The sequence below is a fragment of the Caloenas nicobarica genome, chromosome 2, assembly GCF_036013445.1.
Source record: "Caloenas nicobarica isolate bCalNic1 chromosome 2, bCalNic1.hap1, whole genome shotgun sequence".
NCBI classification, from domain to species: Eukaryota; Metazoa; Chordata; class Aves; order Columbiformes; family Columbidae; genus Caloenas; species Caloenas nicobarica.
This window is the reverse complement of record NC_088246.1, coordinates 70,864,888-71,756,725: the sequence shown is the minus strand read 5'-3', so window position 1 is coordinate 71,756,725 and position 891,838 is coordinate 70,864,888. Positions and strand designations below refer to the sequence as shown.

Here is an 891,838-nt window from a genome sequence, read left to right as displayed (position 1 = left end):
TGTGAAAGCCATCTCTACCACAGTAAAGTAGTTGTGATTCTGTTGGGGTGGGGAAGAAAAAAAAATTTAAAAAAAAATTTAAAAAAGAAAAAAAAGAAACAAATCCAGATGTGATTTGTCGCCCTTCAACCTGGATTACATGCAAGATGCAAAGATAGTAAGATTTCTGCTAAGACTAGGTTAACACTGCAGTTAACACCAGTCATCCTCATTCAAATTAGGAGGAGATTAATAGTAGTAATAAAGAAATTACATCAGGTTTAGAGAATGGAAAAAATCATCACAGAATGAAAAAATTACTATTCCAATCATCCATCTCCAGGGCTGATAATGGAGATAATATTCTAGAGTCAAGGAATAAAAACATTTTGGTTATAATCTGCTGAAACGTGATGGGCTATTCATACCTTCAAATGTGCAAGTAATGTGACATCTGTTCTACAGCCTCTGGAAAGATGAGGTGGAAAACATGGGGGTTGGGGAGGTGGCAGGAATTGGAAAAGCAATTCCAAAATGTCTAGACAAAAGTTTTGATTGGTTTTTTTTTAAAAAAAAAAGCGATGGTGAGGAGACATTGCCCTCCCACCCATGCCCTCACCAGCAACAGGCTACAGGGACCTGGCGATGTATTTGTGACTGACAGGGCAGGTCAGCTTTTGTGTCTAGACAAGTCCTAGGGCGCACTTATCAGAAGAGAAGGAAGGGAGGGAAAGAATATAATAGACTTTTTACTATTTTATGTTAACTGAATCTATTTAGTGAGCCCATAACACACATATATTTCAGCCTAATGCTTCTATGTAACCACAGGACTTTGTCATTACTGCAACTAGTCACCAAACTCGCCCTTCGTTATTTCTACAGTGCCCTCTGTACCGCGGAAACACTATAAACCAATGCGGGGGAGCACGTCGAACATGCCTAGTGAAAGACTGCACTCACAAAAATAGATGGGCGAGATGGAAACCCACAGTTACACGTGAATAGGGGCTCCCTAATGTGCCTGCGAATAAAAACCACTTTGTATAAATAGCCATGGGAGATGACTAGGCTAATAAGAAAATCAGGAAAGAAGAAGGGGGACAAATTATTTTTCCCAGGTGTTCAGTCTGCTCGAGCTTGGAACAACTTCTGTGAACAAAGAGGAGGTGACGGGCACATTACCTGCTTTCCCGTGTGTCCCAGTTACTCCTGCACCAGTTGCATTTTCCAGTTGATATCCAAGTGTATGTATATAGTTTGTCTTTGTATAGGAGTGAGTGTGGTGGCTGTCAATCATGTGCTCTTCCAGTATTGTAATTTAACAGATTATGGCTGTATGAAAATTATGTAAATAACTAGAAAAAAAAAATTAAACTGGATCTCTATGTCCTAGCTTTTGTACATACTGAAACTGCATGCTATTTAAATTATTGTTTGTCTCTGATGTATGCAGTTTCTTAAAAAAAAAAAATCATTTAAAAAAAAAAAAAAAAGCAAGCATTCCTGTGCCTGTGTATTTTATCACCCTGTGTCCCAGTGACTGGCAGCATGACAAACTGAGGCAGCCCAGGACACCAGCCCTCCTGCTGCCAGCCAGGCCCAGCGCTGCAGCCTGGCAGCTGCGGTGACACGGTGCATGCCCGCGGTGTGCCCACACCTCAGCGGGGCAGAGCGGGAGAGTGAGACTTACCGCAGCAGATCCACAGGATGTCACATCGGCTGAGCCGCCCGTGCCGTCCCTGCAAGCTGGTTCAGCAAAGGTGGGCGAAGGAAGATGACTGGCACCTCAGCTGCTAAAGCTGGACCCAACACCATCTGAATAAAAAACAGAACAGTCTGCAATAGACACCCACCCCCCTCACCCCACCCCTCCCAAAAAAAACCCCACTTCTCCCCACAGTGTTGTCAGTACAGGGCCATGTGCAGCGCTTGCCAACTCAACTCTCCCTTCCCTGCCCACAAGTCTTTGTCCAATATGCAACACCCTGTGGTTACAGAAAATGCTGCTGTGTAGTACCAACAAATGCTCCTGCTGCTCAGCAGAGGAGCTGTACCTGCACATCCAGCTACTTTCATGCCACCTTTCCATCTTTTTTTTTTTTTTTGTAATTTTCCCTAAGTAGCTCGAGTGGTTGCACAGCATTGCAGGTTGTGACATACTGCAGCATCTGTGTACAGAAAAAGGGAGGAAAAAACTTCTTCACAAGAATATGCATGTACCTTCAAACACTCTCAGTAGCCTTCTGCAGAAAGGACGCAAGGTAGCAGCTCTGCTTAGGCTGTTCAGTTTTCATCCTGGTGCAAAAATTCTGACCCAAATAAACAAGTGGCACCCAGCATCCTCACTGTGGATGGCAGATGGAAGCAGCTCCCTTCCCCTGATGGACACTGAGACTTCCAATTACACAGAAATGAAAGGTCCATAGACTTTAACTGATCAGATTCTGCTCCTTTCCATTGCTGATTCAGAGATACAACACGTTCAGAACTCTGGTATTGGGCATTTTTTGTTTCTTTCCATTTGGGTTAAGTATTCACTGACCTCCTTACAATCTTTTTTTGTGTGCATTTGTATGTGTTTCCATTCCAGCAGCCAACAAGTTTGTAGCTATCCAGTGAGATCTGGATAAATAAATGAAGTTTAAAAAAAAAAAAATCCTATTCTTTTATTATAGATCCCCTTCCCCCACAACTAGCTACAGCTTCTGGAGCAGTATTATATAGTGGGGGTTTTTATGTTTTAACTGAGACATTTCATAAAACTGGTCTAAGGAATGAGACTCGTGTCTTCAGTGAAGTCCATGTAATTACTAGCAATCTAACTGCAATCTAATGCCACCTTTATGCAGGAAACAAACAGGAGACAGAAGGACTGAAAAAAAAAAAAAAAATCAATTCTCTATTAAACAGGCAGCCTCTGGTGAGCAAGAGTGTTTGTGCCACCTTTACCAGCGGCTTCAAACCACCTCAGAACAACTTAGGAGATCAGGCCCAGAGGAACAACCGACAGCCAGGTGCACTCAGCAGTTGCAACATTCCCTGTTAATGGGATATAAGCTACAACAATTTCTGTTCTAACATCTATTTGATAAGTGTCGAAGTTTTACATACATGGATACGTTAACCCTGAGAGGTACGAGATAGAGTATCGGTTTAACAACCAGTTTAGAATGTAAAAGTCAGATCTATACACATGTGCACACATGCCCCAGAACTGATCTCCAGTCCAAAATAATGGCCACAAGGCATCTAATTTCTTTTTTTTTTGGGGGGGGGGCGGGGGGAGAGGGTGGAAGAGAGACACATGCTGACCCCACTAAGCAAATCCCACAAAGGCACTGGAAGCCCCACATTGCTGGACACGACCACGGCAGAGCGCCCACTGAGCAGCCTGGGTGAGATTCCTCTGCCATCATCTTCCTCACCAGTTCCTCCCTTCACCCCTTGGATCAAGGCTTCCGGGCAACAGTTGAGCTGGTCTGTGTGGGACAAAGCGGCCACCCTACTCCTGAGCAGTGTGAGCTGACAGCTGCTGGTGTGTGTACAGATATCACCGCAGCTGTCAGGACAAGGTGCAGGTGGTGCACCACCACCCTACGGCCACGCCGGCAAGCGCTGCCTACGAATTGTACAAAATTGCTTGCAAAATTCTTCTACAAGTGGCAGAATGAACGAAAGCTTGGCTTTTCAGTAAATTTGTGCTGTGTGGTCAGGAACGCTGCTCCTCAGAAAGGCATCATCTTCAACTGTAGTTGTCCCGTGGGGTGATGGAAGTTGATCTCCTATCCACAGAAATCTGCTCTGTATCACTGCTACTTTCTTTATCAGCCTCTGATTTACTGTATTTCAGCCACTTCTGTCTCCATACTCTCCCGCTTTTCTTTATGTACTCTAAGGCCCCTTAACTAGAGTTCAAATCACCCATCATCTTTCAAGGATCTGCCATTACTTTTCTTATCTGGAGTTTCCATCACATTTGGACGTCAGCTGGAAAAGAGCTGGTGCATGCACAGACATGTGGCATTGCTCTAAATCCCTCTGGAGAGAGAGAAAGTACTGCTTGAGGGGAGAACTGGACCAAATTAAGCTTATTTTTCTTGTTTGCAAAGCCCATGAAGATATTTGGCAGGGGGAGACATGAGGGGGAGCTTTCATCCTCCAAAATGAATGTTTCAGTGTTGTCTCTATTGTCTCCAGGGGAAAAAAAAAAAAATAAAGAAAAAAGAAGGAAAGAAGAGGGGGATGGGGCAGAAAAAACAAACAAAAAAAAACCCCAAAAAAACCAAACACACACATACACACAAAACCCCCACAAAACAACAAAACAAACAAAAAACACACCACACACACCACATCAAACACAAACTTAGCCACTATTTCTATATGAATAAACAACCATGCAGCAAGCAGTTACATACTCAGCCAGTCAAGGACAAATAACGTAAATAAAGACAAAATATCTCATTTTCAAGCTTCTCAGGAAAGACAAGCATCAGATGACTTGTTACCACGCTCCTGCTGCAACGACATGGAGCTAACAGAAAACAAATAGCAAAATTAACTCTTTCCCCACATTACTTAGCCAGGGATTTCAGCGGGAGGCTCAACTATGTGCAACTTCAAAACAATCTGTGTAAGGAACTAGTAGTCCATAGTAGGTAGATGACCAAACTTGGACTGCTCACTAAAAGCACCCAGCTGGACACTACAAACATTGCGTTGTTTTAGTTCGAGAGACCAAAGAGCAACTGTTCCCCACCTGTGCTGAACTCCAGGATGGTCACAATCGCTGAAGGCACAGAACAAGGCTTCTCAAACGGTGGACTCTGCTCTAGGTTGGGACTTGAAAAGTATTGTGCCTCAACCTCACTCTGACCATCACATGCTGGGGACAGTGGAAGCTCACATTTTGCTGTTCTGCTCTCTTGGGAAGACAGTCCTGAGCTGAAGCATTAAGTTCAACTGAGCAGACATCACCAAATATTAACTCAGCGCAAGTTAGCCTGATTCATACTTTTGGTCTTTTGGCAATTCAGTAAGTTTTCTGCATAAACTGTATCCCTCATAAATCCATACTGAAAGCTTGGAAATAGATCCATTAAGATATGCATAAATGTCTCTTACCAGATCGCTGAAGGAAGCATGGCGTTAAACCACCATCCACCCTCTAGAGAACTCCTCTCCTTCAGCAGAGCCCAGAATAAATAATGCACTCCATTAAGGAAACACTCTCACTCTTTCTTTGTACATGAAACTGAAAAAGCTGCTCACAAACTTCAGCTGACATCAAAGTGGAGCAGCATTTGAGGATCCATCCCATATATACCGAAATGTTCAAGTACAGTTGCTGTTGCTTATGTGGAAACACTACGATTTTTCACTGAGGGTGACTGAGCACTAGCAGAGGTTGCCCAGAGAGATGGTAGAGTATCCTCCTTGTAGACATCCAAGAGCCACCCGGACATGTCCTGGACAAGTGGCTCTCGGTGGCCCTGCTTCAGCAGGAGGGTTGGCTGGACCAGATGGCCTCCAGAGGTCCCTGCTGACCTCGACCGTTCTGTGATTCTGTGAAAGCAGATCTCTGCCTCTCATCTGTGCAGCTCCAGGGCCTGCCTGTTGATGGAGAAAGGCTTTAATTTAAAAACTAAACAGTCAAACAGCAATTGGAGGAACACTCACTGGCAAGTCTGGAAGCAATAAAACTAACCGGCACTTCTAATCCTCATTCAGTGCATCTCTCTTCACAGAATATGAGTTATTGATTCCCTTTCAGGGCTGAAACTGCTCAACATCTTCAGTACCATCAGCGCTCATTTTTTTAATGACCAAGTAATCCACAGTGTAAAGGCCTGAATAATGCATACATAACTTCAGGGGTTTTGTGAATAAATTGTATGGCCTGAGAGAAAAATGTTTACATAGGTAATCTCTCTGACTGCACCAGTGGCCATTACTGGAAAAACTTGTGCACTGCATGTTACAGAACGCAGCTGTTATTCACAGAACATATGTGCTCTTTCCTACCCACATCCCCCAGCTCTCACATCTACACTAGGAAAACAGCTCCTATCTGAAGTGAACTAAATGGATTACACTACAACACAGACACAGAAATGGCATTCAAAGAAGACACAAGTTTTTTTCTGAACTGCATAAGCTCAGGCATTTCATGAACACCAAGAGCGGCACCTCAGAATCCAGCACAAATAATCTACCCAGGTTTTTAGGTGCAACCTGAATCAAGCTCCATGCTTCCCCAGCTAATGTGTTGGAAAGTAAAGCTTACCTAGTTTAAAAGAAAAGTTAAGTTTCTAAAGCCTTTCAAGTCTGCGCTATGCTGCGTGCAAGCTAAACACATTCTTTCAAAAGCAATGAGCATACTTGGCATCTGGCATAGTAAGCATCAATTTGAGTCAAGCAAGTTCTACGCAACACATTTTTATATATGATTCCCTGGGCTATGCAAGATGTAGAAATAGAATTTTACACTTTTACAAGGAAAAGACTAGTTCTCCAGCAAATCTCTGTCTATGGCTAGTCACTCTATTTTTACTTACATCATAAATTATATTTCTGTATTAAATTTATCTTGAAATCTAACCAAGAATCAAATTACAACAACTTTGAGACACAACAAATAAATGTAGTAAAGATGCAAAACCTCTCTCTATAGTCCCTGAGCCAAACATTCATAGGCATTATTTATTACTGGCCTGTAATTCTGAATTATATTGACTCATCCCACTGATTTTCTCCATACCTGTCCAAAGTTACATTTTAGGATAGGACAGATGCACCTTTCTGGAGGATCTTCCATGAAGCACACAGAAGGGGGTAGAGCCACAGAGGGCTGGCTGACAGATAAAAATAATTTTAAGACACTTCAGAAAAGCAAATCACCCCTGGTCATTGTGATGTCCTCCACCTCAAACTTGTGAGGCCTCTTCCAGAACGCTTACCTGAAAATGTACAGTATTAATAGAGTACATTTAAATTCCTAGCAAAGGCGTGCTTGTTCACCGAAGAGTTCCAGCAGACTAACATTTAGTAAGCTCATCTTAAAAACACTTCTGAGTAGTAACTAGTTAGTACAGGCTGGCATACAAAACCATTTTTAAATTACAAGAAAACCTATTTACCTTCCTTCAAGAGTTAGTTTCACATACCCAAAACCAGAGAGCACACTGAGCAATCAGAATACTGGCTGGCTGGCCAACAAACACTCTGGACATGATCACATCACCACAAGGTATCTTCATTCCATCTGTATTTATTGAAAAATATTTACATATTGATCACTATGCTATTAGCTGCTTTAATAGTATCTTTACATAGAAAAGGAAATGAAGGCCATCACACTAGGATGGGGAAGATTGGTAAAATGTCTTTTCAAGTGTCTGGTTTTTCCCAAGCCATCATAAGCGAAGAATGTTCTCAGACTGAGTGTGCTGGAGTCCCACAGTGTGTGCGCCACAGATCAACGGCTTTGCTGACAATAGCGTCAGTGTTATCTTGAGGAATCTACAAAAGATCAGGTCAAGATGCCTTGTCAGAGTACTTTATTTGGACTGTTTTGTTTAAAATAAAGATTTTACATTTCCAGTTCAGATTTTATCTCTTTACATAAAAGACAACTGATCTAGAATCGCATCTCCCTGCCCTACCATCCCACCATGCCTCCATCCTACACGTGCCATATTACCTCCAGTTTTTAGACAAAAAGCTTTTATTTACAAAATGGTAAGAGGCCCACACAGGCATCTCACACTTCACAGATCCTTAACCTGACATCAGGCAGAACTTACACTGGCCATCCACAATGACAAAAGTATGTAATCTAACTAACCTACGTTACGTTGGCATCCTACAACCCTGATGTGATGCTCATTACTATTCACAGAAGGAAAGTTCAGGGTCAGGTTCATGATCCCATCCTTACATCAACAAAATCATACCTTGAGTTTATAGATTCACACTCAGGCAAGGAGCAAAAAAGGTACCAGAAACCAACCCTGTACGGAGCTTCCAGAAAAACTAACCTAACCTCATCTGCACTTTCACACAAAAACACTTTAGTATCACAAGGAATACTGTCAAATCTGTACAAACATAGCTAACACATTCCCCCAAAGCCAAAAATAATCTCCTTCTACAAAAGCCTTACCTCCTGATAGAAAAAGAATTATTATTCTCATCCCTGTGCATTCTCTCTTCACCTTAGTACTACTAGACTATTCTCAGTAAGTAATGTAATAGTATCTTATGGTATGTTTGCAACAGGCAAATGACTTTATAGGCTGTAACACATGTTTATACACCACAAAAAGTAATGCAAAGCACAATAGAGTACTTACATTTTCCAAAAACTGTGTGATCTTTTCTGCAGTATTCAGTGCTATTATCTTCATTTTAAAGGTTAATAATATCTCCACAGCAACAAAAACAAGAATCTTGCAGGACCCACTAATAACTTTGTCCCAAACTCTAAAAAAACCAAACAAACCACGACTAACTAAGTATTATTGTAGTGCTTATCTGCTTATTTATCTGCTAGAATGGCCTTTGTACAATCCCCCTTTTCCCGATTACATATATGAATAACAGCAACGTATTGAATTATTCAGGTCAGGGTAAATAAGACATTTTATCTACTCCTAAATATATATAGAGCAGAGTGATGGCAAGCAATAACATATCAATATGGTGTGCTCTGGCTTAGAAATGGAACTGTTTACAAGCTCAAAGACAGAAATCAAATCTTGTTTCAATAGCCTGAACTGTGACAACTATTCTACAGTATATGGTAAAGGTAAGAATTTTTGCTAGTGCAAAAAAGGAACCAAACTTTATTAGCACGCTTAACAGAGACACTCTTCAAACAATTAAGTAGATGAAAATTCCAAAGGATGTAATACTGAACTACTACCTCTCAAGAAGCTAAATAGTCCAGATCATTGTTGTATGAGATATGAATACAATTTATGCACAGGATACAATCCATGATGTTTAAATGAGATGCAAGGAACAACTATTAAGCCTTTCAATCCATCCCACTCTCAGAATTACCTAAGCACCCCTACCACTTGTATGAAAGTGTATCTGGACCTTGCAGTTTTAATAAAACCTGAAGGACAGTTCTCCACAAGCAGCAAGTACTTCAGCAACAGAACTTCAATGAATATTAGAAGAGATCCACACCTACTAAAACAGCCTGCAACAATGGGAAATCATCCTTCAGCCAGCAGCTCTATCTCAGGCCCAACTCAACAGACTCGGGATGAAAGATTATCCAAAACCAGTGTGAAACCATCTGTCAGATGGCAGCTTTTATGGGTTTGCATTATTTTTAGCTCTTGAACTTTAAGATCTGTTAGAAAGACTTTCTGAGGATTGCTGCTCTTGTTCCTTCTGGGCACTTATTAAAAGTGTTTCTCCTCCAAACAAAAACATGGGGGACAAAGATCACCTACTATCCTCCATCATCTCTGAATACAATAACACCAACTGGAAAACATCTTCCGCAGCCCATCTACAAACTTGGGTCTATGGGTGCGCTTCTTCCAAAGACAATTCAATCTATATATGACCTTCTCAGAAGGACTTGTCCTTCAGCCTGGAGTGCCAGGAGAACACAATACAGACATAACACGAACTCTGACAGCTGAACTGAAGAGTGGGTTTCATGCCTTTCAACAAGAAGGAGCTAAGAAGTGGTAGTCTAACAAAGAGCCATGAAGATGACTAAGGGACTGGAGCATCTCTCCTACAAGGAATAGCTGAGTGAGCTGGGACTGTTCAGCCTGGAGAAGAGAAGGTTCAGGGGTGATCTGGCAATGCTTATAAATACCTGAAGGGAGGGTGCAAAGGAGACAGAGCCTGGCTGTTTACAGTGGTGCCCAGAGGCAGGACCAGAAGAAATGGGCACAAACTGGAACACAGGAGGTTCCCTCTGAACATCAGGAAACACATTTTCACAGTGAGGGTGACCTAGCACTGGCACAGGTTGCCCAGAGAGGTGGTGGAGTCTCCATCCTTGGAGAAATGCAAAAGCTACCTGGACATGGTCCTGGGCGACCAGCTCTAAGTGGTCCTGCTCAAGCGGGGAGGTTGGTGGGACCAGGTGTTCTCTAGAGGTCCCTGCTAACCTTAACCTTTCTGTGATTCTTTGTGAAAAACTTCTGTAACTTCCAACATGCCCTTACACAGTGCTTATTTTTCACACTGTGTCTCAAATAAATTCTTCGTCAGTTTCTTACCCACCTATTCACATAACTCTTTTGACACTATTTTCAGAGCCTCTCCATTCATCAAAAAAATCAGACTAGAATTTAACTTATAATGGAGAAATGAGGAAAAGAATATGTGGAATATGTGATATCCTCAGGACTACTCTTAAATAGATGGAATCCAACAAAAAACCCACATGGACAGACTGGAAAAAAGGCACTGCCAATTTCTTTGCCCTTTGCAATTTCATTTTAATTCCTTGTCTTGCTATGATTAAAAATGAATATAATTCCCATACGGACAGGAACAATAAACAATCCAAGATGAAAATTTTCATGCTGCTTTTGTGGCACAAGCATCCCTGGACAAGTGATCACGGTAAATATCACATTGATGTTGAAGTCAGGACTAGAAGATTTAAACAAGGCTATGAGAAAACTGAGACTATATTCCTGTTCCACACTGTCCAGGTCATGCCTGTTTACTTCTAATACATTCTCCTTCACAAACTCATCTGTTTAGAAACAAGAACTGCTCCCAATGTGTTCCATGGGCAGAACTGTAATTATGAATAACAGAGAGTAGCCCACCTCAGAAACAGGAAGACTTTTAAAGTTCATATTAACGCTCATGTTAATTCGAATACAAACTTACTAATCAAACATAAAACACCCAGCCATCTTTCATCGGTTTGCCTCCAAGTCTCCCGACTTCTGTCTCCATAATTACATTACACTGGGTTACATTTCATGCTCAGAAAACACTCCAATGTTTTCCTGCATTATTTAGTCTGATTCCAGAACAAATGTTTTTTTAACAATAGCAAAACAGATGCAGTATCTAAATCAGCAGTGTCTAACAAATTTTGGAAGAGGGTGCATAGCAAAGTGGATGAGATGTCAGCACTAACCAGCTGTGTCTGCTGCAGTATTATCCCCCTTATCACTTCCAGCTATTGTTACTCTCAATGCAACTCCACCAGGCACAGAATCACACAGAATCACACAGAATCACAGAATGTCAGGGATTGGAAGGGACCTCGAAAGATCACCTAGTCCAATCCCCCTGCCAGAGCAGGAACACCTAGGTGAGGTTACACAGGAAGGCGTCCAGGCGGGTTTTGAATGTCTCCAGAGAAGGAGAATCCACAACCCCCCTGGGCAGCCTGTTCCAGTGTTCCGTCACCCTCACTGAGAAGAAGTTTCTTCTCAAATTTAAGTGGAACCTCTTGTGTTCCAGCTTGAAGCCATTACCCCTTGTCTTACTGTTGGTTGTCACCGAGAAGAGCCTGGCTCCATCCTCGTGACACCCACCCTTTATATATTTATAAACATTGATGAGGTCACCCCTCAGTCTCCTCTTCTCCAAGCTAAAGAGACCCAGCTCCCTCAGCCTTTCCTCATAAGGGAGATGCTCCACTCCCTTCATCATCTTTGTTGCCCTACGCTGGACTCTCTCCAGCAGTTCCCTGTCCTTCTTGAACTGAGGGGCCCAGAACTGGACACAATATTCCAGATGAGGTCTCACCAGGGCAGAGTAGAGGGGAAGGAGAACCTCTCTGGACCTACTAACCACCCCCCTTCTAATACACCCCAGGATGCCATTGGCCTTCTTGGCCACAAGGGCACAGTGCTGGCTCATGGTCATCCTGCTGTCCACCAGGAACCCCAGGTCCCTTTCCCCTACACTGCTCTCTAATAGGTCATTCCCCAACCTGTACTGGAACCTGGGGTTGTTCCTGCCCAGATGCAAGACTCTACATTTCCCCTTGTTATATTTCATTAAATTTTTCCTCGCCCAACTCTCTAGCCTGTCCAGATCTCGCTGGATGGCAGCACAGCCCTCTGCCGTGTCAGCCACTCCTCCCAGCTTGGTGTCATCAGCAAACTTGCTGATAGTACACTCAATTCCCTCATCCAAGTCATTGATGAATATATTGAACAGTATTGGTCCCAGAACTGACCCTTGAGGCACTCCACTAGATACAGGCCTCCAACCAGACTCTGCCCATTGATCACAACTCTGTGGCTTCTCTCCTTCAGCCAGTTTGCAGTCCACCTCACTACCCGATCATCCAGTCCACACTTCCTCAGTTTTGCCGTGAGGATGCTGTGGGAGACGGTGTCAAATGCTTTGCTGAAGTCAAGGTAGACCACATCCACTGCTCTGCCATCGTCAATCCACCTTGTTACACACAGCAACAGGGGAATGACTGTGTGACACTGTGATAAACTGACCCCTGGTCAGCACCTTGTCTATGCCAGGAGAGCGAGGAAGAGCAACACAAACTGTGTCAGAAAAGTGTCTACTTAGAATGGCAAAAACCCACAGCAGTTTCAAGGAAACACTTCCTTTGATGATTCTATTTTAATATAGACATCTTTGTACATTGTATCTCTATTGATAAGACGGTGTTCTACTTTGACTTTTTAAATAACAGCAAACATTTAAGAGTATACTGTCCAAGACTGCAACTTTTTTTACCCGTTTTTTGATACTCCTAGAGATGGGAAAATAACAAATGTCAGGCAACTGTGCCCTACAGCCCTACTCAGGAATGCTGAAAGTACACACTAAATTCATTATAGTTTTTGTGACTATCATCCTCTGTGAAATATAACAGTTAACCACAGGAGCACTCCTGTAGGTGTTTCTTGAACAGCGAAACAGTAGCAACAACCACAAGGAAAAATAAAAAGAAACAGGAAGCTGGGCAGGTAGAGAGCGTGAGGAGGACTCTGCAAATGAAGCCATTCACTTTTCACTGAGCTTTTCCTGTAGACATGATACAACTTACTCTGTGTGTGCATGTGTGCAGGCATGGCATTCTCAAGGCAGTTCCTGAGGTTCCTCTACCACCACAGTGCAGTAGCATACAAAAAGCATCACAGCACTGCTGCTCCCTCTTCCTCTGAAATACTGTCATTAATCTCACGGTTTTTCCCCCTAGGCTGCAGGGTAAGCACACCCAACCTTATTCCCTGGGTGTGGTTCTCCACTCATCCAGGCCAGAGATGTTTAAAGAGAACCAATGCTGGCTCCTCTGCCTGATGTGCTTCTGGGTGTCCTTCCAATGGTAACTGCGCACAGAGGGACACAATGAGGCTTGCACAACTCTCTTATCCTGATGTTATGTCATGATCTTGTGCCTGTCTGTCTCCAGAGCTGGGAAGCAGCTCAATTATTTAGACAAAGGCAAACAGACTTTAAGTTTCTCTGCAGTATAATAGTAGCCCACATGCACATTCTTATGCTTTCCCACTCCACAGTAAATTTAAGGTCTTTTTCATCTTCCTGTTGTGTCTACTAACAAATGACTTATTATCACTAGATGTAATTTATGTAGGACAGAGACGACAGATGTAAAACTACAGAAGCCATATATTAATACATGAGGTAGTGTCACTGTGAAAGGCAACCATAAGATTTCAGAACTACCAACTACTTCGCCACAAACAAGCTATCAGGGGCTAATAACCTAACACCACCCCATCAGCTATTACAGCCCTGCTAATCCCAGTTCTTCAGTGCAGAATGCAAACAATGTTAGCCAGGGGCATGATATGTGATTGGCAGCATCAGGCCATAAAAAATGCCTGGCTTATTCACAATCATATCTGCAAAGCTGCACTACTTCTCTTGTAGCTGGATCATCTCGGGTGACAGAGCTGGAATAAACTGGCAGCCAAAGAGCCATTTGGCCTGTAGAGCTGAAGCCACAAAAGGGACACAGAGCTTTAGCAGCAGGGCTGTCTGGCTGCAGGCCCACGCAGCACCATTTGAAAGCTCCCCATGCATGGGGCTTACTGAACAGATAACCAGATATGCTGTTGGAGAATTTGAGCAAATAGGGCAATGGTGAGTATAAAAACAAAGGTGTGATCCAGTTCTTCCCCTGTTTTGGAGAAAAGTAAGCCTTTCTGCCTCCCTCAAGCCTATGCTACAGGCTGGTTTGTGTTCCAGGAAGTACTCTGTGTATATTCATAGAATCAGAGAACTATTTTGGTTGGGAGAGACCCTCAAGATCATCGAGTCCAACCATAACCTAACTCTAGCACTAAACCACGTCCCTAAAAGCCTCATCTATACGTCTTTTAAACACCTCCAGGGATGGTGACTCCACCACTTCCCTGGGCAGCCTGTTCCAATGCCTGACAGCCCTTTCTATGAAGAAATTTTTCCTAATATCCAATCTGAACCTTCCCTGGTGCAACTTGAGGCCATTTCCTCTCATCCTATCCAGGTGGGATACAGAGTCCTGAGGACACAGCACCTTCGAAATGGCCAGTCTGCTCCTCTCCTTTACCAATGTGGCACCTTAAAAAGTTTGTTAAGAAGTTTGTCACATAGCACGTCAAGTGCATTAGGGCAAGCAAAGACACTGCATAAGCTCAAAGGAAAAGCTTCTACATGAAACCTGCCTACAATTCAAATGGGCTTGGAAAATGTATAAACTGATGCATATATCTTACCTATGGTATAACTAGGAGAAGTGTGCTATAAAACAGTATTTATACTGAATGACAATGCATGTCAGGACTAAAGCTGGTATGTAACCTCGTGTCACCATTATTGAATAAAATTTCTGCAGAGCATATACAAATCTTGTACACCATAGAGAAAAAAAGAAAACCACAAAATTTAGATTAAGTTGCCTGGCAGAGAAGACTACAATTTATAGAAAGCAAGTAACTTCTCTAAGAAATACCGTGCTAAATCATAAGTTAAATTAAATCATAAAAGACTGAGCTCAGATCATCTCTCACTTGCCAAAAAAAAGTAAGTAAAACTCACAGGAGAATTGGAGAAGACCTGTTTTCAATTCTCACGAGTTCCAACACTGCCATCTGGATACATTTCAGATAAGCATTCAGGCTTCTAGATTCTAATCCAAACTGAATCTCCAAGCATTAATTAAGTTCATCTGTCACATGCTACCCATGAAGTATGCTATTTCCTTAGCAAATGAGGCCATTATGATTACAACTGAATAATTCAGAAACCTAAACTGGCAAGAAAAAGTGCACTTTTATCATGTTCCCACAAGAACTGTTGGGAAAAGTGATTGCTGTGCCATCAGAGGTACAAACAAGTGAAATTTTTTTTTTACTCCAGAGTTATACAAAAAGCCAGTATTTTTACCTTCTCCATGGAGAAAAAAAATAAATAAAAAAATTCAGGCCATCAAAATATTGTATTTCAGTAAGGTAAAACAGTATATGATAATGCTAAACAGTATAGTAACTAGACAAAATATTTTATAAAAATGAACTGATCCAAAACAGTAAAAGTTTTAAACTAAAATTCTGACAAGCTTAAATATTAAATCAAAACTCTTCACCTAGATTTTTTCTTTTACTCTATCAAGATGACACAGTTCCATAAATGTTCAATTTTTCAACAGAAATTTTAAAAACCCTGCCTGAATCTTCCAAGAGTAAAACTGGTCTGACACAAATTCCTCTTTCAGCTCTAGTTCTCAGCTCTAAGACCTCGTAGCAAAAATAAGTCACGTAACCTCTAAATAAAAATACCTCCTAGAAGACAGGCAAAGAGGTTCCTAATGAGTAGTTTGCCAAGGCTATTTCAGACCACAGAAGCCTACAGGAAAAAAAAAGGCCAGAAGTGACTGGCAAGTCCCAGGTAGAGCAGTCACTTCTACTGACACCAGTTTTAAGACATCAAGATTTATGGAAAAAAAGCACAATGAAAGAAGGTCAATCATTATCTGCTGAAAGTAACTTAAAAATGCAAATGTGACACAGAGATGCAGGCAGACCATACGTGTTCAATTGCTATTAAGGACGTAACAAACATTTTATACATGCCTACATAATTTCTGTAGCTATAAAATTATTAAAAGCTTTTAACCACCACATCATGCACAACCACTACCCAGAAATTGCTACTTTGGAGCTTTATAAGCTCTTGATGAGAAGAACTTGCGATGTAACAACTACCAAGCTGCATGAAGCGTAACACCTAAAGGTCTACTACCAAATCCTTTGGTTTTGGTTGAAATTTTTTCTTCTCTCAGGCATATTCCCTGTCAACAGTAAAATATACAGAACCTCAGACACCATGGAAAAACAAGACTAGAGAGCATGGTTTCTAATCTTATAGCTTGTTCCCCAAAACCCTCTTGTTTTCTTAAGGGCAAATAGAACATTTTTGAAAGCGGCCATTTCCCACTTTCCTTCATGAAATATGAAGTCCCAGATAAACATGCAAGGCTGCATCATTATTCAGACTATGACCAACCTTATCATCATAAAGCATTTTCTAAAGAGCATTTTACGAAGCTCTCTGTTTCCACACTAGGTTGTTATACTAGCCACTGAAGTCCTGGAGATGGTAGAGTAAAACTTTCCTTGAAACTTGTTCTCAAAGTTATCAGACAGCTGAAAACAAAAACATTGTTTTCTTTGTGCCATGTCCTGCTCAGCTATGAGCAACTCATTAAAGCAAAAAGGATATACTTCTCTACATCTAGTTTGAACTTTCCGCTTTCCAAGAGTTCTCAGGCAGCAAAACTAGAGAAATCACACAAGCTTCATTTCAAAAACCCTTCAGTGAAGCACCATATACAAGAATTTTCCCCTTTTAAAAGCTGGACAAGCTATTTCTAGCTGTAGAATTCTGATATAATGCACTATTTCATTAACTTCGTAACACTCAAACTGCCCTACTACTTTTAAAAATAAACATTCTGTCATGGTTTAACCCCAGCCAAAAACTAAGCACCACACAGCCACTCACTCAATCCCCACACCTCGTGGGATAGGGAAATAATTGGAAGGGTAAAACTGAGAAAGAAACTCATGGGTTGAGATAAAAACAGTTTAATAATTAAAAGAAATAAGGAGAAGACGAAAGAAATAACAAAGAACGAGGAAAATCCAAGAAAGGAAAGTGATGCAAATAAAAACAATTGCTCACCACCAACCAATTGTTGCCAAGTGAGTCCCTGAGCAGGGCCCCCCTGCCAACCTCCACCTCTGTTTAATTGCTGAGCATGACATCATATGGTCTGGAATTTCCCTTTGGTCAGTTGGGGTCGGCTGTCCCAGCTGTGTCCCCTCCCAACCTCTTGTGCACCCCCAGCCTCCTCACTGGTGAGGTGGTGTGAGGAGCAGAAAAGGCCTTGGCTCTGTGTAAGCCCTGCTCAGTGGTAAATAAAACATCCCTGTGTTATCAACACTGTTTCCAGCACAAATCCAAGCCACAGCCCTATACTTGCTACTATGAAGAAAATGAACTCTATCCCAGCCAAAACCAGGACACATTCCCAGAATGTTTTTCATCTAATGACAATACACTCCCTAAGCAAGGATTTTGGTTAAAAAGCCTGAAAACTGACTAACATGCACCTATCACTAAGCCAGGACTTAGAGTTTTAAATCCTAAGAGGCATTAAGCGTCTAACAGAATCAGATGCTATATTTAACTCCATTCTTTTTTAATTGCAATGTGAGAAATGATCACACAGAGATTACCTTACGTCAGTAACAAGTAGAATCGAATCCAATCTTATCGTTTCCAAGTCAACAACGAAGTTAACTCCAGCATCTTACAGATAAAGGAAAGTTCTTTGCCTGCTAGTGATGACATAAGGCTAAAATTAAATAAGAGAACTTACCTCTGTAAACTGGACTCGGGTAAACAGCCTGCAAAGCACTTTTTAAACCAAAGATCATAAGGGAGTTTGCTCATTGCAGCGCATGCTTTCAGATGCATCAGGAGTCTGTTATCTTCAATGTTCAAATACTGCTCCAGCATTTTTGGCTGAGAAAGGAATTGGAAAATTTTAGATCACTCACATCATAGTACCCTCCATAGTTAATGCACACTGGAAGACAAGAAATGTCTCAAAAATTTGATCGGCATAAAATGTTAAAATAATGAAGTGGCATTGGTTTAACTAAAAACATCATGTTCCAAAATACAAGTGTTGCTGATTTTTGCAATTACCTACTTAAGTACTTAACTAAACAAACAATCTCAGGTTCCTTAAACTGCTGACCACCAGCAGAACTTCTGAAATACGCAGTATTCCCTAATGCAAGGAGGTGTTTAAGAGCTTAAGGCAATGCCGAGATTAAATGTGCACTAATTACTGTTACCTCCAGGAGTAAAATTGAGTTTCATTCACCTCAAACCTAATCGGCCTTACCATACGTCAAAGAAAAAAAAAAAAAAATCAAATCTACACACAATGCAACAAAACCCAGAAAATCAATTCTGAGAGCAAATCTTTGTTCAACATATTAAAAGCTGGACATTGATTTCTTGTTTAAAAATCAAAAATATTTAGAAGCATAAATGTGTGCACAATTATCCACATAAAAATGTTGGTAATTCTCCTTTTATTTGAATTCTAATGTAACACCATACACATTTTCGTAAATTCAGGAGTACCTTTATGCTTTTTGTCATAATTAGGCAAACAGCTATTGACTCCAGCTGTCAAAGAGAGAAAATACTTCCTTTGTCCATATTCTAACATCCAGAGCCTTGGTACAATGTTCATATTGAAACAAAAACTTCTGAGGTAGACACTTGGCACTCTCTGTGTAGTGAGAGCACATACTTTCTTTAGAAATGCTCCTCTGTCCTTTGAAAGGAATTACATAAATCGGCATAGTTGAATGTATCACCTCCAGCAACAGCAGGTGGGCTTAAAAGCACTTCTTAGTTCCAAAAGAATAACAAACAAAGGACATGCACAATTTTCTGCAACAAATTTTCATTCAGTGATTGCTAGTACATGGGTCTTCTGATACTTTTATTTTTAGCTAAAAGTATCTTATCTGTTAAGACTCTGAAGAATTACAAAAGCTTTTGTAATTTTTTTAAGTATGCATTTTCTTCACTATCAAGTTTTAATTTTATAAACTAGTAAGACAGAAATTAAAAATTAATATTCTATGAGACCATTTAAATTATCAGTGCCAAAAGAACTCTATTCCACTTTTTTCTGTAACTTAATTTGCAACATACTGTTTTTCTGAAGATGTAGTACCCTGCTCCATTTATAAAGCAAAACAACTGTGCTTTGTCTGTCATTCAATGAGCAGTGTATGGATGCCAGAGATGCAGCCTAAAAAGTGGGAGACATACATCAAGATGTTCTTAATTTTGTGACATTTCTAATTGTTTAAAATAAAGAAAATACTTAAGTGACCAACTTGTGAGAAATATAATTCAAATAGATACATTGCAAGCTTTAGCTAACCTAAAAAGAAAATAAGATGTAATTTAAAACTCCCACGTAGCAAACAAAAACCATTTCTAAAGTTATGTTAGAAAGTGTCCTACAGGACAGCACAATCACAACACAAAAAGCAGTCCTCCCTTTTTTCTCAAAATAGTTGGTGGAACAGAATCCAAGGGTGTCACCTCCGATGCTCCAGATATCTCCATGTATTAAGTGCTTTCCATGACTGGCTCTCCTCAGAACAACAACGAAGAAGGGTTTTTTCCTTACCAGTTGTTGTAATGAATCTTTGTGCTTGCTGTTCAGCTGATTCACAAAGCAACTGACAAGCCAATAGCATTCTATAGGGTCCTCCACCATTTCTTCCATTGCTTTCGCAATAGCAAGAAACACTTCATCTTCAGGTTCCTGGAAAACAAAGCCAGAAAAAGGGAAGCACACAGAAGTATTCGACTACCTGATTTAACTTAAATCTTATATTCTTTTTCCCTGCTATGTGGGAAAACAAACTGGAATCAGTGTACAAAAAGAGCTGTTCTGACATCAGAAATAAAACATTGGGCACCAGCTGCATTATGGTGACAGATACCTATTAAAGTAGAACAAATAAGACTTGTCTTGCTTTTAGAACCAGAACATATATATGATTCAAAGTTGTCAAATGTTCTCAAATGAGATATTACATCCTAATAAGGCAGTGATAATCCTACTTCTATGCCCCACATTTTTATACTGCATAGCAGCAGAAATTGTCATCCTGTTCCTTGATAAAGGCCAAACAGGCCCCTCACACACCTTCATCAAGGATGTTACAATTACTGAAAAAAAACAACGCGGCCATGAGCTGTATGCCTACCTTCAACATACAGAAAATCATCTGGTTTGAGATAAACATCTTCCAAGAGACAAATAAATATTTTTTCCAGGTGGTGAGTATCTTATTCCCCACCAGAAGCATGTGATGGGCATGCCATCATCTTTTCTCCTGAGAATATACTTTCCTAACAGAAGTATCAGCATGCCTGAACCACAGTTAAAGGTATGACTGCACATAGGGTAGATGGAGGCAAACTCTAAACCAGCTTGACCTCATGCCAACAGCTAGCTCAGGAAGCATCTAAACTGGATGTACAAGGAAAGCCTCTACATTTGCCCTGTTTCTTATAGTCTTCCTTGCACAGGCAGTACTGGCTACATTAGGAGGCAGGGGAACAAGCCAGGTATGTATCCACAGTCTGGTCTACTGTAACCATCAGCAGCAGTACACTACAGTATCACAGGCTTTTGCACAGATTCCAACTCATGCAAAATGTGTGGACAGTCTAAATACTACTGGCATATGCCTCTACTACGTGGACTGCAGCAATACACGCAGATCCCTGCTCAAACTCTGCTTTCAGATGCATAAAACATACTTAGCAGACTTCTCTCATTTGTGACTCAAACATTTCAAAATGTTTAGACCAATCCAACATCGACTTTACATTCCCTCTGCCTCCACAATAAAACATCTGCATTACTACCAAGCAGTAACCTCTTATAAGTTTCAAGGGACAGTTACTGCACTGAAAACAGGCTGGTGTAAAGACAACAAATGCTTTCTGCAGCAAAACAAATGTAAGTTACAGGATTAATATACTGTCCATCTGCTAAATATCATCTCTACGAAACCCCATCACAGTACTGAGAGCAGCTAGTGCTCTGGGATGCACTGACAAAACACTTGCTCAGAAAGCAATACTGCTCTAAAAGGGATGAATTTTCAGCCCACTGCATCACCTGCCAAGATCAAGGAAATTTCTCTATAGGAAATGTGCAGGGTAGGATGGTCACATTCCTAGGCAAAGGTAAGGGCACAAAAACACTGCCCCCCACCTCCGACAAAAGAATGCTGTACGTAATCATCCAGTTCAAAGTAGTACTGGATTTTCCTTATTGACTTTGTTTGACCTTTATTTATAACTTTAAGTTCGAATGTCAAATTTTGTTATTACAGATGAAAAATAACAAAATAAGTTGGGCTAGAGTGAACAAGGATAAATTAACATTAAATACAGGATAAAATCCACTTCAGAAAGTCCCATGGCTACTTTCATCACCTCCTCTTTCATAGAGGCTTATATGTAAGATCCACACATTGTTTTCATCATCACACTATAAACTTATCATCAAAACATAGACTTGTTTACCCGTACATGAGCACACTGTAAACTACAGAGTGGACGCACTACCTGACAAAAGCCTGGATCAGTTCAGACTAACAGAAAAAGGAGGTCAGTACATTAAAGTCTAGATTTAAAAGCAAATACTGAAAATAAATGACGTAATTTGCAATAAATCGCTGCTTGTACTGGCTCTAAATTATCCCTGTTCCAAGACATTTAAGAATCTACGAGCTCCGATTACATCATTTTCATTTCAGTGCTATAAAGAAAACTGAAGCGTACTAGAGTACAAAAGGTTTGAAGCCTAGCAGGCAAAATACACAAAAGAGATTTTGTGGCATAAAATATTACATAAGTACTTAGGGGAAGAGAAAGAGAAAAGCACTTTGACTAAAATACCTTATTTTATACTAGTACTTCCCTGTTTTCCATTCATCTCACTTTGTCTACCTACATGCATTTGTGGGGCTACTTGCAGTTCAGTTCCTCACAGGCTTATAGTTTGAAGTTAAACAAAATATTGCATTTAAAAGACTTAAAATGACAACTGACCAATGGAAAAGCCAAGTTTCGAGGCAATTTTCCTGATTCCAGTTGATGTATGCGGAGGAAAACATCTACCTGTGGGGTAGAATCATTAATAAAACGAATTACACGAAGAGCATGATGTACATCCCAGTACTGCTCCTTCCGGTACTTCATCACCAAAGCATGAGATTCATGGTGAGGAGGAATAATTCCTAAAAATAAAGAAAAAAATAAGCAACTTTAAAGAGAAAAAACAAAGCACTCAAATTCCCTTTCCAACAGATCTGCCTAAATTCAATTTCTACAACTTCAGTCTACAGAAGTGTAGGAACTGGCACTCCATTTTGTTTATAAACATGCTCAAATAATACAGAAAATTCTACAAAATTGGAAGTCAAAGGACCAACAAAGCACTTTAGCATTATATTTGTAAAAACAAATGTAATATGTTAGCTGAGCATGGGCAAAATCTACCCTTAAGCCTATTGTTTCTCAAGCTCTTCTATAATATTTCCAGCAAATGAAAGCTTACTCTTTTGTATACCACATCAGTGTGCTAATAAGAAATGTCATTGTTGGGATAGATGAAGAATAATTTAACTGGTTTATCCTCCCTTTCCAACAAACCTTCCTTATTTTTAAATTGTGAATCTTACTTGTTACTTTTTTATACCTACCTATAGTTTATAAAACAGTACTAGTTGCATATTTGTGCCCAGCTTCCATTTATTTTGAAAACAAAGTGGATGCAGAATGATTTTTATACACGTTAGCTGTTCATGTTCTGAAATTCTATACTTTGAGATGACCAGAGAGTATACACATGCAATTAATTAAAGCAAAGATACCCTACATTCCAATATTACTTAATGAACTCTTAGATACCTGCTGGAAAATTCTTGCTCACTGTATCATAGATTAATCCTCTCTAAAACAACATTCAGAAACAAAATCAATCACACAGGCTGAATCAGTTACAGATTGAAACCTAAGAATACCACCCAAACACTTTGCAAGGCAATGTTTTTTACTTTATCAGCACAAGTATTTTTTCTAGTTTCCTAGGATAAAAAATTAAAAAGAAAAAAAAAGTACCTAAGTAGAGAGGCAGAGAAAATTAAACTGTTTACAATCGCCAGAAGAGATGCCCAACATTTCACTCGATCCTTCCCCTCACTCTAGACGCAATCTTGCCATGCACTGATGTTAACAACAAAACTGTCACAGGATTCAACAGAAATAAGATCTTATATATACCAAAGCAAAAAAAAGCCACTTCCATATCACCAGCAGAACAGATTTTTTCCTGTTGTAGAAACCAATGAGAAGAAAGTATTCTTCAAAAATCAGTTCAGAAACAGGCTACCTGCTGCTTTTCTCTCTCATTTAAAGAAAAAATATTCCTGCCAAGTGTTAAACCATGAAATGGCTCAGTTTTAGTAACAAGCGCAGACAGAAAATTATCTTTTATTTTCCAACTGCAAACCTGTCTGCATTTCAAAAGCTGTGACATCTTTCACGTTATGCAAAAACAGAGTCAGCATCGTGTCTTTGTATGTACATACTGCCAACTGCTTTCCTCAAATACAGAAAACTACCTTAGGCAGACAGAAAAGAAGCTTAAACAACACAGAGATGTCTAGAAACCATCATACTTGAATAGGAAGTTAATAGAGACATCACTGACATACCGTGTAACCTGGAACAGCATCGAGCCTTTGGTATGTGTCTGAGACAACTTTGCTGACAGGACGGAATCCCTTTTGTTAAACTATTAACGTTATTTAGAAAATATGTAACACCTCTCACCAGAAATGGACTGGGCTGTTGGTCCAGTCATTTAGGGAGAGATATTTTGCATTGCCCTTCTGAATACCAGCTTTTCTAACACTGAGATGCAGCATAAGAAAACTCCTTGTACCTCTGTTTACCCAAGGAGTATACAGAATGACAGTATGCATATTTGAAATAAATCACTCTAGGTTTAAAACACAAAATCCATTAAAAACATCCATGCACCTCAGAAGGTGTTTTCTGTTATCATACAATTCACAAATCATCATATCTAAAACAATCAAAGACAGACCACTGGCTCTGCAGTGAGCTACAAGTTTGCCAAGAGACTGTATTTTGCTATTGTAATTTTAGCTGAAAGGTCTTGTAATGAGTCACTTGCCTAAACCTCCTACACTACATTTCCTACTACTAATATTTTAAAGGATGCTGACTACTTCACTAGGGCCCAGGGTACAAGAATCTTTTTCATGCTAAAATTAGTACTCGAACAGCAGAGGCTTTTATCAAGTAGGATTACTCTGTTTGTTCAATGATCAATGCCAAGAACTTCAAGTTTTAGAACTAGATCTTGCACCTTCTGCACACTGTTCATTTACTACCTCTCCCAAAAAAAGGCTTACAAATCCAAATAATCAGGAATATGAAGCCACAATCTTTGAATTGTAGAAAATTGGAGGGGAAAAAAAAGAAGGAAAAAAACCCCCACAGATTGTTTAAAACTCAGCGAAAACTTTCCAATACATTATTTCAAACTCCGGACACTGCAGTGTAGACCAAGAAGGGAAACAGAAGACAGCTACTTGAACAGTGTTCAAGATCATGGCACAGCCTAGCATAAATAAACATCTTAAACCAGATAGACTGTTTCGTAAAATACTCATTCTGAGGTCAGAGTCATAAATCTTCCTGACTCTGAATCACATGCCAAAATCTGCATATAAGAGATATATATGGGATCTGTATCACAGATTCTGACACTCAATCTGGCAGCGTTTCTTGACAGGCTGCAACTCTAAGGGCAGCTCCAGATACCTTGTAAGGGTCAGAACTCCTGGACCTTCCGCAGCCCCTCCTGTCTCTAACTGACACGACCTCACATCCAGTACACCCAACACACTTGACCAGTTACTGCAAAGTCAGCAGGACATTTGAATTAGTCATCTGATTAACGCACTTCAAGGAAAATTGAATCTATTTATGAGGGGGTTTTTATGGTTTCTGGGAATACCATAACTTGTCTCTGGTCCCACAGCTTCTTCAATGGCAAATACAATGTAAAGCCAGAAGCAAAACCAGAAGAAAGCAAGATTTTATAGAACACAAAGCTTCTCTTTAGAATAGACAGCCATTCCACACCTTGCCTAGCTTTTTGAGCTTAAGCACAGCTTTACTTCAAATTAATTGCCTGTTATTTTAGGAACAAAACTAAGTATCTTTTCGGGTATCAGTGACTTACTAGAATCCACCTTTCAAATCCATTTTATAAATCTACTTGCATAGCGTTACAAAGTTAAATACAGAAATACACTCTTCTAGGTACACTTCGGCAAAAATTCTCAAAAACTGTGCATGGAATATTGTTTTATAATTGTCATTGTGCATCCTAGGTGGATACAAAAATAGGCTAAATATGTATCAGTAGGCAAGGTAGTACAGAATAATCCATGTCATTAACTCTCTAAACAACAACACCACCACCACACCCACACAACAAACACCAGAAGATATACACCTTCCTACATACTAATTTCTATAGAGGATCATAGATGTTATATTTCATACCTAAAAGCACTTTCCACACCAGTATACGATACATGGATGGCAGAGGAAACCTTTGACTAAATGTGCAAAGCTTCTCAATATCTGTAGAGAAATAGACAAAAAAAATTATGGTAAATTTAAATATAATTATAAATAGGTTTGAGTCTCTGATCTACCTGACAAATCCTTAGCCACAGATCAAAATCCCCACTTTTACCACATATTATCAACCAACACTTCCAATACTTCAACTGAGAATAGAATGTGCCCTGTAAACAGCAACAACTTTGAAAAATATATACATTGGCTTGATTTAAAAGAAAACTACATTAGGTTTCACCAGGAAGAAACTGTATCATTTCTATACATATTTGTAAATCGTGCTGCTATGTTAAAACAATTAAAGGCTTTGTTAAAGGGACAAGATTCCTCTTTCTGTTCTGTTAGACATGTGGCACTCCTCAGGGACCAAGAGCATTACCAAAATCTTCATTGTTTTGAGGTTAGATGGGATTAACAGCATGAGATTATATATTTTCAGATTAAAACTGCTTTCATTAAAAAACTTTTAGTTTCTTGGGCACAAAGAATCATAGAAGAAAAAAAAAAGCAGCAAGCAGACAAATCTTTTAATAGTTTTCAGTTTTTCAGATCTTTGAAACTCAAGGGACTGCTAGTAATAACTCAGATATCAGTAGTAAAAGATGCATACCTTAAATGAATACTAAGCACAGCAGCTAAACATTTTCTATTATTCCCTTTCCAGCCCCAAATGACCAAAGTAATAGAAGAAACAGTTAAATCAACTTGCCCAATCGGTCATCTTTTAACAGAATTTCCAGTGACTTCTTTTCTTCAACTCCACGAAAACCCACTTTTTCATAATACACTGAGCGAAAATTTCTCTGAGTGTCGTCAGCCATGATTGATTCCTTCTGGAGAAACAGTAATTCTCCTTAAGTCTTACAAGAATACATTCCTACTGTGTTAAGGTCAAGTACTTTTGCACACCGATAAAAGTTGATTGCCTATGTCTCTATAGTATTAATAAACCCTACAGAATATTAAAATCTTCTACAATTTTTTTATCATATGCTAACACAGACAATCATAAAATAACTGAGTCTAAACAAGGTCTAAAGTTGTCCAATTTCCAAATGAAACACAGGGATTAAAAAAAAAAAAAAAAGTTAATCCTGAAGTAAATTATACTACTTTTCAAAAAGTTTCCCAAAAATGCTGGAGACACACTTAGTCTTTTATGTGATATCCTGTATTTCAAAACCAATACAAAAAATACAGTTAAGAGTCTGACAAAATTTTGGGTACAGAAACCCTAATCAAGTACAACTGTTACCCAGATAAGTAAAATCACTAGGTTTCATACTCACCAGTCAAGGTAACCAGAAGCAAGGACAAGCCAACGTTGGTCTCAGTAGCACAAGGGTTACAGGAAAGAATATGGCTAGGTATGTAGGCTTGTTCTTAAGTTGTAGATTTGAACTAAAAGTTCACATTTTTATCAGGTGCTATAACAGCCACAGTCTTTAGCTTGTTATTCCAGTACTAAAAAAAAATAAATAAAATACCTCATCCCTATACTGGAAACAATGGTAAATTGCAGTGAGTACTCTATTATTCAGAACAAATGTAACATGTAACTGACATTTCAATTCAGTTCAGCCTTCTAAATATCAATTCTGTCTACTCTGCATGTCTGCAAATATGAGAAAGTTCTGGTTTGTAACTCAACAGACTAAATATAATCTTAATTTTCATGCCCAGTGACAGCAGCAAAATTTGGAGAAAAATAATTTGAGTGAGAAACAACAGGTGAATGATGCATTGAAAAGCTTTTCTAGTTAAATTCTTCTTTTCCTTGCTTAACCAAAGGAGCAGAGCATTTGCAGCTATAAACAAAGGCCATTTTGCAAAAAATGCACATATTTAAATTTGTATATCCACTAGGCCTATTTGTCTTTCAAATTAAGTCAATTTATAGTGCTTTGTAGGAGCAGGGCCAAGACCAGACAGAAAAATATAAACGAGCAAAGGACTGAATTAATGCTTTCTGAGATAGGTCAAAAACTATCTCAAAAACACAGAAAAAATATTTGTATTACTTGCAAGACATTTCAGGTGTGCAATATCCTTATGAAAATGACTGTGATGTTCACGTATTGTGCATTTTAGGGTTTACTACTCAAGTTGCAGCCATGTCTAAAAGCAGATTTATGATGCTATAGACACTCAACTACATTTTAAATATTTGAAATTTTATAAATCTGAATACATGCTGCATAGAAAACATTTAGCCCATACCACTCATGGAAAACTGACACTGGAGTCACAGAACAGAAACAATAAATACCATTTGAAAAACAACAGTATGATCTGTAAGAAATGAATGCTATATTAATAATTTTAAACTATTGCTATACCAGCAGTATATTTTCTCAGTGGAAAAAAGAAGGAACACTGGTTCCTCTCTCTCCCCATATTTAGGATATGTATTTTCACATTAGGCAACCAATGCTCCAATATTCACACATATTGTCAATACACTGGAAAAAGGAAGGGGAAAAATAAATCCCCAGCCAGCTCACTTCAAGCGTTCTGTATGGAAAAGTATGATTAACTCATTTTGCCTTGAAAAATTAATGCATTTTTGGTCTTAACGGCACTTTTCATCATATTATTAAACCTCATGCCAGGTGATTTTAATACCAGCAATGAAACGTACGATGCTTAGTAGAAAGGCAGACACGATGACAACACGCTTCTGCCCGTGTACAGCAGACCCCTCCCGCGCACAAACTAAGCTCAGCTCTGGGCCCGGCCTCCGCAGGCCGCGCAGCACCGCCCTGGCCTAACCGCCCCCGCCCCGGCCTGTACAGCGGCCAGACCCGGATACACCCGAACACGGCATCGCTCCCCCGCAGGGAATCACACCCCGGGAGCGAAGGCGACCGCGGGGCCCCGGGGATGGGCAGGGGCTGGGGAAGGGGATGCGAGCGGAGCCGGTGACAGACACCACCCCACCACCGCCCCCCAGCACCTACAGCAGGCCGACCCCGGCCATGGCGAGGACGGGGGCGGAGCGCGGCGGGGGCGCATGCGCAGGCCGCGTCCCGCCCCGGCGGCCGTGGAGGCGGAGTGTTGCGGGGGGCGGCCCCTCGGCCCTCCGTGCGGGCGGGCGCTCCTTCTTCCTCTCCGCGTTTCGTCAGGCAGCTTCGGGAGCGGGTAAAGTCACTTGGTTTGTTCAGCCTGGAGAAGAGACTGAGGGGAGACCTCATGGGGCTGCAGCTGCCTCACAAGGGGAGGAGGAGGGGCAGGCGCTGAGCTCTTCTCTTTAGTGACCAGTGACAGAACCCGAGGGAATGGCAGGAAGATGTGCCAGGGGAGGTTTAGGTTGGACATGAGGAAAAGGTTCTTCCCCCAGAGGGTGGTGGACACTGGAACAGGCTCCCCAGGGAGGTGTCACGGCCCCAAGCCTGACGGTGTTCAGGAAGAGACTGGACAACGGCCTCAGACACACGGTGTGAACTGTGGGGCTGTCCTGTGCGGGTGTTCAAGGGAACTAACAAGTAAAGGGTTAACCACATAGCAAGGGCCTGGAGCTTTGTGTATTATGTTAAGAAAAACGAAGCCTCATTGAATGCGAAGATAAGTTTTACAGCACCCAGCTGTATCCTTTGGGAGACGAGATTTTCAGCAAAGGGAAGGCACCAATCTGGTTTCAACCAACTTGGCAGTTTGGGTTCCAGCCAATTCAGCATACTAAGCCAAAGGTAAAAAGTTCGCAGTGACGAAGCTGAAGGAGCCTTCATCCAAAGACCCCTCCTCAGTGACGAAGCTGAAGGAGCCTTCATCCAAAGACCCCTCCTCAAGACCGCCAGGTGGCACTGCGCAGGCGCAACAGGGAGGGGTGAAGGAGGAGACTATGGAAATGATTTCCTGGGACTCATTTTAATAAGAACTGCTTTCTCGGGGAAAGGTTATGAATATGTATAGGTGTTCCTGGGGTTACTATGAATATGTAACACCTTACCGTATTTAAACACACCTCCCATTGTTAGAAGGCGCACATGTGTGGTGGATTGATCCCCTTTGCACCCGATGTCGAATAAAACATACCTACTTTATAACCTTGCAAGCTGTAAAGTTTTACGGCTTTATAGGTTGTGAAGTTGTTTCTGCATGTCACAGGAACAGGAGTTGGACTCAATGATCCTTGTGGGTCCCTTCCAACTCGGGACATTGGATGGATTCTATACGGAGGGCTGCCAGAGGAAAGTGACAACATCTCTCATACCCCTGTCTCAGGGTGACACCAGAGGTCTGGGTGTTATGGCAGAACCAGTTGTGCACAGTATGGAATTATATGGAGCAGTGATCCAAAAAGTACAGTTCTGTGCAAGACCCGCTGATAATGCTTGTCAATAAGGGAATAACTCCTTTAACGCTGAGGCCATGAAAAATAGCAAAGAATGATATTGCGTGTACTGTATTATTTACTACAATTGGTATGCTTGGCATTTTGGCCCTCCCACTGTGACACCTAGGGACATTTTACTTAGAATAATCTCTAGGAAGCTAAATGCATTTTCCGAAACCAAGATTTATTCTGACACGTGAGCAAAATACTTGATGCCAAAACTCCCAACCCTCAAAACAGATAATCTGAGGACCTAGATCTCACTGTTGGAAGCCAACACTCAAAAATCAACCTGTGCTGCCAAAATCACGGGACATTAAATGTGTCATTTTATTTGTTGGGTTTTGGGGGTTTTTTTAAGATGGTGGTGGGGTTTTTTCCAGATCTTTGAGATCTTGCCAGCCTGTAACTGCAGGGTTGCAAGGACTAGGCAGCTGCTTTTAATAGCTGAGTTTTCAGCTCATGGCCCCTTTCCAGGGGCAGAAGCTTGAACAAGACCATCAAACACCTGAGTTAGTAACAGCAAGATTTCAAAGCACCCTCCAAGACAGCTTCATAGGTTAAGTGGCCTATTTTCAAATGCACAGAACATCCCATTATTTTAATCTTGCCCAACGCTTTTGAAGTGCTAAGGGGAAAGGACACTGCTGCAGAATGGTCACGCTTTTGCTGAACCAAATTGACACAGGAATGTTTTTGTTGAGTCAGTGCAAGACCTAGCAAATACGCTTCTTGAAGTAATTCTTTACAGCAGCAGGTGGCAGGCTGGTGCCATTTCTTGTCATTCTTGGCTGCTTCACCTCAAATACATCTTTTCTCGATAGATGGCACTTGTCTCTGGATGAGATCTTTCTGGTGCTGCTGGGAGCTAACCAGGATCATAAGGTTCAGAAAACAGCAAGTGAAATTCAATCAAATCTCTTATCACTTTTAGTTATTTATTTTTGGCCTTGTCAAGATGTATTATGTAGCTATAGTGGTGCTTTAGAAAAGGCTGAAGCTAGTACTATTTATTTTAGCAATAATTCATTGTACAGCAGGTACAAAAATATTTTAAGCAGTTGAGCTATCAGACACTGTGCTATGGATTTGCATTACATTAATGTTAGCAATTACAGCGTTGCTAAAAGTTCCTAATCAAAATTAGGGTCTGAAAGATTTAGCTTTGTAAAAAAATAGCATAAAAACAATACCTGCCCCAAAATGCAATAAAATTAATGCACTCTCTCTAGTAAAGTTTCTGAACCCCACATATAGAAAGCTTCTTAATCATATTACTTATACACACAGATTTTCTTAATGATGTCTGTGAACAGTTTGTAACATATAGATAATAGGTTATCGTGGGATCCCAAACAAAGTCAGTTGTCAATACAACTACCAGCATTATATTTAGGTCATCAGGAAATGAATTAAGAATATAATTCAAGACTTTTCAAAACATAAGCATAGGCTTAGCATGAACAGCTAATGACTACAGTGATTATTATGTGGTGACACACAGTGAAAAAAAGATGGCTAACCTATTTTTCTAGAAAGACAGTCCTACACAGAGTTGGACTTTTTTACTTTAGCAGCCTTATTTCTTTATAACTGCTCTTTTACACCCACCTGCACCAAAAATGGCTAAATGACTCTACATGCTGTAAATCAATGTTGCAAAGCACACAGGTAATTCATTACTTAAATATTTCATTTCAGAAATTTTACATTTTCATAAATCAAATGATGACTTTATTTTCCTTTGCCTGGGGATATAAAGTATCTTTATTCCTATTGATGGAATTTCTTTGTTGCCATTGTAAATGAAAGGAGAATTTCATCATAAATAGCTGCAGGTATCAATCAGCCAAGTGGACGACTGTGTTTATAATAAAACTGATTGATTAATACATCATTAATCAATAATACCTTCCTAGGCATCTGCCCAAACCATGATAACCTAAACACAGAATTTTTAAGCTGCAATAAAATCAGAAAAGGTAGCACACGTTAAAGATAAAAGGGAAACAGGTTTGGAATTGGCTTGGGATTATCTGAAATAGCAGAGCCAAACTAATTATTACCCTTCTAGCATACTGCATCTCTCATTTTTTCAGTGACTTTGAGTATTACTGTGTTTGCATTTCGTAGTGATATGTTTATATTGCACAAGTAAATTGCTCACTGACATACAAAGACACATGAGAAGAAAGCCAAACAGGCATTACTAATGTTTGTTATTGCAAAATACAAACTGCATTGTGTCCATGGCTCTTCAAGAAAAGCAATGCTTTTGCTATTAAAGCTGTAATAATTTTGTGGAAGCAACGCCCTGCTGAATATTACGGCTCTTGGAAAGTGTTTTGTGTTTTGGTCTCTCCTGTATGACTGATCTGTCAGTGGAATCACAGATGATTGTTGGAAGGACACCTTGTTATATGAATTTATCAAAAGAAGATGAAAATGCCAAGCAATCGAATGTCGATTTTATGCAGCATGGTGGTCCATATTTGCATGTAACGTACAGAAAACGTGCAGTTTTCAGGTAGGTTTCATTTATTCTGAACCAGCTGAACATGCACTTCCTTTTTTTAAAAAAAACCACTTGTCTCATAGTATCCTCACAATGTATCAAAACCAGTGTACACTTTCAGCCTGCTAATGCACCATCCCTTGTTCCTATCACAATAGGAAATGACTGATGTTCAGACAAGGAGTTACAAGTTGGGTCATATCAGTTTTTCCTAAGATATCATCTCCTGTTTCTTCAGAAGCATGAATAGTTCCAGATGGTCAGTAGGGCTGTGTTAATGGAAAGGACAATTTAGTTATACATTCACATAACCTTTTCATTATGAACATCGGCAGATCTAAAAAAGCTTGGCCTCATTTCCTGGCCAAAACAGCATCACTCTGCTGTTTACATTCTACGTGAGAAAAGAATGCAAATGTTGGAGCTATAAATGTTCACAACTTAATCCCTTAGTGAAGTCAGATGGAAAAAAATCACACTCTAGGGTAATAAAAATATCATAAAACTGTTTGGCAGCAAAAGGGAATTCAGCCTTTCATTTTAGTGTGGCAGCACAACAGGCAGGTCTGTCTCCAAGCAGACCAAACACTAATCCTGAATACCGATCCCCAGGTGACAGCAAGGAAAAGGCTTATGAGGCTGAAAACAGCATAAGAAGCAGCTGAACTTGGAAAGCTGAGTTCAAATGTGTCCTCCTCCTCGGTTTTCTCACCCTGATAGAGAACGAGAATGCTTCAGAGGTGACGTGCTTTTCTGTGCAGAAAGATAAGGAAACTGGAAAACAATTATGAATAACAAAATGCAGTTGCTTGCTCCAAACGGAAAGGAAATAGGATTTGTTTTAAGATTACGTTAGTGATTTTTTTAGGATAACGTCTTCTGGCTCCTAGTCATAACTTCAATTTGTTACTTAACCTCAGATATCAACTGTGCCTGTCCTAAATATTCGTCTGCCAACCTGATCAGTAGCTGTGTTAAGGACACAATTGATGTTTTTGACTGAAAAAGGGTTGTGAGTTTTTAAATAGTACCAGATACATGCTTTGTACTGCTAGGGAGCATGGCACATTTGGGGCACTACAAATAATCCCTAATAATATTTTCTCAGTTTTGCTACTCTTTACTTGAGATGTGACAATGAGGTGACAATGAGAGAAAGACTGGTCAGGTTAGGGACAGCGGGAAGATTAAATTATTAATATACACCTTGAGAATCTTAATCAAGATATGGATGAGGTATAGTTATTATCGTCCCTATATATGGTTAGAGACAGAGAAAAAAATGTGGCAATATGCAGGTACCTGCCACAAAATGAGAAAGCGCATAGGAATGAAGAGCAGGTTTCAGTCTTTGTACGATTTCTCCTTGTATCGGAGCCCAGAAGCTAATTCAAGGTCACAAGCTGGATTTGGTTGTTAGATTCTGTATTTCTCACTAAGTATCTGGAGGAGTTGCAAAGGATTTTACTGCCCCTGAGTTCTGTGATCCAGGGTGGAGATGGGGACAGTTCCTTCCAGTCCCTGGGTATATTTGAATGGGACAGTCTCTAAAGCGGGCTTAACCGAGCCACAGTTTCAAGGGGTCATTTCAACAGCCAGGGTTACAGAAGCCGATCAGGTGTTGCTTACCGTTGTCACCCTCCTCAGCCAGGACCTGTGCAGAGAATGGCACCCGGCTACCTGCTCGCACATTTGGCCTTGGAAACAAGGTCACCGCTCTGACCTGCTGCCGAGGCTCAAAGGCAAGAGCCTGACCCAGCTGCTTCACTGGGACCACCCATGTAAGGGTGGAAGGATCAGATCCAACCGAAGCAACACAGCACTTGTACCTCCGAAGAATAGTTTGTCACTTAACCACCTTATTTCAGGAAGGCAGCCTACCAAGGGGGAGAGGAGCCTGGTGCACAAGCAGGCTTTGATCTTGGTGCAGCTCAGAGGGCTTTGCTAGAACATTCATTTAAATGAATGAGCAGCAACTAATTAATGACTCTGTGTCGGTCATGGTTTGGAGGCTTGTTTTAATATATGAGGACAAGCTGTTAAGCTGGAATGGCAAACTGGTGTTTATTTTGTGATAGGACAAATTAGTCTCCACCTCTCTTCTGACTGTGATTTTCTGTCAGCCTTGTAGGTCTGCGCTCCCATAGTTGTTAAAGGTACTGCCAATGTCCTGCTTTCTGGTCATTGTTGCACAGAATAATGGAAAGCCATAAAAATCCCAGAACAATTTCCCCGTACATTTCCAAATTACACTAGGATTATTATCGTCTGCCTCTCTAGATAATGATTTGTAGCCATTACCATTGATAACTTGCCCGTGTGACCTGAAATGAGTGTTCTCTGAAGGGTTTTGGACCAGAAATCCTTGATAACTGAGCAGTGTGATCTGTAGGGTGCCAGCAAATACACTCCTCTAACATCCTTTCTTGAAATGCAAAACAGACATGCAGTTTTGTGCTGACTCTGGCTTTTTCAGGCTGATTGATTTTTCTGGTCAGCACATAGATCTGGTGCTAATTCTATCAGCTTGGTTTTAAAATCAATGCATGGAGGAGTGCAGCGTCTCTCACCTTGGAATTACGCAACATGTATTCACTTAGATAAAGCTGTTGATATTGGCTTTGGTGTTGCTAGCACTTTTCTAAACCAATGAATTTGAACGTAGACTATGCAGACAACACTAGCTTATTTGGCATTCACAAACTGCAGCAGCATATTAAGCATTAATTATATATGACTACATTAATTATAATGAATGAGAATTATATTAGGTTTAAGAACTATTTAAAAGGAACTAGAAATTAAAGCAGCAGGATTTAGTATCTGGCTGTCTGAGACTTGTTCTGCATGGCCTTGGGCAGCATGGTTTGCCATTCTGTCTCTTGTTTTCCAAATGACAAGGCGAAGGTAATGGTATGTACCTCCTTGGTAAAGCTGATGAGATCCTGTTTTAAACACAAATATAACTATATATATATATTAAAGTAACAGCATGTAATTTCATATCTTTCAGCACTACAGTTTTAAAAGCCTTTTTTTAATTCTAAATAGTTCAGACGACCCAGTCTATAAAAGGAGAAAAATCCTATCAAAAATGGCCTTTAAAAAAACAAAAACCAAAAAAACAAGAAACAGAAGCTGCAAGTAAATTAAAATTATTTGAAAATATTACTACTTGTAAGAGTATTTCCAAGTAAGCTGAAATTCTGTAAAGGCCTGGCCTTGTAATTTGTCTGGAATGAGATATTTCTATCATCTTAGACATTTGGAGAGTACTCTGACAGTGGCATTTGGAGTGATGGGTTCAGCCACTGGGAGAGGGCTAACCTAATAATCCAAGTGGGAAATTGAGAAAAAAGAGAAATTCATTAGAGAGTGATCTCAGCAACTTCACCTCTGCCTCCACCTTACCAGGTGTGAAATGGAAATAACCACAACAGCTCGATTTGTGGGGATTTGTTAATCTTCACAAGGCACTTCATACGTGTGAGGCGGTACAGGCGAAGTTTGCCAAATGTGGGTGGATAGCTGTGAGCTTTGTTAGTTCAGCAAGTGACTCAGTCCTTTCTTTTCCGTAGAGGCCCTGTTCCTGCTCTCAGCCTAAACAACGGGAATTACTCCCTGCTAGCGAGGTCTGTGGCCAAAAGGGCAGGGCGTCCCCCGGGAAGTAGTTTCTGCTGTCCTGGAATTGCAAGCAAAAGGCGTAGAAAAATGAATGGGAAAATAGTAAATTTTAACCAAAAGTGTCATGCTGAGACAGGTTGGCACAGTTTATACCTGAATTTCCTCTCACTGAGACAGAGCTAAACTCATTTTTTAGCACGCTAGTTTTGTAATACCGACATCCTTCCATTCTACCAACCAGTTCTCAACTCTCAGCTATGTCCATAGCAGCAGATGAAGCGCCCAGGACCACCCTCCAGCAGTGAGGCCAGCTGGCACAGAATGGCCATGGCCCTATTTTTTAATTTCATAATCTCCAAAACAGGGCGGTGACAAGTAGCTTACTGAGTGGGAACAATGGGAACAGTGGGAACAGTCTCTGCTGCATGCTAACTTCCTAACTGTGCCACGGAAAGGCTATAGAAGAATATAAGTTGATCTAAGCCAAAACCCGTGCTTGGGACATTTCTAACAATTTAACAGGATGGAGAGTCAATTGTCAGAGCACAGGAATGTTCTTGTTTCTTGTGAATCTGCTTCTTATCCCAGTTCTGACTTTTGCTGTCTTTCTGATCGCCTTCCTTCTTGAGTTGGAGAGCTTGTCACAGTGTAAGGCTTCTTTTCATCACAGATACTTTCAAAGCTATAACGACTAGCACCACTGAAAAGAAATGTTAAAAAATAAAACCAGCATTTTAAGGACAGCAGTGGGGAAAAAAAGCCACCAAAGAAAAGGTATTATGCTACAAGTCAAGCTCCATTTCCAACTATTTCTGCATTCTCAAAGTCTGAAATGCAGGGCTGAGCTTTTTCAGGTTTGGCTGAAATGCTGTGTAAAGCTTACTTTCACAAACAACAAAGCTGGTTGCATTCGGAGGCTGTCGTCATTGCCTGGATGCAATATGATCATTTCTGTGAAAGTCTTTCGTCTGCAAGGTGTGATTAAATGCGAAAGGCAGAGTGATTACAACAGATTGGGGCAGACTCTGAAAGTCTTCTCTAAAAAATCTGTATATACATCACTTTCGCGTCTGGAAGAAGGGGCCTCCAGTTTCTTAGGAAACACTTGCTTACATGTATATCCTTCTGTATGGAAATACAGAACTTAAAATTGTTTTCATCTATCCGTTCCCTTTTATTTTGGGCTTGTTTATTATTCTGCAGTTACTCTACCAACTCTTTGATCTGATGAAAAAAGAACATTTCTGGCAGTCAGCAGACCTGGTTTCTATTTACATTCTGCTATTAAAGTGATCTGGCATAAATTGCTGTCAGCGATGATTCATATCAGGGAACAGATCTGCCTGAAAACTAACCTGGTAAAAAAAACCCCATGTTGTTAGTTTCCAGCTGAATCCACGATCACGTTAACCAAACCAGGTGGCTGCACACATGCTCCCCAGTGCCAGTACTCGGAGAAGGCAGGAACAAGCAGTTGGGGACAAGAGTAAGGACTGGTGCCCCACGCCTGTCAGCAGCCCTGCCTCAGCCCTTGGCAACTGCTCGTGGAGCTGCAATTGCTCATTTTGAAGCAAAGATGCAGTGCCACACCAAGGTCTGTGGCGCTAAATTCACTAGTTGGTGCACTCCCAGGTGGAAAATACTTTGCAAAAGGCAACGTATGCAGGAGACAAGTATTAGCTGGTACTAGACTAATGCTGTGGGACAGGTCCGGTGGCTCGAGGGCTGCCTGCTGGGGACGCCTGATGGAAGTTTCCTCCTTCCATGTTGAGGGTGATGGCTGCAGCAGTGACCAGCACAGGCATGTGGGCCTGAGCAGGCTGAGCAAGAAGGACCTGGGTGCTCCTGGGCTGCAGCAGCCATTCTCCCAGCCTCCAGCCCTGGGTAAGGCTGCTCTAGGAAGCTTTCTCACCCCCATTTGAGCTGCTCTGGGTTATCACATGGGGCAAAAAGCCCCGTGTTTTCTGTGCAATCACAGACGTCCACTCTGAAATGGGTTTTTTTCCCTGGCAACGCAGAGACACTAAGAGCTCCACGGCTTTCCACTGCCCAACAGGAATGGGTAACAAAGGCATTAAGTGCGACTTCTCTTTGGCACAGCAGCACTTTTTAATAAACCCTGCCCCAGCAAACTCTTGATTCCCAAAGAGAACAATGCAATGCATTTAACATTCTTCTGATTAATTTTTATGGCTACAAGCCACCCATTGTTTTTACTACATAGCTGCTAATCAAGTGGCTCCAGAAAACGGCAGAACAAGCCGGGTGAGCTGTGGAAGCCTTGGTTCTTCAAAACTATGGAAAATGGCAAGAGGTTTGCCCCCTCGTCCCCATTTTTGCAGTTTGTTTTGAAAGCAGAACCCTTACTTGGGCTCATAAATCTACACTGAAGTGTCTCACTATGCTGACCCACGTTTGAAAATGTTTACCTTAGCATTTATGTAGGCTCATTAGTGTGGAATGTTTTTACCCACTCTTGCATTTGCACTTACCTATACAGTTATATATTGTGTGCTGTAACTGTGTACTAATAATCCCACTGTCTCTCTGACACTCTTTCAGAGGAATTGCTCCCCTAGGTGCCATTTTCCAAAGATTTCTGTGTTTTACCTTTGAAATGGAAGCAGGTCTTGTTTTACTATGAAGTAAAAGGATATACCATAAAATTTGGCCCTATTTTGTTTCAGTGGCTAATTGATTAGTTGGAGACAGTGATCTGGAAACCTGGGCAAGGTTATACTACATTTGCCCATGAGGGCAAGGCAAGCATTAAAACATAATTCCTGAAGACATGGGCACTGATTCTTCTTTGCCTTGTGCTTTTCTCCTCTTCAGCTTAAGAAAATAACGTGTATTAAAACTGATGAAAATGTGTTTTATGTGTATATAAGCAACAGTACCTTTTAAAAATGTGACAGCTTCAATGGTAGCAGTAGAAGTAGCTAACGTGCTTCATTTCTGGGACGAAGCGAATGTTGTACCTACTCCTTACATTTTTATATATATAAAAAATATACAGTTAACAAGTTCATGTGATCTGAGGGGAGTGTGCATTGTAAGTGATGATGGTTTCTCATCCTTTCACAGATATGTGTCTCAGATTTGCTGTACTTTCATAGTGCCTGGGAAACCAGTGAGCACTGACACGAGTAGAATCCAACATTTTCCTGTGTGCTCTGCTGTAGAATAGAAAAAACTACATAGGAAATGCTCTATCCTTTTTACAAATCAATCACAGAGGCAATAAATCTTTCCTAAGAGCCTAGAACTTCCCACTGCTTTGCATTATCTTCTGCTTCGTACTCAAGTGAGGTTTTTCGCCAGCATCAGCAGGGCTGGAGTAACGAGCTCCTCTCTAGGGTGGTGAGATACCCAGACCCAAGGGAAAAAAGGAGCACTTGGGTAAGTAGAGAGACATGACAGCTGCTGGCAGGTGGGAGTGAGGATCGGGAAGGCAAAAGGATGTCCCTGGGGAAGCTGAGGACAGGGAAAGCAAAGGCATCCCAGGACAGCAGTAGGGAGGCAGGGAGGACGGCCCTGAAACGATCTCCAGGCTGCGCTCAGCATGGATGCCCAATGCTCCGGTTTTGCTGTGCCACTGGACATAGAATCATAGAATGTCTTGAGTTGTAAGGGACCCACAAGGATCATCGAGTCCAGCTCCTGTCCCTGCACAGGACAACCCCACAGTTCACACCGTGTGTCTGAGGGCGTTGTCCAGTCTCTTCTCGAACACTGTCAGGCTTGGGGCCGTGACACCTCCCTGGGGAGCCTGTTCCAGTGCTCCACCACCCGCTGGGGGAAGAACCTTTTCCTCATGTCCAGCCTAAACCTCCCCGAACATATCGGCATCCACTGGCAATAAAACCAGATGTCTCCTCAGGACACACGACTCCAGCAGGAGTTAGCTCAGGCCTTGTCATAACAGGAAACCTTCAAATAGCTCAGTGTTAAACCTTCTTCTTTCTCTCCCTCCATCACAATCCCCACCCCCAAGCAAAAGCCCTTGTGTTTTACTCCGATGTGTTGAACTTAACAAGCCAGCCAGAAACCAGACGAAGGCAATAGTTATTACCCTCCCTGTCCCCCAATACAACTGCGGGGAAGAATGACAGACAGCTGAGATCACATCCTTTTATATTTTTATTTCCCAGTTAAGATCCTTTTATTCCATCAATGCAAATATGCAGAACAGCAGGAAACCATGTTTTAAGCAGCACATACCAGTTGGCTGAGAATAAACTAACTACATTCCCCAAGCAATGTAAAAGTAACAATGCACATCATCTTCCAGAAGAAGAAACAAACAGATATTGCAGCCGAGAGGCACAGCAGGCAGCTTCCGTACAAAGTAGTTTGGCTATTTAAAATGCTAGAACCAGCCCTTGCCTGTTTCTCCAACCCCACCCCCCACCCCCAAAAGTCCTACTATAATTTAACCACTTTTTTTTTTTTGCTATCTACATAATATATAAAATATAAACTCTGTTTACTTATAACACTTACTTTTCTTGATAAATAGCTCTTTAAAATATCTACTGTACATATGTCCATGCGTTGACATTATATATATATATAGCATTTATATATATGTACGTATGTCTGAAAAACAATAAATATATACTTAATAATGACACAGCAACAAACTGAACATATTCTCATTTTTAAAATCAAATAAAAGAAAACCAGTACAGAGAGAAACAGTGAGTGTCGCTTGCGAAGCACAGCATAGCAGGGAGGCTTTGATTCCTGCCCTGGCCGGGCATTCGGTGTGCCACCTACTTGAGCAGTTGTGGTGTTAGCATATTCTTTAATGAATCTGTTGTCCGAAGTTACTTCGAGTTGTAGGTTAGCCGCCCTGTATGCCATGTGTAACACAGACTGGGGAACAAGGAAGACCCGCCTCATGGCTTGCAGTGGAATGAGAAACAGAAAGGGGAGGGAAGCGAGTCTGACAGCTGGTATAAAAAGAAAAGTAATGGACTGCACATGGCTGGAAGGTCACAAATAACCATGGTAAACAAGGTAACAGAGTTAAGTGCTTTTAAAGACGATGGCTGGCACTGCTGCAGAAAGTATCTTGATTATCTGTAGCCAACTCCATGTAATGAACCAGTTTTCCCACTGCCACAAGAAGACACAAATGAAACCCACATGGTCAAATTCAGATGCTAGAAACGGGGTCACTGCATGACACTGTGAGGCTGCAGGTTCAGAGCCAAACCTGCCCAAGGGCAGCTGAATTCACTGAACGTCCTTAATGGATGTTCACTGAACCTCACGGATGGGATTTTTTAAAGTATGAACTTTAAACAAACAAACAAACCACAAAACACACTCATCCCCAAACAGTTAATTTCACACATGCCAAAACATAATACAAGATGGATTTTTAGAAAACTTTTCATTTCAAAACAGCATTCTTTAAAAATGTAACTTAATCCTGAAAGAAAAAATGCAAATGACCTTCTACAAACATGTTTTGTGTTCAGTTTTGGACTGACCATAGCCATTCTGTTTATTCATTTAACTGAAAATGCTGAATAAAAGCTATTTCAGTTTGACCTAAGCTGATACCCTTCATTCCCCAACCCCAAGGCTTTGATTTGGCAGTTTCAAAAAAGTCATTACTTGCTTGGGCTCTGGCTCCAGTAAGTCATGAGGTTATGACATCAGTTCATGAATGCAGCATTATGTATAGTCCCGTTTACTTAAAATTTCTTCTTTTCATAAGCAAATGCAAGTGGACAGTTATTGTTAAGGGGAAATGATTTTTAATTGGACAGACTTCATCCAGTAGCTCAAAAGAGAGGAAAATTTAAAGCAGATAAGACTGCCAATTATTATTCAGCCATACTTCATCTCTAAAATTTACAAACTTTGCTCCTGACAAGTAACAACTTCAACAACAAGAAACTGCTGTCCTGAATATCCTGCCATTTCACAACTAGTCCTGGATACCCAGAGAGCACTGCAGAGCTCAAACAATCCAGTGTGGAGTTTCATATATACTTAAAGGTACATCACTGGGCCACTGGAACATCACACCAGTGTTGAGTATCTGCACAAAGCAAAAAGTCTGCTGGGTACTTTTAAACCCTTGTAAAAACAGAACTTAACAGTTACTAGACTTCATAAATTGTGATATTTTATATCGAAGGCCATAGATAAAAGTCAAATATAAAAATTCCCAGCAACAAGAAATTCTTCCATCAGTGATTTCTGAATCTCTGCAAAGACACCATCAAGATCCTATGCTTATCTTTACCCATTAAATATTTTTTCTTTTCGTTTTCTTTTTTTTTTTTTGGTAGAGAAATGAGTAATTTTAAATTGAGTCTTTTCCACGTTTGTATGGACACAGAAATAAATAACAGAGAAACTGAATTGTCTTTGCACTGTGACCACACGCAGCAGCAAAGCCTCCTTTTTTGAATGGCTGAACTTCCAGGACAGCTGTTCCCTTGTACAGTCACTCATTCAAAAGCTATACAAAAGAAGGAAACACTAAGTACAAAGTAGAGAGTGCCTCTGATTGCCCTCATCTGGCTGAGCAGGAATTTCTCATGCTTTCAGCCAAAGCAAAGGATGAACTCCGCAGAAGCCCATCCGGAGCCTAAACTCATCTGTGGATGCCCCGACTCTCTGCCGTGTTGGCTGCATGGGTAAGGACGTATCATCTCTACTTGGTATTTTCTAACTACACAGCTAAAGTACTCCTAATTGAACACATGCATGATATTAGATAGAGAAAACCCCAAGCTCTTGCAGAGTTGTTATGCCTCCATGTAGGACCTCAGTGAGTTCAGCACTGAGGACATGCACGGATCTGGCAGGAATATAGGACGGATGCTGCTTCCCCCAGGGCCAGGTCCCTTCTTGGGCTCTCAAACACAGAGGTGGGGCAAGGCTGCTGCTGTCACCCTCAGGAGGTGCAGCCCTCACCTTCTGCGTGACCAGCATATTCTCCCTGTTGGTGCAGGCATATAGGTCATATAGGTACCAGACTGCGTAAACACCTCCCTGTGGCTCCCTGCTGCAGCCACCACTCTCCCTTCGAGCACATGGACGGACTAACTTGTGCGCTGCTGTCAAACAGCATAGCGTTGCCCTACCCCTGGTGTGGATCCCAATGCAATTCCCATGGAAAATAAGACATTATCTCTCAGCTGACAGTCCCAGCATTGGAACAGACTCCCGTAGAGCAGCAGAGTGTTTCTGATGGGCTCTCCCCTTTGGCTCTTTTGTTTTTGGCAACAGACCACAATGTTCAGTATTCTGCACACACAGGTTGATGGCAAAGGAAAGCCTCTCCAACAGCAACGCTGGGGAAGAGGAATGAACATTTCTTACCTAGGGTATGAAGAAGCTCATTTGGGGGCTACTGAAAATTCCAGCAGTAGCCACAGTTTGGCTATTAGGCCTGCACCAATTCTAGCAGCATTAATCTCAAATCTTGTGGCACAGCATTAAAGAACAGCATTAAAAGTGCAATTCCAAATATACATTTCCTGGTGTGGTACCGCTTTTGAGCTCAATCAGGTCCATCTTTGCTATCTGATGCCCAAATTCTCAAACCCCGTGTGAATTCCAGAGCCTGCTTAGGGCAATGTAATGTACTTTCCACTGTACCAAAAGAGCAGAGGGCTTGATGCTGCCAAGAAAGATCCTGGACTGTAAAGTAATAATATCTCAGAATAGTAATACACATTCTATAAATAAACCAATTCCTTCCTCCACTAAGCCAGGTGGAAGTTTAGTATCTTTACACTTGACACTACAGCACCTTTACCTCCTAGAGGATGGAAAAACTGTCACACAATGCTGAACGTATGCAGTTAATGCTGCCATCCCAGTTAGGTAACAAGTTCCCCTAAGCCTAGCAGAAGACCTCTTGCTGTCAGAAGAGGAGGTCCCACCCTGGCCCTGCTCATTCCGCCTGCCTCTCAGGGGCTAGCACAACGAGGTAGACAGGATTTGCAAGCCAGCACTAATCCCAGCATCAGATGGCTGTGAAACCGAAGCATTAGATTTTCTTTCTGCTAAGCAGCGCTATCTGCATCAGTAAGTCTGCACAGAGGAGGGATGATGTCTGTGACCTAAACCTTTGGATCCGGGACAGAACGGCTGAGCTCAGTAGTACTATCCCTACGCACTGTGTCTTGCCTTAGGACTGCTCTCTGCAGGGGTGGGGAACAGGACTCCAGCATATCTTTTTTTCAGCTAGCATCACAAACCCCAGGAAGACACAGGGAAACAAAAAAAAAGTAAATAAAGATTCAAAAAACTCTCAGCGTTTCTGAACCACAATGAGGTGCACAGACATTCCAGCACAATGGCCAAACCACTAAGAAGCAAGACTCACAAACATTTTGGTCCATGTTTAGTTCCACTTTTGGGTGATGTTTAACTAGACACGGTTAATTATCCACTGGGCTTGCACTCATGACTTGAACTAGACACTATTTTCAATAAATGCTTTTTGCTTTACTATATGAAAACACTCTTGATCCTTTTGGGGCTAATTTCATTTTTCAGGAGAGAGATGATTTCTTGATCGAATTCTCTCTTCTGGTATTTCTCTGTGTATTTTTCAGGGCAGGAACTGGATAGCATGGTACACCATGACAATTATAATGGCAAATTCCTGTTGGCACAGATACTACCACAGGAATTCGCAGAGGTTTTTAGGAAAAACATCCAAACTTGTCAAGGGCTGCTTCCAAGAAGAAATGCTGAAAGCTTTCCCAAGGTCTTAGCAGAAGCGGTCAGCCCCAGACACAGTTGCTAGAACTAGCAGAACAACATGGATAGAAACAATTCTCCATTTGGGTGTGGTCTTGCAGTATTACATTATTCCTTCATTGGTCACACTATTACACTTTGGGGAATATTTTGTGAAGGGTCAGGCATGTGCTCTTCAAAAGTTAAGTACATATTAATAATTTTGTGGTGGGAGTCAAGTTTCCTAACTTTAGCCACCTAAGAATTTAGAAGCCAAGATCCTCTGCACAGGAGAAAGACAGGAATTTCCAATGGGTACCTTCTTCTATATCCATCTTGGGATGAACTGAGTCACCCTTCGGAGAGCTCTCTCTGTATTGATTACCGTGCCCTTGCACAGCTGCTCAGGACAAGACACTCAGCTTTCAGCTGACTAAAGTCAGTTGAGCTGAACCACACTACTGATGCCCTCCTGTTCCAAACCATGAAGCTTTAAAACTGGGAACATGACAGAGAGGAGCATACAGCAGTCAGACAGAGTAATTTGTAGGAGAAGCCTCTACAGAAGCCCTTAGTGCTCCTAAAATTAGCAAAACTGTGTTTTTAAAAAAATCTAAATTATTCTGACAGTTCTCTTCCTATCCTAAAATGGCAACACTATCTGATGGCCTTGAGAAAGAGGGTCATAATTTCTTTTTTAATTTACTGCTCATCCAAATGTTCTCTTCTTTCCCCTAGTCAAAATTAACAAAAAAACCTGAAAAGGTTTTTCTCAAGTTTAATATAATTTAGTGCTTTATGCTTGTGTTCTACTTTTTTTCCTATCTGAGGACCTAGCACTGTAAACACATGAGCACTGGAGCAGCTTTATGCAGAAAATCAGTATCCCCGTTTACTGGGATAATTAATGTGCCTTTCACTATATTCTTTCAAGAATATATTCATGAAATAATATATTATTTCAAGACTGCAATCTAAAATATTAAAAAGAAGAACAGCACAAACACATCAAAAGAGTTCGCCCATCCCTGCACTGATGACAGGGAATGATGACTACAGTACCAGTAGCCGGTCACTTTAAGGAGATGAAAAGGTGGGGGTCTTACGTAATTTTTTTTCCCCTGGAAATGGATGGGAAATTTTCTCATCTCTTTTGTTTTTCACTCACACTCACCACTCGGTGAGTGTCCGCCTAAAACCAAAATACACAATGAATTCACTCAAAAGTCAGTCCCAGACACAGGAAATTGTGTGTAAACCTTCATAAGACTAGCCTGAGTTCAGCTGTATAATAAAATCCACTATCACTACTGTGTCATGCCGCTTGCCATTCATGAAGGTTTTGCACAACCCATTTTAATCAGCAAATCTGTGCAGTTAATACTGACGCTTACCAGGATCTCACAGAAGACCCTCCCTTCCCCAATACTGAGGCATATGCACTGTGGTTGAGGACTACTTTGTTTTAAAAGCCACATATTTTCCTACTTAATTGTGCTTTAAAACAAACAAACAAACAAACAAACAAACAACAACTAGCTAAACCAACACAGAGAAGCTCCTAACAAGCTATATGAAAAGTGAGCTGCCAAGATTTTCCATATCACGCGACACTTTCACACCAAGTCCTATTATTCTGTGTGTTGGTTAGAAGTGTAGTACTACAGCATGGTGGTGTCAGCTGTCATGGTAGGAACCATTCATGTCAGACACTACAGAAAATTTAATGACATGACAGTACCTTCACAGCCCTCTGGTAGGTAGGGAAAATCTTAAAGGATCTTCCCAACCTTTCACAGTAAACACAATTGGATAATCTAAAGCACCTGCAAGCAGGAGGTGAGTCCATGATATATCTTTCCGACCAGCCAGCTAATACTGTTATTAAAACAGTTAAGTTGTGTCAGCTCTTATGTCTCCTATCTGTTTTGGGCATTTCTAAGGACCTTATCATTTAGCCACCAACAGATTAATTGATCCAAACGCCATATTTCTTTCTCCTGTATCCTCAGCTGTTTCTAAGATGTCCAAGCCCTTCACAGGGGCTGAATTATCATTTCCCTCAAGAGCTGTCTGGTTCCTATTCTTTCCCGGGAGCTGACAGGAGCTAGCAGTAGAGAGACATCCTGCTCTTCCGCATGGCTTCGCTGATTAAGTACGCCGGGCTCAGTTCTGGCTCCTCAGTCATGATTGAAATGTTCTGCCACTCCCCCAACTGGTTGGACTTTTTAATGGTGTCCACCACACACAGGGCATACAGACAGTCATCAAAAGTGGCAGCCATCGTGAGGGGCCTCCCGTCCCAGGTCCTCCTGTCGTCCTGGTCCTCAAATGCCTGTCGGACAGCTTGAACCATCTTAATGGTGCCTCGGAGGTAGGGGGATGGGATGTCACTGAAGGCCTTCTCTGGGAGTAAGGAGTTGCTGACCGGCGTGGAGTCCTTTAGCAGGAGCTCTCGCTGAGGAGAGCTGTTGCTCTGTCCGTAGAGATCAGTGCCTATTACAATCAGCCGTCCTGACGAACCCACCACGATAATGTCTTGTTTGAACTCCCCCGGGACGTTGAAGTTGAGCGTCACCGTGCAGCACACGCCGCCTTCCAGGACCATCTGAAAAGTACAGAAGTCGTCGCTGGTGATCTGCCGTATCCCCTTGATGTGGTCCGTCTGCTTCACGAAGGTCTTGAGCAACCCGTGCACTTTCACGGCCTTCTGGCTGGTGAGGAAGGTGAGGAGGTCGATGATGTAGGTGCCAACCGAGTGCAAGCCCCCACCTCCCATCAGGTCGTCACAGCTCCAGTTGTACTTCTTGCCCAGCAGGCTTCCGCTGTGAACCTGCACCTCACACACCAGCAGCTCCCCGACGTAGCCCTCCTGGATCAGCTGCTTCATCTTCACGAAAGCAGGCAGGAAGCGCAAAACATTCCCCATGATACTCATGAGCTTTGGGTAATAATGAGCCGCGGTCATCATCCTAAAGGCATCCAGGGGAGTCGCCGTTCGGTCGCAGATGACATTTTTTCCAATGCCTGAAAAACAGTTCAAAAAAAAAATCATCAACAAAAATATATCGATTGAGTAAGCTCAAAGCCTTGAGGCCCTTCTTAAAGATTAAGCCAAGGAGAAAGATCCTTGAAAGAAGAAAACATTTCAATATGGCGTTAAAGGCAGAAAGATTCCCCTCTGGCATATTTCCAAAATGCATGTAACAGTTCCTCAAGCACCTTTTTATTTTCAAAATGCACTCATGCCTAAAAATAGCAAGAAGGTGAGCGCCTGGAGAGGTAAGAAAGCAAGCTAAGGTAAGGTGGCCTCCTACCCCACATTTGCCACCTTCTGGGAGCAGGTACAAAACCCCACTTCGGCTATCTCACAGACGTCTCTTCTGTGATTACCTGCCTGCGCGTGGGCTTCTGAGAGCTGAATCTGAGCTTCAGATCCAACCCCCTGAAGCATATGAGTAACACCACCTCACGCCCACAGTAACTTGATGTATGTACACTGAAATGTCTGGGCTTGTCTTCCCAATCGTCTTGTTCCTTCGTCCTTCCCGTTCAGACTGTTTAAGAGGCTCTGACTGGAGATAGGGAGAAGTACTGGGCTCGTTGCTTGATCCGAAACCTAGGAATTGCTTCTCACTCATAAAATGCCATGCTATTCTAACAGTGGCATTAATTTTTTTGAAGCAGCTCTGTTGAAATGTCAATGGCGCATCCACAGTGCCAAGGGAGAGCCACGATTGCTCTAAAACAGGTCAAACGTAGCTGTGACAATCTGTTCCCTCACAGAATTGCCCATATGTGCCACACTGTTTACTGAAGCTTGCACGATGGTCCTGTTTCATCTGGCCATCAAGGTGTGCAACTGAATGCAGTGCATGCTGAGATGCCTGATAATGGTTTTATTATTGATTTCTCCTCGTCAAATGCTTTCATTCTGTACCCATCCACACATACAGTGACAGTCTGTAGCTTCCTTTATAGTTGCATACAAAGATTTTTTTTATGCTTAATGAACATTAGGTGAGCCACACAACACCTTATAACACTAAATATGATCTTTGCCTTGAGAGCCTGGGGCTATAGCTGAGCCTGGCACTTAAAAGAGCGGGATCTGGTTCCTGTTTGATGGAGTCCAGATGAATAAATCTGGTTACTTGCTAAATCTCTTTGTGTTTTGATCCCTTTTCCCTTCAGATAGGTGAGAAATCCCATTTTCTTTAAAATGCCAGTGAGAGGATAAAATTTTACTTGTTTTGGAACCGTTTGGATAAAGTTGTATAAATACAGACAGATGGCAGGGATCTGTCTGAGCCCACTTACATGAATATTGAACAGCCTGACTGGAAGAAGAAGGGGGTCACAGTCCAAACATTTAATAACCAGCTTATCCACAGTGCCTATTCACAGCCTTTGTCTGCTGCTATTTGAGTAGCTGAAAGCAGAGGGAGGGCTGTCACCACTGAAGGGACAGTCACATCTAAGTAACAGCCAAGAAGGGAAAGATCTACCTTCAGCCTGCTCCTATTTACCTTCTACTTAATTGGATAAGTAGAGACGTACTCATTTTCCTCTTATATTGGGCAGGAATCCTCTATTCCATGGCCATGGTCTTCCTTTCTCACTTTTCTCTCATCTTTACAGACTGCTACTGGTAACTGAGTTGACATTTTCAATCTTATAGCACTTCTTTTCCTGCTCCTGACTAATTTTTTTCTGCATCTGTTTGATACTAGAGAAAGCATTCATCCACCTGCCCTATATTCCTCTAACTGGTAGCTCCAGCTAGGCCATTTGCTACAGATCACTAATGTAATACTCCTTGAGTTACACAGACTCTTTGGAGAGAGATTTTAGTCTGGCAAATTAGTTATCAAAATAAGGGAAATCTCTGTCAGACAAAACTTGCCTACAGTCAAATCTTCCTGAAATAGTCATTTTCCCCCCAAAGAACCCATACGTACTATGTCATCAACTAACCTGTTCACTACTGATCCACAAGCATCACTTTCTGCTCCAGCTCAGCTTCCATCATTCTGCCTCACAGTCACCTGTCACATATTATCTGGGGCCTGTGCAGACACGAATCTCTCCAGATACGCAGCCCTACACATGAGCCTGTGAGGAAAAGGGTCTGCTTTCGTGAGGAATTGAAGCCTGGGGACAATCTTTTCCTGTGTGTTCAGTGCCGTGCACAGTGGGGGTCAGTCCTTCACCGTATGGGGCAGGGAACACTTGGGACTGCCACAATCTGAGTACAAAATGATGATTATAAATATGAAAGAGAAGCCTGTGGGGTTTTACGTGCCCTATATTCAAGAAAAATTGCCATTAAGATCAGTGTAAGTCGGGCACACGTGCGGAGAAAAGGGAAGAGCCCTAAGTATTTGTATGGAGATGAGAAGAAAGTGGAGTCTTATATTTCCTTCTTTTACCATTTCAGCCTTTTTGGAAAGGTTGAAACCTTTTAATTACAGCAAATCCGAAATGCAAATGTTTTGAGAGCCTTCCTGTCTCTGTGCATATGCTGATAATACATGCTGTGCTTTTATCCCTGTCAGGGATTTAACCAGATTTTTGCTCGGTGTCCAGAAAGCTTTTATACTCTATTAAAGCTCGTGCAGGTTCTTTCAGCATGACGCTGCTCAGCACTTGAGTCTGTGCACACTACAGATCTTTGTCTTCCCTATAGCTGCAAATCTGCAAGCAGCCACATTAGCTTTCTCGAAGCAGGGAGAAAGCATGAAAGGTTTGCTTAATTTAATTTAGAAAAATCCTCTGGTGCGTTCATGCAACAAGAATAAGAAACAGGCAGATCAAAATGGCATCGCTTTCTGCTCTCCTCCCTCTGCTCTCTTCTCAAAAGGAGAAGGAAAAAAGGCACCTTCCCTTTGAGCCGTTCTCTAAAGCAGCGACAGGCAGAGCAGAGGGCAGCACGCAAGGAAAAACCTCCCTTCCCAACACTGATGGTCTTGTGCAAAGGTGGGTTCTGGCTGCAGGTGCTGCAGGGGGTTCTCTGGGAACTGACCCCCTTCTCCTGGTCTGGGGTAAGGGTCTAATCCTGTCAACATCTGGACAAGACTCTCTAAGAAAGGATCGACTGTTAACTGCTTATCGTTCTGTCAGTGTGTTTTGCCGTTTCACACATCTTTGAAAATCACATCACAGCAAACAGCAAGAATTTATTAACTACATAAAAGCAGGGAAGCACCATCGACTTGTTTCAGCAAGAAAGTGCAAGATATTTGTCCGTGGTGATAAGTAACACAGTCAAATACATCTCATTGTATGAAAAGATATACACCCCTTCCATGTGCATCAAGAAATCTAGTCTACGATCCCACAGTTCTCAATCAGGCAAGTTCGGAGTATTAGTTTCTTCAGTTCTTAGGTAAAAAAACAAAAAAACAAACAAAAAAACCCAAAACAATTTAACTATACCTTTTAAACACCTCCAGGGATGGTGACTCTACCACTTCCCTGGGCAGCCTGTTCCAATGCCTGACAACCCTTTCCGTGAAGAATTTTTTCCTAATATCCAGTCTGAACCTCCCCTGGCACAACTTGAGGCCGTTTCCTCTTGTACTATCGCTTACTACTTGGAAGGAGAGACCAACACCCTCCATGCTACAAGCTCCTTTCAGGCAGTTGCAGACAGCGATCAGGTCTCCCCTCAGCCTCCTTTTCTCCAGGCTAAACAGCCCCAGTTCCCTCAGCTCCTCCTCATCAGACTTGTGCTCCAGACCCTTCACCAGCTTCCTTGCCCTTCTCTGAACTCTCTCTGGTATGTTATGGTTGGACTCGATGATCCTGAGGGTGTCTTCCAACTGAAACGATTCTATGATCATTCTTTTTGAGGGCTCTGCACAGCCTTCACCCCAGGCTCTCTGCTTGGCTGTGCTTCAAAATGAGAGACAGAGCAATGCCAGCCAGATGGTGAGTGACATGATGTGACACAGAATAGGGGAGGGCTCGCTTCTGGCCAGCCCAAGTCCAAAGATGAAGCTGGGCAACGTGTCTCCCAGCAAAGCTCCCATGAGAGCAGGTTGACTCTCTGAAGTCCACCCAAAGCTGCCGTGCAGGGCTTCAGCCTCAGACCCGTTCCATGGCCCAATGGTCCAGGCACCGACGGCCAGAAACGCAAAGAACCTGCATTAACCGGCACCAGGCTGTGGTGCCAATGAGCCACCTGTCTCACAGGCGTGGGGGACACAAGGTGGCAACCAGATTAGACCAAACAGGTCTGCTTCCCTGAACCCCTCTGCCTTCTCCCTCCAGCAGGAAAACAGAAATAATGGTGGAGCTGGACGATATCCATCCATAAGACAGACCCCATCCCTACGCCAATGATGTAGGTATAACTAGCTCTAGCAGTCCTTAAAAATGTGAAAGGACATGAGTTTGAGCAAAATGACACAAGAGAATTTGACTTCTGCGTTTGATTGCTAAAGACTGAAAGATGGCAACGTCTGACAACTGCTTGGTTCCTGTTTAAAAGGAACCAAAGTTTCCAGAGCAGGTCCACATCACAAAACCACTACTATACACTAGTGTCTTCTTGCTTCTCAGCGTCTCACAAGGAAAGTTGGGGGCTGAATGGTCCATCTTGACTATTCTTAATCTCCCAGGGTGTATATATCCCCCAAGGCAAACCTCAACAACTTAGATACCAATCTGCATTTATTTTAAGAAGGTTATTTAAGAACACTGATCTCTGAAGAAGTACATGGCTAATCGACTCTCTAGAAGCAGCTGTGGAAATAGAAAATAATCGTCTGTACTATCATTAGTGCTACTATTTGTTCGAGTGAAGATTTCTCTAGCACATTTTACTGAAGAGTCAAATTGTAACCATGACCTAATGGCTTGTCACCCCCCTCACAGTCATTATTTTTGTGAGGAAGTCATGTGATTTATTTCCAAACCTCAGCCCTCATTTTTGGAAAAAGGAAGCCCTTCTGATGTTGAGCTAATTTTGAACGTCAAACAGCCCGGAAGTGAGTAGAGAGTAGTACACTTCAGGTTAGTAGCATCTCATTTTTTTTTCCATGCAAATGCAGAGGAAGAGTAAGGAACTAGAGTAAGAATTTAACTTCCCATCTTGAAATGCTTGGTGTTCGCAGCTATCCATTTTACAGAAGGTTCTAGCTCCTTGGCTACCAGCAGCCCGGGTTACTTTGTCCCTGTCACATCCCTCTCCCACACAGCATAAAACGAGCAGAACTCCCAGGCCCACAGCACAGGGAGGGTACAGCAGCTGTAACCGGCACAGGGCTCATCAGTTTTGAAACCTGCAATGTCAGCTTTTTACCCCTCTGCTCTGATTGTTTCAAATAAGGACAGAAACATTTTCACTGGAAAAAAAAAAATAAAGGGTGTCCATCATTGAACTGGAACAGGACTAGTCCTCTATTTGTCTCAGGACATGAGAACCCAATACAATATTTTCTCCTCCTCCTATTCATGGGAAAATCAAAAAGGGCTCTATTTGGAGTCTGGGCATATAATCAAAACCTCTACTGGCATCAGACAGATTCATTAGTTAGCATTTGCTACCTATTGCTCTTGGTCAGCAAGGGGTGAAAGAAAGGGAAAAACACGGTTTTGGTGGGCTAAGCTAAATTAGTCAGCAGAAAAATACATTTCTAAAGCTAAAGAGGAACTGTCAGCATCCGAGGAACAGTCAGAGAATTTCAGCAAACACAGGAGTGGTGGAAGAGCATCCTTACCAGGTTATTTCAAATGGATTATTTTAAACATTTAAAGATTTATATCAGATTATAGTATCTTCTTCAAATCCATTTTATTGTTTAAAAACTAGCTAATAAAAATTACATTCCAATGGTGACAATCCACATTATCATACTAACAGTTACAATAAATAAATATGGGCGAATTTTTCTTCTCAGATTTTGACCATTGCAACTGTTGTTGCCTTTGGATCCTATGCAGAATCAGGGGGCAAATCATCTTTGCACTCAGTTCTGTTCACAGCTTATAAGACATGTTGCAGTATGTGCTGTATTATTAGTACACATATTATTAGCTATAATCAGATCACAGTTTCTATCCTAATGCAGTTTGACATGGTTTGCAAATACAAAATAGTATCATCTAACACATGAAAGAGGACTATCTTGTTCACATTTTTCCAGCACTGTAACTCTGAAAAATTAAGCTGAGATATTTAGCTACTTTTATAAATAAGATACAAAGCTACTTCTATAAATGTGCGCAAGTCAACAAACAAAAAGTAGCAATTTTAGTTAAAAGGCTATACTTTGCTGCACATCAGTCACTTTGGCCATACCGACAAAAGATCTTTCCTTAGGAATATATATAAAAAAAAAAAGTTCAAAACAAATGGCTTAAATCAAAAGTCACTACCTCTCATTTAAATAGTTGATTTACAGCAATTTGCTTTTCTGCGCATATGTACACACATTGTCAACTCTGTGGGTTTGCACAGAAACCATCTCAAAAACTACGTAAATCACCGGGAGCCAGCATGTGGTTCCCTACAGCTAAATTGATGTTTGATAGAAGCTGAGTATTTTGGGTTGGACTAGATGATCCCCAGAGGTCTCTTCCAACTCCAACTATCCTGTGATTCTGAGTATCAGCAGAACTGTGTATTTTGCACATTCCCATACTAGGCAGTGATCTGTCTGCGATACTAATCTTGTTAGCAGACGGTACTACTGCAACCCCACCGGATATTCAGAAAATGTCTTTCCATGTCTGTAATTTTGGGGTATACCTATACACAAAAAACATACAGAATAATTTTTTCCCTCAGTAATGACTTCAGAAATCCTTACAGCTATTTGAACCATTTCCTTCTATCACTTTCTTTCAAATTTGCAAAAGATACAGCATTTGGAAGTTGTAATTTAGCCAGGACCTCAAAAAAACTGCTCCGTTATCTATAGCGACTCATGACAACACTTGAAGACTCTAAACAAAAATAAGGTTGGTAATAAAAACCTCTCCCTTCCAAATTCATCACTCCCTAAGAAACCCAGAAGAAAACGTAAGTGACCTGAGCTGTAACAGCGCTGAACTGTTAACTTCAGGGGAGACCACACAGCTAAAAGCAGATGACAACATTTTTGCTGTTTCAGAACTGTCTTTGTTGAAAGCCTCACAGTCACGGTGCCTTTGTGTGAAGCTGGAGCAAACCAGCTCAGTGCTATTCCATTTTCTAGCACATATGGGGACTGACTTTTTAGCAGGGCCTGTTAAAACAGGACAAGAGGTAATGGTTTAAAACTAAAGGAGGGGAGATTCAGGCTGGACATGAAGAAGAAATGTTTTACTATGAGGGTGGTGAAACACTGGCACAGGTTGCCCAGAGAGGTGGTAGATGCCCCATCCCTGGAGACATTCAAGGCCAGGGTGGACGGGGCTCTGAGCAACCTGATCTAGTTGAAGATGTCCCTGCTCATGGAAGGGGGGTTGGACTAGATGACCTTTGAAGGTCCCTCGCAACCCAAACTATTCTGTGATTCTATTATTCATAAGTAGTATGACAGACAGTATTGAGAATGCCTCTTGGAAATTGTACGCAAATACAGAATACGAAGGCAGAAGCAGCTCATACAGCTACTGTTCATTTATTTTAAGTTACGATATCTGGGGTGGCTCTTCAGTCTCTCAGAGATCCAGCAATTGGATAGTCAGTTCAGCCTGCTATATGCATGATAAGCCATAAATCTTTGGCCCCATAAATCATGATTTTCTGATCTGCTCTTCAATCAGTGTAATATTACTCGGTGAGCAGTGCCCCCTCTTAGTAACAACTCCGCAAATGGCTCCTTCCCTGCTCAGCTGCAGATGATGACTATAAGGATATTTTGGCCCCTGGCGTCTAGCAGCAGGCAATGCCCCAGCCCCCAGGCACCATTTCCAAAGTGTCATCTCAACAGAAAGTGCTTCTTGCCTTTAACCATCTTGCCACGACACCGCTGTAAGGCCTAGAAGGACATGGCGCTCATCAACATGAAGCTCACCTGGGTGCAGGAGCAGGGACTGGCAACCTGGGCATTGGGAGGACCCAGGTGAAGCCCATAGTCCACTTCACTCCTGGGGCTCCAAGGAGGACCCAAGGCAGGCATGGGGGCTTTCTGGAGTCACTCCAGATGAGCAAGCGGCGGCGGGGGAAAGCGAGAAGGTGGCTGAGGGAACGAAGAAGGGAAGAGAAGAGGAAGAAGGAAGGAAGAATGCTACAAGGCAGAAAGGAGAGCGCTGGAAGGGGCTGGTGCAAACAGCCCAGCGGAGCTCCTGACACTCCAGGAGATGTACAGCAAGCAACATCCCCAGGCCCCAGAGGCCCATCCTAAAGGGGTTTCCTTCGGTCCAATATTCGTGTGAGCCCTCCTGACATCTTTTCTGCAGGAAAAAATAACAATGGAGGAGAATCAAATAGACTTCAGGGAAAACCAGCAGCGCTCTGTACCCAGAGACCAGATAGCAGGAAGGGAGGATGAAGAAAAAGCATCTACATCCCAACGATGATATGCATGTGAGTTAAGCTATTGCCCAGTATGTACATCAGGCTAGAAAAATGTAATACTGGGACAGGCTATTCTACAGGGCTGATTGTCTTTTCTGATGTGTCAAACGTGGAGATGCATGTACCACATACTGCATAGTGATGAAAAGCTTTTGAAACCCTCAGAAAATGGTCTAAATATGAAGATCTACATTTCTAGCAGGAGGACTGGAAAAGCTGATAGAAGGCTGTTCTGCTCTAGGGAATGAGGAGCAATTTCTGGGCTATCTCATAAAAACAACCATTCGGGTGATTCAAAAACCTTTCCACAAAGGACACGGATTTATTAGTAGTATACAGAGGTCTCTCTGCTATTATTAGATGCTGCTGCTGTCAATATTGCAATACAGTAATAATTACAGTAACAATAAGAACAATGGTTGTATTTATTGCATTCAGTGCACGATGTGCAGTTCGTTGAGTGGCATGAAAAACACATTTATTTCAATCAATACATGTGCCAGGGAAAACTGAGGGCAAGACAATGTTTCTTTGAGGAAACCTTATTTAGGAAAACTTTTGACAAGGAAATAAATCTGGATGATGAATGCCTAACAAAATTGGCATTAGTTACAGTTCTAACATCGGCCAAGGCAATCTTTGTTAATCACAGATATGCATAGCTGTTGCAAAAAAATCAAGTTACTATAACATAATGAGTCATAGCTCATGAACTGATTCATATTAACAGGGCATATGTGTATCCCTAGTCGGCTGTAAGTGTGAAGGAAAATAATAGTGATTGAAGGAACATATTTTACTTTGCAGCTGAACCAGACGGCAAATGCACACAGGGAGTAATACACCACCCTGCCGACAAGTAACAGCTCATTTGGCCACGGCATATCAATGGCTTATACAGATTTTACAAACCCTGCATCTCTTCCTCCGCATCAAAATGTTACAAAGTAAAGGAACACATGCACTATTACATTCTATACTCAACCGGGATGCGATGCAGTTCACAAATATTAAATGAAAAATTCTATACAGTAAGCACACACGTACCCAAAGTATACACACCACCACTGTGAAGGGGTCAGTTCGCAAACCTACTTTTTGCCCTGGTGCATCACACCATGATTCCAGTTTTTAGGCTGGTTTAGCCTCACCTCTTTTCTACACAAATGCTTTGAAAACAAAACTGTAAACTTTCAAATACACACACACAAAAAAGCTGTTTGTGACTGCTTCTGCCTTGGCTGTCCAGGGAGGTTGTGGAGTTTCCTTCTCTGAAGACATTCAAGACCCACCTGGACACACTCCTGTGCAATCTGCTCTGGGTGAACCTGCTTTAGCAGGTGGGTTGGACTAGATGATCTCCAGAGGTCCCTTCCAACCCCAACTATTCTGTGATTCTGCCTTAGCTGCCCTGTAACCATGGGCTAAACCAAAGTTCACTCAAGTGACTACCTGCACGATGAAAAGAAATGCCTTGCGAAGACACAACAGTTGCCACTGCTAGTGACTGACACATGAACAGCACCTCTGTCCACAATTCAGGTGTCACCCAGAAACAACCACAAAACACACACAGCTCACACAAACAGCAGGAGAACTGCAAGCAGGCTCAATGAGTGAGAAGGTTAATAAGAGCCGTGAGCTTAGAGAAGTGATTTCAGCTGGGTAAGTGGTCTGTAAAACCAATCAAGGAGAGGGAAAAACAGGGAAGTGGTTTGTGTTGAAATAAATAAAACAAAAAAAAGAGATGCTGGGTTCTTTGTAAACAGCTGCTGAGGTGTGGTGCCTAGGCTGAGAAAATACCCCTGCTGACTCCAAGAGATTGTAACAGTGCCTGCAGGTAAGTAAGTACCGTCTAAGCAGAATCAGGATGGCTCACCAGAAGACTGTAATGATATCAGTTTTCATTATGTATTTATATTGGCACTAACTTTTATTTGCATGGAGGTAGTCATTAGGGTTATGGACTGGGGCCATGTCTGTGCATGTGTTACTGTTCCTGTAGGTACAAATGCTGCTGTAGTGGCATTCAAGGCACTTTGAAATAGATGCTGTCATTTCATGCTTGACGTTGGACCCAGGGTTGCTTCATAAAGTTTTAGGTAGTCCTATGAGGAGCAGGGAGTTGGACTTGATGATCCTTACGGGTTCCTGCCAACTTGAGATATTCTATGATTCTATGATATATGACCTCTTCTGCGAAGGCCATATGTATTTGTATGATTTTGACAATGTGCTGATTTGAAGGTGACTTTTCTAAGTCTGTATGAATTTTTCATTGCTTATAGTGTTAGTTTGGCTAGTTGTAGCCTTCGATTTGGGAGGAGAAAGCACCTGCATCACTGAATCTATAGGCAATGTACTCAAGAGCAAGGAAAGCAACCACATCATGCATTACTATATATGCCAGCACACTTTGTGCGGCAAAGCAAAATTCTCTAGCCCTTCCCTACCATGGCCTAGAGTTTGATGCTTGGTTTATAGCCTACCTGGCATATCATTCTGATCTCTTCTCTGTAGGCACTTATGCAAATAACAACAGTGGAGACTGAAATAAATAAAGCACTTTCAGTATTTTTTTAAACTATTTAATAACCTTTAACTCCTGGGAAATTGAGAGGACATACAAGTACACCCTGACAAACCAGCTACTTGCACACCACAAGGAAATGCTTCAGGGGTCCCAGCTTGAGATTAGCTGTTCAGGCATCTGAAACATGCTCAGACTTACATTCTCTGAGCCCTACTTGGATGTTTTCCATGCTCTACATGTGCTTGGGAAAAAGTCCATGAGACAAGCCATGGCTTTCCTAAATTTCTGTTCAATTTTTATATCTTCAAATCCCCATCGAAATTGTAGGGTCACAACCCTGCTGAGCACTTCCTTGTGCAAGGAAAAAAAAAAAAGACTCCCAACTACATACTCAGATAAACTGAGAAAAGAATTCTACTTAGACCTTATGCAAGCAAACACTCATTAATTTCAATGGGATTTTAATTGTTTTAGGACTAAATAAAAAACTCAGTGAAAATCTGTGTATTTGGTCCTTTATTTGTTCCAATTACTCTCAATCCCTCTATTCAACTCGTAGAGCAAAATGCACACCATTGGTCCAGTATATTATAATACCTTTATTTTCCACAGTAATGAAATCACAGGGCAATCACAGCTTATGGTCAATCTCTGTTCTCCTGAGGCATTATTATCTGTATTTAAATATGTTTCTTTTTGTGTTAGCTGACAACAACTAAATGCCCAGCTGTTGTAAAGGCTTTGGGAGGATTAGGAAATCAGGCAGTTCAATTTTCTTTCAGCTTCCCTCTCCATCACAGAATTGTTTATGCTTACTGAGTCAGATAGATTTATGGCTAATAATTAGAGTTAGTTTTCTTTATGTTTCTCTTGCCTACCCTTTCTACTCCCATTAAAACTAGCAAGTTATAATTGGGTGCTAAATAAAATACTGACAAAAGATAAACATCAGAATAATGTCTGTGAGTAATGCAGCCATTATTTTAGCAGATTCGCACAGGATTCATGAAGCTTTGTGAACATTGAAAAATTACATCTCACCAGCGGAGTGACAGGGAAAGCGACAGGAAATCCTAGTCTTTAAAAAAAACCCAACCCTACAAGTTGCAGTGTCAGATCCCTATCTGTATCTCACATGGCATCACCGTGCAGAGCAGCAAACCCTGTACTCTCCCTGCGCTTTATATTTCAGGATTATTTTTCTTCAGTAAACATCCAGCAATAATATCTGTTTGTGTGAGACGCACTGCAGTCTCTAGTATGATCCCTTCTATGAAGATTATATGAAGCATCAGTTTTGCTACCTACTTAACCCAGACTCTGCTTCAAACATTTTTTCTAACCTTATTTCTTTGCAATATTTTCAGCTGGAGTATTTCTACTTCTTTTCCTGCCCACTGAAGTTTGAAGGATCTCTGTGCTGAAGAAAATGTGTGTCAACCCTGAGGTGCTGGATGAATGGAGCATGCATTTGACCTAATTTTCTGATTTGAGTGGTTAAAATGAATTCTAAAATAATTACTCACCTTCCCAAATACTGTACTGACTACGGACACCAAAGCACCCAACTATGGACTGGGATGCACTAACACAGGGGTGTCAAACTCATTTTCACCAGGGGCCACATCAGCCTCGGGGTTGCCTTCAAAGGGCCAGATGTAATTTTAGGACTGTTAAATGTAGGAATAGTTACATTTACGCAGTCCTAGAATTACATTCAGCCCTTTGAAGACAATCACAGGGCTGATGTGGCCCCCGGTGAAAATGAGTTTGACACCCCTGCTCTAACAGAACCAGATGAATTTGAAAACTGCATCTCACACACATGCTTTTGACTTCAGTATATAAATACATACAGACATGCACAGGTACAGAGAAAAGAATGTGAGACAGTCCCTTCCATGTACCTAAATACAAGCACGTGGTAGGTGGATGTGAGCAGGGACATTTCTTTCATTCGATAATGAATGCATATTTGCATCTGTAGATACAGCTTCACACCATAAATCAGGTCTTCTCTTTCAAATATAAAACTTCAGAAATTGGAAATGTCAGTTTATAGTTGTTGGGCAAACCCTACTAGAGCCCATGAGACTGTGCCTAGCAATGGAACTGGATGTCCTGGAGTGATGTGAAGTTATGAAGGGACAGATGAATGCCAGGTTGCACAAAGTGTCTTGGGGAGAACGTTCTCTCAGTGGTTTTACAGTCATTATGTCAGCAGGTCCCCTCTCTGCTTGCTGACTGGTATCTGCAGCTGGACCGGACAGGCTGCCACGACAGCTGCACTCTCAGTAAAGGCCACAGCAGAGAAGAGAGACCATGACTTCTCATTTCTGCCTCACAGCCCAAGTCCTCTGCTCAGACCAGTGGTGATTTTTATGTCTTGCCAAGAACAGCAAGGATCAGGACCGCAGAATACACAGGTGAAGAAAACAAGTTAGCTTGGCTCGAGTAAGAAAATCAAGCCAGTCTAATTAAAATGCTAATCATAATGGAACTCCTTTGTTGGGACACTATCAAGCCAAAACACATGCTCATAGGAGTCTCCTACCTCTCCGCATCACCCAGCCATTACTGGGTTTGGTTCCTTCAGTCCAGGCCCACCCCCATTTTAATGAGAATTTTGATAATGGAGTTTTCAGGGGAGTTGGCATCACGCCTTCGCAAACGTCGGGTCAAATTTACCTCAGCTCTAATACCATTAATGAAACTAGTCACACTGGCCATCTGTTTGGCTCTTCAAGCAACAAGCTCAATGGAACACCCCCAAATAGACAAGAAGCAAGCTGTGGTTTAAACTAACTGCATTTTCATTAACTTTTCAGCCAACACTACTTCCTAATTCTCAGGTTCTCTGAGAAACATCTAAACAAATTTAAATCCACCTCAAAAAAGGTAGCAGCCTTCAAATTGGTATACCTTCCCAGTTAATATTTTATTCCCATCAGAGAGATCTAAGTGCTGCTAAAGAAGAGCCATAAACCCATCCTGAAAAAGCAGCAGCGAGGACGGATCAAAGTGAATCAGCAATTCTAACTATGTGAGACGCTGACATGGTGCTTCCCTGGCTCCAACCCGAGGTCCATGAGGAAAGATGAATGCTTGATTAACGACTCCCCAAACTGCAGAGCTCACACAAGAGCCAAGGACTCCACAGCAGCCCAGCCAGCTGACTCAGATAGCAATAACTCATCAGGTGCAATCTGCCTGGACACCAGGTTGCCCGGTCTGCAGTCAATCCGCAGACTAATCCTTCCAAAAGGGTTTCTTGGAAAATGCCACTCGTGCTCACGCTGGCTAAGTGTCCGCTGGACAAGACACTGCTATGCTACAGTAGCAGCTGAAGCCGTATTTCACTTAGGCTTTTCCACAGCTTGCTCTAACAGAGCCTAAGAAGTCTTCCCCACCACTGAAAAGCTGCTGGAAAACACATTAACACTGGAACATTACCCATTATGGCTGGATCTAGTCAATTATGGTAGCCTAACCTGACATGTTCTTAATCAAGCTCTATACCTGGTTTTTGATGCATTTGTATTGTAATCCCGGGACACTCTTGTGGTAGGTAGATGCTCCACAAGCACACAATGAAAACTAAGCCTCTATTTGCAACAGGCTTTGTTTTACTATGTACATGCTGGAAACCTGGACCAGAAAGATGGGTCAATGTAAATAGCTCCTCTCGCTGTGCCAACTTCAGACAGATCTTCTGCTATGGGAAAAGTGCAGCCCAGGTTGCAGTACCTTACACTGCCCTGAGCTCACTGCAAGGCTTCAGTTCGGACCTCATCCCTCTGAAGCTCCAGGAGAACTTGAAGTAATATTTCAGGGGCAAAAAACTTAAAAGGGGAGAGCTCTTCTGCACTTGATCTGTACTGCGGTGGGTCAAAGAAATGTAATTTTTATCCACCTATGCTCTTGCAGGTACATGTTAAATGAAGAACAAAATAGCCTTAAAGTAGGTCAGTAATTCTTAGAAAGCACTTGCACTTACATTTGCTTTCAGAAGCTGCGTAACACACTGATCTCCAAGGAAAAGGAAGACAGAAAGGATGAGGCATTTTCAAGTGAATAAGAATGGCTTTATTTCTGAATGACAATATGCAACTAGAAGCTTAAAGCCCTTCAACTACTGCATTTTTCAGTCACAGATTTGGCTCAGATTCCTATGCAAAACAGCTATAGAGATTTTTTTTTTTTTTCAACCTAATAACACTGTTTTCCCCAAATACATGTTCCTTTCTACCTGTAGCCCCAATAGAAGAACGAGCAAGAACTCAAGAGGAGAAATCTCACAGTGGGCACAGACAGTTTTCACAGTAAGTCCTATTGAGATGCTAACTCTGATTGATCTTCTCACAGAGCACCTCTCCACTCAAACACAGCAACTCAGGAGGCCTAGGGCTGAGATGCTAGAAAAAAGCTTAGGCTAATTAATTGCTTTTCTTTCTCTGACTGCAGTGTTTTTCTGCCCTGTTGGATACTCAGAGGCCAGGGCTGGTTCCTCTGATTAACAGTACCTCATCATGAAATCAAAAGAAAAGCTGCAGGCTAAAGAAAACAGGATTTTTGTTAGCAAGGATTTGCTCTGGGCAAATAATTATGATTGCCAATGTTAAAAGGAGATTGTAAATTAACTGCAGCAGCCATAAAAAAAAATTTGGAAAAAAGCTTTCAATAATTACAGTGACTATGTCAAATGGAAATAACTCCAATTTGCATAGCTCTGCAGTCACATTGTGCAATATCTCAAGTGGCTTCATAACAACAAGCTTGTATCTTTAAAATAATTTAATATAGCCCAGGGTTTTAATAACTCAAAAGACACTTCAGTAAGTACAAACGGAAAGCTAGCCTGGGATTCTTCATTTTTGTAGGCCATGTCTATGCCCAATTCATTATTATTTTATAATGATGCATTAAAAAACATATCACCCCTACACCAAGCACACATATGGTTTTACTGATAATAAAGTACTTTATAGTGGTTTGGTTCATTTCTGTAGGTCATCTTTATTCCAGCATAAGCAGCCACACTAGAAGCCACATCACTGCAACCATGTATGTAAAACATCACGTCCCACATCTTACACCAGGACTAATCCACATGCAGGTCAGACAGACAGTTCCTTGGGACATCTGTATTATCTGGGATGTGCTTCAGTCTGGATGAAGTTTACTGTCAGAAACCCAAATGTGACTGCGTAAGAGTGGATTTACAGGAGAACTTTGCACTCCAGCCAAGGAGCACAAGCTCGTGAGCCATCAGAGAGGACCCCTCTTGGCCAGTGACACAAGGGTGCCACTTGAGTCTGGTGTGTCGAGGGGCTGATTTAAAACTCATATTTGCTGCTGCTTAGGAATGGGGTCAATTTAATAAAGCCACTCTCTTACTTTCCCCTTCCATTTATGACTCCAGCCTATTTAAACTTTAACTGGGAATCCCCTTATCTCAGACAGAAGGCTCCCTACGATGTGTCAGAGCCGAACTTTTTGACCCTTCAGTGTCATCACCTACTTCCAACTTAGCTGCAAGTTTGTACCTGCATCTGCCATAGAAGAAATTGGGAGTCAGATTATCCCTCTGCAGGAATTAGACCAACAAGTAGTGGCAGTATTACTGAAAGCAGCCAGTGGGTTGGTTACAGATGACTGTTCACCCACAGATCTCAGACAGTGCCGAGCAGGTACTATCCTCCCATTACAAAGACAGATGAAAGAGTAGTCAAGAAGTTAGGTGATTTCTCCTGGTACAGATATTGTGAAAGTGGCAAAAGCAGCAATCGTATCTAATGTCTTCTTCTCCTAGTAAACTTTCTGCGCCTGCAGGAATGACGCCATCCTTTCAGCTTTTCCATCCAATTCTGCCATCATTTCCACTTTTCTTTAAAAAACCCTCCTATTTGCACTTAGCAGATTGTCAGAATATCTCAGCTTTCTGTGTTAAGAGCGATGGCCATTTAGCTGGAAGTAAAAGACAAGGCCTCAGCGGTAGGAGTGCTGGTCTCACTGCCTAATGGCAGAGGCTTCCCAGAGACTTTGCGTATGGCAAAACTCCACCCAGTCAGAGGGAAATATAATACCAGCTTTAGGCTAGATCCATCCCTGGCTATTGTCCTGTACACCAGCATGTAGAGAGAAGTGGATGGAGTCCCAAAATGAAAACTGCCTAAAAACACGGCAGAAACACCACCTGGCTGTGTTTATACCCAGCAGCGGCCCTGTGTGGAGAAATGCCAGTCGGTTGTGCAAGCCCTCCAGGGGGCTAGGCACTGGCTGCAAGAGATAATTTGCAATGTACCTTTTATTCTTCTGTTTCCAGCTCAGTATTAATATTTACCCCACCTAGCTACACACAAACAGTGGGCCGAACATGGTAGAGGCCAATTTCTCTGTGGGCCAGCAGCAGCTCACCCCTGTGCCTCAGTGCACCAAGAGGGAGATGTCAAAACAACCATTAGCTGTTTCTCATGAGGTTAAGCCTGGCCCAAATGCAGCATTGAAGGGCGCTCGGCTGCTCGGGGAAACCGCTGCAATAATGTGTTACTCTCCGAGCCCAAATCTGGTTCAGTAACAGCCAGCTGCACATTATGCCTGCCAAAAGGCTCACCCTGCCTCCAGGTGCTACCCGCACAGCATCACCATCAAAACTGCTCTTGACAAGGCCAGGGACACCCTTCAGGGCCCTCCCAGCAGGGTGGCCAGCACAAAAGCAGAGCCCAGCAGCTGGCTTCAGGCACCTGCTGAATGCTCACGCTGCTGTGCCCTGCACTACATCGGTGTCCTGACCATGAGCATTTTGGTTTCCCAGGCTTATCAGCCTACAAGCAAACTTTTTAAAACCAGTCACATGCACTTAAGAGATGTTCCTATTGCAGCAGTAAGTACATTGTACCGAACATTGCATTGCCCCACAAACCTATGCCTTTCTACTTGGGACATTACAATAGCTGGCTTTGCCCCTGAGGCAGAAGTCAAGGGAAGCATCCAAACAAGTCAAAGTTAATTTTCCAGGATGAGGACCACCTGAGCTATTTTACTGAACACATCCTGACCCACCAAGGGTACCTCAACCCAAAACACTATGTATGTATGTATGCATGCATGTATTCCTTCCCTCCCCTTCTTTGTTTAAGTATCTGCACATAGGTCTCCATCTTCTTAAAGATGATCAGAGAACATATGGGCAAGGTCAGATACAGCAGACAGACAATCCTTTGCCACAGGAAAATACAGCCAGCGTATCTTTGCACAGCACTATTTACGTATTGAGTGCCGCTTGCGTCGTGTGCGCTGTGACCTTGACATGACTTGGTGGATCTGAATGGAGAACTATCCCGCAGCCAGGTCTGGGGGGTGCCACAGCAGAGGCTGTAGCAAGCTGCTCACACCTCCAGAAGCTCAAAGTACCAGGAGACAAGAGGCTGCTTGATTTTAAGGGATTTCTTACATGTGCTGCAAAAATACTGCATGCATTTTGTATGCTGCCTGGATATTTAGATTCCTTACGTGAGTTTTGTTCACTGCAAATGTGTTTAGTTTCAAAGATGCTTTTTCTAAACTGTGCAGCTAGTATTTGTCCTTGAAACCTGACAGGATATAGAATGTGGCAACATGCTGGAACAGAGTCGCTGCTGTGAGCTCTGTTTTGCACTATAGCAGCACATTTAAGAGAGTTTTCCATTTCTATAGGATGTCATCACAGCAATGCAAATTTATTTAGCTTGGACAAATCTTTACTATTACATTATAGGTGTGGCTTCCCTTTAATAAAATTATTTTTTAACACTGCAATACTTGAGGTAGAACAAAGCACACGCCTGTGCTGATGCCAGAGTTTTTACAATACAGCAGGTTTCAGTTGGCTCTCTGACACCAAAAGTAAGCTGGGCTTCCCAGAAATTTGGATGGTTCCCCTCTGAGTCACATCCAGTTGGGCTATCCTTTGGAAAAAAAATGTGTTGTTTGTTCTCAACAAAACTGGCCTTCCTAAATCCAGAAAGAATACTTTGTTCTCCAACTTCATGGTTCAGGGCTTCTGTTGTTGTCATTATTGGTTTGGCTCATCTAAAAATTGTCCCTTCCACAGTGAGAATCGATAAAACACGGAAACCTGGTCACAATATTCTGCTGAAGGGAAGTGATGCCAATTCCAGATCACCTCTTGCTCTTCTGCTTCTATTTCAGAAAAAGACCATAATGCATCCCTTCATTTACAGAAAGCAAACATTCCCGGTGTGCATGTTTGCTGCATTACTGAAGAGTTTTCATTGCCAGGCAAATAACCCTCCAAAACACGATAAGCAATGAACACATCCAGATGATGATATCGGGCTGCAACATATCTTCATTCATCTACCTCTGGTCCCTACTTGAGTCAGTTGCCCAGGAAAATGTGAAGGTAGGCAATGAAATACGTATTTCAGAGAAGGAAAGAAGGCAAGAAAGAAGTTGGTGCTCTGATTTCTGGCATTATTGTACAAAGCCAGGAAAAAGGTGACAATATTACATAGAATGTAGAAAATGCAGAAAGGATAACTGGAGGAAAGGAAAAGTTTAATATAATACAATCTGTAATTTAGGCAGGATTTTTTTCTTCCAAAAATCCTCTGACAATTTCACTAATCACTGAAAAAAGCTAAAAGGAAGCAAGCAAGAGCCATCATTCAGAGCGAGTATCCACCATAGGCTTGGCTTTCCAGCACATCCTTTCCCAGTGACAGGGACACAGCAGTGCACCTCCAGCTCTCATATGGACACAATAATTAGAGTGAAAGCAGCTTTTCCTAGGAGGAAACAAATGAGCCTCATGCACAGTCTGATTAATGACTACTCCTATGCACATATGTGAAGAGTCACGTTGTTGCTACTTTAGCATAAACAAGTGAGTAAAAATCATATAACTTTAAAATTTTGCTAAGCTACTCTTCCAAGCACTGGGATTATGGAGGGGACCCACCCCACTTAGACAACTAAAGGTGGCTGCAGAAACCAAGAGCACAGAGCTCTGCTGTTCAGTTCTCCCCATCTAATTGTATGAAAATGCAGTCGCTTTCAAGTTTCTTTTCAACTTGCTAGATGTAACCAGTTTATTCCCTACAGCCCAAAGAATACCTAAGAAAAAAGTCACTGCCTTCTCCATACTGAATATACCACACAGCACTGGTGGGTCCTGCTTCAAAATATCCCAAATGCACTTAAAAAAAAAATCTTTTTTTAATTGACTAGGGTTATAGGAGAGATCTCTGCAAGGACTGTGTCCTGCTTGCCCCGGTGAGCTTTACAAGGAGATGCCCTTGTGCGCAGATGGTGGCACTGCAATTTGCGCTTCCCAGAAGTACAACACAAAGTCTTTTGCCCAGGTACCTAACAGGTGGGAATTGAGCGCACTCCACTACACTCCTAGGAGAATGTCAAAGCTTCACAGAGCAGAGCATCCCTTTGGATTATCCAAGAGGCCAGCTATAGGTATTTCTGTTGCATACTGTAAGGAGTTTTAATATCACACCTCTCCCCCTCCACCAAGAAAACATTTTCACTCAAGTGTGGAGATGTGTGGTGGGACATCCAGCTGGTGACAGCAGTTAGAGGCTCAACTCCACATTACTCTGAGCCAGAATAGCAAAGGCATCGGATGCTCCTCCACCACTGGTCCCTGAAGCACCTCCACATGGACACACAGCTTCTCCCTCAGTTGCCAGAACTGGCTGGAAAAGACCCTGACAGATACCAGCACAAGGAGCATGGGATACAGCCGTGTCACAAAAGGGTGGTCACGTCAGCGACTGAGGAACAAGCAGCCCGGCATGGCTTTGCTGCAGGAATGTTTCCACGCAGGCCAATGCTGCAGCTTGAGTTCGAGTGCCAGACATCTGTGTTAGCTGCAGAACACCAACACAACCCCACAGCCAGTCTGCAAACGTAGGAACCCTCAATGCTGGTTATGAAAGGAAAGAGGAATACCACGTCCATTTAAAACTGAAATGACTTTGACTGTCTCTGTGAATGACCAGAGACAACTTCCCACGGATTGAGGTCAGTTAAGGCTTCTCAGCCATTAATCTGCAGTCTCTTTAGGGGACTGGATCTGCACTGAAAGCATTTTTTGTTTCCCCCAAAGGAATTATGCAATTAAGTCCTGTCTTCAGCACCAGGCTCTGTCTCCCTATAAAACGTTTCAATAGGACAGGGCAGTTTTAGCAAAGCAAGGCCGGGCGGTCCCTATCTTGTCTGCAGCTATTCATTTATCACAAACCACTGCAACTTATTTGACATTTCCACTGAAGCTCACCTACATATAACACTCAAAATGTCCTTGAGGAAGAAAGGAGTCCCAGCATCGCAGGGAGCAGGAGGAGTGGTTCTCCCCTCCTTGGCCAAGACGCTGCTCCAGTTGCCTCACTAGGGCTTAATTTAATTTTCCACATAAAATCACCCACAGCTTCTTCTCTTCGCTTCCCTCTACAAGAACTGCCTGTCCCCATTTGCCCCTCTCCAATGTCACTTCACAGTGGGATCAAAACATAGTGACAAGGATAAACCTGATGCACACAAACATGAACTTTGGCTGTGCATGGCTTCTATGCAACCAGTTAAGATGGGCTAAAGCCCTCATTCACCACTTCAATGCGTACAAACATAGGTGGGTGCAGAAAGAGGACAAAGCTTTTCCCCCACATTCATAAGCAGAGCACAGAAAGCCTGCAGTGGTCTGCCACCTCAATTCTTCTGGAAGGCCCAGATGAGAAGTACATGGGCAGGGACCCCTGAGGAACAACCTAGATGTGCTCTGCCCACCATGAGAAGGTGCTTCATCAAACACCAGCTTGTCTTGGAAGCAAGATCCTATCATGGCATACAATTAAATATCACTGATATAATGTTGGGCTTCTTGGCACGTTTTAGCCATATGAAAACGAGATCTCTTATTTTAAGTCATTATACTGGGCCATTTTTCACATTGGAGCATCAGGATCAGTCAAGTTGGCCAGCCCCACCACAGAAGCTGTATTCCACCTCTACAGTTGCAACTGGAGACAGGATGTAGCATCTTGAACCTGTGCCTGCACACATCTACAACTGCAATGCTTCATCCTAGAAATTATTTCAACTCGAAGTGAACTTTACGGTTTCGTTTTGTTTGTTTTGGCTGTGTTGGGTTTTTGTTTGTTTTGGTTGGCATTTCTTTTGTTGTTTGGTTGGGGGGGGTTGTTTGAGTTGGAGTTTTTTTGTTGCAAGTTTTGGGTTTGATTTACCAATCCTATTGAAAACATGTGGGATAAAATATTTCTGTCTTTACTATTCAGTTTTATGCCAGATTTTATAGTAAAGTTTTATTCATTCAAATCCTTAAGGTTTAGCAAGTGAAGATATAAATCAGATAGCAAAGAAACTAACAGAATAGCACAGGAGAGAAGATAAAGCTTGCAAACAACCTGCAAACTAGCTTGACCATGAGAAAACTTCAGAGGTTCAATTCTCTGTATTTTTTTTCTTAAGACAGAGTATGGTGGGACTGGCAACAGAATCATTTTAGGCTAATTTCGTAAGGAAACAAAGCTCATGGGATCACACTTTGTGCACATCTGTTTGTAGGCCAGTATGTTTGACCATCTGACTCCTGATGACTTTTTTTTTTTTTACAGGTTCAATAATTGCACATAGGAAAAATAAAAAGTGAAAATCAGGTTTCATTAGTTCTGCTTTTCACAGAACTGTCTGAATCCAGCTCAAGGATATATCAAAACTGCCCATGACTTAAAAGCTAAGACTGTTCAGTCATGCATGCCTTTACCTTTGCAGGTAAAATGTATTAAAAACATAGTGTGCCATGATGATAAAGTGGGCATGTCAGTACAAAAAAACGAGGGGGTATGAGGGGAGATGGGAACTGATGTTAAGCTCTTATCTACAAAATGCAGTTGTTCTGGGGGTGAAGGGATTTAGATTCAGACTGCAGAGGTGCCGGTCCATACACAAGGTGTCGAGCAGGGACAACCTATGTAAGCGGGAAACAAAACTATACTAGCACACTGCCTTTCCCTGACCCACCCTGAGAAACGCAAGGACAGCTTAAGAATATCCCAGCCAGCAAAGAAAAGCTTGTTAGAGGAAGTCAGTGAGCAGCATCTGGCTGTGGGAAGCTGGACCATCATCTGGATACAATACTCAAAACACTGTTTACAGACATGGTGGAAAGTCAAGCCTGGTAGGATGGAAAGAAACAATTGGTGACCTCTATATGCTGGCAAGGGAACCCACAGAATCAGCCAATGCAAGACACTGACCCTTGAGCTAAAGAGGAAAAGATGTCACTAAATATTTAAAGAAGGGCTTCAAAAAAAGAGTCCCAGTTATATAAAACAAAAATCAATGACATTTAATAGCAAATTTTTTCAGCTTGACCTAAATCCTCTTTCAGAAACTCCTGTCTCCTTATACATCACTGCTTTAGGAATACAATAAACGATAAAACAAAAAAACGACAATCAGGAGCCAAACTCTAGAGCTGATTTATGCAGTCACAGGGTCACAGCGGGCCACACAGGATTTCAATCTGTGGCCAAACGCCAAGATGTAAGATCCTGTGAGTGTTCAATGAGGGAAACGGGAGCAAATCTCAGGGCTCAGAGTCCACATTCACCAGTCCCCTGTCCCAGATAAAGACCCAGCACTATTATAGCAAAATAGAGTGAAACAGATAAGCATAACTGTGGTACAAGTACGCTGTTCAAGATCAGCCCAGGTCATAATCTACAACTTTAATGAATAAAGGAGTTTAAATGTGTCCCATAATTACAAATGGTAGCATGTGTCTGTGAATGAGATACAAAGGGGAATGAGTTAAAAAACGAGGCTTTCCTCAGCACACACCAGATTGCCAACTTTCCTTGTGTGCCATGGGGTTTTGTTTTGCAAGTTGTGTAGAGGAAGATGAAGTGCAAAACATGCAATGATAAGACACCTGGGGAAGGTCTCATAAGGACTACAGCCAGCTTCAAAGCAACCCCAGCTGTGCCAGTGCCATAACATCTGTCAGCCTGTTCAAAGGGAGCTCTTGCGGTGCAAGCATAGCGCGCACCTACAAGAGAATACACTTTCCCTTCTCATCACATGGGATGCAGTAGAGATGTGCCACCAGAAACGCACTTCAGAGTAAATGAGAAGTGTCACATCTCCTGTTCACGGTGAGGGAGGCAGTACCGCTACAGGGATCAAGGACAGCACAACGTGCAAACTGCCTGGTGGGAAGTGACATATTTGTATCACAACTGAAAGCCAACCTAGCAGGTTTCTATGGAAAAGCACTTGAGGTCTTCATTTCCCAGTTTCCTTGATAAGCACAGACACAAAGGAGTGGGAAAATGTTTCCAGCAGTCCCTATTACCCACAAGTCACACCCTGCTGGGGTTAGAGCTGTGCAAATAAACAAGTCTGAGTCCTTGGGTGGCTTTTACAGCCAACCAGGAAATTTGTAACAAAATATTTTTTGTGAGGAAAGTAGAGGAGGATGGGGCAAGCAAAAATACATTCATAATTCCACACTGCATCTCACACTAAAAGAAACAGATTCTTTTTCTCCAGACCAGTGAAACTGTTTTCAAATAGAGCCTCAGAGGTGCAAGTGAATACAGCATCTGGCTCTGGTAGGTCAGTGTCTGCTAAACCAACATGAATCTTATCTGGAAAGAAAAAAAACCAGCAAGTTGTGACTAAGCTGGTCTTATCTGGCACACGAGGCATCGCCCACTGCAACTTCCATTAAGCCTTTCCAGGTTGTCAAGTGGCATGAAACACATAGCCAAAATCCATCAGGTGATGCTGTAATGCCTTCATACTCCTTTCAGTGGTGGGTACTGAGCTAAACCGCCTGGTGGTATGTCTTCATCACTACCTCACTGGGCTGAATGAGACTAAATGCGAAGCTCGAGACCTCCACGACTCCCACCACTGTGCAGGATGCACCAGGCACGCAGGGTCCTGCACAGCTACTTGCTCTCTGCTCATGTAGCCAGCTCTGACAGGGAGATACCCATCTCCCTGTCAGTTGGGCCCAATGAACTTGAACACACTTCCCAAAGACAGAAAGACACCTGTGTCTTTTTCACAAAATCCCAGAAGACATGGGTGAGAGATCCTCTCACAAGAAAGGTTATTACAATCCGAAAAGGGCGGGATGCATGCCTGTACTCAGGCTGGTGAGGCCACACCTCAAATCCTGTGTTCAGTTTTGGGCCCTTCACTACAAGACAGACAGACATTGAGGTGCTGAAGAGAGTGCAGAGAAGGGCAACAAAGTTGGTGAGGGGCCTGGAGCACAAGTCTGATGAGGAGCGGCTGAGGGAACTGGGGCTGTTCGGCCTGGAGAAAAGGAGGCTGAGGGGAGACCTGATCACTGTCTGCAACTACCTGAAAGGAGGGTGTAGCATGGAGGGGGTTGGTCTCTTCTCCCAAGTAGCAAGTGATAGGACAAAAGGAAATGGCCTCAAGTTATGCCAGGGGAGGTTCAGATTGGATATTAGGAAAAATTTCTCTACGGAAAGAGCTGTCAGGCATTGGAACAGGCTGCCCAGGGAAGTGGTGGAGTCACCATCCCTGGAGGTGTTTAAAAGATGTATAGATGAGGTTCTTAGGGACATGGTTTAGAGGTGGACTTGACAGTGGTAGGTTAATGGACTTGATGGTCTTAAAGATCTTTTCCAACCAAAACAATTCTATGATTCTATGCAGCATTTATGCCTAACAGTCTATTCTATTTACAGACAGCAAGTGCTTCAACCATAAAAGAAGTTGCTACCTTCCTTCTACCTGGAAGATGACCCAAAGACCAAAAAAGCAGCTAGAAGTCCTGGGCAAAGCAACCCAATGTGCACAGAGCTCCTCAGAGCCTTCCATGCAACTGCAGGGTGGAACAGAGAAAAAAAAAAATCTGAGAAATCAAAGTAAATGGTAGCTACAGTCCATCTGTACCTAAACCACTCAAAGAAGAGACCATCCTGTTTTAATTTATCCTCTTAGTCCTCAAAGATAGCACTCAAATCAGAGAAGGGGAAGAACTACAGAACGGGGCAGGGGGAAGGCAAATTCATTTACTCCCAAAACTTGGGTGGAGGCACAGGGTTTGTGATCAGATGGTACACATACAGAAATCTGTGAAAGACTAACTGTAGGGAAGCAGAAAATGGAGTCAAGATTGCCACAAAATCTGCTTATGCTCTTGACTTTATAAATCAAAAAGCTAGCTGTTTGGGAAGAGAATAATGGTTCTCTTTATTTCCCACTCAAAAGCCGCCACTGTCACTTCATGTGGGTCACCGCTGCCTACACGGGAGCAGGTTTCCCTTCTGCATAACTTAGTTACTTATAAAAATCTCTGGACATTTCCATCAATACCAACCACAACATCCTGCGGAACGGTAGATAATAATTAACGATTTGTACAGCTCATGAAAAGAGGCGTAGAGAGACTACAAGCCCTGGGTTCAACTTCTCCTCCTTTCTGCCATCACAAAGTTAAGCATCTAGTCTAAACTTAAAATCCAGAATTCCTCTGGACTCAACAGATAGAAATACACACCACCAGGAAGCTATTTACCTTATCTAATTTAGGCACACATTTTAGGATGGTGCCCATCTTTCCACCATATACAAAGAGCCTTGGTAACCAGTCAAGACTAGATACATAACTTTTAGACCAGATGCCTAAACACAGCTTGTCTAAAGTTAATCAAGACAGGCCTCCACTACAAAGGATACAGAAAAATCAATAGCAGGACAGAAAAGTTCATTTGCATCTCCCAAATCTCAAGCTAATGGGCAAAACTATTAGAAAGATGCCATATTATTTCATAACACCTATTTGGCACATTTACGTCTGGTACCAGAGGACACCTGTAAGAGAAGCATGGTTGAAAGTCACCCACACTGGCGCTGTCTTCATAAAAGCAAGTTTTTCACTCAGGCTAAACAGCCTACAAGATGCCTACATCCCAAAGTACACAGCATTAGTGCCAATCCCTCACACCCTGTGGGAGTCACTGGGTGGCTCAGTATTTTTGAGGTGCCACAAACAGGACAACTCAGATTTGCAGTGGTTCTGTAGGATGCTCACTTTCACAGCTGAAAGGCAGATGTCTCACAAGTCTAATAATAAACAGAGATTATCAGTTCAAGCTCAAGCCTAAAAAGGGAATTTAGAAATGCTAATCCATGTGAAACATTAAATTCTTGTATCTTTGCCAATGTTTTAATCTGAGTTAGCCAAGCCAAGCTAAAAAAAACACATCTCGGCAGGCACAGAAAGATGCTCCCTGTAAGTGGAGGCCATGAAAAAGGCATCTGGTCTGAGCTAGCGCATGACTTGCCTCTCTGGCTGGGGACAGTTCAATAAGAAATCTGAAGGGTGGACCAGGCAGAGAGAACAATGAGGATTTCATTAATTGGGGAGATGATGTGCTGGCAGAGCAAGCTGAGGGAAAGGACAGGACTGCAGTCAGGCTCTGCTGTTCTCCTCTGTGACATCCCCATGTCTGACTTATTATCAATGGGCAGCTGCTGCAGAAATGGAAGCAATACTGAAATGACAACTCTATTAAAGGGGCAGATGGTCCTATGAGCAAATGTTTCACCAAGGACTGGGCAGATATCAAACTCATTTCTCAATGACTCAAAAGTGACAGCTGATGTCCCATGAGATGAAATTTAAGAGTGTTACTGTACTGTGTAGCCAGGGGCCAGGAATATTCTTGAATATGACCTGACTTAAAAATACAATGAAGCTGGTCCAAACACAAGTCTATCAGTATGGTTAGAATCCTTGGTAGCAGCTTTTATGACAGTCATAGTTGAAATGTGCCATTTTGGGAAGGCAGCCAAACTGCTTATATGTGGAGTGCAGCTGCACAGTAAAGCCATTGCAGCTTCTTGGATGGATTATCATTCATAATGAAGAGGGAAAAGGCAGAAAAATGAATGAAAGAGGTGCCAAAATAGACTATATTTATCCTAGAAAATGTGTTGCTCTTCATAAAACACTGGAAATCAGATTCATAAGACAAAGTTTAATGGACAAAATGTTGACTGTAAATTACTTATCCTGTTACCTTGATAGAAAATGTTGAAATTCAAACTAAATATTGATGTATACTGTCACTTCTCTGTACACACAAAGGACTGAAGATGTCAACAAGTACTGTGATGCCTTTCACACATAATGCTTCTTTCAGTTTTCTCATTGCCAATCAGTGAATCAAACCTGATACACTCAACTTCCAATAAAAAACATGGATATCCTTGGAGCACAGGTCAGTAGAGCAAAACCTCACTGCTGATCTCTGGCAAGAACAGTGGTCTCTAAGGCTTTAAAAAAAAAAAACATCTACCAAAACCAAGACACAACTATCCAGCTTCAAAGCATGCAAACAGAGGATGTAGGAGTTAAAATTCACACAAAGCTGATCACGCAGCATGAACTTGGGATATTCCTTCACTGTTCCAGTGGGCAATGCCAAAAAGTGATAGTCCTTACTACACAAAGTCACCCCTTCAGGGTTAACTTTTCATCTGCAGGGAAGAATGGTACAACAAAGCTTGGCAAAAAATTCTCGCTAAAAAATGGATCACCAGATTTAAAAATCCTTACCCCTGTGGTCAAAGTTCAGGGACCCTTCAGATCCATTCCTAATCTTCAACTGCATAAAACGATATCTCACTCTAGCTGTAAATTTTGTACACAAAGAGGAAATTCAGTCTTTCCACACAATTACACCCAACCTTCACTCTACCTTTTTAAGGCACTGATATTTATATTGGCAAAATACAAGGCTTTAAAAAAACCAGACACACACCAAAACCACACACACAAAACAAAAAACCCACCATCCTTACCTCTATCTGCATACATGTATACACACACGTAAGCATCACGAGTTTCAAAGGCAATGATGCTGCTTGCTTCCGTGAACAGTCCTTGCAAATTCATGTGACTGGTCTTGGCAACAGTACAGCTGCAAGTGCTGGCAGGGTTGGGACCGTGTGTTAAACCATTTTATTCACAAAGCGTGAGGTAGTGTTATGTTATTTCGACCCGCCCTCTCTCTGTTTTTCTGTAATGTGCCATTACTATTTACAGTACAAAATATCAAGCACATTACGAACTGCTGTTGTTATTTTAGTGTTTTACAAACATATTTCCATCTCTGTGCCCAGTGAATATTTGAACTGGCAACTGTGATGGTCCTCCGGTGCAGTAAATTCTTCAGGGCTTTGGTTCCATCTTGAAGTTCAATCTCCACAAGCCTACAGGCCTCCCAAGTACTGAGGCAGTTTCTGGTTTCTGCACTTAAAGAAAGATGAGGTGGAAACAGACGCACAGACAGGCAACTGCAATGATTAAGGGGACAAAGGAGATGCTTTACCAAGGCGGACTGAAAAGGCTGGGGGTCTCCAGCTTAAAAAGCAAGAGTCTGACAGAGGTATGATCAAGATTTACAAAACTATGAAGATAGTGAATAAGGTACTCATAGAACTGTCTTTTCACGCAGTTCAGTATTATTAGATGTGGGAGGTATTCACCAAAACTAGAAGGAAGTAATTTAAAATTAATAAAAGATGGTACATTTTTGCTGAGACAGTAGTGAATTTCTAGAATTTGTTGCCACAGTGATGACCTGTAACATCTGCCACAAGCAGAAACTATCAGCAGGTTGGAAAGCAGATTAAACAAATCCAAGGACAATAGGTCAATAAACAAACAGTACAAGGAACAGGCAAGGATGCTCCTCCTAAGATCCCCAGTACAAGAGAGGTAGATGCAGGAGAGTGCAGAGGAGCAGGCTGCAGACAGGGGCCACCCTCCCTGATCAGCACACCCTCTGGGCAATGTTGGAGAAGAATCCAGGACCAGATACAAATGTTGTCATGTCTCAGTTGGGCATTTATCTTTTTATGCCTGATTGCTGACTGCTCACATGCAGCTGTGTGTGCTCTGTAAGTCTCCAGTAATGGGCATCCAAAAAAAGGCTGCAGCCAATATTCATGAAACCTACTGGAGAAGGCTATGAACTTTTTCTCCGTTTGTGTCCCAGAGGAGTGAATTCCCTAGCAGATGAGCACTCTTTTATACGAGCATGTATTTGTAGTTATTTCACTTTCACAGCACTAAGAATCCTGGTGAACTCCCTTTATGAATCCCCCTGACAGGCTGATGCCCTTCCCTCTTCAAACCTGTTTTTATCTTAAGAATCTCAGCTCACCCACTTCTCCACCAAGGCTTGCTTTTATTATTCTGCACAGAGACCAGCTTATAATGCAGTAGCCTGAAAGTTCAGCGCTACCGTTGAGCAGTCCTCATGACAGCCCGACTTCACAGGAACACATGTTCTTTGTGGCACAGCAACCAGCATCAGGATGACGTTGGAAACATTAATTACGAACATGCCTGCCAGGCATAGAGCTCACATGCTCTGAACAATAAGAACAGAAGGACATTGAGAAGAGACATCAACAGATGCCATAGGACATGGAAGAATAGTTGCCTTGCTGACTGATCATCACTGATGTTTTTCTGTTGTAATAATTATCTGGCTTGCAAAGCTTTTGTACATGCACTAACATTTTCCAGCCTGTAAAGGAACTGCTTTATGTCTAGTGGCCATCTAGTGATGACTGACATCAGTGACAGGAATAATTTAATTTGGCTCTTCTCACTCTTGTTTTAGCTATCTTTCACCTGCATCTAATCTTCTGCTACACTGTTAGGGGCACAGAAACAGGCCAGCAGGAATCTAACTGCCTGCAAAAGACCAAGTCAAGTGAACTTCAACTCAAACATTAGGAAAAAAAGTAAATCACCCTTGATTCTTCCTGTTTTCTGTCTAGTTTTAAGATCTATTTAGTATATAGAGTTCCACATGTCATTTGATCATATGAACACTCATGTGAAGCTGATTTGTTCACGCTGACAAACTTTACTGTCAAATCGAGTGAGATCCCAAGCCTCAGCAAAGGATGAGACTGACTTCTGAGTCATCGGTGAGAAGAATGTGAGCTACTAAACTTGAAAACTCTGATTCTTCTTAATTTTGAGCATCTTAAATCTCCACAGATTACTGGCTTGTACTTGTTTTCATGCCTTGCAATAAGAATGAATACAGAAACACCTCATGGGCTTTGAGAATAGAGAAAGTTACTTAAAATGGAATTGACAGCCTTGCGCTGTTGCATGGGAACATTCCCCAAACCAGGACAGAGTCCTGCTCTGAAGTTATGAAAGTTTGTAGCTTCCTACATAACTAGAACACTCCTCAGCCAGCTCATATCCACCAGCAAAGCCAGTAATTTTTTTTTTTTTTTTTTTTTATGTAAAGCAACTGATGTCTCAATAAGTTTGGCACTGCAGTACCCAAACCAAGGGCAAGTCCCTTTCATTCACTCTCTCTGTGGTCACGCCACTGCACCTTCCCTAGTGCCACACTGGCAAAGATGTCAAGAATGAGGCCACTCCCTTGAAGAGCAAGTTAAAATACATAACACCTTCTGTAATTGGCCCCTTAGGCTCCCTAAGCTCCTTGGACACCAGGGAAATACCGGTGACTTCCCTGGGATTGCACCTGATTTACACTAAAGAGTCAAGGCCTACTGTAGCTTTGTATTGTAATAGTTGGCTAATTTTCTTACTGACAAGAGAATAAAGTGAAAAGAGGAGACTTGGCATACATTTACATTTAAAAGCTTTCAAACTTTGCTCTGGGCAGAGAAACATCAGCGTTTCCAAACTATACCCACAGGAGGTCTCTTTGCAGCAAGCATAGTTGTTCTAAAGTCAGTTTTACCCTACTATCCTACTTTCTGCTGCCTCTGCCATTACTACTGTTGTAGCCCCTCTCCACTACGACCACACCTGAGCTCTTCCGTACAGGCACCGTCATCTTGGTGTGCCTAAACAGCACATAAAATCATAACCGGACTTCAGATAGGCTTTGAACTTGCCAGCTGAAGAAGCCATAGCAGGCTTTATCACAAGGCTTACAAGCCCACTCAGGTGCCCGGGCACATCGCCACTCCCTGCTACCTGGGGCTGAGTGAAGCCCACGCTACTATGTGGGAATCGAAAGGGAAGGGAGAAACTTGGATTGAGATTAACGCAGTTTAATAAAATAACGAAATACTAATACACTACTAGTGTGTATATATATATATAAAAATAGAAATCTAAAATAAAAGATACTCAGTGCAATTCCTCACAAACTCTGTCCACACTGAGCAGCCAGTCCCAGGAAACAGCAGATCCCAAAGAGAAAAAAAAAAAGGAAAAAAAGGCAGAAGGGCCCAGAGGCCTCTGCAAAATGGCAAAAGGCCCAACTAAACACCCCCAACGGAACTTCCCTGGCTTCGACAAAAAAAAAAGTGAAGCAGTGAAAAAAAGAGACCAAAGGATTGCAATCTCCTTAAATATGAAGCATGACGCTAATGGGATGGAATACTCCTATTGATCAGCCTGGATGTCAGTCAAGCTCTGCCCCATCCATGCCCCCCTTCCTCGATGCCTCACCCCTGTGGGCAGAGCACTCAGAACGTCCTTGGCTCTCAGACCAGAGCCATTAAAAACATTAACTCTGTGCTGGGGTGTTATCTCTTGTTCTCAAACTAAATCCAAATAACGACCATGCTAGCTATGAAAAAGAAAGGTTTCTCTAACTGCATGAAGAAAATTAACTAAATTTCAGTCAAACCAGCACACCACACCAGAGGGCTGTCCTCCCTGGGCAGCACTGCTGCAAAAGGCCAGGCTTTTAGAAATTCCAGCACATGCCAAGTTACTGCTTCTGCCTGAAGAAGCAGTGACCCACTGCTGTCATCATCATCAATAGCTGAAACCTTCTGTGCTATACATGAAAGAGAAAGAAAAAAAAAAAAAAACACAATTTTTTTTGTTCCTCCCATTTGCCATTTCTGCGTCTGAGGCCATTCCATTCATTATCAGCCTGGCTCTCAAAAGCTTGTGCAGGGTTTTCATGTAGCAACACCAGCAAGAAAGGCATCTTAAAAACAACACACGAATGTGACAAATAAGAGTGTTAGCCATCTGCGGAAGGAGCTGCTTTCTTGCACCGTGTTTACAGGATACACTGAGTTCACAGTGGGCTCTCATATGCTAACAGACTGCAACTATAATAGTTGGTAACCCAAAAACACCAGCCAAGGGCGAGCCTTTTAACTCGTATTTACCAACTTGACTCACTTCCAAAGAGATCATGCCCCTTCGGTAACAGGGTAAGACCCTTCTCAGCACTGTCAGAGTGTGAAGAGAGCCAGCACCCTCTCACACCATGTAAAAGTTGTCACCTGCCACTCTTCCCATCTCACAGCTCAAGTCGCTCATTTCTGTTCCCAGAATATATCTTCCAGACAAAATCAAAAGTGATTTACATCTCAGCAGGGAGCCTGCGTCCTTCCAGGCACTACTGGCTCCATTCCTTGTGTTTAAACAAAAGATATTCCCCAAAAGCTGCATGGAGAAAGGGGCTCGTTAAGCTGGTTTTTTTCTGTGGTTTGCTGACAGAAGTCTCTTGCTGGAAGCATGCAGGGCTCATGCTGAGGCTGCTCTCATTGGAAATACAGACACAACGTAGCTCCTGATGATTTAGCACATATTGTCTGCATGTATATGAGGTGATAAGTAATTTAGTTCTACATTGCTTCACAGACTCTTCCAAATGCACTTCCCCAAAAATGTCCTAATGATAAAACTATACCACAAGAACGGCCGGAAAGCTTCCTGCTCTTTCTTCCAGCATCAAAATATGTGTTTCTGTGCTAAAATTTAACTGATTTTGTTTAACTTACAATTTCCTCCTGGCTTTGCTTTGTGCCCAATAAGGTCATAAGCTCTCAGAGCAAGGAATATATATATATATTTATATATATATATATACACACACACACACACTTCAAATACAGTTGTTTTCGCCTTGAAAGGAGTCTATGGATGCTGTACAAAAACAAATAAACTTCTTTAGATCACTGACCTGAACTTGGTCCATGGCAAATCTCCCTGCTCCTTACAGCCAGGGGAGGCAAGAGAATGACTGCTACTCAAGGCTAAAACATTTTACAAGAGACAGCATAATCCAGGACTGACCACATCATATGCTTCTACATCCTGCCAGTCCCTGCATCCTACAAAAGCTTCCAAAGAACAAACACACACCAAAAGAAACAGGGCTAACCATGAGAGCACTAAATACTCGTGTTCCCTGAGCTCACGCCAGATGCTGTCTGCTTTTACAAGTGCTGTCTTGGAAACAGAGAAGGTACGTACCGGGGGGAATGCCACACACTAAAACACAAAAGCTGTAAGCACGGCCTGATTCAGCTCAACAAGATAGAAGAAATGAACAGCGACCTCCCCAAAACCCTTCTGGACATGGATCAGACATCAGCATAATAGGGCAGCACACCAGCAAGGAAACAAACATTTCTTCCCTGTGAGACAGAGCTGAACACATGAATGCTGAATTTACACTAACATTAATGTTAATTTCCCCATTTAGTTACTAGAGCAGAGTGTTTCTTGGCAATTCCCAAGCAGCTTTCGTTGTTTGTTTTCCAGTCCCTATGCATCTGAACTGCTAAGCTGATGCCTCACATACAGTAGATCTTTTCAGGCAGAGCAAAGACTGTCTACTGCTGGGGACAGGGTAACCTGAAGGCTGAGGAGGACATTTTCGCTTCCACACCTAGATAACACCCAAACACTGGCAAGGCTTCTGCAAGCGAGAAGCAGGAACCACAGGCAAAGACACTGCTGTGTTTGCTTTTCCCCCCAATTTGTTTCCTGCTGGATCTCAGAGAGAACAAATCACTATGCCCGATAACAACTCTACAGTCTTTTTGTTCAAGGGGAAGAATAAATTAGTTACACTGTGCCAAATTCTGGTTTGGAAAATTACCATTTACCTACCCATGAACTTCCCCATAATGACAGCAAGCATACAACTCCCTTCCTTGGCTCAGGAAGCATGGGCAGCATTTCTTTGTGCTGCTCGACAAGCAGCACCTTTCAGTACTGAAAAGCCAGCATTTCAGAAATTGGTGAAAGAGTCCCACTATCAATGAAAAAAAAAAAAAGAAAAATCAGAAATACCCTCATAAATCAAAATATGCTCTAAAAAAAAAAAGTATTTGCCAGATCCAAATGAATTATTAGAAGGATTCATACTGAATGCAATTCACCATAGCGTGAATTGTAACAGCAGAATGCATTTGGCTCTTGCTGAAAAAACTTAAGCATCACCTGCCAGTTGTTTTTCCCACAAATATTTGTCCTTACATCTGCAAGCTAAGGTGCAAAACTTCAGAAGCAGCCTTTCACTTCTGTATATCCAGAATATCCAACCATATCATTAGAAAAGTACAAATATCTGGTACAGAGAAAAAAAACCCAACTTAGAGCAGTGGTTTTCTCCAGTTCTTCTGATTAGAAGACATGCTTTTGGTGGTATATCCCATTCCACCTGGCTTGCTATCCCAAACACCGCTGATCAGCTGGAGTCGCAGCACCAATCCTCCCAGGCACAACTTGTTTGGGGCCTCTGCCTTCATTTGGGATCCCCTGCCTGAAGGGACTGCAAGGCGTGCTGGAAGGAAAAGTTGCTCCCTTTGAAGCTTACAAGTCAATTGAGATATTTTCCCCTGCTCCCCCAAGTTTTCTTCTTGAAACTTCAGACTTCTTTGAGGCTTTAAGAGGAGATTTATTCTCCCAAAATACCAGCCAGAAACCTTGTAGTTACGTACTACTCAGAAATCTGTGGAAACCAGGTATAAAGAGAGGTCTTGGTATTCCTGTTTGGAAATCATATGACAAGGAAATATGGTTTCTGCTCACATAGCATGCCATTTTTTTTTCCAAAGGCTCAAACACCGGTATTTCTGTGAAAAGACAGCAGAGCAGAAAAGCATTCTGTGTATCAACGGACAAACAAGCATGCTGATTCGTTTAGTCTGATGATGTTGTGCCAGAATTCGAAGTCCTTTTTTACCTTTGTCTCCTTTTACAAGTAAAAAATTGTCTTCACAGCCTTCGAGTAGAAGTCCAATGTGGAACAAGGCATTCCTCCCCAGGTTTTGGCAGTAGCATTGTCAGCATTGCACAGCTCTGATCTCTCCAGATTATCAGCTCCCCTGGCCATCTGGCAAATTACAGGTCTAAACAGTGATTTTCTTTCTGTATTTCTACATCCAAAGATTGGAAGGGAACCATCCCTTCAGTTTGAAGCAATATCTATGTACAGTGGTTGTTTGCCTTTTGAGATTGAACTGCACTATAAGAACAGCTGGCAAGACTCTACCATGATCAGTAACGATAGAAGAATTAAGGTACAGGAATGAGTAGTTATAATTATGAAAGGGTTAGGTGTTATGAACTCCTCTAATGTGTTAGGAGAATTGCTCATTGACATGACCCTTCATTAGTTCTTCCGATCTAATGAATGCTACTGACTTTTGTACGGAGCCCGAACACTTGATTGTATCTTATTTTATTCTATCTATAATACCATTTACTCCTACCCGATGCCTTCTTTTAAATTAATAGGAAAGTGTAACATTAGAAGTCAACACTTTCAGGAGTAACCACTGATTTTGGACTATTCTGAATTTGAAAGCCTATCATAGAAGCCTCCAGCACAGTTGCTTTGGGAGTTTTGAATGATAAAATGAGTTCACATGTTTCAGCAACCATCAAAATCAGGCCCAGAGGATCTCTCTTCCTTATTATTCCCCTCAAAAGGGAATGCTACTGCCCATGGAGCTTCGCTTGCAAAAGTGGAAGTTACCAGAAAAGCCACAAAGCTGTCTGGGGACTCTGCAGCTTCCTCCAGGCAGAAGATAGCCAGACGTCCCATTGATGGGCAGCTTTTTCTAAATCTAGGGATCAGACAGAATCACCTATGTAAGGCCAGTCCATGTGTAACAGAACTACCAACCTCCAAACTTATACTAACTTCAAGTACTTACCTCTTTTTTTTTTTTTACTAATTATAATGAAGCAGTCCTGTATTACTGACAGTGATGTATTAACATGATACAGCATATCCTCTTTGATTCTCCAAGGTCTTAAATGACTCAACCACTTTAGTTTATATGCACAGACACACTTTCTATGACTATATTTAGTTTTAGAGAGGGTCTGGAAAAGTTATATCACCGCTGGAATGAGGAAGTATTTATCCCCTGACTGGAAACACATGAGGATGATGTAAAGGTACTATTTGGAGAGCTCTATTTATATGGTTGTTTCCTGAATCTTAACATGACTCAGAGAATCTCGGGATGTAACGTGGTGCTACCACTGTCGTCTGCAGGAATTGCTGCCAGAGTTTCACAAAAGCTTAACTACACCAACTTACTACGGCACTGTGAAGCAAGGCTGAGCATGGATAGTGAAATTTAAAGACTTAACTAGTTATCAATGGATTTAAAACTATTATTAATGGTAGACCAGCAACATAGCTCAATGGGAAACTGCCAACAACTGCAGTATAATAAATATGCAAATGTAGTTAGTGCAGAGTGAAATCTGATTTCACTAATTACTGCTTGTTGCAATTATTCTGCTCTTATGGATCAATAACTGCTTTCCCAAAGCAAATTGCTCCTGCTTCTTGACCAGTCAGGAATTTCCGTGATAATCAGTTGTTTAGAAGTACTTTCTGTAAGGTTTACAAAGGCAGAGGAGATCCAGCTGCTGAACAAGCTCCCAGAAGCAAATCTTCTGTACTCAGCCTGAATGTTCCCTGAAAGGACCACAAACCTTTTCGTTCAGACAAGAACACACCTCCAGTAAAGGGAACGGCATTCAACCACTTCCCTTTCTTTTTACCTCTAAAAGAAAATCAGCTATAACACAACTCTCTGTACTCAGAAAATAGCCAGAAGTCCTATGACTACGACCCATCTGTTTGATGTAGCAGGCTAAGGAAGAACATGGCAAAGGTTATTAAAGAGAGGAACGAAAATAAGAATCAAAATGTCACACCTACAAGTGTCAGTGCTCACACTGAACTACACCAAGCCCATTAGAAACAGTGGTAAGGTGATCTGGCATTAGCATTCCTAATTTGCTATTAATACATCTAATGGATCTTGATCACTCTTGCAAAACCAAGGCAAAATCCAGCAGCAAATACAGGATCTTTTAAGATGAAAAGATTCCTTGTGCAGATCATCCTCCAATAACTTTGATGTGCTATGTGGATCTCTAAATGTGATCCTCTGTTTCTGCTCCAGCCTTGTTTTTAGAAGTCACCCATATCTATCTTTAACAACTGGATTATACTATGTACCATAAGACTCTGGGTATCAGCACAGGGACGAAGCAGAGCACAGACTATCTCGTCAAAATGGCAACAGCTTCATGCCTGCTTTGCACACAAGAGACAAGCAGAATAGTGAATCAAGCCATGTTCATAGTTTATATTTGACTAACAGATTATTCACTTCTTGGAAAGCTTAATATTTAATGAAATCACAGGGTAAGGAAACAGTGCTACATCACTCACTTCTTAAAGGCAGAAACTCCCATTGATTACAGAAGCAGGTGAGATGTCTGAGCACAAGATAGCAGAAAGCACAGTGAATATTTCCTTGACAGTGGGTGGGGTTTTTTCGTGGTGTTTGGTTTGGGATTGTTTGTGGCTTTGTTTTGAGTGTGTTGTTGTTGTTTTCTTCCCTTCAGTCATTCCAGCAGGAGGTATATTTGCTTCCAACAAGGAAAGAAAGAGCTGGGGTAAAAACACCACAGACCACCCTGAAAATTGTTTAAACTTCAGGACAAATGGGAAATAGAGACCATCTACCAAGGAAATCCTCATATTGCCACACCAGTGAGGAGCTCTCAGTGAACACATACAGCTAAATGAGCCATATGGCCCTGGATTCTCCATGGACACCATGAACATCAAGTGTTCATTGCCACAGCCCAGAATGGTCTTACGTTTCTGCTGTCACACAACAGTTCCCACACCAGCCCCCCAATTCTTCCCTCATAGTCCCCAGCCTGCAAGAAAAACCCAGCACAGGTCTTGCTGCTGCACCCTGTTCAGCGTCCCTATGAAGATCCAGTATCACTGACACCACCAGCACCATACTACTGAGCTTGAAAAGAGAAATAGAGCCAAGCTTGTACTTTCACTGGGTGCAGGGTTATTGAAAGCCATTTTTCAAAACAACTGCTTATTTACTTCTTCAGTATGAAGTATGGCTTTACACTAAAATTGCATTTCCTCAGCCTAAGTCTGCTATCAGTAAAAATGTTCAAGGTTTTACATTGTGAAAAGGTATATATGTTTCAGCTTTCAGAAAATAGCTTTCCTTGCTCCTATTCCCCTTTCTTGTCAAGTTTTGGCAATCAAAAACTTCAGCTAGCTGCAAGACATCTACAACATAATCAGAACCAAAAGTGCCCCATTAGCCACAGTTTTGTTGCTGAATCCTCCCTCCAATATATTTAGTTTAGGAGGCCATAAAAAAACTTTACAACATCAAACTTATTTTTGTTATTGTTGAATCTTTCACAGAATTAAAAAAAAAAAACACCACACACATTGCACTCTTCCATAAATGAGCAGCAGTGCTGGCACTGAGCAAATAATCATATAAGGTTCTTGCCTTATTACTGTCACACATGATGTTAATTGAATTGTTTGCCAAGATTATAATATAACCATTGATTGCTTATATTCCCTATTACACAAACATTGTAACAGTATTAATAGCATCCAGCATCACTAATGCGACCTTACAATATTACAATAGTATTAATACAATTGTTCAGGTTGTCTCTCAGGATATGTAAAAGCCATAATTTTGTATGACCCTGTCCAAACCTGGTCTCTCCTCCTTTATTCATGCCCTCTTTAACACTCTCTCCCATGTTCTGTGGTCCTGTTACACACAATACCCTGATCAATTTTAATTCCCCCTCTGCATCTTATCTCTAGCTAACTTTATCAGCCGTTTCAATTGTATGCAAACTAATGACACACATATGTACAACTATTTCCAGGCTTCTTACTTTCAGCACTCGGTAAATTTTTGGCCTGTCTTTTGGACAGCACATCCACGTCGTGCAGCCATCAGGTCAAGCACAACATGGTAAAAGGGAATGTTTCACCGCCCATCAGATTTTGCGTCCTCTTGCTTTTCATACTGGGGACACCACAGCTCAGCCCTGTACCACTAGCAGTCATCTTGGATATGCACTTCTTTTAGGTCTACAAACCTGGATTATGCTGAAGGTCTTGCTGAGACAGAGTTTATGCTCATATCTTCTCCTGATTTCCTCAACTCTGCAGGAAGACACTATTCTTCCAGACCAGAAATATGCTTCTTTGGAGTTTCATTTGAAAAGGGTTAAGCTAAATAGAAAAATGGGTCTGTTGTTCCAAGAACTACCTGCACGTGGAGTAGTTAGTAACAGAAAATGCAATCTAAACTCACAACTTATTTGAGCTTGTGTTAACCCAGAGGGGCGGACAGGACATCCTGCGCATTTTTTTTTTTCCCCACAACATCTGTACAGTTCTTCCTTTCTCAGGCATCTGGCACCAGACATCTCAGTGACTCCAACATCGCTTTCTCCAGTCCTGATAAAGAGAAGCTTGTTCTCTCCCACACAGGTGGCTTCAGCAAAGTTCACAGCCCAAGCCTGTCACTATCACCTCACTCACTCCACACATTCTTGCATCAAACTTATCTCTGGTTTCAAGGCTTTCCATCACTTACATTCACCCTATCTATCATTCCTCACTATTGAGGCATCAATTCCTGCTTCTGATCACACCACGAAGCCATCTGCTGTCACCCAACTATCAGATTTTCCAACAAGCATTTTCGTGCTTTCCTTCATCCCGCCTTTTCTACTGCTGCTGCTCGTCTCTTCCAGTTCTCTCTGTGTCAACTCCTCAGTGCCACCTACATCAGAACCGACGTCTGGCTCTTGAAAATATTATGCCCTTGTCTTCCCTGCACTCCCCCATGTACCATCTATACCCATATGTTATATATTAAATTCTATCAAGATGAAAAACTCAGACATAATCAGCTTTCTGCTCTGTGCTGATGCAGTCAGTACCTTAGCACAGTGGAGTCCTGCTCATGTGCCAGATACAGGCTATGGTATGGTAATGTGTAACATGATAATTTGTTGTATGTATGTACCACATAATGCATGGTAACAGTGCAGATTTAACATATGGCCACATACATCTTCACTTATTGTGGATACAAGTAGCTTGTGTACCAAAAGAGCCAAGAGGTAGAAGCAAGTGAACAAAATACACCACTGATTTTGCTATCTGAATGTAAAACTGAAATTAAAGTTAGATAAATATTTTAGAACACAAGCGTCCTAATTTAGTTTATTAGTAGCCACCCACAGAAATAGGAAACAATTTTAGTCTGGACTCTGGAGTCATTCTTAAAAACCTTCCCGAGCACTCACAGATTCCCCAGTCCATCTGTTGTGAAAACAGTTATATCTGTATTATGCTTTATTCCACTCTTCTTACAGAGAGAAACTACACTGGCATAAACCATCTTTATAACTAACCAGCTGCACCAGTATTGTTTCTGTTAGCATAACTACTCCAGGTTTCGTAACAGCTTAAGAAGTAAAAGTCAAGCCTGAGTTCAGCCCATTGAGTCATAAACTCATATACAATATCACCATACAGAATCACCACTCTGATGAGAATAATCAAGAAAACCTGCATGGGGGTTCCCACCTCTAATCTACCTTAAGTTTTGTTTCCATTTTAAAGATGAGCAGTCGTAACACATTCTGGAGTCATACTTCATGTTTCCCTCACACCTCTGGAGACAGCACCGTACCTCCGTTCTCCGAGGTCACATCTACACCACAAAGCAGATGACGACTGCTGCGTGTGCTGACACACTTGAGTGAGTTTTACTCTAGCAGCAATAGCAATGAAATTACAGCGGCAGAGACCGTCACAGACCAAAGGATGCCTGGTGACTTTACACAGGATGTGCTGGTGCCTATGCTACTCCAGCTTGCTGATGGCAACCTGGCTAGGTTAGGGCAGGCAGGGCAACAACTAGACATTTTTGTATTTGGAGATGTCAGAGAAGAAAACTGTGAGTCTCAACCGACTTTTGTTCCTGTCGTGCTCCCACCTTCTGTGCTGGAAAGCCTGGGCCTTCCGCTGCTGCGGTCCAGAATGCTTGAGATGCAAGAGCCATTTCTCCTGCCTGAAGTACAGAGAAAATCATCTTGGTGTCTGCACGTGTTGAAAGGATGAAGCCACATTCAAATATGGTCAAACCTGTGGTATGAGAAGGTCCTAAAACAAGGTGATGGTACACATGTCAAAAGCCTAACCGATCATCAATGAGAACTTTTTGCTTGTCCAGGCATGTAAACCAAGCACAGATTAACCAGCTCTGACTATGCAAGATATTTTTAATCCAGGCTTTTAGGTGACTTAACAGTATTGGCAAAAGCCTGAATAGCAAAAAGGGTCAGAAAGCAATTTTGCTGCACTGTTTGCTCAGAACTACATAAGCTCTCAGTTACACTTTTCCGGCATGCACCAGTGAAGTGGTAAGAGCTTTTGCATGGTTCACTGCCCAGAATGCAAAATAAAACTAAAGAACAGAAAGTCTTATGAAGTTCCAGTATATCTCTCTCACTCATTAAGGCTCCTGTAACGCTCAACAACTTTAAAATTTTAAAAATCAAAAAAAAAAATCTCGCAAGAAAATGTGCTTGAAAGCCTGGAGTTTTTTTGCCAATTTCATCAGTTAATCAAATAGATATTGTGTGTTCTACAGGCCTTGGATCACCTTCAACCACTATAACTGCACACTGCCAGTAAAACAAAGCATTTGCAGTAAAACAGTTTAAAATGTACTCCAAAAGCGCATGCAATTCTTAAAGGACGATGCTCTCCCTTTCTGTATACACATGCATATTTGTATTTTCTAGAGAGATCAAAGTTAATGCTTTTATAAAATCCTTTTTTTGTCAAACAAATTAGCCATATCGTAGTTTAGAATCACTCCTTTGCTTCAGCATGAGGCCATTAGCAACCTATGTGTGAAATGAAACTGCCAATACACATACTTTTATTAATCATATAATTCTTACGTTTAACCACGAAAGACTAAGCATTTATTTGCTGAAGTTCATTAGCACGTGGGAGAGCATGTGTGTGGCAGAATTCCATACACTGTAGGAAGATAAGCTGGATTGAATGTTCCACTTGAACTAAGCAATAGCAAAAGAGTAATAAATGCTGAAGTGATCTAAAATTGAACTGACAAAAAAAGTCTGGGCTCTACCAAAGTCTCTCACAGGTCTCTTAGGGCAAAGACAGCAGCAGAAGTGGGGAAGCTTCACTCATCCAGGCTACAAGTGCTGAATAATGACCTTGTCCCTCTACCAAAAGCTTACACAGCTGAAAGAGTTAAGCTTGCAATGCTGGCTGAATAACAGATGCCCTATAAATTAGAACATATTATCAGATGCCAATAGAACAACCCTCTTCAGAGACATTAAGTATTATGAGCCCAACTTTCACCTACCCCAAGGCCCCTTCACTACATTCTCCTAAGTCTAAATCAGCCTTAAGTGCTAATATACTTACTACATGATCATTTTAAAGCATTTTTACAGTAGGAAGAGGCACAATAGTGTAAATGAGATTCATATCCTATTTTACCTCAGTTTCAGGCACATAAACATCCGTAAAACTGTTGAGCATTTTATGGAAAAACCGCTAACAAACCAAGAGTCCAAGACCAAAATACCTGATTGCGAGTTCAGAGCTCAGTATTGGCACTAACAGAGACTTCAGCTTCAAACAGCAATCAGAAATATCACATTATAACACTGCTAGGATCTGTGTACTCCATTAGAGGCCCAACAGAAGGCAATGATAGCATGTTTGTGTGTCTGACAAAAAAAAGCATCTGGAGATCATGAGGAAAATGCATGCACAGGCAAGAGGCAGATACATGGGCATCAAAAGGCAAGTTTAGGGTTTCATAAAATGCAGTAGGCCTAAACTTACGAGCCTAAATTGCCACATTCTTTTATTGAACGCACATAAAACCTGTATTACTCTGATACCATCAGGTTTTGTGGTACTCTCACATAAACCTTTTGACAAATCACTTGCCTACAGAGTCACCTACCCAGGCTCAAAACGGGTATTTTTTTTTTCCCCCCCAGTTCCGATATTTCTATGGGATTTTTCTGCTTGTCATTGCATAGTTTGTTTTTAGTATTTCTTCATTAGGTTCACATGCAGCTGTTTGTGATTATTTCACAGCAACCATTCTAAACAGCAGCAGTGTCCTGTCACCCAAAGTATCTGCCATGCACATCTGCACCTCTGATAAGCGCTCCCTGCCAGGGCCTCTTCTGAGATGCCAAACACTTCCCCCATATGAGCTGGTGGTGCCATTTACTCCCAGTCCTGAAGTCAGGAATGAATCTCAGATTACAGTCTGAGAAATACATCCACATAAACACCAAAGCAGCAGTCACCCTTTCAGCCCAGGCTGCAGATACTATACACATCTTCCCAAGCTCCAGGGACACACAGGTTGGAAAGGCTACCAAGAGAATTGAGACAGGAAGGGGAATAGTTCTGCTGTACCACCACCACCACCTCCAGCTTATAATTCAACACAGCTCAGACAGCAAGCCCAGCAGTATTCCCTATTTTTTAAGAATACCTCAATTAGCACACTAACACTCTATTATCCTTGCCAACACAACTCCCAGTACATTTTCACTACACTGTAACCTAAGTGGACCGGTCTAATTATCTAAATGTGGATGCCCTGCCATTGGAAGTGTTGGATGGGCCTTTGAGCAACCTGATCTAGTGAAAGACACCCCTGCCCATGGCAGGAGGACTGGACTAGCTGATCTTCAAAGGTCCTTTCCAACCCAAACCATTCTGTGATTTTATGAAACGGGAGGAGCCATCTTCAATGTATTGATGAATACATGGTAAAATCCTACTGCAGACAGAGCAAAGCTATACATTTAGCATATGCAAGGTGATCACAGGAAAACCTAGCAAGCTGTCATGTAAGCTTGAAAACTTGTAATCATCATAAGGTTTCAAATATTTTTTAAATTACGTGCTCATTACTTTAAATGCTAGTATTGTTTTCTAGCTTGACATTTCCATGCTTGGAGCCACATCAGTCCTCAAGAAAAAAAATTATCAGCGATTTATCTCAGAACGAAAGGTCACTTTTTATCACCTCACGATGATAATGTCTGCACTTCCATCCCCAATGCAGCTAGTTTGCTCCAAGGCGCACTTCTGAAAATTAGGTCATTTTTTGTGTTTCATCAAGTCCATTGTTTCCAAAAGTAAATAGCCATTATCCTTAATGATTGAGTAATCACTCCCCTTCCTTACATCAAGGGCTTTGAAGGCGATAGGGGAAAGGCTGCTTGGTTCAGATAGCCTCAGTGGGAAAGAGTAGACAGCTTTTGTGCTGTTTTATTTGTAGGAAGACTTGCTCTTGTTTTCATTATAGATACGTTTTATTTTGTTTCCCAATGAGAGGAATTATAGGAATTCAAGACAGAATAAAGAACTACCATGAAACCCTACAGCTGTCACACAACTTTCACTGGCTGTCAAAATGTGATGAATGGCAGCCTGGAGACAGCAGAAGAAACCAGGGCTCAGGAAAAGGAGTAGAGTTTAAGATGTGCCCTGGGAAGGCTTCCAGATGTTAAAAATCTCTTGCTCTAGCTCCTTCTCATAGACAACCATTAAATTTCCCCAAGAGGGCTCCCAGCTCCAGACAAAAAGCTGTGCTCAGCAATGCAGCCTCACCTTTCACTGCCTCTGGTTTGGCACATCTGCATGGAGGAAAATAATTCACATCAGGCATGTGGTAAAGAGAACTTAATAACTGAATTTAAGTCACTTGTAAAACCAGCTCTTGAGAGAATATATACTGTATCTGACTTGAAAATGCAGAACATTTTTCCTCCCCTCAGTGCTTTTAAGTCACTTAAAGAGTGTGTTAAATTCGACAGGCCAGGAAAGCTCAGCCCTGGGTTCTCCGCTCCCGCTGGAGTTAGGGTCAATGGAGTAGAGCAGTGCTGACTCCTGCTGAAAATCTCATCCAAGGACTCAATCCAAAGCAGGCTAAATTCACTGGACAACTCCTTTAGACTTGTACAGACTTTGGCTCCAGCCCAGGCTACATCAGCATCCCACAGAACAGCGTGTTTTAGTAATTTACTGCCCAGCAGCATCTCTGAATGAGCCAGAGGAAAATGTCTTGTTATTTAATATTATTTTCATACTCCCTATGGTACATTTGGGACTTGATTTTTTTCTTCCTCCAAGCAGCAGTGACTGAACCAAGCTGCTGCTTTCTATGGACTACTTAAAAGACCAATGCTCTCACTTAAAGAAGTGCTTGCAAGTACCAAACATATCAGATCATGCACTCTCACAGACTTTACAACAAGTGCAGCTCAATATGTCCAGAAAATACAGGCAACTCAGCTAATGAAAAGTAGACACTCATCATGCAAGTCACCCAGAGCCTTATGACATGGCACATTTCTGTGCCTTGTGCACTGTCACATATTAACAAGTGACTCCTATTCAGAAGCCTGCATGCAAGCTAAAGTCTGAAGGAAAATATCACATATATTAAACTACAAATAAATGTCTGGAAGAACTATCAGATGGCTAACAACTGCAATCCACCAACATCAAGAAGTGATATGTAATGTGGGAAGGATAACTCAAGCTTGGTGCTGGTGTGCATGACTACATGTAATCCTGCTCTACTGAAAAAGTAGAGAGTTTCTCCATCATAACAAGCATGAAGATTTAAAATTGTACGAAGGAGACAATGAAGTTCAAAAAATGGCTTTGATTGTAAGATTTTCTTTTTCCTGAGTTCACAACTAGTTGTTATTCAGCAATGTTCAGAGTTCGGCACTATTTGTCACATAATTCAGGGTCCGGTTTCAGAAGCTGTCAGGTTTGACTAACCCAAGGGAGACAGAGCCTCGCCAAGAGGTGACAGAGAGGCATTAAGCTGACATATTTACAAAGACTGAATTATACATGAGTTTCTGTATGAAGCAGATGGCTTTAATGCGCCACACGTACTTCATGTATTACATTTGGTCTCATAATACAACAATTGCATTTTACTGTTCTGTGAATTTAAGGCTGGAGGAAGCATGAGACTGACATCCCTAGAGACTCATATCCTGCTCCTGAATAGCAGCTACAATTTTTTCCCCAGCATTCACATCAGTGCACCAGTCCTGAAGGGATACCTGAAAGCACGGGGGGTTTTAATTTCCATGCTCATGCAGCCCTCAGCCACTCTTCTGAGAGGAAGGCAGTTGTCAGCTAAGGTCACTGACACAGGATGGGTAACCTAATTTTGTTAAGTTATGAGATTCATCTCCTACAGCATCTTACAGAGACCAGAGACTCTTCCACAAAGCTCAGCAGACCATCCAAGGAAGGCTCTTCCGAGGGAACCTCTCCCCACAAGGGGTAGCTCCTCAAGCATAATTTTCCTTTTTTTTTTTTTAATTTGTTGACACAACCTGTGGAGTACACCTATACATCCCCAGGGTCTCATGCTGCCATACTCATGTTTAACATAACCCCAACCACTCTAGCTGTTACCACCCTCAAAATGTTCACTAACAAGATCTCTGCATTCAAAAGGTTGTGTCCAACCCTGGGATTCCTGCATAGCATAAATCCACGTGTTTCTTAGTACAGGCCCTCTCAGTGTGCCCAATATTTAAGTAAGCTTCCCAAAAGGCCACTATCCCCCCATGAGACTGTTCTACCTTGATGCTGTAAAATTTCACTTCAGCTCAGGATATAGAACATTCCTGTAAAGCATATGCTTTTTTTTTTAACTGGCTGCATCCGAATATCACCTTCTCCACCAGCTCTCAGATACCACTAGAATATCACCCACTTGAATGGCAAGAGCTGCTGGCAGGCTTGCAACAAATAGACTGAGCTGCTCACTAAAGAGCTAAAAAAAAACCAAAACAAAACAACCACAGCTTCTGTCTACCTATCTGACACGGTTGTGATCAGCAGACATGCCAGATCCAGCATCATCGTGCAGCCTGCCTTCATGCAGTGCAGCATGAAAGCACATCACACTCTGCAGACAGCTTGTGGCAGTACAGAGTGAAAACACAAGCCCTTTGCAATGCGGTTGTTCAAAAGGTCTGAGAAAACATGCTACAATTTTCTTGTCCTTCTTCTCCCTGATCCATCCAGCTCTACAATACTGACCACTGATACATTCAACAATGTCTTTGCAGGCTTTGAACATTTTAGATCCTCTGATGGGTTGTCTTTGACCACGTACCAGAAGGGGGACTGTGACCACAGCACCATGAAAGCAGCTTTTCTGTTTTTACTAAACTATTTGGATATGACTTAAATTAGAAACCGATTTGGGAGATTATCCAACTCCAAGCTCTTCTATCCCAATGGTCTAACCCTCTGGCGCATTTTAATGACATCTGAATGCAGTTCAAAAGATGATGCGAGTAATTAGTAAACTGAGATAATACCAGCAATCACACTGAAAGATAGGTATGACACACTAATGCAGAAATCTCTAACAGCAGAATGGGAAAAAAAGGATTGAAGGGAACTCAGGTGTTAAGTGTTAAAAGTTGGAGTTACACGGAAATAATGTGATTGAATTAAGAAATGACAATATAGCCTGACAACAAATAGACTTCTTCCAGCAGAGAGCGCAACCTGAACTACAGAATTCTGAGGAAGGTGGTGCAATCCCCACCAGGGAAAATATTTAATATTAGATATATCACAAAAATACACTCTAGGGAACATCCTGCTCTGTGCAAGAGATTGCCTAGATGACCTAAACAACTTTATCTTTCTCAAATGGCTGTGAACATATGATGCAGTAAGAGAATTGTCTGTCAGAGACAAACTCACACCTGAATAATTGCTTTTATGATGAATTCACAGCAGCTTATTCCAAATATGTAATATGACCAGTTCTTCCAGTATGCCATGATTATGCCAGCTCTCTCTCTGAACACCCTTATTTCTTCGTAATGAACTGTGACTACTACAAGAAAGGGCAGTCTTGGGACTAAGAACATTATTGCACATCTGTGCCAGCTGAAATATCCACTGCTACACACACAACACTAAATAAAACTTGGTAGAACGCATTCAAATGACAGCATTAATCTGCTGTCTGTCTGATCATAGCATTTTTAGTAGGTTTTGCTCATGGTACGTTAACATTACAGCTGTTGTAGCCTCAGTGGTAAAGTAAGCAGTGGAGGATGGGAAAGGAAGAAAATGTCATTTTAGCATTGCTGCTGGGTTAAAAATCAGAAAGGAGGATAGCTACCAAGGAAAGAGTCAGCAGTGGAGTTTGCAGGAACAAAAAACACAGCATGAAGGAAGTGGCAATGGCCACTGACTAGTATCTTTTTTGTGGCCACCCCAACGGCTCCAAGTCCATATTTCTGTGTCTACTTCACTCTGTTATGACAAGTGGCTTGTGACAAGAAGAAGAAACCATGCATAACACCAAGTTCTTCCACAAACACTTCCTACATGAACATCATAGGTATCGGTATGAACAGGGCCAGCCCTCTGCTCTCAGGCCAGGCTGTGGTCAGCTGAGCTGAAACATCTCACCAGATCCAGCATCATAAGCCTGTTATTGGATTTGCTAAATTCTTGCTGGGTGAGGTATGCTTTCTATGAGGTTACAATTCAGAAATACAGTGAAGGAGGCCATGATCGACAGCTTCTAATGAAAATTACTGTTGTTTTTGTTTTCGGCAAGTGAGATACAGGAGGTACAAGCATGGGATGTGTTTGAGCCCACGTGGTTAGTGCATAGGTACACATGTTCATAGGCAGTCTTTCCCTTTGCATTGCTTTTGTGTGCCTCAAACTTTTGATCCTTATTGAGTACTGTCTGGCAAATGTAGCCTTAACAAGTGAAATTCATATGGGTTTCCTGTAAGAGCCCCTAAGTCACAGTGAAAAATCAGCCTAATTATATCAGCAGCCTTCTGCAAAGAGTAGAATCCTTCCCAGAGGGCCAGTCAACCAGGTGAAGCAAGCAGGCACATTTTTGCACATCCCAGTCTGCCAGAGGAGGGCAAACACTTAGCTAGCTCCTGAATAATGCACCATCTGTTTACGCAACTCCAGGGACCCACTTCAAATCAGCTTGTGGTCTCTGAAATTATTTTCAGTACACTTGGCCAGTCTCTTTGGTAGGCAAATCAAAAAAGCTGCTTTCCAAATTCTCTCTGCTTACTTGAGGCTTTTACTCCTCTCTGCTGTACATAATCCAGAAGAAAGGAGACACGATTTTCTGGTCACTCCAGTTTCATGCTGGTATTACTTGACTGACTTCAGTAGATTTACTCCTCATGTATACTGCTGTGACACAGTAAGGTTCAAAGATTGCTTAACACCATACAGGGATGTACCAACAATTCAGAAATGAGTCAGGAGGAGATCAAGCTGCATGTAGTATCATCAATGCCTTCTAAGCAGATGGTTAAGCATGAAGTATCACAATAAGGGCTAAACTAGCCCTTTTTTCCATATTGTAGAGGTGGAATCTGAAATAATGAATGAGCAGGGCAAGAGAGAGAAGGTAAACTCATAGGGGGTGAAATTACAAAGTATTCCTCCACCCTGAAAAAAACAGAAAATCTTTTTTAAAAACTGGCTCTCAGCCCAGAGGTTTGACCCCAGGGGATATGATGTCAGTAAAGCCAATGCAATAGCAGAAGCAAACCTTGAAATGCAACATCAACTCCTCCTTGTAAATCTCGTCTAACCAAAAATATTTCACATGAGAAAAACTTGCATAAAAAGAAGCCAGGAGAAGAAAAACATAGCTCAACTGTACAAAGTCATGCAAACTCTAGAAATAGCCATGTTAGGAAAAGGCTAAGCCCTTCATTGAGCCAAGTCAAGCAAGTCACAGCTCTCTTAGCTCTCCATTTCAAGCCCAGTGCTCAGAAATGTGCCAGTGTGGGCTGTGCATCAGGTGATAGATGGGTAACAATTAGCAGTAACTTAGAAGCAAAGCATTCTCAAAAACTTTTAATCCAAGGACCACCCAGCTTTTCCAGGAGTCAAGAGGGAAGAAGAGCTGTCTTGTGTCTTGGTCCTGCGTTTCTGTCATTTGCTACCATATAAACACTAAATTAAGCTTGAAATACTAATTTATTGCATTTTTTCCATTTGCAGATTGATTGCCCACACTTAGAGGAAGGTATGTATCTGCAGACTCTTATTTCACAGACTTCATGTTGAATAACACTGCTGTACTGTACCTTTAACCCTTCTTAAGACAAAGCATCACTCACATCCTCACAATTTCGTTTCTGTTGCTGGTTTTTGATTGAAGACGTACCCTTTAATTCACAAGGCAGAAATACTGCCCCAGGAAAAGAGAAACAGTATTTCTGTCATGCATTCCCACTCTGGAGACTGATAATAAACAAGAGCTTCAAGAAGGATCCATCAGGACCTAAACATCCTTCTTCCTCTCCCTCCAGACACGAGCCCTGCTCATGCAGCCAAGGAATAATCTTAAACCTTGTCTGACCCAGAAGAAAGAACACTTGAACAGATAAAAGCACCACTTCGTTTGCTCTCCCTTTCCACCTGGGCCTGGCAGAGCCATAGATCACTGTGAAGACACCCACAAGCAATGTGTTGGCTACAAGCCACTGGCTGGGGACTCCTGGGGCTGCCAGGAGTATACTTGAGTACTGCACACACCAGGGAAGTTCAGCGTGGGTCTCAGCAGTGAAGGAGACTGCAGGAATGCTGGTAACAGCATCTTTTTTACCACTGCGGCATTTAACTCCATTCAAACATGACAGCAAATAAATTTGAGCCCACCTAACCATAACGCTTGCTGCCAAAACAGCATGGTAGCGCAGGTCAGGCTAATACATAGGTATCTTTACAGGTCCTCACTAAGAGGAGATGGGTGGCATCAGCAAAACAAGGCTGATGGCAGGGTTGTGACCCAGAGCTGAGTGTGGCAACCAAGAGCAAGCCTTGACAGAGCTCTGACCAGTGCTGTTCCAATCCCAGAGCACAGGAAGAAAGCTCTCTCTGCGAAGCCTTCCTCTCAAAAACAAAATTTTTAAACAGACTGTTATCCATTTTCTACACAAAGGATTAATTCAGGCCAGGTGACACTGGCTTGCTGCCTACAGTGTGTTTCAGCAACCAACTTGGTAAGAAGACAGCTCACATACCTGAAAATTTGTGAGGCTGTGCCACAGGCAGGTACATCAGAGGTCACAAACAGACCCTACTGTGCTTGGCAAAAACTTCTGAAGTTATTCAACAAGCTCTTATCGAATGTTTCATGGCTTATTGATGCTGAAACAGCTATTCATCACCCCTGTTTAATAAACCGAAAACCTGTAACTGTGCTTAAATCCCCTTTGCCTTCCTCCTGTTCTTCTAGAGGAAGGCTAACCATCCTTTACCACCACAGTGATGTTCTCAGTAAGCTGTTGCATTTGGTGCCCAAAGCATTTTCTGCCTGACCAGAACAGTGCTCGGTAACTCAGCATGAAGTCAGCAGTGCCAGACAGGTTGCTTTATTTCTCAGGAGTCTTGATCTATGAAGTCAAAGTCCACAGGGAGAGAACCTTTAAAGAGTCTTTCTCTGGGAAGATCAAGCTAGCTTGAAGAAAAGATGGTAAGAGAACATACTTCTTTCTTCAACCTTTCCCATCTCCAAGGTGTATGGCTATCATTTTCTCTTCCAAGAAGGGTTCATTAATTCACTGTATCTCAGTGCTGGAGATGTTAGAGCTCCCACTGAAGTCAATGATATCTTCCTCCCCCCAACATCCCTCCTGCTTCACCCTTGCCCAGTGCAAAGCAAACCACTTCAGGTCCTGCCTCAGCCCCTCTCCTCCCGCCCACATCTTGCTGCCAGGGACCCCCACACACCACAGCAGCTCCCACAGCATGTCCAGGCGTACCTGCTGCCCTGTCCCTTCCAGGGAAGCCACCCAGAGCCCAGTAGCGGGACAGAGATGGGGCACGCATCCCACAGCTGGTGAGAGGGAAAGTGGGCAGGGAGATCAAGAGTTGCAGCCACAACCACTCAGCCATACTCTTTCCCCTTCCATTTTTCTTTGCTAGCCCTGTGACAGCAGCACGGCCTGCTGCCTTAAACACTCGCTCCCTCCTGCTCTGGCTCTCTCCCATCCCCTCCCCTGCCACCCTTTATTTGGCTGGTTTCCTCAGCCCAAATTTGTCAGCATGACGGGTGCTTTTCCACTTTCTGCATTCATCTATTTTCCCTATTTCTAAGGAGGGAGGTGTTGCATGCTCAGGCAGCCCCTCCTCTCTTATCATTTCACTGAAACACATCCTCCTCTTCCAGGCAAATGTTATCTGGCATTTCCGAGTGTGTGTTTTTGAAGACAAGAAATGCCAAAGAATGCTATGGCCTTTTCGACATCAGGCATTGCACAAAGCTGGGCATGGCTTGCCGTGCTGCGGTCACATTCAAGGAACCTGCAGCAAGCACCTGGCTCCTGCAAAAGGGGACAGAGGGAGACTTGGGTGGTTTCTACCCCTAATCCAGGACTTCAACCATTCAACAGCCCACACTACTCCCCCTCCCCATAAGTTTCGTTTTTTGGCACTGCTTCCAAATGAAGGTACCAAGCCTAATACAAGCTACTGAATGTAAGAAAAATCAGCCACACAGAGAACAAACCAATATTCTCTGATTTGCCCAAAGCTTTTTTGATTTTAGGTATCAATAGCAGTGGCAACATGGCACGGCTATGGTCCACTGCACATTTCCATCATCAGCTCCACTCTATACCACTCCCAGTATTTACAGCTTAACTATAAAAACTGTTCCAAGATGAAACTTGGCAAAAAGGCATCAGCCATAAAGCGAACACTACACTACCAAAAAAAAAAAATTGTTTAAAAACCTTGGTCTGGCCACCTTTTTCAATCTCGCAGAAGTGCCAAGACAATGCAACTGAATGGGTTTGGCTCTCCATTTCTTCTAATGCTCTGTCCAGTAGAAATCAGTTTCTTTGGGAGTTCTAGACAAAACAATTATTGCTGGACAGAGAGCAGCTTCCAATAGATGACTTTCTGCCAGTAGCAAATCAGAAGGTTTTGACATCTTTATATTTTAGGCACATGGAAATTGATTTAGCACCATGCATAGGAGCTGTGACACACTCCTAATACTGATCCAACTCTCGTGGGCCACATTTGAAAGCTTTTGAATGACCAAAAATTTCAGAGACAATGTGTTCTTTAGGGCTGTGGATCTTTTAGCACTTGACCTTGAAAACAAGACTTGACAATACATCCGCCTCCCATCCAAGTGACATCTCACTTTCTGGAAGAGCCCTGCAACCTAACACTGCCTCCGGTCATTCACTGCTATTGATGTGCTTCGAATCAACAGACTTGGACACCTGCGGCTATTGACAGCGCTGAGAGTTTTCCCATCACTGTAAAACTTCTCAGAGCTGTGAAAAAAGCACAGGAGAAAAGGATTTTCACAGCTGTGTTAAGGGCTATAGGATCTGTGAAACTGGGAACCAGAAGCACATGGACTCCTGCCCCCAGCTGCCCAAAGTGTTCTTCACCTGCCCCACCTCTGGTTAATTTAATCCCAAGGAGGAATGAAGATGACGAACTGCATCCATATTTTTGTGGGAAAGAGTTTGAGTTGCATGAGTGCACAGGGAGCTACCAGCATGAACACAAAAGATTTAATTCCAGGAAATGTAGAGGTAAATCTTAGATTACTCCACACAGGTCTTGTTTCCGGCTGGCATGCCTGAAAAGCAATGGGCCAGTTGAATGTCGCTTAATCGTAACAAAATGAATATTTGATTATAAATATCTTGTTTTGACTTAGGCCCCAAATTTCCACTGTCTTGCACCCTGTGAAGCAATTGACAGTTGCTTGAATGTTCAGAAGAAGAAACAAGCCCCAAGACTGACAACTTAAGGCATTTTGAATGAATTATTGTCTAGTTCCTTTAAATAAAGCACATAAGGCATACTGTTCCCCACATTATCGATGATATTTTAATGTCCTAACTACTGTCCACTTCAATTCCTCTCTCAGTCTTGTAATTACAGGTTTAGAGACTGGGACAGCACAGCTCCATTAAATCAGAACAGAGGCTTACGGTACACAGTTCTCCAATCACTGCTATGGAGTCCATCTTAGTCTGAAGCTAATTTTCTGACTTCTCTTTCTCTGTGGCCATTTCTTTTTTTCTAAGAAACTACACCCACTGTTCGCTGCAAGCAAATTGAAGTAAGCATCATTATTCACACCTTTAATTTCCCTAATATTAGTTTCAGGCCCTAACAGGCTTTACAGTGCCAGGCAAGCCCAGGAATAAAAGAACAGGTAGATAGAAAAAGACAGAAAGGAGAGACTGAAAAGGTAATTACTAGAGATATGTATTCTGTAAACAATACTCAACTGCAAATTCATATCTTTTCATTTGCTGGCAGGACCTGAAGAATACAATACTCTCAGTTTTTTGTGCATTAACAGTTGCAGCAACTTCACAAGCCTACTGCCGCAGCACGAGCCCACCCGAAGTTTGTTCTAGAGATTTTTTGATACACAGACAAAGAATATATACATATATTTACACTCACTATGAACCTCCTAGGTTCCTACACTGAGTTCCCAGCTGTAAGCACTACACAATCCACACAGAATTTAGGTGAGCGTACTTAGATCAGACAGATGGTTATGAAAACCTACAAATATCCATCTTCCTTGCCCTGGTCCAGAGCTGTGGTACAAACACCTAACAGTTCCAAGCAGGAAACGATCAGCATGGATGTTATCTGTTAGGAGAACTCTGAAAACACAGTCCTCTCAGAGTGCCAAAACCATGTCCTCAGTGCCTTGGTAAAATATATTCAGTAGGAAAAAACAAACAAGCAAACAAACACCACCAACACACAGCCAACAACACACAAAGAAAGAGTTTCATATACTTCTACACTACCAACCTTATGGTGCAGGTATCTCCTGTACTGTTAACACTTCGATGCATCCTTTTCAGTGAAAAGAGATATGAGAGTCATTCCTCCCCAAAGTAAGCAAAAGCCGCAAAATCCATTCCTCATTCATGATGCTGAAGAGGTTACAAGGCCAGTTAATATCACAATTGTTGCATTACTTTTAAGACTCTTCAAGGGAACCTTTAATGATTTGCCAAAATCCAGTTCAGCAGTTAGAACATGACCCCACAAATTTATTTTGAGCACCAAGAGAATGAAATGTTTTCAAATACTCCACCTATTTATTGACTTGGTGAAACGACCTAAATACATAGAATCATAGAACCACGTCAGTTGGAAGAGACCCTCAGGATCACAGAGCCCAACCACAACCTAACTCTAGCACTAAACCATGTCCCTAAGAACCTCGTCTAAACGCCTTTTAAACACCTCCAGGGATGGTGACTCCACCACTTCCCTGGGCAGCCTGTTCCAATGCCCGGCAACCCTTTCCGTGAAGAAATTTTTCCTAATATCCAATCTAAACCTCCCCTTGCACAACTTGAGGCCACTTCCATATGTAGCCAGATGTAGCCAGAAAAGGAAAGACATCGCACGTGGCCCCATACAGTGCAGTTCCATCTAGCGCAAATTTCTCATAAGCATAATTACACTGAGACAGTACATAACAGCTCTAGCAGCTACCAGAACCCTACTTCCTGTCATTCAGTGCTTTCAGATTATTCTGCCCAATGCAGGAGGTCCTAGCCAAGCAGTCTCCAGGACTAAAAAAAAGTTCAGACCTGATATTAAGTATCTTTTTACACTTTAGCACCTCCTAACAGCAGCTGCAAATCTGAACTTGCTCCCATCCTCTTAAGCCAATGTTCAACATTCTATTTGCAACCAACATTGCTTATGTGTACACTACTGTGTGCCTTCCAAAAAAGTGGTTTTGCCAGTCAGCACGGAAAGACACTGCCCGTTTGCTGAAGAAAAGAGTTTCCCAGTATGCAGAAGGCCATAACATACACTAAAGACAAACTCCATACTTCATTAAATATAAATGCATAAGTCTCTTAGCTGCTGAGCGGTCACTGCTCATAGCAAGCTGGCTTAATAAGATTTTCACAGCATCTGTTAAATAAAGCTCCAACACTGGAAAGATGATTACTTGCATTAATAACCCAAAGAATATCCAGTGACAGATAGAATCCTCAAACTCGACACAGACACGGATCACTCGATCCCAGCCATGCATCTTCCCTGGAGAACGGAGTCCCCTCCAACAGCTCTTGCAACTCCTTCACAAACTGCCCCACACACGTTAAAAAGGGAGAGCCACAAAAGGAGCATAGAGCTTGTTTTCAACTGGGAATCAGGTTTCTCTGCACTGCCCCCAACTCCTCTTGTCCCACTCTGCTTTTAGACCACCAGCACAACCATCCAGGGAAAAGCCACAGCCAGAGTGACCGAGACGGGTCCTCTTCCAGCAGCTCAGACGCGTTTGTCACAATCACCATCCACCCAACAGCGTTCAGCCCCAGCAGGTCTCGTGCGGAAAGACAAGAGCAGACACAGGACCCAACTTCTGTCCCTGTCACCAGTTTCCCACACAAGTTTCAGCAAGTCTCTTAATCCCGCTGTGCTCCCCCATCCCCAGTCTGTAGCTTTGGAAGTCCTGAAAGATGAAACCAGCTTCAGGAAGGCAGGTAGGCACAAGATAATTAAAATGCAAAACCTACATTACAGCAGAGGAAAGCTCAGGACAGAAATCCTCGAGCTTATTCTCATCATGCCACTCTTGCTTACAGCGGATAAGAGTCTCAAACACACACCAAGGGTATAATGCAACGATTTTGTCCCCACAAAAGGGGTCAGGTCTCTCTGCACACAGATAGCAGCAGATGTGGTCTCAGCAGCCACCAAAACATCTGCGTACATCAGACCTTGAAGGATCACCTTCACCTCTGTGAACAAATCTGTAATTTCAAACAATGACAACCACAGTGTCAACACAATTAAATTTATATGAAGAGCTGCGAGACAGCACTATAATCAAAGGCAAAAATAAATCTGCTAGCTAGCACTGAATCTCACAAGCAAACAGATCAGCATTTATAAGATAGAAGTGAGATGCCTTGCAAACACAGGCTTTCCTCTTTTTAGGCATACAATGCATCGAAGTATTTTTTTCCTAATGGTTAGATGGTGGAGTTCAGTAAAAATTATAGTCAGAATTACATTTCAGTTCCATGATTCTCTCAAGCTACACCAATTGTCATAGACCATGTCCAAACATACTTTGACTAGTTTAGCAAAGACGCAAATCCCTGCAAATTGGGTATCTCATGACAGAGATTTTTAAGCATGCAACATGAATAATGAGTCCCGCCTCTTAACCAAGGATACAAAATTCAAGACACCTTTTCATGCATTTGGATAATGCTGTATCCACAAACTAGTCTCAGGGGGTGCTGCTTAGCGCTCTGCCTGAGAAGCGAGTCTTTATCAGAGCATCTCACACTGTTTAACCACCAAGCATCTTTCACAACACTAAATTGTCAAGTTCCTTCAAAGCAAGCAGCAAGTCACACAAGAGTTCTGCAAGCTCTGTCATGCTTCTTTAGTGATAGACTTTCACAGGCTGTGGCTAACGTTTCTAAGCACTTCTGCTCCAAATATTTTACATCTAATTTTTTATTCCTGCAGACATGCTGCCGTAACATGTTATAGAAGCACAACCGTATTGAGCTGTGGAATTACATAGAAGTAGCTATATCTTCAGGGGGTTTTTTGTTAAACTGGCACAAAAGTAGTTCGCAAGCAAATTCCTGCTTACATGAATTATTGCACCTGACTAATATTCCCTGTAAGGAATCAGGGATTTTGTCTTCAAGAGGACTACTGAAGTAAGCAAAGGTTTGCAGAACCGTGTCCCAAGACTCGCACCAATCATTTCCTAAGTTGGCAGAGATGCCTTTGCCGAGAGGACACAGATCTGGTAAGGCCAAGCTCCCCTCCCTGTGGCATGGGGAGTTTTTCTTTCAGGCCACAATGTGTTCCCAGTAATGTCACTGTAAATTTCAGCTATTTCCTTTGATCCAGTAGAGCTTTACTTGCATTTACAGTAGAGCAAGGAGGATCAGAATCCAAGCTTTTGCAGGCATTTTTCAGGCACGTTTCTGGAATTTATTTTAACATGCACGTGCTTGGCTACAACCCTTCCAGATGTTCTCAGAGCTATTCTCTCTCCCCTTTCCTATCCCCACACAAAACAGTAACAGTTGCATTGTCTTTTATGAGCTGAGGAAATGAGGGAATGGGAGGGACTTCCAGGAATTTTTAATTTATGTATTTTTCACCTTTTTAAAAAAAATTTGTATATCTATGCACACATATAGAATTACATATCATGCATATGTACAGACACCAAGAGAAAGAATTCTGAGTGCTGAGTCTAGCACTTGGTTTCACATTTTCAAGCAACATCACTTCAGACCAGAAAGGACAGCTACTATTTTAAAGTTCTCTCTCCTTGCTTGACTCCCTTTAGATTTTTAAAAGCTTCTCATTAGTCATGTGAAGCCCAGTACCCTAGAGACAGTATTTAATTCAACCATGACCTCCCTTCTGGGCATTTCCTTGCAAAATTGGCCAGATGGAAGAGCTAAAGACTGCCAAACATTCACTGCAAGGAAATGCCAAAACAAGGGTCTTTTGCTGATAAAAGCCATGGAAACATCAGAATGCAAAACAAAGTTGCTACCTTTTTTTCACCCCCATCTGCTTCACTAAAGCTGCAACTGCTGCTGTGATGGAATTGAAGGCACTAGTTTTCACCCTGAGGTTAAAACTCTGGCACAGTAGCAAATGACAAAAGTAATTTTACTCCATGTGTTAAATCATTATGTTTATTCTTACATTACCACCAATCAAGTTCCTCTCACCATGTTCTCATTTTCTGCGCTCTGCACCATGCTCATACTTAGGAGTTAGGCATGATAGATAATAACTCTCATCATTAGCCCTGGCTGTGTTAAAACAAAGGATGCTATTATCTCTCTCCAAAGGAGAAGAGGTAGGGAGGGTAGGTAAACTCTCATCCCCCACAACTCCCTAAAATTCTTGTTACCCTGTGGGTCTGATCACAGTCCTGTCTGTTAATAAGATCTGGTGTTTATGCTACCCTGGGTGCCAGTTCCACCGCATGGAAGTGCAGCTACCAGAGGTACCCACGGCACTCAAGGATAATTACACTTCCACTTGCCAGGTACATGAGTCTTGTCTGACACTGGTGTTCAGTGCCCGCTGTGTGGTGCAGCCAGGCCCGGCCTCCTCTGCTCTTCACCACATTTTTAGCATAGCCAGCTCCTGAACAAGCACAGAAAGCCTCTTTAGACCTTTTGGGGACTTTTGCTCAAAGGTCTCCAAACTCAGTGACCCAAACACCAAACTGGATTCCTTCCACTGTCCACAACAATAAACCACCTAAATTAATACATCAGCCACCTTTATGCAGGGTATAGATGTACCAACACATCTACACCTGGACTATACCAGTAACACTGACACATTTATATCAGCTGAACACTCTAAATGTATATGCAACCAACCATTTATGCCTGCACAGGAGCAGGAATAACCTGTACCAAATAGAGATGCCATTATGCTGGCAGAACGGCACTCAGGCCAGGAGTCACACCAGCTGGACTTTTAATGGCCGTGCAGCAATTATTACATTAAAGAAATCATACCCCTTGCAGTCATAATTATACTGGTACAAAAAAAAAAATCTATGTGCAGACCAGGCCTTAAATCAATTTATGGAACCTACACAAGGGATTGTTCCTGTTTAATTACACAGCCATTTAAATCGATTTGTTTAAATCAAGACTTAAGACCTGAAATCATTTTTTGTGAGGAGTGTGGTTTTGTTACCTGCATGCACACTGACCTTGTAAATTAAGTCCCTGACTTTAACAGCTCACTCTTATGAGCTAAGAGGTTTTTATATGAATAATAAACAAAAAGCAGTAGGGTAAACACTTCTGCTTTGGTGGTTTGAGGAAACCAGAACAATTCGTAGCAGCTCCGGATAACACTGTGGCAAACTGATATTAACAGTGAAGGGTGTTGTTACATTGCAGAGGCCTGTGAGAAACACCAGTAGAAGTTTAACTCCATTTTCATCCTTGGTGCTTTGCCACCACTGTTGCTAAATAGGCAAAATCTACTGTGCATACAAAGAAAAGGACAGTAAATTGTAATACGCTTCAACACAGTTTACCTAGTTTCAAACAAAATTGGTCAGAACAATGTTTTTAGCATCTTGCAGAGTTTTTACCCTGCCTCCATCAGTGGTTGTGCTCCGTGTCTGGAGTCTTACAGTAAATCTGTCATGTAGTGTCAATCTTTGGCATGAAAGGGCTTTAAGGAAAAAAAAGAGAGATAAAAGACAACAGTAGGAAGCTTGAAAATTTAGTCCAACATATTCTCCTTTCTCCACATTTATCTACACATTCTTCCTTAATCCCCCTGTTATTTAATATTCTTCCAAAACCTGGAACAACACAAGCAGGATACCAAGTCCTTCATCTGCACAGCTCCCACTCGAAGTCCACTGCCCTTGGCCTATACCACCAAGCAACCAGCAGCACAAGTCGCAACACCCAGCAACAAGAAGGAAAGTCACAGAGGGAAGGTCTGTCAAAGAGGGATCAGACAGCTCAGTACCACAGCAAGTGTCACAGCGGCCATATCATATCAGAACAGGACAAAGGTATGCGAGAAAGAAGAAGAAGAAAACACGTTTTCCTCTGCTTTCCATGTTATATGGCCCTACCAGTTAGGGATGCAATAATTTACTCCAGAAGTTAAATAATTACAATACTTAGCCTGGGTGCAGTTGTCACAGTATGAACACACACATTCTTACACCTTTAGCAGCAATGCCTGCTTTGTTCATGGGAGACGATCTTACTATTTCCAGCCCTTCCCTAGTTAACATTAGTCACATCTTTGCCAGCCACACCTAAGAGAGCTACTTAGCTCTTTCAGCCATTTTCAATACCAAATCAAGACATGATGGCATTGCTAATGCCAGTGCATCCCTCTTAACATTGACAAGGGTGCCCTGGGAGGATCTGTGCTGGAAATAGCACTAGTGTGTGCTAGTCTTGGAACAGCTGAGGTTTTCCGGTACCATTGATGGTAGGAAAAATAGCTGCATATGCCACCATTCCTGACACCAATTACAGACCAGAATGGTGCAAGAACAACAGCGTTCAAAGCACAGTGAAATAGAAAAAGGCCATAAGGACTTGCCTACATAAAGATTTAAAAAAACCCAAAACAAACTAACACCACCACACACACACACACAAAAAAAGCACCTCTGACTCATGTATTTAAAAGTCAGACTTCTCATCAAAATATCACCACCCTGACTATGGGCTCTGCCTAACAAAGTGTGACAGATCCAACATCAGCAGCAGCAGAGGCCAGCACTGCTCTTGCTTCTTTCTGGACTCCTGCGCTCAAGGTCCACGCCTGCAGCATTCGAGTGGATGGAAGGAGCACGTCCATGCTCCAGCATCACATTTTGCCATTTAAATCACAGGGAGAAGCAGAACAGCTGAGGACTTGGGCACACTCTTGTTCCAGACAACTCACCTACAGGGCACAGTCACCTCTGACAAAGGATGGTAACTTATTAGACCTGAGAGATGCTGCTTTCGACACCTCTATGGTCTCTGGTTGAGTGGGAACAAGACTAGACCTGCAGCAACCCTCAACAGTTACAGCCCATCCTGCTTCAGCTGCCCACACTGGTCCAGAGACAGCAACACAGCAACTCATCTTTGCAGCCTTGTGGGATACCCAGGGCCAGGCACTCCATTTTAAAACGGTATGGAAGAAACTCCAGCAACACAACCAGGTACGGGACCGTAACGGTGGTCTTCACGCCTAACAGAGTTTAATACAACCACGTCAATCACAACTGGCTGTTCCTTAGGCTAGGCCAATTTGGGTGCACCATCCCAGCAAGAGCTCAGCGTCCCAGTATCCCAAGCCTGGTCCATACTGGGCTCCCAACCTACCCTCACACTGCAATGACAGATCTGGTGGTTACTTCCAGGCAGAAGAGGACAAGTGGGAAAAAATGAAAACACACCTTTGATTTGAAGGCCAGAAAGCAAACAAGGAGGTTTTTTGGTTTTTTGTGTTTTATTTTTATTTGTTTTTTAAACAGTACCTGAACAGTGTTCTTTACCTTAACTGTCTCAGAGGCCAAATCTCACAGTATCTCCATAGGAGTTTTACAGGAATAACAGTGGAATTAAAGGTCTACAGTACTGAGAGAAGAAGGTCAATGGAAGAGCTAGGTGCCATTTGCTGTAGTGTACTGTCATCACTCGAGTGGAAAGACAACTTGGAGCCAATTGCAAGCAGGCTCTTCAGACTGACTTTCTAACATGCAAAAGAGGCACCATAGCTTTTGCTAGCTCAGCTGATTAAAGATAGACAGCACTTCATCTGACTTTTTCTTTTGCAATAAGATGACCATAATTCACATTTAATATGCTGCAAAATCATCTGCCTTCCAAGTACAAGAGCATGTTCTGCTGAAAGTCACCACTGTTAAGTCAAATTTAAACTCAACATTGCAGGACAGATACTACACTGCTATTAATAATAAATAATCATGATACTGTTTTCCTTTAATGGAGCATCTCATCCCAAAGGATCCTAACCACTTCACAAAGTCTGGACCAAGTTCTATCCACTGTTACAACCTCTGCCTGATTTGAATGGGTGTGGAAGAATGTAGAAATTAATTAGGGATTGCATCAGATGTGTGAATTGCTTCACTATAGCTGATGTTCCTCCCACTTCAGACATCAGTCCAGAGACACATTTGTCAGTGAGGATCTGGGCAGTACTATTTACATTTCTCTCTAAATAAAGATGCTCCCTAATGACCACAACCAAATATAGAAGAAGTATCAGTCAGCAAATAAATTTAAGTGCTCTTTAAGAGGAACGACCTCTAGAGGGCTGGGAAAGTCATATTCTGTATAGTCCCCAGGCGGAATGGACTCCTATCATGCACTACTACAGTATAAACATTTTTAAAAGTAGTACTATGTAGATGCGGTTGTGAACACATGCAGTGAATATTCAGCACACAGCGCTGTGTTCTCATTCTTAACGAGATTAAGGAGTAAGCAAAACCACTGTAAATACAACTAAGGGTAACATCTCCAGAGACATGCCTTAAAAGATCTGGCACTTGACCCTCCCCAGAAACAAAACACGTAGCTCCCCAGAAACACTTATGTGAACCTCAGGAGTAAGTTCTCTTTAGCCAAGTTGACTTGAGTCAAGCATCAACAGGACCAGAAACTCAGAAGCAGCTGTGACTTCCCCTTCAACTTAGAGATGAAATGTCCTCAGGTCCTTCCAAGCACCACCTGCAGTAAATCACTTCACCTGATGTGGCAGCTGTTTAGTCACACAGAGCAACCCTTTAAGTCAGGATCTGAAGAGTGTCATATTGTATGGAACAAGGGGGAGGGATTATATTGTGAAAAGTCATGCACTGACAATTTTGAATTAGGTGGAGGCTCACGTTGTCTGTACCAGCAACTCTTCTGATGCTGAGCACAAATAGGAACCCTGGTGACATATTTTGTGCCTGTATGCAAACACATTTCTGTGTTTAGACTGTATACAATTGTATTGCTGATGTAGATGGGCAGGGGTAAAGCAGACCACTTCTAGCAAATGTGCCAAACTTCTCAGCTCAGCGAGAAGGGAAAACACCCTTATTCAACACTAAGACTGTTTTCTATGCTTACCCAAATATTCAGTCATTGATCTTTCTTGACTACCAAGCAGCAAGTCTGTCAGGACACTAGTTTTATATTATGCAAGGACCCAGCAGCCACAACTACAGGGAGCAAGTACAAACAGCAATAAATAAAAGAACACATAAGCAAGTAGGATAGACTGGAGGCAGGAAAGAGAAAGGGTTGATCAGCCCCATTTTGTAGAACCAAACAGGGAATTTGATTCCTTTGTGACACAGGCCATCAGCATATTTCACATAAAATGCCACAGGTTTTATTCATGCCTTCAGTCATCACCCAAACCAGCCTAGTTCCCAATTCTCTCTTGGAATTGTCTGTTCCAGAGACTCACCCAACGTTGTTCTAGCTTCTAAGAAAACTGCCATACAGAGCCAGGCCCAGCTCAGGGTCCCGTTTCTAACAGAGATGAGCAGCAGAGGCTTAGAGGAAAACTTAACAGGGCAAGTTTAAAGTCCTATTTCTCTCATTTTCTCCCCCCCTCCCCTCAGCTTCTAGGAAGCCACAGTTTGGGGACTTCCTCAGCTGGGAGGTGCATTCACACATTTGTGTTTTAATAGCGGCTGGCAAGCCACCACGCCAAAAATATGTTTAAAACAGTAACAGATCTACATGTCAGAGGTACCAGTGAAAACAAAGCAACTCAATTTCTCCTGCTGCATGGTCTGAGTTAAACACAGCTGCAGGGACACCTGTGTCACCCCACCTTCATCTCCAGAGTCCACATCAGAAATAGGGCAGAGTGGATTTGAACACACTGCAAATTCACAGTGTAAACACAGTTCTAGACAGACAACAGAAACACCGCCAACTGCTTCCCTTGCCTTTTTTTAATAATGAAGCCTCCTCAAATGAAAACACAGCTTTGGGCAACAAGCCAATTTAAAATAAAACACAGGTACAAACAAAAAGCTGTTCACTGTCTCCTCCCAGGCCAGATATGCCTCTCCTCATATGGAGGCCAGACCTGGGTGTATTAACAAATAACCCACGTCTTTCTCAACCTTTTCTGCTGCAATGCAGGGCATCGTGTTTAGTCCTCCATCTATGAGTAAAGCCTCTGGTATCCCTGTCTACATCCTATCACTAGCTGCCACATAATGTTTCTTGTGCGAAATCTCAAGAGGAAGAAAAAAAACACAAAACCAAAAAACCCACCAAACAAAAACACACACATCCCCCAAAATAATAAATTTAAAAAACAGAAAAGACCCACATCCTTTCCTTATCATCATAAGGAATGTATTTCCAGCTTCTGCTTTCCTCAATCTATGCAACATTGCCCCTGCTTACCAGAGGCTTTTGAAAGCCCCACTTGATTAATGCAATTGTACTCCTCCCCTCAAAACAGAAAATTCAGTGATTAAGGCAAAATAATCACTCCCGGGCACAGCAGTTCCAAGCTACAAAGCACAAGGGGGACCAGGAGATGGGAGCTCCCAGCAGGGAAGTGTTCTTCTCAACAGTTCAGAACCACTGCTCTAGCCCCTTGTTTGCACCTGTATGAACATGAAAGAACTTTCATTGTTATAAATCCAATATCTGAATTTTAAAAAAAAAAAAAAAAAGTAAAAATTTAACTCTGAGGGAAGCATTATTTATAGTTCAAGAGATATTTCTGTAAATAACAATCCTTTAAGTAATATACTAAAAAAAAAAAATCACATGTTGCACATTATCACCTTGTAACATGTTTAATCCCTACTTAATGACCATTCCACGTGTTTTCACACACATTTTACTACCCCTGCAAGACACACACAACAACAACGGAGGAACAGGAAGAAACCAAATTAACTAGAAATGAAAGGGAACTGAGAACGGCACAGTACTGATGAATAGGGAGAAAACAGGGTTTTTTTTTTCCTCCAGCCTGTTGCTAGCAGATTGCATCAGCAAGTTATCAGTATCACCAGCTACATCAATTGTCAGCATCATTCATAAATTCAGCACAAGTTCAGGAACAGATTTTCTTTTTTTCTACTTTAGCTGCAAATATTCAGAGAGGGTCAAAACATAATACCACCTTACACCCCCTGGAAAAAAAAAATACACCAATTGTGTTTCTTTGTTATTTCAGAAATGTTGGGTTTGTACCAGATGCCTCATGTCTGCCTGAAACCTCGTGGGACTCTACCTCCAAGAGCAAAGGCAAGCCAGGGCACTTGCATGAGCAACACCTGCAGGAAAGAGTGTCACAGGAAAACTGACATAATTGTCACCAAATTAATGTGCGTCAAATGTGAAACCTTGTTACCTTGACTCTGCCTTTTATTTTTGTTTTGTGGGGTATGTATTTCTACATTACAAATCCATTCACACAGCATTCCAGCAAGCAAGTCAGGCTTCTGGTGCAAGTGTTGTATCTTAAGGAAAAAGTCAAAAGTATATTATAAAGACAAGCAAATACTCTTGACTCAAAAACAAGCATTTCCAAGTACAGAAAGTAACACTGAGCAAGGCTTCCAGACAAATGCCTACACTGTAATTAAGGGTTTTTTTAGGTACTGCCTTAATTCCCTTAATTGCTTAATTTTAAAGGTTGAAAACAGTAGCTGCCTGTGATATCAGCAGCGTTTGAATGGTAACTCATTCTAATGAGAATGCCAGTAGCAATGTAACACTACGACACGCCACACACATTTATGAGGCTGAAAGCGATAGCAATCAGCCTACATAGCTGCAGCCCCAGAGCCAAACCAGCCACCCTGACTTGCTCACCTCAACGCGCTCTGCTACGAAGATGACTCACAGCATTTTCCCCTCGCTTTTACCTTTTTCCCACCCACATTTGTAGGGATAAATTAAGACTTCCTTACTCCGCAGGGTGCTCTCACTAAAATCCATCAGAAAACAAGTGTTTAAGGATCAGAGATCACGAAGCTGAAAGCCCAGGCTTAGGCTCACCTAAGAGAAAGCGAGATGCGGCACATTTTTGCACGCCTGAAACCAGAGAAGCTTACAACAGTGCGTGCCTGCTTTCTCAGTCCCTCCTTCCCTTTGTACGTGATCTTAATTAAACCTCGGGTGTAAAAAACGCTTCCTCTGCTGTCACCGTTTCCTGCCTCCCTCTCCGGTTTGCCGCTGGGGACCCGGGGCTGAGCCGGCTCCCCCCGACCCCCCGAGCAGCGCGGGTGCCCCCACCGCGGGAGCGATGCTCAGCTCCCTGCTCCCCTGCCAGGCGCGTATGGAAACCGCCGGCCAAACGCAGGCAGGGTGATGGTTTTCTCCTTTTTATCGCGACACGGATGACACCTGCTCCCTCCCCCGCTGCGTGGGCAGGGTGTGAGGCCCGGCTCTGCCCAGGCTTGCCCGAGCATCCCGGAGGGGCGGGTGCCTGCTGGCAGGGACCACACCGGCGGAGACCAGGGATGCGGGATGTCACACCCCGGGCTGCCGCAGCGCCGTTCCCCGTCGCACCTCGGCCTGCTACAGCGGGGAGCGCCGGGCACCCGCGGCTCGGCCAAGCCCCTCTCCAAACGAACGGAGAAGCAAGGTGTGGCGGGGAAGCAAAGCAGAGGAAAAACTCCGCGCTGAGATGGGGTTTCATCTCGTTCAGCCCGAGCCCAGCGCGAAGCCCCAGCGCCGAGCGGGGTCGCCCCCGCCAGCCCACCCCCCCCGGGCTGCCCCCACTCACCCAGGGTCTTGACGGCAACCTGGCGGGTGAGCGGCGGCGGCAAGTTGACGCAGACCAAGTCGACGTCCTGGTGCAGCAGCACCTCGTCGATGCGGCTGGTGTAGAAGGGGACGCTCATCTCCTTGGCCAGCTCCTCCGCCTCCTCGGGCGTGCGGCCCCACAGCGCCTTCACGGCGAAGCCCTCCGCCTTCAGCAGCGGCACGATCACCCGCGCCGTCAGGCCGGTGCCGAACACCCCCACCCCGGGCAGCATGGCGGCGGCGAGGGGCGAGGCGGGCGGCACGGCACGGCGAGGCGAGGCGCTCCCTCCTTCCCTCAACGCCGGCCGGGGCGGGGGAAGGCGAGCGCCGGGCGGGCAGGAGAGGGAGGCAGCTCCCGCTGGCCGCCGCCGCCGCCGGGACCGGGACCAGCCGCCCCCCGCCTCAGCAGCGCCGCGGCCGCCGGCTGCCCCGCCATGCCCGCACCATCACACACGCCTCCGCGGAGGCGCCGGCGCTGCCCTCCCTTAGCGGACAGAGCGGGGTGAGCGGCGGGCAGGGATAACCGCCCTCCCCCGGCGGACGCGGCCAACAAGTGCGGGGGGCGGCGGCGCGGAGCTCAACGCCGCCGCTCTGCCATGTCCGCCGCGGGCGCCCGCTCGCCGCGGGGAGGGCGGGGCCCGGCTGTCACCGCCCGGGTGTTCCTGCACCGCCCGCCCCGCCCCCGCCGCACCATTGGCCGCCGCCCGCCCTGGCCCCGCCCCGGCGGGAGGCGCGGCGCTGCGGGGCGCCCCCTGCGAGGGGCAGGGCGCCGGCCCGCCCGGGGCACCCATGGCTTTGGGGGGGGGCCGGCGGGAGGGCGGCCCCGGGAGCCCCGCTTCGCCCCGCAGGCGATGTCCGAGGGCCCGCGGTGGTTTCCTGTCCGCCTGACGGCGGGGTGTCGAGGTATTTCCCAGCCCCGTGCCGCCGGGCGCGGGAGGCCCCCCCACCTCTTCCCCATGGGAGGACCGCGGAGGGGCCGTGGTGATGGGCACGGTGCGGATCACGCCCGGCGAAGGCACAAGAGAGCTGGGAGAGCCACAGCGGCAAACTGGCGTGAGCTGGTCGTGTCCATTGGGCTTCACTCCGTCTTCTCTTTAATGTTTATAAATATGTAAAGGGTGGGTGTCACGAGGATGGAGCCAGGCTCTTCTCGGTGACAACCAACAGTAAGACAAGGGGTAATGGGTGCAAACTGGAACACAGGAGGTTCCACTTAAATATGAGAAGAAACTTCTTCTCAGTGAGGGTGCCAGAGCACTGGAACAGGCTGCCCAGGGAGGCTGTGGAGTCTCCTTCTCTGGAGACATTCAAAACCCGCCTGGACGCCTTCCTGTGTAACCTCACCTAGGTGCTCCTGCTCCGGCGGGGGGATTGGACTAGATGATCTTTTGAGGTCCCTTCCAATCCCTGACATTCTGTGATTCTGTGATTCTCCTGTGACAGTTGTCCAGAAATGTGGTGTCCTAAAGCACGAGGGGGGTGGTCCTGAACCCCCATGCGTGGTGTCAGACACCAGCTCCCCCACCCACACCTCCCACCACGCCCGCCTGGCCGGGATGCCCGGCCAAGGCCCCCACCACCCATTCTGCACCGGGCAGTTGCTCACTTGCTCCCCTTACAAACACCATGCCTCTGCAGCTTTACTGGGACGCTGGTTTGTGTTGGAAGGACCAACCAGTCAAAGCCAGCACTACGGAAGAGCAAAGCCTCCAGTGCTGCTGCGGTGCCCCACGCCAGCTCCTGCTCTTCCCACCTTCTCCCCTGGCCAAGGTGAACGATGGGCCTCCGTCCAGAGCTGTGCTCCTACCAACCCAGGGGCTGCCATGCGAGCCCAGGAGCGGCCAAGGGAACCCTTTGGCCCCGTGTGGGTCTGTACAGAGCTCGTTCTCATGGGGGTGAACCTCCACCCTGGCTCTACACACAGATCAAGTGGTCTGGAAGCAGGGTGGCACCAGTGCGTGCCATGCAATTACACTGCTGTCTATCTCCCTCTTAAAAAATAAATCATGAAACTTCAATTAAAGGGTAAGGATAAAGATGTTGCTTTGCTACATGTTGTCTTTTTCACCACTTCCTAAGGGAAAGGAAGAAAAGAGTAAGGAAGGAAAGGGAGGAAGGAATGAGAAGAGAGGAAAGGTGAAAGGAAAGGGAAAAGGAAAGAAAATACAAAAGAAATTGAAAAGCTTTCCTATATTACTCTCATGGAAATGTGCCAGGAACAATGTTGCAAACGTAATCCACTAGTATTCAAAAAATCAGCCTTGGGAGCCAGCACTCCTTTCCCATACTTTATAAAGAGGTATTTGTTTTTTATTGTTTGGTTTGGTTTGGTTTGGTTTTTCCCTGCCATCATCTCACAGCAAACACTTCTTTATTACAAAAAGCACAGACGCTGAAAGGATTGCTGCAAGTTAAACATGTTTTGCTTTCCGTGCGCTATTAGCGCTGAAGCGAAGGAGATGGATACTCTTTGGCTTCTGACAATTGAAACACAATCCAGATCCATTTGTCAAATAACCACAGCGGTATTATCTTGCTTTAAAATACAAAGATTGCACTGGGGCTCTACGTCCAACATTTAAACCTGTTTATACAGGGTGTTCCCAAGATGAGCAATTTGGAGTATCTTATTTGTTTTGTCTTATTTGCTTGTCTGCACATAACAATAAACCCCAATAAATTAGCCAGGTTACAGGCATGGGGTGAATATGAGAAGGTTGAAAAGAAATAGAGGTTGTATGCCTATTTAGTCATTACATGGCTTTTATTATTTTAGTAGACACAAGCCACTTTATGGAGATATATGTAAGGTCATTGTTTTGAGAAATTTTCAGTAAGGCATAGAAAATGGGAAGTGCTAAGGAATGAAATTATTACACTGTGCTAAGTCCATTGTTTTCCTAGAGAGAAATTTTTCCTTGCTTTACTTTTTAAAACATTTTCTTTTCTACAGTTATCGTAACACAGCTTTGCAGACTTCAGCTGAGCAAGTGGCGCCTAGGTCTCAGCACTCCAGTAATCAAGTCAACCACTGAACATATGACAACATCAAATCTGAGCTACTGCATCTGCAGTGACACTGCATTCCACCTCCTTTGTTGCAGGGACTTCTGGACACATACTCCATACTGTTTGTACTTGAGAAGGGTGCAATTCTTTCTCAATTAATTGTGTGAAATAAGGCCACCATGCTACACTTGCCTGTCCTCATCAGCACCCAGAAGGACTGAAGGAAGGCAATGAAGGACAACTGGCATTTCAGTAATGCCGACCATGTCCTCACTGTGATGTAGGCGACTGCAAACATGAGCCAAACTAGAATCTGTGCTCAAATCCACATCACTAGCGCTGCCAGTTAGTCCTGACTTGAAATGCTATCCTATCTGAGCAAGATTTGTTGTACAAAGCAAAAACGGTTAAGGTGTCAGCAAAGTGCTTTGCTTTGAAGACGTGTCTAACCAGGACCAAGGTTCCCTGGGCTGTGTGCATTGAACTACGAAGCCTCCAGTGTTCTGTATATTAGATCTTTCCACTTCTAAGCCTGCCGGCCTTGTCAGGATAGCCAGCATTTTGTTCTTAAAGTTGGCAAAGCTTCTTCAAAGAAGACACACACGCACAGATTTCTCTCAGAGGGACAATGATTTTGTTCTTCCTTGGGTTTTTTCTTAGCCTGAAATAAGTTATTAGCATAAAGTTGCACATAGAAAGAAACATTAAAGTCTCCCATGTCCCTCTTCTATTTCTAAATTCTGTAAATGAAAGCAACCAGGAGGAAACTAACAAAAGTGTTGCAGTCACAATTTTTCTCCTCTTACATATTTAGTTGAGTTTTGCAGGTCGGGGTTGTTTTACTGTACCTATAGGTACATCACCAACTTTATGTGAGAAATCCCAGGTTAATAGCTCTTCTACAGAATTCTGATACCTTTTTTTTGCAAAGATTTCAAACTGTATTCTCACTTGAATTCCATATATTGTATGAAATTCTTTCTATAGAACTGTATTGGTTTATTCTTAATTACATTTTGAGATTATAAAAGTCAGAAATCCTTGATTTTTTTACTTTTTATTATTTTCATTTAACTTTTATTTAGCTTTGTATTTAGTTTTATTATTATTAAAGTAGATAGTAATTTAAGAGTACTAGACATAAAAGGATAGATAAAAGGTATAAAAGGATATCTAAAAGGTATAAAAGGACGAACCAAGCATATATGACATGCAAATACTTGTTATCTGTTGACATAAGTAAAGCACAGAAAGTTGGTGGTCTTCCAAATACATATAACAGCAGATAAAAGTCCTCCATTTACTTTTTGAATATGTGAAAGTGTCTTCCCATGTATTGCAGAGGTTTCTGTCTAGAGCCTCCTGAACTCAACAGAAAGATGACTATCCATCTGATAGAGTACCAGGATCCCACACTGTTTCTTTCTTACTTCTCTGTGCTTAAAGGAAAATCTGGTCTTTTTCAGACTTTTTTAACATTTATCCTGTCAGACTTCACAGCTGGATTTCTCAAACCTCTCATACATCAGTCTGAACAACAATGGAAAGAGCTAAATGATACATAGCTTCAGTGAAATCCTGAAGCAGAGCTTACTGCCTCTCCAAACACTTCCCAAGTTCCAGCATTTTAAGATTAATTAGCTAATTTCCTTTTACCTAAATCAGTGTCTTCAAACATGAAGCAGCTGTGAATTTTCATTAACCACTTGGATCTTTCTGGGTATGAGGTTTGTGATCACCACTGCTGGGCTACTTCTATGGCTTTGAGACTTGAAACTATTTGCATGGAAATAATAGCACTTCAGAGACAAGGAAAAAGTGGTGATTCAGACTTGTCTGGTTCTCCCACTCAGCCAAACTGACTCATTCACAGCTTCAGTATGCAGCACAAGGAAGGATGTGTGAGCTCAGTTGCTCAAGTCCTTTTCTACATCTAATGCCACACGATTTGCAGTTTCTCAAGCCAACATTTGTCCTTGCAAAGAACCATATGCTTCATTTTAGTGTCTCTTGGAATGCGTTTCCACCAAGACAACTCATGGAAGTTCTTGCTCTGGGTTCTAAAGGCAGGAACTGCTTTAATATTTGTAGTATTAAATGGAACAAAGTGCAACAGACAGAACTAGAGAGAGGTAGCCCGGGTGTACTAGCAAAGAGTTCATAATGTTTTCAGCCATTCTTTGTTCTGGTCAGTGGAAGTAGTACCTGTACCTGGACTCTCTGAGCCTGTTTGGTACTTCTTCTGATTTTACACTTTCCCTGTTTCCAGAGCCCTTCTTTACACAATGTGTATGCCAAGTGTGGATGAGGTGTGGGGAAGCCAGTGAAGCTTCAAAAAACTACATCACTAACAAGGTGCTTCTGAAGGCATTGGTGCTTTGTTAACTAAGGCATGGAGAAGGACCTAAATAAGTGCAATTTCCACTCTTTGACAATATGGACATCCTACAAAGGAAGACAAGTGTATGTATTTATATTCCTACATCACAGGTGGAGAAATGGGGCTCAGAGAAAACGAGTGCAATGGTCTCTATTGGGTCTGCATTTTTGGGGTGCTTGAGAGCAACTAGGCACCTGAAATGGGGCACTCAGCTGGTAGACACTTACAGTTTTGGGCTAGCTGGCTTTCCTAAGCTCCTATCAGTTGCAGCTGAATAAGGTGAGAAAGCAGGTAGAGAACCTGTTAGCAAAGATGGACATGGTATCCCTTTGTGAAAGGGAGGAATGGGCACATAGCTGCATGGGTACAACTGTGCCCTGTGAAAGTGTAGTACGTGCTTAAAGCCCGCACCAGTCATTCCCTCCCAACAGAAACATGGGTGTAAGCACCAGACAGCACGCACGCAGGCACTGAGTCATCAAATGTGTTGCATGCTACGTACCTGCAGCTGAAGTCCCTGACGTGCCTTCAGCAAATCAGACATACCTGAGACATACCTATAGCACAACACCGGGTACTGGATCTGTACGAGAGGCAGGATTTCTGCCCAAAATAAATTTAGCTTTCAGTACCTGTTCCTTGGCTGTTTGCTGCTCTGCCTGGGCTCCTGCCAGGCATCCAGAGACCCTGGACTGGGCAAAAGTAGCTAAAGCTTACTAAGCCACCTTAGCAAATCTGTTGTTGCTGAAATATGTAAGGAGACCCACGGAGAAGGGGATTCTCATATTGGTACTTTGCTGGGGAAAAAAATAACAAGATGAATGAGTCGTATAGAAATTCTTAATTCTGAAAAATGGTTTTGAGCCTAAGTAGTAGTTTGTGTCATATCCCACTTGTTAAGTGCTGTGCAAGTAGCTGTAATAAGCCGCCAAAGTGATTATTACTTTAGCAATAGAACATTGCACATTGCTTGCAGGACAGCTGAGATGTTACTTTAGGATGAAAATAACAGAGAATCATCACTTTATTAGTCATGCAGGAGTTCGTGAAAGCAAGCACGTGTGATTTCCAGACTTCTAAGCCTGCCCATGCACAGTGGGTTTTGAAAGGGTTCAGTTTTGTAAAAACCCCCTTTTCTGCGGGAATATAGTGCAAGACTTCTCCATGCTGGAATCGGTCACCCCCCTCCTCAGGTGTCCTCTCTCTGAAAGCAGCTAGGACTTCAACGCAACTTGCAAGAATCCTTAATGAAAACAGTTACAGAATAGGTTTTAAAGGAAAATATATCTGTTGCATGAATAATTTTTAAATGTCACGTATGTTAAATACTGTGGATTTGGACAGCCTTCCAGGATACTGAGAATCAGTCACATTTCGCAACAGAAAACTTGCTGCTGTTTGACAAAGACTCAGTGATTCAGGCAGGGTAGGCAGACATTTCTGTCTACCTGTTGCAACAAGCCCGTGTCCTGCGTGCAGCAAGAAGGTACCGAATCCCAGGGATATCTGCTTCCTGGGAATAGATGAACCCAGCTAGCTGCTTCTGGAGAGTGCTTCTTTCTAATGCAGGCTTATGTCCTGCTGCTGGTCTTTACACATAGTTTTTTATGATAGTACAGAGACTTGCACTTTTCCTATAACCTGCCTGAAACCAGATTTGTTAGCTCCCTGGACACACTGAAATGCCACTCTCCTCTTTCCCCTGCTAGGCTATGGAAGGGAAAGGTACAGAGGCAGTGGTATTTACTGCATTATCTACTGAGTCCCTGACAGCCTGAAGTATGATCCTATGTATCTAGACAGCCTTCTTCATTTGTTTCTACTTCAATTTTGAATTTATGGCACATGTATTTGGAGCTCTGGATTGGTACTGTGATTATTTCTAATCTGAACAAATAAATACAAGTCAGCAAGTCTTCCTTTTTATGCATTGAGGAAAAAATAAAAAGGGAGAAAAAACAATAGTTAGGTCTAGGCCAGTAGCACAAGCGAGGTTAGTGCAGTTTGGTTTTAGACATTCGCGTACCCCTTTACAGCTATTGCTCCCTTAGAATCATGCTCTTTGAGACTATAACACTGTTAAATCTCAGGCTTCAGGTTTGCCAGCTGCACTGATGCGATCACGTTGAAGTCTGGCCTGCATTACCTGCTCTGTGACCTTGCTTCATTAAATCAATAATGGTCAACCATGTGTCCTTTATTTGCACAAAGGGTAAATTCAGCCCAGTCCAGCTTCTAGGCTACTGGCTCTTCGCAAATTCTCCTTTATCTGCAATAGTAAAACCATTATTTTTGGGTCTTTCTGGAGGCTCTTTCTTCAATCCAGGTGAGTATTGAACCCGTATAATGTCCGTAGTGAAGAAAGTGAATGTTGTCATCCTCAGGAAGGCAGTAAGGTCTCTTGACTGGAGCAGGGAGGCCAGTCTGTCCCTGGGGCCCCTCAGGTCCTCAGCCACATGGGGCAAGCAAGCCGTCAAGTGCTTCAGGGGATTGGAAAATTGCAGCACTGGTTTCCTTATAACAAAGAAACAATCAGATTTTTTTTTTTTTTTTTTTTAATTCTCTGCCTCCTAATAGCCAAAGGTGTTTCCTTCAAGACTTCCTTCTTGAAATCAGGCTCAATTGCTTCCCCTCTCTCTTGCCTCGTGCCCGCTGTCATTCAGAACAGGTCCTCCTCTGGTGTGCCCAAAGGAACACCGTAAAAGTCAATGATTTCTGGTATCCACACCTGAAACATCGCCACTGAAGTGAACAGGAGAGAGTAACTCTCTCATGGAATATGCAAACTGAGGCAGGCAACCAGGCACTGGTTTTAATGAGGTTACATTTTTGAGATGTTCTTTGAAATCACAACAGCTAGAGACTGACTCCCAACTCAAGATAAACAGATAATTTCCACACCAGAAATTCCTGTTAATATTTAAGCAAGGCTTAATCTTCCTCTTGAAATGAAAATACACACTTTCAAAGGAACTTTGTTTAAACAGATAATGTTTCTTCAAAAGCATTTTAACAGCTCAAAAAACTGTATATATCATCATCAGGAATAACACGGATACTCAGCATTTTAGGAACTGGTGCAGCAACTGCAGTTTATTAAATAAACCCTCATGAAAGGGCTTGATGATTTCTCATCAGAGCGAGGGCTGCAGCAGGGAGCTTTCAGTTATAACGCTGTAATGCACAGGATAGTTAGTGGTCCAGCTGCGTATGTGCCTTTCCAATGTTTAAGGACACATCACCTTTCAACGTAGGACAAACTGATCGAAAGTGGATGACTGAGGATCGCTTAGTAATAGGAGAATTTTTTTTAATGTTAATGAGGCTATGCTATAGCACTCAACACTTCTAATATTAGAAAAGCATAGCAACAAAGAAAGTAGGGCAGCTTTATTAAGGACATTAGGGAATCACAAATCTAATGCAGTACACATTGGGCTGTGTCCCACATGCACTCTATGTGGGACACTCTAAAATGTATGACTGTGCTCCTATTGTTCTGACTAGAGACAAGACAAAGGAGGGTGCTGAATACAGCAATGTGATCACTGGCAGCATTCAGTTGAATATCTCTGTCAGACGCATAATTTTTATTATTTACCATGGAAAGCTAGGCTGGCTTTAATCACATTTGCAAACCGTTTTACAAATCCAGGTTAGAGCATTTACCCTCAGACTTTAGACTTAACCAGATTTGTTTCCACAGAGAAATAGTTTTCAATGTAGTAAACATTGTGATTGGACAAGGCTCAAAAGCAAGTCAAAAATAAGCATGAAGCACTTGCCATGAAATCATGCACATCTTGAAAGGAGAGATACTTGCATTTTCTTTCATTCATTTCACACTTGAAAAAATGCAGGCATTTCAGATCCCTGTCAACGGAAGGAGAAGATCTGTGATTTGAGTGTTGGAATGTGAAGTTCTCATCTTTGTGTTGTTTTTATCATTTCAGATATCTGAGCAAAGAATCACTGTACCGTTCATCTGGCATAGAAAATGGCCCCGAATTAAATTGTGACTCATTTTCATGACAACTAAGGAGAAGGAATTATTAACTCTTTTCCCATAGCAAATGCCCTAAGCCTAGATTCAAAGCAGTCTCATGTGGATGCAAATCCTGCTCTTCTCTGCGTTAAACTCTGCAAATAAGCGCAGTCACAAGGCTTTACAATCCTGCAGTTATGCCTTTCATTCAAGGCGGACAAACCTGCCTTGGGTTAGCTCTGTCACATAAGAGCAGTAGAGCTAAGCAGTAGCTAACAAGTTTTAGCAGCCCCCACTGTCATCTCCTGTTTCTCCTTCTCCCTCAGGCAATGCATCATGCAGTGGTATTTGATCTGAATATTGAGGGCTGCCAGCATGCTGCACTCAGCATGTTTATTTTGAAAAAACAAAAACAAACCCCCAAACCAAACCAGCAATGGCACAAAACACAACCAAAAAGCAATTCTAACCAGTCTCGGAGTAATTTAGAGGCACCAGCTGGGATCAGGGAGTTTGGTATCTGCACGCACAGCAGCATCCCAGCAGAAGGACTGGGCTGTCTTTGGAAATGCCGCAGAGCCCGAGTTCTTCCTGTTCCTGGAAGAAGATGTAATTGCAGTGAGCGGTGCCATGGGATTCTGAAACTCTCCTGCAGGCATCCAGGGGAGTTATGCTGCATTTGGGCTGGGCTGGTTTAGTACAAAACATGGGCAGGATGTGGAATGCTGAACTGACTCTGAGAGCTGGACAGAAAGAAGGGAAGGAGCAGATGCGTCCCAGGTAAACAAGCACCATAGTAAATAACATCTTTTTCCCTGGGCTGAACCGATGCATCAAGGCTGCTTCACTTTTCATCTCATGAGTCCCCAGGATGCCAAACTCCAGCTCTCTGGTTTTTCTCCTTTCAGATGCAGCAGGTTGCATGTCCTAGAAACCTCACAGGTCCCAACTTGCCGCTCCACAGAAATCTCGGGCTCTTCCAAGCACTTCTGGTCAGACCTACCTGAGGGTTTCAGAGGTAGCTCTCCATCACGAGCGATCTGTGGGGAACATAAATGGGACAGAGGAGAGGGGAAATGCCAGGCTGAAAAAGCAAGTGCCGTGCTTCTCAGAAAGGCAACACAGAGAAACATGAGGCGAAAAGCACATTTGCTGGAAGCCCTTTGCAAGGAAGGGCTGGGAGGTGAACCAAAACGGCAGCCAGCAGCGACAGGGTTAGCAGCGTGTCTCCTTCCTCCTCTCTTTCTCGACCACAGAGGCACAAAAGCTTGCTACCTCCTTTTGCAGAAAATGAGCTGGGTCGAGCGATCATATGTGTGGGATTTAAACAACCTGTTTGAATTGACACTTAAAGGAGAAAGCAAGTGACCTTGGTTAAAGTTATCAGGTTTTATTCCTGTATTTAATAATTTTCCAAAGAACAATTGATGGCTAGTGGCTGGTAACCACTGAGATTTCTTCCACAGTACCCAAAGCCTTCTGCTAAATTTCATACTTTTGCATTTTGCTAACTTAGAATATGACATGTACAAGTTCAAATACTTAAACAACTAAAATCTTTGTTCAAATGCTTAATGTTTACCTTTTATTATATTAGAAAATGGCAGCTTATATTTTGTATTTACTAGGTAATTCAGATTTTTCTTAGGAGATGTTGAATTGCCTTTGGATAGAAATTAGGCTATAATAACACACAAAACCACAGCATTGGTTTTCATTATCAAATAAAGTTACATTAAATGATTTGGATGTGAAAGAAGAAGGTGAAGGTGTCAAAACACATTTTGCATCTAAAGTTAACCGAATTATTAAATGAAGAAAACTGATGTTAATGAAATAGCTGTTAACCGGTGCTTAAACAGCCTAGAACAACTAGATCTCAGCCCCTATGTCTCAGCTTATTCACAGACTGGGGGGCAGAAAAAACACATTTCCAGCTTTTTTGACCTGTAATTAATTTCCCATTTCTAATGAACAAGTCATTGACCAAGCTAAAATGAAGAAACTGAAATAAAAGAAATACACTTTCTTCACTTGCTAGAAAGGTTCCAAGTGAAAAAAAAGCTTGTTCTTCACTTCAATAAGCACTTGTTCCAGGAGTTTACTTACTGCCTTGGCTCCCCATTTCAGTGCTCTGCCTTTCTTTAAAACCTTGCTAGCGAATGTATTAGTAAACCACCAATCTTTTAATTTGAAGAGCAACTGGACCTCAGGCTCCTGTCCTCTTCACAAGAAATTGCTGTCTCTCTTGAGCCGCAGGGACATAGTTGGCTCAGGATGTAAATATTCCATAGGGAGTGGGAGGGCTCCACTGGGAGGGAGAAGCCGAGAGCTGCTGGGAGCCCGAACGCCTGAACAATCTCTCAAAAGGTGAGAGATGAGATTTCACATTCTCTCAGGGAAGAAGAGGGGGTTGAATTTGATTCTTCTACAACTGCAGTTGCCTTAACTTTGTGCACAAGAGGGAAAATACCAACCACCTCCAGACTTGCTGGGGAGGTGGTGAGATTAACTTAGACTTTACGAAGCCTCCAGATGCAGAACGGGTTGGGAAGCACCAGTCTGGGCACCCTGCTGGCATTTAGGCACAAGACATGCAGGACAGCCTTATCAGAGATCGGCATGTTTGGCTGCATGAACAGCAGCAAAAAGCTGTGCATTAAGAGGGATGTTTCTCAAATCCAGAGCAAATTCTTTAGGGAAACAAATCAAAAGGCTAATTTGTGCTGTCACCACAGTAGCTTTTTTTTGCCATCAAATACAATTATGGGATGTTCAGTATTTTCCCCATTCTGTCTGTTCATGTTGTCATGTGTGATAATTTCATTTTGTTTTTAAATTGTGGTGCTTCCACAGATCACCTTCTGATATCTTACAGACTGTTAGTAGCTTCCAGACTGGAGGTTAAAAAGCTTTGACACTGGGGACTCAACCATTCGAAAGTTTAGTGCATGGAAAGGTTGGGAGCACAGAAGGTTAAAACTTGATTTTGTGAGCGCCTAAAATATTAAACTCGAGCAGCCATCTCACTCTGCTAAATCTAGCACAGAGTATTTTCCCATGTCACAATCAGCACATCCCAGAACAGAAACCAGATCTTCTGAGTTCCAGCCCAAAACCTCTCCACTGGGCTACGGTTATTGCATCTGCATTTATTTTGCCTTCCTACATCTGGTAGAAAAGCACAGTTTTAACGTCTTGAAAATCCCAGTGAAACCTTCATTAACACCAAGAAGCTTCCAAGGCATCCTCAACACTGCTGACTGATTCCAAGTTTACTCCTCTTGAATTAGACTTGTTGCACAGCCGGCTTATGTTGATCATTTGCAGGAAAGAGGTTTCTCTGGGGTTTTTTGTAACACATTGATTAGAACCACCCTGTTTCCCTGAGGGGAAGTAGATGATTCATACCATGGGACCTTTTTTTCCACATAGTTCAGACACATTGGCTACTTCCCTCTGCTGGAGAGAACCAAGATTCCTTCTGGACAGACGGTCCAACCTACTGAGAGATCCCTCTGAGGTCAAGGAGACTTCCAGAGGTGCCGGTCAGGCCACGTTCCCTGTTTGATGCTGTGGAGTGCTTCTAAATTAGACCTCAGCACTGGATAAAGGAAGATACACAACTGAGGATCTGGACTGTGCAAACCAAGATGCTGAGGTCAAGATTTCCAGAAACCAAGATTTCTGGTCTGTCCTGCTGCCCCTGGAAAACATTTTCAGCCTTTGTGCCATGGTTGCTTTCTTGATTAAATGCAGAAGTTGCCTGCATGCTCATAAACCTCCAGGGGAGGAGGAGAACCACTGAGTTTTAAAAGCATAAGATGGCCTAATTTCCTCTCATGGTTCTCAGAACTCTCTCCTAATTTCCCATCAAAAAACTGCCACATTAATCAAATTGCAGCTTGCATGGCAAAATGCAATCTTGCCAGTTTCTGTGTCTGTAACTGTTTAAGTGCTACTTCAGCTGAATTCTGAGAGCCTGGTTCAAATGAGTAAATCTTTTTACATTCAGTTCATCTTCAAGTTTGGGAGAGCTTTGCCATGCCCAGAAGTACAGAAAAATCTTCTTTGTAGGAGAAGAGATATATACCACGTACAGACACTACCTTTTAATCACCCAAGCCCACTGGATTGCCTGAAACAAAATAGAAATTACCCAGGCAGGAACATCTGAGCAATATGTGGAGGAAATTTCTGTGCTTTCACAGAAGATACAAGGGAAGGGGAGAGACAAGAGAGATGAGAGAAGCAGATTTTGTTGCCTTAGAAAAGGACAATTAAGATGTTCAAAAGAAATGTTAAGTAGGACAGGAAAAGTAGGGAACTTGAAAGCAAAACAAAACCAAAAAACCACTCTGTTTACAAGAGATCCCCAAAAGAGACAGCATAAAACAAGCACTGAAGTGTAGAGTTACTTGGACGACTGGTCTGGCATTTGCTCACTTAATGTTTGCAAAGAGCAAAACTCAGAGCAGTTTTTGTCAGAAACACAGTGTTTGGGGTATCTTGCCTCTCTCCAGGAATTTGCTGTTGATTCAGAGTTTCACAAGGAGCTCTTCCAGTAACCCAAATAGTCATGGAAAAATGCTAGAAGAGTTCTTTCCCCCTTACCCCCTGACTCTTTTTAATTGATCACTGGAAACTTTTCACACTATCCATCACACAAGTCCTGTCAAACCTCCCTTCCAAACACAGCTGGGCTCCCTGCACTTCCCCTAGGAAAGAGACAAGTTCAATGTTTGTTCCCATGGAGCATTTTGGTAACCTCCACTCCCTGAAGTATTCCTGTTCATTTGATCTGCAACCAGCTCGCCTCAACACGAGCGTGTGGGGAAGAGCACAGGAGCTGGAGATACCCTCGCACCTGGTAGCCGCTCTCCTCCCTTCCCACCAAAATCAAAACCCAGCTCTCGGCAACAGCAGAGGCTCCCGAGAGGCAAAGAGGTGACCGAGGTTCATGGTCCTTCATGAACAGGTTGTGCAGTGGCGACGGCCGGCTGGCAGCAGTGCACAAGGGCTGTGCAAGGCCTGCGTCACAGAATCACACAGAATGGAATGGAAGTGACCTCTGGAGATCATCTAGTCCGACCCACCTGCTAAAGCAGGTTCACCCAGAGCGGATGGCACTGGAACGTGTCCAGGTGGCTTTTGAACATCTCCAGAGAAGGGAACTCCACCACCTCTCTGGGCAGCCTGTTCCAGTGCTCTGTCAAGCTTTTGACACTTGCCCTTGAGATATTTATAAGCATAAATAAGATCTCCCCTCAGCCTTCTCTTCTCCATCATCTCCCTGTGGGTAACCATGAGCCCTTGCAGCCGTGACCCTGACCCATTGTGGCAGCCTTTTAGCCCTCCTGACTGAGGAAAACTCATGAAGACCAGAGGTCTTCCAACCCCCTAGCAGAGGTATTAGCCATGCAGCAAAACCCTGTCAGCCCTTCCCTTGGCCATGAAGAAAAAAATAGTGTGTCTTCCAGGTGGGCAGCTCATACACACATAACCAACCCTCTCCTGGAGAGAAGTGAGCCCAGAGGGTACCAACAACCAAATAAGTGCAGGAGAAGAAGAAGAGTCATGGCTGGGGCACAGATAAGGTGCCTGGATGTCTCCTGCTGCCTTTGAGTGGACACTGTGCCAAATCAGCTTTTGAGGGAAGTTTTTACTTTTATCCAGGATCGTCTTGCCAGGTTACCTGGCAGACCAGTTGGTGTTTCTGCATGAGAGCTATGTCTGGAAATTTGGGGCTTTTCTTTCTGATTTTTTGGGGAGCAGAAGCTGACCGCTGGATGCTTCATAGGCGCAGCCTTTCCCGTGGGTGGGCACAGCATCACTGCGTGGCCATACCATAGGTCCAACTCTTGCTGGCAGCACTGTGAGTACTCAGCACACAAACCTCATCTGTACAACACATGTACAACACACTCATGGCTTTCCAGAAACCTGGGGGCTGCTGAGGAGACACTACATCACACACATGGGCATCTTTGTACCCAAAATCACCCAGGGAGAAACATGACAGCCCTTAGCGTGGGTCTTCTTCCATCTGCAGAAAGTCTTGGCTGGCCCTGTTGCATGGCCTTTCTGCATGTCCCTGTATCCATAATTCATCTGGTGTGCAGGCTGTGCTCCAACAGACTGCTTGTGATGCTTCTTTTCAGCCAAGTTAGTGGGAGCTGTGTGGATCTTTACTTATCTCTGACTGCTTCTACACCTATTCATTACGTACATATTAGTGCCTTCTCATTCTGCAGAAATAATTTTTAATGTGCCCATAGGGCTGATGGTGTAAGATGCCACATCGAAAAAAACAAGGCATTTCATGTTCACAGAATGCCGACTGCTTTTCATCAGCAGGTCCCAAAGCACTTTATAAAGGTCTGGCATCTTTATCTCCAGTTCACACATAGGGACACTGAGGTGCAAGTAGATGGGCAATCTACAGTCAATCTCAGCTCAGCAGTGGGTCCAGGGACAGAAACAATGTCTACTTGATTCAAGTCCAATATTGTATAAACAGGGGCCCCTGGGTTTGGTTATTGGGCTTGTAAGCCTCTGTTTACCCCTTACTTTCATATACCTTGTGTGTATTATACCTTTTCCCAGTTGCGGAAGCCTCATGTTATGCACCTCACCCTTCCCTCCATGGCAAGACAGATGGGAGCCAGCTAACAGCAATCCGCTTCTTCTTTCTAGCACACATGTGATTTCTGATCGAAAGCCAGCAGCTTGGTTGGCAGGAAAAGACTGAAAAATATCATTGCAATTAATGTGGAGAAACTTGAAGCTACAACACTATCAGCAGCTCCACAGAATGAGACATAAAAGCACAAAAAGACTAAGCGATGCTTTGCAAGCCATATGGGTATTTTTTTCAGGGACTGCTGGACAATCTTTAATAGACCAGTTGGATGGGCAAATTCCCATGATTTTAGGGCAAGCTATGGGATGACAGAAAGTCTGCTAGGTTGGCATCTTTGGTGGAAAAAGGAAAAGGAAAGGCATTTCAGAAGGTGGATATCAGAACCACAGAGAGTTTAATACTGCTGGGTTAATGCAGACAAAAACCTCTTTAATAGCAGTCTGTCTGGGTTGGGGTTGCAGAACCTCAGTCAGATTCAGAAGCAGAAGAGTTAGATCAATACAGAACAGAGTACCAATTAACATCTCTGGTTTTCAAGAGCATCCTTCATTTGTCCTCTAAAATTTCCTTTGTCTCTGTCACAGTTCAATAGACAGCACTGAAATTTCCCTTATAAATTATGATGTAGATTTGCATCTAGCAGAAGCAACACCATACACATAAGAAATCTGTGTTAATCATACATAGAAAAACAACTTCCAAGTTTAAATATATATGGTTCCTTGCCTTACATCAGAGATTTATTTGAGAAACAGACATGATTTGTTAAGTAAATACTTTTTTCATTCTTCTCAGAGATATGTTTTCTTAAAATACAGTGTATATCCCTATATATATAATACCATCATGTTAGGGAAAATACAAACAAACTGCATTGAAGACAGAAAATGCTTAGATCAGTGTCTTCTACTGAGAGCCAGGCAGCTGTGGCCCCAATATCTCTCTTCATTCCCCTTCCCCCTAAGCACACTGGAAAACATTTAAAAAGCAAAGTTTCAGCCTGAACATATAACTTCACGACCATAGGTGGTTGTGTTTAGCTGGTTATGTTACCTTGTTCCTTTTTTGGGGCAGGTCTCCACTGCAGGGCTGAACCAGCCAGCCAAGGGTAAATTTTATCCCTTGCTCCTTTACCACCCTCCCTCCCTTTTTTATTAAATCTTTTGCATTTTTGCTCCCTATGGGGAACACTGGAGAAACACTCCAAACCAACAAGAAGTGACGGCAGCGACCGGTGCACAAGCAGGGCAGGAAGCCCAGCTGCACCACGAACAGGTGCCACATGCTTGTGGTTGCTGAGGTCCACTTGCCATTTCATCACAGGGAGAGTCTTGCTCAGCAGCCAAACCCACCAGCCTGGACGGTGTGACACAGCCAGCCCCAGACTTGAGCAAAACATCAGCCCCTTCCTACCTCTGCAACGCACCCCCCTCTCCCCCCCACCTCACCGGGCTGCTGAGGGGATGCATTTTGCATAGTCGTGTTTATCTCCTGTCTTAGAATCACAGAATCATGGAATGGTTGGGTTGGAAGGGACCTTTAAAGGTCATCAAGTCCAACCCTCCTGCCATGGGCGGGGACATCTTTCACTAGGTCAAGTTGCTCAAAGCCCCAGTGCAACCTGATCTTGAACACTCCCAATGATGGGACATCCACATCTTCTACAGGCAACCCATACCAGTGTCTCACCACCCTCACTGTAAAAAACTTCTTCATGTCCAACCTAAATCTACCCTCTTTCAGTTTAAAACCATAGCCCCTTGTCAGCACAGTCCCTGGTGAAGTCTTTCTCCATCTTTCTTATAAGCCCCTTTTAATACGTTGAAAAGCCACAATAAGGTCTCCCTGAAGACTTTCTTTTCTAGGCTGAACAACCCCAACTCTCTCAGCCCTTCCTCATAGGAGAGGTGTTCCAGCCCTCTGACCATTTTAATGTTCCTCCTCTGTACCCCCTCCAACAGGTCCACGTCTTTCCTGTGATGAGGACACCAGAGCTGGACACAGGGCTCCAGGTAGGATCTCACCAGAGTGGAGCAGAGGAGCAGAATCACCTCCCTTGACCTGCTGGTCATGCTTCTTTTGATGCAGCCCAGAGCATGGTTGACTTTCTGGGCTGCAAGTGCACATTGCCAGGTCATGTCAAATTTTTCATCCAATAATATACCCAAGTCCTTCTCCACAGTTCTGCTCTCAATCCATCTTCAGTAACAGAGCACTTTGGAGGAGGAAAGCGTGGCTACCTTGAATTAAACAGGTATTCACAATGACAGCAAAAAGAGCAAAGAATAATGGCTGAGAGCATTTAGCAACCTGTTCACTGCCAGAAGCACATAAAAAAATTCACGTTGCTTCACGACTGGATGTTCTAGGATCTTTACACATCCTACCAGAGCCTGCTCTAGATAGCTACCTTTCCCCACAGCTCCCTTAACAAGCACACCAGTTCAGGTCACTTTGGCAGGGTCAGTCTCAGGCACTTTTTCCCAAGGGAAGTGGGGAACATCCCAGCCACAGATGGGTCATGCAACATCAGGCTTCAGGAAGGTGGCAACACTAATTGTTCTGTATTAATTTAATTATTTCAGTTAATTGCTCTGGTGAGAGCAGCCTGCTGTCAGCTGTACCTCCTCCCTGTGAGGGGCTGAATCACTGGATTTGTTCTGAATAGGACCCATGAAAATCAATTGTCCTGAGCAGAGGTGGCTGAGGTGACCAGGGTGATGCCCAGGACAGTGGTGCACCCCAGGCAGCAGCACAGCGCAGCCAGCCAGTGGTACCCAGCCACCCAGCCCCCACGTATCACTGCCCTGGGAAGGTTTTAAGGCTGACACTTTGTCTAGGGAAGCAATTGCCCCTACCTGAGGGTTTGGAGCCACAGCACGCAGGAACCAATCCGTGGCCCATGAGACTTGCATTTGGGGAGAGAGCTCTGCCTCTACAACCCCTCCTCCCCGTCACTCAGTGCCTTGCACCATTCCAAGGGGCTTCGTTTCGGTGAGAGGGGGCACTTTGCCTGGCTATTTACTTGGCAGGGCTCCAGCTGTGCACAACCTTACATGCACCTGTAGTCCTGCTTTACACATCTGGCCAGTCAAAGTCACCAGACTACAGAAATAAGAGTCTACATAAGAAAAGCATAAATGTTCGAAGAGCACAAGACTGATTTTTCTGCAAGCTATCACTTTGCTGCTTCTTCAGGAAAGAGGCTTGTCTACATAAATAAAGGTAACAATTAAAGTGGGTGTGAGGGGGCACCAATGGGGAGGTGTGAGTAACAATCTCCATTTCCAAATTCAGCCCATTCTGTCCCACAGCCAGATTCCACTTCGCCTACATTGGGTTGATGTTTGGGGTCAGCCATGGTAACAATGTATATATAGCAATTCAGCTGGAAATCAAAAATATGATCAGACTTGGTGAAAGCAAGCTTATTGGTATTTCTTTTTTGTTAAGTGCATGACCTGAATAAAGCGACCTTTACTTTTTTCCCCACATCACATTTCGTATAAGTTGATAGCACATTACAGGGACTCCATCATGCTGCACCCATCCTATCATCTTACAACTCTGAAGAAATAAATTGTATTTGATTTTGTCACCTGAATTTCATTTATTGCCAGAGACAGGTTGTTGGTGCTTCTGCATTTTGTTGTAGATTTGTATGAGAAAGGCTTTTGAGATGAGGAACAACGAGGGGTCAAGATTTCCACCCGGAGCCACATTTCTAAATGTCTAAAAATTCACTCCACCCAAAAAGTAGATTGTTTTTATTTATTGATACAATTTGTAATTCTTGTATTTCAGAAATGTAAAGGAAAACACTCATCATAGATATCTATTCTGCTCACATGCATTCTGAGGACACAGATCAGTGTGTAGGGAAACAGATGAAGGATTTGGTCAAGTGGAGCAACAAAGGGAATATTTTCTCTGTGCCCACCTCTCTGGGTGAGCAAGGGACATGGGCTTTTTTTTTGGAGCCTGCCTGCCACACAACCGAGACACAGCTATTTGAGCCCAAGTCCAAAGGTGAGGGGCCGCAGCACCCTGCAGGTTCCCTCCAGCAGGGTCAATGGGGTTTGGTTAGGGGGTCCCAGATTCAGCAGCCTGAGAGAGGAGAGGCCACCACAGCTCCACTCCCCCAGGTCCAACCCGTAGCGCGGCTGAGAATATGTTCCCAGTAGGCACACATACAAACATAGGTGTGTATACATCACATACATACATAGTTACACACGGCCAGCCTCACAGACCAGTGTAGCAACACTCAGCATTCATGCAAACACATGCAGCACCAACAGCCTTGTTCTTTTCCCTTCGCAGCCTGATCAGGGTGAACACCTATTAGTGAGGGGGAAAAAAAGTATATATATGTATTAATACGATGTGGATTTCTCCAGTAGCTGCCCATAGACACTCAGCCTGACCAGCAGCTGGCACTGGATGCTCTCACCTCCAGTTGCCTCCTGTGCAGATACACACAGAGGTCTCCCAGCAGACCCCAGTTGGCCAGGACCCCTTGTGTCACCAGCACCTCCAGCTTCCCAATGCACAGGGCACAAGCACGTCCAGCCCAGACTTACGGCCCAGTTCCCTGGCCACTTACCCTTCCAACCAGCTAGTCCAGCTCAATATTTCATTCTCATCACACATCAAGATATGCACCCAGACTGGCTCCAGTTGCTGGCACCATGGATGCTCGGGTACCTATGACCCCTGGACTCACGCCAGCAGCTGGTACTCGCATCCCTACACACAGGCACACACTGACAGGGAGCCCCTCACCCAGGAAAATATGAGTTTAACAAGGAGACATGACAGACTGCGCTGGTCAGGAGCATTCTTGCCAGCCCAAGCTTACCTGTGACCTGTCCCTTTTATCCCGTTATCCTTCTATTTTCCAATAATTGATCCTCTCCAGACTACCTCAATCCCTTCCTGTTCTCACTTTTGGTTCCTCCTCAGAACCTCTCAGAAAAGTCTTGTGTGATCCCCAAATGCTTATCCCCTGCATCCCATGATGAGTCCCCTACCCCCGGGCAGGGACCCCTCAGTCTGAGAGACATCCTGAAGACAGCCCGGGGATCAGCCACGGCAGGGAGTTTTTTGGGTTCCCCCACCTGTGTGTGTGGTGATGAGCCTTTTATCACTTAACCTAACAGGGCAGAGAAACCAAAGGGTCAAAAATATGAGGGGAGAGGGAAAGGGATAAGATACTCTGGAGGTGACACCAATAAAACGGGGAAGAGCCTTTTGGGCTACAGTGAAGTTTTCATTGTCTAATGCAGCCTGTAGCAATAAAGTCTGCAGGGCGACAGACCTCTGGGCGAGGATCCATACAGCACCAAGTACTTCCATCTCTGCTAGAAGCTGTAGGCCCAACTACGGTTTGATAATAGTAACACTACAGCAACAGAAGATTATAACCTAGCACTATAAAATCACTCTTCTTGACATAAATGTGTTGATAATCCTCAAAACCTATGTACAGTCTTTTTTATAACTCTTCCATCAGCAGGAAGACTAACAAAACCTGGTTCCTTGCATTCCACGTGCCCTCTTGTGCAATACCTTCCCATGCCCTCATGTTCCCAGCCAGTTCCCACCAAAATGTTCTGCTCTTTCTCTGTCTCCACCCTCTCACCAGGGGACTACACGTGATGTGACTGGTCAGGGGCCATGTGAATGGTGCTTGGAGAGGTTGGCAGATGGCAAACAAACTCTGATTAATTTTCCTTCTAGTCCTCTATTCAGCTAGTGGTTTTCAAAAATCTCAAAGAAATGAAGCTGCTGAAACTTTTACCCCTCTGAGTAATTCAGCTGAAGGTGGCAGAAAGTTCAAAACTTTTGGCAGAAAGGGGAATGGACATGGCATGTCTATATGAACCTCTGTTCTTTGAGAAAACCAGATAATAAAAAATACTGACTTTCCAAAAGAGCCTATGAGAATATTCCTCCAAGAAAAAGACATGTTAAAAAATTTGTTCCAATCCCTCTATAGGAAATAGGCTGTACAAAGGGAAAGGAAAGGTCCTTTAGCATAGTGAAGACCACAGCTGGTACCTAACAGGTATGAGGGTCTGGAAAAGGTGTAACCAAGGTGTGATGGCACTTGTGTCATTCTCATCTGCCACCCCAAGGCCAGCAAACTGCGAGGACCCAACATGCGTTAAAGCTCTGCAATGTCTTTAACTATGTGGGGGCGAACAGCCACGCTGCCCCTCACCTGGCTGGGCATCACACAGAAGGCTCTCCCGTGGGTGCAAATAACTGAGTGCACATGGGAACTTCAGCCTAAAATTACCGACGATTTATCCCGTCAGCCTTGCTCATAAGCCAAAGCCATGCAGAGCCTCATTTCCCATGCAAAGGGGATTCTGGGGGATTCGGAAACTTTCCTGATAGAGAGGAAAAGGAACTTTGTCTCTAAGATCTCAAGATCCCAGCCTGCTCCAGTCTGCAACGCTTCACTCAGGGTGGCTGGGTGGAGAGTGCCTCAGACAGCCTTGCCTGCAGGGAGAAGATCCTGTAAGCGCATCTCCTTTAAAAAACAATTTTGAGTGGATCAGTGAGTATTAGTTTACCCAGGCATGGTGATTAAACAAAGCCTGAATCAGTATTGCCTCCAGAGGCACCTAAAGAAAAGCTTGTTGCTTCAGTTTTCTCCTCTTCCATAAATTTCAGAGCAACCTCAGGAGAAATTAACACAAAAAACGCCTTCTCCTTACATTCTCCTCTGTAGGGGAATACTTTGATTTCTGAGAGGTATTTTTTGCAAGATTTGCCAATAGATTTACCGCTGATCACAGTCAGATCTCTCTGTTGAAAAATGAAAAACTGAAGAAGGAAGAACAGAAACTCAGGTGGGTCAGCTGGCACAGCACACCTCAGGTTAGCGATGCTTAGCTCTGCGACATGTCAGGATAATCTTCGCTGAAACCCTTGTCCAGGGCAACATCTTCACAGCACTTCAGATGTTTCACTCTTCCTTTTGTTAGTTAACAACCTGTCTTTTAATTTTTCCCTTGCTCCTACGGATGCCACGCAATCCTATTTCTGCTTAGATTCAGCAGAAACGGGCATACCCCATCTCCACATTTTCTGGATGAAGGGGAAGCACAGCACCCGGCACTAAGCACGGCATGGCAATACAAGAGTCACTTTATCTCTGGGCAATGCCGCAGCTGAATTTAAATTGTCAGATGCATAAGAAACACGTTTGATAAAGAATGAGAGACTAATTAAGACAGCACAACTCTGAGCAAGCACAAATCTTGCATGGTGTTGCCATCTTGGATTTCAAACCAAGATGTCAATTAAACATTTGAATGAGGTCAACTGCAGTGACCCAGCTAAACGAGATGCAATTAACAGAAGGCTGACCTCTCTTACCCTTCTTCCCCCAATCTCCTCTTCTGTGTATACTTACTGCTCCTGGGTCAAAAAAGAAAAATGGAGATTAGCACTAATTGGGTATTACTTAACAGGGTGGTTTAAATAGTTAGCTCCTCTTTTTCCCACTGCATTTTTAACATATGCACCACACCCTGTTTATGGTTGACAGGGAAGGATTTGAATGCTTTTAACATCCTCTTTTAGCAGGTCTTTTGCTCTGTCCTTGCAGAGAAGCTGTCTAAAGCAAGCCATAGGTGACACCATCCGATATAATGTAAGGAATACTCTTGAGGAAAGTCCTGATCCTAAAGGGCATCCTGTGGGACATATTCTGTAAACCAAATACGTCTAACAAAATATACAACTATTTTCTGCCTCCATGCAACACACCATTCCCTAGAGAAGCTGGTATTCTGACAGTTGACAGCTAAGAGGAACAGGAATAATTGCAGGCTGCTGCCACCTCTGTCTCAGAAAGTCTGTAGCCTTTTACCATTGACTATCATGAATATTTGCTTGCTTGACAGTATGGGAATGTGATATAGATAAATAAATGCTGTATCGACTGATAAATACCCAAAACATACGTAAGTAAACAAAATACTTTAAAAACCTGTAAATAAAACACCTGTGCGTTTGTGGTACTGTCTGTTGCTGTGCACACGCATGGATGTGGGATGAATGCACACCTGGCTGTGGGAAGGATGCAGTTGAAGCTGAGTTTGAGTTGGTCAGAGGGTCTTTGTGCTGCCTGAGGAACTGCCTGCTAAACTATCTGTGCTTCACCTAAATAAATGAGTTTATATAAAAATAAATTATTCTAGATGATATTTATAGGATTAAGTTGAATAGAGAGTCATTAATGTTTGGCAGGGACAAGCCAGTAGTTGCATACAGAATAGAAAATCTGGTGACAGTCCCTCAGCTGATGTAAATGCTGCATGGATGCCAGGTGAGGTAGCGTCTGGGAACTGAAGGTGTTGCTGAGTATAGAATAAATGCAACCCAGAGTGGAGCATCTATCACCCTGCTGAACACCAGGGATATGTAACTACCCAGAGAACAAGAAAGATCATTTTTCACAACAGTTTTATGGATTGGGATGCTTGCAAGAAGATTTTAGGGTTGTCACTCTGTGACCATTGTCACGGTTCTTGAGTCCTTACCCCTATCACAAAAGAAATTCTCCTGCCTCTCAGTTTAGCCTTCATTTTTGTTATGAAAACAGGACTTGGGTAAGTGGACCAATCTCACTCCTACCTCAGAATATTTCGGGTCTTGTCATGATCCCATAGACCACTGCGAATGTCAGCGGAAAGAAATTTCAGTCCAGAATTTAGAAGCGTTTACTTTGCTCCTGCTGCTTGTCATCTATTTTCTCTCCTCCTGGTTTGTATTTTTCCACCCTGCTGGCTGTGGTGCTGCATACTAATCGAGCAATACTTGGCCCATCCCCAGAGGAAGTTGAGTGCAGGTTTATTGGGGAACAGGGAAGTGAGAAGGAATGTCAGTGTATCAAATAACTCTCCTAATGATGGGATGCCTCCAGGTAACAGCAGGGATTTGATTCCAGCCATTTCCTACTATTATACCACTGCTTGAAGAGCACAACCTCCAAGCAAATGTATCCAACATCCTCTCCCTGACTATATATATACTGCAACAGTTTACAAAACTATAATGTTTACGTGGTTCTTGAAAGTGCTTAGAGAAGGAGGCCTGTCCTGCTAAGTCTCCTCCGCTCATGATTCAGGCTGACTGAACCTGCAGATTTTGTTTCTTGCTGTTAACATGCACATGAGAAAGTCTGGGCTGATCTTCCAGTACAGATAGGAAGCAATTTCCTTCAGGGGGTGTATGAAGAGTGCCAGGAGGTTTTTATTTTCATTCTTCATGCGATTATAATCAGCTTCTTAGCAGCACTAGTTTGGGATTGCGTAGCATGCTTGGTGAGAGACGCCTTTTGCCTCACAATCATTTCTCATTCCTCAGGTCAGTGCAAAGGTAATAAAGAAGCAGGCGCTCGTATTTGGCTGAGTGAGCAAAGGAACGTATTTGGTGTTCCAGGTCGGACAACTACAAGTGTGTAACCCCAAATTAGAAGCAGGTCAGTCCTGTTCATTGTTCTTTATCCTTGCCTCCATCTCTCGGGGTGGGGTGTCTCTCCCCCAGCCGGCCGGCTGCCGGGCGGAGCGGCAGCTGCATCCCAGCAGCACTGCCGCCCTCTCCCGGCTCTGCGCGCCGGGGAGCCCCGGCCAACCCGGCCCGGCCCCAGCGCACGCAGCCACGAACTATCAAACAAGAAAAGAAAAAAAAAGGAAAAGAAAAAGGAAAAGGAAAAGGAACAAACAAGCAAAGGAACAAACAAGCAAAGGAACAAGAACAAACAATAAAAAGAAAAAGAACAAACAATAAAAAGAAAAAGAACAAATAAAGAAAAAGAACAAACAATAAAAAAAAGAACAAATAAAGAAAAAGAACAAATAATAAACAGAAAAAGAACAAATAAAGAAAAAGAACAAATAATAAACAGAAAAGGAACAAATAATAAACAGAAAAAGAACAAATAATAAAAAGAAAAAGAAGAGAAACAATCAAAAGAAAAAGAAGGAGAAAGAAGGAGAAAGAGAAGGAGAAAGAGAAGGAGAAAGAGAAGGAGAAAGAGAAGGAGAAAGAGAAGGAGAAAGAGAAGGAGAAAGAGAAGGAGAAAGACAAGGAGAAAGACAAGGAGAAAGAGGAAGAGAGGGGGGGAAAGAGAGAGGAAAACAAACCAACCCTCAAAACGAAAAAGGACAATATGAAAAAAAAAAAAAAAAGAAAAGGGAGAGGGGGAAGGAAAAAAACAGAAGAAAGAAGGGAAGAAGGAAAAGAGGAAAAAAGGGAAAAGAGGAAAAAGAAAAGGAAAGAGGGAAAAGGGGAAAGAGGAAAGGGGGAAAGGGGGAAAGAAAAAAGAGGGGAAAAAGAAAAAAGAGGGGAAAAAAATAGGAAAGAGGAAAAAAATAAAAAAGAAAAAAAGGACAACAAGAAGGAAAAATGAAAAAAGACGACAAAGAAAAGAAAAATTTTTTTAAAAAGGAAAAGAAAGAGAGAGAGAGAGTGTTCTTCACCGAGGGGGTGGTCAAACACTGGAACAAGCTCCCAGGGATGTGGTCATGGCCCTAAGCCTGTCAGTGTTCAATAAGCATTTGTATAATACAATGCTCTTAGATATATGGTTTCACTTTTAGGTTGCCCTGTCTGGAGTCAGGCATCGGACTCAGTGATCGTCATGGGTCCCTTCCAACTCAGGATATTGATTCCAAGTATTACTACTAAAACTCAATTCAACTTGGTTGTAGTACTTGCAGGACAGGATCGCAAAATACTATGCAAATGCTAACATCTAATGAAATGAAAGGAGGGAATTAGGTGCTTGTCCTACCATAATTTTTCTCATTAGGTATTTTTTAAAAGACTATTAAATTAAAACAAGGACAGACTGTATTGACTACCAGCAATAAAACAGTGTCAGACCTACCAATTCTTGCTTCTGGGCTGAGGAACATGTTATGCCATGCACTATACAAGACGTCAATGTAGAAGGCAGACAAGGAAGAGATACAGAAAACATTATTTCAGTTTCACAGGTTCAGAAGGGAGGCACAAGAAGACTAAAAAAACATCTGAAGTCCCTTGTATTGGACTGAGCTGGGGACATGGCACAAAACCACACAAATTTTGACCTGCTGCAGCACAGTATTTCAAGGACACAGGAGAGGAGATGTGTCCAGATGTCCCTGTGCCATTATTGATGCAACATTTTGCCACTTTTACTTGTAGGGATTCTGGAGGAACAAAGACTTGCCTCCTTCTGCCATAACTGCCTGGAGGTGCTCCTGACCCTTTCTTCCCCTCTCCTTTTTCCAGGTGATTAAACTGTGCAGCCAGAAAGCATGACTATAACGCCAAGAAGCCAGCAATTTAACACCACAGAAGGATAATTGTGTAAGACTTCAGGCCATATTAGTTTCAGCACAGACTGACCCTCACCCAGGGATGAGAAAGCGCCAACAGCTCCCAGCACAATGACTGACAGAACTGGGACATGGCAAATTGCACTTCTGAAGCCTGCAGCAGAAAAAGAGCTGGGGGATACGCTTTGCATTAAAACCAGTCACATACTATATTCTTAGAACGAGGGATAAAGTAGGACAGCACATGACTAAGTTACCTTCTAAACCATTTCACTTGAAACGTTTTCCATCCTCCTCTTATTCTCCTTTTCTCGTCTGTAAAAGACAGTTGTCTGTACAACTAGTGTAGCGTTACTTATATTCTTATGCTATACTACAGATTTGTTCTCAATTAAAGAGACTTTGCTACCTGCCAGTGTCACATTGAAAGAACAGCTTTGGGTGTGACATCTGTCATGAGTGAGTGAAAAGACTGCTTTTCCTCCCCTCAACTCAGCGCTGCAATTGAACCTCAGCCCATTATTGCTGTATTAGAGGTCTCGGTGTTGCACCTGTAAAGACGTAACACACAACCAGGCACTCAACTGTTTTGAGCCCCCCAGATCTTCGCTCACACCTCCACTAACTGGGTGGTTTGTAGCATTCCCAGCCTGTACATGCCTGGTGCTGCCCCAGTGCGAGCAACTGGGAGGCCGCAAGGTCCTGAACGGGAAAGAACCCAGGGTTAGCCTGAAGTAAACATATAGCATAGGGGAAATTTAGGTTGTCCCACAGGTTTTCCACCTGGGTAGAAGGCAACCTGAGTTCCATTTCCCAGCTTCAGGACCGTTGCTTTGGTTTTGCCCGTTACTATTCAGCTTTAAAAGGTGACCAAAATAAACCAGTTGTTCCAGTTCCCACAGGTCCCAGGAACTTTGCACACTCTTCTCTGCTGCAGTGTGGCTTCCCCAGGCAATATCCCCCCAGCTGTGAGATAACCCACGGCCTGAGGCACAGAGCCATCTCCTGGGGAGGGAGCTTGAACCTGTTCAGAGTGGGATTACGGTAACCAGCCCCTCTTACAAAGACAGGTACGCTTATACATCCCCCTTAGAAAGTCTACTTAGAAGCTCCTACTTTCAAGAGATCATTTATCTCCCTAAGTAAGTAGGAAATTCCTTCCTCTAGTCTTGAGTGAGCCCCTCAAAGAGAGGGCTGAAATACTTGGCATTTCCTATCGCCACCCATCAGGCACTGTAGATGTGACAGCAACACACAGAATACAGGGCCCGGGTCTTTACTCTGAGAAATGGGGATTTGATAACCCAAACTCTCTTCTTCTGTCATTACTATATCATATTTGAGTTCTGGAGGCATGATTAAACTCCAGGTTGTTGAATTTCAATCTGCATATTGTAAAACTAGTTTTCTGTTTCTGTGCCTCATTAAAAAAAACAGTACTAATTTCAGCTCATGCTGACAGTTGATATTATAAGTAATATTAAACTAACATTTTTTATTTTCAAAGTGTGCTTTGAACAGCCTTAGTTGAAGAGTTACTTTAACAGTTCATTTCCTAAAAATAACTAAATCACTCTTTCCAAACATTTCATCCATACACAAGCTGACTCACAGCATGAAGTTTCACTGAAGCCATGGCATGGCCACAGTGAATTCAATGCAAAAGTAATAATCTCAACTTACATAGAGACCACCCTCAGTGGAAAAACAAAACAAATCACCAAAACCTACATAATAAAAATAGGAAAGAAAAGTTGCAGGATTATCTAAAAAGCAGCCTAAAAGCACAGCCAGTCTGCAGAAAGGACATTAATGTCTTTAATTCTTGAATGGCTCTAGAAAATTCTATAGCAGGGATGAAATATTCTATTAAATTACATAGGGTGATTTGAAATATGTAAGGATAATTACAAAACTTCCATTGGATTTTGCTTACAGCATGGCCAAAAGAGGCTATGATTTAACTGAGACTAGAATTTCAGAAATGCTTTTACATGTTTTCAGTGTTGCTCCCTGCAGATCTATCCTGTACAGATCAGGTTATTTACAGATTAAGTTCCTGGAAACAATAGAGGTTACAATAAGAATTATGTTCAAAAACCTGGAATTAATTTTATAACTTTTGCTAAGAGAATCAGTAACACACAGCACAATTGGCCCAACATCTATAGATCTGCTTATAATTATTACTTTCTATCACAACAACTTTCAATCTACTACGATATGAGTTTCCATTGGTTTATGACAATGGAAATGCCACTCTGGCTCAATCTTGTTAAATGCCATCTTCAGAACAGGAAATACAAGCTTAGAAGTGACCAATGAAATGGAGCAATTACGTAGTTTAGTATTTGCTTTATGCAGTTTCAAAAAATTGTTACGAATTTCTTCAAGCACTACAAAATGGGAAGTAGTGTGCATAAGATATAAATTAATTTAAACCTGCTTTGCTGTAATTACGTTATGCAATTGATAAAGTTTTGATACAATCAATGGTAGAGAGGTCCCAGAGTAAAGTCTTACGTGGTCATACATAAAATGTCACTTTAAAATACAAGTTACACACTGCAAGAATCCTAGTATACCAATAATCATATATAACTAAGTTAAGAAAGGATTTTCTTTCACAAATTTCTTGCCTTTTCCTTCCCTCACAGTGCTAAGCCCAGGTTAGCTGTGCCTGCACTAACAGAGCTGGGAGAGTCTATCACAGGAGAAGCGATCAAGATTGGCGTGTCAACGAAGACACCAGATGTCACTCATGCCTCTTCCACACTTCAGTCCTCAGGTACCACAGCAGAACCAGAAACTCTCCTGACTCCAAGGCTTTCTAGTAAAGACAGATTTGAAGAGGCACGGCCACTTCCCTAAGTGATAAAAATAAAATGCTGATACATTCTATTGTCAAGTAAGCCTGTAAGATCAGAATTACATAGCGTTGATTTTAAGCTTTGTTATTCTAGTCATACAGTCCTTTGGTCAGACCACACTCAACTCTTCATTTAGCCCAGCACAGATCTTGCTTAATTAACCCACAGACTAATTTCCCTTCCAACAACTGTTTTAATGCAGTGTTAATGAAGGCCCCTAATTTAATCTTCTGCCCTCCATTTAAACAGTGATTTTTAAATATCATTGAAAGACAGCACTTTAATACTAACAGTTCATTGTAAAGACTTCCATGGAGAATAAAACAAGAAGGTAAAAAAAAAAAAAAATCCCCTACTCCCTTACACACAGGAAGGATACAAAAACATGCCAAATAAAGGTTTGTAGCAGATTTTATTTGTAGAAAAGCAACATTTTAGCATCACTTCACAATATAAAGGTAAGATCTGTTTGGTGTTACACAGACATGGTGTATCAACTCAGAATGCAACAGGTAAAGCATACTGTAATACTCAGTATAAAAGGTATGAGATACACTTGTATTTAGCCAATTACTCCTGGTGCCTCTTTGTGGGTACTTTCTTAATTACAGGTCCTCTCTGCTTCATGCACATCTGCAGCATATTTTGGCATAAAAAAACCTGGAAGTGTTAAAATACACTGAAATGCGTCTGGAAAAATCAAATCCAGGACCAATTTCTCACTACACAATAATAGCTCTACCAGATCATTGAAACAAATCTGTCCCATCATGCTACTCCCTCTTACATAAAAAAAGGAAAAAAATTGTCATGATATAGAAAATTGTTCCATCTTGTTTCTGCATTCACACAGCTTCATCATCAGTTTTCCTTATCCAGATATTATGCTGTAAAATGAACAGTTACTTATTGTGGGGCTTTTCCATCATCTTCAGTGCTAATCTTCCAACCATTAGCAAACTGTATAAGAGGGAAAAACATAGAATTAAACAATAATAATTATTTTTCAATTCATTTTCAAATGCTTCCCATGTAACTGGTGCAGGGAAACAAAAAAGACATACAAAATATGATTCATTCCCTCTCAGTTGAATTAAGCAAATAAGGAAACACACATAAGAGGGTAAAAAAAAAAGAGTATATCATGTTGTACCTGACACCAGCAATTAGCCCTGCAGGCATGAACTTCCCAGAGTTGTAAAATCTTGTTCCCATGACAGCAGTCAGTGTTCCAGATGTAACTTAAATGAGAGATGATACAGTCCAGTCAGCAGAGATGCATGTGTGTGAGAGAAATGCTACAATTCAAAACTAACAGAACAGAAAGAAATAGTAGTATCAAGTAAAAAGTGAAACAGGGTTATTTCACATGATGGAAAAAAAGAGGCAATAAATACTGTAAATTTTGGAATGCCTCAGTTTGTGAAGCATAAATATTCTAAACCAAGTTCTAGCAGACAGTGCAGTCCATATGCTTCCGCACACACTCCTTAAACTTCTTTGTCAAAATATGCTTCTTTGGAAACAATCTGTGTTATACTGCTCTGGAACTCACTCCTTCCCTGTGAACAGGCAAATCAATAAATCTGTGCACATAACTCCCCTGCTCCTCATAAAAGGGAGAGAGCATTTTCGTGTCTAACTTGTTCTGAGAATTAACTAATTCATGCTTGTAAAAGACTTCCAAAGGGAAGTGTGCTATGTAAGTGCTAAGCCTTACTAATCCATTTCATAGAATCATTTTGGTTGGAAGAGACCCTCAAGATCACTGAGTTCAACTGTAACCTAAATCTAGCATTAAACCACGTCCCTAAAATTTCAGCCCTGCACGACCTTCCACTATGATCAGAGAGTTAAAGCTACCAGCCCTGACCACTTGACACAGAGACAAGACCCAGGTAGCTTCACTGAGCCAGTAAAATAGAAAGGGCAATCAATCCCTGAAACACTGTATGTTGAAGAAAGATGGAATACCAAGAAAGCTATATGGAAAACATGCTGATTAAATCCTCAGCCGTAGCATGCATCTGCTACCCAGTGGTAACAGCTACACATTAACATGTTGTACCAACCACTCTCATCTTCTATCACTGTTTCTATGTCACGGCTGTTCCTGCAGGACCCAACTCACCTTCAATCCTAGCCATGGCATCCTTCCTCCCTAACACCACCCTAAATACTGTCCTTGATGTCTAACAGTCTCTTATAAGTAGATATGTAAAGGACTAGGACCACAGTCTAACACACAGGAAAGAACTACTACAGTGTTCATATATCTCAAGCTCTAACCAGTAGCCAGTCTTCAAAATATGCACATATGTAATTTTGTCTAAACTAGAACACACCTTCTCCAAAAACTTTAAAGCATGGAAGGGCAGAGGAAAAGACTCCATATGCTACTGAATAATAGAAATGCACCTGTCTTTTGCATTGGGAAAATACTTTGTCTCCTATTAAGCTTCCTGCATTTGCAGTTTATTCCAGTTATTTAGGCTTGAACATGCCCAGCTTTTGACCCATCCATTAGATGTGGAAGCGGACTGCACTGTAGACAATGCTGAAGTGGAGAGAAACGCTAGGCCTTCCCCTTTCACTTCTGACTTCCACATATCAACGAGCTATGTCACTGCTTCAGGGAACAAATGCTATAGTCAATGGCAGCTCTTTAAGCACTGACTAAGCAGTGACTCTCTGCAAATAACTTCTCAAAGTCAGGGAGAAGGGAAGCTTCAGTTCTGAGAAGAAGAAAGAAGATACTGCATTACTGAAGCTTGCTTCTCTGTTGAATCTCCCCAGGCATACACCACCTTTGTAATTCCACATTTTTGCCATATATAAAAAAAATAAGTCAATCACAGTCTCTTGCCACTTTCAGCAATAATAAAATAACCTGCTAGGGTATGGGCAGTCTGCAGGGGAATCACTCTTTCTGAACTGCTCCAGTCTCCTGCAAGATGCTGAAAGTAGGATCCAGGCGAAAACAGGACACACAGAGGTGAGACACCTATTTACTAGCACTTCTCTTGCACTATGATCACTCAAACACATCAGTACAAGACTGATGCGTGACGGCAGCCACCAATTCAGCAAGCCTGTGGACTGAAACATAGCTAGTGCTAGAGAACTGTCACGCACTGATGTCTTCTACAGATCAGGAACAGAAAAGAGAGGGTACTGCTCACACAGACACTGGGCAAAGGATTGCACAAAACACATGCTCACAACTATCCGAGATATAGCAGCCTGACAAGCGTCAGGCATCAGCTGAGCTGCAGGAATTATCTACATGTATTTTCTCAGCCCACTTCAATTGCAAAGTACCTCTGCTTATTAGTGAATGAGAAAAGTTCAAATCCTGTTATTCTGCAACTGGCATGAGCTTTAGGCATGCACAGGTAAAAGGGGTAGGTGATAATCATCCTAACTTTATTGCAACTCTGAGCTCTATATGGTAAATGGCAGAAAGACAAAAATTGCATTTTGGAGATTCACAGCATACAAGCTTTTAAACACAAAATACTTATTAAATTGTTTTGCTGAAGGATGTAAAATAATGGTATTTGGTTTGATTATTTTTTTAACCACATAAATTTCACCTCATCCTAGTACACATTTTCCTTCACAACCCGTAGGCTTTTAGATGTTCAGAAGACAAACTCCAATGATTAAAAACACAGTATTTTCCTCTTCTGTTGTAGAAGAGGAACGAAAATATAAGTTTGAACTATCACCCAAAGCACTTTATACTTCTTGCAAAAGGGATGCAGGAATGTAGTGAGAAATCACTGAGCAAGACACACCAAGACAAGCAGTTTTTAATATGCATTCTCAATACATTCTTTAAAACAATAATTAAGTAATGCTAACAGTTCACACTCCAGCGAGAGTTATGGAGTTTGGCCACTAATGGAGATTTTTCACCAAACACAAGTTTAAAGACTGGATTGAAACTAGACGTATAACACACTCAATTTAACTCTTCTGCAAAGACTTTTAGGCACTTATTTTGAGTATCCAGTTATTTTAGGGTAAATACAATTCTTTTTCATTAAAGTTTTTAAGCTACTTACTCAGAGAAATCCAAACATTATTTGGATTCTGTGAGAGCTGATAGGCACCCAATCCAGCCAAACTCCCAAAGAAAAGGCCAGCAGCTAACGATGGGACACTACCTGAGCAAGTGAAAGAAAATGCATTTATTAGAAGCTCAGAAATAAACTTGCTCACCATTATCTGTTTTGTAAAACACTAACAATAACAAAAAAAGATGGGCATCCATTTTTATTAAGCAGATTAAAGAGGTTTTTTCTTTTAAAATATTAAGACCATGCTGGTCTGCACCAAGAAACATGTTAAAATACTCTTGCATAAGATACAAATAGCATTAGCATTTAATTCTTTAGCAGCAAAGCCATTAATATATTTATGAGGAAAAGAACAGGGAGAAAAGCAAAAGAATTGCTGTTTTCTTTGTGCAAACTGAACCATGCTGTTTCAACACGGTAATATCAGAGAGGCAGTAGATGGATTAAATAACAAGGGTTTAAGATCAGAGAAAAAAGACACATGAACTGAACTGTGTAGGAGGGCATTCAGATAAATTATAAGTTGCCAAAGAAGAGAGCGGAGTTGAACAAGAGAGGTCATATCTCATAAGTATTTTTGAGATCTGATCCAAAGGTAACTGAATGCTTTGGCAGATGATTCCCTGGACTCATCTAGACGTTGGATCAAGTCCTCCATATAAATGATAATCCCAAGCTACCAGAAGATAAAGGATACCACATCCAAATTCGTGACTTATAGATGACACCAAGTAATAAAGTAACGTGACTACTGTGAGTGATGAATGCCCTCAATAAGGCTAATGGAGAATTAAGGACTTAATGCTACTGAGGGTGGTTCTTTATACATTCGATTTTTAGCTCACCTTTAAAAGGACTCAAGATTGCAAAGCTAAGCTAACAAAGATCCACTCTCAATGTTACAGGAGGGTTGCATATTGCTAACAGAAAGTAATAACTTTTCCAGTCATCAGAAAGGCAGCTGTAACATTGCTTTGGATCCTGCTTTCAGTATAAAAAGCAAGAACCAAAGGTGATAGAAATATTGTTATTGCACATGTGCAAGGAAAAGACGCACACTCTTGTAAGCAGCCATTCTGCATGGAATACTGTTTAGCAGCCAACATGTGGTAGGTAGAATTCTTTCCACAAGCTTGGGAGGCCACAAATCGTCACCATATCCTTGAATTTAACTTGAGGCATTGTTTAGGCAGCTATGGCACGTACACTTACGAGGAACCACCACACCACTTCTGGCTCAGGAAGTTCATGAGTCTCAAAACTCTGGGTCCCACACAACAAAATTTAATAAATCATTATTTGCTTCCCAAGGCATCTACTGTTAACCACTGCCTGTATGGGCAAATAGACCTGGTTGTATAAGAACAGATCAGCACTTTAGCTTTACGAACCAAAGTTTTGTTTTCTTTTAGTTTCTCCAAAATATTAGTAGGGATATGACAGGTTTGGCTTTTTTTTTTTTTTTAATTTCCCTACAAATCACCATACAAGTTCCTGTTCCTCCTTCAAAAACTGTGTGACCTCAATTCTCCTGACTCAGCATGACCATGTCCTCCCCTCTGGGACCAGAGGATAAGAAAGGTACCAACCATTTCATAGTGACCACAGAAAAATGTAGATGGGATTAGTAATTTATTGTCCCGCCACTCACAACATAAAGGATAAATCAAAGTAGTAGAAAGCGGACTGGAGTAGGCATTAATATCCATGTACTCAAACACACTGGTAAGATTCTTACAGACTTCAGCAATGCACCTTCATATTGCAAACACTAGGATGGCTTAGGGACTTTCAAAGTAGAAAGAGACAATATTGCAGTAGGGATGAATCCACAGCTCTGTCTGGAGGAAGGCAAACTCAGAAAAAGGTCAGGAAATGAAAGCAGTGGGCCAGAGGGGAAGTTTATGAGTAGAGAGCCCAGAAAATGAGCAAGCTTAAGGACTGATTTGCACTGTTCAGCTCTACTTGCAGAAAGGAACCTTCTGAAAACTCTCTGCAGCTTGCAGTACATTGTTATTAAAATAAGAATAAAACTCTAAGGAAAAAAATGATGATTTGTGCCATTTGAAGATACAGAACATTTATAGAATGTTTACATTTCAAATAGCAGAGGAAAAACCTTTCTGCGGCAAACTTAAAGAGCACAAAGCAGAGGCAAGATACCAGCATGGACCAGAAAGCAGATTATGGGTTTATCAGCCTAAAGCACCAGCTAAACCCAAAAGGCACCACACCCCAACAGTACCAAGTTAGCAGCTCATGGCACAAACTGATAAACTTTACATCTGCATCTCTGCTTCGAGATAAGCGGCTTTCGTGAAAAGCCGCCCAGTGCACACCAAGTTATTGAGGGGTAAAGGGGGAGTGAAGGAGACACAAATACCTTCCCGCACCGTACCTGCTTTTGCATAGCCAATGAGCCCTCCTGAGGCCACCAGGGCAGCGTAGCCAAAGCCGAGCCAGTCCACGGCCATGCTGAAAACTGAAAGACAAATTGTGGTGAGGGCTGGTATATTTTAATTTTCTAGGAAAAAAACAAACAAATAAAGGGGGCATTTCGCCGCGGGGGGCTTTTCCAAGAGCAAGGCCTGCCTAAAGCCTAAGCCCTAAACCCCGTCCAAGCGATGAAAATTACTATGTTGTGAACGCAGCTCTGGGGGCGGCGAGGCGGAGCTCGGGCTTGGCCCCGCCGGGGAGGGTCCGCGGGCTCCGGCGCTCACCTGCCCAGCCGCCCCGCTCCAGAGCAGCCCGGGGCGGAGCAGCCTGCGGAAAGGGAGGCGAAGGAGGCACGTACCGCCCAAAGCTTCCCTCTTCCGGCTGCTCTGAAGGAAAGACCCAAAAAAAAAAAAAAAAAAAAAAAAGGCAGCAAGCGTGGGTCCGTGAAAATGCGAAGGTTTTGCGTGGTTGTTCGGTGGGTGTCGAAGCTCCCTTGTAGCTGCCTTCGTGTGCACCCCGTCCGTACTAGTCCTGAGAGTTTGGGGCTGTGTTTTGGCGTGGCGTGAGCTACAACTCAGCTGACAGGCTGCTTCTAGCTTCAATCAGTAATTTCGGTATTAGCCCTTTCACGGAAGATGTGGAGGGTTTCTGTAGTCTTCAAATTACAAACACGGCTAGTGCAACAGAAAACGAAGACTGCTGAAAAAATTACGCGACAGTGGGAAATGGTAAACATCCTGTAAAGAAAATACTTTGCATTTTTTTAATCTGGAAAAAATGTAGAGAGATATTTATAACTGTCTACAAAGATGAACTCTGTCTTTTTCAAGTGCTGGAACTGGCTTTCTTCACGTACATAGTGCTGCATGATTTATTCCAGTTGGCTTACCTCCCACGGACATTTAACCATATAGAAAGAAACAGCACTCCTCCAGCCGGATCCCTGAGCTGAGGGGCTTCAGTTCCTCTTTGTAACAGAAGGCACAAAACATCACAGGCCTGTGCTTTCTGCAACATGCAGACTTCTCTAGCTGCATTGTGAATTTTCCCATCTTTATGAATGGTCAGCAAGCGGAGAGCAGTTTAATTCCCTTGTTGGCCTAAGTGGTTTAAATAGAGATCTATCTTCCTGAAAAGCGCCACGACCAACACAGATCTCAGCTCTACTGCATGGGGTTCCCTTTCATGTTGAAGCTGTGCAATGGCTATGAAGTTCAAGTTTCACTGGGCTGTGTTTTGTAATCCAGCATTGGGTGTCCCAAGAGGAAAACAGGAGAATGGGAAGAAATCCACCGCTGCCAAAGCTGCTGAACTCACCTGTGGCCCAGCCGAGACGCTCACTAGGCTGCTGTTTCTTGCAGCCCTGGCTCCATCTACTCTACCAGTGTCATGCATGCTGCCTCTCTCTGACACAGGAAAAGCTTTCTCACCGCTGACATTTCCACTCTCTCTGCGCTGCTGCCTCCCCTCTATCGTTCTAAGCAGCTCCCTGAAAACTAGAATGGAAAATGTACTGAAAAGGTAGATGTGCACAAGAAAACAACAAAAAAAAATTACCAAGTGCTGGTTAGTAGCTAAGCATTTACTCAAGGTACAGGAAATACACATTCTCCTCTCAGGGCTCTTTCTGTATTTCACCTTAAAAGCTGTTAGGACTTTTCTCTGTCTCCAGTTCACAAATTGTTGAGTCTCATAAGATGCATAATTCTTTGTTACTACACAGGGAGTTTGGACTTTTACAGCTGTTGAATATTTACTTGTAAGTCTAAACCTTAGAACCAAAATTCTGTGGATTTTTTGCTTTTTAATGCTTAAAAGTATGTGCAGAATGGATTTTTCCTGGTCCTTATGAGAACTTGCTTCTGTAATTGTGATGTCCATGGCCATGAGCTCATGTATTTAAAAATTCAAACAATTAAACTTTTTAGTAGTGGCAGCCATTTTGTCAAGCACAGACATAAGCACCGTAAAATAGACATAACGCTTCACACGTGAAAACACTTTACAAAGTATAAGCTTAAATAAGAGAATTATGTAAGTCCTATATTTACTACAAGTGCCTTGTTATCAATTAAAAATCTGATTCAGTACCTTTCCTGTGAAGCCTACGAACCATTTTAAGTCCTATATTATTTGTCCATGTTTGTGTGCACGCATATTTGGGGTATTAAGTGAAAAGCTGTGTAAATTCAAACTGAAGTAGAGTTGAAACCCCTTTAATGTTGAATTACACTAAGCTCATATAAACCAACTGTACTGAATACTCAGACAAGGGGTTGTGATCGTTTATCTAACCAAGGGAAGCAGTTACAGAAGGTAAGTACGGACACCCGACTCCAGAATACTGCCACTGCCACATGAACAATCTCGGAACAGCACCAATGATGCTCACTTTGTTTCAGTGTCAGAGCTTACACAGAGATAAGCTGCAGTTATATCCTATTTTACATCGCTACAACAGCCTGCATTTCATTCATGTCTCCAGACTTGGCTCAGTCTTTTTTCTGATTTTCTCTACCTTTACTTTTGCTACACAATAGTACAGCTAGTTGACCATGTTCTCTCCAGCTCAACTTTGTTTTTCCTACTGTGTCTTTGTAATAAGACTTAGGATAAAATCCTGTTCCCACTGACTGAGAAGGTCAGGAATTAAGTTTTTGTTTAAGAGCAAAACAGATTGTGACATTTTATCAGCATTACAAACTTTCAAATGTTAGATAATTGTTTTTTATAATATAGCTCAGGTCAAGGACTTCAAAAAATAATATGGGAAGGGAGGAGAGAAGGTAAAACCTTACTGATGTAGACTCTTCCACCTAAAAATTTGTATCATATTGTGAATAAAAGTTTTCAATCATCTGAACCATGGGTGCAAAGACTTTTAAAAAAGTTAAATGCATGAAGTATGGCCATGGTAAAAAACCAACCAACCAACCACTTTGCTTATAAACTCTATGTATAACTCCATGTCAAGAACTGTAAAGTACGATTTTTTGTGAATGTATGAACGGAATGTGATCATCATATTTTAAATAATTTTAACATGTTCTTTCATACAGTAGGAAAAGTAATACATGACAAAGGCAGATCATATTTTGAGTCAAATGAACAGTAACTTTTCAACACTGAAATGAAAAAGTGTATGTATTTTTAGTATATGCATTTAAGTGAGACAAAAATGTGAAAGACAGATGCAGCTATTTTTATTATTTTAGCTGGCTTTTTCAGAGCCAGTTAAAAAGAAAAATATAAATATTGCATATTATGAATTTATTTTTGCCTCGTTCACTTAAGAAAAGTTGCCATCTCTTTTGCTACTTCTGAGAATGATCAGTCAATTTATTAGGGTAAAAAACATTCATTACTTTTAAGCAACAGATCAGTTTGGAGGTATATGTCCTGTCAGAGGTTTACATCCTTATAAAAACTATAGCAACACCAGCATTGACTTTTTATTCAGGAGAGAAAGTAAGTAGCTGCCTTCATGCTGAGCTATTCCGTTTCTTTTTCTTCTTTTGCAGTGGAGCTTCTGATTTGCTCTTCTCTGGAGTAATTTTTCTTTTTGCTGTTTTATTACTTTTTTGAGTCCGACAAACTTTGTTTTTCCTGACTATTGATGATTTTTCATCTTCATTTGCTGAAAAAAGCGGGAAATTAATCACATTGATATTTATATCCAGTCTTTTTAGTCTAAAATGGCACAGAAACTTATTTGTATCTCATTTTAAAAAAGGAGTTATAAATGATTTTTTTTATTTACAGTGCAATGTGCCATTTATGCTAGTTTTGCCTGTGATATGAAAATATCTGAAGACCAAGTATGTAAGTAGATTATGACACACGAAAACAAAAAAAAATCCCAAACCCAAAACAAAACAACACACTGAGCCAGACTTCCTAAGGTTGCCCAACTGCATTGGCCTCAGACCTCATTTTGCTTATAGGAAAAAAAGACATGCAGTTCTATCAAACTGTTTATTCATTTCTTATCTGTCTCAAAAGCTTCACAGTGTCTTCCTCAGTGCATTATTCCAGTAAAGAGAAACAAAACTTTGATGTAATAGAAGTTAGAACAGGCTTATGTCCTCCAACATAAGTGCAGGCTTGAGACACGACCAGATTGGTAAGGATATCTGTATCACCTGCCGGTGTCATATCCCAAATTCTTCAAGATACCAAAACTTTTTCCAATGCATACAGTAAAAAGCTCCCACTTGGTAAATTCTGTTTCACAGTCACATTAACAACTGAAAATACACACAGCTCTATTACCTTGAGAGGATGTTTCAGCTTTCTCAGATTTTTCTTTTGTTTCTGAAGCTTGGTCAAGCCATACTGCAAGACACGTCAGCCTAGCTTTGGTGTTGACTTCACACAGTAAAGATGGCACATCTTTTATCTGAAAATAATATAAAAAAATAGAAAAATATTAAGTATTAATTAAGATAGAAAAAGATTAATTAAACATTACCTATGTTTAAATTTGTTGCAGTATTTGAAGTGAGAAAGTATCTTACTCCCCACCTTCCACTTCATTTCTGGTGCCTAACAATGTTTAGAACTAGAGGCTGTTAATGGTCACATGTTACAGTCCTGTTCCAGATACCATTCCTCGGTGGTTTTACAAAACACTCCCATAGCTTTAAGAACATATCTTGATAAGCAAGATCAGTAGCTTTCAGGCACATGGGCATGGGGGTAGGTTTAACACCAGAAGTACCTAGATGAGTCACAGATGCACACAAAAAAAATTGTTAATGGTTTCAGAACTTTCTCCAGAGTAAAAGGTATTTTTTGGTTCAGTGAAAATAATTTTAATTAAGTTATTGCATCAGATTCCTTTTTTCCCTCACAAAGACAAATCTGCTGATTAAAAGTAATCTCTTCAGAGTATGTTTCAGTTTGCTTAACTGCAATGGTATCAGGCAGCTCTGAGAATACTTGAGCAAATGTCCTATTACAGATACTGGGGGATAGTGTCACAAGGACATGTGCAGCATAACAGCATCAAGCATCAGAAATTACTTGTATTAGGATATTCTGACTCACAGAGCTGGACAGAGCAGCCCACACAGTTATACGAAGTTTTACAAAATTTTGTCTGCACAGGAAGAAAATCACACATTTGGCCAAAATAAAGACGATGTTACAGAGAAAGTTAGAGTTCCCTCATCACTGTGTCAATTATGTACAAGGGGAACAGAAATTTGACGTGAATGGAAAAGAGAGATTTTCACTACTGCACTTAAAAGTATAAAAATAATCAGGGAGGATGAAATTAAAAATGGGCAAATTCAGACAAGATATCTAATATGAATAAATGTTGAGAGATATATATCTGAACTATTCAGGATACTCATAGTGGAATATAGTAGATCTTTTATTACTAATCATTAAATTAAAAAAATCTTACTATGATTTCAAAAGACAAACCCCAGAGGAAACAAGAACATGGAAAACTTTAAAGATATGATTCCTTGTTAGAACTGTGCTACTCAGAACTGTTTGAAAATACAGGAAATAAAGGTATCCAGTACATTAATGTGTTTGAATTTTTCAAAAGGACAACTTTTTCCTCCTACATGAAGAACCACCACCCCCCTGAAAACATACAGTTTGTGTTCTTAAAAGAGTAGCAACAGCCATCAACATTACAAAAATTCACGGCAGTCCTTAGAACATATATAACTGATTAGACAGTCATAAGTCTGGCCAGGTAGGTCTACAGGGAAGCAGGACTTCACATAAAGAGGAGATGAGACCTCCATAATATTGTCTGATTTTATAGTTTGTTTAAAAGAAAATTACAATCATAGAAAAATATACAAGTGCATAAAAATATGTACATAGACATACTCATCTCTACTGAATATAACACGGAGGGAGATCAAGACATCCAGATTTCAAGTTAAATTTCCTCAGTGATTTAAAATTAATCTTTATAAGAGAACTATCTACAATTTTGGTTGTCCAATATTTTTCCATAAATGTAACAAGCAGTTTAATAGACCAACCTTATTAAGATCCAGATTCCACATTTTAATGTAACCATCACTGGATGCAGTAACAATAACATGTTGTCCTTCTCTTTCAAAACTATAGATATCTTTTATTCTGTGAAGAAAATGCAATACTTTGTTACATTATAGCATGGCAGTTCAGAACGATAAGCTGACAGAAATTGAAGATGAATAGGCAACAGTCTAAAAATCAGTTTGAACAGAACACCCACAAATGACAGGCAGGAACTTGGAACAGTAATCTGTTTTGAGTGCTGTCACTTACAGTCGGAACACTTGCCATTGCTGGGCTTGTTAGGATTCAGCTCTGAACGCTTTAATACTTTCAATACTTTAACCACATCGATGACATTTTAGCTAATGCTTTTGTGTTTTGATGAACTAAAATCAGTATTTGGACAAATATTTGGTATTTGACGAGAACAGAGAATATGTGATTACCCTCCTGTTGTCTGGACTGAGTACAACTGGTTTGTTTTATTTAAGCATTCTAAAGACTCAGAATCTGTAAAGATTGGCTAAACATTCTTTAGATGGTCTTGCACAAAAACATTGGTACCAAATTTCAGAAACACATAGGCCATACACACAGAAGTGTGCACCTGTGTGTGTTTATTTTTACACACATGCACATATATAAATAAAAACATATACATGCATTCTATATAAACCCAAGTAATTTAGCAGAACCTTTTCTGTTTTGCTTTCCTTAGCTGCCATCTTTCCACTTCAAAGCTTTGATATACCAGGGGTGACCATCCTATGGTTCTAGAGACATTACTAGCCTCTGAGCAATTCCACCTCAGCCAGAGGTGGGCGCCCTATTTCAGGCCTTGCAACAGGGATGAGCCTGCTGGGTAGTTCAGAATCCAAACTGCAAAGAGGGCAACCGTTACACGGACTGATCAAGATAAGACAAGAAAACATCACCAGATGTCTTACTACCAAATTTTCCCGTCCAGTACAGTCCAGTTTTGTAGTGGACCACTTGGAATCCTGTACAGCCATTTTCATCTATCTCCTGCCTGAGAAGCACTACAGATCCCACTACAGTTCTGATATAACAAAGTTTTGGGAAGGAAAGAGAGAAATAAGACCTTCTACCTGAAAAAAAAAGGTTAACATAAATCCATGCCAGTATATCGAGATCTTATATTTAAGACATCTATTTAGATATGATGTTTCGATCTTACACTGAGACTTAAATATTTTTTATTGTACTTAGATCGTAAATTTAGAATGATAATATTTCTAATTCTATACCCTGTTGTTTTTGTAACGTGGATGGACAGCACAGTACTTGTCCTCACACTAAAAGCAAACAAGTCTGTCCCAAATTTGGAACTTAGCACATAAGTAAATTTACTTTCTGTACTAAAACAAAACCAGTAGTAAAATATGCTGAACATTACAAGTCATTGAACTTTACTGAGTACTCAGCATTGCCATAAATATTTAAATAGTAAACAAATACAAAATACCTGTTTTCATGAGCTTTAAATTCACAGAGGCATTTTTGAGAGTCACAGCTGTAGAACCTTATCATTTCATCATCTCCAGCTATGGCAAGGACAGAATCCTTGGAATGCAAAAAAAGAAATTCAAGTCTGATTAATTTCTTGTGTTCTGAACTAGATAATTTCCCAGCACCTTTCTTTTTTGTACTTACTGTAACAAAAATAAGTGAAGAAATTCTCTTCTCCGTTGTGATAGTGCCAGTGATTGAAGCTGTGTCAAGTTTGTAGATATCCACTTTATTTGTTATCACGGTCACATACCTCTCTCCATCAGGGGACCATTTAATTATGTGGGCATCTGTAAACATTGATACATTTGTAAACACATGTACACAGGTCTTTTGCACTCTATATTGCATAAGAATCTAAAAATAAGAATCTTTAGAAGCTACTAGACACTGTTTTCTACCTAAACCTGAGAAAAATGCAGGAAAAAAATCAAATAACCTAGAATAAGCAAGTAAAACTATGCTCTTAAATGTTTATTTCTGATTATCAGAAGCATATAAACAAAACAAAACACATTTAATTAAATGTCCTGACATCATATTTCAAGGAAAAAAATACTTTAGTGTAACTATGTTTTCCTTTTGGTAAATGATTATTACTAAGGACATAAGCTTACATATGCTTGCCTATATGTGTAAAAAAGGCATTGTGAAAGTTGCTTGCAATTAACTGACTTGTTGATTCAGTCTACTTTACACAAAAAATAAAACTTTCTAATTCCACTTTTTTCAGAGAATTTATACTGATAAACTCACTTTGCTTCAGGTTTTTGATAAACGCTGATCGTCCTTCTACGAGATTCCAAGTTCTGAAAGACAACAACAAATAACGTGCATTCTCTTTAAAAACAGCACAGTGAAACTGAAGTCCAATCTGCTGACCTGAGGCATCCAAAGGAAGCTTTTAAGCATCTCTATGCATTTTACTGCCTTCTTAATGTAAGAGAAAATGATGACTTCATATATCACTTGCACACAATAAGGAATTTGGAATATTTATTTTGTAAACCACCAATTGCAATGCAGAGCCCGATACCAATTTGTGCTTTGAAAATAGCATTTTATATATTTAAAACACATATATACAGCAACATGTGCACACTCACAGACAAAAATTACTTTTCTCACACTAAACAAAACCTGACAGCTTTCAGAAGTTTAAACAAATTGTGTTCCAAAATGCAAATGTATTTACACATCTACAAGTGACTACAAAAAGTCAGAGTGCAGCAAGAGGCTAGGAACAGCTAAGGGAGACCTTATCACTGTCTACAACTACCTGAAAGGCGGTTGTAGCATGGAGGGTGTTGGTCTCTTCTTCCAAATAGCAAGTGATAGGACAAGAGGAAATGGCCTCAAGTTGCACCAGAGAAGGTTCAGATTGGATATTAGGAAAAAATTCTTCACAGAAAGTGGTGTCAGGCATTGGAACAGGCTGCCCAGGGAAGTGGTGGAGTCACCATCCCTGGAGGTGTTTAAAAGGCATTTAGATGAGGTTCTTAGGGACATGGTTTAGTGCCAGAGTCAGGTTATGGTTGGACTCGATGATCTTGAGGGTCTCTTCCAACCAGAATGATTCTCATTCTAAGACTTTAAAATATTGCTGGTACCTAGAACTTAAAAAGACAAACCAAAAGATCTTTGAAACATTTGATGTCCAACTACGTTTTAGCAGTGTTGCACTGTCCAGTCCCTGCATGGAATTGTTGCTTATAACAATTTACTAAGAGTTACTGAATTGTGATTCTCAGCATTCCTTTATCAGTTTCGACTCACCTTAATGTTTTATCTGTTCCTACTGACAAAGCTAATTTCCCAGAAGGATGAATCGACAGAGATGTCACATGCCCCCTGATAAAAACAAACCAACATATTAGCCACATACATCATTTACAAGGAAAATAAACATGAAAACGTGTATGAATATGCAGAGTTAAGAAACTCACTTATGTGCTTTAATGGATTTCAGGCATTCCCATCTCTTTGTGTTCCAGATACAAATTAGTCCATCTTCAGCCCCACTCAGTAGATGTGCAGTACCATAGAACTCCAAACAAGTTATTGTGCCTAGAAATCCAAACCAGAGCTTTTAACAATATTGTACATACTGAATGGTTATCACACAGAGAACTTATGAATTAACTGAGAAGCTTCTAGTGTCAAAACATGCCAGCTACTACCCTACTCTTGGGCGAATCTACCCTATGACACAAAATTGGCAGGAGCTGTCGACACTCTCGAGGGCAAAGAGGCCCTGCAGAGGGATCTGGACAAACTGGAGAACTGGGCAATCACCAACCACATGAAGTTTAACAAGGACAAGTGCCAGATTTTGCACCTGGGACATGGCAACCCTGGCTGTACATGCAGACTGGGATGAGATGCTGGAAAGCAGCTCTGTGGAGAAGGATCTGGGGGTTCTGGTCGATGGCAAGTTGAACATGAGCCAACAGTGTGCTGTGGCAGCCAAGAGGGCCAACCGTGTCCTGGGGTGCATCAAGCACAGCATTGCCAGCCGGGCAAGGGAGGCGATTGTCCCTCTCTGCTCTGTACTGGTGCGGCCTCACCTGGAGCACTGTGTGCAGTTCTGGGCGCCACAGGATAAAAAGAATATAAAGCTACTGGAGAGTGTCCAGAGGAGAGCCATTAAGTTGGTGAAGGGTTTGGAGAGGAAATCGTATGAGGAGCAGCTGAAGTCACTTGGTTTGTTCAGCCTGTAGGAGACTGAGGGGAGACCTCATGGGGCTACAGCTTCCTCACAAGGGGAGGAGGAGGGGCAGGCACCAAACTCTTCTCTTTAGTGACCAATGACAGAAGCTGAGGGAATGTCAGGAAGATGTGCCAGGGGAGATTTAGGCTGGACATTAGGAAAAGGTTCTTCCCCCAGAGGGTGGTGGAGCACTGGAACAGGCTCCCCAGGGAGGTGTCACGGCCCCAAGCCTGACAGTGTTCAAGAAGAGACTGGACAACGCCCTCAGACACATGGTGTGAACTGTGGGGTTGTCCTGTGCAGGGACAGGAGTTGGGCTCGATGACCCTTGTGGGTCCCTTCCAACTCAGGACATTCTATGGTTCTATGAAATCTGAATAATTTCCTAAGTATTTCTTCACAACCCCCCCAAATTTTCTTGTTATATTCAACCACTGATGCTCTCTATCAGCCCTGCTGCGGCCATACACGTCTGAGCTCCAACTTGTTAGTTCTCTCAAACAGCAGTACTCAACCACTGTGGTGCAGGTGACACAGAGCTTCTATGAGTGATACAGAATGCTCCTATGTCAATTATCTTTTGCGTGGTTCACGTACATCTGTGACAGGACAAGGACACTGGGAAATATGGCTGTTGGGAGCAGACACCGTGAAGATAAACTGTCCTGGTAGAACAAAAATGGCTCACAAGCCATTTGTCAGCCTTAACTTCTTAAACAGTTAAAACTCAAAATAATTGGAAGAAGCAGTTATATTTGTGTGCTAATACCGAAAATGATTTTTGGATTTTTATGCTCAAAATCTTACCTTGCTTCTATCGTCAGACCATCATGGCTGCAACACCATCATTATTAAAGACTTAATTTAAAAAAAATCAATTTCCTTCTTCTGGCAAGGGCCAGTTTTTCAGCTATGTTCCTATCATTAATGCTTTTTATTAAGAAAAGCTCCCTTACCATTGTGCTGCAGCAGTGCCCCATGTTCTATCTTCTTTTTCATGTCATAGATTTGGATTGTCTCATCTCTGCTCCCAGTGACCACATATCTGTTATTCACTGCCACTGCTGACAATGAGGCAGAGTGGGCATGATGTGTAAAATCAGGGACAACCGTCCAGGACTGTAAATGAAATACAAAATAAACAGGTCTTTCTGAAGCTTCCCGTAATGAGCTTCTATTTCACCATCCTGTATTTTTTTTTAAAGCAAACCCCGAAAATGTATATGAGTAAAATGCAAAAGAATTATAGTTAGCTATAAGTGTAATGGGATCTTATTGGGTTAATGTGGTGTTAGGAGATAAGTACGAACGACTTAAGTGTGCAAACTGCTTCCTGTAATCGGTGTTGGGCTTAGTTGAAGCTGTGTGAGGAAAAGTATCTGCAGAGAGATAAATCTCGTGGACAACGGAGGCAGACTCCCCCTTCTCCCACCATTGCAGGCTGGAGACACGCCTTCCACCTGGCAGCGGCCCCCCCCCGAAACTATGTGGCATCACTCCTCTGCGCAGCCGCCTCTCCTCAGCTCTGCGCTGACAGGCTGAGAGGAGCGAGCCCGCAGCACAGCCCCCCGCAGCTCCAAGGATCCCCATCTCCGGGGGGCCCTTCGCGTTTCCCGGGCCAGGCAGCGGGGTGTCCGCGGGCCGCTCCCACACCCCACGCCACCAGCGAGGGGCCGAGCCTTGCGGCTGCGGGAGCCCGCCCCGCCCCCCGCGGCGCTTTAAAAGCCCACTCGGGGCGCCCGGCCCCTCCACTCCGGAGCGAGGAGCCGGTGAGTAGCGCGGTGCGCTCCGGCGCGGCCTTTCTCTCCCTCGGGGCGGGGGTTGGCGGGCGGCCGTTGGGGCGCGTGCCCCGTCTCTCCTGCCCTCACCTCGCTGGGCCGCGCGGCGAACCCGAAGAGGACCTGCTCGTAGCAGCCCGCCACCAGCTCCATGCGCCGCTCTCGGGGCCCTGCCGCCCTCCGCTGCGGGTCCGTCTTCCGCGCTGCCTGCGCCCGCGGCGGAGCACGCCGCGCCGGGCTGGGTTCGCGGCTGGCGGCCGGCAGCGCTCGCCGCGGAGAGAGGCTGCGGCCTCCGCTAGCCGCTGGGGAGGAGGAAGTGCCGGGGGGAGCGGCGAGGGCGCGGGCTTGGCGGGTCAGGCTCTGCGCGGGGCAGCCCGCGCGGGAGGTCCTCGCGGGGCGGAAGGAGCGGCTCGCGCTGCTGCTGATGGCGACGCGAAGGATGAGCGGCGTTAGTGCTGGGATCGGGGCGGGGGCGAGGGGGGAGCGCCGTGATCGAGGCCGGGGTGGGGGGGCCGGCGTCGGGGGAGGGGGCGCGAACCCATCTAGTACGCAACGGGAGGGGATGGAGCGGGGGGCGGCCTCCTCCCTTCCCCCGGGGCCTCAGAGCTGCCGCCTCACGGGCGGCTGGGCCGCGGGCCTGCAGGGCGGGGAGGCCCGGCGGCCGTTAGGCCGGAGCGCCCGGCGAACCAGCCCCTCCCCCACCCCGGGCGCTGCCGGGGGAGCGCTGCGGCCGCTTTCAGGGCCTCACGGGCTTTTAAAAATTATTATTATTATTATTTCTTCTCTTTCCCTCCTTATCTCGTAGCACAATAAACGGGAAGCGCGGTCCAGGCGCCAGTGTGGCCGCTGCGGAGGCCGCGGCCGGGCGGGGCGCACTGCCTTGCCGGGCGCCGTGGCCTCTTCCCGTCGTGCCGTGTGGCTTATAAAAAATGCGTCACTACACGGTGGCGAGGCTCGGGCCTGGGCTTGTTGGGCGGCTCGGCTGGGGGTCACCGCGCCGGCCTGAGGCGATCTGTGAGATTTTTTTTTCCCCCCCCCACCCCCCCAGCGCCTCATGTGAGCGAAATTAATGCAGGAGAGGGGCGGCTTGGCCTCCATGCTTGGGTGAGCGGTGTTCGCGCAGGTGGTTTTATTCGTGAAGAGCTTCATCCGTCTTTGCCAACACAAACATTAAAAGGTGGAATAAATGGGCTAGTAAAATGCGTATGTAATCCAGTTAAGGAGTTGCTTGAATTCTGGAGGTTGAAGCTGCCCCACTGCTTAAATAATAAACTAGCTGTGACTGTAGCTAGAGTTAAGGCAGATATAGGAAGTATGATGTTAATACATGCTGTTTTAACTGCTTTTAAAATTGTTGTTTTATAGTGAAAACATCAAGAGGCAACAGTCAAGATCAGACGGGGAAAGAGTACGAAAACGTAATTTTGCGTAAGAGTCTGTGATAACTGCGATTGAGAAACAATTGCATCACTTGCCTTCTGCTAGTCTTTTGGAATAAAACCGCTTTGTAGTGCACACCATCCTCTGTTAAATCTGCAAGAAGACAGGTAAGTTTAAAAAAAAAAAAACAACAAAAAACACAACAAAAACCAAAACAACAAAAACCACGTTATGCAGCTGTAAGTTCAAGAATTAGTATTTCAGAGCATGGAGGAGCTTATGGTTGATTCTAATAAAAGTAATGCTTGAATTAGAGGTACATCACTGGATGTTTTTATTAATAATGACTAACGGGATGAACTTGCTGCTTATAATTTTTTATAATGAGCACAGTTAGGTTTAGTAAGAGGGCATATGCTAACTTTGCTAGTATATACCTGTATTTAAGGGTTTGTTTGTACTGGATTATTTTTATGGCTTTGGATGGGTGTAGAGGTGAAGTGCATGGTTTTCCTGAATAACACCATGCATGGGTGCTGTCATTGTGGTATATGGCCATCCTGTGTCAGGTTAGCCAAATACATTTTCAGAAGCTGTGCTCTGAACTGTCACCATGTGTGGACAAGCCTTTAAGGCATTACAAACACTCTGTATTCATTGTATTATGTGAGTAGGGATTTGACCAGCCAGTATGTTAAATATATATATATACATTTTTGCATGGAAACAAAGGTTAAGCAATCAAGTATCTGCATAGAAGGAGCAACACGGGATGTGGAAAAAAAATCAGTGTATGTAGAAGTAGATGTAAAATACTTTGCAAATGAAGTTGTTTTGCGCTGAGTTACATTTGTTTGATGACGGGGGGGAACTTAAAGGATATTAGAGTCAAGAAAAAGGTACATACCTCTTCAGGGAAGTCTTTCACTGGTTTACTGATAGCAATAAAAGGTTGTTAATTGTTGCTAACTCACTGATAGTGAATGAAACATGTATATGGAAGAAGCAAAAGAGAAGACATACCTAAGAAAACGTGCAGAGAATGATCACATTTAGCTGTACCGTGCCGTCTTCCACCTTGTATGTCTCTTGTTTAGCACATAGGAAGCAACACCTGTTTCATCTGTATCGTTTGTGGTACAAGTAAATCAACTTTTAATTTGGCTAAAAGGGGAAAAAAAAACTTAAGGGGTTGTACAAAACACTGAAACCTCTGTTGCTTTGTTTTTAACTGTTTTAGAACATGGATCTTCTGAATTACTATGTTAAATGTAGGCCTTTCAGAAATAAGGATAAGGTATAGGTGACTTAAAAGCTCTCTGTAATTTTCTTGTGCTTTGAACAGTGGAAAAACTTTGAATTATTACAATTTAAGAAAGTGAAGATGACTTCTAATCATCCCATTGACCATATATCCTTATTTCTGCTGCTTTAGCAATGACAAATCAGAACTTAAATTTCTAAGTTCTGAATTACTAACATTAAAGATGTAAAGTGGAATAAACATATTTGAAAGTAATTCTTCTCAAGTTTAAGATTCTGTATCTTTTTGTTCCTCTCTGACATCTCTTTCAGCGGAAGGACTGCAATAAACTGAACCTGTGCAACCATATTCTTCGAGAAAGGGTGAAGACAGTTTGAACCATGGCAAGCCCGGTAAGATCATTTGGTCAGAAATTCAGGCTTGCAGTGCCTAAATGGCTTCCAGAACCATACTCAGAATTCCTAGTAAATGTAAAGCTGAAATAGCTAGCTTGCTCTGAGTTGGGTGTTCTTGTAGTCCTATGATTTCTTCTGATAACGCGGTAATTGGTGGCTGCCCTCTGGACACTTAATCACATCAACTGAAGCAGGTTCGGGGCATAACATTAAGCTTTGCAGTTTGGATTATTTGAGCATGAGTTCTTCTGAAGGACCTTGCACATAACACTCTCTATATAAGATATATGTAGAGGTGTTCTAGAGGAAGAACGTTAAAGCCCGCGTAAGTAAAAAATGCTGCGAAACACCATTCTTATTTTTGGAGATCCTTGTTCTTCAGAATCTTAAGTGAGGGAGGCAACCTGTGTTAACACAGCTGTTGTTTCCCTCCTCTTTTGTATAGTTGCCCCACTTCCTTTTTAAACTGTGGGGCTTGTTTTTTTGGCTTTGGTGGTGTGTGTGGTGGGTTTTTTTTTTTTTTCCTCCAAGAGGCACTTCTTTTGCCTCTTGCTTCCTGGCCTTGCATCTGGGTTTGAGTTTTCTCTCAGCCAAGCTAGTGCCTGTTCCTGGTCTGCTTTCTCCTCGTGTTCCATCAACTGGCCTCCTGTTGTTGTTCCTGGCCTAGGGGAGTGATTCACAGCTGGGTAGAGGAGAGGCATCTCGCATAGGAGAAGGATTCCTACCTAGGTGAGGGGAGATAGGGACAGCTGAGATCCCTTCTAGGCAAGAGTGGTGACTTCGCTGCCTCTTCATCATTCGGACGATGCTGCTGCAGGGTTTTTTGAGTCCTGGAGCTCAAGCGGAACACAGTCCAGTCCTGAAGCTAAATAACGTTTAGGATTGGCGAACATCAAAGGGCTGTCTCCTTTTTCCCTGGTTCCAAGAGGAAGCTGTCAATCCTTTAGCCAGCTTGACAAGTCAGGGGAATATGGCTGTTCATACAATCCTTTGGCTCTGTTATTTTTGCCAGGCGTTTTCCCCAGAGGCTGCTTTCCCTCATGGGAGGCGGAGGGAGAAATGGGACCCCAGGCTTCTTTCAAGGGCAAGGTGAATATGGGGAAATCACCTGTGGTGATGGGGAGTGGGAGGGAGGAATGTAAATGAGGCTAAATATTATAAAGGTGATTTTTTTTTCTCCCAACAGGACTTGATGGCGAAAAAAAGAGAATGTCTTCAGGCTTACAGCTGGTGGAGAACACCGCAGAAGAAACGGAAGAAAAAGAACAAAGTAAAACCAGCAAGAATAGAGTTTGTCCCTAGTAGTACTAATTTGTCAATCAGGTAAAGAAAAAGCTCTGACCCCTTTATCTGTTTGAATTGATAGTGACCAGTGAATGCCATCACTTACTTTTAAAATCCTGAAATAGCACACCAAATGTGCTGTACACTTAAGTATTGCTTATGGAAATCTATTGCCAATAGAATAGTGAAGGTTTCTTTATAGTTTGTCTCTCCCATAATCACTGAAGCGGTGGCATAATAGTCTTAGTTCTTTTGAATCATGGCTGTAACTTGAGTTAATAGTTTTTTCTTGGTATTTTTATGTCTCCTTCAACCTGCCTTCCCCTCCCTCACCCTGTTCAGGCAATAAATATTTCTTTTTAAAACCAACTTCTAAAAATTTTTTATGATTTTTTTTTTTTAAATAAAATGGGTCTTTGAAATGCCCTTAACGCAAAAGCAGTAGAATGGACCCAGAGAAACTGAGAACTGGAGTGATGGCATTGCACTTCTCGACATTACTCAGCAGAGTTTTTCAGTTAATACTATTTTCACATTCTGTCTCCTTATTTGTCCAGTGATAACTACCTACTTATATGTTAGGTATTTTAATGCTTCAGTCAGCTACTTTAGTCTCAACCTTGACAGTTGTTCTCTTATCTTCTTAAAGACCGGATTATTCAATATTTGTTGGAGAGCTTACTCCTGAAGTGGATGACTTCCAGCTCTTTGACTATTTCCTAAAGAGGTACCCCTCATGTCTTGATTGCAAGATAGCAACAGACCTGCTGGGATATTCTAGGTAATGTCTGTGAAAATGTGTAATGCTGTCAGTATATTTGCTTTTATAAGTAATATATAAGAACTTGTGTTGAAACTGTTTTCTGCATCTTCTTTAAAGGCAGGATGAGACAGATCAGTGTCTAGCTTTTTTTTTTAACAGCACAGGTCCTTGTGTTTTAAAACTTCCTAGTTTAAGCAGTTAAAGTGATAAGCTTCAATTTCGACATGCTTATCTGCATTAAATGAATTAGATGGTGGGAGAAAGGAGAGCCATGCACTGAAATCTGTGCAGCTGTGTTTACATACAGCAGTGAGTCCACTTAGTCATGTGCAGTACTGCAGGCAAAATAATTCCCTTTTTATGTGTGGGAGAAAAGTGTAAGGCCCGGTAAATTGTAGGGGGTTGGGAGACTGAATCTATTAATATTAGTAAATAAAGCCTAGCAGAAGTTAGACTGGCCAGGCAGTGAGTCAAGCAAGAGTGAGTGAGTTTGCTTTTGAGATGATGCTGAATGTAATAGACAGATTCAAGAAACTTAAGAGAAAACATATAAAAAGAATGTTAGTGCTGTACAGTGGTAGGAGTGGGTTAATGCTAACTGATAAATTAACTGCTGTAAGTGCAGAAATATGGAATCTGATAACACAGATAGTAATTAAAACGTAATTAAAATGTATTTGGTCACTCTCAGCAAATTGCATCTTAATGCCGTCAAAGAACAAACGTTTTGCTTCTGGCTCACGTTTTTCATTTGAAAGCATCTTCTGTGCATGTGAACGTGTCAGAGAGGTTGCTTAGGTAATGGAAGCTATAGTAGCTACTGTGTTCTCTTTTTGTAGAAGACTGGAATTGAATTAATTAGCTTCGTAACTGTTATGCATACTAGAATTTGTTTTTTCCCTTCTGAAAATTGTAGAGGTTATGCCTATGTCAGATTTGGTGAGCAAGGTGATCAGATGAGGGCACTGCAAGACTGCCAGAATGCACCAGGTCTGGGGGGAAAACGAATCCGGCTGAGCATAGGAATTTCTAAAAGGTAACAATTGAGTTATGCATTGATACAGTAATACTAAATAATCAGATTCTTGTAGCTCTGCCTTTGTAAAGTATGTGGCCCCCGATGCAACGGCTGTACCCATGATGCAGTCTACAAAACCAAAAATACAGAAGCATTATCTTTTGACTCCCTGGATTAATCAACCTCTCAGGATTGCTGGGGGAATTCACCTCTAAGTCTAGCCAGATTGTGTAACTTGACTTTAGCTGCTGTTGTAGCCAGCCTTAATTCTTATAGTAATGAAGCTGAATGCATTAATAAATATATTTTCCAGGTTTGGGCCTAAAGAAGGTAGAAGGGCACAACAAGTGGTTTTGTAGGCTAGGGTGCTGTTCTAGACTTTTCTCTCTAGTTTAGGCAAGCTAGCAGGTAGCTAGTTTTACAGTAGGCTGGCAGAGGAAGAAACAGTCTTAAATGAAAAAATACAGAATATAGAGGGAAGAAGCCAAAGGAAATGTTACTCAAACAGTTTGTTTAGAATACTATTCTTTGCTTTTTCAAGTGATTGGGGTAGCAATGGAATTGAAGTTGATTAGTTTTGAGGGTTTTTCACTCTGCCAGCTCAGTTATCTCAGTTATTTAGGGCAATTCAAGCCTTTGAACAGTTAGAGAATTGATACCAAATTTGATAAACTTTGATCAAAGATACAGACAAAATTGAACTTTTAATGTAAAACAGGTTCAGTATATTCATGAGGTTAGCTTATGTGTTCTGTTAAATAGTAAAAATAACAGTGTTTTTTTCCTCTTTGCCCTGGATAATTCTGCAAATGTTGCCTCTTTGCTTTAGAATGGAAATGCTCTTACCCAAGAGAGCACTGTCCAGAATTGCTCTGACTACATTATTTTGAAAGCAAGAGGAGGTCACAAAGAAACAGGTTTCTTCACTTCTGCTATCCAGAAGAGTGTCAGCAGTGTTTTCAGATTTTTCTTTCCTACGGAGATGTATGTAGAAAAGAAGCTGGAAGCAGAAGACTTTGAGACATCATGTCATTTGTTTACTACACTAGCAAGACAAGAGAGTATTTATTAGAATGTATGTGTAGCTTTGCAGTAATGAAACAAATGTAGGTATTAAAGTACACATCAGTAATCTTATCTCGTTTCTGAATGGCTGGGTACTGTATTCTCTTAGCATCAAAATATCCAGCCATCAGAGTAGTTTGTCATTAAGTCATTTATATAGGCAACTCTATTTCTGAGCTCCTTCACTCTGTGTTCTTGACAAAAAGCCTAGATATGACTTGAATGAAGTGGAGATGCAGAGAAATTGGACTCTGTGAACGCAGGAGGTATACCTGTTCGTAGTGAAGAAATCTCTAAGCATAGAGGATTTTTTGGAATGTGCAGCTGGTTATCTGAATGCATTTCTTGTAGTGTACCTGTGCTTTTGGACCTTGGTTGTAGTACAGACAGCACTTGGGCACTGATTCTTGTCAATAGTGTGACGTTTTCCCTGAGAGAACCTGCTCAGGAGAGAGTAGTGAAAACTAATCAGCAGGCCCATTGATTTTAAGAACCAATGAATTTTGTCATTTCCTGCTGCATTGGCTTCATGCTGGATAATGGCAGTGCTGACTTCACCTGACAGCTGTACTTTGGCAACTGTTTATGGACTAAGAATTTAGCAGGTGGAGGTAGACATGGCAAACTGGCAGGCAGTGTCAGATGTTTCTGAGAGTGGTGAGGTACTGAAAGAGGTTGCCCAGATAAGCTGTGGATGCCCCCCTCCTGGAAGTGTTCAAGGCCAGGTTGGACAGGGCTTTGAGCAACCTGGTCTAGTGTAAGGTGTCCCTGCCCATGGCAGGGGGGTTGCAACTAGGTGATCTTTAAGGTCCCTTCCAACCCAGACCCTTCTATGATTCTTCTGAAATGGATAATCTGACTTCATATCCTTGTCTCTAGAAATAATAAGATTTAGTATTAACCAAACAAAAGATAGAAGGGCTAATTAAGACGGAATGCATCTTTAAAGCAGCTGTGCTTGATGTATGTCTCTGGTCTTACTGAAGTTTTTCAGCAGCTTGCTTATATAGATACTAAAAATACTTGAATACAGATAAGCATCATGGCTTGAGTTAATCCATGAAAATAATCACTCTTGGTATTGGCAAAGGTGAGAGCATTTGCTTCTGTATAAACATGAGATCTTACAGTGTGACTTACTGTTGCTTAGGCAACTATTCAGAAAAGGTTCCTTTTAAACTTTGTGTAAACTGGAAAATTGTATAACTTCAGAACTGGGTTTGCAGTTTATTGCTCTCAAACTCTAACAGTATATAACTTCTCATGTTTCAGACTGAAAGCAGAATTCCAGCGGTACCCGTCGTACAACTATAATGATTATTACCAAGATTATCAGAACTACTATTCCTCACAGTGGAATTATGATCCTTATGCTGATTACAACTACAGCTCCTATACTCCCTATGACAGCATGCAAGCTGTTGGAGAGTGTTCTTTAGGAGATGCTGTTATGACTCCAGCTGTTTTTGAGGTAACAATACTATACACTTGTTTTGAAGGAGGAAAAAAAAAAAAATCACAAGTTGTACAAGTTGTGTCAGTCAGAGCAAGAAGTACTCCTGAAACTGAACTAACGTTTTCTGCTTAGTGTGGAGGTTGGAATAGCAAGCTTCATTCAGAGGTATCTTTAAGTGCTTAAGTAACGTGTCTGTAAAATTAGATCTGTACACCATTATTTGTTCATGTATGCCAAATAAGTTGACAGCATAATGGTGTAGGCTTCCTCTCTTCCTTTTGTTCTGAGATAATTTGCTTAAAGCAAATTAAAGAATTATTGTAAGGTGGTCTTATCTTAGATCAGCCAATTTATCAGTTACAACTTCCAGAAGTTGCTTCCAACCTGAACTATACTATGGTTTTATTTTAAAACAAACAAAAACACCAAAAAAACCAAACAAACAAAGCCACAATTCTACTCAAACAACACACCCCCCCTGCCTATTCTTGTAGTTGTGGGAGGAGGGAATGGTTTGGGAGTACAGAATTATTTTGGGTTTGTGATGCTTTCCAAAATGGATTATGATTAAACTTAAGAGATTTTCTTTTCTCCTTTTTTTTTTTTTAAGGAGACTTCAGCTATGACTGAAATCAACGATGACCTAATAACTGAAGGTAATGATTCTATCCCTGCAACTTGAATTTAGCTAGACTTGTGCCCTTTGACAATGCAAGCCAATGGCTATTGGATGAAGAATGTCTTATTCAGCTGATGTAGTGGGGTCCTCCATGGGTTATAGCTGAGATGATGTAGGATTTTAAAGCTGATAGTGTACAACATGTCAGGTAGAATGGGACACTGTCAGCAACACTTCACAGTAGGTTTCTTACAACTTTGCCTTCATTCCCCTTCTGAAGTGGTCTAATAGAGAATGTCATATTTTTGTGTTAATTCTGCTAAGCGTAGACTATGTTAAACTTCTTAATAGCCAAAAGCTTTGTTTTTCAAACCTGAGCTAAAAGCTTATGTTGCAGGTCCTAAAAGGATGCAATTTGCCCTTAAAGATAGGTACAAAACTTAATTGTTTGGCCTAGAAGGTTTGCAGACAGTTCTGTGTATAGAGACATCTTGTGTTAGTGTTGAGAAACTTTATCCTGCCTAACACATTCTGTATAAATGAATTAAATGTTTTTTGGGGAGTTTAATTGTTAGTTATCATTAAATCTATTCTTTATCTTGAAATGCCAGTAGCATTCTAGTTCACAAATTCCAAAAGAAGCTGGACTTGTCAGGTTTGTTAAAATTCTAGCTGGATAAGCATCTTACTACATTTACTGTTAAATCTATTTAATGTAGCTAAAACACATTTAGACATTTACTTGAGGTTTTTGTGTGCATGTCTCTGAAGATCTGACACTTGTACTTACCAGGCTTTTATTTTCAGATCCACAGCTTTACTTGGATATTGATGAAATGAACAGACAATTTATTGAGACAAGTGAAGAACTCTATGATTCCCTCATGAATTGTCACTGGCAACCTCTGGATACGGTCACTTCTGACATCCCCCCTGCTATTTAAGTGTCTTATATAGCATGACCGTTATGACCAAGGTGCTAAAATTACATTTCTTCTACATTACTCTAGATCATAAGTTTTAAAGCACAATGATAGGCTGGGTTTTTTTTGCTATGCTTTTGACAGTTTCTGTAATTTTTTTTTGTCCATCAATTGGAGCATCTTGAAATCATGTAAATATTCTAGAAATGTAAAGAGTTCAATGGGGTCTAAAGATAGACTTGACTGTGTAAATAAAATTTTGTTTCTGCAAACCTGCCAGCAAGGGATTTTACTTATGTATGTTAAGCACATTCTCTTCTGGCTTGTGGAATTTAGCTGGAGGCAGTAGGCATATTTCACCTGGTTTTGGTATGGGCATTGGGACACTGGTGAAAACTGACTCATGTATTTCCAGGTTGCCTAGGCAAACTTTTACAAGCTCTTACACACATGATCTAAGCAAGTGTGTTATTTGGGAGACACTTTAGGGTTTGCAATGAGAACACTTGGGCTCATTTTTTATCCTGCAGTCTGCTGCTGCTAACTGTACTACTGTTGATCTGCTAGGTCAGTTAGAATTCCTTTATCAATACGCTATTTTAAACATACAGAAGGACAAACATTCAGCTGCTATAGCTGCAAACATTCCAAAGACTAAGGATGATCCCTACTAAAAATTTTATTCCTGCACTTCTTATTGTTAGTCTTCTGAATGGACACTTTACAGCAAAGAAACTGGTATAACACATGTTCTTAAACCTAAAAATTCTTGGGGCAAAATAAGTTTGATTTAAAGGAAGAAAAAATAACCCATTGGGAATAAAAAACTATCCTAATAACAGCTCCTCAATTAAGTTGCACCCTCTGCTAGACATCTCTGTAATTTGTTCAGTCTTCATGCTCAGGTGTTTTATAGTGATAAAAGTTGTAATTTTAGTAGGATGACAGTTTTTGGTATTCAAGGACATTAGGGGAGGGAGCAATGAGGAAAGTTCTGCTTCAAGCAAGCAACTTCTGAGTGGCTTCCTCTAAACTGTTCTCATCTGGAAGTATAAAGTATTTTCTACTCAGACTACTTAGGCCCATGCATATGCAAAAGTATTTACTGCTTAATGTACATAATGGTAAAATAAGTTAGGCTGGAAACAGAATACTCCTCTTCCAAGAACAAAGGTAGCAGAAATTGTCATAGCTAATAGCTGTGGAAGCTACTAAAGCTAGTCAACACTGGTACTGCCATGTGTGTTTTGGGGGCAATCTAAACCATAATTGCTATGATGGCAGATAGGAATAAAGTTATCTGACATATGACAATGTAATTTAAGTGGTAGTCATGACCTATATGCTGTTCTTGAATTTAAAATAAATACTGAATTGCTGAGTGATGATTTGGCACTGGCAGGTCATTTCTAGCTGCTGACCAGAATATCCCTCTTTGCACAGTTTAATTTCAGCTAGGAATACTTTAAGTCTTGCCCATGAAATGTAGATGCTCTAAAACAGAAAAGGCTTTTGGAGTACTATAGGAAGTTTATTCTTCCTGGATTTTGTGCAGATGTATGTGTAGAAAGAGACAGAATGCAACAAACCTCATCTAGGCAGGGGGAGTACCATTGCAGTTTCAACAGCTGTTGCCCTGCTTTGGGGAGGGCTAGTTGCAAGGTAGCTGGGAGCTTAAATTTCTTGGGTGAATGTTTCCCGTGTGTGAACTGGTGAGTCTTTGGAGGGTAACAGTAGGGATGTTATTAACAGGAACATGACAAAGTGGAAACAGAATGAATGAAGCAAAAAGAATATGAGTGGGAAAGGGGATGCTTGTGTGCATGTATAGAGCTGTTTCAGCAGACTGCAGTAGAGAGGAAACTCCAGATAGTAGATGCAGGCCCTTTTGATTTGGATGGGAGTATTAAAGCTTCAGAAGCATACAAGATTTGATGCCACTTCAGTTGTGCAAAGCTGTGGTGCTCGAGCTTGGCAGTACAAACAAGTCTGCTGAGAAAAGGGTTTTGTATCTAGCAAGCACCCCCACCATGAGCAGCCAGGCAGCTTCCATGTCTGTGCATGGGTTATATCTTGCTTTGACGTGGTTTGAATAGCATCACCTAACACTGTACTTAAGTTGCAGCAAGTAATTTGTGGAAACCTTTTATTGTGTTGTCAGTTAAAAATGTGATGCTAAGGATGTGTCGAGTCAGCAGAAATACTATGGGGTATCTGCTGAGTAGTTGTTGGTGTGAGTTGTGTTTGGTTTTGTGTGTTGTTTTTTTTTTTTTTCGTATTTGGGAGGTTGATCGTTGTGTCAGATACATAATGGATGGCCCATGTAGCCATGTGATTTCACTTAGTCCAACACGCTATCACCACAGTACATAAACCTCAAAGTCACAGTCTGTAGCCACCTCATTTATGCAGATTTTTACCTCTTAACAAGGTCTCTATACTGTGTTAGAAACTGTTTTCAGGCATGCATGCATCTTCCGTTTTGGACTATAAAGTACACATATAGTGAAAATACCATTTCTGTAATGCAGTGAAAGAGGTTGTTTGGGCCATTAGTTTTCCAAACTTGAGAGATATTGGGGGTGTATTTTCTTCCAGTCAACATGCAAGAAAAATGAGGTGAGGAAGAGAGTCTGTTGGTTGCAGCCCATGTGACGCTGTTCTAAAATAGCTCTCTGACCTCTTTTTCTGTCTCCTGAGCCTTACTAGTCTGTTCCTCTTTCCAGTTAGGAGCACATACATGAGATCAGGATGGTGTTTGCAGAGCATGTTCTTAACTCTAAAGGCATACTGAATGCTAAATTTCTTTCTGTATTGGTGTGTTACCCATGAGCCCCAAATACAGGAGAAGGCAAGTGCATCAGAACTGTTAGAATGCATTGCTGAGGCTTTTTACTGAGTAAACTTAGAGCTGTTCATCTACCAGCCTGCATTCGGTAGCTTGTACAGAGACCTGAAAATATGATACAGGTGCCTGCCATCAGTTCTATGAAGATGTGATTGCAGTGGGAGCATTTAAGAAAAAAAAAGTCTTAGAAGCAACTTTTTCAACACCACGATATTTCACTTCTGGTTGTGTTTTGTCTCTGATTTACCCAGCTGAAATGTAGTTGTGTTTTTTAAGCTTGATGGTTTATTTGCAAAAATATCTAGTACTGGTTTTATAAACTCTTAATTGCACCTGGCTGCGATGGATAGTGCCTTTACTCAAAACCTGCTAATTTCTTCAAAAGGATAGTGGTTTTGTTTTCTAAAAGGGTACAAAAAGATTAAATGGTACTTAAGACAACGAATGTTTCTTTTTGCAGGGATGCTCTTGGACCAACAGCTTTTTTCTAGTGCTACCTCAAAGTAACTTGCAGATATAAGTCAACAGGGAAGACTGATCAAATGGTGATGATCCCTATCATTTCACTGGATATATATATTTGCCTTTTGTTTTGTCTCATTTTTAATAACACTTATTTACTTCAGTGACTCATGTCAATAGACATTGTTTGACTAAATCAACAAGTATTTGAGTCATGAGTGTCATTAAAGGCATGTCACCATATGGAAATTATTCTAAATAAGTAAAATGGAAGTAAAATAAGTAAATAAAGCAGCACTTAAATTTACAGAGCAAACATAGAGTAGCTGACTTTGACACATACGTAGAGGAGAACATCATGTCTACAGGTTACCTCAATATATGTAGCGTGCATCACAAAGTGAATCTTGTTTAAAATCTGCCCAGCTCCTATGTGTCCAGTGCAAGGAGTGATTTTAGTCAGTTCCTCACATAGGTAGCATTTTAGAAGTCAGCATTACTACTGATGAATGTCTGTTACCAAAGGGCACAGTTTATATCCCTTTGTAAATCTTGCTCTTCCCATAGTAGAAATACATCATGACAGTGTTCCTTCCCCACCCTAAGTTAGATTTTAGTGTGATAATGGTTTCCTAGACAAAAAGAGTTACAAATCCAGGCTAAAATACTATTTTTCTTGTATTTTTATGATTATATTGATGTAGGGTTTTTTTTACAAGCATATTGTAGAAGTAGAGCCTCACCCTAAAATTGGTCCACAGATGTAACAAACCAGCAGTTTACATGAGATGAGGTGGTTCTTGCAGGTCACCTCTACACCCGTGTGTTCCATGTCCTGGGCAGGATTATCTATCACTGCAAGCCATCCCACTGCACATAAAATTATATTTGCAGTGGTATGATAGGAGGGGAAGAGACTGAGGAGTTCTGAACATGGAATTCGTGGGTGGAAGTATCTGCAAAGTAATTCCACTCTCCTGGGATTTTGAAAATTGTTGTCTCCTGTAGACAACCATGACAGCAGTACTAAGAAATGGAGAAGGAACAAGTCATGTAGGAGAGCTGTGAAGATACCAGTAAGGTTAGAAAAAGCCAGTATGAAAGAAGCAGCAAAGACTTTGCAGGGCAAAACTCCCCAGTAATGTTCCTTCCAAAAGCACGTCCTTCTCTGCTGTTGCTGCTCATTTGTGTTTCTTCACCAACTGGTTTGAGTTCTCCTAAGCCCCAGAGCTTAATACACTTTTTCTTCGTATTTCTGCTGTGACACTCTTTGATGGAAGGAGTGTGAACTATACAACAGCTCTGCATTTCACTGTTAAGTACCTGTGTCTCATTACCTGACAGTATTTTTTCTAGTACATTGTTTTTTCTAGGGTGAACACTTTTATTGTCTTCTAAATAGGGAAGGTGTTTGTAATTTTCTGCTCCATTCTCAGGGCAGATCAATGCTCTAAGTAAGATCTAGAGCAGGGATGTCAAACTCATTTTCACCGGGGGCCACATCAGCCTCGCAGTTGCCTTCAAAGGGACGAATGTAATTTTAGGACTGTGTAACTCCTACATTTATACTGATCTAGAGCCATAGATTCTTCTCAACTTTACTTTTAGTAGAATTTTTAAAAAATCAAAATAAATATTTTACATGTTTAGATTTTTTAAGAGAAATGCATTCTTCCTCTACTAAGGAGAAAGAAGCAGCTATGTTGCAACTTTTTCCCACCTGCTTCTATCTGCCAAAATGAGCGACAATAAACCTGCAGGTTGTCATTTCTATTGCTTACGCAAACCCAATAATTTTCCAGTGGCATCCCGAGGTCATGCCGCCTACCTCCCCCTGCTTCCCTGGCGCCTTCCGGACGCTGCCCCTCGCCGGCTCCCCGGCAGGGAGCGGGGAAAGCCCCGTCCCTTGGGGAAGCTATGGTTACGGTGAGTTGTGTCCCCTGGGAGGTCACACCGCCAGGTCAGGCGGAGCGCCGCGGAAAGAGGGGAGAAGACGGAGGAGCCGCCGGCGCCAGTTTCGGGGCTCACCCCGGCGCGGCCTACCCCCGTGACGAACCTTCGCTCCCAGCCTTGGCTTGCGGCCCGGGGGTGGAATTTTTCCCGCTTCCCCTCGCGGGTCCCGGCAGCTCCGCGAGGCCTTTTCCCGCGCAGCCGGCCCTGCCCGCGGGAGTTCGAGGACGCGGTCGCGCCGCGGCTCGCGCCCGGCCCCGCCCGTTTCCTTCGGGCGGGCGGTGCCCAAGCGCGCGAGGGCTGCCGGGCGGTCCCGCTCGTGTGACGCAGCCCGCGCGGCGCAGTGACGCAGCCCCGCCCGGGCGGGCGCTGTGTGGTTGGTCGGCCGGAGAGGGGGAGGGGTGCAGCGGCTCGGCCGCGAGCGAGCGGGCAGCGCGGGGCCGCCCGGCGCCGGGGGAACGCGCGCGAGAGAGCGAGCCGGAGGGCGCGCGCGGGAGCGCAGAGGAACGTTCGAGGCGGCGCGCGCCGTGGCGCGCGCGCGCTCCCGCCCGTGAGAGAGAACGGGCCGGGCGAACGCGCGCGGGGTTTGGCGCGGCGGGGAGGGGCAGGCCGCGGAGTCCCCGCGCCAGGCCGCGCCGCGCGTGGCGGGCGGGAGCGGCGCAGGAGGCCGGGCCGGGGCAGGGCAGGCCGGGCCGGGCGCGTCCCTGTGGAGACGGTGACAGCGCAGCGAGGCGAGCGCGGCTGGGCCGCGGCGGAGGAGCGCGGCCGCACGAGGCGGCCGGCGGGGGCCGGGCGCGGCGCGCGCGCGGCGGGGCCGGAGCAGCGGTGGGGAGAGGGGGGGACGGCGCAGGGGCCGGATCCCATCATGGCCTCGGGTGGCGGCGGCGGGGTCGGCGGCGGCAAGATCCGGACCCGCCGGTACCACCTGGGCGCTGCGAAGCCGCCCTATGCCAGGAGCAAGCAGGTGAGGCGCGGCGGGAGGCTGCGGGTCACCCGGGGCGGGAGGGAGGCCCCTTCCCCCGTGCCCCCCTCATTCCCTTGGCGCCCCATCAGCGGCGGGAGGCGGCCCCGCCCCTTCGCTCCCCCTCCCCACGTGCGAGGCTGCGGGCCGGGGTTTCCCGGCGGAGCGGCCCCGGGGGGGCGGCGGCTGGGGAAGGGTTTCCCGCCGGGGCCGCGGGGATTGTGGGAGTTGGGGCGGTCGCCCCGGCCCGCGGGGGCGGGGGGGGGGATCCTCACCTCCCTTTTGTCTCCCGCTGGGCCGGGGGGGATGCTCGCGCTCCTTGGGAGGAGGAGGCGGCTGGAAGGGGTAGGTGCTCCTTCCCCCGCCATGCGGCCGGGGTGGGCTGGCTCCCCCTGTGCGGAGCGATCGTTTTGTCTCCGGGCCGTCCGATTCCTTAAGGACTCCGGGGCGAGCACCAGAAAGAACCGTCTGTGCTTGCTGTTTGCATGCACCCGTCTCAGAGCGAGCTCCCCTGTTTAAATTGATGCAGGGTTACCATCCTTTCTAGTATTTGCCTCTCTTGACAAGTTTCAAATTGCGAACGAGTTTGTGAGGGTGCTATTCAGTTCGGCATCTTCGATTTCTGTTTGTTTTTGTTTTTTTTTTTTTTTTCCCCTGGTAGGATGCTGCATGCAGAACCGTGAGGTCTGCATCTGGTAGTTTCTTCAGTCACTTGCCCGTGCCTAAATGTGCTGATGCAGTGCAAGTGAAATGTAATTCATAAGGCATTTGGTCTTCTTGGTATTGTAGGGCAGAGTAGATGGATAACAAAAAAACCCCCAGTTTGTAAGTTGCAACACAAAAATCTCACGCCATTCGGAGTGGCTAGAGGGGGGAGAAACAGACATCCTTCCCAATTGCTGTTTAACTAAGAAATTTCAAGACGCTCAGAGACAGTGCTCTGGAAATGCCTTCCCACGTGTATTTTTGAACCTGAAGTTGCCTGTTCGACCAAAACCTTTACATTATTTAATCAGTAACATAAGTTAAGGGATTGAATATTATATGCCAAATTGAGGATGTGTTATGCACGAGTTGTTGCTCAATTAGTTTTTATTGTTCGGGAAGTAATATACGTAGTCTTTTATATAGTCTACTGATCAGCAGTGTTGTCCTTGTAAAGCTAGGATGGTGACCTGTAGTACAAAGGATCGCTGCACTTACAGGGCAATTACTGAAAGCTCCTCTCTCAATGATAATGTTGAAATTGCCATATCTTGCATGTGTTGACTACTACATAGATACGTGATAAAGCTTACAGAGGAATTTAAAGTAAGTGTAGATGGTTTTCTGACTCTTCTATTGTCTGCTATCTCTGTGTGTTTTCCAGTAGGTTTATTTAAACAATGTGCCAAAGCAAACACGTGCTTGGGGATATCTGTGGGATTCTGCCCAGAGAATGGATGCTGCAAATGCATAGTTCAAATTAACATATTGGGGAAATTAATATAGTGGGGAAAAAATTGTAATGATTAAATAGGCAAACTGATAGATGTCAGATGTGCATTTGTTATAATGGGTAGCTTTTTAACCCTATGCAGCTCGCTAACTTGCATTACATAAAAAGATGAGCGAGCGAGCTTAAACTGGAATTAATTGACAAGTGTTCCTGTTTTCAATATGATATCCACTCTGCAGAAGTATTCTGTGGTTTAGTGTTAATTGCTGCTCAGTAATGAGTTTGGGAAGACATGAAAGTGCCCAATGCAATCTTGACGTGAGGTTATACCTCCTGATTCTCCTTCCCCTCTCCCCTAACTATTATCAATAAGGAGGTTCATAGAAATACTTTAACAGAACTGTTCTTGGTGCTTGCAGTCGAAACTGTGGTCCTGGAAACCCTCCGTCCCATATCATTGAGCTCCGAAGGTGCCTAAGTACTGTATGCAGTGTAACTGATAGCTTTAAAGTTCCTAGGATATCTGATTTTTTTTTTTTTTACTTAAATGAGAGATGATTAGCATGATGCCTGGCTCATGATTTTCTGCTTTCTGGATGTTGTTATTTTGCCATAGTCTCCTGGTGAGTTCAGTCAGGTGAGAATTCTCCGGTCACGCCCACCGTGTGCTGCAGAGTCAGTCTTCTATAAAGTACAGCGACAGCTTTAGAAGACAGTTGGAAGAGGATGTGCTGCTGCTGCTTTTTAATGACTATTAGCTAAAGCATTTGTTCAGAATGTGGTAGACCCTGCTTCAGATTCCCTTTTTGCCTGGAGGGATCAACCTACATCTTCCACTTTCCGGGTGAATATCCCAGTTGCTAAGCCGTGTGTTGTCTTCAGTTCTCCTGGCTGAAGCTGTGTTACTATCCAGAAAAAGAATGCATGATTCACTGAGCCAGAAGGAGGATATATAAGAAGATGTTGCCTTCTAAGACTGGAGACGTGCAGGCTCTGATCCTTGATTTCAGAAGTTAATTTCTTTTATGTTAGATGTTCCTTGGAGCAAACACGCAAAGCCTAATACTTCCTGGCCTTTTCTCCGAAGGTGCCTCATCATTAAACTTTAGAGCCATGCTTCATTATGTTTGTGTGTGTGGTTTGTTTGTTTTTTGTTGTGGCTTTTTTTGTTTGTTTTTTTTTTTTTTTTTAAACCAGACTCAAATAGGAGCAGTGAACAGATGCTGCCTGAAAGAAAGGGTTCTGACTTGCAGCTTGTGTATTCTCCTGGAGGTTGCAGATAATGGGCACAGATTCCCCTACTAGTGAAGGAACTAAACTGCGAGATTTTCCCTTCTGAGCTACCATCCAGCCTTACAAAAAGTACACTGTCAGCAGCTATATTATTAAACAAACAAAAAGCAGCGGCACTGCTGAGTAAAGATGGTGTAGACTTGCCCACTGCGAAGGTTTGTGGGGTGGGAATCACATCTCGGAAAGAGGAGAGCCTTTTTGTGTCTCTGTGTTGGGCGTTCTGGGAGTAGAACTGAGTCGTCCCTCCCCATTGACTGTGCCTTCCTGGTGGCTAAATGCTGACAGGTCCACACTGAATGCATTGACTTTAGATTACACTGTGCTTAGCGTGCTACCTGTTTACTCAGCCGTCTCATGCTGAAATACCCAGCCTCCTTCTGTACCGTGTAAGAAGCTTAGGCACTTGGGTTAAAATTATGGCTTCTTTGAGAGCTAAGCACATGTGAGGGAGCTGTTGCGTCCAACATCTGGGTTTCATCTTCTGGATGTGGCCTCAGTGCTTCTAAATGTTCGTTTGTCTGAGCCATTTAGGTAGACTGATGATTGGAATTACTAGTGTGGATGTGTTAATGGGATGAGTGTTTACATTGTTGACTTATTACACAGCTTCTAGTATAGTATCTGTATGTTCCTATTAATTTTACGTTTAGTTTTGCACTTTTGTGTGTGTGCACTGGTTTAGCCTGGAACAGTGCCATTCTTATCCAGGTAACATACACATTTCAAAGATTCGAGATGTGACTTATAGGAGAAGAGACTCAAATAACTTTTTTGGTTATTTTTTTATTTGATAGTTAATCAAATGAAAGTGTAGAGAACTTTGGCTCTCCTGGGCTTTCATGGAAGCAGATTGAAGCATGCGAAAGAACAATTATCTGAAAAGGCTTTATAACCTTCCCATAAACCCGTATGTTTATGTTAAGCTTCAGCTTAGAGCTGTTTGATACTAGAGATAATATTTGTAGATTGAAAATTTTGCTGGGGAGTGATACGTTTTTGTTTTTTCTTATGTGTGTACGTGCCAGTGCATATTTATAATGTAGATCACAGAATCACAGAATGTTAGGGATTAGAAGGGACCTCGAAAGATCATCTAGTCCAATCCCCCTGCCGGAGCAGGAACATGTAGATGTGCCACACTGATATACAAGAGAACAGTCCAAGGATGTTTTCCTTGATGAAACCAGCATAAGCTTCAGCGTGCCTTTAGTTGGTCCTGTACTGGTGTAGTTAGGATATTACTTGAAAGAGGGGACCAGAAGGCCACTGAAAGGCACATTCACTGGTCCTGGTCATGAAAACCTCTCTGGATGAGTGAGTTTCACAAAGTCACTTGAGACATAATGTAACCTTCTTCCCAAACGGAATAGGTACAGGATTGGGAACTTAAACTACATGCAGTAATGTCTAAATGATTCCATTATCACCTGCTACTGTCTTGAAGGTAGACCAATTGTAAATTATTGTTTGATGTATGCATGAGATTTTCTTGGTGGATGGTGACAGCAGGCAGAAGGAATCTTATAAACTACCTGGTTTATTTTGGGAGGAAATTTTGAAACTCATGCTAAAGAGTTCCTAGGCTATCATATTGAGTGATGTATACTAGGTAATGTTTCATGAACCTGAAGCAGGAAAATATTAATTTTAAAAATCTTTATTAAGAATGTTTATAGGGACTTCCACAAGTAGAATTGTGTTGGTTTAAGTCCTATCGATAGGATTGCACCTTGAAGCATGCTTAGGTGGTTGTATTTATATTGGTATGCTTCTCTCTGCTTGTTTTGGTTCAGTAGTAGGTTAGCACGTTGAGCTAAAACGAATAGATTTGAAGAAATGTTTAATGTGTATTTAAAGATTTGTTTTAAAAGAATGGTCTAGTAGTTAACATCACAGCTTTTGTCTCTGTCCCAACAATATCAAATTGTATTAGCAAACCAGATGTTTAAATGTGGTACTTGGCTTTCTACTGCTACCGTAAACAAAAATGTATCCTAGTTGGGAAGAACTTTTTAAACTGAGATATTGACAGTTTTCTCTCATTTAGGCTAACAGTGCTGTCAGTGGTACAAGAAATTGTAGACGATGATTGCTATAGCATTTTATTAATATTTGGGGTTTTGTCTTTCGAAGTGTTGTCATGACAGCCTTGGAGACTGTGAAGTATTGGAGAAAAACAATATTAGTGAGCAGTATCTTAGGAGAAGAAAAAAGCAGATGAAATAATTGACTGTGTTAGCTGGGACACTGCAAATTGCATTTGGTTGCTGGCAGCACATCACTTCCTCTGAGTTATTTATTCCTCCAGTCAGTAATTAGAACCGGTTCTTGCTCCCCTGCTGTGGAGGAACTGCGCTGCTGCTGATTCTAAGGACTGCAAGGGGACTGAGTTCAGAACTTCTGCTTGCATAAAAAAGTTTGAGCAGAGCTATTTCGGATTAGTGTAGGTACAGGCTGCCATATCATCGTGTAAGAAATTCGTAATGCAGTGGCATGGCTGGCTTAGTGGACATGGGGCAAGCAGTGGATGTTGTTTACCTGGACTTTAGCAAAGCCCTCAGCATGGTCTCCCATGTTGTCTCTGTAGTCCAGCTGGTGAAATACGGATTTGTCAGGTGGACTGTAAAGCAGCTGGAAAATTAGCGGGACCATTGGCCTCAAAGGGTGGTGATCAGCAGTACAAGGTTCCAGTGACAGCTGACTGCTAATAGAGGCTCTCAGGGGTTGATATTGGGGCTGACACTGTTACACGTCTTTATTAACAACCTGGGATGAAGGAATGTCATGCATCCTCAACAGGTTCCCAGATGATACCAAACCTGGGGGAACGTCAGCCCTATTGTATGATGAAGGACAGGGCTGCCATTGAGGGATCTCAACAGAAGTGGGCTGCCAGGAACCTCATGAGGTTTGATAAAGGCAAATGCCAAGTACTTCATCTGGGACAAAACAACCCCACCTACCTGCTGGACAGCAAGTTGAACCTTGAATCAGCAGCATGCCCTTGAGGTGAACAGGGCCAACTGCATTCTTGGCGATATTAGTAAGAATGTGGGAAGGATGTTGAGGGAGGTGGTTTTTCAGCACTTCTGGGACTGCATCTGGAGTGTTGTGTCCAATTTTGGCCTCTCCGGTACAAAAAAAAAAAAGATGTCGAGGGCCACCAAAGTGATTAGGGGGCTGAGGCACATCGATGAGAGCTGGGTGTGTTCGGCTTAAGAAGAGCAAATGCCTGACGAGAGTGTAGAGAAGGTGGAGCGAGGCTCTTCTAGGAAGTTCATAGCAACAGGAAAAGAGACAATGGACTCAAGTTGCAAAATGAGAAGTTCTGATTTCATATTAGGAAAATCTTCTAACTATAAGGATAGCCAACGTGTTGGAAGAACTGCCTAGAGAGGTCTTGGTCCCTGGAGATGCTCAAAACCCAGATGGACACAGCTGCGGGCAACCTGCTGTTCTTGGCCCTTCTCTGAGCAGGAGGTTGGAGGAGGTGACCTCTGGGGTGCCCTACAGCATCTGTGTGTGCGCAGTTCTGTCATTGCTGCTGTTGGACCACAGAGCACACACAGGCATGTGGCTTCAGCATAATTGTCAGTGTTACTCTGGGTTGGTAATCCTTTTGTTGATCCGTCCTCTAATTCTGTCTTCAGAGCTATGATGCTCTTTGAGGGGAGCAATAATGCCTCCATCTCACTGTTGCATTTTATCTAGAGAAAATTGCAAGGTTGCCCTCAAGAACAGAATAGCTAAGAGGCTTTTCTCTAGGATTGCTGTTTTCCAGATTTTTTTTGTCTTCTGGATTTTAGTGGTAAGTCATGTGATACACTTTTCAAATTTTCTGCCGTTAAATTTCAAAAACTCCGTGGGTTTTTTGCTTTTTAATATTAAGTGTAATCAACCCAGTATTGTGTAGCTATTGTACATCTATGATATGTTGAATAGTGATACTTAAACAGTCATGGGAAAAGAGGGAGGAGATCTTCCTCAGTATATGTTTCTTGGTATGTACTACTAAGACAATATAATGAAAACTACTCTGTGCTTTTTGTAACATACAGTATAAGTCCTCAATGCTGAAGAATTACTAAGTGCCCAGAATATTTTTCTAATGAAGAATTCTAGCCGTTAGGCAGGTTTTTTATTACTTGTTAGGGTATTAAATTATTTATCTATGCAATTTCATGAACAATTGCCCTAAATTTGGACATATTTCTTATTTTCACTTGTACAGATCTCTTGTACCAGATATCTTCCCTTCTTGCCACTATATTCCATATTTTATTTTATTTTTGTTTATAGTGCTGCATAAAAGTCTTGACTTGCTTTCTCCTCATGCCTAGACACTACAGGTCTTGTCTGCCTGTTACAGCTGCCTAGTTGAAGGTACAATTTAAATGCACCATTTAAGCCAGAGAGATGTTAATTTCGCTAACAGTTGAGCCACTTGAAGGTAGTGTTATTTGCGGCTACTTATCACCACATCTGGTGAGAGATTGTTATACCCCTAACCTTGTTGGTGGAAGGGACAGCGTAAGTACTCTAAACTTTTGAAGCCAAGTCAGTTGGACCATCTTAAAATGGAGTGAAGGCAAGTATGAACTAGCTTGTTTAACTTTGCCTGAAGCATAAGTACTTTTGCAATTTGCTGATGCAGTATTTGTCATTGTGGTATCCTAGATTACTGTACAAAACCAATTAAAAGATCTTCTCTTAACTATGAGATTTGCTTTTCTTTGTTTTTGTTGGAGAGTTCACAAACGCATTCCCCTTCTTTTGACAAGAAAAGACTTTAAATATTTTTTTCTCCCCTTTGTCTAAGAAATGTGATAGCACTAAAGCTTCTGTGTTGGGGCAGCAGTACTAATAGTTCTGAGGGATGAGTTCCCTTTGAGTTTCTATAGCTCATCTCATAATTGCATGTTGCATTTAATTACAGTGCCTTTGCATGTGTTTGGCTTGATTGTGACCACCATGTTTTTTAAGAAAGCATATGTTCATCCTTCCATTCACCTTTGCTGGGGAAAATTGTATATGCCAACACCTGCACACCAACATGCACTGAAATCTTACACCTACGGTTTTAGCACATGCCAGCTTTATGAATACCTGTGCCAGTAGAAGATTTTATTTCTCCATATTTATTATTGTTTCCATTGCTCTGGTGTTGGAAAGAGTTGTATGAGAGTGTCCTGGAAAGCTGGCTGACTTTGGTTTTAGTTATGATTGTATTTTGAATCATCTGCTTTTTTGGAAGCAGGTGTGTCTCACGACTCCTTCCCCTGTTAGAGCTCAAGGTCTGGTGACCTCCAAGACTAAAGTAAACCAAGCTGAAGAGTTAAACTGTTCAACTGGCATTTTCTTTGGGACTGGATTACAGATCTAGTAAGACACTGAAAGATTTACAGTAACAAAATATTAAATTGATGAGGAAAAACTATAGTAGTATGTGCAAGCCTGTAATATAGGTACATTTGTAGTTTAAGTCACCCCAAGCTAAGCATATGTAAACAAGGTTTAAAATGGTTTAAATGTAGCTGTATTAAGGAATTACTGTGCTGCAACTAGACACGTGTTAAAATGAGCTGTAATAGTGCAACTCTTCTAGTGTCAGTCCTCAGTATTTATTATTAAATTTAAAGAGTTGTAGAATATATACAGACTTGTAGATGCTATTGCTTATAAGCGCTAAAAAAAATCTGTATGTGCAATGGCGATTTTTCATGTTACTGGTAAGAGAACAGTGTTTGGAGGTACTGGTTACGTGTTTGTGAGATGCTCTTGCTTCTGTCAGATGAGTTGTGATGAAAAAAGACATTGCTGCCCCTTATGACCAAAGATTACTGCCCTGCAGCGGAGGTGAGCCTACCTTGGCTTTACAGTTTCAGAATCCTACCTTCAAATGTTCAAAGAATATAACCATAGCTACTGCTTTGGCTAAAGCAGCGATGCCCAAGGGTCAGTGTTTTAGTTTTTCCTAGGCACTAGTTCTTAAATTTTTAAATCTAGTCAAGAAGTATATGCAGCAGGGTTAAATGTGTCCTATTTAAAGTAATGGTGGGTTCTGCCAATTTAGATTTTGTGAGGCTTAACTTTTATATGCTAGGCAATGCCTGTGTACAATACTTAAGAGTTAGGAAGGGTTTGAGTTCTGCTAAAATATCAGGTGATCACAGAAGGTAACTAATGATGGTTCTTTGGTTTTCTTCATTTTAACTTACATGGTCAATGTTTTGAATAAGATGGCATACTGAATGTGCAACAGGATTGACGTATTACATTTTGCAAAACCATTAGCACATTGTATTGCCAGGTCAGTTTGTAGATCGGCATGGATAGGAAAGGTATTTCAGAGGGAGCATGAGAGTACTTCGCTATCTTTTAACGCCACATTTAACTTAAAAATTTAATGATGGTCTTCTTGTTTGAAGACTGATTTACTTTCAAGTCCCACTCTAAAATGGCAGGAGTGAAATTTTGTAGCAGTAAGTACTTCATTTTGTGAGATATGCTTAAGTTATCTAAAAAGCCTTGTCTGCACTCAACAGGGGGATGGACATCAGCAAGCTGTGTATTGCCCTTGAATGTTATTTTGACATTATTTCAGGAGTTGCTGAAGAATTTGGCCTGCCCTTGCTTGTGTTTTACATACATAACGTGTACTCACTATTACGTGCTGAACATTAGCCTGTGATACCATGTTTGTGAGTGGTTTTAGGCAAAGTGGCTCTGAAAATGTTTAATTAGTTGCTGGAAGTCTAGTATATTACAGGAGATAGAAAAACTGTACTATGGGGTTTGATGCCTTGAAAGCCTTTGTATGCATAAACTTATTTACCGTAAATGCGGGAAAGAGGAAGAGTTTGGCGTTTCTATTATCAGTTATGTTTGGTGAGGTTGAAATACTGTAATGAATTGGGTCTTACTATATAGAGAACACCTATAAATACAATAGACAATTTTGTGCCTAAACTGTATATTTAAATCCTAAATATAAAACGTGTGTTATCATACTCTGGTAAATCTGGTAAGTTGTACTAATGGTCTTGTAAAGACCATCTGTTGCTATGGGAAATGTATTTCTTGATCATTCTAATTTTGAAAACTTTAAACTTCTTGTCTGTGAGGTTATGTCAGAGTTTTTCATCCTGATGCCATGTAGGTTTAGCTATCATTGTACTTGTTAAGTAAAAATGATCAGTTTAGACTAAAGGTTTCCCTTACTGGAAAAGAAGAAGAGTCTGGGCAGCATTTCAGTTAATGTAGTTCTACATACTGTTTATGAAACTTAGCTGCAGGCATACTGCATAAGTCTTTCAATAAAAATAAATATTTACGGTACTTAGAGTCCCTTCTTAGATTAAGAATGGACTCCTTTAAAACTGCCTGCAAAGTTGTAAGTGAAAGTCTCCCTAATCTTACACTGCTTGGTTTTGATACTGATAGATTTCTGTCTCCAAGTGTAAGGCTGAATGTATGCTCTGCAATTTACAGCACCAATCAGTGATCACTGCTGAGGATTAACTAGCGCCTAATTTAGCACTTCGTACAAGGAAGGAAGAAACATACCTTGTACTTCATGCTCTCTTTTCTAACGTCACTGTGAACAAAGCTGGAGAGAAAACCATTCAGCATCACAAGGATTTAACCTAGTGGGGTAGACACTGACTTATCTATCAGAGCATACCCTGGCTTTTTGCACTCAGATGGAAGTGATAATGATGGGGTAAAGGTGTGCAACCAGTGCCAAAATGTAAAACAGCACCTGAATTTCCCTGGGGTGTTTATTCTAAAGCTAACTGGACTCAGGAAAATAACGGTCACTTCAAGCAATAAGAAGGAAATACAGTGGTGCCTGGAATCATAATATCTTCTTCACGACTTTTAGAAATGAATCTGCCCTAGTCCACTTGGCTTAAAATTGTTGTTTTTCAAATGTTACATGATTAATTGCATTCCTGTAACATATTGTTCATATTAAGTCATAAGTTTTATTGTCTTTTTTCTAAATGAAATATCAAACTCTGCTGTCCTAAGTCCAAACTGAAACCACTTGCTGAATAGCAAAAGCAGAGTTAGTTTAAGCCAGTCTGAGTCTGTGCCACTGCAAGAGGCAATCACGTCATGTTACCATTTCTATTCCTGCGTGAGCACCCCTGCAGCCACGGGGTGAGCTGGACCTGCCCCTGAGAGGTGGTCCTCACTGCCACAGTCTTATCGACAGATTTTTGGCTGGATCTGTTTGAGAGAGCCCTGATACAGTTTGTCACTTGGCTGCGTGTATGTGCCAGCACAGCAGCAGGGAAGGGTGAGTGGAAGAAGAGAAAGGGATGGTCTTTTTGGCGGCAGTCCGGACACAGAACGGAGGAAGTTTTGTTTCTTCTTCCTGTTGTCTTGGCTGCCTGATCTTGCTCTCTCTCTGGGCCAGTTCTGGTGCACTGAGCCAGTTGAACTCATTAGTCCAGCAGAGAAACATGTACTTTTTGCCAGATTAATGGCTTCTGCTAGTTTGGAGAGTATCCCGCGATACACCAGAGCTGGCACGAGGTAACTGTGGAGGATGGAGAGAGCACGAAAATTCCTTTTTGATGGCTGGAAGAGGTTAAATTGATCTGCTCTGTCTCAGTGAACTTCACCATTAGGTGCGTGTTTTCTTTTTGAGGACTTACTATTTGTATGTTTTAATAACTTGAAGCTTGAAATGGGGAGCAAAAAATCTGAGAGGCCTGGAGGAAAAAATCTTGATACTCTCAAAGGTGTGCATATAGTGAAGTGGAAATTAGGTCTTTTATCTGGTTGCATATTTTGCATCTCTTGACAAATTCATAGTAGTGTATGACCTTTATAATTTTTTTAGTATGTCCTGTGTTGTATAGTGGGATTTACTTAAACCTTTCAGACTGATAATCTCATTTACAAAAATAGATGTTTTCCAGTAATACATCATTGCTGAGTACTCTTGCCAGCACTTTCCTCCTCCATTGCTATGTGAAAGACATGAGCGGGAAAAGCATCCTATTCCATAAATATTTTTGGCCAAGAAATCATCTGCTTTTAAGTTTGGATGTCAAACTGTGACCGTAACTTAGTGACTTTTTCTTTCTTTATATAGATCATTTGAAGAGATTATATTTTAAAGTAGTAAATTAGGACACTTGTTTGTTTACTTATTAGTATTTCTATCTGCAGATCTTTTGCTTAGAGTTGTATCTTGAAGCAATATGCCTTGAGTAACTGTGACTGTCGTTACTGTTGCTGTGGCGTTTGTATACATGGGATATATTGAGCGGAGCTGCAGACAGGTTGATGCACAGGATTTGAAAAGCCGTTATAAATATCTGTTCCTAAGCTAACGGCTCTTTTCGGCTTTTTTTTGTTGTTGTTTTGTTCTGCTTTCCTGCTGATATTTTATGATGAGAATAGAGTATGAATGCATTTAGGATGAGCTGACAGCCGTGGGTACTGACAGCAGCTCTCAGACTGCTGAAGTCAGTCAGTTAAGGACCAAAACGCATTCACTGACTAAAACGCTCCTATGCGCAGTCAGGATTGCCCTTTGGCATCTTCTGCCCTTCCACGATACTAAGTCTGGTGCCTGTCTGACCTGTAAGAAATGAGTTATGAGCGTTAAAGCCGTGTGCCAGCACCACTGCCTCCGCTCCCAACTCGGCCCTGGAAACTGGAAGAGTTTTTGTGCAGTAGCATGTTCGGTGTAGCTGTAGTGAATGAAGGTGTTCAGGAAGGGACTGGTACAAAATTGTGACACGAGAGGCTTGGGATCTGAGCGGTCTGCTCAGATTTTGCTAGAGGAATAAGCATGTTAGAATTGTCCTGTGTTGCGTCTTCTGTATTTCACCTCTAAAGATGTGTTTGCATCGGTGAGGTGTGTGGTATCCCTGTCAGCCTTCTAGAAGGATCAATGATGCTTGTGTGGGGAGATGGTAGTGCCAGGGAACCCAGGATGGACAAAATGCAGAGGTGGTGGTGCAGGAGCAGTAGAGGGAGGGTGCTCTGCTGCTGGCAGGGCTGGCTTGTCTTGCATATGTAGGCAGAGACAAAGGGTGTTCAAACCCATGTGCTGAAACTGAAGAGTTAGAAAACTAAAAGTTAGAGTAAAATTAAAATGCCAGATTTAAAGGTGATATAAGGCATAGAAATGTCCTAGCAGGAATATGCAGTGTGCATGTTTAAAAGTGTAGCTGCTCAGTTGTACCTTAACTGCCTGGCTTGGACAGGAATCCAGTCATGGTCCTTTATTGATCAGTTTTCAGCTGTGATGGGCTGGTAGGAGATACCATAAGGATTTTTTAAAAAATTGTTGTGTGTGTGTGTGTGAATGTGTGTACCTGAGATGCGTGTGTTATTTCTAGGGGGAGGTATGGGGTATGGGTGTTTTTAGCAAGGTCTGTATGTGATGGTGGCTTGTTTATAATGCCTGCCTAGTTCTTTCACAGTGCCTTTAATCAACATTTTCATTTTGCAGTCAGAAAATGGAGGTGCACTTCCATATATTTTGCTTTTCCTTGCTTTGTCACTAAGCCAGCAGTATTCTGGAGCGTAAAACTATGCTTCTTGTCTTCCACTGTACCTCAGCCAGATGGAGCAGGCTATTAGTACTTGCTACAGTATGGCTGCACTGAGCGAGTTCCAGCTCCTGGATTGATTTGTGAATTTACTCTGTGATACCCAGCTTAGTCGTAAAGTTCTGATGATGTGGAGAATGCCAGCAAGGCTGCCATATGCCAGAAAGGGTCAAACCATTCTGGTTTTAGATATAGATGGTAAAAGTCATCTTGGTTAATTATTGGTGTAGCTAGATTGTCCAGTTACTTACTTGGATAACTAATGATTGCGTGTTCTCTTTTCTGGATGCCTACAACATCTTCCATCCTGAGTCTCAGGTAGCTTTCAGTCCTGGGATTTCTTCAGCCAGAGAATCATACAGGCCTGTTCTATGGCAAATAATATCTATTCTCTGATGGAGAGACACTCTAGCAATACTGAATTCAGTTTAGCTTTTTGGAAAGAGCATTGCCTTGGATGCAGTTTGTGTCCCAAACATTTGCTCATTTTGGCAAATTTTAACTCTTGTGAGTTCCTGATAAACTTTTATTCATAGCAGCGAAATACTTGCCCCCAAAAAAGGGGGAGAGTGTGTCACAGGGAAAGGTGGAAAGAGTGGCTGGGGATAGGGTAAGGTGAGATGCTTCATTGCTGATACTGTGCACCGAACTGTTTGCAAACTCTGGTATTACATGCAGTTAGTAGTTTTTGTTGGAAAGCCAAGGCTTAGTATTTATGTAGAATAGCAGCAAGATCCTGACCATGGTGTACTTGTATGCATCTTAGTGTAGTAATTGTGATGGATGTGTTTATTATGCTGTATTCTGTCAGGTTTAAACTCTCCCTACATATTTATTCTGTCTTTGCGCAAGTAGAAGATGAAATTAGAGATCATTATGAAAAATGTCAAATTGTAAATTAATACCACTTTCTGTGAAAAGGCTTTTTGTTTCCTACCTTCCCTTCCTCCTCTTTCCCCGCCCCCTCTTAACTCCAAATTCAAAGTTGTCCAATTTGTTCATAAATTGTGTAAGTTTGTGTTTGCATTAGCATGTATAAAAGACTTCAATAAATGATTTGGGCTCCTATTTTAATTCGTGTGCTAAATTTTTAAAGAAAGTTGAATACAGCAGAGTTCCTCTTGTTTCAGAATAGATTACTAGACTGTATCTGTTACATGCTCAAAGAATATTTTCAATTTTCTACACCTGAATAATAATTTTGACTAGAAAATTTTGTTTCCTAAGCTCAGAAAAATATTTTAAGTACCTTGGCAGAGCCTTTGATACGTGTGTTGGCAACGGACAACGGAGTTCAACAAAAATCTGTTTAACTCTTGCTGCTTTTCAGTTTTCGAAGTGTTGAAATTGCTGAGTTAGCTGTCACGTTTGTTTGCAGCTTGCAGAGTTTAGCAGCTGGTTCTGTGGCTGCAGGCAGTGTAAGGAGGAGGGAGCTCCGTGCTGCGAGCGTTCTGCTGCGCGAATTGAGATTTGACAGGAAAGTGTGTTGAAATTTTGAGGGCATGATGGGGAACCAAGTGACTGCGTAAAACAAAAGGGTAAATAAATATTTCGTAAATGTAGAATGTAAGCATTGCAAATAATTGGTAAATGTCAACATGGAAATGGCTTTTATGTGTTCAGTAACTGCAAAATATTAATGTTTGGAGATCCAAAACTTTAACGTACCATGAAATGAAATTTGATCAAATTTGATCTGTTTCACAGTCCTGTAGTGAAGCATCTGTTATTCAACTACAGCTGTGTTTCTTCCAGGATTCCTTTCAGGATACCCTAACTGTTCAGAGCATAACGTTTTTTTTAAGTACATGTTGTTACTGCAGTTTAGCATTAGAAACCTTAGAAATATCTAAGTTCACTGATCTTCTCGGCTATTGCGGTCATCTCACTATCACTGTAGATAGCTGCTGAGCTTCTGGTTTTGGTGGTTTTTCAAGTGAGGATGTGAAGAGGAGGAGTCCTCAAAAAAGTATGTACATCAGGAGTTATTTAGAAATACAATTTCCTGATGGCCTTGTGACTTGACAGGCCTATGGTGAACTTTGGCTGAAATTCCAGAATTTTGAACATTGCTGAGGTCACTGGGAAGTGCAGAAACTAATGAGTTAGTAGTAAATCAATCTTAGGTGAATTTTTGCCCTGCATGTCCCAGAGTTCTAGAGATCCTATGTCAAGTATCAACTCGCTCTACCTTATTCTTGTTCTGAATATTTGCTATTTAATGTCTGTTTTCAAGGTCTGTGCAAGCTTTCATCCCAGCAAATGCTGTTGACTGTGTTTCTGTAATTAACCAAGTATTTTTTCTTTCAAGCAGGGAATCATTAGCAGAGTGACAGAATCAGTGAAAAGCATTGTACCAGGATGGTTACAGAAGTATTTCAATAAAAGTGAGGATGAATGTGTAGATACAAATGAATCTACAAACCAGGAAGAGAATCCAGTAAACTATCACCATGATTATGCAAATGAAGATACCATAATGATTGATGGGCGGATCACGCCTGAATCAGCAAGAATTAATTTAGAAGGTATGTGAAAAATCATTTAGTATTCTGGCCATCTGTATTTATTCACAGATTTCTGGTTTTGAATCTAAATTTCTAAAGGAAGCTGGAAGGACAATTTTGACAATTTTTTTTTTTTAAAAAAGAGAACAAGAACAACTCTCCCCACCTCCCTTACCCCCCCCACCCCCCCCAAAAACCCCAAAGTAAACAAAAAAAAGCCCAGCAACTGTTTGTGAAACTGTCTTAGCTTTAAACTCTAAACATAATTATGAAACATACTGGAGGTTGTCTTACAGGTCTTAGAAGTCATCAGTTAACTTCGGATAGTTAACTAGCCAGGTGCAAAACATTGATAATATTTATTTGCAACTGTTCTGGGTCACATTTTCCTTTTAAAAGGTCTGGAATGCAAATCTATCTTATTGCCTGAGGTAATAAAACATTAATTTGTTTTGTTGTCCTTAAAACAAAAGGCCCCATGCTAGAATGCCAGGGGAAAATTCCTTTTCATGTCCTGATTTTTTTTTTTCCTTTAGGCTTCTTCAGTCAATTTAGTAAAGTTCCTTGTTAGCTTAATAGAGAACTGGGGAGCTTGGTTTATGACATTATTCTTTTTTAAAATATTCAGTAACATTAAGGTGTGTGCATGGCTAGCATGGGGTCTTTGAAAATCTATTTGGACCCTTGGCAAGGAAGTTTGCAACCCCTTACTTTGCCATACGAAAGATTAATCTATGTTTTAAATCCGGTGCCTCTGACTAACTGTTTCTGTAGTTTTCCTCTGTAAATTTGCGTATACTCTCATTTGAGTTCTTCTTAAAGTAGCAGGTTTGTAGAACTTAATTTTTAATAAGGATAGAAGCTTTATGTAAGCACATATACATAACCATCTGTGTAGAAAGTCAGTTGCTTCTGTTGTTGGAAGAAAGAAAAATAATGAGGAAATATTTTTGTCACCCATGTAAGGAGTTCTATTGCTTTCTGTGTATCTGTGGCTTGAGAGTAAGTCTGGATAAAGGAATAGAGAAGGTCTTCATGAATGAGGAACACATGTTGGCTTTCCTGAAGAACTGTGTGAAAGGACCTTTCAGTAAGAACAGCTGCACGGCAAACTTTCTGACTCCAAGAAATCAGGAGCAGATGGACACACTAGAGCCTTTAGTAGCTTGCGTTGCAGTCTGTGGATGTTGAAGGCCAATCTTTCTCGGTATAGTTAAGAATAAGATTTTGTAATGATTATTACTATTACAATTGTAGAAAGCCTGTTTCATCAGCTCTGAGATACCAATGTGCTAGAGCCTGTATTCCTTTTCTTGGCCAGCCTTCAGGCTGATAACTCTTTATCTCAAACAAAACAGGCTTTAAAATCTATCAGTGCTTTGGAGACCTAATTACTGAGGCTGTGGTGTTATGAAGATTGAACTAGCTCGTTTAAGCTTCAGTGCAAATATCAAGAGGATAGTGACTCAAAATCATGTTCATTCCCAGAATTCCTGAGAGAGACTGTGGACCTAGGTGGATATCAGGAAAGATATCCATTAATAGCTCTTCTGTTTATTTAGCAAGTTGTAGCTGTGAGACCACCTCGTGCAGGACACTGGCAGTGTTTACAGACCATTTGGTTCGTGAGGAAAAAATACCCATCTTGTCGCTGAGGCCAAGATGCTTACTTGTCCGTTGTGGAAAAATCTCAAAAGTTAGTGGATAGGAGATTATGTTTTATCTCGGCGCTGGTGAGGCTGCACCTCGAATCCTGTGTTCAGTTTTGGGCTCCTCACTACAAGAAAGACATTGAGGTGCTGGAGAGGGTTCAGAGAAGGGCAATGAAGCTGGTGAGGGGTCTGGAGCACAAGTCTGATGAGGAGCAGCTGAGGGAACTCGGGCTGTTTAGCCTGGAGAAAAGGGGGCTGAGGGGAGACCTGATCGCTGTCTGCAACTACCTGAAAGGAGGGTGTAGCATGGAGGGGGTTGGTCTCTTCTCCCAAGTAGCAAGTGATAAGATGAGAGGAAATGGCCTCAAGTTTCAACTGGATATTAGGAAAATTTTTTTTGCCGAAAGGGTTATCAAGCACTGGAAAAGGCTGCTCAGGGAAGTGGCTGGGTCATCTCAAAGACGTATAGACGTGGTGCTTAGGGACATGGTTTTATGGTGGACTTGGCAGTGTTAGGTTAATGGTTGGACTCAATGATCTTAAGGGTCTTTTCCAACCTAAACGATTCTATGATTCTATTTTTTCCCTGTAGTATGATCTGATGTGGTAGAACTGTGGAGGTTGGTGCCAAAACAAACAAAACTCCCCCAAAACCCCTGCAAATACACGGTTTCATGTTATGTATTCAGATTAACACCTTTGTAACAAGATTGTATAAACTACAGCATTGTCTGTAACTTGCCATGTCATCCCAAAGTTTTTAAAGCTTATTGCAAGCTTTATCTGTCAGAGGAAGGAATTCATACATGTTCGATATAGTGAAAGACTTGAGCATGGGGTCAGAATTTGGTGTTGTAAAACCTCATAATTAACTACTTCTCAATGTGACATTAATACTTAGTATTGCAAGCAGTGTTGCTGTTGTAATCAGACATTTGGATTGAAACCCTATCTGGGTGAGGAACAAGTTAAATTCGGCTTCTCTATTTTTGTGCTTAGAACTTGACAATAGTATGACTGTTGATCGAAAACAGGTTTTGGCTTCTGTGAACTTGCCTACAGGAAAGCTAATTGTCTCCCTGTTCTTGTTTAGAACCATCCACAAGTAGATCTGCATTGAACTTCTCAGATGTGTTAACAAGGCCCTCTCTTCATCGGAGCCATTTGAACTGTACCATGTTGGATTCCACAGTACCACACTGTCAGCCCTCTACATCTTCTTCATTTGGCATTAGCAGTCCTGGACTGTCTCTTGTAAAAGAAATAAAAGATTCTACCTCTCAGCATGATGATGATAACATCTCAACGACGAGTGGCTTCTCCTCTAGAGCATCTGATAAAGGTGATAACTTTCATGTTCTCTAAATGGTTTTTTTTGGTAACATGAGGTACTTTGCATTTTTTAATATTGCGCATCACCTTAGTAAATAAAGTAGGTGAATGTCAGCTTTGGATGTTAGAATTAAATTTTTAGTATTTTAGAAGTATAGAATCCTGTCACCTTTTTAATATAACCATATTGCAAAGAGATGGTGCTGATAAAAACACACATTTAGCTAGGTGATCTTTTAAATCTTGAACTGGGATAGAAGAAACAGAAGATGACTCGCTGTAGTTTGACAGCTAGGTTGATTGCCTGGAAGAAGGAGCGACTCAGGATGTCTAACTGACAGCTGGCTAAATATGAATAAATAAAGGTGACACATTGAAACACAAGATGTCCTCCTGTGTTTCCACCAGGAGTCAATAAAGAAGCTATTCTGCCTGAGCAAGTTTGGGGCTTCTCTTCTGGTTCTTCTTGGTAGAAGGTATCAGTTGTCAGTACTGCCATGTATTTTGCTGAATTCTGTAAGGAATGCACACCATTTTAAAGTAAAAAAAAAAAAAATAGGTGGTCTCAGTGAGGAAGGGCAACCAGCAGGTCTGCAGCTTTTGGTAGTCCTCCATATAAACAGGAATTGAGGCATGCTTAGCAAGTTCTCTGGAGAACACATTTTTACAATTCAGAGTAGATGTTGCCAGGCTTTAGCAATATAACCTGAGTTTCTGGTGTGTCTCCATAAAACATACATGGAAAATATGTTGTTAAGTCTGTTAGTTCAGCCTTCGGGGAACTTTTCAGGTTCAAAATCTCTACAATTCTGACCTGTGCTGGCCTCTGACCCTTTACCAACATAGAAAAGCTTCGTATCGTTATAGAGGCACCAGTGGTTTATGCGTTCCTTTTTATTTTACCATGGAAGAAGAGAAAATAAAATGGCTCTGCATTGGAAGCATACTATAATATTAACTTTTTGTGTAGGCTTTTGAAAAATTACTTAAAGGTAATGTATTTGCAGTTCTGTGAGCAGTTTTCATGCTCAGAGTTGATACTTGGTTTTCGTAGCATATGTGAAATTGATCTGTTTGAAGAACTCTGAAGGTAAAGAATGCTAGAGAAATGAGCGTTAGGGGACTTTTTTATTCTGTAAGGTTTATTTTTCTGTATTAAAGGACTCTGGAGTTAGTGTGATCTTTAATATTGAAGTTCTCTGTGTGCATAAGGCATTTACATACAGTATGTCTCATTTTGGCAGATATCACAGTTTCAAAAAATACTTCAGCACCACTGCTCTGGTCCACAGAGGCTGAAAGATCTCATTCCTTCTCACAGCATCACGCAGCCAGCTCTAAAAAACCTGCATTCAATTTATCTGCTTTTGGATCTCCTTCTCCTGTAAGTACTGCACAGTCTTAATTTTAATCAGTTTGAATGTGTAGCCATTTTCCTAACCACTTATCATAATACCTTTCTGTAGTCACTTGGAAACACATCTCTCTTTAAGACAAGCCAGCTGGGGGATTCTCCGTTTTACCCTGGAAAGACCACTTATGGTGGTGCAGCTGCAGCAGCAAGGGAGACAAAGGCCCGAATTGCTCCTTATCAGGTATGAGAATAGTAGTGTGGTGTGAGGGAAAATGTAATTGAAAGACAGAATGGGTAGCACTGCCAAAAGAGCTGGAAGCAGGGAGCTGAAAATGTGGCCGAAGTTCCTATTTTGCCCTTTCAGCCTACAAATGTAGAAAAGAACAATTTGTGTTTAAATTATTTTTTAACAGTTTACGTAGAAATAATTGTCATAATGCACAAGAATGACAATAGCTTCTTAGATTCTGGCTAGTTGTTTGTAGTCAGGATTTCCTCCGTTGTCAAGTCTTTAAAAAAAATTCGATTTTCTGCCATCATCTACCTCTGACTGTATTATGTGAAAATAACGTAATTAAAACCAATTATGGTATAATTTTGAAAACTTGTGGTTTTAGTAGCAAAAGCTACCTGCCTGATACTTGTCTGTAGATCGTCCGCAAGCATGCCTACACTCATGATATGAATATAGTGTATAAGATGGTCCACTCTTTACTGTAATAGTGTCTAAGAGGCAACTGTGCTGATCCTTGGCTCTTCTGTTACCTAGAGGGAGGCACACAGTCCTAAATGCAGTCTCAAGATAAACAGTGAAATGCTTTCTATTTTAATATCATTCAGATAGCTCTTGAAAAGTTACTTGCTCCTAAGAGTTCTTCGTGTTCTGAAGTGAACCAGCAAATTAAAAATGCTGACAACTCTCAGTAGCTAGAGTTGAATCTAAAAAGGAAGTCAATAAAATCCGGCTTGATTGAAATGTGTTCAAATAGAAATGACCTTTATTTAAAAAAAAAAAAAAAAATCAAAAGTCAAAAGGAGCTTTATTTAAGGAACTGGAAATAAAAGTTTGCTGAACCTATTCTGGCAGTCTGTTTCTACCATGGAACAAGGGGACCCATAAGTTCCTGACGTAGGGGAAACCTTGAAAACTTGTGGTTTGTTCTGACTTGGAGTTAAATCAAACTTCAGAACACTCAGAACTTCCTGTAAGCTAGGAGCCCTCTTTGGTCAGCTGTTTAGATATTTTACAAAATAAATGTGGATTATGCTGAAATGAGGAATCAGAATACTAGGCTTTTAAAGGAGAGACTAGCTTGCTTGTTGCTGCGCGCTGTGGATTACAGCGAGTCTCGCTTGTGTTTTTTACATGCTGTATGATCTGCTTCCTGTCTTCACATGGCAGTGTGGTATGCATGATGTGGTTACATGAGGAGTTGAACATAATTTTTTTAAAAAGTCACACTGAAAGAAGTTTTTTAAGATTATATTCAAAGTCATGTGGTGCAGATACAACAGTTTCCTTTTTCAGTGTAATGTTTAGATCTGTTACGGTTCAAATCAGATCTTTATCTTTTTAAAGAGAGTTAAAAGATCTGCAGTCAACTGTAATCTTGAGGGAAGGGAGGAAACAAGAGAAGCAAAACTAGAAATTCCCGATGATGATTGTGTACGTGGTTTTAAGATGGTACGCTTACACCATAATGAAACTCTGAGATCTGTTTTGTCACTGAAAGTATTTTCTGTAGCACAAGCCTTTGCTTCAGTTCTGTTTACCTAATTACTGCTTCAGAGGCCCTACAGGCCTAACATCTTCCCTTTTAGGACCTTTTACATTTAAATCGTTCTTTTGTTTCTTATCCTGTGTGCAATATGTGTGGGGCCTCACTTAAATGAGGTCAGTAGAGTGTATTTTCTTCTTCAGGGCTTGAACGCCCAGGGAGTGCATTTTTCTCTGCCATCACAAGGGTATTAGCTGAACCATCAGTATAACCATAGGGCATAAAATACATGCATGTGTAAATCAAAATGAAGCATCGTAACATTTGCAATGCTAATTTTTCAGCCACCAGTAAGAAGACAAATGAAAGCTAAACAAGCAAATGTGCAATCCTATGGTGTGACAAGTTCCACAGCGCGGCGCATCTTGCAGTCATTGGAGAAGATGTCAAGCCCTTTGGCGGTAAATGGCACTCCTTTTAATCTGTTTTATTTCATGTGTTTGAAAAGCACAGTAAAGGTGCTGGCATAGGATGAAGATCTTCCTGATGTGGTGTCCAGTTTAATTTATTGCACTGTTTTTTCAACAGGATGCTAAAAGGATTCCATCTTCTGTTTCTAGTCCACTGTCTTCTGTAAGTTGATCACAGAACCCCCATGTTTTTGTTGGATGGAGCCCTCTCTTAGGAAAAAAAATGTCCTCTAATATTTAGCCCTTGTTTTTTTTTTTTTCTCCCTTAGCCTGTGGACAGGAGTATACTGGATATTACTAGCTTCCAATCCAAACGAAACCAGGTAAGAACCAGTAACATCTTAAGCTGAGATAACTTCCTATGCTTTATAGCTGTTAGAAGACGTCACAAACCTCAGTGACGGCATACACAGGATTTCTAGTTAATATTAGCATTATGTGAATTCTGGTTGTCTTGGCTGTGTGAAAATTGCTAAAACTGTCTTTCTACCCACACTAGATGAAGGACTGTAAAGATTACTCAGGTTAAGAATTATGTTATCTTTATGCGGTGGTGTCTTCATAAGTCAATCAAGAACAACTTCTCTAGAACACGCAAAGTAATTTTATCTTGTCATGCAGCTTGGGGTTAAGTTGCATGATAATCTTTCTGTTTAGGAAAGCTTTCTCTTGCAGAAATGATCAGAAATATAGAAATATTGATTGAGCTATCATACAGATCTTGTGCAGATTTCCATGTTTATTTTGAGGAGAAAAATGATACTCATGTTTTTTATTACTGCTCAAAGGAGAAGGAACCTTGTTAACTGTTGTCACTTCTGTAACCTTATGTTCCTAAATCCCTATTTGGAGGTAACACTGAACTGGTGATAATGCTATGTTAAATCATTATTTCCTTTGTTTTTATTAAAAAAAATTGCAACTAGTAATGTTTTTTAATCACTTTTATTTTGGGTTTCATTGAGTTTATTAAATTGTAAAACCCATAAAAGGCCACTTTAAGCCCAGGCAACCAAAGGAACAAAAGTGTGTTTTTTCTTCCATGCAAACTTTTCATCTGCTGTTTTAATGCAGAAGTGGACAGAATGTCTCAAGAAGTTTGTATGCTAATGCATTGATTAGAAGTAGAATTAATTTTATAGTCACTTCAGAGTTTACAAGCATCTTGAATTTCCTGTACCATCTTTTAGCGTATGCTAAATTACAAGAATGTTGCAAAGGAGAGCATATCTTTTTTTTTTTTTACCATAAATATTATGCAGATAATTGAGGACAAAGCTGGTATGGATTCTCAGTTAAATTGTGGAACTACACCTGTGATGAGGCATTAAGAAAGTTCTACCAGATTTGCAGCAGAGAGCCTGATGTCAGTCAGAAGCGAATGTTGCATGCAGCTGTCACTGGGTAAAAGTAGAGAAATTGTCCATTCATAATACTAGAATTCATAAAGTTTGGCAGGGGAAGGATAGCCCTTGCTGAGAAGGGGAGGAGAGGGCTGTGTGTGCCAAGCAGAGGATTGTGTGTTTTCCTTCTAAAGCAAACATGGTTGACAGAAGACTTCAGCGCTCAGGCAAAACTTCTGCAGGTATTTTTGGTGATATTTTTGTTATTTTGAGGATCTGCCCCAGAAATAATAGCTCTTAGTGTATTAAACATCTAAATGGGTGACTTTTATTTTTTTATTTGTACATTCCCATCTAATTAATTTTATATCCTTCTACTATAAGATCACCTGCCTAGCGGGTGAAGGGAAGGTGGTACATGTAGTTTTTCTGGATTTTAGTGAGGCTTTTGATGCTATCCCTCACAGCATCCTTAGGGAAAAGTTGTCCAGCTGTGGGATGAGCAGGTAGATGGTGCGCTGGCTGAAGGGCAGAGCTCAAAGGGTTGCAGTGAATGGGGCTGCATCTTGCTGGTGACCGGTCATCAGCGGTGTTCCTCAGGGCTCAATTCTAGGGCCAGATCTGTTCAGTATTTTTATCAAAGATCTGGGGGCAGGAGTTGAATGCACCTTTAGTAGGTTTGCTGATGATACCAAACTGGCAGGTGCTGTTGACTCTTTTGAGGGACAGGAGGCCTTGCAGAGGGATCTAAAGAGATTGGAGCATTGGACTATCATCAATGGCATGAAATTGAACCAGAACAAATGCCACATTCTGCACCTGGGATGGAGTAACGCTGGGCACCAGTATAAATTGGGAGAGGAGTGGCTGGAAAACAGCCCTGCAGAAGGGGACCTGGAGGTGCTGGGTGACAGCAGGGGCAGTGTGAGGCAGCAGTTGTGCCCTGGCAGCCAGGAGGGCAAACCCCATCCTGGGGTGCATCAAACACGGCGTCGCCAGCCGGGCAAAGAGGTGATTGTCCCGCTGGATTCCACACTGGTGCGGCCTCGCCTTGAGCACTGTGTGCAGTTCTGGGCCCCACCGTTTCAGAAGGATGTGAAGGTAGTTGAATGTGTCCAGAGGACGGCAGCAAAGCTGGGGAAGGGGCTGGAAGGCATGTCCTCTGGGGAGTGGCTGAGGACACTGGGCTTGTCCAGCTTGGAGAGGAGGCTGAGGCACGACCTCTTGCTCTCTCCAGCTTCCTGAGGAGGAGAAGTGGAGAGGGGTGCTGGGCTCTTCTCCTTGGGATCCAGTGCCAGGATGTGTGGGAATCGCTCAAAGCTGCATCAGTCGGGGGAAGTTCCAACTTGACATGAGGAGGCATTTCTTTACCGAGGGGGTGATTAAACCCTGGAACAGGCTTCCTTTATAGGTGGCTGATGCCCCAAGCCTGTCAGTGTTTAAGAGGCATCTGGGCGACGCCTTTAATACCATGCTTTAACCTTTGGTCAGCCCTCAAGTGGTCAGGCAGTTGGACTAGTTGTAGGTCCCTTCCAACTCAACTATTCCAATTCCAATTCTATTTACATTTAAAAACAGCAATGGACGGTCCTTTACTCGTTCACTTACTGTGAACTTGAATAAAACACGTTTTACTCAGGGTTTCAAAGTGAGTATAATAATTATTAGAAATATGTACTTTTATTCACTTCATAGGTAGTACAGCATGAATTTTATTACCAAGAGGTGGAAGATACTGGGAAGTTAAAGCTGCATTGTAAACACAGTTTTCCATTTATACTAGTTTAAATAATAATGTGCATCCTCATTCTAATTCTTCTGATCCTTAAGACTGCAGATTTTGGGGTCTTTCTTATTTCACGATTCAGTTAAGTCAGTTTTGCAGAATATGCGGTGCTTTCTGTTAAAAATTAACTCTTGTCTGTGAAAATGCTTTGACAAGGAAAGTCAAACCAGTATTTTAAGTGCATCTGATGCAAATCTAAAACGTTGGAACATATTTTAATGAATGAGACTATTTTTAAATTGTTTTACAACTTATTTACTTTTTTATTTTTGGAAAGTGTAACTTTCAAGGAGGAATATGTAGGAAAAATGAAAACCAGAAGCTTATATAACCAGCTGCTTAACACTTTGAATGTTAAATTAATAGATTAAGCCAATGAAAAAATATCACAATGCGGGCAGAGAAAAGATGGGAGCATATTATAGTAACATGAGTTATTTTGTTTATAGTAACACAAATTATTTTGTCTATGAAGTTAACTGCCAAATTTTGAAATAGGATTCAGTCAGACTTTGGCTACTTCTGTAGCTTTTTGGATTTCATAACTGGTTTTCTGGTGTTTTCCCTCTGCAAGCTAAATACTTTCAACACTTCCAAATAATTTTCACTGGGTGCTGAAACTGATGGGAAGTTTATATATAGTTCTGTAACTTTTTCATCAGTAAATGCTGCGGTGATTTGGGTTGGTGTGCAAGGATAAATTGATTGCTGCTTCCTTTTCAAAGATGGAATCACAGCATCCACCTGTCCAGAAACTTGTGACCCCGAAGGCCATCTCTCTGTCAGTGAGTCGGACCCAGTATTTTAAACCTTCTCTGTCTCCAGCTGCTGATTCCGGCAAAATTCACCAGAGGGTGGATACAAAGCACAAAGTAAGTAAATTTTCTGGTCCTTATCTGCTTTTTACAAGCTTGGAATGTCTCTAACCATTTATTCTACTAAGTTGCTCTTTCTTGGCAAAGAGTACTGATGGTATGTTTGAGGTAAGCATTAAGACAGTGGGAGTCATTGTGACGGAGATACTTTGAGGTTTTATGGATTTAATTGTATTTTTGGAACAGTAAGTGGCTGGTGGTTATTTTCAGAACATGATGATGTGCTATTGGGTCAGACTGTTCTCAGTGAAAGAATGTTAAAATACAGAAACAACATTTTCCTTTTTGTGTGCTCTTGTACACAAAGCTGTCTGTCGATGGTGGAACATGCTGATGTTGTATATAAACTCTTTCAGGTGAGCTACAGGCTCCAAGTGAGATTTCTGACAATAAGCTTAATTACCTGTTCTGATCACTTTGGTGTAGATGAAGTCCCTGATAAACTTTCCTTAAAACAAGATTGACATCTCTTTCAGAAAAAAAGCACCTGTGTTTCTAGTATCAATCTGGATGTAAAAATGGCCAGGTGTTAATTCTATGGGCTTTTTACCCCAGAGATCAGAGTGTATAGTCATAGTGCTTAGGGAACAAGCTTAAGTAGACAAGTTATACTTAGTGGTATTAAAAAACAAAACAAAACAACAAACTACAAGTAGTGTCTTTGCTTTGTGTATATATATAAATACATTCAGATAAATCTTGAAATAAATCAAATTTAACTTGCAGGGCATGAGAGAGAAGAGTTTTCCTGCAGAACAGCGAGTAAAACCATCTGAAAGGTATGACGAATCTATTAACTTGAAACACTTGAAAGAAGAAAGCTCTCTCCTTTGTCACTACAGTCTGCATGCCTGTCTTCTTCTGGAAGAGCAGTAGTAGTTCTCAGTAAAGGGAGTTGAAAACACAGTGAAAAAATTGTGCTATGAGAGAGTTTAACCATTTGTGCATCTTGATGTTCATTAGGGGACAGCTATTAGTTTCAGCTTTTTATTTAATTCCTTGGAGTCTGAAAGCTTTGTCCTAAAGGAATTCTTTCTGAAAGATTCTTTATAAGGTGAAGTGGCTTACTTACACTTCAGTAGTATATTTAGTTTTTAATTTTTTCTTAAAAAAGCAAAAACTTGGAGGAAGATTGTTTTTTAATGTTCATTTTGTGGATAAGTCCCTTACCTGCTCTGTGAGTTTGCATGAGAAACAGGCACGCTTTAGAATCATCTGAGGCCAAATGCCAACTTCTCTCTAAAACACAAAATTCCGGGAGAGTTAATAATTGTACTTCTTGAGGAGTTTGTCATGCGTTACAGTGCTTGCTTGGTTTAGGGAGGATGACTTCACCTCCAGATAATATTGATGGCTGTCCCTTCTGGGCAGTCTTCCAGTCTTTTGGGTATTGCATGAATTAAGACACTTTGTATTCAAAGGATACCTTTTTTGGAGGATTTGTCCTTTTCCAAGAACAGCAGGGAATCATATTTTGTTGTCTCTGTTCATCTTCCAAGCATTTCTTATGTTGCCTTGGGCATTCTTTGGCTTGCAAAAAAAACCCCCAAAAAACAACCTTTTGTTTTGGCATCTAATAGTTTGACTTCACAGCAACACCTTTTCAGGAATGTAAAAGATTGGCTCTAAGGTTTTGGCATAGGTGCAAACAGATGTTGGGTTTTAATTGTGGGTTTTCAAACTGCTCTATATTTTCTTTGATAGAACTCCTTTCTTCATGAAGAAGAGAGATCCAGAAAACTGATACTGCTTTTTATTTGATTCACAAGTTTTACTGCTATGTTCTACTTTTGTCTGTAGAGTAGATGGTCCTTTTTAAAAAATTCTTTTACAAAGCCAGTCTCTGGTGCCATGTTCTGGAGCAGGAACGTAACACTGAGAAGGGGCAGCTGGGCAGAGTCCCTTCATGTAGTTAACGTGTAGTACTTTGGTACATCTCTGTTTGGCCTACCAAGGTCTATTTAGTTTTTAAACCTGGGTCAGAATTGTATATTGGACTTTCTTCCTAGAAAACAGAAAACTCTCTTTGCCCCTTAGAAGCTGACAGGTGTTAAGAGAAAGGAGGGATATGGGCTATTATAGGCAGTCTGTAATTGTCTGAATAAAGCTCTATTTTGACATGGGATTTTTTTCAGAATTCAGATTGATTGTCAGTTTGGATTGGAGAAAAGTTTGAGCATATGGCCTTAAGGATCTGGCTTCCTCTCAGTGGTTACAGTGCTGAGCAGACTGTTCACATGTATGTGACAAGTTTAGACCAATTCTCTTCCTCAGTCTTCTGGAAACTTGACCTGGTGTCTTCCAGTATGGTCAAATGTACTTTTGTAATGACTGACTGCTTGGCTGCAGGATAGGCTTTGATATGGTAATTTTTTCCAGGGATGCTTCATTTTGATGTCATCCTGCTTTTTATTGTTGTTATTCCCTAGTTCACTTATGGTTTAGGGTGTGGTGTCAGTTTTTTGGGCTGGTTGGCTTGTTTTGAGGGGGTTTTGTTGGTTTTTCTTTTTCTTTTCCCCTTCCCACTTGGATTAGGGAGTCTTTCTGGTTTGGATCTCAGCTTCTGTAATGAACAGAGAAATGCCTTTGTATGCCTTACAAAAGGGATCTGTCTTCATGTCTGAAAAGAGTTGTGGGGTGTTGGAACACCCAAACACCTCTGCTGCTTCTGCTGGTGGTTCCAGGAAAGCCAGAGCTGCTTCAGAAGCTTTTGCTGTATTATCTTGCTGCACGAGTTTAAGCCTCTCTGTTCCATAAGAGCTGGTGGCAGCATTTCGTGTGCAGCACACACACGTGTGCTCCTTCTTCTCTTCATATGTATTTTTAGTTGTTCTTTTATGTCCCTGCAAAGATACTTGCTCATCACAGAATCACAGAACTGGCAGTCAAAATTTCCACTGTCTAGGCTATTAAAAGAAAACATTAGAAAATAACGGTCTATATCAGTTCTTCTATTTCAGGGCTTCTGGCTTAGTCATCGTTCCTTTATGGATGTTGTGACTGTTCCTTATGTATGTCCTGCTCATTGCTGCTCTTATTAATGCAGCTTTTGTTGTTTACATCATCAGATACTTGCCAGCATTTAGCAGCTTGTGAAAACAGTTTATTCTGATGAGAATACGTTAGTTGTAGGACTAATAGTGGTTATAATAGCTTGAAACAATTAGTTGATTTTTTTTTTCTTTTTTTCTTCCTCTTCCTCAACCTATGCGTTGTTACTCTATGCCAGCAATTTGACATACCCCAAGTTCAGTCCTCCTGCATCCAACGGTCTGTCTTCAGGAGCAGGTGTGGGTGGTGGTGGCAAGATGAGAAGGGAACGAGGAGTACACTATGTATCAAAACCCGGACAAGAAGAACAGGTAAGGGACTCTGAGGTTAATTGCTCCCACTGAGATTACTGAAGTAACTGGCTGAGTATGCCCGATGTGTTGCCTCATAGTAATTTATAATAATGCCACTTCCGTTTTGTGGGTTTTTTGCTTTGGGTTTCAGGGCAGGCTCCAATGTATTTATCTGTTTAAGTGCCTCAACTTCAGTTTTATATTTTTTAAGTCTTTAGTCGTATTATCTCGGAGATGTCTCATACTATAAAGTTTCTCATTAGCAGTTGAGTAAGGAATTTTGGTGGAGCTTTGTGTAGTTTTTATAAAGGACTGATGTTTGAAACAACTGCCAAGTAAGTAAACCAAGTTTATTTAATTTGTTATTTCATATTTAAGTCAAGTAGAAGGATGCAGAAGACAGTGTTCTGCATGTCTGCTAATGATCATTCACAATTTTTGGTACTTAATAAACTCATTGTGAGGGGTTTTTTTCTTGTTTTAATGGTAAAAGTCAATTTTATAAAACTATGGTCATGACTATCCTGAAGATTATTTTCCTGATTGGATGTTATGTAAGCTGCCTATTACTGGATCTTAAATGACGATATTTTAAATCAGTCGTCTGGCTGATGCAAAATGAAGAAATAGTAAATACTGGTGAATGTTTGTATTAGTACAAATGGTCTAAATATTGAGGTCTAATAGACTCTTCAAAACTGTGAAGTACATGTAAGCTGTAGGGTACATTAAATTTCTGTAGTAACAACTTAGATCTCTGCTTAGTCACTTCCAGGTAGATCTGAGTACTACTGTGCAAATTGTGATTAGATTGGCTATTCCCATTTAAACTGTAACTAATGTAATCTTGATAAGACCAGATGTTTTTAGAATACACTGGTTTCTAAGTTAGAAATTTGCATCCTGATACATGATATAGACTAGATTTACCAGAGTATGATCTTCTATGCCACTAGTCAGTCTTTCTTTGTTGGCTTTTTGTGCTGTGGTTCGGTTTGGGGTTTTTGGTGCTCTCAGGAACCCACGTACTCATTTAGATGTTATCTTTTTCTAAGTTCACTGCAGTAGTGACTTGAGAAACTTTGGCAACTGTACTGCCTTATTTTGCAAGAGGAACACTTTCTCATTTGTCTTGAGATTGTACTCTTAATTGAAGGGATGAGAGGATAATAATAAAGGATGATGTTTCTCAACATCTCTAATAACTGAAGTACAGAAAATAAAAAGAAATCTAATCTGTGCCACTCTCTGTTCTGCACAGGTAACAATTTAGAGCTAACTTTCAGTGTTCTTACTGGGCAGGTGGTGAATGTAGTTTCACATGGAAACAGGTCTGCCATAAAATGACCTGGCAGACTGAGGTGAGGAGGTTAGGATTCCTTTTGAAAACTTGCTTCGTCTTAGGCTGTAGATCCCTCTGTTGTATTTAAGTTTGTTAGGAAATTAAGGGTGAGTCAGGGTAGGAAAGCAGTATGTCTTGTAAAAGAGAAAAATTAAAATTGACAATAATTAATTTACATCCAGGAAGTGGAGGAACCAGTGCTACCGAAAGTACCCCTACCCATCAGTACTGCATCACTGCCTTCGTTCAACTTTAGTTTTCTTGCCAGTAGTTCTGTCTCATCGTCACCAAGCACTGTTTCAACAGCAGTGACGAACAAGGTAAAGCTTTGTGGTATATGGTAAATACTTTTTTAGGACATGTAAACATTTGGTTTGTTGCATGTTAACTCTTTCCACAGTGCTCATGAAACTAAGCAACATTAGTTTATATTCTGTTGAATAAATTGGGGTTGTATTCAGTTTGGAGGTGTAGGGAGGCATAAAGTTTTTGATTTGGCTTCTCTCCATCTTATACTGTGCAAACTTCTGGTTAGCATAATTGTATAACTGCTTCAAATGCTATGGAAATTTTGTTGGTATTTTCTGCCTATTTAAATTGTTAAATTAGAGGTACCATTAATGGTCATATCAGCTTAGTGTAGAAAACGAGCCTAGGTTGCAATAATTGGAATAGTATTGCAATAAAATAAATATTCATCTGTTCCAGACTACTTGAAATATTTTTGTATGTTTTGATGCAGATATCTGCTTTAACAGGTTGAGGTATTTGCTGGAGCTCTGACTACAATTGAGCTGAGTTAGTTTAAGGTTCTTAAGCTGCCTGGTCTGCTTTTCCATATATTTATTATATTTAGAAATAAGTAGCATCTCAGTTTTTTCTCTCGGTTTATGAGATTTGGTTTTGATGATATTGTGGTATATCCTCACTTGCAAGCTTAATTTTCTTTTATTATAACTCTTCTCTGTGGATTAGAAATAAATATCAAACATCAGATTTCCCAGCTTCACTGGAGAACATCTGTTAGGTAGTGAATTCAGGTAGCTGCTGTTGTTTCACCAGGGTGTTTTGCTTTCAGATATAAACCTTAATTCTTTTGAAAATACAGGTACAACCAGCAAGTAATGTTGGCAGTCCTGTGTTCAGATTTTCATCTCCAATTGTGAAATCTACTGAGGCAGAAGTGCTACCTCCATTGTCTGTAAGTAAATTAAATAAAGCTCAATATTATCTCAAGCCTTTAGTATAATATTGCAGAACAATGAAGCAGAATTGGCCCTGATAACAGGGAAAATAAATATATAGATTTATGGCATATAATTTGTCATCCAGCATGGATACTAAAAGTTTGAAGACTGGATTTCAGATTTTAATTTGTGTGTGAAATTTGATTAAAGTTTCTTTAGCTTCAGAATCTGAAAAATCTCTCTTTTTCATAGCAGATTGGGTTTACATTTAGTGTTCCTGTTGTAAAATCAGCAGAGCTTTCTGGATCCAGTGATACACCAGTGACATCCCTACTCACTCTAGGTAACAGAAATTTTAGCATTTCAGATCCGAAGTGCTGATTTTCTTCTTTTGTATATTAAATAGTAATTCTGTCCATTCTGAGCATATTAGCAATTCCAGGCAAGGTGTGGTTTCAGTGACAGGTCTCCTTTTGACCAGATTGTAATTATAAACTGTTGTAAACAGGGTAGAATCTTGAAGATTCGTGTATAGGAAGTTGGAAATTTTTGCTTCTAGCAAATGTGAATATATTTTAAGTGGATCTCTTTGTGAAAGATGTTTTTGCTTTTGTTTTTTAAAGATACCACCACTGTAAACAGCACCAGCAATAAGAAGGGAGAAAAAGAAGAATACAATGGCCCCTCCAAACCTGCAAAGGTCTTAAAGGAAGGAAGTGTGTTAGACATTCTAAAAAGCCCTGGTGAGATACTGAACTCCTTTTAAAAAGATTCTGCAAAACATATGCTAGCGTATAACTGTGTCGATTTTTTAAAAAAGACAGCACCACCACAACAGCAAAACTGCTTTTTCACAATTAATGCAATATTAGCTATAAATATACTACAAACATAGGAGAGCATTATGTTAAATGTTGCATCTGTTAGGGTGGATCTCCCCTTCTATTCTAAGTGGCATTTATTGCTGCAAGAAAAACTGCAACTTCAAACCAGATGCATTGATTCTACTATGTGTGTTAAGATGTAACTGTAAATGAAGTATAAAGAGGATTAGTCAAATAATCAGTGTTTCATTTTAAATAAATACACGCTTTACAAACATTCCTCTTCTACCGTCATAATCCCTGGAAATTAAGAATAGTAAAGACAGTTTCATTCCTCAAGATGTTTCAAAAGCTGCAAGTCTTTTGGCGTTAAACAGGTACTGTGGATTCAAACCTAAATTTTCAGCAGAAGTGGGCTGTTTCTGATTTTTATTTTTAAGCAATTGCAATTGTTTTCAGCTGTTTAATAAAGTGTCTATGTGTAGATTTTTTTTTTCTTGTAAGGAAAAGGATTTATTGAATTTGATCTTTTCCCATAAGCCTGCAGTTGCATCAGGACTTTTTTTAATGAAGTGACAAATTTATGGACTTCTTAAGGAGACAGCACCTTTTTATATTTGAAAGAGCTAAGTGAGAGAAAATACACTGTGCATTTTGTTTAAGGAAAGACCTATGAGTGAAGTGACATTAATTTTCTTTATCAGTTTATGAGAAGCAGGTTCTAGATCCACACTGTTCACATACTCCACTTCTGATACAAAAAAACCCACAAAAAACCCCAAACAAAACAACAGAACAAAAAAAATATAGACTCTTCATTTTACCTTTGCAAGTAATTTGAGCTGCGATTTAAGATGCATTGCCATACCATTCTCTCTAGTGTTTCCATATTCATGGTTCTTGTTTTCTGTTAAACTTGGCACCTTTAAATAAGGAGTTGGCCTGTGTCCAGTGCATTTTGAACAAATATTATGGATAACAATTGTTCTGTTGTCTTTATTACTTAATTAATATTCATATCTGTTGGGAAATACCATGTGGATTGCTGTGCCAAGTAAGTATGAGTCATCTACTATGGCAGAAATAGCTTTAGGAATTTGATTTGATGGGGCATCATGTCTTAAAAGGAAATAGGATTATTTCTAGTCCGTGACAGTCAGCTTTCAGTACTGTTTGTTCACACTTGTATTTACCAGTGAAGATTTGTATCTAAAACTTCCTTGGAAATGAAGAGTAAATCAAGCTTTAAATAAATGTTCTGTTGTGTCCCAGTGCAGCATATGAAATTTCATCCCGTTAGATAAGATTTCCAGGGACTTCCTCTTGCACTTAGTTGGAATGTGTAGTTGTAACCTTTGGCACTTGGTTTAAATTTATGCCATCTAATATTATAAGTAACTTACATGTGGTGAGGGTACTGCTTTATCAGTGAGATCTCTTCCTGTTTCTTTTTTTTTCTAGGCTTTACATCTGTGAAAACACACTCCCCTGCGCCTGCACAGCCCGTTACAAGCACAGAAGTCTATACAAGACCTGCAATAAGTAGTTTTTCTGCGGGTAAAGACACGTCTAAACAAGCGTCCTCGTTTTGGCAGTCTGACACACATGACCCGTGTCTGCAAAATGAGGCCACAGATGACAAATGTGTAACATGTCAAGCTGCTAAAGTGTCAACAGTCGAGAGTACAAAGCAGGCAATAAGCTCAAGTCCATGTGTCACCTCTAAGGCAGCGGTCCCTGCAGCAGGAACGTTGGGCTTTGAAGACAAATTCAAACCAGCACCCAACACATGGGACTGTGATACCTGTCTGGTCCAGAACAAACCTGAAGCTACAAAATGCATAGCGTGTGAGACGCCAAAGCCTGGAACAGGAGTAATGCCTGCTCTGACATTGCCAGTGGTCGCAGAAAACTCGGTGACAGTGACGTCCTCCTCCAGCAGCACTGACACAACAGTCACTCTGGGGTTTGGAGACAAATTTAAGAAGCCAAAAGGCTCTTGGGACTGTTCGGTGTGCCTTGTATCAAATAAGGCAGAAGACAGCAAGTGTGTAGCTTGTCAGTCTGAGAAAGCAGGTATGTTCTCCTCCTTTCTGTTGTTTCAATCTCAGCCTCTGTGCATTCTTTACAGAATAAAAATACATTGCATATAAAAAATCTTTTCAGCAGCGTGGCTGTATGCCAGACAGGATGGATTAGTGCCTGTCTGCAGGAATGGTTACAGGCAATTCTGAGGTCTCAGCCCAAATTCCAGCCTGTCACATGAATTAAACTGGTAGTGAAATGTATTAGTGCAGAGTGGCATTGAAGCACATATACCCTGCTTTGCAGCTGGTGAGGAAAGATGACTAAACTGGATGCCTTAATTAACTTAAAACCAATTTACTCATTTTCATTGGGGAAAAATGTGAAGTCCATAGAAAGAGTTAAAAATTACTATGTTTTTTCTGTTTCAAAACATAAGTAGAAACAGTATTTGGAGAACATGGCCAAAAATGTTTCCACTCAGCGTTGTGTGCTGTTGAGCAAAGGTGTGAAGCCAGATTTCAAGACAGTGTCGTCTTTAACTAGTCGTCTTAAGCTAGAACAAACCTGTATGTTCAGCTATGACTCTGAAGGCCAGGGGTAGCCTTCCAGAACATGGGTGACCTTGTTCTGGAAGGTCAAGGTCTTTCCAGACGTTGGAGAGGAGGGTGCCTTCTTCAGTGCAGGGCTGGGTTGTTTCCCATTCTGAGTGTGGTGAGTGTTATTGTTTTTAAAGCACAAATAATTATTTTAGTGTTAACTTTCATTATACTATTATGTCAAAAACCACCTTTGCAAATGTATCACAGGGAAAAAAATATCTAAGATGGGCTAGATTGTGCTTTTGGAATCACGCTCTACAGGAAGAGTGGAATTTCTTCAGATAAGATGATGCATTTCAGAGGGAGGTTATTCTCATGGACTTTCAGCCTTAGAGTGATCAGCTAGCACATTTATCTGAGACTCCAGCCATTGCAAGGGGGAATTTTGGAAATGTGAGGGGTTTGCTATGACCATCATAGTGCAGAGAATTGCACAGTTACATTAGATCTGTGAAGAGGAAGAGTAAGGCAAGTAAAATGAGAGGATAAAAATTCTCTAGATGTGCTGTGGAAGAGAAGACATGTTCCTGTCTTTGTTTTGAATTTGAGACATTATCTTCTGCCTCTCTTTCAAAAGCCACCCTCAGTGGTTTAAAACTGTAGGTGAACATGTGACAATTGTGTGATGCCTTTGTGCCTTCTGGATCTCCACTTCAGTCCGCACGCTTAGGGATCTGGAGTTTTCTGTTGGAGTGCAGCATCGAGTGACATCTCTTCCTTTACAGGGGAGAAAAATCAGAAGGCGGTCGTCTTTTGGGCCTCTTTGTAGAAGTTTCTGCTGCTGTTTAAGACAGTGTAGCTTGTGTACTGAATACAGAGTTGTGGGTTTGGAAACTTTGAGTTCCCCTCTGCAGTGGTTTTTTTGTTTGTTGTGTTTGTTTGTTTGTTTGTTTTTTGTCACGGCATAGTTTTGAACATGTCTGTCTTTGGGATTTGATGATGAATCATTCTGATAAATTCCAGCCTTGCATCACTTGACAGTGATCATTGACTTGTGTGGTGCTAACTTTGGCTGAGTTACTCATGCCACCAGAAATTATTTTTGTAGTTTTAGTTGAGTACACCACCTTTCATTTACATCTGAAATAGGCTGTGTTGCTGTATTGTATGGACTGCAGTTGCTGTTTAAATGTCATTTGTTCAATTTGCCCTTAAAATCATAAAGATGAATATTGTTTATATTCTCAGATTGAGTATGACTGAAATTAACATGTAGTTTGATGTTACTTTGCTGTTACACTTGTCTGCTTTGTAATTTAGTGAGAATTTAAGAGTTTCTTAGAAAGTTCATGTTCACTTTATCATTTCAGCAGGATGATTAACTACTTTGCTTATTTCTCAGGGAGTTCAGTGCCTGTGACCAGTAGCAGTGTTTCTGCGTTTTCTGCTCCTTCTGGAGGATTCTTGGATTTAGACAAATTCAAGAAGCCCGAAGGAAGCTGGGATTGTGAGGTCTGCTTGGTCGAAAACAAAGCAGAAGCCACAAAATGTATAGCCTGTGAAAGTGCAAAGCCAGGCACCAAAGCAGAGCTCAAAGGTAATACTTAATGGGAAAAGCAAGCGTGTACATTCTGCAGTTTTCCCTTCCCTTCCCTTCCCTTCCCTTCCCTTCCCTTCCCTTCCCTTCCCTTCCCTTCCCTTCCCTTCCCTTCCCTTCCCTTCCCTTCCCTTCCCTTCCCTTCCCTTCCCTTCCCTTCCCTTCCCTTCCCTTCCCTTCCCTTCCCTTCCCTTCCCTTCCCTTCCCTTCCCTTCCCTTCCCTTCCCTTCCCTTCCCTTCCCTTCCCTTCCCTTCCCTTCCCTTCCCTTCCCTTCCCTTCCCTTCCCTTCCCTTCCCTTCCCTTCCCTTCCCTTCCCTTCCCTTCCCTTCCCTTCCCTTCCCTTCCCTTCCCTTCCCCATTATTTTTCCTTTGAGGTATGCCAAAATTGTTCAGTTTTCCTCTAGGAAAAGTAACGTGCCTATGTTTCCATACCCTGTGCCCAGAAAAAGATTATGCTTTTTAGAGAAGAGCTAGCATTGATGTCATAGTTGTTCTTTACAAGCTTTATGTGTTGTTCATTTGGAGTTTAGACTTTCATATAAGTTAGCAGCATACTTTTCAAAGCCAGGTGGTGGGCAGAAGAATACTATTGCAAAAAGGTGTATATAGAGAGGAAGTGTAGAGTTTTCTTATTTGGTTGGTTGGTTGGTTTGTTTTAAACAGTTTCGACTGTGAGAAGCTCAGGACTAGAATCCCGGCTGTGTAGCTAAAGCCTACATGTATTACATCATATATTGCAAACTTAACATTGTTACTTATTTCTGCAGGTTTTGGTACTGCTGCTGTGTCCACTAATGCTGCCATGCCATCATTTGCATTTGGTGTCCAGTCACCCTCCTCTGAATCTTCTCATACATTAGGTAGCACAGGAAATTTTAAATTTGGAGATCACGGGAGCTTCAAGTTCGGCATTGCATCTGAATCTGCATCCTCCAACACTGTGACTGGGGGATTTAAGTTTCCTACTAGTTCAGCGGACTTCAAGTTTGGAGTTTCTTCCTCAGACTCTAAATCGGAAGACAGTAAAAAAGAAGGTAAAAGTAACAGTTTTACCTTTGGACTTCCATCTACAAGTCAGGCTCCTTCAACATTTCAGTTTGGGACAGCAAGCCTGGGACAGCCGGAAAAGAAAGAGGAACCAGCTTTGGGAGGCTTTGGTTTTGGCACGACTTCTACTTCTTCCATAGCTATCAATGAGAATAAAACCGGAGTCGGTGGCTTCACTTTCGGAACTGTGGCAGAAAAGGAGGTAGCATCGCCTGCTCTTGCATTTAAGAAGTCAGATGAAAAAAAGGATGAAACCCTTTCAACAAAGGGAGGCTTCTCTTTTGGCATTGTGGAGGCTGCACCTGCCTCACAGTTTGTTTTGGGAAGGACAGAAGAGAAGCAGGACTCTGTCACTTCTGCTGCTCCATTAGCATTTAGAAAGAAAGCTGACAATGAAGAGCAAAAGGCACAACCGATCTTTTCAGCTGGGATGGCTGAGCATACCAAAGAGGAGAGCACAGCAAAGCCTATTTTCAATTTTAGCTTCGCTAAACCATCGGAGAAGGAAAGTGAGCAGGCAAAGCCGACTTTTGCATTTGGGGCACAAACCAGTAATTCAGGTAAACAAAACATCTCTTGTCTTCACTTGTCAGCTCGTGTCCATCAAATAATACCTCTGAAGCCACATTGGACAACTTCTGTGGGATTTGATCTGTTCCTGTATTAGAGCTTTAGAAAAGGTTTAATTGCTGCCTGCAGCCTGTCTTTAGTTCTGATTGTTGGTGTGTAGACAATATGTACCAAGTCGTTTTTACCTCAGGGGAGATTTAGGTTGGATATAATTAATAGGAAAAGGTTCTTCCCCCAGCGGGTGGTGGAGCACTGGAACAGGCTCCCCAGGGAGGTGTCACGGCCCCAAGCCTGACAGTGTTCAAGAAGAGACTGGACAAGGCCTCAGACACACGGTGTGAACTGTGGGGTTGTCCTGTGCAGGGACGGGAGTTGGACTTGATGATCCTTGTGGGTCCGTTCCAACTCAGGACATTCTATGATTTCAGTGAGTTTTAACACTAGGTTTAGACAAGAAAACTGCCACACCTTAAGGAACCTGTATCGCTTCTTGTATGAGTGCAGAAGTTGTATTGTCTCGGTGGTAGCAGCACAGCTGTAGTATGGTGCAGTATAGAGGCCTCACACTGGCGCTGCTTTCCACAGTGAAAGTGGATGAGAGAGGGACTGTCTTATGCCCATGTACCTGCAGCTGTGCTGCAGGGTGGCCTGCTGTTTCTCCACTGCTACAAAGGGATAAAAATCACTTCACAGATATTACACAGTTCTGTATTGCTTTAATTTGTTGAAACTCTGGAGTTCTTCAGTGGTGATCACTGTGCGGAAAAATTGTAGTTGTTAAATTCCATTTGTATGACATAGCAACTGTGTTTTAGAGAACAGAATTAGTTCCTAACTTCTGAAGTGATATGGAAAAGGACAGCAGTAAGTAACCTTGAATAAAAGCAATACATAGGGTTATACTGGGTTTAATCAGTATTCTTAGGTTGAACTGCTACAGAACAGGCAGGTTTTTGGAGGACTGTGGGCTTTGGGGAGGGGAGATAGGTGGGTGGGTGGATGGATAGGGGGTGTTGAGGTTGGATTTGTTTTGGTTTTTACCTGCCAGATAAAGTTCTGGAGTTTGGTTGAGTAACAGAAATTTGATGAAGCACCCTGTGCAAAAAGGAAATCTTAACTAGTGTTCTGAAGAATGGTATAGTCATTTAAAAATTGCATATATGAAAAGGGGTCATAACTGCTGGAAAAAAAAGATAGTAGGAAATTGGAAACAAAATCACAAATCAATAATGAGAATTAGACCAGCAGCTTAGGGAAAGTGGAAGAATGACTTTAACAGACAGCTCTGTTCTAAGCTTGTAAAACTGCACTCATTACTTTATAAAAATGGTCTTAATGGAGGGTTGTTCTCTGCTCCTAAAAGCAGGTCTTGCAGGTGCTTAAGTACAATGATCTCAAGCTTGGGAGAGTTAGGAGGCTGGTAAACTTTGCTTGACTTAAAGCTGTATGCACAGGGCTGTATTTTTGAACAAGCTACAAATGCACCTCTATGGCTGTGTTTTTCAACACTGCCCTTGAGCAAAGCCATAAAACTTACAGGTGATCGATGTTGTTCTTCTAAGAACATCTGAAACATTTTTGTTCAAAGATCAGAAGTACCGGTTAAGACTGGTTCAGGTAATGACAGCCAGTGCTTAGTGTTTATAAGCGCTGAAGCCTAGATAGACTGCAACGGTGTCCTCGTTCTTCACAATTCTTCCATTCCTTTAATTATAGATGGCAGCAATCAGCACATTAAATCTGGATCTTACATAAGTGACAGTAGCTGGCATAGTAGCAGAGGTGTCATTCAGGACTGCTCTTTGTACAGTGATTAAAACAGGAGTCTACTTGCTGTGCTTCGTTTGGCATTTCTGTTGTGGTTTATGTACTGCTCTTCCTTCCAGATCAAGGAGCAGCAAAGCCATCCTTCAGCTTCTTGAGCTCAAGTTCCTCCAGCACTGTCGTACCCACCACTTCAGCCAACAGCAGCAGCGTGTTTGGCAGCGCCATCTCTTCCTCAAATCCTCAGCCTGTTCCCGCTCCCTTCGTGTTCGGACAACCCAGCAACACTGTGAGCAGCTCTGTTTTTGGCAATTCTGCAGACTCTGCAGCATCCCAGTCATTTGGCTTCTCTCAAGAAAACAAACCAGCAACCACATCTTCCAGCACCGGCACAGGGTCATTTCTCTTTGGTTCGGGAGCCAGCAGTACCAATACATCGAATTCAGGCTTTAACTTTGGAGCTACAACCACATCAAGTTCAACAGGTACATTTTAAATAGATGCTCTTCTCGGTTTTGCCATTACATAGTGGATCATACCGTTTCGTGGATATTTTACTTTGGAGAATGTGTAGGCCAAATGTATGGAAGTAGAGAAAAATATCGAGTATTTATACTCAACAATATAAATTTGGGCTCAGTTTTTCATAGTCTGGGAAATACAGTTTAGCAATGAACGGGCAGCAGTGTTGTTTTATGCAAAGCACAACTCTTTACTGGATTTCAGTTCAAATAGGAACTTTTCCTCATAAGAGCAATAGTTCCTCTCTTCTCACTGTCAGTCCAGTGCTTACAGTTAGTAGTCAATGAATTGCAACTTTCCTGCCTTTTCTCTCCCATACCTAAAACTCTCAAGTGTTGTAAATAATGTCAAGATTTGCAAAATCCTTCCTTCACAAGTATATCGGAAGACAGTACCTTACACACAATTGCTGCTGCTTTAGGATTGGTTTCTAATAAGCATTATGGCCAGTGTTTGTTAATTTTCTAGCAGTCTGAAGAAGGCAGAGATAAAAATCTAAAGTTTCCTCACATTTTATGTTCGCTACTCCACTGCATGAATTTAGCAGTATGACACAAGACTAAATCTGCTAAATCATGTGTTTCCCTGCTAGCCTAACAGTATGTTGGAAATAAAATTGAACCTGTGAGGAAGAGACTTCATCTAGTTTGATGTGATCGCTTAGCCTTGTCATTCACAGAAATTAAATTTGCACACTTTTTTTTGTGTATCAGAGACAAAAACAGTGCTGAATTACAACAACCAGCAGATCTATTTAACCTTACAAATCAGTAATTTTCAGTGTCATTTCGTTAGTAGGCGATGCCTTATTTCAAACATCTCAAAGGATTTCTTTCTAATGCAGAAGTCTGGATTAACTTTTACCAGTTATCTGTTCTGTTCTTGGAAAGAAAAGCAGTCAGCCATTCCAAGTTATGGTGCAATAGAGGGTATTTTCTGTTGCATGAAGACTGCTTAAATTGCATTAATAGCACTGTTTAAAATGTCCCATTTTGCGTAGTAGATCTGCTGTGTATGTCCGGAGTCACTGTTCAGTCACGTATTTTCGTTTCACTATTTCTGCTGGCTGTGCAGAACCAAAGCAGCTAAACAAACGAGCTGGTTGTCTGTTGATGTTACACAGAGAAATAACTCTGCTGAACAAAGTTTTTCAGTACAGAGAGATCACTGCAAGCGTGATTAGGCCTCCAGAAGTTGATAATGGTAAACACTTGGGCAGGGAGGGGTGCAGTTGCTGACAAGGAAGATTCGTGTTCTCCTAGTGAATCAGGAGCTGCATTTTGCATGTTTGAAAAATACAATTTGAATCAGTATTCTCTGTGCATGATAGAAACGGCTTTTAGTAAATACAAATTAAAATGTGTTATTTGTGGAAATCTGTTTCTAGAACATGAATGTTAACATAGTAATATGACTCTAGACAACCAATGTATCTGATATTTAATTTTGTCTGACACTCATAAACTTGGCATTTCTCATGGTACTTACAAGAAAAGGTGCAATTCCTGTTGTGGCTGATGTAGTATTCACTTTATAGAATCACACAATTAGTTTGAAATTAAGATGAGAGTATTCAGCTACCAGACTTAGGAAACATGAGGTTTTAGAACCTTTGTTTCTGGATTCATCCTCGTTGCGGCGGGGGGGAAAATCCTGTGTATCCTGATATTTCTCTTCTGTTTCCCAAGGGTCATCCTCTTCGTTTCTGTTTGGCTCTGGGCCTCCAGCACCGGCTGCCGGCCCGGCATTTGGCACCAGTCAGGCACCGGCATTTGGCCAGAGTCAAGGGTCCAGCCAGCCGAGCGCTCCGAGTTTTGGATCGCTGTCGACGCCATTGTTTTCAGCCGGCGCTCAGCCTGCTCCTCCTGCCTTCGGCTCGGTGACAAGCAGCACTCAGCCCTCGCTGTTTGGACAGCAAGCGACCCAACAGCCGGGTTTTGGCTCCGGTGCCCCCAGTGCTGGTGAGTGCTGACCAACCTCTTCCCTTTTGGTCTCACAGATTATATTTTTGTTTGAGTTCTTCATGAAGTGCACCTTAAGTTATATGGAGAAGACCTTCTGCCTTGCGTACATATTTAAGAATTACCCTCCATAAAAATAATGGCTACAGGGTTAAGTTATTTGTGTCTCACTCCTGACTGTGGAGGATGTGGCAAAGGTCTGCCAGCCTCACAGTAAGCCTCCTCCACAAGAGGCTTGGCACACACCGAGGTTGCAACCCTACCACTAAATCCTGGGGTTTGTTTTCTTGAGAGATCTAGAGATGAAAAGGAAGTGTTGAAACCCATGGAGTATTCACTGGTAAGACTGTATGAACCAGAATGGGAGAAGCACTGAAAAATGCTTATTTTTGGATTTGTTAGAGTAGTTCTTAGTTATCTGACTTCATTAACAGGCTTTAGCAATTTATTTGGATTGGGGTCTTTGTTGTGTAAGAATGTGGTCAGAATTATTTTTAAGCACTTATGGGTTAAGGCTTTAAGTAAAGTTCTTTTTACTAATGAGTACTGGGGGAAGGGAGCAGGGAAGGATCCTTACTATTTAAGTGTAAGAAAGACTTGTTCCACACTAGTAATTATTAAAAAAGAAACATGCTGCCAGAACCATACATATTTGATACCGTCACATCAAATCCTTAAAGAGAGAGGTGTGCTCTTTTCATCTTAGAAGTTTAACCTCCAGAAGTTTAGCCTCCATTAAAAGTAACTGATATTTTCGTACCAATCAGTAGATTAGTTGGCACACCACGTTACTCAGTCTTGCACTAATCAGGCAGCAGTTTAAAGATAAAAATCTCCCTGGGTTGTCTGTGCTGTGTTAGCACATTAAATGAAATCAAGTCCCCAGGTCGACTGAGTGAACACAGGAAAGTTTACTTAAATACAAATCTACATGATTCAATACTATAATTTAAGACTTTACTAATAAAATTCCGTATGCACAGGTGTAAACTTAATGGTGGTACAGAAGTTAGCAAACAATTCATTATCAGCATGCCAGCAGTGTTACACTAAGAATCCCTTTATGATTCTCTACTGAAGTGAATTTTTCTGTGTACTGTTCCTGTTGTAATCTGGCACTTGTGGTGCCAACTTTGTTGTCTTGGGTGACCTGTAAAAAAATTCATTAAAGACAATGGGAAGAACATGAGGATTTTGTTGGAAAGGATGACATCAAATTTCAGCTTTCTTAATCCCTTTTGCTTCCACTCCATCTTCCCAGGTTCTGTATTCCAGTTTGGAAGTAACTTTCCAAATAGCCCCAGAGTATTTACTTTTGGTGCAAATCTTCCTGCACCCGTAGCACCGGCACAGCCTTCTGGCTCTTCAGGATTTTTGTTCAGCCAGCCTCCAGGATTTACAGTGGGGTAAGAGACTGTATCAGAATTTCACTTGAGCTTCGGGTAGTATCAGTGGACGGTGTTCAGCCTCTGCTGCTGTTAAATCATGAAGTGTTCAGATGAACCTTGGAGTTTGACGCTAAATTTGGCGTCCTTCCGTGTATTAACCTGACTGGCTAACTAAGCAGCGGTATCTGGAAAGGAGCCTAGTTGTCAGAAATACCACACATCAACGGATGTGAAATGGTCTTGTTCTCGAAAGGTAAAATCCGTATCTAGCCATTATGCTGCTGCTTCCCTTCTGAATAAGAGAGATTTAATTGCTTTTGGTTTCTGGAACTCTCTTCCTCCTGTTCATCATATGCCATTTGTTGCCAGCTGGTAACTAGTGAGACAAGACTATGAAACGGTTGTTCTGGAGTATCTACTCAGTGCTGCTACTGAATTTTCAGCTACACTGTCCTAAACTCTGAACTACTAATTTCTTTTGATAGGACTAATGGGAAAAATGTTTTCTCTGCCTCTGGATCTTCGGTTTCTGGTCGGAAGATAAAGACTGCAGTTAGACGTAGAAAATAACCGCCTGATTGGTAAAGCAACTTTCGAAGCAGCTGCTACCCTGCATTGTTCAGTTGTTGGGATCGTACCTCATGCTGGGTTAGCTCAAGTCAGATCTGCCTAAAGGAATATAAAACTCTGCCGCCCTTTCCTTCCCTGCCCTCTCCCCAGTTAGATTTTTTTTTTTTTTTGGTAACGAATAAAGTTGGCAACAGGGCCGTTCTCAAGCAAAACTATTTTAGAACTCCAGCAAGTTCCTCCTCTCACTGACTCGGCATGGTCTGGCTGTAGCCGTGAGTAGAGCCTGCGCAGTGAATGGCTTGTACAATACCTCTTCATCGGCACCACTATGTGCGCTCATCTGCGTTTACTGACGCCTCGAAATTGTAATTATATCAGCGAGGGATGCTGTATAGAGTAGAGAATGTTGATACTGAATGATTTCTATGCTGAGTTTGTGCTGGTGTATGTGTGAAGTGAGTGAGTTTGGGTGTATCGTGCACTAAAATTTTCTGATAGAGGAAGACTGATTTAAGGATGATCCATGCTAAGGACTTGTTAGATCTGTAGTTCTTCATTTAATAATTATACGCTATTTCTATATTTTCATTCTTACAGCCCTTTATCACCTGTCTCGCCTTTGTTATTTTATTATGAAACATGTGTAAATACAATTTTGTTTCTCTGTACTTTTGGCATAACAAATCTGTGAAATTGAAATCTTAATTTTGTGTGTTACGGCCATTTTTGTTTAGTATTGTCTCAGATTTTATGTAAATCCCATTATTCAAAGTTGCCTAAATCCATTTAGAAAATCTTTAAAATTGGGAATTCTTAAAGTAAGTTTATTGGCTTTTCTGATCCATTTTTGTTTGGACCAAAAACCAGTATTGTACAAAGTATTAAGTATATATTTTTATATTTACTGAAATGGACTGTGGTGACTTTGGATAATAAGGAAAAGTTTAATATTAAAGCCATGTTTATTACAGTATAATTAACATGTTAAACCATGGGATAAATGCCATCAATAAAAACTATGAAATACTGTCTGGCGTTTTGAATTCTCCATGAAGGGTGCGACCATACAAGATGATCCACTGAACCTGAGCAATGTCACGTGCTTTCTCCAACCTCTGCTTTTTGGTAGTGACACTGATGCTGATTTTACAGGATCTTAAATTAGTTAGAGGTTCCTTGTTAGGAAGGGGAGTTTTACTGTAGACTTTTAAGCTTGGAGCCATCTCAGTGTGTCGGTTGTTTGGCTGCAATGGCTGCAGCTAATTTTTATAGAGCTATTTAAAAAAGTAAAACACACCACCCTACAAATGAATTGAGTGATTTGGGGATTTTTCCACTTCTGTTCCAGTTAGAGGAGCTTCTTAGAGAACAGACACCATTCTAGTAAAATGAGAGGAAATGCTTTTGTTTGTCTGGAGACCACAGCTTAACTTTTGCTAAGCCACAGCATTCAGTTTATGGTTGAGATTTGTGCTTGCTAGAGCTAGAACTAAAAAGACATGCACAACTGCGTAAGCTTTAATTGTCTTCAGAGGTGTTGCCAGGGTATTTTCCTCACACTGCTGCCCTTCGCCCCAGTGCTGCTTGGCCCTTGTACACCTACACATGCCGGTATTATGAAATCCTTTTTTCACCACAAACTAGACTTGACAGGAGGACAAAGGCCAACTTCTGTTTTTGTGGAAGTTTTAACTTGTAGAGCTCCAATCACTATTTCTATAAATAGAACATACTCAGCAACTAGACTTTAAAACTACATGTGGAAGCTGCTGTTCAGGCACATCCTGCCACTCTAGCTGTGGAAGGATTATACACAATAGTGATTTCCAGATGTCTAAATCTGAAAAGTGCCACAAATTTCACTTTTTTTCCCTTTAGCTCTATCACCTGCCAAGTAACTCATCCTACAAACAAAAAAGCTGCATCTTCAATGCAACTTGCATAAAACTAAAACCTAGCATTTACAGCAGCATAATGTATACATATTTCCATGGACAGGTTCTCTGTTCCTGAATTATAATTTTTTTTTAACCTGCTATAGAAGGGGGTGGTATTTTTCTACAGGGTAAGAGATACTTTCCCTTATCTCAAGTGGGAGCAAAGTTTCAGCCAAGGCTGTTGTTTTTCCCTTCCTCCCCCTATCTTGTATCCTAGTTTCTAGTTCACTCCTACAGTAACTAGGAAAAAAAATTTTTGAATTCATACTGAAATTGTAAATAGGGAAGACTCACCCTAGAAGTGACTTCAGTGAGTTCTGGCAGCTTTAGCTTGGCAGGCTGATTGCCCTGCCTGAACTTTTACTTCAACGCTTAAGTCAACAGTGCAATTCTTTGAAAGAACACTTCAGCAAAGTTCTGGTTCAGCTAAACAGCTTCACTCCAAGTGGTCTAAGAAACCTCAAAAGGCTGCTTTGTTCAGGCCTGCTTATCGTCATTTATTGCTTAGACATTTTTATTTCGGTGATGCATGTCAGTAACATGGTACATTTAAGATGCCAAAGAGTAAATTATTAGTGTAAAACAACAGTAACCCTCAAAATGATGAGGTATTTTGATAGATACACTTTCTGATTATCCAGAGACTTTTAAGAAATCAGCCAAACCCTTGTCCAAAACTGAAGGTAGGGTAAGAATTTCAGCCACTGACTGACAAGTTACACCTAAGGGAAGAACAGAGAAAAACTGGGCCCTAGAAGAATTCTAAACTCTTACTCAAATTTTAATACAACATTCCCATCGCCGCTTATATTCCTTTCTCAAGATACTAACAACATGAGAATAAACATTAATATCAAAGCTATATAGTCATGCAAAATATTAGGCTTCTTTATTCAGTATTTAAGTTATTCTGAATATACAATTAGCCAGAATTATAAAATGAAAATAACCAGTATTTGTACTTTTGTAGATTTACACCCAGAACACAGTTTGTGTTTTCCGCATGCTCCTGAAACACATTCAGTTTTGCTTCATATTATATGCAAGAAACAAACAAGTGCTTTCACTCCAAAGAGATGCAAGAGTTACCTTTCATTAGCATGATCTGTACTGTTCACAGCTCCAAAATTATTTACACACACTAATTCACTAACATTGCAGTGTAACATACCCTTCCCAGAGAAAAAGCAGCTATTTTTTCACCTCTTTTTTATTAGCTTTGATACGTGAAATAAGTGATAATGCTTGAGACAATCATGCAAAAACCTTCACATTAATGTTCTGATAAAATACTTAAAGAGGTGAGGGAATATGATCTGTGAAGCAATAATAAGGGACATGATAAACACTGCTCAGCTCTTTTAACACACAGGGCAATTAACATGATTTGCCTTACTGTCTAATACTGCAGTTCTCTTCCCCTCAGAGTCTATCATATGACTTGGGCAACTGCTTGGAAAACAACTTGATTTTCTAGTTACCTGCCAACATCCAAAACTGTAGGAGTGACATTTCTTTTTAGGTGGAGTATTTCTAGGTATCTGCTTTCCACAGACTGATGAACGGAACAGCTCCTTTCTGCAGTTAATACAGTCACTTTCCTTCTCATCAGTTGGAGGTTAATACTTCAGATTTAATACGTATTGTTTCTCCCAGACTTCTTTGGCATGTATGAAAACTCCAATACTTTGAAGGTAGCTGCTGGCATCATCCTGGAGCAGAACATTACCTTCTGAATCAGTTCCCATTTCATTTGGGTAAAAGATTCTGATAGACACCTGAATTTCAGTTTCGGGGTAGTTCTTTGTTCACTGGGGGTGGGAGGGGATGTTAAAAACCAGTCTAGAAATCTCATCTTTTGTTATCATCTGACTCCATTTCTTCTTACCACAATAGTTCCTGCTACAATATCATAGGCTGTTCTGTTATGCTGGAAAAACAGCAGTGTAATGAATGCAGGAAAAAATGAAGCAATAGAAAAATTCTTGATCAAAGCTCGTATTGTGGACCTGAAATGAGAATAAAACATTCAGTGCCTTATTTTCGCCTTTCTGCTTGTATTAGTAGGCAGTTGTACTTTCAAGTTTAGCACCTCAGTTTTGCACAGCACAAAAATCGATCTCCAGAGTTCAGAGGAGATTATTTTATGGCCTAACCTGAAAAATATTGACATGATTGAATAACTGCTGTTTTATTCTTAGATCACAGAATCTAACAATAGCTCTTGCAATCCAATTATTGCAAAGGCCAATAACAAAGAAATAGTGTATTTCCTTCCAAATTGCATGCTTGCCACACTACTAACCTGCAAGCAATGTGACTGATCTAAGAGCACTTACGTTGTCATACTGACATTAGAGGATGGAATGACTAACACACGGCTGGGCGCAATTAGTACAGATGTATCACATGTCACAACTCGAAGACCAAGCAAAAACTTCCCTGGGGTTGCTCCACCTGCTCCCCAAATACAGATTATCTGTAAAAGAAAAGTTATTTCAGTTTCACACACCACCATGTTGTCAACTGGTCTAGCAAACTTGGTTTTCCTCAAAACTTCAACATAATCCAAAATACTATATAAATAGGATTTACTTTATAGGCCAATGGCGATAGGTTTTTTTTAAACATTTATTCAACAACGGACAACTATTAATTACAGATGTTAATGAGTAGTTACCTCATAGAAGCAGACTAGTAACCTGTAGATGAGAGCTACTATCATCATTTTCTGCAAATCTTCCATGGACGTATCTTCATCTATTTCTTCTATGATGTAATGCATGGCAAATTTAGAGATGTCTCTGTACAAAATAAGATTGAACTTTAAAACCATCTTTTTCCCAATACCCCTTTAATACTAGAATTCACTCCTTCAGTTCTGCTATTAGTAGAAGAACAAAAGGTTCTTGGCTACTCTGACACTAAATAAGCCATTAAAATTCAGAACACTGGATTTCCTTCTGAGTTGCTGCCTAGTTTGTGTTGTCTTTTTCATCAAGAAGCGAAACATTCTTTATTACCCCTTTCGCACAATGGTGTTCCTGGGCAGTGAGCTGCAGAAGCATTCTGAAAATTCTCACACTTCTTGAAAGATCAACAAGAGATTCTGCATGTGATCACCTAACTGTATAAATGGAAGGCATCCAAGTCTCTTCCTTACAGGAACTCTCAAGAAAAAAAAAAAAGAGTGGCACTCCTCTCCATAAACGCAAGGGAGAAGTTGCAAGTCTCGCAACTCAGCCTCCCTTTGCATGACCAGGGCTCCTCATTCTCAGTACTCTTAACTGCCCACCACACTCTTCTAGAGGCAGACGTCCTGGCATGCAGGAAGAAGTTTTTAACTTAAAGCAATTGAAATCTTCAGCTATTTGGCTTAATAAAGTTAGCAAAGCATCAATTTGGGGTCAAATGTGTATTTCCACAAGATAAACTCTACAGATTTAACATTCTCATCTGATACACCTGGAATGGGCATACCTGCAACATGAATCTAGGCAAGGACCTTTCACTCACCTCCTAAGCAGTAACTACTACTCACAGAAATGTGCAGTCTGACTTCAAAACAGTCCATCCATATTTGTACTACTTGCCCTCCTCTTTAATCAGACTTAAAGACCAAAAAAATATTAGGAATTAAGAAAAAAAAAGTGTAGCACAATCTGTATTTCCCTTCAACACAACCTTGGCCTGAAGTCTCTATCTCAAGCCTGTGAGGACATTTGTTTTTCATGACAACTGCTGAGCCCAGCCTCAAGGACACCACACCTCACGAGCATAAAAAACCCCAGAATGTTTCTCTGAAGTAACTTGTAAGCAACTTATTGGCTCTTAGAAAAGTAGTAATATTGAATATACTGTTGATTGAAAAAAAATTCCCTTTCTTTCCATCACCTTCACTGCTTTAGAGATGCAGTATACACATAGTTCTTCCCCACTGTTCCAGTACTTCATTTTGTATTATTCTCAGCCTACTAAAACCAAGATGGGAATACAAGCTGTCAGGTGAGAGTTGGAGGCTTTGGTGACTAAACAGAACTGAGAGTTTGGCATTTCAATTGAATACTTATCTGAACAAAAAACACTGATCATTTACATTGACATATTTATTGTTTTGGATTTGACTCTCTTCCACACACCTTCCAAGCAGCAGCTTAAGGTATCTGAAAGATGTTATCTGTACAGTATCAGTTTACAGTCGGTCAACATTTGGAAGGTTCTATCGCAGAAAACTTGGATTCTGAAATGTGTTTGTACAGTAACAGAATTACTGACTGCACCAAGCTCTCATCTGCTAATCAGAACAACATATTTGATTATACCAACCCAAAGCAGAAAAGCTACATGAGCTACAGAGTAAGATACCTGCAGTTAAAGAAGCAGATAAAAAAACCAGTCTTTAAGGTAAAGTATTACATCTGAGTATAAAATGTGAAATGAAGAATCTTTCAATCTAGTGTACAGCTGATACATGATGCTTAATTGTACTTTTTAAGAAACCCAACTTATGCCCAGTAAAGACTGCAGCATGGTAGCATTCCTAGCAATCTGGCTGTATTTTAAAAGTACATACATATCTGACATGTGGGATCTGAAGTAATTTTTTGTTGTTAGTGTTGTTTTGGTCACAAATCAAAAACGCAGCACCACACAAGATGCTATGAAGAAAATCAACTCCATCCCAGCCAGACCTAGTACATTTTTGAAGGCTGTTTAAAAACCAATCAACGCTTTTTCTTTGAATTTTTTAGAGGACTTTTAAAAAATGTTGCTATTGCCTCCCAAAAATAAAGACCGCAAGTCTAATCTGTCCTTAGTAGGGAGTTCGTGAGCCTACGAAGACACCTGTACAAATTTGCTGTTTCCATCGGCTGACCCAAAATCAGAAAGCGTTTAAAAGGAGGTTAACCCAGGGGCGCTTTTTCCTCCACTTTTGACAGTTACTAAGTGCCATCATATGCATAAGCATACCACATATACACATCATGACGCCTCAAAGAGCATGAAGAACTTAAAGCTGTACATAATAAAGCTTTAAATTGTTCAACTTACTTTATTCCACTGAGGTGCATAATACTTAAAACAATGGTTGCCTTTATAAAGAAGAGAATAAAAAAATCCACCATCTCTGCTATGAACCTGTGTGCCAGAGAAGGGATAATGAACTCCCGACCTGTAACAGAAAGAGTTAACATTACTCAGATTTTATTGCGCTTACACAAAGTTAACACTATCATCTAAAGAACATTTCACATTAACCTTACTGCAAGAACATTATCAACATTTTGATCTCAGCTCACATCTTCTTCGAGAAAACTTCTAAAAGTGTACGAATAGAAAATGATCTGAATTATTTACACTGAGTTATAAGAACCTTCTTCAATTAAATGAAACTCTCAGAACTCCGAGTCCCCTCGCAATTAGGATCACAGGCAAAATCCCACCCCGCTAAAGAACCAAAGTACACTGAAAATGCATCAATGTTTATGTTCTTTCATTTAGAACAGCTTTCACAGAGACAGATTTCAGTAAATCTCAGAGTTCAGATAACGGAAAATTAGATCTTGCATCTAGCACAACTTCCTATTGCCCAGCAGAAAGGCTTCTGTATGCACCAAGTACTAGCTCTCTGAAAGTAAAACACTGCCTATTTTGCCTTAAATCAGACCCAGAAACAGGAATGGATAAAAATACTAGTCATATCTGGCATAAATATTCCTACAGACATCTTCTTATAATAAAACGCAGCATGCTGCCCTACCACAAACCAGAAAATCTAACATATTTCTCCTATTTAATTGGCCGAGTGCAAATTGGGGCAAAATAAGCAGTCACAGTTACAAGCTAACGCTAACTCAGATGATTAAAGCAATGAAAATATTAAAGAGTATCTTAGGCTTCCAACGAATAGTGTTGCAAAATAATTTTAATCTGAACCCATCTACCTCTCTGTATTTCCCAAACACAACTACTAATATCAAACTACCAAGGACTCACATTGAAATTTCATTAAGAAATACCCAAGTGCTACTAAATGTAACTTGTGGAAAGTAGTGACCGCGTTTGTTAGTGTTCCTCAGAACACCAACCCCTGTGCACAGGGAAAGGGGAAAAGGAAAAAGAAAAGAAAATAGTTCCTCTCTCTAATCTCAAAAAACATCATCAAATTTCACTTAGAATAAGCCTCCACAGTTCAGCTGCTGAGACCGATAATGCCAGCCCTGGCCTCACAAGTTATGCAAGTGAAGCTGAAAGCCCACAGCACTTGGGTGCTTTTTAAATGGGTTAAGTATAATCGAGCAATGATTAGGTAAGAGCAAGTTCTTATTTAACATACTTCGGTTCATAGATCTTTCTTTCATTCCTGTTTCACTGATAACTCTGAATCGATACTATTGAGTAGCATGACTGTTATGTAAATAATACCAAGCTGGATTTAATTCTCCTTGTCAAAGTATTTCCAAGTTGTCAACTAAATTCTAATTAAAGACTCTTCAACTAAGGCAGAAGGGAGCACAGCCAGTTTCCCCAGTCCTGGCTTGAGCATACAGTGGCAGATGAAACCATTCATTTGCTCTGTTAAAAGGAACACATTCGCTGAAGTTAGTGGCCCAGTTTCATTTGAATATATTAGACTCAACAAGTGAATAAGGAAGAAGCTAAATGGTGCTAAGAAAATAAGTATTAAAACTATGTTAAACTCTGTTATATTAGGAACCCTTGGTAAGCCTTAAACTCTGGCAGATTTCCATTGCAGTGATTTGAGATGTTCCTTCTATCAGAAATCCATTATTTTGCCAGGAGCTACTATGTGTACAGCAGGGACAGCCAAATGCAACACACACCCATCTCAGCTCAAAGTCTGGGCATTAAACTAGCAATAAACATGGGTTCGCACCAGGCAGAGCAGGTGAGGCTTGAGAACACCTTCTGTTCCACTGTTCCCAGCAGAAGAGCAGTAATCTCCTCCAGTAAGGCAAGAAGGGGCAAAAGGATGTTCTTAAATCATGATGACCTTCCACAAAAAGCCTGCTACTGCCCAGAGTGATGTTAATTCTGGTGCTTTGACACCCACCTGCAGGCAGATTGAACTGGAAGAGGCAGTTACCAGTTCCACTTTTTGACATCCCAGTTTAAAATCTGTCACATTAACACAAGCTGTCACTTATTTCAGCTTACGTAAACACACGGGGCTGTGAACTGCAGTGACGTAGGGACAGACACACAACCTGCCCTGCCAAGCCTGCTGTGTGGGCAAAAATCGGCAGGAGAAAAGAAGGAGCCATAATTGCTTCAGCTGCTCCAGATACATCCATGTGCAATCTGCAGCCAAAGCACCGGCACAACAGTCTTTGTAATTGTATCGTATCACTATATCACATCAAGTTCCCTTCAGGCCTGGTGTTGCAGCAGTATTTAACATTCAGAAGAAACATGTTCAACAGCATGAAATGTTATTCCTGCCCTGAATTACTTTTAACACAGGGCATTAGTTCCTGGAGAACTAGGTTAAAAAAAAAAAAATCATCTAAGAATTTCAGTCTAGCCTTTGTCTATGTCCTCTTTTTCAGTGACTGGCAATATCTGTTTAAAAACAATCTGTAACCTAGAATCAGGGCACAATTAAAGAAAATACTGCTTTGTGTTACAACCTTATTTAAACAACATCTGCTCAAAACCACAAGAAAGAAGCGAGTTCAGAAGCTAGATTCCCTTCAAAAGGAAGAAAAGCAACTAAAAACATCTTCTCCTCGCACCCAGCCACTGAGCTTATAAATAACGTCACAGATCAGTAACACTGTACTTTGCCCTCCAGAAAGAAAGGAGATCTGGCTTTTCTCTGAAGTCCATCAGAATGTTTTGCTCTATGGTTTTCTACCATTACCCAAGGTGCTACCAAATATTCAGGGAATCTCAACCAGGTGCCCCTCAACCTGTCAAGAAATGATGTGATCAGAGCAAGTCCGTCTTACCTCCAAACAAATATAAACAGAAGCACTGCTATGTACAGTATTCAGTATTTATAGCCCTAACGGACTTTTGTTTATTTCACGTCCTGCCACCAGCTTGTTGAATGCACACACGTTTTTACTTCTTTACTTCTATTTCATTAAATAACTTTACTTGAGCACAAAAGTCCACTAAAACTGATAAAATGAGCTTATATTTCACCACTGAAACAGGTTACTTATAAAGCTAGATGTGTTACAAGCCTGTCACCACAAGAGTAAGCCCCGCAGGAAAAAAATACAGTCCTTCATATCCACGAAAACACGCCACAAACGCTAAACCTGTAAGATGTACGTACAGGTCAATCCTCCCAAACCTGCTTACGGATTAGAGTTCTGGATTTACAGGCTGGCGTTCGGGCTGTCAGCTTTCACAAGGTACAGCTACACGCCCGGCTCTGCAGCCCACCGAGGCGCGGCGACCCCCAACGTCGCGACCCCCGTCCCCCCAAACGTCCTTCTCCCGATACCGTTGCCCAGAACAGAGCCGGAGGGGCCCGTGGAGGCCGAAGGCGGCACCGTCGGGGGCGACGCCTCCGCTCCCCGCCCACCCCGCGCGGCCGCCAGCCGCCTCCCCACGGGTGACAAGGGCCAGGCCGGCCGCCTCCTTTCCTCCCCACGCGAAGCGACCGGAGGCCGGCCCCCGCCCGCCCCCACTCACCTGCCGGCCGCCCCGTCTCCCTGGGGGCGCCGCTGCCGCTGGTCCCGGCGGCGCTGCCGGAGGCCGGCCTGGGCACGGGGGCCAACCTGCCCGCCGCTGCCGGCCAGGCCGGGGCGGGGGCGGCTGCGGCGGCGTGGGGCCCCGGCCCGGCGGTGGCTGTGTGGGCCGGCGCCGGAGCGAAGAGGTAGAAGGGGTTGTAGTAGGCGGCAGCGGCGGCCGCCCCCGGCGGCGGGGAGACCGGTGGCGGCGGCGCGGGGACGCGAGGGGGGCCGGCGGCGCAGGGCGGCGCGGCGGAGGCGGCGGCGAGGAGGGCGGGCAGGCAGCCCTGCCAGCTGAGGTACCCGCAGTACGAGTCCCACAGCCACTGGTGCACACGCCGCGCGTACTCCGCCGCGCTCAGCGGCTTCGCCCCGCCGCCCTCGCCCCCAACGGCCGCCGGAGGGGAGCACGGCGCTGACGATGCAGCGGCAGCGGCGGCCTCCCCTCCGGCGACACTGTCACTTCTCTCGCTGTCGCCCTCCGCCATCGCCGCCGCCGCCGCCTCAGCGCCGGCCCGGCCCGCGCCGGCCTCCGCCGTCTCCTCCATCCCCTCTGACACTGACCGTCCGCGCTCAGCGCGCAGGCGCTGGGGAGGCGCCTGGCCTCTCCCACTTACCGCGGAGAAGCGGGGGGGGGAAGCAGACGAAGTCAACAAACACGAGGCGGAGCCCTTGGGACACCTAGCCTGACGAGGAGCGTACCATCCTCCAGCAACCCCCTTTCTACCGTTGCGCCAGGAAAGAACGAGGCTACTTCCCTTCACTCCCCCCCATAAGATGGTATCGCCTGGCGCGGAGGCAGGGCCGAGGTCTGCCCGGGGCGGTTCCAAGCTCTCCCGAGGTAAAAACCCCCGGGGTGAAAAAGCGCAATCGCTCCGAGCACTGAAGAGCCCGCGCTCTGGAGAGGTCTCTCAGCAGCCGCGTAAGCGTAGAAGGCACGTACTTTTTCCTTAGCGTAAAACACCAAGGATTCCCGCTCCCGGTTCCCCCCGCGGCGGCGTGGCGCCGCCCGGAGGCCGCGCGAGGAGCTGCCGTCCCCTCAGCGGCGGCGCTCGGGTCGGGCCTGTGTCGCCAGCCGCCCGGGGGAGACAGTCGCCCTTCTCCTCAGCCAAACACCCAGCCCTGGCTGCTTAGGCGGATAGCGGTTGTGGGGGCTGCTCCAGGGCGGTTAGGCCAGCGGGTTATGTGGGCAGGGAGCCCTTCATCTTCGGTGCGAGCCGTTCCCACACCGCTCCTCTCCGAACGTCCCCTTAGCAGGGCATGGCGGAGGCAGAGCGTGAACTTTCTGTCCCTTCGGCTGGCTGCTGAGTTTGGCCCAGGCCGCAGATTTATTGCTCTTCCTAGGCTGCGGTAGGTGAGCTCCTAACCACGGGTCGGGCAGGTGCAGCTGGGCGCAGCTGGCTGTCCCACTCGCTGCCACCTGTCGTCGCAGCTGCTCCTGACCTCCAGCAACTCTCTGAACGCTTCGGTAATAGGAAGTGGGTTGAAACTGGAGAGGGGAAAAAGCTGTTAAACTGCCACTTGTGTACCTCTGCATTTCGATTTTGCGGTATAAACGTTGCTTTCTTTTCCATCTCCCTCTTTTTTCTTTCCTCCTGTTGCATTCGTGTTCTTCCTGTGCAAAAAGGCTGGATCTCTACAGCAAGTTTAAATGCAGTTCTCCAAATTGCTTTTTAGTATTTAAGGTTCCTGTGTACTATTAAGCTTCTCAAACAGACCACAAGTTCCATATAACACAGAAGTTAATCTAGCTCCATACTGAATTAACTAGTAATATACACTATAAACATGGAATATTTCCCATTTTAACACAGCAAATAGCATAGCTGAAAAAAAAAGTTTCTCCTTCTGTTAGACTAAAACAAATACATTATTTTCCCACGTAACCCTAAATCATTTAAAAACTTATGTAATTTCTGCAGTGTGAGTCTCTTACATAGATAAACTGAAGTGAATTGACAAAAGTGCTTAGCAAATAACCCGTTCTATCTTAATTAAATGCAGTTACGTTAGGTGCTGGCACTCATGGGGATATGGTCCTAATTACACTAGGATCTGTTTTGTAACATAGACTTGGCTGAAATCAATATGGGTAAATCATTTGGGAAACAGCAAGTTTTAGCATGATGAGGAAGGTCAATGAAGAATGAAAGGAAGATAGACAAAAACATTATCTTAAACCAGCTATTAACTCCTAATAGAAAAACTAGCTTGGGAAACTGATAGTAATATACCAGAGCTTCTTCCTTTATAATATTCACTTCTTCTTTCATCAGTTACAGTCTATTTTATTTTTTTAATTTGGGTTTTTACCACAAACCCTTGAGGACCATACAGTGTCAGACTTTTTTTGTGTGTGTGTGGCCACAGGTTTTGCAAGCCACATCAGATCCTAAGGTACAATTACAAGATCTCACGGGCTTCATATAATGCTGACAGTCACATGTAAATTTTAGGGTCACCAGCAGCATTACACAGGCATACCAAGTTAGAACCCAATATGTTATTAGGCTGGATACTCAAGGTGAAATGGAATGGCTGACAGTGGAGAGAAGGAGCGTAACAGGTAACAGTGACAATGTAATATTTCCTCATTCCCAAATGTTTCAGTTATTAGTTTTTCATTATTCTGCCTTAAAAAGTGACTCAAAAAAGATTACAAATTCTGCAAGCATTCAGATTATTCTATTCTGGGATGCATATGACAGAGATGTTATAACAACAGGGCTTGCTAGTGGTGGGGAACTCACAGCTGAGGCTTTTGATGACAAAGGGTTTTGTTTCACTGGTGTATCAGATTGCCACACATGTAATCTTCTGCAGCACTGATTTCTCCTTCCTTTAGTTTGCTTTCTCTTGTTAGCAGAGTCAGGAAGGCAGATAATCTTGGGTAGTTCATTGTACCAGTTGATGAAAATAAGTGGTTGAATGCCTTGGCAGCTAAAAATCCTCTTTAGAAATGAGATTTAGGCAGGAGGAGTTGTTTAGAACTGGACCAAAAGAAGGAGGTAAGAACCTAAAAACTGATATTGCAGTAGTTAAGGTTTAAGGTGAATCTGGAATCCCATATTAAGCTGTTTAAGTATAGGTAATGCTGCAAAGCCATGTCTGTCTCTCTTGAGTGGGGAATATTTAATAATCAATGGGAAGTAATAGAGCACTGGTCTGGTGTAAATCTAGCTGTTGTTCAGAGCTACAGAGGTGTATCTTTGCCCATTTTTTATCCACATTCTAGCATCTTGTTTTCAAGGGAGGGTTTTAAAACTTTTAAAAACCCAATAAATTGCTGAAGCATTCATCTGGATGTAAGAAAATGAAGTTCAATTCCTTCCTGTGCTTGGAGGAGGCAGATCACATCTTCTGCATCATGCCAAAGTGTTCTAATAATAGGAGCTCTTTTAAAGACTTGGATGAGAGTTGTTGAACATTGATCAACAGCGACCTCTTGTCATTCAAAACACCCAGCAGCCTACATGTATTCGTGCTATTTAGACATTTGTACCAAGTGTGTATGTTCATGTACAGAGTGAAATTAAATGCAAGTGTTGGTTAAAGAGATTCTTCATTATTCAAACATACACACTGAGTCAACAAAGAGTGAGAACATTACTGCTTGTTGGGGCAAGGAGCCAGGTACAGAATATAAAACTTGAGCCAAAAAAACCAAATTATGCATTTATGTAAGTATAATGTAAAACATTATATGTTTCAGTGTAGAAAAATGGCACAACTGTCTCTCAAATCAATGTAGCCTTTCGCTCTGAAACTGATTTGTCTCATCCATCTGAGGATTTTGAAGGAGAGATTAAAAGCTATTGTAGTTCACTGAGAGATGAGTGAATAATAGATGCTAATAGATGCAACTTCAAGAGTAATACAGACAGAAAACAATCTCAATGGTCACAATTGATAAAAAGGCCAGAGCAAATCAACTGGAGGAAAAAAGGAACTTTTCCACTTTTATCTTAGAGTACATATATTTTTAGTATGGTTGCCTGTTTACTAGTACTGTCTGGTTTGGGAGCTGTGTGTAAATACCTTTATTTGCCTTTGACTTTGATCTGGTTTGAATGAAGAGTCACCAGAAAACAGCTTTACTCAGCAGCGTGGCACTCAGAAGCCCTACCAGTTACCTAATTCCTATCACATTTCTTAATGTTCCCAGAGAGGAAATATGAGTGTGCCTTCATTGAAGGAGCACTGGAACTAGGGATTTGGAGAAGAGTCTTTGGTGGTCAGTGGTGATCAGGTAGGGTCCTTGGAATGCTGCAAGACTTAGGGAAGCAGGGTTAAGCCTAGGAGATCACCACTGGGTTTTGGCTGGAGGAGTAGGGAACGTTCTCTGTTCTACAAAAATTTGGCACCTGAAAAGATTTTTCAGGATTATTTCAACTATAAACTGGGGGCACATTCTTGTTTTCTGGTAGCCAGAACATTTATTGGGGAGTGTCATTTGTGATTTTTATCTAATGACAGTTTCATATGTCAGGGGCCTGTTTAAAGGAACCTTCTGAAGGGAGTAGCTACTTCTGGGCAATATTTTCACAGCAATGGGCCCAAATCACCTCCAGCAGGGGAACCTGTCCTGTATGTTCGTGATAACTGCTCTGCTTGCTAGCATATCGTGTAATTGAGTGAACATTACCTCCATTTAGCTGAAGGGTTTCAAATGGACAAATGCTTGATCGCTGGGAAAGCAACGTGAGGCAGAGGTTTATGAACATGCATGTTGTACAGTAACATGGAAGGAACTCATGCTGATTCAGCTACACTGAGGACTCAGAAAGAAGTAAGAACAAGAATGGTTTGTCTGGATAAGAACTATGGCACTGGGAAGTCTTAGCAAGTGCCTAATTCCCTAGGACATTGAAAAGATGCCTGGTTTTCAAATGCAGACTTGAAATTACTTACTCCTTTATCTTCAATAGCTCTGTTAAATATTATTTTTAAGTTAAATCAGGTATTTTTTTTAAGTATGCTTTTAATGGATATATGCTTAGCGGTGTTCAGAAAACCAAAAGATCAAATTAATCACTGGTAACAAGTAGTTGTATTTTCTTCTTCCTCATTCATCCCAATCAAACCTTCTCCTTTTACTAAAATGATAATTTCAAAATCAGAGTAATCTTTAAATGTTTTTACGGTGACTTCTAGACAGTAGAGTTTCCCAGTTCCTTGGCAAACAGTATATACATCCTTCGTGAACACTGTGGTCCCACATTTTTTCATTAACAGAGCTGGCAGAGGCCTGGGCCTCAGCTGGTTCCTGCCATCTGGTGGATACATGGACTCACTACCTCAATACTTCTAATTTCCACTAACTCTTAGTAGTAACCAGTATTTTAAATAACTAAGCAAGTATCACTGAATCACAGAAGGGCTGAGGTTGGCAGGGTTCTCTGGAGGTCATCTGGTCCAACCCACCTGCTCAAGCAGGGCCACCTACAGCTGGTTGCCCAGGACCATGTCCAGACGGCTTTTGAATGTCTCCAAGGAGGGAAAGTCCGCAACCTGTGCCGGTGCAACCTCTTGTGTTCCAGTTTGTGCCCGTTGCCTCTGATCCTGTCACTGGGCAGCACTGAGAAGAGCCTGTCCGTTTTGCACCCTCCATTCAGATACTTAGAGACATTAACAGATCTCCCTTGAACCTTCCCAGGCTGAACAGTCCCGGTTCTCTCAGCTGTTCCTCATAGGGGAGGTGCTCCAGTCCTTTAGTCATCTTCATGTCCCTTCTCTGGTCTCTCTCCAGTATGTCCATGTCTCTCTTGTACTGGGCAGCCCAGAACTAGACCCAGCACTCCAGGTGTTGCCTCACCAGTGCTGAGCAGAAGGGATGGATCATCTCCCTTGACCTGCTGGCAGTGCTTCTCCTTATGCAGCCCAGGATACTATCAGCCGCCTTTCCTGGCACACGTTCAACTTGGCGTCCACCACGACTTCCAGGTCCTTTTCTGCCAAGCTGCTCTCCAGTTGGGCAGCCTCCAACATAAACTGGTGTGTGGGGTGGTTGTTAACCAGATGCAGGACTTTGCAATTCCCTTTGTTGAACTTCGTGACGTACATGTACAGAGTACTTCATGAGTACTTTTACAGAGGTTCTATTTGAGAAAGTATGAGATCTGTTGAAACTTTTAATAGGAAAAAAGCCTTTTATATTTGGACACAGTAGAAACTCCTCTTTTACATGTATTTTACTGGCTGATGGACAGCATCTATACTGGTGAATATTTGACCCATGCAGGTTTATAAAAATTGAACTGGCTAATTGCGCCGTACACATTTGTTCTATATCAATATATGCACCAAATGCACTGTTTTCTGTTTTGACAGTTGCACTGATTTAGAGCATTACCACAATATTAGTGCAGTGTAGAGCTGAAATCAAGGGGCATATCTAGTGTGACAGCATTCTGTAAAAAGAAATGATCAATAGGACTTTAGGGATGCTCAGCGTTTAGCAGTTCGTTCCTTGCTGGAGTCAGACATTAAACACAGATCAAACTTGCTGCTGAAGACTTGGTGGGACACAACTGATCATGGGTGGGATGGCTCATGAGATTGTCATTCTGAAGCTTGTTGACTAATTCTATCTCAAGATATACTTGATTTTTCAGAAAATGAGTTTTTAACCTTTAATTGTACAGAAATTCATGTAGGGTAGAATCAGAACCTTGCATTTATTTGGCTTATTTAGGACTCCCTTATATTTTTGAAGTTAAGAACAGGTTGCAGGGAACAGTCCAGCCTACCTGAAATGTATGACAAGTATTTTTATGAGGACCAGAACTGACAAAAGCTGGTTATAGATTTTTTTTTGGTATGTGGGTGACTGAGAGTACTGGATAAAAGCTGTTTGCGTATTTTTAAAGTTTCTTACCTGTTCTGTTTTTCTTGTGTCCAAGAATAGACAGGCTCATTAGCCTTTTCTTCAGATTAAGCAATTATACCTTGGGTCTGTCCATGCAAGGCCTTCTTCCTTGTCTTTAAACCTCTGCCCTCTGACAAAATTCTCAGGTGTGTTCAGACTGTCAGGAACACACTGTTACTGCATAAGACTTCTTGTTAACAAGCCAGTCAAAAAAATGTACTTGGGTCTAACATGCTGCAGGAACATGAGTGTTAGGGAATAGGTGTAGCAACAACAGAATTAGCTTGCAAACATCTAAATGAAGAATGAGGCCGGCCTTCAGACAGTTTGTTTTTGAGGGGGGAGTTAAATCCCTAGCAGGAACTAAAATAATTTGTCTGTGTAGGGATTCAGAGCTGTCCTGCTGCTTTCTGTTTAACATCAAGCATTCGATACTTGTTTTGTATCGTACCTGCAAAGGATTAAGTGGTTGCAGTTGCTGCTGCACAATGACTTGACCCCTTTTTGATGCTGGATGAAAAAACAAGCGTCTGTGTTTCAATTCAGAATGCTCCAGAATGAGATTATTTTATGGAGCAAATTATGATTATGATGTAAGGATTAAACAATCCTTCAACAATGCTTTTATCATGACTGGTATGTGATGCCCATTTTTCAGATATGAAGCACACCCAAGTGAAATATGGAGTGGACCGCTTGTGGAGTTTGTTAACACAGGAGGGACACATCCAAAGCCTTATAGGGAAACAATGGGAAGAGCTAAAAATAGAAGGCAAACCTTATAAACTTTTAGCAGGTCATGATCATCCCCTTAGGAATAATCTCTGGAAGACACAGGTGTACCTAGAAGTGAGAATCATGAAAAGCTCAATTCTCTGTCTGGCAACCGAAGTTATATGTGAAACTTCACGTTTATCTGCTAGCGTGCAGAATATCTGCTATTCACTGTCAGGTGGATTATGGTGGCAAAAGTGATAATGTTTAATGAAATGGGAGGAGGAGCAGCTACTTTTTCTCAAGCTCTTGAAACAGCATTTAAGAAGGAGCAAGCATATACAACAAACACTGCAATGGAGCAAGCCCCAAACAACTTTGTATTTAAACAAGTACATTTTCCTTTTTATTTCATAGGAAGTTCACTGTTGAAAAAATGGTATGTATTAAAGGAAACACATTATACACAAAGATTAAAGATCAGATAGCAAAACCTTATGAATGAGCGCTACTGGTTGTATTGTATAGGGTTTACAATCAAAGAGAGACTTAAAAACCCTCAAGAATGAATGTACTTCAAGGTAAATTAGGCACAAAGTTTAGCTTGAATAACAACTAGCTCTGCGAGCATCTCACTGTGATTTCGCTGTTACAAAGTATTACAAGTGATCAAAACCAAACTGACTTAAAATTTTTAAAATTTTATTCGTACTATGTGCTGAAATAGTACAAATGTATACAACACTATACTTTTGTTAAAAAAGCATGTACAATAAGGACTATAAAGTAGAATCAAAGGGCTAAACAGGAAATTACCCCTTTATCTGGGCTCAGAATTAGTATGACATAAATCTATGGCTTTGCTTTGTGGACATATTTGAAATTGAGTAAGTCCTACAAATGTGGGGAAGAAAGAGGGAGATATTTTTAATGAATATGAGGTACAATAGCAATATTTTAGAGGAACATTCTTAATAAGGAAACTAGCTGGTATCTGACATACGTGCCTTTCTCCTTTTCTGAATAGGATGCAAGATACAATGTGAAATTTTAAAGAATGAGAGATGGTCTCACAACAAAAAGAAAAAGGAAAAAATAAATCCAAGGAGCAAAAAACCTTCAAGTGATTAGCTGCAAGGTTTTTAGGTAAGGCTTTAGCTTGGAAAGAATTACGAATTTGCAGTGAATGAGAGGGCAACAGCAAGTCTGTGGACCATAATAAAATCTTACCTCACAGAAAACCTAGGGATCTTCTAAACATACATATTAGAAAAGTGTTTGATTAAAATACCAGATTTTAAAAAATCTTCCATTAGCGAAATTTATTGCTGGAAGTTGTCCTTTTTTGCTTGTTTAAAACCAAACCCATTATGATTGCCACAGAACTGCAAGGAAACATATACTTTCTAGGGGTACATTTTTACTGCATTGTACAGGAATTGCTTAATAGGTAAAAATAAAGTCTTGATGCTGGTTTTGATTAGCAGAAACGTAAAAAGGAATGCACTGAAGCAAGATGATAACAAAGTGTATCATGCAGTATTTTGGCTTAATGTATATAGTATTTCAAACCAATGATGTGACTGGAGGGTGGGGGTTTTAATCCATTACATTCACATGACATCATTTAGAATTAAAATTGTACGTGAAAGCAAACAGTGTGGAAGTGTGAAAAATACTGGGATGCCTAACAAAAGCGTGCCAGATGTGTTATTGTTTCTAGCATGCAGAGCTAATGCTTGAAGGCCTGTCACAGCAGTATGAACTACCGCTGCTTCTAGTTCTGTACATTACTGCTTTGTTTGTGCTGGCTGCAGTCTGGTCACGGTCAGCCAGTGCTGTATGGCGTTGGGAAGTTAACCCACAATTTCTGCAGGTTCAGTGACCAACTTAGATCCATCCCATGCTGTCTTGAACTGTTCAGGAACCGGAAATTCTTTCTGGTAAGAAACAAAAGCAGCAATGACGGTTAAATAAACAGGGGATAACTCATGAAAACTGGTTGAATACTATTAGTGCTACATGACTGAGAAAGCATTGATAGCTCAGACATGCCAGGATTAGAGAGAAGCCTTCTTCATTACCCTAGGAAGCTATTTTACAATGCCACACAGGAAAAAGCCTTATTACTACACAGTTTCAAATAGCCTTGGTATGTTACTACTTTGCAGTAATCCCTCTCACACCATTATTTGGAACAACTGAGAAAATAAGCCTCGTGTCAGAAAAGACTTTAGATTCCATCAGTGTCTGGGTTGGAAGACAGTAGAAAGGATTTAGATGTGGAGATTTAGCAAGGAGACTAATTTTAAGGATGAAAGCAATATTATAATATGGAAGAAAAAATAAAAAAACCCCTATCATTTTCAGTGTGATACACTTAAAAAGACTCTGCATCCCTTGTGAGGTACACAAAATGAAGCAGGACATCAAAGAAAGTCTCCTTCTGTTCTGTGTATTTGGTGAAAGGATGGGAGATATTGTGTCTTTCTCTGCTCCCAATAAAAAAAGCTGTGAAGAGAAGGGTTTCTTTGTTCAGACCGCAAAATGGTGTTTTGATAGGCAGTAATTTCAGATGATACAGTGCTTTGGGGCAAGACTGATTAAAAGGACCTTTTTAAAAAATAAATAAATAAATCTGACCCACTGAAAATCATTCCCTTTTTAGTTATCTGAAGCTGGGCATCCATCAGTCACTTTTGGAAATGTGGAGTGTGAGAATTCTCTTGTTACATATTTTCTTTTATAAAGCCTAAATCCCTCTACCATACAAAATTCCAGCCCAAAAGATCTACAAGAAATTTAAGTTCTATCTGTGGCCACGCAGTGCCATTTCAACACTGCTCTGTTGAGGAAACTAGGAAACTATTAGGAGAATGTTTTGCCTGCATAGTCCCTTGCTAGTGTGTGAAGTAATAGAGCATGACTACCAGAAATGCTGGTGGGTACAGTATGAAAATCTTACTAGAACAGAAAAGGAGCCAGGAAAGTGCATGTGCTTAAGGACATGACTTTTAAGAACATATGTGGAAAATACTACAGATGCTACCCATGTACCAAAGGTTTAGAAAAAAACAAGTATACTGTATTATTACATCTGTAGTAGTATTACATTTATCTTCGTTTTAGCATCATCATCATCAGGCTTGAGTGCTCTTGCGTGAAGTGAGTTTCTTTGGGAGATTATTTAGGTATCAAAAAAGAAAATCAAATGGACAGGAGATTAAGCCATTATCTATCAAAATGGAAAGAAATAATGTCATGTCTGATCTTCGAAGTTACTTTATGCCCCCCAAAATAACGAGTTCTTCCTGCACTGATAGCTGAGATCTTGGTACATAGAAATTCAATTGTTTTGGATCATTTTTTGGTGACATAATATATGTAGTATGTTAGTTTCTCTCCTAGCAGTTTAAGTGCTATTAGCTACCAAGACTAGTGGGGAAGGGGGAGGAATGCTTTAAAAATATCTCACTCACATAATCACCATCTTGGGGTATGAGGATGTTCATCTCAGATGATTTGGCGCTCACAATCTCACAATCTAATGATTCCTCACTGAGGTAGATGTGGCAGCCTTCTGTTTTGTTAATAGAAATGGTTGGCACTTTCCCCATCACCTGCAAAATAAAATCTACTTAATATTAAATGTTAAAATGCACGCAAAGATACTGCTGATAAAATCCTTCTTGCCTGCCAGGTCTAATTTTGGCCTCCAACATCTGATCTGTATGTCAGCTGCCTGCATGATGCTTATATTTGAGATAAAGCTAACCACTTGTTGGACCATGTGAAAATTTGTGGTGGTGGTAAAAAAAAAACTACACACAACAGCAAACTTATAATATACAGCAAGCTTTTATACAGTTTGATAAAAGTGCATCCCTGATTCTAATTTCAGTGGCACTTTTGTACTGATATTTAGATGGTGTTCACCTTGTTCATCAGTGAGAACTGGTTAAGAAATCAAACATGTCAACTCCAACCCAGTAGGGGCAAGTGAAAGATCCCAGCATACAGTAGTACTCAACAAGTGATTTGTACTACGTTCTGAAGACTTCAAAGCTCTTCCAGGTTTTACGGCATACAATAGGAAAGGGTTTTTATCCCCTTCAGGCAAGCTGCAGTTCCAAAAGAGTACTGAGATCAATTTAACTAAATCTCTAAAGGTATTTCTTATGTAACTTTAAAAGCAAGCACAAGAGTTGAGGGGAGAAGGGTAATCTTCTCGTTTATAATTCCACAGATTAAAATATTTCTTCATGGCTACCTGGCTGACTTGCTAGTTCTCAGTAAAAATTCCTCCTTCTCCTGCCCTCTCTAGCAGGGACAGCAATATACTCTGGACAATGCATCAAAAGGGCAGAGGTTATTCTAAGCCATAAAACAGTAACAGCATGTGATACATATCTACATGTTAATGAAAGAGTGTCTCCCATTATTCAAGTTAAGAATGTAATTTCAGCTTCAGTTCCTTAAATGTGACAGCAAAGAACAAGTGTATCTGTCCTCTTGCATCCCACCCTGATCCTGTAGTCTGATCTATATAGTAAGCAATGGATCTTAAACTGATCTTTCTTTTCTTTAGTGAGTTCTCATGCCATAGAGAATAAAAGGAGGGTTTGTTTAATAAATTTTTCAAACATCTGGCAAGAAAAAAAATAACCACCGTCGGGAAGGAAAGCCAAGCTATATCGCACTGAAGTAAGTATTTATAGCAAAATCTCTAGGATGAATTTACTGAAGTTTGTTGCATTAACATACAATGTATTTGCAAATTATAAGATCAAGTCTTCAAAATAAAAATTGAGGTGCTCAGCACTTGGCATACTCGTAGCCTGTGGAAGCTGCCTGATTCAAGCAGCATATAGTCAGACTCTACCATTTTAAAGTGGAGCTCCACTCTGCTCCGTGGGATAGAAGCCTTACACGATATTCATAGAACCTGCTTAATCAAAAGAATTTTGATTCTTAGAAAATATATTCCCCCTTATTTGAGTATTAACAAGCTGTGGTTTCACTACTCGTTATATCTGAATTCTTCAGCTTTCATGAATAGTTGTAGAGATAATGATAAAAATCATCTAGTTATTTAAAAAAACCCACTCAAATAAATGCCTAGGATCTTTTTCTTTAACCAAGTGCCTCTGCCATAAGAAGACAGGTAGTGATCATGCTCGCTATTCAGAAGATGATGCACAGCTGGTAGCAATGTCAGTCGCTTGCATGAGGTTCAAAATATTAAAAAAATCTTGCTATTGTTCCCTGTGGTGGTTGTGACCAACGTTTCTGAAGCATGCAGCAGGATTGTCTACATTTAATGTCATACAGCAGGCACAACCTTTTAAGCAAAAGACCTCACTTTGCTTGAATACTGGCAGCTTGATATAATTTGATTAACATTTAATTTCTTTTTCACTTAAAATATTACATCCTAAAGTCCTTTCTGGAGACTAAGCAGTGGATGCTGGATACAACCCTGTACTACAGCATGTGTAGTTCTACCTCTTTGGAATGGGATGAGTGAAGTGCTGTAAATGTCAGGCAGAATGTCTGTATTTTGAATGGGGCAAGTGTCCCCAGTAGGGAGGGCAATATATGGACTTAAAATACGTGTATTTTCTTTTAAAGAGAACCACAAGGAAGGTGATGTCTGATGAAGGTTTGCTTACTAGTTATCCAAGACAAAACCAGTAGAGGCTCAAAACCCGTTTGTTGGCAAGTGACTACATTACTTATTCATGTAATGTGTCATGTCACTGGCAGGAGAGATTCGAGAGATCCCATTGCCTCCTTTGACTTTGTCATTTAGTTGTCCTTTGACAGACTCTTGGAACATTTCCATTGAGAGAATAAGAAAAAAAGAAAGAACCATCTTCTGAGCTTAGAAATCAATTAGCTAACTGCTGGAATTTGTTCCATAAGCACCACTGAACTTTCAAGTGCCAGCAGCTGTGTACCATGAAAGCAAGAACATTAGGGCCAGAAGTAATAGTTATTACAGCATATAGGTCTCTCAGCTTCACTGGAACCAGAAGGACTGGGCTAAGTGAGGTTTGTTCAGTGATACTCAATAGTTTTCATAGGCATTTTCTAAATACATCAGCAGAATTTAGTGCTTGTAAAGATACATATGGATGCATCAATCTCTTATTTTTGTTGTGCTCTTGTGAGTTTTTACAATCTCTTGTAGCTACACGTCAGCCTTTTTCCCTACTTGTTCTCCATTCTGTTTCTATCTTTGTTTTTCAAATAGATGTTTACCTGAATCTGAATATCCCTGGAATTGATCACTTCCACGATTCCCACAACGTTGTCAAACACAAGGCCAAACTTTTTACAGTTGTCTAAAATAAAAGCAATCATAAATAAGCAAGGCAAGATAAAAGCAAATATATGCACACCTGCTACATTATGAAAATTCCCGGTCTTGCACTGCATAGCTGAGTGGCTTTACTCACGTGCTCAATCCATTAAAGTGAATAGAACGATTCAGATGCATTATTAATTACATAAGTCAGTTTTTTCACGACTGGGATTAAAAGCTCAGCTGAGCTATCCACTCACCAATAGTAATTGAATTGATTTTTCCTTTTATCTGAAGTGTAGATTTGTTACATTTAAAAATGTAGGCCACTTGCTTGAGTTCAGTGTTGTTAATGACCAGGTCATTCTTATCCTCTTGATATTCCTGTTTCAAAAGAAAGTTTATTTAATTGGTTGTGTTTAACTAGTTAACAGTCAGACAGAGTTTAGTACAACTTATCCTCGAGTCATTGCATCTTCAGTTACAACAGAGCAATATCCTTCCTGTGGCTTAAAAATTTAATCTGCTTGGTGATCAGATATTTCACCTAATTCACCCTTAGATAACACATATATATTTTAGAGCTGCAGAACTAAAGAGCTTAGCATAGACCATGACAAAACCCATTGATTTTGTAGCAAGGACATTGTGCTCACAACAATTTAAAAATGCACTCACAAAACTGTTGCTTGGCTCCCAACCAATTTAAGCTGGCACCTTGAAGAACAGAGCAAGTTTTTGTTCCCCCTAATGTCATACAATGGTCTATACAGTGTGTTATGATCTGGTGCAGGCATTACCATCTACAATAAGGAGTAACAGGTGAAGAAATTTCCGTTCATTATGAAACATGAAGGGACATTTACACTCCACGGGTGTCAAGGAAAGACTAGGGATCCACAAGGAAAGCTCCAGGTACTGTAACCCTAAGGCAACATAACACAGGCAAATGGTGACTGCACCTTCTGCAAACTCAACTCCACAGTAACGACTGTGTATATAACCTTCTGCATGACTAAACCACATATTGATTCTTCCCTCTTTTAACCAACGTAGTCATGTGGATTTTCACTCATAGATTCTGTGGTATGTGCCTACATAAATTAACTCCCAAACTTGAAACAAATCTATCTTTTCCATCTGTAGATTGAGCAAAAGGAAAACACTGCTCTACTTTTAAAGCATGGGAGACATGCTTGCATGGTGATGAAAAATAAATGTATAATTCCACTGGTTAACAAAGCCGGAGCAAGTGCTCTGTGATAACACTGTTCTTTCTCACATGAATGGCCCGCAAGAAGGAATTTTAATTGGAGTTCTTCACTGGACTTGTTTCTGGGGGATTGTCTGATTTTGCAAGGAATCTACATGCTCATTCTGACATTCTCCAGAAGAATCAGTATGATTCTCAGAGACAAATGAATTAACTTTAGATGCTACAGAACAGTAAAAACTAAACTGCAGCAAGGCAGAGCAATGCGAGAACCAGCCCATTTTACTTGCAACTGTGATTTGTTGCACCCTGGTCATGGACAGCCTTTTTGCAAGATGTTCAGTGCTCAACCTGGTTTGCAGTATGCCGGGTGCAGTTCCAAGGTGTGACTGGAACTCACCACTCTCCACTTCTTTCCCTCTAGCTCCAAGACAGGGGTATGGCTCTGCTGCGGGGAATTCTTGGGAGAGGTGGCGCTCGGAGTATGGCTTTTTGTCGGAGAACGAACAGGGGGACACTGGGCACGTAGGCTGGGGTTCTTGTGAGTCTTCTGGTCATCAGAGACATGTCGAAGCCCTAAAAAACAAAAAAAAGGCGTTTATGAGAGAAGCTGTTTTCCAGTCTTAAAGGTGTTCATATTTAAGCAGGAAAGGTTCATTTGTAATTGTGTGAAATTATTCTGTGAATTTACATTTTTTATTTCCTCAAGGTGTGCCTGGGTAACAACCTAAAGTGTAACTGCCTACACATTTTCAGCAGCTCATAAAAAACCTTTGCTGTGGATGGGCTATCTTAGTAACTTTAATAGGAAATGCTGCAATGTCTTCTGTCACTCTCCCTCTGTAGTGAGCTCTGAGAGCTTGTTATATTTTTCCATCCATAAAAGTGATATTGTTTTTCTAATTTATGACAATATTTGACCTTCCCTGCAGCACTAAAGGCAGATATATCCATCACACGTATTTAAACTCAGAACCATCCATAATCACAACTGTCCAGTATTAATACAAAAAGCCTTATTATTGCATTCCACACTGAGCTGTAACCCATACGTTTTCACCTAACATAACACATTTTGACACAGGCTGGTACACTGAAAGTGTATCAGAAAGGGGGACAAATTTTTATTGCAATTGCAACTTAAGAGGTTCACCAGCCACTTGGGATTGAAGATGTCCAGCTTGGTTGCCTTAAAGTTAAAAGGATACCTCTAAATAAAGTGTGAATTTCGAGTGCGCTCGACATATTTGGGTGCTGTTGCTTCTAAAGGTGGTTTTGTTATGCAGTCCCATCCATCAGACTCAGTGCAAGCCTCAAAAAGATCTGAGCTGCTTAAACGTAACTTAAAATGCAGTGGAAGTTGAGTTAATACACATAGCACATATAGTTTGACTTGTGGGCCAAAATTTGATATCTTTTCTCCTGACCTTTGGTAATTGCCTCTCCCTGGTTAAGCTGTGCAAACAGGGCTGAGCGAGCCGCAGTTCCTTCATCCTTTGCGGTTTCTGTATCAAAGATGGGGGGAGGTCCAGGTGGTGGCGGCAGCGGTGGGGAGACGCATGACCCGCTCGTTAGAACAGATCGCATAGACATGGGTGATGCAACAGGACCCTGTTTGGGGTAGATGGAAATTATTTTACATACGGTATTTCAAGGAACATCGTATTATGATAACTGTTATTTATTATCATCCTTGAATGCTGGGACCTTGAGTGGCTTCGGGCGGCCACAGGCTCAGAAGAATTTCTGGCACCATAATCAAACGTAATACTATGAATCTTTCCCTGCATCAAAGCAGGCAAGGCTGGAAAGACTGGCAGTCCACAGCACAGCCTTATTGCAGAACTACTTCACTTTAAATATTTCTCTCAAATGCTTGTCAAGACTGATGTTAAAAATCTTTAATAGTAGTGATTCCATAATTTATTCCAGCGTTTACTTAAATGAAATAGGAAATGTCTCCTTTTTTCAGATACCCAATTCAGTTTGCCATAGATCACTGTGCATTTAGAAACATACAGAAAATGTTTTGATTTAACAAAAATAGCTGGGAAAGTCACAAACTATCAGTTATACATATGCAATACGCTAAATTGTATGCGAGATGTAAAATGCTATTCTTCAGACCGTTCAAGTAATCTGCAAAGATTCAAATACAGCAGAATGTAAAACTATGGTGATTCAAGTTTGTTATTTATGAAATTCAGTATTTGAATTTTTAGTTCAATTTCTTGAATTCTTTCCTTTTTTTTCAATTGCAGGAGATCCCGCATACAAGTTACGAGTGAGGTGGGCCTTGCTAAAGTAAGTAATCCAACCTTTCTTTCAGTTTGCATAAGCAAAAGTACATGTTTCGTTCTGAAATATAACGCTTACATAGAATATTATCAAACAGGCAGAAAAAACTACTAATGATCTAATTAAAATTTTATGCATCCTAATAATAGATACTAGATAGAATCGGAGAACCTGAGAGTGACTTTTTCTGTCTTGCCACTGCGTGTCACTCTGATCCCACCTCTCTGCAGCAGAGCTGAGACTGTTGTGAAAAATTAGATTGGTTCTGATGACTTTAGCTAGCCATACAGACATTGTGCATTGCACCAGTACGTAGTTATTAGCTGAGCAGATACAGTGGGAAAATGACAGGGACTTAACAGAATCACAGCTCCTCTAATTGACTCCTTTTGTTAAGAGATACAGGTTGTTAAAAGTGCATCCTTGGTAATCGATACTGGAAATAGATATGGCTTAGCTGGACTCAGAGGATATTTTAAGCCATTTATGATGCCACTCCTTTCTGCTCCTTACCACTAAATTGAAACAGCAAAGTATCCATCTGGTTCAGGTGTCTCACATGAGTGAACACTGTAGCTATTTTTTAAAAAGTAAACTTGTTCTGGCCTGTAATCCCAAACTGATAATGGGAAAAGGGCTTAGGTGCACATGCTCTTTTTTTCACTCTTCAGACATACTTTTTTTTTAAAAAAAAAAGAAAGCTGGCACGTTTGAGTAAGCAACTGCATTCAAACCTCTTAATGATGATGACCCTAATTAAGGTAGCATGAAAAGGGAATAATATTAGTTAACCTCTTAATGTACACCCTCCATTGGCACATGCATCTTCAGCATCTAAGTACTGTTGCATTTGAAGGAGCTGTTAATGGAATATGTTTAGTGATGAGTACATAGCAAGATTCTTTGTCACATTAGTGACATTAAAACTACATTGCACAAAAATGACTGTTGAATCCTTGGTACTTGGGTGAGTAATGAAACTGATGTAGCGGTACAGTTTGATTGTTTCTGAAAAGATCCGAGGTCTCTTCAGGGAATGATCTCTCTTCTATGCTATTAAATCTTTTTGATCAAATGTAAACAAATGAGAAGAATCCCTTTTTGCAACTGGTTAACATTTATTGTCGAGATACACCAGCACTGGTGTGGACTGCTTTTAGAGACATTTCGTTGTTGCATGGATTCATTTAACTCAGAGCGTTTCTGCTTACATACTTAGTAGTTATAGGTTATTGTGTTAGGCTGAGGATGACTTCTTCACTGCGCCCTGAATTTACACTGCCTGTCTTCCAGCCTCTGCTAATGCCAGTAATGTTACCTGCAGCAGAGTTAGCACAACTGTGAATTATTATAATTAAAAAAATGAATGTAAGTGGATTTAGTGGCACAATCAGTTGTTGCTGCTTGAGGTGCAATAGAGATCTTCCCTATCTGTTGCCTGCAACCATAGCAACTGAATCCACTATGTCCTGGTTATCCAGAATTATGAACTTTGCATTTTCAGGGCTTTTCAGAATACTCAGACACCCAGAAATGGCACTCACCATTCACAGTCCAGTGTGGACATGCAGATATGAATTATGTACGCTTTATGGGAAGAGATGAATAGTAGTAGTGGTAGTGGTTAATAACTTGTAGTCTGAGATAAAAATCTGATTTCCCAAATTCCAGGTTGGCAGCTGATTTCCCAAACATACCTTATTGCTTCCACCTGCATAAATAGAGTGCTGTGATTTTCCAGAAACTTGTGTGTGTAAGACTCACATGTTCATTTGGAATTGACACCAATTAAATTCTGCAAGGGCTGCAAAGACGCATTAGAGAAAAAAAGATGTAGAAGTTATCTGGGTGTTCTGCATACAACACAGAGTGGTGGGTCACTCTGCCAGTCTCTTTGCTTAAAGTGTCAAGCTGAAGGCCATCACAGATCATGCAGGAGACTCTAGGCTGAAATGATGCTACCAAGTACTGCATCAGAGGCAGTTTCCCAAATGGCAACAAAAGTATGGGAATGTCTATGTAACAGAGGTTGAAGCAAAACTCAGAGGGATTTATCTGTGGAAGTGGATGATGTCTCTCCCAGAACTCCGAAAGAACTATCTTGTGAAAGTACACACAAAAAAGGATTTTAAATACATCAATTGAGTTTGGACGTGGTTTTGTATGACTGGAGAATGTCTTATTTACTTTTCATGAAAGAGCAGAGGTAGGAAAGAATCTGGGAAACTAGGAGCATCTTTCCCTTTTAGGACAGTACTGATGAAAAGACAAGTCCAGTCAGAAATCTCAATCCCTGACCCGAGGAGTGAAGACATTCTCTAGTCCTTTGAGTGGGTTCCAAGAGTAGGAAAAAAAATTTATCCTTTGCACTCACATTGCCAATCTGCCTCCTCTTTTCTTTACAAGCCCGGTCCCCCCATCAAAGTCAGTTGCTATCTCCACTGAGCTCAAAAGATTCTGAGTTAGATCTAATTAAGAACATAGGAGCTGTCACAAGGTCTTGGAAGACAATTGGACTTCAGTCACCCACTTTTCCTCTTAATTTTATGCAGTCACAGAAATAAGAGAGGGACTGAAACTTTGTTGTCAACTTTTCTCCTGCATGACAAATTCTTGTCTAGTTTATGATCCAAGCTACAGCTACACAAGCTAACATATATTGTATAATGATATTTTCAATTATGTCTGAACATCTATGGCCATCCTGGAAAGTGCAAACAATTTAAATCATAAATGAGGCCAGGCAAAATTGAAGGACAAATCAAAGGGGAAAAGGTCAGTAAAGTACAGGGAGGGACTAACTGCTCCATTGTAGATCTACCATCTTATAACATGGACACATCCAGTAGGACAATCCCCCATGGAAACGGAACAGCATGGAAAAGAGAGACAAGGAGGCGTACAGAGACTTGCTGTAAAGAGGGGTTCAGTCTTACTCTGGCTTTTGTCTTCTTTTCTTTGCCGTTTTGATTTACCTGACTGAAATAAAACAAACATTCAAGTGCAGCGAAATTCTTTGTGTGAAGAGTGGCTCAGGGTAACAAGGGGACAGAAAGCACAAAAGCAAAGGGGAAACGCAGAAAACGTTGCACTTCCTGCATTCCCTGCATGCCAGGAAGATGAGACCTGTGTTGCACTGAAACATCCAGACAGAAAGGGCAGTTTTAAAATCAGCCTAGTGAAGTGATTCCAGGAACTTTCTCTTTTGATTATTTTTGACCTTTATTAATACATTGACCTCCAAGTTCCCAACCTAAGTCACTGGTAATTGCCTTGCTTTCCTTAGTCCCTTCCAAGACCACTTAGGCCCTCAGGTTCTAGAATATTTCTGAACCAGACTATTAAAATGTTCTGGTATCTGGCAATGCTTGTGTGTAGTCCTATCCAATTTCAACTAAAGTGCCCTTCACAAAGTCCCTTCATTTCTGTTCTGTATAGGGTGGTGTTTGTGAGAGCTACTGGGAATAAAATAGCATGTTATATGCCTGCAAAAGTTCATCTATCCTAAAGCAGCAGGTGCTTACCAGCTTTGCTATTTGCAAACAACTCTTAAGATTAACTTCAAGCAGATGTTAACAACAGTGTATCTTTACACAAGGAGTATTAAGAGCCATTTGGACTAGCAAAGGCGGTTATTTGCAAGCCGCCTTTCTTCCTCTTTTATTTCAGCTGTTTGCCTTGGTAACAGCTGCAGTTCTGAGTGCCATGGTGTCTATAGACATCATGTCAAGTTACACTGAGAGCCGATTCCTCCTATTAACGTGTTGCTGTGGTCATTTTCTTATTGTTTGCAAATACACCTCTTGTAAGAATTATTAGGGCAACAGATAGCTTCAACCTTTCCTTGTGAAAATCTAACACAAAATTAAGCCATTAACTTTTAACCTGCTAGCTTTGTATCCTAGTGAACTTGATGTGCTTTAAACCTTGTTTCTGGAGCCTTCTGAAATGGGGGAAAATGTAATTCTCTGAGGTCCTATCAAGAACAGGAGATGTGGGCACTGAGGCCATGTAGTGACAGCTCTGTAGAGGATGGAACATGCCAGAAATTTCCTCCCAGAGAAAAAAGTTGTCTTCAACCTCCAACTAAACCATGCTCTGAATGGGTTGACAGGAATGGGTCAGGGCTTGCTCCTTGCTGGAAAAGCGCAGAGCCATCTGCAGAGCGGCCCAAGGGCCTCTCACTGACTGTGGCTCAGCAGCTTCCTTTAGTGACAGTATTTGGGGCTGGGTCTGATAAATGTGTATTATCACTGGGCAAGGGTTTGCAGGACTGCAGTACAGCCTGAAAGTATGTTGTATTTCTACTTTATCTTGTAGAACTGGCAGAAGGGTGAGGTACTTTTCTTTTTCTCTTTGTTGACTACCTAGCTGGCTCACTGGAAAAATGAAATGACTGTTTATGTTGAGGGAGCTGGTTGGTTAAAATTCGTCTCTGTTGAATCTCATTTAATTCCCTTGAAATTACAGTAGATACGAGTGAAGCACTTTGCTTCTGAGAAGCTGGGACTTGTTACAGCACTTTTCTCCTAAAGGCTTCCCCTGGATCACAGGGCACCAGCCAGTCTCGTTAGAGAAATAAAATGCCATTCATGCATAACACAAGTGCTCTGGATGCCATACTGTCAGTACTTTTTGGTGCCCATATGCAGCTTGACATGTCTTTAGGTTAAACCCAGCTACTGAGAGACGGTACGAATTTCTTTTTATGTCTTAGCACAGATGTTACTAGTTCCTGAGCCATTCTTGCCGAACAATTCCCTAGGTTAGCCTTTTATGTCACCATTGCTATATTTGTAGTATTATAGCAGCAAGGAGTCCTCATCAGAGGCTCATAGCTTTGGGGATACAAGGGGCTTATGTGCCAGGCCCTGTAGGAACACCCAGGGTGTTCCTCTGTGTTGATCCAGCTTCAGGCCGACACAGCACAGCATGGAAACTGTAGGGAACAAAGTTCTTATGGTGGGAACCTGCTGTGGAGCATTTGAATGGACACAAATTTCCAGAAGCTGCAATGGTCGTTTTTACTCAAGACAAACGTATTATAAACATCTGTAGAATGCGTATAAATAAATTATATATGCATGTGTATAATACATAGTACCTATTTTATTAGTCATTCATATTAAGAGGTATCTATTTGCAGCTGAGACAACAGGTGGCTTAGGCAGAGGCATAAAATCCGTTCCTTAATTGACTGAAAAGCCTTCTTTTCATGGCAGCAGATAAACAGGAAACATAACGGGGACTACGTTCTTCTCAAAAAACCAGATATCTCTGTTTTCTCCTCCTCCCCCTTTATAGTAATCCTGGTTTCACATCTAAAATGATTTCAGCATTCTGTATTGTTCTTTCCATACATACGCACAGCCAAAGACAAGAATCATGAAGTTCAAAATATCATGTATCAGCCTCTGGGAACAGGTGGACTGTGACTCAGGGGCACAGAGCTCTTGTTAAGGTGTTTTTTTGTGTAGAAGTAGCTTAGCACAACAGTTCTATTACCTACTGTATTTAAGCCACCTGTCTGCAAGGGGTTCTGCTGCCCTGAGATCCACAATTCGCTAGATGGAACAGCTGACTGACAGGGCATGTAATCTTTGTGAGTGAAAACACAAAACAGCAAAAACCAGGCCAGCCTCTTTTCTTGCTACCAGGTCTCAGCAGAATTATTTATCTGTTGAGTGTTCAAACTTTGAAGCCTCTTTTAATACATTCCTGCCATTTATCACCTGTTCAGCATTTAAAATGGTGCTTACATCTTCACAGTTACCCAGCCAGAAATGTTTTACACAGCCAAGGTCTTCTAAATAATATGAGAACTGTATGCTAACATAATTGTCAAGAAGTAATATGCTCCCACAGGCACATGAAACCATCTTTTACTCATATAAACATTCAGTTAAAAGGAAGATCAATCCCTTTTGCAGGGTAGTAAAGTTTTAATAGATGTGCCCTTTCCTTTTCTCTCCATTTTACATACCTTCAATTTTCCTTTCCCTTTTCCACTGGAACTAGGTTGCATTATGTTACAGGTCAGGTTGCGTTTGACAGCTGTTGTGAAACAAGCCTCTCCCAGGTTCTCCCTTAAACTGTCTGAATGGTGTTTGGTGACTGATGTTAAAAGGACACGGCTGATACACAGTAAAGACAAATATTGTCAGCCCTTGTTGGAATAAGGGAGTAAAACTGCTTTCTTTCAAAGGGACGTGGACGTAATTGAGGCTGTCTCCACCAAAGAGGCAGCTATTGTAGAGTTGCCAGGATGGCCAGGTTCTAAATCGACAGTGTACCAAAAACTGAACATTGCCTGTTCTCTGAGAAACAGTTGAGATTAAAGGATGCTTTTTTTTTTCTTTCTTTTTTTTTTTTTTTTAGAATAAGGAAATAGAGAAAAGGAAGGGAAGAGAAAGGAATAGAAGGAGACAGAAAAGGAGAGGAAAGGCTATGGCTGAGACAAATTCAGCACTCCGAAAATATCCGTGTCTTATCCAAGCATTTAAATCAGTATATCTATGCTGCCCTTCCTTCTATCTGAATGAGGCCTATGGGATGGCAGTTGTGGCTGGAATTTGGCACTACAGTCTTGACCTTTAGCGCCAGTGAAGTGGCTCAGCCGATGGCTGCTTGATAAGTGGGTCAAACCAGACACAGCACAGAGGAGATACTGGAAGGATAACAGGAAGCTTTTGCCTGCAGAAGTTGGTCTTTTGCAGCTTGTTCACCTCAATAGGTTGAGACACAATACATTACAGGAAAATGTTTTGATAGTATAGGAGAGAAGCAGGGCCATTTTATTAGAAAATGTCTGGAGGTTATTATTTTAGACGAGAATGAAATCACACAATCACAGAATCACAGAGTCACAGAATGTTAGGGATTGGAAGGGACCTCAAAAGATCATCTAGTCCAATCCCCCTGCTGGAGCAGGAACACCTAGATGAGGTTACACAGGAATGTGTCCGGGCGGGTTTTGAATGTCTCCAGAGAAGGAGACTCCACAACCTCCCTGGGCAGCCTGTTCCAGTATTCTGTCACGCTCACTGTGAAGAAGTTTCTTCTCATATTTAAGTGGAACCTCCTGTGTTCCAGTTTGTACCCATTGCTCCTTGTCTTATCATTGGTTGTCACCGAGAAGAGCCTGGCTCCATCCTCGTGACACTCACCCTTTACATATTTATAAACATGAATGAGGTCACCCCTCAGTCTCCTCTCCTCCAAGCTAAAGAGACCCAGCTCTCTCAGCCAATGGCCAAAGTCTGTACTGAGACTAGTATAATTGCACTCAATCAGGCTAATGTAGGAATTACAATGGTTCTTGGTGTGGAGCCTGTGGAGAATTCCAGCTTTTAAACTCTAATGAGTTGTAAGTGTTTTTTAAAATGGTATTTCAGGAAAAGAAAGACTTGAAGATACTGTATTGGGTTCAATAGGAACAGGATATAAATAAATCTGAACTGCTTGTAAAGATGCAGACTACCTTTTAAGAATTTGTTTTGATTTGTAAAAGGGAGAGGAACGTTGATCACTTGAATGAAATTCTGTATTAGAAGCTAAACACTGTAATGAAATTCACTGCTAGTTTGTAAATATTTCCTGTTTGCAAATAATCCTGCTGGCAAAATTTGTCCTAAATGACTGTTGTATACAAAGAACAAAAACTTAGCTGCAGATCCACCTGCAACTGAGAGAAACACTCAAGACAATTATCCTTTAGTAAGATTTGTTTCTTAACGCTTATTTGATGTACAGGAAACTACAGCAATCTCTCATTATTACTGGTTGTTTTCTTGCTGCAGAGTTAACCTGTAGAAATAGGAGCACAAGTTTCACTTCCCCCAGCTTACTCATGCAATCCTTGTAGCAAACAAACTTTTATTAGGCGTTCTTGTGAACTTATATTACAGCTGTTCATTTCTTTGCACCACCAAAAAAAAAACTTCGAAGAAAGAGCCATACTTCAATACTTGCTGCTTATCAGTAAGAACTGAAGAAAAGACATAGGTTACTGTTACAGCTGTAGATTTCACCTTGAAGTCAGGAAGCATGCAAAAATAACAGATGCTGCATGGGTAAAATGCTACACTGGGCATTTAAAACATTTTGTTATAATAATGGCTTTTGCATAATACTCACTGACACCTGAGAATGTCATATCTGGTAGCAGATTAAAACTTGCAAATCTCCCTTAGGTTGGTAATTGCTGTTGTTCCTGTTGGCTAAATGGAGATGTAGTGAGTGTAGAGAACTGCTACTCACCACACGATATGTGTGTGGCAGAAGAAGGCTCACACTTTACGTACAAAATAATGAACTACAGAATTACACTTTAAAGGAAATACTGTAGATCCATCTGACTTCCACTGACAAGCATATTTTCTCTGACATAGCCACAATCGATTTAATGAAAATGAATACTTCAGATCATGGTGGAAATACAGAGTGGAACATTTTACCCTCTGGGACAATACTGCTCACAAACGTACCTACTTTAAATAGGTAGTTTTCTTCTGTGAGCACAGTACCCACAAATATCCTAACCCTGTCCACCATGTCTTGAAACGCCTGTGATTTACATAGGGTCCAGTTTGTACCACTGCTCCGCATGGGTAGCAGAACATGCTCAGATATGCAAAGGTCTCAAAGTCCTTAACTCCACTGATTTCTTGGCTTTCTCCTCATACAGTCCCATGCATTTCAATAGGATACCCTCAAGGAGTGAAATATTGTCACACATCTTGGCAGAACCAGAGCCAAAGTGAATAAAGAGAGAACTGTGTCAGATCCAAAAGACAGTAAGCATCTGTTTTTATCACAAATTTATTGTAAAGCTGATAGAGGTAACTGTTATTGTCAGAGCCAACTGCTTAGCCATTATTTCAACCTTTTGCACCTGTTTCAGTGTCTGTCTTGTAATTTATTAAGACATTTCTTTCTCTTTCCTGTAAAGTGCCTGCCTGTGTGCTCACTGCCAGAGCCAGGAAGACTTTATGCACCAATGATCTGTTCCAAGCTTGGCTGCAGCTGCCCTGTGCAGCTTGATGGAAGGGTATGGGGGGTGCTGGAAATGGCACAACTTTGTGATACTGCCGGGGAGCACAGCCAGAAATGTGCACACCATGATATACAGCGCCTATAGGTAAAGGGGCCAACTGCCCACTAAAAAATCCTGTCCCCTCCTTTTTGGAAACCCAAGCATAGTCTGATCTAAGCTGATGCTCTTGGGGTTTTATTGCAGCTCCAGCTATGAGAACACAGCTCTGAGAGGAGCAGTAGTTAATGTTCTCCCTGACTCTTCAGTCTCTTCAGAAATATCCAAATAGCTTACTTAATAGCTTTTTATATAAAGCTTCAAGCACTGCTTTGTTGACTTCTGCAGATTTGAAGGGTAAATTATCAGTATAATTTACTTCTAAATCTGTATTTATACAGGCCAAAAACTTTCTTTCATTCTCTCTCCCTCTATAATAAAATAGCAATTCTGCATCAACATCTCCCTTTCATAAATGTGCCACTTTCTTGATGTCTTCCCAAACTACTGCTTTTTCCTTTTTTCCTTTTATGCATGTAAGTAGAAGCTGCTGTATGCAATGATTAACAACTGTGTCTGGAATATATCTACAGCTTTTACATATATCGTATGTCTGTCTAGGCCCTGATTTTGCAGACCTTTATGCTTAACTTCACACAGCATGAATCTGTGGCATTCTCACTTTAAAATGTATAATAGAAATGAAATTATCACTTGAGTAACTCATTGCTTTCTTGAATGTTTGTTACCAAGCTTCATAGAAATATTTAAACAACATGTAAACAACAAGCTATTTGAACAACCTGCTAACTTACTGGATTCCAATTTCCTTACACTCACATGAAGTAAAACTTTAAAAAATTATACATCCTTAAAAATGTGTTTGTAATTTATTTTTTCTGACATACATTACATGAACGATAATTTAAATAAGCCATACTTCCCAGACAACTTTGAGATCTGAGTGATATCCAAAGTGAGGGAAATCAATCCTTCAGATGCAGTAATGGGCTCATCACTCATGACGGAATGAGCACTGTTGGCTGGAAACTATACTTAATATGAATAAACAAGTCACACCTAGATTTGTATTGAGCAATTTCTTGCACAACTGAAGAGAGGGAAATAGGAAGACGTGATGGCTGAGATGTTAGTTTTAAGAGCAGTCAAATATAATCTGCAACAGCTACACTTCTGAATCAAGATCACCGGTACTCAACAGCACTGACAGTTCCCCCTGTCTGATCAAATGGCTATAAAAAATCTTTATCTTATAACGCTATTTCCGTACTTGTAAAGTTCCATTAAAGCTGAAGGTGATTCCTTCTCTGTATTAACAAAACTAAATTTGTCCCAAATTCTCAGGCTAATTCTGCTTACAAGGTACTACAATTTCTTTTTCTTACCTAATAATAATTTAAAAATCATTAGCTCTTCTCACATTTATTTATTAGAATAGAGTAGGATGTAGCAAGTGTGAAATTTTGTACTAAATTAAGAGAATCGTGTTTAATATTTCGAATTTTTACTACAAAACCTACAAAGCACCAGATAATTCTAGTCTTCTAATTTATTATGTTTAAAAATTTTTGCATTGCTTCAAGCTAAGAAGTACACACAGATCATGGTCTCTCCTATGTTTGAAATTGCACTTGAATACCTGAGTACTGCAAGGCCTTGTACAATGTCTAATGAAGGGTGTGAAGAGAAAGTTGCATAGTCTGTTGCTGAGTACAAGTAACATAAAATCATGGTTATCACTTCCATATAGGGGGAGAGGAAGTAACTTCTCCAGGTACCACAGAATCACAGAATGGTTTCGGTTGGAAGCAAACTTTAAAGATCACCTAGTTCTACCCCCCTGCCGTGGGCAGGGACACCTTCCACTAGACCAGGTTGCTCAAAGCCCCATCCAACCTGGCCTTGAACACTTCCAGTGATGGGGCATCCACAGCTTCTCTAGGCAACCTGTTCCTGTGTCTCACCACCCTAATCATAAACATTTCTTCCTTATATTCGCTACCGTCTTTCAGTTTAAAACTGTTACCCCTTGCCCTGTCAGTACAGGCCCTGGTAAAGTCTGTCTTTGGTTTGGTTTGGTTTGGTCTGGGAATTAAATTATCCAGTAGCCTATATCAGTCCTCTGAATAGTCATTCAGTTTTGAAAAAAAATATTAATATTTGCCTATACAGAAGAAATTATAAACTTGGTGCGAAAGATTGCATGTGCAAGCATGTGAGTGTACTGGTAGGTTTAGGAGATGAAAACAGCTGGCTGATTATATTTTTAATATACTCCAGCAATTCTCCTAACCTGATAATAAACATAAGCACATTATTAGAATAATAGAGAACATTGCATCAATGTAGACAGTGGATATAAACTGTTCTATCCAACAGAAGATTAATACTTTGTGTTTATACCTCTCTTTAGAGAACCATATTCATAGCCATCATCTTTCTATGCATCTCTGATGTAACACACAGAAGATGTTTATGTAAATACATATGGAGAGAGCATACATAGTTAGGCATACAGTTATATTTACTTTCTATATATATATGTGTTTCAGAAATTATTTCTGTATGTATAACAGTTTTATAAAGATAGGTATCTATGAAGTAATAAGCTGATATGTATCCCTTGAGTTTCCTTTTCCTGTTATTAAATATCCCTCTTTGTTCAGATTCTTTCCACCACTCTTCTCCTTTCCATGTCATGTTCCCCCTATTTTCCTTTAGTCTGACTTGTCCTTCAGATTTTGGGGGTTTGTTTTTGTTCCTACCTCCTACTGTAGCAGACCTGCAGAATTTTGTCTGCCCCCCCCCACCATTTTCAGCTGGGGATTATGGCTGTAACCATCCCATGTAATTCTTCCCTCTTCCTCCAAACCTTTACCACAATGGCCTGACGCATCTTTTCCACCTGTCTTTCAAACTTTTTTTGGCTTGGTTGGGAAGTCCATGGACCTTGACTTCTGTTCCTGGCCTAGATATTTATTTCTATCTGAGCTAATGGCCTGCATTAAAAGACAGATTGGTTACTGGCATTTTACGGTTCTTCACGAAGAAGGAAAGAGTACTTACAGTTTTACTCCAGGTCAGACCTGTGGTGTGATGCTCTTTGATATAAGCTTGAAGCTCAGACCAGATGTTCAGATATGACTTCACCCAATCAACATGGCGTGTGTCACTGTAAAAACAGACACATTATTTATATGTCTGAATGTACTTAAAACCAGAAAGCATTGCTACTCTTGCTTAAAGCAGGTAAACCCCAATGTCTGCCTTAAAGCCACAGACAAATCAAGTTAGCAGGCAGGCAGCCAGCCCAGTGCCAAAAATCCTGAGGTGTACTACACTGGAAAGCTTTTAGATCCTTTCAGAGGACAAACAAGGGCAGAGTGCTTCCTGCTGCAAGGGTCAGTCGTCACCCTGTTCAGGCTCAAAGCCAACTGAAGAAGCACTGAAGGCATATGGAGTTGTGCAGCCATTACCCAGGCTCAGTTTCAGGGTGCTGAATTTTAGGAAATTAAATATCTGTGGGTTCTGTAAGATTTTCTAGCTTCCAAGTTCAAATGTAGCCAGGGTAATACTGGATCATGTTATAGTCATCAGACTAAAATATTTATACATCAAGAATTTTCAAAGTACAAGTCACAAGTTGACTCTGGAATCATTGTTTGGAAGGCTTAGTCTTTCAATGGGACAGTAAGTGAAAACAAGAAATATGCAGAGAGGGAGCAACTGCTTGTCAGATGGAGTCCTTAGTTATGAAGAACTATTACTGAACAGTGATGGCTATGGACTGGATGCTTACCAGGATTTGAGTGTCTACCTCCTGCTTTTTTCCTTTGGAGTCTGATGCTTAATACTGCTGAGGATCTGGGTCAACAGGTTTAATCCACAGCCTACTGAAGTCAAGAGAGAGCCTTCCACTACTTTGGAAGACATCGTGATCTGACTCAGTGAGAAACATGAAAACCATTCCTTATCAGAGGAAGAATGAAATACCTAAATAAGTGCAATGTGAGACATTTTCTTCTCCAGAATAAATAATAAAGCTATATTGTAAAAATCTTCAGTTAGCCCAGTAGATATTACCTTCAGTAAGTAAACTGAGGCTTCAGGAATAATACGTAATATATATAACATGAAATATTATAGATAGTATATAATATATATTTATACATACACAATAAACAGAAATATATACAAACGGTTTATATATATATAAAGTTTTCCTTACTAAAGAGGAAAAACTCAATAACAAATACCGTTCTTTGCTAAAATCTGGCCTCCAAAAGTACCAAATCAACAGGACTTATACATGACTTTTAAAAGAGGGCATAGGAAGGACCTGTATTTTTTCTCTGTCAGCTCACAGATCTCATTCATGGACCTTTTTTTGTGAATTCCTCGTGCTCTTTAAGAACAATGCAATGGTACAGAAAAAAAATCAAACTGGGAGCTACAGAATTACATGCTCAGTTATATACAGCTACCACCCAAATGCAAATTTCCAAGCAAAGAGTGAGAACAGCAACAGTATGAGTGCACAAGTGAGACGAGGACATGGAGCAGCTAGCTAGCCACATGCTGATACGTAAATATGCATTTGCATATAAGCTTATGATGCTAGAATGCCAAAAAATGAAATGTAATCCTAAAATTTGCAGAGAGTTAAAAACCAGTGCCGCTAGAGCTGCTGCCACTCTCACTGCAACATGCTGCAGGTCAAAGATGAGGAGGGGAAAATATACTACTGCAAGCAGATTTTACCAAATGCTTTTTATTTTACCAAATGCTTTTTAGTTTACAAAATGCTTTCTGTGATGGCATTGTGAACCCTGTTGGTGTGGGTAATGTTCTGTTCTCTGGCTAGTAGATACTGGGGCTTGGCAACATACCTGTGCTTGTAGTCCTTTAATACCCTGTTAGTATAAAAGGTGGCAGCATCATTCATCTCCTTGACATAAGGGCCTGGTTTAGGAGACTAGGATCATCAACCCATGGTAGCAGGAAACAATGGAAGGAGAAAGGAAGTAAAACATTAGTCAGACACCTTCCCTGACATATTAGGGATAAGAAGAAACACCTTCTTGGGTGTAGTAGACAGAAGAACTATGCAGATGAAGACTGCAGAGTTCTGCAAGATTTTGTACTATTCTGGGCCACGCCATCCAGAACACATGTACAGCCCTCCCAGCTACCCTGTGTCACTCACCACTGCTATCCACCCAAGGGCAGGGATGCTCTCGCTGACAGCTGAGAGGTGGTTGAACATTTTACTTCCTCTGTTCCTCTCTCTGAAGTTCTGGATTTCCTGAATTTTCTCCGATATTGGCTTGAGAAGCATAGCCACCTCATTCTGAAAAAAAAAGAAAAAAAAAAGATGCTGCTGTTACAGTGGGTGGTCCAAAAACTACCTGTGGTGTAACATTGCCCTCCCTGCCCATTGAGGTAACAGTTGGAAAGAAAGGTCAGCATATTCTCTACATTAAAGTAACAATTTAATTACCCTCCTCTGGTTGCAGCAGCAAAATTCACAGACATGGATTAATAATGTGTTGCAGCAAAAATTGTTCTTAGCACTGGCAGCATTTTTACATGCTGCTCAGGTTAAGACCCATAGAGACCCCATAGCTCAGAGTCTGCAGAATGTATTTTTCATCTGACATCCCTGGAACGTTTTGAGAGTCTTTATGAAGGCTTGAGTTTTTCAAGTTATTAACCAAGTTGTTCTTTCTATAAGAAACGCAAACTGCTTGCTAGGTTAGTGGCCTCTTATCATCTGGCAACAAGACTGAGAAAGTAAGGCAATATCAATTTTAGCTTTCCCTGTAAGTTTTAATGTTTTATTTTCCTTTGGCTGCAAGTAATGTGGGAGGATTTCATGGGAAACATACTGCCTGCAAGCCGTGGTTTGGGGAAATTCTCCTGTGTCAATCAGAAACAAATGGTATCCAGGGGAATGACTGTTGAGCGGAAGGAACAGTGTCTGAATGAAAAGCAGAATGAATGTAGAAGCTATCCAAGCCCTTTCCTGTGCAAAGTGAATGCTAATCACACTGGCCCAGTGTCTCAGAAAAACTAACTTGGAGCACTAACTTACCAGGAAAGATTCTTCCACTCAGAAACAGCACACTGAGGGACAGGGCGTCAACAGTTACAAGCAAAACAACTGCTGAGGACTAATGCTGTCATGACACACAGAAGACGATGTCTGTGCATGTCCTGCTTGATCTCTGTCATCTGTAAGATATTTCTTTTCACCCTTCCACAAGACCTCATCTTTAGAGAATTTTATGTCACCTTAAAATAAGCATGTCTGCTATGGATGATCATAGGTCAAAGGACACTCCAAAAACATGACAAAAAAGTGGATCTGCATTTTTAAAAGAATTTTGATCCATCTGTGGAGCCTTAATGTTTTAGTGGTAATTTTGAGAGAGCCCTATGCATTTGAAAGGCATGGGGATATTTGGTCTTTTTCTACAACAAAGTGGGTTGGGAGAAAAGAAATATTTACAGTATTACTGGGAGATGAAAAGATTTTTTGTTGACGGTGTAATGACCAGCGTAAGTCATTACGTCTGAAAAAGCCCTGAAACCTCCATGATTTGTAGTTCTTAGAAACTGATTTTGTTGCCATAACATGATAAAGTCTGCAGGAATTATTCTTTCTAATTTTTGCTTGTTTACAACATGCTGCAGCTGGTAGGTTCTTTCTTATTTTGCAGGGAAATCTTTCAAGTATGACAGTAGTTAACAAAACTGAAATTTAAGAAAGTGCTTGTTCTGCTTTGATATTATGCCAGTTTTCCTCCCATAAAGTCTAAGGGATATTTACAGTCCTTAGCTTACTGCGAATCTTCATGGCCCAGTTCCAGCCAAAGAGAATATCAGGGCTAAAAATACAGCTCTGCAGATGCCTGGTATATCTAGACAGCACTGGGAGGCAGCACATTTCTGTGGATGGGGCACAGAAGTGGGAGTCCCTAAATGGGGGTTCTCTTTGCAGCTCTCCCACCAAATTACCGTCAGGTTTCAGGAAAGCTCCATTACCTTTCTGTGCCTCAACTTCCTATATATGAAATGATGCTATATAGCTGGTTTATTTTGTAGAACACTTTGATATTTACATATAAGAAGTCAAAATGAGGGCCAAACATTTTCCTGAACGGTACCGTAAGACCCACACCTCCTCCTACTCCTGCCAGAAAAACTCCCAACCACTTTTGCGAGGGTTTTCTGTCAGTGGTACAGACAGAATTTCTGCCCCTCAGAACACAGAACTTAAACTGTCCAGTTCATAAAAACATAGTGGACTTATGTAATTTCACAGAAAAAAGTGCCTTGTGGGAGTTTTAAAGGTGAAATATATATTGCTAAGGAAAGCAGCTCAAAGTAATCACTCACCTGGCACTGCAGGGATGCCAGAAAGAGCCACAAAGGGCTTGAGGTTTTGCTCAGCCCTGTCGCTCGTGAGATGCACAGGGGAGCAGACCAGGCTGCCTTCCCTTTGCTGGGACCCCGTCCTAACCTCAGGGCTGCTGGCTCTGTGTGTGTGCAAGCGCCTTGTGAGCCAAGTTTCTGTGCAAGGGCTGGACACAAAGGAACACCGGCCTGCAAGGAATCACTTAATTGAGTCCTGTCTCCATGCAGTCAGTTCTAAATTTTTATTTAGTGATTAAGCTGCAGATGAATTATAGTGTGTATGGCATACGGGTATAGAAAGGCTCATTAATCCTGCCAGTAATCAGTCTTGTTTGGCTCCACAATGCAGAACCAGTTGTGCTGAGTGTTCTAGAAGAATGATCTCTTTATTGCAATGAATATTAAAACAGCTGGTTGTTAATAAAATTATTGTCTATACTGTATCTCTAAGAAAAAATGAATTCAAGGAGATGAATCAGAGCTGTTGGAAAAATCTTCAGCATGCCTTTGGCATGTGCTAGATAAAATTTCTTGTCATTTAAGACACAGCACAGTTGTTTAACAGAAATTTAAGAGTCTTTGTATAAACACCATTCCTATTATAATATCAGTTTTGCTGAAATGTTTAAAAATGCAACAGTGGCACAACTTAGAAATATCAAAACTAATTCCCAGTACGCCTTTGTCCTTTTTTAATAATTACTAAAACCAGATGGTCTTTTAAAATATGAATAGCTAAGCAACCAACCACCTTCCATCCATGTCTTATAATTCATATGAGAAAATCAGGGGCAGTAAGACCACTGCAGTGATTAGCTAAACCACTCCAAAACAGTTACAGCATGCAACAAGAACTGCCTTAGGCTTCGGCTTCAGAGACTTCACAGTCTCAGCCCAGTCTCAGAAAATGGCCTGGCACACCAGTGTTCCAACAGACTGCACCAAACAGACTTCCTCTCCTTCACATTATTGTAATACTCACACAAGAAGTTACCCAGATGACAGATTTAACAGGACTGGGGCACACGGGTTTAATGCAGAAGAATGGCCAAAATTTTGTGTTTTGTGGTTTTTGCTATTTGCCTGTGAGATCTCATTAAACGGAGGGGCTTGCTTAAGCTTTGGCTGCTTGAGCCAGTGATTACTTGAAAATCTCAGCTTTAATTTGAGAAAATGGGTATTTTCTCAGGACCGTTGTTCTCCAGAAACCTGCCAGCATGAATCACAAAGGCACAAAACCCAGCAGGTAAATAAAAATACAGTTTTGAAAGATCTTATGTATTTCCAAGCTAATCTTACATGGTTTTGAGGGGTGAGACTGTTTACTGAAGAATTTTTATGTTAATGGGAGGCAACACAATTCAGACCTCACTATTATAGTGTTTACATCAACCTGACCTATTATGAAAAAACATGGCGAGGGAACAAATACCCTTTTAAGTTCGGCTAACTGAGGGGGTGGCAACCTTTGGCGCAGGAGCAGCAAGAGAAAGCTGAGAGCATTTGGGATCAGCAGCCCCTTCATTTTACTCAGCTGCAACCAGAAGAGTATGACTGCAACCTTTCTTCCATGGTCTACAGTTCTTTTATTTTCGTCTGTCAGTTCAAAATCTCCACCATACTTACACTGTATTTTTCACAGGCAAGTTTGGAACATGGAGGTGATTTGAATCAGCTGTCTTTGTGTATGTTGGCAAGTAGTGCAGCCTAATAGAAATGGTTCTGTAGCGCTCAACAGTTGGTGCTGACACCCTGACATTCACATTATACGTGGTTGGGGGCGTTACGTTGGACTAGCTGTAAATCGTGGTTTAGGTGCTGTCTGGGAGTGTATCTTCCATTTAACTTCATCACAAAGATACCAATTTTTGTACACCCTAAGACTGCTTCACAATGTGAATCACAGCATAGTAAATGGGACTGATTTGAAGGAAAAATATAGTCCAACTGTGAACTAAAACATTAATGTATACACAGCCATTATCTCTGCAAACAGCCTAGTACAGTCTCATCCCACATTTCATCCTTTCAAGGGATGAAAGATGTCATGGATAGCATCTGCCACCCTCAGTTCTAACAATTCAAAAGGTGAGCATCTGCTCTCAGCTGAGACTTGATTCCCTCTATTATGAATGAAGAACGGGATGTCCCTGGGGAATTATTTCCTCCTATTAATACATGTTAGAAGACTACCTATTAGAAGACATTAATAGATGTGAAGACTGCACTCTAGAGGTGCTGCCATTTACTATAAGGAGAGCCTAGAAGGACACCTTACACAACATGCCTACCCTGAGGAGCAGAATCCCCTCTTGTATTGATACGAATAAGATACTGGTAGCCTCAGTGATCACCAGTGAGATGCATTTCTGCTATGAGTGCCTACAATTCTAGAACTAAAAGTTTTAGATTAACTGTAATTTCCCATATTTTGTATTTTGTAAAAGGCAATCTGTAAAGAAGATGTTAAAATTTAAGTTAGGGTTTGGGTTTTTTTTTTTGTATATATGTCGTTTAAGAAAGGCCTGTCTTTTTTGTTGTAGCCGTGTATCAACAATCCGAATGGAATCAGTGTTCAGATTAGGCTGAGGAGTAACCTCTTTCTTCAAGTATATAGAGTTTTTTATTTTTCCAGAGGTGAATCTAAGCTAGTTGCTAACTTTGAGCGTCCCAATGCTGCATCCAGATTCCTCAAATGCTTACTTTTTTATTTTATTTTTCATTCCATAGTGAAATATTACCAGCTTTTGTTGGCAGCTGTCAAACTGTTCTTTTAGCAGTGCCTATCTCCATTGCTCCTTACAGAAAGTGTTTCGCGTTTGCTACCACAGTTTTGCTCTTAAAATTGCAGTATAACCCACTACATCTTAAGCCAATGCTTTCTTTGCAAGCATTTTCTGATTGGAAGTAAAGACCATCTGAGATCTTTCTCTATGATCATTACATTCATGTCTCTCTAGTATCCTGATATTTTCAGGGTTCAAAAGTCTCCTCCTAACTAATTACAGAGAGACATTAATTTATCCTGGTCTTGTTTTCTTAGATTGTGAATCTTCAACATAGCGGTGTAAGAAGTCTTTGATTTGTTTGTCAATAGTGCAGGTTTTGCCACTTCAACTCATTGCCATGCAACAGCAGGACTATGACACAGAGAGACAAATCTGCAGAAATGTCTGGTCAGCTTCATCAGCACAGACGCTTAGACACATTCGTGTGCTTCCAAAGTGACTTAATTGGTATTTGGCTTTTATTCCTCTTAGATAACACATAAATTCTCAATCTAACAGCCAATATTAGCCGTAGCAATTTTGTGCTTTGTGGGGAAAAAAAAAAAAGGGAAGACCAAACCACAAGCCCACATGACAAATTAGAAGTTTGGTCATTTGTGGGTTTGTTTTGAAACGTAAACTCTGAGGGAGGGCAAATGAAGAGGAATGTGAAAGACAAATAGCATAAGTTTCAGAATTCAAAAATCATTGGTTGTGGTCTGATTTAGACCAAAGTAAAATTAGAAAAAGTTAAATAACCCGTGAACCAAAAAGCCCTGCTTTTCAGTCAGCTGTATCTCCAGTGCTTTCCCTTTTAGAAGATCATGCGCAGTCCAGAAATCCGGGGAAAACAATTGGGTAGCACAGAAAAAAGAGCATACTGGTTGGGATTTGGGTTTAGCACAGTTTGAATATCAACATTGCTACAGGGATTGAAAACTAGCCTAGTAATTTTAGGACAGTATTTTAGGACACAATAGAATTCCAGTGAGAGTCTGTAGGATCCCCAAAATTGCTTAGCAGGTATGTCAGATGAGGAGCTAGACAAGATGGAGAGTATTATCTTCTGCAATATCTTCCTTACAGGGTGATGCTGTTCTTAGCCCAAGTACAGACATACTGGAGTAAACAAGTGCAAGGAGCCTTTGCTTAACTGGAGCCTGGTTCTTGCACAGAACGTGAACTGCTGGAGAGTCTGTGGCGTTGATGGGAGCCAGTCCAGAGCTGTGCGATAATGTGCATCTCTGCCTCTGTTTCTCTTTAGAACAGGCTGGGAGATGTTGCACTGATTGTGGCCCTTCTGTACTCCCTGGATCCTCAGGTGTCTCTGGGCCTTCTTCTGGCTGAGTGCTCTGCCCCTGGGGCAGGGCTGAATCTCAAATGCATCCATCTTTTCATGGCAGGGGCTATCGACCTGGGAGTTTTGGCAAACACACATGAAGAAAGAGAAATGGTATAGGGATGCCTGCAGAAATCAACTATGAGAAAGATGCTGAGCTGCTGGAGCGTGTCCAAAGAAGGGCAATGAAGCTGGTGAAGGGCCTGGAGCACAAGTCTGATGAGGAGCGGCTGAGGGAACTGGGGCTGTTCAGCCTGGAGAAAAGGAGGCTGAGGGGAGACCTGATCGCTGTCTGCAACTGCCTGAAAGGAGGCTGTAGCGTGGAGGGTGTTGGTCTCTTCTCCCAAGTAGCGAGTGATAGGATGAGACGAAATGGCCTTAAGTTGCATCAGGGGAGGTTCAGATTGGATATTAGGAAAAATTTCTTCACATGAAGGGTTGTCAGGCATTGGAACAGGCTGCCCAGGGAAGTGGTGGAGTCACTGTCCCTGGAGGTGTTTAAAAGACGTGAAGATGTGGTGCTTAGGGACGTGGTTTAGTGGTGGACTTGGCAGTGTTATGGCTAGACTCGATGATCTTAAAATTCTTTTACAACATAAATGATTCTATGATAGAAAATAAAATGAGCTTGGGGCTGGTTAAATGCAGTCGAGCACATTTGAGACAAAATTATGAGATAACAGGTGTCAAGGGGGCTATCTGGACCTGAAACTGAGTTAGAGTTTGCAACAATATCCAAAAATGAGCCTGTGAATGCTGTAAGGCAGCAGGCTGGTGACAAACCTGCCAGTTGGTCCATCACTGCGGCTGTGACGACATGTCGCATGCATTTGTAGGCTTGCTGATAACAGAAATATGTCAACAGCTTGGCAAGATTTCAGAGCACAGGACGGGGGAAGGGGTTCCCTTTAGAGCTCAGGACTCTCAGGCTCTGTCCATGTCACTCTTGGCACCTTCTCTAAGTTAGGGACCTCAGGACCTTAAAAGGACTGAAACAAATTCTTCCTTGAGCTATTTCTAGATACAGAGGTGCAGGTTTGCAGCAAGCAACTGAGTAGAATGGCAGCAAAACTTGGCTCAAACTCTTTTGCATGAGTAAGTAATAAACTAACGAGATGAGGAGTATCCTGCTCTTCATATTTTTGGAAAACAGTAAGGGTGATCCCAGTAAGTATGAGGAAAAGTAGTGGGAAATGAAATGACATAAGAAAATCAAGGCAATTAGAAAACAAATCCTGCTAGGATGCAGGATAAGAAGTCCTAGGAGTCCTGTTACTGAAGTACGTTAAAAATAGAAGAGAGAAAAAAAATGAGCAATCCTACACTGTCAGAGAGTAGGGAACTGTAAACCTTCATATTTGATTTCTATATAAAAATTCTGAGAATGGGTTCTTTATTCAAAGAAATTGCCACAACTGTTCTACTCCTACAATAGATTTTTTGCTTGACTATAAAAAATTAAAAACCTCAGGACTTGTTCCCATGGCTCTAAGTCTAACTTCAAATACAGTTTCTTGGGTTTCAGGTGTTTTTTCCCCTTTTCTAGTTAAAAAAGGGAAAGCTCTCCTTCATCTCTCACTTCCTTCCACCTCTCTCCTCCCACCTGTGTACAGAATCTGGATATTAAAGCTAAGTATTTAATTGGAATGCTTGTCTGCACAATGTTAGTAATTAAATCCATAAGCTCTGGCAGTCATATTAACTCAGCATTTTTTTAAATGAGAAATTACATAATCAGTTATAGCCTGAACTGCATCTGTCATTTAAATCTGTTTGTAGTACTTCTTACCAAGAGTATGCTCGTCCTGGATATGTTTATATAGATTCATAGAAAAACTTATCTCGTTACCTAGTTTCCATTATGGGAACAACGGATCATTCATGCCCTCAGAGCAACTCTTAAAATTGTTTGAACTCTTAAAGCAAAATGAAACCACTCATAAAAAGAAGACAGTATAAGTCACCATTCACAGTGAATTCAGAGCAGTGCCTTTGAGCAGTGATCTTGTACATTAGTATTCATGGCCATAAAGTTAAAAAAAAAAGTTAAAAAGATAAACTTGCTCAGGAACACTGATAACTTTTAAAATTACTATACAATAAAATAATAATGTTTCAATCAGAATTGTATTTGAATTAAGATTATGTGGAATAGAAAATTCAGATCCAAACTGTTTCAGAGTGTTTTGTGAAGGTTTATGTTAAAATCTATCTTCTGGATTGCCCAAGCAACATGTAAATGTATGGTCTCAAAATACCTTTTTAAACAACTTCTCACAGAATATAGCAATATTCTAATTTATTTTCCCTTCTTCTTCTTCTCTGTACTATTTAATATACAGTAAATAATTTATAAGAGAATTTTTTTTCTTTAATATTTGAAGTTTGGCGTCAGAAAATAGTTTCTAATAAATGGATGAACTGTAGAATCCCATCTTGCTGAATGAGCCTGTATTCAGCAGCCATAAGCTGGGACATACACAAACAGGAATATCAACCGGTGGCTTCATCATGTGATCCCTTCCACTGCACTTACAAATATAGAACATGACCATAAAAAGTAACAGAACATGCACTCTGCAAAGTAATTTATTGCAGTTGATGCTAGACTGGTATGCCAGCTGGAATTACCTTCTTGACTCCTACTATTTTCACATACACAGATAATAAAGGCAGTGCACTGGAACAGATTCCAAATGAAAAAATATCAACATTTATTAACAAGAAGCAAAACTCTGCAAAAGCAACTTCAGCAAGCTTAACTGTTTGAAAATGTTTGCTAGTGACTCATAGCAGGAGTTCAAGAGCTAAATGAATACTAGAGCTTCAACATTTTCACAGAGGGGAAAAAATATTGCCTTTTGTACAATATATGTTTCTCTCTGCTGAGCACAAAAAAATCTAAGGATTATTATACATATAGGAGCTTTCTTTTTGTTTGAATTCCTTCTTCATTAGTTTGTAAGCTGCAAGAGCTGAGCTAATTTATTTTTCCAGGGCATTTCCCCCTCCCTCTTTTTTTTTTTTTTTAAAGGCACCATGTATGACATCCCAACATGACAGGAACTCAGTAAATCCCCTCAGTCTCCACACTGCTGTCTCTGAATGTCTACAAAGCTACTATGCCATAATCGCAACTCACTGGCTCATTCACAGCTTTACATTATAAAGCAAACAGTCTAGACAGCTGAATGACAGAATTACTCTCTTTTCTCTTGCATTTGTAGATATGCTGTCATCTTCATTTGCTTTTCTCTGCTCTGTGCATTCTGATACACTAATGATTAGCTTTCCTGTTTGGATTCCAGGCTGTCTCCGTGGCTCTAGGCTATAAATACAAGCACAGCCCAGATGATATCACATGAATAAGGTCCTGGGGGTGTGGGGGGGAGGACCCCTGCTGCTTTCCTTCTTCCGTGTTAGCCAGTGATAACCAGATTTTTCAAAACGGTTAACTATATGGCTTTACAACAGGATTATTTTCCCTATTGAGATGGAGATATAAAAAGCCTGGTGCCTGGAACCATCACACTTTGCAGTGGAAAATACTGTTCAAGTTGCACAGAATAGGCAGCCTTCAATTATTTTCAGGCCTGTCTATAATATAGCTGAATTATGTGTGCAAAAAGTATGCGCAAAAAAGAGAGAAAGGAACTTCAGTCTGTAATATTCCTGGTGTGTTAACTTTCGAATGATGTGTACACACATACAGCATTTCCTTGGTGCTAAAAGACAGTTAAATGATAAAAGTATACTTTCTTGCCTTCAACAAGTTACAGAAATCTATGCAAGCCTGATAACATGCAACTAAGACATATGGATACACATGGTCAGCTCTGGTAATGTTTATAGCAAGGGTTTTATTATTTGTTGCTTTTCTTCATGCTTCTGTAACTGTCATTCTGGATTGCTGGAGAATCTCTTTTTACATCTGTTCTTCTTGTTTGTTGCCATTTTTAAAATGAAAGTTTCTAAACTTTACAGTTGAAAAAAATCTCAAAGCCTTGACTTCAGGTCTGAAAGTTGTAAGGCTAGAGAAGTGGGGAGAAGCCATTGCCATTCCCACTTGAAAGGCAGAGGAAATCAAACCGGTGGCACATCAGCACAGGAGGCCAAACAGTGAGCCAGAGCTTCTGCTCTCACCAGACCCGGGATAATACCAGCGCTTTTGCACATTGCATTTCGTTGTGGGCCATCGGAAACTGTTCAGTGGGGAATATTTTACCTATGAGCCTGAAGAGTTTTGTGGGCCACTGGGTGCAATTGTATTCACAGCCAATATAAATGACTGCTTGAGGCCTGCACCAGTGGGAATTTTGCTTGTTCTCTGTGAGTCATGACCCACTTTTACTCTCTGAGATCAGGGACAGCTGGAAAAACAACTGATCCCTTCTTGCTTGCAACTCTATAAAAGCCTCGCCTGGAATATCTGTGCTTTTTTTTTTCCTTGACTACCCTTGCCATTAAAACATACTGATTAGAAAAACTTCTAATTTGTGTCTCTAAGAACTATAGTGACAGCAAAATTTCAATAATTTATGTCCATGGCAGAGAGCTCTGATTTGAAAATATGTAATTTAGTGAACTATGGAGCAGGGAGCTGGTGGAAAAAGACAGAACTGAAGTCCTTGGGGCACTTTGCAAGTGAAGACTTTAGTTTCTGCATACTCTAAGAAGGAAGGTTCGAGGGTGGCCCCACAGAAGCGCTACGTGGTTGTTCCCAGGAAGGATATGGTGCTATTCGCCAAAACTTTGTGCCCTCCAGAAACTACAAATCAGATTTCATAACAACTCCACAGCCTCCCTGTGCTTTCTAGTTGTGAAGGAAGGATTTAAATAGTTGCCACTAAAATAAGTATATAAATCAAGTGGTGTTGTTTTTTTAAAATTTATTTTCTTGACAAAATGCTTTGCCTTCCTTCCAGAATTGGCCTAACCTGGACCTCATCTTGGAGAATACTGAGTATACGGGCCAGTATTGATTCTTCTGTCACTAGCTTATCCCCTGATTTCAGAGTCTGTCATACAGCATCCCTGGAGGGCCAGCAAAAAGCCAGTCTATTCCATGGCATTTCCACCTTCTAGAGAAACACTGGTCCCACTTACAGCTGTAAAGTGGAAACCTCCTTTGATTTCTTCACTGATTTTCTATGTACTGGTACAGAAAAGGTTCTTAACTCTGAACTGTGGCTTTATGATTATTGTAGCACCATTCTAATAAAACTGAAAGCAAGTCTCTAAGTGCACTGTAAAAATAAAGTAACAAATAATAGCAAATGCAGGGATTGATGACACATGGGAACACAGCCTTTGTAATACACTTTCTCTCGAAACTCTAGGTCACTTTTCTTACCTCTTGAGGCTCTTGACATTGAGATGCTAACACCAGAAAAGATCTCTGCGCTTGGAAAGCAGCACGCACCATCTCTGCCTGTAACAAAAGGAGGAATATAAATTAAACCTTAGCCTGTAGCCTCCAATACCTCTTCTTGGCAGCTCAAAGTCAAGTGTGACAGCTCAAATTTTGCTTGTAGCTTCTCATCTAAATCACAGCAAGGCTGACTGGAAGAAATGTATTACAGTACTGGCTTAGCTATAAATTTTTTGAAATCTAAGGTTAAGTTCCCTGTCTTCTTCAGATAGGAAGTAAAACAAGTTGATATGCAATCTTTTGGTTATCATTTATAAGATTAGTCACAGGAGGATCTAATTTTAACACTTCAGAGGACGTTTAGGCATTTTAATGGCGATGTTTATGCTTGAATGCATGATAACAACTTATTACACCAAACTGCAAACATTCTGTTGAACTATGACTTAGATTGTAGTGATGTTGAGTAGTAGTTGAGTAGTTGAGTTTGACATATTTGCTGAGGGACTCTGCTGCAATTCATTCCTTGCCTGTCCTCTGGGAGCAGACCCTAAGATCAATGGCTATGAGAGATGGTGGCTGAAGACTTTTGGGCAATTTTCCCCCACAGAACTCTAGAATTTGGGTTAAAGCTGCATCTGACAGCATGTTGACACGATAACATTCTGGACGGGAGGTAAATCTCTACACCCCTGGGTCGACTCTACTGTTCAAGTTTCTAGTCTTTTTGGTTTTGAACACTCCACATTTTCTGTACATTATGGGTGATGTACATTGCTTATTGCTATTTCAGTATCACCCATACCTCATTCAAGTGCATGAGTAGGGACTAGGAGAAAGCAATATTGGTATAGAAAAGAACTATTCATAACTAGTGTATATTGCTAAGTAAAAACCAAACCAAATTCTGTTAAGTTAATCTAATATGAATAGGTACACTTATAATCACTTTGTGAAAGGGTGGGGAATCTCATGCTGTTTTTCCTTGGGGTTTCTTCAATCTAAAAAGAAAACAAGGAAATTTTATATACAGGCCTATGTGCATGCAACTTAAAATACATAAAAGTCAGGAAATTTGAAGTTGTAGCAAAGTAAAACAGCCAAATTATGTTTATTCATCTTAAAATGTGATGGCATGAATAAAACATAATCTGTTAGGATGAAAATCACTGCAAGGAAGATGGTAAAAGAGATCCAACTTGGACAGTATTTGGGGACAAGGGGATATTATGGTCTGAAAGGCTGAGATTTGAAAGAGGGTAACCATCTCTATAAATAGATAAAGAAATAAATAATAAGGGAATTTGTGTGAGCATAGGAGAGTTAAATTTTCCAGGCATAGACATAAATACCATCAATAATAACAAGGTTTAGATATTCTTAGACATTTCAGAAGACTGACTTTTTGATACAGAAATTCATAAAACAACAAAATGTGGGCTACTTTAAGCTTAATTTTTGTGTGCAAGGAGGATCTTGCAGAACAGCTGACCAAAAACTAATGTTATAGGAGGAAGTGATAATGAATGGATTTGGTTCTTCTTAAATTGCAAGATGGACAAAAATAAATTTATACCAAAGAATTAGAACAGCAAACTTTTAGAAAATAGATCAGTGAATGAAGATGACTGGCCTGAGGAACCTAATGATTGGAATGCAGGAAAAGACACATTTACATTAAGAATGGAAATAATCTATGCATGCTGGGCAGGAGGGAGAAATTGTAGGAAAGGGCTAGTCTCTGAATGAGTAAATAACTAAAGCAAGATACTAAGAATAGGTACAAAACCCCCAAAGAGTGAAAAGAGGCCTTGATTATCAAGGAAAACTTTTTTCAGGCATTATATAACATAGAAGCAAAGGAATGATGGAGAAAGGCCTTGTTGAACTGCACCTTGCACAGAAAAGTAAAAGAAAGCTTTGTTGTTTTTAGGTGCTGGAACAATAAAGAAATAAAGCAATGAAGTGAGGACGTGGCAGTGACCTGCAGGGTAAGCAGGGCATGTCTACATTATTCTTGATGTATAGCTTACCTGTGGTTGAATAAATGCTTATCTCCAGTTTCAAGGAGGTTGATGTACATGAAGAGACTGAAAGGATATCTAAGGATAATGATGATAAATCAATGGGAATAACATAATTTGAAAGGGAAGTCAAATATACGTAGCTTAGTGTGACAAAATCATTTGGTCCATATTATCTTCCTTCTAGAGTACTGAAGACACTGGCAGATGGAAGCACAAGTAGAAAATACCTTGAATGTATATCACTTGGAGATAGTACCAGATGACAGAAGTATGCAATGACAGACTGGGCAAATACGCCCAAGAAGAGGGGGAAAAAGTATATCAAGTGATTTCATGGCTGTTAGTTTGACTTTGGCACCATGCACATTAAGAATGGATTTGAAAAGAGTGATTAAAAACATATATGAAAATTTTAAAAATGGGATCAATTACAATAGGATCATCTGCAGTTAAAATCATTACTTTGGGGGATTGTTTAGAGTTTTCAGTTTCTTAGACAAGGATAATTTGTCAGATCCAGTATGTTTAGGTATTATATAAAAAGCTTATCATGAGTCCTGATAGGAAACTCCTACTTTAAGCGGAAATGATGCAAATTAGTATAAAAACTCCTAAATTGGATGAGAAGCTGGATAAACGGAGACAACAATAGGGTATATTACAGGTGGTGTTATTTGAGAGGAGGAAAGTTGCTAGTTGTGTTTCTCAGGGATTAGTTTTAGGAACCAGCAATATATTTATTAGTGTCCTAAGAGTAAGAATTAGCTGTGCACTTGTAAAATTTGTGGGCCACACAAAGTTAGGAGGTTTTAGTATTGTCAAGAAGGACTCATCACTTGAGTAAGACAACTTTGTTGGCACAGGTAATACGAAAAGGATAAAATTTAGCAGTCCTTTGCTCCACCCCTTTAAAACGATGCATCATTTTGGGTGTAAACAAGGAACTGATTAATTGGAAATGCAGAAGACTGGAAAATGCAAGTATGAAAACCAGGAAGGTGGCTTTGTGAAAAGAGCTTATGCAGTTCTGTAATGGATATGGCAAAATACTTTTAGTAGAGCTAAGGAAGTGTCAGTACCATTGGAGAGGACTTCCTCTGGAATTCTGTGTAAAACCCTAGTCATCTGTGTTAAATAAAGATTAGTTTAATTCAGAACTGATGCAGAGAAAACCTATTGGAATGTTTAGAGCACTATGTATCTGCCATACAACAATAAATCTTAAAAAGTTTTGCTTGTTTTGCTTAGCAATACAGTAGCTGAGGAATATGATGATTCTCATACAGAACATAAATAACAGAGAAAGAAGATGACAGGGCTGTCAGCTGGGTCACGAGTAATCATAGTCTCAAATTTAAAAGATTTCCAGCTATCCAGAAAGTGAAGTTCAGAAGCGATTTTCCAAATTCCTACAAAGAATCAGCATTATTTTAAGACAGAACTTTAAATGCTGATCAAACAGCTCATAAAACATGAGCTAAGTGTTCTTAGATACAGAAAATTAAGACTGTTTTGTAAGTTCTTGAACACATACTGAGCTGGTAGCATCAATGAGGTTTGAAAAATGTGTCTGTTTGGTACTTTGTTTACAAAGCATTAAATCCACGCTTTTGGGTTCCCACTGGTACTCATGGAGGCTGAAGAGGATTTTTTTTCTCCCCTCAAAGTAACAACTGGTGTGTTATCTGATTCTTCACCTCTTTCTGATGAAGCACTGGGATTTGATCAGAGCTGGAGCAGATTGTTGGACGATGTACACTGATGTTCCTAAAAGACTGACATTCTTTGAGTATGCCTCATACATGTGTCTTGCTCATCTGACTGTGTTAAAACTATTGTTGGGTGTGGAACCAGATGTACTTCTCTGCCGGACAAGTGTTACTCTTTAATGCTTATTTCTCCTCCCCCTCTACTGCAGAGTGTGGCCAAGGCCATTTTCTCAAAACAGCTGGGAGCTGTTTTTGAGGGCACCCAAGCCATTGGTAACTCATTGAGTTACCTCTGGTGCATGAAAACTGTGGCTTTTTGCATTTTCTTATTATTCCAAATTTATTATAGGTTGTTGGGAACATTCAGTGGTCAGTGAACTCGACACTAATTCTAAGGCCTGTGCTGTATGCCTAGAATGTATCCAGCCCCAAAAGCTTTTAGTTGTGTAGGGATCAGAGCACTCACATCCCTCACCTTTGAATTTCAGTCTTAAAGGATCACGCTGACACAGTTCTTGCATTTTTCAAGCAGAATTTTGTAGGACTTCTACCACAGTTACTTCCTTCTTTCTCCAACAGAATTAAAAATGGCTTTCTGAATTTTACTATTACCAAGCATGCGGTATTTCTTTCCACGTGTCCCAACAAAGTAACAGAAGAGCTGCTCTTCATTAAGAATGTATTAGTTCAGTCTATCGCCCTTCCAGTTCTTTCTCATAGTCTTTGAAATGTGACACTTCATGACTGTCTCCTTCTATTTAGCAGGCAGGCTGTGTAACTAAGCAGCCAGCACTACTTTTTATAGGAAGATGACTCTTTTCTTTAGACTCTCATATCCAGTGAAGACTAATAAGTAAAAATGGACCAGGGGGAATTTTTTTCAACAGCTTGTGAGGCTCAGCCCAAAGATTGCCACAGGACAAATCAGCTGAAACTCTTTCAGTTATAATGAATAATAGTAATGAAGCCTGAGTGTCAAAGATGCCTGAGAATCATGAGCACATCTATCAAAGTAGACTACACCACAAACTTGCACACATCTGTCTGCAGAAAGAAATGGGCGTATTTTGGAGCAACAGATAATTGACATCTAAAAACTCTGGGTAATCCTTCTGGCACTCCTGGGATCATGCATGGACACAGCAATCATCAGACAGCTTCCTCAGCTGAGGTGAATATTTTGAAGGAAGCAAGTTCCTCAAAGCATTTCCTACTTGGCTTTTGGCAGTTTGTTCTGGGAGCTGGAGGAGACGGCTGTGACCATGGGCCTGAACGCCAGGACCGTGTGGCGTTCCAATCACCGCCTCTGTTTCCGCATCAGTGAAGTGCGGAATAAATGTCTTATTCCTTTACCTCAGGTGTGTTTGACAGCTGAGTGAGGTGACCGATATGGTTGGAAGAGCTGAAGTCTGACACGTATGGAACATTTGCCAAATCTCATGCCTGTTGAAACCTGTGGCTGACTACAGCGAGTGACCCATCTGTCGCTATCGCAGTCACAGCACAGACAGGCCTCTTTACAATGAAGCCTGCAGAACTTAATGGAGGAATCATCCGTGTTTAGAAATCACCTTTTTAACAGCAACTGGTTTAACCTTCTGTGTCACGATACAATGCCAACTTTTGATCCTTCCCAGAAGACACTGCTTGAAATATTTGCCAGAGGCTCTGTGAGAGATGTGTAATGGTGACAAGGCTTCTGACCTGTTTGAAGTAGCATGAGCATGGATTCCACCCGAACTTGCACTCTTTCAGACTGAGTAGACATAGATGCACCGAACCTGGAGCTTAAACCAGTTTGCTTTGGCAAAGTTCAGTTGTTCAGAGCAGATGTGATTTTAGGATCTGTCTCTCTCTCATTTTGAATGTTTTAATTCAAGCTAAGTTGCCCATCATTCTGGTATCCAAGCACTAATAAATATAAATATTATTTATGTGACAACAGTTTGGCAAACTACAAGAAGAAACAGGCACATGCATTCAAATCTCGAGTTGCAAGTAAATTCAGTCTTTGAAAAAAAACCCAAACCTAAATAGAAGAGAAAGAAACAAACAAAGGATTTCCTAATGAAATTTAGTCAAGAAAATTACCCTATTGACCTGATAATATTAAATTTGTCAAATACTATTATATTTAATAATGTATTTCCTCAGAGTCATAGCCCTGAAAAGCAAAATATAAAGATCAGAATCCACTGGACTTCTGTTGCTGGAGGATAATACCCATCTGCATATATATACATGCTAATATTAACTGTGATAATTTGCAAATCAAAATACAGATCTATATACATTTTTGGATTTCTAAAATATACTTAATGACTTTATTCTGAAACGAAATAGTAAAGAGGACATGAGGGAAATAATTGGAATTTAGCGATCCAAAGTTCTGATCGTAGTTTCTGCAGGAAAAATTCTGGGTCCTTTGGGTCTAGCAAAAGACACACTGACTGACAGCAAATTATAACTACAGCTGGAGCTTCACCATTATAAGCAGAAACCTCAGTCTTTCTCTAAAAGGGACAGTACTGCCCGAGGAAAAGAAATAGTTTGCCTTTTACATTCTGCTTTCAAGAGCCTCTTCAAAGTGAAGTGGTGAAGTGGCTGGTGGCTTGAAGGGAGAAGCAAGAAATGGAAAAAGAATGGAGTTTAGATTAAGTATGGGGCTGCCATAGAAACTATCCAGGCCGGCCGAAGAGACAGTATTTATTTTGTACAGCTAAATGGCTGATAGAGATTTTTTTAAAACTGGGCCAAATGCTGAAGAGCCAGTGGCAGTTCTCCAAACTTTTTATACCGGAAAAGGAAAGAGAGAGAGAAAGAGAGGGAGAAAGAAAGAAGGAGAGAAAGAGAGAGAGAAAGAGAGAGAGAGAGAAGGAAGGAAGGAAAGAAGGAAGGGAGGGAGGGAGGAAGGAAGGAAAGAAGGAAGGAAGGAAGGCTGTCACCTTTCTCCTACTGGTCCATGCAGAAAACAGGGTTGAAATTCTAGTCAAAATTGAAGTAAATGGGAGATTTGCCATTGATTTTGATGGAGCCAGACACCATCCCAGATATTTTCTTTTCTATTTTCAGACAGATGCATTTGACTACCACCAATCAGCTGTCCTCTGTTACTGTGGTTTTCTGTGTGTGTTTTTCAGCCTCCATGGCTATGTCTATATTAGGGAATTTTTGCTAAAATTTCTCAGCATTGCTACTGCCTATCCAGTACTAATGTAAAATTATATCAGTGCTGTTCTCTCTAGCTGTTTATATCTGCCAGTGTATTAAACACTGCGTCATGTAACTGTGCACAGCGCTAGCCAATATTACTGATATGTTGCCTCAGAGTAGCATTTGTATCTAGGTTCATTAACTTTACCTTTTAGTAAGCTTGAGCATGACTAAACCACTCAGAACTCATACCTCTGGTGGAGCTCAAACCATATTGATCTCAAAGATCTTTCAATGCTCATGACATAAGAGATTGATAGAATTGTTTGGGGTAAGTTGTTGCTGCCATTTTATTTCTCCATCTGAAACACAAACTGTACAGATGTGCTGTAGTAAAAGCCACAACAGTCGTTTTTACATTAATTACAAAATTATTGCCTTGGATAAAGAATATACAGGTTCTGCCTCTTTTGCAGCAATAAAATTTGCCCCGGTATTCCAGAATTTCCTCTAAGTTCTCCCAGGTTTGAATGACATGAATTGTTGAGATTGTTCTCAAGGGATTTTTAGCTTTAAAACCTAATGAATACTATTTAAATGTCCGCTTTGATAAATAATTAATTATTAATCTTGGTAGAATAAGCAGTCCGTTATTTTGTTCATCTGTCACTGTTTCAAACAGATATAAATATTTGGCTGCAGGGCCATTGCATCTACTGATTACTGCCAAGTGAAGTAGTAGGAGATCATATTCTCCCAAAACATCTCTAATAACCTCCACCCACCTGAGAAGAAGAGCAAGTCCAGACCAAAGCTCTTGACTAGCTGATGCTTTCCTGAAGCTCTGGCTGATTTTGTGTCTTCCAGATTCACAAATTCTTCATTAATCTCTTTTACAACAGCCAAAAATCTGCAGCTCTCTTAACCTCTGTTCATTTTAACTTCTACGTGGAAGTTCAAAAAAGTGATGTAGTATGATGCTAGTTAGGGATTCCAGAAGATTCAGCATAGAACAATACTGAGAATTGTGTGCAAAAATAAATAGTCCACACATTACAGAAGATGTGGTCTATTGAAAATGTTCAAGAATTCAAGTTTGCCATTTACAGTGCAGACTGCTGTCTTCTGCAAAGAGTCAGTCACCTGCTGGAGATTTCAAAGCCATCTCATTGCACAGCAGACAGTCATGGATGTACATTTAAAGGCCTCCACATCAGTAGAAGTAAAAGATGCTATTGGCACATTGCAACACCTGATCTTCCAGTCCCTGGTGCTTATCTATAGACTGGACATCCCCAAAATTGACTGTCAGCCGTGCAGAATTTGTGATCTCATGTTCTGCCTTCATGGTATGTAATTAGTGATAATTATAGAAATAAACAGCTGATAAAAACAGCCAAGCATTTTAAGAACAAATGGCTTCTCTACAGCGCAGAGTATATATCACTGAAATCTATATTGGCTACCATTGTTGGTTGGAGCTTCTAATAATCAAAGACTGTCAGTATATGAGTTTTAGAGTATAAGGAACAGCAAATAGTCGTCAGTTGGTTTTGACCTGCCTCCAGTTTGTCCCCAGGAGTCCTGAGGTGAAAGGCTAACACTGTAAAAGAATGACATCTCAGAAAAGTATGCAGTTTTCCACAGGAATTAATTTAACCAATGACAGTATGGAAATATCCTTTGTGTAACATGTCAAAGCTTATGCCATTGACAAATTGTAATTTTTTTTTAATCAGTATTAGGGAGAGGAGATAGAAAGCACCCCAACCTGCACAAGCATTTACGAAGTTACCCACAATCTTGCTGAGAAAGGTCTTATAGCTCTTCATCCTGACTAGCCTGCAAAAGCAAGTAGGTTCTCAAAGAGAGATAAGAAAGGATAACCAGCCCATTTCAACGATTTCATTAAAAAACAGAAACTATGGTACATTAAAGTTTCACAGGCTTCCAAAGCTGCTAGTTTCTACTGTTGGAGCTACATTCTTTGTCTCTGAAGGCGTTACTTCCTTAAATAAATAGGAACCACATACAATGTACTGAATAGAAGAAGTCCAACTTCGGCTACTATCAAGATCAAACATTTTTTAAATTCAGGTTGATTTTTTTTTCTTCCCATGGACATCTGAGTTCAGAATTCTTTGGAGGGCCTGGCTGCCCGTGTCAAGGAATTATTTGTGGAGAGACCTCATTCCCGGAGGAAGGCAAACCTACACGTCCTACATGGAACAGACCCTGTACACCAGCATATCAGACAACCAGAGAGATCTCAGGGGCCTGCAGGTCTCATTGTCATCTGTACAACCACACTTTTGCCTGTGCTGGCCGCAGGCACTCCAGTTCCCTCTCTGCTGGGCCACTTTGCCCCTGAGATCTGCTGCTAAGCAGTCCCACTCTCTACCCCAGCTATTCCCTCAGAAGCCCTTCTCAGTGAAGGTCCAAATCCACGCTGAGGAAATTTCAGAAAAGGTGTTGGGATTTCCCAGGCTTTAGGATGTCTTTCGTGTGTCTCTGATTAAACAAATACAAGTTCCAGGAATTTCAGATGCTTACCTCTGTAAATAAGAAAGGTTACAGCACTTGAGGTATCACTTCATGAATATTCTTCTAGGAATGTTCACTGGGCACCCTTCTGAGGAGCTGATTTCTTGAATTTCTGTGTCTGACAAATGCCAGATTCCGTAATATAAAGTCTAGAGAACCATCCATTTGTAAGAAATTGCACTGTCTTTAGAGAGAGAGCTTGGATAAATACGTTCTTAATACTAAAATGGCTGTGTGTGTGTTCTGCCTCTCGCATACTTCAGGACAACTGGTGACGTTGCCCACCTCATGCTGCAAGCAGTCCCAGTGAGCTCCCTGACAGCATCTCAGAGGCTGAAAGTGCCAGGATCTGCCTCCTTGTAACTTCCATTTTTATCACCTTGGAAGAATCCCAGACCCCAGCCAAAATGTGCTAACATGGAAGCAAGTTCAAAGCTTAAAGGCGACACATCTATAATGATATTTAAAGTTTCTTCCTACCCAAGCCAGGCTTTCCTTTTCAGAAGTGCTAAATATCAAAAGCACACATTTACTTGGACAGGGAGCCTCAGCCTCTCTCAAAGGCAAGGTGGTTATCTACATGCACAGTGATGTGCTTCAAAAGCACATTAGACCTAAGGTGGTTTTTTTTAAAACAGAATATGTATTAAAACAACACAAAAGAAATACTTCAGCCTCAAAGATCTACTTCAAGACCTCAAACCAATCTTTTTATTATAGCTCTGGGACTTAGAATAAAACATACAATTCAACTTATGAAACAAACCAGCAAAAATTAAATTGCTTTGCAGTTCAGATTAATTAGGGAAATATGTAATTCTGTTTATGGATGTTAGTAGACTAACAGAAGTTAGCAGTGACAGTGACATGGTTTAATCTATCCTAATGGACTCTTCAATATTCATTAATCTGGCCATATTGATCATGCAATTCATACTGGATAAAAAGAGGCAATACACATTTGTGGCCACATTCTACCCTCATCACTCCTGACAGCATTCCTAGCTTATTTAAAACAACATTCAAACCGCACATTGGTTTCCCTTGTGGCTTAATTCTCATTATTCACTGAACTCCTTTTTACTAGAAACTGACTGAAGAGCCAGATTCTGAGCTCATTGTTTGGATTTTTGCTGACTATAATGAACAGCCTTCTCAGTTTCCAAGCCCAGCATTTCTATACACTCAAAACAGTTGCAACCACCAACTAGCAAAATAAAAGCAGGTCAGGGATGGGGAGGCAGGATGAGTGAAAAGAGTGTGCACGTGCTTTTCAGAAAGAATGAGACTGAAAATTAATAAAAGACTTGCTCATAGCCTGTAGCAACAAATGACATCCATCAAGCATGGGAGATGTGTGTCCAAAAACAGGAAAAAAAGAAAAAAAAAATCATGGATGTGTGTTTCTCAGCTTGAAATAAATGGGCTTAAATAATGTTACCACTGCAACTTGAAAAATCATAATTATTCACACGAGGGGTAAGAACCATGAGCGATGATGCCAGTAAAGAGAGTTTTCAGTCACAAGAGGTTCATGCTGATGAGAGAAGTGGGGACACTGTCTCTCTTCTCCTCTGTCTTGGTTTTCCTGATGGATCAAGATAGTTTAATTTGGCAGTGGTTCACTGGAAATTACTGCTGTAAGAACCACAGACCTCACTGTTCCAAGGCTGAGTGCCTGAAATGACCCACCACCCATGGCCTCCCAAACCAGGACTGCTTTGAATCAGAGGGCAAAGTAAAAAAGTCAGATTACCTTCTCAAGACTTCCCCATGGATACTGGATCTGTGCCAGCTCCATGTCTCCAAATCTCCCTCCTAAGTTTCTCCCTGCTTTACGCTGGCAAGTGTCCTACACCACGACTTTGAAACAGGTTCATCGAGACACTCTCACACTGTCTTGGTGGCTGTGAGTGCAGCTGGTCCGCACACTAAAGCTACTCGTCATTTAGCTAGCTAATTTAGCCATGTAATTTTATCACCTGATGATTTTTGGTTAAGCTGATGCAGTGGTTTTCAACCTGTGGGACACTCTGGGTCTATACAGTACTTCTCCTGGAAAGCCACCAAGAAAAACAGGTTTCCTGTCAGTAGACTCAAATTTGCTCTTAAAGGGCTTCAGTGAAAAAAATTTACAGGATAGCAAAATTAGCATGAGCATATAAGGAGTTCTGATTTGGACTTCAAATGGCTGAAAATATAATGTAGGCCTTGATTAATTGTGCCAATCATTAATTAAGTGAATTGGTAAAACACGGACCTTAAATCTAGTCTGAACACTGGATATTATTCTGGATATTATTCTGAATTCATTGTTATTCACAATTGTTAATTTTTTTCATATGAGCAAGTTATCTTTTAACATTTTCTTGGGCAAACACGATGGAGTTTTGTTTGGATTCCCATTGCAATAAGGTTTCCCACTCAAATCATTCAGATACATTTTTCCTGGCATCCTTTGGAGATCAGAAAATCTCATTTTAATATGTAACCACATTCAGATACAATCTCTGCTTTTAGGGGACAACAGTTTTAGACCCTTATCCAAAAAATGGTCCCTGATCAACTGCATTACTCTGAAATCAACAGGGCTACTTCTGGGTTTAGTCAGGAACTACTCCATATGCAAAGAAGCCCCATGAAAACAGGTTATGAAGAACGGCTGACAGCCTTGACTGTTTGTGTTTCTGATTTCTTATGCTTCTGACTGAGGGAATGCCATATGGAATGTTCTCATTATATATTCCTACCACCACCACCCTAAATTTACAGGTGCACGTTTCTTGTGCCAGCAATACGCAACTAAATAAATACACAGTATTGGCCACCATGGCCTGTATTTTTCAATAGAGTCTGTTTGACTTTTGTCTCTTCCTTGCCTTTTTAAATAAGAAGAAAAGCAAGTGGTATTTACTGCAATGTCGGTGTCAAGAAACTAACAGCCTGGGCCAGCTCCCATCAAAATGAATGGGAAAAGCTCCCACTCTTTCAGGGGGCATTGGTCTAGACTCACAATGAGCAGGTTCTTCATGCTCGGGAGCCATCTCTATTCCCGACCAGGTGTTTTAATGGTCAGGTGCAACCACGTCTGCACACCAATAAATGACCCAATAAATCCTGCTTGTTTCGAAAGCCAGACCCAATGCCTAGGCCACGAGTGAAGTCGTCCTTTGCAACAGAGCAATCCAAAGTTGTAAAGCTCCTAAAAATGATACTTTTTTCTGGGTTAGGCACTCAGCTACACTGTGTATATTGCATTTCCATCTTTCTTGTCATATTAAAGTGAACGTTCTTTATGTTATGAAATATCTTGTAGTGCACATACAGAGTGAGAAATATAGCTGAGTTAGCATTACAAAATCAACTTTAATATTGATAGATTTAAGGCTGCTTTTTTTGGATCATGATTACTTGCTTTTTTTTTTTTAACTTTTGGTGGATAGCAGTACTGTTTTCTACACTTAGTCGCTTTCTTTCAGCTGAGTGCATCTTGTATGGTATAAAAATGTTTGTCTTTTTATTCTTTTGTATGTATTCTGTTTTTCCCAGTCCTGTGGTAGCTACTTGGTTTGGTGTTTATTTCATGTAGCAGAAAATACCTATCATAGAAATGCAAAGGCAGCCTGACAGCAAGCTTCTCTTTGGGCACGTTGACATCATCCTCCTTTCTGAGCTCTAATTCAACTTTCAACACAATGCCTAAAACCGCACAGCCTCTGAGCACAAAAGATGAACACGAGAATACACTTGTGCATTCTGTTGCCCTGTAAGCAAATTGCCTTGTTCATGAGGAATCAGTCAAATAATGGGTTTGATAGTCTGTGTTTAGATTAGGTAAGATAAAGTGCAAAAGTGGGTTTTGGTGTATTGCAGACAGCAGCACATCCTGTTCAAAGTTCAGGGCCATGGAAGTCATTGACTAATTCTTCAACATCGCTCACAAGAAAATACAAGATACAGCTATTTCATGTGTAATAACTACTCTTTGGAAAAATTGAGGAAGCTAGGATTTTTTAACTTCACTGACAGGCCAAACCAGAGCTGTGCTTTGCCAAGGGTGTATATACCTCATAAAAGGTAACTCCTGCTTTCAGTTGTCTGCCTATATTTACATGGACTATGCTTGGAGGAGGAGAATGACATTGCTTTCATGTAATAGATAATGAAAAGAAACTCTGTGGGTATATACATATGAACAATGTCTGTGGGGTGAATGTTCCTTCCCCTGCTCTAGATGGTAACAAATCGGTGCCAGCACACAGAGAACCCCTGCAGACTGCATAATGTGAATTGCTGCTCCGTGCCAGCTTGTTCAAGTAGTCATACATGTAATGAATTGTATCTAAACTCTCTCTCAGTAAGTAGAAAGCTAACCGAAAGCCTTTTTAATTCTGAGTGCTCCAAACCCACAATGTAGTTGGTTGTCTGCCTGAGCTCTGCATTTCAGCATCTGGAAGTGGATGGAAGAGAGGTGGGAAAAGGCATCCATATTTCTATAGTTTTCCTTTCCAAGCTAAATAGCTTGGATGAAAGAAGAGGGAACATAACTGAATCACTCAGACAATCTGTTCTTTCAAGAAAATACTAAAATATGGAAATTTTATATTATCTGTCCTCTTGTAGAACTAGTACATTCTCTTCTTATCATGATGTCTCATCTGGTACATTATTCAAACTCAAGCCGAAGTATTCCACCACTTGAGATATCGCATAAACAAAAACAATGTGAAGAAGCTCATAATAAACACATCACAAAAACCTGCTTCTTGGCCTTCTAAAACCTTTCTTGCTTTGCTTTGACAGGCCGAAGAGCACATCAAACCTGCCTGACCAGCTTCCTCACAGAGGCACAACCTGAAGGCAGACCGTGTCTTCCACAAGCAGCTCTTTCTCATCCTCGGCACACCTCCCGCAGTGGTGGGTGCACCTGGGCAAAGTGATGGAACTCACATCACATCTCAGTGATCCATCAGTCAGCCAGTGCTATCCTATGGGCTGGGCGTAAGAGAACTGCCCATGCTAGAGACCCACAGTCTGTTTTATATGCTTTTGAATTTCCCTCATTCTGACAGAAGAATGGTTCAGTGTTGGCACACATGGCAAGCCAGCTTCAGAGCTGTTATAAACTGTAATAGCTGGTGACAGCCTCCAAGACACTGGTATTTCAGGCCAAACATATGGTTGGCAGCAGTCCTGGCCACACTTACTCTTTCACTGACTTCACGTGTTCTATAGTTATGACATGGACAGCGAAAAGTGGTTTCATAAAATCTGTGCCTGTAGGGGACTTTGTATTTCATAGAAATATCCATATAATCACCAGATTTTTATTCTGCAGTGACAGGACAGGAAAAGGATTTCATCTCAGCTGTTTGGGATAATTTGTTTCGAATAGACTAAGTAAAAACCCTAGCCATTCTCTCTGTCTGTCTTTTAAAAAGTGGTTAGCTTCTTTGATGCAGTTGACTTCAGAGATTCACCACTGCATGTACTGTAATTTGAATGAGAAATTTGCTGCTCTCAAGATTGAGTCTAAGCAGAACTCTTCTTTGATAAACTAATCTTTGTAAAATCCACTGTGCTGCTGTGTTTAACAGAGCCAGGAGCCAGCGATTGTTTTTTTTTTTTCTTTCTTTCTTTTGTTCCCTTTCAATAGACTATTTAGAGTACAGCACGCTGAAAAACTAGGAATGAGGCTCCCCAACAGATATTAGTTATGGCTGTATTCTTCCTTTCGCCAGAAACACAAGCCACACAATCCTTAGAGCAATCAGCACAAAACACATCATGTTAAATCCCTCATTTCTTTAGCATAATATGAAGTTTCTCTTTCTCTCATATTACCATTCTGGTCAGTCAGGTATGTGAGGTTTTTCTAGGCAACAGGTGTTTTTTGAAATAAAATACAACCTTCCCCTCAGTTATTATGTGAAAGACACAGCAGCTGCAAGTATAATGCTGAGGACACATGGTCTATAAGACACCCAGAAGAAAAATACTCCTTGTTCCACTTGTTAAGGTAAAGCACAGATGTTGCTTCAGTGATAAGCATGAGCATAAGGCAACCACAGTCTGCTTCATGTTGTAAATTCAGAATCTGAGATTTCAGAATATTTAATAGGCTGCAATGAGGATCACTAATTTCTTTATGTAAGGGAAGTTGTTTATGTCTAATCTCACAGTCCTAACAAATACTCCTTAGCACAGTTTGCATTACACTATAATCAACAATATGCTAGGGACTATCCATAGACTTGGCAGATACATTATTAATAATCTTTTATATGGATTCGCTTATGAGTCTCAAATAATGATAAATGTATAAATTAATACACTTACTGATTTAAACATTTACAGATAGTGTATATTAAAAACGTTTTAGTCATTTAGAATGTTAAATGCCATTTTCTTCTCTGCTTAGTGTTGGTACTAAGGCTAATTCTGTATCTCTCAGATCTAGACTGTTGCAAAATCAACTGCAAAATAATGGTGTCTAATGAACGTAATGACCCAAGCTAGAACAGATCCTTTCTAGGGAGCAATTCTCTGCTTAGTTAGGTGGATAATTCCCCCTCACCCCTCACTTTATTGATTTTTCCCTAATTTCTTTTAAGAACAAAATACACATATAGTAGCTTACAGTATAAATGTTCAGATGAAAAGGCTTTTTCAAATAAAAAGGAAGTGCAGCATTTTCTCAGAAACACAAAGATCATCTAGAACTGCCCCATCTCCTTACTCCTTCCAGTTTTCTAGGCCTATCTAGGTCAGAAACCCTACTCTACCAACAAGAGCATATAACACCACAGAGAAAACACAGTTCACAGAATAATCCGAGAGTTCTTGCCCTGTTAGTAGACCGGTTACTCTGGCTGTCTTGCAAAATATTTATGCTGGCCTTGCAGCATAAATCCCAGTAGCCTGTAGGACTGCATGTTTTTCTGGCTACAGTGTTTGTTATGTGGAGCAGGTGCTGCAGTGAATTCGGAAACACATGGAGAAAGGCCTGATGGAATGGATCTCCTAGGAAAAGCCAAAGGCTTCACGCTCCTGCACATCCAGCTCAAACTGATCCTGGCTCTTTCGTGTGTAGTTTTTTGTTTTGTTTTGTTTGTTTCAAAATCTGTATTGGTAAGCTGTTGATGAGTCCATATTTTGTCATTTTATCACCACCAGTTTTAGAGAAGACAGGCTTAGAAAATAGAATTAAACAAACGAGCTCTGATCACAAGATACTAAGGTTACAAAAGAATTTCATAATGAAAATGATAGCGTAGTATTTACTTGTTATGACACATGGTAAAAAAGGGTCATTTAAATGTCTGACTTACTCATTTTTTAGTTTGCTATGGTGTTCCAAACGAAAGAGATGTGAGTAATAAAAACAAACAAAAGAACAAATTCTCTACATTAACTGTGATGATGATATATGTGTTTAGAAGACAACTACAAGAAGTTATCACTGCTATTTATTACTGTTTGCTACTCATTTGTTGCTCCTTGTTCTTCATTGCGTTCCTGTTATGCAAAGGGCTCAGCAGCCAACAGGACAATTCAAATTGCTTGTGACCGAGAATCTTTATATATTTTGCATACTACGGTCTTCAACCTTTAGTGCTGTAGAAGAGGAACAGTCTCTTCTCTTGAATTCATACAACCTTCTGCCTTTCCTGAGCCAACTGTCCTCAGTGTATTATGCCAGCTTACTGCCACTCCAAGAACTAATAATTCAGAGTACTACTACTAAGATTCTCCTCTACTCAGCAGTCAAGGCTGATCATACAGATTCCAAGACTTGTGCGCTTATAACATGAGGAGGAGATCTGTGTAAATACTCACATGCGTCTTCACGTCACCTTCAAGAATCTTGCTGTACCTGAGAAACTCAGCAACACTTCCATTCAGCAGCCTGTCAAAGGCTTCAACATATGGTGCTATGCCTATAGAAGAAGAGCATTCCATTATAATGGGTTCATAAAGTACATAATGCATAGGATATTCTTTTGTAGCAGATGGAGAAGAAATACCATAGAAACAGGGGAAATTGCTGTAACTCAGTTTCTCCCGTACTCATTGATTTGTGAAATCAGTGAAAAAGGATGTATAATGATTTTTTTTTCCTAGAAGTTTTTCTAGAAAGAAAAAAAAAACCCAAAACTGATCTGCTAGAACTTGGCTAGGAACATGAAGAGAATTTATAAAGTAGTGGGAACTCTCATTTGTCTTAGAATAACAGTTGCTAAAATAAACATTTCTTGGCCCTTCAAAGGCCTAGTGGCCTGATAAGCATTATTGTCTTAATAAAATTCTACCGTTGTTCATAAAACAAATATCCCCTAAAAAGAATCTGCACTGTACTGAACAACTATTTTTATACAACCTACCCATTCCTGAAGATCTTAGTATTGTTTGGTGGCTTTTAATAACAAGCAATTCAGTTTCCAGTAAGATACAGTCTTAGAATCTGTTGACAGTGGATTTATGCAGTGAGATGTAGCTTTGTAATCTCCTTATTTTGTTGTCTGACCTTGCAAAACTGCCGCTGGATAACGAAAGCTCAAATGAGCCTTCTAGATGACACATCCCATTGACTATATATGCTACACATTCTAACAGAGGAATAAAAATGCTATTTTCTATATGGTATACAGAGCAGTTTCCTGATAAAGTGGACAATCAGAAAGTGCAGATTAGACTCAGGTTCTCATGCACCTGGCTTCTAAATGGCTCTATATGGCACCTTTTAAAACAGCAAAAGTAATCTTTCCTTGGATGCTTTCCAGCCCTCCCTTTACTCCCTGACATATCCTCATGGCTCATCTATGCCTCAGAACCTTTGCCAGGTCCAAACATGAGCAACACACATGTGAATTTATGGCATCTGTAGGATCTGAGAGACCAAGGTTAAAATTCTTCCCAGCCTCTCTCCCTCATTAACGAAGCCTGAAGATTTCTCTGAAGTGGTACCAGGCTTTCCCTAGAGTTTGCTTTAACCTTTTAGTACTATATGACAATTGTGTCCAAATTCATAATCTTGAAAGCACTTTTTATTCCACAAGAGTCATCTGGCTCCTTGACAGAAAAAAAGAAAGGGCCCGGCAGTGGGAGTTTGCAATGGCCTGTGTGAAAAAAAAAAATGTAGTTGGCCAGCTAGGCAGGATTTCGAGGCCTCTTTTGTGCTCTTGATGTCACTCACCTTTAATTCTGAGGAATTTCTGGGCCTTCTTCCATATTGAGTGTTTGTGTGTAAACCCCTCAAATGACCTAGTGTACAAAAGGTTTTAGTTGTTTTGCTTTGCAAAGCCCATTTATGTTCTTTGTCAAAATCTGTGTATGTCTCCAAGAGAATCATTGTAACCTTTTACTTTAGATCAGAGTTTTAAATAGCAGTTCACCAAATGGCAATTGTCTTATGCAAAACTAGAAGGCAACTATGCTATTTTTCACTATTCAATACATCTAACACCCAGGAACATTGACTAGATTTTGCTATGGGCTCTGAAGAGCAACTGAATGATTTGTTTGTAATCCTGCTGTTGTAATGCCATTTAGGAAAACGGTAAAGGTACAGTTCTCCCATCCTCCTAAATATTTTGTTGTTTCTGAAAAAGTATTAATTGAAAAGTCAAGGTTATTTTTTTGTAATAACTCTAATTATGGAATGGTCTTTCAGGGGAGAGGGTCATGGTAGAAGAAAGCAATATATCTCCATTTCCACTAGAGACTTAAAAAAGGTGACAGTCTGGCTGAGTGTCAGTTTTAAAGGAGAAAAGAAAAAAAAAAGAGACCTATTCTGTAAGACCGTCAACTCTGCAGTTGCTGTGCAGGTTAAGTGAACCTCTGCATGAGCACAAAACCACAGGCACAGAACGATGCTTGTGGCACTACAGGTGTATCAGTCACCCAAACTGAAGATCTGGTACAGATTTTCCTAACCGCATCAGGCAAAAGAAAATTCCTGAGTCCCCGTGTGAGACAGCTCCGCTGGGAGATGTGGCGCAGGCTGGCAAAGTGCCCCACGGCTCAGCTCAGCTTCTTGCTGCAGCCTCCCTGCGGGTGCATTTTATCATCTCACTCCGACCAGGTCTGTTAGCTGGTTTCTTCTAGGGATCTGTTGGGGTTTTAAGGCTCTGCTTCCCCGGGGGGTGAATCTTTTCACCTGCCTGAGCTCTGAGGTCAGGCCATGGGTACAGCAGTTGTCATGGAAGTACCTCACATGGTGGGTTCATCTCCCCTTCTGAAAGCCGCCCTGGTTCTGCAATACTGAGATCTGGATTAATACAGAGATTCACCTAAATTGATTCATTATAGGATTGAAGCCTGTATTTTTTAAAAATGTAGATTCCGCAGTAGTAATTTATTTGTCAATTTGTACATGATCATGTTTCTCCATGACTTTCCTACAGTTTGCTGGCTGTCTAAGTTTTCTCCGGACTGTAGGCATGTTATTCCTGAAGCTCCCTGTGACTGGCAAACTCATCTGCCACGGCAGCCTGCTGGAAGACGCTCCCTTCCTGCCATAAAAACACGCTGCTCTCAGTCAGCTGCTGCACAGCAGCTGCCAGCGTGGGGGCCCACGGCATCCATGGCTGTGGGGAAGGTCCCTCAGATGCGTTGTGGAGAAGGGCCGGCATACAGGGCCAATAAAGCAGCTGACATACGCTGACTTGCTCCTGTGGCAGTGAGGAGGCTGCCCGCAGCTTTCTGCTGGTTCTGAAGCTTCTGTGCAGCGACTGAGTCCGTGCTGGGATGTGCAGGAAAAGGGCCAAGGAATACAGAAAGCAAAGGACATGAAGCTAACAAAGGGATATTTGTCAGGGTTCTGGGTGAAAAAACAAGCTCTGGAGAAAGGAAAGGGCACCTCTATTCAATCAACATTAGAACTGCCACATATATAAGGTTATGTACCCTGTACATTTCAAGAACAACAAGAAAATTAAGGAGCGAAAAAATAAGATTTGGTCATATTATGTGAATAAGTGAAGACAGGCTTCTTTTTGTGTATTCTCCAATGTGGTGCTTTGGAGATCCGCTTGAGAAGGGAGAGCTCAAGAGATAACAACGTAAGGCCGTGGATGTGTGGCAGCCCTTAGTAAGCAAATGCTTATGAACAAACTCGTATTTGATTAAGGATATTAAACAACTGAATGAAGTAGGCCCACACCATGAAATTCGGAGACCTGGCAAATAAACTCGATGTTTAAATTTCTGACTTCTTCAGGAGTAAATTTATGATGTAAATTTTGGGTATGTCTCACTATTTCTGCTAATTGGGCTCGAGCAGACATTTTCATCTGGTGAGTTATCTGCAACAATATAAATGCTAAAATGGAAAGAGCGATACGGCTTGAACAGTATGAACAGTATATTTAAGAGACTAGTCAAATCTTGATTTTTCTAGGCTATATTGATTTATAATTATGCTTACAACTAAGCTTGTCACACGACATTTCTAAATTCATTTTTTAAAATCCTACTTTCTCTAGATACAGAATTCATAAGGGGTGGGATTGCACTCCCTCTTAGAAGATGAACATGTGTGCTACTTGAATTTTTTTAATAACGGAGATGGTACTTAAAAAAACCCCAGACTTACTTCCATTGACTCCATTGATGGCATCACACTCCATTCCACCAGATCTGTGTGAATCTGAAAATAATGATTCAAGTCGAGTCACTGCTTTCTCCAGTCTCTCCATCAAACCATGATTCTCTGCCATTCTGAAAAAAATCATTAAGGACAGAAACGGTGTTAGACCCCTCTGAGTAAAGCCCATACTTCACTTCATGTTCATCTCGTGTTCATGTTCATCTTCTGTTCATCTCGTGCCTTTATCTTTTATCAGCTTTTATGGTAAAACTCTTATATTTAGGTATTGTCTTTCTGGCATATAAGCAGTTGCAGTGCAGCAGCTGACATACGGTAACTTGCTGCTTTGTCAAACAGGGAATATGATCAGCACTCAGCCCTGTTTTTTCCTTGTAAACAGCAGATTCAAATCACTGCTAGCATGGCTTTGGAAAGACTATATGCAGACAATTTATCAGAAGTATATGCGTATGCTCCCAATCAGATATTGAGAAGACTGAAATACTTGTAAATGTAATTGGTAAAAATTTATGCCTATAATAATTTGCATCAGCCATTTACAGAAGCAGAAGTACAGACCCAATTAATACTTGACTGAAAGCCAGACTTTAAATGTATACCTCCTGATTTTTGAAAAGGTACATTCTGAAATTTGCCTTAGCCTTTTATACTTTGTAGTAAGACTGAGCTACTTTATTGAAGACTACACAAGAAGCCAAGAAGGTCTTCTGTTTATTCTTCTGATATGATTTCCCATTACTTTTTTTTTTCTTACAAAAGTACCTGATGTGAATCAGGGTTTCCCAAGCTTTTAGATCAAGCAATAATTAACCTTTGGAAGGAAAAAAATAAATCTAGGGGCCTGTTTGTGCAGTACTGCTACAGTGCTTTTGATTTAAAATGAAATAGCAATTAGGTTAAATTTTTGACAACTCAAACATTACCTTCTTTCCCCATAATGTGATTATCTGCTTCCCTACACGTAAGGAAGTGTAGGCATTGACATTTTTGAATACTGGCCAATGTTTCAGGGAACACGGCGCTACACACACCTCAGACTGAGAAACAGTTATATAAGCAAAGACAAAGCTATGTTTAAATCCCCTATCAATATAACAAGTTTAATGTACACTTTCCTCACTTAAAGGTTGTGAGTGTTTTATTCTGCTAAGCGACATACAGTAAGGGGGGTGTGTGTGGGGGGAGTGATCTATGGCTCTTGATTGACATGATCCTCCAGCTCCAGAAAGGTTAGGCATACTTGGAATATATGTGTATTAGTTCCTAATGAACAGCCTGCTAAAAGGGCTAGTATTTCACAGATACCGAAGTGCAACAGGAGATTCCAATAAACTCCGCAATGCTGTGCAACGTGGGCAACCAAAACAAAGAACCCTGCTTCAGCGTCCCCTATCTGAGGGAGAATGTCTCAATGTTATCATTAAAAAGTAAAGTAACATGGAAAGAAGGTTTGATTTACAAATTATTATGAATATTTCTTATGAATAAAAATAATAAGTGTTTTTCTTCTTAAAATTTAAGCGCGAGAGCAGATTAGCTACTAGGACAGTGGAAACACACGCAGAGCTCTTGTGCCGAGTCATCCTGCCTGTCAAACAAGGGGGGACCTTCAGACTTTACCCTATAAATATAATGAGGTTTGTGTTTGACCTAAAAGTGAAGCAGAAGACTTTACAGTGAGAAACACTGGGGAGAACCATTCTCATGAGAAAGTTTTGCCTGGAGTTTATGGGCTTTTCCTATTTACATTAAATAAAAAAGCAAACCCCCAACAGAGGATGACATTGGACAGTTTGCATATAAACACTGTCAAAATTCAGGGGGGCTCTCTGCCTATGCTGCAAATGCACACTATTCTGCTTGAAAAATCAATTAATTAAAAAAAAGCTAAACTTTTTGTAAGGTTACAAGCATCTCTGCAGCAATGAGATGAAGGTATCAGGAGAGCTTCTGGAATCTGCAAATTTTTGTAAGAATATTAAACATTTTCTTAAAACAAAGCACTGTTAATCCTCAAAAATATCATGGACACATTCTTTTTGCATTTTACCCTGCTACATAAAAGCCTAGAACGGTGTCTGTTTTAAAAGTTGTGTTTTAAACCAGTCTAAAGTTAGGCTGGTCTAATATGGCATACTAACAGTCAACTCATTTAATCAGTATTTTAAAGTATATTTCCAGTATAGTTACTGTTTGTCTTTATTTGAAGATACAGTCTGGTAGGTTTGGGTTTTTTTTCCTTTGACTTAAAATCTTCCTTGATGACACATACAGATTTCTTTTGAAGGCTTGTTATTTGTTGACCTCTTCAGTCTGATTTTGGCTGTGGAAGGACCCAATTGTTTGACTACAAACCAGATGCACGCACTTTGAGGTCTAAGAAGCCTCACAAATGAACAGAGGTGATCAGACTCGTAATGTTCTACCCAACAAATTGCCCTCTGTAAGATACTAAGCATATGCATTACAGTGTTATCAAGGGAACAACCCAACTCAATAACTCTACAAACATTTTAATGCAACACTTTCCAACTGCAACACAGTCTTTTGCTCGCTATATTCTTCATGGCTTTATTCTGCTCCTATTAGGTAGAGAACTACAATGTTGTTCTTCAAAAATCAGCTATCACCAGTGAGGCAATCACAGAATAATATATCGTTATAGCCTTGTTAGATAGATGCAGGAACTGTTTTAACCATCAAATTAGGGATGCCAGGTTTTCATTGTTTTTATAAGGAATATTACACTTATGAACTCCTCATTCATTATCTTTACACTGAACCTACCTTTTTATCTGTGTACTTATATATTCACGACTACATAGTATTTGTATCTATATTTAGATATATGCGTGCACATAAGTATATACACAGGGATCCATCATGTATGAGTAAAGTGCAAGTATACTTTGCCATTACACTACAAGAGCAAATCAGTTGTATATGTAATAACCTTACATTTACACTACACTTCGCCATCAGTTGACTGGCTATCTATCTTCGAACAAGGCTGGAATTAATGTTACTGTTCTGAAGTGAAGACTCCACCAAGCAATAACATGGCAACTCTCTTCATCCGTTCTCAGTCTACACATTGACATCTTTGCCTATATTTAGGGATTCACGTATTTAGCTCATACTATGACAACCTTCAGGATTTTTCTTGGCCTATATTCAGCTGTTCATCTGATTACTTATCATTCCACACTGCACCCTGCATGGTCAAACTAACATCGCAAAGCTGCAGCTCAAAAGGAGTCAGAACACAAATGGAACAGTTTGAATCTCTGAAGATACTGTCTGTGCAATATAGCATCAGAGCTTATATTATAAATAAACAATAAGACTCTACTTACAGTGCCAAATAAAATATTTGCATGTTAATGAAAAGTAAAGAGGATGTAAATACATCTATGGGGTGCTTCCACTCCCATAAAGCAAATTTTTATATCAAGACAGATTCTCTATCTCACCGCTACTAAGATTTTAAGTAAAGCCTTGATCTTCAGGCAGATTATTGGGGTTAATCATGTATCTTTTCCTGGAGTTCATGCTGACCACCTGTAAGGAGTTAAAACCAACAGTGCTTCGACTTCCATGTAATCCTATATCCAGTTGCTCTCTTGGTGGAGAAGTACACTGTCCTTCATGGAAAATAAGGTCAACCAAGAGCCAGGAAAGGTGTTAACCCACATCTACTGACACTCATTTAAATGTTGACACTGTTAACTGTCTCTTGTGCACAAAAAATAAGACGGAGGATCTACAGATCTGCCCTGTTTACTGTTAGCGATATTTTTGAGGGGAGTGCTAAAGGCATGTGGTAATACTACCATCTGTCGTTTCTTCCCCAAAAGAAGTGAAGCCAAAACCAGGTAGAACAAGGCACGCTGAACAGCAAAAAGCAGATCTCTTTTTATAGGCAGGCCTTGGGAGAATATCACTGCTTTTGTCCCCATTTTTACAGCTGTCTCAAAGCAGCATTTATCTATTACCAAGGGAAAAAAACTTGTCTGTAGATGAAAAATCCCTGACATACTCATCCCAAATAGCAGTCAAACTGGAAGCCAAAACACACAACTACTATTCCTGTTATCGTATATGACTTACAACAGAGGACCATATTGCTCTATCTCAAGAAGAAACAAGCTATAATGAGCCCACTGGGAAAAGCAGTGTACAGGGTGTTTCAAAAAGATGGACCCAATTTGATATCTATTTGCTTTGAAATTGGGTCCATCTTTTTTAAACACCCTGTAGTACCATAAGGGGAAAAATAAACATACAATGATGTATCAGGCATGTAAAAATGGAAGTTTGAACACAGAAATGGTGCCACCCTGTGAAGTATTAAATTATTATGACAAACACCAGCAAGAGATAGTATAAAGTTCCACAGCTGGTTTTACTTCCTAGCACTCTTAATTTAGAAGAAAAAGAAGTGCCCTGTTTTGTTGTTGTTGTTGGGGTTTTTTGTTTGTTGGTTTTGGTTTGGTTTGGGTTTTTTTCCCCCTAAGTACCAGTCCTTCTAAATCCACTTTGCATGTGAAAAATTAAGCCAGGTCTCACTTGTGCTCATCATCTGAGATGTTACAGGTCAGATTTTGCTTTTCCTCTCTATGGCAAAAAAGGGCAGGTGCCTGAAACAGAGTACAGGCATGTGGCATTTTAACTGTACTTGACATTTCTGCACTGCTTGGAAAATGTCAGTCTTACTGACTGTATAGCAGCCTGCACATGTGCTTTCTCTCATAATCTTTTAATAAATTGCTACTGAGATCTGAAATAAAATATACTAAGACCTAGATTGCCAGCTGGCACTATCAGAGAGCCGGTCTTTAACATTTTATAGATCCAAAGTACTGTGTTCTCGAAGAGTTTTTCTGTACAATATATATCAAGCGAGGGGAAGTGCATACACGCTCCTGATCATCCCCTCAAATTACAAAAGCATCTTCTGGCACTTCATTTCTGAAAAAAAAGTCGACTTGAGCCTGAAATGGCTCACTTCTCTACATACCATTCAAACATATGGACCAACTCCAGGCTGTGTTGAGCGGGTGGTCATTTTGCCACGTTTGGCATCAGACCCAAATTCCTGCTGCACCCCATTCTGGTCCAGACAGTGAAAACCCACTGGCCTGCGGGCTCAGGGTTTCTCATTCCCAGGCAGAGCTCCGAAGCAGCCTGGTGCTGCCTGAGTGGTAACAAGGAGCCCCTGAAGCTGTTTAGGTTACTACCATAAAAGATTTTGGGTGGAGATTGCAAAGCAAGGGAGTATTGGTTAGAAGAACGTGTGTGTTGGTAGACAGACAGAAACATGACCTTGTATGGTTGGTGTTTTGTTTCCCATTAGCTGTATTGGAGGAATGTAAACAGAGGCTTGTCAAACTGATGTCAAATTGGATTAAACCAGAAGACCTCTCAGTAAAGCCCTGTGTGAGGAGAATGGTTCAGGGTTCAAATCAGAGCCTTTGGTGAACCTTTTTTTTCTTGTTTTATCCCTAGATCTACTACAAGCTCCTTTGGAAGCAACGCTTAAATATAGAGAATTATTATTATTTTTTTAATCATAGGAAAAGATAGAATCTTGTATATCTAACAGTATTAGAATTTTGACAACTTTTTGTTTGCTTGTTTTGTTTTGTTACAATGGACAAGTGTTACACCTGGAATAGCAAGACAAAAATGTCTGCGTGACTTCTGCTTTTTGTAGATGGGTGTGCCATTCTGACTGATAAGTTAGTTTGAAGTCTTGGCTGGCTCTAGTGTACTCATAAGAAAATATTTCTGTCTATAGCTCAATGCATGTGTTAAAACCACTGCTATGCTATGAATGAATCCTCTATTGCTGTGCACAAGAGTGTGCTACCTAAATTCTCTCATCTCTGGACTTCTCTCTTTGGCATACCCTCTATGTTTTTAAACTGTTATTTTTTATAAGCAAAAAATATTTTTGTGTAGAAGAGGAAAAAGCAGGTTCATGTTGAACCTCTCCCATTTAACCTATTTTTGTTTTCCTTTGTCTGGCTTTATGCTGTTGGTACCAGAAAGCAGACTTTTCTGTTTGCATTCTGGCTCTTCCTCTGCTTCTCTGCCTCTCTCAGTGATCAGGCTGCTGTCTACAAAAACATGCAGGAAAGGAATGGAGGCATTTTTGTATCCCACTATTGAAAAAATATTACAAAACTGCTTTGTAAAACAATCTCTGTTTTGACAAGTACCCCTAAGACTGTTGACGCATTTTAGATTTCTTATCACATCCCAATTTAGTCCCATAATTATGGGTGAGCAACTGCACACATCAAGCTGTGTGTCTACAAGTCAGTGTAATAATAGCATGGACTGTGGTTAGGCCTCAGATAATTTAGTATGAATTCTTTAAAATATGTCATGTGTTAATGTATGTGCTTCGTATCTCCTGGAATATCAGTTCACTTTCTAATTATATGTAAATTCTGTGAAGAGCTCCTATCCTTTGCTGAATAATTTTGACTGTCTTATCAATTTTGTGATCACAAAGAACAAGTTCATTATTTAATGATATACTGAAGCAGTCAAGACTTGACAGTCTGTGTAAGCATGATTAACTTAAAATAACCAAGGCAACCCAGTTTCTAAGTACATTCTCCTATTCTTTTTATGCTCCCTTTTATGTCACCACTGCTCATGGTCTTTTGTCTTGGTTTTATTTTATTCTCTCCCTCCAATGAAGTGTAAGAGTTTTAGTGTCTCTCCAATCAACAGAAACGCAATGTTCTTAGCCACCTCATTTACTATGTATTAGTGTGGTGCTCTTCATGTAATCAAGCATCCTAAAGGCCTTACCAGCCATTTAATTACCTGTCACAAGTCCAATTACTGTATGTAAGCAGGCTGCCTCAGTGAACCAAGAAAACACTGCATGCGAGGCATTGATTTTATTTAAGTGCTTCATTTCAGTTCATAATAACTGAACAGTAAGATTCTTTAAGGTACGGTTCCAGACAAATTGAATTTGCACTGTCCGCAAGGGGAAACTCCACAAAGAACACACCCTTATGGCGTGTTTCAGTACTTCTGGGATGTGAAAGGAAAAAAGCAAAGAGGGAAACTTAAAACTAAGCAGATAGTGTTGCAAGCTGTAAAAAAACCACAAACTATGAAATGACTTCTGCAGAAAAGATGAGACTAGAGTTATTCAGTACCAAGGTTAGTAACGGTTTTGTTTGCCGAGAGGGTGGCCTTTCATAGAATCATAGAATGCCCTGAGTTGGAAGGGACCCACAAGGATCATCCAGTCCAACTCCCGTCCCTGCACAGGACAACCCCACAGTTCACACCGTGTGTCTGAGGCCATTGTCCAGTCTCTTCTTGAACACTGTCAGGCTTGGGGCCGTGACACCTCCCTGGGGAGCCTGTTCCAGTGCTCCACCACCCTCTGGGGGAAGAACCTTTTCCTCATGTCCAACCTAAACCTCCCCTGGCACATCTTCCTGCCATTCCCTCGGGTTCTGTCACTGGTCACTAAAGAGAAGAGCTCAGCGCCTGCCCCTCCTCCTCCCCTTGTGAGGCAGCTGCAGCCCCATGAGGTCTCCCCTCAGTCTCCTCTTTTCCAGGCTGAACAAACCCAGCGACTTTAGATGCTCCTCGTACGGCTTCCTCTCCAAACCCTTCACCAACTTTGTGGCCCTCTTCACAACACTTTCACACCCTACTTCTCCTGCGTATCCATATTACTCCAAAGCCTGAACAACTGGGCTTGACTTCAGCCAAGTCAGCGAGTGTTCTTGCTCTTACCAGAACATCCTGGGGCAATTATGATCTCAGCGCTCATTGCCGGCTGGTTTCAGGCTCATCGTGGCTGTCCTGCTCAGCCTGCAGCCTGTGGCCCTTCTTCCAGCATAGCAGCAGCCAGGAGGGGCTGAAGCAAACCTTTTGCCCTTTGAGCACTCCCTTTGCTCTGCAGCTCGTTTATGATCTATAATGATCACAAAAACTCAAGGCTTTCGCCATCTCCCATTCTGAAATTCAGCCCGCTGTTTCTGCAACATTGCAGCACTGCAATGGGTTGTGCCTTTCCTTCTGATTCCGGATGAAATGGGCCACCTGCTACTAAAAAAGACCTTTCTATTTCCTGCTATAACCTGGTTACTACTTAGAGGCCCTGAGTTTTAATGACAATCCATGCAACCTTGCTCACTTACAAGATCTGAGACATTTGGCTATTTATCCCTCCTCTGTTTCAGTGTGAGCTATCGTGAAGCTCAGAAAGATCAAACTGGACCCATCTTAAATGCTTGTAAAGTTAGGCTTTTCTGTGACGGTTGTTTTAGAGAACCCAGAGCTGTTAGGTGAATTATTCTGCTGTTTCTTTTCTCTAAACAATGACGAATTACACATGGAAATGTAAATCATTCTTTGCATTCCTTCCAAAAAGCAATTAATTAAATATTTAAACTAATACAAAACATAACTTTAATGCATAGGATCTCAGCATATCTTCTTAGAAAAATACGACACAATTCAATTATGTACTCGAGCATATACCCGTTTGGGGTTTTTTTAAATGTATGCTACAAAAGCATTAAGCCTTTGATTCTCAGCATACTACTACCGGTATTTTGGATTTTACAAGCTGTTTCTTTAGCCTGCTGTTCTCTGAAAAATTGTGGGTCAGACAGAGCAATTTCTATTAGCAAATACCCAGGAAAGTAGTCTCACTGGGACCTTTTTTGGTAACAAAAAGTCCCCGAAATTTGACATAGTCAGGATACCTTCCAGACACAGGTGAAATCAAGACAATAGTAGCCAGTATGTGTATGGACTAAGGCCATGTCTATGCCATAAAGTCTTGCTAACATGGTGACAAAGATCACAGAGGTGACCCCAAAACCCATACCCCTGCTGAACTAGCTGAATCAGCAGAATCTCTGCCATGGCTGCAGCTGTACTTATGTGTGCTTTTGTCATCTCAGTGTACACTGCTCAGTAAAGATGTTGATATTCTGGTACAGCTCTAGAGGCGACACTCTCGAAGAATAGCCAAGTCTTTAGAGTTCACCGTATTTCTTATTTGAAGAGCCAATAAACCATATCTGCCAAAATTACTCGTTTTTCAAAAATATGTGAGCAACTGGAGCCGATTCTGTACCTCAGGGAAATGACAAGTTCCCAATTGCTCCTCCTATTATGAAAGAAGCACATAAAAGTTTAGAGAAAGGAATTAAAATTATTTAAATATACTAGGGGTGCTTAATCGAACAAAATCTTTTAACTAGCTAATAATAAAACAGCTGTTTGAATAACTGCAATAATTTATACCTGATTTATTGTACATGTTTCTTTGGTTTTGCCCCAGTAAGCATGATAAGTAAAGAATGTTCTCTTTCAAGTAGTCGGATGTTCTAATAGGCAGCAACTGCAACTATTGGGATTGCTGCTGTTGCACATGATATTAAAACTTGTGCATTTCTTTAACATATTTGGCAGTTCACCATTTTTCTCTCTAGAGTCCAAACCTCTTGCAGCGTTATTGTCACTGACAGCCCACAGATTGAAACACGGGAAGATTATCTGACTTGCTCCAGGTAATGTCACAAGTCAATGTCCAGGCTGGGAGGTGAATACAATCCAGCTGGTTTCCAGCCCTCCTTGCTGTGCTCTGCTTCTTTTCCAATACCTGCTAATTCAGATTCCTATGAGTTTTAGTCCTGTTTTTTTTTTTTCCCCCCTAACTTAAGAGTCCCCAATGTATTTTACATGGTGAATAAAAATGATACACTGCAATTAGAAAATCTAATGGGGGTTGTTTTAATACAAGTAATCTTAGTCCCCTTGCTCCTTATTGTGTATCAAGAAGAACTTTTTCTCCACCAAAGTGAGTACCACACCTGACAAAGAATAATGAAAACATGTCATAGGTTGGTTCTACTGTCATAGGAAACAATGCATATCCTCTTCATTTTTTTTTAATTGAGAAAACATATTTTATTCATTCCATTTGGAATTGTGCTTGTCCACCTTCTACATCTGAGCAGCATTCATTTGAAGGGGAAGACACAAATGAATCATAAGAATATTCTGAAGACTAGCATTTTTGTTATGCCCAAGACCAAAAAGGGCCATATTGTTGTTATGAGCCTGCCTTTGCTACAGAAGGTGAGTTGCCTTTGTTCTTGTGCTAACTTGCTCAAAATAGAATCAGCGTTATGAAAGCCTTGTGCTGAAAATGTACAGAATCAGAAAAAAGTTTATTATCATTTGCATAATAAGCAATTAAAAGGAAATGTTAAGATAAAATTGGCATAAAATTAGGATATCCGGCTCACAGTAATGTCTTAAAAGGCCAGCTCTGAGAGTACTGAGTTGCAACTCTTCCATCTACCACTTTTCTATTCTAAATATTTTTTAAAGTTATGTTTCTGAAGTAGGACTAGTTTCCTGATTACAGTTTCACAGAACAATGAAACATGGTAGTCCATGAGCGATTGCCACTTTTGCCTGGCTCAGAAATAAATTAATAAAAATGTGCAGTATTGATCCCACCCAGCCCCCCCGCTACACAGACTCCTTCCAACTATTTCCTAATAGACTGACCTCTGTGTAGGTTTTTTTTTTCTGAAAACATTGTCCATCATTGGAAAACAACCACATTTAGGTAATGCATATAAATAAAGCTTTCTTCCCCAGATGGTCTTTTTAAGACTGCCTCTACATGTTATGAAACCTGAATTTTACTTGATATAAATCCTCAGTGTTGATCCTGTAATGCTGAGGTACAAACCCAGAGCCATCCTCAAAGCAAAGGACGGATTTTTACATTTTTAGGTGGGGTCATGACAAGTTCTCCTCGGCTTTGTGCCGGCTGCGTCTCGGCGGGGGGGTTACTCCTTTCAGATGTCAAGTTATTGCAAAACGCAGCATCTCAAGCTTCATAGTTCTTCATCTCTTGCCTTCCTCCTGCCCCCTCTGAATACCACCTTCTATTTGCAGAATCCCTTGTACATTTTTATACAAAGGTATATATTCTGTCTTCAGATCTCTAATCATAAGATGCTGTTTTAAGTCTTTGCTCTGGGCTAAACCTGCCGGCTGTGCAGCCACCTCCACCCCATCCCCACCCCTGGCTCCAGGCGCGGGGGGGGCCGGGGGCTCCAGCCCAGCTCCCCACCTGCCTCCCTCGACATTAGATCATCTTACGCTGATTAGGAGAGGTCAAGATCGGCATCGCTTGACAGGTCTGCATAAACGAGCGGAGGGCATTTTTAATAACCTGCCGCGAAGCCGGGCTGCTCGGCACAGCCGAAAGCAGTCCGTCAGTCAGTCAGTCAGTCCGTCAGTCAGGCAGTCAGTCCGTCAGTCAGGCAGTCAGTCCGTCAGTCAGGCAGTCCGTCAGGGCGGCCGCCGGCGCTGACCAGAGGCTTGGCGGAGCAGGTCCGGCTCCAGCCCCAAAGCACATCCCTCAGCTGCTGCGGTATTTTGCTCGCTGGTTTTTTTTGGTTTTGCTTTTTTTTTTTTTTTTCCCCGCTACCATTACGTGTCCCCCGCGGCTCTTTGCATTTCTCCCCCGGGGGTGGGGGAGGCTCTCCGGGCGCAGGTGGCAGGAGGGAGGTGGGGGGGCAGAGCGGGGGTCCGGGCGGGCGGCAGGGCCGCGCCCGCGGGGCCCTGACCCAGATGGCGCCCAGCGCGCTTCCCGCTCCACGCACTGACGCCGCCGCCCCGCAGGCCCCGGCCCCATCCCGAAGACACCCCCCTATCGCTATCCCCCCGCTTCCCCAAGATATCCGCTGTGGCCGCCGGGCCCCTCCGCGCCACCGCCGCGCCTGCCTGGGGCCGGGGGGAGGTCGGGCTGCTCCCCGCATCCCGCCCCTCCCGCCGCTGCCTGCTCTTGAGTTACCTGTTTTGATGACCCGTGTGGCTTTTTTTTTTTTTTTTTTTTCTCCCCTCCTCTCTGCAATGAAAAATCCGTGGCCGGCCACTCGCTCCCCCCTCCCTCGCCGCTGCTTTCCTTCCTCCTCCTCCTTCTCCTCCTCCTCCTCAGCGGGAGCCGGTGTCAGTCAGTCACATCAGCTGCCCGGGCAGGCAGGGAGAGAAATGCCCGGCGGCTTCCGGGAGTGCCAAATAAAGACAAGTCCAGAAAGAGAGAGAGACGGTGGCAGAGATGGAGAAAGAAAAGCAAAAAGTGGGTGGAGTGTGAAAATGGAGAGAGAGGGAGAGGTGGCTCTCGGCGGCGGCTGGGAGCCGGAGGGGAAATGGCAGCGGTGGAGCATCGCGGAGGAGCCGGGGAAAGCGCAGGCACCAGGCCAGGGGCAGCCAGGCCAGGGGCAGCCAGGCCAGGGGCAGCCAGGCCAGGGGCAGCCAGGCCAGGGGCAGCCAGGGCCACAGGCCAGCCGGCCCCGCTCGCCCATCAGGCACAGCTGGGGTGAGGGGGACGCGAGCACCCCAGCCCACGCTGGGAAAGGAGAGCGGGGTTGGTGTGGAAACCGACAGACCCCTCGCACGGCAGGGGAGGCTGAGGGCAGTCACGTACGCCAAGATAGTTTATTGTCTATGCAGAGCTGGACTAAACTGTACCAGCCCAACCACTGGGCCCACAGTGGGGCTACTGCCTTCATTCAGTGCGCCCGGCAAATCGGGACTTCTCCCAGCAGGCAAAACCCTCGTGCCTAGGCCTTGTTTGTCAGGCTCTGTGGGCTTCACACTAGTCCTTACCCCAGGTGTTTTGCAATTAGTGCAGTGCTCTTCACCACAAGGGCCATCTGATCATCCACCTGAAATCTGCTTCGCCTCCGAGTGTCAAATGAGCTGGCTTTCTGCACAGGAGTCTTGGGAGAAGACCACAAATTCACAGCCTTTAAAGGAACAGTTTGCTCTTGAATGGAAAAATAATTCATTAGCTAGTGATAATAAAAATGACCACATGTATTTTTCAAGTCAACCATGCGGTGGTGTGAAAATCGGTAGCACTCTTCCCTGTCAAATATATAGCTTATTTTTGAAGACTTTGTGTTTCATTTCTGATGGTTTAACAACAACACTAAAAAATATGGAACATAAAGATTTGTTTTAATTGTGCAGCAGTTAAATGAGGGCTGAAGAAAGTCATATTTTAACAAGGATGCCATAGTTAACAGAAGCTCACAGACCTCACTTGCCTAAAGAGAGCATTAAGCAAAAGCAAACTAACTGCAAGGATCTGTCTGGGATCCAAACTCACTAGCGCAGACAATGTAATTGGCATTGGAAATCGCAAAAAAAAAAAAAATCTGTACAAAGTGAAAAGAACTACTTCTCCTTGGCATGTATAAACAGCCAGATGAAATCAGCAGAACAGCACAGGTTTTAAACCAGAGGGTCTTGCCAAGCTTTGCAAAAGGGAAAAGGGTAGTATGGAATTGAAGACCTGATTGCAAAAACGCACAGAGCACAGAAACTACTTAAGAGAAGCAAGAAACAAGCCCAGAAGTTATCTTTCTGGAAAGAAAACCCAAAAGGATTAAGAAACTGTGAAACCACTACATTTAGCTTAAAGCTCAATCAAGGTCCATATTCCATATAACTCGGAGAGAAAAAATAATCCCTACACCTGTGCAGTGTCAGCATGATAAGTGGAAAGTTTAGGATGATTAATGCAATTTAATTTTGTAGAATGTCAGTTTGATTTGAGGAAAATGTAATGTAGTTAGGAAAAGTTTTACAAGCTCTTACTGTAAGGGCACTGTCAAGCACTCCACATCGTCCATTCGCATCACAAGCACACAGAAAAAAAGGAAAAATCATTGGGCGTTTCATCTCCATGGAAAGTCTTATGAGAGTACCAAACTGGCGGATGCCCCACACATCTAAAACAAGCTCACTCTAACACATCTTTGCTCCCAACTTCTAGTGCTTTCGTCACAAAACAAGTTCTTTTTTCTCTTCCCCAGGAGAATGTTGGCAAACTTAAAAGGCTAAGACTAAGGTAAAGGGAACAACATGAAGTAATATGTTTGGTAAGAAGGGAAAAAAGGGAGATTCAGTAACTGTAAAGTGAGCTCACAATACAGAGAAAACCCAGTGGGATGCAAAGATGTGAGATGTAGCACCTGAAAACATTAGAGAGCCTTGCAGTTTCTGTATAAATAAAGGTGACCTTAACAGGCAGTTCTATAAAGAACCTTATAGTTATTAACTCAGGTTGAGCAACAGCGCCCTAAAGAGAAAAACTGAATGAGAGGTGTGCAAAGTTTGGACTTTGCAAAATACTGTATGTGCAAAAATATTTACTAGATGACATGCTATTGTTTCATCCCATCAAGGAAAAAGAAGCCTTGGACAGCAATAAAAAATATGTTTCCAAACTGCTTGGCATTGACATCAAGTGAAACACTGAGCAAGAAATGGCTGCAAGATCAGATTTCTGGGCTGAGTTCTTTGCCCTCAGTCTAACAATGCATTCATATATTGGCTTAGTTTTATATGCAGAAAGTACATTGATGCCAGTAATTGCAACATTAAAAGTTAAAAGTTTTTATTTGTCTACTTTTTTTAGTGGGCACAGGGTCACCAACTTCAGGATCAAAACATTCAAAAACCCCTTACAATTCTAATTTATGCTATAGTCCTTCTGAAATTATGAGTCCTTCTGAAATTGTGCAAGAAGTGTAGTAATAGCCCTCTTGTGGGTAGTTACCCAATTAAAATATAGTAGCTCATGGAGCGTAGCGTATGGCATTTAATAAAACTGTATAATTTTTTTTCATTCTACTTTTTGACTTTGCTGCTGCAGACAATCTATGCCAAGGCTGGCATGTTTTATTCCCTTTTATAGAAGGATGTATTGCTAAAGTTGTGCAGGGATCCCAAAGTACACATCAGAGGCTTCAGAGATAGGCTATCAAAATCTCTATAGATTGGCAGCATCGTAACCTACTTAGAAGAAGTACTCTGGTGCATCTTTTACTTGCATGTTTTCTCACAGAAGAAAACTGTTGAAAATGTTAATGATTACCTTCTCAGTATTTGTTGAAAATGGACTTTCAGTGTATATGGTTGTAAAATTTCCCTGTTGATACAAGTTGCATCTATCTGATTTCATAGATGAGTTTGGAGCAAACCACAAATATTGTCCCTCATTTCTTTGATTTCATGAAGTCTATCTTTGATGGGGCAATGCAGAAGATATTATTGATAATAGGAAATAAAATTTCACAAGCACTTACTGATGTGAAAATAAATTAGAATGTAATGTGAAAATCTTGGTAGTGTGACTTGCTAGATGTGCTTAAATCATATTGGAGTGCATTCAGGACATGTCAAGATGCCTTTTGCTTCCCAAATCTGCTGTTTAGTCTACAGAAAAACAGCTTATAGCTAATTAACTCAATGGATCTTTGAAGAGCACTTTGTGGGTATCTTGTACAGATCAACTATCAAGACACGCAGGAAAAAATGAACGATTCTGCCAAAGAAGTGGACTGTTTCTCCTCTTTCAAACTAGTGTGAAACAAGGCTGAATCAGTCATCGTTCAATCTGATCACCTGTAAAATAAGATTATGGAAGATTCAAATTACATTTAGTTTCATAGATGTCGCTCTACTGCTTTTTTATCTCTTCTTTTTATTCTCTTTTATGCAGTAAGCTCTGGGGGTGTGGACTCTCATTTCATAATTGTACATTAATTAGTTGTATGCTTCTCTTTAGGCATGGCAACATAAAATGTTAAATAATAAGCACGTGCTTATCATTAAGTATGTCAGTAATGGCATCCCTGCGTAGGAGAGCACTTAGGCATTCCAGTTGTATTTAAGCAGCTTGTCACATAGGGATGGAATTACTCACTTGTTTATAATTCAGTATATGTTTAAGGGCTTTGCCGAATCCAAGGGGAATATGCCCTGATCTCACAAATACTAATCTTTGTGACTACTTTTACTAATGGTAGTTTTGCCGTTTAATTCAGTTCCGTAGAGCTGTTCTTTTGGGAAGGTTACTCAGTGAATGTTGTAGGCTTGGGCCCCAGTTCTGCTAAGTATTCACATTGCCCGATCTGTTTATTATCATGAGATACAGGCTTCTGTTGTATTTTTTGTAAAAATCCTGGTTTATACAGTACTGGGTTTTGATACAGATTTTGAGTTAAGTTTCATGTTTTTCATTTAATTACAGGCAGAAATTTGCAAGGAACTTTTAGTGAGGGTGATTATCTGAGAATCAGAGGAAGGCAAAATTTTCAAGCATTTGAGTATAATGTTACCATGTCACCTTGAGCTACTCTTTTGCGATTTGTTAAGCCTATGGAAGCAGTGCTGGGGAAAAGCCAAGCATACCCAAATACTGCTGAAAGTCAAAAACTACAAAAAATGTTTTGTGGTTTTCTTCACACCACAGCTTCTTTGCCTCATTCAAACTGACCCAGCATCCTTATGAGCTCCAGTCACTTTCAGAATGCACAAATGGGTCAGTCAAGAGAGTCTGGTTTTTTTAATGTGTTTTCTTGTGGCTGCAGTTTTCCTTTACCAGGTGACATTCTTTTCATTGTTGTCTGCTGCTTTGTTTGTTTCATCACTGTGTCTGTGATGGCATCAATGTCATGACCAGAGCCTGTCAAGATTTGCTGCATCTACATCATCAGTAAAATGCATCAGTCCCCTCTATGTACTATTCTGCTAATGGTTAAAATCCCTTATCTGGTGTTCAGTAAGAGCCATTTTTGCTTATTGCTGAGGAGGTTCTGCCATGGCTTACTTTTGTCCCTGTAAATTCAGATTGCAAATATTTTTTTCTGCCCCTAGAGGCAGAAAGCACAGAGCCAGTTCTAAACTTTTTCCTGGGATGGTTTACTAATGATTCCCTGAGATCAATGTTCTTGTTGCATAGGAAAGCCCAGACAGCTGGTGCAGCAGAAGTACTGAAAAATCCAGACATGCAGAAAATACATGTTTTTTTTCTAAAAAGCTGGGGATATCTGAGATTCTTTTTGTTGCTATTTCTGAGCTGTTGGGGAATGATCAAGTAATGAATTCAAGGTTTACTATACAATCCACTGGGCTAGAAACTTAATTTTTGTTTTAAATAATTACACAATCATGCGATTCTAGGAAATGGTGCTTTAAGGAAAACACCAAATTATGTAAAACTTGTGGTAAAATCACATAAATTGATAACTTTGTGAACTAATTTTTTTTATGGGGAGAACATTTAGTAGGATATAATCAAATAGCAATCTGGGCAGATAACCAATGTGTATTCTGACAGTTACATATTTAGTGTTTTTCCAAGCACTTAACTAGACTGTGTCCTTATTCAGACAGTGGTTCCTAAGTAGCATAACCCCAACTGCAGTCCTTGCAGGCCAAGTAAGTCAAAGGGACAGAATTTCTCTGTTCTTCCACAACAGTTAATTAGCTACTGGGTGACATTCGCTACCCCTTTCTGCCAATGCCGTACCTTGCTGGTTTTGTCCTCCATCTCCAAGCTCCTTTGCACTGGACGGGTGAGGGGAAAGTGAGATAAGTGCTCAGTGCCTGTTAGACCAGTTCACTCAGGCGGAAAATAAAGACCTTTAACTTGCCATATACACCATACTTGGGCTCGTCTTGTGAGGACCCATTTAGCTGTTAATAGAATAGAATAGAATAGAATAGAATAGAATAGAATAGAATAGAATAGAATAGAATAGAATAGAATAGAATAGAATAGAATAGAATAGAATAGAATAGAATAGAATAGAATAGAGGCAGAAAGACCATGAGTTTTGGATGTGAGTCTTTGAAATCTTTTACCTAGTTCTTGAAAGATACTGAGGTGATTTATGCTTTTCCAATACAGAACTAGAATGCCAGAGGCGACAGCAGTGTGAATTTTCTTCTGCTCCTTCAACCTCTCCTTCAGCCGAGGACTTGAAGAGTGAGGATCTCTCAGTTTTATATCCTCCTGCGAAATAAGACTGCTGGTAAGGATCCCTAGGTACAGCACATTACTTAAATTAATATGCAGTTTTGTCAGCCTAAATTATTATTTTACAAATAATGACTATCTAGATTAGGTACAAGGAGCTGATCAGGCACACGAGCACAAAGCCTAGTACAGCCATTCACTCCACCTTTCATATTCTCCATGGCAAATGGAGTTGCATCTTTCTGCAATATTCTGAGAGCTTTTTAAGACCAGCCCCCTTTTCTGAAATCTGTCCTTCTCAGTACATGTTTTTCCCATACAGCTGTTGCAGAACCATTTTGTCTGTTGAGTAAAGAAAGGTTTGTTCTTTTATAAGAACCTTGTAAGTGTAAAGCCAAAAAATGTTTCAGGATAAATCAAGCCAAGTACTGGAGTAGCCAGATTATCTTCCTTTTATTTTTTTCTTTTTCCAAAAAGGGAAGGAGGAGCAAAGAGAAGGAACAAAACATATTTAAATTTAATGCCTAAAATGGATTAGAAGGAACTATAAATATTTCACACTGATGGGGTGTGGTTCCCCTCAAGTCAGTGAGTGTTTTGTCACCGATGAACAGGGTCAGCACTTCACCCAATATTTGTGGATTAATGTTTCACTTGAATAAAGGTAGGCAAATTATTTAAGTATCAGAAATAATATTTTTGTTTCAAAACTGTTTGTTTATTTCATTCTTATTTTCTTGCATTCCTGTACTTACACAGGCTCTGTACGTACTGCACTGTATTTCTAAAACTAATCATTTTCTTTGGGAAAGAATATTATTTGCTCTCCTGAATAATTCATCTTAGAATTCTCTTTTAATCCTCCATCAAATGTGCCATTCTTGTATCTTCATAAAGGAAAAGAAAGGAAAACAACATTCTAAGGCCCATTTATGAATTAGACCATGAACATTAAAAATACATAAAGCCTTGGTATAAATAAGAACTTCAGTTTAAATTCTCATTCAGTTATGTTGGTACCTCTGAAACAACACTCTTGATTGTATACAGATTTCTGTTAAGGTAACTGACTTATCACAAAATATGAAAAAAGGAGCATAAGAGAGAAATATGAAGATTTTATATTTAGTCTTGAGCTAATATAGCTGACAATATATGTAGGATTTGAAGGAAAACAGAAGTGCTTAGAGTACATACAAATTCAACAGTAAATACAACGCAGTTTATAGTATTTGTGAAACAACTAATAGTTGATAAAAGAGCTTTTTCTGTAAATTGCTGTATATCCTACCAGGTTAAAATGTAAATATTTTAGATGGAAAGGAAAGAACCCAGAACCACCTTCGTAGATAGTCTGTGGCCCACAAGAACTTCTTAAGGACTTTGATTACGTTACTGTTATACCTTTGATGTACATGTCAGATTAGCGAGAAACCTTTCATCATCGCCTCAAGTTGTGCCAGGGGAGGTTTAGATCGGATATTAGGAAAAATTTATTCATGGAAATGGTTGTCAGGCATTGGAACAGACTGCCCAGGGAAGCGGTGGAGTCACCATCCCTGGTGGTGTTTAAAAGATGTGTAGATGTGGCGCTTAGGGACATGGTTTAGCGGTGGACTTGTCAGTGCTAGGTTAACAGATAGACTCAATGATCTTAAAGGTATTTTCCCACCCAAATGATTGTATGATTCTGTGATCTGCCTCTACAGCCCAGCTGCTGAGCTGGGATATCTCCAAGTCTTTGCTGTAAGCAGCTCCAGCCCATTTTCCCAGTGTAAGATAGACTCAGGCATTGCAGCTCCTATAAAGTGACATTTCAAAGCTGTGTCTCTTCAAAACATTAAATGGTAATAACCAAAATCGTTGCGTATCACCATGAAGCATGTATTTACAAAGTCAAACCAGTATTAAAGGCGCACATCTATGCCACAGCATATAAAAGGTTGTTGCTTGTAGCTGAGGTGACCAATCCTGAAATGTCACCCTCTTCCAGCCGCTGGCTTCATCCAGCCCATAACAGTCAGCCAAAGTGGTGGTGTTTACCTGTGGCTGGTTGCCTCAGCACAGTTGAGTGGTTTGTCTCTGGCTTCTCTGATCTCCTGTGTGCATACCTTAGCCATAAGCAACGTTAGGGGCTACATCAGGGAGCAAGGAATGAATTGTTGAGAGTTCTTTTGTATAGCACTTAATAAAAGGAAAATAAAATGTGTTAGAGAAACAATGGAGTGAAGTCTTTTGGGGAAACAAAAGAGGGTCCCCACATTAACATTCTTGGAACCATCGGCGGATCTCCATCATCAGTTGTGGTGAGCAACATATATAATCCCCTCTTCCTGAGTCATCCATCAGTATTTATAATGGTTTAGCAGTGCCAATGTGATAATGTTTAAGAGGTTGAGATACTTCTGAAGCGTATCTTCCCCAGGAATCCTCATGGTATTCAGAACAGATCTTCCCTAAACCCCTTATTAATGTTACTGAACATATGTGGTAGAGAAGCTGATGTGCTCCACATACGGAGTTGTTCGAGGTTGACTTGTTGATTGGTGTCCTGATCTTTGTGTGATACAGGTCCCCAGCCAAAAGGTTGCGTGTTTTGTATGGTCATTTACTGTTCAATTAATAAAAGCAAAACAGAAGGGGCTATGATTTGTTTGCTTTTACTAGTTTTTTAATTTTTTTTTCTACCTTTTTCCACTCTCCTGTTGTCATTTTGGATGTTAGTTCTAGGACATTATTCACAACCTTTGTAATGTCTTCATTTTCTGAAATGCAAATAGTCGTATTCAGGATGCCAACAAATAACAAGCATTAGAACAATTAGTTTCATGTAGAAGTAAAAATACGCATATATATTTGTGTTTCCTAATACTGACCTGAAAGAGGATAATGAGCAAAGGCTCAGATCCTTGGAAGTGTTTAGGCCTCTTTCAAAAATACATTGCAGTACAGACACTAAATAGAAGATGGGCACTGCCAGTATGCATCTGTATGTGTCCTGGGGCCGTTTTTAGCAATTGGAAGTTCACACAGGAGCCTTTCTGAGCAAACACCTGCTGATTTTAGTCCAGTTTTGTTTGAGGGAGAGCCCCAGGTTTGATCCAGGATGATTGAAGTCAGCACGAGTTTAGCCATTGATCTGGAAGAGCAGGTGGCAGTCCTTAGGGGTCCGCTCCTGTTCCAGCTGAACTCAGCCGGGTCGTTACCTTTATTTAATAGGCGAGCGCTGTAATTCAGCAAATAATTAGCAAAAATATCAGTAAAAAATGTCCTTAAACCTTTGTGCAGCTGAACCAGCTCACCTTTGAGGAAAGCTCGTCTCCTTCAGATGTTGGGGCTATTGACAGGAGCAGGGGCAGCAGCTGCTGTGTGGGTGGAGGGGTGCACGTCTTGCCCGGCAACCTCATTCACTGGCTGTGGGTTCCACCTCCCACGCTCCACCTGCACAGGGCACCATTACTCAGTTTCTGTTTAGCAGCGGTAGGTTCAGCCCAGTGCTCACGCTTGGCTGAAAAGCAATTGCAGTCTCTCTTTTTGAAAGAGAGTATGCTAGAGATGTTTTTCCAGCCCTCCTTATGCAATATTCATGAGCTTCAGAATAGCTGGAAAGGTGTGACTGCATGCAGGATGAGAAGTACAAATGAACCAGTGTTATATTAGGACTGGTTTGTCATGTATATGGATGTGTGTATGTATATACACGCAAGTGATCTATTTTGGATAAGGAATTGCGGTACCGATAGTCATAGTAGTTTCTCTGTTGTCATTACATACATTGAATTGGAGGGTGTGCTGCTGAAATACCCAATCCAGAACACAGAAATATCCCTTTTTCTCTCTGTTTTTCTTTGCTAATACTTTTTTAGTTTGTAAATTTTTTAAAGAAAATCACATTAGCTTTTCTTTAATTTTCTTTTATTCGCACGCTATGTAGAATATGTAAAATGTAATGTATAATAACTATATAATGTGTAATATATATTATATATGGTATATAGCATAAGGTCTATAATATATAACATAGAATATATAGAAATATCTATCAGAGAATCACAGAATTTTTCATGGTGGAAGGGACCTCTTGAGATTATCTACTCCACCTGCCCCTAAGTTTTTTTTGTTCCAAAATTATTTTTCATTTTAGCAAGGGAGTCCTTTCATGCAGTTTCTTCTGCCTTATTTAAACTATTTATATGATGTACCCTAAAAAAAAAAACCAAAACAAAGATAAATATGTGCATTATATAAAGTATATAAAATAAATGCACTTTTTAGAAAATTTTAAATAATTGCATTCAAATGAATTATCACAAAGTTCAGCAACGTAAGCAGCTATCGCTCCTTTGGAATTAATAATAATATGGTGATTTGTAGCTCTGTGTCTGAGTTATTCTATGTTTCTTTAAAATAATCATTCTAATTATGGGGGTTTTACCTCTTTAGAAACTGGTTTGATCGTTCCATGTTGGAGCCACACCCCGAAAAACTGAAACGCTTTGCACACCTAATTTAAGATTTAACGTAGTATCAGTGTTAAACCTGTTTCAGTCTGTCATTCTCTTGCTTAAAAAAATCTCCAGGGTTTCTATTTGCCTATTTAGCGAATCAATTTTTTATAATCTGCCATGATTTAGAACTTGACTCCTGCAGTCCGAGGTGTATAGTGCGCTTTTCTTCCACTAAAAATAATTGGGGAAAAAAAATCACTGCCCTTTTTTTTTCCAAGCACATTGAGTGTAACAAAAAGAGCCAGCTTGATAGCACTGTAAGCTAAACTCTCATAATTGTGCTCAGAGCACACAACAGACAATCAGGCCTCCTTGTGTAAACCCTGAAACCTTCAGCCTTTCACCTACGTGCAGCTGGTTTTATGTGCTCTTGCTGAGGTTTTCAGCAATGGTCATGGCTGCAGATCACCGAGAACTGGATTGGTACCACCCCTGATTGCTCCTGCGCTTCTGAAAAGGTTTTGTGGGAAGAAAAAAAAAAAGGCTTCCTAATGCATGTTGCTTTAGGCTATCATGATGCTACAGTCTAAAAAGATCCCCAGCTTTAGAGCTGCAGAATCCCTGGGAAGTTCGGGAACCTGACTCCGCAGTGACCTTTTCTGAAAAAAAGGTCAGCATGCCACAAACAGACTTGCCAAGTCAAGTGCTTTTCCCTGTAGACTAAAGCTTTGTGATCTTATCCGCAGATCTCTTAGGAAACTTGGCCAAGCTACTGCTTTTTGTTGTTTCAGGCACAGTTTGTGTGTTGAATGGAGTTTCATACTAAGTGAGAGTGATTTCACTACAATGGAAGTAAACTTAGCATTGAAAGAGCTTAAAGTTCATTCTGTGGCTCCCTCTACATTATCTCAAATTTTTTATGATTTTAATGCGGATTTCGTAGATGCATTCGTAGGATTTGGTTCTGTACAAATCTCACTCTCCCATTTTCATGCTTGTTCTTCTTTTGTTGGCTCAAAGTTGAGGCAAGATGGGACTTATTTGTTACAGTAGGGAATGATCTTTCAATGGTTTCAATTAGCTTGGGATCAAAAAATATCCGCATTACTGACACCTCATTATTGCTACCTCATTATTTCCTATGCCATAGAGCTTTTAAGCACAGGGGTTTATTGCTTTTATTTCAGGGGAGCATTTTTGGGGTACAAATTGTGGACAGGCCATTACCACTTAATTTAAATACATTCATAGAAATGTTTTGACAGTTGTAGGTTCCTGTTTAGGGCAAGAACTGTGTCTTTGGGTAGTATTAATCAGCTAATGTATCTTTGGAGATAAGTATGTGAATTTTTCTGTTAATATTTTAGAAATAGACTCTTACCTGTAACAGATATTTTTACCCATTAAACATTTTGGGTCAGATTCTCAGTTCTTCTAGGTTTCCAGACCTACACTGAAAGCTGCAGGGATCTACTGATTTATAGCCACTGCACATCTGACCCAGAATTCATGCAGTTATTTCACTGAGATGTAATCTGAAACTAGGAATGTGTATGCTGCTAATGACTTCAAACTTTATTTATGTGACTAATGTAGCAAAAATACATGCCAATCAACAGTGGCTTCTATATTGAATATTGTCAGTAATTGTGCAGTCATGCTCACACGTACCCCCTAATAAACCTGGAATTCAGGTGCTGTCCACAGATATGGCGTTGGAAAGTGGGAGCTCTGAGGTTGCACTGACAGGGATCGATGAATGATGGACTGATCTGAATAAAAGATGTTACTCTTTTAATTTTTTATTAACCTCAGAAGCCTCAATCAAGGTACTTACAGCAGAGTAAGGTATGAATATGTCAAATTCCTATGTGAGTCACAGACTAAATGCTGCGGATCAAAAGCTCAGTGGCTGAACTTTGCACTGGTCTTCATAGCAATAACTTGCACTTGAGAGTCCCAGTGATACCTGTGGCTGCTGTGGGTTCCATGTTCAGATACCTTTGCAGCATCGCAGCTTAGCACAAACACATTCACCTAGAATTTGTTATGTGCTCTAAGGAATAACTTGTCATCAAACTTGTGTATCAGTAACTATATATGTAGTGAGTAAAGGTGGATTGTTCTCATCCATGGCAAAAAAAAGCAGGGGAATATACATCAGTTTGCTGTTTAGATGGCTCAATTGGCTCAAATCAAGTTTTGTGATACAACTGGCTCTTCAGTTGTTTTACGATACTTTCCCCATCAGGTTCCATCTGTTTGAGAAGGGTGACAGAGCTGAATTTGTGGAACTCTCGTCATTTGGTATGATCAGAAGGGCATAGTGAGATATTTTGGGTCTGGCAGCACCGCTGGCTGTTTTGGCTCGTGTTGTGCAGGATGAAATGGGATTCACCGTTACCAGCTCCATGCGTGTGTTGTAGCTGCAAACACTGGGTTGTCTCTATGGGTTGTATCTCCCAACAGGACACTTGTAGTGCTGTCCAAAAAAGAGGAGGGAGATTCGTGGTGATGTGTAACGTAATATTTAAATGTATACAATTGCTGTGTTTCGGTAATTGAGGGAATGTTGGATTTTACAGCATGATCCCTGGTCAGCTGTGAAATTCCGGTGTAGCTTTATGAGGAACTGAAACTTTCCAGCAATCATTTCACTTATACGCAACAACTTTTTCTGCCTTTTCACAACTTCCAAAATACTCTGTCTTTCAAGATTATGGATTTGCTGTGACTACTCATTCAGAAAAAGCCTGCTACCTTCTTTTGTCTGAAGAGAAGTTGTTTAGCAAATAGGCAGTCTGTATTGATCCAGTGTCTTGGCAAGGTAAAAGTGGCCATTAAAACTGCAACAATTCCAGCTCAAGTATTTTGAAAGAACTTGTATAATCTGCTCCTCTCTTTTTAATGTGGGAAAAAGAAAAAAAGAGTCTATTTTTCCAGCAGTTTGGTTTTTCTTTTCCTTTTCAAAGAACAGCCACAACAGCATGTCACAGGACAAAGTCAGTGAAAGCTACAGAAGGATAAAAACTGGTGCACTGATACCAAGTTTATTTGAAATTCCCCTCCTGCACACAGTCATCTGAGGCGTTTGCAGCTTTGCGGTACCACACCTGCGTTAGTTACCTGGCCTGCGCATCTTTTACATTCCACACGTTGTCTGGCTCTCAGTCCACATGCAGATGCATGCATGGATATTCACACCCCAGTGAGCAAAGGTGATAAACCAGAACCAATAGAAATTTTGAGGAAAAGGCTATGTAGAAAAGACTTAAGCAGCTGCGTTCATCTACATGTGTGTAAGTGAAAACAGGCTACTTTGTCTCAGCACTAAAAGAATGTGTTGATGAAAATAAGATAACCAATATGCAAAAAAATGCATGTTGAATGCATAAAATGAATGTGTTACATATATGTTTGGTATTCCATAGCACTCATGAGATAAAATTCGATATGCAATTATGTGAACTTGTTTACTATATTTGGTTAATTGTTTCTGTTCTTTCGTACCTTAGTGTTTGATGACAGGGATTCAAGACTGACATCTGTTCTTGACTTACAGTCTGTGGCTTTTAGAGAGTTACAAATGTTCATTTGCAAAAGCTATGTGGAAATATGTATCACATGTAATATAAACATTATACAGCATCCATGCTGTGTCAGCTCCATTAACTAGGTGCTGACATTAGATTTATTGAAAAGTGAGACTTGAAAATTAACCAAAACAAAAATATTGTCCTTCTCTCCAGGCACTTAAAGGTCCTTGTGCACCTCCATTCACTCTCATAAAAGAACATTTGAATGGCCTATGTACTTATGGAATTTTGTTTTAATGATTTTTTCCATAGAAAACTTTGTTTCAAACAATGAAAAATGTGGTGGAAGATGTTCCTTCCATTTTTCTTTTCTTCTTAGGCAAATTTTTCTTCTTTAATAAACTATTTACTGGAGATGTCACTTTTTACAATAGACATTTCGATAATTTCAAATGCAATTTTTCACAAAATCATCTTGATTTTTCTGAAATGGAAACTAGTTGAAATACGTTGTGAACATTTTCCTCCAATGGTTTCAAATGGTCTATCCAAACACAGGCTGTGCTCACTATTATTCCTTACTGCCAATATTTGATATCATAGTGAAAGCTGTATCTTTAAGGCTGCTAGTGATTGTTCTGTGAGTTAGCAGCAGAGTATCATTGCTGTTGATACGACACAGTCATAATTTATTGTGTTGCAATATTGCTTTTATGATTGCCTCTGAACTATCTTTAGGATTTAGTTCAGTTCAAATGCGAGAGGCAAAGCTAGGCAATCCCTGTCTTATATTTCTATTTGAAAAACAGAAAATCGGCAGAAAATATTTTACATAGATAAAAATAAAACTGGGTGAAGCTTCTATGGAAGCAAGGTTTAACTTAGGTGAGCCAGTCCCCCTTGCATCCTTTTACGTGTAGCAGAAAGAGGCTCCCTCTGACAGTAATTCAGAGGATCTGTTTGTCTCTTGATCACGGAGCAAGACCAGGGAGATTAACTCTCCTAGAGTAAAGTTAGGCCTGTGGAAATGACCAGCAGTTTTCTCTATTAGAAACAAGTTCTGCTTTGCACTGGGCTACAGTATTCACCACTGGTAAAATGTAAGATACAGAATGATAGTGTTTAGCATCATCAGAGAATACTTGTCTAATTCATTGTAGGAAGGAAAGGACATACATCTTATTGTCTTCCCCTCCGCCCAAGAGAGAAAGTACTTGAGCCCATTCTTGCCATTTAACTTGATGTAACCCTAGATACAGAAAGTGATTCTGTATTTTGTATACAGAATATATAATCCCATTCTCATTTCTCACTGTCAAAGATATCTGGTGATCTCATGTGGAAAGTTCAGAGTGCTGTGTCACGGTCGGCATATTTGGTTTCTTTGGAACTAGGCAACCCCAGCTTAGTGTATTCCAAATAACAACATTTCTTATTAATAGGGTTCTTTTTAGAGTATTGGTAGTGCTTGGAAGGTATGGAGAACTGCATGTGCTAGATGATGGCCTAGTTAATTTTGGAATTTGATCCTCCTTTATTTCATGGGCTGAGTTGCAAATTCTTTCTCTTTTTATCAGAGAAGATTTTTGCAAGCACCAGAAACTAAACTGGAAAGGAACATGGGATTTTTTTCTCAGGTCTGATAACAATCTCATGTGTTGCAAAGATCCCACAGCTGTCCTGACTTTAGAAGTGTTTGAAAACATCTGTTAATGCACTTTATTAAAACCATCTAGTCTGAAGGCAAGACCACAAGGCCTGATCCAAAGTTCTTTGAAGGTATCTGGAGAGCTTTCAATTATTTCTCTGGGCTGTGGAGAAGACCACTAGACCCTTTGAGGGAGAAAGTTTTCAGTCAGTATGAAAACATCTGTGATTCTGTTTAAAACCTCTTTTCCAGGCTCTGCTTTGTCCTGCTGATTCTGTGCTTGCTTCTGTCCTGACCACTGCAGTGATCAAACTTGTTCTTAAACTGCAGGCTCCTCTTGGTGTTTTTCAAAGCCTCAGGATACAGTTCCTTTCTCCTTCTCACAACTTGAGAATGAGCAGGCAAATCCAGAAGTCCTTTTTCCTCTCCCAGCACCTGGAGTTTCAAAGAAGAAAAGGGAAGAGGATGAGCAGAGGAGCCTTCCTCCACAGTGGTAAAGGAGGGTTCCTTTCTCAGGCCCTTCCAAACATGTGCCCTGTTCTGCAGCCTGGCGCGACATTTATAAATGGATTTTCTGAGTTCATTACCTATTTCAAAGCAAGTGCTGGATGCCAACGCATCTTTTCATGGCTCGTCTGTAGACAGTAGGCACCTGTTGCAGAGAGATTCTTCACCCAGGCCTCTCCAGTGGGTAAATCTAAGCTTCCATCTGGATAAGAAAAGGTCTTGATTAAAAAGGAACAGCCCTGGGTGAATCAGATAGAAAATTAGATATGCAGATAAGATCTTTGGGGTTTGTTTTGTTTTAATTATTATTCTTTTCTGAACTTCAAGCACATTTATTCAAGTGACATTGTTAAAAGGGAGCTTGTAGAAAACCCAGTCAGGATTCCATAACATTTAAGTGCTTCACGTGGCCAGATTTCATTTTACTTTTGCTGAAATATGGAAAAAAAGGAAAGAAAATAGCTTTGAAATTTATTTTTGAGTCCATTTAATTAGATGGCAATTAGATTTTCCTGTAACTATACAGGTTTGGGGCAAAATTTTATGAAGGCAAGGTACCATGAAAGCATTACCCGCATCTTAAAGTGCAGAAGAATGCATGAGTGTGTGTGTCTAAACTGTCACACATTTAAGAGGAATTTGTGTATGAAGTTTTTTTCTTGACCATGGAAGTCAAAGGATTCACATATACCAAAGTATGTTTCTTAAACATACATAGAGCCTTTTCGATGTCAGTTCCAGAGGCAGCAGTCTGCAAGAGTGGTGAAAGAATCAGGGATACTGTTGGGCTAGTGATTCTAGATTGTGAGCTGAAATTAGCTGAAATTTCTTCTAAATTTCAGAGGTTTTGCACACAATGTGGGAGATCAACAGTACTTAAGAGAACAGAGAACAAGATGCGTGAAATCTGTGAAACAGCAGGAGGTGAGATTTGATCATCTGATCATGGATCATTGTATTTTTACCACCTTGGTGATTTAGCACCATGTTCTCCTCCTTCTCTCAGCTTCCCAGCATTCACCAATAGCCAAAAGAAATTTTCAGTTGGGTGCATGAAAATCTTGAAAGGACTCGGATGAGATTCCTGTTAGGGCACAAAAAGGCTTTGGAAATCTGCTGTCATCCCATCAGCCCACAGAAACACTCCAAAATACCATATTCAGTGGGAGAGAATGGAAAGTATCTAGAGCACCAAATGTGACAGCTGGAAATTTTTTAAAAAAATACACAAGATGGGTAGGCCAGTAATGTAATGAGGGGTAAGAGAGGCAGCTGGGAGATATAAAAGGGCAGGCCTCAGAGCAGCTGAAAGATGCCAGCAGTCTGCTAGCAAGAGTGTCTGAGAGCTGTGTGTGATGAGAAAACATACCAAAATGATAAGAAAAACAGCTGGAGAAAATCAAAATTTCAAAGCCTGTCGAACAGGGATGAATATGCAAATTCTGCTAACACTATTGAAAGAGTGAATGAATTAGGTGGGTTTTTTTCCTTCTGTATGCTTTCATAAGTTACTCTTGTTTTCACAAATGACCTCTTTCTACAGAATCTGCAAGAGTCCTTTGCTGCCACCGCGTCCTCCTCTTGATCTTTTGGGCTTTGGTTGTTTCGTCCACAGAAGATAGCTGTCTCTGAACAATACTGTTCACTTGTTAATAGTCTCTTAAGCCAATATTTTAATTGTTTATTTTTCTGTTTCCTGACCTTATCAAGATTTTCCCTGCTTATCATTCCAAATGTGAAAACCCCTCAGTGGAATGCCATTCTCTGTGAAGAAAATGCGCTGGTAGCAGTTGGTTTTAGTAGTTCCACATCTCATTCTGGGTCAGATCTATAAGACTTAGAAGGCTTTGTATTCCAGAGGCCTAGCTGGAGGAGCTGGCAGGCTTAAAGGACCTGATGAACAGTCTCTAGAATTTGGCAGGGCCTAAAACAAGCTTATAATAAGAACGTGGCAACTTTGGAAAGTAAACTATAAAAACACAGTGGGGCAGATTTTCAAGGCTTTATGCATTACAATTGCACCTGCATTTTTGCATGTATTTTATTATACACAGAGCTTATAATTTACTTGCATCTGATCACAAATTTGACTCTAGTCTGGGTGTGTGCGTCAATGATGTGAAGACATGTGCCAATATCTGTATACAGTAGCATGTTCTTTACCCTTGAAATTGTGGCTCTGCTGTTTTTCAGCTGTGAAAGCATGAGACAGTATGTGTGTACTTTTTTTTTTCATAGATCATAAGGAACAAAGAGCTTATGTGAAGAGTACACAATAAGATCTTAATAGATTCTGTCCCATCAGAAACTGAAATACAGCAACATGAAGAGAGCAAACATGCTGTCTAGCTCCTCTGAAGCTGTTTGCTAATGACCTCCAATGAACTAGAAAATGTTAGAGAGCATAGTCTCAGCTTGAAGCCTGAGAGGAGAAGAAACAGCAGGCACAGAAAAGGATGCAAAGAAAGTGAAAGAGAGAATGGAGATAGTCAATCATTATTTTTCAACAACAAAACCCTAAACAGGCAGCAAATTTTTGATTGCTACCTGATCTATACTGTTACGTCCAGGCCAACAAGAAAAACAGAAGCAGTTTTGGAGGGCAGGAAAGTAGACTTACAGAATAATAAAATAATAGAGCGAATGTAATGGACGAGAAGGTATAAAAATGCAGATTAAAATATATTAGACTGAGCATTTTCTGAAAGACATCTGAATGATTACCAGTTATTAATGGTAAAATATAACTCATTATGTAGCATATACTAAATATTTTAAATAAAGAAAATAATAGGGCCAGGACAAAAGATTTACAATCTAGTCTGATAAAATGCCAAATGAAACAGAGAGCTAGAACATTTGCCAGACAAAGTCATACATGTTTGGCATAGGGAAAAATACTTGGAATCAGTGAGAAGAAATGTTCATGGTGCAAATTAATTATTTCTAAAGAAAGCGTGTACATTAACTTTTCAGACACCTGAAAGCCTTTGACTGTGTATTTTAAAAGAAGATCTTTTGTTTTGGAAGCCCTTGACATTATATTTCTCTAACAGGGACAATTAACCAGAAGCATAAACTTACAAGAAATTTTACATATAAGATCTAGTCTTGCACTACTTATGCTTAAATAAATTTCTCTCTTGGAATAAGAAATTTCAGCTTCCTCGTTTTCTCCATGATAGCAGCAGACTAGGCAATTTATTATTCTACGTTCTACTGCAAATATAGATGGCCTCTGTTTTATGAAAAAATGAGTTTGTGAGAAATGAGTGCAGGTGCACTTATCTGAAAAGAAGTGAGATAGTGGATTTGAGAAAAAATGGGGGAGGCTCTGTCCAACTGTTTTTTCAATGCATTGCCTTTGATAGTTGAAAGAGCCCTGCCTGCTACATGTCCTGCTTCCCAGCCTGTAGGTTAAGAAGATCTTTGCCACTGGCTTTGCACCACCTTGTGACTTAGGAGAGTTTCCCCCCTCCAAGAAGGCTCTCCAGGTTCATGTCATAGCCCTCAAGAAAACAGGAGGATTTCAGTTGCAGAAGGAAGTACGGTTTGGCCAGTTGTGTTTTTAATTAAAATGAGGCAGTGGTGGAGAGACTGAATTTGCAGGAGCGTGAACCTGTAAATCAAGTCAAGCTGCTATGAAGTCTACAAACTAGAGATGCGCCCAGGTGGCTTCATTTAAATGGAGTGCAATAATTCAGTTTCATAGTTGGCATGGTTCCCCCACATGCTGCTCTTTGAGTGATATTACTCCATGTTGTTTCTCAAAAAATCCAAAGGTGGGGTGCTTTCTACTACTTCTCAAGAATGAGAACACCATGAGAGATTTCACCACTGATAATTTTTTCCAGACTCTGGGGAAAAAGCAGAGCATCACTTTGGTATTTCTTTTTCCTCTCCTCAATACCAAGCCATTATCAGAAGAGCCAAAGTTCATCACAGACATGAACATGTACCTACCCTTATCTTCTTTCTAGCACATCACATTGAACAGCAGAATTATCTTTCCACTAAACACACACAGGTGTTGGAGTGCATTCCCATGCCACAAATTTCGGAGCAAGACAATGCTCGGTAGAGCAAAGTGCCGTTTGGAAGGTTTGCAGGCAGCTTGCTCTGCTCAACAGCAAGGCCTTCATAAGTTGTTCAATGGGGTAGCCAATTGTTTTGCAAACACAGGTAACCCTCTAAATACCAGGATCTGTGAATAATGCAGTAAAATAGATCTTTTCTTGAGATCATTGCTGATTTAGGAATTAAAAGCCAGTTAATATCATTAAATGTTTTACCTGTTATGACTGACAGAACCTGAGACTTTGCAGGTAACCCTGCCTAGATCTAATAACACCCCACTGCGAAGCAATTTGTTTTCCTGTTGGCATATTTATGACTTTGTCTTCAGGAGTCATCAAATGGGCAATAACTCCCCTTGCTGTCAGCCAGTTAAGACCTGGAAGATCTGCTCTTAGTTTTTAAACTCCAAACAATCCTACCACCCTAAGCACATTAAATACCACAGTAAATGTCAAGAATCCATGAAAATCTTTTGATGTTTGCAAGTAATAGCACTTCCACCACCACTGAGCAGACTGCACTTCTGACCCCTTTGGAGCAAACTTCTCTGAATTCCAGCAGTTCTGTCAGGTTATGTTCATGCCTATCGTCTTTTTTCAGTCTGGGCCCTAGCTCCAGTCCCTGGGTATCAAGCTCATCTTGGTTGTGCCCAAAGCTTTGCTGTTCTGTTCTCCCTGCAGCAAGGGCTGTGGTACTCAGCAACCAAGATGTCCTGCTGAAACGGAATATCATTAATACAATGCAGCCACATTTCAAATGAACCATATCTTAAATGCAATGGAATCGCAGAATGTTAGGGATTGGAAGGGACCTCAAAAGATCATGTAGTCCAATCTCCCAGCCAGAGCAGGAACACCCAGATGAGGTTACACAGGAAGGCGTCCAGGCGGGTTTTGAATGTCTCCAGAGAAGGAGACTCCACAACCTCCCTGGGCAGCCTGTTCCAGTGTTCCGTCACCCTCACTGAGAAGAAGTTTCTTCTCATATTTAAGTGGAACCTCCTGTGTTCCAGTTTGTACCCATTGCTCCTTGTCTTACCATTGGTTGTCACCGAGAAGAGCCTGGCTCCATCCTCGTGACACTCACCCTTTACATATTTATAACCATTAATGAGGTCACCCCTTAGTCTCCTCCAAGCTAAAGAGACCCAGCTCCCTCAGCCTTTCCTCATAAGGGAGATGCTCCACTCCATTAATCATCTTCCTTGCTCTGTGCTGGACTCTCTCCAGCAGTTCCCTGTCTTTCCTGAACGGAGGGGCCCAGAACTGGACACAATATTCCAGATGAGGTCTCGCCAGGGCAGAGTAGAGGGGGAGGAGAACCTCTCTCAACCTACTAACCACCCCCCTTCTAATACACCCCAGGTCTCGCTGTATGGCAGCACAGCCCTCTGGCGTGTCAGCCACTCCTCCCAGTTTGGTGTCATCAGCAAACTTGCTGATAGTACACTCAATTCCCTCATCCAAGTCGTTGATGAATATATTGAATAGCACTGGTCCCAGTACTGACCCTTGAGGGACTCCACTAGATGCAGGCCTCCAACTAGGCTGTCCCAGAAGGCAGATTAGAGACAGTGCCCGGTTCTCCCTAACACTGCCATTCCCTGAGTTTAGGAAAGCCGGATTCCTTGAGGCTCCTCCACACACTGTATCTTTGCCAAATTGCGTTCTTCCAGAACTGCTGGCAAGCACCACCGCCATTGTCGGGATCGGGCCGAGGCACTCTGAACGGTTTGCATTATACTGAAGACAATATACAAGATCTTTGAAGACAGCTGCATTCTTTGAAGTTCCAGACCAAGACTTTCTTCCCCAGGAAGACACTATGTTGCTGCTTGATTTGCGCTTTGCCCAGTCTTTATGGAGCTAAACCAATGCATTCCTACAAGAAAGCCTTTGAACAGCGGTGTGCCCTTCTGAGTTACTCACTCAGCTGAGCTGCTGCAGCCACGGGGCAGCTCCCTCCTGACAGAAGCCCTCTGAAGGCTGATGGGCACGCTTCTGTTTTCACACTCAGACGCTGCTCTCGGAGCTTTACGTTAGATTCCAATTTCTTTTGGCAAGATCCCAGGTGTTGTTAGAGCAGACAGGAAAATTGCTGTTCTTGATAAGGTCAGAGGAAGACCAGTTTCAAGATACAGTAGTGTATGTGGAACTGGTGACATTTACAGCAGAATAAAGCCTAGAGATTTTTGTAATCTCTCTTACATGACAAACAGTATAAATTATGGTGGCACTCAGGTTAGCGAAAGGATGCACTTTACAGAAAACAGGAAAAAGAGTGTCCTTGATAAATATGTTTGCTAGTAGAAAAAGCCAATATTGATGAAAATCAGGTAAGAACAATGCATAAACTTGCATACTGTAATCCCGCTCTACTCTGTGCTCGTGTGGCCTCACCTGGAGCACTGTGTGCAGTTCTGGGCAACACAGGATAAAAAGGATATAAAGTTACTGGAGAGTGTCCAGAGGAGGGCCACAAAGTTGGTGAAGGGTCTGGATGAGAAGCTGTATGAGGAGCATCTAAAGTCGCTGGGTTTGTTCATCCTGGAGAAGAGGAGACTGAGGGGAGACCTCATGGGGCTGCAGCTGCCTCACAAGGGGAGCAGGAGGGGCAGGCGCTGAGCTCCTCTCTTTAGTGACCAGTGACAGAGCCCGAGGGAATGGCAGGAAGATGTGCCAGGGGAGGTTTAGGTTGGACATGAGGAAAAGGTTCTTCCCCCAGAGGGTGGTGGAGCACTGGAACAGGCTCCCCAGGGAGGTGTCACGGCCCCAAGCCTGACAGTGTTCAGGAAGAGACTGGACAAGGCCTCAGACACACGGTGTGAACTGTGGGGTTGTCCTGTGCAGGGACAGGAGCTGGATTCCATGATCCTTATGGAAGAGATCATACTAGACAAAGACAGCAACCCACTTTTAAGGTCCTTCGTCCCTAGTGTGGTGAATAAATTACATTATAATTGAAACTGACCATGGTCTGGATATACCTTGAAAAAAAGCTTGCGCTTCAACTTGGTTACGCTTGGATTGTTCATCTTGGCCATGTTTACTTGTCTGCATAAAACATTCCAAAATTGTCCAGCTATCCTCAGTGAAAACAAGATTTGCTTCTTGCCTTTCATTATTTCTTTCTTCATTCAGAAATATTACTAGCAAACAAATTAGGAGATGAATTCCAGCGGTTAGAACGAATAGCCAGGGAATCCCAATTTTTGGCAACAGTATGGTATCCACAGCCTTGAGCAAGTAATCAGTCCGCCCTTTGAAGCAGCTGGAAAATATGCTGATATGTTTCTGTTGAAAACCATTCAATTGTAGTGATTTGTGTCAGGAAATAGTCAGAACATTCTACTCTGGTACTTTCTGAGTGCAGAGGTATTTTGTTTTTAAGCCATTTATGATTTTTTTTAAATGATCAAAACACAAAATGTTAAAAAATATACCTTCCTTTTTCTGGGAGGGAATTTTGTTTAATACGGTGTTTTAAATTTTAGCTGCTAATTTTTGTCATTGCTACAAATCCAGACAAAACAAACAAACAAAACCACCAAACCAACAAAAAACCAAACCAAACCAAACCAAAAGCCCACAACCAGCCAAATAAATAAACAGTAAAGGTTTTTCAGAGGGTGGCAAAATCCCTTATCTGCAGTGCTGGAAAAAAATGTGTTCTGTTCTTCAAGTGTGTGGTAACGATTGATTCAAGTACAAGAGGGTACTGAGCTAAAGAGTATATACATCTCAAGAGACCTCTCACCAATTAATTTGGATAGCATCTTTTGACTTTCAGATGCTTGGTGATGGAACAGACTACTGTGGGTTCCTCCCTATTCCCAGACTGTTTAGGTCAAAAATAATGTTAGTATAAGCTAGCCCAGATTCATGGCTTATCTCACTAACGTTGGCACATGGAATTGGGAAACATTCCAGAGCTAATTTTCTTCATGTTGAGAAAAGCTGGTAATTGTTTTTCTGTGCATATCTGCATGTTTGAACATAGTCATAGTTGTAGTGTTCTACTTGTTCTTTGACGCTATGTCAAGCTTATTTTTTCTCCTAATTTTAGACTGGGTTTTGAAGGAAAAAAATCATTGGTCATAGTAAGCATTTTGTAAATTCAGACATAACCATGCTATTTTCAAAGTCCTTAAAAATCTTTAGTTGCTGCTACTGTCAGGTGTTTTCTTGGTTTTGTTAAATGTAGTATATAACAACATAATGAATCTGTTCCTTTGGATCCTTATGGCCAATAATATGGTGGCATGAAGGTAATAAACTAGCTTAAGAGAGCATTTCCCTGTTGTTTTCAGGGATATACAAAGAACAGCTGGATGTAAACTTCCAGCATGCATCTGGTAAGACAGTCTTGATAGCCTATAGCTAGCCAGGCTGTAACACGGTAATATTAAATGTAGTGTAAGGCTGAGAGGTTTTCCTTCTCTTGCATTATCCCATTCTTCTTACTGTATCCCATTCACAGCACCGTGTATTTTGGTGATAATTACAAGGCCAAATTCTATCACAATCCTCAGTTTTTACTTGCTCCTAAGTTTTTCATGAAAAATTTTCCAAGGGCCTGAGATTTTTACAGTTTGACTTTGCCCAGAGCCTGTTTTATTGTTAGTTTGAGGAAGTATAACCTCTAGTTTGAAGTTCAAGCACACAGGAAAACACAAACCAAGTGCTGACATATTTTGCAATCTGAATATACTGTTTACATGTTTATTTATACCAAAAACCTGGAAAATAAATAGAAGTTGAACTGAAGACAATTCAAATCATGTGTGTAGGCTCTTTGGAACTGAAATGTAGGTTCAGACTAGAATGCGTTTTCTCATGAATTTTTGAGCATAACGAGGGAATTGCTCAGTTTGAAATGTCTCAGCATCTGATGAAGAAGACTAAGAGGTGCTTTGAATGATTGCATCGTTATTTTAATCCTAATATAGTCCTTTCATGTGTTTGAAGATCTAATAAAAATTAGATGCAGTGAACTGTAGTCATGCCAAGTTATGCTCATTACTTAATAGGAAAATACAAATATTAGGAAAAACTGCAGCTCTAGCAGCCAGGTCATCAGTGTAACCTTTCAAGATATTACACCTTTTTAAATCTACACATTCCTTAGCAATGGTTCTTGGTTTCAGCTTCTCCGTCCTCCCCTCACTCTGCAAGGAACTGAGCACTGATCACTTTTCAGTGTAAAATACCTTTTGAAGGTTTTGGAAACACACCTGGAAATTGTATTGTGTGCAATTTCTTGCTGCTTATGTATATGCCGTCTCTCAAGTAAAATGCTAACATTTCTGCTGAGTATTCACATATTTCACAATTAAGTGCTGCTATTTCTCAGTTATTTTATTTTGGTCCTGGTAATGTGCAGTCTTGGTGTTTCAAGTGTATGAGGTGTCATTGAGGTGTATTTTAATTACAAAGGTCTGTTCAGCTACTTATTTAGCAAAAACAAGAGTTAGTGTTCATGTTGTATGCCCAAAGGTAGGTTTGCTAGTGGAACTTGCACATTTATGTTTTTGCTGAGGTTATTTCATCTGTCAAGTCACAGAGCCAGCATGTGATTGACCTTTATAAACTGAATCATAAACTTTTACTCTGTTCTTCTTGTGGTTTCCCACAACACAGTCCCCCTCCAGGGCAGCAAGCATTCCCCTTCATGTCCCACCCTGGGGTGTCCATCACCCACAGATGGAAGCAGGGGAAGGCCCAAGGGCATTGTCAGGGGTATATATAAGTAGGGCAAAGATGCTTTCTTCATCCTATATCAAATAATAGGTTACTGTGCCACAGAGTTTCTTGAGCCATAAGCGTCCTCTGTCTTCTACTCAGAGCGACTTTTGGTTTTATTTCCTGCTTGATACCATGTCTTGTAGGCAGACCCTCTTGGGGGAAGACCAGGGTGGGGAAATGGGAGAACAGAGTAGAAAATGGCACTTATTGTTTTCTACTCACCTTCCTGCAGGGTGTTGACGTGCTTCTGAGCAGAATGAACACTCCATGGCGCTCTGCAAGGTCGCAGATCTTAAGGTCAGATTGCAAAAGGCAGTTTGGCAACACTTCTCAGCAGCCAGGCTGCAAGCACTTGTTAAGAACAGAACATGGCAGCATCAGCCCAGGAACACAGAATCATAGGATAGTTTGGGTTGGAAGGGACCTTCAAAGGTCATCTAGTCCAACCCCCTGCAATGAGGAGGGACATCTTCAACTAGATCAGGATGTGAGTGAGTGTACCGGTTCTGGACAACTGAGGCTCATAATCCTCCATGGTGAAATGAAGTCTGACCCCAAGACCAGGAAGAGTCTTTTCTATCACTCGAGTTTCACTTCTTCCGTCTTTTGCAGATGTAAAAGACCACTTTTGTGGATGAAAGAACAGCTCAAATTCTGCAGCCAAGCCTGTGCTTCTGCCAAAGTCACTGTGACAGCTGCAGTAATGACTTTCAATATGAAGCTTATATGAACATTCCCCCCATTCCTCAAAGAACTGGCCAAGACTGTCACGCGTTCCACACCAGCTTCTTTCAGGCATCAGGTAGCAACTGGTTTTGGTCATTAGTGGCTTGGACTGATATTGAGATGTTGAGTATTTCTAAAGACTGCAAATCCATCATCAGCTAGAGCTGAACAGCTACTTCAATGCTTCCCAGTTCAAGTACTGTATGCAAAAAGGTGCCCTGGCCTTTAGGTTTTTAATAACAACACTTTGTACTTACAGGAAGGGCTCAAGGACAAAAGAAGCCCCCAGATGTGGAAGGCAATTGATTCAGGGAGCTCTTGAGGAGTATCAGTCCCCGTAAGTCCATGGGACCAGATGGGCTGCAGCCAAGGGTACTAAGAGAGCTGGCTGTTGTCACTGTGAGGCTGCTCACTATCATCTTTGAAAGGTAATGGACATTGGGGAGGTCTTCCATGACTGGAGAAAGGCAGATGATGCACTCATCTTTAGAAAAGGCAAGAAGGGCAATCTAGGGAAATACAGAACAATCGTGGAGTGAACAATCTTGGAAGTAATTTCTAGGCACAAGAAAGAGAAGGTGGTGATTTGGAACAGCCAGCATGGATTTTCAAGGGTAGATCATGCCAGACCAACCTAATTGCCTCCTGTGATTAGATAACTTCATCTGTTGGTGACAGGAAAGCAGAGAATGTTGTCTACCTTGAGTTTAGCAAGTCTCCATGTCGTCTCCCACAGAATCCTTGTATGCAATTTCAGATGGTCCAGTCTAGATAGGCAAAAAAGTGACTGGATCATTAGTCAAAAGGGTTCCTGCTCTGTTCAGAGGCAGGATACAGTGGAGTTCCTTGGGAGTCTGTCCTGTCTGATACCTTTATCAGTGACCTGGAGGAAAAGACAGGATGCAGGACTATCAGGTCTGTGGACTGATGATTCTAAATGAGTGGTGTAGTTGATGTGCTTGAGATCAGGCCTGCCACTCTGAGGGATTTACACTTGCTGGAGGACTAGGCCAACAGGAACCTCATGAAATGCAGTGAGGACAAATATAAAGTGCTTCATCTGAGATGGACTAACGCCCTTCATACCCCAGGACATGAGTGGCTTGGTAGCAGCTCTGCTGAAAAGGACATGGGAGGCTTGGGGCTGAAGAGGAGTCAGTGGTGAACTCTGGCAGCAGTGAAAGTACATCAGACTCTATGAACAGGAGCACAGATGGCAGATCAAGGGAACCGATTATTCCCTTTTACTCAGCACTCATTATACCACAGCTGGCATAGTAGGTCCAGTTTGGAGTCTCCCAATACATGAAAGCTGTTGATAAACTTGGACGTCTCCACTGGAGGGCCAGCAGGGTGGCTGGAGGTTCAATCACAATACTTGTGAGGAGAGGCTGAGGCACTGGGGTTTGTTCAGCCTACAGAGATCAGCAACTTTCCAGTTCCTAAGAGGAGGTTAGTGAGAAGACGGGGCTGGGCTCTCTGCCAAACAATGAGAGACGAAGGTTATAAATGAACAGAGGGGGAGAAAAAAAAAGACACTATGGTTATAGTTAGGTAGTGGAGTCGATTACTCAGAGGGATTGTGCAGCCTCTACATGGAGGATTTTAAGACCTGACTGGACAAAGCCACAAGCAACCTGGGACCCCTCAAAATCCCTTCCACTCTGAATTATTTTATGGTAAATCTCAGGATGGATCTTCTCCATCTTCTCTGTAGAATTTCCTCCGTGTAATACAGTTCATATCAGTCTATGTATTTAAAGTCAGTGCGTATGCGGCTATTCACCCCACAGACCAGGAAAATCACAAAAAAAGTTGCGCCCCTAGTTTTATCTAAACAAGATCTAAGACAATTTGAGCAAGAACATCAGTAGACGGGATGAGACAACATTTTTTATTGTTTTAATACAAGTGAATAGATTAAGAGATCTGAAATGTTCTAAGGCAATATACATACTGAATAAATAATATGCACAGGAGAGTCATGTCTACATTATAACACTGGCTAGTATTTCGAATACTTAAAATAAATCCAGTGACATTAGATAAAGTCCATAAAAATGCTATCCTGTCTTCCCTTGTATGAAATTGTTCAAGTATAAAAAAATCCAATACAGTGTAAAATATTAAATTCCATTTCGGTCAAGAATAAAAATTGCAAGTATTGTAGTTTCACAGGACAATGTAAAGCAGCATTTTCTAGCAAAGGGAAAAATAGTCAGTCTGCATACGGAAGAGTGAGAAAACAGCACTAATGTATTTGAGAGCTCTGTAGGAAAAAACTAGTAGAGGGGAAAAAGAATGAACTAGCAATATTTTATGTAAAAACCTAAAAAAGTGTTAATTTAAGAGTACCCTCATACAGTGCACATACTGAATTTAAATAAATCCAAGTCAACATCCTTAGTTAATTAGGTTAATATTTAATATGCTACATCTAAGCCTACTAAATAATTTATGCCATGAGATGAATACATAATTTTACAGTGTCACATCTATAAAGTCGCTTTCTTTAGAGCGCAGCATAGTAAAACTTTCAAAATAAATATTTCTTTTTAAATAGCATAACAATTAAGGCACAGTATAAATCACATACCATTAACCCTTCGAGAACTGCAATCTTGGTAACAAAAGTCGCCTCATGTACTGTATGCTTGCTAATAAATATTTTAAATACAATCCTGAAATAGATATTAAAATTGTACAAATGCTTTCAGAAAAGAAAATTCCCTTAAAACAGTTCTTAAAGGTTTTAATTCATTAAGCTTCTTCCTGCCTTTATTCACAAGTTACGAATAGATGCAATAAATAGAAAGAGAAGGCTGTTGTAGTAAAGGGCTGATCCTATTTTAGAATCAGAATAGCTGACACCAGCAGTTAAAGTTTCCCAAAAGTGAAACAGGATGGGGCGAGGGATTAGGATGTGACAAGCTCATCACATGAGCACGAGTGATGTGTTCTGTCCAGAACTGTCTGTGTTATTGTCTCTACAGCTGTTGCACCCCTTACTTCCACATCACTGGCTCCATAGTTCCACTCATCCAGAGGACAGAGAAGAAAATAACTTTGGTGCCTGTCCGCCATCTTACTAGCCGACCATCTTCCTTGGGTTGTTCGATGCCCGTCAGCGAGACAGTGAGAAGGTACTATCTCACGAAGACAACTTCTGAGAGCTAGAAAGGACAATCAGTGCTTTAAGCTTGTTTCCTCTTAACATGGATCAAGATTACATATTGCTCACTCAGTTTTTTCCCTGGTTCAAACTTTTCAAAATACCATTTTCTTACTTATAAAAGGCAGTTTTGCTTCCCTGATACTGTAAAAAGGACATCTTTGCTTTTTTTGGTTCTTGTTTGCTTGCTTGAAAATATGAAGTCCCATTGCTGCTGCTGCCACTCTTTCGTGACAGTACAGTATCTTTTAACCCATTTTCTTCTGGCTTGATACTTGAAACTAGACATGCTGCACTACCCCTCCCCTCTACCGACACGATTTGGATGCATACTGTATGAAGACAGTGGAATTAAAAAAAAAAAAAAAAATCTTTAGTTTCGCAATAGCATCGCTTTCCTTAAAGCTCCTTAGTGAATGTCAATTGTCTCTGATTAACTACTTATAACTGGAAGGCTGAAAAGAGGAAGAGAAAGAAAGGGCTTCTTCCCTCGGGAGTCCGTCCATCTGCTATTGCATTCGGTCCGTCTGCAGCTGCTGGGGCTGGTACTGGCCGAAGGCGGCGGCGGCGGCAGCGGCGGCCGTCCCCGGGGCGGCTGCGGCAATGGGCTGCTGCACCGCGTAGCCGTAGCCCCCCGCCGCCACGTAGCCGGCAGCGGCGGCCGGTGAGGCGGCGTACGGGTACTGCTCGTAGGCAGCGGCGGCGGCGGCGGCGGCCGAGTATTGGGCGTAGGCAGCTCCGGTGTAATCGATGTAGGGAGTGGTGGAAGCAGCGGCTGCTGCGGGCTGAACGTGGGGAATGACCACTCCGGGCTGGACAAAAGCCTGTGGATAGACATAGTGAGCGGGTATCCTGTTGAAAGATGGGAGAGGGAGTTAGAGTCGGGACGCGAGTCGGGCGCCTAAGCGTCATATCCATACTCCAAACTAAAACAAATTTAGTTGTTGTTATGTGCATAGGGTTGCCACAATAACTAGGCTGAACGGACCGATTAGTCAGCTCGCTGGCCCAAAGAGAAGCATCGCTCCAAAGCACAGCATTATAGCCGAGTTAAATTGGAGTGCTTAATGTTGCTTGAGGATATTATGTTTAATGCTATTAAAATCGCCAGAAGGACCAGGATTACTGATGTCAGTTTTAAGAAAACTCTAAAGGAGTCAACTTGATTATTCCATCTGGAAAACCACGGTATCTGTTTTTCAAAACACCTGTAAGTCATTTTTATTACTCGGCTTCTCGCTTAACTACTCGACTCTTAGTAAAATTATTTCCTGCAATACTTTTATTATTAGTAACTGAGCAGTTTGACAGCATCACTGTAATGAGTTTGACAATAACCAATAAGGTAACAAAATGGTTGAACCCTGACTTCATGTAAAGTCTTCTCAGGCCAGGGAGGGAAAGAGTGTATTGTGGCAATCCTACTTAAGTTGCTATGCAGACTCAGCACACATTAATTTCTCTGCAACCTCAGTCACCCTTATTAAAAATAAGGAAAAAAAAAAAAAACAACAACACAGGCGACAAAGGAGTTTAAATAAAGTTCACAAGTGTGGTAAACACAGCAAGAATCACACTTTCCAAACGAACGATAGTGCAGCTCACTCTGTCACAAGAGGCCATTGAGGGGAAGCTACATAGATGCTATTAAAATCCATAACAGTGACTCCTAAGTACATGTGCATCACACTTTTGTAAAGTTTGTAAGGACACAAGGGTCAAACCTGTTTGATTATGAGGCCACTGATGTCTTGTTTTGTGCCAGCTTGTTTATCTCTATGCAAGACATACAGCATAGAGTTTTTTGGGAGATGGGCATAGGATTAAGTCTAAATAGATCTGGTGCTGAACAAAAGCAAAAAAGCAAATTTACAGCTTAAGAAACAACCAGTACACGCTTTTCCATCTTCTACAAGTCACCAAACTTGCCTCCTTGGCTTGTTTACGTAGTCCTTCAGTTTTTAAAATTGGTCATATCATTGTCTTAGCACACAAGTGTACACACAAGTTCATCTCATTGTTGTATTTTATCATATAATATTATTTTTAAAATAATATACTCAATAGAATTATTGTTTCATAACCCTGTCTTGCATCTGGATTTCCCAGATAAGTCCTTCATATACGCAACTCCTTTCCAGTCAGTCAATCTTTATAAATCCAGGAAAAACTGCTCATGCAGATTTTCTACTATTTCATACTGAACTTTACTTTTACAGACAGCTCTAAAGACTGCGCCAACCTTTTAGCGCACTGTAAGCACAGATGCAAATTGCAACGGTAAAAACTGTCTCTTCTCTCCAAATTCAAGATTTAATGGAAAGGGGGTTTTTTTTGTTTGTTTCGTTTTTAAAATAACTTCAAGATTTACTTAAGTGGTCAACAAGAAAACATTTCAATCAGAAGTGACACTGTCAACTAGATTAATAGCAAAACATAGTTTACAATAAGTGATAGTCAGGCTTTGGAACAGCCTAGGTTTCTTTTTAAGAAAAAAAGAGCTCAGTTGATTGAATAGGAATGTTAACAGAGAGAAATGTTCAGTTGTCATGTTTAAGACATGAACACCACAATCATAAAAACCCAACATGTCAATGAAATTCATTTCCTACTGTGTAAAGGAAGAAATGAGAAAAAAAAAGTGAGAAATAGGGATTGGGAAGGGAAAGAAAACATAAAACAAAACGGTAAGTTGGGTTTTTAAACACTCACCTAATTTACGAAGTGATAGCTAAAAGTGCATTTGAAGCATACTTAACCTGGCTCTGTGCATTTAAATACACATCATTACCTGAGCTCTCCATACAAAATGGGTGAGCATAAACAATCAAGTACAATCCCAATAAATGTAACACCACATTTTTTAAGTATAAGGGAAGAGGTATAAAACCAAGAGAGCTTCTTCTGCATCACTAGGAGTCCATTTAATACCACATCAAAGGAATCTTTACATATAGCATTTGTGAAGGAGGGTCGTTCTAACAAGAGACAGCAAGCAAGCTTATCTAGATGCTTTTGTTGACTTGAACTGATGTTACTAAGATTTTCTGAAGACATTAGGACATTTGGCCATATCCTTGAATAAGACAGAAAGATACATGTGCTCCCACTTACACTCTTGTGACTTGTTTTATTTAAGCCAAGAAACCAACAGGTGGTGAAGTTATGAAACATTATCTGTTTGCCACATCTTACCGTACAATAAACATAAAGCCTCTGCAGGCTCCTCACCACCATGCCATTTCTCACATAATGATTGACAGCATAAGCTGCAGTGGGGCTATTTTTGATCATCTGTCATGCTACAACTGTTTTGAGTCGAGTAAAATGGCTTTATATGGCCAAAGTGAATTTCTACCTACTGCTGAGGCCAGCACATGCAGGTCTCAGCCATTCAGAACCCAACTGCTTTTAATGCTCTTGCAGGTCAAAAGCTGAAAAAGCAATTCCCAGTGATGCCGCATGTCCTTAGTATCCTTAATTTTAAATAAAAGCTGCTGCTTTACTTTTGAGAGTAAAAGTGTGAGAATTATAGATAGTTTAAGCTTTCTTTCCTGGCAGTAGTTTTTGGTTTGGAACATGTATTTATTGTTTTACGCTTCTGCAATAACGAAAAAGGGAAGCCACATTTAACTTTAGCAGTAACTGTAGCTTTGGGATATTCAAAATTGAATGACAGACACTCCTGCCATGTGCCATAAGACCTTCATTGTTGTAACAGAAGACTTGTGTTTAACTAAGACCCCCAAAATAATCCTATAAGCAGTAATAAAGTGAAAACTCATTGTTTCAAAGGAAATAATTTTGTGGGCTAATGCAGAGAGCTGTGGCATATAGATATTCAGCAGTAGTAGCACATCATTGACTCTCAACGTTAAATTCTTGTGAAAGTAGATATCTAACTTTGAACTAAATGTCTTGCTTTGGCCCTTGCATGGCATCATCTGGTTTTGTAAGCATAATTAAAGAGTACGTTTTCACCAATGCACAGCTTTCCTTATAGCAGCAATAGGTTACGTGAACATCAAGACATATGAAACCCTTAAAATGCTTCCTTTTAAATTTGTGCCTGATATCATTAAGAGGACACAAAGCATTCTGCAGGTTAATTTCTGACTCTTCCTGCTTCATGCCCTCTTTCCAGATTATCTATAGTATAGCATTATACAGGTCTTTTGATCATAAACTCAAGAGAGGGCTTTTCCTTCTCTCTTAGGAAAGACAGAATTGCCTAACTTTTGGAAGATAATACCACGCAGGTAGTATCAGCTAACCATTTGATAATGAACTTAATGGCTTTGGATTTAACTCGGGTCTTACTAAAAACAGGGGGTCTGCTCTCATTTTGATCGAGGTACAAGTTCAGAAAACAAAGGAAAGAAAAAAAAATCTCTCCAACAGAAGAGTCATATCCTACACCAGTGCCTCTGTAGAACCCCGTATTTTCCCACCAATATTAAAGTAAAAATGGCATAAGCAAAACGAGAAAAGCTATCTTAGGAGGCAAAGTCATCTTCCCCCTCCATAAATTCCTATTGAATTCAGAGACAGTATTTTAATAAGCAATTCTGAAAACAGGGCTGTATACATAACCAGTCCTGTGATCAAACAGCTTTCTACAAAACACACCCACGGTAAGATAGATGCTGAATGTAAAGAGCAAGGAGAAATGTTATTTGGTGGATGAATTGATCTCTGCGGCACTGAATAAAGAAAAATTCCCAGCATTTTAAATGCTTCGTGCTTTGAAGCTAGTCTAGTTTCTGGCTCACTCCACCACAATAATGTTGTACGTAATTGAGAATATTGTACTTCTGCGTCTTCTCTGTAAAAGTAATGTAACATGATCAAATTACTTTCAGTTCCTTGTTTGATAGGTGAGGAACCATATCAAAACACTGCTGACCGTACCAGAATACAGCAGCACCTCACTAATTTGCACTCTGGTAGGAAACAAACAAACAAACAAACAAAACAAAACCAAAAAACAACGCAAAACATTTGGAGGTTTTGTGTATGGATTAGTAGAGTATTGATAGTGAATCACCACTACAACCCATTTTACATAGCATATTAGTAAAGTGTGCTTTTTAAAAGTGCAACTGCACAGGAGAAAGAAAGGCTTTAAGGTGACCATATATTTCAGAGCTATCCACGTTAACATCCTCTAAGAGTGAACTCTTAAATAAAAATAGATTCAAGTAAGCACTGAAACAACCTCCCTTATTGTAAAGGAATATAGTGAATGAAGATGTTCATTCATCCTAGTGTATGCTGTTCTTAATCTTAACTACATTCTTTAGAAAAGGTACAGGTCACCGGGAATTTTGAGTATTAGTAATCTCCTTTGTTTGCACCTAGCAAAAGAAAGGCAAAGGATTAGAAATGACCAATTTCTTGTACACATGACCCTGCGACCCACATTCCTTTTCTTCAGATTTCTGTACATTGCAATAGAAATAAACCTTATTCAGCCTGCTGCAAGAATTTCCCTGACCTAAACACGATTTACATCATCTATGGTTGGCTCCAGGTAAGAAAAGCAAGAAGGAGCCCTACATCTGCAGAGTCCTTTTAGCAACCGATTGCCACAGGTTCTCCTTTTCTGTAGCGCTCAGCAAATGCTCGGTCTCTCCAGGGCTGATCCCCAGGCAGTTCACTGGTTCCTCTCTGCAACAAGTGCTACAGCAGCTCTGGAGACAATGCGCTCCTCCTCCTGCCTACCCTAGCATAGGCATCGTAAACTGATCACTGCAGATACACTGTCCTCTCCTTACACTTCAAAGAAATTGAAAAAAAATACAGTAGAGGATAATCATAGGAAAGCGGGGAAAAAAAAAAGACGACAAAAAGTTTTCTGCAACCTCCCCACGGGTCTCAGAAGAATCAACATTCTCTTTTTTAGAAGTACGTAAAGTTTCTAGGAAAACTTTCTCCCACACTTTTGAGGACAGGACCGGTTTCCTACTGCTTTGACAATCGAACTACTGAGAAGCTATCATTGCTTAATAACAGCTAGGTACAATATTCTAAAGCTATTCTAGTCAAATAAACAGAATACATTTGTGACGCATTTTCCCTACTTTATTGTTAGCTTACTAATTAATTAGCAAAATGCATTATTTTGCAATGAGTTTCTCAGTCAGGGTGCATTAGTGAAGTGACACTGTATGGAAAGTTTAAAGCAGACTTCACCTCCTAATTATATGCCTATAAGAAGCAAGAGTTAGATCTACTTAGGAATAGTATACTCAAGTAAAGGAGAAACACGCTACATATTAAAGACAGCTTGAAGAAAAAAAATATCTCAAATTAGAAAGCCCAAATGGACGCACATTGTTAATAAGGAGCTCCACACCCCTCCCAAGAACAAACCCCCTCCAAAAAATTATGAACATGCAAGCAATACATTGATTTACTTAAAAATCAAGAAGTCACACAATTTAGCACTCACTACAAAATATGGTTAAAAAAGTCACAGGCTACAGCTTTAAAGCAAGGAAAAAAAAAAGGCCCTTTGCTCCCCATGGCAAAGTCACTCCTCAACAACAAGAAACAAAATCAAGAAGACCACCCCACAAAACTTTCACTACAGCTTTTTCAATTAAATAAAAAGCACACAGTTTAGCTATCAACACCACTTCATTACTGTAATAAATAAATAAAAAAAAGCACACGGAGGTCTATTGACTATATGAAAAAAACATACATGCATCGTTAATCACCATTTTAGCTTGTTTGTGTTTGAGTCTACTGGTTACAGTTTAATTCCAAACAGAACTATTCCACCTCTTATCATCATATCCTTCTGATCAGTTATCTTAACTGTAAACGATCCCTGTCAGATTAGAAAGAGATAAATAACATTGAGTCAAGCTGAAAAAAGAGAAATGGGGCACAGCAATCTTGCATCAAGTCATACCTCCTTGTTTTATCATAGAGTCATACGGGACTGGGCTGCTTAGGTGGAAGGGACACGTCCCACACAACTTGACTCAGCTGCGGCATTTAGAACATGACCAACAAGGTGAGCGGATTTACAGGTACACATTTATAAGTCTGAGAACTTCATGAGTTTATAAGGCTGCTACTGCAAGAGGCCTTCAAGGATCATACTTTTTCTTTCCTTTTTTTTTAAAAAAATTAAATTTTTCCTCCCCTGTTTGAGGTCCCATTGAACAGACTTACCCAAAAGGCCTCTGTATGAGAGCTGGATGAAGCTGCTGGACACCAAAGGCAAAACCTACCAACAAAAACACATCACATTCTCTGTATGGGTGTTCTTTTGGCCACTTATTTACGCTATGTATACACACGCACACAAATGCAGAGTAACAGCCTTCACCAACAGCCTCCAGTGACGATGTCTGAAAGGCTGTAGAACCACAAATTGGAAAGCAAAATATATCAATCCATATATACACACACCCCCATACATGCACACAGAACTGAAGTAAAGACTGAAGTAAAGCACACACTTTTCTAGAGATGTTTAGAAGAACGACTTTTTCTAAACAGTTAGCACAAAGTTTTCATTCACATTTTATGTTGTGCTCCATTCTGTTTCTCTATCTGTAGCCTCTGAAGGATTATATGGCACTTTCTATTCAGTGTATCTGTCTACTTTCTACAGACTTAAATTTGAGCCATCTCTACTCACAAGGACTTAGTGTGGGAGTCAAATCCTAACTCACTCCTGTTCTTCAAGCACCCAAGTACAAGTTCTTTCCTTGGTGGGCTCTTAGTTACTTGCACAAATGTTCCTCAGGCCAAGGACACGGGAATTCAGAGCAGCCTCCTTCAGAGCACAAATGTGCACACACTGTCCTCCTTCTCTCTTGCTGCAAAGCAGCAGTTTGGGAAGTGGCTGGGACATCAGATTGGCTCAGATGTGGTCTTAGGAAGAGCCGTTTCATTTTAAAGTCTGCATAATCGCTCCCATCTGTTTGAGGAGTTTGCATTAAGATATTGTTTGTATTAATAGGACCGCACACATTGGAAGCGATTCATTCCTAGGCCAGTCTTTCCCTGCAACGATACTGTAAATGGTCAGCGCCACCACATTCCCAGCAGTGGGAATAACCAATGAAGTGTCTGAACTGTGAAAGTTTTCCTGGGGAACTTCAGGTATTTTATTCCTGACTGCTTTTGTTTTTTAAATAAGGCACATGTACAAAATAGCCAGAAAGTTACTACATGCTGCATTTAAAAAAACCAAACCCAAAGCACATCCAAACAGTGGGCGTACTTTGGGGGAGTGCAGGACAGCAGTACCTTTTCTAAAGTTTTTACTCTCTTCAGAAGCCTGAGGTACAGAGAGAAGAGCTGTTCAGGGCCCCTTCCTCACCTGGCTGCATTATCCGCGGCTTGGCACCCAGGTACGCCAGGTTCACGTTGGCTTTCCTGCCATCGATGATGGGGTTGGGGTCTTTACAAGCCCTTTCAGCAGCAGCTCTGTCAGCCATGGTGACCTTAACGGGCAATGCGGCGCATTAGATCCCTTTCCGCGGCCGAGGAGAAGCCTCTCGCCCACGGCAGCGACCCCGCTGTCCCCCTGGCGGGAGGGGGGACAGCCTGGGCGGCGAGGGGGCCCCGCTCCGAACCTCGCCCGCCCGCCGAGCGGAGCGCAGCCGGGGCGCCGGGAGCCGCGGCCGGCGCAGGGCGGAGGGCGCGGGCCGAGCTCCGCCGCCGGCAGATAAACCCCCGGCGCGGCCGTATCAGGGAGCAACAGGCGCGCTGGCGAGAAATTGGGCAATTCCCCCCTCAATCTCCTTTTTCAGCAATCCCCCCCTCCCGCCTCTCTCCAAACTCACCAGCAGGGAGAGGGGGGAAAAAAAAAAAAAAAAAAAGGAGAAAAGGCAAAAGTCCAACTTCCGACACCCCGTCCCCCGAGCCTGGGGTTGGCCGGCTCCTTACGGCGACCCCCGCAGAAGTTTTCCCCGGACGCCCCCGGAGCCGTCCACCTGCCCCCTCCCCGGCCGCCCTCCCCGGCCCCCCGCACTTACAAAGCCGTATCCCCGGGACTTGCCCGTCTGCCGGTCGGTGATGACCACCGCCTCCTCGATGTCCCCGAACACCTCGAAGTACTTGCGCAGGCTGGAGTCGGTGGTGTGGTAGGGCAAGCCCCCGACGAAGATCTTGGTGTAAGTGGTGTCCTTCTGCGTCGTGTGCATCTTCCGCCCGGCCCTGAGCGCCGCACCGCGCTCTGCACCCACGCGTGGCCGCCGGGGCGTGCGGGTCCTGGGCGGCGAGACCCGCTTCCAGAGTCAGCCCCGCTCTTTTTTTCTATTTGATTTTTTTTTTTCCTCCTCTCTTTCCCTCCCGTCTCCCCCCGCCACCCAGTTACAATGCAATTCCCCTGTGCCTTTGCAAACCCAGCTTCCTCCTCTTTCAAGAGCGGAGCCCCGCAGCCTCCCGAGGTTTTGAGGTAGGTACCGGCAAAAAGAAGAGGGGAGGCCGGGCGGCAGCCAGCCTGGCGGCCGTAGCGCTGGATACGAGCAGAAGCAGCAGCTGGAAGAGGAGCACAGGGCCTGAGCTAACAACTGAGTGGCCTCCCCCTCCTAAAAGCCACCGGGTCGGGCACTCTCGGTTCCTCCCCCTCCTCCTACTCGCAGGGGCGGGGACGGCGGCGGGGCGGACCCCGCGCTCGCCGCGGCCCGGCGGGGGCTGTCAAACAGCTGCTGGCAACAGCTGGATGCCCCTCCGTGCGGCGGGAGCCGGCCCTTGGAGCCGCCAGACGAAGGGGCTGCCTCAGAAGTGCCCCGCGGGGAGGCCCGGTGCCCTCCCGGGCGGGTTTGCCCCGGGCTTGTGCAATTGGGAAGCGCCGGGAGGCTGGGTCCGGTGGGGTCACCGCTGCCGCGCCAGCCGGAGAGCCCGCGGGAAGAGCCGGCTCACTGAGAGCTGGCGGTCCTCGAACGTTCCGATCCCTCCCTGAAGGCTTGTGGGGAAAACCCTGCCACCCACACTTACCTCTCTCCCCAAGCTGCGGTACCGCAGCACTTCCATTATTATTGTTGTGGTGGTGATGGTGGTTGTGGTTCTTGTTATTGGCTTGCACACAGAATGAGAAAAAAAAATGGTAAAGCTGCTTCCCTTGTTCTTCTCTTCTCTTGCTGCCTCTGCCCTGTGCTGGGACCTGGAAGGGTGCAGAGGAACAAAAAGAAAAGAATGTCTGTGTGGTATGGACAGGCAGAGGACTGTGGGAGTTGGAGGGGAGACCCACAAGGAGACAGAAAGGATGGGAGGAAGGTTAAAGATTGGGAAAAACAGATGTGTACGTGTGTATACACTTTGTTCGATATTCCCTAGAGGATTAAGATGGTCCCACAATTCTCCATCTAGTTCTCAGACCTTAGCTCTGTCCCTAAATCAAACACTAACTGTAACCTTAGCACAAGAACTGTTCCTGCCATGATCCAAAGCATCTACAGCCCAGTTTTCATCTTACTCTGGCAGGCTAGCACATCCTCTTTTCTAAAACTAGAAGTGACCCTGGCCATTAACAGATCAAAATATATCCTGTAAGCTATGCTATTATTAATACAACCATTCTACTACTGTATTAGCTTTCTCAATTTAAGATGGCAATCCCAATAAAATTCAGGAATAAATACAGTTCACCAATCCATTCTTTCCTCTAACCCAACCAAATCACTAATGCTAACACTATCGCAAGAGGACAACCCCTACTATTGAGGGCTAACCCCACATAACTCAGTTTTACCCTTTCATTCCTGCCAGCATCAGACCTCTTCCTACTTTGGTGGTCCTGACAGAATCTAGGGTGCAATTTTCCAGCCTTAGGATTCCTCAGGTATCCTAACTTAAATCCCAGAGAGGTGATACCTTGCCATTTTGCAATTAACTCTGGTCCATTCAGCCCATTGTCGACACAAGCCTTTATTTTTGCATGGCATATGCTATGAAAAACAAACACGGGCTTCCAGTTCTCGGGTGTGTGATCTTTACTATCTTAGGACCAAATTCGTGCTGATTTGGTGCTACCAGCACCAGTCTGTATCTTACTTCAGCAACGCTCAGAAATAAAAATATTTTCCAACTGTTTCTCAGTCTTACTCATCACTTTAGGTTTATTCAAAGAGAGGTGACCTCTGTCATCTGGAAATGAATTAAAGACCATTTGAACACTTTAGTGTTCAGGAATATATTGTGTATATACTTCTTTCCTAAACTGTATGTTAGCTCCAAATACCACGAACACCCCAGAAGGGTAGTTCTTTCAGATGATACCCATTTGGCATACGTTCTGGCCTTATTAGGGCTTGTGTCTTTGTGCTAGGGTTAGGGTTCAGTCCAGTGAAGCTTGAAGAGTAAGGTTCATCTATGGTACCTGTAGGTACCATGGGAAACTGATGAAGCTGGATGAATTTTGAGATGAGGATGAGCCTAGAGTTAGCTGTTGGCTGGATGGTGTTTACCTGGCTATGCTGGATGTCTGACTAAGTTTGCAGGCAGACTAATGGGTTTGACGATTCAAAGGCACGGACTGTACAGCATCTGTTGTGCTGTAGGAAGGTTGGTGGGCAACTTCAGCAGTGTCATTGTCCCAATTGCTTCAGATAATGTGTATTTTGTGTTTTGGGAAGCGTCACCGGGATGACTTACTGCAAGGGAACTGGTTGTGGCTTTGGAATGCAAGTATGGAAGAAAGACATTTATTCCTATAGCCTGCAAACTTTGCAGTAGTGATGCCACTGGTGAAAGCGTGACAGTTCCAGCAAGCAAGAACATGTGGAAGGAGGGGTGTATAGGTAGGGCATTCCTGGGAAAGATGTGAAACTGGGATTCCTAAACTCATAAAGTGTTTTGGAAATTGAACCTGGGTCACTCATGTCCTGTACCTCAATGTACCTCCTGTACCACCTCACGTACCATAAACTGTAGACCACTAAAAGACCTGAGAGAAGTATCAGTCTCGTAGGTGGCTATTTTGGCATTTTCAGGATCTCAGTTTTGAATCAAAATATAACGAGGCATCTACGTCCTGCTTCACTCTTGTATCTCTCTGAGTCTCTCCCAGGTATGTCAATATTGTTGCTGAAGGGTCTTGTAGCTGACAATTACCTTCTGTGTAATTTTAATGGTTTAAAAAATATGTATCTGAAGCTATAAGCGAAAAAGTGGTCTTATGTTTCTTAGTAGCATGACTTAACTGGAGGAAGCCCCAGAAGCTATTGGTTACAATTAATTGTTTTTACTCAGATATTTTGTGGTTTTGCTGTCAAGGTAAGATAGAGTAGACCACTTGCCAGCTTCCCAAATGGTACTACTCACTGGTATCAGCGTAACTGTATCATCATGCTTTTTATTTATTTATGAGCACCATATGCCTGTCATGTCAGAAACCCGTGGATGTCATGTGTTCATTCATTACGTTTCTGAAAACAACAAAGACCCCTGATTATGTTGCACAGCATTCATTCTTGCTAGTGCTTTATTTCAGTAAATAATAGTGATCTTCAAAACATTCAGTATGCTATCAATTAAACACAGTCGGAATTTCTCTATATGTTTATGTACATACGCACACATATTTTATTTGCTGACACTATTATTAGAATGCTTAGGGCCTGAAACTCCATGTTTTTTAGGTAGGGCTGAAAATAAAAGTAATTTTTCTGTTAACTTAGTAAGACCATCAGTTTGGTCAGTTGGACTGACGTCTTCGCTGAAGTTCCACAATGCCACAGTTCCATGAAAGCATTCAGCTAATAATCTTGGGCACGGCTTTGTCTGCTAATCTGTGCACTTCCACCAGCCACATCCCACTACAGAGAGGAGCAGAATGTCGAACCTCTCCTCTGCTCATGTGTGTTACATTGGCAATAGTTTGTTTGGGGAAGCAAAAAGTACAGTAGTAGGTCATACACTCATGTTCTTAAGCAGTATGTGAGAAATTTAGAAACCTCATCATCTTCTCACTCTTCTTGCTGAGGTACAATCTTTATCTGTGATTAGTTCTTCAATTGTCAATTTCTGGTAAAAATTTCCTAACTGAGGAAGCTTCCACCACCTCTCTTCCGATAGTATCCCCATTATAACAGATTTCATCATGGGATTTTTTTTCCCCTGAAACCTATTAATCTTGCTGTTTTCCAAAGTCCTTTTTGCTATAGTAGCTGAGCGCTAATCTGCCTAATCTTCTACTGTTGCAGCCTCCTTATTCCCAATTAAACCACCAAATGTAGACCGCTAAGGGTAGTTTCCATCTGACAGGAATATTCTTCCCTTTAAAGGACAGTGGAGGAGGTGACACAGAATTTCAGTGATTCAGCAAACAAAATTCAAAGCTTCTGTAACAGTGGATGCAAGACATATTGCCTGTATAGGACAGTAATAGGCATGTCAGGTGAAGCAGGGGTAGATGATAACTGTACCCAGAAGGCTGAATGCATTCATAAAAGTTACAATGGGCACAATGTGTTGGGAGGGGAAGACATGGAAAGGAGTAGTAGGAAAGAAAAAAAGGGGAAAGGGTTTGTGAATACCTAATCATGAGTGCTATACCAAATAGTGCTTCCCAGTGCTAGAACAGGTCAGAAGGTAGAATGAAACTAGTGCCTGGCATGAACTGAAGTTGCTCTATGATGCTGTAATGGAGGGAGCGCTGACACCAGAGGCTGAACCTGCAAAATCACAGCGCTCCCACACCCACCATGGGACACTCTGAGAGTCAGGAGAACAACGACTCTTAATGTTGACAACAAGCAAGGCAGTTGTGCAGAGGAAGGAATGGATGTGGATTCACAGACTAGCCAAAGCTTAGAAACTGGAGTGTGAAATACCAGACTCACACTTACCTGTCCTGGTCACAGGTAACTAAGAGACAGACATCTAACAAATCTGCAAAATCCCACTGATGTTGATTTGTGTGGTGTAATAGCTGGATGACTCTGCACTAAGCACAGCCCTCTCTGCCTAACTTCTGTGCATCTTTAAAATCTTGTACACCTACCCTCATCGTGATACCTGATGGGAAAACCAGTGCTCAGAGCTGCCTCCTGAGCCATATACACATAGCCTGGACTTATACAACCACATAATTCATTGCTTGCTTGTAGTTTGTCTGCAAAATAAGAAGTCCTGGTACAAAGAATATTGTTGAGAAAAAAGTCTGCACCCAGTCAAAACTGGTGGAGCTCACTCTGCTAAAAGCAAAGAAACTAAACCAAGTGACATCAGGTTATATCTGGCCTTCAGTCAAGATAACCGGGAAAAAAAAAAAGAGACAAAAATACAGGGATACTGGTGAAAGAGCCACTAAGCCCTAATCAGTTATTATTACAAGGGATTAAACTAACAGTTGACAAGCTGTATGCTAGACATTAGCCTCATAGAACACTGCACATCTATTAGTTGAAGTAGGTGAGTCAAAAAGAAAAAAAAAAAGTGGATAGGTGGATAGAAATGCAGAGAATAATTCATTCAAACACACTTCAGCCCCTCCAGTTCTTAAGCCATGTTAGAGGAATGCTGCTGGGGAAAGTCCTTTGTGAGCGACTAATTACCTGTCACATGAATATCCTCATTCTGCAGCTCTAGATTCAGGAGTTGCCTTCTCTGTGGCCTTGTGCGCTCTAAGCCCTCCAGAGGAGTGACTTGCACATTCCTGTCAGAGAGCTGAAAGGCTCTAATTTATGGCCAGGAGATACCACGTCCTCATTTGCCAAGTTCAGCACCCTCTTTTTTTTTTCCTTTTTTTTAAGGACTTAGTTCTTCTTGTGTTGCTCGTACTGGGGAAACTGAGTTTGCAAGCAATTTGGCTTTCATCTAACCACAAGGGCAATTAAAACAAAGTCCAAAATGTACCCCTGCCTACTTTTAATTAGGAAAAAATGGGAGGTTTCAGCATTTCTCAGTTCTCAGCCAGGGACGTGTCTGCTAATCCCAGCATGAGCACAGAAAGAAAGGGAGAGTTGCTCCACAGAACTGTCCTCTCCTTTCCTTTGAAGGTGTCTGGTGCACGGAGGCACATAAAGGAAGCGAGGATGGACTAAATTTGCGCCCTGTCTTCTTCACCCAGAGCCTTTTGCTGGGGCTGTGGAGGAGTCCCTCATGTTGTGACTGGGACACCCAGAGCCTGGGACTTCCCTTGCAAGTGTTGGAAGAGCATTCAGGAGGGAAGATGGACTTTAGCCAGAGGTCATCCTGTTTACATGCTGTCCTCTCTCAGGATAAACAGTGTATTGCCAGTCTCACCCATAATGTGCTGGTGAGTTGTGTCATAGGAGTATGTAGCTTGTTTACTAGTTCAACCATGTTTCTGATCCAAAGATATCATGTTGCTGTCAAGTATTTTTAGTTTGAGCTTCTTAATATCCAGTTTACTTTGCAGTCTTGGTTTCTTCGAATGAAAATAGCTCCAAGACAACGATGGCTTTTAGGCGGTTCCACTTTTTGGATTAGATGTGATTTGTTAAAAAAAAGTAGCAGTATGTGATGGTAGTTTGGTGCCTTCGTTCCAGAAGGATCTTGGAGAGATTTACCAGCCTGTGCCGTGTCTCACCACCTGCTGCTGTGGTACAGCCAGCTCTCCGCTGTGACACAGCATTCCTCTTCTTCAAGGACTGTCAGAGCAGATTATCTTTTTTGGTTCAGAGATTTTTTTTTTTTTTTTTCCTGGCTGGGATTTTTTTGTCTTTTTTTAATGGGTAGAATGAGCTAGGTTGGAATTTGGCCCAAACACTGAGGCAGAATAAACCTCCAGCTGAAAAAGGCAGCGGAGGCTTTCTTCGCGCCCCTCCAAAAGGTCAAGATCTCTGCAGTACGTTCTCTTGGTAAGGTGACACCTGCAGGTACACAGCACTTCTCCGTCTTCCTTTGATATCCCAACAGAAGTGACCCAGGAGGGAGGAGCTCTGCCTGCACTGAATCACCATTGCTTTCTATATTTGACCTACAAATCTGAAAGCCAAATTCCGTCAAATATTCTGTTTGACCTGTAAGATCCTAGCCCTGAGGGCTACAGCTTCAAAACTATGCAGCAGGTTGGTTGGGGTTTTTTTAGTTTGTTTTGCAGTACGTGTGGAAGTTTGAGCATGTCACCGCTTGAGCACTGGGAGTTTTGTCAATGTAGCATCTACATACTCATTGCTGCAACCCAGTAAGGTAGTGTGAGGTTTTTAAGCATTCTTATATCCTTTATTGTCCTCAGCTGGAAAAGACATGACTTTTGCCTTTAAAAAGAAGGGAAAAAAAACCCTTGTAACTTTGTAATGAGAATAAAAATAGTACTGTGTGCCTGGTTTGTGATGTTTGTCTCTTAAGTTTCACAGTTCATCTAAGGTGTGAGGTTATGAAGTAGGAGGCAGAAAATATGTCATGCTCTAATGCCTCCATTTTCACCTCTGGAAGGGACCTTTGCTAAGGAACTACAACTCTAAGTGTGTTAACAGTGCTACAGAAATAATATCACATTGCCCTTTGGCTAGCCCTGTGCAAGAATCAAATAGGATTTAATTCCACCAAAGAATTTTCACTGTTTGAAGAATGGACCCTGTCAACATGAAACAATAGAAGTTTTATATTAATTGCATTTAAGGCTCAAGCATAGTCCTTGGATTTTCAAAGACACAAAATGTAGACTGTCTCTTCAGTCCTAAGGTAAGTGTCCTGTCTACCCAATTAGCATTTGTCAAGGTCTGTTAATTTTCACTGAGGTTTACCAACTCATCACTTTTTAAAATCAGATTCTGAGCAATAATTTTTCTGAGATTTGATCATTTTGTTAAGATCTGCTAACAGGTTTAGCAAGGCCGGATAAGCAAGAGTCAGTCCACTTGCTGACCTGATCTTGCTCATTGCCTTCCCACTGGGAACTGCAAATACGTTGCAGTGCAATGTCTCCCTAGGGAATTTGGAAAAAAGTGAGAAATATTGGACCTGCTGCAGGAGTGTGTCTGGGACCTCAGTGAAGTCTGTGCAAAACTGACTTCTTGTCTGATCTGTACATGTCCTGCCATTTGCGTAGGCCTGGACTAAGCAGAATTGCCTCACTTCAAAACACAATAGTAATTTAGAGGTCTAGAATGCAATATCATTAAATCAAAATTATGAGAAGAAATTTGATTCCTGCACATTGATAAACTGGCTTGCTGGCTATTGTCGTACACAGACTGTCATGCATTCCATATTGAAATCAGGTGTATTAAATGAAATAGCAAGACAACAAAAACTTCGTATTAAAGCATTTTTTTTTTAACCTCCCTGGGAAAAACCTTGGTCATTTCAGCCTACCAGCTATTTCCTTGGTATTTATTTTTCTCTGATCATCTTTGAAACTCAATAAGGAAATAAAATACCAACATAAATAAATGAAGAAGAAGGTTTCCCAACACCAATAAGCTAGACAAAAGAAACAGAACACTACAGAGTGTTTACTTATTCATGATATCTTCATGAATGCCATACTTTAGAGGGAATGGGAGATTTTTGTTCATGTTTGACTCTTAAGCATGTCCATCGGGTTTTATTAAAATGGGGGAGAGGGATGGTTAGCTTGAAAAAACTAGAGAAGCTGAATGTAACCAGATTAGAAGTTCATGTGAAATACTAGCGAGCAAGAGGAATTGTTTAGGGTTGATGTGGGATGGAAAAATATTTTCATAATCTTATTTAAGGGGAGAAAATCTTTGTGAAAGGATGCCTGGTTGTGTGGTAGAAGTACAGAGTTTGTTCTGGAGGGTTTGTTCTATTCTCTTCCCCATTCTATAAAAGCATCTTGTGTCTGTTTTAGTGGGTTTGTCTGTGCTGTCGTCCTGTCTAATACACACCTTCTTAAACATGTGAGAAGTCCCCTTGAAAATAATGAAATTCCTTATAATGAGTTCAGTACATGCTTAAGTGTTTTCAAGATTTCAGAGTATCTCTGCGGTTCAGATCACTCCCGTCTGCCTCTCTCTGTGACTGTTTTGTGTTAGCGTGTAGCACAGGGAGTTCTGTCTCGGGGCTTCTCTGTACTGACATGCACCTGGAAGTGTCGGGAAAACAGTCCTAAAAGTGAAATCCGGGCATTACGCAACAGTTTTTTTCGGCTGGCTGACTGAGAATTGACAGCAAAGTGCAAGAAGATACAAGCAGGGAAAAACAAGCCCCTGCATTGGCCAGGGTATAAATTAACAAGTCAGGTCAGTCCTCATCACATGAAATTTCTCAGAGCTTCATCTCTGCAATATGCTGCATAACCTCTCTTACCACAGAAGTTTAGGGTCTCAGGTCGTGTTTAGCTGTCTTAAAGTCTATGTACAGCAAAACCACACTGCATCTCATAGGATCAGATTCACTAGAGCCTGTTTACTGTTTGTATGGTCTGTCTAATGTAATTTCAAGCTATCTGATAGCAGTTCTCAACATGCTGGCAGTTTGCATGCTGCTAGGCAAATGAGGCTTAGAAGAATGAACATATATATATTATATATATGTGGTCAGTGACACAATACGGAGCAATGCATGTGTTTTCCATTAAGTGGTTTCTTCGCAGATCTTCTTCTACCCCTAAGATTCCTTTGCATTTATTTACGTTTTCATTATTTTTTTTTTTAACCAGCATGTGCATTAGAAAACCAATGTCAGAAAACCCTACAGTTGCAGTTGTCACTCCATCAACTAACAGTCACACTGGGGGTGGGGGTACCCTCTCAACCCAACCATAAAGGACTTCAAGTTTTTATGAACTACTTACTCTTGGGGGGAAGTGAGCTAATTCCTTAATGTCAGCCAAGTCTGGTAGCATTTAATTCTACTAGAAATACTTGCTTTTTAAAAACTGTGTTAATAAATATGATAATATAATGACAGAGTCCGGCTGGAAGCTCCCAGAGCAGCCGGGGCTGATGTGCTGGTGCTGCTGCTGTTGGTGCCGATGTGGGTGAGAGGTCATTAGTTTCCTTTGCTCTCTCTGCTGTCCCCAGGAGGTGACTTGTGTCAGGAGGGGCTTGAAAGCTAAAGATTAGAAGGACAGTAGTAATTTCAGCTCCAGCGTTTTGTTACTGATTTTCTGAATATTTCAACTACAGCTCTTTTGTTAGCCTGATTTTCTTGCATCGATGCAAAAACCCCCACAAACCTAAAATTTGCAAATCAGAGTCTAACCACGCGTCTCCTTTGCTTTGGCATCTCTGTACAGCTCCGCTGCAGTTTTGGTTGTGTCGAGGGAGTGGCTTGAGCTTTAGAAACCTAATGCCTCTCCTGCATAAACAGATTTCTCTTCCGTTCTCCCAAATATCACATGATAACTGTAATAAATAAATAGATCTGCATTGGAGGGCGATCTCAGTCTAAACCCACAGATCCGAATAGACACAGGTAACTGTGAAGAGACACTTAGAGATCAATATTAGCTATCTAATTTTTCATATAAGACTGGCAAGGTCGGGCACACTGGGAGTTGTGATGGCTGATTTCATACAGAGCCCTGATCGATATCAGTGTCTAAAAAAGGTGTCGGTTTGCACTGAAGCTTCACCTGTGACTGGGGCAATCATGACCATGTACTTTTTCATCTCTTGCCCCAGTGCTGGCGTGGATTCTTGCACAGCTAACAAGGCAGTGAACTAACTTTTCTGACAGTCAGGGCATGGAAAGGATTCTTTTCCTCTGCCAGAGAACTGTTTCCATGAAACTTGAACAAACTTAACTGTCTCTGAGAACTGACCTCCTTTGCTGCCTTTTGTTGATGCTGCCAATGGATTTGCTGGTCATTAAGGAAAGGGAAAGAAATACCTGGACAGACAGACACTGTGACCACATACCTTTGAGGCCACTGTTTAAAAAAAATAAAACGGGTTAGTAAAAACAGAGGGGAAACATGGAGCTGTTCTGGAAGTGCCCTCTCATTTGGCAATGGGGAAGACTGGTGTTTGAAACCATTTAAAAAACATTGGCTTACCTCCTTAAGAAAAACAAAAAAAGCAAGTTCAGAGCTCAGGCAACCCTTTAGTATCTTTGAGCTCCACCAAAGTGCAAACAAGCTCACAAAACCCTCTGAAATACCTACAACCCACCAAAGACTCAGTCCACAAAGCACAGCATTTGCAAAACTCCAAGGAAGTTCTGGCCACATTCAGCAAGTTCAGAGACTGTACATGGACATGACTTGGACATTTCCACTGTGCACCACACATAGCGCCTCATTTTTGTGATTGACGTGGCCAGGAGCATATTTTGCAGATGGGGTCTGGCAAGGTGTCAGCACCTTTTCTTTTCTATTTTTGGCTAGTGTGGGTGCAGGGGTCAACCAAGACTGTCTGTTGAAAACAACAGGTTGTTTTGTGCCGTCCTTTTTCTAGCCTTGCTTTTGGTTGATCTCTGTGGTGAAGGGGTCACTTTAATATCCGAATTCAGTGTCGGAGCCCATGGAATTTCTCGGTGTAGCAGAGGCTCTCACTGTACTGCGGTGGCAGGAGGGTGGCAGGAAGGGAAAACAATAGATCCCAGTTTCAAGTTCTTAATACATTTAAAACTAGTGTAAAATACTACTGAAAAGAGACCTTTGTCTAAAATACTTGGACATTATATTTATCATCTTACTCTGTAGGAACATGTTCAATACAAATGAAGAAAAGCCCGACAACTTTCACCATTGTTAGGAACATGGGGAGGCCATTGCTGATGACAAGCAAAACTAGATCAAGGAAATATTTGTTGCCATGGTGACCATATTTAGTTGATTCCTTTTTCTGCTGTATAGATCTGATTTAATTAATTCAGATATTTATAAATAGCTTCCTGTGGGACCAAAGCTAATGGTTGCAAAGTTGCAAAGACTTTGAATGTGCAGCTCTGTATGGACAGATGGAGACCCCACTTCAGCAAAGCAGTTAATGTGAACACGGAGTTTTAAGCATTACATCTCAGAGAATCACAGAATCACAGAATGTTAGGGATTGGAAGGGACCCTGAAAGATCATCTAGTCCAATCGCCCTGCCAGAGCAGGAACACCCAGATGAGGTTACACAGGAAGGTGTCCAGGCGGGTTTTGAATATCTCCAGAGAAGGAGACTCCACAACCCCCCTGGGCAGCCTGTTCCAGTGCTCTGGCACTCTCACTGTGAAGAAGTTTCTTCTCATATTTAAGTGGAACCTCCTATGTTCCAGTTTGTACCCATTGCTCCTTGTCTTACCATTGGTTGTCACCGAGAAGAGCCTGGCTCCATCCTCGTGACACTCACCCTTTATATATTTATAAACATGAATGAGGTCACCCCTCAGTCTCCTCTTCTCCAAGCTAAAGAGCCCCAGCTCCCTCAGCCTTTCCTCATAAGGGAGATGCTCCACTCCCTTCATCATCTTGGTGGCTCTGCCCTGGACTCTCTCCAGCAGTTTCCTGTCCTTCTTGAACTGAGGGGCCCAGAACTGGACACAATATTCCAGATGAGGTCTCACCAGGGCAGAGTAGAGGGGAAGGAGAACCTCTCTCGACCTACTAACCACCCCGCTTCTAACACACCCCAGGATGCCATTGGCCTTCTTGGCCACAAGGGCCCAGTGCTGGCTCATGGTCATCCTGCTGTCCACCAGGACCCCCAGGTCCCTTTCCCCTACACTGCTCTCTAATAGGTCATTCCCCAACTTATACTGGAACCTGAGGTTGTTCCTTTCCAGGTGCAAGACTCTACACTTGCCCATCTCCTTCAACCAAACTGTATATGTGCTTAAACTCATACATGTGCTGAAACGATCTGCTGCAGTTGACAGCAGATAGCGAGCATTTCTATTTTAATCTGTGTGGGGTTTTTTTGATCTACCTTTCATAAACTCCGGTGCAAATACGTCCTTAAGTAGTTACACCATTAGTCATATTAGAAGTGGCCAGCTGCATTAAGGCAGGTGCTGTGAGCGTTACAGAAAATATGGACATATACACCTTTCATGGTTTCATGTTCCTTTCGCTAATCCCCAGCCTCTGTGAGTTGTCTGCTGCAGCCCTTTTCTCCTTATTTTCATTTATACTAGCGCTAGGGAAATGGTGCATTTTACGATTGCCTAAAAGGGAATTTTCTGGAAGTGTGCAAATTGGGCATGCAGTATGTGTAACCTCCAGTAGTTCAGGTCCCTTGAACAGGAAATCCTCTTGAAAGCTTCATCATAGGTGCCAAAAGTCTTGCAGCTACTCTGCATCATTTGCTTAGAACATGAGCACCACATCCACTGACCCTGTGTTGTCCCAGGTGTTAATTCTCTCTTGTGAATGCAATCACACAGTCAGTTTGGGAGAGAGAGAGGCAAGAGGAAAAGGTTAAAAGATTTACCATTCCTGCTGCTTTTCGGAGGTTTTATCCCCTCAGGTGAAGCATGGCTGTCATAGTCTAGCCTCAGCCCCCACTCCAGCTGGCAACTAAAACCATGGGCCACTTGCTCACTCCTCACCTGCCCCCAGTGGGATGGAGAGGAGAATCAGAAAATAAAGGCAAAACTTGTGGGTTGGGGTAAGAACAGTTTAACGGAACAGTGAAGAAAAACGAACGAACAGTGACAACAACAATAATGGAAGAACCTACAAAGCAATGGACACACAACGCAACCATCACGTGGTGGTCTCACTGCAGCAGCCCGTCCCCCTCCAAAGCAGCGAGCGGTCTCCTGGCCGCAGCTCGTGCCGAAACCACCCCCACTCCAAACCGCAGCTCGTGCCCGAAATACAAAAGCACCAAAACGTGTGGTCCAGAGAGAACCAAGAGTGTCCCAGATTGCCCTGCTCCCCTCAGCTAGAGCAAGAGAGAGAGTGTACTAGAGAGCCTGTGCCCCTGGCCTGCCCCCTTTGTAACTGAGCATGACCTAAGTTGGTATGGAATACCCCCTTTGGCTGGTTCTGGGTCAGCTGTCCTGGCAATCTAGAAATTAGCCCTATCTCAGCCGACCCAGCACATTCCACCCCTTATTCTATACCATTTATGTCATGCTCAGGTCTTACACTTACCAACACGTTTCAACTAATTATTACCACCTTTTTTATATATATATATATATATATATATATACACACACATATACACACAGATATTTTCTCCCTTAGTTCATGGCGTAATCTCATTCATTTGAAAAGTTCATTGAGTCCATGATTTTGGACTCTTATCTATCAGGATGGTCTCCTGGGGCAAGAAAGATGAAGTGTCACGCTGAGTTGTTGTATTGTTGCATGCTGCATCTGGAACTCATAGTTCATGCGCACGGTTTGCAGGTCAAAGGCGTCGACCTCAAGGAGATGGCTGGATGTCAGTTGTTGGAGCCAGCTTTCATTCCATCATTGCTGCACTTTGTTTTTTTGAAGTTAATTTTTGATTAACCTGAAAGGTACTTACTGAATACTGTTAGTTTGGTGTATAGTGTTATGCAGCAATTACCATCACACAATTCACTTCATGGGAGTGTTGTAACCCAGAATCAAATACCACTGAGACACACATCAGACCCCTCCATCCTTCAGCATTACCCACCAAGTGCACCCAGGTCCCTGAGCAAAAGCAATCCCACGGATGGTTTTGCCTTTGCCCAAGGTAGGAGTAACCCAGACTGTTCTCCCAAACACATTCTTCATGTCCACCACATGGACTTTATTCCCTTCTGTAGTATGTGGAAGCTTCAGCTGGGCAGGGCCAGCTCGATTGGTAGATCCCCTGGTGTTAACTAACCAGGTGGCCTTTGCTAAATTTGAATCCCAATTTCTAAAAGTTCCACCACCCATTGCTGTTAGTGTAGTCTTTAACAGTCCATTGTACTGTTCAATTTTCCCAGAGGATGGTGCACGGTAGGGGATGTGATACACCCACTCGATCCCGTGCTCTTTGGCCCAAGTGTCTATGAGGTTGTTCCAGAAATGAGTCCCGTTATTTGACTCAGTTCTTTCCAGGGTGCCATGTCGCCATAGGACTTGCTTTTCAAGGTTCAGGGCAGTGTTCCAGGCAGTGGCCTGGGGTATGGTATATGTTTCCAGCCTTCCAGTGGTTGCTTCTGCCATGGTGAGCACATAGCGCTTGCCATCGTGGGTTTGTGGGAGTGTAATATAGTCAATCTGCCAGGCCTCTCCTTATTTATACTTTAGCCATTGCCTCCCTGTACCACAGAGGCTTTAACCACTTGGCCTGCTTGATCTTGGCACATGTTTCACAACCATGAATAACCTGTGCAATAGCATCCATGGTCAAGTCCACCCCTCGATCACGAGCCCATCTATGTGTTGCATCCCTTCCTTGATGACCTGAGGCATCATGGGCCCACTGAGCTATAAAGAACTCACCATGTTGCCAGTCCAAATCTACCTGAGCCACTTTAATCTTGGCAGCTCGATCTGCCTGCTGGTTGTTTTGATGTTCTTCAGTGGACCGACTTTAAGGTACATGTGCATTTACATGGCGTGCTTTTACAGGCAGGTTCCCTAGCTGGGCAGCAATATCTCACCATAGTTCAGCAGCCCAGATGGGTTTGCCTCTGTGCTGCCAGTTGCTTCCTCTTCCCTGCCCCGAATCACGGCTCATGCCCGAAATACAAAATCACCAAACAGTGTGGTCCAGAGAGAACCAAGAGCATCCCAGATTGCCCTGCTCCAGGCCATGAGAGCAAGAGAGAGAGAGCACCTGCCCCCCTGGCCTGCCCCCTTTGTAACTGAGCATGACCTAAGATGGTATTGAATAACCCCTTTGGCTGGTTCTGGGTCCACTGTCCTGGCAGTGTAGAAATTAACCCTATCTCGGCTGACCCAGCACAACAACATATGCAAACAGTTGTCTCCACATTTGGCATATCAGGGGGCATTAGCGTGTTGTCCAGCTTCAGGATAGCAAGGGACAGCTGAAACTGGGGGAACAGAAAGGGAAAGGTCCAGAAGCAACTTAAAAACTACAAGGACACAAATTGCCATCTGCAAAGACAAATAATCAGAAAACTGGTTAATACCTCCAGCATCATCTTTATCCATACTCCTTTCACATATTTTCAGACTACAGTTTGTGTCAGACATTTGGCACCTTTCTTGGCTTTCTGCACTCAGTGTTTTCTAAAAACTGGCTTTTGCATTGCTAATGCAGTTTTGTCTAAGAGTCAGAATCCAGGTGACATCTCTACAGGGAAAAAAAAAAAAGTTCTCTAATGTACCTCATGTTCCCTGAATTGCTGTTCTCACTTTCTCCACCCAGAAATTACATAATCTTAGCCATTTTCTTAGACTTATGGAGACCCAGACTTCAGGTCCCTCAGACTATGTACGAAGAGGGGATGAGTTAACTGAACTTCAGAATTCATTCTTTCACCTGCACCTGGAATCCACAGGAAACAGTCAAGACACCCTGAGATTGCATCTGCAGATGTCCCATGGCAAAATCTATGCCATGGCACCCCTTATTTCTTTTCACCATGGCAAGACGTGGTCAGGGAGGTTTGTGGTGCAGAATGTCCCTCTTGAAGCTGTGCTGCTGGACAGGAGCAAAGTCTTTTCCTGAAGCATTTGTTTTGGAATATCCATCAGCTCTGGAGGCCTTATATCTACTTTCCCTACTTTTCCATGCATGTTTGTGGGCAGCTTGACCTCCATTTTACTCTGCTGAAGCATCTGGGGTGGGTTGCAATGGTCCTTTTCCATGGAGGGGCTTTTCAGAGAGGAACAGCAATCCACCCAGAGCTGGAGTGAAGGCTCTTCAAGGAGGAGTGCCAAAGCTGTCTGTGTCCTGGTCCTTCTTCTGTCTCAGGGGAAGAGGGGAAACAGTCTCTCCCACAGCACGAGCCTTTCTGGGATAATCACTTGATAATGGTGAGCTTTTCTGTTCTGCAGTCCTCACTGTAGTTTCCTGTCAGTGCACTGAACTTAGTGGGAGATTGTTCAAATAAATAAGAAGTGTCTCAGTTTTTAACCTGATAAGAGCAGCGATGATGCTTTTTTTTCTCAGTGCGGTATTTATCAAGGATTTGGAACTTTTACAGCCCAAAACAATGCAACTGGTGTGGAAAGGAAAAGTCCTCTTCTACGCATCTCATCACACCTCTGGGTGAGGAGGGCCGTTGCACGTCAGGAGCTGAAACGGGCAAAATCAAATAAAGGAGGCAGGGCCAGGCATTCCTCTGCCTTGGCAAGGCCAGAAAAGGACATGCTGGAGAACCCCCTCAGAGGAGGACCCAGACCATCGCAGAAGGATTAAGCTGTGATATACTGCACGGGGTAACCAGAGCTGAGCCTGGCAAGAGGCAGCCCCGCAGAGCGCGGCTCCAGCACGCTGTGTGCAAAAGGCTGTTGTCCATCAGCTCCAGCGTGACCCCGCGCACGCTGTTGTGACAGCTGTTGGAAACTGTTATGTCAGTGTACCCTTTCGGTCTCTTCAGGAATAGAAGATGCTGTGCTCTTTTGGATTTTTTAATGCCCTGCTTAGTCTGGATCACAAGTCAGTGAGGCATTGATCATTTTAACCGTGCACTGCACAGACCTATTTGCTTATATTGCTGGGACGTGCTCTTTGTTTCTGGCAAACACTTCCAGAGGAAGCCTGTGCAGAAAGAGGCTGGAATAACTTTTCTTCCCTTACACCTTTATCTTCTCTCCTCCTTCTGCAGAACATTGCTACCTTAACACTGTATTTTTAAAACCAAACTTCTCTGTCTGAAGTTTCCTTTTGGCACTGTGTTATTTTTTCCCAGTAATTTTGTAAGGGACAGTGTCGATTTGGGGTTTACCTTCATAACAAATGCACTACAATTTGTTTCTGCTCACAAACTTGCACAAATGCACTGTAACAACGACTTTGCAATTGCATTCCCTGCTTTTCTACCCCTGCTGCTGTTTGATTTTCAGAGAGAAAGGGAGAAGCTAAATATTTATACAAGGCAAATTGCATTTACATGATAAATAAACAGAAAAAGCAGAGAAATAATCCCCCCCTCTGCTCTTTAATTTCCAGTAACACTGCATGTAGGCTGTTTCAAAGAGAAGTGTTCCTTCTACCTTCATCCCAGCTTCGGCAAACATCCCTTTAGCCACTTGTACTACTTTTTAAACTCTTTTGCATAAAAGAAAAACTCCCATTGTGTCTCAGAAATTCAATATGATAGGGAAAACAGATAGCTTGTTTGTTTTGTTTGTTTGTTTGTTTTAAAAGAAATGTCTCCCGCCCAACTTTAGTACGGCAAGGAAATTTGATTATCACTTGTTGACAGGCATGTAGGTCATGTCAGGTGTTTCTGATGTGTCTATTTTAAGTTAAGCTAGAATTTGTATTTTGATTATGACAGAGTAAAAATACTTGGACAATAGATAGTCTTTGCCTGTGAAGGAAACTTGGAGTATGCAAGTTGTGGTCAGACAGATTTCTGTTAGGGAGATGAGGCTTTGGTTGGGTCACTGCCCAGATGTCCTAATTAACAAAAAAAAAAAAGAAAAAGAAATACCCTCCCATACCATCCTCCCTTTTGTTACTTTGAAAGAGAAAAACATGATCACAGCAACACAAGAGAACTAACATGAACTTACTTGTGAAAGACAACTGGAGATTTTCCTCTTGCCCATTTTAGTCAAGTGATAAAGCATCCACCTCCTTCTGCTTCACTGTCTGTTTTATTCCAGGAGCCTGCATTTCTCCAGCATCGCAAGATGTTTTAAGTGTTAAACACCCCGCGGGTCTTGGCTCCTTTGGCTCGCAGCAGTAACTAACTCCATCAGAGTTGAGAGCCGAGATACAGAACGAAGCCGGTGTGTGGCCAGGAGCAGGGCTCTGAGCTGGCTTGCCGGCACGCTGAAATGACTTGGCCTCCTTCATGCCTTCGAGAGTTGGCAGCAGCAGCATCTCTGCCCAGCCCTCCGTAAGCCAGCTGAAGCAAGCTGAAGTACTCTACATCCATAGGTGTGAAACCACGGTTTGTGTCTCTGTGGGGGGTGTGTAACCTCAGGAGCAAAGTAGAGAGCCCAGTTACAGGCCATTTATCTGTGCCAATATTTGGGGTCAAGGGCTCCCCAGAAGTGGAGTCCCAATTTGTAATGGGGTCGTAACCAGAAAACATCAGAAGATGGTTAACAAGGACACTAGGTTTGAGAGTAGTCCTCAGCAGGACAAACTTTAAGTGTTGTTTTCCAAGCAGTTGTCATGTCAAGTCTGGAAGCAAGGGCTGCGTTGGTCAGTATTCAGCTCGCTCCTTTTGGAAGCAGACTGGTTCTTGGAAGAAAAAAATTGTCAGAGGATGTGAATGTTTCTGAAGATGGGGAAGCTGAAATTTTTCTGGATTCAGTGTCTGTTTGGTCTTTATCCAGCTCTGAGCTCAAAGGCAACGCTTGTGATAATACGTTTTCTTCACCATAGAGACAAATGCACGTCCTGAGGGAAAAACAGTTGCTTTGACATTTCAGGCTGGGAAACCTGTCCTTGACACATGCACAGGCCCTGATACATGGTGTCTTGGCTGTGCATCCTCACGGCTGTCTGGGAGGCTGGCACAGTCCCTGCTCAAAGGCAGTGGCATGCCACCACTGCGGTGGTGGGGTCCCCAGTGGAGATGTGTGCACTGGGAAGGCAGCAGAGCACGGCAAATACCATCTCTGTCATAGGAAATGATGTTCTCTGCATTAGCCATGGCACTGTGCACTTGCTCACACGTGGTAATGTATTTATGTTAGCAAAAGCCCCAACGGGACAGGGAAAAAAAAGAAAACGAGCTTGTGTTATGTTGTGGCTGCCAACAGTCACAAACGGCACCGTGGCAAGAAGCTGAGTGTAAGAATCCGCTGTGTTTTCAGACTTCTTCTGGGAGCTGCAGTCTTGATTTGCAGAGCTGCCAAAGACCTGCAGTGCTCCTCCTTTCAGCTGGATGGAGGAGTAGTCGTTCTGGAAATCTGTCCAAGGGATTTAAAATCAAGCCCCTGGCTAGTAACAGTACTGTACGACAAAATATTGGTGCCCACAGGACTAGATAGCGCAGGAAAAGTGACTGGGCAGAGAGGTAACTACGCTGGAATATAGATCATTAATAGGAGTGATAAGGTGAAGCACAAATAAGGGAACATTCCTATTCCGCAGTATTACTCCTGTGGTTCTGCATCCATAGTCACCATTTCATAACACTGGCTGACCAAGACTACATAAAACCTCAACCTAGCAAATGTAGTCTTGGCTCAGTGAAGGTGATGAGGCTCTTACAGTTATGGAGAATTCAATACAGCCAGCTTTACTGCCTGTTTGTGCTTCTTCACCATAATAATTCTCCATCAAAATAAGTGCTTACTGAGTAACTGAGAGGTTATAGGCCCATAAAACCAGAGGACACTAAGAGATGATATGTGCATGTGGCAGTAAGATGAGCAATCACACCCAAACACAAACTACGCCATTAGTATTACTTATTTTTAAAGTGCCATTATCCCTGCATTGTTCTCTTTCATTAGCAATTAGTCATTCAGGCCCTTGAGAACTTTAATACAATAATCCCTACGAGCTCATCAAGCAAGCCTCACACAGTCGCAACATTGCACACAAGATTTAGAAGATGGAACTGGCTGGATGGGAATGTGGGAGTAATGGTCCATAAGCAAACGTGACAGCCAGGAAAGCAGCCTCCTGAACTCAGAAAGCCTGGCTGTGGTGGGAGATGTTGTTATTTCAAAACTGCTTTCATCTTTTGGGGTAGAAGGGAGTAATTTTGTCATAGGAGAAGGAGCAACTGCATAATGTCCATGGGATTTATATACTAGTCAATGAAAGTCAGTCCCTGGGTTTGCAATCATGTAGCTGTATGCATTTTCCATTTGAATGCTGTATTTGGAGGGCCTGTGCTCCTCCATTCCCTCCCCCTTCTTTCCCTTCTCCTTTTCAGCAAAAAGAGACCTCACCAACAAAGAGAAAATAGATTGAAAGCTCTTGCATCCAGACTCTTTCAAGCAAAGCTTGAGAGAGACTTTGGCACATAATGTCTCTAACATTATGTTCACTGCCCTTAGAAAGGGCAGAATACATTCTGCTGGCAGTTAGCAAGTGCAGTGATTTCAACACGGATGAGAGAAGAGAGGACAAAGAAAGAATATGCTTAGAGCATCCCTTTCACTATGAACCTATGGGCCAGCTGGAGTGTTTACAAAGCTCTAAGGCCAGCCAGCAGGGAGTTGCAATAATCTAATTTTAATTATGTGACAAAAGCATGAAGAATCATTTCAAGGGCTAACAGAGGAAAATGGTTGCAGCCTGCCAATATTCCTTAGATGGTAAAAGAAGACAAGTTAACCCACAGAATTTAGTTGTTTCTCAAAAGACTAAATGGGATCTATCACAGCTCCCAGCCTGTTGTTGTTAGAGAACAAATCGAATGCCAGAAAAAGGCTCTAGATGTTAAAGAAAGTTCCCAAGAGGCATCTAGGCGCAACAGCAATATCTATGCTCTTCTTCTTAAATAAAATATATACTCTACCGGTGAGAAAACAAAGTCCCATAATCATATTAAACTGGCTAATATGAAATACAGAGAATACCAGTTTCTGGGTATAAATTGACAGACCTTTAGTCTGAGTTCCACAGCATCACAGTCTTCTGGCAGGATCACAAGAACGAAACAGCTGTTTTGCTGTCCCAGAGCAAAGCCCAGTTAATAAAAGAGAAGGAGAGAGGAGAGGGACAGAAGGGAGGGGAAGGGAAGGGAAGGGAAGGGAAGGGAAGGGAAGGGAAGGGAAGGGAAGGGAAGGGAAGGGAAGGGAAGGGAAGAGAAGGGAAGGGAAGGGAAGGGAAAAGGGGCAAAGCTCAAATCCTGCTTTGCACACATCCCAGCCCTTTGGCAGAAAAGGAACATTGTCTCTTGGCAATAACAGAACAGAGCTCACAGCAATGAGCCGAATCATTTTGACTCCATGGAGTAGGTGGACATAGTGAAAACATGAGGAAATGACTTACATTTCATGCTACCAGAAGTTGAATCCATGGGGTCTTATTTTAAGATTTTCTACCTCTTTCTGGATGCACTGAGTCCAAACTTTTAATATGAAATTATCCTTAATTTTATTGTTCAGTAATACTTTATACTATTGTGGCACTCATTAAGCTGCTGTTGCATGGGGATTTCATGCTTTGGTTTTATTACTGCTTGAGACATCCTAGCAGTGACCAAAATTTCAGTCTTTTGCAAAGGCATTATTGGAAATACTGCTTTTTCAAGCAATTCACATTCAATATTTTAATGGTCATTGGGGCTCCATGGGAACTTTCACATAATGGCATCACTTGTTTCAGAGCTTGGTGATGTGCTTGAGCTATTCTCCTTGACACAGCATCACTCTGATGACAGCACTACATAAGATGCCAAAAATTGCAGGTAGTCTGGTTTTCCTTTTACTCCTCATTACTCCATTAAGTGAAAATACCACACTGCTAAAGAAGTGCATGGCTTTCGAGTTCAAGAAATGTTAATCTTCCTCTCCATAGATTAAAAATCCTTAGTTAAAGTACCTTATCAGAACTCGGAACAGTTGTAATTTGAAATAGAAGCACACTACAATAATATGTGTGTGTTTCGCAAACATACACTATGGTGTGTGTAGTCACTGTTTAAGCATAGTCCTGTTTACATCTGGGTCTGCAATTCTGCAGAGAGAGTGTATCATGGAAGTAGGATTTGTCTCCTGGATAGCAAATGGAAAAGCATGTGAAAGTGGTGTCATATTTATTGTGCATGTCCTCAAAATTAGTGAAGTTCTCTCCATAGAAACAGTTGGGTCTCTCTGTAGAGTGACTTTTTAATGAAAGCCTCTACACGGGTGCAAATGATTATTAATAAGGTATTATACAAATCATTATTAATAAAGTAACAAACTTTAAACTTTTATCTGCTAACATCTTATACTCCTCCCTTTTTTCAAATGGTCTCAATGATCATTACCAAATTGCACCTCAGAGTAATTATTCTCAAAAATACTGCCAGCAGATATTGCCATCTGCAAGTTACTTTTCCCAGTGATGGTCTTGTTCCCGATCAACATTGTCACTCCAATTTGCATAACCTCAGGTCTTTTTCTGTGAATTTAGCCACTCTTCCATGGGATTTCCTTCCAACACCAAGCACTTTTGGGTCAGGTTAGTAGTGGCTTTTTGCATTTCTCTGGAGAAGGATTTAAGGTGTGATGTTAGCATTCCTTTGCTTATTTTCAGCCTTTCTCTGGCCCAGGTTTTAACGCAGGCATCTTGCATACACTTTGAAAATATGTCTGCTGTCACATGTTAACACGTACTGCCGTCAAACCTTGAATCAGAGCCAGCTTGAGGCACAGGTACAGCGGGCAACCTCCTGCGTTCAGTGGTCTGTCCTCCTCAGTGACTGACTGCCTATAGTACCTGTGCTGGAAGAGGCGAGAATGAGCTGTTTCACCATTATATGCTGCTTGTGCATCAATTCTTGTTACCAGTGACTGAAGGTGTCAGGGCAAGAAGGGGAACAAGGTGAATGAAGCAATAATTACTGTTGTGAGGGCTGGGAATGGTTCTTCTTTGCAGCCAAAGCCACTAATGCATCTCTGGAGAGATGCTAATGGGGCTATTGAGAGACGTAGCATGATGCTACATTGCATCTTAAAATGTAAAATAAATTGGTTTTGCAGCTAGACAACAACCATTAGCCTGCTGATGCTTGAATGCAGCTAACTAACAGTTTACATGGGTGAATGAAACTTTTTTTTTCTTTTTTTTGAGTCCTTCTAACCATGCTGTAAGCTGTTCCTGTCTCTTTGGAGCACTTGGTAGGTGTAAACTCGACCTGATGAATTCTGGGCAAATCATTGGATGAATTTAGGAAGCACGTTAGAAAAGAGGAAAGCGGGGAAAAAATAAGAATTTGGCGGTACCATCAGCTTTCTGATGATACGTTTGTATAAAGGTTTATGCTTACCTGCGGGCGTGAATAATTCTTCAAATAGCTCTCAAGCAAACATTTTATACTCTACTGTTATTTTCTTGGTAATCTGGTGAGGGACATTTGCGGTTCCTGGAGAACTGTAGCCATTTGCCATGAAATTGGCAAACTAGGGTAGATTTTGATAGTCCAGAGGCAAAAAAAAAAAAAAAAAGAAGAGGTGAGGCCCTGGAACAAGTGTAATTTTTGAAATAATCCAGTTTAACTTTTCATTTCAAAAGTGACTTTCTTTCATTTTTACCATGAGGTTTAAAATGTAGGGTCTTGAAGGTAGATTGAATAACTCTATATCCAGCCCACAAGATCTTTTTTAAAATTTATTAAATGCAGAGCCTGAAGTGAAAAGGCCATTATACAATCAGCTCCCAGGGGTGTGAGTTTCAGAAGCCAGAACCGGCAACTGAGATGGGAGAGCAGGGTAGAGTGGAGGGAGCGATAATGATAAGCTCAGCACTAGCTGTTGGTTGACATTACAAAGATTGTTTTTGTCAAGGGAAGAGGTGGAAATATCCTCTCTCCTTTTCTATTTTTTGTTCTTTAAAGAAAGCTGAAGTTCACAGTGGCATTCCCAAATGCTTAAACGTCAGCACATCCCTCTCTCTCCAAGTTACCTTAAGAGTCGTAAGGCTGTTTTCTAACAATATGCTTTTTCCCCTCCAACAAGATAATTTTTTCTCCAACTGGGGAATGGCCTGGAACCCAAAACAGATGCCTTAAGAAATCTTTTCCCCCTCCACACGCATTTTGAGTTTTCTAGTGTCAGGGACACTTTACATTGGAGGTAGATCTTCAAACACCAAGGAAGCCGAGTCTCTGTGGACTGCCAGCTATGACAAAGCTGTGGTATTTCTGTAAAGCAGACAAGGTGCAATGCACTATCTGCAGTTAAATAAAAAAGTCTTCTTTTGGTTTATGTTGACTGAAGCACTCAGCAGTCTAATGACTGGTGAGATACTGTGGAATTCTAGATTGTTAAGTGAAAATCTTCAAAAAGTACATATTGGTTAAACTGTTAGACAAAGAAGTATGTACAAACATCCAAGAATATATCTAAGAATGTTAGACATCAGCATTAATTGTGCTGAGTCCAAAATGTCATGTAATGTAGCCTAGCGTTTCAGTCCTACACAAGGCAGACCCTTATAAAGTACTGACCTGGAATCAGCTTGACAGCTCAGATTCCAAGTGGCCTATCTGGTAGCTTCATGGATTGGATACAAGCAGGGAAAGACTCCAGAAGTTTGCCCGCTGCTCCATCTAGTGCTTGTGTTCAGCATCCTATAGGATTGTGAAGTATTTTTTTCTTCTGAACGCCGATATCCTAGGAACAGCTTAATTGCGGGAGAGCACTTGTAGTCCACTGGCTTCCTAGCTCATGAGGGCTATTCATCAGAAAAGTCTTCTCTTTTACCGGCCTCTCTTTTTCTTTTTTTTTTCTTTTGCCTGTCAACCTGCTGGAGTGAGCAAGTGTTTGCAAAGAATGGCTGAACTGCTTTTGCAAAGCAGGTGATATTCCAGGAACTCTTCTGGGAAAAGGAATACGTAAAGCATGACACTTATCAAGCACTAGAGCCATTGTGATAAAAATGGAGTATTTGTGTCAAGCAGACTAAGCCAGGTTTAACAGGCCTGTTTATTAACTAAAATAGCTCATGTCTACCAGGTAAGTATAAAATAATGGGACAATTGTTTGGCAGTGTACTAGAAGCGTATATTATTAACACATGATGTAGAGGATAGAGGATGGAATATTACACTGGTGAGGAAAACATAGTTTCAGACATAGTTTCAGAAAGACTATGCCCACTCTAGTAATTTAAACATTGTCAAGGACGGTTTCTGAATATAAACTAAATTGTTGTAAATTCAGTTGTCAGAACAGTCTCTGGCAGTTGTTACACTGGCTAGCCAGCAATTTCCCTGGCAGCCCCTGGGCACAATTCAGAAGATACTTGGGATCAAGGACCATTTAATAGGATGGATGTTGGCGTTCCATCCCACTTGACTCCAGGCATGTTTAATTTCCCAGTGTGGATGAAGTCACAGTGTAACTGAGAATTTTGATCCTTTGTAGTCCTAGCCTGAGAGCTTTGGCTCTGTAACTCCAACTGCAATAGCTCATGTTTCCAGCTCTAAGCATCCAGGGAGTGTAAAGGGAAAGGTAACAGCTCTCACAGGTAGGTGAGAGTACAAGAAGGAAATTTCAGAAGGAAATTTTTCTGTGTCTAGCAGGACTTTATACCGTTTGCAATTCTGCAGCTGGATCTTTCTTATTTATTTGATTTTTAAGTATGACTGTAGTCTAAGCAGCTCTCAGAGATGCCACTGCCAATAATCATCAACTTCCATATCACTAGCTGGCTTTAGTATCTTCCAGAATATAAATAGGCTCAAAATAATGGAGGCAGTCATATCAGCATACTATAGTAGCCAGGCACTACATCCTGCCACAGCACACTAAATACTCTCATGTGGAGGAGAAAAAATTTTCCCGGTGCTGTCTTTGTAAATATTTTTCTGAATTTGTTTATGTTTACCTTATTCATTTTTTTTTTTCCTTCCACTCTTCTCTCCTTCAAAACAAAACACTTCTTAGGCTAAAACTGGCAGAGAGGAAGAATGGATCTAGCACCTGCCAGAGATGTTCAAATATTAAAAATAAGAGATGGCCTGTTGAACACAAAACCCAGGAGGAGCAAGAGAAAACAGAATATCAGTGGAGCTGGGAAAGTGCTGGTAGAGGGCAAGTCTATTCTGCTGTTTATGTATCAGTCAGGTCTTTATTTCAGAACAAATCACACCACAGAATAAAACCCCAGGCAGAAGGGTTAATGGGGTAGCTGTGAGTGAGGGCACACAGGGGTCACACACTCGGGTAGGATATTCTAACTCTGCTCTGTCCTTACCCTCCCCGAGATAGCGTCTATCAGCTGGAAACACATCTCCAGAGCTGGCTGCTTCATGGTCAGGAGAGGCTGTGACCAGAGCTTATGTATATCTCGATATCTTGGCAGGAGAGCTCCATTAATATCCCTGACAACATCTCTTTATCCCGTGCCTTCCTAATCTGCAAGATGACAGGAAAAGAGAGGGAATTCACTGCACTAAATTGAGTCCCTGCTGTGCATGATTGGTGCTGGGTTTACCTTGTAAAAATTACCTCTTTTTTTAATCAAATGCTTAATTATTTTTTTTTCCCCAAAAGGAGAAGAAGGGAAATACTTTTGTTATTCCCACTATGGGAGGGGTTGCACAGCAGAAACTTTTCTATCCTAAAGCATCCCAGTATCCAGCACTCCCTCCTTATTAAATCCTGCCCTCTCTCTATGCCTTCTGCCGCCAGACTTTCCCTTGCGCATTAGGAGTCTTCAGCCAACTGGGATTTCTTCAGTAGTTGTTTATACAATCACTGAAGTCTCTTTTCAGTACTTGCCGATCCTGTGCTGGGAAGAAAAATTACGGTTTCTCTTGATGTGCTGCCTGAAATAAGAACTTATTGGTTCCTCAAAGGAAACCAACACTTCTGACAGCAACTGAAAAGCAGCTGAGTTGTTTTGAAATGTAAAATTAATGTAGAAAAACAAAGGGAGGTTGAAGGCCCCTGATTCATTTTTTTTCATTTAAGATCCCTCTGTACCCTTAGTACTACACTCAGTAATTAAATGTAATGTTCTATATATGTAGGAGATCAGATTACATTATTTACTGACCCTTCCTGGCACTAAGCTTCCTGAACTCAAGCCAAAACATCACATTGTGTAGTACAATTGTACCCCCACCATTTAGTAATTTGTATTTGTCTGAGGTACTTTGATAGAGGCAGACAGCTAAAGCAAAGCACAAAAACGGCTCTAAGGCCTGAACTTAGTTTCCCCATTCCAGATAATATTGCAAGTGTGCACACAGCAAGTTGAGAAACAATGCAGCTTCACAAGAGATTGCTCTGGAGAGCTGCTGCAGGACACTGTCTCAGCATTACAGGCTGTTTATAAAACAGAGACTTAGGCAAGATATAACCATTTGGAAGTTGAGTTCAAACAGCTCAAAATTGGAGAAATCTCAGTTGCTACCAGCTACTTCTGTTCTTCGATTATTAGGGGCTTGTTTGAGAATGCTCCTCTTGGTCTAGGTGTGTGTTTTGCTTCTCCCTGGAGAGATGCAGGGGATAGTGATCAGCTGTGTCGTGCTTTTTGTCAGGAAGCTGTTTGTCGCACATTTTCACACACCACCTTGAGATGGGAGAATTTTGGTAGTCCAGCAGGAAGAGCTGATATTTTAAATGGAACGTTCTTCTTCGGCATAGAGAACTGTAGTGCAGCAAGGACAGGACAAAGACTAGTGATTCCTTCGTATGCTGGAGAAAAGGCCAGCTGGGCCGGAGAGAACAAAGTCAGACAGGTGAACAAAATGAGGAAGGCAAGGGAAATATACAAAATCAGGTGTGAGGGAAAAGAAACACACACTCATGAAGGAAATGACTCTGACCACATCATGCAGAGAGCTGCAGCAGCACCTTAGTTGCCCGGGAATCAGCCGGATGGGCCAAGGTGGGTGTCAGCCTCAGGCAAAGGGTCCTGACCCTGCGCACTCACACCTGCACAGGATCCGTGCTACTGCTTTTCCATCAGACAAACCAGAGAGAGCGAAACCCGGCCCTCATCCACTGGTTATTTTGAATATTTCTTTCCCTTCCTCTGAACTCTTCATCTCACCGTCACATGGAGCATTGTCCTTCAACAGAGGTGTTTTGCACAGGAAAAAGCTGGTGGGGTGATGGCTGGTATTGCTTCAAGTGGAAGAGTTGTCTTTGTAGGAAGAGGAAAAGCAAACTGATAGGATACGCATAATTTTACTTCCCTTTAACTTGTCTGTCTGTATTCCTGGAACTCTCTTTTTTTTTTTTTTTTTTTTTTCCCTCCCTTGTTCCTCCTGGCGACAGCGTGAATGAATAGTTATTCGCATCTTTCTTTTAGCTAAGTATCTTAGGAAACTGAGACTGACAGGGACGGTAGAATAAATATTGTGTGTGCGATATGTTCTCCCTGTTCAAAAACTCGGGGGGCGGGGGGGCGCGGAAAAAGGATTAATAAATACCTAACCTCTCCACTGCCACCGCCTGCGGGCGGACCCCGGGAGCCTGGAGCGGCGGGTCCCGCTGCCACCACGGCCGGCCAGCCGCGCTGGGCACCGAGCCCCCGGGCCTCCTTCCCCCCTGGGCTGGGCGGTGCGCTGGGCCGCAGGCCCGCCCGGCAGCGGCAGCGAGCGGGGCGGGAAGGCCGGGAGGGCGGCGGGAGGGGAGCGGTGCCGCCCGCGGGCGTTCGGCGGGGCAGGGTGACACCTGCTGGGGCGGAGGGGGAAGGGGCGAGCCCAAAGAAAATCCCTGTGACAGGGAGAGGCGGGAGCAGCAGTTGTGCTGCACAGAGCCCTACGCTCGGAGGCGTTGGACTGCGTGTTACCGCATCGTACTCTCAGAACTTCTGCCGCTCTGCTCTGCACTGGTGCGGCCTCACCTGGAGCACTGTGTGCAGTTCTGGGAGACACAGGATAAAAAGGATATAAAGCTGCTGGGGAGTGTCCAGAGGAGGGCCACGAAGTTGGTGAAGGGTTTGGAGGGGAAGTCGTATGAGGAGCATCTAAAGTCGCTGGGTTTGTTCAGCATGGAGAAGAGGAGACTGAGGGGAGACCTCATGGGGCTGCAGCTGCCTCACAAGGGGAGCAGGAGGGGCAGGCGCTGAGCTCTTCTCTTTAGTGACCAGTGACAGAACCCGAGGGAACGGCAGGAAGATGTGCCAGGGGAGGTTTAGGTTGGACATGAGGAAAAGGTTCTTCCCCCAGAGGGTGGTGGAGCACTGGAACAGGCTCCCCAGGGAGGTGTCACGGCCCCAAGCCTGACAGTGTTCAGGAAGAGACTGGACAAGGCCTCAGACACACGGTGTGAACTGTGGGGTTGTCCTGTGCAGGGACAGGAGCTGGACTCGATGATCCTTGTGGGTCCCTTCCAACTCAGGGCATTCTATGATTCTAATTTCTTCATCATGAGAGCAGAAGGCTCCAAAATGCCTTCTGCCACATATTGCCTGAGACAAGTGCTCACTGCCTGTCACAAAGACACCTGAGGGATTCAGAGCAGAGACGGAGAAGTCCCTGACTGCCAAGGGTAGGAATCATTTAGCTTGCACATAACATGAGCACTGGTGATCCTGATGCTCATCATGCTCAGATGTCCGTAGCTCTGGCTCTGTTTACCCAGTTCCTCAATCAGTTTGAGTTCAGTTTCAGAAAGTGGCTGCCCTCCAGCAAAGCTCAAGGGAGCAAATTCAGGCAAAGCACTCCAGTCGAAATAGGTCCATGATGGTTTGAAGTGTCCAAGCAGAGCAAGCCCTGGCTGGTCTGGCCTACTGAGATGCTCCTGCCTCCCCTCTTATCTCTGCCCTAGCATGGGAGAAAAGACATCTTTGCTCAAGTCACCCTTGCTTAGGCTTATGTGTCCCTCCCTCCATTCATGGCTGGCAGAGGGAGATCAGTGCTGACAGGGAGACTGGTGCTCCCTTGCACAGTTGCTATGGCGCTGCAGGCTCCTACTGCCTACCTGTTGCCTTTTCCAGATCCATCAGGAACAGGGATTAGTGCAAATGTGGCTGCGGCACAAGTCAGTGGTACTTGGTCGTGGGCTCCACTGAAATGTGCACCAAGGTCTTTGGTAAGAGCCCCACCAGTCAGACAGGAGAACATTAAATACTTGAAGGCATTTTAAAAGCAGACACCCAGCACCTATTTGCTGCCTGGCTTTTTTTGTGCAAGCAGTTAGCCACGGCTAGGAGCCCAGCAGTTGTCAGCTACATCTCAGTGTAATTTTAGACACAGGAATATTCACAACGTCCTGTTCCTTTGAACACAGTCGAAACAGCAGGCTGTTCCTTTGCTCAGAAATGTACCTTTGTTCTCCCTGCTTAGCTATTCTCTTATGCATCAAGAGACAAGTCCAACACTCACTGAAGGCAATGGAATGACATGGGTGGTTTTCAATGGGAGTTAGATCAGCGTTCAGATAAATACACAATTCAGTTAGGCAGGCTTTAACTGCTTCTCTTAATAGTAATACAAACATCAGTTTACTCAACAGAGAGATTTGGTCTCTAAATTATTTCCCAGTTCAGAAAAGATTTAAACTATGTGCCCAACCAAGAGTTTGTATCTTCTATTGCAGGAAAAGGCTCAGAAACTTACTGTGCCAAAAAATATGAAATTGTGGGTTTCAGCAAATCCTCCTAACAGAGGCAATAATTAAAGTTCTTGTGAACATTGCATAAGGAGAAATCCATGCATTTTTTCTGAGATTGCCTTCCAGTGCTTGTACACAGTGTTCAGCCTCTTCCGACAAGCGTCCTGGAAAGACTCAGAATGTTACTCCTGCTGGTCTAACAGGGTCAGCCAGACAACACAACAACCCCTTTGCAAAGCATATACCAGGCTACTTATCTTTCATACCCACCCTGCCCCGTGAGGCACACATAGAAAAGTTACCTGCTCTGGGCTTCAGCCCTCAGATGTACTCAGGAGGAAGAACTGAGTGTTTTACTTCTGGAGCAGGTCTGTGCCCTCCCCATGTAAAGCTGGCAAGCTAGGCAGCAGCACCTCTCAGCCCACCAGTTGAACTACACCGTGCCACAGCTTCATCTTGAATCTTTGACTCTAGGAAGTTTTTCTAAGTATGACTGCTATTAGTAATGACACCTGCAAGGGCCCTCTTGTTTCTTGTTCCCTTTTTTCAGGGTATGTTTGCTGCATCGTTGATTTGAGAGACTGGCAATCATGTCTGAGCCAGGCAGGAGCCTGTGAGTGGTCCTGTTACAAAAAAAAAGCACCTTTCCTGATGCTGTGCTTCTCCCTATATATCACAAGGGCTTTGTGCTGTAGGGGGCTGAGATCCTCACACAGGAAACAGTGAAAGAAATGGCATTGGCTGGGGACAGACCATCGCTTGTCCTTCTGGAACTATGGGAAGGCCCTGGGAGACTATTAGCCCTTGAGTAACCTCATTGCAAAGGGAGGCAAATTGCTCTAACTTGGTGGAAGAGTCTGTATGGGTATATACATGCATACACACACCAGTTTTTATTCTGAGCCTGGCCAGGCAGCCTTAGCTTGAAATGCCTAAGAGACAAAATTCAGTGAACAGCCTGGGTTAACTGTGTGGTAAGAATATACCCTCAGATCTCTTGCTTCTCTTATTTGTCGGGTTGTTAGATAATTTTGAGCCAGCTGAGTAAAGTTTCTCTGTTTCCTAAGTTGTTTTTTTTTCTCCTCCTTTTCCTGTTTTTCTACTGTTCTTTCCAGGCAACACAGGGTGATTTTCAGGTTTTCTTCTCTCTTGCTAATAGAGATTCTTTTCACAAAAACTGCCAATTTGGCCAGGCCTGGAGCTGGGCTGAAAGAACAGGCTCTTTCTGACAGGCTGCCTCACTCACCCAGCTCCTCAGGTGGGATCCCAGCTGCTCAGGAAACGAGATGAGCTCTTGCTCCTCCCCTTAGTGATGTAGTACAAGTCTGGCAAGAGAAGAGGAAGCAGGAAAGCTTTTTTCTTCCTGAGAGTAATAGGGAGAACTACCATGAGACTGTAAAAATAGGAGCTAGCTTTTTGTCTGTTTTGCAGTGCTTGGCCTGTGATTTAAGAGAAGAGTGGTCCGGTGTTGCAGCTGAATTTCCTTGACTTGGAAGGTGGAAAGGAAAGATGTGCCATCTGTAGCTGGAGGTAAGAAAGTAAAAAGCCAGAGTAGGAGTGGAGGTGACTGTTGTGGGGTTGATAGGGGAAGGAGGTGGGTAAAGCCTGTGGCCCGAATGGAAGTGGGGGTGGATGTGTTTAGAGATGGACCAGAAGGGGCTGGTAGGGCTGATAGCAGGGAAAGCATGAATGGCACAATTGCTTTACTTATTGCTTTTGGAAGAACTGACTGTAGTAAATGTTGTATGTGCATTGGAGGTAGGGCATGGGGGATTCCAAAATCAAAAGACTGACCAAAGACACTATGCTGTAACAGAAACAGTTATCTCCTTCATGTGGACAATCCTCCTGTGCTTTGTATATCTCAGCCCGTTAGTTGTTTTCTCCCTTGTAATTTCAATGCTTAGACTGTCCCTCCCTCATATGCTAAATGCTTGCCAAAAAGATGTTCTTGGGGCCTGTTGTCACATTACTATCTGAAGCTTTCACTTCTTTGCCAGTTGCTCTGCACAGTAAGTTAAGTGTCTTTTTTTCTTAGTCTTAGGGTCCTACCATATTCTACTGCCCCAAATCCCTGCTGGTCACAGCTTTTTCCCTCCACACTCCTGCTTTCGTGATCCCGTGTGTATCCAAAGGCTTTCTAACTTCCTGTTCCCTACTTCCTAGGGAAAAGGAATCTTTTATTGGAAGCCATCCAAGAAGTGAGCTAAACTTAATAATATAATAATAAAAACGTAAATTTGATAGAATCATGATAATATTCATGGGCTTGAACTTAGTGACTGGCTGGTTACTATTTGGCTCTTTCTGGCCCTTCTCATTTGTTACTCTCAATTAGTGTGTGACAACTGAGATTAGATACCATTTTCCCAGGTGAGATAGGTAGCAGCAAGACTCTGCTGTGTCCCATGACAAATAATTTATTTATGCCTCAAAGGAAGTCAGGTGCAGGGAACAGAGGAGTTCATTTTTGCAAGACAGCTTAAATCCAGATGGTTTCATGGAGGCAGTTGCAAGTCATTGGACTCAATGATGGAGTCCTCAGTATAATCATCTGTGGCTTCTACTATGGCTATTTTCTTCAGCAGTGCCCCTGGCTCCTCATCTAAAGGCGGGAGCTGAGGAGTGTCTGTATCTCCTTGACTTCCAAAACTTGGGCAGTCGTTTTCAGTCAGTTTATCTGTAGTTTGTTGGGCAGTTGCTGGAAAAAAATTGTTGTGTTGTAGCATTTTGTTCAGTTCGTTTTCCCTAACCTAGAACAAAATGACAAAACCAGCAATGCTTGATAATGAGGGATGAAAGTAGATATGTGTCAAACACACCTTTCTACACAAATGTGGTCAGAATGTTACTCCAGTTAGCAGTGGATTTAGTCAACTTATTCTGGTGTTTGTGGAAGATGCATCTTTTGCTATAGAGGAGGGAAAAAACCCCCCTGTTCTAGAAGTTTCCTCTCCTGTGCATGTTCGTAGAATGTTCCAGGCTTTCAGCAAAAATAAACCTGGACTTCCAACATCTGTGAGGTGAGTATAGGACCCACTGCACTGCCATTAATCAGGTTTTGGTAGAAGGTTGTACATTAACTGTCTGCATTAACTTGACTCATTAAAAAGTAGAGGGATTTAGATGATAAAGCAGACACTGGAAAAATACACAGCAGAATTAGGTTACCTGTTTTTTGTCTTCAGCAGAAATCTTGTCCTTCACTGTAAAATCACCCACTTCATTGTCTCCAAACTGGATTTCTTCCAGCCTAGCTTGTGGTTTCTTCGGTGTCTTTTCCAGGGCATCTCCCTATAGAGACATTAAAAGCTTTCAGCAGAATATATTTTGATGTTGAGGTGACACTGCTGCTTGTCTTCTGCTTTTTTTCATGTGCGGAGGTGATGGACTCTGATACCAATGGAAGCCTAGAAATAATGATGTGCTGATAACCTCAGTGCTTGCTTGTGAGTGTTGTCTGCAGTGAGAATTCCCCTTTTCTGCTGAGTGATGTATCTGTGAGGCTTGCAATGTTGCTGTGCACCCGGCAGATGTGGGGATTTGATCATGAAGCCCTGAGTATTTAGTCAAGTTACTTTATTACTGCTAAAGAGATCTAAGAACAGTTTTGTTAGAGCTTGGTAATCATGATACTGCCAGCCTCTGCTGCATACAAATGAGCAGCCCCATCTTAGAGCTCCACTGCTGAGGGTAGCACTTTCTTCTGGAAAGATGTGGTAATTATTTGATCAGCCAGAGGCTGAATTCTACAGTTTTTTGTATGATAAGCAGTTTTAGCAGTGTTAAACCCAAACCGAGCACCTATGGTTGAAATAATCACTATCCTGTTACAAGTTTCCTGGGTGATCGGCTCCCCAGACTTTTATTGCCATAAATAACTCTAGAAGTCAGGCCTTACTGCCAGAAGTGTTAAGTGCTGCAAATAGTATGGAGGGTGACTCATTTAGTGAGATGAAGGTGAAGCATGAATCAGTAGGAAGAAAACTGATTTACAAAGGAGACATTTTGAATGTAGATGACACACACAAAAATCTGAACAAAGCAATGTTCAATCATCACCAAAATGAAACAAAAGACTTCTTCAACAGAAATAAAGAAGAAACTCTTCTAATGACAAAGGCCATTCTAGCAAAAGCCCAAGGTGGGAAGGTATTGCATATTGAGCATGTCATTCCTTACCCAAGATGAACTGTGGACTGCATAGGAAGAGATGAATGGAAAATTCTTCCCAATATGTCCAAACTAAACAGAGTATTCAGCGAGCAGGTTGCTTTCCAGATTGTTCTGTGTCTATATGAGCTGAGAAAAGAACTTATCTTTAAGCTAAACAGTTTTTGAAGATCAAGAATCCTCATAGCTTTCAGTGTGGGTTCATTGAAGCCAACAGCAATGAAAGTACTAAAGTAATAACCTGCATTCCTGTGCAATCTGTTCTGGGTGAACCTGCCAGGAACCAAGCAGGTGGGTTGGACTAAATGATCTCCAGAGGTCCCTTCCAACCCCAACCATTCTTTGATAAGTGGATCAAATTCCCATAGACCGCTGTGTTTGAAACTACGGGTTTTGGTCCTTTTGCTTACCCTGTAGCTCATGCACACAGGAGTGCCTTTAAAGGTAGACTTGGAAAAAAAGGTATGTGATAGATATACCCTATTGCTGCTTGTGCACTAACTAACTACTGTGTCCAGTGCTGCCTGTAATTCAACTCCTGCCACTTCTTGGGAGTGGGAGTGTTAAGAGTTTAATGTCACTCTTCAGGGGTGAGGATTAAATATTTGACATCAGCTGTGATTCTTGGGGCATTAGGAAATGGTTCTTCACTGAGAGGGTGGTCAGTCACTGGAACAGGCTCCCCAGGGGAAGTGGTCACAGCACCAAGCTTGTCCAAGAAGTGTCTGGATGACCCTCTTAGTCATATGGTTTAGTTCTAGGTAGTCCTGCAAGAGCAGTAAGTTGGACTTGACTGTTATGGGTCCCTTCTACCTTGAGATATTCTTTGCAATCTTTCTGAAGCACTGGAAGGAAAATAGCAGTTGCTCTTTTTCTTTTCTCTCCCTAAATGCTGAAACATAATCATGTGAAGAAGCCTAGATACCTGTGGTGTAGGTGGAAGCTCTGGCTCTGCCAGCATTTTTATTAAGAGCCACTATTAAAATCGTGGAAGCTGTTTTATCCTGTGGCAGGTATGGCCCTTCTTTGGCTTTGTTAACACTAGACCCATAAAATGTTGCTCTCGAAAGTACTGCTCCTTTGGAACAGTAACATTTAGAAACAGGTATAACAAGGCACCTTAAGCTGTACTGCTTGGTGTTGCTTTTTTTCAGGAAAAAGTGAGGGGCGGGGAAACAACTTGAGCTCTGAAGCCAAAATAAACTTCAAGTTATCATTCGGAAAGAAAAGAAAATGAACACTAGCTTTTTAGTCAAATACCAGTTCTATAATTCTTTTAAAAATCCGTTTTGTAATGGTTTCTTAGTCTGAGGTGAAATGTGAATTGTAGATTTCTCAAAGTGTGAATATTTAGGATTTCTGAGGTCTTAGGTGTAATTATAAGCCATGGCAGCAGTATTTCTTCTAGATTCATGGACTGGAGAAACTAGTTTATAGCATGTAACTTCCAGTGAGTTTTTCAAAGAGCACGTTCTTAGTACTGTCGCTGTAGTCTTTGTTCCCATTTGAAACAAGCCCAGAAGCTGTAAACAACTGAAAACTGCTGCCAGCTTCTGTTGTATTAACATCCCCATAATACAGTTCTCTGCTGCTTAATAATTTGCTTCTAGAGTCTTAGGGGAGATATGCCTGGATGCTTTGCATGTGCAGAAACTGAATGTCAGGGTACTCAGAGCAGAGTCGGAGCTATAGCAGGAGGTCCTGTCTCATATAATGACACTTACCTTGTGTTCATACATTCTTTCAGTGGTACTTTGACTCTTGATTATTCCCTGCATCCTCAGCTCCTTGAGAATGTCTGATGATTTTTGCCTCTCTGTTTCCTGTGAGGGTTGTGATCTACTGATGCCCTCGCTGGTGAGCAGCATGTCTTCAAAAGATGAAAACACTAAAACTTAGTACTTGTAGAGCACTTGGCACTCAAACAAAACTTCATTATGTATTTCCAATGCCAGAGTTTTTTTATTTAAGAGGTTACATACTGAGAACATCCAGTGGAGAAGGCCTGCTCGAGACTCTCTTCACTGCTCAAGCTTTGCAGTAAGCTTTTTAATGGCTTGAAAGATGGTGCAGGCACCTCAGTTTCTCACTACACCTAGAAGGGCACATTCAGGAAAGCATGGAAGCATGTGCTGGAGGCCTGTGAAGCCAGTTTCTGAGCATATTCCCAAAGAGGGTCCATAGGGAGCTCTTTACAGTTCAAGTTGTCAAGGGTTCCGTGATCTGGTCAGAGAAAGCTGGGCTGAGACAGAATAGTACAAGCCTACTAATGGGCCATCTTGTAAAGAACCCAAACTTTCATATTCTTTTGTGGTCTATGATTTTTTTGTTGTTGTTGTAATAGCGTTGCTAAATTTGAGTCTGATCATAAGCATTCCAACACTTAATTAAATATTTATAAACAGCAGTTAAGAGTAAAAACCAAATTATTTTGATAACCCTTCTGAGTGGCTATGTAGTCTCCACGTATTAAACATGAATAAACAACGAACAACTTTATTGCCAAGACCCATCAGGTTTTTCAACCATCAGTTGACAGTTCTACCATCTGCCCAACCTCTACTGGCAGCAGTTAGAGCTTTTATATGAAAAATGCTTGGACCAAATCAAAATTGTAGTTATTTGACATCTGCCAGTCTTTACAAGCAGAGTGGGTATGACAATGTTGTCTTATTTTTTCAGTTGTAAAACAAAAATACAGAACAGCTACCATTTTGTAGAAGCTGACTCCATACCTCTCCTAAAATAACTGAACCAGTCACCCAAAAAGCTCTGGGGTTCAGCTGTCAGTCAGCACACAGAAGTGTCAGAAGCCAGTATACAGCAAAACATAACTTGGCAAAAAAAAAAAAGGCATGACGAGTGGGCAACATTGACAAGTGATGTGAATGTGTTGGTTTTACTAATCCATTCAGGAGAAAAATGTAGTTTAAATATCTTGTTATGGTATGGGGTTTTTTTTGTCTTGAAACAAGATTGAAGCATGATTTCAAAAATTTTCTGCTTAGAAATCTTCTGTGAAGTTCTCTTTTAGGAAGTGAGAGGAAAAGGAACTGCTATGAAATATTTTATTTAGTTTCAAGCAAATAATTTTGTTCAATCTTGAAATCCTTTCATCAGTTCCTTCTGTGGCATTGGGAGTTAAGTCCTCTTTAATGAATAGCAAACACCAGTGATTATTCCTTTTGTGTTCAATTTGAAATATTTTATTACAACCCGTGTTTATTATAAAGAGTAAACAACCACTGTAGATTTTTCCATTTAGTGTGTTTGTGAAGTGTAAGCTGTTCATGACACTTGAAAAATACAAGAGGTAAACTACAAAATTACAGGGTTTAAATGCACCAAAGATGGTGCTGCTTTTCCATTAGCAACTCTTACTAAAATGATATCCTTAGATTACAGGAAAGTTTGGGGTTAAGTGTTCACCTGTACTTAAAAAAACCAAAAAATTCTTAGCAGTTCTTTGCTTATCATCATGATGACTTCTGGAATTTTTATAGCTTTTTTTTCTATATGATAACTGGCCTTGCAACTTTTGGTTGGAAACTTAAGGAATAGCATGGTGTTTACTCACTGTCTCAACTTGATGCTAGTCAGGGGCATTGTATTGACTGTTCTGTTGTAAAAACTCATAGTAACAGCAGACTGACAGCCCTCACACGGGCAATGTGTCTTCTCAGCCTGCTGTAATCCCAGTTAGAGGGCTAGCACTGGGGACATGGCTGACTTTCTTCTCTTGGTCTCTTCCAGGTGTCTGCCAAGAAAAGTGTCTCCCCTGCTGCGAGTTCTGGTAGTGAGGGTTGAGTCATGCTGCAGAACATGATCGTCAGCTAGGAAATACTTTCTGGTACCGTTGCATGGTTTTAAGTCGGTGCTAAGAGCTCAGTCCTGATGTTGCAGCATGAATGTTTCTGGGTATAGAAGTTGGCTGTGGCAATAGACTCTCAAGATTATTTCCTCCTAGGTCTCCGTTTGTGAAGCAGCTATGAACTTCAGTTACTGCTTACCTGTGCTTTGCACATTGCTGCTTTCCTGAGAGGATGTTAATTTTTCTGGGAGTTCTTCAAGGAAGTCTTCCTCACTGGTCTCATCTTCAAGTTTGGCTCTATCCTTTGAAGTGCCTGTTGGCTCAGCTGCCCCATCCTGGGAGGGGACAGCCTCTGTTCCAGCAAGGCTGCAATTTTCAGTCTGCAAGAAAATGAAGAAACAAATGACAAAAGCTCCTTGGGCTTATAAACATTTAAGCTGGTGTGTAGAATAGTTCCATAGAACTGGCATGTTCCACGTGGAGTAAAAGACAGAGGTGTTCCTGATACTTATCCATGTTCTGTCAAGGTGGATATTGATGGTGAGGAAAGGTGTCTTGGAGCATTTTGGAAAGAAAACAATTACCTTAAGCCTAAGTGTGTTCATAATCCAGTTGACTATATTGGATTATTGTTTCAGTACTTTAGAGGCTTTCTGTATGTGGATCATTGGTTAGAAATTTAAAACCAAGTTTTAAATTAGCACTTGGTAAAGTGTTAACCTGTGTACCTTCTAAACCATTCTTGGGAGGTTCAAAGCTGTTCAGGATTAGAGCCTAGATGTATTCTTGTCTTGTCTCTGTATGTTTGGGCTTGAATCAATGCAACTCTGCAAACTTCATCAACGTGGCTGTGTACACGTATTCTATAATATTTGTATATATACAAGCCCCCTGCCTTGTAATAACTTTTTGAGACAAACCCCACCTTGCTGCAGTGTTGTAATTCATCACTGGTATGGGTGATAGGTGCCTCTAATTGTGTCTTTAATGAGGCAAGTGAGACAGACTGTGAAAAGCCACTTTTCAGGGGTGCTGTAAAATCAGGTCACGCGCGTGGCCAAATGGTGAGTCTGCTTCCCCTGTAGCATAAGGGTTGTATTAAGCTGAGTGATAGCCCGTCTCTTAAAGAGCTCCCTGACAGATTCAGAGCTACTGTTAACATCAGCAAAACCGCGTCTCTGTATGCATGTGTCCTTGTACGCTCGCGTGCCGAGACATCTCCTAGCACACTTCGTACAGAGTCTATTTGGAAGAAGTCACTACCTGGCTTTTGGTTTTCTCCTCGTTCTCTAGCTGCTCGGGAGGCAGCTGTGTGGCAGTGACCCTCCTAGAAACATAGCAGCCCATGGTGCAACTGTGACCATCTACTTCTCCTTGCTGTGCATCCAGGGAGTAGAAGTGCTCTAGTCTGTTCCTTGGGAACCTGGTTGCTTGTTGTCACCATGGAGTCCAGCCGTTGCCAGGGCCTGTTGCCACAATAAATAACACCACAGAAGGCATTCTTCTTGTGTCCTGGCATATATACATCTTTGTCCAGGCGCCATCATCTGAAGTTGAGAGGGGAATATGTTTCTTCTGTGCAGCTGGGATCTTGGTCAGAGAGCAGCAAATCTCTCCAGGTCATTCAGGGGCTTAGTGAACCTCCTGTGGGAACTCGAGCAAAGGCACTTGAGTATCTCCAGACTACTTTTTTTTCCCTTTTTTTTAAAATTTTTTTTCCTGGATGAATGAGATACTGTCATGTAAAATACACACACATTTCTGTGTCTGGTTGGGTTTATTAAGTATTCTTCAGCACCATTAGCAATTGGAAAAGATAAGTCCAGAATGTGGAATTCCCAGCAGAAAGGCAGGCTTTTAAATAGGAGGAAATGTAGTCAGGAGACAAGGACAGGCTGTTACTAGGGAAAATGTTTTAAGTGTCCTTTTCAGTTGTTGTACAATGTCTTGATTACTGTTTGAGTCTATTCATATCCTTAGAAGTAGATGTCCATTGGAGAGTTTTAAAAAAAGAAAAAAAAAAAAAAAGGGCAGGCATGGTTTATACTGCCATGAGGTTGTTATAAAAGAGAGCAGAGAAATGTTAAAGCAGCGCTGTCAGTTGAAAATCATGTCTTGCGTCACTTCTGCTGAGACCATCAGCTATTATAGTTAGAAGAAATTGTTTTTTTCACAAATATTCACATGAAACAGACCGCCTACAACTACCTGAAAGGAGGGTGTAGCATGGAGGGTGTTGGTCTATTCTCCCAAGTAGCAAGTGATAGGACAAGAGGAAATGGCCTCAAGTTGCACCAGGGGAGGTTTAGATTGGATATTAGGAAAAAATTATTCACAGAAAGGGTTGTCAGGCTTTGGAACAGGCTGCCCAGGGAAGTGGTGGAGTCACCATCCCTGGAGGTGTTTAAAAGGCATTTGGATGAGGTTCTTAGGGACATGGTTTAGTGCTAGAGTTAGGTTAGGTTATGGTTGGACTCAATGATCCTGAAGGTCTCTTCCAACTGAAATGATTCTAAACCAAAAGCTTCAAAAAAACCCCAAATAATTATTAATACCTATGTGGAATTGTTGTTATTTTTTTTTTAACTTCCTGAGACCCTGGTAACAAATGAATGTCAACTTGTGACCTCACCCTGATTCGTAGTGGAAAACTTTCTGTAAAACTTGCCCAATTTCTTTTCCGTATAAGTGAAACAGAGATGTTTACATGAGTAATGTGTCTTTCAAGGCTAGTGAAATTCCAGAATCAAATGAACCCCAATGCTGAGACAGAGTGACTCCAGCTGAAGAGATCCTGATAAATGGATTGCTGCAGGCAGCCCTATGTGTTCTCTTGTCTCTAGTCCAAACCCCTCAGTTGGGTTGGTTGGAAAGCTGAATAAAGTCATTTGCATGGCAGTGACCCCGAAGTGATCCTTCCCTGCCTCAGTGTGCCTCGTCTGCCTGTGCAAAGCTCCGCGTTGATGTTACTGTATGGCTTCCACGTTGTGGCCAGCATCTCTGCCCAGCTCCCAGTGCGCGTGTGTGACTGCACCTACCTGCGCGGGCATCAGGAGCTGCAAGGAACTCTCAAATGTGCAACTCCTGTCTCTTGAGAAACAAGTGTCTTCCAAGAAACGTTGTTATTTTTTCATCCCTAATCAACAGGGATTTGATTCTCACATCCACTTTCAATTCAGGCAGCATGCAAGTCAAATAACCTTTTGGTGCGTGGGCTTTTTGTTGTTGCTGTTGTGGTGTGTGGTGTGTTTTTTTTTTTTTTTCCTTTCCTTAGCAGATGTTTGCAGGTTGTATGTGATAATGCTGAAATATGATGGCTGCTTGATGTATGGCAGAACATGATGGACAGCCCGAGCTTCTTGTTTGCATTTCTGATTAAACGCTTGCTGTGATGGTGCAGTTCTAAAACTTGTTTGTAAGTAAATAATTGGTAAAGTTTTAGTCCTTGCCAAAAGGTGACTTTTTTTATTTGTTCCATCAAACACAAATAAGGTGATAAAATGGAAGCTGAATGTCAGTTATCAAAGTAAGAAAATTGATTAAAATCATAGGCTGTAGCATAATAAAAAAACCGAGGTAAGCTTTATGATTTATGTCTTACAAATTGATTATTGGTACATAAAGACAAGAGTTTGAAGAAATAGAGTATACAGGATATAACAAGTGGCATGAAATTGGCCCTCATTCATATTTATGAATGAAAAGAACCTCATATCTCAACAGAATTTGCACACTTAGAGCTTGATCTTTTAATATCTTATGCACAATAAAAATGAGATAGTGAACAGTATGTTTTTGAACAATTGGAGCTACAGGCTTTCAAGAGCAGACTGCTTTCACACTGCTGACTGACGATAGAAAATCTTCCTCTCCTTTTAGCGGCTTTTCATCAAACTGTAAAATTTAGAATGAGCAAGTTTCAGTACAGTCAAGACATCAGGCTATGTGGTGTTCATTGAAAAACAGAGGATAATTCTTCATAAATAAAAATATAGGATATTTCCCTTTATGAAACCCCATGGAACAAAGCCTATGTGAAGAACAACATTGAAACTGCAAAGGGGAGCTGCAAGAAGGCTAGCAACGGTGGGAAGGGGAAAAAAGTGCAGATGTCTTTGCCTTGTCTTGCAAGAATGAAAACAAAAGCCAGTCACATGGATGTGCATGCTGGGGAAAAATCACTACGAAATTAGAAATGACTGTTTCAATAATTACGGGTGTTACGTGGAGGAAATTGAAATATATGTATATTTTTGAAATGAGGAAAGCTGTTTTCAAAATTCCCAAGTCTGAAGCTGTTTGGTGGCTTGTGGGATGATTAGAAAAACTGAATGAGAGGCAGGATATCTTGGTGCATACGACCTTATCAGCTGTTTCTGATTTGTGCTAAGTTAGTGAGCTACTGCAGAGGGGTGAGAAAAGGATGATCTGTGGAATGGCATTCCTGATGCACAGCAACACTCAGTAAGTGAAAGATTCCCATATAATATCACCAGCCTGACACATATGCGGATAAAAAGCACTCTCCTAAGGCTTGGAGCCTGGCTGAAGTTATTAACAAAACAAAGCTTGGCTGATTTGAAGGAGAGAGGTGAATTTCTGACACTTTTTTTTTTTTTTATATCTGACAACATTCCTACTGACTTCAAACAATAGAAAGCGACAAGGTGGATATTTTTTGAGGGACTCTGAGCAGCCACATTTCTCTTTGAAAACAAGACTGAATAGCTGGGCAGTTACAGAGGAAATGCCCTGACCACTAGTGAGTACGAGTAACTGTTTGGGAGAGAGTTTGAGGGCAAAAGGACTCTGAAAGTTGGCAATCGGTACCGTGCCTGATGATGGAGAAGGGTGCTTGTTTTCTCTGTGCTCTGATGGCTCTTTCCCCGGGTGCTGCCACAGTCATGGGGAAGAAGCATTCTGAAACATGGGTGATGGAGTGGAGGGGAAAATCCAGCCCAGGAGATGGGGCTGAGGCTGGTGGGCATGGAAGACAAGAAGTGAGCCAAGTTTTGGAGTGGGCGGAGGGGAGGGACAGGGAGGGATGTGAAGAGGTGGGTCTGGCTGCATAAGGTGACTAGAAACGGAGACACTGGACATGGACTGAAACTGAGAGATCTTGCACCTGAAGTAAAAACCTCTGCAGACTGTGTGAGAACTGCTGTACTTCAAAGCTAAATCAAAATAGACTTTCACAGACATGCACTGTATGATGCTCCTTTCCCTGGGGTTTTCTTCTATTCCCACTTTGAAATCTTGCCTGGGTGGCAGTGGGTAAATACGTCAGGGTTTTCATCTTGGGCTCTTCCATGTCAGGCTCTAGGTACAGCAAGTTACAGAGCTGGCCTTTAATGTGGAGCCTGAGTTTTGACATATAGTTTAATATTGGTAAGACTGGAAAGGGGAAGATGGCTAGAAGGGAAGCCACTGACTGGGTGGTTGTAGTCGATAGAGAACTGACTGGTTGTGCTGCTCTAAACCAGCTCTGTGGCTGGCTTTTTGTGTGTGTGTTGTATTTCAGTGCTGCACGGGATACAAATGCTGTCCATAATCTCTCCATGGTGACTGCACAGCATTTGTTTCTATTTAAGGAGTGAAAGAGGTTTGGGTTTTCTGCCAGAATTCCCACTCAGGTAATTACACTTCTGCCTGCAGAATTTCCCTATAGTTTCAATTGTAGTAGTCATTCTTCACTCCCACTCCTAAAAAAGTGTGAATGCAGACCTGCTGCCGTGTTTTGGGAACACAACAGTGGCTGCTCTGACAAGGCAAGTGAAGTGACCCTGCCATGCATCATTTATGTTAGATTTTCCTCTAGTAGAGTGCTGCATCCAGTCACACCACTCTGCAGCTCTCATCTTTCTGTTCCTGGCTTTGGCATAGCAAGTTGGTCTTGCTGCTAGATGATAGTGAGACAGCCAGCTGGAAGCCAATGAAAAGATGACTAAGAGCCAAGAGAAAACCATATGGAGAGAGAGGGATTTCTCTTTGCAGAGTTATAAGTAAAAGTGTTTATGTCTTTGGATCCCACTAGCTGTTTTTTCCCATTCTTTGCATCAGTTTTATGGGTGGGAAGTAGTTGCAGTTGATTAGCAAATTCTATCAAATCTCTTTAGCTAGAACCAATGTTGTGAACAGTAGATGTTTCAGGCAGTTCTGTCAGCACTAAAAACTAACAGGTCAACACTGTAAGGGTGACAACAAATATTTAACAGTTATTAGACTAATATTAACTACAATATAACATAGGATATCAACATTATATAAATAGTATTGTTTTCCAAAATGAGATATATTAAATGGTCTTTCATCTCAAATGTAGGTGATGTGGTGAGAACTGTTTTTTCTGAACTTATGACAGCCAAGCTAATAAAGTCCACTTCAGTCTAGAAAACACTTCTGTAGATGCTTCACTCTCTTTGAAGTCAAAGGAAACACAGGCCTTGTTCACTTAGAGCCTTATACAGAGATTTAAAGTAGGGAATGTTAATAATAATAACATTAATAAGACTTATCAAACATGATGTAGATAGTAAACAGAACCAAGACAATTGAAACAAATTATTGATTCATGGAATTTAGTCTTTCTCTTCACAGAATGTTCACATGCAGATTGTGTTGCTATTGAATACAGTTCTTATTCAGATTTACTAAATGAATGTTATGGTGAGTGTGTGGGCTTAAAAAAAAAAAAATCTGTTAACTAATTCTGTATAGTTCACATCCTCAAGACTCAAGCTGTTTCACATATGTTATTGTTTCAGTCTCCCTGACTGAATGCTATTCACATGAATAGCACTGAATCCATGCTTGAATTGACATTAGGAGTAGGGGTGCTTACAGTCTCTGGGGCTGCAAGTTTCTCATAAACATGAGGTGGTTTAAGGAAAGTCTGACAAGTAGGAAATGAGAGTTTTTGACAAAACTTGGTGTCTTCCTTCTTCTCCAGTAAGAGTATGTTAATTTGACTGGTTACTACTCACAGAATCACAGAATGTTAGGGATTGGAAGGGACCTCGAAAGATCATCTAGTCCAATCCCCTTGCTGGAGCAGGAACACCTAGATGAGGTTACACAGGAAGGCGTCCAGGCGGGTTTTGAATGTCTCCAGAGAAGGAGACTCCACAACCCCCCTGGGCAGGCTGTGCCAGTGTTTTGTCACCCTCACCGAAAACTCGGGTACTGTGCTACTTTAAGAGCAGGTTATGCCAGTATGTTTTTTCTCTTACTGCAATGTTCAGAGCAGCTTTTCACAGTGCTCTCTTAAACAAAGCTTCAGGCCATGGCCTTTTATGGTTTTAGTTGCAATATGGTGAAATACTGTGTGTATAGGTGGGGGTCACTGGTATCTGACTGTAAGACTGCCCTGATGGTTTTGAAGGACAAATCATCATGGTGTTCAGAACCTCTGTGTTGTGTCCCACCTCTGCATCCAGTTCTGTGGAGAAAACAGCTTGCCTGAGAGACACAAGAGCCTTTTCTTTATCCAACTGGAAAAACTTCATAAAGTTGAAGATGGTGCTTGTCTGAAGTATGTCTTTCCTGCACTCCGCTTTACTCTTTTTTTCCCTCTCCCAAGCAATAGCAAAAAATTTTCTGCTCCTCTCTTAAATTGATCTCTATGAAAGCTACTCTTGTCTCCATCTTGGATGCTTTTGTTCTCAGCCCAAATACACCAGCTTTTTCTGTCTTTGCTGAAACTTTCTATGAGTGTTATAAGTGTATCTGTTCGTCTCAAGGGGATCTGTGTTGTCACCCCTATTCAAATTGGTGGATGTTTTGGTCTTCTGAGAAAGGTTGTATTTCTGCCTCTGAAGAGTCCTTGCAGACTGCATGGCATGGAAGAGCCCTGTGGTCTGGATAGTAACTCACAGTGGCATTTGTTCTCTAAAAATATTCAATGCAGATGAAGACAGCTTCTGTATCAGGTGTATCAGAAACAGTTCAGAAGTCTCATATACATTTGTTGGGCATAGCTTGCCTTTTTCCCAGGCCTTTTCAGACCTAGACCATTTTACTTGGAATACTTGATGCTGGGTTTGGCATCAAATTTGAAGCCAATGGCACTAATGACTAAGTGCTCAAAGATACAGCGGAGAAATTGCCAGAGGTTCTCCTTCTAAGCTTTTGGACTAAGCCAAAATACACTTTCCTAAGAGAATACAGGAACCTGGAAGTGCAAACCGTTGCAGAGGTGCAAACCAAAGTCCTATAAAAATAGGGGAAGCCATATCTGTGGTTGGAAGGGTATACATAAATGAGGATCTCTTGGCAGCATTTCTCCAGCCCTGGGAACAAGCTATGTGAGATGCTGTGCTAATGGAGAAGGAAGCGTGGATGTACAGACAGCCCCACCTTGAGCTTCTGCTCACCACTGGGATAAGACTGCAGTTAGGGGCAAGTTATCCTATAGGGGATGAAACAGGCCTGTGATTCCATGTGCTTCTGGTTGCTGGAGCAGGTTGGGAATTTTCTAGGTGTCAGCCTTGCTCTGTTGAAGTGGGGCTAGAGCTCCTTTTGCAGGATGGGAGGGCTCTGCTGCTGGAAGAGAGCTGTCTCAAGAGAGCACCACCTGGCTCCAAAGTGACACAGGAGGGTGGGCAGCCCTCCAGCTTGGGTCAGCTGGTGTCCTCGCTGGTCCCCGACTGCAGTTTGGGCTTTGGAAAGGCTCAGGAGAAATGTTGTTGTCTGAAATCTAGATGTCTGGCACAAATACGGAGCGACACTGCCTGACTTGGCTGCAATTTTCCCATGCTAGAGATAAGGGAGGTTTGTGGAGTTAATTAGAGTGAAGCTTTGAACTTTTCTCAAACTGGCGTTTCCCCTTTCAGCTTATCTGCATATAGAGCTGCTGCACATTGGACTTAGGATGCTCCTGGAATGAGAAACAGAGCATACAATATAGCTGCTTTCCAGGGACTGCCTTGTCAGAGTCTGTGATTCAGCTCTTTGCCTTATGGATTAAAATTGGAGTATTCATGTACTTTTAAGTTTCTTTTAAAACAGTTTGCTGAGATGAAGTCTGTGCTGTTAATTAGAGCTCTGCTGCTGTTCACAGAATGCTGGCTGTGCTGAGCAAAGCTCTTCAAACACGATTTTTCTGAATTTGAACTGTCAAAGCACTGGCCTCTCACGGTCCCTGAGCAGGCGGTAGAGGTGAGGTGAGGAGCTACTTGTTCCTGGTGGCATTTCTGCGCTGCTGGGAGACTGGATATGCAATGAAGTGGAGGCAGCCCTGCTCCTCTCTGAGGAGCATGGGGCAGAGAATGGCTTATTGCATTGCCAAACGCAGTCCATCGTTACTGTGAGCAACACATCATAAATGTAATTTTTGCACAGTGACAAATACCATTTTAGCAGATTTTTTTTTAACGCAAAATTGTCAGAGCTTCTAAGGAAGCTGTGCTGCAGCTTTGCACCTCTGCTCAGTGGCAATGTCTTTCAGAATCTCAGCCTCTCTTATTTGTAAGTGGTTCATAGTTGTATGTTTATATTTTAACCTTTTGTGATCACTTCTTCCACCCCTTGATTCAAGTGGGTTGCATCCTGTTGTCAGGAAGCCTCTGCCTCCTTCTGAGTGAGGGACCTTCGTGCTTTGCCGAACCTTGTCCAGAGCTGGTTCTGTTTCCTCTGTCTTGTTTTCTGTGTGGTGTGTGTGGTTGTTTTTTGTGGTCTGGTGTGTTTTTTTTTTTTTTTTTTTTTCCCCTTCCTCCTCCTTCTTGTGGGACAGGGGCTGTAACTTTCTTCGTGTAAACCTGCACAGAATTGAGGTTATCCTGATAAGAGCTGGACATCTTTTTTGTTTAAAGTAGTGTATGGGAACAAACTTCATATATATGTAGTCTAAGTATCTGCTAAATATTTCCACTTATTTAGCTGTTGTTCATACTCAGTTCGTGAAGTCCTCTGCTATACTTTCATTCAGAGTATTTTCAGTCCTAATGCAAAAGCTGCTCAGAAATAGATTGATTCAATTTTTCTGTCTAAACAGGGAATGGTCCAGACTTGTACATGAGACCTGAGATCAAAAACTTTTTGTTTGCTTCTATTTAAACAAAATACGTTTAAAAAAAATCCAAAGAGCTTCCAAAATTTCTCCTGAAACATTTTTCACTTTCATATATTTCAAAGAAGATTAGCAGAAACATGGAGCTGCTTTGGCAGTTGTGGAGATAAAATTAAAAAAAACCAGTTACAATACAACTACTCCAGTTCAGCTTAGCGGGGAGGCTGCAGAGTGTTTACTAGAAGCATGCTGGCTGTGCGGCTGGGATAACTCTTAGGTTGGGGAAATATTACAAATCTGTTCACTTAACATATGGACAAGCGGTGATATGCCAGAGTGCTGTGTATCTTATGTATACTCTGAGTAAAAAAAATGCCTGGTTCTCAGGAAGCCTCCATCTCCGGAGTGGAAGGCAGCAACTATTTTTAGTAGTGTGCTGTAACATTACACAGGAGAGCACAGGATGATGCTGTTTCCCCAGCTCACTTCATGGATGGCTCTTCTAATTTACTAATGAAGGACTGATGGCAAACCAGTACAACCAGATAAGCATGGATGCAGCTTCACACACTTTTGAAAGAAGTCAGCCAGGCTGTGCTGGAGAACAGACTAAAGCACAACAATAAAAATTATTGCATTGGAGAAGAGTTCTTTAAGCTGTGTCCTGGAACTCTAAGTGCTTCAAATACCAGCTTTAGAAATAAACATTACAGTGAAGAGCCTGGGCTGTGTCTGTCAGGTGCTCAGAACCGTGGGCAATGAGATGTAAGAAGCTGGTTGGTCTTGTGTCAGGGTGGAAAATTTCCCCTGTGTAAAAGGATGGCAGGAGACTTGTGTTGTGCTTAACTCCTGTTTGAACCCCATTCCTGAAGATTTGACTGATTCTTAGACTAGGTACTGCCCTCTATGTATGCATGAGATAAATTCTGCATTCCTAAGGGAAAGCAACAATCCCATGCTTTTCTGACCTGTGTGATCAATCAGAAGTGAAATCCTAACATGAAATCTTTAAAAAAAAAAAAAAAAAAAAAGTTTGTAGTGGGCTTGTGGAGCCTTTGGTGAGAATTGCCAGGTCGCTGGAGTTTCTAAGTCAACATTTTGTGTGGGCAATGATAATGGACCATCATGTTCACTCTTTTGTTGACAGCTGCTCTGCTGATTTCCCTCTGCAAATTACTTTGGGTTTTGCAAGTGTAACTGGTGAAGAGCCGTGTGAGTGCGACAGCGCAGTCTGTTAGTGCAGTAAATGGGAAAAGCGAAATGCAAACACACAGTCAAAATGTCGCCGCTTGTATTCTGGTTGCTCACTTTTAAAACTGCTGTGGCTGATGTTTGGAGGAGTTTGGTTTTTTTGCTTTTTTCTACTGTGCATTTATATATTTTTCCCACTCCAGACTAGCTTAATTGTAACATAAAAGAAGTTATGTGCCAGAGAGCCTGCTGTTGTTGAGGGTGATAACACGTGGAATTTGGTGAGTTGGTTACTAAAGGGCTTTATTTCAGCAGTTATCCAAGAACAGGTATGTAAAATGTAAAATCATAGAACTGCTAAATTTGGCAAGTGCATCCAGGATCTATGTTTTCCTGATTAGCAGAAGTTCTAGTTATTGTAAAAGCGAAGCATAATTGCAGGTTACTGTTTAGATGGTTTTCTTCAAGAAAACTGAAATGTACACACCAAAACGTGTTTAAAATGAGGGATTTCAATGCAGTTTGAAGACTTGTGAAGATCTAGCCTTTATGACTTTTATAAAGCCTTGCAGGAATGTTTTAGAAGGTTGTCCTGGTGCATTGATAATGATGCATGGTGCTGATATTGGGAGGGGAAACGATGTTTTGGTTTGCATTTGTGAACAGGGGCCTTCAGTTGTAATCACAATATGAAAAATACATTGATAAAGACATTCAGTCGTGTTATGAGCTCTGGAACTTGCATTGCTGTAGAGGAAGACTGCAAATGGATTTCAGTCCATTTGGGACTGTGATTCTGTTTGTATACCTGTCACCATAGATCTTTAATGCTTTATATAGTTTAACATATGACCAACATAATGGTACTAGTAACGTTTCTCTTTAGACTAAATTAACCAAATGTTCAGCTTTTAAATATCCATGATAATTTCTCCTGTTGTTTACAAGGAACTCCCATTGTGGCCATTAAAGAAGAACATATGGCTTATTGATACAATGTCTGCTTTTCAAAGTATTTCATGCTGTGCCTATTCTGGAGCTGATGGGTATCTGACATCCACTCTGGAGTGCTGAGAAGGAAAAATATCTTTGGATGTCAGAAACAGTTCCCAGCCGAGAGTCTTGCAGCCAGGAGGAGTATAAAAAGTGCCCTCTGGCCTTCAACCATCAATTATCTCCCCTGCCCCTGTGCTCTTCTTCTAAGACATAACATATTGACTTGAAATTCCTTTCAAAAGAAGCTAAATATAAGCTTTTAATGCAGTTTGTCACTTTATGCAAACCTTTACAACACAATTTGCCATTAGTTAGAGGATGTCTATGATGTGTGGTGAGAGAGTGAGCACTCTGTCCTTCATAAAGCTTATGACAGCCTTTAAAATAATAGTGCGAGAATAAATTTCAAAGTGTGGCCTTAGCAGTTTTTTCTAAGAGATCTGACAGGTCTTGCTGTGATCTTTTACAGCATTGTATTCTTGCATACAGCCAACATCTTGCCAGAAGCTGTCTATGAAGGCTACATACAAAAACATCTTGCTGTTCCTGTTATGGAGCAGTAACCTCTGGCTGAAAGCAAGCTGGAGAAGGAAGGATGAGAATTTGGATTTACCATGGCTAAATTCAGCAGTGCCTGTTCGAGAGTCTTAAGCTTCTTGTTGGGTCATTCTGAATGTGGATGAACTTTTTTGTTTCTGTAATAGTTGCTGTTTCCAAATTCTCAGCATAATTCTGCTTTTGCTTACCTAGAGCAGAGTCTTGCTTCTGAAGTCTGGGAAGCTGCTGCAGTCTGACTAGTCTGAGACTGGAATCCATACTGACATACGTAATGGAAAATATCCCAGAGCTTTAATCATTGAGCTGTGAAGATCTTTCCTTGTTACTTACCTGAAGTAAAAACAAACAAAACCCCGCACAAACAAACAAAAACCAAGCAGAAACAACAACAAAGCAAACAAACAAAACCCCGCACAAACAAACAAAACCCAAGCAGAAACAACAACAAAGCAAACAAACAAAACCAAAACAAAGCAAACCACAACAACCCAAACCACAACAACCCCCCAAAAAAACCCAACCAACCAAAAAAAAAAAAACCACAACCAAGAAGTTGGGAAGGTTATGCTGTATTTTATTTACATGGGTATTCTGATATGTTGTGGTTTAACCCAGCAGGCAGCTGAACACCACACAGCTGTTCACTCACTCCCCCCACAGTGGCATGGGGAAGAGAACTGGAAAAAAGGTAAAATGCATGGGTTGAGATAAAGACAGCTTAATAGGATAGAAAAGGGAAAATAATAACAATTTAAAAAGGATATCCCAAACAAGTGATGCACAATGCAATTGCTCACCACCAGCTGACTGCCCAGCCAGTCCCTGAGCAGCAGCTGCCCAGCTAACTTCCCTCTGGTTTATATACTAAGCCTGATGTCATATGGTATGGAATATCCCTTTGGTCAGCTGGGTTCAGCTGTCCTGGCTGTGTCTATTCCCAACTTTTTGTGGAGTGCCAGCCCTCCTCACTTGCAGGGCAGTGTGAGGAGCAGAAAAGCCATGACCTTAGGGTAGGTGCTGCTCAGCAACAACAAAAACATCAGGGTGTTATCAACATTATTCTAAATCCAAACCATGGCACTATACCGGTTACTAGGAAGAAAATTAACTCTGACATCATATCCTGCTTTCAGCTAGGACAAAGCTGCTGTTTCATACAATGAAGAACCTCTGTAGAGCTGGCTCGAACACTTAAAACTAGACTCACCTACTGGGGTGTGAGCATTCTGGCATAGGTGATGCAAACTAGATGAAACAGCAGTTTCAAGTCTAGCTTAACAACCCAACTGAAATCATGTCAGCAGGCGTCAACCACCTGTTTGTCATGGGGCACAAAACATGACATGCTTTTGGCAGAAAGGCTGCATTTTGTGTCAGAGGGGCCCTATCATGTAAGGTGCTTGGCAGCTTAGTGTGGTGTGGGTGTAACCTTGCTTAGCCTTTTGGATGAAATGTTAAATTAAATCAGCCCTAAGACAGGGTTCAGATGTTTCACTAAAGGTAAGATTTTTTAATTATTTTTTTCAGATTGGGAAATCAAACCAGGTTGGCCTTGTGAATCTCTGTCCTGCCTTGCAAACAGGTCAGCATATGAAACTCAGAATGGCACAAAGGTACGGGGCTGCTGGTGGGCACCTGGCAGCAGTCTGCACCAAGCAGAGTATTTTCCAGAAGCACTGGCTCTTGCATGACTCAGTCAAACTTTCTTCATTGCGGAGTACCTGCAGTACAGCCTTCCTGGGGCTCGTTCTTTAAAACTGGCAGACTCAGCTGAGCTTAGCACAATGCAAACTTCTGCCTGCATTCCTGTTCCCTGACCCAAGTCTGCTCTGCAGTTACCACGTCTAGAGCTAGGAGAAGAGTTCGGCATGTTCTGTTTTCAATACATTAATCCTTGGAATATCCCTGTAGGTAGGGAACTGCTGAATCTCTAGCACAGAGTTGGGCAACTACTCATGTAGGAAACTTATGACAGAGATAAGAATTAAATCCACTTTGCTCAAGGCCAAAGACAAGCCCTTAGGTGTGGAGGTAGCTTTCCTCTCTTTGCCAGTCCTTGATCTTCTTGCCAAAACTCCCAGTGACAGCTGTGAGGGAAAAAACGCTCACTTTTGGGACGTCCTACTCACAGCCCTGCTGAACATCCAATTCAAAGTGCGTTTTCATGCTTGGCGTGTTTTATTCCTGCCTCTTCAGAGATCGTGTTAATATTATCACATCTCATCAAACATTAATCTGTACATCATTTGCCAATTGAAGCATGAGTGGGTTGTGCAGATTTATTCAGCAGGCAACAATTGCTGCCTAGACTCTGTGGTCTGGTTGTTAACAGCTGGCTGTTTGGGTTGTGTCTTTGTTAAGTGCAGAGCCTATTTATAGGTGGCAGAACACATGTATGTCCTTGTCTGTACTACTGCAGAGCCTGGTTAATCTCTTCTGGTACAGAAGCCTAGCCTACCAGCTAGCATACTGTGTATTAAAGTTAGCGTGGGAGAGTCTCTGAGGTTCTTTTTTTTTTTTTCTTCTTTTTCTTCCCTCTTTCTATCACTATCTTGAAGCTTTGGAGCACTGATAGCACAGAGGCAGGCTGCTTGTCTAAAAACTGAGGGCAAATGTTTCCCTCATAGCTGGTCTCCTCCAGGATACAGAAGAAGTGATCTGTGGTGGTGGTGTCTGACACAACATGTCATTAAGAAGCATTCTTGTGGCAAAGGATCAGATTTTAAACAAGGTATTTAATGTGTGTGCATCACACCCCATTCTTTACCCAGAGGAGGGCAGAGTTAGATTTTTGTTTGCTTCTTGAAAAATAGATGGCAGGCAAAGTATCTGTGATGATAGGAGGCTGGGAGCTGTCTCGTTGCTGCTCAAGGGCTGAGGGAGAAGAGGAGGGTGGCTAACATCCAGCAAAGGAAAACCTACCTGTATCTGCACACTTGACACTGTCAGTGAGATGAGGAGCATGGCCCAGTGCCTCCCAACACCCGAGGAGCTTGTCTGTGGCACCTTCCTATTTAGAGGCACTTGCTTGAGTCACTCTTAACACTGTTCATGGTTAAAATGAAGTGATTCTAGCATAGCACACAATGAAGTGCTTAATTACAAAATTGAAAACAGAGTTAAAAAGAAAGATAAGTACAGCACAATTTCAGATTATGTTAAATAGCAGTAGTTTTTTTTCTTAGTTGCTTTAGTGTCCCTGTTATTTTAGTGATCATAAGGAGTTATGGAGGAGAGTATGAAACCAGATTTCTCCCCCTCCCCAACTTGCTTGTTCCAGGGTTTACACATCTCTCGGCTGCTTTTCTCTCCTTTTGTTGAAGAAGGAATTCCCCTGATCTCACACATCTTCCTTCACTGCTCTCTTCCCAACTCACGCTGTTACTTTTTTCACGTGTAGGAAGTGATATCTCCCATTGCTCCTGGCCTTGAGAGCTTCTCTGCTTTTCTAGTCACACCGTAGTCTTTATTCAGCACTTTCTACTTGGCTGGTCACAATATTTTCAGGGACCAGGGCAGCATTTTTGGAATCCCAGGCCAAAGGAAGCATTTGGTGACCATAAACCTTACTGAATGCCACATCTCTGGCCTCTGTTCATATTTTTTCTAGACCACAAAGATTGTCCTTTGTATGGCTAGCAACTGGGACAAGCATGGCTTCCCTCCCACCTGTGCACAAGACTTTTCTACCCATAGAAATGAAGTGTGGGTGTACAGGAGGGTTGGAATGTGTCTGGATCTTAGCCTATCATGACTATCAAACACGCACAGACCCAACAGCTGAGCATTGCTCCAGGCTACACTACAGATGTAGCCAGGGGGTCATAGCTGAAGAAACTGTAATACAGGCTGGGCACTTGGCATTTAGAGAGCTTTTATCATGTCTTTGGCCAGTTTTACAGGCTCTTTCTATTACCTGATCAGCACTTACTAAACAGGGAGCACTGTGTTTAGTTGCATTGCCCCATATTGGCAAATTCTCAGGGACCAGGTTCTGAATGGAAGAACTGGGGAGACCAAAGTTGTTCTTCAGTGCAGCCTTGAAGTCTCTACTGGTGCTTGTGGGCATCCAAGTGACAGAGTTTCTGATTCGTGGTCCTGAAATAGCAGGTTATCTCCTGTGCATTCATCTAAATGCATGAGAGAGATTCCTGTAGTGGGAGAGAGCTGCTTTTGCTTGTGAAGAAGGTACAAATTAGCTGAGTAATTAGTAAATGTGCAAGTGTACTTTTCTTGCCCCGACTCAAAATGATTTAATCCTTAAATGCTTAAGATGACCAACCAAACAAAAAAAAAAGTTGGCGATAGTTCACTGTGCTTAAAAAATGTGACTCATTACTTCATGTGGTGTTGGGGGTATCTCTCAGGGCCTCTTTCCAGTCTCCCAGCTGAGCTGTGTGTATGGGACACGTGGGTGTGAAGTCTCTGCTCCAGTATGTTGTCCAGGAACTGCCTTCCCTTTGGGAAGAGTAGCTGTCTCTTCCCACAAGAAGACTGGCTCTGTCTGCAGCAGCAACATGTTCAGTTCCTGAGCAGAATTTGCATTTCGGTATTATTCTGCTGAATGGGTAGGAGCTGGGATGTAACAGGCACGAACTTTTAAAGGAGCTTTTCAAGGAAAAAGCATTTTCAAACTCTTAGCCAAATCTTACATAAATCAGTGTTTGGCAGCAAGGCTGCTGCCTTCAGCCAAGCCATGTTGCTGAGTAACGTGCCCTAATAGAAAGAAGAACGATGTTCTGTCTGGCTGCCCTCTTTGTGAGAAGTTCTGCCAGCTGCTCAGACAGAAAGCACATGGGTGCTTTGGGAATACCTAGAGAGGGGACAGGGCTCTGATAAGAGGGCAAAGGGGAGCAGTGGACTGCAGAGACTGGTCTCCAGAGAAATCCAGTTACCCAGTCTTCAAAAGACGGACTACTACCCTGTTTCCCTGAAAATAAGACAGGGTCTTATGCAATTTTTGCTCCAAAAGATGGTTACTTTTTTACATGTATAGCTGCCTTGACACTATTTAAATTGACTTTTTAATGAATTGTAACTAGAGCTTATTTTTGGCATAGGGCTTATATTTCGTGCATCCTCAAAAATCCTGAAAAATCACGCTAGGGCTTATTTTCGGAGTAGGTCTTATTTTTGGGGAAACAGGGTATGGACAGGACCTGAAGGTGGAAACAAATTGTTACAGTGGTAGAATCACTTTTTTAACTTTTGAAGTGTTGTTACCTCCAAGACATGCCTTGCACAAGTATCTTGTAACTTAAGGAAAAGAGCGACAGTTCACATTGTTTGACATTCATGAGCATGTCTATATTTTAATTCCATCACATAAATTATCCTATGTGTCTGGGGAAAAAAAAGGACAGCTGCTGTGCTATATTGTGCAGAACACAGAACAACCTGGTTTGTCTGTCCCTTCTCACCCAGTCCCTTGTCACATTGAGTCCCTGTAATAAGGTTTGGAAATAGCTTCAATATGTGCACGTGGAGCAGGAGAATGAAGAAGTTTTGCAGGGCACTGGGGTGAGCACAAGTGCAGACTGGACTCCAGCTACAATAACAAGTGCGCACTTCAGTCTGCATAACTGCTTCTTACAGCATGATCCTCAAGTGAATGTGAACAGCCTCAGAGATGCGTGTAAACTTTGTTTCAGTCACCTAACTGTTTATACTTTTCCTAAAGCAGTATGTACTTCAGTAATTATTGTATTCATCTATATGCACTTCAGATTCAGACATACAGGCATTAATATTGCTACACTAATTCAAACGTAACTTAGTAGCATCCATGACATCACAAGGATTCATTTATAAAATTACAGTATAATACAACACCTCCTGAGCATCGCCTGTGAAGATGACGTTAATACGCCTGGGGTATATTCTGCACTGACTGGCAGCCTGCTGCCAGCAAAGGATGCAAACCAGTGTAGGCTGTGGTGCTTTCTGCAGGGCACTGTGCCAGCATGATACAGATGATGGGGAAAAGCTGAGCAGATACTTAACATCTCTGTGTAAATCCTTCCTGTTCTGTCACAAGAGAATCTCGTATAAATAAATAAAAGCGATGTAGTTAAATCATGCCAGTCACAAAAAATAGTCCATAGACTGACTCTGGCTGCCTGCCCGGTTGTGCTAGGTTTTCCAGGCTATGAAGCATATACTTGTGTCTGGGAAAGTATTTGACTTGTGGTCCATGGACTTCTGAAGGCCTAGTATGATTTCTGAAGGATCCGCTGAATGTAAATAAGAGGTACAAGGCTCTTATCATGGGACTTAAATCTACTCTGCAGGAGTCAGCACCTCTGTTAGAAAATGCCGAGGTCTGTAAATTGTAAAAAGTTGACAGATATGTGGCGGGGGTTTTTTCATTTATTGAAAACTTGAAGAAATGCTGTAGGGTCTTTTGGCACTGAGTGCCAAGGCAGCTTTGTTTCTCTGTGTCAAACCGACATTGGTGGGATTTGACTTCGGGTAGTAAAAGGAGATCTGTTGGCGATTCATGTGTTATCATTTGTTTTCTGCTCAAAGTGCTGACGAAGTTTCTCCTGCCTGGGTGTTGATCAAGTTGCCATCATTCAGTTTCGTACACTGTGCCATTGTGTTTTTAAACTTACTGCATCTGAGCAGGCTGCAGGTCTAATTTGTCCCTGGATGGATAGTTCTTTAGGCTTTTTAGGTTCCCAGTAGTACCGATGTAGTGAAGATCTCTCCTAGTTGCTTACGTGCAACTTCCCTCAGAGCTACAAAGAGGTGACCACTCTATTTACAGTTCTTCATAGGCAAATGCTAATGAAAGCAAGTAAAGCCACAGGCTCTGAGGTTTTCAGAACTCATCTCTTGGAAGGAGAAGAAATACACAGATCACAGCTATGTGACACAACATCTGGATGTTTTTTCTTATCTTGTTTTTCTTACCAATTTTGAGTGCTCTTTAGAGACTGCAAGTGAACTCCCAAATGGAGGATGTATCTTCTTGTCCAGATTGGTTTGTCTGTAAACAACCTTTGGTTGGTTCTCCACTTAGGGAGGACCCCTTTATTATGGTAGGCATGCAGGCAGCACTTGGCAGAAAGCATGCAAAGTAAATGAGAGTTGGGGAATGACAGGGTACAGGTATTCTTAAATAGGTTAATTCATACCATGATTTTTAAATTGTACGTAGGCAGATTCTCAAACATCTTCTTTGAGAAGACCTTGAAAACAGGAGATGAGGTGAGTTTGTTGCAAAGTGTTTGTAAGAAGTGAACTTTGAAAAATGGGGGGGTGCAGATGCAGTGCTGAAAGCATGAAATGCAGGCTGAAATCTCCTACGTCGCAGCTGTAAGAAGGCTCCCTGTTTCTCATGTGTTCTTCCTTAGTGGGGGGAAACAGGGACCACCCCTATACTCCTTTAGAACAGGTTACATAGGAGTTGTATAGGCAGCTTAGCTTGATATGGTCATGACCATGAAAAAGGACTGTTTTAATTAAAAAAGGAAACAACAACAACCACCACCAAACTGGAAATATGAGCTGTTTCAAATAATCTGTCCTTTTCCTATGCTAAAGAAATACTGTCAGATAATTGTCCTAAACTAAATAAATACTGACAAATATTCCAGATATATTTTCTTGAATCTGAGACTTATGGGAGCAAGCACTATGAGGAGGGACTAGTCGTGATTAGAGGAAGGTGCTGCCAGAGCAGGAAGCCAAAACCATCTGATGTTTGCAGTTCCCTCTGCCATTTGGAGTGGACTTGTGGTGGGTTTTGTGTGTGGTTTTTTTCTCTTCTCGTGGTAACAAATAACTTTTTCCTCAGCTGAGTGACCTCCTACAGGTTGGAATTTGGAAATCAGTAGAGCTCTTTGTATTGTTTTACTCCGCTGTCCTTGAATCTGTGTTAGGAAGCTGGTATCACTGAACCATCTCTGGAGTAATCAGAGGGCAAACATGTACTTGTTTAAACAGCTAAATTAAATTGTGGGGAAGCTATACTCTCTCACAGAATGGGATGATGATCATGTTCAAATTTTATTGGTAGACTCATGCCTCCAGCCCCAGAGGAGTCATTAACAGAAAATAACAAGCTGCAGGATCGCAGATGAGCTGCAGGATCACAGGCCGGCATGCAATGTGACCTGGGGGGAAGAGAAACACCTTCAACAACAAAATGACCCAACCTCCTCCCCTCCCACATGCTCAGTCAGGCATTTCAACATGGCAGGTTTCAACGTAGAAGCCAAGCAGCGATAGTTCTTGCTGACGAGGAAGCACAGGCAGATGTGGGAATGTTTCCAGAGCAGAAGCAAGCACTTGATGGCTTTCAAGCATGGGTAAATTTTAAAAGAAAATGAAAAATGAGCCTGAGCTGCATGTCAGTTATCAGAAGATATAAATTAAAAGTAGTGTTGAAACTTCAGATTGAAATGTTCGTTTTTACTACCTGGTTTAAACATCACGTTACATGTGAGTTTTCCTCGTGTTTTGATATTGTCAAAATCACTTTATAGCAACAGGTCCCAGCAGATTATAACATCTTGTAATATTTAATCTGTTAAAGTAAAGCTTTCTGGTAGCGGGATATGGTTTGGAAACCATTCTCCCAGGAGTCTGGGAGTGGGGAGGAGGAACTAGGCTGTTGGTTCCTGGTGGGAAAGGACAGGCAGGTAACTTGGCAGCTGCAGGAGGCTGACAGGGGAGGGGAATTGTCCTGGTGTGTCTCAGCCTTAGGTTCGCTGCGAGTCTTTGACTTGGAGTTGCAGCAGAAATGCACGATGGTCAAGTCCTGCTGGTGCTACATCTGCAACTTCAAAAAAAGAAGTGAACCCGCCCCCTTCCTGGCTGTGTGAGGTGCAGCCATCCCAGGCTTGCTCCTCCACAGCATCTTCCCCTGGTCACCCCTTCCCTGCTCCTCCGCCCTCGCAGCCTCTTTGGCTTCTCTTCCCTCCTCTCCAGCCCCAGCTGGGTCTCAGCCCTCCTTGCTGTTCTCGGGGTTTGTTTTTTGGGGAAAGAGCCGGCTGGAAGGAGGTTTCCCCCTCCCTTCCGTCGTGCTGTTGGGCAGGGGGTTAACCAAACAGGTTGCTATTCGACCCCCTCCTCCCCATGGATTGCACCGCGGCACGCCTGCTTTCTGCCTGCTCCTGCCTGCCTGTTTGCGGAGTTCGCTTTTGTGCTCAGTCAGTTCAGTCTTTTCACCTCTCTACCCCCACTTTTTATCACCCACTGGGGCGCAGCTGAGGGGCTGGCCCGGGCCCCCCGGTGGGCAGGACCCTTCTCTGCCGCCTTTAGGGGCTCAGCGGCCGCCGGTGCCGGGTCGCGGCCGCCAGGGGGGGTTGTTGCCGCTGCCGCAGGGGCGTTTTTGGGGCACCGGGGCTTTACTTTAGGCTTCCACCCCCTGAAATGACGTAGCGCGGGTGTCTTATGTCCTGCGATTAATTGCACCTAAAGGTAACATATTTTTTAAATTTCGTAATTTTAATTTTTTTATTTTTATTTTATTTTTTCTTTTTTAACGCACTCGACTTGGTAGCCTGGTGCAGCACCGTGCGTGACCCGCTGCTCACCTTGGCACTGCCCATCTCCCCGCGCCCCCGTCCAGGGTCTCAGTGGCCCCGAGGTCACCTCACACCCAGGGTGTCAGTGCCCGTGGAAAAGCCGACTGGTGGCTGGCACAGGTAGGCTCCTACTTAGGTACTCCGCTGTGTCTCTTGGACTATGGAGTAGGGCGGAGGAAAAAAAAAAACCGCCTGCCTCCAGTAACACAGCTTTTCGTGCTAAATGGGTTTGTTTCACGCTGATGCTTGGGTGCTGAGGGTGTTACCTGCTAATGCAGCTGCCGTGCTCAAGAGGCTGGCTCTCTGAACAGAAGCGAGGACCTGGATGATAATTGCCAATTTGACATCTATCCAAGTTATGAAGCACCGCTGAAACGCAAGACCGGAGTGCCCTTCAGGAAGTCATCTTGTACGTCAGCCGGCTTTTAGGCAGGATCTGTACTTAAACTCTCCTGACAGATGAATTTCTAGCTTAAAACCCTCCAATGAGAAGGATACCATGACCCCCTGAGTAGTTGAGTCTACTGTTTAATTATACCTACAGTTAGAAAGGTTTTTCCTCCTAATATTTAACTAAATCTCTTTACTGAAAATTATGTTCAAGGTAGTATGTGAACAAAGGGTCATGTAAAGCCTTTCCTTGTTTGAAAAACCCAACCTTTTATATCTTGGAAACCTATTATCATCTCTTATCACTTCTGTCTTTCTCTGACTAAACAAACAATTGTTTTAACCTTTCTTCTTCATTAATGTTTTCCAAACCCTTTTGGTCTTACTACCCCTTTCTGTATTCCCTCTAATTTATCTACATGTTTCATAGTTTGCTGCATCCAAGTGGATGCAAGTACCACATAGTTGCCAGCATGACATGTAGTGATTATAATCTACTCCGAATGCCTGCAGCACACATGAAATCATTGCAAGCATTTCTACATTTATTATAGCGTAGTTTTTTTCAGGCTGGCATCCTTACAGCAATGTTTTATATTGGAGGAAAAAATAGCTGCGCTTTTATCCCTAGATAAAAACCTCTTCTTCAATCACCTTATTTCAAGTAACTGCCTAATAAAATTGAAGTGAATCTACATCCCTCGTGTTCCATAAAGTGTTGCTTAGGGCTTGAACAAAACTGTCGCTGTTCAATTAGTCTCTAGCACATTAAAAAGGTAATCCTGAATATTTTTTTTCCTCTGCATTAATATGTTTCAACGAGATTTCTCATAGCAAAGGTTACAACAGCACGTACCTTTTACATGCTGCTTTCTTTGGAATTTACTTATCTTGTAAGCAATTTGTGCACGCAGGTCTCAGTGGGTACAGTCCAGGTTATTCTAGTCCCCACTGTCCAGGCTAAGTGTTCAAAGTGCAGCTTACAGGTCCTTCAGTCGATAGGATTGATCATGTGTCTCTTGTGAAACAGAAGCATCCATACGCTGTGAGGAAGCAAGTTCCGTCGCTCAGGGTGCGTGGATGTCAGGTTGGCAGGTCTGCCTTGCAGTGATGGGGACATTCATTGGTTTTTAGGGTGTTCTCGCGAGTCACTCCTGATCTGCTGGGAGAGAACAACCAGTCTGTGTAAATCCGTTACCAGTGCTGAGAAGGGGAGGCTGACAGCTATGAGTGATAATCTGTCACTTCTCAGTTCCTCCTGCTCCTGGCTGCCCCGCCTTGCTCGCTCTCTGTGGGATGGTGGACTTTGTTTGCTAGCTGCTCCTTTCAGCTCAGGCAGAGCCCCTTGATTCCTGGGCAGCTCTTAAGGCTGTGCCATATGAAAGGACATGGGCAATACGCTGTTGCTGAAGCCAGAGGAAATGGGAAGGCAGTAAGCAGCCTAACCTACAACTCCCAGGCAGAGTTAAATGTTTCATGGGGCAATTCAGAACATGTTTTCTGGTCTGTCTCCTCAATGTGTAATTTGTATTTTTTTTTTTTTTTCCAGTTCTGTGGCTGAGAGAGTATTGTAACAGGCACAGTACAAAGTGACACGCACAATCGACCCTGTATTGTCTCCATATCCACTTAAGAGATCACACAGGAACATGCACGTACTCCGTAATTGTGCTTCAGCTGTGGATACTCTGCTGAAGTGGAGTGCTGAGGTGGGCTTGACAGTGCTAGGTTAATGGTTGGACTTGATGATCTTAAAGGTCTTTTCCAACCAGAACTATCCTATGATTCTATGATCTTATGCTCCTTCGGCCACCTCTGCAGTCACTGTTCTGTTCTGCAGAGCAGGACTGCAGAACAGCAGCCACAGGCCTGAGTGAGGCCTTGCCCAGGAGGGCACAGACAGCATCTCTGATCGCTCTGTAATCAGAAGACCAAAAATCCTCTTTGGACTGCTAGCTATTTATATGCAAAATTAAGGTACTCTTTCTCCAAAGTAGGTTTGATATATCTATATACATCTTTCTGGGAATTCCGTTTAGCCTGTCCTCTTGCCACGTGCTAAGCCCTGTGTTGATGTTTGTAGCGTCTCAGACATTTGGATTACGATTTCTTTTTCCTGTTGGCATATTGCCGTGTAACCTACTAGGAACAACACGTCATCTTTAATTTTATGTGCAGCTTAAAAATCTTCTGTGTCTGTATAGACATTTAGAGTAGCAACACAACTGCATGTTACTTTCTCACTCCTAACAACATTTTCCTTGTGCTTTATTCTGGGTTTTAGTGTTGTGGTTTTGTTTGTTTGTTTGTTTTAAACAACTGCAGGTGCTGCAATGGGGAAATGGCTTGTTGTTACCCTTGGATTTTATTCTGCAACTGGACCTTTTTGTGCTTAAACTTAAGGAATAACACTCAAACTTGCCCTTTAAAGGTACTGCTTCACAGCAACAGTGCTGTGCAGGGGAAGAGTGGGGAGGAAAGGACACAGCATGATTGCCATCAACGTTCGTGTATTTCATGTTTATCTTTTCTTTCTTTTCATACCCATCTGTTCAGTTTCTCGTCCTCTAGAATTTTGCCATCACCTTTCTATCTGAGAAGGGGCCTGGGGGCTCAAAGGGATGCAGGGTGGAGGAAACAGAGACGATGTTTCTTTGCTGTGTATTTTCTTTTTCATTATTATTTTTTTAACATTACCACACTCCTGCAGACTCTGCTTTTTCAAGTTTCTGCCATGGCCTTGCTGTTCATCAGTCACTCTCTTCATCTGGCCCTCCTGACTTTTTTTTTTTTCCCATTTGCCAGAATTTTTGTGGAGAAAAGTTATCAGTTTGTTATCAGATTCTAAGTGTCTTGATGAAAGCTTTAAATACAATAGACAACTATTTGCCCTAAATAATGGTTTTGCTATGTCTGGTGGTTGTTTTTTGTTTGTTTATATTATCCCTATACAAGACCACAGACACCAGAGAGGGTAACAGCAGAGCTTTCCTACTTAGTTCTGAGCATTTGTGAAGAAAAAAAAATGTAGTGTTTTTCAGAGGCTCTAATTTTCCAGTTCTCTAAAGCATACATTCTAAAACTCAGTTCATTCAAATTAATGGAAATCTGCAATCCACATTGGACATGAAACTTGGCACAGCTATTCAGTCAGGCAGTTCTGGAAAATGTGGGGTTGAAATTAATATAGTGTGAATAGAACAACAAAATCTCTTTGAATTATTTCAGAGAAAATCCTCAACTTTAATTCACAGCTTCTTGGTGTGCATAATTGACAGTGTATAACACTTTCAAAGTAATTGAATGAAATATATGACATGTTTTATTCCCCATCGTGCAAAGGTGCACCTTTCCCCTCTGATCTCTCCGAAAGATTGTGGGAACCACATCACAAAATAAAGGCAGTGCCTTACACAGTCTCATAGCTCAAGATGACAGCGAAATACAGAAATAAATTTCTGCTTATTTCGCCAAAGTAAGCATTTGAAGTACAGAGCTGCTTACTAAATAAGAGGCTGTAAGATGTTTGTTGAAGAGAAATTGTTTAGCTGTGTGTATGTCTATGTTCATTACCAATTTTGGGATAAAGCTGCTGGGGTTGCTGTGATGCTGAATTGATTGTGTGCTATAGTGGTATGTTCTCAGCTTATGATTTTTGCATACAAATATGGACAGTGCATGAAATGTGTCTATTGTTATTTATTTTTAAAAGGTAATGTCTAATTAGCAGACTTAATTACTTTGCTTCTATTGAAAGCAATAGTAAGGCTTCCAATGTATTGGCTTTTTTTTTTTTTTTTTTTTCAGTACTCATTACAATGTTTCCTGGCATTCATCAACACTTCTAAATTACTAGGAAGAATGTGATTAATCATTCACTTCCTTATGCTTCCTACCAGACATACACATATCATTGCATACAAGTTGAAATAAGCCACTTGAAATTTTCAAAACATGCTACAGCTAGTGGAAAATTGGGGTAAGCACCAGTTTAAACAATCTATCAACAGATTGCAGTACAAAAGGTAACTCAGCATCTGACTGTAACTGAGGATCTGATGACTAACAGTTGATGAGTTGTCTTTGAGGTAAGATTTCTCTGTCACTAAGTCAATAAAAATCCAGGGAAAGAGTCCATGGAATTCATTTTGAATCCAGCCCAAGTGCATCGCAAAACAACTTGAGAAACCAGAGTTCGGATGTCAGAAGCCCCAAATTCTGAGCCAAACCTCGAGAGCTGACAGTCCCATGTTTGCATTGGGATTTATTTGGGTTTGCTGGATTAAATCAGAATTCGTATACATGAACGTTCCGTTCTGGCCAAAAAGGAACAGTAAACCAAATAGACAAGTTCAAATGACAAAGATCAGAGTTTTCATCTGTATTCTGCAAATATGGAACATTTGGAAAGCCTTGCGTAAACTGAGTTTTTGCCAAGTTTTCCGAAACAGTTATCATCTAATTTCTCTGCATTATGTTTGGTTGGTGAAAATGCATATTGTTCTGGTTTTGGAAGGGAGAGCTTACCCATGAACTGTAACCTGTAGTGACACAAAATATCTTCTCAAATGTTTTGTCAGCAAAAGTTTAAATCGGCTCCTGTCCTTATCCGCCCGTGCTGCTTCGCAAGCTCCCATCGCCACTGGAATGAAAGCACACCCGGCAATCACACAACAGCAGCCAAATGCATTTAATGTGCTGCCCCATGAGGAAGGAGGGGAGGGAACAATCTGGCCAAGAACTTGAGTGCAAGTACCTAGCCTGATTTCTTCTGAAAGAATGAAACAATCCTTTTATGTCCTCTTAGGAAAGTAACAGCTTTCTGTTTGCCCCCCCTGCAGCCTCCTTTTTTGCAAAAACTGCTCGTAGTGCAGCATCGTGCTTCAGTCTCCAAGATTCACACCTGTAGATGTAGGAAATATGAGTATTTTTGAGTTATTGATTCAATGAACAATAATAAAAGCCCACTAGCATAAAAAAAAAGCACCTTAAAGCAATGTCACTTAAACATAATAGTTGTTATTAATAGTTTTCTCACTAGTTTTAATGTGGTAATCAACTAGCATGTTTCACCCTAGATTCTGGGCTGTAAGAAATCTGTACTAACATGAACAAAAAATTTGCCTTGCCAAAGGCTTCCAACTGAATGTAAGCCACAAAGGGTTTGTTTTAAATTGGATATTAACTTTTCCCTCCTTGTCCTCTTCCTCTGAAGGGGGGAAAACAAGTTCTTGAAGCCTGGTTGCTGGTTTGAAACATGTGAAGTCTCTCCGATGTCTCTGCATTAAACACTATTTTTGAGCAAATACTGCATAAATGAAGGGATATGGTTGCTGAATACTTACTGAAGACCTGTTTTCTCAGTTAAATGTATCAGTTGACCTTAACACATATGGACCAACTATACCAACAGCTTTTTTTTTTTTTTTCCCCCCCTTCTTTGTCTGACTAGTCCCTTCTTAGGCCTTGGAGGGGTAAAACCTGCTGTTGTAATGGAAGTCGAAGCAACCAGATGAAGGGAGAGTGTCTGTCCTTGCCTTGCAACTGGCTGACGTGGGAGTATTTGAGCCTGCTCAGGAGCTTAGACTCAGCTTGTTGAAGGCATCTGGCCAAAGACAGTCTCACACCTGCACTGTGAAGGCCAGCCATGGAGGCTCGCCGGGGGAATTACAGGACATGTAGGTTCCTTGTTTAGCCCTGTTACAGCCCAAGTACATTATTTTTTCTTAATCTGCACCCTTTAGATTTAAATCTTGTTCCTTTGTATACCTGCTAATAAAGGAAGTTAAGTGTTATAAGTACCGCAAGAGTCCTAGAAGTAGATCCAAGTGAAGCTCCATATGGGGGAATTCCAAGGAATTGGGTCCCATGGGCTTTTAAAATGGGAAGGAAAAAAAAAAAGCAATTACATTCCTTTTTTTTTTTTTTTTCTCCTTTTCTATGTTGGCCAAGATTCCTGTCCATGGAGGAATGGCTATTGCAGGAGGGCTGCCCGTCAGACAGAGTGAGCTTGTAATCTGTTTGTAGCAGCAAATTTCATGTTTGGCACACTGTGGTACCTTGGTCTGGGTTAATTATAGAGTTGGGGGGAGGGGGGGGGGCGGAACCTAGAGTGAAAGCCTCTCTCAGAAAACCTAATTCAAAGGAAAGCAGAGTGCAATTCAGTACCTTCCCTTGTGTCTGACGCTTGAGCTGCCGAAAGCACCGCACCCTCATTCACACAGATGGGACAGTCTGTGGAAGGTCCTGTCCTGAGAATCGTGTCAAGCAGCCTGTTGTCGGGCGCAGTTCTGTGTTAGGTTCACTTTGGCGTTATAGATGCTATCGAGATGTTCCAGCTTTACTTATTTTCAGATTGCTCTATTGATGCAGTCCCCTGCATGCACTCTGTTTGTGACCTATTTTTGATGAGTTTCACATCTGCTTTAGCAGCTCTTTGACAACCAGAAAACAGAGCTGTTTACTGAGTTCACAGCTGCTGCTGCTATCAGTGCCACTAGCCAGAAATAGCTGTTTTCTTGGTTAGCTCATTCTGTTGAATGAACCTCTCCACAGGGTTTGTTACAAGTTTGTTTCAACTGGAATGCTATCAAAAGTTCCCACATCTGTGAAGTTCTCATACTTCAGCCTTCCTAGAAACCCAGAAATGTATGCACCTTCACTAATTCCAGTAACTTATATTTCCCATGGCTTAACTACATTAGCTTTTCACAGGTAGTGAAAACATGACAGCCTGTTACAAATGGGACTTCTCCTGCTGTCATTAGTTAATACTAATGCTACTGACAGCTTTGCACTTGAACAGAGTCTTTAAGGAAATAAATCTCCTAGTCTAGTTTAAGGGCACCATTACCTAACGTTTCATATTGTAGTGTTTTATTATGGTAACTGAATTTCCATATTTTTCATGTTATTTTTTGTGTACAGATGAAGTTTGAGTGGCTGGGATTGTAAATTAATTGTGCAGTGATATGTGTTTCCTTGCATCATGTTCAGGGCTCTCAGGGACTGGTTTGCTCATGGTGTATCAGTTCTCAGCTGTGTCCTTTAAGGCTGAATTCCTTACCCGTGCTGTCATCTGAGTGCTTGTGGGCAGTTTGGTACTCCTGCACTTTATTGCTCTATGGAACATTCGTTCCTACCGATCAAAGAGATTATTGAACCCTTGCGGTTTAGGTGGAAGAAGTTGCAGCTGTGTGAAGTCTGGTTTCTTTTTGGGGTTTTTTGTTTGTTTGTTTTGCACTTAGGCATTCATGATTAGCACAATATCACAGGTAGTATGTGTGCGCTTCTGGAAGCAAACAGAGGACCCAGGGTCTGTGAAGCGATTAGCCCAGGGACGTGCTGCTTCTGTTCCATATGTACAGGCCTAAGCCTGGTGACTGCCCTTCCTGATTTTTGTAATGCTGTTCAGAGGTGTTAGTGATCATCTACCAAGTGCTCATGTTTTTAATATCTGTATTTCCTAAGCTACATCTTGGATCTCTAAAAACTTCCAAGCTTTTCTTTATCTGTGTGGGGTAAATGTTACAGGTTAACTGTGATCCGAATTACAGATGTGGAAATGTGCTGGTTTGACTGAAAATGGGTTAATTTTTTTCATGCAGTTAGAAACCTTTCTTTTTCATAGCTAGCACAGTCATTATTTGGACCCAGTTTGAGAACAAGAGATAACACCCCAGCACAGAGTTAATGTTTTTAATTGCTCTGGTCTGAGAGCCAAGGACGTTCTGAGTGCTCTGCCCACAGGGGTGAGGCAGCGAGGAAGGGGGGCATGGATGGGGCAGAGCTTGACTGACATCCAGACTGATCAATAGGAGTATTCCATCCCATTAGTGTCATGCTTCATATGTAAGGAGAGTTGGGAGCTGGGACCTTGTGGTTAGCTCTTCCGTTCTTGTCTTCCACCCTCTCTCTCTCTCTCTCTGGGGCACAGCCGGGGGAGTTTGGATTGGGAGTTTTAGTTTGGCCTTTTGCCGCTTTGCAGAGGCCCCTGAGCCTTTCTCCCTTTTTCCTCTTTTTTCTCTCTTTGAGACCAGGGTGCTGCTTTCCTGGGACTGGCTGCTTGGTGCAGACAGAGTTCATGAGGAATTGCCTTGAGTATTTTTATTTCTATTTTTTTAATATATATATATCTCTCTATATATATCTCTCTCTCTATATATCTATATATCTATCTACTAGTAGTGTATTAGTATTTTGTTATTTTATTAAACTGTGTTTCTTTCAATCCAAGTTTCTCCCTTCCCTTTTGATTCTCTCCCCTATTGGGAGGGGAGGGGGTGAGTGAGCAGCTATTGTGGTTGTATTGCTAGTCCGGGTTAAACCATGACAGGAAACAAAGGCACAAAGGGTATAAAAGATTTGCCAGAGTCATTTCAGTGCATCAGAGACAAAATTAGGCAAAAAGATTTCTTACTCCCACCTGTGTCCTACTCTTCTAGCAATTTTCATGCTTCATTCAATTTGGGAACTTTTGCTGTCATGCTATCCCACAGGTAGCTTTAATTTCTTAATGGCTCAAAGATTGATTTTTACCCCCCACATCCCCTGGTTCATTTCCAGTTGTTAATGAAGCGTATCTTGAATTTTCTTTGGTCCATTGTGACACTTACGATGGTGACTAAAGTACTTTCTGATCCCAACCTGCTTATTCTTAGAGAATGATTGATAAAAAATGTGCTGACCAGCCTTTGCTCTCATTTTGTCAGCTACAGCCAACAGGAGATACCAGAACGTTTGTTTGGGCACTTCTTAGATGGACTAAACCCTTTAATTGCTAATATGCTTTTCTGTTCGTGTTGTTTCACTCCAGACACCAGTGTTGTGTGGTATCTTAAAAACATTCATTGTAGATAACTAAACTTGTAACGCTGTGTTTGTTTGTACTGTGATGGCAAGGGGAGACACTAACAATGTGAGTCGCCATCATAGGAAGTGCTGTTCCGATAATGCTCCAATCTTACCAGAATGTTCATTAACCAATTTTTGGTACCTAAAAGCTATTCTCTGCCTATATTAAAGGAAACCTAGATTCACAGCAACCCTCTCTGGAGCTGTATTTATTCCACCTGTCTCAAGATGCTTATTCTGGAAAGTCAAGTCTTGTTCTTCCGAGATGTCTGCTTCTTTTGATTTGTTGTAAAGGGGAGCCTGGACGAGTAGCTGACACTAAGCTTTTATATTTGAGATGGTTAAATCTGTCCAACACAAATCCCACCGGACTTTAAGGCAAAACATAATGGTGGTAGAACAAATTGATTGTGAGTGGGCAGCATGGAATGAAAAATGGGCAATGAAGTACCTTATGTTATTGTTACACAAGTCTCAGCATTGTCTTGCCTTACTGAGAGGTAGGAAGAACTAGAAAATAATCCAGTCAAGGTGGCTGTTTGTGGAAGTCACAGACCCGTAGATCCCTTCCCAACACATTACTGCTCTTACATCTGTGAGTCTTCTCTAATCTTTCTGCACCAAAACTCATCTTTGTTCCTCTAGCTTTCTTCCTCTTCTGAACTCTTTCAGGCTGTGGAGATGGCAGGAATTCGTTAGGGGAGCTCTCTGCCTCCTACCCAGACAAATCTGATAAACTCTTAGTGCTCTTCCATGTAGAAAGGACAATTTCTTTCATGGTTTCATGGGGCTTTGCTGCTATATCACTTGGCAGCTGCAGTAGGGCTGTGTATCAACTGGTAGGCTGACAGTTCTGCATTTTACCTGTATACGCTCATTGGGCCCCTAAGTGGTTGCAGGAGGGGTCTGTGGAGCAGTGCAGGAAGAACAAATCCTACAAACCAGCAAACATCTTCCTCCGTGGAGGAATTCACCCAGTCACAGAACAGCTGAGGTGAGAAGAGACCGCTGGAAGGAGTCCACACCCACCACTCAAAGCAGAGACACCTCTGCCCAGGACCTTGTCCAGCCACGTTCTGCTTATCTGCCAGGACAGAAGCTCCACACCCTCTGTGGGCAACCTGTGCTTGTGTCTGATCACCCTTACAATAAAAGTTTTTTTCTTAAATGGACACTTAAATAGAGTTCCCTGCATTTTAATTTGTGCCCACTGCAATTGGAGAGGAAGAGGCCGCTGTATAGGTGGATTTTAGCAAAGGCGGGAGAAAGGAAACCAAGTATAAGACTGCAACAAAACAGGGGAATCGGTAGCAAAAATGCCAGATTTCCATGGCACAGTACAAATCAGCAGATTGTACAGACTGGAAGAGGGGAATCCTTCCAGCCCCAACTGAGATAGATGAGGTAGTTCACACCTTTCAGAATTGCGATTTAAGGCAGCCTGAAAAATGATGGCGAGCAAGCTATGTCAGCATATGCTTGGTGCTTGTTCTCAACTTTATCTATACGTGTTAAGTGCAAGAAAATTCTCTTATTTTTCTGAGGCGTGCTGAGTTTTTCCAGCACAATTCTGTGGTGATGGGTGAATTCCATGGGAAAACTTTACAGCCACAGAATATAAAAAGTCTGGAGCATGGATAAACCAGCTAGGATAAAATAGAAACCAGCAAAACCCTCTGCCAAAATCTGGAGTGAAATGAATAGAGGTTCAAAAAAAGTTCATTCAGTACGCCTGGCTCCTCGTTTCCATCATTTAAGAATAATTACATTTTTGTCACTAACATTGTTTTCAAATGTCAATAGAAACCAGACAAGTAGGTTTGTAAGCTTGGCCCTGTCATATTGAATGTATTAGGTTTTCCAATAACAGTCTCTTTTAAGTAAGGGTGAGGAAGCACTAAAAGCTCAGTAACTCTCGAGTGTGAGGAAGCTATTGAAATAGCTTGTTAGGCTTTATGACAACCAGGCTGAAATATAATAGGCCTGGAGCTCTGTGAAGGAGCTGGCAAGCTGTGGTCGAAAAGAGGACAGTACCAGAGAGTTTGAAGGCCAGATGATTTGTGCAAAGGGCGTGTTGGAAGGTTCAAGGCAAAATAAACAAATGGGGCTACCCACAGGGACAGTGTTAAGCTGAGACTTAAATGCTTCCTTAGCTTGGTTACTAAACACAAGTTAGTCTGTCTAACCAAAGAAGGCATTTGCAGTTAGTGTTTCTTCCTTTCCACACTCGGGCCAAGGAGCCGTTTTCTGTTCCTTAATTCACCACATTTGTTCTGACCCAAACTTTCCTTAGTCTTTGGCCTAGTGAGACTGTGGGCCTCGGGCTAATCCAGAACAGCATGCGGTTCTCGCAGCCCTAGGTGGGGATCGATAACCTTGTCCAACTCTGCTGGCTCTGTTCTTATCCCTCTGCTTTGGTAAATATGTCTCCTTCTTTGCAGCTATCACTCATTGTCTGTTAGAAATCAGAATTTTTTTCGGCTCTGATGTCTTCTACTGGACTAGCTTGAGTACCTGAGAAACGTAAGCTAGCTTCTGGCGACACAGATCCTACTAAAAAACCAGACATTTTTCCATTTTTTTAGATCAACCACTGTGGCTCAAGCAACAAGATAAATAAAGGAATAAAAGGTTGTTCCTAGCATTTATAGCTCTGAAAATTTGAGGATGTGAGCTCAGTGTCAGCAGGTGCAGTGGTAATTTATATGACTTTTGCAGGCCACCTTGGACTATATCTCATAGGTGTGTACCTAGTTTCGTTCGTATCAGCAGCAGATCGAGAGCTCCCCAGGAATTTTCCTTTAAAAAAGCCCTTAGTCTTCAATGGAGATGCATTGTAAAGAAAATGTAACTCCACAGAGACACCTTGGACTTGCATTAACCACTGCATTCAGTTATTGGATTTAATTGTATATAATTCATGGACCTGTCAAAATGCAACAGAGCTTATGTTATCTACCACTTAAAAACTAGGTTTTAGAGGCCCCAAGCATAGGTATTGTCGTTAGAATATGTCAGCTCAAGAGAGACTAACTTGAAAAGTAGATCAAGAAGCTGTTACAGCTAAGCAGTTGTTATGGCTGTTGATGGCTAGCTAGAGAATATTACATTACTCTAACTCAATTTTCCCCAAAGGACAGGAATTCTTTACACTTATTTCTTTTTTTACAGGTATGACAGATCTGGGATATGTAAAACTGAAGAGAATAGGAAAACAGGCACACTTTAAAAAAAAAAAAAAAGCAAACCAGTGTTTTGAAATCCTAGCTTTCTAATACCTTCTCTGGATTACACATATGTTCTCTTTCTTTTACATAATATAGCTGGCTGCAGAAGAAACATCTTTCCTGTTAAGGTTGTGAATTACCAGTGTCTGTTGCTGGACTTTCCAGATCATCCCCTATTGGTTTAAGATTATTTTCCCTAATCCCCTGCTGCACCTTGAACACATCACCAGGTATTTGCCAAAAAAAGTTTGTCCCAACTCCCTCTGCAAGCACAATGTCTGAGTCACTGCAGACATTCTTCAAGTAATCCCGTGGTCCCTGAATAGTTCAGAATAGTCCTACTCATTCCAGTCCTACCAACATATTCCTAGCTGAGTCAGGAAAGACACAGAGCCCTTGTGGAACCCCGCTATCATGCGGAAATATCACTGTCTATGAACAATACCAAATGGCAGTCAACAGATCTTCATGCAGGAAGCTTATGAGAAGATGGGAAAGAAGCTTTGTCTCCAGCCTGTATGGAAGCTGGTTTGATCTACCTGCTTTATTACACCAGGTAAAGCCTAGTTTGAAGAACAGAAAGAATTCCATCATTAAAAACCAGAACCAGAAACTAAATGGTAATATGGTTCTGTCTGGAATACAGGCAACTTGACAGATACCTGCTCTCTAAACCTACGTTCCTTCAAAGTCAGATGCTTTGGGGTGTAAGGGACCATCCTGCACAGCAGTGCATGGCCACACCACAAAGCAGGGACAAATTTATTTACTCCATGTTTATACATACCACATTTCTTTGGATGCCATCCTCTTACTGATGCATTAGTTAGAACCTTGTTATGCTGCTTCATTATATGCTAATGGACCAGGTGAAAGTCCCAGCTTTAGAAACCAGCATCGCTGAGCTTGAAAATCATCATCTTCTTCCATCTCATGGCTGAAGAATTCATAGTCTGCTACCGACCTACTCACTGACTTTCCTGTAACTGCAGTTCTGTTACGGTAAGTTGAATAATTCTATGAAAATCAAGAACTATCTTTATCTTTTATTTTTCATATGATACATTTCCTAGGGCTTTTTTGAGAATTGTATTGGGGAGATAACAAAATAATCTCAGAAGAGCATCTTGTTTGCTGATTGCATTGAAATCATCATATGCCCATCACAAAGTGTATGTTCCTTGTCTTAATGATGTTCTTCTGGAACAGAGGTTGGAGCCAGGAAAACTCCTGCATAGCTAACCTTGGCAGTATCCAATGTGTCTAGCAGATGCCAAGTGGAATGTTCTGTAATAAGTCATCCCTAGCTAAATCTTTGCTAATATAGCAAGTGAAATACATGAATGTGTTGGTTTTGGTAAATGTATACTGTCAGAACCTAATTTTGGTTTTTCAGCCTCTAAAAATGCAGGTGGTGTATATTAGTGCTGAAGAGAATGGTTTGAGGAGGAAGGAATTTAAACTGAAAGTATCCTAAATTCAGGTTACTTGGTGTAGTTACTTGGAACACCACTATCCATGGGAAAGTTTTCTTTCTTTTTTTATTATTTTTTTTATTTTTTTTTTTTCTTTAACCACTAAACTGCAGACATATTTCTTCCTCTTTTTATTGCCACTTGTTTGTGGGGAGCATAAGGTTTTGAAAAATTAAGAAAGCAACTTGTAGTTCTGTAGAACTTTAGCTCTCTTTGGGGTATAATTTGCAGCCTTAAAGACATAGATAAAAAGAGGACACTTCTAGGAGATAATGTGGCTTAGATTAATCAATGTTGCTGAGCATATTCGAATCAATTACTCAGAGGAAATCCAAATTTTTTTAACTGTTTATAGTACCTAAATACACTATAAACAAAGCACTGTTCTCCAACACTTGGAAAAGTATTTATTGTAGCAGGATTAAATGAGTTCACTTATTATTTTTAAAGGAAACAAAACTATCATTCTGGCCCTTTTCTAATATTTTTCAAGTTTAAATTTGTTCCTTATACAAATGAATGGACATAGTTGATACTAAAGATTAAGGTAACTTTCTACATTTCCTGGGCAGAGATTTCTTTATTTTTCACATTGATAAATTTTGAGGTAAAATGATTTACCTGTGTCCAGTTTCTCTTCTTAGGGATATTTGACAATAAAAAAAATGCATCAGAAAGGACTTAAGAAAGGCTGGGGGCAGGGGAGATGGGAGGGAAAATTAAGTGAACTTTAAGGTCACTGTCATAAAGATACCAACCTAACCTGATTATTGCCTGCCCTCTGGAGAGGGGAAAATCTTACACAACTGCATTAAAATTGAGAAAAATGAGAAGCTGAAAAGAAGAGGAAATTGCGTTACTCTCTGAGGTAGATTATGTTGTACAGTTAACAAATGATGGGCACTTACATTCGGGTTTGGTGTTTTTTTTTTTTTTTTTTTTAAAGTGTTGAAGTCATGTAACTGAACAAGAGAAGGCAACTATAAAAATCTTGTACTGTATCCAGGAAAGTGAGGTGGAATATCACTTAATATACAATTGGTTTCTCTTTCATAGGAAACCAAAGGCTCTGCACAAAGAGGAATGCATTATTTACAGGTTTGGAAAGATCCGTTCCGTATTCTAACAAATTACTCACTAATCTTTTTGTGTTGGTGGCATTGTAAAATCTAAATGGTACCGCACCGACCGCTTTCACTGACTCTGCAGCTTCACTTAATTGAGCACCCAAGGCTATTTTTAGGCTGATGTGCAGTCCAGCAAAGAGAAATTCTTAGGGAACTGAAGAGCAAGTCTTTCTCATGGGCTAGGAGGTTGGTGAAGGGTCTGGAGAGGAAGCCATACGTGGACCGGCTAAAGTGACTGGGTTTGTTCAGCCTGGAGGAGACTGAGGGGAGACCTCATGGGGCTGCAGCTGCCTCACAAGGGGAGGAGGAGGGAGAGGCACCAAACTCTTCTCTTTAGTGACCAATGACAGAACCCGAGGGAATGGCAGGAAGATGTGCCAGGGGAGGTTTAGGTGGGACATGAGGAAAAGGTTCTTCCCCCAGAGGGTGGTGGACACTGGAACAGGCTCCCCAGGGAGGTGTCATGGCCCCAAGCCTGACAGTGTTCAAGAAGAGACTGGACAACACCCTCAGACACACGGTGTGAACTGTGGGGTTGTCCTGTGCAGGGACAGGAGTTGGACTTGATGACCCTTGTGGGTCCCTTCCAACTCAGGACATTCTATGATTCTCTCTACCGTGCTCTATGTCCCATGTAATTCAGCTGAGCTATGGGGCTGTGTCACCAGGGGAGAGGAGCACTGGGAATGCTGCAGAGTCTGAGTCTGTCTCACTGGCTGGTGGCCCATCAGCTCAGCCTGTCTCTTCCCTGCTGTTGGGCAGGACCTGGGTGTTTTCTCTAGGAGGGTGGGTGTTGGTGGTGCTGAGCCAGGGTTGGGACATGGATGAGTCAAGGGAGTGGACCTTCACCTGGTCTTTGTAATGGTGGCCAAGTACAGAGGGACCTTGCTCTTTGATTTTGCTATGTGAAGTGATTTGGGGTTTGGTTGTGTGTGCTTTTTTGTTTTGTTTGCTGTTTGTTTTCTCCTTCCTTGAGTAGAGCCTTTATGTAGAGCCTCTATCCTCTTTATTCAGAAAGCACGAGACTTTTTTTTTATTGATTCACACTGAAGTGCTCACACCAAAAACATTTCCAGAGTTACACAGCATGGAAGTACAAAATTAAAGTCCTTCAGTGTAGAAGTATACATGAAATGAAGGATGTTTCTGCAACTTTTGATACCCAGGGTGCCCTTCAACTACTGCTACTTCAAATACATTCTGGGAAACTTTTTCAGTAAATGAGCACTGTTAGATCCCCAGTCTCTGCTGGGAAGAATGTCCAGCAACATTTTAAAAGTTACTATATCATGCTTGAAAATTGATTTCCAACAGCACTTAAATGACTTGTCTGTTGCAAAGTAAAATGCTACATTTCAAGTAAAAAAAAAAAAAGTAAAATACTAGATTTAAATGAACAATTGCTCATGCACCAGATACACTACTTATATTGTCTTTCACCTCTTGTTTGACTTGAAATGCGGAACTGTACAAGATGCTAATTTTGTCACATTTATTTGTGAAGCGGCACATACTTTTCTGGTGTTTACCATAGATTTTACGCATAGTATTTAGTGTGCCTGTTTACCTCAATTATTAGATGGACAAAGCAAGAGGTATACTGGAATCAGTAGCATGGTTGATAACTGCTTTGATTGCGTGCATTAATGGAATAATCAATGTGTTGGATTTCTTGAAAGTGTTTTTGGTGCAGAACGCTTGAAAATGGTTAAATAGAAATGTTACTGTATGAGACACTCATCTTTTAGCTAAGCCTGATAGGAAGATAAATGGGTTATTTCTTGCTGCATTGCTTTGAAATGCTAGAACTTTAAATACAGGCATTGGTTTACTTTGACTTTTGTTAGACTGAGAGCTTTAGAAATGTGCAGAGTGGAGAACACAGACTTTTTTTTTTTCTTTTAACAACTGAGGATTTAGAGTGGCTGCCGATGCAGGAGGAAATACCATTAAATAGATACAAGAAAAGCCAATATTCCACCTTATTCGTGCAGACAACTAGCATTTGAAACCTGCACGAACTGCTTCCACTTAAAAGCTGTCAGTCACATAGGTTATAAAAAGCCCAGAGCACTTAGGGACTGTCAATCACTTCCTGGAAGAGCGAGCCGACATCTTAACATTTACTTTGCGGGTATTTACCAAATGCAGAAAACCAAAGGGTGAAAATGCAAATGAAAACACACATTCTCACTGATCACATAATACAAGGGAAACATTTGGATCAGTTACTGGAGCTGCTCACCTAGGAGCCTCCAATCCGGGGAAGATTTTTTCTCCCCTGCTCTATGAATAGCTCTGTTGCAGGCTGGCTCTGCTGTGTTGCAGGGAAGAGGGTCCTGCAGACAGTGTCTGCGGAGAGCTGTCACACAGCCGTCAGGTGGGGAAACAGGTTGACCCTGGCCTGTTACGGCTCGGGGAGCCGCAAGAAACGTGCAGAGGACTTCGGAAGGGCACAGAGAGGGCATCCACCCTGCTTTTTTAATTTTTTTTTTTCCCCTACTGTAATAGTGATGTGAGTGTTGTAATTATTAGACTGATGACATGTTCTTGTGTTAAGGGGATTGGCAAGGAGAGGAATAGGAGGAACCAGTTAATTCAAATGCATCTTCTGCTCTATTTCTGTGTGTTTCTAGATCTAGTTATCCCTGGGTTTCTCTGAAAACCAGTGCTTTAGATATTGGTCATGGTGGCTCAGTGGGACTGCAGCTGTGGGTAGCGCTCTGCCAGAATTTGGCAGCTGGGACCTCTGGTCCGGACCACCATTACTGTCGCAGGTCAGGAGGTCCATCTGCAGCCAGGAAGCAAGGTGCAGAGGTGGTGTGCTCACGCACCACAGGCCCATACGTGTTGATGTGCTGCTCTACTGCCGAGCCCTGTCTCACAGGGTGCCGTTTTGAGGTGTATTGCTGTGAAGGTAAAAGCGATGTTGTCCTTGAGGCTGCCTCCAGCAGTTCACTGGACCTGAGTACCAAGTGTCATGTTCCCACAACCACGTGCACCTGAAGGGATCCATGACTGGCACATAAGTCAGCACAACCAAACACAGTGACTAAGGAAATGTTGCAGAACTCCGCTTCAAATAAAGTAACTCAAAGGACTGACTCTTTTTCCAGAGTCTTCTAGAAGGTCCAGTGAGCAGCTTCCAACATTCACTCCTCTTGGAGTGGTGCAGCCAACATGGGCAGCATATCATTTACCGGTGAGCCCAGAGGTTTTGTTCACTCTGCACATCCAAATGTTAGCAGCCTCATAATCCTCATGCAGCCTTCGGCTCTGCAGGTTGTCTTGTGTGCAGGGTTCCTCCTGCCATTTGGAGTGGAATTTGGCCCTGGATTAAACCCCCCTAAATGAGGTTTCTAGAGACCTAGTATAACTGTAGATACTTAGGTATAAATTCATAGAATCCAGTCATATTCCCATTCAATTCCCATTGTAGTCAATGGAAGTTGAATCAACACAGTTGATAGAACCAAGTGAGTTAGTTTACCTTGTAGCAGACACCTCTCAGATATCAGCAGAATCGTTCTGTAACCTTCACAGACTGTATTAAGTAGGTTTCCCTTGGCTGTAATAGGAATTCAGACACTTACCACATATAAAGTGTCTTAGTCTTGAACCAAATCCCACCCTTGCAGGAAGACGCTTAAGTGACTGACCATTTGGGGGACTTCCCCACTGGGATTAAATCCTGGTCTTGAAACTCATGTTCTGACGTACATGCAGCTACCATGTTTTCTTTCATAGTAGAGCTGTCTGACATGGTGTATGCATGTTAACCCTTCTGGCATCCGTAGCTTGGATATAGGTAATCCTACAGCTGTGGCAGCCCACAGCTCACTGGATAAGCAGACCAAATAGTTACCAATTATTTCTGATCTCTTGCTCTCTCCAATTTATATGTTAACCAGTGGTATGAAGAATATTAATTTAGGTTATGGGGTATGGATAAACTAGTTACATGTCAGTCAAGAAGGTGCATGTACCTGTGCTTGAGGAAACTATGTTATATGTCACAAGCAGATTATAGTAGGTTTCAGATAGTAGACTAAGATCAAAGAATAGATATGTTTAGGGGCTTGGCTGGAGGTACAAGCTTACCCATTTTCCCCTTGGAATGTAGTAGATGACTCCACTGTTAATGACCTTTACTTAACAAGGAAAAATCGTTTTTCCATTGGTTCTTAGCATGCCATGTCTATCTCTTTATAAATGGGCCAGGCCTGTATTCTCTAGTATTTTGGTTTTGTATTAGAAAGTTCTTTCTCCCCTTAGGGAGGCTCTTAGTCCTTCTTTCAAGGGTAAATAAAGAAGCTCTTCACCATAACAATAAGCCTAGAAAGAGGAACAGAAAACAAAATGTCCCTGTATACATCTTGAATAGCTGGAAGTTGTTTACATCAATGCTCTGCTAATCATCCTCAGATTTTAATGCCAAAACCCGTAAGGCTGTGTTTAGTATAGATGAGAGGCTGGGCCTAAGAGAAAGTTCAATAGCTTAATGTAAGAAAATGTAGACTGAATGTATATTGAGTAATTTCCTAATAGAGATAACTGCTGGTATGCAGAATAGACTTCTATGGTCCACAGAGGATGTTAAATAAAATGGATATTTATTTTTATTTCTCAGAATACTAGGGAAGTTCCATCTGAAGAATATAGTGCACAAGAGAGTTGCTGTTGTATCCTCTTCCCTTCTCTGCTGCACCCTGTGGTCCATGTCTTGTGGCCCTTGGCCATATGACAATTGAGACACGTGGCTCATAGGGTCAGGAAAACAGCTCATGGACTCATGTATGGACTGATCATCCTTTTGTTCCCCTCCTCTACTGATGCAGAAAGTTAGAAAGCTCTTGAAGTCGTAATCTGAAGCTCTGTCAAACAAAGAGGTGATGATTGCAGCTGAGAGAGTCTAGAACTTGCCTCCATGGGCAAGACAGGACATTCCCTGGAGTGCGGATCTCTTGTGTGCAGACAGGGCTGGAGACCTGTCCAGGCACTGCTCAAGCTACTGCTACTGGTTGAATGCCAGTGTGTAGTGTGGGGGATCCCCTTGTGAAGTTTCTTCCAAGAACTAAACACAAATTCCTCTAATTCATTCTTGCCAGAGAATGTGGGGTTAACTAGTTACATGCCTTAACTTCTAAAAATCTAGTCTGAGGCAGTTTGAAGAGATCTAAGATTAAAATAAAGTCCTCATCACCTCAGATTTGGTGTTTTTAAGGTGAACTTCAGGTGTTGAGTCATCAGTTCCTTTGGAAAATTGGATTATTCTAAATTGTTGGAACAGCTCTCCTATTATCTTCTAATGATCATAACCAGAATACAAGAGGAATTCCGTGAAAGCTATCTAGGTGAAGGAGAAGACCCGACCTAACATATTGACTTAATTCTGGGTAAATCATCAACTAACAATGGCAGCATGTACTTAAGACAGCTTATCTCTCTGAGCAACAACCAAACTTTTAGACATGATGTTAAAGATATTGAAATGACTTCTGAAATGGTCACTTAATTTTGTGTTTCCTGGGAATTAATGGATTTTTCTAGCATACCTTTTAGAATTTCTTTTTACATAAGGCATCTGTGATTTTGTTGGTTATAAGCAACGCTCATGATGTTTTAGGGAAAGTTATTACAATTCTTATATGTGCAGATATTAAAAAGGGCATTTTTTTCCCTAACACATTGGAAAAAAGCTGGTTTTTTTTCTTAAAATGATGAATAGAATGTGAGAATTTCGTAAAACAAAACATTGAGCATATTTTAAAACCCCTTGGAGCAAGACACAAGGCAAATGTAGGTATTCCTTTTGCAAATTTCAAATTGCTTCCTAGACTACTGCAATAAGACAGAGTTCAGTATTGCTAGTGTCAAGCCCTGAAATGTCATGAATTTGGATTTTAAAAAAGCTGCGGTAATTTCTGGTTTACTTTTGTCTCTTGTGTCCTGCCTGTCTCCCTGTCCTGTCCCACTCCCTCCCCCCCTTCTTTTTTTTAATCTCTGGACTTCACAGTTTCAAGTTTTCTCTGATACAGCAAGACATACATATATAGTAATAATTAAATATATGCTTAGTGAAAGCCAAGATTGCTTTAAAACTAATTTACTTCAGAAAAATGGCCTTCAAGAGAAACATCAAATACTATGAGATTCATAATAAAGTCTTAGGAGTTGGCAGCATAAAAGGAGAGGGTATTTGCAAAGACAACTTAGACAGCAGTGAATAAAGAGGGAGGCCCACCAGAATAGTTAAGTTAGGCTTCTCTTCTGGATCACCTTATTCTCCTTTGGAGTCACTTTTCCACTGACTGTAGGAAGAAACGTGGTCTTACGAGGCTGAAGTTGGCTTCTGTGAATAGCTCTTCAAGTGAACATGGAGTGGGGCTTTTAATGTAAGGAGCTGCACTTCTTATCCTGTTTGGCTGTGCCGATCTCAAAATACATGAGGGCTGTAATTCTGCCTTAAATCAATGTGCTGGTCCAACCTACCAGACCTAACACGTGTGCATAATATCTGTATTGAGTAGCTGCTGCTGGATACTTGCCTGAATTTGGGAAAGGGGCGCTAAAGAGGTTAGTGACAGGCTGTTTGATACGCTGTGACGCTAATAGCTCAAAAGAGCGCTCAGCAGGTAGAGAACCGCTGTGCAGAGTAAGTCACCAACATGCTCAGAGCGCCGTACTCATAGTGGGCTGAGAAGCCAAGCCAGACGGTCAGCGTGCTCTCCTGTAGGCATCCAGACAAGCCTGTTCTGAGATGACATTTGCTTCACTACAGATATGTCACGGATCATTTTTCACAGCCCTGTTGAAGTGGCTTATTTATTAGCGTCTGTTCTTGGTGTTATATCCTGGACATGGGAGAACTGTACTGCAGTGCCAGGAATTCCTTGTTACTGTGCAATCCGACTCCAGGAGGAGGCTTAGGATAAGGCTCAACGCTTTCCTCGAGGCTGCTGCTGCTAAAGCAGAACGCTCTGGATTGAACCCACGAGGCAAATCCCAGGAGTTACAGCAGAAGTTAGTGGTTTGATATTTAAGGGACCTCTAAGTGAAGAGGTACTGGGTTCGTCACCATTTTACTTGCCCTAGTTTGAGAAATCAAATGCAAAATTGTAGACAGAGCAACTTAACCTTGGATGTAGGCAGCCCTGTCATTAGCCCACTCGAGATGTGTTGAAGTCACATTATAAAGAGCAGCGATTCTGAGCCACGCTCCACAGATCACTAGCAGCCTGCAAAGCCACGCAGCCTTGAAAGGTTGATGTAACAAAGCAGTCTGGTTCAGAAGGCTGACAGTGATCCATGAATGAATGTTATGGAATTGCTGCCATTACTGCCCTAGACTGTGACAAGTTTTCAGTGTTACATGTCACAGGGAAAGGAGCTAATGAGTTTTAAAAGTGGCAACAGGACCTAGATGTTATGTTTTCTGGATTTAGGGTATCATAGAGTTTTCTTCCTTTGCTCTGTATTCAAATAACATTCGCAACCCTTGAATATTGTAAAACTACATGTCTGGGAAAGTCGCTTACCTTTCTCTGGGTCTGCTTGTCTGATACAATTAGTGTTGCTATGCTAGAATAATATTTCCCCAAATCTCTATCAGTATGATCAATTAAGTTAGTGACTTAAATCTGATGTCCAAGATGGCTCTCTGTTGTTATTAGGAAGGAATCAGATTGATATTCATTGGAACCAGGCTAGTGCAAATGTCAGTTCCCATGGGTAAAAGTGCACTGCTGTGTATGCTGCAGAAAATGAAGCTGGATCCACTGGAGAGTGCTTACATTCAGTCCATAGGTTTAAAAATGATCCAGCATAAGAAAACCTTTGTTTCTAATTATTATTATTGTCTATATGAAGGTAGGACTGGGAGACTCTGAACAATAGCACGGCCTCGTTGTGCCAGATCTTGCACAAACACATGCTGACCACGGCAAGATTGTGATTGAAATCACGTGATCAGGTGGCTTTCAGGGCAACTGGAGAAGCAGTCTGATGGGTGATGGCTTTTTTAAAACATAAAATCACATCTTGTTCTTCCATTGGCAGTAGCAGAGATTTTCCTGTCAGAGCAGTCAGCAATGGGGTAAGAGCAAGCGTTCAGCTAGCTAGAACAAATGATCTGGGGCTTGAAGAAATGAAGTGGCATAAAGTGTTAAAAAATGGGCTGAAGACAACTATCTGAAGAAGTGTTGTCACTTACTGAGAAATTTGCTTTGCCAGCTAGTCTAAGTCCAAATATTAAAGTTGTTAAGGCTTTTTTTTTTTTTTAAAGCAACTGTAGCATGAGTGGAAAATTTATGGAAGATGTTAAGACTTTGTTCTTTTCTAAAAAATGGAGCCTTGTTACTGAGCCAGGACATGAAAAGTGGCTAGAAAGAAAACTAAAACGAATTAATCTCTGCTAATCCAATAGAATACAAAAGTAGGCATAAAACAATGACAGAAAAAAATGAACCCAGATTTATAATTCTTTTACTATGATGCAGCAGTAGTCAGTAACAAAGGAAGCTCATTTTGCTTTGTTTATTTTGGGATGTTTGTTGGATTAGCAATGTCCTGTGAAAATAGTGTACCTCAGGCAATGGAGTACAGGTTTTTCCAGAATGTGTTTAAATAATCTTATTTCTTGTGTGCTATGAAAAAGGGAAAATTAAAATATGCCACACAGTACTCTGAATTCTAACCTGCTATTTCAGATGTTTTAATTTGCCAAACACAGTGAGGAGTTGTTCAAAGATTTAATATGTGCTTTCCCCATCATTTATCATAAACGTGCGCTGGTACCTGCGAAGTAGAGACCTGCAGTAGTTGGGTGGTGTGTAGATGTCAGTCCAGTTGGGTATGGTGGGTTGTCCTCCACCGTCACTGAAGTTAGCTGGTGAATCAGAATAATTCTGGGCTTATAGGTATATAACTAGGAGCAAAAGTTGGCCTGTAAGTGGTTGTTAATAGAACAGGAACATATTTGTCTCTTTTTGTTAGACATGCTTCCTAATGAAAGAAGTCATTACGCATTAGGACAGACTGTATTAATTATTAATCTCTCCTTCCACATGATGCGACCAATCTTTTATGAACTCATGGTCTGTTTCAACCAAATTTGACAGTTGCCTGGGATGTATTAGAGTATCTGCGAAGTTCTCAGAAGCAGGTGGCTGGGGAGAAGCGAGAAGGCAGCAAGAGGGTTTCCAGGCTTGCAGGATCCAGAACTTGGTGCTGATAAGACATCAGAGCGTCCGTGGCAGAAGGAAACCCAGAGATGCAAGTGCTCACAGGATCTGCTGCTCCTTGAGCTATTTCTCTGTAAGGAAAACAAAAAACACTTATTGGTCCAGGAGAATTCTGCTTCTGTTCTAAATAATTTTGCATTTTAAAAATATGTACAGTTAGTTTGAACAGAATCCAGCAGAGCAGGAGCTCCAAGAGTGTGTTCTTCTCTTCCTGCTTGTCATTTTACAATTGCTAGAGCCTGCCATGCTGTAGGAAACAAGGTAAAATCTGAGTTGGTGGAAAACCTTCAGCTCCTCCGCTGGCCTCAGAAATGTTAAAGGTATTTGCTGAGGTACTAGCAGCAGGAATGGTTCTGCTGCCATCAGAAGCAGTAAGAGGCACAGAAAAAGCAATCTGTGTTTCCATGTTCTCTGTGCCTCACGGCTTTAAAAGCATCTCAACACAGGTTATAAAGATGCTGAAGTAACAGTGCTATTTGCTGTGACCCTGCAATGGTTCTCGATTGATCAAACAAAACCCAAATGTAGACGTTTTGCTATTTGTGTGCATGGCAGTTGTCTTGGCAAACCAGAGAACCCTGTTTAAATCTGTTACTTGTGAATGCAATGGTTTAAACTATTTTCATTTGTGCAGTAAATTGCAGTACCTTTCTCTTGTATTCAAGGAACAATATACTGCTTGTGGCTAATTTTAACATCACTGTTCTTGTGCACAGAAAGCCAGAAGGTTTTACTTTCTTGGCAGAAAGCAGCGGTAAGTTCAAATCCTATTAAACTTGAGTCAGTAGGGTGATTTCTCTCGCAATGGGAGAAGGATTCAGAGGAAACAATTGTACCAAACCCACACCTAAGGCAAAGAAAAAGATCTACTAAAAGATCCTGAGAAGCTGAGACCGCAGTCTCATTTTCAAAAGTGCCTTAACCTCCTGGGTGTCCAGCAAACCTTGGACAACTACAAGTGAGGTCTTGTCATGTGGAGCTCATTATAGCTTTGGGATGGGATGGAGTCTAGAGCTGCCATTCAGCCCTTCAACTCTATACATAGGGATACCTAACCCATGGTCCATGTGCCAGATCTGCTGTCAGTACCCTCCTGCAGTCTTCCTTGAGGGTCCCACAGGTCTATCAGTATCACCTGATGGGGAACTCTCTTGGTCCTGGTGATCCAGCTCCAGCAAGTGGCTTGTTCTGTGACACCAGCCTTACCACCCAGTTTCCCACCCATCCTGCCGTCTTTCCAAGAGGGTCCCCACCATGTAGCTCGCTGACAAAAAAGCTGCAGCATCAACTGCGAGGACATTTTAAGTGAACACCTGGCTTCACTAAGGCAGATTTTTGGATAAGGAACTTTGACAGTGCCAAGATCAGCCACCACAGGTGAAGCTCTTGTGTCTTTAATCTCTTTCTGACTTTAGGTCTAAGCAAGGTTGTTCTCACAGTCCTGCCCCAAAGCTTGTGTTTACTTCACAGAGCATGGAAGCATGCCACAAATTAATATTGATGGAAAAGGGGAGAAAAAAGTACAAGTTCTCATGTCATATCTGTTTACTCTGGCGCTATGCTAATTGAGTCTCACTTTTCCCGGTTTCTGTTCTGTAATGATATTCCTTGTCCTCTTACTCTGTTTTTTCTAGTTGGTCCACCTTTGCTAAACATCCATATTAATTCAATCAACAAGTAAACCATTAAATGAAGAATCCTGCAGTTTAAATATGAAACTCTGATTCATACGGGAAGTGGGTTTTTCTTTGTTTTAATGAAAACAGTCTCAGCAGCTCACAGACACAAAAAAACCCCCACACATGGAAAATGTGCGTAAGCTGTTTGTGCTTCAGTTTTGAGGAAAATGTTTATGTTGTGCCATGGTTAATACAAATTAAATTATTGTTAAATTCCAAAATTTTGTTGTTGTTGTTGTTTGAAAATGGCATAGGCCTATGCCTGCCTTTATTTGTAGGAACAAGCAGAAAACATAAAATGATCTTACTGAAGTGATTTGTTGTTTTGGTTTACAACCATGAAAGGGAATGGCATTTTTGGATCTGTATGTGCCTGGCTGTGGGCAGCTCACATTTCTATAGTTAGGATATAAGATTATTCTTAGAAAAAGTTATTGAGTTATCTTCTATCACACTTTAAATACTCATCAGAAGTTTGCTCCCAGCACTAACTAGTCTGGCTTTGCTGTCATGCATGTGTGAAAGGAAGTGGCTGAGATATGCATGCAATCAACTTTACTCTTCCAAAACCTGATCATCAGAAGCCTACTTCAGCATATTTCTGCTCCTTTCCCTAAGGTTTCTAAAATTTACCTTGAATTTCGGAATGAACACAATCTGAATGCTACATAATTTAGTTTAAGTACAGTCTACTTATATTGCTTCCAAAGCTACAAGTCTTGCTTAAAAGAATAGCAGTTTCCAGATTTAAAACCTTGACAGAGGTTAGAACCTTAATGTACCATTTTTCCCCCTTCTGCTTTGTCAATCCCAAATTCAATTACGCTTTCTGGGAGGCTGAGTAAAGTTACACTTTAAATTCAAAAGTTCAAGTACAATTTATTTGGGCTGACTGGTGTCTGATCAGGAGAGACGGGTACCATTTCTGTCTGCTGTTTTCATCATCATCTTTGTAGCTGCTAGGTCCACCTGTGGCTTTGGAAACAAAATTTTAACAGGAGTATCAATATAAAAAAATTGAGGAAATAGCATTACTGAGAGCAGAGTAATCTAGTCTCCTTATTTCTTCCTATCTCTGCTGTCCGTCTGCAGCGGGCTAGAAGAAATTATTGGTGATAAGGAAAATTACACCAAGAGACGTTAAAGTGCCTTTTTCATTTGTAGGGAATAGAGAGGTTAAGCTGAGGGTCCAGGTCACTTTTAGATAAACTAAAGAGTGAAAACAGGAAGAACCTGCTGCTCTGTATAAAACCATACCATACTTAACCAGAGGTAAAAGCAAACAGTGCTGCTAGCCTTGCTTCTTGCCAGAGACCCTTAAACATCTACGAGTCAGGGCCAGCAGGTCTGCTTTGTAGCATGACCTGCAGGGTCTTTGGGACTAGCACAGAATATTCATTCTAAAACCATGAAAGAATCTCTGTAGACGCTTCTTCGTCTTGCATTTTGTAGCAGTTTGCCAATCAAAAGCTCAAAAATCATAAGCCTTTCCTCTCTCTGCTAAAATTCTCAGATTTTTTGTGTGTCTCTGTGTTATAAACTTTACTTGTTTTTTGTTCGTTACTTCTGGCTCTCTATTTTTCTCCGCAGGCAGAAATGATCCAAATTTCCTTTTCAGTAAGGTCACTGAAATTTTCCCATGAGTGTGGTAACTTATGATCTTAAGAAAATTTAGACTGGTTCAAAATTCTGGTTTCACAAGAAACAGACTCCTTCAACTTTGGGTTTTATTGTCGTCAGAAAAAAAGTCAGTTAGTCTTTGGGAAATATGTCCTATAGTGACTGAGATTTTTTTTTTTTTTAACTCATTATGAAAAATGCCGTAGCTTTCTGAGCATGCAGGATTTTGTGGTATAATAACTTGAGCTTCTCCTCACTGCAATGAAGATGAAAATCAGCAACCAAGGGATGAGCATACAGACCAAGCAACACCATGGAAAACATGGAAGGCTTACAACTGCAGTTCTACATTAGCTGCTGTACATGTAGAATTGGCAGGCTGCAGATCACAAGGGGTAGTGAATCTAGTCCTTGCTTCTAAAGACGATTTCTGATTCTCAAAAAAGATGTGCTTTTGTCTGAGAAAACTTGGCATCTGCATGATGTACTGGAATGTATTGCCTTACTTGCAAAGCTGGAACTGTGTGTTGTGTTCAAGACTTTTATAATTTTTTTTCCATTCTAGTTTTCTGGAAGTTTCAAATTTGCCTTTACATGTTTACTTAGAGATGCACTGAAAATAGACTTGTATACCTTTTAACCAACATATTATCTCCTTTAGCATGTTAAGAAAACTCCATTGTTCTTGTTGGGTGTGATTTTCTTCTCCTCCCCCCACCCCCTTTTTCCAGACTTGAGTAGTCTTTTCTTACATGAGAAGAAGGTTGTTTTGATTTCTTTTGTTTTCTTTTCTTTCTTCCCCTCTGTCTATACCCTCCCATGGAATTCGACTAGCAGAATCAAGATTTTTGTCTCTATAATCACACATTGTCAACAATGACAAGAGGTGTAATTAGCTTCATAACCAGATTATATCATGAATCACAATCTCTCAAATGTTTAATTCCATTGGCTGTGAGTCCAGACAGCTCCCCATAATTGCCAAGTACAGAAATGTTTGCAGGTCTGTTACCAATTTCCATAAACTTAAGTAAGGCTGATTTGTAAAAAAGTGTTAGTCTCCTGTTTAGGTTTTAAATAGCCATCTTTCTATAGCAACGATTCAGTCACTCTAAAATCATTACATGTGCAAGTATCAGTCTCAGATCTCAATAGGGAAGGATTTTTCACTTGTAAACTTTTGGGGGGTAAACTCTTACTCTGTGCTAAGTTAAAAGTGCTGCAACTTAGAAAGCAAGGAAGCATGAGAGAACACAGCTTGCTGGATTTGTCTGAACAAGGCTGAGTGGCTTGGATAAAGCCTAATGAATTAAACAGGCGTTTGAAAAATCACTGGTATTTTTAAATAGTAACTTTGGACTTGGTCATTTGCTCCAGACTGTAAGTGGTGTGCGGTAGGCCACTGTTGGAGGCTTTAGCTGTTAAGAATAAGGGTCAAATCTTGGTGCCATGGAAATGAACAACGAAAGTCCCATAGATCTCAGAAAGGGGCCGTGATTTAACCCAGCATCCAGCTTTTTCCCCTTGCCAAAGCAGACACTAAAAAAAAATGCAAAACAATTGCAGGAGAGAGCAAAGGAGAGGAGAGAATTTTCCTGCAAACCAGGCATTAATCAAACAAGCCATTTTTTAAAGACAGACATAATAATGTGGGCTTACTCACAGTTAAGGGAAATTTTTATGTCCCAGGGTTTTTCCAGTTTCTCCAGATACTAAGTCAAAAACAAGGCAGGAGGAGGAAGGAGAAGGCCACAGAAAGAAATATCTTGGCTACTCCCAGACTGTGCAGGGAATCAAGCCTCTCAAGTTCTTGAGCTAGCTTTTGATTATTATATGTCCAAAGGGGAACAGCAGAAAAAAGCACAGAATTGTAGTGAAAGTGTAAGTGGACCTAGATCAGCAGGAAGCTTGCTGTGATTCTGACAAGCTTTAATTTGCCAAAACCTTTCTTGTACTGTGGTAGTTTCCCTGTATCCCCACAGTGCAGATGTCTTTAGGAGTAGGAGGGATGCTTCTCCCACTCCAGGTTCCTAGAAATGGATGAAAGCTGAAAGATTTCTACATGTGGCATTCCTTTTTTTTTTTTCTCTTCTTTTTTCTTCCCACCAGCAGACCTGTTTCTCAATTGGAAATTTTCACGTCTTTCTCTTTGCAAAGGTCTTTTACAGTTCCTTGCCACTGGGGGCAATCTAATACAGATATTGAGGTGGCCAGTGCTGCTTGTGCTTTGCAACCACAGCCCTGTGGAGTTCGTTACAGTTCAACCACCTAACTTTAAAAGAAATCATGCAGTAAGGCCATATAAAAAACACATGTACTGTGTTTCACTAGAAAATGAGGAGATATTTGTCTCTGCATAAGAAGGAAATACGATAGCAACTTTAAGATTTAAATTGATCCAAGTATATGATGCTAAAGATCCTAAATGGTTTCAAATTGCGGAAGATTATCTTGTAATTTGTATATATTGCTTCTGTAGGCTGCTGAGGAAGCTAATTGCGATACATCCTGTGGTTAAGTTATCATCTTTCTCAATGACTGAAGATCATAATTTTGTCTTTAGGTGAGTTTAATGCTACCTGTCTGTTATGTTCATTTGTATGCTGAAGCAGTGCTGACAAGCCTCCTGTTGTTCCCTGTACAATTTGTGTCAGCCAACCAGGTTAGCAGAAGATTCACCTCTATGAAATTACTGTATAGGAAACAAGCTCAACCCCCAGAGAGCAGCTTTTCTTTTTCTTACTTTTTTTTTTTTTTTTTTAAGTGTAGCCAGTGAGCAGCAGCTGAGGCTGCGTTCACCTAGATCCTGACTGACCCCACTGCACGTTTACAAACAACAAAGTGTGCGATATCAAAGCAGGTGCTTATTAACTGCACAGCTGTAGTGGAGATGAGATATCCCCGTGGTGCTGGGGAAAGCTGGTTGTTCCCTGGAACAGCAGTCGCCTTGGAACAGCAGTCGCCTTGCTGCACAGTGACTCCATGATAAGAGCAGCCTACGCGGGGCGCTTGCTGAGAAATCGGGGTTGCTGCTCACCTCCGTCTGCCCTCGCCTCAGCCACGGGTGTGCTGGCACCCAGAGGAGCAGCCACACACACCGGCTTCGTTCCAGTGTTGTATTTGATTCTTTAGCTGGCACACTAAATACTGATCAGAGAAACTGCCAGGGAAACTTTTGTTTCCTTAAGCAGAAGGGTAAATGAAACAGTGGAAAGATTTCTTAATTGCGTTGTTTTTTTTTAAAAAATTTTTTGTGCATACAGTCAGTGTGAAAAAGGAGGTTCCTGTGAAAGACCATGCTAATTCTGCACGTGCAGCATCCAGTTGGATGGTTGGGGACTGGTGGCAGAGGGCAATAGGTTCTTCTCCTACCTTGTCCTCTTTTTCTTTTGAAATGCTCTTGTAGCTCTTTTCTAGCAGAAATCTGGTTCTCTTGAATATGAGACTGTTTTCTTAGCTTGCTAAAATAAAAAAGAAAAAGTGTGTTGGGAATGACAAAAGGAAGATGCACGTAACTACAAAGAAAGGGCAGGAGGTGGTGAATTCCAAGTATGTTAAAAAGGCATGCAGGTTTGCAAAAAAAGTCCCAAACAAACAACAACCAAAACAAAACAAACCCCCCCACACACCAAAAACCCAAACCAAACAAAAAACAACAAGAAACACCCACCCAAACTACAACTAAACCCCAGCACAAACAAAAGAATAATCTAGATGTGTATGGTTGTTTTTTTAAGTACTCACACTTCAGTGTTGTATTTCTGACTAGCCCAAATGAGACAATGCAATTCTGGGAAGAGAGCTCTGTAATGGGGAGTGATGTCTGAGGAAAAAATGCCAGGATAAAAAGAAGAAAATATCTTAGCAAGTCTTGTGTGCAGAATCAGTTTACAGGGGAAGTGAAACCAACCCCCCGCATCTGAGTACAGCCTCCAAAAATGTTGAGGAGTATTTAGTTTGGGTTTAGGCCTAACTTCAGACCCAATGAAACTCCAGGTTGTCTCTCAAAGTTTGCCATTATTCATGGTAATTAAAGGGTAGATGTCAAGGCTTGTTGTCTGTATTCAGCAAGAGGAGATGAAGTGAAGGAAACTCTTCTGATGCTCTCCTTAAAGTCAGTAATGACATCTGGTGTCAGCACACTCAAGTGTGACTCAAATCCTGTGTTCAGTTTTGGGCCCCTCACTACAAGAAAGACATTGAGGTGCTGGAGAGAGTTCACAGAAGAGCAAGGAAGCTGGTGAGAGGTCTAGAGAACAAGTCTGATGAGGAGCAGCTGATCACTCTCTACAACTACCTGAAAGGAGGTTGTAGCATGGAGGGGCTTGGTCTCTTCTCCCAAGTAGCGAGTGATAGGACAAGAGGAAATGGCCTCAAGTTGCACCAGGGAAGGTTCAGATTGGATATTAGGAAAAATTTCTTCACGGAAAGGGTTGTAAAGCACTGGAACAGGCTGCCGAGGCAAGTGGTGGAGTCACCATCCCTGGAGGTGTTTAAAAGATGCATAGATGAGGTTCTTAGGGACGTGGTTTAGTGCCAGAGTTAGGTTGTGGTTGGACTTGATGATCTTGAGGGTCTCTTCCAACCAAAATGATTCTATGATTCTAAGTAAATGTTGCATTTAGAGACTAGGGCAGGAACATTGCTGGACATCAGGTTGTGGCAGTGAGGCTGGATAAGAGGCAGTTTCCAGTGGAGGTGACCAGATGTTTGGGCTGCCAGATGATGAGATGTGGGATAGAGATAGATGTGGGATAAAAAGAGGGGAGGTGACCAAGAGGTGTTAATTCTTGGCACAGATACCGGCTGGTCATGACACCACTGTTGGACAATTTGTTGAAGGGAGTTATGAACCATTTTGGTAGAAAAAGTGTCAGGTAAATAAATTGCCTACAGGTTTCTGAGCCTCTGGACAGGTTTGCGTTTTTTTGTGAATGGTGATGGTGACTTGGCTGCGGGGCACTATGGTGGGTCCATGGATTCCCTGACGGAGGGCATGGGAACAGAGATTAGCCTTGAAGATATTAAGGCCTACCCATGAGAAAGATAAAGGAGTAAAGTAAAGGAGTATCCGGAGATATTAAGGTGTACCCGTGAGAGAGAAGGGAGTAGAAGAGTAACACTGATGATAGCAAAATTAGCCAATGAGATGTCACTCTTGTAACTTGTAACCAATAGTGAAGAGACACATGAATTGGTAAAACTGCAGAAAAATGCACGTCTGGCAATAAATGACATCTACTACTTTCATCCTGGAAGAACTTGGTCTATGTCGTTTGTCCGTCTCAACTGCGACATTTGGCTGTACAACATTTCTCACTTTTGGAATGTCGAAATGCAAGACTGTGTCATGTTCTGCTAATATGCTCAATGTTAAGTAACCTCTAAAAATAACTAACCTTTACAAATAAGTGTGCTAACATCTAGGTGAATGGCAACTTCCCACACTGATCAGATCTCCAGGCAAGGGGGAGGGGAGCATGGGAGAGACTGTCAGTCCTCACAGATGGGATTTGGTTAATGTATATGGGTGACCCTGATAGAGGTCCATTAGTTTGGCTGAAACTTTGGAAGCTACCTCTGAAATCCAACTGACAAGGTTAATCCTGTAAAATGTGAGGTATTATCTGTAAAAATAGAAGTGAGCTATTTCTCAGCTGTGTCCTGGCAGCGTTCAAATCCTAAGATGGATGAAACAGCTGGAGACAGATTTCTAACAAGTTGAAGAGGCTGCATGAGATTGTGTGTGCTGGCTCTGCTTGGCATAGTAAGCTGTGCAACATCTTCCTACACACTGGCTGCCCCAAGGAGTGGCTGGAAGCTCCTGTGTTGGTCAAAGCAACAGCTCCAAGTGCTTCCCCAACATGGGAGATCAGGCAATAAAATGGCAGGTGTCTCTCTGAAGACATTTATGACTGGTATGTGCAAAGGCTTGAGTGAAGCCTTGCTCTGCAGAGTAGCAGAGTTGGCAGGAACTTAGAATCATAGAATAGTTTGGGTTGGAAGGGACCTTCAAAGGTCAACTAGTCCAACCCCCTGCCATGAGCAGGGACATCTTCAACTAGATCAGGTTGCTCAGAGCCCCGTCCAGCCTGGCCTGGAATGTCTCCAGGGATGGGGCATCTACCACCTCTCTGGGCAACCTGTGCCGGTGTTTTACCGCCCTCATTGTAAAAAATTTCTTCCTCACGTCTAACCCAAATCTCTCCTCCTTTAGTTTACAACCATTACCACTTGTCCTATTGTAACAGGTCTTTGTAGCCTTTCAGCTTTAGAGTGAAAATGCTTTAGGCGTGGCCTTTTTGCTCGCTCACTGTAGCGAGGAGCAGGTTATTAGCTGCCTTTTTGGCTGTGCTCTGCCATTGGGGTTGCGACATGCCGGGGCGGTGGTTGGAGGGGAAGGAAGTGCAGCGACGTGCCTCTGACTTTGCACCACATGTTTCAGAGCGCGGTCGTTCACTCTCACATTTTACAAAATCAATTTCCATTCTGTCATGGTATTTCACACATTCGCATTCTGAATAAGTTAGAGAATATTCTACAACTTGCAAAAATAACTTTCGTTTTAATTTTTCCTGTTACATGCAGAAACCTATCCATACTTTATCTGTTACAGATGGAAAAAACTACATATGGAGAAGTCAGATCTATTAATTAGTTTATAGGCACAAAGTCCCCTGAAGAGTGCCACAGATCCATGTGTTATTCTTAAGAGCTGTCTGAAGTACTTGCACTGAATAATTTATTTCAATTTAGTCCTGTTTCTGCTGTTAATTATCCAAGATCAGACTTTGCTTTCTGGGATTTTTTTTTTTTAAACCATTCTCCCAGTTCACCTGAATTCACTGAAATGCTCTCTGAATATGTCTCAACCTACTGAGGTATTCAAACCATCAACACTCATTGACTGTGCTCTGTTGTCTTTAAGACGTGATAGGATGGTTACTAACTTCTGTTGTTTTTAATCCTTCAGTTATTTAAATCCTAGGAGAATGAAGAAAGGGGGAGGAAAGTGGGAGAATCAGAAAATCAGCCACATGGGAACCCCAAACAGTATTACTTTTTATTTCATCTTTGAGTACTGTTGAGTACTGAGCTAAGAATCTGGCTCCGTTGTGCTAGGAAAAGAGGGTCAAACAGCATCTTCCCAGTGTTGTGTAGCTCTTTCGTGTTGGAGAGGGTTAGGGTTGGCCGGGCAGCAGCATGTGGTGGGACCAGGGAGTGCCGATTTCCACGCTCACCCCTGGTGACTATTCCCTGGGCCGAGAAACTTCAGACTCCACTGTGGGATACTCTCAGCAGGTGAGATAAGAAGGACCAGTGCAATAGTTTGGGAAAGAGTTGGGCGAACAGGGGTGAGGTAGGAGAGCGGCAGTAATCTGAGAGTTGTATTTTTGGTTGTGGATTATTTTACCTGTGAGGTTTTAGTTGGCCTGTTTATAAAATAAAAACAGCAAAATCTTTGGTCTGTTTAAAATCTTTGTACAGCAATGCAGCAGGGTAATGTAATTTGCACCGTCATTGATTTACTGTAGATTTTGCCTGCTAAATTAGAACTATTCACTGTCTCCATGCAAAAAATGCTTCTTCAGCATTTTTGATGCATCTGCTATTGTGTGGTTTAGCTGTGGTAGTACTTGCAGAAAAGCTATCCAGAAAAACTAAATTAAACTCTACTGAAATATGTGGCTTTTTACCACTATATGTTTTATTCTAATATCGCACTGTGAAATACCACCACCTGTGTATTAGGCAACATACACACTGATGGGCGCTCACCATCCCAGAGCATAGGGCTAGATCTAGTGAGGATCTGCAGGCACCTGAGGACGGGAGGGACTTGCTGTTATTCTCAAGGGCCAAGTGAAGTGACTGATGGGATTGTCAAGAGCACTGGTTACAGCTTCAGCTATCAGAATACCTTTTAAAGTCTGTTCCTAATCCGAGATAGACAAGAACAGCAAAGAGGACTGGAGAAAAATGTCCATAACTATGTCCTTCCCAGAGGGCCTCAAAGGAGAAAGTGACTTTCTTGGAATTAGATACAGAATCTGAAGCAGCACTGGACTTTGAACCCACATCTCCCAGTATGTTGCCTTAAACACAGAACATAAAAATGCTTTTGGACAACGAAGGGGAAAAAGGGTCAAAAATTCCAAGTAATTCACAGCTGTGTGTGAGAAAATATTTGGAGATGCATCCTCTTACTCATTCGTCTCTGTCAGTTAGTACGATGTGTTGCATTTGGGACTCTGTAATATCTGAAAGAAGTGTTTAGCTATATGTGATTTATTTCTTTATTTAGGTAACTCCCTCTGTTACTATTTATGTAGTTGTTCATTTTCATATCCCAGTAAGTCAGTGAAATGAAGCATGTTCATGCACAACTCAGAGGTAAGCAAATAAACACTGCGTTGGGCCCCACTTCTGTTGATTAGGTCATGCTTTAATTATAAGGAGTTCTCTGTATGTCTTCATATCTCTTGCTGGACGTTATGGCAGGCAGGTGGCTCTTAATACTGCCACAATTTGTCACTGGGCCTTCTGGGTTACCGCCAGTCCTTGTACACAAAGGCTGTGTTGATAGAATCGTGATAAGGGGTCTGGAGGAGATAAGGGCTGTGTTTTGCCCCAATGGCTTGACCTTGCTCATGTTGAGCCAACAGCAAGAGTCCTATCGTTTTCAAAGCCATTGGGACACATTTTAATACATTTTCATTCTCGAGAGCTGCACACGGGCAGATGGAAGGGCCTGCTTGTGGTAGCACTGAGTGCAGTTTGTTGATACACAGGTGCCTGTTCTTGCGAGAATCAGCCCTTCTTTTGGCGCGGCAGCTTTATGTATCCGTGTTTTGTGTGTGAATGCAATGTTTGTCAGGCACTTGTTTGGCAATCCCGGAGACAGAAGTTCTCTGTGTGCTGGGTGTCTGTCTTGGTGGTGCTAATTTACAAGCTACGTTGCCTGTGTATCAGAAGGCAGGTCTGGGACACTGGTAAGTGTTCACCAAGCCTGTTAATCCTGGCAGGCTGAAGCCACACAGTTGAGTTTGGTATTCTCATCACCTAAATTCCTAAATGTACTTCTAAGGCACATTCCCTTCTAACACAAGCTGCCCAAACATCTGTGGCGAGACTTAGGAAAACGTGGAGAAAAAGACCCGAAAATGAATATTTCAGCAGAAACGTGGGAAGGAATGCAATATAACTCACGCAAAACCTTCTGTAGTGTATGCCATAAATTAACACAATATAAATTTATACATATTTACACCACATAGACTAAAATATATAAATCCTCAATACTCAGCCTTCTGTAGTAGGTGTAAGCAAGCAGTCCATATGTTTAGCTGATTTCTGGGGAGCTCTAGGGAACAAAATGTATCTTTGTGGAACTTTTGATATATTAAGGAGATTACAAACTAGGGTAATCAGTGCAGTTCTCAAAATGAGTTGTCTTTTCTGCAGGCTGAAAACAAGCAGCAATCTCCTGGTTTGCTGTCTGAGGCTCTAATTCAGACAGGTGCTAAAATAGGCATGTAACATTTAAGCACATGAATAGTGCTATTGATGTTGAAGGCCTAAAGATCAATCCATTGCTCGTTGGATTTTCCTGGCTTCAGGCTGCATGAGTTGATTTTCCTCTTGAATTTGTGTACTTTCATTGCAAATACAAGCTTGTAACATCTCATTAGGTACCAGGTGTTTCGTTTTCCACTATTTCACACTGACTGTTCTAGACCAGTAACCTGTTAGCCCCCTTATGGTACAGCTGTGCAGTAGAAAATTTGATCTCCAGCATTTGTTCTGACTCTGCTTTTTTTTAAATAAGGAGAGAAGGGTTTTTTGGTATATTTAAGGTATGGGACCCGGAGTCCAAATGTCAGGATTCTTTTCCCAACCATACCATAGTTTCCAGGGACTAAGGCGAAGTGCATGATTTGTGAGCAAAATTTTGTGATTTCTGTGTCTGAAATGTTGGGAAAACTTCCATTTCACAGAGGTGCTAAGAGAAGGAAAATGAAGGAGAATGAAGCAAATGAAGGAAAATGGTGAGAAGAAAGTGGAGGAATGTTTGTAAGTTTTATGACAAACTGTCCCGCCACAGGTTCTTTGGCGTGGGGACAGCAGGCTTATTTGCAGCCTCTGATTTTGGCCACCTCATATAGGCACCTACAATAGCCTAGATGGTCTTTGGGGAGGGAAAGAAGCCGTACCGAAGTGCTGTAAAGTCTTCTGATGCTGATATATGAGCACACCCTCCACTTCACCCCAAGGTCCTACTTTCCTAGCTGTTAAAAAATGCCTCCAGAAGTATCTCATCAGGTTCAACATCTCCAAGCCACACCACTGAGGTGATGGTCTGGAAAGACATGCTGAGTGTGCATGGTATCAGCACAGAGAGGTGCAGCCAAGGCTTAGTGGGGACTAAGGTCTTCATGTATTTGTGATGACTCTGTCCTGCTCTGTGGCTCTACTCCTGGGGGAAACTCCTAGCAGAAATATGAGCAGATATCAGCAAAGGTAGAAGAGCCGGGCTTCATGCCAGCCACTGTATGGTGCTAGTTCCATTTTTTAAAAATAACAAAAGCTGTGTGTATTAAGAAAAAAAGACAGAACCTGATCTGCTGGGCCATCCCGAAAGGCACACCAGCATTTCCTGCAGCTGCATGGCTCCTTTGGCAGGGTGGCAAACAGCAAGCTTCTCATCACCTGTGACTCTGAAGTCAGGGATGGTGGTACAAGAGACAAATGTCCCCATCAGTCAGTTCAGTGAGAGAGGCAGAAAAGGACCAAATGGAGGGGATCCTCTTTATAGGTCAGAGCATCCTGCTCTGCCTTTCCTTCCAGGCCATGGAGAAGCCATGGAATGAATGACCAACAAAGACTGCCTTCCCAGTGTAGCACAGGAGTGCTGCCTTCCTGGGTGTCCTGAGGTGTCTCTGATCCTGGTGGACAGTGGAGTAGCTGGACAGAAGCAAAGGCAAATGGACTTTGATGTGGATGATATTGTGAGGAGTACCTGGCAGTTACCAGGAGTTAAGCATTGATTAAATTCTGGGCTTTTAGGCAGAGGAGTAGTTGTGGAAGCTCCCCATTTCCACCGTTGCAGAACGTGAACCATGGCCAGTATGCTGGAGAGATTCATCAGCCTTTTTGTTTGCAAAGCACTAGGAGCCAGCGTTACTTCACGTTACAAGAAATCCAGTTGTCTGGGTTGCTGATGGCAAATCATAGCATGTGTGATTGTGGCACTGAGCACTACCCCATCACCTCCCAAAATGCCATGTTTGGGTTTTTTTCCTTTTATTTCCTTCTATTTCCTTCTTGTATGTGTATAAGAACAAACTTAGCCCTGTCCCTTGGCACTTGTATTTTGTTGGACCAATTATTGTGGCTGCACTGTCCACACAAGCCGAGATGATAAAACGTACTCTCCCAACTTAGAGGACTTGTACTGTGCTGGGATGTGGCTGGTGATGCACCAGAAGTGAAAAACTCCTTTTGTACAGACCTCTCCTCTTTTCCTTGCCCTATACGATTTGCTTAGTAAAGCACAAGACATTCCAACAGAGCTGGAAGAAATACGGCTTCCAGTTGTTCCCTTCTTTTCTGAGTGTTGAGAAAAGATATAAATCATTTGCCTTTTCCTGAAATATATGGGCACAGGGCCTTTAACTGATTTTTATATATGTGTGTTTTGTTTTGTTAGTTTTCCTCATTATTTCTTTGGACATAAGTGCTTTGCTTTAGCTGGGAAGGAATCAACTGGAGGGGTCAGAAGACAGCTCAGTCTGATCTTTTGTTTACTTTCGTTCATCATATCTGCAAATTTATATTGGGCCAGCCTTGTGCTTAGTTTGGTGTCATCAGCCTTTCACCTCCAGTGCAACTGCTAGCAAAGATGGTCACAGACTTGGAAATTTTTGCAAGGCAGAGATTTTCATCCCTGCCATTTGGACTAACAAGCTTGCTTTAATGTCAGCACTTGAATGAGGTGTGTCTGGTAACCCACTTTGGTAAGAGATTGACCAATAGAGACCAATAAGGAAGCTTCTTTACAAGTCATCTTGTGAAACCAGTGGTAGGAGTGGATCGGTTTGACAAATTGTGTCTAACTGGATGCAATCTCCTTGAAGAAAAGCAAGCAGCGCCCAATGAAAATACAAAAGAGAAGGCTAATGTGACGTATCTTTTAAATACGTTAAGGCAAAATAGTTATTTCTTATTAAAAAACACACAAACAAACAGGTTGTCTTTGATGTGACTCCAGAGATGCTAATGGAGTCCCAGAGGAATGAATTTCAATCCTGCAGTCTCAGAGCTGGGCTTCCAGCTGGCTGCATGCAGAGGTACTTAGTTGAAGCGTTCTCCTTACTGGAACAACCTCCCCTTGGAGTGATTCCCATCTGGCCCATAGGGAGAAGCCGACATGCAAGTGTGTTCCCATAAATGATCCAGCGTTGTGTCAAAGGATAAGACCCAGCAGAACTCAGAAACTCTCCCCCACATGCACTTTCCTTCTGCTCCCCATCCCTTGCCAAAGCCCAGTCACAAGTGCTTCAGCGTGACTTCTCTTTTACCTGTGTTTTGTTACGATTTACTGTTCTGTCCCAAGGGAAATTGTTAAGCAGCATGAGTTCATGTGGAAAAAATATTTTTTACATTTTTTTCCTCTAGTTGAGTTCCTCCCCTTTGTTTTGCTCTGTACAATTATTACCGTATCATTTAATTACATTGCCCTTTTTTATCCATCAGTGCAGACCGAGCATGATGACAATGACAGGCAGCACGTAACCTTCTGAAGTTGCTAATTGTAGCACTGCAGGTGAGCTGAATAACAGACTATTGTAAATTTTGGTCTGAAGTTCTTTGCTGTTTAAATTGGACAACAGCAGGAGAGAGAACAAAAGCTATTTCCTACCTGATGTTCTTGGAAACCTGTTCCCAGTTCTTCGTGGAGGACTGCTGCTGCACTTGAATATATTCAAATAGGGACACATAAATGACATTGATACTCTGCAGTGGAAACAGCCGAGCCTTTTGTATTCTCTTTACCATTGCACAAGAATTATGATAATCTTCTTCTTTCTCTAAATGGAAACCCTCCAGCGAAGTTTTGTGTATTCTAAATAGCATCTCTGTATGATCAGAGACTTGGCTTCATGTGCATGTAATGCATAATAGATAAAGATACAAGAATATAAATGCAGATTAGAGGTTATTCAGTCAAGGCAAGCACGTTTATTGGGGGTGCACATTATAAAATGCCAAAAATTACAGCATTACTGCTACCGTTCTGGCAAATCTCCATGTTTTGCCAAAACGTTTTTATAATTCTGAGCAGCAAACGGGATCTGTCTCATAAGTCTCTAAACCATTTAGTCTCCTTGTATGTATACTCAGCAGATAATAATATTCACTTTTCTTTAGCTTTGTTCAATTGAATTTCATATAACTATTTTGAAGTGATCTCAGTGCTGAAAATAGTTTGCCAACAGAGATGGATACAGACTTCCAGAAAAATACTTATATCCTCAAAACAATGCTTGAACATTAATTGATCAAACCCATTAGCTGCACCGGCATACAAATGAGTAGTATTAATCTGTTTTCTGTTGTCACTTTGACAGAGAAAAGGCCCCCAGTTTAGTCTCAGTACAAAGAAATACGTCTCAGCTTCGACTTTAGCAGGGCCAGTGACTTCTTAGTTGGGTAAATAAACTCCTTTTCTGTTGTTCAAGAGATGATCAGAGAATTGTCTTTGCATTGAGGTTGTCTACATAAAAAAAGCTAGCATGCATGATTCTCAGATGAAAGCTGATAATACGTTAACCATGTGGACTAATTATTTGTGCTCTGGCAATTCCCTTTTTAGTGGCAAGAAGATGACCCCAAACTGATGCTTTTATAATGGCACCTCTGTGATCTTACTGCGACTTCTGTATTTTTTGAAAAGAGTGCTTTCTTTTGTTTCTGCAAACTGTATGACAGGGAGACCAGTGATGTACTTTCTGTATGGCCATGAACATACTGTAATGAGTATGGAGGAATAAAGGTAATTTCCTCTGTTTAGGTGAAAATTATGGTACAGTTATTCAAGAGGGGGGAGAGGCGTGCTTGTTACTATTCTTAAACGCTTCCCTGCTGACCCAGTTGATGTTTTTGGAAGGAACCAGTGGTTATAGCAAGGAACCAGTGGTTGTAGCAAGGCACCACTTCCTATTTCTGGATGAGAGGCTCTGTCTGTAATAGAAAAATAAGTTATTTTATGACCAGTTGCAAGGCAACACATATCCATTCCTGCAGCAACAGCAGACAAACCTGTTTTTTTTGACCCTGAGTACATAATAGAGATTCAGGCAAGTAGTGAACTTGAAAGTATTGTCTGGGGATACCTCACACTGAGCTTCTGTCAGGAAATCCTAAGCCTGGAAAAGTGCAAGTCCCAGCATTAAGTCTAACCAAGGACCTGCCTGTAGGGGCACAGTGGGCTGGCTGTGGAGTTGCTCTGAGTTGTCACGGTTTAGAAAACTTCTGCAGTTTAGAATTTAAAAAAAAAATCTGCCTTTTTCAGTTGAAATTTTGTTTTGTTTTGTTGAGGAGCTTGCTGCAGGAGAAGTCCTAGGCACATCCACCTCAAAGCTTTGTCCAAATCAGGATTTAATCAGAGTCATCAAATTTCAGGCTTTCCTTTGTTTTGTAAGAGGCTTTGAATTTCTAGTTTTTACCAGCGCAATCAAGCTATTAGGCATTGTTGGGTGCAGAGGTACATTCCTTATCTTTTCAAAATTTGCATGAACAGCCTTTGGTGGAGCAAGAAGAGAAACTTAAGGACACATCCCCTGGCACCTGAGCCGCTGGCTAAATTGTCATTCTCAATCTGTCCTCTAGCCAAGGAGCTGTTAAATGTTCACAAGTAGCTAAAACATGAGGCTTCAAGAGAGTTCTAGATTCTGCTGTTTAGAGCAGAGGCAGAGAACTGAACTGGTGAGAGACTAAGCAAAACAAGCAACCTGATGATTGGGGCCCTTCTCTGCAAGGGGAAGCACCTCTGTTCCTCTGGTAGTGAACGCTGCTTTGTGCAAAGTAAAAGAGGAGAGTTTGAGGGTGTCCCAGCAAAGTGAGGACATTTGGTAGGATAGTGGCAAGGGGATGCTCCCAAACATGGGATCTGTTGTCCTTAGCGAGAGAAAAGAATTATCCTAATTGCTTGGGTAGTTTATAAATGGGGTAATTATAAGTAACAGTTTTGCGAAGAGTTTACTGAAATAGGACACCCGTTGCTGGATGAAAGTAGCTGGTGAGCTCAGCATACGTTTGCAAATACTTTGGAGTAATGCAAGCTGCATTCATTGGTGAATTTGCTGCTTGCTGAATTCTCTGCCTATTTCAGGTCCTACCTCACTTTATGGTAGCTCTGTGCATGGTAATATTTTGCGCTTCTCTATCAAAGCAGCTTGAGAATGAAGGCAAGAACCCAGAAACTACTTTAGAGCCCTTCACACATGCAGATCTTATTGCCAATGCATCTGGGAGGCAAATTTCTGCCTTCAACCACAGCTCTTTCTGGTCTTTATAGGATGGTAGAATTCATACCCTGGAGAAGAATTTACCAGTGAATAACCACCTCTGTCATGTCCCCTGAGATTACAACAGGTGTAGGCACCACATATTATGTCTTCGTAGAAAAGCAGGAGCAGACAGAGGAACGCTAGTTGAATTTGCCACCTAAAGAGGCAGGACAAGAGTAGGGTAGGTTCCAGTTAAGAGGCCCTTAGCACCAGCGCAGTCTTGCATGATGAAGTCAATTACAGAAGCAGAGTCTATTCATGCGGGTGTAATCACTGTGTGCTTACATCGGTTTTGAAGGTGGAACTTTAGCTTCTGAGTCGTGTCAGAAATTTTCAAAAGAACCTACCTCTCTGAGCTACTGCCAGTTTTCCTATTGTGTGCATGTACAAAAATTTCATTTTGAATCTCAATAAGCTCTTGGCTTTAATAATGTCTCACAACTGCAAGTTTCATAGCTTATTTATCATGCACGGAATAAAAAAATTCCTTTTGTTGTTGGTAAATTCACTGCCTTTCAGCTTCCTTGAGTATCAGCTTGCTTCGTATTGTCTGAGGAGATAAAGGGGAACACCCCACTTAACCTCTCAACATCATTCCCTACTCTCTTTTCAAGTAATTTTTGTATGCTTGTAATACTGTATAACTTTAATAAATGCTACCTTCTAAGAGGAAATAATACAATCTCTCAGTATCTGTATAACGAACTATCACATTCCACTGCCTAATAGCGTTGTGTTTTTTTCCATTGAGGGATGCCTTCTTCGATCGCTCTGACAAACTGCTGTTTTCTTGTAGCAAAATTGTTCAACATAGTGTTTTTACTGTTTTGTCAATAAGCAAAAGAAATAAAAACCTTATGGGATTTGAACAAGAACATTCACACTCCGTATGTGAGCAGCGTTTGAATTGGAGTGTGGTGGGGAAGCAGAGTACAGTATGCAACCTGTTTACCAAAGCACATGCCAGCAAGTGAGATTTCATTGCCATTCGCTAGGATCTCACTTTGGGCCTGTTTTTCCTCTCCTTTCCACTGCTCCCTAACAATATCTGATACAAGCAGCTTTTTTGTTTTAATTGCTGCTTCCAGACTGAACTCTTTATTTTTTTCTAAGTGGTTTTCCTAACCATGGACTCACAAGATGAAATTATGTGGTATCTGTTCTAGCAAAATGTTTCTAGTGAGACCTGCCATACCTTTGGGGCATTATCAGGCAACTGGAAGCTCAGTAGAAGCAGCGTATCTGCCTATGAGCAGAGTACTTGGGATCTCTCTGAATTTAGGCCATGTCTACAACTAAATTTCAGCTTTTTAATGATGAATTAATGAATGGTATAAAAGCGTGAATTGAATGGAGCTATTAATTTTTTCTAATCATGTGAGGAAAAGATTGAATGCAGGAAACTTGAAGTTGGATGCAAACGACGCAGTCTTACATAATACATATTAAGCCTGTGGAAGGCATTGCCACAAGCTATCTACAGATGCTTCTGAAGATAAAAAGATCATCTAGAACTGCTTTAGATGAGATTCAAACTATTTCAGAGGACTATAAGTTCAAAATTGAATAAACCTTTCACTGATTAACTGCTGTTTCTATGCACCAATTATTTATTAACTGACCACTTTAGGTAATGTTACATACTTGTTTCTGGCCACTCTTTGGAAGCACACCGAATTAAATAAATTTTATGCCAGTTCTCTGTTATGGTGCTGCAATTTCTGTGTTTGCTATAAGTTGTGAGTTTAGACAGGTTCAAATTATGTTAATTAGTCTATTTGGATGTCAGTGTTCCCTCTCTGTTGAGACTGACACAATTCCACCCACCTATTAATGAATATGTTAATTAACTCCTATTAGGCACCTAAATATGGCTCTGGAGCCAGGGAAATAGTGACAGCTGATGGCCCTTTGGGGCATAAATGGTTTCCCACTGTGGTCAGTATTCTCCACTGCTGAAAGCGCTTCTTACTTTTTTGGACCTCCACTCACTTAACTCTCCCTCCAGCAGCTGTTTACAGTACTGAAGTGCAACTGAGAGTTCAAGCAAGATAGCCTTAAAAGCTGCCTTAATGACATCTATAGAAAAATCATCTAACTCAGCTTTCATCTTCAGACAGAAGGTCAGAGTTCACAGATTTTGTTGTTAGGCAGCTTCCATTTCAACCCCCTCCCCGCTCCTGCCCCATCTTAGCCAGTGGGTTAAAAGGCTGCTTAAAATATCCAGTTTCTTTCTTGATGCATCAGAAGTCCCAGATACTCTGGGGGTCAAGAAAAGTACAAAAGCAATGTTTTAGCGCTCTCATTTCCAGATGGACCTGTTTTCTAACGCTGTTTATTTCGACTTCACGAGCAGAACAAGCCCTGTTTGGAAGCAGGACTTATGCTTGGCTTTGAGAGGGACAGGCAGGCGGTGGTGTTAATGTGGTTCCATCACGAGACTTCTGGATGGGCTCTGGACTACCACACCATGGGAGTGCTCACAGCCAGTAGAAGGTGGGTTATGCTTTGGGTTGCCACCTCTCCAGGCGTGTGGTCCTCGATCTTCAGGGCACAGCGGTGTTCCCTCCAACTGGAAGAAACCTGCAAAAGGTTGTGAGGTACAGGAAAAGGAGGCTGAAGCACACATCATAGAATCATAGAATAGTTTGGGTTGGAAGGGACCTTCAAAGGTCATCTAGTCCAACCCCCTGCCATGAGCAGGGACATCTTCAACTAGATCAGGTTGCTCAGAGCCCCGTCCAGCCTGGCCTGGAATGTCTCCAGGGATGGGGCACCTATCACCTTTCTGGGCAACCTGTGCCAGTGTTTTACCACCCTCATTGTAAAATATTTCTTCCTCACGTCTAGCCTAAATCTCCCCTCTTTTAGTTTACAACCATTACCCCCTATCCTATTGTAACATGCCCTTCAAAAAAGTCTGTCCCCGTCTTTCTTATAGGCCCCTTTTAAGTACAGTAAGGCCACAATAAGGTGTCCCTGAAGCTTTCTCTTCTCCAGGCTGAACAACCCCACCTCTCTCAGCCTGTCCTCATAGCAGAGGTGTTCCAGCCCTCTGATCATCTTGGTGGCCTCCTCTGGACCTTCTCAAACAGGTCCATGTCTTTCCTGTGCTAAGGGCTCCAGAGCCCTCAGAGAAAACATCATTTTCCCCTTTCACCTAAGTCATAAAAGTCAATATAGCCAGGGCAGGGTGGGCATCATTCTGACCAGGAGCTCTATGTGGCAATCTGAAATCATTGCATCTTATTCTTTGGTGATCTCATGGAAATGTTTTACAATACATTCACATGACTTGGACTCATCATTCCTGTTTTCAGAGAAGTCTTAGGCACACTGGAGCTGAAGACCTGCTGACAAAGAGATGTAGGCTAAATTTTTATTCCTGTTATTGTAACAGATCTGATTTTTCAAGAATGGTGCACACATAATAAATAGCTCCGGTAACCAGCTCCAGGGGATCCCATGTAAAGTCGTGCACACACCATGTGCAGCAAACCAGCTGCAGCTCACCCACCTCTGGGTCCCAGAATCCTTCTCTCTGCTTTGTGCTTCCTTCATGCAGTCAGTTTGTAGTATCTATTAAGGCTCTAAATTCATCTGCCCTTTGTGTAACTGTGAAAAAGTCTATGGAGCTTTCTGAGGACTTGTTGCTGTATGATTTTCTGACACAACTGTGATACAAATACTATTTTCAAGGTATGTAGGAGGTATAAAATAGTTTTCCTGGATGTTCCTATACAGAAACGTTATAGGACTGGCAGCATTCAAAGTTGTTTACTCATTACAAGCTACTTGACTGTGTCAGTACTAGCCTGAAGCAACCACTCTGTCAGGGGAGAAGAGGTGTTAATTCCCTTTCTGTGCCATAGCAGCCCAGGCTTTGAACAAAGACACTGTATATACTGAACTGTGGAAACTGAAAGGCTTGTAATTAGATGTTATGCTATTGATAGTGATTTTAGGGTGGGGTTTTTTTGGTTATCTGGTTCAGATAAGACAAACTTGTAAATGTGGAAGTTAATTGGCTACTGAGAAAAGGACCCAGATATGTGAGTTTTTAAAGTGTTTCAGGGGACCTGATGGACACAGGAGTTTGGGTTATTTTGTACAGAGCTGACCTCATGTCTGAACTGATGGCAAAAGGTGAAGGAGCTGCAGATCGATAATTACTCAGATGTGAAATAAGAAAGATGATTTATTCAGGACACTTGGAAGCCAAGGAGTGCCAGTGAAAGGAGCCAGGCTTTCTTGGCTGATATAGGCACATTAATCGAGGAAGATATGTTCACTTTAGGGCATGACCAGTCAAACTTCAAGCACCACATGTTTTCTCATTTGGAGGAGGGAAGGGATAGCATTAAATATTTTCACAGAGAACAATGGAAACCTTTGTACCTGTGTCAGATGGCTGCAGTATTGTTTAGAGCAGGGAAACGTAAAGACCTCATTATATCTTTGTACTCTTGATGTTAATCTCTGGGGCATTCCCTGTGGGAGATACCTTTAGTGCCAAGGATCAAGCAGTGATTTCAAGATTTTGGCTGAATAGACCTATGTGGACAAAGACACTGAAAAAGGATGTAGGATGAGATGGTTGCTGTAGGAGGAAGAAGGAGTCCTGTGTGAATTGCAGCAGAGGTAGGGCTTTAATTATCCAGCAAATATGTGGGCTGAGTATTTCCAGCAGCAGTTATTTCTCCTTTGGTGCTTCCAGCAAAAATTGTAATATTTTGTGGTTAAAACAGCAAAGCAGAATGGAAGAAAACTGTATGTTGCTCTTTGGAGAAACCAATGGGATGGCATTGTTTACTTACGTACTGAGCAGTTCTTATTCAGGTGCAGTTTTTGCCTTAAGATGCCAGCACTCAAAGCAAAATTCATCAGCCAGGCTGCAGCATTAAGTCAAGAAAGATGCACCAGTCTGAATACCAGAACAAGGACATTAACGTTTGACCTTTCCCTCAGGTGAGGAAGAAAGTGAGTGAATATAGATCAGGTGGCCAGCAGCAGCCAAGCATTGTCAAAGCCAGATTTCACACAGCAAGGATCTGCCTGATAAGCCTGTAGCACATTATGTGTATGTAGCAGAGAATATCACAAAAGGCAAATGTTAATTCACTTGTTTGTTTTGGGGGTTTGTTTGTTTGTTTTTAATTATGACTAAGAAGTTCCAGACCAGCTGATGGTTTTATTCACAGAGTTTTACAATACTTGTGACCACGTTTAAAGGTTTTTTTTAAAGAACGCACATAAAATCCTAGAGACATGTCCAGTCATTGCATTGTTCATGTGGGGTGTGTTGTAAAGCCAGAAAAGGTTGAAATTGTTAAGATGTTCCAAACTAGGTAATAAGTCTAGATATAAAAATATTCTGGAAAAAAGTTCTGTATTCACTGAGAATCTGAGAACTTTCATTTCCATCTATAAGGATGTGTGCATTATTCTCCATATCCATTTCTGTATGTCCTATTCAATCAGCTGTGTAGGCAGTTATATCTTGGAGAATTTCTTTGCAACATGTTTCTTTTTGCAGCCAATCTTATATTCTTAATGAAGTCTTCTAAAGAGGAAAGAAGAATTTATGATGAGGTCAAAAAGCTACTCAGACTGAAAGTATGTAACAGCCCTTTCTGTATAAGAATAAATATATAATATACTCTGTGTGGTTCATCCTGTAAAACAGGACTGTTGTAAAAACTGTGTTTGCATCAGATAATCCAATAATCCACCTATTCTGAAAAGAGCTACTGTGAGATTTTTAACAGAGATATCGGTGTGACTCTTTAAGAGAAAATTCAGGCAAAAGATTGTCAGGTGCTACGGGTGCTCACACAAAACCTGTATTTTCAATATTATATATTCAATACATTCATCAATGACTTGGATGAGGGAATAGAGTGTACCATCAGCAAGTTTGCTGATGACACCAAGCTGGGAGGAGTGGCTGACACGCCAGAGGGCTGTGCTGCCATACAGCGAGACCTGGACAGGCTGGAGAGTTGGGCGGGGAAAAATGTAATGAAATATAACAAGGGCAAGTGTAGGGTCTTGCATTTGGGTAGGAACCAGGTTTCAGTATAAGTTGGGGAAGGACCTGTTAGAGAGCCATGTAGGGGAAAGGGACCTGGGGGTCCTGGTGGACAGCAGGATGACCATGAGCCAGCACTGTGCCCTTGTGGCCAAGAAGGCCAATGGCATCCTGGGGTGTATTAGAAGGGGGGTGGTTAGTAGGTCAAGAGAGGTTCTCCTTCCCCTCTACTCTGCCCTGGTGAGACCTCATCTGGAGTATTGTGTCCAGTTCTGGGCCCCTCAGTTCAAGAAGGACAGGGAACTGCTGGAGACAGTCCAGCACAGAGCAAGGAAGATGATTAAGAGAGTGGAGCATCTCCCTTATGAGGAAAGGCTGAGGGAGCTGGGGCTCTTGAGTTTGGAAGAGACTGAGGGGTGACCTCATCAATATTTATAAAGGGTGAGTGTCACGAGGATGGAGCCAGGCTCTTCTCGGTGACAGCTAGTGGTAAGACCAGGGGCAATGGGTTCAAACTGGAGCACAGGAGGTTCCACTTAAATATGAGAAGAAACTTCTTCTCAGTGAGGGTGACAGAACACTGGAACAGGCTGCCCAGGGAGGTTGTGGAGTCTCCTTCTCTGGAGACATTCAAAACCAGCCTGGACGCCTTCCTGTGTAACCTCATCTGGGTGTTCCTGCTCCGGCAGGGGGATTGGACTAGATGATCTTTTGAGGTCCCTTCCAATCCCTAACATGCTGTGATTCTGTGGTTTTGTTTCTCTCTCTTTTAGATTTGACCAAAAGTTTGGATGCATTTTTTGTATGTTTCTTGTCTTGAGTCTTGGAGCTTCTGTTCAGCAAAAAAACAGATATATACACATGTAGAGGTAGGTCAGAATCATTCTTGTGGCTTCTTTGTGTGTCTGGGAATCAGGGTGGTGAGACTCTCCAAAGTCCTTAAAGAAGTATGTATTAGTAGGGAAAGCAACGTTTGCAAAAGGAATGAGTTATTCTCCATTTTTCTTTGTCTCCAGAAGCCACTTCCTTTCCTGAAAGCATCAAAACAGCCAAAAGGCACTAGTGACCAAACAACATAATTACAAGTAGAAATAATTACACAAATTAGCCTTCTGAGACCAATTGCAGACCTGGGGAATACATTTGAAGTTAAGGTCTATATTCCCAAAGTTCGGATGTGTTTGAATTTCTGGTTTTGGCGTAGGCCTATCCTACTTCCAGCTAACTGTTTTGCTAGTGTTTTCTTTGGATATTTTTCCTGAGTGGGCTTTTCACTGTGTCTCATTCAGGATAAAGCAACTAGTTTGGAGTGTGTGAAAGCAGGCTCCTGGAAGAGTCATACCAAGTCAAACTATAATACATAAATCCTGGACATGCTAAAGGCCTATTCTCTTTGAAAACCCATATAGCCATTCTTTGGATGGAGCAATGCCTACAATTTACAATTTTTTTTTCTTTTTTTTTGGTGGTCCAGTTATCCAATATATTGTGTGTTTTGCAGAGAAGTGCTGGTTGGAAAAGAACTGGGAGAAAGGCAGTTCAGTGGTTAAACAAGAAATGAGTCAGGAAGCTGGGAAAATTGAATATTTTTTTTTAAATCCCATTGAAGCTATTTTGCCTTTTTGTTGTTGTTGTTTCAGTTTGAAGGAGAAATCTACGGTGGCATACAGAATGACCCCGTAAATGAACATTTTAATGCTGGGCAAAATGGAGAATTAAGTCATTCCATTAGCTTCTGATGCCTTGGCCTGATTTTGTGGTGTTCTAAATGGTGAATGCCATACTAAAACTTTTTTCAGGCCTTTTCGTTGTTATTAGGGATAAGATATGCCTCTCAGTTGTTTCATCAAGAAAATATTAGTGATGTTTTAAATTTTCATTTACAACCTAAGTAGCTGCTAGGCTCTAATCCTGCTATAAGCATTTCTTAAAGTCACTAATGAGGTGTTAAAATGCAAAATCAAATTACATGTAGGTAATGGGTTTTTTGGGAGGAAAAATATGTTTACATTTATAATATACTGGTGTTGTTTGTAGCCAAGCAAAGGCTGTAGAAAACATTGGTGATTTTATCCTACTCTACCTCCAAACCCACCAATGACATAGCCATTAGGCTATGAAATTTCCCCTTTATTTGGAAAATACATAATCTCCTCTGTGCATGGGATGACCAGGAGTGTCATGACTTCTGCATTTGTTGGTATTTTCATCATTTTGGGAAGGCCCCTTATAGCTACTTGAATGACTTCTATCAGTGCGTATCCACTGGAGGAAGAGAACACACCAACTGGAAGCAATTCTTGAAGTCTTGGTTGTGTTCTACTTAATGCTTATACCATCTGGGATTGTGTGACTGGGGGAGAAAAGCAGTGCTTTAAAAAGGGGATGGCAGAGAAGGCAATTTCTAGGCCTTATGATTCTGTTGAAAAAAACTTTGAAATATAATGATGCTAAGGCTTCAAAATGCAGGGGCCAAAAAGTCAAGAACTCAAAAAAACAGCCCCAAACCTCTCCTGATTTAAACCAGTCTCGTTATTTGAGGCAGAGTGTAACTCATGCTTGTTGAGTGTTTCACATTAGTGGTTCTGAAGTTTTCTAGGTTGTAGTTTTTGGTTGTATTTATGCAATGAATTATTTTATAGCTTGTCGGGGTTTTTGTAGGTGGGAGGGTTGTGTTGTTTACATGCTGTGGATTGATTGCGAACAGTTTCCCGGAGAATATTCAATATCCTAAATTTCAGCTGGGTTGATTAGCTGTGAATGCTTGCATATGCTGTGTGGCATTGTTCCAGTTCCTGGATTCAATGAGCATAACAACTTTGGCAGTTGGGATTTTGAAAAGTGCTGGTGATGTCTGGAAGGCACCGGCTTCCTTCGACCTCCATTGGCAAAGACAGAGAGAGGGATGGGTCTGGTTCAGGGACGGGGTATAAGGAAACCCGTGACACTTCTCTCTTCTTTCTCAGGGAGCTGTACAGGTTCTCCCAAATACAGGTTATTTCATGGCCTGGGGAATACCTTGAGCAGCTGCCACTTGCTGCATTTTCCAGGGCTTGCTCAGCTGTCAGAGGTGAAGCTCTGGGAGTGAATTTAATCAGGAGCAACAGTGGGACATGGTGGAACTAGGAAGAAATGCTATAATGAATGCAGTGCATTTCTGCAGATAAAGATTACACTTCAAACCCTTTAAGCACGTGTTATTCGTTGAACATAGAGGGCTGCATTTGTTTAGTTTTTTCTTTGGCATGATTGGCAGCGTATCTGTTGAGAAGAGACAGAATAACAGCCAGGGAGAGGCTTGGTGGGTCAGAAGAGTAGGCAAGCAAAGCTGTCCAACATATGGAAAATTGCAGCATTGCCACACACAGCCTGGGACAGGCGCTGCTCTCTTAACTTCCCAGAAATCCAAAAATCAGTGCCATTCCTTAAGTCAGACTGAACTGAGATTTGGCCTAAATGGGTGGGACCTAACCGTTGTAATCGGGCTATTTGTGGATATATTTTCTTTTTGAGGGGTTACAAGCACATGTGTTGAGACAAGGTCTAGATGTAAATGTGCTCTAAGAGGGGGCAACCAAGAGGTGCTTATTAGAATCAGCGATCTTCTCCTTATTTCAGTGCAGAGCTAGTTGCATTTTCTTTTGTTCTTTCAACAGGTTAGTAATTACTGTTGCAGTAATTAGGCTTGATGGAGAGTATATAAGACGACAAATGGTTATTCTGTGCAGTAGTGGGGGATATTTGGTGCCAAGCTTATTATTTTCAGTCAAAGCTAATTATCTCTATTATAATACATGACTCTCTTTCTTGAATTATGAGTGGGAAACTGCTGAATAGATTTTTTTTTTTACAAGTGCCCTGAACCGTGGAGAGAAATGAAAATTAAAAACAATGAAAAGCTTGTTAGACAATGAGAAGACTCATCTGTAAAGCTATTTCTGACAGATTTTTTCTCTCTCTCATCCACAGTTATATAAATATCAAATGCTTATCACGAAATAAATTGTTGCATTACACATGATACGTGTATGAAAGTTTAGTTCAGACATCATAGAAGCCACTTGAGTATTTAGCGGGCCACGAGCAGTGGGCTGCTCAGGTGCGATGGTGCTGCAGCCTGGCTGACCTCTGAAATGCTGCGGTGATCGAGGGATTTGCAGATGTTCCCATGAAAAATACTGGCTGCCCAGAACAGGCATCTGTTCTGCTTGTATTTAGGGCCTGCCCTGGAAATCTGGACAGGGAAGCAATGTCAGAAGGGATTATTCCCTCTGGCTGGCCGCCCTCGAGCGATAAGGTCAGCGGGGAGAGTGTGACTGTGATTAGTCGCGTTTGTCTAGTCTGCAGATGCCACCCCGTCATTTATTAATAATGCTGTTGTCCCCTTCTCCACTTACATCATGGTTTCAATTTGTAGCAGTGACAGGGCTGATCACCTTTCAAGTCTCCACTGGCTGATGACATACCCCAGGTTTGCTTGGCCCCACGCATCGGAATTGCGCTGTAACTTGACTCGCTGACTGGTGAAACACGTAGTAGAGCCGCAGCTTGACCAGGCTCTCGACACCCCTTGCCCCAGCCATCCCCACTTCACTCCTGAATATTTCCTTGCCACGGGAGTCGGGGACCGAGGCTGGGTGGGAGGAGGTGGTGCACAATCATCCATGGTCCGACACCACTGCTGGGGGGATAGCCAGACCCGAGAGCTGGGGAGCCCTCCCGGGCTCCATCCACCCAAATCAGGGGCTGAAATACCCTCATCAGGCCGTGTAGGGCAATCGATGGGGCAATGGAAAAGGCAGCTGTTTGCCGTTGAATGTAAATACTCTGTGTTAAGAAGGCATCGGGGGAGGAAAAAAACTTCTGCCGTTTCCTGCTTTCCAACTATACTTTTCCTAATTTTTAAAAATTGTTATTTGTAGTTGAATTTAGTTCCCTGCAGAAGAGAATCAGTAAAGCTTTCTGGCCTATTTACAAGGCAGCTTTCCTTAGAAATTCTGTAGCGTGCTTTTCCATGTGCTATGCAACAGATGTTTGAAGCTGATTGGTGTCATGTGTTGCGTTTTGCAGTACTTTAATATGTGCTTTTGAGAGACAAGCAGTACAAAGAGGAACCGAGTTACTAAGATGGATAAAATTTTCGCAGCAATAGTATTTGCCTGTCTTTGGTTACTGCCAGTAAAACCACATCAAACTATCACTGCGCTGCTCATCTGCAGTCTGTGCTAAAAGCTGCTCGACTCGTGCCATAAATTCCATCCTTTACCTTCACAGTAATTTTTCTAGCAGTCCTCTGCACCATACAAAAGCTCTGTTTATTGACCTTACAGATTTTATACCTCTCATAAACTCCAAATAGGCTTTCTCAGTAGTGCCATTCTTATAGAGAGGTGGTGTAAGTGGGCTGCTGTTTTGATGATGTATTTATGTAAATTTATGGTGTAGTACAAATCCAAATCTCAAATTAAGCCTGATCTTGTGAACTCTGTACAGGGAATGTACCCTGGAGATTTCTATGTCTGATGTTAAGTTCATCATTGTATTGTCCTAAATCTTAGTTCAGGTTAGTGATGGCATTTCAAGAGCTGCCTCTTAGGGGTGACTAAGCAGAGCTATACCAAAGATACCTTACTAATTCCAATTCCTGGTGTCATTGAAAGTCCAATTCGATGAAAAAGAAAGATGCGTTCCACCAAATTGCTTATAGATCCTATTAGGCAGGAGCTATATATTAAATAAGAATGGCAGAGAATTAAAAAAAATACTAATAAAACCAGACACTATTGAAAGGTGTTCCAGATTTTTTCATGACGTCATTATCCATTAAGGTTGTCATGGGGTGAGGAAGAGTTCACACGTATTAGCATTTGATAACGGTTATTTGCATGAAAGAAGGTTGTAAGATAGGGCCCTGGACTGGCTGTAGGCTAATAGAAGCTGTGTAAGGGCTATGAAGAAGGCAATAATATGTAAAGTTAAGTCAACACAGTCAGCTATACTTTAAATTGCATCTAAATAGGGATATTAAAATACTGATCTGAGATGCAGAGGCGTAAGCCTCTTGACTTTCACAAGGCAAATATATCTATAGCACAAACATAGTAAAATAGAGACAGTTTCACATAATCAAATCAAACATGTAGCACTCCTTCATTCCTTGGTCTGAGAATCCAAAACTTAGTAGCTAACAAATAAATATTGTAAAACATAGTATTAGCTGATTAGATCTGGCAAGAAGCAAAACTCCAGACTAGGAACTTGCACTGCCAGAGAGCAGGAAAATCCATTAAACATACACAACACTAACTCATAAATATAATCTTGTATAGATGTGTCTGTAAACTATAACTCAAAAAGCCAAACTAACCCATTTACAGCCGCAGACATCTCAACAGAATAGCTTTAGATGCTGTTAGCCTGTTTTTGTTTTATGTCTCTTTTTCATGGCTGCAACTTAACTGTTTTAAAGTGTATCTCTGTGGGAATTGGTGGGTTTTATTATATACATTTCTGTACTATAAGAATGAGAATGATCAATTTTGTTTATGCTGGTCGTTGTTTGTTTGGCTTCCTGACAAGGTTGCTATCAACAGAAGGGATGAAGCATGAGGTAATGAGTACAACTTAAATGAGAACACTTGTCATACCTGCTTTTTGCTTGGACTGATCAGCAAGTATCAGGGTGTAGTTGAGTGCTGTGTGTGTTTTCTCTCGTGTTTACAAACTGGCAAGCTTAATGGCAGGTAATCTTCGACATTTCTTAACAGTCTCCTTCACTCCTGAAATCAAAGCTGCTAGTATTGTGCTAAACTACTTACGATCTACTGAGAGTTTGAGAAAAATGCTCTGTGAACTAAGCACAGAGACCTTTTCTTACAAAGAGATTTATATTTTTTTAACTTGTTTGTAATCTGGAATAAATTAAAGTTCAGCCTTCTACATATTCCCCTTGGTGAAGCCATGCTAACTACTCCTGATGATTTTCTTGTTCTTAATGTGCCTGGAAATAGTTCCCTGGGTCCTCCTCCTTGACCCTCTTGATGACAGGAGTAGTATTTGCTTTCCCCCAGTCTTCAGGAACTTCTCCCAATCACCGTGATTTATGGAAGATAATTATTGAAAGTGGTCTTACAATGACATCTGCCAGCTCCCTCAGCACTCATGTGCATCCTGTCGTGGCCCATGGACCAGTTTATATGTCCAGTTTGCTTAAATGTTCCCTGACCTGACCTCTTCCACTAAGGTTACATCTTTGTTTTTCCAGCCTTTCCCTCTGGTCTGTGGGACTTGGGATTCCTGAAGGCTGGCCTTGCTCTGAGGCAAAAGAGGCATTCAGTACATCAGCCTTTTCCACATCCTGTGTCACCAGGTCCTCAATCTTGTTGAACAATAGTCCTGCATTTTTCTTAGCCTTCCGTTTGTCACCTATGTACTTATAGAAGCCTGTCTTGTTGTCTTTGACGTCCCTCATCAGATTCAGTTACATTTGGGCTTCGGCTTCCCCAGCTTTGTCCCTGGATGCTCGTAATATGTCTCCATATTCCTCCCAGGTTACCCATCCTTGCCTCCACCCTCTGTATGTTTCCTTTTTATGTTTGAGTTTGGCTAGGAGCTATTTGTTCATCCACACAGGCCTCCTGGCATTTTTGGAAATCATTGGGGTAGACAATTCCTGAGCTTGGAGGAGACAATCCTTGAATATTATCCAGCTTTCTTGGGCCTCTCTTCCCTCCAGGGCCTTATCACGTGGGACTTTCCCAGCAGATCTTTGAAAATGCCAAAGTCTGCTCCCCTGAAGTCCAGTGTCATGAGCTTGCTTTTCACCCTTGTCCGTGCCCTCAGGATCCTGAACTCTACTATCTCATGGTGTCTTCACCCAAGGCTGACTTTGATCTTCACATACCCAAGGAACCGCTCCTTGCTGGTGAGTATGTCGTCTGGCAGAACATATCTCCTCATTGGGTCTTCTGTCACTTGGAGGAGGAAGTTGTCATTCATGCTCTCCAGGAACCTCCTGGATTGCTTGTTGTCCTGCTGTGTTGTCCCTCCAGCAGATATTGGGGTGACTGAAGGTCCCCCATGAGGACCAGGGCCTGCAAATGCGATGATACTGTATAAAGTTGCTTACACTGCTCAGGCAACCTGATGAGGGAAAGGAAGGAGCTATATTGATGACAACGAATATTTATGTTATTCCAGAACTGTGGAAACATGCTCTGTCTTGCATATTGCCCTCCCAGCTGAAAAGGTTACTTACTACTAATATCCCACTCCTACCTGGAGACTTCCTACCCACACTAGAGATTACTGTCCCCTCTGACTTGTGGCTCAGCATCATGGGAGCCACTCATAAAGCAGCTGAAGTCAGGATATTCAAGTCAGGATAAACTGAGTGAACAAAGACTAAATATTTAAGCATCTAAAGTCATCTTCACCCATTTTGCCTGAAGTGTATTCACTCACTAGCAGGTTATCTTGCTGTAACCTCTGGCAAGGGTGAGAGGCAGCTGGAAAGATCATCTTCTTCAACTGGCACAGCTAGATCTGAAAAAGGACTCCCATCTTTGGCGGTTTTCCACTCTAGACATACTCTGCATATGAGTAATTTGGTTTTTAAAAGAAAGCCACAGAATGCTTACCCAATGAATTCTGCTGCCACAGCATTCCTGCTAAGAGGAAGAATGAGCCACAGTCTTGTCTTGTTCTGGGAGGTGAGAAATCTGATGGTATTTGCAATTATTGGTCTAACCTGGAGAGGAGCGGCCAGTCAAGGATCGTACAAAGCATGAGAAAAATGCTGCCCGGAGATGAGGGCTGCAACATCCACTGGGCATTAACTTGTACCCCTGAACCTGTCTGAGTGTTGAGCAGTGGAATCATGAGGAAGAGATATCATTTGAAGAAGGTGGAAAATAAATCAGAGAGAAGAAATACTCAATAAACTGGAGTCTGTCAAATGCAAATGTCAGAGGACAAACGCTTTCTGAAAAGGGCTTAAGCCGTTGCTGTTTTCTTTGACTGACAAGAGATTTTAATAAGGTGCCATCATGGCTTAAAAACTTTATTCCTGGACCCACATGGACACCATAAGCGCTAGTTTCTTCTTCTTTGTTTTGACTAGCTGCAATTTGCTCTCAGTTGCCTAAAGTTCTTATGAAGTCGATGTGAGTTTTGATTCAGCAAAGACTTGGACTCCTTTGGTGGGACCACATCACAAGCAAGGTTGGTAGAACTAGACTCAGCTGCAGGAGAACTCCTCCTCATGTCAAGGCAACACCTGGCACTGCTGCACCAGTGGCTGGATGGGCACGGGCTACCACAGGAGTCTCTGCGAGATCTAGTGTAAAGTGCCGAACTCCTCTGGCAGAATTTCATGACAAATTGCCAGAGATGAGCAGAAAACCGCCCAGGTATGCTTAAGCTCTCTGCTCTAGGCAACTGAGCACAGAGATGACACTTCCAAAATTTACTGTTGGAGTGGAAAAAAAAATCCTTCAGCCTCCAGTGTCTGTGACAAACTGGGCACTTCTGGCATCCCAGTAGCCGTACTCGCCCCCTTTGCTCTTCTGCTCCATTTTTTCTGGATCGTGAATGCCATGGGTCTCAGAAGTTCATTTGCAGGTTTACTGTTGCGTTCCCACCACTGTCACCGTCCCATCTCACAAGACTGAGTGTTTTTCCAAGATTTCCTGAACTTCTGTACTCTAAGTCAGATAATGGTATGCTTGTACCGTAGTCGAGCAACTGAGTCTTCATTCCACAGAGTAAGTCAGACATGCAGAACGGTAACAGCAGGTGAAGAGCTGCCTTAGCACACCCAAATTAGATATTGCAGAGTTGGAAGTTGTTTTTTAATAGGTTCATGTGATAGTACTAATGACGGATGTTATTGCAGTTATTAAAAACATACATTCTATAATAATGGAAAAAAAGCATAAAGGGGTCTCGTGTGAACCCAAGAGCCAATGCTTATTTAAAAGCAAGAAATAAAGGAGAAGCAATAAGCATTAAGAAGTCCTAATAACTCAAGCAACTGAGTTGTGCATTTCTGGATGTTTTGGAGATTTTCCACAGTTATTTCCTATGGAAAGAATTTATGAATCAAAGCATAAGAGTTGTCCAAGGAAGACTGGTCCCACATGGATACTGTTGCTGTTTTAACTCATCCAAATCTTCAAAACTATTCACTATGAACAGATTGTATTCATAAGTACAGGAAGCATTTGCATTTAGTATAGCTAAATTAGCTGAAGCAGAAATTAACACACACTGTGTAATGTTTAACCAGAAAATAGAATAGTTCTATGGTCAGAATGAGACATTTAGAGGGAAAAGATACCGCAAGACAAATTTTGCTCTTGGTTGGGGTTACCATAGGAGTGCAGCAGCATAGTTCAGAGCAAAACATGGCTGGATTAATTTGCTTTTTCCTTGAATTAGCCTTCTTGTCAGTTATTACTTCTTATTGATGAAGAAGGAAGAGCTGAAACCTATATTTTTTAGCATAATGGAAAGTGGCCAAGACTGTTTACCCTGTAGGGACCTATCTAGTATACATTTGAGGGAGGAGGTAGATGCCATTCATCTATTTGACTTTAAATAATGCTGCCTGGGTATCAGTATATTTCCGTTCTCTCCTTCCTCTTCAAAACGCCCAAAGCAATACCATCCTCAGAACCTGTGAGGTTACAACCACTCTCAACTCTTCTTAGATGTAAATAAGTTTAGAAGGGTTTGTGTATACCTTCACATTCTCAGACACATTTAGCAATTCATATCACTGAAACTCCAGATTAAAAAAAAGACCTGGAGTTCTCTTTTAATTGTCTTCCCTGAGATAAAAATTTTGCAATCAGCTTATCTGTACTAGAAAGGTTGTACTTGTTTAAATTTATTAGATAACACACCTACACTTGGAAGAAGATTAAGGTTGGGCGGAAATGCTACCCAAGTCTCATAATGCTTATGCAAATACTTTTTGTCCAGAAATATCCTGAGTACTAGGATCCTTATTGCTTCCCAGCTTAATCCTGGACAGATTCAGTGAAGCACATCATATTTATGACCAAAACTAGTTGAAAAATTTGTTTCAAAGGATACTGTTTAGAGTTGTCAAGTGATGCAGAGGATCAACCTGAAGGGCTCAAGAGAAAGAGCGCTGGGATGGGCTGAAGTTGCCTTGCCCTTGCTGAAGTGGGGACATTCAACTCTGCTGAACTTCGGTTCCTCATACGCCACGGAGCTGATCCTGAATGGCCTTTTTGCTGATCTTCTCAGTGAAGCGACTTTTTAATCTGTTGTCTGAAGGGCTGCATTCTTTTATATCAATGGGATCTCCATGAACTTCTGGTGGGGCAGGAATGGTTACCAAAGCCTGAAGAACTTTTACATTGACATCAGTGGCAATACTTGGCAGAGGCTGAGTATTATGTCCCTAGTTTGGAGCTTTCCTGGGGTAGAAGTAAACGCATTTCTCTGATACTGCCCAGCTCTGGTGAGTGTGTCACTCAAATTTTTAATACAGTGTGTGTCCAAAACTGGGCATTTTCTCTCAGGACTGAATATGCCACAGACTTTCACTTTAGATCTAAACTGGGACATCTATAACACTCTAGAGCGAGGGTGTCACTCATTTTCACCAGAGGCCACATCAGCCTTGTGGTCCTAAAATTACCATCGGCCCTTTGAAGGCAACAGCGAGGCTGATGTGGCCCCCAGTGAAAAATGAGTTTGATACCCTTGCTCTACGGTGTTCTAGATGTCCCAGTTTAGATCTAAAGTGAAAGTCTACAGCTATATGGATCCAAACACATGCTCACTTCACATCAAGGGGAGTCAAGGGGTGTACCTCTCCCCTAGTTCTTCCCTTCCTATGGCCCCTCTCGCGCCTTGATCTTTCACACCCATCACGTGAGGTAGAAGAGAGTGGCGGTGCCCAGTTTACCCTGATCTGGAAAAACAAGGTGGCCGGGACTGAAAGGACCAGTGCAGCATGTGCTCTCGCGGCCCCCCACCTCCCATTCAGTGTGTGTTTTCAAAACAAGGTTCTTGCATGCTGGCACAGTGTTACGAAGAAATGTTTATTGCTGTTGCAGTATGGTCTTGGAGACATAGGATATCCTTCAGTTCCTCAGTTCAGTTCCTCACTCTAGCATCTCTCCAAGAGGAAAAAGTAAAAACCTGATATGGCAGTATTTAATTATTCTTATTGCACAAGGTACAAGCAAAACATCTACTGTTAATCACGGATGTTTTAAAACCATAAACTCGTCCATATTTGCTAACAGTTGGGGAAGAAAGTTGATCTTTCCTGAAAATACTGAAACAGATGGGAGCAGCGTGAATGCCAGAATATCCCTATGAATTCTCCTAACATGAAACAGTTTTGGACAGTTCAGGACATCTGGAGTGAATATGGGAGAGGGAAATGAAAAATTTCTTGAATGTGTTTAAAGGCTGAAATAGAATCACAGTGGCATAGACATGCAGAAACCCTGAATGAAATACACACATGGATATGGCAGAATGCTTAAAGGGAAGTCAGCCTGCTAGGAGCAGAACTATTTTTAGTCTTCTAATGAAGAAAGCAGCTGTGTTTTAGAAAGCCAGTCACTCACTGCCTGGAAAATCAGCTGGAACTCTTTCTGGGTCCTGGTGTTCTTGGTTGCGAGAGGAAAATCTTATGTGTAAGCTCTTTCAGCCCTGGAGAACCTTAAATGGCAGTCATCTTGGGTTTTGAAGCACAGTTGGGAGCTTCTTGGGAACAAATTCACAGACTTCTGTTGGAGCCCATGGTCACTCTGCGGTGTTCAACCACTCTTGGAATGAGAGTTTCTTTATGAGACAGAGAGGATCTGGTGAAGTCCTCCGAGATGTGCATTGAACATCACATTGAATTCTGCCTTTTTTTTGTTCTCTGGTATGCTGCTTGTTATTCAGTGTTTATTTCTGGTCTTAATTTCCCTGGAGCTGTGCTAGGGTGCAACATTCTGTCCAGTTCATTACAAAACCTGTGCTTTCTTAGCTGTATAGTGCTTGTGTTAGGTATGGGAAGGGAGGAGACCCCCTTCATTTTGCTGCTCTGGGGAAACTTGAATTGTGAAAGTTTGCTGCTCTTTAGGTGCTATCTTTGTACAGAATAAGCCCTTTTCTAAGGTGGGGTTTTTTGGTATAAAATAGAGATGTCTTCTTCTGTCATATTGCTGAGTTAAACAAATGATCAAAGTGAATTATGTGTATCCTGGCTCTGACAAGAATGGACAATAGTTATCACAAGGTCAAAAACATCGAATGTGCTTACTTAAAGTAAAGGAGACAGCTTGATTTTTCCACTGGCTTGAGAAACCATTTCTGAACTAGTTACAGTAGATGCATCATAAAAGGCTGAATCAAGAGAAAAAGGGTTTAACTTGAAGCCTGTGTTGGGGTAGCCTGACCAAAGCCTGAGATGGGCTGGCATTTTCCAATGAGAGGATGAGATTAGTGAGGAGTAAAGCTTGGTTTTGAAAACCTGCTTCTGCAGGTGATAATCTATCCATTTGCATCAATGCCCAAAGTGGAAGGCAGGGTATTCAAGAAGAAATGCTGTAGGGAGAGAGCTGGGACCTGGGCTCTGCAGGTGTCCCTGCCGCTGGGCAGCTTTGGCAGGCTCCTTCAGTCACTTCCAGCTCCCAGCCTTGCATTTGGTCTGTTTAGAAATATGTTATTTTCTTGCCTGTCACATGCTTTAATACGTTAAGTGTCTTATACCACAGGGAACTGTCTTGTATGTAGGTACTTAAATGCTCAAAAGTTGGAAGGAAGGGGTTGTAAACTCCAAGAATATCCTGATCTCTCCTTTTTTAGTAAGACTATGGCCCGGGGAAGAAGTTGATGCTCTCAGCCTCTTCCTGTTTGCTTGTCACCCGCAACGTGCCTGCAAAAGCCTATCCCTCTTCGGATCTCCTGGCACAGTTGTATGGTCGGTCCCTAAATCTGCTTCTGATTGAGCAATACAGTTTTAAAAAATAACCTCTATTACAGGTATCGAAAAGAGGGAAGATCATTCAGACCGCATTGCACAAGGGGCCGTTACATGAGTATTTGCTCTGGCATAAGTCAGGAGCTTTGGGGCCAGTGACCAGCAGCCAGAGAAGGCTGGGGGAGCCGGAGCCTCTTTGCCCACCCAGGGGTCAGCCAGAGCAGCAGGTCTGACCGCAGCCTTTGCTTTCCGCCGCAAACACCTGAAGTTTTTAGCTGGTTTCAGTAGAGCCTGTTTTGCATAAACCACTTCTATTTTCCCATTACTCATATGTCCCTTTGTTAAGAACATAATGTAAATAATTCTGTGCTGGATTTGGCATTCATTTAAACAGGTGTAGCACTAAAGCAGTCGTAATTGGTTTCAGTGTTCCCAGCCTTCTCTCTGGCTGCACTTTCCAAAGGAGTTTACTTGGTTTTGCTTTTGAAGGCTTGTTATTACCATAATTCAGCCATCAGTCTGCTGCTTTTCATGTTAATTCAGTTTTATAACTTGGTGGGAGGCAAGATGAAATGTTTCAGGCTGCATCCTAAGGTTACTCTTTGAGCGGCCGGTGTTTTAAATGGATGTGATGGGCACTCACAAGGAGAGGTTTGTGATATTTATAGTCTTCAGGAATCTGTGTAAAAGTGAAAAAATGCTTATCCTGATTCTGTATAAATACCACATCCAAAGCACACCTGTCTTCTGCCATGTGGGCCAGCTAATTGGTTTTTGATCTATTTTTACTGTTCTTAGCTGAAAGGCATTTTTTTCGTTAAGTTTCACAGAAAGCTCTAGAGCTGTTTTAGGGGTTTGTAGCTGTGAAAAATAGCCATGGTTCTGTTTTTTAAAAACCATTCTCAAGGAATAATTACAATGATTGAAAATGCTTCTTGAAAAAACAGAAGTGTGTACATTTTTCATAGCTACACGACTCTAAAATGGTTTTGTGGGTTTCTTCGCATATTCAGGAAACTTTTAAAAATAAAAAGGAGCAAATCTATCTCTGAGCTTGGCAACAGCTGAAGTTTATATTTCACAAGTATCTGAAAATGGGTTCCTCCCCATTTTGCAGTCACAGACGCCAAAGTTTTAAACTGAAAGTGCAAAGTTTATATTGCAAGCTTTGTAAAGGAGCAAAGCAGCATTTTTCTGCCCTATGCCAGTCCTGCATTTATGCATGGCTGGGATGAAGCCTTGTTGGACAGTTATTATTATTATTGTTTATGAATTCCTTGCCTTGCGGTCATGCAGAACAGCAAGTCAGCATTGTTGAATCGGGAACTGTAGACATGAAAACAGCAAAAAGGTTGCCCCTGCTGCTAAACTTTTGGCAGCATTTTGTATTCCATTCTTGTCTGTATTAAAACACAGAATGTAGTGAATGGGCCAAACTCTCAAATCCTTATTTGGTTATTCTGAAAAGAGAGAGAAAAAGCTGTGATTCATTAGGAGGGGGATGAATAGGAGGCAGCAGAGAAGGTCTATGCAAGGTAGCTCAGGAGTTTCTGTTCCCTTCTCTCATAACTCAGCAGTGCAGGGGTCGTCTGAGCACAGCGAACAGTGGCTCTGTCAAAGGTGATGCATTAAATAGTTCTCTTGCTGGGGCAAACGAAGGAACAATGTAAGGAAATGCCAGCTGCTTACGTGATATGTCTAAGCGTGTGTACGCAGGGTTAATGGGAAAGGGAGGCCATTGAAATGTCCTGGTAAATGCATGCCCCTGCAAAGCTGACTTGGGTGGAAATCATTGCATGAGATGCTCCTGAAACCAACTATTTCAAAAGATTAATTGGAAGATTTTTTTAATGGGAATACAAAATACCTGGGGTTAACTATTATCTCAAACAAAAGGGGTACAGGAGAGGGAACCAAACCTGTTGTTTCAGCATCAGAGCAGTCTCTAAGTGGCAGGTTTCTAATCCCACTTCAGTGTTTTGCCTGGAGCAGCAGGAGTTACAGATGTTTGCTTGCATCATCACAGTATAGTCTCTGATGATGGCAGTTTGTGGTGTTGTAATCCCACAGAAATTATACTTTGGCTTCAATACCTTGGCCTGCCTGGGCATGACTGATCATTATCTGCTCTTCAAGATTAGCTGAAAGCGCCTAGCTAAATGCTCTGAATTTTGTGGTAGAAGAGGATAAATTTGGGGGTTGTGTCTCTGCAAATGTTGCATTTAAAAAGGCCGTTGTGTTTATTCCCCGGTGCTCCCTGGCATAAATGAAAGGAGAGGAGAGCGGTGCGCAGCTGGGCCTGCCTGCTCGGGATACATTCGGTTACTTAACTCATGGCACAGGCCACCGCAACCCTGGTAGGCAGCATTTCAGCCAAGGCCAGCGAGTGTTGTAAATACCATCGGGAGGAGAGATTTTTGTTCCCTTCTCCCCACACGTTACATTGGATGCTGAATGAGTTGCAGACGCCTGTTTGTGAGGGGGGTTGTTCAGCCGATTCGCCTCGCACTCCGCGGACCTCCCCGATCTCACGTCCTGGAGACCCTTAAAGATAATTTTAGCAAAAGGCTGTTCCGAGTGCCACTTGGCTCGTCTGTTGATGAAGTCACAAAGTCTCTTCTCACTCTTTTTCAAGGATCAGAGGGGACAAAAGTTTAAATATTAGCTCAGCTATTTAAACCCTGGGGCAATGCCAGTCTGCTTGGCACATAGTGTTGAATCTAGTGATAAGATATTCAGTTGACTGATGACTCTCGCAGCGTTGTAAGAAATATACTGATAAGTTCTCTGTGAGGGACAGGAGGTACAACTCGTCTCTTATGTTTTATGACAATCGCTAATCAAAAAATCTGCCAAAGCCTGAGCTTAGAGATCTATGCAGTTGCCCTCCGGTAAACCTTGATTTCCTGGAGACTTCTAGAGTATTCCTAGACAAGCAGTATTGCAGACGAATAACAGAATTTAAAAAGAGTTCTCCAGTAAAGGCTTCATGCCTGAAAATATTTTCTGGTATCTAATTACATGTTTGTCCACTAGATGGCTTTTCTCCACCCTACCTGCTATTCGACAGAGCAATCTGAACAACATAACCTATCTAAAATGATATTACCTACATCTTAATTCAAATATTGGTAGCACTTCAGTCAAAAAGATCTGATTACATACAGCATACAGGGCTTATATATCCTGTGATGTAAATTTTCCCACATGGAGCAAATCTTCTACACGTTGGCACAGAGAAAAATTCAAGTTAGGATGTTTTAGCAAATTGTTTGCCAGCAAACAATGTTTGCTTATGATATGAAATTACTAAAGACCACAGAGCACATTCTGTGGTTATTAAGTCTTCAGTACTGACACTAAAAAATAATGTAAAATCTTCCAGACCTTGTTTTGGTTTGCCTGGGGCTTTTTCAGAATCGGAAGCAGAGGAGTTCTTCCCCTTACCCACCCAGCCTGTAGTATAATATTAATTAATGGTGTTTGGAAGCAAATTTAGGTTCTGCAATTATTATAATTAAGTGGGACAGATGGGACAGAACACTGCATTACGTGGTTTAAGCCAAATCAAATGGAGTGCCAAACTGCCCCCACCCACCCACGCAACCCCCCCTGCAACGTTATTTATATTGAGGAAAGTCTCAGGTTTAGTGATTTTGTGAGCCCCACTGAGATGCTAGTAGGGCTCTGCCTCTCTTGTTGAATTAACCAGGTGAAAAAGATAGTGGTCAAGAGAAGAGTATTCTGAATTAGCAAAATGTGTGGTATCCAAGTTATGACTAAAAAAAGATAATAATACATCCCAACAAACATTTTCTTATTATTTTATAATATTTGCTCTCATAAAAAACCAGAATATGGTAGAATTGAAAATACTCACCAGGCCGATGTTCACCATTTCACTGGAGAAAATATAAGGGAATTGGTACAATTTTACATCAATAAATGTTCTCAAGAAACGTACTTCTACCAACGAGGCTGATGTGAGTACACACACTAGAGGAAGAAGAGAAAATCTTTATCACAAGCTGCTGGTGGTGTCTTCCCGAGAGGTTCAGTCCCTTGCTCCTACCAGCACTTGGGATTTGGGGGATTTCTACAAGGAAGTTACTGCAGGAGCCTGCCCGGAGGTGTAGTTCCTCGTTCATTTTATAGTTAGTAAGTGTTTGTTCAGTGTGAAACTCCCGTTTCCAGGTGTTGAAACAAGGCAGGTCTGTCTTTTCCTGTCAACTCCCTGGTAGCCACGGGGTGTGTGGGGGGGAAAAGTGTGTTGTCATTTCAGCATCTCTCACCCTCCCCCTTGCTTCTCTGGAAGAGGAAGAAAGCACAAGCTATTTCTGTTACTCATCCGTTTCTTCAGCCTCCTTCCTTCAGGATCTTTAGCTCTCGTGAATCATTCCGGTGCCCATTCCTGCCCCCACTTCTAGCTTTTGCAAGCTTCAGCATGAAATTAGGGGAGTTGTTGGGTTTCCCTGCACGGCATGGGGCCTCGCTGGAGAATAGGTTGAGATCTTGGTGATCTCCATCAGTGGGTGCTGGCTGGCATTGCTGGGGTGGAGGAGCCACACAAGCACCAGAGCTCTTTCTCTGCAGATTCTGAAAACTAATGTTGCATCAGTTTGCACTCAGTTTGTTTGAGCTTGGAAAGGTGGGGTTTTTTTGCTGCCATAAGGCTTAATATTTTTGTTTTCTTTGTCTTAACAAAAGCTTAGATTTTGTGGGAATCCGTGACTGATACCAGTGTCCACACTCACCAGGGAAATCTTGCAACTGCAAAGCATCTGAGTGGATTGTTGAACCCCGTTTGACTAAGAAGGATTAGTATGTCATTTTGTTTGATGCCAACACACACAAAAAAACCACCTCATGTGCTTTAAACTGAAAGGTTACATTTACCTGGGTGGTGCCAAGCCAAGGTGATGAGAATCACGGTGTAAAAAGCCCAGGTACACTCATGGCCCTGGGGCATGGAGTACTTCAGGCTGAGTCAGCTATTGTGCTACCTGTCATGAATGAATGGGACAGAGGAGCAGGCTCTTTTGGCTCACCTGAGTTGATGTGAATTGACATTCTGAGTGTAGGAGGTGTGAAACACTGAACTAAGGCTGCTAATCCAGAGGTGGTCAGTTAAGCAGTTTGGTCAGAAATGTCAGGGGTAATACACAAGCACAGAACTTTGAGCCTCTTGGCTACCTTCTGCTTCCAGTTACATCAGTATAAATCCGCTGACTTCCCTAGAGTTCCCACATCAGGCTAAATCCGCTGACTTCCCTAGAGTTCCCACATCAGGCTTATTCCAGTGCTCCCAAGAGCAGAGTTGAGGGGACAGAAGGGAGGAGAAAAGAGAAGAATGGAACAAAAAAGCAGTCTGCAATTTTACTACGCACACAGTATATTCCTTTTCATGTATTTCAACCATTTGGCCTAGTAGAGGATGTTCTTTCTGGCCACCAAGGGTGGTAAAGCCACAATGAACAACCAGTAGCACCAAAGACTTCTGCAACAGCATCAGTGCAACAGAGATGCTACTATGGAAAACCTCTAGTATGGAAGTGTGTGCATGCTACTGAACATGCAGTAGTAACAATCCCATTTTTTTATCTCCCCCCTTCTCCTGTCTAGCTATCTGCTGATGGTAGGCAGAAGAGACCATGTGAAATCCTCCAAGCCTAACTAGAGTATTCCAAAAACCATAGCATCGGAAACAAAATTGAATTTTTTAACAGGAGAAAAGCCTTAGTTTAGTCTGGGAGGTGATGTGTGGGGTTCCTGTTCGTCACGCAGCAGGTATCTGGAATGCTGTGAAGCCAAGAGCTTTCGCTGAGCGCAAAGGTAGTTGGGAAGAGCCAGGTCATGCTACTCTTCACTGCAGCAGCAGATCCAAAAGGCGATAAGTAATAGCTTAGCATTCAGTTGTTACCTGTGCTGATCTCAGGGAACTCAGGATAAGGAATCAAAGGTTGACTTAAGTCACCTTTAATCTGTCTCCAGTCTCGGCATTGGCCAGAGATCTCCTTTAGCCAGCACCAGTTTATTAGAGTACTGCATTGCTTCTTCCAAAAAATTCCAAACTCACTCACAGCAAGCGCTCAGCTGGAGGTAGGCAGGTCATGTACAAACCAACTATGTCGGTTCACAGTTCTGTGCCACTGTGCACCCCTATAAAGGCTGTGCTGATGTGCTTTACACTTCTTCGCTGGGCCTTTGATCTCGGCCAGCACTGTGCATTCCCCTCTTCAGGTCAAGGAAAAATGATTTTTAGAATCATAGAATAGTTTGGGTTGGAAGGGACCTTCAAAGGTCATCTAGTCCGACCCCCTGCAATGAGCAGGGACATCTCCAACTAGATCAGGTTGCCCAGAGCCCCGTCCAGCCTGGCCTGGAATGTCTCCAGGGATGGGGCATCTACCACCTCTCTGGGCAACCTGGGCCAGTGTTTCACCACCTTCATTGTAAAACATTTCTTCCTCATATCTAGCCTGAATCTCCCCTCTTTTAGTTTAAAACCATTACCCCCTGTCCTATCGTAACAGGCCCTGCTAAAAAGTCTGTCCCCATCTTTCTTATAGGCCCCTTTTAAGTACAGTAAGGCCACAATAAGGTCTCCCCGGAGCCTTCTCTTCTCCAGGCTGAACAACCCCAACTCTCTCAGCCTGTCCTCATAGCAGAGGTGTTCCAGCCCTCTGGTCGTTTTTGCCACCAAGGAAATCTGTCAGAGAGAGGTTACTAACCCAAACACCTCTGCTCTGGGAAGGAAATGTAGATTCAATTCCTTCTGTGCATCTGAAATGCTGCTACCAAACCCGCGCTATGAAAGGTCAGGGAAAGCATAGTAAGGTAACAAAAAATATTCAGTAACACCAGAGCAAGAAGATGTGCATGTCCCAGAAAATAAATTTGACTCTGGACTAAACATAAAAGGATTTTCTTAAAATCTCTGTCTTTTTAATTGAAATGTAGGTTTACAATGCTGAAAATAGCCGTCCAGGTTTGATCTTAGGCTGGCCCGGATGAGGAGCCCAGGCACAGGAGCTTGGCGAGGCCTCCTGAGTAACCCCAGAGACCCCCCAACCTCAACACCAGGGTGTCAGACACACAAGACTTGTTGTGGCTGCCCTGCAGTATCAGGTCAGCTTCATCAACACAATATCACCTCGCTGTTGCCTCTCTCCTTTTAATCCTGCAGGGAGATTACAGTGATTCTTCTCTGGGTTTGATGGGATCTGGTTTTGCTTACACCCTAATGATCAACCATGAAAAAAATGAGTGACATATACCTGTTACGAATTAGCATGTGCTGTTAGATAAGCCTTTGAATGTGTGTTTAATTTTCAGGTGGATGCATAATTACTCTGTGACCTGTTTAGCATTTCAGACTCATTCCTTTCAAAGACTAGAGAAAAAAAATGTTACATCCTAGCTGAAATGAAAAACACAAGAGTTGTGGGTTTTTTCTGTGTCGTTTTAAAAAGGTTTATGAAAACATTTGTTTTCAAAGTAGTTTGCTCTCAGTCCTAAAATGACAGCTGACTGAGAAAAAGCAAAAGTTAGCCTGAAAAGTAATAAAACTCACATGACCTCAAACTGTACAATACTAAGCCCATTTGTAACCACAGCTAGATTTCTTTGTCATTCTGGAAAAAATAGTGAAGTATCTGGGGGTTTTCTTTGTTACAATTTTTCTTAAAGGGATTTTCTTTTGAGACGCAGCAGCAGAAGGGATTTTTGTTGGTTACTTTTGTTTCAAAGCTTAGTGATAAGGGACAAGCAATATGATTTTGGCAGGAAGGTATCACATTGCATGTTAGAGAATAAATCGTGCCCTTGATGATGATAACCCTTTCTGGATTTATGGATTTTTCTGTATATTTACATAGAAAGTCATTACAGCACCCTTTTAGCTGATAAAAGTCACACCTTGTTGCATGTTTCTGCATGTCTTAAAACTCCCTGGACAAGGCTATTGATCAGGCAGGTCGCTCCCAAGGAAGCAGAAAGTAATTCTGTGCACTCTTTCTTGGACAAGAGATAAGCCTTGTTGCTAGTCTACAACATGCTGTCTCCCCTCTCTCTTTGCATTGAGCGTGGTAACTTCAGCCATCACTTGCTACTCTCTGTATAAGATTTCTAGCCTAACAGATCACAGGGAAAGAAAAAGAAAGAAAGAGAGGAGAAAGGAAAGGAGAAAGGAAAGGAGAAAGGAAAGGAGAAAGGAAAGGAGAAAGGAAAGGAGAAAGGAAAGGAGAAAGGAAAGGAGAAAGGAAAGGAGAAAGGAAAGGAGAAAGGAAAGGAGAAGAGAAGAGAAAAGAAGAGGAGAAGAAGAAGGAACAACTTTTCAAATGGAGGAAATTCAATCCTTTTCCTTGCCAGGTTCCAAAAAAGCAATGCTTGGCCAGCTCTGCTGTTTCTGTCTTGATTTCAGAGTTAAAAATGATGCGCACCTATTATATTAGAGCGAATTTCTTCAGAGAGTGTATTTTCATTCAGATTCATGTAACTATTGACCAGAAACAAGGTTAAATTGAGCCTGTTTAAAAATTAACCCTTTTTTAAAAAAAATTGCATAACGCAGTAGCACTCTTCAGGCAATCCTTCAGCTTTCTAGCATCAAGTCATCTCTGAGGATGTGCAGGCTGTGTTTAAAGGCAACGCACTCCTAACAGCTCCTCTGCTTGCGAAGTTTCACGCTGTTGCTTTAAACTCCGATCGTCTTTGTATTGTTATAGTGTGGAAACAAGCATGCTCGCACATTTCTGCATTTATTTTCCTGGACACCATCTTTCAAAAATATACCTTTAAATGTGCCCATTTCTGATTCCATGCCCCTAAAAGAGGTCAAGCACGGAATACAGGAAAATGCAGGAAACTTTAAGGGCTTTAGGAATCCTCTCTGTCAAAACCACAACTATCTTCAACCTTGAGTTTTGTCTGTCAGAGTAGAGGCAGGTGAAGTAAGTTTGTTTGAAAGCAATAATCTGAAGCTCATAGTAAATTTAAATCCCGTAATTCAGAACTGGCTGTGATTCCCACTGTCAGAAACACCAAGCTAAGTAAAGGTTAGATTTCTCCTGCTGTATTTTCATTCAGATTAATATTTAAGCCATGCTGGTGGTTGTGTCCAGGAGAACAGTCGGTCCTTTCTACAGCTATAAAAGGTGAGAGGCTGGGTCTGTCGGGGCTGGGTCAGTCAGCTGTTGGAGCAAGGCGAGCACCTTGCTGCTGCTGGCCCCAGACGAAGCGTTTCCATCGCTCCCCACTCGCACCAGCTCGCTCACTGGTGGCAGCTTTCACCCTCCTTGCAGCTGCCGCTGCTGCTGACAGTCTCTCTCTCCTCGGCTGAGATTACGACGTATGACCTACTTTGAAAATGGTGTGAACCGAGGTTCACAAATTGCCTTGGAAGGATGCCACGAGGCTGGTGTGCAAACACACGCGGTCTGGGAGGCTTCTGGTGGAGCAGAACTGGCCGTCTCCATGTCCTTCCAGATGCAGCGCGTGTTCCTTCGCCAGCCCCGGCTTCACAATCCATCTTTGTGCTCTGGAGTGCAGCATATTGATTTCCCAGGCAGGCCCGCTAGCTTAGAGAGCCTCTGGCCAATAAGTCCTCCATGCCTTTTTGCTCTCAAAACAGCTGAAGTAGTAATAAAGATAAATAAAGGGCTTCAGGCTGAGCTGTCAGCTGAAGCCTAGCACTAGTAGTAGTAGTTGTAGTAAAAGCAGCAGTAGTGGTATCAGAATACAAGTCACAAAGGAGAGCAAAGCGGTGATATTCTATTTACACGGTTCATCTGTTTACTATAATGTGCTTGTTTATAGTGTAATGTAAACTTGCAATTACCAAAGCTGCTTTCCATGCCAGATGAACCTGTATGTCATTCCAAAATACTGATAGAGGAGAAAATTCAACAGAAAGGAACAAGACTGGAGAATTGCAGCCTGAAAGCTGTACAGGTTTGGATTTGATTTTTCTCTTTTTTTTCTTCTTTCTCTTCCTTATATAAGCTCTGTGCTGCAGAGGAAAGTTTCCACAGACTCAGATCATATGCAGTGTCAAATCTACTTGAAAGATAAGGCTTTTTTTTTCTTTCCCCTCCCCAAGGCTAATATATTACATACCTACTCAGCACAGGGCTGCCTGTTATCTGATAAGATAATTAGCGTCAGACACTAAGAGAAGCATACATACTTTTAAAAAGGAGCATTACTGAAGGTTCAGAGAGAGTTAAAGAGTGTGCTTGTCAGAGCTTTTCCATGCAGAAGGCTTGCGCTAGGATTTGACTTCAGGTCAAGAAGTCCTTTATTAAATTAGCAATGCAAATGTGTTTTACTTTATACATGTGGAATTCAAGTTTGTCAGATAGCCTCCCTCTAGAGCACTTTGGGGCTTTTTTACAGATTTAGCATGGGCCAAGAGTTTCAACTTGGGCTCTGAGTGTTTCTTTTTTTGTTTGTTTTATCCTCTGTAAAGACATCTGTTCTACATGGCTCTCCACCTTGGCCGCAGTTCAGTTTCCACTGACTTCCATGAACTCCATTATGAAACCCAAGTACAAGCCTCCCTTTGCACCAGGACCAGCCCGTCACTTGTGAACACAGACCTGCAGCTTATGGATGCCCTCAGCCACCTCTCCCAAAGCACGTGGCTATGGGGAGCAGCCACCACCTTGAGGAAAGTACATGTCATCCTCCAGCTTGTCCCTCCCCTGCTGATTGACAGTCACGAGCCCTTGAAGCCATACTGTAGTAGTTTAAAAATAGGGAAAGCTGAGACAAAGACCTTTATCAGCTCTGAAAGCAGGACAACACTGGTGCTTACCCTGCCTGATGTGGTCTTCGCCAGTTGTAAGCGGTTGAAGTGATCCAGGGTGGTCAAATGAAGGAGGGGGCAGGGCCTGAAACAAGAACTTGATACGCAAGATTTGCCAGTCCCGTTTGTGAAGCAGTTGGCCCATAGACAGGAGGTCCAGTCTGAGCATGCCTGCTGGGTCCTCTGCAGCAAACCCTTCAGGTCTGACAGTTGTCATAATAAATACCGCAACTGGGCTGACATTTTGGCCTGGCAGGGTCTTTCATAAGTCTCAGCTGGGAGTGATTGTTTTAATGAAAAATGTTAATAGATGAATAGTTTGCCCATGAGTTGTTACTTGTAGCATAGAAGGCACTGAGTTGTTTTTAGTGGTGGTTGTTTTCTTTTAATAGCTTATGTGGAGCTTTCTGGGGGATGGGGCAGTGCTCCTCACCTAAAAGGTGTGGGCAGGACTCTGAAAAGCATGTGATGTCCTTGTCACTTGCATCATTCTGTGTGACCATGAGAGGTGATGGCAACTGGGGTTAAAGGTGGGGGTTCAGTTCTGGTCCCTGTTACAGGGCTGCTGGCAAAGGAGAAGAGTTCTCAGCTGACCCCAGAGGGGACTGGGTTATACATATGCAGACCCAGGTTATTGCAGATGGGAGCAGCAACTGCACAGGAGATACTTTTCATCAAGATGTTTTTCCAATTAATTGCAAAGGAAGAAATGGTCACTGATGCAGGGAGGAGGCAAATCCTTCCCACCCCGATAAGTCCTGTTAGTCTGACTGAAAGATCTGACGCATCAGTTTGTGATGCTCTCCTCTCTAGGCAACCAGCCAGTGTCTTGAATCGCAAAAAGAGAACATGGCTGGAGCAGTACAGAGTAGGCCAGCCTATGTTGCTTATGATTTTAGAAAACATTTTGGAGTAACAGAACAGATTGAGGAGACAAGAGATGCAACTGCTGCCAGGCATGCTCAGCCTTCATCTCCTGCTCTTCTGCCTGACCCCAGTCCCTCCCTGAAATGAGGGAAGACTTGAGCAGAAGAACTGAAAAGACAGCCCGTGAGCAGCAGCAGAACTGTTGCCCAACACAGACATGGACACAAAGAGCTGCAACATACCTTGCCACTGCTAGATGCCTACTTCTCTGACGTTACAGAAGGAGCCTCTTGTTGCTTTATAAGACTCAGCTGACACTACTCACCTTGTCACATCTCTTGCATGAGGTATCTTGTTTCACAGCCTCTGCCGAAACATCCCAGGCATTCAAGCTAAGTCAGAAGAAGAAATGTAACGCTGTCTTTCCAGGTTTGAGCAAATGGGTATGGAAACAGGGTATTTTGGGCCTAAGTAAGTGGAGGTTATGATTTCCCCCTTTGATTTGAATCTTCCATCACAGCTAACATGTGGTCTGGTAATATTCATCCATGGATCTATCTCTCAAAGAGAGATCCTACAAGCTAACACCCAAACCTTAACTGTCTTCTGCTAATCAGGCTGACAAAAATTAATCTCTAACATCAGCTGTGAGGCAGCCAGTAATTTGATCCCTGTCACTGAGGTTTCAGGGTAGCACAGGGTACTGATAACTGTCCTTGTAACTTTGGCCAGTGAAAAATCGTAGTGCATAAATATTTGTTGGATCACTCTTGATATTTGATACTGTTGATCATCAAGTGCTGCTGACCTGTGTGGAGAAGCTGTGTGTATCAGTGGAAGCTCCATGAAATCATTCTGTTCCTTCTCCTAAGGTGGAGCCAGAAGAGTCACAAGCAGCAGTTGTTTTCCTGTGTCCTCATCTCCAGAAGCTGACAAAGCTTCTTCCATACACAGGTGAAACCACTGAAGAGCTGGGGAACTCACAGGGTGAGCTGAAGTGCCTGCTTTTCCGTAGGTGTTATCTAGGTTTTCATATTCCTTATTGCAAGCTTAATTACTGCCTTCCCCTAATTATCTTAGTGACCACCTGCAGTTGGCATTGCACTGCAGAACAAACGGACAGAAGTGAACCAGATGAGTCTCAAGATCGCAGTTGTATTAAATAGCTGCATCACTGTTACTTACAATCACATGTAAAACAAATTGACTGTGCTAGCTTAAGACCATCATATTTGCAAATACCAAATCAGCTCCTAAATAGATTCAAGCTTAAACCAAAACAGACGTAGTTTAACACTGAAATATGAGAATGTCCACTCTGTCTTCTACATCAGTTTAACTAAAATGGATTTTAAATTACACCTTTAGAGAAACTAATTTAAATTTTCCTAGCAGTTTAGACCTAGATGATGACTGTAGAAGCAAAGGAGTACTTTGAAATTCTTCTTTCTGTAGCTATTGCAGGTGCTGAGGGCCTTTGACATTTGTTGCACCTCTGTGAGCTTTGGGGCTTAGTACTTGCCCACAGAATATGTACAAAAATAGAAAGCTCCGTCTCCATTTCACAAGGACCAGCCTGTTGTCTTCACTCTGTTGGGTGCAGTGCAGCCGTGATGGTCCACATAAAATGATAACTGCATTTGAAATCACATGCTCAGAAAACTGGAACAAATGGGAGCAGTCTGTCAGTTTACCAGGCACGCAGCCCTGTTGTTCATAAATGTCTCCCCATTTTTTTTCTCTCTGCTATGCATGGAAGTTCTGCTTCAGTGCATGGAGTCTTGGGTAGGTTTTCAAATTTGATCCTGGAAGGCTTTCAAGGAAGTGGCCTTCACCGTTTCTGAGATGGGGCCTTCCTTTACGATCATGATAGCACGCAAGTGCATTTCACAGAAGCAATAACACTGTCAAGCAATACAAGGAAGCTTCTGGACACAGGACTTTCCCAGAAGCTGTATCTACACTGAGGAAATTACTTCTGCAATGAATAAGATGTCTGTAGACATCGTCACTTTCAGAAAATGTCAAACTCCCTCTCTAAGTTATAGAAACACACAAGTGCATGTGTAATCCCTACAGGATTCATCAAGCTCTTTCTCCTATGGGGTCCTAAGGAAGGAAAAGTGGGAGAGATTATTGTTGCTATTTTTACATGCTTGGGAGCTGCTAAGCGATTAAAATGATGGGAGTCATAAATTACTTCACCAATGCATTTGGAGATGAGACAGTGAACTGACTCCTTGGAGAAATACAGGATAGGTATTCTGAGTGGCAGATGCTGCCAAGGAGAGGGCTCAGTCACTGTGAAAGGGAGACTGTATGGATGAAACTGGATTTCTGTTCTCCTCCCCAGCTTTAATTTGTTTCTGGTGCAAGCAAAGCAGGCACCGCATTTGCAATCTGCAAGTTTGGTGAACGCATTCGCACCTGCTACCTGAAGGATGGTTCAGCAAAAGAAATTCAAAAGTTTATTCAGTGGATTCTTTTTTTTCTTTTGCTGTTCCCAAAAAAGAAGCTCATTCATATGCACTCGACAGTGAGAGGTAAATTTTCAGTGCAGTGCAAGGTGACTTAACCACGTGATTCCCAGGAACAGCAGTGGGAATGCTGCAGCAAAACCATCATGCCAAGGTGTGTGAAAATGTCTGTAGGAGCTTCCACTGCCCCGTGGCAACGGGAATCCTGGTCAATGAATTTTGTGCTGAGTGCTGAAACAAATAAAACCCATGCCACAGTTCTCCTGTCTGCAGCACTGTGATTCTCTCTCTTTGAGATTCTGTGCAGACTTCTTCCTGGTGCATTGCATTAATATTAAATTAACAACACACTACTCACATGGAACTTACATTCTAAAAAAAGCTCACATTATGCTGTAAGCCTTTTATTACAAAATAATAGCAGTCGTGAGGTTAAAGTTTGTTCATACAGTTTTCTATAGAACATCTGTACATTTTTTATGGAGGATAAAAGCTATGTTCCATGTGTAGCTTAGTCATATGAATATAGATAATGAGTAGTTTATTGAATTTCCTTTTTGATTTTACCATTCGCTTATATTCATATAAAGCCTTTCCATGCAAAACATACCAGATTTTTGTAAGTGGTACTTCTTTCTTTTCAGAAACACTAATTTCTCTGTCAGTGTTCTGCAGAGGATGTGACCTGATATGAAAATGACCTGTTCCTCTAGGATTTAGCTTGTAGCTAGAGGCATAAGTCGGAGATTCTCTGAAGTGGATTGTAATCCACACTGGAAAGAATAAAGAGAAATCACTAGGTCCATACGGAGCGGGACCTTGAAAAGCTTTATGAGGACCACATTCACTGGAATAGTTACCCAGCATCCAAGCCATGGAAGCCCACACAGGCTTCGAAACCAAAATATTTCAGGGCTTTTGTGGCCTTCCATGATGCGGAAGCTGGACAGAATTTTTATTGAATCTGGCCCTAAATAAGCAAAAGAATTTTGTAATCAGTGCATGGTTCAACAGGAAGCCAGAAAAAATCCTTAATATTGGAGTGATATGGTGGGAAAGCTTAGCTCTAGATACAGTCCTGGCTGCTGAGCTCAAAAAAAATTTGCCTGCAAGCAAAACTAGCTGGGAGTGCAGCAAACTCGTAATTAACCTGAATAGGGAAAAGGTATGTATTGTTTTCTACTGTGTATATATAAGCCATACCTTACTTTTCAAATGCCGACCCTTCACCCAACAAGAATGTTTTCAATACCTTAAATAGAGTCAGTCCTTGAATGCTGATCCTCCTTCTCTTCTTCCCATCTTGTAGAAGCACTTTCAATTATTGCTAGAGAAGCTCTGGATACAGCACCAGAGCTCCTTAATGCCATTCCAGGTGTCAAACAGTGGGTACTATTAGAAAGCAGTAGATAGCAATTCTCAACCCTGATGGTATTTCAGCATTAAGCTTATATCCCGGAATAATTGCTTGCTGTATTGCCCAAAGTCTTGGAGATTACAGCTTTGGTAGTATTGATATGAAACAGGCAAATAAGTGACCATTATATGATGGTTGAGATTCAAAAGGGTCTACATCTTGTTATATTATGAACCTGAAGTCATGCCAGTGCCCTCCAGGGAACCATGTGCCATGGCAGTCATCAGAGTTACTGGGAGAGGCAGGTATTCTAACTGCAATTGTGTTTTCTCACCTTGAACTTTTATTTTCATATTTTAGATGCAGAGATTTTGTGTTAAAAATGTTCAAAGGGGCATTAACCAATATCTGAGAGTGTTGTGAGGTTCCAGATAAGTGGACAGGGCACACTTGGGGTCCAGATGGGTGGATCTGAGCTTATTCCTTTAGCTTCACAGTATACCTGTAAGTGATGATGATTTCACCCAAACCAGCATGTCAGCATTTCAATAAACAGGGTGTGCATTGTGTAGCAAAATCAAAGCTATGTGGTAATAACTACCCTGCAGTTAAATGGATGCTTTTTTCCACAGCTGAATCCTTAGAGAGATGATGTAGTTTTTAGTCATTCATTGCCATGTGACTTATTAAAACAATTAACAGGCAAAAAAAGTGGTTATTTTGGGTGCTTTGGGGAAGGCTACACAGAATGAAGTTCAACCACAGTTAGTTTCTAGCTCCGTTGGTAGCAAACTGTGTGAAGTGGCTGGGGCTGTGGTTCTCTTCTTAGCTCCCCATCTAACTCACTGTTTAACCTTGGAAAAGTCCCCTGGACGCTTTGGGTTTGCTAATTCATTATGAACTTGAAACTTTTATCAGCTTCTCTAAAAGATTTGTGGGCTCTCTGGGCAAACCTGGGTCCAGCTCTGGGGTTGAGCCTGATGGGTTTATAATTTGAGCCCTGTGTACACGAGGTTTGAGGTTTTGACATGTAACCAGATGAAACATAATGGTTTCAGCTGAGTTTTGCTTTGAATTTTTGGGTTCAGTGGCACTCCTCACTTCAAGAGAAGGCCTGGAGGTGGTGAAGCTAACTTAAGAAACTGTCCACTGAGGGCTTCTAGGGGAAAACCAGATGGTTTCACTCAATCTGATTTAAAATTAAAGCCTTAGGTGTATGGTTTACCGTGGGTTTTATATTCAGTGCAATTGCCTGTACCCAGTTCCAGGACCAGAATATGAGAGGCAGGTGTGTAACATTAAAAACCTGTAAGATGCCTTGGAAGGAATATCTGCACACAAATCTGCAAACACTGTGAGTGACAATGCAGATTTTTCCTTTTTGAATTTCCTTGCCTTTCCTTCTTTCCAACCATCCAAACAGCACTGCGCAAATGGAACTTGTACTGATTTTAACCGTGAGCTACCCCAAGATTTGCAGCGCTGCCCTTTTAGATTTCCTGCCAGATGGCAATGAGATACTTCATTGGTCTGGTCATTGCCTTGGTTGAAATTCACCTCATCTCGTCCAGGTTACTGAGCTTGGGTCCTACTTTGCTAGACCTACGTGTCTCTGTCTGGCCTTGTAGCTGTGCTTGGGACCCGCAGATCTTTTTGAGGTCTGAAAAGCCAGTGGAGCCTGAAATCAGCTCTAGTTTGTCAGCGATTTAAATTCATTTCCATGCTTTAGTCCTGTGAACGCTCCAGCTTACAGCCCATGCCCTGACAGACAGTTAACATCGATAGCTAAGTAACGCAGGCTTAGGGGAAGAGGTTTCCGCAAACAATTGTTATTTTCTTAGGCAACAGATTTCAAGGGCATGAAGGCTGGGCGAGCGCTGGGCCACAGTTTGCTCAGGCTGTATATGCACCACAAAGCACGGAAGCAATTGCCAGTGCTGGATTTAGCTGGCCACCATGGGCCATGTCCCAGCCCGGAGGAGACCCCCCTGCCACACCCATGCTGGAGGGACCCTCAGGGGCCGGGCTGGCCCAGACCAGAGCCGTCGCCCCCATTTGCACAGGGGTTGTGCGGAGAAAGGAGTGCGGGGCCTTCAGGGCCGGCCCGCTCATGGGGATGAGGCCAGCTGCTCCAGGGGGGACGGCGGAGGGCAGAGCCTGGCACCGCGCTGTGTAACTTTAATTTAAAGAACTAACTGTGATTTTTATATGGAGAGTTCGCATGCCAAGAATACAGCTCTTTTTATTTAGTGAAATATCCTTTGGAAAACTATAAAATCATGACAGGTTTTCATATTTATTTTGCATTCAGTTCAGGATTTTACATGATCAGCTTTAGGGACTTGTAGGAGCCAAGAGAATATAAAGGTTGTCAGAAAATTGGAGGCTTTATGCCAGGCTGTTCTGATTTAACTGGCAGACCATTTAAAGTTACTGAGATTTGGGGAGAAGCAGAGCTTTTCAGAAATGTCAGTCTTCTGAGGAGAGCACTGCAGTTTCTGACTGGCACGCACTCTCCAAAGTACTGACCTCAGCACCGACAGGAGAACGGCAGCAGCATCTTTAAGCTATATTTTGTTATTATTGTTCAGATGTTTCCCCCTTTCTGAATAGATAAGTTTCCCCCAGAGATGTAGTAGCATCTGGGTTTTCTTGCAGCTGAGTTTAAAGCTGCCTGGTTCCCAGAAATGAAGTGACAGCTTTTAGTCTTTCACAGGAAGGTGTGAATGTATTCAGGTTCATTTATAACACAGAGAGGAAAAAATTGGGGGCGGGGGGGGGAGCAGGGCATGGGGAAAGGGCAAAAGAGAAAAAAATCTTTGAGGGCTTCATCTGCCCAGGCCGGGAAGTAGTAGAATGCATCCAGGCACTTCAGTCCACGTGAGCCGAGTAGTAATGAGGTACGCATGCACACACATGCACACACACGCGTGCACACAAGGTGGGATCCCTTCCAACCAGTCGAATTATTCCTTCAGTCGAAGGTATTTTTCCTAGTTCTAATAATAAACGCTGAAATCTAGGGTTAGTACAACATACAAAGATAGGCTTTAATATACACAATGCGGGTTACATCCAACTATATCCAGTATACAATGACAACATTGTTTCTCTTCTGTTTTTTTTTTTTTTCTTTTTTCTTTCTTTTTTCTCTTTCCACAAAAGTATAAAAGAGCATCATGCTACAGACAGCACATTTTAGTCTGAAGTGGAACTGGCAGAGGATTTCAATGGAAAGTTGACTTATTTCAAGGGATTATGGGAGTCCAGGGATAAAGTTGGCACCCGGCCACAGGGAGAGCCCTTGACCTAGAAGCAGGAACAGTTTTCAAAGCTGTACATGTACATAACTGAGCAGAACACTTTAATTTAGTGCAGAGCATAACCTGAATTCCTTCTCTGAGGGAAGATGAAAGAAAGACATTTTACTTCTTAGTAGGACGTTGGAAGCTGTATCCAAAGCTCTTTGCCTATTTTACATCTTATTCTGCAGCATTGCAGGAAGCAATTGTTTGTGACAAAAGGCCACTTTTTTCTCTGCTTAACTGGGAAAGCAAATTGAGCTGCCACTCATAAACCGACTGGATACAGAATTAATTTGCCTTTTCTGATAGACAAAACAAGTTAACAGGCCACTGCAGGTTACTCTCTGAATCAACATATGAAACATAATTTCATTGTCTTTTCTCCTCTCTTCCTCCAGGCCTTGAGCAGTAATTATAAAGACTTCAAATCTCCCTAGTGACATCAGCTGGTTAAAAAAATTTGGATCACAGGAATAATGTAACCCAGAGCCTGCTTTCAGCAGCATTGTTCACACTCCAGAGAAGGTAATTCTATACAAAATACTCTTCTGTAACTATGCTCTATTAATTTTAGTGGTAGTTTTCAGTAAGCTTCACATCAGGATTCACACCATCTGACCTATTCCATAGTCAGAAGGTACAAAGCATAACAGCAACAGAACGAGTCTTTACAACGATATTTTGGAGCATTTCCTGAAGACCGTGTATTATATCAAACACGCCTTAATAATTACATTTACTAAAAGTTCCTTAGCAGTAATAGGCTTCTAGCTCAGCTGGCCTTGAAATCAATCATAAACTTCAGCCACCTAATTAAGTGCTTCATTCTACAGCTCTCAGTCCGGCCAAATGTCCGCAGGCATCTGTAGGTATCTGACCTGAATCAAGGACTCTGGGTTTGAGCCCTGTGTTTCCAGACAGTGCGTCTGACTGATACTGCAAAACCGCAAAATGCCAGATGGTTTTAACATATTACATAGCTCCCTGTATGGGCATCCACTGACAGTGTGTGCCTTCCTGTAAAATTTCACATGCTGAAACAACTTCTTGCAGTGTGGAGACAACACTGTGCCTGAAAACAAAGATTTAACGACATTGGCATTGCTCAGCCTCTTGTCAGCTTCTGGTCTGGGAAAAATTTTCAGCTGTTCTAAAATTAGAAGATAACGTAATGCTGGCTAGAATAGGGCATAGTCTGGGTAGGCTTCTTCATTATCAGCTTCCTTGTTGAACTTTAATCCTTACTTTATGACCCTTCCACTGTTTTGGGTTTAACTTGCATCATGGGCACAAACTGCCCATTGTGGCAGATTTGCGTGGTGGTTTTGCTGTGTGCATTGAAACGAGACTAATGGGTTCATTTCACTTGTCAGCCTGGTTCTTAGTGGGGACTAAGGGGCCCTTTCCACCATCCGACCTGTGGCTGAGTTGGATCCCAGGTAGGCGGCTTGTGCCCTGGGGGGCCGAGGAAAGTGGTCCTTTTACTGTGTTCCCTGAAGCAATCTTGACTGAGACCACCAGGACTCCTGACTGGTCTGCTGGTTTTCTCATAACTTGCATACAAATACCTTGGATCACCAGGGAAATGGGAAAAAGCCAGGGAGCCGGCTCTATGCAATGGCGGGAGCCTCCTTAGGGTACACACACCCCCTTTTTGGCAGTCTCTGCAGGGCAAGCCCAGACCCCCTGCATTTCCTGATCTAAGTCTTTCAGTGCTGTGAAGTTCTTTGAGCACCTAAACTATGCCTCCGGGCATGCCCTGAACCTGCACTGGCAAAACTGATGGGGTTGGTTCTTGCTTCACTGCTTAATCTGGGAAAGAGAAAGAAAGTAAATTCAGCTCTCAGAGGAGAGCCATTGGATTAGTCTTGCTTCCTTAATGCATGAAGGCCTAGATAAGTCCTGGTGTACTTTTGTTTAGCTCTGGCATTTGGGATCTAGCGCCAAGTACTGCAGGAGATGCAGGCAGTGCAAATGCATGGGCTAAAACTTGGCTGCATTTGTCATGCAGAGGAGTTTGAGTCCCACCAGGAGCACCATGAAATGCAAGGGTATTAAATCTTCCTGGAGTCTCCATAAGAATCAGGTCTTGCAAGCCTGATCCTGAAGTGAGTGACACAGAAATGTCTCCCAGTGCATGCTGAAGGAAACAATGAACTGCAAACTCATTTTATCCTTCATACAGCTGCATGGGCAGTGGCATGTATTTTGTAAGGCCAGCTTTGTCCTCACCATCCCCGCCATGATTTTCAGGAATCCCTGAGAGCCCAAAAGGCTGCCACTGTAGGGCAAGAACGACCATAACACAGTGTACAGCCCTTCGCTCCTGGTCCCCTCAAGTCTTCCGTGTCCTTTCTGAAAAAGTGTTAGACTTGAGATGTCACATATAGTCCAGGTGTTGCTGCAGACCTTGTAATCTAGGCTGTTTGCCCACAGCACATCCTTTGGGAGAATTTTGCATTGGGATTTCATGAAGAGATAGGGAGGACAAGAGGAATGCATTTTGTTTAAAAGTTAAAAAAAATCATCTTTGTGTGTTAAAAGCGTTTTGCAGCCAGGTTACCAGGGACGTTCTGTGCAGAGAGCTACGTCTGAACTCATTTTCAGCTGATGTTATAACCCCCCTCCTTGGCATTAGCACTAGTAAGTTTGTAATCAAATTCGTGACAGCTGCATCAGCGGGCCAACAAGGTCACTTTTAATTCATGGCCCTGTCTGTGGGTTGGTGGGGAAAACATAATTGTGTAATCCCTTGGGAAAGGGCTGTCTTGATGTGGCCAGGCATCTTACTAGTAGTAAGTATTTGTATTGCATCTTTGCTACTGATAGAAATTAATAAAAAGGAAGAATAGATACACTTTATGTTGCTTTTACATAGCAAAGAAATATGTAACTGATTTTACTATGTGTTGCTTATAATCACTCTTGTTCGTATCTACTAATTATGGCAAAGAACCAGAGAACTCTAATGACAGTAGTGTTAACTCAGTAAAATTTTAGTTACTTTAGCTTTAGTGAATAATTTGTCTTCCTCAACTTGATTTACTAATATCTTAGTTGACAAGACTGCCCATTCTGTGTACTCATTTTGTAGTCAGAGAGGGATTGTTCATAATTTACAGTTTAAGTCTGAGTGCTATTATTTTGCACTGTCAAAGAGCATCTGTTACAGTAGATAGCTCTGCGTATGTTAGCACCACAAAAATAAAGCACACCAGCCAGTTTATGAGCACCCTGCAATGTTCAATTGAGTAAAGGTGAATTTCTTTTGAAAGGGAAGAAAATTGCATAAGTGAACTCCATGGGGTCATCTACAGCGGGATGAGCTTGTGTTACCTGTGTAGGACACATTCACACCAGCTGTGCGATCCAGATTCAATACTCTGCTTCTCTGGATGGAGTAAAACCCAGGCTAAAATTTGTTTGTAGGCATTCGATTGTTACGTGATTACCACTACAGGCATCCCAGAGTTTTAACCACAAACTTTGCAGAAGATAGCCCATGTACTTTCTGCTCCTATATGGCAACTTATAAGTAGACTGTAATTACAAGATCTGAATTAGGTGTAACCAAGTGTTGGCAAACTGTAGCATAGCTTTCATGGTTGGCTTTGGTGGTACAGACAGGACCAAGACATTTCAAAGCACATTGGAATTAATTTTGTTTATCTTGTGACAAAACCCTAAATCCCTTCAATGAACCCTAGCAAAAGACCTGTCATATTTAGTGTTGGTTATGAAGCTTTACTTCTTTTATGTTTGATTATAAGTCTTTATTTCTGTTTGTTTGTTTGCCTGCAGAGCACAGTAAAAGCAATAGTTTATGAGGTTCCTTTTCACTGCACCTTGGTGGAGAAGGCAAGCAAGGGCACCAAGCAGCTCTCGTCTCATTTGTCCAGGTGGTGCTGTACAAGTTTTTACCCCTACTGGCAAGATCATCGCCCTTGTTCAGTCCTACTGCAGCTCTGAACTCATAGATCATACTATCACTACAAGTATTATGCTTCTCTCTGTGGAAGTATTAGTCGTGTCCTCATAGATCAAATGAAATCATATACTGACTATAGGTGCATAACTGTTCAGCATGGGCATCCTGTGCCACTAAAATCATAGCCTAGCCAGCCTTAACGGAGCTTTTTTTTTTTTTTTTTGACTAAAGCTGATCATCTGCAGCCCAGTATACTAGTAGATCACGTGGATCTCAGCTGTGGTTGTGGATCCTCATAATCTTAAGAAATCGGGCCTACCTGCTAGAGACCGCAAAGCTAGTCGGTGACAAGCATACTTTTTCCAGCTACTCATCAACTCGCAAAAGTATGAGGTGTAAAAGAACATGAAAAAATGTCTTCAAATGTAATAAAGTTTAAATAATGAAGAATTGCACGTAGCTAGTTACATCAAGCGTTTATTGTTCCATTCTACCTCGCATTTCCTTTGATCTATTTTTAATTCATTGCAAACTTTCTTAAAATCCAAATTCCACAATCTTCTCCCACCCCCAAAACTGTCTTTCTGCCTTGGACTCGCATTTTGAGATGTCTATTTCTTTTGTGTTACTAAAATGCCAAGATTTTAATGGAATGCTTTATTAGATTTCCAAATGCTTCTGGCCAATAACAAGCAAAGTTCAGCTCACTAGTTTTAATCTCAGAAACATCAAATCTGTTTTCCCCGCATGTGAGAAGAGCCATGCAGCTCTTAAGAAGATTAAAGCTATAAATTCTAACATTACAGGGGCCAATGCTTTCACAGTCCAGATCAAGCTGGGTTATTTTATGCAAGTTTTTCCTCGTGAATGTCCAAGACTATTGATAGCCTTCAGTTTTGCCTGGGCATTTTTCCCCACCCTATACTCTGGTATGCTACTTGTAGAAGGTGAATACATTGCTTTTTCTTCTGTTCTGCCTCTCTATTTTAATGTTAAGAGGCAAATTATATCATTTTCATTATCAGTGCAGCTCACAAAACCATCTGTTACTCAAAGAATCAGGATCAGCAGTCAGCCACCCTCAAAATAAGCAGCTGTAAATCTCGAGTGCCTATACTTTCTAAATGGAGAGAGGCTTTTACATTAATCTCGTGGACTTGCTGAGTAGCTGGTACAGTGCCCAAACACGAGTAAGTAAACTCAATTAGTAAAAATAGACATGATGTGGCAGTTCAATATATGGCATTTAAGCATGTGCGCTACAAACCAGAAGTGCTCGGTTGAAGTCCCAGAGAATCTGTTTTGTACATATGATTCAGTTATTTTCCTGGTTGCCAAACACCTTGTAAAAAACAATAGTAGTACTTTGTTTTCACAAAGATGTAGTAGTGCTGTCATTTATACAGGTGGAAATCTGGAGAAACTCAGCTGACTTGTTAGGACTCTGGATGTTCAGCAACTCTGAAAAATTACATTTTTCAGCTGACACTTGAAAGGTAGTATGTGAACCAGCTTTAATGTTCATGTGTTTTACCTATGCAGAATTACACAGAGTGTACTATTATAGGCAGATAAGAAACATTTACAAGAAAGATACTTTTTGGAGCTTTGTTCTGCATGACAGGGCAAGCCTGGGTACATTAGCTTGCAGCCTAAGACTTAAGGGAAAGTCTCCTTCTCTACTCCCTTTAGCCATGTAGCAGACTACACCTCTTTTTTTTTTTTTTTTTTCCTAATGGCAAGCTGATCAAAGTCAAATTATTCAAGCGCAAGTTCTCTAAGATCCCCGTGCTCCACTGCGTAACAGAAGGGCTTAGGTCTGGGTGTGGTGTTCTTGACCTTTTAGTCTTTTGTCTTTTCAGCCTGTTTTACTTCCTCTGTCTGCCCGGTTTGAGCCAGGAGAGCGATCTAAAGAGACCCTGTTTGTTTTCTGTGCACATTATGATAGGCTGCCATTGTGTAACGACATACAGTATGCAGGATAAAACACCCTGCTTATTATAGTGTAGTTAAAAGGCCTGTCACTATTTCCATTTCAAATTCCTATTTTCAGGAGTTTACTACTGAGCCGTAACAAATTGCAGGCAGGAAACTTGGCAGTCACATTCCCAGCCTAAGAGCAAATTCTTTTACCAACTTTAAATAAATTAATTAATTAATATTAATGGCATGTGCTCCCAGCATGCAAAATAAAGGAGGTTTTGTTATTGTTTTGTTTTGGTTTGGTTTATCCTTGAAACAAAAGACGAAGATTAAGGAGAGTATTTACATACCAAGCGTCCCTATACAAGAGTTATACAACAGACCAGGAGAAGTGATGGAGTGAGTATATGGTGGGCATTCCTAATTCTCCTGAAAGGAATATCAACACAGAAGGGCTATTAATCAACACATAGAATAAGAAGCTGGGAAGAGCAGTAGAGAAGTGTATATGACAAATACAGTGCTGACAAATTACAGCTTGATAAACCACAATGGGTGAGAGTGAAATTCTTTGGGGTTACCTTAAAAGGAACAAACATCAAACCAAAACAAAATAGTAACACCACAGAGTTGAAGAGTTTGAAGTGGAATAGCTTAACAGGTGAAACATTTTCATAGTAAATGTATTTTCAGTACATTTTAACTATCCAGATTTTAATTACACAGCCAGATAGTCAGAGTTTGAAGTCCTAAAATAGGTAAAAAACCCTTTTTTTTTGTCTGTTGTCTAGAGAGCAGAGATTTCAAGCTGGTAAATGCTCACAGCTTATCTTTCTGCTCACTGAAGATTTGACCACTAGAAGGAATCCAGGAACTGGTGACCGTAAACTACCTGAATTCAACATTCTATTACGGGAAAGCGTTAGTACAAGAGTAGCAGATTCAGGGGAAGCAACGTACTGAAACTTAAGAAATCAAATGAACATTTTGGCTGGTAAGAATCATTAAAAATGCCAACATGTAAGAAGATAGGTGAATCCTCAGAAAACACAGCAAGTAAGCAATAGCAAGTTACAGTTCTTCAGAAGAAGAATAAAAGGGTGGGGTTTGGAATTTCTTCTTTCATTTTCTTTTTGTGAAATTATTATTTTTGTAGGTTAAAATAAAACATTATTTCACCTTTGGAGAAATCTACCTTTTTGCCCCACTGACAGTTTGCTATTTCTGAAAAATCAGCTGGTCTCAAAAATGCAGTCTTTTCTCAGGAGGAAACTTTTCTGAGAGATATGTCGAGTAATGGAGTATTTGCATCATTGACTGCAGACAACATAACCTGTGTGCTTGTGGTGTAAACTGCCTGGGAGGAAATTTGGCCTCATATAACTGACTTGAGCATTGAGTTCAAACAGGAAAGGGGCGTTGATCCTCATTTAGAGATCTGAGGAATTGTTAGGATATAAGCAACGGTTTTAGGAAATCACCAAAGGGATAACTTTCATGAGAAGGCTTTCATTTCAAGCTATATCACGCAGATTTTGTGATCTCATTGGAAAGACCTTAAACTTGCACAAGGTTGAGATAAATGTGTCTTGGTTCAGATATATGTTTTTGGAGGCCAGATTGTGGCTCCTGTACAAGTTGAGGCTTTTAGAGGCTCTTGCAGATCCTGCAAGCTCCTCTTCTGCAGTTTCAGGATGGTCACTGCAAAGGACTTGAAGAAACAGTTCAACTTGGCAGTGACTGGCACAGAGCCAAAAGCCTCTGGGAGCATTCCTGGGAACATCTGATGCTCTGAAGAAGCTCTAGCGAGAGACAACACTGGGGCTGGGATGCTTGCCCAGATTATAAACTATGCAGGAATTTCTGTACAGCTCATAAACTCTGCGCAGGACACAGCGAAGTATATACATCTTGTAAGAATACCTACAAGCTCTCAGAATGATCTTTGGCGCAGCAAGCACTGGTATACAGTACTCATGAGTTCTGTCCCCTCTGCCCCCTCCTCCCACTCTGGGCACATGGTTTGACTATGAGCATTATTTGAGGAATTACCGTTTCCCACCCTCCGTGTTCCCCCCCGCTATACATTTTTAACCAGCAGAGGGAAACAGAGGGGCTTCAAGAATTTGAGGACTCGTGTATGATAACCGATGAAGACTGCAAAGAATGTATCGTACTATATAAACTTTAAAAAAGGGCTAAAGCTGTAATGCTGCAAGCGAGACAAGGTCTCACAGATATGATTTCAGTTTGCTAGGTTATAGGGGTACATTAAAATAACAGTATGATTTGAGCTGTGTGGAGGTGAGGGAGGTGGTAGTCCCTCTATACGCAACTATCATGTTTACTTCTAGGTATAGTATTTCTTCTGGGGAGAGACTGGCAAAAGGAGCAGTATTCAGAGAATAGCAGCAAAAGTGATTGTGGGGAGGCAAGGGTGATCTTGGCTGGGTTTCTCTCTGGGCTAACCCGCTTTGCGCTCACCAGCAGGCACGGGGTGTTCATCCCTGCAGTTATTGCAGAGTAGCTGGCTTCCTGTAAATCCACACCCTTGACTGCCTCACCGTAACTTGTTCACGAAGACATACCCTCAAGCACACACCTAACTTTAAATGTATGATTCAGAATCATTAAGACAACAGGACGACTTGTACACCTTAAATCAGACACCAAGCTTACATACCTAGCTGAAGATAGGCCAAATAAAGGTGAGAAATGACTTAATATTTATGTCCTAAGAAATGAGTTGTGTCACAGAAAGGGGAGAGATGGATTAAATGGCAGGAAAACCACTTTTGTAACATGTCATATTTTTCAGACCTGTTATGCATGTAAGTGTGTGAGATAATCTCCTGAGGTTGGTGGGAGATGTCCCATCACTTCAGATTTTTAACACCAGAGTAGGTCGGTTGACAGAGATAGTTTATGAAATGGGAAGTGTTTTAGTCAGTCGGCGTTGCCAAACAAGTATGAAAAAAATGTAGATAAAATCATCGGTTTATTTTTGTTTATATTAATACTGTTTTCTCTTGTCCTTGATATGTGGAATTGTTGCTTTTCTGAGTCCTTGGCAAAGCCTTGGGAAGGAGAGTATTCTGTATTGCTTTAATAGGAATAATACTTGTACTTCACTGTGTTGCCACTGTTCTGCAAGATGAAAGGATAACTTTTACAATCTCTATTCTACAGGCAGAAGAAGGGAGGGAGTGAGGATGACACAGGACTAAAAACAAGACAAAGAGACTCAAAACCAGGTTAGAATTGTGGCAGAAGCAGTGAAGTCTTCAATAGAGTGGTTTGTGTAACAACCTTTCCAGCTTGGAAGAAGGATAATTTAGAAGGAATATGATAGATGTCTGCAAAGTTCTGGGTAGGATGGAGACCATGAATAGGGACTGGCCACTCTGTCTCAGTGCAGGAGCTGGGAGCATGGAATGAAGCAGACAGGATGAGATGATTCTTCTTGCATCAGGGACTTGACCTGTGCAGTGTGATTTAGGAGACTGTGGATGCTTAAATTTCACACATGCTGACAGGGAGACTGGTCAAGTGTCCAGAGGTAAATCCACTGAGGGTTATTAAATAGGCAGAAACCACATCCTGCTCAGGAAGTCCTTTGAGCCGAAAATAGTGGGAGGCTGGAGAGTACATGGAGGAAGTAATATAATGCCCATGTCTCCTTAAGCATCTGCTTATGACCACTGTTGTCCTTTGGCCACTGTCTGGCCATTCTTATGTCCTGTTGTGCAAAGAAAATGGGAATATAAACTGTGAAAAATGTATAGTGGGGAACCATTTCAGAACTAGCACCTCTTGGGTAGGAACAGCTTGCCATGAGGTGGTCCTGCCCCCAGGTGTCCACTCCACTGTCTTGGCTATACTTGACCCCATGGCAGAACAATCTATGCAAGAGTGAGTCTAGCCCTGTGATAGAACCTACACTTCACAAGGGTTCGAATTTTATGATTTTTGGAGAGGCCCTGTGGCAAAAGGCACACATTTGGGAGAAGGATGAAGATGTACTTTCAGCGGGCAGGTGTTTCTGGTGTACCTGGATGCCTCCCCAAGTTATTTCTGAGAAAACTGCTTTCACACTGTTGTCTTTTTCTTGTAATTGCTATGTGCCAGGGCTTCTAGAGCTTTGAACAGGTATCTTTCATTACCTTAAGTATAAATAAGAGAATAACGTCATATAAGGATGATAGGAGAGAGCAGATCCAAAGTAGGACGACAGGTATAAATGGGAACTGCCCTGTGGAAAAAGTTGGCAGGGTGAAAGAGAGAGACATGCTATGACATTTTAGCCAATAGGGGAACAATTATTGCCTTGAGTAGAAAGACCTCTGCTGAAGTGTAAAGAAAGAACATGAGGATGTGGAAAAATCTCTAAGGGAAAGATGCTTCCTCTGTGCAGTAAGAAGTCAAAGCGATGCCAGTCTAGTTATGAAATGGTCTGCACAAGGTGAAATAATTCTGGTTTAAAGTAATATCCTACCTCAGGCTTCCTGTTGCTTTTTCCAAGGACATTTTTCTAAAATACAGAGTTTCAGGGTTCTTTAGACACATCCCTGTGACCTTGCAGAAGAAACAGGAAAAATACCACTTCAGCTTGTAGTTGGATGAAAGGTAAATGTTTACCATGCTCACCTAGGTTCTTGGTCAAAGCCTTGCAGGCTGAGGACTTCTCACTCTCCAGGTAATTCACTGTCACACCTGCAGTCCATCTCTGCCTGAGGATTTTCCAATTGACCATGACAATGGATCAAATCCAAGGGGATATAGCAATTCCTTTGTACCGAAATTATCCAAATTAAAATTTTGTTTGATGTTTATGCACCATTCAAAGTTGCCATTCCTGTGCTGCATGTGACTGCAGTTTTGTGGCATATGATAACTTTTGAAAACAAAAATGATAGCTCTTTTCTGTGTAAAAGATGTCTATATTTTGGGAGTATCACTGTATATCTGGTTATTACTGTATTAGTTATTAGTTTTCTTTTTGCTGGTGAAAAGGTAGATACAAAATAACTCTGGTCTTGGACATAAAGCAACTTGTACTTATCCCCGTCTTGAAGCCAAGGCAGGAGCCCAGATCTACCAGTATTGGCTGAATTGGGCAAACCGGTTCTGAATTCACATGAGACATTTGGGGCCAAGGCCCATGCGTGTCATATTTTGTGAAGAGGTAGAGGCAGTGAGGGTAGAAAATATCTGTTATTCATATATTGCACCTTTTCTCAATAAAAGATAAAGATTTTCAGTGCATGGACAAAACGTGCAGACTTGGCAGCAGGATTGAGCGAGCACATTGGCTCCGAAGGTCTGGCAGGTCGATGATCCATGAGGTAGGAAGGGTTTGTTCAATAGACCAGAACAGCTCAGTTGGGGCCATTAAAGGACTTAGGAGTCAAAAATCCATGTTTTCAGTTCCTAGGTCTCTTCAAACAGGTAAGCATCCCACTCTAGGCCATTCCCCTCCTCCCATAAATGCTCATTTTACTTATCAAAATATGTGTAACATTGATCAGAAAGACTGTAACAGGCTTTAGAAACCACACCGCCTTATATGCAGGTAAGACGCTTTAAGAAAGGTCAAGAGTTATTTCCCAACCCTAAATGTTTACAAGATAGATGCTAATCTAATCTGTCTAGACCATAACGCCCTTAACAGACAGAAAAAAACATGGCGAGTGAACTCCCAGATAAGTTTATGTACCAGGTATGACTTAAAGGGACAACACGTGTCTCTTATAAGGGCTTGTGGCCTCCAACTGCTTCCTGTTAGCAGCCGAGAGCCCTCTCCCAGAAAGCGACTGGTGAACTCTCCTCAGGTCTGCACCATCATTTTGGTTGAATGTTAATCCTTGCTAACAGCACTACCTTGACATCCCTGGAAATGAGGCGTTCTCCACCAAGCTTCCCTGCTGGCATACTTTGACCCCAGTATAAGCGATCACTTCTAGGAATAAGACGTCAATTTTAGCTTCCATTCGTGCTTGGCCCCTCTGCTCACACCAGCCGTTGGGGTAACTGCGGGGTCAGGGGTGATACGTGAAGACCAGGAGATGGATGGAGACCGCTGACAGCTTAAGACTATAGGCCGTGAAGCACCTAACAGGTCACAGCAGTTGTTACTTGAGAGGCACCTAGGCTACTTAAGCACCTCTAGAGAAGGGCCTAGCACTTTTATTTTCTGCTGGTCACTGCTGGAACAGCTTATGGGGCTACCCGTGGCTGTGGTCCACCCTGGTGTGGTCACTGGTAGGTTAGCTGGTCTTCCTTCCAGATCAATGACCTGCAACTGACTGACAGCTTATTCAAAAGAGTAAATCAGTCTTGATTTTAAGGCTTCAGAGGATTCATCAGTTTTCTTAATCCCTTAATGAATTGCTTTCCCTGTTTAAAAAAGCAACAACAACAACAAAAGCATCTTATTTCAGATCTGCATCTTTCTAAGGACCTGTCGTTATTTTAAAACTATTGAAGCTATTGTTATTCAAAGAGGAACTTGATTGCTTCTTTTGAAAAATCAAAACAATTAAAAGGTAAACATTTTTTTAACCTAAGTATCACATTACCTGTATAATAAGGCATGACAAATGCTGATTTTTTCAGTGATCCTACGACTGATACCTAACCACAGTGTGAAAAATTAAATAAATTAATGGCAGCCTTTCCTTTGAATTCAGTTGCAAAGGACCTCAGCATTTTAGACCATAAGATTTTTCTTGTTGAGTCACAGTGTAGTACTACATAGATGCTTAGTCTTCATGAATGCTTTGCTCTCATTTCACTAAATGTTAATTTGCATGAGATACTTGTGGCTTTAAAGAGACAGCATTGGCTCTCTATGTCTACCCATCTAATTTCCTTCCATCTGAAAACTATCACTGAGTTCTGGAGAACAGCATCAACATCCCTGTTCTGACAGGAGACAGACTCATTTCTAAGTGAATGCACAAAAAATAAAGATGTTAGTCATATTTTATTATGCTCACACAAGTGGCACTTCAAGTTAAGGAATAGATTCCAAATACATTATTGTTCAGATTGTGTACATTTTTAACTTCCCTGAGGAAAGCGTACCTTAATTAGCCAGCTGTAATCCAAATTATAGTTTCTCATTTGTTAAAGCTGTTAAAATGCCTTAAATCAGCTGCATACATCTGAAATAATAATGAAAATAACAGCATTAGCAAAAATTATCTGAATGTGAGAGGGCTATAAATAGATAGGAGGTGGATTGGACAGTCGGCAGATTCTGAGTTGGAATAAAACCATCTTACTTAAGCCAAAAACATGGCATCCAATATTTTCTGTTATAAAAATATTTGAGATTAATTTAGTTTTTATGAAAGCTGTCTGAAACTGAAATGAATAGCAGAGGTTCTCTGTTTATTTACAAGTCAGTGTTAATACATGAAGCGTAAAGCAAGGCACCTTACAAGTAATGACAACAAACCTTTGACTGCATTTAAAAATCCTTTTTGCCAGGGGATAAGAATGACTGTATGTTCGTGCTCTCTCTCGGAGTAACCTCCACCTTGGTAACGCTTGCTATTTGAGCAAATCGTATGACAGATCTGTGAAGTGGATTACTACTGTCCACTAGAGGCTGTAATGAGACCAACAATGTCATTTTATGACAAATTGAAGACTTAGACTGTAATGATCAATAATTGTGAATTTACTTTTCACACTGAATACATCGTTAATCACTGGATTTCCCTGAATGTTAATGTTTAAAAAAAACCCCAAACAAACAAACAAAACCCCAAACCAACAACCACTTAGGCCTCTTATTTTCTCACTTTTTGTAGATACTATTAATTGTAAAAAATACGCAGTGTAGATGATACCGTACAACTAGTGGATTGAAAGTTTCTTCTAGACAGCATGCGTCTTGCATGTCAAATTGATTAATATTTTTTTGTCAAGACCATATTCAGCTGGGAGCCATATCAGTTTCAGCACATCACCAGCACTAAATAAAAATACTGAAGTCAATGTGGGTTCTTGTGTCCCGCTTGCCACCAGGGTGTTGGAGCCCCTGTCCATACTGCACTCAGGCACCTGCCTGGCATCTGTCACGTATCTCTGCTCTCCTTCATTCCCCAGGGGCAGGAAGGTCTGCAGTGGAAGAGTTTTTGTTTTGGAAGTTTGCTGCTACTTTTATGTTTGCATCCCTTGCTGTATGCCCTCCCCAGAGGGGGCAAGGTGATGGGGTTTAGGGTGGCTCTTAACTGCTGTGAGATTGCGCTGCAGGTATCTGGGGTAGCCCTCAAGCAAGGTCTGACCACTTCAGTGCTGAGTTGCCTCTCTCTGTTCCTGTTGTCTGAATTGTCCTGGTGGCAGGTAAAATCACGTCTACTTTGCACAGCAAATTACCTTCTCTTCTGGCTTAGTTCTGCGTTTCTGGGTCAATAGGCTGCACTGCTTTAATAGGTACAAAGGGACCTTTGCCCTGGCCATTCAGCAAAGCTCACGTTCAGGTGCTGTTTCCCACCCCCTCTGCATTCACCAGCACCTCCATATTTTGTGGTATTCTTTGTGGAGGGAATACATTGAGCCTCGGTGTAGGCCGTGAGCAGGGGAGCTGCAGAGGCACACGGGCATCTTGTGACATGGTAGTATATCCTGTGTGTCAGGCAATGTCTATGGAGGAATAGTCCCCTCATCTCTCATCTGTTAATGCAATCAACATATAGCAAGTTAAAACGGAGGTGAGGAATGACTTATGAACCTGACATGGCTGGTGGCAGTTGTGGCACTTCCCAAAGCCAGGGGTTAAGGCTGCCCGATGCCTCAGGAAAACAGTATTGCTTCGACTTACAACGGACTTAGACTTTAGGAATCTCTTTTCAACTCTGAAACAGAAACACAGATGAAGACTTAAAAGCATAGAGCCTGGAGCATGGCAAAAAAATGCGGGTCCTGTGGCAAGCACCACAGCCACAGAGTGGAGGAATACACAACCTCTTACATGAGCCTGCTGCAGAAGGGAAAGTTGCCCAAAGCTTGCTTCGGCATGAATGTGGCTTCTCTTTCTCTGTGCGTGCCACACCTCTTGGCAAGGTGAACGTTTGAGAAGGAAAGATTCCTTTCTCCTGAGGTAACATTCTGTACAACCGCAACGAAAAAGGTGGCAGATGGGAGAACGCCGCACACTCAGAATTGAACCCTGATGATGGGGTTGCAGCTTCTCCAGGGCTTTCACTTGATTTTCAGTCATCTCCAGTCTCTGTCTCTCTCCTTTGGTTCTTTTTATTGAATCACTGAACCTTGCATTAGCTGGGTGAAGGTAATTTTGCTGTCTGCTTTGCTGCTCTAGATTCACTGTCTTGTAGTGCTGAGAGGCATGTTTGTCCAGGCATCTTGGCCTGTTGCTGCTTCTGTCCCCAGACCACTCCTAAAATGGGAAATGACATTGGATTTCATAGTGAATCTGAACTTAAGATGGTGCTGTGGAAAAAGATCCTTATGTTTCTGAAAGCTAGTCTACATTACGGTATCAACTCTAAATCAAGAGCGCTGCAGTTCACAATGTTATTATTACATCCTTTAGCAATTACGGTGAACTAGTACAGTCATTTATAGAAGGGACTACTGCTGATCTGCATAACGACAGGCAGAGTCCTAGGGTACTTTGCATCTAGACTCTAATGCTAGATTTAATGCTAAGATTTAATGCTGATACTTAAGGGACACATAGGAGATACACCTGTACTAGAAACCCAGTACCTTGGAGCTTATTGTTGTGGTGAATTGGTACAAGCTGCAATAAACAGCCTGGTCTGGATGGCCATGCAGGGAATGCACATCTGCTCCATGGAGCTGGTACATAATGGCCTTTGGTATTTATGCAACATTTTTTGCAACGTCCTTGGGGTGGGGAGAGGCTTTCCCTGTGCTGCACCTCCCTTCCTGATGCCAAAGCAGAGAGTGAATGGCGCCCTATGGACCACTGTCAGGTTGCACGCAAGCCTAGCAGCCCGCTGTCCTTTGGCTGTATTCCTCCCATTCATTTCTTCCGTAATTTGTTTTATTTCCCTAAATTGTACCTAGCTTGGTAATTTGGTGTTTTGTCTTTTCTTCTAAGAGTTGGAAGAACAGAGTGAGCCAGTCCAGAAGAAGGGTATTGTCTCCTTTTTCCAGTTTGCATCTGTGCTTGTTATTTGCCCATCACTGCAGTTTATGGCACTGCAGAGACCCGTGTTGAGAAAGGTAAAGAGAGTAACGAGCTGACGCTGGAGCGCTGGGGAGGTGGAAGTTGCTTTAGTTGAGGGGGAGTTTGGGAGAGGCTGACAGTGGACTGGGTACAGCTGGGAGAGATGCGAGGGGATCTTTGATGAGATGCATACTGAGGAATCCAGAGGGAGTTAGTACCCAAACATGCGTGGTTCAGCCCTGCCTGTCTTGTAGTTCAGTGACGGTATGAGTCAGAGCCTCTTTGGTCTGAATGAAGTGGAAGGTACTTTCTACAAAGCAACTCAAGCATATGCCAAGGATCCGGATAAATAAAACTAATTCAGAAAAAGGGAGTGGGATGCAGGCTCTTGCTCTAAATCACTTCACAGTTCTCCACAGCGAAATGCAATATGGCATCTTAAATAAAATCACCCACTTCTGACTCTCGCAGAGGCTGCTGGAGAGCATTCCCTGGCTTCCAGCACAGTTTTATTTCCTCCCTTAGAGAGGCAGACCAGCCTTGACTGAGCAACTGATTTTCATGCATCCCTTAAACCAGCATTCCCTGCCATTTCTGAAGGACAGCACGCTTCGCTAGCTGTCTCTTTCTCCCCGTTTAAATAGCACAGGTTTGGGGTTTTTCTCCTTCTCCAGCTCATTTCTGCCTGCCTGCAAAGTGCTTTTGAGATCCCGGCGACGCAGCCTGCCACAGGAGCGGGGACTTCTGTGGAACAGCGGTGTTCGCAAGGATTAATCCCGCCGTACAGAGCCAGCCTGGCCTTTGAAGTGTTACAGGGAGAAGGTAAGCGGAGAGCCGAGTCCTCGTTTCCCCCCCCCCGCAACCGCCCGCGGCCCCGGGCCCGTCGCCGCCCCCGGGCAGCGTGCGGCGGCCCCGCAAAGGGTTAAGGCCGCCTTGGCCCGGCGGTGCTGTGCGTATGCAATAATCTGTGTGGCTCTCTTGGCCGCCTGCCAGAGTGTTGCCTTGCCTCCTCCTCCTCCTCCTCCCTTCTCTCCCCCCCAACCCCCCTCCTTTTTTGCATGAAGTAGGATCCTTGAGCTGTTGCAGAGGCAGCCAACTGCTCCATATTTGGCTTCTATTACCCATTTACATGCTGGAGAGAGGAGAGGGAGCGAGCGCTGTACCGCAGACATCATTTCTACTAGAGTGGTGGAGACATCCCGGACCTGTGTCACTGCAGGGGGAAGGAAAAAAACCAAACAAACAAAAAAGCAGACCCAAGCCCCGTGATCAGCTAGGAAGACATTTGTATGTGAGTCTCCCTCTGACCCCCCCCTCCCCCGCCAACCGCACCTCCACTGACACTTTACAGTAAGTGGCTTTTTCTTCCTCCTCTGCTTTCTGCCTCCCCCCCCCCCCCCCGGCTTCTTCCCTTGTTTAGACTGCAAACCGCCGGCAATTTCCAGCTGGAAAAACACGGGGTCGGGGGGAGGGAGGGGAGCGCACTGCCCACCCCGCCGCGGGGCTACAGTCCGCCTCGCTGCGGTCGCCACGGCCCGGCCCGGCCCGGCCCGCAGGCGCTGCCGCGCCGGGCTCGGCCCCGGGGGAAGGAGGGAGGGGGGAGCGGCCGCGAAATGGCCGAGAGCGCCGGCTGAGGGAGCGGAGCGGGAGGTGCGGACGCAGTGCGAGCCGCGCCGCGGGAGCCGGGGTCCGGGGACAGGCACTGGGGCCGGGGCGGCCCCGCAGCGGGAGCCGCTTGTACAGCGCTGCCCCCCCCACCTCTTCCCGGCTCCTTCCTCCCCACCTCCACCTCCCCCCCACCCCACCCCGGCCCGGGCGGGGTGTCGGTGGCCGCGGGGCCGGTGGACATTTTGCGAGCCGCGGCTGCCCCCGGTGCGGTGGTCTCGGGGTGTGAGACTGCGCCTGTGTGTGTGTGTGTGTGTTGTACGCCGTGCGTGTGGCGACAATATGTGTATGTGTGTGTGTGTGTCTGTGCGTGCGTGTGGCTGCGCGGCGCGGGGGGGCCGTGCGGAGCGTGTGCGCCGGGCGGGCCCGGCGGGGCGCAGCGCGGGGCCGGGTGCCGGCAGGGCCGGTCGCCGCCGCACGGCGTATGTAGTACGGGGCTGGGCGGCTGCCGGCGGGTGAATGAAGCGAGGAGGAGGAGGAGGAGGAGGCGGCGGTGGCGGAGGAGGAGGCGGCGCTGGGATGTGCCCGGCAGCGGCCCCGCTCCGCTTCACTCAGGGCCCAGGCCGGCTGCAGACGCCACCCGGTACTGCCGGCCGGGGAGCGGGGGCGGGAGGGGCAGCGCCGGCCGAGGGACGGGGCGGGAGGGCCGGCGTGTGGGGGGGCGCTCCGGCGGGGCCGCTGCCCGCGGCGTCCGGCCGGCGGCGTCCCGGGGCGGCCGCGGGGAGCGGGGCCGGGGTTCCCCGCCGCCGCCCCGGGGCTGCGCTCGCCTCCGGCGGCGGCCGCTGCCCTCCTGCCGTTCGCCCTCCCCTGCCCCCCCTCCGCCCCGGGGTTGGCTTCGGTCGGGCTGGGTGGTTTGGGTTGGGGGGGGAGTATTTTTATTTATTTATTTGTTTGTTTGTTTATTTATCGTTTTTATTTTGCCTAAGGCATCGTAATTTACCGGCAGAAAAACAAATAAATAACCCCTTGTATGTTTGTGGGTGCTGAATCCGTCAATGCGATTCCTAAGGATATTAAAGTCTAAATTAAAGCATGCTGGAAAGCGTTAGCTCCTACTGTAATAGTAATAGTGATAATAATAAAATGACAGAATTGGGAGTGATTTGCATGTTATTGAAGAGGAGGAATTACTGAAGAGTAATAATAGAAAAGAAAACAAGTCGGAAGCCCGTTATATAATGCACTGTGTAGATAACAGGAGCGACAGGCTATTTTTATTTTGTTTACCGTATGCTGTGTAATAGGGACTCCTCAGAGCAGCATCTCTCCCCTGAGAGCCCGAACTCCAGATAGGATTGGGGGAAACATTTTAAGCATTCCTGTTATGCCCAGACGAAGAAATCCGGGTTTGTAAAACCGTCATCCTTACAAATGTTTTCTGTGTACAGATCAGCAAGGGTGCAGGTAGATGACCTTTGCCAGAGACCTTTTCCCTTTCATATGGTAAAAAAAAAATTCATATTCTATAATGCAGGTTACACTTTAACCTTTAACGCTCATGGTTATGTATTTTATGCAGTAATGGTTACTTTACGTGTCAGTTGTGGTTAGGCATAGTGAGTTACTCTGCTTCCGCACCGAGAAGTCAAGGACTTTTAATTTCAGTTTCAAACGAAGCCTTCCCCTGAAGGAAAATCCTGGCTTCGTGTTAATCTATTTCTGTTTGGGTGATGGACACAGTTCAGTTTTATGCTACGGAGCAAGGGTTATGAATGAGGGAGAGGGAAATTGAGAATGGCTGGGGAAAATATTACGCTGTAGTTATTTTTGTGATGCTGCGAGATAATAGTAAGTTGTAATTGCACGTTATTGCACCTAATTTGTTCGTAAAACTGGCCGGGTATTTTACGGGCAGCAGGTTTTTTTAAAGGGTGGCTGTAATCTCCTCACTTTTTACATAAGGCAGAGGTCGATAGATTTTCCTCCGTGCTCGCCTGCCTGCCTGTCTGTCTGTCTCTCCCATCGTGTAGCGACATGTCAGTGGTGTAGGCTTTCAGCGCCGCTTACTCCAGCCTTGATCAGTCATGTAATTAGATCAGGCTGCCATGGTAACAGACGATATTCACCGTCCAGTCAGGTGTGTGTGCGGCTGGCAGTGACCCACCGGGCTCCCGCCAGCCCTGCCCGCACCGCGCTGTGCAGCCTCGCTGGGGTACGGCTGCCGCTGCCACGGGCTCACCGAAAATTGGAGGGTGCCGGCGGTGGCTTCCTCATGGCTGAGCAGCTCGTGGAGGGTGTTCTGTGCCTACTCTAGTGTCAGGCAGATGGGACGGTACATGGCACGCTTAGCAGGTTAGCCAAATCGTCAGTTCCACTTGCGTGTCTTACTAGCAAATTAGCGAAAGTGTGGTACTTTGTAAAAATGCTTTTGGCTTATAAAAGTTTCTCTGGAGTTTTCTTTTTTTTTTTTTTTTTTTTTCTGCCTGGCTCATTTAACTGCTTGGTGGCTGTAACAGTGTTTGTGAGTTTGTAACAGTTCCCATTCCAGCATTCATCATTTAGGCCACAGGCTTGTTATTCTCCACCCATGTATTGTACTTTACACCATCCGCCCAGGAAAGTTAAAATCAGTGATACCTGATATCACTATCGTCGCTTAGGTTTGTTAAGTTTCTCTGTAGTTCTTAGCAAGGTCTAGGCTCTTTTTTGTTTTAAGTGAAAGCTGACTTCATTTTCTGTTGATAAAAAAATAAGTATATACACCATTAAAAACATTTTCTCATCAGTAAGTAAATAGTTTTTTTTTTTCATTTGTGCTCATCAAAATATTATAGCCATAGCTTAGAGACTTTCTACCACAAAGTTAGTAATACCTTGAAAAAAAAATGCAATCTGATTAGCTTCAAACGGCATGCTGCTCTTAAAAATATATTTAACTGAGGAACGTATATTTGTCTTCATTCACGGTGTTTGGACACCTCTTTTTTGAGCCAGTTTTTCACAAACGTAGGTATAATTTTTTAAAGGCACCAAATTTGGCACTCTGTTCTAATGTCATAAATCTGGAGTGACTCCAGGGGACAGGATTGTGAGCCACTTACATGGGTGTATATCTAGAATAACTCCATTTGTTGGACTTAATCCAGGCATGTAGTAGAGTAACAGAGCTCAGAAAGTGATCTGCTGCGTATCACCATTATTTTCTCTATATCTTTTTACGGCAAAAAGCACTGTGGGCTTAAATAGGATTTTTTCCTGATTAGGGAGCTGCGTTAAGTGTCTGCAGAAGTGGTTAACACCCTATTCCAGTCACTAATCTTGCATGCACTTACACTAATATTGAACTTGGCCCAGAGGATTTAGTGTCTCAGTGATGAGAAATCATCAGCACCCACAGCTCCCGAGTGTTCGTAGTACCAGGGTGGAACATAATGCAATCCAGAAATATCTCAGTAAAATAGATATATTTAATCGCTCTGATGGTAAGAGCACCGGAGCTGGAGGAGGTAATGAGAAACGCCTGTCGGTGGTTCGGCTCTCGCGGTGCCAGGCAGCTGGTGGTCTCGGGTTTGGTGTGACGAGTTTGCAGGTCTCAGCCTGCCTGCCCAGCAGAGGTGTTTCTCCTCGCAGGGGCGAGGGCCCAGGGAGTTCGTGGGCAGTTCCCTACACCCGAAGTGCAGCTTTTCAGTGCCTCGACTAACTCGGCCCTTCTTCTTCGGAGAGGAGATCCTCTGCTCGGCACAGCCGCCTCTGTTTTGGGCCTCCGTACTGAGGAGGTGGCTTGAAATAGAAGAGCCTGTTAGGAGGATGGGCTGGAGAGCGTGGAATAATCGTACGCAGGACGACTCCTGTAGAGTGAGCCCTTGTGTGCCGCATGCTGCTTATGCATATTTTATTTTAAGACAAATTACCTGTGTGACTAAGAGCATTAGAAAGTAATTATTTTCAAAAAGGCCATATACATATAGCTAAAAGACTTTTTGAAAATAAACAGTGCATCTTTTCTCCCTTGCCCGTCTGGCCTGATTGAATTTATTTATAAAAGTTGAAAAACTACTCTTGTTTCAAAAAGCATTTACAAGAGACCTGGAATTTCACTTAAGAAAAAATTTTATGTAATAGATCCAGTGGCCTAGTTTCCTGTTAATTAAGAAAATAGACACTTAAATGCAGCCACCCGAAAAGCAACTAAGGATTTAAACCTTAGAATTTAAAAAGAATCGTTTTAGTAATGTAGCCAGTGAAACAAAATCAAGGCCTAATTTTTCCCCTCGCGGAAGTTTAGCAGCGCATCTTGGCAGGCGGCAGTCAGGGTTATCGCTGTCGCCGTTCATACAGTGTGCTGCTTTTGTTGTGGTGCACTAATTGGAGGGGAAATGCGATGAAGCAGCGTGGCAGGCTCTGACGAAAGGCCTGTCAGACCCGCACGGATGGTCTGAAGTGAGGCAGCTCACGCCGGTGCCGCTCGGGAGCTGTGGGGCTGTGTGACAAACTCGGGGTTGTGCACGATTTGGCGGCTTTGGAGGATGGCGTGGGTACCACGTGTGCCATTCACAGGGCACAGGTAACAGCTTTAGTCGTAGGGCACTTCTGAGACGGCTGTAACCAACTCTGCTTTAAGAAATAAAGAATATAATTAGCGTGAGAAGCAGCAGGGTGGCAGGCTCGGCACAGGTAAATATTTCATTGCAAAGAAATGATGCGCTGTGTTCCAGTGACTTCAGTAGCCTGAGCTTTGCAGACTGAAAATCGTGGCCTCATCTTTTAATTTTACTTTTATGCAAGACTCAAAGCGCGATAAATAAATAAATAGGTATTTGGACAAAGGCACTGTATGTTGGAGTCTTGTTCAATGTTTCATGTTCTGTGTTTAAAGAAATTGAAGGTTTTTACTTGGTTCTGGCTGAGCTGTTACATGACTAATGTTTTAAAATGTCAGGAACTTTGCTGACTCCTGACTTTTGCAAAAAGATAAAAACCCCGTCGATGGCCATATTTCCTTTTTGATCTCAGTGTATGTGTTGAGAACATAATGCCTCTTTTTTTTTTTCCCCCCCCCTCAAAGCTGTAGTCTGAGGTGGTTGTGCAACACAGGCAAATCTGTGTGTGTGTATTGGTCACAGTCTGCAAAGTTACTTTAGTATGTGTCCCAGTGAGGGTTTTGCTGAATGAGGATTGATTAAAGAAGCTATCTAGAGTTAAGTGTGTGTGTAAATCCTTCCATAAATAGGAACGAGTAAGTATGCTTATGAACTAAAACAACAAAAATGCTTCTTGGCGAGGGAGAAATGGTCCCACTAAATCCTTTTATTGTCCCAAGAGTGATAATGATATTTGGTGAGATTCCAAGTGAAAAACCAAAATGTATGTTGTTTAATATGTGATGTCAGCAGAAATTCAGTGCTGGCTCTTTGTAATTTTACTGAGCAAAATTATAGAAACAGAAAAAATAACCCATAACATTGGTAGAGTTTTCCTTTGTTTTTATTTTTGGGGGATTTGCAGTAATATGCATTGACTCTAGGATGCCGCTATTAATGACGGAATAGTGCACAAGATAATGTCACGTTTCCAAAGCTGATTATTTTTCACCTAATAGTAGTAGCTGCAGCAATATGTTTTCTGGATGATGCCCCTCCTTAAATAAAATATGTTCTGTTGACAGTGAAGGCAGTCATCTCAACTCGCTTATGATTCTTCACCTCATTAAGATCGCATTTAGAAAAAGAGCACTCAGTTTGAATAAATGGGCTCTGCTCTCTATGTGCTCTGTCTGCAGGATTAAATCTATAGCTTATTTGTGCTTGAGTAATAGCAAAAGCAGTCTCAGTCTTCATTGGGCTGTCTTAGCATGTTGTAAATTGTTTGATGCTTAACTGTGTTTTTGTTTCTTTTTATTTTGGTTTCCATCTCCTCAACTCCTGGATCAACAGCAACATCGCAGGCCAAGCCAGATGGGCAAGCAATACAAGCTGTGAATTTATTCCTGACCCCTGCCGGACAGTGACCATCTTCCTTTTTTTCTTCACCACGCAGATATGCACTGCCAATAAGGTGAGAAAATGATGCTTTTTGATTTCCTCCAAGAAGCGCACACTTTCTACTCTGGGCTTTAATCAGGGTGGACACCTTACCGGTGTCTGTACGATTACCTACCCGTGATTTGTACTTCCCTTGCCTGACAGTAGAGGTCCTTGAGAAACTCTCCTCAGAAAAATTCCATTAACTCTGGTGACTCAGTTCGGTGACTTACAGGACAGTGGGTTCCAGATGAGTGGTTTTAATGCTCACCTCAGGTCAGAGCGTATTCGGTTACTAAAAGATGATAGTATGAATGAGAAAGTTTACAGGCTTTGATTTTTGTTGTGAAATGCCACGCGTAAAATTATATAAATCCTTCCTGCGCTTTTATGTTCGTTTTCAGTGGTTCTTGTTGCTTGCAGCCTTCTTGACTATTCTAGTGTCTTGAGTTCCTCCTATGCACTAAACCTTGTCTGGCATAAGGATACTTCCCAGGATAACTAGTCATACTGACGTGCCTGGATGTCTTTTTACTCTGGTTTGAGGAATGTTTTCAATTCTATTTTTTTTTCCCCCCTAAATGCTGTAGCCAGACAGGATGCAATAGTGCACATATATCAATCTGCTCTCTTTCTCCTCTCTCTCTCCTTCCCGTATGATTGTGGAGAATACCTTGAAAGAAGCAAGTCTAAAGGCTCAGTGATCATACTGCCAATAAAAAGAACATAAATTTTTATTTTGTTTCTTTAATCTGATTGTCATTAAGCCAGCCTGGATTTTTGGACGTGTTATATGATTTTTGAGTGCTTGGGGTTGGCAATACTGCTAATGCTTAAAAAAAAAAGATAAAGGGTCATAAGAAAATTGCCTGTGTCTTTAAATAAAAGAAAATGAAATGTAGTGCTTACTTGCAGAAAATCAAAGGATTTTTTTTTCTACTTACAGCCAGAAAACTTAATTACTATAGCATTCTGTTTATGAGGGGCTGATCAGAAGGTCTCCATTGCAGAATAACTTTTTAATGTATACAGCATGTCATAGAAAAGTATGCGGCACATAAATTATGTTTTATTGTGGCTGTGGGGAAGGGTGCTGTGCTTTAAAGGGAAGTTGCCTAAGCAAGTAGTTACATGCAAAGTCATGCCTGTTTATGGTGTACAAATGAGCTTGGATGGTGTGTGTGGATTGTAACTACTATATCTCTTTGGAGCAAGGAGGATTTCTTGAGAGTGAAAAACCAGACAAAGTGCCTGTGCTCTGACACGTTTCGTCTTTCCATTTTGGAAGAAAACTGACTTGGAAGCAGCTATTGACTTGGGAGATTGAATCGAAAAATGCTTTTTGTTATGACATTATCATTTCCACAAAGCGTTTAATTTTTTTCAGAATTAGCTCTTGGCTTGTATGAAGTTGTATTTATTTGCAGAAGTGATTACTACAGGAAAGGCTTATATCTATTAATTAGAAGAAGTAATCGTTTATAGTGTATTGGTCAAATCCTATGAATAATCAAATCGTGTTATCCAGAATGTACCGTGAAGTCACCTTGAATATTTTAGCATCTGGCATTTCCTGTGATTGCCTGAGGAAGGGTGTAGTAGATGTTAAGCAAATATTTTGGATAAAAATATGACCTATTTAAGTCAGGTGTAGAGGCATGACAGGTGCATAGTACTATACCACCTTTTTCTGTACCAGTGCAGCTTGAAGTACAGCGTTGTATTTTAGGACCTTAGATAAGATTTGTTTTGGCTTCTTTTTTTCTTGTTGGACATTTTTGTTGCTGAGTTTGGTGTACCTCTGTTGGCCTCATTAGTTAGTTCTAATTTTCTATAGGGAATGATCAAGGCACACTGTACAGCCAAATAAGTGAAATAAAAGTTATTGGGGTAGAGACTGCCTGCTTCTCTCCATCACTGGGTGTACCAGGTGGGAGTTCACAGTAGTAACACGTGAAAGAAACATGACCAGGTGCCGTGCAGCCACGGGGAGGTCCCACAGCTGGAGATGGAGCATCCCATGCTCAGACCCATTGTCCTTCCCGCTTTTGCATTTGTTTCAGGGTGAAGGTGGCGACAGCCCCTGTCCGTTTCAGGCAGACCTGGGTTATTACCACAGAGTCTATCTGAGGGACTGAATGCAAGACGCATTCGAACACATGCAAAATCAGATCTTGGAAACCTTACTTAGGGCCTGATGGCCCTACGTGTACGTTCGTGGCTTTACTCGCGTGAGGAATCGCGTGGCTTCGGGGAGTAACATCGCTGTTCTGTGCGAACTCCAGGTGTGGTGGTGTGGTCACCCTTCCAGTTCAGCCAGCCTTCTTGCAGAGCCTTCTAAGCATTTTGCCTGAAAAAGGACACCAGGATTAGTAAAAATAAATTTAATTAAATAGATAGATATATGGCCTTTTTTTATATCATGACTTTAGTTGATTTTAGCCTGCTCTACGTTCAGAGCATGTACTGCCTCCTTCCGTGTAGGCAAAGGACTCAATGCTTTCTTTTAAACAGTTGCGTTGAGAGGATTTTGCATGAGACACTGAATATTTTAACAACTAAAGAGTTCTTGTTAATCCTTTCCACTGTCGAGTCACTTGATATCTATTAATCATACTATAGCATTGAGTTGAATTTACAGCTGCAGCCCGTTTGTAAGAACTTTTTTTTTGCTGAATTTTCCATAGGTAAGTTTGTACACCACCTAATGTGGCTTGTTTTTTATGTAAGACATAATTTCTCTTTCCTGCAGACTTCTGGCATCTGCTCTCTGTAAATGGACAACAATCTGTCCTTTTAAAATACTTTGTAGTGAACATAAAGAGTGCTAATCCATCTCTATATTAGTGTGTCCAGTGGTGGCTTTTTGACTGCCATATTGATGTCCTTTTATCCGAGCTGGTTTTATTTCTTCCCTCTCATACTGTTCACTAAGGCCTACTACAATGGCTGTAGGGCTAAAAGAAGGTACGTTATGGAGATTTTGAACATATTAGTAGCACAAGTGACACGGAGATGTGAACTAGGTATAACTGGATAGTAATTAGAATTTTTTTTAATTGTTTTTTTTGTATGTAAGTGAATAACTGTAAGGTAAATTACATGAAGTGATGTGAGTGCAGACTGATGTGTTAGAAATGAGGCTTTGCCATCCCCTCAGCCCTACTACATCACCTCAGCCCTGATCTTTCACGTTTTTGCTCTGTTTTTCCTTCAGCAGATGCTGGAAATCTGGTGTCTGACTGATTGGCAGTTTTGTAACAGGGTTTAAAGCGTAAATGGAGTTGGGTGTAGTGTTCTTTCTACATAAAAACACGAGGCATGCGTTCCTAACGATATAAGCCAAGATCTGAGGTTTGATTCACCTTCCAGCTTCTATTTTAAAAATATATATCTGTAAGTGGAATAAGACACTTGCTGTCCCACGTGCTGTAACTTTTTGGCGTTACTTTAAAGCATGGGCTTTCGGATATTGGAGTAGTATATCAGAGAGATGGAGAACTTCTAGGTGCTGAGGGCGGTGAGATGACTCGATGCGAAGTTTGGCTGTGTATGAGCCTCAGCATCCGTGTACACCCTCTTCCTGCCCTCCCCTCAACTGTGTGTGTTGGGCAGGGTCCTGCCAGTGGGTTTCGCCATGCCTTGGTACCAGGGATATGGTTTTGGGTCACAGCCCTTGAGACCAGGGGTATGGTTTTGGGTCACAGTTAGCCCTCAGTACCAGGGGTATGGTTTTGGCTGAAAGTTAGCCCGAGTGGCAGCGTCCGGGTTCGAGTGTGTTAGCTGAAGAGTTTCTCCTGGTGAGATGCTGTGATGGAGGCAACCCCCAAGTCTGAAAATTCCTTCTTTATTTTCTGGTCAGTTACTTAGCAGCGATCAACCCATTTTGGGACTAGCGGCAAACCTGACTTAAGGATTTATTGAGTCACTCTTTGCTCTATAAAAGGTGCAAATGTTGAAATGTTTCTCACTCATATTGGAGCGTGGTTGTGACTGTTACCACATTTTTGTTTGTCAGGTACCCACGCATGAAGGCCCTTGTAGTTTTGTAAATGTAGCATTTCTGTGAGGCCAGCTACTTAGAGAAAGTTAGGCTTTAACAGAGAAGAATAATTTCAAAAAGCTGGCTTAATCCTCTTTTACCGTGCTGGGAATTTTTGTGCTAGTGAACATTTTCTCATTGGTGCCGTTCCTTTTCAGTGCTAAGTGTAGTAACTGAGTAGAGAGCGATTTTTCAAACTAGTATGATAGTAAAAGCGTTTCTCCTCTTCCTTAGCCCCTGAGCTCATCCCCTTCCTGTTACTGTGTCATGTTAAGAGCTTTCCCCAGATACTACTGACAGCAAGTAGATCCAGAATGGTTTGAAAATTGACTATACAAGAGGAAAAAAATCCTAGTAGATTATTGCACTACAAGAAGTTATAAGTTTATTCTCCATGTACCACTAGCAGTTAAAAACCCATAGCACTAATCATATGTAATACATTTTTATTTACAGATTAGTAGGCTCTACTCTGACATATGACTAACAGGGAAGCCCCTCCCTTTAACAGTTGTATGTCATCTGCTTCAGAGAACTAATTACTTGGCAATTCCCATTTGATAATTCCCTCTTTATTTTCTGATGAGTTACTTAACAGTGATGAGCTTGTTGAGCAGAATACCGTGCTTAATCTGTGCTTCAGAAACTACAGTGCAGGCCTGGGGATATCACTGTTTTCTAAATGCTGTTTAGCCTTGCCATAGGAACACTGAAACCGCACTAAGACATGTTAACAGCTCACAGTTAACGGCAAGCTTAGCGTGAGTGATGCAGCATTTGACAAAAAATAAAAGAGGGGTTTAGATTAGTGTTGCACTGCAAACAGGATGTTAAATACTTCATTTCTCCAAAAAACCCCAACCCAAACCCTAGCATAATTTAGACATCAAGAAGCAGAAGCTTGTGTCAGGGATATCTCCTGTATGTCAGTTCTCCTCTCCACTGAAATAATAATTTAAAGGAAATTTTATTCTCTAAAAAAATCCTACTGTTTCTTGTAATACCTGTTTGACAGTTCAGCTGATACTGATGATTGTTGTGTTGTTTTAATATGAGATATTATACTTAAGCAGATTATCACTCTGTTTTCTCTACTCTTACCTGTTTGTTTTTTTAATTCTTCCCCAATCCCTTTTCACATTCTTTTACTCTAGTGGCCACAGCAACCCTCGTTTCTAGCCAGGGAATGCATTACAAGTCTCACTGCTAATTACAACATCCCAGTGTTCCCAGAGGGTACCTGCGTTCAGTGACGCTCAGCTGCAGCGCCAGGCGAGGGGATTTATGGGGTGAAGTGACCTGGGGCTGCTCATGGCAGTCCTGGGGAGAGGTCAAAGTCAGTCTCTCCTGCAGATCAGGAATCAGATGGGTCCCGTTCAGACCCAGCGTCTCTGAAATTCAACCGTGTGAAACCATGCTGTTTGAATTTGATTAAAATTTTGTTATTGGCTTCAGCAGAGGCAGGTTTGTGGATCAACTGCAGTCCCTTTGACTAGCTGGTGGCATTATCCCATAGATACTGCTACCTGAAGAATTGCATTTTAGCCAAGCTGGTGCTGTAAGCTGGGAATTGGGCTTTCTTTTACTTGAATAAGAAGTGGTAGTATTTTGTGTATTAGCTCACATGACATTGCATCATCAGGCTTGCTGATTTATTAGATATTTACAGTGATGTCTTTTGGCCAGTACTGAAGCTGTGTCACAGGCTTGTTTTATCAATGAGAAAGATGCATTTGTACATAGTTACATGTGTTTTTTTGTAAAATTAATCAGAGTAACAGTAATTTTATGAAACACAGAATTCAGAACAGATTAATCTGCTCTAATTGTGTTCATGAAGTGCACCAGCTATAAAATCTTTTGAAAAGAATATTAATCAAGTTGATCAAAGGTGGCTTAAAGTACAGAATTCAAATATGAACACAGTTGCTTTCTATCTGTCTGTATTTTTGCTGTAGCTTGGGTGATTGCTTTTAATTTTTTTTTAATACAAAAATAAGTTGTGTTTTGCTTTTTGGATTTTTTTTCTTTCTACAGAATTTGTCATGTTTTAAAAGCAAAGATACAAGAGGGTAAAAGATGATCTTTTGGGTTTTTTTATAAAATACAGTTAAGTAAGGAGGATAATAACCAACTAAAAACCAACAGAAGGTCATTGAACTATTTAAAAATTTAAAAAAATTTTTTTTTTTGATCCTGTTTTTTTTTTTTTTTAATGACTCAGGATATCTCAGGTAGTACTGTTATACACGTTGCTGAAAACAAATCTTCCATAAGAATCAGAAAAGAAATATGACCATGAGCAGAATGCCCCACCTGCCATCTGAAAGGTTCACTTACACACCTGGGAGTTGTCCCTTGACAGATCCTTCTACAAACCATTGCAGCTGTTGTGGAGAGACCTGCATCCCAAGCCACGGTGTCAGATTCATTTTACAGAGGCAGCCAAATTGCTGCTGGATGGTGAATCGGTCTGGTGTTCACTCACCTGCCCAGAGGTGGTCTGTCCGCCTGTGGATTGCCCAAACCACCTTCTGTACACCTTCCTCTTCGGGCTTAGCAGCATTTTCCCAAAGATTGGCTCAGGCAGCATTGCCTATGACTTCAGAAGAGATTGTGCCCAAGGACTACAGATTTGGCTCAGGGGTTTTTTTTACCTCAACAAAGGGAGGCAATGTTCCTAGTCATTGAGATTGAACTTTTAAGTAAAATGTTTGGTCCCAGAGACGCTGATACAGATATTTTTATCAATATTTGTGCAAGTAAAAGACTACCATATGAATATTGTGAGCATGGTCATTCAGTTAATACAAGATTTTAACTTCATACTAATGGTTTAAGATTTGAACATCTAGTTTGAAACCAACTCATTAACATATGGTAGAGATTTCTCTGCTGATAACTGCTGTCGTCTCCCTGACACCCAAATGAAACCGTACCTTCTCCCCAACTTTATTACAAATGAGAGAACTAATACATCCTAGATTTTGTATTTCTTTCCTCTGGATTCTCTTTCCTTTTTTCCCCACCAGCTACCCTGAGCAATGTTAGCCTGACTCTGCTGTGAGCAGCACTTGATGATGGAATAGTCAAAGATGAACTGGTGCATCTGGGCAAATGCTTTTTCCTTTGCATTTCCTGGTTTGCAGAACTGTGAAGCTGTTTCACCTCCTTGCTTGGGTCTTGTCTATCTCCTCTTCGAATCAGGGATGATTTTCAGGTTTCCTGCTACCAGTCTTGCTAAATTTTCTTGGATCTCTGCTGTGATCTGGCCTGATATTTTTGTTATTAATGATACAGTCTTGGAAATCACTTGTGATTTCCTTTGTGAACTTGACAGCTGATTAATTAAATTGTGGGGAGGTAAGTGACACAGCAGTGCAGTCTCCGTAACATGTTTTGAGGTCTGCGTTCTATTTTACGGGGAAAGAGGATGATGATAGATCTTATGGACCAATAATCTATAGTTTAAAATTGCATTATATGTTTTTTTGGATAGTGCACAAATGTGTTATATATTGACTTAAAATATATGTGATACTACAGTACTGGAAGGATTGGAGAAGGAGTAAAAATCTGTATTTTGTTCCATATTTGTACAAGGCGACAGAGTAACTTGGTCCTGGTGCCTGGTCTTCATCTGTGAGAAGGATACAAACCAGTATGAGTACGTCCTACCACTTGTTGGCCAGTTTATTTTGATTGCAGCTCAGCAGCAGCTTCAGGGGGAATACAGTGTGTAGGGACTGAGTGAATTAAAGTAATTCCTGAGTGGAAGTATGACATTTGTTACATGACACTACAATCCAGATGTTATTATCTGTTAGAGTACAGCCAGAAAGGGCCCTGAGGAAAATTGAGGTGGGTAGAAGAAGGTTTATAGTAAGCATCTGAAATACATTAAACAGCAGCAGTCAAGTACACCCCTGTTACCTAAGGAGTCAAGCTTGTTGAATGTCACGTTGGCTGTATGGAATGGAAGAAATGCAAACTAAGACACGCTTCTGCTACGTGTGCAGCTCTGCTCCGAAGCGCGTTCATCTGTCAGCTGGCTGGCTGCGGCGTTTGGTGCTGTTTGTACAGCTGAGCCAGAGTGTCTCTGTGAAACCACTATTGCTGTGCAGCCTCTGCTGCAGCAACCAGGTTTTTTTCATAGAATAGTTTGGGTTGCAAGGGACCTTCAAAGGTCGTCTACTCCAACCCCCCTTCCATGAGCAGGGACATCTTCAACTAGATCAGGTTGCTCAGAGCCCTGTCCAGCCTGGCCTGGAATGTCTCCAGGGATGGGGCATCTACCACCTCTCTGGGCAACCTGTGCTGATGTTTTACTACCCTCATTGTAAAACGTCTCTTGCTCATGTCTGGCCTGAATCTCCCTTCCTTTAGTTTAAAACTGTTACCCCCTGTCCTATCGTAACAGGCCCTGCTAAAAAGCCTGTCCCCATTTTTCTTATAGGCCCCTTTTAAGTACAGTAAGGCCACAATAAGGTGTCCCTGAAGCTTTCTCTTCTCCAGGCTGAACAACCCCAACTCTCTCAGCCTGTCCTCATAGCAGAGGTGTTCCAGCCCTCTGATCATCTTGGTGACCTCCTCTGGACCTTCTCAAACAGGTCCATGTCTTTCCTGTGCACAGGGCTCCAGATCTGGACACAGGGCTCCAGGTAGGGTCTCACCAGAGCAGAAGGGCGGAATCATCTCCCTCGACCTGCTGACCGCGCTCCTTTTGATGCAGCCCAAGATATGATTGGCCTTCTGGGCTGCAAGCTCACATTGCCGGCTCACATCCAGACTTTCATCCACCTGTACCCCCAAGTCCTTCTCCGCAGGGCTGCTCTCAAGCCCTTCATCCTCCAGCCTGTATTGATACTGGGGGTTGTTGCCCTGACTCAGGTGCAGGACCTTGCACTTGGCCTTGTTGAACTTTGTGAGGTTCACATGGGCCCACTTTTTGAGCTTGTCCAGGTCCCTCTGGATGGCATCCTGTCCCTCAGGGTGTGTGACTGCACCACTCATCTTGGTGTCATCCGCACACTTGCTGAGGGTGCAACTCAGTCCCAGTGTATATGTAATTGACGAAGATATTAAACAGTACTGGTCCCAGTATGGACCCCTGAGGGACACCACTTGTCACCAGTGTCCATCCACTACTCTCTGGGTACAGCCATCCAGTCATTTCCTCATCCACCAAACAGCTGACCCATCAAATCCATACCTCTCCAATTTAGAGAGAAGGATGTTGTGGGAGGACCATGTCAAAGGCTTTACAGAAGTCCAGATAGATGACATCTGTAGCCTTTCCTTTGTGCACTGATGTAGTTACTCCATCATAGAAGGCCACTAGGTTGTTCAGGTTATGCTCCTTACCTTGTTTAACGTGAACTTTGCATGTTGTGTGTCACACCAAGGGGCTCAGCCCAAGGCAGTGGTGGAATAAGCGGTCTGGTTCCCACCTCTTTTACTTACTTGGATGGTCTAAATGGAGCCACACAGGTGTAAATGTGGTGTGACAGAGCGTGGGATCTGGCATGAGGTCTCCAGAGGGTGTCAGGGTCCTCTGGGCTCAAAGATGTCGGCAGGTCAGCATTGCTGATCAGACACTGCTTGTTTGGTGCTGCTGCAGTTGAGCTTTAGCTTGGCTTCTCCTCCAAGCAAAGAGGGAATGAAAACTACTCCTCAGTCAAGGGTTATCAGTCTTCTTCCTTTCTCTGCCTCATGTGAATGTGTTGGTGAAATGGACTAATCTTTCTCTATATAGACCAATCCGTATCTTACCCGTTCATCCTTTTGTCCCATTTTAACCTTTTCCAGACTTTATTCTTTTGTTGCTGGCCAATTAATTTTTCTTCTTGCCTGTTCTCTACTGAGTTTCTCCCATGCTCAGCTGTTCTCGCTGCTGCATATCTGACCTACTTGTACGGCTCCCTCACCAGGTTCGTTACCTGCGTGATACTTTGTATGTTGGCTCTTTCTTTGGCTTGATTTTTGTGGGTGTTGCTCTGCGTCTAAGATCCATTTCTGCTCAGAGGGTTTCAATACCTCAGTAATTTTCTGCAGAACTGCAAATTTGAATGTTGTTTCATCTACCTCTCTTCCTTCCTCGTTAGTCATAGCTGAGTTCTGAGCTTTGCAACCCTGAGATGATCTGCCTGGACAAGCCTTTCACTCTATACAGCCTTCCCCTTCTCCTCATGGGAAAAACCCTTTATTTCTTCTCTGCAGCTTCACTGTGGGTGCCCATTTCCCTGGCTGAACATTGGATTTTCAGTCCCATGTGCCCCTGCCAGTTTTTCCTAGTTTCCAGATGCAGTGTCTCTTCAGCAGGCATCTTGCTTTTCAGGCTTGTCAGTTGGTCTCTAATAAATCAGTTGCCTATATTTGTTTGTATAATACTACATACTGTCAATATTTAAAAAAAAAAATCAGTTCTTTTCTCTGTTACCTGAGCATGAGCTGAGAGCCACCCCCCTGGGTCATTTGTTCATAATATGAGAGTCACTGTTACTTTATTATCATATCATGTGAACTGCTTATCAAAGGATTCTTTTACTGTGTTAATAGCAGCACTTCAAATTGTTCATATTAGTAAGCTTTAAAAATGTAATGTAATTTTCACATGTCATAGTGGTGGGACAAAAATAACAGCTTGGGCAGTTTTCCTTCGGTTTCCAGTCATTTTCATACTGTGATTCTGTCCCAGTGGCAAAGTTCTGTACAAGCAGGTTGCAAAACTTTCAAGATAAAATGTAAACTAAACCAAAAAGGAATGTTTGAAAAGCACTTCATTCAGAAAAGGAAAAGAAATTGAACACGGTATGCATTTTGAGTGAGGCTCTTCAGTGAGGGGGAAAAATTCCTGGACCGCTGTGGAGAAGTACAGAAATGAAGCACAGTACCACTGAATGAGTGAAGTTCACAGAAGGCATAAAGTGAAAAAACTTGAGAGTTGTGGTGTTGTCTTTTGGTTTTTTGGTGTTTGTTTTTGTATCACTGTGTTTTTGCCAAGAACTGATTATTGGAATGATAATGTGGTTATAGGAGATGTAAAAAAACCCTCCAACTTAACAAGTATTTTTGTTGATAATTTTGGAGACTATATGCTTTCTCAAAAAACTAGGCTTTTGATTGAAAGGAAATTGTCAAAAATAATGCTTTTACCTGAAAATTGATACCTCTTCTTGTTATAGGTAACACCGAAAAAGGTACAAACTAAAGCATGTTAGAGGAAAATACGTATTTTCCAAATGGATTTACTCCATGTTAACAATAGCTTGCAGAGAGTTAGTTTCACTTTTCCCGTATGTAGACAATTTCCCAAGGTGAGAGATGCATCTGAAAAAAAACCCAACCACATGCTTGTAAGATTATAAAAATTGGTGCAGGGAGCTCAGAGGTACGAGTTGCTACTTTTAAAATTCTTCATTAAAAACAAGACTAGACTCCATATTGATGGAGTCCTTTTAAAGGCAGTGCCCTTTTAATCAGCAAACAGGTCCTCTGTGCATCAAATAATTAAAAATAGAGCAAAGTTTCTGAACAAGGCGTCTGGCAGAAGCGTCTGTACTTCCATCTGTGCATGATTAGCAGAATGTTTCATGATATTTAAATAGCACAAGCTTTGCTCTCTTTTTTATTATTTGTTGTGCTGAAGACCTGTTTGCTTGTTAAGTGGCCTTTTTTGAATAGTTACTGGCAAGGAATCAGGAAAGTGTATGAAGACATCTTGTACACACTACAAATGCCAAATTGTCCCTTTTTTTTTTTTACAAAGAGACGCTGCCCTTTTTTTTTGATAGGAGCTTTACCACATCCTTCACTTTTTTTTTTTTTTTTTTTAAATTTCTTATGGGCCAGTTCATTTCAGAGGGAGTTTAGCACGTACTGTGGTCACTGCCCATGGACTATGGTTTCACTGATGGGGCTGTTATTTTTGCAACCCTAGAGCTCAGAGGCGTGTTGCCACGCAAGTACGTGCCGGGCTGTATTTGGAGGGGACGTGTGGCCACTTGGATGGGCAGGTTCTGCTGGCCGTGCACGGGAGCCGTGCGCCTCATCTGCTGCGCACACCGAAGCCTTACCCTCTTGGCAGGGACGTAATCAGCCAGGCAACTGCTTTCCAGCTGGTTTTGAGGCTTTAAACTGGGAGACTCCTCCTTGCTGGCAGTCGTTCAGCATGGGATTGCGTGCTTTTCGTCTCTGGCTAGCAGCATGGTGCTTTGCGGTTGTAGCCACTGCTTTCCCTTCGTACTAGTAAAGTTTTTGTGTGTGTGCTTTACAGAGAGCTGAGCAAGTAGGTGTGCAACAAAAAGGAGCTGCTGCCTGGATGCCGAGTGCGTTGCCGTGGCTGGCTGAGGGCACTTTTGTAACGGGCCAAGTGCCCAGTTGTTGGGAGCTGGCAGGGAGCTGAGATGCTCTGATGGGCTCAGAGGTCCTTTGTGGAGAGCTGGTATTCAGTCTCTGGACAATTTGTGTTCTTGGATGGACATGGAAAATAAGAGCTTTTGTGGCGTGTGTAAGTGGGGTTTTACTCTGTAGCTGGGCTTTTTGTTGTGTGTTTTTTTTTTTTTCCTTCTCTTGTTTGAGAAAGGCTGTGATGTGTGAATACTGACCTGGGTCATCTCTTAACTTCAGTTCAGGACTTCAAAAGAAATTGTGGTTACTACTGAGAGCAAAGGTCTCTCACCCGTCAGCATAAGTGTATGAACTCTACATGTTCATACCTCAGACAAAACATTGAGAAGCTTTGTCCATGGAGAAAGACCCTGCTACCGGCTTCCACGTAGGGCTCACCTCACCTAGCTGGTGCTGTGTTACTGGTGTCCATCATGCTGTTTCTGGCCCAGCTTCTGCAGAGCAGACAGCTCTGGGGTCTCAGAGCAAGTTCTCCTCAGCAGGATTATCTCTTACCTGGGTGAGTAGTTGGAAATTCAGGGAGGGGCAGCGGTAGGACCATTTTGCAAATGCCTGTCCGTTGCGTGGTTCAGCTTACAGACACCCAGGGAGGCCTGAAGGTGAACGAGTAGATGCAGCAGAGACCTGGAGGGGTGAGAGAAGGAACAATCATATTTTACTGTATAAGCTCAGGACAACATATATGCTCATTCCTTCAGCTAGGCCTCTCAACTAGGGCACGAAGCAGTTCCACTCACATTTTACCCACATCACTTCTAAAACCTGTTAATATTGGTCCCCTTAACAACTGATTTCTGCAGAAAGAAATAAAATTACTTCTAGAGCTGATTCTTTATCAATCCAGTTTGGTGTGCCTAATAACTAGTATCCCTCAAGGAACAGGAAGGAGAAGGAAGATTCAGGCTCATTTTAGATAGATGTATAAAGCTGTGTTGGTAGGTTGCTTAAACTGAGCCAAGTTTTGTGTTTTGCTCCTAGTACTTGTTCTCAGAATATACCATAATGGATATTTTGGAACAGCTTCAGCTTGTGTTGTGAATGTGAATTAATTAACATTAGTATGAATTGCATATTGTCCAATGGAATTTGTTTTTCCGTGTCTTCTGTCATGCTCAAGGTACTTCAAGCACTTTAAAATAATGAGTTCTGCTGTAATAGTGCTGTGGCTCTGTAGACGAACATAGCTGTCCTTCTGGGTGCAACAGGAGATCAAATTCAAGGATGGTTCTGCTGATTAGGTTGGGAAGAACATTGTTTGTGATGTTAGTATTACCCCTGCTATTTTTTAAAAAAGCATCTGTGACAGTCTTCTTATTTTGGCAGACTTGATTTTGCTGTTTATGACTTCATTTATAACTCTCAATGCAGTGTAAACAGAGTGATGAGGAATTGCAGGGCATGTTATTCATGAGCTTTTGTTTAAACCTCATTGTTGCAATTCTAGCCCTGATTATTTCACATCATGACATACTACATGGAAAAGCTGGTAGCCTTTGATTTCTTGAAACAAGACCAAAGCTTCCATTTATGACCTTGCAAAAACACGTTGTAGCAAAGCAGGTAAACTGGATTTCAGCCTAAGATGGTAGGATACTGTTGATTTGTGTGAAAAATGAGGGTTCTCTTAGTTGTCCGCAGGCTTCCTGAAGGAGTGCATTGTATCACTCACAAACAATTCCTTACAGCTGGCTGGAGAGAAGTATGAATAACATCCAACATGCAGGCATCCCCAAGCACAAGGATTCTAATGGAAAGTTTGATGACCAGTCAGTATAGAGATATTAGCAAGTATTTATGCAACTCAGAGTTGTTGACTACTGTAGACATGTTGTTTTAGGCCCTGCTCCCACTGGCGTTCCTCCTGTCGACTTTTGGAGGGTTCAGGTCAGACCCCTTTGGCTCAAATTTGGAATGAAGTTAATTAAGACTGAACGAAGCATGCATGTTCTGAAATCAGCCTCCAGTTTCAGAGGGGAGAACAGAAATAACTGACCTGTACAATGATATTGAAGTACTTTATGTCATGATCAGGCCGTATACTGAAAATAAAGCTTTCCTTGAGGTATTTGGGATATTTCATTTTGATCTGTAGCTTGTAGTGTTGTCTGTTAGTGTAAGGCTTGATATGTTTTTGTGCATTCCTCATAAAGCTGTCCTTTGGCAAGGAGAAAAACATATCCTTCTAATTAGCATGCACCTTTCTGAACATGGGAATAGGCATTCATTATTTTCAGTTTGTACTATTTTATGAAAGCTTCCCCAAAACTTCGGCAGCTTGGTAGGACAGGGTGGCAGTTCAGTGCGTTCTCAGCTGTGCAGCTCTAATACAGCTTGCTTTTAAAGATATCTGCATGTTATAATAAAAATACCCCTTATAGCTAAAGATATGTAACCACAGTCAATTACAAAAGAAAGAGACTCAACTAAGTACTGAAACGGGGAAAAAAAAGGCAAAGATGAAAGATTGTTTTAAAGCAGTAGAAATGATGAAAGAATTACTATTCCAGAAATATTTAGGAAAAAAAAAAAGCTCAGTGGTGGTGGTTCACTAAAGTTGCTATCAGATAGGGAATATGTGTGGAACAAAAGTCTGAAATACTAAATATTATAGATTCAATTTATTTTCAGGGCTCAGTTGTGCTCCAGAAAAAGAATAAATGTGTAGCTTTGCTAAGAACAACACAAGCTAATTTGGGGAAATGTATGAGTACTGCTAGAAAAGCTGAACAATACATCTCTATGTAAAATTGCATGTGACTGGTGTAAGTGCTGTTCTGTCACAGCTAGGGTTGCTGAAATTTTAAGCAGGTAGCAAAAATTTACTGTTTAATATTTCATAGATAATAATTGTTCCGAATGCTTTAAATAGCACAGGAAATGTAGTGTCACAAACTTGACATTTGAATATTAATATTGATACTGAAACAGTCTTACCACAAAGAATGCCAGGGCTGCAGGAGGAAATACAGCATTTTGATCAGATAAAGAAAGAAAAAGTTTTAAAGCCTTTCAGATAAGTTGAAAAAATGCCATATGAAAGCTGGCGCAAGATTACTTTTCAGGATTGGACATTTTATATCCAGTTTTGGGAATATCCCTATACAGGAAAAGTTGGAAGCAGAAAGATGTATTTCTGTCATTTCTGTTTTCCCTCCTCTTCCCCTATTTGCCATTTGATAAGGACTGTCTCAAAAAAGTTGATAGCACAGGGCTACAAAGTGTTTTGGATTCACTTGTACAAATACATGAATGTGAGTTCAAGAGAAGATGCACAGGGATGTATAGTCTTCTCTGTCAATTCTCAGACTTGCTTGAGATGTATTGTAAGTTATTTTCTGTAACATCAAGGTGTGGCTGCAGGTTCTTACAAAAGTGTGTGGTGAGATCAGAAGAATACAGCACTTCACGTACAAGCATACAGTAACTTGCAGCCTACCTACGTGATGGAGCCCAAGGCCCGTTGCCTCTGCCTTCACAGTGTAACAAACCTCCCCCAAAGAGGATGCAAAATAACGATGGAGACTGGTAAAAATCACTAATGATACTTTGCAAACAGAAGAGGCCAGCCAAAGCCAAGCCCATGTGATGAATAGGGATATATTAATAATATTTCTGTTCTGTCACTCTGTGCAGTGCAGTGCTGTTGTGGATGGTGCCCCACTGTCAATGAATTTCTTGATAGCTTTTGGCAATTATGTCGTTATGTAGATGATTTGGTAAATCACTTAGCTGATGATAGCACTGGTAGGTACAGTGCTTTCCAAAATTCCTTATCACAGAGCATGTAGAGCACATTTTTGGCATTGTACTGCTGGCATAGGTTGTGCCAGTTTGATTCTAGCTATTTAGCTTTGTGCAAGCTAGTTAAGGAGTTTTTTGGGAGGACAAGAAGGAAAAGTTTGTCAGCCTCCTTTCTGAAAGTGTTTTGGTAGTTGTGACTTCTTTTTCTCTTCTAAAGTGTATTGTGCACTTTCAGACTCTCTTTATTTTCAGATGTGATTAATGGTAACTTTTATCTTTAGAATACAAATTAATTTTTAGCTTACTTTTGCACTGTATAATACTCCTCTCTGCATAAACTGCTTACGAGACAATTTAAAAAGATAGGTATGTATTTAAAAAACAAACAAAACCAAAATACAGTTTGCCTTCTGGAATATTTATATATTCATAGTTGTAGGTGCTGCAAGATATTTATGCCAAAGTTGCACCGTTCTGCTTTGTCAAGTGTAAGCAGCTCCCCTTAGCCGTGTGTTAGCCTCTGTAAGTAGGAGGAGAAATTGGGCAGGTCACTAGAACCATTGCAATGCCTTTGTGGCTCTGTGTGGTGACTACACAGAAACAACCCCTCTGAGGTACCTTTTGCAGGGGGATGTTGGGGAATCCCAGATCCCTGGCAGTCATCAGCGTTCTCGTCCAAAGGGTGAAACAGCAGCACTTTTATTAAGAAACGCAGAACCCCTGCTGCCACTGTGCATATAGAAACCGAGCAGAACTTCTGACCCCCAGGTGATGCCAGTGGTGTTTTAGTCCGCCAGAGCTGTTGAATCGTTAGGGACCATCTCATTTTCACCGAGGAGAGCTGGACAAGATGGTAACACATGGAGATTTTACTCTCCAGGGCTGTGCTGTTTGTGAGGTGATTCACAGCATGTAGAGAGTGAATGGCAAATGTTGTCCTGGAAGCGTCCCAGTTTGTTATTATTTTGAAGTTGTTTTGCCCAGGCACAAATGCTGATGATTGTGTGAGGAGCCTCTAGAGCTACAAAGAGTGGAAGGTGACTTTCCCGCACCTTAGGTTAGGTTGTAACTAGTAAACGACATTTCGTGGCCAGGTCTTCACCCCACTATCCAGATCTCTCTTCTAAATAAAAACCAAGAAAATAAAATACTCAGGAGACTTTGGCCTGTTACAAGATGGGTTGCTCTTGCAGATGATTATGTAGATCTATTTTACTGCCCATTCGTAACACCAAGATTTAGAAAAGCATCTTGATATTGAACTACCCAGAAACACAGCACAAACTGGGAGTAATCATACTGAAACAAATTATTTTTTTACATCCTGTACATGCTTGATTTCTTCAAGTGTTTCCCAAAGTATCAGCTACATCTGTTGTCAGTGGTAGGATAATAGATTAAATTTTTTTTTTTTTTTTTTTTTAATGCTCTTGTATAGCTGCTCTTAGGGACACAGCAGTAAATTGTTAAGATAACATTAATCTTCTGATTTAGTGCCTGAACCTGCTCCCTTGATGTTAGCGCAAATTAATGGAATTGGGATCAGACCTTTTAAAGAACAAGAATAATAAAAAACCCCTAAACCCCAACCGTAGTATCTTAGAGCTGACCAAGTTAAAAATATAAATGAAAAAATTTGACATACATCTAATCCTCAGCTAATTTCCATGGTGAATGGCATAATCTTCCATGGAGCTGTGAGTGGCCAACGTGTTATTGTAGATGGGGGCCCTATTAATCCATAGATTATTGACAGAGCATATGGTAACTGCTCCAAACCATGCCATATACAACATACTTTTGTCTTTGTATTATTGTTTAAAACTGCACTCTAATATGTCACTGGGGACATACGTAGTCTTGGAAAAACTGTTTATACTGTGGTATTTGCTAGCAATACGGTATATGACCAGGATGTGCACTAGATGTTCAAATTATGTATGCTGCAGAATTTGCAGAATTTGTGAATTTGCATTTTAAAATACTTGTCATTTCTGGAAATACCCCGAGGTGTAACTGTCCACAACTTCCCTCTACTCAGTAATTATTAAATATTTGCTTTCAAAGCTGAATCATTCGCCAGCTGGGGAGTGGGTTTCCCAGCTAGCAAGTTTAAAAGCTTGCAGTCAGGACTGTGACCCAGAAAGTTTCCTTACCATTATTGCTGTCCTGTTCTTTGATACATGTGAAGTACCAAAGCCTGTTAGCTGAATGCCCGCCTCCCTGAGTGCAGTTTAGTACCCAGCCCTTTAGAAAAAGTGATAGCTAGCGGAGGGTGCTTGCAAAATCACAGCCTAGTTTAGTTTAATCTGGCAATATTTCACCTGTCGTCAGTTGCCCAAGGAGAAAAAAGTTGTTTATGCCTCTTGTCAGTGTATTGCAGGTGTGAACCCTTGGGAGCAGGAGTTCAAACCTGTAAGTGTAGGTGGATGTCTGTCCTTCCCGGGGTGACATTTCAGAGACTTAAGGGGTGGGTTATGGGAATACGTGGGGGTCTTGTGCCTGAGACTCTGAAAGCTGGGTCCTCCCCGGGCTCTGTGCTATTGGGGGATGGGGAACTGCCTGGGGGCGGATGACCAGATTTTCATTTTTCGCGTCTGCCCCTGCCCACCCTTTGCTGTCACGTTTTAGTGAGGTTGACTAATTTTTTATATGGTGCTTGTGGGATTTTTGTGTGATAAAGAGCAACACTAACTAGAAGTGCATCCGCTATACCTGTAGGTATCCCACCAGCTTTAGAGATTAATCCATCCCCCACCTTAAGCAAGTCCTCCACATTTTGGGCATTTGAGTTTCCCAGGGGACTGCAGGGTGTTCACGCTGCATCGGAGCAGCGGCTGCTCCTCACAGGGCTTTTTCCACTGCTCCTTGCTGCTTCAGGGTCAGATTTAACCCAATTGCATGCTTGTGGGTGCCCAGTGCCAGTGGCGCAGCTGGGGCATGGGGCAGAAAAAGGGAAGAGGCACATGGGGGCTGCCTGCGGGCCTGCACACCTTCTGTAAAGTTTCAGGATGCCCAGAAAATACTGAGGCCAACTAACTGCCAAGCCTGGAGTTTGTTTAAATACACTCCAAATGTTGCATAATGTCTGCAACTCAAATTTTTCCGTCCTTGAGGAATGTTGCCCCTTTGGGGTAACTGGATAGAGTGTGGTATGGTGGATACAACAGTGCACAACTGTGGGAAAGCATTATTGCGGTCTTCACTGGGGCTTCCATCCTGCAGAGCGTTGTTGGTTACATTGGTTAAATGGTTTGTAATGTAACGGTGGTTTTTAGTTTGTGGTGGCTACAGTGACCAGTGACTGTGGTCTGTGAACCAGCTGAGAGCCTCAAGAACGTTTGTTGAGAGAAGCAAGCTGAAGCTTGCTCGGCCTTTCCACAGGTGAAGTGAGATCATGAAGTTATCTTTTTGGTGTGCTGATTGTTTTGTAGATTATTAATTATAGTATTTTCATTTTCATGTAATTTCTCATGCTTCTTTCCTGTACATTTTCAGTTGATTGATATCTCTTTCTCTTTGAATATGCATGTGGTTTTTTAATGTGCCAAAATGCTTTATTGATCTAATAAAGTAATTAAACCAAGTGACTCTGAAAACATGGTAGGGTAGGTTAGTGAATTTATTTAAAAATTAATGTTTAATGTACAACATCTTCTGTAAAGTTACCGAACATTCTGTTAGCAGTATTGTAGTTATGGCTGTTTTCAGAGAACTTGAGACTTTACAGGAAAAATAGTATTTCGGAGTAAAATATTTTCTGCTTGTTTTCATTATGAAAGGGAATAAACTGTTACTGTCATTGTTTGTGGGAATCCATCCATTTGTCACACCTTGTAGTAAATGATAATACTGCCCTGGCAATTTTTGAGATACTGAAGTGTGGAAGTGAAAAAACCCCTCATTTCGTTATTTAGATAAATGCAAATAATTTTTTTTTTTCCTTTTTTTGAGCTTTCTCTGACAGCTTTTTAAAAATTCCACTATACCCCCAGTAGATGGGCCCGAAACAGAAGAAAGCAGTCCTGAAAGTTCAGCCTGGTTCCTATCTGAGCGTGTGCCTCTCTTGCCTCGTCGTGAATTCACAGCAACCCACAGGCATGAGAATGTGGAACAAGCTGCAGAGTCACCCCAACTTTGCTTACTCTTGAGAAGTCAGGCTGGCAGGAGAGTGGAAAATGCTCTCCAGTGAGAGGTTTGATGCTTAGTAGAGTCCGAGACGGAGCCTGAGGGGGTAAATTCAGGCTCAGATGGGGACGGCCTTGCTCCTATCCCATGCCTGCCTGCCCTTCCTTGCTGTGCTCCCCTGGTGCTTTAGTGGGCCTTGCCCACACATGGTGGCAGGGAGGTGCTCTCCAGGGGTTCGCCCAGGCAGTGTTCTTCCCACCGGGACTCATGGAGCCTTGCCGGAGTTCAAGTGAACTGCCTCATTAGTATTATTTTAGCTTCCAGTCAGCTGTAATAGTACTGGGAGGCTGCTTCTGCTTTGCGCAACTTACTAGAAAATGTATTTTTACTTTCGTGCATGTACACCTTATATAGAAGAACATGTGGTGAGGCTTTTTGTCAGGAGACAGCGTGAACTGTATTTTCTGGTGTCACGACCAGCAAGTATGAAATCTGCATCAAAATGCTTTTCCCAAGCATCCTTTAGGCTGACTAGGGAAAGGTACCACTGGGTGCACAGGGTGCTCATTCCCAAGCTCGGGGCAAATGCTGATTCTGGTCCTCACTGGCATCAAGGAAGTTTTTCCATTGAGTTTATTAGCAAACTGGGGAAGTGATCTCAGAAATCCTGCAGCCTTAAGGTTGTGAAGTAGGAACGGATGGGAGGAACCCTAAGTGATATGAGGGAAGCAGAAGGCTTGGAGAAGGAAGGTCCAATAAAATAAAATAATAAAACACGCCCATAAAACTGCAGGACCTTAAGTTTGAAAGGGTAGCTCCATGCTTACAGTCTTGGCACAACTTTTCATTTTTAATCGGCCTCCTGGCTTCAGGCTTCCTCCTGCCAGAGCTGTGGTCTGTGTGCCTGCCCTCTGCAGCTGGAGGGTCCCTGGTCTGGCCGTGGCAGTTCTGGTGGAAGGGGCCATAGCCGAGGGAGATCAGAGAGTCTTCCCTGTAGCAGTCATGGCTCTTGGGTGAATGTGCTTGGCTGGTTTTCCAGATCATAGACTTCAGGCAGTATGGCATTAGAAATATTACAGGCTATTTAATATATTGTTGGAGCATTTGGCTGCACTAACTGCTGCTTTTAGTAGAGTTTGGATTTTAGATTTTTGGGACTGAGAGGGTTTGGAAGTAAACTTTGTTTGTTTGGTTTTGAAAAAGGAAGCTATTTCATGCTTTGAAGGAAAAAAAAAATACGAAGACAGAACTGCAAGTCTCTTCCTTAAATCAAAGTTTTCTGCCTGAAATGGGAACAACTCGGCAGAACAGTTGAAGTAAACATGGCCATAAGTGCTTATCTGAGACACTAGCATCCTCTCTTCTTACTGTGTTACTTTTTTGTGGTATCCTGGTGTCTCTCAGTCACTGATGTGTTTGTTCTCACAGCACCTCCTTCACAGGCACACGCTTTCACCTCCATTTTGATAGTTGCCACCGAGATTTGAGACTTCATCTGAAGAGCCCACTCCAGGAGTGTAGGTTTTCTATACCTCTGTAGCTGAATTGCTGTCTGAAAGGTCCTTCTTCCTCCAGCCCTCACTTTCTCTCTACCTCTGTTGTGGCTTTTTTGTTTATTATGGGGGAAAAAAACAGAGGCAACTGTTCCTGAGTCATCTCAAGTTAGTGTTCAGCACGGAACAGGATAAAATCTAGGCCTTGAGACAGCAACTGACTGATAGTGTCCAATTGTAGCCTCTGTGGGAGGTCAGCAAGTGTAGTATAAACACTGGGAGAATTGCTGAAAATCACGTATATGTGTGAGAGGGCAAGGAGTTAGGTGCTGTCATCTAAAGCGAGTGCCTGAGCGTGGGGTCATGTTGGGATTTTTTTCTATTAGGTAGAAAATTGTGCCGTATTGTGAGAATGGCTTATTGATACCCAACAGTCCAGTTCGGGTGGCTTTGTCCGAGTGTTTTAAAATACCGTAGACTCTCACTAGGTCTATTATCTGGGGAGCACGGCCACACGTAAATAGCTTTTGTGCTTCCACTGTACAGTTGCTTGAAACTTCATTATTAAAAATAGTTTTTATTTAAGTTAGTATTTTGCTCTTATGACTACCTTCTAAAAGACCAATTTGTTTTAATTTGTACATGAACAGCAACAAAAATCTTTTAGTTACAGAATGTGGGATAATAACTTATTTGATAGGTCTAGTAAAGTAAAAAATTCTGTGATATTTGGTAGATTACTTCTGTATGTTCAGCAGCATATTCTTTAAAGTAGTGGAAGAATAAGAAATGAGAAGTGAGAGCAGCTTTTTTAATGGGAATTAATGTGTCTATACATTTGCGAGGCTCTAGTATATGTTTTCCTTCTTTTTGGCTATGTTATGAGGAATAAAATCAATTAAAGAAAGAAAAAGACCTTGCCTCTCTCTGACAGTTCTGTCATGCTTGACACAATAGTGCATCAGGACATGAGAAATGATCTCAGCCATATTTTTAGTCATATTCTGAAAAATTATACTTCTTGGTAAAATAGTCTCCAAAATTATAAAGCTAGTACACATGCAGATGTAAGTATATTGCACTTCCAGTGTCAATCTAGTATATAAAGAGCTTCACAACTGTTTAAATCTGTTCTTCTTTCATAATTGGCTGCAACTTGTTTACTAATGCTTGAAAGCATGTACACATCAAATAAAACTCTGGTATTTGGGCCATAGTGTACCAGCATTATGCAAAAGGAAGATTAACCACACTCTATATTAAGCTACAATCCACTTTACTCTTGATTCCTAGTTCTACTAAATCAACCAAACCATCAAAGAAAAAAATTAGTGGAAGGGTTCATCAGACAGTATATTTATTTCCATGTTTATTTGCATTATTGTTAAGAAAAAGGCAATCAGAAAAGCAAATCTCCTTGCGCCTCAGGGCATTATAAATTAGTGATAAGGCATGAAGTGAGCTTTTGGGTGTGAAAAACTAGCAACAGATGCAAACACTTCATAGCCGCATTGTATGGTATGTACGGTGTTGCTGCAACAGCTGAGACATGGTACGTTCGCTTTGACTGCTGGTGCCATTAATAGGTAGTCTTTAGCCAGCATTATAGTGTCAAATCTGACATGGAATGAATTTGCAACAGTGACTCGAAAGACTTTCCTAACACGAAGCATCTTTATTGCAGATCATTTTAGCTCTTTCCTGTTTTTACTCTGCTGTCTTTCAGCGAAAAGGTCAAAAAAAGCAGTAGCTCAGTGACTGAATTTTTCAGAAGTGCTTTACAGCAGGGAAAGCGGGGAAACCTCTTGAAGTGGTGTCTTATTCAGTAAGTTAAGCCTTTTGTTCTTGCAGTTAATTGCTTTTTCCTTTTTTTTTTTTTTTTTTTTGTTGAATCTTGTGTATCAGTTTAATTAAAGTGACTTTTAAGGTATCTCCAGGTAGGTGTGGAACTCCTCATCCCCACCTCAGCTTTCCCCCTCACCCAGAGGTAACCTTTGCCACTTGAAACCTGTCAGCCCACTGTGCTAGATGTGGTAGCATTGAGTCAGCTGTGTAATTTCATATGTTGACTGTCCATCTGCACTGAATGTGCGTGGTTACTATATCGAGGTTCGTAGAATTACAATATAGAGTGTGTGCCCTCTTTCACTTTCCCTGCACGTGTGTGCATGTACCCACACACTTGAGTGATGCTCTCCTTTTGTCGTTGCACTCTGAAAGCCACCAGCTGCATTAATGAGAGATTTTCAAGTCCCAAAACAGGGCTTTCCCTAAAGCAGTAAGATACATATATTTGATATTGCTATCACTGTCACTATAAGGAATTAAAAAAAGAGAGAACTGTGTCCTTTACCATAACAGAAATGGAGGCACACAGGAAGATTTTCTTGATGTAGCCAGGGCTTCAGTTACTGCTGGTGCCTTACCGTTGATCCAAATTGAAGATCAGAGCTTTAAAAAGTTAAGTGCTGAATATTTAAATTTAACTTACAGCATTAAATTAGGATGGCTTATAAGTTTAACTAGCCTAAAGGGTGCTGAGTATTTCCAGCTGAGGCCAAAAGGACTTTCAGCTGGTCAGCAATTCTTGTGATTGGGCCTGATACTACTTACTGTCATTTTCTTGCACACCTGATATTGCTGCATTTTTTGCAGGTATGAGTTCCTTTGCACACATCTTTTCATGCCTCATTTGCTAGCTCTTGTGTTCTGCAAAATTGGCAGAGTGACAGCAGGCAACTCCCTCATCCTTTTGTGTTAGGATTAATCCTCAGGGTTCTTTCTGATGTGTCTCCAGAAATGTGTATTCAGCTTAGGCTGAATGCTGATTTGATTTGTAATACTAAAATGTGGACAGTGCAGATTGCTTTCTGAGTGCTTTCTGTCTCTTAAAAAGAAATCGTTGTAGAGGTGTACATGAACAGCTCCAGAGTTTTAGGCTCTCTGTTAAATAAAAAATGCTTTTAAAATACAGCTGTACTTTGGCACATGCCTAAGTACTTTGCTGAATCTCTATGTTTAGTGTACTTGGAGCTTTACAAATAACAATTAGATGACCTGTCTTTTTACAGGTTGCAGTATTTTAGTGCTCTGAATTGTGTTTTGCTGCTTTGACATGATAGAAAGATTTTTATTTTGATTTCAGATTATATGGCTTGTTTTTACTTCAGTCTTTTTTTACTTGACATATGATTTCAATTAAAATTTTGTTGCAGTGATTGATAGTTTCTTTGATACCTGTTTATAGGCATTTATTAATTACTTTTTCAGTGTAATGATATTTGTCAGAAGAGAATGATATTATTTCTTCCGTCAATTAAAACGAAGCTGTAAATGACTGTAATTTTGGGGTACATTTCTGGTATGAGCAAACAGTATTCCCTTGGTGAGTCTTCCACTATGGAAAACTGGATTATGCATAATATATTTTAGAAAAGACCTACATTCCTCTGAAGAGGGATAGCATGGTACAACTCCTGGAAGCTATAAGAAGAATCTAAATGTATGTATATTTGTATTCAAAGTATGCCTCAGCATTTGCAGCGTTGTTCCTCCTGGTTCATGTAGTGGTCTGGAAATGGTTGGTTGTGGGTTCCATTCCTTTATTCTTTTTTTTTTTTTCTTTTTTTTTCTTTAACCCCAGTTCTGTAGGACATGAGGTTATTGGTTCAATTTTGTGCACATCAGTGCGGTTACCTGCCCAGCTCTTCCCAGAGCTGCCTTGTTTCTGCCACTGGTGTGGCCGCGTTAGGTCCTGAAGGGGATGGCACCCGCAGCCACAGAAGATCAAAATGGAAGTCACACAGATGTGTGACTTTGGGTTTTACCGACAAGTACAAAAGGATTTAGCAAAACTACAACTCAAGAGTAAGCTGTGGGAGGAGGGAGGAGATGCTATATTCTTCCTTGCTAAAATCATAGTGTTAACATTCTTGGCAGCATCCCTGAGCTCTGCAGTAACTTCTGGTTTACATTTTAAAAATGCAACAAATAGCATATACTGTTTAATTCCGGGTTGCATTATGCAACAGCAGGCGATTGCCTCAGTGAAGCACATCTGCATTGCGAGAATAAACTCTCCTGGGAAGCAAGCGCATCTTCTGCAGAAGTCATTGTGAGGCGTGGGCAGGGCATTGCTATTTTGGCAAGCAGAGGGAGCCAGCCTTGGAAAGCTGCCTCACCTTTCACTTTCCATGGAACTTGCCCTTTCTCCCTGTTTCAGGCACCAGCCACTGCCACTTGCTTCTCCTAGTGCTGGTGTGGGGCTGAGGATGCTTTCAGTGGTTGATTAAACCGTTAAGTCAGGGTTCTGGGAGCCACGGTCTTTGCTGTCTGTCTGACTTGCTTGTGATCCCTGTGCAGGATATGCTATTAGGGAGAAGGAAGGAATGCAATTCAAAAAACATCCAGAAGACCTAAGAAAATGTTTCAGTTTTTTTAATAAACAACAACCACCACCACCAAAAACCCAAACAAACAAAAAAAGCCCAAACCACACATCTGTGATGTTATCATCTTTACCTGATAAATTGGCAGCCATTGATGGCAGGTACAAAATTCCTGTCATTTTCATACTGTGTTTCAGTTTATTTCTTCTAAGCTTCTGTCTTGCTAGAAGCAAAGTCAGGTTCCTGTTCAGCTGAAGTTCTACCTGTCATCCTAAAGCTTGGTTGTCAACTCTCATATTCCTCTTGTCAGCATGCATTACATTTTTATGGCAGGGTTTAGCAAAGACTTTCCAGCAGTGCCTATGACAATGTAATTGGACTTCTCTGATAGAAATTACTCCCTCTTTAATGGGGGGCTCTGTATGCTTTCTAACACGGCTTTCTTTGAAGCAGGCTAAGTGTCTGGTTGGCTGGTACATAATGTGGGTATGCAGGTTTTCACCAGGCACTATTTGAAGTAGTTATTCGTGGTTTGCTGTTAAACTGCAAGACTGGAGTGAGTGAGATTCCCCAAGGGTCTTTCTTGGCTTTGGTAATACTCATTGTTTTCATTATTGAAATGATTGATGGAGCAGAGAGAGCAGTTATTAAATTTACATAGAGTAAGAAGCATGGAGGGTGGCTGCAGACTCCTTGGAAGGTAGGATTGAAGTTCAGAGTGGCCCTGGCTAACTGGAGGAATGGTTTGGGGAAAAAAAAAACCCCAGGATACAAACTTAGAAGCACTGTGCAGGGATAGAAATACCCAGTTGCATGATACAGGATGGGGAATGGCTGACTCAATAGTGGTCCTACAGAAGAAGGTCTGTGAGCTGGAGTTGGGCTGTGCTGGAGGCAGTTTGGCCTGGTTTAGTTGAATAGGATATTAAAAAAATCACAGCTGGTTCCCAGACCACCAGCAGAAAGTAGCCTGCAGCATGTCCTGCTCTCCTGTCCCCTGGGAGCTGGGCTGTTGGCGCTCTGCTGAGCGGGCAGCTTTCCCTTCCCTCCCCTGCCTGCCTCGGCTCCCACCTTGGAGCTGGAGACTTGGCAGCTCCATCGGGGAAGAGCTCCAGCTCAGCTTCTCCCAGGCTTGATCTGGGTGCGCAGGGTGAAGGGAATCGTAGACCTGAGACCGCAGGCATCATGCAGTCATACAGGGAACAAAATCTCCCCATCGCTGCCCCTCAGATGAGCACTGTTTTTAGAGCATTTAAAGAAAAGACACGGAATAACCCATCCACTCCACTCAGTGTTGGAAATGGCTCAACATCTAGTTTGGGGCAGAAGGTAGTCAAGAGCCAGCTGGATGGTGTCCAGGGAGGAGGCAGTGAAAATGATCAAAGATTTGGAAAACATGACCTGGGAAAGAAGATGAAAGAATTGGGATTGTTTAGTCTACAGGGGAGAAGGCCAGTAACAGACATGATAGCAATGTTCAACTATGTGGAAGGTTCCTACAGGGAGGAAGGCAATAAACTGTGCTGCACAATTGCTTGGGTTAGGCTGAGAAGAAATGGGCTTCATTTGAAGGTGGCAAGACTTAGGTAAACATTTATAAAGCTTTCAAGTTATAAGGGTGTTTTGTTGCTACAGTCATTTGCCTTTGAGAAAGCTGTGTAAGCATCGTCACTAGAGGTTTTTATAAAACAGGCAAACCTCCTCCAGGAATATTTTAGGCATTGCTTTGGGGAAGGAGGTGGAAGGCATGCTTCTGAAGGCCGTTTCCCAGGAAATAACTAAGATTTTTTTTAATTTTTTTTTTTGTGATGTTGTGAACTTAGGTAATCTCTAATAACCCGACAAATAACTTGGAAGATAGTGGTAATTCCTTGTTGCAACATATCAGTGGTAAACAGACAGCTGATTTATGCACAAAACCCGATGATGATATTATCCTTCTGCTCTCTGTTCTAGTTCAAAAAAAAAAAATCTGTGAGTAAGCTAATTTTACTGGAACGTTTCAAAAGCCTTTTCCTGTAAATATATTACTCTATACAGAAACAGAGGAAGCAATGTTAGTTGGCTCTGCTTATTGAAATACTGTGCGAACACAATCAGTACCCGCTAATACACAGCGTGGCCGTAGTAAAGCCAGCAGTACTTCATGAGGCATGGGAGTTTTACGCTAGAGTCTGATGTTGTATTTTCAACCTAGATGTTCATGCACTTGTGTACTACTTTTATGTGGAGTCAGGGGGCAGGCTGAGAAGACCAAGGCTTTAATTACCTCATTGCTAGCCATATACATGAGTTATTCTTCTCCATTGTCTTGTTAAGTGCATGAGGCAGCAGTTCAAGAACAAGCCTCAAACTTGTCCTTTCCGTCTTAAGCCAAAAAGCACTTTGGCAGCACCTGTAGCCACCATCATTGCATCTCCCCATGGGTTTGCCGTTCAGCGTATGGGGGTGGCGCGGGGAAAAAGGAGAGGTTCTTCCCCATAGAGTAACCTCCTGCCTTGAGACATGGCTTGTAGAGTCCACACAGATACTTTCTTCCTCCTTTCATTCTTGCTGGAGAATTGCGTCCGTGACTTCACCAGTTTCTGCAGGTCCCCTGAAGCCTTCTAACTCAGTTTCTGCTAGAGCACAAAAAAGTATTTTTCTTTTTGAAACACAGCTTCCTCTGTCCTCGTTGCTGTGCAGGGCAGGGAGGAGGAGGTCTGTGCTGCTGTAGCCCATGGGAACAACCTGGGTGGTAAGGAGGTGCTACAGGACATCGTAGGAGAGGCTCCTGAGTAGGTAGGGCCAGGCAGTTTGGGTCTGGTGAGAACAGCCCGGCTCTTGTCTCCTGCTCAGCGCAGCTCCCCCCTTGACAGCCCCGAGGGGCATTTTGTCGCTGTCACCCTGGGACTAGGAGCACTGCTGGAGTATGGTGCAGAGTCACCGTGTGCCCAGCACGGATTTAGCAAGGCTTACCGTAATCCTGGCAGGATCCACGCTAACCCTGAGCAGTCAGACATCACCACGCGTTAGTGTCCCCGGCCCTGCAGCTCTGGCCCCACAGAGCTGTGCTTACACCAAGAGACCCACTGCTGAGCTGGTCCTAGTGCTTCTGCATCTGGAAAAACTGCCCTGAGCACTTGAGAGTTGCTGACCATTACCTCTTTGCAAAAGCTTCCTCCTAGTCTGCTACTGTGCAGGTCTGTGTCCTGATCAGGCGTGATAAAAAAAAAAAATGCGGACATGCATTCACCTGTGCACATTTTTTGTCCTCCTGCCTTTTTTAAAATCTGAAGTACTAGCGTGCATTTGTCTCTGTCCCAGTGTACCTGCTGTGCATCAGCAAACTAACATTCTTTTTCTTGATCCTGAGTGTCCCATCTTGTGAGAAATGAATCAGCACTGCTCCTCCTGTGGAGGGTTCTTCAGGGGGATTGAAATAGCTGATTTCGATTGTGACTAAAATCAACAAGCAGGAAGACTTTATTAAAATAATCAGCTTCTAAATCTCATTTTGCATTTACTGGTTTTAGTTATTGTCTTTAAAGAAGGGAATGCTTTCGGTACTTGAAATAATTTATATATAATTTTTTAAACTTAGACTACATTATATTTCTACAGATGTTCCACCAGTTATCTGGTCCAACATAGATTTCTGTGGGCATCTAATTTTAGTTTTTTTAAAAAATCAGTTGTCAGTTTTCTGTCCACTGTTTACTATATAATATTTTTGCGCATGACTTGTATCAGGCTATGTTCGCATGAAACAAAATGTCCAGAAAAAATACAAAAAGGAGATTTTGAAACATTTCTGTTATGTAACTAAATGCTTCCTTAACAGAGGAGCTGGGAAATAGGAGGGGCAAAAAGAAAACAAACAAACAAAAACCCCACCCCCCAAAAAAAAGAACCCCTCCCCAAACAAAACCACCACCACCAAAAAAACCCAAACAAACAACAAAAAAACCCCAAACCACAACAAAACCAAATCTCGTTTGGCATTAAAATAAAGACATTTTTTTTAAAAAAAAGTTATTTGTAGTTTTTAAGTAATTTTTTTTGTTGTTACATTAGAGGACTTTTGGAAACCATATATCCTGGACTCTTGCACATCACTTATCTTACGAAATTATTTGTTCTCCTGTTTTCTTACTTTTACAACTTCCAGTTCCTTTCTCCTGTTTGAACCGAGTATTTAACTCAGCCTCCTGAGTGCACTGAAATGAAGAACATGCCCTCTCTGGCCTGGCAGAAGGGGCTGCTACTGCAAGCTGGTATAGGATGTTGGTCAGGCCTGGTTTAAGAAGTGCAGTCAGTAACTGCTATCAGTTCCAAGGTTTGATTTTCTTTGAGACTTCTGCAGCAAAAACACATTGTTCTTGAAATGTTATTTTAAAAAAATAATTCAAATGATTTCAGTAGATACAGTGTTTGAATGTCCTGTGGATTGTCACAACCTAGTTTAAAATCTGTCTTAATTTATGTACAGAAATACATGAGAGAAAAGTCATTTACTAGTCTGTATGTGGAAGACAGTGACCCAGCTCCACTGTGCCCAGAGGGGAAGAAGAGAGTTGTATAGCAGACTGAGAAGAGGAACAGCGTTTGGGGCTTTGCTGTTGTGTTCCCAGTCACCTTCTGGGATCCTGCAGAAGCAACTCCTGTTGTTCAAATTCATCTAGTTGTAAATGAGGAAGTGAGACTGAGCACTGTTTAGAGATTTTAGGAATAAAGTTAGTGATTTTGCCCTCTGATGTGCTACACCTACATCATCTCTCCCAGGAAATGGCAAGTGAAATGCTGCTTTACCATTTCGTGCCACCGTCCCTTCATGACTGCAGCGGTGGCTGTGGGTGCCATGAGGGGCAGCGAGCTGGAGGCACATGTGGATCGGGTATGATAACACTGATCACTTGGGGTGTCTGGTGGTTTTCTTCTCTGGAAGCTTTGCAGACATGAGCTGGATGTAAAGATACTAGACAAATGCCTTTTTATTTCTCTAGTGTGTGTATGAAAGGCTAGTTCTTGGAAACCTGGGAAGGAATTAAGGATGTGGTGCTGAGATAAATCTTCAGAGATATGTATGGGTGGAGGGTGAGGCGATTCCACGTTCCATCTCCCTTAGCCGTGACTTCTTTTGATGCGCACATTTGCTGGCATTGCTCCTGGTCACAGGAGAAGTTATTTCTCCTGGCACGTACCGTGCTGGTTAACTCTTAGCAACATGAACTCTGTGCTCTGTCACTTAGACCTTTGCCGTCTGCTCTCCTAGCTCGACACTCGTCTTCAGCCACCTTTGATGCAGGGTGTCACCCTCGCCTAGCTGTGTCTTGTGTCAGAAGGATGAGTGCATCTGATGGCTCCCTTTACAAGCAGATGCGCAGAAGTGTGTGTATTGCCAGGAGGCTGTGACCGAGAGGTGTAGGAACCTTTTTGCAGAACTATCAGTAATAGTTTGTCATTGATTTGTCACCATTCAGCAGCCTCAGTGTTGAGCGCCCGAGAGACCCATGGTGGGAGTTATGTAGATGCAGCAGTTTCTCCAGGCTGAGTACAAGGGAGTCCTTGCTGAGCCTGTGTCTGAGTTTTGATCATAATTTATTGCTAATTGTCTTTAGGTTAGCAGGTACTCTGTGTCCACACGCAAATTGTGCAGTGCATTTCAGGAATTGCCTGCAGAATGTATAGAAGGACTTGCGTCAGGGGTTCAAAGAAAATAAAAGAGCAGGTGCTGGTGAAAACCAGCAGTGAAATGCATATAAGGGTGTTTCTGCATGGCCCAGACCCTTCAAGCGGTAATGGAAGGATTAGATTGTGGGGAAAAAAAAAAAAAGCTGTGCATCAGCTTCCGTGGGTCCTGTGCTTTTTTTTCTTTTTTTTTTTTCCTAAACAGTGGAAGCTGTAATCAGGAGTATGTTTGTTTGTAGAGCTACAAGGGGGAGGCCAACACAGTGATTTGTGGTTGCAGACTGATTCGCTGTTGCTGCAGCCAGTGAATGGTGGGCAGGGTGGGGTGGATTTCAGGAGCACCAGAGACACTGACTGCAGGCAGCTGAGAGGGACCTTCTCTGAACGAGTAAAGAAAGCAGTTCCTCTGCAGGCAGGCCAGAAAATGGAAGTAGCAGCTAGCACAGCCTCTAGACAAGATTAAAACTGACAGGAAATGAAAACTTCACTGTTTTTCTTACAGGCTGACCACCCTCCCCCTTCGCTAATGCTCGGCATGTCCGTAGGAGAGCAGTTCCTCTACCTACTTCTTGGAAGGCACATGCTTGGGGTAGAAAAGTGCGTGACCAAAGTGCGGAGCCAAGCTCCGCTGTCGGTGCGGCTGCATGAGCGTTGGCGCTCGGGCCAGCTTATTTTAGACATGCAGTTACTGTCATTATCTCCGTAAAGCCTGCATTTGAAAGCAAGGACGTGTGTAAAGAAGGAAAGTACGGCTCTTTCCTGTCTCTGTCTTTCTGCCTCTTAATATGCTACAACAGAGCTGTTGCTGTGCAGGGCGTGTTAGGCTCAGCCACTACTCTTCCTTGGCGTACCTGCCAACTTTTGAAACCTATAAATAAGGATGTTTGGAGCAGGATGAATAGATACACCTTCTAACTCCATTGAAATACTTGGACACAACATGCTTATTTTGGCAGGGCAGGTTGGGAATACTGAAATATACATATATATTTTGCCAGAATATAGGGCAATATCTCTCCTGAATAGAACAGCTGGTATGTGTATGTGACTGAAGCAGATTTGCTTAGATTTATGCTAGTCATGCTATGAGCTGCACTAAAAGAAAATGAAACAAGTCATCTTTCATCCCCTTCAAATGCAGACCTTTGCCAAGCTTTGTTTCTTAGAAATTAGCTGAACCTGATGAAGCAGGATCTTGTGTCTAAGAATAGAGCATTTTACTTTCCATCTTGCCCCTCGCAGGCAGAGTATAATTTTATCTCAGCCAAGAATTGAGATCAAAGGTGATTTGAGCTTTGCCTTATGTCTCTGTCCTCTTGAGCTGGTGACAGAGGGCCCTCGTCTTTCCTGACCAGGTTCAAAAGTGCAGTGAGTAGGGATCCTGGCAGTGAAAACCCACCATTGCAGGTCGTTTATATGGCCTGGGCAGCAGCTGTATTTTGCAGGTAACGTGGCCTTGGGTATGATTGTGTGGTTTCTGCTACCCAAGAACATGGTGCTTGGTCTCTTGGGGCTAAATGTTCTGCTCCTGAAGCAGAACGGGGTTTGCGATTCTGAACAGAAAGATGGCACTTCAAACCTGAGTTTTGCAAAACCATCCGAGCTGCAGGTATACCGGTTCCCAAATAGCCCCCAGCTGCCCTTTTGGCTTCTCGAGACGGGTACAAGCTGTGGGGCTGCGGCTGCCTCCCGGCTGTGCAGGTGTGTGCTGGGGAGGCAGAAGGGGGCTGGGGGGACTGCAGCCTCCTGCCCTTGGCGTCCACCAGGAAGGCAGACTCTGCCTAGCAGGAACAGGAGAAGCTGGCTGTCGGCCGGGTTGAATGCCAGGATCCCAGTGACAGCTTCCTTCCCCCCCTCTCTTCCTCCCCACCCGGCTGCCTGAGCGGTTTGGAGGGTGGTGTCCCAGAGCGCTTGTCAGGGTGTGTGCATGTTGGGGTGCAGGGGGGGTGCTGTTGCTTTGCTTTTTCTGTGCTTTTTTGCACGTGAATCTGTCTGCACCTGTTTGCCTGCTGCTTTTCTAACTTCCGTGCACGGCATTCTTTGATTCGAAGAATCGCAAGCGTGTGAGCCAGTGTGCGCAGCAGCTTGGCATGACCATTTCATTAGAGCAAAGGAGGCCTGTGTCCTGCAGGGTTGTTTTAGTAAAGACATGCCCCATCTGCTGCTTCTTATCACCCTTTTTATCTGCGCTGCTGACTCATGCAGTGTGGTCTGCTCAGCTCTCCCATTACAGTCACATCACACTTTGAATTACCTTTACTATGACTCACGCTTGTTTTTTCACTTGGCAAGTGTCAAGCCAAAACCAACCCAGTCTTGTCCCTCTCATGTGTTCTGTCCTATCTTACCCTTTACCCCCAAGTCTTGTCCCTCTAATAATCTTGTCCTGCTCAAGTAAACCACCTGTAACTAAGTTTTAAGCTGTGTAATTTTGTCTTTCGTAGCATCTCTGCACTGTGCACCTGAGGCCTGTGGTTGTCAGGCCTGTCCTAAACTATGTTAATTCCTCTTACTTGCCTTCACAGATGTATTTGGTGGAAATTTTTTTTTCTCTCTATTTAAAGGTGTGTTTATTAATGTTTTGCTGTGAAATTTTGCACTGGGACATGTGCATCTTTCATATCTTCGTATTTAATATATGCACACAGATCCAAAGGCTCTTTTGACTTCAAATTTGCATGTGCGTTGGCCTGATGAGACCACAGCTTCAGGCAACTTGTGCTGAGGTTTCCCTTGGTTGCTCTTGGCCTGTACTTCCAGAATCAGCTCGTAGACCAAGGTGTGCATCCTGCGTGGACAGTCGGTAACTCAGTACACTGAGCTTAAAATCCCTGCTTGAAGTACTAGTGTGTTGTTTCCGGGTTGAAGAGAACAATTGTGTTGTGCTTCTGAGGGCTCGGTATTTCCTTGCTTCCGGTGAGGGGAATTTTGCCAGTGATTTCTTTGTGGAGAGATTTGTGTCCCCTCAGCCCTTTGCAGTGCTGAGATCCTTAAATCCTTTCCAAAGGAGAGCCTGTCTGTACTCCACTTAGGACACGAGATTAAAGTGATGCTGATTTCTGTATCTTACTGTCCTGAACCACTAAGACTGGCAGTCTAGTTGAAATCTGTTTGCCTTGAATAACCCTTGGAGAACTGGACTTGTATGTTGCTACTGTGATAACTACTTTGATATAATAGAAATTGGCCTGGAAATGAAGAAGTTCTAAGAAAATGTTTTAGAACAGGAGAAGGAGGTAATGCCAGATTTTTTAATTCAAAAAAATAGTTTTCCTCATAGTCTTCTAACAAAACATTAGGCAGGTTTAGATTGCTTTGTCAATTTTCTAGGAACAAAATCAGTCTTTTTTATTGGGGTGCATACAAATGACGAGAATGCACATCTATATCTTTACGACTTGTGTGTAGAAAACCCTTTCTAATGTTAAACATGTAATGTTTTTTTGGGCCAGCCTGCGTAAAACTTTTCCAAAGGATAAGTGCGTTGCAGATTTATCTATGCCCTCAGATGTAGCCTTTGAAGCAGCATCAGCTGATGGAGCAGACTCTCCTGTCAGGTCTCAGCTCTCTGAGATGCAGAAAAGTCCTTCTTGTACTTGATCTGCAGGCGGACCTGTTGGTGAGACTTGGCAACTCCTTCCCATGGAAGGCTCCAGACTGTGTTTCAGCATTTCCATGGTGGTGTGTGTGCCTGACTAATGACTTGGATGGATTGGGCCCTTTGCTGCTGGCAGCTTGGCCTGAAGATATCAGGGGATATGCAGTGAGTGCAGGGGCTTTACCCTTTCCAAGCCTGTGGGACTGGCCAGCCATTGGCTTCAGTCTTTGGGCAGGTGTGTCATGTCCTCTCTCGTTCCCAACTCTCCTCTCTATTAAGCCTGAAAACTCCATGGTTATGCGAACTGCTGTTGCTGGGTGTCCCTGGTGGTGTGCTGCCAGGCTTTCTTGGTGCTGGTGTAAATAGATGGGGCTAATCATGATCGTAAGCAAAATATTCCATTGCTTCTGAGAAGCATCTTGTTTTTTTGTAAGCCTAAAGTAATAACTCCAGACCACAAATGTACAGCCCTCTTGCCCAACGTGTGGCATCTGAGTAGGAAATGGAGGTTACTCATTCGAGTGCTTGACCCTTGCAGGTTTTGCCTTTGCAAGAAGATGACCACAGATGGTGTGTGTGTATATGTATACATGGTGCTGTCCCTGACTTGCTGCAGGTGTTGCCGAGGTTTGTCACAGGCACGCAACGTGGTGCAGAGGACACGGGTGCTTATTGGCGGAGGTCCGTGTGCCTCGCAGTCATGCACCGTGCCTGCACCCTTGGGCAGACAGTGGCGTGTGGAGACTTCTCCATTTTCTGGTTTTCGCTGGGAGGAAGCGTGGGCGTGCGGGTGGCCGGCGCCGTGCCCTCCTGCCGGCGACTGCTGGGCGGCTCTCGCCCCGGCCAGAGCCAGGTAGTTTACCTCCTGCCTCGGGACGCTGGGCAAGGTCGGTACAGGCTTAGGTTTGTTCCACGGCTCATTTTACTCATATGCAAAATAGATGTGTAATGGTACCTGGCTCTGTTGTGGAATTGAGGCTTAATTAATTAATTAATTGATGTTCGCTAAATGCCTAGAGATCCAAGAATCACCACATATGCCCCAGAGCAGCAGCAACACTTTGAGGTTGGGGAACCATCTCCTCTCCCATTATGAGGTTTCTCAAGAGGAGAGGCTCCGGCCCCTCCCTCCCCAGCTCCTCTCCCATTTTTTTGGATTAAGCGGTGCCGTTCTGCGCGTTAATGGTATGGCTTGCTCCCGCTGACTTCTGCCTAAACAAATAAATAAATAAATAAACTGATGTGCTTAATGCAGTCAGCATGTAGGGCACATGCCAAAAGAATTTCACAAAGCAGCAGAGCTCGGTTGCCAAATGTCATGTCTTTTATATAAAACATTCTTCAGGAAGCAAAGTTGCACAGGGGGAAAAAAAAAAGAAAGAAAAAATAAAAAGAAGAAAATGTTATAAAAACTCTCACTGCAGTAAGAAACATTTTCTTCCCCCACAGGGAGAATGTCTGGGCCATGTCATGGTGGGATCAAGGGAGTCTATTTTTGTTCCATCTTAAAGGCCCCTTTCCCATTTCTTCTCTGCACTCCCCCTCCCAAAGAGTAACTCTTTACCCTGCTGGCTTGGAGAACTCAGTTTAGATTAGCATTCAAAAGCAGGGTTGTGGGATGGTCATCTTAGATGTGAAAATGTTTGCCAGTAGATTTTGGGTGGAGAGAAGGCTGTTTAAACACTGTTGGTGCCAGAATGTTTTTTAGTTTAATATGATTAATGATTGAGGAAAGCCAACTGAGGTGGGTTTTTTCGTTGTTTGTTGTTTTTTTTTTTTCAGTGAGCATGGGGGAGGCAACAAAACTTCAATGTCAAAAAATAAGACTATGTTGTAAATGCACGTGTGTTTCTATTGAGAGAACTTATATGTTTTATTGTGTGTTGTGTCACCTTTGGGAGCATGAGCTGCAGTGGTTCAACCCTGGCTCTTCTCAGATGCGGGGAGCTTGCCGTGGGGTTTGCTGTGTTCAGAGAGGCTCTGTATCAAACCCCACTTGAACTGCACCCCACGACTTGCTGTGGGCTTGAGGAGCTGAGGCAGAGGTGCCCCAGGGCCAGGCGGCCCCTACTGTGTTTCCCCGGGGTCGAAGGATGCGGGAGGGTGGATGTGAGCAGTCGGCCGGTTCGATCCGGTGTTTTGGGGGTCAGCGTTGTGGCCCATGGACTGTTGGCTGGGCACAGGTGTCCTGAGTAGCTGGGCTGAGCAGCGTTTTGCCCAGTTTCAGGGCCCTGCAGAGGCTGCTCAGCTCCCCCAGCTGCTTTTTGCTGAAGCCACAGGAGGGTCAGTTTTGGAAATCACTCTCTGTATACTCATGGCTTGCTTCTGTTTACCCACGTACTCTCAGTTCCTATTTCAGGGAGATTCTTAAAGCTCCAGAGGCCAGAATTTTTTCCTTTAAATTAAAGCTTTGTTTTGTCAGCATGTTGTCTGGAAGTACCTGCCCTCCCTATGGTGCTCTTGGTGCTGTGCACTAACCACTTGACTTTCCAAGCCTGGTGCCTGTTTACAGTGTAAATGTGGTTCATTGAATTGGTATCAATAGTAGAGAATTGGAGCTATACTGAAGTTGACAAAACAGCATTGAAATCGATTTTCTGAACTTCACCCCTCTACAGTGTTTTAGCTCATAGGAGTATTTAATAGTATAATGTGAGATTACTTGAGGCAGTAATGCAGCCTCACAAAGCACTGCATGTTTGCTATGGCTGCAAACTTGGCAGAGTACAAATTTAAACTGTGTATAATACTGTTTCTATCTGTATCCGTCACAATTCATTTGAACTTCCATCAGGATTGCTACATGGCACTGCAGAATAATTAACACAGTATGCATTAGCAGCATGTTCATTTGTGCTATATTTTGTCAGGAAGAAATCACCACGAGTAAGTAATCTCAAGAGCAGCAAGGGCTTCTGCTTTTGGACTCTTAATGCCTGTATTGGAACAACCCAGGAACTCATTGGCAATGAGTCTTTTTAAGTTAGTAGAGTTAAATAATTTTAAAATGTTCTGAAAAAATACATCTTTCCTCCTTCTTCATTTTACCAGGTGGGAAATTTGAATTATCTGTGTTAAAAAGCCCAGATCTCTTGGTATGGTATCACTGGGGAAATCCTTGCCAGACAGTTTGTTGTGACAAGGGCTGATGTTTCTTCTGAGTTGTGCTGCGTCAGAAATAGGGACTCTTTAGTCATAGTTTTTCTTCCTACTTGTAATTACACAGTTCTAAAGTCCTGCTCCTCTCATTGGGTTGAAAGCCATGAAGTTTTCACTGCTGCTGGTGTGAGTCCTCATCTACGTCTTGTGTATTCAGCTAATGAGCAGGGAAAGAAAACCCGTTAACCAGGCTAGTGCTTGGTCTTTGGTGTACATGATGTCTTTAAATTTAGAGTGCAAGTGTTGTAATGTAATTCCCAGATCGGAAGAAGAGCATTCTGAACAACAATTCCTAGTATGTATTTGTATGACCAGTGCAATGAGATTGTGAATCAATATGGTGGGTATTATATAAGCATCATTTTAGATTCATTTCTGAATCAATAAGTCACCTAGTCCTCGAAATATATGAATGTGAATATGATATTTGCACAAAGAAAGAAAATGGGATAGGGAACCCTTCTAATTTATATTTAAGAAGGGGCCAGTACTATTCAATATATTCATCAACGACTTGGATGAGGGAACTGAGTGTACTATCAGCAAGTTTGCTGATGACACCAAGCTGGGAGGAGTGGCTGACACGCTAGAAGGCTGTGCTGCCATCCAGCGAGATCTGGACAGGCTGGAGAGTTGGGCAGGGAAAAATTTAATGAAATATAACAAGGGAAAATGTAGAGTCTTGCATCTGGGCAGGAACAACCCCAGGTTCCAGTATAGGTTGGGGAATGACCTATTAGAGAGCAGTGTAGGGGAAAGGGACGTGGGGGTCCTGGTGGACAGCAGGATGACCATGAGCCAGCACTGTGCCCTTGTGGCCAAGAAGGCCAATGGCATCCTGGGGTGTATTAGAAGGGGGGTGGTTAGTAGGTCGAGAGAGGTTCTCCTCCCCCTCTACTCTGCCCTGGCGAGACCACATCTGGAGTATTGTGTCCAGTTCTGGGCCCCTCAGTTCAAGAAGGACAGGGAACTGCTGGAGAGAGTCCAGCGCAGAGCCACCAAGATGATGAAGGGAGTGGAGCATCTCCCTTATGAGGAAAGGCTGAGGGAGCTGGGTCTCTTTAGCTTGGAGAAGAGGAGACTGAGGGGTGACCTCATTAATGTTTATAAATATGTAAAGGGTGAGTGTCACGAGGATGGAGCCAGGCTCTTCTCGGTGACAACCAACAGTAATACAAGGGGTAATGGGTTCAAACTGGAGCACAAGAGGTTCCACTTAAATTTGAGAAGAAACTTCTTCTCAGTGAGGGTGACAGAACCCTGGAACAGGCTGCCCAGAGGGGTTGTGGAGTCTCCTTCTCTGGAGACATTCAAATCCCGCCTGGACACCTTCCTGTGTAACCTCATCTGGGTGTTCCTGCTCTGGCAGGGGGATTGGACTAGGTGATCTTTTGAGGTCCCTTCCAATCCCTAACATTCTGTGATTCTGTGAAGTGATGGTGTGGTGATGAGCATGGGAAGAGCCTGAATTGGTCAGAGTTGCACTAGTGTGAGTTCGTCATGTGCCCTTTCCCTTTCATGTTCCCTCTTGCTTAATTCTAGAGGTTTTTTCCTTATTTCTTTTTCATTGCAGATGTATTTCTCTTCTCAGTATTTTGCTTACATTGTCAATATAGCAGTGTTTGTTCAGCTCAGACCTGGAGAGGTATTCGATTTTGCAGCTGACATATATTTACAGAGTCACCTTTCAGTCTCTGTGTTAGATTGTCATCCCTTATGAAAAACATCTCATGAGCAGCATAACGTACTAGCTAAGAGATTTGGGAGAAAACCATCTCTTTCTCTGAGTCCCTAGTATTAATAAAAGGCAGATGGAGGCATCCATTGGGTCTTAGGTTATCACCTTTTCTGGAGCTTATATCAGTTATTTGAGACGTAAGAAACCTCCAAGACTGCATCTGGTTGAAGTTGTCTAGTAGTCTACTACTGTTGCTGAAGTGTGTAGCTTAGTTTGTGTGGATGGTTTTGAATGGATGGCTGTGAGCAACCTGATCTCCTGAAAGATGTCCCTGCCTGTGGCAGGGGAGGGGTTGGAATAGATGGTCTTTAAACGTCCCTTCCAGCCCAAACCGTTCTGTGATTCTGTGGATCTCTAAGAAGTTTTTACTGTTCCTTTTTTCCAGTGCAAGGATCTCCTCTGCATATCCTCAGTAGTTACTCCTTTACTATTAGAAGCAGAGGGTACTGTGTCTTTGAATGTTTTGTCACTCATTGCTTTAGTTCTTGAGTCACGACTTACGTAAGTCTCTTGAGTACGTTTCAGGTTGCTCTTCAGAGGTGATGATATGCTTCTTGGGGAGATACTATGGAGTCAAGGAGCTTTAAGCATTGATCGTCTTGCTTGCTTTGACCTTTCCTCATGGTTTTTTGTACATCTTTGTATGAATAGTCATGCAAGACAAGAAGGAAGAAAATGGGTTCTTGGAAAAGTGCGTCCTTAAATGCGGATGTAGACTCAGAAATAGTTATATTCAGATTTTAAATTTTGATCCTTATCAAAGTGATTGAAAGAGAATGGAAAAATCGCTAGGTATCTCCAGGTGAGTGGTCTCTTGAATATGAGACTATTCCTGTTAAGGTACTCATATATGAATGTTAAGAAATGTAAGTCCAGGTGTTCAGGTTTGAACACTTTATATCTAACTTTCTAAAAAGGGGAAGTGGAAAGAGGAAGAGTTGGGAGGTAAGGAACAAATAATACGGTGGTTTGTGGGGTAGCCTTAAATATTCAAAACCAGTTACTCTAGGCTTAAACATATTCAGCTTTTTAAAATATCAACTTCCTGCAACATTTTGACTTTTCATCATGGTGTTCAGGCTACCCCTTCTTTACTCTTCTTTACAGCTCTGTAAGGTAGACACCTAAGTGGGGAGAGGAAGAGAGAGTCAGCCTGACTTAGTCTCACATTGTCAAGAATGTGGTGGGAGGGTGGATGAGGGGGTAAAAATTTGTGAATAATACCATGAAAAAAGTTCCAAAACTGGAACCACTCCAGGCCACAGGAGATCCTGTAAAGTTTCATGCCTTATTTGTGTAAGATGGTCAGAAGGTTATTTTTTTTCTTGTCTCTGAAAGAAATCTGACTCCAGACCTACTTGAAGTCTTGCATGATTTGCTAAAAATCCTGGGAATTGGTAACAAAAGTCCAGGGCGAATACGGCGGTTAACTGTAGGTAGATTATTGTTTTGGCTCTCTGTCTTCATACTTCTGAACTTAATTCCATTAAAATGTGTCTTGTTAAACTTGTAAAATGTCTTTAGAATCTTCATAAGGTTTCTTGAAATTGTCTGTAGGACAATATTAGGACCATGTTATTAATGAAAATGGTTTAGATTGTTTACAGTATGTAAACTGCGTGTATATATATTCATCAGAAGGACAGAACACTACTCATTCAGAGTACTTTGCTTTGTTCAGTAGATTTCTTGTCGAGTAGGAATGTGGATTTGGGACATGCTGTGACTTCCTGGTGATATTCTCTATTGCTTGTCATTGTGTACCTGTAGGAGTCTTTGACTTGTGAGTGAAATACCATGTATTGTTGTAGGAGGAGTTATGTTCAGCGTTTTAAGGACTCTGTAATGTACAAGCCCAATCTCTAACATGTAGTTCCTTTCTGTTTACCATGATGGGAGCATTGCTCTCTGGTACTAGAACAACTTTCAGTTTTTTGATAGTAGTAGTGTTCTTTGCTTGCCTTGCTACAAATCTGCTGAGTGGGTTTTTCAGGGATGAGATTTACTGCTTACTTCAGCAAATTCTGCAAACAATGTCTGACTTAATAATTTTGTTTTCTGCTTGTAATTATACATTAGTCTTTTTGGTAATGTCTTCAGATCTTCTCAGTTCATTATCAGCTCTCAGAACATAATTTAAGGAATAATGCGTATCCTGACTGGTCATAATGAGGCTGAAATTCCATCTTGGGTTTCTGGTGTCATCACAGAACTGGGATGGAATTACAGCTTTAATTTATGTACTATGGGGGATACATTATTTATTACTGTGCATTAGAAAATGATTAATCTCTGCTTGTGTTGCAAGGCTATCCTACTGTTCCAAGTCCTCAGGAAGTGCTGAGACATTGTAGAACTTCTTGTGCGGATTACAGCTTCATGAAGCTGCCAAAAGGACCATTGCATTATTCAAAAACTGCTAGAGGTGATGAAAATTTACGAAGCCACGATGACGTTTTTCCGAACTAGTAGAATTCCTACAAGGCTTCAGTTGCTAAACCTGAGCATTTCCTTACCTTTCATCTCTTTCAAGTGTTTCATTTCACCTAAAGCCATGATCAGGTAAACGGGTTGAAGAGCACTGTATTTTGAGGACCCTGATCCAGCAAAGCACTTTAACCAGAGTCAGGCTCCACTGAAGATAATGGAAATTAATCATGTGCTTAATTGGTCTGCTGAATCAGTTCTTTAATTTCTACCTCTTTGGTTGTTCATAAAACATATCTCTTTCTTTATCCTCCACGTCCCAGAATTGTGTGTGCGTATGTGTGCATGGATACATCCATGAATACAGCAAAGCTACACTGGAGCAATACGAGCTAATGGGAAGCTGCTATAAAATGAACTGACTCGTCCAGTTTTCATTCCAGTGGCGCTTTTTTTTTAAGTGGGTTTTGCTCTGATATTATTCAATTTTTATAAGCATTTTCAATACTAGGAAAGTCAGCAATCAAGTTCTGGTATGTAATTACTAGTACTGCGTATAACTAGTTGTAATGTCCACAGTTACGGCTGCGATGAATTTGAGTCACAGCATTCCTTCACAGCCAGTTTTCAATTGGATTTAGCCTTTCTACAGGAATGGAGAATTTGTCTGGTTTTGTTTTACAGCCTGTGGACATGTGTTTGAACAGAAACCTAGTACCAGCCCACTACACCATGCAGCTGTTACCAACTAATGTAACTAATCCATGCCTCTTCATAAAAATAATTTGGTATTTGGGGATGGGGGTTTGCAATTTTGCATTTGCAATGCCATGCCTTGGTTTGGGAAAAAAGGCAAAAAACCCTCCAAACCCTAAATATTCAAAGGACTTCTAAATAATAAGCCTTAGCAAAGTGTCTTAGAAGTACTCAGCACTATTAGGTCTGAAGAAAAGAACTAGATACTTGTAGAAGATCAAACAGATACAAATATCTTAAGAAAATAAGTCACTGATGTAAATTAAGTGAATTCTTTATACTAGTACAAAAGTATTAAAAAAATTAAATACTCCCACTTCTAAGGTGGGATTTTTATCTAAGGGTCTGATGACATGTATAAACCACTCAAGTTTCAGTCCTGTGGGTTATATTGTCACCAGAAGCTCTGACTAATAATAAAGTCTTACAAAAGACAGTCGGATACTGTATGACTCTTAAGTGACTTCTTTTTATTGTTTTATTATTGTCATATGTTTAAGAAAACAGAGAAGAGAAAACATCACAGTGCCTACTGACTAAATGGACCTAGTGGAGAAGTGTTAATCTTGGTTTTAATTTGAGTGACCATATTATAAATCACAGACATGGAATCTAAAACCCCATGACAAAGCTGATAATACTTGAGGTGTAAGAATCCTGAAGCTGGTCTAGAGAAAGACATACAAAACATGCCGGCAGCTCTCCCCCACGCAAAATTAAAATGATTGTCATTTTTGCAGGGAACACACCGTAGGAATCAGAGTTAGAGACATCCACCCCTCTTCAGTTTGAGAGCTGAAGAGATGGCTGCAGTTTCTGTGCAGAATTTCAGCCCACTAGAGCTGTATAAATAGATCGCTGGCACCGTGCAGATCTGTGCGGGACCAATCGCCGTTCTCTTCTGCATCACGAGGAGATGCAGAAGAGCAGTACTCTGCAGCTACCTCTCTCATGCTGCTCATATGGACCAGTTAGACTGGGACTTCTGGGCGCAGAAAGGCTTGTTCAGATGATGCTCTCTGCTCTGGAGGAGTCTGGCATGAGGGTTGTGCACATTTAGGCTAATGTTTTAAAGCCTTGTTTGGATCTGACATGTCATTTGTGCTAGCTTTCTGAATGAGTTGCAGCCTTGGGCGAATCCAGTGTCATGAGAGTCAAGATAGTGTATCACATCAGCAGAGAGGAAACCAGCTGTTTAGCATTGGGGGAACTGTTTAATTGTGTTACGGTAGATACATGAGACTGAAATACTGAGCTGTGTGAATTTTGTACACACACTGTAGTTTTGTACTTTTCTGCTTGCCAGTTTTGTGTAGGGAGGGGCTTCACTCAAAGTGTGATAGGAGAGAGAGAAATGAGGATGAATGTACAAGTTTAAGGGTAGATTTCTCAAGGTCCGTAAGTTGCCTGTCTCCCCTGGTGGTTGTAGGGCAAATTATGTTGAACCCTTGCCGTCCAAAAGAGTTGAATCCTGCTCCTGGCAGCCAAGGGTGACACCCTGGGTGTACATTTCTGCACGCATGTGAAGGACCAAGTCCTCAGTGCTCCTCTGTGTGAGGGTCGTAAGCTCAAAAGCAAACTGGAGGAGAGGGAAGAGAAAGAACGACAGTAGGTTTTAACATAGGTTTGGGATCCAGTGCCTTTTTGGCATAGATGCTCAGCTCTGGGAAATGAGTCTGAAGGTAGCACTGTTATACCCCTGGGAAAATGTGCCAGCCACTCCTTCCTCTGCAAGCGCTTCCCGCTCACCTTGCCTGCAGAGGGAAACTGGAGAGACATGGCTCTGCTCACTGGTGCAGGGTTAAAACCAGGTCCAAGCTTTGTTCTTCAGACCGTGAGCTGCTTTACCGTCCAAGTTTTCTTTTAAGGTCAGTAAAGATTGAGTAGTCTCATTGTGCTGTGCCGACACTTGGGGCTGGGTTGTGCCTGCCTCGGTCTACTGCGTGAGCTTGTGGAGTTGCGTAATTGCAAGTTTACTGTCATACAACGAATGACTGATGGCATAATTTGTATTTTCAAAATACATAAGCATCTCAACCTAATCAGGTGGTGCCGTAAATATTTCCAGGAGATAAAACCAAAGTATTAGGGCAGGGAACAGAGTTATAAATTTCCTTTAATGAGCTGCATATTGTTTGATCATGTTTTTTCATATACATGAGCTTCTGCATGCCAAATTCTAGTAATAATTGGCAGCTACTTCACAGTCCTGGAGAAATAATACTATAAATACTAGAAACAGTAAAATGAGTGGATGTGTCAGTTTGCCTTTCAGACTACTGTGACTAACAGGTGATTAGTACAAATATTATTAATGGAAAGCCCATTTATCCTTTCTTCTTGCTCCTGGAAATACAAAGAGAGGGCGAACTAGGGGAACAGAGGGGGCACGTTTGGGTCCTCCAGGCAGTTCTGGCTGTGTTTAATTTGCAAATCTGAGCACTCCTGCTCACTTCCTGAAGCCCCTGCAGTTAAACACGTAAATGATTTGGGGCCTGAAGGAGCCTCCTTGGCTCATTCTTTAGAGTTTGCAGTAAAAGCTCACAAAGCAGGAAAAACCCCAAATTACAAGTCTTTTCCTGCTTCCAGTGGGTGGCTCATGATGTCAATGGGATATGAAGTGGAGGGAATCCATGTCCATTTGTTCATGTATGCCAGTAATCTTAAACGGTCCAAAAAGATGCATCAAATTAAAATATCTCATGTTTTTGTGTGCAGATCAGCTGTCATTATTTTTCAAAGACACAAAATTTAAATAGCAAATATTAATTTAAGGAAGTTTTTAAGGTATGTGGAAAGCACTCAGATCTGCTGAAAAAAATACTCAAATGAGAGTGAAAGATTTTTCTGTTTTAATTAAAGATTTTTCTGTAGTAAAAACATGTCAGTGCTTGGTGAAAATTACACTCATTGGAACTTGGGAGAACATGGGGAGCAGTTCAGTCTTTCACCATGAAGAACAGTTTGTTTTTAATGATAATGAGAAGATCTCAGTGATAATTGCAAAGGCCTAGGAAAGTAGTACAGTCATGGGTGGATGAAATCTTTTTGTAGAGTTTGGATGTCTTTCTGAAAATGCTATGCTGCAAATCTTTGGGCTCGGTGCTGCTCACTTGTATGCAATGGAAGGGTGATTCCCACTGCCGAGGGGATTCTAGGCTGAAATTTTATGGCTTGTCATATAGATTAGCATAAGACTAAAGGAGCATAGTGGCCCTTGCTGACTTTCAAAATGTCTTTATTTTTGCTTAAAACCTTAAGGTCATTCATCCGCTTTATATTATATTAAAATATAGACCTGTATGTTGAGGCACATGCATTTTAGCATAAAATACAAGTCCAGGAACTAGTACAAGGGGGTTGTGTTTGTAGCTTTTTAGACATGGCTCTACTTCTTTTAAAGCAATTACGTAATGATCACTGGCTTTTTTTAATAATATATCAGTTACCGAAAGTGGGATGTTGTCTGTTTTGCCCATTTGCAAGAAAGTTGTGGAGCTGGTTTCCTCGCAAACCTCAGCCATCCTGCAGAGCCTTGCTGAAGGGTTACTTGGCTTTTCTGCAGGACAATGGTGATAAGAAAGTTATGTGGTGTTGCATTCACTAGCTGTAGACACCAAAGGGAAACTCGAGGTGTAAGATTGAGGTATGTTGGAAAAGACAGTATAATATTAAAATTGAAACTGGTTGGTGCTGGAAAACGAAACTGAGTGCTAGCTTTGTCATGACAAATATTTGCGGGTTGAAAGCAGTTTCATCCTACGTCCGAGTAAGTGCTGGAGAGATTAGACTGTGCTGCAGCCTGTTAGTTCACTTGTGTGTACGTAGAGAGGCACAATAACCTAAATAAACTAGAGGGTTTCTTATTTTATTTTTTTTCTCTTTAGGGACTCTGTTCACCAAAATTAGTAAGATATACGTAGCCATATGCAACATTGTGAATGTTCCATAAACCTAACTTTGTTCAAACTTAACTTTGCTCCTGATGTTGTCATTAGCTATCTTATATTGTGAATCACAGTAAGGAAAAATAACCTTGTTTCAATCCTCCAGGGGAAAAACCCTTTCTCTATCTCACTTCTGCCCAAAAACCCCAGACACCTACTTGTCCTGTGTCATCTGAAGCAGATTTGAGTCTGTTATCTGTACTTAAATCTGCAGATACACTTTTCCTGTCTTGCTTAGGAACAAAATGTTGTCCCAGTTTCTGTAGTTGCAATTTAGTAATATCACAAACAAGTTAGTAGTAAACTGAATATGTTAAATAAATGGAACAGAGGAAAGATTACAGTTTAATTCCTCAGAAAATTATACCTAATATTATTCATAAGCAGAATGCAATTCACACTAAGTAAAGCTATATTTCAAACCAGTGTAAGTAAAATAAACCTCCCTGGATAAGACTATGCTTGGATTTGATACGAATGAATCTTGCAGGACTGGCACTGCAGTTCTGAGTTTTAACATCAGATCCATTTGTTTACTTTTCTTGCCAGTTCCACATCATTTTTCATGGGCCAAGATGGATATTTTGGTTTGTGTTCTTTCTGGAACGTGCTATCTCTCTTGGTCTCCCCGCAGTAACAATGGAATCCACTGGCCAGCTCCAGCTAAATTGAACAGACGGATTGAGATCATGAAGTCCTTGAACTCGTAGCAGGTTTATCAAACAGGCAGTTGGATATAGGACAAAGACAGAAATTAGTGGCCTTTCTAAAGGAAGGGCTCACCCGTGTTATCACAGATGTGACAGCTCACTGGGGTGCGTGCAGTTGCGAGTGCTCCCAGCGCAGGGCTGGCTGTGGTCGCTTACTGTGCTGCTTGCTGTGCATGGGGTCACCTACCTGTGAGAGGCAAAGCCACCAGAAACCAGCCTTCGTGGACTCCCCTGCTTATGGGACTACTTGGTCTTTTAAAGAGGGAGAAAATCCGAACTCCTTTTACTTCTCCCGCACTTTCCTAATAAATGTAGTATTTTTATGTTTCCAGCTTCCATCTGCTCTAAACCAGCAGAACGTTCACTCTTGTTTCCTGTGTTGTGCGGGAGGCAAATGCAGCCTGACAGAGTGATGTGACCGGGGCTGCATGGGAGGCATAACGTGGTGCTGGCCTGTGCAGCTGAGCTGGGAGGTTAGAGCCCAGCCTGCGGGACCACTTGCCTTTTCTGTCCTGTGTGTTGTAGAATCACTAGTGAATGCGATTCAAAGGCACAGATCAGGTATTACAGGTCCTAGACCTTCTCAGATGGCTTTCAAAAATGCAAGACAAGGAGTTAGGCACAAAGCCGCGCTGTCTTAAAAATTTACCACATTAGAAACCATGTCTCTGGCTGGCTTAATGCATAGAAACAATTGTCTTTGAAGGAAACGAACACAGATCCACGATGCTTTGAAGACAGAGGACAAACAACGTGGTAGCAGTTGTGACAGGGGCCAGCTTCCCCTACAGACTTTGCCCTTTTCATTCATGAAAATGGGCAGTGGTGGTGAAGTGAGACTGGATTTTACACATACTTCCTTCGCATTTGCGCGTCCTGCTCGCAGCGAGCTTGCAGTCCTCTCCTGCATGGAGCACCAGTGGAAGGCGCATGAAGGAAGAGAGAAGTTTTCAGGAAGTATTTGAGTACTAGGAAAGCGTTTCACTTGGCCTTGGCCAGGTCCTCAGTGCAGTGGTCAATGTCATTCTTGCTCACAAATTTGCTGCCAGGTCCAGAACTGTTAAATGAAAGTTGAACAGATGTAGCAACAAGGTTTGGTTGGTTTCCTTCACCCAGAGCACAGGGAGGTTTCCATCACAGGGTATTTCGTAGCAACTTCCAGTGAAACTCTTCAAGTGTTACACTCTTATTACTGCTGAAGACAAACAGCTTATGAGGAAAAGATCCTTTTCCCTTTCCTGATAATGTTTTCAACAAATGTGGTGAATTGTATAGGCAGGTGGCTTCTAGCCAGGGGCATACAGACCTCCGTGTGGCCTGCAAACCTCCATAGGCTCAGCAGGTACTTCTTAATAGGTGGCAAATGGTAGCTGAGAAAGTTAGACATCATGTCGTACGATTCTTAGCTTTTCATGCACTGAAAAAAGGTGTGATGACTGTCGTTACATGAAAGAGTTATGAGAAATTTCGAGATTTTGGGGGGCCTTTTAAATGATATTTGGAAAGAGAACATCAGATCCACTGTGAGAAAAAATACCAGAGGATAATTGACATAAGCTCAGACGACAACATAGTCACCTTGAAGAAGTACTACTGCCTAAAATTTTCTGCTGGCTGTTTGTATGACTAATGCCTAAAGTTTGTTATTTCTCATGGGGTTTAGTGGGGGAAAGGTAGTACTTTTTATGTCTTTTTATCCAGTTTGTTTTACCTTTTCCCTTCTATAGCCATTCCTTACTATTTTGGCGCAAGACGAAGAGCAAGTATTTTAGAGAGTAGAAGAACTCATTGTAAAACTACAGAAATTAGGTTAGTTATTGTAGCTGAAACTACTTTGATCTATTCTCTGTGTTCACCTCAAGATGCCCTTGCTGCTGTCACTATTACACTGTTGCAATATTACAATAGAATATAATAATATCATTATTTGGTGGCATAAAGATGAATGACAGCAGATTTTTTTTTTTTATGATTATGCCCACATTAGCAAGTAGTGCGTGCCAACTGTGTAGAGTATTTGTATAGTGAAAAACTTGGTGCTGGGATCCTGCGGTTCACACCAGGCACATTTCAGGGTTCTTTTCCTTCTGAGCAGTCTGGTGCCACTGAGTGCTCACTCTGGAGAACATAATGCTTCTAGTTTAGTTCCTCCCAAGAGGGATTCAGTTCGCTTGCTCCAGGACCATCCCACAATGCAACCAAAAGCCCAGGCAAGGTGGATTATGTGGAGATGTGCTTCAAAAGCTACATCCCTGATGTGAGCAAAAGTGCTAAGGTAGCCTGTGGCCTATAGGGACCTTGTAGGATGAAGGGATGGAAAGAAAGGCAAATTTTAGCGATCTCAGCTTGTAGTTGTATCTGTTAGTAAAACACATTTCACAATTTTTCTTTCTTAATGTTCTTTCTTCCCTTTTCTTTGTAGTTATTACTGAAAGGAGAAGGTTGGTGTGAGTAAGCCTCGGAGAAGGAAGGCTGTTTTGAGAAGTTAGAAAGAAATCTTCTACCGAAAGAAGGATCGTATCTTTTTTAAGGAGCTTATACAACGCCAAGTGTACGTTAGATGCTTAACCAATAATGACCCGTGTCTAGCAGTTTGTGCTTGACTTGCTGACTGGAGACAGTGCTTATGCCATTGAATTAAAGAGGGCGGGCAGATACTGCACTGAATTGAGGCAATCGGTTATTGTGAGACACTGGCTAGGCATCCTTTATTTCAAGGTGTGTAGGCTCTTTTTGGTGTATGTCCTGAGGCAGAGAAGGAACATATGGTATGGTGAGGTGCAGTGTCATATTATTGCTAGCATGACTTGGAAAAATATATGATGTTACCTTAGAGAGTAGGTGTGAGAGCCAGTGTGGCAGATGTGACAGTCCTGCTTTCTGGATCTGACAGCTGACAGCCCAGAGAGCCTACTACCAAACCTCATATTTACCGAAATGCTCATGTTATGATTTGTGCTGAAGAAATAAGAGTAGAGACGAGAGAATCAGTGGTACAACTTAAAAAAAAAACCCAAACAAACAAACAAACAAAAAAATGCTGGACAAATAGACTTACACAAAAGCTTCATCTTTCTCAGTGTCCTGTCTCCTTGATTGGAAGAGTAAATTTGGCTACAAAAGTCAAATAGCTTTTGTAGCCAACCAACTCACTGGATTCAGGCAGAGGACAACATTTCTTCTGCTGCCTGGGAGATTTTGGTTGCTGGCCAAGCTGCTGGCATAGTCCTACTGATCTCAAAAAGTAAAACCAAACTCCAGTGGTGCTGAGCTGGTTGTGGCTTAGTCAGATTTTTGTTCTAAAAAAAGCTTATGGTCAGGCCTCCAAATTTTCCTGCAACAAAGGTCACCACAGGTTTCTGCTGAAGTGTCCTGTACTCTGGTGCTGGAGATACATACAAGTATAAGGAATATTGATTGTTCATTCTTTATAGCAGCAAACAGCTACATCTCAAAATCCAACCTCGTATAGCTATAAGGTAGTTGAGCTGAGTAAGTAAAGCAGAAGGTAACAGGAAAAAAATAGCAGACTCATCTCTCCCAAAAGACATTAAATTTCTTATTTTTTTCTAGAGCCCTTCATTTGAAGAACCCAGAATGTATCTGCACATTGCAAATCATGCCATACTTCATTTTCTTAACATCTTTCTAAACTATACAAGCTCTTTAGCAGAGAGACACTCGCGGCTGCTGCTTTTCATGGGCAGAACACTGAAGTTTTACAGAAGGAAGTTACTGTCCAGACCGGCTTGGCCAGCGAGAGCCTGGGTGGAGCATATTCAGCTCTTCATTTCTTGGCACTCTTGGTTCTCCTCGGAAGCCGAGGAGGGTTGTGCCTCGGTGAGGGCAGGTGGTTGTATGGCGGGGTCACCTGCCATGGGAGGGGGCTGCTGGCTTGCGCTGCGGTCAGTCTCTCTCAGACCTGTGTGCTGTGCTCACATGCTGGGATATGGAGGCACTTAAGAGGGTGCCAGGTGAGTCTGAGGTCAGCGCCTGGTGAGGCCGGGGTGATTACGACTTGGAAAGACCTAACACCCCTCTGGGCAAGCGGGAGAGTGTGGATCAGCGTCACCTTTTAATGATAAACAGGCTGACATGAGGCGTGGGGGTAGGGAATGAGTGCTGGCAGTCCTTGCTCCAAAAATTTTTCGATGAAGTCACTCTTGGCTATTAAGAAAAGAGGGGAGTTTATGGTGTTCATGCTTATGGGCAGAAGGCAAGAAAAAGAGTAAAAACCAAGTGGGAACACGTGCCTGAGCCTGCCAGATCCTCAGCAGGGGCAAGGGAGGGCAGCAGGCCCATTTCTGCATGACTGGGGAAATGAGCCCGTCCCCATTACGGGGGGCTGTGCAGAGAACCCAGTGCCGCTGTTTCTATGTCCTTCCTAGCTAGTCCCAAAATGAGGTTGCATTTTAGCACTCTGCTTTGCTCTGATCTGGTCTTGGCTCTGTCTTGTCACACGTGGTAGTACCACGGTGGTTTTGTCCAGGCCCACCCCAGAACTGCTTGCCCTGGGGATGGTGAGGGAGACTGGCAGCCCCACCAGCTGCCCAGGCTTGGAGGTGGGCAAACCTGCCCCAGATCCAACAATATAAGCGGAGTCTTTCAATGTAGTTTGCCCTGGGGTTTTATTTTTTTTCTTCACTTGATTCTGTGTTTCCACTGGGCTTTTTTGTGGGCTTTGACTGAAGTCACAATAACATAGTGAACATAAAAGTTGACTAGAATGGAAAATCAGCTCAGTCTGTTCAGCTCCATCAGCACTTTGAGAGAGGCACCACTGTGAAATGAAGGAAGACTGGGGAGAAAGAGGGGTTCCACTGGTGACGTTTTATCAGGCTGCTATTGTCGTGATATTTGAGGTTTTCTTTTCTTAAAAAGCAAAATATTTCTGCCTTCTGAGTGCATACCAGCACAACACCTGTTGCATTCCTATGGCTCTGAAGCCAGCAGGCAGAGAAAAAGACCTCGTGGGTTTTGTCCAGTCTTGTAGCTTTTGAGGGAAGTACCACATTTTGAGGAGACGCGCTGATGGAGCATCATTTAATTCTTAGGGGTTAGCAATACAACATGCTGCAGGTGTGATGTGCTGCTGTTTTCAGGGGACCTTAGCTGAATTCAGCTGCTTTGCAGCTGGCAGCGTTAATGTTACGTGTATGGGAGGAGGAAAGGAGATTTGTATTTCATTTAGCTCTGCTGGAGGCTAGAGAAGCCAAGCACTGCCTCATTTATGGCACTGGGAAAAATGAAAGAGCTAACAAAATGCTCCTGTAATTTGTTTGAAGTTGCATTCATTTCTCCAGAAGAGGGAGAGTGGAGTAGTTGGATGCTGGGAGGAATGTGTCTAATTCAGGACCGTCCTTCCTCCCTGACTTGAGTCCAGACACTACAGAGAAAAATCAAGACATTTAGAAATGGGCTGTCAAATCTACTCATATGTGGTTTTGCAAAGTCCAGCATATTTGACTGTTGAATGAGGCTTTGTATGTGTGACTGAATAGTTCTGTATTGAGTTCACAGTTGTTTTTGAAACCATTCAGGTTACTGAGCAAATATCAGAAATGCACAGAGGTGCAAGCCACGAGTAGATAGGAAGAGCAGGAAGAGCACACATGCATATGGCAGACCTGCCGCTGCTTTCTGATCGTGAAATTTGGCTCACAGTATCAAGATGTAGCCAAAAAAAAAAAAGGCAGAACCAGTTTGGTTTGAAGTATGTTTGTTACACTGGATCTTTAGTGTTCTATCATCTGCTGTATAAATTTGTACCCTTTTTTTAGAAAACCAAACATTTCCTTCATCACAGTTAAATATCTTTTCATTTGGCAAACCTTGATTTGCTGCTCCTGTTTCTATAAGGATCAGATGGGTAATGGAAGCTGTACAGCAAATTAATGTATGCTACTTGAGATAGTAAAATGCAGGGCTACAATAGGCCTTTTTTCAGCAGCTCTAAGGCTGTTGTGTCACTACAGTGAATCCATTCAGTCTCCCCCACGCTTGCTGGGAGCACCCAGGAGAAGGGAGTCGTACTAGTGAAATGACTATCCAGCAAAACAATCTGAGGGACGTGCTGATGACTCACCCCTTGTTTTGTTTCACAGGGTCTTTTTCTGCGGATGTGAAGTTTCAGCCTCACATGAGTTAAGAGATCTGTAACTTTGTCCACGTTACCAGATTATCCATTAAATCAGCGTGGGTGTCGTATTCCTCACGTCAGCCCTCTGAGATGGGGGAATACTGTTATCTTTGCTGTAGAGGAAGGGGACACTGAGACACAGGAAAATTTGGGTTAAGCGACAATGTGCATTAGTAGCCAAACTCCTATACTTTAGTTGCACTGTAGAAGCTCGAGTGTCATTCAGAGCTATTTCAGCCCTTCAGGAAGTGTCGCGTAGCATTTGCCCATAGGTCCTGCAAAAAGCCTAGAGAATAGCTGGGAATCTGTCCCTCAGACAACATTGTTTGTCTCTTTAAACAGAGCATTAAAAATCTAAGTATGTAAGTGAGAACAGGAGGAATTTATGCTGATTTTGATTTTAAAATAGAATCCCTGGGCACCTTGTATTTGAGTCAGGGAAAAAAATGAGAGGCAGAACCTAGTTGATTCAGCAGGGTGACACCCCATAAAATAATCCCTTTAACACTTTTGCTTAAATTAAGAATGGTTCCTAGGTGGCATGAGTCATGGACGGAGTGTCCTCATTTCACTTTGAACTTCCAGCCTTCTGTGGATTTGTGTCACCGCTTTAGAGGGCTGTGCCCTCTTCCTGCAAGTCTGCAGGCTTGCCTGTTGCGACCTTTACTTACGTGGAGTGAGAGCAGGCTCCTTGAAGCGGGCAGCAACACCACGTAAGTGAGAACAAGCACGGTGGAGTGGGGGAGCAGGGTAATTTAAATGGAGTATTTTGGATTTGTTTCTACTGTAAGCAGCTTTGGGGAGTGGTGATGTAGGTGCAGCCTCTGTGCATGTGTCAAGGGAAGCCCATTTTCCCCTTTATTTTTGTGTTGGTCTTTGCTCTGAGTTTTGCGTTGTGTTTTCTCCGGCGGGGTGTGTAGGAATAAACCGCGATGTGGAAAGCTGTACCTTCTGAATTTCAGACCGCTTTTGGAAAAGTTGTATTTTCTGAAGTACCTGCAGCCACAGAAGGCTGTGGATAATGTCTGTGTTTCTTGAAAGCAATGGAAAATATTATTCAGAGCCGTCTGTCTGTCCTAAGCGAGGAAGAAAACCAAAGCAGTCTGGCTTACATGCATGCAAGGTCAAATCTTGCTCTTTGCCGTGTTGTCAAAGTTCGTTGGCTTCAGTGGTGATAGTCACAGGTGTAGCCCCGGGAACGATTTGCCTTTCAGGCTTTTTACAGTGCAGGAATGAATATAGTTGTTAGTCCTCAAAATTGTTTGTAGAGAAATAACTGGGATGCCTGTAATCCGGAGGGGCCGCACAAATGCCAGACCGCGCTCTCAGAGGGAAAGTGAACTCTGTGCTGGCTGGCAGCATTTGCTTCTGGTAGCCAGGGGATTTTCCTGCTGCCAGAGCCTGGTTTGGAGGCTTCTGTGCCCCGGCCAGCTCCTGGCCTGCCTTGCTGCAGGTACAGGAGAGGGAGGAGGGTGAAACGGGGAGTGGCGAAAAAGTGTTGTGGTGGCAGCACTCGCTGAAAATTTGAAACCCTTCAGACCTTTTTTGGTGATGGTGGAGAATGTCAAAATTGATTGTGTTAGAGGCCTGCCAGTTTCTCTTACTCATTTGCCTGGTCGCTCCTCCTCCCTTCCTTCCTCTCTCCTCAGCTGGGCTGCGTTTTGTGGTGCTAACACTGCGTTGCTGCTCCAGCGCAGCTACTACTTCCCCAATGCCGCTACTACAGAAATACTACAGTAACTCAGTGAAGATTTAGGGAGTTGGCCGTATACATATTATTAGTGGTAGTAACAGTGGTAGTAATAATAATCAAACCGATGATTGCTCCCCCATGTAACAGTTTGATACTTTACATAATGATTTTTCTTCTGATTTGTATCTCAGGGCTTTCTTTGCTTTTTACCTTCATAAATTTGTGGAATCTGGTGTATACTGGATTGCGCTTTTAAATGAATACTTTGTAGTGTGCTGTCATGCAGATTTTAAAAATAACATGTTTTTGAGTGGTCTAAAATAGTTGGGATTTGGTGTTTGTTTTTGTTGTGGGTTTTTTGTGTGGTTTTTTTTTAAAGTACAACCCACAGAAGAGTGTTCATGCTGCTTCTGCTGGGAAGAGTTATCACACTTGCTTTAAATAATGAAATATACATTGCAGAAAGGTCAGGGATTTCCCCTGAGCCACCCACCAATCACTTGAACTGACATTTTCGTTCTGAGTGTTTTCTTGTTTTGTTTTTGTTTAAGATCCTGGAGCACAGGGAAAGAGTTTTAATGCAAAACATCAGAAAAAGGCTGCAACATCTCCTGTGAGAGAAGGGGAAAAAGATTTACAATTGCATCTTGAAACACTCATATGATTTGAGGTAAGCGATTGGAGGGTCTTGTCATAAGTTACAGTCAGTTTGTAATTAAATTAATCATTATTTACCTCAGACTGTCGTGATATTTCTGTCAAAGGCAATAAAAGCAGATGGGAGAGGGAAGGAGAGAACTTTAATAGCAAACCCAGAAACAGCAGTAAAAATATGTAATGCACTTACCTTTTGAAAATGGGCCCCATGAGGTCCAATCCTGCAAACAGGCAATCATTCTAACATTTATAAGGGTTAAACCCTGTTTAAATTAATGAGGCTGTTCTCCCTGAAAGTTAGGTATGTGCCTGAATATCTCCACATTTGGAATCTATACCGTATGGGAACTCTGCAGAAGAAAGCTATTGAAGAATGTACAACGCACAACCACAAAAATGCATATACAATTCTGTTACTGTTGGTGATAATGTCATGAGTAATCTGATTTTACAGCATTCTTAACTGATATTTTTGTATTAAATACATAGTTCTCATTTTTATGTTTAAACACCTAATTGAAATACCAAACTGCTTAACAGAGCCTGTAAATTCTACAGCAGCTTTAGTAATACGTCTGCCTTAATTGCTTCATCAGTGTGTCTTGAACAAGTAGAATTTAATGTATAAAGAAAGTAATGACCCCTTTCATAACACGAGTTGCAAATTACGCTTGGATATTTGAATAGCAGCCGAACTAAGAATTCCCTGACTGAGGCCAAATTGTGTTGTCCTGACTTTGTTTGTTTTAAATAAAGGCAATAGTGAGTTGCAGGGTAAAGCTCACCTTTTCTCTCTAGTCTTCATTTTTTTTGTTGTCATTGCTCATTAGGAAAGAATGACCCCTGAGTCTTTTTTGTCTGGTAAAGAGAAAACGTTACAGTTGTAAAACTTAGAACCACTGAAGATGCTGCATAAATGAAACCTAAAACCCACCAGTCTCTTTCTTAAATAAAAAAATCAACCTATTTACTCTGTTCTATCCTGTAAGTGTGCTGAAGGAGACAAACTTACTGTAAGAAACTTGCAGAATCAAAAAGACCCACGTAACATGGAAGAAGCAGGGGATACAGTCCCACAAACCTCCAGAATATCAAAACCCTGGGGCTGGTGGCATTTGCAGACATTTGTTGCTTACCCAGGTTTCAGAAGAGAGGAGAGCATAGCTTGCCCCTGGTGACTGCTCTGTATTTGCTTTGTAGGAACAGAGCTATTAAGTTTCTTTTGAAATCAACAGGCTCGCTGCAGGGAGCTAAATATTTCCTTTCTGGTCAGTGGACAAGAGCCATCGCTTGGGAAATTGTAATAGTCCCGTAGGCATTTGTACTGATTTATCCTAAAAGTTCCAAACTTTTACAAATCGGAGTAGCCACCTCCTCTGTCTGTGCAGGTCTTGCTCTAGGGACTGTGAGCCCAAACAGGAATACAAGACTCTTTCGGTAGGAATCTGAGGCGATTTCTGTAGTTGTGAAATGAGGTATTAATGCAAACCTGTTTGAAACTGCTGCTGTACAGCCTTTAGGCGCTCAGGTCCTTGCCCTCCCCTCTCTGCACCCACCCCTGTGGTTCAGGTGGGGAAATACTTTCCTCGCTGGAGTGAGCCCTCATCCAGGTGTAGGGTGACAGTCCTGGCCAAACTGGTGGGCAAGGGAGAGCTGCCCCGCAGCGACCCACGTGTGATTGCACTCAGCCCACCGCTGCTTTCTCTCCATCCCACTCTCCTGGTGGCACGCGTTCCTTCTCAGCTCCGCAGAGCATAAATCAAAATACTTTTATTCCTGTCTTTTTTCATTGACGTCAGACAAGGATAACGTGTGTGATTTTCCTTTCACAGCTGCCTTCTTGTTGCTCTCTGAAGAGGTGTGCGTTGAAGTTCAGGGGAAGGTATCTTTGTAGCATCTCTGTGGCCTTTATAATCATTAGATCAGCTCTCTGTTGCAGTCACAAAATTGTTGAATCTTATTTAGTTTTCTTTGTATTGGAAGGTCCAGGAGCTCATTGGCTGAGTATTAAAGAAAGGGACAGTCCTTGGTGGCAGGAGATGCTTTTTAAGATCTTTTAAATTGTACCACTACTCATGCCCTTTCTTGATTTTTTTTTTTTTCTTTTTTCTTTTTTCTTTTTTTCTCCCGCATGTGAAGAAATAACGCCCCTTTTTATGTGCCTGGAAAAGGTCTTGTGGTGTGTGCCAGGGAGTTACGTGGGTGCTGAGCTGAGCGGGCGGAGGGACCGACTTTCTCCTGCCTTGTATTTTTCACAGGGAGTGAATACGGGGGACTGAGCCTGCCTGGGTTAAACACATGCCTGTTATATTTTGCCTTTCTCTGCTCTTTTTTCAGCTGTCAGCATGCCATGTTCAGACGGCAGTGATCAGTCACAAATTGTCCGTCGTCCATGCTCTTCAGCTCTCCTAAAGCATTAGTTTAGTGGAGTTCTTCAACAAAGATGGCACTGGTTCGAATGGGGTTTTTTTGTTGGGTGTGTTTTTTTTTTTTTTCTTTCTTCCCTCTGGCTAATGGAAAAAGAGGTTGTTTGTTTGTTTGTGTTTTCTCCTCAAGTCAGCTGCATTAGTTCCCAAAGCAACTTGTGTTAAGTGGAAATGAGGCTTTGATAATATGTTTGCTTGCTGGAGACTCGCTTAGATTTTTTTTCTTCCCCCCCCCCCCCCCCCAGTATATGGATCTTTTCAGTGGGGCGCCTCTATTGTGAATCAGAAAGAAAGTGCACGGGCTGCCAGGCACATAATGGAATTGTTCATTTGTTTCTGTAAGTATGTGTGAGCCTTTGTAAAGAGGAGGTGGTGGGGGCAGAGACTGGAGACCTGCGCTGCAGGGAGCCGGGAGCATGCGGTGGCACAGCCTGGGGCACCGTTGCAGTGGGATGTGGCTGTGCCCGCTCTGCTCAGCGCTAGTAGGCATTACCTGGGGCTTCTGCTGCTTAGCACATCATGTGAAAATGGGTGAAGCTTAGGTGGCCATTGATTATGCTGGCTGTAAACGCATGAGGCAAAATATTGGAAAGATGTAATATTTCCAATACTTCGCTTAAACCATGTGCATTGGCTTTCAAAAGAGTGATGTAAATATGAACCATGCCAATACTGTGCTTCCTCACTGTGAGGCTATTTATTATAAAGGATATATGGTGTAAGTCATTTTACTATGGAGTAGATAAGAGCTTGAACTAAAGCCTTGGATCCAAGCCCACCAGCAGCTTTGCAAAAGGCAGGATCCAGATCTGAAGTTAGTGGTTCACACAGTTTCTAGTAGAGAGTGGTTTTGACTTACTCCATAGAATGGGAATAGCCAGAAGTTTTAAATTGAGGCTTTTAAACAAGTTCTTGCTGTTTTCTCACCCACTGTTCACCTCTGCCGTAGAAGATTACTGTGAAACCACACCAGCCATTTCTGCCAAGTCACTGTGGCCAGGACACGCCAACTCAAGGAGTGGAGAGGGGCTTCTGAAGTGATTACTGTTATACTGCCATATGCCTTTTTTCCAGAGGAGTTTTTCTTTTGAGGAGTTAGACCTCCCATCCCTTCTGGATTAAGTTCTTTGGAGGTAGGACCTTGAAGTTTCACAGACACCAAGAAACACTTGATCAACCTGGCATGGAGCAAACCAGGCCACAGTGGCTGGAACTCACCACCTCCTCAAAAACCCTCTCTCGTGATACCATAGCTGCATTACAGATGTGAAAAATTACAGCATTGTAGACAAGAAATTAATAAAGCCTAACTGTTCTTTGCTAGGTAGGGGACTCTGTTCTTATTCTCACCCTTCTACTTTGCCCTTGGACACAACATTTTTAGGACTTTTCAGTCTCTAGCTGTGAGGCATCTGGTTACATGTTACTTTGCACATCTGTTAGATACCTCAAATCCAGCACCCAGAGACTTTATGTGGATTTGCAGCATTCCTTGTAGGACTTAGAATCCATAAGCAAATGAATGGCTTATGAGGATACAAAAATGCAGTATTTCAATCTACTGCATGTATTACTGCAGTTTATTGCATATATATTGCATAAAAATACTACAGTTCCCTTTATGCTTGGTAGAGAAAAGCTGGTATGGGAAAGATGCAAAGTGCTGGTGAACTGGGAAGTATTTAGTATGGCAGTAAATATGCAGCCTGTTCTAGTGTTCTGTCACCCTCACTGAGAAGAAGTTTCTTCTCATATTTAAGTGGAACCTCCTGTGCTCCAGTTTGAACCCATTGCCCCTTGTCTTATCATTGGTTGTCACCGAGAAGAGCCTGGCTCCATCCTCGTGGCACTCACCTTTTACATATTTATAAACACGAATGAGGTCACCCCTCAGTCTCCTCTTCTCCAAGCTAAAGAGACCCAGCTCCCTCAGCCTTTCCTCATAAGAGAGATGCTCCCCTACCTTCATCATCTTGGTGGCTCTGCGCTGGACTCTTTCCAGCAGTTCCCTGTCCTTCTTGAACTGAGGGGCCCAGAACTGGACACAATACTCCAGATGTGGTCTCGCCAGGGCAGAGTAGAGGGGGAGGAGAACCTCTCTGGACCTACTAACCACCCCCCTTCTAATACACCCCAGGATGCCATTAGCCTTCTTGGCCACAAGGGCACTGTGCTGGCTCATGGTCATCCTGCTGTCCACCAGGACCCCCAGGTCCCTTTCCCCTACACTGCTCTCTAATTGGTCATTCCCCAACTTATACTGGAACCTGGGGTTGTTCCTGCCCAGATGCAAGACTCTACATTTTCCCTTGTTATATTTCATTAATTTTTTCCCCGCTCAACTCTCTAGCCTGTCCAGATCTCGCTGGATGGCAGCACAGCCCTCTGGCATGTCAGCCACTCCTCCCAGCTTGGTGTCATCAGCAAACTTGCTGATGGTACACTCAATTCCCTCATCCAAGTCATTGATGAATATATTGAATAATACTGGTCCCAGAACTGACCCTTGAGGGACTCCACTAGATACAGGCCTCCAACCAGACTCTGCCCCATTGACCACGACTCTCTGGCTTCTCTCCTTCAGCCAGTTCACAGTCCATCTCACTACCCAATCATCCAGTCCACACTTCCTCAGTTTAGCTGTGAATATGCTGTGGGAAACTGTGTCAAATGCTTTACTAAAATCAAGATAGACCATATCCACTGCTTTACCATCATCACCTTTCATTTGAACAGTTTCCTTCTCCACTAACCTCACTGTTCAAAGTTCTGCATATCTTTTCCTCTGGCTGCTAGTTCTGCAAGCGCATAACATTTGGAGAAAATATGTGGCTCCTTAGCTGGTCTTTTTTAGTGATCCAATGTAGAAGCCAAATGTGGTAAATGTTATTTCTACAAATGATGAGCTAGGACTGCTGATTTGTGTGCTGTGCATGACAGTGAGCAGGAGAACTTAATTGTAACTTCCCATGGTTTTCTGTTTGCCCTGATGGGACTGTCCTGTGTGCTGGTGGTCCTTGGATAGAGAGGCTGAGAAGAGCATTGCCAATAAAACCATGTGCACATCGTCTCCCCTTTTGCTGATATGTAGCGGAGCAACTCTAGGGAGGTGAATAATAGCAATTGTAGAAGCAGCATATGCTAATTGATGCTTGGTAGCCTCTTGCTAGCCCAGTTAAAACATGTTGGCAGAGTGTTAGAGGTGGCTGGGTAGTACAGGGGTTAGTGCAGAGGTGCTGGAATGGGGAAGATTTTACTGAATCCATGACACTGTGAAAATGCAAATTTGTCCAAAAGTTCACTATGGGCAAAAGCCCAAAGGCAAAGCGGTCAGCGTGCTTCCCCTCTGCAGGAGGGCTCAGCAGCTGGAGCCCATATGGGAGCCCGTCGCTGCTGAGCCACGGTTCTTCGTGCCCTGGCTTTGGGGGAAGCCGTGGCTGCCAGGAGAAGCTGTCCCGGGGGCTCCCGGACCCCGTGGCCCACCCGCCCTTGGCAGCAAGGGAGCCCTTCGGCAGCCGGCCGCCCTCTCCTCCCCGGGTTCTCTCTTGCGTGGTTGCTGTGGGCCGGGTGCTGCAGCTGCTTTGTTTGAAATGATAATATTTTACGCTGTTACTGTGGAATACTGCAGTATTTTTTGTAATTGCGGGCTGTATGCCAGTAATGTTCAATAACATTTTGCTCTTACTGTGCTGTTGCTACTGTAGGCATTTGTTCCAATTTGGGCTGCATTTGCAGTACGTGGTGGTTTTTTTTTTTTCCTAGACTCTGCTCATTATCTATTGTGGATATTTTTGGATTATTCATTTCTACCCACGTCTATCCGTACAAATCTATCTCAGAAAGCACTTCAGAGAGTGGCAGTCTCTGTTGAACAAGCAATTGTTGTGGCTTTCACAGAATTACGTTCTTGTGAAAGTATGAAGCAAGAATGAGATGAAAATGAAGATGAAAATTGCTTTGTAAGTTTAAAAATGGCAGTGGTTTTAAAAATGTTTGAGGCAGATAGAAGGCTAAGCCTTTCTTTGATTGGTGGTAAGTGTGTTTAGTGCTGAAGTCCTGGTCTGCACCAAGCCATAGGTGGCTGAAACCTCTGAGGTGGCAGAATCTGAGAGGCACTTAAAATTTTCAGAGCCTTTAATGATTCTCCACGGTTTTCCTTTATTCATTTTTTGAAATTTAATTTCCAGAGGAAAGTAATTGTAACTTGGAAGATGGTCAGCAGCATTCATGCCAACAATTGTTTATTAATGTTGTCAGGGTCTGGAGATGAAATTTTTGTGAAAGGGAAATTAGAGTCCTAGACATCAGAATTTACAGCTAGTCAGCCTGTACACAATTTGTTTCTGGAAGGTAGAGGTCGGGTTCAGAAGGAGGCAAAGAAGGTACAACATAAAGGAGACAATGAATTTGTTTTCTGGTAAATTTGGAATAAGATACAGTGTATATACAAAAGGGATTGCATTTCTCTCGCGTGTGATTTTAGTGTCCTTTTACTGTGCTGACTCACCAAACTACTTCAGTTTCAGTCTGCATTTGGTTTAAATTACCTCAGAGGCCTGCATTTGTATGCTGCTCTGTAATGTACTTCCCGTCTGCAGTCCAGTTGTCTTTTTTTGTTTTGTTTTGGTTTTTGTTTGACATCTCAACTGACTTGTCTTTTTTCATTTTCCAGGTCTCTGTTTTACTAACATTTGAAACCAATCACTCTATGCCTGCTTAGGCTCTGCGATAGGTAAAAGCCATGTTGTAGCAACAGATTGAACAAGGAGTGAATCACTGCTTTCTGCCTTTCCATTAGATTACCTAAACCACTACGCATAAATATTGCTTTATGTACGATACAGCAGCATGATTCTCTCACTGCATTGACAGAACAGTGCTGGAAGTGAATATAATTCTTCTTCTATTACATCTTTAATGAGCTACAATTAAAAATAATGTGTTGGCATGCCAGAATAGATGTCTTAGTCTCAAAACTTTATTGAAGCCATTTCAGCTGTTCAGCTTAGTTGACATTGTGTTGTTCTGAAAAACTTGAGAATTAAACAACAGAAAAATCTGCTTTGCTAGGTGGAAATTAACTGGACAGTAAAATCTGTCAACTAAAAGGGTTCAGGTTTGTACTGAGTGCAAAAGCCTGCTTTTTGTCTGTCTTTGAGGGTGAATTTTTTACTCTATAGTAAAAAAAAAAAAAAAATCACAAAGCAGCAGCTTTCTGCAGAGCTCCAGATAGGTCCCAGGTCTCTTGACACCTGTGGCAGCAAGTCTGAGTCACAGATGGCACAAAGCTATGAAGCCTAATACTCTCAGTATTCAAAAGCACACCTACGTAGGAGTTTAATTTCAAGTACCACTTCGAGCTCTGGAGGTTTTTTTCCCCCCAAACTAACAACATTTAAGAGTCATTCTTAGAATTTTGCGGAGAAAAATTTTCTCAGCGTTTGTGGCTTTGTGAAGGATTGACATCACCAAGAGATCAGAAAATAGCACTGTCAATTTTAGCTTGACAGCATTCCATTCTCTGCTCCAGAAACCTGATGAATAACAATGGATGAGTCAAAGATTTCTTGGTATTTTTTTTTCCCCCTTCCCCCCGCCTTGTGCAATTCCATTGCCATTTTTAGCATGAAGGGCAGTCCTCCAAAGAATGTCTGTGTGCTTGAACTGTGATTTCTTGAAAATTCAGAACAAAATCAAGTTGTGTCAGATGACAAAAATTGTTGTGTGTTTCTGTGCATTTTGGTAATGTTCCGTGAGCTTTATTGAAGAATCCACAGTAAAAGGCAGGAGGCTCTTGACAGAGAGGTGTTGCATCTTTGCTTGAGCAGCACGGAGATCTCCCTATCATGCTGCTTCATTACATTGTGATGAGTATTTGCTTAATTGTTTTCTCTGTTTTATCAACTGTACTCAGGGAAGTTGCCTGACAAAACAAATTGTCAGTGGATTTGGGAGACTTGGACCAGCTTGAAGCACTTGTTGAACCACAGCATCCTTCTGTCTTTGCCTCAGTTTTCTGTGTGGAAAAACAAAAATTATGTTTCTTACGTATTTTGGCAGGATGTTGAGAGTGGAAATACTAAGGACAGAGAATTGTGCGGGTGCTACTGTTACCTAAGTGATGTGATGTGTTTAAGATAAGCAGTGTTCTCAGCTGTTCTTGGCAAAATCACTAGGGTTATGATGAGTGTGATTTTTAACTCTGAGTATTTTTTTTTAGTTGCAGAAGTGGCCTGTATCAGGCATATTCCGACATGTCAGAATGAGTGTGTGAAGTATGATGCTGTATGAAGCTGCTGAAAAGAAATGTGAGAGGAGAATGTTAAAGTGATCGTAAAGGGAGGATCAGTACATTTTTCTTCTGCAATAGATAGCTTGTGTTTTACTTAAAATTGGCCAAAAAAAAAAGGAGAAAAGGAAAAAGTGTGAGTGCCCCCTTAAGAGCTTCTGTGTCAAATTTGAAGAATGATTAGAATTCAGTCATTAAAGTGTGAAATGGAGGGATTCTAGTTCTGCTTTAAATTATGCGTCTCAAATTAACCTTAGCTACAGAATCTGTGCTGACGCCCCCGTAATGACACATTATTGGTACTAATGGCTTCTTTGTGACTTGAGATACAAACAGACATCCTAGACAGAAACATTTCGGCTTGGGACTAAATAAGACACACGATGTGTGTTCCCACCTTGGGTTTCTAGTGGCAAAGCCCTGCTCTCCTGGTGGCTGGTGCTCATCAGCTCTTGTTTCCAGCTTCCATGTGCTGCTCCTCGTCCTCGCAGGCAAGGACAGCTGAGTGAAAACCTGCTTTGCGAGCTTGGAAGAGGAGGAGAGCAATAAATTTGGAGTGAGCGTGGAGCTTGGCCAGACACAGAGCGTTGTAGGGAACCAGGACAAAGATTGGGATGTGGGCAGTGGAGGGGAGGAGGAGCTTCCAGCCGATGATAATCTCAGGAGGAAAAGGACCCAAAATTGTGAGGGAAATGCAGAAGAGATGCCAGGACTTAAGGAAGAAATTGCTAAATAAGGGAAGGGTGAGATTAATAAATAATGTAAGCAGTAGTGGTTTGTTAACCCTTCATGTGCCCTGCTGCCATGAAAAGGAGCCATATTTTTGGAGCTCTGCGCGCTTAAAAGTCTCCCTTCTGAAGCTCACTGTCATAGTTTGAGAAACTCCACTTCTACCCAGAATTTTACAAGGGGTTTTGCAGCTTTCTCTGTGCTACTGGTGTCTCTCCTGGGACAAGAATGGTAGTTACTACTTGCCCGTAGCTACTGGGTGGGCAGCCTGAATGTGGCTGTGAATGAGTGAGAATGGCACAGCCCAGGGAGCTGCCTACAGAAGGTGCATGGAATTTCACGTGTTGATGAAAAAGGAGGAGTGGCTTGGCAAAGCAGGTCCAGAACTTAGACCCTGGCTTCTCTTCCCAAATATATTCACTAGCTTATTGTTTTATCCTCATTTTCTCCGTGGGATGTCAAGATGTGGGGTATTGGCTGCCTTCCCTGTCAAGCTGCAGCTCTGGGAATTTGCGTGTTGGCTCTGGCAGGAGCGATGGAGAGGTGCTCCTGCCCCGTGGTTGTGTCGTGTGGTCTGTTACAGGCTGTGCGATATTGTGTGACTTCCTGTATGGGGCTGCTCTCTGCGGCGAGTGCTGGTGAGTAAGTAATCTTGCGGTATTCTGGATCCAAAGCAGAACAGCATGTGAACATGTAGAATCAAATACAAAAAAGTATTCAGATACCGCCTTTGTATTCCTCAAAGGAACCATGTTCCTGCACTGGGACCCAAGACTTTTTTTTTTTTTTTTTTAAAGGAAATATGCTGTACATCACATTTACTAATGCATTAGAGATATTTATATGAATAATTAAAACACCATTTAGGATTGCCACAGTAATAGAACAAAATGTGTTTTGTCATCTTTCTTTTCTGTTCCTTTTTGTTGATTGATGAATTTATTGATTTCTTCCATTAATTTAGAGTAGGTATCTTGAACATTATTGCAAATTAACAAGGCTCTGCTCTACATTAATAAGCTGTCGAGAGTGCTAATGGAATTAAAAGAAGTCAGAATTCAATAATAAAAGTCTGAAAAATTGAGGCCTAGAACACATATCTAGTATTTTGCATCAAATAGGTTTGTAAAATATTAGAGCCTTTGTTTGTCCTAATTGTTAATTCAAAACCATATAAATTTTATATTCATTATGAATAGCTTAATAGCACATCAGAAAAAATGGAAAATAAAGGCAGCAAGCTACCTCAGATTTTCTATTGTATTTGTAGTTAACCTTAAGCTGGTTGGAGTCAGTGGGAAGATGTTGTGTGAACTGGAGGGTAGAATGTCACTGTTAAAGAGACAGCAGTCCTTCTGAAACCATGCGTGAAAAAAACCAATAAACTTCTGAAACTGATGTCTGAAAAACACAGCTGTGATCCAAGAGACCTGAAGTTGGACTTGTATTGAATTTCACACGCATGTGCACATAAAATCTTTTCGTATTTGCTAGCTGAAATTTCTTCTGATTTATGTCTTTGTTTTTTCATTCTTATTTACATTTAATTGATTAACCTGTTTTCTCATATTTTTTGCTTCCTTCAGAAATACCTGGTTTAGGAATATGCTAGAATGTATGTTAAATATGAACAGCTAACAATTGTTAGGTGAGTGTTATGATCCTTTTTCAGGGCCGTGTTTCTCTGTTTTCCAGCTACAATGGACAATTTGTCGTAACACTTGAATTAGTATCATATGTTTTGTTTGGTACTATTGTTTTAGCCATGCTTGGAATGTGTGTTTTCATGTGTATTTTTGGGCCCAGTTTTGGATGCAATAATATGATGACTGGCACTGAATGATACTTAATCCGTTGGGTGCTGTTACCTTCTGAGTGTCTGTGACATGTCATGTCTGATGGCAGGCATCGACCTTCTCCTCCTTGTGTGTCTTGCTGTGCACTCTATTTGTCATTGTATTAATACGCATTATTAACATCATGGGAATTGTAATCGATGACAAAAAGTACATAAAATACAGTGGGTGTTTGGGATTAATTTATTTTTTGCCTTTAGTTGTTTGATTTGGATGTGGTGTTGAGTTGGGTGTGTTTCATGTTTGTTTTTCGACTGAGTGTTTTTTCTTTCCCATTGATGAGCAATGGGAGGGGAGCAGTGCTGTCAGTCAAGGCCTCTGCTCATCCCCCATGAGCCTTGTGCTAATAGCAGTACATACACGCTTCTCACCTAGCATTTTTCCAAGGCTTTACAAGCAGGAGCTCATCCCTTGTAGCGTCTAGAATTTCTCCTGCAAATGTGCCATCCCAATACAGTGTTTTGTTTGGGGCAGGGGTTGGCCCCGTGCATTGCTCGTGCTGTTGGCCGCCTCTGTTGGGTGGCAAGAGTTGTGCCATCAGAGGCATCTGCTTCTGCCTACCAGCTACTGGCGATGTCCACGCATCCCTGGGGAGAAAGAGTTGTTCTGGCTGTAGACATGGCCACTCATTAGTCTAGGTTTTAGTCCTCGTTCTAGTAAATGGTTACTGTTCTGGGTTTAATTTGAGGTGCCTTGCTATGTTGCCATAACAGAGTGAGCTATTGAAACTGTCTACTGCACAGGGGGGTGTGGAATAGCTGTCTCAATATGGAAAGTGCTGTATGAAATTGCTCTGCTTGCTGTTGTTACATGTAACACCTACAATGACTATAAATGAAGGGTATTAGAGGGGAAAGGGGAAAGAATAATATTATTTCAGTTAGTTTACTTCGTGCATATTTGACAGCCCTCTGTGTATAGTCAGTTACCTGATTTCCTGGCATAGTCAGATTTCTCTTTGTGTGGCTCTTTCAGCAATAGGGGAAAGAAAATACATTAAGGATCAGAACATGTGGCTGTAAAGCCAGGAAAAATTGTCAGCAACCTGAAGAAGAGATCTAAGTACGTGGAACTGCTTTTGACTCATCTTCCAAAAGCAACTCAATTCTGGAATAACAGTGCCCTTTTGGGCTGCATTTCAAGACCGTATGATTGTACTCAGACAGGCATTTTGAGGATCAATAGCAAGCCCAACACATACTTTCTTTTGGTGACAGGTTCACTGATTACCACCAGAGCAATAATAGTGCACTGGTCAGCATAAACACCAGAAATGGTAATCATGGATTTTAATCTCCATCGTAGTGTGTGTTTAGGGTTATGCTGTTTGTTGCGGTGGGTTTGTACCCATAGTCCATGGGGAAGGAGAGTTGTTTTCCCCGTTCACCTTCCTCTCTTGCTTTTGTGCTTCCACCTGGAGCTGGGGCTGAGCTGTTTGGTGTCTGTCCAGGGACAGAGCAGGGCAGGGAGAGCATGCCTAGCCAAAAAGATGAGAGGACGGGTCATTTTGAGATACCAGTGTTTTACAAGGTGCGTTTTTTTGCTGTGTATCCTGCTTAGGAACTAGTAAAGAGCAAGATTTCCCCTGTGTGTGTATCAGGAGCCCTTCTGCATTGGGGCTGCAGTGGACCCGAGCGTGGGTTTTCTTTTCCCCAAGGGAAGACCCCATGCTTTTGCTGTGTTTTGACAGCCTGACATTGCAGCAAGTCAGTAACTTGTGTGTGCGTGGTTTGGTGTTTTGGGTTTTTTTTTCATCTGCCTTTCTGGGTTAACTGAAGCTCTGTGACTTTTTAACCCGCTGTCCATAGACCATTGTTTTACAAGCTCATTAAGGTAGCTGGGATGGCGATGGCAGCAGTCCTGCTCCCCTCACCCCTTGGGTGCTCATTAGATGGCTTCCTTGTGCTGACATAAGCATTGTGTAGTCGTGCTCTGAGCCAGGCCTGGGAAAGAATCCAAGTCAAAAATAATCCTGCTCCCCCCCCCAAAAAAAAGGTATGTTTTCAGCAGGATCTGTTCCCAGATCTAGCTCACCATCATTCTCACACCAGCCTGGAAAGCATGACGGTTCATACTGGTATGGGGCGAGGTTGTCAGGGGTGCTGCTGGCAGCAGGGGTGCTGCCTGCTTGTGTGGCATCCACCCAAGGAAATGGGGCTCCCATGACCCTGTCTTTTCCTTGAGTCCATCAGTCCGGCTACATTTACAGTAACTTCTGAAGCTGTGAGGCAGTTTTGGCCAATTTTCCCTGAAAAGCAGCATTTGAAGGTGTGAAAGCCCCCCGAGCTCAGCGATACGTGGTGGCTGGCAGACAAACCCAAATCACTTCTCCGCAGTGCTAGAAAGCTGTCATCAGCGGCTCAGCTGCTGACCTCACCAGGCCTCCTCTTGAGATGCAGTCCCGCTGCCCCAGTTTGGGTTGAATGCTGCCCATTTTGCTGGGTGTCAGCTGTTGAAGAGCAGAGAAGAGCACAAAGTGCCCTCTGGGAGGGACTGTTCGTTCCAAGGGACAGGAACAGTTAATTTTCTGGGTCCTTACTGCCCAGGGGGCTGCGTTTCCAGTTGTGAGGTGGGTTTTTTTGTTTGTTTTCTGTTGTTGTTGTTGTTTGTTTTGTAATTCCCCCTAGGAATTGAAATTTGTGGAAGCTGGGAAAGTTGGGAGGTGAGACTCCCTTCAGTTTTTGTTTGGATGCCCAATTATTTAACCCTGAAGCCAAGCAGGTCTTTCTAGCCCCATCTCTATGTAGCCTCTCTTGAACACCTGGTGACATCTCTGTGCCCTGCTGGATCCAGGTTCCCTCCCACAGGGCTGTGCTCCTCTTTGGACAGCATGGCCAGGTTTCGTCTGCCCAGGCAGCCCTGCTCTGCACCATGACCAAGCAGCTAATATGTAGACACACATTGTGGTTTCCTGCTGTTTTGCTTTGTAACCAGTCCACTGGTAAATATAGTTTGTGTGTGGTTATAAATTCATTCTCTCATTATGGGCAGTCGTTGTGCAATAATTATGTAGAAATTACGACTGAGGATTGTTGTGGATGGGTTTTTTTGTTTTGTTTGTTTATTTATTTGTTTATGTGCTTGACATGCCCTGCGAGTGGGAGGAAGCAGGGTTTTGGTATCTACCCTAACTAATAGAGGGCCACAAGCAAGAGCTGGGATTCAGATTGGGCACAGGCACTGTCTCGCAAGCTGCTGATTTTTATGTGTCTCCCATTGCGTGGCTACACGAACACCACAGGGCAACGCGGGACCTATGCTATTCAGACACCTTTCTATGCTTGCTTTACGCTGCGGGCAGACATGCTGTCCCTCCCTGCAGGTTTGGTACTGTACATGTGTTTCTTCTGAAATGCACGCCTCCTGTCTCTATGGAGGTGTCAGCAGTACAATTCCTGAAGCATTTGTATCTCTGGCTGCTTCCAGTCCTGCTCTCTGGGCAGAGTTCTCTGGGTCCTGCTGCCCGGCACAGGCGGTGGGCTTGCGGTCTCTATGCCCAGCAAAAGTGCTTGGGTGCTGCTCCCCGGAGGTCTTCCCTTCAGATGGGGTCCCTCCTGCAATCCCTCCTTCTGTTTGAGTGTGGCATTAAAATAAGGGCGGGGTTTGGTTGATTACCTCCCCCCTCCTCCCCCATTCCTTTATTTAAAATTCCAGTGAAGCAGATCCAGAACAACACTGCTTGTCCCTGCTGCGTTCTCATTTTCCTCCTATCCCTCTTTTAATTTTACATTATCCCCTGAGCTGTGTTTGCAGGCCATATGTGTCCTTTGAACTCTGAAGAAGCTGTGCCAAAAGGAAGCCTTCCTCTCCTCGCCTCCTCCCATCGTGGAGCTGCTCTTAGATAATTGCAATTAGTATACAATGCAGAGCAAACCCAGAAGTGAAGTTCGCGGGTGTCTACAAATTTCCCAACAGCTACAGAAATGCTTGTCACTCGGTCTTTGCTTTTGCTCTTTAAACCTGCAGCGGTTCCGCGAGTCTGAAACGGCGACTCCTGCCCTGGGAGGCTGTTCGTAGCCTGAATTTGCCTACCGCACCCCTGGCAAGGCGCAGGGATGGCTGGAGCTGCTGGCAGGATGCCACAGCTCGGCCTGGGCCTCTGTGCAGAGGAAGGTGGAACTGCCCCTCATTGTGTTGCTGCGCTCAGCACAGGCAAGACGGGGGAATTAGTGGCTTCAGGAGCACGATGCAGTAGGACAAAAAGAGCCCTTCAGCAGCGTTCCCGGGGAGAGGCGGGCAGGTTGCCTGCTGCAAGCTGACCGGAGTGGGAAAAGTAAAACTGCACGTTAAACAAAAATTTTGAGAATGACTTCTCGTCATTCACAAGCTGGGGGAGGAGCTGCTGGGCCAGCGCATTCCCACCGCGTCAGCCGCCTGCCCAGCCGGAGGGATCGCCGTCCCGTTGGGCTTGAGTTTTCAAGGGGGGATGTCCTCCATGGAGAAAGGGACAGGTGCCTTTTAGGTCCCTCCCCCTTCAGCCTCCAAGAAGCATCTTGTGTGTTAAGACCAAGTTTCTGACCTCATTTCTCAAAGGAGTTTTAAATGGGGAGAAATACGAGTATTAATTAGCGCCTCATTAAGTACTCATAGTCAAGTATAATAATTTTCTTGAAAGGATAATATATTAGACGAATAAAAATACTCTCAATTTAAAAATGAATACAAAGTCTTTTTAAACCACAAAGATTATTGTACACTTCTGAAAAAATAATGTGATTAAAGCAAAATATTTTTTAATAAATTTAAAATACCCTGTTAGGATGTTTAACTTGTCGATCTCTAATTAATTATTCTCAAATCTAGTGCTTCAGGACTTCAACCTTACCTGCAGGGTAAATAATTTTTCCCCCACTTCATTTTTTCAACTATTAGGTTCGAGTTGTGGATGTGGTGGTTTTTTTCTTTTTTCTTTTTTTTCTGATGTCTTTCTCAGAGACTGGCCACAGTGAAAGGTGAGACCCTGGACAGGGCAGAGTGGTGATCAGAAATGATATGGAGATTTCTTTGATGGGTTTGATTAATGTGATTGTACCCATGTGCTGATTTCTAGATTTGGAGCTGAGAATAAATGTTTTCAGGGATATTTCCTCCTGTCCCTTTTGTCTGTGATATGGGACAGGTCCTGTCTGCTAGGACCATATAGGCTTCCTTCAGTTAATTCCTGTGACTTCACCCAAGTTAAAGTAATTTTTCCCATGTGTAGTTTGCCCCATAGATTAGTTTTGGATTAGGCATTTCCTTGTCTCTCTACTGAGCTACTTCACATTCAACTACTTAAGGAGAGTTGCTCTGTATGTTGTGGAAGACAATAAAGTAAATGGTTGGAGCCGGAGACATAACCTGGATCCATGCATTTGCTGTCGTCACTGGTGAAGTTCATGTACTTATTTAGGGAGGACGTAACCAACAGTAAAAAGCTCAGTGTAAAGCAGAGCAGGTACCGGGTTAACAGCAGCCCATTTAAATAACTTTGAACTTTGTAGCATTAGGAATGAAGGCACTTCCTCACCAGTTTCATCACAAACATTCCAAGTGTTGTAAAACCTCTCTTGCTTGGAGTGTTCCCTTGGTGTAGGGATCTCTACAGGGCAGGTATCTGGTACTTGAGTCTCCCCATAACACTTGTTCCTTGTAACAGGTCTGCAGTACGGATCCAGAGAATGCTAGCAGTCTGTTCTCAAGGTTTACTGTTTCACTATTTTTTGTGGTTTAGGTATCTGAGATCCATATGACTTTTTGAAAATATTATTAAAAGTTGTCCAACAGGCTAAAATATCTGGGAGTTTGGGTACCATACCGTGCTCAGGTGCCTTCTGAACTCTTGGGCTATTTGGTGATCCTGACTGACAGTTTTCTTTGATCGCAAGACACATCTTTAAGTGTTCTCCATGTCTAAGCAGACAGCCTTTGCGTCTGATTGTCCACCCTTGTAGTTTCCTTTCAGCTTTGCTATTGCAGCTTTGCCAGGCTTAGGCAATTGGGGTGGTAGCTGCTGCCTTCTGGTGAGAGCAGCCTTGATTTCTTCTGTATCTAAAGGTGCTTTTCTCAGCAGAGCCATTGCAGGCACAGTGGCCTGAACAGCCGTCTCGTTCAGGCAGTGCATGTGCAATAAAGAGATTTTCATTGTCTTCAAGACACTTGCAGAAGCTGAAATGGCTGTAGTTACCTAGTGAAGGTTTTGAGGCATCTGTTGTTTTGCTTGAGAAAATGGTGGTGGCCAGGGCTTTTTGGTGGTGTGTGAAAATAGGTACAGTAGGTAGCTTCAGAGTTCAAGGAGCCTGTCGCCTGGGTGGAGCGGTGGTCCTGTTCGTTTTTGTGAGGTCTGTTGTTACACGAAGTGCCTCCCAAGACGAATGGTCTGTGCTGCTGTAATGTTCCAACGTATGACTATTAGTCTTTTCTGATCTTAAATGAGACCAAAATCTATCCGTTGACTTACCTTGAAAATCCTCTTGGGGTAGATGATCTCATTTTCAAAACCGCCTTCTAAGGTTACAACTCCAAGCACTCAACTGGCCGTGGCTGTGCCTGCACCACGGCTGCTGTAGTGACACCCCCACGTGTAGCCGTGCGGATGTGCCTCTGCAAAATCCATTTGGCACAGCTCCCAGCGTGCCAGTTGCCTTCCTTTGGAGTTTGTGTCTGTTTTCCCCTCTTCTCACAGAGGACACAAGCAGGCTATTTTTATTATTATTATTTTTTTTAATTGTGACATTGCAGCTGTAAATCTGTACAAATTGCAAGGGCATGACAAAGAGTAGATCTGACTGATGGCATTGTTAACTTTTTCTTAGCATTTCCCTGGAATTCTAGCTGACATTGTCCCCTAATAAAAATACATTATTTGCAAGGAGCCCTGTTTAAGCTAGCAAATTATTGTGGTAATATGTGAGACTAACCATACCAGAGACTAAAGAGCAGTGCAGCACTTATGATGATAAAATAATTTCAGGTCATGTCTTTCTTTCTTTGTGTAGTTTTTCTTTTTTTACCGGTGCTAAAATGGCCCTTGCAGCACAAGTGAGAAAACCAGACTGAACCTCCTGTTTTTTTTGTTGGACTCCCAGCTGGAAACCCCTCCCTCGATTTTCCATTGATAAAAGTGTCACAAAGGGAATCTAGAACAGAGGAATAGGCAGAAATAGAACAAAACAAAGTCTTGGACTTGAATCACAAAAAGAGTTAACTAATGTAGATGCAGTACTGGATGAGCTGCTGCTCCTTTCATGGCCAGGTTCATTTAGCTGTGGTCTTAGCATTCGTGGCTACCCTCAAAGCCATGTAACAAATCAGCTATTTATTGGCTTTTTACTGCGGAGGCTCTTTAAAAGGCTATTGCAGAGCATTTTCTTCTCTCCCTTTCTACACACTGCTTTATCTGACCTTCAAGAATTCAGAGTCACAACAGGGGCCAAAAAACGTCACATACAAGAATGCTTTTATTGTTAATTTATAAAATACGTCTTTCACTAATAAAATAAAGGTGTGACATTTATAGAGCTCTGATGAGGAACACAGCAGTAGAAGAGGCCTAGGTCTCCTATGGTTCAAATTGAGGACAGCTGATTTTGATGAGAGAAGAAGCAGGTGTGCTCAATGTGCAGGTTAACGCTTGTGTTCAGCTGTTCCCATGATGCTCAGGAAACTTCCAGGAATATTTTGCAAGTATTAAGTAACTTTGTAAAGGACTTGTTTCAGTTAAGTTGCTGAGGGTACTTATTACTCCTTCAGTGTGCAGAGGGATAAGATTACTTGGGTTTAGTTCCACTAGGTGGTAAGTTTATACTTTTTCTATGAGTTTCTTAGCATTGTGTCACTAAAACAACAGCCTCTCTATTGCTGCTGTGTTTGACCTGCGTGTCAGGGTGGAAGAGCTGACTGACATTTTCCGCAGTGTCTGTGTGGTCACCTCCACATCATGTGGTGGGGGTGAGGAAGGGGCTTGGAAACACCTGTGGATGACAACTGGTGTATCTCTTGTCATGCTGGGGTGCTTCAGGGAACGTGATGGTCCGTGATCCAGACAGCTCAATCCTGAGCGAGGCAAAGATCTGCTTTCTGTATCTGCAGTGGGAACAGCGGGTGCTCAGCACCCCGAATCTGTGCACAGCACCTTGCTTGGTGCAGAGCTTTTAGATTTCTTGAGCTTTACTGTGAAGCACTGTGGTTGTCCTCTTCATGTACCTTCCCACGCAAAAGAGTAAGTGCTGCTCTTCTCTTTCCCCCTGTTGTCCTCCTCTCTTTTTTTCTCCTCTTTTCCTTTTTCCTGTTTTTCTTAAACTTGCCAAAATGCTACAGAGCTGCACACCAAAGTCTGTTTCCTTGTTCTGACGGTTTTTTGTCGTTGGGTAACAAGAACACACACAACTATGGAAGTATGGCATGATAATATAGCAGGAATCTGCTATTTAAAGAGCAAGTAAGTGTGATATGGTTGGCCTATCCATATGTTATTGCAAGGGTATAAAGGAAAATATGCAAAATAGTAAATGGTTAAGAAGGAAGACTGAAAGTAGCATTTGGATTTAAAGGACATTTCTGTTCTCTTCATCTGACCCTATAAATCAGAGCTGTTGTATTTCGTGCTGTGCGTTCTCATTAAATTTTTGTTGAACCATCATACCTTTAAGCAAAAAGGGAAATGCAAGAGGCAAAAATACTTTTAGATGAAAAACGGTGAGTAAGAATAAATCATGGTGTGCTAATAATGCAATTAAGAAGTTGCTTTACTGTGAAACGGACAGAAGCCTCAGAGGAGTAACTGATTGCATTAAATGATACGATTTGTGTAGCATTTTGACTCTGCAGGAGTTTTTTCGTCTTGGTGGCATAAGGAGAGAAGAGTCGGTAAATCTGGGTTTCTTGTTGCTGCCGCCTTGCCCAGCATCCTATTTCCATGCAGAGGGATGAACTCTTCCTGCCTGTGCCTTATTTGTCATAATGAGAATACATGAGAGACAAAATGTGCCCTTGCCTGAGATATGTACTCTGTCTATGAGTAAATACAACAGCACAGGCCATTTGTCTTGATTGCTATTTTGTATAATGTAACCGCATGCAAATACCATATACAGCAGAGGAAAATGCTAAAAGCCAATTCTTACTAGATACTAAATGGGTTACTAGTTGGTGAATTATTAAAAATAAAGCTACTCTGCATTGTCCTTAAGAGACTCAGATTTGGAAAAGGCATGTTCTCTGTGATAGTGGGCAGAGCATCCACTGAATCAGTGTTTTGGTTTAAGAAAGGGCTGCCAGACATGGAAAGGAGGGGAAGCGGGATCACTTCTTAATGCTCTCAATGCCAAAGAAGGAGAATAAGGTAACAGAGGAAAGGAGTAACATTCTGAAGATGTTGGTTTGTGGGGTTTTTTTCTGTTACCTTAAAAATTAGACATTTATCAGAAATTACGGCAATTTAATTGAGTGTTATGCGTTGGACAATTGTAACACTAATAGGATGAAAGCAGTATAAGCAGTAGCTACAATTATAGCTGCAGTTACTAGGAGAAATCCATGTTCTGTTATTTGAATACAGCATTCACTGTCTGCCTGAAAGGCAGCAGTATCTCAAAGAGTCAGGAGAAGGAACTTTTTTTAATTGCCCATTTGCTTTTTTTGAGAAAGCTTGTGTGCATGATTCATTTAAGAGGTCAAATCCAGTCTTTCCCTTGCACCTAAAGCAGTTTAAAGAATTAAAAAAAGAGGGTAAGTATGCATTAAAAAAAAAAAAAAAAAAAATATATATATATATATAAAAGTAAAAGTATTGGTATGGCAGCAAAATGAAACTGTTGAGTTTGCATTCCTTGTAGCCCACTAAAACTTATGGGTCATGTGCAAATTCTTCAAAGGGTAATTTCCCTTAAATTTGTCGTCAGGTTTCTTATCATTGTGAGCCATTATTTGCTTCCTTTCAGTGATGTGTCAACAAACAGATTTCTTTGTAGATGTGATTGAATTTTAGTCCTTAAAGAGATTACAACACACAAACCTTTATGCCTTTAAAGAACTGGCATTTAAGATGTTTATAAGGAATGCGTTTTATGTTTGGGTAGAGATCATTTGGTGCTGGTGTTAGTCAAATTAGGTCTGAAGTCATGGAAATCTTGACTTTTCACTGACTTCATGAATCCTGGCAATTTAGCATGTATGGTGGGCACCTCACTCATTGCGGTTTCCAAATGTAAACAGATGATGTGCTCAGGAACACCAGGACATAAAAAGGTGTTATTAATCCTGGTTTTGTCTCCTGCATCTCATAAAGGGAGGGGGCAGGTGTATGGCTGGTGTAAATTGTCGTATTCCCATCAAGTAAAGTTATGCCAACAGAAGTAGAACAGCAATCTGTCCTCCTGGCCACTATTTTTGAAGAAAATGCTGGAAACTGCTTGTGTAGTTGTCTCTGTATATTACTTTTTTCTGTTCTCTTACACTGTCTCTGTGGCAAAAGCTGTCCTCTAGTCATGTTGGTTTTTTTTCCCAGGTGCCCAAACATGCTTTTCCACCAGGTCTCAACCCCTTCCCCTTCTCTAAACTTAACTCCTGTTATTTCTATTTTTTTCCCATTTTCCAATTTTGAATACAAAAGTAACTTCCTCCCATCCCTACATTTCCAGCTATAGCAGCAGGACAGGGTGTCTTTACTCCTTTCTTGCCCTTCTGTACCCAGCCCTCAGGATTCACACATTCCGAGGAACTCCTCAAACTCAAGCACAAGTTATGTCTTCGTCCACACGACGCAGAAAACCCAGCAAAATGGTACGGCTCTCTGATTTGAAAAGTGTTAGTTACGTTTCTGTAGTGCAGAGTGGGGGAAGAAGTTGGTGTAGGTTGCGCGAGGGTTTGCTGTGTGATTGGATAGATGCGTCGCAAATCTGCTGTACAGACTCACAGCCTGTTTCTCTCTGGACTTCCCAGTGGGTAACATTGCACCAAATTGGATGAGCCATTCCCATTCAAAATGTCTAATTTGTATTGCTTAATTTCCAATGAGGATGTAATGTGATAGTAAAATTGTTCTGTAAAGGGTCATACACTGTTTTACTGTCACTTTGTGAGGCTCAGGCAGAAGGAAATGATCAAAACCACTCGATGCTCATTATTTATTAATTGAGTTCTGGCAGAGCCTTTCTACATTCTGGCTTTTTGTTTGTTTCTTTGTTTACAAACAAAAAAAGAAAAGCACAGTTCACAAAAAAAAAAAAAAGGAAATTTGTTAACAAATATTTCAGTCAAGGAAGAAATGGCATTTGGGGGCGTTTGAGTGGAGGTGCCTTGGAGTACAGGGAGGGCAACTTGGCATTGCAGTGTCACCCTCTCTGAATATTGCTCCTGAAAGAGAAGAATACTTTAGAGCACAGCAGACCATGAATCTTCAATACAGGCATGCTGGGTTACTAGAAAATATTTACCCTGGTAAGTTCTGTGTTGGGGAAATTGTAAGTGATTGTGCTTTACCGCTTGTATGGATTTACTTGCTTTAAAACAAACAAACAAACAAAACCAACAAAAACCAAAACAAAAGTAACAAGCTGCAAGTGTTTCTTCGCTTTTCTGTATCTCTTCCTTGTTTCTGTACATACTCAGGTAAAGAATAGTATATTGAAGTAATTGTGTCTTTCTTTACTAAGACTGGTTTCTTGACTTCAAAGTCCTAAAGCTGCCGAGAGCTCAGTCTTCTGTTCTGCAGCAAACCCCATGAGGACAGATGCTTTCATAGATGCTATGGCCTGTATGGTGCTGGGTTGAAGCCTGGGGTGTGAGGCTTACACTGATGAAAGGTCTGCAGACTTTAGCTGCTGATTTCTGTCGTCCATTCCCCCCCCAGCCCCGCCCAGGGGTTTCAAAGTTAACCAAATATAGGTGATTTTTTAACAGGAATAGCTAAAGCCATATATCTGATCAGCATAACCATTTTGCTAATTTTTCTGGCTCACTGCAGAGCCTGAAATCATTTTTACATCTCAATAAATTAGTAACAACAGCAGCAGCAGAAGTAAAATTGATGCAGTCAGAGCTACATATGCATTTTCCTACTCTCTTTCTCCAAAATGGCTGATTTTTTTTGGCTGAAATTTTCCCACAAAAGCTCAGTCTGAGGCAGATGTTAGCATGGAAGATGTTAATTAAAATATTTGCCAGAGTTGTAAAAAGCTAAACCCAAGGCTTTTGACAGAGGGAGTTGAATACTCTTAAGTGCCATGGTTGCTCTGAGAATTACCTTCTTTGGGCTGCTGGTCTAAAGGTGGTGTCTTCAGGTGGAACCAGCTGCAGCACTATATACCCTGTCCTCGAGATATGCATTTCTCTGCCTTTCACTTCGCTGCTGTTCTGTGGAGTGGTAGAAAAAATGGTTTCAGGAGATGGTTCTTTTCAGGTCACTTAGATCTGCATTGTTTCAGCTCTCTTTTCCTTGTCTGCTTCTTTGACTTCACAAATGTTTATTTCCTCTCTTCGGACTAGAGGTGGAACTTGAAAAGGCAAAATACACAGTGGGGCCCATTGGGCTTTGTCATGCCCTGGCCCTGTCTTCATCAGTTGAGCTCCAGGGGTTCTTCAGCATCGTCCTTCCTCAAAAAAATAACAAGAAGGCACTGGCAACTGCTGAAGTCCCTGCAGCTTTGCTCTGCTTTTAACCCATCAGTGCTTTTTGGACAATTGTGGAAGTAGCGATACCCAACAGGGGTTCGTTTGCAGTTCCTCTTGCCTGGCTAAGAGGCTGCGGTGGCTCTCCTTGGACCAAAAGTAGTGGGCCTCCCTCTGCTTTCCAGGTTATGAGTCAAGGTCCTGTCTCTGGTTGTCTCCAGGCCATCCCTTACTTCTGGGCAAGACTGGCATGCTTGGCTGCCACTGCTGGGTTTCCATGGAGAGGGAGCTGCAGCACAGGGATGGCGGAGGAAGGGCAATATGTCCCAGCCAGGCCTCTTGGTTGGGACAGCCAGGACCTGGAAGGTGCCACGGGATGCACCCAGGCCTGCACACACCGCCTGGTTGATTTTGGCAGTGTAACCAGTCAGGACACAGAAAACGTTTGCTCATCAGGGTCTCCTGAAGAGAAAAAGCAGGGCTTCATTTTCAGGCTTTGACTTACAGCTTGTCTAGGAAGTCGGTCAGGGCGGGACTATCGAAAGCACTTGCAGATTTGCAAGATCCCAGCTTTCCCTGGCTGGGAGTAGTATTTGCATACCTCTCCGGTTGTTCAGGCTAAATTAATATTTGTAGAGCACACTGTGTTCCCCATCTTGGAAGGACTACATGAAAGCTGCTGTTTCTTGGCATGTTGTACATGTACTTTACCAGGACAGACAAGACTCATTGCCTTTTTTAAAAAAACCTTGTCAGTCCCTCAATATATGTGAATGCATTTTTTAAATATATAAGTGTTGTGTTTATAGTAAAGCAGAAACTCTCTTCTATTGAAAGAGTCCCGTTTCAAAGGGGTTTTTTTGTGTTAGTTTGCCATTTGTTATTCTGGTTGCTGCTGCTTTGCATAGTGGTAGGGAGTATATGTAGTTTTTTCAGGGTCTTTCTCTTCTTATAGAAACCTTCCAGTGCACGCAATAAATCCTCTAGCAATGCTTTTTCTTAAGCTGAGAACAGAAATAGAGTAGATAATTGTCTGGTAAAGCTAATTGGTATTCCTTAAATCTTGATCTCATTCCTTGCTCAACACATCAGCTGCACAGAAGATATTTCTGCTGTCTTCTGAACTCTGTTTCACACAGTCCAGTGATATGTAAAGAAATAATAATTTTATAAATCTTTGCAAAACCAAATTAGAACGTTAAATGAAATCTGGGAGGTGGAGGGGGAGCTAAATCTGAAAAAATATAATTAATTCAAACTATTAAACATTCTTCTGCTTATAGTTTGTCAAAATTCTCCTTAAATGTGTGAAAGCGGGTGATTTCTCCAAAGGTCCTGCTTGCAGAGCATCTGCTGGAGATGACAGCATCAGGAAGAACAGAAGCGGCTGCGGCATCCGTGCCGTCGCATGGTTAGCATCACAGCCCGCAGGAGCAGAGCAGCTCGCTCTTCTGCAGGAAAACTCGGGCTTGGAGCTCTTAGCAGCCGGGATTCTGCTTGTCGTGTCATGCTGCCGTAAATCCTGAGCAGTACCATTGAAACGTAGGGAATTACTCCAGATTTATGCCAGTTTCGATGAAAAGAGGCTTTCTGCTGAATGGATCTGGGCAGCCGCCTGCCAGGTGGAAGGGAAAGAAGTGACTCAGCATTCAGCAGTTGTTGCTGATTGCTGGCTTGTGCCAAGCATGGAGTCACAGATTTTTTTTTTTTTTTTTTTTTTTTTCCCCCCCTCCTCTCTCCTTGTTCTTCTTCCTGCCCCCCTCCTTTTTTTTTTTTTTTCCCCTGGGTGAGTGGCTGCTTTGTGCACCCATGCAGAAAAGAGGACTTAATTTCTCATGGAAGAAGGGATTGGGGCGGGGGCAGAGCAGACCAGCCTGAGCCCTTGTTGTGAGCAAGGAGCTTAGAGCAGAGCAGACTGTTCCTCCTAGCAGCAGTTGGCCCTTCGTTTCAGAGCACATAATACTGACTGCTTCTTACCCCTGGGAGGGGAACGTTTGTGGGAGGGAGTTAGCTGCGTAGCTGGCCTCTTATTTCTGTCTGCACGGCAATAACCCGGCTAATGCCAGTGACGGCAGCTCCTCCCGCGGGCACACACAAGGGAGCAAAGCGCGGCGGAGCAGAGTGAGGTGCAGCTGGGCGCTGCCTGAGCAGCCTTTTGCTTTTTTCCCCCCCATCCACTGCTGCCCTGCTCTGCCTCCCCAGCAAGCTCACCTTCTCTGAGCCAGCAGCAGTGGCTCTTATCTGCACCTGAAAAAAAGGCAAAGGAAGGAAGGGGGGGAAAAAACCCCATAGCTAGATTCTAGGGCCATGTGCTGGTTGAGTAAATATTGAGGTTTATTTTGGACTACCCAGCAAGGCGACTCCAAGTTTAGAAATGGTGTTAAATTATTGCAGTGAAAAACAGGATTTAAAAACTCTAAATGACGAAGACAATAGCTTACTGTAGATCTTGGAAAAACATGGGCTGATGAACTGAAGCTCCCTGAATGTTTCAGCCCATCTGTCCTGTTAGTTTCTGTGTCTTAATCATGGATTTCATGAAGTGTCTAATTTTCTTTTTTTAGCTTTCTGTCTTCCTCTCGTACAAAAGTTATAGCAGGGAAATCATCTGAGCTGGATTTACTTTTGCATCCAAGAGAAGAGCAGTCTATAAAAAGGAGTGGTGTGTGTGCTGGGAAACCAAGTTTGTCTGCTTTGGGTTTGGGGGACAAGGTTTTCCCACCCTCACTTCTGCTGCTGTGGTGGTTATTGGGACAGCTGGAGAGTGCAAGTATAGGCACATACCCGGTAGCTGACAGTGGTTCTAATTGTCTGGCTCTGATCCGTGGTTGTCTAAACAGCATGGACTGAAATGCAGGCTCCGCTGAAGTTACCAGCAAAATTCCCTTGCTGTCCCGCCCACTGCTGCCACTGTTCCTGGCAGCTGTCAAGATGTACTGGCAAGTCCCTGCTCCCTCTTGCACCTCGGGAAGGCTGCAGCGGCTCTTCCCAACCGGAGAATTACTTTCTATTTGTATCTCGGGAGGGGAGGGAAAAAGCACAAACCAACCAACAGAAACATCCCCCCAAAAGTCAGAGCGTTTTGATGACCCCCCAGGAGAGTTGTGCATCTCCAGGTTTTTCCAGTGTGAATCCATCACGCAGAGCCCAGTTGGTTTTAGCAACACTGGAAATTTTTGTCACCCCCCCGCCCCAGCACAAGTAAGGCCATGTATATTTGCAGTGTGTACTATGGAGAAGACACTGATTGACATTAATTAGGAGTGGGTGGTGTGAAAGCATAAAAATAAAATTCCTTTCTGCCGGGTTTACTATTAGAAGTGAAGTACACGGCATGATACTGAGTGCACATGAGCGTGCACGTGTGCGTGCGTGTGAGTCCGTGTGGAGGGGAGGGTGTCTATTCAGCATTTAGAACAATAGAGTGAAGGTTTAAATGTCTATAAATAAAGTCTGGGATTGCAACCTTTCTCGTGGGAGCTGCTCAGTGAAATTGTGCTTCAGAATTGTTTCTTTCTGGTTCCGAGTTCAAAACGCCCTGCTAAAAACCATATAATGCCGCAGATCGCAGCTCGGGTCAGTTCAGCTGCCTCAGCCGGCTTTGTCCTGTTCGGGGGACCATTTTGAGAAGTGATCAGGAGGAACAATGTTTTTGGTAAATTTTAGCAGGAGCAGCATTTTGAAGTTAAATGGATCACCATTTAGCAAGCTAGTATTTCTCCGGTTGATGATATTTATTAATTCCTTCTCTTTGTGTATACTGAGAATAAGAAGCAATAAATGAATTCCACTGCGTTAATGGTTCGTGAAATGTATTGTCAGATGTGGCTGGCCTTCTCTTGTGAAATAAATGGACAGTCATCTGTGCCACTTTAAAAACATATTCTTTGGATCTTAACTGCATTATGGTATCTGAGCTCCAGGACTATTGTCTATGAAGCTTTTCCAGTACCTGTGTTTTATGTGGGTGATACTGCCAGAGGGTTATCTATGGAACTTTTAATAGCTGTCTGCTCTGCCTGACTGTTATATTTATCCTTCATACAAGAGAATTCAAAACATGGACACCTTCTCAGCCTAATTCGCTGGTTGCTCGACTGAGGGACACTGACTGGTGACCTCTTCCCCAGTGGCCGAGGCTTTTCCATGCCAAGCTGCAAGTTTGTGTTTGATCTTCATTGATCATAGCTGAAGGACAAATTTCCCCTGTCTGTAACACCTCTGACATTATGTGTGTTACTCTAATTTCTGCTTCTTTAAGTGAGCTCTGAATCCTGACCTCCTATATTGGACCTCTTTTTATTATAGCCCAGTGATTTGATGGAATTGAGCTGTTAGTCTCTTCATTTCCTAGCCGAATATTTCTGTTGACAAGCTTAACATTTGCTAGGGGAGAGGGCAGGAATGACACCTCAGCTCTCCTCTCCAGGCCTGCAAGGTGCTGGTAGTACAAGCTGCAGCCACCATGAGCTGCAGCTGCTTGTGCTGTGCCTGTGATCGAGATACAGAGCTGTTTCCTAGGCCTTCTGGTTAACTATCATTTTCTAGTACATTACTTAAAGTAGATTTAGTGTTGGATATTCAGGTAAGGGATTCTTCTCCTAGAAGGAGAGCACCAAAGCTGACACACTGGCTTGCACTGGTCTCACTAACATCAATGGTGTTGCTTTAGCATCATCATATATCAGAACTGGCTCAAAAAGAGTCCAGAAAACAAAACCCCCCTGTCTTGCTGATGCTGATCCTTCCCTTACAGGCTGATATTTTGGGTGATGCGTCACACGTTGCTGAGAAAGAGCACGTGGCTTCAGCTACAAGAGGTTGCTGACCATGGGAACGTGGAGCTAAGGGTGGTCCTGGCAGCTGTTTTCCAGCCAGCTTTGGTGTCAAGTGTACAGAGCGCGTGTGATAAAGCACTTCACGTTACCACGTCACGGAGACACGAATTCAGAGGTTTCTGCAAATGTGTACCAAAGGGCTCTCTTAGTTAGCCCAGCTGCACGTGGCTCGTGTAGGGGTGTGTAGGGTTGTAGGCAAGATGTTCGCTCCACTGTCCCTGGGTGAGCCATCGGCACGGCTGGTCCCTGGCAGCTTGAGTGATGTGGATGGGGAAAGTGTTTGAATTAACTGCAGAAGTGTAAAAAAGTAACTCACGGTACGTGAACACTGAGGTTTCCCCTGCATGGGGCAAGATGCTGTTGTTTAGTTAAGGAAACCACAAGGAGGTTGATTTCTGGGTTTTGGTTTTGTTTTATTTGTTAGTATAGCAGTTTGCTTCTGTTTGAAAGGGTTGAGTGGCAATAAGTTCATCATTGAAGCTACCATGGTGTGCACAGAAGTTGTTTGTAATCACATATGTGTAGATAAAAATATAGTGAGTTTTAAGTGGTGGGGTTTTTTTCTTTTGCTGGCTATAATTGTGATGTTACTACCAGTTAATCATAATTGAATTTCATGACTGTGTTTTCTTGCCGCAAACTTCAATTCAGTGAATTGAGCAAAGATATGTGAACTGTGAAAAGAAAGAAAAAAAAAAAATTGGAGGGGGTGTGGCAGGGCAGAAAGACCATGTTTGAATTAATCCTCCGACTATTTCCACATCTAAGGTCCAGTTGAGTAGTGTTCTTGGGAGAATTATTCAGAACTTAAAGGGTTGAATAGAGATTCAGTGTCTTCTAGAATAAAATACCTAGTGACTGAAGAACCTTGTGGGCTTTGGGACTGTATATCTGTAAAGATAGATACGTTCCTTCTTGGGGACTGTAACCAGTGAAGTCAAGCCCACTAGTATAGCACAGGGTTTTCCCACCAGTAATATAAAATGTGCAAACCCCAGGTCTCGATCTTCATACATATAAAGGCCTTTTCACGCTCTTGAGGCAAGTAAAAGGATCTTGAACCAGGTATAAATCGTCTAATTAGTTTAGACTTCTTGCCCTTTTCACACTGATTAATATATTAGGCTGTCTAAACATAAAATGCACAAGTAAAATGTGTGTGGGAAAACACTGTGTAGGTACGTATCCTTCAATGAATGGGTAGCTGTTTGTAAGCTTGAATTAATTAGTTAGGCTGACATGTGTAATCCGTTCAGTTTTGTGGGGGCTGGACAGTTTGTGGATAAGCAGGAGGGAAATCCTTCAAGGGATGTGTCACTGTAGGACATTCTCACACTGAAATTTCTAGGGGGAGAAAAGGAAATTACTATTAGAAAATCTGCTTGTGATCCTTCACGCCATGAACGTCTCTTAAAAACAGAGCCTGTGTTTCATATGGTACTTCAGTTGTCATCATGTTTTTCAGTTCCTTGTTATAAAACAGAGCATTAGATTATTTTTAACACAATGTATAGAGACAGGGCTTGAAATAGTTTGTAATCAGCTAGACCGAGTCATGGCTGCATTGGTTGGTGCTTTCTTTTTAGTGTATATAGAAGGACATAGTGGTTGCACAGTCAAAATGCTTTTCATGTCACCGCCAGTCACATTTATTTGCAGCCTAAGAAAACAGAACATCGGAATTCACCTCAAAACTCTTTTAACAAAAATTTTTAGTAATCATTGATTGTATTTCAGAAACATAGTGGTACTGAAAATGTTACCATAACTATAGCCATAAAGTTAGAACGACTATTATTTTTGGAGTGTATCTAAACCAGTGATTTTTTTTCAAGTGGAAATGCTGGCAGAATTTCGTTGTGTATGTTAAATTCAAAGTTACTCACGTCTTTCTTCCATCCCCTTGAGTTGTTGTTATCTGTTTGGTGAAGAGCAGAATACAGCAATGCAGGATTCACTTTCCAGGGACCATCTAGGCCAGGGGTGTCAAACTCATTTTCACTGGGGACTGCATCAGCCTTGCGGTTACCTTCAAAGGGCCGCATGTAATTTTAGGACTGTATAAATGTACCCACTGCTTGGGTGACCAGATCAAGCCCGGAGGTGGGCTGGTGCCCTGGCCCGAAGGATGGGATGGCAGGAGCTGGGTCTGCATCTCCCATGTCCCACCCAAGGGCTTTCAGCAGTTAAAAGACCTGGGATGGGTTCAATACTGAGCACAGATGATCGTAGACATGCTTCTTTGATGCTCTTGACTTACACAGGTGAAACTCATTCCATCATGAGCAGACACTGTGGAACTGCTGACACAACTCGTCCAGGAAGCTTTCTTTGCTGGAGAGTGTTAAAGCGGTGATAATGTTTCCCCTTTGCTGGGATGTGGGTTTTTTGCTGTGTGCATCTGTGATGCTGTGGTAGGTGTGTTGTTTTTTTCAATCTGGGATTCAGAGCCGTGCTTTTCATTTTTCACTTGCACTTAAATAGTAAACCAATGTTTTGTAACACCAGTGTTTTCAAATCCTCTGATCACTGAAGTTGCCAAATGATTATTTATTGGGATTAGGGGATTTCCATTGTGTAATCTCTGTGCCAAATCAGAAGGAACAGTGCTTCAGGAATTTTTTTTATTAGAAAAAAATTGTAATAACTTGACATTCCGTGGCGCACATGAATTGTTGAAAGTCAAAAGACCATTTGCTTCGAGGCTGCTCATAATGATCTCATTTGTTATTATGTGATCTACACAGGCTACTCTCAAGACGTGTAGGATTTCTTCCTAATGTTTCTGCATCAGTGTAATAGATCTGAATACTCCATAGATATTTGACCATCTGGTTCTCTTAATTCCGCTGAATTTACCAGAAGAAAAAGCGTATTATGCCTTTCTAAATATAGTTAATTTTCTGTGACTGAAAATTGAATCACTTATTCTGTGGAAGACTCTGATATTCTGTAGTTTTCCTTTGTTGTGACTTGAATATTCTTAGGAAAAGTAAACCCTTGGTTTCTGGGTACAGGTACTGTGGTGTTTGGGGTTTTTTTCTTCTTTTAATTTCTCTTCTTTTGTTGTCAATTTGTGATTCAGATGTTCTCCAACTCTGCAAACCAAGTAAAGGTATTAGTGACCTCTTTTATTCTCCAGATTATAGTAAAAATAAAGATCTTAAAATGCCTTAGAAGGAAAGGAAGGCAGTGTAAAAAGAAAGCTAGCCTGCTGGGAGGAATAATTTAAAACAGAAATTTGAGGCACTTCCTTAATAAATCTCAAATGCAATAAAACTCTTTGTGATTGTGGTTTGATCTTGACATTGAATTTCTAGTTTGGAGCCTTCCAGTGGCACGATGTCTTGTACGAGGGTTCGGCGTGTGTTCTGTGGTTGGTATGAGTGGTTTCAGTTGCTGAAGCGGAGTTGCAGAGGTCGTGCTTGAAGCAGTTCACGCTTCGCCGTGAGGCTGTACAGCGATTTCACCGAGTGAATGTGGATGCAACCAGCTCCTCAGTGCCACTAGGAAAAGAGAGGGGTATTAGTAGCAGCAAGAAGAGGGACCAGCACTTGACGCGATGACAGTTTCTGTTTGCCAGCCAAGTAAATGTGTCAGGAGGTCACGGAAGAGTATCTATGGCAACCGAGGGATGGAGGATGGCTCTGCTGGGCCACTGTTGTTTGCTGGGCAGAACCCCAGGCAGTGGACTGTTATATGACCTGATTAGGACTAAGCTACTAACTGAAATTGATAGTATTTATCAGCCACAGTCTTTAAAAATCAGTGGAAAGCAGAAAAACTAAAAAAAAAAAAAATATGTTGAAAGCAGAAAAAAAAAAAAAAGGACCAAGGAGGTTTGCTTGATATCTTTCCAATTTAAAAAAATTCAGTACACCTTGAAGTGTGGTAAGCCTGATCTCTGGAAAGAGGAAAGATATTTCTGTGTTCTACTAGGAATGTTTTTGCTCTGCGTTGTCTTAATTTTTCTTTAAATTTATATTTTTAAAGAAGTCAGGCTGGTCAGGGATCTTAGATGCCAACTCCAGACTCGCCATTGGGCCAGCCATAAATTTTGTATAGTGACATTTCTTATGTGGCTATTAAAAAGAAAAGAAAAAACAAACAAAACCAAAAACCCCCACAAACCACCAAGTCTTTCAAACCTTTGATGGAAAAGCCAGCAACTTAAAGACTTAAACATCGTTGAAAGCCAGTCTGTGGGATGGGTTAGCTGAATTCCCAGTGTAATAATATTAAAGCAACTGTCTTAGGTAATAAATGGTGATATGTTGTATGACTCACTTGAGGTGTCATTACTTTTGTTTGGCCTGAAAGCTGATGCTGTTTGCTGGGCCGTAGTGAGGAAGGTGTCCATCCATGCCCTATGTGCCATCGAAGTGGCATCACGGAAGAGTGGGGACAAGTTTCCTTGGTGACCGCTCTGGATGCACACTGGGGAGAGGAGATGAATTGCCAACTGTTTCCTTGGCCTGTAACCCAGAGTATTAAAATCTGCTATGAAAGTACTGTATGTTCCTTTCTGTTCACCATATTGCATTTCGTACTGCAACGTGGAAGCCCAAAAAGTAGTACTGCAGTGTGGGACTTAGGGTTCGAAGGGTAATGGCATTACACTATGCTATTGAGGGGATTAATCATCTCCTGGACATGTTGTAATTTGCTTTATATTAATGAACACACACATAAATAATGTGGTAAGAATCTGCAAAGAAATAACATAGTAAAAATCTGCAGTTTGCTTGGGCATCCTTTTTTCCGGAGGCCTGCTGCACTCTTTATAACATGAAGTTTTGCATCTGATGCCCTTCTTGCTGCTGAGATCGCCTTCTCTAACATGACCCTGTTGAGTGTCATGAGGATGGAGCCAGGCTCTTCTCGGTGACAACCAATGATAGGACAAGGGGCAGTGGATACAAACTGGAACACAGGAGGTTCCACTTAAATTTGAGAAGCAACTTCTTCACAGTGAGGGTGCCAGAACACTGGAACAGGCTGCCCAGGGCGGGTTGTGGAGTCTCCTTCTCTGGAGATATTCAAAACGTGCCTGGACGCCTTCCTGTGTAACCTCATCTGGGTGTTCCTGCTCCGGCAGGGGGATTGGACTAGATGATCTTTTGAGGTCCCTTCCAGTCCCTAATATTCTGTGATTCTGTGACCCCATGCTCTGATCCTTAGTTTACTCAGAGCCTGGTGAGTGTCGCATATTCCTCTCGACCCCTCATTTTGATTTTGCACGTTCCTACGTTTTGTCAGGTGCCAACTGGTGCCATGGCACCGCAGGATGGAGGCGGAGGAGCCCTGGGTCAGCGGGAGCTCAGCGGGACGCTGGCTGCTGCAGGGGCAGCACCTTCACCCCAGGGGAGCCGGGAGGGGGATGTCACGTTGCTCTCGAAATGCTTCCTCTGCATACGCATGGAGCAGCACAAATAGACTCATAGGGCTTCTGTATCTCTGCCAAGCAGAAGGTTGCTAGAGCGCAGTGTCATTCTGTGGGAATGAAGAGAAATAAAACGCAAAAATGTTTGCAGGATCACAAAACTCTCAATTCTTTCAAGCTCCTACAGAAGTAAATGATTGAACAAGTCTGCAGCAGGTTCAGTCGGGATGTGCAGCTCAAGCTGTAAATTTCTGTTCTAACATAAAATCTGATTATTGTTTAATGAAATAGAAAGTCAAGGCTTTAAATTGCAAACAATTTGGATGTTTTTCTTCCACAAGATTGTGTGGCATTTTCTGTTTTGTTTTCTGTCTTCTAGTGTCAGTATCTAAAAGTTTACTGTGGTAAGTCTGAGTGACAGAGAACATGGTTTCTTCCTGTCATGAGGAGAAAAACCAGGTGGTGTTTCTCTGGGTTCAGAAAGCCTGGAGGGAGGAAAGAAGTAAGTCAAACTTGCTGCTGCAAAACGTTGCTGGAAAATTACCTCATAAAGCCTTTTCCCAGTGCCCATGAACCTGAAAAGCTTTTTGGTGCTGCTGAATTTACTGTGCTAAGGGTGGATGTGCTGGGACTGTGCATTCTAGCAGAGCTGGAACAGAGTACCTGTCCATGATTGTAAAATGACCTTGTTCATATGGTCAAGTCCAACTTGCTTTATAAATCTGTCATGACATTGTTGGATTATGTTACTGTCTGTACTGGGGGCAGAAGCTGAAGCAGAACCTTACTCGAAAAAATCTCCTGTCTAGGGTGGTTGATGATGAGTTTGAAATAATTTATGACTGATGGTCATAGTGCCGTTTGCATCCATATTTTCAGTGTCTGTGAAACATGTTAAAATGGTGATTCTTAAAAAACCCTAACAAATTCTGATTCTCATAGTACACAGAAACTGCCCTAGAATTTTCCTTGCTATCTGTTTTTGGATCCTGTTTTGTTGGCAGCGTGGTACAAGCTATAGCTGGCACCCACATCATACAGTGCGAGGCTTTGTGTAAAAATACATGAGAGTGAATGTGGGCAGGGCTGTAGCCTCTGCAGTTGCTCTATTTGTAGCACAGCTCCTTCATCTTTTGTATGTGGTATTTGGACAGATTTTAACAAACCTGGCTTAGGGTCTGAAGTGGCAACCAGCATCGTATCAAAGCACTTAGTATATTTTGAAAGGAACTTGCTTATACAGCACAAGTTATGTATAGCTAGCTATTTGGTTTGACTGACATAAGTAAAAGGTATTTGGAAAGTATTTAAAAAATCTACAGATTTTTACTCTGTGTCAAAACACAGCATTTAGAAATCTCACCATGAAAGCATATACCCATAAAAGCAGCTCCCTGCTCTGTTTTAGGGGGTACCTGTATGATCAGTTGCTTTCACTCTGTGTAGGTGTTGGAGTACAAGACAGTCCATGGGTATGGTCTGTTCCCATGGATTGGGTGCAGAGGGTCTACCCTTAGTAATGGGGTGAAGTTCTTCAGGGAAGACAGGTGAAGGGTTTCAGTAGATGTGAGATGCGATGGGTGAAACCCATGCAGTCACCAGTTCCATCTCCTGCTAAATCAGATGAAAATGTTGAAGAAATAACCTGGGTTTTCTCATACCTAAGCACTTGACTTGAAATATTAGGGAAAATGAAAGTGGATTTTCTCCCTCCTAAATGCAGAAAAGCCGCTGGAAATAAACAGGCAAAGTACAAATTCGAAAATATGTATAGCTAATTTATCACAAACAAGTTATGCTTATTTCCTCACTCCTTTGCTTCAGAGACATTGCAAACTAGTTTGTTTTCTGAGACCATAACACACGTAGACACTAAACAAAGAACAGTGGAAAGTAGAGGACTAATAGCAGTGATGGCAGAAGCACCACTTAGTTTCTTATTAAATAAAAACTGGTTTGCTTCCAAATTCCGAAGTTGCTATAGTTATTTAATCTGGTTTGCCCAACCTCTCTGTTTAAGACATTTGTTCTGTTCAAAGATGCAAAGGATTTTTTTTTTCCCAGAACACATTGGTTTAGATAATAACCCCTTTTCTCCATCATTTTTGTTCAACACATGACATAAAACAGTTTCAGATGGAGGCTTGGCCCTCATTAATTGGAGTTTCAGGAAGCAGAAAAAGGGAGTGCTAAGAGAGTGCCTTCAAATAAATCACGATTAATTGCATGTAGAAATGCTCTGACTTCATTTGAATATGCTTAACAAGCCTTTACAGACTGCCACCACTTTCTGCTGTTGGAGAGTAAAACTGAGAGTGCGTGTAGCATCAATACGTATTTGAATTTACACCTGGTCCTCCTTTCGCTGCTAGAAAGCACAAGCGGTAGTTGTGCTGCAGTCTGCTGCTGGCAGCAAGAAGGGGCTCTCGAGGAGATCAGACTGAACTCTGAAACTGGATATCTTGTGTGTACAACGCGGGTACAGCTCTTCTTCCCCAGCAACGCTGAGCATCCAAGTATGTTTTTTGAAAGAGGATTCTGCCTTATTCACCTTCATTTCCCTGCGGAGTGCTTTTTGCTCTGCGTTCTCTTTAAAAACAAGCCTTTTTCCAGTCCCCTACCCGTTACACCAAAGGCTGTCACAGTGTTATTTGGCCATGTTTGAGTTTTCCATTGCCCTCAGAGCAGCCTGCACAATACACCTTTCTGTGCCCTTGGACACACCAGTAGTATTTCTGTCTGTGCCCAATCACACTTGGGACTTTGGGGACCTGGACATTTTGCAAGGTAAATTCTTTCTTGCTCGTGGCTGCCAGTGTGCAGTTCTGCCTTCTCTAGGGTCCTTCCCTTTGAAAGTCACTCTTACCATATTGGCAAGTGGAAGGTGCTCATTTTGAGGGAGAGAGGGAACAAAGGGTGAAAAGAGTAATTTCCACCCTCCAAGCTGCTGTCACTGAAGGAATGCAACACGCTTGCTGTAGCAGCCATTGGTTAAGTTATTGCACCACTTCACAGTTTGTCATCTTCATCAACGTGTTCAGCATTTTTGGTGAAGGTTAACTTGGGAGAGGAGACTGCAATTTGTTGAGATGTGCTAGCGTGAAACCCTCATGAAAACGTGGCAGCAGAGGAGCCCAGCCCCTCAACCTCAGTAGAAGAAAATGTCCCCAGAGGACAGTTCTCTGGCTTTGGCTTTTACCAAGGTCTGTAGTTAAGTTGGAAAGGACCAGCTGCCTTATGCAGCTTTGTCATGCTTCACAACTAAGGAAACAGAAAAGCTCTCACCTTAGCAGCTTGATGTTGCAAAGATCCAAGAAGCCCCGAATTCTCTGTAGTTGTGGTGTTGCTGCCAACTTGCAGCCTGATTTGGGCGCTTTACGTTTAATCGCTCTGTGCCTTTTTTTCCTCTTTTTCTTATGCTGTGAGGTTTAAATCCACTCCCATTATATGTGGGAAGGCTTCTTGCGGGAGTCAGCTGGGTGGCATTTTTCATGCTCCGTTCTGAGCAATGAAGCTTAAAGATCTGCTAGTTTTATGCTGAAGAAGGTGCCTTCTTCCTGAAATCAGTAACAGCCAGGTGCTGTCAACCTAGTGCTTATCTGGACAAGAAGGCATGTCAAGCCATCTGTCCTGAAAACCAATTCCAGTTAACTTCTATAAATTTGATCTGTGCCTTTGATGGTATTTTTCATGTCCTGTCTTCTGAAGGAAGTAAAGGCAAAGGCAATGCTTTAATCTGTTATCGGTTCCATAGATTCCTGTTACTACTTTTTTTTTTTTTGAGTTTTTGGTGTTGGTAAAAAAATCAGGGCCTGTTATAATCTGTTATTAACAGGTTATCATCTGGGAGAAGGACCAGCAGGATGATAACCAGCATCTGGAAAAGAAATGGAAAAGCCAAGTAACATGGGAAGAAGCTACAGGTTGATAGTTGGGTTAGGAAAATACAGGAGATGGGAGCTAGAACATCAGTAAAGTGTGTATGGGATAGCTGAAAATAGGAAGGAGTGAGAGTGGAAAGCAGAAGGTGCTGGCAGCGGGCTGAGGAACAAGAGGCTCCTTAGTTGTGTATAATACTTTAGCAGTGCAAAAGACTGGAGTTTATTCTTTTTGATGGGCTAATAAGAGCTCAGGCTTTTATATCTTACCTCTCTGGGAGCAGAGTGGCTGTGGAGTGGAGAGATCTGCCACAGCAGACATAAGCCAGTTGTTGGAAAGGTCTTGTCTTCTGTCCCTCTTACGCAGTCACGGGAGTTGTAAAGCAATGGGAACGTTCAGAGATGTACAAACTCCTGCCCTAACCCTTGTCCCACCCCATGCTTTTGAGTTTTTTTAACCATAGCCAGCTAATACTCCAGTGGCAAAATGCAAATACTGTCATCCTTGCTGCTGGGAAAAGTGATGGTATTTTGAAGTGTGTTTTAAAGCAATCCAATGGTAAGGCACTTCAGGGTAAAGGTTTAATTCTTAGTTTGGTGGTTTAGATTTCCAGTTTATTCCTCCTCCTCTTCCTCAGTTGTGCTTGTCCAGGTTGTCTTTTTCAGATAACACAGAAGAAATATTGTCCAATTCTTTTGCTCTTTCCTTATTTTTTCTTAAATTAACAAACGGTCTTACTAGAAACATATTTTGAGAGGAAAAGGTTATTTTTCTTGGAATTCTCGTGATATCTGAGACTAAGTTATCTCACTAGCAATTAAATAGGTTTATTTTTCATAGCCATATTGTAGGGTTTTTTGTGCCATACATACATGTCCTTCCAACCTTTCTCATCTAGCAACTTTTAATGAAATCCAGCTTAATTTAATTTTAGTTGCAAGTTTTTGCATTGTTATTCTTAGTTCTTTCCAAAAGAAAGGCAAATTACAGAAACAACCCTTGTGAGATACAAACTCCTGGATGATGATATCAATTTGCTTTTCACAGTTAGGCACAATAAATTGCTTTTCATTGCAGTTGGAATTTGCTGCACTGACATGTTTCCTCCTCCACAGAACACAGTTGGTTTCTGAGACAGGGATAAAGAGCTTGCAGTCATGAAACTGAAGCAGCATCTAACTTTTTATTTAACTTCATATTTATCTGCTTGTTAAGCTACATGGTAAGCTGTATGGACAGCTTATTTTCCGATTGTATTTTAACTTCCTGTTACCTGTGAGGAATTTGCACTTAACTTTGTGATGAGCTTCCCCAGGGAACATAACATTACGGTCCAAAGGAAAAAAAGAGCCCAGAATCCTACAGGCCGTGCTTTTTCAAAATTCCTCATGTGAAAAAATAGAAGAGCTTTTCTGCGTAGGGAATGAGGAAGGAAATCTCTCAAGTGGACTACATTTTTGACAAAGCAGATTTTATTTTTTATGGCCTGATTCAGTATTAGATTACTGCAGTCTCATTCCATCTTAATTTCATCAGTCAGTGGAGTTATTTCAGCATAAACCTGGCACAGGGGATGGCAGAGTTAGCCTCTCTGCGTGTAATTATTCTCTAGTCTGCAATGGTAAAAAGTACCTTCTGGAGGCCAGCAGCCCTGCCCTATTAAATCTGCTGCAAATGTGATCTGAGGCATTGAACGCTTTGAACTCCAAGTACTTAAAACTTTGAAAGCAATTTTTTGTTATTGCAAATACACCAAGAATTTATTACAAGAAAAAGGTACTGATGCCCTTACCCTGTAATTAGCGCCACGGAGGCAAATCTTGCATTCCTGTTTACTCCGAAGGCAGTGAGTTTGCCTGCCTCTTGGTGAGAGGTATACAGGAGTGGGCCCTACCAGAAAAACACAGTTATTATTAACTAGCCTGCCCTAACCTGCAATAAAAAACCTCTTGTCTGAGATGAGTTCATTGCGGTCTCTTCTCTGATGCCATGCTTTTACTGACTTCTCGCGTTAAAGACGACCAGTCCACGTCTGTGTGTGTAAAGATGGAGCGATGCGCAGTAAGTGTCCGCTATTTGTGTCTGACAGTAGAGTTCTGCTTAAGATGAGAAGGTTGCTTGTCATTCAGGTTATGGAGTTACAGCCTGCATAATCAAGTGCTTTAAAATCCAGCATTTTAAATGGCCAAATCATTTCTTGCCCTTGGAGGCATTTCAGGACATGCAGCTGCAGTGTACATATTTGTAAGATTCAACATCTAATTTATGCTTTAGAAACCTCGCGTGATTTCCCATGCTGGTGCTGAAGTCTTGTCTGCGTTTCACAACTGTATCTGTTAAGGTCAGAGCTATCAAATCTGGTTAGTCCTGGCCTGATTTCCAGAGCAGGCGAGTCACCTGCAACCTTCCGCTTCGCTTTAATGGGCCTCTGGGTGCACACAGCACTGCCGTGCTTGAGGCCAGCTGTGTGAGTGCTGAAGTATGGATTGATACCTAATTTAGTGCGTCCAGGGCTGAAAATGTTGGCTTAGTGTTATCTCTCCCTGGAACTCTCATTCTGTGTATTCTCTGTATTTGAGACAGCAGCTGTCATTCAGTAAATTCCAGTACAGAAGCCAAGTAGGTCAGTGCCTTTAGGTACTACTGTACATGATATATGCCCCCATGGCTGAGTTATCACCCTCTGTTGAATCTTAATGTAGGTGTTTTTGCTGAAACATTTTGCTGGGGCTCTGCTTGGGTTATGCTAGCCCTGAGAGGGCTGCTTGGGCCCTGGATGAGCAAAGGTGGTAGAGCAAGCTCCATCTCTTTAACAGGTTCCCATAAGGGGGAGCGAGGGAGTTGCTCCTTCCTGAAGATTTGGACCAGAAGAGGCACAATGGCAAAAGCAGCCAGAAGACAGGCTCTGGGCCCAGACTGCATATAGATCTACTCTGCTTTAACCTGATTTGTTGTTTGGTCTAGCTTTCTGCTCTTCCCTGAGCTGCTTTTGGTCAACTTCACTTTTAACTGGCTCATCTTTATCCTCTTTTGGTCAGACCGTCACTCGCTGTCCTTCCCTTCAGCTGATCTCTTCCTCGCTGAGTGCAGAGCCTCACGTTTCACTCCCCAACCAGCTGCAGGGGAGCAGAAGACCCAAGGGTTGTCCATTCGTGCAACTTCCACTGAGACACGGTAGCTTGCTGCCTGCTTGCTCCAGGTCCGTTTCAAGGCAGAGGAAACTAAAATAGCTTAAAATACTTCTTGCTGTTGAAGGTGAACATGTGACTGCCTCAAACTACACCGCTACCAAAAGCTTACAGAAATAACATGTGGTCTGCTGCCATCTGCTTACGCCTCTTTCCTCCACCCTTTGGTGTTCTTGTCACTTCAGGCTGCTCTGAGCTCTTCAAACCAAAGACCATCTTCTCTGTCTTTGCAAAGGGCGTGCTGCTGGGGCACCTTCTCCACCCCGTCTTTGCTTTGCTCTCCTTTTGCACCGTGATACAAATAATAGTAATAGAGTCGATAGTTTTATAATGTAGTCTTAATGAGGATGTGGCTTGAAGCAAAGAGGAGTTTCATTTTGTGGTATCCGCCCAGTTGTAACTCATCCCTAACATGAATTTGTTGATAACACTCAGATCTCAGGTATTGATCGATGATGTAATTGTCATCCTGTAGTAGGACAGATGATGTAATTCTTACCCAGTGACTAAAGACAGTGACCTTGAGACAGGTCAGATGGTTGAGCAGCGCAGATGGGTCACTTATTATGAAGTGCCCTTGTTTTAAAACTAAACTGTCATCTGTTAATTATTGGGGAGGAATAACTATAACAAAATGCCAGCATGTCGCAAAAGATAGAGCATTTATTGACTTTTACCAGCAGTTACATACTCTTGTTTTGACAGGTGACTTTTGATGGTTTTGCCGCTCTGTTGCTTTGGCCATCATTTCAGTTTACATTGGGATAGCATAAAAGCTGACTTTTGTGAGCCCAAGGAAAACGTTTGTTTCTGATAACAAGTCACACATTTAAAAAAAAGGAAGGTAGAGATGAATGTGATCCGAGAAATTCTGGTAGATGGGAGGAAAATATATGGCACAGTTTTGCCAGTGAGATGGCTTGAATATACTTTTGAATAACAGGTATCATCACATTTCATTTGAACACTTAGTAAAAGAAAAAAGTGATAAGCATTGACCAGCTTTTGTTTTTACATAAACAGTAGGCAGAACTCAAGAAATGTCACGGAGAAAAAAGAAATAAACCTACTTGCTATGATTGTTAGTAAAACAGTTGGGAAAAAGACATATTTTTATCTCAGCGGAAAGAGGCTCTGAGAGACCCCAGTGCAAGCATAAGAAGCATTCAGTTATGAGAAGTATGGATCCTGAAAAAAACCCAAGAGGTTTGGAAAGACAAATGGTTGAAGATCTGTTTTTGGTTCTAGTGTTGGTATTTTCTTAACTACTGATTTCATTTCTGGCCTAGCATTTGCTGTTTCAGGTCAGAGTTCTTTGGAATTTTTTGTTCGTCTCTTTTGTAAATTGGTGCATTTGCAATGTAAGTATTAAACTGAGGAACTTGGAAGAGTCTTCTCTTCAGGCAGATCCTTACCGAAGGTAGTGGAAGAAGTTAATAATTTGCATGGATTTGTTACCTAATAAAGAAGACTACAAAAGAGCGACTAAGAGTCTGACTAATTAATTACTGAAATTAATTGATCTTAGGAAATCATAGAGACATAGATCAGTCGGATTCTGTATTTTCCAGTTTTCTTTGACGCAGAAGTTTCACCAGTAGCTTGTTTGAAAGTAATGAATATTATGAGCAAGTATTTATTTTTCTGAGTTCAATGAGCATGTGCTTTGCATTGTTGAAATACATTTCCCTGTTTTGTGGACTTTTCAGGTCTTATTTTCCTACGGTATTTGCTTATGGGTAATGTTACTTAATGTCTAGGGACTCCTAATGTGTAAGATATAGTCTGTTAAAAGCAGGTAAGATGTTAAAGTCTGTTCAGTTATGTGCAAGGGCCTTATGCTTGGAAATCCTTCATGCCATGCCTTAGTGAGAATTTCAGGTTTCTGGGGAAGAAATAAGAACTTTGATGGATGTAGTCCTTCTGCAGTATTTCTTTTCTAAGTGTGCAATAAATCTAGATGTGGATAATTGAAATTGTGAGAAAATCATGAAAACAAGGAAATTAATCCTGTAATGCCAAAGGAAACGTAAAATCTCACACACACACTCTCTGCTTCAGCGATTAAGCATGTGTCTTCATTTTTAAGAGAACTTCTGTAGCAGGGCGCAGCCACTTCAAAAATTAAGTTTTTTTGGCAGGCGGAGACTCTGGTGGTGTGGGGAATCATTCTTCGCTGAGCTGTGAGCCCGACGCCTGAGTGCTCTGCTCTCCTTTGTTTCCTTCACACAGCTTCGTATGAGGTAGGCAACTGCTCTTACCCCTCTTTTGCGGATGAGATGCAGAAAGGCCAAAGGGCAGGCTCATAAGACCTCAGTGATGTTGAGGTTTGACTTCTTTAGTTTCCCAAATCCTGGGCAACTTTTCTATCTAGTAGGTTGCTCTTGCTTGAATCCTTCCCTAGTATTTTTTTGTTCGGTGCCAGTGTCATTCCATTGCTCTCTCTGCTCCAGTTTTTCCAGCCTGGTCACAGCTCAGCTACCTCAGCTAACTTGCATCCATGACTAGGAGGGTTTATGCATTCAGAGACAGTGGCAAGTCACTGAATGTTTTCTGCCTCTACAGTACTGCTTTAGAGAGGGAAATTTGCCCCAGGGCTGCGTATCAACTCTTAAAGTCCAATCTGCTAACTTGCAGTGCAGCCTCTGGATTTCACTTCTGCACTTGGTTGAGTTGCTTTGTTGTTTCAAACCAAAACGGAATGACAATACTTGTCCATGAAGCTTCCACTTAGGCAGATTCCTTTTTATTTTCCCCTTCTTCCTCTGTCAGCTACTGCCTCACCTTCCAGCTTTAGTTAGCAGTTGTCAGGAGACTCAAGACCTTCAGATGACCCTTTACATTAACCATTTCTCTCTCTTCGCTTGCTTTTTTGGATGCTTTTACCCAAATGCTCACTCTTACTCCCAGAAACCTCCCTTTTCTTCAGAGCCCTTTGCTCTCCTGCCCTGCGCATGTCTCAGACATGCTGGGTAGGCTGTCCCTTGAGAATTTGCGTTCCAAATTTACTAATGTTTTAGGGTATCTGTTGTGGCAGGTCTGTAGCCATCTGAACCTTAAATAATTGTGTTTCATAAGATGCAGGGAAGTGTAAGTTCCTATAGCTCCTCAACCTAGGAAAACTCACGTGGGCTTGTACCAAAGCACCGTCTGGTGAATTATGGTGGTGGAAATCTTCCTCCCACCCCTTGATAGTCTATGTTTCTTTTCATACTGTGCTTAGGAAGGTGGGTCTCTCAAATTGAAACATGTATCCTCTGCTTCCTAACCTTCTTCACAAAGCTGTAAAGAGGCCTGGACACAGTCCAGGAAGTTCTGGATTATTTTCTTGCCCTGAATTTCTTCACTAGTCAGTGAATTTTTTTCCACATCTGTTCGCTGCTCTGCTAGCCAAAGTGGAACATTGCAGGGACTTGCTGCGTAGTCTAGAGACTGATGAATTGTCAGGATGAGAGAGCTGTATATCTGATTTTCCTGGAAGACTCAAAGGAAAATCAGGATGATTTTAAGGACATGGAGGGTGAGTTGTTATTACTTAACCTGCCGTAACTATTGTCTTAAGTGCCTGACACTGAGGATGTAGAAATTATAAGGCAGGGTATCCAAAACTTTGTGTGAGTCAGAACTAACGCCAGTATGCCCCATGAAATAAAAGTCAGGCCATACACATCTATGTCTTGCCTTGTGATCTGAACAGTTACTCTTTTAAAGAAAATAAGCTTATCTCTGTACTTGGTTTGTTCTTCCTTGCAGCAGTTCGGCTTGGAAGCAAAAGGATTTGGGTTGAACCCGTTACTCAGCCTAGCACTGGTGCCAAGTTGCATCTACGTTCCCTTGTACTTCACTACTCTTTTCTAATCAATATAAGTTCACTAAGTGGAGTAATGCAGCTCTCCAGCCAGAGACCTCACTTTGAAACCGTATGGTAGAACACTCTTGGTTTGGCTTAGTTTCATTTGATCTCCAGTTGGAGGAAGGTTTCCTTTTTCGTTGCTGCTTCTTTGGTCTTGTCTTACTCTTTGGAGTTAGCAGGATAGCCTGGTAACATGCACTGCAGGCATTTTAGTTCTTCTCCTATATATTTACCTGTCCAGTGGAGGAAAAAGTTCAGGTTGGTGCACATAATAGACCCATATAATGGGTGAATGCAGAAGACATTATTGTTTGCAGAACTTGCTTGTTTGATTCAGATAGGTGAGAGCCAGGAAGTCCAACTTAATACAGTAGTCAGCAACTTAAAGCTGTGTCTAGATGGGATATAAATACACAGGCTGATGATTTCTCATCGTGGTTCCACAGATATGGCAGTAATGCTTCATAGTTGCCCAGTGTAGATGTCACTTATTACGGGCAGTAGAAGTCGGGTATTTCTATATTTACCACTAGAAATAGGTGGAGTTCGTGATGTTTGAAAACACGTGGACAGGATAGAAATGTGTGTCATATAGTACGATGGGGCTTAGATCCCTGACTTTTGTCTTAAGAGGCTTTTGGAAAGTCTAAGCAGTGCTTTAAGTCCCTTTGAAGACCTGCTCCCAGCTCCCTGGTTTCCCCTGGAGGGCCTGAGAGATCAGCCCGTGTGTAGCTCCACTCCACCACTGTGTCTGGAGGCTGCCTGCCTGCTGCTTTTCGTGGTTCTTCCTTCTGCTTCTTAAATCACTCCAGCTAAACATGCATTGCATCCTGTTGCAGGGAAGAGCATATGTAGTAAGCACCAAGGCCTGTGAGTGAAGTTTGTCCTGATAGGAAGGTCCCATCCAGCAAAGGGAAAGATTCCATGTAAGTGGGACTTGTTTTAGGTTTTTCTTCCTTCTTCTGCTTGTACTTATTTCTTGCAATCTAAGAGATCTAGCATCAGTCTTGAAAGGATGCTCTGCAAAGCACTAATTTGGAATGGTCCATGGGAAAATCTACCTGTGTACCTCTCTTTCAATAAAATTGTAAAGTTAGGCCTTTTGCCTCTATTTCAGTATGTGAGGAGAAAGCGACTTTACAACTCCTCTCCGTTACGCCATAGAAGGAGATGGTAGTCACCTTTGGGGGAAGAATGCTTCATGTCCCATTGCTCTCTTCTTCTGAGGTTTGGCAGCAGTGGTGGTCCCCTCTGCACGGGGTTCAGGAGTGCAACTGGCACCCTAGAAAATGAAAAACACGAGTCATTTGCATAGCACATCAGAACCCAGCACACCCGCCTGCCGGAGCAAAGACCACAAACTTTCACATTTGAGTCATCTGCTGAAAAGCTACATATTTTTATGAAGAAAGAGCTAAATGTTTGTTTTAAAGTAATTTTATTTGCTTACTTGAAGCTGAATCATCTGACTCTTAGATGTTGAAGGTTATGTATCAACAGGATTTTCTTGTTATCTTTCTGAGTCTGCTGAACTACAACAATCAGAATTTGACCTTTCTTCCAGTCATAAGAACAATTGTTTGATTCTAGTGTGAATATCAATGTTTGTGTCTATAGAAACCAATCAACACTTCCTCCTAATTTTTGTAATAGGCTGTGACTGCGACACTTGGATTTCCTGTCTCTTGCATATGTGAATCAAAAAATCTCTGCACACAAAGATGTCTTGTCTTCTGCATTCGCCATCTATTGCCTCGTTAATAGGCATCATCTTTATTGCAGTCTGTATTTCTCCTGTTGAGGTATGTCCAGATATCACTGAAGCCTATAATCTTCTTTCATTTTTATTCCACATTGTGGATTCGTTTAAGAGACTTTCTCAGTAATAACTGTAGGAAATAGCGAGTAATGTAAGAAAAGCTGGTTGAACTGCCTACAATCAGCATTGCACAACATTTAGTATTTTTCCAGGATAACCTTTTAAAGTGACATTTTTCCAAACTCAGTGGCAGTTTCACGTTGTTGGTTTTTTTCTTCCTTTTTACATTTCGGCATGAATGATTCAGGTTGTCTTGAAAACAAGATACAAACCTCCACATTTTTGTATCTTTCTAAAAAATAAGCCGTCTGTTTCACTGAGTAGCTGTGTAGCACCTTCACGTTTAGGGGTGGATATTTGAAATCTGGCTGTAGAATTGCCCTGGTATTAAGGATCTCCCTTCTCATTTGCAGGAAATATTGTCCATAATCAGTTTGTGAACTCTGAAATGTCTCATTTTGTACCTACACTGCAGGAGCTTGTTAGGTAGTGCTGCACTGAGCATACTGTATTTTAAAGCTGAAGGATTTCCTTCGGTATTCCTACATCTGTCTCCCGAGAAGTGCTGTGGTCCTAGGCACAGGAAGCAAAAGGAAGGAGATAGTCCTCCCATGTTTTCAGCAAAGCCGTCAGGTGCCTGGACAGGGTGGAGCAGAAGGAAAGGATGGAGAGAGAACACAAGTGATGGGAGAACATGGGGCTGTCTGAACAAGGAGATGAGGGTGGTTATGGATGCAAGCACCAAGTGTGGGGACAACACTTTGGAACTGGTGTGACTGTCAGGGGTAGATTGTGTAATGGGACTGAGATTAAGATGAGGACTCAGGAGGAGACTGGAGTAGAGTCTGAGGAGGGAAGCAGCAGGAAGAAAGCCACAGAAGAGAAGGTCAGGGGGAAATCTCCGTTCTGTACATCGAGATGGAGTTTGTGATTCCTGATGCTGCTTGTCCTGTCTGGTGAGAAGATAACAAGACTATTCCAGCTCCAGTTATTTGTTATAGTCCAAGTGCTTGATACAGCCCTGGAGCCAAACTGAGACAGCGGACTGAATTATGCAGGTGCTGTACCTCTGCTTCAATGCAAAAACCCTGGTGTGAAACCACACACTTTAGCTTAAAATGCTGCCAAGTCTGTTTGAACTGTCTTAAGTTTGCACTGAAGCTCTGTGGTGGTGGAACAATCTTCAACAAGAGGATGCAACAAGTATCTTGCTGGCGGTAGTACCTCATGTGGACGCATCTATTTTCACCTGTTCGTACACATTAGTCTTGCTGTCCCTGTGCTGTTGGTACATATCTGTGAGTGCAAATTTTGTGTCTTAACCCTGCAATTTTGGCTCACGTGAAGTCCAGTCCTTTGTTCCCACTTGCAGTTATCTCAGTGCCTCCGATGGAAGAGGTTGGTTTTTTTGCATTTGAAAGTTTGAGTCCCAGGAATGATTTTGACCTCTAGCTATGTGCAGATGTCCTCTTTTGGGTCTGCCTGTGTCAGCACAAGCTTTCACCTGCTTGCTGCACCTCCCCTTGGAAATGACCCTCTTCGGCCTGCTCTGGGGTGGAGTGAGCACTCCCCAGCTGGTTGGAGGCAAAACTGGGTTAGCATAAAACAGCGTAAAGAGTAGTTTGTAGCGACTCCAGTTTATTTTCACCATAATGGATTACAAAATGCTTTTACACCAGACTGCTAGCACTTCTGAAGGGAGACAGTCATCACAGGAGAGGCAGCTGGTGCCGAGCATGTGTGTGGGAGGGAAAACTTATCAAGTGGACTAGCTGGGTTTGGAAGAGACCTTTGTCCACAACCTCGGTTTCTCTGGGTCTCAGTTTTGCCTGTGCGATGGGGAAAAAATCCATCTCACAGGGGTGTTGCAAACATGTGCTAATTTTAGTATATCAGGCAGTCAGGTAATAATGGTGACAGTCAGAAAATAAGCTATAAGGAAATAGCTTTTTCTGTCTTGAAAGCATGGGGTTTAGGACCATTTTTAATAGTGAGAATGAAGCAAACTACTGAGTGTTGCTTATTCAGTAACACCAGCTCTACTATATCATGAATGGCACCATTTCCTGTAGAAAAAAACCCCCATGTGATCATAAAATTAAGAAAATTGAAATGTTGCACAATTGGCTGTTTCTGCTATTTCATTGTCTCTTACTTCTTCACTTTTTTGACATGTTTGTATGTGTAATGAACTGTTTGTGACCAAGTTCACAGTTGCTCAGAACTTTCTGTCCAAAGATGTTAAGCAGTTTAAAGAGGACTTAAAGGCCATTAAAGCATCTTACACTTCTGCTAGTATGCTTCTTTAAGCACGTGTCTGTCTCCAAAGTGCTTACCTCTTGTTGTTAAAAATGACTGCAACTTTAATTTAAGGAGATAAGAGGAGAAATGTTTTTTTTCTAACTTACCGTCTTCTAAATCTGCTAGAAAATAATGTCAGGTCATTTTTTGCATGTCTCTTTGATAAATCAATTTACTTCCCTGTATTTGTAAGTCCTTGCATAGCAACAGGTGAGTGAGAGATACACAAAAATACGGCTATGAAACCACAGATGTTGTCAGTGAGGAAATAGAGCTGGGTTAACACTCATAACTAGGTTTAAATAATTTTGAAAATGACACTATTTGAAATTATCTGTGTCTCTTACTTGCACTGTGTTCAAGGAGTTGGGTGTCTTGCTATGTAACAGAGAAAACAGACACACCAGTAAGTAAAAAATAAAATTACCAGAATACCTGTTGGTGACTTTCCGCGGTGTTTAGTGTGCATCACTCCAGATGAATTCATTTAGAATTATGAGTATTCAGCAACTCTGAAGAGCAATCATGCAGAGCTAAGGCACAGAAATAACTTGGCATGTGAGAAAACATTGGTTTTAGCAAGTGTTTTTGCCACAGAGCAAACTGTGTGTGAGCTCCCTGCATAGGAGCGACCCCTTGGTAGCTGCCCTTATGTGAGCTCTTACACCAGGGTGCTTTGTGGTAAACAAGAGGTGGCTCAGCAGCCCCCCCGGCCTGGAAGGAGTTACCCCCCTCTCTGCCTTTGCTAAGGGCTGAGATGCTGTGTCGGGGCAGCTCTTGCAGAGCCCGTCGGTGCCCTGCCAGCGTATGCCCTGCTGAGCACCCACTGCCGTGTTTGTCAGCCCCTCTCACTGCTCTTGCTCTGGCTTCATTAGGTCATTTCTCTCCGTATTATGGCTAGAATAAGCACAGTGATGGGAAACGGCTTTGGCTTTGTTTTTTATCTCAAGGAGGTAAAGGTGTTGTGCCTTGTCCAGGGCAGTCTGATGTTTGAACAGTGTTGGGGCGTTTGTTGCTGGGTCGGGGTGTTCAGTAGTTTGGCTATGCTACTGTTCCATTTGTTTTATTCAGCCAGGGGCGTATCACAGATGTATTTTTTGATCAGACGGCATTCCTGTACTATAATAATTCAGAAGCAGTATTCACCCACTAGTTGTGTGAAATGCCTGTTGCTCACTTCTGTATTTGTGCCTCTTGCCCTTGCTTTCCCTTAGGTACAGCTTACCCTGTGCAAGTTGTAAACTCCATGGAGCAGGCACCGTCTCCTAATGCGTGTTTGTATAGTGCATAGCACAGCAGGACCCAGGTTTTGTTGCCGTTTCTGGACACGCTGTAATGTAAGAAGGGTACTCCGTCTTGCTGAGTAATTAGAATAGTTCACACCAGCTGAACTTGCAGAGTTTCCTGGATGTGGGCTGGTGAGGAAAGGGATTTTTCTTTCCAGGCTGAGAGGGGGCTTTGCAAATGTTCTGCAAGTCACAGCGGCAGCTGGTTGTTCGGGTGCTGGACAAAGACATAATTTGGAAATAGCTCCAAAGTTGGCCCTTCACGTACTAGTGCTCCCAGATGAGTTAAGTGGGGGGAGTTCACACCTCTTGCGGTGCCGTTGTTTCAGTCTGCCAGGCTGCAGACTCAGTGAGGACGCAGCATGCAGGTTTTCATAGTGAGAGCTTTTGTCGCTCCCAGAAGTGCTAGAAACTTAATTGCTTTCAAAGGCAAGCTCGGAATCTGGAGGACCCAGTGCAACCTGCTGAGAGAACATAAATCATGAGATACTATCAGGTTTCTGTGCTTGGGCTTGCATGGAGTGAGTTTGCTTTGTGAGCGAATGCCTTTGGAATACACTGGTATGTGGGGTTTTTTTGTCGATTCTTAGACATAGCAGTAATTGTTGTTGGCTTTGTTAATAGGCATCTATATTCTGTTCTGTAGTTACTGTTCATGTTTTCCAAAAAGTGTGCAGACAAAAAGAAATATTTGTTCTGCATTGAAATCGTGAAAGCATTTCTGCATTTAAATAGATTGACGGCTTTGGTCCAGGTGGTTCCCAGCCATTGTCCCTTCGAACAGGCACTGAGAGAGCCTGAGAGAGCCGGCCGGTTGTCATTTGACCATTGTTGTTTATCTTCACTTAGAGACAGTATTTAAAGTGCCAGTATTTACTTGTTCCTTTTTGACGCTAGTTTGCCAGCCGCCTTTGTCCCTAGCCAAGTGAACCGTGGTCGCAACTGAGGAAAAACTGCCCTTTGTAGATAAGGAATAGCATTTCCAAATGTTGTTATATAGCATGGTTCCCTAATTTTGTTTTCCAAAGTAGCTCTTCTGAAAATCTGTGGAGGTCGTCTTTAAGTTGGTCTGGGGAGTTAGTGGCATTTTTATCCACAATCCAGTTTTAAATGTAGTTTTCCCCATCTCCTTAAATGCTTAGTCTATGGGCTGTCCATTGATAGGAATAATCTTTTGATATATTTTGCATAGAAACTAAGGCAGGAAAATATTTTAAGGTGAGCCAGCCAAATAATCTAGGGTCTTTTGATCAGTTTCCATGAGTGTTAAACCAGTCATCTGCCCTATTAGGTGTTGTTTGAAAGGAAGTTCAGTGTTTAAAGAAGATAGACATACCAGTTGACAGTTAATATGTCTTCTCAAGTCACCAGCAGAAGCCTCATTGAACTTTGTTGGCAGAGATGCCTTCTGCAAAGGGTTCCTAAAACACCTCCCCAGCCATTGGATTAGTTTCTGAAATGCTCTGGCACTGCAACGGGTCCGGTGCCAGGGCTGGACACTTGGTCCAGCTCCAGTTGGAGCTGAGGAAGGGCTGAGTTTTGAGACCTCTAGGATGCCTTTGTGTCCAGAAGGAACTGAGCACTGGAATCAGGTGTCATCCAAACTGTGGTGTATTCCTAGAAATTGATTAATATGCTGTTTTAATTTGGGGAGCTTATATAGCTGAAGTTATTGAGATATTAGCGCTTTGAAGCAAGAGATCTGCAACTCTTGAGATTGCCTGGCACATAGATGAGCAAAGACCTAAATTGCTTTGAGGTGCTGACAGTTGTCACAGCTTTGTGCAGACATACCTTTGCCAGTACTCACAAAACTCAAATACCAGTTTCACATCACTGTGCTCTCCTTGGCTGGTGTACAGCTTAAAACCGTACTATACCTCCAGAACTTTAGCACAGAAAATGGAAACAAGGGATCAACAGCAACAGTAGCTTCTTACCAAATGGTTGGTTTTAAATGCTTTGAGTATTTTAAAAAAGAAATTTGATCCTTTATTTGAAAATTGGACATTTAATGCATTACATCACTCTTATCCCAGGCCACTCTGCTGAAGTTGCACTGATTACAAGAACAGACTGTAGTGCATGATGAGGACAGTAGCAAGTGAAGGAAAAACATTTATTTTCTTTCTGCAACAGTGAGTTCCTCCAAACATAAGAGATGACTGAAAAGTCTGTTTTCAAAACAGCTCTGACCCTAAATGCAAATAAAACTTCTGTGATTTCAGCTTTTGCTAGAAGTCATGTGCATCTGTGTGACAAAGCTCTGGCGTATTAATACCAAGTGCTTCCTAAAGAAACTCATTTGGAATCTAGGGTAGGTCACAAGTGAAAAGGAGTTGAGGCTCTCTCTAATCCACATCATGGTCCACCATGTGTTTCAGTAGAACTGTCAGTAACAGCCTACCTGCTATAAAAGTTTCACATTAAGATAGAGTGTATTGACAGATTTCAATGTATTTAGTCTCCTCAGGCTACAGATCCACATCGCGGTTGTTGGTTTGGCCACTTCTGTGAGCCCCTGCCTACAGCTATGGAGTTAGAAATGAACAGGCAAACTCTGGCTGATACCCTTGGCATTGCAATGTGGGTATATTAATTTTACTAGTTTGTCAGGCAAAAAAGTGTCACAATTAGGCACTCCAGTGGCGAAACTATCAGTGTTCCCAGCTGCTGTTAGCACTGCATTTAGTTTTGTTACTTTTGCCATCTGCTATTTAAGTATTGCACACTAGAGGAGTGGGAGATGGCACTGGCTTTGGGGGGCTTTCAGAACAGCTGAGTGGATTCTTTGATTTGCTATGATCAAATATCCTGATTGCCACAGCCTAACTAGAGTTCCCTTTTTGACTTGGGGACTGAAGTTTCTTATGAATTCTTCTAATGGAATGGCATGCAACCTTCTTGAATGAAAAATTACAGCGGCTCTGCTCCCCGAGCGCTGCAGTGGTGGCATGGCAGCAACACTGACCGAAGTCTGTGCTGTGGGTGCATCTCTGCTGCCTTTATCTGTTCTGCTGGATGTTACCCCTACATCTGCTGGAAGGGCAGCAAGGCAAGCCGCACAGCAAGCACTCAGCACAACCAAGGCCTTTGTCAGCTGGGATATTCTTTTCCTCTGACTCCTCTGTTATGTTTCTGTTGTAAGGTGCGAGATGCTCTGATGATCTAGGTGACTTTTTTTTTTTTTTTTTTTTTTTAGCCTGTGACCTGTGTTTTTACCATCGTAGTCTCTGAACTGGTTTGTCAGTTCTGAGTTGCTGTGTGGCTCACCTGAGATAGATGGTTGTCTCCCTTTTTCATCAAGCACTAAGCTCATGGTCATTGGTCGGTAAAAAACATCAATGAAAAGGTAAACTTGCCTTGCTGCTGTTAAAATTCTCAGTCTTCAGAAAAGCCAGTAGATGGGGTGTGTGCAATTCCTGTGCAAAATCACTGCACTTCTCAAGCCAAACAATCAGCTTTCATTTCTACATGTTAGTTGCAGGGAGGCTTTTTTTTTTTTTTTTTTTTTTTTTTTTTGCTGTTAGAGGTGGCCCTCCATGTGAGAAGTTAAACAGTCCTGGGTGGAGACACCCAGAAGTCTTTATTGATCCTTATGCATGAAACACTCTGACTACAATCTAACGTGCACCTTGCAACACAGGTCTTTGAAGTCTAGTTATAAATTTTGTATCATAAGCTTTTCATTTATTTTTTTTTTTTTTAATTAAACTAGTTATGAACTAGGAAAGTATTGGATAACCAAAAATAGGCTGGGTTACTCCAGACTTCTGCTTAACTTGAGGTAGCAGTACTAGGTATAAATGCCATAGGTCCAACTACAAAACACACTTCCTCTTTTTGTATCTCCAAGTCCAGCATATAAGAGTAAGTGTCTGTTTGTATGCATAATTCTGTTGATTATAGATGTGAAAATTGAATTTGCTAGAAGTGTAAATTAAAATATTTTGCTGCTGTTAATAATGTTCATAATGCTAATGGAAATAGTAATGATAATACAGACTGTAGAAAGGGTTGCTTGTCGCATCCCAGGGTAGGTTTCATGCCTATAGGTCAGCTATGGTAGCCTTGAAATAGGAGGGAATCTAAAAAAAGAAGATGAGTGGGTTTAGGACAAGTGAGTCCCTGAGTTGTCTTCCTGTGTGGTGGAGCAGAGCATGAGCCAATATGGCAATAAGCTGGCCCAAGGTCATTTATGCCATTCAAAATGAAACTATCTAGAGATGGAGTCCTGCTTAGACCTAATTTGTGAGGGAGAAACCTTCAGATGATTTGGTCATAATTAACCAAGGGAACTCTACTAAAACACAATTCATGTCTGACATGTATGCACGTAAGGAGGGAGTATCTTGCCAAAAAATAAGTTAAAATTAGAATATGGTATCAGACTTCAGTTATCTTCTGAGAAGAAGAGTGAATGCTGATGGCCAAGATTTACAGCTGAAGATTCCTGAGAGATTTTGGGAAGAAATGATGTGCATACACTCTCTTCCAAGCTACTAATGAAGTTGCGGGAATGTAAAAATCTTCAAATAGCAGAGTAGCCTCAGCTAATTCAAAAGAAAAGTTTAATAGTGGAGTGTGAGCGAGTCCTGAGGGCACCGGTTTTGCTTGTGCCTGTGATGAAAGGGGCAAATAACATGAACCTGTTACCTACAGCTGCCTTTCAGGCGAGAACCACAATAGACGTGCTTTAATCTGGTGTGGTGAAGTGTGCTGAAATTACTCTGAGCATTTAACAGTTGCACAAATGATTCACTTTCCTAGCAGTCTGATTTTTGTATTATAGCATAATCTGTTTCCCCTCTGTCTTAAATGTGCAATTCTGCTGAGCACGCAGTTCACATGGGTTGCCTCCGGCAGACGGCAGGTCAGCTTTTGAATGTAGGAGAATTCATGAAATTTAAGTATTTTGTGTACGCTTAACGGCAGTTGTGCAAGTACAAAGGCTTTGCTTTATCAGCAGATGTGGTCTAGGTTTACATTTATGTCCACATGCAATTTTTAAGTTTATCACAGTCGAGGGAAAAAAATCAGGAGCTCAGTGCAGTCTTTTACAATGTGCTTTGGTAGCTGGCCAGCCCACTTGCCCTTGTGTGAAGCACATGCTGGGGTGGTTCTTTCTTCCATTAGCTCTTTGATGCTGGGAAGCGGGGATGATTCGCATAACATGGAAATGGAGGGGGGGAGCGGAATTAAAATAAATGCAAGATTAGCAAAATCTGTGTACTTACCTTGGGCCAAGGCAGGAAGGAATTTGTGTGCTGTGGGAACGATTAGATGGTAATGTTTGCTGGACTGCTGTGACGGGCGAGGGATATTTGAGAAGGCGATCCAGCTCTGCTGGAGTCTGCCGAGGGAGCAGCGGGGCAGCCTTGCCACTTGCAAACTGGAATTGGGTTGGGTGCTTTCTGGTTAGTCAAAAGGGTTGCTGGCTGTTGTTTGTGATAGCTCAGCTGTTTCCCATGTGACATGGCCGTGTTTCCTCACTTCTTGCCCAAGCTGGTACTGGAGCTTGGAGTAGAAGGCGCTTTGCCAACGTCGATCCTGTCCGGTTAAGGCCTTTTTTTTGTTGTTGTTGGGCTGGGAAGAGTTGGGGAGGAATTGTATCCATGCGTGGAGAAATGGTGATGAGAGGAGCACAGAGGGAAGGCCACATCTCCCTGCTTCCCAAGCGCAGAAATAACCAATGCCAACGTGGGAGCTTGTTTGCAGCACCTCTGCTTGACCCAGCCAAGCGTCCATCGTGCGGTGAGTGTCGCGGGGGAGTGGGGTGGGACTTCCTTGCAAGATGATTAATGAGATCTCCAAATGCTTTGAGGGGGGAGTCATTCACGAGCAACGGTAGGAGCTTTTTTTCTCAGGGTTGACTACTCTGCTGTCCTCCTTTAAACCAGAGAGATGAGAATCTGGGAGAAGGATATGAAAAATAGATTAGCTTAAATTGAAACCTGGCATCTGGAACACCTCGAACTTTGGCAGACCTCGAGATAATACTTCAAAGTTGTTCAGCCCCACAAGGTACAGTATAATTTTCTGTTTGATGAAAGTATTACTCAGGAACTGGCATCAGTCTTGGGGCTTCCTTGTGCTGGGCACTGTCACACTAGCTAGAAGATAGGTACTGGCTGAGCTGACTCTGAACCTGCACACCCTGAGCTGCTTACATGCCTCTTCTCATCTCCCCACATATTTAGCAGTAAACGTTTACCCCGAATTGGCTTTACCACATTGAGCAACAAAGTGTAAATACACCTGAGCTGTACTGAACCTGTCTTTACTCTCCTGAAAAGATCTTTTGTATTTTAAAATCATTACAGCCAAAGCAATGTGACTAGTATTTGTTTCATGACAGCAGGAAAGGAGCATGGCCTCCTAATTACCCTAAAATTCAAATATTTGCAGGGGCCCTTGAAAAGCACAGGGCTCCCTCAGCCCCCTGCAGTTTGGCAGGTATCTATCTCCTCACTTGATCGGGTCTGGGCACTAAATAGAAATTTAGCACGTTGGCTTATCTGTGAATTTACCTTTCTGGTCTTGATGGGGTGATTCCTACAACTTAGAGCTCAGGGGCAGAGAACATCTTTCCAAGGGCAGTGAGTGACTGTAGTTCTCACTGTAGTACGTGGACCCATATTCTCTTTTGGCAGCCTACTAAGAGAGAGAGAGCAAGTCAGCCTGGTTCCGTTTTTTTAGCCACGTGCATCTGGAGCTCATTCTGAAATACGATTAATACATGCCTGCACGTAGGTAGGACTTTTAGGTTGTAAGATTACTAATTGGTTTCAGTGTTGTTTGCTGCATGAATGTTGGGATGTTTGGGGTTTTTTTAAATCTTAAGGTAAAAAGATCATCATTTTTAGCTTATAACAAAGAAAAAACACATTTTCTCTTAAATGTCTTGATATGAAGTAATTGAAACTAAATTTCTGCACAAATAATTTCCAAGAGTGTGGCTGTCAAGTGCAGTGATAAAATCTGCACTTTTGCAGGGACCCAGTGAGACTTTGCAAATTTAGATTTATTCTCAATGTTAAATGTGGTTGCAGATGTCATTTTTTAAACAGCACTTTTAGAAGTAGTTATCTTAAAAGTATAGCAATTCAAACCACAGAGGGAATGATTTTGAAGTGTAAAGTCTTGAAACACAACGCAGAGGTTGACAGTTTCGCTACAATTAGAAGCAAGGCAGGCACAACTCCCACTTCTGAAAACTTTCCTATCGCACTGCTTCCTCTCTTGGCCTAGAAAACCTCAAAAGAAAAAACCTTTGAGTGGCTTTGCTTATTGACTTAACATAGTTATATTCAATAGCATTAGGAGACAGAGCAGAAAGGGCTGCCAAATCTGTCTGTAAAGAATAATCTTTACAGAAAGCTTCACAGAGGTATTTTTCCACATGCTTTCAGTCTCCTGAGAATGCTGCTTTTTTGAGGAAAGCAAGTTTTAGGGTCTTGTGTTTCTTGTTTTGGTTTTTTTTTTTTTTTTTCATTTTGTTGGGTTTTTTTTAACAAGGCGTATTTTGTTAGGAAACCACTCCCTTCTGCTTCTGCATTTAGACTCGCTGCTAATTGCCTTTTGGTCCATGACATTTTCCATGAATTGCCACATTCTCCCACACTGTTACAACTTCACGCTGATTATGTTATGTGGCACTTCTGCCTGCTGCCTTTTGGAGGAGTGGCTGAGAGGAGGATATGGTGTACCTGGGAAATTGCAATTCATTGCTTTCTGAGAGAAGTTTGCTGGAGCCAGGTTTTGTAGCTGCTAAGACATGGCAGAGGCTGTTCCTCCCAGGCCAGGGGAGGTGGGATGAGGAGGGCATCCTGTTACCATGTGGGTTTAAGCACTGCTTTGCTGTGTGCCGCTGATGAGGAATTTGCAGAAGTCACGACAAGGTGGCGTGTGGCATGCTAGGCTGACATTTTTCATCATAGTGGAAAGCCAACCCCAAACCCTGGTGCCAGAGAGGGTGCGAGAGGGAGCAGTCTTCGTGGACACCTCTGGCTCACTGAGCCCCTTGGGATGCCCACTGAGCCCAAGCCACAAGCCCAACTTTCTCCTAGGGCCTGGGGACAGCTCAGGTTTGTCCTTAGCCCAGCTCTGTCCTCTGCAGCAAAACCTCCTGGAGCAGCTGAGTATAAGATCATCGCCGATGGCAGCTCGAGTGCTGCCAACACAAGAACTGGACATAGCAGAGTTGTTCAGCACAGCTAATCCACTTAAAGTGTGGAGTTCATCTGCTGATCTGCAGGGGTGGCAGTGCTCTTGGGTGGGATAGCTAAAGAGGCTTTGGCTTGAGCTAGTGGTTCAGGACAATCAAACCCTGCAGCTAGGGCCAGGGATCTGGTTACACTAAGTTGGCCCTGACCCAACCAAACGTGGTTATAAGTGAGAGGTTAGGTGAGATAAACCCCTCTGCTTAAGCCTTGTCTTGGCTCAGGAGCTGATCAACACATTCAGGTGCTTTTCCAGTCTAACTGCTTTGATCAAAGGTAGAGCTTGCTTCGTCTGTGAACTGGGATGAGCTTTGCCACTAAAAGCCCTTTTTTAAACTGGGGTAATTACATCTGCAGTGCTGGCAGGTAAGGTTTCTGCTTTAATCGTGTTGCTGCACATAAGGGTACAGATCTTTTACAGGTAGAAAAACCGTGATATTTGATGTAGTAAGCGCAGTTGGGTCCCACCTACACTGTGGCTATTGGCAGCGGCGCAGGATGAACAGCTGGTGTTGTAACACGATCTCTGACTACTTTACTCTGTTGTCCAGCCTGTGACATGAGGGTTTTCACCTCAAAGAGGTGGTTAAAAAAATCAGGTCCATCTGACACACCAGCAGCAGCAGGGGCTGCAGGCAAGCCCAGCGTGGCCTTTTCTGCCGCGCAATGGTTGGCAGGGGTGGCTGCTGCCTGCGAGAGCAGACGGTGGGCACTGCTCCTGCCCTGCTGCTGTTTATCCTGGATAAAACCTTTATTCGTTCAGTCTTACCCTTTTTTCTAGTTGAGGGGAAGGGAGGGGGGAGTGTGAGGAGCAGTGTGCAGTAATGTACGCTGCAGAGTCCTCCCTGAGGTACTAGAAGGTGTCTGCAGAGACTAAAACTTGGTTGTCTTTTGTGAAAAGGGCTCATAATGTTCCCACAGACCAAAATTCTCTCTGGAGCAAATCCCTGCTTGGCACAGGGAGGTGGAAATGGGAGTGCCACAGGTCCAGTTGAGTCTGGTCCCACCACAAGCCAATGCAACCAGGGACCGCATTCACGCCAGCCACATACCAGTTGTACCCCTGGCTACAGAGACCTGCTCCCTCCTTTCCTTCAGCAGCAGAAAGAGGCGGAAATGAATGCAGGACTAATTCTCTTTGAATTTCAGGAAAGGCTGAAACTGGTCTGTTGGAATAGGGGGAGAACCAGGAAACAGGAGCACCTGTGTTGCATAGCTTTGGGCAGGTCAATTATCCCTTCTCTGGTGAAATTCCCCTTTGCGTAGGGTATGAATAATAATACTCACCTTGCAGGCATTTTACAGAGTGTGCAGCTAAATATGGGGTTTTTGTGCAGTGTTTGTAGTATGTAAAACCCTAAATGAATGCATAGTATTATTGCAATTTAATTTTATTGAGGGTTAAACATTGGTGACGTGCCCAGCTGAGCATTCGCTGGCAGCAAGCTAGGCAAGTGACCAGCAGCAAGCATGTTTGGCAGCAAGCTATGGACAAAAAAGGAAAACCGGGCTAACTTATACCAGTCCTACATATTTTTTTTCCTCTCTGTTACCACCGTACGTCTCCCATGAAGCAGATGGCGGTGATCAAAATATCAAATTGGAAGTCTGTATTTTAATAGACTTTAATTTTGCTGTATAAAAGGCAAATAAAGGTTAATGGCATGAAAATTAATCTTGTAGGATTGTGAGAGAGTGGAAGTGCCTCCAAGCATGCCCAGAATGGTCCTTAAATGACATCTTCCAGAAACACACCCTACCTGAGTATTTAGGTGGCTGATTTTTTCCCTGGGGGGGTGGCACGCTCAGGATGCTGTGCTGGTTCCTGTGCATTTCATGCTGCTGCTGCTCGGGGCTTTGCATTGGCAACCAAGTGGACCAAAAACCAGGAGGGAAATCACTTGGACAAGGTTGGTGCCCCATGGCAGCAGCATGGGGGGTGTGCAGGGGGTGTGTGTGTGTGTGTTGAGGGGTGCTCCTGAGTTCGAAACATGAGGCAGTGCCAGGCTCCAACGTGCCTCTGTGTGTTGTAAGAGAGGGAAAGACAGCGCTGTGTGATTTCTCCAGCTTGCTCTAATCTCACATGAAATGGGGGCTTTCCAGTGGTGAGGTTACTCCGAGTGCGATCACGCCAGCAGGTTTCATGTCGCACCTCGCCATGCGTGTGCCTCCCATGTATTTTGTTACTGCCTGCTCATTCTCGTTAATTTTTAGTAGGTGTGAAATGCAAAAGCTTGCCCTAATTACCACTAGTAGATGATAGCACAACTGAATACCAATATTTGAATAATCAAGGCTAACTTCTACCCTTGGATAATTACACACCAGGGTCACTGGAGCCAGGATATTCCTGGTAGGGAGGAAGGATTTGGCCCAGACTTTCTCTGTGTGCACTAATTCACCATCTTTGCTCTGTGACAGGGCCCTGAGGAACAGGTCCGAAAGTCAGCAAAGCAGAGAAGGATCGTTCCAGTGTCTTTTTTTTTTTTTTTTTTAAGCTTTGGCCCAAAGTCTGCATCCAACCCATGTTCTCATTGCATTTGAAAACATCTCTTGACCCTGGATTTTCTCTAGGTCTAGAAGCTGTCATGGTCACTTAATCAAACATGGTGACAGCATCAACTCCACAGTTAACTTCTCATTTAGTGGTGTTTCTGAAAATATGCATTGCTGCAGAAAAAAAAAACAACGGTAGAGATGCAGCATATGTTGCACATAATGATAGTTTATTGCCTTTAAAAAAAAATTACAGTATAAAATTTAGGGGGCAAATCTCAAATCCTATGAAATTCATGGCATCATGCCAATTTATTTGAAAGAACTTTACATTTGTCCCTAAATCTTACAAGTCCTTAACTACAATTTCCTTTCTGGCATGCCACTCACCTTCAAGATGATACTCCTTTTTTGGCATTACTAATTATCATTATTGTTGTTGCTGTTATTATTCCAGGAGATCTGTATGGGAGGAACACTGAAATCTGGATTAAAAATAGCATTTTCATGTCCTCCCACTCACTGTACTTTGTGCACAGAATGCCTTTTATAAATGCAGACTTGCTGCTTGGCTAGATAAAAGAAGCTGTCACTTCATTTCCATAACGAAGTCGTTCCCAGGAGAATTTCATTGTTTTAGCAATAAAATTTTTCTAAAAGGCCTTTTATTTTGCCTGAGAAAGGTAACAGGGATGAACCTCTGAGTGGTTATTCCACAAAACAGTTAAGAGAAAGCAAGTCTGTCTTGATTTGGTGTAAGGAGATTTGTATGTGTATGAATTCGCTTTCATGTAAAATGAGAATACGTTCCTAACTGAAAATCAAGTTAGAAACACCCCCCCAACCTTACACAAAGTCAGGTTTTTTTGCCTTGCTCGCAGAGACATCACACATCTTTATCAGCACTCTCCTGAATAAATTTGGTCATATCCTGATGTTCAGCCCTGTTTCAAAAGGCACTTACATGACTTCTGATTCAGATGCTTTCCTGAATTAAAGGCAGCCGTGGGTTATCATTACCAATTATTCCGGTGCGTTAATTTTGTTACCAGTTATGTTCTTATTCTCAGAGAAGAGCGATGGCTGTGTGCTGTGCTGAGGCTGAGCGCTTCTTGAAGTGGGGACCCTCCTTTTTCAGTGTGTACGTACGCGATGGGGCACCGGGGCAAGCCCGGTCCCTCCCTGCCACGGCCTCTCGCCACTTCTCCGGCTTTTCTCACCCCTTTTCTCAGCTGGTTTGTGTCCCATGCCAGCGTGGCTTTCGTTTTCTCTGAATGCTGAACATGTTAAAGCATGTCAGAATTAGAGCATCAAAGAAGTGCTGATATAGAAAGCGTATACATTGAGTGAGAGGTCCATATGGCTTGAGGCTTAGTTCTTTGTTGTCTTTTTTTGGGGGTGTCGCTCATTTGTCACCCGTTTTGAGCCATGCTTGCATTTTGCTAAGTACAAATCGATGCAATTACCACTCCAGTCACTGTAGACAGCCTACTACTATAGATAGGTACATATAATCAGGAACAAAAAGGAAGAGGAGAAAAACATTTTCTTTGTAGTCAGGAAAACCTTTATAGATTTGGCATCACACTTAAAATTACATTGTATTAAAGAAATGCAACAATTTCGGAAATTATTATTTATAGGAAGGTTTGTGAATTCAGGATGTGATATTCTGACTCACTCAACAGCAAACATGATTGCACTCTGGCTAGTATGACTCACGCTGGCATTTGTCTTGAGCGTGTCAATTGTTTTAGCCCTCTGCTCGGTGCACGATGAATGAAACGGCTGAGGTCCCCTGTTGCAGATTTACTACGTGCAGCGACAGTGGTAAATCGCAGGCTCAGCTGTAGAGTATTTCCTGGAACACACAGACACACACAGGCACATACACACACGTACGCACCCCCCTCAAGTAATTTAATACTTTACTTTTAAATGCTAGATTCATAGAAAGGAAATGCATAATTACAGAGCTGGCTTTTGCACCACATAAAGCAGCCCACATCAAAAGGTGTTTGCCATTAATGTTTCAACAGGTAATCTCTGGATTTATTGCCAAGCCGTGTTCCTGTTACTTAGCGCTCAGTGTCAGAATCATTGAAATCTCTGTTGTAAGCCAGCATAGTCGTCTTAATCCTGCAAAAAAGTTAGTCAATGGTGCCTTTGTTTTCCAGCTCTGTGTTTCTCATTGCATTAGCAGCACAGAAGATGTGGCCGTGCTGGAAGCAGGGAGAAAGTCAAGGGTGGGTTCTGGGCTGGCTTCCTAAGGAAGGGAAGCTCCCGTGGTGGCATTGTTTGTGCCTGCGTGTGTGTCACCAGCCTGGCGGCTCGTGTTCCTCGGGTCCTCCTCAACCCAACCTGCTGCATGGGTAGGGGTTATGGAGACACTACTCTCTGAAAGCTTTGTGTGAGGTGGCAGATGGAGAGCTGGGAGAACCTGCAGCTGCGCCCAGTGAGCCAAAGGCCATGGCACCAACTCATATCTTACCAGCACCAGGGAACTGGTATGGTGGGCATCCACTGGGATTACTGCTGCTGCCGCCAAAGGTCGAGCCTTTTTGCTGGTATTTGTTAATGCTACAGTCTACAGAGCTCTCTTCTTCAGCTGGTGTTTCTTTGGTTTGTTACAATACTGCAAGTAAACAAAACCTCAGCCGCTGGTTTTGGTGCTGCTACGCTTTGGGACTCAGAGTTTGGATTCCTCCTTCAACACCGTCTGTTCTCAGGAGACCCGTGGCTGTCATCTGTAAGATATCTGTACGATTAACGAAAGCCGAGCCCTTGAGTTCGTTCTCATCTGTAACAAGTAACAAGAGTTCTGCACGTCTTCAAATATGCAGGAAGCTCATTGTCTCAACTCTGGGCTGAGCTGCATTTTTTGCATAATAGGTTCCACAAAAGAAAAAGAAAAATATTTATGTCATGTAACAGAAGCAGCCAGAGTGGTTAGTTTTATTGCTTATATCTGTTCAACATTACTGCCTCTGAGCCTGAATTATTATGGACCATTTGCATTCTTTTTCCCATCTCTTCTGCTCAAAAGACCTGTAGGAATGACCGTGTTAGAAACATGCAGGCGATAGAGTTGTTTTTCTTAAAACCTCTGTGTGAGAATGAAGAATCTTGGCATGCTAAGAGAAATGTAAATCACTGTTGAAATCCCCCCTCCTTCTTCCTGCTATTCGTGCTTTGATAGCCAAGAGAAAGTGGCAAATAGGGAGGACTGATGTTAATGGAGTGATGGATTTTTATTAGAAAAATATGTCATTAACATCTGATCGGAGGTATTGGTGTGCTATTTTTCTTCTTCCAGTTTTAGTATACTATTTCTTAGACAAAACAACCTAGACATTCTCCTGTTTAGTTTTCCTTTCACCTGGTGGCACTGTGTGTTGTGCCCACTGCCCACTTCTTTACTTGCTCTTGTAATACCTTACGCTTCAATCTGTTCGCGGGGAAAATCTTGTAGAGCTTAGAAACTAAGCACAGTAAGTGAAACACAGGGCTGAATACAGTATAACTTCAAGTCTTGTTGGAAAAACTGGATATTATTGAAGTACAAATAATGAGTATGGTTGTGATTGCTGTTATTTGCCTGAAGGTGATGTCTCAGAGGTCCTGGTCAGATTTGTGTTTGTGTTCTTAGCTGGCATAGTGTAAACAGAGAGTGTAAGTTTGAGTTGGCGTGCATGTTTTTGTATTTACAACTGTTCCTGTGGTGATGGACCTTCATCTAATTTCTGATTGCTTGTTCAAAGTTGTTTGGGTTAGGGGATGGGTTATGAGAGCAGTGGGCACCACTCTGGAGGGCAGTGATTGGAACAAAGTTGCTTCCTTGGTTTCCAGATAAGAGGTTTTGAAGGTCCACTGAGTAGTGCTGAGAAAGCCCATTCCCAGTCCGCTTGCATAGGTTGGTGCCAAAACCAGGGGCGATTTACTTGAGCCTTAAGTCGGAGAAGAAATACCTGCTGCGGATGAAATAATGATGAATCATGGGTTTTAGATTAAATCTTAGGACACTGATTTCTAGAGGACTGACAGTCAACTTCAGGTATGCAGAATCAGTAGTCATCCTCAGTAGTGGCTCCTCTATTGGAGGGTCCTGTCCATCTCCTGTTTGTAGACGGATGTGCCCATCCTTCATTTTCCCGGTGAATGAGTGCTCACACTGGAAATGTCATTCACACAGGGACGATGCTCAGGGTTGGGACAGCCCATAGATGTGTTCACAGAACTGGGGAAGGTCGCATGTATCTTCTTCCCCCTACTAAAAATTGTGGGGCAGAATGGATTGCATCCTTGTGTGAACCCCGTGGTCGGCATGCTGGTTATTTTTTTTAGGACCTGCAGGATATGATGTGCAAAGTGCTGACAACTTGATTTAGTATTGCCTTACACCCACATACAGTTATTCACCCTGCACAAAGTGAGTGTAACACCTTGTGAAGTTGGGCATTTCACTATAGACCACATGCAAAGCCATGGGAAGTGCTTGTTTACATGACAAAACTGTGGAGAATCAAGCTTCAGATGAGGAATGGATGCTAAACAGAAATCAGAGTGATGCCTGCCTGTTTTATGTAAAGGAAACCTCTTTTATGCAAAGGTGATACTCCTTCACCGTAGCCTTAAAAATAGGCGTAATTGTGATTTAAGTCTTTTTTACTCTAGCAGAACAATTAATGTAAAGATTACTCGGCCTCACCAGGAGCAACCTTTGTACACCATAGACAAAATGGCAGTAGATTTTCAGACGGGTAAAGTTTGGCATGGCTGTTGTAGACAAGCTTTTCTTAACTTGAAATCTAAAACATAGTTAATTCTTGATTTTTTTTTTTTTTTTGAGTCTCTTCTACATGTGTAAAATCAACTAAATGTGTTGAAAATCATTTAGAAGTTTTTTCCCGACACGATAGATGGTATGCGCATTAGGTAATTGAAATCGCACATGCTCCAGAAGGATACAACCTCGCCTTTCCCATTTGCGGTGGGGCAGGATTGAACCTGTCTAAAACTATTTCATGCAGAGGGAGGATAAAGGAGGAAATGAATTATGGTTTTATTTGAGTTGAAGGATTAGTTGTGGGATAATAGCGAACAACGAAACAACTTGGGAACAACGCTGCCATCTCTTAAACAGTTTTATTAGCTTATGCTGATTTGTGAATTAGGAAAACCAAATTATGTGATGCAAGAGAGCAAGGAACGGCAATTAAAAACCTGCAGGAAAGGACTGGAAAAATGGTGATCTCTCACTGCCTGCTCTTCAAAGCAAGATGGAGAGCATGACCTTTTCTTGGAATAAATAGCGAGTGTTGCCCAGAGCTGACTTCTGGTTTTCAGTTTTGCCAATTTGCAGTTGCTTGCTTGTACTGTGGTTTTCATTTGTTGATTGCCCTGGGGTCCAATTTTAGTATCTAAATACTCCCAAGAAGTACTTCCATGTTTTTTGATTTGAGGTCTGTTCATCTCTCAATTGCACTTCTAATCTGTCAACTCCATGCCCTTTTTAGTGCTCAAAGGCAGGGCTATGCTGTGATATTTAAATAACCATAATGCTGTGGGGCCATGAAAAACAGCTTCCTAGCATAACACTTCCCATTTATAGCTGAGATGTGATGGTAACCGTGTATGTTATAATGATTGATTGATCATGTTGTAACTTCAGTTGCAAAGCCCGGCTAAAACCTAGTGGTACTGCAAACCCGCCTTCCTTGATGGTCCTTCCAAGTTATGACACTTTTGCGTGTTCCAAGAGGAGCACATCATAGCAGCCCATCAGATCTATGTAGCAAAAAGATCGTCCCAGTTAGGGAATGAGTGCTCTGCTCCTCAGGCGAGGATTGTGCTTCAAGAATCAGGGTATCCCCCAGTGCATCCTGGAGTTTGTGCTGTGCTGTCTTTATGTCTTAAGCATGAAAATGTCTGGGAGCATTTGCAGGCAGACAAGTCTTGCCTCTTGCAGAAAGAAGCGCCTACGGGTAAGGTCAAGTGAGCAAGTTGTAGCAGATTAAACTAACTAGTGAATTTACAGCACTTCATCTGCTCCATAATAACTGGCTGTGTGCGTGGTGCAAAGGCACCCTACGGTGAATACAAGGTCTCTCGCCTTTCTTTCCCCAGAGGAGTAGGATACCTTGATTAACGCTATCTTTCCTGTGAAATAAGAATGCATGGACAAGGACAGCTGCCACAGAGCACCCCTGCACTGTATCGCACAGATGCCGCTTGTGACTCGTTCCTGTGTCCATGTGCTGGCAGGGCTCTGCAAGATGAATTCCAGACCGATAGCAAGATAACTGCATAGTTACGACACAACACTTGCTCCTGTTTCAGCGATCCGAGCCCTGGTATAGGCAATCGGAGCCGCCTTTAACTTGAACAGATTCCAAATTCTAATCCTGCCTGTTGAAATTAGTGGAAGGACTTTCCCTGCGTGTGGTGGGTTCCAGCCCGGTGTTGGATGCAGTTGGCTCGCCAGAGAGGCTCAAAGGAGTCCATGCAAGCAGGAGCTGCAAAGCTGGTATGGGAGACAAGGTGTGCACGGTTTAAACTTCCCAGCTCTGATTAAAAATACTTGGAAGCCATCTAATTTTGGAAGAAATCTTAAATATTTTCATGTAGTCTTTTGGAGAATATTTTCAGGTTGCCCTGAATGTTGAATGACAAGAGAGAAGTGTTTGGTGGATTTTTGGGGAAAGTCATGAAGATGAAAAATTGAATTTTTTTTAGGAGATTTTTGAATGACCAAGTTATTGGAAAAAAACCAGAAGCTGGTAATTTTGAAAATGCCAGCATGTTGCATTTTAACATCTAGAAACAAATATTTTGAGTATTTTGAGGGTTTTTTCTCAATCTTGAGTTTCACCTAATTTAAATAAATAAACATCTTGCATATATTTTGTTTTAGTTAAACAAAATGTTGAGGGCTGACTTAAATATGGTTCGGGGTGGTTCTCCTTTTGGTCTGCTTTCTAAAGTTAAAAAGCTTGTGAGATGATATCGAAGAGTGGTGTTCTCTGTCAGATAAGCAGCAGAGTCCCATTTTAGTAGAGGAAAAGATCTGTTCACCAAAGCCCTCTAGATAGGGCCTGGGTATCTGAAGGACCTTGAGGACGCGGTGCCTGTCACAAAGAAGCTGTACTTCCAGCTCAGAATTTCTTAAGCTGGGAAGGCTTTAGTAACAGGTATCCCACAATGCTACAATCCATCAGGGAAAGGACAAAGATGTGTGTAACTGAGGCTGATCGTCATCGTCATCGTCATTGCCATGGAGAGTCTCAGCCAGCTGGAGGAGATCGCAAACATTCACGGATGCTGCTCTGCGAGGGCTTAGCCTCAGCCAGTAACTCCAGGAGTAGTCTTGCACCAAAGCAGGATCAGCTGGATGAATAGTGGTTTGGGGTTTGGAGGTTTTTGTAGTTGTTGCTGTGTATGTTCAACTGAAACAGACTGTCTCAGGGCCGTGAATTTCTTTGAGTAGTTTCTTCTGCCTACTATCATTGCGTTGCCTTCCCTGTGCTCTTTACCCATGAAGTGCTCTTGTCCGTCTGTCTGACTTGCTTCCTGCCTTCACGTAGGGTGAGGTTCATCTGCATTCATCTGTAGCCATCTAATCTGAGCTCAGTGTCTAGACTTACTTCATGGGGGGAGAGAAGCAGACCTTTCTAGAGAGTGATTCATTCTGTCCTAAAGCAGATGCTTAAGATGGGTCAAATTAATCATTTTCTAGATTGCCTACTTTCCTCCACTGAAAGTAAAGAGAGCTTGCACTTTCTCAGGTGTAGACTTTTGGCCTGCACCTGTTTTTGGTTCAGGGACCTGGATTCCACCATAGTGCTCATAGAATGGGATCAGTGTGCACAAATCTTGAAATGATATGTCAAATGATTAAGAAGTCTTACGTCAAGGAGGTAGGAAAGGCTTGTGGCACAAAATGAAACTAAGAATTTAGGAAGCGCAAGTAGAGCACGGGAACCTGGTTGAAGGAAAAAATGTTCAATTTGGGCCCTGTGGAAATACACATTCTATTTTCAGTATTCTGTACTGGGTTCACATAAAAATGTAGCACACCAGACCCCAGTGAAAAGGCTGAGGATAGTCTGATACCATGTACAGAAGGTCAAAAAGTAAAGAGATGGTCCTCAAAGAAACGATATCAAAATATGAGGATGAAAGAACCACACAATATTAAAAATCTCAGATGTGAAAAATAGTTTCTACTGAGGAATAGCAAGTGTGTGTGTATATTTCTGGTTTCAGTACTCCTGTGTTGCAATATTACAGATAACCACAGAAATAGATAGGTGTTTGCGTCCCCTTAGGGAAGTTCTTTGAAAACAAAAATCTGTGTGGATCTCTCTGCAGGCTGTGGGCTTTGGTTGCAGACACTCTTCAAAACAACAACGCTGAGTAATGTTTTCTTCCTCTTGTTATGCGAACAGAAATATCCCGTAACTATTATAATTATGTATCTGCTTCAGCAATTCTGAACTGGATTTTAATTATTGGTAATAAGTTTCCTTTCTTACTTTGTTTTACTTGTATTTTACAGCTCTGTCTTACTTTATTTGAAAGAGGAAAGCCAGCGAGGACCTGTGAGCAATCCGGAAGCTTCTGAAAAATCTTCATGCTACAGGATAATCGAGAATTCCCCGAAAAAGAACATAGTGAATGTTGTGAGTTTCTAGCTGCAATGATGTGTACTTGCAATTGTGTCTTTTGAGGGGTGATAGCTGCACTGTAGTGTTTGCTCCTGTCCCTGTGATGTACTGAGCATCTTTTTGCTCTGCCGAAACCAAAGACGGATGTGTTTGGGTTGGACTGCAAAACCAGACTTGAATTTCTCTCCCTCCCTCCCTTTCTCTCCCTCCCTCCCTTTCTCTCCCTCCCTCCCTTTCTCTCCCTTTCTCTTTCCCTACCTCCCTCCCATATCTTCAAGGGCAGAATATTCTTTTCGTGGGACTGCTACAGTTATTTAACGTATTACTGTCACTTTTTAGTTAAATACATAAGCCTGCATTTGAAGGCCTTGTGACTGTGTAGCCTAACAAAAATGAAAAATGTTGTGGATAACAGTTCACCAATCTACAGGTGAGATTTAGGAGTTTTATACGTGCTCATACAATGGTTGGAATTATTTGGCCACTTTCAAATGAGAGTAATACCAGTGTGGTTATCTGCGCCTAGTATTCCAAACTCCTGTTGCTTTGATCAGTTCATTATATTAGTTTGAGTATTTTCAATACAAGTGCTTTTCTCGGAGGTTTGTGTTCATGCGAATTGGAGTAGCACACCTTTCAGAGGGAAACACAGTCACATAACTAAAACCCTGATCTAGCTGCGGCATTTAATAAAAGAAACTGTTCCTATGAAGGGCGGCTAAAATGTGCAGATGAAATGTAAACATCCTTACAAAGAGAGGAAAACAATTCGCTGCCTGCCAGGTTTGAGGGTAATCCTTATTTTTGTCTTAAGAAGGAACTTTGGGAATTTCAAAATGAGGTGAGTTAGTATTCAAATTCTTATGCTTAAAGTATGCAGTGGTCCTTCAGGATGTTAGTAGTGATAAAACACCTGCAGATTCTTCTAGTTTAAGCAAATTAGTTTTTGCACTTTCTATAAATTCAGTACATACAAATATGTTTTCTGACTGCTGGACATGCCTTCTAGCTCCTTGGAAGGTGGATGCCCTCCCTTGCTCTGTTTTTCCCTTTGGTTTCAGGCTTTGGGAAGCAGATTGAGCCAGAGTCTAAGTGGTGCTGCTTTCCCAAGAGCCACTTGCAAAATAAGTGTTAGAGGAGAAACTGAAAAATCTTCATCATCTCTCCCCTTTCCTGTGTGCTTTGATCTACAGTGAAATACTTAACAAGCTGACATTTGGCATTGTTAGTTACTAGTACCACTAAGCTGCCAAGTTAGTAACTCATTGAGATGAATAAGGGGCCTCAGAGACCTGGAGCTTCTCACTGTCTGTGTATCTGAGCAGACGTGGCCATATCAGCTCATTCCCACACTTCGAAAGACTTACTTGAAACCACAAGGGCTTACTTCGCACGCTGACATCCGAGAGCAGAGGAGGGCAGCCTTAAATAATAATAATAATAATAATAAACTGTCCTAGCATGCAAAGCTGTTGGGATAACAGGAGATGTTTGTTCAAGATGTTGCAATCACCTCCACTGATTGCAACAGCAGCACCACCACCTCACACTGAGGAGAGCATTCCCAGGGTCCTCTAAGGTACGTAGTGTGCCGGATCAGCCAGATAAACTGCATGACAGAAGGAGGCAATCATCAGCCATTTCAGGGGATGGAGTCTCTGTCGAAGATGCTTTTGGTGTGATTATTACTTTTTGCCCTGTCCTAAACGGTTTAAAATGGGCACTCTTAAAAGCGCAGCGTGGTGGTCTGCTGTTGCAGTGCCAAAACCCTGAATTACACTCGTGAAGCCTGAGTTTGTGCAGAAAAGGCACCTCTCTTCTCACCAGGTACGGATAGAAAGTGCTCTTGAGAACGGCTCTCACTCTGGCATCCAGGACCAGTTTCTTTTGGGGTGTCGTTCGTAGGTGATGGAGAGCTCTTTAGAAGTTCAGTGAGAGCGTATGTTGTCACCTGGCTTCTACTTGGAGGACAGTGCTGTGAAGAGGAGGCAGTCGGCCAAGGCTCGTCCTCTCCCTTCCCCTCTTTCCTTTACCCTCCTGGGGTAACAGAACTGCCAGAGATGAGGAGGGATGGTGCTTGTGCTGAATGGAAACACTGGCATACGGTGATTTTATTGAAAAATACAGCTCTGTCTTCACTGTGTGTTTGCAGGGTGTTGTCACGTTAAGATGTGTGGAAAGGGGTCAGACCCTTCCCGTTGCAAGCAGTAGCTGTTCTCATCCCTTCCGCCTCCTCCTCCTGCCACCCAGGCAAATTTCAGAGGAAGGGGGGCTGTGAGAAGAGAGGGGGGGCAGTAAATTGAGACCAGTGTCTTGTATCCACCTAGAAACTGCTTGTTTACTAAGCTACAAATTTCTTGCTTCCTTTCTCCTGCTCTCCTCATTTGGCTGAAGCACATTTCTGGAATAGCAGAGCTGGTACAAATCAAGTCCATATTCCTCTTTTGCAGAGAGGAAAAGGGATGTCAGGAGGATTCGTTAAGGAGGAATGTTTATTTCACTTAGTGAGGGGTAAAAATGAAATGAGGTGAGGCTCCTTTGCTCTTGCATGAGGGTATCTTGTGAATTCCAGCATACACTGTTGTAATTTTCTGGTAGGATTTAGGTATCCTGAGGTGTTTTTTTTCTGTCCTGAAAACATATGCCACAGCTTTTTTGGAGTGCTAGCTGCACAAGCACAAACACATTCTGACAGGAACAATGAATAAACCCTTTGTGTTCCCCACTCACAAGCATTTCTTTTTTGTGTGTGTGTTTATGCTAAAACCTCTGGCACAGTTTGTGGGAAATGGAAAATAAATCTTTAAATCCAGTATCTGTCAATAGCTGAAACATCCTTCAATTGATCTCATATCTATAGCTGTTGTTTGGGGCAAACTACAGACTGCAGGACAGTGAACATCCTCGCTCGGACAGCTTTCCATGCCTGCCTTCGGTGGGAACCTGCCACTCTAAGGGCTGACCCCAGAGAGGGTCTTGGGGACTGTGACCACTCAAGGCTTAGCCCTGGTCCTGTCCCATTTTTGAGCTGCCTCCTCCTTTCAGCGCTCCTTGGCCCTCCTTGCTCCCTTCATCCTGGTCCTATCTCATCCGTTCTGCTCCTCTGGCTGCTGGTTGTTTTTCCTGGTGCCTGGACCTGCCTTGGGGCTGGGGTGAGAGCTCTTGGAGCTGATGTCAGTGCTGCTTCTCAGCCACCACCAGCAGCCCGGGCACACCCGCTGCCCTGAGCATCACTTTTTCGGGCAGCCCCTTGGAGAGGAGGCATACACCAACAATGAAAATTGAATGTTAGCGAGCCTTTTACAGCGTTCTTCTGCGAGTGGCCGTCTCCCAGACCTTGAGCCCCAGCGCCGGGTTTGCAGCACAGTTGGAAGTGATGTGCGGTGTCTGTTCAAATGGTGATGAGCTGTGCACCCCTTGGAACAGCGATGGGAGGTTTTGGCACATGCGGGCTTAATGTTCCTGAACATCTTTGCTTTTGAATCGCTTTGGTATCCGTACGCTAAACCACTTCATAGTTTTCTGCGGAAATTGCCAGGCTGCTGACAAGAGAGAGCTGCATGTGTCCATTCTTACAAACAACTGCCCAGTACATGCCACTCGGTATTTATAGGGAGAGGGAAAAAAGGAAAGAATCGCTGTCATTTGAGAAATGTCTCACAGAAACGGCAGTAATTTATTCCCAGGCATTATTCTTCATTAAGAGCTACACAGACAGCTGCAGCTTCCCATTAAACAGAAATTGCACTCTGTAGGCATGCTATACATAGGGCTTCAGGTTTCTGACATTCTCTGCCAAAAATCAGAAGTATTTCTCACCAAATAAATGTTTATTCAGAAAGTCTTATTTCCTGGCTTTTATTTCATGTCACATGCTTCCGCTGGCCGGGGAAGAACGGCTCAAGGCTGACATTTGGGAGAGGAAGCTGAAGCAGTTTGGGTCTCATTCAGCCCTTCAAAAAAAAGTCTCCGACTGTAACTCTGAGCCTTTGGTTTGGCAGTTTGTTTTAACTGATGAACATTGGATTAAAATGGGCGTTGCAGAAATATAGCAGAGCTGCTGTGCCTATGCTTCTGTAGGGGTTTCTGCACATCAAGTAGGCTCACCCCCTCTCCAGGCCCTGAAGCCGCTGTCTTCTGAGTGTGTGTGGGGTGAACCTGCCTTGGGCAGCCGGCAGCAGCCGAGCTGTCTGGGCAGTGGGGCATCCCCCATACGGTCAGTGCATTGGCACCTATGGACAGCATATGAGATCTGGGGTGGGTCCCTTTCCCCTGGCACCCAGCAGAGGGTGGCTTCAAGTGCTGCAGAGGGATGTGCAGCAACAAGGCTATAAGCCACCAGCACCTGGGGACCACTGCAGGGCCAAATGTCTTTTTATTCACATCTGTGCAGCTTTGCTGGATTTACCTCTCTCTCCTCCGCATTCCTGCAGGCTGTGTCCTCGACTCACGACTTCGTAACCTGTGTTTTCCCTGCTGTCCTTCTCAGCCTGGACTGCTGAGCTTCCTCCTCCTTTGTCTCTGTTGCTTATCTGCTGGATCCATACTTTCCATTCGGTGTGCCAGCCTCTGCCACTCCAGTAGGTGACTTTGCTGTCGTTGCAGCCCCAGTTGGTTGCTTTTGTAATCTGTGGCTATGCTGTTCATGTTAAACACAACATGTCTTCATCTTCCTTGTCTTCCCCCAGTACTTCCTACACCCCAGGCACCCCTGAGTTTATGGCTTGCAGTATGCAATCCATGTATTAAAATAATTTTTAGTTAGGTCATTCATTACTCTCTTGCTTTCTTCTTGGCCGATATAGCTTCCAAAGAACTGAGAAGTTGTAATTTCTCCAGGGCTAAAATCCAAGTCTTTGATAGGCAGGCATGATGCCTGGGGCCACTACATGTTGCTACCGGTTGTCAACTTTGTAAAACTTACCCTGCAGAGCAAAGAAATCTGGCCACAAAGATTGTTCTCCTCTCTTACCGTGGCAAGCTGTAGTTTCCCAGTCTGTTCTGCATTCCCTTCATTGTCTTCCAAGCAAATGGCTGTAAGATTATGACTCCCATGTTTGGACTGAGAACAGCTTTTGCCTGAGCAAACAGATTTCTTTTTGGCAGTCACTTCAACTGCTGTCCCAGCTTTTTGCTGTCAGCTTTGTTTCATGATTTGCTGTTAGAGAAGTCCAGGCAGTACTAGTGCATTGGAGTGAGTTAATGAAGCAAGCAAGGCAAGTGAATGCGTTTGTTAATGATTATAATACCAGGGCAGTTGCAGTGTGGTCCACGAGGGAAAAGCATCTCCTGTAGTTCAACAGTGTAGCTTATGGTTGTTTTTATTTTTAACTTGGTGGTGTTGGCTGGAGAAACTTTAGGTCCTTGCTTGCAGCACTCGTTGGTCCAGGAGACTTCAGTGAAACCAAGCAGCAGCATCAGGAGCCAAGCCCAGCCTTCACAGATTGACAGCATAGTGTGAAAGCTGCTCTGGTATTTACAAGTTGTGTCTGGGGTGAAGCTGATGAACACACAGGTGTCCCGTGACCATTAGACTATTTCTCCTGCCGTTCCTCTGCCTTTCCTCTATTTTACTGCTGCTTTGTTTTGCTGCTCTGTTAGTGAGCATCGCTGGTTTGCTCTGTCCATGATGACCCTAACAGGATCTAGTAGCCTGTAGATGCGTCATCTCTCAAAGCTGATAATGTTGGTGGCAGCAGCAGGAAGAGAATATAAATGGAGCTCTCCTAGAGAGGAGTTTGTTTTCCGTTTTCTGCTTGGAGTGTGCATTCAAAAGGAAAGGCTGCTGCGGCTGGTAGGTTAGTTAAAAGGGATCACAAGCCCTTTGTAGCACAATACTATCCTGAACCGCTAGTTCATTCATATTTATTCCGGTTTTGTTTGCAGCCTGCCAGGCACGTTGACCCTGGATTCTTATGTTGGGAAGGAATATTAGGTACTTTTAGACAAACTGGCAGTATTGATGCTATCAGTGTTCCTTCTCAGTGAGTTTTATGTTTCTGGTTGTTAATCAGCATTGGTATTCCCAGCTGCAGACACCGATGAATGTTTCAGAGGCGCCTGATGGCAAAAGGTCAAGAGGAAGAAGATAAAGCAGCAAGTTTCTGGGATTGTCCTTAGCTTCTTTCCCTGTTGAAGTGTCAGAACTAGAGACAGGCTAAGGAAACCTGAGATGCTGCAGTCTTTTATTTATTTCTAATGGGTTCTCCTGGCAGCTCTTTAAATAATAGAAAACCCTCCCCACTATAGCAAATCAAGTTTATTGCACTCGTGCAAGTTACTGCACTAATAATAGAATAAATCTATTTGGGGAGTGTGGGTTTCATTAGATAAGGAGAGGAGGGTTATTTCATGGATTTCTGTGCCAGTCAGCCTTCAGTCAGAATTGGGGTGGTGATTTATAAATTCCCTTTGTCTCACTTCCAGGATTTGGACTGCAGAGAATCCTGCTAAGGCATTACAAAAGCTATGCCAGTTGAAAGAAGCTGGGCAAAATGTGGTTTGGCTTCCCTGATGGGCGGTCATTTGTTACCAGAGCTACAGAGATTCCTTGAAACAGAGAGATGTCCACAATGGAGGCAGCAGGCAAACTGTGCTTTAAGCCTTCAGCTGCTAGGAGTTTGTCTCTCTGGCAGATAAAACCTCTCTTCTCAACAGCTTGATTTAGCATTTCTGATGCAAATAGTTCTTAAAAAGAAACCTCAGGTAACTCGAACCTCTGATGAAGTAAAAGTGAGTTTGACACTCTGGGTGGAGCAACAGGAAGAGAGCACTGGAGGAGCTAACACTTACATTCACAGTTAACGTGTTTGGGGTCTCTTTTACATTTTTTTGAAAGGAGTGTTGTTTGTTTTCTTGTAAAACTATGCACTGCAAGCAACTTTGTTAAAGAATCAGCTTCTTATGTAGAAAGAAGGCAAAATAATGCCTCTTTGTCATTCAGTCTGTGTTGTGCACTGCTGCTGTTTGAAGCGGGAAGGTTCTCCTAACTCGCTTCTGAGTTAAAGACATGTCCATTAGACGCACAGTGCGAACCAAAATTCTTTTTTACTTTTACTGGATCCATTAAAATGTTTGTGTAGCTATCTTTATTCAACCTGAGGGGTAGCCTGCAGAGTGATCAAGGAGATTTAAGTACAAGCACTTCCTTTTGGTTGACCAGTCAAACCAGTTCAACTGAAGGGGTTTGGCTTAGTGAGCAGTCCTGCTCCTGATGACATTCACAGAAAGGGTGAGTGAGCTGCAGAGCTTTATATGTCTTCATTATAGGTTGAAGTCTCTTCTTAAATAAATCAGGCAGTTTTCATTAGCTCAAGGTTTTCTTGTTGTTATTATTATTCTAATGTAATTATCACTTTTCTTCAGTCAGCTTTCTTCTTTCCTACTTCCAAATAAAGTCTTTCCATCTTGAGAGTATTTTGAGATGGGGACGGTACAGTGAAGTAGTGAAACTGTTGTTAGCACTGTGTTCTTCCTCTTCTTCTCTTCAACTACTTAGAATGCTACACAAGGAAATAGAAAAAACAAATACATGAAAAACATAACGGGATCCTCCTCTCTCAAAAAAAGATTATGCAAAGGAAGACTGTTGAGTTATCTGCCTAAGCACATGCGACGGGAGAAAGCATTGTACGTCAGACTCTAAGACCCCTGCGGTTCTTCCCTTCAAAAAAGCAGCATTAAGAACTGAGGAATCACCCCACTCTGCTCTCAGATGACAAGACTTGTTGCTTTAGCAGTAAGTAGTTCTTGGGCATAATGAAATACCTGCTGACTGCAGGGAGTAAGAGAGGCTCAGTCACGATGGGTACACACCTATTTGTGCATCCAAGCCCCGTGTAGAGATTCCCAAGCTGACAAGGTGCTTTGCTCAGGCTAATTAGCCCTGCTTCTCTTTTCTGATTATGCTAATTAAACTGAGCAGGGTGCTGCCTGACACTGCTGAGAGCCAAACAAGTGTGTCTGTACAGCCTTGCCCCACAGTGTGCCCTATAAATGTCCAAGCCTGCTCAGCACAAGCCCGCGAGTCTGTGCTGTGTGGCTGTGCAGCACAGGTCTTCCCTGAAGTTTTATTGTGTGTGCTATCAAGAATCAGTCACCCTTGGGTGGCTTGCTGGGACTGCACTAAAGGTATTGAGTGGTAGGGAATATCTCGAACAATGAACTGCGTGCAGCTGCCTTGCTCTCAGAAAAACACTTGCTGCAAGGTGTCTTCTGTCCTGTTCGTTTTGTTGCATGTGATTGACTTCCCTGGTTCTGGAGGTGGTGGTCTGGAGCTCCAAGGGAGAGGGAGGTGGAGAGAGGACAGAAATACCCAGGCGGACAGTCAGAAAGGGTGGGACTGAGGAATACAAGTGTGAAAAACTTGGACTTTCTGCTTTTCATTCTATTTACATATGCAGGACTGGCAGAAAAATGGGTTGGCAGCTTGAATTAGATTGTGAAACCTTGTTAATTAGCTGTGCATGCCCCACTCCACCGCTCCCTTCTTATTCCTTCCCAAGTGAGATTCTTGCAGAAGGAAAATGAGTGCAGGGTGAGACGACTTTCATAATTTGGTGTTTTAACACTCAATTCTAGCTGTACCTATTGCAATATAGGTAAGTTTGCTGTTAAATATTGTTTCAAAGACATTGACTGAACTTACAGAAGACAGGTTTTAGAAGAAAATTTTTTTTTAAAACCTCAACAACTAAAACTGGTTTTGCTCATGGTGGTGGAAGTGGCTTTTTACACTCCTGACTATTCTTCCTCTGACTGGCACCTTCCTGAGAAATACAATTGAGAATGAATGCATATGTATACATATATACACACATGCCTATCTATATATACATTGATCTTAGTGAGCCTGAGAATATAAAAGTAAGTGCAAAAACGTATGCTGATTTTGGCAAGTTGTTTGTTTTAGTTGCAAGGTTTCCTGATTTTCTTCATTTAAAAGGTGCGTTAATGTTCCCTGTATGAAGCCTGGAGAGTGATAGTTGGATCTCTTGTAAAAAAAGATGGATGTCTGTATTGCGAAATGGTAGTCCTCAAAATATCACGTCAAGCCACTACCCATGAAAAAATAGCTGTGCTGTATTATTTTTGGGAGTAGCAGTTTCCAAGACAGTCAGTATGATTGCAGCCATTAAGTGAGTAGAAGGTGTTTTGAAAGAATAGAAGTGAAATGGCTGGGTCAGAGCTGAAAAGGAAGAGTTTGCTGTTTTAAAACATAGCAGACATTTTAGGCATTCTTATCGGGATGCTTCAGTAATACAGTTGTGTGAAAGACTGATAAGGGAACGTGCGATAGCAGCCCTCATAATTTAAAGTGCCCGAATTTGGCACATACTGTGGTAATGTAAAATAGTAATAAATACAAATCTCGTGTTCTGGAATTCCCGGGTCTGCTTGTTAGCAGATCAGTGCGTAAACACTGGCTCAGTGTGTCTAATACTAGAATGTGTTTTGTTCTTGCGGAGGGATGTGTGCAGGCTCTGCACCCCAGGAGTATGTATAAGACAGGCTAGATTCAGACTGAGCTGTACTCTACATTTTCTAGAGGAAATCTGTTCTGCATAAACCACACACCAAAACAAAATATAGATTTTTTTTCACTGTAATGTGGATATTTCAGCAGTTTTAAGTCACGAATATTAGTTACTGGTTTTACTCAAGCTGCCTAATAAGATCTTGCCAGGAATACCTTAACAGGACGACTCAATCAGAATTGCAGATTTAATATTGCTCCTTGGTCAGGTTGGGACTGGCAGTTTCCAGTTCACTCCCAGATCTGCACCTGTTAAGTGCATAAAAATGTTTTGGTAAGAGTGGGAAGAGCTTTGTTCACAGAAAAGACTGCATTGGGATTGAAAGAGAAGAACAGCAGGTGAAAGAGCACTAGACCAGTGGCGGCAGGGGACACGTCCCAGCATTTTCACCCCACGGCCCCCATAAATCTACAGTAGCTGTGTTTTCTGGTACAGACTTGAGCTCTGATCCTGCTTGTTGACCTGTGCACGCTCTTAAGACTGACTGGCGTGCCAGGGCTGGAGCCTGGAAGCATTAGGGCATGGTGTTTATCCATTGTCAGAGGGGAACCATGCCAACACAAAGCCCATTGTCTGATGAGACCAGTGCTAAAGGTAAAGTGTAAAGCAGTGGTGATTGCTTCTTCAGGAAGGCGAATGGAAGCAGGATAAATGGTTCTCAATTGAGTTACGGTTGGTATTTTCAGGCTTACGGCATAATGTGTTTAAGCTCCATGAGGGCATTTCTATTTAAACGTTCCTTCAGGACTTCAAAATATTGCAAAGAGCAAAGCAGACTATCTGATTGTGGTTGTGCAAGCTGAAACTGAAATTGCGCTCACATGAGTTCAGTCTCGGTGCTTGTATTGTGCTGGAAAACCCAAGTGATTTGGGATAGAAAAGATTTGTTATATTAAAGCATCTCTTTTTGGTTCTGTGTGTTTTTGTCCTTCCGTTTTGGTTTTGGCGAAGATGGTGTGGGGGACGAGAAGTTGCAGATTGATGATTGTTTGTCTGTAAACTGTCTTATTGGAACGGAGATTGTAGGAGGCTTTCTCGTGGCTCTTAGTCAGACCAGTGCCTTATCTAAACAGTATTTGACCCTTGAAGATGCTACACGTGGCTCTCGTCCAGCCTACCTGCCTGATCAGAGCAAACACTATGATCATGTTTGTGGCAGAGGGAGAGGAGCACTCATTTGGGGAACCATTCCCATGGATCAAATCACTGTGTGCTTTAAAGTATTTTCCTTCTGATAGCATCCTTTTACTTGATTTATTTTCATGTAGTTCAAAGATGTACCAGGAAGGAGAATTTGATACTTTGATGGAAGGAAGTCACAAAATTAGGGCAATGGTGTGTCCTGACATCACCACATGGTACTTTTTTTGACATCGCGTTAATATGCAATAACTTGTAGTGGTAGCTATGCAGCAGCTCAAAACAAACACTGCAAAAACTTTTATCTCAGGCAGTGTTTGTCACTACAAATGTAATTATCTGTGTGGACCATCAGTCTTAAGAGGAGTAATAACAGCAGTGTGGGAGAGCTTGTGGTATCCAGTCTGAGGCATTTCTGCCCTGCTGATGTCAAACAGGCTGACAGCAGGTAGGAGACTGATGGCAGAGGTCAAGTCTTGCTGGGCTCATTACTTGCCTTCTGTTTTATGGTGGAGCAGGGGAGAGATTGTATCCTTGATTCTTCACCTGAAAACAGTAAGAAAGGAGGAGATAGGAGGAGTAGGCAATTAGAGAAATAAAATGGCAATTCACACTGCTCTTTCATATAAGTTCTTGTATTCAAAAGTAAATTCAAGAAATCTTCTCTTCTTGTTTTCTAATTTTTTTTAGATTCAACTTAGTAACGATAGGAACCTTCTTCTCTTGGTAGGAAGGAATTCTCATATGCAAAATTTCATACCTAAGGGATAAGACAAGAGAAGTTGCATTGTTTTCATAAATAAGGAGTAATTTAAATGATTCCTGACTGACACTGACTGCTGTATCTTTTCACAAAGGAAAATGGTAAAATCCAGATTTTGCCAAATAATTCTAAGCATGGCTAGATTTGAAGTGCAGTGGAAACATTATAGGTTTCTGAGAGTGGTTCCCCCAGGAGTTTGGGAAGAGTGGGTAGAGCCTAAAGTTGATCCGAGCTAAGGTCTGATGGTGTTTGGATCAAAGCATTTAGCTCAGGTCAGGATACAGATACAGTAGATGCATGATCAGAAAGCTTGGAGTTCAGATCCCACCTTCCCCATTGCTCAGACTTCTTTGGGTTTCTGGTTTGGTTCTGGTTTGTTTCTTAATTTAAGCAGTCACTTCTGTGGTATATGCTGTCTGCAGTCAGTGTTGTCCTACGCTGCCTTTTCGTGAAATCCATCTGCAGTTCCTAGTGCACTGAACGTGATAGAGACAGGTGTTGCCTTGTGGAAGGAGAATTGCATTTCTTTGTTTCTATCATACCTTTAAAATTCTTCCCTTTGCTTCTCGTCTGTGAAGAGACTATCCAGTGCTTAGGTAAGTCATGCATTACTCGTGCAGCCCGTTCCCCTCTTGCAGCCTGGGGTTTGGGATGACTCCAGTGGTAGGGCATGGACTTGCAAGCAGGAGACATAGTGGCAGAGCCAGAAGGAAAAGCTATCTGATGGGGGACTGGAGGCGAGTCATGACCAGTCAGTGCTGCAGCCATAAAATGGAGATAATGGTACTGATATCACTCCTTGGTAAAGCATTATGAAATGTTTTCATTAGTATTTCTGTTCCAGAGCCTGGGTGTTTTTAGCCTGGATTCTGAGTAAGTGAGGCGTGTTTGATGATGTCTGTCTGTCTCCTTGTCCATCCCCATTCGCCTCCTCCCATAACACTGAGCGTCTTGGCTAATTCCCACCAAATCCAGCAGGAAGTAGAAGTCTCAAAGACAGTTAAATTCCTAAAAAAAATTTCGCCGTTGCTGAACAGGCAAGGGAGGTGAGAGGCATGAGTTAGTGCTGGCAGCGAGGGGGAAGAGGCAGCCCAGCCCTGCCCTTGCCTCCAGCAGCGAGCCCCAGGGCCGCGTCCAGCAGGCCATGGCAGCCCTTGCCTGGGTGCCAGGCCAGCACGGCGGGATGTGGAGCGAGGCCGGGCTGTTGGAGGGTGCCAGGGGGAAGATGGTGCAGAGACACATGAACACGGAGGGACGGCAGAGGCGTGGAGCACGAATCCTGCTTTCTCTCTGTTCCTCCATGGAATGGGAAGTGTTACTAGAAGGGCTCAGTCTGGATTTGCCATTTGAAATCCTGGTGGTGGGTTTGTTTCTGGCTGTTTGAAACATGCCTTCCTCATGTTCCTGAGATGTTTTCGCTCCTCTTCTGCGCAGAGCTGGGTTCCTATGCCACAAGGAGCTCTGAATCTTTACTTGCATCTTCGGCAAAGCTCTTGTGTTCCTTCCCTTCCATGCTGCTCACGTTTTACTTCAGCGCTAAGTGCAAATTGAGAGCCTCCTTTTTTCCCTGTAACAGTGGGGCTCCTATCCATGTATCCCAAGTGGAAGAAGCCTTACCATGCTCGTGAAGAAATTCTCTCTTTGTCTGTATTATACACATTTGAAGTCTGGTAGGCCCTGTTTTCAGCGACTGCTGAATTTCTCCCTTGCACAGCTCTGTTTGTGCCTCCAGAGCGCTGGCCTTTTTCTGTACAGGGCCTCTAACTTACTTGGCACAGCGCTCTGGTTTTCTGTTGCTCTGTACATTGGAGGCAGCTTCACAGTAGTAGTAATAATCACAGGGCTACAAATTTATTATCCCGTGTTTAGTAACTCAGTGGGAGCACATGTTTATCTTGTACATTTGAGTGCTGTTTTAAAATAGTGCTGTATGCACAATAGATAGATTTAAAGTTGACTAGCCAAGAAAACATCCTCAAGGCTGAAAGAATAAGCGTGAAAGATATGGAAGAGTTGCAGCTTGAGTTTTAGCACTGCTTTGTGTCTGGTGTGTTGATGTACATGGCTGCAGCAGTTAGATGGCCCATTTATGCACCTAGATAAAGCCTAGATAGTTTAAAGCAATCAGATTCCTTTTGTGTCTAGGAAGAAGGAGTTTATACTTTGCAAGAAAGAAGAGATTTGCAAGTCGAATTTAAAAAAAAAAAAAAGAATATTTAAATAAGCATACTTTTACTGGGAAGAAGAGAGAGATAAACAAGTAGCCAGCTGACCACAGGCTCTGTGGCTTCTAAAAAGGTAATTATATGAAGACCAAGACTCTTGAACTACCTTCAGGTCAGTTGTTTTCAGCTGTGTTAGTTTAGGGAAGTTTAAAGTTCATTTGCTTTGGAATGGAGCAGCCATGACTAGGAAGGAACATGGCTGGAAAGCATCAGTCATGGAAAAATACTGTAGCCTAAAGTCAGCTTTGAAGTCTCCGAGTCATTTTATTGACTTCCTAGACTTTAGGTTAGGCCTTCGGTACAGAAAGTCAAGATCAGACGTGTCTCTGAAGTTATTTTTCAGGGATTATTTTTTATGTATGATCTGTACTTCTCTGTCATTTTAATAAGAATCTCTCATATCAAACTTATTATTATTACTATTATGGCATTAAGTTTGTTGGCCTCAGTCAAAGCCCATTTTGCCTAGGTGTTTGAATACAGAAATAGTAATAAAAATCTCTGCAGACCAAAGAGGTTGTAGTATGCCTGTGTATGTGTGCGTGGCGGAGAATGGAGATTTTGGAGAGTGTGTACATTCGTTCCCAACTCAACTGACCTTTGCAGTCGTTTTGCCAGATGGTAGCCTGGGCTGCTGTGCAATAAAGGAACTAACTAGTCCAGGAAGATCACCTCTAACTTCTGGCTGAAAAGCTCGTCTTTGAATCAAAGAGAATTTGACTAGAATAGTTTAAAATCTTAAATTCTTTTTAAAAAATATTTTCATGTACCTCCTGTTTGCATTGAAATTAAGACGTACAGAATACCTGTTTATGTAGTTTACACCATGTCTGTTCTCCTCATAAGACAGGACAGTTCCCTGCAATGCATTTTCAAGTGTTTTGCCCTATTCAGTTCCCAGTGTCCAGACTTCATGTCTTCCTCTACTTCATTTAAGGAGTTTTTAATAAGTCTCATATTCAGCCTAATTTTCACTTTCAAAAATTTCCCGTTAGTCTTAAGCTGCCCAAGCCACCATCTGACATAATTCCGTTTTACTCATTTATGATGTTGGACATATCAGAAGGGATAGAAGCAGCAGTAATGGGCTCCTGTGAATCATGTGTTCCTTCAGTACATGCTGTGAGATGCTCCTGAGAAGCTGTCCACATGATATACCAAACCCCATGTCTTGACCAAAGCGGAAGGATTGTCTGAAACTTTGAGATGTTCAGGTTTACCTGAAGCAAAGCGACTGAGCCTTTTTTGTACTATCTGATTGAAGTGGTGTTGCTGCACTTCAGAATTTCTGAAGGCCTCATTTCATCACTCTGCCTTTAATTTCCTTCTACTAATCTCAGCTCTGTCTTGTTTTCCTGTCAGTCCTATACACTCTCTCAACATTAAGTTTTCATTTCTTCCTTTTTATTTCCACAGTAGATGGTGGAGTCACATCCCACATGGCTCTGCCATCTGGAACAACTTCCCTGACTCATATTCCTTTTGAGTTTCAGCTTTATCCTTGGCCTTTATGTGTTAATCTTCCTTCCTATAAAACAATCACATCTTATGCCCAGAGGCTTCCAGTTCTTTTCTGCTCAGTCTTTGTCCTCAAGACATGTAGCTTTTGCTACCATTTGATACACAAGGTATGTTGTGATCCATGCTTATTATTAGACAAGAAGACCCATTTTAGAGATACCTAACCACATATGTAAGTCTAATTCCTGGTCAGGACAACACTTAACCTTTTTAACACCCCTTTATTCCTTTGATTTCAATCAGCTTCGCTGATTTAAAGTTAGGTGCAAGTTTAAGTACTGTGCACATGACAAAACCTCAACTGTGAAACATGTTTTTAATATTAAAAATAAAATCAAACTAAAGCATATTGCACAGTCTGAAAATAATGAAAGATCCAAGCAGAGAAGTAAGATTTCAAATCTGATACTACATCTCCTTAGGTCTCATCTCAAAAACGTCAAACATGCTGTAAAATTAAACAAAAATCCAGCAGCTTTGCTTTGCAGTCTGTTGACTCAAGACATTTTCTGCTATACACTGAGATTTTCAGTAGTTGACATAGTATGCGGTTGTTCTTGCTAAATTAAGAATGTCTCATGCTTTCTGGGATCCCAGAGTAGGACTGCTGAGTCGCATTACTTACATTAAAAAAAAAAAACGGAGGTTAGTTTATTGAGTGGTTGGACACAACTTGCAATGCTTCTGCTTTTCTCCTAGTGGCTCCATTAAAGCTTCCACGGGATGGGGGGAAAATACAGCTAATAGCAAGCTGTGCCTGGGCACCACACAGTCCCGGCTTTGTGCAGAGCACAGCTTTGGCATCTGGAGTGGGGACTCACTGCGCATTAGCAGCAGGACATTCATTGACATAAATCGCTGTCAGAGCAGTGGAGGAGCACAGCTGTGTATTTTGTGAGCACTGGATGCCGTCTGTCTCACACTCACCCTGAGATCATGGAAGATCTGGTCAAACTTGCGTCTCAGACTGTAAGTCTTGGGTGTGAGGCACCACAGTCGGATAACCACTCACTTTTGAAATAAATGCAAGCTCTGTTGCAGGGCTCCTACCCATTTTTCCTCATCTTGGCCCCTTTCTTTTCCATCTTCCTTCCAGGCAGAAGATCTGTCTGTAGAGAACACATAGGAACACACATCCTTTCTAATTCCTAAAAAAGTGAGGAGGGGGGAACAGTGCCTGGCTTCAGAGCAGCCCTTTAAAGGAGGCTCACTTAGAGTCCCTCCAGTATTGAAATTCACTGTCCTCAGGTAGAGCGTCTCGCTTACAGTGTGTCTCCCACAAAAACGAAGAAGGGGAAATGCATTCCCCTTCGTCCTCGGGAGTAAAGCTGCCCGGGTGTGTCTGAGCTGCCCCTTAGGACATCACAGTGCTACTGAGGAGGGAGCCAGGGAACGTATAGTCAAAGCAAAGTGGCTCAGGCTGCTCTTGCAGCCCACAAAAGCAAAGCTGCCAATTAATTTATTGTGGAAACCTGCATGGTACCACTGTGGCCCAACTTTGGGTGAATCAGTATAAAGGAGAGAGTAATACCATAGGTTGCAGGGTGTTTTCATAGGTTTCTCAAGGCTTTTTTTGGTTTGTTTTCATTTGGTTTAGGTTTTTTTTGCTTGGTTTGCAGTCTCTACCTAAGCATGCAGCTGAAGTTCTTGCAGTCGTGACCATCCTCTCCTTGCCCTGGATCACTGGGGCGTGAGGCAGTGGCTTCTGCTTTGCTTCTGGAGCGGTGGCACAGGCAGTGTTGTAGCATGAGAATATTTTTGAAGACTGTGGGTGTACGACTGTCAAAGTTGAGAGGTTTTTAGTGTAAAATTTGAACCACAGTGCTTCATTAATGAGTAGTTTGCCTTTGTCCTGCCTCAAATGAGGAAAGTCACTGAAGGCTGTATAATGTTTGGTTCCTTCTGAATCATGGGGATTGCACGGCGAGAAGTGTATTTGCTAAAGTCCTTTTAAAATGCGTTGCTTCTGTGCCTCTCATGTGGTCCATGTCCAGACTCCCATGGATCTCTACTTTTTTACCTCTCTTAAATGCTCAGTGGAGGTGGAAAACTTTCCTCTGCACGGAAGTGGAGGGGCTAATGCAAGTAAAAAAGATTCACATGTCCTTTTCCCATTCATCACAGTTCTTGGAGATTTTTGTGGAAAATTCACCAAGCAAGGACCAAACTAAGCCTTCTCCTTCACAACCTACCATGATTAGACTGTGGGATTAAGCCAATGTGAAGCAGTGTTTTGGGGAATTTCTGAAAAGTGCGTTGTCCCCAGCGAATCTCTTTTTACTCCGCTTCCTGTTCTGGAGAAAGCATATTCCTCACACCAGTGCTGCCATGCTCGTCAGTTCAGCAAATGTTTCTTTGGCATTGCACTTGCTGTTTTTGAACCACGAAATGCTTTTAGGTAAAGTTATCATAATATAAACAGAAAATTGACAGGCTGAATAGTTGTGGTTAGTATGTGCTATAGTGGTGATGACATGGGAAAATATGTTGTTTTTCTCCAGATGACTGTTTGAGGTTAGTTCTAGACCATTTTGTTCATGACGTGCCAGCTGAAATTATGGGAGTATGACTTTGAAGTAAGCAGGTTAGTTTGATTTTATTTTTTTTTTTTTTTTAGGCCTGATAAAGGCCTGTTGTCAAAGAATGGAGGTTGTTGTTATTTTGGGATTTAAAAAGAAAGGAGTAAAAGGTTAAAAGGACTAAATTCCCCTTTCCAAGGAGTTCATCTCGCTGCATAATTTAACCAAAGGTGTCTCATTCATGGGACTAGCATGGGCAAAGCCTGGCCCACAGGGCAAAAGCTGGCAGAGCTCAGGTGCCTCTTCTTCAGCAGAAAATGCTTGTGTGAAAAGGGGATGGGTAGCAGCAAGCAAAGCCGGTGCTTTTTGCTGGCAGCAGAAACAGCATTTCATAGGCATGTTCCTTATGTACCTTTCTGGTATTCCAGACCAGAGTGGTACGGCATCCTGCAAGGATGGCAGCTCAGGAGAGCCATGGGTGGCATCTTACACCCTCCATCAGTTATGGGATGTTCTACACGCACCAAAAGGTGTCACGGTGCTGAGTCAAGCAGGCAGTGCTGTAAAGGACCACAGAAACATGTGCCCTGTTCATGAGATAGAAGCAAGAAAAGGAGGCATTTATGCAGGAGGTGATGTTTGATGTTTTCATGTCTAATGATAAAAACAAAAGTGACTCAAATGTCACTTTCTTCCCAAACAGAAGTCTTTTTGGTGTGGGCTGCCAGTCCAGGTTAAGAGTGATATGCAAAATATACAGAATTTGTGTGTGGCTAAGTGATGGTTTCTTTTTCTTTCATCTGCCTCTGTTTCGCTTTGTGCTGCAAGGTTGCAGTTGCGTGTAAAAGGCTTGCCATATTTAATGGGACCTTGAAACAGCTCCAGTGAACTGCAGCCGAAGGAGAAGCAGAAGAAAGAAGCAGCACAGCAGGAGACACATTCACCCAACTTATATTTTGAAATAAACCCCTACTCTTCTGGAAAAGTCCTTACTCCACCTGCCACACCAGTGTGTGAGTTTGGGGTTTAAATCTGCTCCAAGGTCTTTGTGGTGTTTGAGTCCAGAGAGACAAATAAGCTGTGGAGGAGCAGCATTAAAGGTGAGTTTGCCTTCACCCCCCTGAAATGCTGTACTGAAATGAGGTTATTAGAAAAACCCACTCAGGAGAATATTTTTCTGATGTTTCCATTTTTTCTCTGCTTGTATGGGCTAATCTTGGTTCTTCTTGTGGTGTGGGGAAGATCAGGGAGTGGAGCAGGTTGCTAACATCTCCCCTGCCCCTGAGCCGAGTAGCTTCTGAACCTTCTTGAAAGTTAGACCACTTTGACTTTCGTGTGGTGCCCTTTAGCCCCAGCAAACACAAAGACCATACAGCATGGATGGCTCGTTTCTAAAACACCATCAAATAACCAGAGGAAGAGACAGTCATCTAATCCTAATATTCTCCTGACCATGATGGTCTTGTAATACTTTATGGAAGGACCATTCCCTTTCCCAGCAATTCTTTCTTCACTCTTTGGTGTACCTCATGTCAGTACAGCCAGTACTCTTGAAGAGTTTAATTTTAAGGCACTCACTCAGAAAAGCTCCCATTTTTCCTACTTCTGATTAAATATTGTAAAATATTTGAATCCATTTCAGTTAAAATAATGATAGCATATTGATTAATAATATTGATAATATTGTCTGACAAGTACAGTTTTTAATGAGGTTTAGCATACTCGGATATAAAAAAAAGAACAATTTATTCAAGGATGATGCGTGGTTGTGATCATCCAAAAGATGACTTCTCAGAGTTGACGTTTCTATGTCCAGAAATGAAGGCAGGTGGAACAGCTAGCTGCTTTTCTCAGGCAAATATTCTTCAAAGTTCATGCAAGGAAAAGCTGAATTGTTACACGTTGTGCATCTAAAATAAAAGGTGAGATTTTGACAGTTCCCCAAATCACTTACTGACAAATATCTTCTGTCTTTTCACGTGGTTTTTTTCATTCACTTGATGATGGTCCCGTTTATAATATAGAAGCAAGAAAAGGCAGCAGTAGATAGGAGGGGACGTTTGTGTCTACGCATTTAATGGTAAAAACAAAAGTGACTCAACTGTCACTTTCTCGCAAAATAGGAGCCTTTTTGGTGTGGGCTGCCAGTGCATGGTAGGATGTGGTGGCTTAATGCACCTGCTTCACTTCAGCAAGACTGATGCACATTCAATTTCCACGGCCTCACTCCCAGTCTTTGGGGCAAACATTTGTGTAAACAGTTTGCAGGGATGGGGCCTTTGCCTCGAAATTATTTTGGGAGGACATTCACACACATGTGGGATGTCGAGCACGGTGGGATCGTGATCCTGACGGGGGCCTCTGGGCACAATGCTATCATAAATTTTAAATAACAATAATACTGTAAAAAGTTAAATGAATGTGTTAAGTTAATTTTATGCTCCCCTCCCCTCAGGCAAATTAGCATAAATTGAATTTCTAATAATTAGCCCAAGTGGTTATCACTGAACAGATACACCTGATTTCTGTGAGTCATGGTAATACATGGAGGACTGATCCTGCAAGGAGCAGAGAGGTTCCCAGACTGACCCGACAGGATCAGGTCCAGTTGTACAGATACTGTATGAATGCGTTTGCCTTTAATTGGCTTAGTTATAGGTTATATGTATAGTGCCATACAGTTCAGATTTTGGTCACTTGCATTTACAGCCTCAGAAAATAATGCACTGAACTGTCTGCACCGAACTTATTAAACTGTCATAATAAACCATTTTACAATTCCAGGCGGCCCTCCCTGAACCTATTGTAGAGCCTATTAACAAACACCTGTCAAGTTCAATTGAAACGTCTGAGTGCCCTGATCCACGGCGTCTGCTGCCGTGCCAGGAAAGCGGGGCTGGCACAGCGTGCCCGGCTCCCCCAGCAACGCGCTCGGGGGGAAGGTGTTGGGGAGCAGGGGGTTCTTCCAGGAGCTCTTGCCTTTCAGCCTGGTGGGTTTGGGTAGTAAACAGTGAGGAAAAAAGAAGGAAAAAAATAGGTTTGTGTAAGGCAAACAGCCTTTCTGTTCCCTGTTAACCCAGCTGTCACATAAGTCTCAGAATATTTCAAGCTTTTCTTCCTCTCCTTTTTTTTTCCTCCCCCCAAGTTAAGATATGGAAGTGTAAACAGATCTTTTCCTCTGTTGCTGACTTGAATGAGGGCTGGCCCCTGGTACACGTGTGAAAATTGCTTGGCTGGGAAAGATCTAATGTTCGTTGTGTCGTAGCTTTGGAGATAAAGTCCAAACTCCCTAGCTGCTTGTCTTGACAGAGAGTGCTACTTGTACATGTTTGCTTCCAGAGACCGAGCTTACAAAAGCAGGGGAAAATTAGCCCAGTAACATCCCAGAAATGTTTGTGGAGGGGTTTTTGTTTTGTGTTCAGGGATTTTTTTTTTTCTCCTTTTTTTTTTTTTTTTTTTCTTTCAAATCACGAACTCCAAATCCAAGGAGGCTCAGCAATCAGCATGTTTGAATGCCAGCCAAGACACTAAACTGGCAGCCATCCATTCTGATATCAGTGTGAGTGAGTGAAATGTGTACTCAGTAACTGGATTCAGGCCCTTCATAGTTTGCAAGCAAATATTTCTGCTTTTGCAGATCAGATAAAAAACAGAAAAAGCTGTGCAGCTCTTGAGCATGTGAGAGAGGGGTCTGCACCTTTGCAAAGGGGCGTTAACACTTCCGTGTCCCAGTCAAAGTCCTGTGCCTTATGTCATCACATTGAAAGCTGTGTTTGATTTCCAAAAGGCATTTAATTATGTCTTTTAATGTTTTAACTACTAAATCTGCCTTGCATAAAAGCTGTAAGTACCTCACACTGGTAATAAGCTGTAGGAAAGTGAAGTAAATTGGCATTTTGTAAAAAGGTTGTATGAAACCAATGGAAAGCTATGCAAATCAGCTATGATACAGCCAAATTTGCATTTTGTCTTGGGTTTAGTGATGATATGCACAGCATGACTTTGGCAGGCCTGCCTCTTGGGATGCTGTGTGCACTGGTGGTATGGCCCTGTAGGGTCAATTTAACAAGCGTAACGTTGTGATTTTCCATGCAGTTTCTCAGAACCACTGAGCAACGTGCAGCAATAAAAAGTGACAGAGGAAATCGATTTTTAAGAGTAAATACGTTTAGTAGGAGGAAAAAGTGTTACACAAATCTTTCACCTTGCCAGAGGAAGGTTAGCAGCTTTGTTTGGTGCTGCTCAACTTTCCAAAGTGACTTCCCTTTTGGCCTCTTGCTTTTTTTATTGCTACTCCTTGGTTTAGAAGCATCAGGACGAGGAGGTGATGAAGAGTTCTTGTGCTCTGGGTGCTCAGCTCATCAGAGCAATATACAGGGGAGGGAGACGTGTTACAAGCAGCTGACGGTGCAGTTTCACAGCCTTTTTGTTCACTGAACCAATGGCAGCTCTTAAGACATGTTGTTTTGCCCAACTGTGAAGGAAGGTGGGAGCATACTTGAGGTTTCTGGTGATAATAATGCGATTCTAGGGAGGACAATGTGCAAATGAACTCTCAGAGCCCTTTGCAGTCTGTTTTGTATTGGAGAGACATGTATGCTTTTTTAAGTGTTGCTGGGAAGTACCTCTGAAATGACCTTACCTGTTTTTTTTCCTCATATAAGTTTTCTTTCAGGAATTCATTCAGTATGTTAAATTTTTTAAAAAAAATCAAATAAAGATAAATCAAATTAATTGGATTTTTTTGGCATTGGCCTTCACATGCTGCATGTTCTATCCAGCCAGCTATTTGAACACAAATTTGTTGTCTTTTCTGGTGTGAAAATGAACCAAATAAAAATTTCTGTATATGCTTTACTTGTCACAAGGGTGAATTTTCTCCAGCATCCCTTCCCAGTTGTCAGTACCGTGTGACAGCTCCATCCTGCAGGGCACCTGAAAGAAGTGCTGGGTGTTTTCATTTCCCATGCCATGATCCTGCATCCCATGAAGCAGATGAAGCATCAGCCACTAACCTGCAGTGGGCTTTGGGCTGGAGTCCTGCAAGAGCTGCTCAAGAGCAACCTGAGGGAAGCATCTCTCCGTAAGGCAGTAGGTAGGCAGCATCTCTCCTTAAGGCAGGGCTTAAGCAGGAGTTCAGTAGGTTTTGGAGGAGGCACCTGGTACAAGGCTGTCCTGAATTTAAGCACAAGCTTAAGTTCTCTCCTCTGTGACCTCAGCACACCTAGTGCTCTGTTATTACGATGGTTTGCCTTACAGAAGCAGAAAGGAGTTTGGCTGCTTTCAAATGAAGTCTGCCAAAAGAATAAAGCACAAGCCCAGCCAAGTATCCTTTTTTTTCTTCTTTTTTTTTCTTTTCCCTCCTGGCTTCTCTATAAATAGTCAAAACATATTTCAGAGCAAGTTTAGTTAATATTTTGTGGTGGTGAGTTAACATCGTGATGCTACGATACATTTTGTGCTCCTGAATCTCATCATAAGATGCTTGAGTGTAATTTAATTTGGGTTTTTAAATGAGAGAAGGAAAGAATGCTGTGAAGTCTCATCTGAATTTTGTCATTGACTTCATGAGAAGTCCTTTGTGTGCATTTGGGAATAGTTTGGCTTCCCATTGAGCTGTATCATTGGATACATGTTGAAAGTTTTTCCTTCTTACCCTTACTATACAGACGATCACGTCATTCTTGAAATGAATGCTCCTTTTGCTGTCCATGTGCAAGAAATTATGTGAACATCTGTGTAAGTCGCAACATACAAGACGGCAAATCTTTGGTGGCAGGCTGCAGAGCCCTGTCTCTCAAACTCCTGTTTTCTGCAGAGCGTCTGTGTGTAGCCATCAGCTTTGTTCTCGCACTGTGTGCTGTTGGTTTTGTGTTCCACTGCTTCGCTACTAATAACAACTAGTAGGGTTTTGTCTTTTTTTTTTCCCTCCCCCTTTTTTTTTTTTTCAAGCACCAAATGTATAGTTTCATTTTGGCAGCTGATTTTATCAAGAAAATGGTATCAGAATCGTGTGGGATTTTGTGAGTCATTACCAGAAATACTGCAGTGGGTGGATTAGCCCCTTCGAAGTGGCTGCTCTGTGTGTTTTCGGGGTAGTAAGGTGCAGGGAAAATAGGGTCGTGCCTGTGATTTTTCGCACAGACCTTTGAGAATACCCTCGTCGAGGGCGATGTCCTTGTTCTGTCGGCAGCTCTCTGCTGTTCCCTACGGGCACCAGGGGGAAGAGGAGCGATGCCTCTCAGTCTCCCCGCAAACAGAGCGTTTCTCGCGGCTGTCCCTGCGTGACAGGATACTGCAGCACCAAACACAGGCGTTTCGGTCGTGGGGTTGAGCAACACAAGCCTGTGGCGTGAGAAGCCGGGGCAGCAGTGCTTGCAGAAGCACCTGAGAGGGCGTGCTTAGTTGTCTGTGTTTAAGGTGTTGAGGCTTTCAAATCGGCCTCGCCAGTTTGTAGCTGGGTTTATTTCAGTTGCAGGCATCAGCACTTCTTCCCAAAGGCTTTTGCCGCCTCTCTGCGTGCAAAATGCAGCCCTGTTTCCATCCCGAACCTGTCTGGAGAGCACCTTCCTGGAGTGAATCAGACCAGAAGTTTCCAAGTGCTGTCTCCTCACTTTCAATGGCACAGCCCAGCCCCGTGTGTCAGGGCTCCTGCCATCAGCCTGGTCTCTAAGGAGCTCTGCATCCTCCCAGTAACAACCAGTTAATGGGACACTTGTAGAGACATTTGTTGGTTTCCTCGTGTAGTGTGCAGACTTTTCATTGAGGGAAACCATTTGGGAATAATGTGCAACACTATTTTGGAGTGCTGCTGCCTCCCAGACAAAACTACCGGTCTTTGGTGGCCAGTGCCAGGACCTGCCTCTCTGAGCCTGCGGTCTCCTGCTCCCTGGTGCTCTGCTGAGACCCAGGGCACACAAGTTTGCATTTGCACGTCCCACCGCCGATATGTTTTCTCTCTGGTGTGGGGCTGAGGAAGCATGCACACATTTGGTCTTGCGTGCTTTGTCTGAGCATTCAGCAGCAAAGAGTTTCACAGCAGAAGCACATTTGTTTTGGGTAGAGGCTTTCACCTTTGGTCCTAAAGTATCATACTGCCCTGTCTGCTAAAAAAGATATTTCTTCTTCCAAGAGATAACCAAAAGCAATGCGAGGAGAATGTTTTGATGAAATCCAAACTGGGCTGGAGAGGAGGCACAGCAAAAACCCATCTCCTGCCAGTGTCCAGCTAATGCTCTTAATGAAGTGTATTGCTGCGCCCTGAAACACAGCAGAAACCTGCTCCGATGACTAATGGCTGCTTGTGCCTGATGCTCTCCCAAGCATAATTTAAGACAAATAAATATGCATCGTTGTTCCCTGCTTCTTCCTGCTGCTCTGCTGTTGGGGTATTTTTTTGCTCAGTTTGGGAATGTCAAAGAAAAACAAAGTGTTGCAATTTCCGGCCAGCTCCCGGAGCCCAGGTCAGCCGTGGTAGGAGCAGGGTGCAGGTAGGTGGCTGCTCTCCAGCCTTCCTACATGAATCCAGAGTGCAGCTGCCTCCCCCAGAAGTCACCAGAGTGGGGACTGCTGCCTCCTCGGCTGGTCTCTCTGGGCAGAGCTGTGCTGGAGGCTGCAGAGCTGTGCGTGAGGAGGAGCGACCTGGCTCTCCGTGGCAGAGGCAAGCAGAGCAGAGCCGCTGGCCGGCATCTCAGCCGCCTCCTCCCGAGTGAGGTGGGCAGTCTGCAGCGCTCGTTGCTTTGCCCTGGCGTGTATGCGCGCCCATAAAGTGGTTATTTGATAAGGCGGCAGAGTATTTGATTGTGCTGCACTGCAGTCCCTACAGTGGCAAAGTGTAAGAGCTGTAGCCATGGGTCCAGACTGAAGTACGGGAGGAGACATCCCTGGCAGTGAGATGGATCCCCCACTCCGTGCTTGGGCAGACACTCTCCCATGCACAGCCCTCACACATGCACCATGTTTCTTGTACCAAGGAAAGACCAGCCTCTCTTCCCCTAAACCAGGGGTGTCAAACTCATTTTCACTGCGGGGCCACATTAGCCTCACTGTTACATTCAATGTAGCTACTCCTACATTTATACAGTCCTAAAATTGCATTCAGCCCTTTGAAGGCAACCGCGAGGCTGATGTCGCCCCCCCAGTGAAAATGAGTTTGACATCCCTGCCCTAAACCATTCCCATAGCCCCTTTATGCTTCTGGCAGGTCACTCGTGCTGTGGGAAGGACAGGGCGACTGCACAAGACAGATCCTATTGCAGCAAGCAGAGGGAGCGTGGTACATACTCTTTGTACCCGGCTCCCCTTCCCGTGTGCACTATGAGAGTCACCGAGACGTGGCATGAGGAGCAGCAGAAGGAGCGTCTTCTCCATATGCTGATGGAGAGCGATGGCTTTGGCTGCTGCACCAGGTCAGGCTTCCCTCTGGTTGCGCCCTGATGGGTGGAGGGAGCAACCGCTTGTCTGCAGAGATTAAAAACCTGTTTTCAACGTGCCTCTGGAGCAGGCGCGGGGATCAGCCCACCCTGGCATGGGCTGCGAAGGGGGCTGGGTTGCAGCCTGCTGGGGGTCCTGTGAGCAGGGAGGCGGTGGTTCCCTGCATGCCCAGGAGCGGGCTGTGTGTGAGAGTCGCAATGCAGTGTTTGCACACTGAAGAGTGACAGGACAGGTCCTCTGGTGTCACCCCAGCTGTGGAGAGTTGCACGCCGAGGCCTGGGGCACCATCGGCTCTGGGACGTGGCGCAGCGGGAAGTGGTGGCCCACGTGGTCACTGTGCCTGCAGAGCTTGCAGTGGGAGATCTTTTGAAGTGGCAGCAAGAGTAACAGCTCGCTTGATGAAGCAAACTGCAGCTTCTCTGGGATGCTGCAGTCAGGGCAGGGCTAGACCCACTCCTGGTCCTGGTGTAAACCAGACCTTTGTGGAGGACTGTCCTGTCGCTTCTCGTTACGTAAGACTTCAGAGGCCTGGAGCACAAGTCTGATGAGAAGCGGCTGAGGGAACTGGGGCTGTTCAGCCTGGAGAACAGGAGGCTGAGGGGAGACCTGATCGCTGTCTGCAACTGCCTGAAAGGAGGGTGTAGCATGGAGGGGGTTGGTCTCTTCTCCCAAGTAGCAAGTGATAGGATGAGAGGAAATGGCCTCAAGTTGTGCCGGGGAGGATTAGATTGGATATTAGGAAAAGTTTCTTCATGGAAGGGGTTGTCAGGCATTGGAACAGACTGCCCAGGGAAGTGGTGGAGTCACCATCCCTGGAGGTGTTTAAAAGACACATAGACGAGGTTCTTAGGGACATGGTTTAGTGCTAGAGTTAGGTTATGTTTGGACTCGATGATCCTGAGGGTCTCTTCCAACCGAAACGATTCTGTGATTCTATGAACCTTATGTAGAGCTGGAATAAATAAATTTCAGGATTTTCTCCAGGCATTTTTTTTTCCCTTGCCTAGAGATTTGGCCTCCTTGGAATTTGAGGCTTTGTTTTAGAAAATAAAATAATAACAGTAATTATTCCCCTCCACCCCCCCCCGGCTTTGTTCTGGGGGTTTTGTGGCTCTGGTGGCTCAGCTGGAGCCATAGTACAGTGTCTGAAGCTGTGGATTTAGGTGTGGCGATACCAGCCTTTCCCCCGCACAGGTACGAACTAATTGCGTGTTGTGTGTGTATTGTAGGCTTGGTTTGTGCAATTTTTTAAAATCCAAAGCACACACTTACGTGGCAAGTCCTAATTAGAAATTGGGCAGCACCAAACCAGTGAGTCTCTCCATTGACTCTGATGGGCAGCACTCATTTCCAGAGCCGGGAGCTTCCCTGGTCAGCCCTGGGGAAAGCATTTCTTGGCCTTGCAGCATGGCATCACGGTTCTCTGATGCAGGACATCATTTTATGTACATGCAGACACGCGTTGTTACGTTGCCTTTTGAGTCAGTGCCGTATTGTAGGCTGGAACATTGCTGCTGTGTTTGAATATTGTTCTTTATGGGGTAGTCTGCATCGTGCTCAGAACCACAAATGCACACACGAAAGATTTGCAGAGGCAGGTGGTAGCCGGTATTTTTCTTCCGTTTGCAGTTTTTAAATTAAAAAAAAAAAATCTTTTCGAGTTCTACACTGTCAAGAATGTGGGTGTCTGGCTGAATGAAAGAAAAATAAAATAAACTTGCATAATAAATACAGTAGTAGATTTGCAATTGCCCTAAACTCTTACCATAAATACAAACACTTTAAGGGGTTGGTTTGCTTGGTTACTTATCCAAGGAAGAGGAGGAACTGCTGAGGAAAGTTTCCCTGAATGCATTTTCTTATTATAATTATGTTAATTATTAGCAACGTACAGACTCTAGTTACAGCATGAAATGCTACTTTCCAACAAAATCAGATCTGCTTTCTTTTACATCACGTCATATGTCAAATATGGAACAAGTATCTAAAAGCCTTGGGTATATCTGCATGTGGGGTTTTTTAACATTTATTTATTTAATACTGCTATTTTTTCTTTTTCAGCATTTTAAAAGTTGACTGCCTAGAGGTAGGCACCTGGATTTATATTTAGGGACTGAAATAAGTGGAATGGCTTTCAAAGGTCCTGCATACCTGCAGCTCTTGGTAAATTAATTAAAAGCAGATGTTCTTTTTGGCAAGTTTGACAGAAACAAGTAGGAGATGCTGGGTGCCCAGCACCTTTGAAACACTAGCTGTTTATTCAGATGGCTACAGATGGAGTTAGACGTTTAAATTTAGGCACCCAAGTCAGAAAAGTTTTGGCCCCATAATCCTAACAATCGCTTTCCCCTCTGTCCTGAAGTGCTGTGGCAGAGATTCACCCGAGAAGCCGGAGGCTGGTACGTGGGAGCGAGCGGGGACCGAGTCTGTGTCTTGCCGCAGTGGGAGCGAGCTCGGCTGCCTGCCTTATAGCACATGCAAATGGGGGTCAGATGGCTTGACAGTTGGTTATGAAACTAAATAGAATTTATGCAAAATGGGATTGATTTTGCACATATTTTTAGGTTTTGTCTTTTAGGAGCTTGAATCTTTAATTAAAATACCAAAGGGGAAAAAAAAAGTACAGGCGGCAGCTGTTATGCTTCACATATATACTGGATGTAAAGTAATAGCCTGCTATGCTCTTTTTAGGGATCGTTTTTATCCCATTGCAACTGAGAATATAAAGCCATCTTACAACTTGCCAAAAGTGACACCTGCTTTCATACTTCCTAATAATTACTTTAGCTTTGACAGAGAGTACTTGGCAGGGTGCATACAAATTATGACTTGCTTCAGGGTACAAATAATGTCATAATGACTTTAGGAGTTTCTCTTTATGTTCAGGATATTTGCATGTACATGTTTTGTTGGTATGAAACGTGAGAGTGAAGAGGAGTTTTGGGTGACGACTTTAACTTCTGAATAAATATGTGTGTTGGATATTGTAAGCACACAAACAGACTAGAAAAGGGAAATAAATAGTAAGGTTTTCAGTGGCTATTTGAGCGTGCCTTTTTTTTTTGCAACTCCATTGCTACGAGAACACCCTAGACATCTGCAAGGAATAAAATGACTTCTAATGCTAGATACAGTTGTTGTGCTAGAGAACTTGCCTATGGGTAATCGTCCTGGCATCAACCTGCAAGGTTTTTTTCTCCATCTGCCCTGCCTTGCAGTGAAGGAGTGTTCAGTTTAAAGTGCATTTGGATGTTGTATGTGCTCTTTTCCCCTGTATTTTCCTATTCTTGTGGCAGTTAAGTAGAACTTGAAGTCACATGTATTTATCTGTCTCCAAAGTCATGATCTTCAATATATATCTGACGCCAAACTATAGCTGGGAAGGTAATCTTCCTCAATGGGTGGTAGTTACTGAATAGTCTTTGAAGTATTTAGGGTTGAATGTGTTGAAGTATGTATTACCTATAAAAGCCCTTTTCGGGAGAAGGCAGCAGCTGCACAGAGATCAATGATAGACTTGCCCAAGAGCAGCCCAGAGTCCCTGGTGGAGCAGAGATGCACTTGCACATGAGGGTGGCGGGAGTTTTGTCCTGGGGTCCAAAGGAGACTTTCCCTTCTCTGCGTTACTTTATCATCCAGCAGCAACCTGAAGTTCTAAAATGCGAAGGAAGGGGAATGTCCAACTGGGTTTCCCTGTTCGTGTCTGCAACCTGTCCCCTGCCCAGTTTTTGTAGCAAAAAGAAGGCAAAGGAGAGGGCGAGAGGCAGGTGTAGGGTGCTGTTAAGCACTTGCTGAACCGTTTCTGAAGGTGAGTTGAACAATTTCTGAAAAACAGAACATGACATTTCCACATGAGCTTCCTTAGTGAACTGAAAGAGGAAGGCATTGATAAATACACTGCTTTTGCAAGGCGGAATGAGCAACCGTGGAAAACAGTTGGGAGTCAGGCAGTTTCTTATCTGAAAAAAAGTACAGTATGTTGCTTTTCCACCTCTGTGAGGGGACTTAAAAAGAAAAATGCCTTTTGCTTCCTGCCTGAAAGAAGCTAAGCTCTTTCTATGAAAAGAATGAATTTGGAAAACGTCTGGTGGGTTTCTGTGTGCGTGTGTATTAGTCCATATCTTTTATCAGGCAGAGCTTTAGGGAGATACAAAGTTCATATGTGTGTGAGTCTTTCATTACCAGAAAGACTTTGGCAAATTGCAAGGAATTCAGACAGCTGCAACAAAAGTGATTAATGGACTAGAGAAGAGAAGAAAGATTAAATACGTACTATTTGTCTGAATGAGAGAAAGAAGGTGAAGGAACAGAGCAATATTAAAACTACCAGTCCTATGGGGTATAAATATCCAAGTTTCGAGAATTGTTTTCAGGTGGTCCAAGCAGTATGACTAGGAGTAATGGGATAAAATTGAGCGCTGAAAACGTAGGCTGAAATCCAGAAACACTTCCAGCTGGTAAGATCTGTTAAGACTGTGGAATAATCCCCGGTGGGATGAGGTGAAAGCCACACCACTTGAGCCATTTGAACTGGACTGAACAAAGGCAGAGCTCCTGAATATGGCATAGGAAAGGTCCTGTGTAGCAGAGGGGTCCGAGCATCACCTTTGAGGCATCCCCCCCTCCTCCCCGTGTTATCTGTGGGTGGTACCAACACTGACAATGGCTGGAAATCGCACAGCTATTTCTGAGAACACTGTATTTTAGCATGTATTTGAATAGGGATTTCCTTGTGGAAACACAAAAATCCCTCTCTGTTCGGCTTTCTGCCCTGTAACTGTCTCTGCTTGTTGTACTTGTTAAACAAAAAAAAGAGGAAAAATAACGAGAGAGCAGAAGTTGCCTTACTCTAAAACTACCTAGTGATAAAGTTTTTTATACTTCACTTGGAACAGGCTCCTCGGGCTGTTCTCAAAGGCCGAGGAAGAGCTGTTGGCAGGCTGCATACAGCCATTACAAGTGAGAATGACTGAGCAGAACAGGCCTTTACTCATTCACTTCTCTGCTGTATCCAAGCAAGTCATGAGTTCTTAGATTCCACTTTTCATGCAGGGGCTTGGTCTTTTTTTTTTTTTTTTTTTTTGTTTGGACAGAAAGCTGGTTTTCCAGTGTGTGGCTAGAAAGCTACAACACGTATGAGGAAAACTAGGTTTGGGTTGGGTTTTTTTTCTGTAATAAGCCTATAGGGGTTTTTTATGTTACTTACGTTCACAGCACCGTGTCCGCCGTAGTTTTTCCTTACCACCAGCTTCTCTTTAAAAGAATGGCATGCAAAATAAATGTTTACCTTCCCCTCCCCACACTGCTGTGGCTGCAAGGCTTTGCGTTGCTATATTCCCTTTGCTGCTCAATGGATAAACTGAGATAAAACTGTTACCGCCTTTCCTTTCACTTCCTTCAGGTCAAGTCCATGTTAGGAAATTTTAGAGAGAGAAAAGTCTGAATCACACACACAGAATCACAGAATGTTAGGGATTGGAAGGGACCTCAAAAGATCATCCAGTCCAATCCCGCTGCCGGAGCAGGAACACCCAGATGAGGTTACACAGGAAGGCGTCCAGGTGGGGTTTGAATGTCTCCAGAGAAGGAGACTCCACAACCTCCCTGGGCAGCCTGTTCCAGTGCTCTGTTACCCTCACTGTGAAGAAGTTTCTTCTCAAATTTAAGTGGAACCTCCTGTGTTCCAGTTTGCACCCATTGCCCCTTGTCTTATCATTGGTTGTCACTGAGAAGAGTCTGATGCCGAGATGGCTGCTCGCCCGGAGCTTGCAGGGGTTGCATCCTTGGGTGCTTTGTGTTGAGAAGGTGGAGGAGCAGGTGCGGACCAGGCTGGAAACATCTTGCATCTGTAGCTGCCCGGTGTTTCACTACTGTGCTCTCCCTCTCCGAGAGTTCCCTCCCTGAGAGGGGAGGAGGATTTGTGTGGTTTTGTACAGGCTTTCTTGTCACAGCTGGGTTTTGTACGGTTTTCAGAGTCTCTGAAAAGCAAGGTTAATGATTTCCCGCTGCCACCTAAGTACCAGAACGCAGATGGGGTACTGGAGAGAAATGTATGTCAAGGTGTTGTTGAAGCATTTATTCCCTTAGCAGGAAGTATTGATCCTGCAGACTATATTCTATTACAATGGCTTTATTTCTCCTGTATTAAATGACTGATGCAGACTATATTTAATCAATTTGTGTGATGAATGTTGGCGAACCAACGTAGCAGTTGGTCACCGTGTACATCTTAGTCTGCTGCTGACTGCTTGGATGCTTTCAACAACGCAAAACTAGGGTTTGGCCTGAAAATCAAGGTTTTAAAGGTTTATTTTGTCACTTAGTAATACACTGGGGTTTGGTTGCCTGATTTGCTCATTTTTTTATCAGCCTTTATTGACACTTGAGTAATGCCTGCAAATAATGAACGATGCTTCTGCTTGTTAATGTGCCTTTTTTGTTTTCGTTGTTTGTAAGCCTGTTTCAAAGGAGCAGTCAGGGTCATCTCTCAGACAGCATTGTGTCTTCCTAAGTGTATTCTTGTAGAAAACAAAAATGGTCCAAAAACTGTTGTGAACCTTTTGAATTAAAGCTCACATTCCAGATCTGGGAGAAGAGTAGTGATTTTTTTTTTGGCCATGTTTGTGAGGTGTTCTTTGCTTTTTAAATTCATGGTACAGTCAAGAAGCAGCTGAATTGCAGCAGTCATAAAGAAGGATAGAAACAGGAGCCATGTTTCTCCTAAGTCTTGTAGAATTCAACAGAAAATACCTTATTCCTTATATTTTCTTGAACTTTTCTGTAAGTAGTCCTGCCGGGCTCAGATTCTGAGGTAGTTTTTAAATGGTCACGTCTGCCATGACAGTTAGATCTCAAAAGAATAATCTATGAAATGCCTGTCTCCCCCATCCTTTCGTGAACTAATATTAACCTAATGAATCAACTGCAGTTCTGCCTTCCTTGGCAATCATTACAGAGTCCATGGGACAACGTTTCTGTGGCACTCACTTAACTTTCTCTTCTGAAGCCAACCTGTTCATCTCTGAACAAGTGAATGTTTTAGGGTATGAAAATACTTTCGTTTCTCAGGTGGAGAAATCATTTAACTGGTAAGAGTGGTTTGGGATGGTTTTTGGGTGATAGCTTCCCATTGCTGTGGCCCTTCTCGCTCCTTTAGTTCCACTTTGTTCTCCCTAAGGAATCAGGCGAAGTTTTTGGTGTTTGGTACTGCTGGCAGCAGAACTGGAAGGTCAAGATCCTGGTTTTTTTCCCCGCTTTGAGGGCTAAACGTAGGATGTTGCCCCCCAGAGGGGGCATGAGAAGTGAGGTGCTCACTCTCACCTGGGCACCTTGGCTGCGAGTGCACAATTCAGCCAGGGATCTTCTGCTGGTGTGGCTGCTTGGGGTGATGGCCAGGAAGACTCTACCTGGCCCTGGCCAGCAGCACAAGAATTTGTATTTCCAGACTCTCTGCAGCTCTTTGCTGAAGCCTTCCTGCACAGACACGTTGCCATAGACCGCCTCTGTTCACCGTCTGCAGAAGTATGGGACCGTACAGAAGTGAAGAGCAAGCCCTTCACCAGTAAAATTCATCCCTCTCGGTCGGGGATTTGAGTCCTAGTCCTTCAAAGGGGTTTGTGTGGGCAGCTTTGGTCTCGTACGGGCTCAGCACATCAGTTGGGTGAACAGGGACTTTTCAGTGACTAAGGCAGACTGAAAGAGAGTGCGGTTTCTTACAGTAGAGCAAAGAGGGTAGAGAGCTGGCCTTTAGGTTTTGATAGAGGAAGGGAGTTGTGCTTGACTCCTCTCCCTGAAATACCCTGGGCTCCAGAGCTTTCGGTCTGACATTGTTCTCTGCTGAAAGTTGCTTAACATAGAGAGGAAGAAAGGAGAGAGGAAGATGCTGACAGAAGAATTGCCTATGTTTTGCTAACAAATGGGCAAAGTGCTGTTTTGCAGATCAGGATAAGCATAGAAAAATTAAGCAGCACCAGAAAACTTGCAGTGGGTCAGCAGAATATTCTCTTAAGAGATTCCCTCACAGATTTAAGAAGGCAGAGGAAGTGAACAACAGACAACTCAGAGCTTGGCCTGACATTTGTGGACAGCATATCAGCGAATTAGGGTTGTAACTGCAAAGGTAAATGGGACACTGATACGGATGAGGTGATGCTAAGTGTAGAGCAAATCAGCCTCACATGGCAGCAGCTCCCTTTAGGACTCATTGGCAGTGCCAAGTGTGAGATGAGCATCTTGGATGAGATATAAATGGTTCAGCAGTAACTGTATTTCAGGAGTAAAGAGCAGGCATCAAAAGGTTATTGGAGAGGCAAGCAGAAATATAAGGAGCTGAGTGATGATTGCAAGGAGTAAAGTTATTCGTTGGAGGGAAAGCCCCACACACCAGTCTTGTGATGAATAAAAATATATGTTTCAGCGTATCATAAACAGTCTTTGCCTTTTGCACGCATATGCATTAACACATCTGTAGTTACCAGCAGACTCACCTCAAAGATGGTTTTACTCTTACTTTCCCATCACATTCAATTATTCAGATTTGTGGTAAGAGCTGAGTTCTTCTGTGTTTCCCAGCACAGCTGTATACTGAAGGCTGCTTTATCCAGTCTTTCCATCCATCCATCCACCTTCCAGTAGTGTGACTGGGATTTCTGTGCACACCTGGAGACAGACTTCTTTCCCTGTGTGCATGACTTTTCTGATAGAAAAGTTTGTGCATAGGTGCTTGTCTTATGTATGTTTGCAGGAACAATTGGCAAACCTGAAATTTTTTTTTTCACCATTTTTGACGAGTTTCAGAATTAATTTTTAGAGCTTCAGTGTACATTGGAAAGACATTTTAAAAACTTGAAAAATTCTGGATTTCAGATGTGGAGTGTTCTCCTTTTTGCCTTAGCCCAAGGGGGAGGAGAAAACAACAACAATGACAAAAACACCACAGCAAAACAAAAAAAACACCAAAAAACCAAAACCACAACACTGCATCTTATTTTTCTCTAGGAAAAGACCCAGTTCAGTTCCTGCATTTACTTCCAGAAAAGAAAGAAATGCTTCTGAACATGGCACGTGCAGTTGCTTTTCTCATTGTGTGAGGGGGCTTTTTTTAAAGCATTTAAAAAGCTGGGGGTGAAATTATTAACGTGGGCACCGTCTCATAGCTCTAGCATCAGCAGATCTCTGTTTCCTTTTTAGTATCACTGGGAGCTTGCTTGACATGGTATGAAGAGTAGTGTTGTGCGAGTGATTTTCGCATGCAAGGAGATGGTCTTTGTAGTTCATCTCGGCTCTGTCTTGCGTGAATTCATCAGCAGAGGAAATAAGCAGGGTTTAGTGTTTTCCTTCTGGGCTTGACCTCGTGTCTGTTGCCAGATGGTTTATACTGGTTTAAATGTTACTGGAGTTGCTCCCTGATATGGAATGAGGAACGTGCCCACCCTCACATGCACTGCCAAAGTGGGCAAAAATGTCAGTCTCTTGGTATATCATGATAGACTGAACCAGCCCGGCATCTCTTTGCCTCCCCACCCACGGCAGCATAGCAAAAAGAGATTATAAAAGATCTGTCCCGATCTAGTCTCACACAGAAGCAAAGTCTGCAGATATCAAAGGAAGAAAAATCAGCTGGTTGAGTGGAGCCAGTGCCAGCACGACCTTATCCACACGGTTGGGATAAGCGCCTCGGGAGTGAGAGGAGGGAGCATGTTTAGCCCTTGACTGGGGTTTGAAATCTTTTATATTTGTCTCAGGTGTAAACCAAGCAATCTTCATGGTTTGACCACCCGTCCTGCAGCTTGTGTGTGTGTGTTGGGGCAGGGAGGGCAGAAAGTTGCTCGCTCTTTTTGCGTGTAATCGTGCATCTCGGTAGACGGCTGCTGCCTGCCAACGTGATTAGTGCCTGGTGCTGTGCATGCAGCCCTGGTTGATGTGCTGGGCTGGCCCCGCTCTCCTACCCACCGCTCCACTGCACGGCTTATTGTGCTAGACTGGGAAGGGAGGGGGGAGCACAGAGGTGCAAATCCACGGCTGTTTCAAGGCAAAACCCGGTATTTGATTGTGTTTCCTGACAAGCTCTGTCTTGGGCAGTTTCGTATATTGTAGCTGCATGCCGTGGAGATAGTGTACCCTTCAGGCGTGTTGGACTGAGTTGCTCTCTTCCCACTTGTGCAGCGTTGCTGGTTTGTTAGCTGCAGATTAGATGCAAAAGCTTTTACAATTAGTATTTTAATGGGAGAGGAGTGACACTGTGACCCGATTACTAATGTGCCTGAGATTGTCTGGATTTCAGCCCACATTGGGGAGAGTGAACTCCTGTTTCCTGGGGATTAGTCCAGAAGACCGCCCGTTGTTATCGGTTCTCACCATTTCAAGCCCCAGTGAGCATATTCTGGTGTTTCCAGGTATTCAAGAAGCGTATGTCTTCCAGTTGTCTGATTAAAGAAATTCCAGATAGTGCGGGGATCGTTTCAGAGTCTGATGAAGCTGAGATTCCCAAGTGCAGTCTTCACAAGCCCTCCTGCTAGAGAAGTAGAGGAAGGAGCTTCTTTCCAAGAAAAATGTAGGCTGGGTAATCTGACATCATTCAGAGTCACATCACCCTACACCCACCAGAATTCAAAGATAGAATGGAAATGGCATAATCTGTTCTCACAGTAACTCTAATAGTACTGCTCCCACAGTTCATTGTGCGTCGTCCCCACCCCGCCATCGCCGCAATTAACATTTCTTGCAGCGACTTTGGAAAGTGTTGCCATAACAAGATTGCTGATCAGCAACTACAAAAATCTTAACAAGGTACCTAATGGAGCTTTTTGTTTCTATTATTTCTGCTTAATATATTCTGAAAAAGTCAGGAGGTTTTAACCTTGCCTTCAGCTACAATACTGTGGTATAGTGAATAGAATACCCCTTCGTTTGTACTGAAGCTAGCATATCTTAAAAGGGCTTGGAGACCCCTCTAATGTAGTCAGTCAAGTTGGTGCCTGAAGCCAAAGAAAATGTACATTTGAACACATGCTTTCGGTCTTGATCTAAAAAATGCACTTCATGCTGAATAGCCTCCTCCAAGTGCTGCAGTTAATAAGCCATGTTGTGTTTTTACTGGAAAAGTATGCTTCTAGCCAAGCATTCTTTGCATTTTTCCCAGGATTTAGTCATAAAATCACTTTAGACATATTGCAAGTATGAAATGTGTGCACATCAGATAAAGGGCAGCAATTTTTGTTTTGCTGTAAAGCTCCATGGAAACATTTTTATCATCGTCAAATGCATTATCCCAAGAAGTCCGGCCCCTTTCTTTACTGTTAATATCTAGCTGGGTAAGAAAACACCGAATGACAGAGACCGCACTAACAAACCGTAGGTGATGGTGATTTGGCGAACAAATGTACAGCATCCTCTGTCTGAGTTCGGTAGCATCAGAATCAGATGGCATTTTGTATACTGTCTTGGAGACAGGTATTTGGTGCTAATAGCTGACAGGCGTGCAGATGTATGTGTTCAGTCCTGGCCGCCTAATCCTGCGTGCATAAAAAAGTGAGAAACCTGGAGACTTGCTGAACTATTTTAAGTGTTATTATTTCAAGAAATGATTTACGCAAGCGAGAAGAGCCTCTAGCACAGTCGGCAGGCTCCCAGGCGGTTGCATCTCACAACACACTCTCGCAGCCCCCTCTGGCTGATGCTCTCAGCATCGTTGCTCTGTGCTGGAGCCAGCTGCAAAGTCCTGCTGATGGCTGGAGGAAAACCTTCCCGGGGGCCAGAGGAGAGCGAGATTCCTGGAGGGAACCTCTGCTAAAGTCAGCAGCAGCAAGGTGTTAAAAGAACAAGTGTATATGCGGTTTTATGTATCGGAATAGAGCGATCTAGCTATCAAACGTATGTTCACACATACAGAGTATACAGAGTAATGTGTATATACCACCTCGCCGAGTCAATCTGTGTTCTGAAGAAGAGAGATATTTAAAGCAACTCTGCAAACTTTATAGCACTGGGGGAGACTAGCTGGGCTTGTTGCTGCAGGGACTTGCAGTAAAGCTGATCCGATCTGCGTGTCTTTGTGTATACAATTTGAGTATGTATTTGTGGGTAGCTATATAAATGTGAAGAAACAGGAACATGCATTAGGAAGACAGATGAAGGGAAAAAGTCCAAGGAACAAAGAGGGGTTACCCAGCCCAAAATCTAATTTGAACCCCATGAAGGTGTCGTGGAGTGATGAAATGAGGAAAAGCCATCCTCGTGGACTAAGGGAGCACTGGGAGCATTGAGTCATCGCCACTTCACGTCTTTGGGACCAGCATCTTTCTCCTCACTTTCTGTGGCAGGCAGCTGCCTGCCTGGCTTGAAGATCAGGCAGGAGCCAGGAAAAAGCCAGGACCAACTATGCCACGCTCAGGCTTTGCACAGGGAGAGTGGAGGTAGCAGGGTGACAGCCACTTGTTTGTCAGCTCAGCCCAAAGGAGTCGGGAAGCCCTGCTGTGCACCAGTCCTGGTGTAGGGTGCTCAGCACCTGCCCGTGGTGAGTCATATTTTTTGACAGATGAGTAAAACATCAGTGCTCTGATATTAGTTCTTAATCATCTTGGGAGAAGATTAGCTGCTAGGTTTGGGGCCTTCTGCATCCAGCACATTTGTTGCTGAAATTTTTGCTACAGTGTAGTGTGTCAGGGAAAATTTGAGAGATGTGCGTGGATCGAGGTTAGATTTTGAAGTGCAGCTCTCACCTGCTGCAGAGGTTTATGATGGGAAAGCCAACAAAGTGTTTTCGAGTACACGGCATTCCCGTATGCAGCATACAACAGAAATGTTGGCCTTAACTCATTCCTTCCACTGTGGGAGCACCTGGTGAAGGAGCTGCCTCTGTGGTGTTCAGCTGGCCGGCAGAACGGCCCCCCTCCTCCCCTGTCTTCCCAGAAAAAAAAAAAAAAAGCAGGTTTCCAAGCCTGGATCCCCTGAAACAACCCCAAAGGGCAAGAGCTGGCATGTGGGATCATCAGATTGCAGACCGGTTCACTGCAGCCATCTCTCTCTGCTCCCTGGCATCCTGTCGGGATGTGTCTGCTGGAGTCTCCTGAAGGAGGGCAGCTCTCCAGGGAAGACCTCTGTCTTTTTGCTGGCCAGCCTCCACCGACACGTGCAAAGTACCAGCACAAGTCAACATAAAATCTTGAGTGCAAATGTCACAACAGTAGGGAGAGTGTTTGGGTTTGCCTTTGCAGGGTCATACGCTGGAGATATGGTTGCAGGTTTGTGTGTGGTTCAACAGAGATATCACACTGCATTCATTCTGGATCAGACAGGGCTGAGGTTTCTCCCATTATAAACAAATCTGTGAATCTCTGTGCTGATTTACTACCTGAAATGTTTCAGCACTTTGCATCTCTCTGACAACTTGGCATTTTTAGCTTGCATACACTGTAGCAGCTTTCATAGAGTAGGAACTTTATGCCACTGCTGTCTTGCTAAACGCCTTTTTTTTTTTTCTTAGATCGTACCTAATCAATCTTGCCATGTTACTAAGAGCAACATCCCCGCTGGCCAGTCAAAAAGCTGGAAGTCTTACATGGCCTGGTGTGCAGCCGGGCACAAAGCTCCCTTTCATGGCTGTGGCTGGCTGCATTACCAGCCGCGCCGAGATCACAATCCTGATAAAATGGTGTTGAAAGCACTGAGAGTTTCCAGCTTCGTGCTCTCTGCCGAAGGGATAGTTTTAGAATGTTCTTCCCCTTGATAACAGTAATTTTACAGCAATGTAACTGTTGGATTTAAGAGTTAGATCAGTGTAAATGAAGGCAGAATCAGATCGTTTCTTCTGAGGCAAAGAACAAAACTCTCTATATCAGCAGTTATAAATGTGTAAAAAATTCCAAATGTGCATACACACACAAAAATCTACATCCTCTTAAGGCAAGACTTTAAATAATTAATATAATAACCTGCTTACAAATTCAATCTAGGTAGATAGTCAAGACATTTCAGATTAGTCCTCTTTTTTATCTTGTTTTGTTTCCTATACTCCCATGAATGCAGGTAGCTTCCACCTGCATGAAGAGCAAGCAAGCGTTTTTCCTTCTCATTTGAGAGCTGCATTTTCAAAAGGATCTTAGACCTCTCTTCCAGGTTTCCAGGCACGTTTTTCTGAGGCTTTTTTTTTGTTGTTTTTCTATTCTGAATTTTCTGTGTTTCCAAAAAAATAAAATGTGACACATTGTATCCACATTCCTAGGGGCAATTTCTGCAACTCTTTGCAAATAAAGCACTTAAAGACTTCTTGCAAGGTGCTTGTGCTAAACAAATGTAGTAAATAATCCTGAAATTGCAATGCCTCTCATTTACATTTGAATAGAATTACTGAAATGTGGGATGTTGGTGGTACAAATGGCTCTAAGTACACTGTTTTGGGTTTTGTGTTCACTAATACAGGCAGCTTTATCACTTGCATGTATAAAAAGCATGATACTTTGCGAAAGATACACATCTCACTTTGCTCCTCTGCTGGCGACTTAAGTTAGGGACCTAAATATAACAAAGCTGGTCTGATACTCAAAGGTGCTGAACAACTGTGTCTTCTGTTTAAGTAACAAGGAGATGCAGCTGCTTAGCCCATCTGAAGAACAAGCATTTTTTTAGGTTCCCGAAAATGGATTTAGAAGGCTAACTTAAGAGTATGAGGTTCAAAATACTGGTTTACACAACGTCCATGTGCAGCGATGAACTGAGCAGGGGTGCAGATGTACTCCCATGTTTGTGCAGGGCTGCCCCTCGTCTTTACAGTCAGCCCTTCGTGGAGCAGCGCAGGACAGAAAAGGCTTTCCTCAGAATGCTGTATTCACAGAGTTACAGAAATTCATGAGGGGATTCAAGAACCCACCGTACCCAAAATCATTTTGCTTCTTGTGATCAGAGGTCATGAGGTAGAAGCCCCAAGTTCTGGTCTTTGAGGACTTAAAAAAGCACTTTTGGTTCTCTAGAATGTAATGGTTGCCTCCTACTAGCACCCTTTTGCATCCCAGCTTTGCTGTGGTAGTGTGGGTCATCTTGTCAGGGGCATAGAGGTAGAACATAGCTCTTTCCAGCTGTAGTTGAGGTAAAGAAAACAGGTTGAATTTGACCTCCTGTAGCACAACCTGGATGCAGGATCTAAAAAATCCTTGTCACAGTTTACTCTGTCTGCAAAGGCTTAGCAATTTTGCAGTAGTTGATTTTTAATTTTTTTTTTTTTTTGGTAGATGAAGGTACTGTGATACAGTACCCTAAAACTTTCCTGATGTGGGCAATTCAATGAGTGTCTCAGAAGGCATTACATGTATTTGCATATGAGTTGTGGAAGGAATAAGTTTACCAGAGACAAGGTGAGCCAGCTGTTGTGCTGTCTCAGTGACCAAGAGGTGGGTTAGATGAGCTGGTAGTGCAACGGCAAAACCTTCTGCTGTGTTGGTGAGGTCCACCTAGTTCCCTGCTGCTGCCAGAGGCTTGCCCTGGGCTGGGGACTGTTCCATGTGCATGAAGGCAAGAGCGCTGAGTCCTCCAAAAAGTAAGTTTGCTAGATACCATTTACATTTAAAGGGAGAGGAACGGTGATTCCTGCTCACAGCTACTTGTCAGCCAGCACTCTGAACTTGTGTTAGATTTGTCTCACTTATCTAAGCTGTGAGCAGACCCTGCACACCAGTAACAGCAGCATTTATGTGCCATTTGCACAGTAGTGAAGTATGAGACAACATGACACTTAAATTAGGGTTCTGCTCATTGATAGGTAAGGACGGGTGCTGTAGCATGTAGTAAACCCTTCCTGCATCTTCTGCTTTTTAGGATCCTGTGTGTGATGGTGTGATATGGCTGACCTGTAAATTCACACTGGATAAATTTAGTTAATAACGGTGGCTTATCCTGCCATTCCTTCGGGCGCATGTCATATTAGACAGTATTTCCAGAGGGAGGTCAGCAGCCTTAGTTAGATCCCGCGGGTGCCAAAGTGGACTTTGAGGATGAGTGTATGCCACCAGTTGATTTCAAGAAAAAGGTCCTCTGGGGATTATACAGTCTTCACGTGCTTAAGAGATCACTGCTGTGGCCGGTGCATTTCTGAATAATGGAAGAGATGTGCTCTTGGTCACGCAGTGGCTTCTTGAGCACCTGCTGCTGGTGCATTGACACAGGCGAGTTATTCTGACTGGGCTGACGTTGACTTGTGAGTTTGTATTATGGCTGGAGTCGTCTTGCCTCGGTGTTACCGAGAGTGTGCATACCTCCCTTGCTTTTGCCCATATTACGACCTTTTTTGAAATGCGTGCATGCTCACGCAGCTGGGTTTAGATAGGGTGAAATGTCCTCAGATGGTCGTTAGATTATGAGGAAGAAATCGACACAGAGTTGCATGCATAGCTTCATCTTATTTTAGGAGAAGAGTTTGGAAGATCTGAGAGTAAAATTTAGCACAGAATGCTTAGATTAAAAAAATATATATATTCTTCGGCTGACTTGCCTTTGAGCATTTTCTTAAAAGTACTAAAAGAACTCTTTTAATGAAGCATAAAAATTGATTGTTTCTTGCCAGGAGGGATCGTCTTCAATCTTCAGATACTAAAGACTTCATGAGAACCACAAGAAGAATATCTTCTTGAATCATTTACATTTTTCCCCTTTTGCAGGCTTATGTAACCATGCAGAAAATCTAATAATAAGTGTGCTATTAGTATCCAGTGTGGCACCTTCTGCAAGCTGAGGTGTCATATTATTACAAATAATGGTGCAGAAATGTTGTAGATGCAGAGAGCTTCCGTATGTGGCTTATTTGAGTAACCTTTACCAGAAAAGATCTTGGGCTAATTGAATCAGTCTTTGCTTCTGTTTCTTCTGGTTTACTATTCTATTTTATTGTTCGAGGGAGGAAGAGCCTGGCTGCTTGCTTTTGTTTCTGTGAAGTCTGGCGTGCTATTAATGGTGTTGGAAGGAATAGGCTAGTAGCAGTCCCAGGTGTCTTGTGGTCTTTTATTTTTACATACACACCCACCCCTTCTTTATTCACTCACCCACAGGCTCTTGAGGATTAAACCTGACCTACAAGCCTCCCTTTCGGTTCTGGTCTCAAGTTCCTTGAGCAGGGATTCTCAGCCTTGTGACACACACTCATGCAGGCAAGGCCACAAGACCGATCTGCTCGTATAACTTTCCTGCCAGTGAGTTCAAACTCAGCTCAGCTCTGTGGCCCTCACTGATGGGACTGCAGGCTTAGCTTAAAAGCGGGCAGCCTACTGAGCAGCAGCAGCAAGAAATCCGCAGGGTCTTTTCTTCCCTCATAATTGCAAATGATTCTGTCTTCTCTTTTGCAACTGACTCCTCTTTTTTTTTCTTCCCCCATTCCTGTCACCTTGGTACCCAGCAGCAGCGGTACCCACACCCAGAGCATCGCCTCCCTTCTCAGGTGAGCACAGTGTGCTTGCTCTCGAGGCGGTTCTTTCCACCTGGCATCGCTTCACTTGGTTTTTCTGCATGTTGTGGACTCAGTTGTTTCTCCAGGTGATTATTTAGAGCATAAGTCCTCTTCTCTGTGGTTGTTAATGTGTACTTTGAAGACACCATAAAAAAATTATAGTAGTTAAAAGCTTTGGACTCGTGGGCTTTACAAGGTGGCAATCAAGAGGGATGGTTTGGGATAGGAGGTAACCTAACTATTGCCATCGATAACCGTTCCTTGCTTTCATAAGCAATGTCACTGAAAAAAAGGGTAAGCCGCTACCCCAAAACTCACAAGAAAGAGCCTGGTTGGTTGCTGTGAAACAGCTAAGGAAAATAGTGTGTTTTTCAAAAGTGTTCTGTACTCCGCATCAGTGTAGCAATTCCCATTTGGGGTATTGGATGTGTTCGTTGCTGTAACAGCTGATAGCATTCAGTTATATGTAAAAGATGGTACATAGTGTAACCCTACAGGGTTGTTTTACTGTTGTTTGCTCCTGTGTTCTTTCCAAGACAATTTAGTGCTTTCTGGCAGGGACCTAATCCTGCAAGTTACTGAGCACCATGAAATCCCATTAAAGCCAGTGCATTCAGCTCCTTGACAGTTTGTAACTTTATTTGATATAGGTTGTGGTCGTGCTTTGGCAATAGAAATAAAGCTATTTTTAAAGGTCATTGTGTTGTAAGCTTTTATAAAGCTGTACTCACACAATGGATCTCTCTTAAATCTGTACTTCTCCCTGCTAATCCCCGAGACTTCTTTCTTTTCCCTTCGCTGTTCTTGTTTTAATTTTTTTCTTTTTCCTTAATAATGTATTTTCTTTCATGACTTCTCCTGGTTCCTCCCACCCTTCTCCTACTTGGGTGAGTCTTTTTATGTCTTTGTTAGTTGGGGATTGTTTCCCAGCCGTGATAGCTATGGGACTCCTGAGGTCTCTGCTGCTTGAAACGCTCATTCAGAAGCATATTGGATAATTTCCTGGCCCATTTCCCTTCTGGTTTGCTTTTAAACATCTGATAAGTTTGTTTACAGAAGCTAGGGCGGTGTGTGCCAACCTAAAGAGTGGCTGTATTCACAGGCCAGTAACACAGGGGGAGGGATGAGCTGAGTGACCACGATGCTCTCAGGAACGGAGGTGTGTGCAGGAACGGAGAGGGACACCACTGCAAACTTCGGATCTAGAGCCCAGTCCAATGTTGAGCCCTTCCTAGAAAAGCCTGGATTTTGCTGTTTAGGAGTCATTTAGCGTAAGGTATTTATACTATTGTCATATGTATCTTTTCAACTTGTTTTTACTAGAAGGATGGTGACTTACCTTAAAACTATCCTTTAGGTGTCATTTACATGCTTTACCTCACAGCTTTTTTGAGAAGAAAACTCATTATGAAACCTGAGCAGTAGAAGTTGCATTGTTGGACTGGCAAAAACCATTCTCCAGTGTCCAGCCCTTGTAAAACCGTCCTTTGTAGGGAAGCGTCTAGACTCACTAGGGCCAGCAGTGCAGCTCTTGCCTATAGTTGCAAGGTACAGACATTTATATATTGTAGATGCGTGGTGGTCGTGAAGGCACACGGTGGCACCTCTGCAGTGCAAGAGCTGGCCTCTTGTGTGCTGGAGGGAGAGGGTTGCTCTCCATTGTATTTCATCTGTGCTTGGGTTTTTGTCCCTTCTGCTCCCTGGTTAGGCTTTATTGGCAAGAGGAGCATCATGTCAGGACTGTGCTGTTTATTTTGCTCCACAGCTAACTGAAAAATACAGCCTTGCTTTGCTGGAGCCTGCCGGGGACCAAACTTAATGGTCAGTGTTTTAATTTAAACGACGCCAGCAGTAGGGCGAACAGGGTAGGGTCTGTCAGCCCTTCCTTCCAGTGGTTTGCTGTACATCCACAGCTGTGGGCCCCTGGCTGGCAGATGCCATGTGGTCAGCCAGCGGCTGGAGAGGAGCTGCCGTGCCAGGAGACCTGGGACTCGGCTGCACACCCGTGTCCACTGCAGAAAGCTCCCATCGTGAGTGAGGAGCTGCTCTGTGATGCTACCCTGCAGTGTTCCCCGGAGGTCCTTCTCCTCCCTGAGATGCGGGGACTGTGTTTTGTGCTTTCTGAGGCTGTGAAGGCTTGTTCATGTGGCTCCGGGAAAGGCTAATGGCACTAGGTTCAAGGCTGCTTTTCGGAAAACACAAGCATAAGGGCTTTGGCCATACAGACAGAAATACAGGCATCCGAAAAAACTGGCTATCAGAAGGCTTTTGTCTTTTAACCTGGTTGTGTTTCTGCATTGTGAAGATGACAATGAGACTTACCGTGAGATGCACGATGAGAGACGCTGTGCCAGTGGCTCCCGATCACAGCTAAGGGAGCCATGGGGAGGAGCAGCAGGCTTCTTCCCTTCACGGGTTTCACAAACAGGAGCTTTTCTGGTACTTGGTGATCATCACATTCCCTCTCCCGTGACAGGGAAGGAGGCTGCTCCCCTTTCAGCCTCTCCCACTCGTAAGCTGTTTATTCACATTAAGTGGTGAGGAGGCTGGATCAGCCGTACTTCTGTGGTGTCCTTAGTTAACACAAGGATCTGACAATTGTATCTCTAATTATTCTCTCACCATCCCTACCTTTTAAAAAATATTTCTCTTTAATTGCTGCTTTGTCAACTGTGTAATATTGTACTGGGATCCAAAGGTGCTTGTTAAATAAGGGATTTGAGGCTGCAGGGGATTGAGCTGATCGTTCTGAGTCTGAGAATGGGACCTGTGAAGCATGTTATCTGAGGCCTCTGTGGATAGTTAAATTAAATGAATGCTTTTGTGATAAACAGGTTTTTCAAAGTAATCAATTGTGTGAAAGCATGGAGTGTAAGCCTTAGCAAGCTGGTTGGCAAGGGCTTGGGAGCCACAGCTGCTACCTGTTTCTGCTGCAATGCCACTAATGAGCAGTTAAAGACTATATCCCAGTCCAGTGTTTCTAGATCCTTTCCTTTTTTTTGTTGCCTTCGCTTAAAGGTGGCCCAGAAAAGAGGCCAACAGGCAGAAGGCATCAAGAAAATGGAGCGGGGAAGTGGTGCCATGCAGTCATCCCAAGATGTCGTAGTGCTGCCATCAGCCTTCCCAAGTTGCTTGCTTGGTGGAGGTGGTCCGTGAGGGAAAGGAGCTGCAGGAAAAGGGTGGAGAGTGAGAAGGCTGCAGTATGAACCGCAGCTCCTGCCAAAAAGTGGTGTAACAGCTGTCGTGCCTGCAAAAGGCAGTTTGCTTTGAGCATCTTTTCTTTTCCTCTGTGCAGGGAATGGGCCGATTGGTAGGCAGCAATACAATGCTCTAGTGCAGGGGTGTCAAACTCATTTTCATGGAGGGCCACATCAGCCTCGCGGTTGCCTTCAAAGGGTCGAATGTAATTTCAGGACTGTATATAAACGTAGGAGTAGTTACATTTATATAGTCCTAAAATTACGTTTGGCCCTTTGAGGGCAACCGCGAGGCTGATGTGTCCCCCGGTGAAAATGAGTTTGACATCCCTGCTCTAGTGTATTGCGTGGGCCTGTCGAGTCTGTGCCTTCCCTGGGTATTGCACTCTGGATCTTCTTGTGGAGGCAGGTACAGCTCCTGAGAGTGAATCAACATGCTGCTGGCTGCCACACGGAGTCGGATGGTGGCTCTGGGGCCTGTAGACCACAGTGCTTCCATGGGTGACCCCACTGAGAAGGCAGGAGGAGAGGCAGGGCCGGCTGCCTGCAGGTAGAGAGGCATGGAGACCTGCCCCAGCAACATCAAGTTCCTGCCTTGTTTGCTTTAATAGTTATTTTTCCAAAGACCTATAAAGGTTGAGTTCTCTTTTATTTTCGCTTGATTCGTTACCTGTGCTTTAGAAAAAAAAAAAATTAGGTTCAGTGCCACCTTGAGCGAGGAGCAGCTTGGGCTGCACCCTCCCAGGCTTGTCTTGGCCCATACAGCCATGCCGAGAGGGACAGTGTTAGGCAACTGCAGCTCCACGCAGCAGGGTGGGCACACCTTGATATCTGCTTTTCCCTGCGCTTTGGGAGATAAGTTTTGGATGGGAAACAGGTGAGAGGAAGGCAAATCTGGAAGAGGTCTGGTGAAGCAGAAGAGAGTGGAGGTTTTCCCTGATCTCCTGCACATCAGATGCAGTCTGCCTTACAGTACTGACTGCCCAGCAGGAGCAGCGTGAGCCCAAGGAAAAGGACATAGCTAGGGGACACAGAAGGTGAGATGGGACGTTTGGGACTGCCCTGAAAGGATGAAGGTGGTCTCATCAACCAAAGGGCACTTGGCTGCACAGAGACCTAATTTCATTGACTTCTTGCATCAGGGCCAGTAGCGTTTGTATGGTGTCACCAGTTATGGTCACGGCAGATTCTTGGATTGTTTGCCCAAAGCGCTACCAACGATCCCTTTGCAAAGGCAAGGGTGTAACAGGCAGAGGTGTGGGAACGCCCTCGTCACCAGCACGCTTTGCAGAAAAATATGTTACCCGTGTGTGAGGTCTGGACTCCCCGGTGGCTGCAAAGGATGTCATAAGTGGTAACGCTTCCTATGTGTATTCCCTGTTGCTAGTGGCCATGGTTTCACCACGCATAGGCACGACCCCTTTGGGGCAATAAAGAGGTAGTCTTCCTTCCCTTAAGCTGGCAGCAGTATGTTGGTTTTGGTTTTGGTTTTTGTTTGTTTGTGGGGTTTTTTTGGTTTGCTTTTTGGTTTGCTTTGTCATTGTTTTCTCCATGAATGTAGAGCATGCAGGCTTTCTCCACTCTGGTCCCTGGACACTTGACGTGTGTGGGGGCTGTATATATTTCTTCTGTCTCTCTCTTGCATCCGTAATGCAGAGGAGGTACAGGTTTGTAGAACAGCCGTGTGAATTTGGGGGGGGAAAATCGTTCTACCTGCCTCATGTTTTCCATTTTCTTTCTGCACTGCTCAGCCAAGGCTTTAATGTGGCAGGAGTGGTGGAATCTGATCAATTAAAACATGGGTTGATATAATAAGATCACGGGGAAGTTTGAATCCGTGCCTTTCTCAGCTTCTAGAGATCTTCCAGCCGTGAGGGAGAGGTTTCAGGGGCACCCTTTCCTCCATCTGTACACAAAACTGGAAGGTCCTGAGATAAATGAGCATAAAGCAGTTTAATTTCATCAGCTTTCCCCCTTTCTCATCTGGTGTGGCTTGGAAGTGGTGGCTGTTGTCACACCAAGAGCTGGAAGGGAATGGGGTTTTGTGCCTTCTACAGGTAACCTGAATTCTGTCCACGAGTTCATGATCTGTGCTCTTTATTGTTTGCTACAAAAATAGACCTTGTTTTTCTGCCATACATGGCTCCAGAGGTATCCAGAGGAAAAACAGAGTTGCTGGGACATGTCACCCCGCTGCTGTTAGCCCTGCAGGGTATGTCTTTGCTACGGTGAATACAGAACGGATGCTGAGTAGAGGGACTATATGACTGTACTTGTCTTCTTTTCTCTTCCCAGGGAATCAATTTGACTTGCTATTTTGAATTCTTAAATATGAAACAATAAACAGCTCCTGCCTTGTACTTAATAGTGCAAGGAGCAAGCAGCTTGTCCACGCAGCAGTGCGGGAGGCTGTCGACAGAGGGGTGACTTCAGCCAGGCAGTCTGGAGGCAGCGCGATTAACTTATTTTCTTCCCTGATCTGTGAACCCTCTTGGTCACTGGAGCATTGAGACCTCCAGCTGTACGGTGTCCTGGGTCGGCCCTCGCATACCTCCTGTGACTGCCTGACCCCCAGGGCTTCACTCCTCACTTAGCCCAAGTGCCTGTGGTCCTGTGCCTGGGCTGTCCCCAGAATTGGCACTGATACGGCTTCAAGAGGTGATGACCGCAGACCTGGGAACTCCGTAATTCATGCTCCCCAAGCAAACAAATATTCATATGCCGTTCACACTCCCGGTGTATTAATAGAGACAGAGCAACATGTGTTTTCCACAGGAGCAAAGCACCTGTTGAGGTTGTTCAGGGTGACCAAGCGCTGCAGTGGTGCTTTACTGCTTTCTGCAGGCTCCTGCATCTGCTGTGGAGGGAGGGAAGGGTTCTTATTAGGCCAAAAGGGGCTGTGGGTGGGGAGCCATCCAGACATTTCAAGTCCACTTGCTAGATTCATGTGCTCAGCCTAAGGCAGGGCAAGTCAAGAAGCTGAGGTCATTACCTGTTCTGGTCTAAATCTGGCATTTGTGATAAGCTTGGTAGAAATCTTGTAGCAATTGAGGTCAGCATTTGTCCCGCGGTGTGTCTGGTGCTCCCCCGCGAGGTGCGTTGATAAATACGTTTTGTTCCATGGTTCCATCTATCTGCAAGTCTGAAGTCACCATTGCAATCACTCTCAGCCATTTTATATACCAGAAGTGGGTCTTCATTAAAGCTCCTTCGAGGTTGTTTAATAATTATCAGATCCTCAGTCACCGGGCAAGTAGCTCAAGGGCATGAAGGCTGCCCTTGTTTGCATCACGTGAAACAACACGAGTCAAACTTTGTCCAGCCTTAAGAGGCACTGAAAGCAACCCCCAGTACCTCTAAGCAATGACTTATCCTCCTTCAGTGTCATTTGGGCATTATAGTATCCCTTGGGTCTCAGATACTTTTAGACGCAGATTTCACGTATGTGATCTCTCATGGATTTCCTTTTGCAGAGCAGAGCCTAGAGCCACTGTACTTTATCCTCTAGAGAAACTGCTATGGGTTGACCTTGCAGAAAAGAAGCAACATCCTAGCTGTTTAATCTGGGCACCTTAGAGAAACAGTAGCTGTAAATTGGAAAGCCATTTCTATCTGAAACACGATAACTGAGGAGGAACCTCATACATGCCTGATGGATGCAATCACTCCCTAGGGACCAGAGCAGTTGTGAGTAGGTAGGTAGGCAAGGAAGAACACGCTATGCAACCAATTCCTTCCCACAGGACAGCAAACTCTGAAGTTCTCTCTATTTAGGATACTGAGTCAGGTAAGATGCGAAAAAAATGGGCGAAAGTTGTTTGGTGCGCTCCCCCTGCTAATGCATAAAGAGTTCTGGAGAATTTTACATGGACATTAATGGTGATCCTGTTGGCATTGCCATTGGCAGCACTCTGGTCCTTGCAGGTGTGCACAGACCTGGAGGGACAGGCCTGGCCAGTGGAGGGCAGGCAACAGGCTGGGGAGGGAATGGTCTCCAGGGTCTATAAATTGCCTGAGGGGCCCAAGCCTACACTGGTAATTAAGGGCTTCTGCTGAAGGGCTAAGAGCTTTTTGTACCTCCTCAGATCCCTGAATAGGCTCTGTTACAAGTTATCTCTTATTCTTTAGCCTTTCCAGTTTGGTTTTCCTTAATTTTGTTTTACTGGGAGGGGCAAGGCTTGACTTACGAAAATTTCCATTGTTTCAAGGTAGTCATCCAGGTCCTGCAGAAGCTGTTCGGCAGTTTCTAATTGCAGGCCATCTTTTAACTTCTTCACAGACCAAACTATACAAATTAAAACTTTACATTCTTTGTTATTTCTATTCTTAACTCACATTAGAATGGGCACAAAATACCTCCTTTATATCCCCAAATGTTCAGCCTAGAGTTACAATATACACCCTGTATTCCTCATTGTAGTTCCCATTGTGGCAATCCCTGCCGGTGTTTTCTATTCCCGAGTTTTATCAATCTGAGCAAGTGTGTTCCTGAGGCTCTGCTGGAAGGCAGAAGGGTGAAAGAATGTTATGTCTATGGAAATGTCAGAAGAAATGCTTTCCAACGTGCTGTGGATCATTAATTTGACTTCAAAGAAGTGTTTTATGCTTTGGGATTTTACAGAGCAGCTACACAGAGGATATTTTACTATTGGACAGGGCACGTTCCCCACAAGGTAACATTGTAAAGCATTTTCTTCGCTAACAGGATTGCAGACAAATAGTTTCCTGCCTTTATCCTCCTGTTTTATCTCTGCTCTCCCCAAGAATCCCTCTTAATTCCTTGGTTGCTCTTTGGGGTGACATGAGGACAACGCGACTGAAGCAGAAGATGAGAGGAACGCAGTGTTAAAGCAAACTGAAGCTGGGATGATTTGCCAGGACTGGGGAGATAACCCATGCGATCAGGGTCATTTCACAAACATCAGGGGACAAGGTTCAGGAGTAAAATCTATCATTAATGAATCTGAAAGACAGCTTCACCCTGAAAGTACTGAGTCAATCAGAAACTGCTAGAGTTTTCTACTCAGTTTTCAGTGACATCATCCATATTATTATGAGAAGACAGAAAATCAGCAATTATTTTTCAGTTTTAGGAATTTAAAATACCTTGCTTCCCTGTTCGAGTCAAATGAATAATGACATTAAATGATGTGCAAAGGAACACTTTTTTAAAAAAATAAATGATGATTTTTGATGATGGATGTAACTTGGTTACTTTGCATGAAGGTTTGCTTTGTTTTTTTGTGGTTTGGTGGTGGTTGTTGGTTGGCTGCTTTTTGCATTTTTTTTCTGTATGGCTCATGCTACTGCACTGAAAAGCTTGCAAGAACATTAAATAGAGTAGTGATGAGGGTATTGACTGAAATTCAGTGCTGGTAACAGAATTGGCAGCAGCTTCCAGTTGTCCACCTCCCTGCTCTCCCCTCAGCCCATTTTGCTGGTATTTTGAATGGGTTATGTGCCTTTTCCTCAACACCACAGTTTTCAACGTGACCTTTTAATGCAACCTGCTGCCAGTGCCAGTTTGCAGCATCTCCTGAAGAACTCAATGTGTTTGTTCCCATCTATGAAGTGGAAGTAATAGGAAGAGCTCTCACTCCTCTGGGATGTGATGAGGTTATGCTGTTAAAATTTGGGATAAGTTCCTTGTGGTTAAAGATACTTGTACATATTGTTACCCGACAAGCAAATGGAGAGTTGGAAAGAGGATCTGAGAGTCCAGAGTCTAACCACTAAGCCATTCCTCCCAAAGAGAAAGTATTTTAAGTGCAGAGATTACATTTTTAAAAAACAACACATGCGTCACCAGATAAATATAAATAGCAAATACCAGCAAATGAAGCAAAAACTACCCCCTAGAGCTGTCAAGTTTCTGTAAACATTTTTGTTCATTTCTGCCCTTTCTCTGTAAAGCTTGGTTTTCTCTGGAAACCCGATCTGCAGTACTGCATCATATGAAGTGGTGCTACGGAAAAGACGTATTCGTTGCATATGTTTGTTCACTTAAAAAAACTAACCGAAGTGTACTCTTTCCAACAAGTTTACAACATGCATCTGTCAAAACTTCACTTGCTTCACAGGAAACAGGTCTGTCACTTTGCTGTTGTGCTAATGCACATCACATGTAACGTGTGCTCAAGCTTGTATAAAGTTGTTTGGGGTTGTATGAAGATCAGTTACATAGGGCAATAAACACTGCATTGCATTGAACCTACTCACTGTGCAAAGCAGTGGATTCACAGTCTACATCTACTTAAGTGGGATTTTTGCCTCTGCCCTCCCTTAGATACCCCTGCCAGGCACCGTGGCAGGTCTGGAGTCCCAGTGGTCCGGTTCAGCAGAGAACGTAGTCCTGCCCTTTGAGCTAAGTCACTAAATATCCTCAGTGACATGACTTCATGCACTCTGGTCCCCCGTGGTTTTGAGTTAATAGGCACTCGAGTGGTTTGCTGGGTCCCGACCTAGAGAGACACCAGCTTTGATCTCTACTCAAATGAGTTAAAGTCACTCAGGCAGCTCTTTTGTGCACACAGAAACCCAGTGACTGGATCTATACTAGAAACATTGTGTTTGGGCACCAGCAGGTGCCTCTCATTAATAGAGAAGGAAAAGATCTCAACATTAAAATCAGAATCATTCTGTTTAGACTCTAAGGGTTGCTGTTTACTTTTATAGGTTTGTTTATACAAGTTTTGAGGACAAACTGCATTTTTATGATATGAATCTACCCAACTCCCAGCAAACTCCCCTAGAAAAATTCCTAAGAGTTTTCCTTAGGGCTGTTAAAAAAAGGAAGAAAGAAAAAAAAAAAGGACATGAAAAGGACATGGTGGAGCAGTTTAGGAGGTGGTATGGCTGTGCAAAATTGTGTTTGCTTTTCCACCAAAGCTTAAGTAGTTCTGCATTCTGCATCTATATGGAACAAGCATAACCAGTGCTAAGAAACAGGGATATAACCATGTTTCGAACAGTTTCATAACTGCACAGAAATTATTGTCCCCTGCATGTGCTATTAACGCCCAGAGTTTCCTTTTTGTACAGCTCTTTCCCACACAGAAATCTAAGATGCTCTCTAGAAGGTACCATGTTCCATGCAGTCTTCTGTTGGACACCGTGTTTCCATCTGTTCTTTTATTCCTAGGACCAAGACAAATGGCATCCTGATAATAAGATACAGAGACGTAGTTTGTGGGGAAAACTGGTGCAGTCTTGGAGAACCGTGTTAGTGGCCCAGCAGCCAGCAGTGTCTTTATGCTGTGCCTAACAAAGCTTTTTTTGGGGGGGTGAAACCTGCCAGGCATCATTGCACAACTCCCATTTGCATAGCAATATTGACAGCAGTAGGCCAGATGACATTTGGCAAAATCTTGAATGTGACAAATTTCACAGGGGTTTTACCTTTTGTTCCTCAGGGGCCAGGTTTTCATCCTTCTTTCTAAATCCCATGAAGCTGCACAGGCCTGAGGAGGGTAGGAGCTCGCTAGTGGGAGATGACTGCACCCTCTGGTCTCCCGCTGTGTGTCCGCTCTTGACCGCCAACAGGGATACTGGAAAAAGAGTCTGAACTCAGGTCTCCATCCCGCCGCTCACAAGTGTTACATGTTCAATGGGGCAAGGCAAGTGATTCCCCAAAAATGGCAAATGTAAAAAGAATGTTATAAGCAGGAATGAGTTCCCTTTCCTGGGCGAGGGTTATAGATGTGTTACACACCGCATCCCCATTGTGTTCATGCCCAGATCTTCAGTGGTGTGTGCTGGTGCAGCTGCCACTCATGTCAGCATTGCAAGTCAGCAGTCAAGGGTAGAAACTGCAGAGGTCAGATGAACTCTCTTTTTCTGTTGCTTTTCACTGTTTATGGCTGCCTAGCATTCTTATTATTTTTTTCACAGTTTTTGCCTTTCTGCGAGGTACCGGCTGTTGCCCACCACAGGCAGCTTTGGGAGGCCAGATGTGCTGTCACGGTGGGAGCACTTGCGAATTGACCCAGAATGCCTTCGCTTTGTTTTGCTGGAGTTGTTGTGCAGAATGAGTACCATATCATCTATTCACCAAATGCCTACAGTCTAAATGAGTAGAGCAAGAAAAGGAAGCCAAAACTGGTGCAGCATGAAGTTGCAGGGAAAATATGCTAGGTTTGTAAACTTGTGGTCCGGTGTCTCCTTCTGTCTTCAAAGAAAGCTATTTATAGAATCAGTAAAAAATCTGTTTGTCTCAGTAGTTCTTCATTTAAAATCAGGAAATGGAAATAGATACATGGCAGATTATGAGGATTTCTTCTTCGTTGCATTAATTCGTATACCTTCATTCATTGATTTCTTATTGCATCTCTTCATGTTTTAAAATGTAGACAAAAGTAAAACAATGCTAAGAGTAGTCCATGCTACTAGCTCGTGATTGCAACAAGTATTTTATCTTGTCTCTGCCATTGCTGAAAAACTGAATTCATCATCTCTGCAAAGTGGTTTTGGAAAAAAAGAAAAAGTGGTGGTTAATGGTATCTCATCAGGGATGTGTTTGAATGGTAACCTACCCTGAGGTCGTGTTGATCTGAGAAGAAATATCCTCAGGTATCCAAATGCACAGTCTAAATAAAATGTAGGTAGTATTAGCAGGAAAAGAGAGAACCGGCTTAATCTGATTGTTTTGTTTCTGAGCTGGTGCTCTCCTAACTCTTGAGAGACAGAGAGAAGTACAGACATGAGTGTGTTAACACACAGCCGACCGTGGTGAGAGGACTTCATTGAATCCTGGAGGCCCAGGGCAAGGCCAATGTGAGTTCGTCTTTTCTAGACCAGACTTTGATCTTGGCTGCCCTGGAAGAAGGCGCATCCCTGGGAGACGACAGTGAGACTTCTGCATCTCCCATACAGACAGGCTTAGTGAAAGCCTTTTGACACAGGAGCTTTTAACACAACAAAATAAATGACTTTTTATCCTAACAGGCTGTTTCGAAACAGTCGTATGGTGGATGTGTTCAGCCCATCAAAATGGCCAGGTGGGTGGGAGGATGACTTCTTTTCCGGCATTAATTAGATGAGGAAGTTTGTGGTGGGATGTGTGTTATGTCTGTAGAAGATAACTGTAATTTTTAACCATAATGGTTTACCCTTCCAGTTCCCAGTGGCACATGTCCAGGTTCTGATGGCTGAGAAGCACCGCTGTAGCCAAGGACTCCTCGGTGTGTCAGAAGGGCAGGCTGTTTGTTCTGCTCTCAGTTTCTCTCTCCAAACTAGATAGAGGGCTGTAGTGCTCATCTGTCCCCCTCGGGAGTTATGTGAGTGATCAGTGTGCGTAAAGCAGTGATAAAGTAAGGACAAGACTTGACAAAGGTGGTGCCAGCAGGATGCTGAGCATCAGCATCTCTTGGAGATACAAGGTTGTTCCCACATAGGCTAGGGAGCTAGGTTAACATCCTGATGCTGTGTTTAGGTCACTAAGGCTTCAGGCCTTGGGCAGGAAAGCTAGCTCCAGCCAGAGGTTGTCGTACTTGGCTGCAGTTAAACCTTTGTGATGTTAAAAGCAGTCCTGGAAAGCATTGGGGTAACATCTGGTCACTAGGAGACAATGCAAATTGAAAAGGCTATGGTTGGACTGGCCTGGACCTCCTCTAGCTCCCTGATGCACGAGTGTGGTCTGAGTGTCCCTGCTGTGAGGTTCTTATGTGGTTATCACCATCCACCACCACTCACATGCAAAAGAAGGGAGAAGTGACTCGTTTTGCATCCTGGCCCCGCAAACGATGCATGCAACTGCATGGTCTCCACTCCTCTGGCTCCTGCATCGCCCCCGTTCTGCCTGCCACGGTCATCCCCCGTGTTTTATAAGTGCTTCTGGGGAGACACACAGTCTTCATTTTGTTCTGCAAAATGTTTAGTCCAACACAGGAAATGGAGCACATTTAAGGAATACCAAACTGCACACCCACCCCAGCAGTCTTTCCCTGCCTGCCTGCCAAGCGGGAGAGAGAGGCACTTATGGGGTGCAGGCAGAGCTGCAGGTGCCGGCAGCCGGTGACAAAAAGTGGCCTCACCTCCAGAGACTGGTGGGCAGCCGGGACACTGGGGAAGGGAGAGCTCCGGTTTCACGGCGTGTAGATGGCAGAGCTGTGAGCAAGGGCCGTCGGATCCATCTCACCAGCTGGCTCACTCAGCAGTTTTCGCAGGAAGTGTGAAGAGAACGCATTTTACAGGAGATGCTTATCATTACTCTGTACTGCTTAAATATAGTCTGCGTAGCAGGTTAGAGCTTGTTAGGCTTTTATCTTCTCAAGTTAGAGGATGATGTATTAATCCATGAGTGTTGCAGCCTCAAGTGAATTACAGAAAGTCATCCCCAGTGAGTAAAGATAAATGACATCTGGAAATTAACCCATTACACAGTCTCTTCCAACAAAGTGCTTACTAAAATATTAAATTGTAAATGAAGATGCTTCAGGTCTCATGTGGAAGTCAGAAAGACACTTATTTTTAATTCCAGCACTGGTTTTCTTTTTTTTGTCTCAGAGATTTCATTTCTCCTGAAAAGGTTTGGGACTAACAGCCCCAGAGGACCAAGTCTCTATTAATCCACGGAGCAGGCACAGCAGCTGCAATGCAAGCCACTCTGCCCTGTTAACGTGCTGCAGCCTTTGCTGAGGAGGGGGCAGTCCCAAGGGATGTGGTGTTAGCTTAGACTTCGCAGCATCCAACTTAAAAAAAAAGAGTTGCTCAGCTCTTTATTGACCTGCAGCTGTATTAATTCAACTGGATTTAACCATTCATTTAGCTGGATTTAAAGTGACCTGCTGGGCAACACAAACCCACTATAAACTTTTCTGCCAGGGGTATTCCAGATTCAGCCTGAGCCAGGATGCACCTTGAAGTTGAGCATTGCTCAGCTATTTTAAGAACAACAGCAGTAATAATATTGAGATGCACATTCAGCCATCAGTGTTACTAAAGTCTTGGCAGTCCTTCTGGTTTCTAGGTTTGCCACTCCACACCAAGGTTTACACAGAGGTAAAAATGCCCCTGTTATTCCAGGGCAAGTCATTCTAGTTTTATACCAGTATAAGGTGTGTGCAAGTTTCATACGGTCACCGTTGGCGAGATTTGCTTTGGAGTAAATATGCCTCTATAAATACCCTTGTTCCAGACTAAGATCTGCATGCATGATAACAAAAAGCAAGAGACAAAGTGTTTTCAAGAGTTCCTTCCTCCAGCACCCCCCATTGTTGCGGTGATGGTTTTTATTCTCAGAATGTGGAACTGGACCGAGCCTGACAACATCAGCTCACTTCAGAGAGGCTGCCCAGCAGGAATGACTTTCGCTGCCAACCTGAGCTGACTCCAAACTGAGGACCCAGAGGGCAAAGCCTCTCCTTCCCATTATCTACCCTGCAAGGCATCAGAGCCAATTTCCCATTTTCTTTTAGTGCTAGCAGCTTGATGATAACAGAGAATTATTAAAGCCATATAATATTAAATGCGATGGTAATTAGATAAACTCCTGTAACTGCCAAACTATGATTTTTAAAGACTGTTGTTCATCACTGGCTTTTTCTTTTCTGATGGCGGACAGACGTTGTCTTCTGTGTTCTGCAAGCACTGCCACTGTGTGAATATGGCCTCTTTTCATGAAGGGAATTTGTTTCTGCTCATTTAATTGCTTTCAGCCCATCTCATTTCTTGTCTTACTGCAAGGCTCTCAGTTGCCCTCATGTTAAGGGTATTTGGAAGAGCATATATGGCCTGCAGAGACTTGGGGTCACACAGCATCGCTTGGGGTGGTGGAGCTTCTAGGAAGAGAGAGACTGCTCTACAAGGAGGGCACAGGTTTGATTTGGAGACTGGCTCAAGTTGTCCTTTTGAATAAGCCTGGAAACAGTTGATATAAGAACATACCCAAATAATTTTGGACTTGAGGTTCTTGGATGTTTTAGAGGTGTTATGGAGGCAAAACTAGGGATGTTTTAGAGGTGTTATGGAGGCAAAACTAGGCCTGGACTTACTGAAACCTTTGGTGTATCATTTTACAAGGGAAATCTCCCACAGTCTGATTTGCTCTTATAGCTGTTTTCATAGGCACATCACTTGTGTGCTACCGCTATGCTTTGGCTTATTAATAAATTCCTGGTATAAGGAAAGCCTGATCTCGTTCCCATTCCAATAAACAACTTCTAGCAGTAAAGGAGCAAGACTTCAGGTTGTAACTCTAAAAAAGTTTTTTATTAGTTTTACTATCTGATCAGAATCATCCTGGTTGTATTAGCTCCTGTGCATCAAATGTCTTCCAGGCCACATTCTACAGGTAGGAAATGAAACAAAAGGAGAGGTTGTCTTGCATGAGCTCTTCTCTTTAAATATTATAGTTAATACCATTAAATCCAAACCAAATGGTAATTCACATGCGTATTTAACATTGTTTAATCCCTGTTTGAGATCAGCAGATTGAGTTTTTTTCAGAAATTTTGTACTCACCTACCTGTGAAGTGTGGATTCTCTGCAATTAACATGAACAGAATAACGTCCCATGCAATGGCACAAGAAAGCCCTCTGGGGAAGGCTCTTTCACCACTGGTTTATGTGGTTAAAATGGGAGTAATGCAAAACCAATCAACCTCAAGAACACATTGAAGATATGAATGATTGCCCATATGAGCCTGCCAACCTTCTCAGTGTGTTTTCCATAGGCTTAAAGTTAAGGGGTGAGAACAGACAGGACAGAGCAAGGCACATAGAAAGAGTGACACAACAAACACTTCACAGCAATTGTGTTCATTTTCAATGAAAGACTGTACTAGTGCAATTCTGCTGTTCTGGGCATCAGTGAAAGGGAACGTTATCCACAGTACTTCTTTTGGCTTTTAGTAATTTTTTCCTAGAGTCAGAAATGAGTGAGTGCACAGTCTCAATTCTGACTCAGTCTCACACTGTTAGTGATAAGTGGCGTTTTAACTGATATTGAACAAGGACAGAAACGAACATTTAAGAGCAAGCAAGAAAGACAGAAATTAGGAGAATAACGACGAAAAATGCTAAAATGGTAGTTCAGAAAAGAACGGGGGGTGGGGGGGATATGATTTTAGACCAGAACTGTAGAAACAGTACTTGACCACAGACTGAAAATTGGGAAAGCTGCTATTTCTTGTCAGACCAGCTCGATTTTGAGTCTAAGCTGCTGAGCGACATTTTTCCTCTAGTCTGATCCTGTGTCTTTTAATTAACCAGGGTTGTCATCCACATCTTTGAGATTTTGATGTGAGCAGGAGCTCGTCTCTGTTGATTTGCTTGACACTCTGCATGGAGAAAGAATCAGCTGCTACTGGTGATCCCAGGGCTGATTTGTCTGCATCTTCCACTGGAAATGTTTCTGTAAACGAAGTAAGCTGTGCAAGGAGGCACCTAGTCTAATTGGAGCATTAGGTCTGTGCAGTAGGTGGTACGCAGGTGGTTTTTTGTTGGTTTTCTGTCAGCTCATAGTTTATCTGTGACAGAGGCAGGGTTTTGATGGATGTAGGCAGTGCAACAGAATGGAGGAAACATTATGTACTGGCGCGTAGTGCAGCTGTGCTGCAGCTTACAGCATTTTTAGGGTGCTGGTCAGGATCCTGACCTGAGTGATACAGCTGAGTCACTGGTTATGTTACCCCCACCTTTGTAGCTCCTCACTAGAGTGGTTTCAGCACAGTTGTGCTGAGTGGTGTCACAGGGCATAGCTGTCAGAATCACCTGCTAGAATCTATCATTTTTGAGAGTCTGCCAAGATTTTCAGTGGATAGGTGTAACAAGCATGTTCCCATCCTTGCCAGCAGCCCACTAGTGAACTGAAATTGTACAAGGTTTCGCTGATAAAGCCGTAGCAATACAGTCCATGGGAGAAATGCAGTTCAGACTGTCAGATGATCTCCTCATTAACCCACCTCTCTAAACACCAAAAAGCCAAAGTAGCCTCACCCTGACCGCCAAGAAATTTTGCGGTGCCACTTCTGTTAGCCATGCCAGCAATATTCCACAACAGCTCAAGCCATGTATGTGTTGGAGATGTGTTTTCTCTCCCTCCTTCCCCACTGAACGGGATGGACCAGCGCTATGGCTTCTGCTGAGATGCTGCAGCTCCTTCAACCCCAGCTCACCAGACAGGCCAGCGGTTCCCTTCCCTCTCTTTCTCCTTTTCCCTCTCATTAAACCAGTGCGGTAGCTGTCATCTCAACCCAGCTGTACATCAGAAAAGATACTGCGCTGTTTTGGCAGCAACCTGAGCCGAAAGGAAAGATTTTGCAGGCAAAATTGGACTCTTGGGGAGCGAGTTTGAATGATGCCATCACAGAAGAAGAAAGACTCTTTTTTTCCGGTGCATGGGTTTTGCCAGCCAAGAGCAAGGATGTGAATTTTAATATGCATGGGTAATCAACCTGGCAATGTTTCAAAATGCTTGGGTAGGTCTTGCCCCATCTAGGGAAGATTTAAATCTAATTAGAAATCAGAGCTAGGAGGAAATGATATTTCTGTCTGTGAGAATTTCAAAGGTCTCAAAAAAATGTCTCATGCTGTAATGGGAAGAAAATTTGAAAAACTGAGATACAATTAAAATCAGATAATAGGTAAAAATGTTTTATAAAACTGTAGAACAAAGCCTATAGCTCTTTATTCTAACTAGAAGATAGTTTCATTTCGAACCAAATTTCACTTGCATTACAGCATTTTTTAATTACACCTTCACTAAATGTTTAAAACAAACCTTTGTTTTCAGCCCAGCAAATGGATTTTTGTTTTTTTTAATACTACTGGGAAAATACTTGCAAAGAAGTTTCTGTAGTTTTCCCCAGCTGTAAATGTATTCAAACAGTTTTCACTCAACCAGATTCAGGTTTGAAAACAAGCATTTTCTAATGTAAATTTTCCTTGAAAAATTCCTGCCACGTCTATTAGAAATCATTAGTTCTTACTTAATTTTGACCCAAGGGCAACAGTGACTGTGTAGATTATCTCAGTTTTAGTTGCACTAGCCTCATAGTGGAGCATTACTAAGGTTTTTCCTCCTCAGGAGTTGAATAAGTTGTGACCGATGATGTTGTTTTAGTCACCCTAGCTGTATGATCTCATGGTTATTCCATGTTTTTCTAGCATGTCTGTTGTAACAAAGAAATTATGTATCATCTATCGTAGTAGCTATTTCACATTTCTAAGAAAATGTAACATTCATTCATAAATACAAGGAGAACAAAAGACAGAAGAACCAGCATTATATTCCATATCTACCATATGGAGCCTGCAAGTCAAAAACCACATATAAAAAGGAAACCAAAGCAGATTAACAGACATAAAGTCATTATACATTCATCAGAAAAAATCAGAGTAGGCAGAGAGAGTGGTGAACAGATCAGATGCTGGAAAATCACTCCATCCAGGAATAAATGAGTGTAAATAAAACTGGGGGGAAAAAATAAAGTTTTCTTTTTCGCTGTAGGAATGGCAGTGGTGGGTGATTAGCTACAAAAGGAGGGCTAAGGAGAATCTCCATCCTTTATTGGATGCAGGGGGAAGCAGTGAAAAAAGAATGAGGGAAAGGCTGAGGTACTTAGTGCCTTCTTTGCCTCAGTCTTTAATAGTAAGACCAGTTGTTCTGTGGGTGCGCAGCCTCCTGAGCTGGAAGGCAGAGACAGGGAGCAAAATAGAGCCCCCATAACCCAAGGGGAAATGGTTAGCAACCTGCTACACCACATAGACGCATACAAGTCTATGGGGCCAGATGGGATCCACCCAAGGGTACTAAGGGAGCTGGCGGAGATGCTCACCAAGCCACTTTCCATCATTTATCAGCAGTCCTGGCTAAACAAGGAGGTTCTAGTTGACTGGAGGTTAGTGAATGTGACACCCATCTACAAGAAGGGCTGGAAGGAAGATCCAGGGAACTATGGGCTTGTCAGTCTGACATTGGTGCTGGGGCAGGATATGGAGCAGATGATCATAAGTGCCATCACACAGCACATACAGGACAACCAGGTGATCAGGCCCAGTCAACATGGGTTTATGAAAGGTAGGTCCTGCTTGACTAACTTGATCTCCTATGACAAGGTGACCCGCTTAGTGGATGAGGGAAAGGCTGCCGATTGTTGTGTACTTAGACTTCAGTAAAGCCTGTTTCCCACAGCATTCTCCTGGAGGAGCTGGCAGCTCATGGGTGGGTGTACTCTTCGCTGGATAAAGAACTGGCTGCATGGCCGGGCCCAAAGAGTTGTGGTGAATGGAGTCAAATCCAGTTGGCCAGCAGCATCCTGGCTTATATCAGGAATAGTGTGGCCAACAGGACTAGGGAAGTGATCATTCCACTGTACTTGGCACTGGTGAGGCTGCACCTTGAGTCCTGTGTTCAGTTTTGGGACTCTCACCTCAGAAAAGACATTGAGGTGCCAGAGCATATCTAAAGAAGAGCAACAAAGCTGGTGAGGTGTCTGGAGCACAAGTCTGATGAGGAGCGGCTGAGGGAACTGGGGCTGTTCAGCCTGGAGAAAAGGGGGCTGAGGGGAGACCTGATCGCTGTCTGCAACTACCTGAAAGGAGGGTGTAGCATGGAGGGGGTTGGTCTCTTCTCCCAAGTAGCAAGTGATAGAACAAGAGGAAACGGCCTCAAGTTGCACCAGGGGAGGATTAGATTGGATATTAGGAAAAATTTATTCATGGAAAGGGTTGTCAGGCACTGGAACAGGCTGCCCAGGGAAGTGGTGGAGTCACCATCCCTGGAGGTGTTTAAAAGATGTGTAGGTGTGGCACTTAGGGATGTGGCTTAGTGGTGGACTTGATAGTGTTAGGTTCACAGTGATCTGAAAGGTCTTTTCCAACCTAAACAATTCCATGGTTCTATGATACTGATATCTCTGTAGCCTCAGGGGAAGCTGCAGGGCACTGGGATACATTGCATCTGTCACACAGCTAAGACTTTCAAAGTTCACTGTTAGACACAGGGTGCCTCCATGAGCAGACCTGACTGACTGTCGGTGTTCCTTGCTCATCCTGGTTGGACAGACGTCTTGGTAAGATGAGGCAGGTTTTTTTAAGGAACTCCCCTGAGAGCTTTCTTCTCCCAACAAAGTCTCCCCATTGGGTTCTGCTTTGCAACATGAGAATTTGAGCCTATTCTAACTATTTTCTTCTCTGGGAGAACAGCACTGAAACGCCAGTTTGAAGGGGAACGCATAAAGGTTTTGAGCACTCAGAACCCTGGCTGAACCTCTTTCGCTTCCCCTAATTTAGTTACAGTGCTTCTGAATGGTCCTTAACTGACACGGAAACTGAAATCCTGTCATTAGCAAGGTATCGTTAGTTAGAGAAGAAGCTTTCACACTGGGTCTTGCTTTAGCCCCAGTCTGGAGGGAGCACTTCAAAGCCCTGTAGGTAGTACCTGCTGAACCGCATTGGCAAACTGCAATGGGACGTGTCTGTCGTGACGAAAGGGCTAACGCAGATTCGCCGGGCACTGTGCAAGAGGCTGCCCTAGCTGGTGGGAGAGCTTTGTCAGTAGGGGATGCACAGTCAGGAGCTGCATTTGCTCGCGTGGGTCCAAGGAGTGCCGATAAAATCTGGAACTGCACCATCACGTGTTTGTGTAGGACAGGAGCTGTACAGCAAGTTGTAGCTGCCGTGTATAATTTGATATAATGGATTTAAAAGGTCAACGTCGCAGTCTACTAGTGTTCCAAATAAAACTCCTGAAAGGCGAAATCCTTTGCTTAGACAGTTGTGAAGTCCCCCTTTGTAGCTGAATCGTGAGATAACAGATTTTAAATGAACTGCTAGCTTTTGGTTGCCTCTGCCTCACTTTCCAGTTGAGACCAGTGGATACAGCTAAAGCCACCAGCTTTGATGAAGAAGGGAATCAACATTTCTGTTTCAGGCTGTGTTTGTATAAACAGGCAGCTGCTTGAATATGCTGAAGTGTGAGGAATGTAAGCAGAGAAACAGCAAAAGCGCGTGGAAATCTCTTAAGAAATACCACTGAATACATTGGACTGTAGTTCAGCATTTTGTTATGGGCATCATTTGTATTTGTACTGTCAACACTGGGTGGATGAATGGAGGTACAATGAACAATATGAACAATTTGAATTTTTCAGTGTGAGCTCAAGACGTGATTCTGTTTCTCCAGCAAAAAAGATGATTTTTTTTTCTGCTGTTTCAGGGATTAGGTAAATCCCATGAGTGATGACAACAGACAGAACTGGGGCTTGCAGGGATACAGAAGGGAAAATACACTTGACACTTGTGAGAAGTGAACTCTGAGCTGGCGGTGCGGTTAGACACGCAAGCCTCGTTTCGCAGTGCTGAAATATTGCTTTCTCATTCTCCTACCTTGAATCATGAAACCCCACATTCTTCTAATGATTCTTTCGGAGGGAGAACTTAAATGATTCATATGAAGAACCAGAATTGCTCAAACCACATCCCTTTTGTTTATCTCGACCAAACTAAAACCTCTGCCCAAGTTCGGATCGTTTGGAATAAAATACTCATAGTGTTCCTGGGCTGGTTTTCTTCTCCTATTCCGTTATGTTCCCGTCTTTCTTCTGATAGCTTGCTTTAAAACTCATGTAGTACTTCTTGTGTCAGAAATCATACCTCACTGTGTGCTTCTGTGTATGGAGAAGAGGCTCAGAAGGTGGAATCTCATAGGGGTTTGTTGCCCTGATGCAAGGAAGGAAGGTTGCTGCTGTGAGGAAGGCTTGAGCAGCTGTTTAAGCAGGAGAGAGGAAGCTGAGACTGGTGGCATGGGCAGAGGAGGAGGGTTTACGTTGTGTGTTGAATGAAGTAGTTCTGTCTGGGAGGCAAGAGAACAGAGGTGAAGCAATGAACAGGAACCTCCAAGCTTTATTTGCCATTTAGAGAAGGGTTAGAGATGGGAAGAGAGGTAATGGAAGAGACGCAGTGCCTAAGCGCTTGGATAATTTAAAGGCCCTTAGCTCGAGATTGACCTTCTGGTGAAGGAGGCTGACTTGAGTGTAGAGCACTTTTGAGGCTGCTTGGCTGACGTCCTACATGCTTTGGAGTGCAGAAGGTCAAGGACTGAGAAACATGTCACCTTCAGACACCTTTTCATCTCTTTATCTTCTTTAATTTTTTTAATGCAGTAAAAGCATCTTGAGTAGTTTTTGTCTTCCAGTCAGCAAATCCTACATGCTGTCATGTAGCAGTTGAAGAGGCGATGTTCAGCCCTACTTCACTTGCTGATAAGCTGCAATACCTAACATGTGCTTGTAGCCCTTAATATGTATCGACAGCCGGTTCCACAGAAGCTGTGTATCTGCTCGTCTGCTAGGTACTTGGGGGCTCTTCAGTACATATACCTACACAGAAATGCAATAAGGGATCCAGGAGTTAACCGTGGGCTTCTGTGGTACGGTCAGAGGGAGAGTCAGGGTCAAGAGTCACGGGCATTGGTTTGGGGACTTTCATGTGCTTTTTCTAAGTGCATCTGAACTGCAGACTTTTAGCTAAATGTTGGCCTTACATTAATAGCCCTTTTGGACAGTCTTTTTCTAATTTGCCGTTTGTATCATAGTTTGTGGCAGTGGCCTTCAAAGGTCTGTTTTGGTTATTTTTTTATCTGAAGAGAAACACTGACTTGGAGAGTAACTAGAGAAGAAGTGGTTGTTGTTCGTGCAGGGAACATGTGCTGTCTACGAATGCAGAAGATGGAAGGTTGTGAGTTCTGATTTGCATCACTGGAGGAAGATGGGGAGTGCGGATGCTCTTGAGGCATGTCAACCAGCTCTGCGTTTGAGGATTTGCACCGGGGTGTATCATTTTCATAATTTAACCATAAAACCTATTTCGCAGTAGTCACAGTGCTTTGTATTTCCGTGTTACTTTTATGGACTTTCTCAGAGTAACCTGCCACCCTGTATTTTTTCGCAGAGGGCAGGATGAGGTGAAGAGATGCTGATGGCTTCCACGCCGTTGCTCAGATCCGCTGTGGGAAATGTAACACCTCTCCCTGTCCGAAATGCCCAGCCTGGCTCACTGCCTGCGACTCTTCACAGGAAAGTCAGAGCTGACTCTCAAGGCCTGCTTTTTGGAATAGTCACAAAGCAGCTTTCTTGTAGCTTGCTGGAGAAAAAAAATGCAGTGAAAGTCATTCTGATGACAGCTAGAGGGAAGAAATAACATGCTTTGCAAACTTACATGTAAAGAATAAGAAAAACAAGTGCAAGAGCTGTGCAGGGGAGAGGACTCTCTATTTGATGCTTGAATGCGACAGGCCTGTGGGAGGTCTTGTGTTTACAGATATGGGGGTCAATCAGAGAATTCCATTACCATTTGCTCTTAACACTGGTTGTGTGATGCTTCCCCTCTTTTATTTTTTTCTTTTGTTTTCTTTCTGTTCTGCTTTGTTCCCTTCTGTCTGGATTAAGCTGTGCAACGTATGTGGTATGTGCGAAAGAAAGGGCGGGAACCTTGCAGCAAAACGAGTTGAGTTGATCCTGCCACAATTCCTTTTTTCTCCCTAAATAATCAAATTAATTAATTAGTTCATTGCTCAGGGGAAGTACTCTACTCCGCTGCTTGCTGGCTGCGCTGACTTACAAGGCTGCTCTCAATTCCACAGTCTCCAGAGCTGGTGTCTCCCCCCACCGCAGCTCCCGAGCCCTCCGTGCTTTCGGGGAGAACGTGGCAAAGGTGCGTGTGCCTCCTGGGCTGCCTGCAGAGCTAATGCCCCTCTCAAAGCATGAGGGATGTTAGATTACCCTCTTCTTCCAGCCCCGGTGGCTGATGTGAGCATGCTCCTTGCATGCATGGCACTGGCTATTTGCCAGGCTTAGTGTAATTTTTTTTTTTTGAATGAGTGAGTGAATGAATGAATGAATACCTGATTAAGTTAATGAAGCTGAGCCAATGGTGGGAGGGAGCGACTTGGCTGCTGCCTGCTCTAAGAGATCTGGCAGCACATTAGACTTGCATAACGCTTTACAGCTCCATGCTGCGCTCCATATGAGCCACAGGAGAGGGCTGCAATAATTACTCGTCTTTTCTCCTGAAACCAGCCGCAGGTAGCTTGTCATCCTTTTGTCCATTTTACTGGTGTTGGGGAGTCACTTGTCTCTGCGCCGTGGATTTCCAGTGGCAGATGGGTAAGATGCTTTCACAGAAGTGCTCGCAGCGGTGAGAAAGCATGTTCGTGGCTCAGTGGGTTTTACAAAAGATCCATTCGGATATCCAAGCTGTGATTCACTGGACCCACGTGTCCAATGGAGGAATGTTTTTAGTTCCTGAGTTCAAAACTCCTATATAAATAACCTTTATGGGAGCTGTGTGATTTTTACTTTCTCGTTCCTTCTTCAGTTGTCTGGGAGAAGGGGAGCAAAAGGTTTTCTTGTATCTGTTTTTTTTGTAAGAAAAGTAATTTTTAAACCCTTCCAGTTCTTTCTGATTGCTGTTTAAAGCGAGTTCTTTCTGGCAGTCCTGGATGGTACATACCTTTGTTTCTCACGTACTTAAATTAAGAGTACTGGCACTGCCTGTTAGCACACCGCCTTCATTTGTCAACGTTCCCTGCTTGAAAGCAACACTGATGATTTGCATTCTTAGTTGGAACGGGTGAGTTTTTTAATTGCAACTGGAGCCTGTGACTGTGGAGCCTGCTATGTCGTTATAAAACTGCATTATTTTTTAAATTTTAGTTGTTTTCTGCCTTGTCGTGTCAGATAGAGCAGTCAGGGCAATCTCGCCCTCACTGCGGTGGCCTTGGTCAAGTGACTCTGGTGATGGATTTGGCTATCTGTGCCCATTTTATCTGCCTGCCACGCTCCCCGTGGAGCAGGAGAGAGGCTCCCTGCAAAGCTGAGTCCAGAAGAGTAACTAGTAACTCGGTTTTGCGGGCTGCAGGGCCAGCACTGGCATTTTATAGGGAGACAAGGTGCGGAAGAGTTTGTCTGGCGTGGTTGGTGGGTTTTTTTGCCCACGTGCGTTCATACGTGCGCTGACGCCCTGTGACGTTGCCCGTGCTCAGACCGCTGGTTCGAGGGTCTGCGCAGGATGGGTGCGAAGGGCTGCAGGGTGCACCCAAATGTAGCTGACCCCGAATGAAGAAGAAAAAAGATGCATGAATTAGGGAAAGAAAGACCAGAGAGGTGGCTGGGGGGGGGGATGTTGAACCCACTCTCTGCCTTCTGCAGCGCTGGGGGAGTGTGCTGCGTGCCTTGAGCCTGGGATGAGCTGCTGGCGTTTCGGTTTTGTCAGTGGTGACGGTCAGCGATCCTGATTAGGCGAGGCTCGAAGTGTCTGCTGGGGCTATGACCAAGGGCTTGCGCGAAATTGCTTCAAGTTGAAGCTTTGCTGAATGAAACCTGGGAGAATGCGAGGTGTTGGAATCCATTTCAAGGGGAATTTAACGTCAGTTCATGTTTCGCACTTTACAGATGGACTAATTATAGTCTAATTTGCCAGCGCGCGGAATCTACCAAAGCAGCAGTCTGCAGGGAGGACTTCCAAGGAAAGGCGTTGAGCATGCAGCTGACCTTTCCAAATCTGCCCCTAAAGCCGTGCTCTCACACCATCCTCTTATCTTAAGGGCTTAAAGGTACATTCCTCCCCATGAGTGCCTGTGCTTATCTGTAAAATGGCTGCTCCAAGTTGGCTGCTGCTTGGTGATGTTACTGGCTGGATCTTCAAAGGGGTGAAACGTCCCTGGTTCCTGTAATTTTTCATGGGGGTCTTATTCACGTCTCCTGGCAGCAAAGCCAGGCGTCTCTCTAATTTGTTTTGTCGAAGAAGTAGGGAACGTTAGCGAGCATTTTCAGACACATGGAAGGAGACCTGTGTGACATATCTGCGGTGCGAATGTGTTCATACAGGCATGACAGTTTTTGTCACAAGTTAAAATGAGCGGCGAGTGGGTGTTGCTACGCTTATAGTCACTCATGTGAAATTTTCAATGGAAAATTGTGTAGGCAGCTCCCATTGTAGCTGGGCACATTTTAGATAAATGAAAAACATCAACAAAGTAATTTCGGTATTAGTCTTGTTTATAAATGAACTCTGTTCACTCATTTAAGCTGCTGAAGCGCCTCTGGGGGACGAGTGTAAGAGGAAAGGATATTGCTGTGCTCTGTCAGACAAGCTGGTCCTGTAAACCAGCTGTCCTGCGCTGGCAGCAGGAGATAAAAGGTGAGGTGCTGCACCCAGCCACTTGCGGAGCCGCGTCCGTGGGATCCACCTTTCCGTCCTGGTGTCGGTGGGCTTGAAGGAGCACTTCAAAACGTGTGTGTTGGCTCCACAGCTTCTGCCGCCACCGGAGATGCTGGGGCTGCGTGTTGGGGGATGCTGCCTTCCCAAACATCGTGACTTGGTGGTCCTCCTGCTCCTGGCACGGCCAGGCTTCAGGATCAGGGTTTTGGAGGGGTTTGGCAGACCTCTGACAGGCTGCAAAGGCTTCAGCATGGCATGGTGGTAAAATGTTGAGCTGCTGGATTGTGCTCCAGTGTCACACCTGGATCAGCTCTGCCCGCTGGACCATCCAGCTCGCGGTCAGCTCGAGATGAAACCCCAGGCCCAAGCAGCCCCAGGTCTTTCCTCCGTGGCTGCAGATAGAGGTGCTTCTCGTAGGGTCAGCTGGGGTGCACTTTCTGCTGTGCGTGCATCAAGTTGTGCACACTCACATGGCTTTGCCCCAGGGCTCAGGCCCTTACTTTGTGGCTAAATCCTTCTCGCCCTTCCTCCGTAGAGGCAGAGGGCTCTGGGCTCCAGCTCTTCACCCTCAAAGAAATTTCATGGTGATCAGCCTTGTCAGCTCTTCCATTTTTATCACTAGTCTCTAGATATCTGATGCTGTTTCACAAAACTGCAGTTCTTGGTGTCAAATGATGAGATGGGAAATTCCACTTTTGGCTAAAATAGTAAGCTTCTGGTTTTGTGGGTCACAGGGAAAAGTTAGAGACCTTGAGCCTGAAAGGCCTCACACAGTAGAAGGTCAACTTAAAAGTAAAAATAGTGAAAAAGCAAACAACCTCCACCGTTATCACTTTAAGAAATCTTCGATTTGGAAACCAGTATCATGTGTTTCAAGAGCAAGAAGCAGGGCCCGACTCATGATATTTGAGCACCCGGGTTTGGCACTGCGAGGCAGGGGATTTCTGTGCCGGGGAACGAGGGTGCTGCCCGCGGGGTGGGCTGGGAGGGTGGTGGGACGGCCAAAGCCCCCAGCCCTCCAACACAGCCTTGCCGTGGGGTTGGCTTGCGGCTCCTGGAGTAAATGCCTCCTTGCTTCCAGCCTGCCTGCCTGGCCAATTCTGCTGCACTCTGTGGTACCACCTCTTTGCAAAGCATGCTGGAAGAGGAGGGATTGCCTTTGCTAATAACTTTTTTTGTAAAAAAAAACGTGGAATAAATGAGTAGGCAGCTGTGAATCTACTCAGATCACCCGTGATGCTCAGCAGTCCTACAAGGCTGACGTGTAGCTGCATCACTTTACACGTGCGCAGAAAAGTACGCTGCACATCCAGAGCATTGCATGACTTTCACAGATGCTGAAAATATGGGCATCTTTCTTGTTGCAGAACCAGGTGATGGTACCCAGGTGAACTGATGGCAGAAACCTCCAAACTTATGAAAGTTAATTCCAAATCTTAATTCAGCAGTTAGCTTAGCTAAAACCAAAGCTAATACTAGCACCGTATTCTTGTGCAGATCACCAGCACCTACCACACAAAATAGCTATGTATACCTAACAACAGTGTAACTGTAGTAGAACAGGACTACAGGAGGCATGTGCCCTGCTTAGAACATGCAGATCTTCCCCTTATCCTGAAAATTCAGGAGCTAAGCAGCAGGAATGGATAATTAACCGCTGGAGTAGCTTTCTAATAATCAGTTTGTATCATTTGCATTTATGAATGTCAGCAAGTGAATCGCTGTCCTGAAGCTCCATCATCTGTCCATCCTTTTGGGATAGTATCCTACACTATTTTTTCCTCCTAAAGCTTCCTCATTTAACGCTGGTACCTACATACTTGCATCATAAATCTCTTGGGAATGTTGAGCCATTGGCCGTCTCACATTTAGTGATGTGCTCGCTGAGGTTTGCTCATATCGCTTGCTTTTTATATTGTGTGGAGGCTGTCTGATCTGACCAGGGAGAGGAGGGACGTGCAGAAGAGCTGCTTGCTCTGCAGAAACCTGTAGCAATTTGCTGTGGTGGACTCCCAGAAGCATAATAAGAGCTAACACTGCAGTGGACAATCTGTCTTGCAGATGCGGTGTTGATCAGGAATCCTTTAGTTTTGGGAGGCGAGTTTCACATTTTAGTAGAGGTTTTCATGTTTCTTCTTAATGGATCTCTGCAGTTGGCCCTCCTGGGAAATCTGCCAGAGAGCTGTGAAATTGGTTGGATTGAACAATAAACTCCTATAGCTATTGTTGGCGTGTGCCGAGCTGCACATGGCAAGGCTAATTAAATCTGTAGCAGTTACAACTATGAATATGTAACTGGCAGCAGGCAGGGCGTAGAGCAGCGGGAGAAGCTGGAATATAGATCTGAGAGCCAGAATGCAGCTGCGGAGCCCTCTGCAGTGTGTCTGTCTTTTAATCTCTCTGAATCCCATCCTACGAGATGCCAAACTCCTCGGAGGGGAGGGGAGAGGTGGGACAAAGTGCCTTCCCTTCCCACTGATTTCCAGCGCTGCCGAAATTACCTGCTCGCCCTATCGTGACGGGATGGGTGGGCGATTTGAGGCGGGAGCAACAGACTGCACTGCTTTTTCTGCCCAGTAACACCTCAGACATAAAAGAACTCTGTGTCAGGCTTGATGGAAAGATTTATTTTTCTGGTGTACTCTTTGAACATTGCATTGATGTCTACTTGCCAGGCACAGCAACACTGTCTGACAGAGGGGAGACCCATTTTTTTTTTGATTGCCTGGATAAATGTGAGAATTTACTGGTCATACCTGGAGCCAGAAGGTAGAAGTTAAAAAGTCAGTGACAATCTGTGTGTTATTAGGGTTTGGGATCAAAGGAGCCTTTTGACAAGAAGCAACTGGTTTGAATTGCATACCCCTGAAGTTGGAGGCTGATGGCTGCCCCCCTTGGGTTGTTGCTCCGTGTGATAAGGCAAACGAGTGTGTGGTCCTGGCCCTTGCTCCTGATGGCAAATGTCAGTGTGAGTTCTGTTAGCAGCTGCAGAAAGGTCAGGGACCAGAGAGGATGAAGGGACCAGATTTCTGAAGGTGTTTTAGAGACCTAAAAATGATGTTAGCTGCATCACAGGACTGCAAAAAGTACCTAATTTCTGAAGGCAGTGAAAGTCCCACCATTTGCATAGCCAGGTGCTGCGGTGGTTTGGGAGTCTGGCCCCAGCTCTTCTGCACTCCAAGGGTCCGTCCCAGGTGGTGAGACACAGTGTGCAATTGCAGTGTGGACTGAGGCTTGCGGTGCTGCTTTTACCTTTGCTGCAGTGGACTCCAGATAAATAAAGGAGGTCACCTCTTCAAGCTGTAACCCAGTATCCTCTCATGAGTTTTAAATTTGTTAGATGAAATAAATAGAAAAATACCGGTTTGGGAGAGACATAGTGAGGTTTAAAGTGCCTTGCAGAGAGGCGCTGGAGTTTTGCATGAAAAATGCAGATCCTGTGCTCCCCTTTGGGACCAGAGCAAGCCCAGATGGTGACTCCTCCAAGTGATTATTTTTCTGCCTTAAGCCTTTCCAGGAATTTGAGTGTGGGCGGGCTGCCAGCGGACACTGGCTGTCCAGACACTTTAGCAATGTTTCATGTGTACTCACTGCCAGAGATACCAAAGTCCAGCTGCTGTCCCTGATCTCTTTGTCCCCTTTACCTTCCCAGCCATAATTACACAGGCGTGCACACACACACGCATCCGTGTGACACACACACGTACAAAGTGGGAGCGAAAAATCACCTGCTGTTTGCTGTCATTTGCATATCTCGCAAATCGTGATCGACAGCTCTGAAGTTAAAGAGAACGGAAATCTTGAGAGTCAGAAGAATGACTTGGATCAAAAAACCAAAAAGCGTACGAATAATGAACGGTGCAGCACGCTGCAGAAGGCAGGCGTCGGTCTTTCTAGGGCAGCCAGCAAAGAACAGTTTAACCAGGTCTTGTATTTCTTCCCTTGGAGACGTTCTGTTTGGGTTGTCTCCCTTTCATTGCTTCCTGAGCAAAATCAGCCCTGTCTTACCTTTGCCGTTGCTGGAACTTGAATTATGCTGAAAACTTACCATTTTACTTTTAAGTCTCAAAGTAGAAGTAGGCTGTTTTATGCTGCACATTTGCATTTCTGCAAATCCAGCCCTGTGTCTGTTAGAGTTCAAAGTCTCACCGTGAAGTACTTGAGCTTGGAAAAGTGGGGCAGTCTTCATCGCTCTACAGCTGTCTCATCTCTTGTCTCTGTTAAGCTTATTCATTCCTCCTGTGCTCTCCAGGAGATTTTAGGCAGCCCTTTTGTTACTGGTGGTGATGAAGTCAGCCGTATGAAAGATTTACACATGCACAAAAAAAACCCTGAAAGATTTAGTATTTGGTAGTTTTGAAGGATGTTAGCTTGGACGTTGGAAGCTTCCCAAAACTCAGAGGTTCAGTGCTATTTAGCAGAACAAAACCTTTGCTTCAGCTCCAGCAGAGTGAAACTTCACCAGGTTTCATACAGCTTCATAGTGGTACTTTTGATGTGGAAAAACTGAACCCAGACACCTCAGGCTTTTGCAACAACTAGTTTAGGGGAGCCTTGTTTGTCCATCACAGCAGAGACTGGCCCTGTTCGGTTCCCATGTACAATCTCCCAGCTCTGTTGCATGCAGAGGGGCCAACCCTCTGCTCCCGGCTTTTCCCCATGAGAGTGTGTTTAAATCCTGGGTTTGCAGCTCGTGTCCATCGCCACAAGAGACAGAAGGAGGATCCCAGCCCAGCGTGAGCTCCCGGTGGCAAGGGGAGCGGGACGAGCACCTCGTGTCAAGGGCGTCCCCCCATGGCATCCCCGGGTGGCCGTCTGGGCCTGGAGCTGCTGCCTGACCTGCCAAAGCCGACTGCCCGGGGCAGAAGGGCTACAGCCAGCTAAAGTTACCCAAGGATGACTGCGCAAATGTGAGCTCCGCGATTTTATTTTTAGTCAAACTTAAAAATAAAAATCCGTAAGTCATGTGTAATATAATAATTTTAGCTGTTGCCAAGACACGCTGAGCAACTGCTAGGAGGAGGGGGAAAACCCATGCTGATACAGCGGGGACCCTGTCCGAGGCGGTGGTGCCGGTGGGTCGGGGTAGCGGTGCCGAGCCCCCTCTCGGGGGGCGCTGCTGCCCCTGAGCCGCCAGGCTCAAGGTGTTGCTGGCCTTTGTTCTTCTGAAGCTGCCCTGAGTCCTTTTGTCCTCCCTCTCGCCTCAAAACCAGGGAATCTGCCCTGAAACAGTGCTGTACCCCCCTGCAGGCTCTGTGGCTATTGGTGTTTATCAATATTTAAAAAACAGAATAATTAACTTAAGACTGATTGTATCAAACCCTTAGGTTTGGACTTTTCCTGCAGGCTTACAGCAGCTTGGAGGACCATAAACGTAAAGAGTGCTCTTAAAGATAGGTTTAATCTTAGTCTAGTATGTCATCAAAGTACTGTATACGCATATAAACATCAGGCTTATTGTTCATTAGAAGCAAGGCAGCAGGGAAAGAAATCCCCCAAAGGAATATTACTTGCCATAAGTATCATTACTGCTGCTCAGCATTCACTTTATAGTGGGCTATATGCTATTTCCATCTTCTTTCTCATCCACTCTTAATTCTTTCTCTCTCCGTCTTTCTTTCATATAATGCACGCTTTTCTTGTTAGGATGCCACTTGTGCGAGGTGCACAGTTTCTTAGCACCCATTCTTTCCTATCTTTCGAAACAGCCAGAAATGCAGGTGACAAGCGTTGGGGAAAAGTTTCACTATGCATAAAGTTTGTTTTGGGAGAAGGCGAGGCGGGTTTCAGGAAGGTAGGGGGAGACTGTCAGCTCCTTTTGCTTTTTTTCAAACCATGATGTGATTTGGTTATGGTGTTTTCCTTAGCAGATAGTGAAAGAGTGAGGAAGACTTTGTTGACTTTGTCGCCTTTGGGTGGCTGAAGTCACTGAATTAAGTGATTGCAGAGCAATCACTACTTTGGACAAAATCAGCCCAATATAAAACAGTGAGCTTTCACAGTGGTGGGGGCTCCTGGTGTGGATTAGGAAACCAAAACGTGCTTTTCTGGGCGGTCCTAGAGAGGCAGCCCCAGGGCTGAGTTTGCTCAAGGTTTGGACGTGTGGCCGTGACCATGACTGTGGTACCCGCAGCCTCTCCCTGGTCTGGCAGTCGCTAAGAAACCAGGGGATGGGATCCCGGTGGAGATGGAGACGGTGCCGGTGCCTGATTCTGACCGACCTGCCTGGGACGGGGGGCATCTCCCAGCGTAGACCCCTGCCCGGGTACCTGGGCGTGAGGTGGCAGTAGCAGCAGGAGTCCAAAGCATGGGGCGGGGGGTGGAAAAAACACACATTAAAAACCTGGCTGAGATCCATCTCTGGCTCTGGGCTGCTGCTGTAAACAGATCGTGTGGCTGAGGTTCATCGCCAGACGGGTAGATGAAGGGCACGTGTGCCCGTAAGGAGCCGTGGCGTGGCCGGGGGGGGCGACAGGGGCAGCTGCTGCCTCCGAATCCGTGCCCAGTGTGATATTAAGTAACCCCGCAGGTGACTCTGGGGTTCAAAGGTTCAGGAGTGACCCACCACCTTCCCTCCACACCACTAATAGCTACTTGTTGCTAACGTAAATATTTTGCGTGTGCATGTTCCTCAGGGCACCCTGCCACGCTCCTGTGCTTTTTAGGACACGGCAGGGTGAAGGCAACGTCATCGTTGCAGGGGAAGGAGAGGCTGGAAGAGCGAACCAGGCACCTTAGAGACATGGAGGGTTTTCCCAGAGGAAGGAGAAAGTGAGCCTTGGGAAATAAGTGACCACTGCTAAATGTGGCAAGTTATGGCCAGAGAGTTTCTGATCCGCCTATAAAGTCTTCATTGTTTTTGCGATGCGTTAGCAGATTTTTGCTGCTGCTTGCAGTGCAGCTGTCAACTGCTCCTTGACACGAGAGAGGCAATGCGTGACCAGTTTTGTTTTTTCCAGAGGTTTTTCTTTTACTCGCTGTTTCGGGGCGTCTGCTCGTTTGTTCTCATTTCCCAGCACTGACAGTGTGACTCCCTCCTCACTTGCCCACCTTCTCATTGCAGAATCCAGAGGAGCCGTCAGAGAATCGTGCTCACGGGGAGATGATTCCTCATGAAGTCACTGGATCCCTTGCAGAAATCAAATGTGACTTTCCGTTTATCAGACTGAAATCAGAGCCAGCCAGACAGTGAATCCAGCACAGTGGAGGGGGGACGGCGAAAGATGAAATCCAACCAAGAGCGGAGCAATGAATGCCTGCCACCTAAGAAGCGAGAAATCCCTGCTACCAGCCTGCCTTCGGACGTGAAGCCGGTCCTGCCAAACGAGAACCACCGTGCGGACAACCTATCATGGCTCCCCAGCACACCCAGCGGCCAGGGCAGCCTGGGGGGCAGGCACCGGCCCGGGGGGACGTCGTCGGCAGAGGCGGGCTTGCCGCAGGGTTTGCACAAGTCGCTGTCTGCAGGGCTGGACTATTCCACACCGAGCGCACCCAGGTCCGTTCCAGCCTCCACCACTCTCCCCACGGTGTACTCGCCCGCCCTCTCCCAGTCAGGGACCCCCGTTTCCCCCGTGCAGTACACACACCTGCAACACACCTTCCAGTTCGTCGGGCCCCAGTACAGCGGCTCGTACACCGGATTCATCCCCTCACAGCTGATTTCCCCAACAGCCAATTCTGCGACCGGCGCTGTGGCGGCGGCCACGGCTGTTGCGACCACTCCATCCCAGCGCTCCCAGCTGGAGGCTTATTCCACTTTGCTGGCCAGCATGAGCACCTTAAGCCAGCAAGGGCACAAAGTTGAGCCACACCTGGTCAGGACGCCTGGACTGATCGCCGCCGGGTCTCCTCCACCCACCCAGCAGAACCAGTACGTCCACATTTCCAGCTCTTCCCAGAGCACTGTCAGAAACGTCTCTCCTCCAACCATCCCAGTCCCCCTGCACCCCCATCAGACAGTAATCCCGCACGCCCTCGCCCTCGGCCCTTCCTCCCAAGTGGTGGTACAGTACACCGACTCAGGGGGCCACTTTATCACCAGGGATACCCCCAAGAAGCCTGACAGCAGCCGGCTGCAGGCGATGCAGGCCAAGGAGGTACTGAACGGCGAGATAGAGAAGAGCCGGAGGTACGGCATTTCACCCTCTGCCGACATGGGTCTGGTCAAAGCAGGCAATAAACCAGCTCCCCATCATTACGAGACCAGGCACGTGGTGGTCCACTCGAGCCCTGCCGAGTACGGCGTGCGGGATTCCTCAGGTGTCCGAACCTCCGTCATGGTGGTCCCCAACAGCAGCACGCCCACGGCGGACATGGAGGTGCAGCAGGCCACCAACCGTGAGACCTCTCCCTCAGCCCTCAATGACAAGGGAAGCTTGCACTTAGGAAAGCCAGCCCACCACCGGTCCTATGCCTTGTCTCCACAGCAGGCTCTGGGCCACGAGGGGGTGAAGGCGGTGGCCACACTGTCCCCTCACACCGTCATCCAGACCACCCACAGCGCCTCTGAGCAACTCCCCGTTGGGCTGCCGGCGACAGCCTTCTACGCCGGGACCCAGCCGCCGGTGATCGGCTACCTGAGCGGCCAGCAGCAAGCCATCGGGTACCCCGGCAGCCTGCCGCAGCACCTGGTGATCCCTGGCACCCAGCCCCTGCTGATACCGGTCGGCGGCGCGGACGTCGAGCCGTCGGGAGTGGCGCCTGCCATCGTCACGTCGTCTCCCCAGTTTGCAGCAGTGCCTCACACGTTCGTCACCACCGCCGTCCCCAAGAGCGAGAACTTCAGCGCGGAGCCCCTCACCACCCAGCCTGCCTACCAGGCCACCATGGTGCAGGCGCAGATCCACCTGCCCGTGGTGCAGTCCATCGCTTCCCCCGCTGCCGCCGCGCCTCCCACGCTGCCCCCGTACTTCATGAAGGGGTCCATCATTCAGCTGGCCAACGGGGAGCTAAAGAAAGTAGAGGACTTGAAAACAGAAGACTTCATACAGAGCGCGGAAATTAGCAACGACCTGAAAATAGACTCCAGCACTGTGGAGAGGATTGAAGACAGCCATAGCCCAGGCATTGCCGTGATACAGTTTGCGGTGGGGGAGCATCGAGCACAGGTAATGGCAGCGCATGATGGGGTGGGGTGGGTTGGACTGGGGCGCATGCTGTGGCCCCCTCGGGTGCAGCTTTTCTCAGCGCATCTCAGTCACTTTGGGTCTGTGCAAGGTTGGTTCTTCATTTTTTACATCCATCAGTGAGACCAACTCTGGTCCCAAAATCATCCCCATCACCATGCCAGGGAAGCCATCAAGGTCACACTGATGATAAATTTAGTCCCTTGGATATAAACCGGGTCTTTCTTATAGCCAGAGAACCCACAGGAAGAATTACATTCTCTTCATGTTTTTTCATTAAAATATAAAATGATGTAAGCAGTACAAGAGGATATATTTTGCATTTTGATAGGTGATTTTTACCTTCCACACTAGAAAGCTCAGGTTAGATTCAGCTCAAGTCCTACCCTTCACAGGTAGGGCACAAAGCAGTGAATTTCCATGGCTTAAAAACTTGGAGCTACCTGGGAAGGGCTCCATCACACATGTAGGTTACTGATGTGCACTACAGAGTTTTACTGAGGTTTCTGTTGTGGGTAGTTTAAACACTGCACAGTTCACGTAAACTGTTTGTTTGAGGGTAATTTGGAAAGAAAAACTATCTAGGTGGTTGGGCAGGCTGTGCTTCTGACCTTAGTTTCTCGTTGGTTCCAAATGTAGGAAGAAAACCTGTATCTTTCCAAAGGTATTTTTAGGTTGAGCATGAGTACATACTGATCATAAAGCATTATCCTGATGCTGTCCATTTTCTGGGCGATTTAGATTCTGCTGTGATGAGGCTGGAGCAGTTCAGATAACACTGGATAGCATTTTGCTTCCTAGAGGTACTCATTTTAAGTAATCCTGTTGCAAATCTGTTTGGTGTGGTTTTGAGTGCTGCGAACTGCAGCATCTGCAACCCTGATGCTGCACCGTCAGTGCTGGAGAACCAGAATGAGAGAGAGGGAGGGAGGAGCTGGACGCTGACACGTGTAGTAAAGCACCGCAGGCTGACAGTTTGGAGAAGAAAAACAAACAGCAACGGTACCAAGAAACGGATTACACAAAAATTTTCTTACAGTCACAGCAGTCTGTGGCCAGTCCTTCCCCCGTTGCACACACATGGTATATCACTACATGTGGCACATCCCCTTTCTCATGTCAAACGTGCAGATTCCCTGTGTGGTTTTGTTCATGTATGTGTGTGCATCTGCACAGCTGATAGAAGTTGGGCCTCTGGTGCTTTCAGTATAAAGACGTGATTTTTTCCCCACCACTCAACTGTATTTTGGTGCATCTCAGGCCTCATTATTAGAGGAACCGTCCTTGGATCAGGACCAGTTCCTATAATTTGCGCCGGTGCCTTGAATAATGAGATTTCAAAGGCAGCAATCTCCCATCTGCAATTTTCATCTTGCTCTCGTTTCTCTTCCTGCAGCCGGGCCACCGATCTCTGCACCAGCAGAAGAGGTACAAATTAGCAGGTAGCATTTGTGTCATGTCTGGTTCGCAGATCTGTCAGCGCAGGGGATGTGTTGCAGTTCCAGGCTCCAGGAGGAGTGCCTTTGCAAGGGGGTGGACTGCCATCCTCTGGCAGAAAGCAAACCGAGTCTGAGGCTGTAAAAATCCAGGCCCAGGCACACGGGTCTCACCCAGCAAAGTGTCACCTCACGGAGGATTCTGCCTATCAGGAGCGGGCTGACATCATCGCTGCCAAAATACTCCCCAGCTGTGTTTCCCACGGGGGATGCTTCCAGAATGGAGGGCGAGTCACGTAGAGATATGATTAGAAACAGGGGTTTAATTTAGGTTTCCTGCAGATTCCAGGACTTGGGTCTCTTCCCAGATCAGCTGCGGCCCTGCATAGCGGGGACGGCTCTGCCGTTTTTCCCTTGCCCGAGTTGAGAGAGAGAGATCGTTTCTCCATGCTTGAAGCCTCCAGTGACCTCACCCGCAGCCTGACGTGGCTATAAGAAAGCATTTAGTCTTATTAGCAGGCATGCGGCAGTCATTGCTCGTTAAAAAATTGCCTGCACGAAGAGGGCTTAGTCTCCTTGTTGAAAGAACAGTATTCAGTGGTGCTGCTTTGACTCCAGAGTACAGTGGGGATATATCTGCGTGTGTAGCTTCGCAAGGTATTTCATTACAATCAAGTTTCAGTTGCATGCATACTTCTGGAAGGAGGGAGCTTTTCAAACAGTATTAGCAAGGGACTGTAAGTTGTAAAGAGTAAGTGCCATATCAAAAATAGCATTGTTATCATTAGCTTTGGCTTACTTACGTACTCCTCCCAGGCGTCTCTGGGAAGTCATTATAATATTGATGAATTTGTATTTTCAGACTCTGCAAACATTAGCTAGTCTTCTTGCCAATTGAGGGACAGAGGTAGGAGATTATTTTTAGCTGAGTATATACAACCGTAATGTAAACAGGGAGGCACCACGCAGCTGCTATTGTATCGTGTCACTGCAAGCCCAGAGCTGCGCCCCCCCCCAGCACAGCACTTGGGCCGAAAGAGGTTGTCCTCCCTCCTTTCCCCATCTTCCAGTCACCTGGAGAATCCAACCCTCTCCCAGGTATGGAAACCCAGAGGAAAATTAACCGACCTAAAGCTACATGCCTTTTCACTGAAATAACTGGCCTTAGCCCTGGAGGGAGGCCAGGTTTCCATTTCACAGCATCCCTACTCTGGATTAGCGAGAAGTCAAGTATCAACTGGACCAGAACCCAAAGTCCAGCTGTTACTCATCTGCATTCAGGTTGCCTAAAGGAAAAGACCTACAGATCTGCATCTCTTTGCAATTCCACATATTATTCTTGTAGTAACATGTTCATCATTATTACTTGTCCTTTCTTTTGCTGCCAGGAACAAGCGGAAGCCAGTAATTCGCCTCCATTGATATTAAGGTCAAAACACACAGGAGATGCAAAATAAGTTTTCTGAAATGTGTGCTTTCATCCCTGCATTTCAGTTCCTAGTTATTCCTAAAGTACATCTTAAAAAGAAAAGATGAACATACAGTTCTTAATTTTTCTTTTTTTAAGAAACAGTATCATAGACACTAGAGATGGAAAGTCCCATTAGATCATGTAGTTAGTAGCCCTAACTAGTTTAGTTTAGTGCATATTTTTTTAGATCATCATCTAGTGTAGTTTTCCCCTTATATCTCTGCATTCACGCAGACCAGTTACTTTTTCTTTTACTCCGTGCTCTCCTTTTCATTATCTTTGGCACCGTAACAGGCACAGAAAGAGAGACGTTGACTCAGTTTGCTAATGCAGATGGAGATCTCTCCCAGCCTTTCCCTCTTGTGGTCTCCACGGCCCCTTGTCACAGGGGCAATAAGTCCTTGTTTCTCCAAGTGATGGGGCAGCTGTGGTCTGTCTTTGGATACGTGTTACTGAATTCTGGGAGTGCAGCAGATAAGAACTTTGGTGGTTTTCAGAGTGGTGGGAAGATCAGGAGTCCCAAAGTCTCAGAGTAGGGGAGATTGTGTGGGAAGGCGGCACTGCAGAGTCTTCTCTCTGCAGGAGAGAGATAGCTTCTGTTCCACGAATCCACACAGTTGTGTTTTGGACCTGAGGAGTCTCTCAGCACCCACAGGGAAGCCACCTTGAGCAGAGAGCTCCACCGCTTAATTGCACGTGGTTTCTAGAACCGCTTCCTCCTCTTTGTTTCCAGCCTGCCACTCCTAGTTTCATCACATTTTAATAATGTCGGAGAGAAAAACAATTGGAAAATGTATGTTTACATCTATTAAAATACAGCTCACATGAGCCACTGCTATTAGGTACCTTTTGATTTAGTGCTTGTCACGTTGGTTGCAGCAGCGAGCCCCGAGACTAAAGTTGCCCTGCTTCTGAATGATGGGAAAGGTATTTCTTGGGCATCAGATCTTCCAGCGCTTAGCATCCGTGTTCAGCTCCATCCACGGTTTCCTGAGCAGTCTGAATTGCCTGCCTTACCTACCGGGTTTGGCTGAGAAATACAATTATAAAGGGTTATAGAAAATTGCAGATATTCAGTGGCTGCACTGAAGAGTTTGGGGGTTTTCGCTAATCATTCTTAAGAAAAAGAAATAGAAATGTAGCTTGCAGTAGAGCCTCAGTGTGCTTGAAGAGGGACCAACATTTTGGTTTCTTGTTTTATTGTCTTAGTAGTTGGAAAACAAGTTCCACACTTCTTTCTCTCCTACAATAATCATGACAAGATATTGAGGGAAGGAGTGTTTCAAATTAATTGTTTCTGTTTTAACGCAGTGGACAGAAAAAAATTATGTGGGGGTGTTTTTACTGAACTTTTGTACTTAAGAAGTCTTTGACTACTATTGCTCGTAGAGAGTGGTTGCCTTAAATCCCAAATTAGCTGAATCCAGAAGCAGCCAGCTGAAAAAGGGCCTGATAATCTGTGAGAGAAGCCATTTCAAATTGATAGTGGTACATGCACACTGTGACCAGCTCATGGAAAATCCAGCGTTTCACAGTCTTTATTACCTGGTATTATTCATGATCACCACCACCAATTCTAGGATTTGTTTCAGTGACTGACAGTTCAGGCAAATGTTTTGGATGCCACATTAAAAAAAAAAAAAAAAAAAAGTAACGTGCTGTGGAAGCGTGTTCACATCAAGAGGAACTTGTGTGTCAGTGAGGATAATGCACACAAGCATGTATGATTCCCACAGATACAAATAGCTTTCGACAAGGATGGGAAAGTATAAAAAGAAAGAAAAAAAATATAGCAGGCAGGAAGGAAGGAAGGAAGAGGAGAAACATAGCAATATAAAGAAGAAAACTGTGTCTACCAGATGATCCAAGCCCGGAGAGAAGCCTACAGCTCTGAGTAAACAGCAGTTTCCATTTAAGTCCGTGGGAGGTACTGGATATTCACCAGTTCTCCCAGTCAGACATCTTACTGAGATGAATATGTGTGGAATAGGGATCCCAAACTCTGGCCAAATATTTCTGCAAATCCTGGCACTTAAGTGTTTCTACCCAACAACATTGAAGGATGGGTCTTGCATGGTTACCTCACCCCACTTACGCTTCAAAGCATAAACCAGGCCTAGAGTCAGGTCCCTTTCCACTCTTGCCACGTGTGTAGCTGGCTGTTGGCAGACAGTTCTGGTCGGAAGAGGTTTAATATGACAGAAATTGATGTTTTGGGGAGTATCTTGTGCCTCTAAACCGCTCCTTTCAAAATTCCTTGTACAGTGGCTTGCCGTGCTGGGCAGGTGGAGTGGCAGGAGATGGTTACACCATCAGAGCAGGATCCCGCCCCCCACGCCGGAGAAGAGCTCCATAGGAAACAGGGACCTTGGGAGCAGAGCAGTAGCTATCTGCCTTCAGCATAAGCCACCCTCGTGGAGTTGCAGACCGTATTGGTGTTCTGCACAGCAAGTTAAAAACACGCGCCCCATTTTTAAAACGTACTAGTCAGAATTTCCAGCCCTCATGGGTGGGCGCCGGGTGGGGGCTTGGCCCCGTGGGTTGTGGCTTGCATGGGCCCACATCAACTGACGGAGCCCGCAGACACAGCGCCATGCAGCGAGCGCTGGAGTGCTGACACCTGCGAAGATAAGCGGGTGTTTAGGTGCTCTATCATGTTGGTACCTCAGGGCCTGGCATCTGCAAGGTCAAGGACCAGCGGGCAGCTGTTGGTGGTCTGTTCTCCTGGCTATTGCAGCTCCCTGTAAGATGGTTCGATAGGGTTCGTAACCAGATGTGCTGTTGAAGTGCTGGGGAGAGGAGACAGAGCAGAAAAGGAGACTCAGTGCAGGAGCTGCAGAAGGAGGAGGACAGATGATCCTTTCCCTGAGGGAGCGCAAGGAGGTGAACTCAGCTGCAGGGTGGGACAGCAGGTGTGAGAAGGAAGAAACTGGACTGGGAACAGGACTGCTGGGGGGTGGTGGGTTCACACTCGCCGCTCTTACGGCTACAACTCTGTACGTGCTCGTGGTTACCATCAGCGTGCTTCATGTGTTTCAGGCTGGTAAGTACATGCTTGTATGGGTGGAGATCAGGATGACGTTTCCGTGGTCATTTGGGAAATGGTGCCTCAGAACTGGGGGCAGGAGCCGGAGCCTCTTGCAGCCTTGGGGAGCTTCCCTTAAACCGTCTTCTGGTTGGAAGGTGTCTTTAGACGTAGATGACAGGCTCTAGGTACCACAAGGGTACAGTGGGGAAAGGAGTTTGCCAGGTGCCAAAGCCGTTTTGCCTCTTATGCCTCTCTGAGCAGCTGGATAAAGGTAAAGCTCGGTTCCCACCGAGGCCTTGTGCTAAGAAACGCCAAGCTCAGAGAAACCATTAACACTTGTGTGAAAAGGACAGGCGTGAAGTCCACTGGTCAATGCACTGATTTTGCAGAACCTGAGCAGCGCTTTCGCAATTTCGGTTTCGTCTCTCTCCCCCGCGGCAAGCGCCGTCTGCCGCGCAACGTGCGTGAGGGCATACAGGTGATCTCATGCTCTCCCTTCTTTCTCTCTCTGTCTCTCTCTCTGTTGTCCCCTCTCTTTCTGCAGGTCAGCGTGGAAGTCTTGGTAGAATACCCTTTTTTTGTATTTGGACAAGGCTGGTCATCCTGCTGCCCCGAGAGAACCAGCCATCTCTTTGATTTGCCATGCTCCAAACTCTCGGTGGGGGACGTCTGCATATCTCTCACGCTCAAGAACCTGAAGAACGGCTCTATTAAAAAGGGCCAGCCGGTGGACTCAGCTAGTATCTTGCTGAAGCATTCAAAGAATGACAGTCTAGCTGGAAGTAGACACAGGTGTGTGGAGCAGGAAAACGGGATTAATCAGGGAAGCGCACAGATGTTAGCTGAGAATGGTGAACTGAAGTTTCCGGACAAAATAGGATTGCCTGCAGCACCTTTGCTCACCAAAACAGAACCCAGCAAGCCCCCGGCAACGAGGAAGAGGAGGTGGTCAGCCCCCGAAACACGAAAACTAGAGAAATCAGAAGAGGAGCCACCTTTGACTCTTCCCAAGCCTTCTTTTATTCCTCAGGAGGTTAAGATTTGCATTGAAGGTCGATCCAACGTAGGAAAGTAAAAGTTGTTTGGGGAAAGGAAATTAGGCTATCCCTTGTCATTTTTATCCAGATTACTGTACTGTAGACTAAATAACCCAGTATTTACATGTTATCATCTTATTTTAGGTTTATGTTATAACCTTGTTGTTATAGTTGCAGCTGGTATTATGCAGGAGACTGGTGCATATGTTTTTCCACAAGTGTTTGTCAGTGACTAGGTTTATCGAGAGCTACGGAAGGGGCAGTATCTGCTTCACACACCCTTAGTGGAAATGAATGTGTTGTCATGGCTCCTGTTTTCTAACACCTCGTGTAGGACAGGGTCCAGCTGTGATTTTGTTTCCTTTTTGTCGCTGTTTCTTTTGTTTTCGTTTTGTTGTTTTGGTTCCTGTTCTAGTTTTTTTTCTGGAGGGAGGTGAGGAGAAGGGAGCTGTAGCAGAGGCGCGTGTCAGGCGTGGGGGCGGGGGTGTGTGTGTGCGTGTGTGTGCGTGCACCAGTCCCGAGGAGGGACTGGGGCTCTGTGTTGGGTTGGCGAAGAGGTTTCCTCACCCAAGGTGGATGTTGAGGACACCACCCACAGGTCACAGGTGTTCTTGAAAAGGATCGGATGTTTTCAACAACAAGCCAACACTTAATCAAGGCTCTACAGTATATATATATATATATATATATTTGTGTGTGTATATGTATATATATATTTTTTCCCCCCATGGGGTCTGACTGCACTGATTTTTATTCCTAAAGCAACTGCCACACCAACATTTCCTTTCTGCTTGCTAGTGCAGTTCCATTGCCCGGAGTCAGCAGACGGGGAGGCTGTACAGGCTCTTGCTCCGGTCGCCCTGCAAGGTTTTCCTTCAGGGCGGTGGGGCGGGTGGGTGTGCGTGTCGTGGGTGTGCGTGGGTGTGGGTGAGGAGGCCTCCGGCTCCGCAGGTGCGCCTGGCTCAGGCTCGCTCCTGTTGCTGTGCAGTGTTAGACAAACCGACCGGGTTACGCCATTGACATTTGCTTCCACAAGGTAGACGCGTACTGCCCCTGGGAGATAACAGGCATCCATTGTTCGCAGTTAGGTTGCAAATCCTTTGTCTTTAACTCTAGTACTGTTTTGAGTTCATGATTATGGACAACTGGTGCCACTTTTTGTTCAAATTTCGGTGTGACACAGGAATCCGCTGTTGGAGATGAACCTAGAATGTCTTTAAGCACTTAAAATGCTGTTCACACTTTATTACTGAGCATCCTGGTCTAACACTCAGTACGTACTGTATCTCACTTCAATCTGCTCAGAAAGCAACAACAACAACAACAAACAAATCTCTTCAACACTGTAACTACATGCAACTATGTAAAGTTTTCTCACAGGCAAGATGCTGAAAGTTTTAATGTGGTTTCAAAGGGATGAATGTGAATTATTGAACTAGTATGTGACAGTCATTGTCCACAAAGGACTACTTAATAGGAGGCACTTTTTAAACTTTAATGCTTGAGAAAGAGTTAAAGGCATATGTGAGCTGACAGATAATTAAAAAAAATAAGAGAAAGGAAAAAGGAAAGAGGAAAAAAAAATCATTGTCCAGTGTTTTTGAAAAAGATGGACTTTAAAGAATCTTGCAATTTGCACATCTTGAGTTTATCATTTGTGTGGTATTCCTGCAGTTTTTACCTAATAATGTTGTGGGTTAGGGGGGGTCTGAAAGAGCATAAACAAATGTAGCAATTTCTCACTAACCTGCCTATGCTCTAGGCCATTTCATAGGGTTACGTTCCTTTCAGAGTTCATTTTTGGTCTTTCTACCGTATCTACCACACAGAACCAGGTCCTACCGGGACAGCTCTGAGAATCTTTCTTCAGACTTGCTGAGAGAGTTTTCCACAAGAAACATTTCTATACGTAAGCAAGGTGTTTGTTTGTTTTGAAAACAAACCTATTGTTATTTTATTATTATTATTTGTTATTTTAATTGCATGGTTTTCCATTGGGAAGGCGAGATCTCAAGAGTTTGGTACAAACCAAGTAGGATGGGGATGGGATGGGGCGGGGGGGGAGGCGGGGAGGGAGGGATTCACGCCGTTCAGTCTTTCCTTTTCGCCAGGTTGGGGCCGGATCCTTTGGGGTGCTGTGCACCCCTCTCCTGCAGGAGTCCCGGCGAGGTGCAGGGATGAAGCACCGTGGGGCTGAGCGCTGGAGTCTTTTGTTGCTGCCCCTGGAAAGATCCCTTTGGCGGGATCCCCAGCCGCGGGGACAGCGAGCGCTTGGGCCTGGCAGGAGCGAGCGTTTGCGCCGTCGGCTTTGGTGGGCGAGCTCGACACCCTGCAGGTAGCTCTGGAGAAGCTGTACGGATGGGGAGAAAAGGAAATATTAAAGTCCCGTCATTAGAAAAAGCAGTGACCTAAAGTAAACAAAGTTATTTAAAATCTTGTTTTCCCTCTCCCCTAAAATACAGTCCTTTTATTTAAGAGAAGAAATGTTAACCCCGAACCCCAGCTTTGACTCTGTTACTTGAAATTTAGCTCACACCAGAACTAATCGTTTTTATACCATATTCTGGGGTGCACCAAAAAGTTGAAATACATTTAAAATAGCTTGAAACTTTTCTTGAATTTCCTTGAATTTTATTAACCTCTCGGCGGGCTACCAAATAGCTGAGTGGGTTTCTTCTCACAGTCACACTGCTTAGTTAGTGCTTATCTGTTAATATTTCTGCTCAGAGAAGTTGCTTAATCTTCCATATACTCTGCTCAGGGCACTTGCAATTTATTGTTTCGTTTTGTTTCCTGTTTTGTTTTTAAGCTTTGATGGTAAAGGAATAGAAAGAATTACAGATTTTAGTTCACAGTCGTACCACTATTTCTGTACTTCATACTCGAAAAAAAAAAAATCTCAAGTGAAACCATACGCATACACATTTGTGGTTAATAAGGAAGCAGCGGCTATTAAACTGACTGGATCTATTCAACTAACACTAAAAAAATAATAATAATAAAAAAATACGTTTGGAGCAATAGGAATGTATTAGTTCTGTGCTTGTATTTCAGACCGGGGAATTCTGAAATAACTGGTTCTTTGCAAACAATTGTCCCTTTCCGTGCTTTGGCTTTTGTAGGATGTGCAATACTTTATGTGCCAACTTAGACTCACCCGTGCGGTGTTTGCTAGATCTCATACCCACTTCTGATTTCCCCTGGCTTTGTTTTTTTTTTTAATGGTTTCTTTCTTTGTTCCTTTTTTTTTTTTTTTTTTTCCACTATGAATAGCTCCCTATCCTCCTACCCGCCCCCCCCCGCAAAATAATGTGTTAAGGGTGAAGCATCCCTTGCCCCGGGAAACACCAACCCTTTTTGTATTTGATGTTAAGAAAGATCCAGGAAGAAAAAAGAAAAAAAAAAAAAGATGTATTAATGTCTGTGTGCTGACCAGGCGGAGGGTGGCACGCAGGCAAGACCCGACTCCCCCCGAGGAGAGAAAAATCCCCCCCGGGACCAAGTCCTTTGCAAAACGGGGATGTTTTGCCTCTCCCCCCAGCACTGAGCGTCCCTGGAAGTGAGTCCCCCGCCCGGGAAGCACCATCAGTCCCTGGGCACAGGCAAAAATACCACTCGCGGGCACGGAGATGCTGAGGCAAAGCTGAAGGAGGAGGTTTAGACGCTGCTGCTGCTGCGCGGCGTCCACTTGGCAATAGTAACTGACAATAGGTTTTCTTTTTGTCTTTTTTTTTTTTTCTTTCTTTCTTTCTTTTCAGCAGGCCTATTTAGTTTACAACGAAATGCATACGATCACCAAGAAATTAGTCAGGGCAAAGAAAAATAAAACAAGAACCTCTTTATAGGGATTTCTAAAAAAAAAAAAAAAAATCTATCTGTCTATCTATCTAATCTATCTATATATCTATATATATAAAGTGACTGTTCCTTATAGTGTTTAACTTAGGCATTGTTTCAGTTCGTCTGGGCCACATCACGGGGAATTTGAGTTTCACGTCACTTACCTCAAGTCCTCTGGTCGAGACCCAAATCGGAGTCGCAGTTAACCTGTTTTACCATTTCGTGCGTTGCCCTTGGGCTCGCTTTCCCTCGGAAACGCAGACCTCGGGAGGAGGGGGACACACACACACGTTCCTTTTTTTTTTTATTCCTTCAATTCCTTCATCCCGCTGTCGCTTCATTTGACCTGTTGTTCCCGTCATTTTCTCGGCGTGGGGAAGTGGCATCACTACTCTCATTTCCCTTAAATCAAGGAACATTTAGAAACCTTTCACACCTTTTACTCAGGGATGGGGCTGGCATATGTGTGGTACACTGATGTGACCAGAAGCAGCACTTTTACTGCTCCGGAGTAGGGATGTACAATGTTACAGACAAGTTTGGATTTCCTGCATCTTGTGGTTTAAACTTTGTAGATCTCGTTTAGATGGCAATACAAAAGCAGCATGCTCAGCGCAAACTGTAGCTGTTGGTTATCGTGAAAATTCAGAGATTTATTTTACTTTAAGGTGTGTTGTAGTAAAATGGAAACGGTGAAATTCTGTTAATACTTGCAACTGCTAAAAAAAAAAAAAAAAAAAAATTCCTGTATCAAGGAGAGCGAATCCTCAATATTTTTAAACACTAATAGTGTTATTTCAAAGAGGGGGGTCTCTTGGCGCAGTGCTCTGCGTGTCTGGAACCCGGTTCTGCAAACACTTATGCATGTGCTTGCGGGAGGGCCGGGCTGGCCGGCAAAGGCTGCTCAGGAGCTCACTGAGAAGCACGTGTATAAATCTTTGTGAAACTGCAGCTCGGTTCAGTCAGGGCCACGTCCTGACCTTAACCAGGCAGCTGGAAAAATCTTGGGGTATGTCCAGGTTCACCAGGGCGAAAGCCCCGGGCCGGGGGGAGGGATTTGGCCCGTTGAAACACTTCTGCTGTCCCAGGAACTCAACAAATGGCAAAATGGGACATGCACTCATACAAATAATTTCCATTTCTTCCCTTCCCATCATCGCAGGTGACGGCAGAGCCTGCTCCAGGCTCTGGCCGGTGCTGATGTGAAAAGCAAGGGGGATGAGCGCACCGCCAGAGTGCAGGCAGTAATCTCCTTTCCTCTGGTTTACCCAACCCTCCCACCCCCCCAAATCCTAAAATACATGGCAAAATGAGAATTTGTTGATGCAGATAACGCATACGTGCACACACAGAAGTGTCTGTTTGCACACAAATAAATATGTGTGGATTTTTTTTTACACGTATGCCTACATGTCTACTTGATTCCCTGTCCTGAGGACAGCCTTGCTTTGTGTCAATAGGGAAATTCCAAACGCGTTGCACACCTCTACTCCAGAGTTCAATTTCTTTTACATAGACGACCTCGCTTCAGATGTGTTACCTTTACTGATAGGATCTTTTCTTGTAGCACTATACCTTGTGGGAATATTTTTTGATGTAAACCTAATTTGAGAAGCTTATTAAAAATAGAAACTTTTTTTGAAGCACTCACATTGAGGAGTACAGGTAATGTTTTAAAAAATTGCACAAAAGAAAAATGAATGTTGGAATGATTCATTCAGTGTTTGAAAAAGAGATGGCTCTGTTTGAACAGTGAGTTTCGTACCATGTTTGTAAAAAAAAAAAAAGTTTTTAAATACAAAAGCAGAGAAAGGTTGAAAAGTTACATGTTTTTTGTATATAGAAAATGTCATGTCTAGATGATCTGATTTGTATTGGCCTTGGCCAGGAAGAATTATTACTTAAAAGGCTTTTAAAGAACGACTGTGCTTAATTTTCTGTTCGTATTACATGGGTCCCATTTCTGGGGAATGGAGTCACGCTTCACACTTGTTTATTCCTGTGCTGAAAATACACCCTGGAGCAGCAGTTCTTGAGTGCGGCTCCCAGGCACTTCAAAGGGTGGCTACTGTGCAAAACCAGAGTCTTGCTCTCCAGCTGCGTTTTGGCTTTAAGTCTCTCCTGCCTGCGCCAGGGGGGCCCCTGGCAGCCCATGGGGCAAGGCTGGTTTTGAGGGAGGCCTTGGCTGTGCCCTTGGCCAGTAGGGCTGGGGCAGCCGCGATGTGGGGGCTCTGCCGGGGCTGTGGTGCCGCAGCAGCCCTTGGCTGTCGAGCCGCTGCCGGCTGAGCGCAACCTGCTTGGTTCCTGCTGAAGCCTTTCGGTCCCGGTTTTGTTTTTCCTCCCTCTGGGATGCTGTTCCATGTTTTTTCAGCACTTCCTGTTGCAGACGAAACCCAAAGAGTATAACCCTGAGCAAGAAGTGCTCCTAACAAGGGATCCTAGCCCAGCGCTAGCAGCAGAGCGATACCCCAGGTGACCCAGCCTTCTGAGCCCCGTCACTGCCCCCTCTCCCCCTGGGCTCCACTTTTGGAGCTGCTGGGGAGCAGTCAGTCACACAGATCACGTTTCCAGTGATGGTCTTCACAGATGATGAGACCGATGTTTTTTCAGAAGCCAAAAGGAGAGGATCCTGAAGCAGTTTCTGAGGAGAGGGTCCTTTTCCTGTCCAAAGATGGAGCTGGGCAGCTGGGAGCCAGTGGCAGGGCGGAGGGGGTGAAGTTTCAGGCTGCACCCGTCCCCCTCCCCGGAGGTAACCCAAGCTTCGGCTCCCGCAAGCACAGGGGACAGAAAATACTTGCCCTGTCCAAGTGACCCCCCTGGGCGCTCAGAAAACCAGTCCCAGTTGTGTTACACATGAAGTGCATTCAGCCAACAGGTAGTATTTATACAGTAACAGTCTCTAAGGTTTCTGTAGGTTTTTTTTCTTGTTAGCTGAAAGGACTCAAGTCTTCCACTGAGGATTTTATGGAGGCTTCATCCAAGATAGTTTCTTTTTTGTTCGCTTCTATTTTGAGCGGTCAAAGCTCCTGTGCCCTTTCCCTTGACCACGCAGTAGGTATGCATTGGAAGTGTTGTTTACGGCGAGCGTTAGTCAGTCAGTTGTTGAAGCCACCATGGCTGTACTACAGGATTGCTGGCGAGCAGAAACTTCAGGGCCCAGATCCTTGACCGGCACGGAGCTGATGTGGGACCACCAGGCTCCCCGGGCAGCCGCACTCTGCCCCATCACAGCCACCGGCGAGGGGATCCTGCCCTGGTGTTTGCTTTAAAAAGTCCAGGATCCACGTATTCACCCTTTGAACATGCTGTGCAGCGCTCCTGTCCGAGGCAGTCGGGTTGGGGTCTGGGTAGCCAAGGGCAAAAACAGGCCTGGGGCAGCTGCGGGGGGCTTGGTCTGTGTCTTCTGCCTGGCCGTCGGGCTGGCCTCTTTGCAAAGTCACTCATCTGTTAAGGCATAGATGCAACTCTTCACAACAGTCAGCTAATGTTGAAACTCACTAATGTATGTATTTGCTCTTTTTTTTTTTTTTTTTGGATAATATATTAACTTGTTGAACACTGTTCTTTTCACAGTGTTACAAAACGGGGCGGGAGGGGAGGGAGGGGAGGATTTCCCAACCTTTTTCAGTTTGGGTGAGCTACTGAAAATCATTTTGTACTAGCTATGTCACCGCTCCCAGCAGCCAGCGGCAGCGCTTGGCGTGGGGCCGTGCCGGGTGAAGGTTTAACCATTCTACAGAAGTAGTTTCAAAAGGTTTTTTTTCTTCCTTTTTTTTTTTTTTTTTTTAAAATCGTCTGATTGTTGCAAATCACACTTCCAGTGTAGTTCCTTAGTGTAGGCCCAGTAAAAGGGATATCGCAGCTTTGTGTTGGGGAGAAATTGAGCTGACATGGCCAGTACAAAGGAGAAATAGGGAGGGAATAACGTTTTGCACCTTATTGAAAAGAGGAGAAGATTTTAAGTGCATACAGACATAGTTAAGAGCTTTTATTGTGACAGGAGAACTTTTTTCCATATGCGTGCATACTCTCTGTAATTCCAGTGTAAAATATTGTACTTGCACTAGCTTTTTTAAAACAAATATTAAAAAAAATGGAAGAATTCATATTCTATTTTCTAATGGTGGTGTGTCTATTTGTAGGATACACTCGCGTCTGTTTATTGAATTTTATGGTCCCTTTCTTTGATGGTGCTTGCAGGTTTTCTAGGTAGAAATTATTTCATTATTATAATAAAACAATGTTTGATTCAAAATTTGAACAAAATTGTTTTAAAGAAATTGTCTGTATACCAGTACAAGTTTATTGTTTCAGTATACTCGTACTAATAAAATAACAGTGCCAATTGCAAATGTGTGTTCTGTCGTTATGACTGTGTGAGAGCTTTCCTAGGGAAGTAATTTGTCCAATTTAATTCCCCGCCCCCCCCCATCAGCAGTGCATTTTAGAGCGTTTGCCTTTATTTGTCACAATGTGGAAATGCACACATACCCATCCAGGGCCATAAAACTCTCTGCAAACCTCCAGAGTGAAGCTCTTTATTGCATAACAGAACTTTCCATTTACAACTTTCAAACACTTTAAATGACGGCGCCACGTGCGCCAGAAGCGCGGCGCACACGCGGTTGCCACGGATGACGGGAGGCAGCGCTTGGCATCGCCCCCTCAGCGGGACCGAGCAGGGCCAGAAAATATCAAACACTCATCAGCTCTTTTTTGGCCGATTACACAGAAGCGCTTGACAGTTATCACAGGCAACACCAAGGAGTTTTGGACTCTGGATTATTTATTTATGTATGAAAACTTCAACCAGTAAACACTGTGTCAAGTAAATGCTGGGGAGGGCTCACTTAAACATCTGCATGATCGCAAGCAAAGCGAAGGCTGCAGGGGGAGGTCCGTGCTGTGTTTAGGAGTGCGGAGCTGTGCCAGCATCTAACCCAGACGTGCTGCAGCCCCTCTGCCCCTGGGAAGCCCACAGGGGAGCGCTCAGCCCTCTCCTGCCTGCTGGCTCTGGCTGCTGCAGAGAGCACTCTGCTCTTCTCAGGCCTTGGCTTTTGAGGTTTTTCTCTCTTCTATACAAGCAAGGCCAAACCTGGCACTGGTTGCAGAGGCCCTCCTGGCTCCAACAAAGAACTTTTGATATAAAACATACTAGCAACTAGAAAGCAACACCCCCCGCAGGGTGGAGAGGTGGGAGGTGGTGATGGACAGATGCTGTATGTACACTGGCCAAAAGCTGTAGCAGCAAGTCTGTTCAAGACAGTGGAGCTCAACAGGTATTAACTAGGGAGTGCTTAGTTCAGAAAACTCAATGTGTCCGTGACTGGAAAACACCAGCCCCCCTGTCCCAGCACAGTGAGGCTTGGCTAATTGCTGCTGTGTTTCTTGCCCACCCCCATTCTTTCTCCCCCTCTATTGACTAGCTGAAAAGAACAAACAGGCACGCTTCATATGGGGAAAGCTCCTCCAAATGTAAGCAGAAGCTCTTCCTGCCCCTGCTGACAACTCTTCACATTTACAGGATGATCCCATCCTACATTCACACCCCTCCCCACCCCGCAATGCCCTAAGGTGAGAAGAAAGCTGCAGAGAAGAGCACGGCCAAAGCCCCTGCCCCATGGCTGATGGGGGTGAGGTGGCTGTGCTAATGAGCGGAGGGGGAGGCCGCACTAGCTGGACTCGTGCACTTGTTTCTTTCAGAGCAAAGACACCTGCCCGGCTTGTGTGGCAGCCTGCAGGATGCTGGCTCAAGGCCCACTCCTTAAACAGGCTGGGCTCACGCCCACGAGGAGGGCTACAGGTGTGCTCCACGCAGTCACTTGGGTGTGAGCGAGGCTGCTGCTGTGCCAGGCACTCCCTCCCCAAGGAGCGTTCAGGTAAGCCGGGCTGCACGGGTACGGGGACCAGCCAGCCCACCCTGCATGACGTGTTGCAGCAAGGAGACTCCAAAATGAGGGTGGGTGTTTTACAAGTCTTCATGTTTCAAGAAGCCAGAGACAGACTCGCTCAGCAGGTATTGCTTTGATGATGCAACATGCACCCTGCTTGTTGGGTTTTGGTACATTAAACCAAATCACTGCAGAGCCAGTGGGCCGAACCTCAACATTGGTCTTGGGTGCTCAACAGTTGCCTGGCTGGGGGAAGCAGGCACGAGCTCAGCCTGCGGCACAGATTGTTGCGTTCACAGTGTTCCTCTAGACAGGATGGGGTTGGGGTGGTAGGATTAAAGACGACCAGTTTATGCACAATCACCCAATACTAAGCTTTTACAAATGACACTTCCTACGGAAGGACACCAAATAACAGAGAACCTGGTTAAATGAGGTGAGGTAGATCTACAAATGGCACATGGCATTTATCAGTAGTTGCGGTTTCTGCTGGGACCATCCTGGCAGGCATAGCATGCCCTCTGCTCCCTCTCTGCCCCCAGTTCCTTGCGAGAGTGGCGGCGGGCTTGAGCAGGGCTCAGCACCTGGGGCTAAGTGAAGATAAGGGCAACTACTAGAGCACAGAACTGGGTGTTAAAGGAGGGCTCCAGCTCATCTTTTTCTTTTTTTCCATTTTCCATCCTGTCTGAGAGCTGGACATGTGCAGTGTAAATGGTGAGAGCTGACATAGTTGAGGGTTATCTCTGAACAAAACCGGCATATAACGTGAGACGGGTGAGATGCAGATATGCCGCCTATTCAGCCTTTCTGCAGCTGATTTCTCTCTCCCATTTGCTTTGGAGGGAGGAGGAAAAAACATGCTCCTTATCCAAATGATGGTAAGAGCTGCCGTTTAGAAAAACCAAATACCCTAAGTCAAAGCTTTATCAGTAACTATTTTTAGCATTAATGTCATTCACAGCCTGGAGAATTTGGGGGGACAAAATAAGATTAGCTTATCCCAGTCCATTCCTATGAGTCACCAGTCAGTCAGAGATAAGTGTGCAAGGAGAAGGAAAGAGTGTGTGTAAGAGTGGCCCCAGGCCAGGCTGGCTGTGTAAGGGTGCAGCCTGCCTGGGGAGGAGGCTCCATGCGTGCCACACCTGTGGAGAGGCAGCCCCCCTTGTCCCCAGCGCCTGCCCTTTGGAAAAGAAACTATTCCAGAGACATATCATGAAGCTGCTCTGTTCAGTGTGCGCATGATCTTTTTAAAAAAAATGTTTACAAATATATATATTTTTACATATGTATATGTATTCTTAAATTCTGTTTAGAAATGTAGCTAAAAAAAAGTAGAAAAGCACTAGCGAGAGTAGGCGTGAGACCGGCAGACTGCTGCACTTCTCACGTGTGAAGGCACGAGTGTGGAGGGACAGCTCTGGTCAGGCCTGCAACGTGACGGTCTAACCCCACTCCTGACCGAGGTGTTCATTTGCCTTTGTACCCCAACCCTTTACGTCACATAAATAAAGGAACGGTGACCTCCTACAGCTGTCCCAATGCAGAGTAGTGATACTGCCTGTTACTAATACTCTGGGCTTAGTGCAGGTAAGAGCAGCGTGTGGCCCACAGTAGGGTTTGTGATAAAGCAGCCTGGCATCTTCTTAACATGATGCTTTCAGGCTGGAGGGAATAGAGATCCGATTTTTTGCTCATAGGGCCTGCTTCTCTTCTACGTTCAGGTCGCTTTATGGTATGTGCAGAGGACGAATGGTCCTTAAAGCCAGCACAAGCATCACCTGTGCTCACATTAAGGCCCTTATTCACCTCTGAAGGAGAGGAAGGGATCGTACCACAATTAAGAATTATGTCCTACATGTTAAATGGAAGACATTTAGAATACCAGGCTATTTGGAAGACGTTCTGTGCTTTTTCTAATGTGCACAACACACTTCAAAATCAGCAGGGATCAGCCTGTGGCCTAGATTTGCTCCTCAGCATGGTCAGTTATACCACTCCTTGTGCATGGCTTTTTGAGCAGTCCAGCATACAAATTTAATTCTAGAGTTTCTTTGCTATTCTTCTTCCTACAGATCACTCTTTTGCTTTTCAAAGGAAGCCCGCCTCTTTCCACGGGTATCTACGGGAGAGGAAAGTAAGGCTCTGAAGTACTGAAGTAACATCTGCTGTATTACGATCTCAGCAACACTTTAAAGTAAGTGGCCAGGCATTATTAATTCATTGGTGCTCACTTTTACATCATTTATAACAAGCTACTGTGGTATTCATGTGGATACAATGTGTATTTCCAAAGAAATTTCTTTGTGATTTATCAATTAATTAGCGGGCCATTACACTTTATTAAAGTGTTACCCAGAGTCTTAAACATTCATTACTGCCTTTAGAGCAAATGCTTTAACTCCATCTCAGCCTACCAGTGTCTTGCAATCAGGCTATTCTGCCAAAAGCTCTATATTGCTTTTCATGGTGTCAAGGACTGCAGAAGAGTGGTACCAAATAACCAAAAGTAAATTTGATGCCTCTGGCCTCATTCACCTGGCCACAGACAATGCATGCCACAGCATTTTTATGTCTTTGTTAAATGGGTATGAACAGGCTAGGGAACAGGGAGGGCTGCAGAGAAGCCTCCCCTTGGTGGATTACTGTTGTTGAGTTTCAATGTCTTAAAAATCTGTTCACAGAGAGCAGGTAAAGGCAGGAACCCAAGTAATTCAATAACTGCATGCACAAAAAAGCAGGCAAGCTCTGAGCTTTTGTCTCCTGAATGGTCTCCACAGATGGGGGCAAGGGGGACAGCACAAGTTGGCTACGTTCAATGCCAGCTTCTCTGAAGAGGCAAAAAACATTGAATAGGGAGACTGAAGTAAGAATGGCAGAACCAGCCCTGTGAACTGAGAGTGAAAAAGATCTGGCATTTTTATCCTCACAGTAAGAAGTCACCAGTAACCAGGCCACATCCATTATCCACCTCTGGCATTCTGCAGGCTGGCAGCCATGCCACAAACATCTATGCTTTTGCCAGAACAAAATTGAACAGAATTTGCTTTTTGCTTTCGCCACGCAATTCCTTGAATCTTTTTCTCTCCCAGCCTGCAATTTCAGGAGGATGCACCACCAAAAACACTGGTAGCTGACAAGTCAGTCTTAAAAAAGGGAATGTGTGTTATGTGTGCAGGCATAACAGCCATGTCTGTACAAGCCAATTTCTTGTTAATTGATATTTCAGCAGCTATTTATCAGAGGAAGAAAAAAAAGGGTGAAGAAATGTTGATCGAAAAATAAAATAGGCACAACAACAAAAGATGAGGCTATTGCATCTTGAACCAATGGCACTGGGTTAATAGCACAGCCTTCCCCTTCCAAATCCCAGCCATAGCCCCTCCAATGGCTATGATGCTGCCATCGTGAGAGAGAGTTTGCCACTAACAGAACACAGAGGAGAAGGCAAACCACAACATCAGCCCTTCCTACTCCTCTCCCCCGCCCCTCTCTCTCCAGCCCCTCCCCAGACCTGGGCTAAGAGAAGACCTGGCTGTGCTGCTGGGTGACCCTGATAAACGTTGTTCTCCTGCTCAGTTCCTTGAGTTTGGCAGCTCCCACGTAGGTGCAGGTGGAGCGCAGCCCACCGAGGATGTCCAGGATGGTGAGTTCCACATCTCCTCTGTATGGTACCTCCACAGTTCTGCCCTCTGAAGCCCTGGAGAAGAGATTGGTTACTGCATTTATGTCCAGAGGCAAAACATAAGAGTGTGTTTACTGGAGCAATGTGGAGCCTAATACTCCGCATGCTGCAGTTTAGAAACATTGCCCCAGCTTTATTGCTTGTTTCCCTGTTGCTTCTTGGTGCTCTCAAGCACTGAAATGCCTCAGCTCCCGTCACCACCAATACTGGGAACTAGAGGCAGACAAATCTTATAGATGCCCCAAAAGCCCATGAGTGTATGTATAGATCTGCCCGTTCCTTCCCTCCACTACCTGTCTATAAGCAAACCAAGCTTCCCATTTATCCAAAGGTAAATTTGACCTTGAGAACTGCAAGGTTTGAAGTATAAGGAATGGTCAGGCTCAGGCAACTGGTAGAAATATTGGAGCTGGTTCTCAGCAGGCACCCCTCAGCACAGCTCTACAGAGGCTTCACAGCCCCTGGGCTGTGTCCCATGTCACTGACCAGAGGCTGTCTCCTACCTCTGATTCTCCAGAGCCCACAGAGACGGATGGAGTGGGAAACCTGTTATGGAAACCTGCTGCAAAGCTGTCCCCTGAAGCTATAGGTGAGCTACCACAGTTCAGAGCCAGGCAAAAAGACCAGAAAAAAACAGCAGTGCTGTCAATACTGTCAAGTACGGGCACATGCCAGCACAGATTTTACTGTTCCCAAAAGCACATCTGAAGAGCTAAATGATGGAAGAATGCAGGCAAGTAACTTTCACTCCTTCCTCTTCAGCTTTTTCCAGCCTCATGCTCAGCAATTCCTCCTGCAGCCAAGCTCCCCAGTCACCAGCAGATCTCACAGAATCATAGAATGTCCTGAGTTGGAAGGGACCCACAAGGATCACCAAGGAGGCTTTAGAGCAAGCTTGTTCTGCCCGGCACGCTGGCTCCTTTGGAGAGGTAGGTTTGGTCTCAAAAAAATGTGGAGGGGAGAAGGGATTGCTCTCCTTCTGTCCTACAAAACGGAGGCAGAAATCATGGCGGGGGATCTGTTGTTGTAAATGTGGCTTTATTTCCTTCTCCTTTAAATGAGTTGTCTAGGGAATAGAGCAAGAAAGAACGGGTGTGCCTGTTTGGAGGCAAATCATTAACAACAGCAACAGTAGTTATGTGGAGTTACTTCAGTGTGAGCCTGGCTATATTTCATTTTGTTAGTTTAAATGTGAGGTCAAAGCCCTGGGGACACAATAAAGGAGAAGTGATAATATGCCATGTGAATAAGGAACCATGATTAATCTCCCTACATCTGATGAGTAACTGACCCTTTTCTTGAAACTCTTAAAGAAACGCTGTAATAAGCGGCCAATGGAAAATGTATGTACCACTGCCCTCACAGACTGTGCAGGGCTCGCTGGTGTGTTGCAGGGCCTGCGCTGCTGGGAGTTCACAGGCTTTTATTTTCAGCTCCAGTGCCATCAGAAGAGAAGGCTTGGTCCACAAAACAACACAAAAGGAGCCTACCATTCTGCAGCTTGGTTTTCGGCCATGCCCACCTCCTCCAGTCCAAGCTAGGAGGTTCTGCTTGGCCTCTGGGAACCTTCCTGTGAGATTGTGAGAAACACCACACATCTGGAAACTGGGGAAACCAGTGCAAATTTTATCTACCAGATCCTGCTGTCTGAAGAGTTCTGCATGCTGTATTGGGCAAGAAAAGCAGGGTTTACTGCATTCATGCATGACTGCCCATTCGGTTCATGCATGAGTGTCCAATTAATTTATGCATGAATGCCCCATCAGTCCAAACATGAGTGCTCCATTAATTCATGCACAAGCAGCACGTGGGGCTTAAGTTACAGTGTTTTGATATCAGAGAGCTGATTGCAAACATAGGCAGCCACAGTTACAGTGGTTCAACAGACCGCCAGAGAAGTACAAACACTTGGAGGTCCTTTTTTCAGAGAATAATTACAGAAACGTGGAACACTTACAGCCACTGCCCCTGGGAGATGTCCCTGTAGTGGCTATGGTGGTGTTAGGAAGCTGGAGCTTGTGGGATGCCACTTTTGGCTTTGCAGACCAAAACCTGCAAAAGTGGTGAACACTAATGTCACAGTCCCAAAGCTCTGAGAGCTAGACAGCTGCTACTGCTCTTCTAGTATCATCTAAGCTGGTGTGATGTCCTGCTGATGAAGGAGTGACCTATATATACCATCGCAGGGGAAGCATGCTGGAGGAGAGGTGTGAGATCAACTCCACAGAAAATGCTGAGAGTTCAGTTTTATGTTCATCCTTGAAGAAAACTGTCAAAAAGGGCTGAAAAATCTCCATGCTCCCACCCTACATGTTGAGAATAAAAGATGTTCCAGATGGAAAAGGAGTAGTATAGGATGGAAGTGGGACAGAAATAACAGAGCTGTGAGTTAAGCAAGTGCAGCAAAAAGGTGAGATCTCAGTTAATGTTATGGCTGTGGAGCAAGCCCCAAGACAGTGAAGATGCTTGGTGTGCCATCTTACCCCTCCCCGCCCCATTTTGGATGGAAACTAAGCCCTACATCTGGACTCATGACCCTACTGGTACCTTCGACAGTGGTGGTAATTTTTGCTTGGACAATCTTTCCCATACGCTTTTATTCTAAAGCACAGTGAAGAATCTGAACTGCCATTACATTCTTGGCTGTTTGTTTTGAAGGGACAAGTCCTAAAATTCATAGCAACTATCCAGATTATGGCAGCGTTAACCTTGATAGGGGTCCATAGGGGCAAGGGGTGGAGTTTGTAATAGGTATATATTCAAACTCTTGGGGCTTTCTTGGGTATGTGTTTTGCAGAAGCAAAGCTTGTAATAAGCATGTGCTCAGATTGTTGTAATATTAACCTCCATAGTCTTGTCCACAGGGATGAGGGGGTGAAGTTCGTGAGGAGTATACGTTCAGGCTGTGCTAACATTAACCCAAATACTCTAGTCCCCAGGGGAAAGGGGTAGAGTTTGTAAGTGATAAGTTGTTGCTCAGATTGTGCTGATGAGTCCTGTCATCTGGTTCCCAGGGGAGAGTGGGTGGAATTTTAGGAAGTCCATGCACATGTTGTTTCACTAGTAACCGCTGTAGTCTGTGATAGGTATATAACCAAACTGTGATGTTAACCCCTGTAACATGGTGCCCAGGCTGGAAGAGTGACATTTCAGTAAGTGTACTGTCACAGGATGAATCCCTACTGTCTGGTCCAAAGGGAGGAAGAGTGGAGTTTATAACTTATGTACGTTAAGACTGTGAGGATGTTGAAAGGGTTCACAATGGATTAACATTCAAAGATATGTACTTTGCAGTGGTGAGGAGTGCCATATAGGCCATAAATTGCTGGGCTCACTGCATTCTTGTGTGAGTGCCAAATTAATTCATGCATGAGCACTGAACAAATCCATGCATGAGTGCCCAACGAATTTACGCATGAATGCCCAATTAATTGTTGCATAAGCATGCAATTAGTTCATGCGCACATAAATTATGCCCAAGCACCTTGTTAGTACACACATGCATGCCCAACTTGTTAATGCATGAGCACCCAGTTAATTCACATATAAGCACCCAATTGTTAAACATATGGGTGCTGTGTTGGGCCTATATGGTAGAGTTTGGCTGCCGGCATGACCTGTGTGGGAGGAGGCCGTGATCTGCTTCATGACAGTCACAGAGACAGTTCACCTGGCTCTGATAACAGTGTGAACCACCAAAACTTCAGCCAGTCAGGGGAAGCACGTAACATCTCTGCTCAAGTGTATTTAAGAAACAGCAGCAGCCACTGGGAGAGGAGACACACCTGGACACACTTGGGGAGACATGCAGCTAGAGATGCATTCCCAAAAGGAGGTGCTCCATGCCAAGGGTGTGCACTCCCAAAGGGACAGTAGTCTCTGGGTGACCCATGCCAAAGAAGGGACAACCACAAAGGAACCGTGGCCTGTGGGTGAACCCATGATGAGCAGGCACAGTAAGAAAGAGTGGCAGACAGAAACCACTACACACGTGACCACAATGTCCTGTGCCACTCCCTTCCTCGCTGAAGGAACTGGGACAGAGTGTGACCTGTGGTGAAAGGGGAGTTGAGAGATGGAGGGGTGAAGAGAGGTGTCTGGCTCAAGTAGAGTCTGGAAGAGGGGGATGAAAGGTGTTTGCTTATACGTTTAATTATCCAACAGTGATGTGAAGTTTGTGTGAGTTGGCAATAAATGAAACTAAGTAAAAAATCCCCAAGTCAAGACTGTTTTGCCAGTAACAAATGCCTGCATGCTGGCAGTGCATGGATTACAAGGGGTGTCACAAAAGCCGGCACATTTGGCCGAGGGCTGCATCAGCAAGTCGGCAGGAACTGCTGAGGGATTTGCAGCTCTGACACCTCTCCTGGAGTTATGACCCAAAATGAACCCTTTCTCAGAAAAGAAAGGTGAAGGTGGAGCAATTGGGACTCCCAACAGCTGGGAAAGGTGTGCTCATGTGCTTTCAGCAGAGACTCTATGTTTCTCACTAGCCAGGGATGATGACCAGAAAGGGAGAACTATTTGCTTTAGACTTTTTGCTCAGGGTCCAATCTGCAGTGTGCCCCATAACTCCTGGCCAGCTCAAGCCTGCTGCTGGCATGGAGGGATGTGCGTGGTGGGTGGGAATCCTGGCAGGGTGGATGGGCTGAAGCCCTGGGATGGTGCTCTGTGAGCCCACCAAAATGTGGGTCAGGAGAGAGGGGTCAGGCTGCCCCGGCCTGAGGCAACCATGGAAGTGGAGCATTTAAGAGGTGGCAGAAATTGGGGGCAGCTCTTCCGAGCCATCATTTGGGATACAGAAAAAGACAGTAAGTAGCAGCCAGCTGCTGGTTCTATTTTGCCTCTGTGGCCCAAATTCCACCCTACAGCTACTATGAAGTGCCAAAACTCAGTAGCAACTGTGAATTGTTGAGTGACCACAGCAGAACCGTGGCATTCACACAAAACCTGTGAAATCTCAGAAGGGTTAACAAAAGCAAATTGGCTCTAACTGAACAATACTGCCTGTGGTCTCTGTTCCTGCTTGCCTTCTTTCTTTTCTCCCACAAAAGAAGCTTAATAATTGCCTTTCAGAAATTCCCAGCTCTGATCTGTGTTCCTCATGGAAGGAGGTAAAAATAAACCAATATATAAATGACATAAAAGTAATGAAACAGGGTACACAGATTTCATACAAAATTGAATGGGATCAACTTGACATATTCATTACAAAAACAATTCCTCTCATGACTTTATTCCCTGCTATAGCCATCTCAATTTTAGGCTACAGCCTGTCAATTTAAATTCAACTGTTTGCTGGAGGCTCAGATTCTCCAGCCAAAATGTGTAATTTTGAGAAGAGGAAGTTAAGTGACAAGTAGTCTGATTCTGCAGGGGGCTGACCACAGTGGGGCTCCCCACTGTTTGAATAAAACATTGTGAGTGCTCAGGCTCTTCTAAAGACAAAACAGTTTATTGGGGTCACCAATACAGACTTACAGCTGGGCTTTTAAAACGTGCATAGAGAAGCCTCACTGACTTGACTGGTTTGGGGTATGCAGCATTTCAAATGCTGAGTTAGAATCCTTTTGGTTCGAGTTTGCTGTAAGCTAAACTAGTGAGTGACTAAATTTTCTGTAGCTTTTCCTACGAGAGTAATTCAAAGCCAAGCCTTGCCCTGTTTCCAATTGTCCCTTCAATGCCCAGCACATTTACAGTGCTGCATAACCAACTGTTGCTATTTTTACACTATAGTAACACTCACCGTGCTGGGACAGGCCAAGCAAGACCAAGACTAAGGCTGGTATGGTTAGCCAGCTCTGAGTCATGGTGCAACATGAACAAGATGAGAATCAGCTCCTTCACAGTTAACAGCCAAGGCTTACAGATTTAACGCTTGGAGCTGTTGTAGCGAGCTGCAGACTGGGGACTCCTTCCACATTACCTTTTAGTGGCACAAAAAGGCAGTAACTCAAGAGGGACTAAAAATTTCAGATAGTACTTCCAGTGCCTTGTTGCTGAGGTTTCAGAACTTCATCCCGGGGGGACTCTAACACCAGGATGCAAATGGAAACACAACTATGAAACAAGCAGAATTTGTGTAGCATTGTCAATAAGGAATTGAAAGGGTCTAGACTGAGCCAAATACAGCACCTTTCTGTACATCCTTTATTCCTACAAGACATAAGACTTGTACTTTACCTCATTTTTAAGGGGGACCAGTGTCAACTAGTTCTTCTGCTGGCTAAAAATTTTGTTGCCAGGTCACACAGACAGCTAACTACGTGGAGCAGAGTTTAATAGCTGCCTTAGTCCTTCGGCCCACTGGACAGCAAGCTTTCTCAAACTTTTCCTGCAACTTTCACTAGCTCTGTGGTGGCCAGGCCCTAAATGACTATGTTGCACAGAGATCCATGCAGCATGCTAGTGCTGCTCTGTGTTCTCTCAGGGAGCTGCCATTAACCACATGCCTGACCAGCACTGGGCCTTTCCACCGCTCCAGCTGACACAAGCACAGGGTAGCATGGGACAGTGAGTTATCGCAGTACAGATAAAAGGTTGCCAGCACCTCTATGTCACTGGCAGTTGCCACTTTTAAATTATGAGATAATTACCAGTGCTATCTACTCAGACCATTTGTTCAGAGGCTTTGATGACAAGCAGATTTGCTGGGGGACAAAAAAAGTCCCAAAACTGTGCACTGCTTCTGGGAACTGGCATATGAACCTAGAGGGAATCAAAGCTCAGATGTATGCACCACATCTTTCTGGCACATTGTTTAAGCTTGTCTCAGATGCAGATAGATTTCTGTGCAGCTCTTTCTTCTGCAAATAAGCACTTGTGCTTGAAAGCAAAAGCACAACCTACAGTGCCAAAAGAGCCTTGCAAGCCAACGAGGTGGGGAGCCAGTCACACAGGTTGCTTCCCTAAGCAATCTACTGGTGTCCTGGTTTTGTTAAAAACAAGACCAGTTTCTCTTTTAGTGAATTTTCCTTTCAGTTAAGTTCTTCTAAGTAACTGCACTTTTCTGAATTTGAATGCATGTTTTTGCAGACAGAAGCTGATAATGTAAATGGTATGCAAGGTCGCTGATAAAAATGCACGTCCCATAAGTGAGAGGGGCATATTTGCAAGGAGGTGACTAAAACTGACCAAGTGTTCCATCCCATCCACGTCATACATAAAAGTGGGAGATCACAAGGGTCTCGCTCTCTTCAACTATGGCTGGCATCTGAAGACGACCCTGCCTGCTGTCTCTGCGATCTGAGGCCTGGCTCCAGACCCTGAATCCCTGAATCCAGTTCCAGTTTGCTGCACGGTCCAGCCCAGGACTTCCAGGTGCCTGCCCTGCAGCTGCTGGAGCAGCCGGCTCCGGAGGGCAACACTGAGCTGCCCCGGGAAATTCAAGATTTGTTTTGTATATTTTGTATTATTTTCTCTATTTTATTAGTAGCATTACTAAAGCATTTTTTATTTTTTTCCGCCTTGCAAGTCTCTCTCTCTTCTCTTTTCCTCCTATACCCTTTCCTTGGTGGGGAGGGCTAGGTAGGGTAGGTGGGGGGCAGGTTAAGAGAGAGCATCTGCCACGGTTTATTGTCAACCTGCAGTAAACATTGACAGATTGATTGGCGCACAACGTGGGGCTCAAAAGTGTTACAATTTGGCACTAAAAAGGGGTAAAATTTGGAGATTGTGGTGTTCTTACTGCTCTGACGTACTTTCAATTTTCTTGGCACGGTGCCAAACCATAGGGTTGAGATACAGGTCTGTGTGCTTCAGACGTTATCTAGTAGTATTAAAGCAGATTGAATTACATTGGTTTAAAGATGCTGTGGCATAAGTTGTATCAGTTGCTCTCTACAGCGTGTTCTGCAGTACCTTATTTGTGCTGGGCACATTTCACTAATAGGTTCATGCATTTTATTACATCTGGAAACTGGACGATGGTGATGATTTTACTGTGTGGTTTGGCACTGGTTTATTTTATTATACTCCAGCTGATAATGAATTTATACTCATTATTGTTGTATCTAGAGAAACCTCCAGTAGAGATTAAAGAGAAGTACACCTACGTGTTTTCTAATTAGATGAGCCAATCTATAGAAAAGCTGACTAACAATACCTTTTCCTTTTACGTTGGGACAGACTACAGATGTTTTTGAGAGCTTTGAATACTCCTGGAGCTTTGATCGTACTTTGTTGGTATTGTCAGGTTTGCTGAATGCGTGTCAGTTCGTGCTAGTGATAAGAGAGACAAGGTTAAATAGGAGGATTGTGTCTTTTTTCACTCCTGAGACTTACATGGCATCTGCTGAAGCCTCAGCAAGACGCACGGTTGGCCGCTCCACATGGAGCAAGGCAGCGAAAGCTATGGTTACAGCGCCCGTAGCCACTGCCCCCCCGACCGCTGCTTCTTCAGCCTCAGCAACTGCCAAGGCAGCTCCAGCTCCCACACAGAGCAAAGCTGCCAAGGTCGCTGCCTCCCTGACTGCAGACACTGTTGCTTCTCCAGCCTCAAAGACTAACAAGGCAACTACTGTACCCCCCACACACTTTGCACCACTGCTGCTGCTGTAACCACAACAGCCACTGTAATTATGGCAATGCTGGTGACAGTCATTTAGACTCTGGAAATAAATCAAGAGATGGTGAGCCCACGTCAGCATCAGTTGCCAGTTGTAAGAGAGTCACAAGAAGGACTACTCGTGCTGCAGATGATGGCCAAGGGATATCATCATCAACACAAGGAGGAGAGGAAGTGACCACTCAATCCTTTTCTACAAGTGAGCTGAGAGATATGCGAAAAGACTCCAGTCATTGTGAAGGCAAGAATGTTAGATCTTGACAAAACTCATCACAAGCTTTTTTGCCCTTGAAAAACTCTTCACTATCATGTCTCATCCCTATGTCCAACTGATTTTCTTTTCCTCAGAACTCATCCTCAGAAAGTAGTATTGAACCAGATTGTGTCTGGTAGGCACAGACTATCAGTTAAGTGTGGCGTCCACAAGCTCTGAGTTTCCCCATTTTCACATAGGCTTCTCTTTCAATGAGCCTAGGTTTTCTGCCAGACCAGGAAAGCTAAAGGCTTCATTTGTCTCTGGGTCTCTCCTGCACAACATCTACCACTAGCCTTCCTTAGTCTCCAGCATTATTGCAGTCTAGGTGCTCATAATAAATAGCTTGGGGCATTTAGGCCAAAAGCGACAGGTCTTACCACTTTGTAAAGTGCTAGGTGAACTAGTGCACATTTTTATGGTACATTTTAACTCTTCAGAAATCTCAGACAAAGACCATGACAAGAGCCAATGTCAGGCTGGAGGACGAGGCAGGATCAAAGACGCCTTCTATCTAGCATGATGTCTGGGATTGCCGTGGTCCTATCTATCAGCATGTCTCTGCGTCAAGGTGTGAGGTGCATTTTGTTTTGTGGATCCCATTCCACTTCACATTCTGCACTGCCACCTTCACAGTGCTGCAACTCTTACTTATGGCAGCAGCTGGACACATTGGGATAAACCCACATGCTGGAGTAGTTGTAGCGGAACAAGGGCAAGAAAGCCCATCAATCCTGAATGTCTGAACAGTAGGTAAGATCACTGGCTCTGAGACCCTAACAAAGAGCAGTTTATCAGATGGGACCAGAGTCTCAAGCTACCTCAAAAGAGGAGAAGAATCAAAAGGGACCCCTCAATAAACCAGTGTATACTGTAAGACAGGAAACATTCTCTAACAAAGTACGCAAGAACCGTGCTAAGGGCAGTGACTGTACCTGCAACTAATAAGAGAAAGAGGTTTTCTTGAGTCATCTGTTTTGTCAAAATTCTCAGTGCATTCTGGAGTAAAATAGCAATGGACAAGAGATTCCTTTGCAAAGCCTGTCCTCCTTTCTCCCCTGCTGAGGATTTTAGCTTAAAACCTAAGCTGTCACATGCTGCATGAATTGGGGCTACTCTGGTGCTCTGTTACCCAAAAAGGGCTGGGAAATCTGTACAGAAGGATTTTGCTGCCTAAGAAGACTGCCCAACAAACACGGGACTCATGAGGCTACCGCCCTCATTAGTGTTACAACTCTAAATGAACTCCCTACTGGGGAAACCCCAGCTGATCTTTCCCAACTGACCAGGCATCTGCTTTTTGCAAACCAAAGGGAGCATATGGGCCAGGAGGAACCCATACACCAACCACTGGGACACCAACTTGGATAAGCAGAGAGCCAGAAACTGCAGTTTGGTATGCCATGTTCCAGTATTTAACTCATGCACATCCCAAGAGACCTGTAAGTCGGAACAGTGCCTAACGACTTCCCAGACCACCAGCTAGTGCTGCAGTGACATAACGCTGCACTGGCTGCAACTGCGTGAACATGGTTGCTCTCAGATAGCCACCCCCAGCTCCTTATCCCTGTCTCCCCCTTGATGTCAGCCCTCCCTCAGGTCTGCTGCCATAAGTGTTGGTAACAGCTTCCTAAACGGGAACAGAGGCATGGGTCTGTTTCCAACAGATGCCTTTTGCACAATTCTGCTCCAGAAATTACTGGATGGCCAGCTCACTGCAACTGAGCCTGTGTGGAATTCATACCTGTATTCAGCAACACCTCCTGAATGCTTCTTCATGGCCGTATCAGAGCTCATTCCATAGAAGAGTTTCACTTTCTTGCCATTCTTTTCTATAATCTCTCCAGCGCACTGGTCATGGCCCGCAAACATTCCTCCAAGCATGACAAAATCAGCACCAGCTCCTGTGATCAGCAAAGTGACAGGTAAGGAGGCAGGGAAGGGAGAAGAGGCTGAAAGACAAAGCAAGAACACAGTGGCCTCCAAAACCAATAGCAAGGCCTAAATAGTTCAGTACAGAGAGTCCCCTCCTGTAATACATGCAGCAAACTTGCAATAAATGCTTTACTGAAGAATTGACACATGCTGAATTGTATTTCTCTGGTATTTAAAATGCAAAGAATCCTCTCCTGTTGTGATGACAAAGATATAGATTATTCCCCTCCACCACACATGCTTTATTTTCAAATTCAGTTTTAACCCTTTACTTCATACAGTATCTGAGCACAGTTCCTTATTAACTACTATTGTGAGTGCGGTACTCACATGCCCTAATTCCCAGGGCTGAGACCTGTTGAGCTCAGTGTTGTACAGAGAAGACAGCTCCTACTTCAAGACCTTTCTAGGCTACAAGCTGTGTGTAGGAATGTATCCTGAAGGAAAGCATACTCATGAATGTAATGTAATCCTCCCAAGACTGACATAAAACAAGCCACCAGCCACATGCATTCAGTGTAGGTCTGCGTGATCCCTTGTCCAAGAGATCTGGATGGGTCTGCACTTGGTTCCTGTTGTTTAAGATCTCTGGGCTAAGGACCATCACCCCTGGGTTCTGTGGTACTCAGTGTGCACCACAAAGGAGGTCTAACCCATAGCTACAACACCTAAATATGTTCCAGCTACTGAATAACAACACTGAATACTCAATAATACCTGTTCAGTCTGTCCATCTCCCTTGGCTTTGCAATTCATGAAGTCGGTTCCACTGGGACTAAGATCAGGAAGACGGTTTTTGGAATCACTCTTGATTTTCTATACTGATTTCCAATATTTCCAGCTGGGCTGGAACTACTCCACCAGCAGCTTCTGCTGAGATATTCTGGCATATCTCGTCTTGCTTGGAAAAGTTTGGTTTTTACTCTTTTATGAGCCTGTGGTGACCCATCCCTGAAACAAAGCACTTTCCTGTTCAGACTCTCTGCTGCTTCAATGTTTATGTGTCAGAACAGGCCTCCCCTCTGGTCAGCTTCTTCATGGAACTGGCAAAAAAACAGGGCTATAAACCTCACTTCACAGAAAGCAGATGAGCCCAAACTAACCACACCCTGTTATGAACATGTCCGAACTCTGGGGAGATCCCAGGCTAGGTAAGTCTGAAATTAGGATTTGCTCCGATCCCTTTCACTATCCAAACAATAGCCTTGAAATCCAAAGACTAAGTGAAATCATTATCCAATCTGCTCAGCTTCTGCCATCTGTTGAAAAGACAAACCTGAATTTGGGAATATTTTGATCTCAGAATACATGGCAACTGTGGAGTGCGCACTGATTTATAAAAGCCAGTTTTTGCCAAAGAGCAGACATAGCAGCAATGCCTGGGAGCAGAGCACCCAGCTGCTCTGCTGACCTCACCTCCCTTTGCCTGGTTGTTGTTTGAAAGGAACAATACGTCCGTAGTAAAGCGATATTAAAAACGAGGCTTGTGCAAAACCACGGAGCACATCACAGGCAATATTTACAGCCAGGCACCCATTCAAGCATCCTATCATGCCAGCTACCTGGCAGATTTTTCCTCAGCTTTCTTGTTTCAGGTGGCTGAGTTTTAAAGCCTCAGTTTGAGTCACATCTGATACTACTATTAACCTGCCAAAAATGAAGGGACTGCTCATCCTTTAAGACATTCTTAATTACTGGTGAGGAGTTCCTGTTGTTGCCTGGCACAATCTTGCTCCACATTTGCAAAAAATAAGTGCCCTGGGAAACCTAGTTGATGTCCCCTTTATGGGTGGAAGAAAACATGAGGAAGGAGGGACGGATTTGTGATCAAGGTTTCAAGAAGGGCTTTGAATAAGTCACGGGCTTGCCAAAGGACACTCTGGACTCTTTGCCTTGTCAATACTATCCCCCTGATTCCCAGTTCTAGTCTCATCTCTGGTTATGGGTCTCATAGCATCCAAATTATTAAAGCAAAACAGTCACATGAAATCTACACTTTAGAATCATAGAATTTGGTTCCTGTGCACTTAAATGTCTACTTACTATTTTTCTTTTGATTGCGTATTTTGGGAGGAAAGCAAATATGTTTGGATTACAGGATTGAAACACATCCAACTTGAGTAACTTCTGCAAACTACAACATAATTCATCAAGCCCTTCCAGAAGAGAGGAGCCATGTTACAGCAGACACAGCACGTCTAAACACTGGAATGACACATGCTTACTGCCCTGCAGCTCCAGCAATGACAAGCTCACATTAAATACATTTTTCCAATGCTCTCCAGAACTTTGCACCCTGCTTCAGTGTTGCAAAGATGTCTGAAAGTTTCAAGTCTGTTCCAGTACTTTTCTACCAGCTAACATCCAACCAGGAGGCTGTCATTTTTAGCATGGTCTTTCTTCATTTCTGCATGGTGTTTTGTATGACACTGGCGACGTTTGCAACACCCAGCTGCAGTCTTTCATTTTCAAGTACAGATAGACAACGTGCCATTATTTCAGATTGTAGGAGAGCAGGAACACCTGGCAACAGCCCCCTAGATAATACAGGATAGGATGGGGTGTGTTGCATACAAGCATCGCAGTAGCTTACCCAGAGTTTGGTAGACCTGTCCTCTCTCTATACAGGGACACTTCAATGCACTGATGCTGGGGAGGCCTTCGCTGTATATGGGCTGATTTTGCTCATTAACACTTCTCAGTGTCTTCTCTTTCAAGCCATTAAAGAATATGTGTGCTGACGCCAGCCCAGTCTTGCAGCACTCACACATTTCTGCTGGATCTGGATGGAGTCCCTCAGACGTCTTTTGTACACCTGATAATACAAGCTACTGATAACCAGATAGGCTATGCACAAATTCAGCTGGAGTCAGCCTGGATTTGTAGCCTGAGCAGCCCTCCAGGCAGATGCAGTGTAAGTTTGCCTGGACCACAGCTCGCCCTGGAATCAACATTCACCTGTGCTCCAGCTGAGCCAGCGAGCATTTGCAACAGTCGATGCACACACACAGCTATTGAAAACAGTAAAAAAAAGCCTGTATGATCTGTCACATATATTTTGGAACCCGTATATGTCCCCAGTTGACCTTTCCACTCAATTTTTCCTTCCTTTTACTTCCCTGCTCCTCTATCTCTTCTCACCACTGCTGTAAGGAACAGCAGTGTTGTGTTTAAGATGCTGGCATAGGATTCAAAAGGCACATTCTGTTCCTGTCTGTGTCACAAAAATATACGTGACCTCAGGCAACTGAACTTAGTATTTCTGTGCTTTGACTTCTCATCTTTAAAAAAGGAGACAGTAGTGCCTCTCTGGGGCATTCTGAGAAATGTGTTCATATTATCAGTCCTTCCAAGGGTACAATTATGTGAGCTATCCAAGAGCCCAACACAAAGTTATTTGATGCTTTCTCTCATTTCTGCATCAAAACACCTCTTTTCTTCTTAATCAACCTACTTCTTTTCCACTACCATCTCCAATATCCAGATGGCAGTGACATCTTCAGTTTCCCAAATCCATACAAGGTTCCCATCCAGCTGTTCCAGAATTCCAGCAATCTCTCCCAAACTATCTGTAACTCCTGCATTTTTGTCCCCCAACTTTAGTGTTTCTGTGTTCCTTGCTTTTTTAAATAGGCAACTACCTTGTTTCCCCTCTGTCAAAATACCCAGTCTGCCTCTGACTCCTGACACCAGTCAATGGTGTCACCTGCCACTTGTAAAGCCTCTCAGCATCTTCTTCATGGTTCTTCACAACTCTTCACTTGCACTCAGTCCCTCTACTCCTTCTGTGCCCATGAACTTGCCTCCTCCAGCCACATCTTCAGCCATTTTTCAATCCTAGTCTTCACGTCTGGGACTACCTCACACTTTTTATGATTCAGATGGCTGTTGTGTCACTGCTTTATAATGAACACATCAACACCCCATTTGTGAAGACTTCACAATGACCCATCAAAACCAGATAGCATAATCATTTTAACCTAAAGTCCTCTCTGTGTGACTTGTCCACGCTATGTCCAGGCCTCTCACCCTCAGGTGAAACTGTATATCTGTGTGTTTTCACACCCAGTTTCTGCTATCCAATATATTTATGTAACTCCTTGCCCCAAAGAGGCTCTCAGCAAGCGCAGAGGTCTGTGCTAGACAAGTCAGTATCGGTATCAAGGCTTTAGCCTGTAGAAGCTGGGCATGGAGGCTACCTTCTACATGGCTTACATAGCAAATCATCTCAACAGCATTCAATAAACACTGATAGTAATAACATTATCTAGAAGCTTATTTTGCCACCCACCTTTAACAAATGCACACCTGGCTCCAGCTAGTCAGATGTTGACAGCGTGTCTACCTCAATTATATGTAACCAGATATGGTAAGTTTATTGCCTCAGGGTAATCTCTATCAGTTCCCGCCCTGTACCTGTGACACATGGGTCAGACTGATCTGTCTGGCCTACTGTCAGGACAGAACTACTGCCTGTATAATCTCAGCTTTCTGATGCTCCTCTGCCCCAGGGACAACCTGTGGTAGCCTTCAAACACATACCACTGTGAATCCCAGCACCTCCTGACCATCAGCAAGGCCAGAATCTGCCCTTTCACAGGTTTCACGCAAGTTTCTGTTCAGTTAGCCCAAAGAGACTACAAGGACCCTTCAGACTTGCTATAAATGTCACAAAGGAAAACACTTGAAACACTTTGAAGTTGGTTCTTGTTGTTCTAACTTCTGGAAATGCTCTTGGTGAAGAAAGACCTTTTCCACAGGCCAGGTTTCTGTGCAGGCAGCTGGGAATGCAGTGAGGTCACGGTCCGAGTTCACAAGCTCTCAACAACAACGCCAGCAATAATCAGGGAAGCGATGGAGCCAGCAAAAGCCAGGCAGAACAAAGGCCTCATTGCAGGCAGCATGATGTCAGCAAGGGCTGGGCTGAGTCAGGTGTTTTTTTAATACAACCTTGTTGTCAAAGAGGGTGGATGCCACTGTTCACCTATGTCGGAATCACCCAACTGGAAGTATCTATTCCCCATGTCACATCCCCCACTGGGTAATACAAGGGTGCTCTGAAATCCTGTGACTAAGCAGATTCCTTGCTGGTAGCAATCACTCCACAGCTATGCTTAGAATTCTCTAATTAAGCCTTCCTTGTCATCTGACCTGTCTGAAAAGAGGAGCTGTCTGCAAACTTAGAAGACAGATTTTGGTTTCAACCTTTCCAGGAGGCCCAGAGTTTTTCTTGGCAGGTCTATAATCTGAGTTTAGGCCTGCTCCTGTTTTCCACATTTGCAAAGCCTCCTGCCAAGCAGACATGCTGTAGCATAATGTGCTAGCTCTTGTATTGTACCACCCTGAAATCCCAATAAGAGACTGTGCTGTCCCACTGTACTCCAGGTACTACCTCGCTGTGACATCTCCAAAGGGTCTGGCATTTTGTGGAGGCCTTCAAATACGCTGTCAGTTCAGGATGTGTTTAGTGCCTGGTTCACATACACTGCTACAACAAAGTTATGGCTAAGTGACAATCCTGACCTTGACCACCCACACCAATGTAACTTTCATGCCAAACAAAGAATACCTACAGATTAAATTCTCTGTTCTATTAGCAAAAGCTGGTGCAATTCACTGAAGCTCTTGGCATAAGAGCAAAATCTGTTAATTATTAACTCAGATGTTTTAGACATCTGCTCAGCTCTAGGGGATACAGTGTAAATAAAACTTCATCCCTTCAAGTGGACAGCTGATCCCAAGAACATCTCCAGGGATCTGGCCTGCCTTTTTGTTTTGTTCTTCTGTTCAACACACATTCCACCATCTCTTCATCCATTCAAGGCCCAGGTCAGCCCATCTCACAATGTTACGGGCATCTTTGAACCCTACTTAGAAGAAACTCTTATCAGTTTTCTTTGTATTACTGTCCCAGAGGCTGTATCCCATGCACACCTGGCAGATAGTTTCTAAATAGGACTTTGACCACTGTACATTTTGTGCTGCAGAATTTGGACTGCCTGGTCCAAAGAGCAAATTCATGTCTGGTGTATTAATTTCACTGGAGTCACCCACGGGGACGAATGTAACCTACTGCTGATTAGGCATTCAGGGTGACATCGACTCCTGCCTCACTGCTGACGGTGCTGGAGCTGTGCGGGGTGTAACGGGTGCACCACGCGCCGTCCTTACCAAACGCTTTGGCGACATCTCCTGGGCAGCTGCATCCTCCATCCTGCACAAAGAAAAGGCGACAGTGAGTGGTAATGAGCCCACTCAGGGACGTGGTGAGCACTGGTGCTCTGAGACCTGCTGCAGAATGGCCCCCTGAACACAGGAACAGCACGTCAAGAGCTGACTGTGCTCCCCTGGTACACATCATCGTGGCCGAGTTTTTAGGGAATCCATATTGTCCTTTCTATTGCTTTTCTTTTTTAGGCTCATTTACTCTACCGTATAGTCTACTGATAACACCACTCGTAACAGCAGAAATGCAAATTCCTGACTGCAATTTCCTAAGGCCCATAAACTGAAAAATGAAAACTCCTCTGATGATCTGAATCATTCCCTGACATTTTAACGAAAGGCTATGTGACGCAGAGGTACCACAAACCCCTACCTTAAACCACCAAAGACTTTTAAAATAACTTTCTCAGCAGTTTACAATATATTAAAAGGTCACAGTGGGAGGGGTGAGGAAATATACCATCAGCTATGTTGGATTTTGATCTGATAATCTCTAAGCAAATTGGGTAATCTAATCTTTCTTAAGCGAAAATGAACCTCTCATACTCCTCATTGTTTGCTATCAGTTTGGTTAAGAAACAGCATTTTGAGATCTTTAACATTTTAGAACTGTGCGTTTCAGTGCATAGCAAAGAAGTGGCTGATCACAAGGTTTCAGTTGAGGGGAGGGAAATTATGTATGTGTGATAGGGCTATAAAAAAGGGATGGCACGTAGCAGAACTCATCACTTGCTGTGGTTCTTTAGGTTTGCAAAGGTCTGAGCATCATAGGAAAGATCCTTCTGTTCTTCACAGCCATTGTACCAAGAGGGCTCCCCATTCCTTTGACGCTCAGGGTCCATTGCAGACCGACAACAGTTTTCCTGTGTTTGAAGCTACTCCCCAGACTTGCATGGCTACTTTATTTTATCTCACCTCCCTGTTGGCACAAACACATGCCTGTGTATGACCTGTAGCTGAGCACAGGTAGACACCCCCACCATCAGCCATTTCAGAGATGGCTTTCGCAGGCAGCTGGCAGCAGAGCTGAGTGTTAGAACCTCTCTGTGCACAGAAAAGGATTCAGACACAAACTAAGCAGCTGGATCCAAAAGTGAGTGGCTTTTCAAAGGACATCCCACCGCAAATAGTGCATGGTAGAACTTTAAAGGCTTTTATTCCATTTACTGATAACCTCTAGCATATTATGCCTTTTGTTGAGCTAGACGCTCTTGCTGTCAGCTCCAGAAAGGGGTGCTGGGCTGACAGCTGAATCTCTCCTGCTAAGGGCTATGCTTGTGCAATTCTTTCCCTCTGACAAGTCTGTCAGAGCTTGGAGGAGGGTGTGTGCGTGCATGTGTCAAGGGAGGAAGACCTGAGGTAGAGAAATCTAACAATCATCAAAGAGTAGTGTCAGGAATTTGCCTGACTCTTACTGTCTGACTGAGACAAGCTGGCTACGAATGTTCTCTGGTAGATGGGTTTCAGTCTGCTCTTGTTGGGTGGCTCAGTGTCTGACTTTTATAATTAAGCCAGTTGTGGCAGTGGTGGAGGTTTTATGCTTTCAGAAGTACCGTGAGGATGGAGGCCTTACTGTGTAATCATTAATCATCAGCTTCAAAAAATATCATTTTGAATGTCACCAAATCACAAAATGCTGAGCAGATTAAGAGACTTCCCAAAAGCTCATGAGTTACCATTTAAGATAAAAGGAACCGATGATGATGATTCACAGCACTTCTTTATCCATAGATGTCTCCACTTACTTCACATAAACAGGTAATTTTAATGATTCACAGAAAGGGAAACAAAAAGGGGATATACTAAGCAGTAATGCCAGAAAATGCTATATAATAAAGCTCTATGCATTAAACCACTTCATTCCATGTGAAAAATCAAGCACTCTGTCTAGAAAATAAGATTGTGTTTCTGCTGCATTCAGCTAGTCCCAAGAGAAGCCTGGGTGTGGACTCAAAATGACTTGTCCAACTGGTGGGCAACCATCATGAAGCTTGTTGCAGGCTCAGCCTCTACCTCAGAGCCCAAGGGAAATGTATGTGCACAACTCCCCTGTGAATTCAGCAGAATTGGCGCTATTCTTAAGTAAGCCTACTGGAAAGGGTGGCCATGGGGTCTGTAGAGGGCATGATTCTGAGATAACCGGGTGCTAAGCTGGAGGAGAGAGGAAAATAGCTTTCCGATCAACACAATTATTTTAATGTGACTAAAATAATGTTATTTTCCCCAGTCTTGTTCTCAGAATAGATAAACCATTCAACAACAAAATTTAGCCTGAGGAAAAGAAATACAGTATGGAAAACCAGTATGAACTGGTTGAACGTTTAATATTATATGCAAATTATAATAAGCTTATAACTATGATCTATATGTTTCAAGCAACCTTTATAATAAACTGTATAACCAGCCCTTCCTACAGTATTAGCAAATCTAGTATTTTTAATGCAGAAGATATATAAAGTATGTGGCATACACAGCAGTAGAAACAATACATATGGTGCTTTATTCTGAACTACATATGCTGGGTATATTTCTGTGTTGAAAGTGTTCTGTCTGGAGGAAGAGATGGTATGGCAGTAGCTGGGTGAAGAACCTCTTAGTCATCCTTTCCACTGAATGCTGGTGGCCCATCATGCAGGCAGGGTGAAGGGGAAATAGGGATCTCTGTCAAATGATAGCCGAATGAGAGAGGACACGTGGAAGGCTGCTCTCCATTCCCCACATTGCTGGCTTACTAGAATACGTGACTGCCTGTCTGTCCAGCAAAGTAGTTCTCTGACCTACAAGAAATAGAAACTTTATCTCAAGTAGGGCGTTTCTGAAGGAGCTCTCCTGCTAAACAGCCTCTCCACTGTAACTTGCTGCTGCAACTTGCCGAGGCCAATGGATTAGCAGGAATGAAAAATGAGACCACTGGCTCCCAGACAAATAGCACGAGAGGGAAACTGTGCCTGTAGCTTAGACAGGGTTTCCTCTCTTCTTTCAGTGAGTCATGAAAGATTCATTTCTGAGGTGAGTTTTGAGTCTTAAAGATAATTTAGCATGAGGAAAGTAACTATTGATAGTGCAACTTCACCTCCCCTTTCTCTGTGTGAGTCTAGAGAGACACCAGGTGTTCACTTGGACTATCATGTTTGCCTAAAAATTGCCACCTTCTTTGTCAATGTATCAGCTCCAAAAATCATACATGATCACTTCAGTAATAAAAATATGTTTAAAATCCCAGATTGTGCTGCCATCCTAGCAGAGCTACTGGAGAATGGGCTTCCAGTGTGTTGTGTTCCTTGCAGTGCCTGTACTGTGCTTAGCACCACCACTGTCTCATTCATGAGTGGGGGGTCCTTTCCCTTCATACCTAAGCTGAGCCAACAAAAAAGAGGAACAATTCGATGAAGGTACTGGATGAGACAGAAGTGGATGCAAGAAAGCGTCCCAAGGGACTAACCCATATCACACCATCAGCTATAGTCTACATGAAGATAGTCCGTAGGCTTTGAATCTTTCCATATCCTTCCTGCCACTTCCATATCAATGTAACAAAAACCTGCTATTTTCTCTTGCTGAAATGACATAGATAGTTGTGCTAATATTCTGACTTTAGGGGTCTCCTTTGGCTCAGGCAAGGTGTGCCTCTTCCTGAATCTACATAATGACAGTAGTGAGACATTTTAAGGGATGCCATGTATACCTGTTGCCACTAGACCAAATTATGTACTTAGGCTTCCTCCCATATGGTGTTTTTCCCTCAGGAGGATACCTCTCTTTTGTCATACTCTTACCAGAGCTCTGGCAATGACCACACAGTCCAGCCTTTTCTCTCCCCAATCAACACACCGATACCTCTCTGAATGCTGCAGAATTCAGGCATAATGTCCTCAGTCTTGCTTTAGTCTCCTTACCTTGGGTGACAGAGTGGAGTTGCAGTGGTGTTAGAGACACAGCTACACCTGAAGGCACAGATATTGTAGGAGACAGATACTAACCTGTGCTCCCCCTGTAATGGCTAGGGGGTTGATAGGCATGGGCTCGCTGAAGCCAACATGACTTAAGCAAGTCAGGAACTGATACATCCACAAAGCAGCAAAGAAGAGGAATAGTACAGAACTATCTGATTTTTCAGCAGTCTAAATACACACCCCCTGTTTTCTTGTAAAATGAGGATAATAACATTCCTCTGAGAGTTGCTAGCAGAAAACGATTATTGCAAAACTAGGATAGGTCTCTGAGCACCACTGTTAGGATGACACCTACAGTTATCCAGCCTTCATAGTAATGAGTCAGTCTTTCATGCTCTATTGCACACATGTTCTGCTGTCTGCTATTGGCATAAACATTTGTAATACTGCCCAAGTCATAAAAATCACAGACTGCTTTTCTTTTTTTTGCAAAATTCAAATAGGGGAGCCATGGAAAGGACGGAATGCATATGCATTAACAATAAAGAGCAAGAGAGATCTGACTGTAACACATACTGGTTCTCCTGCTCCATTATAACCACAGCTCCAAGAAATACAGTCAAGTCCTTTGCCCATCCACAGTCAGTTTGTTCTCTTCTCCCCTCTTTCCTCAAAAACACAACGCACCCCCTTCCTCACACAGATACTAGTCACAACTGGGTTGAACAAATCCAGGCTTTCCAGTGATTTCACTTGGCAGTAGATCTAAAACTCAGTGTGGGGTCTCTTCTAGGACCACAGAGGGAGGCTGCTGGCTGTGAGGGTACCTGTGAGCACAGCACACTGGTTAGCCCTTGTACCTCCCTGAGTACCTCACAGACAGCCTGCAGAGACCGTGCAAGCCTGACACAGGCAGTGGCACACTGACTGGCTGGGTATGCCTGAGCACACAGGAGCTTTGGGTGCTGTAGGCTGCAGCCTAGCTCAGTCTGAGGCCATGTGTGCAGATTTACTTTTTCTATGCGAGGTGAATCTGGTCTTGCTGGTGAAGTGGAAGCTGCCATTAGCAGGCAATACAGCTACGTACTCTTTTTTCCTCCAAAGGCTCATTATTTCTCCAGATCTTTGTGAGAGCATAAGTGGCTTACGTGCCAGCTGTGTTCTACAGAGCCACCTCTGAAAAACTCCTGCCCCTGCACAGAGAGCTCTGTGAAGATGCTATCTGAATCAGTCCAGCTACTAGGGCACAGATAGGCTCATATTGTTTTACCTTGTACTCCCTTCTACTGCCTGCCTGTCCCTCAGTGCCAGTCTCTGGGGAAAGCCATGTTACATTTCACTCACTTTCCAGAAATCTTTCATAGGAATGACTATTTGCTTCAATGTGAAAACACTATCAAGCTTCCTATTCTGTTCACATAACAGCTTACTCCATTCATGGAGTAAGAAGCAGCTTTGCAAAGGCACAAACAGGAGTATAGGGGTCAGCTGGAGATGACAGAAGGATAGCCTTTAACATGCGGGGTATTGGACTGTTTGATTCTCCTATTTCACAACGATTTGCACAGTAGGAATCTGAGAGTAGATGATATTTACTTACAGAGATGATATGTCCTTTCAAGCCATGTGCTGAGTCTGCACACTCAATAACAGCACTTAGCTGCGGATAGCCCACCCCCGTCTTAATTCGAGTGGTACAGACGGAACCTGGACAAGAGAATGAAAGGAAAAAAACATAGCCCATTATGCTGCCAGAAAAGATACAGCTTGTTTTCTTCCTCTTGTGGAAAAAATGTGTTTCTACCTGTATTATGTTTCCCTCAAGAAGTCTTTGTTGCCAGTGTTGGCTTCTCATGGGTGAAAGGAACACATAGGAACTTAAGTTTTGAAATGCTATCACACCACTTCATGGGAGCTGTAATTGAGGTGACTAATTTCCCCCCATTCTTCTGCAGGGCCACAATTCGCAGTGTAGGTCTCATCAGTAATGCTTTCTTGTGAGGGAATTACTATATCACAAGAAAGCGAATCTGACTGAGTTGCCTGAAGGGAAGTGCAACAGAAGGACCGGAGACCAGAGTCACAACCCATGAGACTCAGCAGCAGCATTTAATACCTGAACATGTCTTCCAATAAATATTTCTCTTTTCTACACACAGTTTTGAAAATAATTCTCATGGAAAATTCGTGCTCTTATTTTCTTTTCTTTTTTTTTTCTTTTTCCTGGAGATTTTCCACAAGAGGGAGAAACCCATCTTTTGCCTAGTACTTAAAACAGAAATATTTGGTTGATTACAATAGTTGGGAATATAAGAAAATCAGTGCACGGCATTTAAAAAGTGAGATAAATAATCATCAGAAAGGTACATAGTGTAATACTACAGGAAATATACTAGCTATATCTGATCACTTCGATTATAGTTCAACATAGTAACATGGGTATAGATCTTTTGGAACACATTCTCTATTTTTCTCCTCAAATTAAGAGTCAAAATGAGGACTGCTTTTGCCAGTTCAGGCCTTATATTTTAGGATACAGACCACAAAGGTCTGCATTATAACAAGAACTTAAAAACAGATTCTAAAGCAAATACAGTGAAATCTGGATCCCTTCATGCAGCTGATATCCAGGTATACTCGACCTACTAGTAAAGTAGAAGTTTCCGAAGATATTTTAAAGAACTGACAATGTGAAAACACTGAGAAGTATTTCTGCAAAGCAGGAAGAAGATTAGTTTTAAAATAATCTCTACAGGGTATGTACTTATATATGTAATGCTTTATAATAAACCACAGCCATTTTCCACAGAATGGACCATTATCTGGAAAAGAGCCTCAATATCTGATCTTCTGTGAAGAACATTTGTTACTTGTGGTTTTGCGTGCTCAACTTGTACAGATCTATTCAGGAAGATCTCCAGAGAGGGCCACACAGAATTTACTCCTATGTCTACTCTGAGGCTACGATATTTCTTCTTTTATATTCGGAATTTGCCTGTGACAATTGCATCAGATCTCTATTGTTTATTCTTCACCTGTTTTGCAGTATTTATTGTTGTTTGCTGTCTTCCGAGTGCCACTGCAACCTTTATTACATCGTTTCCTATGCTCAAATTAATTAATTCATTAACTGTAACTATATGGCACTGTATAGTAAACAACCAGCCTGCACTGGCTGATCACAGCTATACTGTCAGTGGCACTTGTATTAGCCAGTTTAAAATTTAGCCCACACGTGGTGACCCCAGCTGCAGCCTACAAAGAAAATAGCAAGAGGAAGGAGCACATGAACAAATGCACAAGGGAGGGAAAGAAAAAAGGGAAGACAATATGGCAGTATATGCCAGACAACAATATTAGGGTAGGGAAGGTAGGAAAAAACCTGTAAGAAGTTTAGGATCCTCCCATTTATCCTGGGAACATTACAGTGATAGGTAGTGCATTAGTGTAAGCTTTATAGCATTATTATAGCATTAATGTAAGTATTATAGCTCCCAGGCAATAGTAACAGGTAGAGGCAATGTCATCCATACTTCACAATTAATGCCATTTCATCTTTGAAGACAATGACAAGATGGTCAACCTCAGAACACAAATCATAAAGCTATTTAGAAACCTATCTTTCCTTGATAGAAATGGATACCTGAACACAGTATCCTTTGAGCTGGGATGATTCAGCCCCTTCTCAACAGGTTAGAAAAAGTGTTTCTAAACACAACGCATTACCACAGATACTGTCAGCAACTCAGTGCTTCCAATAATAGTCATCTTCATTGCCAGAAGATGTAATATTTAACACTTTGCAGTATGAAACACTAGCACTCTGCCCTTGTATTTCTTAAATATACTGTGTGCAAGGGCACTATTACCTTATTGACCTTCATGGGTTTAGGCATCCCAAAGGACAAGCAAACAGCATTATACACTGGTTCATCTGGACAACTCCCCCACCATCATTACCATAAGTCACTCTTATTTGACTGAATTTGACTTACCTGGTCCAATGCCCACTTTAATAATATCTGCTCCAGAAAGAATAAGTTCTTCTACCATCTCTCCTGTCACCACATTGCCTGCCTAGACAGAAGGAACAATATCACACACACACGAGAGATTTCAAGACTACTGCAGTAAAGACTAATGATGATAATGTAGAGTTTTATCCAGAGCTTTTACAAGTTGAGCTACACAGAGTCAGGAAGAATATAGTTCACCATATTGTTCATTTTGTATGCCGCACAGATTAAACAAATCATACGGGTACCTTCCCGAGTCAAATGAATTTCATGACTGGTCCACCAAAACCCTGATCCTTAGGATCTCATCAGGACATCTGCTTTGTCTGCCATCCCTCTAATCTTCACCGAGCAGCTCTCAACCACATCATCTGTAACCATAGGGGCTATACAGTCAAACCTCTCCCTTACGTACAGTGCAACTTCTCCACCTCTCCCGCCCTGCCTATCCCTCCTGAACAGCCTGTAGCCCTCCATCCCATCTGCTTACCTTACTTTGTGTAAAGATGGTCAGATCTTATCTAAAACCTCAACAAATCTCTTTTTCCAGATTTAGTATTTTGAGTAATGAAAGAATAAGGAACGTACTATTTCTGCCATTTTGTACTTTGGTGCCAAAACTGGTATGTACATTCAAACTATATAAATAAGGGTATTTATACCATATACATTCATTGGTTGTAAAGATGCCAGAAGTGAAAGAAAGGGGTTTGTTTCCCTCTGCGTAAACTTTGGAGAGATGTAGAGGGCATGCTGTTTATGGTGAGATCTCAGAAAGAAGTCCTGAATTGTTTTGTGTTCTTTACCATGTTTTTCCTTGCACTTCCATAGCCCTTCTCCTCCTCTGGCCTTCATCCTCAATACCTTTCTTGAAAGTGATGGCAGCCCTTTCAGCCTTTGTTTTGCTCCTTCAAGTCATCAATTTCTTCTGTAGGCTTTCCATACCCCTAATCACCTTCCCTTCATCTACTAGGCAGGTGACCTTATTGTAGAAGGAGATTAAACAGGACTTTCCCTTTGTGAACTTGTGTTGACTATGCCTGAATATTGCATTGTTCTCTAAATGTCCTTCAACAGCACCCAGTATGATCTTCTCCATAATTTTTCCAGCTACTTAGGTTAGACTAAAAGGTCTGCAGTTTCCTGGGTCTTCCCTCATGCCCTTCTTGGAAATTTGAATAATGCTGACTAGCTTTCTGTCAGCAGAGACCTCCCCAGACTCCCAAGACCTTTGGTAGGTGATTAAGAAGGGTCCTGCTGTAACATTTGTTAGCTCCTTCAGTACTCTGGGATTAATCCCATCAGACCCATCATCCCATCAGACATTTGAAAACCAAGTTTGGTTTGGATTTCAGCTTTGTGGCTTGTCCCATGTCTAAAGCATGTTCCTAACTAGAAAAATTGCACAAAATAAACCTGCATGAAACACAAGTCTAGTTGCCCACATCACCCATTTTGCACTTGTACTGAGATGGGTTATTCACTTGTGGAGATTTGAATTTAGGATCTAGACATGTTTAGCAAACCTCTTACATAATGATATTCCGGGACCTATTAAGCGTTTGTAGCAGCACTGATATGGGCAGAGCAGGAGGCAAATCCTAAAATCCTTAGTATTTTCTTATTTTTTATTGAAACAAAACTCCTGTTGAAGTCAACAGGATGTACTCAGGGAATGCTGGGCAAGGCCTATTTTCCACTTACTGATTTTTGGCTCCTATTTCACCATTTATTTATTTTTAACGAATTTTACTTCCCCCTTTTATTAGCCTGAAACGGCTGACAAGCCACCACCTGAGGCACTTATAAAAACAATGATACTGTTAGGCAGCAATTTGTGGTCTATGACACAGGACCACTTAACTTTGCTCAAAACTGCATGATATTGATTTAAAATAAAATAAAATAGAACAGTCGGGAAATAAGGAATATATAATAGGTACAGTGTTTCCAGCTAAGTGCTGCTTCCTTTCTGCTCAGTGGCAATTTGTTATACTAAGTGTTGTACACTCCAAGGTGGGGTGACAGCGAGCATGCTGCTTACAACATTAAGGAAGCATTTTATATCTGAAAGGCAGATGGCTACCTGTGCAGTATGATACTCAGTGCATTACAACTTGGTGAAATACTGGAGTTCATGCAACAGATTCGTAAATAGGAACTAGCAAGTATTAAAGTCAGTGGCACCACGAGATTTGGGATCAAATATGTATTTAACTTAAACAGTAGTGTCTTCTGATTAGCAGAGCATAGTGGGTTGTCAAACTGTCTCTTCGGAAATGTTAACCAGACGTTTAATGTTAAGTTACTGCTAGAGAATGCTGGAACTGCATATGTTGATTCAAAATGCTCATCCTAGCAAGGAAAAGCACTTATGTCCCCAGCATACATTTTTTTCCTGGAATGCATGTACACACATCAGTGGTTTCTGTCTTCCTGAATCTGCAGATCCTTAACAAATTTTCAGGGAAAATGTGGAGGTCTACATAGCAGACTGCAACCTGCTGATGCCAGGCTTGCTTCTTTTAGGTACCTTTTCCAGACGTCAGAGAGGACAAAAAACACTGCAAGAGGAACACAGCTATCTGTGTGTGAAGAGACCCTAGTATGACAGCTGAAGAGCAGGGAAAGCTGTTTTCTCCCATCCAGCTGAGCTGTACTTGCACTGAAACCAATGTTTGCTTTACATTGATGCCTGTATGACAGCTAAATAGAGGCAAAAGGGCTTTTGAAAGCCCCACATGTAAGGTAAAACCAGATTACATCAACTAAAAAAAATCTGAGAAGGTGAATATAGAAAGACCAAGACTACAGAGATGAAACCCTCTTAAAACTAACTAAGATTATAAAGCAAGTAAAGTAATTGGAACTTGTACAAAGAAGATGGACATTATTGCAGACAATACATTTTGTAGTGTATTTGGGTAAGTAGTCAGGGAACACGGTAATTGTTGGCAGTATTGCATTTGTGAAAATCATGTTCATCTTAACGATGAGCCCAGGTACCAATGCATTTCTAATTTGCTGCAGAGCTGGGTTTCTTGAAAGAGATATACCCCTATAACTACCTTACCGCTAATCTAACTTTGCTACCCTTGGTAGTAAAATAACAGCATCAGTAAGAACAGAGAAGTCCCTGCAGCTCAGGTAAACTACGATGCTTTCAAGGCAGTCAGTTATTAGGGGCTACAACAAATTACCCTGGCTGCGGGCCTGGCCTTACACACTCAGGGTGACATTCAGCTGTACCATTTGAGGTTTCAAGTGAGAGTCACCCTGGCACACCCTGGCATTATCCAGGGTGACCGAACTGCAGGTCAATCCTGAGGGAAGTCCTGAGCTCAGAAAAGTCAAAGGGAGTTTCACTACTGACTTTAATGGCATCAAGATTTCATCTAACAGGAATATAAAACCTTCAGCTTCTCTGACAGAGATGCAAAAATCAGTGAACACAGTAGGGCAGTGCCTCTGAATTTCAGTCAGGCATTTGATACTATGCCTCATAAAAGCCTGCTATAAATATCGACTCACACTGACTAAGACAGGAACACTGCTGCACTGATTGAAAGCTGCTGGCAAATGGCAACGGATCAAGCTGGGGAGAAGTGTCTGTGATAACAGTTCTCAAACTTTCCTCTCGTATCCTAGAGGAAAGCACAGTCTGTGCCTCCACACTAACAGGAACACTGCCAAAGGACAATTCCCATCCACCAAGGCAAGAGGTGCTTTACCGTAAGACAGAGAGATGATACCCTTTGTGAGGCTGAGCCATACCAGGGGGATGTTTGCACTCAGCATTGTGCCTGACCCAAGACAGCCTCAGCAGCATCACTGTCTCCTCCCCTGGCATCCCAGCTGACTCCTGCTCTGAGACTCCAGCATGGGTGGACATGCCATGACTGCACTGACTGCTGCTTGTTCCAGATATAAACTGGGAGCAGTCTGCATGGCTTTCTCTGACTGAATTCTGCCTCCAATAAGCCCCTGAGAAGTTCTGCTACTGACTTCAAGAGGAGCAACAGTTTCTGGCCCTTGCTGTTTCCCTCTGCTCCTACTTTGCGATTCGGCTTGTCTCCCTCTCTGGCCCACATCTTGTGAGTGCTAGTGCATCTGCAAGTGTGCTCCTTCCCCAGCCTTTTCCTTTCTGCCACACTCCCTGCTCCCTTCTCTTGGGCTTCTTCTGTAAAATGAACAGAGAACACTACAAAAAGAAAAATTCAGGATAAAAACTTAGCAAAGCTCGCTGGCAAAGATATCTTACCATGCTAAACAGAAGAACCCTAATGTCTACAATTACACTAATAAATAAGGACTGTGCTTACTGTAATATAAAGGATCTGACCCTCCATCATGAAGGTGAACTGAATTTTGCTTTAGACTTCAGTGAGTAGGCACAACCCAAGCACGTAATGCTATGCTATGACAAAACACCCCACCATTACTCGTGATTCTGGGGGGCAGTGCTGCATTGGGGAGACACTCAGGAGACTTGAATACTGCTTCTTCCTCCATCCTCAATCTAATGAGTGGTTTGAGGCAAATCTTGTAACATGCTGCTCCTGTTTGTCTACCCTATCCTTTGTGTTCCACAGAGAAACTGATCTTTGTAAATTAATATGAAAGGCAGGACTGAAAAGAGCTTGTGTCAGAGCCAGGCAGAAGAAAATAGTGATGTGATTACAAAAGCAAATATTTAAAAAGGCAAAAACATGCATCTGTAAGGTTGTTACACAAGAGAGATCCTCTATCTGCACTGGAGCATCAGCCACAGAGTACTATGTTAATCACAGTTGCTTTGCACATCACCTTTCAGCCTCAGAGCTGAACCTATTACATGGCCCCTGCAAATACACGTTCCCCCAGACCCGGGGTTCGGTTACTGTTATGTACTGCACTGCAGCTGACTGTGGAATGAATGGTCATGCTGAGAAAAGCAAACAAGACAGCCTACAGCCTGCAAGGTCCTGGAGATCACTTTCAGCTACAAGAAAGTTCCTTTATTTTTATACCTTCTGTTTAACTGCTAATCCTTTTGTTTGAAAGACACAACAGCAGAGAACACACTGCAGGCATAGCACAAGAGACATCAAAGAGGACAGAACAGGTAGAAGCAGGACATGTCTTCCAGAGTATCATAAAAAGAAGCCTAAACGAGCTCCTGCATTTCAGTCAGGAATAGCTTCAAAAGGCCATTTTGGCACACACTGTAAAGTAAACCCATTTGGAGGTGGGGTAGAGGTGTGTGTCCCTAGCTGAATCAGAGACTTTCAGGGGCTGCACAGACTCTAAAGGCTTTGGAAAACAAAAGGTTTTTGAACACCCCAAGTTTGTTAGCACGCTTTTAGGAATGGAAATTATCCCTGTGCAGGAGATGAAAAATATAAGCCATACTAAACCATGTTAAGAGAAAGGAGCTACAATCAGAGAAGGCAACTGAACAGGTCAGGGCTGAATGTGTGTTCAACCGGGTGGTGCTGTCAGGACAATAAGACTTGAAGTAATGATAACCTTAGTCATAGAAGCAGAGAAACTAAGCAGGTAGCTTAACAGATATGGGAGGTGGATGAGACTGGCTTAAGGACCTTGGACTAACATCTGTGCTTGATACCTGACTTTGACATTGACCTCCTGTACCTTCTGGGCAATTCATCTTAACCGGTTGACTTCCCTCCTCAGTCAGCAAAGTCAGCACTCCGTGGGGAGGTGGAGGAGGGTATGACACACAATTTTCTTTCCACTCCTGATAGAGAAGATTATTTTATATATATATATATATTTTTTTTTTTTTTTTTTAACTATGTGGTTTAAGCTCCCTCCCTCCCACAACTCTTCAAGCCAAATACACTGGACTAATTACATCACTAGGGACAACACTTCTGATCCAAATCAAGGAAACAGCTCCTTCCCTCGCTGCAGTGAACATGGGGCAGGAAGCTCAAAAAGCCCACATCTATCATTTCACACTTCCAAAAGCTCTCCCCAAAGCCACAGGAAATATGGCCATACCAAAAAGTTTCTCATGTCTGCTGGGAGCTGTTGAAGGATGCCTATTTATTAGCCTATGGAAACCCAGAACCCCACAGGCATTCCAGCCCACTACTGTTTTCCAGTGCACCATCATTAAGAGGCAAGAACACCGCCCTCTTCCAACATGGAAGGAAGGAACATGGCCTCCCCTGAGCTGCTTGAATGTGCAGTTTTCTACTGAACCAAGTCAGAGCATGCATTTATGACCATTTATACTCCATGTTTATTTTACATATGTGAAGCTTTGTGCCTGGCATGAAAGAGTGAGAAAGTGTTGCCTAAACACATGATTTTTTGCGGCACTGGCTTGAAGAAAGGCTGGTAGCCTCATTAAGAATCTGCTGCCTGTTTAAGAATTTCTGCTGTTCTCACAGAAACAAATTCAGACTCATTTCTTCAAGGGCCCTGGGAAACAAGTACGAGCAGTAGGGCTCTACTGCAAGGACTCCCATGTGCCAATGCAAACACCCTACTCTCACTGCAAAAGGGCTGGAGAAAGCATGGCATTAGCGCTCTGAGAAGTTACAGTAACATCACAGAAGGGGCATGAAAAGCCTCTGCATTGACTGTTTTGCTCCCTGACGACCCCATCCACAATTGCACAACACCCCTACAATTCTTATCATAGGAAAGCATTAGTCTATGTTCATCTGTCTTTCATAGTGATCTAATAGACGGAAAAAGTCATTGGCCTCAACTGGCCAGAAATGTTGGCGCATTCCCGCAGCAAACCTCAGCTTGGAATCACCAAAATAAACCTACACACTTTATGATTAGAGGTCACATCTGCTGTGGGAAGAAGGACGTGCGCAGGAAAAAAATTGGATCCACCCACCCTGTCATGCCCACATCAAACTGCTGTATCAGAGCACACAGTGAACATTCCCAGATAAATTATCAGCAACGGAAGACTGACAATGCCAATATGTTATTAAATAGTCGTCATTTAGCTCAAAGTCAACATCTTGCTGAACTGAAAGGGCAGATGGATAGAGCTGCCCTCTATTCTCAGAAGGGTATCTGTCCATATGTATTTGTCTGGAAGACAAGAGGTTTGAGTCAGACTCGTCTTTCTTTCTCTCTTTCCCTTTTTCCTTTTTTTAAATGAGGACTCAGAAATTGATGGAACTACCACAGAGCTTCTGATGCCTACCAAGAAACCTCTGGGCCTTGTGTCTGCACAAAATTATCCCCCCAGACACACCCTCTGCCCTTTCTACACACTTACCATAATGGTGTGATGTGGGAACAGGGCACGGACAGACTTCACAAACTCCACAAAGTGCTCTGAATAGCCATTTGCCACATCCAGGCAGATGTATCTGATAAGTGGAATGGCCTCTAGAATACTTGTTAGCTTGTCCAAATCAGCTTGTCCACTACCTGAGCTTGCTGCTACATGCTAGAAAGACAGGGAGAGCAAAACGGAGTAGCAGTTTGTAAAAACTGAGGTAAACACATACTTCGTATGTCTTTTTCTGCATAGGCTTGAGATGCTTTATGCTAGAAACTACTGAAAATCATACAATATAACATGAAATAAATACCTTCCTGGGTATATCAATTTGTTACTTCCGTTTTGTTTAAAGGCTCTAAAATAAAGCAAAATTAGCATTTTATCAGCTCTTCATTCACAAGTGGATTCTCATAGGCAAATATAATCACCTGAGACAGATAAAAGCTCAGTCCTACTCACATTAACACAAACACAGAAGAAGCCCTAACTTGGTATATTTCCAGAAAGGCAGACTGGCAAAACCTGGGGCACTGTGAGAGAGTGGGATCTGGATCTTTAAGTTCACCAAACACTCCCTTGATCTAGAGCATCACAGAAGAGTTTGGAAGGGACCTCTGGAGACTGTGTAGTCCAACTGCCTTGCTCAAGCAGGGTCAGCTACCATTGAAAACAAGCAGATTGCTTCCTCCTTTGTATTTCTATGAGTTCTTTCCAATAGAGAAATAGTTTCCACAGCTGTTGGCCCACAAAACCTCTGCAGAGATCCAAAGTCGCAGCACAAGCCAGTATTTAATCACTAGGAGATCCTACTCCAGTGATTATGAACCACAAATGAGCTAAGTGCCAAAGTGTTCAGACACAGGATATTCCTGGGACCATTTTCCACCCTATAGTGGCATATAAGCAACCCTGATGAACCTAAGTGATAGGCTGGCTTTCAGACAATCCTGTAATCAATAGTCTTTGTAATATAATTCTAAAATGTGCCACAAGTAAAGATACAATACAGCTGTGTGGTATTCTTGTCCACACAGAAAAAGTTTCAAAACTGCACTGAACTCCAAGGAGGAGGGGAGACAGCATGGCACGCTCTTATACTGCTTCTCCTGGTGTAGGGGCGTGCCAGAAGAACACAGAAGAAATTTGCATATGAAAAAGAATCTAAGTCAATATTTAAATTTAGTAAATGGTGTTTTCCCTGTAATGGTTTAGGCTAGGACCCTGTGAACAAATGGGGAAGCACAGCTAGTAGTAGCACAGCGTGAGCTCTAGTACAAGGAGGTAAATGAAGGATACATATGCCCCTGCAGCCTGCAGGCTCTGGATCCACTTGCACACCTGATAGCAAAGACCCTGCCTAGCTCAGGGGTGTGCAGGGGCAACCTGTGGTTGGGTTCCTTGAGGCTACTGGCATTTGTGGTCTTGGGCTTCTCCCTCACCAGCACTATCACAGCTCCTAGCAGCAACAGAAGCTATTCCCAACTATTTCCTTCTTTGTTCAGGGTACTTCTCTCTTTCTATTGCAGCCCTATCTAAACTTTGCTTTTTTGCATCTTAATATAAGCAGTTTCATAATGGACTCACGCAGCTATTCATTTTAAACAAGGACAAGCCACTTCCCTTGATGCATTTAAGCACAGCAAATATCTTCATTCCCCAAAATGCACTTGACAACAGTATTCCCAAGAGATCCTAGTTTATGTGAGTTCAGAACAAAGCAATAAACTATAATAATTTACAGTATGAAAGTGTACCTCAAGGCATTCTGGGTGATTGGCAGCAAACAGTTTCCATTCTTCCAGAGAATAATGCTTGTGAATTGCAGTGAACATCGCATGCTAGCAAAAATAAGAAAACTGATATTAATGTCCAAGTTAGTCATCTTTCCCTCAGCTGTGGAACAGCAAGTTATCAGAAATTCCCATTTTAAGTATAGGCTCATCCTACTTGAAAGAAACAGTAACAGTGAATAACAGACCAGGCAACTCCAAATGGCTATTCAAAGGTAACTTAGCATACTTAGCCAACCTTTCAGGATCAGATTTCTGATGGGTTTGATGAAGTTATGGTCAATATTTTGAATGTGCTTAAGCACTGCAAGAGATTAAGTAGAGATTTAAGGCCAGTGGCTAATTAACTAGCAACTCCTGACTGCTGCAGCTTTATCCAGTAACCTATACTTTCAAAACTGTTGCCAGCTAATTATTTTTTTCTGGTAGGAAGCACAATATACACCTGAAAAACTAAGCTCTAGATGCTCCACCTGAAGCTGAGCTACATCCAAGACGGAAACTTCCCAGTAAGCATCTTCACTGAAACTATCTTATATCTGTGCCCTGCCTCTGGTAACTATATTGCTGGAAAAGCACAGCTGCTTCACAGTGAAACCACAATTTCTTTTTCTGGATTTTTAACTCATGTCCCCCTGTTCTCTAACAAACATAGCGAAAAATTAACAAAGGCTGCTCACTGTCACCCAGTGGCTCCCCAATTGTTGCAGAAATAAGAATCAAGACTTACTTTTGCCATAACCACAGCCATTTCAAATGTCCCCACAGTGTCCATGTTTGCCACTATAATGGGAATTCCCGTGTATGTCTGCTTGGAGTTGCGGAAGGTGAAGGTGCGCGTGAGGTCGACCTGCAATGAATAGGCACACGTTCTTTTTAAGTAATTGATCACAGCCTAACACGAGTTTTGCCACTGACTTCAGTTACAGCACGCTTGGACCCTGCTTCTTATTTTTCCTCACATTTCCTGTTCTTCCTCCTTTCATTCCACTGTTACCTCACTTTATTTACTTTGTTACAACTTCTTCCTTCCAACTAGGAAAGAAAATATAAAAGTAAAATAATGGTTTTTGTGTTTAAGCGCATTTTTGCTGCAGAAAGAGAATAGAAATTATGTATATTAAAAAAAAAAAAAAAAAACCAAACCAAACAAGTCAGAAGTGGTTGGAAAGAAAGGGGAATGAGGAGTGTGGATTATTTTCCACAGAAGTAACCTTAGCTGCTTGTTTGGCTGCCTGAGAAACCCGAGTTGAAGTCCTAATTCTGCAGAAGTCAGAACTGGAACTCCCTCTGTCTCCGGGGAGTAGAGGGCTTCGTCCCAATCTTTAATGTAAATGACAATATAATACTCAAAATCAAGCTCTTACTTTTGGCTATGGTTACCAGTACTCTTGCCATACAATATAAGCAATCATACCCTTGCTTATTAAACCATGATGCTGCTAGTTTCGAAGTTAATTTCTTACAGTTGTGTCAGCCTTCACTTTCAAAGTTATTTCTTCTTCGGCATCCTCAAATGATCAGGGTAACATCCAGCATTTTGCTCCTCACATTTATTTGCAAGAGGTAATATCAAATTTAGATCGGTTCCCACTGGTTTACTTAGCATCTTGCAAAAGAGAAAAAAAATCTAGAAATCCACATAACCGTTATGACGTTCACCTCTTTGGTAACAGTGAAAATGAAGGCTCTTTCACAGTTTTCATTACTCCTTACTTCAGCCTTAGTCCAGGAACATTTACAGATCTGAATTGAAATCCATCACCAGAAAGGAAGCAATATTAAAAAAATACAGGACTTTAATGATTTATTGACAACATACTTTGAGCAGTGTCATATTGCAGGCTACATTCTGATTGATTCATGTGGTGGGGTTTTATTGCTGATTTGTTAAGAGAAAGAACTTGGTGACTCAGTGGTGTTTCGTGAAACAGATTCTCATTTTGTATAAAGGAAGGGTCACTTGGGTGAACAAGCTAAGATACATCTTAACGGAGACTCACCCTTCTTGTCATTTACTATCAGAGAGGCCTAATTCTCCACCCATCACTGATGACATATGTTCTCATGGGAATTTCAGCTGCCGCTAACATGAGAAAATTGTATGAAGAAGGTAGGTATAAATATGAAAATTTAATGTATTTTATCCACTTTTAATGCAATTTATTAACTAGAACCAGGGGAAAAAGGACAGAGTATCACATACAGACAATGTACCAGAACCACTGCCTTACAGTTTTCCACAGGAAAAATGTCTCTTTCAAATGAACTTAAGAAAGAAGAAGAGAAGAACAGTATGTTTAAGAAAAGACTGAGGCAAGATGCAAAACTATGCAGGGAACACAAGGCCATTACTCTTTCGGTGATTCTCACCTCTACTTCCTGTAACTTCTCATATATGACTTTCTTTAGCCAGTCAGCCAGATGGATCTCATGCAATTATCCACATAACTGATAATACTGTAATGGAAGGCATTTATGAGGGATAATTGCAGGGCTTCCCCTAATGAGGCTTTTGTTCTGTAAGAAATAGCACACTGGGTTGGACACGTTTATGTGGTGCCCTAACTCTCCAAATGGCCAGTAGAACCAGGTGTCTGGGAAGGGAACATAAGAACGAGGCAAGTTTTGAAAGATTCTTTCCCTAGCCTACCTTCCCAGGTCCTAAGAAGCTGATGCTTTGAAGACAAAGGTCTTCTCCAATCCATTCTGGTAAATAGCCACTCATGGACAAAGAATTCACCTTGTAATTTTTTTAACCCTTCACACCTTCAGCCTCTCCAATATCCCATAGCAATAAATTCCAAAGACTAATTATACATTACATAAAAACTATGACCTTTGCCTGATAATTACATTCTGTGCTTCCTGCTTCTTATTTTGTAAGAGAAAAATCAACAGCCACTTCTCAGTTTCACCTTTCCCATTCCAATCCTCACTTCACAGACTTCTAGCCTATCCTCCACAGCTGTTTCTTCTCCATACTGAATAGTCCTACTACACTTAGTTTTCTCCTCATGTGAAAACCAGTCAGTACCGCTGATCATCCTGGCTACCATTCTCTGTACCTATTCTAGCATATTATGCTGCTCTTGTGAAGGGATCACCAGGCCTGTGTAGTCAAGATGAACATACCAAGGAGGATCGCAAAGCTAACTGGTTTTCCATAGTTCGTCTAGTAGTACTTCTGACCATCTTTTTATCTCTTTCCTGAGTGGTAACAGATCATTTATAGCGTATTGTTCTATGTATTATAAGAAAATAACTTCTGACTCTAGGATTGCTCACCATCACTCAACAATAGTAAAAGTTTCTTTAGAAAGAAAATCATTAAATGTATTTTTTAACTCCTACCTAGACCTTCCACAGATGAAAGTACTAGGACATAGACTGTGACTGTTGTGTTAAAGCTCCCAGGACTTATTTGAATTTACAAATTTAAATTAATGACTGGACTTCCTACAGGGCGCTTGTCTGGTGAACATAAAATGAACAGCCTGGAGAGACAAGTCCAGCAAAGGCAAGAATAGCAGGCTACATGAGTACTAAGACTCCACAGACAGACAATGCTGCTCCCACTCCAATCATCGCTTTAACCAGTTTTGACACCTGAATTCAAGCTTCACATTTTCTGGTATCTTTTCAAAAAGAGAAAGCAATTGTGGAAAATGAAGACAGTGCAGGGAATCAAAACCAAGTACCAACATAGCAGACCTCAAGGAAGAGCTGCAAACATTCCGAAGTGCCTCCCTAAGAAGCTGACTTAATCCCAGTTACTACATAAAAAGCTATACTTGCGCAAAAGGAGGCATTCACACCAGAGAAGCAGACGCTTGCTGATACAAGCTTCAAAGCAGCAGCTTGCTGGGTAACAGGCTCTGTAGTATGCTGCCTCTGTTCCTCTGCCAGAACTATTTATTTATATTCTTGTTTTGAAGCAGGCTGGGGCTGTCCATTTCAGATCTGGCTCGCACAGACACTGTTTATTCCTGTTGCTACAGCCTCAGTGATGGTGTCCAATTTCTTAACCTTCACTGGTTTCCACTGACCCCCCTCATGACATGCACTTTTTCTCATGTGAAATGTTTTTAACAGTTCATCATAGCCACCAGTTACAACCCTGCCGTATCAGCTCGTGTTCCTCCTATCATTTTCCCTTCCCAGCAGCCCTTCTTTCCACAGCCTGCACTAAGCTAAATATACAAAATGCTGCACTTCAAGGAGCCATGTGTCACCGAGTGGAGCACAGCTCCACCTGTTTGCCAGGCCAGAACAGTGAATTTTAAACAGGGACCATAGGTCCCCAGGCAAATGGCTGGAAAGGGCCTACAGGCCTTCTGAGCAGTAATTGCACACGATGAGGAATTGCTCAGCCTGGACACTGTTTTTTGTAAATTAAAAATGACTAGCCTGAGATTACCTTTCTACTGTGGGGGGCTCTCCAATCTTACACCTTCATAACAGCAAAAAAGTTTTGCCTGGTTGTTGCCCCCAAAATCCCTGGCCGTAGCCCTGTAATAAACACGGCCACCTCGCTTCCCTTCCCAGTCTTGTCTTTCTACCTCACTTGATTTGTCTCAGTCTCTCTCACAACTTTACTTCCCCCAGAGAAAAGTCTAATCCTCTTTCCATCCCCCAGCACAATGTAATTCCTTTATTAGTCAAACTAAATCCTTTGTTAACCTTGGGGTTACGTGAGGTAAACTAGAAGGCACCTTCAGCCCTGAGGCAGCCATCTTTTTTTGTAGAGACAATCCTCGCAGGATTTCCTGGGGTCTTTCCTAATCCCTGCTGAGGAATCACTACTATCTCAGCTAACAGTGGCCCTGGGCCAGCAAGGGACGCGGAGCCCTGGGCAGCCCGGGCCACAGGCGGATGGCTGGCGCGGGTCACCCAGCAGCAGGAGGCAGGTCGCGGGGGCTGACATCAGTGAGGGTGAAACGCACCCCACCACCCCACGTTTCCACCAGAACGGGATCCCGGCCCGGCGCGCTCTCTGCCATGGGAAGTACTCCCCAGCATCTTCGCCAGCTGGTTTTGTTGGGGTTTTTTTTAATTATTTTATTAGTACTATTTTTTTAAAAGAGCGGCGTCAGTTACTCGGTAACAGCACCGCCCACAACCGCCGAGGCTGAGGGTGAAAATGCCGGCCGGCCCACACGCCCGCGTTTTGCCGGCCCAGGCTGCGTAACCGCACGCCCGCTTGCCCCTTGGCAGCGCTGCCGGCTCACCGCTGCCCCTATGGCAGGCACCACCCCCCCCCAAAAAAAAAAAAAAAACAAACAACCAGAGTTCACCCCCCACCCCGCTCAGCGCCGCAGAAATCCGCAGAGGCATCTGTTAGGAGCATTCTCCCTCTCCCCCACCCCCTTTTTTATTTTTGCTGAGGAGCGGGGGAGGACGGCGGGGCAGCGGCTCGCAGCGCCCTCCACCCCCTGCTCCGCCGGGGACGGGGCTCGTCTCGCCAAGGCGGGGGGGGGCGCGCCGCGGGCTCCCTAACCCCGGCCCCCTTCTCCCAGAAGGAGCGGCATCTCCCCCCCCGCCCCGCCACGCAAAGGGCGTTTCGGTCGGGGAAGGCATTGCTACGTTAGACTGGGGAATAAAAATAAAGCAAGGAGGGAGGGAGGGTTAGGGAAGGTAGGCGCTGAGAGCAGAGAAAAAGCATGCTGGGTTCGAGTGCCCCCACCTCTGATCTGCTTTTGAGGCTGCTTCTTTTAGGTCTGAGCAGGACATCTTTAAAGTCCAGTTTGAGGTCTGCGTCTACCCGGGGCATCTTGCAGGGGCGGCGGGGTGCGGGGGCCCGGGCTCTCCTGGCGGCAGTGGCGGCCCCGCTGCGCTCGCTCCGCTCCGCTGCGCCGCGCCGCCTGCAGAGCCGCGCCGGCCAAAGCCTGCGGGCTGCGCACGGAGCTTATTTATAGGGCGCGGGGCGGCCCGGGCCCCATCGCTTTATTAGGAGAGGGTTGTTTTTAGCCGTGCAGTTGGCCGCTCTCTGCCCTTTCTCCCGCCGTAGCCACCCCTGTTTCTGCGCCGCGCTGGACGCTCTGTATGTGGCGGGAGAGGAGAGGGGGGACAGGGACGCGGCGGCCTCCCGCAGCTCCCCGCGCGGGGCAAGGCAGCCGCACCGCCGGCGGCACAGCGGCCTTAAGGGCAAAGCAAGGGCAGAGGCAATGGCGCCTCCATGTGACCGAGCGGGCGGCCGCCGGGCCCGGCGCCGCCGCAGCGTGTGGGAGCTCGCTGCTGCCGGGCGGCCGCTGAGCTGCTGAGCTGACATCTTGCGCGGCCCCCCCCGCCCTTCCACTGCCCCGGCTGGCGGCTGCGGACCAGCTGTTGCGGACCAGCGGCCATACCGACCGGGGCTGGCGGTGCACAAGTCTGATGAGGAGCGGCTGAGGGAACTGGGGCTGTTCAGCCTGGAGAACAGGGGGCTGAGGGGAGACCTGATCGCTGTCTGCAACTACCTGAAAGGAGGTGTAGCATGGAGGGGGTTGGTCTCTTCTCCCAAGTAGCAAGTGAAGGGACAAGGGGAAATGGCCTCAAGTTGCACCGGGGAGGTTTAGATTGGATATTGGCAAACATTTCTTTATAGAAAGGGTTATCAGGCACTGGAACAGGCTGCCCAGGGAAGTGGTGGAGTCACCATCCCTGGAGGTGTTCAAAAGATGCGTAGATGAGGTTCTTAGGGACATGGTTTAGTGCTAGAGTTAGGTTATAGTTGGACTTAATGATCTTAGGGGTCTCTTCCAAACAAAATGATTCTATGATTGTATGCTCCCCAACGTTTTTCAGGTGGATGTGGCACGGCCCAAAACATCATGCTTCCTTCCTTATAAAGCGCTAGCCTTTGATATCGCTGCGCTCTGGTGGAAATCTGACTTTATGGGGTGCTCAGCTCTGAGCCCATACCTGGCCTCCTCCCTGCCCATCATCCCACAGAATCACGGAAAGTTAGGGATTGGAAGGGACCTCGAAAGATCATCTAGTCCAATCCCCCTGCCGGAGCAGGAACACCCAGATGAGGTTACACAGGAAGGCGTCCAGGCGGGTTTTGAATGTCTCCAGAGAAGGAGACTCCACAACCTCCCTGGGCAGCCTGTTCCAGTGCTCTGGCACCCTCACTGTGAAGAAGTTTCTTCTCAAATTTAAGTGGAACCTCTTGTGTTCCAGCTTGAACCCGTTACCCCTTGTATTACTGTTGGTTGTCACCGAGAAGAGCCTGGCTCCATCCTCGTGACACTCACCCTTTATATATTTATAAACATCGATGAGGTCACCCCTCAGTCTCCTCTTCTCCGAGCTAAAGAGCCCCAGCTCCCTCAGCCTTTCCTCATAAGGGAGATCCCCTGGTAAAACCGAGTGTTGTCGGGCTCCTGGGACCCTCCGAGCTGGTTCCCCATCTGACTGCAGAGCAAAGGGCTGGTGTGTGTTTTTGGCATTAGAAACGTTGAGAAATGTGCAGGTGGTTGGTCATAGGAGAGCAGTCACAGCACCAGCCACCTGGAGCTGCTCTGCATAATAATTTCCTATTTTAGTATATGTAGAGAAGCAACAGGGAGCGTTTTTTTTTTTTTCCCTCCATAGCAAAGGCAAGCCTGATTTGTCACTTTATATGATCCGTTTTCAATGGTACCCACTGTTCAACATGCAGTTGCAAAGCCCCCATAACAACAGAATTACACATGCTGGGTCCATCTACATCTGCTGGCACAGTGATCAATACAGGGTTACCACATATCATATGAGGTGACTTTCACAGGAGCTTTGAGCCGTAAAGTCTGTTTAATTATGAAGTCAGTGGGTTGTAAGATTTGGACTTCTTTAGCAGACAGATGAGCTAAGCCTTGTCAGTGACTGGAAGCTGAAGTACTGGAGGATCATGGCCAGCTTCCCTTCCTCAAACGCATTGCAGGATGAGGTAGTGCTCTCTTTATCTGAAAGTTGCACACATCTGGTCAACACCCTGCCTCCAGCAGAGCTCTTACACACCTCTTTGCCCGAGTGTCCCAGATAATTCAATATGACTGAGTGTGAGGCCCAGTCTTTACACAGCAGGCAGGACATTTGAGTGCTTGCAGTTTTGAATGTCCAGGTTGAGAGGCCTTGAGTCTGGTTTCCAGGAAGCCTTGAGGCTTCAGAACTCCAGATGATGTTCCAGGAGATCCTTGCCACTGTGGCTATTTCCCACAGAAATATTCAGGTGAAACAGGACCCTTTATAATGAGTCTCATCTGCATAACAGAGGCAATTCACTTGGTGGTTTCCCTACTTGATTCAACAATGTAATAGAACTACTAAAATTTATTCTTCAGACAGATAGCTGCATCTCCCACCATTTACTGTTCAGTAATAATTAACATTTTGCTCAGAAGCAGAAAGTATTGATGAGAATGGGTCCTGTGAAAGTGGCATGCCCGTAGCAGAGGACTGAGAATGAAGAAAAAACAAATGCCTTCTGTCTGTGCCTGGCACGATGTCTTCTCTTTGCCCTCATGGCAGGCATGTGATGCTGAGAAGAAAGGAAGAAGCTACTGCGCTGCACTGTGAGTTCAAAAGGTCAGCACTGTCATGGGGAGTAGGAGATGGAGGCTAGCAGTGATACTTGTGAGCCCCAGAACATCCATGCCTGATGCTGTTTCTCATTTCCAGTATTTTAATTTTAGTTTCCACTCACAGAACTCACCATGCGATTTTTCTGTGGATTACAGTATCTGCTAATATCCAATATTTTCCCCATGCACATGTACCAACAGACTAGTCCAGTGTCTCAGATCAACTCTGGTCATCTTGAAAATTTACAAAATCCTCTATTTTCTTACTTCAAGATCTATTTTCTGTAATTGAAGTTATGGTTTCTTGCTGAGCCACCTCTGTCTTTTTCAGTGTCCTTTCTGAAGTACCGACACTAGAAGAATGCCAGAAATGAAGATCGCCTGGTTATGTATCTTTGCTATTCCCCTTTACAGCTGCAGTGATGCCATATTATCCTCTTGTGTTATAGAAGAAAGAGTTGTTCAGCCAGGCTGTATGCCTGGTATTTATCCTGTAAGTGCAATCACTGATTTTCAGAAATTAGCGTATGTAAATTATTTCAGTTACTTTCCTTCAGAACTGTTCTTTTCTCTACTTCATTGTTTTATATTTGTACTTAACGGCAGATAGAACTATGCACCCAGAAGAAAACTTATCAGCCGTGTAGCCGAAAACACCAATGCCAGTGTAACTTCTTAGGACTTCTGACATTTTTCTGAACTTGGTGTTTCTGACAAGAGGGAGAAGTGATCATAATAATACAAATAGATACTACCATGTCTCAAGAAGCAATATCTATCAGCCTATGATTATCTAAGAGTTACTGTTGTCCTTGTGGTTTTTATTCTGTTACTGTAATAGTAAATGCTGTTGTATTTAATAATAGAAATGAGTTCACCTATGGGACCTGGTAACACAGGACATGGAAGAGGCTGAGGTACTCATTGACTTCTTCACTTTGGTCTTCCCTGTTAAGATTTGCCCTAGGAATCCCAAGCCTCTGAGACCCACGGGGGCATCGGGGGCTTGTTTCTGAGGACCAGAAAAAGCAAACGTCAGTCCTGTCTTTGAGAAGAGCAAGAAGGAGGAAGGATCTAGGCAACTACAGGCCAGTCAACCTCACTTTGATGCCTGGGAAGGTGATGGAGCAAATAATCCCGGAAACCATTTCCAAATGCATGAAGGACAAGAAGGTGGCTGAAGGTAGTTGGCATGAATTTACAAAGACAAAATCATGCTCCGCTAACCTGATTACCTTCCACAATGAAATGACTGGTTTGGTGGATGAGGGGAGAGCAATGGAAGTTGTTTATTTTGACTTTGGCAAGGCTTTTGACAGAGTCCCAATAACATCTTCATAGAAAACTGATGAAGTGCAGACTAGCTAAAAGGACAATGAAGCAGATTGAAAACTGACTGAACTTCTAGGGTCAAAGGGTTGTGATCAGTGACATGAAGTCCGGCGGGAGGTCAGCCATTTGTGGTGTACCAGGTTAATTGTATATGGCATTAAAAACATACCTTTTTATCCATGCTCAGTTTTCTTCTAATTTAAATAAGAACACTTTCCTCACTAACTCCTTGGTACTGATAAAGGTGTTCAGTGATAATCTTAAAGTACGAGCACTTCTGAGCACCGGAAACACCTCTAGGGTGAGTGCATAATGAGGTTGTCATTATTTATCAACAGAAGCCCATAGTGGAATGGTCACAGCAGATGCACAGCTGACACAACTGAAGGCACTTGCTGACTGCCTTACTGTGGTTCCTAGGAAAATACTGTAGCCTCATATAGCTCCATACAGACAGCCTGTAACATAATTAGCATGCGTGTTTGAGGAGTGTGGTGAGCAGTAGTGAAAGCATTGCTCAGCTGGCAAGTGCTCCTGCAAACTGTGTGTCACAACTTCCCACCAAAATCCCATAACTGGAAAGAACAACATGCTGCAGGACATGTGTGACGAAGATCTTTCACTGTTAAGCAGAAGTAGTACATTTGGGAAAAGAGCCTTGTTTTTCTTATGAGAAATTTAAATCACTTTCATTATTCTGTTTGAGTTTGGGTCTTGTCTACACTGAATAGCATTTCCCAGTAGATGGATCAAGAGACCTAACTCAGCAAACCCTGCAAATGTAGGCAGAAGATTTCTTTTGGTTGTGGAGATAATGGGGTTCTTCTGAACTATCACTATTATTATGGCATCTACACTAGGGCTTTTGCTGGCCTTGATAAACACCAGAAATGGGAGGAGTGGGGCTGACACCCCTGACTTACACAGCTGTGCCAAGCAGACTTCAGCCACATGCATGAAGATCACTTGTGATGAAGCGAAGAGACTCGTATGCTGTATTTTCATGAAATTCAAAGGTCTTAGGGTAGACAACTAATCATAAGCTGAATCCCAGGCCCACACTGAATTCACTAGGGCAACCTCTCATTGAAGGTACGATTTACTTAGGAGTGACAGTGTCCATTCCCATTTGATTTCAGCAGGTTTCAAATGCTGTAATAATTAGAAGCAATCACAGCAATTAATAATTAGTGGACTCTGACCTTCCTCGCCTTATGAAACATGTTTAGAGCCTGTCTGTGCTGATAAATAAAATGGACCAAGCCCAAACTCTGTCCATGCAAAGCAAAGGACAGAATGTTACTCACACGTGGCATCCATTTAGATGCCATATGGGAGCTTTGAAGGGTTTCACTCATACTGCATATTGGAAACAGTCTGGTGCTGTTCCCTGAACTGTGCTCAGACTAAATGGTGGAGTGCTAGCTCACCAGGTTGTCCAAGGGAGTGTGATACTAATTAAAGAGCATGGACCATTGCATGGTAGAGCATGTGGCCATGCACTGGTCCAGTTCAGTTTGCTGTAGGGCTTCACTGTTATGAAAAACACCTGTAGATTTTATTTAAATGGGACAAAAGCTGTTGTATATATCCACTGTGAACTGATATTTCTGTAAATTACATCCAAGTCTGTAAAAGAAAGTGACATTCTTTCAGTGGAAATCGTAAGCCATCTCACAGGATGGAACAGGGATTCTGGTGCTGCTACAGAGCTTTGTATACAGAGCTAGCCTCTCCTCTGTGGTGTCCACTGGCAGGACGAGAGGCAATGGGTGCAAACTGAAACACATTAAATTCCAGCTGAACATAAGAAAACACTTTTTTTTTTCCTGTGAGGACGGTGGAACACTGGCACAGATTGCCCAGAGAGATTGTAGAGTCTCTGCCCTTGGAGATGTTCAAAACCCAACTGGACACGGTCCTGGGCAACCTGCCTTGGCTGAGCAGGGGTTGGACTACATGATCTTGAGAGGTCCCTACCAACCTCAGCCACTCTGTGATTCAGTGGTTCTGTACGTTACATTGTCATTACGTGGTATCTTCCTTTGAAAGATCTCAAAGGGCTTTAAAAATTCCGGTAATCAAATAGTTTATTTGATGGTCATAAGCATTGTTAAAGCTCATTTATGTAAGAGAAAGGCATGGAAAGACAAATTCAGGGATGAAGTGAAATCCTATCCAAGTTACACATCAGAACTCTGCTTATGATCTCACACTGGCTTGATTGCAGTAAAATTCTACTGACTTCAGTGGAGTTGTCCCTACTTAATACCACTGTAGAGAGAAATAGATTGTGGAGTAAACTCATCAGAGACAAGTGGCAAAGTGCCATAGCCTACATTGATTTGGCATTTATAGCAAATTGACTTCAGGCAGCAAATACAGTGGACTCACTCCCATTAGCATGATTAGGGTTTGTTACCACCAAAACATGGTGAAATTTGGCCTTGAGTTGTAAACCTTCATGGCCAAAGTCATACAGAGGGTCATTTTTAGGGTTGGTACTGAAACCAAAAAGGAGTTCTCAACTATCATCTCAGGGTGTGTTCAGCATGGCAGAACCTCATGTCATACTCTGTGTTCAAGCTTCTCCTCTGCTCCCGTGAGGTTTTGTCCGTGTGTTGTATACACATTGCCTGCAGGCCCACAAAGTCACTTCACTAGCTTCTTCCTAGCTGCACCCTGTGTGGTTATCCACAACACCACAAAGCCCCGTAGGGGAGGGGGCGCTCTGACAATGGACCCTATATATTCTTTTTCCCTATATCTCTGAAGAAGTTCCTTGGTGTGGCAAACGTGGCTCCTTGGACTCCTTTTGGGAGGGGTGGGCATTTCTAGGGCCTCTCATATGTTTTACTCCTTCTGAATCTTGCTTTGGCCCTGGAGCCTCATGCACGCCCATGTTCTTGCATCCATTGTCCTCTAAAATCATTAGACAGCCTGGCTACTTGGCCTCTTCATCTCAGATTGAGGGGATGGAAGTCTTTTGTCTTGATGGGGCATAAACTGATTTACCAGGATTTTCTGAAAGTTACTAGACCAAACAGCAATGTAAGTGATAAATAAGGATTTATATTTCCAGATAAAGAAATAAATGCAATAGTGCCTCATTGCAGAAGGATTTGGGCCAAACAGGACTCAGCGAAAATGAACTTCTGGAGTTGCCTGCATACCAGCTGGTGATTTTTTGTCAGGAAATCACTGAATGTCATGACAGCGCATGAGAATTTCACCATGTGACAAACCAGACTCTACCAGGTCAGACCATACCGCCTCCTCCCCTCAGTGTTTGCATTCAAACTTGGATGCAAGCTTGCACGTGAACTTGATCCATCATTTCTAGCCTGGAAACTCCCAAGAATCAATTGTCAGTTCAACTTGCGCGTGTAAAGAGAGAATAATACTGGGTTCAAGAAGCAATTTTGCACAAATGTTTTTCTTGCTAGCAGTTCATTTTCAGTATGCAATAGAGAAGTCACAGCACTGCTGGGGCAGCGCAAATAGTAATATTGCTGTTGGACTCTTAATTTTTTAGTTTGTTGTGGGGGTTTTTTAATGTACCTGTATCAACATGCTGTTTCCTTCATGTTAACATATTTCTTGTGGAACTACTGAGTTGTGGGTTTATCCCTGAGTTTGTGTTACTCAGGATTAAGGTGGTTAACACAGGGGGGAAAAAAAATAAAGTAGTTCTCCTGTGCTTAACACCATTGGTATGGTCAGTGCCTCGGGCATAAGAAAGACTAAAGTCCTGAAAGTCCATTTCTTGCTTATGGAGAAGGGTCAGGACATTGCCTCTTTTAACCTTGGTAATTGTTTCTTTTGGTGTGATGCCCAAAGCCTGTGTGAATAAGCACACTGGCATTGCTATATGAAATAAACTAGAAGCACATCATTAATTTTTTAAAAATTGCATAACCAAATAGCATTTTCTTTATTTTCTGGGTTTCTCTTGACATTTTTGTGTTGGGTGGAAATCTTGCTACAAATTTTAAACTGCAAAAATGTTTCTAAACTATGAACATCTGGTAATGACTAGCTTTCAAACCCAATTTAATCTTTATTTAAAGAAAAACCTAGTAACTTTGCTGCCCAACTGCACCATCTACAGGCAAAAAAACCCCGTGTTGTTGATATTACAAAATGTTAGAACTGTATTAAGCACTTTCTTTAATCGTTGCAGTTAATAAATAAAAGTGGAATTTTCCAGTTTTAATCTTAATAAGTATGAGGGGTTTATGTCTCTTGTGTTTAAAATTACATTTCCCACAACTTTAAATACCTCGTATGCTTTGGCCAAGGAGTTTTGCTTCTGCAAAACTTGTGTTAATTTGCATCTTATCGTGCAGAAATAGAAAACAAGATTGGCTTGGTCCTTTACTGCATCTTAAGAGTTTAATGGGACATAGATAAAAGCTGCTGCATTTATCAGCTGTCACACGCTTTTTCGTAAAGACACCTACATAGGGATTATGATTAACATCAACTCAGTTGTCACCACTATGCCTTTTTTACCCGTAATTCCTCACTGCCTAAAGTTAAAGATATTCTTAAAATGACCTAGAAAATTCTGCTTCTCCCACAGCAAATAAAACCTTGCTAAATATTCTCATTTATCATTATGATAAAATGGGAAAGGAAAATTTAATGCCTGAGCTTGTAAAATATGCACTAGTTTTGCAAGGCTGTTCAAAACCTGAAGATTATTAGCATGTGGGGCCACAGTAGCTGCACATCTGTAGCTATTGGCTTATGTCTAACATGCAGTTTCAGCGTCCGTGATATTTCAGTAATCAAATAGGACAAATATGACATGAAACTGATGGATCAAATCTCATTAATTGCCCTCCTCATTTTCAGGAAGAAAGCAGATCCTCTTTAGGTGTTCTCCCCTTCCTGTGAACACATATAGTTTAAAAAATATATATCCAGGGGTAAGCTAAAGTGAAATACAATCCTTAAAAGTGCTAGATAGATATATGCATTATCAGGAAAATTCAGACGAATCTAAGTGATTTTGTTCTGGTAGGAGAACAAGGGGCTAAATTCAAGATCACTTCTTTACTTGGATTTTAGGCTTGTATGTAGTGCCTTTGCTGGGAAACTCTGTGGAGCAAGAACGTTATTTGTCGCAGTGTGTGTTGAGCACCCAGAGTCAGTCAGGCATGGACCCTGATTACAGTCTTTTTGCATTAGTATAATGAAGACTTGTGAAAATATTGCATATTTTTGGTCTGTTATTCCACATCCTTGCCTAGCCAATTATTATTTTGCATTTTGATTTGTGCCTGCCCATCTCTCCCTTTTTCCGGAGCTGCTGTGCAGCAGTGCTGGTTTTTGACGTTAAAAGAGTTGGCATGTTTCACCCCTGTTGTCCATATTTCAGCAAAGGCAGAAGTCATTTCCATTTGTGGCTTGCGGAGTGCTTTTGGATCCTTCAGGATGAAAGGTGTGATATAAATATAAGATATCATTCATTCCCTTTTTTCCACAGCACACGCAGTGCTAATAGGTTTTGCTTTCATCTTGAGCTTCTCTGACTAAATTGTCAAACACCTCAGTAATACCATGAATGTTTGCTTCGGGCACAGTCATGATCACTGTTCTGTGAGCTCGGTCCCTACAAAAGGATAGCTATTCTCCAGGCACACAATTGACTCTCCTACTACCAAATGCCTCTTTATTCTTACCATCCTCAATAGCTTCTCTTACAATTTCCCTTGAGTTTCCTTGCTTTGATCTAATCCTCTGGATCTCATTCAGGTCCCATTTCTTGTTTGCCATGTCAGTTCACCTGCAGTACATTGTACAGCCTGTGCTGATCCTGTATCCTGAGCAGAAAGGACCAGCATAAGGGTATTTCTTTGGACTTCTGAGTCTTGTGTCTATCTTTCTTCCTTCCACTGTGTTTAGATGGCAAAGGCTCTGCCTCTTCAGGCAGAGTGCTGTGAGGAAAGAAATAATCAGTCTTCAGGCAGAGTGCTGTGAGGAAAGCAATAATCAGCTTCTCCCAGCTATCTAAGCAGCACCTCATTCTCTTCCCAGAAAGAAAGAGGAAAAACACAATTGCTTTTCTGAGCCCTTCTGCCCAGCTCTGTGGGAAAGGGAATAATTAGCCTCATTAAACTACAAGGCCAGCAGCCCCTTGCTTTCCCTGCAGTTCCCTTACTTGACCCCACTGTGTTGGAGCTGCAACCAGTCTCACAGCAAATAGGGCTGAGGAGGCAACCCACTCTGGGTTGTAGCCACATCGCTGCTCACTGTGCTTTTTCATGTGCTGCCACGGCCCCCACCCAAGGCAGCACAACTGGCACTTACAGAGCTCTGATGGGAAATGCAGAACATCATGGGACATTTCCTCACACTCCCCCTTTTTCAATTCTCATTATTTTAGCTCAATTATTTTTGACCCCATGTTTCTGGACTCTCTTGCATTCAACTGCGGGCTACTTCTTTACATCCTGACATACTGCTGTCAGGTGGTAATATATTGTTCACCAGAGCAAGAACTTGTCAAGAAAATCGATGAACTGCAGTGTCGCTTTGGAGCAAGGCAAACAAGTCTTGTGGAATTTGTTAAATGAGATGTGTGGGGCTACACTGTCACGTGAAGGAAAAGACAGGAATAAATAAATGGCTATAAACATTCTGATCTTTGAAATTGATCTACTTGAATTACTGTGTCTGGTGCCAAACTTGGCAGAAAGACATCTTTCTTTACTCCCTGTTACTTTCCTAAGCCTACATTTGGGCTGTGGTGTTGAAGTCTGGTATAGTCCATGGCATAGAATCTAGCTTCCCTCATGCAAGTGTAAACTGGGACTACTTCTATAGGAGCCATCACATAAAACTCATATGTGTATGATCAAAAGGAGTTCTTGTTTTCCTTTTGCCACAGCCCAAAACAGATCTCAGAAATGCAGAACCACTTTGATATTAAAAACCATTTGATATTTAATCAGAACAGAAATGTGGCATGCAAAGAACATGGGCATAAATCTGAGCTGAGCTGTGGGAGACATTAATAATTATGCTGATAAAGAACAGCTGTATTATTACGTCAGAAACCATGGAAACAAATAATTAATTTGCTTTCATTAATTTCCCAATTCTTTCCTGGCAAAAAGTCCAGAAATGCTTAGACTACAGATCTAATTGCCATGACAAGAGTGTTTTCATTGAGAGATTATATCAATTACTGGGCCATCAGATGTCATTATGAAAGCTGATTGCTGCTGCTGCAGTGTTAAGACACCCCCCCACACACACACACCCCCCTCGTCTCTTTTTTTCATTGGCTACTAACAGGGAGTCTGAGGCAAAGAATGTGATAAAATGTTGATGGTCATTTTCTTATTTAATAGAGTGGAGTCTGAGTCCATTTCTGAATCTCAGCTGAGCAGGGTTGCACACAGCTCTGAGGTGGAAGGGGGGAACAGCATACGATGTTAATTCCCTCTTGACTAACAACACTATGGAGGCCACAGCTTCTTTGTCCTCCTGGTCACTCTAGATTATGGAAAAAAGGTAATCCCTAGGTTTAAATTCACTGGCTCAAGTTAACCAGCTGATCCAATGAACTTTGGAGTTGAATTGGGTGGCAGAGAAGTGTAATGGAGGGATGATGGGTTGTGCACCAAACGTTTTTGAAGGGATGATGCAGATTCCACTTGCCATGCTGGAGAGGAGCACCATGCCCCTGCTACCGTGGGCAGTGCAAGCCAGAGGGCAGGGAAAATCCTGTGGCGCACTTAGAGCTCAGCTGCCCCTGGCTCCCAATGGACCATCTCATGCAACAGCCCCTTCCAGGAGGGGGCTTGCCAGTAACTTCTCTGCTCAACAGTAGCCCATAATAGCATTGCAGGATATGATGGGATATGTGGTGGTGGACTTGGCTGGAGGGAAGATACATCCAAAACCTTGTCTAGCTTGTCCATGTGACAGATGGAGCTTTCTTGCCTTATATGCCTCTGATGCTGGAGCGTAATGTGGGTTTAAATTTGTGGTTTAGAGGACAATAGGGACTTAGACGTACACAGAGCATATACATATGAAAACTATACATCACAAACACTCCAACTGCAGCAAGCCTACAAACTGAGGAAATTATTAGGAACTGGTAGATATTCAAAGGACAGGGTGAAACTCCAGTTCCTGGAAAATTCAGGCTGAACCTCTTCTTCTGGAGGATGTAGACCTTATGTCTATAATTGATCAAGTGCCTTTGCATGAGGCAAATTTTATTTCAGTAGCAGGCAGATCAGAAATCTTGGCATTGTTTTTTGTCATGAAGCATTCTTGACAAGTATATATGGCTGCTACTTAAAAATTCCGACTGCATTGGTGAAACATTTCCAGGCATTACTTAATCAGATGAAGGAGATCTTACGTCACTCCTTGTTCTCACTCAGGTTTGCCAATTATGGCTTGTCTATAATTTTGTCTCCTCTTACTTGCAAACGTGTCTTCAATTCTTGCTAATTTCTGCAGCTAGGCTGAGTGATCAGAACCAACACTTCTGATATGTGCAGTATGTGCTCTCTCCCTGTGCACCATGATGGCCACACTGGTGACCACCATCAGTCCTCCAGCCTGGCTGGATATCGGTCTGGTGCTTTATTTAGCATGGGCCAGGAGGGATTAAGAAGTAGGGAGTGCACGGCTGCATGTCATTTCTTTGTTACATGGCGCAGGCTACACATCACGTACCAGGTAGTGCTGGTAGGAGTGCCAGCTATGTAGCTTCCCTACAAAATCTGTGCCTATGGAATGATTTGGGGAAGCTATTTATGTATAGTTTATAAATTCAGTTTTATACTGGGGGCTTTTTATGCGTAACCACTGGTTGAACTGGACTCTGTTTTGGATATCTGCTGCCGTTTTTCTCCCATGTCAGGCTGGAATCTTGGGTGCTGGAGACACCAGACTGCCCTAACAGGGGAACTACTTGAGTGTTTTCTTTCAGGCCAACGAGCTGGCTTCTTCCTCAGGACAGGTTTATCAGAGAGTGCTTATTGAGCATGAAAATCATCTTGTAGAAGTCCTCATACTTAATAGGGCAGGCGCTATATTATTTTGGTCAACCAGTTCTACAGCCTCAGAGCTGGTATTAGAGCTGACTCTGATGAGAAAGACCAGTGGAGATCTGGGATACTGCTTGTTTTCTAGCTATATCATCTTTTGTGCTCTGTCTCTTAAGGGAAATCCAGCAGCGCTGAAAATTCTGCATGAAGTCTCTTTGTGGTAGAGGGAGTCTGTGCCACATTTGTGACACACTACATTAGTGCATGTTTATGAAGAGGTGACATTCAGGAGAAGTGGGAACTTGAGAGAGACATTGCTGCTTCTAGTGCCTAAGGGTCTGGATGGGAACATCAAAGTGAAGGCTAAGATATTTAAAAGCCATCTGGACTTGGTCCTGGGCAACCTGCTTTGCTGCGGGAGGGTTGGACCGGATGACTTCCAGAGGTCCTTTCCAAACTTAGTCGTTCTGTTGTTCTGTGATGTACACATGCAAATGGACTACATACCTTAACATGCAAGACTTGGAAAATATCTTCATTTTCAAAGACCTGTGGACCTAAAAGCATGTAGGAATGAACATCTGATCCTTTTGCAGTGATTTAGTAAGCACACAGTAGGGAAAGCTACCAAGAGCTGACACGACAGTCTCTTATATAATGCAGAGGCACCAAAGGGGCAATGATTGACATCCACTTGTCCACTTCCGGGACAGCACAGCTTCTAACAAGTCAGTGATGCCACAACTTCAAGGGTTTTGGCAGGTGGTTGTAGTTGCTGGTGACACTGAGCTTGTAAGCTTTGTTGGTAAAGAGCAGGCCTACATGCAGCATGGACACAACAAGTCCAGTCCTTACTTGGCCACGCCTTTGTGTCAGTCTGTGTTTCGCAGGCTCAGGTTTTACGTTTGGCTACAGGATTTATCCAACTGGTGCAAGCTTTTTTCCTCCTCTCCTTCTTTCCCCCAGCTTTTTTCCTCCTCTCCTTCTTCCTCCATGCTTCCCCACACCCTTTCATTGCAAAAGTCCCTCTGCCTGTGCCTCTGCATGGTGACTGCATTCAAAGTGCTACTCAACTTGAAAGATAATTCAGTAAGAGAACTTTTATTTATCCCTTGATCTTCTTTCATGTGTGGCTACATGAGTGGCTGGGCCAGAGCTTCAGTGTGAAAGACAAAAGCACTGGAGCAAGCGGAGGCGTAAGTGCATTTGAGAGACAAACATTACAGCATCTCTACAAACTATGCGTGTGCTGGAAGGATTGCAGAAGGGTTCGGAAGTGGTTGCAAATATTAGATGAGTTAGGTGGTATTAGACAGGTTGGGAAGTAGGGCATCAGTGAGTGGGAAGGACTCACTGGCTGTCAGAGGATGGTACACTGTGTTTTCCTCAGCCAGGGAACTGCAAATTGCTCTTAGTCGTTAGCAGCAGCTCAGTCTCCTCTGAGGTGAGGGACACTGAGCATCACCTCTTCAGTCAGGAGCAACTGAGCCACTGCCATGCTGGGGATGCACAAGCCGGAAGGGGGAAAAGCCACTTTCAAACCATTCAAGAAATGCCCTCCGTGTGTCAGAGGCTCCCCATTCCTTTCATCAGCGCCTTGTACCGGGATGCAAAGGGAACGAGCCCTTGCAGCGAAGCTCCCTGTGGCTCTGGCTCTCTGCCCACTGCTGGCAGCCCACAGACCCCTGCTCATGGTCACAGGGCTTGTGTGGCTCAGAGGGGTTGGAGCCAGACACCCACCTCACACTGCAGGCTGGGCAGGCCGGGAGCCAGTCCCTGTGTTTGGCTTCGTCTTGGTGCCAGCACTTCAACGTATGGAGAGATTCCCACTGGGAAATGCTGATGCCACATCTTCCAGAGTCTGTTTTGGTCTTTTTTAAGTTGGTCGTGTTTTGTTGTTGTTGTTGTTTTCCTGGTTAAGATAATCTGTTAGCAACATAGTAGGAAGCTATTTATTCCCCATATCCCTCCATTACGTCATTACACCCTTTGGATGCTGTGACGTGATTTATTGCTTGTGACAAAGGGTACCTGCAGAGGGCAGCTTTACTCTTGCATTGTAGGACTCCGCCACTTGCTTTGTGTCATCAGTGCAGCTCAGAGCAGTGCGGAGTTCTGTCTTTCCCACAAGAGAAAATAACGATTTACATCATGTAATTTTTCTCTGTTTCTTTTTGTCTAGCCTGCTTGTGACAGAGCAAGTCACCCAATCTACTATAATCTATTTGGCTGAATAACATACAGTTCATTTTCAAGGCATGTGATTACAAGGTTCTAGAGGACACTAATTAGAAAGAAAATCTGGGGAGAGAACAGGGATTAGAAAGTTTCCGTCCATCAGATGCCTGTCAGCCAGCAGAATAATAATAATTAATCATAATTAACAATACGTTTTGTGTCAGCAGTGCGTCTTATCTAAGGACTCTACAAGCATTTTGTATTTAATCTGCACTGCTCCTTCTGAGGGGAATAGACATGATAAAATATTTAGAACAAAATTTGCAAATGGCATTTCTGAAATGAGACCCCTAAGGCAGTTGTATGCAAGCGCCAAAAGAAAGTGCCTGATTTTCAGACGTGCTGAACATCTGCAAACCCCAGAGTTTGTGTGCCAGTATTAACCGAGATGTCTTTTAGCACAGAGGATGTGAGTGCCGCCTGTTTCTTAGTAAAGGACAACAACGTTTCAAGTGAGATGCAGGCTGTGCTGGGAAATGCAAATCTGACCCTGTGGACATGACTGGATTTACCTCTCATCTATGCATTCTGCAAGGGAAGAGCCTGGTCACACATGCAGGACCAAGTTCTTATGTGTGAGCTGGGCACAGGTTGGGGGATGTGCAAGGCCAAGCATGCCATAGGTCAGTTCACCTGCAGATATTCCAGTTACAGCTTTTCTTACCCATGGCATGAATGCTTTAAATACAGCTGGAACACTCCCAGCAATGATGGAAAGTGTGCTATTTGCAGGACTCGGTGTACCTTCTCCTGCTAAATCAGCTCTCAAATCATTGTACAGACATTGTCCAAAGCACTAAGAAATGCTCTAGTGAACAAAATACCAGGTTGCCTTACAAGCCAAACTTCTGAGTCATAACCAAAACAATAGTATTGAGAAAAAGCTCCCCGTAGTTTTGTGAAATATCTTTTCTATCTACACTTTTTTTCAGTGTTTGTTATTTCCCCTCAGATAGGATCTCAGGATGTGTAATGCTATTTTTAGTAGCACCAGAAAAAACCCAAATAATTAAAAAAGTCCAGATTTTGAGCTCACATATGCGATGCCTTACTGCCACATTTCCCACACACAGATTATTTCTGTCATTTTCATACTCGACAACCCTGAAATCAGAACTGTTACATCCTTAAAGCTCAGCTCCCTCGATCTCTCCAGGCTCACTGGAGACATACATGTCATTTCAGATGAAAAGTGTTTGTTTTGTCCAACTAATAGGAGGGTTAGTCACTTAATTGGATGCTACTCCACCTCTTGCAGACCTGGCAATTTTTTTGCTAACACAAGTTAACTGAATAAAGGCAAATAAACCTGTGCCACAAATGACTCTCCGCAACCCCAGGGTGAATAGCCCTTCTTGGCCTGTGTTCAGCCTCTTTTGTTCTTTTTTTCTATCAGCATCATAACAAAGAACTGGTGTACTCTGTAGGGAGGGAAGCCTAAACTCTGCCACGTGATCTCCTAGGTCTGAAGCACAATGGTAGAAATCCTCCAAGTTCTGTAACAAATGCAGATTAGTTAAAAAATCCCTCTTTAGAATTGATTTAAATATGGAGAGAAAAGATACATCCAGTGTTGCAGCTTCAGTGCTACTTATTTGAGATCAAAAATTCTTCTCTCCCTTTTTTTTTTTTTTGCTCTAGTTCTCAAATTTTCCGTTTCTGCTATGCTACAGTGCTTTTGAACCAGAATAACACAAACCCCTAGAAAATCATGGATATAGGATGAAAGGTAGGAGTTCTGGCAGTGGACCAAGCAGCAGATTATAGATTCGTAATGTCCTTTTTGAGTCTCAGAGTTATCACCACTTTGTAATGGTCAAGCTTCACAGTCCTCCTAGCTATTGTTTCAGCTTGCCTGGGAATACAGGCAGAGCATTCTACACTGGTGACAATCTGATACTAAAGTCAGTAGTAATCACTGCCATGAAGCCCAACACATTTCCTCTGTCTTCAAACATAAAATTGTGCTATTCTGTTCAACACAACACGTAAAAACCTTGTTTATAGATTTGGCGACATGGCTGCAGAGGTTTCTGGAGGTGTTGAGAGCCCACTGTGACTTTTCTTGAATGCTCAGATGGAGAGAGGTAGTCTGAGCTCCTTCAGAAATCTTTCTTTGAATTTTATGCAGAAGGGTCTTTTTATTTCCATAGATGTTGCTGTCTTTTCCACCTTATAGGCAGTTTCAACTGTACTGTGACTAAATCCACTTAAACCACAGTTACCCCTGTGCTTGCAGAGGACAATGTCACTTGGGGCATGAAGTGAAAGTTCATCGCTTAGGAAAGAGCTTGCCTTGATTTTGCAAGGCACAGCAGTAACCTGGTAACCGACATATCCATTCCTGTTACATTTTCTAGGTCAGCATGAATCATTCTTAAGGGAGCAAATTTAAGCAAGCAAGCTGAAAGGACTGTAACTACCCTGAGCTCCCCCTTCCCCAGCTAGCACTGCCCAAGTAGAGCTTTGTACTTCCATGGCACATGGTACAGTCAGTGCAATGCATTCCCCATCCCCTCCCCATCTTCTCAGGGTGCTGCACACCCTGGCTTTACTATTGACTGCAAAGCTAACAATGATTCTGGGTCTAAGGATCCCGTCCCTGCACCCCACTGAACAAATGCAGAATAAAATAAGAGAATAAGGCAATTTCAGTCTGAGTCAGGAGACAGGAGGTGTATATGTAAGGACACAAGGAACCAGTGGGAAGACACTGCTCAAAATGAGAAGCAAATTCCAAAGCAAGGTGCCCAGCAGAGAGGAAATTCTAGTATACACCCCGTTCTAGCCTTATGTCGGACATGAGAAGGAATCCATGAGCTTGGAAATATGAAGGGTTCTCCCAATACACACATTTGAAGATAGTGACATACGTATGAAAACGGTACTCTTTCCTTATGCTGTGAACAGCAGCATCAGCAGCTGACACGACTCGCTTTTATCCAGTTGAATAATACTTTCCTAGAAGACAACAGTGTGTAGCATGTAAATTTGACCACACTGCAATATTTCTTAGGTGTTATCTCTGAATATGCTGTGGGCCAGAGTCTTGGCTGTTTTAAAACCTGAGTTTCTCACACCATAAAGCTAAAAAAAGTGTGCTGGCACAAGTTACAGACTGCAGTGACTTGGGCTGAGGACCAACGGGGTATGACATACTGATTAACATTCAGTCTTGGTCCAGCAGTTTGTGGGCAAAGAGCATCTCTCAGCAGGAATAAACAATGAAAAACAAAGAACATATCTTAATCAATTATGTGGAGTATTTCCTAGCCCACAGTAATCACGAATTAGGCATATTCTTTTCTTTTGTGATGAACTTCTTTTTTGACCTTTTATAAGACACTCCACTTCCTTATGCCCCAGTTTCCACACAGGGGATAAAAATATTCCTTTAACTTGCAGACATGTTGTGCTGATTAATTAATGCCCATCTGCGCCTTTTAGGCTCTTGAGATGAAAAGTGCAATATATGTATTTACTTTTAAAACTGTATTTGACTGTCTTGCTAAAAAAGACGTAACTTGGACCACCACCAGTGAGGGGAGGGAAGAGTTCTCAGTGGACAGAGGAAATTAGAAGTCAGCATGTCTTGTGCACCTCTCAAACCCTGCTCTTCCAGGACTTGCTCAATGCTCATCGCAAGACCAGAATATCTGCAAAATACCTGCTGTCTCTATCCAGGTTTAATTTTGGCTAAATATTATTCAGGGAACAAATCGTGACAGCTGCTGTTCAAACACAGGGGGCCTTCTGTTGATGTCAGTAGTTGTATGAGAGACAAATTTGGCTTGCTATCCCATTTTAATGAGTGCATGAGTGTACATATCTCCTGTGTGTAACACTGAAATAGTGTTAAAGCCGGTCAGGATTTGGTTTAAATTCCTCAGCCTCTGGGGCTCTCATTTCCTGCAGAAGAAATCAGCTCTTCAGCAAAATGTATGTCACTGTAGCAGAATGAGGGGTGCCATCTGCAGTTAGAAAGCTGGACTCCACAAAATGACGCCTTTGCTTTCAGTGACTGCATTGCATCTCCTCATGGAGCCTCTTGAATGTGGGTCTTCATTTTGAAAGAGAGGTCCTAGTTTGTTCTGTTGGAGAAGCGCTCATTGTTTCTCAGGCTGCTGCACAGGGCAAGGTGAGTACAGTTTTTCTTTTAATCTGCCTGTGCAACAACTCCAAAAAGAGTGTGTCAGGGAGAAACAACTCCACTCATTAGGCTCTAAAGTGAATTTTTAGTTACAAAGAACGCATGGGTTGAATGCATAGCTGAGCAACATCTGAGAAGCTATGGAAATCAGAATTTTCCTAGACCTAAGGTGTTTAAATTTTTAGGTGGAGAATAGCTGTGCCCTATTATAATAAAGCTGAATGGGGTTTTGGACTGTGTATAAACCCTTGATTTTGGCAAATAACGGCTGACTGGGAAGCTGGAAGCCGTGTGCTGTGCAAGCAGTCTATAAGCCTTTTGTCGTTCTGAATGTTGGTTCAAGTAATCTTTCTTTGACAGCTCATTTGCATCTGAGCTATCCCCAAAGAGTCTGAGAGTTTGGAAATAATAGAGATGACATTTGGGTAAGTGTTTAAAAATGCACAGCAGCAGCATGCTCGGAGGCTTGCATTAACAAGCAGAAACGAATCCTGAAAGTGAGCTATAAAAAAAGAAGTAGAGAATCTGTCTGAATGAAGTAAGCTTCACTGGGCATCTGATGACTAAGTAGGAAATGTTTTGTGCCAAAAACTGGGAAGGTAAGTGTTACTCGCAAGATGACAGTGCCAGAAAATAAACCAACACCAATGAGGCTTATGGCTAGAATGCAGTATTGAGCACAGCGTACTCCCAACCTCTGTGAAGTGCTCCATTGAGAAAATTGCTTGCAAATCAGACTGAATGGCAATGGAAAAACAGGGCAACAGAATGGTTTCAATGAGCCAAAAAATTTATGTGATTTTAAATGTTCCTGTCCTCTAGCACAGGCACGGTGCCAGCAAATCTGTTCAAGCAAGCTTTGAGGATTAGGGAGATGCAATTTTGCTAGTTCCCAGGCAGTCGGTGTCATGTGCAACTCTGGAGATGTTGCTCAGTACCAGTAGGGTATATCCTGACAGGAAAAGAGCTGGTGGCTGGTGGGTTCGGAAGAAAACTGCTTGTGCCAGGATGGGTACATTGAAACTGTCTAGGTGCAGGTAGCTCCATGCAACTGAAGCAACACAGAATTGTAGGTATCAGGAGCATTAAAGTTCATTAATTGGATTTACCACTGGTGTTTCCATGATGTACAAATATTCCAACTTTTATTGCTATTGTAATAGCTCGTAAGGGCAGCAGTTCAGCAGAGGGCCTGATTTTATGAACATATAATAAGAGACAGCACTTGCCTGGAAGCTTTTTAGTCCGAATGGGGTGAAATGAATAAAGACTTGAAGAAGAAAAAAAGCAAGATGAGGGGAGGAATTGCCCTGAAGTAAAAGAACAAGTTATGGCAAAGCCAGAACTTCCAAGTTCGGCATCATGCCCATCACAGCTGTGCAGAGCTGCCCAGTGGATATAAACCACAACTGTTTCAGGACCACCATTGTATACTCATTTTGCAAAGCATAATTGCCTTAACAAGGGAAGGCAACATGAGATGTCAGGCCTTCTGAAGAAAGAAGACAGAAGCACTCAGGAATTTAGCTCTAAAATGGGTATTTTGAGCTCTGGAATGTTACAAAAGTATGTTAATCTGCTGTGGAGGAATGGATATAAAATTTAGGCTGTCTACAGATTCATGACCTAGCTAAGATTATGAAGGCCTGATCCTGCTAGGTGAGGCACAGGGATACAGGATATGCATGATGTTCACTACAGCCTTGAATCATGGCTCACTCTTGCCCAAACTCCTGCCTGCCACTGCCTATTCCTAACAAAACACATCAGGAACTGCTGAGCATTGGAAATAAGTTTTAAAGGTCACTGAGTTCAGCTATTTATCCTTCCCTGTCTCCACATGCTGGATTATATGGTTTTACCTGGAGCTTTCTTTCTCTTTTGTGGCATAAAAAGTCAGCCTGCAGTCTGAGCTCCTTTGCCCGCCAGTGTCATGCTCAAGAGCACAGAAAAGCCAGAAACACTCATATAAATTACCTGCAAAGAAAAATCAAAGGCAATCAGCTAGTGTTAAATGTTCTTATTCGTTTCAGTAAGCAGCCTTGGTGTGGCAGAGCTCCTGCTGAGTGCCAGTGTAGCCGGCCCTAGTTCCTTCAGATCTCTCAACCCAAATAGTACCTGCTCAGCTGTATTGCTGCCTTCCTTTAGATCCACAGGAAACACTTGAATCATAAGGAGGTAACAGTGTCCTTCAGTAATATATGGGCAAGAGCCTTTTATAGCTGTGTTTCTGCCTGGAAAGCCAACTGGCTCATTTAAGTCTAGATGCAGGCGATAAGCTGGCAGGTAAGCAACACGGGCAGCGGCAAGTTTGGGTTTAGCAGGACTGAGACCCCAAGCTAACACAACAGCACAGACAAAATCCCTCTGCAAAATCAATTGCTTCTTTGAAGAGGTCAATTAGCCATTAGGGAGCACTTTTACAGATCATCTCTAGTAAATAACTCAGAAGGGAACAGGATTTTCTCTGTGATGAGAAAGATGGAGATTTTGAACACTCGTCTGCTTCTTCTTATTCTGGAAGAAAATCTCCAAATTTTTTTTGTGCAATACCTGCCCTCTTCCTCTGCTTCCCTGCCAGACACTTCTCCTTTTTCCAAGTGGGCTGCATGGGGAAATGCCCAAGTGAGGAACCAACTACCCAGACACTTAAGTGACGAACAGGCTGAGGAAACACTTTGCTTTTGATAACGGATGTTCCAAAAAACCCAAACCTTTTATGTTCAAGAATTTCTTACTTTCCATGGGGAAAAAAATAAATAAGACTGCAACTCAGAAATAGAATCAAAATATCCTGCAACACCCAACTGCTATTCTGGGATGGCATACAAGTGAAAATGTGTTGAAAAACTCAAATGAAATCGTCATTTAAAAGAAAGCCTCTTGTTAAACAAGTAAATGTTTTTAAAATACCAGCAAGGTCAGTTTAAGAAGGAAGCATCTGATTATTGACAGATTTGTACAGAGGTTGTAAAAACTCTGAAAGCCAAATGATTTGTCAATGGAAATTTTGTGTTCATCCACTAAAGATAAGATTGTTTTCTCCTTTTCTTTTTTTTTTTCTTTTTTCACCTGTCTTATCCAGCTTTTCACCAAAGGTTTGAGATCTTTGGGGGGAAAAAACTGCATGGAAATCTTTAGGGCTGGATTTTTTTTCTTAATATTTCTGTAGAATCCAACCCATTACCAAGTATGGCCAGCTTTAGTGAGAACACAGAAAAAAAATAAACAGCATAGGACAATAGAACCACTCCTCCCCATAGAAACCACTTCTCAGAACTATGAAGGGAAGTAGCTGGAGAGTTCTGGAGCACTCCAGGGTTTTGTCGTAGAGTGCTGAGCTGGAGAAATATTGATTTGCAAACCTTGGTCAGGGAACAAGGAGCCAGAGAAATTACTCACAGGATCCTAGACCTGCTGAATAAGACCTGCTTGAAATGACAACCCACAAAGAGTACAGTATTTCTTGAATCAGTTTAGAGCCTCAGTGTACAATGTCTGTGATCACAAAAATACCTTAAATGCTTTTTCATTTCCTTAGTGCATCAATTCCTACAGGTTCTGGACACTCCCAAGCAGAAGCAAGCAGGTGATTTGCTTGTTCTTGTGCACTAACGTGAGATGCAGGCTATATCTTTATTTTAAGAAAGTGGGGGTGGATGTGCTTCTTTGGTCCACATTCTCTCTAAGAAAGTCCCTGTGCTGTTTGGGAACATTCAGCTGTGATGTGCCTCGACAGGGGTTTTGCAAAGGAAGGCAATATTCTATTCACTTAACTCTTTCTAACTCTAACTCCCTCTGGAGCAAGGACTTCTCACAAACAGGCTGCAGCCTATAAAACACAATAAAATTCTCAAAATCCATTAACATTCATTAATTACAAGAGGCTCTGGAGAGATTCTTGAATGGTTTGGTAGAAAGGTTATTTCCATCCTTTTTCTAGATTTTATTCCTTCAGGCTTCTCCACAATATTTCCAAATCACCCACATCACAGATGTCATCTGAGAGGAATAAAGACATCTCCAAAGAGGACAGTCTTTAATCTGAGGGTTTCTTTTTGTTATTAGCTCTTGTTTCAGATAGATGAGGTCAAACAACATGATCACATACGTGTTAGTATATATCACAGAATCACAGAATCACAGAATGTTAGGGATTGGAAGGGACCTCGAAAGATCATCCAGTCCAATCCCCCTGCCAGAGCAGGAACACCTAGGTGAGGTTACACAGGAAGGCGTCCAGGCGGGTTTTGAATGTCTCCAGAGAAGGAGACTCCACAACCTCCCTGGGCAGCCTGTTCCAGTGTTCCATCACCCTCAATGAGAAGAAGTTTCTTCTCAAATTTAAGTGGAATCTCTTGTGTTCCAGCTTGAACCCATTACCCCTTGTCTTACTGTTGGTTGTCACCGAGAAGAGCCTGGCTCCATCCTCGTGACACTCACCCTTTATATATTTATAAACATGAATGAGGTCACCCCTCAGTCTCCTCTTCTCCAAGCTAAAGAGACCCAGCTCCATCAGCCTTTCCTCATAAGGGAGATGCTCCACTCCCTTCATCATCTTGGTGGCCCTGCGCTGGACTGTCCCCAGCAGTTCCCTGTCCTTCTTGAACTGAGAGGCCCAGAACTGGACACAATATTCCAGATGAGGTCTCACCAGGGCAGAGTAGAGGGGAAGGAGAACCTCTCTCAACCTACTAACCACCCCCCTTCTAATACACCCCAGGATGCCATTGGCCTTCTTGGCCACAAGGGCACAGTGCTGGCTCATGGTCATCCTGCTGTCCACCAGGACCCCCAGGTCCCTTTCCCCTACACTGCTCTCTAATAGGTCATTCCCCAACCTATACTGGAACCTGGGGTTGTTCCTGCCCAGATGCAAGACTCTACATTTTCCCTTGTTATATTTCATTAAATTTTTCCCCGCCCAACTCTCCAGCCTGTCCAGATCTCGCTGAATGGCAGCACAGCCCTCTGGTGTGTCAGCCACTCCTCCCAGCTTGGTGTCATCAGCAAACTTGCTGATAGTACACTCAATTCCCTCATCCAAGTTGTTGATGTATATATTGAACAGTATTGGTCCCAGAACTGACTGACCCTTGAGGCACTCCACTAGATACAGGCCTCCAACCAACCAGACTCCGCCCCATTGACCATGGCTGTCTGGCTTCTCTCCTTCAGCCAGTTCACGGTCCACCTCACTACCCGATCATCCAGTCCACACTTCCTCAGTTTAGCCGTGAGGATGCTGTGGGAGACAGTGTCAAATGCTTTGCTGAAGTCAAGGTAGACCACATCCACTGCTCTGCCATCATCAATCCACCTTGTTACATCTTCATAAAAGGCTATGAGGTTGGTCAAACATGACTTCCCCTTGGTGAAGCCATGTTGACTGTCCCTGATGACCCTCTTATCCTTGATATGTCTTAAGATGGCACCAAGGATAAGGTGTTCCATCACTTTCCCAGGGATGGAGGTGAGGCTGACCGGTCTATAGTTGCCCGGGTCCTCCTTCTTGCCCTTTTTGAAGACCGGAGTGACATTTGCTTTCCTCCAGTCCTCAGGCACCTCTCCTGTTTCCCAAGACTTGGCAAAGATGATGGAGAGTGGTCCAGCAATGACCTCAGCCAGCTCCCTCAGCACCCGCGGGTGCATCCCATCTGGACCCATGGATTTATGGATGTCCAGATTGCTTAATTGCTCCCTAACCCAATCCTCATCAACTAAGGCAAACTCCTCCATTGCCCTGCCTTCCTCTGGGGCCTCAGGGGTACGGGGCTCCTCAGGACAGCCTCCGGCAGAGTAGACAGAGGCAAAGAAGGCATTCAGTAATTCTGCCTTCTCTGTATCTTCTGTAACCAGGGCACCCACCCCATTCATCAGTGGGCCTACATTGCCTCTGGTGTCAGTTTTATCTGCCATGTATTTGAAGAAGCTCTTTCTGTTGTCCTTGACCCCTTTTGCCAGGTTTAACTCTAAGGAGGCCTTAGCTTTCCTAGTTGCCTCCCTACATCCTCTGACAACAGCCTTATATTCTTCCCAAGTGGCCAGACCCTCCTTCCATGATTTGTAAACCCTCCTCTTCCACTTGAGTTTGCCCAGCAGTTCCCTGTTTAACCACGCAGGTCTCCTGGCTCCCTTCCTTGGCTTCCTGCGTGTTGGGATGCACTGATCTTGATATGGTTATTAACATGAAATGCCTTATCTGTGGCTGCATCTACAGTTGCATTTTGATATGGTGCAATAGTGTGGTGTTGAAATGAACCCCCCGGTCATTCCCATTTCTGGTACACAGCGTTGCTTGGCACATGGGAACTAGGCTTCCTTTGAAAGACACTGCACCAAAAGCTCTACTCCACATATGCATCAAACATGCCTCAGCTCCCAGTGAGGATATAAGGCTCTGGACCTATGATCTGTCCATCAGAGAGCTTCAAACCACATGCCTGGGGATAATCAGATGTCACCCTGCATGAAACCAGATGAATTCAAGCTCTAGACATTCCTTGTGCAAAAGGCAGAAGGGAAAAAAACAGCCTAGACTGTCAAATCAAGTCAGACAAATGAAGTCAATAGCAATGGTACAGATCACTGTCTTCCCTGGAGATATTTGCTCTGTGTCAGTTTTGCTGACTGACTGATTCCTTCCTTCTCTATGACATTTGAAAACTAAAAATAAAATAGGAATTTAATATAAATAAATTAGCAGTTAGCACTGTTACTGCTGTGCAGGAAGGCCTGTAAAATCTGGGCTAGGAGCCCTAGAAATTACAGTACTGAAGACCGAGGCCTGGTCAGCCATGCCCTTTGTCTTCATGAATCACTGATGTCAGCCTTGCTCCGGTTGAACTCTGGGTGATAGAAAGTTTGGTTTGGCTTGATCTGTGCCTTGCCAGCAGAGGCAATGGTGTATAACTGCGGTCCTGCTTTCTTGTATCCCTCAATAGTCCCTAACATGGCCACTTTTTCACCTGAATGTTTTGCAGCCTGAACGGCTTGGTAGGGATAGCTCCAATTTTGGGGTGTAGCTGAGTGTAAGTAGCTGCTATTTGTTGTTACTTTGCCTGTGTTAAGCATTGGATTTCTCTTGGAAACGCAGTGATATTTATTGTCCTGCTTATTGCATGTGCTCCATTCCCCAAATATTTTATGAGGCCAGAGCACTCCTCGTGAGCTCAGCACTGCGCTGGGTATGCTTCAGGTGCTCAGTGGTTCCCTAACTCTGCAGCAGGAGACTGGGGGATTTATTTGTGACATGAATTGCATTTGTATGCTTCATGATTGCTATATGCTTCATGCATCAGAGCTTCTCCACGCTCTGTCATCTTGTCATTATTCTGAACACAGGTGACACTGAGAAGACACATCCTGCACACTAGTGATACACCAGGCCAGGTGAGCTAGTTTCTCTGGCTGACAGCTAGAGGTACGACAGCACCATCTTGAGCTGCTTTCGATTCACCACCTAAAGAAACCAATTACAGCTAGTCCATATGGGACTAGCATGAAGTTTGAGCTAGACCTCTGGACTTGCAGCAAAAGTCTGGGTGACTCTGCATCAGCAGACCCTCTCATGGGTGTAGTCATTCCAGATTGCACAAACACGTAAAATAGCAAACCTCTGCAAATTAATATTATCTTTCTTCTTCCAGTTCTTGTTGGTTTCCCAAGGAAATCTTATAAGGGCTGCCAGTGATACCCTTTACTTTTCAATACAGTCAAAGCATCCAGGTATCTTTCAGGGTAATCTCATTTTCAATCCCTTCTGTTTGTTCTCACAAGAGTGTAAATATGACTTCGAGCCTTCAGGTCTTGTTCTGTTCTCATGAGATGACAGTCGCCCATGAGGGGCTGGGATGCTGGGGCTGGGATGGGTTGTGTGCTGCAGGCTGGTTCTATAGGTAAGATGGCAGATCAAAAGCTGCCTGGCCTCTGTCCAGAAATCACTGAGCTGGAATCCTACCCATGAAAAATAGACTCCAAGAAAAGGGCAAAAACATAGCCATAATTCTTTCTGATCTGGTCTAGCTACAATGTTAAGTATAGTGAAATGATTGCACAGCGTGAATAATTATCATAGTCTTATTTGCCTTTCTGCTGCATGGAAGAATTAAGCTCCTTGAAAAATGTAAGAACAATGTAGTCACAGTCCATTGGAAACAATTACAAGGGCAGAAGAACCTGAGCTGCTGCATCAAGTACCTTTGATTTTTTTCTTCCTTTTTTCCCCCTTTCCTTTTAGTTTTACTTTACATGGCTTTGCTGACAGCATTATGTCACATTTTTCCTAGATAACTTTTGTCGTGAATTTTGTAAGATGTTTTTATCCATTCTTCAAGGCTGATGATAAGATGAATTACTCAAGGCATCCTATTGTTCTGCGGTTCCTATCGACCTCATGATTTAATCATTTGACACGGGTACATTCTTTGTACATCGATACACTATTTTTTCTATATATAGATCAAATGGGAATCAAGATAACAGAACAAGAAAACATTCACTGTGACTGAATTGTCAGACAAGGCAAACCACCAGGCTGTTACAAATAAGGAGTATTGATATATTCATGTACAGTTGATTGTATGTCTCAATGTATGACTCAGTGTACGGTTGATTTGAATTTCATTAAGAAGTTCATTGCTTAGTGTTGGGGGAAAAAACCCAAACTCTTAATTATAAATCAACAATCAGTTATTGATTTTTGCAATGCTTAGCATAAAATTAGAGCACAGATAAACCAGAGCACACAAAAGCCTCTGACTTTTGGCTGAGCTTAGGTGAGACCGAGATGCTACTGATCAGCAGAGATCTGTAAGCATTGTGTTCAGACCTGTTATAGTCAACTTAGATGTTGGAGCTCATTTCCTAAGAGAAGAAAATGGTGTTATTGCTAATTGCTTTCTGACTGATAAAATTCAATACTTGGGTTAGGCGTTTCACAGGAACTTCTTTACATATACGTTTGTTCTTGTGAGCTCTGTATGTCACATACAGGCAGGAGCACAATGAACAATCAGGAAAACCTCATAACATGTTTTTCTCCTGCAGGCTTTGCAGAAAGAAAAATAGGGTGTTACAGCATTGGCATTTCCAGGTAAATTTACCACATAGGAAACTAAAAGCCTTAATTTTTATACTTAAGCAGCTCTGAACTCCATGGTCAGTCACCTAGTAAGCATGGACTGTGTTCAGCAGAAGATTCAGAGATTCTCCTTCAGTGTTTGTGGGAAGGACTTGCATCTTCATATCAAGAGCCCATGAGTTGTGTCCAGATATCCACGGTTGGTGGTGCAGTTGTATCTGCAGAGATACTGTGGCTGTGCGGTAGTTCTGGATACATTTCATAGTAGAGAGGCAAAATAAAGAGGCAATGACAGGTTTCCATATGGTACTGCCTCTTCACTGAGCAAGAGACTCTGCATGCAAGCCGGCTACCCACGACTATTGTCTTCCTCCAAAAATACACCTGCTCATTAAAGCGACTGTACTTTTTGTTGATGTTATTAAACTGAGAGATAAATCAAGTATTTGTGGGTATGTAGGAAGGAAGGCAAGTAAAAAACCAGAAAGCGGCAAATCCATACAACACACAGCATGAAAGCACTCGCAGAAGTAGGTTGTCTGTCCCTGCAATGTTTTTATTTGTCTTTCACCCAACCATAGTAAGCAGGAAAATAGGCCTCATAAGGTGCTGAAACACTGGAGGAACATGGTGGGGTCCTGTTCATGTTCCTTGAGGAACTTCAGTTTACTGAGACTGCTGTTAATTATTGGGATTGAAATGATAAACAAAGAAGGGTTTGAATAGGGATGTTGGTGCTTTTTCTTGTGTCCACAGAAGTGAGAAAAATACCTTAGGCCAGGGTTTCTTCCCCAGAGAAATGTTTGCTCAGTTATCTAACAGATCTTGCAGTTGGCAACGCCTAAATTTAATTACAACTTCAGCATCATGGTAATGGAAAACTGGTTTTACTCTGCTCTCAGACTCATCTGTCAGGCTCATCTGCTGCTCTTTCCAGCTCCCTGATGGGGCCACGGTGAATAACAAGCCGGTGCTTCCGGATGCACTGTGCATAAATACTCCTGGAAATTACCCAGAAAATACCCTCCAGGAAAATTCCAGAGACAGTCTTGATGGTTCACTCAGCGCTAGTGAACCACCTAACTGGATGTGAGCACTCACCCTGTTGGAAAGGGCTTAACGTAATAAGCAAAACAGGAGTCTGACTCCCAGCCCTTTTGTTTTTTGTTTTCTTCTTTCAAAGCCATCTGCTTCTCTGACCTATTTCAGAACATGCAAATTCACAAGCGAGGTGAAGTTTCCCACCGACCAGTAGCCTGTGAAATATAATTACTGTGCTAATTTTGAATTCTGAGCGGTCAGCATGGCCTAGGAGTGCCTGCTCAGCAAACATGTTAACGCAATTACAACAAATAGTAAAAACAGCCACACTGAGATTTGGCAATGACTCTGGAAAATGACAGGTAGCTTTTTTGGGGTCAGAAAACAGACAACAAAGTGCCTGATAAATGCTTTTTGCTTCCCAGAATGTTGCACAGATGCATTCTCAAGAGAAATGGTTGAAGGCAAAATGAAATAATAGTGAGAGAGCATTGCATCCAGGCTGCTTACCCAGCAGTGCGCAGAAAATGAGAGACTGTTATGAAACCTGTGCTCTCTCGCGAGGTCTTTGCTACCTTGTATGACCTCTGTCAAGTTATGCGCTCATTCAGCACTGCAGCCTGTCTGTAACAGGGGCTAATGACACTAAGCCTGCTGGGTAAATCCATATGGGGTTTATGGCTGTGCAGTGCACAGCGTTTTGACGTGTACAGTACGCCAATTTGGCAGTAGCAGTGACAGGGGTAAGGCTGTGAAGCTGTTTCGAAAATCTTAGAAATATGCTTCTTATGAGATGATTTTCCCATTGCTTCACAGTGGAATAGAAGAGTGAGATCTAATATTATATTTAAATGGAAACAATTTTGCTGCTTCCAGTAAGACAGTACGTCCATCACCTCACATGCCTGATTTTTTTTTTTTAATTCTTTCAGAAGCACCTTTGGGATTCACCTAACATTAAAGAATGTGTTTTGATGGTGACAGCAGGTGATACAAACCATACTCCATAGTAAATCGTACTAGCACAGCCTCGCCAAAGTAATTGAGAACATCAGTTTTGCCCATTAGCATCTCTGTCACTAGTGGAGGTTTCCAGGCTGTGATGCATGGCAGAGGGAGCTCAGCTTGACAAAGCAAAGCCCCAGCTCCCTTCTGGGAAATGAACACTCTTTGACCTGCTTTGCTTCTTACCTTGGAAGAGGAGCTACATGAACTGCTGATGTGCTCATAGCAGGACCTGAGGGAGTCAAAGTAGCAACCATTTTGCACGTTGTCTCCATTTCTTGGGAGGGCATAAGTACAAGGTGTGCGTGAGGTTGAAGGGGGAATATGTCTCCCTGCATCCGAGACCAATTTCAATCTATTTTAGCACAGACAGAAGAATGACCGAGCTCAGCAGAAAATATACAGAAGAAATTCCTAATGCAAAGGTAAGATGAAATGTACTGACAAAGGCGGGGGAAAAAAATGCGTTTTGACATACATGCTTAAATCAAACAACCCAGTCATTAGAGTACTGGTTCAGATGTAATCTGATTTTGGCCAGATCTGACTGAAAATCCAGTTACAAAAGGCAGTTTCACTCTCCCCTTGGTGCTGCATGTCTGCAGAGTAGCATCTAGGTGCAGAAGAAGACGTAGGGGTGCTGCTGGATGGAAGTGCCAGGCAGCACAGTGCTGGCCTGCTGCAGGTACTTGTGGGACAGTATAGGAGCTGCTCTGCAGGTTCAGGACAGCGACTGGCAGTGTAAATGTGTTGTAACAACCAGCTGGGAAAAGCATCCTACGTCACACGGCTGGCATCGTGTGGGAACTCCACGTAAAAGCAGAATTCAACTCCAGCTCTCCAGTGCTGAGAATTGCTGCTTTAAGCATAAAGCTGTTTTTCTCCTCCCTCCCCAATACTGGCATGTTTTCCAAGTCAGAGCCATTTGAATGAGGCAGGGTAGGAAAAAAATAACCACAATTGAAATTAATTATTTTAATATTTATTTATATATATATATATGTGCACAGATACAAAGATATATGTGAATACATGCATCTATCTGTTCTGGATGGTACACACATGAGGGGTTTGCATAGGCAAGATTTTTTAGTATGGCAAACCAACATATTTTTCCTTAGTAACATTCTTAGAAAGTTTTAGTTGAAGTTTAAGAAAACATCCATCAGTCTGAAACAGAGAGGCAACACAGTAAAATAAATGTCGAGTGATACAAATTGGCATAGTTATGTGAACAGAGTCAAAGACAAACATAATGATTGCTCCCGCCTGGCTATATTAAAATGTCTCTGCTATAAAAAGTCTTCCATGAGCTGCAGCTCTCCTTTCTTTTAAGTCTGAGCTTGTTTACTATTTATGTTAATACTGAACATTTTGCTGTCTTGTTGGGTCACAGGACAAACGTAATGACAAACATATGAAAAGGCACAGGCAAACAAAACCAAGGGGTCAGTGTATGGATGTCTGACATAATATCTGACTGGAAATGATTCCAAAAGTCAACATATGCAAGTAGTTAAATGTGGCTTATATTTTCCCTTTGTCCAGGGCTCTGACTTTCTTAACAGCAAACACTTGCAAATGCACCATCTGTTGTTGAAGAGTGAGCAGCTTAATGAGGAGGATCAGATTCTTTCCATCTCACTTATTCCTTAGTGGCCATTCCATTTTCTGGACAGTTGTCATCTGCAAGTAATGCAACATTTCTTTGGTTTCCTTGAGCTGCTTTTCAGACTCTTAAATCATTAGACTGGTGATTTGGGATGCAATCAAGGATGTCAGATACATTTCATGATTTTTAAATCCTTGGCTTTTAAAAGGAAAGAGACGTGGGGAAATCACTCAAATATTGTTGTCAGCACAGCTGTACAGTGTTTTAAAACCAGAGGTGTAGCACTAGCGCCAGCAGTCATATACGCATGCACCACTCTATAGTCACCTCACTCTTTCACCAGTCTGTTAATAAAACTACCAAGGGAGATGTCCCTATGTCCTTCTTCATCTGGATTATTTTTTCTGAGCTTTGGGACCATGGTATAGCACGTCTCTCACAGAACGTTCCCCACACTGAGCTGGTGCACTCACCTCTTGTGGACCTTTTCCAAATGTCCCACTTTCTTTTCACCTCCCCCTGGCAAAAAGGCTCCAGGCCCTTTCTCTGCAGTTTCCCAAAGCACTCCTTCCCCACAGCAAACCTGCCAGGAGGAAAAGCAGGACTTTCTGCTCCAGGAGGTGATGATCCTCACTTAAGCTTTGCCCAGCTGACAGCCACATTAGCAAACAGCAAGAAGCCCATGAGCAACCTGAGGCTTAATTTTCATAAAACTGAGCCATTTATTTCTCTAATCCCATTGTACTGCTAAAGAAGCCTGACTGTCCATGTGGAGCAGCAGAGGCTGCCACACTTCACCTCTGCCAGCTACTCCCTGTGGCAGTTTGGCATTACACTGTTTGTGCCAAGGAAAATGCCAGCAGGGGCCAGGTATAGACAAAGTCATAACTCAGTCAGTCCTTGTGTTTAAGATGAAGGTCTTATTGCGCTGCTGTCACCATGAAACAGGGCTTCAGACATGTCCCTTTTACACAGTCCAGCCAGATTAGCAACAGTTTGGAGAAACTGGAAATCCAGGTGGTCATAGCAGCATTGATGGCAGTGTATGGCTAGGTGGGGTAAGGAAAACAAAGCTCAGAGGATAACTGATACCTCGTCCTAATTAATGTCCACATAAAGACTTGCACAGTAAAGTGAGACATATGACTTATTTCCCTTAGCCCTAAGCATTGCTGGAGGAAATGGTTGTTTTACAGAGAAACAAACACAAAGCAAGAGGCAAAGCTAACCCGCCCACTGTGAGCACTTCTGTTTGAACAGAAAGACACATCTCTTGTAGGAGGGCACAGCATTTTCCAGAGGATGGAAAACCTGGGGTAGTAATTACTTGATTCTTCAACCTACAAACCAGAGGGAAGGAGTGTCAAGGGGAAAGAACATGTCTTGGTATTTAATAAAAAACAAGAAACATGCCTGAACTGCACGGTTGAGATCCTGATCCAGATGGCAGACTCAACTTTGAACTCCAAACCTGGAGGTTTGCCTGGCTTAACTTCAGTGCTCCTTACAAATAAAAGCCAGGATCAAAGTACAGAGAGCTCAGATGCTGGCCTCAGTCTTGGGCCTATTTTTGTGGTAAACTGTGATACCTAATAAGAAGATCACTAAGAAGAAATGCATCTATCACAGAAAAACTGTCAGGCAGATGGCTAAGAACCAAAAATTCCAGTCTAGACTGGAGTCTGCTGCAGGCTAAGTCACTTACAGCATAGAGAAACACAAATTTAGGAAGATTAACCAATTAGCTACTCTCATTTATTGGAGACTGTTCAGAAAACACTGCTATAAACTCTTCCTTGTCTAGGATGAGTTAGCTACAGACACGTTTTCTCTCGAAGCCTTTATAGAGTCAAGAATATCACTAGCAAAATCCCAGAATCACTGACAGTAATTTAGGTCCCTATTTGGCTTTTCCTCAAAAAGATATAGCAGCATCACCATTTTTGGACTACACATCTGGAAAAACACCTGTCTTCTGCTTCTTTGATACTTGGTTCAACAGAGACTCAAGTGCTTGCACTGTGGCATTTCATGTTTTAAAATATGCAGCAATATGTCTTTTATGAAAAAGGCAAAAGATCAGGGGGACAAGCAACTTGTAGGAAGAACCAAAAGATTATAGGTAACTGTAGGGATTTGGGGATTTGGCTTAAATGAAGAGTAGGGAAAATACTGCTATGTAGCAAAGAAGATAACAGCGTGAAGACAGAAGGTGATTCAGAGTTGAGGGAGCTGGTTTGCTCCTGGAGTTTGGGTTCAAGATACTAAGAGTGCAGAAAAGGACAATCTAAAGTATAAGACTGAGCCAGGGGAGATGACCAGGGCAGGGTTTGTGTAGAATGAGGGAACAAGGAGACTACAGGTAAAGAAACTGGTGGAGGTGGAGAGCAGAAAACCACGGTGAAGCCAGAACATTACATTTTCAGATGTGAAGTCAAAACACTACATCTTCAGAACAAAGACAATGCCGTGTGGGATATGAGAGGTGACAAAACATGCAGCAGGTGCCTTCTACTCAGAGTAGAAGAGCTTTACACTGGATGCTGTGTGGAAGCTGCAGGTAAAGTTTTGATCTGGTGATGGTTTGGTGATAGAATTATCACCGAATTTGCAGAACAGTTTCCCTTATAGCTGCTTGTTTAACAACCTGCAAAACTTTCTGAAAATGCCTTTTCCTACAACCGAAACTCTTAATGCTTGCACCGAAGCAAGAACTATGTTGGCCTGTGTAAACATCTGCGTTTGTTTTGAGGGTATGTAAAACCTGAAGACATCATTCTTATGGCAATTTCCTTAAGTTGGCCAGAGCTACAAAGAAAAATATCCTTTCACTAAGATATCAAGCTTTTTGCCTTTTGAGTACATTCATTTTACTGGAATAAAACACCCTACCAAAGTAAATTTTCATGTGCAAACTAACCTTATTTAGGAGAAATGTATTTTGATAGGCCTGCATTAGAGGTAGAAAAAGGAGTTTGCAACACTGTGGGGGAATGGGGAAAAAGTCCCAAGAGACTGAAATATCACCTTGGGCATGGATAACACTTCTTGTTAGGTATCCGATAAGGTGGTGGTGAAGCTGCAAGGTGTTTCACACGGCAGTGCTGCATCCCTTTCACAAACAGGCTGGGCAAGAACAGGCTCCAGCACTCCAGGAAAAAAAGTACCCCAGTGCAATCATAAAGGATTTGAGTCTTGGGAAGAAATCCAGAGACTACACTCGGCTGATGATTAGTTGCGAATGTTGTATCTGCACCAGCAAAGCAACGCTATTTCTCTGTGGCTGGTATTAGATGAAGAAGGTTTCGGCAGCCTGGGGTTCTTAATTTAACATTTGCATAGCCAAGGGTGGGAAAAGAAACATATGTCACGAAGCCATTTATTATATTATTAAAAACCACAGCAATGTATTTGAATGTTGGGGAGTTGCCCTTTATCATCCTGTCACTTGTTCCTCACCCTTGTTGGTTCTTCCTTCCACAGTTACATGTTCCCCTGTAGCTCAAGGATGTGATTTTCAGGATGAGTTACAGCTATGCCGCTGATTTTATATTCATCAAACCACACTGTTTCTGGTGTTATTCTTTCTCTTTCATCACTACAGACCTCCCTGCCACACAGAGAAAATATTGTTTGCAGTAATGACCTTGGCTTGCAGGACATGATAATTGATTTTGAGGGAAATCATTTTGGTAGGAACAGGACTTGAGAGAGAAATGCCAACACTTGGGCACTTGGGAACCTACCCAAGATCACGGTCTTTTGGGCAACAGTGGCCATTGTGGCAATACATTTGTATCTCTCTTTTTCCTTTCAAAAGTTTTTCCACACCTATCAATCCTACAAGTCTCAAATGCCTCCTCCAAGAAGGGGCTGATAATTATTCTTGAAAACAGAAACCGGGCAATTGTACCACCTTTTTTTTAAAAAAAATTTCCTCCTCCCTTTAAAAAGATTAGGAAGAAAGACCTGGTCCTCTTCTTCCTGTTGCAGCAAAGGGATTGTTCACCCAGGGAATAGAACAACTGTGGTGCTTTACTTCTTCAGCTCTAGGAGAGGTTCAAATGCACATCGCCCTGAGGGCAGGAGAGCCCTAGCAAGGGGTGGTGAAGCACAACTTTCAGTGTACTAAATATAAAGATCCTGCAACTGCCCTTCAACAGTAACATGTGTGTTGCCAACACATTGCTCAGAAAGGGTGTTCTCAGGACACTTCAATTTTGCTTCACTTTGTGGATCTTGGCGAGGCAGAGAAGTCAGCTGCTCAAACCACAGCAGTTGAACTGTTTTTAAAAATTGCAGTTTGGACAACAACGTAGGCAAAGAGTTCTAAGGTCAAACACAGACATCTGGCATGTCAGTGTATCTTGAGGGCTAGTTTGCTGCTGGGCACATGATTTCTGCACTGACCTTTTGGAACTTCTGCTTCTGAAGCAAGAGTTGGGTCAGCTTTGGAGTCGTGTCCAAATTTTGGCCGTCTCTCTGTGCCTGGTTTACTTCCATCATCAATATGTTTTCAATGAGAGCCTCTATTGACTATTTATAGTTCTAAACAAGGAAAACAAATACTGTCTCTTCAGATAAGCTGCCAATATCTCTATAATTCCCACAGTTGTAGTGCTATGATTGGAATTTGGTGCCAGATGCATGGATTCCTCAAACAAACAGCTTTCTGGCAGGAGAGAGGAAGATCTGGCTCTAGCAAGCCTGTTTATGTATAAAGTTGCCATGTTAATGTCTAGCATTACCTGAACTGATTTGCTTTCAAGAAGCATAGAAGCTAGACACCAGCTACTACTAAAAGATAAAAGTAGAGATGGAAAACATCTTCACATGTACACACACCTGGGCAATCCCATTGTAACCACTAAGTGACCCTGAAAGGGAAATTACAGACAAACATTTCTGTTTAGGCACCCCAATGGTAAGAGGAAATTTTCAATTATACTGGTATTTTTCTTGCTGCCACCAAGGGAGATGGTGCCCTTTTTGCTCCTGACAAGGCACAGAAAGGGGGGCAGGGAAAGCAGAGGTGGGAGACAGACGGGGGCCGGGGGGAAGAGAGAGAGATCTTCAGTGGATGGTGTTGGCCAAAGAAAGATTATTTCCTGGAGCAGAGTTTATGTGGACAGCTGCTGGAAGAAGAAGGGTTGTTTTCAGAGCCTGATGATGGATCCCAGAAGTCACTGGTGAAAGAACAGAAGAGTCTTTGGGAATAAGGAAGGATCAGGAAATAGTGGACAGGCTAAATCGGGTCACTCAGGAGAGGATCAAAGTGAAGGCAGAGAAAGGCATCAACTATCAGGGGCAGATTGATTCCCTTCCCACTCTTATCTCTCCCTCCCCCACCCTCCAAACAGCTGAAAAGGATTCTGTGTTTTATTTGGCAGGAAATCAGCAAGTGACCTGTTGTTAAGCTCTGGGCAAGCTGGTATGGTTTGTTTGCTTGACCGTTTTGTTTCAGGAACTTGGTGTATGCATGAGTGCTATGAAAGTTAGCTGCTGGCCAGCCCCCACAAGTTCCTCCATTCTGTGGGAACAGGGGGTCATTCTGGACCTTGCTGACCACCTCTGAGCATAGGGAAGCACCAGCCACATTCACTCTTCTGGATCCCTCACATGCCACTCTCACATGGGGAGGAACCACAATTCCCACTCTGTTTTTAGAGTTGTCACAGTTTGTTTTCCCACTACTGCACCTGATCCCTTTAGCCGTAGCTCTGCGAGCCCTTTCTTGGTGTCACTCCTGGCTCCTCTTCCTAGCTCACACCACCCTTTGCGGGAAACTAGAAGACCCTGAAACTGCGATAGCTTTTACCACCCAGTACTGTTGAAGGTTGTGTTGAACCAAGGGGCTCCGGCTGGCGGTTTAACTTGAAGTCACGTGATGTTATGAGCTCCTTGCAGACCAAGTTTGGCTGTGGCCTGCCAGGAGTGTGCTTTGGTGAGAGTTTCCCCAGTGAGTTACCAGCCTGGCAGCAGCTCACCTGCCCCAGCATGCCTAATCTCCTGCACAGCCTCTCCTGGACCACTTTCCACTCAAACTCTCTCACAAAGGGCCAGCTGCGCTCCCTACCAGGCCACCTGTCCCAAGGGCAGCTGAAGCCTTGGCTGCTCCACCAGGAGCCCCCTGGGGACTCCCTGTGTGGGTTTCCTCCAGCAAAGCTGCCCCATTGTGGTTTGTTGTTTGTTTGGTTTTTTCCTCCACAATTTTATTGAGATTTCTCACTTTTAAACCCATTTGTCAGTTGCTACTTTCTGTTTTAACAGGCTCCTGCTGGCTGAATCCATGGGCACAAAAGCAATCGAAGCATGCACTTGGCACTACAGCATGCTTCCAGTGAAAAAAGGGGCGGGAGGGGGCAGAAGTTCAAGAAGGATATTTGACCAGACATTACTGAAGCTAAGATTTGTCAATTCATAATTTTAACACTCCGCAGAAAGCTTGTTGTTTAAAAACACATACAGGGAATCTGAGCTGTAATTTTCCCGTGTCTTTGATCAACATGCCAGTGTGCTGCTGTGAAGTGAAATAGTGTAGGCTGAAGGGTGAGAATTTTCCCCCAAGGGCATTCTGTTAGGAACGCAACAGTGCTGATTTAGCAAGGAAATAAATCTTGAAATATATGAATGCTGCTGTGTACATGCTTTTATGGCACTTGGGGAGGAAAGCAAAGTAATTTAAAAATACAGAAGCCTTCATTCTTCAGTTCTTTAGCATTTTAACATTTGTATGTACCTTGAAATAAGTGACTACAGCTGGTGGATAGACCTGTTACAGTTACAACTTGACACACCTCAACATCCTGCCTTTGTAGTCCCTTGCAGGCTGAGCTCTCGGTAAGAGAGATCTTGATGCAGCAAAGGGAAGATAAAAGCCAGGCAGATACCAGTGGAGGGCGGGGAGTTGCCAGCCCCAGTAAGGCAGGTGTAGTTCTTGCTAAATCCCTGTCCTGTTAATTAATAACATTTAATTGTAACAGTATTTCAGCAAGAATGTCTCTCCTACTGGCAACCCTCTCTCCACACAGCCACTTTTGAATGCTGATCCACCATCAGGAGGTCCAAGTAACTAACAGGACTTCTGCTCTTGAATTTACCCAGCAAGTTATGCTCTCTCTGAACCTGAGTTTTTTCCCTTTTAGGTACTTACAGCAGAAACTTGAGACTATTGTGTTTTACAATGACATTGTACACATCCACTGGGATTACAGCAGCTGCATTGCAACTCTGAAGATAAATGAGAACTGAATTTTCTGTGAGTTTTCCTGTCAAGTTGTACTGGCTTTGGGTAGCAAGTATTAGTACAGGAGGCAGCTACATTCTGAGTGCCTGGTACACACAGATACACTAACATAACGTGTGAGAGGCACTAAATGAAGCTTTGTGATCAACCCTCCTGCTCCTGAGAATGAAAGGTAAAGGACACACACTCCAGTTGTTTCCACAAACTATTCTGTGATGGGGTATTGTTTTGTTTTTTCTCTCCCCACTGCTATCCATTACAACACGCAGACAAAGCATCTTAGGAGAAAGACCAGCACTTTGGCATGCGAGACCCGACTCTTTGCACAGTATGGCTACATGTCATGAGGAGTTTAAGATCTCCTATTGTTTCTTTTACACTCTTGACCGCTCTTGGCAGCTCACAGGGATTGGACACAGTACTTCTTATAGAAAACAGTGCACTGGAACTGCAAACATTGAGCAACGCATACCACGGCAGTTTTGGAGGGTTAAGCCAAACTTCTCTAGCACAGCATAATCAACTACATTTCAAACAATGCTTCTGAAGAAAGCTGTCTGTGAACAAATCAAAAGTTATTCTTATGTTGTTTTGCATCCTATTAGATCTTACATATAAACCAAGAGAGGCTTTCAGTGATTTGCAACTCTCAGAAGAGGTTACCTGGTGCTTTGTTCTCAGAACAGGTCATAGCATTCTGTTAAAACCACACCAGTTGTAGAGCATACTGATATACTGATCCCACTCCTCCCAACTGGAAAAAGCCTTTTAGTCTCTACTTGTGCCTCACACTCCACTCCGCCAGTGCAGAACCAGACTCCCAGGACATGTCAGACTCATGTCTGGACCTGTATCTCAGCACTTCTGCCTGACCTGCTGCATAGCTTCTCAACACTAGGCAGATGTTTACAGAAGTCACAGGCTTTGCCCAGTTTCCACCTATGCCATACAACCTGTCAAACCCCACCTTGATTAGAGTTCTAACTACTGGAATTATTTTTATTAGGGATGTCTAATTACACGGCCAATTTAATTACAAGGACCTGGAGTTAATGCTTGCCTATCAGCTTGATCTTGTTGAATGCTTTAAATCAGATGCCTGTATTAACATCTATTTATAATAATTTACAATCCATTTCAGACAGCTGCCGTAGGATGATGGATTAGATGTTACTAATGTAATTCTGTTAGTACAGAACAACGTAATCTTGGGAGTAAGGAAGGTTGGCTTTAGCACTATTGTACAGTAGCTGCATACAGTCTTCTTGAAAACACTTGCATACCCATTCCTTCCTGTAAATGGCATATAGGAACAACAACTTTTCTTCAGATCTTCTATCATCTTTGAAAGTTAATTCAGTAGCACTCACTTTTTGAGATGAAATCTTAATCTCTAAGAGGGTAAATTATTTTGTGTCTAAACACACTTGACACTGAGACAAACAGCTCTTGTATTCAGAATGTGTTGCCTGGCTGCCAGCCACCTTTGCCATTCCCTGATCAGCAGTGTTACTTTAGGTCCAGGGCCTGAAGCTTCAATCCCTGATGAACTGTCTTGACAAGACATACTACTCTGTAATAATCTGGTTTAGATAGCATTAAATTCATTTTAAAGGGTCACAGTTAAGCAACTTCAGTTCACATTTGCCAGAATACAGCTCCCTGGATTCCACAGAACTCTGGTGTGATCACAGCACCATCATACACCCTTCATCTTACTGGTGGGGGGAATCCAGAGGACCATGCTGGAAGTACTCAAGCACCATCTCTTCAAGAACATGAAAGAGTCATAAGTTAGTAAACATGAATAGTTCAGTCAAAAAAATATGCAAACACATCCATAATTAAGAACTTTCCTAGACAGGACTGCTGAAACTCTCAACTCTCAAGCTGCATTTTTTTCATCTCTCTTCTCATTGGAATATACACCATATGTTTGCGACAGTTTACTGTAGGAAAGTTCTTCACAAAATTAATTCTGAAGGCTATTTTACAGTTGGAATGTCAGTTGTTTTAAAGTACACTGCCTGAACAAAGGTGGTCATACCATGTGAATTTTCTTGCCTCCCTTGAAATTTGCATGCACCCAAGGAAACTTCATTATCCCATAAAACAATGTAACATTAAAGATTGTAAACATGAAAATACTTCAGACTGGATTTTCAGTTCAGTAATGCCTCAGATGAATTATTAATAACACAAGGTAGATTTTTAAAGTTGTTTATTAATCTGAATATATAAAAAGACAGAAGTTGCCTACGATATAGGACAAAGCTCTTGCTTCATGAAGAAACAAAATTTTCTTTACAAAGTGAAAAAATAAATACCCTCTCAGAGTAAGGTTTATATGCTAATGTGTCATAAAAAAGTAGAGTTTTAATATTTTGACAAAATGTCTGTGCAAAGAAACAGATGCATAAACACATATTACTGCTACATTAAGGCAATATGAAAAGTATAGTCAGAAAATTTCAGTAAAGTGACAGTGTACTTTTCTAGCTTTGATTAAGCCAGTATTGCACCCAAACATGGTCTTTAGTTCCCTCTGTACCCTGGAGAATACACTAGGAAACCAGAGCCCAAAATGCCCAAGTAGGTGGGTGGAGATTAGAAACATTTAGCAGGAAATGACCTACCCAATAAAGATGTTAACTGAAGAAAGCATTTAAAATTATACACAACCTTTACTGTAGAAATTAATAGTACATGCTTAATAGTTTAAAATCAGTCTCCAAAAATAAAGCCAACTTAAAGGGCAGCTCACTGCAGCTCCCCAGACCAGCAGCCAAGTTGGACATGGGAAACATGGGAGTGCTGTGCCCACTGAGAGCTGAGAATGAAGTCCCATAACAGTACTTCCATGGAACTTCCCTGACCCACCCTCAACACTTTGAGATTAACAAGCTTGTCCTACTCTTCCAAATCTAATCTCCCAGAATTGTTTCTCTATTTAATAGAATTCTGAATTAAACACAGCTGCTTGATGAAGGCTTGTAACTTTAGTTTAAGAACCAACTTTTAATAAAAGACGTTCTCTCCTCTTTAAAGCAGTTTACTAAAAGCAGAAACTATGAGCCATACTAAACTGATATTTGTAAAAGCCAGTCTTACTATTAAAATAAATGGAGCGATTGTACTAAAAAGGATTTAGAGAGTGTAAAACAAAAGGCTGCATTGCTCTTGCTGGGTATATCAATATGTGTATACCACATTTCTCCAGGGTTACCTAGCTTTTTGGCAACGTCACCATGCTACAAACATATGCATCATTCTCCTTTAAAGTAACATGAATTGAGTATGCTGCTTCTCTCAAAAGATATCCCAAACCACTTTGGACATGCTGAACCAAAAAATATTTGTTAAAAAAATGCAGTATTTTTGCTTTTGATCATGGATAGGTGTCAAGAATGATTGCCGTCTTCACAATCAATGGTTGCATTTCATATTAGTGCAGTTTAAAGTACATGATGGGTTTAAAAGTGTATATGTAGATCATATCACAGTCAGATTGAGAAGACTGGTGTGGGTTGGCAAGTACACATGCTGGACATGCTCTACACGAGATCTGCAAACAGGACACGACTGGAAAGGAAAAACATTAGGAAATTAGTTTACTTCATATTTGAGAGTCTCTACACATACTGGAGACTTCCCTCCATGTACACAAATAGAGCACTTTACCATCATCTCCATATTTAAAACAGGGTATCGTGAGAAACATGCAGTTAATTCTTACCCTCACTGCAAGTTAGCACATCTAAAGCTTATCTTTCAAACATATCTAAACAGAATATTCTTTGCAATTACTTTATCACAAACAATTTTAAAAGTTAGTTTTACTAGAATATCAATGTAAGCATATTAATCCATGACTCTTAAATATACAAAAAACCAAAACTTCCACATATTTGTTAACTGCCATCTTAATGGCTTTGCAATTACCTGTAATTGGGCAGCACAAGTCTTGCAGCATACTGTGTGGCCACAGGGACAAAAGGTCGAATTTATTTCTTCTTCACAACACACCATACAAAGCATGGACTCCTTTAGCTTCCGCAGCTTCTCTTGCAGAGCTTTTGTTTGTTGGCAGCTAAGACCCTCACAATTGTCACAGTTCATGCTACTTTCCGAAGACTTAAGAGGGGAACTCAGTGGTGTTTGGTCACTTCTTGAAACAAGATCCACAATGCCAGCATTATAAAGAGCTCTCCTTGCATGATCATAAACTTCTTTTGATGTTCTTCTAATGTCAAAGACATATTTTTTACCAAGATTAATGTTTTCATTCAGGAACAGAGATGCTAAGTGGCCCTTTAAGTCTCGACTATACTGCATCATGACAGCACTGGTGACAGTGTCACACCTATAAAACAACAGGACAAATACAAACTTGGTTAGTTAATACCAATAAACCTATGCCTACAACAATCTGTTTCCAAAGTTGAAGTAACAGCACTGAAATTAAAGCAAATAGAGCAGTCCAAGATAATATTTAAACTATTGAATGTTGTTTGCATGACAACTCTACTTTGAAAAGTGTAAAATGGTAAAGTAACAGTTATTCTACATCTTCAAAAATGTGAAGTGTCTGGTAAAATGGAGTCAGCCTATGGAAGGGACTTAAGGCATTATGCTAATATAAATAGCCAATACTTGCTTAATCCACAGTTCAGTTTGGCGACACCTCTTTACATGGTAATTTCTAAACATCGCATTAAAGAATTCCGATTAATAGTCTTTGGCATAACACCTCTTTAGACAGGTTCTCAAAAAGCTTTCAGCATAGAGTCAAGTAATATCTTTAACCAAATTTCCACTCAGTACTTTATATCATCTGAAGGGAACCAGCGTAGAAAATTCAGCCATTTGTATTTGCTACTGAGTATTTCAGCTGCCCTAAGGTCCACAATCTAAGCTTATGGTCAAATGCTATTGCCTAACTAAAATTCTGCTTAAGTTAAAATCAAAGACTGGAAAGGACAGCAAAAGCTACAAGCAGAGATCAAGTTCAAAAAGTTAAGACTGTCTAAGAGATTATATAATGCTTTGTGTCAGAAAAGTATGAAGAGTGCAAACCAGCAGTGCTAGGGCTTATAATCACAGAGCAGAAGACTGCTTAACATTAGGCTCACAAAGTAAGCAGTGGTTGGCTGCTGCTTAGCTGCAGTAGCTAGAAAGGCAACTAGCTGATGTTAATTGCTGTAAAATTAAAATTATTATGCATTAAAATTATCTAGATTGAGAAGCTGTACAGGTCTTTGCCTAGTGTATGTACTTTCCTCTGCTTTAAGTCCAATTCTTCTCCTACAAAGTAACTGAAACTGATTTGTGGTAGTTAATTTAGAGAAAACACCACTAAGCTCTACTGATCAGTGTTGGACCTCATGGTAGCAATTAAAAGGGGTTAAAAATCAACCATCAACAAATGAGTATAGCACTTCTACCTCAAAAACCCACAGGATAAAGACAATGGATAGCTGCTGGCATGAAACAAAATTCTGGGCATGTGAGCAAGGACAGAGGAATTGTAGGAAGATTTAAATACATGGGATGGGAAGGCAGCATACAGAGAATTTCTAGCAACTGGAGGAACCAAATAAAGGAGAAACAAGGAGTACATGTGACAGAGCACTGGAACAGGCTGCCCAGAGAGATTGTGGGGTCCCCTTCTCCAGAGACATTCAAAACCCACCTGGAGGCATTCCTGTGGGTGGATCTGCTCTGCGTGAACCTGCTTTAGCAGGTAGGTTGGACTAGATGATCTCCAGAAGTGGCTTCCAACCCCAGCCATTCTGTGATATGAGCATGCATATTTTGAAAGACAATCTTTCTTCTCCTTTGCTCTCTCATCCTCCCTCTTACATAGGGACAAAACAAGGTATGTATTGTTTACGAAGTATCAAAGAACACTGTAAGTTAATATTCTGAAGTGCTGTTATTCAGTCACAGACTGAGAAATTTTGGCTACTTGTCCTGTACTCCCACCCCACAAAATGGAAAGCAGCAAAAACCTGTTCAGCTTCTGGACTTAGGAGGAAAACAGAGGCTGTGAAGAACAAAATTTGGCAGAGAATTTCTGACATGCAGTCAGGCTGCTGGTTACTCAAGCACTTATTTCAAATACTGTGAAGAGCAGCAACAGTTGACTCTAGTGGCAATACTGACCTGTAAAATGCATGTGTCTCTGTAATTGCTCTATAGAGTCCACTTGCTGCCCTTGTACTGATCATTTTAAACAAGAGAACTACACTATTACCAGACTCCTTGGTAACAGTCAGATATACATTCTTCCCAGACTGAGTTGCCATTTGAACAACAGGATAAGCAATCCTAAAAATGAATATAAAAAAAAGGTTACTTAGCTCTTAAGGATAAGGGCATTTTCCACAAACTGCTCCAGTGTGCTTTTATCAGAAGTTACAATGATACCTAACTGTCTGTAATGCTGGATTGAAGATGCGGCCTCAAAATTACATTTCAAAATCAAGAGCATTAAGGACAGTTGTCATCTTGATTGTAAGCAGGTAATGCCCTTAGACTCTACATTCCAATAGCTCCTTTTACTAATTCATAGAGCAGGCTTGTACATTTATGTAAAAACTAGAGGCATGCTCGGTATTTCTAAAAAATTGAAGATGGAAATGGTTCCACAAAACACATACCTGTTGATAGGACTGAAGTCATCTTTGCAGATGGATATGCCTTCAGGGCCAACACCAATAAGGAGTTTTTGCCCTTCACTATCTCTTACTGAGTGCCACTCTACCCCATAGTTCTCTAGTGTTGTAACAATCTGTAGAACCTGGTATTCAGCAGAAGCTTGACTTAAACCTTCTAGCTCCTTGTGCTTTGCAATAATGCTGTTGATAAAAAGATTGATAGGTGAAATAACTCAAGTATGTGCCATTATTTTCAGCAGCTTGTTTTAACATAGGTTTTTAGATGACCTAGTTAAACAGATTATTAACTGCTGCTGACCTGCTTTATCTGGCTATAGATTCCCAGTAATCATGAACTGGAAAGCATTGAGAACTACCTAAACATCCCAAGAATGTTCAGGAGACAATATTCTGCATTTGCTTAGAGATTTAAAAGCTACATGTAACCAAGGCTTTCCAGCTAACCCTCCCTCCCCCATCATATTTACCTGAACACCCACTAAGTTCATAACTAAACCAAATTTAAAAAACACCCACTACAAACACACACTTAAACTTTCTTGACATTCAGGAACTAAGCCATGAAGGCATTTTGGGAATCATCTTTACTTCTCAGACTAAGGACACTAAGCCAGATAAATTCTTGTTACTTTTTTTCACAAGTGTAGGTCTAAGACATACTTGCAATTTGATTACCCTGCTCCAAGTATTCAGATACCTGTATTTCCCCAAGTACTAGAGTTCAACTAGAGTTCAACAGCTTTTGCTTTTCAAACAAAAAAAGAGTCATCCTTGAGCTTAAAAAAAAATGAAATCAGAACATCAGTCAAAACATTCAGGTTGTATTTTGATGTCCAAAGCTATCTACATTTTTTTTTAAAACAACACAAGATACTCTATAGCATCAGCAATTAAGGGCATAATAAAATCTTATGCTTTCAGTCTCCAAAAAAGAGGTTATATCATTGTGCTCTTTTTACCTCTCCAAAATGGTAGTGGTGAGCTCTTTTGCACACAACTCTTCATAGTTGTACTTGGCAGTGTTCTGGTTATAATCTCCAAACTTCATCTGTGCCAGCAATGCACTAAGTTCAATTGCATGCTCTGAAGAACACTGAAGATTACCAGCAAGAAGATCTTCTTTTATATGCAAGAAAAACATATGCCTGCAATGCAATCAGAAATGCTTGCTTACACAACACATTAAAAAGTCTTTGTAATCAAGATATGTATCAAATAACATCTGTTTGGTAACCCTTATTTCAGTAATCAAGAATTTGCAATGAAGGTACCAAGTAGGGAAAGCCTGGCAGAAGGGAAAGAAAAGGGCCTCCATTTTATTACTCACACTTAAAGATGAGGTTACAACTAAATATGGTATCTAAAAGCACTATTAAATAAATGAATGTTTTAATATCATGCTCTTAAGAACTGCTTTAACATTTAAGGCCACTAAGTAATTTCAATTTAGTGAGTAAAATATAAATGAAATATATTTGGACTAGTTTTCTACGTTTAAATGTCTTTGGTTGCCATTTACAAATTATTCTGCATTTCACAAAAGCGAATTCGGGAAGAGCAGCCCAGAACAGCATACACATGTCTACCATGCAACAGGAGAAGCCATATGTTCTCCACACAGTTGAAATGCCTCTGCTACCACAGTCAAAGAGAAGACAGTGCTTTTGCCAGTGACACAATTAACAGAATAACTTGAAACATCTGAAAAGGCACTGTGGAATGAAATACAACAGCATCTACTGCATGAGCATATTTGTCAGACCAACCCTTATACCTGGGATCAAGGCAGGTTTGACAACTAGCTGGAAAATTCAAAGCTGTTCTTAATTATCTAATAGGCCAATTAATGAGACAAATCAAAACTTCTACCTCCAGCACCATGCTAATTTCCCCTATAGTCAATCTTCTACAAATTCTTCTTTACCTCCCCTCAAGGAAGACAATATATAAATTCAAACAGTAGGTCTCTCCCTAATTCCGATCAACATTTCATAAAATAAATGGCTTTTCATGCACTTCTGATCTTCTATTAATACCAGAACAGGTTTTCTAGTCATTATAAGTACGTGCTAATTACACATGCAGTATTTCAAAGAAATATCTGACAATTTTCTTCTCATTAGCTGAGACGTGTTTACAGCTACCCATACCTAAATGCTGCATCTTCAGTTTATTTTATACACACTACAGCACTGACTACACAGGGAAAAGTCTGTCTTCTCCCCTTGCTGCAAAGATCTTATTGACTTCAAGAGCAAATCCGAAAGAAAAGATTGCTCCTGCAAATACAGATGCATTACAAAAACAACTACAGTAGAGGCGTGGTTTGTCACACTCCATTACTAAAAAGCCAGTAACAGCATAGGTAGACAAAAAAGTTTAAGGTACAATGTGAAATAGCATCACATCACCTAACATGCAGTAACTTCCTGTAACTGGCTCCTATCACAAAATAAAACATCTTACAAGGACTAAGCTACTTTGCATTTTTCTGATAAAGTGGACCAAAGTAGGGCATATGTAAGGGACAATAACTGCAAAGTAACTAAAACTATGCAAGTTCATGTCCTGGCTTACACTATGGTAAACTATTCTGTTGAGTCAGAGAAAACAGACAGAATCACTTGTATTTAACAGTCCATTTCACAAGGTCATCGGTCTGCACCTAAAAAACCTATTGCTGGCCCCAGCCCATTGCCTAACCTTCCATAATAGGTCAGAAACCAGTTAACATAGGGCCTGCTAGTCAATTTAGTTTTTGAACAACAGTGAATGACTTCATACTGTTGTGTTTTTTCTATTTTGAGTCTGTCAGTGTGTTTGAGGAAGAAAAAGCATCTAGAAATTGAAATACAGTGAGGGTTGCAAACATTTTATACATCTGAAAAAGTGATTCTGATTAGTGCAGATTCCAATTTGCCTATCCAGCCTAAGGTTGCATTTCTCCAAAGCTATATTAATATCCATTGCAAAATCATCCCTTTTCAAGGTTCAAAACATGACACCAGCCAGAATCTGATCATAAAAGATTTTTTTTTACATAAAACTTAAATGCATGTTATTTTGCCTGTTTAATGTTCAAAAGGCTTTTTTAATTGTTGAACACAGTCAAGCAAAACAAAAGCATTAGGAGCCTTGTGGCAGTTCCTTATCTAATCTGCAAAGTCTAAAGGACCCAACAGAATGTTGAAAACCTGGTCACATTAGTTTCTATTAGTTACTAGAAAGCATTTATCTAAGTTTTTGTAAATTAGATGGTGTCCAATCACTTAATAGCTGTCAATCCACTGTCTCCTCTCTAGGAATATCTCTATATAATGAAAAGTATCATTAAAACTTTTCCCACCTCTAAAGGTACTTAGGTTGTGCAGTAAAAGGGTACTCAGTTTTTTGAGAAATTATTTCAGTGTTAGTATTTTATGCTTAAGGGATTTTTTTTACCTAGCACATTTTAAAACAATTATCCACTTTGAAAATTGAACTGTTTATAATTGAAGTCCTCTAAAGGTTGCATTTCCAACATGGCTGGTAGACTTAGTTTGACCACTATATAAGAAACTAATTGCTTCTGTTTCTGCATCATCTACCACTTCAGTTATATACAATACAGTAATATTACCTGTTACAAATTTGAAAAGTAACTCAAGTCACACAAAGGTATGTTTCCCACCCCCTGCCCCAAGATTCTCTTAGCACATTCATCAGCTTTTTACTGCTCTTGCCAAAATTTCGTTTAATCTTTAAATCTTCACAGAAAGCAAGTCTTCACAACTCTCAACTTTACCAACCAATTGTTGGGGCTCCTAGTCACCTTAACATCTGCTAGACACGTTAGGACATTGAACAACTAGCAGCAGCTTTAAGGAACAACATAACTTGCCATTGTGCTTGCAGCCTGAGTTCTACACATAACAGCATTAGTACAAAAGACAGTCTATATAACCTAAACCAGCATTAAGTTTCCCCCCTGGACCTCATGCTAGCCAGATATTCCTGTATTTTCGGTTACAGAACATTTCCTTTGAGTTTGGTAGTTCAAAACTACATTAAAATACTGACAAAATACAAAGCATCAAGTTTACCGTAGCTATACTTCACTAGCCACTGGTCAGGCAGAATTTCTTCTTTTCCAAAAGAAAAGCAGTTTTAGAATTAGAACAGGATCACATGCTTTCCTCAAGCACTAGCTACACTGGTGATTTTATATTAATTTTTAATTCTTATTTTTGCCACAGTGCTTTTCATATAATTTAAGCTCTGTGGGCATATTAAAACACTCAGTAAAATAAAATGTACAGTGTGATTAATGTATTTTAGCTGCACATAAATAATTTCATACAAATGCTGTAGAAAGAAGGTTTTAAGTACATTTCAGCTGATAGCCCATTTTACAAAAAAATATAGTTACCAAAGTAAAGTTGCATCGATCTCTTTTTGCTGCCCTCTGAACTGATTTATGCAGGCTGACTATACTGAACACCACTACCAGAAATGGATATCAGTATTTCACTACAATGAAATTCCTTCAGGAGGCAGATCACCTAGTTAGTGTTCATCCAACTGAATTGGCAATAACAGCCCCACAAAATAAGTGCTATGAAATGTGTGGAGTATAAATAATACGAGATTATACATAACAACATTATATATATTATGTATAGTACAAGATTAATTTCTCAATTTCTTAACTCATTGAAGATGATTATGTGCATTAGGATTCCAAGTTCTGCACTGAAAACTTTGTTTCTACTAGTTTAATCAAGGAAAGGAAAACAAGGCAAATAGAAATCTAAAGACTATATTAAGAATTTTAAGCTCTAAAGTTAGCTTAGCCAGTGGAAAAAGTGACAAACCCCAATCCTTTACCAATATAAGTATCTGTATATGACTAGTGATTCCTAAACTAGAAATCTAGCCAAAACAATCCATTCTCTTGCCAGACTACTGGCAAGGATCTTAGCACATATCCCGAGGGGACTGTTCTCTTTGGGGTATGACACTCCTTTCCACCGAGCAAGGCTCTTTCCTACTGTGAAGTAAATCGACAACTCTCTGTAGTCTAAAGGAATCAAAATTAAGAGGCATTGTTCTCCCTAAAAATATATTGATGAAGACCTCTAAGCAATAGAGTTCTGTTTCTAAAAGCTGATATAATGCCACTCCCTATGAAAAAGGAAAGCCAGGCACAGTTACAATTATGTTCCTCGGTATCTTTGTTCTTATTGATCTCAGCAGAGTGGGTGAAAGGTTACCAACTGCAATTCAACTGATTTAGACAAACAGATCCATTAAACTCACCCTGGTGTTTATTACAACAGACTTTTATTGCATGTTGAAAACCACCACCACTGCTGCACTGGCTAGCAAATGCTATAGGATAATCAGATTTTTTTTTCTACCTACTACATGTATTTAACTGCTCAAAATATTTTACAAGACAGTTTTTAGTTTTCGCTAATTCGTCAATACAACAGGATAACACTACAAAACCAATGTACTTTGTAAATATAATTCAAACACTGGGATGGGGGGGAGAAAAATCACACACAACTTTCAAACAGCTTCCAAAACAATAATTACCTATCTCAAGGCTGGCAAAACATAACTCTTTCAAATGCTTCATGAGATTGTGAAACTTGTTAGAATCTGGCGTGTTATTTTAAATTGTCATGGCTTACATATGAGTATTCAATTTTCAGTCGAGTTATGCAAGACAAATAACTTTTCCTGTTTTGATGTACATCTGGGTCAATTTTACATTGCTCAAGAAGTGATTCACTTTAAAGTTATTTGTACTTCTGTGTGATCACTGCAAATTGATTTTATAGTGCCAGACTTAAACCCATTGTTCTCTTGGATGACCGTTTGGCACAATTTGCCTCCCGTGCGGTTCGGCAAACACTCTCCTTGTTAAGGTGGTTACAAGTTCCAACACTTCACTTCTACATGTTTCACAAAGCAAGCTTTTAGCCAGCGCAGAAGAAAGTTCCGCCCCGAGACATAGGTGCAGGCCAATCAGGAGTTGAGCTCCTGGGGCTGCCCGGGCCAAGTCCCAGCGCCTCGGCCGCCGATTCGCCCGGCCCGCCGAGGAGCTGCCAGCAGAGGTTACTCGCAGCCAGTGACCTGGAGTTACCCCGGCGGGGCGGCGCGTAGCCCCGGCTGCAGCCCGTGGGCCGAGCGCCAGCAGCGCGGCTCCTCCCGGCCCCTCGGCAGCGCTGCAAGCCCCGGCTCTCCACCCGCTAAAACGTCTCCCGGAAATCCCCATCAGTGAAGTATCATCGGTTCTCCAAGTCCCAGCTCCTCACTGTAATCCAGTGCTTCATAGAATTCGATACAAACCCCATCCATAAATCATTCCGACAAAAACCTGACTTTTACTTTTTTTTTTTACTAACTGTTGCATTACCTATCAATAAATACAGAAAACAGTGAAAACAAACATGACACGAGGCAGAGCTTATGATCTAGATCTTGGACCAGCAGCACATTTATCTTCAAGCAAAAAAGATAGCAGTCCTTTCCAAGCCAATGCTATTTTCCATTCAAAAAATTGTACAGTTATTCAAACTCTTCTAAACGAGAAGCACACTGTTCACATTTCAGACTTGTTTATAGAACTCTAGTTGACAGCAGCAGATCAAATTTGAATAGCATTCTTGCACTGAAACATTTTCATTCCACTGAAAACAATTCTAAACTACAAAATCCTGTGGTGAAATTCAGTACCAGGCAGTCAAAACATTAGAAATTGACATCCAAAGAACAATTGAAATAAAACACTTAACTCTTTTTTCCATGCAATTCTTCCATTCTCAAAACACTTGGTGAAGGTGGTTCGTTGTCATAGTGGCCAAAGATAAAACTGTAACCCCTGCTCTGCCTTCTCATTCAATAGCAAGACTGCTCCGTTCCGTAAGATTAAAAAAATGCATGAGGTTGCAGTCTTGCACTGGATTGCACAGTGATTAAAGGTAACAGAAGCAGAGGTTGATGTTCAGTTCCCAGATCAGCTTTTCACACAGCATGTAGAAACCTTAACATTAAATTGCTACAAACATACACCTTTAAGTGCAATGATCATACAACAAGGGTTGACAAAGCTTCCCAAGTATATAGAAAAAAATGGTAACAACTCGGTCACAACACTTGCTATTATAATCACAGTGAAGCATACCAACAAAATTCAGAATTACTTGCAGCTTCCCAGATTTCAAAAGCAGTCTCAACATGCATCTAATCTATATCTAAAAATAGCACCAGAGGCAGCAAAGTAAAAGACTAGGAGACTCTGCCAGACCACCCTATACATCAGCTGCGGCCATAACTGCTAAAGGAAACCAAGGATATCTGTCACTATTTCTTTGTTGACCAGCACACTGACTTTGCAAGTAAAGGGAAGAAACAAAGCATCAGCTGTAACTGTACAGCTAATCTTTGCAGTTCTATTCTATGATACACCTACTGATTTAAAGTTCTGTGACAGGTTTAACAAGTTTTTGTGTCTTATCCTTGATACCACACACACTTACATGCAAACTAAATACAAAGGCACATTTATGTGCATATGCAAATCCCTCAAGGAGACAACTAGAAAAAAATTATCTACTGAAACAGTGTCAGCACTACAGAGATATAAATCAACAACAGGCGCTATGGAATTCTAGGTCTGCTATATGTAGACTACTGGGCACGCACAACTAAAAGGCAGTTACTGCAAACTATTTCACAACTTGTCTTTTAGCAAGAATACTGAAAATACTCGGGATGCAGACTGAACAGTTTAACTGAAGCCTTCGAAGTATTCACATTTGTGGGACACAGTGACATTAAATACTAGTGTCAATGCCCGTTGCTCTCCAAAATTACAAGTAAATATTTCCAGAGCAGAATGTTAATATTCTTATGACTGAGCCTCAATTAATTTTAAAATAGTTTGTCAAAAGTATTAGCTTTAGAGCAGTCTTAATTTCTACATAAAAGAAAGCTTATCCCACCTACAGCCTTTTCAAGTCATCTTTATAGTGGAGAAGTATTTGCTACTTTGATGTAGACAAGCTCTGTTATATTCTAGCTACAAAACCTGTCTTTTAGGCCCCTGGGGTATGTTTCACCAGTTCAAGCTCTCCATTAATTTGCAAGACCTGCCAAGTCTTGCATTGACAGTGTTGGAGGCAGGAACACAGGTGTCTACAAAAACCTTGTGAAGTTGAACAAACATTCATCAAGGGTAGCAGAAAAATGCCAATTGTATTCAGCTTCGGATTTCCTCAGATTCACCCCGGTTTGTCTGTGTCTACACACATCCAACATGCTCAGAGTAATCTCTTCTGCCTCATCAGGTATGAAATTGTGTTGCTCCTTTTGTTCTACATAAAAATCCTTTGTTCTTTGGTTTTATACTTATTCTCATTGAGGATATTTAAACAAGGGCACAAGTTTCTTTAAAGATAATATTCCAGAAGAGTAAAAATATGCCATGGATAGTAGATTTTTCCAAAATAAGGTACATCAATACTGGAATTAGTTAGGATGTATTTGCCTAACTAAACCTAATATATAGGACAACTATGGTGTAACTCCATTGCATTCTGAAAACCTTAACCAGATTGATGAGCTGAAACCACTGCTTACCAGAAGTCACTCCCCTGCACATCAGTTCAAAAAATAAAATACATGCATACTCTTAACTCAAAACCTTTTTCCTACGAAATAAACAGCAAATCATGCTGTCAGCCTCTGACCAAGTTATTTAGACAAATATTCTGTTGTATGCATGGCCTTAATTCTGAAAGTATGAAGTTGAGTAGTGAAAACGTGTTTTGGGATTATCATATAGACACTTGTTTTCAATTTGTCCTGTTTGTATTAACTGTATTATCTAAATGTAACAGGAAAAACTAGTTGAAAGGTCAGAACTGAATATATCTGTGGCTCAGCTTTCTTTAAAGATTATGTCTATTGATGTAGTAATCCAACTCAAGGAGTAAAAGCAAGTGTTCCCTACTAATCTTAGAAGACTAATTCTTACGACTGGATAACAGTATAACAATTTAGTTAAGAGTACTGGCCACAGAAGCAACAGAACAGCTGTTTCTTTTGTAGCCTCAAAGGGCCTGTACCTATCTGAAAGTTACTGTAACACAATACCAGACAAAATGGAACTCCGCGAATTTTTTGCACTGTGGGAGCAATTGTTTCCTGCCTTTCTGTACCAGCAGTTCAGAACGACCTAGAGTAACATCACTGAACAGGGGTTACTATCGGACATGCAAATACCATATACATAATTTCCTACTGGTAGCTTAGTTTCTTCTACTTCCAGCAATAAGTGCTCATGGAATTACCTTCACTCATTAGAGTTTAGCTACACAATACTTAAAATATTACCAGTCTTTTATATTTTTTTCCAAAACCCAAATAATACATTTAAATAACACTAAGATTTTAAAACTACAAAGAAAAGTCAAACTAAGAGTACAAGAAGATGGAAGAAATAAGGTCAGCGTGGAATCACTTTCATAAGTTACAGAAATTGAAAACAAAGTAATAAATTAGATTTACTCACAACCATCTTTACCTTACCTTGTCTGTTCCTGTAAGATAAGATGTGGCTCTACAAAAAACTTGACTCTTAATTTCAATCTGTAAGGGGCTAAACCATCCATCTGCTGGGAGATTCTGTTCCTCAAATTCAGCCACAGATTCTCCCCTTTGCTGCCAGTGAACTGCAGTCCAAAATAATCAACTTCTATAATTCCCAACCTTCTGCAAACCTGAAAGAAAGACATTCTTTATAACAAGCCCACAATATAACAACAAAAATATCACCTGAATCAAGTATTGTTTCAGACTGCTCACTTAAAAACACACAAAATAAATCCTGCCGTAAACATCTTTATACAAAAGATTACTTAATTACTTGGATTTTAAGTTGTATATAAAACAACACGTAAACAAATACCAAGAATAAACTGGGAATTTCTCCACTAGTCAAAAGCAACATGGACTTCCATGGTCAAATTCTAGCCCCTTCCTCATCCCCAGAAGAGGCACTTAGTGGGGATTTCCAAAAGAGGACTGTATCTATTTAACATCGCAGCCATAGCGCTTTCTAGGAAAGAAGGACAAAAAAAGATATACAACTCAGAAGTTTTATTTAGATGCCACCAACAGACTGGGCTGCTGCGTTTGGCTCTCTCCAGCATTCCTATAGCAGCCGCCGCAGCCACATCGAGGCGACAGAAGGGCGAAAGCACCTGGACAACAGCTCCAGCCAGCACAGCCCCAGCAGGCCACGGGGACCAGCTCGGCACCGCCCGGGCCAGGTGGGTCCCACTCGTGCCTCCCCCCCACCCCAGAGACAGCTCGAACAGACTGCAGCGTGAGGCTGAGGCCTGCCCTTCCCACGCAAACTGTAAAGGAGAAGGGAGAAGGGCCGGAGAACCCCGAGGCGGGGCGTGCAGCAACTTCTGCATCCAACATGGAGGAAAAAAAAAAAAACCAAAACAACCAGACAGAAAAAAAAAAACCCCACCAACACCAAAACCACACCACAGAAGCGGGGAGACTGCGGCGGCTCCCGCCGGCTCCCCGCCCCCACGGCCGCGGCCGCCCCTGCGCAGGGTTGCGCCGCCGCCCGGCCCTGCCCCGCGCCACCGCCGCCCTCAACGGCCGGGGCGCGCGCCAGGGGCGCCGCCGCGCTCTTCCGACCCCCCGCCAGGCGCGGTGTGTGGGGGGACAGGGAACGGGTGACGCGCGCCCGCCGGCTCTCGTGCGCGTCTGTCAGGCACCAACGGTCTGCGCTGCCCAACGGTCACCGCTGCACCCCCCAGCCGCCGAGCCCTCGCGTCCCTGGAAGGCGGCGGGGCAGCGGGGGGGAGAGCGCAGCGCGGCACCTCACCTGGTTGAGGCAGTCCTCGCCGTTGGCTTTCGCCTCGACCTCCACCTCCATCACCACCGCGTCCGGCCTGGTCACATAGCACAGCATGGCTGGAGCCAGCCAGCGCCGCCGCTGCTGCTGCTGCCGCCACGGCGGACACCCGGAGCTGCTGTTGCTGCCGCTGTCCGCGGGGAATCACAGCTGCCGGTACGGGCTGAGGGAAGGTACGCAGACCTCGCTGCCCGCCGCCCACGCCCGGCCGCTTACAACGACCAGCCAAGCCCCACCACTCCCCCAGTGCTTGCGCTCCGCTGGCTCCGCTCCGTCTACATATACCCTCCGTCTCCCCCTCCCCTCTCCGAGCGGCACCTGCGGACCAATCACGAGGCGCCGCTCACCGCTGCGGGCCGCCGCCGCCACCAATCAGCGCCGCCATCCCTGGGAAACGGCGGCGGCCGGGAGGGCGTTTGTTGTGGTCGCTCTCTGGCGCCCCCTGGCGGGGCGCTGGGCCGCGGGCGGCCGGCGGGACTCCCCCCCAACCCCGGGGGCTGTCACCCCTGCCCGGTGCGGAAAGCCCCTGTCCCGGGCCCTGCCCTGCGCGGAAAAGCCCCGCCCGCCGTGGCTTGGCTGCCCGAAGGAGCCCGCCCTCGGGGCTTTCTTCCTCTTCAGCACCCGGCACCTCCAAATTACCTTCATCCGCCGTCGCCTGCAATAGCCCAGTACTGCTTGCCTTGGAATTATGTCTGGCTAAATTGCAGCAGAACAAGTTCTTCTAAATGAAGTTGGAGACCAAACCTAACGGCAGAGACTCTTTACAAAATTAACTTGAGAGCAAGTGGCCGTGAGCTATGAGGCAACCAAATGTTTTCACGGCTTGTCTGTAAACTTTGCAAACACTTCTTTTCAATCAAGGGAAAAGCAATATCTGGATTAATGCTCTCTCTCTTATATTCTCTCTGGCTTTGGCCCAGCTTTGTGTTATGCAGTGTGCAAAAGCACTGGAAATGTGGAAATTTTAAGAAGGATCTGTCAATTTTAAGAAGGACCAGCCAAGTGATATCGCAGCCTCTATTTCACTGTCATGCTAATGGATGATGGAGCTTGTACATTTGTTGAACTCTGTACATATGAAACGTGTAGGTGATTCCAGGCCAGGGGAGGAACGCCTGCACCGGGTGAGCGCTTAGAAGTGTTTATTTGACAAACATACACAAGGTATATAGAGCAAAGTTTATGGCTGCTTTAACAATGTAAATTGAAATGACAGGGAGGACTAAGTACAAAATGCATGCTGTGTGGGTTCCCGAAAAGAAATGCAGATCAAAGAAGTACTGAGCAGTGCAGTGGTGAGCAGCAAGCAGCCTGTCAGGGGAAGAACTAAGAGAGGAAATGGGGATCTGAGAATGCAGTGAAGGATAATAGGAAGAACAAACCACAGCACTAATGCAAGGTCACCACAACGCTGAATATTAGCTTGTTCCCAAGTGTATGGGTCACTAGCTTCTGTCTGGGTATTTCTGCTGTACTTTTCAGGGTTGTTAGTATTTTCAGTTTTACTAAAGGAACTCTCAGAATAGATGGTCATTCTTCTGGGAACTCTGCAAACACAGTATATGGCTATTCCATTAAGTGTAGATAGAGCTGTATCCATCTTGTTCATGTGAACTCTGTGACCAGGAGACTGCTCAGATCCAAAAGAGGCAGAACAATAAAAGGCAAGTAAGAAACAGGACATGAGATGCCAAACCTGAATGGTGCTGCATTTCAGCTGTGCGCTTACTAGCTCAGCTATTTCATGCTATAGTGTTTCAGTCAAATAGCAAAGAGTCTTAAAGACCAGACTCATAGAGTGAAGGGTAGAAAAACAGAAATAAGATGAAAGATGGAAAAAATCACAAAACTATCTTAACTCTATGATTTTATGGGAAAAAAACTTTTTTGGGAGGGACTTCATTATGAGGGAGATTAGCCACTAACAAAAAAATCACAAAATATTTTAATATGGAAAAAAACCCTGTATTCTCCACTTGTTCTTTAGTTTCTGTTGGAGTAGATGCAGGAAATAAGATTTTAGTTTTCTGGTTTTACTTCTATATATTGCAATGTTATGGTATTTTGTGTGATTTCTACATGTCTGTCATAATCAAAAGAGTCCTAGCATTGTTATGAAGAGGAAACACAAAAACTGCCATGAATTACTCAAACCGTTAGTATTCTGATATCCTCTTCCTGACAGCAGCTCAGATCAGATGTTACAGAGGAAGGTGCAAGAAATCTTTATGTAATTGTGAGATAATGTGCTTGTATATTTTCTCTAGCATTAAACAGCTAAAGCTGGCTTATACCTAATAGATTAGCCTTTACTTATTTGTCTGTGTTACTTGTATACTAGGAATCTGTTCACCTTGTGCTAGGCATTGTCCACACAAATAGAAACAGAAGGTTCTTGTCCCAGAGATCTTACCTTTTCTGTCTATATTAATATCCTTTCTGTACTTTCTTTTTATCTGACTTAATGTAAATTCAAGTGTTCTTATTATGTCTGTAAGAGTGTTATCCTGCTTTGAAACCTGCTAAACTGTAAACCACAAAAATAGCTTGTGGCAGTAAATTGCATAGATTGTTTAAGCCCTGTGTAAAACAAGTATTTCATTTCAAGGGTGTCATCTGGACACTGCTGTCATAGAATTACAGTCAGCTTCACAGTCTCTCTGTGATATTTTATTCATGCTGTACAGGAGAGAGTAAAGAACCAAGTCCCGCATTAGCACACAGGGGACAGCTTTTGCAACAAGAGCCCATTGCAACCCTTTGGGCTCTACCTGAGAGAAAAAAACTGAAACGTCTTACGGTCTCCTGCCTGGTGCCTTTGATGAATCAAAAACACTCAGTGAGGTACACAGTCACAGTGCTTATAGCATGGATGTTCACTCTTTGTGTTATCGTAAAAGAACATTGTTTATCAACATGTTATCTCCATGCTGTATGACATGAAATGCTACGTGCTATATGACAGTAATATCTCTATGATGCGTCAGTCTTTTGCTATTGTGTCAATTTGTATAAGTAACTCACCTTATATACATTAATATATTTCAAGTTACTTGCCTAACACCTGGTGATTGTTTTTCCTTAATGTAATTCCTCTACAGGGTCCATCTTTGGTCACATCCTACTCCACATAGCAAGCATTAGTTGTAGTGGTTCCTTTTCTGATGTTTAAACAGAAAGCCTGTGAAAAATCCAGTTGTTTGGAGAGGGGAAATACTAAGTTCCAGAGCTTTAAATTTAGACCCCAACATGGCAATGTTGACCCTTGTTTCCAGTAAAGGCTAATGCCTCTCCTTGTACAGATTTTTGTTCGCGAGTTTCTCCAGGTACTTTCTTCCAAACTATTGCCATGATACTCCACCTTGTGAGGAATCCAGGAGTGCAGCGATGGTCTCATTACCCAGATGTTTATGCAAGATCTTCTCTAAGATTCTGTCTTGTGTTGCTTGTTGCCCACAGTATTGACTCTGATCAAATTCAGGATACTTTACTGCTACAGAATACTATACTAGAGGGCAGAAGGTTAGAAATGCTCAGTTCCTGCATGTGCTCAGGATGAGGCTTCACAGAGGGCTTAGATGTGCATAGCATTTATTTTTACTGTCCATTGGTGGCAGCCACATTAAAGGCACACTCTTGGTGCCAAGGGTGTGCTCTACAGAATGTGAGGGAGACAATAACCCAGACAAATGATTAGCTTCTGCAGTCCTGTATAAAAGAGCATCTGTCCCTTTTCTAGGAGAGCTAAACACCAGCAGACTGGGCACTGGTTGTGTGTGGTGCCTTTTGTTCTAGCCAAAGTGAATGGCTGCATGGCAAAGTATTTTTAATTGTAATCCCAGTTTATATAATAATCAGAAGCAGTATGAGGATGTTAGACCTTGGCATTCTATTTTGCTGTTCTTGTACCTTGTTTATGCTGTTCTCCTGTTCTGACTTGTTGCTTTCTTGTTGGGTTTGGTTTAAATAAGAGAGGTTTAAATACATACAGATTGTTAGGCTATTGACAGATTGTTGGGTTACCCCCACACCCACCAGAGAAGGGCCATGAAAGGCCCTTCTTCACAAGCACAGAGGAGCACAGGGAGCACAATGGCCAGCAGGAACCCAAATTAAACACTTGAAGGAAAGGAGACCCTGTGAAAAGCAGGTGAAAAGCTTTTGGGAATTGAACAGGACGCTTAATGGGGTGTTTAGAGGAGGAACCAAAGGCAGGACAAATGAGGAATTCAGATGATTTGAACAGGAATGAATGTGGGAAATAAAGGGATAATGGAATAAGTGGGTCCATCCATGTGCAAAGAGTTGGCTGGCCTGGATGCTTGTCTGCCGATGCCCTGCACCCATCAGCACAGTTGTTCCTGTCTCCTCATTAAACTTCACCTTCAAATGTTTTCTTGTAAGGGGTTCTTTACTCCCTGTACGTATGGGGGTCGCTGGTGCAGCAACTGTAGTGAGTGTGGATTTGATTGCTAGCAAAGCTCACGCTAGCCAAGCCAGTGAGTAGGTGAAGTGAGCTGGGGGCCAGGATAGGTTTGGAGGGCTCTGAGAACCATCTCAGGGTGTAAGAGTAGCTGCATGTCTGTAGGGACAAGAGCGCAGTGGGGCGGCTATAGGCGTTGTTGCTAATTGCAAGTTTGCTCCTGGAGTGCAAAGCGCCAATCTCACACTCAGAAATGAGATATTGATTTTATTATAGAGTTGTACAAGTCTGGATGCTAGGTCAAACTAGCATACCAGCAATACGAAAGTCTCAATCATTTATATGGAATCTTTTCACTATATACATGCCCTTAGGGCAGTCCTGCAGGGCTGATAGGTTACAACATTTGCACACAGGTTATATAACACTATTCTTACTATGCATGCTCAGTGAGTAGGGGTCTTCTTCTGGAGGTGGATAGCCTTCGATGAGGAGGTGTGGGTTTTTATTAAAACAATATTATAATGAACAAAGTTTACTTTAGGTTAAGCATGTCCACCACTAGGTACTCAATCAACTGTTCATGGTTGACTTCTCAATTCTGGGATAGGCTTTGTTCTACAATTAAAAGTTAACTACTGCTAGACATCTCATTTATTATTTGTCTAATATTAACTTTCTAGGAGGCCTCATGGTCAGGTCTTTTGTCCTGTCAGGCAATATAGGGACCAGGGGAGTCCTGGGCAGCTCTGGTGTATGTGACGGTCTGTACCAGCAGCTGAAGAGGGTGCAGCCTCAAGGGTTCATACGTCCAGGTGCAGCAACTGGGGAGACTGGGATCCAGGGGCAGACTGCCTAAGCCCAGCTGCTGGAGGGCTCCACATGGTAGATACGTATATGTATTCCCACCTATGGACTTCTGCCCTGCTCAGCCAGAGCAGGGAGAAGGATGAAGCTGTTGGTGCTGTCAGTGTTGGTGTGAGTGATCTGTGTGCCTGTGATCTGTACATCCAGTGGTGTATATACATATCCATGTGACATACACATGTGCTTTTTGTACTGTATCTACTGGGAATACACGTTCAGCCTCACTACTGGTTGGACCTGAGGGCATGGAGTGGCAGCAACCTCACTTCTCTTGGGCTGCCAGATCAGGTATATTTTCCATTAACACAAATCCTTAGAGAAAAGCACTGGAAAGCACATACCGCACCATTATTACTTCAGTTCTGGTTTCCTTTTTTCTTTTTCTGACTGTCTTTTCGTATTCTGCATCAAACTGAGTAACCAAGGACCAGGTCAGCACAAATGCATTTTAGGGTGATTTGAAATGAAACTGAGTGGGAACACGTGATTGTAGCCAGTCTCTTCTGCTGTCTCCTCCCTGGGTAAAATTGCTTTGTGCATGAACACAACGTTAGTGTCCAGCTTCTTTATTGTCACTGTCAAGGCTGCTGGTCACGTTGCAAATGCACATCCTTCACATGGATGATGATCTTCTGACTGAGAAGCGTGGAGGGAAGCATAACATTGAGGAGCTGTTCTGATAGTGATGGTTGCTTAGGGAAAACACCATCAGCCATCCATAAACACACAAACACTTTTCTACCTGAAAGATTATTTTAGTGTTCTTATATATGTATCATGCCTCTGTCTGAACTTTTTGAAAAATATTCTCCTGTTCCACACTGCCCACAGTGCTTAATCAGCTTCTATGGAAAAAGTGTGTGTCAGTGATTGACGTGCTTCCCACAGAGCTGGTTCACCTTTACCAATATAGTGAACCCAGAATAACGTGCTAAGATTGTCCATGCAGCTAACAGGCCACAAACTGGCTGTTTTACTAAGCGTTATCTGGTCATCAGTCCCAAGAGTCTTGACAAAATTTAAAAAAAAAAAAAAAAATAGAGATTTCAGTTTGATTTTGGGGTACCTGGTCTGGGACATTTTAAGAACATAAAAACAATCCCACCAGATCAGACCAAGGATTCACGTAGCCCAGAATCCCGTTTCTTGGAGGTTCAGTCCAGTGGCAGACTGCATACTTAACGCGCAAGAGGCATTCGTTGATGCCTATAGACTGCAAAGTGCCTGGGGCCAACACGTTAAGATATATCAAAGAGTCTAAGAAGAAATTCTTATTCTTACTTCCCAGAATCCCTTCCCAGCTTGCACTGATTTGTAATTCAGGGACTTTCAGTCTATTTTTGTGTTAGATAATTTTGTTAGGTGGAATTACATTTCCTACTCTAAAACCTTCCCAGTTTGAGACCAGACTCATTGTAGAAACCCTTTTCTAGTTGTTGGGACATATCAGCTGCTTGTGAAATCTATTAATTCAATTTCTTTGCCAATTTATTTATAATTGATAGTAGAAAGAAAACCTTCAGTCTCTGCACTTTTTCATAAGCTCTTAACATCAAATCACCTTTGAATTTGAGCTTGTTTTCCAGATCATTGATTCAATTTCTGAGCATTTTGCTTCCTTTAGTGTTTGTAGAATGGAGTCATCATTGATTATTTTCGTGTTGTTAAAATGTGCTCTTGTGATCTAGAATCAAAGCTTTCACAAATTAAATTCTCACTAATATTTCTTCCTCCTACTGTCAGTATATGTTCATATATTAAAGCTGCTTGCCCTTCCCCACACCACTTTCAGAGCTGCCAGGACATTGAGAAAAATGGGTCAGAGTTTTAACAGATTAAAATACCTAGAAAGACTTGGTATAATAACTATTTTTGTATGTGTCAAACCACCAATAATCACAAATTTTAAAAATTGCATTTATCTAGGAAGTTTTTACATTGTCATAATAACAAAAGTCAGTTCCACAAAATACAAAGAGTTATAATAATAAAAAAGTCATATCAAAGGTAATTTTTATTCTGCATTATCGCAGCTGTCAAATATTCATTTTATAAATCTTGTAGTGTTAAATCTTGTAGATTAACCCTGTCAATCAATCTATATAGCCCTTTAAATGTGCTTCTATTACAAATAACACCTAATGAAGAGACTAGACAAAATACACAATTCTCTAATTTTGGTTGATTTGATATGTGCATTTGACCTAACTTTGCCTACACTCATTTCCACAGTTTCTCTAGTGCAAAACTATCAGCTGTTTGTCTGAAGAAAATGCAGCACACTGTCACTGATGGAAAAATTGAAAAAAACCCAAGTATCATTAAGACTTCATATGAGAATGGAAAATATAAAATAGTAAAATAGTGTAAATTCTTGTAATCTGTTCTTCTACTTTTTTTGTTTTCCTGAGGTTTATTTTGCAAGGTTGATTTTTAATTTGTATGTTTTTTGTGTTTTGTTTTGGTTTGTTTTTTTCCAGCAGCAAGGCAGTAGCTGAGTTTTAACATTATTTGATCTCAGTGGATGGAGCTTAGTTTTAGAAACTGAGTCAGACCTATTTTCAGTTTGACATTTGCTACGAAGTAGAAGACTACTGAAGAGGTATATGTACCTTTTCAGTGATGCACTTTATAATATGCTAGATTATATTGTTGTATATTGACTTTTTAATTTTTAGTGGTGAATGTATAATTCTAAATAAAATAAGTGTGAGTTTAATTATTTAATCACTGAACTACCTTTCTAAAGTAAAATATCATGAAATGCATTGTCTTTTTATATTTTGCATGATGCAATACTTTTCTAATGCTCGTAAAATGAAGGAGATTGACCTGTTTTTCTTTCCCACATAATAGCAACAAAACACATTGGGAATGGGTTTTGATGTGAGAACCATCCCTTCTTCATTAATATGATTCATGAGCTTCAGCTTCATTCAGTATAATTCCACTCAATTAAGGCTACAGTAAAACTACCATACTTGTCTTGCTTATTTATTTATTTATTTATTTATTTATTTATGGTGAGGGAGTGTGTGTTTGCTATTATTTTATGGTACCTTGCAAATTTTGGTTTCACTAACGTGCATAAGAAATAATAAAAAAACCCCACTCCACCTCAATTCGAAGAAATTATGTTGAGTGTGAATAATAAATTTTCGTAACAGCTGTAACAGAGGAATTTAAGTGAGTTCATTTTCCCTCATTTCACAGACCCTGTACATGCTGACCTCTGATTCATCCTCGCTTTTAAAGTGTCTATCTGCGTAATCAAAACCATGTATGATAAGCCACATATACAAGCAGGGTGAATACTCATGGCAAAGGCGGTCATAATTGTAACATTTTAAAAATTTTTGAGTTCATGACTTTGCAATTACAGTAACTATTCTCAAACTACATTACAATAATTTTAAATTGTTTTTCAAAGAAAAAAGAATTATTTCCTCTCCCTGCCTCTTTTTCTTCCTTCCCTTGTTACATTTTGTCTCATCAAACAGCCTCAGTGTGACATTCTCATGCACTACAGAAACATTAGCTCTACCACACTGGCCTAACTGAAGCTAACAAATATATTAATAGAGGTAGTATTTTATTAAAAAATAAATCATGTTTTCCTTTTATGACTGTAAAATGTAGCTTCTGAGAGTACTCAGTTGTCAGATGATGTCACACTGGTTATTTGATTGCAGAAACTGAAATTACATGCAGTGAATTCCCCTAGAATTTTGATTAGACAAAAGGATCTATTTCTAATTCTATTGTCCTGTAATAATAGTCTGGTCTTCTGATTTTAGAGCTACTTATCAGATTTCATAGATCCATGTGCAGGTCAAAAAATTTCACATCAAGTTTTAAAAAATATCCTCTCTTACAATGCATTCACAAAATTCAGAAAGGGAATTGGCCATTTTCTGCCAAGGAATTTAACAGTCAGTATTCTCCTGGCTTCTTTCAAATGTTAATTCTGAGGAAAAGAGAGTATTATGGTTATTATTATAAATTCATTTTATATTTTTAATTTCCCTTAGAATTTATATAAAGATCATAATTTTCTTTCACCTAGCAATTATTTTTTAATGATCAGTATCTTTAAAATATTTGATTATTTTATTCTACATTATAATATCCCAGTTACAATTAATATAAATTTAATTCACACCATTCTTATCAACAATTTAATACATAATTTGCTTATAGTCTAAAAAGGAGAAATAAGAAATACCTGGGTTATTATATCTCTGTGTCTTCTGATATACACCGAGCAATATTGTTTGGTGCTAAATACTATGTCTCCCAAGTATTATTATTACAGCAGCTTGTTTGAGAAGATAGTATTTGATATCTATCAGTGGTACAGGGTGTTTCAAGAAGATGGACCCAATTTCAAAGCAGATTAATATAAAATTTGGTCCATCTTTTTGAAACACCCTGTGTTTACTCCAAAACAGGTAGTCTCTAGGAATTAATGTCCCAGTATTTCGCAAAGGAAAGTCTGAAACAAAGGCACAAGAACACACAAGTGATCTGATTTCACAATTTTGTGGGCGTATTTTTCAGGAAGGCATTTTGATGGACTATTATCTTTCAATTGAAAGTATCTGCAGTCAAGACAATTATGTTTTGTTTTACATGTCAGTCAACAAGACTGCAAACAAAACAGAAGCAAAACTGGTTGCCCTTAGAACCAACGTAACTCACCACTATTAGTCAATTTTTTCTCTTACAATATCTTCAAATTGGTCTATCTTCAGCAGCTTCAGTGTTCTTATTTCTTATTTAATAATTAGAAAAGAGCTTAGAGTCTATAGCTTTCATGATCACAGTAAAGAGCTCATAAAATAATTGGAGGGATTAATATTTTCATTTTCAAATGTTGCTCATTACCTTTAAGAAAAGCAAAACTCTATTCAGTCAACATAACAAAAGCTCCTCTTCTTGAGGGCTTGAAGCATGTGTGGCATTTGTTGTGAGCAAAAGAGGAACAGATGTCAAGTTGTGGTAATTCCAGTTAAACAGAAATACAATGAGTAAATTAAGACAGGTCAGCAACTTCCAACTCTGCCATAAAAGGGAAGTAAATATTTTATAAAGGTGATTATTCCTTTCTGTGAGTAAGCTTACCCTTTCCTAAGAAAAGCCGAAGTAAGCAACTGTAGATTAGGTTTGCAGGAGTTAATGCAGTTTGTGGAGATTCTCCCTATATGCCACTTTTTAGGGAAAATTTAGGTCAAAGTTGGAGATTTTGTCACTTGACAGATCCAGTACTTATCACTTCTACAAAAAAGGGAAGCTCTAAGTGACACAGAAGTATGCCACCCTGGCAATAAACAGTGGTTTTCTGTGCTGAGGTATGGAGTAGGTAACGATTTCTCTCAAAGCCATGTCGTCATTTAATTAAAGAAAAAAAGATTCCTTCTATAAATAGTCCGTGCTAAAAACACATATACAGTGTATGTATACATGTATATTTATGTAGGTATGTATATATGCACATGTACTTTGATAAATACGTTCTGAGTATGAAAGGTTAGCTATCTTGCGTTGTAAATGTTTCCTCGAATGGGTGATACCAATTGTTTCACGAAGTCAATGAAAAAATGGATAAAGTCTGACAACTGATTTTCTGAAACATTTGTCTCACAGTTGCATGACACACTCTCAGCAGGATTGGGAACTTGTTAGACAAGAGGCAAAGCTCATGATACTGAATGTGTCATAAATGAATTTGTTTGCATGTATCAGATCCCCAAACTGACACTTAACTTAGTGTATGATGGAATGCAAAAGCAAAAATAGTAATCATTTTCTGAAAGCTGCGATCTGGTAGGTAGATTGCTTATTACAAAAATTTTTAATAAGCTCATGAAAAAAGACATTTGACTCAAGAAACCTTCCAAACTTAGCTGTAGTTGCCTTTAGAGCAGATAATGAAATTGCTAACAGAGCTGGTAGAAATAACTTGATATATTATTTGATTAAACTAGTACAGTAAGTAATCCAAACAGAAGTCAAAAATGTTGTACATCTTCAAGGATACATAGTTAATATATGTGAAAGGCTCCAACAGCCTACATTTTTCAGCTTATTGGCACTGCAGTGGTTCTATAGTACAGGGATAAATCTGCTGTGGAGCATGAAAAGAACATTAATGAAGAAAAAAAAAACAGCAAGGATTTGGGGAGGTGCATTTGTATAACAGTAGAGATGGAAGTTATTTGCCTGGTGCAATTTGGGAAACTAATTGGAGCAGTCAGTAGTGAGCTAAGAATCTGTGAAACCAAGGCAGTGCAGAGGAGACAAAACAGACAAAATAATACATACAAGTTCAAGAACAGAAAGAGACATAATGAAAAAGTTATGTCCTTGATAATAAAGGAGATAATTATAACTTGATTTTCCTTCCTCATGAAAGACTGGAGGAAGAAAGAGGTTAAAGCTGAAAACATGAAGATATCTGGAGACTCTTCTGGGAGAGCTCTGCACATTAACCACATAATAAATAAATGAACGTAGTACTTTACAGAGAATGTAATCTCTTGATTCAGGATCACCAGAAACATTTAAAAGATTTTTCAATGATTTCATTTTCTTTGTGTTTGCCTTCTTTTGAATTTGTTTTCATGCTTGACAAGTAGATACCTGTAGAAAGCAAAACATCTTAGTAGCCTCTAATTCCATCAGTGAAATCATGTAAGATGGCTCAGAGATTAAGGCACAATCCAAGAAAAGTGGACCAGAATTCTGTTTTTAATTTTACAAACAAAAATCACATTTCTCAAACTGCAAAATGGATATGAAGAAATGGGTATCCTGTATCAAAGTATCTCAAAATAATGGTTGGTTTACAGACAGCCATAGCTGGGAAGAAAACAAAAGTATAGAGTTTTCTCTAAAGTAAACGCTATGAAAGTAGAAGTCAGACAAATTATCTATATTCACAGAGGCTTCTTTTTATGTTCTACAGCTTAGCAAGAAAAACAATAATTTCCATAAATGGTTTTTGCATCTGCAGTTTTTGTGGGAAAACTGTATTGCTCTGAAAGAATTTCAATGTGTTTTGTCGTAGTCTGTGTGAGTCATGTGCAAGTCATAAAAGTCAGAGCCCGTCCATTGTAAACCCATCGTTATTGTGTAGGTCAAGGTTAAAAAGAAAATGTCTGGTTTATGATTCCATTCACTCTTCTAGCTCTATATAAATTCTTGTAGCCAGAAAAAAAGAGTGCTTGAGAACTGACAATTCTTTGCAATTTCCAAAACCTCAGTTCAACATCCATTAGACAGCATCTCTTTGAAGAGTTGCTTGGCTAGAATATTATGTTTGCACCTGGCAGATCTCACAAAAGTTTAAAGAAAAGGTGGAAGTGTATCTACAAAATAGTACATGTGCAACTCTAACTTTCAGCACAGAAAATGCAATTTCCCTGTCTCAGCAGGTCTTAGAGTTTCAGAAATTCCATCTACAAAGAAGATAATATACTCTTAATATTAATTACTATTTTAGACTCAGGAGAAAACCAAACCAAACCAAACCAAAAAATAAAAAGAATCATAGAATCATGGAATAGTTTGGGTTGGAAGGGACCTTTAAGGCTCATCTAGTCCAACCCCCCTGCCATGAGCAGGGACATCTTCAACTAGATCAAGTTGCTCAGAGCCCTGTCCAGCCTGGCCTTGAATGTCTCCAGGGAAGGGGCATCTACCACCTCTCTGGGAAACCTGTGCCAGTGTTTCACTACCCTCACTGTAAAAAATTTTTCCTCAAAGAAGAGTCACATGCCCATGAAAGAGCACAAGACTGTATCTCTTGCTTGAGAAAAGCTATTTTTCATGTGCCATCAACACAGGCTCTTTCACTTGACTGGCTCTGTATTTTTCACAGAGCTCTAACAACTATTTTGATGTCAACGTTCATTTCAGGCCACTATAAAATCATCTGTCTCTTCCCATAGGTTTTTAAATCCCTAGACGACCTCCAGATAGTTTTAAGAAGTTTCTTCTTTCCTCCATAGTGTCTTCGGAATCACCAACCCAGTGCCTTTAAATATCCGTCTCCTCTTATTTCTGAGGCCTTCCAGTTAACTGGTGACTGGAAATAATGGTGTCCTGTGCATGAGTCTTAATTACTATTGTGGGAACTCATTCTCAGCAGGAAGTTTGTGAGTCAAAACCTACGTTTTGTAAGAACTCAGTTCCCTTTTAAAGCTGTTCATATGTAGGTAACACAGCCCTCAATCTTGTTCTGCTGTCCCTTTATCAAATGTTCAGAAAGGTTGTGTCTGTTTTTTGTTTGTTTGTTTTGTTTTTAAAACATCAAACCACTCCCAGTTTGGTATTCAATTTGCAAATCATATTTTGGTAGGTGATAAAAATGATCCGTTTGTGAAGCTGCTTTTGGCTATGGCAGGAAGTCTGTTAATGGGCAGTTTCAGTGAGTGCTGGCATCCCATAAATAACAACTATTTCCATAAGCATCAAAACTAATGAAGCCTACGGATTTGTTTTGTGGTTGGATTCCCAGCTGCTTAATAACCTCTCACTGAGGCTTTTCCTTTGACTGGAGCATTCCTAATGTCCCTCTCATGTGGTTTCTCTGGTGTCTAATAAAGACTGAGTTCATGCTGCGATCTTTCCTGAGTGAAGGGACTAACACTGTCTCTATTCTTTACACAAGTATGCAGTTTTACAAAACTTATTATATAAGCTGGTATATTTAAGATAACTGCCCCTCAGTCAGACTTAGTTGAGACTGGTCAACATTTTCAGAATTTACTGGATTAGGGATGAGCAAAGAGAGCAATGCATTTACCGTATTTACTTAGGAAACCAGGCTCAGTCTTTTAGGTTTTTGTTTGTTTGCTTGTTTGTGGGGTTTTGTTTTGGTTTGGTTTTTTGCATCCAAGAACTGAGGCCACTGTCTATTTATTGTTCATGTATATTTGTTTATGTGTAGCTATCAGTTTGTCTAGTGAGGAATAAGCAGCCTCTGGGTTTGACTGTACCAATGTAAGAGGAGTGTGTTGGTAAGCTTCTTGAACTATCCATGGCCATTTCCCATAGACTCTGTAATTACCCTTCAGTGTCTTAAATTCCCTTACATTTTCTGTTCCAGGTATCCTGCCTTACTGGCTGGCTGCAGAGCACTGCCCCCAGATTGCTTGAGCGGGCAAACTAGGATAGGCACAAATTTTTCTACAACAATTGCTTTTCCAATGACTACTTGCACCCCTTCTCTATTGGAAAGAATTATTGATGAAGACAAATATATCAGGGAATATCCATATATGTTGTGGCATATGCTAATTTTAGCATGCTAATTCTATCATTATGTATTGACGTTTGTGATTGTTCAGCTTTGGCTTAGTAATCATGTTCCTACCCTAATTTTTATATGAATTTTTCACATCACCTCTCTCAGATAAAAGCCATCCTCTCTGCAAACTTTAATACTCTACAAAAAAAGCAATCTGTGGCACTTTGTGGTGAAACATCTCATGCCAAACAAAACAAATGTGGCAGTGTATGGTGAACGTCTTACAAAACATGTATTTAAGTGTATGCTAATATGCACTCTGTTTGCTAACAGAATCCAACAGAACCCTGCAGATACAAAAAGGAGAGAAAAATACTTGCATCATTTCATGTAGAATTCCTTCCTCCATAAACACTAGAAAGTATTCCCTTTAAAATATTTACTTAGTTTTGCTATGTGAAGCATTACTTCAGTGAAGTGTTTCATCTCTTCTTTAAATGTGAAAAGTTATTCCATTTGTTCCATCACTCCCTGAGGAAAAGGCATTTCAAACATTATTTTAGCATATGCTTTACTGTGGCCTTTTGCTGGTGTCCCAAACTTTGATCTGGCAGAACTCTTTCAGCTCTGCTCTGCGAAGAGCTTCCTTTTGCTTTGAAAGATATCCTTAAACTCTTCCTCAGTTATTCTGTTCTCCTGAACAACTGAGATCAGCCTCTTGATGAAAGCAAGAACTTGGTAAAATTTTTAAGTCAGTAATAGGTCCTTTAAATATAATACTATCACAAATTACATACCTCACGGAGACAGAGCTAGGGGGTTGAAACTTTTTTTTTTAAGTGCTGATAGTCTTTCTTTCAGTGCCCCATTACTTTTTGGGGGCGCTATACTGTCTTGTACATCTTTGTCCAATTCAAATGGAGAAGTATCCTGTTTGCTGTCGGGTCTCCATCTTCTACTGTATGTATTGTTTTTTGCAATGATGGTGATTTTTTTCTGAATCTGTTTCACTGTACGTACACCAGCATGCTCTGCTAGTACTTGCAAATTCTTGCAAAATGATATAGTTCACTGAAGTTCCTCTATCTTATGTTATGACTAACAAGTGAAGTTTAGCTTGTGCTAGTTACCACAGAATGTGCTATTTTTTTGCAGGCTTACTTCGACCTCCACATGTCTCCGTGCCTTAAGCTTCTTTTATCAGAACTGCAACATCTGAGCTTTGTCTATTCTCTACAACTGTTGCTCTGGGCAAAATAATTTCTTGTTAGCGAATTCTGGTTGTTTTGTCACGGACTAACTTTAACCTGCCTGTTGCACTTGTACTATCATGCACATTCTCTCACAGATTTTCATTCCATGTCCCCATTATAATATGGTCTTTTATTAGGTCATGAATTATTTTCCCCAAATTATCAGTTTGTCTCTTCTCCTTTTGATTGCAGACTCTGTTTCTCTGAAGATTTCGTGTACTCTTTGGTGGATATTTATATATGTTACTTTAGATGACTAAATTAGAAGGCTCATGCCCTACAGCTTCCTAGACACGCTGCAGTTTAACCCAGCAGGCAGTTAAATGCCACATGGTTGCTTGCTCACTACCCTCCAGTGGGATGGGGGAGAGAATCAGAAAGAAAAAGTTAAATTTGTGGGTTAAGATAAAGACAGTTTAACAGGATAGAAAGGGAAAATAACAATAATAGGAATAATAATAATAATGATAAAAGAATATACAAAACAAGTGGTGCACAATGCAATTGCTTACCACCCAGCGACTGATGCCCAGCCTGTCCCTGAGCAGCAGTCACTATCCCTTGGTCAAAACTCCCCCCAGTTTATATACTGAGCATGACATCATATAACATGGAATATCCTTTTGGCCAGTTTGGGTCAGCTGTCCTGGCTGTGTCTCCTCTCAGCTTCTTGTGCACTTCCTCACTGGCAGAGCATGGGAAACTGAAAAGTCTTTGACTTAGTATAAGCACTGCTTAGCAACAACTAAAACATCAGTGTGTTATCAAAATTATTCTCATACTAAATCCAAAACACAGCACTATACCAGCTACTAGGAAGAAAATTAACTCTATCGCAGCTGAAAACAGGACAATACAGTCAGTGAAGAGAGAGGAATTCCTTATGAGGACAACTACAGCATTTAAATCATTCTCCTGCTCCTATTCCCAGCCCTTGCCTTCCTCTCTTTTCCCATTAATAATCTTCGAAGACTATCCCTCTATAATTTAGCTACCTAATTTATAAGACTAAAATTAGGCAGTCTGAGTACTCCTAGGTGCTCAATAACGTATTTTCCATGTATTTCCAGATGCTATAATGTTACTTTTCTATAAAGTTTTATAGTTAGCATTTTCTGCTTGAGCCAACTGGACGCTATTAAAATTGTGCAATGCTTCAGACACACTGTTACCCAAAATAAAGCTACCTTTTGATCCATCATCCTGTTTTTGCTGGCACCCATTGATTTAATCTTCCCCAGTTGTCCTCTGCACGTTACCTCTCATGCAGAGCTTTTAACTGCCCCATCCCCTTACTGAGGTAATTTTCTGATTTGTACCACTACTCCTGGTATCACATCCAATAGTTCAAAAATCATTCATAGCCAAATATCTGACAGAGCCCTGTTTCACTCAGCTTCAGACTCTAACTGATTAGCACTGTCTGCCGTAATAGTTGGCATGTCCACTTGCAATTAGCTCATGTCTCAGCTTCTTAAAAAATACAGTTATTCAGAAGCAGTGCTTCTCCCAAACATTGGTATTATAAATATGAATATATTATTCAGAGCAAATCTAAACAAAGGTCCAGAACATAGAAGTCATAGCCTTTGAAACCTGTTCCAACCCTGGCATGCCAGTTTTGGGTGGCATTACTTTATGTTCAGCCATAATTAATAACCATAATCAAAGAGAAACAGTATTGTAAGGTAAACTCTGCAAAGCAGATTCCTAAAGCACTTGAGGCAGATGGCTGTGCTAATCCATGAAGACTAATTTACAAAACAAGACAAAAATGTCCCAATGTTAAGATCAAATTGTAAATAGGGATACTAAACCAAGATGTCATTTCTATTAAAAGTTATGTACAGTTCCATTCAGTTACTTTCTGTGCTCTAGAAGATGTAGAAATAATGCCTATTTACTCTAGCATTATGTGCGCAGTTACAGCTTTTGAAGATTTCCATCATTCATACTCATTGCAAACACTTAACTATTGAACAGGGAGTGAGGTGTTTTGTCTTTACATCTTGCAGACAGTTTATTGAAGAAAATAAGATCCTATTTTAAACATTTTAGTTAGCATTTCATTTAATCTTTTATGATTTTTCAAATTTGAATAATTTGCTAGGAATTTGACATGCATTACAACCTACAGAATTAAAAGTACCAGATACTATTGTTCTTCGTTATTTAAAGTACTAAAATATTTAGGCACTTCAACAGATGGGAGAAACTGGTTCCACTTTTCATATTTATACAATAGGTTTAATTCAGTCTAAGAATGGAATGTATTTTAAATGGGTATTGCTAACCTGTTCAAATAATCCATTTAAAATAGAAACTTGTTCCTTGAATCATGGATACCTACAAAAATGTACACTATAGTATCAGATATCTGTATCAGTATCAATCGGTATCACATTGGGGCTTTGATAAATTTTGGGTAAAGCTTATCACTGTTTCTAATCATGGAAAGTGCAGAGTGCTTTACTGGTGGTATCATTGTGGAACTGATTCTGAGTTCTTCAACTATGATGACATAACGTGGGTCATTGTTGTTTGTTACCTGATGGATTCATCAGTATTTTATGCTATCATGGCCCTAAATAATATTAATATGGGCTAGCTCTGGAGATGAATACACCTCAACATGAGAGGACAGAGTGCTGATAATGACAACGTAGATCTGAAGGATAAACAAGTATCTTCAAGTATCAAGTAAACAAGTATCTTCAGTGCATCTTCAAGCATCTTTCGTCCCTTCACAAGAATTAAGTAAAGCAGAATTAAGTTAAATTTTATTATGTTTATTAAAAGAATACAACAACCTAGTGAATTAACTTCAAGGCAAATATACCATACTGAATCTGGAGCCCAAGAGAGGCAAGGCTGCTGCATCTCCATGCCCCCACGTCCAACCCGTAGTGAAGACAGACTGTGCTGATAGGGTGCAGGGCATCACCAGACAAGTGCTTTCCATAGGGCATCCTTTGGAAGCTTTAAGGCTGTTAGCTGGAGGATTTTGTGCACCAATCATAAAGACTGTAATTATCTATGATCCCTACACAGGTCTTACAGAGGATCATTCTTATACCCTCTTTCCTTAGAATAGCCACCAAAAGTTGAACTAGAGTCTGCAATGCATTATTGTGCAGGAAAAAAATCACTATGGAATGAATAAAGTGATATAGACGCCCTCCCTCCACCCCCAAAAAAATAAAACAACACAAAAAACCCCAAAAAACCCCCCAAAACCCCCCAAAACCCCCCAACCCCCCCACCCAATTAAGAAAAGCTTAACTGGGGCAAGAAAAAAATCTACTTGAGGAAAGGGTTGGACCGCATTTGTCTTTGGATTATGCAGCAAACTGAAGGGAACACAGAGTGAGCAGTGGATAAGTAGCCTGATCATCCCAAAGGATGATAATTTATATGGTATCTTGCCAAGATTTTAGACTTAAAACGGTCACTCATCTTGTCTGCAACATGACAGCAGGATTGAAAGCTACTTTTGAGTTTCAAATAGGTTTTATACTGCTTGAAAGGACTGTTCACAAACAACGATTTCAGCTGCATCCAGGCATTTCTCTTGCTTATATCATGTACATAAAAATAAGAAAATTAAACGAGACTTCTTAATAAGACATTCCTCTGAATAAATTTGTAACTTTATTGAATTGGAAGTGTTTATGAGGTCCTGAATACACTACTTCTTCTTCAGAAACTATAAGACAGAGATAGAGTTTGACAAGCAATTAGGAATCTCAAGACAGAAAGCACATCAAAGCCCAAGGTATTCTTACTATTAATCATTGTGTAGATCCCCACTACTGTAAATCAACACCAGTACACTGAAGTCAATGAAGTAATTGAAGCAACATCGATTTCTCACAAGCTGCAAAGCTGACCCAAAGCATTTCAATTTTATTCAGGTTTATTTAAAGAAATATAGCTGTATTTTTTCCCTTTTCCCCATTTTTTTAAGACAAAGAAAGTAAATACCAAAGCCAGCATTAATTAAGTGTTTAGAATTGAGCACATGAGAGTATTAAGAATACATATTGAGATATTTTTCCAGCTTTTCATGTATATAATGTTTCTATTCTTGTTTCTGAACCAGATTGTAATTTCAGTTGTGGCAATTTAGTTATGGAGCATTTCTGATGAAATACAGTACTATTACTGGGATAACATCTGACTGATAGTATTTTACATGCACTCCAGTGATAAATTTACATTATAGCAATTTTTCACATCGGAAAAGTTTGCCAGTATGCATTATAAAATATCTGAGTAGTCACCTGCATTTCTTTGTTATCAGAGTAAAAAAATAAATGCAATGGATTAATGAGGGCAAGGGGAGTTCCTACATACACCCAATAAAATACTATGCTTGTTGAAATTAAACTTCCGTGTGTCAATTGTTATTTAATTGTTCACCATTAAATATACAGGACATATCAGATAACACCGGGGTAAAAAGCATTTGCCTCAGTGTTTTAGATTACTTTAATTTAAGGTAGCTCTTTCGAACTAAGAAATTTCCAAAAGCTAAGAAGATGGAGCAGGACAGAGAGGAGAACATCCCCATAACAGCACTAGAAGGAGTGGCTGGGGAACAACGCTGCTCATATCTATGCTTCCATAGCAGTGTCTGCTTTACAAGGCGGTAAGGATATAGATTGCCATTAAGTAACCCCTGTGATTTTTGACCTGCAGTGTGCTGTGCTTCCCACTCCTCTCATCCCACCCCCATCTCTCAAGTGGCAAGTCCTCACTCTCTCCATCGGTCTGCACACCCCAATCTGTTATTGCAAGCCTCTTCCTTTCCTGTCTCTTCTCATAAACACATGCTCATTCTGCACGCCATGCTGCCGAAACATGTCCTTTCTGCTAAGATCAAGCTCCTCCAACCTTGGAGTTCTTTCATGGCACACCTGACACCTTCTTCTCAGGCCCAGCTTCCCCAGGAGGCTCCGGTATGTGTCTTACCAGGGTAGTCTCCTCCAGCTCTTGGCCATCAGCTGCTGTTTCACAGAATCACAGAATCACAGAATGTTAGGGATTGGAACGGACCTCAAAAGATCATCTAGTCCAATGCCCCTGCCGGAGTAGGAACACCTAGATGAGATTATACAGGAAGGCGTCCAGGCGGGTTTTGAATGTCTCCAGAGACGGAGAATCCACAACCTCCCTGGGCAGCCTGTTCCAGTGTTCCGTCACCCTCACTGAGAAGAAGTTTCTTCTCAAATTTAAGTGGAACCTCTTGTGTTCCAGCTTGAACCCATTACCCCTTGTCTTACTGTTGGTTGTCACCGAGAAGAGCCTGGCTCCATCCTCGTGACACTCACCCTTTATATATTTATAAATATGAATGAGGTCACCCCTCAGTCTCCTCTTCTCCAAGCTAAAGAGACCCAGCTCCCTCAGCCTTTCCTCATAAGGGAGATGCTCCACTCCCTTCATCATCTTGGTGGCCCTGCGCTGGACTCTCTCCAGCAGTTCCCTGTCCTTCTTGAACTGAGGGGCCCAGAACTGGACACAATATTCCAGATGAGGTCTCACCAGGGCAGAGTAGAGGGGGAGGAGAACCTCTCTCGACCTACTAACCATCCTGCTTCTAATACACCCCAGGATGCCATTGGCCTTCTTGGCCACAAGGGCACAGTGCTGGCTCATGGTCATCCTGCTGTCCACCAGGACCCCCAGGTCCCTTTCCCCTACACTGCTCTCTAATAGGTCATTCCCCAACCTATACTGGAACCTGGGGTTGTTCCTGCCCAGATGCAAGACTCTACATTTTCCCTTGTTATATTTCATTAAATTTTTCCCCGAGTGTACTCTCCAGTACACTCAATTCCCTCATCCAAGTCGTTGATGAATATATTAAATAATACTGGTCCCAGTACTGACCCTTGAGGCACTCCACTAGATACAGGCCTCCAACCAGACTCTGCCCCATTGACCACGACTCTCTGGCTTCTTTCCTTCAGCCAGTTTGCGGTCCACCTCACTACCCGATTGTCCAGTCCACACTTCTTCAGTTTAGCAGCAAGGATGCTGTGGGAGACGGTGTCAAATGCTTTACTGAAGTTAAGGTAGACCTCAGTTCCTGCTGGCTTTCTCCTTTCTATCCACTCTCCCATGGCTACCAGCACACATAAGGTCCCCTTCTGACTTCAGCACCTTGCCTAAAAATCTTGCTTGCGTCAGATGAAAAAATCCAGGTAGAGGTTGCACTTAGCAAAAATCCACTTGCATGGGACTCTCAAGAAAAATGTAGTAAGATATGTTCAGAAAAAAAGCGCACAAATGTAGCATGGCCCTACTAATCTCTCAAAATGAGCATTGTATTAATACATTATGTGTTTGATCTTAGTGTTAAATAAATGCACATTCTGTTATGCAACATATCACATCATGAAGAATACAGTGTACCATGAATTTATCACATCTGACATGGAATAACCTCAAGCAATAGGTCAAAATGAAAGCACTTTGTTGATTCTTACTCACAGTCAGACCTGATTACCCAATGGAAAACATCCATTTTTGAAAGAATAGGTCAGATTTTGAAGCCTGTAAAGCAGTCACTTATGAATCTATGTAGGATACTTCGCCAGATCTATATTTACCCAAGCCTTGTCATGCTGCCTTCAAACAGATGTTGTAAATAACTCTCGTCTAGAGTCATATCATTTTATTGCTAAAGTAAATGAACTGAGAAGGAGACAAAGAACGCAAAGTAGTATAGAGAAGGTCAGTGTTGCTCTCTACAGTGACAAAAGACACGCTAAAGCAGGGGTACCTAAACAGAGGTGGGAGGGGGGGAATTGGAAGGAAGGAAGGAAGCAGCAATGCGTGAAGAGGAGAAAGGGTGATTCACCTGAGAGATTCCCACTGCTTAGTACTGCAGCACCTCTCATTTCAGGGATCTCAAAGGATACATCTACGCTGCAACCTCTGTGCTGCCCTTGGTATCGCACTTGCATTCTGTGCAAGCAGAAAATCTGAAAACAGAACCCCGGGTTTGATCAGCTGCCACGGAAATACAGCCAAAAAGTATTACACACCAACTCTCAGTATCTTTTTGAAAGATAATTGTATTTTTACCCCAGTTACATTGAAAAATAACTGAGGCACAGATAGATTACCTGCCTTTCCTGAACTCAAAATACAAATCAGTGGCTAAGCTTTCGTTAAAACCCAGATACTTTCTCAACTGCATAGCCCTACTACTCAGAAATGATCTGTAAAAATCTATATTGCCCCAGAATTCCCCTGAATTAGCCAAAGAGCAGCAGCAGAATTTGCTGTTGCAGTGGCAGCCAGTTTAGATCCCTCCATTCGGCTCTCCTGTCACTCATTTCCTGTGACTAGCCACCTAACTAGGAACTTTGTATGTTTTAAAATCACAGTTCAAAATGAATAAATGCAATTTGTAAAATTGTATTGCTGTATTGGATTATAACACTATAGAACTCAATGTCTGCTGACACTTAAGCGTTTCATATGCACAAGAGTATCAAACCTAGTAAGCAGACAAGAGAGAGCCACAGCAGTAATTGGTACCACCAACTTTCAAGCAGATTGGTTGAATTTAACAGATCATGAGACAATTTGATTTTTGGGTCAGCAAGCTGGTAAGCCTGACAAGTGCAGATTCCATTATTTCCATGGCTGGCTCTCAGAAGGACTGAAAGGAGAAGAAGAAACATACGACACATCAGCAGAGCTTGCTGCGCCGCTGATTAAGAGGACAGCAGAAAGCTTACTCCGCAGTATGGAGCACTCGGATGCCATCTGTCTCCCCTTCCTCAGAAGATTCAAGTTCTGCAGCACTGGACAAAGGGATGGGAGGGCTTTGCATAACCCAGCTGGCCCCGGCAATTCACCGCTGCTCCAGATTTAGAAATGAAGGGTGTAACTCGTCTCTCTTTTACATGCACATCTGAGGCACGGAAAGGAGGATTTTGCTTCAGATGATTTTAAAAGAACTGGTCAAATCTGGTGACAGGAGGGGAGCATTGCTTTGCTGGGGGTGCCAGATATTACAAAGCAATAGCTGCGCTATTACATTGCAAGCTGTGTGTGACATGCTTAGTATATGTAAGCGTGTCATCATTTATCTTCAAAGATCAATCACCTCTTGGTTTATACTCAATTAAGGACACTATAAAAGTAAATTAGGCAGGACTGGAAACTGAGGAATGCTTTTTTCAATTAAGAATGCAAGAAGCAATTAGTTAGGCAAATTGCAGTTGGAGTTTGGCCAGTAACATCAAATTCTGTTTTTATGAGAAGCAGCACAGGATCCTTAAGAGCACAAGCCTAATCTAAAAAGAGGAGAGGAGATGGGATAACTGCACTTTTTTTCTTGTCTTTGTAATGTTCTTTCATTTTACCAATTTTCGCTTATAAATTACTTAATTATATTCTCTATTCACAAACATTCTCCTATAGAGTTGCCTGAAAGTCTAATCCTACAATTGTAATTGCAAATGAACAGAACTATGATTTGAAGGGCTATATATTCAGACTAAAATATCAGAAGAAATTCCTTGATCAGGAAATTAAACATATTTTAGTGAACTGAGTACAGGTCTCATAATAGACACATATATTCTAATATAAATGTAGAAACTCCAGATATGAATTTGGGGACTTGTTTAATTTTTATATCTGAATGAGACACTTTTCATTTCTCTCATTATTACAAAAGCCAAAGGAAGTAAGGGTGTCATTTTTGCCATAGATGTAAATCTGTGTTATTTTGGACATTTTTTATTTGTTTGCAAAGCAAATTTTTATTGCATAGAGTGTAGGCAGATTTCTAAACAAAATGAGGAGCTAAGCATAGTCATAACAAGCAGTGTTCCCTGAACGTGATAGGGCTACACTTTGTTAGAAAAAAACCCCATATGATAACAAAGCACTGTACAGGAAGAAAAAGGTTTGTTGTTAATATGAAAGGTATGAAAGCTGAACAAAGAAAACTGACAGGATAAGATGATCTTAACTCTTAACTGTGCATATAAATATATATATGTGTGTATGTTATTGAGAATGAAAGGAAAATATTCCTTCAGATGGGTTTACAAAGGAAAGAGCTAGAAGAAGCAATTTTCATTTTTCTTTTGTAATCTAGATAGTGTAAAATTATTCTGTCTTCACAACCTCAAGGCAAAGAAGACAGCCTGCTTCTCTAGCTATAAAAAACAATCTGTCAGGTTTTTTTTAAAGGAAGTCACAACTGATTTCACATAAAATAAAAAGCAGGAGGATTAGAGCTTTGTGGTGACAATGAAATCTGCTCAAAACTTTTACAGCGAAACCCAGAGCTCCAGCTAGGTCCTGCTTGAGGCATCGATCCTGCAATACAGGCAGTTTAGATGCTGTAGCTTCAGGGCTTGACCTGCCAAACATTCAGACCTCCTTATTCATCCAGATTTATGTTTTTGCAAAAGCGCCTATGATTGAATGGAGCTGAAGGTTAACAAAATTAAAACAACCTTCAACAGACAATCTCCACACCTACAGCATCTACACAATCCTTGTCCTCCCCTTAGAGAAGTGGTTACAAGGCAAGTGGAAAAATATTTTTCCGAAAATATAGTTCTTAACAAACTGTGTCATGTAATGTGTTAAAGTTACTATTCTGTCAGATTACATGTTACTACATCCAACTGGCATTCTTTTTTATACCACCTATATGCTGTAACAGTTAATTTCTAGCTCTGGGGTGATGCTCAGTCATTTCCCTTTTGTGAATTTGAATATGATCATGTTCTCCCCAAAGTTTTCAAGAGCCCCAATACTAAATTGTTGGACTAACCTCCAGTGGGTCTAAAGCCCACTCTAGTACCTATGGAAAGACTCTCCTGAATTTTCAAACACTCAGCTCAGGCACCTGGGGTAGGGTCAAAGAAAATGAGGCAAGGACCCCACTTTTTTGCTCAAACCCTTTTTGCAAAGTCTTATTTAGAGCTGAACAAGCTCAGTTAGTGCAAGCAGGGTGCGGGAAGATCTTCCAGTACTGCTCACACCTGGTCATTTGCCAAAACAAAACAGAATCTGTCTCCAAATTAGTGAGTACTTAAGATCAGGGATTTTATGTCTGTATTCGTTTCTTTAGTAGTTAGCATGCTGTGGAAGATGTACAATCAATCAGTCCCAAACCTCCTGAATACAGGCAGTTCTCTCTTATTTGAAGCCCAGGATAGCATTTAGCTTACCAGTTTACAGAGATTGCAGTTATGTTAGGTGCTGTCTAGCACAGAGAGCTAGCACTGCTCTGGTGCAGATAAAAGAGATCCATAACGGTCCTTGATAGTTACGGAGAGATTTTAAAGGAACAAAAGGAACAGCAGCCTACAACTACTTCAAGGGCAGTTACAAAGGTGATGGAGCCAAACTCTTCTTGCTAGTTACAGACAATGTAACAAGAGGTAATCGCCAAATAGATTTGGGTTGGGCATCAAGGGAAATACAGAGACGTGGCGGAACCTCTGTCCTCGGAGGATTTAAGGACTTGGCCAGGCAAGGCCATGGCTGGCACTAGTTCTGCTTTGAGGGGACTTCCAGAGACGCCTTCCACTGGTGTTTCTGTGACCATTTTTTGTAGGCTTACTTACATTATCTTGTGCTTTTTGAAATCTCTACTTCAACAGGATTTTAACCCTCATGAGAGTGCAGATGGAAAAAGTAACAACCTGTAGGAAGGAAAGAATACTCTTTGTGCTTACCTTGACTGATATTTTCCAAGCCTGAGGGCAACCATCAAGTAGGTATTTTGTTACTGACAGAAAAGGTGTGACACATAGCCCCCAAAGAGGTAACATTCAGCACTTCTAACTGAATTGTATCTGGACTTTGTGCACGCAAACACACCTCAAAATTCAGGATATGTGAAACCTAAGGGACAGAACCTGATTACATAGCACAGACTGGCATTTCACTCTTAAAATATGAAGTGCATTTTCCAGATACATGCATTATGCAGATACTGCTCATTGCATTCAACCACACTGCATCTCTGTACAAGCGATAGCAGAGTTTGGTCCTGGAGCAATACATGTGTTTTATTGTATGTAAATGGCATTCTCCTCTTGCTTATTTCAATGCAAGTTTCAAAATCAGATTTGCAACTACCTATACTATGTTTAGAGACATACACACTTCCATCAAAAAGAAGTTTCTACCCCCTCATCAAAAAGTGTGTGATAATTCTCAAAGCCCAAGCATACAACCTGTTTTCAGCTTGAAGCCATGTCTTTGAAAACAATCATCCATTTTCAGTTACTTGAGGAAGCTTTGGTTTGGGGAAAGGAGGAAGACTCTAGGCTGACTTGCTTGCTTGCAGTCAAGTGGAAGAAGTCTCACCCAACATTAACTGTAATAGAAACACAGGCAAGGAATGAGTGATGTAGAAATCTGCAAAGTTGCCTGGAGGCCAGAGCTGAGTTTACAGCAGGCTGCTCACCTCTGATCACAACAGACTCTGTAGCAATGCCAAAAAACAAGCATTCATAACAGACTAAGCAGAATACTACACCTATTTACAAAGAAGAACATGTCAAGAGCAATTTTCTTTAGAAAACACCTTATTAGTCATGGTGGTTCAAAGTCTCCCTGCACAACTTAAGATGCCAAAAAAGGAAGAGAATATGTTACAGCAAACCTAGGAATTCACCTACTGCATTACTTAATGATGTTCACTGGAACTTAAAAAGGTACTCAGTCATTTCATAAAAAGATGACCGGTGTAGCATTACTTCTGCTTTCTTGCCTAGAAAATGAGATGTTATTTTTAAAAAAGTAAAAGACTGAGATAGCAGCTTGGCAAGATATCCTGTCATATACCTCAGATCAGAATTATAATTTATAATTTCATGAGGCCATTCAGTTTGTAATTTCATTTCTTCCTATTTCTATCACCAAAATGTGAGAAAAAAAGACAGAAATAATGAGTCAGAGAGAAACTTTCGCCTTTAGAAATACCCTCCCCCTGAAACTAGAAATAATATTATGAATTTATCCAGTAAAGTAGAAACTTTAAGTGCTTCTATTGCCTTTTATACATACAGTATGGGCCAACTAGAGACAACACTTTCAGATACAGCTGCTCACAAGTAGGTTAGACATCTAGTAGAAGAAAACATCCCTGTTTTATTTTATGAGAAACTTCCAAGATTTCCAGTTGGATTTTTGTTCCCTTATAGCACATTGGCAATGTTAAAGACCACACGTGTGGTACAGATACTGGATTGTGCTATAAAGGAGCTGGGAACCCAGCTCCCTAAAAAAGTTTCATCTGGCTGAAACACTGTGGGACAGCAATACATTATAACAGCCAAAGGAGAGATGGAAAGCTAATGCTGTAACTCTATAACTCTGTTACTGCAGGTCCTGAAATCCTGCTTAGTTTTGAACTTCCACTATTCATGTCCCTGATGAAATGTGAGCATGTCTGTATCAAGCAGCTAAGGGCTTTACAGGCATGGAAATTCAGGGCTGCATTAGGAAAATTGTTTTAATGTACTGATGACATCTTACAGTTTGCATCCAACAGAATTGTAGATTATGCATTTAGATAGAACATGCATGACAGAATCTGGAAAAGGGAAAAAGCATCTACCTTATTGTCTGTGGGACAAACACTGCCTGTAGATTTGTGTGGCATTTACACATACAGTTTAGAAGAGAATTTGTACACATACATGTCTAAATAGAAAGATAAATGGATTTTGTAAAACCAATACTCCAGTTTGTACCGATACAGGCCACAATAAAAGACTGAAGAGTGCTTATAGTGGTCCTGTTCCGGTAAGTCTTTAACTTTTTGGAATGGTTAAGTAACACTTCTTTTTTTGCTCTTTGTAAAGGTCATGTAGCACTGTAGGGGAAAAGAGAGTGGATTTGAAGTCCAGCTTAAAAGTAGAGAGTTTTATAATTTCCTCATCGTTATTCCTACTGGAAGGCTATGGAACTTCACTGCTCTTAGTATTAGGATTGTTCCTTTAATTTGTAGTCTCCAAATTGATACGTTTTCTAAAACGAAAACAAAATCCAAATTTGGTTGTTCAACCAAATTCTCCTTTGTCGCAAATTTAGCTGATTTCATTTTGTCATTTCCTTTAACAGAAATTACAATTATACAGCAAGAGTTTCACCGACCCCTTCTTTATAACCTTTATAGCCCTTTTTGTGTTAGAAGGCATACATCTCATTTGAATTTTCTTGCTTCTAGACCAAAGACAGCCAGTTGTTTTAACCTCTATTCATAGGCCCTATCTTCTGAACCTCTTCTTTTTGGTGTTCTCTCCTACAGCCTCCTCAGAGCACAGTGACCTGAGCCAGCACAGATTCCCCGCAGCAGCCTCTGCCAGAGGAGTGGAGCGCAGTAATTATCTCCCATGTGTTTTATACAACTTTTTTTGTTAATATGCCCCAGAATACCATTTCCCATTTTGAGCATCACATTGCTAGCTCATATTCCACCTGTAATTCTTTTTAACAACACCTTGTTCTCTGCCATGCTATCTCTCTGCCAGATATTCCCCAATTAGTATTTTTACACTTCATTTCCCTTCCCTTACCATAGCACTTCTTACTCACCTTTCCTGCAGTATTTATAGAATCATAGAATCATTTAGGCTGGAAGAGACCCTCAAGATCATTGAGTCCAACCATAACCTAACTCTAGCACTAAACCGTGTCCCTAAGAACCTCATCTATACATCTTTTAAACACCTCCAAGGATGGTGACTCCATCACTTCCCTGGGCAGCCTGTTCCAGTGCCTAACAACCCTTTCGATGAAGAAATTTTTCCTAAAATCCAATCTGAACCTTCCCTGGCACAACTTGAGGCCATTTTCTCTCGTCCTTATATTGGAGGTGACATGCACATGAATGAATCAGCCTGAGTCCTTTATTACAGAAGAAATATGTAGCGGCTCTTCTAGGAAACACTGCTTACAGGTATATTGACGATTAGTTACCTCTCCTAGGGGAAAAAGATACAGGTAGGGCTGCATATGGTGGAAAAACATTGATCAGCTATTACACAATTAAACTATAGTGTGGATTCGGCAGTCCCTCAAAGCTATTTTATGCTTGTAGATTATTACCTAGATGTGAACTTACAGGACTCCTGGAGAACATCACAGAGAGAAGGCAAATTGCACAGTAGATTTATGACAAGAACAAATGTATGCATTTGTGCTGCACCCCATGAAACCGATGGATTGTGGCAGAACAGCAGGGCTGTAGGAGTCATTTGCTAGTGAAAAATGTGCAGAGCTGGTTTAAACCTTTCAAAGTACAAAAGGGAACAAGAATTCAAGCTCAGGCATGATAGTTACCATATGCCGGGGTTTTTTGCATAGGGTGGAGGTGGGGAGTTGGGGTGGGAAGAACATACCAATTAGGTATAGATCGCTCTTATTTGCACTTATGGAAGTGTGCAAAGAACTACTGCCTGTCCTTTGAGCTCAAGTCACCTCCAGAACAACCCTGATACTCCAGACACCATTTGTTTTCTCTGTCTGTCCTACTGCTCACCCAGGGAGGCTGCTAATGCTCAAACGATCAGTATAATTGCCCTTCTATCTTTACCATTCTGCAGAACAGGGCAAGGGGAATATGCTGTAGATGGTCCAGTTCACATGTTACCAAGTGCACTTTGTGAAAAACTTGAAGCCCCATCCCTGCCTGGTATCAGAGCTCCTTCTTATCAGGAGGTGGCACTGTATAAAAGATTGTGCTAATTCTCACAATCCAGACTTGGTGAGCAATTCTTTTGAAGGTGACAGGGTCACTTTCCCAAGGAAACCTGAGGTACCCCTTTCTGTAGCCAAAATGATGTTCTGCATTTGCATAGCTTGATGCACATCATCATCCTACCTGACAATTTTTGCTCACTGTAAGGTGTATCTGCATATTATCTGTTCTTAGTTTACTTGTACTAATAGTATTCAACGGCAAAGGTCTGTTACTTCTCTGAAAAACCTACATTTACACAACTGGTCAGTGTGGTCCGAAAACTTCATTTAGAAGGAATGGAAATACATAGGATAGCGAAATAAGGACTAAGAGAGTAATGGCCCTTGTACATTACTACTATGGGTTTGAGAAATGAAGAGTAAGTTATTTGGTAGGGTAATGTAAAATGGAAATGGCAAACCATAACGAAAATTTTGTGTCTCGACCTTAGCCACTCTATTAGTGCATCTATCAAAAATTATTCACCATAAATGACAAAACAAATGGAATTGTCCCTGCTTATGCATAACTATTATGTTGCGTAGTTCATACACCTGATACACTGGAACACATACTGGGTTTTCAGATTCTTCAGTGACACTGATAAGTATGTATATATATATATCACAGAATCACAGAATGTTAGGGATTGGAAGGGACCTCGAAAGATCATCTAGTCCAAGCCCCCCGCCGGAGCAGAAACACGTAGATGAGGTTACACAGGAATGTGTCCAGGAGGGTTTTGAATGTCTCCAGAGAAGGAGATATATATATATATCTCTCTCTCATATATACACATATATATGTACACACACGTACATACATACAGATGTACATACTTAAGTATGTACACACATATAGATCTAGAAAAACACAGACACAACATTGCACTTGTAATTTTTTTGCCTTTGTAAAGTGTGGGTAAAAATATCAGTTTAAAATGTCATACCAAGCATATACATTTGCACTTAAAAATTCCTATGAAGTTGCTGTACTCAAAACCGTTTTCATTATCATTTTTCTGTGAACTTCACTTTCTTCTGATTCTTGAAGTTAGTATTCAGGTTGACATACAAAGCATTCCGAATGAAATACAAAGCTTGGATCTCACTGAGAGCTTGCATGAACTCTGGGCCAGTGAAATCACACCTCTTGAATATTCATGTCCTCAGGGGCTGTGTGCGCCTTGGTATTGAATAGCATCCACAAGTACTTGATTTGCTACTCTCTTTACAGTCTGTGACATGTTGAAGACACTTGGTCATTGAAACTCCCCTCTGACTCCCTGCTCCTTGTCAGAGGACCACTGATTAACAACCTAGAGGAAAGATTTATCTACAAAACTTCGGTTTTCATAATACTGACTCTCCACCTGTTCCTCAAGGCTTGGCAAGAAACCTATTCCAGTCCAGAGACTATCAGATAAATTCAGGATTTGTGTACCATGACAAAAATTCTTATTCTCATCAGGATTTCTGCTGCTAAGAGCAAGTACTGGAGAAGTTGAGAAGGATTTGGCTCGTTGATTGTCTGTATGAAATGAATTTAAAGATAGTAGTTCCAATTATAGTAGCTTATGAAACTGAGCAGCACCAGACTGTCACTGTCTCTAAAGAAAGCAGTAAATTAAATACTTGCTGACATCCAGTAGACTGCCATGGTGGCAATCTAATGGCATAGTTTAATGGTTTAAATGGTGTAGTTTAATGGTAACAGACAGCAATGGTGGCAGTCTAAGGTGGCCTTGAGGTTGTTTCTGTAAATGCATGGCCTCAATGTATCCCACATCCAGGTATAAGAGTGAGTGTGAGTATGGTGGATAATCTTTTTCCTGTCAAAGTCACCCAGGATCTCTCTTAGACCAGATAAATTTTTAAGAGGAAAATGCATGTTGATTGTAGCTGCATGTAAACAGTCATTAGAGTATTGGAAGCAAAGTTACAGAGGATAACTGTCTGATCCAACCATTGGACAAGGATCTAAACTCACACTGTCATGGTCAAGTACTCCATCCGTAACTTAAATCACTGCACTCAGGGTCGTGATGATTCTCTGCCCTACTATTAGGGATAAGGACTACTCTCTGCACATCACAAAATCACAAGCAAAACAATCAACTGGAAAGACATTAGCTACTTGTAGACAAAATAATTTGCTTAATATACTGCTAAGACAATAGTTCAGAAAGCTTCTTATCTCTTTGTGACTGCAGCCTGGCTATCTTATCCCAGAGCCCAAAACAGATGACACGAGTGTCTCCTTGTATTGTCTGCTGCCTGGCACATGCCTTTCACCAGACTTCAAAGTTCAGGGGCATCTTCTGTCTTATCTACAAGAGTGTCAATATGAAAAACTGGCAAGGCAGACATGTGATCTAGGCCAATGACCTTCGAAAGAATTATACTTTGAATTTGACCGTTAGTCACACTGTGAGCTCAGACAAGCAATAAAGCAATGACTGGTTGATGCAGCAAGCGTTCATTTATTTGCACCATCATGAAGGAAACATCAATTTGTGCAGAAACAAACCGGCGTGTGAGCACAAAAGGAAATGATTTACCTTAAAGCTGCTGTGGTTCTTCTAGATGTCATCCATGTGGAGTGTGTGGCTCACCCTCTGTGCTCACTTTCTTGTCCCCTCCACCACCTTCAGATCAGAATCATGAAGGAGCAATGAACAGATGGATCCCACTGCTTTCACCTTTGTGTGAAAGCATGAAGAGGCATGGGGCACACAGCCAGCATGTACCAGCTTAAAGGCTCCTCTGTCATGCACAGGACATGCACGTGCATCTACCGTAGGGTCATCCTGGATCCTGATGCCTGCTAGGTCAGTGCTGGCTTTTTCCAGGGAAAGCATAAAATTCAACAGCTGGGTATGGGAGTCACTCTGCGAGGGCAAAAGAAATTGGGAAAGGAAGAAAACACTGTCAAAAGAGTAAAGGATGAGGAGACAGGGGTTTTGCAATTTGATGGATGACCCATTTTATTTGGTCCTGCATCCTACTGATACTCTCCCCATTTAAAATTTATAGTGAAAGTTCTTCATCAGTACCTCTTTTCGACACTATCAACACTAGTTATAAAGTTCATAAAATCCTAATCTTTTAGTCAGTCTTCCTTGTTCACCATTATTTCTGCTTCCTGGAGGGCAAAATCAAGCCTATGGGTCCATCTTACACAATTTTCTTACTCTTTGGAGCTTGTGAACTTTAATGATTCTTCTTCCTTTTTTTTTTTTTTTTTTTGGTCTTTTAGCTGACATGAGGGTCAGTCATATGATTCCTGTTTCTGTTTTCTTTTTCCAGCTGTTCCACACATGGTAAAAATGACTCACATGGAGTACCATAAAGATGTACTTGTGGTTTGCTAACAAATCTGCAAATCACCTTTCCACTTTCTTTTTTCAGCTTGCTGTTTTTAAAAGGAATTCATTAATTCTCCTGCCTCACTGGCACATTGGGAAACTGATGGGTCCAGTTTCTCTGTGTGGGTCGACCATCAAACGACGCCAGATCTTACTAAAGTCTTATCCATATAATCCTGGTCATCATCTGTGCCATGGAAGCATGCAGAGAACAGAATCAGTGAATTTTGAGGCCGTCGTGGAAGAAACTAGGACTCAATTGATGTGTAAATATTCAAGACTAGCCCTTCAGTAAATGAAAGAGTTAGGAAGTATGATACTCTTTATCCGTCTCTGAATGTGTTGGACTCAAGCCTCCAGCTGGCATTAATTTCTTCTTGATATCGGATGCTATTGTCAGTTACTGATGCATTTAGACAGCAAACAATAAATATCTTTTTTCTTTGTTAATGAGCTTGCCAGCATGACATAAGGGCTCATTTTTGAAAACTAAGATTTCTCTATTTGTCTCTAAAATGTGTTTTTCAGTTCTGGAGGACAGAACTGTAATTCTATAATCCTTTTATATTTTGTCATCTTAGGAGTTGCTGGTATATCTTATATTTATGGATATCTCATAGTGAATAAACTATAGATTACATTGGGAAAAAAAAAATCAGTGTTCTGCCAGTGTCAGAGCCACAGAGAAAAAGAGACAAACTAGGGGAAAAGCAAACATCTGAGGATGGAAATGCTCCTGGTATACTATGGATGGTGACATAGGAGAAAATGTCTTTTTTTCTCTATGATTACATACAGCTTTATTTTCTTTAGCATTACAGGTAAAGTTCACACTCCAACACAGAAATCATGGGCTGACTTTTTCAGGAAGAAGATTGTGTGCTAGGGATATCAGCTTATTAGAATTACATTCCCTCGTGCTTCACTTTCACTCTCTACTGAATGTCAGGGTCTGGTCTTTGGTGGACAAGTGACTTGCTAGATCATGGTTCCCTCTTCCCCCTCCCTCCTTTCTCTCCAGCCCTGCGATATATGAATGGTACCAAGCTGCTTTTCAAAATCCGCTCTGCTTTGCAGTTACACATAAAGGACATTTGCTGGAAGTCTTTAATCACAGAGGCCACAAGAAACAAGCTTTTGAAAAATAGGCACGCTATATTTGTTCATCAACATGTTTTATATGAGAACAATGTTCTTCACTTAAGAACTTCTAAGTTGCAAAGTAAATACTTTGGCATTGAATTAAGGCTGTTCAACCTCCTGCTTCTCTCCTTTTCCATTCATACCATGCCTGTGGGAAATCATTTCCTTACGTTCAAAATGGTACAATCCTAGCCCATGATGACAAATTATTTTTCTTATAGGAACATACCTCATTTGGTACATGGCCAGATAGAGTTGAGTGAGTGTGCAGCTATTCAGCAGATTACTTTCTTCTTGCTTAGCATTAAGCCTCAAGGTCTATTAACACTTCCAGCCAAACCCTAGTAAAAGGACCATTATAATTTCTCCCGGGGGTTATCACTGGCAGTCATCCCTACGGCTTCTTGGTGAATCATCAGCACATTCTGGCCTAATTTAAGATTACACATTAATGTATTGTGACTACTTAACGTAATGCAGTCCCACTGATTTCAAATGCAGCTGTGAGTGCTGCATCACTTTCACATGTCAGTCTCCTTAGATGAGGTCCTCAGAAAATTAAGAATACAAATTTGCAACTATCTATGAAGAATTGGCTTAAATGACTTATACAACAGATTCCTGTGATGTGAGGTAAGTAATATTGAGTTACTTGGTGACATATTTATCTTTTACAAAGAATTAAAAAATGATGAACTTGAGGTTAGTCAAACCCTTTCTCCATTCATCTATTCGCCTGCCTGCCTCTCCACCCTGACAACACATGAACCTGCTGGGCAGTTTTAGCCCAATTTCCCCGAAGGTCGGGAATGTCAAATATAAATTAAAGCTCTTAAGATTGTGCACACTCAGGCAGAAGCAAGGACCCAGAATGGTCTCAGACATAACATGCTTAGGCAAACAGAGAAGTTACAGATGAAGTAGTAGGGAAAGGGATTTAAGGAAAGGAAGGCTGGAAACTGTGGGAAAATAGGTTTTATTAGTTCTGTAGTTCATGAAAAGATTTATTTTTCTATGGACTTATATACCTCCCAAGCTTTTTAGGTAGAGCCCCTCTTTTTTATTAATCTCCTTCACTACACAACCCTAATTGATTCCCAAGAAAGCTTAGGGAAAAAAAAAGTAATTGATTATATCTTTAAAGACTACACCAGAACATATACATACACCTCGGCAGGAAAGGTGTGGATAGCAAATTAAACCTGCACAAGACTGCCTTAATTCGGGAATTTCCTACCTTATACGTGTTTGATTTTTGAGCCTTAAAAACTTTGCTTTTAATAAGGTGTTTTGCAAGTCTAATCTTTACACATACACAGATGGGAGCTGCAGGACTAAGAGTGTGTGCAAAGAATTTCTGACTGCAATATTGTTCCTGTGATTGAGAGTTTGAAATAAAGAGTTCTTGACATTGTCTTATTAGTGAATTGCTAAATCTGACATATTTTATATTCATAGTTCAACTGTATTATTTGAAAGCAGGAAAAAATTACTGAATTTGCTTTTAGAAATGCTTAAGTGATAGCAGGATGTGCAAAGTATGACAGCTTTTTCATGTTGATGCAGCTGGGTCCTGAGTTTAAAATCTTATTTATTTTATGGATTTCAAAAAACATATTTAATGCCTTGCATCTTGAAATAACTGAATAGACAGGCTTTCATTGATTTCAACACACTGACTTACAGATAGCAAAAGGGTAACAAAGTTCTATTTGTGCAGGTCTTTTTCTAGTATACCTCATTCTTACAGGAAAAAAATATCAGACTTAAATTTAGCATTTCCTCACATTCAGGGGGAATTATGATCGACTGAAGAAAAAAAAATCCCACAAGATATCTGTAGTTAATTGGTGTTGTAATATATAAGCTCAGTGAGAAAGACATGACTGTAAGCAGGATGTCTAAGCTGCACATACCAAATACACTTGTACGAAGGCAAGTTTTAATTACACATACATTTGTTCTTGTCTTTCTCTCCATATATGTGTATGTACACACCTAGTCATGTATGGAGATTAATTAGGAAAAAAGCCATTCTGAGGAAAGAAGGTTTCTAAGGTCCTAGATCAACGTTGAAGGCAAATACAGACAGTCTCAGGCTCTCATAGACTGCGATACTCTGGGCTCCCAGGGTCCAGGTCACTGTGATGAATTTGGCATATGCTAATGTAGGTCTGGAAGCCTAAGGTAGAAATTTGCATCTGTGCATGACTAGGGCAGGAATTAAAAAAATACTGAGAGGATGATATAAAGAAAAGAAGAAATAAAATGGTGGTGCAGAAAGTATGCAAATGGATCAGATGGAGCTTTTGCAAAGTAAACCACCTTGGATATATTGGAGATACCTTACTGAGTTAACATGGGCTAACGTGTTATGATTCGAGTCCTAACTTGTGGCCGAGGGTTTTGAGACAATCTGATGACAGAGGGAATGAAAACAACATCATTCAGTGGCAACGAAATCACATGCGCCTGAGAGGTTTTCTCTCTCCCGTGATGCCTGCACTCTGGGATTTAGCCAGGAAAGGCTGGTTTGAAAAGCTTGGTAAGCATCACAGAGGAATTTGTGCCCTGAATCTCCCAGCAACTCTGGCCTTGCCTCCTGCAACCAGGAACCCTACTCAGAAGTGCTTTCCCTCTCTTGAGAAATAAGGTTTTGCTGCTCTGTTTTCCCACTACCAGAAACCGACATAATATGGGAAGGAATACCACAGGAATTGCAGACAATATCTCCTGATTTGCTTAAAGAGAGGAAAATGCACAGGGAATAACTGACAAAGGAAAAGAAAAGTTGTGAATGGAAGTGACATATCAAGGCGTTCACTTAAACATTGGATGGCTTTAACCTTCTGTGAAATTCCAGATGTGGTTTTGAAAGCAAACGAGTCTGCTGCCCGCAGCCAGGTCAGTACTTCATCATTTCTAATGAGGTGGCATCACTCAACCAGACAGAAAAAGACTGCTCCTCCACAGAATCTAACAGCCAAGCAAAATCCGCAGGAGTTCCTTATAGTTCATAAATACAGTCAGGCTACAAACCCATGATTTAAAGGCCTTTAAAGTCACTGATTATTTGGGTATCTCCTGTGATAAACTGTCACACAATTTAATTATCTTCTGCGGTATCAATTTAGCGCAATCCCTTGAGATGTGCCATTGAACTCTGTCTTCACACTGAGCAAATGGTTCAATTACATCCTCTTTGGCTCTTTGGAGACAGAGGGGAGGCATGTTCCTCAGTCACACACCCCATTGAAGTACCAGATATGAACAGTCATCTTTGGCAACTTGTCCTTGATGCCGTCTTTTGGCATCCGTGCCAGCTAGAAGCCCTGTGCCCCACCAAAGAGCAAGAACCAAGGTGGGAGAGAGCAGAGGAAGCCCCCAGGCACTTGCAGGGGCCAGGCTGGCTTCAATCCCAGCAGGACGCTTGCTCTGCCTGCTCTTTGCCTTCTTGCTTGATGCATCTCCCTGTCCCTGCCTGGAAACCAGTTTCCAAGGGGAGAATGCTTCCACCTCATTGCATTGTATAATCCTCTGGTAGTTATGGAAAGAGGCTAGGAAAGCATTCAGAGATACTTCCACTTAAGCAGGGCTTTGTTTCCACACATTTCACAGAGACCGGGCTCCTCTTGTTTGATGCTGTGGCAAAGTCGCATTGTTGGTACACAACAGCCTCTGTAAATTTTGGATGATGCAAGCTCAGAAAAGTTTGTGAAGGCCATAAGAATGGCACATGGTTTCAATGGAGATTAAAGAAAAGCTGAACAAAAAAAACCCCACTCCCACATTACCCCTTAGTTCTCAGCAGGTCGAGGGAAAACCATAAGGTGAGCATACTCGACAGCAGAACACCTGGGATTATGAATCCAGGACAGCAAAAGAGAAACTGCAACCTTTTCCTGTTGTGGAGATGTTTACAAAGAAATTCTACATTAAGCAGGCCAAACTTTGCAACAGTTTGGCTCCAGACCTAGTGATGCAGCTCAGAGTTATCTCTGCTTATCGCAGGGTACATTGTTTTGAAAGAGGCATCCTGTTTTTCTGAGGTCCTCGCCATGGCCAAGGTTGTCCTTTAATCCTGTAGTGCAGGTTAATTCTGCCTGGCTGAAGGGTAGCACACCAGCAGCACACGGGGTTTGGGATGGGCACCTAGGCCCTGCACACGCCCTTGCTTTTGCCATAAATTACACAGACTCCCACAGGGTTTTTTAAGAAGACCTGATTCTCCTCATAAGGTGAGCAAAGCAAATGCTCACATGCTGGAAAAGTCATTAAAAGCAACAAAGCCAGCAGGAGCCCAACAAAAAGGTTTTCACCTTCCCAAAATTCAAACACCAGATCCCTGGAAACAATCAAACAGCGCTCAAGGTACTGATGCTGAGCAAGTTTCCAAACAGCTCTGGGACTCAAGAAAGTAGATGCATGCAGGGAGATGCATACATGAGGTCTGCATAGTCAGCACCACCCTATTCCCTTGCTTGAATTCCTGCAAAGGAAATTCTTCTTCCAGTACAGTTTAAGAGAGCCAACGGTTTTGTGGATAATCCATTAAATTACTGTTATTAATATTACCAACATTACTAATATTTTTATCTTTAAAGACCCTCTCATCCAAGCTTTATCTCATATCTTACCTGTCTTTCAGAAAATTATTTAAGTTTGCTGCATTCCATCAATCTGAATTGCAGCTTGCTCAAGTGCATAAGGGGTATGGCAAGGAGAAAAAATCATTTATGTGAAGGAAGCAGTCAATTACTCCATTGATGTGTTCTGTTTTATAGACTTTTCACTGCCAATCAGTGTCACAGCTTTTCATCTCTTTTTCCGAACAAGTGCACATTATTTCATGCAGTTCAACTGCTTTTTAGCCTAGCGGCACTCTGTAAATAAAGCTGTATCTTGTCAAACAGTTAACTTCTTTCCCTTTGCACATCACCTCTGAATATTGCCAGAGAAACAACAAGCCACCGTCAGTGGTTATTGGCCCAGACAGGCGCCAGACGGCAATCTGACCATCTCCATTTCATGTCAATGCAAAACGCAGCTGGAGAATGAGAAGCGTATTTGTAGCCTGGGAGCCATCTCAAAGCGGAGCAAGGTTCACAGTTTCCTCCTCTGGAGCCTTTGGGCAGGAGGCAAACTCTGATTACTTGGTGCAAAGCTGAGTTATTTTGAAATGTCAGGACTGAAGAAGGATTTGTCGGTGTGGGGGTTTGTGTTAAAAAAATTTTTAAAAGTAGCTCAGTGCAGAACAATCTGATGTAAAAGCAGCAGCAGTATCATCACACTGGCACTGATTTTATCTGCACTGCCCTTTGAGCATTTTGTTGCAATTTTTCCTAGCTAGTCATTTCAGCAAAGCTTCCTGTTCAGCTAATAAAGACATAACCATATATTAATAAGCCATTGGAGACCCTTTCCACTTATAGACAGGGCTCTTGAATCTCTGAAACAGCCCCTGTTGCACCCGAGACCTCTGTTTATGCAGACAGCCATAGTCTGACAAAGGCTATGCTGAAAACAGGAGATTGTTGTGTCCCTCCAGACAGAAGAAGAAAAATAAAAGCAGCATTCAACCAGGACTTCCTCAAGAGGGTCTTGCTTGAGTGAAATCATGCTGGAAACTTGTAAAAGCTCCGCAGTGTCCTACCCAGCTGGGAAATGCTCTCACCGCACAAGGGACAACTTAGTTCTTTCATGCTGCACAGCAACGTTCACATTTTTCCAGCTCAGTGACTCTGATATGCAGACATGGGTAAAGACAGAGTGGAGAAGAAAGACATTTCAGCCCTTTCCTCCAGGCTTTTAGCTCTAACACAATATTATCCAGTGATTAAGTTACTGTTATCCAGACCCAGCTGTTATTTTTGGATATGCCCTTTTCCAGGTTTCTGACATCAGAGAGTTGCTAAAATTCAATGTACCTCAGTTCCCTCATCTATAAAATGCAGGTGAAAAATGCTTTTAAATATGAGAGCAAAACATTTTTTAAATGCTGGGATATTTTCCTATCAATGACTCTGTGGAAAGGTAAACTATTTCTGTCTTACAAGCTACCATTATCTTGTTAAGTGGACCTGTTATCTCTTCAAATACATGGCAGAATTTTGTTGTGACTGGGTAAACAGTTTTTACTGTGTCTGCCAGGAAACCTGGTATCAACGGCTATATTAGCTTCTTGGATCCAACTAAACCATCAAAAAGCACTCTTATCATACATGTCCGCACATGGAATTACCCAGCAATGATAGATTTTTTTTTCCTCAAAACAATTCCACATAGAAGCATGCCCTCAAGGTTCACATCTTCCACTGAAGTCAATCCACAATATAAGATCAGGCCCTAGTAAACAGCTTAGAGGCACTTTGTAGATTGATTTGCTCAGCCAAACTGTAATTTAATCTAATATAAAGATTCTGTCCCATCTCAATTCACACAGCTCCAGAGGGATGTCACAAGAAAACACTGTCCTCTTTGGAATAAAAATAGAAAAGATAATTCATTTTATTATTTTCTAGTTAGAAACCAGTTTCTGTCTCTGACTCAAATTTCCCCCCAATTCTACAGAGAGAATCAACTGGACCACAGGCTTGCCCTTGCAGTGGTGGATTAATAGTATCCCTGGAAAGGGAATAGGAACTTGGACAGTACCTGAAGGAACTGTCCCTATAATCCAAATACAACCCTGACCTGGAGGGATGAAGCCAGATGATCTGCTGAACTCTTGCAGCTGATTAACACATGAAATATTCTCGTGTTATTTTATGATTTGTGATAGCTGATTTGAGTAAAAAACAAAATCGCACCAAGCATGAAGAAAATTCAAAACTTTTGTAGAACATAGGAATGCAGGAATGACGGTGCTAACAGCTAAAAGAAAAATAGCACCACTTAAATATGCCTTGCAAAGGCAAATGAACAAACAAATGAATCTTCACTACATAAGCTATCAACACCTTTTTCCTCAAGAGTTTTTCCTTAAATTGGTGATGGTTAAGAGTTCAAAGCACTATGAGAATTGTCTTTATTTCTCCTTATGGTGAGCAAAACTTTGTCCTCCTGCCCAGAGTGAGATAAAACCAGTCAAACTGGGGATTTCTGCATATATTTCAGTCACTTTTATTCCAAAAGCAGAGAAAAGGGATGAAAATTGCAAGCATCATGTTTCCGTAGTTTTCAGTCTATTCAAGACATGCCTGGCTGAACTTTTGGACTATAGCACCAAGTTAAGTCACACTCATTATGCCTGTAGGACCAGTGGTTTCAGGTGAGGAAGGATGTAGAAGAATTTTATGAAGAAGTGTAGCAGATACATAAGAAACAAGAGAATCCTAGGATGTAATAATATTGTAGGAATTGTTATAGAATAATTTAGAAGTGTAATTGGCAGAGGTATCATCTTACCTGGTCAGCAAGGTGAAGTTCCATATTCAGTTATAAGCTAAAATCAACACATGCACAGAGAAATCATAAGGTATATCTTTAAAAAATACAAGGGTAACATACATGTCAAAATGATAAAGGAAGCATTTTGGAAACTGAGATTTAGGTGCGCTTGCATCAGATGCATTATTTACCTGCGAACCATGTCACAACGCTGCTTGATATTGCTGCTCCAGAATATTACTTAATTCTGGCAAATTCATGCAGAAATTAACAAGCTTTATAAGTAAATATTTGCATTTTTAAAAATCCAATAGATAACCTTTTCTAATCCAGTCCACCTCCATACCCATAATATATTTTCTGGTTTACCAGAAGTGAAGAGAAATGAGAGAGCCTGCCAAGGCTTAACTTGCACAGCAGAACCCTTGTAAGGCTGCCGGCATCAGCCTTGTAGGAAAAAGCTTGTTCTGGCTACATCTGGGGGAGGTCGGCTCCCACAGGGACTGGATGGTAGCAGCTCCAACACTAAATGCACTAGTTTGCAGTCCCTAGGGCTGCTCCACCAAACAAAGGAGTAAGCCCTGTTTAGAAGAAGCTGGCAAGCACCACAAGCTGCTACGTCCAAGGCATCCCGGCCCTTGTGGTCAGGAGCACAGAGGTCAGCAAAGCAGGGTTTGGCTGCCAGCATTAGAGTCTCCTTCTCATTTTCAGGAGTGGTTTGAGTCTCCTTCATAATGAAACTTCAATTTCAGGTTCTTACAAAAATACCAACCCCTTCACCACCAACAAGAAAGATATTCCAAAAAAGGATGCTGAAGGTATTTCAGCAGCACAGCAATATGTCTGTGGCATAGCTCAGCTCCGTCTCAGCCTGTGGCATCCAGAATGTGTCTGGTTTTATCTGTTATTTTTCCACAGCTTGTTTCTTGGCTTTCTCAGCCATCACAGCCTTATATTTACACAGCTGCCTCTGAAGCTGTAAGTCAGCAGCAGCGATTGTTGCATAAACAAGTGGAACATGTGGATCTTGCCAAATATCACTTACCCCAGTTTTCTTCCTCCTTCTTAAGTAGTTTATGTTTTGGCACTAACAGGCTTCCTGAAAATTAAAAAGATAGTGCTTTCCGCTGCGTTTCATGTATAATGCATATCTGTTTTGGCAGGAAAAAAACCCAGTGAATAGCTTTAGGATGGGAGAAAATATAAATAAGAGAAGTTTCAGTGTAATGCAAAAAAAGTTATTGCCACATCAAGACCAGCACTGAGGAGAAACACATCCTGCCAGGTCAGGCTTATTAATGCAGACTAACACATTGGGGTCAGACTCAGCAGTCATGTTTGCTTTTCTCCCTCCTTCAATCATACCCCACCATGCTCAGGTTATCAGAATGGCAAAACAGCTTTTCACACCTTAAGCATGCATTTTATTCCCTTTTCAGCAGCATTTTGATTATCAATTGTCTTTCAGCATAAGGGACAACTGACTAACCTCCAATGTTTTCTTTTTTTTTTTTTCTTCGTAACACTAATTGTGATAAAGGAATTTATGCTGCTGCTTCCTCTCGAGGTGGAATATGGTCCCCGCGTGCCAAATGAACATTGTGCAACAGGGAACATCACACCGAGTATGGGAGATAGATCAGGATGAAGAGATACATGTATTCTGAAAGTTAAAGGGTTTCAAAGCTACAGATGTTGCTATAAATAGATAAACATCCTACATTACTAGAAACTTCAGAGGAGCCTGTTTAACACTACTTCACTCCTCTATTGCTTTAAATAAAAATACAGATCAGGGTAGATAGAATTGTACCGAGTTCAATAACAGAAGAGGTGTGTTATTAAACACAAGAAATAGCAGATAGCCTTTTAGCAGCATTTGAATCATGGACTTCACAGAGAAATTTAGGCTGAGAGAGACCAGCTGAGGCCAGGTTGCCCAGGGCCAGGTCCTCTAATGCCCCCTCAGAGGGGCAAACCTCCCTGGACACCCCTGCCAGTGTAAGATCATCCTCAGGGTGAAACATTTTTCTTTATATCTGACCGCAATGTCCCTTGTTACAACTTGTGCCTGCTGCTTCTCCTGTCACTGTGCACCTTGAAGAGAAGTCTGACTCCATGTTCTCTATGTCCTCATGTCTGGCATGGGTATACAACAAGAAGATCTCTCCACTGCCTTCTCTTCCTTAGGCTAAACAAACCCCATTTTCTGGGTAAACCCATTCAGCAGTTTCTAGTGTTGAAGGCATTCACTCTTTGACCGCAAAAGGTGTTGAGACAGACTATTTGCAGAGGCTGAGCATGAAGAAATAGTGTGCCAGGAGAAATGAGGGTCATAAGGAACCAAACTCACCTCAGTCTCACCCCTTCATTTAGCAAATGATCCTGGGCTTTGTCAGTTACAGTTTATACCAACTGAGGATAAAGATAAACCTGAGCCCATTCAAACAAAACCACTGCAGCTGGAAGCAGCCTGCCTGCAATCCCACTACCTTTTTATTACAGCCTCACTACGCCACACAATGCTGAATTTGGGTCAGGGTCAGTGCGTGGGTGGAAAAATTGAAGGAGCAAGTAGCAGTACCTGCTGCAGGAAGAGGTATCAGCTCTGCAGCATTCTGTCGCGGGTGATGAGGTATTGAAAAAACCTGCTGTCACACCATGACCATGAAGTACTGCAGCCGTGTCAGGAATGGAAACATTTAGGTCTTGCTCAGATCTGGCAGCCTGAAGCTGCTGGGAGGCCCAGCTGCATCCCGCAGATCCTGCCCGCCCATTTGGCACCCCTGCACACCTTGCCTGCAGTAGGAGGGGCTGATGGCTGCTGACACCTTGCTCCAGGGAAGTGCTTGGGTCAGGATGTTGTCAGATTCAGCACTTGCCACATACCTCTCCTCCATGTGTGCTTAGGGACCCTGGAACAATAAGATCCCTCCCGTGCCAGGCAGCGCTGGGCTAGGTGGGGATGCCCCAAACCTCACGTCTTCACATTTTGGAGCTCTGGGTGCAGCAGCAGGCACTGCTGGGCAAGGGGGTGCCCTGGGGCTGGGGTCTTCAGCAGCACCAGCATCTCCTGCAGGTTGCCACAGGTCCAAGAGACGACTGGTGACTTTCACAGGTTAGCAAACTGATTTACAAAGCGATTTTTCACCTTATTTTTTACCATCTTCCCCAATGAGTCCTAAAATAGTGTTTTTCTTTTGCTTCCTCTGCAGATCGAGCAACAGTCTGCATGCAGGTGGCTTGCAAGAGCATCCCAGATCTGGCTGCTGGGCTGATGCAGGAGCTGCACAGAGGCTGTGGATGTGAAGCAAAAAAAAGAAAGTGCCTTACAAATCCTTCACAATAGATTATGACCCAGGAGAGAGCCAGCATGTTCCTCAGACCCCACTCTGAATTTTGTTACAGTGAGGGTGGTGGAACACTGGCACAGGTTGCTCAGAGAGGTGGTAGATGCCCCATCCCTGGAGACATTCCAGGCCAGGCTGGACGGGGCTCTGAGCAGCCTGATCTAGTCGAAGATGTCCCTGCTCATGGCAGGGGGGTTGGACTGGATGACCTTTGAAGGTCCCTTCCAACCCAAACTACTCTGTGATTCTAATTTGCAGAGCTGCTGTCAAGGAAAGTGTCATACTAGAAAGTACCCCTTCAGCACAGGCATCCAGATGAGTGCAGACTGAGCCATCATATGTATCAAAGAAGGCAGCCACATTTCATTTTTCCTGCTAGCAATCATTCTGAGAGGAAAAGCAAAGCAACGTAACAGTAGGGAATCTCTCTAATTAAGGTCTCCCAGATTGCCCTGAGGGATTAAGCAGGAAGAGCTGTCACCAAGCTAGGAGAAGGTTGTGAAACATGAAGACAGACTTTCCGATGTCAGGGCCAGCAGGTTCAATAGGGATTGATAGAAGCCCACTCTGCAAAATACTTGTACAAAAAAAAAAAAAATCATTAGCACTGAAGATCAATGACAGTGCTATTCTAGAGTTTCCTGTAAACCTTAGCAAATCTTGTTTCACCTGATTAAAGAACAAACAAACTTTTACTACTGGATTTTTATTTTAGATTATTTCAGTTAACTACACTGCCAGTATCTGTAGCCAGAATAATACCTTGTCTCTCTTTGTAGTTAGATCCTTTTTCGGCCAAGGCCAAATGAAACTTCAGCCTTTGAATGCACCTGGAATGCTAAGAAGCTGTTGTAGCCAACAGCGGTCACTTCCTAGAGGTGCTGAAAGGATTTAGGAAGATGTTCCCTTGCTTTGAATTTAGACCAGGTGGTGATAACTGAATTAACGTTATTTTAAAGAGTACCATCCTTAGGAACTAATTTTTCTGTAATCAGTCTCAAGTTCCAAATTAGAATATTCCTATAGTCAATTTATGCAGGTAATTTTCTATAATTATTATTATCAGTGACACAAAGTAAGTCTAGTGCATGCATTTTCAATTTTCATAAAGGAAACTGAAAACCTAAATTTTCTAATGCAGTTCAAGACTTCTAGTATTTCCTGAACTTCCTTTCACTTCTTACTGTTAACTCGAGCCAGAAAGTCCAGTACAATATATCCTGTGCTGCTGAAGAGTAATTATATCACTCACACGAACCCATAAGGGGGTCAGACTTCATTAATTCTAATCTATTTTACACAGATGTTAAAACAAATTAATTTTCAAGTTTAAATAAAATACAGGTTTTAAATATATATTAGCAACATCTAAGAAACCAAAGAGGGTAGTACTGCTCTTATTGAACCTATACCCATGGGACTTTGGCAGACGAAGAATCAGACCCCTTCATTTCTTCTTGAGGTATATTGCCCAGATTCGGTGGTGTCTTACATGACCGATATGTGAAAACCAGACATTTGTCATCCCTAAGTATGTTGTTTACAAAATTCAGAACTACATAAAAATAGTGATCATTTAATGTTTTATTTCGATGATGCTCTAAGTCCTTACAAATGGTACCCTTCTACCACAGTAAAAATTGAAAGAGTTCTTAAAATGCTTGCTTTCCCTCATTTTTAGAAAACACTGGAATTTTTGGACAGTTATGGTAGGATTAAACGAGTTGACCAGAAATTACAGACAGCTGTCGTTGTTGTAAGGAAACACACTTATTCTGGTGTGATTTAGGAATATTTATACTGGAGGGAAAAAATGGGCTTTTAAAAACATCGGAAGAACCATAGCTGGATGGAGGTTTCTGCATGACTCACCTTATTTACCAGATCAACATGTGTTAGTAATACGTTACAGTGACACACCTGAACAGAATGTCTCTAGCTGAGCCACAATAACACAGGATTTCTGCTGAAAAATCAACTGAGAAAACCATGAAGAGTGCCCAGTCAGAGTGTACAAGGAACAAGAATACGCTGCTTTGACAAGATTTATTTTGTGGTTATGGCACTACATTTTCTTACCTGAAGCAGAAGGTATCCTTGAATGAGGCAGTGAAATTGCCCCGGCAGATATCCTTACCAATAAACAGTATTAATTAAATATTATTAAAAAGAAGTTTCGTAGTGCTATTAAAAATATTTTAAAGATGAATAAGCAAGAAGCTCAGTCCTGCAACTCATTGCACACTGGGATCTCAAACAAAAAAATGTCTAAATGTGAGCTGTACAAGGCTATGTAGTGCTTGAAGCTGTCTGGTAAATACAGAAGTGTTCTATTAGGTACGGACCAGAGTACTTATCTTATTTGTAATCTTGAAATGTAAAGCGAACAGTGGAAATGAAATATATTGTTAGCAAAAATATAATGAGAACAGAAGCACACCATTTCCCAGCAAAAAGAGGATATAAAAGGCATATTTATGTGTAATAAAGAAGCCAAAACCAACTGTCCAATGTGTGTCACTTCCCATATATTTTTGGCTTCATTTAGCATTCCATATTTTTTGCTTTTGTCTGCAAAACATGCTTCAATTCAAGGAACTTTTGCCTATATCCTGTCTAAAGAACACCCTAGTGAAACATTCCTTTGATGTATTGTACTCATAGGAGAATCTGTGTTTGCATCACATTTTGGAGCACAGTTAAGCTATTAGATTTCAAGTCATGTTTCAATATATCTCAGAGATTGAAAGAGGTAATGTAAGCACATAGGTTAGTCATGCTGGTTGAGACTGACCACCAATGAGAGGACATGTCCTAGTGTCAATACTTCCTAGGGAAATGCAGGTGTGCATAAAGAGGGAAGACAGACATGGCCATTTTTACTCTCATTATTGACACTGAGCATTAAAAATATAGTGCAACAGTAGCCACATAATCCAAATATTTATCCCATGAGGAAAAAGTAAATTTATCTACTAAACTCTCCATTACCAACAAAAACTTCAAACTACTCACGTAAGTGTTTCTTGTAAACAGTGGACTTTAGTCCTTTTCAGCAGGAATGCAGTCATTTGAACTGCCCGCTGCTTTGAATGTGGAAAGAAAACTGGAGGAATTTCAGATGAGAATAAGTTAATACGCAGCATTTGTAAGATCTTGCTTATTCACTGTTTGCATCCTTATTGCCTCTAAAGCAAACAGGAAAAACTTCAGCTCAGGGGTAAAAAGCAGGTACCTAATACTTTTTTCTAGCTATACGAAGCAAAGAATACCATTATTACATTGCCCAAATATTTCTCATTTGAAGTGAGGATACTTTATCGTTCCTGGAAGACTTTTGCAATACTGATTTTGAAGGATATAATAAGTTATTTCAGTGACAATTGGCAGCAGAGTTTGGAAAAAAGTCTATCCAGAGCAATTGAGTGAAACATGAGATTTCAGTGATTTATAGTTTTGTTCTATTTTAGATATGACACAATAGAACAAGAGAAAATCCAGTGAGAGGTTCAGCTGTACCAGCCTCATGGCCTAGGAACCAGCTGTAACCTTTGAGGAGAGAAAGCCACTTGCCTCTTTTGAAAAGCTAGTGCTTGTGAGTGCTGTTAA

At 42.5% G+C, this 891,838-nt stretch overlaps 13 protein-coding genes and 1 long non-coding RNA gene across 32 annotated transcripts; 4 read left to right on the top strand and 10 right to left on the bottom strand.

Annotated features, from left to right (window-relative positions):
• Nucleotides 1–7,236: 7,236 nt before the first annotated feature.
• On the bottom strand, nt 7,237–28,785 carry TBC1D7 (TBC1 domain family member 7). Of its 5 annotated transcripts, none has more exons than XM_065629057.1 (9): nt 28,740–28,785; nt 27,069–27,243; nt 26,489–26,612; nt 25,699–25,779; nt 22,144–22,331; nt 19,697–19,834; nt 17,849–17,994; nt 8,337–8,466; nt 7,237–7,503 (listed from the first exon to the last, which is right to left on the bottom strand). In XM_065629057.1, the coding sequence occupies exons 3-9, from the start codon at nt 26,598–26,600 to the stop codon at nt 7,417–7,419; spliced, it is 882 nt and encodes a 293-aa protein (XP_065485129.1). In that variant the 5' UTR covers nt 26,601–26,612; nt 27,069–27,243; nt 28,740–28,785; the 3' UTR covers nt 7,237–7,416. The 5 variants fall into 5 exon arrangements, with proteins under 5 accessions (XP_065485129.1, XP_065485132.1, XP_065485131.1 ...); XM_065629060.1 differs by having other exon boundaries at nt 26,489–26,609; XM_065629059.1 differs by having other exon boundaries at nt 28,736–28,754.
• An 11,999-nt stretch (nt 28,786–40,784) lies between these two features.
• GFOD1 (Gfo/Idh/MocA-like oxidoreductase domain containing 1) lies at nt 40,785–116,975 on the bottom strand. Its single transcript, XM_065629823.1, has 2 exons — nt 116,680–116,975; nt 40,785–48,005 (listed from the first exon to the last, which is right to left on the bottom strand). The coding sequence occupies exons 1-2, from the start codon at nt 116,930–116,932 to the stop codon at nt 47,086–47,088; spliced, it is 1,173 nt and encodes a 390-aa protein (XP_065485895.1). The 5' UTR covers nt 116,933–116,975; the 3' UTR covers nt 40,785–47,085.
• A 30,354-nt stretch (nt 116,976–147,329) lies between these two features.
• On the bottom strand, nt 147,330–153,828 carry LOC135985672 (transmembrane protein 14C-like). Of its 2 annotated transcripts, none has more exons than XM_065629218.1 (5): nt 153,740–153,828; nt 153,418–153,501; nt 151,005–151,106; nt 148,088–148,175; nt 147,330–147,894 (listed from the first exon to the last, which is right to left on the bottom strand). In XM_065629218.1, exons 2-5 carry the CDS (start codon nt 153,491–153,493, stop codon nt 147,837–147,839), a joined length of 324 nt encoding a protein of 107 aa, XP_065485290.1. In that variant the 5' UTR covers nt 153,494–153,501; nt 153,740–153,828; the 3' UTR covers nt 147,330–147,836. The 2 variants fall into 2 exon arrangements, with proteins under 2 accessions (XP_065485290.1, XP_065485291.1); XM_065629219.1 differs by lacking the exon at nt 153,740–153,828 and adding an exon at nt 153,655–153,724.
• Nucleotides 153,829–156,646: 2,818 nt separating this feature from the next.
• On the bottom strand, nt 156,647–165,661 carry PAK1IP1 (PAK1 interacting protein 1). Its single transcript, XM_065629374.1, has 10 exons — nt 165,579–165,661; nt 164,667–164,829; nt 162,947–163,067; nt 162,777–162,851; nt 161,757–161,809; nt 161,145–161,290; nt 160,957–161,054; nt 159,470–159,569; nt 157,728–157,854; nt 156,647–157,092 (listed from the first exon to the last, which is right to left on the bottom strand). The coding sequence occupies exons 1-10, from the start codon at nt 165,639–165,641 to the stop codon at nt 156,938–156,940; spliced, it is 1,101 nt and encodes a 366-aa protein (XP_065485446.1). The 5' UTR covers nt 165,642–165,661; the 3' UTR covers nt 156,647–156,937.
• Nucleotides 165,662–165,840: 179 nt separating this feature from the next.
• Nucleotides 165,841–175,927, top strand: LOC135985773 (tRNA selenocysteine 1-associated protein 1-like). 3 transcript variants are annotated; one of them, XM_065629377.1, is made up of 9 exons: nt 165,841–165,936; nt 166,854–167,035; nt 168,444–168,524; nt 169,714–169,850; nt 170,461–170,592; nt 171,491–171,610; nt 173,930–174,128; nt 174,724–174,769; nt 175,540–175,927. In XM_065629377.1, exons 3-9 carry the CDS (start codon nt 168,513–168,515, stop codon nt 175,674–175,676), a joined length of 783 nt encoding a protein of 260 aa, XP_065485449.1. In that variant the 5' UTR covers nt 165,841–165,936; nt 166,854–167,035; nt 168,444–168,512; the 3' UTR covers nt 175,677–175,927. The 3 variants fall into 3 exon arrangements, with proteins under 3 accessions (XP_065485449.1, XP_065485448.1, XP_065485447.1); XM_065629376.1 differs by lacking the exons at nt 165,841–165,936; nt 166,854–167,035 and adding an exon at nt 169,540–169,616 and having other exon boundaries at nt 168,441–168,524; nt 174,727–174,769; XM_065629375.1 differs by lacking the exons at nt 165,841–165,936; nt 166,854–167,035 and adding an exon at nt 169,540–169,616 and having other exon boundaries at nt 168,441–168,524.
• Nucleotides 175,928–181,764: 5,837 nt separating this feature from the next.
• Nucleotides 181,765–227,911, top strand: NUP153 (nucleoporin 153). Of its 3 annotated transcripts, none has more exons than XM_065627209.1 (22): nt 181,765–181,879; nt 197,502–197,715; nt 200,440–200,688; nt 201,923–202,062; nt 202,145–202,273; nt 204,095–204,211; nt 204,339–204,383; nt 204,490–204,543; nt 208,075–208,221; nt 208,951–209,003; nt 211,454–211,586; nt 213,093–213,230; nt 214,019–214,111; nt 214,350–214,440; nt 214,721–214,840; nt 216,383–216,997; nt 218,891–219,085; nt 219,854–220,693; nt 222,590–222,952; nt 224,678–224,950; nt 226,212–226,356; nt 226,824–227,911. In XM_065627209.1, the coding sequence occupies exons 1-22, from the start codon at nt 181,781–181,783 to the stop codon at nt 226,906–226,908; spliced, it is 4,338 nt and encodes a 1,445-aa protein (XP_065483281.1). In that variant the 5' UTR covers nt 181,765–181,780; the 3' UTR covers nt 226,909–227,911. The 3 variants fall into 3 exon arrangements, with proteins under 3 accessions (XP_065483281.1, XP_065483282.1, XP_065483280.1); XM_065627210.1 differs by having other exon boundaries at nt 197,499–197,715; nt 214,353–214,440; XM_065627208.1 differs by having other exon boundaries at nt 197,499–197,715.
• On the bottom strand, nt 226,305–238,134 carry FAM8A1 (family with sequence similarity 8 member A1). The gene is made up of 5 exons (XM_065627211.1): nt 237,516–238,134; nt 233,898–234,018; nt 231,526–231,649; nt 231,185–231,324; nt 226,305–230,854 (listed from the first exon to the last, which is right to left on the bottom strand). Exons 1-5 carry the CDS (start codon nt 238,099–238,101, stop codon nt 230,710–230,712), a joined length of 1,116 nt encoding a protein of 371 aa, XP_065483283.1. The 5' UTR covers nt 238,102–238,134; the 3' UTR covers nt 226,305–230,709.
• Nucleotides 238,135–238,364: 230 nt separating this feature from the next.
• Nucleotides 238,365–296,588, top strand: LOC135986309 (uncharacterized). Its single transcript, XR_010605868.1, has 4 exons — nt 238,365–238,488; nt 254,917–254,959; nt 282,836–282,893; nt 295,139–296,588. It is a non-coding gene; the product is annotated as an uncharacterized LOC135986309 (long non-coding RNA).
• CAP2 (cyclase associated actin cytoskeleton regulatory protein 2) lies at nt 245,510–314,058 on the bottom strand. Its single transcript, XM_065630266.1, has 13 exons — nt 313,825–314,058; nt 301,932–302,056; nt 298,175–298,275; nt 280,885–280,962; nt 269,212–269,355; nt 268,895–268,980; nt 267,072–267,177; nt 254,083–254,266; nt 253,056–253,231; nt 251,703–251,826; nt 251,400–251,482; nt 248,615–248,755; nt 245,510–247,075 (listed from the first exon to the last, which is right to left on the bottom strand). Exons 2-13 carry the CDS (start codon nt 302,053–302,055, stop codon nt 246,992–246,994), a joined length of 1,431 nt encoding a protein of 476 aa, XP_065486338.1. The 5' UTR covers nt 302,056; nt 313,825–314,058; the 3' UTR covers nt 245,510–246,991.
• Nucleotides 314,059–317,901: 3,843 nt separating this feature from the next.
• ATXN1 (ataxin 1) lies at nt 317,902–735,472 on the top strand. 8 transcript variants are annotated; one of them, XM_065630258.1, is made up of 8 exons: nt 513,107–513,384; nt 519,573–519,693; nt 576,249–576,367; nt 646,065–646,188; nt 723,159–725,205; nt 731,703–732,210; nt 734,025–734,104; nt 734,307–735,472. In XM_065630258.1, exons 5-7 carry the CDS (start codon nt 723,319–723,321, stop codon nt 734,072–734,074), a joined length of 2,445 nt encoding a protein of 814 aa, XP_065486330.1. In that variant the 5' UTR covers nt 513,107–513,384; nt 519,573–519,693; nt 576,249–576,367; nt 646,065–646,188; nt 723,159–723,318; the 3' UTR covers nt 734,075–734,104; nt 734,307–735,472. The 8 variants fall into 8 exon arrangements, with proteins under 8 accessions (XP_065486336.1, XP_065486330.1, XP_065486329.1 ...); XM_065630257.1 differs by lacking the exon at nt 734,307–735,472 and having other exon boundaries at nt 734,025–734,212; XM_065630259.1 differs by lacking the exons at nt 513,107–513,384; nt 734,307–735,472 and adding an exon at nt 514,201–514,282 and having other exon boundaries at nt 734,025–734,212.
• RBM24 (RNA binding motif protein 24) lies at nt 342,373–353,193 on the bottom strand. 2 transcript variants are annotated; one of them, XM_065630268.1, is made up of 4 exons: nt 352,693–353,193; nt 352,012–352,135; nt 350,853–350,907; nt 342,373–344,516 (listed from the first exon to the last, which is right to left on the bottom strand). In XM_065630268.1, exons 2-4 carry the CDS (start codon nt 352,127–352,129, stop codon nt 344,174–344,176), a joined length of 516 nt encoding a protein of 171 aa, XP_065486340.1. In that variant the 5' UTR covers nt 352,130–352,135; nt 352,693–353,193; the 3' UTR covers nt 342,373–344,173. The 2 variants fall into 2 exon arrangements, with proteins under 2 accessions (XP_065486340.1, XP_065486339.1); XM_065630267.1 differs by having other exon boundaries at nt 352,670–352,923.
• Nucleotides 386,254–393,086, bottom strand: STMND1 (stathmin domain containing 1). Its single transcript, XM_065627924.1, has 5 exons — nt 393,003–393,086; nt 391,939–392,119; nt 389,653–389,798; nt 386,927–387,049; nt 386,254–386,508 (listed from the first exon to the last, which is right to left on the bottom strand). Exons 1-5 carry the CDS (start codon nt 393,084–393,086, stop codon nt 386,254–386,256), a joined length of 789 nt encoding a protein of 262 aa, XP_065483996.1.
• Nucleotides 735,473–740,557: 5,085 nt separating the features above from the next.
• GMPR (guanosine monophosphate reductase) lies at nt 740,558–785,421 on the bottom strand. The gene is made up of 9 exons (XM_065628735.1): nt 785,237–785,421; nt 780,281–780,400; nt 779,515–779,598; nt 777,752–777,925; nt 770,476–770,557; nt 768,081–768,187; nt 762,534–762,576; nt 756,172–756,331; nt 740,558–745,623 (listed from the first exon to the last, which is right to left on the bottom strand). Exons 1-9 carry the CDS (start codon nt 785,321–785,323, stop codon nt 745,443–745,445), a joined length of 1,038 nt encoding a protein of 345 aa, XP_065484807.1. The 5' UTR covers nt 785,324–785,421; the 3' UTR covers nt 740,558–745,442.
• A 41,618-nt stretch (nt 785,422–827,039) lies between these two features.
• MYLIP (myosin regulatory light chain interacting protein) lies at nt 827,040–842,676 on the bottom strand. Of its 2 annotated transcripts, none has more exons than XM_065629559.1 (7): nt 841,470–841,937; nt 841,091–841,281; nt 832,468–832,653; nt 831,491–831,688; nt 830,994–831,158; nt 828,771–829,191; nt 827,040–828,410 (listed from the first exon to the last, which is right to left on the bottom strand). In XM_065629559.1, the coding sequence occupies exons 1-7, from the start codon at nt 841,509–841,511 to the stop codon at nt 828,321–828,323; spliced, it is 1,293 nt and encodes a 430-aa protein (XP_065485631.1). In that variant the 5' UTR covers nt 841,512–841,937; the 3' UTR covers nt 827,040–828,320. The 2 variants fall into 2 exon arrangements, with proteins under 2 accessions (XP_065485631.1, XP_065485630.1); XM_065629558.1 differs by lacking the exon at nt 841,470–841,937 and adding an exon at nt 842,409–842,676 and having other exon boundaries at nt 827,041–828,410.
• Between the last annotated feature and the right edge of the window lie 49,162 nt (nt 842,677–891,838).

Coding starts and splice junctions, on each gene's coding strand:
- TBC1D7 (XM_065629057.1), bottom strand. CDS start 26,600: ATGGCTGACGACACTCAGAGAAATTTTCGCTCAGTGTATTATGAAAAA. Junction 17,995..19,696: donor AAGATTCATTACAACAACTG/GTAAGGAAAAAA, acceptor TTCCTTTCTCAG/CCAAAAATGCTGGAGCAGTA. Junction 7,504..8,336: donor TCACACAGTTTTTGGAAAAT/GTAAGTACTCTA, acceptor GATCTTTTGTAG/ATTCCTCAAGATAACACTGA.
- GFOD1 (XM_065629823.1), bottom strand. CDS start 116,932: ATGCTGCCCGGGGTGGGGGTGTTCGGCACCGGCCTGACGGCGCGGGTG. Junction 48,006..116,679: donor GGTTGCCGTCAAGACCCTGG/GTGAGTGGGGGC, acceptor ACTGTTTTTCAG/GCATTGGAAAAAATGTCATC.
- LOC135985672 (XM_065629218.1), bottom strand. CDS start 153,493: ATGGCCGTGGACTGGCTCGGCTTTGGCTACGCTGCCCTGGTGGCCTCA. Junction 148,176..151,004: donor TAATGTTTGGATTTCTCTGA/GTAAGTAGCTTA, acceptor CTCTCATTTAAG/TTACATCTGGAACACTGACT. Junction 147,895..148,087: donor GGGCTAATTGCTGGTGTCAG/GTACAACATGAT, acceptor CCTCTTATACAG/TTTGCTAATGGTTGGAAGAT.
- PAK1IP1 (XM_065629374.1), bottom strand. CDS start 165,641: ATGGAGCTGGTGGCGGGCTGCTACGAGCAGGTCCTCTTCGGGTTCGCC. Junction 164,830..165,578: donor TCGCCGCGCGGCCCAGCGAG/GTGAGGGCAGGA, acceptor TTTCATTTACAG/TCCTGGACGGTTGTCCCTGA. Junction 161,810..162,776: donor GGAACAGATAAAACATTAAG/GTGAGTCGAAAC, acceptor GTTGTCTTTCAG/AACTTGGAATCTCGTAGAAG.
- LOC135985773 (XM_065629375.1), top strand. CDS start 169,587: ATGGGACCCCAGGCTTCTTTCAAGGGCAAG. Junction 169,851..170,460: donor AGTACTAATTTGTCAATCAG/GTAAAGAAAAAG, acceptor ATCTTCTTAAAG/ACCGGATTATTCAATATTTG. Junction 170,593..171,490: donor GACCTGCTGGGATATTCTAG/GTAATGTCTGTG, acceptor TGAAAATTGTAG/AGGTTATGCCTATGTCAGAT.
- NUP153 (XM_065627208.1), top strand. CDS start 181,781: ATGGCCTCGGGTGGCGGCGGCGGGGTCGGCGGCGGCAAGATCCGGACC. Junction 181,880..197,498: donor CCTATGCCAGGAGCAAGCAG/GTGAGGCGCGGC, acceptor TTTTCTTTCAAG/CAGGGAATCATTAGCAGAGT. Junction 220,694..222,589: donor GGCACAAACCAGTAATTCAG/GTAAACAAAACA, acceptor TCTTCCTTCCAG/ATCAAGGAGCAGCAAAGCCA.
- FAM8A1 (XM_065627211.1), bottom strand. CDS start 238,101: ATGGAGGAGACGGCGGAGGCCGGCGCGGGCCGGGCCGGCGCTGAGGCG. Junction 231,325..231,525: donor TACTAGTCTGCTTCTATGAG/GTAACTACTCAT, acceptor TTTCTTTTACAG/ATAATCTGTATTTGGGGAGC. Junction 230,855..231,184: donor TCTAATGTCAGTATGACAAC/GTAAGTGCTCTT, acceptor TTCTCATTTCAG/GTCCACAATACGAGCTTTGA.
- CAP2 (XM_065630266.1), bottom strand. CDS start 302,055: ATGGCAGAGAATCATGGTTTGATGGAGAGACTGGAGAAAGCAGTGACT. Junction 280,963..298,174: donor AAGGTGACGTGAAGACGCAT/GTGAGTATTTAC, acceptor CTTTTGTTACAG/GCAGAGATGGTGCGTGCTGC. Junction 269,356..280,884: donor AATGTCAAGAGCCTCAAGAG/GTAAGAAAAGTG, acceptor TTTTTTTTTCAG/AATGAGGTGGCTATGCTTCT.
- RBM24 (XM_065630267.1), bottom strand. CDS start 352,837: ATGCACACGACGCAGAAGGACACCACTTACACCAAGATCTTCGTCGGG. Junction 352,136..352,669: donor AGTCCCGGGGATACGGCTTT/GTAAGTGCGGGG, acceptor TTGCCCGTTAAG/GTCACCATGGCTGACAGAGC. Junction 350,908..352,011: donor GCCGCGGATAATGCAGCCAG/GTGAGGAAGGGG, acceptor TTTTGTTGGTAG/GTTTTGCCTTTGGTGTCCAG.
- STMND1 (XM_065627924.1), bottom strand. CDS start 393,086: ATGGGCTGCTATGTTTCTAGGAGGGTCACTGCCACACAGCTGCCTCCC. Junction 392,120..393,002: donor AGGAGAAAACCAAAAGCCAG/GTAGTGACTTCT, acceptor ATTTTCTTGCAG/ACTGAAAATTGCAGCCTTGC. Junction 387,050..389,652: donor AAAGAATGTATGAACACAAG/GTAAGTGTCATT, acceptor ATGTCTCTATAG/GGAGATGCCCTGGAAAAGAC.
- ATXN1 (XM_065630258.1), top strand. CDS start 723,319: ATGAAATCCAACCAAGAGCGGAGCAATGAATGCCTGCCACCTAAGAAG. Junction 725,206..731,702: donor TGGGGGAGCATCGAGCACAG/GTAATGGCAGCG, acceptor CTCTTTCTGCAG/GTCAGCGTGGAAGTCTTGGT. Junction 732,211..734,024: donor GGTTAAGATTTGCATTGAAG/GTCGATCCAACG, acceptor TCTACCACACAG/AACCAGGTCCTACCGGGACA.
- GMPR (XM_065628735.1), bottom strand. CDS start 785,323: ATGCCCCGGGTAGACGCAGACCTCAAACTGGACTTTAAAGATGTCCTG. Junction 780,401..785,236: donor GCCTCAAAAGCAGATCAGAG/GTGGGGGCACTC, acceptor TATTCATTGCAG/GTCGACCTCACGCGCACCTT. Junction 777,926..779,514: donor ATCACCCAGAATGCCTTGAG/GTACACTTTCAT, acceptor CTGTCTTTCTAG/CATGTAGCAGCAAGCTCAGG.
- MYLIP (XM_065629558.1), bottom strand. CDS start 842,495: ATGCTGTGCTATGTGACCAGGCCGGACGCGGTGGTGATGGAGGTGGAG. Junction 831,689..832,467: donor ACCACTACCATTTTGGAGAG/GTAAAAAGAGCA, acceptor TTTTATCAACAG/CATTATTGCAAAGCACAAGG. Junction 828,411..828,770: donor CTTGTGCTGCCCAATTACAG/GTAATTGCAAAG, acceptor TTTCCTTTCCAG/TCGTGTCCTGTTTGCAGATC.